At 45.4% G+C, this 1,141,412-nt stretch overlaps 1 protein-coding gene and 2 long non-coding RNA genes across 9 annotated transcripts; 1 reads left to right on the top strand and 2 right to left on the bottom strand.

Annotated features, from left to right (window-relative positions):
- Positions 1-492,488: 492,488 nt before the first annotated feature.
- LOC147108187 (uncharacterized) lies at positions 492,489-511,976 on the bottom strand. Of its 4 annotated transcripts, none has more exons than XR_015080542.1 (5): positions 511,369-511,643; positions 511,055-511,220; positions 504,869-504,932; positions 496,760-497,020; positions 492,489-493,320 (listed from the first exon to the last, which is right to left on the bottom strand). It is a non-coding gene; the product is annotated as an uncharacterized LOC147108187 (long non-coding RNA). The 4 variants fall into 4 exon arrangements; XR_015080540.1 differs by lacking the exon at positions 511,369-511,643 and adding an exon at positions 511,650-511,976 and having other exon boundaries at positions 492,490-493,320; XR_015080541.1 differs by lacking the exon at positions 511,369-511,643 and adding an exon at positions 511,653-511,976 and having other exon boundaries at positions 492,490-493,320.
- Positions 511,977-532,827: 20,851 nt separating this feature from the next.
- LOC147108186 (uncharacterized) lies at positions 532,828-536,415 on the bottom strand. Its single transcript, XR_015080546.1, has 2 exons — positions 536,096-536,415; positions 532,828-534,237 (listed from the first exon to the last, which is right to left on the bottom strand). It is a non-coding gene; the product is annotated as an uncharacterized LOC147108186 (long non-coding RNA).
- On the top strand, positions 535,569-1,018,312 carry nfic (nuclear factor I/C). Of its 4 annotated transcripts, XR_015080544.1 has the most exons (14): positions 535,569-536,110; positions 538,766-538,864; positions 574,538-575,069; positions 792,233-792,304; positions 817,591-817,665; positions 821,728-821,851; positions 827,070-827,194; positions 856,018-856,146; positions 860,918-861,105; positions 870,822-870,980; positions 871,935-872,010; positions 915,026-915,200; positions 932,407-932,492; positions 1,009,797-1,018,312. XR_015080544.1 is itself a non-coding variant. In XM_086004724.1 (13 exons), the coding sequence occupies exons 2-13, from the start codon at positions 538,835-538,837 to the stop codon at positions 1,009,812-1,009,814; spliced, it is 1,713 nt and encodes a 570-aa protein (XP_085860850.1). In that variant the 5' UTR covers positions 535,571-536,110; positions 538,766-538,834; the 3' UTR covers positions 1,009,815-1,018,312. The 4 variants fall into 4 exon arrangements, 2 of the variants coding, with proteins under 2 accessions (XP_085860850.1, XP_085860851.1); XR_015080545.1 differs by lacking the exon at positions 538,766-538,864 and having other exon boundaries at positions 535,570-536,110; XM_086004724.1 differs by lacking the exon at positions 871,935-872,010 and having other exon boundaries at positions 535,571-536,110.
- Positions 1,018,313-1,141,412: the final 123,100 nt, after the last annotated feature.

The following is a 1,141,412-nucleotide window of genomic DNA, read 5'->3' as shown; positions in this document are numbered from 1 at the left end:
AGTCTATCTTTCTAGCTATTTTATTAAAAGTCTTACTTCTGCACCTTCGTCCTGTCTATTAAACACCACTTCCTGTTGTGACAATGTTTGTCACGCTTTCCCTGTCGGCTTTATCCATCCTAAATTCCTATGTCCACATTTATAATGGAAACTGTCTATGTAAACTCGTCACACTTCAACCGTACAATTTGTCCGGTCGATGGTTCTGTGAAGCAAATCTACAAGCCGTTTCTTCCAACTTGGACACCATTTTGGTTTTAATTCAAGCTCTGGTGACATTGATATAAGTAATTTTGAAAATATTAAGCTTTTGCATCTTATCAATTTACAGGAAAATGGTTTTGCACCATTTTTACTTCTTGTACACTCTGGGAGAAGCATAGTGTACTGGCCGCGCTAGACGTGCTCCTATCTAGTTATCCAGCAAGTTAAACACTTATTCAAAATAATTCTTCATGAAGCCGTTTGCTGTTTGAAGCCTTTACTTGAACAAATTTGCGAAAAGATATTGCGCTTGGCCTAACATATGAAATCAGATTACATTGGATTGTGAAACCCTTATGGAATCCTCCATTACTGCCAGGTTCTTCCTGGAATTCTACTTCCTGGGATTCTACTTCCTGAGTTACACAGGAAGAAAGGTACGAAGGTCAAATGACCTCTCACAGGAAGAAAGGAACAAAGGTCAAATGACCTCACACAGGAAGAAAGGAACAAAGGTCAAATGACCTGTTTCATACAAACACACTGCTAACACATAACCACCACCAGAGGGTGCTACTGCACATAAAATAGTCCATCGGTCCAGAATACATAGAATGGTTATGTAATGTATGTACCTTTAAGGGGGGAACTACTTTCTACAGCTCATGTATACTGTAGTACCGGCAGTGACCACACCTGTATATAACGCTGAGTAGGAATCTGTTGTTTCAGTTGCAGTTTGAACCACGTTGAGTAAACACCTGTTGTACCGTTCTCTGCAGTCCTTTTCTTATTATTACACGGACGTAACAGTGACGACGAGCAAGTTCGAACCTACCTGCAACTCTGCATCACCTCCCAGAGATTCGCTCCTGGAGAACAGTGGAAGAAGGTCAAGTCCAGAAGCACGGGCGTCGACCACGGGCAACCGCCCAGTCATCCAGCGGAGATTTGAGCATCGCAGGGGAGGCTGTCGAGAGCCAGTCTTGGCTTTCCAGTCACGGTGGTCCAGCGAAACGGGCTGGCAACAGGTACTGCGCATACCCTTCCTGGACAGCGACGGGCTACAGCCCGACCGAGCGGCACAGAAAAAGGCCGAGCAGCGTCGACGGGGGAGAGACAGAGGGCAGAGCGCACAGGGTGCAGCCGGTGTTCAGGACCGAGCGGCGTCAACGGGGGAGAGAGGCGAGAGAGAGCAGAGCACAGCCGGTGGTCAAGGGCCAAGCAGCGTCAACGGGGGAGAGAGGTGCGCAGGAAAACGCGAGGCACTGCCACTGCCACGAGGACCGCCGAGAGCGGCGTTGGCAGCAGCGTGGGAGACACCATTTTAAGCCACAGCGGGGAAGAAAGGAAAGCGCGGGAGACGCCATTTTAAGCCAGTCTAACCACACCCAAAAATGCCGAAGAGTGGCAGTATCACAGTGTTCGACAATGAAGTCAAAGATTGGACGACATATGTCAACGCATAGAAGTATACTGCAAGGCGAATGAAGTGCCAGATGACAAGAAAGCGCTGGTATTGTTGAATTCAATGGGTGCAAAAACGTATGGCTTACTACGAAACCTAGTAACCCCAGAGAAGCCAGTAGAAAAGGATTTTGAAAACATAGTGTCAATCCTACAGGACCACTTAAACCCCACACCGCTGCTGATAGCAGAAAGATTTAAGTTTCACAAAAGGAACCAGCATAAAGATGAAAGTAATGCTGAGTATTTAACGGAACTGCACAAGCTATCGAAAGACTGCCAGTTTGGAACGGGACTAGTAGATACTTTAAGGGACAAGTTTGTGTGTGGGCTTCAAAGTGAAGGAACCCAGAAACGACTTCTATCAGAAAATGATCTTACGCTGGACAAGGCTTTCAGCATTGCAGTATCACACAAAGCAGCAGCACGGGGCGCTGCAGAGCTACAATGGAGACGGCAAGAATATGGCACAAATGAAATGTCATACGGAACAGTGAAGTGCTATCGCTGCGGCAGAACAACACACGACCATAATGATTGCTGGTTCAAGGACAAAGTGTGCAGACAGTGTGGAAAAATAGGACACATAGCAAGAGTCTGCAGGTCGGGAAAGAAAACCAGCAGCAAGAAATCTCCACAGGAGAAGTACAAGAAGGTACATAAGGTGACGGAGAGTAGTTCAGATGAACAGAAAAGTGATACAGACTCCAGAAACAAGGAGCTGGGTTGTCTGAAACTACTTAATGTGACCAAAACGGAGGATCACCAAACTATCTGGGTCACGCTCAAGATAGCAGGAGTCCAAGTGAAAATGAAATTGGACACAGGATCAGCCCTAACAGTCATAAACCGAAGGGACTACAAGCGGCTATTCTCACATATGCCCTTGAGGGATACAAAGATTGTCTTGAAGACGTACACGGGGCAAAAAGTCTACCCCAAAGGAAAAATAAGGGTGAACATTATATATAACGGCAAGGAAACACCAAAAATGGACCTATATGTATTGCCAGATGGAGGACCACCACTACTAGGACGTGAATGGATCCGGAAGATACAGCTAGATTGGCATTCCATACAAGCACTGACTGTAGATGCCAAAAAGGATGACGACGTCACACCTGGACGACTGTCAAAAATGCTAACTGACGCACAAGAAGTGTTCCAGCAGGGACTCGGAACACTAAAAGGCATAACAGCGATGATCAAAATAGAGGAAAATGCAAGCCCAAAGTTTTTTAAGGCCAGACCGGTACCTTATGCGATCCGCCCAGCCGTCGAAGCAGAGCTGGAAGGTTTGGAATGCTCAGGAGTACTGTCCAAAGTGGACTGGAGCGAGTGTGCTACACCCATCATTCCTGTAATGAAGCGGTCGTTGAATAATACGCCTGGGGAACCAAAGAAGGTTCGCATCTGTGGGGACTTTAAGGTGACAGTGAACCCAGTCCTTCACACTGTACAATATCCGCTTCCGCGGATTGAAGATATTTTCGCCTCGCTATCTGGAGGGAAACGCTTCACTAAGATTGATCTGGCCCAGGCGTACCTGCAAATGGAGGTAGAAGAAGCCTCGAAACAGTACCTCACGATCAACACTCATAAAGGTCTCTACCAATACAACTGGCTGGTGTTCGGGGTAGCATCAGCTCCGGCTATTTGGCAAAGGGCAATGGATCAAGTCCTGCAAGGGATTCCAGGGACCCAGTGTTATTTGGACGACATCCTGGTCACGGGCGAAAATGACAGTGAGCACCTCGCCAACCTGGAGCAGGTGCTCACTAAATTGAAGGAATATGGGCTCCGAGCTAATCACCACAAATGCGAGCTTTTCCAGAAGCAGATCTCGTATTGTGGCCACGTTATTGATAAAGAGGGGTTACATAAGTCCCCTGAAAAGATTGAGGCAGTAGTCAAGGCTCCAGCACCGGAAAATGTGTCACAACTGAGGTCGTTCCTCGGGCTGGTGAACTACTACCATAACTTCTTGCCGAATTTGTCTACCGTACTACACCCACTGAACACCCTACTGCAAACGGGGGTACCATGGAAGTGGAGTGACGAATGTAAACGAGCTTTCCAGAAGAGCAAAGCATTGATCACATCAAAAGAGGTGTTGGCTCATTTCAACCCAGCACTAACAATTCGGTTGGCATGTGATGCATCACCCTATGGCATTGGAGCGGTGCTGTCGCACAAATTCCAAGACGGCTCGGAGAGGCCAGTAGCCTTTGCGTCTCGGTCACTAACCTCAGCCGAGCGTAACTACGCCCAGATTGACAGGGAGGCCCTCAGCCTAGTGTGGGGAGTGAAAAAGTTCAATCACTATCTGCACGGGCAGAAGTTCACCTTGCTGACTGACCACCAACCACTTGTCTCCATCTTTAATCCAAAGAAGGGCGTTCCAGTGATGACTGCACAACGGCTACAAAGATGGTCCCTTTTTCTAGGGGCGCAACAATATGAAATCGAGTATAAGGGCACGAAACAGCATGGAAATGCTGATGAGCTATCACGCCTGCCACTGCCTACTGCGGAGGAAGCACCAGCAGTGGATCCTGTCAAAATATTTCATTCGACTATAATTGAATGCTTGCCAGTAACTAACGCTGGTATAGAGAAGGAGACCCGAAATGACCCGACACTGTCTCGGGTATATGATTTGACGGTGAAGGGATGGCCAGCACATGGCGACTCACTGTTGTCAGCATTCTCATCCAGAAGAGAACAGCTGTCAGTATGCCAGGGGGCCTTGATGTGTGGATCCCGAGTGGTAATTCCACCCAAGTTAAGGGAGAGAGTGCTCAATGAGCTTCACGAAGGTCATCTGGGAGGGGTGAAAATGAAAAGCCTTGCTAGGGCTTATGTGTGGTGGCCGGGGATCGATCAGCAAATCGAGGACCTGACAAAGAGCTGCTCAGGATGCCAGAAGGTCCAAAATGCACCACCACATGCCCCTCTACACCCATGGGAGTGGCCCTCATCTCCATGGCAACAGGTGCATATTGATTTTACTGGTCCATTCATGGACTCAATGTTTTTAATAGCTGTGGATGTGCACTCGAAATGGCCTGAGGTGATCAACATTTCCTCCACCACCACGGAGAAAACTATTGCAGTCCTACGAACCATTTTTGCCAGGAACGGCTTGCCAGAGCAGATTTGCTCTGATAACGGACCACAGTTTGTGTCCGAAGAGTTTCGAAGATTTATGAAAAGGAATGGGGTAAGGCATTACACATCCGCCCCGTATCATCCAGCCACAAATGGATTGGCTGAGAGGTTTGTACAAACCTTTAAAAAAGCAGTAAAGGCCATGTGCGATGACAACATTCCACTGCAGCATAAGGTGGACAATTTCCTGTTAGCCTACAGAAATGCGACACATGCAGTCACCAACCAGGCCCCGACCATGATGTTCTTTAACCGAAGGTTGAGATCTCGTCTGGATTTGCTCAGGCCAAATGTACGAAGAGATGTTGAGAGTAAGCAATTCCAGCACATCAATGAGAAGCCGACAAGGAGCTTCAATGTAAGGCAACCAGTCTTGGCCCGCGACTACCGAACAGGGAAATGGCAACCAGGAACGATATGCACACGGCAGGGGCCACCAATGTATACAGTGGATGTTGGGGAGAACATTGTGAGACGCCATGCTGACCAGATCCTAGAGTCACAGGAACGAGTCAACCCCATGTCTTGGCCATACGTACCTGGTGAAGAACCCGACGTACAGGTCGCATCTACCTCAGAAACAATAGCATTGGAAGCTGATGAATCAACTGACGACAGGGTGCTAGAATCGCCTCCGCACCAAGAGCGAGACACTCGGGAAAGGCGTTATCCAGAAAGAATCAGGAAGCCTCCCCAAAGACTGAATTTATAAATAGACTATTTTCAGCTAATATTGCATGTTAAAAGTGTTAATTGTAATTAGTTTGATATTTAATTGTTAAATGAGTGTTATGGTACTGTTAATCTAAAAGGGGAGGAATTGTAATGTATGTACCTTTAAGGAGGGAACTACTTTCTACAGCTCATGTATACTGTAGTACCGGCAGTGACCACACCTGTATATAACGCTGAGTAGTAATCTGTTGTTTCAGTTGCAGTTTGAACCACGTTGAGTAAACACCTGTTGTACCGTTCTCTGCAGTCCTTTTCTTATTATTACACGGACGTAACAGGTTACAGCACAGAAGGAGGCCATTCAGCACGTCAAGCCCATGCCGGCTCTCTGCAAAAGCACTTCATCCAGTCTCACTCCCCCGCCCTTTCCCCGTAGTCCTGCAATTTTTTTTCCTTCAGGTACTTATCTAATTCCCTTTTGAAAGTCACAGAATAAAAACATTTATCGTTCCTTTATAGATATTATTAAAAATCTTGTGCCTGACCACAATTTCTATCTACAAAACCTTACTTCATGTATCAACATTTTTGTATCAACTTTTTTATTATATATTCTTACTAGCTGGAGTGCCCGGCGGTGCCGAGGGTTTTTTGAGGGCATGTTGTTATGAAAAAAGTAGAAATAATTTTTATATATATAAATGAGTTTGTCTGTCTGTCTGTCTGTCTGTGTGGGAAGGAGAGAGAGAGAGAGATAGAAAGAGAGAGAGAGTGGGAAAGAGAGAGGGGGAAGGAGAGCGAGAGAAAGGGGGAAGGAGAGAGAGAGAGGGGGGGGAGAGAGAGAGAGAGGGGGGAAGGAGAGAGAGAGAGACTGGGGGGAGAAGAGAGAGACGGGGAGAGAGAGATTGGGGGGAGAGAGGGACTGGGGGGAAGAGAGAGAGAGAGACTGGGGGGGAGAGAGAGACTAGGGGGAAGAGAGAGAGAGAGAGACTGGGGTGAAGAGAGAGAGAGAGACTGGGGGAAGGATATATATAAATGAGTTTGTCTGTCTGTCTGTCTGTGTGGGAAGGAGAGAGAGAGCGAGGGAAAGAGAGAGAGGGAAAGAGAGAGGGGAAGGAGAGAGAGAGAAAGGGGGAAGGGAGAGAGAGAGAGAGAGGGAAGGAGAGAGAGAGAGGGAAGGAGAGAGGGAGAGAGAGAGAGGGAAGGAGAGAGAGAGAGAGAGGGAAGGAGAGAGAGAGAGGGAAGGAGAGAGGGAGAGGGAAGGAGAGAGAGAGAGAGAGGGAAGGAGAGAGAAGGAGGGAGGGAGAGAGAGCGGGGAGGGAGGGAGAGAAAGCAGGGAGGGAGGGGGGAGAGGGAGAGAGAGGGGGGAGAGAGAGAGAGTGGGGGGGAGAGAGAGAGGGAAGGAGATAGAGAAGGGAGGAAGACAACCCGGGGAAGGGGCTGGACTCAGAGCCCGGCGGGTGAAGAAGGGTGGCCGCCATTTTGTGAGGTCGGCGGGAAGTTTGAATTACAGCGGCCGAAGGAAGGAAGGAAGGAAGAAGGCGAGCTCTCCCTCCCTCTCCCACCCCTTCACTCTTTCCCTCCCTCACCCTCTCTCTCTTCCTCCCCCTCTCTCTCCCTGCCGCTCTCTCTCTCCCCCTCTCTCTCTCCCCCACTTTCCCTCTCTCCCCCCTCTCTCTCCCTCTCCCCCCCCTCCCTCCCAGCTTTCTCTCCCTCCCTCCCCGCTCTCTCTCCCTCCCTCCCTCTCCCTCCCTCCCCTCTCCCTCTCTCTCCCTCTCCCCCTTTCCTCTCCCTCCCTCCCTCCCCCTCTCTCTCTCCCTCCCCCTGTCTCTCCCTCCTTTCCTCTCCCTCCCTCCCCTCTCCCTCCCTAGCGTCTCAGGCCCGGCCCGATGGACCCCTGCCGCTCCGGTGAAGCGGAGCCCCCGCGCGCGGCGTAGCACCTCAGGCCCGGCCCGACTGCTGCTGCGGCCCGCCGCCACTCACCGGAGCTCAGCTGCCGCTGCCGCTGCAGCCCCCGCGCGCGGCATAGCGCCTCAGGCCCGGCCCGACTGCCACTGCAGCCTGCCGCCGCTCACTGGAGCTCAGCTGCCGCTCACCGGAGCTCAGCTCCTGCTGCGGCCTGCTCCTGCTGCAGCCCGCCGCCGCTCACCCGAGCTCAGCTCCCACTGTGGCCCGCCGCCGCTGCTCCCCCACTCGCTGTCTCTCGGGCCGCGTGGTTGTCTGTTTTCCCCCGCAGCCGGCCAGGGAAAAGAAAAATAAAAGAGATGAAGTGTCTAATTTAAAGCAGCCTCTCCCCCGCTAAAAGGTGAGAGCCAGAGGGAGATTTTGCCGGTGAAGCGGGGCGGCCGCCATTTTGTGAGGCACTAACGGCAGTTTGAAAGATTAGGCCTCGCCCACACACACCATGAAACGCCCCCCATGATGCAGCACGCTCCCCCCGTAGGATTGGTCAACCTTCACGTCACTCAATGCTAATGAGCGGATTCCCCCGTATGATTGGCCAACTGCTAATGAGCGGATTTTTGAACTTTTTTTGTATACTGTCCAAACAATTTTTGCCTGACCAAACAGTAAATACACCTATGAGACTCCCATAATCATAAGCTTTCTTTTGATTATAACATATGTGTAGGTACGCTCTATAACTTTTGAGTGATGCCCCGAACAGACAGACAGACACCACGATCCTTTTTACATATATATAGATATCTATAATTTTAATTTATATTGGGGAAGTCCTGTGTAACCTGGTTCCTGTTTGTCACTGTAATTACAAGCACTGGCCACAAGGTGTCCCTTTATTATATTTCCCCGTAAATTGCTTAAAATGCTTTCTACCAACATTTTTTCTACAACTAAAATTTTTATGTCCAAAATAAAGTTTAAACAAAAAAATTACATTTTTTCACAATTTGTACATTAACTTTTGTGTTTTTTAATGCCTTATTAACGTTTTCCCTTGAAGGCCCAAACTCTCAAAAGCTGTTAGTTAAATTCAGATTGTGCAGTGTACTCAATTGCCCAGAGTTAATGGTATCATTTTGCTGGGGACATTAACAGTTTGTTTTTAAAGTATAATTTCTATATTTTGCAACCATTATATTTGCTAGCATTACAGAGATATAAGTATTGAATATTTGAGAAGATGTTTCAAGGAGTGGTCGAGTGTGTTTTCTCACTATCAATCCTGTACAGGTAGGTTATAATCTGGAATGAGTCATTTGGGAGAAGCAGTGAAAGTGACAGCTGGGCACTTCTTAACAGATCGGGAGGAAATTAATTGATTTTTGCTGAGTTCTGCGCATCTACTTCAGGATGGTACAGCTGGGTGAGGGCTTGAGAGAAGGTCATCTTGGGAATGGTGTGTAGTTCAGAGAAACCCAAAGGAGGAAAAAAAAGCAAAGCAGGGATATAGATTGGCTCAGTGATCGCAGTCTCACCTCGGAGTCAGAAGGTTGTGGGTTCATGTCCCACTCCAGGGATCTAAGCACAAAATCTAGACTAATACTCCAGTGCAGTGCTGAGGGAGTGCTGCACTGTCGTGGGTGCCGTAGTTCAGATGAGACGTTAAACCGAGGCCCCATCTGCTCTCTCAGGTGGACATAAAAGATCCCATGGCACTATTTCGAAGAAGAGCAGGGGAGTTAATGCCAGAGTCCTGCCCATTATTTATCCCTCAACTACCATTATTCAAAAAAGATTATCTGGTCGTTATCACATTGCTGTTTGTGGGAGCTTGCTGTGTGTGAATTGGCTGCCGCGTTTCTTGCATTCCAAGAGTGACTGCACTTTAAAAGTACATCATTGGCTCTAAAGCGCTTTGGGACGTGCTGAGGTCATGAAAGCCACTATTTAAATGCAAGTCCTTTTTTCTTTTGATTGAGAGCTGTGGCAGCATTGTGAGTGTCGTGAAATCTTTTATCTTTTTGACGATTTTGGCTGGGACAACAGAGGAAAATTCAGCCCATGATGTCACCACACCGTTAGCGCCACATTGTCGAGCAGGCGTTCCCACCGTCCGCCAGAAGTGACGGTGGAAAACTGAACGGGGATAAAGCAGAATGTTTCCCCCGCCTGCTTAAATAATACACCGGAAAATTGAAGTGTTATTCATTTAGTTTTAACACTAAATTGATGCTGCCTGAAGCCTGTGTGTCAGTAAACAAACTTCACTGCCCCCATGTGTTCAGCTGGAGCCAACCATGCAACTTCCTCCGGGGCATTCACATAACACTCCAGTTTTGGAAGTTGGAAGGCGTCCCAGGTTTTGTGTTAGGAAATCATTCTAGAAGTGTAAAGTCAGCACAATTCTTTAATCTGTTATCAGTGGAATTGATATCAATGTCCTCTTCATACATTATGACATACAATATCTACCACCACCCTTTTAAACCCATTTATGGACAAGGACTGTGTCCATTCTCTGGCACAGCTCACCCACTGTACAGTGGGTTGGAGTATAAAAGCAGGGAAGTCCTGCTACAACTGTACAAGGTATTAGTGAGACCACACCTGGAGTACTGCATACAGTTTTGGCCTCCTTATTTAAGGAAAGATATACTCACATTGGAGGCAGTTCAGAGACGATTCACACGGTTGATTCCTGAGATGAGGGGGTTGACTTATGAGGAAAGGTTGAGCAGGCTGGGCCTATACTCATTGGAATTTAGAAGATTGAGAGGTGATCTTATTGAAACATATAAGATACAGGAAACTCTCTTTTAACCGGCACATAATTAACCGGAAATCTCTGTTAACCGGCAAAATTCAGGAGTAGGTTCAGGTAAGTTTTACTTCATATTAGTGGCAGTTCTTGGATCTGTGGCTCTGTAACTGGGGTTCGTGCACTTGTTGCTAAGCAACAGGGACGCTTGGTCTGTGGCCGGAGTTCCTGCACATGTTGCTAAGCAACAGGGAAGCCTGGATTTGTTGCTGTGTACGGAGCTCTCGTACCTTTTAACTATACCTCTCTGTAATCCGGACTTTGATAAACCGGCACCACGCCAGTCCCGTTGGTGCCGGATAATAAAGAGTTTCCTGTACTGAGGGGGCTCGACAAGGTAGATGCAGAGAGGATGTTTCCCCGTGTGGGGACATCTAGAACTCAGGGGCACAGTTTCAGAATAAAGGGTCGCCCTTTTAGATCTGAGATGAGGAATTTCTTCTCTCAGAGGGTCGAAAATCTGTGGTATTCTCTGCCCCAGAGAGCTGTGGAGGCTGGGTCATTAAATACATTTAAGGTGGAGATAGACAGATTTTTGCAAGATAAGGGAGTGAAGGGTTATGGGGAGCGAGCAGGGAAGTGGCTTTGAGCCCAAGATCAGCCATGATATTATTGAATGGCGGAGCAGGCTCGAGGGGCCAAGTGGCCTACTCCTGCTCCTATTTCTTATGTACGCTACTGTGATGAAATATTCCATTCATCACTGCCTGTGACTGTGGTTGGTTTCAGTTTCACTTCCCTTACCTCTGTTACGTTTCCTCACCATTGTATTGTACTATGTGTAGGGCTCCGCCCATACCTGGCCCATTGTATTGTACTATGTGTAGGGCTCCGCCCATACCTGGCCCCTATGTAAGCTGGCCCAGCCTGCAGCACATCCAGTACGGCAGAGCTCTGGATGGAAGATACCTCTCTCCTGTGTGTTACCTTCTAAGTCAATAAAAGCCTTGTTTTGTTTCGCTAACATCGAGTCTCGGATTTATTGAGGCACATCAATTTTATTGACTTAATTTTCAACACAATGGATCAACTCTTGAAACCCGAACGTTTGGATTTGGACCAGCATGCTTCGGACGCATCGGCACGCTTCGGACACTGGTTTATGTGTATGGAATTCTTCCTGGACAATTCCGCAGCCGTCAAAGGCGCTACGGACGCTGCGAGTATGAAACTCGGAATTCTGCGGAATTGGGTAAGCCACCGGGTTTACCCCCTCATCCAAGACGCCGACACGTACCCGGCCGCCTGCGACATCTTAAAGGCGCATTACCAGCAGCCTACGAATGAGGTGTATGCTAGGCATCTGCTCGCTACTCGCGCACAGCGACCTGGGGAATCGGTGGAGGAGTTCCTAGGCACCCTGAAAACGCTTGGCAAAGACTGCAAGTGCCAAGATGTAAAAGCCGCAGTGTACACTGACGAGCTTGTTCGCGATGCCTTTATCACAGGCCTCAGCTCCACTTACATCCGGCAGAGACTGCTGGAAAAAACGGGATTGGACCTGAAACAGGCTGCGGACACAGCGCGATCCCTGGATGTGGCCCAGAGAAACTCGGACGCCTACTCTTCAGCCCGCGCCGTCCACGCCGCCACGTGCGCACCAAGGGCGCCGCCATCTTGGAAGGCATCTTCCCCGCCCGGCAGCCCGACACCGTCGGGGCCCCGCTCTCCCCCCAGAAGCCCTACGACAGCCGCGACGCGTCGGGGACCCAACTGCTACTTCTGCGGGCAGCCGAAGCACACCAGAAACCTGTGCCCGGCGAAAGGCACCACCTGCTTTAAGTGCGGTAAGAAGGGGCACTTCGGGAAGGTGTGCAGAGGGAACCCCGCCGGAAAACCCGCCACCGCCGCGTGTGCGCCGTGGGAGCGGCCATCTTGGACGCCATCTTGCCCGACCTCGTGGGGTCCGCCATCTTATGAGCAGACAGCATGGACGCCATCTTGTCTCGATCAGGGCCCTACAGTGGCATCGGTCACAGTGGACCAGACCAGGCCGCACCCGCTATCCAAATCAATGGTGGACATCGAGGTAAACGGGTGCGGGGTTAAATGTTTAATTGACAGTGGAAGCACAGAGAGTTTTATCCACCCTGAACTGGCACAACAACTCTCCCTAAAGGTGGTCCCTACTCGGGGTACCATCTCTATGGCTGATAAAACCCAGACATCGACCATTATGGGTTACTGCACGGTACAATTGTCCGTTAACGGAACTGTATACGATAATTTTAAAGTATTAATCATGAAGAATCTATGTGCGAGCGTGATCTTGGGCCTGGATTTCCAGTGCAACCACCAAAGCATCACGCCCAAGTACGGTGGGTCCCAACCGCCCCTCACAGTGTGCGGTCTGGCTACCCTGAAGGTAAAGCCGCCTTCGCTATTCGCGAACCTTACCCCTAACTGCCGGCCAAAAGCGACCAAAAGCAGGAGGTACAGCTGGGAGGACAGGCGGTTTATCGCGACCGAGGTAGACAGGCTCCTGAAAGAGCGCATTATTGAACGCAGCAACAGCCCATGGCGCGCCCAAGTGGTAGTGGTAAGGGGTAGCGAGAAGAAACGGATGGTGATCGACTATAGCCAAACGATCAACAGGTACACCCAACTAGACGCCTACCCGCTACCCCGCATATCAGAAATGGTGAACCAAATCGCCTAATACCGGGTGTTCTCCACCATCGACCTCAAGTCAGCGTACCACCAGCTCCCTATCAGACCAGAGGACCGCCCATACACCGCCTTCGAGGCGAACGGACGCCTCTACCAATTCCTCAGAGTCCCCTTTGGGGTGACGAATGGGGTCTCGGTCTTCCAGAGGGAGATGGACCGCATGGTCGATGACCACCACTTGCAGGCAACCTTCCCCTACCTCGACAACGTCACCATCTGCGGTCACAACCAGCAGGATCACGACTCGAACCTCGAAAGGTTCCTGAAAACCGCACAAAAACTCAACCTCACCTACAACGAGGACAAGTGCGTTTTCAACACCACGCGCCTCTGCATACTAGGCAGCGTGGTGGAGAATGGGGAAATCGGACCAGACCCCGACCGATTGCGCCCCCTACGGGAGCTGCCCCTGCCCAACACTCCCAAAGCCCTGAAAAGGTGCCTGGGGTTATTTTCTTATTATTCCCAATGGGTCCCCAGCTACTCCGACAAAGCCCGCCCCCTCTTGAAAGCATCCTCTTTTCCGCTCTCTGCTGAGGCCCACGCCGCCTTCAAAAGCATTAAGCAGGATATTGAGCGGGCCACGCTACAGGCAGTGGACGAGAACACTCCATTTCAAGTGGAAAGTGATGCGTCTGACTTTGCCTTGGCGGCCACCCTCAACCAGGCGGGGCGGCCCGTAGCTTTCTTCTCGAGGACCCTCCAAGGGCCCGAGATCAGACACTCCTCCGTGGAAAAGGAGGCCCAAGCCATCGTGGAGGCAGTGCGCCACTGGCGCCACTACCTAGCCGGCCAACGCTTCACCCTACTTACCGACCAGCGGTCGGTAGCGTTTATGTTCAATAATAAACAGAGGGGGAAGATCAAAAATGATAAGATTCTTAGGTGGCGGATCGAGCGCTCCACCTTCGAGTATGACATCATTTACCGGCCAGGGGCCCTTAACGAATCCCCTGATGCCCTCTCATGAGGGATGTGTGCCAGCGCCACCGGGGATCGGCTACAGACCCTCCACAACGACCTCTGCCACCCAGGGGTCACGCGGCTGTTCCACTTCATAAAGTCCCGCAACTTACCCTACTCGATTGAGGAAGTTCGGTCTCTGACCAGGAACTGCCGCACTTGCGCTGAGTGCAAGCCTCGGTTCTACCGCCCAGATAGAGCCCACTTAATCAAAGCTACACGGCCCTTTGAGCAGCTCAGCTTAGATTTCAAGGGCCCCCTCCCGTCCGTCGACCGCAATGTTTACTTCCTGAACATTGTGGACGAATACTCCCGGTTCCCATTCGCCTTCCCCTGCCCAGACATGACCAGCGCCACGGTCATTAAATGCCTCAACAGCCTGTTCTGCCTGTTCGGTATGCCGAGCTACATCCATATGGATAGGGGGGCGTCCTTCATGAGTGAAGAGCTACGCCAGTACATGCTGTCCAGGGGGATCGCCACGAGCCATGCCACCAGCTACAACCCCCGGGGTAACGGTCAAGTGGAGCGAGAGAACGGGACAGTATGGAAAGCAGTCACTCTAGCTCTAAGGACCAAGGGCCTCCCTATCTCCCGCTGGCAGGAAGTCCTCCCAGATGTGCTCCATTCGATACGGTCGCTATTGTGTACTGCCACTAATGCCACGCCTCATGAGCGAATGTTTGTCTTTCCCTGGAAATCCACCTCAGGCGTATCCATGCCATCATGGCTCTCCACCCCAGGTCCGGTATTCGTGCGAAGGCATGTGAGGGGCCACAAGACGGACCCTCTCGTGGAGCCAGTGCACCTACTCCACGCCAACCCCCAATACGCGTATGTCCGGCACGCCGACGGAAGGGAGGACACCGTGTCCATAAAAGACGTCGCCCCAGCCGGTAACGACAACAACCACGACAATAGCAGCAACAACGATCACAGCAACTCTTACCCACCCACTACTCTTTCATCACCCCCGGAAGAACATCGATCAACGGCACCCCCACCACCTACCCCTTCAACAACCCTGGCGGCACCCCCGGCAGAGACCCAGGAGGCCACCGGGGACACCCAGCCGACACCCGCGGCACCACAACAGCCACGTCGGTCGCAGAGGACTATCAAACCCCCGAACAGACTAAATCTATAGAAGGGGTGAATGTGATGAAATATTCCATTCATCACTGCCTGTGACTGTGGTTGGTTTCAGTTTCACTTCCCTTACCTCTGTTCCGTTTCCTCACCATTGTATTGTACTATGTGTAGGGCTCCGCCCATACCTGGCCCATTGTATTGTACTATGTGTAGGGCTCCGCCCATACCTGGCCCCTATGTAAGCTGGCCCAGCCTGCAGCACATCCAGTACGGCAGAGCTCTGGATGGAAGATACCTCTCTCCTGTGTGTTACCTTCTAAGTCAATAAAAGCCTTGTTTTGTTTCGCTAACATCGAGTCTCGGATTTATTGAGGCACATCAGCTACGTCCTCAAAAACATTTGGCCAATAGAAATGCCATAGCAGTCGTCTCTTAGTAACTCTCACCCCCCTGGTGTCGGTGAATAATATGTCGTCAGCTACGTTTAGTAACTGCTTTTGGTACATTTGCTGTACCACTATTTTGGTGGAACATCTGTTTCCTTACCCTGGTTTTGCTTTGAACACCACCGTCTGATCAACAAACCTTCCTAGTAATGGAACAACCCGTTTGCCATGGATTGTGGCTTGTTATTGTACCACATGGCCTGGTTACGCCAGGCTAAAGTCCTTGAATGCTTACCCTCATGTTGCACTGTGCCCTTTATGTCCCCAACCTCACCTGGAAGTTTTCCTTCACTCACAGCTATACATTCAGGCACCCCCACTAAAAGCCTCACATGGAATGAAATTGCTTGGATCATGCATCCGTCATCACAACCGTTATGGCCGACACACTGAGACCTGGATTGTGCTTCATCTCCTGGCAACCAAAGCTAATTCTCACTTTTTGAATTCTTTTTCAAGGGCAAAACAACCCATAATATCAGAGAGAGTAGTGGCAGGTGGTGGACCCCTCATCCCACAGTATCACTCCCTCCGAGGGAAACTCATTGGATCCTGGGAAGGAAGGCCATACTGCAAGTCGGAGATGCGAAATAGGAGGGTAGGTGCCAGCTGTAGATTTGTGGTGAACTTCTGCATCTCTCCCTTCTCATTCTACTGTACCCTCTATTACCTGTCAGCAAAAAAAAAAATTGTGCAATTCAAATCTAAACTTGTCGAGGCTTAGAAAGATATCCGGAAGGCTTAGATGCTGCTTGAAGATTGAGACTGATTTGAGGTTGAAACTCTCCGAAATCAAACCGAGATTCCTCAAATTGAGTGCCAGCAGCAAAAAAAGCTCATCCTACTCACTGAGGTAAGGGTGAGTAAGTCTTCTTTTATGTTCAAATTTATCCAATAACGTAGTACCCTGTACTGTACTGGCACTGTGCTACTTATGTTGCTTTTGATCTTAAATAGTATTTTATGTTAGCCGAAAAAATAAAATCCTCTTACTTTATGTAAAATATTGTTTCTTTGAAAGAGGGAGGCGTGCATGGGACATGATGCTCTGAAGGGGGGCTCAGCATAAAAAGTTTGTGAACCTCTTTTATAAGGGATAAAAAAGACTTATATAGTACCTTTCACGACCACCGGACATCTCAAACCGCTTTACAGCCAATGAAGTACTATTGTAATGTGGGAAACGCTGCAGCCAATTTGCGCACAGCAAGGTCCCACAAACAGCAATGTGATAATGACCAGATAATCTGTTTTTGTTGTGTTGGTTGAGAGATAAATATTGGCCAGAACACCAGGGATAACTCCCCTACTCTTCTTCGAAATAGTGCCATGGGATCTTTTACATACACCTGAGAGAGCAGACGGGACCTCAGTTTAACATCTCATCCGAAAGACAGCACCTCCGACAGTGCAGCACTCCCTCAGCACTGCACTGGAGTGTCAGCCTAGATTTTCATGCTCCAGTCCCTGGAGTGGGCCTTGAACCCACAACCTTCTGACTCAGAGGCGAGCACTGAGCCACGGCTGACAATATCATGGAGCTTTCATGTCACTCCTTATACTGAAAGTGACATGCGAACTCTGCTCCTCAGTAATCCATGCAAACATCTTTTCATCTTTTCCCTCTCTAGATGCGCTCAAAGCGGAGGAAGAAGAAGCCACCCATGTTGCATCCAGCAATGCTAGTACTTCAGGGCACTTGTCATCACTAACAGTCTCCCCCAGCCATCAGCCCAGAGACATGCACCCAGGGAAATTAGGGAGTGAGGCAGAGGGAAGTGCACAGTGACCATGAGTGAGCTGAAGTAGCTGGGGTGGGACATAAAGAGGAGCCGGGGTTAAGGAGCCCGGGGATGCAGATCCCATGAGTCCTGCTTTTAAAAGAAGGATGCTTGCCGAGCACCAGTTGTATGTGTCAGAGAGTGTACTGCAGATGGTAGAGAGAGTGGATGAGTCCAATTCCTGTATGTGTGCTACTGTGATGGATGGCTTTGCAGCACTGTAGTCCACTCTAGAACATGCAACAGCCCCAGATAGATCTGCAGTAGACAGTCTGTAGGAGCTTTGATTATGGTTGTTCAGGCAGATATTGTTCTTGGCAATGTTTGGAAGAGGCTACAATGCCCATGCTGAGCATCAAAGCACCCCATAAAATTCCCCTCCAGCCCTAGTAGAAATATCAATCCTCTTCAATGACAGAAAAAACCCTAATCACAAGCACTATTTTTAGCTCAAAATTATTATTTACCAGATTAAACAATAAAACAGAAAAATATTGAATATTATTTTATTTTTGATTTTTTTTTCTATCCTTAATTGTAAGCAGATCCATGAATCTATTTGTGGTGTTATTCATTGTATTATTTTCAGTGAGATGTGATTAATGGCAAGAAAGGAAGAGAGCAGCAGCTCATGGCTTATTAATAATGGCAGTATATCACTGGAAGGCCTAGTTAAAGTAAATGTCAATAAAAAATATAAGTTCCACAGAGTGCAATATAAAAGAACTTTCTATTCTGAACACAGTTATACTAACCTTCATTAATGAAAAGAAGGGTAAACTGCAGAACAGGAGGCAGAGCACTGTGGAAATAAATTTTTACTCAAAGACCTTGAAAAAACGTAGATGCTGGTTCAGTAATTGGTTTCCAAATTGTGGAGAACCAGGTGGAAGAGAGGGAGCGCAGAGGGCGTAGGAGGTTTACCACTGTGATAGGGAGAGCCTTTGGCATAGAGATAGCATTCCAGTCTCTGAGTCAGAAGCTGCATGTGGAGACTGGCGCTCTGGCTCTGAATTCTGGGTTAACAGCGGGATCCTCGTGTCCGGTGTGTGTGGGTGCCCCCCTCGTGTCTGGTGTGTGTGCGGGTGCCCCCCCCCTGTCCGATGTGTGTGTGGGTGCCCCCCCCGACCCCTCATGGGGATTTGTAGAAGCCCATAAAACCTTCCTCCCTTATAGAACAAACCACCCTATCAGCTGGCATGAAGATGGTTGCAGCCATGGAAGGAGAGTTCAGGTTGCAGCCGGTCAGATTGTTAATCAGCCTGTGAATCATTCCACTACTTCACACTACTCTCCAAAGGAAAGAGTGTGAACATAACAAAAACAACAACGGCCACTGTCATAGCTACCCTAGGGTGAGGACTCACTGCTCCTGGTGCAACTACCTGGACCTCATTGAGGGGGCAGGTTTGTTTGCTATATTTTTTCAAGTACAGATGGGATGTTTGAACAGAAACCATTTCCCTTGGACTTTCCTTCCTCCTTTAGGCTTCATTTTGATAGATTTCTCCATTTGGGCACTATAGTATGTCATATCCCTTAGAACAGAGGTTGCAAGTGTCAGCTGTAGCTCAGTTGGTAGCACCCTCATTTCTGAGATAGAAGGTTGTGGGTTCAAGTCCCACTCCACAGACTTAAGCCCATAAATCTAGGCTGGCACTCCAGTGCAATGCTGAGGGAGTGCTGCACTGTCAGAAGATGCTGTCTTTCAGATGAGACATTAAACTGAGGCCCTGTCTGCCCCCTCAGGAGGACGCAAATGATCCCATGGCACTATTGAGTAGGGGAGTTATCACTGGTATCCTGGCCAATATTTATCCCTCAACCAACATAACAAAAACAGATTATCTGGTCATCATTACATTGCTGTTTGTTTGTGGGAGCTTGCTGTGCGCAAATTGGCTGCCACGTTTCCCACTCCCAATGTACTTCATTGGCTGTAAAGCGCTTTGAGACATCCGGTGGTCGCGAAAGGCGCTTTATAAATGCAAGTCTTTTTTATCTCTCATAACAGAGGTTCACAAACTTTTTATGCTGAGCCCCCCTTCAGAGCCTCATGTCCCATGCACGCCTCCCTCTTTCAAAGAAACAATATTTTGCATAGAATAAGAGGATTTTGTTTTCTCGGCTAACATAAAATACTATTTAAGATCAAAAGCAACATAAGTAGCACAGTACCAGTACTATGTTATTGAATAAACTTGAACATAAAAGAAGACTTGATGACTCACCCTTACCTCAGTGAGTAGGATGAGCTATTTTGCTGCTGGCATTCAATTTGTGGAATCTCGGTTTGATTTCGGAGAGTTTCAACCTCAAGTGAGTCTCAACCTTCAAGCAGCATCTAAGCCTTCTGGGTATCTTTCCAAGCCTCAACAAGTTTAGAATTGAATTGCACAAAAATTAGATCTTGGGAGAAACTGAACCTTCCACAATAAATAAACTCAGGCTTTTAGTTGCATTTCATTGTCCCTGAAATGAAAAGTACTGATGGAAGTGTTTGATAGTCCATTGCCTCATTTTCTATTCACAATGGAGCTTGTCATAGGAAAGCTTTATTGAGCTCAATAATAAAATGTCTGCTTTCACTTTACACTTTATCACTTGCAATAAATGTATTTTGCCATTTTAAATTATTTTTCACTACCTGTTGCTGTGAGTATATGATTTATATTTCCCTGATTTATCCCTTGTGGTGTGGTGAACGGTGAAGGAGATATAGTGGATTGACGTTAGTGCTTTGCTCTTATCAGATAATATAATGTGTAAGATAATGTGGCCCCAGGGCCCATCATGCTTTGCCGCCCATGTCCATGGCGATGGTGGCGGATCGCCGAAGCAGTGAAAGCCCTGCCCCTGAAGGCTCTGCCAATTCCAGCTTCATGGAAACCGTCAAGAAACTGCTCACAAACATGGAGAAAGTGACCGATAGCTCTGCGAGCAGCAAATGCATTTCAGCCAGTAACCCGAGTGCGGGGGGAGCAGGACAGACAGGAGCTGGCTGTTATCGGCCCTCCTGTATGCCTCAGAGACATGGACCATGTGCAGCAGGCATCTCAAAGCACTGGAGAGTTACCACCAACGCTGCCTCCGCAAGATCCTGCAAATCCATTGGCAGGATAGGCGTACCAACGTCAGTGTTCTCGCTCAGGTCAACATCCCCAGCATCGAAGCTTTGACCACGCTTGATCAGCTCCGATGGATGGGTCACATCGTCTGCATGCCCGATACGAGACTCCCAAAACAAGCACTCTACTCTGAGTCCGACAGGACACGAGAGCCCCAGGTGGGCAGAGGAAATGCCTCAAGGACACCCTCAAAGCCTCCTTGAAAAAGTGCAACATCCCCACCGACACCTGGGAATCCCTGGCCCAAGACTGCATAAAGTGAAGGAGAAGCATCCGGGAAGGCGCCGAACACCTCGAGTCTCTTCGCTGGGAGCAAGCAGAAGCCAAGCGCAAGGAGTGCACGTCAACCCAAGCACCCCACCCACCCGCTCCCTCAACCACCGTCTGCCCCACCTGTGACAGAGACTGTAGGTCCCGCATTGGACTCATTAGTCACCTGAGAACTCATTTTTAATGTGGAAGCAAGTGATCCTCGGTTCCGAGGGACTGCCTAAGAAAGAAAGGTTTCCGGGTAAATAATATTCCAACTCGCGTCCCTCTTCTCCCGCCCCCCCCACCACCCCACCCCACCCCCCCATAACCTCGTCGCGCCCCCCAGTTTGGGAACCTTGCCTTATAGTACACTTCATTAAATGCTTTTGTCCTGAGTTACCTGATATTTTCCTGTCATTTGTGGGTGCTTATCTCTAATAGGCTGTTTCTATTTTAGAATATCACCTGCACATTTGCTTGAACTCTAACCCAACTCTGCTGAAGGAAATATCACAAAAATAGGGGGGGTGGGGGGGAGGAAGTTAGCGTAAAATAACCTAATTGTAAAATATAACAATTCTGTAAAAACAAAAATGAAATATGGAAGATGAACCATTCAGAGCCCAACGGTCACCGAGTATAATACGTGGCCTACATTTTGGAGCATAACCCACTTATTGGCAAAATTGAATTAAAACCAATTTGTTGGAAACTGTGAACATATGTTCCACTCGCAAAGAACAATACTGTAAAAGCAGAGGGACGGGCAATAGGTCTGAAATTATGGCTGTGTTTAGTGACAACATCTGTTTGCAATGTTGAGAGGTACTGACAACCCATAATGCTCAGTAGTATGACATGACATTGCACTGTCATTGTGATGCCTGGAAGCTGTAATTTGACCCCATTTAATAGGAATAGTGCTTGAAACAACAAATACTGGAAATACTGGTATAATGAGAACTATAGGCTTAATTCAGTATCCATAGCGCTGGTATTGTATAAAGTGAATCATGATCAGAGCTATTCACAACGAACATGGGCCGTGGGACTAAGAGATCATTAGAACTACAGGCAACACACACTGCCCATGGCCTCGAGAGGTACTGACAACACACACTGGTCACCATGTTGAGAACTACACACTGCACAGGACTACTGACTACACTGCTGAGAGGCATAGACACAACATAGTGCTAACATTTCCTAAAGCTATGTGCACTGCACAGAGCCAAAGTTCCCCAGATCCACACACATTGCATGGAATGATCCCGTGACATAAAAATTCTGGGTGGTCGTTACATGACCATGTTTGTGGGCTGTAGGTTGGGTTCCAGTATGTGGTCTAACACACTGATGGTTTGTTTTGTGAGTGCAGACTCTGCAAGGGTTGCCAGGGGTGGGTATCCTGTCACAAATTCACATTTGTTTGCGAATTTTTCAATTAAAAATGCAAATTCGCACTACGGTCCCAAAGTGCCAGTCATCGCTTACTTCTTACTCCTCTGGCTTTACTTGTTTGAATTTTGCTGTTCTTAAAGTTTGTGGGTTGTTGACTGCGGTGCCATTGGTGGATTAAAACCGTTCCATAAAAATGAAATTTAAATCGGGAAGGGGATGTTGGGGTGAAAACCACCAATAGCTGCACGGAGGACAACACCCAGCCCCAAGGAGATCTGAATTGAAACTGGTGTAACCAATGGAGCGAGAACTGGTTCTTGAGACAGTACTTCTGAACAGCATAGAGTTTCAGATATCAGTGAAGGGGAGAGAAGCAGGCGCAATCAGCCAGGGAGAGCGTGGGTAGCAGGACGGAAGTGGGACATGAGTGAGCAGCAGCCAGCGGGGAGAGGAGCGAGACATTGAGGAACAGCCAGCAGAGTGCAGCGAGGAGCAGCCAGAGAGCGAGGAGCAGGGAAGCAGGGAGGGGCGGCCAGCGGGAGTGCAGCAAAGACCGACAAGTGGGAGTGCAGCGGGACAACGTGAGCTGTCAGTGAGAAAGCAGCGGGAGGGCAGCAAGGAGAGGCAGCAGGACAGCAGCATGTCACCAGCGAAGCGATCTAGTGGGTGAATAGCAGCAGGAGAGGAGCGAGGAAGATCAGCAAAGTGAGAGACGCAACATGTTGAGGTAACTATTGTGCATGTTTGGGGTATTGGGTCTGCTTTAGTGTTTAGATCGGTTTGAACCACTGGATCAGTTTGAGGGGCCGGTTCAATCCTGGATGTTTTGCCAGTTTGGAGAATTGAATCAGTTTTGGTGCTGGTACAGTTTTGGATTTGGGGTCAGTTTGGCATGTTGGGTCCGTTTGGGGTGCATTGTCCATTTGGAGCACTTTGACAGCTTGCTGTGCTGGGTCAATCTGACCACAGTCCCCTTAAGCTACACAGCATCCCCCAAACTGACCCAACAGCTGCAAACTGAGCACAACACTTCAAAAATAATCCGGTAACCACAAACTGGCCCAGCACCTACAAACTGACTACAGCACCCCAATCTAATCCACCATCCACAAAGGAGCAAGCAGAAGGACAGAACACAGCCCAGGAGATGGCCAGTGGACTGAGAAGGTACGGCCAGGAAAATTGCGTGGGTGGGGGAATCGCCAGAGCAGCAAACTAACTAGAGCCTGGTGCAGGGGTGCCGAAGCCGGATGGATAGTCATCAGCCCATGAATCAACAGGACTGTGGACTTCAGCTGTGGAGCCAGTGCAGTAGTAGAGGAAAATCAAGAGGTCACCTGAGCAATGGAGATCAGCCCGGGTTCGGGGGGGGAGGTGAGGGGGCTGTAGGACGGTGGAGCCCAGGTACACAGGTAGGGTTGCCAACCCTCCAGGGTTGGCCTGGAGTCACCAGGACACTGCTGCGAGCAACCCTTGAGAAAAATTATTGGGGCAATAATTTCTTTTTCATTTTCTTTGAACATTTCTGTTTATTAGTTATAAAAATATTGGAGATGGGCAAGAAGGCTGACAAGAATCATTCGATTGGGTAATGAAGAGTTTTTTACCTTTCCAATTGGCATGGGAAAGCGATGTGGCGTGAGGATTGGCATGGTGGGCAACCAATGGCGGTAATGTGGGGGCGGGGCAGTTGGAGGCAGGACGTCATGTGATGAAACCGCCAGGAGTACGTCCAACCAGAGTTGGCGACCCTAAACCCAGGGAAAATTTAGGAGAGGAACGAGGTTAGCTTTGCCAGCAGGTGGGCTGGTTCAGGAGCAGAGTGTAAGGCAGGTTTAATACTCCCCCTGTTTTATTTAGCTTGTTTCACTGTTTAGCTGTGCATTGTATTAATGTTAAAGTATAGAGCTGTTCAGGCTGGAACAGGGTGTTCCATCTGTAACACTTGCATACTGAATTATCATTGGCCCGCAGGCATCTGTAAGGAATACCTATTATATTCACATGTGATCATATGCTGAGTTGTCATTGGCCTGCAGGCATCTGTAAGGACTACTATTGTTTAGAAGACCCAGGGGGTCCTGACTCCATCTTGTCCACACGGTGCTGTACTGTTGTGAGAAAGCTTACAGACCTGATGCTTCATTAAAAGAGTTTAAACTGTAATACTCCGTTGTCCTGCAATTTATTATTTTTGTACAAAGTGTGCAAAACAAGACACCATCCCTTGAGACAATGTAGTATATTATATACATCTGAGAGATTACCCCCTGTCCCCTCATGGAATTCAGAGTTCTGCTTCCAAATTAACCAGCTCCGGGATTCAAGGCAGTGGAACTGTTCCATTGGCTCAGACTGGCAATGGGGAGGGATTCTGGAATCTTCTACAATTAGAGAGACCTATAGCAGGGGTGGAGCAGAGGGGCAAAAAGATTTCACCCATGGGTTTTAAGGTGGGAAAATCTGGCAGAAATGTTCGTTGGACAGCCAGTTAGCTGGTGCTGCTGAAAGAAGCCATTTCCCATTCCCTCAGATATGTGGCGAGTCTGCAATTAATGCACCTGGATTGTAGGCTGGGAAGGGAGATACCTGTGTGGTTGTAAATAAACCTTGTTCTGAGAAAATCCACATCTCACTGGTGTTAATTGCTTTCCACCGCCTTTAATTCAGAACCTTTGGTGAAACTGGCCCTAACACTATTCCTAGTACGTGGTCCTCCTCCCCTCACAAGAGCAGGGTTCTTTCAGGAAGTGAATGCTGTGCGGTCCAGTGGGGCAGCAGGGACATGAGCCAGTGGAGAATTCAGAAAGTAGGCGGGGAGGGCAGAGAAAAGTTCCGGTGTTATCCTAGTAGTATAACCCAAAGGATTCTTATGGCATCTCTGTTTTCCCCTCTGTAAATTGTGAGGTTTTGAGACAGTAGGGCAGAATTTCCATATGTGCTCCCTGATCTGCCTAAACTGCGGTGGAAGATAACGGCTAACCCTGGAGAAACGGTGTAAACCACTGTTTATGTCATTACTCCAGGGTTAAGGCTGAAGATATGGTGAACAATTGGGAGAACCAATGCGCAGGAAGTCCAAGAGCATGGGGGACTGGGGCAGACGTCCTCGTGGCAGAACTGTCAATCAGAAGGAGTCCAAGCCAATTGGCCTTAAAGCAAAGTTGGGCGTCTGAGGTCTGAGATTGGTAGTGACAGAAGTGGAGCAGATTGTCACAGCATGAATCCTGGAGGATTGAGAGAGTGCGTGAGTCTGAGGGGAGGGCACTGAGTGATGCACAGAGCAACTAGTAAGGTGGAGCAGGAGGTGGTGGTGCCACAGGAGCAGTAGTAACCTGGGTTCCATCTCAGCTGATGAGGACGCTGATCCAGAGTTCAGATTACTTTTAAAAGAAGAATCCTATCAGAGTCTCAAAGGTTGCTGCGGTAATTGGAGACAGTGCCAAGTAACCTTCAGCTGCTGCCTGCTACTGTGGGGCAGTCCAGTACCCACATGGGCTTTGTTGATGTATAGAATAGAAGCACTGCAGACTGCATTGGAGCAAGTGACAATTCCAGGGCAGCCCCATGGTAGAAGCCCAATTATATGTTTAAAAAAGTATATTAATTTTACTTAAGAGACAGCTTGTGATCTTTGGCCTTAAACCAAGCACCAATTATTGCAGCAATCTTTATGCCTGACTGTTTCTCCTTCCAACTGGCCAAGCACACTACTCAGTACTCGTGGGTCATGCCTGGCATTTTCACTCCTGATTTAATGTGATTACCTCATGAAATGAGAAAAAACTCTGTCCCCTCTGTTACATGTACATTTAAGCATAGACGAACCAGTAAATCTAAGTAATGGGATTGGGTGTACCTTGGTCAGTAGGGGAAAGGAAACCTATGCTATGCCAGACCATTTATTTTACCCTGCACTCAGTACTTGTAATCTTTCGTGTGCGTACAAGATTGGTATGATGTGTCAGTGTGAATGACTTGCTATCAGCCCGAGCAGGTGGTGTTGAGAGCACATCCTATTTCATTATATGCCCATGGTTATTTATAAAGCATACTGAGAGGAACAATTCTTTTTTTACTCTTTGGTTTAAGGACTTGCATTTCTATAATGCTTTTCACATCCTCAGGACATCCCCAAACGCTTTACAACCAATGAAGCATTTTTGAAGTACCGTCACTGTTGTAATTTAGGGAAATGCAACAATCAATTTGCTCATAGTACACACGGAGAACTCTTCTTTGGATAGCACCATGGGATCCTTTATGTCCACATGAGAGAGCAGACAGGGCTTCGGTTTAACTTCTCATCCAAAAGACGGCACCTCCGACAGTGCAGCACTCCCTCAGCACTGCACTGGAGTGTCAGCCTAGATTATTTACTCAAGTCTATGGAGTGGGGCTTGAACTCACAACCTTCTGACTCAGAGGAGACAGTGCTACCAACTGAACCATGGCTGACCCCTTTAATTGGAGAGAGAACCATAGATCATTAAATGTCCATGTGATGTAGCTTTTTATTTCTTGAGTGCTACTGTCAGACCTGTAGGTAGAAATGATTTGCTGCCCTGCAGACATTCATTTAGTACAGTCAGGACCACTGAGATATGGGAATACCTGACTAACTGTACTTTCTGCTGTTTCCTCAGTTGGGGTGAGCGTACCTCATTTTGGCAGATCATTATTTTAAATGGTTGGAAAATTGTGGGCAGTGCATGACAGAAGTTCTGAGATACAGCCTCAGAGAGGGAAGGGGCAAGGCCAAAAGAGGGAAGAACCAAGTCGGAGAATTACCCCACAAAAGAAACGTCAACAAGACCCCTCTTTCTGTAAACTGGACAGAATTTGCTACACTCCTGTAACTTGAAGTTAAGGGTAGACAGACAATGGCTTGAATGTATTAACAGAGAGCAGTGTTAGAGGAAGCAGCTTGATACCGAAGAATAGCTGGAGTTTGCAGCTGATGGAGAACTCCAACCTCTGTCTGTCGCAGCAGCTGTTGCCGTTGCCTGAGTTCTCTCTGTTCTCTGACGGGCTTAACACTTACAGCAGTGAGCAGCAGCCCAAAAATACAGCGGGAGCTTAACTCCTGATGTCGCTTGACCAGGTAATGTCATACATGTGAAAATCTGATCTTTAATTCCACTGTTATGTCCTGTGAGTCATATAAATAACGAGTTATTATGGCTTCAAGCAGGGAGATATGATGTATATTCCCATAGGTAAAGCTGGCTGGATAAATTGAGTGATGAAGTCACAAGTCCATCTGCCCCAGATTTACCCAAAATTGGGTGGAATGGGAGTGGAAGATCAGGCCTTAGATCTCCTAAACGTTGTATTAACTGAATATCATTGGACTTTCTTTACCCATCTCCCTTTCAGAAGTTAATGTTGTTATGATATTATGTCATCCTAATAGCATGTTACATTGGGTTCATGATATCATGGATACATCAACTATTGATGGTGAGTTTGATGGGTGTAGAATGAAGCTGTGTCTAGTGTCTGTGGTCATTTTTTTTTACACATTGTTAAGTAAAAAGATGATGCATCAAAATAACTTGACAAAAAGGAAATTCAAGTTGTTTTGCATGCAGGAAATCAAGTGGATATTGTTAAAGAAGATTTACAACATCTCGCCAAGACATCAAAGAACAGCATCAGCCTAACAGCCTATTGATGAGCTTATTGTCGCACTTGAGAGTCATTCGTGATTCACGTGAAAGAGCAGACATTGGTCAGTGAGTTGTACAATACAACAAAACAGGGTACAATGTTGAATGAATGGCTTCTGTTATCTCTCCCCTAAGTTAAATTATCAAGAACCTACAATGAGTTAACATTGTGCGCTTTCACTTCTTGAGACCCAGTTTGAATCCAGCCCGGAGCAGTGAGGTGAAACTCTCTGCCCTCTGCTGGCTGAAAGGGTCCTGCCTGAAAATAGTTTCAGCAATCTCCACCCAGCTGCCAGTGGGTGCAAATCCACAGTAGAAAACTGCTTTTCTGCTGGCACTTGTTCAGGTTGATTTCTGAGAGACTGGTATCTGTGAGCTGGCAGCTGGCCTTCACACTACTAAATCTAAGTCCCTTGTTCACGTGCAGAATCGTGATCCAGGGAACTGAACTGTTTGAATTTATTTCTGCTGGTGCATCTGACAATAACATGAACAATTAAAATGACTTCACATCGATGTTTGATATTCTGTTCATTCTCTCACCAGTGAAATCTTGCAGTGGAAGATGCTTGCATTCTCTCACTCAACTAATGGAGTGAGTCTTTGGCTTAGTGATAGCATTCCCACCTCCCTGTCAGAAGGTGCAGGTTCAAGTCCCGTTCACACATCACCCCTGTCCTCGCTGACCTACATTGGCTCCTGGTCCGGCAATGATTTGATTTTAAAATTCTCATCCTTGTTTTCAAATCCCTCCATGGCCTCGCCCCTCCCCATCTTTGTAACCTCCTCCAGCCCCATAACTCTCCGCGATATCTGCACTCTTCCAATTCTGACCTCGTGCGCATCCCTGATTTTCATCACTCCACCATTGGCAACCATGCGTTCAGCTGTCTAGGCCCTAAGCTCTGGAATTCCCTCCCTAAACCTCTCCGTCTCGCTCCTTTTTTAAGACACTCCTTAAAACCTACCTCTTTGACCAAGCCTTTGGTTACCTCTCCTAATACCTCCTTATGTGGCTTGGTGTCAAATTTTGTCTGATAACCCTCCTGTGAAGCACCTTGGGACGTTTTACTACATAAAAAGCACTATATAAATGCAAGTTGTTGTTGTTGAAACCCCATTCCAGACAGTCCCAGCGAGTAGAGATGGCTGTTAGCTATTTATGCCATAGCTCCAAGGATTCTGCCAATCTCCCATCAGAAAATCCCTGTGGAAATTCCAGGCACATTTGTTTATTCTCACTGATGTTAATTGATATAGGGCCTATGCTGAGCGATGATCAATGACTTTCATTTGAGACCAATTATAGGACCTGTAAGGTTTACTGCTTTCTAGATAAGAATTTTAATTGTCCAATGAAGTCAAGTGAGAGGACCAGCAAGAGAAAGCCCATTACCACGTTAAAACTTAGCTCCCTTCTGGTTGAAATTTACAGGCTAATACCTTGGAACGATTTTCCTCTCTTTACTAACCTGTTTTTCAGCATGAACAGGATGCTAGCGAGACAGAAACAGTAAAATGAACTTGCAGTCAACTTGAACAATGTTCTAAGCTTTTATTTGTTTTCGGCTACAATATAGCAAGAGCCCAATATGAGATGGCAATGGATGATATCTGAAGAACTCGGCATAGAAGTTTAACATGTGGACCTTTCCTGTGGGCAGAAGTCAGTAAAATTGGCCTCAAGATGTTTGTCACATTCTCTCTCTAACTTGATGTAGTGCTGTATATTTGATGAAGTACCAGTCTGGGAGAAATGCAAGTTAGGAAAACACTGGGGTCGTTCTCTAATTTCTCTTCTTGATGTTTTTCAATAGGAATTAAACAACCTTGCTTGGAGGTATATAAGAACATAAAAAATAGCAGGAGTAGGCCATTTGGCCCTTCGAGCCTGCTCCGCCATTCAATAAGATCATAGCTGATCTTCTACCTCATCTCCACTTTCCTGAACTACCCCATATCCCTTGATTCCCTAATGTCCACTGATAGGACAAGAAGAATCAAAGATCAGGGCCAACAGATCCGCCACCAACTCCGTTCCCTAGCTGACTCCATCCCTGTCCCTAGCATCAGTCTGAGGCTGAACCACACTGTTCGCAACCTTGGTGTAATATTTGACCCTAAAATGAGCTTCTGACCACATATCCACGGTATATCTAAGACCACCTATTTGTACCTCCGTAACATCGCCCGTCTCCGCCCCTGCCTCAGCTCATCTGCTGCGGTAACCCTCATCCATGCTTGACCTCTAGACTTGACTATTCCAATGCATTCCTGGTCGGCCTCCCACATTCTACCCTATGTAAGCTTGAGGTCATCCAAAACTTGGCTGCTCATGTCCTAATTTGCACCAAGTCCCATTCACCCATCACCCCTGTACTCGCTGACCTATATTAGTTCCTGGTTAAGCAACACCTCAATTTTAAAATTCTCAGCCTTGTTTTCAAATCTCTCATTGGTCTCCCCCCTCCCTATCTCTGTAATTTCCTCCAGCCCCACAACCCCCTGCGATATCTGCGCTCCTCTAATTCTGCCCTTTTGAGCATCCCTGATTATAATCGCTCAACCATTGCTGGCTGTGCCTTTAGCTGCCTAGGCCCTAAGCTCTGGAATTCCCTCCCTAAACCTCTCTACCTCTCTTTCCTCCTTTAAGACGCTCCTTAAAACCTACCTCTTTGACCAAGCTTTTGGTCATCTGCCCTAATTTCTCCTTATGTGGCTCGCTGTCAAATTTTTGTCTTATAATACTCCTGTGAGTCACCTTGAGACATTTTACTATGTTAAAGGTGCGATATAAATACAAGTTGTTGTTGATTTATTGGTACTTAATAATATGTATAGAATACTGTACTGATGCTGGATGTATTGAGTTTACTTCAAACTACAAAAAAACCTGTAATTCACAACAGCTCCTAGCTTGAATAAATTATCAATCATTTCTCACATGTGGACCTGTGCAGTCTTTTAGTGTCTGAGATGGAAAATTATGGGTAGAAATCCTTTTTTTTAAGTTTTGCATTAGTGACGAGGCTCTGAATCTGTTCTCCTCTTGACATTATTCTCTCCTCCTCTTCAGAATATGTTGAGATATGTTGAGCTGCAGCTCCACAGAGAATGGCAAGCATCAGTTACCCTGTCTAAGTGGCCATTCTTCACATGTGAGACAGACGATCCAACTACTCAGGACACACTGTCATCAGCCCACACGTACTTTCCAGCAAGGGAATGAACCTTGAGCACTGAGGTGAATTGTAGTGTCCCCAGTGATTCTCTGTTTTTTTGCCTCTCCCAGGCGATTACATGGCTGCAGGCGAGTGTTTAATCACAATGCTCATGTTTGGTGTGGAAGCAAGTCATCCTCGGTTCCGAGGGACTGCCTAAGAAGAGAAGAATCACGATGCTCCGCCCATCATGAGTGTGGGGCAGGCTTGATGGACCAGCTGGTCTTTTTCTGCCCGTCAATTGTGTATGTTCGTATGCCCTGGCTGAGATCAACTGGCATCAACACAGTTTACAAATTGTACCTGTGACCTTCCTGGTCTCTGACTCAGCACCACACCAAATGGTGCATTAATCCACCAAACCATTCAGAGCAGCTATTGTTGGCTTTTTAAAGTGAGTTTGTGACAGTTGTCAGATAAAGAGACAACAGGAGAAAATGCTAAAGGAACGAAGTGGGGGTGGGATATATGTTACGGGAAATTTGTGAGGGAAAAAAACCCAGAAGAGATTGCAAAGACATTTGGAACATTTTGAAATCTTTAATAGCTCTAAATAGTGTGTGGAAAGTGCAATGTGTGGCAAGGAGTGTGAAGGTTATCTTCATGTGTTGTGTTATCCTTTCATTGCTTTTAAAATAATAGTAGCCGAGTCTGTAAAAATAACAGTAATAAATAGTTAGTAAATGTGATAGATACTAGTAAATTGTGTGGAGTTTCTCATGGTCAGCTAATAAATATTTTTTTAAATTTAATATAGAAGATGATGACAGTTGAGAGACATCGGAAACTTGTTCCACAGAGCCATCTAGTGGTCATAGTCTGCAAGGGCAATGTGATAGTTGAGATAGCAAAAGTGAATGGGAAATGTTGACATAGCAATTTACAATGTTAAATGATGACACAAAAGCATGACCAAAAATCATAGGTCGCTGGACACCAAATGTGCACCCTATGCAATACTTTTAACACATACCAGCTGGAGAAAAATAAGTAGGTAGGTGGAATGTGTTTGGAAAAATTTGGAGCACAAAAAAAGTGGATCAATATGTTTAACAGCAAGTTTAAAAATAAAAATTTTTGGACCTCCAGATGGTTGGTATGCCCAAGTAGTGTGACCAGCGACGGATTTATTAGTAATGGAACGGTTCTGATATGGAAGCACTGAGAAGGGGCCCAGGTTCTGGCAGTATTGTTATGGTGTCCCTGGGTCCAGCAGTGATTTGAAGGGATTTTAGGATTTAGGATATGGGAGCAGTGGGATGGAGTTCCTGAGGTCTAGAAGCACTTCAGAGAGGGTCTGAGAACACTGGGTAGGATCACTGAGAGGGGTTTATGAGCTCTGATTGGGGTATCTGAGAGTGAGAGGAAGGAAAGTCCTGGAGAGTGGTATCCTGGGATTGGGGAGGGGATTTAGGAACAATGGGCTGGCCAGAGTCTGGCAGTATTAGGTTTTGCTGGGATCTGGCAGTATTGGGACCCAGAGTCTAGCCACCTTGTGGGAGAGTGAGGCCCAGGGGAATAGGACCCAACTGACCTTGAGTTCTTTTGGACTAAATGGTACCAACACCCCCAACATATTTCAGCATGCAAGAATCCTTCCTGCCCATCTATGGCCCTATATGCGCCATTAGGCACACTCCCCAGAGCTTTCCCCAGATTCTGTTTTTACTTCCCTGCCCTAAATTGCTTATTCAATCTTTAATAAACTTAAATTTCACTGAACAAAAATTACCTCATAAAATATTCATTCTCATTCTTTATATATCAAAAAACCCTTAAGCCCCTAAAATGGCTCATAAGATAAAAAACAGAATTTTCAACCTTTCAACTGAGAGAAAGAAATACATTTGCAACATAGTTTTTTGTTGGTGAGCTCCAGGTCTCAATTAACTGGAAGGTCACATTCAATGACAAGCAACTTAGAACAGTATCAGAGAGTCCCTCTATTCAATATTGATTTTTAGTGATTTAGATTGACGGCTGTTTTAGAAACTGGTGGAAAGGGGAGAGGGACTTGTTTTGTTGAAGCCTTCTATGATCGACAGCTCCATGGGCAGAGACTTAACCTCACAGTTTGATACTGGAAGCCTGTGTGTTTGAAACTTGCTTGTAAGGCCTAGTGCTTTAAAGTCCCATGCCAACTTGATAAGCAAAGTCAGGCTTTATAGTAAGCAAACATGATGGGAGACTATGTTTCGAAAGAAGGCGAGTTGAATCTTAAATTTTTTAAGGACTGTGGAGAAAATATGTCTCATTGTGTTAAACTCTGTACTGTTTGTTCATTATCTTGTGTAAATTATATACTATAACTATGAATAATGTAAACTGTTCATTTATCTATTTTATGTAAATAACCCCCTTATTGGTTAAAAGCCTGTGCCTCTGCCTGTCTACTCTTGTGCTAGGCATGTAAACATAGAAACATAGAAGATAGGAGCAGAAGTAGGCCATTCGGCCCCTTGAGCCTGCTCCGCCATTCAATGAGATCATGGCTGATCATCCAAATATAGTAACCTGTCCCTGCCTTCTCCCCATATCCCTTGATCCCTTTAGCCTTAAGAAATATATCTAACTCCTTGAATATATTTAATGAATTGGCCTCAACTGCCTCCTGTGGTAGAGAATTCCACAGGTTCACCACTCTTTGGGTGAAGAAATTCCTCCTCATCATTGTCCTAAATGGCTTACCCCTTATCCTTAGACTGTGACCCCTGGTTCTGGACTCCCCGGCCATCGGGAACATCCTTCCTGCATCAAGTCTGTCTAGTCCTGTTAGAATTTTATAAGTTTCAATGAGATCCCCTCTCATTCTTCTAAACTCCAGCGAGTACAAGCCCAATTGACCCAATCTCTCCTCATACGTCATTCCTGCCATCCCAGGTATCAGTCTGGTGAATCTTCGTTGCACTCCCTCCATGGCAAGAACATCCTTCCTCAGATAAGGCGACCAGAGCTGCACACAATACTCAAGATGTGGTCTCACCAAGGCCCTGTACAACTGCAGCAAAACATCCTTGTTCCTGTACTCGAACCCTCTCACTACGAAGGCCAACATACCATTTGTCTTCTTAACCGCCTGCTGCACCTGCATGCTTACCTTCAGCGACTGGTGCACAAGGACACCCAGGTCTCGTTGCACTTCCCCTTCTCCCAATCTATTGCTGTTCAGATAATAATCTGCCTTCCTGTTTTTGCCACCAAAGTGGATAACCTCGCATTTATCCACATTACACTGCATCTGCCATGCATCTGCCCAATCACCCAACCTGCCCAAATCATACTGGAGTAGGTAGGTGCAGAATGCCTCTGATGCTTTGCATCCCTCTTGGTCTAATTCTTCTTTGTTTAAAAAGCAGACTTCACAGTGGTCAACCTATGATAGCAGTCAGAATAGAGAAAAGACCACAGCAATTCCACAAAGGCTGTTGAAAGACCTCAGTAACAAAAGGAACAAAAAGAAAAACTTTAGCAATGGCTGGACAACATGGTAATCGTCTGGTCTCATTAAACTAGTTTTCATATGGAGCTCAGGGCCTAGCAACCCTGAATGTGCATTTAATATGGACAGGTAACTAAAACAGCATTAATGACAGAAGTCACATGAATGACATCATTACATCGTTTATGCATCTGTCAACAAACTGTTGGATGTTTCCTGGTGCATTTATCTCATTGCAGTTTGTGGGACCTTACTGTGTGCAACTTGGCTGATGCATACCTCTAAATTGCAACAGTGGCGACAATTCAAAGTACTTCATTGGCTATGGGACTCCTGACGACATGAAAGGTACTATATAAATGCAAGGTCTCTCTTCTTTCTTTCTATTTTCCTCCCTTAACACTGGGTGTATGTTCGTTCGTAAGTGTATATAAATTAAGCACTACGAGTTGCATGGTTGTGCCTGACATCAAAAGACGTTTGAATGAGCAGCTAGCAACTCGTATGTTTTGCTATATTTCTTTGTGACCATTACATTTAGTATTTTTGAGAATTCTTTGCTGCATTTCGGCTTCACTATGTGGAACCAGGGGCTTCTGAGGGCTACTTTGGGAGTTGCATCTTCAGCTCCCACCATTCCCTTTGACACAATGGGGCTTGACCTTTGAGGTCTCATATTACTTATGCTATCTGGAGGAAGAGGAGGAGGAGGAGGAAGAATAATTGGATGACAGAATAAATAAGGCAACATTGCAGGAGAAGAGCTCCTATCTGCAGGCTGTAGAGATTCACGTATCTGGTAAACAGGATTGAGTGCAAACCAATATGGTGGGTATATTGTATTTAATTGGAGTTTAGGATGGAATATAACACACTATTAATACAGCAAATACATACGACTGTGACAAGCAGCTGGTACCGGACCCGATTGGACAGACGGCTGGCGTGCGTGAACAGTTCTCTGGCTTCCGGCCTCTCTCTTGTGCTCTCTCTCTCTCTCTCTCTCTCTCTCTCTAGGGCCTTCGATGCTGAGCATGGGATCACTCTCAAAAGAGTGTTCGACCAACCCAACTTCTCTTTGCAACTTCTGTTCAGCTCTCCCTTCCACCGTCTCTGGGCAAGCCCTTGGTGTGTCACTTTTATTCTCTTTTTAGGGGTGGGCCTGAGGCCAAGTTGTTAACAAGACCATTTAACTAATAGAGATTCCTCTCAAATCTCATCAACCAATGGGGCGTCGAGTTCTTTGTCTCAATTCTTGGATGAAAGTCGTCTCCAAAAGGGGGTCTCATTATCTCATCCAATTTATCTTTTTTGTTTTTACATTTTGAAGGTTCCTCCATTGGAATTCGTCTGATCTCTCTTGACTCTATCCTCCTTGACCCAGCAAGTACAAGGCCCGGCCCTGTCCCTCTTAATCATGGCCCCAGCTAGAGCTGTCGCACGTTAGCCAGTCGCTATCTCACTTTCATCTAGCAAATGACCCATTCTAAGATGGATACCTTAGCCTCCTCAAAATCCTTTCATTCCATGTCTTTTCCTAATTAACTTTTAACTACCTTCGCAAGCAGTTCTGCTAAACAAACTCCAAATTCTATCTGTAGAGATTATAATATGGTTATTAGTAATAATGGAAGAAACATAGGTTGGGCCTTCACTGGCCAAATTAAAGATACATTAACAAAGTCAAAACCCTAACTTACAAACAACAGATAACTAGCCTGGCAGGGCCATCCTATGGGCCCCCATGTGGAATGTTTATGTTTCACCTAACCTAACTAATTAAAAAGACTGTCTCAAATTCTAATGCAAGCTTTCCAGGAAAACAAAACTTATCATTTGAACACAGTATTATTCATGTAGCCGTATACATTTTTAGGCACCCCTAGTTTCTAACATGGCTCAACTTGATAATTTGGACCCCACAGATTAACAAGGTATTCAGAGGCTTCAATCAAGAGAGAAGCAGTAAGAGAATTGGGCAACATGCTACAGAAGGACTCCAGGGTAGGTACGGTGTTGCCAGTGTCAGTGAAGGTGACAACCGCCGTAAACTTTTTTTTGCTTCCGGGTCTTTCTAAGGGTATTAGTAACATCAATCAGTCAGCAATACATCACTGCGTTAAACAGATAACTGATGTATTGTTTGCCAGAACAAGCAATTAGATCATTTTCCCCACAGGCAAGGCATAATAACAAGAGAGGACTCTAGGACTTTTCCAAATGGCAGGACATCTAAAAGCCTAGAGTATCATTGACAGTATGCCTATAGCCCTGCTTGCTCCTGCAAACAGGAATGCTCCATACACAAGCCACAGGGTTTAATTATTGTCTGACTTGTGTGTGACCATCTGCAAAGGATAATGCACATGAATGGCACTTCCCTGGCAGCAGTCATGACATGTTCATTTTACAGCAGTCCACTGTAAGACCACTATTTTCTGACACAGCAAGTCAAGGGTTGGATCCTGGGAGTCCAGTGATACACGCTACCATCTTGGCTCATGACCCATTAAAAAATTAAAAGAAGAGGCTTATAATGTTGCGAAGAAAAGTACTAAGCCTGAGGATTGGGAGAGCTTTAGAAACCAGCAAAGGATGACCAAAAAATTGATTAAAAGGGAGAAAATAAAATGAGAGTAAACTAGCAAAAAATATAAAAACAGATTGTAAGAGCTTCTACAAGTATGTAAAAATGAAGAGAGTAGCAAAAGTAAGCATTGGTCCCTTAGAGGCTGAGACAAGTGAAATTATAATGGGGAATAAGGAAATGACTTTAAACAAATACTTTGGGCTGGATTTTACCAGCCCTGAGGAGGCAGGTTTGGAGGCGTGACTGCTGGGAACATCGAAAAACATGGAAGCGGGCCAAACCCGCTCCCAACCCGCCTCTAACCAATCTTCCTGGGAGTCGGGTACCCGAATTGCGCAGGGACCCAACTCCTAGCAGCGGGAAGAGGATTATAGCCACTTAACTGCCTGTTAACAGGTAGTTAACTGGCAGTTTGGAGGCTATTTCCCATTTTGCGACTTCTGCTGCGGGCTTCCCGATGTCGGGGATCCCCGCCAGGATAAGTGATGCATGCTGTGGGTCTGTTGTAATGTTTGTGTATAGATGACAGCTGCAGAAGTGATGTGAAAGATGCAATGGGACACTGGTGAGTATCAGAGGTAAGGAAATGTTGGGAAAGTCATTTTTAATATGTATAGATTTTTCTGTAGGTGACGAGCTTTGAAGTGTTTGTGTGGCCTCACCTCATTGGGAGAAGTGACAGATCACTTCTGTACCCTCACCTGCAGCTGCCATCTGTTTTATCCTAAGGAGAGAGTCATTGGAGAGCCTGGGTGCAAGGACTCACCTTTGTACAGTGATCAGCAGTGTTTGCAGCACCTCAATGCTGTCAAACACTGTCAAGTCATCTGTCAAAAATAGATGGTTCATGTCCCTTTACGAAAACTTTGACGTCATCTGACATTGACTTTCTCTTAATTGGCCAGCAAACCCACAGGGCAGGCTTAACAAGGCCAATCAGGGGAAAATAGCATCTGTGCGTCGGACGTCGCTGGGGGCGGAACTAGAACCCGGAAGGCAGCAGTTCCACCCCCAACTCATTTCGGTAAGTAAAATCCAGCCCTTTGTATCTGTCTTCACAGTAGAAGACACAAAAAGCATTCCAAAAATAGTGGGGAACCAAAGGGTTAATAAAAGTGAGGTAGTTAAAGTAATTAATATCAGTGGAGAAAAAGTACTTGAGAAACTAATGGGACTAAAAGGCGACAAATTCCCTGGACCTGATGGCCTACATCCTAGGGTTCTAAAAGATGTGGCGGCAGAGATAGTGGATGCATTGGTTGTGATCTTCCAAAATTCCCTAGATTCTAGAACGGTCCCAGTGGATTAGAAGGTAGCAAATGTAACCCCACTATTCAAGAAAGGAGGGAGAGAGAAAACAGGGTACTTTCAAGCCAGTTAGCCTGACATCAGTCATCGGGAAAATGCTGGAATCCATTATTAAGGAAGTGGTAACGGGATACTTAGAATATCATAATATGATTAAGCAAAGTCAACTTGGTTTGATAGAAGGGAAATCGTGTTTGACAAATTTATTAAGAGTTTTTTGAGGATGTAACTAGGAGGGTAGATAAAGGGGAACCAGTGGATGTAGTATATTTGGATTTCCAAAAGGCAATCGATAAGGTGCCACATAAAAGGTTGTGACACAAGATAAGGGCTCATGGGGTTGGGGGTAATATATTAGCATGGATAGAGGATTGGTTAACAGACAGAAAACAGAGAGAAGAGATAAATGGGCCATTTTCCGGTTGGCAGGCTGTAACTAGTGGGGTGCCACAAGGATCAGTGCTTGGGTCTCAGCTATTTTCAATCTATATTAATGACTTAGATGAAGGGACCAAGTGCAATGTATCCAAGTTTGCTGATGATACAAAGCTAGGTGGGACAGTAAGCTGTGAGGAGGACACAAAGAGCTTGCAAAGGGATATAGGTTAAGTGAGTGGGCAATAAGTTGGCAGATAGAGTATAATGTGAGGAAATGTGAGGTTATTTACTTTGGTAGGAAGAATAGAAAAAGAGAATATTTTTAAATGGTGAGAAGTTATTAAATGTTGGTGTTCAGAGAGATTTAGGTGTCCTTGTACAGGAAACACAGAAAGTTAGTATGCAGGTACAGTAAACAATTAGGAAGGCAAATGGCATGTTGGCCTTTATTGCAAGGGGGTTGGAGTACAACAGTAAGGAAGTCTTACTACAATTGTACAGGGCTTTGGTGAGACCACACCTGGAGTACAATGCACAGTTTTGGTCTCCTTAACTGAGAAAGGACTTACATGCCTTAGAGGCAGTGCAACAAAGGTTCACTAGATCCCCGAGATGAGAGGTTGTCCTATGAGGAGAGATTGTGTAGATTGGGCCTATACTCTCTGGAGTTTAGAAGAATGAGTGGTGATCTCATTGAAACATATAAGATTCTGAAGGGAATTGACAGGATAGATGCTGAGAGGTTGTTTCCCCTGGCTGGGGAGTCTAGAACTATGGGGCATAGTCTCAGGATAAGGAGGAATTTCTTCACTCAGAGGGTGTGAATCTTTGGAATTCTCCATCCCCAAAGAGCTGTGAATGCTGAATCAGAGTATATTCAAGGCTGAGATCGATAGAATTTTGGACTCTAGGGGAATCAAGGGATATGGAGATCGGGCGGGAAAGTGAAGTTGAGGTCGATGATCAGCCATTGAATGGTGGAGCAGGCTCGAAGGGCCATATGACCTACTCCTGCTCCTAATTCTTATGTTCTTATGACCCTTCTGTGGAATCCTTGGACACTGATGGAGCACAAGGATACTGAGGTACCTTTCTTTACTAGATCCATTAGTGAGCACACCACAAGCAAGCTGAAGCTGCAATTCCACTCCCTTGACAGGCCAGGGCTGCCCTTCAGTACAACCCAGCCAGAGTTTCCAGTATAATTATAGTCTGTTGTATTCTCCACAGCCTCACAATTCTGAGGTATCCACATGGAGCATCTCGCACAAGAGCTCTTTAATATGCAGCTCAAAGATATCAGTAAGGTGCCTGAGGAACCAAAAGAAGCTGCCCGAGCCAATTAGCAGATCCTGATATAGGACACTTTCTCCTAATAACCCCACGTACCCTTCCCATTACCACTATCCTGTATTTCCCCCATTCTCTGGAATAATGGTCAATACTACTGATCTGCCAGGCAGTCCACCCCTCTCCACATACATATGAAACTGTCTGCACGTGTTGCAACTGCAGTACCAAAATAATTTATTTCCCAAAATGAGATGTGTCTCTGTATCTAGTGTCTGCTGCCACAGTCAGTATTTGTTGTGCTTCGTGGTACAACACCTGTAGTTGGAACCTGTGAGCTGGGTGGCAGATGAGTATCTGTGAGAACCTCCTGGAATTGAGGTGGTTCTTGACCCCTGCAAGCATGGACTGGACAAGGCCCTGCTGCCAGCTGCAGCAATTCCACAACTGCAGGGGAATCAGAGGAGGTTGGCAGTATGGTGTGGATCGGTTGCGATTGGGAGAGAGAACATCATCATCATCCATTGCTAGTTCAGGCCTGTCCCTGTTCCCGATCTGTGTCAGCATACCTGCTGATCTGTGGATGAGCAGAACACATAACACCAATGACATTGCTGAAGCCCCTTTCAACGATGGTTCATCTCATCAGCTAAGCTGGCTAAGGAGGGTGTGTTACTGCATTCCAAGGCCTGTATGCCAGAAGCCTGAGCTTTCATGAGAGCTGCAAAGAGGCATTAAGGCCTCTGCCATGAGGAGCTGCACTGCAGATGTTCCTGGAAGCACTGCAAGATATTACTGAAGATGTTCTATGCTGTACTTTAGAGCCCTACACAGGCAGATTGTGAAATCCTAGCTGTCATATGATGACAGTTCCTAGACATGTCCCCCAGTGACAATCTTTCATGCTCTGAATGTATTCTGCTTTACGGCATCCAAAAATCAGGATCGCTGCCCTCATCAGCTTTGGATGTTTGACAGCTGCTTTCTACTCTCCCTGTGGCATCTCCATCTGCTCCAGTTCACTTCTCCTCCGTGCTTTATCTGTTCGATGTCCTCAAACTCTTAGCTAAATCCGCTGTGGTGGATGCCCCTGCACTACTGCTTGTCAGAGTGATATCCTCAAACATTGAGGAGCCCAGCATGTGAGTACAAAGGACAAGCCTTGATCTCTCACCCAGGACCTTGTATTGCTGGGTCAAAATGTACTAGCATGGTGAACTGCCTAAACATGAAGGCATTGTGCAATTCCCAGGGAAGTGGGCATTCACTTTCATGATGTTGTTCTACTGGTCACAAATGAGCTGCACATTGAGAGAGTGGAATTCTTTCCTGTTGATGTAGGTAGTGGAATTGAGCAAGAGAGCACATCAACACATGGATGCAGTGTATGACCCCTTGAACCCTTAGGAATCCTGCCACTCTAAAATTGCAGTGCTGCCGTCGAACGTCCAGAGGAAAGGAGGTGAAATTGCTTGCTCCAGCAAATAATGCATCTGTGACTTGCTTAATGCATCTGAACAGCTAATTTTACCAAGGTCCCCAGTGGTAGCCTGGAATATCCCCATGGCATAAAAAAGTGTGATGTGTGTTGTTGAGGAGGACTAATGATCCACTTATAACACATGACATAACTCTGAGTCCTTCCATTGGAACGCAAAGTATCTTCAGGCACTGCTCCTTAGTCAAATGTGTGTAGGGGGTGGTGTGGGGTGGCACGTACGCCCAGTCAGTTATGCCTCTGACTGTTTGTGAGCGGTTCGAATCACTCCCACGCCCCTGGGTTCTAAACACCGGACTTAGGTACAGGCGGCGATACAGAAAAGACTCGAGTAGACAGGTGGTTTGGATGTAAGCAAAACCAAGATTTTTACTGAAAAGGAAATTACACAATCTTATGAGAAGTTACTAGTATAAAATTTACAGGCAAATACAAATAACTATACTTATACAGGGAATGGGGAACACATGGCACATCGAAGGAAAACAACTATCTTAACAATCCCCTTATCCTTATCCCACCCCCTATACCTAACTAGATTAAGCTATGACGGGCCAGAATTCATGCTCACCAATCCAAAGTAAAAGCCAACCGTTAACGAGTGCGAGTTTTGAAGTCTGGTCTCTGGTCCTTCTAGGTACCCCGTCGCTACGTGGTCTTCAGGGGCACGGTGCTGGGTCTGCAACTGCGACACACCTTCTCCCCTCCGCTACCGTCGTCGTCTCGTCTCGATGGGTTCTCTTCTTCTTCTCCCTCGGGCGGTCGTCGGCGGTAACGCTATATTTATTGAACAGTCATCAGTCGTTACCGTTTAGATTTTACTAGCCATGCATCAAACGCCTGTATATTCGTTGCGACGTAGACACCCGCGTTCTCGCAGTGTTTAACAAGGTGTTTGTCTTCACCGTCCACAAGGACTTTCTTCCCCAAGCGTCAGCTTATAACTAGGCACTTGGTTTACTTATCAATACGTTTTTCGCTGCCCTGCTCTGCCCTTATTGAGTTATTATCGTCTTCTTCGTCTCCACTCGTCTCATCTCGTCGGACTACCATACAAGTCCTGCGCTACCTGCTCAGCTTCGTCTCGTCTCGTCGGACTACTATACGAGTCCTGGGCTACCTGCTCAACTTCGTCTCACCCCTTTCTGCGGCCTGGATGGCTATGGACTTGGGCCTCGTTCCTCTTCCTAGCAGTTGGTATGGTGTCACTGGCTACTGAAAATCTGCTCCGGGGAGAGAACCCGCCACGAGTACGAGCGGCAGCCCAAGAGCCGGAGCCACGAGAGCAAGAGTCAAGATTCAAGAGACAAGAGAGCGATTGCTACCCAGGGCCTGCAGTTGTACTCCTTTCGATAGGCCCTTATCTGCATGCCAAATCAGGTTAGTTCATTGTTCCAATCTTGGCGGGCTAGTTTTAAACAATGGTAGCAATCTAAAGTAACTGTTTTTAGATGGCCGGTAATCGCATCTACTGGCCTGATTATCGAGTTGTTTTGTTATTAATACATCTTAATGGGCCTGTCCAGCTTCGATGGCTTCCCTAAGCTGTTTCCAATTATTTATGCAAACAACTTGATGGCCTTAAGTATAGGCCGCACTGGTTTTGATCTGTCTCCGATTTGACTTAATGCATAATTCAAAGTCCTGTCTGCTTTCAAAATACAAAAGTCTCTCCTCACAGAAACTGCAGCCTGGGTTTCGATTTCCCAAGAAGCTTCCTGGACCACAGAGTCTAAGCTTTTTAAAATCTTGCAGGCTTTTGGCCACGAGGTGCAGATGCCATCTTTGGGTACCCTGTTTCATTAAAATGTCCACGCAGGGTCCCTTTTATTAATAATAACTGTAATGATATCAGCAAATAGTGATGTTATTTGCCTGTTTGATTATCATGCCTTACCAGCATAATTGCATGTATTGATTGCTTGTGCCTGACCAGCAGAGGTCATGTGACCGAGACAAGCAGTTTAGTTTAGTTTCAGTTTCGTTCTAGATGCATCACTAGCATCGTGTCGCCTGTAAAGCTGTATAAAGAGTTGAACAGACTTTAGATTAAAAGACATTCTCTTTCATAAATGTCTCGTCATTGAACCCACAAAGAAATCAATACATGGTGTCAGAAGTGATTGAAAGAGATGAAGAGGAAAAATCTGAAGTTAAATCAGCTCTCCACAGATTAGCAAGCCAAAAGAGAACATCGTTACTTACCATTAGAGAATAGCTAACGAAGTGAAAAAATGAAAGGTTTACACCCACCGGCGACGCTTCAGTTGACAGGTAACGTGGCTGAAAATTGGAGGAGGTTCAAACAACGTTTGGGGTTGTATTTATCAGCAATCGGAGCTGACGAGAAAGGTGATAAAATGAAATCATCAATGTTCTTACATGTCGTGGGTGATGAAGCGCTGGAGGTGTATAATAACTTCACATTCGCTGCTGATGGAGACAAAATGAAGCTAGGTAAAATAATGGAACAGTTTGAGGCCTACTGCATACCTAAACGTAACGTGATGTTTGAGAGGCACAGATTTTTCACATGCATACAGAAAACAGGTGAGACTATTGATCAGTATGTGACTGAACTGAGAAACAGAAGCAAATCGTGTGAATTTGGGGGACTGACAGACTCGCTGATAAAAGACAGACTGGTGTGTGGTATTTGTAGTGTATGTAACTGTTTTACCTTTAAGAGAACTATTGTATGTAACCGTCCACCTTTAAGAGAACTATTTTAGGTGTGGCACTACTTTATCCTGGCTGCTGTATACTGTAATACCAACGGTGACCACACCGGTATATAAGTGCTGTGGCAGAATTTATTGGGCAGATTCGCCCTGACCTTCGAATAGTAAAGTCCTGTTTAAGTTACTCTTGTAGTCTGTGTATTACTTCGCTATACAACCCACAGACTTTACAGTGGCGACGAGTTCGATCTTACCCTGCGGCAACAATACTTCTGAAGAAGTAAACGAGCGTCGAAAAGAGGCACCCGCCCTCGTCGTTTTGCTGAGAGAAAACTCGAGTCTGCAGACCAAGAAAGGAGGAAGATTCAAACACGAAGTCTTCCATCAGCAACAGGCACGGATTGTCCCTTCTGCCACGGTGGTGAGTGAGCCGATCAACACGAGAAGCAAGTCGGCCACGGTGACTGTGAGTAAAGGGAAAATAGAAACAAATAAACGGAGGATAAGGGCGGTGCACTCGACCACGGTCGAGGGGGAAAGGAGCCGGACAGAAGTCGGGCCCAGAGGCGCTGAGACTGGGGCAGCGTGGAGCAGAAGCCGCGGTACAAGCGGGCTGGGGAGCGCCGTGAGACGACTAGACCGCGACGGCGAAAAAGGCCGGACAAATACCGCGACCACGAGGCGCTGCAACCGGGATCGTAAGGCGCGGGAAGATATAAACATAAATAAGCCACGGAGAACTCAGCCACAGCCGGGGAGGAAAGCACCGGACTGCGAGAAGCTGGGAGGCGCGATTGGGGTGAAAAAGGCCAGACAGTGACTGAGGCCACGAAGCGCTGCGACCGGATCGTAAGGCACGGGAAGAGATAAAAATAAATAAACCGCGGAGAACGCAGCCGCAGCCGGGGAGGAAGCACCGGACTGCGAGAGGCTGGGAGGAGCGATTGGGTGAAAAAGGTCGGACAGTGACCGAGGCCACGAAGCGCTGCGACCGGGATCGTAAGGCACGGGAAGAGATAAAATAAATAAATCGCGGAGAACTCAGCCGCAGCCGGGGAGGGAAGCACCGGACTGCGAGAGGGCTGGGAGGCGCGATTGAGAGCCGCGCGAGCGGGAGAGATAGAGCCCGAGCGAGAGCCGCGCGAATGGGAGAGACAGAGCCCGAGAGAGAGCGAGCGAGAGAGACAGAGCCCGAGGAAGACTGAGCGAGATCCAGCCCAGCGGCTGAAACTGTTCGCCGTCAACGGGTTGTACCCAGCACCGGAGAGACAGAGCCCGAGCGAGGGAGACTGAGCGAGATCCAGCCAGCGGCTGAGACCGTTCGCCGTCAACGGGTTGTACCCAGAGCCGGTTGCCCGGCCGAGAGAAGGGAACGCGCTGAAGCTGAAGCGCAGGCTGCGAACCCCGAAAGCCAGCGGCCGTCGCCCGAGGGAAAAGCTTACCCCTGCTGCCAGGGGAAGAAAAGTGGGAACCGCCATCTTGAAAGTGGGCGGGGAAAGAAGATAAGCGCGGGAAACCGCGGGAAGCCGCCAGTAGGCGGAGAAAAAGACAGAAGCGGGAACCGCCATTGTGAAAGGGGCGGGGAAAGAAGATAAGCGCGGGGAAACCGCCATCTTGGAAATAAATAAATAAATAAATAAAAAGAGTTAAAGAAATATTTCGTTGTTGTTTATCAGGGAGGTAAAGATGCCTAAGCGTGGTAACATCAACGATTTCGATTCCGAGGTAGAAGATTGGGCCACGTATGTAGAACGCATTGAGATATATTGTGAGGCCAATAAAATAGAGGATGATGATAAAGCTATAACCTTGCTAAACTCGATGGGGGCGAAGACATACGGGCTATTGAAGCATCTTCTAGCACCAGTTAAACCGACGGATCAAACCTTCGATAATATTGTTGCTGTTCTGAAGGATCACTTGAACCCCACACCGCTGATGTTGGCGGAACGATTCAAATTTTATGCGAGAACGCAACAGAAAGAGGAAAGCAACGCGGAATACTTGGTCGAACTGCGTAGGCTAGCGAAATACTGCCAGTTTGGAGGAAATCTGACAGAGGCATTGCGAGACAAGTTCGTGTGCGGGTTGTCAAAGGAAGGAACGCAAAAGCGACTGCTCGAAGAGAATGACCTTACACTGGATAGGGCTGTCCTTATTGCAGCATCACACGAAGCCGCAGCGAAAGGAACTGCGGAAATGCAGCTGAAGGCAGCGGTCCTCAGTGTGGATCAAATTACTTCAGGTGCAACGAAATGTTATCGTTGTGGGAAGACAACACACGACCAGAACCAATGCTGGTTTAAAAACCAGGACTGTAGGAAATGTGGCAAACTGGGTCACATAGCCAAAGTATGCCGGTCAGGGAAGAAGACCAACAACCAAAAAAAAAGCCATCACAGGAAAAGTACAACAAAGTACACAAGGTGGTTGAGAAGAGTTCAGATGAACAGAATTCGGATTCAGACCCAAGCGGCCAGGAACTGGGTAGTCTGAGAATTCATAATGTGAGTAAGGAAGCTGACCTACAAACTATCTGGGTCATGCTAAAAATAGCCGGAGTCCAAGTGAGAATGGAATTGGACACTGGATCAGCCCTATCAGTCATAAATCGAAGGGATTACAACCGGCTATTCTCACATATACCCTTGAGAGATACCAAGTTCGTATTGCAGACATACACGGGGCATAAAGTATACCCCATGGGAAAGATAAGAGTCAAGGTGAGAGACAGGGGCAAAGAACACCCCGGAATGGACTTATACGTACTACCTGAGGGAGGACCACCACTTCTAGGACGGGAGTGGATCAAGAAAATAGACATGGAATGGCACTACCTCAAAGCAATAACGAGTGAGGACTCGGGGCAGACAATCAGCTCAGACTCTGAAACGGATGACGATAAGACCAGCCCAAGCATGAAAGACAAGTCTAAAATGAACTTGCTGACTAAGGTTGGTAGAACGAATGTGGGCATAAAGGCTTATGCTCCAGAGGAGAACAAAGCTTCAGAACAGAATTCCTCTGAACAACAACAACATAGCTTGACAGAGAATTCTGAGTCTGTTCAAGTTACAGACATATATATTACTGAGGAACATCGAGCTCGAACGCAAACTTATTTCAGATTACGACAGCAATTAGAACAATTGAATTGCCGTCTCGAGCAAGAGATGAAAGCAATGAAAAAGTTCTATGATACCGAATGGGAGAATCTGGAAAGACAACAGAAGCAGCTGGGGAAGAAAAGGGAGCAGGAGCACACAAACCGTCTGCACGAGGAGGCCAAACGAATCAAAGCTGATTCGGCTTCTGAAGGGGCGTGCTCCAATCCGGTGGAACAAGATGTGCCGCAACTGAAGGCGCTGGTTAGCAGGTTGCAGGCAGAAAAAGCTGAGTTGGTCGACATGACTTCCGAGCTCCTACTGAAGTTGGGTGCAGCATCACCGGACGACTCATTGGTGGAAATTCGAATGATGGGGGCTGCGGATGATGGCGAAGTAGAAGCAGCAAAGGAGCCCCAGGACAAGGTTCTAAACAGCCCTGCAGCTAATGGAAAAGGGATGAGGACAGAAGAGTTAACAGTCAGCCAACTCCTCCAGGGCAAGGTTATAAACAGCCCTGTAGTTAATGGAAAAGGGATGATGGCAGAAGAGTTAACAGTCAGCCAACTCATTCATATGCTGAGGGATAAAACTCTAAAATGGGAAAAACTTAAATATGAGCCTCAATCTTCAAAGGGAAGGGAGCTCTCAAAAGTCATTGGAAGAGCTGAGGTGGCAACCCAGACTGAGAAGTCTGCAGCAGAACAGCCCTTGGATGCCAAAAGTACGCTGACGCACAGCAATGTAGAACAACAGAATACTGAAACAGTTACTTCAGTAGAGGGATTGAATAGTCCGATCAGTCAATCTCCGAATGAAGTTGAAGTATTGAAATCACAAATGAGGTCATTAGTAAAAGACTTGCAGGAAGCCCAGAAAAAGCGGGATGAATCTGAACGCATGATGAAGTCTCTTCAGGAAAGATGTCGGGATTTGGAACAAAAGTCGGCTAACGTCCAGCTGGGTAAGGAGGAAATAGAAGACCCTCTCGCTGGCCTAGCTCAGGACGACACCGAATATTACCATGATCTGTTGAGTGACACTGAATATTACGAGGACCTGGTCTGCCCAGCTTGTGCCGAGAACTCCCAAAGTGCCGAAATCAGGATGAATCACTTAAAGTCTAAGGAACATAGGGAGATGGTGGCGTTACAGCTGGCAGCTGACAATGGAGCCCCGAGAGTCTCCAAGAAGCAAAAAAGGAAAAGACGAAGCAGAAGATGATAACCATCTGAACCATTATTACCTCTACCCGATCACACACGTGGTCCCCCGAACGGAGCCAAATCAGTTGGAAAGTAGGAAAATTTCCCAAGGCAATCCAAATGTTTTTTGTTTCTTTTAAAAAAGTCAGCAATGCTGGTTCAGAAGTGATGGAAGTAAAGCTGTTAAGTCTAGGGAAGGACTATGGGATGAGTCCCTCTAGCAAGGTGACCCGACTACACCACGGAGGCGTGGTCCGGACCGAGTCAAGAAGATCAGAGACTGAATCTGTGAACTGTTTTCCGCAGAGACTGAATCTGTGAACTGTTTCCGCAGAGACTACCTCTGTGAACTGTTGTAACATGAAGTTGGATATGTTATGATGTTATGTTAATGGGGAATAAGTATGTTGTAAGCTAAAAAGGGAGGATTGTAGTGTATGTAACTGTTCTACCTTTAAGAGAACTATTGTATGTAACCGTCCACCTTTAAGAGAACTATTTTAGGTGTGGCACTACTTTATCCTGGCTGCTGTATACTGTAATACCGACGGTGACCACACCGGTATATAAGTGCTGTGGCAGAATTTATTGGGCAGATTCGCCCTGACCTTCGAATAGTAAAGTCCTGTTTAAGTTACTCTTGTAGTCTGTGTATTACTTCGCTATACAACCCACAGACTTTACAGTATTCCAGATAATGGTCTAAGGGAAAGACTGCTAAGAGAGCAAGATCTAGACCTGGGAAAAGCCATAGCACTGTGTAGGGCTACAGAGACTGTGAAGTTGCAGGCAAAGGAGCTGTTCAGTGACAATAGCTGCAACGTGGATGCAGTGAGAAAGAACGGATACAAACCGTTTAACAAAACGAGCGCCAATGTGAAAAAAGAGGCGTGGCCAGCGAACGAAAATGAAAGGGACAATCGAAAGTCATGTAGTCGATGCGGTACACAGCATCCACCAAAAAAGTGTCCAGCATATGGTAAAACATGCAATAGATGCAACAAAAACAACCATTATGCCCGTTGCTGCAAGAACCAAGTGCAACAAAGCAAGGTCCATGCAGTAGATGAAAGCGACACAGAGGAGTTCTATGTAGATGTTGTGTCTGAAAACAAAAAAGAAGAAAGAGACTGGATGTTGACACTAAAAGTGAATGACATACACATTCCATTTAAATTGGATACTGGAGCACAAGTTAATGTGATATCAGAGACTGATTTTAAGAAAATTAGACCCAGACCAAAGATACATGGAATAAAAGTGAAAGTGACAGGATACTCAGGTACTGAAATACCAGTGAAAGGAAGATGCATTGTCAAAGTAACACACAAGGACAGAGAGCACACGCTAGCATTAATCATGGCGCCAAAGGATGTGCAAGCCATACTAGGTTTAAAAGCCTGTGAGAGACTGAACCTGGTAAAGAGAGTCCTCGTTGTGGAAAGCAAAGGAGAGACAGTCTATGATGAACTGAATATTGCGTACACACCGGGTAAGCTGATGTATACAGCAGACACGTTGTCCAGAGCTGTTGACCCAGGAGAGCCCGAAAACACAGTGAAAAGACGGATGTACAAGGCAAAAGACAGTGGAACTGACTTCTACCAGAGCATGCTTGTATACCGCACAACGCCGCTCGAGTGTGGTATGTCACCAGCCCAACTCCTGATGGGACGTCGGCTAAGGTCAAACCTACCCATTCCGGAGAACCTCCTGAAAACAAAAGAGGGGGAGAAAGTGAGGAAGTTCAAAGAACAACAGAAAGAAAAGCAAAAGTACTACTATGACAGAGGAACACAAAACCTACCTGAACTCCACACTGGTGACCAAGTAAGGTTCAAAGACAAAACAAACACATGGACTCAGAAGGGAACTGTCCTGAGTGAAGTTCAACCAAGATCATACACCATTCAGACAGATGAGGGTGCTGTTCTGAGAAGAAATCGTCAAGATCTTCTCAGGGGACCAGCCACAGCAGGTCAAGAGACTGATACTGTTGAACAACCTGATCACACAGCTGAGAACACATCATCTGAGGCAACAACTCAGATTCAAGGACAATCAATCAGAAAATCCTCAAGACACGTGAAGCCTCCTGAGAGACTCATTGAGCAAGTTTAAGGACTATTGTTATAGAAGGAAGTAATGTTATCTTATTCTTTCTTCAAGTTCTAGTGTATTTACATATTTCATATGAACACACAAAATAAGGTTAATAAACCTTGATCATGATAATGATAATGTAAGTTCATTAAGTGTTACAGTTAAAATGCAGATTAATACAAAGAAAACATGTTGTTAGTTAAAAGTAAAATACTTTTGTTTTAAGAAAGGGAGATGTAATGATATCAGCAAATAGTGATGTTATTTGCCTGTTTGATTATCATGCCTTACCAGCATAATTGCATGTATTGATTGCTTGTGCCTGACCAGCAGAGGTCATGTGACCGAGACAAGCAATTTAGTTTAGTTTCAGTTTCATTCTAGATGCATCACTAGCATCGTGTCTCCTGTAAAGCTGTATAAAGAGTTGAACAGACTTTAGATTAAAAGACATTCTCTTTCATAAATGTCTCGTCATTGAACCCACAAAGAAATCAATACAATAACCTTTGGGGAAATGTAGAAATTTTACGAATCTTACATGTGTTTAAAAGCACCTCTGGTGTGGGGCTACTATTGGGTGGGCGCTACGTGCTCGGGTGCCTCCTCACCCACTCGGCATCACTCCAGTACTCCTACTTTTCTTCCATTGCGAAAGCCATCGTGCCCTGCTTAGAAATGGGGGGTGGGGAATAGGAGCTAACTCCACAAGGCAGATAACAAAGTAGTTAGCAACAGCAACAGCAAAAAAATGACACAGAAATAAACTTTTAACTGCAGCTGTTAACATTGAATCTAAGCCTTTTAAATTCTCTTTCACCTTCTCCCGTGGCATGTAGCAACCCTGGACACCTGTATAAAACAAACGTGAATAAAAATTAATGAAATGAGGTCAAAATGGTGGAAAATGGGGTGTAGGGCCTTTGTCAGTAGCATCTCATATGCAAACACCACCCCAAAAATCTGGTGTTGCAGATCTACATCTGATTTGCTGTTGCCACCCAGCATTCGTGTCACAAAATCAGGTGGTAGACACGGGAAAACTTTGATTCAAAAGTGAGATTCATTCTCATCCAGACCGTGGTAAAATTTGCCACGGCTTCTTCAGTAGCACCTCCCAAACCCGCGACCTCTTCCACCTAGAAGGACAAGGGCAGCAGGCGCATGTGAACACCACCACCTCCAAGTCACACACCATCCTGACGTAGAAGTATATCGCCGTTCCTTCATCGTCGCTGGGTCAAAATCCTGGAACTCCCTCCCTAACAGCACTGTGGGAGTTCCATTAGCACACAGACTGTGGCGGTTCAAGAAGGCGGCTCACCACCACCTTCTCAAGGGCAATTAGGGATGGGCAATAAATGCTGGCCTTGCCAGCGACGCCCACATCCCATAAACGAATATAAAAAAAATTAATGACTGAGATAAGGAGACCTTGTCTGAATATAATTGGGAACCTCTGTAATCAAGTTTTGCTGCATCAAAACAATTGGGTAATTATTTATGATAAGTCTAAAATGTAAATACTGTGGTTCATTTGCTCCAATTGTTGCTACAGGCCTTGTCATAAGCCACAAGGGACTATTGCACACCTGTCTTTTAGGCATTTGCTGACTTCAATGTCATTTATAACAGAAAACGTTAAACAGTTCCATGACCACTGACTGATATAATGTCAAGTAAACTGAGTCACAGGAAGATGGTATAGTAGTTTCCTATTTGTTTTACCATTCTTGTTAAGACCCATGGGAACTTAACTCATTTCAGATGTTCAGGAAGCAGCAGTTGAACAAGCTGCCATTCAGAGAAATGGCCTGATGATCTTCATTACTGACTTGAAGAAGGACTATAGAAGACCAATCAAAGGCATATGGGGTTGAAATTACATTATTATAGACTGTTGGATTTAATCTATCCTGAAAACATCTTGTCAGTTTTACAAAAAGGGCAGCCATCAAGTTGTTCAGATGCTTTTAAACAAAATTAAATTTTGTTGCTTTCTAATACAGTGTCCAGATGATCTAGCAATCTGACTGCTGTTTAATTTAAACTTAAATCTGCTGTTTTCAGTGAGTTTAGAGGTTGCAGTTTCTAAGCCCGTCTCTCAAATCTGAAATTTTCAGGAAAAAGAATCAAGTACCACAGAACTCAAAATATATTTTCTTTTTTAGTAGTGAAAAGTGAAATAAACGGAAATGGTGCCAGATAAAATAGCAAACTGAATGAGGCTGCTGTGGTCTCGTGCTGTGGGCTGAGATTAAGGACATGTGTATCATTCGTATTGTGGTCTAATTACTCCTCTTTCATTGATAATAAAAGGGCATTTAAATTTCAGTGAGTTGAAATTCAATAAAAATACAATTCCTTGTTATAGTCTAAAAGTGTGCTGAATGTTGTCATTAAAAGTTAGTTATGTGGTTGTTACCTGTCTAAATTACATATACACAAAGCGATATGTTGCTTTGGTCCACACTGAAGCTATTGTTGCAAACAATTGGATAAAATCAAAAAGTCATTTTAATTTGATCTGATTACAGGGAAAGAACTGCTGATGCATAATATAGTCCTTATAAATGGTATAATTTTTTGGTTCATCAGAAAAAGATACAGAGCAGGCCTAGTTAATGAATTTTGTAGCTACCAACGATACCCATTATTAAAGAGGGTAAGTTATGTAAAACACCTTGGGAGGGGAGGGGGTTCCCCCACACTCATCCAACTGACTACGCCTGGATCCCACTGGTAGGTCCCACATGTGTCCTTGTAGGAGACCAATATGCCTTATATCTCTCGCCACGCTGCCACCACTGGAATGCTGGGGCTCAGTCTTGGGCACATCTGGCTTAGAGAGTCCCCTCCTCCCCGGCATCGCCCCCTATCCGTCACTTACTTTGTAATGGCAGGCAGACATTCCACTCCTTACAAGGTAACACGGAAACTGGTGGGGACCCAACGTAACCAGATCTCCCCTATTTTCTTGGTGGGGGTGAGGGAGGGTGTCCATCAATCACCCGCGGAAGTTACAGTGGGAGACTGGTAGAAACCGTGGAGACCCAACATAACTAGATCTACCCCATTTCCTTGGGGAGAGGTGTTCCAGGGCTAATTGCTGAGCCTTAATTTCATGTTTAATTTCCTGCTCTCCTGCCACTGAAGTGATTAATGTTATAATCATTGATCCATCCATTTACGAACACTCACTATTTAACTGTTGGACTGTCAGCAGGTTTTCAGCATTTCTTGTGTTGCTTTGTAGTGTTTTTTCTGCTCTAAAGTTTAATCCCTGCTGTATTACACCAGAGGGCCAGTTTTGCGAAACCACATTTCCAGCAGGAAGCTTCAGCCACCTGGAGTGCGTATCAGGAAATCGTGGGGAGTGTAACCACAATCGTTTGATCGGCACTTCAAGTGGGTAAGCACCATGCCAAGAACACGATTTCAGAAAATCGGCATGGTAACGGCAACTGAACCCCACACCTATATATTTTTGGAAAGGTCAGACTTTAAGCTGCATGTCTGAAGTACAAATGTCAAATTAATTGTAGCTCAGAGTATTAGAGCTTAGATTTTAAAAACAAAAAGACTTTTGTTTTGATAAAATTTCAAGGCTGTTTGTTATTCTGCCACCCTTTTCTGATCCTTTTGGGAGACTACATCTAACAAATTGATATAACCTATTTAAGCCGAGAAATTAGTGTTAGCAATATAGTCAAGTTTGCACGTTAAGGCGCCTACTGTTAGAATGTGTGTAATATTATATTGATGGGCCGTGCCAGCCGTGTTTGGTATGTTTTGTACACGTTTGAGTTTGTGTCTTGTTTTGCCGTATAATGTTATAATCTGTCTAATGTAACCGGGGTTCCTGCACCTGTGGCCGTACAACAGGGACTCCTGGATCTGTGGCCGTGTAACCGGGACTCCTGCACCTGTGGCCGTGTACGGGGCTCTCGTACCTTGGTAAGTATACCTCTCCGTAATCCAGACTTTTTGATCAACTAGCACCACACTGGTCTCGTCGGTGCCGGATAAAAAAGAGTTTCCTGTACTGATGGGCCGTGCCAGCTGTGTTTGGTATGTTTTGTACACGTTTGAGTTTGTGTCTTGTTATAGCCGTATAATGTTATAATCTGTCTAATGTTATGCAACTTCGTGGAAATGTTTTATTTCTGAAGAAGGACGAACATGAAACATAAACTATCCTCTCCGCAGATGCTGACTGACCTGCTTTGTGTTTTTAGATTCATTTAATTTTTTTTTTGACAATTGGAGCACTGCAGCCAACTTTAGTAGTAGCAGTAATCTGCGTAGTAAGCACTTAGATGTCCTACTTGTCAGGTCCATTTTATGTATTGCATAACTTGATATCGTTTTTCAGCCCAGTAGAACTCCTGCGGAATTTCAGGGCTGATGTTTTTCTAGTTGGCATAACTTTCCACTTATGCTTATCCAGAGATCGTGCAGAATCTGGGGAGCTGTAGTAACGATCGTGTAAACATTATAAAGAAAAAGAAAAACTTGCATTTTTATAACGCCTTTCATGACCACCAGACGTCCCAAAGCGCTTTGCAGCCAATGAAGTACAGTCACTGTTGTAATGTAGGGAACACGGCAGCCAATTTGCACATAGCAAACTCCCACAAACAGCAATGTGATAATCTGTTTTAGATGTTGTTTGAGGGATAGATATTGGCCAGGACACCAGGGATAACTCCCCTGCTCTTCTTCGAAATAGTGCCACGGGATCTTTTACGTCCACCTGAGAGATGTCTCATCTGAAAGACGGCACCTCCAACAGTGCAGCACTCCCTCAGTGCTGCACTGGAGTGTCAGCCTAGATTTTTGTACTCAAGTCTCTGGAGTGGGACTTGAACCCACAACCTTCTGACCCAGAGGCAAGATTGCTACCCACTTTTTTTTAATGATACTTTATTGAACATTAAGAACATTTACAACATCGTGATCATTACATTGTATGATACAAATCAATTCCACTGCCCTGCACAGCCATTCCGCCACCACATTTTAACATCAAAACCTGAAGTTTAATTTATCACCTGTAACATACATTAATCGATTGTACTTTAAAAATTGGTTGTAAAATACTGTCCTTAAATTCCTTTCTGAATAAAACATCCACAGAGCCTTATAATGGTCTTTTAGCTTATATTTAAAATACTCTTTTAGATTGATTCTCCTCCCCTTAAAAAACAGAGCATTCCTTCTTTGCACAATCACGAATCTAGCCAAACTGAACATTAAATTAATTGCCGCTCCGCTAGACTCTGGCAGACTCTCCTGCAATCCCCATCTCAAAATTGAGTCCCACGGGATTCCCATTCTCGCTGTTCGGTCCCCACCCAGCAAAAAAGCTTCACACAACTGTCGAATATAGTACTTAAAGTCATTTAACTGCGGACATAACACCAGTAAATGGGACAGAGTCTCATCCTGTGTCCCACACATTGGGCAAGTTGCCGCCTCCACTTGTCCAATCTTGCACAAGACCGTCATGATAAAAATCCGGTTATGAGCCAATTCAAAAATAAGGGCTGTTCTAAAAATTCCTCAGCCCCCTTGGGCGTAAACTGCACACTTTTTAAAAATTGAGCCCAAGTCTCTACAACCCCCTTATAAAACCTAGGGAGAAGGTTAATCGATTTCAAAAACATATTATTGTATTCATATACAATATCCCCTGCCCTCCTATCCCACTTTGTTTTAAAAAATGCTCAAAACAACTCTTCCAAAAACTTGAATTTGACTTCTGAAGAAATCTCTTCACCCATTTGATTCTAAAGGATTTTTTCTTCAAATCAATATCTGGGAAATTGAGTCCTCCCTGATTTCTCCGTCCAATTATGGTATTGTAAGCCACCAAGGCTGGTTTCCCTTCCCATAAAAACCTCACACAAGCCTCTCGGGTGGACTTTTCTGCCCACTCAGGAATATCCTCCACCGTCAATAAGTACCATAGCTTAGATAGCAGGAGAGCAGACACCACTGTCGCTCTTCCTTGCACTTTCAACCACCTTCTTTCCCATCTTCCCAAAATCTTTTTCATTTTCATAACCTTCGGTTCCCAATTTAATCGATCCACTTCTTCCCTGTCTTTCTTGCACCCCATATGCACCCCCAGAACTTCCAAAACCTCCACCACCTTAAAGGGACATACCCCCAACCATTCCCCCCTACCCCTCCCTGCAACCAGGCATTGGGACTTACTATAATTCACTCTGGCACCTGAAGCTCCACAATATTCCTCCACTACCTCCATAGCTTTCCTCACTGACTCCCCATTTCTCAATGTTAAGGTTGTGTCATCTGCATATTGGTGTATCACCAACACCAGCCCAGAACTGGGGACCACAATCCCAACTACACCTTGTTTCTTTCGCATCATGTAACCTAATGGTTCTGCTACCAATGTGTACAGCAGTGGGGACAGGGGACAACCCTGTCTCACTGATCTCTGTATCGGAAAATACTTAGATAAAAAACCATTACATTTAACACAGCTAAATATGTTTGAATAAAAAATCCTTATCCACTGAATGAAATTTTCCTTGAAACCAAATGCTTCCAAAACCTTCAATAAAAACTCATGAGAGACCCTATCAAAGGCTTTCTCTTGATCTATCTTTAATACATAAGCCTCCCTCCCACTCTCTTCCATGAGCTCTATCGCATCTCGGATTGAGACCACAGAGTCTGCGATGTCCCGGCCTATGACTCCATAGGACTGAGAGGGCCAAACTATCTCCGGTAACACCTCCTTCAAACGATTTGCCATAACCCTCGCCAAGATCTTATAATCCACATTTAATAGTGTGATGGGCCTCCAATTCTTCAGATCCCGTCTATCCCCTTTATTTTTATAAGCTAAGCTTATGATACCTCTCCTCATAGATGGGGCCAGGTTTCCCTCAATTTTAATTTCCTTAAAAACTCCTAAGAGCAATGGATTTAAAATCTCAAAAAATTTCTTATAAAATTCTGCACTTAGTCCATCGGACCCTGGGCTTTCCCCCCCCCCTTCATTCCACTTATTGCTATTTTTATTTCCGCTAATCCTACTTCTTTATCACACATGCTTCTCTCATCCTCCTTTAAACCCTTTTCAATAAAAGCAGTAACCTTCCCCATCTCCAAATTGGAAATGTCTTCTTTTGTATATAGCTCTTGATAAAAGCTGCTAGCCGCCTCCAAAATCTCCTCACTTTCATGAATGATCTTCTCCCCAACCTTCAACTCCTCAATTAACGATAATCTCTGTCGCAGCTTCTCTTGCTCTAGAAAATATCTAGTGCATCTTTCGCCCTCCAATGCATCTCTAGCCTTTGCACGGAGAATGGCCCCCTTGCATTTTTCAGCTTGCAATAATTCCCACTCTTCCTTTAGCACCCAGAACTTAGTCTCAGCTCCCTTATCCCCTCCGTCAACTGCTTTACAGACATCCGTAAACCTTTTGTTTATATTCTCTTCTCGATGCCGGTTAGCTGCCGCCCTCTTTTTCCCATAACGTACCGAAAAATCTTTTACCTCATAGTTGAAATTGTCCCACCAAACTCTTCTTTCTTTCAAGAACAAAAGTTCCTTCCGAGCATTCTTTATTATTTTTATAATCCCTTCTTTATAAGCACTTTCCTTCAGGTATTGATTGTTTAAAATCCACACCCCGAACCGATCTTAACTCTGCTGTTCCTAATTCTAAGAACCAAAGCCGAGTGATCACTAAAAAATACTTTTTTATAATAAATCTCCATCACCTCCGAACTTAACCCTTCCTGCATTAACACAAAATCTATTCGGCTCTGTTTTAAAACATCACCCACCCAACCTGCTCTGGAGAACTCCCTTTTTATGGGGTTCCGGTCCCTCCATAAGTCTCTCAAATTTAAATTTGCCATCATTTTTATAATCATCCCTCTGGAGTTATCCTCTTTAAAGGTCATCTGGGCTGAAATGTCCATCCAAGATAAAAATACATTAAAATCCCCCACTATACAAGGATTTTCCACCTCTGCCACTTCAGTGAATAACCCCCGAAAAAACTCGCGATGCTTGCAATGGTCGTTCGGTGCATAGATATTAAAAAGATCACAATTAAATCCCTCCAATTTTACCCTTAGCCGTAAAAATCTCCCCTCAGTGTCCTTGTCCACCAAGGCAATGTTCTCTTCTATGGACGGACTCACCAAAACAGCAACCCCTCTGCGGTTATTGTTTGCACAACTTGCAAACACCTCTCCCTTCCAAACCTTCTGAACTCTTTCTAGAATATCCTCATCCCAAAAGGTTTCTTGCAGACACAACAAGTCCGTGCCTTTAAAACCCTGCAACAACTGCTGCAATTTCTTCTCACCCCTCAGTCCGTTCACATTGATCGAGACCAATGTAATCATGGCTCCAAAGAAGGGAAGTATGCCCAATAATCTCCCCATCATTTAATCTCAGGCTCTTCCCTCCTCTCATGCTCCTTCTCAACTTTTCGGGCAGCTGTTGCTTTTTCCTGCAGCCTCCGGCTCTTTTTCCCCTGCTGTTTGACCCCTCCCTGCTGTTTCAGCCTCTTCCTTGCCTTAAGTTTGGATCCAGGAGCTGCCCTTTCTCCCTCCTTCTGCCCCTCACTAACCTTTCCCTTTCCACATGATGCCACCCCATCCCCAACTTCCATGTCTCTGTCCCTCTCTAATTCCTCACACTCAAGCTCTTCTGCAACCCCCTGTGCCTGCTCCCCGTCAGATACATAATCCTGCTCCCCGTCAGATACTTCATCTCCCATTGAGAGTCTTCCTGCTATCGCAGTTTCTCCCACTGTGCCACCCCCTTCGACCATGTCTCTACTTCTGACCCTTGTACCTTGTTCCCTCACTCCATGGGACAATGGCGCACCTAAATTGTTCCCTTTTGACGTCTCTATCTCACCGATCCCATTCTGCTGTCCCTTTAAGGCTCCTGCCTCTTGCACCCTCTCCCCGCCCTGCCCCCTCCCGCTCACCAAAAGATCTGACTCCCCACCTCTCCCCGGAGCACTCACTTCCACCACACACCCCGCTCCTGCCTCCTCTCCCCCCACAGACACCAGACTCCCCAGGGGGAGCCGAACTGCACTAAGGCTCGAGTCTGCACTCGACCCTTGCTGCCCGCTGCTGTCTTTGTTCCCCTCCATAGCACTCACCATGTTTTCCGCCATCTCCATCTCGATCTCCGCTCCGCCAACCTCTGCCTCTTCCTGTGCACCTTTTTCCTTCATTTTACCGGCTGTGTCCTCCAACTGCACCGCACCTCCGGCCATTCCACACTCCTCTCCTGCTCCTTCTCCCATCTCCTCATCACTCATTTCGCTCCCTTCTGCCACACACTCACAGCGGGTGGAGCCTTTACAACACACCCCACAGCTCTCCGCCTTGCAGCTCCGCACGATATGTCCCGACTCACCACAATTGTAACAATACAAATCAGGACAGTTTCTTACGAGATGGTTATGTCCCAGACAATAGTAACACACCTTTACTTGGTTATCGTGCAGCACACGAAAGTACTGTACTCCTTCCAGTGTCTCGAACCTCATACTGTAAGGCAAAGGCCTCACCCCCTCTGGGAACCGCACCTTTACATACCGGGTTCCGTCTGCTACCCGTGTTCCCGGATAGTACCTCCTCTTTATTTCGGAACAGATATTAATGTCCCACGACTCCAACTTTTTGCTCAGCACTTCGTCCTCGATGTACACAGGCAAGTTCAAAAATGAAACCATCACCTCCTCTGAATATAGCAGAGTCACCTCCAAAAATTTCTCCCCAACTTTCAGTCTGAGCAGCAGTTTTTCCACCTCCTCACGGCCACTGATCGTCACCTCAAATCCCACATTTGGTTTTGGTCGGCAGGCAAAACAGCTTCCCTCACCACAGTCCTCATGAACTACCTGAATTATATCCCAGGCTCGAATCTTCTTATCTTCACATTGCACCACCACTGTATTTTCTTTACCAAACCTCCTGAGGTCCCGGCCCAAATCTTTGGGCCTTTTTTTTCCCCTTCCCACCACAGTTTCTTCCCTAATAAAATTCCTCTCGGGAATATTGTCCTCTGAGGGGCCCGGCACGCCGGACCCCTCAGCAGCCATCTGGTTGTTTTTTGTGGTGAGCTACACACCGACTGAGAGCTAAACATCGAGGTGACTTTACCCAGTAAACTTTTTGCCCACTGAACCCGCAAAGGTAGCCTCACTTTAAAAACAGGACAACTTCTGTTGGGTTTGTTGAGTTTGTAGGCCTTGCTTTGAGGAGTGCTTTAACGTTTGGTGAGGAGTTGTGCACCTGTAGGCTGACAGTTGTTTAATCAGATATCGTAACATTTTATTGTAACATTCGGGTACCCAGTGTACTGAGTGTTGGTGATTTATTGATCCATCCGATACAAGGCACCTGGAGTAGTGGGGAAGGACCTCTGTTTACAACCAGGACATGTCACTTCTAATACAATAGCAAAATACTGCGATGCTGGAAATCTGAAATAACAATAGAAAATGCTGGAAACACTCAGCAGGCCAGGCAGCTGTGGAGAGAGAAACAGAGTCAACGTTTCAGGTCTGGGACCCTTCTGATGCTGCCTGGCCTGCTAAGTGTTTCCAGCATTTTCTGATGTCACTTCTAATCTCCACTATGCAAGTTGGTTGAAACACAGCATAACTTTTGTTAATTGGAACTACGAAGTTGCATAATATTAGACAGAGTATAACATTATAGGGCTATAACAAGACACAAACTCAAACATGTACAAAACATGCCAAGCAAAGCTGGCACGGCCCAGCCATCACACTTCTCGATGGGCTGAATAGCTTCCTTCTGTGCCGTTATGACTCTATGACCAGTATAACATTACACAGATTCTAACAGTAGGTGACTTACAAAACTTGACTATATTGCTAACACTCATTTCTAGGCTTAAATAGGCTATATCAACTTGTTAGATGTAGTCTCCCAATAAGTAAAGAACAGTGATGCGCATTACACCGTGTCGTCCAACTTTTGTAACTTTTATTGATACACACCTGCTATTCAGACATGGTGCCTGTTGCAAAGTGTTCATTTTTCTATCCTTAGCTTTACTGTATTGTTTTTTGGGGGCTGTATATTCAGTATGGCAATTGCCTTCCACAGCATTGTTCCTTTAAACAATGACAGATGTTGGTCATCAAAACACACGGAGTAGCGGTCCTGGTCAGCTCTGGTCCATTTTAAGGACTGTATTCTGGTTCTTATCTTTGCTTCACCTGGGAATTATCTGCTAGCTGGAAGTATTTTAGCACGTGCTCAAATTGATGTGGCAACAGGCTCGTCCATAGAATAGCGCTCTACCAGTCGCATCACTTGAGACCCATCAGGATAATCAGTGCAAAGAAGTTCTTCCATTTCCTCTACATCAGTCACACAGGTGTGACTTCCTCTGCCAGTGGTCTCAGGTAACATGTTTATAACATAATGGTTAGCTTCTTCTGTAGCCAGACTCAGTGAGGCAGAAGAGCTGTGCAAAATCGAAGGGAGTGATTGGATTGTCCACTTGATGTTGCTTCAACATTTTGCATATAAGTTTTCATTACTAGATCTTCAGAATCAACTCAAACCCTAACAATTGTCTTCATTTCATTTGTCTTTTTAGAAGTATAACTGCCTTTGAATAACAAAATAATCTTTCCAAGAAATACATTTACACTTTATAACAACTCCTGTTGTAAAATCTCTATGTGAAATACTTGCCTGTTCCTCATTAGAGGTAAGTGCAGATGTAGGGCAGCCTGTGGCTATAAAAGGTTGGATCCTTAACCAGGAGTTCAAATCCCAGTTTTGACTGACATTTTTAGTCAATCTTCTTTGGGGGGGATGGAAGGCAAACAAAACACAATTGCCTGGGGAAATATTCAAAGACTAGACCATCCCTGTCCTCCTGACCAGGGAGGCTGGTGTGTACAAGTACTGGCCCAGGTGGGGCAAAGGAAATAAGGGAGGAAAATGCAGCTTTTTCCCCATTTTAAAGAGATGACTACTAAGATAAAGCTTACCTTTGCTGGTTTCAAGCTTAGATAAGATTGGATTTTGTTTAAATTGGAGACTGTATGGCCTAGAAATTCAGTTGGTTACGCCAGCCGTTAGCGCCTTAGGAGCAGTAGATGTCGGGCGCTAGGCGGGTAGCGCCCGGGCGCAGTGCGAACTGCGCCTCGCCCCAACTTCACTAGAGATTTAGCAGCGGCGCAAAGTCTTTGCGCGCGCTCAGCTGCGCGCGCAGATCATGACGTCATTTCCTCGTGCAACGCCCTTTGTGCGCCCCCAGCCGGAACTTCAGTGGCAACGCCCCATTGTGCGCCTGGCGCCCCTAGCGACTGTTAGAGTGGAACGGTGCTCAGCCGATGCGGGGCGCGGGGGGCGCAAATTAAAGGGCACTCCTCCTGCACTATAAAAGGCTGCCATTTCGCAGCACTCCCTCTTGAGAAACGGATCTTTGGAGAGAGACCAAGGTAGATAGCTTTCTGCTTTGGCCCAACACTCGGACAGGTACTTCTGGCTTCAGGCCACAGCTTTCCACTAGTCTTTGCCTTCATTGACATCTCATTGTTTGCCAGCATATTATGGGGGCTGCAATGGGTGTCAACGCTGGCTTTCTCAATTACATCCAAAGGGCTCACAGACGCCGTGAGAGAGTGGCAGCCCTGGCTAGACGGAGAGGGGGCAACAGGCATCGGCAAAGGAGGCCTTACCCACCCAGGGTATACCGCCAGCAGTTCTCCTATCTCAACATGTCTGAGGAGCAGTGTGTTCGGAGGCTGCGATTCAGAAGGGACGTGGTCACAGAGATCTGCCAGCTGCTTGGCGGTGATCTGCAGCCAGAGCTGAGGAGCAGGACGTCTCTGTCGGTGGCAGTGAAGGTGACGGTGGCTCTCAACTTCTATGCCACCGGCTCCTTCCAATCCGCTACTGGGGACATTGCCAACATCTCCCAGTTCGCCGTGCATTGCTGCATCCGCCAGGTGACCAATGCCCTTTTCAAAAGGAGACGTCAGTTCATCTCCTTCTCCATGGCCCTTGCCAAGCAGCAACAGTGTGCAATGGGCTTTGCAGCATTCGCGGGCTTCCCCATGGTGCAGGGCGCCATTGACTGCACGCATGTGGCTTTGCGGGCACCTCTGGAGAATGCCGAGGATTACCGCAACCGGAAGGGCTACCATTCGCTGAACATCCAGCTGGTGTGTGACCACAGGCAGCTCATCCTAGCTGTCAATGCCCGCTTTCCAGGCAGCAGCCACGATGCCTTCATCCTGCGACAGACTTCTGTGGCAGACATGTTCCAGGCCCAGCCTCACCCACGAGGATGGCTTATCGGGGACAAAGGCTATCCTTTGTGTACCTGGCTGATGACCCCGCTCCGTGCGCCCAGCACCCCTGCTGAAGAGGGATACAACGAGAGCCATCAAGCGACCAGGAACATCATCGAACAAACAATCGGCGTCCTGAAGCAACGGTTCCGCTGCCTGGATCGTTCCGGTGGAGCCCTACAGTATTCGCCGGAGCGAGTCTCCCATTTCGTGGTCGTTTGCTGCATGCTGCACAACCTGGCTATCCGCAGGACTCAGCCACTGCCACCACAGATTGGAGGACCACCTGAGGAGGAGGAGGAGGAGGAGGAGGAGGAGGACCAGCACAGGAGGGAGGCAGAAAGTGCAAGGGCCACCTGTCGCCGGCTTATTGAACGTCGGTTCTAGGCCCCCTCTCAGGGACTGGCTTGTGCCAATGTCAGCAGATGAATGTAGCCGCTCCACAAGCCCTCAGCCGAGCAGGGCAACCAGGACTTAACCAAAAAACCATGCACACTGCAATTTAACAGCAATAATTTATTGAAAACCTCTGCCCTTCCCACATTACATGCTCATGTGGAGAAGCCCCCTCCAAAGACACAAAACTACCAGTCTCGGCCTTACAAAAAGAAAGAAACACACCAGTCTCGGCCTTACACAAAAACAACTGCACCAGTGTCGGCCTTACAACAAGCACCAGGCATTTGTGCATACCTCTACATTTTGCCCTGCGAGGGCGATGCCTTGCGCATCCTTGCCTGGCCCCTGCCCGCCCTGCTGCTCCTCCTCAATGGGAGCCCAGTGGCTGCAGCAAGGCTGGGGGAAGGCTGCTGAGGGGCAGATGGCGAGACGGCAGATGCCCTTGGGGGTCGGCCTGCACCAGCTCTGGCCTTGGAGTGTCCGGCTGCTGACTGCTCCAACTCTGGCTGGGCGGCAGCAGTCTGTCCAGCAGCTCGTGGCAGCTGCAATGGCGGAGTGGCAGTGTCGGCTGCAGGAATGGTGGCAACCTGGCAGATCGCAGGTGCTCGCTGGTCGCCTGAGACATTGGCACTCGCACGGGCCAGCACTGCAGCATGCGAAGCAAACAGCTGAAGAGCAGACTGCTGGGCTGCTGCTGCGCGGCGAGTGCCCTGGCAATGCCTGGCTGATCCAGCGAGGGTGGCAGCAGTTAGTGCCCGTGTGGCCCTGGTCTGTGTCCGCATGACACCAGCCAGTGAATGGATGGCACGACTGCGCACTTGGCTAGAAGCCGACTGTGCTGCCGCGAAGTCCTGCAGACTCCTGGCCTGTGCTGCACTGAATAGTTCCAGACTCCTGGCCTGTGCTGCACTGAATTGTTGCAGACTCCTGGCCTGTGCTGCTCCGAATTGCTGCACACTCCTTGACAGACACTCTATGGAGTCAGGCATCCTTGCCACTGCAGCCATGAGCTCAGTGTGCCTGCGCTCAGCCTGGACGGCCATTTCCTCTAGGAGGCGCACCTCCTCTGCGCTGACCGTCGCAGGACTGGAGGCCGCACTCACCCTCTGGGGAGAAGTCCGCCGAGCTTCCCCACCCCTCCCACGTTGCTGCAGGCCGCTGGGCCCCGGAGCTTCACTCTCCTCCGACCCTTCCCCCCAGCTCCCCTCCAGGGAAGACGTGTCCCCTACATCGCCATGGGCTGGCGCGGCTGAGGGTGGCACTGATGGGCCGGCTTCCTCTTCCTCCTCCTCGTCGTCCGAAGGGCTGACAGTGGCAGCTTGAGGGCCCGCCTCCTCACCTGGCGATTCACCATCTGAAAGCAGGAAGGCACAAGAGTAGCTTTAGAGTGAGGACAGGGCGGCAGCGAGGGAGGCATGAGTGGTGCCATTCACCGCATTGGTCGGACAGTGGCAAAGGATGCTGATCTGATGCGCAAGTGGAACGAGAGAGGTCCAAAAGGTGATGCCCTTACCATTGGTGCCCAGAACAGGGTCGGCATCTCCACTGGCGACGGGGCCAATCAGCCGGCCTACCATAATGCGCTCCACACGCTGGTCGAGGTCAGAGAGCTCTTTGAGGTCAGGACAGCCTCCCCCGGTCTCAGTTCGGTTGCGCCGGTTGTGCGCCACCTTGGCCTGCAAGAGAAAGGATGGCCTCTAAGTACAGTGTGAAGCCCTGATCTTGTCTGCACTGCCTCCCATGGTCGAATAGCTTGTACAGTGTGTAGCCCTGATCTTGTCTGCAATGCCTCCCATGGTCGAATAGCTTGTACAGTGTGTAGCCCTGATCTTGTCTGCACTGCCTCCCATGGTCGAATAGCTTGTACAGTGTGTAGCCCTGATCTTGTCTGCAATGCCTCCCATGGTCGAATAGCTTGAACAGTGTGTAAAGTGCTGAATGTGCAATTGATTTTCATGCCAGTCCCATAGCTGCTGAATGAGGGCTGGCCATTAGGGCTTTCAGGTCCCTTTCCCCATAATGTGAGGTGCACATGCAAGGATGAGGAGGACACTGGAAAGGGTACTCACCCTGACAACTCGAGTGAGGTCGTTGAACTTCTTCCGGCATTGCACAGGAGTCCTGGCAACCACGCTGTTGGAAGACACCCTGTTGGACACCTCCCTCCAGGCTTTCCGGTAGGCGCTGGGCAGCGGCCTCTTGCCACCTTCTGGGAACAAAACATGGCGCCTGTGCTCCACTCCGCCAACCAGCAGCCTCAGGTCACCGTCGCTGAAGCGCTGCGCTCTCTCCCTGGCCTTCTCCATAGTCCTGGGCATTGTACAGGTGAAGCTGAAGTGGGCAGGCCTAGGTTGAGGGCTGCAGTGTGCAGGGCGTGGCAGGCAAACAAATCCACCCTCCCCCTTTAAGAGATGACCGGCGCCAGAGTGTCTGCCGTCAATCAAGAACTCGCCGCACCTGCGCTGCGCCCGGCCTCGGGGGTATCGCTCAGCACCGCCGGCTTAGCGCCTAAAGATAGTCGTGCATCGCCTGTTTTAGCGCAGCAGCAACCTCTTGGGGCGATGCGACTGAATATCGGCGAAGGGGGCGCGACTTTGCGCCGGGCGCAAACTTTAGCGGCCGCCCGACTTTACCGCCCCAAAAGTGGCTATACTGAATTTCTAGGCCTATATGTTTTGAGCTGGAAACTCAATGCTTTCCATTCCAAAACAATTTTAGCATCATTAGAAATCACTGAATACTGAAGAGGTGACTGGGCAGATGTTAACTGCTATTTTTAAAAAAGGTAGCAAAAGTGATGCAGGAAACTATGGACCAGTGAGTTTGACGTCCATTGTGGGTAAAGTTATGGAAATCCTTATTAAAGATAAGGGGCTAGATTTTCAGTATAGGCAGTTTTGGGGCGCTAACCTTAGCGCCCGCCCGAAGTTAGCGCCCGCCCCAAAGTAGCGCCCCGTTGCCGGGAATTCAGTGGCTTCGCCCTAAGAGGTTGGTGGAGCGCTAAAAGAGGCGTTCCACTACTCTCTTTAGGCGCTAAGCCGGCGGTCCAGAGGGATAGCGCCCAGGCGGGGCGCAGCACGGGTGCGGTCATTTTTGCACTGACAGCAGACCCCGTGGTGCCGACCAGCTCTTAAAGGGGGAAGGGACGAATTGGTCTGCTGCCACGCCCTGCACACTGCAGCCTTGCAAAGAGGCCTCAACACTACTGCTCAGCCCCAGGGAGTCATGGCAACGCCAGAGAAGGCCCGTCAGCGTGCCCTGCGCTTCTCAGAGGGTGATCTGGACATAATGGTCACAGCTCTGGAGGTGAGGCGCAAGATCTTGTTTCCAGAGAGTGGGAGGAATCCAACCCACCACGACTACACCAAAGCCTGGAAGCAGATCGCCCAGAGGGTGACGTTCACCGGCGAGGCCCCCAGGACCCACAAACAATGCCGTAAGAAATACAACGATCTGACCAGGATTGTGAGGGTGAGTAGCCTTTCCAGTCTCCTCCTCATTCTTGCATGTACACCTGACATGATGGGCAAAGGGACCTGAAAGTCCTTTTGGCCAGCCCTCAGCCAGCAGCATTGGGACAGTCATGAGCATCAAATGGCCATTCGGCACTCTACACTTTGGCCAAGCTATTCCACCATGGGAGGCAGTGGACAGTACATCAGGGCTTCACTCTGTCCAAGCTATTCCACCATGGGAGGCAGTGCACACTACATCAGGGCTTCACTCTGTCCAAGCTATTCCACCATGGGAGGCAGTGCACACTACATCAGGGCTTCACTGCGCACTTACAGCCCGTCCTTTCTCTTGCAGGCTAAAGTAGCGTTTAATCGCCAGGCCCGTGCCAGGGGTGGCCGCGCCAAGCTGCAGAAGCTCACTCGGCTGGAGGAGCGCGTGTGTGTGCTCATGGGAGCCCGTGTGATTGTCCCCACAGCGTGCGGTGTATCCGACCCTCCACTGCCCGGCAATGGTAAGGACCTCGCCTTTTGGCCCTCTCGCGTCGCACTGGCCCATCCGAGCTACCTCCTTTGCCACTGTCCCACCAATGCGCTGAATCCCACCAGTCCTAACTCCCTCGCTGACGCCGTCTCCTCACTCTGAAGCTACTCTTGTGCATTCCTGCTTTCAGCTGGTGACGACCAGGACCCTGAGGCTGCCAGTGACAGCACCTCCAACCAGGAGGAGGAGGAGGAGCAAGCCGGACCTTCGGGGGAACAGTCACGTCCCGCAGGAGAGGAGGAAATGCTCGACACCTCCTCACTGGACGAGTGCCTGGAGGAACTGTCGCAGGGCAATGCAGCTTCTGGGACCAGTGGCGTCCAGCCACCCAGCAGCCGTGCGCGTGGCCCGCGGCCTTCCCCCCAAAGGGGGGAAGGATCAGAGGGGAGTGCTGCTGCTCGGCACACTCGCCGTCACCAACGCGGCAAGGGTCCCCTAGTTCGGCCCCCTCCTCCCCAGCGGGAGAGTCGCGACTCCAGTCCGGACACCTTCACTTCGGAGGAGGTGCGGAAGCTCGATCAGATGGCCGACGACTCGGACCGGCGCCACACGGAGCTCATGAGCGTGGTGGGGCGCATGCCTGAGGCCATCGAGTCGCTGGCGACCAGTGTGCGCGAGTTCGGGGCAGCAACTGCCGCGACTGGCCGCATGCTAACTGATGCCGTCAAGACCCTGGCGGATGTGATGCGCGCGCACACCAGGACCACAGGGCCACTCACTGCTGCCACACGCGCTGTCTCAGGCAGGCATCGCCAGGGCAGGCGCCGCGCTGGACCATCCCAGCAAGCCGGCCGTCGGCTGATTGCTGCGGATCCTGCAGTGCGGGCCCGGCCGAGTGCCACCGTGCCACAGCACCAGCCAGCGCATCCCAGACGCCAGCTGGCCCACATTGCGCCATCCGTCGCCGCCATTCCCCCTCTGGGGCGTCAAGGGCAAGCGGCTGCAGCTGATGGTGGCCAGGCTCAGGTGCGCCACTCAGGAGACGGCCCCTCGAGGCCCAAACGCCGTGTAGGCCGCCCCCCAGCGGCATCTGGCGGAAGGGCATCTGAGCCTCAGGCGCCTTCCCCCAGCCTCGCAGCAGCCACTGGGCAGAGCTTGCGAAGGAGCAGCAGGCAGGGCAGGGGAGGCAAAATGCTGGCCAAGGTCTCGCCCTCGCGGGCCACTCAGTAGAGGGTGTGGCCAGCTTTCCTTTAATATGGCGGTGGCCATCTTTATTTTGCCCATGGTTGTGCTTTTGGAGGGCTTTTTTTTTGCGTTAGGCCGACGTTGAGGCCCGGTTTCAATAAAGGTGGAGTGGCTCCTCCCCAGTTTGTGGGAGTGAGTCGTTTGTTGGGCTTTTTGTGGGGCCCGTTTATTGTTTTTGGGGATTCATGTGGGAAGGGCTTTTCATTTTTGTGTAATAAAAAATTATCTTTATTCATGCAGTCTCCATGGTTGTTCTTCTTAGTGTTTGTTGGCTTCGCCGGCTGAGGGGTTGCGGAGCGGCTGCATTCATCTTCCCTCATGGCCCCTGGCCATTCCCTGACAGGGGGCTTAGAAGTACCGTGTAATAAGGTGGCGTCGTGCGGCCCTTGGCCCTGGTCGCTCCCTCCTGGGAACGTACTCCTGCTCCTCCTCCTCCTCCTCCTCCTCCTCCTCATGCTCCTCCTCCTGAGGTGCTGGTCCAACGTCAGGTGGCAGTGCCTGAGTCCTGCGGATAGCCAGGTTGTGTAGCATGCAGCAAACCACCACAAATTGGGAGACCCGGTCCGGCGAATACTGGAGAGCTCCTCCGGAGCGATCAAGGCAGCGGAACCGCTGCTTGAGGACCCCAATAGTTAGCTCGATGATGTTGCGGGTGGTTTGATGGCTCTCGTTGTAGGCCTCTTCAGCAGCGGTCCTGGGCGCGCGGAGCGGGGTCATGAGCCAGGTGCACAAAGGATAGCCTTTGTCCCCGAGTAGCCATCCTCTTGGGGGAGGCTGTGCCTGGAACATGTCATGCACAGTACTCTGCCGCAGGATAAAGGCATCGTGGCTGCTGCCTGGGAAGCTGGCATTGACTGCCATGATGCGCTGCTTGTGGTCACAGACCAGCTGCACATTCAGAGAATGGTAGCCCTTCCTGTTGCGATACTGCTCGCCATGCTCCAGAGGGGCCCGCAAAGCCACATGCGTACAGTCAATGGCGCCCTGCACCAAGGGGAATTCCCCGAGTCTGGAAAATCCCAATGCGCGCTGATGCTGGCTCTCCAGGGCCATGGGGAAGGAGATGAATTGGCTTCTCCTTCTGAACAGTGCTTCGGTCACCTGGCGGATGCAGCGATGCGCGCCGTACTGGGAGATGTTTGCTATGTCCCCAGCAGCGTATTGGAAGGAGCCGGTGGCATAGAAGTTCAATGCCACCGTCACCTTCACTTCCACCGACAGAGACGTCCTGCACCTGAGCTTTGGCCGCAGATCTCGGCGAAGCAGGTGGCAGATCTCTGCAATCACCCCCTTTCGGAATCGGAGCCTTTTAACACATCGCGCGGCACTCATGTTTAGGTAGGAGCGCTGCTGGCGGTATAGCCTGACTGGGTAAGGCCTACGTGGCCGACGCCTGTAGCCCCCTCTGCCTCTAGCCAGGGCTGCCCCTCTCACAATGCGTCTGCGAGCCCTACGGACATGGAGCTGCAGCTCCGCGTTGGCACCCCATGCAACCCCCATCAAATCCTGGAAAACACTCTAATTTCCAAATGGCCACTTGCAGCGCTGTTGCCTGAGTCCAAAAATACCTGGCTCTTGCTGCTTGAAACCAGTTAGCTATCCTCCTTGTTGTGTCTCCAGAAATGCGTTGCACAAGACTGTTTTCTGAAAAAAGGATGGCCTTTATACTGGAGAGGACGTTCCCTTTAATTAGCGCCCCCCGGGGCCCGCGCTGGTTGTGTTGCGTTCCTTTTTCCAAACGCTCCGGCCGCCCGCCGCACAATGGGGCGGTCCGACTGAAGTTTGCAATCGGGGCGGCCAAAGGGCGTTGCACGAGGATGTGACGTCATTTTCTGCGCGCGCATCCGGGCGGGCGCTAAACTTTGCGCCGGCGCTAACGGGCAACTTAATTTGGGGCGGGGCGCAAACTGCGCTGCGCCCGGGCGCTACACGCATAGCGCCCGGAAATCACTTCTCTTAAGGCGCTAACTGCTGGCGCAAGCAACTGAAAATCTAGCCCAAGGTCATGGAGCATCTGGATAGAAATAAAATCATAAAAAATAGCCAATATGGGTTTATGAAGGTGAAGTCTTGTCAATCTAACTTACTGGTTTTCTTTGGAGGTTGTGATGAAGGAGCTTGGTAGAGGTAAGGCAGTGGATGTGGTGTACTTGGATTTCAGTAAGGCCTTTGTTATAGTTCCTCTGGGAACTCTGCTACTGAAAATGAAGCAAGCAGGAGCCAGTGGAAATATATTGCAATGAGTAAATAATTGGTTGACCAATAAAACCCAGAGGGTGGTGGTAGAATGATTTTCATCAGCCTAGGAGTCCCACAGGGGTATGTTTTGGGATCTAATTTGTTTAATGTCCTCATAAATGATCTGGGGCTAGGAGTCACAATCACTGTGGCTAAATTTGCAGCTGCTGCAAAGCTAATGAAGGTGATAGACCCCAAAACTGAACAGGATAAGCTACAGAAGGATTTGGCATCCAGCAGACAGGCATCAAATTAAATTCAATGTAGAGAAATGAAAAGTGCTTCACATGCGTATAAAAAAAATTCCAGGAAGAGAATATTAGTTAAAATAATGTTCGTGGAAAATGAAAGAGATCTGAGGTCCTGGTCGACAATAAATTGAAGCTATTGCAACAATGCTCACTGGCAGTGAGTTAAAGCAAATCAGATGTTAGGATGTTTTAAAAAGGTCAATATTGAGTCAAAGTAGTGAGATAATCCTGCCACTTCGGAAATCATTGGTGCAACAGGACTTAGAATACTGTGTAGAGTTCTGGTCACCTTAGTACAGAAAGGCTATTGCAGCTTTTTAAAGGATGCAGAAGAAAGCAACCAGAATAATTGAGAGGATCGAGGGATAAGATTATGAGGAGCAACTTTGGTAAATTGTGAGAGTTCAGCACGTGGTGACGGAAGCGCAGGGGCCATTCAAAAATTGAAAACTGGTTCTGCAAGACGTTCAGGACACTAATTTAAAATAAGTTATACTCCACTTAAAATGCTGCCGGCGTGCGCTCCTGTCGTTAAGCACATTGACCATATCCACAATGGCGGGTGGTACACTTCCTGCTGGAAATGTGTGCACGCTTCCTGCCCGCCATATTGGGAGCATGGCAGGCCGTTTATTGCCTGAAAAGTGGGCGCCGTGCGGCTGAATTTCTAGACCTTTCTCCTGTATAAAGTTAAACTGTCCGAAATAAGGAAAGGGAAGATATAATTGAGAAGCTTCTGAGAAGAAGTTAGCAAAGAAAGTACAAATAAAACCCATGTTAATGAATGTCTGTTTAAAGAAGCCGTATATTCTTGCCTACATTGTGTACGGTGACTGGATTTTCAAACATTAAATTCTGTAAATCTCATTTTTTTAATGTGGCATGACATGTAAGCTCTGTAATTTGGAACGCAAAATGCTTTCCAAAGGCCTTTCTTGATGAATAGATTTGATTAGCATAAATAATTATAGATCATAACTATTTGCCCGCTGTCAGCTACTTTATTCATGATGCCCTGTACTCAGCAATAGCTTAGCATGGTATGGCTATTAGATGCTATTTTTGCAGATGCTACCAAACATCTACAGAAGGGAAACAATCTTCTGGGCAGTGGTGACAGTTTCTTCAAGTAGAGATATGTGAAAACATAAAGCATCCTCTGTACAGCTGTCATTTGAGTCGTTTTATTACTGAAATACTGATTTTTATTTTTAGATCACTCAGATCTGATTCTGCATGACGTTATAGCTCTTTGAAATATCTGTTACAAGTTTTGGAGAAAAACAAAATATATGCTTTAGGTAGGAAAACTTTAAATTAACATGGAATTAAATCATGACTTAAAAAATGTTACAGATGAAGTTTTAGATGGATTCTCTGACTTTAAATAACTTGTGGAGTAATTATAAAGGTCTGAAATTTAATATTTTTTTCTTATTTTGAGATAATATAGAACATCACTGTAACAAAAATAGAAATTTAAAGACTGGGAATTTGCTCAGAGTTTCTGTTGGACTTCCAGCGAAGTTATCGCTGCAGCACCAAGGAAATCCCCAGCCATTGTTTTATTCTTCGCAGATGTTTACCTTAAGAAGCCTGGATCGCTCATTTCAAAATGGAGGCTGTGCCTTCCATAAGTTTAAAATGGTTGACTGCTATTTGTGAGAATAGACAGCCTCTTATTGATCAGAGCATAGGCTTTATTCAGTCCAGGGTCAAAGGTGGCATTGTGCCTAAAATACTATTTTATATATTCAGAGCCAGCAACTATTTTTTTTTAAATTCGTTCCTGGGATGTGGGCATCGCTAGCAAGGCCAGCATTTATTGCCCATCACTAGTTGCCCTTGAGAAGGTGGTGGTGAGCCACCTTCTTGAACCACTGCAGTCTGTGCGGTGAAGGTACTCTCACAGTACTTGATTGGCACCCCATCCACCACCTGAAACATTCACTCCCTCCACCACCGGCGATTCGTGGCTGCAGTGTGTACCATCTACAAGATGCACTGCAGCAAATCGCCAAGGCTTATTCGGCAGCACCTCCCAAACCCGCGACCTCTTCCACCTAGAGGGACAAGGGCAGCAGGCGCATGGGAACACGACCACCTCCAAGTTCCCCTCCAAGTTGCACACCATCCTGACTTAGAAGTATATCGCCGTTCCTTCATCGTCGCTGGGTCAAAATCCTGGAAACCCCTCCCTAACAGCACTGTGGGAGTACCTTCACCACACGGACTACAGCGGTTCAAGAAGGTGGTTCACCACCACCTTCTCAAGGGCAATTAGGGATGGGCAATAAGTGCTGGCCTTGCCAGCGACGCCCACATCCTATAAACACATTTTTTTTTAAAGTGAGGGAGTTCCAGGAACCCGCCCCGCCCCCCTCCCCCATCCCAGGATATTGATGGTGGGGGATTCGGCGATGGTAATGCCGCTGAATGTCAAGGGGCGATGGTTAGACGCTCGCTTGCTGGAGATAGCCATTACCTGGCACTTGTATGCTGCGAATGTTACCTGCCACTTATTAGCCCAAGCCTGAATTTTGTCCAGGTCTTGCTGCATGCGGGCATGGACTGCTTCATTATCTGAGCAGTTGTGAATGGCACTGAAAACTGTGCAGTCATCAGCGAACATCCCCACTTCTGACCTTATGATGGAGGGAAGATCATTGATGAAGCAACTGAAGATGGTTGGGCCTAGGACACTGCCCTGAGGAACTCCTGCAGCGATGTCTTGGGGCTGTGATGATTGACCTCCAACCACCACAACCATCTTCCTTTGTGCTAGGTGACATAATAAAGACTCACTATGCACTTGGTTGAACATAAAGCAAGGCTTTAATCGACTTGTAACAAAACATGGAGGTCTAGTTAGTAGTCACTAGCTTCCTGTTTCCAGATTGTCTCTGGCCAAGTTGGGCCCACGCCCGAGTATTTATACTCCTCGGACGGCGCCCTCAGCTGGCCGTCCAGTAGTACTTCCTGAGTTACTTCTTGTAGAAGTTGCGATTTATGACATTCTTCCTCCCTAAAAGGTTCAGAAGTCCAGTCTTCCTTTAACGGACTAGGCGGACCAAAAATAGCCGTAGTCGTTTAGCTTTCTGCTTGTGACCGGAAGGCACATCTCCCCGGACCGTGTCCAGGTCCCTGGGTCGTTTGGCCCGTACCGGTATGTCGGTAGAGTCCGCGTCGTCTTGATCGTCCTGTGGAGGACTGGGAATATCATGACTCCGGGTGCGGGTCCCCACAGGCGCAGAGCTGGCCTCATCCTGGGTCATAGCCGGAGATTGTCCGGCATCCTGGTTTCAGGTGGCCATCCTACGGGGAGCGTTCGGCTCCCTGAGTTGATCCGGTAGCACCGCTGGCAGATCCCTCGATGTCCCAGGTAGGGCGTCATCTTCATAGGGGTGCGGAGTGTTGACAGCATCGTCGTGGGATCCTTCATCATTCGGGCCCGTGTGACCGGTTGGGCAGGGAGCCAGATCTCTGAGCAAGACGGTGGACTCCCGGCCATCAGGGTACCGCACGTGTGCATACGTGGGGTTTACCTCCATTAACTCCACCTCGTCAACGCGAGGGTCGTTCTTGGCAGATCGGACAAACCTTCGGAGTAGCACAGGGCCTGGAGCCACCAACCATGACGGTAGAGAGTCCCATGTGTAGAGCGACGCCGGAACTTGAAGAATCGCTCATGAGGCGTGACATTAGTGGATGTGGAGAGAAGAGACCTGATAGAGTGTAACACGTCTAGAGCACAGTTTCCCACTGCTGGCCTGGTAGGTTGCGTGACCTCAGTGCCAGACAGACAGCATTCCAGATGATGGCATTGTATCATTCAACCTGTCCGTTGCCGATTGGGTGATATGGTGTTGTCTTACTCGAGGCGATTCCCTGTTGGGAGAGATAACTTTTAAGTTCACTCGACATAAAGGAGGGACCCCGATCCGTGTGGATAAAATTGGCCGTCCCGCAAAGGGAAAAGACCTGATCGAGGCATTTAATTACTGTAGAGGTAAGCATATTAGGACAGGGGAAGGCAAAGGGAAAGCATGAATACTCGTCTACCATCGTAAGTAGGTAGGTGTTCCGCGTCGATGAAGGCAATGGCCCTTTAAAGTCTATGCTGAGCCTCTGCATAGGCTGCATTGGCTGCATCTGATGGGCGGAAGAATTGTGGTTTCAATTCTGCACAAATCCTACAGGAGGAGCATGTTTTCTTTACATCCTCCGTTGAGAATGGTAGATTTTTGAGCGCACATAGTACAACATACGGGTAATAGTGATATTGTCTAAATACGGAAAGGTATCCGTCAAGTTCTCCATTGCCCGTTGGAAGACGGCCACCCCATTGGTGACCCCAAATGGAAGGGGACGAAACTGATAAAGCCGACCATTGGCCTCAAAGGCCATATACTTTTTGTCAGAGTCTTTCAGCGGTACCTGATGGTACGCGCTCTTTAAATCGAAGGTTGAAAATACCTTGTATTTGGCAAGGTTGTTGACCATGTCATCTATGCGTGGTAGCGGGTAGGCATCCAGATCAGTATATTGATTAATAGTCAGTGAATAATCAATACACAGACGTTTCTTATGTTGTTTTAAAGGGTTTTTCATAATGATGACTTGAGCCCGCCAGGGAGATGAACACGGCTCGATAATACCGTCAGCTAAAAGGCGAGAGATTTCTGCCTCGATAAATGCTCGGTCGTCTTGGCTAAAGCGCCGCAACTTGGTGGCTATTGGTTTACAGCAGGGTGAGGGATTGGCAAACAGGGAGGGCTCACTGAGTAAGGCCGCTGAGAGCGCACAAAACGGCACCTTAGAAATGGTAAGCTCCGGCTTCGACCCTCCAAACTCAAAATTGAGTCTTTTGTGCTGCTTCTGGAAGTCCTGTCCCAGAAGCACATCGCTACATAAGTTTTCGAGTACTCCGAGCCGGGTGGAGAGATACGTGCGGCCATTGAGGATGAGGTTGACAAGACAGAAACCAGAAGAATTGGTGGTCAGAGTCGTCAGAGCCATTGCAATCTCCCTGTCCGAGGGATAAATGCGCAGTTTTAACCTGCTGATAGCCCGCTTACTAATGAAGCTGTCAGAGCTGCAGGAGTCGATTAGCGTGCTTAGAGTGTGCCCATTTACTGAAACCTTCGTGGCTGCATGGGACAAACTTTGAGGAAAAACAGCTGTGATGGGAGGAGGTGTAATTTTTCCTTCGGCAGCTGTAGCCTCAGCAGTGGTTCTTGGGGGAGGAGCATCTCCATAGATAGCAGCTGTGAAGCTAACAGGAGCTCTCGACCGGTATACTTTAGAGGAGCGGCCTTTCTTGTTAGCAGAGGCCCATGACTGGCATACCTTGGAAAAGTGTCCTTTCTTGCTGCAATGATTGCAGGTCGCATTACGAGCCGGGCAACATTTTCTGCAATGGAATGTACCTCCATAAAAGAAACACTTTCTTCCCGATTGCCAGGATGCTGCTAGGGCGGGGTCGTCATCAGCGAAGGCCTCTAGGGCAAGGTCGTCACCCATTAGAGTAGAGTCATCATCGGCGGGGGCATCCGCCCGAGACCTATCGAAAGACTTATTAAATGTGATAGCCGCTGCCTGTGCACGTGGTGGGAGATAGTGTCTGCATTCTTCTTGGCTAAGTCCAGGGAACACGCCCAGTTATAAGCAGCCCGTAATTTGAGGGTTTTATTTTCCAGCAGGCGCTGACGTATAAAAGGGGACGCAATCCCATTGATAAAGGAATCGCGGATAAGTTCCTCTTGATACTGTTCAGCTGTAACCGCTTTAAGGTTACAATCTTTGCCGAGTCTGCAAAGTGTCTGGAGGAATTCATTGAGTGATTCCCCAGGCTGCTGCCGAGTTGTGGCCAGTAGATGTCAAGCAAAGATTTCATTCGGGGACTTGACATATAGCTGCTGTAAAATTTGGATAGCAGCGTCATAGTCTATACAGTCCTCAATATAATCATACACATGAGGGGATACGTAGTTAATAAGCATTCATAACTTATTAGGGGCATCCACCCCACATTCTTCAAGAAAGTTGCTAAAGGTACGAAACCAATGTTTCCATACCTTCGCTGCCGCAGGTGCATTCGGGTCCAGGTCGAGACGAGCGGGTCTAAGGAGTTTTTCCATGATGGATCAGTTTCTTGCCCAAGTCCCTTTCTGCGGTTCGAGTTGCAGCTGGTTGTTCCGAATCACCCAAGGCGTGGAGACGATAACAAGTCAATTAAATTGACGTAATAAAGACTCACTACGCACTTGGTTGAATATAAAGCAAGGCTTTAATCGACTTGTAACAAAACATGGAGGTCTAGTTAGTACTCACTAGCTTCCTGTTTCCAGATTGTCTCTGGCCAAGTTGGGCCCATGCCCGAATATTTATACTCCTCGGACGGCGCCCTCAGCTGGCCGTCCAGTAGTACTTCCTGAGTTACTTCTTGTAGAAGTTGCGATTTATGACACTAGGTATAATTCCAGTCAGTGGAGAGTTTTCCCCCTGATTCCCATTGACTTCAGTTTTACTAGGGCTCCTTGGTGCCACACTCGATCAAATGCTGCCTAGATGTCAAGGGCAGTCACTCTCACATCACCTCTGGAATTCAGCTCTTTTGTCCATGCTTGGACCAAGGCTATAATGAGCTCGGGAGCCAAGTGGTCCTGGCGAAACCCAAACTGAGCATCAGTAAGCAGGTTATTGGTGAGTAATTGCTGCTTGATAGGACTGTTGACAACACCCTCCATCACTTTGCTGATGATTGAGAGTAGACTGATGGGGCAGTATGTGGTCGGATTGGATTTATCCTGCTTTTTGTAGACAGGACATACCTGGGCAGTTTTCCACATTGTCTGATAGATGTCAATGTTACAGCTGTACTGGAACAGCTTGGCCAGAGGCGTGGCTAGTTCTGGAGTACAAGTCTTCAGCACGACAGCCGGGATGTTGTCGGGGCCCACAGCCTTTGCTGTATCCAGTGCGCTCTGCCATTTCTTGATATCAAGTGGCGTGAATTGAATTGGCTGAAGACTGCCTTCTGTGGTCGTGATGACCTTAGAAGGAGGCCGACATGGATCATCCACTTGCCAATTCTGGCTGAAGATGGTTGCAAACGCTTCAACTTTGTCTTTTGCACTCACGTGCTGGGTGCCACCATCAATGAAGTTGGGGGTATTCATTGAGCCTCCTCCTCCTATTAGTTGTTTAATGGCCCACCACCATTCATGACTGGATGTGACAGGACTGCAGAGTTTTGATCTGATCCATTGATTGTGGGATCGCTTAGCTCTCTCTATAGCAAGCTGCTTCCACTTTTTAGCATGCATGCAGTCCTGTGTTGCAGCTTCGCCAGGCTGGCACCTAATTTTTAGGTACACCTGGTGCTGCTCCTGGCATGCTCTTCTACACTCCTTATTGAACCAGGGTTGGTCCTCTGGCTTGATGGTAATGGTAGAATGAGGGATATGCTGAGCCATGAGGTGACAGATTGTGGTGGAATACAATTCTTCTGCTCCTGATGGCCCACAGCGCCTCATGGATGCCCAGTTTTGAGCGCTAGATCTGTTCTGAATCTATCCCATTTAGCACAGTGGTAGTGCCACACAACACAATGGAGAGTGTCCTCAGTGTGAAGACGAGACTTCGTCTCCACAATGACTGTGCGGTGGTCATTGCTAGCAATGCTGTCATGGACAGATGCATCTGCGACAGGTAGATTGGTGAGGACGAGGTCAAGTAGGTTTTTTTCTCATGTTGGTTCTCTCACCACCTGTCGCAGGCCCAGACTGGCAGCTATATCCTTCAGGACTCAGCCAGTAGTGGTGCTACCAAGCCACTCTTGGTGATGGACATTGAAGTCCCCCACCCAGAGTACATTCTGTGCCCTTGCTACTCTCAGTGCTTCTTCCAAGTGGTGTTCAACATGGAGGAGTACTGATTCATCAGCTGAGGGAGGACGGTAGGTGGTAATCAGCAGCAGGTTTCCTTGTCCATGCTTGACCTGAAGCCATGACTCGCAGCGACCCTGGAGACAAAACCTGCCAGAGACTCCTGCATCTTTTCCTGGAGTGCCATCACCGCTGATACTGTGGATGGACCCAGAGGCAGAGGGTCGACATGCAGCTGAGCCGAGCTAGCAGAGTCCTGCGCCCTCCGACTAGGACTCTCCACTGCTGTCCCTGTCTCCACAATCTGCTGATGCTCACTTGTGAGCTGTGATACACCAGGTGCCAACACTACTCTATGTGTCATAGGTCCCACCGAGGTGTGAGTGTCTGCACTGGTGCTGCGTGCGGTGAATTCTGCTGACGCTGCACCCTCAAAGATTGCAGCTTCCTCTGAGGAGTCTGAAGGCTCAGCCTGTTCCTCCTGGCTAGTGGGGACGGGTGCTTGCGATGGTCCTGTGGGGGAGTAAAGGAAAGAGTCAGAGATGTGATGCCAAGGTTACATGCACATTGCATATTGCAGATGATCATTAGTCCATCTGTTAGAGCTTCCGAAACATTATCAGCGACTCATGCAATGTCAGTGAGAGAGATGGAAAACTATACTGTCACCAGCTTGGTGTGATGCACCCGTCTGTCCATCCCTCACATGTGCGTCGTCCTCCAGTCCTACAATCTCCAGGACTGCCTCCTCCCAGGGGGTGAGGTGGGCTACTGATGGTGGCCCTCCTCCTGTCCTCGCTCATCCTCTTTTATTGTGAGCTCTCTTTTCCTGCAATGAGGGAGACAAGTGGAGGTGAGTGAGAATGAAGGAGTGAGTATAGAGTATCCATAGCATAGATGCTTAGAAGGAGACAAAGATGGAGTGGGGTGGCAAGACCAAGGGCCCTCCCTGTGTGTTGTCAGTTGTTTTCATAGCATCAGAGTGATAGGGAGTGTGAGGGCTGCATAGCCGAATAGTTAGGTGAATGTGACCATAGAGAGAGAGGGAATGGGTAAGGGTGCATGGATGTCAGTGTCAAGTGGGATGTGGAGGATAAGATTGCTAAAGCTGAGTGCTGGTGAGGAAAGGCAATGGGGATCAGATTGAGAGTGATGGGAAATTCATATTCACTTTTCCAGTGCGCTGAAGGTCATGAAATCTCTTCCTGCACTGTATCCAGGTTCTGCGGGTAGCCGATAAGGAGTTGACCTCCTCTGCCACTTGCAGCCACACGGCCTTTGTCTGCTGGAGAGGCTTCTTCCTCCCTGATGAAGGGAAGAGCACCTCCTTGTGATCTCTTGCTCCCTCCACTAAAGCCTGCAGGGCAACGTCGTCGAACCGGGGTGCAGACTTCGGTCTTTCTCTGGCCATTCTGCTTCCAGCTCAGTGTATCAGCAAATGCCAAAAGGATGGCAGTCTGCAGAAGAAGCTTGGCTTGTTGGAGACCTTAAATGCAGCAGCAATGATGACGTCATCGGAGGCGACTTTCAGACTGGAGAAACTCATTTGCCATGGGTTCCCACAATCTGGAACTCAATTGGGAAATTTAGTTAAAATAGCATCAATCTCCCACATCGAATTAGATTCGTGTGGATAACACGAAATGTGGATTACATGACACCAACCCGCACCTGAATGAAAATCCAGCCCGATGTGTGAATTGTCCAGCTTAGTGAAAAAAAATAACTAACCACAGGCACACCTGTCACCTTTATGTTTTCTGTATAAACGTTTAGGTATAGTTCTAAAGCAGAATGGTAAATAAGAATCTTCAGGAGATGCTGAAGACAGTGAGAGGTTGCAGCTACTAGAGTTGGTTATTGGATAGAACCTGATTAAACTGAAAGATCTTACAAAGTTAAATATTTCTAAGAAGATTGCAAATTTCTCCACATTACAGTATTAAGGACTCGGTTGACATTGAAATAATAGTTAAAAGCACACTCGTTTTATACTATCGAGCGCAGTATAAAATGGGCTGCTGATTAGATGTGAATCACACTACTGGTAAAGGCCAATTTCACCTCCATCATGTCACATTTGCCTAAGGATCTCATCCTGTTCAGAACGTTCCCCTCAGTGTGCCAACCCATTTCAATATAAAACTTTTTCGAATGAAGGTTGAGCTCAAGCATTTAACAATGAAGTTAATTTGATCCAGACTAACCCTGTTAGCCAGAGCCATCCAATCTAGTGAAGACCAATCCACCTATAAATTCACCAGAATGTCTGAATTGCAGGAGCTCATCAAGGCTGAGCCAACAGAGACAGATGCTTCTGTTCAAAAGTCTTCAATGGATGACAGTGTCCCCCATGAAGCTGGAACCTTTATTAAAGGATAACAATGAATTTAATAAAACATGCCGGAATAGTGTTTTCAGTTGTCCACAGCTGGAGGCCAGCAGGCCAATGAAATCATAAAGGTGCAGGATCTATGAAGCAATTCTTACTTTTGGTTTTGTCATCTGATGGGCTTCAGTCTGTATTTAAGAACATGGAGATCTGATACAATCCACAAAGGACTATGGACAAGAAAATGCAATGGAGACTACCTTGTAGCTCCAGATGTTTAACCTGGAAAAAATTGACATTAACAATGACGTTCCATCCCATAACTTGGATGCATGTGTTTCGCTGCACAGAACCATCATTTGTTGTAAGCGATATAGCCATTGAAAGTTTGTACATACTATTTTATATTCAGTTATGCTTTGATGAGTTTCCTGTGGATCATAAAAATACAGTTGTGCAACAACTGGAAAGCCATCACAGCTGTGTTAACTCACCCTAACGGTCAAACAACCCTCTTTCAAATGCACACTAATATTGGCAAAGTTCCGTCAAAATGCAAGGCTCATGACCAGTTGAACACTCTGATCATTTTTAAAGACTTTATTGACAAGGAATGCAGCAAATTCCAGTGTGGTTTCTATCGTCATGGAAGTCCGCATTAGAAAATGTGAAGATAACCTTGCAGATGGCCCTGGAATCAAAGTACTGTGCACTCGATTGTAGTCAATTATTCAGTGGCAGGTGACAGGGACACATTCAATCTCCATTCTCACTTCACAGATTGTGCCAGTGGTTTTTGCCCTGTCTTCTCGTATACCCTATTCCATTCCACAAGTGCATTTTTGACATGTGGAAATAGATACTGAGATAATACACTAGCCACAACCTCAATTAAATACTTACTGGATAACTTAAAGTTATTGCATGATGACAACAAAGAATCTCTTGACAAAAATGTGACAAATTCAGCAACTCAGCAGCCTTTAGCTGTTATCTGTGCTCTTCGTTAAATGGTATCTAACCCTGACTCAGAAACACTGGTAAACATTCTATACCCACAGTTGTTCAGCGCCTTTCTGATTCTTCTCAGTTGAGGTTTCTGGGCACGATTCCCCAAGATTTTCTAAATATTCCAAAAGCCTGCCTCCAAAACCTAGTAACATTGATGCTGTCGATTGGTCAGCTGACATACCTCAAACTGCCCTGACAAAGGGGAAGGGTGATGATACAAATATAAAAGAAAAGGGAGTTTGGGGTGAGATCAAGAATGTAGGAAAACACCACATGGGTGGCAAGCACAATGACCATGTGTGCTGCCCTACAACTCATCAGCCTCGTTGAGCAAGTCCTGTCCTTGATAACATCCTCAAGAATTAGAATCACTGTAGCTGCCTTTTTTGGCGAGATTTTAAAACATTCACAGATATTCATATGGAAAGCTTGCTTTGATTCTTGATCAGTGTATTGTCCAGTGGCTCTCTATAAATTTTGGGAAATGCTACAATTGGTGCTTCTCACTTCAGTAAGTTGTGGCCTGCAATGATTTCTGTGATAGACAAGAAGTCGAAACCCAACAGTTGAGCAATATCAAGCCTATCTAAGATCCTAGATCATCGGTGAGAGAAGTATGCAAATTTCATTCTTACCAATGTAACACGTGCAATTGGGCCTCTATCTGAAAAGTAATATGACAAAGTGAGAGCTGTGACATTAAATGTACTTGGGAAGCTAATCAGAATAGGAAATATGCAACTAAGACATGTAATTAGGGAGTACCGCTAATCAATCTTGATCCACTTGCTGCTGCATCTCAATAAGGTAATGGGGGTCTGTAAATCAGTGCTGAATTTGACTGCTCCAGTAATATCTGATATGTTTCAGGGGCTTTCATTGAAGGAGAGCATATTAGATTATGGAAAATATTTCAGCAACATCTCCAAGCACATCAGTGAAGACTTGCCCAACAAGGTCATCTACATAACAAGCTGCATTCCCTTCTTCAGCAATGGATGAGAGAAAATGCAAGCACATTTAAAAGTTTCCTCATGTGCAGTGCATCAGCAGATTAGTTCAGATTGCTCTGTACAGATCTGTGAAGAGATTATTGCATTGCTATTTGATCACATGCAATGTGTCAGAATTAAAGGAAACTTGGCAATGCAGCATGTCTACGTGTATTAAAGATCGTCAACAAAAATACTGTAAGGTCAGATTTGCTTGCATTGTGTTTGGAAAGCATATGTAAGTTAGAAGAACTCTGATATGGAAAATGCCCAAAATATCACTATGTAAACAGACCAAACAATTCTACAGACAACATGAATGCCCCAAATGGGAAGCTGATTGCTTCCTAGTCACTGTCTGAGGCTGAATCAGACCGTTCACAACCTCTGCATCTTATTTGCTCTGAGCCCATATCCTCTCCATCACCAAGACCGCCTACTTCCACCTCAGTAATATCGGCCATCTCCACCCCTGCCTCAGCCCATCTGCTGTTGAAACCCTCATCCATGCTTTTGTTACTGCCAGACTCGACTATTCCCATGCTCTCCTGACTCTCCCATCTTCCATCCTCCGTAAACTACAGCTCATCCAAAACTCTGCTGCCCGTATCGTAACTTGCACCATCTTGTTCATCCATCACCCCAATGCTCGCTGACCTACATTGACTACCTGTCCAGCAATGCCTCAAATTTAAAATTCTCATCCTTGTGTTCAAATCCCTCCATGGCATTGTCCCTCCCTATCTCTGTAACCTCTTCCAGCCCCAAAACCTCAGAGAACTGTGCAATCCTCCAATTCTGGCCTCTTGTACATCCTTGATTTCGTTCGCCGCACCATATTGTCTAGGCCCTAAGCTCTGGAATTTCTTCCATAAGCCTCTACGCCTCTCTACCTCTCTCTCCTCCTTTAAAATGCTCTTTAAAACCTACCTCTTTGACCAAGCTTTTAGTCACCTGCCCTAATATTTCCTTATGTGACTCAGTGTCAAATTTTGTCTGATAACGCTCTAGTGAAGCACCTCGAGACATTTTACTACGTTAAAAGCACTATATAAATGCAAATTTTTGTTTCACACTATTTCTCTGCAAAGAATATCTATGCTCTAATTATCAGCAGCAACAAGCTGTAATATCACTTACTGGAAAATAAATTTTTGAATAAAGAGTTTACTTAGAGTTTACTAACTGCATTTATGCTGGCCTTCATTACAAGAGGATTTGAATACAGGAGTAAAGAAGTCTTACTCAAATTATATAGGGCCTTGGTGAGACCACACCTGGAGTACTGTGTACAATTTTGGTCTCCTTACCTAAGGAAGGATATAGAGGGAGTGCAACGAAGGTACAAGAGATTGATTTCTGGGATGGCGGGACTGTCGTATGAGAAGAGATTGAGTAAACTAGGCCTGTATTCTCTTGAATTCAGAAGAATGAGAGGGGATCTCATTGAAGCATACAAAATTATTACAGGGCTTGATAGGATGGATGCTGAGAGAATGTTTCCCTTGGCTGTGGAGTCTAGAAGCAGGGGCCACACCCTCAAGATAAAGGGTAGGCCATTCAGGACTGAGATGAGAAGAAATTTCTTCACACAGAGGGTGGTGAATCTTTGGAATTCTCTACCCCAGAGGGCTGTGGAAGCTCAGTCATTGGGTATATTCACAACAGAAGTCGATAGATTTCTGACTAGTACGGACATCAAGGGATATGGCAATAGGGCCGGTGAATGGAGTTGAGGCAGAAGATCAGCCATGATCTCATTGAATGGCAGAGCAGGCTCGAAGGGCCGAATGGCCTACTCCTGCTCCTATTTCTTATGTTCTTATTTTACAGTGAACCTCTTTAGGTTTATGCACGCAATCTACACTACTCCCTAACTGAGAGGAAAGGTGGGCAACTTGTTGCCAGGTCTCTGGCAGTACAAATCCAGAGTGACCCATGGTGCCTCACCTTGCAATTTTACTTCCCTGTGGGGGCGGCCCATCTTCTACTTGACTCTTTCTTCCCCTGACTGCCCAGTGGAGGTTGAGGACTTGCTGTGTGTGGGGCTGTGGGCACAAACTCACATCCCACCACTTCTTGGTGCAGTTGCTTGAACCACCAACATACTATGCCACCAGAACCACGAGTCCGTCAGTATGGTCATCAGCCCAACTGCATTAGTGGTGCCAAATGGTGTCTGTTGGCATCAACTGTGACGGGTATTGGGGAGGACAAAAGCCGAACCCTAAATAAAGTCACCCCTCAAAATCCCTTTACAGCCCTGAAATGTGAGATTACACTCCCATACAGCGTCTCATTTGCTGAGTGCACAGATTTGAGCACAGAGTCATTGTGCCTTATTAGTTATTTGCTACTATGACTAGTGGCACATGCTGCTACCCATTTCTTCCACTACTGTCGGCCCAGAGCAAGATATCTGACTCTAATTGGAGTATCATCTTGCCGTACATCCAGCTGATTGTGGTTCTCCATGATTTATGTTTCTATTTGCCAGTCTGTAACAGGCTCTTGTATCTTGGGGTGCTTCCGCAATAAATGGCATTTTTTCGTGGACAGGTCGTTAGCCTCACTCACAACCCCCTACTAAGAGGACCGGTGGACTGCCTTTAGTTTGCCTCCTACTGTAGTGTATGTGCCTTCAAGGGGAGAACTACTTTTTACAGCTCCTGTATACTGTAGTACCGGCAGTGACCACACCTGTATATAACCCTGAGTAGGGATCTGTACTGTTCAGTTTTAGAGCAACCCTCATCCAGTAAACACCTGTTGATTGTTCCTCTGCAGTCTCTGTCGATTATTTGAAGGACACACTACCTAAAGATTCACGGATTCAACATTGGCGATGAGGATGGGATGGCCAACACATGGCGACTCACTGTTGCCAGCATTCTTATCCAGAAGAGAACAGCTGTCAGTATGCCAGGGGACCTTGATGTGTGGATACCGAGTGGTAATTCCACCCAAGTTAAGGGAGAGAGTGCTCAATGAGCTTCACGAAGGCCATCTGGGAGGGGTGAAAATGAAAAGCCTTGCTAGGGCTTATGTGTGGTGGCCGGGGATCGATCAGCAAATCGAGGACCTGACAAAGAGCTGCTCAGGATGCCAGAAGGTCCAAAATGCACCACCACATGCCCCTCTACACCCATGGGAGTGGCCCTCCTCTCCATGGCAACGGGTGCATATTGATTTTGCTGGTCCATTCATGGACTCAATGTTCTTAATAGCCGTGGATGCGCACTCAAAATGGCCTGAGGTGATCAAAATGTCCTCCACCACCACGGAGAAAACGATTGCAGTCCTACGGATCATATTTGCCAGGAACGGCTTGCCAGAGCAGATTTGCTCTGATAACGGACCACAGTTTGTGTCCGAAGACTTTCGGAAATTTATGAAAAGGAATGGGGTAAGGCATTACACATCCGCCCCGTAACATCCAGCCACAAATGGATTGGCTGAGAGGTTCGTACAAACCTTTAAAAAGGCCGTAAGGGCCATGTGCAATGGCGACATTCCACTGCAGCATAAGGTGGACAATTTCCTGTTAGCCTACAGAAATGCGACACATGCAGTTACCAACCAGACCCCGGCCATGATGTTCTTTAACCGAAGGTTGAGATCTCGTCTGGATTTGCTCAGACCAAATGTACGAAGAAATGTTGAGAATAAGCAATTCCAGCACATCAATGAGAAGCCGACAAGGAGCTTCAATGTAGGGCAACCAGTCTTGGCCCGCGACTACCGAACAGAGAAATGGCAACCAGGAACGATATGCACACGGCAGGGGCCACTAATGTACACAGTGAATGTTGGGGAGAACATTGTGAGACGCCATGTCGACCAGATCCTAGCGTCACAGGAACGAGTCAACCCCATGTCTCGCGTACCTGGTAATGAACCCGACATACAGGTAGCATCTACCCCAGAAACAGTAGTATCGGAAGCTGATGAACCAACAGACAACAGGGGTCCAGAATCGCATCAGCACCAAGAGCAAGACACTCAGGAAAGGCGCTATCCAGAAAGGCTCAGGAAGCCGCCCCAAAGACTGAATTTATAAATGGACTATTTTCAGTTAATGTTGCATGTTAAAAGTGTTAATTGTTAAATGAATGTTATGGTACTGTTAATCTAAAAGGGGAGGAATTGTAGTGTATGTGCCTTTAAGGGGAGAACTACTTTTTACAGCTCCTGTATACTGTAGTACCGGCAGTGACTGTTATGTATTTTGTGTTCTCCTCCCACCTGTGGTGGCGCTGTCACAGGAGATAAATCGTTGGGTGTTCTCTGTTAAGTTTAGCTCTCTTTGTTCGAAACTTTCCAGAACTTCCTTTCCTTCCAATAAAGCACTTCATGTTTGAATCTCTGAGTTCTGAGTCCTAAATTGTATCTAGGTAGAAAGGTACCGACACAACAAGTGGCAACGAGGAGCGGATGAATCTGCGTACGTTACGGGTGCAGTGAGTAACAGAAAATTTAATTTGAAACGTGAGATGGCTACTATATTAGGAAACATCGGTGATTTTGATGAAAATGTGGAGCAATGGAGCGCTTATACAGAACGTTTTGACTATTTTGTATTGGCGAATGCGGTGGCAAATGAAAAGGTCGTGCCTACCTTTTTGAGTGTAATCGGGCCGAAGACGCGCCTGTAGAGGAAAAAAAAGAACAGACAGAGCTGGGAAGCATGGAAGCAAAATGTCTGTATTTGGACAAGAGAGGAAAAAGAGTGTTCATTCAGTGCAGTATGATGGAACAAGCAAAACAGAGGGGAGCAACACCTCTGAGGAGGAAGAGGTGCACATACTGACGGTTGCAGATGATTTAAATGGCTACTGGGTGTCACCACTGGTGGAGGGACAATCAGTGCGGAAGAAGATGGACACAGGCACGGCTGTGTCCCTTGTTTCAGACACTGTCTACAACAAAATGCTAAAGCATCTTACCCTTCAGCCAACAAACATTGTGCTAAAGACATATACCGGCGAACCTGTGGCCATGAGAGGCGTCATTGAGGTGACAGTTAAATTGAACGGACAGACTGCAAAACTGCCACTATATGTGGTAAAGGGAAATTACCCATCGCTACTGGGACGTGCGTGGCTAGAGAAAATCACGCTGGACTGGCCTGCAGTCCGCATGATGTCAAAAGGGGAGTCAGGTCTGACTGCAGTGTTAAACAAACATGCAGAACTCTTCAATGGGGAACTTGGGAGCATGAAAAAGATCAGCGTGAGACTGGACATTAAACCTGACAGCAAGCCGAAGTTTCACAAAGCCCGACCTATAACCTATGCAATTAGGCCAAAAGTTGAGGCTAACTTGGAGGCCTTAGTCGAGAATGGAGTCCTGGAGCCTGTGAGCGTGAGCAAATGGGCCACACCCATTGTTCCTGTCCTGAAAAAGGATGGATCTGTTCAAATCTGCGGGGATTTTAAAGTGACTATTAACCCGGTGCTGTCTGCGGACCAGTACCCTCTTCCCCTCATTGATGATCTTTTTACGGGCCTGGCCGGAGGGCAAAAGTTCAGCAAAATAGACTTATGCCAGGCTTATCTACAAATGCATGTCGATGACAAATCAAAGGAGCTGCTGACAATTGTGACACACAAAGGGCTATACAGGTACTGCCGCCTTCCGTTTGGAATTACGTCGGCCCCTGCTCTATTCCAAAGGGCAATGGATCAGATTTTGAGTGGACTGCCAGGAGTCCAGTGCTACCTGGACGACATCCTTGTCACTGGGACAAATGAGGAGGATCATCTTCTGAACTTGGATGCGACACTACAATGACTGAAAGAGTACGGACTCAGAGTTCGTAAAGACAAATGTGAATTCTTTCAGTCTTCAGTTGAGTGCCTGGGGCATGTGATTGACGCTACTGGCCTGCATAAGGCGCCGTCAAAGGTCAAGGCGATCGTGGAGGCCCCAGCACCCCAGAATGTGAGCCAGTTACATTCATTTCTGGGGCTACTTAACTACTATGGGAAGTTTATTCCAGACTTAGCAACATTGCTGAAGCCGTTACATCAGTTGCTATGTCAAGGCAAAACATGGAAATGGACTGAACTGTGCAACGAAGCTTTCGCCCAAGCAAAGAAAGCATTGCTGAAATCGGAGGTCCTGACACACTTCGACCCAAAGCTACCCGTGCAGCTAGCATGTGATGCATCACCATATGGTGTGGGAGCAGTCATATCCCACATCATGCCTTCGGGTGAAGAGAAACCTATCGCCTTCGCATCACGCACCTTGAACAAGGCCAAGAGTAACTATGCGCAGATCGAGCGCGAGGCCTTGGGAATCGTTTTTGGAATTCGAAAATTTCATCAGTACCTGTTTGGGAGAAGGTTCACACTCCTGACGGACCACCGTCCATTGACTTCAGTCTTCGGGCCCCACACCGGAATTTCGTCTCTCGCTGCAAGCAGGATTCAAAGGTGGGCTTTATTGTTGTCAGGACACACATACGACATCAAATATCACAAATCAGACTTGCACAGCAACGCAGACGGTCTCTCGAGGCTACCCTTGCCTGTTACTCCCCCAGAGCCTCGTCAGATAGACATCTTCTACTTTAGACAAGTGGAGGGAGCACCTGTCACTGCAGTTCAGGTGCGAAGGTACACCCGCAACGATCCAGTCCTATCTGAGGTAATGGACGATGTCATTCGAGGGAGAGCTATAGGAGATTCTCCTAGTTTGAAACCTTACGTTTCAAAAAGAAATAAGCTCTCCATCCAGGCAGGTTGTCTTCTTTGGGGACGCCGTGTCATCATTCCGCCACCTCTGAGGGAACCTATACTGCAACAACTTCATACAGGCCACAGTGGGATGGTTCGGATGAAGGAAATGGCAAGAAGCTACTTCTGGTGGCCAGGTCTCAATGAGAATATTGAGGAGAAAGCCAAAACATGTTCCCCATGTCAAAGGGTCCGGAATGTTCCACAGCTGGCAACCCTACACCCCTGGGATTGGCCTGCAGAAGTGTGGCAGCGAGTACATGTGGACTTCGCCGGTCCTTTCGAAGAGAAGATGTTTATGGTGGTTGTAGACACGCGTAGCAAGTGGCCGGAGGTCGCTGTGATGAGGTCTACCACGGCAGAGAAAACAATTGAGAAACTTGGTGAGATGTTCAGCCGTTATGGCTCACCGGAACAACTCGTAAGTGACAACGGTCCACAATTTGTATCACAGGAGTTTGCAACCTTCTTGCATGTGAATGGTGTCCAACACATCAGGTCTGCGCCCTATCATCTCTCTACTAACGGCCAGGCAGAAAGGTTCATGCAAACTTTGAAGCACGCCTTGAAGGCATCGCAAGGTCGGGGCTCAATCCACCAACGTCTGAACAGCTTCCTGTTGTCCTACAGGAACGAGCCGCATGCCACAACCAAAACTTCCCCCGCTTCGCTCATGATGAAGAGGCAGTTGCGGACAAGTTTTGACTTACTCAAGCCTCCAAGGGCAGAGCAGGTTGTCCATCGTCAACAACAAGCTCAAGTTGAAAAGAGAGAGAAAAGAGCCAAGGAGAGACGGTTTCATCCGGGAGAGCACGTCCTAGCTCGAAACTACAATACTGGACCGAAATGGGTTCCTGCTACGGTGATCGCGCAGGCGGGCCCTGTGTCTTACACGGTTGAGACTGCTGAGGACGTCGTCTGGAGAAGACACACAGATCAACTGTTGCTAGGAGCAGAGACAGCCACAGAGGCTCCAACGGCTGGTTGACCTGAACTGTTTCCGGATGATACCGCAAACCAGCATCCTTTGCCACAGTGCTCTTCTCCAACACAGGAAGTCAAAGAGACTGTTCCACCTGTGCAAACTCCTGACTTTCGACTGACACAGGCACCTTCTCCATCCAGGCCTGTGTCAATGCCTACTGCTGTGGAAGCCAGCGATGACCACCGGTATCCTGTCAGAGAGCGGCGGCCTCCAAGACGCTTGGATCTGTAGGCTTAGTGACTTATCCACAAGACTGGGGCAGAATAAACCCCAGGGTAAAGTCAGGGGTTGAGGCAGTCTACCTCTACCCTAGGTTCGTTGAGTGCACTGAAAGTAACTTACCTGTTGAGGAATAATGTGGACCTTCCATTTAAGAGGGGAGGAAATGTTATGTATTTTGTGTTCTCCTCCCACCTGTGGTGGCGCTGTCACAGGAGATAAATGGTTGGGTGTTCTCTGTTAAGTTTAGCTCTCTTTGTTCAGAACTTTCCAGAACTTCCTTTCCTTCCAATAAAGCACTTCATGTTTGAATCTCTGAGTTCTGAGTCCTAAATTGTGTCTAGGTAGAAAGGTACCGACACAACAGTGACCACACCTGTATATAACCCTGAGTAGGGATCTGTACTGTTTAGTTTTAGAGCAACCCTCATCCAGTAAACACCTGTTGATTGTTCCTCTACAGCCTCTGTCGATTATTTGAAGGACACACTACCTAAAGATTCACGGATTCAACACCTACCTTTCGGCCTGTCTGGCTTGGGTGAGCCTACCAGGAGTTCTACTCCTGCCAGCACAGCTCTCAGGGTCATAGGAGCACACAAGCCTTTCCACCACATCATGGTATAGCCCTTACGAAAGGAATCTGATTAGTAGGACTCCCAATTTTCCAGTCATTGATTTAACTGGCCAGGAAACCAGGAGTGCCTAAATAAGGTGTGCTTCTTTCTGTGCCCAGTTCGATATGTGCTCTCGTCAAGCGAGACTCTGCCCTGGAAGTAAGATTTTGCATTTTCAATGTTTAGGTGCGTATATAAAAAACATCATGAATGTACGCCAGCTATTTCCACACCACCACATTTAGGTGATTATAAACCATGCAAGCTTCACTATATTCAGTTCATGATTTCATCTGAATCTCTTGATTAGATTAATGGCCCGTAATTTCCGATAGGAGGCTTCCTGCGGGTGGGTGCTTCCTGTCGGAAAAAAATCTATGCACTTACCTGAGTGCTCCCGAGGTCCAGACACTTCCAATCCTGGGCCTTTCCACAGTCGAAATGTGCAGGGCCCTCGTATCCCATGCGGTTCACAAGCATCCCTGGGATCACGTGGGCCAGGCAAGCCAATGAAAGAAGGGAATCTTCCTTCATACACTTGACAGATAGACCTGTCAAAAGTATGAATGGATCACCGCAAAAAGACATTAAAACATTAAATACATTTTTTTTTATCACATTTTTAAAATGAGTTAAAATTACATTAAATTAAATATTTTAAACAAAAATTTAATTTTTTGAAAAAAAGAATTAAAGTTTTTTACGGGGCTAAAAATAAACTTACTTTTTTTTTAAGTATTTTAAAATTATAAATGAGTGAAAAAAAATCTTTTTTTACTTTTTTAAACTCTTATGCTGGTAAAAGCAGGCCTTACTCCTGCTTTTACCAGGCGTAAGATTTCTAAGGGTTTTCAGCGGGCGGAGGTTCTACAGAAAGCAGAACTATCCGCCCGCAGAGGCCCTTCTCCAGGGCAGGTGGAGGATTCTTGACAGATCGGAAATGCCGGTTTTCAGCGCATGCACTTCGCATGCCTGAAACCGGCATTTCCGATGTCCCTATGGGTGGGTACACAGCTCGTACACACCCGTAGGGATCGGAAAATACGGGCCATTGTCTTAGTTCATTATTCTGCACGTAATGTACAGTAAACTCTTTCTTATCTGGCACCTATGGGACCAGGATGTGCCGGTTGATGAAAAATTCTGGATAACAGAGAGGTATACCTACCAAGGCAATTTTTAACACAAACAAAAATAAAAACCACTGACTAACTCGGCCACCGCGGGAGACTCGGACTCAGCAAAACGAGTGCTGGATGGATTCGGCAAGATTAGCAGTTATCTATTTTGCCCGTTATTAAAGTATTCCGGATGATTAAGTGCCGTTTAAACAAGAGTTTACTGTATATGCCTTCTCTGAGTAACAAGTTATTGGTCATGGTGTGTTCAAGGAAATTTTTTTTTTAAATGAACCCTTGGTAAACAGGCAGTTGCACAATGCAAGCTTCATTATTTGCTATAATGGGAGGAGTCAACCCCTCTAATGAATAATGTAGAGTGGGTAACAAAAATGAGTCTCCAAAGTTTGATCATATGAATGTATATAGCAATGACCGAGGCAAGAGATTGAAAACACAGTACAGTAAAACCTATAAAAAGGGAGACATATTGACAGTTCCAATGAACTTACATTGCAAAATATACAAGAGACACTCTAAAACCATGGGCACTCGCAAGTTACGAACTATGGACAGCTTTCAATGCAGCAAGCCCTTTTTACACCTTTAAAAATGGGACACAGTCTGATGTTACACTTTAAAATGTTAAAAGTATCTACTGTTTCTGAGTCTGAAGATCGTGATGACCGATGGAGTGTTACTGCATTCCTATCAGTCCATGCTGGTATCGGGGTTTGAACCACTGTCCCTGCTTCCAAAAGCAACCTTGTTGAAAACGCACATCAGAAGATCCCACACAGACCCAGAAGATGCTCACACACTGACCCCACATGGACCCAGAAGATGCTCACACACTGACCCCGCACGGACCCAGAAGATGCTCACACACTGACCCCACGCGGACCCAGAAGATGCTCACACACCCGACCCCAAGCGGACCCAGAAGATGCTCACACACTGACCCCACGCAGACCCAGAAGATGCTCACACACTGACCCCTCACGGACCCAGAAGATGCTCACACACTGACCCCACGCGGACCCAGAAGATGCTCACACACTGACCCCACGCGGACCCAGAAGATGCTCACACACTGACCCCACGCGGACCTAGAAGATGCTCACACACCCGACCCCACACAGACCCAGAAGATGCTCACACACTGATCCCACGCGGACCGAGAAGATGCTCACACACCCTGACCCCATGTGGACCCAGAAGATGCTCACACACCCGACCCCATATGGACCCAGATGATGCTCACACCCTGACCCCACACAGACCCAAAAGATGCTCACACACCCGACCCCTCACAGACCCAGAAGATGCTCACACACTGACCCCATGTGGACCCAGAAGATGCTCACACACCCGACCCCACGTGGACCGAGAAGATGCTCACACACCCGACCCCTCGCAGACCCAGAAGATGCTCACACACCCGACCCCTCGCGGACCCAGAAGATGCTCACACACTGACCCCACACGGAGCCAGAAGATGCTCACACACTGACCCCACATGGACCCAGAAGATGCTCACACACCCGACCCTTCGTGGACCCAGAAGATGCTCACACACTGACCCCACACGGACCCAGAAGATGCTCACACACTGACCCCACACAGACCCAGAAGATGCTCACACTGACCTTACGTGGACCCAGAAGATGCTCACACACTGACCACACGCAGACCCAGAAGATGCTCACACACCCTGACCCCATGTGGACCCAGAAGATGCTCACACACTGACCCCTCGCAGACCCAGAAGATGCTCACACACTGACCCCTCGCAGACCCAGAAGATGCTCACACACTGACCCCACACAGACCCAGAAGATGCTCACACACCAACCCCACACAGACCCAGAAGATGCTCACACACCAACCCCACACAGACCCAGAAGATGCTCACACACCAACCCCACACAGACCCAGAAGATGCTCACACACCAACCCCACACAGACCCAGAAGATGCTCACACACCAACCCCACACAGACCCAGAAGATGCTCACACACTGACCCCTCGCAGACCCAGAAGATGCTCACACACTGACCCCTCGCAGACCCAGAAGATGCTCACACCCTGATCCCACACAGACCCAGAAGATGCTCACACACACGACCCCACACAGACCCAGAAGATGCTCACACACCGACCCCACACAGACCCAGAAGATGCTCACACACCGACCCCACACAGACCCAGAAGATGCTCACACACACTGACCCCTCGCAGACCCAGAAGATGCTCACACACTGATCCCACACAGACCCAGAAGATGCTCACACACCCGACCCTTCGTGGACCCAGAAGATGCTCACACCCTGACCCCACGTGGACCCAGAAGATGCTCACACACTGACCCCGCACGGACCCAGAAGATGCTCACACACACTGACCCCTCGCAGACCCAGAAGATGCTCACACACTGACCCCACACAGACCCAGAAGATGCTCACACACCCGACCCTTCGTGGACCCAGACGATGCTCACACACCCTGACCCCATGTGGACCCAGAAGATGCTCACACCCTGACCCCACGCAGACCCAGAAGATGCTCACACACCCTGACCCCATGTGGACCCAGAAGATGCTCACACACTGATCCCACACAGACCCAGAAGATGCTCACACACACGACCCCACACAGACCCAGAAGATGCTCACACACTGATCCCACACAGACCCAGAAGATGCTCACACACCAACCCCACACAGACCCAGAAGATGCTCACACACACGACCCCACACAGACCCAGAAGATGCTCACACACTGATCCCACACAGACCCAGAAGATGCTCACACACCAACCCCACACAGACCCAGAAGATGCTCACACACACGACCCCACACAGACCCAGAAGATGCTCACACACCAACCCCACACAGACCCAGAAGATGCTCACACACACGACCCCACACAGACCCAGAAGATGCTCACACACACCGACCCCACACAGACCCAGAAGATGCTCACACACCGACCCCACACAGACCCAGAAGATGCTCACACACCGACCCCACACAGACCCAGAAGATGCTCACACACACGACCCCACACAGACCCAGAAGATGCTCACACACTGATCCCACACAGACCCAGAAGATGCTCACACACTGATCCCACACAGACCCAGAAGATGCTCACACACTGATCCCACACAGACCCAGAAGATGCTCACACACACGACCCCACACAGACCCAGAAGATGCTCACACACACGACCCCACACAGACCCAGAAGATGCTCACACACCAACCCCACACAGACCCAGAAGATGCTCACACACTGACCCCTCGCAGACCCAGAAGATGCTCACACACTGACCCCTCGCAGACCCAGAAGATGCTCACACACACGACCCCACACAGACCCAGAAGATGCTCACACTGACCTTACGTGGACCCAGAAGATGCTCACACACTGACCCCTCGCAGACCCAGAAGATGCTCACACACGACCCCACACAGACCCAGAAGATGCTCACACACCGACCCCACATGGTACGATTGTCCCTCGTCTGAGGGTATCGTTAGGAACAGGTTCCACTGTACAGGCACTGTACTTGACACATCAGTTTTCTTGTTATATCTGCTTCCAAACTTAAGTTCTTAGCATTGTTGCAGCTGGTTAAGTGCTGATCTCAGTTTGTTGTTCAAGATTGTTGGGAAAATTTTTACATTATATATAATGACCATTTTGAAAGTAAGGACACCTGCAAAAAAGGACAGCTGATGCCAGTCCCTTTGTGTGAAGGAATAAGCCATATAACCGATTCAGAAAAAGACACTATCTGAGGAAAGAATTCTGGCCTTGTTAAAACATGACAAACTGGGTTTGGAAATTTAGAAACTTAACTAAGAAATAGCTGTAAAGCATTCTGGCTATTGAGATAAGACAGTTGTTGACCCTGAATATATAACCTTATTGAAACAGAAGGTGAAGGGCTCCGACAGGCTGACCTTTGGAAACAAAAACAATGGTTCACCATGGATAAGGTGTTCTAATTTACACTTCGTAAAGAGGCACATAAGATAAGGAACATCTGCCCTTGTAAAGATGACATCAACTAAGGAACACCTGCCGTCACATTGTTTTTATATGGTAAACTTAGAACACCTAGAGAGGAGACATGATTCTGGCTGAGGTGACTGTAAGAGTTGCAGAGGTCGGCAGAAAAATGACTAGAGATAATTATCTTGCATCAGCAGAAAACCTTAAAGGAAATATCACTGGAAAAAGGTATAAATATTGAACTCTCAAATTGGATAACAGACTCGCTTTAATCGGGAAAAGTGATTCTCGGCTTCAGAGGCAGCTCTGTAAGTCTCCAACTCTTTGTACCTCGGGGATCAAAGGTATTTGATTTTGGAGGATATCCTGTAGAACACTTTAAGAACTGTAATACTCTAGTGAAGTTAAGATTTAAAAGTAAAATTCTCTGATAATAAGATTGTAAGTTTTCTCTTTTTGGAACTGTTAATGTTGCAATTGACTCACCAACTGTAAATTGCATGTCGGTTCTTTAATAAATCTATATCTTTTTAGAATTGTCTGTGGCTACAAGAGCAGGCCAGAGGCTGGGAATTCTGCGGCGAGTGTCTCACCTCCTGACTCCCCAAAGCCTTTCCACCATCTACAAGGCACAAGTCAGGAGTGTGATGGAATACTCTCCACTTGCCTGGATGAGTGCAGCTCCAACAACACTCAAGAAGCTCGACACCATTCAGGATAAAGCAGCCCGCTTGATTGGCACTCCATCCACCACCTTCAACATTCACTCCCTCCACCACCGGCGCACTGTGGCTGCAGTGTGTACCATCTACAAGATGCACTGCAGCAACTCGCCAAAGCTCCTTCAACAGCACCTTCCAAACCCGCGACCTCTACCACTTAGAAGGACAAGGGCAGCAGATGCATGGGAACATCACCACCTCCAAGTTCCCCTCCAAGCCACACACCATCCTGACTTGGACCTGTATCGCCGTTCCTTCACTGTCACTGGGCCAAAATCCTGGAACTCCCTTTCTAACAGCATTGTGGGTGTACCTACACCATATGGACTGCAGCGGTTCAAGAAGGCGGTCACCACCATCTTCTCAAGGGAAATTAGGGATGGGCACTAAATGCAGGCCTAGCCAGCGACGCCCACATCCCATCAATGAAAAAAAAAATAAGACTCCTGTATCAAAAACTAGTGAACTCAATCTCTGTACACTCTTTAGTGAGGAGTTGCAGAATTCTGAGGGAGTTTTCTGGACCCTCATAATATCCGGAACATTACAGTCTAGCTAAACTTATTAAAAGTGCTATCTGGAGGATGGTAACTTTCGGGCTGTTCCTTTCCTTTAGGGAGAGATAGCCCAGACCTTTAGATCCAATTAAGTGTCTTTAGGATTCGGCTACCTCAAACTTTAGTTGAAAGTGAACGTCTGAGAAATACCCCTGATCCGGGGTAGCCATAAAGGGGCTAGGACTAGTAATTATCCCTTCATTAGGTATCTGTAATTTACAGATTTCACAGTACAATACAAATTGAATTTAATCCTTTTTGAGCTGTGAAGTTGATTTTCATCAGACAGGATGATACGGTTGTTAATGCTGCACAGTCAGGTGACTTTTCATGCAAGGCTTTGTCGCGCAAATATTCTGTCAGATAGTGAAGAAACCTGGTAAGTGCTGCAGATGCCACTGAAACATAGGGGTAAATTTTGCATCGTGAGGCTCCTGGCATAGATCGAAGAATCTGGCTCAGAGATCAGTGCACAAAATACACAACACTCTTTATTCTCCATGTTGAATTCTCCGCTCTGCGTCCACATCGAACGAAGCTACAGACTGGGATAGAAACATAGAAACATAGAAGATAGGAGCAGGAGTAGGCCATTCGGCCCCTCGAGCCCGCTCCGCCATTTAATGAGATCATGGCTGATCATCCAAATTCAGTAGCCTGTCCCTGCTTTCTCCCCATATCCCTTGATCCCATTATGCCTCAAGAAATATATCCAACTCCTTCTTGAATATATTTAATAAATTGGCCTCAACTGCCCTGTGTGGTAGAGAATTCTACAGACAGTGACTGATCTTGGGGTACAGTTCTACAGACAGTGACTGATCTTGGGGTACATTTCTACAGATAGTGACTGATTTTGGGGTACAGTTCTACAGACAGTGACTGATACTTGGGGTACAGTTCTACAGACAGTGACTGATCTTGGGGTATGGTTCTACAGGAGGTGACTGATCCTGGGGTACTGTTCTACAGGAGGTGACTGATCCTGGGGTAAAGTTCTACAGGTGGTGACTGATCTTGGGGTACAGTTCTACAGACAGTGACTGATCTTGGGGTATGGTTCTACAGGAGGTGACTGATCCTGGGGTACTGTTCTACAGGAGGTGACTGATCCTGGGGTAAAGTTCTACAGGTGGTGACTGATCTTGGGGTACAGTTCTACAGACAGTGACTGATCTTGGGGTACAGTTCTACAGACAGTGACTGATCTTGGGGTACATTTCTATAGACAGTGACTGATCTTGGGGTACAGTTCTACAGACAGTGACTGATCTTGGGGTACAGTTCTACAGACAGTGACTGATCTTGGGGTACAGTTCTACAGACAGTGACTGATCTTGTGAAATAAATTAATGTGAAATATATGAAATTGTGTATGCTGTGTATAGATATATATATATATATATATAACACCAAGCAATTGGAATTTGGCATAAAATTTTATTGACAAATGCGATGAGGGAAACAAAAAAATACAAACATACGAGTGACTACGTAAAAAATCTTGGCAGCAAGATCCCACTATCAACAATTAGATGAATGACCAGTTAAATTATCTTGGGCGGTGTTCGTTGATGGACAAATGTTGGCCAGGATACCAGGAGAATTCCTTGCTGCTCTACAAATACTGCTTTAACAGCACTAGAACTTTTCATGAGCCACTCCCACAGCTCCCTGTACTTTCCCTGCCACTTGGAGTTAGATCACAGATCAGCCATGATCTCATTGAATGGCGGAACAGGCTCGAGGGGCTAAATGACCTACTCCTGCTCCCATGTTCCAAGATTTCCTGTTGAAATTGACAGCAGACATATATGGGCAGGCATGTTGTAATAGAACAATAAACTTAGTTCCATTCCCTTTCCTTTTTTCCATATCCTTTAAAAGAAATTCTTCATAGGAGTACATAGGCACAGAAACAGGCCATTCAACCCAATCAGTCCATGGCAGCGTTTATGCTCCACACGAGCCTCCTCCTGTCTTTCATCATCTAAATCTATCAGCATAACCCTCTATTCCCTTTTCCCTCACATGTTTGTCCAGCCTCCCCTTAAATGCATCTATACTATTCGCTTCAACCACTCCCTGTGGTAGCGAGTTCCACATTCTCACCACTCTTTGGGTGAAGAAGTTTTTTCTGACTACCATATTGGATTTCTTGGTGACTATCTTATATTGATGGCCTCTAGTTATGCTCTTCCCCACAAGTGGAAACATTCTCTCTGTATCCACTCTATCAAAACCTTTCATTTTAAAGACCTCTATTAGGTCACCCTTCAGCCTTCTTTTTTCAAGAGAAAAGAGACCCAGCCTGTTCATCCTTTCCTGATATGTATACCCTCACATTTCTGGTATTATCCTTGTAAATCTTCTCTGCACCCTCTCCAGTGCCTCTATATCCTTTTTATAATATGGCGACCAGAACTGTACGCAGAACTCTAAGTGTGGTCTAACCAAGGTTCGATACAGGTTTAGCATAACTTCCCTGCTTTTCAATTCTATCCCTCTAGAAATAAACTTTAGTGCTTGGTTTGCTTTTTTATGGCCTTGCTAACCTGTATCACAACTTTTAATGATTTGTGTATTTGTACTCCTAGATCCCTTTGTTCCCCTTCCCCACCTAGACTCGCACCCTCCAAGTAATAAGTGACCTCCCTATTCTTCCTACCAAAATGTAATACCTCACATTTATCTGTGTTGAACTTCATTTGCCAATTATATGCCCATTCTAAAAGTTTATTAATGTCCTTCTGAAACTTGTTGTAGTCATCCTCAGTATTGACTATCCCCCCCAATTTGGTGTCATCTGCAAATTTAGAAATTGTGTTTTTGATTCCTAAGTCGAAATCGTTAATGTAAATTGTGAACAGCAGTGGTCCCAGCACTGATCCTTGTGAAACACCACTACCCACCTTCTGCCACCGTGAATAGCTACCCTTTACCCCTACTCTCTGCTTTCTGTCCTGAAGCCAGTCAGCAATCCATTCTGCTACTTGTCCCCTGACTCCGCATTCTCTGACCTTGTTCATCAGTCTATTATGGGGTACCTTATCGAAGGCCTTTTGAAAACCAGATAAATTACACCTACTGCATTACCATTGGCTACTCTCTCTGTTACCGCTTCAAAAAATTCAATGAGGTTGGTCAAGCAAGACTTTCCCTTTTGAAATCCACGCTGACTATTCATTACTATGTTTTTGCTTTCATAGATGTTCTTCTATTTTCTCCTTTAGTAGGGATTCCATTATTTTTCCTACCACCAATGTTAAGCTGACTGGTCTATAATTCCCTGGACATGTTCTATCCCCCTTCTTGAATATCGGTATTATGTTAGCTGTCCACCAGTCCTCTGGCACTACACCGTTTTCTAACGAATTATTAAATATGCGTAGTAATGCCTCTGCAATCTCTTCCCTAGATTCTTTTAAAATGCGTGGATGCAATCCATCCGGACCAGAGGTTTAATCCTCCTTGAGTTTGATTCATTTATTTAATAATATCCCCTTTTTTTATTTTAAATAATAAAACCATTTTCTAGTTCATTTTCTAGGCCTGGTGTTTCCGTTAGGTTGTGTTGGTTTTTTCAGCGCATTTCACCCGAAATTGTCCAAACCAGCGCAAAAGATCGTGGAATTTCAAGCGCCAATTACCTCCAGCGCAGATTGTACTCGTTTAAAAAACATAGCTGGCCCCGCCCACAAAACTGGCCACGCCCTCAGATCAAATTAATCACCATTGCGAGTTTCCACCAATTGTTTCCGTTTGCAGGCATTCAGGGAGGCTCTTAAAATTAAGCTGGTTCCTTTGGGTGCAAGGACACTAATAGGCATGTTTTAAAGCTTTTGAATATCATTTTAATTTGTAATTTACTAAGAATCTGACTACTGTGCACCAATATAAATGGCAAATGGTTCTGTGTAGTTTTTTTATTTAAGTCATTTTCAGTTATTTAAAATCAGATTACTCACAGGTGGTGGACTAGACACCCTGATTAAAAATGCTTATTTTTGTGATAAACCCATTTTCAGCTGTATTAATAAAATTGCTCCTATATATCTCTTCTGCATTTCTTGGCTTTGACATCCTTCCTAAAATAGGTTGCCCAAACCTCGACACAGTGTGGGTCCTTTTTACATTAATTGCCTGGTGGTGTGGATCACCCATCCGATGTAGAATCAGCCTGATTTTCATTCCATTGATTTCAATCGGGCGAACAATTTGTTCTGCCAGATTATCGCCCAGGTGGTGAAGGTGAAATTTACCCCCAATATTCGAACTGGAGCCTAAGCATTTACTTTAGCAACCTTCCTGAAACTAGCAAATTTCTTCTTCACCTGCGCCCAGGTTCAGTACATGGGTGAGACAGCATTGATTGTTTTCTACCACTTCCAGGGAGACTCTTGCTCTAAAAAGGACCACGTTTTTTTAAGGACCATCCACAGCAACAAATCCAAAACAGCTTAATTGAGAGGAGCAGGTCCAGTGCTATAGCTTGCTCCAGGCACTCCTCCTCCAGGATAACTGTAAGGGCAAGCAGCAGCCCTTTAAGAGCTGTTGTACTGCCTCATCTAACCTCTTGGTCATCTGTGTCCTCCCAGTACATCATGCACAGTGCATCAGCAGGGCTGCAACATTATGTGAATGAGCCCATTTCAAAAATTGTACTGGCGGCCCCATAAAGAGAATGGCGATAGGAAGATTGTGTTCTGTATTTGATTTGGGTGGTTGTAGATAGACCCCACCTTGAAAGAAACTAAATGCGACAATCTTAGAGCAACCGGGGAGGGGGGGAGGAAATAACTTCCATACAAACCAGGAAGTAAAAACTTGTATCCAGATCTTGACATATCTGTGTTAACTCAGATAGTAAAAAATCTAGTTTATCATTTTTGCTATATTTTGGATACTAACCTTGTACTATAAAACCACTCTAAATTTTCTCAAAATTGAGATGAAGTTGAGCTTTCCATTATTGTTAATGGCAATGAATTCTGGCATGTAGAATGCATCTAGAAAGTACACCATGATTTATTTTATGATGTGACTATATGTTTTATCGACCTTTCTGTTTTAAGAACACAGGAGTTTTATATTGCTTGGGCAGATAGCTCTGTGAGGAAAAATTTCAAGTAAACAAATTTCTGTGATAAATCACGATAACAACTTCATATCCCATGTGCAGTAGACACATTCCATCCTCAAGAGTGGGAAACTCTTAAAATGTGTGCATATATCAGGCCAGACTACGCTGAAGCCAAATACTAATGACAACAGGCCAAGTTAGATGGGCTATAGAAGAAAAGATTCCGCATTGAACTTCAGAAACCACAGGTCAAGCTGTAATCATTTATCCTATGTCGAAGACAATATCCTAATACAAAACTGTCCGACTTAATGATGTGATTATATACTCTGCTCCAACCCAGACATCCTCTGCCAGACCTATTGCGCTACATGCTGCTGATTGTCCCTGAGCAGCCGTCTGATGTGTCTTATCCCGTTTCTCCCGAAGCCCACTGCATTCCTCAGAATCAACTTTTCCACCTCCTTCTCAACCCTCTCCACTCCATATGTCTCCATCCCTTCACAAGATGTGGGCATCGCTGGCAAGGCCAGCATTTATTGCCCACCCCTAATTGCACTTGAGAAGGTGGTGGTGAGCTGCCTTCTTGAGCTGCTGCAGTCCGTGTGGTGAAGGTACTCCCACAGTGCTGTTAGGGAGGGAGTTCCAGGATTTTGACCCAGCAACGATGAAGAAACGGTGATATATTTCCAAGTCAGGGTGGTATGTGGCTTGGAGGGGAACTTGGAGATGGTTGTCTTCCCATGCGCCTGTTGCCCTTGTACTTCTAGGTGGTAGAGGTCATGGGTTTGGGAGGTGCTGTCGAAGAAGCCTTGGCGAGTTGCTGCAGTGCATCTTGTAGATGGTAAACACTGCAGCCGCGTTGCGCCAGTGGTGGAAGGAGTGACTTTTTAAGGTGGTGGATGGGTTGCCGATCAAGCAGGCTTCCTTGGCCCCGATAGTATTGAGTTTCTTGAGTGTTGTTGGAGCTGCACTCTTCCAGGCAAGTGGAGAGTATTCCATCACACTTCTGACTTGTGCCTTGTAGATGGTGGAAAGGCTTTGGGGAGTCAGAAGGTGAGTCACTCACCGCAGAATACCCAGTCTCTGACCTGCTCTTGCAGCCACAGTATTTATGTGGCTGGTCCAGTTAAGTTTCTGGTCAATGGATCCCCCCCACCCCAGGATGTTGATGGTGGGGGATTCGGCAATGGTAATGCCATTGAATGTCAAGGGGAGGTGGTTAGACTCTCTCTTGTTGGAGATGTTCATTGCCAGGCACTTGTGTGGCGCAAATGTTACCTGCTACTTAACAGCCCAAGCCTGCATGTTATCCAGGTCTTGCTGCATGCGGGCACAGACTGCTTCATTTTCTGAGGAATTGCGAATGGAACTGAACACTGTGCAATCATCAGCAAATGTCCACACTTCTGACCTTATGATGGAGGTAAGGTCATTGATGAAGCAGCTGAAGATGGTTGGGCCTAGGACACTGCCCTGAGGAACTTCTGGAGTGATGTCCTGATAGTGCTATTACTCTACTATCTGACTGCGTGTCTGACATATCCTGGATGAGGGGTACTTCCTACAGCTCAACTAAGGCAATACTGAGCTATTCTGCTCAACTCTTGCCATTATCTATGTATGGCTGGCTCTGACTCTGTTAACCAACCTGGCTGATTGCACAGGCTGGGCCCAATTAGTGCAGATGCTTAGTGTTCTGTCTGACCCTAAACTGAGCGTTCTACTCTATATGTGGTCAGTTACCACAACTGGCTTCTTGCATCTCTGGACCGTTGCCTACTTATAACCCAACATCATCTCATCTACTAACAAAACTCTCATCCATGCCCTTAATATTCCTAGGATCAATTTTTCTAATGTACGCCTTCACCTTTCAAAAATTTCAGCCAATCCAGAACTCTGCTGTACGAGTACCAGATCCAAGCCTGAACTGCAACACTCATAGAGCAGACCATTGGACCCCTCAAGCTAAGAGTCCATTGTATGTGCAATTTAGTCTGCAGTCTGAGAGGCAGAAGCTGCAGGTGTGGGGAAGAGAGAGAAGTAGTTGTGAGGGCAGTAGTAGGTCCTAAATGTGCAAGTGCATGCAGAAGGAGGTGTGGTGAAATGTCATATTTTGGCTGCAGGAGAGGCATGGGAAGCAGCAATGGAAAGGATTGGTTGTGCTGTGGCTAAAGAATTATAGTGCAAGGCTAAGCAGAGAATATGAGCGATACGAAGGGGAGTCTTACCTTAGCAGGTCTGGTGAGGTCACTACATTTGTTTTCCTGCATTGCTGCCAGGTCCTTGGTGCAATGCTTGTGGCATCTCCCCATTGCCGCTGAGCTACTTGACTGGGCACATGACACCCATCACTGGGGAAGAGGATCGATCTCCTTTCTGCTGCTGACCTGTTTGAGGAGCACCTCCATGGCTCTATGTGCAAACCCTGGGGGCACTGGCTGAAGTCAGCTTCTCAGCAGATTGTGCAAAACAAGTTCTAGCACCCGCGATATAAAAGGTGCACCTCCCCTTCAAGAAGTGCAGGCTGCCTTTAAATAATGGCAGCCCCACAAGATGTTTCCCCTTCCTAATGGGCGAGCTGCCTATAGGGAGTGCAATTAATGCTGGCAAGTTGCCCTAAATATTAAAAGGAGGCCTGACCACAAAAGTGTATCCGGTCTCACACTGAAGCCGTGAAGCACTACCCCCTGCTCCATCTGCGCTATGTATGAAAATCACCGCAGGTGTGTTCTATTGTTCACTATGGCTGCAACATCCATTGTTGCATATATTTGGAAACATCCATCTGTTTGGTTAAATACATGGAAGCAAATTGGTTAAATTAGGCACTTCACCAGATCAGAGCAACCAAATTGACTAATAATCTACCAAACATTCAGTTGTAATAAATCTGTGTGGCACTGAATGCCAACCCTTAGAGGATTTGACCATCTTCCAGCATATGATATAGAACGTTAACTGCATGCCTGGCAAAGCCAAAGGATTTTGCTTCATGTGGAAGCACCAATAATTGAAGTTATATCTGGCTCTTTTTTTTTAAAGACTGATGGCAGCAGGAATACCCACAGGACTCTTCATATCAGACTGCAGTAAAACTCTTTACACATCTACGAGTGCCAAAGTCGTATTTAGAAAATAAGCCATGTTGTATTAATTATGTTTATGAATAAGGTTTTCTTTTGGGAAGCTACATGTGGTTTATGCACAATTTTGTCCTACTTGAAAACCCCCAACATTAAAAACACAACTTGTGCTGCACTCAGTTATGCAATATCACACCATATAATCATAATAATACTCCAGAGAGCCAGACTCCCGGGCATTTCAGCCTGGGTTTCAGCCTTTTTCAAAGGAAGCATTTAAAAAGGCTTTGAAGACCCGGTGCCTGTAAAAAGCCTATAAAATCAAGGTGGTCTTCAGTTCTGAATAAGCAGAGATGTTTTAAGAAAGAAAGAAAGACCTGTATTTATATTGTGCTTTTCATGACCTCAGGACATCCCAAAGCACTTTACAACCAATGAAGTGCTTTGGAAGTCACTGTTGTAATGTAGAATATTCAGTGACAACATCAAGCAACAAACAACTAAATTTGATTACTGAGTGTTCATATTTTAAAGGTTAATAAGTTTATTGCTATCTGAGAATAAACACATTTAGATGCATGCAGAGGAATAATTATAACTAGTAGGTCTCCCATGCCATTGCTCATAGGTAGTCTGCAGTTCAACACATGACAAAGCAGTCAGATTCAAAAGGCTTCATAGGGCTGGGGAGTGGAGCAGTCACGTGAAAATAGAGTATGGGGCTGGGCAGCTAACCAATTAGTCCCACTCTCCTGCTCTTTCCCCATAGCCCAGAAATGTTTTACCTTCAAGTATTTATCCAATTCCCTTTCGAACGTTACTATTGAATCTGCTTCCACTGCCCTTTCAGGCAGTGCATTCTAGATCATAAAAGCTCGCTGCATAAAAAACGTTTTTTTTTATGTCACCTCTGGTTCTTTTGCCAATCACCTTGGCCACGATTTTGCAGACGGAGGCGGGTCTGGGGCGGCTGGAGTCAGTGTCGCGGTCCCAACCCGCTGCCTACTGCAGCCCGCACTCTCCAAGCGATTTTTCGTTGATTGGGCTTGTTAAGCCCACCCTGCGAGGGTTCCGGCCAATAATACGAAGCGGGTCTGATGACGTCATTTGCTAACGCGTCATCAGCCGGTTTCCTTAAAGGGGCCATGTTCAAATTGATCTTGACAGTTCTGCTGTTGGTGTTCTACAGCATTGAGGTGCTGCAAACACTGACAAGCACTGCACAAAGGTGCACGGCTGCACCCAGGCTCTCCCATTACTCCCTCCATATGCTTACGTCACAGTCCGCAGGGAGGTTCTCTTCCCTCCCCATGGGCGGAAGAGACCTCCCCAGGAGATCAACGCAGCGTGATTGCACATTGCACAGGAGGGCACAAGCAGGGATGTCGTCAGGAGGACCAGGCTGCAGTGACGCAAGCCTTTCAATGATCTGAGCAGATCACAAAACGTTACTGCCAAGCCACACTCAACCTCATCCTGCTGTGCCACTCATCACATCCACATCACTCTGCCTTCCCTATCCTACTCCTGCACATCCTTACCCACACCAACTTACCTTGCACCTCCACCCATCTCTCTCTATCTACATTATCACTTCCCCATCTCACTAGCCACTCCTCACAATCATCCTCAACCTACTTCAAGCATACCAACTAACAACACACAAGGATGGTTTAGCCAATGTTCACGTGAAATTACTGTTAATGTGTTGTCAAACATTGAAATCTTTATTTTCAACACTTCACCTTATTGGACAGATCTATGCTCACCTTTGGATGTGTCTTAGTGAGTTGCAGTGAATGTTGAGACATAACTTCCCCTCACCCACAATGGTGATGAGTGTGAAAGGAATGGCTTGGACATTGCAGGGAGGCTTTATGGTGCTGGTGTGGGATGGTGTTAACCTGGCGCATCATGTGGCAACCAGGGTGTACAGCGTCAAGTGAAGTAAATCTGGCCATGGTGATGCCATCGCTGGCCTCCTGGACAGCAATGTTGTTGGGTGCTGATGCCCTGTGTCCTGTGCAGCATCAGGTGATTGCGGAGAAGGTTGGTATTGTTGTTGGTGATGTTGGTGTGCCTGCTGATGTTGGTGTTGGAGCTGATCGTGGACGGATTCAGAGGGCCAAATTGAGATTTTTTCAAGGGCACCGATGTTGCTGTAATAGATGGCAGCTGAAGTTGAGATGACAGAAGCAATCTGTCAATGGTGAGAGAGCTTGCTCCAAGGAGGTGACAGTGGATAGAGAATTTACTCCAAACACTTCCAAACTGCATACAGCTCAAAAGTGTCTTCCAAGTCCTGAAGGCTGAAGCTTCTGACATTGGAAAGTGACCAGCTGTGAAATGGTAGCTTTCATACCACTTTTGCAGCTGTCACCTATTCACAGCAATGGGGAGACATAGAGAACCCGACCTACTTACCTGATGTGATCTCTGAATGATGTGAAGCCCTCTAAAAAAGTGGGAAAATAGATATAGGCTGGCAAAATAGTAGTTAAAAAGCGTTTAACAAGCATTTAACTATCTTAAATGTCTTCCCCGCTGCTTGGTGTCGGGTCTGTTCTGAAATCGCAGACCGGACACTTGGGAAACTTACATGGAGGCAGGTTCGGAGCGGGCTCCCAACCCACTGTCAATCATTTAGATTTTGACAGCGAACCCGCACTCTGAGTGCTGGCAAAATCGCGGCCCATAACTCTGTGCCCCTTGGTTACGGTCCCTTCTGCCACTGGAAACAGTTTTTCCTTATTTGCTCTATCAAAATTGTTCATGATTTTGAACACCTCTATCAAATCTCCTCTTAACTTTCTCTGCTCTAAGGAGAACAACCCCAGCTTCTCCAGTCTCTCTATATAACTGAAGTCCCTCATCCCTGGTACCATTCTAATAAATCTCTTCTGCACCCTCTCTGAGGCCTTGAAATCTTCCTAAAGTATGGTGCCCAGAATTGAACACAATACTCCAGTTGAGGCCTAACCAGTGTTTTATAAAGGTTTATAGCCTAACTTCCTTGCTTTTGTACTTTATTAATAAAGCCAAGGATCCCATATGCTTTTTTTAACAGCCTTCTCAACTTGTCCTGCCATCTTCAAAGATTTGTGTACATACATCCCCAGGGCTCTCTGTTCCTGCATCACCCTTCAATGGGGGTTGAATTTATGTCCCACTGGGTTTTATAACATAACATATAAAATATAAAAGTTGAAATGTTATGGCGATTCTGTATAAAACCTTAGAATGATCACAGTTGGAGTACTGCGTGGAGTTTTGGGCTCCACGCTAAGGAAGGGCTAGAGAGGGTACAACATAGATTCGCTACGATGTTGTCTAGTGTGAGGAAATACAAAGATGGAGAAAGACTTGAAAAATTGGGTCTGTTTTTATTAGAACAGAGGAGATAATGGATAATTTGATAAAGGGATGGGACAATAGATCGAAACAGACTGTTTTCAGTAATTCCAAGGTCTAGAACAAGGGGATTTTTTTACAGAGAGGGTTGTGAGGCTGTGGAATGAACTACCAAAGTTAATGATTGAAGCGGAGATCATGTCAACATTTAAGAGTAGGTTATATAGATTGAACAGTTTCTCGTTTGTTCTGTAAATTAACTCCACTCCAGCGGGGAGCTTACTGAGAGTGAGATGGAGCATTGCAGCAAGGAAGATCAAGAAGAGCGTTGGTGCGATGACACAGCCTTGCTTGACCCCGGTCCGTATGTGAATTGGGTCTGTGGTGAAACCGTTGGTCAGGATCACGATGGAGGGGTCACATCATCCGCATGCCCGATATGAGACTCCCAAAACAAGCGCTCTACTCGGAGCTCTGACATGACAAGAGAGCCCCAGGTGGGCAGAGGAAATGCTTGAAGGACACCCTCAAAGCCTCCTTGAAAAAGTGCAACATCCCCACTGACACCTAGGAATCCCTGGCCCAAGACCGCACAAAGTGGAGGAGAAGCATCCGGGAAGGTGCCGAACACCTCGAGTCTCTTCGCCGGGAGCAAGCGGAAGCCAAGCGCAAGCAGCGCAAGGAGCGCACGTCAACCCAAGCACCCCACCCACCCGCCCCTTCAACCACCGTCTGCCCCACCTGTGACAGAGACTGTAGGTCCCACATTGGACTCATCAGTCACCTGAGAACTCATTTTTTATGTGGAAGCAAGTCATCCACGGTTCCAAGGGACTGCCTAAGAGAAGAAGAGGTTATATAGGCAATTGAAGGAAATGAGAATAAAGGGGTATGGGAACAGACCATCCACATGGAATTAGTGCTACTGCTCATCTGGAGGTTAGACACCAACACAGACTAATGGGGCTGAACAGCCTGTTGCTGTGTTGTCATTTCTATGTAATTCATGGCACATTGTTCATCTTCAGTTTACAAGCTGGTGAACATATGTATTTGTTGAAGAATACAATTGAAAAGAGCTGAAAGGAAAGAGTTACTTTTATTTTTAAACATTCATGCTTTTAATGAATGCAGGACTTTTTATGTTAACTCTTCAATCTGGTATGCACAAGAATGGTATTGACGTTTATGTTACTTTAACAAGAATTAAAACAATGAACATATATAATGGCTATTGGGGCAGTACAGAATTCTGTGCTTATGTCGAATCTGTACCCTGGCAAAGGGGAGAAATAGATGATCCCATTCTAAGATATGGTGTAAGAAGAAGCACATATTGTTGTGTCCCAAAAAGATACCTTGTTTCACTGGAGAGGGGAAAACGTCAATATAAGGAGTCCCGACATTACCCAATATTCTCTTTTTTTCTGAAACTCGTTATCTCCAAAGTTGCACAATTTGCAACTTCAACTGGAAGATGGTTGGGTGGATTTTATCATCAAATATGGATCACATACAAATTTGGCCCAGGTTCAACCTCAAGCACCATTTCATCTCTCTACTGAAACAATCGCTTAACATGATTTTTTTTGCTGTAATCTGGGATAAAAAGCTTAGGAGGTAAATGCACCATGTGATATGATACTAAACCTTACATATCAGGTCATGGATTTGATCTCCAATCAGCACTGGCAGTAGTCGTAATGCCAAATCTGGTCTTAGTATCCCTGAATTAAGGATGGGAAAAATTAACCTCGTGCTTTTGACTCTTGCTGGAAAGTGTCTGTGTGCAGAAGATGGGCGAAGACAAGATCGGGCTGACCTTGTCTGGTCAAACCCTACCATCCCTCACTGACTAGTCTTGCACATGAAGAATGGCCGCTGGGGGAGGGGAGGACTGTTGATGCTCATCAAACCATGTGACCATCAATAGCTACCATGAACATTCCTATTAACAAAATGCATCTCTGTTAAGTGAGTGCATATTAATTCATCAGGTTCACACATTTTGTTAAGATATTGCTAGATTCCGCACACAAATGTGTTACTCATTCTACTTCACAAGTTCAAAACTAAATCTTAGGAAATATCTTCCAAACATTTCATAGAACATATGTAATAATGTTTCAGGGTAAATTACTGGTGACCAAATAAAATGCAAACTAACGATTGTTCACTATGAAAGAGCTGACTCCATGGAAAACAAAAATGTGTTGGAAAATAATCTGCCTGAGAACTGTAAAGAAGTGAATATTGAAGGGAGAGTAAATTTGACTTTATTAGCTATTTTGAGAATACCTTTCGATAACATGGACAACTTTAAATGGTATGAGGAACCCCACCCACCACCACCAGTGCTATTTAAAGGGGTCATGAACTATTTACCTAGAAATTACTGTTAGAAACATTTAGTTCGAAGGCTTAATGAACAAATGAATGAACATGCATTTATATAGCACCTTTCACATCCTCAGGATGTTCAAAAGTGCTTCACAGCCAATGAAGTACTTTTTGTTTTGAAGTGTAGTCACTGTTATTATGTAGGCAAACACCACAGCCAGTTTTGCACACAGCTGTGACCCACGAACAGCAATAAGATAAATGGCCAGCTGATCTGTTTTTAGTGGTGTTGGTTCAGGGCCAAGACACTAGGAAAACTCTTCTGCTCTTCTTCGAATAGTGCCAGGGGATCTTTTACATCAACCAGTGAAGGCAGATGCAGCCTCATACATAGCATTACATACACACATAGGATATACGGCCCAACCAGTCCATGCCGGCGTTTATGCTCCACTCGAGCCTCCTCCTGTCTTTCCTCATCTAAATCTATCAGCATAACCCTCTATTCCCTTCTCCCTCATATGCTTGTCTAGCCTCCCCTTAAATGCATCTATACTATTCACTTCAACCACTCCCTGTGATAGCGAGTTCCACATTCTCACCACTCTCTGGGGAAAGTTTCTTTTGAATTCCCTATTAGATTTCTTGGTGACTCTCTTATATTTAGGGCCTCTATATTTATGCTCTTCCCCACAAGTGGAAACATTCTCTCTGTACCCACTCTATCAAAACCTTTCATGATTTTAAAGACTTCTATTAGGTCACCCCGTCTGCCTTCTTTTTTTCAAGAGAAAAGAAACCCAGCCTGTTCATCCTTTCCTGATATGTATAACCTCACATTTCTGGTATCATCCTTGTAAATCTTCTCTGCACCCTCTCCAGTGCCTCTATATCCTTTTATAATAGGGCGACCAGAACTGTACGCAGAACTCTAAGTGTGGTCTAACCAAGGTTCGATACAGGTTTAGCATAACTTCCCTACTTTTCAATTCCATACCTCTAGAAATAAACCCGAGTGCTTGGTTTGCTTTTTTTATGGCCTTGCTCACCTGTGTCGCAACTTTTAGTGATTTGTGTATTTGTACTCCGAGATCTCTTTGTTCCTCTTCCCCACCTAGACTCACACCCTCCAAGTAATAAGTGACCTCCCTATTCTTCCTACCAAAATGTAATACCTCACATTTATCTGTGTTGAACTTCATTTGCCAATTATATACCCATTCTGCAAGTTTATTAATGTCCTCCTGTAATTTGTTCAGTCCTCCTTAGTATTGACTATTCCCCCTTATTTGGTGTCATCTGCAAATTTAGAAATTGTGTTTTTGATTCCAAAGTCTAAATCATTAATATAAATTTTGAACAACAGTGGTCCCAGCACTGATCCTTGTGGAACACCACTACCCACCGTGAATAGCTACCTTTCAGCCCTATTCTTTTTTCTGTCTTGAAGCCAGCTAGCTATCCATTCTGCTACTTGTCCCCTGACTCCACATTCATTGACCTTGTTCATCAGTCTATTATGGGGTACCTTTTCAAAGGCCTTTTGAAAATCTAGATAAATTACTTCTACTGCATTACCATTGTCTACTCTCTCTGTTACCTCTTCAAAAAATTCAATGAGGTTGGTCAAGCAAGACTTTCCCTTTTGAAATGCATGCTGACTATTCATTACTATGTTTTTGCTTTCATAGATGTTCTTCTATTTTCTCCTTTAGTAGGGATTCCATTATTTTTCCTACCACCGATGTTAAGCTGACTGGTCTCTAGTTCCCTTCTTAGATATAGGTATTACGTTAGCTATCCGTCAGTCCTCTGGCACTACACCTTTTTCTAACGAATTATTAAATATGTGTAGCAATGCCTTTGCTATCTCTTCCCTAGATTCTTTTAAAATGCGTGGATGCAATCCATCCGGACCAGGGATTTTATTCTCTTTAAGTTTGATTCGTTTATTTCTTATGTCCCCTCTTTTTATTTTAAATGCACTTATCTCATTGCTAATCTCATCATCCAATGTCATGGCCACCTGGTAAATACTGAAGCAATATAATCATTTAATATTTCTGCCATCTCCCTATCGCTCCTGTGGTATTATCTTGTCTATCCCTTAATGGCCCTATTCCCATCCCAACTTTACTTTTGTTATTGATGTGCCTGTAAAATATTTTACTATTTTGTTTTATGTTCCTTGATAATTTAATGTCATAGTTCCTCTTTGCCTTCCTAATTGTTTTATTGACTTCTCTCCTAATCTCGTCATATTCTCCCTTATCATGCACTCCCCTGCTGTCTATGTACTTAATGTATGCCTCTTCCCTTACCATCAGTTGTTCCCTTATGCCTTTATTCATCCATGGAGTCTCATTAGTATTAAGTTGGTTCTTTCCTCTTAGCAGTATATATTGTTCCTGTACTCTGTTGAACATCATTTTAAATATTTCCCATTGCTGTTCTACATCGTTGTTTGCCTAGATTATTGCCCATTTTATTTTCCCAAGTTCTATTCTCAGCCCTTCAAAATCAGCTTTTCTCCAATCTATTTCCCTGGTTTTCATCATAGTTATGTCCTTCTGAATTATCATCTTAAAGCGTATTATATTATGGTCACTATTGCCTAGATGTTCCCCTAATTTTACTTCTCTTATCTACTCTGGTTCATTCCCCATTACTACATCCAATCCTCCCTTGTTGGGCTTTTTACATATTGGGTTAGAAAGGAGTCCTGTACACATTGTAGGAACTCCATTTCCTTATCTCCTTTACCTACCTCTTCTGCCCAATTAATATCGGGGTAGTTGAAATCCCCCATGATTATTATTCTAGGTTTTTTACTCATTTCCCTAATTTGTCTGCATAATTCTTCCTCCACCTCCCTTCCACTATTAGGTGGTCTGTAGACTACACCTATTAGTGTGATTGATTCTTTATTATCTTTTATCTCTGTCCATATGGATTCTATTTTTGTCTTGCTGATAGCTGCGTCACTTTTTTCTACTGCCATTATGTTATCCCTAATAAGTACAGCTACTCCACCTCCCCTATTTCCCTCTATATCTTTTCTAAATATGTTATACCCTGCAATGTTTAATTCCCAGTTCTGATTTTTCTGTAGCCATGTCTCAGTAATCCCTACTGTGTTTGGTTCCTCACAACGCATGATTGCCTCCAGCTCCCCTGTTTTATTACGGACACTGTGTGCATTGCTGTACAGACAGTTTAACTCATTTTTAATAGGATTTCCTCTCACTTTATGTTTAACCATCTTTTTAGACTCCTGTTCTATAACTCTATTTATTCCCTTGCCATCAATGTCCTCCCTTACTTTATTCTTTCCTATGCTCTCTTTTCCTGTTTTGTTTATAATTAGGCTGGTTACGTTTCTTGTAGATCCTCCCCCCATCTTACTAGTTTAAAGCCTTTGCCAACTCCCTATTTACCCTTTCTGCTCGGACATGGGTCCCATCCCAGTTCAGGTGGAGCCCGTCCCATCGGTACAGCTCCTTCCTGTTCCAGAACTGGTGCCAGTGTCCCATGAAAAGGAACCCCCCTTTTCCACACCAGTGCTTTAGCCACGTGTTAATTCTCCTGATCTGTCTGCTTCTATGCCAATTTGCACGTGGCTTGGGCAATACTCCAGAGATTATTATCCTCGAGGTTCTGATTTTTAATTTAGAGCCTAACTCCTGATACTCTTTCAGCAGGACCTCCTCTTTGTTCCTACCTCTGTCGTTTGTTCCAACATGGACCACAACAACTGGATTTACCCCTTCCCTTTCCAAGTTCCTCTCCAGCCACCGTGAGATATCCCTTACCTTGGCACCGGGTAGGCAACACACCCTTTGGGATTCTCGTTCTTGGCTGCAGAGGATGCTATCTATCCTCCTAATTATAGAGTCTTCTATCACTACCACATTTCTATTCTGCTCTTCCACCACTTGGTCAGCCTTCTGAGCCACGGTGCCTTGGCCTGCATTGTGGCTGTCCTCCCTGCAGTCTTTCTCCTTGTCCTCACAGGTAGCGAGTACTTTGTACCTGTTGGACATGACCAGTGGCTGCAGGACCTCCTTTTCAACCTCTCCTAAATCCACGCTACCCAGCTCCCTAGCAGTCACACCCTCCCCTTCCTGAACCTGTGCTTTCCTCTGGGGTGTGACTGCATTCTGGATAAAACTGTCCAGAAATTCCTCCCCCTCCCTTATGTGTTGGAGTGTCTCCAACTCCAGCTCAATGACTCTGAGCCGGAAAGATTCGAAATGGAGACATCTCCTGCAGACATGTTTGCTCGGGACAGTCTCGCCGTCCACAAACTCCCACATACTGCAGTCCAGACACACAACCTGCCCTGCCATATATTAGTCTAGCCTTATTTTATTTATTTAATTAGTTAAAGTCTTTATGCAATGATTATTTATAATTATATTAAATTGTTTAATTAGTTAAGCTATAAATTAAATACAGTACCTCGGTTTAACATGTTCATATGACATCCTTCTGTTCTGTATTTCAAGGAAGCACGAATCCCTTTAAAATAAGTAATCTACTACTGGACAGATGAATGTCATAGGAATGCATTCAGCATTCTCATGCCAATACTGCAAACAGTAATTTCAATCTGACTATAGGTCCTCCCAGAGATTAATGACAAAAATATTTGTTTTTGAATTTCCAATTTGGAATTAAAGGGGGCTAAATTGGGCTGTGTAGTGCCCGGTTTTTAGATGCTATGTGGCCACTTAATGCTCAAAAATGGGGTCTGAGATGCGCATGCACAGTTCCATCAGGAAGTGCGCAGGATGCCATCTTGATAAAGGGGTTTGTGCGTGCACACCTAACGACCGATGGCAACATGCAGAGCGTGCAGATCATTACATGAATCAGTGTGCAACACTGGTTTGATGCCAGCGCCACCATTTTCCAATTGCATACTCCAGCCAATGCACTATCTTAACCTCGCACAGCTGAACACAACGTTAAATGGAATGGAAGACCCCCCTCCAACCAGTGCTATTTAAAGGGATCATGAACTATTTACAGGTTGGTTGCTGGATCAATTCTTCTGGCTCCCGGCACAATTGTACATGTTTATGGAACTTTCCTATACTTGGCTTAAGTTTGAATCGCCTAGGAAGAGTGATCTGGTTGGTGCTACTCTACGTTTTGTTCATTTAAAAGCTTGTGCTGAAACAAGTTGCTTCAAGACATCGATGGCCTGGTAGGGTTTCCTCTAGGAATTCAACATGACTGGGAGAATGAAGAGAGGCTATGCAGAGCAGAACAAGCTGCTAGAAGAGGGAGGAGGAGGAGGGGAAGAAGGGCACTCAGCAGGAGGCCATATTGGCCGAGGATCTTTAGGGAACAATTCTCTTACCTCAACTTCAGCGAGGCCCAAAGCATGAGACATGTTGGCTTCAAAAAGAGGTCGTGACTGAAATCTGCCACCTGCTGCAGCCACAACTGCAACCTCAAAGCATGGCAAGGTCAGCATTGCCCGTGGTTTACAAGGTGACTGGCTCTAAGCCTTTATGCAGCTTCGAGGCTGCTGCTGGAGATATAAGCAACATCTTGAAGTTTGCAGTGCACTGCTGCATAAGGGGCATCACCGAGGATCTCTATACACAGAGAAACAGTTTAATCTCATTTCCTTTTGCCAGAGACAAGCAGGTATAGCGAGCATGAGGGTTGGCATGGATTGCAGGCTTCCCCATGATGCAGGATGCCATTGACTGCATGCACATAGCTTTACATGTGCCTCATGTGAACTCGGCCATTTTTACGAGCTGAAAGGGATTTCACTCCCTCAATGTGTAGCTGGTGTGAAACCACAGGCAGTGCATCATGCAGGTGATTGCCCGTTATCCTGGCAGCATTCACGATTCCTTCATTTTGCGGCAATCCTCTGTGCCACCTGTATTTGACCCACCACAATAAGTCAAAGGCTGGCTAATGGGTGACAAGGGCTATCCACGCATGACATGGCTCGTGACTCCAGTCCGGAACCCATGCACACGTGCACAGCAGACCTACAATGAGAGCTATGCTGCCAGACGGAACATTATAGAGCACACCATTGGCGTCCTCAAGCAACTGCAGTAGTTAGCTTAGCTCAAGATTTGTAGTAGTATGCTGCATGCTACACAACCTGGCCATTATGCGGGAACAGCCCTTGCCACCATCTATCAGGCAAGTAGCTGAGGAGCAGGAGCACGAGGAGGAGGAGGAAGTGCAACAGGAAGTGCAACAGGAAGTGCAACAGGAAGTGGAGAAACAGGAAGAGGAAGGGAGGCTACAATGTAGACAGCCCCTTTATGCCAAGCTCTATGTGATCAAATAATTCATGAGTGATACCAGTAACCTCAACGACATCTCCTCATTCACCAACAGTCCCACACTCCTTTCCTCTATCACTGACCATCACGTCGTCCTCTTTTTGACAACACAAAAATAAAAATGACCAGAGAATGCACATTCCAATCCAATTTTATAAATTCAATCATTACATAATGCATACAAAATTAAACGAATCACCCTTGTGCATTCCCTATGTCTTCCATGTGCCTTTGCCTATCCTAGTGCTCCTACGAGGTACTTCCTCAGTGCCTGCAGTAAGGGTGGTGTAAGGCTGCTGACCTTCAATTGAGAAGATGGCAGATGGCTTTGGAGGGCGACCTCGAGCATCTCTGGGACTAGAGGGCCTGGCTTCAGACTGCACCATCTCGGCCTGGGATGCAGCAGTCTACGATGGCTGGCTGACAGGCAACAGCAAGAGTGGCAGGGGTGGAAACAGGAATGCTGTCACCCTGAGAGAGGACAGCAGGTTCGTGTTCCATGGAGCTGCTGTCACTCTCCTGCTGTGACATCCTGGAAGCCCGTTTGAACACTGGTATCCAGAGCCACGATGGCAGCAGCCTGAGCTTGCAATGCAATAGTCTGAGCTTCCACCACAGCACTCAGACCTTTCATGGAAGTTGTTTGTGCTGCAAAGGAAGCTGAGACATCGGCCATCAGACGCTGCACCACTGGTGTGCTGATGGAAGTGACCGCCCGTTCCATGTTGGAAAGGATTGGCTCCGAGCTCTGCGTAAAGCCCTGTGCCAAGTTGGTGCTGGACTCCTCCATGCTCTTTGGCATTGTGCACAGGCTTTCTGGCAGGCTTTCCAGTGCACCAAGCATTTGGTTATGTACACCCATCAGCCTTCTTCTGTAGCCTGGCCCATCAAAGTCATTATCTGAGTCCTCTACAGTAGAAGTAGTGTGCGACCTCACCCTCCGGTGAGCTAGCACCTGCGCTATCCTTTCCCCACCGCCCTGGCTCCTGCACACTTGTGCCCAGTGTCTCACCACATGCCGATCCCTCCTGTGTCCTAGCCTCTAAAATACGTGCAGTTTCAGTGAGGAGTAACGGTGTCTCTTCATCAGAACTGTCTTCTTCCTCTTCTTTCACTGACTGGGAAGGTTCATAAGAACATAAGAAATAGGAGCAGGAGTAGGCCATACAGCCCCTCGAGCCTGCTCTGCCTTTCAATAAGATCATGGCTGATCATCGACCTCAACTCCACTTTCCCACCTGATCTCCATATCCCTTGATTCCCCTAGAGTCCAAGGGCAGGATTTTCATTGGGCCGTGGAGGCGGGATTGGAGGCGTGTGGGGGGGTTAAAATTTCAAAATCGGGGGGCACAAACCCATCCCGCCCCCAACCCGCCTCCATGCCAGTTTCAAAGGAGGCGGATACCCGACCTGTGCTGGGAGCTGCCTCCCCGAGGCGGGAATGGGATTAGTGCCAATTAACTGCCTGTTAACAGGTAGTTAACAGGCAGCTTTTAGCCTAATCTCTATTTTCATTCCTGAAGTGTGGGATTCCCGACGGCTCCAAACCACGCCAAGTTAGCGAGGCAGACCGTCGGGCTGAAGGGCTTGGAGGGGTCGATCATTTAAAACAGCAGGCAGCACAGATTTACCTTGCTGCCTGCAGCGCAATGAACGAGCGGGGGTTAATCGCGCACCGCCATCCCCACGCCCATTTTTGGTGGTTAACCAATTTAACCCCCAAACTGTTTTGTCAACACCAGAAGTCCAAGAGGCAGCAAACATTGTAGTTCAGTCAAAAAAAGGAAAGTTGAACTGAAAAGTGCTTATTCAAGGATTCTCAAAAAAATAGCAACATATCTACAAAAGGATGTTATTAAAAGTTGTATTGCAATACTTCTAAGCCTAGAAATTACTGCTGGTAGTATTAGCAGACAAATGCTTAACATATTCACATGACATTCCACCATCCACTATATTAACAGTGGCATTAACCTATTTTAAATAAAAGGGTAATGCTTCCATTAAAATAACATAAGTCCCGATTTTAACCTTACCCACGGCAGGTTCAGGTTGGACAATTGATTTACACCCCGCCTGATTTTCAGCTCCATTGCAGTCGGGGCTATAGAGTGGAATATCAAACAAGCTTATAGAATGTTTGTTCACTGATATTGCCAACAGAAATATGATGTTTACAACACTGAAAGTTGGTTGTACTGCAGTTTATTTGGGGATTTGCTCTATGTCATTGATAAAATTTTGCTGAATGTTTTCGAAAGGTATCATTACTAATGACTAAATTATAGCTGGAAACCTGTCGGACTGAGGAGGGGACACAGTAGTCCAAGCAACATGAGTACCATCTCTAGTCTCAAATCCTGGTCAAAGTCAGAGGAGAGAAGCCACAATTTGCCATGTAATTGACAAGCCTTTGTCGCCACCGCTGATAAGTTAGGTAGACTTTAGTAAAACGGTAGGTTGCAAAAGAAACAATGGCTGTTACACTGGGGTCATCGAGAGTCCATGAGGGAAGCTGAAGTCATCAAATTTCTGGGGGGATAAATTGGGCTAATTAGCACCTCCCGTTAGCGCCCTAAGTGGGTGCAAATCAACTAGCACCCGGGCGCGGCGATGTTTGCGCCGCTCGCAAAATTGACCAGACATTTTGCGGCGGCGCTAAACACTACTGCTACGATTTCCTGCGCCCGCAGATCGTGACGTCAGTCGAGCGTGCAATGCCCCGGACCAGATATTGAGTAGCGCCCCCTGCTTTTCCACCTGCCTCTAGCAACGACAGGTAGAGGGGAACATTTTGCAGTCGGGGGGGACTGGGGGAGCACTATTTAAAGGCAGCCGCTTCCTGCCTTTTTTTGGTCGGTGACATTTTTGCACCATGCATTCTGAGAGAGAGAGACTTCTGGAGAGATTCAACGCTGTGTGAAGGAGATTTGGGTACTGAGCAGCACTTTGCAGGTTCATTTTGATTTGACCTTCCTTGCATCGATTTAGAAGAGATTGTGGGGGCTGCACTCTGAGCTCTTAACCTGGGCCTCTCCTTTGTTCTATCTAGCAGAATTGATGTACAGGTCTGTCCAGGCCGAGATTGAAGGCTGCAATGAGCAGGGTGTGGCTGGAGAGCAAAATCGACCCTCCCCTTTAAGAACTGGCCGACGCCAGTGTGTCTGTGTTCCATTGCTAACTGACATCACATGAGCTTCGCCAGCGCTCTGAGGTAGCGCCTCGCTCCTTGGCGTTATCGCCTTAAGAGAGGTGTGTAGCACCTGATTTCGCGCTCCAATCACCTCCAGGGGCGATAGAGGCCAAGTTTGCAGTCGGAGGCGATAATTAGCGCCAGGCGCTAAACTTTGCGCCCTGTCGATAATTGCGCCCCAAACGGTGCGATACCGAATTTCTCCCCCCCTGTGTTGACTTTCTAGTGTGATTTTGGTTGCTATATACTACTTAAACAGCAATAATACCACTTGCTTTCTCTCAACAGCTGAAATTGTCCATTGGATGTTATGGCATGGGCTTCCCCCAGGTATACGTCAATACTTGCAGGGGCTCCCTGGGAGTGTTGTCTGCTTCCACACAAAAAAAGGTTTGAAACCACTATTCTGACAGTGTGACAAGATAGTATTCTGGCAACTGCACAAAAGTGTGCGGTTATTTATATGTTCCAGTGTAATTCAGGCCTCCTCATTGACAGTCGAATATAGGAGTGTAAGGAGCAGCAGGATTTAAAAAGATAAATTTTTCTCTCTCCCCTGATTATTAGGTTGAAAAAATCCCAGTTCTGTCAGAGATGAAAAACACTAGGAATAGTTGGAAGATTGTGTGTGTAACATCCTGCTTCTGCTCTAATTGGTTAAACTAATTTTATTTGGGACTTAAAGTCAGCAATTGCTTGCTTGATTGCAATTAGTAAATTTAGCCCAAGACCAAAGGAATGTCTCTGGTTTTCTTGATCAGTAATCATATTCTGACAGCTGTATCAGTACATGCTCAAGTGCTACACCAACACAGAGGTAACATTCGCACCACACAAGTGCCAAGCAATGACCATCCCCAACAAGAGAGCGTCTAACCGCCTCCCCTTGACATTCAATGACATTATCATCGCCGAATCCCCCACCAGCAACATCCTGTGGGGTGACTATTGACCAGAAACTCAACTGGGACAGCCACATAAATGCCGTGGCTACTAGCGCACATCAGTGCCGGAAATTGAATTACCTCCAATCTCTGAATCCAAATCATTTATCCATATGGAGAACAACAGTGTTCCCAATACGGATCCCTGTAGGACACCACTTCACTTAACTCCTTGATGTGCCATCGATAACTCAAAGACAAGGAGTTTAAGGATTCAACTAAAGGCTTTTAATCACTAAGAACTTTGCAGGTCTTTACACATCGGGTTCGCCTGCTAGAATGACTCATACAGCTCTTGAGACCTTTATATGGCAAAAGACAGGGGCGTAGCCAATACACACAATAGGAAAAAGGGGGCGGTACGCACACAATACAAAGCAGGTAAAACACAGGGGGTGATGAAGGCATATATTTCATCACATTCACCCCTTCTACAGATTTAGTCTGTCCGGGGGTGTGATAGTCCTTCCTGAACATCGCAACAGTACCTCGGGTTCTGACCGGGAGTCCGTGGTGCCCTCCTTGGCATACCCATGTGTTGGGGGTGTTGCAGGTACTTCTGGGGGTGGTAAGCCTGGGGGTGGTGGTGGTTCTTCTGGGGGTGGTAGTGATGGGTCGTCGTCGTCATCGCTTCCTGCCGAGGCGAGGTCCTTTATGGACACGGTGTCCTCACGCCCGTCGGCGTGCTTGACGTACGCATACTGTGGGTTTGCGTGGAGTAGGTGTACTGCCTCCATGAGTGGATCCGTTTTGTGGCCCCTCACATGCTTTCGTAATAGGACGGTCCCTGGGGTGGAGAGCCACGAGGGTAGGGACACTCCTGAGGTTGATTTGCGGGGAAAAACAAACATCTTCTCGTGAGGAGTGGCGTTAGTAGCAGTACACAGTAGCGACCTTATTGAGTGGAGCACGTCTGGGAGGACCTCTTGCCAGCGGGAGGTGGGGAGGCCTTTAGACCTTAGTGCTAAGGTAACCGCCTTCCACACTGTCGCGTTCTCCCTCTCCACTTGCCCATTACCCCGGGGGTTATAACTAGTGGTCCGACTCGTGGCTATCCCCTTCGACAGCAGGTATTGGCGCAGTTCGTCGCTCATGAACGACGCCCCCCTGTCAGTGTGGATGTAGTTGGGCATGCCGAACGTGCAAAACAGGTTGCCGAGGCACTTGATGACCGTGGCACTGGTCATGTCTGGGCAGGGGTAGGTGAATGGGAAGCGGGAGTACTCGTCCACAATGTTGAGAAAGTACACATTGCGGTCGGTGGAGGGGAGTGGTCCCTTGAAATCTAAGCTCAGGCGCTCGAATGGCCGTGTAGCTTTGATCAGGTGGGCTCGGTCGGGCCTGAAAAAACGGGGCTTGCATTCCGCACAGGTGCGGCAGTCCCTGGTCATAGACCGGACCTCCTCGATAGAATAGGGCAGGTTACGGGATTTTATAAAGTGGAATAGCCGGGTGACCCCCGGGTGGCAGAGGCCATTGTGGAGGCCCTGTAGCCTGTCCCCCTGGATGGTGGCACACATCCCTCGTGATAGGGAGTCGGGGGATTCGTTGAGGGCCCCCAGCCTATATATTATGTCGTACTCAAATGTGGAGAGTTCGATCCGCCACCTGAGGATTTTGTCGTTCTTGATCTTCCCCCTCTGTTTGGTGTTAAACATGAAGGCTACCGACCGCTGGTCGGTAAGCAGGGTGAAGCGTTTGCCGGCTAGGTAGTGCCTCCAGTGCCACACTGCCTCCACTATGGCCTGGGCCTCCTTCTCTACCGAGGAGTGCCTGATCTCGGGCCCTTGGAGGGTTCTTGAGAAAAAGGCTACGGGCCGCCCATCCTGGTTGAGGGTGGCTGCTAAGGCGAAGTCGGACGCATCGCTTTCGACCTGGAAAGGGATGTTTTCGTCCACTGCCCGCAGCGCGGCCTTCTCAATGTCATGTTTAATGCTGTTGAAGGCGGCGTGGGCCTCGGCCGTGAGCGGGAAGAGACGTTGATTTCAGGAGGGGACGGGCCTTGTCGGAATAATTGGGGACCCATTGGGCGTAATAGGAGAAGAACCCCAGGCACCTTTTCAGGGCCTTGGGAGTGTTTGGTAGGGGTAGCTCCCATAGAGGGCGCAATCGGTCGGGGTCCGGACCGATTTCCCCGTTTTCCACCACGCAGCCCAGGATACAGAGGCGCATGGTGCTAAAGACACACTTATCCTCGTTGTAGGTGAGATTGAGTCTGAGGGCGGTTTTCAGAAATCTCGCGAGGTTTGAGTCGTTGTCTTGCTGGTCGTGGCCGCAGATGGTGACGTTGTCTAGGTATGGGTAGGTGGCTGTTAACTGGTTCTCATCGACCATGCGGTCCATCTCCCGCTGGAAGACCGAGACCCCATTCGTTACCCCAAAGGGGACTCTGAGGAAGTGGTAGAGGCGTCCGTTCGCCTTGAAGGCGGTGTATGGATGGTCCTCCGGCCTAATGGGGAGCTGGTGGTATACCGATTTTAGGTCGATGGTGGAAAACACCCGGTATTGCGTGATTTGGTTAACCATATCCGCTATGCAGGGCAGAGGGTAGGCGTCTAGCTGGGTGTATAGATTAACCGTCTGGCTATAATCTATCACCATCCGCTTCTTTTCGCTACCCTTAACTACTACTACCTGGGCGCGCCACGGGCTGGTACTGCATTCGATGATACCCTCCCGCTTGAGTCTTTCTACTTCCGATGCAATGAACCGTCTATCCTCCCAGCTGTACCACCTACTCTTGGTCGCTATGGGTCGACAGTTGGGTGCGAGGTTGGCGAACAGAGAGGGCGGCTTGGCCTTCAGGATGGCCAGACTGCACACTGTGAGGGGCGGCTGGGACCCACCGTAGGTAAGCGTGATACTTTGGTGGTGGCACTGGAAGTCCAGACCCAAGATCACGCTCACACAGAGATCTGGCATTATCAATAGTTTAAATTCTCTGTAATCAGTGCCTTTTACCGACAGCATAACCGCGCAGAAACCTGTGATTTTTGAGGTATGAGTCTTATCAGCCATGGCGATTTTGCCCTGTGTGGGGACTATCGTTAGTGAAAGTCGTTTTACCAGGCTAGGATGAATAAAGCTTTCGGTGCTCCCGCAGTCAAATAAACATTTAACCTTGTTCCCGTTTACCTCTATGTCCATCATCGATTTAGACAACGGATGCGGCCTGGATTGATCCACTGTGATCGAGGCCACCAGTGGGTCCTGGAGGTCCGTGTAGTTGGGGCAAGATGGTGGACTCCATGAAGGTGGACAAGATGGCTTCCAAGATGGCCGCTCCCACGGCGCGCACGCGGCGGTGGTGGAGTTGGAGGCGGGGTTCCCTCTGCAGACTTTGCTGAAATGTCCTTTCTGCCCGCATTTAAAACAGGTGGTGCCCTTCGCTGGGCACAGATGCCTGGAGTGTTTGTCCTGGCCGCAGAAGTAGCATTTCGGGCCCCGATGCATCGCAGCAGTAGTGGGGCTCCTGGGTGGGGGCTGGAGCTCCGATGGTGCTGGGCTGGCCTGAGACCTGGGAGGTGAAGATGGCTTCCAAGATGGCGGCCCCCACGGCGCGCACGAGGCGGAGTGGGCCGCGTGGCCTGGGGAACAGGATTCAGAGTTCCTCTGGGCCATATCCAGCGATCACGCCTGTTTTAAGTCCAGTCCCTCCTTTTCAAACAGCTTCTGCCGAATGTAATTTGAGCTGAGTCCCGCAATAAAGGAGTCTCGGATCAGCTCCTCCGTGTACACGGTGGCAGACACGGCCTTACAGTTACAGTCTCTGCCCAGTACTTTTAGGCTTAGCATAAAGTCCTCTAGTGACTCACCATGCCGCTGCGTGCGAGTAGTCAGAAGATGCCTGGCGTACACCTCGTTTATTGGCCGCACGTAGTGGGCCTTCAGAATGGTGCAGGCACCCCCGTAGCTGGTGACATCTTAGATGAGAGGGGAGACCCGATGGCTCACCCAGTTTCGCAGGATTCCCAGTTTCACGTCTCCGGTGGCGGCTGCTATGGCGGTGGATGAGTTTGCAATGAAAAATTCGAAGCATTGGAACCAGTGTCCAAACTGTGTGGCTGCGTCTGAGGCATGGGGGTCCAGATCCAAGCGCTCTGGTTTCAGGAGTCGATCCATCTTGTTGTTTTAGTGATTAAAATTGATGTGCCATCGATAACTCAAAGACAAGGGCCTAGAAATTCGGTTTTGGCGCAGCGAGGGCTTTAGCGCCGGAAGTTAGTGCCGGCGCTAAGTCCCCCTGCGCGCGCCAAAAATTCAGTAGCGCCGCGCCCAAACGGCTGCCGGCGCTACTGAGGGGTCTCAGCGCCTCAAAACTGGCGCCACACGCCGCATTGCGGCGCTATTCCGGCGCTGCGGCGCCCGCTGCGGTGCGGCAGGCTCGGGAAGTGCAGGCCTCCTCCTTCCGTTAAGGAGGAGCTGCCTGCACCCGGCCGCGGCCCGCGATAATCTTTTTAAAAATGAGCCCAGCACCTCGGACAAGTGCCGGGCTTGCTTCTGTTCCGGGGGGGGTGGTGGGGGGAAGTCCGGGGAGGGAGCTGCGGCCAGGCGGCCGGCGGGAAAGCGGCCGGCCGCCGCGGGGCCTTTAATGCGCCGGCGCAAAGTTCTGTAAGGCACCTCTGCCAGAACATTGCTTGCGGCTGCCACGGGCGAGGCGGCCGCAACTCAATTTCCGAGTTCGGGCAGGTTACCATGGCAACCGGGACGCTGCGCACACCGATGACGTCATCGGTGCCGGCGCAGCGCTACCGGCCTAACGCCGATTTAGGGCCCCTGTCAATTTCTAAACTGGCCATAACTTCGGCGCTAGGCCCTCTAGCGCCTCAAAAGCGGCGCTAAGGCCAGTGAATTTCTAGGCCAAGGAGTTTAAGGATTCAACTAAAGGCTTTTAATCACTAAGAACTTTGCAGGTCTTTACACATCGGGTTCGCCTGCGAGAATGACTCATACAGCTCTTGAGACCTTTATATGGCAAAAGACAGGGGCGTAGCCAATACACACAATAGGAAAAAGGGGGCGGTACACACACAATACAAAGCAGGTAAAACACAGGGGGTGATGAAGGCATATATTTCATCACACTCCTAACCTCTGTTTTCTGCTTTGTAGCCATCTTCTAATCCATTCTGCTACCTCATCCCTGACTCTACACGCTCTGACCTTTGTCATGAGTCAATGATATGTCATGATATCATTACAATCTGCTAGTATATCAATACAATCCCCTGGTATATCATCACCATTGACCAGAAATTTAACTGGACCAGCCACATAAATACTGTGACTATAAAAGCAGATCAGGTGCTGGATATTCTGCGGTGAGAAACTCAACTCCTGACTTCCCAAAGCCTTTCCACCATCTACAAGGCACAAGTAAGGAGTGTGATGGAATACTCTCCACTTGCCTGGATGAGTGCAGCTCTAACAACACTCAAGAAGCTCAACATCATCCAGGACAAAGCAGCCCACTTGATTGGCACCCCATCCACCTCCTTAAACATTCACTCCCTCCACCACCAGCATACCATGGCTGCAGTGTGTACCATCTACAAGATGCACTGCAGCAACTCGCCAAGGCTTCTTCGACAGCACCTTCCCAAACCTGCAAACTCTACCGCCTAGAAGGACAAGGGCAGCAAGCGCATGGGAACACCGCCACCCCCAAGATCCCCTCCAAGTCACACACCATCCTGACTTGGAAATATATCATCATTCCTTCATCATCGCTGGGTCAAAATCCTGGAACTCCTTCCCTAACAGCACTGTGGGAGTACCTCGAACACACGGACTGCAGCGGTTCAAGAAGGCGGCTCACCACCACCTTCTCAAGGCCAATTAGGGATGGCCAATACAGCGATGGTCACATCCCGTGAATTAATTTTTTTTAAAGATGTAACGCAGCAAAAGTGGACCACAGTTCTCCTGTTTCCTGGGCCTGAACTTGGGGGGAAACTGGTCCAATTTTGCGGGGCTATGTCCCACACCCCAAGGGCGCCTGAAGTACATCCATTTGCCATATAGGTTCAGGCGATATTTGGGCGTCCTTGCTGGCCACCATAAATGGGCGTTAGTTGCCCGATGAGGGGCCTACTGCCTGTTTAAGGACCCTGCTGTGAAATTGGTCAAAAACTAGGTGAAGCTAATTCATTTTTATAGCTCCAGCACACCCTAACCAGGAACCTTAAATGGATCAATGGGGGCCGCTGAAGACTCCCTGGAATGTTGTCGCAGCAGTATTTTGCTACGGACCAATGAGACAGAACTTTATTACATTTTAAGCTTCAATGAACGAACATTTGGTTTGTGACTTGAAATTTTCATTTGAATTCCATGTTATCAGTAAATATTTATAAAAGAAAAAGATGTTTCACATGAAAATGCGCCGCCGGCTATCAGGTTCACTTGAGTGGTACTCATTTTAAGATGTCGAATTAAAGATTTATTTGTTGTTTTATTTTTTATCGGGGCAATAATATGTTTTTCATCAGTCACTTTTTCACCTTTCAGTTTTGCCGATCTTTCAGTGTATGCCATGTTTCATGTCATTTATTTCACGTCTCTGATCTCTGCCATGTTAGGGAAATGCGTGACAAAACCTTCACAGCTGGAGGGAAATTGCCAAATGATGATTATTTGTGGCTGATTTCAGATTACCCGTGACAGGCTTTGCAAAAGAAGCTTACACTGATTACAAGATGTGGAGAACACACACAATCAAATACTTATCCCGTATGATTCACAGTACAAGGAACATCTGTTTCACAATCTTCTTCTTCTTAGGCAGTCCCTTGGAACCGAGGATGACTTGCTTCCACATTAAAAATGAGTTCTCAGGTGACTGATGAGTCCAATGCGGGACCTACAGTCTCTGTCACAGGTGGGGCAGACGGTGGTTGAAGGGGCGGGTGGGTGGGGTGCTTGGGTCGACGTGCGCTCCTTGCGCTGCCTGCGCTTGGCTTCCGCTTGCTCCCGGCGAAGAGACTCGAGGTGTTCGGTGCCTTCCCGGATGCTTCTCCTCCCCTTTGTGCGGTCTTGGGCCAGGGATTCCTGGGTGTCGCTGCGGATGTTACACTTTTTCAGGGAGACTTTGAGGGTGTCCTTGAAGCCTTTCCTCTGCCCACCTGGGGCTCTCTTGCCGTGCCGGAGCTCCGAGTAGAGCGCTTGTTTTGGGAGTCTCGTATCGGGCGTGCGGACAATGTGACCCGTCCATCGGAGCTGATCAAGCTTGGTCAAAGCTTCGATGCTGGGGATGTTGGCCTGAGCAAGAACACTGACGTTGATGCATCTATCCTGCCAATGGATTTGCAGGATCTTGCGGAGCCAGCGTTGGTGGTACCTCCCCAGTGCTTTGAGGTGCCTGCTGTACATGGTTCATGTCTGTGATGCATACAGCAGGGCGGGTATCACTGCTGCTCTGTAGACCATGAGCTTAGTGCTGGGTTTGAGGTCCTGGTCTTCAAACACTCTCTTCCTCAGTTGAACGAAGGCTGCACTGGCACACTGAAAACGGTGTTGGACTTCGTCGTCGACGTCTGCCCTTGTTGACAGTAGGCTCCCGAGGTATGGAAAGTGGTCCACGTTGTCCAAGGCCTTGTCATGGATTTTGATAATCGGGTGGTAGTACTATGTGGCGGGGGCAAGTTGGTAGAGGACATTTGTCTTACGGATGTTTAGTGTAAGGCCCATGCTCTCGTACGCTTCGGTGAAGGTTTTGAAGATGGTTTGGAGTTTGACCTCCGAGTGAGCGCAAACGCAAGCGTCGGCTGCATACTGTAATTCGACGACAGAGGATGGGAAGACCTTGGATCTGGACTGGAGGCGACGGAGGTTGAACAGTTTCATAGAAGCATAGAAGATAGGAGCAGGAGTAGGCGCCTATCGAGCCTGTTCCGCCATTTAATGAGATCATGGCTGATCATCCAAATTCAGTAACCTGTCCCTGCTTTCTCCCCATATCTCTTGATCCCTTTAGCCCTAAGAAATATATCTAACTCCTTCTTCAATATATTTAATGAATTGGCCTCAACTGCCATCTGTGGTAGAGAATTCCACAGGTTCACCACTCTCTGGGTGAAGAAATTCCTCCTCATCTCAGTCCTAAATATCTTACCCCATATCCTTAGACTGTGACCCCTGGTTCTGGACTCCTCCGCCATCGGGAACATCCTTCCTCCATCTAGTCTGTCTAGTCCTGTTAGAATTTCATGTTTCAATGAGATCCCCTCTCATTCTTCTAAACTCTAGTGAATATAAGCCTAATCGACCCATTCTCTCCTCGTACGTCATTCCTGCCATCCCAGGTATCAGTCTGGTGAATCTTCACTGCAGTCCATGGCATGAACATCCTTCCTCAGATAAGGCAACCAAAACTGCACACAATACTCAAGGTGTGGTCTCACCAAGGCTCTGTACAACTGCAGCAAGACATCCTTGCTCCTGTACTCGAATCCTCTCACTATGAAGGTCAACATACTATTTGCCTTCTTAAACGCCTGTTGCACCTGTATGCTTACCTTCAGCGACTGGTGCACAAGGACACCCAGGTCTCGTTGCACTTCCCCTTTTCCTATTGCCGTTCAGATAATAATCTGTCTTCCTGTTTTTGCCACCGAAGTGGATAACCTCGCATTTATCCACATTATACTGCATTTGCCATGCATCTGCCCAATCACACAAACTGTCTAAATCATACTGGAGTTTCTCTGCATTCTCCTAACAGCATACACACCCACCCAGCTTTGTGTCGTCTGCAGACTTGGAGATATTACATCTAGTTCCCTCATCTAGATCATTTATATATATTGTGAATAGCTGGGGTCCTGGCACCGATCCCTGCGGTACCCCACTAGTCACTGCCTGCCACTCGGAAAAAGACCCGTTTATTCCAACTCTTTGCTTCCTGTCTGCCAACCAGTTCTCTCTCCAAGACAGTACCTTACCCCCAATCCCGTGTGCTTTAACTTTGCACGCTAATCTCTTATGCGGGACCTTATCGAAAGCCTTCTGAAAGTCCAAATACACCACATCCATTGGTTCTCCCTTATCTGTTCTACCAGTTACATCCTCAAAAAATTGCAGTAGATTAGTCAAGCATGATTTACCTTTTGTAAATCCATGTTGACTTTGTCCAATCCTGTCACTGTTTTCCAAGTGCTCTGCTTTTACATCTTTTATAATGGACTCTAGCATTTTCCCCACTATCGATGTCAGACTTACCGGTCTATAATTCCCCATTTTCTCTCTACCACCTTTTTTAATTAGTGGGGTTACATTAGCTACCCTCCAATCCATGGGAACTGTTCCAGAGTGTATAGAATTTTGGAAGATGACCAGCAATGCATCTACTATTTCTAGGGCCACTTCCTTAAGTACCCTAGGATGTAGATTATCAGGCCCTGGGGATTTATCGGCCTTCAGTCCCCTGAATTTTCCTAACACCATTTCCCTACAAATACTGATTTCATTCAATTCCTCCCTCTCATTAGTTCCTATGTTCCCCGACATCTCTGGGAGGTTATTTGTGTCCTCCATTGTGAAGACAGAACCAAAGTATGTATTTAATTGGTCTGCCATTTCCTTGTTACCCATTATAAATTTCCCTGATTCTGACTGCAAGGGACCTACGCTTGACTTCACCAATCTTTTTCTCTTCACATATCTATAGAAGTTTGTTCTGTAAATTAGCTCCACTTCAGTGGGGAGCTTACTGAGGGTGAGATGGAGCACTACAGCAAGGAAGATTGAGAAGAGCTTTGGTGCGATGACACAGCCTTGCTTGACCCCGGTTCGTACGTGAGTTGGGTCTGTGGTAGAACCGTTGGTCAGGATCACGGCTTGCATGTCATCGTGAAGTAGGAGGAGGATGGTGACAAACTTTTGAGGGCAGCCAAATTTGAGGAGGACACTCCATAATCCCTCACTGTTGACAGTGTCGAAGGCCTTTGTGAGATCAAAGAAGGCCATGTACAGCAGTTGGTGCTGTTCCCTGCATTTCTCTTGTAATTGACGTGCGGTGAAGATCATGTCCATTGTGCCCCTTAGTGGGCGGAATCCGCATTGTGACTCTGGGAGGAGCTCTTCGGCCACTGGGAGAAGGCGATTGAGGAGGATTCTTGCGATGACTTTCCCTGTGGCAGACAACAGGGAAACTCCTCTGTAATTACCGCAATCAGACTTGTCACCTTTCTTGAAGATGGTCACAATTACTGCATCTCTGAGATCCCCTGGCATGTTCTCCTCTTTCCAGATAAGAGAGGTGAGTTCATGAATTCACGCCAGTAGTGCTTTTCTGCCATGCTTTAGTGCCTCGGCGGGGATTCCATCTGCTCCTGAGGCCTTGTTGTTCTTCAGTTGTTGGATGGCCTTTTCAACCTCATGCCGGGCTGGGGTTGTGCTGAGATGGTGGCGGGTAGCATGCTGCGGGAGGGAGTTGTGGACACTCGCGTCGAAGACAGAGTCGCGGTTAAGGAGATCTTCGAAGTGTTCCTTCCAGCGGGCACTGACTGCCTCTCTGTCCTTGATGAGTACCTTTCCATTCTTGGCCCGCAGAGTGGTAGGGCCTTGGGTGCTTAGGCCGTAGATGGTCTTGACTGCGCTAAAGAATCCACGCACGTCGTGGTTGTCAGCTAGCTGCTGGATCTCCTGCCCTTTCTCCACCCACCATCTGTTCTTTAGGTCGCGAGTTTTTTGTTGGGCCTCGGCCTTCAGGCGTCTGTAGAGCTGCTTTCTTGCTCTCGAGTTATGTTGCTGTTTCCAGATCAGGAATGCTTTGCGTTTGCAGCTTATTAGCTCCTGGATCTCCTGGTCGTTCTCATCGAACCAGTCTTTGTGTTTCCTGGTCGAGTGACCGAGCGTCTCTTCACAGGTGCTGATTATGGAGGCCTTGAGTGCAGACCAGGTGCTATGGGCACCCTGTATCTCTGCATCACTGGGAGTCGTCAGGTTGTTTGTGAGGCGCAGGCTGAATAGGGCTTTCTTAGCAGGGTCTTTGAGTGCTCCAGCGTTAATTTTCCTGCGGCATTGTTTCTGTTGCCGCCGCTCTTTTGGGGCTACATTGATGGAGATGACAGAATGGATTAGGCGGCGGTCTGTCCAGCAGCCGTCAGCTCCTGTCATGGTGCAGGTGATGCGGACGTCCTTGCGGTCCCTCGTTTGGACGATGACGTAGTCCAGCAGATGCCAGTGCTTGGAGCGAGGGTGCTGCCATGAAGCCTTGTACTTGTCTCTCTGACGGAACAAGGTGTTGGTTGTGACAAGGCCATGTTCTAAGCATTTCAACAGGAGGAGGGTACCATTGGAGTTGGCTTTCCCTACCCCCTCTTTGCCGATCACACCTCCCCAGAGGTCTGTGTCCTTCCCAACTCTGGCGTTAAAGTCGCCAAGGGGGATCAGCTTGTCGCCCGTTGGGATTCGGGACAGGGATTATTCGAGGCTGGAGTAGAATTCCTCTTTGGTCTCATCTGTGGCTTCCATGTTGGGGCATACGCACTGATGACCGTAGCGCACTGGTTCCGGGCTAGGGTGAGCCAAAGAATCATGAGGCACTCGTTTATACCGCAAGGAGAGTCTCTGAGATGCCCAGCTAGTTCATTTTTTATGGCGAACCCTACCCCATGGAGGCGGTGTTCTTCTTCAGGTTTGCCTTTCCAGAAGAAGGTGTAGCCACCACCTTACTCCTTGAGCTGGCCTTCCCCTGCCTGCCGGGTCTCGCTTAGGGCGGCGATGTCAATGTCGAAACTTCTAAGCTCCCGGGCAACGATAGTAGTATGGCATTTCGGTCTGTCACTGTTGGGGTTTTCCATGAGGGTTCTGACGTTCCAGGTCCCGAACTTCATTTTAAAGGGTGGAAGATGCCTGTGCGTGAATTCATTTAACATGGGGTGGCCGTTGCACACCAGCTACCACACGGGCTTGACAGAGCAAGGTCTTGGTCCAATGGCAAGGTATCCAAGACGATTGGAGACCAGGCTCTGCTGCAACGGCCCCTAGCACACACACACAAACATACTGCTACTGTCCTCCTCCCTCCTTCCCACAGGTCCTCTCTGCCTGGGTTTCGTAGGATGCATTGTGGTCCTCCTGACCTCGCTGTTGGCCCGTGCCGCACGTTCCCTGGGCCCTGACCCCGTTGCTGGTCCACGCTGCGCCACTCCTGGGCCTTGACCCCACTTAAACTTAGCTCCCAAATTCCCAGACCTCTCTGCCGTCAAGACTACGCTTCTCCACTAGACTACTGATCTAGTGACTAGTGGATCTCGAGTGGAGTTCGGGGCCAGGGATCGCGAGAATATCAGTGCTAATTTGATCCTGTGAGAGACAACATCATTCATGTCCAAGGCCAGGACCCAGGGGTGAGGACGAGTGTTTCACAATGGAATAACAGTTGCCTTCAAAACCAATCACTATCTGCCTAGTGGTGTCATTTCAGTTTTGTGTATTTCCATAGAATGAACTAGCCCACGTCACGTCTTTAAAATTCAAGATTATTTTGTAGTTTCCAGAGAAACGTTTCTGTCTCCTACCCACTGACATGGTTTTGTCCTTCTATGTATTAATTACTAATTGTTATGTGGTGCTTTATGCCTTATTAATTATACGGTTCTTATATTATAGATTATACTGAATCATTTTTCACTTTGGACTTTGCTCAAAAAGCAATTTTTGCTTCAAAGTATCAAAGTGGGCCTGTCTCGGTAAAGGGTGCCCTGCATATTTCACTAGGTTCCACTTTTCTTTAATTGGAGCAACTTTCTATTGCAATTCTTATCACGTTCTACCTAGTGTTAACTCAAATCAAACACGTTGGCCCATATTTTCCGATCGCAGGCCTCCCGCGGGCGGAGGCCTGCAATCTGGAAAAATCTACGCCCTTACCTGAGGGCTCCCGGGACGCACACCCTTCCGATCCTGGGCCTCTCCAAACTGCAAGTGCGCAGGGCCCACGTACCCCAGAGGCGCATGTAGTTCGCAGCATCCCTGGGATCACGTGGGCCATGGGGAGCCAATCAAAGAAGGGAATCTCCCTTCATACACTTGACAGGAAGACCTGTCAAATATATGAATGGAGATCACCCCAAAAACATAGTAAAACTTTAAATAAATTTTTTTTTAAATCACATTTTTAAAATGACTTGAAACTACAATAAATTAAGTATTTTAAACAAAAATTAAATTTTTTGAAAAAAAAATTATAGTTTTTTACAGGGCTAAAAATAAACTTACCTTTTTTAAAGTAATTTTAAATGATAAATCAGTGAAATTTAAAAAAAAACTTTTTTCAACTCTTATCCTGGTAAAAGCAGGCCTTGCGTCTGCTTTTATCAGGCGTAAGAATTGTAAGGGTTTTCTGCGGGCGGAGGGTCTCCAAAAAGCGGAACTATCCGCCCGCAGAGGCCCTTCTCCAGGGCAGCCGGAGGATCTGTCAAAATTTGACCATTCTTGACAGATCAGAAATGCCGGTTTTCAGTGCATACATTGTGCATGCCTGAAACCGGCATTTCCGAAGTCCCTACGGGTGGGTACACTGCGCGTACTCACCCGTAGGGATCAGAATATCTGGGCCAATAACAGTAATAGGACAAGCAAAAGTACAACAAGCTCCTGTAGAATAGCTGAGGCTGTCATATTCATTCATGCTACATAAAAGAGGCTGCCCTTCTGCGTATTTCAGTTTTGACATTGCTATTACATGATGTTCTAGGCACGTTGGGATATGAAGATCTTAGAGCTTGATATCCAGAACTGTAACTGTAAGTTAAACTAAAGTTGCGTCAGCATTGACACCAGCAGTGAAACTGCTGATGCCTATGCTACTTTTACCCTGCTGAAGATAAGGTTAGTGAGTTGATGTGGAGGATTCAGTTTGAGAGCCTCCAAGGCCTCAGGGTGAAATAAAGATGTTTCCAGGTTCCTTTTAACGCAAGGTTTTCCTTGGTACTATAGCAAGTAAGCACAACACTCTCTGCAGGAAATAGGGGATTGGTATTTTTGTGCAGTTAAAGCAGGGAGTAACAGCAGCTCAACTGTAGAATCTAATTGCTTCACTGGGTAACCAGTTGATGACACTAGGCAGGCAAAAAGATATACACTAAAGGACAACATGGGCTTGAAACAAAATCAGCGTAACTCAACTGCATAAGACAAGGCTGAAGCGTTTGCAATCATCTTTAGCCAGAAGTGCCGAGTGAATGATCCATATTGGCCTCCTCCTGAGGTTCCCACCATCACAGAAGCCAGTCTTCAGCCAATTCGATTCACTCCACATGATATCAAGAAACGGCTGAGTGCACTGGATACAGCAAAGGCTGTGGGCCCCGACAAAATCCCGGCTGTCGTGCTGAAGACTTGTGCTCCAGAACTAGCCGCGCCTCTAGCCAAGCTGTTCCAGTACAGCTACAACACTGACATCTATCCGACAATGTGGAAAACTGCCCAGGTATGTCCTCTCCACAAAAAGCAAGCAAAAGGCAGCATTTGACCAAGTGTGGCATCAAGGGGCCCTAGTAAAACTGAAGTCAATGGGAATCGGGGGGGAAACTCTCCACTGGCTGAAGTCATACCTAGCACAAAGGAAGGTGGTTGTAGTGGTTGGAAGTCAATCATCACAGCCCCAGGACATCGCTGCAGGAGTTCCTCAGGGCAGTGTCATAGGCCCAACCATCTTCAGCTGCTTCATCAATGACCTTCCCTCCAACATAAGTACAGAAATGGGGATGTTCGCTGATGACTGCAGAGTGTTCAGTGTCATTCGCAACTCCTCAGATAATGATGCAGCCCATGCCCACATGCAACAAGACCTGGATGACATTCAGGCTTGGGCTGATAAAGGGCAGACAACATTCGCGCCACACAAGTGCCAGGCATAACTATCCCCAACAAGCAAGAGTCTAACCACGGCCCCTTGACATTCACCAGCATTACCATCGCCGAATCCCCCACCATCAACATCCTGGGGGGTGACCATTAACCAGAAGCTTAACTGGACCAGCCACATAAATACAGTGGCAACAAGAGCAGGTCAGAGGCTAGGCATTCTGCGGCCAGTGTCTCATCTCCTGACTCCCCAAAGACTTTCCACCATCTACAAGGCACAATTAAGGAGTGTGATGGAATACCCTCCACTTGCCTGGATGAGTGCAGCTCCAACAACACTCAAGAAACTAGACACCATCCAGGACAAAGCACCCCGCTTGATTGGCACCCTATCCACCACCTTAAACATTCACTCCCTCCACCACCGGCGTACCGTGGCTGCAGTGTGTACCATCTACAAGGTGCACTGCAGCAACTCGCCAAGGCTTCTTCGGCAGCACCTCCCAAACCCTTGATCTCTACCACCTAGAAGGACAAGGGCAGCAGGCGCATGGGAACACCATCATCTCCAAGTTCCCCTCCAAATCACACACCATCCTGACTTAGAAGTATATTGCTGATCCTTCATCGTCGCTGGGTCAAAATCCTGGAACTCCCTACCTAACAGCACTGTGGGAGCACTTTCACCACACGGACTGCAGCGGTTCAGGAAGATGGCTCATCACCACCTTCTCAAGGGCAATTCGGGATGGGCAATAAATGCTGGCCTTGCCAGCGACGCCCACATCCCATAAACACATTTTTAAAAAGTTGAACTTACCTGGCCACTATATTTGTTCAAATGTACTGATTCCCTATCCCACTGCTGGCAGTGTTTATTTAGTACCTAAGCATCCGAGACCAGGTTTAGCTCTTTCTGTGGCCATGAATCCTGAAGTGAATAACTTTCAGGGGTAGAAATTTGTCTTAGACGATAACACAAAACGGGCAGTATCACATGGGCCGCCTGTTGAAGATAATGAAACTGAGTATCAGGCGGGTCCTATAACAGGCGATCGATGTGATACCGCCCGCTTTGCATTGCCGCCTGAGACTAATTTCTACCCCTCAATCTTTAACAGATTTATTTTGTCACATAGAAACATAGAAACATAGAAGATAGGAGCAGGAGTAGGCCATTCGGCCCCTCGAGCCTGCTCCACCATTCAATGAGGTCATGGCTGATCATCCAAACTCAGTACCCTGTTCCTGCCTTCTCTCCATATCCCTTGATCCCTTTAGCCTTAAGAAATATATCCAACTCCTTCTTGAATATATTTAATGAATTGGCCTCTACTGCCTTCTCTGGTAGAGAATTCCACAGGTTCACCACTCTCTGGGTGAAGAAATTCCTCCTCATCTCTGTCCTAAATGGTTTACCCCTTATCCTTAGACTGTGACCCCTGGTTCTGGAATCCCCGACCATCGGGAACATCCTTCCAGCATCTAGTCTGTCTAGTCCTGTTAGAATTTTATAAGTTTTGATGAGATCCCCTCTCATTCTTCTAAACTCCAGCGAATACAAGCCCAATCGACCCAATCTCTCCTCATACGTCATTCCTACCATCCCAGGTATCAGCCTGGTGAATCTTCGCTGCACTCCTTCCATGGCAAGAACATCCTTCCTCAGATAAGGCGACCAAAACTGCACACAATACTCAAGATGTGGTCTCACCAAGGCCCTGGACAACTGCAGCAAGACATCCTTGTTCCTGTACTCAAACCCTCTCGCTACGAAGGCCAACATACCATTTGCCTTCTTAACCGCCTGCTGCACCTGCATGCTTACTTTCAGCGACTGGTGCACAAGGACGCCCAGGTCTCGTTGCACTTCCCCTTCTCCCAATCTATTGCCATTTAGATAATAATCTGCCTTCCTGTTTTTGACACCTAGGTGGATAACCTCGCATTTATCCACGTTAAATTGCATCTGCCATGCATCTGCCCAATCACCCAACCTGTCCAAATCATACTGGAGTTTCTCGGCATCCTCCTCACAGCACACACACCCACCCAGCTTTGTGTCATCTGCAAACTTGGAGATATTACATCTAGTTCCCTCGTCCAGATCATCCAGATCGTTAATATATATTGTGAATAGCTGGGGTCCAAGGACCGATCCCTGCGGTACCCCACTAGTCACTGCCTGCCACTCGGAAAAAGAGCCATTTATTCCAACTCTTTGCTTTCTGTCTGCCAACCTGTTCTCTATCCAAGTCAATACCTTGCCCCCAATCCCATGTGCCTTAATTTTACACGCTAATCTCTTATGCGGGACCTTATCGAAAGCCTTTTGAAAATCCAAATACACCACATCCACTGGGGCTCCCTTATCTATTTTACCAGTTACATCCTCAAAAAATTCCAGTAGATTAGTCAAGCACGATTTACCTTTTGTAAATCCATGTTGACTTTGTCCGATCCGGTCACTTTTTTCCAAGTGCTCTGCTATTACATCCTTTATAATGGACTCTAGCATTTTCCCCACTACCAATGTCAGGCTTACCGGTCTGTAATTCCCCGTTTTCTCTCTACCACCCTTTTTGAACAGTGGGGTAACATTAGCTACCCTCCAATCCATGGGTACTGTTCCAGAGTCACCTTGGAAACAGCCTCCCCTGAAACATTTTCTTATAGCTATGTAAAATAATGTGACTCCCCTGATGGCTCAGCAAGATTCACAACTAAGACCCAAAGGTTTGATCACCAGGCTGTGCTGAGTTGGCTAATCTTAGCCAGAGCAGTGGTAGGACTGCTACAGTTGGTCTCATTGTTCCAGGGTCAGGGAAGGAAAAATCAGATATAAATCTCCAGCCCCTGAGCAGTACTTAGCAGCCTTTGCTGGATGTACATGGTGGGTAAGGACAGGATCGGGCTTGGCTGTTGTGTCCCCTCTCTGATCAAACAGCTGGCTCACACTCTCTTTAAATAATCATGCATGAATGGATGCTTGGGTGAGGTATCAAAATGCAGCCAACACTCATGGAACTGTACCCCAGGAAGGGTTCAATACCTTCAGAAGGAGGAGGGGGAGGAGGAAGAAAACTGGTAAAAAGTAAAAATAAATATAGAATATAGTGGGGTAGATTTTCCCGAACCTGTCAGGAAGAAGGCGGGACTTTCCCTTTCGGGTTTTTGACCCGAGTACTTCGACGTCCGGCCAATCCACGCGATTTTCCCTTGATTGGCCTTGTTGAGCCTGCCCAGCGGGCTCAGCAGGCCAATTAAGGGCCACCTGGCAACAGGTGACGTCACAGACTGCAATTTCATGTCAAGAGTTCTTGACAGATGAAATATCAGCGTTTGACAGCTGTTTGAAGCTGTGAAACACTGACAGTCTGAGTTCTACCATGAGTCATTCTGCACAGACTCAGTTAGAACTCTTACCGGCACTCAAAGCTGAAGGCTGTCACTTTTCACAGATCGCAGCCATTCAGCTTTCAGTTCCGGCTGAGTGATGCGCTCCCGACGGCTACAGGAAGAAAGGCTGTGAAGGTAATTACAGGTAAGTACAAGCTCTTTACACACTTTAGACACACCAAACACACTTATCTTTACACTCATGCACCCATCACTCACCTGAGCGCCAACATCGCGACCCCTCCAACTCCTTCAGCCCGACAGCCCGCCTGCTCTAACCTGGCTGGCGTGGTTTGGAGCCGTCGGGAAACCCACACGATACCCCTCAAAATAGGGATTAGGCTAAAAACTGCCTGCTAACTACCTGTTAACAGGCAGTTAATTGGCACTAATCCCTTCCCGCCTGGTTTCGGTGGGTCCCAGTACGGGGCGGGTACCCGCCGCCCCTGAAACTTACGTGGGGCGGGGTTTTGGGCGGGATGGTGTCGGGACCCCCAAATTCAGGATTTCCCCCCCCCACACGCCTGAAACCCCGCCTGACGGCTCCATGAAAATCTAGCCCAGTGTGTTTCCACTTAAAAATGGTATATGGCCAATTAGTGGTGGTAGTGCATGCTGTAGAGGATGAACTTTCAACTATCTCAACAGACGTCTGATTTCTTTTGCAACTCTTCATCCTTATTTAATTGCGAGAGGTGCTTGAAGTCCATCGCCTCAGTCTCCTCAGACTACAGTAGACCAGTGCACTTTGGTTCATTGCAATCACTTCTTACTCAACTGAATTGGCCCACTTCTGTGTTCCCCAAAAGGTCCCTGGGGCAGGAGAAGCGGTGGGTGGTGGGAAATGCTGGTCTTCATCAACTGTGGACAAAAAAATGATAGGAAAAAATTCTTGAGGGTTTTTGGTACTGCCTTGTGGTCATTTTTTTTCCTTTAATTATATACCTTTCCGTTACTCGCATCCTGCCAGTTTAATTTTTTTATTCTTAATTCGCGAGCTACTCTAGTTTCAACTAAAACAAAAGTTATGACAGCAATTCAGAAAAATTATTTGTCTTGGGTCAGGAACAAAACCACTTTTTATTTTATCTTGAAATCAAATTTTTTCACCAAATTGAAATATACGGAAATTTATTCAGAGTCCGATATGTAACAAAATTGTAAATCCATTTATGAGAAACCGATTTACAGTGTTATTACATATAGTGAATAGAGAAATCTCCCCCCACAATGTTCCAAATGTATTTATTTTCCAGCTGATCGTTACCTTTTATATGCACAGCCAGCTACCAGAAGGAACAGAATAATAGTTGCCTGGTGAGGGTGAGGTTAATTTATTGGGGGGCAGGGGAGGAAATTCCAGTATTGGTTCTCACTTTTTGCAACAAGTTGCTTTTTTTTATGCCTCTTGGTACCATGAAAATAAATCCTGCAATCACCCCATTCCTCTTGATCCAGGAGATCATATTGATATTAATAACAACTTCTAATAGAATCATTTTAAGTACCATTTAGTTTGGGTGCTTATTGGTAGTGCCACTCCTCATAATTTGACATTTTTGGAGCCTCAATTAACGAGATTATTTGCCTTTTGGAAAGAGAGTTTGCCCAGCCAGGATCCACTCTGGCTTGTTCTACCTGGCATTTAAGATTATTGCCAATAGATCAAAATATAATATTCCCAGAATAATTGAAAGAGTCTGTCCATCTCTAATGCTCAATACAATGGCCCGGATTTTGTGGTCAGTATGACGACATACTCTAAGAGTACACCATCATAACGCCACAGAGTTAGGCTAATTGCCCACTAACTGCCCAGGAATTACGCCTGAAAATTTTACAGCTGATGCAAACAGGTGCAGGGCATGTTTGCACAGCGTAAGGGGATACCTCCTGACAAATCCAAGTAATTTTAAAAGCTATATGAGGCCGGAACATTTTAAGATTTTGTCCATGAAGAGTATTTATTGTCCATGAAAAGTTCGGAGGAAGCGGTTGCTACATTGAGGGTTTTATTTATTGTATTTTGCATCTATGTGGAACATAAGCTTAAAAATAAACTGTGCAGAAAGTAGAGGAAAGGGAAAACAACAAACGCTCATTACTAGAGCCTTCCGGGATTTAATGTGCATAAATATCTATGTTATAAATAATGAGGGATCTCTTCTGTTTGCTGATTGGAGCACCGACCCACGTTATCCCAGGTACGATTCCGTACACGGTGATCTGTGGGCCACTGCGCTGCCCTCTACTACGTCGCGTCTGCCAGCATGTTCTCGAAGGAGGGTCCCCATCAGGTAAGTGCGCATTCCGTTCGGATGCTGCCAACTGCAAAATCCAGGCCATAATTTGAATCTAGGAATTGACTGGACAACATTAATCTACTCCATTTAGGATGCAAAATGGAAATGCAATGTGCCCTTTTGTTTCAGGTCAAAATGTTCTTTCACAGAAAGGAATGGTGCAATGAATTTAACTGGAATTATACAGAACTTTTTGTCCTACTGAAGTGATGTTTGTAGACTCTTAAGTATGGCCTCCCAAGTCATTAGTAATATTAGATTAATTTAGAACCGCATTTACATTATTTACTCTAATTAGTCATATATTTTATATCTTGTGGTCCCATTATAGTGTAGATTTTTTTGTTTGTTATTTAACAAGACAGTAATTAACCCATTTGTGGAAAGATACTTTTGAAAGTATTCCAACTGTAGTACAGGAAACTTTGGTTTATCCGGAGGTTAACTGTTCAATCCACCGGCAAAAATCAGGAGCCGTTTCGTTAGGTTTTTTTTCTTTCAGTTGCTTTTTTTTCACCAGTCAGGCTCTGCAAGGTCTAGCTGAAGCTGTTGCTTAGTTACATAGATGCTTGCAAGGTACGGCCGACTGTTTAGAAGCTGTTGCTAAGCAACAGGGTTTGTTGCTAGATATGGAGCTCAAAAGCTCCATATGTTTTAACATTAGCGCTGGTTTGTCCGGCAGTTTTGATGGGACGGCAATAGCTCGGTCCCGTCGGTGCCGGATATCACACAGTTTCCTGTAGTTATAAAGTTGAAAACAACAATTCATTCAAAATGGATATAAGACATAAAAATTATTATTGCATTCATACCTGGAGTTACACAATTGCATTATTTTGCTTTATTTTCAGCTGAGCAACAAAAATAAACAAAACTAATTGCATTATATTGGGAAGCATGAAGCCATCGTCTTCAGCCTCAACCACAAAGTCCGTGCTTTCGCCTCCGACTCCATCCCCCTCCTCGGCCACTGAGATTGATTTGAAATTGGGGCGTGTTCAGGATGAGCGGGGGTAAGGGGTAAGAGGGAAACCCCCATGAAGAGCTCAGCATGAGGCCTGGGCTATTTTAACTCCCGGGCTTCCTTTAAATAAACCGGCGAGAGTGCCGTCAGTGCTGGAGGGCATGAGCCAAAATTGGGTCGGTAACCTAAAGACACGGCACCCAAGGGAAGAGTCAACGGCATAAATTTAGTGCTGGCAGGGACAGTGGCAGCCTTTGCCAGTGCTGGAAGCGAGAGGCAAGGCCAGGGCTGCGAGGCTCAAGGTCTCCTTGTGGGGCCTGGAGGAGCACTCCTGCTACTGCTGGCCCACAGAAAAGTAACTTTTTAAGACTAACTTTGGCCTCTTCTGGCCACTCCACAACTCACGTCATGGTTTGCTGCCAGGGTTGGCCCCATGCAAACTTCCCGAATCTGGAAGTTAAAATGCCGTTGCGGTGGCAATGACATCATTGGGCCGCGAATTTACAATGTGAAGTAGGGCCCCCGCTTGCCAGAGCCAGGCAGCCCTCCCAAAAATGAATTAAGGTAAGTAAAGATGGTGGTGGAAACATGGCACGACCGCACCCCCCCCAAAAACACCATCTTAACCCCCGCACCATTCCCGCCCAGCTGGGGGGCTTAAAATCTACCAAACTGTTTCAGTTTGAAGCAGGCTGTTCCCAGTCTTGGCGAGCTATTTGACCCTGAGCTGAGATTCCAACCCCATATCTTCTCCATCACAAAGACTGCCTATTTCCATTACCATAACATTGCCCGTCGCTGCCCCTGCCTCAGCCCATCAGCTGGTGAAATCCTCATCCATGCCTTTGTCGCCTCCAGGCTCAACTATTCCAATGCTCTCCTCGTCAGCCTCCCACACTCCTCCCCCCTTCAGCTCATCCTAAACTCTCATCCCTGTATCCTAACCCACACACACGTCCTGCTCACCCATCATCCCTGTGCTCACTGACCCACATGAGCTTCAGGTTCTCTAATGCCTCCAATTTAAAATTCTCAACCTCATGATCAAATACTGTCATAGCCACGCCCCTCCCTTTCTCCTTAACCTCCTTGAATCCTACAACACTCCAAGAACTCTGCATTTCTCCAGCTCTGGCCTCTAATGCTTCCCAACTTCCTTCGCCCCACCATTGGCGGCCGTGTCTTCATCCATCTAAGCCCTAAGCTGTGGGATGCCCTCTAACCTTTCTGCATCTCAGCCTTCCTCTCCTCCTTTAAGACTCTGTTTAAAACCTACCTCTTTGACCAACCATTTAGCCACCCTTCCTAATATCTCTTTCTTTGGCTTGGTGTCAAGTATTGTCTGATTACACTTCTGTAAACCACCTTTTAACATTTTCCTACATTAAGGCGCTATATGATTGAAAGTTGTTATTGTTATATGTTTCAGGGTTGGTGATACCATTGAAATACACTATCACTTTCCATATTCCTTTAACCTTTACTTTATACCACTGCCATGCTTCATGTTTGAGATTACACAGTGAGTATTGCTAGAATTGTCAATCATGGGGGACATCAAGGGCTGGCCTGATCCTGTCAAGTCTTAATATCCACACCTGTGCACATTCTAGCCAGCGTCACTGGCTAGCAATCATAGAAACATAGAAACATAGAAGATAGGAGCAGGAGTAGGCCATTCGGCCCCTCAAGCCTGCTCCGCCATTCAATGCGATCATGGCTGATCATCCAAATTCAGTACCCGGTCCCTGCTTTCTCCCCATACCCCTTGATCCCTTTAGCCTTAAGAAATATATCCAACTCCTTCTTGAATATATTTAATGTATTGGCCTCTATTATCATGAAACAGAACCTTGGCTGAGAATCTTCCTCTCCCTAGTACAAACCACAGATTGAACATGGGACCTTCCTGCTCTCTATGGCCGTGATTTTCTCATCGGTATCGGGATGGGGGCGGGTCAGCTGGTTTCCGGGTTCCAGTCCCGCCCCCAGCTTCCTCCACTCTGCAGACGTGATTTTCCCTTGATTGGCCTTGTTAAGCCCACCCTTACCGGCCAATTAACAGGAAGCGGGTCTGATGACGTCATTTGATGACGCGTCATCTGCCGGTTTCCTTAAAGGGACCATGCACAATTTTATTTTGACAGTTGATTTTTCAGTGTTTGACAGCATTGAGGTGCTGAAAACACTGACAATCACTGCACAAAGGTGAACTCTTGCACCCAGGCTCTCCAATGACTCCCTCCATATGCTTATGGAGGGAGTCACAGTACGCAGGGAGGTTCTCTTCCCTTCCAAGGGTGGAAGAGACCTCCCCAGGACACCAACTTACCTTGCACCTCCACCCAACCCTCTCTATCTACATTATCACTTTCCCATCTCACTAGCCACCCTTCACACTCACCCTCATTCGACTGCAAGCATACCAACTAACGACACACAAGGGTGGGCACTTAAGAGGTTTAGCCAATGTCCATGTGAAGTTTCTGGTAATGTGTTGTCATACAGTGAAATCTCTTTTTCAAAAAGTGCCCCTTATTAGACAGATCTGAGCGCACATTGAGAAGTGTCTTACTGAGTTCCAGTGATTGTTCAGTCATAACTCCCTGCCGCCAACCGCCACCACCCCCCCCCGCCCCACTACAGTGATGTGTGTGCATGGAATGGCTTGGACATTAAAGGGCTGCTTCACGGTGCTGGTGTGGGATGATGTCAACCTGGCAGATCATGTGGCAGCCAGTGTTTACAGCATCAAGTGGAGACAGTCTGGCCATGGTGATGCCATCGCTGGCCTCTCGGCCAGCAATTTTGTCAGGGGCTAATGCCCTGTGTCCAGTGCAATATCAGGTGGTGGCGGCGAAAGTTGATGATGAGGTTGGTGATGTTGGTGTTGGGAATGATTGTGGAAGGATTCGGAGGACCAAGGTCTGATTGTTTCATTGGCTCCGATGTTGCTGGAATAGATGGCAGCTGCAGGTGAGATGACAGAAGCAATCTGTCACTGGTGAGAGCTGACACTGGACATACAGTTGGATTTAAAAACTTGTAAGCTAAAGAAATCTGTATATGTATTAAAAATGCAGTAACCAACATTTTCTTTGCTCTGAAACTCACCATGTGCAACATTGCATCCTTCACACCACTTCTGCAGCTGTCATCTTTTCACAAACATCAGACCAGACTCACAACACGCCACACTTACCTGGCGTGTTGTCCAGACGTCGTAAAACCCGACCCATAAGCTGGAAAATTGAAAAAGGCCCTGAAAACTGCTCACAAGTACCTGTTAATAGGCAGTTAATTGCCTTTAATCCATTTCCCACCGCTAGGTGTCGGGTCCATTCACAAATTGGTGACCCGACACTTGGGAAGGTTGTGTGGAGGCGGGTTGACGGCGGGTGCGAAACCCGCTGTCAATCAAAACAACTTTAACCTCTGACCCGCCTCCAAACCCACACTCTGAGCACCGGCAAAATCGCGGCCTAAGTCTCAGAACCGCACTACACAGTGCATTTACCCTCTGTTTGTCAGGGGCCCCTGGCTTTTGCATCTTTAATACACAAAACACTGAATGCCAGGTTTGGTTGCACAGCTAAGATTCAAAGAATAACACACAGTTTAGATTGTCTTAAAGCTATTATTTTAATGGTGGCAGTACAAAATATAATAAGATGCTATATAAATGTAAGTCTGCCTGTCTCAATTCAGTACTTTTTTGAGGGGAGCGGAATTATTGGCCTAGAAATTCAGTATAGCCACTTCTGGGGCGGAAAAGTCGGGCGGCCGCTAAAGTTTGCGCCCGGCACAAAGTCGAGGCCACTTCGCCGATATTCAGTAGCTTCGCCCTAAGCGTTTGCTCGAGCACTAAAACTGGCGTTACACAACTATCTTTAGGCGCAAAGCCGGCGGTGCTGAGCTAAACCGCCGAGGCCGGGCGCAGCGCAGGTGCGGTCATTTCTTGATTGACCGCAGACACCCTGGCGCCAGCCAGCTCTTAAAGGGGGAAGGGTCGAGTTCGTCTGCTGCCACGCCCTGGACACTGCAGCCCTCCAGCTAGGCCTAAACACTGCTGCTGAACAGAAATAGCGCCGGGAAAGATGCAGAAGGCCCGTGAACGAGCGCAGCGCTTCACTGGCCATGATTTGAGGGTGCTGGTTAGGGCTTTGGAGAGGAGACGCAAACTCTTGTTCCCGGACAGTGGCAAGAAGCCTGCCACCAGCATCTACAGGAAAGCCTGGAGGGAGGTCGCCCACAGGGTCACATCCAACAGCGAGGTCCCCAGGACTGGTGTCCAATGCCGGAAAAAGTTCAATGACCTCACAAGGATTGTCAGGGTGAGTCCCCTTTCCAGTGTCCTCCTCATCCTTGCATGTGCACTTCACATTATGGGCAAAGGGACCTAAAAGCCCTAATGGCCAGCCCTCATCCAGCAGCTATGGGACTGGCATGAACATCAATTGCACATTCTGCACTTTACACACTGGCCAAGCTATTCGACCATGGGAGGCAGTGCACACAAGATCTGGGCACCACACCGCAGGCCAAGCTGGCACACAATCAGAAGAGCCGGACTGTGACCAGGGGAGGCGGTCCCCAGATCCAGCAGCTCAGTGACCTTGAAGAGCGCGTGGGTAGCCTCATGGGTGCCCGGGTGATTGGCCCCGTTGCATCTGGAGATGCCGACCATGTTCTGGGCACCAATGGTAAGGACATCACCTTTTGGACCTCTCTCGTCCCACTTGCGCTTCAGATCTACATCCTTTGCCACTGTCCGACCAATGCGCTGAATGCCACCACTCATGCCTCCCTCGCTGACACCCTCTCCTCACTCTAAAGCTACTCTTGTGCCTTCCTGCTTTCAGATGGTGAGGAGGAGGTCCCTGAAGCTGCCAGTGACAGCCCCTCGGAAGAGGAGGAGGAGGAGGAGGAGGAAGAGGAAGAGCAAGGCGGCCCATCAGGGGAACCCTCAGCCGCGCCAGGGGATGCCAATGGAGGGGACACGTCTTCCCTGGAGAACAGCCAGGGGGAAGTGTCGCAGGGGAGTGTAGCTCCTGTGCCCAGTGGCGTGCAGCAACGTGGGAAGGGTCGGCCAGCTCAGCGGCCTTCTTCCCAGAGGGGGGAAGGGTCGCAGGGGAGTGTAGTTGCTGGGCCCAGTGGCATCCAGCAATGCGGGAAGGGTCGGCCAGCTCGGCGGCCTTCTCCCCAGAGGGAGAGTCCGGCCTCCAGTCCGGAGATGGTCCTCGCCAAGGAGGTGCGCCTCCTCGATCAAATGTCCATGGACTCGGATCGCCGGCACACCGAGTTCATGGGGGTTGTGGCACGGTTGCCTGAGGCCATCGAGTCCCTGGCTCATAGTGTGGCCGATTTCGGCGCCTCACAGGCCAGGAGTTTCGAGCAATTCGAAGCAGCACAGGCCGCGAGTCGGGCCGAATTCGGGGCAGAACAGTCCGCGAGTCGGGCAGAATTCGGGGCAGAACAGTCCGCGAGTCGGTCCGATTTCGGGGCAGAGCAGTCCGCGAGTCGCCAGGTGATCAGTGGTGCCGTGCAGTCACTGGCTGGTCTGATGCGGGCACAGACCAGGGCAGTACGGGCACTCACTGCTGCCACACTCGCTGTGTCAGCCAGGCATCGCCAGGGCACCCGCCGCGCTGCAGCAGCACAGCGGTCTGTCCTTCAGCAGATTGCTGCGCATGCTGCAGTGCTGGCCCGGGCGAGTGCCAGTGTCTCAGGCGAGCAGCGAGCACCTGCCATCAGCCAGCTTGCCCCCATTCCTGCAGCCGCCACTGCCACTCCCCCAGTGGAGCTGCGACGAGCTGCTGGAGAGACTGCTGCTGCCCAGCCACAGCTGCAGCAGTCACCAGCCGGCCCCTCGAGGGCCAGAGCTCGTCTAGGCCGACCCCCAAGGGCATCTCCCATCACGCCATGTGCCCCTCAGGAGCCTTCCCCCAGCCTTGCAGCAGCCACTGGGCACACTTTGAGGAGGAGCAGCAGGGCGGCCAGGGGCCGCAAAAGGCTGGTCAAGGAATCGCCCTCGCGGGCCACAAAGTCGAGGGTGTGGGCAAATGTGTTTTTATATGGGGATGGTTGTTTTGTTTATGGGGATGGTTGTTTTTGTAAGGCCGAGGATGAAGGCCATTTTTGTGGAAATGTTTTGTTATTCCTCCTCAGGTTGTGGGAGTGAGTCATGTGTCTGACAGTTTTTTGGGTGTGTTGTCTGTTTTTGGGTTTCATGTGGGAAGGGCCCTGAGTTTGTTCAATAAAGCATTTTATTTATTCAGCTTGTCCATGTTTGATGTTTGAAGTGGTTGTTGCCTTAACCGGCTGAGGGCTTGCGGAGCGGCTGCATTCAGGTCCCTTCATTGCCACAAGCCATTCCCTGACAGGGGGCCTAGAAGTGACATTCAATAAGCCGCCGACGGGCGGCCCTTGGACCTTGTGCCTCCCTCCTGGGCTGGTACTCCTCCTCCTCCTCCTCCTCCTCCTCATGCTCCTCCTGCTCCTCCTCCTGAGGTGGTGCTCCAGCGTGAGGTGGCAGTGCCTGAGTCCTGCGGATAGCCAGGTTGTGCAGCATGCAGCAGACGACCACGACCTGGGAGACTCTCTCCGGCGAATACTGCAGAGATCCTCCGGAACGATCCAGGCAGCGGAACCGTTGCTTGAGGACGCCAATCGTTTGTTCTATGATGTTCCTAGTGGCTTGATGGCTTTCGTTGTATGCCTCCTCAGCAGGGGTCCTGGGCGCGCGGAGCGGGGTCATGAGCCAGGTACACAAAGGATAGCCTTTGTCCCCGATCAGCTATCCTCTTGGGGGAGGCTGTGCCTGGAACATGTCAGCCACAGTAGTCTGTCGCAGGATAAATGCATCGTGGCTGCTGCCTGGAAAGCGGGCATTGACAGCTAGGATGTGCTGCCTGTGGTCACACACCAGCTGTACATTGAGGGAATGGTAGCCCTTCCGGTTGCGGTAATCCTCGGCATTGTGGATAGGTGCCCGCAAAGCCACATGCGTGCAGTCAATGGCGCCCTGCACCATGGGGAAGCCCGCTGTTCTCGCAAATCCCACTGCACGCTGCTGCTGCTTCTCCATGGTCATGGGGAAGGAGATGAATTGGTGTCTCCTTCTGAAAAGGGCATTGGTCACCTGGCGGATGCAGCAATGCACGGCGAACTGGGATATGTTAGCAATGTCCCCAACAGCGGCTTGGAAGGAGCCGCTTGCATAGAAGTTCAGAGCCACCGTGACCTTCACTTCCACCGACAGAGACGTCCTGCACCTCAGCTGTGGACGCAGATCTCTGTGAAGCAGCTGGCAGATCTCTGCAACCACCTCCCTTCTGAAGCGCAGCCTCCTAACACACTGCGCGGCAGGCATGGTGAGATAGGACACCTGCTGGCGGTATTTCCTGAGTGGGTAAGGCCTAGGTTGCCGACGCCTGTTGCCCCCTCTGCGTCTAGCCAGGGCTGCCCCTCTCACACAGCGTCTGCGAGCCCTTCGCACATAATGCTGAAACTGAGGGTTGGCACCCCATGCAGCCCCCATAATATACTGGCAAACAATGACCTCACAATGAAGGCGAATTGCCAAGCTCTGGCCTGAAGCCAAAAATACCTCTCCTATGTTGGGCCAAAGCAGTAAGCTCTCTTCCTTGGCCTCTGTCCAGAAATCCGTTGCACAAGAGTGATTGCTGCAAAATGGCTGGCCTTTATAGTTCAGGGTAAGTGCCCTTTAATTAGCGCTCCCCGAGGCCCGCATGGCCTCTGCTGCGTTCCAGTTCACAGTTCTTAGGAGCGCCACGCCCACATTGGGCGGGCGCGACTGAAGTTCCGGATTGGGGCGCACAAAGGGCGTTGCACGAGGAAATGACATCATAATCTGCGCGCACAGCTGAGCGCGCGCAAACACTTTGCGCTGGCGCTAAATGTCTACTGAAGTTGGGCGTAGGCGCAGATCGCCCTGCGCCCGGCCGCTAAGTGCCTAGCGCTCGAGATCTACTCCTCCTAAGGCGCTAACGGCTGGCGCACGCAACTGAATTTCTAGGCCATTGTGTTGAGCACTGAAAAAACGGAGTCATATTTCAACTCTGACAATATGAAGAACTCCAGGGATTACTGTAGTCATTATGCTTATCTCCACTCAAATTGCCCTGAAAATGTAGAAGAGCTGGATATTTATAAAACTAACTTTGAAGTACCAGCATGACGTTTCTTTTCTCAACAATATCTATCCTCCATCCTTGAGACCTGAATGTCATGAACTGGGACCTATATTCTCAGTGGTTTTGAACTATGGATTTCCATGCATGATTGGTTAAAAACAAGTCAGAGAGAGGAGACTTTTTTTCTATGGCCAATTAGTCTCAATTTTTGAGGTCATTTTTTGCAGCAGAATTGTGTCCACTTTTGATCTGGATTGCGATTAACATAACTCACATCAATATATGGCCTTAACAACCATCTAAGAGATATTTATTCCATCTGTTTGAGTTCCTAAATGTTCTAAAACAACATCATTTATTCTATGCTCTTCTCTTCTTAGGCAGTCCCTCGGAACCGAGGATGACTTGCTTCCGCATTAAAAATGAGTTCGCAGGTGACTGATGAGTCCAATGCGGGGCCTACAGTCTCTGTCACAGGTGGGGCAGATGGTGGTTGAAGGGGCAGGTGGGTGGGGTGCTTGGTTTAACATGCGCTCCTTGCGCTGCTTGCACTTGCCTTCCGCTTGCTCCCGGCGAAGAGACTCAAGGTCTTCAGCGCCTTCCCGGATGCCTCTCCTCCACTTTGTGCGGTCTTGGACCAGGGATTCCAAAGTGTCGGTGGGGATGTTGTACTTTTTCAAGGAGGCTTTGAGGGTGTCCTTGAAGCGTTTCCTCTGCCGTTCTCTTGCCGTGTCGGAGCTCCGAGTAGAGCGCTTGTTTTGGGAGTCTCGTATAGGGCATGCGGATTATGTGACTCATCCATCTGAGCTGACCGAGCGTGGTCAAAGCTTCGATGCTGGGTCTGTTGGCCTGAGCGAGAACACTGAAGTTGGTACGCCTATCCTGCCAATGGATTTGCAGGATCTTGCGGAGGCAACATTGGTGGTACCTCTCCAATGCTTTGAGGTGCCTGCTGTACATGGTCCATGTCTCTGAGGCATACAGCAGGGCGGGTATTACTACTGCTCTGTATTGGATGATTGGTGATCGCTATTGTTGATGTGTTAATAAAATGAATTTTATGACTTTGATCAAACACAGGTGTTGTTATGTATGTGTGAATTTTATAAAGCAACTGTAAGTATGCTCTTTATTCATTGTTCTTTAGATATCATGGGCAAATCAGATAATTTCCTGGACTGTGTATCTCTTTGGGGGATGTTGTATCCACAAATTGTATGCTTTTCATTTTACAAGCTCATGTATATATTTCACACTCACCCGCAGTTCTTTCTCTCTTTTTTAGTATTGGTCACATCTTTACAGCTCCCATGAATGAGAACCTCTCAAACTCTATGGTACTATGTGCCGATGGGGTCAATTCATACAATAAACACATATCGAGTCCCAACTTAATATTTTAGCAATAAAGCTTGATTTTTATGCCTCAAAAATTCACAAAGACTCCATGATGGTATTTTTGGCCACACACACTCATTGACAAGTGCCACTGGAGCATTCCTGCAGTGCATTTCTTTGCTTCATTCTAATTTGGCACAAATTCTAGGGTAGGTTCAAGATAGACAGGTTATAGAGGCTTTCAGAGATTATAAAGGGTGGCTGATATTGGTGCATTTAGTACTCAAAGCTCAAAAATATGCAAGATCATTCCAGAAGTCTTTCTCTTCTTGTTTCCACTCCCAATAACTGCGGAATATACATCAGGCATGCTGGGTCTGTATCTGAGTTATGTTGGGTGAAGTCTTCCTTTTAAATTGTTTTGGTGGTTGCTGCACCAAAGACAAAACATCACACTTGCTGATTACACATATTGAACTATGTACTGTTAGTGACCCTGTTTTCAATATGGATTGAAGTTCCACCTACTCATCAGAGAAGTTCGGCTGGGTCAGGTGATATTGGCACCAACTTCTATCCTGGAATTCAATCTAACTGAGCCTTATGCTTTTAATGAGGAATTAATGGTCACTCCCATATTACTCTCCTACATAAGAACCCAACTCCATTAAAAACTGAAGTGGGCGGGTTCGAGGCAAATTGAGTTCGGGTTTGATATTTTTATAATCTTTACATCCCACCCAACCAAAACCCACCCATTTTGGGGGGTTAAAATTCCCCTTAGTACTTCAGATGCCTCTACAGCTCAGGGAGTGCCTCGCAATACAGTCCCACCAGGGTCTCGAAGATCCTCATTGTCTGCTGCAAGGGACACAACTTTGCAATAAAATGGGGCCCAACCACAGAGGATAGTTCGCCAACCCACAACCAAGCTCAGAGCAGGACAAGAACATCTCTGTAGCCAGCAAGACTATAATGCCAAAAGCTTATTAAAAAAAGGCATTCAGCTAAGTGCCTGATGTGCCTTTTTAACTAACCCACGTGTACTTAATGAAGAGGTCCAAAAACACCATCACCAATATTGTCCTCTGCATGACCTCAACTTCCATCTATGCCCATCCCATGTGTGCTGCTAGCTAATACCACACCATCAGAAAGAAGCTCCAAGGGAAAGGCCAAATAAGGTGCAGCCAATTTATTTCCCCATTTAGTGTCACATGTCCATCATTTTACTGGATTTCAGCGGGAGTCACGTGGGACTGATGTGACCCTACATCTCCTAGCTCTGACTCCTGAAATGCTCTGCAACTGCTTCTCCTGCCGTCAAATCGTTTTTATGTTAAACTTAGAACACAGGAGATACGAGTCTGTCGTACAACCAGCTGAGGTGATTAAGAATTGCATAGATCATCCTAAGTAAGGTGTTCTAACTGCAAAAGATACAAACTGAAGACCTTCGTAAGAATTACATCAAATAGATGCACAGCCATCACATTGCTTTTATGATAAGTTTTGAACACCTAAAGGTAGAGACACAAGTCTGCTTGCTACAGCTGAACTAACTGTAAGAATAGAAGAAGTCAACAGAAAAATGACTAGAGATAATTAGCTTACATCAGCAGAAAACTTCAAAGGATATACCACTGAGAAAAGAGTATAAAAATTGGACTTTCAAATGGGAAGACAGTTTCGCTTGAAGGGGCAAAGCGATTCTCAGGCTTCAGAGGCAAGCTCTGTAAGTCTTTAACTCTTTGTATCTCGGGGATCAAAAAGGTACTTGTATTTGATTTTGGTGGATATCCTGGAATAAGACTAAGAAATGTAAAAATGTAACGAAGTTAAGATTTGAGAATAAGAATCTCTGATAATAGAATTGTAAGTTTTCTGTATTTGGAACTGTTAATGTTGCGATTGAATCACCAGCTGTAAGTTACATGTTGGTTCTTTAATAAATCTATATTTTTTTTAGAATTGTCTCACAAAGTACTTCTGTATCAAACTCGCGAACTCAATCTCTGTACACTCTTTGGTGAGGAGTTGCAGAATTCTGGAGGAATTTTCTGGACCCTCATAATATCCGGAAGGTTACAGTCTAGCTAAACTTATTAAAAGTGCTATCTGGAGGACGGTAACATCTTCAGGCTGTTCCTTTCCTCTAGGGAGAGATAGTCTGGACCTTTAGACCCAATTAAGCGTCTTTAGGATTCAGCTACCTCTAACTTTAGCTGAGAGTGAACGTCTGGGGAATACGCCTGATCTGGGGTAGCCCGACAGGGGCTAGGACTAGTAACAATCCTTTCATATACAGTCACCGAAAGATGCTCTGCTGTACACTGTTTCTGCCCTGGAAGCACCCATGACAGAAATTCTACCCTGAACTATTTTTCCTGATCTAATGTGCTCCCTCTCCCTTGAGTACAGCTGTTTCTTTTAACACGTGTTGCTTCTTTTGGTTCCTTGACCGCTGTTTTCATTTATGGTTACCTGTTTCTTGTTTTAAGCCAATTATCTATCTATTACCATACATTGCTCTCTGTTCTGTTACTCATTTCCTTTATCCATGATGTGAACAATGGTCCAGAACTTGCGGTCCTGATGAGTGCTAACTGGCAGCGTTTGCCATCATTTCGCCTTTGAAACTGATCGCAACTTCAGGATTTGGCGCATGCCCAGCCTAACGTGAAAATCCTGAAGTTGCGGTCTGCTGCGCTGTGGACCGCACCCCACCGGCCCCAACAATCCCTCCCACCCCCAGACCCGGCAATCAGTGGAATCACTGATCTGATGAAAACTTCCCCTTTTCCGAACAAACATAAAAAGTTCGACCCATTCAAATGATGTGCAACTGGGTTTTTAATGGCAATCTGAGTAATAACTGAGTAATAACTACTGAGTAATAACTGTTCTGGCCCTGAAAAACTGATTATATTGGTGCAATGTCAAATGTTAAAAAATATTCGATTTTAAAATTAATTAAAAAAATTATTTGTTTAAAGTTTATTCATGATAGTTCAGCTTCTACCTTAACCTAGTGTATGTAAAAAAAAATCTTTATTTCGCGCTCAGTAAATTTTTTAAAAAGTGATTGATTATTAGTGCTTTCTATTTCCTGATTCTCGGACAATGAGAATTCTGCATTGTGATTGGCTGCTTAGATGTCACAGCAGCTCGCACTATGGGATTCCCCCTAAACTATGCTGATTTCAGCTGCACGTCGGAAAAGCCGAACTTCTCGCCACAGAGATCGCGAGATCTTCATGGGCAGCTTACTTCGGGGCCAGCGTGCATGCTTTTGCTTGGCCGCAGACCGCAAATTACGGGCCAATATTTATGAAAATCACCAACAAGTTAGTTAAGCATTTTGCCCCTTTCTAAATCCAGGCTGACTGTCCTTTAAAGAGTTATGCTTTTCCACTTGATCCCTTAAAACAGCTTCAAAGATTTTCTCCACTATTAATGTTATATTGTTGAGATACCGCGGCAAACGTGGGAGTCGAGACCAGAGTTAGTAAAACACAACTGCTTTATTCAACCTCATGGCAAAAAGAGGAACTGGAAAAGCCCGCGCATCCACTTAAATACTCCCCAGACAGGAAGTGCTCCCGGCAGCCTGTCCCTGCGGGAAACAAGTTGCTGGAGGAAAGGGCCCTCGGCTGGGGGCGTCTGCTTAAACTGTCCATGCCGCCGTGAGCGGATTATGTCCAGTGGTGGCGTGTCGCCACAGAGCTCCCCCCAGAATCCACTTAGGAGGAGTGGACGAGTCGTGACGGTGGTCTGATAGTTCTGCCGGAGCAGCTCTGAGTGGTCGCCGGTCTAGTTGGTGGGGCCGGGCGGTTCGCCGCCAGCTGTGCTGGCTTGCTGGCGGGACGGCCTCTAGTTGGAGGCCGGGCCACGGGGATCTGTTCCCCTGGTTCTGTGTGTGCTGGTTTGAGCCGGTCGATGGAGACTGTATCGACCCTGTCGCCGAGTCGCAGCTTGAAGACCTTGTCCCCGGTTTGTAGTACCTCGTACGGTCCATCGTACGGGGGTCGCAGGGGCCCGCGGTGCGCGTCGTGTCGCACGAAGACGAAGCGCGCCTGCTGTAAGTTTGGCGGGACGTGAGGTGCGAGTTCGCCATGTCGGTTGACCGGAAGTGGGGCAAACTGCTGAGCGGAAGAGAAAGAGTTGAGCCGCTGCTGTTCGGCCGACCAAGGCGTGGTAGCCTCCGGAAGGAATTCGCCTGGGACGCGCAGCGGTTGTCCGTAGACTAACTCCGCTGCCAAGGACTGGAGGTCTTCCTTGACCGCAGTGCGCAGCCTAGTAGCACCCACGGTAGGCGGTCAGTCCAGGTACTGTCCTGCAGGCCGGCGCGGAGTGAGGCCTTGAGTGACCTGTGGAAGCGTTCACACAGCCCATTGGCCTGCGGGTGGTACGCCGTGGTTCGGTGGAACGTCACCCCGAGGTTGCGTGCTGTGGCCGTCCAGAGTTCGGAGGTGAACTGGGCGCCTCTGTCGGAGGTTATGTCGGCTGGTACGCCGAACCTTGCGACCCAGGTGTTAACGAACGCCCTGGCGATGTCGGCTGTAGTGGTGGAGGGCAGCGGCACTGCCTCAGGCCAGCGTGTGTAGCGGTCGACCATCGTGAGGAGATAGGTTTGGCCTTCCGATGGCGGCAGAGGACTGACGATGTCGACGTGTACGTGGTCGAAGCGGCGGCTGGGTACCTCGAAGTCTCCCAGGGGTGCTTTTGTGTGTAGCTGTACCTTAGCCCGTTGGCAGGCGAGGCAGGAGGTGGCCCAAGTCCGAACATCTTTGCTGAGGCCGCGCCAGACGAAACGTTGGGAGAGGAGTTTGACGGATGCGTGGGCACCCGGATGGGAGAGCGCGTGTAGCGCGTCGAAGATGCGGCGGCGCCAGGTTGCAGGGACGACCGGCCTGGGTTGGCCGAGTGAGACGTCGCAAGTGACTGCCGTGGCTTCGGGCCCGTGCGCGACCTTGGCTAGGCGTAGCCCTGGCAGGCTGGTAGCCGCCGAGAGGAGGCCTGGGTCCGTGAGCTGGGCCGCTGCTAGTTGCGCATAGTCGACCGCGAGGTGATTCGCGCAGATGGCGGGACGGGAAAGGCAGTCGGCGACAACGTTGTCTCTACCGGAGATGTGCTGGATGTCCGTAATAAACTCGGACATGGCCGCGAGCTGGCGTTGCTGCCGAGCGGACCAGGGTTCGGTGTGCTTGGCCATCGCGTATGTGAGCGGCTTGTGGTCCACGTACACGGTGAAGGGGCGGCCTTCCAGGAGGAACCTGAAATGGCGGACCGAGAAGCTCGCGGTCGAAAGCAGAGTATTTGACCTCCGGGGGGCGCAGTTGGCAGCTGTAGAAGGCAAGTGGCTGCCACGCGCCATTGACCCACTGCTCAAACACGGCTCCGACCGCGTGGTCGGAGGCGTCGGTAGTGAGCGCGACCCGGGCATCGGCCCTCGGGTGCGCGAGCAGGGTGGCGTCGGCGAGCACGTTTTTGGTGGCGTCGAAGGCGGCTGACGTGTCAGTGGTCCAGGCTACGTCCATCTTGCCGGATTTACCTCGGAGGGAGTCGTATAGGGGCTTCATGAGGGCTGCAGCTCTGGGGATGAACCTGTTGTAGAAGTTCACCATCCCGAGGAACTCCTGGAGGCCCTTGATGGTTTTGGGGCGGGGGAATTGCTGGACGGCCTGCACCTTGTTGGGCAGGGGGACGGCCCCAGCAGGGGTGATGTGGTGACCGAGAAAATCGATCTCGGTTAGGCCGAATTGGCACTTCACCGGGCTGAGGATGAGCTCGTGTTGGGCTAGGCGCCCGAACAGGATGCGAAGGTGTTCGAGGTGTTCCTGTTTGGAGGAGCTGGCCACGAGAATGTCATCTAGATAGACGAATAGGAAGTTCAGGTCCCGGAGGACTGAGTCCATAAGGCGCTGGAAAGCCTGGGCTGCATTCTTGAGGCCGAAGGGCATCCTCAGGAACTCGAACAGGCCGAATGGGGTGATGACGGCCGTTTTGGGGATGTCCGCGGGGTGTACAGGGACTTGGTGGTAACCGCGCACCAGGTCGACCTTGGAAAAGACGGTTCGTCCGGCCAGTCGGGCCGAGAAGTCCTGGATGTGTGGCACCGGGTATCAGTCGGGAGTGGTGGCGTCGTTGAGGCGGCGGTAGTCCCCGCAAGGGCGCCAGCCTCCGCCGGGCTTGGGGGCGATGTGGAGGGGCGAGGCCCAAGGGCTGCTGGAGCGGCGGATGATGCCGAGTTGTTCCATGGTGGTGAACTCGGTCCGCGCGATTTCCAGCTTGGCCGGGTTGAGTCTGCGGGCGTGGGCAGAAACCGGGGGGCCGGTGGTGGGGATATAGTGCTCCACACTGTGTTTGGCGGCTTTGGCCGAAAAGGTCGGTTTAGTGAGGGCGGGAAACTCGGCTAGAAGTGCCGAGTAGTCGTCCGTGGCTCTGGCGAGGCAGTAGGTCGTCAGGCCGGCCGAGCGGGCCGGGGTGAATGCGCCGGGGATGGGGGCCATAGTGTTGATGTCGACGAGGCGGTGCCTCGGAATGTCGACAAGGAGGCCGTGGGCGCGTAGGAAGTCGGCACCGATGAGTGGGCAGAGGACCCTGGCTGTGAGGAACTCCCAGCGGTAGCGGCGGCCTGCGAGGTCGAGCGTGAGCATACGGGTGCCATATGTGCGGATGTCAGAGCCATTGGCTGCGGCCAGCGTGATACCCCGTGCGCCGCGTTGGATTTCGAGGGCGGAGGCGGGGGTGATGCTGTGCTGGGCCCCTGTGTCGCAGAGAAATCAGCGGTTGGTTCTGTCGTCGGTGACGTACAGTAGAGGCCCCTTTTGCCCCGCGGCCATTGCGAGGGCCAGTGCGGGGGGGGGTTTGAAAGTGCACGGTGGCGTGCAGCGTTGGGCCCTAGTGCCAAAACGGGTGTGGTAGTAGCAGTGACCTGGAGTGGTAGGGCGGTCGGGCCTAGTGGGCCGGGAAGACCGCGTGGTCGTTGCCGTGAGGTCGGGCACGATGTCGCGAGCGGACTGCGCAGAGAGCAGCCGGTCGGCCTTTTCGGCTATGTCATTCAGGTCCGTGGAGCCAGACTCCACAATGAGCGGGCGGATGCTGGCGGGGAGCTGCCAAATGAAAAGCATGCGAAAGAGGGCGCCGGTGTTTTTGTCGTCCGAGAGGGACAGCATGTGGGAAAGCAGATCCGACGGTGAAGCGTCGCCAAGGCCGGGGAGGTCAAGGAGTTGGCAGTTGCGCTGATAAGAGGACGTTTGAAATTTTTTAAGGAGCGCAGCCTTCAGATGTTCGTACTTGCCTTCCACTGGTGGATCCTGCAGCGCTGCCCAAACCTTGGGGACTGTGGCGTAGGTGAGAGAGGAGACGAGGTAGTCGTACTTTGTGGCGTCGACTGTAATGTGTTTCAGCCGGAATCTGGACTCAGCTTGAACAAACCAGGCTTCGGCCAGGTTCTCCCAAAAGTCCGGTAGTTTAACCGTGACTGCGTTTGTATCCGCCATGCTAGCTTAGGATTCGTCCTGAGCGTCGGGGTCACCAGTGTTGAGATACCGCGGCAAACGTGGGAGTCGAGACCAGAGTTAGTAAAACACAACTGCTTTATTCAACCTCATGGCAAAAAGAGGAACTGGAAAAGCCCGCGCATCCACTTAAATACTCCCCAGACAGGAAGTGCTCCCGGCAGCCTGTCCCTGCGGGAAACAAGTTGCTGGAGGAAAGGGCCCCCGGCTGGGGACGTCTGCTTAAACTGTCCATGCCGCCGTGAGTGGATTATGTCCAGTGGTGGCGTGTCGCCACAATATATTGATTTTTCCAATACTCAGGCATCTCTCATGAAAATAACAAATTTATAAATGTGTCAGTTAAAATTTCACTGATTTAATCCAACATGCTCTTGAAAACTCACAGGAGGGCGTTGTCCAGGCTTGAGCTCTATTAAAATGTATTAAATACATTTCCACTGCATCGGGGTCACTAAGAAATGACTTTAACCCTGCCTGCCTGACAGAAATCAGGCGAGCAGTTAAAATCGGCCAGGGGATTTACCCGCCATTCCCGCTGCCTTCTTTTTTTACCGGCTCTTCTGGACAGGCAGCAAAGGCACCTGCCTTAAGCCAATGGGGGCCTTCTTTAAATATGCAGATTGGGTTCTGATGACATCACTGGGCCTTGACTGCTCTTCTATCTGGTGGCCTGAATGGGGAAGCCATTGTGGCTTTTCCCCCCACCATATGAGCTGAGCAGCGGACCTGCGAGAGGCACAGAGTCAGCGAGAGGAGGATAAAAAGAGCGCGGAGAGGAGGCCTAGGACCGGAGCTGAGCGGCGGACATGTGAGAGGCACAGAGTCAGCGAGAGGAGAGAGAGAAGTAAAAAGTAATCGAAATGTGACGTCACCAGAAAGCAGGTAAGTGATTGGTAGGTGAGTATTTCTCTCTTTCGCGCTTTTTTCCAAACTTAATTTTTGAGGTTTATATTTTCCAGGGTGTCTGTTGTGTAGCGGGAGTGCTGGTAAATAAGGGCCCTTGAGTATATCATTTAATTGTAGTGTAATTAGTGGTATTGATTTGATTTAATTTAATTTGAATTAATTAAAAGGTAATTCATGGCAGCACAGCTCGGCCCCGTGGCATGCTCTTCCTGCACTATGTGGGAAATCATGGACACTTCCTGTGTCCCTGATGACCATGTGTGCGGGAAGTGTATCCAGCTGCAGCTACTGACAGACCGCATTGCGGTGCTGGAGCTGCGAATGGATACATACTGGAGCATTCGCGATGCTGAGCACTGCATGGATAACACGTTTAGAGAGTTGGTCACACCGCAGGTAAAGGCTGCACAGGCAGGAAGGGAATGGGTGACCACCAGGCAGAGTAGTAGGTGCAGGCAGGTAGTGCAGGGGTCCCCTGTGTCCATCTCACTTTCAAACAGATCTACCACTTCGGATATTGTTGAGGGGGATGGCTTATTGGGGGAAGGCAGCAGCAGCAACTTCCGGGTACCATGGGTGGTCCTGCTGCACAGGACAGGAGGAAAAAAAGTAGGAGAGCTATAGTGATAGGGGACTCAATTGTAAGGGGAATAGATAGGCATTTCTGCGGCCTCAAACGAGACTCCAGGATGGTATGTTGCCTCCCTGGTGCAAGGGTCAAGGATGTCTCGGAGTGGCTGCAGGGCATTCTGGAGGGGGAGGGTGAACAGCCAGTTGTCGTGGTTCATATAGGTACCAATGATATAGGTAAAAAATGGGATGAGGCCCTAAAAGCTGAATATAGGGAGTTAGGAGGTAAATTAAAAAATAGGACCTCAAAGGTAGTAATCTCAGGATTGCTACCAGTGCCACGTGCTAGTCAGAGTAGAAATAGAAGGATATTTCAGATGAATACGTGGCTAGAGGAATGGTGCAAGGGGGAGTGATTCAAATTCCTGGGACATTGGAACCAGTTCTGGGGGAGGTGGGACCAGTACAAACTGTACGGTTTGCACCTGGGCAGGACTGGAACTGATTTCCTAGGGGGAGTGTTTGCTAGTGCTGTTGGGGAGGGTTTAAACTAAAATGGCAGGGGGTTGGGAACCTGTGCAGGGAGCCAGAGGAAAGGGAAGCAAGGATAGAAACTAAAGACAGGAAGGAGAAAAGCAAAAGTGTAAGGCAGAGAAATCAAGGATGTAAATCAATCAGGGCCACAGTAAATAATAATTCTAAAAGAACTAAGAGTGTTAAAAAATCAAGCCTGAAGGCTTTGGCCTAGAAATTCAGTTGGCTGCGCCAGCCGTTAGCGCCTTAGGAGGAGTAGATCTCGAGCGCTAGGCGCTTAGCGCCCGGGCGCAGCGCGATCTGCGCCTCGCCCCAACTTCAGTAGACATTTAGCGCCGGCGCAAAGTCTTTGCGCGCGCTCAGCTGCGCGCGCAGATCATGACGTCATTTCCTCGTGCAACGCCCTTTGTGCGCCCCAAACCGGAACTTCAGTCGCGCCGCCCCATTGTGCGCCTGGCGGCCCTAACGACTGTGGAGTGGAACGGTGCACAGCTGATGCGGGCCGCGGGGAGCGCAAATTAAAGGGCACTTCCCCTGCACTATAAAGGGCAGCCATTTTGCAGCACTCACTCTTGTGAGACGGATTTTTGGAGAGACACCAAGGTAGAGAGCTTACTGCTTTGGCCCAACACTAGGACAGGTATTTCTGGCTTCAGGCCACAGCTTTGCAATTCTCTTTGCCTTCATTGATATCTCATTGTTTGCCAGCATATTATGGGGGCTGTCAACGCTGGCTTTCAGCATTACGTCCAAAGGGCTCACAGACGCCGTGAGAGAGTGGCAGCCCTGGCTAGATGCAAAGGGGGCAACAGGCGTCGGCAAGGGAGGCCTTACCCACTCAGGGTATACCGCTAGCAGTTCTCCTATGTCAACATGTCTGACGAGCAGTGTGTTAGGAGGCTGCGATTCAGAAGGGAGGTGGTCACAGAGATCTGCCAGCTGCTTCAGAGAGATCTGCAGCCACAGCTGAGGTGCAGGACGTCTCTGTCGGTGGCAGTGAAGGTGACGGTGGCTCTGAACTTCTATGCCACCGGCTCCTTCCAATCCGCTGCTGGGGACATTGCTAACATCTCCCAGTTCGCCGTGCATTGCTGCATCCGCCAGGTGACCAATGCCCTTTTCAGAAGGAGACGTCAATTCATCTCCTTCCCCATGACCCTGGAGAAGCAGCAGCAGCGTGCAATGGGATTTGCAAGAATAGCGGCCTTCCCCATGGTGCAGGGCGCCATTGACTGCACGCATGTGGCTTTGCGGGCACCTCTGGAGAATGCCGAGGATTACCGCAACCGGAAGGGCTACCATTCCCTCAACGTACAGCTGGTGTGTGACCACAGGCAGCGCATCCTAGCTGTCAATGCCTGCTTTCCAGGAAGCAGCCACGATGCCTTTATCCTGCGACAGACAACTGTAGCTGACATGTTCCAGGCACAGCCTCACCCAAGAGGATGGCTTATCGGGGACAAAGGCTATCCTTTGTGTACCTGGCTCATGACCCCGCTCCGCGCGCCCAGGACCCCTGCTGAAGAGGCATACAACGAGAGCCATCAAGCGACCAGGAACATCATCGAACAAACAATTGGCATCCTGAAGCAATGGTTCCGCTGCCTGGATCGTTCCGGCGGAGCCCTGCAGTATTCGCCGGAGCGAGTCTCCCATTTCGTGGTCGTTTGCTGCATGCTGCACAACCTGGCTATCCACAGGACTCAGGCACTGCCACCTCAGGTTGGAGCACCACCTCAGGAGGAGGAGCAGGAGGAGGAGGAGGAGGAGGACCAGCACAGGAGGGAGGCACAAGGTGCAAGGGCCACCCGTCGGCGGCTTATTGAACGTAGGTTCTAGGCCCCCTGTCAGGGAATGGCTTGTGCCAATGAAAGAACATGAATGCAGCCGCTCCGCAAGCCCTCAGCCGGTTAAGGCAACAAAAACTTCAAAGTTCAAACATGGACAATCTGAATAATGAAAATTGTTTATTCCACAAACTCAGTGCCCTTCCCGCATGAAAAACAAAAACAGAAGAAACCCCCAAAAAACAGTCAGACACATTACTCGCTCCCACAACCTGGAGAGGATTAACAAAACAGTGCAACAAAAATGGCCGTCATCCTCGGCCTTCGTAAAAAACAAACATCACATCCTCGGCCTTCAAAAAACAAACATCAAATTCTCAGCCTCAAAAAACAAACACAACTGCCCACACATTCTACTTTTTGGCCCGCGAGGGCAATGCCTTGGGCATCTTTGTGTGGCCCCTGCCCGCCCTGCTGCTCTTCCTCAAAGTGAACCCAATGGCTGCAGCAAGGCTGGGGGAAGGCTCCTGAGGGGCACATGGCGTGACGGCAGATGCCCTTGGGGGTCGGCCTAGACGAGCTCTGGCCCTCGAGGGGCCGGCTGGTGACTGCTGCAGCTGTGGCTGGGCAGCATCAGTCTGTCCAGCAGCTCGTGGCAGCTCCACTGGGGGAGTGGCAGTGGCGGCTGCAGGAATGGGGGCAAGCTGGCTGATGGCAGGCGCTCGCTGGTCGCCTGAGACACTGGCACTCGCCCGGGCCAGCACTGCAGCATGCACAGCAATCTGCTGAAGGACAGACCGCTGTGCTGCTGCAGCGCGGCGGGTGCCCTGGTGATGCCTGGCTGACGCAGCGAGTGTGGCAGCAGTTAGTGCCCGTGTTGCCCTGGTCTGTGACTGCATCAGACCAGCCAGTGACTGGACGGCACCACTGATCATTTGGCTACTAGCTGCCTGAGCTGCCCCAACTTCCTGCAGACTCCTGTCCTGAGCTGCACCGAATTGCTGCAGACTCCTGGCCTGAGCTGCACCGAATTGCTGCAGACTCCTGGCCTGAGCTGCACCAAATTCCTCCAGACTTCTGGCCTGTGATGCCCCGAATTCCTTGACACTCTTAACCAATGACTCTATGGCGTCAGGCATCCGTGCCACTACCCCCATGAGCTCCGTGTGCCTGCGCTCCGAGTCAACGGCCATTTCCTCGAGGAGGCGCACCTCCTCTGCGCTGACCGTCGCCGGACTGGAGGCCGCACTCACCCTCTAGGGAGAAGGCCGCCGAGCTTCCCCACCCCTCCTGCGTTGCTGCAGGCCGCTGGGCCCAGGAACTGGACTCCCCTCCGACCCTTCCCCCAGGCTCCCCTCCAGGGAAGACGTGTCCCCTACATCGCCATGGGTTGGCGCGGCTGAGGGTGCCACTGATGGGCCGCCTTCCTCTTCCTCCTCCTCCTCCTCCTCTTCTGAGGGGCTGACACTGGCAGCTTCAGGGACCTCCTCCTCACCTGGCGCCTCACCATCTGAAAGCAGGAAGGCACAACAGTAGCTTTAGAGTGAGGACAGGGCGTCAGCGAGGGAGGCATGAGTGGTGCCATTCACCGCATTCACAGAATCACAGAATCACAGAAACCCCACAGTGCAGATAGAGGCCATTTCGGCCCATTGAGCCTGCACTGACACATATCCCACCCGATCCCCGTAACTCCTACACCATCACATATCCCACCCTATCCCCGTAACCCCACGTATTTAATCCCCCTAACACTAAGGGTCAATTTATCATAGCCAATCAACCTAACCCGCACATCTTTGGACTGTGGGAGGAAACCGGAGCACCCGGAGGAAACCCACGCAAACACGGGGAGAATGTGCAAACTCCACACAGACAGTCACCCGAGGCCGGATTCGAACCCGGGTCCCTGGCACTGTGAGGCAACAGTGCTAACCACTATGCCACCGTGCACTGGTCGGACAGTGGCAAAGGATGTTGATCTGATGCGCAAGTGGAATGAGAGAGGTCCAAAAGGTCATGCCCTTACCATTGGTGCCCAGAACAGGGTCGGCATCTCCAGTGGCAACGGGGCCAATGACACGGACTCCCATGATGCGCTCCATGTGCTGGTCTAGGTCGGTGAGCTCCTGGTGCTGAGGCCCGCCTCCCCTGGTCGCAAGCTGGCTACGCTTGTTGTTAGCCAGCTTGGCCAGCTTGGCCTGCAAGAGAATGGATGGCCTCTAAGTACGGTGTGTAGCCCTGATCTTGTCTGCACAGCCTCCCATGGTGGAATAGCTTGGACAGTGTGTAAAGTGCAGAATGTGCAATTGATGGTCATGCCAGTCCCATAGCTGCTGGATGAGGGCTGGCCATTAGGGCTTTCAGGTCCCTTTGCCCATAATATGAGGTGCACATGCAAGGATGAGGAGGACACTGGAAAGGGTACTCACCCTGACAATCCTAGTGAGGTCATTAAACTTCTTCCTGCATTGTACAGGAGTCCTGCCAACCACACTGTTGGATGTCACCCTGTTGGAGACATCCCTCCAGGCTTTGCGGAAGACGCTGGTCACCGGCTTCTTGCCACTGTCTGGAAACAAAATATGGCGTCTTTGCTCCACAGCGTGAACCAGCAGCCTCAGGTCAGCTTCAGTAAAGCGCTGCGCTCTTTCCCGGGCCTTCTGCATCGTCCTGGTCGCTAAATAGGTGCAGCAGCAGTGCTCAGGCCTAGCTGGAGGGCTGCAGTGTCCAGGGCGTGGCAGCCAAACAACTCGACCCTTCCCCCTTTAAGAGATGGCCGGCGCCAGCGTGTCTGCCGTCAATCAAGAAATGACCGCACCTGCGCTGCGCCCGGCCTTGGCGGTATCGCTCAGCACCGCCGGCTTAGCGCCTAAAGATAGTCGTGCATCGCCAGTTTTAGCACTGCAGCAACCTCTTAGGGCGATGCTACTGAATATCGGCGAAGTGGCCTCGACTTTGCGCCGGGCGTAAACTTTAGCGGCCGCCCGACTTTACCGCCCCAAAAGTGGCTACACTGAATTTCTAGCCCTTTGTGTCTTAATGCGAGGAGCATTCATAATAAGGTGCATGAATTAGCTGCGCAAATAGATGTAAACGGATATGATATAATTGGTAATACGGAGACATGGCTCCAGGATGACCAAGTCTGGGAATTCAACATCCAGGGGTATTCAATATTCAGGAAGGACAGAAAAAAAGGAAAAGGAGGTGTGGTAGCATTGCTGGTTAAAGAGGAGATTAACACAATAGTAAGGAAGGATATTAGCTCTGATGATGTGGAATCTGTATGGGTAGAACTGAGAAATACCAAGGGGTAGAAAACGTTAGTGGGAGTTGTATACAGACCTCCAAACAGTAATGCTGAGGTTGGGGATGGCATTAAATGGGAAATTAGAGACGCATGCAATAAGGGCACAGCAGTTACATTGGGTAACTTTAATCTACATATAGATTGGGCTAACCAAATTCGTAACAATACTGTGGAGGAGAAATTCCTAGAGTGTATACGGGATGGTTTCCTGGACCAATATGTTGAGGAACCAACTAGCGATCAGGCCATCTTAGACTGGGTATTATGCAATGAGAAAGGATTAATTAGCAATCTTGTGCGAGGCCCCTTGGGGAGGAGCGATCATAATACGATAGAATCCTTCATAAAAATGGAGAGTGAAGTAGTTGACTCAGACACTAGGGTCCTGAATTTAAATAAAGGAAACTACGATGGTATGAGGCACGAGTTGGCTAGGATGGATTGGGGAACGTTACTTAAAGGGTTGACGGTGGATAGGCAATGGCAAACATTTAAAGATCACATGGATGAACTACAGAATTTGTTCATCGCTGTTTGGCATAAAAAAAAGGTGACTCAACCGTGGCTAACAAGGGAAATTAGGGATAGCATAAGATCCAAGGAGAGGACATATAATTTAGCCAGAAAAAGCAGCAAACCTGAGGATTGGGAGCAGTTAAGGATTCAGCAAAGGAGGACAAAGGGATTAATTAAGAGGGGGGAAATAGAATATGAGAGTAAGCATTCAGGGAACATAAAAACTGACTGTAAAAGCTTCTATAGATATGTGAAGAGAAAAAGATTGGTGAAGTCAAGCGTAGGTCCCTTGCAGTCAGAATCAGGGGAATTTATAATGGGGAACAAAGAAATGGCAGACCAACTAAATACATACTTTGGTTCTGTCTTCACAAAGGAGGACACAAATAACCTCCCAGAGATGTCGGGGAACATAGGGTCTAATGAGAGGGAGGAATTGAATGAAATCAGTATTTGTAGGGAAATGGTGTTAGGGAAATTGACGGGATTGAAGGCCGATTATTCCCCAGAGCCTGATAATCTACATCCTAGGGTACTTAAGGAAGTGGCCCTAGAAATAGTAGATGCATTGCTGGTCATCTTCCAAAATTCTATAGACTCTAGAACAGTTCCCATGGATTGGAGGATAGCTAATGTAACCCCACTATTTAAAAAAGGTGGTAGAGAGAAAACAGGGAATTATAGACCAGTAAGTCTGACATCAGTAGTGGGGAAAATGCTAGAGTCCATTATAAAAGATGTAAAAGAGCACTTGGAAAACAGTGACAGGCTCGGACAAAGTCAACATGGATTTACAAAAGGTAAATCTTGCTTGACTAATCTACTCAAATTTTTTGAGGATGTAACTGGTAGAATAGTTAAGGGAGAACCAGTGGATGTGGAGTATTTGGACTTTCAGAAGGCTTTCGATAAGGTCCCACATAAGAGATTAGCATGCAAAGTTAAAGCACATGGGATTGGGGGTAAGGTACTGTCTTGGATAGAGAACTGGTTGGCAGACAGGAAGCAAAGAGTTGGAATAAATGGGTCTTTTTCTGAGTGGCAGGCAGTGACTAGTGGGGTACTGCAGGGATCGGTGCTAGGACCCCAGCTATTCACAATATATATAAATGATCTAGATGAGGGAACTAGATGTAATATCTCCAGGTTTGCAGACAACACAAAGCTGGGTGGGCGTGTGTGCTGTGAGGAGGATGCAGAGAAACTCCAGTATGATTTGGACAGGTTGTCTGATTGGGCAGATGCATGGCAAATGCAGTATAATGTGGATAAATGCGAGGTTATCCACTTCGGTGACAAAAACAGGAAGACAGATTATTATCTGAACGGCAATAGATTGGGAAAAAGGGACCAGTCGCTGAAGGTAAGCATGCAGGTGCAGCAGGCGGTTAAGAAGGCAAATGGTATGTTGGCCTTCATAGCGGGAGGATTCGAGTACAGGAGCAAGGATGTCTTGCTGCAGTTGTACAGGGCCTTGGTGAGACCACACCTTGAGTATTGTGTGCAGTTTTGGTCACCTTATCTGAGGAAGGATGTTCTTGCCATGGAGAGAGTGCAGCGAAGTTTCACCAGACTGATACCTGGGATGGCAGGAATGACATATGAGGAGAGATTGGGTCGATTAGGCTTATATTCACTAGAGTTTAGAAGAATGAAAGGGGATCTCATTGAAACATGAAATTCTAACAGGACTAGACAGACTAGATGCAGGAAGGATGTTCCCGATGGCGGGGGAGTCCAGAACCAGGGGTCACAGTCTAAGGATAAGGGGTAAGCCATTTAGGACTGAGATGAGGAATTTCTTCACCCAGAGAGTGGTGAACCTGTGGAATTCTCTACCACACAAGGCAGTTGAGGCCAATTCATTAAATATATTCAAGAAGGAGTTAGATATATTTGTTAAGGCTAAAGGGATCAAGGGATATGGGGAGAAAGCAGGGACAGGGTACTGAATTTGGATGATCAGCCATGGTCTCATTAAATGGCGTAAAACAGGCTCGAGGGGCCGAATGGCCTACTCCTGCTCCAATCTTCTATGTTTCTATGTTTCTATGCGACGAAGAGTCAGGGCCAAAAGAGGCCCAAACAAGTAAGCTTTCTAACTTTCTGTTTAATTTTCCTTGTGATGCCAGGAGGACCAGGAGTTCTATCCCTGTCTCCAACTGTCCACTAAATATCACGGGTCTGAAATTTCATGGGGCTTGATGGGAGACTAGCGTAATCTCCGTAGAAACGGCGGAGACCTGGTTACGCCAGGTTTCTGTCACTTCAGGAAGTTCCACGTTGACTATTAAGGAGTGGAACTTCTGTCTGTCCATTGCAAGGCAAATGATGAGCAGGTGGTGAAGGCCGGGCCGGGGACTCCCTAAACCATGAGTTCCTGTTCCACAGTGGCAGGCAGTATGCCCAGTGATTGGAGGTGTACCAGCCTCCACAGGGGTGCATATGGGCCCCAATGGTGTTTTCCAGACCAGTAAGTGAACTGGACCACAAAAAGATTTCAAAAAATTGCAGTCAGTTAGATCTCCAAAGTGAAACAAGGCCAGCGGCATGGGACAGGTGGGCACCAGCGATGCACCCAAAGTGGTGCTAGCGCTCCCCTGCCCTTTGCTGATTATGTGCCCTCCCACTGGCTCCATAAACTGGTGGGGTTGGTACTGAAGGGCACCATCGGGCGCAATCCAAGCAAAACCACTGGGATCGCAGTCCAAACAATTTGCAGGGCTGATGATTTTGAATTTGGGCTGGATTTTCTACCCATTGTCTATGGACGGGCAAAGAAACTCCACCCCAAGGCCAGAGGTCCATCTGGCCCAAGCAGTCATTTGATTACCTTACTGTGACCTGTATGAAGCATCTGCTATTTGAGCTGAAGGAGCGTGTAATGCTGGATAGAATATACCTTTTAATAGTCGAATTCATGTCAAGGGTTAAAATAAATCTGTACCCCACAACAGTCAAAAAAGTAATGTCTTGAGGTCCAGACCTGGAATCGTGCTGTCTAACCTCATGGGTTAACCAAAAATACATAGATATAGAGAAATATCAAAGCAATCATAGATACTAGCTTCATTTAAAACATTATATAGTATCCTGTCCTTCTTTGGTCTCAGAAAACTGCAGCCTTCCTATGTGTATAATTTATAGTGTTTTAAGTGCCTGAAATTACTATCCTGCCTTAAAGCTAAATTAGTTTGGTGCCTGTCTACTGCTTGGTATTCATTGTTCATGCATGATTTCATTTAAGCAATTTTTTTTTCAGCTCTATCTCTTTGTTTTCTCACTGAAAAGGACCATGAAATAAAGTTGGACTATCCATTCAGGCCAACAAATTTAGACATAAGACAGAAATGTTTAAAAAAATAAGCTAATAAATTCTATACCTTACTAAATGTAGAAAATTGGTTTGCCTATTTGTTGGATCATTGCTGTGTCATTTTTGAGAAAATGAGCAAACATTAGTACTTGGCAACAGAAGAAAAGGTGTTGGTTACCACTGTTATGAAAGGGCAACTAGGCAGGAGGAACGAGGCACAGTTTACAGAAACTAGATGATATCAAGCAAAAAGAAGACTAAGGGGGCGTGGTAGGTTTGGAATGGATAAGGAGATATTGGAAAAGCAATCATGTTCAATGTAGCAAACCTATTTTACTTTAATTTTTGAGGATTCATGTTGGTGTGTATTTTTGATTTCAATAAAACTCAAAGTAGTTGTTACAAGTTTCGTGTCTGCCTTAGATATTCTCTCGAGTTCAGTGCTGCTGGGCACCCCAGTAACCAGTCTCCACATATTACATCCAGGAACACAGGCATTGTTCCATTAATCTAATCGTACAATAGCACAACCCAGGGGTGTAACGAAATAGATATTGGGGTACAATTGAACTTCAGGGTGGGGAGTGCAAAATGGGCAGTGCGGTATTGAGGAAAGGAAGGGAAAGGAAAATCGGGCGGGATGTGTAACGGGTGGTTAATCCACTTTTGTGCTCCTGCCGAAGTTGAATTTCACCCACCCCCACCTCACAGGCCCTCGCGCGCACTTCTCCCATCTTTCGGTAGGCGGACCAATGAGACTTTAGTGAGGCAAGGTACGAATCATTAAGCTGCTTTATTTTACAGCAGTAAGTGAACATGGGGTAGATAGTAACTATCGGGCGGCCGACCAGCGGAGAATGCTGGCTGGCCAACCTGTGGTACTGGTGGGAGGCCCAGTCCATTTCAAGGGCCAGGCCGCATTAACATATACACATTGTGGGCGCCAAATAGACATTCCAGTGTGGCTCGCTGGCCCCAGGCTGGCATAATACCGGACTGCCCAGAGGCCAACCCGTCCGGGCGAAAGTTAAGCCTGGGGCAAGTGGGCAGCAAAAGCCCACATTATTCTCATGGAAGCAAGAGGATCACTCCTGCTCCTCCTGGCTCCACAAAAATAAATTAGCACTTACCTATTCGAGCCTCGTTTGCTGTACCACCAGGTTTCACTGAGCGGGGCACCCACAGTGCACGCACTGTCCAGTAGGTAGTTAAAAAGGCATTGAGGTCCTATGTTCGTCAGAGAACCATAATTTGCTTAGATTAATGAGGCTCCCGCCTGATTCAGGTGGGCTCCAAATAAATGTTACAAATTAAAATGAATGAATTCATGGCAGACTTGTCTGCTGTATATCCATTCATTTCACTGTGACTATTTGATTCATATCTTTATAGAAAACTAACAAAAATCTTTACCACCCATACGTTTCCATATAAGAGTGGCTAACTCGTCAGCTGCAGGTTAATTCATCTGAACCAGGGTAAGCAGCAGGACTGCTGTTGGGTCAGCATTGTAAACAGTTTAGTGAAGTCAGACTGCCACTAGGAGTTAAGCTAATAAAGGAGGATGTGTATGCATCTTTGGCATCGCCTTGAATGCGCCACTGATTATTTTTCAACAAAAAGTACCGGATGTGCTGAGGTAGGCAAATCTTGAGTGTCTTTTGTATGAACCATTCTTAGTGGGAGTTCAGAATTCAGTTATCATTTCCATTCCCCCTTGTGCTTATCTGCATGATTTCCCTTTAACAAGGTCTTTGTGCTCCTTAACAAGCTTTTCTCATTAATTGCCTTTTCGCTCTTTTACAGTGGGAGCAAGGCAGAATAGTACTAAAAAGAAATGTTTTTGGCCTATTTCCATGTACTGTTAATTTTATCCATAAGGTTATGTGATCCCTGAACATATTGTAGACTACTTCTTCAAAACGTAGGTCTTGCCTTGCAAAAAAAAAGTAACATTCTTGACTCCAGAACTAGAACTATTTAAAAATATGAATACATTATTTTCTTTGCAATTTCCTTCCCTCTCCTTCTCTGGATTCTGGCTCCACAAAGAGCGGGTGCACTCTGGGACTCTACCCGAGTATCAGCCTGCTATTTAACTGCAGAGGCCATCATAGCTTAAACCAATTTTGTCCTCCGCCAACATCAACTCATCGGCACTTCTAGCAGAGGTTGCTAATCAGGAGTGGCAGTACTCGCTGATTTTTTTCCAACTAATTTCAACTAACTCAGCGCAGACCAGAGATTGAAGCTGGGAGCTTCGTGGTTTGTAAGGCTCCGCTGCTCACTGCATAGACCCATTCAGCTACTGTAAATACACTTCAACGTGCAGACAGATGGCTTTACAGTAACAGGAAATCAGATACTAGTTGTTTCGGTTCCCTCTTTGATAGATGAATGAAAGCACAAATAAGGCCACAATATTAAAATATATTTCTGCTTCTGTGATATTTGCAGTGCTAGTGAGGCACAAAACTGGAAGCCAGGACATCCTTTCAGTGGACTTGGGTGGAAATGATCACCTGGGCATAACAACATCTTGCATTTATATAGAGCCTTTAATGTAGCAAAACATCCCAAGGTGCTTCACAGGAGTGTTATCAGACAGACACTGAGCCATAGGAGATATTAGGACAGATGACTGGTCATAGGTAGGTTTTAAGGAGCGTCTTAAAGGAGGAGAGAGAGGCAGAGAAGCGATGATGTTTAGGGATGGAATTCCAGAGCTGAGGGCCTTAACAGCTGAAGGCACGGTCGCCAATGGTGGAGCGATGAAAATCGGGGATGTACAAGAGGCCACAATTGGAGAAACTCAGATTGGGGGGGGGACTATCTGATGATAACGGAGTTCACCCGAATCTCTTCTGTGTGCCGTGTCCAGGCAAACCTTTGCTCCTAAGCGCAATAGTGGAAAAATCTACCCTCAGAGGTTTAAACCAACTCCTTTAATATATTTATTAAGATATAATCCTGGAACTTACTGCCTGTGACACATACAAGCACTTCACGAGTTTGTATGACATTTCTATTTTAACAGAAGGGTTAACCCATTTATTTTAGATGGGTTAGCACCTCCACTAAAATAGTGGGCAAAGGACTGTCACGAGAATGTGTTATGTATTTGTACGCTAATGTCACAAACAATAGTTTTCAGGCAATAATACTGGTTTGATCAAAGTAATTTGGGAGAGTAGGTAGGCTGAGGAAACTAATCCTAATTTTCCACAACTGAGCAAGTGATTCAAATGAGAAAATATTGAATAAAAATAATTCATACAATTTATTAAAACAATGTGCCACAAATGTAAATGACCCTTTAAATGACAGATTGGTCATTGGATAAATATCAAATATGAATGAGCAAAAATAGCAAAGTTTTTGCCAATTGAGTCAATGAATTTTCATAAGGACAATCTCGTATTTGTCCGCCACTAATGCCATATCTAATCAAAAAGAATGAGTGCTTTGTACTGCTGTGGGCAATAAACGTCTTTCAGCCATATGGGAAAGGGACAATTTTCACTGTGAGCACAGACTATAAAGCATGACAGTGGCTGAAACTAAACCAATGTGGACAATTGCTAAATGTATTATTGAGGAATATTTAAAAATCTCAATTGACAGTTGATTGCAGAGACACATGGGCTATCATGACGTTTTCCAGAAGCAAACTATAATGAAGCAAACATGTGTAAACAGTTTAACAAATCCTCCACAAAAAAAAACGCATTTCATAGGAAGTCTGAATCCTCAAAAGTTAATAATGTAATTATAGAACCATAAAATCATACAGCACAAAAGGAGGCTATTTGGCCTATTTTGCCTGTGCCAACACTTTGAAAGAGCCAACCAATTAGTCCCACTCCCCTGCTCTTTCCCCACAGCACTGCAAATTTTTCCTTTTCCAGTATTTATCCAATTCCCTTTTGAAAGTTACTATTGAATCTGCTTCCACTGTCCCTTCAGGCAGCACATTCCAGATCATAACAACTCGCTGCTTAATTTTTTATCCTCATCTCCCTTCTGGTTCTTTTGTCAGTTACCTTAAATCTGTGTCCTCTGGTTACTGACCCTTCTGCCAATGGAAGCAGTTTCTCCTTATTTACTCTATCTAAACCCCTCAGAATTTTGAACACCTCTATTAAATCTCCCCTTAATCTTCTCTGCTCTAAAGAAAACAATCCCAGCTTCTCTAATCTGTCTACATAACTGAAGACCCTCATCCCTGGTACCATTCTGTAAATCTCCTCTGCACCCTCTCTAAGGCCTCGACATCACTTCCTAAAGTGTGGTGCCCAGAATTGGACACAATACTCCGGCTGAGGCCTAACCAGTGATTTATAAAGTTTAGCATAACTTCCTTGCTTTTGTACTCTATAAAGCCAAGGATCCCATGTGCTTTTTTAACAACCTTCTCAACTTGTTCTGCCACTTACACCCTCAGGTCTCTCTGTTCCTGCACCCCCTTTAAAATTGTACCATTTCGTTTATATTGCCTCGCCTCATTCTTGCTTCCAAAATGCATCACTTCACACTTCTCTGCGTTAAATTTTATCTGTCATGTGTCTGCCCATTTCAGCAGTCTGTTTATGTCCATCTGAAATCTGCTACTATGCTCCTCATGATTTACTACATTTCTGAGTTTCGAGTTATCTGCCAACTTTGAAATTATGCCCTGTATACCCAAATCCAAGTCATTAACATTTATCAGTTGAGTAATAGTTTCTGTTTGTTCAGGAAAGATATTCTTTTTGTTTTTAGATGTTCCTAGACTTTTGAAGAAGTCAGAAATGGAATTTAAATAAAATTTAACATCATTACTAGTACCATCTTAACATTAGCTTGTAACAGGTATCAAAATATGGCTTTCCTATATATCCCATTTCAGTGACCGCAGGGGCCTGTGCAAGGCAGCATTGTGTGAATGCTTGTACAGGATCGGCCCCACGAACCCCCCATAATTCTTCAGCTCCTCCTCCAACCTGAGGACCCTACATGCCTGGACCTAACAGGTGGTCCTTGTGTTCATAATTCAAAAGATACAAATGCCTGGAAATACATCAGAGGACACACTTCCCTCATTTGCCTTTTATTTATGTATATGGGAGGGCACATTCTGGACCACCAGGCCAGGCATTGGGAAATGAGGGGAGGTACACAGAGTCAGGAACACAGCAGGGCACACCCTCAAACACATTTCTGAACCTTTCCACCATAGATGGACTGAGAAATTGGTGGGAGGGGGCCGGAAAGTCTAGGCTAATAAGACCAAGACAATGAGGTAGAATAATACAGCAATTAGAAGGAGTGTGATTGAATACTCTACTTGCCTGGATGAGTGCAGCTCCAACAACACTCAAGAAGTTCGACACCATGCAGGACAAAGCAGCCCGCTTGATTGGCACCCCATCTACCACCTTAAACATTCACTCCCTCCACCACCGGCGTACTGTGGCTGCAGTGTGCACCATCTACACAATGCACTGCAGCAACTCGCCAAGGCTTCTTCGGCAGCACCTCCCAAACCCGCGACCTCTTCCACCTAGAAGGACAAGGGCAGCAGGTGCATGGGCGCACCACCACCTCCAAGTTCCCCTCCAAGTCACACACCATCCTGACTTAGAAGTATATCGCCGTTCCTTCATCGTCGCTGGGTCAAAATCCTGGAACTCCCTACCTAACAGCACTGTGTGAGTACCATCACCACACGGACTGCAGCGATTCAAGAAAGCGGTTCACCACCACCTTCTCGGGGGCAATTAGGGCTGGGCAATAAATGCTGGCCTTGCCAGCGACACCCACATTCCAGAAACGAATAAAAATAATACTGAGGTGGCATAGTAAAGCTAGAAATTACTGTTGGCAATATTAATGGATGAATGCTTAACACATTCATGTGACATTCCTCTGCCCACTATTTTAAAACAAACAGGTTAAATCTGTGTTGCGAGCACAGAAATGCGTTTCCCATTTGTCCGCTAATGGTGGCAACAGTAATTTCTAGACTTAAGTCATCAGTTAGGAAAGAATTGTAAGGGGTTTTCTTAGATCGCAGAGGTCTCTCTCTCTCCAGAGGCCTCCCTCTCTCTTGCACAGTAAAACCTTGAGTGGTTTGACCCACTCGCCCCTTAGGTCCTAGACACTGGACTTTGAGGCAGGAACTACAATGCAGAGAAAACTCTATAGACCAGGCTTAATGAAAACGAAATGAAACTTTATTGCATAAAGGAACAGATCAAACTGCAAGCCAATAAGGTACATGGGAGGGAAAAACAAATCATAATACAGTACTGGCTAAGATATATACAGGCATATTATACCTTACAAAAGTCATCACGAAATGGGGAAACACACGGAACATCGAGGAACAACAACTCATTGTTAATTATACCCAAAATGCCCACCCCCTAAGCCTAGCTAGATCAGATTATGAGGGGCCAGAAACATGCTCACCAATCCAGTTGGAAAGTATAGAGTTTTGAAAAAGGTCTGTGTTTTGATCCTTTCAGGCGTCCTGTCTCCACGTGGTCAGCGGAACGAAGCGGGCTGCGACACACCTTCTCCTCCGTCGAGGTGAAGATCATGGACAGGCTGGATGTCAGCAGGCCTGGAAGTCGGTGCGGGGAGAAATCAAGGGGGAGAACTTGGGTGAGTAGCGCCACTTGTTAGCGCCTAAAGAGGCAGGCAGTGGCTGTAGCACCACTGGCTGCGCCTCCCGCGATATTGAGTTGGGGTGATAATGGTGGCATTAGCCTTTTGCGCTGCGCCACCACCGATGATGTCATCGGTGTACGCAGCGCCCCATTTGCGCCCCGTTCGCGATATTTGGTTGCGAACGCCGCAGTTGCGCCGTTCGCTACCCGCGCCCGATTCACGGGGCCTTACTGTGCCGGCAGCGGCGCAAGTTAAGGTGGAGGTGCGGGGCGGCCGCCTTTTTCGGCGGCCGCCTGCCAGCACCTCCGTTCCCGGCCTCCTGACCGCCCCCCCCGCGGCATTGCCGGCTGTTTCCCGAGAGCCCGGCACTTCTCCTCGGTGCCGGGCTCTTTTGCCGGCATTCGCGATCGGGGATCACGCTGTTGCAGGCCCCTCCCCCTTAACAATGGGAGGAAGGCCTGCAGTACTGCAGCGTGCCGTGCCGCCGCGTGTGGCACTGCGGCACGTTGCACTGCAATATTCAGTTTCAGCGCCCTAAGAGGGACGCGGAGCGCCTCGAGCCTTGCCCCGTCTCCCTCTAGGGGCAATGAAACTGAATATCTGATGATCGCTAAAGCCTCGAACGCTGCGCTAAATCCTGCGCTCAGGCGAACGGCGCCAGTTTGGCGCCTCAACCCAATTTCTAGGCCCAACTGTTTTACCATTTTTGCATGGGTTTCATCGCACAGCCCAGTTGGTTCAACGTTTTCATATAGGTTTCACCTATCTTTGTCAGCGTCCCGGGGTTGGTGGATGATCTCCCGACAGTTACCCCGGGGCTAGATGCTGACTCGACCTCCCATCTCGAACCTCGATCCTCCGTCGTCTCCACTCGAACTCTGCACCGAACAGGGCTGCATTTTTTGATGGCTGGCGATGTAAAGATGTAGAAGCCCAGCTGAAGCCTCCGATCGCTACCCCGGGTTCCCAGATATACTTCTCAAAAGAGGCCTTTATCTCCCGCCAAATCAAGGTTAGTCTTTGTTTAACTTTTGGTGGGCTTGTAGCACAGCGGGGTAGCTATTATGTTTTAAACTACTTTGGGATGGCCGGTAACGGCCATCTCTGGTCTGGAATGACCCTGTATTGTTTTAATGTCCTCTTGATGTCTTTAACGGTTCTTGATGTTCCCCCTATGAATTTGAAACTGTTTTCCTTTGTCTGGGTAAACATCTAGATGGCCTTTATCTACAGGCCGATCTGACTGGATCTGCATCCAATCCATATGTATGTGGTTCTGTCTGGTTTCGTTTTCTCCGAAACGGCCTTCCAGAACTTACTGTGGGCTGAATCCACAAAAGCTGTCTGGGGACTGCAGGAACCATTTTAAAGTGTCCCAAAAGCTGGTCACGGGGTCTGGCGGCCATTTTGTATGCCCCTTTTTCTGGGCTTCTTTTAAAACAGTCTTTAAAATTAAGGCCTCTTCTGCCAATGGACCCTTATAGGACAATGTTCAAATTTTGCGAATCTTACAGTCTCCCCTGATGATACTATAACTTGCTTGAAGTATCATAATTCTGGGTGAGCAAAATTTTCTGACTCTCCATAATCAAACCATCTCTTGTATTTACCTATCTATGACCCCACAACACATGCATTTCCCATTTCAGAAAACCCGCAGTGTACATGAAGCATCTGTAGATGGCAATACATTGGAATTGAAATCTGACACACACATTTCCAGGCGTGGAGGGGGGCCTAATACCCCTACACCGCCTGGTTCATACATATTCTCTTTTATTAATAGCAACACCTATAATAAAACTTCAATAAAAATACCGTAAAGAAAGAAAAATACACACAAAATCATACATGAATACTATCAAAAATAGAGGAGGGAGGGAGAACTTTAACTTTATACATAGCAGCAAAAATCTAAACGGGTGTCTCCTCTTCTACCCGCACATAATGCTCTCTCCATTCTCCTCTGTTCTCATACTTCTGGACACCCTTGTCCCTCTTACAATGTACAAACAGTAAATAAATCACAATAAAAACCTGACACACTACAAGGATGTGGGAGGCTATCCTAATCCAAGAAGGGACTTCTATATTAGTGAACAGGTTCCACCACTGTGGGGTCATTATATCTAATATGTCTGCCCCTATTTCTAACGTCTTCTGCTCCAGCGTGTAAAAATGTTTCTGTGAAACAGCAACAGCTTTCAGTATCTTGGTGAGGTGTTCAGGGAGAGGGGGAATGATATAGCCAAAATGTGCAACGAATCGTTAATGATCAGTGAAATTTTCCTTGACAGTGATGTGAACAGTGGAAGGTTCAGGAATGGGGACAATTCGCTCTTGGGCCACTTGAACTTCTGCCTTGGGTTTGAAGCAGAAACTGCTGTCACTGACCGGACACCAGCCGTGCTGTCCATGTTGGTAGCGGAGCGCTGCAGTGGTGACACAGTATGTCCCACCTCCTATATATGTCACCTGCGGGGGCACATGGCCTTATGCCATTGCCTCCATGGTGCAATTTATAGGCTTCGCGCCAGCAGTTCTGAACCCGCACTGTGGTTTCGAATAGGCATTCAAGTGCTGGGGACACAGGATGATGTGTGCTCCCCGGCTCCGGCACCCCGAGAGGTCGGTACCCGTCATTGCATGCTCCCATCGAATGATGTACGGTGGGACCGCTGTATAGCGAATGTGTGCACCCCCTTGAATGACTCCAATGTTCTCCACCCTGCATACCGGGGCGGGTTTAGCTGTCTTTCCCATAACCAGCATTCTTACCACTATACCCATAATGGTATGATTAGACCTCCCGCAGTCCACTGGGACTGGGTAGGCCTCTGAAGCTAGTCTGAGCTGGAACGGACTTAATGCGTTCTCAAAAGGGTGGAGGGCTGCGAGGTGCTTATTGCTGATCCAGGAGGGGACCAAACCTTGTTTTAAATCCTCCAGATTACTGCTGCCCTCGCCCAGTAACCACGCCCCGTACAGCACACATGCTTCGTTCTGCGCAGCCTGATCTGACGCATTCCGATCCTCCCTGATGAGAGCATTTACCGTTTTAGCGTGTTTCTCCAGCTCAGCTATAATTTCTTTTAAGTGTAGTGTCATGGCCTGGTCCTCATGTAACTCAGAACCCACTACCTTATTCTCGTCCATCAGTATCTTTCTTAACCGCGCTTTTAAAAGATTGATCTGAATCTGCAGCTCCACGTCATCCAGAGTGTTGATGATGGAAGTCCCTGTGTTAAAGGCTGTAAAAATATTATTTACTGTACCCCTCCTTTGCCTCCCTACCCTGTCCAAGACCTCTTGTGGTGTGGTGTACAGTCCGGCTCTGTCGACATCGGCAAAGTCGAACTCATAAAACTGTCTGAACATGTTTGTTAACAGGACCTGGTACAATTGCTCCATTTCCTTGGGGCACCACTCTGGCAATCGCACCTTGGTGAGGTTTAAAATCACTGAGGCCACCGCGTAGTGCACCCCTTGGTACAGCACCTGACCTGTGGGCACCAATACCAATCCGTTCCCGGGTCCCTTGGTAGTGGCGGGGCACCCTACCTTGCGGGCTTTGGCTACCAGAATCGTGGGCAGGAGATTCCGGGGGCGGGGGATGAGCTCAGCGGCGTTTACCGGGATCCGAGAGTATGGGACTCCGCACGCCCGTGTGCTGACGTCCCACCTCATTCCTTTCCCAGCATCCTGCCACTGTCTTTGGAAAAAGATGGAGACACCTGTGGGGCAGACGCGTTCTGAACCCCACATACAGATGTAAATCCCCTCATCTGGTTCCCACCATTTGTCCCAACAGACACCCAATCCCCCATGAGTTCCCATAATAGTCCGATGGGTATTGTTACCCAGTCGCTCCCACTCGACCGTGGAGTTCTTCATGGTCTTGCTCAGCTTCCTGAGCCACCACCATCTGTCCAAAGGAACATGTCCGTTACAGTTCAAACAAATCTTCCTCCCGACGGTAACGCTGACTCTGGGTGCGATGATCCTCACCCTGGGACACATTAGAGAAGTCTCTCTGTATGCGAATCCCGACTGGCTGGAGTATTCCGTAGAGTTTGACCACAGCCATCCTGACCATCTTCCTTCGTGGAAGTAGGTGGCTGTCTCCGCAACGTCACGCGCGCCCGACCCATCCGTCGTGATGGGGGCTGTGTCCCCGGAACACCCATAGACTATGGAGTCCTTGGTGTAGCCCCGATAGGCCCAGCTACACCCGATCACCGCGAGCGCGATGAGAATCTTTTCCATTGTACTCTTGGTTCCTGCAACAGATTAAACGATACAGCCAGGCTCCCGAGAGATTCTGGCCTAGGTGAAGGCATGATCGGGTCTTTCGACCTCGATCCAAAACATACACACATGCTGGGCAGATTCCAAAACTATTACTTATACATACTATCGCCTTAAAATTACACACCTTAAACTTAAACAACCAAACTTAAACTTAACTAAACTTATGTACAGTGCCGCCCGTCCCCGGGCGGCCTACCTAATCCCTGTTCGGACTGCAGCTCACCGCTCCCTGTGGCGGGGCTGCACTGACCTGTAGCTTGAGTCCCCCGCAGCCTTTTGCTGCCAATTGGGGACTGCGTTTTTCCAGGGGTTTGCCAGGTTGGTGTCTACTGACGTAGGGGAAATCTGGCCAGGTTTTTCTTGGCTGAGGCATCCGAGGCGACCTGCGAAGGGGTGTCTTGGGCGAGGCTCCCTTAGCGAGTGGACCTGTGGTTGGGACTTTAGCCCTCACAGCCCGTGGCTCCACCACGGCGGCCGGCTTCGGCTCCCTTCCTTCAGGCTCCGCCCCTTTGGGATTTGGGTCTGTGGCAGACGACTCCTCCCTACCTGTTCCTACAGGTGGAGAATCTCCGCCCCCCAAGTTCTACCTCCCCTAAACTTGAGCCGAGGGCGGGACCTCCGTCCTCCGACTCCACCTCCTCCAGAATCGTGTCAGGGGCGGGGCCTAGCTGTTCGGGCTCCCCCCCAATGGCGTTCGGATCGGGGGGAGGGCCCTGGCCTTCGGGCTCTTCCCCGTCCGAGTCCCAGGCCAATGGGGAAACCTCCCAGGTGGGCGGGATAGCTTCTCCCCTCAAGCAGGCTGCGGTTCCAGCCTGTGTGGTCTGTGACTCATCGCGCGCCTCAGGCTGAAGATTTTTACCCTCAGACCTGGCTTCAGTTGTTGGCTCTTTTGCACCCGGCTTAAACAGTTTGCACTGATTGATGTGAAACCATTTAGTGCGTCGGGGCAACTTCATTGCGTATACCATGGGGCTGGCTTTATCCACAATACTGTAGGGCCCCATGTACAGTGGTTCTAAACTCCCCACTCGGGCATAGTTTCTCACCATGACCTGATCTCCTACATCCCACTCTTGGTCTTACGGGGTTCGAGCAGCAATCAGTTGCCCTGATGCTGCTTTCCCATGTTCCCAGCCGCTTGCCCATAAACCTGTTTCAGGCGCTCAAAAAGGGTCCGGGCAAACTTGTCCCGATTTACCTCTCGGAGCTGACCTTCAGTGAGCACAGGGGCTAGTACATGGGTGGGGGTTCGCATGACACTCCCAGTCATTAATTCATGCGGGGAGTACCCCGTACATTTAGACTGGCTAGCCCGGATCCCCATGAGGACTAGAGGCAGGACCTCCGCCCGTTTCTGGGGCGAGTCCATCGTCTCTTTCCTCAGTTTTTCTTTGAGGGTGCGGTTCATGCGTTCCACAATCCCAGATGACTGCGGATTGTGGGCCACATGCCACTTCCCTTCAATGCCTAAGAGCATGAGGGTGTTCTGCATCACTTGGCCGGTGAAATGACTCCTGTTGTATATATACCTTTAAGAGAATAACTGGTCTCAGACTGCAGTACCGGCAGTGACCACCCCTGTATAAAAGGCGCTAGTGAGCCTCTGTTGTTTCAGTTTCACTATTGACTTCCATCAGTAAAGACTTGTTTTGTTCAACTCCTGCTGTCCGTGTCTCAATCATTCACGGACGTAATACTGGCGACGAGCAGATACGAACCTACCTACAGTCTGCACCTCCTCCTGGGATCCATTCCTACAGCGAAGTGAGCAGAGGTCGATGCCAGAAAGAAAAGAAAGTAAGAGGCAGTAGAAACGGGCATCGACCGTGGGCATCCACCCCTGTGTTAGCGGAGTTGAAGATTGCTGGAGAAGCTGTCGGAAGCGGGGCTTGGTTCCTGTCGACGGTGCTTCAGCTAATCGGGCTGGTGGCAGGTAGTGCACTGATCCTTCCTGGGCTGCGGCGGTCGCGAACTCGAGCGGGTGGTTTGCAACGGGGCCGAGCAGCATTGTCAGGAAGAAGAGAGAGAGAGGGTGGAGCACACAGGGCGCGGCCGGTGCTACGAAGCCGGGCTGCGTATAGACCCAAGAAGAGGGAGGCAAGAGTCCCACAGGGTTGTTCCACGACGGGAAAATAATTTTAAAAAGAAATATTAAACGCGCAAGAAACCGCGAGGAGCTGCAGGTTGCAACGGGAACCGCGGAAAGCAGCGCTAGCAACAGCGGGGAAGAAGGCAAAGCGCGGGAGGCGCCATTTTGTTAAATCAGGGAAGAAGGCAAAGCGCGGGAGGCGCCATTTTAGATTTGCAAGATGCCGAAGACTGGCTGTATCACTGCTTTTGATAATACAATAGAGGACTGGACCACGTATGTGGAAAGAGTCGAGGTATATTTCGAGGCAAACGAAATAGCTGAGGAGAAAAAGGCATCGATATTGCTAAATTTAATGGGCGCTAGAACGTACGGCCTATTGCGGGACCTGATTACTCCAGCCAAACAGAAGGCGAAGAGTTTTAACGAAATTGTTGCTGTCCTACAGGAACACCTAAACCCTGCACCGCTGTTGATAGCAGAAAGATTTAAATTCCACAGGAGAACTCAGCATAAAGATGAGAGCAATGCTGAGTACCTTACGGAACTACGCAAACTATCAAAGCACTGCCAGTTCGGAGCAGGACTGGCAGATACCCTACGGGACAAATTTTTCTGTGGACTCCTGAGTGAAGGAACACAGAAGAAGTTACTCTCAGAGAAAGAGTTGACGCTAGATAAGGCTTTCAGCGTGGCAGTATCGTATGAAGCAGCAGCCAGGGGAGCTGCAGAAATTCAACAAAAACCACAGGAATACGGCACCCACGAAATGACACGGGGATTTGCAAAATGTTATCGCTGCAGCAGAACTAACCATGACCAGAAGGACTGCTGGTCCAAAGACAAAATATGCAGGCAATGCGGGAAGATGGGACACATTGCATGAGTTTGCAGGTCTGGGAAGAAGACCAGCGACAACAAAAATGCTACTAAGGAACCGTACAAGAAAGTACAAAAGATGACGGACAGTAGTTCCGAAGACCAGATGAGCGATAGTGAATCCGGGAACAGGAGACTAAGCTGTCTCAAACTTCACAATGTAATCGCAAAAGAGGATCACCGAACCATTTGGGTCACCCTCACGATAGCAGAGTCCCAAGTTAAAATGGAATTGGATACAGGATCAGCGCTAACCGTCATGAATCGACGAGACTACGAGCGGCTATTTTCACACATACCCTTGAGAGAGACATCCATCGTCTTGACGACGTATACGGGGCAAAAAGTATACCCCAGAGGAAAAATAAGGGTGCCTGTCGAATACAACGGCAAGAAAATACGGAAATTGTATCTCTACATACTGCCAAATGGTGGACCACCGTTATTGGGATGGGAATGGATCAGGAAGATAAACTTAGATTGGCACTCCATTCATGCAATGGCGGTGGACGGTAAAAAAGATGAAGACGTCACTCCTAGACGATTGTCAACAATCTTAGCTAACGCCAAAGAGGTATTTCAACAGGAACTGGGCACGCTTAAAGGCGCAACCGCCTCGATAAAAATAGAAGAGAATGCAGTTCCCAAGTTTTTCAAAGCAAGACCGGTACCATATGCAATTCGCCCAGCCGTCGAGGCAGAGCTGGAGAATCTGGAGAAGGCAGGCGTGTTGTCTAAGGTCGACTGGAGCGAGTGGGTGACACCCATCGTTCCTGTCATGAAGAAAACGTTAAGCAATAAGTCCGGGGAGCCAAGGAAGATTCGCATCTGTGGGGATTTCAAGGTGATGGTGAACCCAGTCCTTCACACAGTACAATATCCTCTTCCAAGGATAGAAGACATCTTCGCCTCACTGTCTGGAGGGAAGCGTTTTACAAAAATTGACTTAGCACAAGCATATTTGCAGATGGAGGTTGAAGAGTCCTCTAGGAAGTATCTCATGATAAACACTCACAAAGGCCTTTACCAGTATCATCGATTGGTATTCGGAGTAGCATCGGCTCCGGCGATATGGCAAAGAGCGATGGAACAAGTCCTGCAAGGGATTCCGGGGACTCAGTGTTACTTGGACGACATCCCTGTGACTGGTGAAGATGACAGTGAACACCCTAACAACCTGGAACAGGTGCTCACTAGACTACGGGAACATGGGCTGCGAGCCAACCGCCCCAAGTGCGAGTTTTTTAAGAAACAGATATCGTATTGTGGCCACGTGATTGATGAAGAGGGGTTACATAAGTCCCCTGACAAAATTGAAGCGGTTGTTAAGGCCCCAGCACCTGAAAATGTGTCACAACTGAGGTCATTCCTCGGATTGGTGAATTACTACCATAAGTTTTTGCCGAATTTGTCGACAATTCTGCACCCACTGAACACCCTGCTACGAATGGGAGTAGCATGGGAATGGAGCAATGATTGTAAGCGGGCTTTTCAGAAGAGTAAGGACTTAATCACTTCAAGGGAAGTATTGGCTCACTACAACCCAGCACTGCCGATCAGACTGGCGTGTGATGCGTCTCCCTACGGCATTGAGGCGGTACTGTCACATAAATTCCTTGATGGTTTAGAGAGGCCGATAGCTTTTGCGTCACGCTCGTTAACTTCTGCCAAGCGTAACTACGCCCAGATTGACAGAGAGGCCCTCAGCCTAGTGTGGGGGGTGAAGAAGTTCAATCACTACCTGCATGGTCAAAAATTTACTCTACTAACCGATCATCAACCTCTTGTCTCCATTTTCAACCCTCAGAAGGGCGTGCCGATAATGACAGCACAACGGCTGCAGAGGTGGTCCCTTTTCCTAGGGGCACACCAATATGACATTGAGTACAAAGGAACTAAACAGCATGGAAATGCTGATGGATTGTCACGCCTACCGTTGCCGACGGTGGAAGAAGACCTTGCAGTGGATCCAATGGAGTTATTCCACTCGACCATAGTCGAATGTCTCCCTGTGACGAATGCAAACATAGAAAAGGAAACACGTAATGACCTGACACTATCACGGGTCTATGATTTAACGGTGAAGGGATGGCCAGCACATGGCGAACCACTGTTGCCAGCATTCTCGCTGAGAAGAGAACAGCTGTCAGTGTGCAGAGGAACCTTGATGTGTGGATCCAGAGTAGTAATTCCACCTAAGTTGACGGATAGAGTGCTCAATGAGCTTCATGAGGGTCATCTGGGTGGGGTAAAAATGAAGAACTTAGCCAGAGCGTTTGTGTGGTGGCCGGGAATCGATAGAGAAATCGAAGAGATGACCAAGAGCTGTGCAGGATGCCAGAAGGTCCAAAACGCCCCACCACAAGCTCCTCTGCATCCATGGGAGTGGCCCTCATCTCCATGGCAAAGGGTGCACATTGATTTTGCTGGTCCCTTCATGGACTCGATGTTTTTAATTGCGGTGGATGCACATTCAAAGTGGCCAGAGGTAATAAAAATGTCCTCAAACACCACGGAAAAAACTATCACAGTTTTACGAACCATATTCGCCAGGAATGGGCTGCTTGAACAGATTTGCTCTGACAATGGACCACAGTTTGTGTCTGAAGAGTTCCGGAGGTTCTTAAAGAACAATTGCGTTAAGCATTACACATCTGCCCCATATCATCCAGCCACTAATGGATTGGCCGAGAGGTTTGTCCAAACATTCAAGAAGGCTATCAAGGCAATGTGTAATGAAGATATACCCCTACAACACAAGGTGGACAACTTCTTGTTTGCCTACCGGAATGCGACACATGCGGTTACCAACCAAACTCCAGCCATGATGTTCTTCAATCGAAGACTACGATGCCGCTTGGATTTGGTTAAGCCAAACATCCGAAGAGATGTGGAGAACAGGCAGTTTCAGAATATGAATGAAAGGCCGACCAGGAGTTTTAAGATAGGTCAACCAGTTTTGGCCCGGGACTACCGCACTGAGAAATGGCAGCCAGGAACGATTTGTACACGGCAAGGACCTCTCATGTATACCGTGGACGTTGGAGAGAGCATTGTAAGACACCATGCTGACCAGATTCTAGAGTCACTGGAAAACGTCAACTCCACACCACGATCTGATACACCTGGTAATGAAATCGACGTACGAATTGCAGCTACCGCAGAACCGGTAATATTGGAAGCAGATGAACCAAACAACGACATTGATCCCGACTCAACATTGCCAGAAGAACCTGATACCCCAAAGAGGCGTTATCCAGACAGAATCAGGAAGCCTCCTCAAAGACTGAACTTATAATTGCTTAAACTTAACCAATGTATCTAGCAACCGTAATTGTGATTGTAATTAGTTATCATTTAGTTGTTAAATGAATGTTATGTACTGTTTATCTAAAAGGGGAGGAATTGTTGTGTATGTACCTTTAAAAGAATAACTGGTCTCAGACTGCAGTACCAGCAGTGACCACCCCTGTATAAAAGGCGCTAGTGAGCCTCTGTTGTTTCAGTTTCACTATTGACTTCCATCAGTAAAGACTTGTTTTGTTCAACTCCTGCTGTCCGTGTCTCAATCATTCACGGACGTAATAACTCCCTCGATCGGACTCCACGAATCGTGATAGTCCCCACCGCGAGAACACTTGCCAGACCAAGATCCTGGCAGTACTAAGTGCCGTGGCTGTTTTGCAAGGGAAGGCTTCCACCCATTTTGTGAACACATCCACCAGGACAAGGCAATACTTATAGCCTCCCTGGGCGGTGGGCAGGGGCCCGATGTAGTCGACCTGTATCGACTGCCATTGTCCCTCTACTCTCCTAACATAGAAACATAGAAGATAGGAGCAGGAGTAGGCCATTTGGCCCTTCGAGCCTGCTCCGCCATTCAATGAGATCATGGCTGATCATCCAAATTCAGTACCCTGTCCCTGCCTTCTCCCCATATCCCTTGATCCCTTTAGCCTTAAGAAATATATCCAACTCTTTCTTGAATATATTTAATGAACTGGCCTCCACCACCCTCTGTGGCAGAGAATTCCACAGGTTCACCACTCTCTGGGTGAAGAAATTCCTCCTCATTTCAGTCCTAAATGGCTTACCCCTTATCCTTAGACTATGACCCCTGGTTCTGGACTCCACGGTCATCAGAAACATCCTTCCTGCATCTAGTCTGTCCAGGCCTGACAGAATTTTATAGATTTCGATGAGATCCCCTCTCAATCTTCTAAACTCCAGTGAGTATAAGCCCAATCAACACAATCTCTCCTCATACATCATTCCTGCCATCCCAGGTATCAGCCTGGAGAATCTTCGCTGCACTCCTTCCATGGCAAGAACGTCCTTCCTCAGGTAAGGCGACCAAAACTGCACACAATACTCAAGGTGCGGTCTCACCAAGGCCCTGTACAACTGTAGCAAGACATCCTTGTTCCTGTACTCGAACCCTCTTGCTACAAAGGCCAACATTCCATTTGCCTTCTTAACCGCCTGCTGCACCTGCATGCTTACCTTCAGCGACTGGTGCACAAGAACACCCAGGTCTCTTTGCACTTCCCCTTCTCCCACTCTATTGCCATTCAAATAATAATCTGCCTTCCTGTTTTTGGCACCAAAGTGGATAACTTCACATTTATCCACATTATACTGCATTTGCCATGTTTCTGCCCAATCACCCAACCTGTCCAAATCATACTGGAGTTTCACGACATCCTCCTCACAGCTTACCCTCCCACCCAGCTTTGTGTCGTCTGCAAATTTGGAGATATTACATCCAATTTCCTCGTCCAGATCATTAATATATATTGTGAACAGCTGGGGTCCTAGGACCGATCCTTGCGGTACCCCACTAGTCACTGCCTGCAACTCAGAAAACAACCCGTTTATTCCAACTCTTTGCTTTCTGTCCGCCAACCAGTTCTCTATCCAAGTCAATACCTTGCCCCCAATCCCATGTGCCTTAATTTTGCACGCTAATCTCTTATGTGGGACCTTATCGAAAGCCTTCTGAAAGTCCAAATACACCACATCCACTGGTTCTCCCTTATCTATTTTACTAGTTACATCCTCAAAAAATTCCAGTAGATTAGTCAAGCATGATTTACCTTTTGTAAATCCATGTTGACTTTGTCCGATCCTGTCACTGCTTTCCAAGTGCCCTGCTATTACATCTTTTATAATAGACTCTAGCATTTTCCCCACTACCGATGTCAGGCTTACCGGTCTATAATTCCCCGCTTTTTCTCTACCATCTTTTTTGAATAGTGGGGTAACATTAGCTACCCTCCAATCCATGGGTACTGTTCCAGAGTCTATCGAGTTCTGGAAGATGACCAGCAATGCATCTACTATTTCTAGGGCCACTTCCTTAAGTACCCTGGGATGTAGATTATCAGGCCCTGGGGATTTATCGGCCTTCAATCCCATCAATTTTCCTAACACCATTTCCCTACAGATACTGATTTCTTTCAGTTCCACCCTTTCATCAGACCCTATGTTCCCCGGCATCTCTGGGAGGTTATTTGTGTCCTCCTTCGTGAAGACAGAACCAAAGTATGAATTTAGTTGGTCTGCCATTTCTCTGTTTCCCATTATAAATTCCCCTGATTCTGACTGCAAGGGACCTACGCTTGACTTCACCAATCTTTTTCTCTTCACATATCTATAAAAACTTTTACAGTCAGTTTTTATGTTCCCTGCAAGCTTACTCTCATATTCTATTTTCCCTTTCTTAATTAATCCCTTTGCCCTCCTTTGTTGAATCCTAAACTGCTCCCAATCCTCAGGATTATTGCTTTTTCTGGCCAATTTATGTCCTCTCCTTGGATCTGATGCTATCCCTAATTTCCCTTGTTAGCCACGGTTGAGTCACCTTTTTTGTTTTATTTTTATGCCAAACTGGGATGAACAAATTCTGTAGCTCATCCATTCGGTCTTTGAATGTTTGTCATTGCCTATCCACCGTCAACCCTTTCAGTGCCATTCCCCAATCAATCCTACCCAACTCGCTCCTCAGACCATCGTAGTTTCCTTTATTTAAATTGAGGACCCTAGTCTCTGAGTCAACTACTTCATTCTCCATCTTAATGAAGAATTCGATCATATTATGATCGTTCCGACCCAAGGGCCCTCGTACAACAAGATTGCTAATTAATCCTTTCTCGTTACATAATACCCAGTCTAAGATGGCCTGATCTCTGGTTGGTTCCTCGACATATTGGTCCAGGAAACCATCCCGTAAACACTCCAGGAATTCCTCCTCCACAGTATTGTTACTAATTTGGTTGGCCCAATCTATATGTAGATTAAAGTCACCCATGATGACTGCTGTGCCCTTATTGCACGCTTCTTTAATTTCCCTTTTAATGCCATCCCCAACCTCCGCCTTACTGTTGGGAGGTCTATATACCACTCCCACTAATGTTTTTTTCCCCTTAGTATTTCTTAATTCTACCCATACAGATTCCACATCATCAGAGCTAATATCCTTCATTACAATTGTATTAATCCCTTCTTTAACCAGTAATGCTACCCCACCTCCCTTTCCTTTTTGCCTATCTTTCCTGAATATCGAATACCCCTGGATGTTGAGTTCCCAGTCTTGGCCATCCTTGAGCCACGTTTCCGTAATCCCAACCAAATCATATTTGTTTACCTCTATTTGCGCAGCCAATTCGTCCACCTTATTACAAATGCTCCTCGCATTCAGACACAAAGCCTTCAGGCTTGTTTTTTTAACGCTGTTAGACCTATTAGAATTATTATTTACTGTGTCCCATGGGCACCTTCCTTTTCTGGGGTTCTGGGTTGTTTGCAGCGCACACAAGGCAATTAGCACAGAACTCGCGGACATCGTCGCGAAGCCCCGGCCACCATCCCGCCTGTTCTACCCATTGCCAGGTGACCTCAGGCCCGGGGTGTCCCGCTCCTGGACCCCCATGGGCCAGTTGAAGGAATTCCCTCCAGTGCTGCTGCGGCACAACCCACTGTTCCTCTCGGAACAGCATGCCTTCCTTGATGGAGAGGGCTGCTGTACCGTACGGACCTTCTACTTCCTTGCCCTCAGTGATGGCCTTGAGGACTGTTTTTAGTGCGGGATCTAGGGTTTGGACGGTCTTGAGGTCTGGGGGCAGTGTTACCCCTGTGGTCCCCTGAGTCCCATCCCTGCCATGGATTACTGCCACGGGTTCGGACCCATAGGGATCCCAGAAAATGCTGGTGCGGGCACCTTCCCTGGCTAGCGTATCCGCTTGCTGGTTATCCTGGTTGCGGGGTTCCGTGGAGGAATGAGCCTTTACCTTGTAGATAAAGACTTCCCCTTCCTCCCCCACTGCGGCCAGGATCTTTTCCAACAGGGGCTTTACGGTCAAGGGTCGCCCGTCCGCAGAGGTATATCCGCGGCAGGACCAGATGGCCAGGTATTCCATACATGAATTGCATGTGAACATGCTGTCTGAGCAAATCATGTATGGGGCGGGGAAGATTTCGGGGTGTGTAACGACGTACACTACCGCGGACAGTTCAGCCTGCTGGGCGCTCATAGTGCTGGGGAGCTTAATCGCCAGGGCAATGTCTGCCGCGGGGTCATAAACTCCACACCCTGTGAGTCGTTCACCAGCAGATACCGTGCTGGAACCGTCTACGTAGATCTCGCGGCCCGTGGGATGTATCCCAGCCCGTAAACCTACATTCACTTTCCATACCCCTTCTGCAGAACACCGATGGGCTGTTCCGGGATATACCATGTTGGCCGCGAGCTTGGGCTTGCAGAGACCCTTCACCTTCAGATCCATCTGTGAAAGGAGGAGGGTCCAGCGTGCAATGCGGGCACTGCTTACTGTCCCATCCTTAATCCTTCCACCAGAAGCATCCGGGTGGGCGTGTGATAGGTGACAAGAGTAATGGGAGAGGTGCCTGTGAAGATCAACGACCTTTTCACAGCCCAATGCGTGGCCAAAAGATGCCGCTCGCAATTGGAAAAACTCCTTTCCACATCTGTGAGCACCCTGGAGGAGTAAACCACCGGCCTTAGCTTGCCGTGTCGCCCTTGAAGCAGTGCAGCGCTCAAGCTATCCCCGCTAGCCGCTACCTCCAGGAAAAACTCCTCCCCCCCGTTTATGGCCCCCAGAGCTGGCGCGGTCTGCAAGTCCCCCTTGAGTTTTGCAAATGCTGCCTGGCAACCCTCATCCCAGGACCACTCCACTCCCTTGTGTAGGAGTCGGAGCAGCGGGGCCACTGTGGCTGCATAGTCCTCAATGAAATCTCTGCAGTACCCGGTCAGTCCCAGAAAGGACCTCACACCCGTTACGGTGGTGGGGATCGGTAGATCTTGCACCGATTCCCATCTAGCCTTGTCTATGGCTCTCTCTCCAGCGCGGATGGTCAGACCCAGGAATTTTACCTCCTGCTGGCCGATCTGTGCCTTCTTTGGGTTTACCTTGAACCCCTTTCTGCCTAACAGCTCCAATAGCTCGGCCAATAGTGGGCCGTGCTCCTCTACGGAATCTGTGAACAGGAGCAGGTCGTCCACATACTGCACTAGCTGATTGGGCTGGCTGAACTCTTTTAAGCTCCCTGCCATGCATTGATGGAAAATGCTGGGGCTGTTATGGAAATCCTGTGGCAAGCAGTTCCAGGTGTACTGTTGCCCTTTAAAAGTAAAGACAAACTTGTACTGATCCTCCCTCCTTAAAAGGATGGACCAGAACCCATTGGAAATATCCAGCACCATGAACGTGGTCGCGGATGCTGGGATACTCCCTATCAGGTCGGCAACTGCTGCTACCGTTGGCGCGCAGGCTGGGATGTTGCTATTGAGGACTCTGTAGTCCACCGTGGCTCTCCAAGAATTGTCCGGCTTCTTCACCGGCCACAAAGGAGAGTTTACATGGGTGACTATCGGTCTCAACATGCCCTGCTGCACCAATGAAGACATTGCTGTCTCCATGTCGGGCTCCGCTTCCCTGGGGAAGTTGTATTGTTTTTGGGGTCGGGCCATGGGGTCCCCATCTACTCTGACCTCAAACCCGGTGACCCTCCCGCAATCGTGTTTGTGAGTGGCAAACGTAGTCAGGTGGTCTGACACGAATGCCTGCAGATCTTGTGGGACACTGGCGACCATGAGCTCGAGGTCGTAGCCCTCTTTTGGCTTCACGGTACACAGGGTCCCCCTTTCTCCCTTCCCTGGGATGATGACTACCTCGCCCTTCTTACCCTTACCTGCTCCCCAAAGACAATGATTTCTTAGATCCACGAGGATCCCGTGTTCTGCTAAGAAATCGGACCCAAGGATCCCTTTTCCACCCCCCACCTCCCACTTCATCAGTATACACTTCCACTTGGTGCGGAATGGTCCTAAACGAATGGAGAGGGGGATGGAAAATGCGCCAGCCTGTTCTTTGCCTGTGAAGCCCGACAGAATATATGGGACTCCAGTGGACAGAGGTGAAGTGGTAGGGTTGTCTGTGTGGATCACGGTGCATGATGCCCCCATATCCAACAGATAGGTTCCCTTTTCCTGCTCTACCTCCATCTCCACGAGGGGTCGCCTCCATAAATCATATCGCAGCGCGCACAGGTAGACGGGCTGCGCTGGCTCTAGTCATTGGGGCTCAGCGATCGGGGCTGCGGGAGCGACAGGACCGGTGGTGGCTGCTATCTTCCCTTGCGAGATCATAAGAGACCGCATTGTCTCTATAATTGACTCTATTGCAGCGGGATCCATAGTTCCCTTTTCTGGGGCGACGGTTTGGGCTTGGGCTTGGGCTGCGGGAGATTTTCCCTTATTATCCTTCCACGGATTTTTACAGTCCTTGCGCCAATGCCCATTCTTCCCACACCCGTAGCAATTGAGCTTGGCTTGGGTAGGGCGATTCCCTTCCTGATGCCACTCCTTTTTACTTGGGGCTGCGGGTTTTGCCTCATGCACTTTTCCCTTAGAGGGAGGTGTCTCCTGACTCCTACAATGCTTGTATGCAATGGTGAGCTGTCGGAGCACCTTCCCCTCCATGACACCAGGACCTTGGGGGTCAAACCAAGATTTGGCTTGGGCCTTTATCTGCGGCAGGCTGTTGGCAACCAGACAACGGAGCCAATGAACCCGCTGAACACCGTTCATTGCAGCCCGTTCAGGCATGCCCGGACAGCTGCGCCAATACACTGGCCACAGCCTTTCTGCGAAAACCCGTGGGGGTTCTCCAGTTAGCTGCACAGCCCCTTCCACACGGAGGAACGGATTACCTTCGTCCACTCCCAGAACTTCCAGGACCTCATCCCTGAGTTCCACATACCCTTTCTGTCCCCTCTTGCTCCCTGCTGAGAGGCACTGAAGGATTGTGCTATCCAGGGAGAATAGTAACATCTTCGCCTGCTCAAGATCATCACAATCATTGATGGCGGCTGTCTCCTCTACCTCCCTGAAATGGACTGAGGGATCTCCCTTCTCGGTGAGTTTTGGGAAGTGGCTCACCATCGCCCTGAGTTGTTGGGCGCCATGGGGCAGCATGATCTGGTTCAGGTGGGGTCCATCCGCGCCATTGGCAGCGTTGGGACCATACCTCTGGTGCCGAGAGGGACACATTGGTACCGGCTCCGGCTTCACTACCAGGGGCTGTTCCTCCTCCTGTTCCACCTCGGCTTCCTTTTCTTCCACCACCCCCCCTTCGGGCCAAACCTCACTATAGCTCAGCAGCGCTGAGGGCTCAGTGGCTGGTGCCACAACTACTTCGCATGGAATCGGGTTTTTGGATTCTTTCAAAAAGCCTATGTGACTTGCTTTTGGGCTTACGAGGCATACCATGCCTTTTGCCTTAACCAAGGCCATTCTTAGGTCTTCTATCATCTTTTGGCAGGGGCCATGGTCTGCGCTCTCAAACCCATGTTTGGGGGCCAGCTCGTAAGCTGCCTTTGTAATGATATCAGCAAATAGTGATGATATTTGTCTGTGTTTGATTACTTATGCCTTACAGCATATTTGTCTGTGTTGTTGATTACTTGTGCCTGACCAGCAGAGGTCATGTGAGAGACAAGCAGTCCAGAGGAGTTTTACTTTCAGTTTCATTCTAGGTGCATCACAGCATAGTGTGTTCTGTAAAAAGCTGTAGAAAGTCTTGAACAAGACTTTAGATTAAACAACATTCTCTTTCAGAAATGAGTCTTTATTGAACCCAAAAAGAAATCAAAACATGATGTCAGAAGTGGCTGAAAGAGAAAAAATCTGAAGTTAGCAACTCGATGGGACAGTGAAAGCAGTTGTGGCAAGTAAGCGAAATCAGCTCTCCACAGATTAGCAAGCCAGAAGAGAACATCGTTGCTTACCATTAGAGAATAGCTAACGAAGTGAAAAATGGAAGGTTTACACCCACCGGCGATGCTTCAATTGTCAGGTAATGTGGCTGAAAATTGGAGAAGGTTCAAACAACGTTTAGAGTTGTATTTAGCGGCAATCGGAGCTGACAAGAAAAGTAATAAACAGAAATCGTCACTGTTCTTACATGTCGTGGGCGATGCAGCGCTGGAGGTATATAATAATTTCATATTTGCCGTTGATGGAGACAAAATGAAGCTAGATAAAATAATGGAACAGTTTGAGGCCTACTGCATACCTAAACGCAACATGACCTTTGAGAGGCACAAATTTTTCACATGTACAGAAAATCGGTGAGACTATTGATCAGTATGTGACTGAACTGAGAAACCGAAGCAAATCGTGTGAATTTGGGGGACTCACAGACTCGCTGATAAAAGACAGACTGGTGTGTGGTATTCGAGATAATGGTCTAAGGGAAAGACTGCTAAGAGAGCAAGATCTAGACCTGGGAACAGCCATAGCACTGTGTAGGGTTACAGAGACTGTGAAGTTGCAGGCAAAGGAGCTGTTCAGTGACAGTAGCTGCAACGTGGATGCAGTGAGAAAGAACGGATACAAACCGTTTAACAAAGAGAGCGCCAATGTGAAAAAAGAGACGTGGCCAGCAAACGAAAATGAAAGGGACAATCGGAAGTCATGTAGTCGATGCGGTACACAGCATCCACCAAGAAAGTGTCCAGCATATGGTAAAACATGCAATAGATGCAACAAAAACAACCATTATGCCCGTTGCTGTAAGAACCAAGCGCAACAAAGCAAGGTCCATACAGTAGATGAAAGCGAGATAGAGGAATTCTATGTAGATGTGGTGTCTGAAAACAAAAAAGAAGAAAGAGACTGGATGTTGACACTAAAAGTGAACGACATACACATTCCATTTAAATTGGATACTGGAGCACAAGTTAATGTGATATCAGAGACCGATTTTAAGAGAATTAGACCCAGACCAAAGTTACATGGAATACAAGTGAAAGTGACCGGATACTCAGGTACTGATATACCAGTGAAAGGAAAATGCATTGTCAAAGTAACACACAAGGACAGAGAGCACACGCTAGCATTAATCGTGGTGCCAAAGGATGTGCAAGCCATACTAGGTTTAAAAGCCTGTGAGAGACTGAACCTGGTAAAGAGAGTCCTCGTTGTGGAAAGTGAAAGAGAGACAGTCTATGATGAACTGAATGTTGCGTACACACCGGGTAAGCTGATGTATACAGCAGACACGTTGTCCAGAGCTGTTGACCCAGGAGAGCCCGCAAACACAGTGAAAAGACTGAAGTACAAGGCAAAAGACAGTGGAACTGATTTCGACCAGAGCATGCTTGTATACCGCACAATGCTGCTCGAGTGTGGTATGCCACCAGCCCAACTCCTGATGGGACGTCGGCTAAGGTCAAACCTACCCATCCCGGAGAACCTCCTGAAAACAAAAGAGGGGGAGAAAGTGAGGAAGTTCAAAGAGCAACAGAAAGAAAAGCAAAAGTACTACTATGACAGAGGAACACAAAACCTACCTGAACTCCACACTGGTGACCAAGTAAGGTTGAAAGACAAAACAAACACATGGACTCAGAAGGGAATTGTCCTGAGTGAAGTTCAACCAAGATCATACACCATTCAGACAGATGAGGGTGCTGTTCTGAGAAGAAATCGTCGAGATCTTCTCATGGGACCAGCCACAGCAGGTCAAGAGACTGATACTGGTGAACAACTTGATCACACAGCTGAGAACCAATCATCTGAGGCAACAACTCAGATTCAAGGACAATCAATCAGAAAATCCTCAAGACACATGAAGCCTCCTGAGAGACTCATTGAGCAAATTTAAGGACTATTGTTAAAGAAGGAAGTAATGTTATCTTATTCTTTCTTCAAGTTCTAGTGTATTGACATATTTCATGTGAACACACAAAGCAAGGGTAAAAAACCTTGATCATGATAATGATAATGTAAGTTCATTAAATGTTGTTAGTTAAAAGTAAAATACTTTTGTTTTAAGAAAGGGAGATGTAATGATATCAGCAAATAGTGATGATATTTGTCTGTGTTTGATTACTTATGCCTTACAGCATATTTGTCTGTGTTGCTGATTACTTGTGCCTGACCAGCAGAGGTCATGTGAGAGACAAGCAGTCCAGAGGAGTTTTACTTTCAGTTTCATTCTAGATGCATCACAGCATAGTGTGTTCTGTAAAAAGCTGTAGAAAGTCTTGAACAAGACTTTAGATTAAACAACATTCTCTTTCAGAAATGAGTCTTTATTGAACCCAAAAAGAAATCAATACAGCCTTAACCTCTACTACTCTCTCCTCCTGCGCTCTTAGCTGTTGTGCGAGGCAGGCGTTTTTCTCCCATATCCTCGCTTCATGAATCTTTGCCTCAGTAACCTGGCATTCCAGGTACTCTATTCTAGCCTGATGTTGGCTGGCTACAACTTGGCATTCCTGATTCAGCGCTTGGAGCGCTGTGATGAGTTTTTCCCCACCCATGGCCTTTTCCTCTATTTCTGCTGCCTGGGTTGTGATCTTGGCTGCCTGCGCTGCAACGACTCTGTCCAAAATCTGGACTTGTCTTTTGTAGCACATCAGCCACACTGCCTTCTCGACTGACTTCTTATATTCTTTGCTCTCTGTCCACCTGATGGTTGCATCTACCAGACGCCCATCCCGTAAGAGATCAGAAATCCACTGTTTAGTGAGATTTATCTTTCCAAAGACATAGGGCTAGAAATTCAGTAAGGCCCCACCAGCTTTGCACCCAGTTACCGCCCAAAGAGGGCTTCTGCACCAATAGAGGAGTTTGCACTGATATTCAGCGCAGCGGTAATGGCGGCGGTAGCCGGTAGCACTGCGCCGGCACCGATGATATCATTGGTGTGCGCAGTGCCCCGGTTCCGCCCCGATACAGGCCCGACCCCCATATTTAGTTGCGGCCGCCTCTTCCGCAGCGGCCGCAAACAACGTTCTGCAACCGTGGCCGTCCTGCAGCCTTAGTGGCGCTAGTTAAGGCGGAGGTGCGGCCGGCCGCTTTTTCGGCGGCCGCCTGCCCACACCTCCTTCCCCGGCCTCCTCCACCCCCCCCCCCCCCCGCAGCATTGCCAGCTGCTTTCCGTGAGCCCGGCACTTCTCCGTGGTGCCGGGCTCATTTGCCGGCACTACCAAGCGGCGATCTCCCCGTTGCAGGCACCTCCCCCTTAAGAGAAGGAGGAGGCCTGCAGTACCGCAGCCTGCCGCTCCGCAGCGGGTGGCGCAGCGGCACCTACAGCGCTGAAATTCAGTTTCAGTGCCCCAAGCGGGGGCGGGCACACCCTGGAATAGCGCCCGGTTCCAACTTGGGGTGCAAAAACTGAATTTCTGACGGTCGCAACTGGCTCCGCGCGCAGCGCTAACTTTTGGGCGCAAGCGAGCTGGCGGGGCCTTACTGAATTTCTAGCCCATAATCTGCTATCCTCTCATCCATAACATTTCGTCCATTCAAACCTGGGTCTAATACATTGCAATCCTGCTGCCAGTGTCCTGCCGCGGTCGCCATTTTCTGTAAGGGGTTTTCTTAGATCACAGAGGTTCTCTCTCTCCAGAGGCCTCCCTCTCTCTTGCACAGTAAAACCTTGAGTGGTTCGACCCACTCGCCCCTTAGGTTCTAGACACTGGACTTTGAGGCAGGAACTACAGTGCAGAGAAAACTCGATAGACCAGGTTTAATGAAAACGAAATGAAACTTTATTATTGCATAAAGGAACAGATCAAACTGCAAGCCAATAAGGTACATGGGAGGGAAAAACAAATCATAATACAGTACTGACTAAGATATATACAGGCATATTATACTTTACAAAAATCATCACGAAATGGGGAAACACACAGAACATCGAGGGACAACAACTCATTGTTAATTATACCCAAAATGCCCATCCCCCTAAGCCTAGCTAGATCAGATTATGAGGGGCCAGAAACATGCTCACCAATCCAGTTGGAAAGTATAGAGTTTTGAAAAAGGTCTGCGTTTTGATCCTTTCAGGCGTCCTGTCTCCACGTGGTCAGCGGAACGCAGCGGGCTACGACACACCTTCTCCTCCCTCGAGGTGAAGATCACGGACAGGCTGGATGTCAGCCGGCCTGGAAGTCGGTGCGGGGAGAAACCAACTGTTTTACCATTTTCGCATGGGTTTCGTCGCACAGCCCAGTTGGTTCATCGTTTTCATATAGGTTTCACCTATCTTTGTCAGCGTCCCGGGGTTGGTGGATGATCTCCCGACAGTTACCCCGGGGCTAGATGCTGACTCGACCTCCCATCTCGAACCTCGATCCTCCGTCGTCTCCACTCGAACTCTGCACCGAACAGGGCTGCATTTTTCGATGGCTGGCGATGTAAAGATGTAGAAGCCCAGCTGAAGCCCCCGATCGCTACCCCGGGTTCCCAGATATACTTCTCAAAAGAGGCCTTTATCTCCCGCCAAATCAAGGTTTGTCGTTGTTTAACTTTTGGCGGGCTTGTAGCACAGCGGGGTAGTTATTATGTTTTAAACTACTTTGGGATGGCCGGTAACGGCCATCTCTGGTCTGGAATGACCCTGTATTGTTTTTAATGTCCTCTTGATGTCTTTAACGGTTCTTGATGTTCCCCCTATGAATTTGAAACTGTTTTCCTTTGTCTGGGTAAACATCTAGATGGCCTTTATCTACAGGCCGATCTGACTGGATCTGCATCCAATCCATATATATGTGGTTCTGTCTGGGTTCGTTTTCTCTGAAATGGCCTTCCAGAACTTACTGTGGGCTGAATCCACAAAAGCTATCTGGGGACTGCAGGAACCATTTTAAAGTGTCCCAAAAGCTGGTCACGGGGTCTGGCGGCCATTTTGTATGCCCCTTTTTCTGGGCTTCTTTTAAAACAGTCTTTAAAATTAAGGCCTCTTCTGCCAATGGACCCTTATAGGACAATGTTCAAATTTTGCAAATCTTACAGAATTTAAAGGTTATGATAAAATAAAGCATTTTAAATGGCAGACAATAGAAACAACACAAGTTTAAGGGAGCAGTGGGTAGCAGCAGTGTTTGCTGATGTTTTAGGCTGTCCTGGATTTTGAGGTTAAAGATTTATTAGAATGAAGATGATATAAACTGTATCCTTGTTACTCTGTCTGGGAAACAGGAAAAATGTACATTATAACAGGGTAGCTTTGTAACCAAGGCCCATTAGTTTAGAAAAACACGATTAAAAGCTATTTTACTACATCTGATGCCTTATAGACCAGGCTTGCAGTTACAATCATGAAACAAATTTAGAAAAAGCTAAAAGCACACAGCTGGTTAGTTAGCATTTGTGAAGAGAAAAGATAGGTCAACATTTCAGGCTGAGCCATTCTTCAGAACTGAAAACTGATAGCTTTTAGTTTCTTTCAGATTATTTCCGCTGGCCTCACTTATGTGATTAAACTCAGTACTTACATGGGCAATGGAAAAACACCAATTACATTTGAACTATTATGACTAGTAAACTGTTTTTCTCAATAAATTGAAATAATTGTTAAAATTGTGACTTTAACGCTGCTTGAAAATGAAGCACAATTGTGAACAAAGAGGCAGAATAACAATTACTACAAGTTACAGTTCTGAATGGTAGAAAGTAAGAAAGAAGTTGCATTGATGTAACTAATGTAATCCCTCATCTCTTGTAGGATCACCTCATGGTCTGGTATCAACAGTAGGGACGGAACACACAATAGCATCCTTGGGCCTGTGGAGTATTGGGTAATAATTACATCTAGTCTGATGTATGGCCCCACAAAATTACCTATCACATCCTTAGAGCTCCCCAAAGGGCTTCCCAGCCATTGTAATAGGCACTATTCCACGAATGTAACTAAGTTTGAAAACTGTCCATGGAGTTGCATTGTCAACAGGTATTTTGGAACAAATTGGAATTGTTACCTTTATTAATGCCCCAGAGTTTTCCATTCTTTGCACCCCCCCATTCCTGACCAGTTTATTATGCTGTTGATTCATTCACTAATTTCAAAATCTTGAATTTGCTGCTATGACCCTTGTGACCAGTTGCATGACAACAACACCCCCTTGTTAATGCCTCAGGTCTGTATGGCGCTTGTACAGAAAGGGCCAGGAAATTGGTCCCATGTAATAGTAGGGAACTACAGAGGTTTAACATCACAGTAGATCATGTGGCAATATTAAAAGACAAATAAGGTTGTACATAAAGCAAAAATAAAAACAGAAAATGCTGGAAATACTCAGCAAGTCAGGCAGCATCTGTAGAGAGAGAAATAGAGTTAACGTTTCAGGTCAATGACCCTTCGTCATCAACCTGAAACGTTAACTCTGTTTCTCTCTCTACAGAAGCTGCCTGACATGCTGAGTATTTCCAGCATTTTCTGTTTTTATTTCAGATTTCCAGCATCTGCAGTATTTTGCTTTTGTACATGAAGCAAGTAGTTATAGATAGTAGCATGTTTAACGTGTAATGGGCAACATGTTGTAAATGGGCAGATCCAGGAATCAGTGGCCGATAATGCCATATAAGCCTCTATCATCCGCTCCAGACTACTGAAGTCAAACAGTTGGGCCACAGTTTTTTCTGGCTTTATGAGCACTTTTAATTGTATACAGACCTCCACTGGAGGTCCTCTGGTGGTGGTGGTGGGTGAATGCTCTTTTCTTTACCTCGTGAGATCATTAAATCGTTGTCCAATCTGCCAAGTCCTTCTATGATTGAGATAGCACTATGTCATTTCCTTCCAGGCCTGTTTCCTTGCGTACGGATTGAGGGGGGGAGGGGGTGCAGAGTGCACTTTTGTGCTGATGATCGTTACCCTTCTTGACAGTATCTCATCAGAAAATGGTGAATTCCCATGTGGGCAATAGTAGAAGTCATTGAATGACAAATAACTGCATAAGAGGCCTTAATTACCAACAGGTGAAAAATCAATCCCTCCCCTATACTGTAAGAACGTCTAACTGAATGACTTACATACACAAACCTAGGAGAAAACATTGGAGAAATCTGTGACCTGTGTCTACGGTGGCAATATTTCTCGGGCCATATCAGACTAGAGGCAGTTTTTATCCAATTTCCCATTAGCCTCAAGATTCCATTCTGTGATCCATCTCTACTATTCATACCAGGACTTTGAGGTAATTGTACAAGAAATCAGAGTCTACGTCAGATATTAATGTTGATATATTAGAAACATGTAGTGCCATAAATACGATAGAAGGCACTCGACTAAAGCATTCTACTACTCATTGAAGACCTGCTGCTCTGCCTGCTAGTGATTTTGGCTGCTGTCTAATTATCAGTATGGAACAGATCTTTTGTTCGTGGGCAATTAACCCCAGGCATTCCCACTTTGAGGAATGACTCTGAGAAAGTGACGCCTGTGACATTCCACTTTTCTGGTCACTTTCCATAACACAACTTTCTATAAGTTGCTTCCAACCTGAGCTGTCAGCTGCCTCTGTTCTGGTTGTTACCTAACCACAAGTGGAACTCTCCCATGCACCTTCTACTTCTACAGAAACTGTCCAGGAAATGGATGGCTGGCAGAGAAATGTTGGGAGTGAAATGTACAATCAAAAAGAATCAGGCCGATCGCAAACCCATTTTTAAAAAGGTTTCTGTTTACTTTTTGGGGACACATCAAAATAGGTTACATTTGAAACCAAACGGGTGAAACCTGCTAGGTCTGGAAGTAGAGCTGGACTAAAAGGTTACGCTTGATTCATTGGTTGACCTTGATTAGCAGCATGAATGTTTCATATAAATCCCAAAAGTCCTGGAATAACACAGCAGGTTGGTTTTCATCTGATGGAGAAAGTTAGGTTAATTATTTTTTTGGGTGTAACCATTTACCAGAAGTGAATTTTCGATGTCTGATGTGGTTAGTGATAGCAATCTGTGAAATTAGTCCGCTTTAAGATCTACTCAAGTTCCTAATTACTATCTTATTCTCAGCGGCATCTGACAATTAAGATGCAAGGCGTAAAAGTCATCTGTGATCTGGCAGCTTGGATTTTCTTGAAACAATGTCCAAGGAATTCATGTTGCAGTTTTCTGCTATATTGGAGGTAATTGGTTTTAATTTCTGCTTACAAATGGCACAAGAGTTTCTGGTGTTTTATCTTTATCAAGATAATACAAAAATATCCAGGTTGAAGGACTCTCTGATTCGTTGCATGTTACTTCACTGCCCATTTATGAAAGGCTTCTGGACTTGGACCACTGCTATAATGCATCTCGGGGCCTAGACTAGTTACACTGATAATGGCTTCTGAGCTTGAAATCTCAAAACTTCAAATCCTCCATGAATGTATTGGTGGAAGAAAAAAGGCTCCCTCAACAGGGCTGATAATGTGCATTATCGAGCTCAGTAATGGATCCCGTACTATTGGATACAGAGGCCTAAGGCCTACTGTGTGCAAGGCTCATTGAGACCCATGAGGCCTTCTCCCATAAAGCTGTTGGTATGCCTGAGAACACGCTTTGAAAAAAGGAGAGCTCTAGGGAAACCATGGCTACCCAGCTTACCCATAATCGAACTGTTGGACCTCAAAAGATCAACTTTGTTTGGATGCCGTCCTTCCCCTGAAACAAACTTTTTGACCTGTATGCTCCAGCAGCTACTGGCATAGCAAGTCCTGCCCCACAATGTTGCACTCTCCCAGCATGTCATGAGCAACATCTCAATGCTCAGAGGAGCTGGCCTCACATTTTAGTGCATGGTCAGCTCATTTGTACACAGGAATGACTAGCACCCAACTCACAGCGTAATCTGCCCCACTGTTTGCCTTTTCAAGTCTGTCCATTGGTTTGGTTGGGAAAGCCAGGTCCTATGTGGAATATCAGTAACCTTTAGAATCATAGAATCATAGAAAATTACAGCACAGAAGGAGGCCATTCGGCCCATCTTGTCCGTGCCAGCCAATAAAGAGCTATCCACCCTAATCCCACTTTCCAGCACTTGGTCCGTAGCCTTGTAGGTTACGACACTTCAAGTGCATATCCAAGTACTTTTTAAATGTGATGAGTGTCTCTGCCTCTACCACCCTTTCAGGCAGTGAGTTCCAGACCCCCACCACCCTCTGGGTGAAAAAAATGTCCCCTCAAATCCCCTCTAAACTTCCAACCAATTACTTTAAATCTATGCCCCCTGGTTATTGACCCTTCCGCTAAGGGAAATAGGTCCTTCCTAGCCACTCTATCTAGGCCCCTCATAATTTTATACACCTCAATTAGGTCTCCCCTCAGCCTCCTCTGTTCCAAAGAAAACAACCCCAGCCTATCCAATCTTTCTTCATAGCTAAAATTCCCCAGCCCAGGCAACATCCTCATAAATCTCCTCTGCACCCGCTCTAGCGCAATCACATCCTTCCTGTAATGTGGTGACCAGAACTGCACACAGTATTCAAGCTGCGGCCAAACTAGTTTTTTATACAGTTCAAGCATAACCTCCCTACTCTTGTATTCTATGCCATGCTAATAAAGGCAAATATCCCGTATGCCTTCTTAACCACCTTATCTACCTGTCCTGCTACCTTCAGAGATCTGTGCACATGCACTCCAAAGTCCCTCTGATCTTCTGCACTTCTCAGTGTCCTAGTGTATTCCCATACCTTGTTAGCCCTTCCCAAATGCATTACCTCACACTTCTCCAGATTGAATTCCATTTGCCACTGTTCTGCCCACCTGACCAGTGCATTGATATCTTCCAGCAGTCTGCAGCTTTCTTCTTCATTATCAATCACACGGCCAATTTTTGTATCATCTGCAAACTTCTTAATCATACTTCCTACATTAAAGTCCAAATCATTGATATACACCACAAAAAGCAAAGGACCCAGTACTGAGCCCTGCAGAACCCCACTGGAAACAGCCTTCCAGTCACAAAAACACCCTTCGACCATTACACTTTGTTTCCTGCCTCTGAGCCAATTTTGGATCCAACTTGCCACTTTGCATTGGATCCCATGGGCTTTTACTTTCGTGACCAGTCTGTCGTGCAGGACCTTATCAAAAGCCTTGTTAATATCCATATAGACTACATCAAATGCACTACTCCTTGTTACCTCCTCAAAAAATTCAATCAAGTTAGTCAGACATGACCTTCCCTTAACAAATCCATGCTTAGTTAAAGCATGTTAGCTAAATTGAAGAGTTAACCTGCCAACCTGCTTTAACTATTTACACATTCACTTGGTCCCATATATGTTTTTATTTCTCTAATTTCTCTCATTATGCCTCCTTCTGCCTTACATTATTACCATTTCTGTCATTTAACCATCTCCTGTTCTCCACCTAATCACGTTACAACTTATTCTTACTCTTTTCAGTGTAGATGCTCACTTTACTCTGTTCCTTCTTACAAGCTGTTTATCTGTAATATCTTCCGGTTCTGATGAAGGGCTATTCCAGAAATATCAGCATTTTTCCTTTCTTTACAGATGATGCCTGACTTGCTGAGTGTTTCCGGCATTTTTTTGTTTCGTTTGCTGTTCAAAGAATTTATGCACCGAAAAATCCTGATGTTCTAATCCTGTTCTAACTATTTGGCATGTGACTGAGCACAGCAAAAGATCACGGGGGAGAAATCTGGCTTGCTTCCAAAACCAGCAACAAGTTGGCAGAGCGATTACTTCCGGTCCATGCCAGCCTGAGGCCCGAGCCAAGGTTGGCACCAGGCCTCGACTGAATGAAAGTGGTGAGCTGTGGGCGCCAAACAGGCCTGCCGGTGCAGTTTGACGGTCAGAGCCTGACGAATTTCGGATAGCCCCGATGGCGAACCAGCTCGTAGGTAGGTCCTGGGGCGGGGGGCGGGGGGAGGAGGAGGGGGAGGCCATCCACAAAATCCCCAAACAGGGAGAAGCGTGAAGCAGATTGAAGGTAGTATATCACAATAATGGATATGTCTAATGAAGCAGTTTAAGATCTCTTGGAGGTAGGAATATATATATATATATATATATATGTATGTGTAGCCTCACTGTGTTTTGACTTCAGCCAGCATTTTATTTATTCAATTGCATGTACTGTTGAGAAGTGAATGACTAATTCAATGTGCAATTTCTGGGGAATTTGAACTCTCTCTGCCTGGGGAAAATCGGGTGGAAGTGGAGTTAGAATCCAAGCTACGCCCTTACTGCTCGTTTCCCGTCCCGCCGCTATTTTAACGCCACTATTTTCTTGGGCGGCTGAGGCGCTTGCCTGACTCAAGCAGAAGCCTCATAAAATATTCAAATTGGGATCCTTTCACTTAGATATTTTAACTGTCTACTGAGTGGGGCACCCACCACAGATATTCCGCTCATTAAACCTGCCGGGCACCCAGTGGAACTCTGTAATGTAAGTACAAAACTTACCATTGTATGGCCAGTAGCCAGGGTGATCCTCTGAGCCCTACAAAGGAAATTTGGGCTGCTGCTGCCACCCAGGGCTTCCCCACCTTCCCACCCATGAAACTCTCCTGAACTCCCCCCTCCGAGACTTACCTGACTCCCAGCCTGGTGGCCTCTGGGCGGCCAAATCTTCAGAGAGCCAAAGCCTGCTTCTGGACACACATTTTGGCTGGGCAGTTAGCTGGTGGAATGTTAATCAGGCCCGGCTGTTGAAATGGACCAGGCTTTCCAACTTCAGCTCTCGGGAGGACATCATGCCTGCGAGTTAAAATCCCGCCTTTTATTGAAAATCTCAGGATTGCATATCCTGAGAAAATTAGTTATGTTATTTTCGGGATTAAACTACATAATAACAGTCACTTCAAAAAATATGTGATTCTGTGAAGCAATATGAGATGTTCTGATAAAATAAGGCAGTCAATGAATGCTGGTAGCATTCATGCAAGGTGGAATTTACATGTATTTTTAGAGGAAACTTTGTTTTCCATCTATTTCTGCTTGTCCTCCATAGGAGAGTTACTAAAACACAGCAATCTTGTATGTATTTTAATGTTGTTATAATTTTAACGGCATTTTTTAAATGAAAGCTGCAGGTTCTAATCAAATGAGCAGGATACAGTAGTTTAAAATGGGACTCAACTTTGTACCACAGAAATCAGTCAGCATCTTTTATGTGGGCACAAAATAAATCCCCATTTTGCATTATTAAAATGGAAATTTTACAGACACAACACAGGACTTTTGTGCAAAAAGAATAACCATCTCTTTAAATCTGCCCCTTTAGCTAGACTAAATAATAAGCATTAATTGCCTTAAAACATGTGTGAATAAATAATACCACATGCATCTGGTAATGTTCAGGAATATCTTTTTACTACATTTAGTAGATTATAGAACAAAAGTTTGAAAGTGTTCAGCAAAGCATGTCAGAGATCTCACAAAACCTATACAGTCCCATCTTCACTGTGTATTTGCCTCTATAAAAAAGCTAAAATATCGATTTGGTCTTCGCTTTAGTGCGATTATATTAAAGCCATTTATAAAAAAGGGACAATTTGGCAGGTTACATAGAGCTTGTGGTAAGTGGACTAATGTGCAGTGTAGTGCGCTAGTTACACTGCCTCAAGAAACACTGAGGAAATTGAGGCCAGCTGTCAAGATTACAGACTCAATTGCCAGAAAATTCCACTCTTCCTGTTCTTCTTGCAACTGCCACTGGCATTCAACTCCAAGTGCCATTCCAATACAGTTTTGTTTCAAATTACTTCTGCGTTTGTCCCGTCAGTTTCAATGAAATTTTATGACAAGGAAATAATGTTCTCTCCTGATACATGCCTCTTCATCAAGTACGGCATTTTCTCATTTGCATTATCTTTGTCGATGATAAATTATCTTGAAAAAATTTATGGATGTATTAGAAATATACTGCACAGTCTTGAAGATCAATCTTATCCCCCCACCCCCCAACGTTTAAAATTGTTTTGTGGTATTTTGAGAAGCTTTAAACATTTTTCAAGATAAGACATTGCAAAAATATTTTTCAAAGTCATAAACAAGCTGGGAGTAAAAATAATCTTCGGTAGTACAAATGTTTAAACCAGGTGTGGATATGGATAATCATTGATGGTAAAATTGGTACCGAAAGGAGATTTGTCATAATATCGGCACAGGGCATTGATTCTAGAGGCAACAGTCTATCTCTCTACCTCAAAACCTTCCTTCTCCCTCTGTGAGCTCATTCCTTGTCTGATATTTTCTCTTTGTCTGATGTTATTACCTTAGGTTCATAATTCCTCCTCTCCGTCCACTGCCATGTTATGTCTTCATTTGTGATGCACTTGCTCCATTTTCTATTTGATTTTTTTTCAAAATATAATTAGTCAGGAATTCAGTTGGAGCTGCAATGTGCTTCCAGCTTTATTTTATTTTTCTTGAATGAAATCCCATACAGTGCAGGAAGAAAATTACTGGGCAGCAAAACTGCTTTCAATAATTGTGGAGGTCAGAGATGGGTTTTTTTGAAGACCGCTGAGAGAAGAAAATAGGAAGGGGTGGAGATTTTTTTTGATGGATGCACTGTTCAGGTCAGGCCTCAGTTGGGCAGGCCGAGCAAGGTTGGTCATGTAGTCTTCAGGGGAACAGAATGTACATTAAGCTCGGGCCACAGAGGAGGAAGTTGTTGAAGTGACTGGTAGATGGAATAGGTAAGTATATGTGTAAGTTTGTGCTTTTTTTATCTGGAATTATTGAATTTTTTATTTCTGCTGTCATAAATGTTATTTTTCAGGCTCTATAGTGGGTGAAAGGAGGTTGAGGAGCTGTCATGGCAGCTGTATCTCGAAGAATTTTTGGCGCAATGTAATTGGGTGGAATTTATTTTCTGGTAGAATGTGATTGCGTAAAATTATATTGGTGGAATGTGATTGGGGATAAAAAATTTGTGTAATGTTGAATAATAGAAATAACCAATCAGAAAGGATAACAACAGAGTGGCTGATTTTCTTGGTGGCCATCCAGTGGGTCACATGTCGGGCAGTGCGATGCTTGGACACGCCCAGTAATCGTAGTGCTGAATCCTGTACTTCAGGGTTGACCGCAATTACTTTTTATGAGCAAACACCAGGCCTGATGAATGTCTCTGGTTGCTTGTCCAAGGCAGACAATCACATGCTGCTGCAGGCCAGCAGTTTCAAGGGACATTGACAGAGCATCAGGCAAAGTAAAACAAAATACAATTGTGACCATAAGCAGTAATGGTGGAGTAGCAGGACACCCCAGTGTTCAGATGGGTTTCAGTAGAACCTTTGCTTCATCAAGGACAGAAGAGAAGGGATCTGTAGGTGCCCAGAAGAGGGTGTGTGGTAGGAGGTAGTGGAGCATGTAAATGTAAACAGCACCGTGCAGCAGTCATCACTGCAGTGCCACAAGAAGTTAAATGACCTGTAGGCGGTTTTTACACTCCTTTAACCCAGATCCTTTAACCCAGATCTTGCCGCTGGTTGCCAGGAGATGTTATCGGTTTTTGATCCTAGCCCAATTGCTAGACGGACGGTTTGAATCGCCCCCGCCTTATGAAAGTTCTAAACCCGGGAATTATTATTCAGAGTGTAAATTAAATAAGTCACGGACAGGAATGCTTCGGTGAAAAATCAAACTTGTATTTATTTGGTCTAACATACACTGGCTAAAACATCCACTACTAAACGAAATTACAATCCCTGTGGAGAATAAAATCCAGATTACAATCAACATACATACAGTACAAAACTGGAGACTATAACAAGCAGTAATTCCCTTGTTGCTATGGTGGACGCTGATTCCACCCCTACCAACGAATTACCCAGTCGCATAAACCCCTTTGCCTGGCTGAACCAAACAAAGCTCCCCCCCTCGGAATAGCCCAAAAACTTCACTTCTGAGAGACTATGCTTACCCCGGTTTCGATCGCTCTGCTCGTTGGCTTTCTCTGGTACTTCTTGTCTTGTTGGAGCAGGAGCGAGAGCGAGAGAGAGAATGGTGGAAAAGAATCTGTCTTTATAGATAGTCTGCCTGTCTTTTCCCACCAATCTTAAAAATCCATTTGCTTCTGAGCACTCTGGTGCTAAATCTGTGATGAGTCATCCTCAGACCCATGCGTATTGGGTTAATGGCCCTAAGTCTGGGACATCTTTCGGTCTTTGTGTTGGGAGAAATTCTAAGCACTCCGGTGCTTAATCAGTGATGGGTCATCGTCGGACCCATGCGTATTGGGTTAATGGCCCTAAGTCTGGGACATCTTTTGGTCTTTGCTGGGTGAGCTAGTGGGTTCATTGTTCTGCTTCTCTTCTGAGATGGAGGTGAGAAGTGCTTTGCATATTAGAGTGATTTTTCTAATCAATTTCAATGGCCCACTTCCTTTTTCCAGGTCTGTCTACTGGATGAGTTCTTTTGTCACAGCCAACTGCCATGTGTTCTCTGGAGTTTTAACAAAACCAGTCTTTCATGTATCTGCACAGGGCGATCCCATAACAGGGAAAATACCCTCAGAAAAATCCCATAAAGTCCACAAAAAAATATTCTTGACTGAATCCATTCTTCAGAGACTTTGCGATCTCTTCAGACCTCAGCAGGTGTGCCAAAGGAGGAAACCTGAGTGTAACCATATATTGATGTAGCCCCTACCACCTACACAGTCTTACAATGCGATAGCTTCCCATGATTGCCCATTACACACTAATGTACATGTTGCATTAGCTTTCTTTACCATCGGCAGTTACTATAACAATACTCACATGATACTATACTTGCAAGATGTATGTTCCTGGTATCACTGATACATGGGCATCCATGTATTTCTTCCTGTCAATTAGTAGATGTCATCTACTGTTTTCCAGGAGAAGATTGTGCATAAAAAGAGGGAGAGAAGCTGAGCCAAATGATGACCCCAACCTCTGCCCTCTTACTCCTTTTGAGGAGGTGGCACTACAGACCCAGAGCAGAGAGGCTATTGAAGCAGGCTGTGATATCTTGAGACACAGCATATATATACAACAGCGTAACATGGCTTCCGGTAAGAACTGTACTGCACGTGGCTTTATTATTATTATACATCAGTAGTCTACTAGGTGACTCTATTACACTTCTCTCTCCTTATTGAAGAAGTTAATCATAGCAAATAATCATTGTACATGACTTGCATGGTATACACAACTCTTGGTATACATTTCCCAAATGTAACCCATTTTATGTTTCCAAATTCTACTATAGAATTCTGTAACAAAAGATATGAACTTATTTTCCATATTTACAGATTAAACTTAACCACTGGTTTTCTGTTTCGAAGAGGATACCTTCTTTCTTGAACAGAACTTTCAGGTCTTGTTGTAGGACTTTGACTCATTCTCGGCTGAGCCTGCGGAGAATTTTTCTCCAAGGGCTGACCTTGATCTACATTTGGACTCTCTACACTTTCAGACTGTTTGTCTGCCTGACTCAGGCTCAGACTTAAATTCTGACTTTGTCTTGGACTTGTTTCTGGTATGTCTGATGTAGGATTTGCTACTGGTACTCTACTTGTAACAAGACTATCTGGCTCATCAGAATAAATTGAATCATCCCAGCTTTCAACTTCTTCCACATCTGTAGGTAAGATATGATCAATGTGAACAAACCTAACCTTTCCATGGTCAAACATCTTGACCAAATATGTGCGAGGGCCACATATCTTCACTACTCTTCCTGGTAACCACTTTAACCATTTATGGTGATGGTTCTTTACTCTAACCTTCTGGTTCAACTTCACACTTCTCTCTCTAACTCTAACTTTATCATCATTCGCTTTCTGCCTTGATTGTTTCTCTTCTACAGACTGTGTCAAGTTTGGCTTTAACAACAAGAACCTGGTTCATGGCTGTCATTTGAGAAACAACTCTGCTGGTTTTCTACCAGTAGTGGTATGAGGAGTATTTCGATAGGTAATCAGAAAATTTGTCAGTTTGTGGTCCAACGACAACTGACATTTCTTTGGATTTGGATCCAACATTTGCTTGATGAGGACACGTTTGACAATTTGTACTGTGCGCTCTGCTACACCATTTGAAGCAGGGTGGTACGGTGGAACTTTGGTATGTTTCACACCGTTTCTGCTCATGAACTGTGTGAACTCTTCTGAACAAAATTGTGGCCCATTATCAGACACAATTTCTTCTGGGAGGCTGTATGAAGAAAACAATCTTCGCAAATTGTCTAGTGTTTTGCTTCTTGTTATTATCCGCATCGGAAACACCTCTACCCATTTCGAGTGATTATCTATCACTATGAACAATTGCTGTCCTTCTAGCTCAGCAAAATCTACATGTAACCTTTGCCACACTCTGGGAGGCCATTTCCATGGCTGTAATGGTACTGATGGTGGTTTCTTGCTCACCGATTAACATGTTGTACACTGACTGACTATCTGTTTATCTAAACCTGGCCACCATAAGTAACTGCGTGTAAAGCTCTTGGTCAAGCACATTCCCAGGTGCTGGTCATGAAGATCTCCTAACAATTTAGACCTGAACCTATTTGGGATAACCACTCTTGCTCCCCACAGAATACAATCTTTATTAATTGACAATTCATTCCTACAAATGAAGTATGGATGGATATCTTCGTCTGATACCTGGTTTGGCCATCCATTTGCTATGTAATCATACACCTTTGACATAATTGGGTCACGTTTGGTTGCCCTACCAATCTATTCCGCTGTGACTGGCAGCTCATCAATGTATGAGAAATAGAACACTTCATAGTGAACTAACATGGTACTCTCTACTAACTGGCTTTACACTCTTTGAATGCTGTGTCACATTCTTTTGACCACTTTCAAGGGATCTGTTTTCTCAAAAACTCATTCAGTGGATGTAACAATGTAGCCAAGTTTGGGAGGAACTTTCCGTAATAATTCTAAAGACCCAAAAATGATCGAAGTTCAGAGACATTCTTGGGAGTGAGTGCATTTCTGATTGCATCCAGCTTTCCCTTGGTTGGATGTAAACCATCTTTGTCTACTCTGTGCCCTAAGTATTCCACTGAGCTTTGAAACAACTCACACTTGTGAGCTGTCACTTGTACTCTGTGCTTCTCTCACCATTTGATCACTTCATTCAACACCTCATCATGGATTTGCCTGTTTGGTGCTGAAATGAGTATGTCATCCAAATAACACACTACCCTTTCAATCCCTTGCAAAATTTGATTCATCACCCCCTGGAATATGTCGAGGGCAGAAGACACTCCAAATGGTAGCCTATTGAATTGATATAGGCCTCAGTGAGTATTTATAGTCAAGCATGACTTGGACTCTTCATCTAACTTAAGTTGTAGGTAGGCATTTGTTAGTTCTAACTTCGAAAAGATCTGGCCACCTGTCAGCGTTGTGAACAAATCTTCCACATTTGCCAACTTATTGGGTAGATTACACTGTAGAACCTGATTTACGGTTACCTTATAATCACCACACAACCTTACCTTACCATCTGACATAGGTACAACAACAATGGGTGTAGCCCAATTACTGAGATCTACCTTAGCGATAATGTTCTCAGTTTCTAGTCTTTTGAGTTCTTGCTCAACTTTCTCCTTGAGTGCGTATGGTACGGGACGTGGCTTGCAGTAAACTGGTCTTGCTCCCTTCTGCACTCTGACACTCGCCTTGAAGTCTGGATCAGACTGCAAGAGGCGCGGGTAGGCCTCAGAGCGGCAGCAGCGGGAATCTCGGCGGTGGCGGCGAGCTATAAAAGGTGAGCCCGAGACGCGGGTAGGCCTCAGAGCGGCAGCGGCAGGAATCTCGGCGGCGGTGGCGAGCTATAAAAGGTGAGCCCGAGGCGCGGGTAGGCCTCAGAGCGGCAGCGGCGGGAATCTCGGCGGTGGCGGCGAGCTATAAAAGGTGAGCCCAAGACGCAGGTAGGCCTCAGAGCGGCAGCAACGGGAATCTCGGCGGCGGCGGCGAGCTATAAAAGATGAGCCCGAGGCGCGGGTAGGTTTACCAATCTCAGAGGAAGAGAAGTAAAAAGTAATCGAAGTGTGACGTCACCAGAAAGCAGGTAAGTGATAGGTTGGTGAGTATTTCTCTCTTTTTTAAACTTTAACTCTGTGGTTTATACTTTCTAAGCTCTCTGTGGTGTAGCAGGGACTGTTTGTAAACCAGGGCCCTTAAATATATCATTTAACTGTAGTGAAATTGGTGGGATTGATTTGTTTAAATTAATTTGAATTAATTAAAGGGTAAGTCATGGCAGGACAGTCCGGTGCCGTGGTATGCTCCTCCTGCGCTATGTGGGAACTGAGGGACACTTCCTCTTTCCCTGACAACCATGTGTGCAGGAAGTGTGTCCAGCTGCAGCTACTGACAGACCGCATTGCGGCGCTGGAGCAGCGATTGGATACATACTGGACCATTCGCGATGCTGAGGACGTCGTGAATAGCGCGTTTAATCAGTTGGTCACACCGCAGGTAAAGCTGGCACAGGCAGAAAGGGAACGGGTGACCAACAGGCAGAGTAGTAGGTGCAGGCAGGTAGTGCAGGGGTCCCCTGTGGCCATCCACCTCTCAAACAGATATACCGCTTTGGATACTGATGGGGGGGATGGCTTACCAGGGGAAGGCAGCAGCAGCCAACTTCCTGGCACCAGGGGTGGTTCTGCTGCACAGGACGGGAGGAAAAAGAGGGGGCGAGCTATAGTAATAGGGGATTCTATTGTAAGGGGAATGGATAGGCATTTCTGCGGCCGCAAACGAGACTCCAGGGTGGTGTGCTGCCTCCCTGGTGCAAGGGTCAAGGAGGTCTCAGAGCGGCTGCAGAATATTTTGGAAGGGGAGGGTGAACAGCCAGTTGTCGTGGTGCATAGAGGTACCAACAATATAGGTAAAAACCGGGATGAGGTCCGAAAAGCTGAATATAGGGAGTTAGGAGGTAAATTAAAAAATAGGACCTCAAAGGTAGTAATCTCAGGATTGCTTCCAGTGCCACGTGCTAGTCAGAGTAGAAATAGAAAGGTATTTCAGATGAATACATGGCTAGAGGAATGGTGCAACGGGGAGGGATTCAAATTCCTGGGACATTGGAACCGGTTCTGGGGGAGGTGGGACCAGTACAAAACGGATGGTTTGCACCTTGGCATGGCCGGGACCGATGTCCTAGGGGGAGTGTTTGCTAATGCTCTGGGGGAGAGTTTACACTAAAATGGCAGGGGGTTGGGAACCTGAGCGGGGAGACAGAGGAAAGGGAAACAAGGATGAAAGCAAAAGACAGGAAGGAGAAAAACAAAAGTGGCAGGCAGAGAAATCAAGGGTTTAAATCAAACATGGCCACAGTAAATAATAATTCTAAAAATCTAAGAGCGTTAAAAAAACAAGCCTGAAGGCTTTGTGTCTTAATGCGAGGAGCATTCGTAATAAGGTGGATGAATTAGCTGCGCAAATAGAGGTAAACGAATATGATATGATTGGGATTACGGAAACATGGCTCCAGGGTGGCCAAGGCTGGGAACTCAACATCCAGGGGTATTCAATATTCAGGAAAGATAGGCAAAAAGGAAAAGGAGGTGGGGTAGCATTGCTAGTTAAAGAGGGGATTAACACAATTGAAAGGAAGGATATTAGCTCTGATGATGTGGAATCTGTATGGGTAGAACTGAGAAATACCAAGGGGCAGAAAACGTTAGTAGGAGTGGTATATAGACCCCCAAACAGTAATGCAAAGGTCGGGGATGGCAGTAAATGGGAAATTAGAGAAGTGTGCAATAAGGGCACAGCAGTTATCATGGGTGACTTTAATCTACATATAGATTGGGCTAACCAAATTAGTAACAATACTGTGGAGGAGGAATTCCTGGAGTGCATACGGGATGCTTTCCTGGACCAATATGTCGAGGAACCAACTAGAGATCAGGCCATCTTAGACTGGGTATTATGTAATGAGAAAGGATTAATTAGCAATCTTGTTGTGTGAGGCCCCTTGGGTCAGAGCGATCATAATATGATAGAATTCTTCATTAAGATGGAGAGTGAAATAGTTGACTCAGAGACAAGGGTCCTGAATTTAAATAAAGGAGACTACGATGGTATGATGTGTGAGTTGGGTAGGATTGATTGGGGAATGTCACTCACAGGGTTAACGGTGGATGGGCAATGGCAAACATTCAAAGATCGCATGGATGAACTGCAGAATTTGTTCATCCCAGTTTGGCATAAAAATAAAACAAAAAAGGTGACGCAACCGTGGCTAACAAGGGAAATTAGGGATAGCATAAGATCCAAGGAGAGGACATACAAATTGGCCAGAAAAAGCAGTAAACCTGAGCATTGGGAGCAGTTTAGGATTCAACAAAGGAGGACAAAGGGATTAATTAAGAGGGGGGAAATAGAGTATGAGAGTAAGCTTGCAAGGAACATAAAAACTGACTGTAAAAGCTTTTATAGATATGTGAAGAGAAAAAGATTGGTGAAGTCAAGCGTAGGTCCCTTGCAGTCAGAATCAGGGGAATTTATAGAAACATAGAAACATAGAAGATAGGAGCAGGAGTAGGCCATTTGGCCTTTCGAGCCTGCTCCGCCATTCAATGAGATCATGGCTGATCATCCAAATTCAGTACCCTGTCCCTGCCTTCTCCCCATATCCCTTGATCCCTTTAGCCTTAAGAAATATATCCAACTCTTCATTGAATATATTTAATGAACTGGCCTCCACCGCCCTCTGTAGCAGAGAATTCCACAGGTTCACCACTCTCTGGGTGAAGAAATTCTTCCTCATTTCAGTCCTAAATGGCTTACCCCTTATCCTTAGACTATGACCCCTGGTTCTGGACTCCCCGGCCATCAGAACCATCCTTCCTGCATCTAGTCTGTCCAGGCCTGACAGAATTTTATAGGTTTCGATGAGATCCCCTCTCAATCTTCTTAAACTCCAGTGAGTATAAGCCCAATCGACACAATCTCTCCTCATACGTCATTCCTGCCATCCCAGGTATCAGCCCGGTGAATCTTCGCTGCACTCCTTCCATGGCAAGAACGTCCTTCCTCAGGTAAGGCGACCAAAACTGCACACAATACTCAAGGTGCGGTCTCACCAAGGCCCTGTACAACTGTAGCAAGACATCCTTGTTCCTGTACTCGAACCCTCTTGGGGAACAAAGAAATGGCAGACCAATTAAATACATACTTTGGTTCTGTCTTCACAAAGGAGGACACAAATAACCTCCCAAAGATGTCGGGGAACATAGGTTCTAATGAAAGGGAGGAACTGATAGAAATCAGTATTTGTAGGGAAATGGTGTTAGGGAAATTGATGGGATTGAGGGCCGATAAGTCCCCAGGGCCTGATAATCTACATCCTAGGGTACTTAAGGAAATGGCCCTAGAAATAGTGGATGCATTGCTGGTCAACTTCCAAAATTTGATAGATTCTGGAACAGTACCCATGGATTGGAGGGTAGCTAATGTTACCCCACTGTTCAAAAAGGGTGGTAGAGAGAAAACTGGGAATTACAGACTGGTAAGCCTGACATCAGTAGTGGGGAAAATGCTAGAGTCCATTATAAAGGATGTAATAGCAGAGCACTTGGAAAGAAGTGACCAGATCGGACAAAGTCAACATGGATTTACAAAAGGTAAATCATGCTTGACTAATCTACTGGAATTTTTTGAGGATGTAACTGGTAAAATAGATAAGGGAGAACCAGTGGATGTGGTGTATTTGGATTTTCAAAAGGCTTTCGATAAGGTCCTGCATAAGAGATTAGCGTGTAAAATTAAGGCACATGGGATTGGGGGCAAGGTATTGACTTGGATAGAGAACTGGTTGGCAGACAGAAAGCAAAGAGTTGGAATAAATGGCTCTTTTTCTGAGTGGCAGGCAGTGACTAGTGGGGTACCGCAAGGATCGGTACTTGGACCCCAGCTATTCACAATATATATTAATGATCTGGACGAGGGAACAAGATGTAATATCTCCAAGTTTGCAGACGACACAAAGCTGGGTGGGCGTGTGTGCTGTGAGGAGGATGCCGAGAAACTCCAGTATGATTTGGACAGGTTGGGTGATTGGGCAGAAGCATGGCAGATGCAATATAACGTGGATAAATGCGAGGTTATCCAATTTGGTGTCAAAAACAGGAAGGCAGATTATTATCTGAATGGCAATAGATTGGGAGAAGGGGAAGTGCAACGAGACCTGGGCATCCTTGTGCAGCAGTCGCTGAAAGTGTGCAGTTTTGGTCGCCTTATCTGAGGAAGGATGTTCTTGCCATGGAAGGAGTGCAGCGAAGATTCACCAGGCTGATACCTGGGATGGCAGGAATGACGTATGAGGAGAGATTGGGTCGATTGGGCTTGCACTCGCTGGAGTTTAGAAGAATGAGAGGGGATCTCATCGAAACGTATAAAATTCTAACAGGAGTAGACAGACTAGATGCAGGAAGGATGTTCCCGATGGTCGGGGAGTCCAGAACCAGGGGTTACACTCTAAGGATAAGGCGTAAGCCATTTAGGACAGAGATGAGGAGGAATTTCTTCACCCAGAGAGTGATGAACCTGTGGAATTCTCTACCAAAGGCAGTAGAGGCCAATTCATTAAATAGATTCAAGAAGGAGTTGGATATATTTCTTAAGAACATAAGAACATAAGAAATAGGAGCAGGAGTAGGCCAATCGGCCCCTCGAGCCTGCTCCGCCATTTAATAAGATCATGGCTGATCTGATCCTAACCGCCAATCTACTATCACAGAACCATCTCCTGAATCTAACAGAATTAGACACACAAAATAGGAGCAGGATCAGGCTACATGGCCCCTGGGCCTGCTCCGCTACCCACAGGGCCATGTCCGATCCGAACCTAGACTCATGTCCAAATTCCTGCCCGCTCCCCGTAACCCTTAATTCCCTTTACTTCTAGGAAACTGTCTATTTCTGTTTTAAATTTATGTAATGATGTAGCTTCTACAGCTTTTTAGGGCAGCATATTCCATGGACCTACCACCCTCTGAGTGAAGTAGTTCCTCCTCATCTCAGTTTTGAAAGAGTAGCCCCTTATTCTAAGACTATGCCCCCTAGTTCTAGTTTCACCTATCATCGGGAACATCCTCCCCGCATCCACCCGTTCCAACCCCTTCACAATCTTATATGTTTCAATAAGATCGCCTCTCATTCTTCTGAACTCCAATGAGTAGAGTCCCAATCTACTCAACCTCTCCTCATATGTCCATCCCCTCATCCCCGGGATTAACCGAGTGAACCTTCTTTGTACTGACTCGAGAGCAAGTATGTCTTTTCTTAAGTATGGACACCAAAACTGTATGCAGTATTCCAGGTGCGGTCTCACCAATACCTTGTACAACTGAAGCAATACCTCCCTATTTTTATATTCTATCCCCCCAGCAATGAAAGCCAACATTCCATTGGCCTTCTTAATCACTTGCTGCACCTGCATACTAACCTTTTGACTTTCGTGCACCAGGACCCCCAGATCCCTTTGTACTTCAGTACTTAAGGCTAAAGGGATCAAGGGATATGGAGAGAAGGGATATGGATGATCAGCCATGATCTCATTGAATGACGGAGCAGGCTCGAGGGGCCGAATGGCCTACTCCTGCTCCTATCTCTATGTTTCTATGTTTCTATATTTTGCTGAACACCTTCAGATACTGCTTGATGATATCATCTTTCGATGCAAATTTCGCTTCCACACGAAAAATCTCATTCCAATCCAGCTTCAGTGATCCCAACCAATTTCTATCTATCAAGGCAGGCTTGTCTCCTGCCACTACTATGAGAGGCAAGCTCTGACACTGATCCTTGTATTTCACTGGTATGGTGACACTTCCTACTACAGGGATTTGCTCTCCTGAGTAGCCTCGCAGCTGTAACTTCGATTTCTCCAGTCAATAATCACGCAACTTGTCACGATATAGTGATTCCGGTACTCGGCTCTCAGATGCACCAGTGTCGATTTCCATGGGTATCCTGGTTCCTGCGACATCTACTTGGATGACGATACCTCACGAATCGCTGTTAGATACCTTCATATTCCTGATGACGTGAATCTCCAGAAACTCCTCGTCCTGCTGTTTCTCTTCAACAGTATGTAGTGTCTGGTGATTTCTACTTCTAGCATTGCCAGTCAATTTACTCTTCTGTCGGCACGCCTTCGCAAGATGCCCAGTTTTCTTGTAGTAGAAACGCTCTGCCAACAAATATGGACAGCTTTGAGCAATGTGTTGTCCTAGGCACCGATAGCACGACTTCAATGCACTGTTACCTTGGCCAGTTGCTGAGGCCCTGGGGCCCAACTGCCTTTTACTTTTAGCCTGCAGCCGATTCACCTCGGTTGTCTGACAACTGGAAATGGCGCGGACTCTCGGGAGTATCGGTCATGCAATATCCATCGACATAGCTGTCTGACAAGCTAAGTCAAAAGTTAAGTTAGGGGTTGTCAACAATTTACTTCCGATACATTCATTTTTGAACCCACAAACAAAGCAGTCACGCAAAGCTCAGTCCTGAAAGTTTCCAAAATGACAGTGAATGGATAGCTTTTTTAAAGCTACAATGTACTTACTGATACCCTCATCATTTAATTGATCACGTGTTCCAAAATGATAACTTTCAGCAATTTCCAGGGGCTCAGGGCTGTAGTGCTTAGGATCACCTTCAGTGGCATGTCCTTTGGCTTGCCGGGAACAAGCAAATATTTCAGGGTTTCATACACCTCGGGGCCTGCTTCAGTCAAAAAAATAGCCCATTTCATTTCTAAAACCGCCCGGTTACGTTTACATCATTGGGGACTTCGATAACACTATTCGCAGTGAAAAACATTTCTAGCCATTCCACATACACTTTGAAAGTTTCTCGGTCATGATGGAACTCACCCAAGCGCCCTATTATTCCCATAGGCACGGCCATCTGGACTCTGGCAACGTCGACAGTTCAGCCACGTGTGCTCGAAATTTCCCTCGGATTTTTAAGTTCTTCTGCAAAATGAAGAACCTCTAACAGTCCCTCCGTCAGTTGGCAGGATTATCCTCCAACAAAAATTTCTCCTAGGGAATTCGCAATCACATCCTCATCGCCAATTCTGTGATATCTTGAGACACAGCATATATATACAATGCACAAAATGGCTTCCGGTAAGAACTGTACTGCATATGGCTTTATTATTATATACATCATACACCTGGCACAGGAGCAAGGATGTCTTGCTGCAGTTGTACAGGGCCTTGGTGAGACCACACCTTGGTATTGTGTGCAGTTTTGGTCGCCTTACCTGAGGAAGGATGTTCTTGCCATGGAGGGAGTGTGGTAAACCACTGTTATTGTATCCTACTGTTATCGTTATTGCATATTGTTACCTCTGGTTGGCGCTGTGTACCAATGCATGCCTCAGCTGGCTCCGCCCACATGACCAGGTATAAAGGTGGGTGTTTCGGCAACCACTTCCTTCTTGGAACCAGTTGGCCATGAGAGGCATGCTCTGTTCTTTAGTTAATAAAAACCTCTTCATTACTTTCCTAATTCATCGCCTTTTATGGAGTAATTGATAAGCGTATCAATTTTATTAACTAAAAGTAAAATGTCGACACCTGAACAGCAACAACAGCAGGCGTTGCTGCGAGCCCTCAGACCAGCATGCCTGGACCTCAACCCTCAAGCAGCGGGTTCATCGACCAATTTCGAACACTGGCTGAGCTGCTTTGCATCCTTCCTAGAAGCCTCCGCCGTGACATCGGAGGAGAACAAACTAAAAGTTTTGACCGCCCAGGTGAGCCCTCAAGTATATACACTCATCCGGGACGCTACTACGTACACGGCGGCCCTCGAACTACTAAATGGGCAATACACGCGCCCAGTGAACACGATTTACGCCAGACACCTCTTGGGATCCCGCAGGCAGCAACCGGGGGAATCGGTAGAGGCATTTTTACGGGCGTTACAGACACTCTGCAGGGACTGCGACTGTAAGGAGGTAACGGCTGCGGGGCACGCGGAGGGACTTACCTGTGATGCCTTCATTAGGGGCCTCCAGTCCGACTACTCCCGGCAGAGACTGCTCGAAAGCAAGGAGCTCGACCTGAAGTCGGCCGTAGCCCTTGCGCTCTCGTTAGATGCGGCCCACCGAAACCTCGAAGCATACTCACGTAACGGCGCCGCGCCATGGCCATCACGCCCCCGGTACCAACTGCTGCAGCGATGTCCCGAAATCAACCGGGACCACCGCCCCCGGTATCAACTGCAGCAATGCCCCGTAACCAGACCCAAAAATGCTATTTCTGTGGCCAGTTAAAACACCCTAGAGCGCGCTGCCCGGCTAAGACCGCTACCTGCTTGGGCTGTGGGAAGAAAGGCCATTACGCCAGTGCCTGCAGGGGGAAACCCGCGAACGCCAGCAGCGCCGTGTGCGAACCGTGGGGGCAGCCATCTTATCCGCCATTTTGTGCACCTCCGGCCGCGTGGGGACCTCAATCGTGGCCGCCGCCATTTTGTCCGCCGCACTCAACCACCATTTTGTCTCCGGACTCGACCACCGTCTCGTCGGACGACCATATCGACTCACTAAGCCATACACTGGCCTCCGTTACGCTGGATCAAGCCCTGCCTCATCATCTGTCCAGGTCCATGATGGACATCACGGTAAACGGCCGCGCCACCACCTGCCTATTTGACAGCGGGAGCACAGAGAGTTTTATTCACCCCGACACGGTACGTAGCCACTCCCTCACGGTCCTGCCAACGCGCCATCGGATCTCTATGGCGTCTAAGTCCCATTCAATGGACGTCAGCAGCTATTGTGTGGTGACCCTTTCGGTTAGGGGCACAGAATATAAAAATTTTAAACTTCTTGTCCTGCCCCGTCTTTGCGCTGCCATGCTGCTAGGGTTGGATTTTCAGTGCCACCTTAAAAGTGTCACATTAGCATACGGTGCACCCCTCCCCCCACTCACAGTCTGCAACCAACACCTTTTAAATCGCCCGCCGCACACCACTTGCAGCCTTTCCACACTCAAAGTCCCCCCCCGTCCCTTGTTCACTAACCTCACCCGCGACTGTAAACCCATCGCTACCAAGAGCAGGCGGTACAGCGCCGGGGACAGAGCTTTTATTAGCTCTGAGGTGGAGCGGCTCCTGAAGGAGGGCATTATCGAAGGGAGCACCAGCCCCTGGCGAGCCCAGGTTGTAGTCGTTAAAACCACCGATAAACACCGCCTGGTCATTGACTACAGCCAAACCATAAACCGGTACACTCAGCTGGACGCATACCCACTTCCTCGCATATCTGATATGGTCAATCAGATTGCGCAATACAGAGTATTCTCCACCATTGACCTTAAGTCAGCATACCACCAACTCCCCATCCACCATGAGGACCACCAGTATACTGCCTTCGAGGCGAACGGCCACCTCTACCACTTCCTTAGGGTTCCCTTCGGCGCCACCAACGGGGTTTCGGTCTTCCAAAGGGAGATGGACCGGATGGTTGACCAGAACGCGCTGCAGGCCACCTTTCCCTACCTGGATAACGTCACCATCTGCGGCCACGACCAGCAGGACCATGACGTTAATCTAGAAAAATTCCTCCGTACGGCCCAGCGGCTGAACCTAACGTACAATAAGGAGAAATGTATGATTCGCACCAAACGCCTTGCCATTCTCGGCTGCGTAGTGGAGAACGGAGTCATCGGGCCCGACCCCGACAGAATGCGCCCCCTTATGGAGCTCCCCCTCCCCCACTGCCAAAAAGCACTGAAGAGATGCCTGGGGTTTTTCTCTTACTATGCTCAGTGGGTGCCCCACTATGCGGACAAAGCCAGACCCCTCATCAAATCCACCTCCTTCCCCCTGACACCAGAGGCGTGTGCAGCCTTCACTCTTATCAAGAGCGATATTGCGAAGGCCACAATGCACGCAGTGGATGAGTCCATCCCCTTCCAAGTGGAGAGCGATGCATCCGACCTCGCCCTAGCTGCGACCCTTAACCAGGCGGGGAGACCCGTGGCCTTTTTCTCAAGGACCCTCCAGGGCCCCGAGATTCGACACTCCTCTGTCGAAAAGGAGGCCCAGGCTATTGTGGAAGCGGTGCGTCACTGGAGGCATTACCTGGCCGGAAAACGGTTTACCCTTCTCACTGACCAGCGTTCAGTTGCTTTTATGTTCAATAATAAGCAGAGGGGCAAAATCAAGAACGACAAGGTCTTGAGGTGGAGAATTGAACTCTCCACCTACAATTACGATATCTTGTACCGGCCCGGGAAACTCAATGAGCCCCCAGATGCCCTATCACGTGGTACATGCGCCAACGCACAGGTTAATAGACTGCAGTCCCTCCACAATGACCTCTGCCACCCGGGGGTCACCAGGTTCTTCCATTTCATCAAATCCCGTAACCTGCCCTACTCCATCGAGGAGGTCAGGACCATGACCAGGAACTGCCAAATCTGTGCCGAGTGCAAACCGCATTTTTATAGGCCAGACAGAGCAAGCCTGATCAAGGCCACTCGCCCCTTCGAGCGCCTGAGCGTCGATTTTAAAGGGCCCCTCCCCTCCTCTGACCGCAACGTGTACTTCCTCAACATAATTGATGAGTACTCCCGTTTCCCGTTCGCCATCCCTTGCCCAGACATGACCAGTACCACGGTCATCAAATGTCTGAATGACCTCTTCGCCCTGTTCGGGTTCCCTAGCTATATACATAGCGACAGGGGTTCATCTTTCATGAGCGACGAACTTCGTCAGTACCTGCTCGCGAGAGGTATTGCTACGAGCAGGACCACCAGCTACAACCCCCGGGGGAACGGCCAGGTGGAAAGAGAGAACGCGACGGTTTGGAAGGCCGTCCTCTTAGCCTTAAAATCTAAGGGCCTTCCGACCTCTCACTGGCAGGAGGTCCTCCCTGCGGCGCTCCACTCCATCCAGTCACTGCTTTGTACTGCCACTAATGCCACCCCTCATGAGCAAATGTTCGTTTTCCCCAGGAAGTCCACATCGGGAACCTCGCTACCGACATGGCTGACTTCTCCTGGGCCCGTCCTACTGCGGAGGCACGTGAGGACCCATAAAACGGACCCCCTGGTCGAGAGGGTGAACCTCCTACACGCCAACCCCCAGTATGCCTACGTGGCGTACCCAGACGGGCGGGAGGACACGGTCTCCATACGAGACCTCGCACCCTCGGGTGCCCCTGAATTACCACCGTTATCCCCCACCACTTCTCCCAACCCAACCCTGTAGACGGCATGCCGGAGCCCCAGGACCCTTTGTTGACCACCCAGACACCAGATTCGACGTTGGATACTGCACCACCGCCGCCGCCACCACGACGATCAAGACGTCATACAAGGCCTCCTGATAGACTTACCTACACGAACTTGTAGTACACTTCCACCCGCCGGACTAAATTTTAAACAAGGGGTGAATGTGGTAAACCACTGTTATTGTATCCTACTGTTATCGTTATTGCATATTGTTACCTCTGGTTGGCGCTGTGTACCAATGCATGCCTCAGCTGGCTCCGCCCACATGACCAGGTATAAAGGTGGGTGTTTCGGCAACCCACTTCCTTCTTGGAACCAGTTGGCCACGAGAGGCATGCTCTGTTCTTTAGTTAATAAAAACCTCTTCATTACTTTCCTAATTCATCGCCTTTTATGGAGTAATTGATAAGCGTATCAGGGAGTGCAGCGAAGATTTGCCAGACTGATATCTGGGATGGCAGGAATGACGTATGAGGAGAGATTGGGTCGATTGGGCTTATACTCGCTGGAGTTTAGAAGAATGAGAGGGGATCTCATTGAAACTTATAAAATTCTAACAGGACTAGACAGACTAGATGCAGGAAGGATGGTCCCAATGGTGGGGGAGTCCAGAACCAGAGGTCACAGTCTAAAGATAAGGGGTAAGCCATTTAGAACAGAGATAAGGAGGAATTTCTTCACCCAGAGAGTGGTGAACCTGTGGAATTCTCTACCACAGAAGGCAGTTGAGGCCAATTCATTAAATATATTCAAGAAGGAGTTAGATATATTTCTTAAGGCTAAAGGGATCAAGGGATATGGGGAGAAAGCAGGGACGGGTACTGAGTTTGGATGATCAGCCATGATCTCATTAAATGGCGGAGCAGGCTCGAGGGGCCGAATGGCCTACTCCTGCTCCTATCTTCTATGTTTCTATGGCTCTATTATACAAGCGATGGTGACGCCAACTGTATTACTGGTTAGGTGGTCAGAGTCGGAATATTAAAACAATTTCAACTTCCTGCTGATTTCTGTTGGGCAGGGATCACTGAACAAGGTACAGGAGTAGATTTCCCTTTGGTGAAAATTCGGGCGACCAGCCAACAGAGTGTGCCCACCAGCCACCCAATTGTCCCAGCGAGAGGCCCGGTCCATTCTGAGAGCCGGCCCTCATTTGTCATTCGGCTGATGGGCTCCAGGTAGAAAATTAGCTGCTCAGGGCAGATCGCCAGCCCGGAGCCGCCGCACTATCAAGCGGGACTGCCAGCCTCCGGGTCGGACAAAGGGAGGTCAGCAGGGTAGCTGGGTCTAATCTAGGGTGTGGGGAAGCCGGGGCAGCAGCAGTTCAGGTTGGTTTTGTAGAGCCTGGAGGAGCACACATGCTCCTCCAGGCCCCCGAAAAATATAGTAAAACTTACCTGTGGGCTCCTCTTCGGCTGAACCGCGGGTGGCGTATGCTCCGCCCAATTTGGCCTAAAATGGCAAACGGTCTTATATATGTCATAGAAAGCCAATTTGCATATTACAAGGGCCTTGCACCTGATCCAGTGGTAGGCCTGGTGGAAGATTGCAGTGGACACAGCAACGGTGGGAACAGGGCAATTCGTTATTCCCCACAATTCTTGGGGACCAACTGCCCCATTTCCCCCATGTAGGAGGCCTCAGAATCTCCCCCACACAGTGTTAGTGGTTGGAAAATGGCTGTGTCATTGGCAAGATTGCGGAAAGTTTGTGTACAGTCCAATGGGGGTTCACAAGGTAGGGATCAGGAAAAAGAGCTCTCACTTATGTTTCCCCTCCAGCACTAATGCTAATTGCAACACCCTAACGCAGCACAGACCTGATCCAGTCTAATCTGCAAGGCTCTGCACCACACCAGAGCCAAGGGCGGTGGTTTTTGCACTGAGGTCCACTGGCATTTGGACCAATCACTGGAAAATTGAAGGACTGCTTTCTTAGACCTAAATAGAAAAGGATTGGATATCATAGCCACATATAAATGTGTACAACAGCGAAGGGAGGAAGTCAACACTACAGGGTAGATATTCTGGTCCGGCAGTACTGACAGGAGACCTGCTGTTTGTACTTAAAGGTGAGTTGCACTGAATATCTGCAGAATTTGAAATTACTTTGTGCACATTGGAGGGAAAAAGACACAGGAACGTGTCTGCTCCATTTCAAGATGCAGCAACAAATGAGAGTTACCCTGTTTGATCTGAGGGACACTGTGACAAATGCCTGGGTACAGTTGACAAAGTGAGTGAACACAGTCTTCTACATGCATTGGTTATGGGAGCAAATGGGCAAAATGTTTTCAGGCCACAGGAAGATTGCTAAGGTAAGACTACCCAGAATTTGCCTTCTCAAAGTATATGGTGTTGCGCTTGCAAAGATAATCCAGAGACCGTCAGTGAGTTCAGTTCATGCTGCTTTTAATATGGCTGCCACACACACACACTTCCAGGCACAAGCAATTGAATACCTATACACAATACAATGACCACAGCACTATCAAACTCCATGTGCTCAGGCCAAGGCAATCGAGTACCTATCACCAAATGTCAGACATAACATTTCCTCCCCCCTCACAGAATTTCAAACATGAAATGTAGTGACAAAGTCCTGTAGGTGGCCAGGGCGAGAACGTGTACGAACAGGCCGAGGTGTGGACTGGTGAGGAGCAGGCTGAGGCACAACATCTGCTTGAGGGTTGGCTGGCTGAGCCACATGTGCATCCCGCCACTCTGGGGGTAAGGCTTCGGGGTTAGGTCCGTATAATCCCGCATCAGGGGGTGCTGGCACCTTCCGAAGACGGCTGGCATGCCACCGAGAGCCGTCAGTGAGGCAGAAAGTGGCTGGTCCAAGTTGGCGGCTGATTTGCAGAGGAGAGGACCAGAATGACGCCATCTTATTATTGCGGTGAGGCCTGCAGACTCTGACCCAATCGGAGACTGAGATGTTGGGCGCCTTGGCCCTCTTCGACTGGTCGAAGCGGAGTTTCATCTTCTCCTGCTGTCTAGCAACTGTGGCTTGAGCCCGTGGAGCAGGGCTCTGAGCTAGCGAGGGGCGGAGCCTGCCAAGGGGCAGCATGAGCTCACGGCCTAGCATGAGGGGTGCGGGTGAGACCCCTGTAGTGGAATGCTGGGAGGCTCTGTAGTGCAGCAGTGTGTGGAGGAGGGCCTTGTCAAATGCACACCCCTGGGATAGGTGTGCTCTGAGGCCATTATTCTGTGTCTGGTTAAAACGCTCCACCCCCCATTTGACTCGGGGTGGTAGTACACTGTGCGAATGTGACGGATACCCTTGCTCTCAAGGTAAGAGGAGAGTTCCGAAGAGACCATTTGGGCGCCACTGTCTGTGGTGATGGCCTTTGGATGCCCCCAGTGGGAGAAGAGGGACTCAAGGATATCAATGATGACCCGAGAGGTGACGGAGCCCACGGCAGTGACCTCTGGCCATTTTGAGTGCAGGTCATTGGTCACCACTAGGAACCGTTGATGGTGGGGGACACCATGGATCTCCCCGCAGACGTCCAGCTGCAGGTGCTCCCAGGGCTGAGAGGGTCAGGCAAGGGGTTGCAGGGGTGGGGGAGCTTGGTGGCCAGTCTTGCCACTTACAAGGCAGGCTGCACAGTCCTTGACTAGGGCCTCAATTTCCCTGTCGATACCCGGCCACCACACTCGGTCTCGGCATCATTGTTTGAGCTTCACTATGCCCAAGTGGCCCTCATGCGCCATGGATAAAACACGCGCATGAAGGGCACTTGGGACCACAGTGCAGAGCCCACGTGCAACACAGGAGTCATTCCAGCAGGAGAGCTCCTCTTTAACTCTGGAGTAGGCAGACAGTTCCTCAGGCACCTTGTGAGGCCAGCCATCCCTGATGAAGGTGCACAGCTGGGAGAGGGCCGGATCCTGTTCAGAGGCCTCTTTGAGCTCCTGGAGAGATTGTGGTTTGGAGAGGCATGTGCAGCATCTGGACGATATCCTGTTCCACTTGTTCAGACCTGATGAGTGGGGCTGGGGCAGAGACAGTGCAGGAGAGCAGATCTGCAACAACATTGTCACGTCCTGGTGTGAACTGGAGACTGAAATTGTATTGGCGGAGGCGGTCAGACCAGCGGTGTAGACACAGTGGTCTGTGGCCCGTGCCGGATGTCGACAGCAGGGCAGTGAGAGCCTGGTGATCGGTTCGCAGGGTGAAGGCACGGCCATACGTGTACAGGTGCCACCGCTCACATGCCCAGACGCACGCCAGCGCCTCACGCCCGCCTACTGAGTACTTCTGTTTGGTGGGGCTAAGGGCTCGGGAGGCAAAGGCGATTTGTTTCTCCACTCCATTCTGTATCTGCAATAACACCGCCCCCACAGCTGCAGCGGACGCGTCGCAGGTGACGAGGGTGGGGCTGGCAACGTCAAAGTGAGCCAACACTGGAGGCGACGTGAGCTGCGATTTGAGGAGGCGAACAGCTTCCGTACAGGCTTGTGACCACACCCAGGGCTCATCCTTTCGCAGGAGCTGGCGCAGTGGGGCTGTGGTGGCTGAGTACTGGGGCAAAAACTTCAGTCATGCCAAGGAAGGAGGCAACCTGTGCTGCAGAGCTGGGTTCTGGGATGCTGTGAATGGCATCCATGTTTGACTGGAGTGGGGATATACCGTCAGCCAACAACCGAAACCCCACAAATTCGATCTCTGAAACAGCAAAGACACACTTTTCGCCATTCAGTGTGAGCTTGTGTTTTGCTAGAGCTGTGAAAACTCTGTGAAGGCGTTCGTCGTGAGTGGAGGTCGAGGGCCTATGCACGACGATGTCATCCAGGTAGATGGCCACCCCAGGAATGCCCGCGAGCACAGAGGCCATCACCTTTTGGAAGCAGCTGGGTGCAGAGCTAAGTCCAAATGGCATCCTGGTGTACCGAAAGACGCCAGCATGTGTCACAAAAGCAGTGAGGTCCCTGCTGCTGGGGTGGAGGGGAACCTGTAGATAGCCCTGTCGAAGGTCCAGTTTCGAGAACAGGATGGAACCATAGAACTGCGCTGTGAGTTCCCCTGACATGGGCAGTGGATACTTGTCAGGGATTACGGCCTTATTCACTGCTCGAAGATCGACACAGACGCATAGACCGCCTGACTTTTTCGTTGCGACCACCAGGTTGGAGACCCATGGGGAGGCCTCAACTGGTTCGATGATGCCAGCTTCCAGTAGCTGCTTTAGTTCAGCTGTGACCCCGTCACGGAGAGCAAGCGGGATGCGGCGCAGTGGCTGAATGACAGGGGTAACGGTGGAGTCAACCATGGGCTGGTGGGTGAAGGCAGTCAGGCAGCCCAGACCCTCGAAGAGTGCTGGCCATGTTTGGCGCCACGGTGAGGCGACGTGCAGAGTCGCATACCCGCCGGTGTCCAAGAGAGAAAAACCCAGGTCAGTGAAAAAATCCAGTCCCATCAGGTTAGCTCCTTGGCGTGCCACATGAAAACAAAAATCTGGCAAAACTTTTGTTCCATAGCGTACTGTGAGGTTAACTGAGCCCACTAGTCCAATTTTCGAATTACCATACCCGCAAAGGGTAGTGGAGGGCGCAGAGAGTGGCAGGGAGCTGAAAAAGCGTTTGAATGTGTCCACATTCAGCAGTGAGACGCTGGCACCGGTATCCAACAACAGCGGGATGCACACATCATTCAGGTTAATTGTGCATGATTTGAAAGCCACTACTGGCCCAGAGCTCACGTTGTGAATTATAGTGCTTGAGGACTGAGAGTGTTCATTTGTAGCAACCGGGGCAGAGCGGCAGACATTGGCAAAGTGATTTTGTATTCCACAATTGCGACAGGCTTGGCTGCGCGTGGGGCAATTCTGCGCTCTGGTAGCATGTGAACAAGATCCGCAGTTTCCACACTGTTGCCGCGGTAGCGCGCGTTGCTGCCATCGCGCGAGCATTACCATGTCAGAGCTGTCAGGGCCGAGGGCGCTGTCACTGGGTGTGTGTGCTAGTTTCGCTGCACATTCAGCTGCAGACTCCACTTGAAAGGCAATGTTGACTGCCTGTGACAACGACAGATCGTCGGACTCGAGTAACAGTCTTTCACGCACTCTCATGTTGTTTGTGTGCTCTATTAGTTGATAACACACCATCTCATCTTGTAATGCACCGAACTTGCACGAGCTAGCTAACCCCCTCAAATTAGCCACGTATTGATGCACTGACTCGCCGAGGAGTTGGTGACGCTGTCTAAAAATGAATCGCCGCAGGAGGGCACTTTGTGGGGCAGAGAAGTGTGTGCTTAACAGAGCCACAGCCTCATCATATGTTTGGATTGAGCCTGCTGTGCATAATGTCCCAAGAACACGCTGGCCCTCCACTCCCAAGCAATGGGATAACAGTGCCTTTTTCCGAGCCGTACTCACAGTTTCTAGTCCAAGAGCAATGAGGTAGGTTTCAAAGGACTGTAACCAGCGAAGCCATGGGATCGGGGGCTCACCGGGTAGTGCAAGGAAGGGAGGAGTTGGTGGAAGAGAGATTTCAGCCATCCTTGTCGCCAAATGTTGCGTTTGCAAAGATAATCCAGAGACCGTCAGTGAGTTCAGTTCATGCTGCTTTTAATATGGCTGCCACACACACACACTTCCAGGCACAAGCAATCGAATACCTATACACAATACAATGATCACAGCACTATCAAACTCCATGGCCTAGAAATTCAGTAGGCTTAGCGCCCCATTTGGGGCGCTGGAGGGCCTAGCGCCGGAGTTATGGCCAGTTGGCAAATTCAGTGGGGCCCTTCCGTCGGCGTTACACCGGTTGCGCTGCGCCGGCACCGATGACGTCATCGGTGTGCGCAGCGTCCCGGTTGCCGTGGTGACGGGCCCCAGCGCCGAAATTGAGTTGCGGCCGCCTCGCCCGTGGCAGCCGCAACTAAGACTTTGGCAACCGAGTCTTGCAGGAGTTAGCGCCGGCGCATTAAGGTCGCGCGGCGGCCGGCCGGACTCCTCCACCCCCCCCCCGCGGAACAGATGCGTCTGGCCTGCAAGCCCGGCACTTGTCCGAGGTGCCGGGCTCATTTTTCTGAACATTTGAACGGCCAGCGGGCGGGTGCAGGCAGCTCCTCCTTAACTGAAGGAGGAGGCCTGCACTTCCCCAGCCTGCCGCACCGCATCGGGTGCCGCAGCGCCGGAATTGCGCCGCAATGCGGCACTCAGCGCCCATTTCGAGGCGCTGACACCCTCTAGTAGCGCCGGCAGCCGTTTGGGCGCGGCGCTACTGAATTTTTGGCGCGCGCAGGGGGACTTAGCGCCGGCGCTAAATTTCCGGCGCTAAAGCCCTGGCGAACCCACAACCGAATTTCTAGGCCCATGTGCTCAGGCCAAGGCAATCGAGTACCTATCACCAAATGTCAGACATAACATATGGCAAGAGTATACACTTCACAGTCAGTTCACTCTCAACCTGTTAGACCTTCACTGAGGCAGATGCAAAACATTTGAGCAACCATAAAGCTCTCTCACACATTCATGCCCATATTGCTGCAGGACAGACTTTGTTGGTAATATTGGAATATGACATGCATAAATCCTGTTGGTTGTGCCCACAAAGCATACTGCAAACAGAATCTACTTGTAATCTGCATGCTCAGACTCACTCAAGATTGTATGGTGGGCACTTGTATATCACTGTCTCTGTTCTTCCAATTTCCAATATCTGTACATCTTGAATCTGCACATGCTATGTGACTGTGACCATGGTAAACGATTCCTCCTCATCCTTCGCGACTTGTCTACAGCCTTTGACTCAGTTGACTACACCATCCTCCGCCAACACCTCTCCTCCATTGTCCAGCTGGGTCGGCCTGCCCTCACCTGGTTCCATTGCTATCTATCCAGTAATAGCCAGAGAACCAGCCACACTGGCTTCTCTTCCCACTCCCGCACTGTTACCTCTGGTGTCCCCCAAGGATCTATCCTTGGCCCCCTCCTATTTCTCATCTACATGCTGCCCCTCAGCGACATCATCCAAAAACACATCAGGTTCCACATGTGTGCTGACGACACTCAGCAATACCTCACCACCACCTCTCTCGACCCCTCCACTGCCTCAGATTTGTCACGCTGCTTGTCCGACATTCAGTATTGGATGAGCAGAAATTTACTCCAACTAAATATTGGGAAGATCGAAGTGATTGTCTTCAATCCCCGCCACAAACTCTGTTCCCTAGCCACCAACTCCAGCCCACACCCTGGCTACTGTCTGATGCTGAACGAGACTGTTCGTAACCTTGGTGTCGTATTTGACCCTGAGCTGAGCTTACGACAAAATATTCTCTCCATTGCCAAGGCTGCTTACTTCCACCTGCGTAACATCGCCCATCTCTGCCCCTGTTCCAGCTCATCTACTGCTGAAAGCCTCATCCATGCCTTTTTTAACTCCAGACTCAACTATTCCAATGCTCTCCTGGCCGGCCTTCCAGCTTGCACCCTCTGCAAACTTGAGCTCATCCAAAATGTTGTTGTCTGCATCCTAACTCGCACCCAAGCCTTTCCATCATCTACAAGGCACAAGTAAGGAGTGTGATGGAATGCTCTCCACTTGCCTGGATGAGTGCAGCTCCAACAACACTCAAGAAGCTTGACACCATCCAGGACAAAGCAGACCGCTTGATTGGCACCCCAACCACCACCTTAAACATTCACTCCCTCCACCACCGGCGCACCGTGGCTGCAGTGTGTACCGTCCACAAGATGCACTGCAGCAACTCGCCAAGGCTTCTTTGGCAGCACCTCCCAAACCCGCGACCTCTTCCACCTAGAAGGACAAGGGCAGCAGGCGCATGGGAACACCACCACCTCCAAGTTCCCCTCCAAGTCACACACCATCCTGACTTAGAAGTATATCGCCGATCCTTCATCATCGCTGGTTCAAAATCCTGGAAAGTCTTCCCTAACAGCACTATGGGAATACAGTCACCATAAGGACTGCAGTGATCAAGGCGGTGGCTCACCACCACCTTCTCAAGGGCAATTAGGGCTGGGCAATAAATGCTGGCCTTGCCAGCGATGCCCACACCCCATGAATGAAAAAAAAACAAGTCCTGTTCACCCGTCACCCCTGTGCTCACTGAGTTACATTGGCTGCCAGTCTCGCAACGCCCCGATTTTAAAATTCTCATCCTTGTTTTCAAATCCCTCCATGGCCTCGTCCCTCCCGATCTCTGTAACCTCCTCCCTACAACCTCCGAGATCTCTGCGCTCCTCCAATTCTGGCCTCTTGAGCATCCCCGTTTCCATTGCTCCACCATTGGTGGCAGTGCCTTCAGCTGCCAAGGCTCTAAGCTCTGGAATTCTCTCCCTGAACCTCTCCACCTCTCTACCTCTCCCTCCTCCTTTTAAGAAGCTCCTTAAAATCTACCTCACCTGTGCTAATATCTCATTATGTGGCTCGGTGTCAAATTTTGATAATGCTCCTGAGAAGTTGTTTGGGACATTTTACTACATTAAAGGCACTATATAAATGTAACTCGTTATTGTTGCTTACAGGAAAATAGCAATTTACAATGATCTGATTGGAGCTATAGAGACCTTGGGCTCCAGGAGAATCTCTTGCCTAGATTCAATAGGGTCAATTTTATCCCACTAACCTCAGCAGTCAACAGGACAGAGCTCATGGCTGTGTTGCAGTGGCTGGCTTCCCTTGCATCCAAGGCGTCAATGACTGTACACATGGACTGAGCATTGGCACACCTCCTGCTATTCGACCCTGTGAGGAACATGACCGGTTGACTGCTTGGGGACAATGGATACCCCCTGTAGAACTGGCTGATCACACCTGCACACAACCCCACCATGCCTAAGCAGTACAGATCCAATTGAAGCCAGGGCACAACCAGGATCCTTATAGAACAGACGACAGGCATGCTCAAACTGAGGTTTATGTGTCTGCTCCGCTCGGTGGGCTCCCTGCAATATGCCCCAGATAGATTAAAGAGTGTCTACATCGTTGTGTTCTGATGCATATTGCACAACATTGCATTACGGATAGACCTGTATTTGGAGGTGGCACACCAGCAGCAGTCATCATCAGATGAGGAAGACCTGGGGGAATGGAAAAAATCGGCACACTGCAGACCAAAGTGCCAAATGTGATAAAGTTGATTAATTTAATGAAAGCTTCCATTCATTTCTCACCCAGGTGACCAACTCATCATGCTTTTCTTTAAAGAAGGATTCCTAACTATTATTCCTAGGAGGGGCTCCTAGAGGCCTGAGCAGAGTTGGTGGAAGGCTGTTGTTCCTCATTTGAGGACCCTTGAGATACTGGTGCGGGTGACTTCTGGGTGCTCAATCTTGTGTGGGCTGCTGCCAGGCAATCTGGGCCAACTGACTTGTTGGCGGATATCCTGAGAGGCCAGCACATACTGCTCCCATCACACCACTGCCACTCTTCTGGGGTTGGTGCTCATCACTTCCACTGCTCTGCGAGAGAGAAAATTGCAGAAGGCGACCAACCCCTTCAAAGCTTCTATCCATTCGATCCACCAATCTCTCTGATGGGGTACGCAGAGTTTACATTGCAGCCATTTGAGCTGCAAAGTGTGTGTCATGGGCTCCTGTTGTGAGGGACCGGCTGCAGCCTCCTTGGAGGTGGCCACATTCTCCATGCAGAGTGCTGCTGCCTTGCGAGATGACACCACAGAGACTGGATGTGGACTCCTCCAAACTTTCAGCCATAGTGGTGAAACAATGTGGTTGTGTAAGTGATAGTATGTGAGAAGAGAATGGTGTTAGTGTGTAGTGTGAAAAGAGGAAAGGCAGAGGTGAGTGTGTTTGGAATGAGCAAGAGAGGTGTTTCAGTGTGCCATTGTGATTCTATGTTGAAGGATGTGATGGAGGGGAGGTAATAATTGAGAATGGTGGGGGAGGTGGTAAAAGCAGTGTTATGAGGAGCGAGTGAGGTGGAGAGATGAAGAGCTGCACTCACTCTTGTTGCTCTTGTGAGATCATTAAACCTCTTTCTGCATTGAACCCAGGTCTTGGTGGTAATGCTGTTGGCACTGACGCTGTCAATCCCCTGCCAGGCCTTGGGGATGCCCCTACGGGTTCTTGGAAAGGGTACCTTCCTCATGACCTTCACTTCCTCCACTAGGACCTCCAGGGAGATATCCGGCAAGTAGGGGCACCCCTTTGACTCATCTACGCTGCCACAATCTTTTCCAGCATTCATCAAACTGTAATGTATGTACCTTTAAGGGGGAGAACTACTTTTTACAGCTCCTGTATCCTGTAGTACCGGCAGTGACCACACCTGTATATAAACCCTGAGTAGTGATCTGTACAGTCAGTTGCAGTTTGAACCCTCATTCAGTAAACACCTGTTGATCGTCCCCTGCAGTCTGTTGTCGGATTATTGAAGGACACAACATTAAGATACACGGATATAACACAAACAAAGATGAAAGCGAGGAATATAACCTTGCTTTAAGAGGCACATCCCACTTTAAATACAGTCAGGAAACGTGCCAAAAATTGCACGGGTCATGTGGGTGGGCTGTCCGATTCTGCAGGCAATTGGGAGGGCAACCCTCCTTCAAATGTTAATGAAGCCCGGGAGTTAAAATGGCCAGAGCCTCATGCCAACAATGTCATGGGGGATTGACGCTCTCTCCACCCCACCCGTCCAATTCCTGGTGAGTTAAAATCATGGTTGAAGATCCGATTGTGAAGCCATTACGCAAGATTTCAGTTAACTGAGAGACTAGTAAATATTGACATTCAGAGGGATTTGGGTGTCCTTGTATACAAATCAAAGAAAGTTAGCATGCAGCTACAGCAAGCAATTAGGAAGGCAAATGGTATGTTAGCCTTTATTGCAAGGGGGTTGGAATATAAGAGTAAGGAAATCTTGCTGTAATTATATAGGGCCTTGGTGAGACCACACCTGGAGTGCTGTGTTCAGTTTTGGTCTCCTTACCTAAGGAAGGGTATACTTGCCTTAGAGGGAGTGATTGATTCCTGGGATGAAAGGATGTCCTATGAGGAGAGATTGAGTAGAATGGGCCCATATTCTCAGAGTTCAGAAGAATGAGAGGTGATCTCATTGAAACGTATAAAATTCTTACAGGGCTTAACAGGGTAGAAGCTGAGAGGCTGTTTCCCCTGGTTGGGGAGTCTAGAACTAGGCGTCATAGTCTCACGACAAGGGTCGGCCATTTAGGACTGAAATGAGGAGAAATTTCTTTACTCAGAGGGTTGTGAATCTTTGGAATTCTCTACCCCAGAGGGCTGTGGATGCCCAGTCATTGAGTATATTCAAGACTGAGATTGATAGACTTTTGGACACTAAGGGAATAGGGGAATAGGGGGATAGGGCGGGAAAGTGGAGTTGATGTAGAAGATCAGCCATGATCTTATTGAAAGGCTCAAAGGGCCGTACGGCCCAATCCTGCTCCTATTTCTTATGTTATGTTCTTATTAACTCATTGTTGCCCAGCAATCTGCTCCCACACAGATCACTGGACATACTGATGGAGTTCCCATGAGCAAAGGATTGGCAGCAACTGGCCTAGATATTGGAGCTGCCTCCCAGGGCAACACCACATCCATCTCACCCAGCTGTTCTACTGAAATAATTCAAGGTGGGTGCAGCACTAGTGAGCCACTGTAGCATTAGATGTTGTACCAGCAATTATGACTCAACAAGGAGGTACTGTACGAACTGCACCTTAACAGGTACCCAAGATGCCCAGCAATCAGACATCACACGTTCTTCTCCCACTGGAAAAGCACTGTGCTGAGAAACACTCAACATTTATGCATCTCGCACTATTAGGGAAAATAAATTTGATTTCAACTGTATCCTGAGAGTTCGCTTGGGACAGGGTGGAATATGGTAGCACCAGCGAAGCTGTAATTGAGGTAGGGCAGAGGACAATGGTGGGAATACTGGCCTGGAAATTCAGACATGCGTGGCGGGGCGGGGGGGGGGGGGTGGCGGAGTGGCGGGGGGAGTCGCAGGGTGCAATCCCTGCGTCTGAATGCTGAGGCCCGAGGCGCACCCGATATTGGGCCTCAGGCCTCCTTTCCATGAAACGGACTAGCTGCAGAGAGTAAAAGGCTACTCGCCCGGTGAAATATCAGGCCGGTGCGACACTCGCAATTTGTAAACAGTAGGGCTACAGTCAGAAATAACACAACTTTGCAATACAGTTAATGGAGTTAAAACATTATATTCACTCAGATGTGTATATATATTGATGTATGTAACTTTAAATTTCCATTGATGTAGTGCTGTAATTTGAAAGTGCTTGCTCAACCTGTGGACACCAGGCAGGCAGTTCTTTGTGAGATAACTTGTTTAGGAAATGGCTGTTACCCTTCAGGGTTCTCTTTTAATATCTTAATAAAAAGGCTGCCTGCTGGGCTAATGTGCTTCTAATTCATTTCCTTGTACATATCATTTCCTTGCCCAAAAAATGACAAAAATTTCACAAACGTGCTTTCACATAACTTCCCCTAGATATCATTTTCCGTGCGTTTAGTCACACTAATTATCACTCAGGTGCGAGTGTTTTCTATTGGGTATGCTAGCGTACACCGTCATAAATCCACAGTCCCTAATTTGACAATGATTTCCACTCTCTGCAATGTATCTGTAAGTTTAAATGATATAATTTCCTGATTTGAAATATGGAATGAAAGACAGGTTCACTAGGTGCCATTTTACCCCTAGGGAACCACATTTTAGGCCTGAGAACAATAGGATTGTAATATTCACAGACGATACGTTATTTTTAAAAAACAGGCTTCCATTTATGTCAACTCCTCTATACATAAAGGTTTTTGGTGGTGATTATAGGGCTTTTACCTGAAGAGAGTTGTTGTCAAGGATTAAAATGATATGTTATATTGGGGGAGTACATGTTGGCAGGAAGGCGCTGAGCTCTTTTTAAGCTCTGTATGGGGCTTCTATTTGTGGCGGGATTTGTGCCTTTGACATTGGTTGTGTAAGTAAGAACTCTGGGAAATAAACTGCCGTCTGAAGAATTTGTTTTGGATGTCCTCTCAATAAAATCATTGTAAAAACATTACAGTTGTCCTTCAGATTGTATATAGTTCCCTTTAGTAGCTGTGACCACAACAAAACCATTAATTTGAATATTAAAATAGCCTAAATATGCAGCTTCGAAATGTGATATTTGGAGCCCATATAAAGGTATGTGCCTGACTAATCATCACTGGCTAAAGAGGAAATGGAATTGATTGCATTATTGTACTATATCATTTAGACATCAGCTGTGACTCAGTTAGAATCATAGGGCAGGATTTTCATTGGGCCGTGGAGGCGGGATTGGAGGCGTGTGGGGGGTTAAAATCCCGAAATCGGGGGGGGCACGAACCCATCCCGCCCCCAACCCGCCTCCATGCCAGTTTCAAAGGAGGCGGGTACCGGCCCCGCACTGGGACCCGCCTCCCCAAGGCGGGAAGGAGATTAGTGCCAATTCACTGCCTGTTAACAGGTAGTTAACAGGCAGTTTTTAGCCTAATCCCTATTTTCATTGTTGAAGTGTGGGATTCCCGACGGCTCCAAACCACGCCAAGTTAGAGGAGGCGGACCGTCGGGATGAAGGGCTTGGAGGGGTCGAGATGTCCGGTGTTCAGGTGAGTGATGGGTGCATGAGTGCAAAGGTAAGTGTGTTTGGTGTGTGTGAAGTGTTTAAAGAAGTTTTACATACCGTTACTTACCTTTACAGCCTTCCTTCCTTCAGGTCTCGAGAGTCCCTCACCTCACCGGCACAGAAAGCAGAATGGCTGCAAGCTGTCAAAAATTGCAGCATTCAGCTTTCTGTTCCGGGGACATCTCTAAATCATCCTGAGAGGAAGGAATTAACTTAGAATACAGATTGTCAGTGTTTGACAGCTTCAAACAGCTGTGAAACGCTGATATTTCATCTGTCAAAAGGTCTTGACAGATGAAATATCAATCTGTGATGTCACCTGTTGCCGGGTGGCCCTTAATTGGCCTGCTGAGCCCGCTGGGCGGGCTCAATAAGGTCAATCAAGTCAAAATCACATGGGTTGGCTAGAACGCGATGGAGGCGGGAGTACAACCACAAAAGTTGTCGTCCCGCCTCCTACCCGACTCCTCAATGAAAATCCAGCCCATAGAATGGTTACAGCACAGAAGGAGGCCATTTGGCCCATCGAGCCAGTGCCAGCTCTCTGCAAGAACACTTCAGCTAGTCCCACTCCCCCACCCTTTCTCTGTAGCCCGGCAAATTATTTCCTTCAGATACTTATTCAACTCCCTTTTTAAAGTCACAATTGAATCTGCCTCCACCACCCCTTCAGGCAGTGCATTCCAGATCCTAACCACTCGCTGCATAAAAATGTTTTTCCTCATGTCGTCTTTGGTTCTTTTGCCAATCACCTTAAATCTGTGCCCTCTGGTTCTCGACCCTTCTGCCAATGGGAACAGTTTCTCTCTATCTGCTCTGTCTAGACCCCTCATGATTTTGAACACCTCTATCAAATCTCCTCTCAACCTTCTCTGCTCGAAGAAGAACAACCCCAGCTTCTCCAGTCTATCCACATACCTGAAGTCCCTCATCCCTGGAACCATTCTTGTAAATCTTTTCTGCACCCTCTCTAAGGCCTTCACATCCTTCCTAAAGTGCAGTGCCCAGAATTGGACACAATACTCCAATTGAGACCGAACCAGTGTTTTATAAAGGTTCATGATAATTTCCTTGCTTTTGTACTCTATAGGCTGGATTTTCATTCAGGAGTCGGGTTGGAGGCAGGGCTACAACTTTCAGGGTTGTAGTCCCGCCTCCATCGAGATGTGGCCAATCCACGCAATTATAACTTGATTGACCTTGTTGAGCCCACCCAGCGGGCTCAGCAGGCCAATTAAGGGCCACCCAGCAACAGGTGACGTCACAGACTGAAATATCATCTGTCACGAGGTTTTGACAGATGAAATATCAGCGTTTCACAGCTGGTTGAAACTGTCAAACACTAAGGCCTAGAAATTCACTATGGCCCCGCCAGCTGGCTAGCGCCCAAAAGTTAGCGCTGGGCGGGAAGCCTATAGCGATCGTCAGATATTCATTGTTAGCGCCCCAATTCGGAACCGGGCGCTATACCAGGGTGTGCCCGCCTCCGCTTGGGGCGCTGACACTGAATATCAGCGCTCTTGGCGCCGCTGCGCCAGCCGCTGCGGAGCGGCAGGCTGCGGTACTGCAGGCTTCCTCCTTCTCTTAAGGGGGAGCTGCCTGCAACGGGGAGATCGCCGCTGGATAGTGCCGGCAAATGAGCCCGGCACCACGGAGAAGTGCCGGGCTCGCGGAAAGCAGCCGGCAATGCCGCGGGGGGGGGGGGTGGAGGAGGCCAGGGAAGGAGGTGCGGGCAGGCGGCCGCCGAAAAAGCGGCCGGCCGCACCATCCATTTTAAAGCGCCCCACTAAGGCAGCAGGATGGCCCTGTTTTCTGGTCGCTGTTTGCGGCCGCTTCGGAGGAGGCGGCCGCAACTAAATATGGGGATCGGGCCGGTTTCGGGGCGGAACCGCGGCACTGCGCACACCGATGACGTCATCGGTGCCGGCGCAGCGCTAACGGCTACCGCCGCCAATACCGCTGCGCTGAATATCTGCGCAAACTCATTTCTGGCGCAAAATCACTCTTTAGGCGTTAACTGGGCGCAAAGCTGGCAGCGCCTTAATGAATTTCTAGGCCTAACAGTCTTACTTCTAACCTGAGTCCTTCTCCACAGACTCAGTTAGAAATCTCTCCTGCACGGAAAGCTGAAGGTTGTCACTTTTGACAGTTCGCAGCCATTCTGCTTTCTGTGCCGGTGAGATGAGGAACTCCTGAGACCTAAAGGAAGGAAGGCTGAAAAGGTAAGAAAAGGTAATTTAAACTTCTTTAAACACTTCAGACACACCAAACACACTTACCTTTGCACTCATGCACACATCACTTACCTGAACACTGACATCTCGACCCCTCCAAGTCCTTCAACCCAACGGCCCGCCTCGCAAACTTGGCGTGGTTTGGAGCCGTCGGGAATCCCACACTTCAGCATTAAAAATAGGGATTAGGCTAAAAACTGCCTGTTAACTACCTGTTAATAGGCAGTTAATTGGTACTAATCCCTTCCCGCCTCAGGTAGGCGGGTCCCAGTGCGGGGCAGGTACCCGCCTCCTTTGAAACTGGCATGGAGGTGGGTTGGGTGCGGGAAGGGGTCGGGACCCCTGATTTCAGGATTTTAACCCCCCACATGCCTCCAATCCCGACTCCACGGCCCAATGAAAATCCAGCCCATTATGCCTCTATTTATGAAGCCCAGGATCCCGTCTGCTTTTTTAACCGCTTTCTCAACCTGCCCTGCCACCTTCAATGATTTGTGCACATACACCCCCAGGCCTCTCTGTTCATGCACCCACTTCAGTTTATATTGTCTCTCCTCGTTCTTCCTACCAAAATGTTTCACTTTGCACATTTCTGTGTTAAATTTCATCTGCCATGTGTCCGCTCATTCCACCAGCCTGATATGTCCTCTTGAAGTCTATCACTATCCTCCTCACTGTTCACTATACTTCCAAGTTTTGTGTCATCTGCAAATTTTGAAATTGTGCCCTATACACCCAAGTCTAAGCCATTAATATATATCAAGAAAAGCAGTGGTCCTAGTGCCGACCCCTGGGGAACACCACTGTATACCTTCCTCTTGTCCAATAAATAACCGTTCACCACTACTCACAGTTTCCTGTCACTTAACCAATTTCATATCCATGCTGCCACTGTCCCCTTTATTCCATGGGTTTCAATTTTGCTAGCAAGCCTATTATGTGGCACTTTATCAAACGCCTTTTGGAAGTCCATGTACACCACATCAACCGCAAGCCCTCATCAACCCTCTCTGTTACCTCATCAAAAAACTCAATCAAGTTAGTTAAACACGATTTTCCTTTAACAAATCCATGCTGGCTTTCCATAATTAATCCACACTTGTCCAAATGACTGTTAATTTTGTCCCGGATTATCATTTCTAAAAGCTTCCCCGCTACTGAGGTTAAGCTGACTGGCCTGTAGTTGCTGGGTTTATCCTTACGCCCTTTTTTGAACAAAGGTGTAACGTTTGCAATTCTCCAGTCCTCTGGCACCACCCCCGTATCCAAGGAGGATTGGAAGATTATGGCCAGTACCACTGCAATTTCAACTTTTACTTCCCTCAGCATCCTAGGATGCATCTCATCCAGTCCTGGTGACTTATCTACTTTAAGTACAGCCAGTCTTTCTGGTACCTCCTCTTTATCAATTTTTATCCCAAAAAGTATCTCCACTACTTCCTCTTTCACTGAGACTTTGGAGTTGGTAGCACTCTCGCCTCTGAGTCAGAAGCTTGTAGGTTTAGCCCCATTCCAGAGCATTGAGCTCTGGCAAAAATCTAGGCTGACACCCCAGTGCAGTACTGGGGGAGCGCTAAAATGAGGCCCCGTCTGCCCTCTCTGGTGGATGTAAAAGGTCCCATGGCACTATTTCGAAGAAGAGCCAGGGAGTTCCCCCCAGTGTCTTGGTCAATATTTATATTTAAAAAACAGATTATCTGGTCATTATCACATTGCTATTTATGGGACCTTGCTGTGTGCAAATTGGCTGCCGCGTTTCTTACATTACAACAGTGGCTACACTTCAAAAGTACTTCATTAGTTGTAAAGTGCTTTGGGACGTCTTGAGGTTCAATATATAAATGCAAGCTTTTTCATATATCAATATTTTGACAGATCCATTCCATAGAGATCCTCTCCATATTTTGTGAAAGATGCAGTGAGTTGGATAATTGACAAATGAAGTGTTCATAAAGGGTGGGCCCTATTTTCCTCTGTCCGCTAACTTTATTGAAATGTATATGATGTGTAAAGGGTAGTGCATTGTGGGTAGAAAGTGCTCATGGGTTGCTCATCTGTGTTGAGCGCTGATCCGAGGATTTTTCTTTCTCCAAAAAATGCCTTAAGGAACAATGACAATAAGTGAGTAAAAAGCAAATTCTCTTGCTTAGCATCTTGTTCTGGCCGTTAATGAGGAGCTCGTACAGCTTTGTTCAGTTGAACGGAAAAATATTTTATTCCCGGTCAGACCTGGAATTAGCGAGTTTAACGAATGGGATATTCTTTGTTATTCTTGGCAAACCCCCAACTCGGTTAGAGTAATAACTGGAAAGGTTTCCCACCTGAACCATTCCCTGGATAAATTCAATTCAGTGTAAAGTTACGAGAATATTGCATTAAATGAACTGGCGGATAGATCGGTCCGCTCCACAGGACCATCTGGGTGCTTTTCCACAATGAAATACTTCTGTTTCAAATTACACGACTCCCTTCCTAAATGCTCTGTGTGCAAAGATGGAATCGATTGCTGTTAACATTTGTAAAAGGATACACAAATCTAATCTGGTGGAGAAATTTAGTTTTATTTTTTTTAAAAGCAACAAAAATTGTTTAACATTTTTCAATTTGTATTTCAATTAAATCTTGCTGATCCAGGTGTTTTGATTTCTCATGTTCTTCAGTCCCTTTCGTTGAATGTAAAAGGATTCATTGGAACAGTCCTGATGAGACAGGTCTTGTACAGTAACAATGACTGTTTTTACTGGAGTTTTCACCTGTCCCTCCCTTGATAAACAGAAACATCCAACACCTCAGTCAAACCCGTTAACAAACATCAAATTATCTGAAAATAAGAGGATAACATTCTACATTTAATTTTTTTCAATGACCTCTTCATCTTTTTCACATAGACCTGCAGCAGCGATAGAAGCTTCATACTGTACTAAAAAAAGATTTTTCTGAAGTTGACGCTGAACAGTTTCACACAAGATTTTTTGGCATTTGAGCTTGTTTACCAGCTCCTTAGCTGCTTGGAAAGTGTTAAAGGATCATTATTACAAGTGCATATTTTATTCTTACTAATTAAATCAGGAAGCGCATGTTTCAAAACTATGTTTTACCTGTGGGTTGAAAAGAATGGTGAAAAATAGTTTTTAAGCCTGTGTTTGACAAAAGAGGAAATTGCAAAACCTTGAATTAACATCTCATCTGAAAGACAGTACCTCCGACAATACAGTACTCCATCAATACTGCATTAGAGTTTCAGCTCAGATTATGGACTCATGGGGCTTGAACCCATAACCTTGTAACCCAAAAGCAAGAGTGCTGCCAACTGAGTCAACACAGGAGTTACATTAATAATGCTTCTGCTTACACTACATATCTTCCACCCTCCATAAACTGGAGCTCATCCAAAACTCTGCTGCCCGTGTCCTAACTTGCACCAAGTCCCATTCACCCTTCACCCCTGTGCTCGCTGACCTACATTCGCTCCCGGTTCAGCAACACCTTGATTTTAAAATTCTCATCCTTGTTTTCAAATCCCTCCAAGACCTCGCTCATTCCTAACTCTGTAACCTCCTCCAGCCCTAAACCCACCAAGATCTCTGCGCTCCTCCTTTTCTGGCCTCTTGCACATCCCTGATTTTCATCGCCCCACCGTTGGCAGCATGCCTTCAGCTGCTTAAGCCCTAAACTCTGGAATTCTCTCCCTAAACCTCACCACCTCTCTCTCCTCCTTTAAGACGCTCCTTAAAACCTACCTCTCCTGTCCTAATATCTCTGCTAACGCTCCTGTGAAGTGTCTTGGGATGTTTTACTGTGCTAAAGGCGCTGAAAGTGCTGTCTTTCGGATGAGACGTTAAACCGAGGCCCCGTCTGCTTCCTCAGGTGGACATAAAAGATCCCATGGCCCTATTTTGAAGAAGAGCAGGGGAGTTACCCTTGGTGTCCTGTCCAATATTTATCCCTCAACTAACTTAACAAGAACAGATTATCTGGTCATTATCACATTGCTGTTTGTGGGGGCTTGCTGTGTGCAAATTGGCTGCCGCGTTTCCCACATTACAACAGTGACTACACTTCAAAAGTACTTAATTGGCCGTAAAGCGCTTTGAGATGTCCGGTAGTTGTGAAAGGCGCTATATAAATGCAAGTCCTTCTTCTTGTTTTGCTGATGATGTAAAATGGGCAATATCGGATCAGCTCCCCGTTATACACCCCATCCAATTTTCCTTTGACCCATTATCACCAATGTTCCCTCTAGTTGTTCCTACATTACAGATTCCGCGCATGCTGGTTTTTTCCATTTAAAAGCCAGTGAGCCAACTGCGCGGGACCTCCAGAGCGCTGCGCGGTCTTTCAGGGAACATTGATTATCACCCATTTTACACCATCACCAAAGTTAAAAATACCCCCACAGTTCCAAAAGGATCCATTTGGGAATTGAAATATTGATGCGCGATTGTTAATTCAACAGGTTTCTCAAGATGCAAGCTGGGGGCCACAGATTAGTGTCTACAAGAAGCACTTAATTTAAACATTCATTGTGTTAAAAGCTTTTGCTTTCTATACAAATGTCCAGACACACAATGGACATTAACTCATTCAAGACACGAACAATTTGCAACATACATTTAAATAAATGATAATGGCATCTCTGTGAGGCAGTTTGGGATGTTTTTCTGCACTATATACATTTTTTTATTTGTTTATGGGATCTGGGCATCACTGGCAAGGCCAGCATTTATTGTCCATCCCTAGTTGCCCTTGAGAAGGTGGTGGTGAGCCACTTTCTTGAACCGCTGCAGTCCATGTGGTGAAGGTACTCCCACAGTGCTATTAGGTAGGGAGTTCCAGGATTTTGATCCAGCGACGATAAAGGATCGGCGATATACTTCTAAGTCAGGATGGTGTGTGACTTGGAGAGGAACTTGGAGGTGGTGGTGTTCCCATAGAAGATAGGAGCAGGAGTAGGCCATTCGGCCCTTCGAGCCTGCTCCGCCATTCAATGAGATCATGGCTGATCATCAAAATTCAGTACCCTGTCCCTGCCTTCTCCCCATATCCCTTGATCCCTTTAGCCTCAAGAAATATATCCAACTCTTTCTTGAATATATTTAATGAATTGGCCTCCACCGCCCTCTGTGGCAGAGAATTCCACAGGTTCACCACTCTCGGTGAAGAAATTGCTCCTCATTTCAGTCCTAAATGGCTTACCCCTTATCCTTAGACTATGACCCCTGGTTCTGGACTCCCCGGCCATCAGAAACATCCTTTCTGCATCTAGTCTGTCCAGACCTGACAGAATTTTATAGGTTTCGATGAGATCCCCTCTCAATCTTCTAAACTCCAGTGAGTATAAGCCCAATCGACACAATCTCTCCTCGTACGTCATTCCTGCCATCCCAGGTATCAGCCTGGTGAATCTTCGCTGCACTCCCTCCATGGCAAGAACGTCCTTCCTCAGGTAAGGTGACCAAAACTGCACACAATACTCAAGGTGCGGTCTCACCAAGGCCCTGTACAACTGCAGCAAGACATCCTTGTTCTTGTACTCGAACCCTCTTGCTACGAAGGCCAACATACCATTTGCCTTCTTAACCGCCTGCTGCACCTGCATGCTTACCTTCAGCGACTGGTGCACAAGAACACCCAGGTCTCTTTGCACTTCCCCTTCTCCCAATCTATTGCCATTCAAATAATAATCTGCCTTCCTGTTTTTGCCACCGAAGTGGATAACCTCACATTTATCCACATTATAGTGCATTTGCCATGTTTCTGCCCAATCACCCAACCTGTCCAAATCGTACTGGAGTTTCACGACATCCTCCTCACAGCTTACCCTCCCACCCAGCTTTGTGTCGTCTGCAAATTTGGAGATATTACATCCAATTCCCTTGTCCAGATCATTAATATATATTGTGAACAGCTGGGGTCCTAGGACCGATCCTTGCGGTACCCCACTAGTCACTGCCTGCCACTCCGAAAATGACCCGTTTATTCCAACTCTTTGCTTTCTGTCCGCCAACCAGTTCTCTATCCAAGTCAATACCTTGCCCCCAATCCCATGTGCCTTAATTTTGCACGCTAATCTCTTATGTGGGACCTTATCGAAAGCCTTCTGAAAGTCCAAATACACCACGTCCATTGGTTCTCCCTTATCTCCCACCTGCTGCCCTTGTCCTTCTAGGTGGAAGAGGTCGCAGGTTTGGGAGATGAATGTTTAAGGTGGTGGATGGAGTGCCAATCAAGTGGGCTGTTTTGTCCACTACTTACACTAGTGTACTCTGCAATCTTTTACAATGGTTCAGGATTCAATTTACCTAAATCGGGCCTCGCCTACAAACTGTCCCCGCCCCCAGGACAAAATTACCAGATTCCACCGATTGTGCTGCTTCAGGAAGGCTCTTCAAATTGCGCTCATTTTCTTAGGGGTACAGGCACTAGTAGGCACATTTTAAAAGTTCATATCAAAAAAAAATTAATTTACTAAAAAACTGACTTGTAATAATAATAATTCAACTTTATTGTCATTGCACAAGTACATGAACAACAAAATGTGATCTTGCAAGCTCCCATGACTGGGAGAAGCAAAGCTGCTGCGTGCCGCCATTCCATTTCCACCATTCCTCCTGTCTGACAATCTTCAGCCCAACACCTGGGCCTGCTCACCAGCTGCTCCTCCTTCCGTGACCTTCTCACCAACCGCCCTTCCTCGGGGCTCCTTCTGTGACCTTCTGCACCTGGTACTTCCTTGATGGTCACCCCTCCAAGTACTAACCAGGCCTGGCTCTCTGCTTAGCTTCCAAGCCTTGACCAGTGACCCTGTCCCTAGTCCCAGGAACAGGCCAATCAAACTGTTCAGTATGCTTCTTTAAATCATTTTTGGTGATTTTAAATCAGGTTACTCACAGGTGGAGGAATGGACACCCTTATTAAAAATATTTCTGGTGATCAACCCATTTTCAGTTGAACTAATAAAACTGCACCAGGTTACCTTTTAAATACATCAAGGTGTAGGAATTGTCTCTAATTCCTATCTAAGAACTGAGCTCGACTCAGGCGTTCAAACAAACGAGTTTTAATGCAAAACTAACAAGTTTAAACAGTTTGTACAGGAGAACCACGAAAACAGGTCTTTGCTGGTCGGAGGCTCCACGAGGACTGCCAGGGCGGTCCCGTGGATGGCGTCATGATGTCATCACGTTTTTCCCACGCTTGGGTGGTCACGTGATTAGCGGCATGACGTCATCGCGTTTACCCGCACTTTGCCGCAGTCTTAAAGGGGCCGCGCCCCGTGCATGCAAACAGTATGTACAAACACAGAAATCACTAACAGACTGGTACAGGCTTAGGTTGGAATCAACCCTCGTTAAAGGGAATTATGTACAGTTGCTCAAAGTCCCTCAGTGGCTCTGCCACATGCGCCCCCCCAGAATTCTCTTTAACGGAAAAAGTCAAACGGTGAGGGGGTCTGACAAGCCTGTCAGAACAACTCCTGTACTCCCGAAGCGGAGGCTGCTGGACGGCTGGCGGTTGAGCGGGCGAGTGCACTTGATCCGGTGTGACGACGATGGGTGGCCGACCTCATCTTGGCGGCTGTGCTGTCTCGACGGGGCGGTCGAGGCCCAAGTGTGCCGGCTTTAAACGGTCGACTGAAATGTGGTCCGGTTTACCACTGACATCGACCTTGAAGGTTTTGTCTCCTGCCTCTAACATCTGGAAAGGACCAGTATACGGGGCCTTGAGCGGATCCCGATGCGCATCGTGGCGGATGAAAACGTATTCAGCCTTCGTAAGCTCTGTGGGCACGTGCGATCGCTGAAGCCCGTCGCGCGACGTGGGGACCGGCGCAAAACATCTGGCTGCCTCCTGGTGACTGTTAAGCTGGCCTGACGCGGACCATGGCTCCGTCGGCGTTTGCAGGAAATCCCCCGGACTCACAGCAGCTGACCATAAACCAACTCTGCAGAGGAAGAGTGAAGGTCTTCTTTGGGAGCTGTGCGAAGGCCCAACAGAACCCACGGTAGCTTGTCCGCCCATCCAGCATCCTGGAGACTGGCCCTCAGTGCAGCTTTCAGTGATCTGTGAAAACGTTCACAGAGGCCATTCGCTTGAGGGTGGTAGGCTGTAGTGCGGTGCAACTTGACGCCGAGTCCTTGAGCCACTGCGTTCCAGAGTTCGGAGGAAAACTGCGGTCCTCGATCCGAAGGAATGTCAGCAGGCACTCCAAAACGGGCGACCCAGGAAGAAATGAACGCCCTGGCCACGTCCACCGAAGTAGTGGATGACAGGGGCACCGCTTCTGGCCATCTGGTGGTGCGGTCTGTGAGAAAAACCATGGGAAGGTGGAAGTGGTCCTACCAGATCCACATTGACGTGGTAAAAACGTTGCTCCGGAACCGTGAAGGTGGCCAATAGGGCCTTGACGTGGCGCTGTACCTTGGCCTTTTGGCAGACGACGCAGGTGTTGGCCCAGTCACGGACATCCTTATGCATGCCATGCCAAACGAATTTAGCCGACATGAGCTTCTGCGAGGCCTTCATCCCTGGGTGCGACAACCCATGTATGGTGTCGAAAACCCTGCGGCGCCAGGCGACCGGCACGACAGGGCGAGGGTCCCTTACGGAGGCGCCGCACAGCTGCATGGTACCTGCCGAATGGAACTCGACGTCGGCTAACTGGAGACTAGTGATGTTGGCTCGGTAAGCCTGAACTTCTGGGTCCGAGACTTGGTCCACCGCCATGAGGGCGTAGTCGATGCCCAGATGGACTGCATTGACAGTCGCGCGGGAGAGGCAGTCTGCCACCAGGTTGTCCTTACCGGCCACGTGCTGGATATCCGTAGTAAATTCTGATATGTAAGTCAGCTGGCGCTGCTGTCGGGATGACCACGGTTCGGCGGTCTTGGCCATGGGAAAGGTGAGTGGCTTGTGGTCCACAAAAGCGGTGAAAGGACGTCCTTCCAGCAGAAACCGAAAATGGCGGATAGCCAGAAAAAGGGCTAGCTACTCCCGGTCGAAAGTGCTATAAGATCTTTCATTCCGTCTAAGTTGTCGGCTGAAGAACGCCAACGGCTGCCACGTCCTGTTCACCCATTGCTCCTGTACGGCGCCGATTGCGTAGTCTGACACGTCGGTGGTGAGGGCGATGGTGGCTCCTGGTAATGGGTGTGCCAGCATGGTCGCGCTGGCCAAGGCGCTTTTGGTGTCGGCGAATGCTCGGTCCATGTCAACCGACCAGTCTACCGGGCCCTTGCCAGTCCTGCCCTTGAGGGCCTCGTACAGGGGCTGCATGAGTAGTGCTGCCTTAGGCATGAAACGGTGATAAAAGTTTACCATGCCTAGGAATTCCTGCAGGGCCTTTATGTTCTGTGGGCGTGGAAAGGATGTCACCACCTCCACCTTCGCTTGCAAAGGAACCGCCCCATCTGCGGTGATGCGATGCCCCAGGAAATCGATTTGTTGCAGGCCAAACTGGCACTTAGGTGGGTTGATAATCAGGCCGTGCTGGCTGAGGCGTCGAAACAGGGTGCGAAGGTGACAGAGATGTTCCTCTTTGGTGGAGCTAGCAATCAGAATGTCATCCAGATAGATGAAGATGAAGTTGAGGTCCCGCAGCACAGAATCCATCAGGCGCTGGAAAGCCTGGGCAGCGTTCTTTAAGCCAAACGGCATGCGAAGAAATTCGAAGAGGCCAAATGGGGTGATGACCGCGGTCTTCTGGACATCCTGTGGGTGCACTGGGACCTGGTGGTAGCCCCGGACGAGGTCGACTTTGGAGAAGAAGTTGCTTCCTGCCAAATGGGCAGAGAAATCTTGGATGTGGGGGATCGGGTACCGATCCGGAGTGGTGGCGTCGTTCAGGCGTCGATAGTCGCCGCAAGGTCGCCATCCGCTGCCAGGCTTCGAAACGATATGAAGGGGTGAAGACCAGGGACTATTCGACCGGTGAATAATCCCTAAATGTTCCATGGTGGTGAACTCCGCCTTTGCAACCGCCAGCTTGCCAGGATCCAGGCGCCGAGCTCGCGCGTAGACCGGGGGACCGTTGGTGGTGATGTGATGTTCCACACCGTGTTTTGTGGCTGTGGAGGAGAACGTGGGTCTCGTCAGGTCGGGAAATTCTGCGAGCAGACGGGCGAACTCGCCGGGAGTTGGGAAAGCACAGGCGACCGTGCGTGACATAGTGTTACTGCGGTAACAGGAGATGGAATCGAAGGTTGCCGCGTTGATCAACCGCCGGTTTTTCACGTCGACCAGGAGGTTGTTGGCGCACAGGAAATCCGCGCCGAGAATGGGTTGAGAAACCTTGGCCGTAACGAGCTCCCAATGAAACCGCTGCCCCCCAAAGCAAACCGCCACACGCCGTCTGCCGAAAGTCCGAATCGCTCCGCCATTGGCCGCTTCAAGGGCGAGGCCGTGCTTCCCTGCCTGTACATCGAGGGCGGATGCTGGCAAAATGCTGCACTGTGCTCCGGTGTCGCACAGAAAACGACGGCCGGAGAGCGTATCGGTAATGAAAAGCAACTTGCCGGCGTTGCCGATCGCCATGGCGGCCACGGGGCGCCCATTAGACCCATTCCTCATTATTCGCAGTTGTTTTTTTGGGGGAGAAAGCTGCAGGGAGGACGGCACCGTCTTGCCTTCGCGCCGAACTGCACGTGGTAGAAACACAGCCCTGTTGACTGATGAGCTGTGGCGGTGTCTGTGGGGAAGGGGCGCCTCGTGGCGGCTTCCGTGGGGGACGGGCGCCTCGTGGCGGTGCAGTACTGCTGCGTGACCCCGAATATTTTGTCCGCCTCTGCCGCGAGTGCCGCGCAGTCTTCTACCTCAGATCTGGACAGGGCAGCTTGCACCTGCTCAGGCAGCTGGCTGAGGAATAGTTCCCAGAAAAGGAAGCATTCCGGTTCGGAGCCCAGGAGTGTGAGCATTTGGCTTATCAATTCCGAAGGCTTGGAGTCCCCCAGGCCGGGCATGGCGAGCAATCGACGTGCGCGCTCTGATTTAGTGAGCCCGAATACTTGCAGCAACCGCGCCTTGATGGTATCATACTTGCCTTCCGTCAGAGGGTTCCCAAGGAGGCTGATGATCTGCGAGGCGGTGGAGCTTTCGAGTGCCGAGACCACGTAGAGGTATTTAGTTTGATCTGCAACGATGTCTCTCAGAGCGAACTGGGCTTCGACCTGGATGAACCATAAGGTCGCCTGCTGCTCCCAGAACTGCGGTAGCTTCAACGAAACGGCGTTGGCCTCCATGTAGTGTTCTTTTCGCGAAAAATGTTTGCAAACGACGGGGTCACCAATGTAGGAATTGTCTCTAATTCCTATCTAAGAACTGAGTTCGACTCAGGCGTTCAAACAAACGAGTTTTAATGCAAAACTAACGAGTTTAAACAGTTTGTACAGGAGAACCACGAAAACAGGTCTTTGCTGGTCGGAGGCTCCACGAGGACTGCCAGGGCGGTCCCGTGGATGGCGTCATGACGTCATCACGTTTTTCCCGCGCTTGGGTGGTCACGTGATTAGTGGCATGACGTCATCGCGTTTACCCGCGCTTTGCCGCAGTCTTAAAGGGACTGCGCCCCGTGCATGCAAACAGTATGTACAAACACAGAAATCACTAACAGGCTGGTACAGGCTTAGGTTGGAGTCAACCCTCGTTAAAGGAAATTATGTACAGTTGCTCAAAGTCCCTCAGTGGCTCTGCCACAAAAGAATACTTTTTAACGGAAAGAATAAAAAAGAAACAATTGTCTTCTAGTATGTTGGTTGATTGAAGGTTTTGGCTGCAATTTTGCAAATGAATACGGCTTGGGAGCGGGTCAACTGGTTTCCGGGTTCCAGTCCCACCCCCAACTGCATCCGGCCCACGGGTGTGATTTTACGTCAATTGACCTTGTTAAGCCCCCCCCCAGCAGGCTTGCCGACCAATTAAAAGGAAGCCGGTCAGATGTCGTCATTTAATGGTGCATCATCTGTCGGTTTTCTTAAAGGGACCACGCACAATTTTTCTTTGACAGCTCATTTCTCAGTGTTTGACAGCATTGAGGTGCTGCAAACACTGACAATCGCTGTACAAAAGTGAGCTCTTGCAACCAGGCTCTCCAATGACTTCCTCCATAGGCTAGAACAGATGGCAGCTGCAGGTGAGGTCACAGAAGCGATCTGTCACTGCTCAGAGAGGTTCTTCCAATGAGGTGGGACTAAGCCAATTCAAAACTTGTTACCTACAGAAAAGTGTAAATTCATTAAAAATGATTTTCCCAACATTTTCTTACCTCTGAAACTCACCAGTGCACCATTGGATCATTCACACCACTTTTGCAGCTGCCATCAATGCAGAAACATTACAGCAGACTCACAACACGCCACACTTACCTGGCGTGGTGTCCGGACGTCGGGGAACCCGAGGCAGAAGCGGCAAAATTCAAAAAGAGCCTGTTAACAAGTATCAAGTACCTGTTAACAGGCAGGTAAGTGGCTATAATCCTCTTCCCACCGCTAGGTGTCGGGTCCATGCACAAATCGGGGACCCGACACTTGGGAAGATTGATTCTTCTCTTCCTTCTTCTCTTAGGCAGTCCCTCGGAACTGAGGATGACTTGCTTCCACATTAAAAATGAGTTCGCAGGTGACTGATTAGTCCAATGTGGGACATACAGTGTCTGTCACAGGTGGGGCAGACGGTGGTTGAAGGGGCGGGAGGGTGGGGTGCTTGGGTTGACGTGTGCTCCTTGTGCTGCCTGCGCTTGGCTTCCGCTTGCTCCCGGCAAAGAGACTCGAGGTATTCGGCATCTTCCCGGATGCTTCTCCTCCACTTTGTGCGGTCTTGGGCCAGGGATTCGCAGGTGTCAGTGGGGATGTTACACTTTTTCAAGGAGGCTTTGAGGGTGTCCTTGAAGCATTTCCTCTGCCCACCTGGGGCTATCTTGCCGTGCCGGAGCTCCGAGTAGAGCGCTTGTTTTGGGAGTCTCGTATTAGGCATGCGGACAATGTGACCCATCCATCGGAGCTGATTGAGCATGGTCAAAGCTTCGATGCTGGGGATGTTGGCCTGAGCAAGAACACTGATGTTGGTGCGCCTATCCTGCCAATGGGTTTGCAGGATCTTGCGGAGGCAGCGTTGATGGTACCTCTCCAGTGCTTTGAGGTGCCTGCTGTACATGGTTCATGTCTCTGAGGCATACAGCAGGGCGGGTATCTCTGCTGCTCTGTAGACCATGAGCTTAGTGCCGGGTTTAAGGTCCTGGTCTTCAAACACTCTCTTCCTCAGTTGACCGAAGGCTGCACTGACACACTGAAGGCGGTGTTGGACTTCGTCGTCGACGTCTGCCCTTGTTGACAGTAGGCTCCCAAGGTATGAAAAGTGGTCCACGTTGTCCAAGGCCTTGTCGTGGATTTTGATAATCGGGGGCAGTACTGTGTGGCGGGGGCAGGTTGGTAGAGCATCTTTGTCTTACGGATGTTTAGAGTAAAACCCATGGACTCGTACGCTTCGGTGAAGGTGTTGACGAAGGTTTGGAGTTCGACCTCCGAGTGAGCGCAGATGCAAGCGTCGTCTGCATACTGTAATTTGACGACAGAGGATGGGATGACCTTGGATCTGGACTGGAGTCAACGGAGGTTGAACAGTTTCCTGTTTGTTCTGTAAATTAGCTACACTCCAGTGGGGAGCTTACTGAGGGTGAGATGGAGCATTGCAGCAAGGAAGATCGAGAAGAGCATTGGTGCGATGACACAGCCTTGCTTGACCCCGGTTCGTATGTGAATTGGGTCTGTGGTGGAACCGTTGGTCAGGATCACGGCTTGCATGTCATCGTGAAGCAGGCGGAGGATAGTGGCAAACTTTTGAGGGCAGCCAAATTTGAGGAGAACACTCCATAATCCCTCACTGTTGACAGTGTCGAATGCCTTTGTGAGATCAAAGAATGCCATGTACAGCGGTTGGTGCTGTTCCCTGCATTTCTCTTGTAATTGACGTGCGGTGAAGATCATGTCCATTGTGCCTCTTAGTGGGCGGAATCCGCATTGCGACTCTGGGAGGAGCTCGTCGACCACTGGGAGAAGGCGATTGAGGAGGATTCTTGCAATGACTTTCCCTGTGGCAGACAGCAGGGAAACTCCTCTGTAATTACTGCAATCAGACTTGTCACCTTTCTTGAAGATGGTCACAATTACGGCACCTCAATCACTTGGGAAGATTGATTGGCGGCAGGTTGACAGTGGGTTTCCTACCTGCTGTCAATCTTTGCGATTTTGACAGCGGTCCCGCCTCCAATCCCGCACTCTGAGGACCGGCAAAATTCTGGCTTTTATGTTTGTGATTATGCAAATGAATTTTAGCGCAACCTTGAAGTGTAACCTATCCAATGCAATTACAAATTTCCCGACTGCGCCCAATGTGGAAACTCTAACCTGAAATGTTTTAAAATTTAGGGTTTGACGCCTCAGTTAATGTAGCTGACAAAGGAATGTCATGTGATAATATTAAATATCACAGCAGTAACAGTTCATTTTTTTTCCGGTTTATTATTCTTTACATTTAATTTTCTATTAGCTACATCGACTATTTTCTCCAAACTCTCCTCGTACCACGCAACTTCCCTGGCAGAGCGAGACTGGTGACTCTTCCTGAAGATTATGTCATATACAGAGATTCCTGGGGCTCCGTTGTCCACTTTAGATGCTGGGGCCATTCACAGCTTTGATAATTATAAAAATGAGTGCTAGCTTACAGGAGCCTGGACAACTGAAATCTCTTACTGGCCACTGATAGTGGCAACAAAAAAAACGCCAATCATGAGGCAGGCTTTAAACCACCTCTTAATTACCTTAACAGGCACAACCAATGAATTAAAGTGGTTGTAGAAGCAGCAGTGGGGAAGAGAATATTTGGGTGTTGAAATGGCAGAGAAATATAGCAGAGTGGGCTTTGGTGGAGCTTGTACATATTATACTGGACTGGCTGCAAGCAATGTTCCCTTTAATTTTTTTTGGGTGCATGGCCCCTTTAAAACACTGCATGGCCCATTCAAGTTCCCACGCATGCGCGGTTTTTCCTATTGTAAAGCTGGCAAGCGGCCTGTGCGGGAGCTCCAGATGGCCGCATGGCTTAAAGGGAACATTGGCTGCAAGCAATCTTTGGGCTGGCAGACCATCGTGCACACCTTTGTGTAATACAACCCTCCCCCCATCGAGTGATCCAACAGCAGATTACTGTTCGATCCACCTCCTGTTTTTGCCATGCGCCTCATTGTAGTTCTCCTCAGCTTTTTGACTGTCATGGTGACTGTTGTCAAAGGGGATAGTCAGAATTTCCCAGTATGCATCAATACTGTTTGCCCTCTCTATGGCAGGAATCTTGAATGTTTGACTGTCCCAGGATGTAGGATGTCACGTCTTAGCCCTGGATGTCCAGCAAGGGCAATGATCTACACTATATGCACTTTTAACAACATATAAGAACATAAGAAATAAGAGCAGGAGTAGGCCATACGGCCCCTCAAGCCTGCTCCACCATTCAATAAGATCATGGCTGATCATTGACCTCAACTCCACTTTCCTGCACTATCCCCATATCCCTTGATTCCCCTAGAGTCCAAAAATCTATCTATCTTAGTGATATCTTTTTTTATTTGTCCATGGCATAGTGTAGCCTGATGAAGCCTGTGTGACCCCATGTGTGGAACTGATGATGCTCTGCACCCCTTGGGAAAGTGGCCTTGTTGACGGGATGTCTGCCATTGGTCTGCCGAGCCATGGTGCCAAAATTAACACACATCAATGGTCCTTTGCAGAATGTGTGTAAGCATTCTGTCTGCACCATTCCAAGAGAAACAGCTGGCACCTATGAGGTCCCACTTGGAACGCTGGAAAGACCCTGAAACATAAAAACTCAGGGCTGTGTTCATTTTGACTGGGAACTGGGCTGGAGTATAAATAGGATTTAATTGACCTTAACCCCTCTGCTGCAAAAATAAAAAATTCTGCTAAAGATTTTTGCTCCTCTCTGGAGCTGGTGGAGAAATCTGCTCCCGTATGCAGCAGCACTCAAAAGTCTGCTGAGTTCAGCACCAAAGGCACCTCCTTTTTTTTCATAGATGCTACCTGACCTGCTGAGTATCTCCAGTATTTTCTGTTTTTATTTCAGATTTCCAGCATCTGCAGTATTTTCTTTTTGTATTAGTGTTTAATTCACTGCCACCTCTCTTTCAGGAATGCCCACCTTGAAGAAGTTCTGCTCTTCTCAATGACGGGATTTCCGTTTGTCTCTTTTACCTTGTTCATCTTCATTGCTTTCTGTCTCCCTTCTCGTGTTTGATCAGGTATCTACCAAAACTCGCTTTCGCAGCCACATATCTTTCCTCAGCAACTGTCTCCGACTCTGACTTACTCCACGTGGATTCCAACTGAAATTCCACCCTTCGTGTTTTGGATCCACCCAGGACTACAGATATCTCCAAGATATTCAGCGTTCCTCGACCCACTGCTCTCGCCGTATCCTGAGATCCATGCTGAATGCCATGCACCGCCACATGCACACTTTCGACCTCTCTCTTCAGCAGCACTGACTCACTCTGTCTCAAAGCTGTCCTGGTCCGTAGTTCCATTTCATCCTTCGCCTCATCCGGCGCTTTAACTAAAAACTTTTTTTCTTCCTTTCAGGTGTCAAGGATCGCAAGATTCAACAACGCTTGGATACCAACGCGCCTCCGGAACCTTCTTCCCCTTCACTTTCCTCTGACTCCATCCCTTCTCCCAATCTCACCCCCTGTCGTGTTTTCCCTATCCCCTCTGACCTTCCCCTCTCTGACCCCGAACGATCAGTCCTTAGCAAATGTCTGAGCTTCATCCACTTACACCCCCACCTCAATGAATTTCGAGTTCGGCACTGTAATGTATGTACCTTTAAGGGGGAGAAGTACTTTTTACAGCTCCTGTATCCTGTAGTACCTGCAGTGACCACACCTGTATATAAGCCCTGAGTAGTGATCTGTACAGTCAGTTGCAGTTTGAACCCTCATTCAGTAAACACCTGTTGATCGTTCCCTGCAGTCTGTTGTCTGATTATTGAAGGACACAACATTAAGATACACGGATATAACAGGCACGATGCTGAGCTCTTTTTCCACTGCCTTCATCTCCATGCCCACTTCTTTGGCCAGGAGTCTTCCCCCCGCATGGCTGAACCTTTCTCCCGCTTTCAGAATTCTCGTTCTACCTGGACCCCTCCCTCTGGACTCTTAACCTCTCTAGATCTTTTCATTGCAAAGTGCCGGCGTAAAATCGGCTGTCTCAATTTCTCTGCTCACCTCACTCACTCTCTCTAAACTTGCAGCAATCCATTTTCTCAGATCCAACCCCAACATTGTCATTAAACCTGCTGACAAGGGTGGTGCTGTTGTTGTTTGGCAAACCGACCTGTACCTGGCGGAAGCTGAACACCAAGGGCCAGATTTTCAGTATGCCGTGAGGCGGGCTTTTAGGCATGCGGGGGCAAAAATCCCGAATTTGGGGGCCCCGACACCATCCCGCCCAAAACCCGCCTCCACGTAAGATTCAAAGGAGGCGGGCACCCGCCCCACACTGGGACCTGCCGACCCGAGGCGGGAAGGGATTAGTGCCAATAAACTGCCTGTTAACAGGTAGTTAACAGGCAGTTTTCAGCCTAATCCCTATTTTGAGGGGTGTCGTGTGGGATTCCCGACGGCTCCAAACTACGCCAGGTTAGAGCAGGCGGGCTGTCGGGTTGAAGGACTTGGAGGGGTCATGATTTCGGTGTTCAGGTGAGTGATGGGTGCATGAGTGCAAAGGTAAGTGTGTTTGGTGTGTCTAAAGTGTGTAAAGAAGTTTAAATTACCTGTACTTACCTTAACAGCCTTTCTTCCTCTAGGCGTCGGGAGTCTATCACTCAGCCGGCACTGAAAGCTGAATGGCTGCGATCTGTCAAAAGTGACAGCCTTCAGCTTTCAGTGCCGGTGAGACTTCTAACAGAGTACTGCACACAATACTCAAGGTGTGGTCTCACCAAGGCCCTGTACAACTGCAGCAAGACATCCTTGCTCCTGTACTCGAATCTTCTTGCTATGAAGGCCAACATACCATTTGCCTTCTTAACCATCTGCTGCACCTGCATGCTTACCTTCAGCGACTAGTGCACAAGGACACCCAGGTCTCATTGCACTTCCCCTTTTCCCAATCTATTGCCGTTCAGATAATAAATTGCCTTCCTGTTTTTGCCACCAAAGTGGATAACCTCGCATTTATCCACATCTGCCATGCATCTGCCCAATCACCCAACCTGTCCAAATCATACTGGAGTTTCTCTGCATCCTCCTCACAGCACACACGCCCACCCAGCTTTGTGTCATCTGAAAACTTGGAGATATTACATCTAGCTCCCTCGTCTAGATCATTAATAAATATTGTGAATAGCTGGGGTCCTAGCACCGATCCCTGCGGTATCCCACTAGTCACTGCCACTCGGAAAAAGACTTGTTTATTCCAACTCTTTGCTTCCTGTCTGCCAACCAGTTCTCTCTCCAAGTCAGTACCTTACCCCCAATCTCATGTGTTTTAACTTTGCATGCTAATCTCTTATGCGGGACCTTATCGAAAGCCTTCTGAAAGTCCAAATACACCACATCCACTGGTTCTCCCTTATTTATTCTACCAGTCACATCCTCAAAAAATTCCAATAGATTAGTCAAGCATGACTTACCTTTTGTAAATCCATGTTGACTTTGTCCGATCCTGTCACTGTTTTCCAAGTGCTCTACTATACATCTTTTATAATGGACTCTAGCATTTTCCCCACTACCGATGTCAGGCTTACCGGTCTGTAATTCCCCGTTTTCTCTCTACCAACTTTTTTAAATAGTGGGGTTTCATTAGCTACCCTCCAATCCATGGGAACTGTTCCAGAGTCTATGGAATTTTGGAAGATGACCAGCAATACATCTACTAATTCTAGGGCCACTTCCTTAAGTACCCTAGGATGCAGATTATCAGGCCCTGGGGATTTATCAGCCTTCAATCCTGTCAATTTCCCTAACACCATTTCCCTACAAATACTGATTTAATTCAGTTCATCCCTCTCATTAGACCCTATGTTCCCCGACATCTCTGGGAAGTTATTTGTGTCCTCCTTTGTGAAGACAGAACCAAAGTATGTATTTAATTGGTCTGCCATTTTTTTATTCCCCATTATAAATTCCCCTGATTCTGACTGCAAGGGACCTATGCTTGACTTCACCAATCTTTTTCTCTTCACATATCTATAGAAGCTTTTACAGTCAGTTTTTATGTTCCCTGCAAGCTTACTTTCATACTCTATTGTCCCCCTCTTAATTAATCCATTTGTCCTCCTTTGCTGAATCATAAACTGCTCCCAATCCTTAGGTTTGCTGCTTTTTCTGGCCAATTTATATGTACTCTCCTTGAATCTTATGCTACCCTAATTTCCCTTGTTGGCCACGGTTGAGTCACCATTTTTGTTTTATTTTTATGCCAAACAGCGATGAACAAATTCTGTAGTTCATCCATGCGATCTTTAAATGTTTGCCATTGCCTATCCACCGTCAACCCTTTAAGTAACGTTCCCCAATTCTTCCGAGTCAACTCGCGCCTCATACCATTGTAGTTTCCTTTATTTAAATTCAGCACCCTAGTCTCTGAGTCGACTACTTCACTCTCCATCTTAATGAAGAATTCTTTCATATTATGATCACTCTTCCCCAAGGGGCCTCACACAACAAGATTGCTAATTAATACTTTCTCATTACATAATACCCAGTCTAAGATGGCCTGATCTCCAGTTGGTTCCTCGACATATTGGTCCAGGAAACCATCCCGTATACACTCTAGGAATTCCTCCTCCCTGGTATTGTTACTAATTTGGTTAGCCCAATCTATATGTAGATTAAAATCACCCATGTTCTTGCCCCACGGAACTTACCTGTTCCTATCTCAACTCTATTTTTTCTCCCCTTGTCCAGTCTCTTCCTACCTACATCCACGACTCTTTCGACGCCCTCCGCCACTTTTACAATTTCCAGTTTCCTGGCCCCTACCGCCTCCTTTTCACTATGGATGTACAATCCCTCTACACCTCCATCCCCCACCAGGATGGCCTGAGGGCACTCTGTTCTTCCTTGAACAGAGGCCCAACCAATCCCCATCCACCACCACCCTCCTCCGCCTGGCTGAACTTGTTCTCACATTGAACAACTTCTCCTTTGACCCCACTCACTTCCTCCAAATCAAAGGTGTTGCTATGGGAACCCCCATGGGTCCTAGCAATGCCTGCCTTTTCATGGGATATGTGGAACATTCTTTGTTCCAGCCCTACTCAGGTCCCCTCCCTCAACTCTTTTTCTGGTACTTCGATGACTGTATCCGTGCCGTTTCCTGCTCTCGCCCTGAACTAGAAAATTTCATTCACTGTGCTTCCAATTTCCACCCTTCCCTCACCTTCACATGGTCCATCTCCGACTCTTCCCTTCCCTTCCTCGACCTCCCCATCTCCATCTCTGGGGATAGGTTATTGACAAACATTCACTAAAAGCCCACTGACTCCCACAGCTACCTGGACTACACTTCCTCCCACCCCGCTTCCTGTAAGGACTCTATTCCATTCTCCCAGTTTCTCCGTCTTCGCCGCATCTGTTCTGACGATGCCACCTTCCACACCCGTGCTTCCGACATGTCTTCCTTTTTCCTCAACCGAGGATTCCCCTCTACTGTGGTTGACACGGCCCTTGACCACGTCCATTCTATTTCCCGCACTTCTGCCCTCACCCCTGCCCCTCCCTCCCGGAACCACGATAGGGTTCCCCTTGTCCTCACCTTTCACCCCACCAGCCTCCACATTCAACGGATCATCCTCCGTCATTTCCGCCACCACCAGCGTGATCCCACTACCAAACATATCTTCCCCTCACCTCCCCTTTCAGCATTCCGAAGGGACCGCTCCCTCCGCGACACCCTGGTCCACTCCTCTGTCACCCCCAACACCCCTTTCCCTTTGCCCGACACCTTCCCGTGCAAGCTCAGGAGATGCAACACATGCCCTTATACCTCCCCTCTTCCCACTGTCCAGGGCCCCAAACACCCCTTCCAGGTGAAACAGCGATTTACTTGTACTTCTTGCAATTTAATATACTGTATTCGCTGCTCACGATGCAGTCTCCTCTACATTTGGGAGACCAAACGCAGGTTGGGTGACCGCTTTGCGGAACACCTCCGTTCAGTCCGTAAGAGGGACCCCAATCTTCCGGTTGCCTGTCACTTTAATTCTCCGCTCCACTCCCACTCAGACCTCACCTCACCGTCCTAGGCCTCTTACATTATTCCACAGAAGCTCAGCGTAAGTTTGAGGAACAGCACCTCATCTTTTGATTAGGCACTTTACAACCTTCTGGACTCAACATAGAGTTCAACAATTTCAGATCATAACCTCGGCCCCTATCATATATATTTTTTTCCACACTTTTTTTTGTTTGTGTTTTCTTTTCTTCTCTCCCACATGGCTTTCATTCTGCCAGCGCAATTTACACTTCATCTAGAGCCATCTTTTGTTTCTTAACCTGTCCCATTACCATCTCCTTTTGCCTTGAATACCTCTTAATGTCTCTTAACCTCTCCTGCCTTCTATCCTATCACAGACCTTCCCTTTTGTTCTTTCATCCCCTCCCCCCTTTCCCAGCTCCTACACTTGCTTAAAAATCTGTGCCATTTCCTGCTTTTTTCCAGTTCTGACGAAAGGTCATCGACCTGAAACGTTTACTGTTTCTCTCTTCACAGATGCTGCCTGACCTGCTGAGTATCTCCAGCATTTTCTGTTTTTATTTCAGATTTCCAGCATCTGCAGTATTTTCCTTTTTTTTTTTAGTTAGCTGCACAATGTTGTAATACCAAACCATTTATAACAAGCTGAATTAGTACAAAATTGCAATGTCTGCATAAAGAAATGTTGAGTAAATTCTAGAAACTGAATGATATGTTATTTCTCAGGATCCATACCTCATTTATATCTCCCCAGTTCATTACTGCACAATCACCTTCATTTTAAATCAGACAGCATGAACATAAGCAGCAAAAATTTGCTAGTGCCCAGTTCCTGCTGAACATAAGCAGAGAATATTAGAGTCCTGATATTCTCAAGTCAGCTAAGGTGTAATGAGCAAAATTAATCATTTAGATTTAAGTAGCACTTTAACATTCACGAGTGTAATGGAATGATATGATTTTGAGCACACTGGATTGGAGTTTGTTTAGGACTATACTTTTCTCTCAGTCTATTTCCTGCCTTGATTTAACAGCTTGACCCCAAATTTCCTCATGGTTAATGCCACAGTGCACATGTTATTGGGGTGGATTGATCAATAAGATGCCACATAAGAGATTCATAACACAGGGCATGTGGAGTCAGGGACCAGGTAGCACAATGAATTGGAAGATGGCTACAAAGCTGAAAACAGAGGTTAGGAGTTAAGTGAAGTGGTGTCCCATAGGGATCCGTGTTGGGACCACTGTTATTCACCATATGGATAAATGATTTGGACTCAGAGATTGGAGGTAGTTCAATTTCAGGCACTGACCTGTGCTAGCAGCCAAGGCATTTATGTGGCTGTCCCAGTTGAGTTTCTGGTTAATGTTGACCCCCAGGATTTTGATGGTGGGGGACTCGGCAATCTGCCTCAACATTAACTCATAAGATCACCTCTTATTGCCTCAGTGATTCAGCAGGCCTTTCCTGACTGGATGCTGGGTTTGGATGGGAATGAAAAAGTCAGTGGGAATCATGCAGGTTCTCTAGTGTATGAGCTTGTAGAAGACATGCTGCCCATTGGTGCAAAGCTCTTCCACTATGATAAGGCCGGAGTTATGGTCGACACAAGTTGCTTTGCCGGTGCTGTATTATTCATTGGATTCCAGGGAACTGGTACAAAATGGATGGTATTCGATTGGATTGACTGCAGTGGAACAGAATATCAGACGCTGTGTATAATAGGCGGCCGGTCTGATACCGCCTGCTTTGCATCACTAGCCGGGATGAATTTCTAGGTCTATATCTTCCTGTATGCAGCAAAGAATGCAAGTACTGGTCATAGGGAAGGAGAACATGGGTCTTTCTCAACATTTTTAATGTTTTGAGACAATGATTCAAATTCCACTAGAATTCCTGATATTAAAATCTCTCTCTGACAGCCATAAAGGTTCTTTGTAAAAAGTCCCCAGTCAGTGCATAGCGAGTGTGGAACCATAACCGTAGCATAAATGTACCAGTACTTAAGGACAAATTGCTTTGAATTGCTAATCTCTCTAAACTATGGTTGTGTGCAAATGGAAATGTCAGCAATAATGAATATTCAGTCTCTACCATCCACCCACGGCCCAGTCGTCCTGTTACATTAAGGTTTAATATTTGCACTTGGATATTATTATGTCATCACGCACAGGCTGCAGCACATGGTGGGATTGTAGTCTATCCTCTGTCTCTGTGCTGTCTGTGTGCTCATTCAGTTTGTCTGCTTTGTTTCACCTCATTTTCCATTGCAAATGTGAAGAAACACCTGAGAAACATTTGAAAAGGTTTTCTTATATTTGTTTTACTTTCTGTCCTTGTTCTTCATGTTTTTCTTTGTGCATTCTTCCATTATTACATTTGCCAAGTTCACTTTTGTTTGTTTTTCCCTCAGTGATTGCTTCTGCCTGATATTAATTATGTGCAACCCACAATGCCTGAAGCGGTGCAGCAGGTAGATAATAGAGGAAATCCGATGAGACAGGGACTTAGCAATGTAACATGCGCAGTATGTACGTGCATAGAGGTCATTAGAGCTGCATACAATGCATCTACTGTTTGCGTGTCCACATTGTGATAAAAACAAATCAAACATAACATGGTTCTTTGTGCAACACAAACAACATCTGCAACTAAACATGCAAAAATGAACAGGAGAGTTTTCTTTGTACAACAGGCTCAGTCAGCCATCCCTGATCGGCACTCGACCCCTAAAAAATTTGGTAGCTATGTAACAAATATTGGGAGGCAAGGGTCCGATAGGCAGTGGGCAGAGTGCATTCACTGCCCACCTGATGTCACCGGCGAGAGGTTTTTCTGGTCAGGCCTCATTAACAATCAATCAGTGAGCTGCTTGTGCATTTGAAGTGGGCACGGGAAGTGTGTTGGCTCCTCCGCAGAACCGAGCCAGCAGAATTTAGGTAAAGAGCAAGGGCAGGCGCTCATGGGGTGGAGGGGGTCTGCGAAGGGACCGGCAGTAGGTGGGGCCATTTTTGTGGGGCCTGCAGCGATCCCTTTAAGGGCCGTTGATCAGGCAGCTCAATGCCAAGTACCAAGCCTTAAATAATATATGACAACTGCCAAACGCGACTGAGAGAATAATGTTATCATCCAAAGGGGTACATTTCCGCTGGGATTCTTCCACTCATCCACCATAACTTCTGCGAAAGAGCCATGGAAACCCTGGGACAATGGCATAAATGGTGTTTATGCTGCTTTTCATGGCTCTTTCTGCCAAAGTTACGGCAGAGGAACTGGAGAACCACTGTCGATATTCACCGCCAAAATGTCTCTGAATTGGTAATATCAGAATTGGTTCGGGTCTTTTCTGCCATATTGTTACAGTATCATGGATCGCGCAGTATGAAAAATAACCTTCAGTTTCTGGAGAGGAAAACAATGAAATGTACTTTCCAAATTCATTTTGTGTTTCCAAAAATGATAGATATCTACATTTGAATTTTGTGTGGTAAAAGGTCATGGAAAATATGTAAACTGTTGCTTTAATCTGCCAACCACCTGTTCTTAATTAAAAAAAATATGATATATTTTCCAGCAATTGTACTACTTGGGTGTAAATCTCGGCTTCAGAATCCACTGAAATCAGTGCTTTTCCAGTGACCTTTGGTTGTGCACTGTGAATTGTGTCAATTTCAGATGAAACAAGCCTGAAACAACAATTATTTCACACAGTGCATGCAGCATTGTATAGACTGTCCAACACTGTGTCCCACACTTGAATTCATTTCTTTTTAATCACATGTTGCTGGAGGTACCGCAGTGTTCAGCTAAAATCAAACAGAAGTGCGCCTATACTGTTACAAGAGCAAAATACTGCGGATGCTGGAAATCTGAAATAAAAACAGAAAATGCTGGAAACACTCAACAGGTCAGGCAGCATCTGTGGAGAGAGAAACAGAGTTAACGTTTCAGGTCGATGACCCTTCATCAGAACTGGAAAAAGTTGGAGATGTAACAGGTTTTTAAGCAAGTGTAGGGGCGGGGAGAGGGGAGGAAAGAACAAAAGGGAAGGTCTGTGATAGGAAGGAAGGCAGGAGAGATTAAGAGACAAAAGGGATGATGGTGCAAGGCAAAAGGAGATGGTAATGGGACAAATTAAGAAACAAAAGATGACTCTAGATGAAGTGTTACATCTCATTACTTTTTCCAGTTCTGACGAAGGGTCTTCGACCTGAAACGTTAACTCTGTTTCTCTCCCTACAGATGCTGCCTGACCTGCTGAGTATTTTCAGCATTTTCTGTTTTTATTGCGCCTATACTGTCCTTACTTTTGAAACATAATTTACTGATTTATATTTCTATATGCAGCAAATTTATTTTCTCTTTCAAAATATAATTATCTATCTGAAAGAAACATTAAGCTGAAAAATCTTTAAATAAATCCATTTCATTGGTTGTCGTTGCTTGGTTTATATCTCACAATTTGAAAATCTATAGAGTGCCAGTAAATAATCATTTTAAAAATATTTTTTGAGGGGTGATGTAAAGATATATTTGTTGCAGATTATGCATAGGTGTTCTTGTCTCAAATGTTGAATTCTACATGCACAGCTCAAGAGAGGGTCTCAAAGGCATTGATTGGAAAATACAAGACATGCCTGTCCCAATTGTTGAGTCATATTAGTACCTAAGGGTCCTGGTGCATGTCAACTTTAGTGTGACGGGCAGTCTGGTGTTTCTTGTTTTTCTTCAATGACAACGAGTTCCAACTGCAAGTCAAAGTATCCAAATTATGAAAAAGGTATTCAAATTATTTTCCTTTAATGTTCAGAGTTTCTAGGTATAAAACAGAAGGGCTTCCTTTGACACATATGCAACATCCAGAACCAAGCTGTGAGCTGGATTTGTGGCTAAAAAGGAGAGATTTGACCTACACACCTCGTCACTTTGCAAATCCTGGAGGAGGAAACAGCCACACAGTGGGCACATTTGTTTGCCAAAAGCTTTTGCACGAGGACCTGAATTAAACAGTTGGTGATAAGTATGCCTTGGCCATCTAGAACATCAAGGTAGCTGGCATATAATAAGCTGTCCTGCATAGGTCCTTCCGTTGCACAAGAAAGTAGATTTCTGTCATACAACTGATAAAGAACCTGATGTTTGGGATGACAGCTGCTTGAAGACATTACCTAGAACCAGGCATGTGAATACATGCTGATACCTAGGGTTCATTGGCTGCTGAAGTTCCATACCTCCAACTGCTGGAAGTGTGTTTCAATAAGATATGGTGTGCTTCCATTTTGTGCTCCGGAGGATGTTAGCATCACGTTTTATGATGAGTTGTGTTGGTTGGGAGGAGTTTCTATTCCCCGATGTCCGATGCTCAAACCTATACACGTCAGTTGTCTAGTGACTAACTAGTTACCATTCTTCTTGGGCATACTCTCTTCTGGGTCAAGTTAGCTCCAGGGTAGCATAGTTAGCAATGGAAGATTGAAGCCGAGTCAATCTTCTGTGGCAGAGTTGGTAATCTAATACCTCAGCCAGACAGGCCTGCCGTATTGATGACTGACCAAGCAGCCCAGGTCATTGATGGAACCTGGAAGGATGAACCTGTCACTGAGGCCAGGACTCTCCTCAGTCAGCTGCAGTTAACCCTGAAAGCCAATGCCTTCATTGGTTGGGTAATTCTAGCTGGACAAGCAGCAGGAAAGTGATCTGTGCCTGTGAGCTGCTCAGGTTTAGCTGACAAAACTCGAGTAGTACTCCTTTACAAACTTGAGAATCCCTGAGCCTTGACTCTATCGAACCAGTGCCTAGCCTCTCTGGGCTTAGGTAATTGAATTTTGCCTTTACGGGAAGAGGTTGTGCACTGCATATCAGGCAATCAGAAACCCTTCCGTTTGGATTTCACTGTAACTTGGATTGAACATTCCTAAGCATCGGTTCCAGCATGTGTCAGATACATAGCTGATGAGAAAATAATTCAGTCAGAAAAAATATGCAATTAAAGTAATTTCAGTGAGAAAATAAAACAAGCAATTTATCTAGGTACAAGAAATGACATTTTCTATTACAACTGAGAGCTTTTGCTAACAACTGCAAGCAAGAAAAGTCTCTGCTACTAGTTTGTTGTCTTTTATAATAGTTTCATTACTGGCTTTTTTTTTTATAGGGACACAATATGGAAGGATGTTATTTGCTGGCACTTAATAGGAGGATCTAACGGCTTATGGAAACTCCGAAACCTTAATTTTAGTATTAAATGAAAGTTAAAGCTGACATAAATCTGCCATTATAAAGTAGCAACTCTAAAAGTGCTACTAAGTTGAGATGATAGCCCAAATTTGGAACAGTTTGGATGGGTTTGGAACATGGGATAAGTATGATTCAATATAAATAAGCAGGCAAACTCCACTGTGGGGTACTGTGACAATATGGTTTCAGCTATCATGATTGTGAACAAACACCTACATGACAGCTGACGTTATATTTCTTCCTCTGGAATGTAGATATGGACAATTTTCTGAACCAAAATTTATTAAAATGCTGAAACCCAGATTATGACTTGGGGTTGAGATTAAACAGTACATCTGACCATGTGGTATTATTACTATCATATGGTAATCCTCACAGGTATAGGTACAGATGCTTAGCAATGTCTTTGCCAAATGATTTATTTATATATTTTAAACCTCCTTGCTGCATTATGGTTCATCCAAAAGGTAGATTGCTCATGGATTAGGTTTTAAGAGCCTATGTGTTGATTAATATTTGTCATGGGACAATTTCTTTTTTTTTCAATTAAAATGAGAAACTGCTGATTTTCAGCAATATTCAGCCAGCGATTGAAAAGCAATTTTTATTTCTTGTATATTTGGGGTACATTTGAGATTTATCACATTCAGGAAAAAAAAATCCAATCCTTTCAGCTTTGTTGAACCTCAGTGTCCATGGCAATTGTTCACCCCTTTGCCCTTCTAGCACATACAAAAACTGTTCATATCAATTGTGTGGGGAATTGCTGATGATTTCTTATTCATCTGCATACCTAAAAAAAAAGGAAAAATGTTTTATCGAATTGCTGCACGTTTAAAATGTTATAAAGGTTATGCTCTCTCTCTGTTGGTTCATGTTACAATGCTTTATCATTTAGAACTACTGGCGCAGGTAAACGTGTAGAATTTCCATTTATGTGATAATTCAACATAAGCCTGCGGGCAGAACTCTGATTATTGAGGGCAGCAGAGAAGTACTTCATAATGTCACTAAAGTGGAATTCTGTACAGTATGTCTGATTCCAGAATGCCTTTAATAAACAATAACAACAACTTGCATTTATATAGGGCCTTTAATGTAGTAAAATGTCCTAAGGTACTTCGCAAGGAGTGTCGATCACAACTTGACACTAAGCCACAGAAGGAGATATTAGGACAGGTGATCAAAAGCTTTGTCAAAGAGTGTAAGGTTCGCAAGAATTTTGGAAAATTTCTACAGCCCCCGAAGATTATTATTTTGATTAAAGAAAACCTGAGTGGAATATACCTTAAAAACCCAGGGCATCAAAAATGGCTGTCAGGCCTCATGGCAGAAGACAAAGACAGCCTCTCCCATCGCTGGCTGACAAAGGATTTGAAAAATCAGCCTGTGTGAATTTGTTGAAGTACTTGAAACTGTCAATCAACTGCAGTTTAGGAAGTTTCACTCACAGGACAAAGGGTTGTTTGTTTATAAGCCCTCTACAATGTTGACTCAAGGGCTTAAGTACTTAAAGCTGTCAATCAGCTGCAGTTGGGCGGTGACCGCAGGACAATGGATTGTTTACAAACCACTTGAGTGCTGTTGACTGAACACTTAAGGATTCAGTGGGACATTTCAAACTGGTCGCAAACCAGTTAAAATGAATGGGTAACACATTCAAACCCATTACAGTCAATGGGGGCAGTTCGGTCCCTTTTGTATAGCCCAGATACATCCAGATTTGGGCGTGAAGACAACGGCTCCCAATGGGGTATAAAGATAGCCCCTCAGGAAGCCATTCTCTCTCTCACTGCCGCCTCGCCTCCGTGCCCTGCCTACAAAGGGGAACAGCTCAACAGCCCGCTCAAAGAAGTGGAATACCAGCAGTTACTTTTGAATTACTGGGGTATCTCTACTTCAGGGCAGTGAAGAATCCAAGACAGACCACAGGGGCACGGAGCAGGCATTTACTGGTGAGCATAAAACTTTCTGGCCCATTACAAGGCAACCTAGATAGGTATTAGGGGTGGGAATTAAAGGGGAATTTTGTTAAATTGTAATTTTAGTCAATTTTCCTTCGATGTGTCTGTTTCTCCTCCCCTATTAAGTAAAAGTATGCTATTAAGCAAAGGTGTGCTGTATTAAGCAAAGGTATGCTGTATTAAGCAAAGGTGTGCTGTATTAAGCAAAGGTGTGCTGTATTAAGCAAAGGTGTGCTGTATTCAAAAGAGTGCTGTATTCATCATTATTTTCAATTTATTCTTATTTTCAATAAATACTGGTCTTCTTTGCACCCAACCACGAGTCTCGTTTTGTCTACATCACTACTGAAATAAGTCCGGCAGTCAGAACCAGAACAGGGGAGCGATTCAAAACCGCACGGGGTTCTGGAGCAGCTCAGATACTTCTGACTGGCCAGAGACAATAACCCCAGTACACCCCGTATTTTCTACAAGAGGTAGGTTTTAAGGAGCGTCTTAAAGGAGGAGAGCAAGGTAGAGAGGTGGAGAGGCTTAAGGAGATAATTCCAGAGCTTAGGGCCTAAGCAGCTGAAGGCACGGCCACCAATGGTGCAGTGATGAAAATCAGGGATGCGTACGAGGCCAGAACTGGAGGAGCACAGGGATTTCGGAGGGTTGAAGAGCTGGAGGAGGTTACAGAGAAAGCGAACAAGCAGTTCAACATGATAATGAGTAGTGACATCAGGAATGCTACAGGTATTTTCCTTTGTCCCACTGAGGGATATATTTCCCCTTTAATAAACAAATATTTGGCAACCAAAATTCATCATGGGCATGTTCCTTTCCTTTAAACTCCAATTCAAACCATCCAAAGTTACCATGGGATCTTTCATCAGAACTGGAAAATATTAATGAACTTCCAGTCCTGGTGACGGCAAACTGGCAGCATTTGCCATAATTTCGTCTTAGAAACTGACCGTAACTTCAGGATTTAGCGTATGCCCAGCACCCCCCACCCACCACCACCCCCAGAGCCTGCTATCAGTGAAATCACTGATCTGATGAAAATTCCCTTTTTCTGAACAAATACGGCTGTTAGAAACCCCATAAAAAGTTCGACCCATTCAAATGAGGTGTAACTGGGTTTTTAACGGCGATCTGAGTAATAACTACTGATAAACAATCGTTCTGGCCCTGAAAAACTAATTTTATATTGGTGGAATGTCAAATTTCTCCTTTAAGTTAAAAATTATTAGATTTTAAAATTAATAACAAATGTTTTAAAGTTTGTTCATGATATTCCAGCTTTTATCTTAACCCAATGTGTATGTCCTAATCTTTATTTCACTCTGTAGATTTTCTTTTAAGTGATTGATTATTAGTGCTTTCTATTTCCTGCTTCCCTGTCTGTGAGAATTTTGCATTGTGATTGGCTACTTAGACAGCTTGTTGACATCTCAGCAGCTCGCACTATGGGATCCCCACTAAACTACGTAGATTTTAACTGCTCATCGGAAAAGCCGAACTTCTCGCCACAGAGCTCGCGAGAGCTTTGTGGGAATCTTACTTCGGGGCCAGTGGCAAACGCCTTCACTTCGCCACTGACCGCAAATTACGGGCCAATGTTACAGATGTAACAGGTTAACTCTGTTTCTCTCCCCACAGATGCTGCCTGACTGGCTGAGTATTTCCAGCATCCACAGTATTTTGCCTTTGTATTAGTGTTTCTCATTCACCACCACTTCTCTTCCAGGAATGCCCCACCTTGAAGAATATTATACAGAATATACAGCAGAGGAACAGGCCATTCAGCCCAACTAGTCTGTGCTGGTGTTTACACTCCACACCAGTCTCCTCCCATTCCTTCGACCTCATCTCAGCCTTTCAGCATATCTTTCTATTCCCTTTCCTCTCATATGCTCGTCAAGTTTCCTAATACAGGTGGGACATACACTGATGTTTGGCCAGACAGAGATGATGTTACAGCTGCACTGTTCCAGCAATACTGCACACTAGGCTCAAAGTAAAAAACCCCTGTGCGACAAAACATGTGTCGCAGAAAATAACCTCAACCGCGCAGTGTAGCAGCGACCAGGCATTACAGGACTATTACCAAATGTCATGGAGGGGGGTAAATGTAGGTTGGATCTCCACTCGAGTGAGCAGAGTCTGCAGCATGTCCCTGCAGCAGAGGGTAGAAATTGGGAACAGGGCGTCACCTCACCCTATAGTACCCGGGTGATCAATTTATAGGGATATCGGTCTAATCTAAGTTTAGAATCAATATTCACCCTTCGTACAGCCAAGACACAAAGGCCAAAATCCACAAACAGGACTGCCCTGGTAGACCCCTCATTTCAGCCTGCTTTTGCCCCACAGAACTTAATTCTTCCTATCTTTCCCTATTCTCTGCTTGTCCAGTCTCTCCCCACCTACATCCACGACTCTTACGGCACCCTCCGCCACCTTAACAGTTTCCAGATTCCTGGCCCTAAACTTTTCACCATGGACAGCCAATCCCTCTACACCTCCATCCCCCACCAGGATGGAGTGTGGAGCCTCTGCTTCTTCCTTGAACAGAGGCCCAACCAGTCCCCACCCACCACCCTCTTCTGTCTGGCTGAATTTGTTCTTATATTGAACAACTTCTCCTTGACTCCTCTCACTTCCCTCAAATAAAAGGTGTTACTATGGGAACCCATATGAGTCCTGGCTATGCCTGCCTTTTCGTGGGATATATGGAACATTCTTTGTTCCAGTCCTACTCAGGTCCCCTCTCTCACCCCTTCTTCCAGTACATTGATGACTGTATCGATGCCATTTCATGCTCTCTCACTGAATTGGAAAATGTCGTCAACTTTGCTTCAAATTTTCACCCTTCCCTCGCCTTCACATGGTCAATCTCTGACTCTTCCCTTCTCTTCCTCGACTTCTCTCTCTCCATTTCTGGGGATAGGCTGTCAAACAATATCTACTAGAAGCCCACCGACTTCCACTGCTACTTTGATGACACTTTCTCCCACCCCGCTTCCTGTAAGGACTCCATTCTCCCAGTTTCTCCATCTCTGTCGCATCTGTACTGACGATGCCACCTTCCACACCAGTAATATGTAATATGTCTCCTTTTTCCCTCAACCAAAGATTCCCCTCCACTATGATTGATGGGGCCCTCGACTGTGTCCGTCCTATTTCCTGCACTTCTGCCCTCACCCCATCCCCTCCCTCCCAGAACAACGATAGGGTTCCCCTCGTCCTCACCTTCCACCCCACCAGCCTCCACATTCAATGGATCATCTTCCGTCTATCTCGCCACCTCCAGCACGATACCACCACCAAACACATCTTCTCCTCCCTTCCCCTTTCAGCATTCCGTTCCCTCCGCGATACCCTGGTCTACTCTTCCAGCACCCCCAACATGTGCTGCCCTTCCCACGGCACCTTCCCATGCAAGCTTAGAGATGCAACACCTGCCCTTTTACCTGCTCCCTTCCCATCGTCCAGGGCCCCTATCATTCCTTCCAGGTGAAACAGCGATTTACTTGTACTTCTTTCAATTCAGTACACTGTATTCGCTGCTTACAATGGAGTCTCCTCTACATTTGACCTCATCTCCCCATGAGATCTTCCCTCCACGGCCTCCAACCTTATAGTCCCCCAACCCTGCACAGCCTACTTCTACCTCCTTCCCAAGATCCACAAACAGGACTGCCCTGGTAGACCCCTCATTTCAGCCTGTTTTTGCAATTTGGGTGATCGCTTTGTTGAACTCCTCCATTCAGTCTGCAAGCATAACCCTGAGCTTCCGTTTGCTTGCCATTTTAATTCTCCGCGCAACTCCCACTCTGACCTCTCTGCCCTTGGCCTCCTACAATGTTACAATGAAGCTCAATGGAAACTTGAGGAGCAGCACCTCATCTTTCGATTAGGCACTTTACAGCCTTCCGGACTCAACATTGAGTTCAACAATTTCAGACCATAACCACCGCTCCCATTTTTTCAGACAGCAGGTGCTGGTAATGATTCTGTTGTTGCCATTTACAGCAGCTCTAGACCCATCTTTTGTTTCTTTACTTGTTCCATTACCACCCACTTTTGCCTTGCACCATCATCCCTCCTTTTTGTCATTTAATCACTCCCGCCTTCCACCTTATCACAGACCTTCCCTTTTGTTCTTTCCTCCCCCCCCCCAACCCACTTTCCCAGCCCCTGTACTTACTTAAAACCTGTTACATCTCTAATACTTTCCAGTTCTGACTAAGGTCACCAACCTGAAACATTAGCTCTGTTTCTATCTCCACAGATACTGCCCGACCTACTGAGTATTTCCAGCATTTTCTGTTTTTTTAAGATTTCCAGCATCCGCAGTATTTTGCCTTTATCTTGTGATGTTGTGGGTTGGTAATGGGGAATGGTGAGGTCAAATGGGCTGAAGGATCTTCTTCATCTGAACCTATCTTATGACCTAATTTCTTTTACCTACACATGCACCAAATGGCACTGTCCTCTGGAAGAAGATAATCTAATGTTTAACCTTTTCAGGCTTTTTCTTGAACATAATGTCCCGGATTTTGCAGTAGAAGTAACAGTGAGGCTATTAGCGTCACCATTATTAAGGAGTTAATCGGACAGCAATTTCCGGTGACCACATACACAGAAATCAGGAAGTTGCTGTCCGAGTTGCCCACTAAGCACGCCAAAAAAAGTTAGGACTTGGCCATTCAAGTGTAAGTGAATTTTTAACAGCGTGATAAGTCTTAATTACTGATGAATAACCTCTCTGGCACTGAAAATTTACTTTTACAAGTGTGCAGTCTCATTCCTGGGAGTGGGTGGGTGGAGGCGGTTGGGGTTCAGATTTTTAGCAATTTAATCTCCCACCCGACCCAAACCCGCCCGTTTTTTGGGGTTAACATACACCCTGTGTGTCTCAGTAGGGATTCTTCAATCTGATTGGTTAAGGAGATAAATAGTTGCTTACCCTGGTCACGCAGGTCCCAGATCCACTGTAGAGGGCGCCAACTCTAATTTCTAAGAACCACAAATTCCGGTGCAAAAAGACCGTTTGGGCAAGTAAGTATAATGAATGGCGAGAGTATTGTATTTTGTCCCAATAAATAGATTTGGACCAGTAAAGGAGGCAACCAAAAGCCTTTTTTTGGTATAGTTTTGGACTCACTATGCATGATTCATTGTATAGGACAGAGTTATAAGGGGGTGATTATGACAAGGGTACAGCTGCACAAGATCAATAAATGTTAATATGAATGTTGTAATTGCTTAGAAGTTTGTTGGGTGTCACAAAATAACGTATATCCTAGAAAGAGCTTACATTTATAAAGACATCCCAAAGTACTTCACAGCCAGTGAAATTACTGTATTAAGTTTGAATACATCCTGCATTATCAGTTGTAAACAAAAGTGATGAATGATGTGCCTCCCTATAAGCATGTAACACTAAAGTCTTTGACATGTCTTTAAACTGTCTGTATCCAAGGGTTGTACCGATACCAGTAAAAGATGTTATTCAAAGAATTCCTGAAAATAAACTTCCTTTGAAATATGTTGCCTATTAGTTTTTTATTTAAAAAATCAACAATCATTGTGAATATGCTATGTACACAAATCCTGTTTTGCCCATTGTTTGTTCCAGTTACAGTGTTGTGAATTAAATAAATACTACTAGATCTGTCACGGCTTTGTTCATGGAAGTCCAACATCTGCTTGTTTAAGGTTTGAAACTATATATAAACACTGAAGAAATGAAATCAATTTATTTTTCATGTTTTATTTTTTTCACCAGTTGCACCTCACAGCTACCTGTAACTATGGGCATCCGCCTACAGTACAAAACTGTCCCAAACACTGCAATATTTGGAAAACTAACTCAGACTGGTCTACGAACTTATTTTTATTCATTTATGGGATGTGGGAGACACTGGCAAGGCCAGCATTTATTGCCCATCCCTAATTGCCCTTGAGGTGGTGGTGGTGAGCCGCCTTCTTGAACCGTTGCAGTCCATGTGGTGAAGGTACTCCCACAGTGCTGTTAGGGAGGGAGTTCCAGGATTTTGACCCAGCGACGATGAAGGATCGGCGATATACTTCTAAGTCAGGATGGTGTGTGACTTGGAGGGAAACTTGGAAATGGTGGTGTTCCCATGTGCCTGCTGCCCTTGTCCTTCTAGGTTGAAGAGGTCGCGGGTTTGGGAGGTGCTGCCGAAGAAGCCTTGGCGAGTTGCTGCAGTGCATCTTGTAGATGGTACACACTGCAGCCACGGTACGCCGGTGGTGGAGGGAGTGAATGTTTAAGGTGGTAGAGGGGGTGCCAATCAAGCGGGCTGCTTTGTCCTGGATGGTGTCGAGCTTCTTGAGTGTTGTTGGAGCTGCACTCATCCAGGCAAGTGGAGAGTATTCCATCACACTCCTTACTTGTGTCTTGTAGGTGGTGGAAAGGCTTTGGGGATGGAAATGGAAAATGTGCCAATCTGGTGCAGTAGAGGGTGCTCTTCTGAGTCTGAGGTTGAAGCACATTGTTTGGATTGAGTGTAAGGATCTTTGCTTTCTATCGAGTTATGCTATATCTGAAATAAAAACAGAAAATGCTGGAAATACTCAGCAGGTCAGGCAGCATCAGTGGAGAAGGAAACAGAGTTAACGTTTCAGGTCAATGACCTTTCCTCAGAACTGTCATATCTGTCCTAGAAGTGCTGGATGCTAAATCTGGGTGCCTGAAATGAAAATTGTTCCATTCTCCTGCACTGACATCCCTCACGTTGATGAGAGGAAAAAAAATAACATTCCACTTCAGCCTCATGTGATGTGAGCTGTGACAGTGCATTCTGGACATTGTAGTTCTACAGGAGAGGGGTGTACACTACAACTCCCATAATACGTCCCTCTCACACACAGAATTTGCAAACAGGAGCTAAAACTATCTGGCATCCCACACCAGGTAAAGGGGCAGAACTCAAACCCCAGCCCCCTCCCTCTTCTCCAAGAGATGGGCAGGCTTGTGCAGGGGGAAACTTCTTAGAGCATTTGTAACATGTAATGGTTAACTTCATAGGTAAGTGTAGTTTGGGGAGGGAAGGTGCAGAATTATGCGCGGTAAACTAACAGGGCCACTCAAAGAACCTGACTGTATTTTTGAACACCATTCATTGGTTGTTTTTGTGGTGGCTACCAGCTGTTCATTGGCTGTGTTTTAGTAATAGCGACAGTGAGAAAATAGCTTTATGGAGAGCATTTTTTTTAGTAAATGAGAGATTTGAGTCAATCAGAATGTTTCATCCTTAATGGACATAAACATTTTTTCTATATCTTACATATATATTTTGACCTGCAGTCACCTTGCGGTGGATACTAAACTTTTATGTCCACAGATGGTTACGCAGAACATTTGTAATAACTCACTCAGTAACAACTGCAGGCAAACTCACAGTCAAATGTTTACTTTTCACTGTCACAAAGACAACATGTTAACAGTAGAAATACTGAATGGGGACAACTTCAGTATTACACCAAGTGATACCTTTACCCACTACTAGGCTAGTTCACCAAATAGATTTTCTCCAGAAAGGGGCAATATAAATAGTTTTAGCCTTTCTGATCGGATAGGTTTTGCTTATTTACTATTTCCTAATTATCGAGATGTGATTTCCATTACACTTAGATTATTTTACGGAATCTGAAGTAGGCTTAGTAGAACTTTTTATTCCCAGTTTTTATTTCTCTTTTCTCCTTTCCGCTCCTGAAGATAATTGACTTGTGCTGAGGTATGACCTTGCAGGCAACCTTCCAGTACATCACCTAACTGGCATGTTTGAACCCAGGAAGAGTTGAATATTGAACAACAGAGACATCACAACCCAGCTCAGTACCTGTAACATCACACACCTTCTTCACCAGCCCTCCTCCACCATGCAAAAGCATCTAGACACAAATGCAAATAGAGGCATAATAACAGCAAGAAAACAGTAAAAATATAAAATACCCGAGAGTATTTTATATATAGTGCCTACCTCTGGAGAGAGGCCCCTCATTATTGTAGTCATCACTGTAGATAGACAAAAAAAAACTGTATTCAAGAAAGGTCACCTGTATAAACAGAAACTCAGTGGGGATTGGAACTGATTCCACTCATTAGGAAGCCTCAGTAACTCACTCATGAATGCTCAGGTCCCCTCTGTGAAGTTATGCTACACATTGCTACCATAAAGTTGAAGAAGTTTTTAAAAAATCCTTTAGAAAAATCAGCTAAAGAATTCTTGATGAGTGAATAAAATCTCTGGGAAGGACTGTATTTGAATCACGCTAGGATTTAAGGGAACTGTTGAGTTCACCAATAGATTTTGTTGCAGACAAATGGTAAACCACCAATCATTTTTTATTGTTAATAATTTTTTTTAAAAGATGGTAATTACACTATAACATAAATCACTGAAGATCATGTAGTATCCTGGAAGACAAAGACCCCTAATTAATAAATCATGAAACTGCTCCAGCTCCAAAAATACGAGGGATCTTCTAATAAAAACAAAACAAACATTCCAGCAGGGGAGGGGGAATAAATGGCATTAGTATTAACATCCATGCCAACTTTTGTATTTGCACAGATTAACAGATACAAAATGTGGAAATTTGGCTGCTCCACACATTTTTGAACAGTTTATATCACTGTTGGCATAGACAAGCCTCACTATAGATAACTGTCCCGTCAGAGGCAATAAAGAAAACCCAAAACATATGAGATTTTGAAAGTAAGCCTTAAGGTTCAGTTGTACTTGTAATATAGGCTGCTGCCGGATGTGAAAGGGTCTGTTCAATTTCTGCATAGTAAAACACGCGCAGAATAAATTCACTACAGGGATAATGAGTTCCTTTTTCTCTTTTTTTCCAGTAAGATAGTGAAAACAAAATGTGGAATGAAGCCTTAACCAGTTCCATCTGGTGTTATGGGGTGAGAAGTCATAGCCTGTGGCAAGTTCGGCTCCCTCCCAGCAGTCTGCACAACCTGTGTGTTCTGGCCCATGTGCACAGCACAGAAACAGGGCTGTCCCAGTCACGAGTTGAGCAAACCACTGAAATCTAGATCAGTCGTAAAATATCTTTTGATGATAAACGCTAAGTGCAATTGGGGTAACCATTCTCGAGTGGAATGCGTGGAACTGAGAATATGCAAATAAACCGGACTGCCTCCTAGCCCATGTAGCCACCCACTAGATCATAGTGGAAGCTCCTACTTTCTAGCAATTGCAGCCTAAGAAAACCTAATATGCTTGTTAATACAGCTGCAAGATTGGGTTATTAGGGGCAAAGCGTCTCTACCCATGATGCAGCATGATAAGGATTGTCTTACATTGGCCTTAACATGCCGCTGCATATGTTTTCTCGATTAGGTTTCTTATCTTCTACAAGCTGCATCACATGAAGGTTGCTGGCAACATAATGGCTGGGAAGGCATCTGACAGCTCCATCAAATGGCAGCTGTGCTATGACATGTCAGCCAAGACGTGGTGGATGGTGAGTTGGCAGCAAGTGTCTTTTTCTTCACTGTCCCCCTGCCTCACGGTTTGTGTACAAAGTCGATCGTTAGATAACAAGAAGCGTACTCACAATTTCGCGCATGCATCCCTTGGCTCTACTGTTCTTTATTTTCCTCATAAGTGGATATTGCAAGGATATGTTTGTTCCCTTTAGGGAATTTCTGAAGTGCTACTTGGCAAACGATAACAATGTAGGCACGACTTTGGTTGAAGAGGAGTATGAAGTGTAAAAATTATTTCTCTTAAGAGGAAGTCAAAATTTCAAATGAATCCATGTGTTTCATCCCACGTTATAGCCACTGTGCCTGGGAAGTTAAAGCAAGATGATCATATTTTACTGTTTGCTGCGCTGTGCAGCTGTGGCTGAGAAAGTGCTATTATTGTACTAGAAGGGAAGATATATAAGGATATAAGCCAGTTGGTGAATTTGATCTGAGAACAAGCCATTTCTAACATTTTCTCCAGTTATGCATTGCTCATTATAGATACAACAAATCAGCATGCTGAATAGCACTAATTAAATCGTTTAATGAGTTTGCATATTCATTCCAGCTTCCACGATTGTTGGAATAATTGTGCTTCATTAAGGAGGATGCCTATTGTATAAAATAAATCATTAGATTGGTCATGCATGAGGTGCTTCAAAAGTATCCCTCATCCAGTGAGCTGTAATCTGTACCTACTATCCAGTATAAAGCTCTATTGTATCATTATTTTTAATTACTGGTATTTGAGATTTTTTATCATCCTTCTTAATGTCTCAGAATATTCTTATTTAGTTCCCAATTGTTTGACTTGTTAACTCTTAGCTGTGCTGTGTGTAGTGCTACAACAACCAGTAACACTGGCATCTTTATTTATGGTATCTGTTCAGTGCTTGATGTCTTACAGTTTAATAGGGAGCTGCTGTTTCTTCTGTTCGGTTTTTCATCTTTATCATGTTCAGTTCCTTCTTCCAGTGATTAACGGTTGAGATTTTCATACATACCGTGTAACTGTCTACTGTGTGTGATTCGCTGCCCCCGTTGTCTTTGGTAATGAAAGCTGTTTAACCCTCTTAAGACTGGGATATGTTTTGAGCAGTCTTTGATCATCAAGTATGAATTTTGTGCATGTACAGGCTAATGCTATTATATGAATGTTTTTGCTAAAATGTACTTTTTTTTGGAATTGTTTTGCCATTCATCCTGTTCAGAGTAGATTATTATTCCGAATGACATTTTAATAAGTTTATGTTGTACTGCTTATTTAAATGTTAGTTTTGCTTATCATACCAGTTTCTAGCTGGCAGGTTGGTAGAATTACTTTATTTTTCTGGGCATGCCTGCGCTTATATCTATCCGACAAAATCACTGAAGGGTACAGAACACCATTCCCATATTCACTGGTCCTTATTGCTGCCTGTTTCTGGGGCGGGCACTCTTTGTTGCAAAGATATTTCATTATTTAGTTTGCTTTATTTTAGTCTAAGCTCATTTTAATCTGGCAATTGTGTTTTGCTAATATTATGAAGTAATAGAAAGCCTAAATTGTATTTAACTTCAACCAAATGTTTCTCATGAATCGTCACTATTTCAATGTAGATTGCAATGTTATGTTTCTACTGGTTTATTAGAATAGAAAAGACTTCTTGTTAGATCAAACAGCACCTTCAAAAGTATGGGATTTGTCTGAATACTTATACTATGTTAAGTAAGAATGGAAGATTCTATGATTTTTGAAGCAGAACCTGTTGTTAATGATGACCTGATGGATTTGTATATTTTAATAGATTAAAAGGTTGTTTATACAGTTGTGTTATTTTCCAGTAATTTCTCATTGCTGTTTGGCAATCAGTTATGTGTGTAGTTAGGAATCAAAAATAAACAACCTCTAGAAGCGGAATCAGTGATTCCTACTCTGTGCAGCGCATCATCTGTGAGATTGCTTTGTTTGGCCCTCCAGCTAATTACTCGTTAGAATAGTATTGCGAGAAATTGTTTTCAGATTTGAAAAAAGAGCAAATTCTATGTGATCGCTCCATGTTTCACGTTAAACAAATGTGAAGTTTGTAAAGTTTGAAAGAGTTTTCATCAGTAAACGTGTCAGGAAATATCCAATTGATTCTGCTTGTAATCAGCCAGTTTTTGTACGAAAGATGTAGAGAGTAACAAACAATTGTTGTTATTGCTGTAGTAATGAGTGTTGTCTGTAGCTTTCACCTATGTTTGATTTATTTATGTATCATCTGTGAAAATAATCTATAATTGATATTGTTTAATATTACAAAATATAATTCGTGTAATGTAGCAAATGACAGACTTGTTAATAATTTCATGAAGTCATTGCCATAGTCAATGCAACTTCATGCATGGTTAGATGGAGAGAGTTTCCATACAATATGGAGTAGAGTTTCCGTTAGGTTACACTGGAAATCGATCAAACCAGCACAAAAGATCGAGGAATTTCAAGCGTAAATTACGTTCAGCGCAGATCGAGTTTCCGCGATCTTTTGTGCTGGTTTAAAAAACATCGCACTGGAAGCTAGCCCCACCCACAAAACTGGCCACACCCCCAGATCGAATTAATCACCATGGCAAGTTTCCGCTAGCTGCGCCAGTTTGCGGACCTTTAAAGAGGGTCTTAAAATTAAGCTTTTTTTTAGGCACAAGGGCATGTTTTAAAAGTTTTAAATATTTAATTTACTAAAAAACTGACTAATGTACACCAATGAAATTAGTAAATGGTTCTGTGTAGTTTTTTAAAGTCATTTTCAATTATTTAAAATCAGGTTACTCACAGGTGCTGGACTGGACACCCTTATTAAAAATGCTTATTTTTTGTGATAAACCCATTTCGGCTGTATTAATTAAACTGAGCCAGGTCTCCACTCTGAAATATATCAAGGAATATTTTGTAATGCTAGGAGAAAAAAATAAACAATTACATTCTAAAACCATGCACGATTGCGCAGGTTCATGGAAGATTTTATGTTTGTGATTATGTGAGTTTGAGCAGAAATTTGAACCATAATTTCACTTTGAAAAATTAGCGCAATTTTGAGCGCAATTTGTGCCCTGATTGCCAATTGCACTCAAAGCAGAAACTCGACCCCTATCTGTCTGTTGTGTGGACATATCAACAAACCTATGTTCCCTCTAATTTTATTTGGGTGCGTGGCCCCTTTAACGATACAGTCAGAAACAATTATTTAAATACCTAATATATGCTGACGCCCACACTGATAGCCAGTGCCAGACGAAAATCTGACCAAAGACAGAATAAAACCCCACACAAAATTTAAAAGGTATATATACATTCTCAATAATAACAGATACCAAAGAACGATTTCAAGGGTGTAATCTAATCTGAGGATTTAGATGATGGCTATAAATGATTTGTGCTTTGCTCTCACAGTTTATGATGTCATGAGAAACTTTCAATTTAGATTACAGTGTCCTTTCTTGTGATCCTCCCCAAGTATCCATCATGCTCTTTATAACATTATAAAATAATGTTGACATCTTTTAATTGTATTTACCACTTGGCTAAATAATTTCTTGATTTACAATATGCACCGAGAGTACACTGAGATTTCAATATAGCTTTCGGTTAAATTGTTTACTCACTTACTCTAACTGGAATTGATGATTAGTCAACAAAAAATGGAGAAAGACAGGCAAAAAACAACAGGGCCCTATATAGATATTGATATAAACTGAAAACGTCAAGTTTACAACTCTGTTGTTAGCGTAAACTCATAATAATCGTTGTTGTACAATTACAAGTTCGCTCGATATTATAGATTTAATAATTAGCCTGTGTCGTATTGCGAGTTATGAATAATTTGATCACTTGGTCAGACATCTCTGAAGAAAATGAGTTTGCTTCTGCCATTAAAGTTAACTTCTGTATTGACTCCTGGAGCAACTGAGTAAGCACTTCAAATAAAGTTAAATAGCTAAATGTTATGTTAAAACAAAGTTGTAGCCAGTAATGAAGTGCTTATTATTCAGCAAGTTACTGCTTCCCAAGTCTGAATGAAGTCTGATCATTCTTTAAGGAAACAGAAGTGCAATAGTCAGTTCCAGCTAAACGAACACAAATCAGTTTTATGCACATTGTTTTGGTTTATCATTAGTGTTCACTTCATAGATATTTTGACTGCAATGTTAAAACGTGTTCAAAAAAAATAGGAAGCAGTGAAACCATTTTACAGAATACACCATAGTTGTGCTCGCTGAAGGTGAATTTTTATTCTAATAATTTAAAACTAGATGTGTTAGTTAGAGAATGTAGAATCTAATGCAGAATATCTTTGCTGCATTTTATCTGTACTTACAGTAAAATGTGCCGTCTTGGATAAACCATGCATTATAGCTAAAGATAGGAATAAAATGATAAAATAGAACTTTTTTGTCACTAATTAGAAATACGGTATTTACTAATCCGAGATTTTTCTTGTGAAAATGTTTAGTGTGCACATCATTATTTGAGAACATACAACCCCACAGTATCTTATAGGCCTGATAGGAATGGTATGAGTTATACTTCTGTCACATTCCCCTACACTCACTCTCCCCCATGCTCACTCACTTTAACAGTTCGTGCTTACATTGTCTTTGAGTAATGTTCTGTACATTCTGTTGCATTCCTACAACGTGAACATTTCTGAGTAATGTCTGTGACTTTTTATAAAGATATATACCAATGGTCAAAGATATCAGTGAGATATATTCTTTCCAGTTAGTAGTGATTAAAATCTGTATTAAATTACTTGGTCAAACGCACGCAGAACAAGGTTTTACTTTATTTGCCAAGCTCAGGAGTACTTTCAGTGGCGAGTTGGAAAAATGAAATGAAGTGATGGAAGAGCCTAATATACAGTAAATGGGAAACCTTCTTCTCTGGTGACCACAACAGGATGATGTGACCAGGAGGAAATGCGTTTGCTCCTCCAGTAGTTACCAGATGGATAAAATAATGGACTGCTCTCAAAGAACCCACTGAAGTCAGTCCAAGTGTGTCAGATAAGGAATGTCTAATGTACGGATTTAATCATTCTGGTTTTAGCCAAATTGTTTGAAATTATAGTAGAAAAATAAAAAAAAACTTCTGTTGGTCAAGTTGGTGGAAGATGGGAATTGGCCAGGGTTACTATACCAAATCATCATCCCACTCCAAACTAATTTAACACTGGAGTTCATTATTTTCATATAGGAAACCTCCTGCTGATTACCACCTACCACCCTCCTTCAGCTTATGAATCAGTATTCCTCCATGTTGAACACCACTTGGAAGAAGCACTGAGAGTAGCAAGGGCACAGAATGTACTCTGGGTGGGGGACTTCAATGTCCATCACCAAGAGTGGCTCGGTAGCACCACTACTGACCAAGCTGGCCGAGTCCTGAAGGACATAGCTACCAGACTGGGCCTGCGGCAGGTGGTGAGAGAACCAACACGAGGGAAAAACCTACTTGACCTCGTCCTCACCAATCTACCTGTCGCAGATGCATCTGTCCATGACAGCATTGGTAGCAGTGACCACTGCACAGTCATTGTGGAGACGAAGTCCCGTCTTCACACTGAGGACACCCTCCATCGTGTTGTGTGGCACTTTCACCGTGCTAAATGGGGTACATTCAGAACAGATCTAGCAGCTCAAAACTGGGCATCCATGAGGCGCTGTGGGCCATCAGCAGCAGCAGAATTGTATTCCACCACAATCTGTAACCTCATGGCCTGGCATATCCCTGACTCTATCACTACCATCAAGCCAGATGACCAACCCAGGTTCAATAAGAAATGCAGAAGAGCATGCAAGGAGCAGCACCAGGCGTACTTAAAAATGAGGTGCCAACCTGGGGAAGCTGCAATACAGGACTACATGCATGCTAAACAGCGGAAGCAGCATGCTATAGACAGAGCTAAGTGATCCCACAATCAACGGATCAGATCAAAGCTCTGCAGTCCTGCCACATCCAGTCGTGAATGGTGGTGGACCATTAAACAACTAACGGGAGGAGGAGGCTCCATGAATATCCCCATCTTCAATGATGATGGAGCCCAGCACCTGAGTGCAAAAGACAAGGCTGAAGAGATTGCAATAATTTTCAACCAGAAGTGACAAATGGATGATCCATCTCGGCCTACTCCCGAGGTTCCCACCATCACAGAAGCCAGTCTTCAGCCAATTCGATTCACTCCACGTGATATCAAGAAATGGCTGAGCACACTGGATACAGCAAAGGCTGTGGGCCCTGACAACATCCCTGCTATCGTGCTGAAGACTTGTGCTCCTGAACTAACCGCGCCTCTAGCCAAGCTGTTCCAGTACAGCTACAACACTGGCATCTATCCGACAATGTGAAAAACTGCCCAGGTATGTCCTGTCCACAAAAAGCAGGACAAATCCAATCTGGCCGATTACCACCCCATCAGTCTACTCTCAATCATCAGCAAAGTGATGGATGCTATCAAGCGGCACTTACTCACCAATAACCTGCTCACCGATGCTCAGTTTTGGTTCCACCAGGACCACTCAGCTCCAGACCTCATTACAGCCTTGGTCCAAACATGGACAAAAGAGCTGAATTCCAGAGGTGAGGTGAGAGTGACTGCCCTTGACATCAAGGCAGCATTTGATCGAGTGTGGCACCAAGGAGCCCTAGGAAAACTGAAGTCAATGGGAATCAGGGGGAAAACTCTCCACTGACTGGAATCATACCTAGCACAAAGAAAGATGGTTGTGGTTGTTGGAGGTCAATTATCACAGCCCCAGAACATCGCTGCAGGAGTTCCTCAGAGCAGTGTCCTAGGCTCAACCATCTTCAGCTGCTTCATCAATGACCTTCACTCCATCATAAGGTCAGAAGTGGGGATGTTCGCTGATGATTGGACATTGTTCAGTGCCATTCACCACTCCTCAGAAAATGAAGCAGTCCATGCCCACATGCAGTGAGAGCTGGACGACATTCAGACTTGGGCTGATAAGTGGTAAGTAACATTCACACCACACAAGTTCCAGGAAATGACAACCTCCAACAAGTGAGAGTCTAACCACCGCCCCTTGACATTTAACGGCATTGCCATCTCTAAACCCCCCACCATCAACAGCCTGGGGGTCACCATTGACCAGAAACTTAACTGGACCAGCCACATAAATACTGTGGCAACAAGAGCAGGACAGAGGCTGGGCATTCTGCAGTGAGTGACTCACCTCCTGACTCCCCAAAGCCTTTCCACCACCTACAAGGCACAAGTCAGGAGTGTGATGGAATACTCTCCACTTGCCTGGATGAGTGCAGCTCCAACAACACTCAAGAAGCTCGACACCATCCAGGACAAAGCAGCCCGCTTGATTGGCACCCCATCTACCACCTTAACCATTCACCCCGTCCACCACTGGCGCACCGTGGCTACATTGTGTACCATCTACAAGATGCACTGCAACAACTTGCCAAAGCTTCTTCGGCAGCACCTCCCAAACCCACAACCTCTACCACCTAGAAGGACAAGGGCAGCAGGCTCATGGGAACACCATCACCTGCAAGTTCCCCTCCAAGTTACACACCATTCTGTCTTGGAAGTATATCACCAATCCTTCAACGTCGCTGGATCAAAATCCTGGAACTCCCTCCCTAACAGCACTGTGGGAGTACCTTCACCACACGGACTGCAGCGGTTCAAGAAGGTGGCTCACCATCACCCTCTCAAGGGAAATTAGGGATGGGCAATAAATGCTGGCCTTGCCAGTGACACCCACATCCCATGAACGAATAACAAAAAATAACAGAAATATAGTACATTTAGTAATTTAGGGTCTGAATTCCTGTATTCACTAATCCTACCTAAAAATTAATGGGAGTTAAGAGTGGTGGAACATCTAGAGTAAGTACCAACAGTCCATATTTATCACTAGATAATGGTCGGAGGGGTAATAAGGCACCAGCCCTCCAGCATACAAAACTGATGGGAAGGATGGTTGTATGTGACAGTCTAGATTTGGAAGTATCACCACAGTACTGAGGGAAGTGAATCTTACAGGGGAGTTTTCTGTCCAGGAGTGTGGATCTACCTGCCATTGGCAAGCATATTGCAAAGCAGCAGGAAGAGGAGAGGGCAAGCCAACAGTGCAGAGAGCATGGGAGGTGCATGATTCACAGCAGGTATTACCACATGTATTGAGTGTACCACAGCAACCTGGGCATGGCAGAGGAGCATCATGAGGAACTACTGACTGTGATTGAGGTCTACTGTTTGATCCACAAAGACATGCAAGGATAGTCAATCATCTGCAATGCATTACAAGTAGCAATGAAGGTCACCACTGCCCTCAAGCTATTTGCCATAGTGACCTTTCAGACACCCATAAGGGACCTCTCAGGAGTCATCCATTTCATTTGGCTTTTGGACAACTGATGCTTTATTTTCTATGTAATGAAAGAAGGTTGCCTACTGTAACCCATCCTATTCAATGTCTTCATCAACAATGTGTTGGGCGGGCATTGTAAGGGACAGTCTTGAAATGGCTTGCAGGCATTTCTGAAAGTAAGGTGGCCCTCCTTTTCACAAATAATATTGTGTGTTTGCAGAGTCACTGAGGGATCATACTTAAAGATAAAAGGGCCTTCTTTGGCCTAACTGATAGATTTGTAGCAAAAAGAGGAAATGGTTGCAGGGAGGTTTGGCTCTGGCCTACATGGCCTAACATTTAGCACCCTGGAGGGGGAGTCAGCCTCATGACAAGTACATCTCTTTACAAAGAACCTAAGTTAATCAGTTGTGGTAGATAAGCCTGTTAGCATTAGACTTAGACATCTAGAATATTAAAGCGATTGTCACATCACAAGTTGTCCTTGGTAGGTCCTTGAACCATACTGAAGGCAAATGCCTGTTGGTAGCTGATGAGGAAACTCTGGATAAGGAAACTGGTGGAAAATGTTACTGGGTATAACACCACGCACTCATATATCCTACTGGGCAGGGGGTGGGGGGAGTAATCAGGGTCTCTTTCGAATCAAGCTAGTTCCAAGATTATAAGCCTGCCAATGGAAGGTTACAACCATTAAGCAGGTCCACAGAACTCCGGGACACTATTGATGAGTAACCAGCCAACCTGACTAATTAATGGGACCTGCCGCTGTGGGCTGGCACTCTTCCCACTCAGCTCCAGCTAACCCTGTAGGCTAATACCCTAATGTGTAGGATTGATCTAACTGAAAAAGCAGCAAGATGCTTATGTGCTGAAAACAGATTTGTATCTGCATTCAGATTAGAAGCATTCAGTATGCTGGGCCTTTGCCATGTACCAGATGGCCTTTCATTAACTACCGGCTTTAGTATCCCTTCTTCATCAGTGCTCAGTGTCGCACTCTTTTATTCAGAAAGATCATTATCTACTTCTCCTGTGTTGTGTGCATCAATGCTGATGCTTGCTTCAAGATTTTTGATGCTGCTCAGCTCAACAGGTGACTCTCTGGTTACTTCCTGGCCTGTGAAAAGAGCTGGCGGTACATTATGTGTACAAGAGCCCACATCCTGTAGTATCAGTGTATGTGCTTGTGTTTAACCAGTGAAACAGGCAAATGTTATTGTAACAAATCATGTAAGTCATGGAATAATATAGAGTATATAATTAATATGGTACATACCACCAGTTCTATCCTCTCCTCCCCTCCAATCTCCACCATTGCAATGCCTTCTAAACTTTCCATCCTGAACAAATCAACCACAGCTTCCTTAATGTGCGGGGCTCCTCCACCTCTCACATGCTGTTAAATACAGTCTTGTCATGTTAGTGTTTCTGCTAACCAGTCCTATATAGGTTTGCATATACCTGTTACAGCTACTACTTTCCTTCATCTCCGCCGATGCTACTTTACAGCAATATTCATGCCTTCATTTTGTGCACCTTTTTCCAGGAAGTCCAAGTCAGGTCCTCCAGGTTGAAGCGGCAGCGTTCACCTGTCTGTCACGTACAGCCATCCTTCCCATCAGTTTTGTATGCTGGAGGGCTGGTGCCTTACTACCCCTCTGACCTGTAAAAGTGTGCTAACGTCACTCAATCATTGAACTAAATACCTCACGCAGGGGGGTTGTTGTTAAATCAACTTTATATCTGTTGGTTTTCATATATTTTCCTCAAATTTTGAAGACTCCACAGCTGGACAATGAACTTCTCAATATTTATACTAGTTAACTAGCTTCTTAGCTGCTTGAGAGGTATAAAGAATCAGTTTACAGGTACAACATAATTGCTATTTTTCATTGACTAAATCATCTGTTTGAATAGTGTATGTCCACTGATGTTGGTACCTGTATTAACTAATGTCGAAGTAGCCAAGTAATTGTTTCTTTTATTTTTAGTGTGGTGTTTCACCTTAGTTTAATAAGGCAAGCAATTCCAGCTCCCGTGTGGCCAAATGGATAAAGGCACAGACTAGTGTAGTCTGAGCCACATAAACCAGCAGGACCCTTCCGATTCAATTCGCTCCATGGACCAGCCACATAAATACTGCGGCAACAAGAGCAGGTCAGAGGCTAGGTATTCTGCAGTGAGTGTCTCACCTCCTGACTCCCCAAAGCCTTTCCACCATCTACAAGGCACAAGTAAGGAGTGTGATGGAATACTCTCCACTTGCCTGGATGAGTGCAGCCCCAACAACACTCAAAAAGCTCGACACCATCCAGGACAAAGCAGCCCGCTTGATTGGCACCCCATCCACCACCTTAAACATTCACTCTCTCCACCACCGGCGCACCGTGGCTGCAGTGTATACCGTCTACAAGTTGCACTGCAGCAACTCGCCAAGGCTTCTTCGGCAGCATCTCCCAAACCCACAACCTCTTCCACCTAGAAGGACAAGGGCAGCAGGCGCATGGGAACACCACCACCTCCAATTTCCCCTCCAAGTCACACACCATCCTGACTTGGAAGTAAATCGCTGTTCCTTCTTTGTCGCTGGGTCAAAATCCTGGAACTCCCTCCCTAACAATGCTGTGGGTGTACCTTCACCACACGGACTGCAGCGGTTCAAGAAGGCGGCTCACCATCATCCTCTTAAGGGCAATTAGGGATGGGCAATAAATGCTGGCCTTGCCAGCGACGCCCACATCCCAGGAACTAATTTTTAAAAATGTTTTTAAATGATTTAGCTGACCTCAGCCACGTCAACTGAGGCACTGCAGTTGGCTTTAGCTAGTCTAGGGACGAGAAAAATTATCCAGGTTACTATGTGGACCTCTGGAGTAAAGTGTGTGCATACATCAGATTAGAACAGGATTGGGCAGTGATGATCCTCACGGTAAAATAGTCTGAGCATACATATAAAGAGAGGCTATTTGGACGAGATACTGGAGAGTTGCTGGGGAATTATACTTCAGTGAAATTCAAAGCCTTTGAGAGAGGAGAGAAGAAAATTGGCTAATAAAGGGAAACCACTATTCTTCATCGGCATTTATTTTTGCAAGAAAATAGCACAAAGTCTTGCTACCTTGTGTACGTATATCTTCACTAACAATTCAGAAAAGGTTCTTTATTGCAATCGATGGAAATTCTTCTGAGCTGTGTTATACCGTTCCATAATAGGAAACTAACCTTTCACATCTGGGATCTGGCTTTGGATGGACAGATGATCCTAAATCAAATTAGTTTGGAAAGTGGATTAAGTTCCCAGCCGCTGCCCCTAATTTCCATACCTTGGTGACCAAATTGAGAGTGTTACAGAAAAGTCACAAGGTTATCGAAATCAGGGAAAATTGGATAATTACATAGGTGCAGCAGTTCATTGTATATTACATCTGGCTCACATTATGGAGAGATAATGTGGTCCCAGCACAGTGCTGCGGGAAGACTGCTCCTCGGGTGCTCTTGGCACATGATTGGCCTTTGGAGGCTAAAGAAACAAGGTTGAGAAACGAAGGGTGGCTCTATTGGCAGGAGTGGGACAATCCTATTTTTTTAATCTATTCTTCTTCTTAGGCAATCCCTCGGAACCGAGGATGACTTACTTCCACACTAAAAATGTGTTCTCCAGTGACTGATGAGTCCAATGTGGGCCCTACAGTCTCTGTCACAGGTGGGGCAGACGGTGGGTGGGGTGCTTGGGTTAACGTGCGCTCCTTCCGCTGTTTGCGCTTGGCTTCCGCTTGGTCCCGGCGAAGAGACTCGAGGTGTTTGGTGCCTTCCCGGATGCTTCTCCTCCACTTTGTGCGGTCTTGGGCCAGGGATTCCCAGGTGTCGATGGGGATGTTGCACTTTTTCAAGGAGGCTTTGTGGGTGTCCTTGAAGCGTTTCCGCTGCCCACCTGCCGTGGGCTCTCTTGCCGTGTCGGTGCTCCAAGTAGAGCGCTTGTTTTGGGAGTCTCGTATCAGGCATGTGGATGATGTGACCCGTCCATCAGAGCTGATCGAGCGTGGTCAAAGCTTCGATGCTGGGGATGTTGGGCTTCCTGGAAGCCCCCATTTCAAATGGGCACTGAACGTCTAGAGCACCACTGAGGTGCTTCAGTCACATACTGGGAGAACCTCTATTAAAGATAAAAGCCAGGTCCATACTGAGCCTAGTGAGTGGTAGTTATGCTGCCTCTTAGCACCACAGGTGCTTTAGGGTGCTTTAAAGAACGTTATGCAAACAGATCACTGAGCCGGCCTTCGACATCAGTACTCCCTAATATAAGGAGCCAATGCCCAATTCACCAGCATTCTGCATTGTCAACCTTTACATCTCCCCTTAGAGTGTGTAGTCCTGTGGCTGGATGCAGGTGGAGGGAAGTTCCAATCCCAAACTTTGTGCACTGGTTTATTTGTTTAACCCTTTGTTAACAAATTTTGCAATCAAGACGTTTGCATGACAAAATTATTTGTCCTGTTCAAAGGGGTACTGTGCCCTTAGCAGATTTATTAGCTTCAATTTAAACGGACCCACCCATCAGGAACAGGGCGGTTTCGGGTTGGACACTGTTTTACACCTATGCCTAATTTTACTCTCCATTGACTTCGATGGAGAGTAGTAGCAGGCGGGGTGTAAAATGGGTGCTCAGCCCAAACCCACGCCATTCCTGCCAGTCGGGTTAGGTTAAAATCAGGCTCTCATCTCTCATGCTGACTTTAAATGAAAATGCAACCTCTTTGAGCACTGTACTTAAAAGTGCCGTTTAAAACAAAGTGAAAACAAGAAATCATGGACAGAAATTCAACTTTTTTAGAGGATGTAGGGATCCAGTCGGAATACATGTGCCATACTTTGTGATATGGGCTTTATACATGTTGCATGTCAGCCTATGTTTATATTGTTGAATCTTCCTTCTATAGTTGTGCTTCCATCTAAAGAAATAAATACAATTTTATTCTCAAAAAAAGGTGATTGGGGGGGAGAAATTTGGTTGCTTTGCGCCTCCCATTGGCACCCTAAAAAGGCGCTAACGGGGCGCAAAGCAAATAGCGCCCAGGCACGGTGCCGCCAATGCCTCCCGCGAAATTCAGCAGGAGGTTAGCGGCGGCGTTAACCTTAGTGCCCCGCGGTGCTATGCCGTCGGTGATGATGTCATCGCCGTGCGCAGTGCCCTGCTCACGCCCTGGCCGCGATCTTCAGTAGCGCCCCCTGACTTACCACCAGACGCTATGTCCGACGGGGTCAGGGGGGCCCAACTGCGGCCGGGACAGCGCTAATTGAAGGCGAGGTGCCAGGCAGCCATTTTTGTTGCTGGTCGCCTGCCTGCACATGCCTCCGTTGCCTTCCCTGCCTCCTGAGCACCCCCCCCCCCACCCGACAGAGTGCCGGCTGCACTCCATAAGCCCGACACTTCTCTTGAGTACCAGGCTCTTTTGCCGGCACTCCGATCCCAGTGGCCCAGCTGGACCCCAGGTCACGCTGCGCAAGGCCCCACCCCTTTAAGAAGGGGAGGAAGGCCTGCAGTACTGCGGCACGACGTGCCACAATATTCCCTCGCAGCGCCCCAAGAATTTCGGCCGTGGGTGCTAATTTTTTCGGACCGTTAAAAGTAGCGCCCCAGCGAAGTTAGCACCCCAAAGGGGGCACGACTCAATTTTTCCCCCCACAAGGCAGAAATTCCTCATAAGTTCTGCTAGTCTCTTACAGTAACTCTAATGTGAAACCAGCAGCAACCCCCCGGGAAATGACAGCAACCCAATTGTGTTCAGTCTCCAATGTTTCTGGGAAGTTCCGACTTAACTTGTAAGGGGGGCCAAATCTCTGTTGACCAGGGATGGGGAACTCCTCACTGTGAGTTCCTGCTCCTTTGTCTCAATTGAGACCTGGAATATCTGTGGAGGCCGATACACCCAATGAAGAAATACTGGCCTCCAAATAGGCAAATGTGGGTCCCACCAATGGGGTCCAGACCAGGGAAGTGGCCTGGAATTGGAGGGTGGTGGTTGCTGGGCAACTCCCACACCAATGAAAAGCGTGTGTTGGAATTCATGACTGAATGGGGCAGAAGGACCACGAGATTAGCCAATATTGGCACTTGTGCCTCCCTTCCTTTTGTCTGCCCCCTAGGTGCTATCCCACTGATCTTGCAAATTTCTGTGAGGTTAGTAGAGAAAGTGACTGATGGGTGCAATCCCAAGGTAACTGGAGGGATCATGTCCCAAGGAATTTCAGATTTTACATTTATAATGCAGTCTTTGCCCTCTCTACCCAATATTTACACACCAGTTACACAGTAGAACAGTGAAAATATGTACTTTCCACTATGTGGTTATTCTAACATAAATTTAATCTGGATTTATAAGACCAAACAAATTTATCATCTCTGTATTTACATTGGAACAAAGAATACATCTGCTGAGGAGATAGGACACTGGAGTGAGTCTGAAGTTAACATTGTGTAAACACAAATGCAGAATCACTCACAGAATCCTCTTTACTACATTTAGCTGCACCTTAGTGCCTATTATAACCTGGGGTCACCTTGGGATCAAAGGTTATAAATTTGGTCCCAATTATACTGAAGAACTCGTTGCCTCAGGTGTCACTGCCATGATGAATTTTGACAAAGGAAACGATATTTTGATTTCATAAAGTGCACAAGTAAATGTGCCCCTCCCCTGAGGCATTGCAAAGCTGGCAATAGTTTACTTCCTTCTTGTGGAGTTTTTTTTAAATTAGTTCTTGTGATGTGAGCGTTGCTGGCAAGGACGGCACGTATTGCCCATCCCTGGCTGCCCTGAGAAGATAGTAGTGGGCCGCCTTCGTTGTGGCGGCTTAATGCAACTGAGTGACATATTAGGCCACTTGAGAGGACAGATTTCCTTCCCTAAAGGACATTAGTGAACCAGTTGTGTCTTTTTAATCAGACAGCTTCATTGTCACTTTTACTGATGCCAACTTTTGATTTCCAGATTTTTTTTTTTAATAATTCAAATTCTCATGCCATGGTGGCATTTGAGCTCACGTGTTTTGGATTATTAGTCCAGTAACGTAACCACTGCACTACCAGGTGCTTCCACTTTATTTGCCATCTGAATAGAATTAAATAAACCAACCTGGGGACAATCCTGACAAAAAGTTCTCTGTCACTACGCTAAATCCAATATTTAATAGGCAACAGAGATGCCATTCTGCTTTAATTATGCTGGCCACAGTAATGTCCTTGCTGTGCGCCTATTCAACCCACAATTTTAGAGTGGAGCTCTGGCTATGAATGTGAGACACAACTCTATCGCAAGGTGATTGTGGAAAACTCAATTTGGTTTCTGTATAGCATTGGAGACTCTTATCGTGCAAGGAATGGTGCAGTTTAAGGAGTTATTTCAGAAGTATATATGAATATATAAAATTATGCTGTGGTTTATTTCTAGTCTTGCTTTTCTCATTTGTTCCATGTGTCTTCTCTTGTCTAAGAAAGCTATTTATGCTGAACCAGTGAGTGTAAGTACAATACATTCTATTTTCACTGCAGTACAACTAAGCTATGTGCATCAGAGATGCAGATTTTACAAGGCAATAAATGACTGCTGCATACTGAATAAATAAAGAGGCCATCGGCTGAGTTGTTTATGAGAGCACAAAAGCCACTCTTGGCAAGTATCGCCAGCATGTTGGATGATTTTATTCTGTAGTCTTTAGGAGGGTTTTTGTGTGAGTTTGAAGTTAAATATAGGTGAAGATTTGTAGTAACCATTTGGTCTTGTGTTGAAGCACATGATGTTTTACACTCCTACCAAATGGGACTTCAGTAGATGAAACATGTGCTGTTTGTTGACTTGCTCAGTGGTTTGATGATGAGTTATTTTAAGATTATACTGGTCTGTTGTACCTTTGTTATAATAGGATTCCTAATAATACAGCATGAGGTGATAAAGAAATAATTATATTTATGATAGCTTGCTCAAAACTATAATAAATAGAATTATTCTTTATCCTTCCTTCCGTGTTCAGTGCAAACTCCGCTTCCAAACTCTCTTATACAGATTGACATATTTCTCCAGAGTTGATTTAACAAGTTTTTGCTAAACTGAAACACTGATAAGGGAACATCGCTAAATGCCAATGTTCATTTATATCTGTACTGTACTAAAATGTCATGTTTTATATACATGTAGCTCTACATGTCAGCTAACCATTTTAACACTTATTGTTGATTAAAACCGCTTGGATTATAATAACTGGTGAATACATCATAAAGAAGAAGAACTTGCAGATATATTGCTTCTGATCTGTTCGACACAGCATTATCTGCTTCTCTATTCCTAATATGCATTGCAATCAAATGAAAATAAGAAAGGAGTAATGAAAATAAGCAGGCATTATACTGACTATTTGCAGCAATGTTTTTAATGAATGTATTGATAAAGAGAAGTGTTTTTCATTTATATTTTATTTGACTATCTCAAAATTGATATGTTCCTGTCAGTACAGTTAATGTTGTTTGAATCCCTTACTTTTCTTTAAACAAATAAGATTTTTTTTTAAATCAACACATGCCAAACCTATGAAGATTATTTTTTTTAATTAAAAGTCTTGGGAGATGATATTACTTTTGCACCTTTGATGTTGTCCATCCTTCAGTCAGCTGCATATAACACCTGAAATATTTTGGTCATGTCCAGTAACACACAAGTCACATTTATGGATTCATTGATTTGCGCTCATTCTTTAATGAGACAAATTTACATGCACTGGTCTTAATATTCCAGGTTTACTTTATTTATGCCCATTTAATATTTCACACATCTTGATGAAGCCATCTTTCTTGACTAAAGAGCTGGAGCTTCTCTAATATTTGCTTATAACTCATTTCTTTTATACTTGAGATCATTCTTATTGCTCTTCTCTGGACTGTCTTGTTGAATAGTGACCAGAATTCAACACGGTACTCCAAATGTCATCTGATGTAAAGCTTCAGCATTATCTCTGGAGATTTATACTCTACAGCTTGGACTATATTCACCACATTGTCTAGACATTGAAAGTGGCAAGTTTATTATTACTCCCAGGTCCCTTCTAAGTCTTCCTGTGATAATTCTCTTGGCACTTATTGTATATTTATGTTGCAAATTTTCTCACCCTGCTGCAATATTTTATCTTTTTCATTTATCTTCCCAATTGCATAGCTGACCAAAATCCTTCTATAAATCTGTAGTTACAGTATATTTATCCTTCTATAAATCTGTAGTTATATTGCCTGACTATTAGTATCCCTAGCTTGGTGCAGTCTCCAGTTTTGACAAGCTTATGTTTGGCTTCAACATCCAGGTCATGAATGTAGATTGTATATGATGGGGATCCAAGCACTTACCCCTCTTGATGCCATTCAACATTACATTTCTCATATGTGCCCTCTTTTTCCTATTTTTAACCAACTTCATATTGAATTGCATGTTCTGACCTAGATTCCAGAGATTTTCATGTAACTAGAAGTCCTTCACATGGAACTTTGTCAAAGCTTTCGGAAAGTCCACATAAATTCAATCATTGGGCGTTCCACTTCTTTAAACATATTGAGAGGATTGTCAGGCAGAACTTTTTTCTTCCATATCCATGTTGGCTGTTTCTTATTAAGCTATTACTATGTATGAAGGGATTAGGAGAGAAGTCAAAAAAACAATTAGGAAAGCAAAGAGGAACTATGAAATTAAATTGTCAAGGAACATAAACAAAATAGTAAAATATTTTACAGGCACATCAATAAAAAAGGAAGGTTGGGATGGGAATAGGGCCATTAAGGGATAGACAGGACAATACCACAGGTAATGATAGGGAGATGGCAGAAATATTAAATCATTATTTCGCTTCGGTATTTACCATGGAGTTAGAACAGGTGAACATAACATTGGACGATGAGATGAGTAATGAGATAAGTGAATTAAAATTTTTTAAAGGGGATATATTAAATAAACTAATCAAACTCAAAGAGGATAAAACCACTGGTCCGGATGGATTGCTACCACGCGTTTTAAAAGAATCTAGGGAAGAGATAGCAAAGGCATTATTACACATATTTAATAATTCATTAGAAAAAGATGTAGTGCCAGAGGACTGGCGGACAGCTAACATAATACCTATATTTAAGAAGGAGAATAGAACGTGTCCAGGGAATTATAGACCAGTCAGCTTAAAATCGGTGGGAGGAAAAGTAATGGAATCTGTTGTGTCTGTGTGTTGATAGAGACACTGAAGACAGGAGTTGGTTTCATAGGTGTTTACTAAGCAAAGTCTGGAGGGGAACTAACGGATATAACACAATATACAGGCTTATATAGCCCGAGTGGCCATTACCGGCATTACAGCACACATGGGGCTCTTAAAGGCACATACACTACAGAATCCCTACTAAAAGGAGAGAATAGAAGAATATCTAGAAACAAAAAGTATAATAATGAATAGTCAGCATGGATTTCAAAAGGGAAAATTTTGCTTGACCAACCTTATTGAATTTTTTGACGAGGTAACAGAGAGAGTAGACAATAGTAATGCAGTAGATGTAATTTATTTAGATTTTCAAAAAGCCTTCGTTAAGGTACCCCATAATAGACTGATGAACAAGGTCAGAGAATGTGGAGTCAGGGGACAAGTAGCAAAATGCATTGCAAATAACAACAGAACATGCTGGAAGCACTCAGCAGGCCAGGCAGCATCTGTGGAGAGAGAAACAGAGTTAACGTTTCAGGTCGGAGACCCTTCATCAGAACTGGAAAAGGCTCGAGACGTAACAGATTTTAAGCAGGTGCAGAGGCAGGGAAAAGGGGAGGGGAGGGAAGGAAGAAACTGAAGGAACATTCTGTGCTAGGGTAGGAGGCAGAAGAGATTAAATGTTGCTAATGGGGATGGCAGAATCATAAACAGCCTGAAAAATGGGGGCAGGTGTTATAGTCTGTAATTGTTGAACTCAATGTTGAGTCCAGAAGGTTGTAAAGTGCCTGATCGAAAGATGAGGTGCTGTTCCTCGAGCTTTCGTTGAGCTTCATTGGAACAGTGTAAGAGGCCGAGGACAGAGAGATCAGAGTGGGAGTGGAGCGGAGAATTAAAGTGACAGGCGACTGGAAGCTCGGGGTCACCCTTACGGACTGAACGGAGGTGTTCCACAAAGCAGTCGCCTAATCTGCGTTTGGTCTCCCCAATGTAGAGGAGACCGCATCGTGAGCAGCGAATACAGTATACTAGATTGCAAGAAGTACAAGTAAATCGCTGTTTCACCTGGAAGGGGTGTTTGGGGCCCTGGACAGTGGGAAGGGAGGAGGTAAAAGGGCAGGTGTTGCATCTCCTGCGCTTGAACAGGAAGGTGCCGGGTGAACGGGTAGGGCTGTAGGGGGTGATTGAGGAGTGGACCAGGGTGTTTCGGAGGGAGCGGTCCCTTCGGAATGTGGAAAGGGGAGGTGAGGGGAATATATGTTTGGTGGTGGGATCATGTTGGAGGTGGCGGAAATGACGAAGGATGATCCATTGAATGTGGAGGCTGGTGGGGTGAAAGGTGAGGACAAGGGGAACCCTATCGTGGTTCTGGGAGGGAGAAGGGGTAAGAGCAGAAGTGCGGGAAATGGAACGGACACGGTCAAGGGACATGTCAACCACAGTAGAGGGGAATCCTCGGTTGAGGAAAAAGGATTGCAAGCTGGCTTCAAGACAGAAAGCAGAGAGTAGGAATAAAGGGTAGCTATTCACATTGGCAGAAGGTGGGTAGTGGTGTTCCACAAGGATCAGTGCTGGGACCACTGCAGTTCACAATTTACATTAACAATTTAGACTTTGGAATCAAAAACACAATTTCTAAATTTGCGGATGATACCAAATTGGGGGTGGATAGAAAACACTGAGGAGGACTGCAACAAATTACAGGAGGACATTAATGTACTTGCAGAATGGGCAAATAATTGGCAAATGAAGTTCAGCACAGATAAATGTGAGGTATTACATTTTGGTAGGAAGAATAGGGAGGTCACTTATCACTTGGAGGGTGCGAGCCTAGGTGGGGTAGAGGAACAAAGGGATCTCGGAGTACAAATACACAAATCATTAAAAGTTGCACCACAGGTTAGCAAGGCCATAAAAAAAAGCAAACCAAGCACTAGGGTTTATTTCTAGTTGGATAGAATTGAAAAGTTGGGAAATTATGCTAAACCTGTGTTAAACCTTGGTTAGACTACACTTAGAGTACTGCGTACAGTTCTGGTCGGCATATTATAAAATGGATAAAGAGGCACTGGCAAGGGTACAGAGAAGATTTACAAGGATGATACCAGAAGTGCGAGGGTATACATATCAAGAAAAGATGAACAGGCTGGGTCTTTTTTCTTTTGAAAAAAGGCTGAGGGGTGACCTAATAGAGGTCTTTAAAATTATGAAAGGTTTTGATAGAGTGGATGCAGAGAAAATGTTTCCACTTCTGGGGAAGAGCATAACTAGAGGCCATCAATATTAGATAGTCAGCAAGAAATCCAATAGGGAATTCAGAAAAAACTTCTTTACCCAAATAGTGGTGAGAATGTGGAACTCGCTACCACAGGGAGTGGTTGAAGTGAATAGTATAGATGCATTTAAGGGGAGGCTAGACAAGCATATGAGGGAAACTGGAATAGAGGGTTATGCTGATAGATTTAGATGAGGAAAGACGGGAGGAGGCTCGATTGGAGCATAAACGCCGGCATGGACTGGTTGGGCCGAATGGTCTGTTTCTGTGTCATATATCCTATGTAATCCTGTGTAGCTACTCTACCAAGCTATTTCTTAAAATAGTTTCTATTATTTTGCTTATTATTGATGTTAGGCTAATAGGCTCATATTTACCTGTATCAAATTTGTCACCCGTTCTGAATGTAAATACTATTTTTTCTTTCTTCCTGTACTGTGGAACCTCTGTAGTGCTTAATGATTACATTACTGCAGTCGCTAAGCATTGCACTTCTTCTGATATGTGGAATTTAACAGACAATATACGAGTTGCCTTATAAAGAAATCCTCTTGTAAGGGACATTATACTGTAACTATTATTTTAATCATTTTTAGGTAAACACAAAAACATATATAACTCAGAAGTCATATAAGGATAGTTAAATGTGTTGTACGTCATTTTAATTTGACATTTAAATGTGATAAAGCGTGCAACCCAAACAAGTGAAAGTATTTCTAATAGTCAAAGAACAATATTAACAGACTGTTACTCAATGGGATATTCCATTTATTGTGTGGATAGTGTGTGAGCTGGGGATTAATGCATTCGAATGCTACATGCAGCACTAATGGTCATGTGATACCTTCACCTATGTGTACTTGTAATATTGCTTCTATTTTATTTTCACTTTGGTAAATTATCACTACTGAGGGGGTCAGAAAATACACATGGAGTAAAATATGTCGTCATTCAAAATGGATTAACTGTTTAGCCTTGTTTTCTTTTCGACAACTCTGAACTTCATAATATTTTGCGACAGCCAAGATCGGGTTTCAAAGTGTGTTGTAAAATAAACTGATTAATGCCTTCTTTGAAACAGCAGACAATGGGATATCACACAAACATATTTTAAATTGCACAGTATGATTTCAAGCCCTTAGTTGGGACTTTCTCACAGAAACGAAGCAATCCCCTCCAGCCGGACTGGGTGAATGCCGTATCCTCCCTTTTATCTCAAAGAAAGCTCACTCGATTTTGTGTGCTAGAAAGTCAAAAGAATTAGAGTATCAATAACAATGCATTTGCATTAACTCTCTGTTGGTTGCATCCCACTGCGGGATAGCCACAGTAGTGGATTTGTTTGGATCTCAGCTGGCTTGTCTCGGATGAGAGGGTTTTATTATAATGAGGGTCAGAGAACTTCAGCAGCAAAATACGGGTCTGCTCCTCAAACAGAAAGTCGCTTGGCATCACTGTAATAAGTGGGCTTGATAATTACATGTCAGCTTGGACCCTTCCCCGCAAAGCTTGGAGTCAGATCTCGCGGTAATTTACTTACCCATTAATCTGACCAGTTGAGCCCCAGATCGCAGAAGCTGTACTTACAGAACGGAAGAGATGTTTCTTCACATGGCGACACTTCATTTTGGTTTTGGTTTGTACTATGTTTACTCAAAAAGTACTGTTTACCCTTTAAAAAGACAAACTGTGCAGGTAGAGGCCATCCTGTGTACTCAGCCAGGAACTGTGAATTTCACAGTCCCTCACATATTGATTGGTGTAGCACTCTAGATTTAACTGAACTCCTACTTTGGGTGGCTGGAATAAAGTGGAATGTGGTAACCTTAATAGCACTCAAAATTACCCTAAAATATAACATAGGAGTCCATTTATGTGATTACTGTGGCTATAAAGGGAGGATACAAGATTCACCGAGTCAGGCCGGAAGGGATTGCCCAGTCTCTGAGAAAGTCCCATCTAAGAGCTTGAAATCACACTGTGTGATTTTAGATACGGTTATATATCCCAAAATGTCCGTTGTTTCAACGAAGGCATTAATCAGTTTATTTTACAGCAAAATTGAAATCAACACATATCTATATCTATCTTCCTACATTACAAATGTGACTACACTTCAAAAGTACTTTATTGGTTGTAAAGCACTTTGGAATGTCCTGACGTATTGAAAGGTGCTATGTAAATGTGAGTCTTTTCTTCATTATGTTATTATATTAATAATCTTAGATCTGTACAAAAATCATGTCTACAACAAGTTTACTTTTTGATGCCAGATTTTTGTCACACTTTTATGTCATCTTGTATCCATTATAAATTCCTATGTCCACATTTATAACGGGATCTGCCTATGTAAACTTGTCACATTGAGGTAGATATTGACTTTTTTTAAATTTGTTTATGGGATGTCGGCATCGCTGGCAAGGCCAGCATTTATTGCCCATCCCTAATTGCCCTTGAGAAGGTGGTGGTGAGCCGCCTTCTTGAACCGCAGCAGTCCGTGTGATGAAGGTACTCCCACAGTTGTTAGGGAGGGAGTTCCAGGATTTTGACCCAGCGACAATGAAGGAGCGGCAATATACTTCTAAGTTAAGATGATGAGTGACTTGGAGGGGAACTTGGAGGTGGTGGTGCTCCCATGCGCCTGCTGCCCTTGTCCTTCTAGGTGGAAGAGGTCGCGGGTTCAGGAGGTGCTGCCGAAGAAGCCTTGGCAAGTTGCTGCAGTGCATCTTGTAGATGGTACACACTGCAGCCACGGTACACCAGCGGTGGAGGGAGTGAATGTTTAAGGTGGTGGATGGGGTGCCAATCAAGCGGGCTACTTTGTCCTGGATGGTGTCAAATTTCTTGAGTGTTGTTGGAGCTGCACTCATCCAGGCAAGTGGAGACTATTTCATCACACTCCTTACTTGTGCCTTGTAGATGGTGGAAAGGCTTTGGGGAGTCAGGAGGTGAGATACTCGCCGCAGAATAGCTAGCCTCTGACCTGCTCTGTTGCCACAGTATTTATGTGGCTAGTCCAGTTAAGTTTCTGGTCAATGGTTACCCCCAGGATGTTGATGGTGGGGGATTAGGCGATGGTAATGCCATTGAATGTCAAGGGGTGGTGGCTAGATGCTCGCTTGCCGGAGATAGTCATTGCCTGGCACTTGTGTGGCGCGAATGTTACCTGCCACCTATCAGCCCAAGCCTGAACGTCGTCCAGGTCTTGTTGCATGCGGGCATGAACTGTTTCATTATCTGAGGAGTTGTGAATGGCACTGAACACTGTGCAGTCATAAGCGAACATCCCCATTTCTGACCTTATGTTGGGGGGGAAGGTCATTGATGAAGCAGCTGAAGATGGTTGGGCCTAGGACACTGCCCTGAGGAACTCCTGCAGCGATGTTCTGGGGCTGTGATGATTGACCTTCAATCACCACAACTATCTTCCTTTGTGCTAGATATGACACCAGCCAGTAAAATGTTTTCCCCCTGATTCCCATTGACTTCAGTTTTACTAGGACTCCTTGATGCCACACTCGGTCAAATGCTGCCTTGATGCCAAGGGCAGTCACTCTCACCTCACCTCTGGAATTCAGCTCTTTTGTCCATGTTTGGACCAAGGCTGTAATGAGGTTGGGAGCCGAGTGGCCTTGGCGGAACCCAAACTGGGCATCAGTGAGCAGGTTATTGGTGAGTAAGTGCCGCTTGATAGCACTGTTGATGACACCTTCCATCACTTTGCTGATGATTGAGAGTAGACTGATGGGGTGGTAATTGGCCACATTGGATTTGTCCTGCTTTTTGTGGGCAGGACATATCTAGGCAGTTTTCAATATTGTCGGATAGATGCCAGTGTTGTAGCTGTACTGGAACAGCTTGGCTAGAGGTGCGGCTAGTTCTGGAGCACAAGTCTTCAGCACGATAGCCGGGATGTTGTTGGGGCCCATAGCCTTTGCTGTATCCAGTGCGCTCAGCCATTTCTTGATATCATGTGGAATGAATTGAATTGGCTGAAGACTGGCTTCTGTGATGGTGGGGACCTCAGGAGTAGGCCGATATGAATCATCCGCTCGGCACTTCTGGCTGAAGATGGTTGCAAATGCTTCAGCCTTGTCTTTTGCACTCACGTGCTGGGCTCCACCATCATTGAGGATGGGGATATTTATGGAGCCTCCTCCTCCTGTTAGTTGTTTATTGGTCCACCACCATTCACGACTGGATGTGGCAGGACTGCATAGCTTTAATCTAATCCCTTGATTGTGGAATCGCTTAACCCTGTCTATAGCATGCCGCTTCTTTTTAGCATGCATGTAGTCCTGTGTTGCAGCTTCCCCAGGTTGGCACCTCATTTTTAGGTACGCCTGGTGCTGCTCCTGGCATGCTCATCTATACTCCTTATTGAACCAGGGTTGGTCCCCTGGCTTGATGGTAATGGTAGAGTCAGGGATATGCCAGGCCATGAGGTTACAGATTATGGTGGAATACAATTCTACAGCTGCTGATGGCCCACAGCGCCTCATGGATGCCCAGTTTTGAGCTGCTAGATCTGTTCTGAATCTGTCCCATTTAGCACAGTGGTAGTGCCACACAACACGATGGAGGGTGTCCTCAGTGTGAAGACGGGACTTCGTCTCCACAATGACTGTACGGTGGTCACTGCCCCCAATACTATCATGGACAGATGCATCTGCGACAGCTAGATTGGTGAGGACGAGGTCAAGTAGGTTTTTCCCTCATGTTGGTTCTCTCACCACCTGCCGCAGGCCCAGACTGGCAGTTATGTCCTTCAGGACTCGGCCTCCAAACCCGCCTCCCCAGGGCTGGCAAGATCGCCCCCTAATAGTCTGTCACACTGTCATACTTTCTGTGTCATGCTTTGAAAATATGTAAAAAAGGAAAGTCAGCTTGATCTCTGATCTGAGAACCTTTCTGAGACTAATCAGTCTCCAATTGATTTGAGGTCTGTGGTCCTATAGGGAGACACTGAGTTGCTTGCAGGTACACCACAGCAGCAGAGTAATACACTGCACATTACATGGTAAAATGTTTCTGTCCTTATGAAACAATGGGGGTGAAATTCGTCTTGGTTGGTAACGTAAAATGGGCAAAACCAAACAGCAGCGCTTATTGCACTTCACCCGATTTTATGAAAAGGAAAATTGGGCAGTGTGTAAAATTTGTATTACCAATGTAGCCTGTGAGCAGTGGCGCAATAGATCCGCTCGTGAATATAGTTAAATAATCCCAACTGCAAATATAATGCTGAATTTTAAACTCAATTGTTTCACTTTTCCCACCATTTAAAATGAATGAATTCAGGAAGTGGAGTGGAACAATGAAAATAGCACATTTTCTGGCGTGTGCCTGAATTCCTTGTAATTACAGCTTGAGACGTTAGTTGGTGGTGCATTTTATGGCATTTTCTAAAGAATCCTCAGGAAGTCTCCCAGACTGTTACGCATGTAGATTCATACTCGGAACTATTTAACAAAAATTATAATGTTTCCTTCATGTAAAGATAGTTTGAACACAAGTTAAAAATCAGGGGGGCGATTTTCAACCCGCCGGATTCTCGCCCGAAAAACAGGCATCCGGCAGTGGACAATTGTGGGGTGGGGGTATCCCTTGGATGCCAAAGACCCGTCTGATGCAATTTTCACACCCACCCAAAACAGATGGAAACCAGACTCCTCCGTTTGTAATTTTCAGGAACAATTGGGTGGATTGTGTGCAGCACGTGCTCGGCCCATTTGTACCGGGCAGTGAGCGGCCTAACCATCAGTCCTTAAAGGTACCACTGGAGATGTCTCTTCAAAAACGACTTGGGATCTTTGGGGGGAAATTTTTGTGAGGCCAGGAGGAACAGGAATGCTGCTCTTGACTGTACAATAATACCTCTGCCAGATGCTGGGTGGGTCCCATATCCCTCCCTACCCCCGCGCCCCACCTCCCCCCCCACCACCCCGCCGAGTCTCTGTTCCCCAGTCTTCCCCTCTCCCTTTTACTGCTGTCTTTCCAGCTCACCCATGGAACTATTTCCTACCAGCACTCATTGAGTGCTCAGCAGCTCACCCACCATTTATGTTGATGAGGCCCAAACCCAAGAATGGTTCGGGCCTCCCGACATTAGATCCACTGACTTCGCGTTCGTTTTGGGCAGAAGTTCAAAATCGCTCCCCAGTACTTTCCTTCTAATGAAGTCAAATCACCGATGAATGCTGTCCTTGGACCCCAGCTATTCACAATATATATTAATGATCTGGACGAGGGAACTAGATGTAATATCTCCAAGTTTGCAGATGACACAAAGCTGGGTGGGCGTGTGTGCTGTGAGGAGGATGCCGAGAAACTCCAGTATGATTTGGACAGGTTGGGTGATTGGGCAGAAACATGGCAGATGCAATATAACGTGGATAAATGCGAGGTTATCCACTTTGGTGTCAAAAACAAGAAGGCAGATTATTATCTGAATAGCAATAGATTGGGAGAAGGGGAAGTGCAACGAGACCTGGGCGTCCTTGTGCACTAGTCACTGAAGGTAAGCATGCAGGTGCAGCAGGCGGTTAAGAAGGCAAATGGTATGTTGGTCTTTGTAGCGAAAGGGTTTGAGTACAGGAACAAGGATGTCTTGCTGCAGTTGTACAGGGCCTTGGTGAGACCACATCTTGAGTATTGTGTGCAGTTTTGGTCGCCTTATCTGAGGAAGGATGTTCTTGCCATGGAGGGAGTGCAGCGAAGATTCACCAGGCTGATACCTGGGATGGCAGGAATGACGTGTGAGGAGAGATTGGGTAGATTGGGCTTGTACTCGCTGGAGTTTAGAAGAATGAGAGGGGATCTCATTGAAACTTATAAAATTCTAGACAGACTAGATGCAGGAAGGATGTTCCCGATGGTCGGGGAGTCCAAAACCAGGGGTCACAGTCTAAGGATAAGGGGTAAGCCATTTAGGACAGAGATGAGGAGGAATTTCTTCACCCAGAGAGTGGTGAACCTGTGGAATTCTCTACCACAGAAGGCAGTAGAGGCCAATTCATTAAATATATTCAAGAAGGAGTTGGATATATTTCTTAAGGCTAAAGGGATCAAGGGATATGGGGAGAAAGCAGGGACAGGGTACTGAATTTGGATGATCAGCTATGATCGCATTGAATGGCGGAGCAGGCTCGAGGGGCCGAATGGCCTACTCCTGCTCCTACTATGTTTCTATGTTTTGAGACTACAGGTGGCAGATGGTTGCACATTATTTCCGCATTAGCCATCCTACTTATATTTGGAACGGGCAGTCCATTAGGGAAGTATTGTTTGGATAGTTTGACATACTAATGAAAATAGTTTATGGGCTCCTCCATTATTAATTACCTCTCTGCCTTCTTCATTCCAGCTGGATGAAATTTTGTCCATATGCAGAGGGAACACGTTTTTCTGTGGTTAAGCATTATGAAATTAAGTGAAATGAATGGTAAACTACGCTGCTTTGATTTCGTAGTTCAACTCAGGAAGTGAAAACTAAATATTGTGCGACAAGGGTTGTCATGTAGTCTTCAGAAGTAGACAATTGTGAAGCAAATGAAGACAAGAATTAGAGACCACAAATGGGAAAAGTACATATTAAAACCAGGGCTGGTCTACAACATGGATGGATATAAATGGATGAGTATTGAAGTGGAACAAGGGTAAAAGGATATATTAGTGATAAAAGGGGGATTTAATAAAAAGGAAGTTTAATACCTGGTTGTCAGTGTAATCTGCCTGTTATTTCAAGCATGGATAAAGGCTGTATAATCCTGGTGTGGCGCATAACGTGTGCTTTAATCTCGTTGATGTGTAAAATAAGGATTTTATTACCTATGTTCTGTTTAAATGGGCCTGAAATTCCTTGGGGATTCCGCTAGTCTCCCACCATAACTCCATTGGGAGACCCCATGGAAAACAGCAGCGTTCCAGTCTCCGCCACTTCCAGGAGGGGGAGGATCAGAAGCAGTGCAGCCAATGGCCAGTGTGCTGATGGAGATATGTAAGCACTCACCGTTATTCTGCTACCATTCATTATTCTATTATACTTTATTTGAGACCACAATTAGCTTCCTGAGGGAGACATTGCGTGCTATTCCACACAATCTGAGCCAGATTATTGTTACTGGTTTACTTGCCTGTGTGTACAGTATTGCAAAGGAAAGGAATATAACTGTACACTGTGGACCGATTGGAATCCATGCTTCCATGAATCACCATCGGGATATCAATATGGGAATAATTAGAATTTAGCGCATGTGTAGGAGGTAATCTAATGGAACGAGTTCTTTGCTTTGGTGGTAATAGTGAAGCGATAAAGTAACTGTAAATATTCCATTACTCTAATGCTTATTACAATGGGAAGGTTTATGATGCCAAATGATGTATCTCAATGAGGATGCTTTTATTGATGTCTTATCAGCTACTAAGTTGAACTGTGTGCTCCTGCAGTCAGAAGTGGTAACTTGTGATTTGATTTATGAGAATGGGCCTGGGGATTCTCTTCGGATTGATCTTGTGTGCACCAAGTGTGGATAAAGAGGCATCAGAAGCAACCATCTTGAACAAACACATAAATCTCGTTGCCGCCAGGTCTCCAGCACCATTATTTTTCAGTCTAAGTGGCTGCGGTGAGAACCCCGGCTTAAATGCAGCAAATTCGCAAAAGCCATTGGTTTTAATGGGGGCGGAGCTATGATCATTACTTTCTAGCTGTTCTTGGTGAGGGGTAACGGCAAAGCGGTGCTAAACTCCCAGGAAATCATGGAGTGGTGTAACTAATGGTATAAGTCACTCGCGCCATGATTTCTTGGAACAACTGCACTAGAATAATGGTGGTTGCCTCAGATACGTCATTGTCATGGTGCGCGTTTTCAGTAAATTCTGAGCCAATGTGTCGTGACAGTGAAAACGTTGCTTAAAGATTAGCAATATCAGCAGCCATCTTCACTGCCAGGTCTGGATGCAGGGTACACTACGAGGTAAATGCTCAACTTGCCACCTGGGCGTAAAACTGGCATTGTGCAGGAGCCACCCGTTATGGAAACCGCCTGATTTTCAAGCACCAATGAAATCAATGGTAATAAAAATCGGGCTGTTTCTGTAACGGGCGGCTGATCCGCAACAGCAGTTTTACGCCAGGGCTGCAAGTTGAAAGCCTAGCCCTACCACTGTAGTGTTGGCACCGACGCAACAAAATCTGAGTCGGTGGAACTGTAAATCAGAGGGCACCAGCACTAAGGAGACCGATTTTCAGCTTTCTGCTGGGGGAGAAAGAACAAAACAATGCAGAATCTGAACTAGCCGAGTTCAGGTTTGGTGAAGTTCCAGGACGCAGTCTGCATTTGTTTGTTGTCAAGGAAGTTTGTGAAGGCAATTACATGATGCGGTTACATATTGGAGGCAGCTCAAAGCACCACTGCAGTATGTGGAGCAGTAGCAGGGAAAGAAGAATGCCCTTACTGCTAGAAAACAGCTCAAACTAATTACTTCACAAAGCTCCTCAACTCCAACAAAATCCCCTCCAAATTATAGAGATTCCGAACTTTGATCATTTTTAATGCAAAAAAAGTTACTAGTTCACTTTCTGTGGAAGATATTGGGAATAAAAATTAGGAAGCATTTTGTTTAAAAGTTATCTGATTACAAATCTGTACAGAATTTTGGAAGCTTGCTTGGGAATTTTATGCCTGTGCAATAAATTAAAACTGACACTTCATTACCCCTATCTGAATGACCTTTTGAAAAGGCCTTTTAGATGAAGTGTGGTACTGTATTTCCGAGACCCTAGCGCTTCGGAATGTTTATTCCATGAAGGTACAGATGTCAAATACGATCATTAGATTTATACATGGTTCTTATATTGTCAAAAATCACTCTTTATAGTTCTCAGAGCCCCATTCTGTGTTACGTCCAGTCAAATCCACAAATTGCTTCTATGTGGTTTCACACCAGATCCCATTTAGTTTTCTATTTGTACAATAGTTTTAGTCAAAATGTTTAAATAAAACATTAAAGTAATGGACTACACGCCCCTGTAACTCATTGGGTAAATCCACTATTTTACAATATACTGAGCTATTCATGCCAGGAAGGTTCCGTGTTCAATCATTGGTCTGTGTTGAGCTAGCTGATCTCAGTCAGGCTAGCAATGGGGCACAATAATTGGGAAATGTCCCTGGACCAGGGAGGAGATAAGTCAACCAGGATTCCTGCTCCTGGTTACTATTCAGTGGCACCAGCTAGTAAGTGTGCGTACATGATCTTCAAGGGAGGACAGGATTGAGCTTGAATGTGATGTTCCTCACAGCTGAATAACTAACGTTCACTATCTAAACTCACAAATGGAGAATGGGCCACTTGGGGAAGGTATCAGAGAGTTGTTGGCACCTATGAATTTCTACAACGGCATGAATCAGTCCTTCGGGACAGGAGATGAAAAATGTAGATAACAAAAAGACTTATTTATAATTATTACACAGGTGCAGCTTGTTGAGAAGGATAGGGTAGATATGTTCTGGGATTAGGAATTGTTTTTGAAGGTTTGTGGTAATTAGATTATGGGTAGTATGACTAAGCGCGACTCACGAAGGGTTTGGTTTTTAATGGTTTTTATCTTATATTGCTTGTATTTCACACCCTTAAGTTTATTTGAGCTATCATTGTTGATCTCACTTTCTTTCATTTTGGTTTAATACCGTTTTTTATGGCCAGAACTTGAGCAGAGAAGAGTGACCTCATAAATGTGATCTGGTCATGTGGTGCACCTCATGATTGCTGGAAACAAACCTATCAGAAAGTGGTGTTTACTAGATGTTATCACACTGCTCCTGTGGTCCCACACACATACATAGTCATACACTGTGGGGGCTAAATTCGGCTGATTTGCGCCCCGTTAGCACCCTAAGAGGGCGCGGCGCCGTTAACACCGCCCGCGAAATTCAGCTCCCCGGCGAAGGTAGCACCCCCCAATTTTTACCCCACTGTACCAAACGGTAACTTTGGAAGCCGTTAGCTCCTTAATGACTTCTTCCCCCAATTTTTCTACATAATTTTACCTCTGTGAGGTTATTAATTAACATGAAGTTTCTCACAATGACATTGCAAAAGTGACTATATTTCAAAAATACTTCATTGGCTGTGCACTACATTGGGACGTCCTAAGAATGTGAAAGTTGCTATAGAAATGCAAGTTATTTCTTTCTTTAAGATTCTATTTCATTGTATCAAGCACATAGATCTCCGCTATTTTGTATCAATAACCTAATTTTTTTTTAGAATTTTTAGGTGACCCACAATCTGTGCTGCTTTACTAAATATATTGTGCCTTCTTTGGGTGTAATACCGACACAAAGGCCCGAATTTTGCCGGTGCTCAGCAGACGGGATCGGTGTTGGGTCAGCAGTGAAATTTGATTTGATTGACAGCGGGCCGGGAACCAGCTGTCAAATCGTGCACACTTGCCTTTCCCAATGTCGGGTCTGCCAGCACTGAGCAGACCCAACCAGCAGCAGCGGGGGACCTAATTTAAACAATTATTGGCTTGTTGACAAATTTAACCTTACCTTTTGACTTTAACAGCTCGCCCATGGCTTCCATGCTGCACCTGGACCCTATCTGTTAATCTGAGGCAGAAGTTGAGTGGCCATTGAATCAGCTGATGAGTGACAGCTTGAAATGTAGCATAAAAGCTCCCACTTTATACCTGTTCACTTTCTAAGTACAGAGGGTGTTGCTTTCTCCCTTTGGAACACAGATAGAGCTTTATGCAGGCTGCAAGTGCTTTCCATCCAGTGTCACCTCATTGCAGCAACCCTTTCACCATTGACAGATTGCTTCTGTCATCTCAACTTCAACTGTTATCTACTCCATCAGCATGGGTACCATTTACACTCTCTCAACTTGGTCCTCAGAATCTGACCACGATAAGCCTCAACACCAGCAGTAACAGGCACACCAGCAGCACCAACAACAACATCACCAACCTTCTCCGCAATCACCTGATGCTGCACAGGACAGAGGGTATTAACACCCGACCACATTGCTGCCCGGGAGGCCAGAGATGGCCTCACCATGGCCAGATTTATTTCACTTAATGCTGTACACCCTGGCTGCCACATGATGCACCAGGTTGGCACCACCCCACACCAACACCATTAAGCATCACTACAATGCCCAAGCCATTCCTTTCACACTCATCACCATTGCGAGGGGTACCGTTATGTCTCGCCATTCAGTGCAACTAATAAGCCACTTCCAAAGGTGCACACAAATCTGTCCAAGAATGCAAAGTGTTGAAAATAAAGGTTTCAATGTTTGACATCACATTAACAGAAACTTTACATGAACATTGGATAAAACACCCAAGTGCCTATCCTTGTCTGCTGTTGGTATGATTGCACTAGGATGAGGGTGATTGTGAGGGGTGGCTAATGAGATGGGGATGTGATAATATAGATAGAGAGGGATGGGTGGGAGTCCAAGGTAAGTTGGTGTGAGTAAGGATGTGCAGGAGTAGGGTAGGGAAGGCAGCGTGATGGGGATGTGATGAGAGGTACAGCAGGATGAGGTTGATTGTGGCATTGTACTAACGTTTCGTGATCTAATTAGATCATTGAAACGTTTGTGGCACTGCACCCAGGTCCTCCTGACCACATCCCTGATTGTACCCTCCTCTGCAATGTGCAACCAGGCTATGTTGATCTCCTGGGGAGGTCTCTTCCACCCATGGGAAGGGAAGAGGAACTCCCTGTGTGCTGTGACTCCCTCCATAAGCCTATATCCCCCTCATGGGAGAGCCTGGGCGCAGCCCTCTCCTTTGTGCAGTCATTGTCAGTGTTTGCAGCACCTCAATGCTGTATAACACTGAGAGCACAAATGTCAAAATAAATTTGGACATGGTCCCTTTAAGGAAACCAGCTGATGACACATGTCACGTCATCAAATGATGTCACCAGACCCACTTCCTGTAATTGGCTGGGAAATGCACTGGGCGGGCTTAACGAGCCCAATCAGAGGAAATTCATTTCACAGAGCCAGCAGTGGGGACGGGACCCACCACCGATGGTGCCTGCCACGGAAACGCCGAGGTCAGAAAAATTGTGGCCATAATCTAGGTGGAAATAAATTGGGTGTCCAACCATCTTAATAGATACAAATGAGTAAACAATTAGTACAATGCACCCAATGCTACAACATAATAGAAGTGGATTCTTGACTAAGATGAGTTCAAACCTTCACTTTAAATCTTGACTGACTCCATAACTGAGCTTCCCCCATGGTGTAAATTTTGCCAAGTCTGACACGGATTTCTGAGTGAGGAAGGGAGATCAGGAAAAGCAACCTATGGTTCCTTCTTGAGCCCTTCCAGACCATATTCCACCAGTGAACTAAACTGATGGTAACCACCATTGACCAGAAATTTAACTGGACCAACTACATAAATACTGTGGCAACAAGAGTGGTCAGAGTCTGGGTATTCTGCAGCGAGTGTCTCACCTCCTGACTCCCCAAAGCCTTTCCACCATCAACAAGGCACAAGTCAGGAGTGTGATGGAATACTCTCCACTTGCCTGGATGAGTGCAGCTCCAACAACGCTCAAGAAGCTCGACACCATCCAAGACAAAGCAGCTCGCTTGATTGGCACCCCATCCACCACCTTAAACATTCGCTCCCTCCACCACCGGCACACCGTGACTGCAGTGTGTACCATCTACAAGATGCACTGCAGCAACTTGCCAAGGCTTCTTCGGCAGCATCCCGCAAACCCACGACCTCTACCATCTAGAAGAACAAGGGCAGCAGGCGCATGGGAACATCACCACCTCCAATTTCCCCTCCAAGTCACACACCATCCTGACTTGGAAGTATATTGCCGATCCTTCATCATTGCTGGGTCAAAATCCTGGAACTCCCTACCTAACAGCACTGTGGGAGTACCTTCACCACATGGACTGCAGCGGTTCAAGAAGGCAGCTCACCACCACCTTCTCAAATGCAACTAGGGATGGGCAATAAATGCTGGCTTTGCCAGCGACGTCCACATCCCATGAACAAATTTTTTTTTAAACTGTGAACTGGGCCATGGTATTTTCCCATCTGAGGAGGGTCTCTGAGTTTTATAATCAAACTGGATTATAATTATTATTGTGATCAAAACAAAGCTTTTGCTTTTAAACTTTCAGCAACATTGCAGAAAAGTTGAATTCAATTTTTCACTTTTTTTCAACTGAACTCTAATTATTGAGAATTCAGGATCCCCGATGAGACCCACTCGCCCACTTTATCTGAAATTTAGCCTTTAAAACAAAAATCCTAATTTATGGCATCATCTGAGCTAACTCCTTGGAACTAGCTGGCTTCATCTTCATCACATTTAGGATGTCACACAGAACCAAAACAGTTATTTTGCAATAGGCAGTTCTGTCTTTGAAGATCCTTTCTGATACCCCAGCAGTATAGAATCATATAACGTTACAGCACAGAAATAGGCTATTCGCCCCATCAAGTCTACACTGATGTCTTTCTCCACATTTTCCTGCCTACTCCCCATATTCTTTAATATACCTCTTTGTCAAGTAACTACTTAATTATTTTAAAAATAATGAATGGACTCTGCCTCAACATTGGTTCAAGAAACATAAGAAAGAAACAGAAGAAATAGGAGCAAGAGTAGGCCATACAGCCCTTCGAGCCTACTCCGCCATTCAATAAGATTATGGCTGATCTTCGACCTCATTTCCACTTTCCTGCCTGATCCCCATATCCCTTGATTCCCTTAGAGTCCAAAAGTCTATCTATCTCAGTCTTGAATATACTCAACGACTGAGCATCAACAGCCCTCTGGGGTAGAGAATTCCAAAGATTCACAACCCTCTTTGTTGTAATATCACCGAACACACAGACCCATCTCAATCTGTGTTGTAATATCACCGAACACATAGACCTATCTCAATCTGTGTTGTAATAGCACCGAACACACAGACCCATCTCAATCTGTGTTGTAATATCACCGAACACATAGACCTATCTCAATCTGTGTTGTAATATCACTGAACACACAGACCGATCTCAATCTTTGTTGTAATATCACCAAACACAAGACCCATCTCAATCTGTGTTGTAATATCACTGAACACACAGACCCATCTCAATCTGTGTTGTAATATCACCAAACACATAGACCCATCTCAATCTGTGTTGTAATATCACTGAACACATAGACCCATCTCAATCTGTGTTGTAATATCACCAAACACATAGACCCATCTCAATCTGTGTTGTAATATCACTGAACACACAGACCCATCTCAATCTGTGTTGTAATATCACTGAACACACAGACCCATCTCAATCTGTGTTGTAATATCACTGAACACACAGACCCATCTCAATCTGTGTTGTAATATCACTGAACACACAGACCCATCTCAATCTGTGTTGTAATATCACTGAACACACAGACCCATCTCAATCTGTGTTGTAATATCACTGAACACACAGACCCATCTCAATCTGTGTTGTAATATCACCAAACACATAGACCCATCTCAATCTGTGTTGTAATATCACTGAACACACAGACCCCTCTCAATCTGTGTAATAATATCACTGAACACACAGACCCATCTCAATCTGTGTTGTAATATCACTGAACACATAGACCCATCTCAATCTGTGTTGTAATATCACCAAACACATAGACCCATCTCAATCTGTGTTGTAATATCACTGAACACATAGACCCATCTCAATCTGTGTAGTAATATCACTGAACACATAGACCCATCTCAATCTGTGTTGTAATATCACCAAACACATAGACCCATCTCAATCTGTGTTGTAATATCACTGAACACACAGACCCATCTCAATCTTTGTTGTAATATCACCGAACACACAGACCCATCTCAATCTGTGTTGTAATATCACCAAACACATAGACCCATCTCAATCTGTGTTGTAATTTCACCGAACACATAGACCTATCTCAATCTGTGTTGTAATATCACTGAACACATAGACCCATCTCAATCTGTGTTGTAATATCACTGAACACACAGACCCATCTCAATCTGTGTTGTAATATCACTGAACACACAGCCCCATCTCAATCTGTGTTGTAATATCACCAAACACATAGACCCATCTCAATCTGTGTTGTAATATCACTGAACACACAGACCCATCTCAATCTGTGTTGTAATATCACTGAACACATAGACCCATCTCAATCTGTGTTGTAATATCACTGAACACACAGACCCATCTCAATCTGTGTTGTAATATCACTGAACACACAGACCCATCTCAATCTGTGTTGTAATATCACTGAACACATAGACCCATCTCAATCTGTGTTGTAATATCACTGAACACACAGACCCATCTCAATCTGTGTTGTAATATCACCAAACACACAGACCCATCTCAATCTGTGTTGTAATATCACCAAACACATAGACCCATCTCAATCTGTGTTGTAATATCACCAAACACATAGACCCATCTCAATCTGTGTTGTAATATCACTGAACACACAGACCCATCTCAATCTTTGTTGTAATATCACCGAACACACAGACCCATCTCAATCTGTGTTGTAATATCACCAAACACATAGACCCATCTCAATCTGTGTTGTAATATCACTGAACACATAGACCCATCTCAATCTGTGTTGTAATATCACCAAACACATAGACCCATCTCAATCTGTGTTGTAATATCACTGAACACATAGACCCATCTCAATCTGTGTTGTAATTTCACCGAACACATAGACCTATCTCAATCTGTGTTGTAATATCACTGAACACACAGACCCATCTCAATCTTTGTTGTAATATCACTGAACACACAGACCCATCTCGATCTGTGTTGTAATATCACTGAACACATAGACCCATCTCAATCTGTGTTGTAATATCACTGAACACACAGACCCATCTCGATCTGTGTTGTAATATCACTGAACACATAGACCTATCTCAATCTGTGTTGTAATATCACTGAACACACAGACCCATCTCAATCTTTGTTGTAATATCACTGAACACACAGACCCATCTCAATCTGTGTTGTAATATCACTGAACACACAGACCCATCTCAATCTGTGTTGTAATATCACTGAACACACAGACCCATCTCAATCTTTGTTGTAATATCACCGAACACATAGACCCATCTCAATCTGTGTTGTAATATCACTGAACACACAGACCCATCTCAATCTGTGTTGTAATATCACTGAACACACAGACCCATCTCAATCTGTGTTGTAATATCACTGAACACACAGACCCATCTCAATCTTTGTTGTAATATCACCGAACACATAGACCCATCTCAATCTGTGTTGTAATATCACTGAACACATAGACCCATCTCAATCTGTGTTGTAATATCACCAAACACATAGACCCATCTCAATCTGTGTTGTAATATCACTGAACACACAGACCTATCTCAATCTGTGTTGTAATATCACTGAGCACACAGACCCATCTCAATCTGTGTTGTAATATCACTGAACACACAGACCCATCTCAATCTGTGTTGTAATATCACTGAACACACAGACCCATCTCAATCTGTGTTGTAATATCACTGAACACACAGACCCATCTCAATCTGTGTTGTAATATCACTGAACACATAGACCCATCTCAATCTGTGTTGTAATATCACTGAACACACAGACCCATCTCAATCTGTGTTGTAATATCACTGAACACACAGCCCCATCTCAATCTGTGTTGTAATATCACCAAACACATAGACCCATCTCAATCTGTGTTGTAATATCACTGAACACACAGACCCATTTCAATCTTTGTTGTAATATCACCAAACACATAGACCCATCTCAATCTGTGTTGTAATATCACTGAACACACAGACCTATCTCAATCTGTGTTGTAATATCACTGAACACACAGACCCATCTCAATCTGTGTTGTAATATCACTGAACACACAGACCCATCTCAATCTGTGTTGTAATATCACTGAACACACAGACCCATCTCAATCTGTGTTGTAATATCACTGAACACACAGACCCATCTCAATCTGTGTTGTAATATCACCGAACACACAGACCCATCTCAATCTGTGTTGTAATATCACTGAACACATAGACCCATCTCAATCTGTGTTGTAATATCACTGAACACACAGACCCATCTCAATCTGTGTTGTAATATCACCAAACACAAGACCCATCTCAATCTGTGTTGTAATATCACTGAACACACAGACCCATCTCAATCTGTGTTGTAATATCACCGAACACACAGACCCATCTCAATCTGTGTTGTAATATCACCAAACACATAGACCCATCTCAATCTGTGTTGTAATATCACTGAACACACAGACCCATCTCAATCTGTGTTGTAATATCACCAAACACATAGACCCATCTCAATCTGTGTTGTAATATCACTGAACACATAGACCCATCTCAATCTGTGTTGTAATATCACCGAACACATAGACCCATCTCAATCTGTGTTGTAATATCACCGAACACACAGACCCATCTCAATCTGTGTTGTAATATCACTGAACACACAGACCCATCTCAATCTGTGTTGTAATATCACTGAACACACAGACCCATCTCAATCTGTGTTGTAATATCACTGAACACACAGACCCATCTCAATCTGTGTTGTAATATCACTGAACACACAGACCCATCTCAATCTGTGTTGTAATATCACTGAACACACAGACCCATCTCAATCTGTGTTGTAATATCACTGAACACACAAGACCCATCTCAATCTGTGTTGTAATATCACTGAACACACAGACCCATCTCAATCTTTGTTGTAATATCACTGAACACACAAGACCCATCTCAATCTGTGTTGTAATATCACTGAACACACAGACCCATCTCAATCTTTGTTGTAATATCACTGAACACACAGACCCATCTCAATCTGTGTTGTAATGTCACTGAACACACAGACCCATCTCAATCTGTGTTGTAATATCACTGAACACACAGACCCATCTCAATCTGTGTTGTAATATCACCAAACACATAGACCCATCTCAATCTGTGTTGTAATATCACTAAATATAGAGAGACTTGTCTCAAAGTTTGCCATAATATTACTAAACACAGGCCTATTTCAATCTTCGCTATAACATTACTGAACACACAGGCCTATTTCAATCTTCACTATAACATTACTAAACATACAGGCCTATTTCAATCTTCGCTATAACATTACTGAACACACAGGCCTATTTCAATTTCTGTTTGTTGCACTACTTCTAAGTTCACTTACAAAGTTGTTCACGAATTGACCACCTTTTGATAAGTAATAACTTGATAAGGTACCATTACTGAGGCTTGCATCAATTTTGCTCAGTTGTGACTGGTCTGCTTGACTGTATTGACAATTATAACATATAACTGATCCAGTAAAAGGGGTTGATGACTTGTAGATCTGAGAAAGACGTTAATCATTATAGACCACCATTTTCTTTATCTAAATTATGTGGATTCCGCATTAATCATTATGTGGTGTGTGGTTTCCATATCATTGCTAAATCTTTAAAGACCTAGCCAACAGTGCTACATTGCAACATCATGTTTAGATCAGTTAAGTCCTTGAGGTATTAGTGATTTGTATAAAGTTTCTTTCCTTCTACAGACATCTTTTATAGAGTTAAACCAGCCTATCTATGAATGGCCATACAGTTGCAACAGTCACTGTAGTTCCAAAAAGTACTTCATTGTGTAAAGTGCTTTGAGGTGTTTTACTGTGAAAGGCACTTTATAAATGCAAATAGTATTATTATACATTGGCTACGACTATGTTGGTCTGCAAGTTGATTTATACTGCAAACTCTTGACAAAGTGAATCTGGCATTGATTCCACTCTGATTGAAATATGACATTGGGAACCCTAAAAACCAGAATCACATCAGAATCACAAGAGAAAGGCATTTGAGGGCAATTTCGCTAAGGTTAGTATATAGTCTTCAAAGCAGCTTTTCCATTATGAGGCTCCTTTACATAGCCAGCATTATACTGGTTTCAACTCAATTCTACTTACATACTGGACTACAATTGCATGTATAAGGGTAGCCCAGTTCTGAATTACAACTATTAATTTTAATATACCTTGATATTTATCTTCTCTAACTTTCATCAGCATAAGACACAAAAGTTTCTCAGAAGCATTCGGACAGTTTTCATTCTAGTATTGTGTAGATCACAGAATGGGCAGTTCTCCTGAATTTAAACAAATGCTTGTGAAAGTGGCTATGCTCAGATTCATACTGCTTCTGTATTGGCAGTGCAGTAATCTTGCCAGTGTTCAGTGAAGCTGTGTGGTCTGAAACCGTACTTCTGTAACAGCCAGAAAGCATTTGGAATGTTATACATAAAGTTACATGTATTATTCCTAAATATGACTACAGGACCCACCATTGTGATATTTTAAAGTTACTTAATTGGTTTCCTCTTGAGGCAAAATATGAATTATAGGGCACAATAATCATATTCACATGTAAATATAGGCTAATCCTTCTACCAGTTTACTGCCTTCACTAATAGAAAAAACCAACATAGTTGTTTTATACTATTATTTGTCTAGGATAAAAACACGATTTGGTCAAACATCTTACAGTAAATATCCAGCAGATACAAAACCCTAGTTGTCCAGAATAAGAACCATAAAATTCAGTCGACTTTTTTTCTACTAAGTATGTTTCATTATCAGTGCGAGGCGCCACCCCCTGCCAATGATTCTCTTTTGGTTTCCTGGTTCTGCTATTCTTGAACCGTGTGTTATTGAAGTTTGTCATTTATTTGTGCTTTAAGTGTCTTGTACAGTGAGTTGTATTACTTTTATTTTATCTCCGTCAGTCGGTCCCTTTTAATATGCAAATCAAGGGTCAAGGACCCCGACTGTCACTTTAGGTGGGAGTGGGCTAGTGCACACTCTGACCAGTTCCACAGGGGATGAAGCCGAAGAAGCCCAGCCAAGGTAAGTTTGGAATTACTTTTGCACGGCCCAGAGGAGCAGGACATCTCTTCCAGGCCCCACAAAGATAACCTGGGCCTCTACCACACCAGAACCCCCATCCTCCGCGATCGCAATCCCGCCCTGCCCTCCGTGTGGCCTGACATTGGGAGGCCTCAATCCGGTGAGCTACATCGGCACGCTCATTTGGTGTCCCACATTTCACCAGCCCAATGTTGACGAGGCCAGTGCCTGAAAATGGCAGCCGCCCGAAACTCCTAGTCAATGTCTGATGGGATCTGTTTCCTAAGTACCACAATTTTACGTTAAAAATCCTAGAGGTGGTGAAAGTGCAGTTTTGAAAAGGATTTAAATGAGAACAGCGGAAAATACAATTTGTCCAATAGGAATAACCCTAAAACGCTTTTAGAGTTTTTTTGTAATGAGTGCCATCTTGTACAGTGTTTTTACTGGTTTTTAGGATAGACTCAATACTAAGCAATATCAATTTTAGTCCACAAGATTCTATAGTTTGTTTAGAAAATATATGATCAGTTTTAAGCCTGTAAGATTGTCACAAGCATACCTTATACCAGGGGTGTCCAAGCATTTTGTCTTCATGGGCTGCATGGAGGCTCTACGGCGACATGAAGGGGTTGACCTTCCTGGCACTATTGCCCGGGGGTTGTCTACTTTCCAGACGCAAAAGTCCATAAAAAGGGGTTCGAGACTTGTGATGCCGGGTCTTCGCCCCATTTATCCCATTCTGGGATTTCAAGGGCTTCCCTTGAAAGTGTACTTTGGGACTGCTCTACCTGTCCATTGCCTAGTCAAAGAAAAACCAGGAAAATCGGCCCCATAAAGTTTAAATCCATGTTCCCAATAATTTGTCTATAATTTATTACTGAAGCTAACCGATCTTGGTGTTCTGTTTTAGGATTTATCCACCTGGAATGTTCAGAACAGTCCTTTCAAAAAAAGAAAATTATTCATTTATGGGATGTGGGCGTCGCTGGCAAGGCCAGCATTTATTGCCCATTCCTTTCAAAATCGTCAGCCCCATGAAATGGAAACAGGACAAGCCATAAGTGCAAATAGGCCTGACTTGCCTGGGCTTTGAGGACCAAGTGGCCAGAACCTTGGGCCATACTTGGCCCATGAGATACTCCTGGCTTCTGGGATATTTTGTTTTCTTTTGGGTGCCTTACATGATGGGTCCATATATTTATTAAAATTCACAAATTCTTTACCTATTGACGCATTGCGCTTTTTGCTGCTAGGTTGAATCACAATGATTAAACTAATTGATTGTTTTAATGCTAACTTCAAGATGAGGCAAAAACCCAATTTATCAGATCCAATCCTCAGTGTACTGCCATTATCTGACTCATCTCTGTCTCTGTTTCCAATCGCGTACTCTTGCTAATCTTGCACTTTCTAATCTCTCTCGCTCTCTGATCTCTATTAAAATGTTTTTAAGCTGTGAAATCTAAATCTGTTTTTCTTTGTATAAAATTTGTTTATGGATGAATAAAAAGACTGATTTGATCTCTCCTTTGAAAAGAGGGCCTGACAATCCATCCTTGCTTCAAAGTCGCTGGGATTGAGTGGATACTCCAGAGAGTTTTATAAGACGTTTGCTGCCTTGGTGTCCTCAGTCTTACTGAATGTATATAATTATACAACCACAAAACAGAAACTATTAGAGGAAAAGGCCCTCTGATATATAGAAATTACTGGCTCATTTCCCTTATAAACATAGACTGTAATATCTGGTCCAAAATGTTTTTGCTAGGTTTGAAAAGAAAATACCTGTCAGATTCATGGGGCCTCGGTGGGTTTTATTTACTAGTTGACCACAAGTGAAAGTCTTTAGATCTACCAGTGAAATACAAGAATAATGGAATACCAACAAAAGCTGTAAACAGAACAAGCCTTTGACTGAATGGACCTGTTTTATCCACATTATTAGTACACCATTAACTCGGGGCGGGAGTGTGGTGTGTGGGGGTTGGTAAGTGGAAAGCGTCCATGATAGCACCAGCATGAGGCCCGGGCCATTTTAACTCCACGTCCTCATTAGAAGGAGCAGTGGTGGGAATGCTTTGTGCTGTAGACTCATTTCTATGAGAGAATGTGTCTGCAGCCTACGAAATGGGCTAGAACTGCTACAGGTATCACTGTCACTGGCAGCTTCTTCATTCATACCATGGTTCGAGGCCATCTCCTCCCAAAGCTCAAAGATCTGTCAGAGTGTAGAACACTGGACCTCAAGAAATCCCTCACTGATTGGTTGTCTATAAGCATTGCCTAAGCACATCAAAGCCAACCTTGACTGCTTCTTGGGGTTTGGACCCCAAAGTACCCATAGTAACAACATTATCTGTTCTCCACCCTTGCCTCAGCTCATCCGCTACTGAAACCTTCATCCATGCCTTTGTTACCTCTAGACTTGACTATTCCAACGCACTCCTGGCTGGCCTCCCATGTTCCACCCTACATAAACTTGAGGTCATCCAAAACTCGGCTGCCCATGTCCTAACTCGCACCAAGTCCCGTTCGCCCATCACCCCTGTGCTCGCTGACCTACATTGGCTCCCTGTTAAGCAACGCCTTGATTTCAAAATTCTCATCCTTGTTTTCAAATCCATCCATGACCTTGCCCCTCCCTATCTCTGTAATCTCCTGCAGCCCCACAACCCCCCCGAGATGTCAGCGCTCCTCTAATTTTGCCCTCTTGAGCATCCCTGATTATAATCGTTCAACCATTGGTGTCCGTGCCTTCTGTTGCCTAGGCCCTAAGCTCTGGAATTCCCTGCCAAACCTCTCCGCCTCTCTACCTCTGATTCTTCCTTTAAGACGCACCTTAAAACCTACCTCTTTGACCCAGCTTTTGGTCACCTGCCCTAATTTCTCCTTATGTGGCTCGGTGTCAAATTTTTTGTCTTATAATACTCCTGTGCAGCGCCTTGGGATGTTTTACTATGTTAAAGGCGCTATATAAATATACGTCGTTGCTGTTGTAAGAAATACTACTATTATGTAGTTTGATCACCACTGCAGTTACCACGAGTGTTGCTTCCTGCTCAATGGCCGGCTGCAGTACAGATACCTCTAGGTCCATGTCCTGTGGTATCATGGGCATGGAGACAAATGCCTGTTCAATATGGTGTGTGCGTTCTAACATCCTCACCATATGATGCCTCCTCCACATTGCCACATGCAAAGTATATGTATCTCCGCTGATGATGAATTCTTTAGTATTTTGGTAATTGGTGCTGTGGCTAGTACTCCTATTTGGTTGCACCAGGAAGACTACAGCCTTCTTCATGCTCTGTGAAAACAGGAAATGAAACATAATTAGCATTTATTCATTTGGACATTGTGTTTTTATTACATAAAGTATGAAGCACTGGTTCACAGGCAGTATACATGGCGGCCTTGATGTTACAATTGGTACAATTTGTACAACGTATGATTAATGTAGTACATACCACAACTTGCATTCAAATAGTGCCTTTAACATAGAAAAAGTGCTCCTAGACATTTTAGAGAGGAAGAAAGGAATGGACTCTGAGCTTTAGTGGGAGATCGAAGGCTTGGTCGAAGGTGGTTTTTAGAGGCGTGAAGAGAGTTCGAGGAAAGGAGTTCCAGAAAGTAGAGTCAAAGGGGGAAAAGTTGGGTTGCTTTGCACCTCCCGTTAGCGCCCTAAGAGGGCACTAACGGAGCGCAAAGCAACTAGTGCCCGGGCGTGACGCTGCCCACGCCTCCCGCGAAATTCAGCAGGAGTTAGCGGCAACGCTAACCGGTTGTGCCCCGCGGCGCTACGCTGCCGGCGATGATGTCATCGCCATGTGCAGCGCCCCATTCACGCCTCGGCCGCGATCTTCAGGAGCGCCCCCGACTTACTGCCGGACGCTACGTTCGACGGGGTCGGGGGGGCCTACCTGCGGCCAGGGAGGTGCTATTTAAAGGCGAGGTGCAGGGCGGCCATTTTTGTTGCTGGCCGCCTGCCAGCATCTGCCTCCGCTCCCGTCCCCGGCCTCCTGAACACCCCCTCCCCCCCCCCCCCCCACCCCCCCGTGGAGTGCCGGCTGCGCTCCAAGAGCCCAGCACTTCCCTTGAGTGCTGGGCTCTTTTGCCGGCACTCCCGCTCCCCGGGTCGCGCTGCGCAAGGCCCCTTCCCTTTAAGGGGAGGAAGGTCTGCAATACCGCGGCACGTCGCACCACGATATTGACTCGCAGTGCCCCAAGAGGGATGCTGGGCACTTCCAGTAGCACCCAGCTTCCCTCTTGGGGCGCAGCCACTCAAGTTCCGGCGCGGGAGCGCTAATTTTTCTGAGGCGCTAAAAGTAGCGCCCCAGTTTAGCCCAAAATATTTGAAGGCTCTGCTACCAATGGTAGAGTGGAGGAAGAGTGAGATGCACAGGAAGCCACAGTCGGAGGACCAGAGGTTTCGGAAAGGCACTTAAGGCTGCGGGAGGTTGCTGTGGAGGAATTTCTAAATGAGGATGAAAATTTTTAATTCTTTGTTTTGAGGGACAGGGAGCCAGTGTAGAACAGCGAGGATGGGGGTGATGTGACATAATACAAGTCAGGATGCAGGCAGCTGAGCTTTGAACAAGTTGGACTTCATGGAGAGTGGCAGTCATGATGCCAGCAAGGAAGGCATTGGGGAAATGGAGCCTGAAGGTAATAACAGTGTGGATAAGGGTTTCCACAGAGGTTGGGGTAGAGGTAGATGGTGTTGCGAAAGTGCAATTAACTGGTCTTGGTAATAGATAAGATATGGGATTGGAAGTTCAAATGATTGTCAAACATGATGCTGAGGAAGCACACAGTTTGATTCAGCCAGAGCAAACAGTAAGGGAAGGGGATGGGGGTCAATGGGAAGGAAGTGGGGCATTTGGATGAAGCCACAAATGAAGGCATCGGTATTCCCGATGTTTAATTAGAAAAAGTCCTGGCCTATCTACGAGATCTGTTTCCTCTGCTTCTTCTTGCTGTATCACATTTAGATGAGAAGAAGATAGAATAGAATAAATTACTGAGGAGTAGAATTCATGGCCTCGATTTTAACCCCCCCACCCCCACCCCCGACAAGCAGGCAAGGGTCGGGGGAGGGGTTAAAATCCTAAAAAATCTTGCTCTCTCCTCCAAACCTCCGCCTTCCCGACCATCGTAATATCTACGGCGGGGATTCAGGCCCTTAACAAGGCTCCGGCGAAAAGGCAGCGGGGGCCTACTGAAGATTCCAAAGTCACGGCTCGATGAAGGCTTCGGCGCAGCAATGTAATGTTAACATCCACGCAGGGGGAGTTTGTGCGGTTGGCACTGCCTGCTCTAGCCACCACCTCCTACAGTGGACCATCTCCACACACAGCCTCCCTCATCTGCCTTATTTGGGCCAATAGCACATCCACTAAGGTCTCCGAAAGAGCCGTTTACCCTCTGCACCTGAACCCCATTTCCCACGGGTGGGCATGGTCCCGCTCAGAGTCATTGACAGCACCATGAGCTTACCCACAATACTGAAATTATGCTGACTCTGGAAACGTCAGCGGGGTCAGCACCAGGGCCGTCAGGCAAGCTAAAGCACTGAACTTCCAGCCATCATTATGACCCAGCAGGAAATTGGGGCCCTGTTTTCTTTAGTATCAATTGAACAAACACCATGGGCTGAATTTTAACAGCCATAAAAGGGGGGGGGGATTGGAGTCGGGTCAGATATTAAAATTAAAACATTCTGAAACCCGCCTCCAAACCAGCCCACTTCCGGTTTAACAGAGGCGGGACATGGGGTGAGCAGCCAACCCACTCCCAGGAGGCAAGTTGGCAATTTAAATATGTTAATAAGGCTGGCAGCCTCTGATTTAACCTGCTTTGGAGGTTTTACAGTGGCTGGCTGGGTTTCCCAGGCCTCGGGAAACCCGGCAGCTGAAGGGAGACGAGGACAGCTTCAGGGAGAATGTAAGTGCCTTTACAGAACTGCTTGTAGGCCAGGAGGAGCAGGAACGCTTTTCCCCAGTCCCCAAGCTCCCCCCACCCATCAGACCCCTCCACCCATACAAAGATCAGAACCCCCCCCCAAAGTGTTGGGGATCGGAGCTGCCTGCTCCTGCGGCCTGCTCCAGAGTCCTTCCTGCCCGACTGGAAGTCAAGCCTGTCAATCAGGCTGACTTCCGGGCGGGGAACCTGTCAAGTACGAAGACACACGCTGTGGAGTTTGGAGTTAAAACTCCACAGCATGCAGGGAAACCTGGACTTCCAAATTACCCGTCTGAAACTCCACCCTCCCCCCGCCTACTTAACCCACCCCTGTCAAAATCCAGGCCCACGTTTATAGATTATTTGCAGATGGCATGTAATAATTGATTTGCGACATTTATTAAGTTCAGTTAGTAACAAACTAGAAAAGACAAAATTTTAAAGCATATGGCTTGTATTCATCAGCCATTTGTGATTTACAGCCTACAGCTATCAAACATTTCCAGATCAGAGGGAGCAGTCAAGGAACTTTTCGTGCTTAATTACGGATACAAAGTGGCACCAATATTGATATATGATTCCTCTTAAAAATCAATCTCAAGTGCTGGGAAGCATATCGTGAAAGAACAGTGATAAATCTACATTAATTGAAGTTTATGCAACTGTTACATAAATTTTGATTAAATTATTAGCAAAGAGTTGTGATTGGGTAATTTTTCATTAGAAAACTACAGATATACATCGCGCTTCAGCCAGTGTCGTCCATGCAAGTCTTCTGAGTCTTCAGAGCACAGAGTGGGATTAAAACGGAGTGTACTTAAACAGAGTGTTTTATTTGGGAATTTGGAAAGAGTGGGAATTTGGAAAAGAGGGGGAAGGAGTTGCTGCTTTTTGCCTTCACTACTTGTGGTGCTTTGTGTTACAGGTAGATATTTAATTTCAGTACCCTCAACTTAATCTAGATCAAGTAAGTAGTCAAGAAACTACACTGTAAACTAAGTTACCTAATTACAAATTTAATTAAATAAAAGAAGATCATATAGGGATGGCAGTGCAGGTGGTGTGCCGCAACTGCAGCCAGTGGGAGTTTGTGGAGAGCATTGTGATCCTGGACAACCACATTTGCAGTAAGTGCCTGCATCTTGAGGAACTTCAGCTCAGAGTTTTTGAGCTGCAGTGCGAGGTGCAGACATTGCAGGGCATCAGGGATGGGGAGAGCTACCTGGACACTTTGATCCAGGAGGCAGTCACACCCCTTAAGTTAGGTAGTGGTACAGGTCTGGTTAGTGGTCAGGGACAGGAGGGTGTGACTGCAACTCAGGCAGGTAAGGGGACCCCAGGTTCAGTGCTATAGGAGCCTCAGCCTTTGCTCTTGTCCAATAGGTATGAAGTTCTTGCTGCCTGTGTGGATGAGGGAAAAGCCTGCAGGATGGATGAGCAAGCTGACCATGGCACCATGGTGCAGGAGGCCATTCAAGTGGGAGGAGTGAAAGGGAATGTAGTTGTGGTAGGGGACAGTATAGTCAGGGGGTTAGATACTGTTCTCTGCAGCCACGACCGAGAGTTCTGAAGGTTATGTTGCCTGCCCGGTGCCAGGGTTAAAGACATCTCCTCATGGCTGGAGGAGAACTTGGAGTGGGAGGGAGAGGATCCAGTTGTCGTGGTCCATGTAGGAACCAACGACATAGGTAGAACTAGGAATGAGGTTCTGCTGAGGGAGTTTGAGGAGCTAGGATCCAAATTAAAAAGCAGAACCTCAAAGGTAATAATCTCTGGATTGTTACCTGAGCCACGCGCAAATTGGCATAGGGACAAACAGATTAGAGGTTTAAATGCGTGGCTCAAAGAGTGGTGTGGGAGGAAGGGGTTTCAGTCCAGTACTGGGGAAAGAGGAAGCTGTTCCGTTGGGACGGGCTCCACTTAAAACTGGGCTGGGACCAGTGTCCTGGTGAACCGAATAACTAGGGCAGTAGACAGGACTTTAAACTAATGAAGGGGTGGGGGGTGGGAGGATTCAAAAAAGAGTAAATTTAAAAGCAGCAAGAGAAATGTCAAGGCTCTAGAGCACAGTAGAGTTCTGAGTAAAAATAAGCAGAGTGGCTCAGGAAGGGACAGAGAGAGTAACAAAGGTAATAAGGCATCAGTGACTAAGATGACATCACGGAAAAATAGAAATAAGTCAAAGCTAAAGGCACTATATCTGAATGCGCGAAGCATTCGCAACAAAATAGATGAATTAATAGTGCAGATAAAAATTAATAGGTTTGCTCTAATAGCCATTACGGAGACGTGGCTGCAATGTGTAAAAAATAGTATTAGATCAAAGCAAGAGGCTTATAATGTTGCAAAATGAGTAGTAAGCCTGAGGATTGGGAGGAATTTAGAATTCAGCAAAGGAGGACCAAGAAATTGATAAAGAAAGGGAAAATAGAATATGAGAGTAAACTAGCGAGAGACATAAAAACAGATTGTAAAAGCTTCTATAGGTATGTAAAAAGGAAAAGATTAGCAAAAGTAAATGTGGGTCCCTTACAGACTGAGACGGGAGAAATTATAATGGGGAATAAGGAAATGGCAGAAAAATTAAACAAATACTTTGGGGGTGATTTTGCCAATGGGGGCGCGTTGGAGGCGGTACTACTGCTTGTCGGGTTTTAGTCCCGCCTCCATTGACTTGTGGCCAACCCACGCTATTTTCCCTTGATTGATCTTGTTAAGCCTGCCCAGCAGGCTTAGCAGGCCAATTAAGGGAAAGCCGGTGACAGAGAACGTCAGCGTATGACGTTTTATCTGTCAAAACTTTTTTGACAGATGAATTGTCATCAATTGACAGCTTTGAGAAGCTGTCAAACACTGACATTCTCTGTTGTTTGGTGAGTTCTTGTACTCAAGACTCACCAAACCTATTTTCTGAGCAGAAAGCAGATGGCTGTTGCATCAGAGAATGCAGCAGCCATTCTGTCATCTCTGCCGTGGAGATGCCGGAGCCTCCGCATCCCCAACGATTGAAGCCTGCAGGAAGAAACAAAGGTAAGGAAACTTTTTCTAACATTTTCACTTACCTCACATACTTACCTCTCCACACTTGCACCCATCACTTACCTCCACAGCGCATTATTGGACCCCTCCGACCCCCGCAGACCCACTGCTCGCCTCGCTGACCCTGGCGGGGTTTCCCGATGTCGGGAAGCCCGCACCTCTGTTGGTAAAATTGAGATAATCCTCTTAACTGCCTGTTAACTACCTGTTAACAGGCAGTTAAATGGCTGTAATCCCCTTCCCACCTGCAAGAGATGGGACCCGGTGCGGGTCGGGTACCTGCCTCCTGGGAAGATGGCACGGAGGCGGGTTGGTGGCAGGATGGGTACCCACCCCCAGATTCTGCCACTTTCCCAGCAGTCCCACCTCCAAACCCGCCTCCCTAGGGCTGACAAAATCGGCCCCTTTGTGTCTGTCTTCATGGAAGAAGATGCAAAAAACTTCCTGGAAATAGTGGACAACCAAGAGTCTAGTGAGAATGAGGAACTGAAAGAAATTAGTATTAGTAAAAAAAATGGTACTGGAGAAATTAATGGGACTGAAAGCTGATAAATCTCCTGGACCTCATGGCCTACATCCTAGGGTTTTGAAAGAGGTGGCTATAGAGCTAGTGGATGCATTGGTTGTCATTTTCCAAAATTCCATAGATTCTAGAACGGTTCCCGTGGATTGGAACATAGCAAATGTAACCCCACTATTTAAGAAAGGAGGGAGAGAAAGGCGGAACTACAGACCAGTTAGCCAGACATCAGTAGTAGGGAAAATGCTAAAATCTATTATTAAGGACATGGTAACAGGGCACTTTGAAAATAATAATAGGATAGGAGTCGACACGGATTTATGAAAGGGAAATTGTGTTTGACGAATCTGTTAGAGTTTTTTGAGGTTGTAACTAGTAGGATAGATAAGGGGAAACCAGTGGATGTGGTGTATTTGGATTTTCAGAAGGCATTCGATAAGGTGCCACACAAGAGGTTATTAAATAAAATTAGGGCTCATGGGATTGGGGGTAATATACTAGCATGGATTGATTAACGGACAGAAAACAGAGAGTAAGAATAAATGGGTAATTTTCAGGTTTTTATTTGTTTATGGGATGTGGGCGCCCTAATTGCCCTTGAGAAGGTGGTGGTGACAATTGAGTGGCTTGCTAGGCCATTTCAGAGGGCAGTTAAGAGTCAACCACATTGCTGTGGAGCTGGTGTCACATCTAGGCCAGGTAAGGACATTAGTGAACCAGATGGGTTTTTACAACAATCTGCTAGTTTCATGGTCACCATTACTGATACTAGCTTTTTTATTCCAGATTTATTTAATTAACTGAATTTAAATTCGCCAGCTGCTGTGGATGGGATTTAATACTTACATCTCTAGATTAGTCCAGGCCTTTGGATTACTAGCCCAGTGACATTACCACTATGCTACTGCTCTCAGGTTGTAACTAGTCTGGTACCGCAAGGATCAGTGCTTGGGCTTCAGCCATTCACAATCTATCAATGATTTGGATGAGGGGACCAAATGTAATATATCCAAGTTTGCTGATGATACAAAGCTGGGTGGGAATGTAAGTTGTGAGGAGGATGCAAAGAGGCTCCAAGGGGATGTAGGCAAGCTAAGTGAGTGGGCAAGAACATGGCAAATGGAATATAATGTGGAGAAATGTGAAGTTATCCACTTTGGTAGGAAAAATAGAAAAGCAGAGTATTTTTTAAATGGTGAGAAATTGGGAAATGTTGGTGTTCAGAGGGACCTGGGTGTCCTTGTACACGAATCACTGAAAGTTAACATGCAGGTACAGCATGCAATTAGGAAAGCAAATGGTATGTTGGCCTTTATTACAAGAGGATTTGAGTATAAGAGTAAAGACGTCTTACTGCAATTATATCGGGCCCTGGTGAGACCACACTTGGAGTATTGTGTACGGTTTTGGTCTCCTTCTTTCTTAGGCAGTCCCTCGGAACCGAGGATGACTTGCTTTCACATTAAAAATGAGTTCACAGGCGACTGATGAGTCCAATGTGGGACATACAGGCCTAGAAATTCAGTGCCCTTAGCACCGATTTTGCGGCGCTAGAGGGCCTAGCGCTGCAATTGGCGCCGGTTCCTAAATTGCCTGGGGCCCTTCCGCGGCGGTAGACCGGTAGCGCTGCGCCGGCACCGATGACGTCATCGGTGTGCGCAGCGTCCCGGTTGCCGTGGTAACCCGGCCCCAAGCCGAAATTCAGTTGCGGCCGCCTCGCCAGTGGCAGCCGCAACTAAGACTCCGGCAAACGAGTGTTGCCGGAGTCTGCGCCGGCGCTTTAAGGAGGCGTGGCGGCCGGCCGCTTTCCCGCCGGCCGCCTGCCCGCAGCTCCCTCCCCGGACTTCTCCCCCCACCCCCCCCCCCCCCCGGAACAGATGCAAGCCCGGCACTTGTCCGAGGTGCCGGGCTCATTTTTGAAGAGATTTGCGCGGGCCGCGGCCGGGTGCAGGCAGCTCCTCCTTAACGGAAGGAGGAGGCCTGCACTTCCCGAGCCTGCCGCACCGCAGCGGGCGCCGCAGCACCGGAATAGCGCCGCAATGCGGCGCGTTGCGCCAGTTTTCAGGCGCTAAAACCCTTCAGTAGCGCCGGCAGCCGTTTGGGCGCGGCGCTACTGAATTTTTGGCGCGCGCAAAGGGACTTAGCGCCGGCGCTAACTTCCGGCGCTAAAGCCCTGGCGCAGCGCAAACTCAATTTCTAGGCCAAGGTCTCTGTCCAGTGACTCCCTCCTTAGGTTAGAACAGATTGCAGCTGCAGGTGAAGTTACAGAAGCGATCTGTCACTGGTGAGAGGTTCTCCCAATGAGGTGGGACTAGACAGCCAATTCAAAACTTGTTACCTACAGAAAAGTGTAAATGCATTAAAACTGATTTTCCCAACATTTTCTTACCTCTGAAACTCACCAGTGCACCATTGGATCCTTCACACCACTTCTGCAGCTGTCATCAATGCAGAAACATTACAGCAGACTCACAACACACCACACTTACCTGACGTGGTGTCCGGACGTCAGGAAACCCGAGGCAAAAGCGGCAAAATTGAAAAAGAGCCTGTTAACAAGTATCAAGTACCTGTTAATAGGCAGTTAAGTGGCTATAATCCTCTTCCCGCCACTAGGTGTCGGGTACATGCGCAAATCGGGGACCCAACACTTGGGAAGATTGATTGGAGGCGGGTTGACAGCGGGTTTCCTACCCACTGTCAATCTTTGCGATTTTGACAACAGTCCCGCCTCCAAACCTGCACTCTGAGCGCTGGCAAAATTCCAGCCAAAGTATTCTTAAGAACCATACCCATGTCTTCTGCCTCCACACACAGGTTACCTTTATGCTCTCTAATAGCCCTACTCTTACTTTAGTTATCCTCTTGCTCTTAATGTATTTATAAAATACATTTTTGTCTTCATGAGGTCTGCTATTGAAATATAAGTTCTTATTTTATATTTGATATTCAACTATACTCTACAATGCTAAATTGGCATGAAGACTGTTTCAATTGACCAATTTTAAGTGTTGCCTGCATTGAGAAGTTATACATCTGTAACATAGTTCCCTTTAACCTAATCTGTTTGGCACTATTTCATATGCTCCATGGTGGAAATATTGGAAATTGACTTTCTGAGCTTATACAACACTCAAACTAGTGACAGGAACGGTAGCATCGTGGTTATGTTACTGGACTAATGATCCAGAGACATGAGTTCCAATCCCACCACAACAGCTGGAGAATTTAGTTAATTAAATAAATCTGGAATAAAAAGCTAGTATCAGTAATGGTGACCATGAAACTGCAGGATTGTCGTAAAAACCCATTTGGTTCACTAACGTCCTTTAGGGAAGGAAATCTGCCGTCCTCACCTGGCCTGGTCTACCTGTGACTCCAGACATGGTCAACATGTGGTTGACTCTGAACTGCCCTCTGAAATGGCCCAGCAAGCCACTCAATTGTACCATATGGACTGCAGCGTTCAAGAAGGTGGCTCACCACCACCTTCTCAAGGGCAATTAGGGATGGGCAATAAATGCTGGCATTGCCAGCGACACCCACATCCCAGGAACAAATAAATAAAATGTGCTGTTTAGACCTTCTCTTGGATCTCAAGCTTGTGATTGTATTTGTGTCCTGCATGTCAGTAACATTGCAGTTTTAAAGTGCTATCTCCAGACTGAACTACCTGTCAAGCATGATTTGAAATTAATTCAAATCATGGTATATTCAATAACATAGATGTTACACTTAAAATGTGGCTGGATTCCAGACCAGTTTCGATCAAATGTAAATCAACACCTTAACTTCAAATGAAGCTACTAGCCCCAATTTTAAGCTTACCCGGCCGGCAGGTGGTTTGTTTTTTATTCGTTATATGGGATGTGGGCGTCACTGGCAAGGCCAGCATTTATTGCAGTGCATCTTCTGCAGTGCAGCTACGGTGCGCCGGTGGTGGAGGGAGTGCATGTTTAAGGTGGTGGATGGGGTGCCAATCAAGCGGGCTGCTTTGTCCTGGATGGTGTCGAGCTTCTTGAGTGTTGTTGGAGCTGCACTCATCCAGGCAAGTGGAGAGTATTCCATCACACTCCTTACTTGTGCCTTGTAGATGGTGGAAAGGCTTTGGGGAGTCAGGAGGTGAGACACTCGCCGCAGAATCCCTAGCCTCTGACCTACTCTTGTTCCCACAGTATTTATGTGGCTGGTCCAGTTAAGTTTCTGGTCAATGGCGACCCCCAGGATGTTGATGGTGGGGGATGCGGCGATAGTAATACCGTTGAATGTCAAGGTGAGGTGGTTAGACTCTTGCTGTTGGAGATAGTCATTGCCTGGCACTTCTGTGGCGCGAATGTTACCTGCCACTTATCAGCCCAAGTCTGAACATCGTCCAGGTCTTGTTGCATGCGGGCATGGACTGTTTCATTATCTGGGGAGTTGTGAATGGCGCTGAACACTGTGCAGTTATCAGCGAACATCCCCATTTCTGACCTTCGGGTCGTACGCTCATTTTACATCCTGTCCGATTTTACTCTCCATTAATGTCAGTGGAGGGAAAATCGGATGGAGTCCAATAGGCGTCCAATATTCCCATCCGGTGGGTTAAGTTAAAATTGGAGCTAGTCTGCCTATCTTCCCAAAAATAGAGTACAATGTGGGGCTCCAGAGTAACTGATGTAAGTGTTTGAGTCAATTGTGGCAACCGACCTCCCACATTCACGTCTCTGTAAATTCAACCTGATGTAGATTTCTATGCAGATGTCTTTAGATCGGGTTAGATGATATATTTTCAATCCATTGGTCTGAAACTCTTTATTCTGATAGCAACCATTTCAAATCACATTGTCCCAGAATTTGCGGTGAGCGGCGAAATGACGGCGCTCGCCGCTGGACCCGAAGTACGCGTCACTCAAAGAACTTTGGGTTTTCCAACCTTCAGTTCAAATCAACAAACTCTAGTGGGGATCCCCTTGTTCAAACTGCTGTGATGGCAACAGGCTGTCTAAGCAGCCAATCAAAACGCAGAATTCTCACAGACAGCGAACAAGGAAGTGAGTAAGCTCTTAAAATTCTAAGGCCTAGAAATTCAGTTGTTAGCGCCAGCCGCTAGCGCCTTAGGAGGAGGAGAAGTGGGGTGCTAAGCGGCTGGCGCCCAGGCGCGGCGCGATCTGTGCCTCTCGCGAACTTCACTCAAGATTTAGCGGCGGCGCAAAACCGCAGCGCCCGCTCAGCTGCGCGCGCAGATCCTGACGTCATTTCATGGTGCAACGCCCTTGGTGCGCCCCGAACCGGAACTTCAGTGGCGCTGCCCTTCTGTGCGCCTGGCGCCCCCAGCGACTGGTAGAGGGGAACGGTTCCCAGTCGCTGCGGGGCGCGGGGGGCGCTATTTAAAGGGGACTCCTCCTGCATTATAAGTGGCAGCCATTTTGTGGCAATCCTGTGTGAGAGACGGATATTTGGAGAGAGACAAAGGGAGAGAGCTTTCTGCTTTGACTCATCGCTCGCACAGGTACTTCTGGCTTCAGGCCAGAGCTTTGCACTTGGATTTAACTTTCAGTGCCATAGCCTTGAGTCGCCACATATAATGGGGGCTGCAATGGGTGGAAACGTTGGCTTACTGCATTGCATTCAAAGGGCTCAGAGACGCCGTGAGAGAGTGCCAGTTATGGCCAGACGGAGAAGGGCCAACAGGCGTCGGCACAGGAGGCCTTACCCACCCAGGGTATACCGCCAGCAGTTCTCATATCTGAACATGCCTGAGGAGCAGTGTGTTCGGAGGCTGCGATTCAGAAGGGAGGTGGTCACTGAGATCTGCCACCTGCTTCGCAGAGATCTGCAGCCACAGCTGAGGAGCAGGACGTCTCTGTCGGTGGCAGTGAAGGTGACGGTGGCTCTCAACTTCTATGCCACCGGCTCCTTCCAATCTGCTACTGGGGACATTGCCAAAATCTCCCAGTTCGCGGTACATTGCTGCATCCGCCAGGTGACCAATGCCCTTTTCAGAAGGAGACGTTAGTACATCTCCTTCCCCATGACCCTGGACAAGCAGCAAGAGCGTGCAATGGGATTTGGAGGAATAGCGGGCTTCCCCATGGTCCAGGGCGCCATTGACTGCATGCATGTGGCTTTGCAGGCACCTCTAGAGAATGCCGAGGGTTACCGCAACCGGAAGGGCTACCATTCGCTCAACGTCCAGTTGGTGTGTGACCACAGGCAGCTCATACTAGCTCTCAATGCCCGCTTTCCAGGCAGCAGCCACGATGCCTTCATCCTGCACCAGACTTCTGTGGCAGACATTTTCAAAGCTCAGGCTCACCCACGAGGATGGCTTCTCGGGGACAAAGGCTATCCTTTGTGCACCTGGCTGATGACCCCACTCCGTGCGCCCAGCACCCCTGCTGAAGAGCGATACAATGACAGCCATCAAGCTACCAGGAACATCATTGAGCACACAATCGGCGTGCTCAAGCAACGGTTCTGCTGTCTGGACTGTTCCGGAGGAGCCCTACAGTACTCGCCTGAGCGAGTCTCCCATTTTGTTGTAGTGTGCTGCATGCTGCACAACCTGGCTATCCTCAGGACTCAGCCACTGCCAGCAGACATTGGAGGACCACCAGAGGAGGAGGAGGAGGAGGAGCACCAAGACGGGAGGGAGGCACAAAGTGCAAGGGCCGTCCGTCGGCGGCTTATTGCAACTCGGTTCTAGGCCCCCTCTCAGGGAATGGCTTGTGCGAATGAAAGAACATGAATGGAGCCGCTCCGCAAGCCCTCAGCCGGTCAAGGCAACAAATAGTTCAAAGTGCAAACATGGACAATGTGATTAAAGAAAATTTTTTACTGTGTAAACTCTGTGCCCTTCCCGCATGACAAACTAATTCAGATAAACCCCCAAAAAACAGTCAGAGACATAGCTGGCTCTCACAACCATCAGAAAATGAAAAAAACAGTTAAACAAAAATGACCATGATCCTTGGCCTTCATATAAAAAACAAACACAACAGTCTCGGCCTTCATATATTAAAAAAAAAACATTCTCGGCCTTCATATATAAACACAACATTTGGCCACACCTACTTTTTCCCCTGTGAGGGTGATCCGCCTCGCTTCCGCGAATGGCCCCTTCCCGCCCTGCAGCTCCTCCTCAATGGGACCCCAGTGGCTACAACAAGGCTGGGGGAAGGCTGCTGAGGGTCAGATGGTGAGATGCCAGATGCCCTTGGGGGACGGCCTGGACCAGCTCTGGGCCTAGAGGGCCCGGCTGCTGACTGCTCCAACTCTGCTTGGGCGGCAGCAGTCTGTCCTACGGGTGGTGGCAGCTGCAGTGGAGGAGTGACAGTGTTGGCTGCAGGAATGCTGCCAACCTGACAGAGCACAGACACTCCTTGGTCGGCTGATACACTGGCACTCGCACGGGCCAGCACTGCAGCATGTGCAGCAATCTGCTGAAGCACAGACTGCTGGCTGCTGCGGCGCGGCGAGGGCCCCGGCGATGCCTGGCCGATCCAGCGAGGGTGGCAGCAGTTAGTGCCCGTGTGGCCCTGATCTGTGTCTGCATCAGACCAGCCAGTGAATGCACGGCACGACTGAGCACTTGGCTGGAAGCCGCCTGTGATGCAGCGAAGTCCTGCTGACTCCTAGCCTGTGCTGCCGCGAAGTCCTGCAGACTCCTTGCCTGTGCTGCACTGAATTCTTGCAGACTCCTGGCCTGTGCTGCCCCGAATTCCTGAGCACTCCTTGCCAGTGACTCTATGGAGTCAGGCATCCTTGCCACTGCAGCCATGAGCTCAGTGTGCCTGCGCTCAGCTTGGGCGCCCATTTCACCAAGGAGCCACACCTCCTCTGCGCTCACCGTAGCAGGACTGGAGGCTGCACTCACCCTCCGGGGAGAAGGCCGCCAAGCTTCCCCACCCCTCCCGCGTTGCTGCAGCCCACTGGGCCCCGGAGCTTCACTCTCCTCAGACCCTTCCCCACTGCTTCCCTCCAGGGAAGACGTGTCCCCATCATGGCCATGGGCTGCCTCGGCTGAGGGTGGCACTGATGGGCCGGCTTCCTCTTCCTCCTCCTCGAATTCAGAATCACTGACTGTGGCAGCTTGAGGGCCCGCCTCCTCACCTGGCGAATCAGCATCTGAAAGCAGGGAGGCACAAGAGTTGCTTTAGAGTGAGGACAAGGCGGCAGCGAGGGAGGCATGAGTGCTGCTATGCACTGCATTGGTTCGATAGTGGCAAAGGATGCTGGTGTGAGGCACAAGTGGAAAGAGAGAGGTCAAAAAGGTGATGACCTTACCATTGCTGTCCAGAACAGGGTCGGCAACTCCACTGGCGACGGGGCCAATCAGCCGGCCTGCCATAATGCGCTCCACACGCTGCTCCAGGTCGCTGAGCTCTTTGAGGTCAGGACGGCCTCCCCCGGTCCATCGCTGCTGCCTGCGATTGTGGGCCAGCTTGCCATGCAAGAGAAAGGACGGCCTCTAAGTACAGTGTCAAGCCCTGATCTTGCCTGCACTGCCTCCCATGGTGGAATAGCCCTGACAGTGTCGAGCCCTGATCTTGCCTGCACTGCCTCCCATGGTGGAATAGCCCTGACAGTGTTAAGCCCTCATCTTGCCTGCACTGCCTCCCATGGTGAAATAGCCCTGACAGTGTCAAGCCCTCATCTTGCCTGCACTGCCTCCCATGGTGGAATAGCCCTGACAGTGTGTAAAGTGCTGAATGTGCAAGTGGTTTTCATGAGAGTCCCATAGCTCTTGGATGAGGGCTGGGCATTGGGGCTTTCAGGTCCCTTTGGCCAGAAACTGAGGTGCACATACAGGGATGAACAGGATAGTGGAAAGGGTACTCACCCTGACAACCCGAGTGAGGTCGTTGAACTTTTTCCTGCATTGAAGTGGAGTCCTGGCAACCATGCTGTTGGTGGTCACCCTGTTTGCCACCTCCCTCCAGGCTTTTTGGCATTTGCTGGGAAGCGGCCTCCTCCCACTGTCAGGGAAGAGGACAGGTCATCTGCGCTCTACTGCGCCAACCAGTAGCCTCAGGGCACCCTCGCTGAAGCACTCCGCTCGCTCCCTAGCATTATGCATGGTCCTAGGCGTAGAAATAATGATCCAGCAATGGTCAGGCCTTGCTCCAGGGCTGCAGTGTGCAGGGCGTGGCAGCCAAACAAGTCCACCCTCCCCCTTTAAGAGCTGACCGGCGCCAGCGTGTCTGCCTTCAATCAGCAACTCGCTGCACCTGCGCTGCGCCCGCCCTCGGTGTTAGTGCCTCGGCTCGCCGGCTTAGCGCCTTATGATAGTCGTGCATCGCCTGCTTTAGCGCAGCAGCAACCTCTTGGGGCGATGCAACTCAATTTCGGCGAAGGTGGCGCTAAGTTGCGCCGGGCACTAAATTTAGCGAACGCCTGGCTGTAGCGCCCCAAATGTGGCGATACTGAATTTCTAGGCCTAGCTTTTTAAAAATGTTAGAGAGAGCAAAAGAAAGATTGGGACTCTCACATGGGGATAAGGCAAACCTGAAATAAAGTTGGACAAACTTTTTTTGAAAAGTTTCTTAATTTTAATTTTTATTAAAATGGGCAAATTTCACACTGCACAAAATTAAAATTTGTTTCCCAGGCCCTTAACATTTGTTTAGCAGTAAAAATTTGTCAAAACCCCATTTACACCTAATCCCTTTGGGTCTAACTTTTGGTGGGGAATTTAACAGTGAACTTACTGTGGAAGAGCTGAAGTTTTCGTCAGTTTCAATGATTGGGAAGGATTACGCAGATTGCCAGCTCTGCGGGGGGGGGGGGGGGGCGGGGGGCGGGCATAGCGTAGCCTATTTCAGAGCTGTCAATGACAGACCGCAACTTCAGGATTTCTGCGTGTGTCAAATCCCGAAGTTGCGGTCAGTTTCAAAGGCGGAATGACGGTTAACGCTGTTAGTTTGCTGTCATCCGGACCGCAAATCTGGCGCCAATAGCAACCAATGAGTTCCACTTACAGGCTTCCAGAACCTGCTGTCTGTTAAAGCTTACAATTTTTAATGAGGACTAAACAGTTGTTAAACCAGAGCTTTTCAATGCAAAACAGCAATAACAAGTTACAGATCTTGATCGCTTGTTATTTTGTAAACAAACTTTGCTGGAATGCTTTTACCTCCAATATGAAGCTTCAATTCTTAATCGGCAGAAAAGTTTGGACACAGTCTCCTCCTGATAATTAAAAATCATATTTATGCTAAATACGCTTTTCACCATGTCCTGGATGTTGTTGTCTTGACTGCTCAACTCTTGCTGTACTCTCGTAACACCTGCTGGAAATGAGAATTGTGTGGTGTGTTTTTTGTTACTAATGAAGCCTGTCCTCCCCAGCCCTCAATGTTCGGCAAATTGTAATAGCTTCAGCATATCACACTTTAAAATGCAAACTTCCAAATAACAAAGAGATCGAAGCTGATGCAGATGTTATGAAATGTGGAGTGATGTTGTAACAAGAGGTAAAGAAGGCAAAAATGTTAAATATATGCTTGACATTTCAGTTGATAACAGAAACTTGCTGATAAGATCACATAATTACAGTGTGGTTATGTACAGTTGATGTTCACAAAGATGAATGCTGGTTTTGAATAGTTTGGATTTAGAGGTTAGAATATTCAGAACTGTTTGCTTGAGTAAAGAGCTTTACATAAATTAGCGTAAGGATTTAATACAATCAAAGAAACATAATATGGTTACAGCGCAGAAGGAGGCCATTCGGCCCGTCGAGCCCGTGTCGGCTCTCTGTAAGAGCACTTCAGCTAGTCCCACTCCACCCACCCCCCTTTCCCCATAGCCCTGCAAATTGTTTTCTTTCAGGTACTTATCCAATTTCCTTTTGAAAGCCACAATTGAATCTGCCTCCACCATCCTTTCAGGCAGTGCATTCCAGATCCTAACCACTCGCTGCATAAAAAAGTTTTTCCTCATGTCGCCTTTGGTTCTTCTGCCAATCACCTTACATCTGTGTCCTCTGGTTCTCGACCCTTCCACCAATGGGAACAGTTTCTCTCTATCTACTCTGTCGAGACCCCTCATGATTTTGAACACCTCTATCAAATCTCCTCTCAATCTTCTCTGCTCTAAGGAGAACAACCCCAGCTTCTCCAGTCTATCCACGTAACTGAAGTCCCTCATCCCTGGAACCATTCTTGTAAATCTTTTCTGCCCCCTCGCTAAGGCCTTCACATCCTTCCTAAAGTGCAATGCCCAGAATTGGACACAATACTCCAGTTGAGGCCGAACCAGTGTTTTATAAAGGTTCATTATAACTTCCTTGCTTTTGTACTCTATGCATCTATTTATGAAGCCCAGGATCCCGTATACTTTTTTAACCACTTTCTCAACCTGCCCTGCCACCTTCAACGATTTGTGCACATATACCCCCAGGTCTCTCTGTTCCTGCACCCCCTTTAGTATTGTACCCTTTAGTTTATATTGCCAATCCTCGTTCTTCCTACTAAAATGTATTACTTCGCATTTTTCTGCGTTAAATTTCATCTGCCTCGTGTCTGCCCATTCCACCAGCCTGTCTATCTCTATCACTATTCTCCTCACTGTCCACTATACTTCCAAGTTTTGTGTCATCTGCAAATTTTGAAATTGTGCCCTGTATACCCAAGTCCAAGTCATTAATATATATCAAGAAAAGCCGTGGTCCTAGTACCAACCCCTGTACACCATCCTCCAGTCCGAAAAATAATTGTTCACCACTACTCTCTGTTTCCTGTCACTTAGCCAATTTCACATCCATGCTGCCACTGTCCCTTTTACTCCATGGGCTTCAACTTTGCTGGCAAGCCTATTATGTGGCACTTAATCAAACGCCTTTTGGAAATCCATGTACACCACATCAACCGCATTGCTCTCATCAACCCTCTCTGTTACCTCATCAAAAAGCTCAATCAAGTTAGTTAAACACGATTTGCCTTTAGCAAATCCATGCTGGCTTTCCTTAATTAATCCACACTTGTCCAAGTGACTGTTAATTTTGTCCTGAATTATCATGTCTAAAAGCTTCCCCACCACTGAGGTTAAACTGACTGGCCTGTAGTTGCTGGGTTTATCTTTACACCCTCTTTTGAACAATGGTGTAATATTTGCAATTTTCCAATCCTCTGGCACCACCCCCGTATCCAAGGAGGATTGGAAGATTATGGCCAGTACCTCCGCAATTTCCACCTTACCTTCCCTCAGCATCATAGGATGCATCCCATCCGGTCCTGGTGACATATCTACTTTAAGTACAATCAGCCTTTCCAGTACCTCCTCTTTATCAATTTTAGCCCATCCAGTATCTCAAATACCTCTTCTTTCACTATGACTTTGGCAGCATCTTCTTACTTGGTAAAGACAGATGTGAAGTATTCATTTAGTACCTCAGCCATTCCCTCTGCCTCCGTGCATAGGTCTCCTTTTTGGTCCCTAATCGGCTCCACCCCTCGTCTTACTACCCGTTTACTATTTATATGCTTATAGAAGACTTTTGGATTCCCTTTTATGTTAGCTGCCAGTCTATTCTCATACTCTCTCGTTGCCCCTCTTATTTCCTTTTTCACTTCCCCTCTGAACTTTCTATATTCAGCCTGGTTCTCACTTGTATTCTCAACCTGACATCTGTCATACACCCCCTTTTTCTACTTCATTTTACTCTTTATCTCTTTCATCATCCAGGGAGCTCTGACTTTGGTTGCCCTACCTCTCCCCCTCGTGGGAATGTACCTCGACTGTACCCGAACCATCTCCTCTTTAAAGGCAGCCCATTGTTCGATTACAATTTGGCCTGCCAATCATTGATTCCAATTTACCCGGGCCAGATCCGTTCTCAACCCACTGAAATTGGCCTTCCTCCAATTAAGTATTTTTACTCTAGATTGCTCCCTGTCCTTTTCCATAGCTAATCTAAACCTTATGATACTATGATCACTGTTCCCTAAATGTTCACCTACTGACACTTGCTCCACTTGACCCACCTCATTCCCCAGAACCAGATCCAGCAATGCCTCCTTCCTCATTGGGCCAGAAACGTACTGATCAAGAAAGTTCTCCTGAACACACTTCATTCTCCTTAACCAATACTGCCACCGTACCTCTTTTCTTTCCTTCCCTATCTTTCCTGAACACCTTATATCCAGGAATATATAGTACCCAATCCTGACCTTTTTTGAGCCAGGTCTCCGTTATTGCCACAACATCATATTCCCATGTGACTATTTGTGTCTGCAGCTCACCAACCTCATTTACCACACTTCGTGCATTTACACACATGCACTGTAAACCTATCTTAGACCTTCTTGTATTCTCTGATCCCAACTAATACCATACTCTAGTGCTGTCTGTCTCTTCCCGATCCTTTGTGCACCTTGTTTCTCCTTTCTAATGCTACATCCTGGTGCCCATCCCCCTGCCAAATTAGTTTAAACCCTCCCAACAGCACTAGCAAACCCACCCGCTTGGTCATTGGTCCCGGCTCTGTTGAGGTGCAACCCATCTAACCTGTACAGGTTCCACCTCCCCCAGAACCAGTCCCAATGTCCCAGGAATCTAAAGCCCTCCCTCCTGCACCATCTCTCCAGCCATGCATTCATCTGCTCTATCCTCCTATTTCTATACTCACTAGCTCATGGCACCGGGAGCAATCCGGAGATTACTACCTCCTGAGGTCCTGCTTATTAATCTTTTTCCTAGCTCCCTAAAATCTGCTTGCAGGACCTCATCCCTCTTTCTACCTATGACGTTGATACCGATATGGACCACAACCTCTAGCTGTTCACCCTCCCCCCTCAGAATGTTCTGCAGCCACTCTATGACATCCTTAACCCTGGTACCAGGGAGGCAACATAGCATCCTGGAATCGCATCTGCGGCCGCAGAAACGCCTGTCTGTTCCCCTAACTATTGAATCCCCTATCACTATTGCTTTCCCGATCTTCCTCCTCCTCCACCCCCTGTACAGCTGAGCCACCCGTGGTGCCATGGACTTGGCTCTGGCTGTACTCCCCAGTGGAACCATTGCTTCACCACTATTTAGAACTGAGAGTGAGATGCACTCAGGGGACTCCTGCACTACGTGCCTGGGCCTCCTTGTCTGTCTGGAGGTCACCCATTCCCTCTCTACCTGCACACTCTTCACTGTGGGGTGACCACCTCCTGAACTGTGCTAACCAGGTAGCTCTCAGCCTCACGGATGCACCGCAGTGACGCCAGCTGCTGCTCAAGCTCCGAAACCTGGAGCTCGAGCTCCTCCTGCTGACAACACTTCCTGCACACGTGGTTGTCCAGGACACGGGAAGCGTCCTGGAGTTTCCACATGGCACAAGATGTGCATTCCACGGGACTGAGTGCCCTGCCATGCCTCTATTTAATAGACTATTAACTAACTTAACAGAAATAAACTCAAGACTTAAAAAAAAATTGCCAGCTACTCACCAATCAGCTCCTTCCCTTGTGCGCTCTCGAGCCTACCTTTATCTCTGACCACTCCTCTCGCTATTATTCTTAATATTAATTTAACAATTTATTTATAGTTAAGTTTTTTAAAAAGATTGTGTGTAGTAAATTAAATACTTAGCTCAATTTCCTCTCGACCCACCACTGATTATGACGTCACTTTGTGATTTTTCTCTGGGTTTGTTTCACTGCCGCGGGGCTCCTTTTAAACTGCGCCAGTTCCCACTCTTTTACTCTGCCTATGGTGTAAGCTTTCATCCTACATAACAAGTTACTGTATTTCAAAAGTAATTTGTTGGCTGTGAAACATTATTGGACATCATTAAAATGTGCTAAGGTGTACAAAATGTAAGCTTGTTTTTTCGAAAAGTCATCGACCTGAAACGTTAACTCCGTTTCTCTCTCCACAGATGCTGCCCTGGCCTGCTGAGTTTTTCCAGCGTTTTCTGTTGTTATTTTTGTTTTTTCTTTTGTTCCTTTCTCCCTTCCCTTCCCTTTCCTTTTCTTCCCTTCCCTTTCCTTTCCTTCTCTTTCCTTCCTTCCTTAAACATTGGCCTCTACCACAGAAGGCAGTAGAGGCCAATTCATTAAATATATTCAAGAAGGAGTTGGATATATTTCTTAAGGCTAAAGGGATCAAGGGGTATGGGGAGAAAGTGGGGACAGGGTACTGAATTTGGATGATCAGCCATGATCGCATTGAATGGCGGAGCAGGCTCGAGGGGCCGAATGGCCTACTCCTGCTCCTATCTTCTATGTTTCGATGTAACATTGTCAATTTAAAAATCTAAAACTCTACTGATTTTTGCAAAGTTCATCAATCCCATTCCCTACACAATTAAAACATTCCATTGAGACCTATTGTAATATATTGGGATTTTTATCTATTTGATCTAGAATGTACTTTATTTAATTTATATTACGGTTGCTGTTATAAGGTCAGGTTCAGATTACTAACGCCTCAAGATACACAAAGCCATCTAGAATCTTAATTAGGGCAATTAGGTGGAATTACCAAATGAAACAGCTAACAAAATTGTGTACTTTGGCACATTATATTTGTTTTCAGACAATGTGGAATCATTGAACACATCCTATAGCAGTTCGCACCCTTAAATGCAAGAATGGTTGTCATTCAGTTCACCCAGCAGGGAGCTTAGGTCATCAAGCACTTGGGTGCCTCAGGCTCCATATCGAAGGGGGAGATTTTCAATCAAGTCAGTAACTTTGACTGGCAGCTTGGCAGAACATAAGAACATAAGAAATAGGAGCAGGAGTAGGCCAATCGGCCCCTCGAGCCTGCTCCACCATTCAATAAGATCATGGCTGATCTGATCCTAACCTCAAATCTTCTATCACTCTCCATCCCACCCGAACCCATGTGATCTCCCGGGAGAGGCGAAAAACCAGATAAAAAGCCCAATGGCCAATTTGGGAGAAAAAATCTGGGAAATTCCTCTCCGACCCATCTAGGCGATCGAAACTCTTCCAGGAGATCACTCTGTCCCCAGCCAGGAACAGGAATAAAACCATCTCCTGAAATCTAACACAGAATTAGAACACAAGAAGTAGGAGCAGAACCAGGCTACATGGCCCTGGGCCCGCTCCACTACCCACAGGGCCATGACCATTCCGAACCTAGACTCATGTCCAATTTCCTGCCTGCTCCCCGTAACCCTTAATTCCCTTTACTTCTAGGAAACTATCTATTTCTGTTTTAAATTTATTTAATGATGTAGCTTCCACAGCTTTCTGGGGCAGCAAATTCCACAAACCTACCACCCTCCTGAGTGAAGAAGTTTCTCCTCATCTCAGTTTTGAAAGAGCAGCCCCTTATTTTAAGATTATGCCCCCTAGTTCTAGTTTCACCCATCATTGGGAACATCCTCACCGCATCCACCCGATCAAGCCCCTTCACAATCTTATATGTTTCAATAAGATCTCCTCTCATTCTTCTGAACTCCAATGAGTAGAGTCCCAATCTACTCAACCTCTCCTCATATGACCACCCCCTCATCCCCGGGATTAACCGAGTGAACCTTCTTTGTACTGACTCGAGAGCAAGTATGTCTTTTCTTAAGTATGGACACCAAAACTGTATGCAGTATTCCAGGTGCGGTCTCACCAATACCTTGCATAACTGCAGCAATACCTCCCTGTTTTTATATTCTATCCCCCTAGCAATAAAAGCCAACATTCCATTGGCCTTCTTGATCACTTGCTGCACCTGCATACTAACTTTTTGAGTTTCGTGCACCAGGAACCCCAGATCCCTTTGTACTACAGTACTTTCCAGTTTCTTGCAATTAAGATAATAACTTGCTCTATGATTTTTCCTGCCAAAGTGCATAACCTCACACTTTCCAGTATTGTATTCCATCTGCCAAATCTCTGCCCACTTACTTAGCCTGTCTATGTCACTTTGCAGGTTTTTTATGTCCTCCTCACTCACTACTTTCCCTCCCATCTTTGTATCATCTGCAAACTTTGATATGTTACACTCGGTCCCCTCCTCCAAATCGTTAATATAGATTGTAAAGAGTTGGGGACCCAGCACTGACCCCTGTGGAACACCACTAGTTACTGATTGCCAGTCTGAGAAGGAACCATTTATCCCAACTCTCTGCTTTCTGTTAGAGAGCCGATTCTCCATCCACGCCAGAATATTACCCCAATCCCGTGATTTTTTATCTTGAGCAATAATCTTTTGTGTGGCACCTTGTCAAATGCCTTTTGGAAGTTTAATACACTACGTCCACTGGTTCTCCTTTATCCACCCTGTATGTTACTTCCTCAAAGAACTCAAGCAAATTTGTCAAACATGACTTCCCCTTCATGAAACCATGCTGAGTTTGTCCCATTAAATTATGTTTATCCAAATGTCCCGTTACTGTCTCCTTAATAATGGACTCTAACATTTTACCAACCACAGATGTTAGGCTAACAGGTCTATAGTTTCCAGCCTTCTGCCTACTACCCTTTTTAAATAAGGGTGTTACATTAGCAGTTTTCCAATCTGCCGGGTCCTTTGCTGAGTCCAGGGAGTTTTGGAAAATTATTACCAATGCATCCACAATCCCTACCGCCACTTCCCTCAAGACCCTAGGATGTAAGCCATCAGGTCCAGGGGATTTATCCGGCTTAAGTCCCATTATTTTACCAAGTACCACTTCCTTAGTGATTTTAATCGTATTTAGCTCCTCTCCCCCTAGAGCCCCCTGTTTGTCCAGTGTTGGGATATTCTTAGTGTCCTCTACCGTAAAGACTGATACAAAATATTTGTTCAGCGTTTTTGCCATCTCCATGTTTCCCACCATTAATTTCCCAGTCTCATCCTCTAAGGGACCAACATTTACTTTAGCCACCCTTTTTCTTTTTATATAACTATAGAAACTTTTGCTATCCGTTTTTATATTTTTTGCTAATTTACTTTCATAATCTATCTTCCCTTTCTTAATCAATCTTTTAGCCAATCTTCAGCACATAGAACTAAGAGATGGGTCAGAAATCAATCTTTGGCTCTCTCCCTCTATTTGGAGAAGGCAGTCCAGGGGAGTTTGAGCCTGGAACAGTTAGAGACAGAGCAATCTCACTTTTTAGACAGCGAGAGTAAGACTGTGAGACTTCAAGCTGAGATATCAACAGATAATGCCTATAAGACAAAGGGATAGTTCAGAGTCTGCTACCTTGTGAGTGAGTTTAGCCCACAGCAGGGGAAAAGGCACATGTTTTATTGTTTTATGATACAAGGAGTGAAAGGGATTTAATTGAATCTCACTGTTCATTCATAATATTTTGCATAACATAAACCACTCTGTTAATTTACAATTGGCCCTGTCTCACTAAAGTGCTTTTCACTCTGCCTTCCGAAGAGATAGGAGGATACATATGGTGCTGCGCATGAGATCACAATATCCACTACATAGAGTCATAGAATCATAGAGTTATACAGCACAGAAAGAGGCCCTTCGGTCCATCGTGTCCACGCCGGCCATCAAGCCCTGTCTATTCTAATCCCATTTTCCAGCACTTGGTCCGTAGCCTTGTATGCTATGGTGTTTCAAGTGCTCATCTAAATGCTTCTTGAATGTTGTGAGGGTTCTTTCAGGCAGTGAGTTCCAGATTCCAACCACACTCTGGGTGAAAAGGTTTTTCCTCAAATCCCCTCTAAACCTCCTGCCCCTTACCTTGAAACTATGCCCCCTGGTTATTGACCCCTCTACTAAGGGGAAAAATTCCTTTCTATCTACCCTATCTATGCCCCTCATAATTTTGTACACACAAGAGGTCACATAGTAATGATCTCCAGGTCATACTATTGTGGTATACCAGGTGCTCTCCAGATTGTAGGGGATGTGAGGTCCACTTACAGTAACAATCAATCATGCTGACTCGAGATCTTTTGGATGTCATTAAGAAAGTGATGATTTCTTTAATAGACCAAGCAGTTTCATTCTTGTTTATATCTTGTCTGCATTTTAAGATATTTTGAGACAAGGGGCAGCACGGTGGCATAGTGGTTAGCACTGTTGCCTCACAGCGCCAGGGACCCGGGTTCGAATCCGGTCTCGGGTGACTGTCTGTGTGGAGTTTGCACATTCTCCCCGTGTTTACGTTGGTTTCCTCCGGGTGCTCCGGTTTCCTCCCACAGTCCAAAGATGTGCGGGTTAGGTTGATTGGCTATGATAAATTGACCCTTAGTGTTAGGGGGATTAAATACGTGGGGTTACGGTGATAGGGTGGGACATGTGTTGGTGTAGGGGTTACGGGGATCGGGTGGGATATGTGTCGGTGCAGGCTCGATGGGCCGAAATGGCCTCTATCTGCACTGTGGGGTTTCTGTGATTTCTGTGATATTCAACACTAAATATTGAATGTTTATGAAGTGTTCTTTATAGTTTGCCCTTTTCTCATATCTATATATCTGAGCGGATTCCCTAACCTTTTTCTCTACATAATACCACAGAGTATGCAATAACGACTGTACAAGTAGAAGCTTGTAACTTTCAGAATATGATGCATTGATTTCTATAAATAGCCACAACCTGGATTCATTGCTATAAAATCATCTGTATTTTGCTTTTGGTTAACATTGGCAGAACTGTGAATTTTCAGAGTGCAGGGTCTAGTCATTCATGCAGTGAATCATAGGAAGTGTAATATCACTGTGGACAGACAGTGCCTTTGTTAATCCTTTCAAGATTCTGGAAACAATTATGTGTTATTTCAAAATTACTCTGGAGCAAAGTATATTACAAACTACAAGGAAAATGTATTATTTCAAAGGTTTGGGAAATATTTATAATCATCAATAATAAATTCAGGACGTCAGATGTATAAAATATTATCCACTGCCTTTAATAGCTTAGCGTAATAAAGCTTTTATTAAAGCACTAAAAAAAGCAGAGAAAAACCATCAATAAAGTTAATCATTTAAAAATGCCATTCATCACCCATTTCTTCTTAAATAAAAAAACATGTCAATTAATAGTTCTGTCAAGTAAATAGCAGGCAGTAAAACAACAAAATTAGAACCATTTTTCAACACGCTAAATACTTTCCTTCCTGTTCACTTTTAGCATTAGATTCCTGTTAAATGATTTACGTTTAGCCCAGATTACACGTTATGCCATGTTTACAGCCCAGATTACCCATAATCACATCGTGCAGTATGTCCTACGTGGCTGCTGTGGCAAATACTTCTTGGCTGACAACCAAAAGTTGAGGGAAACTCTTTAATTAGCGTCTAATTAAAATGGTGGGTGAGCTCAACCGCCTATCACTGTTTTAGTCAGGTTTTGTCTGTGTTTGACTGGGGAATACTGCTGACACCGGTAACTTGCCCATGGGCCACCCAGTTTTTGATGACCAGAGTGCCGCCATATTATAGCTAGAAGAATATGTTAAATTACAATTTATCGAAGCCACAAACTATATTTGAAATACATATTTAGAGTGTTTTGAAAGTAGTGAAACAAAATATTTTGTTAAAGAAACAGAACATCTGTGTGGGGTCTGATTGGCTATTGAAAATTCAATTTCAATTCACTAGCCATTCACCTCAGGGACTTGAGAATGCTTGCTACTGACGAGGAGTGTAATGGAAAGTGTTCCATTTTCAAGCACTAATATCCGTCACATACCTGCATGAACAGAAAAAGTTCACTTTAATCTGAAATTGCTGTCAACAGGTACCACCCACTAGGCCCCAGAACCCCACCGATTTATATTTAAAGTTTACTACAGAGACACATACTCACGTATCATATCTTCACATTTAAATTGGATATCTCTTGTACTCGATGTATGGGCAAAACCTTACTGCCTATTTATTGTTCTAGTTGAAAATGTGAGACAGCTATTGTCAGGCGTCTTCAGTCACATTTTAGGGTCGGTTTTACAAATTGATGACCCTGCTTCATGTGAGCTTCATGCTCTGGGACCGCATGTGGAGACTAGGAGCATGGAGGTCAGTATGTCCCACAACATTTCCCATGTATTTAAAATCAATGGATGGAAAAATCCTGCAAAACACAGGACACTGCAACAAAATAGAATCTATACAAAGGTAACAAAGGGGCCAGAATTGCCCTTCTAACAAAAGAAATTGGGAGAATGCCATTCACAGAATCACATTCTCAGAAATCACAAGTTTCAAAGCCACGCCATTAATTTCATAGGAAAAAACAAAGCGTTTTGATTTTTGTTAAAAGGAATTTTGAGTGAGGAAAGATAAAAAGGCACGAGGCTGACTAATAACCTTTCGGGTGATAACCTGATAGCTTCTATTTTCAATAAAGTCAGATTAAAACAGGAAGCTGCAATTCTCCAAGGGAGTTTATGGGCTCGATTTTGCCAGGCCCGAGAAGGCGGGATTGGAGGCGTGTGAGTTGTTAAAATCGCCAAAAATGGCAGGTGGGCCCGATCCCGCCTCCATCCCGCCTCCATCCCGCCTCCAAGCAATTTTCCCAAAAGCGTGTTTTCTGACCACCTTTCCATCCCGCCTCCAAGAGGCGGGATAGGCCCTTAAGGCCCTTAACAACCACTTAATAGCCTCTATAATCCCATTTTGAGAGGCATTTCCAATTTTTAGTCATTCCCCCATCCCTCACGCCTCCTCTGGAACACGCCAGGTAATGCTGGTGGCCTCACAATTGCTTACGAACAGCTGCAGCTCCACCATTACAAAGGAGTTTTCACCAATGATCATTTGCAGGTGGCAGAACTTTGTTTTTTCAGGTCTGGGGGAACTTTTAGCAGGCATACTCAGTGTTGTGGAAGCTTAGAGCCTGACACCCATCTCCAGTGTGACCTCCTGGGAAACCCCTCTCCCCACCTTGACTAAGCGCTTCCTCAACTGAGGCATATACCAGAAGCATGGGAACCATTTATCCACTTTCCTCCTGGACATCAGATTCGGATGAAGACCAGCCGCGGCAGCAGCAGAACCATGAGCAACAGCACCAACAGCAGGAGCATCAACAGGAGCGCCAAGCTTCTAGTCACCCACCTGAAGATGCACAGGCCAGAAGTCACCAGAGCATGACCATATTGCTGCCCGGGATGCAAGGAATGCACTCATGTTGGTCACATTGGCTTAGCCTGTACAATCAAACACTTTTGCCTCGCACCTTCTTACCAGAGCATCGACAATGGACAAGAACCTGCAGATTCCTATCACTCTGACCACCATACTGACGATTGCAAACTGCTCTAAGCCCTCAATGTGGAAGTCCCATTTGCAAAATGACACAGGCTACAACTTCAACAGTTTGCCATCAGAATTTTTTTATCACAACAAGCAACTGGTGGCATTTCAAAAATAAACACAACATAACACCCAAGTGACTACCCTTGTGACTACTTGTGCATTATCTTCCTCTTGCGTGTGCTCCTACGTGGTGCTTCCCCTGTGGCTTCAGCAGATGTGGAGGCCCGTTGCTCACTTTCTTGCTGCTCCTGTCTCGACACCTTTGGCAGCCGTCCTCTGGGGTTGCGAACCTGATAGGGCTCGGCAAGAGTCTGCTGCTCCTGCGGCTGTGCAGGGGATGAGACACCCATCTCAGTTGGGTGAGGACTCTGGTGGGGCTCTGACCGTGGGCTTTGCAGTGGCATGGTCGTTTGAGCGCTTGAGAGGAGCCCCCACTTCCTTGTTGTCTGCCACCAATATCCCTCTCATGGGTCAGCCCCACTTCAGAACTAGCAAGTGGCTTGACAGCCCCTTGCTGCTCTTCAGGGGGGCCATGAGGACCCATTTCTGCACTGGAAGTCCTACTCCAGAGGACTTCTATGAAGGTCTGGTTTCTATGTTCAGTAGCCGACCATCGCTCCTCAAGAGATGACAGTCTATTCTGAACAATTACCATGTTTTCTACACTCTGGCGACTTAGCTCCTCCATGGCCGTAGCCATCCTCTCCTCTACTGTAGCCCTCCTTTCCACGGAGGTTGCCATCCTTTCCGTGGTGATGCAGTCATGCGCCAATGCCTCCACAAAGGCTCTGCTCATGTTCGTGATGGACTCCTCCATTCGCTCAACACTCGCAGCGACCCTGGAGACAAAACCGGCCAGAGAATCCTGCACCTGTTCCTGGAGTTCCAGCACCGCTCTCGTTCTGGATGGACCTGGAGGCACAGGGTCGACATGCAGCTGAGCTGAGCTGGCAGAGTCCTGCACCCTCCGACGAGGACTCTCCACTGCTGTCCCTGTCTCCACAATCTGCTGATGCTCACTTGTGAGCTGTGATACACCAGGTGCCAACACCACTGTATCTCACGAAGGTCCCACCGAGGTGTGAGTGTCTGCGCTGATGCTGGGTGTGCTGAATTCTGCTGAGGCTGCACCCTCAGAGGTTGCAGCTTCCTCTGAGGAGTCTGGAAGCTCAGGCTCTTCATCCTGGACAGTGGGGACGGGGGCTTTCGATGGTCCTGTGGGGGAGTAAAGGAAAGAGTTAGAGATGTGAGGTCAAGGTTACATGAACATTGAATAGTGCAGATGATCATAAGTCAATCTGTTAGAGAATCAGATTCATTATCAGTGACTCATGCAATGTCAATGAGAGAGGTGCCAAACTATTCTGTCACCAGCTTGCTGCGATGCGCCCATCTGTCCGTCCCCCACTTGGGAATCCTCCTCGATCCCGACGATTTCCAGGGCCACCTCCTCCCAGGCAGTGAGCTGGGCTACTGAGGGTGGCCCTCCTCCTGTCATGGCTCTTTCCCTCTTATTGTGGGCTCTCTTTTCCTGCAATGAGGGACACAAGTGGAGTTTGAGTGAGAATGAAGGAGTGAGTGTAGATAATCCATAGCATAGATGCTTAGAAGGATACAAAGGACCATCCCTGTGTGTTGAAAGTTGTTGTTGTCATGGCATCACAGTGATAGGGAGTGTGAGGGCTACATGGTCGAATAGTTAAGTGAATGTGACCTTCGAGAGAGAGGGAATGGGTAAGGGTGCAGGCATGTAAGTGTCAAGTGGCATGTGGAGGAAGAGGTTGGCAAAGCAGAGTGCTGGTGAGGAGAGGCGATGGGGATCAGATTGAGGGTGATGGGAAACTCATACTCACTTTTCCTGTGCGGAGAAGATCACAAAACCTCTTCCTGCATGGCAACCAGGCTCTGCGGCTCAACGAAATGGAGTTGACCTCCTGGGCCACTTGCAGCCACACAGCTTTTGTCTGCTGGGGTGGCTTTTGTCTCCGAGGAAGGGAAGAGCACCTCCTTATTACATCTGGCTCCGTGCACCAGAGCTTGGAGGGAGGGCTCATCAAACCAAAGTGCACACTTTTACTTGATCGTGGACATTGTCGGGAAATTAACACCTTCATACAATTTGCAGAGCCTTTGCAGTCTCCAGAGGAAGCAAGGCTGCTTGCAGGTCTTAAATCCAGCAGCATTGATGACGTCACCAGAGGCGACTTTCTGTATGAAAAGACTCATTGGGTCAGGTGTTCCCACACGCAGGAAATCAATTGCCCAATTAGGGGAAAATCCCACTTTTTCAGCACTTCACTTAGGAGTCGGGGTCCTGACACGATTTCCACCTGACATGCCCCAGCCCCCGCACACTGACAAAATCCAGCCCAATGCCTTCAAATCCACCCCCATCCTGGGATCCAATTAGAAATTGCTGTGGTAATGTAATTCTAGGGAATCAGTCAAGAATGATTGATACAGGAAATTTGCTTACGCAGGGATTCCAGGTTTGCCTCAGAGGCTGAGAAACTTGATGGAGCTTTCTTTTGAAGAGGAAAGAGTTATGTAGAGTCCATGACAAAGCAGATTGACCATATTTTAGGCAAAGAACAGGATTAATATCAAAATGACATGCTTTTGCCTTGTGGGAAACTAATCATAAATGTCACTCTGATATGTGCATTGATACAAGTGCATGATCTATAAGTGAATTCATAAAAGTACTTGAGACTAATTTCTCAAAGAAAAAAAAAATGCTAATCTGGTGAAGAACGTCCTTAAATGTGTGGATGTAGCAATAGCAGCAAACAGGTATGGTGGATAAAGAATAGTTCTGTTGTCCTACCTATAATAATCTGGTTTTCTAGTTCTAGATTACAAGATGAAATTACACCAAGTTTTATTGTGACAGAAAGTAGAGGTTCAGCAAAGTAAAGAAACTGTTGGAAGCTAATAATAACTACCTGTTCTCTCCACCACCTCTCATAACAACGCTGATCGTATCTTTGCTGCAGTGAGTTCTATGTTGTCTTACAGTGATGTCACTTTGATTTTGCTAATGAGAATTATGCATGGAGCAATTTCATAATCCAACTCATATTGAATTTAGGGATGATGACCTGGATTTTACTCTGGGCAGAGAGTAATGAGTAACATGTGTACGGCTTCCCATTGCCGCAGTAACTGACAGACTGGCTACCTGACAATGTTCTGGTGATATGGTGGCCATTTATTTCTAGCTACTGTTAGGCAAAGGGAGAGAATGGAAAGGCTGCCTTTGGGTGGCATTGAGTGCAGTCACATTGTTGTGCTAAAAATTCCTACTTTGTTCAATGGATAGAGGTTTATTTGAAAAATGAAAGTTGACCTAGTGGAGCCAGCCATTAATCAAAACCACAAAAATCAAGGGATGACTTAATATTTCCATTGACTCACTCTGAAATAGGAGTGGGTCTTTGGCGTAGAGGTAGCATCCCCGCCGCTGGGCCAGAAGGCGTAAGGTTTCGAACCCCGCTCCAGACAGTCCCGGCAAGTGGAGTCAAAGCTCCGGCTCTAAATTCTGGGTTGACATCCAGTGGGATACTTGTGGGTGTGGGTGGCCCCCCCCCCCTCGTATAGGTTGTGGGAGTCCGTAAAACCCTCCCGCCTAATGGCTGGTACGAAGATGGTTACGGTCACGGAAGGAGCGTTAACGTGGCCAGAAATCCTTCCACCACTTCATACAGTTCCCCAAAGGGAACAGTGTGAAGACACGTATGACGATGACTCTGAAATCATTTTATCTTCCAGTAACCTACTTCCGTAAAAAGAAATCTAGGCATTAACAGTTATCTGAAGTATACAGTACACAACTATTTGGGGCAAGGACACTTTATTATGATAATGTGTTCAGAAAAAGAGCTATTTGAATCTCACAACAGCTATAAAACTCAGTGTTTCAATGGACAAATGTCACATTTGATTTAAACACACATACTGATTTGCCTTGGCAGGGATTTTAATTACCCCAATGAAGATAAACACTGTTTTCCCAAGTTATGCAGGTTGGGGCAGCTTGCCATCATTTTTTTTTTTTGTTTAAACTCTTTGAGAGGGTACTGACTTATAAACTGAGTTCAACTAAGGCATGAGAGTGCAGGGAAACATATCCCCACCAGTCAGAATATGCTACATATTGGACTATTTGAATGATAAAATAATCAGATATTCTCCACAATACAAGAGCTGACGGCAGAATCCTGAATGGTATCTGGAAAATCATTAAAGAACAGTTTAATGAACAAAGTGTGAAATGGAAAGTTCAAGGTGAAAAGGAATATGAAGATAGCAATGGTCAGGGAACAAGTATAAACTGTAGAATGGCAGCAGTAAAGAAACCTGCAATTGTCTTTTGTCATTTATGAGAACTATAAAAATACTTTATTTAAAAAAATTGAGGAATTAAAAGATGAGAGAAAGTATTAATGAAGGAAATTATGTTACAACATTATCCTTTCACTTCTGGAAACTCAATTCAACCCTGCAGATTTTAATTACCAAGTCATTCAGGCAGTCACTCCTGAGCCATAGAATAGATTTGTACCTAACATTGAGCCAAATCTTGCTGGAAAAATAACGACGTGTTTACGATGCATGCCATTATTAACATAGAAACATAGAAGATAGGAGCAGGAGTAGGCCATTCGGCCCCTCGCACCTGCTCCGCCATTTAATGAGATCATGGCTGATCATCCAAATTCAGTGCCCTGTCCCTGCTTTCTCCCCATATCCCTTGATCCCTTTAGCCTTAAGAAATATATCCAACTCCTTCTTGAATATATTTAATGAATTGGCCTCAACTGCCTTCTGTGGTAGAGAATTCCACAGGTTAATGAGGAAATCAACCAGCAAGTTCAGGGGATTCAGAGAGCCGGCGTGAGTTACGAATCTCCAGAAATTGCTGGTTGATTTACACCACTCCGCCCCTTGCTTCGCTGGATTTGCACATTGATTGCCCAGGAAACTTGCTGCAGTGTTAGGGCTAGTAATTAAGGTAAATATCCTTTTAATGACATGATAATTGTTAATGCAATGCCAATCAACCTCTCTGGCCCAGAAAGGGAGGAATTTAAACTGTTCAGTCTCATTCCTGCATGTAGGAAATTCTTTTTAGAGATTTAAAACATTTTACATTTTTATTTTCTTACTTTTCCTTTCTGTCTCTTTTTTCTCCCTCTCTTAATCTAATCTTTCTTTCCCTCTCTTTACTTCTCTTTCTGTACGTGAGTTGACTCTAATTTACTCACTCTAATTCACCCTCCTTCTCTGTTGTTCCTCTGTTTCATTCTCAATCCTTATGGCCCCAAATTTGCAATCGGAGGTTTCCCACGGGCGGATGTCTCCAACCTGTAAAAAAATCTACGAAGGTACCTGGTGGCCCAGGAGGTATGGAGGCTTGCGATCCTGGGCCTCTCTGGGTACGCGCGGGCAGAAGACCACGTATCCCAGGGGTGCAGCCGGCTCGCAAGCGCCCCTGGGATCACGTGGGCCGGCCCAATCAATAAAAGAAGGGAATCCCCATTCATACTTATGGGAGTTGCGTACATACGGAATCCCCATAAGTATGAATAGGGATCATTTAAAAGATACACGAACGTATGAAATAAATAAATAAATAAAAATGACATATTTAAAATGAATTAAAATGCCATATTTTAAACAAAACTTTAATTTTTTGACATTTTTTATATGTTTTAACGGGGCTAAAAATAAACTTACCTTATTGGGCAGTGTTTTTAATGTATAAATGAGTGATAACATTTTATTTTTCTAATTTTTAAAACTCTTATGCTGGTAAAAGTAGGCCTTATGCCTGCTTTTACCAGGTGTAAGAATTTCACAAGCATTCAGCGGACGGAAGTTGGGCAAAATGCGCAACTCTCCACCCGCGGAGACCCATCTCCGGAGATGCGGAGGATCTGTCTTGACAGATCGCAAGTGACGGGTTTTAGCGTTTGCGCTTTGCATGCCCAAACCCGGAACTTGTGCGGCCCCTACGGGCGGGTACACACCTTGTACGCACCCGTAGGGGTCACAAAATACAGCCCATTATCTCATTTGTTAAGGAGGTAGACTGTTGATACCGTAGTTCGCTAAGGCCCCAGGTGCCCCGTTGTCCTCGCCGCACTGTTATGCCCTGTTATCACCTCACACTTCCAGCAAGTTACGCCGCAAAATTATTTCAAGCTGAAGGGTGCAGGAAAATGTCTAAATAACGAGGCCTGTCGCAAGATGCCCCTCCCCAGCAAGATTTGGCCCATCCTTAATTCAACAATCTTATTGAGAGAACACAGAAAGAACATTGCAAAGGGAAATTTGACACTGACGCAATGTAAGGTGATTTTCAGAGATTAAATTAGGACATGTTTTCAGGGCACTACAATCTGAAATTGCTGTCAGCAGGTATCACCCACTAGACCCCAGAATCCTGCCAATTTATTTATATTTATAGATTACTACAGAGACATATATTCACTCACCATATGTTCACATTTGAATTGGATACAGTGAAGATTTTGCTGGGTCAATGGCCAGGTCCACTGGTTCACTGATGCGCAGCGAATGTTGAAACATTGGGCTGATCTTTTACATCCACCTTAGAGGGCGGACGGAGCCTCGGTTTAATGTTTCATCTGGAGTGCAGCACGACTGACAATGCATCACTCCCTCAGTACAGCACACATTAAGCCTACTCCATTTCCTTTGACACTGCAGTACAGTACTGAGGGAGTGCTGCACTGTCAGAGGTGCCGTCTTTCGGATCAGACGTTAAACCGAGGCCCCGTCTGCTCTCTCAGGTGGATGTAAAAGATCCTATGGCACTGTTTCTAAGAAGAGCAGGGGAGTTCTCATCAGTGTCCTGGCCAATATTTAACCCTCATTCAACATCACTAAAAACAAATTATCTGGTCATTATCACATGGCTGTTTGTGGGAGCTTGCTGTACGCAAATTGGCGGCCACGTTCCCTACATTACCACAGGGACTACACTCCAAAAAGTACTTTTTGGCTGTACAGCGCTTTGGGACGTCCTGTGGTTGTGAAAGGCACTATATAAATGTAAGTCTTTCTTTCTAGGGTAAAAGCAATCGGGTCCAGCAGCACTATCAGCTTTAAGCACATTGGCCTAGAAATTCAGTTGCGTTCGCCAGCCGTTAACGCCATAAGAGGGGTATATTTCCAGCGCTAGGCACTTAGCGCCCGGGCGCAGGCCGATCTGCGCCTACGCCCAAATTCAGTAGACATTTAGCGCCGGCGCAAAGTGTTTGCGCCCGCTCAGCTGCGCGCGCAGCTTATGACGTCATTTCGTCGTGCAACGCTGTTTGTGCGCCCCAAACCGGAAATTCAGTGGCGCCCGCCCAATGTGGGCGTGGCGCTGTTAAGAACTGTGAAGTGGAACGCAACAGAGGCCCTGTGGGCCTCGGGGAGCGCTAATTAAAGGGCACTTACACTGACCTATAAAGCCCAGCCATTTTGCTGCAATGACTTTACTGCTTTGGATTTCTGGACAGAGACCAAGGAACAGAGCTTACTGATTTGGGACAACATAGGAGAGGTATTTTTGGCTTCTGGCCAGAGCTTTGACATTTGAATCATTGTGATTTCACTGTTTGCAAGTTTATTATGGGGGCTGTATGGGGTTCCAACCCTCAGTTGCAGCATTATGTGCGAAGGGCTCGCAGATGCTGTGTGAGAGGGCCAGCCATGCCTAGATGCAGAGGGGCCATCAGGCGTCGGCAACGTAGGCCTTACCCATTCAGGCAATACCGGCAGCAGGTGTCCTATCTCACCATGACTGCGGCGCATTGTGTTAAGAGGCTGCGCTTCAGAAGGGAGGTGGTTGCAGAGATCTGCCAGCTGCTTCACAGAGATCTGCGTCCACAGCTGATGTGCAGGACGTCTCTCTCGGTGGAAGTGAAGGTCACGGTGGCTCTGAACTTTTATGCAAGCGGCTCCTTCCAAGCCGCTGCTGGGGACATAGCGAACATCTCCCAGTTCGCCGCGCATCGCTGCATCCGGCAGGTCACCGATGCACTTTTCGCAAGGAGACACCAATTCATCTCCTTCCCCATGACCCTAGAGAGGCAGGAGCAGCGTGCAGTCGGATTTGGCAGGATCGCGGACTTCCCCATGGTGCAGGGCGCCATTGACTGCACGCATGTGGCTATGCGGGCACCTATCGACAATGCCGAGGATTACCGCAACCGGAAGGGCTACCATTCCCTCAATGTACAGCTGGTGTGTGACCACAGGCAGCGCATCCTAGCTGTCAATGCCCGCTTTCCAGGAAGCAGCCACGATGCATTTATCCTGCGCCAGACTACTGTGGCTGACATGTTCGAGGCACAGCCTCCACCAAGGGGATGGCTTATTGGGGACAGGGGCTACCCTTTGTGTACATGGCTCATGACCCCGCTCCGCGCGCCCAGGACCCCAGCGGAGGAGGCATACAACGAAAGCCATCAAGCCACAAGGAACATCATAGAGCAAACGATTGGCGTCCTCAAGCAACGGTTCCGCTGCCTGGATCGTTCCGGCGGATCTCTACAGTATTCGCCGGATAGAGTCTCCGAGTTCGTCGTCGTGTGCTGCATGCTGCACAACCTGGCTATCCGCAGGACTCAGGCACTGCCACCTGACGTTGCACCACCACCTCAGGAGGACGAGCAGGAGGACCATGAGGAGGAGGAGGAGGAGGAGTACCAGCCCAGGAGGGAGCCCCAAGGGCCGTCCGCCGGCGGCTTATTGAACGACACTTCTAGGCCCCCTGTCAGGGAATGGCCTGTGGCAATGAACGCACCTGAATGCAGCCGCTCCGCAAGCCCTCAGCCGCTTAACACAACAACCACTTGAAACATGACACCTGGACATGCTGAATAAATAAAAAGCTTTATTTTACAAACTCAGGGCCCTTCCCACATGAAACAGAAAAACAGACGAGACCCCCAAAAAACAGTCAAAAACATCTGTCACTCCCACAACCTGGGGAGGAATAACAAAACTTGCCCATCCAATTGGCCTTCATCATCGGCCTTACAAAAATAAGCCCCCCCCTCCACAACACAAACACCCACATAAAAACAAAAAATGCCTTCATCTTCGGCCTTACCAAAATAAGCCCCCCCCAGAACACAAACACCCCCATATAAAAAAAACCGCTATCACCACACTCTACTGGGTGTGCCGAGAGGGCGAGTCCTTATGCAGGCTTCTCCGGCCCCTGCCCGACCTGCTGCTCCGCCTCAACCTGGGCCCTGTGGGTGTGGCAAGGCTGGGGGAAGGCTCATGAGGGCCACAATGCGTGACGGCAAATGCCCTTGGGGGTCGGCCTAGACGAGGCCCGGCCCGGGAGGGGCCGGCTGCTGACTGCTGCAGCTGTGGCTGGCCAGCATCAGTCTCAGCAGCAGCTCGTCGCACCTTGGCTGGGGGAGTGGCAGTGTCGGCTGCACCAATGGGGGCAAGCTGGCTGATGCCAGGCGCGCGCTGTTCGCCAGAGACACTGGCACTCGGCCGGGCTGGCAGTGCAGCAAGCGCAGCAATCTGGTGGAGGCCAGACTGCTGTGCTGCAGCAGGGCGGCGGGTGCCCTGGCGATGCCTCCGCGCCACAGCGAGTGTGGCAGAAGTGAGTGCCCGAACTGCCCTGGTATGTGCCCGCATCAGATCTGCCAGTGTCTGGACGGCACCACTCATGGACTCGCGACTCGCGTCCTGCGCTGCCGCGAGTTGCTGGACACCCCTGTCCTGCGCTGCCGCGAGTTGCTGGACACCCCTGTCGTGTGCTGCCGCGAGTTGCTCGACCCCCCTGGCCTGTGATTCCCCGAAAGCGACCACACTATGAGCCAGGGACTCAATGGCCTGAGGCAACTGTCCCACAACCCCCATGAACTCCTTGTGGCGCCGCTCCGACGCCGCGGACATCTCATCAAGGAGGCGCACCTCCTGGGCGAGGACCGTCTCCGGACTGGAGGGCGGACTCTCCCTCTGGGGAGAAGGCCGCCGAGCTGCCCGACCCTTCCCGCGTGCCTCGACCCCACTGGGCCCAGGAACTGCCCTCCCCTGCAACACTTCCCCCCTCTGGGGAGAAGGCCGCCGTGCTGCCCGACCCTTCCCGCGTGCCTCGACCCCACTGGGCCCAGGAGCTACACCCCCCTGCAACACTTCCCCCTGCCTCTCCTCCAGGCCAGACGTCTCCCCTCCATTGCCATCCCCTGGCGCGGATGAGGGTTCCCCCGATGTGCCGCCTTCCTCCTGGTCCTCGTCATCCTCCTCCTCCAAGGGCCTGGCACTCTGAGCTTCAGGGACCACCTCCTCCTCACCAGCTGAAAGCAGGAAGGCACAAGAGTAGCTTTAGAGTGAGGACAGGGCGTCAGCGAGGGAGGCATGAGTGGTGGCATTATGCGCATTGGTCGGACAGTGGGAAAGGATGTAGATCTGAAGCGCAAGGGCAACGAGAGAGGTCCAACCAGTCATGTCCTTACCAGTGGGTCCCAGTACAGGGTCCGCATCTCCAATGGCAACAGGGCCAGTCACCCGGCCACGCATGAGTCGAGCCACGCTCTCCTCCAGCTCACTGAGCGCCTGGTACTGGGGACGGCCTCCCCCGGTGGCAGACTGGCTCCTCAAATTCCGCGCCAGCTTGGCCTTCAAGAGAAAGGACGGCCTCTAAGTACAGTGTGGTGTCCTGTTGCTGTGTGCACTGCCTCCCATGGTCGAATAGCTTGGCCAGTGTGGTGCCCTGTTGCTGTGTGCACTGCCTCCCATGGTCGAATAGCTTGGCCAGTGTGGTGCCCTGTTGCTGTGTGCACTACCTCCCATGGTCGAATAGCTTGGCCAGTGTGGTGCCCTGTTGCTGTGTGCACTGCCTCCCATGGTCGAATAGCTTGGCCAGTGTGTTAAGTGCAGAAAGTGCTATTGATGATCATGCCAGTGTCATAGCTGCGGGAGGAGGGCTGCCCATTAGGCCTTTGAGGTCCCTTTGCCCATAATGTGAGGTGCACATGCAAGGATGAGGAGGACACTGGAAAGGGTACTCACCTTCACCATCCGAGTGAGGTCGTTGTACTTCTTGCGGCATTGGTCCGCACTCCTGGGGACATCGCTGGTGGATGACACCCTGTGGGCGATTTTCTTCCAGGCTCTCCTGTACTGCCTCCTGGGAGCCTTCTTGCCACTGTCCGGGCACAAGATCTCTCTTTTCTTTTCCACACCATTAACCAGCACCCTCAAAGCATGCTGGGAGAAGCGCTGCGCTCGTTCATGGGCCTTCTCCATGGCTTCAGGCGCTATTTGGGTCCACCAGCAGTGTTGAGGCCTAGCTGCAGGGCTCCACTATGCAGGGCGTGGCAGCAGTCAAAGTCGACCCTTCCCCCTTTAAGAGCTGGCCGGCGTCAGGGTGTCTGCTGTCAATCAAAACATGACCGCACCTGCGCTGCGCCCGGCCTCGGCGTTATCAGTCCGCATCGCCGGCTTAGCGCCTGAAGATAGCAGTGCAACGCCAGTTTCAGCGCTCGCCCAAACTCTTGGCCAAATCTACTGAATTTCGGCGAAGTGGCCTACACTTTCCGGCGGGCGCTAACTTTAGCGACCGCCCGACTTTACTGCCCCAAAAGTGGCCAGACTGAATTTCTAGGCCATTATTCTTAGCTAAAACTATTGCAGTTACTTCGATTGAAGACATTTTAGCTGTGGTTTGCTGCAACAATGTAAGGCTGTTTTCTCAGCGTCATTTTCACTCCTTATCTGAGCACATTTCTTCAAGTCAGACATTTTTCAGATTTTGCAGGTAATGCTCTAAATAAAAGTGCAAAAACATTAGCTTGCAATTAACAGACTGTGAATGAAGAGTAACAGGTAATTCAGGGAATGAAACAGATCATTCTGTTCTACTAAACCCTGCATTGTGGACCGGATTCTTCCTTTGTAGATTTATGGAATGAACAAACATGAGAATATGTTAAGTAGATGCCTGCGTGATTTCCATTTTATAAAGAATTCATTGCACAAGACCAAAGAGAAATGGTTAATTAAAGTCATGTCTGGATTACATTCCTTGATCATTGTGGATATTTTCTTTTTTAAGAACTTATAAAACTAACAAATCAATTGAAAAATCAGCTGCATTCATACATTCTGTTATTTTTAATCTTTCAACTTTTGTGTGTAGGGTGGGTCTCTCTTGGGATGTGTGAAGAGGTTATAGCTAGCAAATTGTTATGCCATAGTTTTCACAGACCACACATGTGGCTCAAAATAGACCAAAATTTACCACCAGTTTTCTAAGGCTGTAGCTATACAGTAAAACAGCTTCAATGTGCATTGATGGCAAAAGTGACAGCATAATTGGGATGTCTCATACCTACAAATACAAAAATGTAAAACCACCTTGAATATAGGTAGTCTCATGCCACTTGAACTGTGTATCGACTGCAGTGCAAATTCAGCTGAATCCAAAGCAGCCCATGGAACATCCTGGGGGGCTATATAAACTCAGTTGCAATGTTTTTAACATTGTGAGAAATTATATTGCTGCTCATTCTTTCCTAACATCAAAAGTTAGTCACCCACTCTACAAAAAAAAAGTGGAAATGCTAGAAATACTCAGCAGCTCTGTGCAGAGAGAAACAGAGTTAACTTTTCAGGTCGATGACCTCTCATCAGAAATAGGTAATGTACTGCACAGGTCGCCATTATTTCTAGGCTCGGTGCATGGTGTAGTTAGCAGTACAACTCAGACTTACTGGCTGAGCATCACTCAGTACATATACCAGTATCAGCTTCGCTCAGTGGTTTGACCCTTGCCTCTGAGTCAGTAGTTTGTGCTTTCAAAACCCCACTCCAGGACTTGATCGTACAATCTAGGCTGAAGATTCAATGCAATGTTGAGGGACTACTGCATTGTTGGAGGTGCCATCTTTCAGTTGAGGTGTTAAACCAAGCCCTTTTCTTGCCTTTTCAGGTGGCCCTAAATGACGTGGTTGCTCTATTTAAAGACAAGTAGGAAGTTGTCCTCGCCCGCATTCATCTGTTAAGTAACACTATCTCACTTGCTGCTTGTGTGTAAACTGGCTGCCATGTTTGCCGATATAACAGCAGTGACTACATTTCATACAGTAATTCATTGGCTGTAGAGCACTTTAGGGAAGTCCTGAGGATATGAAAGGTGCTAAAAAAAGGTACACGTTCTTTCTTGCTTTATACCAGTCTGAGATGAATAACAGTAGCAACTGATTCCCAATGCCAAGTATTAATTTTCAGATTTGTGTAAGAGGTATGACAGACAATAAATTCATTGACGCCTGTGGTAAACAACAATGACTAAAAATATTTGCAGTCAGCTATTATGTGTTGTGTGAATAAAAATATATTGGGCTGAATTTTAATGGGGAAGGCAGGTTGGGAGCGGGAGGGGGGCTCCAAAGCGGTCGGGAAACCTGGAAGAACGGGTTTCCCGTGGGCCCTGCCAAATTTAACGGCAGGGCCTGATTTGCATGGATAACCTCTGTTTCCCACCCGCAGCCAGTCAGATTGAGAGGCTGACTGGCTTGTGGCGAGTAGGCCTGCGGCACTAGGCCACAGAGAGGAGGGAGGGATCACGTGAGGGGGGGGCCGAGGGGCGGCCGGGGGAGCACGGTGGGGGGGGGGGGTCACTGAAGGATCGGGGGCCGGGACCAGCATGGGGGTTGGGGGTGTCACTGAAGGGATCGGGGGCCAGAGGAGCACGGGGGGAAGGGAGTCCGAAGGGTTCGGGGGCAAGAGAAACACGGGGAGTGGGGGTTGGTCTGAAGGGATCGGGGGCAGGAGCAGCACGGGGAGGGCCGGAGGAGCAATGAGGGCGGGGGGGGGGGGGGGTGTCAGCAAAGATTGGCAACCGGAGGAGCATGGGGGAGGGGAGGCCTCATGGGGGATCGGAAGGCCTGGGGGGAGGCATTGGAGGCCTGGGGGGAGAATCGGAGACCTTGTGGGGGGGTCTCTGATCGCAGGGTTAGGTTAGGTAGGGACCCTGGATTCAGGAGGTAAGTGTAAAGGCACTTACCACCAGGATCCAGCAGCCCTCACCTTACATTAGCTGGCGGGTTTCACGAGGCCTGCAAAACTCGACCAGCTGAAGTTAAATTCAAAATGGAAGTTAAAGGAGAGGCTTCCAGCCTCATTATAATATTTAAGTAGACGACCCGCCTCCTGCCAGCAGATTGGCGTCCCGCCTCTGTTAAAACCGGAAGTGTGCGGGTTGGAGGTGGGTTCAGGTCGGGATTCCGATTTTTAACACAAAGTTCTCACACGCCCCCAACCCACCCGATTTTTCTTTAGGTTAAAGTTCCCCCCAAAGAATGCAGTCTGACTGATATTATGCATGATCCAACCAACAAACCACTGACATTAGGGAAACCCATGAATGAGAGTGGCAGCATTGTTTAGTCTCTGGATTGCTATGGTGTGTATTGCTGACGTTAGTGAGTCTTACTTGAAGCTGTTATTCGTCATTCTTTCGCTCAGATTTCCACAAATTATTTATTTGTTTCTTTTCTTGTTTTCAGGACGTTTATTCATTGACAGTAATAAATATAAAATATCAACAACAATCACATATTAACCCTAGAAATCTGATTAAACAAAATGCCATTACCTACCATTCTATAATCTTAGCCTCCTGGAATATATGTTTTTTCCACTAAAATGGAAAATATCATATAACCACATTAGAGCTTTGCCTTTCTCCTTCAGCAGTTGTATAATGTACATGAATGAGTACTGTTGCACCAAATAAAAGACTGGGGGGTTAAAGAAAGAACTTGCATTTCTATAGCGCCTTTCATGACTTCAGGAGGTCCCAAAGCACTTTACGGCCAATGAAGTATATTGGAAGTCTAGTCGCAGTTGTAATGTACTACGCACAGCAAGATCCCTCAAACAGCAATGAAATATATGGCCAGGTAATCTGTTTTAGTGATGTTGGTTGAGGGATAAATATTGGCCAGGGCACCAGGACAACTCCCCTGCTCTTCTTTGAATAGTGCCATGGGATCTTTTACGTCCACCTGAGGGGGGCAGATGGGGTCTTGGTTTAATGTTTCATCCAATCAAACACAGATATTTTATCACTTCTATTCAATTGTACCTTGAAATTATTTTTTTAATTAGCACCCATCTTGAAGCTATTCCCCTTCCTTAGGGAAAGAGTTAATGCGACTGTCCGGTTTTTGTTTCATTCAGTAGAAATTGAAAGGCGGCCTCCTAGATCACAAGAAAGAAGTTTTAAAACAGGCTTCACAAATTGCCAGTGAGGGTGAGTGCAGATGAAGCAAGAACACCTCCTGGATAGGATCCCATTCTCAGGAAGAGACTGGCGTTCATGGAACTGATTCCACAGGAGCTGTCAGCAATTTGGCACATCATCCAAGTGGCCATTCTTTGTTTGTGAGCCCAAATAGTGAGTGTTGGGAGGATCTTCAACCATGGAGGGCACCACAACTGAGCCCGATCTTGACTTCACCTAATGTTGACACATGCACATGACTACTTGGAGCAGGAAACCAGCTTGTGGTTAGTGAGCTGCCCGCATAAAATGCACTCCTGATTAGGCAGCTTGACAATATGGAGGTTGGGGCAGCTGAATGCAATGGGCCTCCAGCAGTGCCTTAAAGGGGAGGGGTATTAGTACCAGGAATAAAAAGAAACCGGACTTTGGAGCAGCAGGCAATCTGTGTGTGGAATCTACAATAACAAATACATTAAATCAGAAAGGCTTTGAGGTACAATACTCACAAGTGACTCCCACAAAAAATGTCTCCCAAAGCTCTATCCAGATTTTCCTGATTGCAGCTGAGGATCTTTTTAAATTATTGTTGGAAATGTCTGCCTCCTGACTTATACCACCCCATAGGTGGTGGGCGGGAACAGGAACTGGCAGTAGTCAGGCAGGCGGCGGCAGAAATTGTGTCGGGGGGTCCTGACTGCGTCATCTGACCTCTGTTTCTTTTGGGAGCTATAGCTGTCGGAATGGAGGTCCACCAGAAAATCAGGATTTTTTTTAACTTATTTGTTTATGGGATGTGGGCATCGCTGGTAAGGCCAGCATTTATTGCCCATCTCTAATTGCCCTTGAGAAGGTGTTGGTGAGTTGCCTTCTTGAACCTCTGCAGTCCGTGTGGTGAAGGTACTCCCACTGTGCTGTTAGGTAGGGAGTTCCAGGATTTTGACCCAGTGACGATGAAGGAACGTCAATATACTTCTAAGTCAGGATGGTGTGTAACTTGGTGGAGAACTTGGAGGTGGTGGTGTTCCCATGTGCCTTGTCCTTCCAGGTGGAACAGGTCGCGGGTTTGGGAGGTGCTGCCGAAGAAGCCTTGGATGGATGCAAACGTAGCATTAAGTAAGCGTGGCTACTCGCCCCTGGATTTTGGTCCCATTACCAACTGACCTACCGCGGTAGAAAGATGAAAATCACCCCACGGACTGTGGATGGTGTGGACTTGAGGGGCTGAATGGTCTTTTCTCACTCCAGACTTTATTATGAAGAAGTAGGTAACTTTCCTACTTCTCGCAGTCAAACATTAAATAGTCTGTTGAGCATTGCTGTTACTTACCTTATTGTGAATTTGGAAAGTATGTGCTGACAGCAGCAAGACTCGGAAAGTGGCGCTGTCGGACAACAGGAGACTCCTTGGAGTGTGAAGGGCAAGTTAATTGGTGAACTGCTGCCACTGCTTTTTTTATTATGTTGACACTCAGATAAAATCAAAAGGCTTGCGTTTGTGATTCTGATCTTCAGTTTATTCTTCAGCATTTTAAATGTTGTTTTGGCTTTTCTTTTATAAGTATGCAATTGGTGATTCTGTAGGAATTGTCTTATGAAAATTAAACTGTTTGGATTCCATTCCACAGTCTTCACCAGCCATAATGTTACTTCTCTGCCCATTGCTCTTGTCAGTCCCTTGCTGGTTGCAGTCCTGCCCATCCATTGCTAGGAAGTTAACCCTTGGTGGGTCACAGACACACGTTCCTGCTGAATGTATGAATGCCTTGAAGGACAGTCATTGCAATTCAAATGAAGAAGCTTGTCTCATTTTACAGTGCTCCCTAGTACTGCAACCCATTGCCTATCTTTGGATGGTTGATAATAAAAACGCAGAGCGATAATGAAAATGAGTATGGGGAGATAGAGTGGCACTAATCTGGCCTGGGTTGCTGAAACAACATTTGCCTACGTAAGATCGGACTCTCTCAAAAAAATAATGGGGTGTTGAGATACCGCGGCAAACGTGGGAGTCGAGACCAGAGCTAGTAAAACAGAACAGCTTTTTATTTCAGCCTCATGGCAAAACAGCAACTGGAAGAGCCCGCGCCTGACTTAAATACTCCCCAGACAGGAAGTGCTCCTGGCAGCCTGTCCCTGTGGGAAACAAGTTGCTGGAGGAAAGGGCCCCTGGTTGGGGGCGTCTGCTTAAACTGTCCGTACCGCCGTGAGCGGATTGTGTCCAGTGGTGGCGTGTCGCCACAGAGCTCCCCCCAGAATCTGCTTAGGAGGAGTGGACGAGTCGTGACGGTGGTCTGATGGTTCTGCCGCAGCGGCTCTGCGTGATCGCCGGTCTAGTTGGCGGGGCCTGGCGGTTCGCCGCCGGCTGTGCTGGCTTGCTGGCGGGACGGCCTCTAGTTGGAGGCCGGGCCACGGGGACCTGTTCCCCTGGTTCTGTGTGTGCTGGTTTGAGCCGGTCGATGGAGACTGTCTCGACCCTGTCGCCGAGTCGCAGCTTGAAGACCTTGTCCCCGGTTTGTAGTACTTCGTACGGTCCGTCGTACGGGGGTCGCAGGGTTCCGCGGTGCGCGTCGTGTCGCACGAAGACGAAGCGCGCCTGCTGTAAATTTGGCGGAACATGAGGTGCGAGTTCGCCGTGTCGGTTGACCGGAAGTGGGGTGAACTGCTGAGCGGAAGAGAAAAAGTTGAGCTGCTGCTGGTCGGCCGACCAAGGCGTGGTAGCCTCCGGAAGGAATTCGCCTGGGACGCGCAGCGGTTGTCCGTAGACTAACTCCGCTGCCGAGGACTGGAGGTCTTCTTTGACCGCGGTGCGTAGGCCTAGTAGTACCCACGGTAGGCGGTCAGCCCAGGTACTGTCCTGCAGGCCGGCGTGGAGTGAGGCCTTGAGTGACCGGTGGAAGCGTTCACAAAGCCCGTTGGCCTGCGGGTGGTATGTCGTGGTTCGGTGGAGTGTCACACCGAGGTTGCGTGCTGTGGCCGTCCAGAGTTCGGAGGTGAACTGGGCGCCTCTGTCGGAGGTTATGTCGGCCGGTACGCCGAACCTCGCTACCCAGGTGTTAACGAACGCCCTGGCGATGTCGGCTGTGGTGGTGGAGGTCAGCAGCACTGCCTCAGGCCAGCGTGTGTAGCGGTCGACCATCGTGAGGAGATAAGTCTGGCCTTGCGATGGCGGCAGGGGCCCGACGATGTCGATGTGTACGTGGTCGAAGTGGCGGCTGGGTACCTCGAAGTCTCCCGGGGTGCTTTTGTATGCCATTGTACCTTAGCCCGTTGGCAGGCGAGGCAGGAGGTGGCCCAAGTCCGAACATCTCTGCTGAGGCCGCGCCAGACGAAACGCTGGGAGAGGAGTTTGACGGACGCGCGGGAACCCGGGTGGGAGAGCCCGTGGAGCGCGTCGAAGACGCGGCGGCGCCAGGTTTCAGGGACGACCGGCCTGGGTTGGCTGAGTGTGATGTCGCAAGTAACTGCCGTGGATTCGGGCCCGTGCGCGACCTTGGCTAGGCGTAGCCCTGGCAGGCTGGTAGCCGCCGAGAGGAGGTCTGGGTCCGTGAGCTGGGCCACTGCTAGTTGCGCGTAGTCGACCGCGGGGTGATTCGCGCAGATGGCGGGACGGGAAAGGCAGTCGGCGACAACGTTGTCTCTACCGGAGACGTGCTGGATGTCCGTGGTAAACTCGGACACGGCCGCGAGGTGGCGTTGCTGCCGAGCGGACCAGGGTTCGGTGTGCTTGGCCATCGCGTATGTGAGTGGCTTGTGGTCCACGTACGCGGTGAAGGGGCGGCCTTCCAGGAGGAACCTGAAATGGCGGACCGACAGGTGGAGCGCGAGAAGCTCGCGGTCGAAAGTGGAGTATTTGACCTCCGGGGGGCGCAGTTGGCGGCTGTAGAAGGCAAGTGGCTGCCACACGCCATTAACCCACTGCTCGAACATGGCTCCAACCGCGTGGTCGGAGGCGTCGGTGGTGAGCGCGACCCGGGCGTCGGCCCTCGGGTGCGCGAGCAGAGTGGCATCGGCGAGCGCATTTTTGGTGGCATCGAAGGCGGCTGACGTGTCAGTGGTCCAGGCTACGGCCATCTTGCCGGATTTACCTCGGAGGGAGTCGTATAGGGGCTTCATGAGGGCTGCAGCTCTGGGGATGAACCTGTTGTAGAAGTTCACCATCCCGAGGAACTCCTGGAGGCCCTTGATGGTTGTGGGGCGGGGGAACTGCTGGACGGCCTGCACCTTGTTGGGCAGGGGGACGGCCCCAGCAGGGGTGATGTGGTGACCGAGAAAATCAATCTCGGTTAGGCCGAATTGGCACTTCGCCGGGCTGAGGATGAGCCCGTGTTGGGCTAGGCGCCCGAACAGGACGCGAAGGTGTTCGAGGTGTTCCTGTTTGGAGGAGCTGGCCACGAGAATGTCGTCTAGATAGACGAATAGAAAGTTCAGGTCCCGCAGGACCGAGTCCATAAGGCGCTGGAAAGCCTGGGCTGCATTCTTGAGGCCGAGGGGCATCCTCAGGAACTCGAACAGGCCGAATGGGGTGATGACGGCCGTTTTGGGGATGTCCGCGGGGTGTACGGGGACTTGGTGGTAACCGCGCACCAGGTCGACTTTGGAAAAGACGGTTCGTCCGGCCAGTCGGGCCGAGAAGTCCTGGATGTGAGGCACCGGGTATCGGTCGGGGGTGGTGGCGTCGTTAAGGCGGCGGTAGTCCCCACAAGGGCGCCAGCCTCCGCCGGGCTTGGGGGCGATGTGGAGGGGCGAGGCCCAGGGGCTGCTGGAGCGGCGGATGATGCCGAGTTGTTCCATGGTGGTGAACTCGGCCCGCGCGATTTCCAGCTTGGCCGGGTTGAGCCTGCGGGCGTGGGCAGAAACTGGAGGGCCGGTGGTGGGGATATAGTGCTCCACCCCGTGTTTGGCGGCTTTGGCCGAAAAGGTCGGGTTGGTGAGGGCGGGAAACTCGGCTAGGAGTGCCGAGTAGTCGTCCACGGCCCTGGCAAGGCAGTAGGTCGTCAGGCCAGCCGAATGGTCCGGGGTAAAGGCGCCGGGGATGGTGGCCATGGTGTTGGCGTCGACGAGGCGGTGCCTCGGAATGTCGACAAGGAGGCCGTGGGCACGTAGGAAGTCGGCGCCGATGAGTGGGCAGCGGACCTCGGCGGTGAGGAACTCCCAGCGGTAGCGGCGGCCCGCGAGGTCGAGCGTGACCATGCGGGTGCCATATGTGCGGATGTCCGAGCCATTGGCGGCGGCCAGCGTGATACCTCGTGTGCCGCGTTGGATTTCGAGGGCGGAGGCGGGGGTGATGCTGTGCTGGGCCCCTGTGTCGCACAGAAATCGCCGGTTGGTTCTGTCGTCCGTGACGTACAGTAGAGGCCCCTTTTGCCCCACGGCCATCACGGGGGCCGGTGCGGGTGGGGGAAATTGAAGGTACACGGTGGCGTGCAGCGTTGGGCCCTAGTGCCAAAACGGGTGTGGTAGTAACAGTGGCCCGGAGTGGTAGGGCGGGCGGGCCTGGTGGGCCGGGGAGACCGCGTGGTCGTTGCCGCGAGGTCGGGCGTGACGTCGCGCGCGGACTGTGCAGAGAGCAGCCGGTTGGCCTTTTCTGCTATGTCATTCAGGTCCGTGGAGCCAGACTCCACAATGAGCGGGCGGATGCTGGCGGGAAGCTGCCGAATGAAAAGCGTGCGAAAGAGGGCGCTGGGGGGCTTGTCGTCCGCGAGGGACAGCATGTGGGAAAGCAGGTCTGATGGTGAAGCGTCACCGAGACCGGGGAGGTCAAGGAGTTGGCTGTGGCGCTGGTAAGAGGACGTTTGAAATTTTTTAAGGAGCGCAGCCTTCAGATGTTCGTACTTGCCAGTCTGTGGTGGGTCCTGCAGCGCTGCCCAAACTTTGGGGACGGTAGCGTACGTGAGCGAGGAGACGAGGTAGTCGTACTTCGTGGTGTCGCCTGTGATGCCTTTCAGCCGGAATCTGGACTCGGCTTGAACGAACCAGGCTTCGGCCAAGTTTTCCCAAAAGTCTGGTAATTTAACCGTGACTGCGTTTGTATCCGCCATGCTAGCTTAGGATTCGTCCTGAGCGTCGGGGTCACCAGTGTTGAGATACCGCGGCAAACGTGGGAGTCGAGACCAGAGCTAGTAAAACAGAACAGCTTTTTATTTCAGCCTCATGGCAAAACAGGAACTGGAAGAGCCCGCGCCTGACTTAAATACTCCCCAGACAGGAAGTGCTCCCGGCAGCCTGTCCCTGTGGGAAACAAGTTGCTGGAGGAAAGGGCCCCCGGTTGGGGGCGTCTGCTTAAACTGTCCATACCGCCGTGAGCGGATTGTGTCCAGTGGTGGCGTGTCGCCACAGGGGTAAATTTTTGTCTCCAATGGAATGAAAAACGGACGGTTCTGTAACAGACAGACAATCCATTCCGCCAGATTAACGCCCAATGAAGACGAAAATTTACTCCAGGAATTCATTGTGCGAGGTTGCCAGCCATGGTCAGTGGTAGCACTGTCACCACTGAATCAGAAGGTTGTGGGCTCAAGTCCCACTCCAGAGACTTGAGCACAAAAATCTAAGGTTGACACTCCAGTGCAGTACTGAGGGAGTGCTGCACTGTTGAAGGCAGCATCTTTCAAATGAGACGTTAAACCGAGGCCCCGTCTGCCCTCTCAGGTGGACATAAAAGATCCCATGGCACTATTTAGAAGGAGAGCAGGAGAGTTCTCCCCGATGTCCTGGTATTTATCCCTCAACCAACATCACTAAAAAATAAACAGATTATCTGGTCATTATCACATTGTTATTTGTGGGACTTTGCTCTGCGCAAATTGGCTGCCGCATTTCCTACATTACAACAGTGACTGCACTTCAAAAAGTACTTCATCGACTGTAAAGCGCTTTGGGATGTACTGAGGTCATTAAAGGCGTTATATAAATGCCAGTCTCTCCCTTTCTTTCTCTAACCCTTCAGTCATTTTCTTCCTTGGCTTTTCCCATTAAATACCACAAACACTAGTATTGCCAGACAAGAGACAGGCAGTGGGCCTTCGTTTATGACTTGCCCCCTGATTTATCACTCTTCCTTCAGTGCAAAATACAACAGAGGTGCCAGACATAAGAAGCCAACTGAGAACGCAGTAAACTCAAACTTTGAATTAATGTTTTTAAGGAGAGACAGGAGTCCTTGAAGGAGCCAAATAAATCACAGATTCTTATCAGTTTATGGATTAAAATGTTTGAGCTACTCAACGATTGCAGCATTAGCTGTAATTTTATAACTTTTGAGCACAGTGTAATACTTAAATTCTAAGTATCAGTGGGGGAACAAGCAGCAAAAGGAATTGAATTAAAACCAGAAGTGAGATGGAAATAAAAGAGCTAAGCTGAATTGCGTTTCTATGGTGTGAGAGATGGCAGGCTGCCAAGGTGCCCATGGAACCTCCTACTAAAATGCAGCATGAGGTCCCTAACTGTGCCACCAGCAGATGATACAGGCTGAAGCAATCCTGAGAGCAGCCAAGGAGAAAGGGGGAATTCAGTATGGAGATTGTACCATTTCTATATACGCAGAGCTCTCTCGGAATAGTTGGAGCAGCATAGAACATATTGAAGTGGCTCTTGGAGTAGCAGGGCTGATGTGATGTATACTTTATCCTGTCCACCTCAAGGTGCTACAGTGCACAAGCAACTCTGCAATTTTACTCCCTCCCCACCCTAGACCAAAGTGGGAAGTTTCTTGGATGCTCAATTAAAAGACAGCAGAATATGAACAAGCAGCATGAAAGACAGAGGTGACAGAGCACTCCATCCTGTGGAGAAGTCCAGGAGGAGAACATTATACAGTGGTTTGGGGGGCGCGGGAGGGGGTAACCTTGCCAAGCAAGTGGAGCCAGTCCTTCTGGAGAAGTCTCTGGCAATTCTTGAGATGGTGGCATTAGGGCTGGCGGGCAGGGTCGGGGGGGGGGTTTGGGGAGAAAGATTCATCCGAAGCAGAGAACGACGGTGCTAGCCAGCCTTGAGAGTTTAAAAGTTATAAGACTGACAGCCAGCTGCACGTGGGCAGTTGTAGCTAATAAATCTTCTTTGATTTATTTATGTTTGTTTTTTGTTTCAGGAGCATTGTACCAATTAAGTACAACTCCCTGGATTTGTGGTATGGATGATTCTGATTAGGGAACCTCTAATGTGGGTTTTAGGGATTATTGGGGTTGGTGGATGTGCGGTATACTCTTTGGCCATGGGACAGGAACTATACTTCCCACTCACAACCTCATAGGATGCACTCTTAAAGTGGATTTTTTTTAAGCTCCTCTGAGATTAATCCCAGTGATTGAAGGAATTCCCTATTATAACTGCGTGGATAATAGGCAGTGCCCCAGTAACACTGAATATCACAGCTCTGGACTGCCCTCAGTTCTGGAGACTAAACACTTTCTATACAGCTTGGGATGGTTAAACAAAAGCAAACTTTGTGAATCTTTGAAGGTTAATGATAAAGAAACGATGGGTCCATCACTGTCCTAGAATCATGTATTGGAAAAACAGGCAGCAGCTCGTCAACTACAATTGAAGAAAATAATTTCCTGACTGAAAGATACTTTCAAGCCACACCCCACCAGATGTGGAACTGGACCTAGCACAAGTAAGAAGAAAAGCTACCAGCTTGCCAACTGTTGAGGGGAGTGGGGGGTGGGGGGGTGGCGGTGGATGGTGAAGAACCCTCTTGTTCACTAGGTCCCAGTTCTATGTAGAAAAAAATAAACCAGAGTATAACATGATCATAACACAAAAACAAAATACTGCAGATGCTGGAAATCTGAAATGAAAACAGAAAATGCTGGAAACACTCAGCATCTGTAAAGAGAGAAACAGAGTTAACGTTTCAGGTCGATGACCCTTCATCAGAACTGAAAAAGTTGGAGATGGAACAGATTTTTAAGCAAGTGTAGGGGCAGGGAAAGGGGAGAGGGGAGGAAAGAACAAAAGGGAAGGTCTGTGATAGGAAGGAAGGCAGGAGAGATTAAAAGACAAAAGGGATGATGGTGCAAGGCAAAAGGAGATGGTAATGGGACAAGTTAAGAAACAAAAGATGACTCTAGATGAGGTGTAAATGGCAGTGGCAGAATGCACCATCATCCCTTTTGTCTCTTAATCTCTCCTGCCTTCCATCCTCTCACAGACCTTCCCTTTTGTTCTTTCCTCCCCTCCCCCCTCTCCTTGCCCCTACACTTGCTTAAAAACCTATTACATCTCCAACTTTTTCCAGTTCTAACGAAGGGTCATTGACCTGAAACATTAGTAATGTGATCATGTTCAACTATGAATGTGATACTTGGTTAACTGGGGAGGGAGCATCGAGATACTTAAAATAACAGCAACTTGCATTTATAATAGTGCATTTAATGTAGAAAAATGTCCCAAGGTGCTCACAAAGGCCTAATCAAAAGAAAATAACCCTGCCAAAGAAGCTATTAAGAGGTGATGACAAAAGCTTGGTCACAGAGACGTATTGGAAAGATCGTCTTAAAGGAGGAGAAAGAGATGAGAGGCAGGGTGGTTAAGGGAGTGAATTTCAAAGTGTGGCACCTAAGCGGCTGAAGGCACGGGCGCTATTGTGGCACCGATGGGAGAGGGGATGCTCAAGGGGCCAGTGGCAGTGGAGCGGAGAGTTCAGGGGAATTGTAGGGCTGGAGTAGGTATAGAAATGGTGAAGGGCAAGGCCATGGAGTGTTTTAAACATGGATTTAAAAAATGAGTTTGAAGCGTTGGGGGACCAGGAGCCAATGTAGGTCAACGAGAATAGGGGTGTGGCTGAGTGGGACACAGGATGGGATATAATATGGACAGCAGAGTTTTGGATGAGCTGCCATTTACGGAGGGAGAAGGATGGGAGTGCAGCAATGAGAGCATTGGCACCTGCAGGTGACAGAAGCATCTATGAGGTTTCCAACAGCAAATGGGCTGAGATAGGAGTAGAAGTGGGTAATGTTACGTCATGGAAGTAGACGGCCTTTGTGATGGAGAGAATATGGGGGTCGTACAATATGCACTGCATATTTATTTCAATAAACTTTTTAATAAAAAATAAGTTTATAACAAAATCAACAGGATCAACTTAAATAACCCTCCAAATCATACTGTTCATTAGCTATTTTCCCATTGGCACAATAGTCAAAATGGCTGCTGAAGCAACCCCCTTCCTAATTAGAAATGTCAGTGACTGCTGTCTCAATGTCAGTGTTCCCCAAATTTAACTTTATAACAGGATTTCACAACAGTGCCACATTTACACAGTATTGGAGAATTGGGTATAAATACTAGGCATTAGTATTATCATGGCATACCAACATATCTATATTCAATGCTGTCCCAACTTTTATTATTTTTTCAATTATACTCCTTGCACAATCCCTCATCTGAGTAGATGGTTTTATGTGTTCTCTGCAGCATTGCTTTTTGAGTTATTTAGTGCTGTGCCATTTTGTTGGCTTCTAACCATGAATTTACTGTCTCAAGTCATTTATTTTCTTGTTGCTCATTCTAACAGTTACTTTTTTTTCAGCCAATCCTAATTAAATTTTTGCATCTTTTGAGAAACACAGACACTGTTTATGGATTTCTTTAGGCTCTCAGTTATTGCTCGTGTATCTTTTCAAACCATCCACATAGACTAGCTGATTAATGATGATTTAATCCAGGGTTTTTCTTCCTCGGAGAAACTGTCAACTTTGATACTGTTTCATTGTGTGCTGAATAAAGCGAGGGAAAGATGTACTGTGCAGAGAGTGAATCCACTTTGAAGATTTCTGTCTTGCTATTGATCTCTTTTGTCTCAGTAAATAAACATTTGTAATACTATTCCGTGTTGCTATTATTTGCTTTGATTATAGTTTATTCCTATAGTAGTAACATACCCACCAGAGGAATTTTCAGTAATCTGAATCATGATTGTGAGCCTCATTATTCAACCAACTGTTAGACATCTGTGTTTTGAGTTTTAGTTGCAAAATTATTGATTTTTCTCTAAGAAGCTGATTTTCCTAACTCACACCAAGTCCCGTTCGCCTATCTCCCCTGTGTCACTGACCTACATTGGCTCCTGGTTAAGCAACGCCTCGATTTCAAAATTCTTATCCTTGTTTTCAAATCCCTCCATGGCCTCGCCCCTCCCTATCTCTGTAATCTCCTCCAGCCCCTCAACCCCCCGAGGTATCTGCACTACTTTAATTCTGCCCTCTTGAGCATCCCTGATTATAATCACTCAACCATTGGTGGCTGTGCCTTCTGTTGCCTAGGCACTAAGCTCTGGGATTCCCTCCCTAAACCTCTCTGTAATGTATGTACCTTTAAGGGGGGAACTACTTTCTACAGCTCATGTATACTGTAGTACCGGCAGTGACCACACCTGTATATAACGCTGAGTAGTAATCTGTTGTTTCAGTTGCAGTTTGAGCCACGTTGAGTAAACACCTGTTGTACCATTCTCCGCAGTCCGTTTCTTATTATACACGGATGTAACAGTGGCGACGAGGCAGGTTCGAACCTACCTGCAACTCTGCATCACCTCCCGGGGATTCGTTCCTGGAGATCAGTGGATTGGAGGTCAAGGCCAGAGACTCAGGCATCGACCACGGGCAACCGCCCAGTCATCCAGCAGAGACTCGGGAATTGCGGGGGAGGCTGTCGAGAGCCAGGCTTGGCTTTCCAGTCGAGGTGGTCCAGTGAAACGGGCTGGCAACAGGTAGTGCGCAGACCCTTCCCGGATGGCGGCGGGCTAGAGCTCGACCGAGTGGCACAGCAAAAGGCCGAGCAGCGTCGACGGGGAGAGAGAGAGAGGGCAGAGCGCACAGGGCGCAGCCGGTGTTCAGGGGCCGAGCAGTGTCGGAGAGAGGGAGAGAGAGAAGCGCACGAAACCCACAGGATGCCGCCATTGCCACGAGAACCGCCAGGAGCGGCGTCAGCAGCAGCGGGGGAGGAAGGAAAGCGCGGGAGATGCCATTTTAAGCCATTGGGAGACGCCATTTTAAACCACACCCAAAATGCCGAAGAGTGGCAGAATCACCGCATTTGACAATGAAGTCAAAGATTGGACTACATATGTCGAACGAATAGAGGTGTACTGCAAGGCAAATGAGGTGTTAGATGACAAGAAAGCGTCAGTATTGTTAAATTTAATGGGTGCAAAGACGTATGGTTTATTACGAAATCTAGTAACCCCAACGAAGCCAATGGAAAAGAGTTTTGAACACATAGTAACGATACTAAAGGAACATTTAAATCCCACACCGCTGCTGATAGCAGAAAGATTCAAGTTTCACAAACGGAACCAGCATAAGGATGAAAGCAATGCTGATTATTTAACAGAACTGCGCAAACTATCGAAACACTGCCAGTTTGGAGCGGGACTGGCAGATACCTTAAGGGACAAGTTTGTGTGTGGGCTTCAAAGTGAAGGAACCCAGAAACGGCTTTATCTGAAAAGGACCTTATGCTGGAAAAGGCTTTCAGCATTGCGGTATCATATGAAGCAGCAGCACGGGGCGCTACAGAGATACAACAGAGACCACAAGAATATGGCACAAACAAAATGTCATATGGAACAGAGAAGTGCTATCGCTGCGGCAGAACAACACACAACTAGAATGATTGCTGGTTCAAAGACAAAAGTGTGCAGACAGTGTGGAAAAGTAGGACACATAGCACGAGTCTGCAGGTCGGGAAAGAAAACCAGCAATAAGAAACCGACCAAAGGGAAGTACAAGAAGGTACATAAGATAACGGAGAATAGTTCAGACGAACAAAAGAGTGATAACAACTCCGAAAGCAGGGAACTGAGTTGTCTGAAACTACATACTGTGATCACAATGGAGGATCACCGAACCATTTGGGTCACTCTCAAGATAGCAGGAGTCCAGGTAAAGATGGAATTGGACACAGGATCAGCTCTAACAGTTATAAACCGACAGGACTCCGAGCGGCTATTCTCACACATACCCTTGAGAGACACAAAAATTATTTTGAAGACGTACACGGGGCAAAAAGTCTACCCCAAAGGAAAAATTAGGGTGACCGTTATATATAACGGTAAGGAAACACTAAAACTAGACCTGTATGTATTGCAAGATGGAGGACCACCATTACTGGGACGTGAATGGATCCGGAAAATACAACTGGATTGGCATTCCATACAGGCACTGACTGTGGCTGACAAAAAGGATGACGACGTCACACCTGGGCAACTGTCAAAGATCCTAACTGATGCGAAAGAAGTGTTCCAGCAAGGACTCGGAACACTAAAAGGCATGACAGCGACGATTAAAATTGAAGAAAACGCAAGCCCAAAATTTTTTAAGGCCAGACCGGTACCTTATGCGATCCACCCAGCCGTCAAAGCAGAGCTGCAGAGTCTGGAATGTTCAGGTGTACTGTCCAAGGTAGACTGGAGCGAGTGGGCTACACCCATCGTCCCTGTGATGAAAAAGTCGTTGAGCAGCACGCCTGGGGAACCAACGAAGGTTCACATCTGTGGGGACTTTAAGGTAACAGTGAACCCGGTCCTTCACACCGTACAATATCCACTTCCGCGGATTGAAGATATTTTCTCCTCGCTATCTGGAGGGAAACGCTTCACTAAGATTGATCTGGCCCAGGCATATCTGCAAATGGAGGTAGAAGAAGCATCAAAAAAATACCTCACAATCAACACCCATAAAGGTCTCTACCAATACAACCGGCTGGTATTCGGGGTAGCATCAGCTCCAGCTATTTGGCAGAGGGCAATGGAACAAGTCCTGCAAGGGGTCCCAGGGACCCAGTGTTATTTGGACGACATCCTGGTCACGGGCGAAAATGACAGTGATCACCTTGCCAACCTGGAGCAGGTGCTCACTAGATTGCAGGAATATGGGCTCCAAGCTAACCGCCCCAAATGCGAGTTTTTTAGAAAACAGATCTCATATTGTGGCCACGTTATCGATAAAGAGGGGTTACATAAGTCCCCAGAGAAGATTGAGGCAGTAGTCAAGGCTCCAGCACCGGAAAATGTGTCACAACTGAGGTCATTCCTCGGGCTGGTAAACTACTACCATAAGTTCTTGCCAAATTTGTCTACAATACTACTCCCACTGAACACCCTACTGCAAACTGGGGTGCCATGGAAGTGGATTGACGAATGTAGACGAGCTTTCCAGAAGAGCAAAACACTAATCACATCGAAAGAGGTATTGGCCCATTACAACCCAGCATTACCAATTCGGTTGGCATGTGATGCGTCACCCTACGGCATTGGAGCGGTGCTGTCGCACAAATTCTCAGACGGCTCAGAGAGGCCAATAGCCTTTGCGTCACGATCACTAACCTCAGCCGAGCATAACTACGCCCAGATTGACAGGGAGGCACTCAGCCTAGTGTGGGGAGTGAAAAAGTTCAATCACTATCTGCACGGGCAGAAATTCACCTTGCTGACTGATCACCAGCCTCTTGTCTCCATTTTTAATCTGAAGAAGGGCGTTCCGGTGATGACTGCGCAATGACTACAAAGATGGTCACTTTTTCTAGGGGCGCACCACTATGAGATTGAATATAAGGGCACGAAACAGCATGGAAATGCTGATGGGCTATCACGCCTGCCACTGCCTACTGCGGAGGAAGCACCAGCAGTGGATCCTGTCGAAATATTCCATTCGACTATAGTTGAATACCTACCGGTAACTAACGCTTGTATCGAAAAGGAAACCCGAAATGACCCGACACTGTCTCAGGTATATGATTTGACGGTGAAGGGATGGCCAGCACATGGCGACTCACTGTTGCCAGCATTCTCGACAAGGAGAGAACAGCTGTCAGTGTGCCGGGGGACCTTGATGTGTGGATCCCGAGTGGTAATTCCACCCAAGTTAAGGGATAGAGTGCTCAATGAGCTTCATGAGGGTCATCTGGGAGGAGTAAAAATGAAAAGCCTAGCCAGGGCTTATGTGTGGCGGCCGGGAATCAATAAACAAATCGAGGACCTGACCAAGAGCTGCTCAGGATGCCAGAAAGTCCAAAATGCACCACCACAGGCCCCTCTACACCCATGGGAGTGGCCCTCATCTCCATGGCAACGGGTGCATATTGATTTTGCTGGTCTATTCATGGACTCAATGTTTTTAATAGCCATGGATGCGCACTCGAAATTGCCTGAGGTCATCAAAATGTCCTCCACCACCACGGAGAAAACTATTGCAGTCCTACGGACCATTTCTGCCAGGAATGGCTTGCCAGAACAGATTTGCTCCAACAACGGACCACAGTTTGTGTCCGAAGAGTTCCGGAGGTTCTTGGAAAAAGAATGGGGTAAGGCATTACACATCCGCCCTGTATCATCCAGCCACAAATGGATTGGCTGAGAGGTTCGTACAAACCTTTAAGAAGGCAATAAAGGCTATGTACAATGACAACATTCCGCTGCAGCACAAGGTGGACAATTTCCTGTTCGCCTACCGGAATGCGACACATGCAGTCACCAACCAGGCCCCAGCCATGATGTTGTTTAACCGAAGGTTAAGATCTCGCCTGGATTTGCTCAGACCAAACGTACGAAGAGATGTTGAGAGTAAGCAATTCCAGCACATCCATGAGAAGCCAACAAGGAGCTTCAATGTAGGTCAACCAGTCTTGGCCCGCGACTACCGAACAGAAAAATGGCAGCCAGGAACGATATGCACACGGCATGGGCCCACTAATGTACACATTGCTGACCAGATCCTAGAGTCACAGGAACAAGTCAACCCCATGCCTCGCCCATACGTACCTGGTGATGAACCCGACGTACAGGTAGCATCTACCCCAGAAACAGTAACATCGGAAGCTGATGAACCAACCGACGACAGGGGGCCAGAATCGCCTCCACAGCAAGAGCAAGACACTCGGGAAAGGCGCTATCCAGAAAGGATCAGGAAGCCTCCCCAAAGACTGAATTTATAAATAGACTATTTACAGCTAATGTTGCATGTTAAAAGTGTTAATTGTAATTAGTTTGATATTTAATTGTTAAATGAGTGTTATGGTACTGTTAATCTAAAAGGGGAGGAATTGTAATGTATGTACCTTTAAGGGGGGAACTACTTTCTACAGCTCATGTATACTGTAGTACCGGCAGTGACCACACCTGTATATAACACTGAGTAGTAATCTGTTGTTTCAGTTGCAGTTTGAGCCACGTTGAGTAAACACCTGTTGTACCGTTCTCCGCAGTCCGTTTCTTATTATACACGGACGTAACACTCTCCACCTCACTACCGCTCTTTCCTCCTTTAAGACGCTCCTTAAAACCTACCTCTTTGACCAAGCTTTTGGTCATCTGCCCTAATTCCGCCTTATGTGGATCGGTGTCAAATTTTTTGTCTTATATTACTCCTGTGAAGCGCCTTGGGACGTTTTACTATGTTAAAGGCGCTATATAAATACAAGTTGTTGTTGTTGTACAGTCAGTCTGATTTCTTACTCTGTGTAATCCATGTAAATAAGGTCTTCCACTAACCAAGAAGGTGGAAACCAATGTGCGATTTGTTACTGTTGGTTACAATTGGAACCTTCCATATTTACCTTAATTGAGAGGTTAGTCTGCGCATTGGATATCAAACCCGTAGCTAGCACTCCTTCGAATCTTTAAGCTATTTTTAATTTTCTCAGAAATACTTCTACAAAAACAGTTACACTTGTTTTGCTTTGACATGATTGTGATCAAAATTCCTTTCCTGTCTCTCTGGACACCCTTGAATGTGATAAACATATCTGTTGCACTGTTCTCGTCTTGCTATCAGAAACATCTGTTTGAATGGGGTTTTTTTCCCTCTGTTGATTCCATTGGTGTATTCACATTGTAATTCTCTGCAGTGCCTCCTCTTCTACCTGTTTAGGTTTCACCTCGAGTTTTTTGATCCTGTAAGTTTTGCAAAATTCAGGCAGTTCCCCCCCCCCCCGCCACCCCCGAAGATTATTTAATTAAAAGAGACCCTGATTGGACTGATTTTAAAAATCCAGGGGCACACAAAATGGCTGCGGTCAACCTCGTGACCAAAAGCCTGTAAGTTCCAATTGTGGACTCTGTGACAAGCTAACAGCTTGGGTATTTTTGATGTCTGTGAGATCACGAAACCAGACAGAATTTTTACATTTATGTATTGGGAGCAAACTCAGTTACATTCAGGCCCCCGTTTACAGGCCATCAAGTTTGTTTACTCAAACGATCCAAATGATCAGCGGAGCCATCCAGGTTAGGCTGGCCCCATCCAGGAATCTGTTGAACAAAGGAGAGCAGTTATGGGACCGTTAGAAGCTATTACCGACCATCTAAGTCGATGGGCCAAGATCGACACCTTTTGTTCAATTCCAACCCGCTCAAATCAGACAAAGAATGAGCTGATTTAGCGCGTGAGGTGAGGGCTACCGAGAGGAGTATAACTATGGCGCCTCAGGAAGCCATGCTCTCTCTCTCTCCTCGACTCCCGCGCCCTGCCTGCCACCACCCCAGGAAGAGTACCTACGAAGAAGAGCCCGTCCCGAGAGGTGAAATACCCTGCCAGAGACTATTTTATTACTGGGGTATTTTCACCTGGACGGTACCCTGTGCAGCATTGAAACCACGTGGCATCGAAAGGCAGCAGGGCAAAAAAGCAAGATTCTCGTCTGTTTAAACGACTCGGACTGGTGAGCACGGAATTCTGACCCCTCATAAGATAGTGTTAGATCCGTGATTCTGAGAGTATGATTTTTTCAATAACCACACGGATGCTGTAACTTAACAATCAACAGGTATTTACTGGAGTAGGGTAGTCTCAAGACTGGGGTACTGAGGCATGCTCAAGGCTTATATACAGGTGTGGTCACTGCCGGTACTACAGTATACAGGAGCTGTAAAAGTAGTTCTCTCTTAAAGGTACATACACTACAATTCCTCCCCTTTTAGATTAGTAGTACCCATAATATTCAAATAACAATTAACACTTTAACATGTACATTAAACAACAATAGTCCATTTATAGATTCAGTCTTTGGGGCGGCTTCCTGATCCTTTCGGGATAGCGCCTTTCCTGAGGTTCTTGTTCTTGGTGCGGAGGCAATTCTGGCCCCTTTTTATCGGTTAGTTCATCGGGTTCCACTGCTACTGGTTCGGAGGTAGATGCTACCGGTATGTCGGGTTCATCCCCAGGTACACAAGATATGGGGTTGACTTGTTCCTGTGACGCTAAGATCTGATCAATGTGGCGTCTCACAATGTTCTCCCCGACATCCACTGTGTACATTAATGGCCCCTGCCGTGTGCATATTGTTCCGGGTTGCCATTTCTCTGTTCGGTAGTCACGGGCCAAGACTGGTTGTCCTACTTTGAAGCTCCTTGTCAGCTTCTCATTGATGTGCTGGAATTGTTTATCCTCAACATTTCTTCGCACATTTGGTCTAAGCAAGTCCAGATGAGATCGCAAACTTCGGTTAAAGAACATCATGGCCGGGGTCTGGTTGGTAACTGCATGTGTCGCGTTTCGGTAGGCTAATAAGAAATTGTCCACCTTATGTTGTAGTGGAATTTCATCGTCGCACATGGCCTTTATCGCCTTCTTAAAGGTTTGTACGAACCTCTCAGCCGATCCATTTGTGGCTGGATGATATGGGGCGGATGTGTAATGCCTTACCCCATTCCTTCTCATAAATTTTCGAAACTCTTCGGACACAAACTGTGGTCCATTATCAGAGCAAATCTGCTCTGGCAAGCCGTTTCTGGCAAATATGGTCCGTAGGACTGCAATCGTTTTCTCTGTAGTGGTTGAGGACATTTTCATCACCTCAGGCCACTTTGAATGAGCATCCACTGCTATTAAGAAAATTGAGTCCATGAATGGACCAGCAAAATCAATATGCACCCGTTGCCATGGAGAGGAGGGCCACTCCCATGGGTGCAGAGGGGCATGTGGTGGTGCATTTTGGACCTTCTGGCATCCTGAGCAGCTCTTGGTTAGGTCTTCGATTTGTTGATCGATTCCCGGCCACCACACATAAGCCCTAGCAAGGCTTTTCATTTTCACTCCCCCCAGATGACCTTCATGTAGCTCATTTAGCACTCTCTCCCTTAACCTGGGTGGAATCACCACTCTGGATCCACACATCACTGTCCCCTGGCATACTGACAGCTGTTCTGTTCTGGATGAGAATGCTGGCAACAGTGAGTCGCCATGTGCTGGCCATCCCCTCAACGTCAAATCATATACCCGAGACAGCGTCGGATCATTGCGGGTCTCCTCTATATCCGCGTTCGTTACTGGCAATCGTTCAATTATTGATGAATAAAATATCTCGATAGGGTCCACTGCTGGTGCTTCCTCCACAGTAGGCAATGGGAGGCGCGATAGCCCATCAGCGTTTCCATGCTGTTTCGTGCCTTTATATTCTATTTCATATTGATTCGCCCCTAGAAACAGGGACCATCTTTGTAACCGTTGTGCCGTCATTACTGGAACGCCCTTCTTAGGATTAAAGATGGAGACAAGTGGTTGGTGGTCAGTCAGCAAGGTAAACTTCTGCCCATGCAGATCGTGGTTGAATTTTTTTACTCCCCATACTAGGCTGAGGGCCTCCCTGTCAATCTGGGCGTAGTTGCACTCGGCTGAGGTTAGTGACCGAGACGCAAAGGCTACTGGCCTCTCCAACCCGTCTGGGAATTTGTGCGACAGCACCGCTCCAATACCATAGGGTGATGCATCACATGCCAAACGAATTGGTAGTGCTGGGTTGAAATGGGCCAACACCTCTTTTGATGTGATCAATTCTTTACACTTCTGGAAAGCTCGTCTACGTTCGTCATTCCACTTCCATGGTACCCCTGTTTGCAGTAGTGTGTTCAGTGGGTGTAATACCGTGGACAAATTTGGTAAGAACTTATGGTAGTAGTTTACCAGCCTGAGGAACGACTTCAGTTGTGACACATTTTCCGGTGCTGGAGCCTTGACTACTGCCTCAATCTTTTCAGGGGACTTATGTAACCCCTCTTCATCGATGACGTGCCCACAATACGAGATCTGCTTCTGGAAAAACTCGCACTTGTGGCGATTAGCTCGTACCCATATTCCTTTAATCTGGTGAGCACCTTCTCCAAGTTGGCGAGGTGATAACTGTCATTTTCGCCCGTGACCAGCATGTCGTCCAAATAACACTGGGTCCCTGGAATCCCTTGCAGGACTTGATCCATCGCCCTTTGCCAAATACCCGGAGCCGATGCTACCCCAAACACCAGCCGGTTGTATTGATAAAGACCTTTATGAGTGTTAATCGTAAGGTATTGTTTCGAGGCTTCTTCTACCTCCATTTGCAAGTACGCCTGGGCTAGATCAATTTTGGTGAAGTGTTTACCTCCAGTTAGGGAGGCGAAAATATCCTCAATTCGTGGAAGCAGATATTGTACCGTGTGAAGGACTGGGTTCACTGTCACCTTAAAATCCCCACAGATGCGGACCTTCTTTGGTTCCCCAGGCGTATTACTCAGAACGTTCTGACGAAGGGTCACCGACCTGAAACATTAACTCTGTTTCTCTCTCCACAGATGCTGCCTGACCTGCTGAGTATTTCCAGCATTTTGTGTTTGTATTTACATGAGGGTTTCCTGGGTCAACTCAGTTGCATACCCATCAGAGTTATCATTAGCATAAATCCCATGTAAGCGCATGAAAACTGGGATACTGCCTTAAAAAGATAGTTTGGACTAGGGGACAACCAGGTAAGGAAGGAGCAGTGCTCAGCTCATTCACTTGATTCTCAGATCAATTCACTATATTGCCTCATCCAGCATTTTATCATACTTTTCAAGAATGTTTCCAGCAGGACCCTCTGGAGCAAGCAGCCAAACAAGGCAGCAGAGTATGGCACCCAGGCACAGAAGGACAGAGTTTTACTAACTTGGGACCCCCAAGTCCTCCTCGAGGAAATGGAATTGGGTGACCATGCCAGCAAGCCTGCCAGGAATGTCACTCATGCCACCTGAGAGGTGGCACCGGTACTTACATAGATACATAGAAGATAGGAGCAGGAGTAGGCCATTCGGCCCCTTGCGTCTGCTCCGCCATTCAATGAGATCATGGCTGATCATCCAAATTCAGTACCCTGTCCCTGCTTTCTCCCCATATCCCTTGATCCCTTTAGCCTTAAGAAATATATCTAACTCCGTCTTGAATATATTTAATGAATTGGCCTCTACTGCCTTCTGTGGCAGAGAATTCCACAGGTTCACCACTCTCTGGGTGAAGAAATTCCTCCTCATCTCTGTCCTAAATGGCTTACCCCTTATCCTTAGACTGTGACCCCTGGTTCTGGACTCCCCGGCCATCGGGAACATCCTTCCTGCATCTAGTCTGTATAGTCCTGTTAGAATGTTATAAGTTTCAATGAGATCCCCTCTCATTCTTCTAAACTCCAGCGAGTATAAGCCCAATCGACCCAATCTCTCCTCATACGTCATTCCTGCCATCCCAGGTATCAGCCTAGTGAATCTTCGCTGCACTCCCTCCATGGCAAAAACATCCTTCCTCAGATAAGGCAACCGAAACTGCACACAATACTCAAGGTGTGGTCTCACCAAGGCCCTGTACAACTGCAGCAAGACATCCTTGCTCCTGTACTCGAACCCTCTCGCTACGAAGGCCAACATACCATTTGCCTTCTTAACTGCCTGCTGCACCTGCATACTTACCTTCAGCAACTGGTGCACAAGGACACCCAGGTCTCGTTGCACTTCCCCTTCTCCCAATCTATTGCCATTCAGATAATAATCTGCCTTCCTGTTTTTGACACCAAAGTGGATAACCTCACATTTATCCATGTTATATTGCATCTACCATGCTTTTGCCCAATCACCCAACCTGTCCAAATCATACTGGAGTTCTCGGCATCCTCCTCACAGCACACACGCCCACCCAGCTTTGTGTCGTCTGCAAACTTGGAGATATTACATCTAGTTCCCTTGTCTAGATCATTAATATATATTATGAATAGCTGGGGTCCTAGGACCGATCCCTGTGGTACCCCACTAGTCACTGCCTGCCACTCGGAAAAAGACCCGTTTATTCCAACTCTTTGCTTTCTGTCTGCCAACCAGTTCTCTATCCAAGTCAATACCTTGCCCCCAAACCCATGTGCCTTAACTTTACATGCTAATCTCTTATGCGGGACCTTATCGAGTGCCAACTCTCTCAGGACTGCAGACCAGTGCCACAAGAGGTTCAACGTCCTCAGCATAGAATCATAGAGCAGTACTGCACAGAAGGAGGCCATTCAGCCCATTGATTCTGAACCGGCTCTTCAAACACACTCCCCTGCTCTTTACCCATATCCCCGCAATTGTTTTCTCCTTCAAGTATTTATCTAATTCCCTATTGAAAGCTACTATAGAATCTGTATCCACCACCCTATCGGGCACTGCATTCCAAATCCTAACCACTCGTTGCGTAAAAAATCTTTTCCTCGTGTCGCCTCTGGTTCTTTTGCCAATCACCTTAAATCTGTGCCCTCTGGTTATCAACCCTTCAACCATTGGAAGCCATTTCTCTCTATTTACTTTAGCTAAACGCCAGCTGCCATGCAGCAAAGGGCTGACACATCCGGCGGCAGTGACGGCCAACTATGGCCTTAACCCTGGTTGCTCCGCCTTGCAGGCATGCTGTAATGCAGTGCAGCAGCATAGGAGGCCATTTTCTTTGCAAGGACCTCATGCAGCATCATCTCTACTACAGCAGGTGGTTGGGTGCTGGACTGCTCCATCATTTGCCTGCAGCATTGTGTCTGCATCCTGGGTTTCCTTTCCCTTCATTTTTGCTTGTCATTTCTTGGTGCCTCCGTAAACATTGCTGATGGATTGAGAGACCTTCTGAGTCTTTCCAAAGGCTTTCAGAATGTTTGTCCACATTCCCCTTCAATTGTTCCTTTACCTTAAAATTTAATTTATTTAAAATCATAGAATCATAGAATGGTTACAACACAGAAGGAGCCCATTCGGCCCGTCGAGCCCGTGCCAGCTCTTGCAAGAGCACTTCAGCTAGTCCCACTCCCCCGCCCTTTCCCCATAGCCCTGCAATTTTATTTCTTTCAGGTACTTATCTAATTCCTTTTTGAAAGCCACGATTGAGTCTGCCTCCACCACCCTCTCAGGCAGTGCATTCCAGATCCTAACCACTCGCTGCGTAAAAAATGTTTTCCTCATGTCACCTTTGGTTCTTTTGCCAATCACCTTAAATCTGTGTCCTCTGGTTCACGACCCTTCCACCAATGGGAACAGTTTCTCTCTATCTATTCTGTCTAGACCCCTCATGATTTTGAACACCTCTATCAAATCTCCTCTCAACCTTCGCTGCTCCAAGGAGAACAACCCCAGCTTCGCCAGTCTTTCCATGTAACTGAAGTCCCTCATCCCTGGAATCATTCTCGTAAATCTGTTCTGCACCCTCTCTAAGGCCTTCACATCCTTCCTAAAGTATGGTGCCCAGAATTGGACACAATACTACAGTTGAGGCCGAACCAGTGTTTTATATAGGTTCATCATAATTTCCTTGCTTTTGTACTCTATGGGCAGGATTTTCATTCAGGAGATGGGTTGGAGGCGGGACTACAACTTTCAGGGTTGTAGTCCCGCCTCCATCGAGATGTGGCCAACCCACGCAATTTTAACTTGATTGACTTTGTTGAGCCCGCCCAGCGGGCTCAGCAGGTCAATTAAGGGCCACCCAGCAACAGGTGATGTCACAGACTGAAATTTCATCTGTCAAGAGGTTTTGACAGAAGAAATATCAGTGTTTGAAAGCTATTTGAAGCTGTCAAACACTGACAGTCTTACTTCTAACCTGAGTCCTTCTCCACAGACTCAGTTAGAAATCTCTCCTGCACAGTAAGTTGAAGGCTGTCACTTTTGACAGTTCACAGCCATTCTGCTTTCTGTGCCGGTGAGATGAGGGACTCCCGAGACCTAAAGGAAGGAAGGCTGAAAAGGTAAGAAAAGGTAATTTAAACTTCTTTAATCACTTTAGACACACCAAACACACTTACCTTTGCACTCATGCACACATCACTCACCTGAACACCGTCATCTCGACCCCTCCAAGTCCTTCAACCCGACGGCCCGCCTCCTCTAACTTGGCGTGGTTTGGAGCCGTCGAGAATCCCACACTTCAACCTTAAAAATAGGGATTAGGCTAAAAACTGCCTGTTAACTACCTGTTAACAGGCAGTTAATTGGCACTAATCCCTTCTCGCCTCGGGTAGGAGGGTCCCAGTGCGGGGCGGGTACCCGCCTCCTTTGAAACTGGCATGGAGGCGGGTTTGGGTGCGGGATGGGGTCGGGACCCCTGATTTTGGGATTTTAACCCCCCACACGCCTCCAATCCCGACTCCACGGCCCAATGAAAATCCTGCCCAATGCCTCTATTTATGAAGCTCAGGATCCTGTATGCTTTTTTAACCACTTTCTCAACCTGCCCTGCCACCTTGTTCTGCTCCCATCACTAGTGGGCTCCCTGCACTGTTCCAAATCTGTACTTCAAGCAATGCAACTGAGCTAGCCATGGGAAAATTGAATGCAAGTAACACATTTCCATTTGAGTCTGTCAATTCCCATTCCAGCCTAAACTGGGTCAGTATCAGAAAATCTAGGCAAATAATTGTTTCTGTATTTGTAACACTGTAAGGTATTGGTGAGACCGCACCTGGAATACTGCATACAGTTTTGGTGTCCATACTTAAGAAAGGACATACTTGCTCTCGAGTCAGTACAAAGAAGGTTCACTCGTTAATCCCGGGGATGAGGGGATGGACATATGAGGAGAGGTTGAGTAGATTGGGACTCTACTCATTGGAGTTCAGAAGAATGAGAGGCGATCTTATTGAAACATATAAGATTGTGAAGGGGTTGGATCGGGTGGATGCAGGGAGGATGTTCCCGATGATGGGTGAAACTAGAACTAGGGGGCATAGGCTTAGAATAAGGGGCTGCTCTTTCAAAACTGAGATGAGGAGGAACTACTTCACTCAGAGGGTGGTAGGTCCATGGAATATGCTGCCCCAAAAAGCTGTAGAAGCTACATCATTACATAAATTTAAAACAGAAATAGACAGTTTCCTAGAAGTAAAGAGAGTTAAGGGTTACGGGGAGCGGGCAGGAATTTGGACATGAGTCTAGGTTCGGATCGGTCATGGCCCTGTGGGTAGCGGAGTGGGCCCAGGGGCCATGTAGCCTGATCCTGCTCCTATTTCGTGTGTCTAATTCTGTTAGATTCAGGAGATGGTTCTGTGATAGTGGATTGGCGGTTAGGATCAGATCAGCCATGATCTTATTGAATGGCGGAGCAGGCTCGAGGGGCCGACTGGCCTACTCTTGCTCCTATTTCTTATGTTCTTATGTTCTTATGTAAAATAAAACACAAAATAAAAAGCTTGCATCAATTTAACACACAAAGGCAAAAATCTACAAGTCATTGAAGTGTTAAAGGCCCATTTGTTTCTTCTCGTCAAAGCATTGTTCCATTTTTAGCTTCATCTCTTTTCCGACCATTTTTGTTGTCTGTATTTTTATTACAAACATCAACATCACAGGGTCATTACTCAATTTTTCAATAAAGAAAGGAAATCACTTTACCCACAATCTCCTGACCATTCAGTGGCAAAATTATAGCCTAGCAATGGCCACTGGCAATACCAGTGCATAAAACTCAGTGCGATTGTGTTATTCTTTCCATTGTGTTCATGAATTAACATGGGAAACATGGGCACAATCTGTTCCTCTTAAAATAAATGGGTTTTTTTATTTCTCGGCTTAAAAAGCTTTGTTATTTTGGGTTTGGAAAAAAACAGACATTTTGGAACTAATTCAGACAGGAAAATGATTTTTTGTACAAAGACACAAGTTGGAAACTGTTTTGTCCATGTTAGGGCCTGAACACGTGAATAAAGAACAGTGCAAATGTTATGGTGACTTTTTAATCATCATTTCTCGATCATTTTTTAAATGTATTTTGTCAGTGCTCGGGAATGGAACATTTTCTAGACCAATATTAGAACTAACTTAGGTTACACGTTGAGTAAAGCTCCATTGCACTGCCCCAACAGTAGCTTGAGGAGAGCACCCCTACTGCACCAGTCTGAGATTCACATTTCTCACACCAGTATCTCTGATTGAAGTTACAAATCAGTCCCAAATTATGGGCAATTTTGTGCTGTGGAACTTGGCAGAGAGTAAACTCGTTACTTAGAATCCATCCAGTAATCAGTTATAGGAGACTTTCATCCAAGGTATCTAGGCTGGATTCTAACCCAGATTATAATGGCAAAGAAACCGTGTTATAACCCACTTGCACTGCCCAGTACCGATTTATAACATTTTGAATTAATCTACTGTATATCGTAGAATCTCAAAATAGATACTGAGCAAAGCAACTCAGCCCACTTTCTTTCATCCATCCAGAGACTGTAGTCCTCCTGTTGTGGCATCCAACTGCTTGTTAAATGATTTGATGGATTATACCTCCACTATACTATTAGAAGTTCACTCCAAAGGGTAGATTTGAACTCTGGCAGCTGGCCAGTGGAGCATGCGGGCTAGCCAGCCGATCCTTCCAGCGGGTGGCCTGATCCATTTCGCAGGCTGGGCATCATTACCACACCGCTGGTGAACTGCACACTTCAAATGGACGTCCCACTACAGTTCACCGCCTCCCCACCGGCGCGGTATCGGGCAGCCCAGAGGTTCACCCAGCCAGCAGAAGGGTAGGTGCTGGGGGAGGGGAGGGGGGTAGGCTCATGGAGGGGAAGGTGGGATGCCAGGAGTGGCAACGACCCATATTATTCTTGAGGGGCCCAGAGGAAAGCTCCTGCTCCTCCTAACCCCAGAAAAATTATTTTTCACTTACCTTTTTGGAGCCTCTTCCTCTTCAGTGCCCAGTGCAACTGGGCAGAGTGTGTACGAGGTTGTTCAGCAGTAATTATCACTTATTACGCTGTTAAAACTCACTTACTCCTGAATGCACCAGCCCTAACTTTTTCAGCTGTTGTTAGTGGGGAAGTATTGGGCAAGTACAGTAAGTTCACGCTGTTGCAGTCATTTGAATGCCGAGTCTATTGGCAAGGACTGCAACAGCGCACCCTGTGAAGGAGCAGGATATCTCTGATAGCACCTTCTGGATTTCCGTATTTAACTGCGCATGTGCGGACGCCTGAAGTTTCTATCCGATTTACCCTGTAATAACCGCAAGCGCTGATATCCTCACCAATATTATTACAGAAAAATCCAGGCCAATGGCTTTGGTTTCCCAATGTTTAATTGGAGGAAATTGCAGCTCATCCAGAGCCAGAGGTCGGACAAGCAGTCTGAGTTAGAACTGGGTTTTGTCAGAGTTGTTGTGGAACCTGACACTGTGGGCTGGATTTTCAATGAGGAGGCGGGTAGGAGGCGGGACTACAACTTTCAGGGTTGTAGTCCCGCCTCCATCGAGCTGTGGCCAACCAACGTGATTTTCACTTGATTGACCTTGTTGAGCCCGCCCAGCGGGCTCAGCAGGCCAATTAAGGGCCACCCGGCAACAGGTGACATCACAGATTGACAATTCATCTGTCAAGAGCTTTTGACAGATGAAATATCAACGGTCGATGGCTGTTTGAAGCTGTCAAACACTGACAATCTGTACTCCAAGTTAATTCCCTCCTCTCAGGATGATTTAGAGGTCTCTCTGGAACAGAAAGCTGAATGCTGCAATGTTTGGCAGATCGCGGCCATTCTGCTTTCTGTGCCAATGAGATGAGGGACTCCCGAGACCTGAAGGAAGGAAGGCTGTAAAGGTAAGTACATGTAAGTAAAACTTCTTTAAACACTTTACACACACCAAACACATTTACCTCTGCACTCATGCACACATCACTCACCTGAACACCGGACATCTCGACCCCTCCAAGCCCTTCATCCCGACGGCCCGCCTCGCTAACTTGCCATGGTTTGGAGCTGTCGGGAATCCCACACTTCAATAAAAATAGGGGTTAGGCTAAAAACTGCCTGTTAAAACAGGCAGTTAATTGGCACTAATCCCCTTCCCGCCTCGGGGAGGCGGGTCCCAGCGCGGGTCAGGTACCCGCCTCCTTTGAAACTGGCTTGGGGGCAGGATTGGTTTGTGCCCCCCGATTTCAAGATTTTAACCCCCCACACGCCTCCAATCCCGCCTCCACGGCTCAATGAAAATCCTGCCCTGTGTCTTCGGATCATGTCGACGAGGGACAGCATGTAGATGAGAAATAGCAGCAGGCCAAGAATAGATCCATGGGGGACTCCAGAGGTAAAGGTGCAGGGGCAGGATGAGAAGTCATTGCAGGAGATTCTCTGGCTATGAGGGTAGTCCCACTCAGCTGGACAACGGGGGAGAGGCGTTGGAAGAGGACGGTGTGGTCAACCGTGTCACAGATGCAATTGCCTGGATCTGTTTTGTCAGGTATTTTGGAAAGGGCACTACATTAGTTTGGTTCCAATCTAATGAGACTCTCCAGTGTTCATCAAGTCCCTCGTAATGACTAGCAGAACTCCACAACTCTCGTCCTACATCTACCAATCTCTTTCAGTACCCTGGGAAAAAAATACCATACATCCCTGAAGATTTATTAGCTTGAGCCCTTTTAACTCGTTTTTCCATCTTATTTATGTTGAAGCCATTAATCAAACTTGAGTTATCATTGATTAGGAAGGGCATGTTACTTGGTCCTTCCTTAGTGAACCTTACAGTAATTAATCATTTGGTATATCTCAACTATATAACGCACATTCTCAGTTTTGCATCTTTTAGGTTCTCAGAATTTCTTACTGTTCAAACTATACTTCAAAGTAATTCATTATATAGGAAGGGCTCTAAGATTTTCCTAAACTGCGGTAGAAATATACGTTTTTTTTTAAACTCTGTAGCCTGTGTTCTCTCTCACACGGAGTCCTAAGCACCCATTAAACTTTCCCACCACCTGATCCTTGCCAACCTCCATTGGCTCCCTGTGCTTCCACCAATCGATTTCAAGATCCTCACCCTTGTCTTTATTAGTCCAGTGGCCCCTATGCATTAGATTTCAGCAATACTCTCCAACTGCACTCTCAATCTGAAACAGTGTTTGTTCCATGCCCATCAGAGGCAAGTGAATTGGACACTATTCCTCTGCTGTGCCTCTCTACCTCAAAAATGGTCAGTGCCAGTGTTTCACTGCAACCTGGGGTGTGTGAGTGGTCAGTGTTAGTGTTTATCTCACTCTGGGGTGTGTGAGTGGTCAGTGCCAGTGTTTATTTCACTCTGGGGTGTGTGAGTGGTCAGTGCCAGTGTTTAACTCACTCTGGGATGTGTGAGTGTTCAGTGCCAGTATTTATCTCACTCTGGGATGTGTGAGTGGTCAGTGCCAGTGTTTATCTCACTCTGGGGTGTGTGAGTGGTCAGTGCCAGTGTTTATCTCACTCTAGGGTGTGTGAGTGGTCAGTGTCAGTGTTTACTTCACTCTGGGGTGTGTGAGTGGTCAGTGTCAGTGTTTATTTCACTCTGGGGTGTGTGAGTGGTCAGTGTCAGTGTTTATCTCACTCTGGGGTGTGTGAGTGGTCAGCGCCAGTGTTTCACTGCACTCTGGGGTGTGGGAGTGGTCAGTGCCAGTGTTTATATCACTCTGGTGTGTGTGAGTGTTCAGTGCCAGTGTTTATCTCGCTCTGGGGTGTGTGAGTGGTCAGTGTCAGTGTTTATTTCACTCTGGGGTGTGTGAGTGGGCAGTGCCAGTGTTTATTTCACTCTGGGGTGTGTGAGTGGTCAGTGCCAGTGTTTCACTGCACTCTGGGGTGTGTGGGTGGTCAGTGTCAGTGTTTATTTTAATCTGGGGTGTGTGAGTGGTCAGTGTCAGTGTTTATTTCAGTCAGTGGTGTGTGAGTGGTCAGTGTCTGTGTTTATCTCACTCTGGGATGTGTGAGTCATCAGTGCCAGTGTTTATTTGACTCTGGGATGTGCGAGTGGTCAGTGCCAGTGTTTATCTCACTCTGGGGTGTGGGAGTGGTCAGTGCCAGTGTTTATTTCACTCTGGGGTGTGTGAGTGGTCAGCGCCAGTGTTTAACTCACTCTGGGGTGTGGGAGTGGTCAGTGCCAGTGTTTATATCACTCTGGTGTGTGTGAGTGTTCAGTGCCAGTGTTTATCTCACTCTGGGGTGTGTGAGTGGTCAGTGTCAGTGTTTATTTCACTCTGGGGTGTGAGAGTGGTCAGTGCCAGTGTTTATTTCACTCTGGGGTGTGTGAGTGGGCAGTGCCAGTGTTTATTTCACTCTGGGGCATGTGAGTGGTCAGTGCCAGTGTTTCACTGCACTCTGGGGTGTGTGAGTGGTCAGTGTCAGTGTTTATTTCAGTCAGTGGTGTGTGAGTGGTGAGTGTCAGTGTTTATCTCACTCTGGGATGTGTGAGTCGTCAGTGCCAGTGTTTATTTGACTCTGGGATGTGCGAGTGGTCAGTGGCAGTGTTTATCTCACTCTGGGGTGTGGGAGTGGTCAGTGCCAGTGTTTATTTCACTCTGGGGTGTGTGAGTGGTCAGTGTCCGTGTTTATCTCACTCTGGGGTGTGTGAGTGGTCAGTGCCAGCGTTTATCTCACCCTGGGGTGTGTGAGTGGACAGAGCCAGTGTTTATTTCACTCTGGTGTGTGTGACTGGTCAGTGCCAGTGTTTATTTCACTCTGGGGTGTGTGAGTGGTCAGTGTCAGTGTTTATCTCACTCTGGGGTGTGTGGGTGGCCAGTGCCAGCGTTTATCTCACTCTGGGGTGTGTGAGTGGTCAGTGCCAGTGTTTTTCTCACTCTGGGGTGTGTGAGTGGTCAGTGCCAGTATTTATTTCACTCGGGTGTGTGAGTAGTCAGTGTTAGATCCGTGGTTCAGTGGATAAATAATCACACGGATGCTGTACATTAACAAATAACAGGTCTTTACTGGAGGAGGGTAATCTCTGGACTGGGGTACAGAGGCATGCGCAAAGCTTATATACCGGTGTGGTCACTGCCGATACTACAGTATACAGGAGCTGTAAAAAGTAGTTCTGATTAAAGGCACATACACTACAATTCCTCCCCTTTTAGATTAATAATACCCCCTTAATATTCAAATAACAATTACATTTTTACATGCACAGTAAATAACAAAAGTCCATTTATAGATTCAGTCTTTGGGGTGGCTTCCTGACCCTTTCGGGATAGCACCTTTCCAGAGGTTCTTGTTCTTGGTGCAGAGGCGATTCTGACCCCTTTTCATCGGGTAGTTCATCGGGTTCCACTGCTACTGGGTCTGAAGTAGATGCTACCGGTATGTCAGGTTCATCCCCAGGTACTCGAGACATGGGGTTGACGCGTTCCTGTGACGCTAAGATCTGATCGACGTGGCGTCTCACAATGTTCTCCCCGACATCCACTGTGTACATTAATGGCCCCTGCCTTGTACATATCGTTCCGGGTTGCCACTTCTCTGTTCGATAGTCACGGGCCAAGACTGGTTGCCCTACATTGAAGCTCCTTGTCGGCTTCTCATTGATGTGCTGGAATTGTTTGTCCTCAACATTTCTTCGCACATTTGGCCTGGGCAAGTCCAGACGAGATCTCAACCTTCAGTTAAAGTACATCATGGCCAGGGTCTGGCTGGTAACTGCATGTGTCGCGTTTCGGTAGGCTAATAAGAAATTGTCCATCTTATGCTGTAGTGGAATTTCCTCATCGCACATGGCCTTTATCGCCTTCTTAAAGGATTGTACGAACCTCTCAGCCAATCCATTGGTGGCTGGATGATACGGGGTGGATGTGTAATGCCTTACCCCATTCCTTTTCATGAATTTTTGGAACTCGTCGGACACAAACTGTGGTCCATTATCAGAGCAGATCTGCTCTGGCAAACCGTTTCTGGCAAATATGGTCCGTAGGACTGCAATCGTTTTCTCTGTAGTGGTTGAAGACATCTTTATCACCTCAGGCCACTTTGAATGAGCATCCACTGCTATTAAGAACATTGAGTCCATGAATGGACCAGCGAAATCAATGTGCACCCGCTGCCATGGAGAGGAGGGCCACTCCCATGGTGTAGAGGGGCATGTGGTGGTCCATTTTGGACCTTCTGGCATCCTGAGCAGCTCTTAGTTAGGTCTTCGATTTGTTGATCGATTCCCGGCCACCACACATAAGCCCTAGCAAGGCTTTTCATTTTCACTCCCCGCAGATGACCTTCATGTAGCTCATTTAGCACTCTCTCCCTTAACTTGGGTGGAATCACCACTCTGGATCCACACATCACTGTCCCCTGGCATACTGACAGCTGTCCTCTTCTGGATGAGAATGCTGGCAACAGTGAGTCGCCATGTGTTGGCCATCCCCTCACCGTCAATTCATATACCCGTGACAGCGTCGGATCATTGCGGGTCTCCTTCTCTATATCCGCGTTTGTTACTGGCAATCGTTCAATTATCGACGAATAAAATATCTCGATAGGGTCCAATGCTGGTGCTTCCTCCACAGTAGGCAGTGGCAGGCGCGATAGCCCATCAGCGTTCCCATGCTGTTTCGTGCCTTTATATTCTATTTCATATTGATTCGCCCCTAGAAACAGGGACCACCTTTGTAACCACTGTGCAGTCATTACTGGCACGCCCTTCTTAGGATTAAAGATGGAGACAAGTGGTTGGTGGTCAGTCAGCAAGGTAAACTTCTGCCCATGCAGATAGTGGTTGAATTTTTTTATTCCCCATACTAGGCTGAGGGCCTCCCTGTCAATCTGGGCGTAGTTGCGCTCGGCTGAGGTTAGTGACCGAGACGCAAAGGCTACTGACCTCTCCAACCCGTCTGGGAATTTGTGCGACAGCACCGCTCCAATGCCGTAGGGTGATGCATCACATGCCAAACGAATTGGTAGTGCTGGGTTGAAATGGGCCAACACCTCTTTTGATGTGATCAATTCTTTACACTTCTGGAAAGCTCGTCTACGTTCGTCATCCCACTTCTATGGTACCCCTGTTTGCAGTAGGGTGTTCAGCGGGTGTAATACCGTAGACAAATTTGTTAAGAACTTGTGGTAATAGTTTACCAGCCCGAGGAACGACCTCAGTTGTGACACATTTTCCGGTGCTGGAGCCTTGACTACTGCCTCAATCTTGTCAGGGGACTTATGTAACCCCTCTTCATCGATGACGTGGCCGCAATACGAGATCTGTTTCTGGAAAAACTCGCACTTCTGGCGATTAGCTCGTAGCCCACACTCCTTTAATCTGGTGAGCACCTTCTCCAAGTTAGCGAGGTGATCACCGTCATTTTCGCCCGTGACGAAGATGTCATCCAAATAACACTGGGTCCCTGGAATCCCTTGCAGGACCTGATCCATCGCCCTTTGCCAGATAGCCGGAGCCGAGGCTACTCCAAATACCAGCCGGTTGTATTGATAGAGACCTTTATGAGTGTTGATCGTAAGGTAATGTTTTGAAGCTTCTTCTACCTCCATTTGCAAGTACGCCTGGGCTAGATCAATTTTGGTGAAGCATTTACCACCAGATAGCGAGGCGAAAATATCCTCAATTCGTGGAAGCGGATATTGCACCGTGTGAAGGACTGGGTTCACTGTCACCTTAAAATCCCCACAGATGCAGACCTTCTTTGGTTCCCCAGGCGTATTACTCAACGACCTCTTCATTACAGGAACGATGGGTGCAGCCCACTCGCTCCAGTCCACTTTGGACAGTACTCCTGAACGTTCCAACCCTTCCAGCTCTGCTTCAACAGCTGGTCTGATCGCATAAGGCACTGGTCTGGCCTTCAGAAACTTTGGGCTTGCATTTTCCTCTATTTTAATTGTTGCTGTTATTCCTTTTAGTGTTCCTAGTCCCTCCTGGAACACTTCTTTTGCGTCAGTTAGCATTTTTGACAGTCGTCCAGGTGTGACGTCGTCATCCTTTTTGGCCTCAACCTACAGTGCCTGTATGGAATGCCAATCTAATTGTATCTTCCGGATCCATTCACGTCCTAGCAGTGGTGGTCCTCCATTTGGCAATACATATATATCCATTTTAGGTATTTCCTGGCCTTTATATGTCACTTTCACCCTTATTTTTCCTTTGGGGTAGACTTTTTGCCCCGTATACGTCTTCAAGACAATCTCTGTAGCTTTCAAGGGTATGTGTGAAAATAGCTGCTTGTAGTCTCTTTGATTTATGACTGTTAGAGCTGACCCTGTGTCCAATTCCATTTCCACTTCGGCTCTGTCTATCTTGAGTGTAACCCAGATAGTCTGGTGATCCTCCATTTCGGTTACATTATGTAGTTTCAGACAACCCAGCTCCTTGCTTCCGGAGTCTGTGTCACTTTTCTGTTCGTCTGAACCACTGTCCATCACCTGGTGTACCTTTTTGTACTTCTCCTGTGGAGATTTCTTACTGTTGGTTTTCTTCCCAGACCTGCAGACTCTTGCTATGTGTCCTGCTTTCCCACACTGTCTGCACACTTGGTCCTTGAACCAACAATCTTTCTGGTCATGTGTTGTTCTGCCGCAGCGATTGCACTTCCCTGTTCCATAGGTCATTTTGTTGGTGCCATATTCTTGCGGTCTCCGTTGTATCTCTGCAGCGCCCCTTACGGCTGCTTCGTGTGATACTGCCATACTGAAAGCTTTGTCCAGTGTAAGGTCCTTTTCTGATAGAAGCCGTTTCTGGGTTCCTTCACTTTGTAGCCCACACACAAACTTGTCCCTTAACGTGTCTGCTAGTCCCGCTCCAAACTGGCAGTGTTTCGATAGCTTGCGCAGTTCCATTAGGTACTCAGCATTGCTTTCGTCTTTGTGTTGGTTCCTTTTATGGAACTTAAATCGTTCTGCTATCAGCAGCGCTGTGGGGTTTAAGTGGTCCTGTAGGATTTCTACTATGCTTTCAAAATTCTTGTTTACCGGCTTCTCTGGGGTTATTAGATTTTGCAGTAACCCATAAGTTTTTGCACCCATGAAATTTAACAGAACCAGTGCTTTATTAGCATCTGGCACTTCATTCGCCCTGCAGTACACCTCAATACGTTCCACATATGTCGCCCAATCTTCGACTTCATTGTCGAACATAGAGATACTGCCACTCTTCGGCATCCTTGGTTGTGCGTTAACTATCACCAATGGCGCCTCCCGCACTCTCCCTTCTTCTCCGCTGGCACAAAATGGCGTCTCCCGCGCTTTCCTTCCTTCCCGCGCTCGCCCTTCTTCTCCGCTGCGGCTTCTCAAAATGGCATCTCCCGCGCTCTTCCTTCTTCTCCGCGGCTCAATGGCGTCTCCCGCGCTCTCCCTGCTTCTCCGCGGCTCAATGGCGTCTCCCGCGCTCTCCCTGCTTCTCCGCGGCTCAATGGCGTCTCCCCTTGCTTCGCCCCGCGGACCCAGATCAGCCCGTGATTCCTGGCTGTGCTCTGCGCATTCTTCTTTTGATATTTTTCGACGCCGCTCAGTCTAGAACCCGGCTGTTTCTTACCCTCTCTCTCTCCGATTTGCGGTATTTTCCCTCGACGCCGCTCGGTGTTCAACCCCCGGCTGCGCCCTGCGCTCTTCACCCTCTGTCTTACCCCGTCGACGCTGCTCGGCTCTCTCTCTGCCGTCGGTCGGCTCCAGCCGCCGCTGCTCGGGAAGGGTCTGCTCTGGACCTGTCGTCGGTCTCTTACTGCTCGTTGTGGCTGGGGAACCAAGCCCGGCTCTCCACAGCCTTCCCAGCAAAGTTGGATCTCTGCCTGACTGCTCGGCGGTTGCTCGTGGTCGACGCCCGTGTTCCAGGCCTCGACTTTTTTTTTTATGTTGCAGGTAGATTCGAATTGACACTCGTCGCCACTGTTAGATCTGTGGTTCAGTGGATAAATAATCACACGGATGCTGTACATTAACAAATAACACGTCTTTACTGGAGGATGGTAATCTCTAGACTGGGATACAGAGGCATGCACAAAGCTTATATACCGGTGTGGTCACTGCTGGTACTACAGTATACAGGAGCTGTAAAAAGTAGTTCTGACTTAAAGGCACATACACTACAGTCAGTGTCAGTGTTTATTTCACTCTGGGGTGTGGGAGTGGTCAGTTCCAGTGTTTATTTCATTCTGGGGTGTGTGAGTGGTCAGTGCCAGTGTTTATCTCACTCTGGGGTGTGTGAGTGGTCAGTGCCAGTGTTTCACTGCACTCTGGGGTGTGTGACTGGTCAGTGTAGTGTATGTACCTTGAAGAAGGAACTATATTCTGCAGCCCCTGTATACTGCAGTACCAGTAGTGACCACTCCTGTATATAAGCCTGTGTAGTAACTTTGTATAGTAGTTCCAGTTTTGTCTCCATTCAGTAAACACCTGTTATAACCAACTTCTGCAGTCCGTGTCTCAATTACACACAGACGTTACACTGGCGACGAACAGATCCGAACTTACCTACAGTTCTGCACCACCTCACGGGGATCCATCCCTGAAGTGAAGTTGTTAGAGGTCGAGGCCAGAAGGCGGAAATCCAAAAAGAAAAAAAAACAAACAGAAGAAACGGGCGTCGACCGTGGACAACCGCCCTCTGATTCATCGAATTCGAAGATTTGCAGGAGAGGCTGTCGAGAGCTGGGCTTGGTTATCCAGTCTATGGTGTTCCAGCTAATCGGGCTGGTGGCAGGTAGTACACTGATCCTTCCTGGGCTGCGGCGGGCTAGAGCTCGATCGGGTGGCTTTTCAACGGGGCCGAGCAGCGTTGTCGGGAAGAGGAGAGAGAGAGGGTGGAGCACACAAGGCGCGGCCAGTGCTACGAAGCCGGGCAGCGTACAAACCCAAGAAGAGGGAGGAAAGTGTCCCATAGGGTCTGCTCTGACGACGGGAACAGTAATTAAAATAAAAGAAATTAGAAGCGCAGAAAGCCGCGAGGAGCTGCAGTTTGCCACGGGGACCGCGGAGAGTGGCGTTGGCAGCAGCGCGGGGGGGGAAGTGTGCGAAGACCATAGGGCGTCGCCATCAAGGCATAAAAATGCCAGCAACAGCGCTAGCAGCAGCGGAAAAGGCAGAAAGCGCGGGAGGCGCCATCTTAATCCAGCGGGGAAGAAGGCAAAGCGCAGGAGGCGCCATTTCGTTCAATCGGGGAAGAAGGCAAAGCGCGGGAGGCGCCATCTTAGATCTCCAAGATGCCGAAGACTGGCAATATCACTGCCTTCGATAATGCAATAGAAGACTGGACCACGTATGTGGAAAGAGTCGAAGTATATTGCAAGGCAAATGAAGTAGCCGTTGAGAAAAAGGCATCAGTACTACTAAACATAATGGGCACAAGAACGTACGGCCTATTGCGGAACCTGATCATTGCAGTCAAACCGATGGCGAAGAGTTTTAACGAAATTGTTGATATCCTACAGGAACACATAAATCCTACACCGCTGCTGATAGCAGAAAGATTTAAATTCCACAAGAGAAATCAGCATAAAGATGACAGCAATGTTGATTACCTTACAGAACTACGCAAGCTATCAAAGCACTGCCAGTTTGGAGCAGGACTGGCAAATACCCTACGGGACAAATTTGTCCGTGGACTCCTGAGTGAAGGAACCCAGAAGAGGTTACTCTCAGAGGAAGAGCTGACGCTAGAGAAGGCTTTCAGCATGGCAGTATCGTACGAAGCAGCAGCCAGGGGAGCTGCAGAAATTCAATAAAAACCACAGGAATACGGCACCCACGAAATGACACGGGGATTTGCAAAATGTTATCGCTGCGGCAGAACTAACCATGATCAGAAGGACTGCTGGTCCAAAGACAAAATATGCAGGCAATGCGGGAAGATGGGACACATTGCACAACTTTGCAGGTCCGGGAAGAAGACTAATGACAACAAAAAGACTACTACGGAAAAGTACAGGAAAGTACAAAAGATGACGGACAGTAGTTCCGAAGACCAGAAGAGCGATAGTGAATCCGGGAACAAGAGACTAAGCTGTCTCAAACTACACAACGTAATTGCAAAAGAGGATCACCGAACCATTTGGGTCACCCTCACGATAGCAGGATCCCAAGTCAAAATGGAATTGGATACAGGATCAGCCCTGACCGTCATGAATCGACGAGACTACGAGCGGCTATTCTCACACATACCCTTGAAAGACACATCCATTGTCTTGAAGATATATACGGGGCAGAAAGTATACCCCAGAGGGAAAATAAGGGTGCCTGTCGAATACAACGGCAAGGAAATACAGAAATTGTATCTGTACATACTGCAAGATGGTGGACCACCATTATTGGGACGTGAATGGATCAGAAAGATAAGTTTAGACTGGCACTCCATTCAGGCACTGACGGTGGCTGGTAAAAAGGATGATGACGTCACACCTGGACGATTGTCAAAAATCTTGGCTAACGCTAATGAGGTATTTCAACAAGAACTGGGAACTCTTAAAGGCGTAACAGCCTCAATAAAAATGGAAGAGAATGCAATTCCCAAGTTTTTCAAAGCAAGACCGGTACCGTATGCAATTCGCCCAGCCGTCGAGGCAGAGCTGGAGAATCTGGAGAATGCCGGCGTGTTAACTAAGGTAGACTGGAGCGAGTGGGCGACACCCATCGTTCCTGTCATGAAGAAAACGTTAAACAATAAATCTGAGGAGTCAAGGAAGGTTCGCATCTGTGGGGACTTCAAGGTGACTGGGAACCCAGTCCTTCACACAGTACAGTATCCTCTTCCGAGGATAGAAGATATTTTCGCCTCACTATCTGGAGGGAAACGTTTTACAAAAATTGACCTAGTGCAAGCATATTTGCAGATGGAGGTTGAAGAATCTTCTTGGAAATATCTCACGATAAACACTCACAAAGGTCTTTACCAGTATAATCGACTGGTATTCGGAGTTGCATCAGCTCCGGCTATATGGCAAAGAGCGATGGAACAAGTCCTGCAAGGGATTCCGGGGACTCAGCGTTACTTGGACGACAGCCTAGTGACGGGTGAAAATGCAGTGAACACCTTGCCAACCTAGAGCAGGTGCTCACTAGACTAAGAGAACATGGGCTACGAGCCAATCGCCCCAAGTGCGAGTTTTTTAAGAAACAAATATCGTATTGTGGCCACGTGATTGATGAAGAGGGGTTACATAAGTCCCCTGACAAAATTGAAGCGGTAGTTAAGGCTCCAGCGCCTGAAAATGTGTCGCAACTGAGGTCATTCCTCGGATTGGTGAATTACTACCATAAGTTTTTGCCGAACTTGTCAACAATTCTGCACCCACTGAACGCCCTACTACAAACTGGAGTACCATGGAAATGGAGCAATGAATGTAGGCGGGCCTTTCAGAAGTGTAAAGGCCTGATCACTTCAAGAGAAGTATTGGCTCACTACAACCCATCACTACCGATAAGACTGGTGTGTGTTGCGTCTCCCTATGGCGTTGGAGCGGTACTGTCACATAAATCCCTTGATGGTTCAGAGAGGCCGATAGCTTTTGCGTCACGCTCGTTAACTGCAGCCGAGCGTAACTATGCCCAGATTGACAGAGAGGCCCTCAGCCTGGTGTGGGGGGGTGAAGAAGTTCAATCACTACCTGCACGGACAGAAATTTACTCTACTAACTGATCATCAATCTCTTGTCTCCATTTTCAACCCTAAGAAGGGCGTCCCGATAATGACAGCACAACAGCTACAGAGGTGGTCCCTTTTCCTAGGGGCACACCAATATGACATCGAGTACAAAGGAACTAAACAGCATGGGAATGCTGATGGATTGTCGCGCCTACCGTTGCCGACGGTGGAAGAAGCACCTGCAGAGGATCCTGTGGAGATATTCCACTCGACCATAGTCGAATGTCTACCTGTGACGAATGCAAACATAGAAAAGGAAACACGAAATGACCCGACACTCTCCAGGGTCTATGATTTAACGGTGAAGGGATGGCCAGCACATGGCGAACCACTGTTGCCAGCATTCTCGCCGAGAAGAGAACAGCTGTCAGTGTGCCGAGGAACCTTGATGTGTGGATCCAGAGTAGTAATTCCACCCAAATTGAAGGATAGAGTGCTCAATGAGCTTCATGAGGGTCATCTGGGAGGGGTAAAAATGAAGAACTTAGCCAGAGCGTTTGTGTGGTGGCCAGGAATCGATAGAGAAATCGAAGAGATGACCAAGAGCTGTACAGGATGCCAGAAGGTCCAAAACGCCCCACCACAAGCCCCTCTACATCCATGGGAGTGGCCCTCATCTCCATGGCAAAGGGTACACATTGATTTTGCTGGTCCATTTATGGACTCGATGTTTTTAATTGCGGTGGATGCACATTCAAAGTGGCCAGAGGTAATGAAAATGTCCTCAACCACCACAGAAAAAACTATCACAGTCTTACGAACCATCTTCGCCAGAAATGGGCTGCCTGAACAGATTTGCTCCGACAATGGACCACAGTTTGTGTCTGAAGAGTTCCGGAGGTTCTTAAAGAACAATGGTGTTAAGCATTACACATCCGCCCCATATCATCCAGCCACCAATGGATTGGCTGAGAGGTTCGTTCAAACATTCAAGAAGACTATCAAGGCAATGTGTAATGAAGACATACCCCTACAACACAAGGTGGATAACTTCTGGTTTGCCTACCGGAATGCGACACATGCGGTTACCAACCAAACTCCAGCCATGATGTTCTTCAATCGAAGACTACAATGCCGCTTGGATTTGGTTAAGCCAAACATCAGAAGAGATGTGGAGAACAGGCAGTTTTAGAATATGAATGAAAGGCCAACCAGGAGTTTTAAGATAGGTCAACCAGTTTTGGCCCGGGACTACCGCACAGAGAAATGGCAGCCAGGAACGATCTGCACACGGCAAGGACCTCTAATGTATACCGTGGACGTTGGAGAGAGCATTGTAAGACGCCATGCTGACCAGATTCTAGAGTCACTGGAAAACGTCAAATCTACACCACGATCCTATACACCTGGTGATGAAACCAAAGTACCAATTGCATCTACCTCAGAATCGGTGATATTGGAAGCAGACGAACCAAACAACGACGTTGATCCCGAATCAACTTTGCCAGAAGAACCTGATACCCCAAAGAGGCGTTATCCGGACAGAATCAGGAAGCCTCCTCAAAGACTGAATTTACAATTGATTAACTTCAGCTAATGTATACAGCAACTGTAATTGTAAATATGTTATTTAATTATTAATCGAATGTTATGTACTGTTTAGCTAAAAGGGGAGGAATTGTAGTGTATGTACCTTGAAGAAGGAACTATATTCTGCAGCCCCTGTATACTGCAGTACCAGTAGTGACCACCCCTGTATATAAGCCTGTGTAGTAACTTTGTATAGTAGTTCCAGTTTTGTCTCCATTCAGTAAACACCTGTTATAACCAACTTCTGCAGTCCGTGTCTCAATTACACACGGACGTTACAGTCAGTGCCAGTGTTTATCTCACTCTGGGGTGTGTGAGTGGTCAGTGTCAGTGTTTATTTCACTCTGGGGTGTGTGAGTGGTCAGTGTCAGTGTTTATTTCACTCTGGGGTGTGTGAGTGGTCAGTGTCCGTGTTTATCTCACTCTGGGGTGTGTGAGTGGCCAGTGCCAGTGTTTATCTCACTCTGTGGTGTGTGAGTGGTCAGTGCCAGTGTTTATTTCACTCTGGGGTGTGTGAGTGGTCAGTTTCAGTGTTTATTTCACTCTGGGGTGTGTGAGTGGTCAGTGCCAGTGTTTGTTTCACTCTGGGGTGTGTGAGTGGTCAGTGCCAGTGTTTATCTCACTCTGGGGTGTGTGAGTGGTCAGTGCCAGTGTGTATCTCACTCTGGGGTGTGTGAGTGGTCAGTTCCAGTGTTTATCTCACTCTGGGATGTGTGAGTGGTCAGTGCCCGTGTTTATCTCACTCTGGGGTGTGTGAGTGGTCAGTGCCAGTGTTTATTTCACTCTGGGATGTGTGAGTGGTCAGTGCCCGTGTTTATCTCACTCTGGGGTGTGTGAGTGGTCAGTGCCAGTGTTTATCTCACTCTGGGGTGTGTGAGTGGTCAGTGCCAGTGTTTATCTCACTCTGGGATGTGTGAGTGGTCAGTGCCCGTGTTTATCTCACTCTGGGGTGTGTGAGTGGTCAGTGTAGTGTATGTACTTTGCAGAAGGAACTATATTCTGCAGCCCCTGTATAGTGCAGTACCAGTAGTGACCACCCCTGTATATAAGCCTGTGTAGTAACTTTGCATAGTTAGTTCCAGTTTGTTTCCACTCAGTAAAGACCTGTTATAACCAACTCCTGCAGTCCGTGTCTCAATTACACACGGACATAATACTGGCGACGAGCAGATCCGAACTTACCTACAGTCTGCACCACCTCATGGGGATCCATCCCTGAAGCGAAGTTGTCAGAGGCCGAGGCCAGAAGAAAGAAAGAAAATAAATAAATAAATAAAAATAAAACGATCAGAAGAAACGGGCGTCGACCGTGGGGCAACCGCCTCTGATTCATCGGAGTGAAATATTTGCAGGAGATGCTGTCGAGAGCGGGGCTTGGTTATCCTGTCGATGGTGTTCCAGCTAATCGGGCTGGTGGCAGGTAGTACACTGATCCTTCCTGGGCTGCGGCGGGCTAGAGTCCGATCGGGTGGCTTTTCAACGGGGCCGAGCAGCGTTGTCGAGAAGAGGAGAGAGAGAGGGTGGAGCACACAGGGCGCGGCCGGTGCTACGAAGCCGGGCAGCGTACAGACCCGAGAAGAGGGAGGAAAGTGTCCCGCAGGGTTGCTCCGACGATGGGGAAATAAAAGAAATTAGAAGTGCAGAAAGCTGCGAGGAGCTGCCGTTTGCCACGGGAACCGCGGAGAGCGGCGTTAGCAACAGCGCAGGGGGAAGTGCGCGAAGACCATAGGGCATCGCCATCAAGGCATAAAACGCCAGCAACAGCGTTAGCAGCAGCGGAGAAGACGGAAAGCGCAGGAGGCGCCATTTTGTTAAATCTGGGAAGAAGGCAAAGCGCGGGAGGCGCCATTTTGTTAAATGGGGGAAGAAGGCAAAGCACGGGAGGCGCCATCTTAGATTTCCAAGATGCCGAAGACTGGCAATATCACTGCCTTTGATAATGCAATAGAAGACTGGACCACGTATGTGGAAAGAGTCGAAGTATATTGCGAGGCAAACGAAGTAGCCGATTAGAAAAAGGCATCAGTACTACTAAACATAATGGGCACAAGAACGTACGGCCTACTGCGGAACCTGATTACTCCAGCCAAACCGATGGCGAAGAGTTTTAACAAAATTGTTGATATCCTACAGGAACACCTAAATCCTACACCGCTGTTGATAGCAGAAAGATTTAAATTCCACAGGACAAATCAGCATAAAGATGAGAGCAATGCTGATTACCTTACGGAACTACGCAAGCTATCAAAGCACTGCCAGTTCGGAGCAGGACTGGCAGATACCCTACGGGACAAATTTGTCCGTGGACTCCTGAGTGAAGGAACCCAGAAGAGGTTACTCTCAGAGGAAGAGCTGACTCTAGATAATGCTTTCAGCGTGGCAGTATCATATGAAGCAGCAGCAAGGGGAGCTGCGGAAATACAGCAAAAGCCACAGGAATACGGCACCCACGAAATGACATGGGGATTTGAAAAATGTTATCGCTGCGGCAGAACAACCCATGACCAGAAGGACTGCTGGTCCAAGGGCAAAATATGCAGGCAATGCGGAAAGATGGGACACATTGCACGAGTTTGCACGTCTGGGAAGAAGACTAACGACAACAAAAAGGCTACTAAGGAAAAGTACAGGAAAGTACAAAAGATGACGGACAGTAGTTCCGAAGACCAGATGAGCAATAGTGAATCCGGGAACAAGAGACTAAGCTGTCTCAAACTTCACAACGTAATCGCAGAAGAGGATCACCGAACCATTTGGGTCACCCTCACGATAGCAGGGTCCCAAGTCAAAATGGAATTGGATACAGGATCAGCCCTGACCGTCATGAATCGATGAGACTACGAGCGGCTATTCTCACATATACCCTTGAAAGAGACATCCATTGTCTTGAAGACGTATACGGGGCAAAAAGTATACGCCAGAGGAAAAATAAGGGTGCCTGTCGAATACAATGGCAAGGAAATACAGAAATTGTATCTGTACATACTGCAGGATGGTGGACCACCGTTATTGGGACGTGAATGGATCAGAAATATAAGTTTAGACTGGCACTCCATTCAGGCACTGACGGTGGCTGGTAAAAAGAATGACGACGTCACACCTGGACGATTGTCAAAAATCTTAGCTAACGCTAATGAGGTATTTCAACAAGAACTGGGAACTCTTAAAGGCGTAACCGCCTCGATAAAAATAGAAGAGAATGCAATTCCCAAGTTTTTCAAAGCAAGACCGGTACCATATGCAATTCGCCCAGCCGCCGAGGCAGAGCTGGAGAATCTGAAGAATGCAGGTGTGTTATCTAAGGTAGACTGGAGCGAGTGGGCGACACCCATCATTCCTGTCATAAAGAAAACATTAAACAATAAGTCTGAGGAGCCAAGGAAGGTTCGCATCTGTGGGGACTTCAAGGTGACGGTGAACCCAGTCCTTCACACAGTACAATATCCTCTCCCAAGGATAGAAGATATTTTCGCCTCACTATCTGGAGGGAAGCGTTTTACAAAAATTGACCTAGCACAAGCATATTTGCAGATGGAGGTTGAAGAATCCTCTAGGAAGTATCTCACGATAAACACTCACAAAGGTCTTTACCAGTATAATCGACTGGTATTCGGAGTAGCATCAGCTCCGGCGAAATAGCAAAGAGCGATGGAACAAGTCCTGCAAGGGATTCCGGGGACTCAGTGTTACTTGGACGACATCCTAGTGACAGGTGAAGATGACAGTGAACACCTTGCCAACCTAGAGCAGGTGCTCACTAGACTAAGAGAACATGGGCTACGAGCCAACCGCCCCAAGTGCGAGTTTTTTAAGAAATAGATATCGTATTGTGGCCACATGATTGATGAAGAGGGGTTACATAAGTCCCCTGACAAAATTGAAGCGGTAGTTAAGGCTCCAGTGCCTGAAAATGTGTCGCAACTGAGGTCATTCCTCGGATTGGTGAATTACTACCATAAGTTTTTGCCGAATTTGTCCACAATTCTGCACCCACTGAACGCCCTACTACAAACTGGAATAGCATGGAAATGGAGCAATGAATGTAAGCGGGCCTTTCAGAAGAGTAAAGACCTAATCACTTCAAGAGAAGTATTGGCTCACTACAACCCATCACTACCGATAAGACTGGCGTGCGATGCGTCTCCCTACGGCATTGGAGCGGTACTGTCACATAAATTCCTTGATGGTTCAGAGAGGCCGATAGCTTTTGCGTCACGCTCGTTAACTTCAGCCAAGCGTAGCTACGCCCAGATTGACAGAGAGGCCCTCAGCCTGGTGTGGGGGGTGAAGAAGTTCAATCACTACCTGCACGGTCAGAAATTTACTCTACTAACTGATCATCAACCTCTTGCCTCCATTTTCAACCCTCAGAAGGGCGTCCCGATAATGACAGCACAACGGCTACAGAGGTGGTCCCTTTTCCTAGGGGCACACCAATATGACATTGAGTACAAAGGAACTAAACAGCATGGGAATGCTGATGGATTGTCGCGCCTACCGTTGCCGACGGTGGAAGAAGCACCTGCAGTGGATCCAGTGGAGATATTCCACTCGACCATAGTCGAAAGTCTACCTGTGATGAATGCAAACATAGAAAAGGAAACACGAAATGACCCGACACTCTCCTGGGTCTATGATTTAACGGTGAAGGGATGGCCAGCACATGGCGAACCACTGTTGCCAGCATTCTCGCCGAGAAGAGAACAGCTGTCAGTGTGCAGAGGAACCTTGATGTGTGGATCCAGAGTGGTAATTCCACCCAAATTGAAGGATAGAGTGCTCAATGAGCTTCATGAGGGTCATCTGGGAGGGGTAAAAATGAAGAACTTAGCCAGAGCGTTTGTGTGGTGGCCGGGAATCGATAGAGAAATCGAAGAGATGACCAAGAGCTGTACAGGATGCCAGAAGGTCCAAAACGCCCCACCACAAGCCCCTCTACATCCATGGGAGTGGCTCTCATCTCCATGGCAAAGGGTGCACATTGATTTTGCTGGTCCATTTATGGATTCAATGTTTTTAATTGCGGTGGGTGCACATTCAAAGTGGCCAGAGGTAATAAAAATGTCCTCAACCACCACAGAAAAAACTATCACAGCCTTACGAACCATATTCGCCAGAAATGGGCTGCCTGAACAGATTTGCTCCGACAATGGACCACAGTTTGTGTCTGAAGAGTTCCGGAGGTTCTTAAAGAACAATGGTGTTAAGCATTACACATCCGCCCCATATCATCCAGCCACCAATGGATTGGCTGAGAGGTTTGTTCAAACATTCAAGAAGGCTATCAAGGCAATATGTAATGAAGACATACCCCTACAACACAAGGTGGATAACTTCTTGTTTGCCTACCGGAATGCGACACATGCGGTTACCAACCAAACTCCAGCCATGATGTTCTTCAATCGAAGACTACGATGTCGCTTGGATTTGGTTAAGCCAAACATCAGAAGAGATGTGGAGAACAGGCAGTTTCAGAATATGAATGAACGGCCGACCAGGAGTTTTAAGATAGGTCAACCAGTTTTGGCCCAGGACTACCGCACAGATAAATGGCAGCCAGGAATGACCTGTACACGGCAAGGACCTCTAATGTATACCGTGGACGTTGGAGAGAGCATTGTAAGACGCCATGCTGACCAGATTCTAGAGTCACTGGAAAACGTCAATTCCACACCATGATCCGATACACCTGGTGATGAAACCGAAGTACCAATTGCATCTACCTCAGAATCGGGAATATTGGAAGCAGACGAACCCAACAACGACATTGATTCCGAATTAACTCTGCCAGAAGAACTTGATACCCCAAAGAGGCGTTATCCGGACAGAATCAGGAAGCCTCCTCAAAGACTGAACTTATAATTGCTTAACTTCAGCTAATGTATATGACAACTGTAATTGTAAATATGTTATTTAATTATTAATCGAATGTTATGTACTGTTTAGCTAAAAGGGGAGGAATTGTAGGGTATGTACTTTGCAGAAGGAACTATATTCTGCAGCCCCTGTATACTGCAGTACCAGTAGTGACCACCCCTGTATATAAGCCTGTGTAGTAACTTTGCATAGTTAGTTCCAGTTTGTCTCCACTCAGTAAAGACCTGTTATAACCAACTCCTGCAGTCCGTGTCTCAATTACACATGGACATAATAGTCAGTGCCAGTGTTTATTTCACTCTGGGGTGTGTGAGTGGTCAGTGCCAGTATTTAGATACATAGAAACATAGAAGATAGGAGCAGGAGTAGGCCATTCGGCCCTTCGAGCCTGCTCCGCCATTCAATGAGATCATGGCTGAACATCCAAATTCAGTACCCTGTCCCTGCCTTCTCCCCATATCCCTTGATCCCTTTAGCCTTAAGAAATATATCCAACTCCTTTTTGAATATATTTATATGTGAGTGGGCAGTGCCAGTGTTTATCTCACTCTGGGTGTGTGAGTGGGCAGTGTCAGTGTTTATCTCACTCTGGGGTGTATGAGTGGTCAGTGTCAGTGTTTATTTCACTCTGGGGTGTGTGAGTGATCAGTGTCCGTGTTTATCTCACTCTGGGGTGTGTGAGTGGTCATTGACAGTGTTTATCTCACTCTGGGGTGTGTGAGTGGTCAGTGTCCGTGTTTATCTCACTCTGGGGTGTGTGAGTGGTCATTGACAGTGTTTATCTCACTCTGGGGTGTATGAGTGGTCAGTGTCAGTGTTTATCTCACTCTGGGGTGTGTGAGTGGTCAGTGCCAGTGTTTATCTCACTCTGGGGTGTGTGAGTGGTCAGTGTCCGTGTTTATCTCACTCTGGGGTGTGTGAGTGGTCATTGACAGTGTTTATCTCACTCTGGGGTGTATGAGTGGTCAGTGTCAGTGTTTATTTCTCTCTGGGGTGTGTGAGTGGTCAGTGTCAGTGTTTATCTCACTCTGGGATGTGTGAGTGGTCAGTGCCCGTGTTTATCTCACTCTGGGGTGTGTGAGTCGTCAGTGTCAATGTTTATTTCACTCTGGGGTGTGTGAGTGGTCAGTGTCAGTGTTTATTTCACTCTGGGGTGTGTGAGTGGTCAATGTCAGTGTTTATTTCACTCTGGGGTGTGTGAGTGGTCAGTGCCAGTGTTTATCTCACTCAGGGGTGTGTGAGTGGTCAGTGCCAGTGTTTCACTGCACTCTGGGGTGTGTGAGTGGTCAGTGCCAGTGTTTATCTCACTCTGTGGCGTGTGAGTGGTCAGTGTCAGTGTTTATTTCACTCTGTGTGTGAATGGTCAGTGTCAGTGTTTATCTCACTCTGTGGCGTGTGAGTGGTCAGTGTCAGTGTTTATTTCACTCTGTGTGTGAATGGTCATTGACAGTGTTTATTTCACTCTGGTGTGTGTGAGTGGTCAGTGCCAGTGTTTCACTGCACTCTGGGGTGTGTGAGTGGTCAGTGTCAGTGTTTATTTCACTCTGGGTTGTGTGAGTGGTCATTGTCAGTGTTTATTTCACTCTGAGGTGTGTGAGTGGTCAGTGTCCGTGTTTATCTCACTCTGGGGTGTGTGAGTGGTCAGTGTCAGTGTTTATTTCACTCTGGGATGTGTGAGTGGTCAGTGCCAGTGTTTATTTCACTCTGGGGTGTGTGAGTCGTCAGTGCCAGTGTTTATCTCACTCTGTGTGTGAATGGTCAGTGTCAGTGTTTATTTCACTCTGGGGTGTGTGAGTGGTCAGTGTTTATTTCACTCTGGGGTGTGTGAGTGGTCATTGTCAGTGTTTATTTCACTCTGGGGTGTGTAAGTGGTCAGTGTCAGTGTTTATTTCACTCTGGGATGTGTGAGTGGTCAGTGCCAGTGTTTATTTCACTCTGGTGTGTGTGAGTGGTCAGTGCCAGTGTTTATTTCACTCTGGGGTGTATGAGTGGTCAATGCCAGTGTTTCACTGCACTCTGGGGTGTGTGAGTGGTCATTGACAGTGTTTATCTCACTCTTGGGTGTGTGAGTGGTCAGTGCCAGTGTTTATCTCACTCTGGGGCATGTGAGTGGTCAGTGCCAGTGTTTATCTCACTCTGGGGTGTGTGAGTGGTCATTGCCAGTGTTTATCTCACTCTGGGGTGTGTGAGTGGTCAGTGCCAGTGTTTTTTTCACTCTGGGGTGTGCGAGTGGTCAGTGCCAGTGTTTATCTCACTCTGGGGTGTGTGAGTGGTCAGTGCCAGTGTTTATTTCACTCTGGGGTGTGTGAGTGGTCATTGCCAGTGTTTATCTCACTCTGGGGTTTGTTAGTGGTCAGTGCCAGTGTTTATCTCACTCTGGGGTGTGTGAGTGGTCATTGCCAGTGTTTATTTCACTCTGGGGTGTGTGAGTGGTCATTGACAGTGTTTATCTCACTCTGGGGTGTGTGAGTGGTCAGTGCCAGTGTTTATCTCACTCTGGGATGTGTGAGTGGTCAGTACCAGTGTTTATTTCACTCTGGGGTGTGTGAGTGGTCAGTGCCAGTGTTTATCTCACTCTGGTGTGTGAGTGGTCAGTGCCAGTGTTTATCTCACTCTGGTGTGTGAGTGGTCAGTGCCAGTGTTTATCTCACTCTGGGGGTGTGTGAGTGGTCAGTGCCAGTGTTTCACTGCACTGATGATGGGCTGTGAATGTGGTCAGTAGCTGCCCTCTCGTTCCCCTTTCCTCCAGTGGCGAAGCAGCTGGTCTCCACTGAATGATTCCGTGAAACAGCACAGATAAAGAACTCAAATTCTGGGGAATCACAGGCACAAATCCAAGCCCTGACATCTGTATATTCCTTCTCTTCTCACTAACCACTTATTTTCATTTTTCTCGTGTGTTATTTCCTGGTGACCAATGTTTGGCTGTAATGTACCGCCACCTTGTGTCACTGTGCAGAACTGTAATACACATATATTGGGGTAGAGTGTCTTGCATTCACTGCATTCATATTATGTACATAAGATATAATATATACACACACAGGCACAAATTACATCCTATACCAGTACACGTTGGGTGCAAGGAAATTTTCTGAGAGCAAGATTGTGAATCTTAGTCATTGAAAAATAGAGATGAGAAGGAAGTGACTTTAAAGTCTCTCTTTAATGGATACCTACAATGTGAATTAATTTGCTGCATGATTTCTGTTGTTATATCTAGATACGCACTGATACTGTATTTCCTCCTTCGTGTTTGCTGGTGTTTTATTTGAGTCTTAATTGGGTTCAGGTCAGACACCCGTTTCACACCCCGCCCTTTCCTTTTCATTAACCTCAATGGACGAGAAAATCCAGCGGAGCATATAACGGGCGGCCAATCCGCTGCCGCCCATTTTACATCCGCCCAACATCACAGAACATTTGTGCATAAATTTGATTATCCCATGTTAGTCTGGCCTCAACCAGGCAACGTATTTGTGTATTGAATGCACTTTTAACAGGCTCCAAATTCTCGAATTAATGCTTCCCCTCTGATGAAACACTAACATATGCCGATACATTGGCAAAGTATCATCTACTGTACGTGTCTACACTGTACATGAATACTGTGACATGTATTTTGATACCTGTGGTTAGCAAGTTTAATAAGCCTTTATATTTATTCCAATGTTGGGAGGACTCATAAAAATCAACATTTCATTGTGCAGTACACACGTCTGTTGCATATACGACAAATAAAATTGAATTGAATTGAATTGAATTTATGTGCCTGGGTGAAGGAGCCCGTGTCAGCACAGTAATATTGAGTCATCAACAGTCCCTGCTTTGATAAATTGTGTTGCAGCAAGATCCTGTTGATGAACTACAAGAAGGGAATTAATTTACAAAAACACTATCACCTCCTGATTGTTTTCTACAAATCAAGTAGATCCCGGCCTTTCTGATAATCCAAACTTAATGGGTAAAATTCGGTATTGTTCCATCAGACAGGAGTGCTATAATTGGCAGGGTCCACACATAACTTGATTCGAATGGGCTTACTTTCCTGGTCTCACACACACTGATTTACAGTTAGGTTATGTAAGCATTAATTGTATTGCTGGTTTGGCCAAATTTGACGGAAGAAAAGATATATGGCCCCAATATACATTCCTCCCTCCTGTCCAGGCCTCCAGGTACCCAAATATAGTGCAGCAACTCATTAGCATGGCCCAGTCGCAGCCCCAGCACTGGACCACCCCCTTGCAGGGCTTTGTACCAAGAAATGGCCACAGCTACAAGCCTGAGAGGCCTGCAGTTGTGGGACTGGCTGCTGGCCTTGGTGAATCATGACACTTTGTTTAACAACAGCAGCCAGAAGGCCTTCAGTCCTGGAGATGCAAGGAAAGCCTGCAAAAGAAAGGTGCCATTTACATTTGCAACCTCCCTTTCCTTAACGCCTGGTCCCTCAGATCCTCTGATGTGAGGGGTCCCAGGAACAAGGCCCACTGCCGGCTATTTGGGGTGTAACTGCCCTGCCACTTCATTACCATGACTGCAGTGGCCCTGCGCCTGTTCTAGGCACAGGCCCAGGGGCACCTGTGTGGGAAGCTGAGGAAATCCCAGGACAGCATAAAGAGGGCTGAAATCCAACTGCCCCTTTTTCTTTCCATAGCATCTGTGAAATAAGTGTTCCTCAGGTGCCAGGGAAAGCAAATTCCTAGCCATAAAGTTCATTAATCCCACCTGGATCGCGGGTAAATTTCCAGACAATCTGCTTCAAATGGAATGGAAATGAGCCCATCGAAGCAAAAGATTGTTTAAAAGAGAAAGGCCTTGATTTTCAGTGTGCCGTGAGGTGGGCTTTTAGGTGTGCGGGGGGCTAAAATCCCAAATTCGGGGGTCCCGACACCATCCCGCCCAAAACCCGCCTCCACGTAAGTTTCAAAGGAGGCGGGTACCCGCCCCGCACTGGGACCCGCCGACCCAAGGCGGGAAGGGATTAGTGCCAATTAACTGCCTGTTAACAGGTAGTTAACAGGCAGTTTTTAGCCTAATCCCTATTTTGAGGGGTGTCGTGAGGGATTCCCGACGGCGCCAAACCACGCCAGGTTAGAGTAGGTGGGCCATCGGGTTGAAGGACTTGGAGGGGTCGAGATGTCGGTGTTCAGGTGAGTGATGGGTGCATGAGTGCAAAGGTAATGTTTGGTGTGTCTAAAGTGTGTAAAGAAGTTTAAATTACCTGTATTTACCTTTACAGCCTTTCTTCCTCTAGGTTTCGGGAGTCCATCACTCAGCCGGCACTGAAAGCAAAATGGCTGCGATCTGTCAAAAGTGACAGCCTTCAGCTTTCATTGCCGGTGAGATTTCTAACTGAGTCTGCGTAGAAGGACTCAGTTAGACAGATGAAATTTCAGTCTGTGACGTCACCTGTTGCCGGGCGGCCCTTAATTGGCCTGCTGAGCCTGCTGGGCGGGCTCAACAAGGTCAATCAAGGGAAAATCGCGTGGATTGGCCGAATCTTGAAAGTTGTAGTCCCGCCTCCTTCCTGACTGCTAAATGAAAATCCAGCCCAAAGTATCCATACATTGATAAGTTAGTACAGTGAAACCTGTAAAATTACAGACACCTAAGGGACTGGCATCAGCTGTCCTTTTTTTTGCAGGTGTCCTTATTTTCAAAATGGTCATTGTATACATTGTAAAAATGTTCCCAACAATCTTGAAGAACCAGCTGAGATTATGACCAGCACCTAATCAGCTCCAACAATGCTAAGAACTTACATTTGGAAGCAGATATAACAAGAAAACTGATGTGCCAAGTACAGTACCTGTACAGTGGAACCTGTTCCTAATGATACCCTCAGACGAGGGACAATCGTACCACAGGGGGTCGGTGTGTGAGCATCTTCTGGGTCCCTGTGGGGTCAGTGTGTGAGCATCTTCTGGATCATTGTGGGGTTGGGTGTGTGAGCATTTTCTGGGTCCGCATGGGGTCGGGTGTGTGAGCATCTTCTGGGTCTGTGTGAGGTCGGGTGTGTGACCAACTTCTGTGTCCGCGTGGGGTCGGGTGTTTGAGCATCTTCTGGGTCTGTGTGGGGTCGGGTGTGTGAGCATCTTCTGGTCCACGTGGGGCCGGGTGTGTGAGCATCTTCTGGGTCTGTGAGGGGTCGGGTGTGAGCATCTTCTGGGTCCACGAGGGGTCGGGTGTGTGAGCATCTTCTGGGTCCACGAGGGGTCGGGTGTGTGAGCATCTTCTGGGTCTGTGTGGGGTCGAGTGTGTGAGCATCTTCTGGGTCTGCGAGGGGTCGGGTGTGTGAGCATCTTCTGGGTCCACGTGGGGTCGGGTGTGTGAGCATCTTCTGGGTCCGCATGGGGTCAATGTGTGAGCATCTTCTGGGTCTGTGTGGGGTCGGGTGTGTGAGCATCTTCTGGGTCTGCGAGGGGTCGGGTGTGTGAGCATCTTCTTTGTCTGCGAGGGGTCGGGTGTGTGAGCATCTTCTGGGTCCGCATGGGGTCGGGTGTGTGAGCATCTTCTGGGTCAGCGAGGGGTTGGGTGCGTGTGCATCTTCTGGGTCTGTGTGGGGTCACGTGTGTGAGCATCTTCTGGGTCCGTTTGGGGTCAGGTGTGTGAGCATCGTCTGGGTCTGCGAGGGGTCGGGTGTGTGAGCATCTTCTGGGTCTGCGAGGGGTCGGGTGTGTGAGCATCTTCTGTGTCTGTGTGGGGTCGGGTGTGTGATCTTCTTCTGGGTCCGCGAGGGGTCGAGTGTGTGAGCTTCTTCTGGGTCCACGAGGGGTTGGGTGTGTGAGCATCTTCTGGGTCTGCGAGGGGCTGGGTGTACGAGCATCTTCTGGGTCCTGTAGGGGGTGGTGTGTGTGGTCAGCTTTGCCTCTGACTCCTGAGTGGTTCGAATCGCTCCCACTCCCTTGGTTCTAGACCGTGGACTTATTTGGGGGTTGTAATGAAATTGCAACAGACAACTGAGTTGGTGAAAAGAACTTGGATTTTATTTGAGACAATAAAATATACACAACACAACAATCTTATCACTCTAAAAGGGGGAACACTTCGGAATATATGAGGGAGAATAACAATATACAGAATACTTCACCCCTCCCAATCACTACACTAACTAAGTTGGACTCCAGAGGACCAGGGATAATGCTCACCAAATGACTTCCTTGACAGTTGTAGAGGTTCGTGATTTCAGGGTTCTCTAGGTGTGGCGGTTGGGGCCTGCCGTACCCCGGACGCGGTAGAAGATTTCACCTGCGCTGCTTTTTCAGTCTCCGCGTGTCCGCTGATGCGGTCGGGTGCGTATTGGCTCTATCGGGTAAGTACCCAATTTCTTTTGGTCAGAAATAGGGTCTAGAGTCTTTTCATCAAAATCTTACCCAGGGATAAGTCAGAATAGTTTGTAGAGTGGAAACAAACTTGCGAATCTTCGGTTTCTTCCAGGTTGGTTTCTTGTCAGTCGCTGTGGCCCAATATTACCTAGTTGCTGGTAATATTTTGGTTGTTTGTTTCTTGGGGCCCTTGGTTGCCGCGAGGCGTTCGGTGATGTCATCTCCTGGCTTGGATGCTTTTGTGCTCCTTCTCCGAATCGATCTCCTTGACCGAACAAACCGATTCCTCTTTCTTTCCTTCCGTTCTCCTTCCGTTGATTGAATGTTTTAACTGAAAAAGCAGGCCCCAATTATACCATTTGAGGTTTGGGAATGGCCCCCCAGATTCTCACCAACTTCTACCGGTGCACCATCGAGAGTATCATGTCCAGCTGCATCACTACCTGGTATGGCAACTGCACCACCATAGACTGCAAGGCTCTACAGATGGTGGTGAAAGCTGCACAACATACTATAGGTATTAAATTACCTACTGTGCAGGATATCTACCCCGAGAGGTGCCGGGGGAAGGCCCTGAGAATCATCAAAGACGCGAGCCACCCCAGCCACAACCTCTTCGCCCTGCTCCCGTCCGGTAAGAGATATCGAAGCATACGGTCTCGTACCAGCAGGTTTCGAAACAGCTTCTACCCCCAGGCCATAAGACTCATGAACGAATAATTTATTATTATTTATTACTGTTGTTTTATTTATTATTTCTGTATTTCTATTAGTATTTTTATCGTTGCTATGCTATATTTATTCCAATGTTGGGAGGACTTGTAAAAATCAACATTTCATTGTGCAGTACACACGTTTGCTGCATATATGACAAATAAAATTGAATTGAATTGAATTGAATTGAGGCCTTGCTTATCTGCCCGCCAAATCTTCTCTGGCCCAATATTCTTATACCATTCTGACATGGTTTATTAACAGTCCAAAAAATCCCTTCTTTAGGGTAATCTTCTTGGTTTTGGGGAATCTGTTGAATTTTGCGAATCTTACATTCCCTCCTGTGATACTCTATCCGCTAGAGTATCATACTTGGTGAGCAAAATTTCCGATCTCCGAGAGCCAACCTTCCCCTTTTTATCTATCTAAAACCCAAAAACACATACATTCCCCTTTTCTGGTGTAGTGTTCAAAATATATATAAGTTACGAAAATCCGGTTACATTCACATCCATGCATGGAGGGGGTCCAACACCTCTGCACCACTTGGAAAAATATTGTACACACATAGGAAGAAAATAATCACACATAGACTCATCAACCTTTATTTTTAATAATGGTTAAGGTTTGTTTTATACCTGGTCGTAGACTTTATTTTTATGTTTGTCCCATGCTCCCTCATGTTGAGATCGGAGCATCCTGTCCCTCCCCTTGCACTTTGTGCACAATAGATAGAAAACTATACCGAGCTGGCAGACCACTAAAATGTGGGAAGCCAGTCTGATCCAAGAAGGGACCTCTATATTTTCAAAAATGTCCCACCAGGGTGGAACTACAATATCCAAGATCTTGGCCCCTATCTCAACTGTCTTCTGTTCTAATGTATAGAAATGCTTCTGTGATATGACCACTGCTTTTAATAGGGCAGTAAGATGCTCGGGTAGAGGGGGAATTTCATAGCCGAAATGTGTTACGTAATTTTGCAGGTTGGTGATGTTTTCCATGACAGTGAGGTGAACAGTGGAGGGTTCAGGAATGGGGACAATCCGTTCCTGGGCCACTTGAACTTCTGCCTCGGGTTTAAAGCAGAAACTGCTGTCACTCACCGGACACCAAATGTGCTGTCCATGCTGGTAGTGGGGCGCACTTGTGGTGACACAATATGTCCCACCTCCTATGAATGCTACCTGTGGGGGAACATGGCCTTGTGCCATTACCTCCATGGTACAGTTCACAGGTTGTGCGCCAGCAGCTTTAAACCAGCACTGTGGTCTTGAATAGGCGTTCAAGTGCTGGGGACACAGCCGTCTCCGGCAGCCGGAGAGGTCTGTACCTGTCATAGCTTGCTCCCACTTTATGACATAAGGTGGGACCTCTGCGAAATGGACGTGTGCACCCCCTTGAATGACTCCAATGTTCTCCACCCTGTATACCAGTGCGGGTCGGGCTGTCCCACCCATGACCGGCATCCTCACTACTATCCCCATGATAGTATGGTTGGAACGTCCACAATCTACTGGGACAGGGTAGGCTTCAGAGGCTAGACGAAGCTGACACAGGCTCAGCAAATTACTAAACGCGTGGATAGATGCGAGGTGCTTGTTGCTAATCCAGGAGGGGACTAAACCCTGTTTTAAATCCTCCAGGTTGCTGCGGCCCTCGCCCAGCAACCATGCCCCATACAGCACGCACACCTCATTCTGTGCAGCTTGATCCGAAGCATTCCTGTCTTCCCGTATGAGTGCATTCACTGTTTTGGCATGTTTCTCCAGCTCAGCGATAATCTCTTTTAAATGGACCATCATGGCTTGGTCCTCATGTAGCTCTGAGCCTACCACTGTGTTCTCCTCTGTTAGGATTTTTCTTAATTGGGTCTTTAAACCATTTATCTGGGTTTGTAGCTCTATATCGTCTAGGCTATTTATTACTGAGGATCCTGTACTATAAGTTGTGAAAATAGGTTCCCCTTCTTTTTCTCCCCGCGCCCATATTATGCTCAGGGTGTAAACTGTACAGTTTCGCTTTGTCTACATTGGCAAAGTCGAATTCATAAAATTTTCTGAACATTTCCTTCAGCAGGGCCTGGTATAGCTATTCTGTCTCCTTAGGGCACCACACAGGTAAGTGTACCTCGGTCAGGTTCAGGATCACTGAGGCCACTGCATAGTGTACCCCCTGGTACAGTAACTTGTCAGTTGGCACTAACACTAACCCATTCCCTGGTCCCTTGGTGGCGGTAGGACACCTCTGTACTATAGTCCGTGATGTCGTGGTCGTGGGCAGGGGCTTCCGGGGGCGGGTTACGAGTTCGGTGGCATTGACTGGGATCAGGGAGTGTGGGATCGCGCACGCATGCAGGCTGGAATCCCACTCCATCTCCTCCACGGCATCTTGCCATTGTCTGTGGAAGATGATGGATATGCCTGCGGGGCAGACTTTCTCTGACCCCCACATACAAATGTAAACTCCCTGTTCCGACTTCCACCACTTATCCCAACACACACTCACTCCCCCTCGGGTCCCTGTGATCGTATGGTGGGTGCCGTTCCTCAATCATTCCCAGTCGACCGTACGGTCCCCTATGTCTCTGCTCAGCTTTCTGAGCCACCACCACCTATCCAGGGGAATCCATCCCTTGCATGTCAAACACACACGTTTCCCCTCAGTGACACTGACCCTTGTAGCAACGACCTGTACCCTGGGGCACGGGATGGAGGCCTCCCCATACGTGAACCCAGTCTGGCTGGAGTACTGAGTGGAGTTAGACCCCAGCCACCCTGGCCACCTTCCCTCATGGAAGTAGATAGCAAGCTCCTCCACACCCCGTTCGCCACCCCCTGCGGTAACGATCGGTGCTCTCTCTCCCGAGCATCCATAGATGTGGGAGTTCTCTACGTCTCCTCAGTCACAGATGCTCACCCCTACCAGGGCGAGCAGGAGCAGAAACTTTCCCATGCCGATTTCCTTTCTGTAGGGACACATAAACAAATAGCCACGTCCCGAGATGTTTCTCTGGCTTGACACAGTTATCGAGTCTCGAAAACTTAAACCTTTCATAAACTAAAATTAAACAATAATAATCCTAAAACTACCAACTGTAAAACACACTTTAAAATTTACCAGAAAGCTATATACATCCGCTGCCCATCTCCGGACAGCCAGGCTAATCCCTGTTAGGCCTCTGCCTTTTGTAGAATCTGGGCAGCTTGTACGATTGGGCGTAAGGTGGCCTGTGCAACCGGACCTGGAGAGTCCTTCTTAAAAGACCTGGGAGTTTCCCTGAATCCCAGTTAATCGGGGAGTGTGCCCTCCTGTGCTGCAGCACACTACCCCCTTCAGTGTGGCTGTTGGCTCCCTGTCCTGTCCTGTGGGTTCCGCGCAGCCTGGTGCCGCAGGCTGGGGATCCTTGTCTCTCTCTCTGCCCAACGCTACCTCTCCTGTGAGTCCCTCACCGTTGGAGGCGGCTGGCTGGGGATCCCTATTTTTAGGCTGATCCCTTACCTTGGGCATTCCTTTTTGGGTTGTGGCCCTCCCGGGGCTAGACCGTTTGAACTGGTACACAGGTGACCATGGTAGTTTTTGCTGTGGTATGCGAGGAGACCTCCTTAGGGCTCCGGTTACTGGGGGCGTGTCCCAAATAATTGGTGGGAGGGCCCCTCCAATAACACAAGCCACTGCCCCCACCGGTGCGGTCTGTGAGTTTGCCACAGCTGCAGGCTGATGAACTCTATCTTTAAAACGGTTTACCCCTGCTGGCCGTCCCCCTTTCTCGGTTTTAAACAGTTTACACTGGTTAATGTAACTAGCAGCCTGCCAGTGAACCTGTTTTAAAGTCTCGTCCACTGCCCCGAACGGGTCTTCTATGGACTCCCCATTCTCTCTCTTTACCAGGACAACCTTAAGGACGGAATCCTGGGCTTGGACCTGCTTTAAGTCCGTGGCCAAAGCTAACCCATGTGTGCCTCCCTTGTCTCGGATTGCGGCTACCGGACCTGCTCTACAGGGATCCCAGAACTCTCCTTCCCTGGCCCCCTGCTTGGCCACCTCATCAGTCTTTTGGTTACCCTCCCACTTGGTATGGAGGGATCCTAAATCTATGGCCAAAGGTTTGGCCATTTCCCCAGCCTGCTCGTTCCCTGTGAATCCCATTAGGCTAAATGGGACCTTGTTAGACCTGGGTGAATTGGTCGGGTCTTCCGAATGGACCACCGTGCTGGAAGCTCCAGTGTCCACCAAATATCTCCCCTGCACCGTCTCCACCCCCATCTTAACACAGGGCCTACCCCCCTCATCGTATTCAAGGGGACACAAGTCGACAGGCTGCGCTGGTTCTAGTCATAGGTCTGGGTTGTATGGGGCAGATGGGGTTAAAGCACCAGTGGCGGTGGCTACCTTCCCTGGGCCAGTTAATAAAACTCGGATCACAGCTGCTATTGAATCAAGCGTGGGGGGAGAGGTCGGTGTTTCTGTTTTTGGAGCAGGAGCTGGGGAGTTCTTTCCTATGTTATCCTTCCATGGATTCCTACAGTCCCTTCTCCAATGCCCATTCTTCCCGCACCCAAAGCAGTTACGCTTCATATCGGAAGGGTTACCCCCTTCCTGGTGCCACTCTTTCTTACTCTGGCTAGGTTATATTTCATATACTTCTCCTTTTGGTGGGTGCTCTTCTGTCCCTCTACCGTTCCGGTAAGCCAGGGTCAGTTGTCTGACCACTGTCTCCTCGGTGACCCGGGGGTCTTTCGGGTCAAACCAAAGTTCAGCCTTAGCTCTGATCTGCGGCAAGCTGTTTGCCACCAGGCTTTGGAGCCAGTGGGCCAGCTCATTCTGGTTCAGGTTAGTCTGGTCGAGATCCCCATTACAGGCACTCTTATACACAGGCCACAGCCTGTCTGCGAAAGCCTGTGGGGTCTTCCCTGCTCATTGTGTAGTCTTCTCCACCCGGGAGAAAGGATTACCATCGTTCACACCCGTGGCCTCCAGAACTTCCTCCCGGATAACAGCGTATCCACCCTGCCCTTTTTTACTCTCCGCAGAGAGGGACTGGTACAGCTTGCCATCCAGGGAGAAAAGGAGCATTTTGGCCATTTCGGAGTCATTGCACTCGTTGATGCCTGCTGCCTGTTCCACTTCCATGAAGTGGACTGAGGGGTCTCCCTTGTGGGTGAGTTTGTTCAGGTGGTTTACCATAGCCCTAAGCTGTTGGGTACCGTGGGGAATCACGAATTGGCTTTCAAGGGGTCCCTGACCCCCACCACCGCCGGGCGGGCCAAACTTTTGCTGCCGAGCCGGGCACATCGGCCTCAGCTCCGACCTTTCCTGCATTGGCTTGCCCTCTGCTGCCTGCTGCCAAACCGAGTCAAAACCCGGTGCCACAGGTGGTGGTGGTGCGCTCTCTTCCCTGCCCTCCCTACAGATTGCCTGTCCTTCCTGCTGCCCAACCGGGTTGTTCCCCGGCGCCACAGGTGACATCTGACCAGTTTCCCCTTCTACTTCCAGGCCCACCCGGGCTGCACCCGGGCTCACTAGGCATACCATGCCCTTTGCCCTGGACAGAGCAAGGTTTAAACTGTCGATCTGCTTTTGGCAGGGGCCGTGATCTCCCGCTTCAAAACCCCTCGTGCTTGCTACCTTATAAGCTGCCTGTACGTCTCTTAACCTCTCTTCCTGTTCTTTTATTTGTCTTGTAAGGCGGGGGTTCTCTTCTCGTAACACTAGTTCATTACTTTTGGCTTCGGTGACCTGACACCGAAAGTATTCCTGTTTGTTCCTATGTTTCTCTACTATCTGTAGTCTTTCCTGATTTTGGGTGTTTAATTCCTCCAATAATCCTTCCCCTGCTAGAGCCCTTGCTTGAGACAGCTGAGCTGATTCTCGCAGCTCTTCTGTTAGTGCCTCAATGCGCTTGTCTAAAAGCTGGATCTGTCGCAGGGAGCAGACCAACCAGATGGCTTTCTCCACAGACTTTTTATGATCCTTGCTCTCAGTCCATTTGGCTGCAGCGTCCATGGGATGCTCAGCGTGCAATAGACTGAGCACCCATTTCTTGGTGATATTCACTTTCTCAAACACATAAGAGGAAATCCTCTCTTCCATCTTCATTCTGTCCTCAAAAACAGTGTCTACTGCATCACATCCCTTTTGCCAAGCTCCTGCCACGGTCGCCATTATCTGTAGGGGGTGGTGTGTGTGGTCAGCTTTGCCTCTGACTCCTGAGTGGTTCGAATCGCTCCCACTCCCTTGGTTCTAGACCTTGGACTTATTTGGGGGTTGTAATGAAATTGCAACAGACAACTGAGTTGGTGAAAAGAACTTGGATTTTATTTGAGACAAGAAAATATACACAACACAGCAATCTTATCACTCTAAAAGGGGGAACACTTCGGAATATACGAGGGAGAATAACAATAGACAGAATACTTCACCCCTCCCAATCCCACTACACTAACTAAGTTGGACTCCAGAGGACCAGGGATAATGCTCATCAAATGACTTCCTTGACAGTTGTAGAGGTTCGCGATTTTGGGGCTCTCTAGGTGTGGCGGTTGGGGCCTGCCGTACCCCGGACGCAGTAGAAGACTTCACCTGCGCTGCTTTCTCAGTCTCCGCGTGTCCGCTGATGCGGTCGGGTGCGTATTGGCTCTATCGGGTAAGTACCCAATTTCTTTTGGTCAGAAATAGGGTCTAGAGTCTTTTCATCAAAATCTTACCCAGGGGTAAGTCAGAATAGTTTGTAGAGTGGAAACAAACTTGCGAATCTTCGTTTTCTTCCAGGTTGGTTTCTTCTCGGTCACGGTGGCCCAATATTACCTAATTGCTGGTAATAATTTGGTTGTTTGTTTCTTGGGGCCCTTGGTTGTCACAAGGTGCTCGGTGATGTCTTCTCCTGGCTCGGGTGCTTTTGTGCTCCTTCTCCGAACCGAACTCCTTGACCGAACAAACCGATTCCTCTTTCTTTCCTTCCATTCTCCTTCCGTTGATTGAATGTTTTAACTGAAAAAGCAGGCCCCAATTATACCGTTTGAGGCCTTGCTTATCTGCCCGCCAAATCTTCTTTGGCCCAATATTCTTATACCATTCTGACATGGTTTATTAACAGTCCAAAAAATACCTTCTTTAGGGTAATCTTCTTGGTTTTGGGGAATCTGTTGAATTTTGCGAATCTTACAGTCCGCGTGGGGTCGGGTGTGTGAGCATCTTCTGGGCCTGTTAGGGGTCGGGTGTGTGAGCATCTTCTGGGTCAGCGAGAGGTCGGGTGTGTGAGCATCTTCTGGGTCCGTGAGGGGTCGGGTGTGTGAGTGACTTCTGGGCCCGCGAGGGGTCGGGTGTGTGAGCATCTTCTGGGTCAGCGAGAGGTCGGGTGTGTGAGCATCTTCTGGGCCCGCGAGGGGTCGGGTGTGTGAGTGACTTCTGGGCCCGCGAGGGGTCGGGTGTGTGAGCATCTTCTGGGTCAGCGAGAGGTCGGGTGTGTGAGTGACTTCTGGGCCCGCGAGGGGTCGGGTGTGTGAGTGACTTCTGGGCCTGTTAGGGGTCGGGTGTGTGAGCATCTTCTAGGTCAGCGAGAGGTCGGGTGTGTGAGTGACTTCTGGGCCCGCGAGGGGTCGGGTGTGTGAGTGACTTCTGGGCCTGTTAGGGGTCGGGTGTGTGAGCATCTTCTGGGTCAGCGAGAGGTCGGGTGTGTGAGTGACTTCTGGGCCCGCGAGGGGTCGGGTGTGTGAGCATCTTCTGGGCCTGTTAGGGGTCGGGTGTGTGAGTGACTTCTGGGCCCGCGAGGGGTCGGGTGTGTGAGTGACTTCTGGGCCCGTGAGGGGTCGGGTGTGTGAGCATCTTCTGGGTCCGTGAGGGGTCGGGTGTGTGAGTGACTTCTGGGCCCGCGAGGGGTCGGGTGTGTGAGCATCTTCTGGGCCCGCGAGGGGTCGGGTGTGTGAGCATCTTCTGGGCCCGCGAGGGGTCGGGTGTGTGAGCATCTTCTGGGCCCGCGAGGGGTCGGGTGTGTGAGTGACTTCTGGGCCCGCGAGGGGTCGGGTGTGTGAGTGACTTCTGGGCCCGCGAGGGGTCGGGTGTGTGAGTGACTTCTGGGCCTGTTAGGGGTCGGGTGTGTGAGCATCTTCTGGGTCCGTGAGGGGTCGGGTGTGTGAGCATCTTCTGGGTCCGTGAGGGGTCGGGTGTGTGAGCATCTTCTGGGCCCGCGAGGGGTCGGGTGTGTGAGCATCTTCTGGGTCCGTGAGGGGTCGGGTGTGTGAGCATCTTCTGGGTCCGTGAGGGGTCGGGTGTGTGAGTGACTTCTGGGTCCGCGTGGGGTCGGGTGTGTGAGCATCTTCTGGGTCCGTGAGGGGTCGGGTGTGTGAGTGACTTCTGGGTCCGCGTGGGGTCGGGTGTGTGAGTGACTTCTGGGTCTACGAGGGGTCGGGTGTGTGAGCATCTTCTGGGTCCGTGAGGGGTCGGGTGTGTGAGTGACTTCTGGGTCCGCGTGGGGTCGGGTGTGTGAGCATCTTCTGGGCCTGTTAGGGGTCGGGTGTGTGAGTGACTTCTGGGCCCGCGAGGGGTCGGGTGTGTGAGCATCTTCTGGGCCCGCGAGGGGTCGGGTGGGTGAGTGACTTCTGGGCCTGTTAGGGGTCGGGTGTGTGAGCATCTTCTGGGCCTGTTAGGGGTCGGGTGTGTGAGCATCTTCTGGGTCCGTGAGGGGTCGGGTGTGTGAGTGACTTCTGGGTCCGCGTGGGGTCGGGTGTGTGAGCATCTTCTGGGCCTGTTAGGGGTCGGGTGGGTGAGTGACTTCTGGGCCTGTTAGGGGTCGGGTGTGTGAGCATCTTCTGGGCCCGCGAGGGGTCGGGTGTGTGAGCATCTTCTGGGCCCGTGAGGGGTCGGGTGTGTGAGTGACTTCTGGGCCTGTTAGGGGTCGGGTGTGTGAGTGACTTCTGGGCCTGTTAGGGGTCGGGTGTGTGAGCATCTTCTGGGCCTGTTAGGGGTCGGGTGTGTGAGCATCTTCTGGGTCCGTGAGGGGTCGGGTGTGTGAGTGACTTCTAGGTCCGTGAGGGGTCGGGTGTGTGAGTGACTTCTGGGCCTGTTAGGGGTCGGGTGTGTGAGTGACTTCTGGGCCCGCGAGGGGTCGGGTGTGTGAGTGACTTCTGGGTCCGTGAGGGGTCGGGTGTGTGAGTGACTTCTGGGCCCGCGAGGGGTCGGGTGTGTGAGCATCTTCTGGGCCTGTTAGGGGTCGGGTGTGTGAGCATCTTCTGGGTCCGTGAGGGGTCGGGTGTGTGAGCATCTTCTGGGCCCGCGAGGGGTCGGGTGTGTGAGCATCTTCTGGGCCTGTTAGGGGTCGGGTGTGTGAGCATCTTCTGGGTCCGTGAGGGGTTGGGTGTGTGAGCATCTTCTGGGTCCGTGAGGGGTCGGGTGTGTGAGCATCTTCTGGGCCCGCGAGGGGTCGGGTTGTGAGGGAATAAGCCATGTTTCAGGCAGAAACAGCATAATATGAACAGAATACTGATATTAATACATGATATACTGGGTTTAAAAATCTAAAGCCTCGGAGACACAGCCTGTAAACAGAAATACAGGCTTCTGAGATAAAGATCAGTTGATAACAAAGTTGTAAACAAGCTTTGAAATGGAAATTCGTTAAATATACTAAAACAATGAAAGATTGAAGCAAACCATTGGTGCTTCCAAAAGGTCTACGGTTTGCAATCAACACAATGAAAATGCCCAGTTTAAAGTGTTAAGAAAAATGCATGAAAGAAACACTCTGGTCAAAGTGTCTTTAATTTAGACATAGTAAAAACCATAACAACAAGGTCACTTTGAAGATATAGGGCTAGATTTTCCTGGAGCCGTCAGGCGGGGTTTCAGGCATGTGGGGGGGGGGGGGGGGAAATCCCGAATTTGGGGCTCCCGCCACCATCCCACCCAAAACCCCGCCCCACGTAAGTTTCAGGGGCGGCGGGTACCCGCCCCGCACTGGGACCCGCCGAAACCAGGTGGGAAGGGATTAGTGCCAATTACCTGCCTGTTAACAGGTAGTTAACAGGCAGTTTTTAGCCTAATCCCTATTTTGAGGGGTTTCGTGTGGGTTTCCCGATGGCTCCAAACCACGCCAGGTAGAGCAGGCGGGCCGTCGGGTTGAAGGAGTTGGAGGGGTCGCGATGTCGGCGCTCAGGTGAGTGATGGGTGCATGAGTGCAAAGGTAAGTGTGTTTGGTGTGTCTAAAGTGTGTAAAGAACTTTTACTTACCTGTACTTACCTTAGCAGCCTTTCTTCCTGTAGCCATCAGGAGCGCATCACTCAGCCGGAACTGAAAGCTGAACGGCTGCGATCTGTCAAAAGTGACAGCCTTCAGCTTTGAGTGCCAGTGAGAGTTCTAACTGAGTCTGTGGAGAAGGACTCATGTTAGAACTCAGAGTGTCAGTGTTTCACAGCTTCAAACAGCTGTGAGACACTGATATTTCATCTGTCAAGAACTCTTGACAGATGAAATTTCAGTCTGTGACGTCACCTGTTGCCGGGTGGCCCTTAATTGGCCTGCTGAGCCCGCTGGGCAGGCTCAACAAGGTCAATCAAGGGAAAATCGCGCGGATTGGCCGGACGTCGAAGTAGACGGGTCAAAAACCCGAAAGGGGAAGTCCCGCCTTCTTCCCGACAGGTTCGGCAAAATCTACCCCATGACTTCAATAGATACACCAAGCAATTACATTGTGTTTGTATTGAACTTGGAGCAGTAAGGAGAGTCACAATGTCTGCTAAAAACTAGTAAAGCCAATATTAAGAATTGAATGAAGAATCTTCGATAAGAATGGCATCAAACAGAAACCATTGCTGTCATTGTTTTTATGATAGTTTTTGGAACACCTAAAGGTAGAGAAATAATTATGCAAGCAATAGTTGAATTGACAGTAAGATAGAAAGCATTCAAACAGAGGTATCAATAAAGGCAATTAGCTGACATCAGCAGAGAACGTCAAAGAAGAAACCACTGCCAAAAGAGTATAAAACATAGACCTTTTCAACAGAAAGGCAGAACTCGCTGAACGGGCAAAGCGTTTCTCAACTCTTCAGAGGCATCTCTGTAAATCTTTAACTATGAGACTCAGGAAGTCAAAGTAATTGATTTTGGTGGATGTTCTGGATTTAGAAATAAGTAAGAAATGTAGAAATGTAACGAAGTAAAGATTTGAAAATAAGGATCTCTGAGAAATAAGAAATGTAAGCTATCTGTATTTTGAATTGTTAAAGTTGCGACTGATTCAGCAGATGTTAAATGAATGTCGGCTCTTAAATAAAACTATATATTTTTAGAATAGTCTCAACAGTAATTCTGTATAAACTCATGAACCCAAATTCTGTAAACTCTTTTGTAAGGAGTTGTAGAATTCTGGGGGAGTATTCCGGAACCTCATAATATCTGGAAAGTTACAGTCTAGTTCAACTTATTAAAAGTACTATCTGGAGGACGATAACATCTTCAGTCGTTCCTTTCCTTTAGTGAGAGATAGCCTGATCCTTTAGACCCATTTAAGCATCTTATGGAATTCGGCTATCTCTAACTTAAGTTGAGGGTGAACGTCTGGGGAATACGCCTGATCTGGGATAGCCTAAAAGGGCTAGGACTGCAATTATCCCTTCAGGATGTGTGAGCATCTTCTGGGTCTGTGAGGGGTCGGGTGTGTGAGCATCTTCTGGGTCTACGAGGGGTCGGGTGTGTGAGCATCTTCTGGGTCAGTGAGGGGTCGGGTGTGTGAGCATCTTCTGGGTCTACGAGGGGTCGGGTGTGTGAGTATCTTCTGGATGTACGAGGGGTCGGGTGTATGAGCATCTTCTGGGTCTACGAGGGGTCGGGTGTGTGAGCATCTTCTGGGTCAGCGAGGGGTCGGGTGTGTGAGCATCTTCTGGGTCTACGAGGGGTCGGGTGTGTGAGCATCTTCTGGATGTACGAGGGGTCGGGTGTGTGAGCATCTTCTGGGTCCGCATGGGGTCGGGTGTGTGAGCATCTTCTGGGTCTGCGAGGGGTCGGGTGTGTGAGCATCGTCTGGGTCCGCGAGGGGTCAGGTGTGTGAGTATCTTCTGGGTCCGCGAGGGGTCGGGTGTGTGAGCATCTTCTGGGTCCGCAAGGGGTCGGGTGTGTGAGCATCTTCTGGTTCTGTGAGGGGTCGGATGTGTGAGCATCTTCTGGGTTTAAGAGGGGTCGGGTGTGTGAGCATCTTCTGGGTCCATGTGGGGTCGGGTGTGTGAGCATTTTCTGAGTCAGCGTGGGGTCGGGTGTGTGAACATCTTCTGGGTCTGTGAGGGGTTGGGTGTGTGAGCATCTTCTGGGTCTGTGTGGGGTCGGGTGTGTGAGCATCTTCTGGGTCCACGTGGGGTCGGGTGTGTGAGCATCTTCTGGGTCTGTGTGTGGTCGGGTGTGTGAGCGTCTTCTGGGTCAGTGAGGGGTCAGGTGTGTGAGCATCTTCTGGGTCTGTGTGGGGTCGGGTGTGTGAGCATCTTCTGGGTCTGTGTGGGGTCGTGTGTGTGAGCATCTTCTGGGTCTTTGTGGGGTCTTCTGGTGTGCGTTGTCAACAAGGTTGCTTTTGAAAGCAGGGACAGTGGCTGTAGCGGGTGCTTCATACCCCGATACCAGCATGGACTGATAGGAATCCATATTCACTCCATCAGTCATCACGATCTTCGGACTCAGAAACAGTCGGTGCTTTGAACATTTTAAATTGTGATGTCAGACCATGTCCTGTGTGTTAAGTTGGAAAAGGGCTTGGTGCATTAAAGACTGTCCATAGTTTGTAATTTGCACGTGTCCGTGGATTTCGGGTGCAGCTTGTATATTTTACAAAGTAAGTTATTTGGGACTGTCAATAAGTTTCTGCAGGTGTCATTTTTTGGGAGTGTCTGTTCTTACAGGTTTCACGGTACTCACTGATACTATCATTGAGCAGGCGGAGTCTGCAAGGTTTTAATGAAATGAGCTCAAAAGATATTAAACAGGATGCGCATTTATTATATACTAGCTGGAGTGCCCGGCGGTGCCGAGGTTTTTTTGAGGGCATGTTATGAAAAAAGTAGAAATAATTTTTATATATATAAATGAGTTTGTCTGTCTGTCTGTGTGGGAAGGAGAGAGAGAGAGAGAGAGGGAAAGAGAGAGAGAGAGACACGGGAGGGGGAAGAGAGGCCCGGGGATCAAGAGAGAGACTGGGGGGAGAAGAGAGAGACAGGGGGGAGAGAGAGACTGGGGGGGAGAGAGTGACTGCGGGGAGAGAGAGAGAGAGAGAGACTGGGAAGAGAGAGAGAGAGAGACTGGGGGGAGAAGAGAGAGACTGGGGGGAGAGAGAGAGAGAGACTGGGGGGGAGAGAGAGACTGCGGGTGAAGAAGGGCGGCCGCCATTTTGTGAGGTCAGCGGGAAGTTCCCTCACCCTCTCTCTCTCCCTCCCCCTCTCTCTCCCGCCCCCTCTCTCTCCCTGCCCCTGTCTCTCCCCTCTCTCTCTCCCCGCCCCTGTCTCTCCTTGCCCCTCTCTCTCCCTGCCCCTCTCTCTCTCCCCCTCCCTCCCCGCTCTCTCTCCCTCCCTCTCTCTCCCTCCCTCCCCTCTCCCTCTCTCTCCCTCTCCTCTCCCTCCGACTCACCACGGTACCAGAACGGAGCATATCCGACACCGGGAGTCCGGGTGCCCATCGCTCCAAAGCGAGCCCGGGGTTCCTCATGGTTAACGCGGCGGGCCTTTGGACCCGGTTGGCCGGGCGGCAGTGGAACGCCTTTCGCTCCGGACTCGCATGTCCGATATCGGTCGGGGACGGCTCGTGTGAAAGCCCCGGTTTTCCCGGTCCCGCACTCACGGCAAGAGAGAGAGGGGAAAGGAGAGAGAGAGAGAGAGAGAGAGAGAGAGAGGGGGAAGAAGAGAGGGAAGAGGAGAGAGAGAGAGAGAGAGAGTGGGGGGGGAAGGAGAGAGAGAGAGAGAGAAATGTTTTAAGCTTCAGGCCCGGCCGGTCTGCAATGGCCGCCACTCACCTCAGTAACGGCAGTTTGAAGGATTAGGTCCCGCCCACAAACACCATGAAACGCCCCCCCCGTGATGCACCGATTGGTCAACCATCAGGTCACTGAACTGTAGGATTGGTCAACCATCACGTCACTCAACGCTAATGAGCGATAGGATTGGTCAACCGCTAATGAGCGGATTTTTTTCCGTTTTTTGAACGTTTTTTGTCTACTGTCCGAACAATTTTTGTCTGACCAAAAAGTAAAGACACCTAGTAGACTCCCCTAATCATAAGCTTTCTTTTGATATAACATATGTGTAGGTACGCTCTATAATTTTTGAGTGATGCTCGGACAGACAGACAGACAGAACTATCCTTTTATATATATATATACTAGCTGAAGTGCCCGGCGGTGCTGAGGGTCTTTTGAGGGCATGTTGTTGTTGGATGAGAGAGAGAGAACAACTGGGGGGAAGAGAGAGAGCGACTGGGGGGAAAAGAGAGAGCGACTGGGGGGAAGAGAGAGAGCGACTGGGAGGAAGAGAGAGCGTGACTGGGGGGAAGAGAGAGCGCGACTGGGGGGAAGGGGGGGAAAGGAGGGGGGAGGGAGGGGAGGTGGGGGAAAGGGGAGGGGAGGGGGGAAAGAGGAGGGGAGGAGGGAAAGGGGGGGAGGGAGGGGAGGTGGGGGGGAGGGGAGGGGGGAAAGGGGAGGGGGAGGGGGAGGAAGTGGAGGAGGGGGAGGGGAGGAGGGGAAGGGGGAGAGGGGATGGGGAGGGGGAGGGGAAGAGGGGGGGAGAGGAGGGGAGGGGTCGGGGAGGTGGAGGAAGGAGGGGGGAGAAAGGGAGGGGGGAGCCAGCAGACCCTCTCCCCTCTGCCGGCGATGGCTCCGCTGAGCTCCGTGCCGCCCCACGCACTGACATGCCGAGCGCAGCGCCCCGGTCAGCCCGAGCCCCGCCATCCCGAGGCTGGGCCTGAGACGGCCGATTGCGGCTGGCCGGGCCCGGTTGCCTTGGTAACCCTCCTCCCCTCTCCGCCTCCAGATCTCCGGGACCGGGCCTGGGCCTGAGCGGCTTGAGGCGGCCGATTGCGGCTGGCGAGCCCGGTTGCCGGGGTAACCCTCTCCGCTCCCGCTCCCCCTCCCCTCCCGAGTCCTGCCCCCACCGAATGAAGCGCGAGGAGCTTGCAGTGAGCCCAGCCAGCCTTTACCAAGATGGCTGGCCGCTGGTTCGGAATCGGGCCCAGCGGGGGGGGTGGGAGGAGCTTGCCACAAAACAATTGCCTAGGGTCCAGCATGGCTGGCAACAGACGCCCAGGCTTCGAGGCCTACCTGCAAAAACGGGGAAAGGTAGCAAAATTAATGAGATTAGATAAAAGATTTAGAAAGTAATTAACTTTTTTTAAAAACAATATGGCCTAGAAATTCATTATAGCCACTTTTGGGGCGGTAAAGTCGGGCGGCCGCTAAAGTTTGCGCCCGGCGCAAATTCGAGGCCACTTCGCCGATATTCATTAGCTTCGCCCTAAGAGTTTGCTCGAGCGCTAAAACTGGCGATGCACGGCTCTCTTTAGGCGCTAAGCCGGCGGCCCGGGCGCTAACACCGGAAGGTGGGCGCAGGGCAGGTGCGGCGAGCTGCTGATTGACGGCAGACACTCTGGCTCCGGTGAGCTCTTAAAGGGGGAGGGTATTTGTGTTGTTGGGGAGGGCTTCACCACCGCCACCGCCACCACCACCACCACCACCTCCTCATCCATCATCATCTTTGTCTCTCACAAAGTGTTGCAAAATGGCTGCCTTTTCTACTGCAGGAGTGCCCTTTAATTTGCGCTCCCCGCGGCCCGCCTCGGCTGTGTACCGTTCCACTTCACAGTCGTTCGGGCCGCCAGGCGCACAATGGGGCAGCGCGAGTGAAGTTCCGGTTCCGGGCGCACAAAGGGCGTTGCACGACGAAATGACATCATGATATGCGCGCGCAGCTGAGCGCGAGCAAAGACTTTGCGCCGGAGCTAAATGTCTACTGAAGTTGGGGCAAGGCGCAGATCGTGCTGCGCCCGGGCGCTAAGCGCCTAGCGCTCGAGATCTGCTCCTCCTAAGGCGTTAACGGCTGGCGCAGCCAACTGAATTTCTAGGCCTATGTGTTTTAAAAGCAACTTTTTTTTTAAAGACGCAGAAAGCGGGAAAAAGAAATGAAAAGTTTGGAATCAAGATGGCGGCGACTCACCTCGGTTCATAACGATAAGGCCCGCCCACACATGCACCGATTGGTCAACCGTCAGGTCACCGAAGTGTAGGATTGGTCAATTGTCCCGTCACTCGACTCTAGGAGGGCCCGCCCGCACGCGCCAGGAACCCGCCCCCGCCACACAGCGTTTGGTCGACGTCGGGTCGCTCGACCGTACGATTGGTCGACCTTAATGTCACTCTATTGCTAATGAGCGGATAATGAGATGCTAATGAGCGGAATTTTGAACGTTTTTTGGATACCGCGGGCGCAATTTTTGTCTCGCCGAAACGTAAATACGCTTATGACTGTTCCGGAATCGTAAGCTTTCTTTTGATGTAACGCACGTGTAGGTACGCTCTATAACTTTAGAGTGTATAGCCGGACAGACACACCGAAGGACAGACAGACAGGCAGACAGACAGATCTATCCTTTTATATCTATAGAAGATAGATTTGTCAAACACCGGCTGTACCATCTGACGGTGAGGATGTGTTGAGGCTGATTTATTGTGGGGTGGAAATTGCAGTCGGAGGCTTGTCGCGGGCAAACCCCTCCGAACTGCAAGGCACTCCGCACTTTCCTGATTGCGCCGGACCTTCGAACACTTGCACTCCTGGACCTCTAGGTGTAGGCCTGTGTAAAGGCCCACGTATCCCAGGGGTGCAGATGGTTCACAAGTGTCCCTGGGATCACGTGGGCCGGCCCAACCAATGACAAAGGGGGATTCCCATTATGCTTATGGAGTTTCCATTTACATACGGAATCCCCATAGGCATAATAGGAATCCCCTAAAAAACACACTTTCACAGCACTGAAATAAAAATAAATCATCACATGTTCAAAATTAATTAAAATACAATTTAATTAAACTTTTAAAACAAAAATTTAATTTTGTTGAAAAATAAGTTTAAACATTTTCAAAGGGGCCATAAATAACCTATACTGATTTTAAAGGTTTTTGAATGTTTAAATCATTTTTTTAAATGTATTTTAATATTTATTTGAACCCTTACGCTGGTAAAAGAAGGCCTTATGCCGGCTTTTACCAGGTGTAAGGGTTTGGTGGGTATTCGCTGGGCAGTAGTTGGGCAAATAGCTCAACCCTGCCTCAGCGGATGTCCATTTCCTGCGGATTCGTATGAGCAGAATCTTGACAGATCGCAAGTTCCGGGTTTTCGAGCATGCGCATCGTGTGCAGAAACCTGGAACTTGCGGGGCACTTACAGCATTGGCCCCAAAATATCCGGGCCTATATGTTTATATGGCAGTAGGAATAGACTATGTACGTCAAGCTTGACACATTCAAATTAGATCAATTCGGAAAAAGGCTTTGAAGACAGACACTGAAACAATCATAATTAGCTGACCGGGCCAGTGTTCTTTTTCCTCGCTTTCTCTCTCTCTCTGTCTGAACAATCAAAGTGAAAATTACCTGCGAGCTCATTTTGGCTCCTCATACTTCACAGTGCAAACCTCCCAGGGTAAGAGAAAGACATTTTCTGGATGCAAAGGGAAAGCTGCTGTTAGACAGAAGTATGGCATTAGATTTCTACCAGGTAATGTAATGTTAGTTAGGAGTCGGCTCCAACCAAGCAGTCCAGAGGAGCAGCCATATTCATTACCACAGAATGTCAAACTGTGGTTTGGCTAAATGTAGTCAGTGTTCTTGGTATTGCCAATGACAGAAACGGTGGCAGAGAATGAGGGACAAAATGAGCAGTGAGGCCCACTGCCACCTCACCACCCGACCTGTGTTTGCCTCCTCCCTGCCCTCTTGGGACAGTGGCTGCCTGCTCCTTCCATGCCACCACCCACCCCCCGCCAAATGCATACTCATGGTGTCGGGATGGGGTGGGGCTTGGCTCCCCAGCCCACTTCCCTCATGTCTATCGATTATTATCGCCCGTCCCCGAGACCACCTGGTAGAAAGTGGTGCTAGGTTCGGGATAGCGGTAGAAATGCTGCCAAGGTCTCCCGAGGCTCTGTAGCCGCCTCCCCTCCCTTTATTTCGCCCCCCAGCACTTACCAGCTGAAGGCCCCAGGCTCAGCCAAAGCATTCCACTAAGTTCTTCCAATCCTCAGGGTTTTACTACCCCTTTAATCCCACTCCCGGCTCTTGCACCGCTGGCCACTGGCAGGCTCCCGCTCAGAGGAGGGAATCATGCCCGGAGCCTGCCATGTGTGGGAAATGACCCCCAACTGAGGAAAATAGGTTGGGGGTCAGGGCGGAGTTGGGTGCATTGTGGGTGGAAGACCCACCCTGCTGCAACTCCACCTAATCCATCCCATAATGTTCATGCTGTCATCGGAACCTGATCTGCATATTTAAAAAGGAACCAGCCAGCTTTGGGGGCGTGTCCCTGCCGTCTGCAATCTGAAATTGTCATCAGACAGAATCGGGGCAGGAACGGAGTGGGTAAGTCCCCGGTTCCATTTTAACTGCTCCCCCCCACCAGGTTTCTTTTGGGCGATCAGCCCCCTCTCCCCACCACCCATCTTGCACTCAGATTCTATCCTCAGTCTTCACAGCATCATTTCAGGTTGTTTTTAAGCTGTGATACCTCTGTTTGAGGCACTGAAGTTGAGTTTGCCTGAGCTCATCCGTGTCTCACTTGACCTCATCTAGAGAAGCTGAAATAATGCAGATGAATTTGTATCACCCCTTTCGTATTTGGAAATGATCACAGAGTGACCAGAAACCTTCCTTCTATGTAGCGATTAATATTGAGCAAGCAGTATAGAATGGAGGAAGATTCGGTGCCAAATAGATATTCCCATCATATTGGCTCCCCATTAACAGAGCAGCTAGGACTCTCCTGCATTGTCCTGTTTGGAGCAGTAAGACTGACTGTGTAGAGGAAGTTGTCCGAGGACATTGTCAGTTGGCAATATATCAGTTGACTATTTGTCACATGAACCTGTGATCTGAAACAAATGAGGGCAGAACTTCTTTCCTTCCACCTTCCCCAGCCCAGTATAAATCAGGCAGTACACTACGGCACTGCACTGACTGGAGTACAGTGGGGTTCAGGTCCTTTGCATAAACTGGCATTCACCTGGGTGTCAAAGAACAACCAGTTGGCCTCCAGCCCCTCTGCTGCTCCTTGCTAGCCCATAACCATTTCCAACTTGCCTTTCTGGAGATGCTAGGAGATTGCTGGCAGCCACTATCAGCTCCTCTGATCTGAAGGGTCTGGTCACAGTCTCTAATCTGAAGGATCTGGTCACATTCTTTGATCTGAAGGATCTGGTCACAGTCTCTGACCTGAAGGATCTGATCACAGTCCCTGATCTGAAGGACCTGGTCACATTCTCTGATCTGAAGGATCTGGTCACAGTCTCTGATCTGAAGGATCTGGTCACAGTCTCTGATCTGAAGGGTCTGGTCACAGTCTCTGATCTGAAGGATCTGGTCACATTCTCTGATCTGAAGGATCTGGTCACATTCTTTGATCTGAAGGATCTGGTCACAGTCTCTGATCTGAAGGATCTGATCACAGTCTCTGATCTGAAGGATCTGGTCACATTCTCTGATCTGAAGGATCGGATCACAGTCTCTGATCTGAAGGATCTGGTCACATTCTCTGATCTGAAGGATCTGGTCACATTCTCTGATCTGAAGGGTCTGGTCACAGTCTCTGATCTGAAGGATCTGATCACATTCTCTGATCTGAAGGATCTGATCACAGTCTCTGATCTGAAGGATCTGGTCACATTCTCTGATCTGAATGATCTGATCACAGTCTCTGATCTGAAGGATCTGGTCACAGTCTCTGATCTGAAGGATCTGGTCACAGTCTCTGATCTGAAGGATCTGGTCACAGTCTCTGATCTGAAGGATCTGATCACAGTCTCTGACATGAAGGATCTGGTCACATTCTCTGATCTAAAGGATCTGGTCACATTCTCTGACCTGAAGGATCTGATCACAGTCTCTGATCTGAAGGATCTGGTCACAGTCTCTGATCTGAAGGATCTGGTCACAGTCTCTGATCTGAAAGGTCTGGTCACATTCTCTGATCTGAAGGATCTGGTCACAGTCTCTGATCTGAAGGATCTGGTCACATTCTCTGATCTAAAGGACCTGATCACAGTCTCTGATCTGAAGGATCTGGTCACAGTCTCTGATCTGAAGGATCTGGTCACAGTCTCTGATCTGAAGGGTCTGGTCACATTCTCTGATCTGAAGGATCTGATCACAGTCTCTGAACTGAAGGATCTGGTCACAGTCCCTGATCTGAAGGGTCTGGTCACATTCTCTGATCTGAAGGATCTGATCACAGTCTTTGATCTGAAGGATCTGGTCACAGTCTCTGATCTGAAGGATCTGGTCACAGTCTCTGATCTGAAGGATCTGGTCACAGTCTCTGATCTGAAAGGTCTGGTCACAGTCTCTGATCTGAAGGATCTGGTCACATTCTCTGATCTGAAGGGTCTGCTCACAGTCTCTGATCTGAAGGATCTGGTCACAGTCTCTGATCTGAAGGGTCTGGTCACATTCTCTGATCTGAAGGATCTGATCACAGTCTCTGATCTGAAGGATCTGGTCACATTCTCTGATCTGAAGGATCTGGTCACAGTCTCTGATCTGAAGGATCTGGTCACAGTCTCTGATCTGAAGGATCTGGTCACAGTCTCTGATCTGAAGGGTCTGGTCACAGTCTCTGATCTGAAGGATCTGGTCACATTCTCTGATCTGAAGGATCTGGTCACAGTCTCTGATCTGAAGGGTCTGGTCACATTCTCTGATCTGAAGGATCTGATCACAGTCTCTGATCTGAAGGATCTGGTCACATTCTCTGATCTGAAGGATCTGGTCACAGTCTCTGATCTGAAGGATCTGGTCACAGTCTCTGATCTGAAGGATCTGGTCACAGTCTCTGATCTGAAGGGTCTGGTCACAGTCTCTGATCTGAAGGATCTGGTCACATTCTCTGATCTGAAGGATCTGGTCACATTCTTTGATCTGAAGGATCTGGTCACAGTCTCTGATCTGAAGGATCTGATCACAGTCTCTGATCTGAAGGATCTGGTCACATTCTCTGATCTGAAGGATCTGATCACAGTCTCTGATCTGAAGGATCTGGTCACAGTCTCTAATCTGAAGGGTCTGATCACAGTCTCTGATCTGAAGGATCTGGTGACAGTCTCTGATCTGAAGGGTCTGGTCACAGTCTCTGATCTGAAGGATCTGGTCACAGTCTCTGATCTGAAGGGTCTGGTCACAGTCTCTGATCTGAAGGATCTGATCACAGTCTCTGATCTGAAGGATCTGGTCACATTCTCTGATCTAAGGGATCTGATCACAGTCTCTGATCTGAAGGATCTGGTCACAGTCTCTGATCTGAAGGATCTGATCACAGTCTCTGATCTGAAGGATCTGGTCACAGTCTCTGATCTAAAGGATCTGGTCACATTCTCTGATCTGAAGGATCTGATCACAGTCTCTGATCTGAAGGATCTGGTCACAGTCTCTGATCTGAAAGGTCTGGTCACAGTCTCTGATCTGAAGGATCTGGTCACAGTCTCTGATCTGAAGGATCTGGTCACATTCTCTGATCTGAAGGATCTGATCACAGTCTCTGATCTGAAGGATCTGGTCACAGTCTCTGATCTGAAGGATCTGGTCACAGTCTCTGATCTGAAGGGTCTGGTCACATTCTCTGATCTGAAGGATCTGATCACAGTCTCTGAACTGAAGGATCTGGTCACAGTCTCTGATCTGAAGGGTCTGGTCACATTCTCTGATCTGAAGGATCTGATCACAGTCTCTGATCTGAAGGATCTGGTCACATTCTCTGATCTGAAGGGTCTGGTCACAGTCTCTGATCTGAAGGATCTGGTCCCAGTCTCTGATCTGAAGGATCTGGTCCCAGTCTCTGATCTGAAGGATCTGGTCACAGTCTCTGATCTGAAAGGTCTGGTCACAGTCTCTGATCTGAAGGATCTGGTCACATTCTCTGATCTGAAGGGTCTGCTCACAGTCTCTGATCTGAAGGATCTGGTCACAGTCTCTGATCTGAAGGATCTGGTCACATTCTCTGATCTGAAGGATCTGATCACAGTCTCTGATCTGAAGGATCTGGTCACAGTCTCTGATCTGAAGGATCTGGTCACATTCTCTGATCTGAAGGATCTGATCACAGTCTCTGATCTGAAGGGTCTGGTCACATTCTCTGATCTGAAGGGTCTGGTCACATTCTCTGATCTGAAGAATCTGGTCACATTCTCTGATCTGAAGGATCTGCTCACATTGTCTGATCTGAAGGGTCTGCTCACATTCTCTGATCTGAAGGGTCTGGTCACATTCTCTGATCTGAAGGGTCTGCTCACATTCTCTGATCTGAAGGGTCTGGTCACAGTCTCTGATCTGAAGGATCTGATCAATACCCCTGATTTGAAGGGTCTGGTCACATTCTCTGATCTGAAGGGTCTGGTCACAATCTCTGATCTGAAGGGTCTGGTCACATTCTCTGATCTGAAGGGTCTGGTCACATTCTCTGACCACAACCTCTAACACCACCTGTCTCTGGGTGCTTCTCCTGCTAGGCATGCAGCAGGCAAGAACCCAGTAAAATGGTGTGGGAGGTGTTTTGATGTCACTCCTCCATCATTAACATACAAGTTTAATGCTCCTGCCTCAGGACATGCATGTCGAGTGCAAAAGAGCCGAGACCTGGTATAACAGGTGACTTATTGAGGTCTTTAAACTTGCATACCAACAGGAGTAGGTCATACAGCCCCTCGAGCCATTCAATCAGTTCATGGCTAATCTGTACCTCGACTCCATTTACCCACCTTTGCCTTATACCTCTTGAAACTCTTACCTAACAAAAATCTCAGCCTTGAAAATTTCAATTTCAATTGATCCAGCATCCATAGTCTCTTAGAGGTGAAAGTTCCACATTTTCACTACCCTTTGTGTGAAAAAGTGCTTCCTGATTTCACTGCTGAATGGCCCAGCTCTAACATTAACATTGTCCCCACATCAAAGGACATCATTTCTCTGTATCTACCCTATCAAATCCCCTCGCCATTTTAAACACCTCTATTAGATTACCCCTCAGCCTTCTAAACTCAAGGGAATAGGAGCCAATTTTATGCAACCTGTTGTCATAATTTAACCCTTTAAGCCCCAGTATCATTCTGGTGAATCTGGACTGGGCCCCCTCCATGGCCAAGATATCCTTCCTGAGGTGCGGTGCCCAAAATGGAATGCAGTATTTTACCTACAGCCTGCATAACCTCCGCTCCTCTGATAAAGGCCAACATTCCATTAGCCTTTTTGATTACTTTTTGTCTCTGACCACTAGCTTTCATGTGATTTGTGTACATGGACACCCATAAAGCTAGGCTGACACTCCAGTGCAGTGCTGAGGGAGTGCTGCACCGTCAGAGGAGCCGTCTTTCGGATGAGACGTTAAACCGAGGCCCCGTCTGCTCTCTCAGGTGGACGTAAAAGATCCCATGGCATTATTTCAAAGAAAAGCAAGGGAGTTATCCCCGGTGTCCTGGCCAATATTTATCCCTCAACCAATATAACAAAAGCAAATTATCCGGTCATTGTCACATTGCTGTTTGTGGGACCCTTGCTGTGCACAAATTGACTGCCACGTTTCCCATATTACAACAGTGACTACACTTCAAAAGTACTTCATTGGCTGTAAAGCGCTTTGAGAAGTCCCGTGGTCGCGAAAGGCGCTATATAAATGCAAGTCTTTCTTTTTTTCTTTTGCCACAGTTTTTTGCCCACTGCTATAATCTGTTTATGTCCCTTCCTGCTCCCAGCTCTCTATATCAGTGACTTGGATGAAGGAACATGTGGCAAAAAGCTGAGGCCCCAGTGCAGATCCCTGATGAAGACCGCCTGTCACATCCCGCCAATCAGAGTATGTTCCCTTTATCCCTGCTTTCTGCTACCTCCAATTCTGTGTATTTTCCCTTCTGACTTGTTGCCATGTCCTGAGTGTTAATATGCATTGTAATCTCTCCCATGCACTCAGTGCACATCTAAAGAAAAAAAAAGTTGCATTTATAGAACATCTTTCATCACCTCAGGATGTCCCAAAGTGCTTCACAGCCAATGAAGTATAAATGCTCTGATGATTAACAACTTTTTTTTTTAAACGATCTGAATGGATATCTGGTTAGGGACAGGACTGAGGGTTAGAAGGATATTTACAGTTTGAGATTATCGAGTGCTGTTTGGAATATGATGGTTCTCAAGTTGCTGGAACCATGGAACTGTTGATGTAGAAATTGTACAATAGGCTAGATGTTTTTTTTGGAGTTTCAGACACATAGAAACATAGAAGATAGGAGCAGGAGTAGGCCATTCGGCCCCTCGAGCCTGTTCCGCCATTTAATGAGATCATGGTTTTGATTGATTTACCTTTTTGGAGGCTGGGGGGAAACTTTGCAGGACCTTCTTGAGATGAAGTGTGTAGAGCCTCTGATAGAGCCGACAGTATAGGGGTGGTAGAAAGACTGCTTTGATGGGCTAAATGATCTTTTATCATTTCCTGCTTTCTCATGGTCTTAATTTTATTCAGTCTAAAAGAGGGACATTTATTGGTGCAATATAATTTTTTCACCACCAGATGGCAATGTTGCACTCTGAGTAACAATCTGTTTTACGCAATGCAACTGCGCCATCTGCTGTGGGCCCACTTGTTAAAAACACTGAGATCCTCTCGGGGTGCATTTACACTGTAGCTAGGGCCACCTTTAGGTTGCCTGGTTCCTGACTGGCAAGAAGTGTAACAGTCTTGGCGAGGAAAGCTGGGCGCTGCCTGGATACTGGTATGGGATGGAGCTTTCTGCCAAAACCTGAGAATTTAAACAGGATAGGGAAGAATCTCTGTACTCAACGCGGTTAAATTGAAGTTAGGCCCAGGAGCGCTTTGTAAACTGGGTTTGACTACGCAGCACTGGATTAACACTCCAAGTGGTGAGTGCAGGATTCTCACTCCACTTAGCCCCAGTGTCTGCTTTCGGCCCAGGCTCCAAGTTGCTAAACTTGTAGTATAAATAAATGCACCTTTAAACTTTCTGGGCCACTGCTTCTTGCTGCAACTCTCCCAGTCTGTGTGTTTGGGACATCAATATCTTCTTCTTCTTCTTAGGCAGTCCCTCGGAACCGAGGATGACTTGCTTCCACATTAAAAATGAGTTCTCAGGTGACTGATGAGTCCAATGCAGGACCTACAGTCTCTGTCACAGGTGGGGCAGACGGTGGTTGAAGGGGTGGGTGGGTGGGGTGCTTGGGTTGACGTGCGCTCCTTCCGCTGTTTGTGCTTGGCTTCCACTTGCTCCCGGCGAAGAGACTCGAGGTGTTCGGCGCCTTCCCGGATGCTTCTCCTACACTTTGTGCGGTCTTAGGCCAGGGATTCCCAGGTGTCGGTGGGGATGTTACACTTTTTCAAGGAAGCTTTGAGGGTGTCCTTGAAGCATTTCCTCTGCCCACCTGGGGCTCTCTTGCTGTGCCGGAGCTCCGAGTAGAGCGCTTGCTTTGGGAGTCTCGTATCAGGCATGCGGACAATGTGACCCGTCCATCGGAGCTGCTCGAGCGTGGTCAGAGCTTCGATGCTGGGGATGTTGGCCTGAGCAAGAACACTGACGTTGGTGCACCTATCCTGCCAATGGATGTGCAAGATCTTGCAGGATCAATATACCCTGCAGCTATGATGCATGGATTTCTGTAAATACACAGCGGATCAGTAAAGAGCAAATTTAGGTTAGGGTTTTGAGAAAAGTCCTTTGTCAGAACTCTGATGTGAAACGTGAGCCTGTCTTTTGTCTTTACAGATGCCGGCTGTCCTGTATTTTTCCAGCATTTTTTTGTTTTCGTTTCAGATTTCCAGCATTTTGCAGTTTTCCCCCTTTTATGATGCATGAAATGTTATGTTTGTGCAGAAGTGTGAAAATTTCGATCATGGAAAATGCACACCCCCTGTCTACGCACAAACCTTCCCCAGTGGCACATGCATCAGTCCGTGCTGTGCATTAAAAAATAACACCAAGGGGGTAACTTTGACTTTGGGCGCTGGTGGGGCACTATCAGATCAGCCACCTGTTGTACTTTCTTTCCTAATTTCATAAATCGGGAGAGTTGTATAACAGGCGGCTGATCCGATATCACCTGTTATCATCCCAAACTCAAAATTACCCCCCAGGAGTTTCCACTATGATTTGCTGAAGCTTTTCTTTTACGTGATGGGCTGTTTGTTCCTTCTGCTTCATAAATAGCATCTTAGAAATATAACAACCTTTCAAAGATAACTGGGCAGGAATCCTGCACTGCTCCTGTTTCCACACATGCTGTGCGGATATTGGATCTCCCTGGAAAAAGTGTACATTCTGGAAGTTGCTCTTCCCAAAGTATGAAAGATTCGGATGGGTTGAAACAGTCTTTGCACAAGTGAAGGGCACATCATCAATGTGTAGCATTCTATTATTGTACGGTGAATTAAGTCAGGTATGTAAGGCATTGCGGGATGTGTCTTAGAATCACAGATCAGAATTGCAACAGCATCAAAGAGATGGCAGCTGTAACTGTGGACGACAACACAAAGTGAGGTTTGAACAGTTTAGGACAGTCATCTGAACCTGACAGCCTCCAGCTCATTGGCTGGTACTTGTCATTTTCAACATTACACACAGTATTTTAATGGAATGTGTGAAGGGGGACATTTTTGGCAAACTCCATTTTCTCCACACATCTAACCCATCACATTTTATCACACAGCGAGTTGTTGTGATCTGGAATGCACTGCCTGAAAGGGTGGTGGAAGCAGATTCAGTAATAACTTTCAAAACGGAATTGGATAAATACCTGAAGGGAAAGAAATTGCAGGGCTACGGGGAAAGAGCGGGGCAGTGGGACTAGTTAGATAGCTCCACCAAAGAGCCAGTACAGGCACGAAGGGCTGAATGGCCTCCTTCTGTGCTGTTTCATTCTATGATTCTATAATTCTAAGATCACAAAGACCACTTTCGTTCACCTCCATGTCGCATACATCACCTCTAACTCTCCGTTAGAACCTTAACCCGTGATTTTACATCATGGCTGGACTTCTCCAATGCTCTCTTTGCCTGCCTCCCTGCTTCCACCATCTGTAAGCAGCAACTCATTCACAGTGACACAGCCATGTCCTCACCCGCACTAACGCCTCTATCCCCATCACACCCTGTCCTCACCCGCACTAACACCTCTATCCCCATCACACCCTGTCCTCACCCGCACTAACGCCTCTATCCCCATCACACCCTGTCCTCACCCGCACTAACGCCTCTATCCCCATCACACCCTGTCCTCACCCGCACTAACACTTCCATCCCCATCACACCCTGTCCTCACCCGCACTAACACTTCCATCCCCATCACACCCTGTCCTCACCCGCACTAACGCCTCTATCCCCATCACACCCTGTCCTCTCCCGCACTAACACTTCCATCCCCATCACACCCTGTCCTCACCCGCACTAACACCTCTATCCCCATCATACCCTGTCCTCACCCGCACTAACGCCTCTATCCCCATCATACCCTGTCCTCACCCGCACAAACACCTCTATCCCCATCACACCCTGACCTCACCCGCACTAACACTTCTATCCCCATCACACCCTGTCCTCACCCGCACTAACACCTCTATCCCCATCACACCCTGTCCTCACCCGCACTAACACCTCTATCCCCATCACACCCTGTCCTCACCCGCACAAACACCTCTATCCCCATCACACCCTGACCTCACCCGCACTAACACCTCTATCCCCATCACACCCTGTCCTCTCCCGCACTAACACTTCCATCCCCATCACACCCTGTCCTCACCCGCACTAACACCTCTATCCCCATCATACCCTGTCCTCACCCGCACTAACGCCTCTATCCCCATCATACCCTGTCCTCACCCGCACAAACACCTCTATCCCCATCACACCCTGACCTCACCCGCACTAACACTTCTATCCCCATCACACCCTGTCCTCACCCGCACTAACACCTCTATCCCCATCACACCCTGTCCTCACCCGCACTAACACCTCTATCCCCATCACACCCTGTCCTCACCCGCACTAACACTTCTATCCCCATCACACCCTGTCCTCACCCGCACTAACACCTCTATCTCCATCACACCCTGTCCTCACCCACACTAACACCTCTATCCCCATCACACCCTGTCCTCACTCACACTAACACCTCTATCCCCATCACACCCTGTCCTCACCCGCACTAACGCCTCTATCCCCATCACACCCTGTCCTCACCCGCACTAACGCCTCTATCCCCATCACACCCTGTCCTCACCCGCACTAACACCTCTATCCCCATCACACCCTGTCCTCACCCGCACTAACACCTCTATCTCCATCACACCCTGTCCTCACCCACACTAACACCTCTATCCCCATCACACCCTGTCCTCTCCCGCACTAACACCTCTATCCCCATCACACCCTGTCCTCACCCACACTAACACCTCTATCCCCATCACACCCTGTCCTCACCCGCACTAACGCCTCTATCTCCATCACACCCTGTCCTCACCCGCACTAACACCTCTATCCCCATCACACCCTGTCCTCACCTGCACTAACACCTCTATCCCCATCACACCCTGTCCTCATCCGCACTAACACCTCTATCCCCATCACACCCTGTCCTCACCCGCACTAACACCTCTATCCCCATCACACCCTGTCCTCACCCGCACGAACACCTCTATCTCCATCACACCCTGTCCTCTCCCGCACTAACACCTCTATCCCCATCACACCCTGTCCTCACCCACACTAACACCTCTATCCCCATCACACCCTGTCCTCACCCGCACTAACGCCTCTATCTCCATCACACCCTGTCCTCACCCGCACTAACACCTCTATCCCCATCACACCCTGTCCTCACCTGCACTAACACCTCTATCCCCATCACACCCTGTCCTCACCCGCACTAACACCTCTATCCCCATCACACCCTGTCCTCACCCGCAGTAACACCTCTATCCCCATCACACCCTGTCCTCACCCGCACTAACGCCTCTATCTCCATCACACCCTGTCCTCACCCGCACTAACGCCTCTATCCCCATCACACCCTGTCCTCACCCGCACTAACACCTCTATCCCCATCACACCCTGTCCTCTCCCGCACGAACACCTCTATCCCCATCACACCCTGTCCTCACCCTCACTAACACCTCTATCCCCATCACACCCTGTCCTCACCCGCACTAACACCTCTATCCCCATCACACCCTGTCCTCACCCGCACTAACACCTCTATCCCCATCACACCCTGTCCTCACCCGCACTAACACCTCTATCCCCATCACACCCTGTCCTCACCCGCACTAACACCTCTATCTCCATCACACCCTGTCCTCACCCACACTAACACCTCTATCCCCATCACACCCTGTCCTCACCCGCACTAACAGCTCTATCCCCATCACACCCTGTCCTCACCCGCACTAACACCTCTATCCCCATCACACCCTGTCCTCACCCGCACTAACGCCTCTATCCCCATCACACCCTGTCCTCACCCGCACTAACACCTCTATCCCCATCACACCCTGTCCTCTCCCGCACTAACGCCTCTATCCCCATCACACCCTGTCCTCACCCGCACTAACACCTCTATCTCCATCACACCCTGTCCTCACCCGCACTAACACCTCTATCCCCATCACACCCTGTCCTCACCCGCACTAACTCCTCTATCCCCATCACACCCTGTCCTCACCCGCACTAACGCCTCTATCCCCATCACACCCTGTCCTCACCCGCACTAACACCTCTATCCCCATCACACCCTGTCCTCTCCCGCACTAACGCCTCTATCCCCATCACACCCTGTCCTCACCCGCACTAACACCTCTATCTCCATCACACCCTGTCCTCACCCACACTAACACCTCTATCCCCATCACACCCTGTCCTCACCTGCACTAACACCTCCATCCCCATCACACCCTGTCCTCTCCCGCACTAACACCTCTATCCCCATCACACCCTGTCCTCACCCGCACTAACACCTCTATCCCCATCACACCCTGTCCTCACCCGCACTAACACCTCTATCTCCATCACACCCTGTCCTCACCCACACTAACACTTCCATCCCCATCACACCCTGTCCTCACCCGCACTAACACCTCTATCCCCATCACACCCTGTCCTCACCCGCACTAACACCTCTATCCCCATCACACCCTGTCCTCACCCGCACTAACGCCTCTATCCCCATCACACCCTGTCCTCACCCGCACTAACACCTCTATCCCCATCACACCCTGTCCTCTCCCGCACTAACGCCTCTACCCCCATCACACCCTGTCCTCACCCGCACTAACACCTCTATCTCCATCACACCCTGTCCTCACCCACACTAACACCTCTATCCCCATCACACCCTGTCCTCACCCGCACTAACACCTCTATCCCCATCACACCCTGTCCTCACCCGCACTAACACCTCTATCCCCATCACACCCTGTCCTCTCCTGCACTAACACCTCTATCCCCATCACACCCTGTCCTCACCCGCATTAACACTTCTATCCCCATCACACCCTGTCCTCACCCGCACTAACACCTCTATCCCCATCACACCCTGTCCTCACCCGCACTAACACTTCTATCCCCATTACACCCTGTCCTCACCCGCACTAACGCCTCTATCCCCATCACACCCTGTCCTCTCCCACACTAACACTTCCATCCCCATCACACCCTGTCCTCACCCGCACTAACACTTCTATCCCCGTCACACCCTGTCCTCACCCGCACTAACACCTCTATCCCCATCACACCCTGTCCTCACCCGCACTAACACCTCTATCCCCATCACACCCTGTCCTCACCCGCACTAACGCCTCTATCCCCATCACACCCTGTCCTCACCCGCACTAACGCCTCTATCCCCATCACACCCTGTCCTCACCCGCACTAACGCCTCTATCCCCATCACACCCTGTCCTCACCCGCACTAACACCTCTATCCCCATCACACCCTGTCCTCTCCCGCACTAACGCCTCTATCCCCATCACACCCTGTCCTCACCCGCACTAACACCTCTATCTCCATCACACCCTGTCCTCACCCGCACTAACACCTCTATCCCCACCACACCCTGTCCTCACCCGCACTAACACCTCTATCTCCATCACACCCTGTCCTCACCCACACTAACGCCTCTATCCCCATCACACCCTGTCCTCACCCGCACTAACGCCTCTATCCCCATCACACCCTGTCCTCACCCGCACTAACACCTCTATCCCCATCACACCCTGTCCTCACCCGCACTAACGCCTCTATCCCCGTCACACCCTGTCCTCACCCGCACTAACGCCTCTATCCCCGTCACACCCTGTCCTCACTCGCACTAACACCTCTATCCCCATCACACCCTGTCCTCACCTGCACTAACACCTCTATCCCCATCACACCCTGTCCTCACCTGCACTAACACCTCTATCTCCATCACACCCTGTCCTCACCCACACTAACACTTCCATCCCCATCACACCCTGTCCTCACCCGCACTAACACCTCTATCTCGATCACACCCTGTCCTCACCCGCACTAACGCCTCTATCCCCATCACACCCTGTCCTCACCCTCACTAACACCTCTATCCCCGTCACACCCTCTCCTCACCCTCACTAACACCTCTATCTCCATCACACCCTGTCCTCACCTGCACTAACACCTCTATCCCCATCACACCCTGTCCTCACCTGCACTAACACCTCTATCCCCATCACACCCTGTCCTCACCCGCACTAACACCTCTATCCCCATCACACCCTGTCCTCACCCGCACTAACGCCTCTATCCCCATCACACCCTGTCCTCACCCGCACTAACACCTCTATCCCCATCACACCCTGTCCTCACCCGCACTAACACCTCTATCCCCATCACACCCTGTCCTCACCCGCACTAACACCTCTATCCCCATCACACCCTGACCTCACCCTCACTAACGCCTCTATCCCCATCACACCCTGTCCTCACCCGCACTAACACCTCTATCCCCATCACACCCTGTCCTCATCCGCACTAACGCCTCTATCCCCATCACACCCTGTCCTCACCCGCACTAACACCTCTATCCCCATCACACCCTGTCCTCACCCGCACTAACGCCTCTATCCCCATCACACCTTGTCCTCACCCGCACTAACACCTCTATCTCCATCGCACCCTGTCCTCACCCGCACTAACACCTCTATCCCCATCACACCCTGTCCTCACCCGCACTAACGCCTCTATCCCCATCACACCCTGTCCTCTCCCGCACTAACACCTCTATCTCCATCACACCCTGTCCTCACCCGCACTAACACCTCTATCCCCATCACACACTGTCCTCACCCGCACTAACACCTCTATCCCCATCACACCCTGTCCTCACCCGCACTAACGCCTCTATCCCCATCACACCCTGTCCTCACCCGCACTAACGCCTCTATCCCCATCACACCCTGACCTCACCCGCACTAACACCTCTATCCCCGTCACACCCTGTCCTCACCCGCACTAACACCTCTATCCCCGTCACACCCTGTCCTCACCCGCACTAACGCCTCTATCCCCATCACACCCTGTCCTCACCCGCACTAACACCTCTATCTCCATCACACCCTGACCTCACCCGCACTAACACCTCTATCCCCGTCACACCCTGTCCTCACCCGCACTAACACCTCTATCTCCATCACACCCTGTCCTCACCCACACTAACACCTCTATCCCCATCACACCCTGTCCTCACCCGCACTAACACCTCTATCCCCATCACACCCTGTCCTCACCCACACTAACACCTCTATCCCCATCACACCCTGTCCTCACCCGCACTAACACCTCTATCCCCATCACACCCTGTCCTCACCCACACTAACACCTCTATCCCCATCACACCCTGTCCTCACCCGCACTAACACCTCTATCCCCATCACACCCTGTCCTCACCCGCACTAACGCCTCTATCTCCATCACACCCTGTCCTCACCCGCACTAACACCTCTATCCCCATCATACCCTGACCTCACCCACACTAACGCCTCTATCCCCATCACACCCTGTCCTCACCCGCACTAACACCTCTATCCCCATCACACCCTGTCCTCACCCGCACTAACACCTCTATCCCCATCACACCCTGTCCTCACCCGCACTAACACCTCTATCCCCATCACACCCTGTCCTCACCCGCACTAACGCCTCTATCCCCATCACACCCTGTCCTCACCCACACTAACACCTCTATCCCCATCACACCCTGTCCTCACCTGCACTAACACCTCTATCCCCATCACACCCTGTCCTCACCCGCACTAACACCTCTATCCCCATCACACCCTGTCCTCACCCGCACTAACACCTCTATCTCCACCTCGCCTGTCGTCACCAAGCTCGAAAGACATCCCATGTACCCAAAATTGACTTTATTTTAGTTTTCTCCTTCAAAGCCCTCCACAGCCCCACCCCCACCCCATCCACCATGATTGTCTATGTCCCTGTGCGCCCACACTGATCCTCCAACATCAGCCTATCTCTCATTATCTGCAATCGGTCACCACGCTTTCAGCCACTTTCCTCCCACTCTCTGGATTTCCCTCCCTCGGCCTCTCTGCCGCAACAGTGTGAAGGGGTGTGCATTCAGGGAGGTGGCCTGTAACCTCTCTTCAGGCCTGGCAGCAGCTCCTGTTTTCAGTTCTGACCTCCTGCATCTCCAGGTCATTTTGTTTTTTCAATTTCCCCCATTTTCTTGCCTTTTCCCTGTGAGTGACTTTTCGTGTACTTTTTCAATGCTTGAGCTGTTTACATGTTCTTATATTCTTTTAATCGCTTTCGTTGCATCGCAGTGATGATGTTTTATATAATCTAGCATTTCCTGCATTTGATTAAGCAGCTTTCAGATCATAAAACCCATTTACTTCCTCTCTGTGATTGGAGTATCTGTTGTTTCCTACCCTCCTTTATGGCCAATCAGTTGCCAACAGCAAGGGAGGTATTCAACTCTATTTGCAGCAAATATGCACAGAAAATTGCAGAAAATATTGGTTTGATTGGTTGTAGTCAAGTCTGCCGATTAATTGGTGTTTTATTGATCCATTCTGACTGTTTTTAGTTCCATTCAGAAAATACAAATTGTGACAATTGCACCAAAATCACTGCCAGAATATCCATTGTGTTACAGTAACATCACCACAGAGCCGGGGAGTCCAGCATATGGTTTTCTTTCTTATTTCCACCCGTGGCTCTCTTTTAGATCTCCTTGTGCTGCACAAATTAACCCAGTCACGACGACACGTTACCAATCTGCTCTCAGACCTCTGAAAATGCCACTCTGTAAGATCTCTGGAGTTGGTGCTGATCCTCCTTCTCTCCCGTCCAGTGCTTCTCCATAATGGCACAGCCTGAAGAGAATCACGGGTGAAAAACCATATCCTCGCATTTTGTGACAGTGGATTGGGGCCCAGCATCCCTGCTCCTGGTAGGCAGGGCCACAGGTATGTGACCATGACCCCCTCTGTTGTGTCAGTGCAGGGAGTCACTGAGCAGAATCCAGTCAATTCCCCACAGAGAGCAAAAAAGCACAAAAATGCCACTCCATACCTCCTCCTAGATACCTCCTTGAAGTTGGCTTTAGGGAAACCTCATTTTAATAAGAGGGAGTCACACCTTGAAAGAAGACGCATACATATTTCAAAGAAAACACTTCCAGATATGAAACTATTAATCTGGGTTGAACAGAACCACAATGTACATATGCATTATTCAGTGTTTCAGTGCACAGCAAATTGCATGCTTAAAAAGTTATAGCTGCACACTGTTCTAGTTACTTTTCAAAACTGTTCTAAAGAACAGTCTCTGTGAAAAACAACAATGTGTGTGCCTTCTGTCGCCATTAACTGCTGGAGCCTTACTCTGCCTTTCAGTTATTATCTTGCACTCATCCAGACAAAAGCACATACAAACATTGGAGAATATGCAGAGAAGAGACTGATCCCTAGTATTAAGAGGATAAGCTACAAGTAACGATTCAAGCTCCACAGTCAAGGAAGAATATGGTTGAGGAGGGATACATAAAATGTTATAAATGATATAAATAAGGTAAATTCAGAATATTATTTATTCAGGAAAGTATGACAAGAGGACATCAATTTAAATGAGTGAAAATACACTAGAAAGAATTTATTTCTCAAATGGTGATAAATGTTTGGAATAATGTGTGGGGCAGAGTAAACATTGGGAACTTTCAAAATCCAGCTAGATTAGGAGAGAGACTGAAAGGTCACCAACCTGAAACGTTAACTCTGTTTCTCTCTCTACAGATGCTGCCTGACCTGCTGAGTATTTCCAGCATTTTCTGTTTTTATTTCAGATTCCGCCGTATTTTGATTTTGGAATAGCAGAGAGAGTATTGGAGCGAAGGGGGCTTCAACAGCTCGCATTTGGCTTTGGTTTTGTAGTTCTGGTTGATCTCCCGTGGCGTTGCCAAGTCTTCAGGTCTTCAGGTCATGGAGTTAGGGAGCAGGGCATAACTGGATCAGGCATGAGACATATTTAGTCCTAATTTTAAAGAAAATGCATTCTATCCTTAATTTTGAAAGAATAATTAATCTGTCATGGCATTGCATACAGGGGGGCAGCCGTGGCGAATCCAGTGCGGCCGGAGCAGACAGCAGCCGCAAACTCTGCACCCGTCTTCATCCCACCTCCTCCAGGTGATTTTCCGTTGATTGGGCTTGTTAAGCCTGCCCTGTGAGGTTCCCGGCCAATTAAAAGGAAGTGGGTCTAAAGATGTCATCTGATGACGCGTCATCAGCCGGTTTCCTTAAAGGGGCCATATCCACATTCATTTTGACCATTGTGCTCTCGGTGTACTACAGCAGTGAGGTGCTGCAAACACTGACAAGCACTGCACAGAGGTGCAGGGCTGCACCCAGGCTCTCCCATGACACCCTCCATATGCTTATGGAGGGAGTCACTGCACGCAGGGAGGTCCTCTTCCCTTCCAATGGGTGACAGAGACCTCCCCGGGAGAACAAAACAGCCTGGTTGCACATTGCACAGGAGGGCACAAGCAGGGATGTCGTCAGGAGGACCTGGGTGCAGTGGCACAAACCTTTCAATGATCTCATGAGATCACGAAACATTAGTACAAAGCCACACTCACCTTCATCCTCCTGTGTCTCTCATCACACCCCCATCACTCTGCCTTCCCTACCCTACTCCTGCACATCCTTACTCACACCAACTTACCTTGCAACTCCACCCATCCCTCTCTATCTACATTATCACATCCCTATTTCACTAGCCACCCCTCACACTCACCCTCATCCTAGTGCAATCATACCAACCAACAACACAGAAGGGTAGGCACTTGGGAGTTTTCTCCAATGTTCATGTAAAGTTTCTGTTAATGTGCTGTCAAACATTGAAACTTTTATTTTCAACACTTTCTGTTCTTGGACAGATTTGTGTGCACCTTTGAAAGTGGTTTAGTGAGTTGCAGTGAATGGTGAGATATAACGGTACCCCCCACAATGGTCATGAGTGTGAAAGGAATGGCTTGGACATTGTAGGGATGCTTTACGATGCTGGTGTGGGGTGATGCCAACCTAGTGCATCATGTGGCAGCCAGGGTGTACAGCATCAAGTGAAGTAAATCTGGCCATGGTGAGGCCATCCCTGGCCTCCCGGGCAGCAATGTGCTCGGGTGCTGATGCCCTCTGTCCTGTGCAGCATCAGTTGATTGCGGAGAAGGTTGCTGTTGTTGTTGGTGCTGCTGGTGTTGGTGCTGATCTTGGTTGGATTCTGAGGACCAAGGTGGGACAGTATAAAGGGCACCCATATTGATGGAAAAGATGTCAGGTGAAGTAGAGATGACAGAAGCATTCTGTCAATGGTGAGAGAGTTCTTCCAATAAGGTGAGAGTGGAAAGTGGAAAGCCTGCAAAATCTGTGCTGGAAATGGACTGAGAAATAGCTTGTGCCTGAGGAAAGTGATGATCTGTCAGGTGGGAACTTTTTCTGTACATTTGAAACTGTCAAGTAATCAGCTGGAGCAATGGCCATTCAACTCCCGCCTCAGGTTCACAGACATGGTCCCCGAGCAGCGTGGACCCCGTGGACTAGCAGTGAAAGTTAAAAGGAAAGGTTAAAAGCATCATTAAGGGTCTGTCAACAACCCAATAATTGGTTTAATTGGATCACCCACCTTTGCGGGTCAGGTTGGATCGGAGATCACACACACGCCATTGGGAAAGTCGCATTGCAGTAGCTTGATAGCGGGTTCCAAATCCGCTGTCAAAAAAATCAAATTTGCCACCTGACCCGCCACCGATCCCACCCGCTGCCCACCCCACCCCCCCGCCCCGGGAAATTCCGGCCATAATGTCTAGTTACTGCAGAATTGGTTAGAAATTTATGAAAAGATGATTTATGTAGGAAGCAAATAGAGATGATATTTACCTCATTCTGCTAAAAGTAATTACACACCATGTAAAGGCTAACCTGCTGTGTATGTGATACAGGATCAGTGCACAGTATGTACAGTAATCACACATCCACGGAAACAGACGGATACCACTTTATTTAGTTGATTTCCGTGTCGATCTGATATCTTTTCTGAATACCGCCTCTTTAATCAACAGCTTCTCCCATACTTGTACATCAGCTCCTCCACTATGATGAGGTACAGCCACCTAGTTTATAGCAAATCTACATACTGACAGTGATAGCGTGCCTGAGGAATCAGTAGTTGGAATTCCTTTGTATGCCTACGTGTCAAATCTCTGTGTGCGCTATTTTAACAAAGTCATAAACCCACTGCAAAATTTCAACCCTCAGACATGAGTGAATTCTTGGCCCTCACCTGTGAAAGGGTTAAAATAATAAACGTCAGTCATCAGTGTAAGAAATGTACTAATTACTCAATCATTTTGTTGATTAGCATTTATAATTTATGGAAGTAAAAGTCACTTTACAGTCCACCACTGACCACTCTTATTGGTGACAGATCGCCACAAGATCCCCTGTCCCATATACATCTGACCCCAAAGCTATTTCAGCTGCTGATTCTCTCACTCTGACACCACTGAATAATCCCTCTGTTCTAACGAGGGATAAATCTATTCATATTAACATTACACTAATTCTACTCAACATACCCCTACCCCATGGTCACTGTCACTGCCCATGGACAACTTTGCATCTGTACTTGTGGGAAGAAGCAAAGTACCAATATGTGCAACCTGGTTTTATACGTCCTGCAAATGAGAGGAAACTTGATCTGTCAGATGTCAGCATTGTATATTTGGGGAACCTCATTGGACTTAATCAGAAATAATGTCAATGACTGAGCAACATGTTGCACTGCATTTCTTTGGCAATGCAAGACCAGAATAGATCACATTCAAACAATAGATGGAGACAAATGGGCAGACTTGGGCAATTTATTTGATTACACCTAATGGACTGAATCTCCCATGTTGCATATTGCTAGTCCCACAATAACATTAGCCAGCCCAACTTTCATCAGCCTCTAACCAACGAGTCACAGAGTAAGGGACAATATTAATATGGAACAAGTAATCAAATCCTGGGATTCTGCTGGATGCTCCTCTCTTCTTTTCAAAGAATCACAGAATCACAGAAACCCCACAATGCAGATAGAGGCCATTTCGGCCCATCGAGCCTGCACCGACACATATCCCACCCGATCCCCGTAACCCCACGTATTTAATCCCCCTAACACTAAGGGTCAATTTATCATAGCCAATCAACCTAACCCGCACATCTTTGGACTGTGGGAGGAAACCGGAGCTCTCTCTGGCTTGCCCTGCCCTGCCCTTAGCCCAGTAGCCAGGATGCTTTCCCAGAACAGCCCCAGACCTGTGCCACACTGGCTTTGCTAAATACATTAACGATGCCAAAGACAATCCTAAAGCAAGTAAGGAGTCGAGTAGTCGAGAGGGTGGGGAAGCAAAGGTGCTGGCGATAAAGAACCTCATGCCTGAATCTGTGTACTTTGTGCAACAGTTAAAAGATAGTTTTATCCAGTATTAGAAAGGCAATTTAGTGAAGAGAGATGCAGAGAGAGAACAGTGACCGCAGCAGTGTTTTTTTAAACCCCCTCAGGTGTGTTGAGAGCTTGGAGTCTATTACCAGAATGCCCTTGGTAAAGATTAAAGGTGCTAATGTTTTCTAGTTTTGCAGGGCTTCCGTTCTCCTTTTACATGGTTATGTGGAACGTTCCCTCTGGGTTGCAGAGTGCAGATATAAATAGATTGTGTTTTCTAGGGCGGATCCTGCAATCCAGTACACACAGCACATTGCCACAATCCTGCTGAAGTAAGCCTCCCACTCAATGTACCAACAAACATAGACAACAACAAATAAAGCAGTCCCTTGCTAGCCTTATTACTTACTACCCACAGCATGTGGGAGCCTAATTAGTGTTTTGCGCAACTAAACCGCTGTTTAATTTGAAAGATAAGTCCGAAACATTAGATGAAATATTACTTTTCAATATACTGTGTGTGATTTTCATTTTTTGTTGTTATAAACTCCTAAGTACATAAATCCTTTTGACCAAGCTGCTCGTATTGAGACCCCACATGGCCTTTGCTGGAGGAGATGATTTTGCTTTTAATAACAGTATTTTTCTTTTCTCTGTGACCCGCCCTTATTTTTGGAAGCCACAAACATATTTCCATATAAACTCATTGTTTGTATACATGTAAAGGGTTTGTTTTAATGTGGTTACTGTCCCCCCCACCCCCCCCCACCACCCAAATGTTTCCCGCAAAGGCAATTGGGATAGAAAGTGCGTTTAATCCATTATTATAGGAAACCTGAATAAGATCATATGTGATTCCATTTTGAGATCAGCTTCTTCCCCTTTTATTATAGTCTCTGGTATGGTTAAGCAGTGATGACATCAACTCTGTTCTGTAGTAAACCAGTTGATCTCATCAGAAATGCAATCCTACTGAAAATGGAACAACCACACAATAAAACCACTCTGTATGAAAATCAGATTAATTTACAATGGATTCATTGTTTTCCTCCTCCTATTTTATAAGATTACTGCCTTCTTAAAACCAATTGTTTTCTCATTAAAGTTAAGCTGACCCTATTACTATAGACCTTGACTGTCAGTTAAAGGTACCATTCCCTTACCAAGGACTTGCCGATTCGCTTCCCATACATTACAATGGAAAATCTGATGTTTTATTACAGCTCAGACTGTGGTTGTTTTATAGACAATGAGTTAAAGCCAGCGTTACAACTGGTTCCTCGGTGGATTAGTAGAAAGTATTTTAAACCAAAGCAATAGTCAGAGTTTTAATTGCATAAAGATAGGCGCGTATAGTGAATCTATGAGAATAATTGCAGCATGAGTACTTCAGTAGATGTCACATGACCTCCTCTGTCACCCACCTAATGGCACAAGGCCTGGACTGTAAAATGGCCTGTGAGTACCTAGAAATATAGATCATTCATACATCAGTGAACTGCGGTTTACACCAGATGATAAAAAGCAGTACAACTGGCCTTTTACACAACAACTTGTGTTATATAAATTCAAGTTGTTGTTGTTTAAAAGGCCAGTTCTGCCCCTTTTTATCATCGAATGTAAGCTACATTTTACTGACATACAAATGACTTATGGAGTTGAGGTCAAAGATCAGCCATGGTCTTAGTGAATGGCGGAGCAGGCTCGAAGGGCCATATGGCCTACTCCTGCTCCTAATTCTAGGTACTGACGGGCCATTTTACTGGTAAATGTGGACTCACACACATACATTCTAATGATGTTTGACGTAACCATTTGGATGGAGTCAGATTTTTACTTGCCATCTTACTAAGAGGTTTGTCCTCTATCTTCACTGTAGTGTATGAACACAAAGGCTTTGTCTTGGAATGGGGTCTGACAACTGATTAATTAATAAAGATAGAAAAGGAAAAGAATTTGGGTTTGATTACTCATCGGTCACTGCAAGTACTCAGTCACTCTGAAGCGGTTGTCAACAAGACAATTATTTTCTGACGAAAGGTCATCGACCTGAAACGTTAACTCTGTTTCTCTCTCCACAGATGCTGCCTGACCTGTTGAGTATTTCCAGCATTTTCTGTTTTAATTATGTACTGGGATGCATCTAAAAAGAATTTGATTCTAAATCAAAACAAGTTATACTGACTGACATGAATCTTGTCATTCATGTGAAAATGACTTATGTAATAATACTGGGCAGCCTGCTGGTGGCGCTGTCCAGGGAGAGTATAAATACTCGGGCATGGGCCCAGCTTGTGCAGGACATTACATAAGAACATAAGAAATAGGAGCAGGAGTAGGCCAATCGGCCCCTCGAGCCTGCTCCGCCATTCAATAAGATCATGGCTGATCTGATCCTAACCGCCAATCTACTATCACAGAACTATCTCCTGAATCTAACAGAATTAGACACACGAAATAGCAGCAGGATCAGGCTACACAGCCCCTGGGCCCGCTCCGCTACCCACAGGGCCATGTCCGATCCGAACCTAGACTCATGTCCAAATTCCTGCCCGTTCCCCGTAACCCTTAATTCCCTTTACTTCTAGGAAACTGTCGGGCCTAGAAATTCGGTAGGCTTAGCGCCGCATTTGAGGCGCTAGAGGGCCTAGCGCCGGAGTTATGGCCAATTGAGAAATTCCCTGGGGCCCTAAATCGGCGTTGCACCGGTAGCGCTGCGCCGGCACCGATGACGTCATCGGTGTGCGCAGCGTCCCGGTTGCCGTGGTAACCCGGCCCCAAGCCGAAATTCAGTTGCGCCCGCCTCGCCCGTGGCAGGCGCAACTAAGGCTCTGGCAACAGAGTCTTCCCCCAGTGTGCGCCGGCGCATAAAGGTGGAGCGGCGGCCGGCCGCGTTCCCGGCGGCCGCCTGCCGGCCGCGTTCCCGGCGGCCGCCTGCCCGCACCTCCCTTCCCGGACTCCTGCATTCCCCCCCCGCGGCCCTGATCAGTGTCTCATGCGAGCCCGGCACTTCCCCGAGGTGCCGGGCTCAGATGTCGGGTCAATCCGCCGGACAGTTGTCGGCTGCAGGCAGCTCCTCCTTAACAGGAGGAGGAGGCCTGCAGTTCCCCCGCCTGCCGCACCGCATCGGGTGCCGCAGCGGGGGATTAGCGCCGGGAAACCCAAGTTCACGCCCGTTTTGAGGCGCTAAAGGAGGGTTTTAGCGCCCGCCGCCGTCTGGGCCTGGCGCACCCGAATTTTCGTCGTGCGCTGCCGCATTACCGCTGGCGCAAACTTTCTGGCGCTACAGCCCTGGCAAGACCAGAACCCAATTTCTAGGCCTCTATTTCTGTTTTAAATTTATGTAATGATGTAGCTTCTACAGCTTTTTGGGGCAGCATATTCCATGGACCTACCACCCTCTGAGTGAAGTAGTTCCTCCTCATCTCAGTTTTGAAAGAGCAGCCCCTTATTCTAAGACTATGCCCCGACATTCTTTAGCAGGAACTAGTGAAGGACACAACTAGATCTCCATGTTGAAAAACAGTTGATTAAAGCCTTGTTTAATACTCAGACCAAGTTTTCTTACGTCAGTTACCTTGTAAAATCATTTTGAGCTGGTCAAGAAAACAGTGATGAGAATGACCCTGGCACTCAGGACACCCAAGTTATAAGGAGAGAGTTGCAGAGCTGAACTGTTCTCATTAGGGAAAAGAAAGTTGAGGACAGGGATGATCAGATCTTTAAAATGTAAGAAGCATAATAAATTTCAGCAAGCTTTTTATTTTGAACTGTGACTTCTCCTGCCCTCCACCCTATCGTAGACTTCTCCTTTTTGTTCTTTTCCTGCCCCCTTTTCCTGTACTTGCTTAAAAGCTGTTTATCTCGAACATTTTCCAGTTCTGATTAAAGGTCATCGACCGGATGTATTGGCCCAGAATTTTCTGGGAAAATAATGGCAAGTTCCGGCAATGCCACTCAACAGCGGAGTCCCAGAAAGAAAATAATTGAAACTGTGGAGTCTCACTCCTGCAGCTAGTAAATTGTTCCTAGAAGTTTTAAAAATTTAACTTAAAATATTCTTACTTCTCCTTTCTGTCTTTCTTTTGCGCTCTTGCTTAATCCAATCTTTATTTCCCTCTCTTTATTTCTATTTCTGTATCTAATTTGATTCTAATTCGCTCTATTTCCTTCTCTGTCATTCCTCTGTTTCTCTCTCTAACCAAAGTTCTATATAAATTTAACATTACCCCCCTGATTTTTGTATTCTATTCCTTTAGAAATGAAACCAAGTACTTATTTTCACTCTATATGGTCTTGTCAACTTATGTTGCTACTTTTAATTTTATTTTAATTTTAATTTTAATTTAATTTAATGATTTATATATCTGTATTCCCAGATCTCTTTGCTCCTCAACCTCATTTGGTTTCTTACCTTCCAAGGATTAAGCGGCCTCCTTATTCCTCCTACCATTTGCCATTTATCCGCCCACTATGAAAGCCTGCTTATGTCTTCTTGTATTTTGTTGCAGTCCTCCACATTATTAGCTATACCCCTCAATTTGGTATCATCTGCAAATTTCGGGAGCATTAACATCTATTAGCATATTAAAATTAAGCACTTGAACATTTTAAGCAAGAGCACCTAAATGGCCAGCTGGAAAATACACCAACATTAAACAGTCAGTGCATTGAAGTGAAAGTTCATGAGTAAATTGGTAACTTTTTTTAAGTTTTTGAAGTTGTAATTACAATATCCTTCTTCTTGACCTACTTTGGATAGAACAGAGAACTCTCTGAACCCGTACTGTACCTTACTAAGATGCCACAGCATTTGGAAAAAAGTGTACTTTCTGCAAAACAAAAGCTGCCAGTTGCTATCTGCTACATTACTTTCCTATCTTTTCATGCTTTTCCTTTTGATATTTTCAATCTATTTATAATTTAAAAGTTCATGTGCTGTCACATCTCAAAAGTTTCACAATTCAGGGCATCATACTTCAGGATATCTCATGACTAAGTCAAAAATTCATGATTGGCTGAAATGAGGATGTATCTGTTAAATTACCAATCAAATATGCGATTGCTTCAATGCGAACGTATCAAAAGCAGTTTGATTCAGTTGGTAACTACCAATGAGGAACAAGTAAGCAGAAAAAAAACTGAGCAATCAAATCAGACATTCTTTTTTTCAAAGCTATCACTCACTAAGCATCAAATACCAAAAAACGAGTAATCAAGTTGTTCAAGTAACTTTTTCATTCAGTTTCTGCCCACTACAATGCCCAGAGCGTACTACGACAGAGGCAGAAAACATACAAATAACAACTGTGAGGCACAAGTGGCAAATTTAATTTTCTGCTGTTTGTACAGTTTATGAAGTTAAATAGCGTTGTTCGGATAAGGCATTTCTGTTGTTGCTGAAAATGACCAGTGTTTTCACTGGGGCCAGAGGTTTATCAAGTGCCTTGGTGTTGACTTTGGACATCACAGCTGGAGACAGGCTGGTGCTGTGGCAAACAATCAATGGGTTGTGTTTTGGTCACTGGAGATATGACCGTTAGAACTCTTCACTGGTACCTTCAGCAAAAAAGAAAAATCCACCGTGGCTTGAGGGAGGAAAATATATTTTCTAATCATGTAAATAACGGATTAAAAAAAAAGAAAGATGGTTTTGCGGAGGGAGGAGAAAATTATTAAATACTGAAATGCTACCATGGAAAGTACTTTATAATGTAAACAAGTGGACTGAACATGTTTTAGGAAGGGTCGAATAAAGTTACTTGCATCAAAGTAAGTTTTATAAAATGTTAAATAAGTAGCATTAAAAATATATCTCTCTGTATCACGAATGGAATATTTTTAACCATGTGATAGCCTGCTTACATAAATTTGCATAATTGCAGCAATGGATGAACGAACCACTGTTACACTTGGGGCATGTCGGGATGGCAGTAAACCTCAAAGATCCACTCCAGGTCCCAGAGTAGGAATATCACAAGATATTTAAAGATGAGGAAAGCAATTTGGCCCAGCTGAGAAAAACCCTAAACTCCCCCCGTTGCAGCATCCAATTGGTTCTGAAATGATTCCCAGGTTTCTACCTCCAGTATTCCACCGAGAAGCCCATTCTATGCATTGGAACTTCCTGATAGCAGTCGTAAATTTGCCTTTTACCGGTTCCAACATATGCCAGCTTGTCCTACTCTCAATTTATTTTGAAGTAATTTCCTGGATTTACCTTTTTCCATATCATTTATTATCTTGCCCATCTCTGTAATATCAATCCCCTGGATATCTCCTTTCAAGGATGACGGAACAACATTTCTCTAGTTTTTCTTCTTGGCTCACCTCTAATAGTAGGGATTAGCCATGTGACACTTCTCTGCACTGCCTCCAGTGCCTGACTGTCTCACTGACGAACTGGACAAAGTTCTCTGGTTTCTGACCAGAACAATGTGAGCATGATTTCCTCGGGCTTATACTCTACTCTTTTTGATTATATAGTTCATCATTCTGTTTGCTTTGTAAATTACTGTTCTGCAGTGGTTGAGCATAGAGGCTATTGGTCCTACAAAAATAAACCAAATATGTGCAAAATGTACTGTGGTGCAGTTGATATTTCTGTCCATCATATCCTGCTGTGGTTTGTTACATGTGAAAATACTTTTATGCCTTAATGAATTCATTATCAAATTCCAACCATAAAGTAAATCTTTGATCTTTCTAATTTAGTTTCTTTGTTATTTTTGTCTTTTCTTAGTATCTCAGATCATCACATGATGCTTGCTTCCTTTACAGTTTCTACTTTGTTCAGTTACCTCAAACTTTTCTCCATATAGGAAAATGGCGATGGGACCAATAGCTCTTTGTTTCCAGTCCTGTGGCAGAGGCCTGAGGTGTGAGGTGGACAGAGAGTCAATTTATTTCCTTAATCGAGACATTTTGTACTCATGAAATTCCCAAATAGAAAGAAGCTACATTGTGCCATTGTAAAAGGAATTTGTGCCCATTTTAAACATGAAGCAGTTAACCCTTACTCTGCTGGCAACTACAGGGAATTCCAGGATCTCTAGGCCGGCCGTTTTGTTTGAAGAACAGAACCATTTTTAACAGAAATAAAAGACAATTAAGCCCAATATTTTTTTGGCTGGTCCCGACCCTATCTTATCACCAAACTCACCAGTCCCTCCAGTCTTCAAAAAATAGTTGGCTCTTGAATTCATTTGTGTACTGTCTGCTTCAGCAGCCAGTCCTGATACTTATTCCACAAATCTGAGTTCCCTCCCACTCCTAACTTTAAAAAATGTAACCTGTTTCACTGGTAGTTGAACCCTTCACCAGAGGGAACAATTTGCCTGGATTAGTTTGATCAATCTTCTTTATAATTCTGAAAGCTTTAATTAGTTCAATTTGAAGCTTCCTCTTTTCCAAAGAAAAGAAGCCCAAATTCCTAAACTTTTTGATATGACTTAAATTGCTGATTGGAATCATCACAACTGCTCCCCTGTTTATGTACTCAAGGTCAATAATATCCTTCCTATGATCGGCTGACTAGTATCACATACACTACTCCAGATACAGTCTAACCAAATTCTTGAACAGCAACAATACCAACTTTTCTGATTTGTTCTCTGTCGCTCTGCTAATATTTCCATATTAGTCCTCCCAAAGTGCATCACTTCACACTTCTCCGCATTGAACTCCATCTGCCATGCTTCTGCCCATTTCACCATCCTGTCTATGTCATCCTGAAGCCTATAACTATCCTCTGTCACTATCTACTGCTTTGCCTAGTTTCCTATCATCTGCAAACTTTAGAATGCTGCTCCCTAAACCTGAGTCTAGGTCATTTATAAAAATTGAAAAGAGTAACAGACCCAAAACTGACCCTTGGGGAACACCACTGCCAACCACCTCCCAGTCTGAAAAACATCCATCCTCCACCACCCTCTGTTTCCTGTCACTGATACAATTCCATATCCATACCATCACTTTCCCCTTAATTCCATGGGCTTCAATCTTCTTAATAAGCCTCCTGTGTGGCACTTTGTCGAATGCCTTTCAAAAGTCCATATATACATCGACTGCACTACCTTGATCAACCTTCTCTGTTACCTCAGAGAATTCAATCAAGTTAGTCAGGCATGATTTGCCTTTAACAAATCCATGCTGGCTTTCCTTGATTAAACTATCCCTTTCCAAATGAAAGTTTATTTTGTCCCTGATAATGGTTTCCAATAACTTCCCCACCACCAATGTTAGGCTGACTAGCCTGTAGTTTCCTGGTTTATCCCTCTCCCCTTTCTGGAATAGGGGTATAACATTAGCAACACTCCAGTCCTCCGGCACTACTCCTGTATCCAATAAGGATTGAAAGACCAATGCCTCTGCTATTTCTACCTTTACTTGTTTCAGCAACCTAGGATACATTCCATCCGGACCAACTGACTGACCAACTTTCAGTAATGCTAATCTTTTTAGTACGTCTTCTAATACTATCCTGTCCATAACTTCCCTCTCCTCTTTTAGTGTAATATTCACATCATCCGTTTCCTTTGTGAAGACAGATGTAAAGTACTCATTTAATATTTTAGCCATGTCTTATGCCTCTACATGAAGATTTCCCTTTGGGTCCTTAATAGGCTCAACTTTTTCTCTCACTAACTGCTTACACTTTATGGGCTAGAAATTCATGTGGTTTGCGCCACAAGATGGCGCTAAAATGCTGTTGACAGCTGTAACAACAGATGATGCCGGTTCCAGCGCCGCATGCCATATCAGTGTTACCTCGCCATCATGGAGGTCGTGATGTCTGTGAGTGTGCAACGCTCACTGGATGTCCAATCTCCCAACTTCATTATAGCCACTTACCTTACCGGCAGCGCAGAACAACGACAGGGAGAGCTGGTGTCTACCAGCAGGAAGCAGGCTGCAGCAATGATATTTAAAGGCACCATCCCCAATCAGCTCCAACTAACATGGTTCTGCAGTTTCAGTGCCTGTTTGCTACTTCCTGAAACTGAAACAGCTTTCTTTAGTTAGTTTTGGTGACAGGGAGTGTTGATACAAATGCAGAAGTCACTCATTATTTGTTGAAGGCTTCTGCTCACAACACTTCCTCACAGTCATGGGGGCTGCGGGATTACCTCAGGAGGATGACGAGGCAGAGGAGGAGGAGGACAAGGAGGAAGAGGATGAGGAGGAGGACAAGGAGGAGGTGGGGGAATAGGAGGGAGGGCGGAGGCAGCAAGACAATTGGCCTTCTGGATGGGCTGTCCGTGACCGGCTCATCAGATTCTGATTCACATGAATGAAACCCCAGATCCCCGTAGCTCACCACATCCCCATCATACAATCCCTGTCTCATAGTGTATATATATTCCAAACACACTTAACTATAAACATATCACACATATGACATGAATTCTAATAACTAATGACCCTTGTGCCTGCCATAGTTGAATAGCTGTCATTGTGTGCAAGGTGTGAGATGTGGGTATTAGTGATGCTAGGTAGAAATTGTTGGTGGGTGAGTGCTGGGGCTGTGGTGCATTGAGCTGTGTGTGAAGCTTGTGGTACAGATGGTGGTATGTAGCATTTGTTGAAACCTTCACTCACCCTGACCAACCGTGTGAGCTCGTTATTCTTCCTGCACTGGGTGTGGGTCCTGGGGAGCACTGTGCTGTCCATGGTGTGGCGTGCCACCTGCCTCCACATAGTCCAGCAGACTTGTGGCGAGGGCCTCCTGCCAGTTGGCAGGTACAGGACCACTCACCTTCTCTCCATCACTAAAACCAGTGCCTCCAAAGCTTCATCCGAAAACCTCCGGGCTCTCTCCCTGGGGCGGCGATCTGCCATCAAGATATGTAAATAAGTGTTCCTTCTCCTTGTCCTTCTTCTTATGGTTGTGAGGCAGCTGCACACCCAGCAATGCTGAGAATGAGGTGCTGCAGCATCAATTAGCCTCCCCTTTAAGTAGTGAAAAAAGCCGGTGGCAATCATTACTTGAGTTTAGACTACACCTGATATTGTTTCATCTGACAAGAATCATGACGGCAGTCATTTTATTGAGGAATGAGGATGAATTTTGCGTGCAGTCTAGATGATTTTCAACTCACGCTACTTAACCATTTTTAGTCTAAACACTGCCCATTTCTTGGCTATAATAAATGTCTAGCCCTATATGCTAATCAAATGTTTTAGGGTCCAATTTAATGTTGCCTGCTAATCTTTTCTCGTAACCTCTCTTTGCCTCCCGTATTAACTTTTTCAATTCCCTCCTGTAATTTCCATAGTCATCCTGGTTATTAACTGAATCTTGCTCCTGACATTTGCCAAAAGCCTCCTTTTTCTGTTTTAGTTTAACTTTTATTTCCTTTGTCCTCCAGGGCGCATTAGTTTTGGATGCTCTACCTTTTCCCTTCAAAGGAATGTGCCTAGTTTGTACTTGAACTATCTGTTCCCTGAATGTCCTCCATTGCTCCGTTACTGCTTTACCCTGCAATCGTCTTTTCCAATCTATCTTCTTAAATCACTGAAATTAGCTCTTCCCCAGTTGAGTATTTCTACCTTTGATATTTTCTGGTATCTTTCCACAATTACTTTAAACCGAATTATGTTGTGGCCACTGTTAGCTCATTGGTCTCCTACTGTAACACACTTCACTTGCCCTAATTCATTTCCCAGAATCAAATAATAATCTAGGCTGATGTTTTAGTGTAGTACTGAGGGAGTGCTGCGTGGTCAGAGGTGCCAACCTTCAGATGAAACATTAAACCAAGGTCCTGTCTGTCCTTGCAGGTCGATCCCATAACATTACTCAAAGACTAGGAGAGTTCTCCTGATGCATTGGCCAATATTTATCCCTCATCCAATATCACTTAAAGAAAGAATTGGTCAATTATCTCATTGCTGTTTGTGGGACCTTGCTGTGTGCAAATTGGCTGCCACATTTCCTTACAGTATTTAATTGAATGTAAGAGCTTTAAGATGTCCTGAAGTTGTGAAAGCCATTATGTAAATAAAATGTCTTTCTTCTTTCTAACCACGATCCTGCAAGCCACATATGGCTGAAGTGTGGCTCTTTGAAGTCCAAGGAACTTTTACAAACTCTCACACGTACATTCAGAGAATAAAATATCCACTAGAATGGTTTTTTTAACTGTATCAACACAATATCCAGCCATCTCAGACACAGATGCTTGAGATGAGCTTACTAATTCCCAGCCCCATGACATGTTTGCCCACTGGTTTTAGTAGAAGGCTGAAAGCCCATTTGAGCATTGAAATCTTGCAAGACTTCAACAAACTTCATAAGAGGAAACACCTGAATTCAAATCTGGGGAACTCCAACACGGGGCATATTTCTCATCAGTTAGGGAAGGACATTTCTATCCAAGTCATTCAGATTTAGGACAAACATTTTCTTCTGCAATAACTGGTTATTCTTTTCTTTGACTCACATTCTATCAGAAAAGCTGCATATGGGTTGTGTGCAGCAATTCAGAGGTTTATGCAAAGTTTAAGAGTTATGTTAGAGTCAACATGGATTTATGAAAAAATAATTGTGTTTGACAAATCTGTTAGCGTTTTTTGAGGTTGTAACTAGCAAGATAGATAAGGGGGAACCAGCGGATGTAGTGTATTTGGATTTTCAAAAAGCATTTGATAAGGTGCCAAACAAGAGGTTATTACACAAAATTAGGGCTCATGGGGTTGGGGGTAATATATTAGCATGGATTGAGGATTGGTTAATGGACAGAAAATGGAGAGTAGGAATAAATGGGTCATTTTTGGGTTGGCAGGATGTAACTGGTGGGGTACTGCAAGGATCAGTGCTTGGGCCATGCTTTTCACAATCTATATCAATGACTTCGATGAGGGGACCTAGTGTAATGTATCCAAGTTTGTTGACGATACGAAGTAAGATAGGAAAGTAAGCTGTGAGGAGGATACAAAGAGACTGCAAAGCGATATAGAAAGGTTAGGTGAGTGGGCAAAAACAGGGCAAATGGAATATAATGTAGAGAAATGTGAAGTTATCCGCTTTGGTAGGAAAAATATAAAAGCAGAATATTTTTTAATAGTGAGAGCCTAGGAAATGTTGATATTGAGAGGGACCTGGGTGTCCTTGTACATGAATCACTGAAAGTTAACATGCAGGTACAGCAAGCAATTAGGAAAGCAAATGTTATGTTAGTCTTTATTACAAAGGGATTGGAATATACGAGTAAAGAAGTCCTACTGCAATTATATAGGGTCTTGGTGAGACTACACCCAGAGTACTGTGTACAGTTTTTGGTCTCCTTACCATAGCATGGATATACTTGCCTTAGAAGGTTCACTAGACTGATTCCTGGGATGAGGGGATTTTCCTATGAGAGATTGAGCAGACTAGGCCTATATTTCCTAGAGTTTAGAAGAATGAAAGGTGATCTCATTGAAACATTAAATTCTTAAAGGGCCTGACTAGGTGGATGCTGGGAGGATGTTTCCCCTGGCTGGGGAGCCTAGAACCAGGACTCACAGTCTCAGAATAGGGGGTTGGCCATTTAGGACTGAGATGAGGAGAAATTTCTTCACTCAAAAGGTTATAAATCTTTGGAATTCTCTACCCCAGAGAGCAGTGGATGCTCAGTCGTTGAGTGTATTCAAGACAGAGATCGATAGATTTTTGGATACCAAAGGAACCAAGGGATATGGGGATAGGGCGGGAAGGTGGAGTTGAGGTAAAAGATCAGCAATGATCTTATTAAATGGCGGAGCAGGCTCGAAGGGCTGATTGGCCTACTCCTGCTCTTATTTCTTATGTTCTTCTGTTAGACATTGTGTCTTTAAATTATTTTTAATTCTCTTAATTTCAATCTCTATAATTTTTTTCCAATGTGGTGAAGTTCACTAGTATTAAGTGTTGAGAAATATTTTCATCCCATGTTACTATGTTGAAAACTCTTTTCCAGTAAACAATTTCCTGTTTCTGGTTCTTGAGTCCATCCATACTGATCATTTAACACTGCCTGTCTGTCACCAAACGTGACATCAGGACAATTCCCAGACGACCCCCAATGAGACTACTCTGGCCTGCAATCTCCTGATCTCTCTCCACTATTTCTGTGGTCTGCTCCCCTGCTCCCACTCTTTGCCGCCCCCACCCCACCCCCTCCAACATCTCTCCCCATACAGCACTGTGAAAACACTCCAGCAAATGGAGAGAAGGTGTTGCAGTAACAAACAGGAGAGAAGGATACAACACAGGAATGAAAAAGAGAAAGTGAAAAGAAATGAGAGAAAGGAAGTGAAGGAGTGGATGAAGAAAGGGAAGTGAAGGAGAAGAGGCCGTGGTAAAGGAAAGTGAAAGAGAGGAGCAAGTGAGAAAAAGCAAAAGGGGGCGGGGTGGGTGGGGTTGCATGCAGGTGAGGCCTGGGAGTTAAAATTGCCTGGGCCTCACACTGCAGAGGTCAATGGGGTTTGCCGCTCGCCTTGGTTCCCACCTGCTTGATTACAGCTCGGAGTTAAAATCGGAGCTTCTGTGTTGTTAGCTGACTATTTCTATTGCTCTTTACTGTTTGGACAGTGAATGTTGATGATCTTGCTGCTTGAACAGGTTACCTGGCTTGTACTATAGCAAAGTACTGCAGATGCTGGAACTCCGAAATAACAACAGAAAATGCTGGAAAAACTCAGCAGGCCAGGCAACATCCGTGGAGAGAGAAATAGAGTCAATGTTTCGGGTCAAAACCCTTTGTCAAGACAGGGAATTTTCCTGTGCTTTTTCAGTCTTGGCAAAGGGCTTTGACCTGAAACGTTGACTCTATTTCTCTCTCCACGGATGTTGCCTGGCCTGCTGAGTTTTTCCAGCATTTTCTGTTGTTACCTGGTTTGTATTCCCTTGAGTATAGAAGATTGAGGGGTGATCTAATCAAGATGTTTAAAATGGCAAATTAATTTGATTGGGTAGACACAGGGGGCTAGATTTTCGGGGAGCTGTCAGGCAGGGTTTCAGGCGTGTGGGGGGGGGAAATCCCGAATTTGGGTGTCCCGGCACCATCCCACCCAAAACCCCGCCCCACGTAAGTTTCATGGGCGGCGGGTACCCGCCCCGCACTGGGACCCGCCGAAACCAGGCGGGAAGGGATTAGTGCCAATTAACTGCCTGTTAACAGGTAGTTAACAGGCAGTTTTTAGCCTAATCCCTATTTTGAGGGGTTTCGTGTGGGTTTCCCGACGGCTCCAAACCACGCCAGGTAGAGCAGGCGGGCCGTCGGGTTGAAGGAGTTGGAGGGGTCGCGATGTCGGCACTCAGGTGAGTGATGGGTGCATGAGTGCAAAGGTAAGTGTGTTTGGTGTGTCTAAAGTGTGTAAAGAACTTTTACTTACCTGTACTTACCTTAGCAGCCTTTCTTCCTGTAGCCGTCGGGAGCGCATCACTCAGCCGGAACTGAAAGCTGAACGGCTGCGATCTGTCAAAAGTGACAGTCTTCAGCTTTGAGCGTCTGTGTGAGTTCTAACTGAGTCTGTGCAGAATGACTCAGCTTAGAACTCAGAGTGTCAGTGTTTCACAGCTTCAAACAGCTGTGAGACACTGATATTTCATCCGTCAAGAACTCTTGACAGATGAAATTGCAGTCTGTGACGTCACCTGTTGCCAGGTGGCCCTTAATTGGCCTGCTGAACCCACTGGGCGGGCTCAACAAGGTCAATCAAGGGAAAAATCGCGCGGATTGGCCGGACGTCGAAGTAGGCGGGTCAAAAACCCGAAAGGGGAAGTCCCGCCTTCTTCCCGACAGGTTCGGGAAAATCTACCCCAGAGAAACTATTTCCTCTGGTGGGGAAATCCAGAAGAAGGGGAGTCAATCTTAAAATTAGAGCTGGGCCATTCAGGAATGAAATCAAGAGCCCTTTCACACAGTGGCTAATGGAATTCTGGAGCTCTCATCCCCAGAAAGGCTGCGGATGCTGGGTCAATTGAAATTTTCAAGACTGAGACAAAGATTTTTCTGAAGGAATCAAGGGATATGAAACAAAGGCGGGTAAATGGAGTTGAGGTACAGATCAGCCATGATCTAATTGAATGACAGCAAACAGGCTCGAGGGGCTGAATGGCCTCCTCCTGTTCCTATGTGGAGGGAGATAGTTGAATTAACACATAGTTGTATTGACTGAATTGCTGCAACACTATAGATTTTTAGCAATGTATTTAGTTTTGTTGTTCTGGTTACGTCCGTGTAATAATAAGAAAAGGACTGCAGAGAACGGTACAACAGGTATTTACTCAACATGGTTCAAACTGCAATTGACTGTACAGATCACTACTCAGGGTTTATATACAGGTGTGGTCACTGCCGGTACTACAGGATACAGGAGCTGTAAAAAGTAGTTCTCCCCCTTAAAGGTACATACATTACAATTCCTCCCCTTTTAGATTAACAGTACCATAACACTCATTTAACAATTAAATATCAAACTAATTACAATTAACACTTTTAACATGCAACATTAACTGAAAATAGTCTATTTATAAATTCAGTCTTTGGGGAGGCTTCCTGATTCTTTCTGGATAACGCCTTTCCCGAGTGTCTCGCTCTTGGTGCGGAGGCGAGTCTAACACCCTGTCATCAGTTGATTCATCAGCTTCCAATGCTATTGTTTCTGAGGTAGATGCGACCTGTACGTCGGGTTCCTCACCAGGTACGTATGGCTGAGACATGGGGTTGACTCGTTCCTGTGACTCTAGGATCTGGTCAGCATAGCGTCTCACAATGTTCTCCCCAACATCCACTGTGTACATTAGTGGCCCCTGCCATGTGCATATCGTTCCTGGTTGCCATTTCTCTGTTCGGTAGTTGCGGGCCACGACTGGTTGCCCTACATTGAAGCTCCTTGTCGGCTTCTCATTGATGTGCTGGAATTGCTTACTCTCAACATCTCTTCGTACATTTGGTTTGAGCAAATCCGGACGAGATCGCAACCTTCGGTTAAAGAACATCATGGCCGGGGCCTGGTTGGTGACTGCATGTGTCGCATTTCTGTAGGCTAACAGGAAATTGTCCACCTTATGCTGCAGTGGAATGTCGTCATCGCACATGGCCTTTACTGCTTTTTTAAAGGTTTGTACGAACCTCTCAGCCAATCCATTTGTGGCTGGATGATACGGGGCGGATGTGTAATGCCTTACCCCATTTCTTTTCATAAATCTTCGAAACTCTTCGGACACAAACTGTGGTCCGTTATCAGAGCAAATCTGCTCTGGCAAGCCGTTCCTGGCAAAAATGGTCCGTAGGACTGCAATAGTTTTCTCCGTGGTGGTGGAGGACATTTTGATCACCTCAGGCCATTTCGAGTATGCATCCACGGCTATTAAAAACATTGAGTCCATGAATGGACCAGCAAAATCAATATGCACCCGTTGCCATGGAGATGAGGGCCACTCCTGTTAAGTCTGTGTGTTATATTGAGAATTACTACACAGACCACAAGAGTAAAATTTAACAGGTCTTTACTAATCGAAGGTCAGGGCGGAACTGCCCAATAAATCATTACACAGCACTTATATACCGGTGTGGTCACCACCGGTATTACAGTATACAGCAGCCAAGATAAAGTAGTGCAACCCTTAAAATAGTTCTCTTAAAGGTGGAACGGTCACATACACTACAATCCTCCCTTTTTAGGTTAACAGTATATATTCCCATTAAACATAACATCATAACATATATATACAACTTCATGTAAAAACAGTTCACAGATTCAGTCTCTCTGGAGGCTTCCTGACTCGGTCCGGATAACGCCTCGGTGGTGTAGTAGTTTTCAGTGGTGTAGTAGGTTCTTTTGGCAAAGTCGATTCGGCTTGAATGCCAGTGTCGGGTTCATCTGGTTCCAGTACCACCGGATCGGAGGTAGATACTATGGGTATCTCTGCTCCATCATTAGGCGTATAGAGTTGTGGTGTAGGTTGTCCCTTTTCGGATGACGCTACGATCTGGTCAGCATGGCGCCTTATTATGCTTTCACCAATGTCCACGGTATACATCAGCGGTCCTAGTCGTGTGCAAATAGTTCCAGGCTGCCATTTCTCGGTACGGTAGTCCCGGGCCAAAACTTGTTGACCTATCTGGAAGGTTCTAGTTGGCCTTTCATTCATGCCTTGAAATTGCCGGTTCTCTACGTCCCTTCTGATGTTTGGCTTGATCAACTCCAGTCGGCATCTTAGTCTTCTATTGAAAAACATCATGGCGGGAGTTTGGTTTGTGACCGCATGTGTTGCATTCCTGTACGCCAACAAGAAGTTATCTACCTTATGTTGTAGATTTATGTCTTCATTACCCATGGCCTTTATGGCCTTCTTGAAGGTCTGGACAAACCTTTCAGCTAATCCATTGGTGGCGGGATGGTATGGGGCGGACGTGTAGTGCTTAACCCCATTGCTTTTTAAGAACTTCCTGAATTCTTCGGACACAAATTGCGGTCCATTATCAGAACAGATCTGTTCCGGCAGCCCATTCCTGGCAAATATGGTCCTTAATACTGTGATGGTTTTTTCCGTGGTGGTGGAGGACATCTTTATTACCTCCGACCACTTGGAGTGTGCATCCACCGCGATTAAGAACATTGAGTCCATAAATGGACCAGCAAAGTCGATATGTACCCTTTGCCATGGAGATGAGGGCCACTCCCATGGATGCAGAGGAGCTTGTGGTGGGGCGTTTTGGACCTTCTGGCATCCTAGACAGCTCTTGGTCATTTCTTCGATGTCTCCATCGATACCTGGCCACCACACAAACGCTCTGGCTAGGTTCTTCATTTTCACTCCACCCAGATGCCCCTCGTGAAGCTCCTTTAGCACTTTATGCTGGAGTTTGGGTGGAATCACCACTCTGGATCCACACATCAAAGTTCCTCGGCACACTGACAGCTGTTCTCTTCTTTGCGAAAATGCTGGCAACAGTGGTTCGCCATGTGCTGGCCATCCCTTCACCGTTAAATCGTAGACTCGTGAGAGAGTCGGGTCATTTCTTGTTTCCTTTTCGATCGTAGAATTTGTTACTGGTAGACATTCCACTATGGTTGAGTGGAACATCTCCACTGGGTCCACTGTAGGCGCCTCTTCTACCGTTGGCAACGGTAGGTGCGATAAACCATCAGCATTCCCATGCTGTTTTGATCCTTTGTATTCTATGTCATATTGGTGTGCCCCTAGGAAAAGGGACCACCTCTGTAGCCTTTGCGCTGTCATAATGGAAACGCCCTTTTTAGGGTTGAATATGGATACCAACGGCTGGTGGTCTGTCAGCAGTGTAAACTTCTGGCCCTGCAGGTAATGATTAAACTTCTTTACTCCCCACACCAGGCTGAGAGCCTCCCTATCTATCTAAGCATAGTTGCGCTCAGCGGAGGTCAATGATCTGGATGCAAATGCGACTGGCCTTTCCGAGCCATTTGGCAACTTGTGTGAGAGTACTGCTCCAATACCATAAGGAGAAGCATCACAAGCTAAACGAATAGGTAGCGTTGGGTTGAAGTGAACCAACACTTCCTCTGAGGTGATCAATGTCTTGCTTTTGCGAAAGGCCTTCTTACAGTCCTCGCTCCACTTCCATGGTACTTCTTTCTGCAAAAGAGCATTCAGCGGGTGCAGCACCGTGGATAGATTTGGCAGAAACTTATGGTAATAGTTAATCAACCCTAGGAACGATCTCAACTGGGATACATTTTCCGGAGCGGGAGCCTTCACAACAGCTTCGATCTTGTCAGGTGACTTGTGCAGCCCCTCCTGGTCAATGACATGACCACAGTACGAGATCCGTTTCTGAAAGAACTCACATTTCTGTCGATTAACTCGAAGGCCATATTCCTTCAACCTGGTGAGCACCAGTTTCAAATTTGCAAGGTGTTCCTCATCGTCATCTCCTGTAATCAGGATATCGTCCAAGTAACATTGAGTGCTTGGAATTCCCTGTAATACCTGTTCCATGGCCCTCTGCCAAATTGCTGGAGCCGAAGCCACTCCAAAAACCAGTCTATTATATCGATACAAGCCCCCGTGCGTGTTGATTGTGAGATACTGGCGCGACTCTTCCTCAACTTCCATCTGTAAGTACGCTTGCGCCAGGTCTATCTTGGTGAAGCGTTTCCCGCCAGACAATGAAGCAAAGATATCCTCAATCCGCGGAAGCGGATATTGCACCGTGTGAAGCACCGGATTAACTGTGATCTTGAAGTCTCCACAGATGCGGACCTTCCCCGGTTCCCCTGGCTTGTTACTCGATGAACGCTTCATGACGGGAACAATGGGCGTGGCCCACTCACTCCAGTCCACCTTAGACAGTACTCCTGAACGTTCCAGCCCTTCCAGCTCAGCTTCCACAGCAGGTCGTATCGCAGAAGGTACCGGTCTGGCTTTGAAAAATTTTGGGTTTGCATGTTCTACAATCTTGATTTTTGCCTTAATTCCTCTCGGTGTTCCCAGTCCCTGTTGGAACACCTCTTTAGCCTCATCCAATATTCTGGACAATCGTTCAGGTTTGACATCTTTTTTTCCGGAATCTACCGTTATTGCGTTTAGGGAGTGCCAGTCCATATTTATTTTCCTGATCCACTCCCGTCCCAGAAGTGGTGGACCTCCCTCAGGTAGTACATATAAGTCCATTCCTTGGTGTTCTTTGCCCTTGTGTCTCACCTTGACTTTTATCTTTCCGATGGGGTATACTTTTTGCCCCGTGTATGTCTGCAATCCTATCTCCGTATCCCGTAGGGGAATATGTTTGAATAACTTTTTGTAATCTTGCTTATTCATGACCGTCAACGCCGATCCGGTGTCCAATTCCATCTTCACTTGGACTCCTGCTATCTGCAGTGTGACCCAGATAGTTTGTCGGTCAGCTTCCTTACTCACGTTGTGAATTCTCAGACTACCCAGTTCCTTGCTGTTGGAGTCTGAATCCGAATTCTGTTCATCTGAACTCTTCTCAGCCACCTTATGTACCTTTCTGCACTTTTCCTGTGGTGACTTTTTGTTGCTGGTCTTCTTTCCTGACCGGCATACTTTAGCTATGTGACCAAGCTTGCCACATTTTCTACATTCCTGGTTTTTAAACCAGCATTGGTTCTGATCGTGTTTTGTCTTCCCACAACGATAACATTTCGTTGTACCCAAAGCCATTTGATCTACGCCGAGTACCGCTGCCTTCAGCTGCATTTCCGCAGTGCCTCTCGCTGTGGCTTCGTGCGATGCTGCAATAGAGACAGCCTTATCAAGTGTAAGATCATTCTCTTCAAGCAGCCGCTTTTGTGTTCCTTCTTTCGACAATCCGCACACGAATTTGTCTCTCAGTGCCTCTGTCAGACTTTCCCCAAACTGACAGTATTTCGCTAGCTTACGCAGTTCAATTAAGTACTCCGCGTTGCTTTCCTCTTTCAGTTGCGTTCTCACATAAAATTTAAATCGTTCCGCTAACATCAGCGGTGTGGGGTTCAAATGATCCTTCAGGACAGCAACAATATTAGCGAAAGTCTGATCCGCCGGTTTAGCTGGTGATAGAAGATGCTTCAATAGCCCGTATGTCTTTGCACCCATTGAGTTTAGTAAGGTTAGTGCTTTATCTTCATTTGATATTTTATTTGCCTTACAATATATCTCTATGCGTTCTACATACGTGGCCCAATCTTCAACATCTGGATTGAAATCGTTGATGTTACCACGCTTAGGCATCCTCGCAATCTTCTTGAGAAACAAAAAGAATTTTTTTCTTTAACTTTTTTTTTAAATGCCGGTTTCCCGCGCTTGTCTTCTTCCCCGCCCACGAAAATGGCAGCTTCCCGCGTTTGCCTTTCTCCCCCGCTGGCTGTAATGGCGATTGCCGTATTGCTGCGTTCGCCCTCTCCAGCGGTTCTCGAATCGTGCCTCCCAGCCCCTCTTGCAGTCCGGTCATTTCCCCCCCGGCTGCGGCTGAGTTCTCCGCGGTTTTTATTTTATTTTCTCCCGCGCCTTTCGCTGTCCCGGTTGCTGCGCCTCGCGGCCTCGGTAGCTGCCCGGTCTTTTTCACCGGTCGCGGTCGAGCTTGCTCTCGACGCTGTTGCGTCTCCCAGCCCGCTTGCAGCCCGGTCTCTCACACCGGCTGCGTTTGCATTCACCGCGGCTTCCGTGCCTTACGCTGCCCCAGTCTCAGCGCCTCTGGCCCCGACTTCTGTCCGGCTCTTTTCCCCGGCCATGGTCGAGTTCTCCGCCCTTATATCCTCCGTTTTTTTATTTTCTCCCCTACTCACAGTCAACGTGGCCGACTTGCTGCTCGTCGCTGATCGGCTTACCCACCACCGTGATAGAAGGGATGATCACTGCCTGTTGCTGATGGAAGGCTTCGTGTCAGAATTCTTCCTTTGCTCTGCAGACCTGAGTCTTTTCTCAGCAGAATGATGAGGACGGATGCCTCCTCTCGACGCCTGTTAAACTGCCATGGATGTATCTCTGCCACAGGGTAAGATCGTACTCGTCGCCACTGTTAAGTCTGTGTGTTATATTGAGAATTACTACACAGACCACAAGAGTAAAATTTAACAAGTCTTTACTAATCGAAGGTCAGGGCGGAACTGCCCAATAAATCATTACACAGCACTTATATACCGGTGTGGTCACCACCGGTATTACAGTATACAGCAGCCAAGATAAAGTAGTGCAACCCTTAAAATAGTTCTCTTAAAGGTGGAACGCTTACATACACTACAACTCCCATGGGTGTAGAGGGGCATGTGGTGGTGCATTTTGGACCTTCTGGCATCCTGAGCAGCTCTTTGTCAGGTCCTCGATTTGCTGATCGATCCCCGGCCACCACACATAAGCCCTAGCAAGGCTTTTCATTTTCACCCCTCCCAGATGACCTTCGTGAAGCTCATTGAGCACTCTCTCCCTTAACTTGGGTGGAATTACCACTCGGGGTCCACACATCAAGGTCCCCTGGCATACTGACAGCTGTTCTCTTCTGGGTGAGAATGCTGGCAACAGTGAGTCGCCATGTGCTAGCCATCCCTTCACCGTCAAATCATATACCCGAGACAGTGTCGGGTCATTTCGGGTCTCCTTCTCTATACCAGCGTTAGTTACTGGCAAGCATTCAATTATAGTCGAATGAAATACTTCGACAGGATCCACTGCTGGTGCTTCCTCCGCAGTAGGCAGTGGCAGGCGTGATAGCCCATCAGCGTTTCCATGCTGTTTCGTGCCCTTATACTCAATTTCATATTGGTGCGCCCCTAGAAAAAGGGACCATCTTTGTAGCCGTTGCACAGTCATCACCAGAACGCCCTTCTTTGGATTAAAGATGGAGACAAGTGGTTGGTGGTCAGTCAGCAAGGTGAACTTCTGCCCGTGCAGATAGTGATTGAACTTTTTCACTCCCCACACTAGGCTGAGGGCCTCCCTGTCAATCTGGGCGTAGTTACGCTCGGCTGAGGTTAGTGACTGAGACGCAAAGGCTACTGGCCTCTCTGAGCCGTCCGGGAATTTGTGCGACAGCACCGCTCCAATGCCATAGGGTGAAGCATCACATGCCAACCGAATTGGTAGTACTGGGTTGAAATGAGCCAACACCTCTTTTGATGTGATCAATGCTTTGCTCTTCTGGAAAGCTCGTTTACATTCGTCACTCCACTTCCATGGTACCCCCGTTTACAGTAGGGTGTTCAGTGGGTGTAGTACGGTAGACAAATTCGGCAAGAACTTATGTTAGTAGTTCACCAGCCCGAGGAACGACCTCAGTTGTGACACATTTTCCGGTGCTGGAGCCGTGACTACTGCCTCAATCTTTTCAGGGGACTTATGTAACCCCTCTTTATCAATAACGTGGCCACAATACGAGATCTGCTTCTGGAAAAACTCGCATTTGTGGCGATTAGCTCGGAGCCCATATTCCTTCAATTTAGTGAGCACCTGCTCCAGGTTGGCGAGGTGATCACTGTCATTTTCGCCCGTGACCAGGATGTCGTCCAAATAACACTGGGTCCCTGGAATCCCTTGCAGGACTTGTTCCATTGCCCTTTGCCAAATAGCCGGAGCTGATCCTACCCCGAACGCCAGCCGGTTGTATTGGTAGAGACCTTTATGAGTGTTGATCGTGAGGTACTGTTTCGAGGCTTCTTCTACCTCCATTTGCAGGTACGCCTGGGCCAGATCAATCTTAGTGAAGCGTTTCCCTCCAGATAGCGAGGCAAAAATATCTTCAATCCGCAGAAGCGGATATTGTACAGTGTGAAGGATTGGGTTCACTGTCACCTTAAAGTCCCCACAGATGCGAACCTTCTTTGGTTCCCCAGGCGTATTACTCAACGACCTCTTCATTACAGGAACGATGGGTGTAGCCCACTCGCTCCAGTCCACTTTGGACAGTACACCTGAACGTTCCAAACCTTCCAGCTCTGCTTCGACGGCTGGGCGGATCACATAAGGTACCGGTCTGGTCTTAAAAAACTTTGGGCTTGCATTTTCCTCTATTTTGATCGTCGCTGTTATGCCTTTTAGTGTTCCGAGTCCCTGCTGGAACACTTCTTGTGCGTCAGGTAGCATTTTTGACAGTCGTCCAGGTGTGACGTCGTCATCCTTTTTGGCATCTACAGTTAGTGCTTGTATGGAATGCCAATCTAGCTGTATCTTCCGGATCCATTCACGTCCTAGTAGTGGTGGTCCTCCATCTGGCAATACATATAGGTCCATTTTTGGTGTTTCCTTGCCGTTATATATAACGTTCACCCTTATTTTTCCTTTGGGGTAGATTTTTTGCCCCGTGTACGTCTTCAAGACAATCTTTGTATCTCTCAAGGGTATATGTGAGAATAGCCGCTTGTAGTCCCTTCGGTTTATGACTGTTAGGGCTGATCCTGTGTCCAATTCCATTTTCACTTGGACTCCTGCTATCTTGAGCGTGACCCAGATAGTTTGGTGATCCTCCGTTTTGATCACATTTTGTAGTTTCAGACAACCCAGCTCCTTGCTTCCGGAGTCTGTATCACTCTTCTGGTCGTCTGAACTACTCTCCGTCACCTTATGTACCTTCTTGTACTTCTCCTGTGGAGATTTCTTGCTGCTGGTTTTCTTTCCCGACCTGCAGACTCTTGCTATGTGTCCTACTTTTCCACACTGTCTGCACACTTTGTCCTTGAACCAGCAATCATTATGGTCGTGTGTTGTTCTGCCGCAGCGCTAGCACTTCACTGTTCCGTATGACATTTCATTTGTGCCATATTCTTGCGGTCTCCGTTGTATCTCTGCAGCGCCCCGTGCTGCTGCTTCGTGTGATACTGCAATGCTGAAAGCCTTGTCTAGCATAAGATCCTTTTCTGATAGAAGCCGTTTCTGAGTTCCTTCTCTTTGAAGCCCACACACAAACTTGTCCCTTAAAGTATCTGCTAGTCCCGTTCCAAACTGGCAGTGTTTCAATAGCTTGCACAGTTCCGTTAAATACTCAGCATTACTTTCATCTTTATGCTGGTTCCTTTTGTGAAACTTAAATCTTTCTGCTATCAGCAGCGGTGTGGGGTTTAAGTGGTCCTGTAGGATTGACACTATGTTTTCAAAATCCTTTTCTACTGGCTTCTCTGGGGTTACTAGGTTTCGTAGTAAGCCATATGTTTTTGCAGCCATTGAATTCAACAATACCAGCGCTTTCTTGTCATCTGGCACTTCATTCGCCTTGCAGTATACTTCTATGCGTTCGACATATATCGTCCAATCTTCAACTTCATTGTCGAATGCTGTGATACTGCCACTCTTCGGCATTTTTGGGTGTGGTTAGACTGGCTTAAAATGGCGTCTCCCGCGCTTTCCTTTCTTCCCCGCTGCAGCTTAAAATGGCGTCTCCTGCGCTTTCCTTTCTTCCCCGCTGCGGCTTAAAATGGCGTCTCCTGCGCTGCTGCCAATGCCGCTCTCTGCGGTCCTCGTGGCAGTGGCAGCACCTCGTGTTTTCCTGCGCGCCTCTCTCCCCCGTTGACGCTGCTCGGCCCTTGACCACCGGCTGCGCTCTGCTCTCTCTCGTCTCTCCCCCCCGTTGACGCCACTCGGTCCTGAACACCGGCTGCGCCCTGTGCGCTCTGCCCTCTCTCTCTCCCCCGTCGATGCTGCTCGGCCTTTTTCTGTGCCGCTCGGTCGGGCTCTAGCCCGTCGCTGTCCGGGAAGGGTCTGCGCAGTACCTGTTGCCAGCCCATTTTGCTGGACCACCGTGACTGGAAAGCCAAGCCTGGCTCTCGACAGCCTCCCCTGTGATGCTCAAATCTCCGCTGGATGACTGGGCGGTTGCCCGTGGTCGACGCCCGTGCTTCTGGACTCGACCTTCTTCCACTGTTCTCCAGGAGCGAATCCCTGGGAGGTGATGCAGAGTTGCAGGTAGGTTCGAATCTGCTCGTCGCCACTGTTATGTCCGTGTAGTAATAAGAAAAGGACTGCAGAGAACGGTACAACAGGTATTTACTCAACTTGGTTCAAACTGCAATTGACTGTACAGGTCACTACTCAGGGTTTATATACAGGTGTGGTCACTGCCGGTACTACAGGATACAGGAGCTGTAAAAAGTAGTTCTCCCCCTTAAAGGTACATACATTACAGTTCTGGCATCCCTGCGCGGTTGGGCTCAGTCACACTCGTCACTCTTTAAATTCAATATCTAGGCATTTTTGAAATTAATAAAAAGTAGGAATACTGGTATGGAATATTATTATATTTAAACTGTCTTCTACTGGATGCTGATGATAAAATAACAACTGATATAGGAACAATGATAGAATGATGCCACAAGGTATACTGTATTTGTTGATCTAAAGCTATGTTATGTGCGTAACATCACTTGGTAGTTCATTCCTTCATTAAGCTCGGAGTTTCATCATGTACTGTAGCTTGTTCGTGCAATGTGTTGGCTGATCTTCCGAATTCTGATAAGGTTATTTTTGAAAAATTGAAACAACATAACAGTTGTATTCTGTAAGAAATTACCATTGCAGAACAGTGGGGCATTCCTTGTGACAAAGTTTTTACAATTGTATTGTGGTCACATGTCAGTTGGTTCACACTGTAAAACATAAAATATATGAAAACAATTTAATATTTTAATTATGGCATGTTTCATGAAACGGACTTTGCAGCAAATATTAAATAACTGTGATTGATGCAACAAAGCCAAGGTTAAAAGGCTGTTGTCGCTGATTGCAAATATGACATGCATCCCATAATGCACTGTGCGATTTCAGGAGTCAATAAATAGTCCACCACATTTAAACCACATCTACAGGGTATAAGGGGGGAAAAATTCAGTATTGCCCTGTTTGGGGCGCGATTATCGGCCGGGCGCAAAGATTAGCGCCTGGCGCTAATTATCGCCTCCGACTGCAAACTTGGCTTTTATCGCCCCTGGAGGTGATTGGAGTGCTAAATCAGACGCTTCACACCTGTCTTAAGACGCAAAGGCCGAGGCCAAGGAGCAATAATCCTGAGGATTGGGAGCAATTTAGGATTCAACAAAGGAGGACAAAAGGATTAATTAAGAAGGGGAAAATAGAATATGAGAGTAGGCTGCAGGGAACATAAAAACTGACTGTAAAAGCTTTTATAGGTATAGGAAGAGAAAAAGATTGGTGAAGTCAAGCGTAGGTCCCTTGCAGTCAGAATCAGGGGAATTTATAATGGGGAACAAAGAAATGGCAGATCAACTAAATACATATTTTGTTTCTGTCTTCACAAAGGAGGACACAAATAACCTCCCAGAGATGCTGGGGAACATAGGGTCTGATGAAAGGGAGGAACTGAAAGAAATCAGTATTTGTAGGGAAATGGTGTTAGGGAAATTGATGGGATTGAAGGCCGATAAATCCCCAGGGCCTGATAATCTACATCCTAGGGTACTTAAGGAAGTGGCCCTAGAAATAGTAGATGCATTGCTGATCATCTTCCAACATTCGATGGAATTTGGAACAGTACCCATGGATTGGAGGGTAGCTAATGTTACCCCACTATTCAAAAAAGGTGGTAGAGAGAAAATGGGGAATTACAGACCGGTAAGCCTGACATCGGTAGTGGGGAAAATGCTAGAGTCCATTATAAAAGATATACGTAATAGCAGAGCACTTCGAAAACAGTGACAGGATCGGACAAAGTCAACATGGATTTACAAAAGGTAAATCATGCTTGACTAATCTACTGGAATTTTTTGAGGATGTAACTGGTAAAATAGATAAGGGAGAACCAGTGGATGTGGTGTATCTGGACTTTCAGAAGGCCTTCGATAAGGTCCCGCATAAGAGACTAGCGTGTAAAGTTAAGGCACATGGGATTGGGGGCAAGGTATTGACTTGGATAGAGAACTGGTTGGCAGACAGAAAGCAAAGAGTTGGAATAAACGGGTCCTTTTCCGAGTGGCAGGCAGTGACTAGTGGGGTACTGCAGGGATCGGTCCTTGGACCCCAGCTATTCACAATATATATTAATGACCTAGACAAGGGAACTAGATGTAATATCTCCAAATTTGCAGACGACACAAAGCTGGGTGGGCGTGTGTGCTGTGAGGAGGATGTTGAGAAACTCCAGGATGATTTGGACATGTTGGGTGATTGGGCAGAAACATGGCAGATGCAATATAACGTGGATAAATGTGAGGTTGTCAACTTTGGTGGCAAAAACAGGAAGGCAGATTATTATCTAAATGGCAATAGATTGGGAGAAGGGAAAGTGCAACGAGACCTGGGTGTCCTTGTGCACCAGTCGCTGAAGGTAAGCATGCAGGTGCAGCAGGCGGTTAAGAAGGCAAATGGTATGTTGGCCTTCGTAGCGAGAGGGTTTGAGTACAGGAACAAGGATGTCTTGCTGCAGTTGTACAGGGCCTTGGTGAGACCACATCTTGAGTATTGTGTGCAGTTTTGGTTGCCTTATCTGAGGAAGGATGTTCTTGCCATGGAAGGAGTTCAGCGAAGATTCACCAGGCTGATACCTGGGATGGCAGGAATGATGTATGAGGAGAGATTGGGTCGATTGGGCTTGTACTCGCTGGAGTTTAGAAGAATGAGAGGTGATCTCATTGAAACTTATAAAATTCTGACAGGACTGGACAGACTAGATGCAGGAAGGATGTTCCCGATGGTCGGGGAGTCCAGAACCAGGGGACACAATCTAAGGATAAAGGGTAGGCCATTTAGGACAGAAATGAGGAGGAATTTCTTCACCCAGAGAGTGGTGAACCTGTGGAACTCTCTACCACAGAAGGCAGTGGAGGCCAGCTCATTAAATATATTCAAGAAGGAGTTGGTTATATTTCTTAAGGCTAAAGGGATCAAGGAGTATGGGGAGAAAGCAGGGACCGGGTACTGAATTTGGATGATCAGCCATGAGGGGCCGAATGGCCTACTCCTGCTCCTATCTTCTATGTTTCTATGTTCCCTTAGAGCGCTGGCGGAGCTCATGTGATGTCAGTCAGCAATGGAACACAGACACAATGGCACCGGCCAGTTCTTAAAGGGGAGGGCCGATCTTGCTCTCCATCCACATCCTGCTCATTGCAGCCTTGAATCTCGGCCTGGAGAGACCTGTACATCAAATCTGCTGGAAAGAACAATGGAGAGGCCCAGGGAAAGAGCTCAGAATGCAGCCCCCACTATCTCTTCTAAATCGAAACAAGGGCAAATCAAAATGAACCTGCAAAGTGCTGCTCAGTACCCAAAACTCCTTCACACAGTGTTGAATCTCTCCAGAAGTCTCTCTCTCAGAATGCGTGGTGCAAAAATGTCACCAACAAAAAAAGGCAGGAAGCGGTCGCCTTTAAATAGCGCTCCCCCAGTCCCTTCCTGACTGCAAAATGCTCCCCTCAACCTGTCGTTGCTAGCGGCAGGCGGTAAGACAGGGGGCACCACTCAATATCCGGTCCGGGGTGCTAGCGGGGCGTTGCACGCTTGACTGACGTCACGATCTGCCGGCGCAGGAGATCGTGGCGGTAGTGTTTAGCGCCGCCACAAAATGTCTAGTTAATTTCGTGAGCGGCGCAAACATCGCCGCGCACGGGCGCTAGTTGCTTTGTGCCCCATTAGTGCCCTCTTAAGGCACTAACGGGAGGCGCAAACCAACTGAATTTTTCCCCCCAAGAGGTTTTACTTTCTTGGAGGAAGGAGACGTTTTAGGAACAGTGGTTAAAAGATCCAAGTGATAATGGGCTAAAATAATCCATTGAAAGGGCTGGTGTGTGTAGAGCACCATATTACAAGCCTTTCAACTTCTTCGTTTCAGACAATATGATCTAACCTATTTTTAAAGGCCATAGTTTGGCATTTTATTGCTTTAATTAACTGCATTATGATGTAAAGTCCATAAATTCATAGGTGCTCTTGTTCACTAAACTGCTATTGAACATATCAAATCAATATAAATCCATGGGAAAGGTAGCCAGCACTTCAAAGCCAGCGCTAAAGTCAGCTACTTATTTCACACCAAGGCTCTTTATAGTAGTTTTTACTTGTTTTTTTAGTTACCTGAGAATGTGTAGCACCGTGGCATCTGGTGCTCATGCTGGTGAAAGCATTTAGTGTAAGAAGGAGAATGATTTAATTGCTGGATGCCCATTGTTGGCTGTGTTTACTCTACGGAGGGGTCCTCGGCCCACCTCTGTACAGTGCTGCATGACCACCTGACGAAACTGCAGACCACTGTGGAGAACAAGGTCATCCATGGCCATCTGCTCTGGCGGCCCACTGGCCAAGGTCCTTCTCAGGCATAGCTCCCCTATTGATGCACTGTACACAGGAACAAAACACACTTGCATCAAGCACTGTAAGGGTTAATTAAAGTTGGTTTATCTGATCCTGAAATATATCCAGAGAGTTCTTTTGTATAAGGCAGTTTAAGGTAGTTGGGGAGAAATGATACTATATTCATGAATCTTGCATGTTTTACACACTGCCTGGTTTCCTTTTCCATGGAAATCAATAGAAAAGATTGAGTGGGGTGTAAAATGTGATGCCGATTCGCTATCGAGCATTTTGCACTGCTGCCCAAGATCAATCTCACCCCCGTGACTTACAAACAGGTGCACTAGAGACAGGGCAAGGACACAACTGAATGGAGGTGGATTCCCTTGCAGCAGCCGTTTTATACAGGTGCTTAGCCTGTACAGCGCTATTCAGGTGCGTGAATTGCATTATAGTCGCCTCACCTCATTTGCATTGGAATTGGGCCTTTAAGGATCTTGGTACACAAATGGCTTGCAAGCACCTGAGGTACGTCCAGGTCACATTTTACAGCACTGTATAATAGGTGACACTCTCTAGCATTCCGCTCTCAGCCAGCACAGTTCTACAGGCAGCAAGGATCATATTATCAGCCAATGGTTCTAAAGGATCCTTATATATAGCTGCAGATAACTATCTATATAACTAATGTATATTATTCATGTAGGTGCAGTAGTGAAATATAGAATCTGTTTACAAATCTGTAGATTACTGAATTGCAGAATGTTGGGCTGAATGATGGGTGAATGCTGACCATTTATCTTTAGTCTCCTGTTGCCACCCCTCACCTTTTCCCCCACCAGCTGTTATTTGCCTGTCCTGACAACTCGGGTTGTTAGTCATTTCGCACCCACAATAGCATCTGCTTGCTATATCACAGAAGACATAAATTACCGATCGCGAAGAGGTTGAAGGAAACAACCTCAATGCTTCTCGGTGTCATTATTTCACTGCATGGTGAGTTTTTGTATTGCACTGACATCTAACAGTACGCCACTGATGAATTAAGCGGCCTTTTCCTTTATTAATTTTTTTTCCTTTTTTCTTTAAATCCCTTCTGGCTGCTTGAGTTCTGCAAATACTCTGCTGGTCTTTCAGGCTACAGAAGCAGACTCCGAAGGAATGCCATGTGTACAAATAACTATTTTCTATTTTACTTCAGTTAACTTTCAAAATCTGTGCTGTTAATGGTGTAAACTGTGCATGGGGACAGGTTGTTATCAGGTAGAGTGTTGCAACAATCTGCTCTCTCCATTACAGTGGCACAACTCATAAGAAAGAAGAAAAAGCTTGTGTTCGGTTATCAGTGCTGCGGAAACTGAAATAGTCTTTTGTGTAGGTGCGCAATAAGAATCCATTTTGCTATTCATCACACATTATAGATGTACAACCACATATTGTGGGAGATTGGCTACACAGTAGTGATTGATGTGAAGCTGCTGCTCACTATTTTCACAGTTGGAAGTTGGTCTGTCGGGATGCCAGGCTCCCCTGGAAACTCCCACCAGTTCCGCCTAGCAGGCGTGCTTGTCGTTAAGTGGGGTCCACAATGCCGTATTCCAACAGTAATCAGTCTGAGAGGGAGCAACGGCCAGCAGTATCTCATTACTAGAGCAGCCAGCAACCAAAGTTTTGCTCTTCAGCCACATTGGACAGACTGACCCAGTAATGAAGGATCAAGGTGCCTCTCTGGAATAGAGGTATCCTGCTGGGACGGTCCTCCCAGTAGTGCTGTCTATGATGCACGCACCCACACCTATTAGTGAAGTGATGACAAGTCCAGAAACTCAAATACGTTTTGTCCAAGAAAATTCAACTTGTTCTGAAGAATTGACTCTGAATCAGTTCTACTTCTACAGGCGGTTAGAAAGGCATATGGGATACTTGGGTTTATTAACAGAGGAATAGAGTACAAAAGCAAGAAAGTTATGCTCAGCCTTTGTAAAACAAGGCTTAGGCCCCAGCTGGAGTATTGTGGCCAATTCTGGGCATTACACTTTAGGAAGGAGGTCAAGGCCTTGGAGAGGGTGCAGAGGAGATTTACGAGAATGGTAGCAGGGATAAAAGACTTTAGTTACATGGAGTAGAGAAACTGGTGTTTTTCATATAGAACTTCTCTCCAAACTTGAATAATGGTATAGTGCTGCAGAACTTGGTACATACTCAGACCTTTGGTGGAGAAGGTGGAGCGGGGTGGGGGGGAAAGTGGGAGGGGTCCTACAACCCGCCTGTTGATCTTTCTCTTTTTGTAGCTGGTGGACCCATTGTACTTTGCCAACATCTTCTGTTTTGATTTCAAATCTGATCGACAAGTTTTCTGTGTTTCCATTGTTCTCATTGTTTTGTTTTTTCCTTGGGCCGTAGCCATTCACACATTCCTTGTTTCTCTAATATCCTTAATTCCGTTAATGTTTCTTCCCATTACTTGACGAAGATGATCTGTTACCAACTATCACTTCATTCAGATTTCCTTCCTGTGTGTGTTTGTTCGTTAGTATCCTCCCCCCTTTTCTGCTTCTATTAATATGCTTGTTCTGAAGGAGTGAACAAGCCTAAAACATTGACTGTGTGCTCTCTCAGCAGATGCTGATTGATTTACTGTGTACTTCCAGCTTTTTTCTGTTTTTGGAATATAGTTGATCTCCTGTGACATTGCTCACGGACAAGAAAAAATATAGGTCTCCTATAACTATTTTGCTGCTTCCTTACTACTCTAATTCTTTTTGTGTCACTCTGTCTGTCTGTCGTTCTCTCTCACTCCCTTTCTCTTCTCCCCCATCTGTTTGGATCTCACGCAGTTTTCTCATTGTGGTGTCTGAATCACTGATTCCCTTTCTTATTCTCTCTCCCTTTCTCCTCGCCTTTGCCTGTTCTTTCCTTTGTACATCTCTAGTATCTCTGTAGCTCTTGTGCATGTTATTTTACTGATGTACTCAACAGATATTGACTCTCTCTTGTCTTGTACAAGGCCCAAGGTAAACAGGAAGAAATGGACCACCATATATCGGGCTGGGGATAGGTTTAGGAGAGGGTACTGCAACAAGGGGGATTGAAAGAAAAGGTGAGGCTAAGGAAGGGCTGGAGAGGGTGCAGTCAGGTGGAAGCAAATGACAGCAGTTGGAGTGTGGAGGGAGGATGCACATCCTAAGAAGAAAGATTTCCATTTATATAGCACCTGTCTCATGCTCAAGCTATCCCAAAGCACTTTATAAATTACTTTTGAAGTGTAGTCACTATTATTTGCAGAGAAATGTGGCAATCAATTTGCGCACAGTAAGGTTCATTAACAATGAGTTAAATAACTAGTTCATTGATTTTGGTGATGGATACAGGCATAGACACTTCATTAATTTTCCGCTGAGTTTATGCTTCCAATCCTTTGTCCCCTCCCAAAATGCATTATCTTATATTTTTCTGTATTAAATTGCATCTGCCGCCTGTCTGACCATTGCATTACCCTGTTTATGTCCTCTTCACTGTTTGCCAAGCCCTCTATTTTTGTAGCATCAGCAAATTTCAATAGCATCTTCGCAATGCCAAAGTCTAATTCATCTAGTACTAAAGTGAAACCGGCACTGACCCCTCCCCCTCCTTCAGGACAGCACTTCCAAACCTTCTTCAAGTTGAGCAATACCCATTGACCTTAATTCTTTTGCTTTTTATCTGACAACCAACTTTTTATGATAGGAGCCAAATTTCCCTCAAATATTGTAACCCAGGCCCATCAGGGATGTTAAGAACAGAAGGCCATTGATAAGAGACAGAAGGTGCGTACAGTAAAGGAGTGTTTGAAAGAGGGAAACTACAGTACAGACTGAGGGTGAAGAGTAACAGCTATTTTCAAAGTTAGAAGTCAAAGGGGACACATGGCAGCAGGAAGCACCAGCAGGACAGGACTCATGAGTAGTTGGAGTGGGGAGCCGTTCTTCTGAGGTGTTGTAGTCCTTCGTGGGATCAGGTGTCAGGAAGCCTTGGAGATGGCAGAACACATTGACTGGACCTCTAGATGAAGTAGAAGTAGAACTAAGAGGGGCGGGAAACTCGAGCAGCAAGAGGCCTCATAAATGGTAGGAGTTGTCCTGTAACTGAAGGAGAAGCTGGAGCAGGTGGGAACTTGGCATCATGGAGCACAGCTAAACCAGGGCAGAGCAGCATGGCAGTGAAGAGCATCAGCAAGCCGCGACTAAAGAAAAATCATAGAAAAAACCCATTGTGTGGTGGAATTGGGAGTCTTCACGGTGGGGAGTGATTTTAATGCAGCCGATAGTTTTAAGGAAAGTTTAAGGAGAGAAGATTTTTAAAATGACGTTTAACAGAAATTAAACTTTATGAACTGTCAGCAGAATTATAGATTTGGGAAATTGTCTGAGACAGGTTTATGGCTCTCTACCGTAGTGCCACTTGTGGATGAATTATGCATAGCAGGCATGAATAGTTATTGAAACGAATGTGCAGGGATAATATGTAGACATTACTCAATCATTACAAAGGTGTGACAAAATCGTACAATTTGGAGAAACCCAAGAATTGTATGGTAGGTGGAAACCAGTTCAATTTTGTTCTGATGCACCTTCTGTCCAGTAGGAGTCAGCAATGATACAAATATTGAAGATCAGTAAATGTGAGCTTGAAGCCTTTTATTTATGATCTAAAGAAAAATAAGCTTGTTCTGTAAATTTTGTCTCATTGCATTATGCCATGGGTTTCAGTGTTTGAAACTGCACATATGCTGCCCTTTAAAAACAAATTAGTACAATTTAGCATTATTTTTTATTTATTTTCTCCTCCTTTAGGTCTCCCAGCACCATGCATGTGTCCTTTCTAAAGCTGTGACATAAATTTGGAAAAAAGCACAAATTGCATCATTTTTGCTAATCAACTCATAGCAACATAAGTTTTTCTATTTTATTTATAATTTCCTGAGATTAAATAAGGTGATATTCGTGGATGAACACTTAAATCAGTTTGTTATTTCAGTGGCGGGAGAAAGAGTAATATTGTACAAACGTGTTAACAGTAGTCCCTAATCTCTATTGTCTAATCTTTCGGAGAATTACCTTGAATACTTCAGTGGAATTATATTAGTGAAAAACTGGACTGATTTTGCGTTCGGTGTCGGGATGGGTGCGAGTCAGCTGGTTTCCAGGGTCCAGTCCCACCCCCAGCTGCCTCCGCTCCACAGATGTGATTTTCCCTTGATTTGCCTTGTTAAGCCCGCCCTGCCTTGCGGGCTTAATGGCCAATTAACGGGAAGCGGGTCTGATGATGTCATTTGATGATGCGTCATCTGCCAGTTTCCTTAAAGGGACCATGCACAATTTTATATTGACAGGTGATTTCTCAGTGTTTGACAGCATTGAGGTGCTGAAAACACTGACAATCACTGCACAAAGGTGAACTCTCCAATGACTCCCTCCATATGCTGGAATAGATGGCAGCTGCAGTTGAGATTACAGAAGCGATCTGTCACTGGTGAGAGAGGTTGTCCCAATGAGGTGGCACTGGACATATAGTTGGATTAAAAAACTTGTAAGCTAAAGAAATCTGTATATGTTTTAAAAATGCAGTAACCAACATTTTCTTTGCTCTGAAACTCACCATGTGCGACATTGCATCCTTCACACCACTTCTGCAGCTGTCATCTTTTCACATACATTACACCAGACTCACAACACACCACACTTACCTAGCGTGGTGTCTGGATGTCGGGAAACCCGACCCAGATATGGGAAAATTGAAAAACAGGCTGAAAACTGCTGACAAGTACCTGTTAATAGGCAGGTAATTGCCTTTAATCTGTTTCCCGCCACTAGGTGTTGGGTTCATTTGCAAATCGGGGACCAGACACTTGGGAAAGCTGTTTGGAGGGCGGTTTGGGACCCGCCTCAATCAATAGGACTTTAACCTCTGACCTGCCTCTGAGCGCCGGCAAAATCGTGGCCTTAGTATTTGTTGAGACCACAGAGACTTTACACAAAATATCACTATTTACTTATTCAATATATTGGCCTGGAATTTGCAGTCAGTGGCAAAGCGAAGGTGTTCCCTGCTAGCCCCGAAGTACGCTTCGCACAAGGAGCTCGCAATCCCGGTGTTGAGAACTTTGGGTTTTCCGACCTTCAGTTCAAATCAACAAACTCTAGTGGGGATCCCCTTGTTCGAACTGCTGTGATGGCAACAGGCTGTCTAAGCAGCCAATCAAAACGCAGAATTCTCACAGACAGCAAACAAGGAAGTGAGTAAGCTCTTAAAATTCTAACTTTTTAAAAATGTTAGAGAGCAAAAGTAAGATTGGGGTTCTCACAAGGGGAAAAGGCAAACCTGAAATAAAGATGGACAAACTTTAAAAAAAAGTAAAATACCTTTTTGAAAAGTTTCTTAAATTAATTTTTATTAAAATGGACAAATTTCACACTACACAAAATTAAAATGAGTTTTCCTGGCCCTTAACATTTGTTTAGCAGTAATAATGCTGTAAAAACCCCAGTTACTCCTAAACCCTTTGTGTCTAACTTTTAGTGGGAAAATTAACAGTGAACTTACTGTGGAAGAGCCGAAGTTTTGGTCAGTTTCCCTGATTTGGGTGATTACACTGATTGCCAGCTCTGTGGGGGGCGGGAGGGGGGGGACACAATGCAGCCTGTGTCAGTGCTGTCAATGACAGATCACAACTTCAGGATTTCCGCATGCGCCAAATCCCAAAGTTGCGGTCAATTTCAAAGATGGAATGAGGGCAAACGCTGCCAGTTCACTGTCATCCCAACCACAAATTCTGGGCCAATGTATTGATTACTAACACACTAATACTTTACTGCCAGTTAGCATTGCTTTGTGGAGTTTTTTTTGCTAAAAGCTACACATTGTTTTATGTGTGCTATAGTTAACAAATCCGGCATGTCACCACGTGGCATAAAAAATTTTCATTCGAATCCATTGTAGGTGTTACTTAAGTACTTTGTATATACTTATATATACTCTACTTTCATTAAGTTGAGGAGAAATGATTGGAGAAAAGAGAAGTCTGCTCAGTTTTTGCATCCGTCTGTTCAAATAATTACAATAAATTGCTGTGTAAGCCATTTTGTTCACATTTTGCAGAGTTATGGATACCAGAGAGTGAATTACAAATCTGTATCCCAATCAAGGGGCTCAGGGGAGGTCACAACCACCTTGTCAATCATTTGAACCCTAAGATTACATAGCTACCTTTAGCTCAGTTCCTGCTACCTGTAAATACTTCACAACAAAGAACATAGTTGCAACTGGATCAAGTGTAAATGAAGGTAGACTTGCAATTAATAACATTTGGGTAAGAAGTAAGGAGTGTCATGTGTCATAGTTTGGATATCTCTCAAATTCCATCACTAGGTATACTTTGGTGCTGGTGCTGAATTTCTGACAGATAAAAGTACCTTATGAACAGCAGCAGTAGTTCTTTTATATGTCCTTCAGATGTGGGCAACACCGTATTTATTGTCCATCCCTAGTTGCCTAGAGGACATTAAGAGTCAACACATAGTGTAGGACTGGAGCCAGAAGTGAGCCAGACCAGACAGGGCAGCCCACAAATGACCAGACTTTTAAAAATTCAATTTCACAGCTAGCTGTGTTGAAATTTAAACTTTCAACCTATGGACTGCTAGTCCAGTACCAGTACCACAATCATTTGGTGACCATACCCAATAGGATAGTATTAGGGAAGGGAACCAATTTCCTTGTGAAGAATAGCAGCAACGTTGGCCTTAAAGGCCTTAAAAAAATAGGTAATTCTAATAAGTCTCTTATACATTTGGCAATTGCTAAGCTTTCAGGTTTAATTTTTGTCATTGAAGTTTTTAAACTGTCATTACAGACCATATTTTCTCTGATCCGCTACATCATGGCTGCTGAATCTTGCTGTGTGAGATTACATTCTATGCTAGGAAGACGGGAGAAATAAAATGAATTTTAATCAAAGCGGCAGTTTAAATGAGAAATAATAGCTTGCACATCAGCAGGGAATTCACTGTGCTGTATCGAATACGTTCTGTACCACAGTTACAGTGTTCACTGTGGGCAAATTAATTTTTTCAAACAATTTTGAATTTTTTGCAGATCAAAAGCCATCAGCTCAGCAGTATCAGTACTTCCCATCCCGCTGTGTGTCTGTTTAGTGTACATGATTCTGCACATTGATTAATCTGGAATTCCCAGTAAATGCTTCTCTCTTATAAGTTAGCCTGATACACTCGTCTGAATGTATGCAAAGTAAAAAAAATTGTTTGTAACTTGCTTTGAAAATGTTTTTATTTCTGTTTAACCATCCTTACAAAAGGTTATGAGTACCTATTTCATGGAACTCATTTTTCCTGCTTTAATCTTTGTATTACATAATCTGAGGTTATGCCAATCCATCTTCAGAAATAATTTGTTCCCTTCACAAAATTGGCCATCTGTAGTAATACTGAAATAAGACAGGCGTCTTGAGAAGCAAACCAAAGCTGACCTGGATCCCAAAATAGCCATTAATGCTTTGTGATGGTGAGTAAAGTGAATTTCTGACTGTATATATATATTGGGAGATTTTCCGCTCCTAATAATAACAGGAAGAGCTTTCTTTTCAATGCATATATTTTTCACTACTCATTAACATCTGGGAAACAAAAGCAATGGGCCAGTTCTCCAGTTTCTATCACAGAGTGTTCATGCCATGCAAAAAGAAAATCATTACTGATTGGGTGCAGTGGTTTCCTCATACAGGTATCATAGTTTCTTCACAAAAATCTGAGCCATTTGTTCAAAAGTTCAAAAGCGTTTTCTCTGGTTCCTCGGTGGACACTTTTGTTAATAGCCCATAAGACTGGGGCCCGATAGCCAATGAGAAAACACTGACCTTCTTTCCCTTGTTAATGAGTATTTGCAATAAACCCTTGCTTTACCTACATCACATTTGACAATCTTACAAATGTATGACATTTTACCTGTGCCTGATCATCTGAAAACAATGAGGTAGAAATTTGTTTTAGGGTGGTAGCACTGGAGATGGAGCACGCGGTGTCCGCCGGCGAGCTCGAGCTCTTTCGTGACCGGTGGGCGCCGCGGGGACTGGAGTGCATAATTGGTTTAAACAACCAATCTTTAATTTAATGGGTTAAGTCTTGTTTCTGGGTTTTTTGTTAGTGTATCTGTTTAATGTATTTTTTATTGGTTTAACAAAAGAGGAGCACAAAACGGTCGGTATCACATCAGCCACCTGTTTTATGTCCTGCCCGATATTCTGTTTTTTTTATTTGTTCATGGGATACGGGCGTCGCTGGCAAGGCCAGCATTTATTGCCCATTCCTAATTGCCCTTGAGAAGATGGTGGAGAGCTATCGCCTTGGATCACAGAGGGCAGTTAAGAGTTGCATAAGAGAAGTCAGTTACATTGCTATGGGTCTGGAGTCACATATAGGCCAGACCAGGTAAGGACAGCAGATTTCCTTCCCTACAGGACATTAGTGAACCAGATGGGTTTTTACGACAATCCAGTAGTTTCATGATACTAGCTTTTTATTCCAGATTTTTAAAAATTTAATTAACTGAATTTAAATCACCCAGCTGCCATAATGGGATTTGGAACTCACGTCCTCGGATTACTAGTCCAGTAACATAACCACTACGCTACCCTACCCTACCCCTAGCGTATTGACTTCAATAGAGCTGGATATCTGAGTGTATAACAGGTGGCCAACGTGATACCGTCTGTTTTGCACTACCACCCAAGATGGATTTTTACCCCAATATGTCCACCAGGGCTGTACTCTGCTCTTTATTACCGTTCTCGTTGTTGCTGTAATACTTCAGTAAAAACCATGTGGACTATTTAAATTTTGCACACAAGTTCTGAACAACAAGAAGATTTTTTTCTCTATTGCACAAGCTTTTCTACCAGGACCAATCACCTCAGACGTTCTGGTCAAAACAATGCATCCTCCCTTGATTAAAAACTTATTAGTTTCCACCACCAGATGGCAATAACTCCTAACCATTTTTATACATCAATACATGACAATGGAGGGCAGGTGTTTCATTGTTTATCAGTCAGGTGGATGTATTTGTGGGGATGGGGAGGGGGGGTGGAGGCATTTTGCTGCACAAAATGTGTATTAGTAGGGGCAGAGGTGTATCAAGGGACTATTTTGGTATTGGTATGTCGGGGTGAAGCTGTATCAGTGGGCTGAAAATATCAGTGGGCTAAAGGTGCAACAGGGATGAAAGTGTAATTGGATGAAAGTGTATTAGGGCTGAAGGTGTATCAGTGGACTGAAGGGGTATTGGGATGAAGATGTTTGCATGTCATGAAGCTGTACCAGGGTTGAATGTCTATCAGTGTGATGAAAGCATATCAGTGCCATAGTTGTATATCAGCGTGATGAGCAGCTCCTCAAGGGTAGTAATTTTAGAATTATTCCCAGTACCATCTGCTAGAGAATACAGGAATAGCAAAATAGTGTATGCCTGGAGAGATTGTGAGAAGGGAAGGAATCATATTCCAAGGACACTGGGGCCAGTTCTGAGATGAGAATGGCCTAGACAGGATGAATGGGCTTCAGCTGAGCAAGCCTGGAACTGATGTCCTTGCTAGCAGAGTAATTAGTGCTGTGGGGAGGGTTTAAACTAATAGGGCAGGGGTGCAGAAAAATGCAACGAGAGCAATTAAAATTGGCCATTCAATGAAATTAGTCAGCAGGTACTGTCTTGAGAAGAAAATCAGGATAAAATCTTAAGTTAAATATAGATTTTAAAGAATAAGGTAAGGAAGCAGAAAGGAAAGGAAAAGGGACAATGAGTGTAGGAAAAATAAATGGATTAAAACAAGTAAGATTTCCAAATGGACAAGGTGGTGCGAGTTGCATCTGCATAAATGCACAAAGTATTGTGAATAAAATTGGTGAGCTAGAGGCACAAATTACTATTGAAAGTTGAGCATAATAGCATTGACGGAGATGACCTAGGTTAGGGCAAGACTGGGAGCTGAACAGTAATGGTTATAAAATATTCAGGAAGGATAGAATAGGAAAAAAGAGGGGTGTGGCAGAGTTAATCAAAGATTTCATTACAACACAGGGATGATGTAGAGCATGGTGTAAAAGATGAATCTATTTGCTTAGAATTAAGGAATATGAAGGGAATTGTTAGTCTATTGGAAGTATATAATAGACTGCTGAACAGAGGAAAGATGATAGAGGAAGACGTATGTAGACAATTTAGAGAAAAAGGCAGCAGCAGTACACATATAATAATAGATAGATGGCATTACTTATCCAAAGATAAACTGGCATAAGAGTAATGTAAGTGGCAAAGAAGGGAAGCAGTTTCTACAGTGTGTCTAGGACTGCTTTCTAGATTGTTACATTTTTAGTCTAACGAGGAAAGAGGCTGTGCTGGAACTAGTTCTAGGAAATCTAGACAGACTAGATGCAGGAAGGATGTTCCTGATGGCAGGGGAGTCCAGAACCAGGGGTCACAGTCTAAATATAAGGGGTAAGCCATTTAGGACTGAGATGAGGAGGAATTTCTTCACCCAGAGAGTGGTGAACCTGTGGAATTCTCTACCACAAAAGGTAGTTGAGGCCAATTCATTAAATATATTCAAGAAGGAGTTAGATATATTTCTTAAGGCTAAAGGGATCAAGGGATATGGGGAGAAAGCAGGGACAGGGTACTGAATTTGGATGATCAGCCATGATCTCATTAAATGGCGGAGCAGGCGCGAGGGGCCGAATGGCCTACTCCTGCTCCTATCTTCTATGTTTCTATGTTTCTAAATGAATTAGCATAAGTAGGTACGGTAAGAGTGGGGGAGTATCTGGGAAACAGTGACCATAACGTAATTTAGGTTTGTTATAAAAGCTGAAAAGGAGCGGGAGCAGTCAGAGATAAAGGTTCTTGACTTGAAAAAAAGCCTATTTCAATTAAATGAAAAGGAAAAAAAAAAGCTCATTTAAACTGGAAAGAAAAACTGGCAAATTAGACAGTGTACAAACCATGGGAAACGATCAGAAAGGAGGTGATTGGGGTACAGACTAGTCATAGTTCCACCAGAAGTAAAGATGATGCAGCAAAAGCTGGAGTTCCTAGGATGAATAGAGATATTAACATTAAAATGAGAGGGCCTTTGACAAATCTAAGGCTTCGAACACAAAAGAAAAATCGACCCAAAGATAGAAAATATAAAGGGTAAACAAAAGATTAGAACAGTTTAAAGAGGGTATGATGGAAGATGACAGGTAACCTAAAAAGAAAATAGTAAAGGATTTTATAAACATACATAAAAATAAAGAATAGTTAAAGGGTAGAGCCAATGAGAAATGAAAAAGAAATCCTCTTATGGAGTAGGAATGAGTGTCAGATATATTAAAGGAGTACTTTGCCTCAGTTTTCACAGAAGTGTGTGGTAGGGGGATGAAAGGACACAAGAGAAGGAGCTGGAGCACTTGGATAGGATAATTATAGAAAAGGAAGTTGTACTGAAGAAATTGGTGGAAGTCAAAGTGAAAAAAGCACCAGGTCCTGATGGCATGCATTCTAGAATGCTGAGGGAAGTCAGAGAGGAAATAGCAGAGGCTCTGACCACAATCTTTCAAACAGCCTTAGATATGGAGATTGACAAAGAACTGACGGGTTGCCAATGTAACACTTCCCCATCTTCCCTCTCAGATGGACCTAATAGTTCCTATGGTACTATTCAAAGAAGAGCAGGGGAATTCTGTGTGTGTCTGGGCCAACATCTATCCCATAACCAACATTATTAAAACAGTTTCATTGGCCATTTATATAATTTCTGTTTGTGGGAACTTTCTGTCTGTAAATTGGCTGCCATGTTTCCTTACATTAAAACAACGACTACACTTCAAAAGTACTTCATTTGAGATGCCCTGAGGTTGTGAAAGGCGCTATAATAGTTCCTTCATTCAAGCCTTTTGTTCAAAAAGGGATACATCAGTTAACTACTGACTAAGCACTTTAACAATTGTAGTTGGTGAGCTTCTACAGGGCATTATACTGGATAAAATTGATACTCAACTAAAAAGTTATGTGTTAATTAAGGACAGCAAGCATGGATTTGGAAAAGGCAAGACATGCCTAACAAATTTATCACGTTCTTTGAGAAAATAATGGAGTTTATTAATGAATGAAATGCAATGGATGTTGTGTATATGGATTTTCAAAAGGCATTTGATAAGGTGCTACATGGGAGGCTTGTTGATCAAATTAAAGCAAATGGCATTAAAGGGAATGTGACGGCATGGATAGGAAGTTGGTTAAAGGTTAGAAAGCAGAGAGTTAATGAATATTGTTCAGACTGGAGAGATGTAATGGGGGTCAGTGTTTCCACCATTGCTCGTCTTAATAAATTTTTAATGGAAAATATGGTCCGGTCTTGGTAAAAGGGCACAATATAAAAGTTTGCAGATGACATGAGAAGAGAGAGCATGGTTAACTGTGAAAAGGATGTAAGCAACTTAAAGAGGATATAGACAGGTTAGTAAATTGGGCAGATAGATGTCAGTTGAAATTTAACCAAGTGAAATGTGAGGTGATACATCTTGAGAGGAAGAATAATAAGAGAACATATACAGTAAGTAATAAAACTTTAAAAGTAGAGACGCAGAAAGACTTAGTTTAGATACATAAATCTTTAGAAGTGAGAGGACAAGTTGATAAAGCTGTAAAAATGTATATGTAAAGGATCCTAGATGTTATAAACAAGGATACATAGTAAAAAGCAAAGAGGTAATACTAAACATATAAATCATTGGTTAAGCTATAGTTAGAATATTTGGGCCAAATTTACTGCCCCTCTCCCATGTTAGCACTGGACAGGAATGGAGTGGCAGTGTGCTGTAAAGGAGGTATATGGGGCAGAAGTATATCGGGGTGAAGGTTTATGAGTGGAGATATTTTGAGGACATGGGTGTATTGGGGATGGGGGGAGGTGTTACCGTGCCATCAGTGTTTCGTCATTGCCACACCTGAATCTTAACTTGCCTGCACCCTCCACAGTTGTTCACTGACCTGCCGAGTGTTTCCAGTATTTGCTGTTTTTGTTTCCAAACTCCTTTTACTCATTCACGGTGCTTGGAAATCGCCTCGGTTGCATTGAATGTGGACCACTGTGAATCAGGGCCGGCGAAAGAGGCAGAAAACCTAACTGTTCGCCGTGCTCCTCCTGTGACATTTGCTGTGGAGGATTAAAGGGATGAATTTGGTTAAGGCTGTAAATTTCCTAGGTATCCTCCCAAGCACGCTAGACAAACAGCTTGTATTGAGCGTAAATACTTGAAACAGAAGTGAACAACTAAACGCATAGACACGTAACAAACACATACTTTAATCCAAACTTCAGTTATGTTTCAATGCCATATATCTTCCAGTAACTTATTAGTACAGCTATTGTATTTACGGGTAATTACATTATAAAACAATACAATTAACACTTGCTCGATAAATATGTTCTTAGGTTTTTTTTTTAGCATAAACGCTGAATTTATTTCCTTTGGGTTTTCTCCTAAACTCTAACCCACGAAATAAAATGTCGGGTTCCAGCTGCGAGAGGAGTGTGGGGAAAGTCTGCCTTGATCGAAAACTTTTTCTTTCTGGTGCAACTTACTACCTCGCGCCCTGTCTCGAAGCGGCAGATATCTCGGTGAATAATTTATTCCTGTCTGCTGGCAATCCTTGCTTTCTCCCGGGGGTCTGCAGCCGAGCGCAAACGTGCTGTCTAGTTTTGTTGAAGCTTTATTACTGGCAGGTTAATCCGCCAGCCATGGGACCCGAGTGTGGGCACCCTTAGAGTGGAGAGTTGACTACCGTGTTGCCATTTTTTTTCCCAGGGACTTTGCCTGCAATTTTCTGGGTCTTCTCTGCTCTCTCTCACACACACCCAGCGGTTCTCTGAAAAGATGTGTTGCAACACTGCGCAATTTTAATCAGAAATGAGTTGCTGTTCTGTGTTTATTTCAGGTCACCGGCAATTTATATTACACAAAGCAACAAGCGCCTGCAGGTTGCAATTTAGGAATGTTGCCACTATAAAAACTATTTGTCGTTATTTTTTGTGTGTATGTTTGTAGTTAGTAACCTTACCGTCTGAATGATTCCAGTCAGAAAGCTTTACAGTATCAGGGAATCTCTAGAGTTTCAGTAAAAGAATCCCTGCTTAACACCACAGTACGGTAACTAGGTAAGGTCGATTCTGTAACTTGGAAAAATTTTAAAATAACTGACACATTTATAAAAGCTTTTGGCAAACTGTACCGTGGATTCAAATTTTAAAAATACGTGTACAAAATCATATGTAAGTATGTTAAATAGTCTAGATTATGTATTTCTATAACTTATTTATTTATATGCTGTTAGAGCCCAGCAGAGATACGGTCATGAACTATGTGACTGTTTCAATTCTCAACCGTACTTTAACACTTAATTGGCGGCTAAGTCTGAATATAACGGGAAGCTTGTGTATATTCGGTGGTCTCCGCATTGAATTCCAGTGACCGCTACCAGAGATTGTGGATACTGTATCACTTGGAATAGTCAACTGTTTACCGGATTTCATCCATCCTGCGGTATAAACATTGTACCAAATTACTAGCTATGTGCTAGACTTTCAAAAAATCAAAACGATAGGAATTTATGTCAATAATTGAATAAGTTTAATATCATATGAAACTTTCCTTACTGTGGGAGGGGAGTTGCTTCTGGTGAGGACTGGCCAGACACAAGTAGACAGACTCTGACCTGATATTACTGGTACTTCCCTGAATTTGAGTCAGACCATTTCACTTCTGCTAGACAATTGTGCACCAAATTAGCACAGACCATTTGAACCAGTGTCTATGCTGATCAGTTAGATGGGGGATTTTACAAAAAACCTAGTAATTACATAATTACAGTACTGACAAAGCTCCACGTTTTTGCAGTCACTGTTTTTGCGAGAGATTCTGACTGTAACTATGGAATTATAAATTCTTCTGGCAAACAGATCAAAATCAAATAGAAGTGAAGATCAAAGTACAGAGGAAACAGAATCCTGGGATGCTGCAATGCTGGGTTTTGAACTTACAGCAGTGGAATACTGATTGGAAATATCAAGTAACTTTATACCAGTTAAGTAGCATTACCTTTACAAAAAAGTAGATGAGAGTAAACTGGTGAGTACGTTTGTTAGAAAGCGCCAACAAACTTTTCATTAATTGGTATTACAACTTAGTCTTTCCCCCATGCTAAATTTGTCCATGGAAATTGGTATTAAATGTACTTGTTAAAACTTTGTTAAAACTTTGTTAACCAATCATAAGAGAATTCAACCGAATTGCTGGATAGAAACAAAAAGTGAATGATTATCTCACATGCTGACCAGTGGGCAAGATTTTAATTACTGTGTAGCTCTCATTCAAATTAAGTTTTTAAACAGAATATGAATAACTGCAAGTGATGACAGACAAACAATTAAAGCATTGTTATTAAAATCCATTGTACAGAACACAGTAACTGCATTTTGATATCACTCTGTTGACACTAGTTCAGGTGCATTGGACGACTATCAGGTGTCACATTTTAGTGTCCCATGCTAACTGATTATTGTCCATGAGGACATGATGGAGTCTAAATGCAAAAAACAGTGTTAGTGTCTTCTGTAATAAGATCAGTTATCATAAAGATGATGTGAGTTCCCAGCACACTCTTTGCAATAGGTCCATTTTAGGTCCAATTGTCTTGTGTGATGTCCATTGTACGGTGCACCATCGAGAGTATCCTGTCCGGCTGCATCACTACCTGGTATGGCACCTGCACCGCCATAGACCGCAAGGCTCTACAGATGGTGGTGAAAGCTGCACAACATACTATAGGAATTAAACTACCTGCTGTGCAGGATATCTACCCCGAGAGGTGCTGGGGGAAGGCCCTGAGAATCATCAAAGACGCGAGCCACCCCAGCCACTACCTCTTCGCCCTGCTCCCATCCGGGAAGAGATATCGAAGTATACGGTCTCGTACCAGCAGGCTTCGAAACAGCTTCTACCCCCAGGCCATAAGACTCATGAACGAATAATTTATTATTATTTATTACTGTTGTTTTATTTATTATTACTGTATTTCTAATAGTATTTTTATCATTGTTATGCCATATTTATTCCAATGTTGGGAGGACTCATTAAAAATCAACGTTTCATTGTGCAGTACACACGTTTGCTGCATATATGACAAATAAAATTGAATTGAATTGAATTGTCAACTTGCAAATAGAAACTCTCCTTTGGCACAGAGCTAGTGCCCTGTGCTGTTCAGTTTCTCTTCTTCCACTCAAGTTCAGCATTTCTTGTTGCAGGGTTACTGCACCTGGATGCATAATCTTAACTTTGCACATATGTGAAATTGAGATAGAATTCTATCAGAAGAGGGAAATACTTTTGAGAAATAAAAGCATCATTCACTAATTTCAACATATTATGGAGTTTTCATTTCCTGACTGTATAAAGCTGCAGACTAATAAGTATGCATTTTGAATCTGTGTTCATTTTTATTGAAATTCTATCTGAAAATACTTGTCATTAGAATTATTTTTCAAAGAACAGGGAAAATAAATCTCTTTTAGTTTGTTGCATTGCAAACCTGAAATATTAAATAAATAATTCCAATTATAGAAACTTACAGCACAGAAGGAGGCCTTTCAGCCCATTGTGCCTGTGCTGGCTCTTTGAAAGAGCAGTCAGGCTTAGTCCCACATTTCCACTTTTTGTCCGTAACCCTGTAAGTTCCCCTATGCAGAAGCAAACGGTTTGTTAACATTTATATCTGTGTCAATCTGCCATATATTAAAAATTGGCACAACAGTACACATTTCCTCATGGCCATGCGCTCTGCCTTCACACTTTTTGATTGGCTGAATTAAAGACAGTAAATTACAACTCTAACTATCCTGACTCACCTGTAACTACGCAGACGCACAAAAAAAAACTACCAATCCTGAAACTCAACCAAACAAATTGCTTAAAGAAATCTCAGTCTTTCCACCCACCATCTTTCTTCTTCTGAACTGAAAAATCTAATGTCCAAAATAACATTTGGAAAATAATAAAAGACATAACATTTACATATTTCATAATAACATGATTGAACTTGTCTATAAAATTGTCTTGCGTGTCTTTGAATAACTTTACTGCTGTTTTTGCTTGTGGGGGTCAAAAACTTGGTTTGCAACTGACGATTTTTCCCTGAACTATTACTCTGGTAACTAAAGGCAGATGCTACAGTGTGAGCATGCGTAGAATGCCCAGCAAATGGAAGGATATATCTCTTTATGGTGTAAAAGGATTTCTGAGTTTCCCTAAATAATTTGAAAACAAGCTGTAGACTGATATTTTTTTAAGTCAAATTTCACATATGTTAGCAATCTTTAATTCAGAAAGATAACATAGTCAGACAGATAGTGAGATAAATTCAGTATTGGTACCTATACTTAATTTTATTACATTTTCTATTAATCATTGTTTTCAAATTCTATTTATTTTTCTCAGGATATTTCCTCATGTTTTTCCTTTTCCAAACAACATTTTTTTTCCTTTGCCAAACAAAAATAAACAGGTTGAATTTTGAAAGTTTTTCAGATGAACACAAAAGGGCAATTTTAACCCTGCCATGGGACTTGCCCATCGAGGTCCCATTTGAACTTAACCTGTTCTTCTGAGCAGGTGGGGGTCCTTCTTTAAATAAGCCGATCAAGCTCCAATTACATCATCGAGGCCCTGACTGCTATTTTATCCAGAGGCCTGCGCGGGAAGCCTCAAGGCCATCCTGAAACCCCCTTCCAGCCACTTACCTGAGTGCTGGTACCCATTCCTTCGATCCCTGGCGGCTGCCGCCTGGCATTCTACTCCTGCCTATCGGCCAGCTGGCACTTCGGTAGGACATTGACGGGGCCTATGCAGATGAGGCCTGGGAGTTAAATATTCCTGGGCCTCACTCTGCCAAGTTCGGGATGGTTAGCCGCGCACCTCGGCCCCACCCGATTCCCACCCTGGGGCTGAAGACTTTAATCAATCACTTGTGTTTTTGTTTATGGTTAGAAAATTAAAATAAACATTCTAATTAATCACAGCTGTGTAATTTATGTAATTGCAGTGTGTAATGGAAAACAAAATAATGGGATCTTAAAAGGCTTTTTGAGTAAAAATGTTTCAGATGCAGTCAGTAAGTCTAAAATCTTGCTAATCCAGATTTTGCCCTTCCATGCCTGTTCTTTGCGACCACAGCTTTCCCTCCCTGCTGCTTCCCACCCTGCTGTTTTCCCTACCTTATTCTTCTTCTCATTAAATCTCCAGACTTGTCTCTCTCTATGGCTCGCTTCATGAGCCCTGTCTCAGAGGTCTGGACTAATAAACTTTAAGATTATGAAAGGATTTGACAGGGTAGATGTAGAGGCAATGACCGGGATTTTCCCATTTCTCACCCGCACGGTCTGGGGCGGGGGGGACGGCGGGAAGCTGTGGAGTTTTAACCGACAGCGTGTGTGTGGCGTAATGGGTAGGTTCCCCACCCGGAAGTCAGCCTGATTGATCGGGTGGGGAATGCAGGTGGGACACTGCAGCAACAGTTAAGTGCCGGGTTCAGGTGAGGTGGGGGAGCAAGCCCGGGGAGTGGGGAGGGGAGGGTTGGGGTTGGGATCGGGTTTTAGAATTTTCCAACTTTCACTTACCCCACCCCCCACCTCTAACCCACCTGTTTTTTTCCTGTGAAAATTCCCCCCAATGTTTCCACTTGTGGGAGAAACCAAAAACTAGGGGCCATAAATGTAAGATAATCACAATAAGAAATTCAGCAGGAACTTCTTTACCCAGAGAGTGGTTAGAATGTGGAACTCACTACCACAGGGGGTAAGTGAGGCGAATAGCATAGATTCATTTAAGGGGAAGCTGGATAAACACATGAGGGAGAAAGGAATAGAAGGATATATTGATAGTGTGAGATGAAGAGGGGAGGGAGGAGGCTCATGTGGGGCATGGACCTGTTGGGCCGAATGGCCTGTTTCTGTGCTGTATATTCTTTGTAATTCTATGTAATCCAGAGAACGTGCATTCAAATCTCACCATGGCAGTTTGAAAGATTGATTTGAGACTAAATAAATAAACCTGGAAATGTATAAAATAGCTGAAATCAGTAAACGTATCAGGCGGATTGTCATAAAAACACAACTGGTTCATTAATGGCCTGTGTTAGCTTTCAGTCCCACACCAATGTAGTTGACTCTTAATTGGCCCCTGAAGTGGCCTACAGTTAAAAGTTTTTAAAAATTGCAGCAGTTCAAGAAGAAGGTCCACCGCCTTCTCAGTGCAATTAGGGATGGGCAATAAATCTCAGCCTTGCCAATGACTTCCACATTTTAAATGATACTCACCTGACCTTCCTACTGAAGCCGCCATTTCTCTCTCCACTGGATTGCTCCTGCTGACTGCAGCCTCCTCAGCCTGCTGCTTCCAACCCTGCCCTTATCCCCTTCCTACTACTTCACCATTCTCCAAACTATCTGTTTGACACATCAGCCTTTACTGCTACAGCCTCCAATGCCACTGCCTACCACATCTACCTCTGCTCCTCCAAGTCCATTGCTAAATTGGCCAATTCCTGACTTCACAGCTCGCTGCCACACTCCCTCCCCTCTTTTTCTTTCATTCTATATGTCTCTCTCTGATCATTCAAGACCATCACTGAATTTTCTGTTTCCTGCATCAATTACTGCCAACAAATCCAGCTGCTATTTCCTTCTTCTGCTCCACCCATTCCTTGTTCCTGTCCTTCTCCTTTATCTATTTCCAATCCTTCACTCTGAGACCACCCATTCCTATGCTCCTCCCACTTCCTATTACCCATCAATCCCTCAAATACTGCATTTCCTTTTTACCCCCAAATCCTCACCCCAATGCTCTCTACCTCTCCTTGACTACACACTGCCTCTTCACACTTCTACTCCAAAATACCCACTATCCCCTCAAACCTTCAGTGCTTTCCTCTGCAACTACTCACTCTCACACAATCCTCACTTCGAAGCTCTTTTAACTGCTCCCATAACCACTTCCAAATCTTTACAAACCCAAAGCTACCCCTCCCAAAACAATACCTTTCGCATACTGTACAATGCCACAGAATATCCACTGCCTTATAAAACACCATATCCTCCAACTTCCTGTGTCATGGTATAGAGATCACCCGTAATATTTTTAAAACAGTACAATAAAGAACGGTTCCTTTCCATGATATTCCAGCATCACATTTACTGCTTTATGCTCTGGCATCACTCTCTAATGTCACACTTTCTAAATGATTGAAACAAAAAAAGTCACAACTCTTGACTATCCAGAATTACCTGTAAATCTGTTGATTCATGAAAATCTACTAAACCTGAACCTTAACCAATCAAATCAATGTGTTCTTTCAACACTTTCATCCACCATTCTTTTTCTTTCAAACCCAAATATCCATGTCTCAAAATAAGGTTTCTAACATAATAGAAACATAAAAAATTACATATCTTACATTATCATGGTTAAATTGCCTTTTGCATCTTTGAGTGTCTTCATTAATATTTTTTCAAAAAGGCCTGTTTGCTTGAGAATCGTTGGGTGTAGTTACCACCTAAATCCGATACGATGGCCACTAGTCCTTGGCTTTCTAGCCCAGTTTTTGCTAGCCGAGCATTCTGTTGCACAAATGCGAACAGATCCAATTTCATTTTTGATCCCTTTCCTATTTTTCATTTTTCTGCAGTTTGTTTTTATTTCACTTTCACAACCTGCTTATTTTTTTTGTGACCACTCCACTTTTCCCACACAGGACCCACAACATGGCCCACTGACCATCCACAATCGGCATCTATTTTCCTCAGGGCTCACTTTTTCCTCCTATTTTTATATCCTATAACTATTTTAATCCTGGTTTGCTTCCGCTTTCCCCGATCTGAATTTTACCTAAGCTGTCAAATCGGATCATCCCTCCATAGACTCTGACCACATAATCCACAACTGTGCAACCCCACCCTATTTTCCAAACATTGGTTAGGCTGCAATTAGAATATTGAGTACAGAGATGGGAACCCTACTTAGGAATGATGTCAAGGCCATGGAGAGTGTGTAGAAGAGATTCACTAAGATGATCCCAAGGATGAGAGGCTTTAATCATGAGGCATGATGAGAGCAACTGGCATTCTTTTAATTAGAACAGCGGTTAAGAGAAGATCTGATACAGGTGTTTAAAATTATGAAGGGTTTTTATAAGGTAAATAAATAATAACTATTTCCACTGGTTGGTGAATCTTAACTAGAGGCATAAATTTAAGATCCTCATCAAAAAACAAAGTGAGAGATTAGCAGAATTTCTTTTATGTAGAGGGTTGCTGGAACATAGCTTTTTCTGAAAACTGCCAAAGGTAACGGATTAAATGGCCTCTTTCTGTGCTGTAAAATTCTGTGATTCAGCCTCATTGCACACCTTGGCACTTTCTCCATTATCCTTTGGATGTCTGTTCAGTTTAAGTGGGGGCATGTGACCTCACATTCATGGCCAGTGGAATGGTCTTCCATGGCTGTTTCACCCTCTCGTTATTGATGGAATGCCTCTCTACACTGAGCATAGCCGTTCTCCTTGCTCCCACATCATCAATTATGAATTGCAAATCTTTTTCTCTAAATCATAAATCATGGTTTCTGCTGTCTGCAGTGTTCCTGCATTTCTCACTGGATTGGCCCATAATATTCTATCTGTATGGATAAGTGACTATCAAGCCTGCTAAGCAACACTATTGCAGGTACTTTCAAATTTGACATGCAATGGTGCATTACTTTTAGCACACCTGAGCATCCAGAAAGCTTACCAGATAAAGTTGTGCATTCCTGCCAATACACTAGGAAAATTGAGTAAGCAATTTAACTCCCAATGACTCCTTCTGTGCACCAAAAGGAATTTCACCCCATGATGTCAGGTGTCCTGGGTGCTCTCAGCCAACTGTTGTGGCGAGCAGGGAACCCATTCTTCTTGATCGCGAAGACTGATCTTGGTACTCCAGGGTAATTAAAAACTTCAATACTGGCCAGGACTTCAGCCAGAATATAAATCATTTTGCACAATTAAAATGTTACTGAAACTCACAGGCAAAATAACTGAAGAAATCTTTGATCACCATTAGATTCTTCTGGATTGCTGTACGTTTTCATTTTAAAACAAAATAACTTGTATATCTTGTTTCATTGCAGAGGTCTTGCACTGTAGTGTTTTTGTCTAAGTGCTGAAGCATATAACTCATTTGATTCTTTTGGTTTGTTTCTGGAAAGCACTGTACTCAATGGCCCGGATTTTGTGGTCAGCGGTGATGGGACGGCACTCGCCGCTGACCTCAAAGAAAGTTACCCACAAAGATTTAGCGGGCTCTGTGATGTAAATTTCCCCTATTCTGATGTCAGTCTGTGGTGTCCAGGAACAGTGAAGTCATCAAGCAGGCTGAGCAGCCAATCAAATTGAAGAATTCTCATAGACAGCAAACCTGGAAGTAAAAAGCACTGATTATCATTCATTTTTTAATCATTTTACAAAGAGCAAAATAAAGATTGGGGTATACACATGGGATTAAGGTAGAAGCTGAAGTATCATTACCAAACTTTTAAAAATTAAAATAGAAATTATTTTTTAATATTTTAAAAATCTATAGAATTTTTATCATGCAATGGCAGGAATGACACTCCGCACTTATAAAAAAAAATTAGGGCCAGAAAGGTTGTTCAGCAGTAATTATGACATAGTATGCCATTAAAAACGCAGTTACACCTCATTCAACAAGGCTTAACTTTTTCGATGGTTTTACAACAAGAATAGTGTGTAAAAACTTGAAGTTCACGTCAAATCACTGATTCTGTGTTAATTGCATGGGCGAAGACTGCAACAGCGCACCCTGTGGAGGAGCAGAGTATCACTGACAACATCTTCCGGATTTCCGAGTTTGACTGCACATGTACAGACGCCAGAAGTTGTTGTCAGTTTTACACAGTAATGGCGGTGAATGCTTACAGTTTTGCCATCATTTCAACCGCAAATTCCAGGCCAATAATGTCTGCTCCTTCCTTCTATTTTTTCAACCCCTAGGATTTGGCAAGCTCTCGAACCTGTTTTACCATTTACTACAGTAATTTCATTGTCTGTTTCATTGTTTACAGCATCTGTGCTACAATCTTTCCATGCCTGTGGCATTAATCTGATGGGGACTGGATTTTATTTCACTTTGTCTTCTCATGTTTTCTTGCAAACAGCAGAGACATTTTCCTTCAGTTAATTAATAATTTGGGAAACAGTACAGCATTGGTTAGAGTGAAATTTAGAACAGTGGGTAGAAATCACAAAGGAGACAATTGTTCGGCTACTTTAGAGATAGCAGATTTATAAATGCAGGAATATGTTTACTGTGTTTGTGAAAATATTTTATGGTGCCTTGTTTTCAGAAACCTCTGTCTATATGCTACCTGCTAATTCCATTTAGTACTTGACTAGCAGATGTTGGGAATTAATGAGAGCTACGTAAACATTACAAAGATGCTGATGTGGATTCATTCTGTAGTGAAAACTCCCATCTTGAGAAAATAGATTCAAGTATTTTCTACAAAACAGTCTTTGTCTTTTTCCTTAATTTGTCATTTAAATTTATTTCTATTCTCTCCTCTTTTGTAACCTTCTGGGCTCCCTTGACAAGACAAATGGTCAACTGCAGATAGGTTCCCAGGTTGTGCCACTTGCCACTCTGTGGTCAACTGGTAAAGGGACTGACGAGTGCAACCAATTGGGAACATCCGTCGGTTTTCCCACCAGTTGCCTCTGCTTGGCACTGTCACTAATGACTTGGTTGAGACTGGAAACTTGGCATTTGGGAGACCCTGAATCTGGTTTGGTGTGGCAATATGTGTACCACCACACTACGACTATGTAAACAGCCCTTCATTACTGAATTGTGTATCCTGTCCTATGCTGGATTATAGTAGGCCAGATTGTTCTAGTCTGTTCATAGTGTCATGGTACAAGTTTGCACTCGACGTGTCCTATTTCCCATTGTGTACAGGAAGAAGCCTTCTGCATTCTCTGCTATTGATTGCAGTAGCCTATTTGCTGAAATTAAAGATACTGCCCTTTGCAGCAACAAGACTGAGTCTGTATTAGCTACATGTAATGTGAATCCACACCTGGCATGTAAATTACATATTACAAGCCTTTCCTACTCATACTCGATCAAGCATAATTTGAAATAGTAAAAACCTATATTTGCAACATATCTCTAGAAGCTGCAAAATCTCAGTGCAACTTCTAGGAATGAGCATCAGATTGAATTCCACACGTGAAGGGATCCAATTTGGGGAGTTCAGGTTAGTTTTTCTTGTCCAGTTATGGTTCGCGAATCTTGTTTCTTTTTTTCTTGAATGCTACTGTCCGCATATGGAGGGACAAAGTGACTTCTGTGTACAGTAAAGTTAGAATATCCTGCCATGAGTCTGCCAAACATCATTGGCACATGCTGGCCAAGTAGCTGCCATTAGAACCAACGTAAAAATGAAAACAATAAATAAAATGAAAGTCTGTCATGGAGCAGATGTACGAGTCCTTGTGGCTGGAATACACCTATCTGATCTTAATGTGGCCTTGTAATAATAAAACATTCATCCAATCCCTAGAAGTATAATAGAGAGGGAAATATGCAGGTCTATGGTGGTAGTTTATCTGTTCAATCCAAGATCATTTGCTCATATAGGGGGAGGTCGTATGTAGCCTTGTGTTAAATATATGCCTGTCTGGCCCTTGGAAATCTAGGATCATATTTTCCTCTATTTGCTCATTTTACTGGAAGAAATAGACATGTATAAATAGTTTTATAATATACCAGTTGAAAGTGTAAACAAAATATTCTATGTTTAGCTCTGCTCTAAGAATGTTTCCTGTTCAAAAATGGGTTCAGCAATATTATAAAAGGAAAATAGCATTTTGCTTGTTATGATCTTGTTTAAAGCCAATCATGAGAAACTCTTAGCGAATTATGCAAGGGGAGGATGTAAAGGAAAACTGAGCATTGACTCTAGGTCACACCTGGCTGTAATCAGTTGTACAAAGGACAAGATTTTGAGATGTCACCATAGCACTGATGGCAGTGAATAGCATTGATGCAGCAGACAATGCTGGGTAGCTTTTTGTGCAGTAGGAGGAGTGACCCATGAGCACAGAGGGAATATGAGGCACATGCCTCACAGAACAAACTACCTCAGACAGTTGATCTTCGGCTACATAATCATCTGGCCATGACAGAGGAGTAGTGCATTAGAAGGCTCATGCTCATACTCGGCAGCATGTGTGACTGAGGGGTACTAACTGGCCCACAAAGGCTTGAAAGGATAATAAATCATTCACATTGTGCTACCAATGGCAGTGAAAGTCATCACTGTCCTGAACCTTTATGTCACATGATCCTTCCAGGCACTCATAGGCAACATCACAGAGGTCAGCCACATTGCTTCATTGATTTAAGTCCTGTTTTGCCATACCTACTTCAAATACATCCCTGCTGGCATCCCTTGGGTATGGTCATCGATTTTACACATGTAGCCATTTCAGCACCTTGCCAATAATCCTATGACATACCTAAATCTATTAATCTGCAGATTGGAGATGGGCATAGTCGTGTTAGTAAAAACTGACGAGGAGGACTCACCCTTCCTGAATCTCCACTTCTTCCAGCTTCCCGCCTGGCAGGTTTTCAGTGTGGAGCTTGAATTACAGCTCCTGTGCTCAGCAACAAAGCTGACATTATTCACTGGGACTATCCCAGCAAAAGTATGACACTGCTCTGAATTCTTTCAATATGAGTATTGAAAGCCAAGAGAATCCCTATGTATTTTCAAGTTTGAGCTACCTGGAGTGCTGAGCCAATAAGGGAAATACCATAGAGTTGTTGTGAAAATTGGGATTTAGGAAAGAATAAGGCCCCAGTTATTCTGACAATCACAAGTCAGATCAAAGCCAAATCCAACCTGTAACTGCCAGTGTAAATGTAAATTATGTACCTGACTTGGTTCTGGCTTCAAGAAACTCGCCTCTAAGACAAGTTTCATGCTGGGATCAATTTAGAGGTATTCTCTTCCCCCATTCAGCAAATAGCATTATTCCTACTTTCCCTACTATATCCACCCTATACTGCTTCCTACAGTTACTAGTACCACTGCAGCTATCCAATCGAGAGCAGGCAGTACGTACAGAACAGCTGCAGACAATCCAGCCAGAGAGTTTTGTAGACAGAGGAACTGCAACTCTGCACAAACACCATCATGTGTGTTTCAGTAAGTTGTCTTTCATTTTGTGCTGGCTGTAATTCATGCACATCATCATGGGTGTAACGTGTTTATGCACTGCTACTGGTAAGAATATTTTTTTTAAAACTCGGGTCACCGTTAAAGAGTAAACACTGTCAGCCCTTTTACAAATTAAACTGTAAGAATTGTTAAGATTAATATTTTTGTATTTCTGAAGTTTTTTTTCTAAACTTTTGTTTAAACAGCTTTGGAGGAGATGGCAAACCCAATAGGGTAAAGGAGATGAGTGGAGATCAAGTGAATTTGAAACAACAAAAAGAGGCTGGATACATCTGCAAATCTGGATGTCTTTTGCACATTAAACAATCCAAGCCATCCACTTTCAACAGTACCTAGATCAAACCAGACCCACCCAACAGGTAGCTCCTACCCTTTGGCCAATCAGTGGCATGCAGATTGCTGCCAATATTAAATGGCTCCCTTAGTTCTAATTTTAAACTGCCAGTACAAGAGGGCACAGAAATGGTAAGTGGGACAAATTACTAAGTAGGAGGACAGGGCACTAAGAGCATATGCAGTTATCTATTGGATGCCTCTTGGGCATGATGGAACTGCCCCAGAATATAAATAAAATGCATCAAGTTCAGAATATAGCTTTAGGGTCTTTCTGTAAATGAGGGGTTACTGTCATAAGTGTGGGGTGTTTAGGCTTCCTCACATGCTTAGTGATTTCTCCAAGCCAATTCTCCAGTTATGTTGTCAAGTTTCACAGTTTGAATAACAATGCTATCGTGCAAACAGATCAACGGAGGATGCAATCACAACTGCTCTACACTCGGCACTGAATCACCTAGATGGTAAGGAGACCTACATCAGAATGCTGTTCATAGACTACAGCTCAGCATTCAACACTATCGTCCCCAACAAGCTGGCCACCAAACTCCAAACTCTTGGCCTGAACACTTCCCTCTGCAACTGGACCCTGGACTTCCTAACAAACAGACCCCAGTCTGTCAAATTAGGTAACCACACCTCCCCCCCCCCCCTTGACCCTGAACACGGGGGCCCCACAAGGATGTGTGCTGAGCCCCCTCCTCTACTCCCTCTTCACCCACGACTGTGTGGCTGTTAAGGGTTCCAACACCATCATCAAGTTTGCGGATGACACCACGGTAGTAGGCCAGATCACCAACAACGATGAGTCAGCCTACAGGGAGGAGGTCCAGCATCTCGTGAAGTGGTGCGCCGATAACAACCTGGCCCTTAACACCAAGAAAACAAAAGAAATCATTGTGGACTTCAGGAAGTCCAAAGGCGGAAGTCACACCCCCATCCACATCAATGGGGCTGTGGTGGAAAGGGTGGACAGCTTTAAGTTCCTCGGAGTCCACATCACGGAAGACCTCTCCTGGTCCCTCAATACCTCCTCTCTGGTGAAGAAGGCCCAGCAGCGCCTGTATTTCCTAAGGAGGCTGAAGGGATGTAATCTGTCACCCCTGATCCTCTCTAACTTTTACCGCTGCACTATAGAGAGCATCCTGACAAACTGTATCACAGTATGGTATGGCAGCTGTAGCTACCATGACCGGAAAGCCCTGCAGCGGGTAGTCAAAACTGCCCAACGCATTACCGGCACCCGGCTACCGACCATAGAGCACATATACCAGAAACGCTGTCTACGGAGGTCATGGTCCATCATCAAAGACCCTACCCACCCCAGCCACAGTCTGTTTGCCCTCCTGCCATCTGGGAGATGCTACAGATGCATTCGCACCCGTACGACCAGATTTAGGAACAGCTTCTTTCCCAGGGCTGTCATCCTACTGAACTCCACAAATAAACTCTAAAGCCTGCACATCTGCCAATGCACTTTATTATGGTTATATTTATGTTAATATACTACAAGCCAAATGTATGTTGAATGTTTAAATGTCTTAATCCAAATGTACACTCTCGGGAGCTGCAAGCCTACATTTCGTTGTACTGCACTTGTGCACTAACAATGACAATAAAAGTTGATTTGATTTGATTTGATTTGATTTTCAAAAAACCTCAAAGCAAAAGAGAGAAGACAAAGATGCAATTTTTTTTTATAACTGACCTTTTTTTCATCATCCTCCTCTTCTCTAGAAAGCATTGACTCCTTACAGGAATACTGTGTCATAGATACCTCACCAATATGCCCATTATTCATATGGGAGTCTTGAAAGTTGAGTGTTCTCAACCCAATTGACTCCAGGTGAGGCAATAAAGCCAAGGCTGATCTTATCTTCACCTGATGGCCATACACATGCGCGTCCAGCAGGGGTCACTATCTTGGAACACCTGGGCATCAAACCTGGGACCCTCCTGGCCTGTACAACTTTGCTACTCACAGTGATTATCTCTAACTGGATTTTCTTAAAAAGGGTTCCTAATAATGAGACTGTTTATTTAAACTTCACTAATTAATACTTGATCCCTTTAGAAATTGGGGCAGTGTGGCTATTTCCTTGTTTCTGCCAATCACTGGTGTTAATTAAGACCAAATCACAGCAAAAATAGTGACGACTGACTGGGAACTTCTGAAATTCTGCTGCCAGTGATTTCGTCCTGCAAAGATACAGCTTGTAATCTTAGAACATACATGGATATTGAGTGCACAGCATGTCTGACTTTAGAAATAAATAAAATGATATATTATTTGGTAGCATAACACAGAGTTGTACCAAGGCAGTGGTATTAGACACAATGGTAACTCGGCTAGTGAGGATTTGCCAGAGCAGTAGGATGCAACTTCATGCTTGTGACTCCCCAAACCTGAGACAAGAAATTCTATTGGGTGGTTTACTAATAAAACAAGATTATTTCCCTCCATTTACCAATCTACATCATTTTGAGCAATTTCATGTTTATTAAATGGCTTCAGCATAATTGGCAGGGGTTCATTGTACTGTTATTGTATGTACAAGCGGATTAATTAGTGCTTAAATATGCCACCAATACTGCCAGTATAACTTATCCAACTGCACAACAATATCTTCATTAAAATATGGCATAAACTGCCCAATTGCAGAAGTGTGATTAAAACATGGAATCACACAGCATCAGAACTGAGATGGAAATGACTGGCGGAGAGCCATTTGAGTACATTGAGTACATTTGAACTGAGGATGTTGTTTATTTTTATTAATGATTTATTTGAATGCAATAGACGTTTGCCACTGATGTCATTTTGTGATCTGTAGTGGAAACTATTTTCCAACACATGGCAGGTTTTCAGCCAATCACATCATGTGTTTGTCCCCCAAGTTATATAATATTTTGATGAACTCACACATAGAGATGATAGCTGGTTCTTCTGGCACCTAATTTATCTAAAAAATGTTTAATGATTAAGATATATAAGCAACTGAAGTTTTGTAATGCTAACATCTGGTATTGCATAAAAGTAAAATAATTTTAGAAAAGTGAAAATCAAAAACAGGCTGGAGACATGTAAATCAGCAGCAGTCATATTAGGAGACATAATGAAGGTCAACACTAAGTCTAATTTTGAAAATAAATAGGTTATCCCTCAGTGATGCCAGTGTGCTTTGCAACAGATTGGTAGGATACAGCTTGGCAATGCCAGTGTGAGGTGACATTGAGTGGCAGGATACAATCAGTAACAGTAACATTGGCAGAAATTTGAGATAAAACATACCTCTTGGCCTTCCAATAGTGTATAGCATTAGGCATTCTGAAACAGAGCGTATATAAGTAAACATTAAAAAAATTAAAATGCAATTCTTTTAAATAGTGGTTTTTGTTCATACATGGCTAGTGGCCTGGTAGGAACATTGTAATTGAGTTTGGGCAATGGGACAGAGGTAACTAGTGGCCTGGTTGGGACAGTTGAAATTAAACTGGGCCAGGGATGACAAGTGACCTGTTCGAGACAATAGTAACTTAGTTAGAGCAGAGTGGACCGGTACCTTAGTGGGGATGCTGGTAACTGAGCTGGTTCCAAGGTTATTAGTGGCCTGGCAGGCACAGGAAGTTATCTTTTCTTACGCGCGCATACTAATAAGATGCTATTTAATAATGTGTTATATTTGTGTTCTGTTGCTGTCACTGATATTTTGAATGCATAACAGTGGGCGCAAAAAGTAGCATATTTTATTTCTGGGTGCAAGAACAGATTGTGTGCTGTTCCTGGACTTTGATGCAGAGCACAGAGAGGTCGTGCACAGCTGGTGTACTTGAATTGGCTGTTGGTGGAGGCGTTGCAGGTGTAGTTTCAGTCACTTTATAAAATACAACTTATTTATTCCAAGTGTGGCATAAATAGAATTTTTTGTTTTCTGAGAAGCATTTAATCATTCTGGGTTATTTCTCTGGGGTGAGTATTTTTATTGTCACTAATATGGGTGTTTCACTATTACATAGTAAACCTCCATCATTTGAAGAATACCACATCAGCTTTTCCATGTCTTGCCCAAGTACCAGCCTCTTCCATATCTCTACATATCCTCAGTCACACTCTCTCCTCATATTTCCTTCGTATTCCTGCAGCTCACAATCTGCTTCATTCACTGTCTCTCCCTCTCAAATGATGCCTGTCTACTTTCCCACCTATCCCTTTCTCTATCCCTCCCAATAACTTTCCTCAGCTGTTAACACGGGACTACATCCTGAAGTTCAGTGTAATATTGCAAGACTACTCCTTACCCCAGCTACTTCTACATAAAAAGAAAATCCTAAATGAAGCAAATATTTCAACAATAAAAATTATTACAATAAAAAAAAATCTTTACAATGTGGGGTATCTGAAACAAATGTTTGAATCATTCTTAGTAAGCTTCCATTCTCATTGTTATTCTATACTTATGCTAAGCATGGCATTATACAAACAATTAAATATTTTAGAATGTATAGTTTCTTTTTTACATTCTATAGCCAAACATCTACATTACCAATTAAATTATATCAGACACCTTCAGGCTAAAGTAACTACCATCTGTAGTACCATGTCATCTGCATCACACAATCTCTATCATCATATCATTCAATGGGGTAAGCCATGGTCTAGAAATTATTGTTTGTGTATTAGTGTATACATTTTTAGAGTGTCCATATGACATTCTCAGTCTGTCATTTAATTGAAACATTAAACCATTTATTTTAAATGGAGAAGACCACCATTAAAATATTTAAGCATCTGTACACCAATTTTGCAACCAGTAATTTCTAGGTTTCTTTCTATTTGATTCATCTACCTAGTTGTTTCTATTTCACGCACCAACTATGGCCAAGAGAGCAAATGAGCAACCCGAGTTCCACCAGTGCCATTTAACACTGGTCACTCGAGCTATGTAGAGTGGCCCAGGGTGACTCTTTGATTATATCTCTGCCCTTTAGAAGGTGACAGCACTGCTTTGCTCTTCCCCACAACAAAATATCTCTGTGACTCAGCGGATGAAGGGGAGAGCAATTGTGGGTGTTAACCCACAAATACCCGCTCTGCCTCACCATAGGTTAGTGCGTTGATGTGCAGCATCACCATGCTGCCAACAATGAGCCGTTTTATATAACTTAATATATGTATTATTATAAAAAAAACAAAGACATTAGAAATATCTTCCTTCATTAACCCATATTTGCTTTCTGCTTGCACTGGCTTTTGCTAACATTAGTAAAAGGAGAGGGGAACAAAATGAGTTGCCTACAAGGAAGTCTTAATTTATTCATAAATGTTATTCATAACATCAGTCTGGAGGCTCTGTTGAGAGTCCAGAACCACTCGGGTTTCAATCACACTTGATGGTGTGATCAGAACCAATGCCTTGTAACTCACTGTCAGCTCTCTTGGATTGATTCTACCTTGTTATATCAATGTGGTTTAATAACCTCTGTTGAGCGACTTATTGACATGTATGCATCATGGGTTTGTAACTACTCCCTTAATGAGAAGAAAAATCTTAATTGCCTTCTGTGTAAATTTGGGGATGTAATTGTAAAATAATTTTCTAATGGCACAATACATTTGGAGCGCCAGAACACTGTGCCATGGAATTATGCGATGTATAGCTCTCTGTCTCAGTTGTGGCATCATGTTGAGCTGCTAAGATTCAATATTGCTAAGTCTTGGTTCTGCAAGGAAGAGGTTGAAGGTGGGAGAATTAAACTGTTACCTGGTGCGGTGGAGGGTGCCCTATTAAGGGGAAGATTAGGACAGATAGTCCCCATCATCACTTGAAGCTGACACTGCTCCAAAATGAAGGTACCCTGATGCCAGGGATCTATTCACTAAAAGGTGAAATTAGCCCAAACTGTCGGGACATGCATCCCTACAATGCTGCATGCTGCGTATCATGAGTCCCGTAGTACTTCTGTACACAACTGTAGTGTGAAAGGAAGGGGCGAAATAGCTAGTATGTATTTTATTATTTACTTACTTGAATCATGTTGACTTGAAATAAATTCATTCTCTCTGTCATCTGGGATTATATTAGGGACACCTAGAATATATTTCCTATCTAAAGATTTATTTGGAGTTATTAAAGTAAATGTACACCAAGTGCCAGTTATTTTGAATCTAACCATCTCCTCGGGGATTAATCCCCTTCTCCTCATCTCTCAACTGTGGGTTCCAAGTACTAATTCTGGCTGAATTCCGGTTAGAAACTCTTTTTGTATCAAATGTAAGCAGAATTGTTTCTTAAGACTTTCAGTATAGTAATTCCCCATGAAATGGATTATGTAACAATTCCTTTAACAACGTGTTTCATTTCACGATTGGAAATGATTAACATGAGAGGATTGTATCCCTTGCCTTCCGGGTCAGCACAAATAAAGTCTTGTAATTGGAAAGTAAAGCTTAAGTGGTACTTTTCAATCTTTATGTCAGAGTGTATGTGTCCTTGTTTGGACTGATGTCTCCGAACAGCTGGGGTTTAGCTGATAGCGCCTTTAATAATTGCTTCCCTCCTCTCTCTCTCTCTGCGGCTAACTTTCTGCAGCAAACTCAACTTTTTGAGTTGGCAATACCTGTTCACCACATAGGTCTTTCCGGCATAATATAAATGACACTAGTTCTGCAAATAACTCTATCAGACGTGATTTTTCCATTCATCTTCGATGGAAGACTATTATTTGGTTTTACCGAGTCTGTTTTAAGGATTAATTCTATTAAATAAATGTGTGCGCGGCGTAGAAATCCTGAACCTTCCTCAAACTCGCGCGCGAAGTGAAACCCAAGTTGGTGCTGCTGTATAGCTCGCACCTATTGGAGAATCTCCATTTTCTGATTCCTGTTCCCTAATTTACAGTTATCAATAATTGAAAGTGTAATCGTGTTCACACAAGGACAGCGAACATAGTTTTATTAAATATTCATAATCAGCAGCTTCAGTCCGACGTGCTAGACTCCTTGTCGACTCTTGTTCTAAACTGATATTCCAAACTTTTAACAAAGTGCATTCCATTCAGCAGAACGCGCTTGCTAAATGTACAGTGTGCCTTAGTTAATTTTTTTTTGAGCTGGTCTGTTTAAATATTTATTGAGAGGTATTACTGGAAATATTTGGTAGCAGCTACAGTGCTCGGATTGTGTTTCCGGATCCTGCACCCTGTCAAAGCCTACTCGTCCTCCCTCTGCTCGTCACCTCTTTCCTAACCTGCCGTCTCCCCAGGGATATTTTGTATATCGTTGCCTGAAAACTTGTGCCGCTGGATCTCCCCCGCCACCACCCCCCCCCCCCCCCAACTATTCTCTTTGTAAACAAGTTAGTTACAAACATTTGTTAAAACATTTACTGAGTTCAACAATTGAAATGTATGCGCCTTCTCCAACACGGCTGTAACCTGATCCCGTGTAACATTGCGGAACTTCGAAGTTATCAAGTATCCTTCTCGACACGTATAATATTTGATCACTTCATGAGTTGTTAGGAAACCGTGCGGCTCCTGTATTTTCGCTGACCCCATTACTATGTTTTTTTCAGAGCCTCTCCTTGGGCTACATTGAAATCCAATAAAATAACATAATGGCTGCTCTAGGTGGTGCCAAGCAATTTCCTAGCGACTGTCTTATTTGTATCGTTTCGAATGTTAGTAATCTCCTTGTGAGACTTCCCCATAGATTTATCTTAAGTTGTAGGAAACGTTTTTTGCAATCCATTTTAAAATCGACCTGTACAAGTCCTCGACAGGAGTTCATTGCAGAATGGAGAAAAGCAGTATCTAAATTGTTTCCAACTTTTTTTTTGATTGCCTGTGGGTGTGAGATATGCAAAATGAAATGCAGCCTTTCCCATTCAGAAACAATGTAGTTTAATAATTAGCACCGCTACCCTGAAATAACTGTCGCCCAGTATGAGGCACTTGTGATTTGCAGGACCTTACACGATATATTTCAGGGTGATATATTACAATTTTCAAGTCCCAATTATTCTTGGGGAGTCATGTCCTATGTATTAACGCAGGAAGAAACGAAATATATATATTTCCACAATTGCTTTATTCGATTTCATATTTTGGACTGCATCACAACAGATTTGACTTGTTTATGTTATTTGTCACGATTAGTTATCTATTTGGATAGAATAGCGATTTATAAATCAATACATATGTTGCATAACTTGCAGTATAGTATATCCGCAGAAATAGAAACAAAATGTATAATAACGGCGTTGCATCATAGACCATCGTAGCCTACAGAATGCTAGAAAGTGAACTCCAAACCCAAGGAAATACCTGACATCACCGGCCTGTTCCAGGCCGAGTGTGCGCGGAGCAACTGACAGGTGTATTTGCAATGACCAAGTCACCCATTTTCATCTTTTAAATTAAGTTCTTTCAAAAGTTGTTTCGTCACTTTGTTAAATTTAATATCAGGGCAACCCCGATTTTATAAACGTAGGGTCCAAAAAAAATCAATTCAATGTATCCCCCCCCCCCCCCAATGTTTGCAGTCACAGTTTTCTGGTAACAAACCACTTTCGTCTCATTGACTTCAAAATCAGTTGTCATTGCTCAGTTATTTTTTTGACTCAATTAGAAAGTGTGGATTCAGTGGTGAGGTTTTTTTTTATATATCCTAGTTTGGGTATCGCACACGGAAAGTTAATGCTGTACAATATCTGCACTAAACAGCAAGATGGCATTAAGGCTCGCTTCGGGGTTCCGCAATTCCGTTATGTCAGTGCCATCCTAGTCAGTGGAACAAGAAGTTGTTTGATGTTAGTTTTAGTTGCAACCTGCAAACATTGAATGGTAAACGTAGCTTTAATTCAGGAAAAAAAATAACATGGAATTAATTGGATGCCATTTCTAAAAGATACTAAAAACCAGACATCTAACACTGGAAATTCCCGCAAACAGAAGACGTTGGAAACACACAGCAGGTCAGGCGGCATCTGTGGTGAGAACAGACGAGTTAACATTTCAGGTGTGGACCATTCACCCGAACTGTTGTTGCTTGTCAGTTGGTTATACTCTGGTTGTAGTGCAATTGAAAGGTTTACGTCAGAAATTTCAAAACAAATTACAATTCAAGAACAGATCTGCATTTTATTCTATTTGTTTTTATCTACGGCCAAATACTTGCTTTTCTCTCAATCTGGCCTGGCATTCGAGTTCTTCTGCACTAAAGTAGTAACTGAAAAGAGTTACTGGTCTCACTCTGTATGTGAATGTTAATTACCACCATTGAAGCGTTGTCAGTGTCTGATAAAAGTTCAGTGTTCGAGGAGCTCCAGTAGATATTACCTCTGCTGGGAACAGGTGCAGGTAACATTTTTCAATCGGTTTAACTTTGCCTGGAACAAGCTGCCATCTGTCCCATAGAAACCGGGCGCTTCTGAGATGTAAACTCGCTTTCTAATTCACTCTAAAAAATGTGTAAGTTTCCTGAAAAGTATATAAAGCATTGTAATATTCAGTCAGTCGATGACATTAAGCAGAGAAAATTATTCTCTATTAAGTTCCATTTTCTAGACATCAATTGATTATGCATCTGCCATTGTGATTTCGGTCTGATCAATTCTTAACTGTTACAGTTGCCAGTCCTCTCATTTTAAGCGTGAAATTTGCGTGTTAATGTTTTATCAATAACTCATTTTACAATGAAATGAATTGTATTGCTGTATGTCCTGGGAGGTTGATGAGACACACTTGCTACAAAGTTTCCCAGGGACAGTCATTATGGTTGAGGGGGTGATCTAATCGAGATATTTAAAATGATAAAGTAGATACAGAGAAACTATTTCCTCTGATAGGGAAATCCAAAACAAGAGGACACAATCTTAAAATTAGAGGTAGGTCATTTAGGAGTGAAATCAGGAAGCACTTTTTCACACAAAGGGTATTTGAAATCTGGAACTCTCCCCCAAAAGGCGCTGAATGCTGGGTCAATTAAAAATGTCAAGACTGAAATCAATAGTTTTTTTGATATGTAAGGGTATCGAAGGATATGGGACAGAGGCGCGTAAATGGAGTTGAGGTACAGATCAGCCATGATCTAATTAAATGACAGAACAGACTGGAGGGGCTGAATGGCCTCCTCCTATGGAAAGACATGGAGTTGGTATATTTTTGGAAACAATGAAATTGCTTCTGTGACAACACTACTTTAAATGAACTTTCCCCTCCAATTCGAGATCGATTCGTGTTTTTAAAAGACTTTAAGCAGCCAATTCACTCCCCAAAAATTGCAAAACGAAATTACCTAGCAATATATGATGGAAAAGCTCCTGATCGTCACATCATTCCCACTTTTATTCTACATTTTTCGGCGTGATCGCGATTTCAAGTCTATAAATTAAAGGTGTATTTCCTGTGTAGTTATAGAGCAGTTCTTATGATTAACTCTTGTTGCGAGACACCGTAGGCTGGACTACATGTAAAAGTTTATTTTTCCTATTTTAAAATAAATATTGCCCTCTTTACTGATGTAACTACGTTGATTCTTTTTTTTAAAAATCAGCTTGATTTTTAAGAAGCGATATTAGCCCAATCGTTTAATTTGTTTCTCCTTCAAAAGAAAAGTTGTTTTAGTTGAGAAACGACTATTTGTGGTATTACAGCATATTTGTCCTTTAGTCATTAGAGAATGGGAACTATTTATTTGCGTGATCTTGATTTTTTTTTTAATGTTGAAAAATCCCGTTTCCCAAAGCTTCAGCCTGCAGGCATCGCCACATCGCGCCGTCCAGCACCACGTGCTCCTCCCTTAGATACTTTGCAGCATTGCTCCAACCTCGAATTTAACTAAAGATTGCTCGGTGTACAGGCGTGGTTGAATAACGACGCTCTGTTTTATTTCGCTGGCAAAAAGAAAAATATAAAGCGATGCACACAATCTCCTCTCTGCAGCGATGGTTGTGTGCAAAAAAAAAAGCTCAGAGCGTATAGTAATGAAGTGATTTTCCTATGCAAATAAGCCATTGCGGAAATAAACAGCACGCCTCGCTCGCTCGCTTTACTTCTGTAATATTTTTATACTACGCCATCAACTCATCACTAAAGCGGCCAAGGCAGCCCTCCCCCATCTTTCTCCTGGGCAATCAGGACCCGCCGGTTGCCTTCACTTTTCCATCGGATTTGTTAGAAGAAGCGAGAGAGAGAGAAAACAAAACACACACACACACACAAAACACAGAGCCAAGACCGAGGGCAAATATTTCTCTGGATGAAGTAGGAGAATTGCAAAGGAATACAAATGGAGCGTTAGGCACGCTTCTATTTCGAGTGCAAGTTGATTACGTACTTTCGCATGGCAATGGTACGTATATTTATTTCACTGCCCGGTCGGATCGGGGTTGTGTGTTGGTTCTGCTGTCTGTCTGGGTGTTGCAGTTGCCGCTCTCTGTTGCTTGTGTGATCGGGTTTGCGCCAAGATTTTGTGGTGTTTTAAAGGGGAGGGGGAAGAGAGAGAGAGAGAGAGAGAGACAGACAGAAAGCAAAAGCGCTGAGCTTGGCAGATTTCCCATCTGTGAGCAGTTTGCTTGCCAGCTGAAATGAATTTGTGCGTGATCTGTATACGTGTGCATTGCCGACGTACATTTCGAGCCCAAGTTCAAGCGTGTGTGATCGGAGCGGCAATGGCCGAGGAGCTCGGAGGAGCCGCCGGCTTGAACTTGACTCGTGAACCGAGACGCTGCCACCAAGGCTGGGACGCGTTTCTAATCCACCTCCCTTTTAAAGGGACATTACTTCTTTTTTCGGCCTGCTAAACATGCCCAGTACACCTTTGCTAAAGCTCACAGTCATCTCCCAAGTGTCATTAAATATCTTTTTTAAACCCCCAATTTGAAAAGTTCGGTGCATAGATTTTTGACTTTCAGTAGTTTTAAAATAGATTTCCCAGCCCACATTAACAAAGTTCGGAGACTGAAGCAGTACTGTTCTAGTTTTATATTTAATATGCTATATATAGGCCCAGAAAATAGATTGGCTATTTAAATTCGCCGTGACCAGCCGGAAATGCATTCGTGTTAACTGCAAATATTGAATAATTAGCTAGCTGTTTAGGAATCCTTAGTTCCCTTTCTTTAATATTACTCTTAAATTAAACACTTACAGAAGAAAGGGTTTCTGCAGTATGTTATTGTATAGTGTAATGTTTGTGTAAAAGTACCAAGTGGAAGGTGGTTTGATCTATAAAGTTTACTTCAGAGAATATCGGTCCGTCTGCATTTTAATCAGTGATGTATAAAACCGTGTGTAAACCAGCGTTTAAAATAACTTTCACTATTCTGAAATTCCATCCATCTGCAGGCCCATGCAAACTTCACATATATTCTTGAGCTGATGAATATTGTGGTTAAATTGTTAGAGGCAAAAATGCTGTCTGACCTACTGAAGCGACATGCAGATTGCACTTGGCATCACGACCAGGAGAGATAATAGTACATGCCTGTAATCCAGGTCGTTAGAAAAAGCATTTAATTTTTAAGAGATCAGATTTTATTTGAATATATATGGCAGATATAAAATGCTGTGCCCTTTGCCTTCCGTTTTGGTGGCTCACTATGCAGTCATAATAGCATGCTCTCATCTGCTAAGGAAACAATGCGTCGGAATAGCTCGGTGAAGTGGCCACATTGCGTTGGTCTATTGGTGCACAGAATGGTTTGTGCTGATAACGTCGGTTAGTGAAAAGAAATGCACTATTCGGCAGAGTAAACAATCAATTTTATTATGCGCTTTAGGCTACCCTTCCCCACTGACACCCAGCATTTAATAAGCACACAAATCATGGCAGTGCTAAAATCACTGTACAATTATCCACGCCAAGGTCTCACTGTATTTATATTCTGATACATTTAAAGGCACGTCTTTTAAATAGGAGAACCATGTACGTACGCAAATTGCTATTTTTCTGCCGGGAAGCAATAATTGTTTTGTCGGCCTGTTTTAGAGCGCATTTCCTTATGTAACAGTACACTAGCTTCCAAGAAAGTCCTGTGCACTGTCGTTACTTTACAATTAACTTCGACTTTTGCAGTTTTGATTTGACTGATTCTGTTTAAAGATTTGAACTTTATCATAAAGTTGAGAGGACAGAGAAAAATGTGTTTGGGCTCGCGGATTTCACTTCACTCATGGGGCATTTTTGGGGGGGGGGGGGGAACTGGAGAACAATATTTCTGTTCTATATCTTCCGGCAGAATTATAAGGATAATAATTGAAACATTGCTGCAAAATGTGTCGGATAGAAAACAATCCTCTATTAGCGGGCCCTGTATGGGAATGTTGGCTTTTATAATTTTGTCCATGGACTTAATTGTTGTGAATTTTTATAATACCATTTACGGGTGAGAAAGAACAGCGGGAAACAAAATTGCAATGAAGCTTTTTTTCTCTCCAGCACTGAGTACCGTTGTGTGTGTCAGAACGCAGTGACTTGTGAGAGCTGCGTTGCGTCTGGGGGGGAAAGTCTCCCTTTAAATCGCGGCTCTTAAAGCGGCGCTAACTTTTTTTTATTCTGCCCCCACGCGCCTTTTGGCGAACGGTTATCGGGGGAAAAAAACCAATCGCAAGCAGCAAAGAGTTAAACCAAAAAAAAAGAGGAAAAGAAGTTGGGTTTATTTACATCGCCGGCTGTTTCTGAGTGGCCTCGGTCCATTGGCTGACAGCGGGCTCCGAGTGGTGCTGAAATTTGGGTCTAATGGCAGAAATTGCCTGAAGTCAGATGTGTTTGGGGCTTGGTCAGGACGGTCGCGTCATTCCCGGATCGCTCTCCTTTATTCCTCTCCTCTCTCTCTTTCCCTCCCTCCCTCTCTCTCTGTCCCTCTCACCGGCTGACAGATGAAGCCCGCTTTCCAGAGCCGCTTTCCTTCAGTTACTCCTTGATCAGATCCGCTTCTATATATATATATATAGAGATATATAGATATATTTTTATTATTATTATTTTTTTGGGGGTGGGATTTAGACGCTGAGGCGAGATGTCACGATGATCCAGTAACTTTTGGATGATCTGAGACTTTGGTTCCAGGTCGGGATGATGTATTCTCCGCTCTGCCTGACTCAGGTATGTGAGGCGATTTATTAATAAATTCGATTATTGATTATTGATCGCGGTGGATGGGTTCCCTCCTCCCCCTCTCACTTTTCCATATTAACCGCATTGTATTTTCCTGGGGACGCGGTTACTGTTAAAAATGGCGGGACAATTTCTGCAGCATGCTTTCCGTCAGGAGTCGGGACCGTTCGCCAGTCCTGATTTCCCCTCCTGGCCCTCCTGGCAGTGCCTGCAAAAGGAATCCAGATTACTGATTAAAAAGGCACGCATCAAAAAAAACAACTACTGGCGTCCCGAAAAGCGCACGTTTGACTCGTTCCAACTTTGCCCAGTCCTGTGCAGAACACTTCCACCCGCTGCTACCAAGTTTTACAAAATTGTTTCTGAAATAGGAAGAACTTCTGCAGCGCAGAGCGAATTCCCCAATCCTTCAAATCTCCCCCCTCCCACTGTTTTTATTGGAGGCTACATATTTATTTCTCAAGTTTTTTTTGTTTAAACCCTCCAAAATTATAATTCAATCATTCTGAAGTGTAATAAAGTAAGGGAATTTTTTTGGGGGGGGGAATCAATTTGAGCAAAGCAAGTAATGCTGTGTATTTTAGCAGGTGTCGAGCTTCTCCAGTAAGGAGCACATTTAGTGCATTTTTGGAAATCCTGCAGGTTAAAGTTGCTTATTGCTTTGTAAACTCTGTTTTCACTAAAATCCATTTGCTCCCTGGTGCAGGTTATTTAATCACATTTATTTTCTCAGTAAAGTTATAATGATTTTAAAGTTTCAGGTGTATAATCGTCATGTAATTCAGTAAGGGAACCCTTCGCCTTATCGTGTTTATTCATACAGTAACACTTTTTACGCAGTTATATATTTACTTATGTTCTAGTTGAATGTATTACCTGGTGGGAAAGGTTCTATTAGTTGCATACTGAAGTTGTTTTATTTAACAGAGACAAGGTATAGTGGTGATTTTATCTGCAATCGGGTACTGTCATTTCACTTGCTCCTTCCAGAAATTTCAGTTTGCATACTCTTGAAGAGTCGTTTAATAAATGCAGCAAGGTAGTAAATTTCACCTGAAAAACTTTGCAGATTCGGCTTCCTCTTTCCTTACTTCAGCTATGTAAAGTTATACTTCAGAGCGATTGACTTACAAGGAAATAGAAGGATTGATTTCTAAATTAAAAACCTCAATAACGACTGGAACATAAGATGTAAATAAAGAGATCTCTAAAGATGCCATAAATTTATAATTCGTTTGTCTGCATTTTTTTCTAAGAATCAGGAATGTGAAATCTATTTTGAAGAGGGAGAGCAGCTTGCAGTAATCTGAAAGCAGTTCAAGTGTAGCTAATCAGTCCAGACAGTCTGTATCGGATAACAAAGCTGCATTATTGTCCTATTAATTATTTAAATAGTTTCATGGTCTAGAAGCATTATAAACATTCTTTAATAATAACAGACAAAGGGAACTTCCCATATAGAACAAGAAGACATTTCATCTTGTGTTTTAAGGTGAAACGAAAGTGAAAGGGTTTGGCATAATGTACACATAATTCGGAACCTGAATGCTCATTTGGTAGTATACTTTATTTACTTATTCAGTCTTACTATGTTCCTTTCCTTGCAGTATTTTCTTTGTCACTTCTTCATTCTTTCATTAAATATATCAGCCCTTAAGAGACATTTCTTATTTCTCTCCACTTCTTTGCTTTTCATTTCTTTCTTTGCGTCTTTGTTAATTATCTGTTCATCCGTCTTTCACTTGTTCCTTCCTCTTCTTTGCCATTCTGATACCCTTTTCTGTTCCTGCCCGTTTCCATTCCTTTACATAAAATATATTGGAAGACCATGCAAAAATGTATATTACTGCTAATATCCATATTTCATTTGTTAACTTTGAAGAAACTCACTGCCAGTGGACCACTGAGCCTTGAGAAATTGCCTGAAGTAAAATAGGAAACAATGTTCATATGTGCATCATATCAAAACATATTGATTTGAGAAACTATCTTTATAGTCAGGTCTGTAGTGTTAGTTGTAGTCATAGTGTAAAGGCATGTAAAACAGTGCGAAACAGTGAAGTTGAGGCCTGTGGCTTGTGGGTGTCTGCGCTATAATTTAGAATGGGCAACAGTAGGTGTTAGGTACAAAATTAGTTTTCACAAATGGCCTGGGTCTCTAAACATTGCTTTGCTATTGCTCGTTTTTGGGGGAAGAGTTTACTAACATGAATTTAAGTGGATTGACGTTTTCTTCCAATAGTATCTTGTCAGGTCTTGTGTACAATGTTGTTTAAGTTAAAATAGGTGTTATCTTGAATATTATCTCAACATTTCTTAAACACAGAGATACAGAAAGAATGTGAATGTTGTCTGGCCACAGTTTCTGACACCTTGCTACAGTAGTAATATCAGTAGCACAGAATGTGAATGACCAGGTAACATCTATTTGCAGTACAATAGTACAAGATTGTGTTATGCGTACATTGGTTGGTTGAGAGAGCAAACAATTAGTTCATTTGTTTTTGTTATTAATCATTTTTAATTAAATAGTGGAATGGGCTCAACATATTGTCCTTTCAACTCGAGTACCTAAATTTGAATCCTGCATAGACGGATCCAATAGGTTCATCTGCTGGTTGTGAGCACTCAATGTGGAATGCATGTGGGCTGCCATAGTTGCCAATTTACACAAACCATTGAGGGAATAGGTCTGAGGCATATTGCATATATATGTGAGTGGGGATGGGTGGTCACAGAATGCACATACATTAAACTGAACAGATTCAAACTTCCCGTGCGCTGAGGAACTGTGGTGACTGATGGGGCAGCTTCCTGGAGTATGAAAAGTTTGAATCCACTGTTTTAACAACAAATACACAGTCAGGCAGGCCAGCAGCTGTCAAGTCCCCGCAATCAGCCCACCCTGAACAAGGCAAATGCAGTCATCTCTGAGGCGACTACCTCTACTCACCTTGAGGCGGGCTTGTTTGCCAGAATTGGTTTGCCCACTTATACATGTTTGGAATGAAATAAGCAGATTCAAAGTTCCCGCTTTCCATCAGTCACCTGGGGCATCAGAAATTTGAATCCACTAATTTAATTGAAAATCGGACGAGCAGTCTGTAGGCCAGCAATGAACCTACCCTGAGTGAGGTGACTATCTGTGTGTACAGTCTCAGTGCAGTTATTAGTGGATTTAGGCCCACAGTATAAATCTGCTCATACTTTTGATAAGTAGCGAAAATTTCTCAAAGTGGCCTGATGGTGCTGAGAATGCAAAACAACAACTTGCATTAATATAGTCCCCTTAAAGCTTTACAGAGGAAGCCAGATCTTCAGGTTGGAGATCAGGCATAGTGCTGGGGCAGAGTAGAGAGAGCTTTACTTCGCAGCTAGAGGCGATATATCTAACCTGCCAGTGCTTGATGCTGACAACGGAGATCAACATGAAAAAAATGATCCAGTCCCTTCAAAAAAAAACTCACAAAAATGAAAAAGACAAAAAATGACAGTTGGTTAATTAGTACTGCACAATTACGGCATTTGAAATTAATGGCATATTACATATTATTAGTTTTAAACAAGTACCACGGATTAAAATGACTTTGCTCTTCACCTACTGAAATGCTGTTTTACGTGGGTTGTTTTAACTATAAGAGTACCAGTAGTCCCAGGGAATTTTTTTGTCTCCCTAGGCAGCTGGTTTTAACTAAGACACAATGAAGGGCAATATTCAACGCACAGACATCCCATTTTGCACCTGAAAAATGGGCGGCCAAGAGTTGAAAATTGGAAAGGGTACCTCGGCGGCCCCATTGCTGCCCAAGACCTGCCTCATGCCATATTCAGATCACCCTGTAAACGGGGACGCAATGCTGCTTTACTATGCAAATCGGGGTCCTACTGCCGGCCCAGGCTCGTCCCTTTGGTTCAGCCTCTTTCTCCCTCTCCCACCCAAGATCTACTTCCAGGCCGGCTCGGTGGTGGTGCCAGCTGGAATTTGTGAGGCCCCTGTTTGACGAGCCCACAGCTCGCCTCTTCCGTTCAAAGCAGGCCCAATACCAAATTTGGCACAGGCCTCGAGCCGTTTCTTTTTCTCTTCTTCGTATTCTCCTTTATTTCCCTCTGACCATTTTTTTCTTGATTATAATTTTACTTTTTTCAACCTAGACTCATCTGTCATATCTTTTCTAACATTTTTCTGCTCAAAATTAAGTTTCAACCTTTAACTAGCTTTTTTTTCTTTGTTTCACCTAGCTTCTAGCTTCCACTCGCCATTGTGGAGGTGGGAGCAAGTTTCTTAAAACAATATATATTTCAGTTGACAGGAAACTAGCTTTAAATGCCAATATTCCAGCCAATCACAATTCCAGAATGTATAGGTTGACATGGTCAGTATTTGATGTCAAAACCTGAAAGAACTGGTGCTGATGAGTAAACTCACAGAGTTAAAAGAAAGAAAAGTGATTGTATACAAAAGGTTTAATTTTTCAGAATAAAATTTCTGCTTTGAAAACATCAAACTTTATTGTTTCTTCAAGGTTGTTTTCATTGGAGAGAAAATAGGGGAAGGATATGTTCCAGATCTTTTAAAATGCTGAAATATTGTAGAAGGACTTCTACAGACTTCAAGAGGACTAGACAGGTGAAATGGGCAGACACACGACAGTTGAAATTTAACACAGAGAAGTGTGAAGTGATACATTTTGGTAGGAAGAATGAGGAGAATCAATATAAACTAAATGGTACCATTTTAAAGGGGGTGCAGGAACAGAGAGACCTGGGGGTGTGTACACAAATCATTGAAGGTGGCAGGACAAGTGGAGGAGGCTGTTTAAAAAGCATAATGGATCCTTGGCTTTATTAATGGAGGCCTAGAGTACAAAAGCAAGAAAGTTATACTAAACCTTTATCAAACAGTGGTTGGCCTCAGCTGGAGTATTGTGTTCAATTCTGGGCACCACATGTTAGGAAGGATGTCAAGGCCTTTGAGAGGGTGCAGAGGAGATTTACTAGAATGGGAGCGGGGGGAGGGACTTCAGTTATGTGGTGAGACTGGAGAAGCTGTTGTTGTTCTCCTTAGAGCAGAGAAGGTTAAGAAGAGATTTGATAGAGGTGTTCAAAATCATGAATGGTTTTGATCGAGTAAATAAAGAGAAGCTGTTTCCAGTGGCAGAGGGCCGGTAACCAGAGGACCCAGATTTAAGGTAATTGACTAAAGAACCAGAGGCGACACGAGGAAACATTTTTTACACAGCGAGTTGTTGTGATCTGGAATGAACTGCCTGAAAGGGTGGTGGAAACAGATTCAATAATAACTTTCAAAAGGGAATTAGATAAATACTTGAAGGGGGAAAAAATCGCAGGGCTCTGGGGAAAGAGCGGGGGAGTGGGACTACTTGGCTAGCTCTATCAAGGAGCCGGCACAGGCACGATGGATTGAATGGCTTCCTTCTGTGCTGTATCATTCTAAGATTCTATTCAATGATTTGATGTGTAAGCACATAACTTGAGGACGACAACTTTAAAATGAATGGGGCCTAAATTCAACATCATTGCGCTGTTTTGCGGGCGTAAAACAAGCGCAATTCTGGCAAATTTAGCAGTAGGAAGACCCGAAGACCCGCTCCTATTTGCGCATGCACCAAGGTCACTTCTAAATTGGGCAGGGCTTTTTCTTTTTAGGCGGACTCCTTTTGCAAAATTTGTTTAAAGTAGCCAGAGTTTGCACTGTGCAAGCTCCGACTATTTTCTCAGGCTCGACAGTGGCCTAACCGGCGGACTGCTGGGGGCTGTACCAATTGCACTCGTTTCTGGTGCTAATGGATTTAATCCCCAGTAAGTCTTCAGCCAGCCTAGAGAGTGGGGAAAAAAATGTTTTTCCTCACAGTGGAATAGGCTCCCAGCAAAAGCAGCTAGTGGAACTGGGTATATATCTGGTTAGGAAAGGTATTGGAAGTGATATGGATAGGTATAGACTCTGACCATCAAATACTCCATGGGATATGATGAATGTTTTGCATTTAGCAACTGGGTTGAATGCAGTGGGGGTGGGGGAAGCACCACAGTTAAATAAATAAGAGATGTGGAGATGGATAAATATTCTGAAGTTTTGCCTAATTATCTTTGGTGATCAGTATGTCTTTATACGGAATTTCCCCTGGTGATATTAAATACTTGGGGTAGGACCTATGATTTGATGAATTGTACCTGGTCTCTGGAACGAAGAGGTTTGATGCACCAAATAGTATTTTCTCGCTTTCAGTTTGCTTTCTATGTTACAATTTGGTTGTAAAATGTGCGTGGAGCAGTGTTTTAAACCATATCAAAAACAAACAAAAAGTTAGAGTGTGTAGTAAATTTCAAACTAATATTTTTTATTACTGATGCTACATATTTGGAAACATGATAGAACATTGCTCAGGCAGACCGAGTATTTGTTATATATTGGAAACCTAAACTAGCCTGTTTAGGTTTCTTCGTTCTCCCTTCCAAGAGGGAAAATCAAATAATTTACTAGCAGTGTGTTTAATGTTACAAATTCTTGGGGGACTGTGTTGCATGCTGGCCTTTCACTTTTGCAAGTTGTTTGAATTTATTCCAGACTGATGGGCCCTCTGTTGGCTATAAAGATCCTATTTGAAATTAATTTAGACAGTTCGATCCAAAGCACAAACTGTCCCTAAGTCAGCAGTTATTGGCACACGCATTCAGAGAGGCTGGAGGATGCTGATGATGGGAATGGATAATGACACACTGGTGTCGTATGGGGTGCTCCTCTGAAGTTAGAGCTAAGGCACATTGTTGGGACATAGTGGAGGGAACTTTACTTTGCTTCTAGTTGTGCTGTACCTGACTGAAAGTTGATACTGGGTGCCTGAAATGTGAAAGGTGTCCTATTTCCCAGCACTAATATTCCTCACTTTTGATAAACAAAAATTCATCGAAACAAATGCAGGGAGGAGAAGAAATTTCCCTAAGGAAATCCGATGAAGGAATTGGTCAGGTCATGCTGTTTTGAAATGATGACACTGACAGGACTTTAGAATTGCCTCAGTTTATTCCAAATGGCTACCCTGTCATCTCCATGGACAGCGGTAGCTTAGAACAGTGGTCATTTCTCAGGCACCCTTGCTCCCATGACATTTCTGCATTTTCCTCCATCAGGAAAAAGGAATTTCTTCTAAACCTGTCACTGAATCTGTCTGTCCTTGATGGGCAGGGCAACACACTGAATAGATATGGCAATGGTACTGAATGTTTTATTAACAAATTACAGCCTTACTTTACTCTTGTTTCTTTGGGGGTTTTGTTGCTCACTCCATTTTGTGAAGTTGCAATATTTTTGAATGTTTTGCTCTTTATCACATAAGAGCCTTGATCTTAATATTCTGCTCACCAGCCATTGCTGGGAACAAATCAATATAGGAATCAATCAAAATCTCCTTTTGAGTCAGCATATTAAATGATATGTAACATTTTGACTTAAATATATAATGGCAAATAAATCCTATTTGTACTAAACAGGCGAGTATTGTATTTCAGAATATTAGCACATTTCTTGGAATGCAGAATTCTCATGCAAGGATGTTGTTATTGCTGGTGGATCACCTGCAGTGTTGCTTCTGGTCTCTGGGGTTGGGACCATGGGGTGGGCAGGTAGCAGGGAGATTGTGAGCAGTGTGGTGGCAGCAAGTAGAGTCAGCCCAGGAGTGGGAGCCAGTGGAATGCTGCCGTGCCAGGCCAAGTGCTGAGAAGAGAGTGGGAGCGCGATGAGGAGACTGTGTGAATAGGAAAGCCATGACATCAGATACTATTCGGGGTTTATTCATTTTGGAATGTACTTTATACATTTATACATAGTAATGAAATGTAACCGGTCCACCCGTCCATTGTGTTCCGTCCAACTGTAGCCCCTAACTCGAGTCTCTCGAGATTCCTGAGCCACTTACTAGGGAAGAGTAGCTGAGGTGGTTACCATTGCCTTCCTAACAGTTTTTATCTTCAGAGTACCACTTCCTAGGTGGTCTGCAGCCAAGGCCAAAGAACCCTAACAACCATTTTACGCTGGGAGGAGGGGGGAACCCACACCTATCAGATACAAGTACCCCCACTGGATGTCAGTTCAGTATTTAGAGCCAGCACTCCAGTCTCCGCTCGCTAGGGCTGTCTGGAGTGGGACCTGAACCCAGCCCTCTGACTCTGAGCCAGTAATGCTACCACTGAGCCAGTGCTCACTCTGTCTGGATGTGAGTACCCCACTGAATGTCCGCATTTAGAGATCTTATTCTAGTCTCCACTCACCAGGGTTATCTGCAGTGAGGCTCGAAACTTTCACCTTCTGACTCGGAGGCGGGAATGTTTACCACTAAGCCAAAGGCTCACTTCATGTACGATAGCAAATCACTTCATGTAAGTGGTAACCACTGTTACAATCTACCAGTTTAACTTTAATAATGACTATGATGCAGAGAGCTCTCATAGTAGCTGTATGGCACAGAAAACAATGGTACAATGTGTAGGTCACAAGAATAACTAATCAGAAATTACACTCTATACACTAGTCACAGTAGAAACACACAACCAATTAGAAAGATTAGACATGAGTCTTCAATGATCATGTTAGATGAGAATTCAGATAGATGGGCAGTAAAGGCACAAAATTATTATATGGATAGATATATTCCAGAATGTGGTAAATCATTAGGGATGTTTGGGAAGAAGCACAGCTGTGGGACTGTAACACTGTAGAACAGTTTAATCTGCCACCGTAGCAATGAAACATGGCAGCAGATATGCAGATCTACAGTACAGCAAATCTGGAGAAAATTTTAGATCTGCGATACTCGTATTAGTAATTTTATATTAATATCACATTTTGACACCGTAGTCACAAAAATTGCCATAGACGTGTGTTTCTATTGCCATCTTTGATCATTTGCAAACCAGATATTCAAAGGTTGTGTAGTATAGTATTACATTTGTGAGCACATGTGGGTGAAGTTGGTCAATGCCAGGTGTAAAGCGGGTTGATAGCGAGTCCTTACTCTGTTTTTACACTGTGCCAGAGTTTCTTTTCCATGGAAAAGAAAATAAGACACAGTGTGAAACTGGCTGCGAGGAGGGAGAACATATGATACACAATCTAGCAAGCCACAATCCAGTCTGATGGATGTAAACATATAAACTAATAGTAAACCTGCAACAAGCAGCTATAACTGCACCACTGCTTTTATGTAGAATTTTTTTTAGATCATCTTGTTCGCCAATTTTTAAGGACTGTGGTTTCTGCAGCAACACAGAAGTGAGTAATGAGGAAATGGATAGAAAATGCACAAAACTCTATTTCTACTGTGATCCCTTTTGGCTGTAAATGCAAGCCATTTACAAATGCAACAAAGCAGAGAAAACTAAATATTTAATTTGTCGGTGGTCTAATGGGAGACTGTACAGTCTTGTTAAAAGTTGTACAATCTTACTCCGTTAGGCATTGTTTTCCCTTAATACTTTTGTCCTAAATCTTTGAACAGAATTGTTCTTGAATGAAAACCAATGAGAATATACTATTAACCCTTACCTAGGAGATTATTCCAAATGTACCACCCTTTGAGTAAATACATCTTTTCTAATATCTGTCTAAGATTTACTTTTGGCAAATTTAAATTTACACTCTCTTGTACTGGCCTTACATATCTTGGGGTCATGCTCTTGGTTCATCTTGTCTATAGCGTTTAATACTTTAATCAGTTTGATAGGGTTAGGGGCTCCTTTAACTCTGTATCCTCTTCAATACATGTCCATCCCAATGTCTGCCATTGTATCTCTCAAGAATACTCTGTTTCCTTTTTTAATACAACCCTTGTTCAGACTCTTGTTATTTCTGGATTCCCATGATTTTTAGTTTTGTTAGAAGTCCTTCCTGCGAGCATTTGTGAAATGTTTTCTGAAAATGCAAATAAGCTACAGTAACAACAGGTTGAATTTGCTTAGTCCTTTTAATGTAATGAAACATCCCAAAACTTTTCACAGAAAATGGGCGCTGTGCCAAGTTTGAGAGATTAGGAGGGGTGATTCAAAGCCTAGTTGAAGAAATGGATTTTGAGAAGATCTTTAAAGGCAGAGAGAGAGGTGGCGAGTATTAGAGAAGGGAGAATAGGACTGAGGCAGCTGAAGACTCTGCCATCAGTGATGGGGCAAAGTGGTGGTGGGGGGGTGGAGTGGGGTGGAATTAACAGAACTCCAAAGTCACAGGAATATAGTGTTTGAGAGGGGTTATAGGGCTGGAGGTGGGGAAAATCCATGGAGGGACTTATAGATGAGAATTTAAATTTAAGGTTTCGGGGGAGGGGGGGGGTGACAGTGAAAGTTAGGAAGAAAGAGGGTGATGGGTAAGTGGGTCTTGATGCAGAACATACGAACAATGACAGACAGGCAAAGACCCTCTGGTCCATCGAGCCTGTCCCACACAATTGCGATACCTTGTGTATCACAACATAAAAACTCCACCCACCCAAAACCAGGTGATCTCCTGGGAGAGGCAAAAATAAATAAAAAACCCAGGCCAATTTGGGGGGAATAAATCTGGGAAATTCCTCTCTGACCCATCTAGGCGATCGAAACTAGCCCAGGAGATCACTCTGGCTCGGAATTCCCTGCAGTACCCACCTTCTGTAAGAGGTGATCCCCGCCCCAGCCAGAAACAGGTCCAGCTCTCGCTCGAAGGAATTCAGAGAATCAGCATTCACCGCACGAGACGGCAGCCTGTTCCAGAGGTCCACTATTCTCTGGGAAAAGAACCACCTCCCGACATCTAACTGAGATCTAGCCTTATACAACTTAAATTTGTGACCCCCTTGGTCCTCTCTAACCTATTAAATTGAAACAAACTGTCAACTGGAACACAATCTATTCCCTTCATTATCTTATAAACCTCAATCAGATCACCCCTAAGTCTACTTTTCTCTAAAGTGTAGGGTCCCAACTCTTTTAGCCTATCTTGATAACTAAGATCCTTTAGACTGGGAATTAGTCTAGTGCCCTCCACTGCACCCTCTCCAAAGCCTCAATATCACCCACCATGTGAGGAGACCAAAACGGGACACAGTATTCCAAATTCGGCCTGACTAAGACACAGGCAGCACAGTTTTGGACAAGTTGGTGTTTATGGATGGAGGAAACTGGAAGGCCAGTAAGGAGGGCTTTGGAGCAGTCAAGTCTGGAAATGACAAAGGCATCAATCAGTGATGGAGAGATGGAGCGGGCATTGTTGAGGAGGTGCAAATAAGTGGTCCTGGTGATGGATAGCATGTGGAGTTTAAAGGGTCAGGGGTGGGTATCATTGGTGTACATAGCGAAACTTGCCCCATGCCTCCGGATGATGTTACTAAGGGACAACATAAGTCAGAGGGGATTCAACCTTATTTGTAATGTCCTCAAACTAGTTGAGAAGGTTTGTCATGCAGAATTTACCTCTTCTAAATCCATATTGGCTGTTTCTTCTTAAGCTATTTGTACATAGGCACTTGTGCAACCCACTCCTTAGAATGGTTTCCAGTATTTTAACCCCTATTGACGTTGGGCTAATGGGTTAGTAGTTGGCTGGCTCAGATTTATTCTCCTTTTATAAATATAGATGCTCGATTTGCTAACTTTCAGCAGCAACCAATCATTCTTTGATGACTATAGCCAGTGCCCACAAACTTCTTCCCTAATCTTCACTCTCGGATATTTGTCACTTGATTCAGGGGATTGGTTGATTCTCAGTTTCTTTAACTCACCAAGTATTTCCTCCACACTAATTCAAACTCTTGTATACTATTATACTACAGTCCAATTAGTTAGCAAGTCAGTATTTTCTTCCTTAATGAATATTTCTAGAAAATAATTAATTGATGCTACTGTTTTTCCGTTATCTTAAATTGCTCTACCACTTTTATCCTTTAGATGCTAATTTTCTTATTAATAACTCTTGTGTTATGATACTGAAACAAATGTGTTATTATTATGCTTAACAGCCTTTTGCTAAGTTCATCTCTTGTACTCTCCAAGCTCTGAAAATGAACAGCGGTATATTTTCATGTGTTCAGACAACATCAGTTACTACGTCTTCAATATCTAGAATGCTTGGAAGTTAATCATTCAGTGGTCAATCCATTACTTGAAAGCAAGAGATCAGAATATCTCGTTGAAATTGGGAGGGAAGGTTCTCCTTTTGAGGAGGACACCACAAAATCATCTGCAGAAAAATAACTGACAGCACAAGGAGGAAACTACCAGATTCAGCCATGATGTTGGCTTTACAAATCTTTGCTGTGATTAGTGATAGGGGAGGAAACGTATGCTGGAAATGTCCCACCCTGCTGATAGACAGACCATCCTGTTCCAGATAGCATAGTTTCCATACCCTAAATAAAAGGTTAACAGTTGGATGTTCTGTTTGGGGGGGCGGGGGGGAACAATGTTAAAGCCCAAAATGTAAGAAACATCTGATGTAACACCAGTAAGTGAAGTGTCCATTCAGGAGAAATGGTTTAACGGATAAATTTGATGGCCAGCATTGTGACATTTTTTAAGTGGGGGCCGTGCGCCCTCCCCCAGCCAGCACCTTAGGCTGTAATTTCTGGCCTCCTTTGGCAGGTGGTACCTGAAATGCACCCCTAGTGTTGCCGGTTCCTGCTGTCATTATTTAAATTAAGTGACTGGGAATGACGGCCATGATATATCCACGGTAGCAGCACTGGAATCATTGTTTCATGAAAGTATTTGATCATCAATATTTATATCTCTCCTTGTAACCTGCAATCCAATTCTTTACCAGATATTGAGCTCTTTTCAATTTTGGCAGTAGCTGCTTTTGATGGGAGTCTATTCCACCTACTTTATCTACTGCTGTACAGAGAATCAAAATCTCAAGTCTCATTTGAGACTTTTTTTTACTTGTGTCCTCTGTTTCTATGAACATAATTTTAATTAACTAGCTTGCTTAGGGCTTCCCCCTTTCTTGGCAGGTTGCACTGTATAAACTGAACCATACAGATCAGAAAGTCCCTGATCTGTGCTGAATTAGTTCACTTCAGGCATGGGAGTGCACTGGATGCACTACATTTTGCTTAAAGGTGCCTGGTTTGGGGAGAAGAAAAATGAGCCTGGGATTTTTGTACTTGATCTTTATCTAATGACTTCTGCTGGAAGGTGCCTGTATGTGAACATTATGCCAGGATGGGGATGAACCCAGCTCTGATGTCTCTTTCTCCTCCACACCCCCCAAATAGCCTGCCAGTAATCATTCACAAGGCTTCTAGGTGAAGAATGGTTTTGAGGATGAAAGGTAACCTCGCATGAGTTACCCCCTTAAAGACAGGAGAGGAGGAAAGGGGTAAAGACTGGCTGAATAAGGCTTGCTAAATCAATAGTATCCATCTCTTTCAGCATTTCTAAATGCGAAGGGCAAGACTTCTGCTGTTTGCTATTTATAGCAAAATAATTAATGTATCCATTATACGCTGTTTTGCTATTAATAATGAACATGAAAGCCATCCCCACAGAACACATTTCTTTCCTTCTCTCTGACAAAAACAAGCTTGATCATGTAAGTCTGCCATCACAATTTCAGAGTTTTAACTCTGAGAATCATTCTTGTTTTTTTCTGAACATGCTCCAATCCATTAATATCTTTCTAAATGTGGCCTTGCCATTGAGGTGTGCTGGACGAAAGTAATCTTTTTCCATTTAACAGAAGCATTTAAATTTATATAATGCCTAGTCCTTGGGATGTCCCAAAGTGCTTTATAACCACCGGATTGTTTTAAAATTGCAATCACTATTGTTATGTAGACAAACACGGCAGCCAATTTGCAGACAGGAAGGTCCCACAAACAGCAGAGTGACCAGGTGATCTGTTTTTTGATGGTGCCGGTTGAAAGAGGAATGTTGGCCTGGACACTGTGGAAACCCCTTGCTCGTCTTCAAATAGTGTCACTTATTATTGAGCTTACTGCTAGAAAGAAGCTCTGAACATCCAGTTATCTCGGTATGAGTAAATATGCAAGTCATTTCTTCTTAAGTAATATGCAACTACAGCAGATATCTTGGTGAATACTTACAGGATGGAAGCTAGCTCAAATAGGAGCTGGCTGACTGAAGTGAAAACTCTAGTTATTTGAAGCAAGATTATAATAGAGGCATATGGTAAAAATGGCTCGATATAATTTGTTGCATGCATTCAGTCTCCCAGAAAGATGCCTGTACTGTTGGACTCCAAGAACCCATTTGTGACATACTTGGGAGTCATGAATAATAGGGCAAAGATCCACTTGCTGCCTGACCTGAACTGAGTTATTGAATCCTGTGATCTCTTCTCCACCTCTTGGAACAACATACGGCTTTGTGGAGTGGATTAATTGATGCTTGTAAAACTGAGCAAACCTGATTCAAAATAGATCAAATAATCTTGAGTCACAACTTCAAGAACCCAATGTTCTGAGGTTAGATTGTTCCATTGGGATACAGACTGAGTTGGTATTTCCTTGACGATGTGGTACCATGGAATGAAACACACCACTAGCATGAGGCAGAGTACTGCTGCTGGGCAGTGGAAAATAAAGAGCGTCAGGAGCTGAATTCTGAATGGAACCACAGGACAAATGTGCCAATTAACAAGCAAGCTCACTATGCATTGTTTATCCTGTACAAGTGTAGGGTAAAACTATAGAACTATAGAAATATTACCACAATGCAGCTTGTTATCTGCACATTGCCCATTCAGAAGAATCCTAGGGGTAAAAATTGAAAGGGGGGCGCTACCTTCGCCGGGGCGCTAAAGCACCCCCGTGGAGGATTTTCCCAGATAGCACCCTGAGAGGAAGGAGGGGCGCTACTGGAAGTGCTCTGCATCCCTCTTGGGGCGCTGCGAGGCAATATTATTAAAGGGGATGGGCCTGGCGCAGTGCATCCTGGCGCCCAGCTGGGCCACCACGGATCGGGAGTGCCGGCAAACGAGCCCGACACTCAAGAGGAGTGCCGGGCTCATGGAGAGCAGCTGACACTTCACAGGGGCCGGGGACCGCAACGGGGGAAGGTGCTGGCAGGCGGCCAGCAATAAAAATGGCTGCCCACCACCTCCCCTTTAGCGCCGCCCCGACCGCAGGTAGGTCCCCCTGACCCCAGCAGACATAGCGTTCGGCGTTAAGTCGGGGGGCGCCACCCAATATTACAACCGGGGCGCGAGCAGGACTCTGCGCATGGCGATGATGTCATTGAATTTCGCGGGAGGCGTTAGCGGTGCCGTACCCAGGCGCTAGTTGATTTGCGCCCCCTTAGGGCGCTAACGGGAGGCACAAATCAACCGAATTTAGCCCCCCTAGTTTTTAGTGGCAGTTTTATTTAGTAATAAATGAACTATGCTGAATATACTTCATTTGTCACCATGAGCAAAGAGGGCATGGAGCATATTAGATGGTGCTAGTTTTTGGCCTTGCATGTATATGACTTTGAGCTAATGGGCTGGATTTTCTCAGCGGTGTAGGCTTCCAGTCCCGTTCCCGGCTGCAGCCGCTCTATCAAAGCTGGCAATGGGATTTTCCCTTGATTGGCCTTGTTAATCCCGCCCTGTGGGCTTCCCGGCCAATTAACAGGAAGCGGATTTGATGATGCGTCATTAGCCGATTTCCTTAAAGGGACCACAGCCATATTGCGTTTTTGACAGTTGTTCTGTCAGTGTTTTACAGCATTGAGGTGCTGCAAACACTGACGAGCACTGCACAGAGGTGGACGGTTGCACCCGGGCTCTCCAATGACTCCCTCTATATGCTTATGGAGGGAGTCACAGCATGCAGGGAGGTTATCTTCCCTTCCAAGGGCGGACGAGACCTCCCCAGGACACCAGTGCAGCCTGGTTGCACATTGCACAGGAGGGCAAAAGCAGGGATGTCGTGTGGAGTCCCTGGCTGTAGTGGCACCAACCTTTCAATGATCTCAGTGGAACACGAAATGTTACTTCAAAGCCACGCTCAAACTCACCCTGCTATGCCACTCAACACACCCCCATCACTCTGCCTTCCCTACCCTACTCCTGCACATCCTTACTCACACCAACTTACCTTGCACCTCCACCCATCCCTCTCTATCTACATTAACACTTCCCCATCTCACTAGCCACCCATCACACTCACCCTCATCCTAGTGCAATCATACCAACTAACAACACACAAGGGTAAGCACTTGAGAGGTTTAACCAATGTCCATGTAAAGTTTCTGGTAATGTGTTGTCGTACAGTGAAATCTATATTTTCAACACTGCCCCATTTTGGATGGATCTGTGCGCACCTTGAGAAGTGTCTTACTGAGTTCCAGTGAATGTTGAGACATAACCCCCCCCCCCCCCCCCGCTATAGTGATGAGTGTGCATGGAATGGCTTGGACATTAAAGGGATGTTTTACGGTGATGGTGTGGGATGGTGTCAACCTGGCGCATCATGTGGCAGCCAGGGTGTACAGCGTCAAGTGAAGTTAACCTGGCCATGGTGATGCCATTGCTGGCCTCCAAGGCAGCAATGTTGCCAGGGGCTGATGCCCTGTGTCCTTTGCAGCATCAGGTGATGGCAGTTGGTGCTGCTGGTATGCCTGGTGATGTTGGTGTTGGGGCTGAGCGTGGAAGGAATCAGAGGAGCAAGGCGAGAAAATTTTTCAGGCACCGATGTTGCTGCAATAGATGGCAGCTGCAGGTGAGATGACAGAAGCGATATGTCAGTGGTGAGAGAGGTTGTTCCAATGAGGTGGCACTGGACATACAGTTGCCTCTCAACACTTGCAAGCTAAAGAAATCTCTATAAGTAACCAACAGTTTCTGCGCTCTGAAGCTGACCATCTGCAACATGGCATCCTTTACATCACTTCTGCAGCTGTCAGCTTATCAGATACATCAGAGCAGACTGAACTCAAGCCAGGGTGAGCTGGCGTGTTCCCTGAGCAGCGGCTAACCCGTGGGGGAGCACCTAAATTTGGAAGGAAGCCTCAAAATACCATTAAATTGGCTGTTAACAAGCCATTTAATGAGCTCAATTGTCTCCCCCCACCGCTTGGTGTCGGGTCAGTTCTCCTTTGACAGACCCGACACCTGGGAGACTCGCGTGGAGGCGGGTTTCCTACCCGCTGTCGATCTTTGCTATTTTGACAGCGGACCCACCTCCAAACCTGCCCTCTGAGCGCCGGCAAAATCCAGCCCAACTTCTCTGCCATTTACTTGTGGTCGGCATACTTCACACTCAGGCTACAATGAAAACTAAAAGCTATTTATTGTTGAGTAAAATGTCGAGAAAAAAAGATTAGATTGCAAAGTAGCTCTGTTTTTAGCAATTTCCTAATGGGGACGTTAAGCTAAACTACCAGTATTCAGGTCCTGTAAAAAGGGGTATCATAGATACTTATGCACGAGGGAAACAGAAATGATTCTTAGGCCCAATTTGAATGTGCTGTGATTTTAGTAGCCTGCAAAAGAATGATAAAAGCTGTTGCTTCTAAGCAAAGATAAATTAATTCTAAACCCGATTTTGCTTCAGTTTAATTGATTCTAAAATGTATTGTGCTACTCATCATTCTCAAATTGTTTGCCTAATGTTAGAAGCCATGCATTTTAATGAAACAGGACAGTTTGTTTTAACATATTTCTTCAAAGGAAATGTTAAGAAATTTTGCATTGCTGCTGAAAACAGAATCTGAATTTTGCCGGTACATTCTTTGTGCGTTCGTCATTATTGCTTATGTTGGATCACTACTGCTTTCAGTATCAAGGTACGGTTAAAAAGTAATTCAGCAACACTTCAAATCTTTTTTGCATTTTAGTTATATTTCCTTTTAATGCTGTTTTACACAGTCACTAGCTGCTTCGGCAAAAAAAAAAGCTACATACAATTTAATAATGAGCAGTGGTTTATGAAAACGACTCTACGGAGTGACATCAAACCTCACAACCCACAATCACCACAGGTATGAGTGGGCGATGAGCTCGGCATCATGAGTGGGATTTCCTATAATGTAAACAACTGCTCTTTCATACATATTCCTTCTGCCACACACATTTTGAACAAAAAAATTAAATATATCTCTAAAGTCTACATATTAGATGATTTGCTTCTTCTCTTGGCTCCGAGCTGGCATATACACGGCAGAAGTGGTGCTATCACAGCAACATTGCCTCGCTTCATTTTTCCCCCTCTTCACGTTATGTCTCTCTACGCCATACAGCGTTTTTTCACCAAAAGAGAAGGCAGTGACTTGTTCACTGAGCTCAGCTGGTGCCACGCTGTAACTAGTTATAGTTCCTAATTTGCTGAATAGAGCTGTTCTTAAAGCAGCTCTGTGTATTCATGGATCTACTCTTCTGCTGAGAAAAGCACCCAGTGTACAATGCAGGGTCACTTTCACCAGCAGGAGTGTAAAAGTAGCAGCCAAGAAGCGTGGCTGCCAGCTCCTTGCTTGCCACAAGGCCTCTCCTCTTTGTAGTAATAATATAGCAGTTTTACCAGTACTTGCCAATGTTATGCCTTTACCAAAGCTCAGCAAAATTATGGTCTGAAATGGTGTTGAAAAATATATATTTTTAAAGAAATGCACTCGTGCCAGCACACTATACTTACCTTTAAAATAAATCTGATCAGGCCAGTCAGCCCATGTAGCCTTCTCATCTAAAGTCCATGTCTAGCTATTCTATCTTGGACCTCCCTCCAGCACCAGTTATTAATCCCCTACTTTAGGGACATTATGTTTCTTTCGTAACTTACGCTGGAAAAAAAAATCAAGCAGTGTGGTTAAATATCTCTAAGGTGAGTCAATAACCAGAGGCCACAAATGTAAGAACATCACCAAAAGAAGGAAGGGTGGGTGATGGTAGGAGTTTTTTTTAACACAGAGGTTGTTAGGACATGTACCGGAAAGAGGGTGGAATCCAGCTCCTTTTTTTTAAAGATTCCACGTGATCCTGAATCAGCTGCCTTCTCTAGGAATTTTTGCATTTATGCCATCTAGTCTTTATGTTCATTGTCCAAGATAATTTGTTTAGTTCCACTTCATCTATACCATCCATTATTATACAGGAAATTCTTGTTTAAACGCCGCCTAAATATCCAGAATTCTCTATTAACCGGCAAAATTCTCACTCCGAAAACAACACCTCAATAACTGGCAATGTTGCCGAGTCTGAGTCTCCCGCGGTGGCCGAGTTAGTCAGTGGGGGTAGTTCTCCAAACTGCCACTACTCAGCTTCTTGGCGCTGTCAGAAGTCAGAACACCTCAATACCCCTGTAACAGGAGTCTGACTCGCCCGCGCTGCCGGTAGTCTCTTCTGATCTACCATTTTACAGGGGTACTGTGTGTCTCCCACGCTACTGGTAGTCATTGCATTGCATTACCCTCAACTGGCAGTACTGTACTTAATCAAGCATCTTCCACCATCCATTTAACACAACATTTTGTAGGTGAGTACCCAATTACTGTAAACTGCACATTTCTTGATTTTTAAATTTTTCTTTGTTAAAAATAGCCTCGGTAGATAACCCTCTCCGTCATCCGGAATTTTTGATCAACCGGCAACACACCGGTCCCGTCGGTGCCGGATACCAAGGAGTTTCCTGTATTGTGTTTTTTCCCAGCAAAAATCACTTAAGTCACATCTGCTTTTCTGCATAACTTAATCCCCTAAAGCCTGGAATCACGCTGGTCACTGTTCTCTGAACCCTTTCTGGTGTATCATCATCTTTGAGGTAGGGTGATCAAAACTGCATGCCATACTCCAGAAATAGTCTCAACATTCATTTGTACAATGTCAGTATAACTGTTCTGACTTGCCCTACACATGCACCTTAGTATCTGATCTGTCTTTTTAATAACTACCTTAAACTGATCTAATGACTACTCAAGTCCTTTCCCTTCCAGCCTCTACTAATGGAGATTCTTTCATGCTATACGTACATTTATGGTACCTGTTCCTTTTTGCATGAATCTACTTTTATCCATATTAAAATGCATTTGCCATATCTCAACTCATCAATGTAATTGGTCCAAGTCTCTCTGAAGATAGTCACCTTTCTACTCATTACCTTCCCAGGTTGCTTTGTGCCATCAGCAAGTTACTTAATACTACCACAGAGACCCTGTTGCATATCATTCAAAAACCTGGTAAATAGCAGGGGTCCTAGTGGAATTCTGCAGTTGATTTTTTCCACTCTGCCTTGTTTCCAAGTCAGTTCTCAATCTCTTCAGACAATTTGTCGACTATTCTATGAGCCTTGTTCTGACCTCACGTGATGAGTTTTGGAAATCCAAGTAAATGACATCTACTGGATTGCCCTCATCCACTAGTTATCATTGCAAAGAATTTGAGTAAATTTGCAAGGCATGCTCCACTATTTCTGAAACCAAGCTGATTGCTCCTTATGATAACTTTGTTCTTTATATGCGCAGTTGTAGTATTCTGTACTCAATCATTTTACCTCGTTTGGATGTTAGGCTGTAATTGCCTGTAATTACCAGGTTCATGTATTACTCCACTTTTGAATATTGGAACTATTTTGAAGTTCTGTGGATGATTTTGAAGCAATGACTACTAAGACTTTACTGAGTTTTCTGGTAATACCCTGTACCACATTTAGGTAATGCTATGATATGAATCCCCGTCTGCAACTCCCTGCATAATAACTTATTGAGCCGAAAATAGGAGGCTTCCTTTCATGGAGGGTGGGGAGGAAATTTGGTGAGAGCTTCCCACGTTCTACCCTACGTAAACTTGAGGTCATCAAAAACTCGGCTGCCCGTGTCCTAACTCGCACCAAGTCCCGTTCACCCATCACCCCTGTGCTCGCTGACCTACATTGGCTCCCGGTTAAGCAACGCCTCGATTTCAAAATTCTCATTTTTGTTTTCAAATCCTTCCATGGCCTCGCCCCTCCCTATCTCTGTACTCCTCCAGCACCACAACCCCCCAAGAAACCTGCACTCCTCTAATTCTGCCCTCTTGAGCATCCACGATTATAATCGCTCAACCATTGGTGGCCGTGCCTTCTGTTGCCTCGGCCCTAAGCTCTGGAATTCCCTACCTAAACCTCTCTACCTCTATTTCCTCCTTTAAGATGCTCCTTAAAGCCTACCTCTTTGACCAAGCTTTTGGTCACCTGCCCTAATTTCTCCTTATGTGGCTCGGTGTCAAATGTTTTGCCTTATAATACTCCTGTGAAGTGCCGTGGGACATTTTACCACATTAAAGGCACTATATAAACACACGTCGTTGTTGTTGACTTACCTGAACACTTCCTGATTACAGACCAGCAGTCGCTGAATTCCAGGTGGAAATCACTGGGGCATGCCTGTAGGCCACAGATCACACGTGCAACTCAGTGGACGCTGATATGATGCAAAGAGGATGTTGCTAAAAATCCTGTCAAATCAGTGAATCTTGAGGATGTTGCATAGTCCAGCAGACTATCACCTTCAACCCCAAGTCCCATAGTTCTCATAAACATCCTTTATCTTCCTAACTCGAGGACCATCCCCAAGTAGCCTCATTGCTAGACCTCCAATTCCTAGTGCTCTCTCTTCACTGTACATCGTGAACAAGTTCAGTAGAGTAAAACAAACTTTCTCTTGCCTTGCTGTGTGGAGTCTACACATTATATGTAATTATGCATTTTCATTCCTCTGTTTTGCTTCTTTCTCTTCATGCCACGCATTTCCCTCATTTATCCGGAAAGGAGAGAACATCCCAAATTTTCTGTGACCGATCTAGTATTCATGCTCCCATCCACAAAAAGTAATGTTCACCATACAGATTTTAAGCATCATGTATTGACCATTTGGGCCTACAGGAAAGTATACACATCTTCAAGTTCTTTGTGTGTTCTGACACTAAAACAGCAACAACAAAAAAATGAGGGAATAGTTACAGGCAGCCTCTAATAGGGCAGAGGCTAACATAAACCAAATAGTAGAAATATACATTGCAAAGGCACCATTGTGCGCACTACTGGATTTGGCAGCACTGCCCTTGTCAGCCATTACATATCAGAAGTGCTATCTAAACATACAGGGATACAAAACATTCTCAGGATTAATCCAGAATTATAACAAAAAAAAGGAAGGGGTTAAATAGTTGACCATTAACAGTGGTAGCAAAAAGGATACAGATACAGATTGAAGATATTTCAAATTGGCGTAGCCTAATGTAGATACCCCTTGTGCATCAATTAGAAAAGAACAAAGAAATGCTATATACATTATTAAGCTTACAAGATGGGAACATGTCATAGCAGATATAGCTAACATTGGAAAATGTTTACTTTGACCAGGAGTGTAGTTTTAGCTGTTAATTTAGAACAAAATAAGAAAGCCAAATTCTTCACTATGTTAGTATAAAATATGCCCAGCTGTATAGATGAAGGCATACTCAGGTTGCACATTGATGAGAGAAATGTATCCAGAGTGCTTTAATGGTCCAGTATTAATTTTCAGTTCCAGGATCAAATATTTACGAGCAGCAATAACCAGTTTCCCTTAATTATATTTAGTGTAAAGGGTACCTGGAGAAATCCAATGGTAAATCAGAGGCAGCTATTGCCCCTTTTGATAAAATTCAAGTTATGCAGATTGCCAGCTGGAAGTAGTCAGAAGAGGAAAATGGGCAGTATGAAGGCAAAAACCCAAACAGAGGAATGAAAATATATAAATTATACAAGGCGTTTGTAGACACTACACAGCAAGATGAAAGAACATTCTTTTTCCTCGTACGATAGCAAAATACTGCAGATGTTGGAAATCCGAAATAACAACAGAAAATGCTGGAAAAACTCAGCAAGTCAGGCAACATCCGTGGAGAGGAATTTGAGTTGACGTTTCGGGTTTGACCCTTCTTCAAAACTGGAGAGAAAAGGAACTAGATCGAAGGCAGGGCTGCGATACTGAGCTTGCTCATGTAGAGCTATTTCTGCTCCATCCTTGTCACGTGTCAGGTCGCTGACTGCCCGGTGCTAGGGGCATTCTTGGTATCAGACATGATCCTTAACACGTTTAAGGATTCTTTAGCTGCTTTGAGCTGGTGAGGAATTTAGTGGAGTTGTAAAATTATTGGATGGTGTGGGGATTAGGAGAGACTTAGCTGTCAAAAGTCTCTCACAATTCTAGCAAAGCCCCTCTGAAGTTGAAGCAATTAATTTGCAAGGAACTGTAAAATGTTAAGGAACCTTCCTCCCAAGCACAGGAAGAGGGTGGCATTTTCCTGGGTTCCTGTTCACCTTGGGGTGGGGGGAGAAACAAACAGACAGAGGTCAATTTGAATTTGAATGGGTGCTTTCCAAAGGGCAACGATTATCAAGCAGGGCTATTTCTTCCAGTGGCAGTTGTTTAAATTCTTAGTGAGTTGTTGATATGTCTTTATCTCTTCATGGGTGCTAATGATTCTAGAGTGTTTGCATGGGTCCTGGTTGTCCAGCTAGAAGGAGGAACTATTAATCTAGCAGAGTAGATAAGCAATCAAGTGTTCAGACTCCAAAGTTGACCCATGTGGTTCCTCCTGTAACTCTTGACCGGGAGTGATTTTATTCCCCTGTTGGTGTCTTCTTCCACAGATTATGTGCTGTATGACTCTGAGAGACCTGAATATTTAGTAACAAAGACTTAAATTTATCCATAGCAAAGTCTGCTTCAGGATTACTGCTACTTGGTACATTGTGGAGAATAAAGACGTCAAGCTACTGTAGTGGGGGTCTGTAATCCTTTGCCTTACCAACGTTGGATCACCAATGCACAGATATTGGGCACGGGCTCACAGCCACACACTGCCTGATTTGCTCAAAAGGGAACGCAAACATCAGGAGAATTATTGGAGCACTTTTGCGTATCTCCTAGCAACAGGGTCCAAGCAGCATTGCCGGGGGCTGAGAGCTGGTCACCCTCTGGACCGCAAGTAATGTGAGACCAGGGAAAAGGAGAACAAAACATGAAAAGCACGGGGTTTATCTTTTTTTTAAAGTAGAGAAGTTTCTATGTTTGTTTTTATTTATTTATTTTTAGTGCAAGGTCTGTTTAGGCGGAATGACAATGGAATTGGCCCAAACATAAACTTCAATCAATTATTTTACTAGAAGCAGTGATTGTTCAACGATTAACAGAACAGGTGTATGAGAAGTCACCTTGTGTCAATACACTCTTCAGCTCTGAAGAAATATGAAACACGCTAGAAAGACTGATGAAATACTTGTCATTGGAATACTTTGTCAAAGTGACAATGAGATAAGAAACCAGGAAAGGACTGAGTTCAGCACCTGCAGAATTCCTTTTCAATTGGAGTGGGGTATCCCTTTTTCTCAAAAGTCACCTGTTTGGGGCTACAAATTGAGATGCAAGAAATTCAGAAGAGGTCCCAATTCTGTCAACGACATAGGGTGTAAATGATGCTCTGGATAGTGATTTCAGAGTAAGGATATTTTGTTGACACTTGGCACTGCAGGAGTTGAATTCGATAGCATTCATTGCCTTGGTCCACATTATTTCCCTTTTTAAAAATTAATTTAGCACAGGGGTTTAACAAAGCAAATTGTGGCAGGAGTTCTCAGGCTGCAGATAACTGTTGTTTCTCAAGTTACAAAAGTAACTGTCAGTGTATTAAAGTGCTCAAGTCTTTGGCTTATTTGATAAGCGTCACTCATGTTTAGCTCTCTGATGGCAGTTACTATTTCTACAATATGATTTGCATATCTTTAATACATTAAAAATCTTACATCTGTGTGCATTTCCTGTCTACAAAAAGTTACTTCCTGTTATGTTTTTGTCATAATTTTGTGCCAATTTTTTCCTCCACTATAATGTCCACATTTATAATGGAAACTGTCTATGTAAACTTGTCACACTGTAATTGGACCCTCTTGCCAGCGCTGGCCCTGTACCACCTCCATTTTATGTCTGCCAAGTTGCCAGCATGTACTGCAGAGAAATCCCTTTGCTCCAACCAGTTCTACTTCTCAAATTGCCCCAAGTTTTGCTACTTAACTATAAATAATATCAAGTCACAGTATCATATAAAAATAATGGAATGCCTGATTAAAATGGGGACTGAATTACATCTGTGCACTCTGGTACAATTATCTTCTGCCCTCTTCACCTGAAGACAGCACTTGGTCTTTTTTTTAAATTTGTTTATGGGATATTGCCCATCCCTAATTGCCCTTGAGAAGGTGGTGGTGAGCCACCTTCTTGAACTGCTGCAGTCCGTGTGATGAAGGTACTACCACACTGCTGTTGGGTAGGGAGTTTCAGGATTTTGACCCAGCGACGATGAAGGATCGGCGATATACATCTAAGTCAGGGTGCTGTGTGACTTGGAGGTGGTGATGTTCCCATGCACCTGCTGCCCTTGTCCTTCTAGCTGGAAGTGGTCACAGGTTTGGGAGGTGCTGCCGAAGAAGCCTTGGCGAGTTGCTGCAGTGCACCTTGTAGATGGTACACACTGCAGCCACGGTACGCCGGTGGTGGAGAGAGTGAATGTTTAAGGTGGTAGATGGGGTGCCAATTAAGTGGGCTGCTTTGTCCTGGATGGTGTCGAGCCTCTTGTGTTGTTGGAGCTGCACTCATCCAGGCAAGTGGAGAGTATTCCATCACACTCCTTACTTGTGCCTTGTAGATGGTAGAAAGGCTTTGGGGAGTCAGGAGGCGAGACACTCGCCACAGAATACTTAAGCCTCTGACCTGTTCTTGTTGCCACAGTATTTATGTGGCTGGTCCAGTTAAGTTTCAGGTCAATGCTGACCCCTCAGGATGTTGATGGTGGGGGATTCGGCAATGGTAATGCCATTGAATGTTAAGGGGCTGTGGTTAGACGCTCGCTTGTTGGAGATAGTCATTGCCTGGCACTTGTGTGGCAAGAATGTTACCTGCCACTTATCAGCCCAAGCCTGAAAGTCGTCCAGGTCTTGTTGCATGCGGGCATGGACTGCTTCATTATCTGAGGAGTTGTGAATGGCACTGAACACTGCAGTCATCAGCGATCATCCCCATTTCTGACCTTATGATGGAGGGAAGGCCATTGATGAAGCAGCTGAAGATGGTTGGGCCTAGGATACTGCCCTGAGGAACTCCTGCAGCGATGTCCTGGGGCTGTGATGATTGACCTTCAATCACCACAACCATCTTCCTTTGTGCTAGGTATGACTCCAGCCAGTGGAGAGTTTTCCCCCTGATTCCCATTGACTTCAGTTTTACTGGGGCTCCTTGATGCCACACTCGGTCAAATGCTGCCTTGATGTCAAGGGCAGTCACTCTCACCTCACCTCTGGAATTCAGCTCCTTTGTCCATGTTTGGACCAAGGCTGTAATGAGGTCTGGAGCCGAGTGGTCTTGGCGGAACCCAAACTGGGCATCAGTGCGCAGGTTATTGGTGAGTAAGTGTTGCTTGATAGCACTGTCGATGACACCTTCCATCATTTTGCTGATGATTGAGAGTAGACTGATGGGGCAGTAATTGGCCGGATTAGATTTGTCCTGCTTTTTGTGGACAGGACATACCTGGGCAGTTTTCCACATTGTCGGATAGATGCCAGTGCTGTAGCTGTACTGGAACAACTTGGCTAGAGGCGCAACTAGTTCTGGAGCACAAGCCTTCAGCATGATAGCCGGGATGTTGTCAGGGCCCACAACCTTTGCTGTATCCAGTGCGCTCAGCCGTTTCTTGATATCACGTGGAGTGAATCGAATTGGCTGAAGACTGGTTTCTCTGATGGTGGGGACCTCAGGAGGAGGCCGATATGGATCATCCACTCGGCACTTCTGGCTGAAGATGGTTGCAAACGCTTCAGCTTTGTCTTTTGCACTCACGAGCTGGGCTCCACCATCATTGATTCCCAAGTGTGCAATGCAACAGTGGATCAACTAGTCCTTACTGTACATTTTGGAGTATGTAGGACTAATTGCAGTTGGCTTAAGTATCAATACTTGTTTGAATTTGTTCAAAATAACAGGTGGGTGGAAGTGAGTAGCAGAATTTTTGATGTTCGATTATTGCATTTCAGAATCTCAACTAAACCTCCTCGATTAAGCAATAGTCTTGTAGCTCAGTTGTCCTGTCTGCCTACACATTTCGAGTAAAAATCTGTTTGTCTACTAAACCAAATTTAGCTCGGAGTATTTCTTTCATACAGGATACCAGATCTTTTACTGCTTAAATGACTTGGAGTTTTTTTTCCAGGTTGCTATTTTTATTGAGGCTGGCACAAACTCACTAATGCACCATGGCTACCCATTTGTGTCCGTAACTAACTATGACTATTCTTCTATTATTGTACAGATTCACTAATTTCTGTCAATTTTAGGTAAATTCAATTTGAAATTAAAACCCAACAGGACTAATTCTGAAGTGGGATAATTTATGGATAGAATATTGAAATAAATTTTAAACCCTATCCACACTGAATAAATAACTCATTCTACAATAGTGATAACTTCAAGGTTTGTTCCCAGCCCAGTCCCATGGTGTGCCTTTTTAAATTTCTCTCCTATCTCCCCTCATGTTCTCTCTGAACTCATCTTGCCCCTGAGGCCCACCACCTGTTCCCTTGACCCCATTGCCACTAAACTTTTGAGCACCCAACTTCCCTTCCTGGCCCCCATACTACCTGACAATGTCAATGGTACCCTCTCCTTGGGTACTGTCTCCCTTCCTCCTGTAAAGCTCCACAATCACACCCTATTCAAAAAAACACCCTTGACCCCTCTGTCCATGCAAACTACTACCCATCTCCAACCTCACTTTCCTTTCTAAAGTCCTTGGGACGTGTTGATGCCTCCCAAATCCATGCCCATTTTTCACGCAACTCCAAGTTTGAATCTCTCAAATCGGGTTCCCCTCCTGCCACAGCACCAAAACACCCCTAACTAAAGTCACAAATCGTATCCTCTGTGACTGTGATCATGCTGTATTTTCTCTTTGGAGCCTTTGACATGGCCGACTACACCATCGTCCTTTAATGCCTCTTCCCCGTTGTCCAGCTCAGTGGGACTGTCCTTGCTAGTTCCACTTTTACCTCTCCAGTCCTAGCCAGCGCATCTCCAGCAATGGTTTCTTTACCCGCGCCTGCACTACCTTTGGAGTCCCCCAAATATCTATCCATGGCCCCCTCCTCTTCCCCGTCTTCATGCTGGTCCTTGGCCATATCAGCCACAGCAAAGGGGTCAGCCTCCACATGTATGCTGATGAGACTCCGCTATACCTCTTCAGCATGTCCCTCGACCCTCCACTGCCGCTGTGCTGTTCAGACTGCTCGTTTGACATTTAATCTTTGATGAGCAGCGATTTTCTTAAGTTAAACATTGGGAAGACTGAAGCCATTGTCTTTGGCCCACTCCATAAACTCTGTACCCTTGCCACCGATTCCATCCCCCTTCCTGACCATTGCTTCATGCTGAACCAGACTGTTTACAACTTCGGTATCCTATTCAATCCTGAGCTGAACTTCTGACCTATCCTTTCCATCACAAAGACCGCCTACTTCTACCTCCATAACTTCGCCCACCTCTGCCCTTGACTTAGCCCATCTGCTGTTGAAACTCTTATCCATAGAGTCATAGAGTTATACAGCACAGAAAGAGGCCCTTTGGCCCATCGCGTCCGCGCCGGCCATCAAGCCCTGTCTAATCTAATCCCATTTTCCAGCATTTGGTCCGTAGCCTTGTATGCTATGGCATTTCAAGTGCTCATCCAAATGCTTCTTGAATGTTGTGAGGGTTCCTGCCTCTACCACCCTTTCAGGCAGTGAGTTCCAGATTCCAACCACCGTCTGGGTGAAAAAGTTTTTCCTCAAATCCCCTCTAAACCGCCTGCCCCTTACCTTGAATCTATGCCCCCTTGTTATTGACCCCTCTACTAAAGGGAAAAGTTCCTTTCTATCCACCCTATCTATGCCCCTCATAATTTTGTATACCTCAATCAGGTCCCCACTCAGCCTTCTCTGCTCCAAGGAAAACAACCCCAGCCTGTCCAGTCTTTCTTCATAGCTGAAGCGCTCCAGCCCAGGTAACATCCTGGTAAATCTCCTCTGCACCCTCTCCAAAGCAATCACATCCTTCCTATAGTGTGGCGACCAGAACTGCACACAGTATTCCAGCTGTGGCCTAACCAGCGTTTTGTACAGCTCCATCATAACCTCCCTGCTCTTATATTCTATGCCCCGGCTAATGAAGGCAAGTATCCCATATGCCTTTTTAACCACCTTATCCACCTGTTCTGCCTTCAGGGATCTATGTACATGCACACTAAGGTCCCTCTGATCCTCTGTCTTTCCTAGGGTCTTACCATTCATTGTGTCTTCCCTTGCCTTGTTAGTCCGTCCAAAATGCATCACCTCACACTTTTCAGGGTTAAATTCCATTTGCCACTGTTCCGCCCACCTGACCAATCCATCTATATCGTCCTGTAGCCTGAGGCTTCCCGCCTCGCTATTTACCACCCCACCAATTTTCATGTCATCTGCGAACTTACTGATCATACCTTTTACATTCACATCCAAATCATTAATGTAGACCACAAACAGCAAGGGACCCTGTGGTACCCCACTGGACACAGGCTTCCAGTCACAAAAACAACCTTCCACCATCACCCTCTGCCTTCTGCCACTAAGCCAGTTTTGGATCCAATGTGCCAAGGCACCCTGGATCCCATGGGCTCTTACCTTCCTGACCAGTCTCCTATGCGGGACTTTATCAAAAGCCTTACTGAAATCCATGTAAACCACATCCACTGCACTACCCTCATCCACACACCTAGTTACCCCATCGAAAAATTCAATCAAATTGGTCAGACATGATCTTCCCTTGACAAAGCCATGCTGGCTATCCCTAATTAATCCCTGCCTCTCCAAGTGGAGACCAATTCTGTCCCTCAGAATTTTTTCCAATAATTTCCCTACCACTGATGTTAGGCTCACTGGCCTGTAATTCCCTGGTTTATCCCTACTACCCTTCTTGAATAATGGTACTAAGTTAGCTGTTCTCCAGTCCTCTGGCACATCCCCTGTGGCCAGAGAGGTTCTGAAAATTTGTGTCAGAGCCCCTGCAATCTCCTCCTTTGCCTCACATAGTAGCCTGGGATACATCTCGTCCGGGCCTGGGGATTTATCCACTTTTAAGCCTGCTAAAACCGCTAGTACCTCCTCCCTCTCGATGCTAACATGTTCAAGTATATCACAGTCCCCCTGCCTGATTCCTATGTCCACATCGTCCTTCTCCAGGCCTTTATCACCTCAGACTTGATTATTCTAATTCTTTCCCCGCCACCTTTTGCTAACTTCAGCTCATCCGAAACTGCTGTCTATAATATTTTCCACTCCAAGTTCTGCTCACCCATCATTCCTGCCCTTGCTGACCTACATTGGCTCCTGGTTCTCCAAAATCTCCAACTTAAATTGATCATCGTCATGCAGCACTAGAGCTGTGTTAAAATAAATGCTCTCCAGTATTGCACCCAATGATATATTGTTAGTTGACTAAATGATCCATTAAGATACTGAGTGAGCTTTTTTGTCTGTCATTGCAGTGCATGTGGCTGGGGATCATGCTGTCTGCCTGCACAATGCTTGTACAAACCTATTTATCAAGTAAAATTAAAATTAGCTCAGAGATTTTGTGTGATCCTGGACACTGGATCTTTCTATTGCCTGCATGACTCTTTTTTTTGTTGTCTAGGATGCTATTTTTAGTGAGGCCTGCACAAACTCACCATGACAGCGTGGCTGCTCGTCTGTCTCTGTGACTGACCATGATGGCGCGTGAAAACAATCAAGTCCCGGGTGAACTTTAGGACAGCGTTAGACTTTTGGGTTGGGAAATTTGCCATCTAATTTAGACAAAAGAATGACACCAGGAATGCTGAGAAACATTATCTTTGACTATGGTTGCTGTTCTGTGGGAAGAACTCAAATCCGCAGATTACAAGTTGACAATGCAGTTTTCTGTACTAAAGCTCCACCCACAGTTTGGTGATTATTGTGGCTACAGTGTAAAGAGGCCTCACTACTGTTCAACAAGATATGTATGTAGGAATGTCCATTTATTTATATATACTGTGTATCCCTGATCCTCAGTGCATAGTTACACTGAAATGAAAGTCTTACATTTTCTTTATGGAGCACATATTCATCCCTAACTTTTTATTAGTGTTCTATTTGATAATCATCCCATCATTAGTACATTTAACTGTAACCTGTTTCGTTGGGAAACACATGCTGAAGGTCCTATTATTAGTGAGATGATTACACTGGGAGAGTGACTGTGACTAACAGTTACTCTTGTGTATTGGTATTGGATTTCGAGCTCTCCCTAGGAGAATTGGAGGAGTTGGCGTGAGGTGGCAATTTCCCCACTCACTCTTAGGATTGTGCTCCTTGAAATTGCGAACATCTTAATGGGAGTAATCGGAATCAAAGAGGGAAGACCCCCCCCCCCCCCCCCAGTTGTAATTTGAAACAGCCTGCAACGTTGTGGTTTAAAATACAAAGGCCCACCGACATTTTATTTTCAAACAGGAAGGACTAGTGGATCACCAAACCTCATCGGCTTAAGGAAAAGACAGCCTCAAAGAGAATCTGTGTTTGGGTGTGCTGATCAATCAGAAATAGTCCCTGTGTTGACCTTGCATTAAGTCAGCCACGTTCAGTATGGTGTGAACTGCATGCATGTTTGTTTTGATAACCTGCACCTCCTTCTTCTTAGGCAGTCCCTCGGAACTGAGGATGACTTGCTTCCACATTAAAAATGAGTTCTCAGGTGACTGATGAGTCCAATGCGGGACCTACAGTCTCTGTCACAGGTGGGGCAGACGGTGGTTGAAGGGGTGGGTGGGTGGGGTGCTTGGGTTGACGTGCGCTCCTTGCGCTGCCTGCGCTTGGCTTCCGCTTGCTCCCGGCGAAGAGACTCGAGGTGTTCGGCGCCTTCCCGAATGCTTCTCCTCCACTTTGTGCGGTCTTGGGCCAGGGATTCCCAGGTGTCGGTGGGGATGTTACACTTTTTCAAGGAGGCTTTGAGGGTGTCCTTGAAACGTTTCCTCTGCCCACCTGGGGCTCTCTTGCTGTGCCGGAGCTCCGAGTAGAGTGCTTGTTTTGGGAGTCTCGTATCGGGCATGCGGACAATGTGACCCGCCCATCGGAGCTGATCGAGCGTGGTCAAAACTTCGATACTGGGGATGTTGGCCTGAGCAAGAACACTAACGTTGGTGCACCTATCCTGCCAATGGATTTGCAAGATCTTGCGGAGGCAGCATTGGTGGTACCTCTCCAGTGCTTTGAGGTGCCTGCTGTACATGGGCCATGTCTCTGAGGCATACAGCAGGGCGGGTATCACTGCTGCTCTGTAGACCACGAGCTTAGTGCCGGGTTTGAGGTCCTGGTCCTCAAACACTCGAATAACCTGCACCTATTCTACAGAAAGCACAATTCTGATATATCAGAACAGACGTGGATGTATATTTTTGGTCTTCAGTTATGAGACAGGAAACAGTTAAGCTGTGCTAGCTGCAGAATGCAATCCACACGTTCAGAGACTAATTCGCTTTGATACCATGTGTTACTTTGCAAGGTACTAAATGTATATTTTGTACTTAAAAGGGGTAATGACAATGCACAGTCGAGCTTCACATTTGTGGTGGCATGGACTCGCTGTGAACTCAACATGCTGGAATTTTGGGAGCAAGCTGGCCCAGGAGCTGAGCTTGCCCAAGCATCAGCCCCTGTGAGTATTGGATTTCTTTTATGCCACTGAAAATCAGGGAAATTCCACTCTGGAATTTTTGCTGGCTCACATTAGAAAGGGTTAAGCAAGAAGCAGCAGCATTTTTTGTGATGATTTAGGACAAGGTTATAATATTGCTAGCGATCTGCGGTGTAGCTGTAGAGTGCAACAGCCAAGGCAGCAGACCCATCTTACATTTGCTGCCTGCCCTTTGCTATGAACTCAGCAACAATAGACCTTTGTGCACATGGACTTGGATAGATATACAGAGCCCCGCTCCTCGAGTTGTTCATTTTTAATATCAGGAGAGAATGGGCCAAAGCATCTGGTGCCTCATAACGTCAAAAGATTGAAAAGTAAGTTTATAAAGTCCCACCTTAGATACTTTTTAAAATGCATCTTTGCTCTGGGCTGCAGAGCTAGCAGTGTGAGACTGACTACCTGTGCAAGGTGGATTGCATCTCTCGTTTCAGTGCAGTCCGGATTCAGATCGCAGACCCAGCTCCTCAATTATACTGCTATTTTCATGTCGTTAAACACACTTCGCATTGAAACTAAAGTAACAGTATAACTGCACCTTAAATATTACCACAGATTTGATTAAATCATTTTAATTGATTGGCAAAATCCTACCCTAAAGCTGTTAATACAAGCAATGGTAAGACTGTGCCTTGGAGAGTATATGGCCCTCTATTTTGTATCATTAGTGAATTTGCTTCCAGAGATGATGGTACTGTAATTTGTTAATCTGAACATTGTTATTCACAACACTTGATAATCCAATACAGTTTAGGACAAGAAGTGTTGCAAACTTTTATGTAAATGTGGTTTGTTTATCCAGCATTTTACGCAATCTGTTAGGATGTACTAATGTAATCAGAGTGGGGATGTGTAAAAATCAGCCAAATGAGGCAAGGCTGCCACAGGATGTTTCAAATTTCAGTATCCAAAAAATGAATGATGTATGTTTCATAGATCCGTTACTATCTTTGATGCTGGCCTAGTCTGGATTAGTTAAATTTGAACATATCGCAGTACGTTGTTGAATTATTCTCTGCATCCTCCCTTCGTGGTCTTGCCCCTCTCTATCTCTGTAACCTCCTACAGCCGTACAGCACTCCAAAAACTCTACCTTCCTTCAACTCTGGGCCCTTACGCATCCCCCCCTCTCTTCGCCCCACCATTGGTGGCCGTGCCTTCAGCCGCCTAGGCCCTAAGCCCTGGAATTCCCTCCCTTAACCTCTCTGCCTCTCCTTCCTCCTAAAACCGATCACTTTGATAAAGATTTTACTCGCCTGTTCAAATATCTCCTTTGGCTTGGTGTCAATTGTTGTCTGATTCCGCTCTTGTGAAGTGTATTGGGACATTTTGCCACATTAATGGCACTATATAAATGCAAGTTGTTGTTGCATGTAACAAAAATACAAAGATTAACAGTATAGCAATGAAAAGGGAAAATGATGTGTAGCCATCGGAGATGTTAACGCTCTACAAGTTATGTTTGGTTGTTGTATGAGAATCTGTGTCCTCGCCGTTATCTGAATCATGACCTGTAACTTTGTATATTGTGAAAAAATGGACATCTGTTCAGAACTTCGGTTCTTTGTTCGATAAAAGCAAAAGAGTGGAATGCTGTAAAATAACAAGCTTCAATTCACAGCATTAGTTTTGTATTAGACTGAAATCCTCAACACCTTAAAAGGGATATCACCATGCATAGTGATGAGTAGTGACAGAACAAGATTTCCTTGTCTGGTATGTTTTTATTCAATAACCACTGGTACAAATCCAACACTTGTTCCATCATAAACTATGATCAAACTGGGAATGGTTTAACAAGTTACTGGTTTAGTTCAATTCTATTAGCTAGGGTTTCTTTTTTGCATATTTTGAATTGCTTGGTTATCGTTTTCCTGTAACTTCAGCAGATGTACTGTAGTTTAACTAACTAAGGAGTGAAGTCACTGGACTGATGGTGCGTTGTATTTTAACCAGTGGCGTAAGTAAGTGTTGAGGTGGTAGCTTTGGCTTCTCATTGGCTGTAGTATAGCTGATGTGACCAAGCAGATTCGTTAAATTTCTGTTTTAAACTTTAGTCATTTCTAAAGAATGAGCTGTCCCATAGATTCTTCAATAACACTGAAAACCTACCCGGCATTTAGATGCCCAGGTGTGCAAGCATTAATTTGACAAGCTCCACCTGCCTTACTGCACGATGTGGAGGTGGCAGTATAACTGCATCACTATCCGTAGGTACCTCTCTCAAACCGGTACTTACAATATAACCGCACCGTACATAAAATGATGTACTGTGTTTTTAAATGTGCATTTGTGTGCTGTATCCTTAAATGACAACACAGTAACAGGATGTTTGTTTAGTAGGTAGGACTGTCACAAGATAGCACAATAGTCAGCAGTTAGATTGCCGAGGAAGGCGTTGCCCAATACTGAGAATATGTTTTATCTGTTCTGTTAATCTGAAATTCTGAAAGGTGACAGAAACCAAACATTAGGAAAAGGGTCACAGATCCCTGTTTAATGAGACTTCCTAGTCCAGAGAGAGATCAGAGCTGGACAAAGCTGATTAAAATTCATGCTGCATATTTGTTTCTACATTCAGATGTAAAGTTGGTTAAAGATTTGTTCAGTAAAATAGCAAGAGCTCTTAACACTGGAGGTGTTCCAAAAGAGTAGGTGAGAAAATCTTTCACTTACAATTGCAGAGCTATATTCCCATGACGACATGTTTGCGGCACATGTATAATATTTATGTCACCTGATTACTATGATTACTGACAAGTATCTGGGAGAGCTTTTCCAAAATCTTTTGTAACTCTTATATATTGCTATAATGACCTGCCAATATAAAATATAAGAAGGATGCCCAAAGTTATTAACCACTGCGTCTGAAACTGTGTTATCTCTTATCAGGATGAATTTCATCCATTCATCGAGGCACTTCTTCCACATGTTCGTGCATTTGCCTACACGTGGTTCAACCTACAAGCTCGAAAACGAAAGTACTTCAAGAAGCACGAAAAGCGGATGACAAAGGATGAAGAGAGAGCAGTGAAAGATGAGTTGCTGAATGAGAAAGCGGAGGTGAAGCAGAAGTGGGCCTCGAGGCTGCTTGCAAAGCTGCGCAAGGACATCCGTCCTGAGTACCGCGAGGATTTCGTGCTGACCATCACTGGGAAGAAGGCTCCCTGCTGTGTTCTCTCCAATCCGGACCAGAAAGGCAAAATAAGACGCATCGATTGTTTACGGCAAGCGGATAAAGTTTGGAGGTTGGATCTGGTGATGGTGATCCTGTTTAAAGGGATCCCTTTGGAAAGTACTGATGGAGAGCGTCTGGTGAAGTCACAGCAGTGTAGTCACCCCATGCTGTGTGTGCAGCCCCATCACATAAGTGTTTCAGTTAAGGAACTTGATTTATACTTGGCATACTTTGTGCAAGAAAGAGGTAAGTGACAGCATGATTAGTTTTCAAGGTTTAACTTGTGCCTTTTCTCCACCGTAGCACTCTACAGTCACTGTGAAAAGCTTGCAAAGATTGTTTGTACAAAAGTTATGCTTTTTAAAATGGTGATCTCACTAACTGATTACATTATATTGCACTGGGCATGAGCGTCTGCAGAAACCCTGCATAAATAACGGGCAAAACAAAACTGACAAGGTCCCATTGCCAAACTGTAGCAAGTGGCATTCACATGGAAAAACACTACCTGAATGTGTCAAGAGCCTGATGGAGAAATGCTTCATTAGTATAATGAAATGTTATTTTGGGTGCTAAAGTTTTGATTTTACAGGTCAGTTATTTAAAACTATTTTAATCCGAGCCCAATTGTGTACCTTTAAACTGCCATAGTTTGTTAAGCACTTTTTTTTTTACCTGATTAACGACTAGATTATAAGGAATTATGAAAAACATTGTTAACAAATTCTCATAACTCACAGAATTATGTTCTGGTTGAAACCAGGCTGCCCCTCAAATCTTGTCAAAGATAGAGTCTGCTAGATTACAAGTATTCTATGTGACCATATGTACTACAGAATTAAGGGAACCCACTATAGCTTAGAAATTAGTGTTACTAATATTAGTAAACTAACACGTAACGTGTTGAAAAATATTTCTCTTTTTGCTGTTTTAGCCAAAGCGTTAACTCATTTAAAATAAACAGATTAATGCCTACATTAAGATAGTGAACCCGACTGTATTAAATATTCATCTGCTAATATTGATGGCAGTGATTTCTAGCGTGGCAATTTTAATGCTTTTATCTAGTATTAAAACATAAAATTTGATTTTTTTTAGTGTGTAAGTTATTTTAATGGAGGTTTGCTTTCCTGGAACTTCATGTTCCTGTGCAATCAGCCCCCTCGATTCCTGTGGGACTGCATTAACTGGATGCAAATAAGAGCCTCTCAGTTCTGCAAGTGAAGTACATTTCAAATTCAGAGGTTAAAGAGACAATATCCATTTTGTTCACATATGAGCTTATCAAAAGCCTCATTTACACTGCGAGGTGACTTTCCATTCTGATCTGAGCTGGAAAGGACACCGCCTTGTTTACATATGCTTCTGGGCTAACCCAATTCACACACTAGCTGGTATCAAACTGCTAATCCACTATATGTTCTATAGAAGTACTGAGGACCAAAATGTCTACCAAATCTTGAATAAGAGTTTTTCTTACAGAGGGTGCAGTGCACAAATTCTGGGCTGAATCAGTGTAAAACAACAAAGACTGTAATATCCCTGTGCTGTTCTTCCCGGCACAGCATTGCTTTACTGCTCTTAATTGGAAAAATAAGGGATACTGTGATTTCATACTGTAAGAGATAAAATATTATCTGTTGTCCTTAAAGCACTTATAATTTGGGGTGTGGTGTCAGTTGAACTTGGCAAGTCTCTCTCACTCAGTAACTGCTCTCACCTTTCAGGTTATTTGTTAGCAGCAGGCAGGTTTACCAGCATATCTTGTGCAAGGATTTCTCTGTATTTGCTGTTTGATTGTTTGTTTAAAGACCCATATAGAGCAGATAAGAAACAATGGCATACTAAGAAATAAACACACTGAATGCTATTGGACCTCATTACAGGTGAATGAGTTTTGTAATTCAACAGCAAGAGGTAGTTTATTTCTTTAGAAAACACTTGGCATCATTTATTTTGCGTCTAACACATGCTGTACAACTTAGATTTTCTATATTTTAAATAATTGTTTCCCCACGTGGGCAAAATTTGGAGATGTGAAGTAATAGTTCAGATATCTGATAAAGGGGCTAGATAACACTCTACTAGTCTTTGGAGAGATGCGAGTCAAACAGGTAGGTAAGTTGACAAGTTAGAGAGGTGTTGGTTACCAGGGAACGTGATCAGGGCAATGCAGGGCCCAAGGCTTTTTTAATATATAGTGATGGGGAAGAGGAGAAAGGAGATGGAGACAGTTTAAGTGGTCTCCGTCAAGATGGGGAGGTTATATGATGATCCAGGAAGTGATGGCAATGCAACTGCTCTTCCTCTCTCCTGTGCCGAGTAGCACATGAGGCAACCCATTGCTTCCTCTGCTTTTACATCCAGCAGATCATGCTCTGGATTATTTCTGTAATGGACACCCCTTTATAAGTGGACAGATTGTTAATCTGATCAGGGGGGACCAGCTAGTTGTGATGGGGGAGGGGGATAGTCACTCCACTCCTATTGGTCGTCAGTACCCCCGCTAGATGTCAGCCCAATATTCAGAAGCCGGAGTACTGGTCTCCTTGCCGGAACTGCGATGGGGGAGGAGACACTCCACTCCTATTGGTCAGCCCAGTATTCAGAGACCGGAACTCTCATCTCCGCTCACTGAGGCTGTTTGGAGTGGGGCTCGAACCCATAATGTGCTGACTCAGAGGCAGGTGAGCACTAAGCCAAGGCTCACTCCACAAGTAGCACTTCAGGGTGAAGTAAAATTAAAATAATTGCCTGTTTTGGGAAGATTTTATAGTAAAAGAAATTAGCAGCCATTTTGGATGAGGAATTGCACAACACAATTCAGCTCACAAACAGCATGGTGCTGTGAATCATAACTGGGAAAGCTCTTGATAACCCAAAAGTTGTATTACTAAACCTTACTTCTAATTTCTGTTATCTTGAGTGAAAAACAACACACACCAAATGTTATGTAAGAAATGTATCTATTTTTGTATCTTCATAATGTAAGAGGCTGTTTGGTGTGTGATTAACATGTCATTTCATTAGCAATGATATAATTGAGCTAGATCAAACAGGAGTCTCTACTCTCACACAGTGTTTCATGAAAGCAGTCTTCTCACCCCGTTCAACACACACACACAGAGTAAAGTGGAATTGCTCATTTACTTCATCAAATCTTGAGACATTTTGGAAAATACCTTCTTTTAAAAAAAGTCTGCCACACCTTTTTTAATATTTAACCTTTTTCTCCTTTCAGGACCATTATAACAAGAGCTGTAATGTTGGTTAGTGAGTGACAAACAATCCAGTAATATACTTTCATAACATTGCTGGAGTTTCCCTTCAACACATCATCACTGACAGCACTTCAACATAAATATGCTTCAGTTGTCATTGTGCAACTTTACTGACATTTCATCAAAGGTTTCAGACCACCTTTATCAGCAGCCTCTGGCTTCATGCTCAAGATTAATGACCAATTTGCATTGTGCAAACCCACAAGAACAACAGCAGAGTTAAAAGGTTAGATACTCTGGGACTGAGCACCCTGCCTTCCGCCACTTTATCTAAATGAAAATCAAGTCTTTCCTTGGCCAGTGCTTTCATTGCCCTTTATTTCAAGTTTACTTGTGAAAAGATGAGTAAATTAACTAAAAGATACGCATCAGTGTAAGGCTTAGTTTGGATTAGTCATTTGTGTTGAGCATTTTCTAGATTCTAGTCATACTGATCTGTGTAGAGAAGTCTTCTGTACACCCAGTGATGATTGTCACAAACTGTTCTGTACTAATTGCTTCTCCTCTACTCCGGCCATTTCTTCACAATGTTACTCCAGTAGAATCTTCAGCAGCTAGGAAATACTGTCGCACCGCATCAAATTATGATGGCTGCAGAATTTATTATACTGTCAGAATACCAAGACCAGCATGTTGCGAATATTAAGATCAGTGCATTATTCAGCCCATTAAAGATAACGGCCCAGAAACAAAAACCTTATTGTTGGATTTGTGAGTAGATTGTGATTCAAGAAAACAAAAATCAATTAACCTGGCTCAAAGGGATATCATTCAGAGCTTACAATGAATTGTGCACTGTTCAGAACAAGATAGTGATTCTTACTCTTGACATGCTTTGTATCATGTGCAACACGGAGGTAGGAAGTAAACCAGCAGAATGGTAACATTGGCGCAGGGCCTGCTATGAACTATGGTTTTTCTAAAAGCCTACAAGTAAAACCGAAATATTGGAAAAACTTTTAACTAATCTCTCGACAAACTGTGCAATTCAACAAATGCCAGTTATCTTGACATTAGGATGGCTGGAGTTTGTATTGTTACCTCAGAGTCAGCTTGTGTTGTCTGCCTTTTGCGTACAGCAGTCAGATGATTTAAGTAATGTTTTAATCCCATTTTCTCTTTGTGGTTTCACAACCTTTCTAATCCGGTGTCCTCATCCCCCACGATTCAGAAGCTGTACCTTTACATAGTCTACCCTTGCAGATGGTGGGTGATCTGAGTTAGCAATTACCCAATTGCAGTAATCTGCACACTGGACTTTATGTACGATGTTTAGAACTGCCTTGGTAGGTGGAATATCAAAACACAGCTTACAGCTTTGACAAGCTAAAGTGAGTAAAATATTTACTTACAATTTGAGAAGCAGAAATAAACATTGTAAACAGGCAACACTAAACAGTATAGTTTGCAATGATAGTCAAAGATTAAGAGCATAAGAGGTTAATTTTACCCTTTTTATGCATCTATCTCTGCAGAATTTGAGGTATAGTCTTCAGTTTAAACAACAAAATTCCAAAGATAATATGCTGGCTTTCTCCAGCACTATATTTTGAGTTCTTGAGATCTTTCCTTTGTCAGGATTCAGTGGGGACCCTCCCCCTGAATCCAAAGAGATGGCCTTTTTTATCCAGTAATTTATTGTTGATGTTAGACTACAAGCAAACATTGACGATATCAACATTCATTAACACAATTGGCAAATGAAGTTGGGTTATCAGACGAAACACAAGAATATTAATTTCAGCAGATCATTAGCAAAAATGCTTTGCTTGCTCAACCGATTTCACAGGGATCGAATAACTTCCCGAAACACTTCCCGGCAGTCAATGGGCTGTCCAGACACTTCAAACATGCAGCCCGTTTATTTAGTTGCAAACTACAAGCAGTTATTATACAGTCTCCTCTGCAGAATGAGAGACGTTGCTCGCCACAACTGAGTGCATAAATTATCATTCCAAATGAATGATCTTAACCGAACACAAGGTCAGAGTTTATCCTCATTGGTATTCTAGACTGGTGGAGGACAGGGAGCAGGTGGCAGTAGTTTTAAAGAGACAGGAAAGAAAATACTTTGATTTTTGTTATGTTAGTTTACAAAAGCATACAAAACAATAATAGGACACATTTTTCACTTTCATCAAAAATAGTATGAAATAAATTCATGGTAGTTAATTCAGTGCATTGCGCCCCCCTTCCCCCCCCCCCCCCCCTTACAAAAAATTGAGCATCTTTAGGGAAACTAGTCTAATTGGGGCAATTCAGCAGCGTCATCCCAGAGAGGTACTTTTGTAAGAAGTGCGGTTTTGAATCCTCTTTTGGATAACTTCAAACCTGCAGTTATATTTGTGAAATTCCCTTTGTGTAACTGGGTCCCCATTTAAACGAATATCACAGACATTAGCTGGCTGGTTACAACATGCCAGCTACAGGATATTCGTTAATCTCCAGACTGTGCAATGCCTCTGGAGGAGATGAATTGCATTGGCAAATTAAGCTTTCTTTTTACTGGAGCAGATAATTGGATACAATCCTAGAATAAGAAGTGTTAATCTGCAGCTGCAGTTTCTCAAAGAAGGATAAATATTTTGATTTGGGCAAATATGAATTATCTAGCAGGTTCTGGAGTTGAGCATACATTTTAGTTTTACTTTATTCTAATCCTAAATACGCTCACTTTTTATTTTTAATACTTCCTCTGCAGGATCAGCTTATTTCCCTGCAGCCTCCCACAGCTTGGAAGCCAGGATAGCCTTGTCTCTGGAATCCACAATGCTCACAGTGTGGGGAGCCAACGATGTCAGTTTTAACTTCCCCAGTATGGGATCCTGCCACAGGCTTTCACTCTAGTAGATTGGGTGAGAACTGACAAAACTCATTCACAACTCGAGCAGATGGATTTGAGTGTCAGGCCATCCTGGGACTCGATCCCACAGCCGTAGACAGTTCACTGGCAGTACCATTGAACTGCTGTAATCAACCAAAAACCTGCCAGGCACCTTGGATCAAATTCTGGCCATTCTGCTACTCGCTATTAGCTAACCACTGTAGGGTTAGCAGGCACAGCTGTCAGATCTGCGCTGCTGTTGTGTCTTTTGTTAACCCAGAGATTTTCCTTGTGGAGTAACAGAGCTGGGAATTATACCTCGGTGTATATGAGATCACCAAGTTCCCATAGCACTATACCTGGTAGTTGGTGTGTGAAAATTGGGTAATATGATTGAATGCAATGTGCAAATTGAAACTATTCAATGAAATATTCAAACAGAAAAATGTAATGTCTGCTTGGATGGTTCAGATTTAAAACGGAATTTCTCAGCTGTCAGGCCGGGTTATACAGGGATAGAAAAGGCTAATCATAGTGTTCAGCTCAAAAACAGAACATGAAAGTGTTGGCAGGGATACAACATTGGGGAGAGATTAAGTTTATAAAATGTATATACTTAAATGGCACCAAGAACTGAGCAACACTATGAAATCTGAAATGTTACACTTATGGTACATGGTAAAAATTAGTTTGGAGCTAGCTTTAATGCCAATAGTGAATAAGAGTGGGACAATAGTGTTCGCTCTTCTGGACCTGATTTTAAATGTGATTTAAGTTTGATTCAGTGATGCTGAGGATTTTTTGTGTTAAGTACTGTACAAAAAAACTTGCTTTGCTCATGTATGTGCCAGGGTATGATTTCATACGTACAGGACTTTGAGCATTGGATACAACTCTGGGAATAAGGAAGAGACGGCTCTTCAGCAGAATGCACGTCTTGGGCACATTCAGTACATTGACAACAGGCCGGAATTTGCGGACGGAGGCGTAGCTCTGGAGCACGCCTCCAACCTGAAAAAAATCCGAACCCACCTGCTGGCTCCTGGGCTTCGGAGACTTCGGCTCTTGGGCCTGCAGGTCCGCTGTGAACCCGCCGCCACGCGCCTTTCACCGATGTCAGATCTTGTTTAGAGATGATTAAGAACACATTTGAGCTCACCTTTTGATTTTAAGTGCTCGCCCACGGGGTCCTCGCTGCTCGGTGATCACATCTGTTAAGCTGAGGCGGGAGTTCAGTGGCCATTGACTTAGCTGTTGAGTTGACAGCTTCAAACCCCACCTTACAGAGATATCTTCCCTCAACCACAAGCTCTTCCTCACTGGGGAGGCCTCTTCTGCCCATGGGAAGGGAAGAGGACCTCCCTGCGTGCTGTGACTCCCTCTGTAAGCATGTGGAGGGCATCATGGGAAAGCCTGGGTACAGCCCTGCACCTCTGTGCAGTGATTGTCATTGTTTGTAGCACCTCAATGTTGTAGAACACTGACAGCACAAATGTCAAAATAAAGTTGGCCATGGTCCCTTTAAGGAACTGGCTGATGACACGTCATCAAATGACATCACCAGACCCACTTCCTCTAATTGGCCGGCAAATGTGCTGGGAGGGCTTAACAAGCCCAATCAAAGGACATTCATTTCCGAGGCCGGGATGGAGGCAGCAGCGGGGTCGGGACCCGCCACCGATGTCAGCCGCCACGGACCGGCCGAGGTCAGCAAAAGAGAGGGAAAGAAGGATTGAATTAAGAGAGAGAGAAAAAAACAGCAGAAAGGAAAAGTAAGAAAACTTTTAACATTTTACATTTCCAAAATCTGCAACAACAATTAAAACCTGAAGGAATGAGACTTCACATTTGTAATAGTTCATTTTCAGTGCCAGAGAGGTTGATTGGCAGTAATTAACATTTATCACATTGTTAAAAGGGTACTTAGACTGAAATGGACGAGACTTAACTTTTTGGGCCGAGTTTAGTTTGCATCTACTGCGCAAATACAGCAACTTCACGCCGCTCAGTGCGTTTCAATGATGAGGCAGACTACAAGATGCCGTTTTCCCGAAGCTAACGGCAGAGCAGCGCAACTCGGACAGCAACTTTTGGATATTTGAGTTTAACTGCGCGCATCTGCCTGAAATTGCTGTACTATTTGTGCCTAAATAATAACCACCACCATTAGCTTCACTATTATTTTGGCAGCAAAACCTGAGCCATTGATTTGTTTCTGGACAAATTGGGGTAAATTTTAACTTGCTAAAGGGAATTTTGTTTACTTAACAGAGAGAAGCTCTAAATGGTGTAATTTATGTGCAAATTACAAAAACACCTAACTGCTCCAGGTGTACTACATGCAAACAGCTATTAGCTATTGGTGATATTCGGTTATGACACATAATGCATTGGCAGAACGTTCTTCTGATATTAAATGACTTCCACTTGAACAACAGTAACAGTTCAAATTAACCCCCGTCTTCCCTGGGTTCATCCTGACCAATGGTTTTTAAGTCCCTTAAGCTCCAGCCATTCTTTTCGAAGGGCTCTTCACCTAGATCAGCATAACAGATCTCTCGTCAGCTTATTTTCGATTTATAAACTTGACAAGTACTGTAGATTGTTGACCAAGAAATCACATGGCTTTGCTACAGTAAATGGCAGGAGCAGCTGCTGGCTTTATATCAGGTACTGCATGTACTAGATCAGGTTACTGATTCAGAACATATTGATCATGTTTCAGCTGTATCGATGTGTCTGGTCAAAAGTAGCATTTCAGATCCTGGGCACAGGGAGCTGTGGGATAAGGTGAGCTGGTTTAGCCTCAGAAACAGTTCATGCTGGTAGAAAATGAAGTAATACTACCAATCATCTGTAAGTCCTGTTTGCATTGGCAAGTTTTTACTGATTGAATCAAATATGTGGACTATTGTATAACTCTCATTCCTATCTCCTCATTTTATCAAACTCATACTGAGACACACTGGGAGGGTTGGGGGGGGGGGGATTTCCTCTCATTGCTTATTTTAGCAAATAAGTAGCCATGAATGAAAAGTGTTACACTCGCATCTACATTTTGTTAACTTTAGTGAACAACAACAATTTGCATTTATATAGCACCTTTAACGTAGTAAAACGTCCCAAGGCGCTTCACAGGAGCGTTACCGAACCAAACTTGACACCGAGCCACATAAGGAGATATTAGGGCAGATGACCAAAAGCTTGGTCAATGAGGTAGGTTTTAAGGAACGTCTTAAAGAAGGAAAGAGAGGCGGAGCGGTTTAGGAAGGGAATTCCAGACTTAGGGGCTTGTCATCTGAAGGCATGGCTGCCAATGGTGGAGCGATTAAAATTGAGGATGCACAAGAGGCCAGAATTGGAGGATCACAGATATCTCGGAGGATTGTAGGGCTGGGTGAGGTTACAGAGATGGGGAGGGCCAAAGCCATAGAGGGATTTGAAAATAAGGATGAGAATTTTAAAATCAAGGTGTTGCTTAACTGGGAGCCAATGTAGCACAGGAGTGATTGGTAAATGGGACTTGGTGCGAGTTAAGGTACGGGCATCAGAGTTTTGGATGAGCTTAAGTTTATGGAGGGTGAAAGATGGGAGGCCGGCCAGGCGTGCGTTGGAATAGTCAAGTCTGGAGGTAACAAAGGCATGAATGAGGGTTTCAGCAGCAGATGGGATAAGGGATGGGGGGGGTGGGGGCGGAGTTGGGTGAGGTGGAAATAGGCGGTCTTAGTGTTGGCGCGGATATGTGCTCGGAAGCTCATCTCAGGGTCAAATACGACATCAAGGTTGCCAACAGTCTGGTACAGCATCAGACAGTTGTCAGTTAGAGGGCTGGAGTCGGTAACTAGGGAACAGAGCTTGTGGCGGGGCCTGAAGACAATGGCTTCGGTCTTCCCAATATTTAGTTGGAGGAAATTTCTGCTCATCCAGTACTGAATGTTGGACAAGCAGTCTGACAATTTAGAGACAGTGGAGGGGTCAAGAGAGATGGTGGTGCGGTGTCGTCAGCGTACATGTGGAACCTGACGTTTTGTTTTCGGATGATGTCGCCGAGAGGCAGCATGTAGATGAGAAATAGGAGGGGGCCAAGAATAAATCCTTGGGGGACACCAGAGGTAACGGTGTGGGAGTGGGAAGAGAGGCCATTGCAGGTGATTCTATGACTATGACTGGATAGATAAGAATGAAACCAGGAATGAAAGACAGGAATTTCACCCCCAAGATCTTGCCCCATTGGACACAAGCTTCGGAACAGAATGTGGTTAGTATTCGAGCAGTGTAAACTCGATCGAGGGGTAAGGCAGCCCCAGTGCTGTCCTTGGATCTGGCTGGGGCTGGGCGAAAGGAGAGATTTAATACAGCCTTTAAAAAAAAAAATCTTCTTTCAAAGCTAATTTTATTGCAAAATCATATTTTTCGACATACCTGTTTTTAAATTTGCAAAATGAATCTTGTATTTGTGAAATAACAACAGAAAATGCTGGAAAAACTCAGCAAGTCAGACAACATCCGTGGAGAGAAATTTGAGTTGACGTTTCGGGTTTGACCCTTCTTCAAAACTGGAGAGAAAAGGAACTAGATCGAAGGCAGGGCTGCGATCGGACAAAAGAATAAAAGAACCAAAAGAAGTAAAAGAGATTAGAAGCTAGATGAGATGGTAATAGGCTGTGATTAGGTGTAAAGTGTACTGGCAGGGCAAAAGATAGCTGCCAGGTGTGAGAGAGAAACAAAAGGAAAGGGGGGGGGCGGAAAGGAAAGGAGTGGAAAAATATAAGTGAAAATGAAATAGGGGCCGAGGTTATGATCTGAAATTGTTGAACTCGATATTGAGACCGGAAGGCTGCAGACTGCCTAATCGGAAGATGAGGTGCTGTTCCTCGAGTTTACGTTGAGCTTCCGTGGAACAGTACAAGAGGCCAAGGACGGTGAGGTCCGAGTGGGAATGGAGCGGTGAATTGAAATGACAGGCGACCGGAAGCTCGGGGTCACCCTTACAGACTGAACGGAGGTGTTCCGCAAAGCGGTCACCCAATCTGCGTTTGGTCTCCCCAATGTAGAGGAGACCGCATCGTGAGCAGCGAATACAGTATACTAGATTGCGAGAAGTACAAGTAAATCGCTGTTTCACCTGGAAGGGGTGTTTGGGGCCCTGGACAGTGGGGAGGGGGGAGGTATAGGGGCAGGTGTTACATCTCCTCCGCTTGCACGGGAAGGTGCCAGGCGAAGGGGAAGGGCTGTTTGGGGTGATAGAGGAGTGGACTAGGGTGTCTCGGAGAGAGCGGTCCCTGCGGAATGCTGAAAGGGGAGGGGAGGGGAAGATACGTTTGGTGGTGGGATCACTTTGGAGGTAGCGGAAATGCCGGAGGATGATCCGTTGAATGTGGAGGCTGGTGGGGTGAAAGGTGAGGACAAGGGGAACCCTATCGTGGTTCCGGGAGGGAGGGGCAGGGGTGAGGGCAGAGGTGCGGGAGATAGAACTGACATGGTCGAGGGCAGTGTCAACCACGGTAGAGGGGAATCCTCGGTTGCGGAAAAAGGAAGACATGTCTGAAGCACTGGTGTGGAAGGTGGCATCGTCGGAGCAGATACGGCGGAGGCGGAGAAACTGGGAGAATGGAATAGAGTCCTTACAGGAAGCGGGGTGGGAGGAAGTGTAGTCCAGGTAGCTGTGGGAGTCAGTGGGCTTGTAGTAAATATTGGTCGATAACCTATCCCCAGAGATGGAAACGGAGAAGTCGAGGAAGGGAAGGGAAGAGTCAGAGATGGACCATGTGAAGGTGAGGGAAGGGTGGAAATTGGAGGCAAAGTGAATGAAATTGTCAAGTTCGGGGCGAGAGCAGGAAACGGCACTGATACAGTCATCAATGTATCGGAAAAAGAGGTGAGGGAGGGGACCCGAGTAGGACTGGAACAAAGATTGTTCCACATAGCCCACGAAAAGGCAGGCATAGCTAGGACCCATGCGGGTACCCATGGCAACACCTTTGATTTGGAGGAAATGAGTGGAGTTAAGCATTTTCTGTTGTTATTTCGGATTTCCAACATCTGCAGTATTTTGCTATCGTACTTGTATTTGTGAAACTGATTTGATGATAATATCTAGTTCATTGAAAATATAATTTAAAAAAAAAATTTCAAAAGCATGAAGGATGCTAATGTTCCTGGCTGGAATCCTGAAGGTTTTATTGGAATATGATAATCACTGAACTTAAAATAGTTAGTGGCACCAATCAAGGAAGGAGCAGTGGAGCTGGTAGGGTTCAGTGGTCAATATTAATTAAATATTCAGTCCAGTAACTGCTGTTAGACTCCATTAGTATTCTTACAGAAAGTGTCAGCGGGTAGTGCCCTGTCTGAAGCAAAATCCTGATTGTGCAGCTTACTGTGACTAAATGAAGTAACTCAGTTTATCTCTGAGTTAGCTCAGGTAGTAACCTATCCAGGAAGAACATAATGCTCTATCACTTAACCAAACAGCAGTGATCATGTTGCAGTTTGATCAATTCAGCTGGCTTTGAATCCTAATATTAGTATCCAGTTACTGAGAGTTGAAGCAAATAATTTGGGATTGATGTTCGATGTGACACGTTGGATGTTGTATTCTGCAAATTATTACTTTTATTTGACAGCTTTGAACCCTGCTTTTTAATCCATTTGTATCTATTGCCTGCACTAGGGGACTTTCTCAGAAGCAGGTATCTCAACAACAGCAACTTGTATTTATATAGCGCCTTTAACGTAGTAAAATGTCCCAAGGCTCTTCACAGGTGCATTATAAAAATAAAACTGACACCCGAGCTACATAAGGAGAAATTACGGCAGAGAGCTTGGTCAAAGAGGTAGGTTTTAAGGAGCATTTCAAAGGAGGAAAGGGAGGTTTAGGGAGGGAATTCCAGAGCGAAGGGCCTAGACAGCTGAAGGCACGGCCACCAATGGTTGAGTGATTAAATCAGGGATGCTCAAGAGGCCAGAATTAGAAGAGCGCAGATATCTCTGGGGGGGTGGGGTTGTGGGGCTGGAGGAGATTACAGAGCTAGTGAAGGGCGAGGTCATGGATGGATTTGAAAACAAGGATGAGAATTTTGAAATTGAGGCGTTGCTTAACCGGGAGCCAATGTGGGTCAGTGACACTGGGGTGATGGGTGAACGGGACTTGGTGCGAGTTAGGACACGGGCAGCTGAGTTTTGGATGACCTCAAGTTTATGTAGGGTAGAACGTGGGTCATTCAGCATTCCTGATCCCATTTGTTAACTGCACCGTATGTTGGCATGTAGCTATTATTATCTCGCATGCATTTGACCTGGCGTCCCAAACACCTGCATGCTCTTCAATATCTCTGTCCCATGCGGATGTAGCCAGCTGTATTAACATTACACACCATTGACCAGCTGAGACAAAAATTCCATGTTGTGCTATAGTGAATGTTCCAGGAGATTCTAATGCTAGATTTGAAGACAGTGAGTCAATTAAAGCACAGAGCAAGAGCCAAGGTCCCCTAATCAAGCATAAAATGTACTAGAGCATTCATTATAATTGTTAGTGGATTGATAGGACATTAGCAAGTGCCAACCACTAAAGGCTGTTTAAGAACAAACTTTTGATCTATTAAGCCGTTTTAATAATATACTCTTTTATTACATGTTAATGCCCACTTTCTTAGCCAATTACAGTAGATCACTTTATTGTAGTAATCTATCTGCGGTATCAAACCACCCAAGTACAATGCTGAGCAGTCTAGTTCCCCATGTTTGCTTACAGTGGAAAACACAGCAGTGAACAAACTGAAGATAAGTTGGCTTATCAATACACAGAGATAATTTTCACCAAATGTATTGATAAGTATTTTCAACTCCTACAATTGGACTTCAGTCCTAGAGTTCAATCCATGATCGATAATTCTTTATTGCGCCCTGTCGCAGTTTGGGATCCTTTGATCAGTTTACCACAGAAAGAACTTGAAGAAGAGTTACTTTAAAAGTTATGTTTCAGAAGTATAATAAGTTTAAAAATAAAGGGTGTCTTAGGTGGTACTTAGGATTCTTGCTTTGATGTTGTTTCCTTATAGACTGTAAATAATAAGCAGTATGCCTTGCACCCATTGGGGTCGATTTTCCTAGAGCCGTCAGGCGGGGTTTCAGGCGTGTGGGGGTGGCGGGGGGGGAAATCCCGAATTTGGGGGTCCCGACACCATCCTGCCCAAAACCCCACCCCACGCAAGTTTCAGGGGCGGCGGGTACCTGCCCCGCACTGGGACCCGCCAAAACTAGGCGGGAAGGGATTAGTGCCAATTAACTGCCTGTTAACAGGCAGTTTTTAGCCTAATCCCTATTTTGAGGGGTTTCGTGTGGGATTCCCGACGGCTCCAAATCACGCCAGGTTAGAGCAGGCAGGCCGTCGGGTTGAAGGAGTTGGAGGGATCGCGATGTCGGTGCTCAGGTGAGTGATGGGTGCATGAGTGCAAAAGTAAGTGTGTTTGGTGTATCTAAAGTGTGTAAAGAACTTTTACTTACCTTTAACAACCTTTCTTCCTGTAGCCGTCAGGAGCCCATCACTCAGCCGGCACTTAAAGCTGAACAGCTGCGATCTGTGAAAAGTGACAGCCTTCAGCTTTGAGTGCTGCTGAGAGTTCTAACTGAGTCTGTGCAGAAGGACTCAGGTTACAACTCAGACTGTCAGTGTTTCACAGCTTCAAACAGCTGTGAAACACTGATATTTCATCTGTCAAGAACTCTTGACAGATGAAATTGCAGTCTGTGACATCACCTGTTGCCGGGTGGCTCTTAATTGGCCTGCTGAGCCCGCTGGGCAGGCTCAACAAGGTCAATCAAGGGAAAATCGCACGGATTGGCCGGGCGTCAAAGTAGGCGGGTCTAAAACCCGAAAGTTGTAGTCCTGCCTTCTTCCCAACAGCTTCAGGAAAGTCGGCCCCATTGTGTCAGAAGGTTTCTGAACTTTTTCTGACTGAACAGTCAGGAAGAAAGCAGAATGTCAAACAGCTAAACAGCAGTCGAGCTTTCTCAGTGGAGAAGCTGGTGGGGCAGAAAGGTCCCAGCAAAAGGCAGACTCAAAAAATTTAAATGCAGGGGCGTTCTCTGTTTAAGACCACCCTTAAGCAAGACAACCAACTGAAGTGGGGTAGCAAAGCGTGTTCATTATTTTTATATTATTACGTGGAGATTAGTTGCATCAATTGAACAAAGTGAATCTGATCATGCCTATTGCTTTGTGCTTTCACTTTATTGTACATAAAGGCAGCTTAATGATTCACATCAAATCTTGCTTCATCTAGTGTCAACTCAGTCTGCGGTTGGAGGGATTCGAAGAAATATAAGTGCAAAAAACACACATATCCGATTCAGGTCACAAGGGAGATTCATTATTGCACCCCTGGATCATGCTATTGTACAAGTAGATATAGGGTGGTGTGAGTCCACTACTGTAAAGGTAAGACCGTTAGATCACTTAAGGGAGAAACTGACCCCTGAACCCAAGAAGAAAGCTATAGCAGCTCTCCTCAGGTCTGCCATCTTCTTGCACATTTGCATGGGCGATGACATTTACTCTGGCAGTCACTTCCTCCCAGCTGTACTGCTCTGCTCTGCTCTGGGGAGGGTGCCCTGGGGTAGCAAAGAAGGCCCTCCTTGCATCAACTTCATGGAACAGCACCACCTTTGCTGCATCAGTTCTTCTGCTTGAACCTTCCATAACCAAACAAGACACTCGGGTTTTCTTCCAAAATAGTTTTCTCAGCACTTTCTTATTCTCTCTAAATAGCTGCTGTAGTGCTCAGGAATTCCAATCAGGTGCATGTGAGCTCCTGGTGGAAGCCTGCTGGGTAAACAGACAAGCAATTACATTGCAAAACTAATTGCCCAATCATGGAAATTGAGGCAGCAATAACTGTGTGCAACATGTCTGGTGGATGTCCCACTGCTCACTGTTTCCACGCTGATATCACCCAAATCAAAAATTTACACAATAGGTACAAACTGGTAAAAAGGAAGCTCAGGACAAATGTAATGATGCACTTTTTTGTGCAAATAGTGATTAATACCTGGAATAGTCCACAAAAAATGTCCACAAAAAGCAGGACAAATCCAATCTGGCCAATTATCGCCCCATCAGTCTGCTCTCAATCATCAGCAAAGTGATGGAAGGTGTCGTCGAAAGTGATATCAAGCAGCACTTACCAATAACCTGCTCACTGATGCCCAGTTTGGGTTCTGCCAGCACCACTCTGCTCCAGACCTCATTACAGCCTTGGTCCAAACATGGACGAAAGAGCTGAATTCCAGAGGTGAGGTGAGAGTGACTGCCCTTGACATCAAGGCAGCATTTGACCGAGTGTGGCATCAAGGAGCTCTAGTAAAACTGAAGTCAATGGGAATCGGGGGGAAAACTCTCCAGTGGCTGGAGTCATACCTAGCACAAAGGGAGATGGTTGTGGTGGTTGAAGGTCATTCATCACAGCCCTAGGACATCGCTGCAGGAGTTCCTCAGGGCAGTGTCCTAGGCCCAACCATCTTCAGCTGCTTCATCACTGACCTTCCCTCCATCATAAGGTCAGAAGTGGGGATTTTCACTGATGATTGCAGTGTTCAGTTCCATTCACAACTCATCAGATAATGAAGCAGTCCATGCTGCATGCAGCAAGACCTGGATGACATTCAGGCTTGGGCTGATAAGTGGCAGGTAACATTCGTGCCACACAAGTGCCAGGCAATGACTATCTCCAACAAGCGAGCGTCTAACCACCACCCCTTGACATTCAATAGCATTACCATCGCTGAATTCCCCTTATAAATATTCTGGGGGTCACCATTGACCAGTAACTTAACTGGACCAGCCACACAAATACTATGGCAACAAGAGCAGATCAGAGGCTAGGTATTCTGCGATGAGTGTCTCACCTCTTGACTTCCCAAAGCCTTTCCACCATCTACAAGGCACAAGTCAGGAGTGTGATGCAATACTCTCCACTTGCCTGGATGAGTGTAGCTCCAGCAACACTAAAGAAGCTCAACACCATCCCGGACAAAGCAGCCCGTTTGATTGGCACCCCATCCACCACCTTAAACGTTCACTCCCTCCAGCACCGGCGTACCGTGGCCGCAGTGTGTACCATCTACAAGATGCACTGCAGCAACCCACCAAGGCTTCTTCAGCAGCACCTCCCAAACCCACAACCTCTCCCACCTAGAAGGACAAGAGCAGCAGGCGCATGGGAATACTACCACCTCCAAGCTCCCCTGCAAGTCACACCATCCTGACTTGGAAGTATATCGCCGTTCCTTCATCGTCGCTGGGTCAAAAACCTGGAACTCCCTCCCTAACAGCGCTGTGGGAGTACCTTCACCACACGGACTGCAGCAGTTCAAGAAGGTGGCCCACCACCACCTCCTCGAGGGCAATTAGGGATGGGAAATAAATGCTGGCTTGCCAGCAACGCCCACATCCCATGAACGAATAAAAAAATATAGTCTTCTGGGTAGTGGAGGTAAAAGTTCTGGAATCACTTGAAATGTAGTTAAATGCTGCAATGGGGGGAACTAGGATTGGATGAATGTAATGGCCTCCCACATCTGCACTTGCACCTATGATGAAGACATAGAGGCTATGTGCACTTTCCATGTGTGCTTCGAATTGAGATGCTGCTCCCTGTAAACAGTGAATATTAATGATGAAATAACAACAGTAAATGCTGGTCAATTAGCAGGTCAGTCAGCATTTGAAAAGAGAAAAGACGGGTTAACATTTCCAGTGTCGACCCTTTTGAAAAGACTACACCTGAAATATTAACCTGGTTGTTTTTCCTTTTCACTGGCAGACCTCCTGAGTACAGCACTTTCACGATTTTCTGTTCCTATTTCGGAGTTTTTTCTTTTTTTATAACATTAATTATGAGTTGCTAAAGTTGCACAATCTCTTTTCAAAGTAACCAACTTCTCAGTTTCATGAATTCATAATCAACACACAAGGACGATAGGGAACCAACTAGAACAATAAAAACAAAATGAAATACAGTCAAGGTAAACTGATTGCACGCTGCTGTGGATTTGTGTACTTACATATATTTCATTTTAATCATACAATAGGTCCTATGCAGTTTTGAAAAGTACAGTAACATTAGTGTTGTTAAACTGTTATTTCAGATATGGAGTTAAGAATAGTTAGTTTGAGATCTAACAGAGCATGCTGCCTGTCATAAGTGTTATGAAGCGGCCTGGCTTTAGGTTCTGGTAGCTAAACTCCCTTTATGAAGGGAGATAGCCTGGCTGGTTTAAACTATTGTGCGTTACACTGCAAAAAAAAAACCAAATCTATTAAGCTGCCTCTGTACGTTGTGAAACCAAGAGGCAGTTCACTGTTCTTGACCCCAGTCGTCTGGGTCAAGAAACGGGACTCAGTCACTTGACTTCTGTAGGAGTCCGTCCAGTGGCAGCACCAAAGGCAAGGGAGTTTGACTTTTCACTTTTCCTGCTGAGGCCCTGGCAGCCTGAGCTAAACAAACTGTCGCAGGGCCACCCTGTTGGCTGGGCCGGCTGGAGGCGGTCTCTCAGTTATTTGGTGTGGTTAGATAGTGGCGCCTTTTCATTGTTGCTTTTGTTTGTTAATGAGTTGGCTTAAGTAGACAAATTGAAGGGTCACCCACATGCAGTTGGCAGTAAATGCAAACAAACTCACTCAAAACACAAGCCTGGCTTGCTCCTCTTGAAATTATTTAGACCTGGGGGCTTGAATCTTTTTCTTAAATGTAACGCCTTCAAATTATTTGTTTCTTTGGGCCTGCCCGTTGTAAGTCGATGTAGGATGTTACATAAAAATATAAAAGTACACTGCCCACTCTTTAAATTTCAACAATTATTTACCATGCTTATATTCTATCAGAAAGGATTTGAACTGCAGTACAGTTACCTGTTTCCTGACACTGTTCATCTCTAAATCACCCTGAGCTGAGAGATCATTGCCTCCTTGAATTTATGAAACCACGCCAAGGTACAACAATGTGAAAGTTAGAAGTGATAGGAAATTACATTTTACAATTGTATTTCTTCAACAAATTTATGACAGCAAAAGACACAGTAAGCTTGAGTAGCGACTGTTAGGGGGACATGCAAAAGATGAATTAATGTTCAATAAAGTGGGTCTTTCTTCAAGGATTTAATTGCAAATATAATAATGACTAAAACATGATTTTACCAAATGAGATTGGATTTGTGTAAAGGGGCCTTATACTGGCAAATGAGGATCATTTATTCAAGTAAATTGCAGCACTGCTTTTACAGACTTTCACTGCAGACAAGTCAGCTCACAATTTGCAGGCCGGAGAGGGGATTTCATTGACCCAACAAGTCTATCAGTCTCTCACACAAACACTGAGCTGAATAGGAGCAGCAGCCATTGCACCCATTGTGGTTTAATATGTTTTCCATTTCAAGGCTGATCAATTGTGTTTAATAGATTGTTCAATAGATGTAGTGACATGTGCTGCGTCAGTCCTCCACTCCACACCTACAGAATGTTGCTTCCTTGGCACTTCCACAAAAGCAGCAGGCTACTTCAGAGGCCACATGCAAGCCAGAACTGATTTAAATTGGTTACACTTTACTTGTACTACAAACCTGAAATGCTCAATAATGAACATTTAAACGGAGCAAGCTGTTTGGAGATAAAACATGACATGAAAAACAAGACTGATTTTTACATTTAAGAAGGGCAGTTTTCACTGATAAAATCAGTTTTGTATCCATCTTGCATTACCAACATCATCTTGGATTTTACTGAGCTAATGCTGTCACTATGGCAACAAGTTTAAGGTATTCTAAGTTGCATTATAAACATTGTGCTCCTCTCTGTTCTACCTTGACTTTAACAGACAGGCCCTTAATCATAAAAATGATTGAACCAGCTGTTGCATAGCATCCAATCCATTTCCCCTTTCAAGATCAATTTTTGAGGCTGCAACTCAGCTCTCTGTGAGGGTCAGTCGTTCAAACCTAATGTTCTACTGTGTTCAATTTTTTAAAATTCCCTTTGCCTTAGGCTACAAGGTAATAAATATAAAACCCTATGACTAAGAGCTCACAGGACAGTGTGTAATTGTATAATACTGTACAGATTAATCCAGTAACCGGCTAGATAAAAAACAGCCTCACATCAGCTGCCATGTGATGCTATAATTCTCTAGGTCAAACCTCACCATCAGCATTAATCCAGTATGTCCTCTCACTCCAGCCATACAGTAGTACTCAATGTTTTGGTACAGAACTGTAAGAAAACTATTTTTGAAAGAAAAACCATAACTAATCTTCTACGGTATATATATAATGGAGAAAGCAGTAAGCCAGGCAGGAGACTCAGATAATACTAATAAACTGCTCAAAATTTATGATGCCACTCGAGCGCCATCTTCTAATTCTCATTTTAGTCATTCTACATAGTTCCACATTCCATACATTTTCATAAATTACTGTTTAAGATTAACTCAATGAAGTGTTATCAAACTGCTGATGTTTCTCTGCACCTCTGGAAGTATTACTCTGCATTGTCAGGTTCCTTAATTCCTGCCCCCTTCTTTTTTCTCACCTCCTGAAGGCACCAATGACAATGTGAACTGGTAGTCTTTGATACCTTTAGTGGCCATTTTTCATGTGTGAGCTTAAACAGCGCGTGTGGTCACTCTATTTGCCCACGGGGCATCACAGCTGAACTTGACCCTGTCCTCATCTGATGTTCTCGCACATGATCTTTCCAATAACGTCACTGGATAATAGGCACTCTGTCTGATTTCTCCATCTCCGCACCCCCCCCCCCCCAGCCTTCGGGCACAGGCCAATTATAGTGATTCCATTGCTGTTCTGCCTGAGATCAGCTAACATGGTGCAGGAATTTGAGGAAGTTTAGATTTATTGAATGATATATGTTGGGAGTCTTTGGGCTAGAAATTCGTCTCGGTCGGTGGCACAAAACGGGCGGTATGGGATCGGCCGCCCGTTATACGCAGCGCCTGATATTCACTTCTATTGACTGCAGTGGAACAGGCGCTGTGTATAACAAGAGGCTGATCTGTTACCGCCCGTTCTGCGCCACCGCCCAAGACAAAGTTCTAGGCCTTTGTGTTTAACTGCTAGTGTACTTTCCCCCACACCAGTTTAGCATTAAATGTGAATTTGACCAGTTTTCACTAAGCTTCTGAATTCAGGTTGCAATAATAAGGGTCCCACCACCAACCACAGTCCCTGGGCACTCCACTTAGGCGTTCCCCAGCTCAACATCATTCCCCTGACATGTACCTTCTCTGTTCAACTCTTCAGACAGTTACTCTTTCATCCCCAGGTTTTTCTTTGAATTTGAACCACTTCACCCATCTTTTGCGCAGAACTTTTAGAAGACTAGGTACACCACATTGTATGGGTTTCCATTGTCCACTTGGGGTGTTGCTTCCTCAAAAAAATCAACAAGACTGCCGGCTGCGATTCAAAATAGTGTATTTTTGGCTGTTAATGAGTATGGAATATGGTACAGTAAACTCTTATCCGGCACCTACGGGACCAGGACGGTGCTGGTTGATGAAAAATTCTGGGTAACAGAGAGGTATACCTACCAAGGCAGTTTTTAAACACAAACAAAAATAAAAACCACTGACTAACTCGGCCACCGCGGGAGACTCGGACTCGGCAAAACCAGTGCTGGATGGATTCGGCAGGATTACCAGCTATCTATTTTGCCGGTTATTAAAGTATTCCGGATGATTAAATGCCATTTAAACAAGAGTTTACTGTACTACTTTAATCTGGAAAAAGTAAATCATTTTAATAATTGACAGATTTATATTTAGAGTGTGGTGATAGTTGAATGTTGTTGAGCTGTTGGATAGCAGTATCATGTTAGATAAATCTGTGATTGCATAAAATGCATCTTGTTTTAAAATTCAGCATGTATTTCATTTCTGGGATATTTAAAGATTGAATGTTCCCCTTGCCAATTTTCTCTCTCCACACCTGGAGGCATTGTCTTGTACTGGGGTTACGGTTCAAAAGATGTCAGATGCTCTCCATTACTGTGGCCAAGTGATTATTCTTAACGTGAGTATTTGCGAGCTGTTCAGCTGTTGAGGGCATCACAGCTGAAAATAATTACCTCATCCGACGCACACCCGCACCGATGCACACTTTCCAGAAGAAGTCACTGGATAGTGACCAGAGGCAAGAACCCTGGCTGACATTTCCATTCCCTGGTGTACTGAGGGCAATTGTAGCACTTCAACTCCTAAAATTACCGAAATCACCAGAGACTGTAAAGCAAACTGGGACCTTCTGCTCTCTGAAGCTTAGTGCTCCATTGGCGTAGGTCACCGAGGGAGCTCTGAAATTTGTACAGTTGACTTGAAATTGAAAAGTTGATCATCAGAAAAATGATAATGGGCATGTTTCTGGAGAGGCAGGCCACTGAGTGTATTTGTACTTGAGTCGGATTTGTAAAATATACTTGTAAAGTACCCAACCTGATAACAGATATTACTTCCACTTCCAAGTGATAATTTTGGTAATAAAGTAGATGAATTTATATGCTGCCAAAAACACCTTATTGAAACAAACACAGCAAAAAAAAGTCTTAATGTGTATTGCATGGATTTCACTTTGATCGTTGCTTGTGTATCTTGGCAGATTTTGTCTTACTTACTGACCCTTTGCCCTAATTTGTCCCTCTTGTCGCTGGCCCAAGGCTTGTTTTATGCTAGCTGTAATGAGAGGATTAGCAGCCATCAGATATTGCTCCAGCACAAGGAGGCCAGTACCCAGAGCTGGCAGGGGACCCCTTTGGCAAAATCATGCAAACGAAAATTGGGAATATTGTTTCATTACAATTTGTTTATTTTTGCTTCTGCTGTCATTTTGTTGGGTTTGATGTTCTGATTCTGTCTGACCAGCTCTAAGCAGAATTCATGCGTTTACTCCATAAAGCAGAAAATGTTTCCAACAACACTAAAGAAGCTCAACACCATCCAGGACAAAGCATCCCGCTTGATTAGCACCCCATCCACCACCTTAAACATTCACTCCCTCCACCACCAGTGTACCGTGGCTGCAGTGTGTACCATCTACAAGATGCACTGCAGCAACTCACCAAGGCTTCTTCGGCAGCACCTCCCAAACCCGTGACCTCTACCACCTAGAAGGACAAGGGCAGCAGGCGCATGGGAACACCATCACCTCCAAGTTCCCCTCCAAGTCACACAACATCCTGACTTGGAAGTATATCGTCGTCCCTTCATCGTCGCTGGGTCAAAATCCAGGAACTCCCTCCCTAACAGCACTGTGGGAGTACTTTCACCAGACGGACTGCAGCAGTTCAAGAAGGTGGCTCACCACCACCTCCTCAAGGGCAATTAGGGATGGGCAACAAATGCTGGCCTTGCCAGCGACGCCCAGATCCCATGAACGAATCAAAAAAAATATAGTGGAGTTTCAGCAGATGTGGCTCAGGACTCATGATTGAGAGGAATTTTATAATCATTGTTTGCTTTATTCCCAGTTGATTTTTTTTCAGTTACTTTTTCTTCCTTTAAGCCCTTCTGTGTCAATGTCCAACAAAGAGCCTTTTCTCTCAGGCCTCTGCCAGTGGTGCCTTGCAGCTGACAGCTATGAGTGACCTGAGATGACTTGTATTCTGAATTTCCGTCCCTAGTTGCTGAGAAGCACTTGGGGGGAATTTTAACCTAAAAAAACAAGTGGGTTGGGGTCATGTGGGAAGTTAAAGTGTTAAAAATCTGAATCCTGACCAGACCCGCCGCCAACCCACCAACTTCCAGTTTTAACGGAGGCGGGATGGGGAGCGGGCAGCCAATCCGCTCGCAGGAGGTGGGTCGTCCATTTAAATATTATACTGAGGTCGGAAGCCTTTAATTTAACCTCCATTTTGAATTTAACTTCAGCTGGTCGGGTTTTGCAGGCCTCGTGAAACCCGCCAGCTAAAGTAAGGCGAGGACTGCTGGATCCAGGAGGTAAGTGCCTTTACACTTACCACCTGGATCCAGCGTCCCTACCTGACCCACCCCCGCAATTGGACACCACCCCCACCCCCCAGGCTTCTGATCCCCCCTATGAGGCCTCCCCTCTTCCGGCCCTCCGATGTTGTCTGACCCCCCTCCCCCACCGCCCCGCCACCTCCTGGAACCCCGTGCGTCTCCTGGCCCTCCGAATGGTGCTCCGAACACCCCCGATTTGTTGCTCTGGCCCCCGATCTTTGTCGACCTCCCCCTCCCACCCCTCCGCTTCTCCAACCCCCTCTGGCCCTCCCCATGCTCCTCTGGCCATCGATATTTCCCTAACCCTCACTCCACGCGTCCTCTGGCCACCGATCCTCACCTGATTTCCACTCCTCCCCCCCACACTGTGCTGCTCCTGGTCTCCAATCATTCCTGAAACACCACCCCCCTTGTGCTGCTCCCAGCCCCCGATCATTCCATCCCTCCCGAGCCCCCCCACCCCGCTCCTAGTGCCGCAGGCCTACCCGTCTGCAGCCAGCCAGCCTCTCCATCTGGCTGGCTGGGGTGGGAAACGGAGGCTTCCCATGCAAATCAGGCCCTGCCTTTAAATTCAGCAGAGCCTGTGGGATACCCTTTCTTACAGGTTTCCCAACCGCTTTGGAGCCCCGCCCCCTGCTCTTAACCCGCCTCCCCATTAAAATTCAGACCTTTGTGTTCAACTGGCGCATCTGCTTGACTGGTTGGCTAAAATCTGGGCCTATATATATATAAACATGCTTTGTACCGCTCAGTGGCATAGCATATCGGTACCCCAGGGTAATGCACCATGCTGATGATTTTTGCTATTTTTTGAGTGGATTGATGGCAGCTCTGCAACAGATGATAGAGAGGGTCCTCCCTCTCCCACTTTAAAAAAAAAACTAAAATATGTTCCAACAAAAATGTTTGTTTAAAATGGGCAAAAACCAGGTAAAACTGAATTTTCTTACTTTCAGTGAGTTGTTATAGCCCTGTAGGACAGCCATGTCGGTTGTTTTTCTGGATTTCTGCAGGATTTCTTTGATGATGGGGAGTTTGGGTAGGAATGCAAGGAATTCATCCTTGTATTAGGGATTATTTGGCATTTCTGCAAGATTTCCCCCTGTTAGAATTAGAGATGATTTGCTGATCTGGTAACAGCATTTGGAGAGATGACAAAATTAAATTTGAAATCACTTTGTTAGTAAAGAGTAGCTTCAGGATAGAATCGCTTGTAAGGTGCTTTGCTTTGTTTATATATAGAGCAGGGCACAGTGGTGTGAATGTAATGTAGTGACATTGTGCTGCCATTACTAATTATTTATGTTTTAATAAAATTAGGATCATAATTTACTGAGCACAGTTGGGGAAACAATCTAGAATATAGATTCTATCACCTGATGCGTACGGAGTTGCTCACTATGTGGTGTAGTAGGGACTGTGTTTGTTCTCTGAACGGGGCTTTTCTCCCAAAACCCCAATGAAGTGAAAACACTTCTTCAGAGGTTCAGTCACTTCAAAACTGTTTGCTCAACCTTTATTTCTGTAATCATATTCTATGAAGTTTAAAAAAAATAGATGTAGCATTAGTCATTTTAGCCATTTCCAATTAAGCATGACTGTGTCGTGTAACTTACTGAAGGATAACACTGTCAATATATTTATCATTCTCTGTGAAAGGAGTAATAACTTGTTTTCCACCTTGCATTCTCTACCTCTGTTAGTTACCTTTTCAAATAAAGGTGAACACTTATATTACTGCCATATTCTATATTTTTTTTAAAAAGGAGGAAACCAAATACATATTGTTGGCTCCCTTCAGAAGTCCTTCTGTTGGATGAGTATATCACTGCTGATTCATCTCTGCCTCTTTGAGTTAGTAATACTACTGGTAATCAAATTGTTCAAACTGGGTCACATGGGTTCATGAAAGCATCTTTCAAATAAGAAAGTGGCAGTGTACACAGCAGCGTACAAGTGAAGTGTAAAAGATTTCTACTCCTCCCATCTCAAAATGTGTTGTACATTTGAAGTGTGACCTTTGTAGCACACAACCAGCCACTGCTGATAAAAGCTTCTTGATTCTTACAGAAGCTATGTGTGCACAAGTTTGAATTGCTAATTAGTAAAAAAGAACATGTGACCAGAACTAAAACTAGGAGAAAGCTGTTCTTTTACTCTTAACAGGATTGGGCGGCTTCTGTATAAAGTTGCGAAGCTTCAGGTTCCGTGCCTGTAAGGTAGAGGGTATGAAATTGTGGTCAAAATCATGACCAGGGAGAGATGAGCAAGATTGGCTGGCAGGGGGGTGCGGGGTGGGAAAGATGGGGAATGCCAGTGTGATACTGGGTAGGAGGAATTTAGAATAGGGCTACAGCAAAGTAGAATCAAGCCAAAGTGTGTCTGATCAGGACTGGGGGAGGAGTGAAGGAAGAAGAAAAACTTGGCTTGAACCTTGCATCAAGGACCTTGAAACTGACATTTTAGCTTTAAACCCAAGTCTACTAATTAAAGCTTCATGGCATTATTCCAATACTCATCTTAAACAAAAGAACCACATATTGGTAATCATAGTGCTGCAGTATGAATATTCCTGTAATTGTTTTCATATAAATGTAATTTTCTTTTTTTACCCGAGATGTTCCTGTTAAATCTTCTATGGATCCATCACTATGACCATAATTACCATGGGGTTGAATTTCCGTGGGTGTTCTCCCAATTATCCACTGTAACTTTAGTGGAAGGTCCATGCTTATGGTGTTTCTCTGGGGTATCCGCGGATCTTCCACCAAAGCTACAGTGGACAATTGGGAGAACACTGCAGATATTCAACCCCAATATCTTTAGACATATGGCCTGTGATTCTCACAGTAGAGACAAAGGACACAAGTCATGGTTTCAGAGAATTCCAATGAATTGGCTAAGCATGACCTGCTGCTCCTGAAACCTTGCTGGCTATCTCTCTAATTAACCACTGTATCTCAAGATGGCCCGAATGCTATCCCTCATTATAGTTTCAAACAATGTCCTCACAATTGAGGTAAAGCTTACAGGTCTGTAATTTCACCATTTATCCTAAGCCACCTTTTTAAAATAGGAGTCACATTTGCTACTTTCTAATCTCCTGCAATATGACTCGAATCCAGTGAGGTGTAGTAAATATGAATGAAGGGATAAACACGCTCCTGAGCCAACTTCATCAGCACCCTGGGGATGATGGTTGTCAGAGCCTACGACCTTATCCATCTGATCTTCTGCAACTTCCACAATGTGTAAACTCCCTTGCATCTGGCATTTTTCCACCTATTTCATTTGTTAACAGTGTTAGAAAGAATTTGTTAGGTATTTGAGCATTGCCATTGTGTCCAAATGTGCTACTACAACCTTTGCTTGCTACTGACCTGCGGGATAAAAGGCTTCTTTATGTTTGCCGTTATGATTTGTTGGTGTTCTCTCTTGGCATCTCTCTGCACTTCAAACATGGGCTGGCGAACAGCAAATGTAATGCCTATCTTCAAAAAGGGAGCTCAATCTAACCCAGGGAACTACAGACCAGATAGCTTAACATCAGAGGTAGGAAAGATGCTAGAATTTTTGCTAAAAGATTAGGTATCAAAATATCTAGAAATGGAGAATATAATTACAAAAAACTAGCATGGATTTCTAAAGGAAGAACATGTTGAACCAACTTTATTGAATTCTTTGAAGAAATAACAAAGGGTAGACAAGGTCAATGCAGTGGATGGTGGTATAACCCGTGGAGTCGGGATTGGAGGCGTGCGGGGGGTTAAAGTCCAGAATTTGGGGGTCCCGACACCATCCCACCCCCAACCCGCCTCCATGTAAGTTTCAAAGGAGGCGGGTACCCGCCCCGCACTGGGACCCGCCTGCCCGAGGCGGGAAGGGATTAGTACCAATTAACTGCCTGTTAACAGGTAGTTAACGGGCAGTTTTTAGTCTAATCCCTATTTTAAAGCTTGAAGTGTGGGATTCCCAACGGCTCCAAACCACACCAAGTTAGAGGAGTCGGGCCGTCGGGTTGAAGGATTGGAGGGGTCGAGATGTCGGTGTTCAGGTGAGTGATGTGTGCATGAGTGCAAAGGTAAGTGTGTTTGGTGTGTCTAAAGTGTGTAAAGAAGTTTACATTACCTGTACTTACCTTTACAGCTGTCTTTCCTCTAGGTTTCGGGAGTCCATCATCTAACTGGCACAGAAAGCAGAATGGCTGCGATCTGTCAAAAGTGACAGCCTGTAGCTTTCTGTGCCGGTGAGATTTCTAACTGAGTCTGTGTAGAAGGACTCAGGTTAGAAGTAAGACTGTCAGTGTTTGACAGCTTCAAACAGCTGTGAAACACTGATATTTCATCTGTCAAAATGTCTTGACAGATGAAATGTCAGTCTGTGACGTCACCTGTTGCCGGGTGGCCCTTAATTGGCCTGCTGAGCCCGCTGGGCGGGCTCAACAAGGTCAATCAAGTTAAAATCGCGTGGATTGGTCGCATCTCGATGGAGGCGGGACTACAACCCCGAAAGTTGTAGTCCCACCTCCTTCCTGACTTCTGAATGAAAATCACCCCCATGGACTTTCAGAAGGCTTTCAATAAAATGCCATATAAGAGACTCATGACAAATGTTAGGGAATGTAGAATCAGGGCCCAGGGAGCAGAATGGATTGGAACTTGGCTACAAAACAGAAAACAAGAGGGTAGGAGTCAAGGGAAGTTTCTTGGACTGGCAGAAAGTGGGAAGTGATGTCTTGCAGGGATCCATGCTGGGATCTGAGCTCGGTACAGCAAGTCGTGGAGAATGGTAGTGAGGGGATTCACAAGCTTCTGAGCCAACTCCTTCAGAATGTTTGGAAGACAGTTGTCAGAGCCCATGGCCTTATCCACCTGAGCTTCTGCAACTTGCTCCATGTGTCATCTCCCTTGTGATTTTAAATGTTTTAAAGGTGTAAAAGGCAAGTCTTATTTGCCAGTTTCATCATTAAACTGTATCTGGCATTCTTCCACCTATTTCCTTTGTTAACACTGTTGCAAAGAATTTGTCTGGTATTTCAGCAATTTTCAGTCACCACCTCCCCATTGTCAGTGTGGCCTTTGCTTGTTTCTGACATATTTCAGGAAGGCTTTGCTGTTCTTTATGTTTATCATAATGTTTTGTTGGTGCTCTCTCTCATTATCTTTTATCATTTCTCAGCCTGTTGTTACAGATCCCCATTTCCTTACTTGGCTTATCACTTATTCCTCGTTAACTATTCCCAAATCCACTATAACTCCCATTTGCATTCTGATTGTCCCTATTGTACATCCCACTTAATTTTGGGAAGACTGAAATTCCTATGATCACAACCGAAGACCTAGCAGTCATCTGTTTTGTGGCCATCTGGAGCAGTAAATCTACCTATACTCCTATCACTAACTTTTTCCCTTTTCTGTTTTCCATATTCAACCAATGAGACCAGGTATCATTTCCAACATTCTTTTTCTCAAATACAGTTATCACTCCTTGATAAACCACGGTTGCCATCCCGTCTTTCCTTCCTGAATTATTCATAACCCTGCAAGTTCATTCTTTACTCATCTTTCTTCTAAGTCAAGTTTGTTACTCCTACAAGCTCTACTACTACTACGCAATTCCATCCATCTGCTCAGCAGCGATGTCTACTTGTTTCCTATTCACTATCGCTTCCCGCTCACTCATTTTGTGCCTTATACTCCTTGTATTTATATACATACAACTTAGTTATCTTCACAATCATTATTGTGCTTTTGCTAATTATTTTGCTCTATCCCCTGTATTTCTGAATATCCATGGCTACTTAGCTGGAATTGTTTCCACCCTGCTTACTCCTTGGTCTTTCTAGTCCGTTAGGTGCCTCTTGCTCCTCTGGTCCTTACATACCCCAGTGTTGTTTTACTTCAGATCTGCCCATTAGCAGGTTTAACCCAGTTACAATCCGGTAGCGTTGTATATGATTAATTTGATGAGGTGCTGAGGACAAAATTGGTTATTGTTGGAGAAAAGGGTTAATTTAGAAGGGAATGGTTAAATAATCCAGTATAAGTTGGAAATATTCTTTTCACATATTCCCTGCACCGTTGAACTCTTCCAAGAATATTTTATTGTGTTTGATTCTGAGGAAACACTTCATGAGCAGGAGTCTTGTAATGCTAGTGTGAGCCACTCATACCACAATACACAAGTATGTTCAGTACTAAGTGTCCAGGTCACTACACTGCCACCATAGTCAGAAAATAGATTGAATTATTACCAGTGATAGTAGAAAAAGCTTCTTATAGCTAAAATTGTAGAAGAGGTTCAAACATTTCATTCACTATCTAATAGGGCATACCAACATTTTAAGGAGGCTAGTTAAATCTTGCAGGAGTCCAGACAGTTGATAAATAGGACATTGACTTTTTCAAAATGAATGTATGACTGAATTAAGTGACTTCATTTTAAGGGCCACCCAGAGCTAAAAATCAAGAGCTTTGAGCCCTGGGTTAACAAAAACCATGAGTAACAACCAGATAAAAGTTTTTAGAATGCAAGAATTTGTTCACTTGTGGGGAAAGGGGGAGGAAGTCTGCGTGGATCTGTTTTTCTTCAGGCCTTTTCGCTCAGCCCTGATGTATCCCCTTTTTATTTTCTTCAAAGCGCCTTACCTCCTTGAAGTCTTGTTTAGGTAGACAGATGGGTAATAACCATGGACTGTCTATAATTTTCATGACCGAATTAATCAACATTCAGATTCTAACAGGTCGACTGCCCCTGCTATGCTATGACTGCCTGTGACGGGTTTTTTCCCTGGAGATTCCCTGAGCACATGGTGTTTCAATGTTTGTCAAAACTCTGAAGCTCAGAATGGGTCTCTCAGGCAGTATCTACTCTCTGTCTGCACTGGAACAAAAACCCAGATTCAAGAGATTATGAAACTATTATCATATAATCGCTATGATATCAAACCATTGATCTGCATTTGTACCATCTTGATATAGAACTCAGCCCAAGCAAGCAAGATGATGTGTATCTTTAAGCTTTGTACTGTTTATCATCATTCAGATTTTTGTAAATTTTTGTTGTAACTAAAAAAAATTGTTAGTATAGTGGTCATTTGGGAATAGAAATGGCTATTACTATAGAATGTAAAGTGTTCTATAGTTCGGACATCATTGAATTGCATGCACAACCCGAGTGATTGCAAATTCCCCATTATCTTTATGTTGAAAATATGAGTATTGCTGATGACGTGGGCTAAAAATAATGTGGGTTGCAAATGGTGTTAAAGCTTGGACATGGGAGCAGACTGTTTAATCACATGTTTAGGACCAGGTCCCTCTGAAGTACGGTCTATGTTTGCTAAGGGTTAATGGTATATCCTCTAAGTACACATAGTTTCAGACAATGGGATCACTGTTCCCTGTCTGTGATGTCTGAAAGAAAATTATCTCCGCGATTCTAATAAAAGAATAGTCTAAGAAAGCCAAGCATGCTGAGCTCTGTGATTCCTGAAAGGGATTCCAGCACAATGCACTGTGAAATGCAATGGAGAGAGCACTAACCACGTTAAAAACTGAAAGGCCTTTAGAATCAATTAATAAATGTGCTGAAGGTCCCTCTGACATTTCCCTGCTACCTGCGTCCTAGTTAGAGAGCCCTTCCCGTGGAAAAATAAGGGCCTGTGTTAATTAATGATCATTATGTTCTTTTGATGAGTGTTGCTGCTCCCTCATGCTTGTCGGGGTTGGTAGCTCCTAACCTTGGATTATATGGAAAGGTCATGGTTCAAAGTCAAAGCCACAGCAGTATTAAGGTAATCAATCTTCTGAATTGGTTTGCTGTGACCAGCAAGGCAGAAAGGAGGTTTGCTGACTGCAGAATCTGGAGGAAGAATATTACTTAGGACTAACGGACCTTAAATCTGGCTGGCAGGGCCACCCCATCATTTCATCAAACAAAAGTTAAAATACTGGAGAAAAAGAAAATTAACTTCCATTTTCTGAGGGAAAGCCCTGCGTATGTGAAGCTGGCAACAGATGTGCAACATGCATCATTAGGAAAAGCTATACAAACATCTGGAAGTGTTCCCGCTAAAATTTGTGTTATATCGGCAGGCATGGTTAATAAATTGAACATTTAAGCTCCAGGGGTCATAAATAAATGTACATATAGATTAAAAAATAAAAGTAACAAAAAAGACTTTGGTTACAGAAAAGAGGTGAAGGCAATATTTTGTTTCTTTCTCTGCCTATATCCATCATAACTTAACAACGCCAGACAGCTGATCTGTAAAGCTTCAGGTGATGAGTCACCTTCACATCATTCAGGATGCACACATTGGGGGCAATTTTAAATTTGTGCGATAGTGTAAAATTATGAATAACATAAATGTTAACTTTATGTTAACTTTGGTCTCCTTACCTAAGAAAGGATATATTTGTCATAGAGGGAGTGCAGCGAAGGTTCACCAGACTGATTCCTGGGATGGCAGGACTGTCGTATGAGGAGAGATTGGGTCAACTAGGCCTGTATTCACTAGAGTTTAGGAGAATGAGAGGGGATCTCATTGAAACGTATAAAATTCTGACAGGGCTAGAGAGACTGGATGCAGGGAGGATGTTTTCCCTGGCTGGGGGGTGTAGAATGAGGGGTCACAGTCTCAGGATACGGGGTAGGACATTTAGGGCTGAGATGAGGAGAAATTTCTTCACTGAGGGCGGTGAACCTGTGGAATTCTCTACCACATAAGGCTGTGGAGGCCAAGTCACTGAATATATTTAAGAAGGAGATAGATAGATTTCTAGACACAAAAGGCATCAAGGGGTATGGGGAGAGAGCGGGAATATGGTATTGAGATAGAGGATCAGCCATGATCATATTGAATTGAATGCAGGCTCGAAGGGCCGAATGGCCTACTCCACACTTTTGTACTCTATGGGCTGGATTTTGATACTGGAGGCGTGTAGGAGGCGGGACTACAACTTTTGGGGTTGTAGTCCCGCCTCCATCGAGTTGTGGCCAACCCACGCGATTTTCACTTGATTGACCTTGTTGAGCCCACCCAGTGGGCTCAGCAGGACAATTAAGGGCCACCGGCAACAGGTGACATCACAGATTGTCATTTCATCTGTCAAGAGCTTTTGACAGATGGAATATCAGCGTTTGACAGCTATGTGAAGCTGTCAAACACTGACAATCTGTACTCCAAGTTAATTCCTTCCTCTCAGGCTGATTTAGAGAGATCTCCAGAACAGAAAGCTGAATGCTGCAACTTTTGACAGCTCGCGGTCATTCTGCTTTCTGTGCCGGTGAGATGAGGGACTCCCGAGACCTGAAGGAAGGAAGGCTGTAAAGGTAAGCAAAACTTATTTAAACACCTTACACATACCAAACACACCTACCTCTGCACTCATGCACACATCACTCACCTGAACACCGGACATCTCGAACCCTCCAAGCCCTTCAGCCCGACGGTCCGCCTCGCTAACTTGGCGTGGTTTGTCGCCATCGGGAATCCCACACTTCAGGGATAAAAATAGGGATTAGGCTAAAAACTGCCTGTTAATTACCTGTTAACAAACAGTTAATTGGCACTAATCCCCTTCCCGCCTCGGGGAGGCGGCTCCCAGCACAGGTCGGGTATCCGCCTCCTGGGAAACGGGCATGGAGGCGGGTTGGGGGCGGGATGGGTTTGTGCCCCCCGATTTCGAGATTTTAACCCCCCACACGCCTCCAATCCCACCTCAACGGCCCAATGAAAATTGAGCCCTATACCTCTATTTATGAAACCCAGGATCCCGTAAGCCTTTTTAACTGCTTTGTCAACCTGCCCTGCCACCTTCAACGATCTCTAAAATTATTTTCCTAACTCTACACAATCAAAGATAACATGGTTATCAAAGTAGTCATCACAACAGTTATAATAACTTGGTTTAGGAGTCACAGTAGCACAGCAGTAGCTTGTGTGATGGAAGCAGGGCTCCTTCTTGTATTAACCTTGGGATTTTTGTTACATCTCTTTTATATGAAATTGTAGTCAGGCCAGTAGATTTTAAATGTAAAATGATACTCTTATTGGCTTTCTGCAAGGACTTTTTTGCCTTTGAGCTGGGACCAGTGATTTAAGCAATTCTGTCTAGACATATGGGGGTCATTTTCACTTTCGGCCTAAGTGGTAATCTGATGGCTGCAGATCGGCCGCTCGTTATATGCCCTACCCATTGACTAAAATGGAAAGGAAAATCAAGCAGGGTGTATAACAGGCAGCTGATCCGCTACCGCCAGATTTCCACCTCCACTTAAAGAGAAAATTACTCCCATATATACATTTTTGTGGGGACTGTCTAACCAGCTCCTCTCCTCGGAAGAAGTCATCATATCTTAAATGCAACAGGAATTCTCTCCTGGATTACAAAATATGAAGCTGGCAGATGCATAATGGTCACTAAGAGATGTTCTCAACACCACGGCCTAGAAATTCACTGGCCTTAGCGCCGCTTTTGAGGCGCTAGAGGGCCTAGCGCCGAAGTTATGGCCAGTTTAGAAATTGACAGGGGCCCTAAATCGGCGTTAGGCCGGTAGCGCTGCGCCGGCACCGATGACGTCATCGGTGTGTGCAGCGTCCCGGTTGCCATGGTAACCCGCCCGAACTCAGAAATTGAGTTGCGGCCGCCTCGCCCGTGGCAGCCGCAAGCAACGTTCTGGCAGAGGTGCCTTACAGAACTTTGCGCCGGCGCATTAAAGGCCCCGCGGCGGCCGGCCGCTTTCCCGCCGGCCGCCTGGCCGCAGCTCCCTCCCCGGACTTCCCGCCCCCCCCCCCCCCCGGAACAGAAGCAAGCCCGGCACTTGTCCAAGGTGCCGGGCTCATTTTTAAAAAGATTATCGCGGGCCGCGGCCGGGTGCAGGCAGCTCCTCCTTAACGGAAGGAGGAGGCCTGCACTTCCCGAGCCTGCCGCACCGCAGCGGGCGCCGCAGCGCCGGAATAGCGCCGCAATGCGGCGCGTGGCGCCAGTTTTGAGGCGCTGAGACCCCTCAGTAGCGCCGGCAGCCGTTTGGGCGCGGCGCTACTGAATTTTTGGCGCGCGCAGGGGGACTTAGCGCCGGCACTAACTTCCGGCGCTAAAGCCCTCGCTGCGCCAAAACCGAATTTCTAGGCCAACATCTTTTAAATGCCAGAAGTCTGCAGTTCATGCTCGTAATTTCCTGAGAAATTAAAATTGATGAAATGCAAAGTCCCATGCTTGGTGTGTAAGAACTCCTTTGATCTGGACTGTTGAATGCTTGTATGGAGGAGTTTCAGTGTAGTGGGCTCTCCCTGCTCTACAGTTCGGAGTTCTGTTGTGTCAAATGTTTGTTTTCCACATTGCAGCAGCGAGATGGGACTGTGGAGTGAAGAGGCACCGACATTACAATCATTAAAGACAATATGAACACTTGTTGTGAGATAGCTTTTGTATAAATTAAGCAGTTGTATTGCTGTTTACCTTTTACTTCTGCATAATTATAAATCTTGGAAATAAATTTGGTCTCTAGTTTTAGCCTGAACTACATCATCTGATGTGTTTTGCCTTTCAGAGAGGACGGGAGTGTATGTGGACAGCCAGTACAATCTCCGGTGCAAAAATAACTCGGTAAATGGGTCATTATTAATTCTAGTGTCTAAAGACTTGCTCTTTACAGAGTGTTAAAAACCTTTGTGAAGTGACAGTGTGGCTGGCCTTTCCTTTCCTGCAGTTCTCGTGTGTCACCCTTTTGTTTTCCATGTCGTGTTGATGAGCTGGTACACAACTCCCCTTCACAGCACCCATAAGGTTGGAAATTTCTGATCTTGGGAGGCTTGGGTCTAATTTTGACAACAGTATTTTGCTCTGGAAACAAATGGAATTTGAAGAAAGGCTGAGTAGTAACAACTTGGTTCACCTTGAAATGATGCAACTCAGTGTAGCATTACAGTCTCAGTCTTAGCTACACACAGATAGCAATTGTATGCTCCTGTTTAAGTCTATGGTATTAATAAAATGCCATAAAAATGTTTTAGCTCCAGAAATTATTGCACTTTTGAATTAAACTTCAATCCTTTTACAGATTATTTCTGTCTGTTTGTCTCCCTTTGTGATGTGAATTGCATCTTTCGTTCTGGTTCTGGTTGATTAGGCGTTTTCTCTATTTCTTCTATCATATCCTGTGCCGGTACTTATAAATCCACACTCTATTTCTTATTACTGGATTAACTGGTCCACAATACTGCTAGACTTCTCTCTGAACTGAATTGACTTCTCTTTACTGCTTCTAGCTTCTCTTGCACAGACTTTCTGCAATGGTATGCTTCTCTTCTGGATCTTTTCCCAGTCTTCATATCTCATTCTCTCTGCAAAATCTCCTTTAGTCTTAGTCTGGAAAACTGGAGGTAAAACTCCCTTTCCCTAGACCAGAACATCAAAGTAAACTGGGAATTTGAGTTTTGCTTTTAAACTTAATTTATAAGGCACTTTTAGGCTTTCATTGCATAGGCCCCTGTTTTGATCATCTGTTGCCAAGATACCACAAGGTACCACAGAAGCTCCTGTCTTTAAGAATTCCCTAATATCAAACAAGGTGGAATTTAAAACAAAAGCAAAGTACTGCGGATGCTGGAAATCTGAAATAAAAACTGAAAATGCTGGAAATACTCAGCAGGTCAGGCAGCATCTGTGGAGAGAGACAGAGTTAACCTTTCAGGTCGATGACCTTTCCTCAGAACTCGGGTGGAATTTAACCCTGTCCTATCAGAAGGTTGTGGGTTCAAGCCACACTCCAGAGACTTGAGCACATAATCATGGCCGGCACTTCAGTTCAGTACTGAGGGAGTGCTGCACTGTCAGAGGTGCTGTCTTTTGAATGAGATGTTAAACTGAGGCCTTGTCTGGCCTCTCAGGTGGATGTTACCAAACCCATGGCATTATTCGAAGTCGAGCAGAGGAGTTCTTCTGGTATCCTGGTTAATATTTATCCCTCAACCAACACCTAAAAACAGACCATATGGGCATTTATTTCGTTGCTGTTTGTGGGGCCTTGCTGTGTGCAACTTAGCTGTCGTGTTTCCTACATTACAAAGGTGACTACACTTCAAAAGTGCTTCATTGGCTGTAAAGCATTTTGGGACGTCCTGAGGTTGTGAAAAGCGCTATATAAATGAAAGTTCTCTATTTTAGGAATGCAGAATATTACAAATGGGAACTCTGAGTGTTTCTCCATCCAGCAGATAAATTAATGTTTTTCCTATATTGACGTATTTGCATTGTGATAAAATAGCAGCTAAATACTCTCATATCAACATCTCAAAGGAGAAACAATTTGCCGCATAGTGTATAGCACAGCTGAACACATCCATCTGGTAGTTACAAAGTATTTCAATGCTTGCAAACACATTTTGGTGCCTTCAATAGTGCTTTTCTGTCAGCTGAAAACAGTGATTTAAAGGACTTTTTAATATGCAGAGAAAATATATCAACTTAAGAATGACCTCAGCATAGCCACAATTTGCAAATTAAACAGAAGCGCATACACGGGAGGGCTCAGTACTGGGGAGGTGCTGTCCTGCAGAACATACACAGGGGAGTTCAGTACTGGCGAGGTGCTGTCCTGCAGAACATACACAGGGGAGTTCAGTACTGGCGAGGTGCTGTCCTGTAGAACATACACAGGGGAGTTCAGTACTGGCGAGGTGCTATCCTGCAGAACATACACAGGGGAGTTCAGTACTGGCGAAGTGCTATCCTGCAGAACATACACGGGAGTTCAGTACTGGCGAGGTGCTGTCCTGTAGAACTTACACAGGGGAGTTCAGTACTGGCGAGGTGCTATCCTGCAGAACTTACACAGGGGAGTTCAGTACTGGCGAGGTGCTGTCCTGCAGAACTTACACAGGGGAGTTCAGTACTGGCGAGGTGCTGTCCTGCAGAATTGGTGACAAAACAAGTCACAGATATAAGAGGCAAAGAAAACCTTTCCCTTTGACAGCCCCCATGTAGCTTTGTAGACGTGGTTGTTTGGGGGGTGCAAGATGTGAGAGTTTGAATCCGTGCTTGCTATGCTGCATTGCTGATGTGGCACCATGTGTACTCGGTGCTTGGCACACTCACAGTACAAGTATTCAATTCATTTGAGTTGGCACATTTTAGTCAGCCATACCTTGGCACTCTTCCTGAGGCCAGAGAACTTCTTCCTCAACTCTCCCACGACCAATAGCCATGGGAGACTGTATTCACCCTGTTGGCTACTTACTCCTTTGCTTGGCTAGGGGGAGGGGGTTCCCTTTAGCCCTACAAATAGAGACATTCCTCTGCTACACCTGTTCCAGCAGTACAGCCTTGCCGGAGTCAGTTCTGACACATGGCTCTGGATGCATAGCTATTCTGCACACCACAGTCAGCATCCAAAGAAATGAGCAGCATCCCTTTGAGAGCTGCTGCACAGACTATTCCCTACTCACCCATTCCTATAGTCTTGGGGCAATTTATCCCAGAATCCAGGATTTGGCTCTAAACTATACTTGCAAGGTCTGTTTGTTATAGAATCTGGATGAATGATTTGCTAATTAGAACACAAAGAACACAGGAAACAACTGGATAACTTCAGTAGGGTTAATCAGACTATCTTTGCAAATTATAAACAAATATCGCCACAGTCTTCTGATTTTACACACACACTGCCTTCCAAGCATCCTGGTTCTCCATTAATCATTAATTTTTATGAAAGCTGCTTTTTGGTAAGGTTTCCATCATATGATTTTTTTTTATTTAGAACTTTTTTTTCGTTCCTGAGATGTGGGCGTCGCTGACAAGGCCAGCATTTATTGCCCCTCCCTAGTTGCCCTTGAGAGGGTGGTGGTGAGCCGCCTTCTTGAACCAGTGCAATCCTTGTAGTGAAGGTACTCCCACAGTGCTGTTAGGTAAGGAGTTCCAGGATTTGACCCAACGACGATGAAGAAACGGCAATATATTTCCAAGTCAGGATAGTGTGTCACTTGGAGGGGAACCTGGAGGTGGTGGTGTTCCCATGCGCCTGCTGCCCTTGTCCTTCTAGGTGGAAGAGGTCGTGGGTTTGGGAGGTGCTGTCAAAGAAACCTTGGCGAGTTGCTGCAGTGCATCTTGTAGATGGTGCACACTGCAGCCACGGTGCGCTGGTGGTGGAGGGAGTGAATGTTTAAGGTGGTGGATGGGGTGCCAATCAAGTGGGCTGCTTTGTCCTGAATGGTGTCGAGCTTCTTGAGTGTTGTTAGAACTGCACTCATCCAGGCAAGTGGAGAGTATTCCATCACACTCCTGACTTGTGCCTTGTAGATGGTGGAAAGGCTTTGGGGAGTCAGGAGGTGAGACACTCACTGCAGAATACCCAGCCTCTGACCTGCTCTTGTAGCCATAGTATTTATGTGGCTGGTCCAGTTAAGATTCTGGTCAATGGTGACCCCCAGGATGTTGATGGTGGAGTGTTCGGTGATCTTGCTTGATGTAAGATGAAAGCTTGTCTATTAACTCCTCCACCATGGAATTCAGAGGAAATTTTCTGTTATTCGTTAAATTTCATATTTTGTTTTTTAAACGGTTTTCATCCTTCACCTTATTTGATGTAGGCACATCCATTCATGCATCATCCTTTAGCTAGAAGACTGAACAAATAGACCTGGCACCAGCTTTACCCTGTGTCGCTTGTTCTACTGCCATGGCATACCTTAAAGTAGTGTCCCAGATTTACCTTTTCTGTACCAATTAATATCTTGTATCTTGATGCCCCTGTTCAAGGCTGAGCAGCCCAAGTTTCTCCAGTCTTTGCTTATTACTCATTCCTCAGATGCTAGGGATTATCTGCATGGCTCTTTTCTGCCCATAGTAAGGAGTTGACTATCTTTTTTCTGTCTTATTGACCAGACCTGGAGACAGACTCAGAGTGCAGTCTAACTACAGTAGATCTCTGAACATTTTGAGCAAGACTGCCCTCTGACTTGTATCCTACTGGTTAGCAATATAGTTCAGTATTCGATTCACTTTGTTTATTGCTGCTCCAGAGTCATTTGACATGTTAAGTTCCAGATCTACTATTACCCCCACCTATCTTTCACTTTCACCTTTAATTTGTTCTGCACCACCCACAGAGTACTTTTGGAACTGATTTTTCCTTGCAGTAATCCTTACACTGTCTGTATTCAACTTCATCTGCCATTGTTGCGTCCATTTACAGTCTGAAGGCCTCAGATTTTCCACCTTCCCCCAGTTTAGTAGTATTAGCAAATGTAACCAATTTTACTAAACTTCGGAATTCAAGTAACTGATATAGATTAGAATTAGTACAGGCCTCAATACTGATCCTTGGGACACTCAACTCAGTACTTCCCCCTCACCCTGAGCTTATTCCCCTAACCAGTAGTAACTGCGTTCTTTGCTTCTGCCAATTGATTATCAAATTCAAGGTTTTACTTTGAATTCCCACTGCTTTTATCTTCTGCAGCAATCTTCCATCAGGAACTTTACCAAAGCTTTTATGAGTGCACCACATCATACGAGGGTCCATTTTCTGATCCCAGTGCTAAAGGAGCAGGGTAATCCATGTTGACATCCTGCTGGGTTGAACTGAGATTTTCTGAGTTTAGCCCTAATTGCGTAATCATGACAAACTCCCAGTGGCCATTAACGGGGTGAATAAAGCAGCTGCCAAAAAACAGTTACTGACAAAGTAAGTGTGGAGGCAGGAAACGGAATCAGCTGATGACAGAATCAGCACCAGACCCCCCTGTTGGATAGGTGCAAAAGCGGAGGTGACCGTGCATGAGGTGGGTGTGAGGAGGATTGCCCTGTTTGGCACTCCAGGTCACCATAAAGCAGTGCAGCATACCTGGCAGATGTGGTAGCCAAGGGTGAGTACTGTGTACAGTACCCATATGACTTGGCAACAGATGTAGAAGACGATGGTACACCTTAAGGAAGCTGCCAAGATAAAACTACCCAACTGTACCCTATACGCGGTAGATGGCCCAAATATACATGCCACAAAATGTTTCCTATCAAACTGTTCTGCACTTACTGCTAGCCCATCCCAAGCCCACTTACAACCCCACAGTACCTTCATCACTAATCATGGTAATACTCCACCATGGCACATATTCAAGTTGCCATTTACAGCCGACATTCTTGCCGCACTCGTATATTAAAATGGCTCATAAAATATTTTTAACACCATCTGTGTGCATAATGAATTGTCACTTACTGACATACAGGATGGCATGTGAATGACCATATGGCTGCTATCAATGACCCCCTATGCTTCAGGAAACACAACAATGCATTGACATTGGGAAGCTGTGTCATGCTCCTGTTGCTATTCAGTGAGAAATGAGATGGAAGTGCTGACTATGAATAAAGGAAGAAAAAAAACTTGCATTTATATAGTGCGTTATCGCATCTCAGACTATATTTCATATATAATCAATAAATTTTGAAGTGTAGTCACTATTTTGTAGGTAAAAATGGTAGTCAGCTTGCACACACAAGGTCCAACAAACAGCAAGTGAGATAAATGACTAGTTCATCTGTTTTTAGTGCTGTTGGTTGAGGGAGGAATGGTGGCTGGGGCATCAGTTCAATACCCTGCTCTTTGAATAGTGCCATGGAATCTTCTAAGTTCCCCTCAACTGGCAGATGGGATCTTAGTTTAACATCTCATCCAAAAGATGACAACTCTGAAAATGTCGCACTCCTTTAGTACTGCATTAAAGCATCAGTCTAGTCTAATGCTCAGGTCCTGGATTGGGGCTTGAAGCCATACCTTCTGACTCCAAGGAGAGAGTAGCACCACTTGAACCAAACAAACACTGTGTTACCTGTTTAATAGCTATGTGGGCAAAACATTAGCTGATACTGCAGATGATCTCTAGACTGGATGGAGCTGGAGACAGAAATTTGAGGGAGCAGTGCCACTGCTGACCCTATGGTGCAGATTGGCTGAAGGAGGTCTTGTAGCAGATGGCACATATCTACAGCTAGCTTGATGCTGACCCAGAGCCTGCAGAACCCGTTTCTCACTATTATTGCCAGGTAGGTATGCCAGGGCCTATAGACATGGTTAGTGGCATATTAGCAGGGATGGGTAATCCAACTATGGTGCCTGCTGATCTCCCTGGCATGCCTTCTATCATCTTATACCAAATCAACCATGAGATACTGTACTTGTAATGCTTTAAGGGACAGACTCGATTAAACACACGGCTATCTGAGCAGCAGACAGCTTTCCTCAGAACAGCCTCTTTATACCTATTAGGAGAGAGCTATCAAAAGATAAGCACTTCTCTAATTAATAATTGTGCATTTCACAGTATAGCACTCGTGTTGTTGTAAACCAATGTATTCTTTGACTCACCATGAGGAACGTTGTGGGAGATCCCCTAGTATTATGTGGTAAACATCATGGGGAGATTATTCATTGCAAAGGGGGATCAATACCGGGAATGGTTTTCTAGGTAGGTTAATGGAAGAAAAAACTTTGGAGTCGTTCAAGAGGCACTTAGTCAGTATAATGCGGGAATTGTAGGTTTCTATCATAGGGTGAGGTAAATGGACTCTCATCTGTATTAACCTCTGTGATCTTTGTGAAATCATCATTATAACAGTAACATTTTTCCACTTTGACTGTTACATTGAATAGTAATCTGAAGAGGCTCTTGGTTTCGAAATCCTGGACCCAATATTATACAGCAAGGTTGACGAAGTGATGACTCAGTTGGAGGTGCTCTGTCTCTGTGATGTGTTCCTACGGATTTGACTAAAGATGAACAGGAAAATACCACAGTAGTGGTTGATGGAATTAATTTGGGCTGCATTCAAGTGGGAGGAAGTTCTATTCAACATAAACCCAGCACCAGTTCACATATAAGCCATAAACCTTTCCAGTTTCAGGCTTACTACATTGGCTGTGAGCCAAGCCAGTCTACCAACAACATGCAGTAAGTTAGGCCATCTCTGAGCTCTGCTACTAGATGGTATTTTCCATTGCAGTGAAAAAACTGACACATCACCCACTTAATCTATTCTCTTGGTAACTTTGCCTGTGGCTGATGTCCAGCAGATATTATTGGCAGAGTTTCAAAAGATAAATGCAACACAAAGTTTTCAAATATAATGGCCTAGAAATTGAGTTTGCGCTGCGCCAGGGCTTTAGCGCCGGAAGTTAGCGCCGGCGCTAAGTCCCTTTGCGCGCGCCAAAAATTCAGTAGCGCCGCGCCCAAATGGCTGCCGGCGCTACTGAAGGGTTTTAGCGCCTGAAAACTGGCACAACGCGCCGCATTGCGGCGCTATTCCGGCGCTGCGGCGCCCGCTGCGGTGCGGCAGGCTCGGGAAGTGCAGGCCTCCTCCTTCCGTTAAGGAGGAGCTGCCTGCACCCGGCCGCAGCCCGCGCAAATCTCTGCAAAAATGAGCCCGGCACCTCGGACAAGTGCCGGGCTTGCATCTGTTCCGGTCGGGGGGGGGGGGGGAGAAGTCCGGGGAGGGAGCTGCGGGCAGGCAGCCGGCGGGAAAGCGGCCGGCCGCCGCGCCTCCTTAAAGCGCCGGCGCAGACACCGGCAACACTCGTTTGCCGGAGTCTTAGTTGCGGCTGCCACTGGCGAGGCGGCCGCAACTGAATTTCGGCTTGGGGCCGGGTTACCACGGCAACCGGGACGCTGCGCACACCGATGACGTCATCGGTGCCGGCGCAGCGCTACCGGTCTACCGCCGCGGAAGGGCCCCAGGCAATTTAGGAACCGGCGCCAATTGCAGCGCTAGGCCCTCTAGCGCCGCAAAATCGGTGCTAAGGGCACTGAATTTCTAGGCCAATATGTTAATTATATCGTAATCATTTTTTTTTTAAGGTTTTATTTGTGTTTCAAAACTGGTACCATATTGGTAACAGCTTATGGATGTTACACATAAAAGAAGAACATTAATATAAACAAATCACTTTAGCAGAGAAAGGCACCTATGGATCCACACATTTATTGTCCAGTCGCTGGATAACCATCAGTACTGGAAATTGTGATGAACTGTTGTCCTCTTCTTCAGGGCATGGGCATTGCTGGAAGGATCAGTGTTAAAGACAAAAATTGAGGCACCCCAAGTTGATAGCAAAGAAGTGCTGAATACAGACCAAAAACTATTTGTGGCAACTGCTGAATAAAAAGCTATAATCATAGCTTAAAGTTGACACTCTGAATGAGACCATAGTAGTTCTGATATGTTTGTTTGAAGCTATATATTTAGTCAGTCAGGTTCCTACAAAGTTCAGTAAGGTTCATTATAGCTGATCTTTGAAAGTAATTTTTTGTGGGGATTGTCTAACAGTAGGGACGGTGTTAAACAGACGCCTGCATTAGTGCATGTTTTTAAACCATATGCACCTCATGTTCAAGAAAGCATGCTACTTAAATCTGCCTGCTGCTGTTGGAATGAATTCCATTTGTTCTTGCCTTGATGCTAACCTTCACCTCCGGGGAGGGAAGAGGTGACACTGTCTGTCTCGTCTTGCCACAAGCACCACTTGCGTCAGCTGATTGTGGAGTGATATTGGCTGTGGAAAAGTTTGTGACTTGAATTGGCTGACCTGCTGGACGTTTAGCGCATTCAAGGCATCTGTTGGAGGGCAAAATCAGGATTAAAATTTAGTCAGTATTAGTGAGATTGCAAACCTTGCTAAAACCATTTACTACACAGGCCAATTGAGCAAAATGGCAAAGTTCAGTTTCTGCATTTGTAATCTGATTCATTCTCGTGCTAGACAAATGATTGTAGCAACAATCCTGTCATCTGTAGTCATTTTCACTTTGGGTTTAACCAATACCAGAATGCTGTACATACTTTAGAAGAACTGAAAAGAGATTTAGTAATCAAGTTATGGTGGGCAGAGGAGGGAAGCCAGGCACCACTCACTCCGCCCCCGGCCCCAACCAAACACTTTCACCTGTACTACTCCTTGGGTCTGTTAAGCAAGCCATGTGTATTAAGCAGAAATTGATATTTATCCAGTCAGAATATGTCACAGTATTTCACTTCTTGGCTAGTGGCAGCTTGAACCTTGTGTAAACATATCAGTCTGTTTGCAGGTAAATGTAAAACATTAAAAAAAAACAGTTTATCCTTCAGCAGGCCTGCAGGAGCTGTGTGTTTCAATGTAGTGCTGTGAATGTGGTTTTCTGACTGCTGCTTTTTCACACTTGGTCGGGGCTGTACCCGTGAGACAGTCCTTATCACGGACTTCACATGGTCTGTCTTCATTGTCCCTGAACCTGACGGTGTTTAAATTGGAAGTTAACACCAGAAAAACAACTAAACACATAAAAGACTTCTTTCAAAAATACACATTAGTCAGTGAATTATGAGGACATGCACGCCGGTACACTGTACCAGGCAGGTTGAAGAATACTGCCCACTGGGTGCAATTCCATATTCTCTATCCTCTATTCCCCTGGTACAGTATATGTAGGTGTTCCATCTTCTACACTGCAATAAAACTAAATGTGACCTGTGTTATTACTTTATTCTTCTATGGGGGAGAAATTCGGTTGGTTGCGCCACCGATTAACGCCTAAGGAGGCCGAGAAGTGGGGCGCTAGCCAATTTCTGGGCGGGCGCAGGGCGCCTAGCGCCTCGCCCCATATTGAGCATGCATTTAGCGCCGGCGCTAAATCTTAGCACCCGCTCACGGGCGCAGGCTGATTATGACGTCATTTGAGTGTGCAATGCCTTTTGGGCGCCCCGGACCGGAAATTCAGTGGCGCCCCCCTCCGTAGCGCCTGGCGCTAATAGTGACAGCTTACCTGGGCCTTACCAAGTCGCTCTCGGGCTGGAGGAGCGTTATTTAAAGGGGACTTGTGTGGCTTAAAAGCGGCAGCCATTTTTGGAGCACAACTTCCTCGAGAGCTACAAAGAGTTGCTGAGCTGCACACTGAGAGCCATTTGACCACTGAGCCAGCGCAGGCAGACGATCTTCAGCCTTCTGACCATCACCTTGCTGTTGGTGAGCCTTGACAACGGGGAACCTTCCTGTGGGCACTTATTATGGGGGCTGCATTGGAGGGGATCGTCCTGCTGCTGAATCATCTGGAAAGGGCACTGAGACGCTGGGAGAGGGGGGCGGGCATGGCCAGATGGAGGAGGGCCAACAGACGTCGCCACAGCAGACCGTACGCTGGCAGGGTTTTCCGACAGCAGATTTCCTGCATGAAAATGCCGGAGGAGCAGTGTGTCAGAAGGCTGCGATTTAGAAAGGAGGTGGTGACTGAGCTGTGCCAGCTGCTTCAGCCAGATCTGCAGCCTCAGATAAGGTGCAGGACATCTCTGTCGGTGGCCGAGAAGATGCCTGCTGGCCTGAACTTCTACGCGAGCGGCTCTTCTCAGGCTGCGCGTCAGAGGCTGATCAGAAGTAGCTTCTAGGCCCCCCTCATGGAATGCTTGCTGCCATTCCAAGAACAGGAATGGAACCGGTCTGATACCCCCAAACCTGTGAAGGGCAAGATGCATGTAAATAGCAGGCATGGCCATTGTAAATGAAGAAAGTGTTTCATTACACAAAATGTGGTTCCTTCAAACATGAGAAAGCTATGGCAACAGAAAGCAAAACTAATACACTGACACATAACTGCCTCTCACACCCGGGAGACTGTCCAAAACATAAATCACATTCCGACCATCTTCCTTGGCCTTGATTCCACTGCGCCAACCAAAGCATCCAATGCCCCATCAGTGAGGCGTTCCGCCCTCTGCCTCACCCTTTCCATGTCTTGCTAGGCTGGTGCGCCACAGGTAGGCTCCCACCGCTTTGAAGGCCTACAAGGCAGTGAGTGTGTCTGGTGATGCCAATTGACCTGCCCCTTTAAGAGTTGGCCGGCGCCAGTGTGTCTCAGGGAAAGTGATTATTGACAGCACCTTCGCTGCGCCCCGTCGCCGCGAAATTGGGTTGCGCCGCCGGGTTATCGCCTTAAGAGTAGCGTGCAGCGCCTGATGGGGCGCTGCAACCCAATATCGCGCTAAATTGCGCCTGGCACTAAACTTTGCGCATCGCCAGGACTAGCGCCCCAAACGCGGCTATACCGAATTTCTAGGCCAATATCTTAAATCAGATCCACCTTTGTCGAAGAAATCAGGGAATGGAAAATTCTAGCTTTGGTCTGTTTAGTGACCAGTACCTGCATATAAGGCTATGGGGATATCTGTTCAGACCAGCTCATAAACATGTTTATGATGGAGGGCAGCTTTATTTCCATTTTACTAATGAATTTGGAATCCATGCAGAAGAATCTTTTGCCTGCACATTGCACTTCAGCTTTCTTATTAACATGTTTTATTAGTATCCACCAAATAAAAAAAACCGCACTATAAATTCTTCAATTATTCAGTAGGTCAAAGGTTCACCATCGTCTCTTTTTTTTTTTGCTTAGTACCAGGACTGTTAATGGAAGTAACTACGTGACGTGAGATTGGTTTTAGATTATAATGCAGAACTCTATTATTGGAGCACATTACACTCTCACCTCGGGCTGCTTGTCTGCCTCAAGACCGAGCTCATGCTATTAGAAACTTTGTTTATGCCTTAGCATAATATGGGCTAGATTTTCAGTTGCTTGCGCCAGCAGTTAGCGCCTTAAGAGAAGTGATTTTCGGGCACTTTTCGTGTAGCGCCCGGGCGCAGCGCAGTTTGCGCCCCGCCCCAAATTAAGTTGCCCGTTAGCGCCGGCGCAAAGTTTAGCGGCCGCCCGGATGCGCGCACAGAAAATGACGTCACATCCTCGTGCAAGGCCCTTTGGCCGCCCCGAATCCAAACTTCAGTCGGACCGCCCCATTCTGCGGCTGGCGTCCAGAGCGTTTGTAAAATGGAACGCAACACACCCTGGGGAGCGCAAATTAAAGGGCACTCCTCCTGCGCTATAAACGGCAGTCTGCATGTGTTGTGTGGAAGGATCCAGTGTGTTGTTGTGAACGGTGTATTTATGTTTACCGCCGCCGCCGCCGCCGCCACCACCACCACCACCACCTCCTCCTCCTCCTATAACACATGCACCCTTCCCCTGTAAGAGCTCACTGGCACCAGAGTGTCTGCCGTGCGCTCCGCCCGCGCTCGGGCGCTGCGCTCTGCACCGACGGCTTAGCGCCTAAAGATAGTAGTGGAATGCCTCTTTTAGCGCTCCACCAACCTCTTAGGGCGAAGCCACTGAATTTCCGGCAACGGAGCGCTACTTTGGGGCGGGCGCTAACTTCGGGCGGGCGCTAAGGTTAGTGCCCCAAAACTGTCTATACTGAAAATGTAGCCCTATGTCTTTCTCATTTCAAGAAGTTTTCTGTTAAGTTAGAATTTATTTTTGCATTATTTTCTTCTATTTTAGTGGTAATGAGCTTCTATTTTTAAGGTACTTCCTCCTACGCCCATTTTTCATGCCTTGTACCATTCCCAGCCAAGGTGGTACGCAGATAACCTGCTGTCAGGCTTCTACCAATGTTACTTTGCCACTCGCCAACTGCACAAGAGCAGCTGCAATGACTCTTCCTCTGACTTTTCCTCCCTTCCCATGAGGAAATTCTTGGCCTTCACTCAGCAGCTCCCGATGATGCCAGAGCTGGAACTCAGAATTCATTATGAGAAAGATTGCAGCCTTAAACCCACATCACACCAGACCACACCACTGCTACACTACTCTGCCATCATCTTGACTTATTTTTAAGTTTCCCAAAGTAGCAGCAGCCAGGTGAACCAGTGCCAGAGTTGGACTTCTGACTAGGAAACGGAGTTCAAATCCCAATTAGTTGAGCTATCATATCCCCTAAGGATTACTTTCACGAGTCTGCCAACTTGACCTGGCAGAAGGAGACAAACCTCCTGGTAGAAACATTGCTTAAATGAACCTTGGATTGACAAGCAGGCAGAATAGTGGAGATGTGTAGAGACTGGTAGGGACAGAGAAGTAATACGGATATGGGAAAGGGGTAAAGGAAAGTAGTATCTCCCTCAGTGTGTCAAACAAATTATATTGATATCGCAGAAATATTTAAAATCCCTTTGACAAAAGCCAGCAGTTTATTTGAGTGTTCCTTTGTTATGTTCATTAGCTGCAACAAATTCATTGTCAACTAATTCACTGTTCCACATCCTTTATGAGATCACCGAGCAAGTTATTGATCAGTATGTAATGGTCAGTGCCGATTAACATTTAAAGCTTGTATTTTAGTCTTTGATCAGTAATGTAAGCATTAAAACAGCTTTTTAAAGTGGTTTCCTTTAATTCTATTAGCAGGGCATTATGCTGTTGATACTACGCTGTCAGTGGTGATATGAAAAAGGCGTTTCCAATTGCAAATAAAGTGAAAGTCTGCATCAAGGTCTTTGCCAGCTGGCCTAAAAGCTATCATTTGATGGCAGACTTCAGAGAGGTTTTACTTTAGGAACTATTGCTAAAAGCAAATTGCATGTTAGAATTTTAAGTGTACCGCAGGCAAACAGAAAAAATATTGTTTTAATGACGGTCAATACTGTTATTTTTTTAAAGTTAATGTTGGGTCTGTAGAGCTGCACTAACTTAGTGTGTTTTGTTTAATGGAAGGTACTGTGGCTGCTATCTCAGCAGTGTTGATGCAGTTGAATGAAGGCAGGACTCTTCCTTCCAGAAACACTTCCTCTGACATTTCCTGTAGATCAGACAGAGGCTAGCCAGACATGCAGTAAAGTGTTAACCTTTTAGGGCTGGTGCAGCAGAGCCTTATCCAGCTGATGAAATAAGTCAGCATGAGCCTCTCTTCTTTCAGCAGATTAGTAATAGGACATCATCTTTTTACAGAAGTTATATTCATATTTTTTTATACAATATAACCTGATAACAGTAAATGTTTCTTCATAGGTCTCCCATTGTGTCAGATTTTGTCCTAGGCCCCAGTTGAAGCCTGATTATAATCAGCAGTGAGTCTGAAACCTTGATAAGACTATGTTGCTGGTCCCCAGAAATTGGTAACAACAACAGGTTTTGACTGCAGTTTGTTGTTGCAAGATGAACGTTAAAGAAATTAAATTGTGAAATTTCATGAAACTAGATCCTCCCATCAAATATTCCAAACGACTACAATAGATAGAAAAAAACATGAAAAAATCAAGGACTAGAAAAGGCCGCTCAAAGCTGCTCACTCCAGTAAGTCAGCCCTCACACTTTAGCATTCAACTGCATTTTGGATCCCCCTAATGTCTTCCATTCTATTACTTTACCTGGCACGTTATCCCAAATGTTTATCACCCTTCGAGTAGGATTTTTCCCCAAATATTTGTTTTAAATTTACCATTCACTCAGTTAAATTAGTGGCCTCTTGTTATACGTTAGATCAAATTCTGGATTCACCTTATCTATACCATTTAATGGTTTACATAGCTTAATAAAGTGCTCCTTTAACTCTTCTCTATAGGCTGTACAGTTTAAGATTGTCTACTCGTAATTCATCCCCCTTTACACTGGAGATCATTCTCCTTGCTCCTCTCAACAATAACAACTTGCATTTACATAGTGCCTTTAACATAGTAAAACGTCCAAGGCACTTCACAGGAGCGTTATCAGACTCAGTTTGACACCGAACCACATAAGGAGTTGTGAGGACAGGAAGGAGGTAGGTTTTAAGGAGCATCTTAAAGGAGGGTAGAGAGGCGGAGAGGTTTAGGGAGGGAATTCCAGAGCTTAGGGTCCAAGCAGTTGAAGGCACAGCCACCAGTGGTGGAGTGATTAAAATCGGGGATATGCAAGAGGCCAGAATTGAAGAAGCGCAGAGATCTTGGAGGGTTGTAGGACTGAAGGAGACTACAGAGATAGGGAGGGGCGAGGCCATGGAGGGATTTAAAAACAAGGATGAGAATTTTAAAATCAAGATGTTGCCAGGTGAGCACAGGCAGGGGCGGAGATGGGCGATATCACGAAGATGGAAGTAGGCGGTCTTGGTGATGGAGCGGATATGTGGTCGGAAGCTCATCTCCGGGTCAAAAAAGGTGCCAAGATTGCGAACGGTCTGGTTCAGCCTCAGACACTGACCAAGGAGAGTGATGTAGACAGTGGCTTTCTAATGCATTAAGGTCCCAGAGCTGTGGTTGTGGTCTGATCAGTCCTTTATAGAACCTCAGTATAACATATGTCTATTCAGTCGTTCTGGCTATGTATCTTACCACCTTATATGCTTTTTAATTGCTTCTCCATATTATGCCAATATTGAGAGTGACATGTCTACAATTCCTCCCAGCTCCCTTTCTAAGTCTTCCTGTGTTCATTATTTTCTTTTCCTTGTCACTGATTTCTTTGCCCAATATGTATTACTTAACATTTTGTTAGTATTAAATTCTGTTTGCCAAGTCTGCCCAATTAGATAATTAATTTGAAATAATGCATCAGCCTTCGCTCAGTTGTGCACTTGTGCCTCTGAGTCAGAACGGTTCAAACCCCATCCCAGGATCTGAGCACATAATCTACTATGACAGTGCAGTACTGAGGGTGCATTGCATTGTTGGATGAGACATTAAGCTGAGGATCCATCCGCTTGTTCAGGTGGATGTAGAAGATTCCATTACACTATTTGAGGAACAGCAATGGTGTTCTCCTGGTATCCTGGCCAACATTTATCCCTCAACCAAAATGACCAAAAACAGATTAACTAGCCATTCATCTCATTGCTGTTTGTGGGATCTTGTTGTGCTCAAATTGGCTGCCGCGTTTGCCTACAAAACAACAATGACTACATTTCAAAAATAATGAATTTGGCTGCAAAACACATTGGAATGTCCTAAGGGCATGAATTGCACTCTGTAAATGCAAATTCATTATTGCTGATTACTGAATCCAGATCATTTCTATAGATAAGAAACTATATCATAGGGAGTTCTACTATCTGTTTTATTTGTAATGTGTTCAAAGTTGTCAGGATTTATTAAGTAGGGCCATTGTATTCTAAACTTATGCTACTCCCTGCATTTTGACAACCTCATGGATTGAAATTCACAATTGATTAATGCAGGACATGTAAATTGAGCATGTTGTAGGTTCAAAGGAGCTAGAATATAATCTTATGTAAAAGAAATATTATGATAGAGCAATCATAAGTATGTGAAACAGTAATGAATCTGTTTTCCTGGAAGTATAAATTCATTTGCTCAATTAAAATGGCCCATCCAAAGTGGGGAGAGAGCGCTTAAGACTATAACCTGATTGATACCACAGATGAGGCTAGTGGTTTGTCATGGAAACATTTACCTAAAAATTCTGGTTTTGTTACTGTAAATTAGAGTAAAATCTTCATGAATGTAAGAATAAATGTAAAGCACCTCTTCGCCAGCCAGAAGAAAGAACTTGCATTTATATAGCACCTTATTTCTTCTCTCAGAAACATCCCAAATGTGCTTCACATAATGAATTACTTTGAAATGTTGTTGTGTAGGCCAACGCAGCAGTCATTTTGCACAAAGCAAGGTCCCACAAACATAAATGATACGAATGACCTGTTAATCTTTGTTTTGGTTGAGGGAATAATGTTGGCCAGATTAGAGAGAAGTCCCTACTCTTCTTGAAATTGCACCACTTAACATCTACCTGAATCACTAACTGAGTGACAGAGCTCGAGTTTACCGAAGAACCATCTATTCAACAATGCAACACTGCCTCAGTGCCTCAGGAAGTGTCAGCCCAGTAAAAGGGGAGGATTTTATGGATTCACATTTGGGTGCAGAACTTTGCATGGCGGGGCACATACTGGGATTTGAGGCATGGAAGCCAAGCCTCCTGCATGATTTTCCATCCAAATTTATGAAAAGCATTTACACTGGAGTGGTAATTTGCAAATTGTGTGTTCAAAGCCTGGAGTGAGGCTTGAATCCACAAATGTTGACTCTGAGGAGACAGTTCATGCAACTGAGCCAAGCTGATGATAATATTGCGAGAAAGGTAGCAAAATGACTAGAGTGGGAATTTAAAAAAAGTCTGATCACCTGCTGTAAACAGAAATGGTTTAGTTTGACCTTTTAGGACCGTGGAAATCATTGAGGTGAGCTAGAATACTGTGGGGGAAAAATTTGGTTGGTTAGCGCCTCCTGTTCACGCCTCTGGGGGGCGCTAGGAACTTAGTGCCTGAGCGTGGCGATTTTAGCACTGCTCGCGAAATTGACCAGTCATTTTGCGGCGGCGCTAAACTACCACCACGGTTTCCTGCGCCCGCAGATCATGACATCAGTCGAGCGTGCAACGCCCCGGTAGCGCCCCAGACCAGATATTGAGTCACGCCCCCCTGCCTTAGCGCCTGCCGCTAGGAACGACAGGTAGAGGGGAATGTTTTCAAGTTGCGAAGGGGCTGGGGGAGCGCTATTTAAAGGCGGGCACTTCCTGCCTTTTCCTGTCGGCAAAATTATTGGTACATGCAGGTTGAGAGGGAGAGTGACATCTGGAAAGATTTAACGCTGTCCTAAGGAGTTTTGGCCCTCAGCACCACTTTTGAGGTTCCTAAGCGCCAAGCTCTTTCCCTGGGCCTATCCATTAGTGCTTCCAACACAATTGCTTTAAAGGTCTCTCCAGGCCAAGATTCAAGGCTGCCATGAGTAGGGTGCGGCTGGCCAGCAAGATGGCCCTCCCCTTTAAGAACTGGACGGTGCCAGTCTGTCTGGCTTCCATGGTAACTGGCATTGCCTGAGCTTCGGTAGCGTTCTGATGTATCGCCTCGCTCCCTGACGTTTGCGCCTTAGGAGAGGTGTGTAGCGCCTGATTTAGCACTCAAATAGAACCGAATTTTGCAGTCGGAGGCGATAATTAGCGCCGGGCACTAAACTTTGCGCCCAGCCAATATTAGCACCCCAAAATGGGCAATACCCAATTTTCCCCCCAGTATATTTTAGCTATAGCTAGAGAATGGCACACTCGCTGACACAGTCAGTAAAAGTGGTGTGCTGCAGCTGAAACTCCAGGAGCTCAAATTTTGCTTAATATTATTGCAAAAGGCACAACAAATTTTTGAAGCAGCAGATTTATATGAATAAAATCCATTAACTCCAGAATATCTATTCAACTTTACAACTTACATTATTGATTCCTGACTAGTTGCTTTCCGTAGCAAGACACTTGCATCAGCAGAGAGCCCAGCATCTTGGGAAACATCACGCTCCATAGAGTATTTGACCACTTCCATCTTTTACATTTTGCTAGATCCTTCAATCCAGTTCCTGAACAGATATTTATCCACTTGTATTCGCAGGAAGGCATTGCCAATAGGTTTATGCAATCCTTGATGTACTTACTGTGAATAGACTAAATCCCAAGAACCTCGAGTGCAGTCATACTTGTTAATGCCCTTCTGAGAACGCCATTATGCATCAAGGGTATGGAGCGTATTAACAAGCCCCACCAACACAATAATTATCTCCAAGCAGAATAAAGCTATCACCACCAAACAAATGAAACCTTATATTTTGTTAAAACAACATCCAGGAGAGTTTTCAAGGTTGTAATCTAATTGTGGGTTTAAATGAAGGATATAAATCTCTCGGGCTTCATTCTTGCCATTTATGGCTTAATCTGAGGCCTTCAATTATGTTACAACTTCCCAGATAACCATTAATCATTGTGGAGTTTATGTCATTTAATAAAATGTAATTTTTTGTTAGTATATTCAGAAGACACTGGAAATAAAGACGTTTTTCTTCCATTCTGCCCATTTCTGCTTTATAAAGTTAAACCTTCAGGATCAAGCTGTTTACATAGCATAATTAAATGATGATGCATCTTGTTGAATATCAGTGTTGGAACAAGATGCTAACAGTCCTCGGAAAGCGTGTGGATTATTTGCAAATAGTTCTACGTATAAAGGCCATTTTTACTGATATTTGTACCTAGTGGGTGAGGCTCTGTGTCTGGAGCGTGCATTCAGAAAATCAGCCCTATTATTGGTTACTGAATCGCTACATTTTGTTTGGCTTTGATAAAACAGGACTACTGTATTTATTTACTTTGTAACACTGACAGTACTTGATGGAAGCCGAGACACATGACTCTTTTTAATCTCTGCTAGATTTTAAGAAACAAGTTTATTTCTTTATGAAATGCCAGCCCTGACTTGGTTTCAAGGGAAGCAACTTCTTCAATAAACTGCCTCAAACAATGTTCTGAAGATGAATTTTGTTTCAACAGCAGTCAAAGTAATTTGATTTATATAACTTGGATAAAAAGGTGGATCATTTACAAATGTTGAATTTTAACATTGACACCTAAATTTAATTGTATTGTTAGGCCCGTGTGCATTATAGGATATAGCTGGTATCTGGAAAGCTGAAAAGGAAACAGTACTGTGTAGTTAAAAAGCACTGAGAAAGAGGCTTGCAGCCTTCAGATTCTCATTTCAGGGACATCCTGCCAAAGCCCTCATTTCTTACACAACTGCTGTCCAAAATGTTATGAACCAGCCGCATGTTCAGGGTATGCACCCGGTTGGAGCAGCTTTCGTCAAGGTCAGCCTGAATTGGAAGCACAGCTCTTGTTTTTTTTGTGTGTGACTTTGCATTTGCATCATGGTCAGCGTCAGTTTGAGACAGTTTGGGATACAGAATAATTAGGTATATGCAGAGATGATGCCAAGAAAAATGAGGCACTTTTGTGACTCTGAGTTTTTTGTAACAACAGTGTGAGAAGTCCTTCAAAGGGGCATTTATTGATGAATGTTGTGTGAACAATCTTACTCACTGTAAATACTAGTAATGTATAGGATTTTCTAATAAATACGGTGACCGTGCAATCGGCACTCATCGCCCTGCCCCTTGTTAAAAGTCTTTGATTCAGATAAGTTGTTTTATTTTTAAGCTTGTCTTTTCGGTGGGGAGATGGTCCCTGTCCTATCCTGTCCTTGTTAATTCCCGGACTGCACACACAACAGCTGCGTGGTTTGGATTCCAAGTTTGCAGAGCGAGAGCCAAAATAAATTGGAACACGCTGTCTCTAGTTTGCAACTAATTTGCTGTGTCCGAAATTCTTTGTTGTGTTGAGACATAGGTGGAACGTGGCACAACCGTCGGGCAGCGCGCGCGCCTTTCTGATCAACAATGTTCAAGTGGTTTTATTCGTATATAAGAAGCAGGTTTAAAACAAATCGTACATTTTATTGATAAAGAGCTCGGGTGAAAGCTGCCAAAAATCCATTTCGGGGATCCTTGGCTGTGCTACTATTGGCAAACGGAGAGGAAAAAGCCCAGGGAGAGTGTTGATGAGATTAATGGTGATGCAATATTTAGTCTGTGCACTGACACCTCCACCAGTGCTGCCAACTTGATTTCCAAGACAGTGAAGCCCTGGGGACATAAAGGGAGACTTTACTGCTCGCCTGGGCTGAAGAAATATTGCACAATTGGGAGGGTCGGCAGCGTGTGCTTCTAAAGGATCCCAGCCAGTTTTTCTCCATTTAAATTGATCAAAGAAACTCTGGCACGTTCACTGTAGGCAGAAACTCCCACCCGCCCAGTTTTCTGATATTTGCTGTGCCCATATAATCCACTCGGTGCAGGCCCAGGAAAATCTCCCCTACCAAGGATATCATTAAAAGTAATTGGTGGTCAATACACTGGTTGCACTATTGGTTTTCTTGTGCAATTAGTCACCAAAGGTTCCTAACCTTTTATAACAAAACAAAACCAGCTCGTGATTTAAAAAAAAAATTCTGACATCAATTTGAAGTGGCCCGTGATTGACTCTTTAATTCAGCTCTTGCACCGTCAGAGCTTATTGTAAAAAAAACCCGTGTGGATAAGCAGTGTTTTTATTTGATATTTATTTTTCATTTTTAATCAGGGCTTTATCTTGCTGCGTTTCAAGCTGTTAATCTGAAGCTTTGGTCTAAACTGGGAGAAGAATTTTTGTAACAGTGGTGTAGCCATAGCCCAGGGGTTGCATTTTTGGTATTGCAAGTGAACATTCTACCTAAACAGCATTTATATAGCACTCCTCACATAAAAGAACATCTGTGACATTTAACAGAAGGAGAGATGGACATTGAGCAGGAGGGGAAAGAATTTGGGAGGCAGATCAATAGCATTACATCCAGGACAAAGCAGCCCACTTGATTGGCACCCCATCCACCACCTTAAACATTCACTCCCTCCACCACCGGTGTACTGTGGTTGCAGTGTGTACCATCTACAAGATGCACTGAAGCAACTCGCCAAGGCTTCTTCAGCAGCACCTCCCAAACCCGCGACCTCTTCCACCTAGAAGGACAAGGGCAGCAGGCACATGGGAACACCACCACCTCCAAGTCACACACCATCCTGACTTGGAAATATATCGCCGATCCTTCATTGTCGCTGGGTCAAAATCCTGGAATTCCCTACTTAACCGCACTGTGGGAGTACCTTCACCACATGGACTGCAGCAGTTCAAGAAGGTGGCTCACCACCACCTTCTCAAGGGCAATTAGGGATGGGCAACAATGCTGGCCTTGCCAGCGATGCCCACATCCCATAAACAAATTTTTAAAAAATTACTGAAGAGATGGGCTTTAATGAGAGTATTGAAGGCAATGAGAAAAGCGGAGTGGCTTGGCAAGAACGAGCTCAGGATTATCGGAAGTTCGTGAAGGGAAGTTAGAGATTTCAATGAGGAGAGCAAGTGAGGATACGGATCTACATTGGTCCCCATTGTTGCTATGGTCAATGGCTTTAAGGCACAACATGCTATTTGGTTCCTCTGCCTTTCATAGTACAATGGACTTAGGCTTGCCAGTGTGACTGTCAGATAAAAGCAGAATGAATGGTTTCAGTTTTAATGTGTAATGTACCGTAGAGGAATATATATTTAATTAAAAAATTATCATATCAAACTTCTGTCCTTATAGAGGTAGGAGTCCTACAAAAATGTTATTAGAATATTTGGGCACTTTTCCAACACCACTTGCGGGGCTGATAATGTGGTACAGCATTGCCAGGGCCACTGTGCATTGGGCACTGACCATGCCCGCAGTATAACAGGTCACCCAATTTAAATAATTTCTTTCTGTTGTTAGTGCTTAGTGCACAACGTGCTGGGACCATGTGATAGAGGGGCTGCGTTATGGTGCATGACCTGATCGCCTTAAGGGCTGCTGGATGTTTTTGTCCACTTAAGGTTAAATGGCCGTAAAGAGGAAGACAAAAATCTTCCAACACATAGAAAGGCTGGAGATAGGTTTTTTCCAACATTGTCAGCTTTCCTAAAGGTTGCCTGGGGGAGAAGGGAAAAAAGGGGCAGATGGAGCAAAGAACTGGCTGGCCAAAAGCAACTAAAGGTGAACCCAATGACCGAGTCTGTGGACAAGTAGTGGAACAGCACAAGCCCCAACTCTCTGTTTAACTGCTGGTGAACGGGATCTGCTATTGCATGCGGTGAACCAAGTTGATGATGTAAGATTGAAAGACACACAATATTGCCTATCAACCTGTCCCATATGTACCACTTGGCCAGGCCGAGTCCTCACACAACCTTCAAGCATTTTCATTTATCTCATACTTCGGCAGGGCACACATTTAAGCTGCAACTTACAAACTCGCATCTTCCCAGGGATTCACACATTGAACCACTGACACAAACATGGCCACTTACTGATAGATGGGATGGGTTTTGTGGTTGGGCATGTGATAGCCATCATTGACTTCTACTTTGGGAAATGCAGCAGTGCAGTGATATTTGGCATCTGTGTTTTGCTTTCCAGTGAAAATGATGACAGATCTGTCATGGCCCTATTTGATCTATCAGTTGTCCATTAGCTGATACTGCAATGGTAGCCAGCAGTGAATCACAAGAGCAACAGTTGAGGGAGGCACTGTTCCTATGTTGCAGTTTGCTTACAGGTATGCTTGCTGTAGTTGGCAAAACTCTTGGACTGGCACCCTTCTGCCTCAAACGAAGCTCAGGCAGTTGTCCTCAGTAATTGGCAGATAAATATGCCAAGGTCTGCACATATCAGGATGGATTTTGTCTTAACTGCTTGGGCATTAATGTGACTGGGAAGAGTTCAATGGAAAGAAAATCAGGTGGGTTCTGGAAAGGGCACACAATCAGCCACACCAGGCAACTGCCCAGCCGGTGAAGACAAAAACCTACCCCATCATCTGAGCCTGCTGATCTCTCTGGCAAAATACTGCACATTTGAAAACAAATTGATGTAGATTAAAAAAAACAAATTGCCCCTTCAGCATTTTTCTGAAATAAATATTAAATATTGAAAAATCAAAATATGGAACAAATCTAATAATGCACTATGAGTGCGCTGTAAACATTGAAAATAGTACAAAGCTTTTTGAGTACCTGCTACTGTGGAACTCCCCATGCCTCCATTCCAAATAGGTGTCGAAGGGGGAAAAAAAGCACTGGCAACACAAATACCACATTACAGTGCTATATGCTCTTTTAAATATTTTTGCATGTATTATGTCCGTGTATGATTGAGACATGGACAGCAGGAGTTGAACAAAACAAGTCTTTACTGAAAGGAGTCAATCGGGAAACTGAAACTACAGAGGCTTACTAGCGCCTTTTATACAGGGGTGGTCACTGCCGGTACTGCAGTCTGAGACCAGTTATTCTCTTAAAGGTACATACACAACAATTCCTCCCCTTTTAGATAAACAGTACATAACATTCATTTAACAACTAAATGATAACTAATTACAATCACAATTACGGTTGCTAGATACATTGGTTAAGTTTAAGCAATTATAAGTTCAGTCTTTGAGGAGGCTTCCTGATTCTGTCTGGATAACGCCTCTTTGGGGTATCAGGTTCTTCTGGCAAGGTTGAGTCGGGATCAATGTCGTTGTTTGGTTCATCTGCTTCCAATATCACCGACTCTGCGGTAGCTGCAATTGGTACGTCGATTTCATTGCCAGGTGTATCAGATCGTGGTGTGGAGTTGACGTTTTCCAGTGACTTTAGAATCTGGTCAGCATGGCGCCTTACAATGCTCTCCAACGTCCACGGTATACATGAGAGGTCCTTGCCGTGTACAAATCGTTCCTGGCTGACATTTCTCAGTGCGGTAGTCCCGGGCCAAAACTGGTTGACCTATCTTAAAACTCCTGGTCGGCCTTTCATTCATATTCTGAAACTGCCTGTTCTCCACATCTCTTCGGACGTTTGGCTTAACCAAATCCAAGCGGCATCGTAGTCTTCGATTGAAGAACATCATGGCTGGGGTTTGGTTGGTAACCGCATGTGTCGCATTCCGGTAGGCAAACAAGAAGTTGTCCACCTTGTGTTGTAGGGGTATATCTTCATTACACATTGCCTTGATAGCCTTCTTGAATGTTTGAACAAACCTCTCGGCCAATCCATTAGTGGCTGGATGATATGGGGCAGATGTGTAATGCTTAACACCATTGTTCTTTAAGAACCTCCGGAACTCTTCAGACACAAACTGTGGTCCATTGTCAGAGCAAATCTGTTCAGGCAGCCCATTCCTGGCGAATATGGTTCGTAAAACTGTGATAGTTTTTTCCGTGGTGGTTGAGGACATTTTTATTACCTCTGGCCACTTTGTGCATCCACCGCAATTAAAAACATCGAGTCCATGAAGGGACCAGCAAAATCAATGTGCACCCTTTGCCATGGAGATGAAGGCCACTCCCATGGATGTAGAGGAGCTTGTGGTGGGGCGTTTTGGACCTTCTGGCATCCTGCACAGCTCTTGGTCATCTCTTCGATTTCTCTATCAATTCCCGGCCACCACACAAACGCTCTAGCTAAGTTCTTCATTTTTACCCCACCCAGATGACCCTCATGAAGCTCATTGAGCACTCTATCCGTCAACTTAGGTGGAATTACTACTCTGGATCCACACATCAAGGTACCTCTGCACACTGACAGCTGTTCTCTTGGCGAGAATGCTGGCAGCAGTGGTTCGCCATGTGCTGGCCATCCCTTCACCGTTAAATCATAGACCCGTGATAGTGTCGGGTCATTCCGTGTTTCCTTTTCTATGTTTGCATTCGTCACAGGGAGACATTCGACTATGGTCGAGTGGAATAACTCCATCGGATCCACTGCAAGGTCTCCTTCTTCCACCGTCGGCAATGGTAGGCGCGACAATCCATCAGCATTCCCATGCTGTTTAGTTCCTTTGTACTCGATGTCATATTGGTGTGCCCCTAGGAAAAGGGACCACCTCTGCAGCCGTTGTGCTGTCATTATCGGTATGCCCTTTTGAGGGTTGAAAATGGAGACAAGAGGTTGATGATCGGTTAGTAGAGTAAATTTTTGACCCTGCAGGTAGTGATTGAACTTCTTCACCCCCCACACTAGGCTGAGGGCCTCTCTGTCAATCTGGGCGTAATTACGCGCGGCAGAAGTTAACGAGCGTGACGTAAAAACTATCGGCCTCTCTAAACCATCAAGGAATTTATGTGACAGTACCGCCCCAATGCCATAGGGAGACGCATCACACGCCAGTCTGATCGGCAGTGCTGGGTTGTAGTGAGCCAATACTTCTCTTGAAGTGATTAAGTCCTTACTCTTCTGAAAGGCCCGCTTACAGTCATTGCTCCATTTCCATGCTACTCCCGTTCGTAGCAGGGCGTTCAGTGGGTGCACAATTGTCGACAAATTCGGCAAAAACTTATGGTAGTAATTCACCAATCTGAAGAACGACCTCAGTTACGACACATTTTCAGGCGCTGGGGCCTTAACAACCGCTTCAATTTTGTCAGGGGACTTATGTAACCCCTCTTCATCAATCACGTGGCCACAATACGATAGCTGTTTCTTAAAAAACTCGCACTTGGGGCGGTTGGCTCGTAGCCCATATTCCCGTAGTCTAGTGAGCACCTGTTCTAGGTTGTTAAGGTGTTCACTGTCATCTTCACCTGTCACAAGGATGTCGTCCAAGTAACACTGAGTCCCCGGAATCCCTTGCAGGACTTGTTCCATCGATCTTTGCCATATCGCCGGAGCCGATGCTACTCCGAATACCAATCGATGATACTGGTAAAGACCTTTGTGTGTTTATCGTGAGATACTTCCTAGAGGATTCTTCAACCTCCATTTGCAGATATGCTTGTGCTAGGTCAATTTTTGTAAAACGCTTCCCTCCAGACAGTGAGGCGAAGATGTCTTCTATCCTTGGAAGAGGATATTGTACTGTGTGAAGGACTGGGTTCACCGTCACCTTGAAATCCCCACAGATGTGAACCTTCCTTGGCTCCTCAGACTTATTGCTTAACGTTTTCTTCATGACGGGAACGATGGGTGTCGCCCACTCGCTCCAGTCGACCTTAGACAACACGCCTGCCTTCTCCAGATTCTCCAGCTCTGCCTCGACGGCTGGGCGAATTGCATATGGTACCGGTCTTGCTTTGAAAAACTTGGGAATTGCATTCTCTTCTATTTTTATCGAGGCGGTTACGCCTTTAAGCGTGCCCAGTTCTTGTTGAAATACCTCTTTGGCGTTAGCTAAGATTGTTGACAATCGTCCAGGAGTGACGTCTTCATCTTTTTTACCGTCCACCGTCATTGCATGAATGGATAGCCAATCTAAGCTTATCTTCCTGATCCATTCACGTCCCAATAACGGTGGTCCACCATTTTGCAGTATGTAGAGATACAATTTCCGTATTTTCTTGCCGTTGTATTCGACAGGCACCCTTATTTTTCCTCTGGGGTATACTTTTTGCCCCGTATACGTCGTCAAGACGATGGATGTCTCTCTCAAGGGTATGTGTGAGAATAGCCGCTCGTAGTCTCGTCGATTCATGACGGTTAGCGCTGATCCTGTATCCAATTCCATTTTAACTTGGGACCCTGCTATCGTGAGGGTGACCCAAATGGTTCGGTGATCCTCTTTTGCGATTACATTGTGAAGTTTGAGACAGCTTAGTCTCCTGTTCCCGGATTCACTATCGCTCATCTGGTCTTCGGAACTACTGTCCGTCATCTTTTGTACTTTCTTGTACGGTACCTTAGTAGCCTTTTTGTTGTCGCTGGTCTTCTTCCCAGACCTGCAAACTCGTGCAATGTGTCCCATCTTTCCGCATTGCCTGCATATTTTGTCCTTGGACCAGCAGTCCTTCTGGTCATGGTTAGTTCTGCCGCAGCGATAACATTTTGCAAATCCCCATGTCATTTCGTGGGTGCCGTATTCCTGTGGCTTTTGTTGAATTTCCACAGCTCCCCTGGCTGCTGCTTCGTACGATACTGCCACGCTGAAAGCCTTATCTAGTGTCAGCTCTTTCTCTGAGAGTAACTTCTTCTGTGTTCCTTCACTCAGGAGTCCACAGACAAATTTGTCCCGTAGGGTATCTGCCAGTCCTGCTCCGAACTGGTAGTGCTTTGATAGCTTGCGTAGTTCCGTAAGGTACTCAGCATTGCTCTCATCTTTATGCTGAGTTCTCCTGTGGAATTTAAATCTTTCTGCTATCAACAGCGATGCAGGGTTTAGGTGTTCCTGTAGGACAGCAACAATTTCGTTAAAACTCTTCGCCTTCGGTTTGGCTGGAGTAATCAGGTCCCGCAATAGGCTGTACGTTCTAGCGCCCATTAAGTTTAGCAATACCGATGCCTTTTTCTCATCGGCTATTTCATTTGCCTCGCAATATACCTCGACTCTTTCCACATACGTGGTCCAGTCCACTATTGTATTATCAAAGGCAGTGATACAGCCAGTCTTCGGCATCTTGCAAATCTAAAATGGCGCCTCCCGCGCTTTGCCTTCTTCCCCGATTTAACAAAATGGCGCCTCCCGCGCTTTGCCTTCTTCCCCGCTGATTAAGATGGCGCCTCCCGCGCTTTGCCTTCTTCCCCGCTGTTGCTAGCGCTGCTTTCCGCGGTTTCCGTTGCAACCTGCAGCTCCTCGCGGTTTCCTGTGCGTTTAATATTTCTTTTTTTAAATTATTTTCCCGTCGTGGAACAACCCTGTGGGACTCTTGCCTCCCTCTTCTCGGGTCTATACGCAGCCCGGCTTCGTAGCACCGGCCGCGCCCTGTGTGCTCCACCCTCTCTCCTCTTCCCGACAACGCTGCTCGGCCCCGTTGCAAGCCACCCGCTCGAGTTCGCGACCGCCGCAGCCCAGGAAGGATCAGTGTACTACCTGCCACCAGCCCAATTAGCTGAAGCACCGTCGACAGGAACCAGGCCCCGCTTTCAACAGCTTCTCCAGCAATCTTCAACTCCGCTAACACAGGGGCGGATGCCCACGGTCGACCCCCGTTTCTACTGCTTCTTTCTTCCTTCTGGCCTCGACCTCTGCTCACTTCGCTGCAGGAATGGATCCCAGGAGGTGGTGCAGACTGTAGCTAAGTTCGTATCTGCTCGTCGCCAGTATTATGTCCGTGTATGATTGAGACATGGACAGCAGGAGTTGAACAAAACAAGTCTTTACTGAAAGGAGTCAATCGGGAAACTGAAACTACAGAGGCTTACTAGCGCCTTTTATACAGGGGTGGTCACTGCCGGTACTGCAGTCTGAGACCAGTTATTCTCTTAAAGGTACATACACAACAGCATGGAATCTGGGGGCTTAAGGAAGCTTGCCTGTGACTGGTACACAAATCCACAGCACGACACCATATTATACCACTTCATGCACTGTAGAAGCACAGTAGGCCTCAGGCTTCTGCCCCAGCTAATATGGCAAGCCAACTTCTGTAGTGGAGCAGCGGTCCCGCAGAAGAGCTGTGTGTTATTCGCCCCTGTAACCTTATAGCAGGTTTTTCTGTACTGTCCACAAAATGGCTGCCAAAGTGAAGCAAAAGCTTTGCTTCTGGTCTGCCTGCTATTTAGATCTAAATATTTTTAACTGCTCTCTAGCACTGAAAGTGAAATTGTGAAATTAGTATTTTGGCACCGCCCCCCCCCCCCCCCCCCCCCCCGCGCATTTGTGTTTTTGGTGGGGTCAGCATTGTTGGCAGTTGGAGGGGAAAGAAAATTCAGCTCGGTGTCTGTAATAATGAAGTTTGTACTGATTATTGAGACCTCTTTGCACTTTGATCAAAGTAAACAATAACATTGTAAATGTTGTCTTTGGAAGATTTTATCATAACAGGCAATAAACTGAAACTCCAGTGGAGTATGTTTAGTGGACATATTCTAACCTTGCATATCCTGTTAACATTTCAATCCATTTTTTATTGGGGAGCCTGCTTAGTATCGGTTGTAGTTGAGCATTGATCTCCAAACCACATCCCAGCATCTTCTGATGTTTGAAGTCAAGACACCCTCAGTGGCTATGTTTTATAACTTCTTAAGTCAGGCTGCTGGGAATATCTTTTTGCGAAAAGGTGAAGAAATAAAGAAAATTACAGCAAGCCTGCGTCCTGTCTGATTATGGAGCAGCAGTCATTGATGACATCCACAGGGCCAGAATTGGAGCCCTTAATGGCTGTAAGAGGAAGGATGGCAATAGGTATCACTAGTGGGAACTTAAAGGGGGGAAGAAAGAGAAAAGTATTCACTCCCTTAGGAATTGACTCCATTTTTTAGTTGCTGCATCTTTAGTTTGTTCCAGGTTTTCCATGCAAAACGTATCACGGTGCACTGATAAATGCTTTGTTCCGGAATTCTGTTAATCAGTTCAGTTTTCATGTGAAAGATTAAATAATTTTTCATGCAACTAGGTTTATATAGGGCTCATGAGATTGGGGTAATATATTAGCATGGATTGAGGATTGGTTAACAGACAGAAAGTAGGAATAAACGGGTAATTTTCGGGTTGGCAGTTTGTAACTAATAGGGTGCCCCAAAGATTAATGTTTGGGCCTCAGCTATTTACAATCTATATCAATGACTTGGAGAAAGTAAGCTGTGAGGAGGACGCAAGGAGGCTGCAAAGGGATTTAGACAGATTAAGTGAGTGGGCAATAAGGTGGCAGATGGAGTATAATGTGAAATTGTCCACTTTGGTAGGAACAGAAAAGCAGAATATTTTTTAAAAGGTAAGAGACTAGGAAATGTTGGTATTCAGAGGGATTTGGGGGTCCTTGTACACGAATCACAGAAAGTTAACATGCAGGTACAGCAAGCAATTAGGAAGGCAAATGGTATATTAGCCTTTATTGTAAGTGGGTTGGAGTATAAAAGTAAAGAATTCTTGCTGCAATTATATCGGGCTTTAGTGAGACCACACCTGGAGTATTGTGTACAGTTCTGGTCTCCTTACCTAAGGACGGACATACTTGCCTTAGAGGTGGTGCAACAAAGATTCACTAGATTGATTCCTGGGATGAGATGGTGGTCGTATGAGGATAGATCGAGTAGAATGGGCCAATATCCTCTGGAGTTTAGAAGAATAAGAGATGATCTCATTGAAACGCATAAAATTCTTAGAGGGCTTGACAGGGTAGATGCTGAGAGGTTGTTTCCCCGGCTGGAGAGTCTAGAACTAGGGGGCACAGTCTCAGGATAAGGAGTTGGCCATTTAGGACTGAGATGAGGAGAAATTTCTTCATTCAGAGGGTGGTGAATCTTTGGAATTCTCTACCCCAGAGGGCTGTGGAGGCTCAGTTGTTGAGTATATTCAAGACTGAGATCGATAATCCATAATGCTACAGTATTTGGAGAGACCTGCCTTTTTTTAATCGGGATCTTTCTAGGATCAATGGTGGATATTACCACATGATGGTGAAAGCCCTTGACATTTCCATTGCCTGTGCTGTAATTGTAGTATTTTGTTAAATAAGATATTACTGATGTCTGATAATCTACATCCCAAGGTACTTAAGGAAGTGGCCCTAGAAATAGTAGATGCATTGCTGGTCATCTTCCAGAACTCGATAGACTCTGGAACAGTACCCATGGATTGGAGGGTAGCTAATGTTACCCCACTATTCAAAAAAGGTGGTAGAGAAAAAGCGGGGAATTATAGACCGGTAAGCCTGACATCGGTAGTGGGGAAAATGCTAGAGTCCATTATAAAAGATGTAATAGCAGAGCACTTGGAAAGCAGTGACAGGATAGGACAAAGTCAACATGGATTTACAAAAGGTAAATCATGCTTGACTAATCTACTGGAATTTTTTGAGGATGTAACTGGTAAAATAGATAAGGGAGAACCAGTGGATGTGGTGTATTTGGACTTTCAGAAGGCTTTCGATAAGGTCCCGCATAAGAGATTAGCGTGCAAAATTAAGGCACATGGGATTGGGGGCAAGGTATTGACTTGGATAGAGAACTGGTTGGCGGACAGAAAGCAAAGAGTTGGAATAAACGGGTCGTTTTCCGAGTGGCAGGCAGTGACTAGTGGGGTACCGCAAGGATTGGTCCTAGGACCCCAGCTGTTCACAATATATATTAATGATCTGGACGAAGGAATTGGATGTAATATCTCCAAATTTGTAGACGACACAAAGCTGGGTGGGAGGGTATGCTGTGAGGAGGATGTCGTGAAACTCCAGTACGATTTGGACAGGTTGGGTGATTGGGCAGAAACATGACAAATGCACTATAATGTGGATAAATGTGAGGTTATCCACTTTGGTGGCAAAAACAGGAAGGCAGATTATTATTTGAATGGCAATAGATTGGGAGAAGGGGAAGTGCAAAGAGACCTGGGTGTTCTTGTGCACCAGTCGCTGAAGGTAAGCAAGCAGGTGCAGCAGGCGGTTAAGAAGGCAAATGGTATGTTGGCCTTCGTAGCAAGAGGGTTCGAGTACAGGAACAAGGATGTCTTGCTACAGTTGTACAGGGCCTTGGTGAGACCGCACCTTGAGTATTGTGTGCAGTTTTGGTCGCCTTACTTGAGGAAGGATGTTCTTGCCATGGAAGGAGTGCAGCGAAGATTCACCAGGCTGATACCTGGGATGGCAGGAATGACGTATGAGGAGAGATTGTGTCGATTGGGCTTATACTCACTGGAGTTTAGAAGATTGAGAGGGGATCTCATCGAAACCTATAAAATTCTATCAGGCCTGGACAGACTAGATGCAGGAAGGATGTTTCTGATGGCCGGGGAGTCCAGAACCAGGGGTCATAGTCTAAGGATAAGGGGTAAGCCATTTAGGACTGAAATGAGGAGGAATTTCTTCACCCAGAGAGTGGTGAACCTGTGGAATTCTCTGCCACAGAGGGCAGTGGAGGCCAGTTCATTAAATATATTCAAGAAAGAGTTGGATATATTTCTTGAGGCTAAAGGGATCAAGGGATATGGGGAGAAGGCAGGGACAGGGTACTGAATTTGGATGAGCAGCCATGATCTCATTGAATGGCGGAGCAGGCTCGAAGGGCCGAATGGCCTACTCCTGCTCCTATCTTCTATGTTTCTATGTCTATGCTGCTGTCTTGAATCTTGTGCTTTTGTTGTTTCTAAGACCTTTCTGTGAAATATAATTATTATTAATGAACTCAGAACAGGCTCCTATTATATAATGAAATGAAAAACTTCTTGTTCTTTTTATAGATTCCTTTTCTTGATCTTAACAGCATCAGTAAAGCTAAAACGAATCCAGCAAAGCAGGTGCTCCAAGTGACTTGAAATCCCAGCAGAGCCATTATTTGCATCTTGTTCCCCTGCTCATTAATATTTGTTTCAACATGACTTCAAATGTGTTACTTCAGATTACTATCTTGTTATTTTTGGATTATTATCCATCTGGACTATAATCTAAACAGGCCGACTGGGCTCTAAAACCAAAAGATCCAAGGTGGAAAAATAAAGCTGAACAACAACTAAGGTAATCTGTAAACATTGTGCCCTTGGGGGAACTGGGCCGATTACATGGCTTGTGGCATCAAGCTGGGTTATCTCAATGCACCAAATTCCTTCTTCAATATTTTTCTTCTTCCTTTTTCTGCCAATGTCCCGTTGTCCTCTTCACCTTTTCCTGAAGCCATTGGCTTCTTCAAGCAGTGCCCCTCCGTGGGTTTCAGGTGCCCTCTGGTACCTTGTCCAAGTGGGCATTGTTCACTTGTAAGCCCAGACAGCGAGTGTTTGCAAGCTATTAAATCACAGAATCACAGAAACCCCACAGTGCAGATAGAGGCCATTTCGGCCCATCGAGCCTGCACTGACACATATCCCACCCGATCCCCGTAACCCCTACACCAACACATATCCCACCCTATCCCTGTAACCCCATGTATTTAATCCCCCTAACACTAAGGGTCAATTTATCATAGCCAATCAACCTAACCCGCACATCTTTGGACTGTGGGAGGAAACCGGAGCACCCGGAGAAAACCCACGCAAACACGGAGAGAATGTGCAAACTCCACACAGACAGTCACCCGAGGCCGGATTCGAACCCGGGTCCCTGGCGCTGTGAGGCAACAGTGCTAACCACTATGCCACCGTGCATAAATCATGGGGCATCGCAGCTACGTCCGATCCTGTCCTCATCTTATATCCACACACTTCCAGTAGGGACTGCTGGAAAAGCAGACATACTTTCCCCTTCTGGGGCCCTGAGGCCAGTTGTGATGCACCGACTGGTGCTCTGGCCAAGATCATCTAATGCAGCGCAAATAAGGGATCGAGCCTGGGGCCTTTCTGGTCTGTATGGCTCGGCTATAACCAGCTGTATTATAAATATCCCGGAGCTCTGCAATGGCTCAGAACTTTTTTAATGATACACTGAAATACTGTTGAATACACTGGACAGTGAGAGATTGGAAACAAAGGAAATTCCTAATTGATTAGTTGACGTTCAGTAGCATGTTTCAAACTTAAATTAAATAATGTTTAAATAGCTTGAACTTTATTGGAATGACTTTTGGGAGGAGGGAAGTGGAGTTGATACAGATGTTATAACCTGTAATGTTTTGCCATCTGCCATTCCCACCAGGTTGGGGTGAGAGTTGGGCCTAGAGTATGGTAATGAGGCCCAGGTCATCTAATGGCCTCTTGTTGGTGAGCCTGATGCTCATCCTGCTGACCTCTTACCCCAAGTTAAAATCAGGGCTTAAATGCAGAGAGCTTATTGGTCCTGATCCAAGAATAATGTTTCTGCGCAAATTAGTTCTATTTAATCACGGCGTACTGGACAAAGAACCCTTTTTTTAAAATGAATTTTAACCACCCTTTCCTAGCTGAAAAAACTATTACTCACTTCCCATCCTCCACAATCTTAGTCGGTGCTATTTTCAAGAAACCACACATTGTGAATATCTCAAAATTCATGTCTAGTGGTATGGAGGAAGCTTATGAGCTGAAGCCACCCCATGTGATCCTGCTGGCTCTAAATCATACAGAGCTGCAGACTGTGGTGGAATGTCTTATGGCTAAAGCATCGACCTGGCTGCAGATCAGCTTTCTGGGAATACTTTCCAATATGACCATTATCATATTGTTCTTGTGGTAAAAAGAGAAACAAGATTCTAGTCTTGTGCAATCTGTTGTTGATTATCTGCCAAGCTGATGGTGCAGTGTTTGAAGTTCCTTAGCATGGCTTTACTGTAGGTGAAGGAAAGAGATTACATTCTCCTTGTAGTGTGCTATGGGATTTCTATCCATAAACCAAACATGTTCAGGTCATATGCTGTTGATATTGTGGGCATATACATGTCAATTAAAACCTTAGAGGGTCTTTTTTGAAATAATGATTTCCCTAAGATTATGGTGAAGTAGTGTGTGCAGCAACAACAACTCAAAACGTACAATTCTATAGGTTTCTATCAAACAGAAAGACATCTCAGGGCACTTTACTGGGCAGAGAGCAAAAATGGACACTGAGCAAGAGCGAGAGGAGAAACCAAGAGGTTGCCGCCTGCAGGTATGGTGAGGGGGGGGGCGGGTGAAAGCATAGCCTAAAATATAGGTTTTTTTGGGAGCTTTTGAAGGCAGAGAGGGAGGTGGCTAGTTGAGTTGTTTAGGGAGGGGCATAGTGACTGAAGGAGTAACTGCTTATTTTTAGTCTTTAATGAACTGTTTTTACTGTTTCCATTTTGTTTCTCCCATCATCTTAATCACTGCCTCTGTCTACCATTCATTCAGTTAGCTTGGACCCACAATGGGTCATCTGACAGGAGATGCCATTGTTTAGCGATGGAGGGGGATTCAGGTCCCTCTGATGGGATTTACGGCACTAGGCAGGCAATATATTGAATATTGATAATGTCAAAGATTATAAAAGTAAATCCTATTAGCTTTGTGACTAATTTCAATTGTTGAAAGCCATTTTGACCTCTGATTTCTCTTCACAGCTTCACACAGACCTGGCTTCCCAGTGCATTCCAGTTTCCTCTCTCACTTCATGTGTAGGATAACCATATGTGCTGCTTTGTGTTGGCTGTCATGTTTTGCACCATAACCTACAATACATATTGTAGAAGTATGATATATTGGGGAAAAAAATGATATCAATGTTAATGTGTATATTGAGTTTTGCCACTTTTGGGGCAGAATCCTCAGTAGTCAGAATAGCGTGTGATGTGAATATTCATCAAATCACTGACGATTCTGGCCCAAAGTAACAAAGCCCCCTCACGGTCACATTAGATAGATTTCTCTATACGGGGACTCGAACCGATCACCATTGCTGTGTAAAGCATGAATACTAACAGTTTATGTTCCCAGCTTGTTGTAATTATTGAAACCATTTTATTTATTGTACTTATTCACAAGTAATTGGATGCATTAGTTTTTAGTCGAGCTATTGCTGTGTACAGAAAAGGTTTGCATTCACTGCAGTCAGAGTTGACATTTATTTGAATGAATGGGAGCTCAGAATGTCAATACTTCAAAGTAGAGCTTTATTACCTTCATCAACATATCAAACTCAGCAAGATCTGAATGCCTTATTCTCATAATGTGCTGATGGCTTCTGGATGAGAGGAGTAGATAATGTAGACGTAAGCAGGATATTTAACTAGACTGTGAGCTAAAAACTAAGGAACTTGACTATGGGATTAACATGCCTCAAGCAAGATCAAAGATTTGAAGGCTTTCCCCACCCCCCCCCACAGCATTGTGGATATATGGGAAATAAACTCCCAGTAAAAGCAGTTCATGTTGTGTCAGTTGATGCCTTTGGAAGAAGAGCTGCATAAATATCTGATTGAGAACCGAATTGAGTGTTACAGAGAACAGCACAGACACAGATAACAAAGTATTCTATGGAACACGATGGTCTGTAAACTGTTGGGACAATGGACCTGTCATTCCAAGAAAGACAAAGGGATAAATAATATAGGATGTTACATCGATATTCTGGAGCTTTATCCATTTTGCGTTTTTGAGAAGGAGAGGAACGAGTGACTTTGAGAACCTTTCATTAAATGGTTGATCATAGGCAGAGCCCAAGATAGAGCAGATCTTACATAGCCTGTGGAAGGCTTGCTAGGCCAATGGCTTTGTCTTGTTCCATGCATCTTTCTGTTCTAATGTACAGTTCTCCATGACCGTAATGTTAGATTGACTCCTGGAGTATTGCGCAATTATCTCTGGAGGTCAGGGGGAACTATCAGAGAGTTGTATCTATGATTATTCATTCCCCATAGGAAATAAAATAAAGTGGCGACAATCTGCAATAGTTTGAGTTGTATATAACATGCTAGAAGGAAGTGGGCTCAAAGTGCCAAAAAGTATTTTCTCATTCCATATTTTCACATGTTCTTTTTTTGTAAAAATTTAGAGGTGTTTTGTAACTGGATTCCTCCAAAACTAAGCCAAAGAAGTCCTGGTTTGCAACAATCTCTTTTGCTGTTTGAGGTTAATCATCACAGAAATTTATTATTAACAGACCCTAAAATAGATGTGAGTAAAATGTGAAATACTAGTTACCTGTGACCCTTTTGAAAAAAATTAAGAGGACTCCTTCCTACTGAACAGACAGACCAATGACAGTAGGGAGATCTGGATTCCATTGTGACAGAAGGAATGGGTGGGTGAAGAAGAGGGATGCTAAAAGGGAAATATGGGGGAAATTTTAGTAATTATTTAAGATGTTCTACACTTAAAATAAACGAATGGAGTGAGTTGTAATATGTGTGTCTTCAGATCTGTCCCGTAGATTGATGTAAGGAATAGATTTCAAGCCAAAGGTCTGCTGCCATTCTAATTGTCAATATATCTGAACTCATCAGTTTACAGCTAAAGTACCGTACTCCCCTGTTTACAACTGCATATTTGAATATCGTTAACCTGCGACAGTTTGTGGTTCAACTCCAAAATATTTTTATTTGGCTACTAAGATACTAATTTGAGTGCTAAGTGCCCCAGAGCAAAATTATTAACGTCTTTGTCCTTGATTTGAATATCGGCAGACACATTTAAAATATTATAGGTGGGAAAATTATGGTTCATTTCTCACTTGTTAAACATTAGAGACATAGGCCCAGACATTCCGTAGGGTTCTTCCGGGCTCCAGCCGTAGCTTAAGTGGAAGACTGGTGGAACCCCCCAGAGAAACAGGGAGAGCTATCAGAGCGCACAGTCATTTACACCGGATCTGCTAATCACCTGCCAAAGTTACAGCGATCACATACACCTGGATAAAGCTTTACAGTGACCAATTCCTTGAGTATTCATCTGAAAAATACAACCAGCTATAAAGCCCTGTAATCCTTTATATAGAGTTTAAATATATTTAGGAGTAAAATGTTCTTTTAACTTACCACAAGGCAGCTGCCCTCCGTGCCAAGGCTGCCATCTGCTCAGTGTTTCTATGGCTTGGTGCAGGAATGTTGCATTTTGTTGTGTAGCCTTTGCTGCTGCTTATTCCTCTCAACTAAAGATAAGGAATAAAATGTCATATTTCTGCTCCTGGCTTCTAAAATATTGGGGAGATTGTGGCTTTGGCTGGGAGATGGTCTCTCCTCCCCCGTGGTAAGTTTTCAAAAAACTTTATATTTATAAATAATATTTCTAAAAGAAATTGAATACACATATGCATCTGTCAGCTGTGGCTCACTGGTAACACTCTCGCCTCTGAGTCAGAAGATCGTGGGTTCAAGTCCCACTCCACAGACTTGAGCACAAAATCTAGGTTGACACTTCACTACAGTATTGAGGGAGAGCTGCACTGTCAGAGGTGCCATCTTTCGGATGAGATGTTAAACCAAGGAACCGTCTGCCCTCTCCGGTGGACATAACGGATTCCACGGCAATATTTTGAAGAGCATGGGCATTCTCCCCAGTACCCTGGCCAATATTTATCCCTCAACCAACATCGCTAAAAACAAATTATCTGGTCATTATCACGTTGCTGTTTGTGGGACCTTGCTGTGCGCAAATTGGCTGCCATGTTTCCTACATTACAACAGTGACTACACTTCAAAAGTACTTAATTGGCTGAAAAGCGCTTTGGGACATCCTGAGGTCATGAAAGGCGCTATATAAATGCAAGTCTTTCCAGTCTTTTTGTTTGAGGCAGTAGCTCAAGAATAAGACCACTGGACTTATGCGTAAATATTCGTTTAAGTACAGATCCAGTAGTAGAAGTATAACAGGCATTTGCTTAAATGGGACATGGTTGGGGTCATGGCTCACGTGGTTTTATGAGGCACTTGCAGTCGCGAGCCTCTGTGCGTGGCTGGCACTGGTTCACTTCAGGTTCTGTATGTGCAGTACTTGCAACTTGTATAGGTCAGGCATTGTTCCCTTTCTGTGGTCTTATTTTCAATGAGCCTACAAACTGATCAAAGTGTGTATCATGCCAAAGAGGTTCTGGCTGTATCTGATACAGTTCTGTCAGTACTGCTGATATTTATGGAGATTAAAAAACAGAAAGATGTTTCTAAAATAAGCAAACCATTTATGTAATGGAACTGGTTTGTTGTCTTTGTATATGGGCTGCAACAAAGAGTTTGAGATTTGGCAGGTGCACCACAGATTACCTGTCAAAGTAACCACAGGAGTTAACACTTCCACACACATGGAGGTCCCAAAAGAAAGAAAGACTTGCATTTATATAGCGCCTTTCACGACCACCAGACGTCTCAAAGTGCTTTACAGCCAATTAAGTACTTTTGAAGTGTAGTTATTGTTGTAATGTGGGAAACGCGGCAGCCAATTTGTGCACAGCAAGCTCCCACAAACAGCAATGTGACAATGACCAGATAATCTGTTTTTGTTATGTTGGTTGAAAGATAAGTATTGGCCCAGGACACCAGGGATAACTCCCCTGCTCTTCTTTGAAATAGTGCCATGGGATCTTTTACATCCACCTGAGAGAGCAGACGGGGCCTCAGTTTAATCTCATCCGAAAGACGGCACCTCGGACAGTGCAGCACTCCCTCAGCACTGCACTGGAGTGTCAGCTTAGATTTATGTGGTCAAGTCCCTGGAGTGGGACTGTGAACCCACAACCTTCTGACTCAGAGGTGAGGGTGCTACCAACGGAGCCACAGCTAACACTGACACAGGAAGAGAGCTTCTAGAGTATGCCAGGACACAAGTGTGTTTTTACACACTGATTTTTACTTTGATTAACAGAATGTTATTGTCTCACTTCATCTGTAATCAAACACCACCAAGGCAGGGGAGAGACCCACTGTATCCTTGTTGGGGCTGGAGGAGCACGCCTGCTCCTCCAGCCCACAAGAACACAAAACAAAAATGAACCAACGTTTCTCAGCCTCTTCTAGTCCTGGCTCCTTTTGCCACCAGGTTGGCTTGGCAGGGCAATCACGATGGTTTCCCTGCACAGGCTTCGGGTTAAAATTGTAGTCGGACCTCTGGTGAGGTCATCGGAGCCCGATTTGCATATATTAACGAAGGACCCCACTGCTTTCCGGTGGGTGTCCCTCTCGCCTGCTCAAAACAGCAGGTTAAAATTACAAGCCATGGGAAGGCAGCAGGAGCGGAAGGGGTAAATCACTGGGGCCATTTTAATTGCCTGGTGTCCGTCAGGCAGTCAATGTAAAACTGACACCTTTAGTGCCACAAAACATATGTACAGTACATATTTACAGGCTTTACAGTATAAATGTACATCTTGAATAGACATTTAGGACTTGTATGAATTTTAAGACAGACTCCCTGAATCCTTCAACTGGGACATTTGAAAGAGCTTTAGCTTTCAACTATTATTTTTGCATAGGTTGCTATAGATGCGTCACATCTAGGGGGCTCCTGCTGGGCTGGTGATTTTGTTTGTACAATGCGTCTATCTGAAATATGGTTACTGTGAACTATTCATAGATCCAGGGAGAAACAGATACACTCTTGCTCATTCAGGGAGCCTCAAAGATTAATACAACAAATGTATTTTAAATGATTTTTTATTGCCACTAGTTTTGTATTCAGAATTTTATATTTATTTAGTGAAAATAATAAGTTTCTTTCTCATTTTCTTTTTATATCCAAAAATCAGACCAGATTATTTCCAGATTCTCGCATCTAATTTGCCACAGTATAAAAATATAAAATAATTTAGTTACTGCTGCAACTAAATTGCGACCCTATAATTGCTGCGATTGTTTAAGATGTGTTCAGTACCAATGTTGCACACTCGCTCATGCATGAATTGCCCATTTGTTGACATGATGCAAGTTGAAATGCTGAAATTTTTTGCCCCCAAACTGTTGTGTTTTAATACAGCAATAACATCATTTGGAAAGTATTGTGGTCATTAACAGCCCTGAGGTGCTCCATCAGAGGATGCTTGGCAGAGTATCAGAGCTGGTAATAACCATAATGGCCAAATCAAATGATGTTTGGGGCATTGCAACAAGGCTCGTTTTTGAACTTTGCAGTGGCTTAGTGTTGTGTCACTGGCTCTCGTGCACATCTAGGAAGACATCTGTTTCTTGGAATGCTAGTCTCTTTCGTTTTGTGGCTGATCGGTGGTGGTTAAGCAAATTATTGGACCTGTTATCCATAATAAGTTCCAGGGCCAACTTGTCTTCTGGTCTCGGACTTTTGGAATAAATGTGATTAAAAGCAAGACATGAAGGTGATCCTGGATGGATTACATAGATGGGTGGTCCAGAGTCCCATATGGTGATGTCTGGGAAACTTCCTTTTTGTTCTTCTGGTTATATACTCCCCAGTGGGCACTATCCTGCCTATATAACATGCCTGATGACATTCAGAACCGTGGAATATTGGGACTTTTAATTCATTATTTAAGTATTCCTTTTAGAAAAAACACAAAAGAAGTTATATTCTCAAGTTATGTTTTATAGCCAATTAACACTATTTATTGTAGTGCTATGAATAATATTTATTAAAAGAAACTGACAAATAGGTTATATCTAATTTTGATTGTGGGAGCAACAAAATGAATAGGAAGAAGCCGTAGAAATATCAGCTAGTCACCAGGGCCACATTTCAAGTTGTTGAATTGGTATGTCGGCTATTTCAGGTTTGATCTATGGAGTGTGAAAACAACGGTCACTGCCCCTTTAAGGCAGTTATTAGATTCCTCTTGCCCAACCTTGTCACAGTTCTCTTTAAGCCTTAGGGCGCAGCTGTGAACAAAGTCATCATATTATGCTACAGTAGCAACTAAAGGAAAAGCAAAATGCTATTGAGTGGTTGCTTTGTCATGAATAAAACATTAGCTGGTGTTTGTCTGAGATGCACCTGACGTGACCTTATTTCTTAAAGACACCGTGTTTAGTCTTGTACAACTTTGGCAGAGACAGTGTGTTCTAATGGACCTACTATGGCTGCTGGGCTGGCATTGTGCCTTGTCTCATTAAATATTAGTGAGAGAAAGCTGGCCTGACAGATGCTCAGAGTCCCCTAGTCCAGCCCTGCCAAACTTCATTAAGAACTCATGGGGAGCAGATAAATGGTTCATCTTACCAAGGTTTTACTGTAATCCACCAAAATATGCAGTGAACTAGGAAAGCAGTTCTTTTCAGCAGGGTGTTTGCACTAACAGATAACAAGGTTTGTTTTTCTTTCCATGTCCACTGACATTACAGGCAGCCTTAGGTCAAGTAGTATTCAGTTCAAAGGCAATATTGGATATGATGAATAACATTGCTGACATGTTGTTATGTCATGACATGTGACAGGCATGTGATTTGATGTAAAGTGAGATTGTGTTATGCGTTTATGCTGTATTTTGTTATATCTTTGGTGTATTAAACTTGTTTGAATCGCATCTCTGTACAAAAATCAGTCACCAAGAATATATTTGCTGTAGTTGATCACTGCATATCTTACAATCATCTGGTGGCATATGTCAATTCATGTAATATGGCAAATTAAGGGGTGGTTTTCTGACTTCAATTAATGGCCAGAAAATCGCTTGCTCTGCGCGCACCCAAATTTAAAATGTGCGCTGCCAGCAGATGAGGCTCCCAGCTGAGTGCGCAAAGTTGGAAAATGACTCCTAACGTACACAATGCAACAGGAAGACACATTGGGCTGTTGCTGAAACTTTCCACTCAACTCTTGTCTGTAATTGTCATTTTCACCTTCATTTTACGGTTTGTCCACTACATCTCTCATGACTTCTGCACATCAAGTCACTTAACTTGGTATGGGCAACATAGACCATACTCTTAAACCACCTCAGGAATGGTTCTTACAACTAGATGTACAGTAGTTTCATTCTCTGACCCGCCTTGTTGATGGTTTGATCTGTCCAAAACATCAGCTATTTTTTTTCTAGCTGGACCTACTCTTGCTCTGTGTGTCCCCAAGCCTCACTGCTAAAGACAGTAGTAGACAAACAGCTTCTTTATTTATTAGATTCGGTTTTCAATCCTTCCTTGCTGAAAGTACTGTAAATCCATATGATTGTTTTATAATTCTCCAGTCAAGCTCCATTTCTATTGCATGGAACAATATAAAAGGATATGGAGATAGTGCAGTAGAATGGGATTAGAGTAGCTAGCTCCCAGTTTCAGTCTTTCTTGTTCCCACATCCATCCATTAGGAATTACAGCTATTTGGCAAATAAAGCCAAGAGAGTACTGCATCCACCCTACTTAAGGTGCCAGTTGTCAGCTGCGTCATGCCTGTTACTGACCAAAATGGGTCCAGTCATCTGCAGCCTTAAGAGTATTGAGATATTAAACTGAGTATTTCCTGCTTCACTATGTCTTAATCTTAAATCTCTAGGGGGCTAAATTCGGTTGATTTGCCCCTCCCATAAATGCCCTAAGTAACGGGGCGCAAATCAACTAGTGCCTGGGCGCGGCGCCGCTAACACCTCCCGCGAAATTCAGCGGGAGGTTAGCAGCGGCGCAGTTACAATGACGTCATCGCCGTGCGCAGCGCCCCGGCTCATATATTGGGTGCCCCCCCCACTTACCGCCGGACGCTATGTCCGCTGGGGTCAGGGGGGCCTACCTGTGGCTGGGGTGGCGCTAGTTAAAGGGGAGGTGGTGGGCGGCCATTTTTGTTGCTGGCCGTCTGCCAGCACCTGCCCCAGTTGCTGTCTATAATAAGGGGAGGAAGGCCTGCAATATTGCGGCAAGTAGCGCCGCAAAATTGGCTCGCAGCGCCCCAAGAGGGACACGGAGCGCTTCCAGTAGCGCCCCTCCTACCTCTCTGGGCACTACCTGGGAAAATCAGCAGTGGGGATGCTAACTTTAGCGCCCCGCGAAGGTAGCGCCCCAAACCTACCCAATCTTTCCCCCCTATTCTTTAAGCTTCTCTACTGCTCACTATGCGGTTTACTCTGGTGTCGCACACATCTTGCTGCAGCCTCATCTCAGAATGAGAATAGTCAGAGACCCTGGCATCGGCTTGTAAGCTTCACTCATGCACAGGTATTTCTGATTAAGAACATGGGATTTTCTGATCGCCTATAAATTTACAAGATTTTCCAAAATGAGAGCCAAAGAATGCTATTCAAAGCACCTTTGAAGCCTAAAAGGAATGGTTGAAATTTCAGTTAACATTCCGTAGTGATTTGCAAGTAGAGCACCTGCTGTGTGCATGAATTAACTGGCCTAAAAACTTCGTTCCTTTTTCTCTGTTAGTGTACCTCAGATGTGTATGGTTGATCCGGCTAAATGCCTTCCCTGTAATTCTAACATTCCTTCATGACTTTTCTTAAACAGTACTTTTGAGTAATCATTTTCCTCTACTCTTTCGGATTATCGGCCTACAAAACACCACGTAAGCAATGGGGACGTTTTTGCAACTGGTGCAGCTGCTTCTAGCAGCCCATCATTCACATAGATGATCCTGTTTCTCAATTTTCTAGCAGAAGATTGAAACGGTTGGTAACCAGAGGATACAGATTTAAGGTAATTGGCAATTAAGAACCAGAGGGGAGGTCAGGAGATAAAAATTGTACACAGCGAGTTGTTATGATCTGGAATGCACTGCCTGAAAGAGTGGTGGAAGCAGATTCAATAGTAACTTTCAAAAGAGAATTGGATAAACACTTAATGGGGAAAATATTGCAGGGCTATGAGGAATGAACAGGGGAGTGGGACTAAGTGGATAGCTCTTACAAAGAATTGGCACAAGTACGGTGGGCCGAATGCCATCTGATTCTATGAATCTAAGAATCCAGCAGAAAAATGAACATTTTCTTAACTTGTATTTCTTGCATTCCATTATTTAGACAATCGTTATTTTAATAGAATATCTCTTCATTCAAATGAAACCATTCAATACAAACAATGCAGCAGTCAGTCACTTTCTTTTTTATGGAGTATTTTGTTATTTTTTTGATCACTGCAATGTCACAGTCTATCAAAAAGTATACACAAAATACTTCAGATCAGGAAAACTAACAAAAGTACTCAGTAATTATAAAGCCGTGATAAGAAAGGCAGCATTTAAATATGTGTGGATATCGAAACTTAGTCCTGTGCTGAGAGCTGTAAGCAAGTTTCGTCAGTGAATGAGTTAACAACATTCAGGCTGACAGCCATTTTTGTTATTGTTGAGTGCTTCAAGGAACAACCAGTTAAAGTGAGATAGCAAGCTCCACTCCCCTTTTCCTCAACACTGAGCTGCGGGTAAGGCCCAACAGATTTCCTGTACACATTTAGTGCCTTGGCTTAATGCTGCATAATTGAACTTGGACAACAGGCAAACAGCTCGTGTCTGGTTTTTGTGCCAGGATAGACAGCTGGTGACTGTTGCAATTAGAAGATGGTACTCGAGGGAAAGAATGCCTGGCCAGATACCAGCCAGAGAATATTTTTTGTGGTGCTTCCAGCCAGAGCTTCCAAATATATTAAAAGTGGCTCGGTCAGATGCTGCAGCTGGACAATGTAAACTACTTCCTTGGCTGCTGAGAGAGCAGCTAATGCTGTAAAATATTTTAGCTAGGAGAAAACTATGCATAGTTGTGGCCACCTTCTCACAGGAGGAAGTATACAACAAGCGTATGTCCATGCTATAAATACTAGATAATACCAGACTAAAGTTTCAATACTAAGTGGTATTGTAGGTGACCTGTAAATCTGTACTTTCAAGATAGGCTTTATAGAAAAGAATATGATTTAAAAGTCACTGTGTGACATAGTATTGAAGGTGACTTCAGGGGTTCTATGGGGGTCTGAAAATTGAAGCAGAATAATTTTATTTGCAGTCACACAGGATGTAGCCATTTCCTTCAGTTCTTCTGGCAGAAGGCTGCAGTTATACTAGTCATATGCATGGTGTCACACGTTGCTGTGAGTTTCACCTCTTCACTGCAGCTAAAAGTGATATTCAAGATGTCACACATAATTTCCTCATTTCCTTTTACTTTAATATTTTGGACAAGTGCAAACTACAACAGGCCTAGCAATCGTTCAGTGCCTCATTCTGAGGATCAGATTCTGAGAACTTCTGTACATGTTTATTAAAGCGAAGAAGATGTAAATTGTTTTGAAAAATGCAGCATATGCCATTTTATAAATCTAAACAAATCAAGTTACTATCAAACAAGCAATAAATGTAACTTTGCTCCAGCAGTTAGTGAATGTTAAAAACACTACAACCACTGTTAGTTTGTCTAGCACAGTATAGACGTGCTTGCTTCTCACAAGCGAGGAGTGGGGTGTGTCTACACACAGTGGGTGCAAAATTCAGTTACACCCCATTTGGGGGCGGTAACCGAATTAAGGCCGGACATTTAGCGCCCGGCGCGGAAGTACCGCCCCAGCCACTAAATTCGGCTTACTGCCCCGCACAGGAAGTGGAGCGCAATCTTGGGTGCTCCACTTCCTGGTGGGGCGCTAACCGAGGCGATGTCGGGGCGCGGCGTGCTGCTGCGTTTCAACGCCCCTCCCCTTCAGTTAAAGGGGAAGGCTGTTGCGCACTCTGCAGGGCCTCCGATGGCCCCAGCTAGGCCACCAGGGCGGCGTGGTGCCATGGCGGCTAGGAACATGCCACGGCCCACCACGGATGGTCGACCTGGAGGTCGGCCCAAAAAAGAAAATGGCGGCGTGGGTCACGGCCATACCACCCCTTTAAATACCGCCCCACGAGCGGAGGTCGGTCCGGTTCGCAACCCGTGAGGCTGGCGCTGACATTGCCCGTGGCAGCCTCGCAGGGCGCAGCCGAATTTCTGCCATGGGGCGGTAAGGGGATGTGGCGGGGCGCTAAGGGGTCGCCGCGCACTGCGATGATGTCATTGCCAGAGGCGCGGCCGACCGGGGTGCGACTGGCGGGGGCGCGGCGCTATCAGGTAGCGCCTCAGCAACACCCCACTGAATTCCTCGGGAAGCGCTTTCCCCCCCCCCCCCCCCACCCCCGGACAATAAGCCCTTTGCGCCCCATTAGCACCCCCCGGAGGCGCTAACCGCAGGCGCAAAGGAGCTGAATTTCTAGCCCAGTATGTTTAAAATTGAGGCCAATCCCTAAACCATAATTAGGTTTAATTAAGAATGGGTATGAAGACAAACAGTATAAATGCAGTTCTGGAACTCCCGCTCTGAACTCCTGCTCTATCTGGGCAAGAGTCTTTTCAGAGATTAATTTTTATTTTAATTCTGTGGGAAGTCAAGTTATTTTTCACCTCAGAAAGAGGGTGAGCTGACACTGCTACCAACTCTAGGTGTTCATGGAATCTTTATAGTGTTTTAGTTTTTTTTAATATTGAATTATAATTTTTTTTTAAACCATCCTCTTATCTCCTAAGTGGTCGCTGTTCTCCATTGTTCCCTTCAGTGGTGGATAGACAAGACCATGGGTTCAGGGTGAAAAGAAAACTCTGGAAGTATGTTTATTTCAATTTACCAGTGTATCTGCCACGCCAGTGCTCAGAGTAAGCTGGATAATACAGTACAATGTTTGTAATTCCTTTTAAGGCCACGAAGTTTAATTGTTCCAAATAGGGACCTCCAAAGGTTACCTGCTGATGGTGAGGAAAGTTTGCACATTATCAGGTGCTTGTAAGTTTCAGCTCCATATTAAAAGAAACCAGTATGAAATGATGACTGCCTTTCTTTCCCTTTTTAAAATACTTTTAACACTTTAAAATGTGACGCATGAAGTGTGACATCTTGGCTCTGCATTCATTTTCTGCCAGCTTTTCCATGATAAATTCCAATATCCACATTTATAATGGAAACTACATATATAATCTTGTCACACTGTAACTACATCCTCCCTCCATTGGATGTGCTGCAGTGCTAGCGCTGGCAGGAGGGCGCACTTCCAGTGTTATCCGTTTACATATGCAGTTCTATTATAAATGTGGATGTAGGAATTTATAATGGAATATAAAAATATGGACTGAATATTTGACTAAAATAGCAACTGAATTGTGTGTTCATGCCCCGGTGCAGTTGTTCTCCACCCTCTAACCCCACTTCACCTGAAGACTGCACTTGGTCTTGATTCTGTGTGCAGTGCCACAGGAGATCAAAATAATCTGTTATACAGATTCCCGTGACATTGCTTGCGGTGAGTCCCCTGTTGCCGCCTCATTTTTGTGTCCGTCAGTCTGTTGCTTTGAGCTCTAAAAAAAAAAATGCTGAGAGAAATCCAGGACTTTGCTGAGGATATTAAAGAAAAGGACAGCATCACCCATGCATGAATTATGTGTAACAGGCATTACCCGATGCAGCATTTCAGAGGGATCCATTCAAATAAATGTACAGGAAACTCTCTTTTAACTGGCACCTAAAATATCCAGAAATCTCTCTTAACCGGCAAAATTCAGGAGTAGGTTCAGGTAAGTTTTACTATATATTAGTGGCCGTGTAACCGGGGTTCCTGGATCTGTGGCCGTGTAACCGGGGTTCCTGCACCTGTGGCCGTGCAACAGGGACTCCCGGATCTGTGGCCGTGTAACCGGGACTCCTGCACAAGTGCCGTGTAACTGGTGCTCCTGCACCTGCGGCCGTGTACGGGGCTCTCGTACCTTGGTAAGTATACCTCTCTGTAATCCGGACTTTTTGATCAACCGGCACCACGTCGGTCCCAGATAAAAAAGAGTTTCCTGTATTAGCTATACCTTTAATTTGGTATCATCTGCAAATTTTGACACCACACCTCCAATTTCTAAGCCCAAATCATTTATGTATGTGGTGAACAACAGCGGTCCCAGCACAGATCCCTCCGGGTCACCACCTTCCGCTTTCTGCCAGACCAAGAAACTTCCCGCGACTCCTACCACATTTTCTATTTGTAGCCATCTTTAAATCCATTCTGCTCCCTGGCCCCTGACTCTATTCATGGCATTTTGGCGAAGGCCACCTGAAAGTTCACATCCACTGCATTGCCCTTGTCAGCTCTTTGATAGTTCTTCAAACAATTCAATAAGGCTGGTTCAACATGACAACTGTAGAAATCCTTGTGAACTTGACAATCCTTTTAGAAATCCACTATTTTTTATCGTCTTCGCCTCTAGATGTTTTATCTGATCTTTATCTGATCTTTTAACAGACACTAGTATCTTTCCTACCACTGACGTTAAACTCACAGGTCTATTGTTCCCTGGATGAGTTGTATTTCCTTTTTGAAGATTGGAGTGCTGTTCGCCAGTCCTCTGGCACTATTCCTTTTCTTACTAAATGTTTACATATGGACACTAGAGCAGTGTTGTCCAATACATTAGTCACTTGCCACATGCGGCTAATTGGGAATCCAGATATGGCTAATTGTATTTTTGATTAGTAAATAAAATTGAGTAATGGACACCACTATTGAACGTGATCTCAATACACATATTTGCACGGCGTAAGTATGTTTACTTTAACCTGTTTATGCATTTGTTAGTAAAATAGTAAGATGAAAAGCAGAGTGTGCAAGTGTTTTTTGATCGTTGGAAGTGCTTTACTTCCTTTGGATACTGATTAATGGTAGATGTTTGTTGAGTAAATATGCACGTGAAGTACGTTTGCCTGTATTGTGTGAGTGGATGTAAGGCATTTTCCACTAAAATTAGTGCATGTGGCTAAAACAGTGTTACCATAGCCAAATCTGTGGCTAGTCAGCAATTTCTATTGGAGAACACTGTTATCTGCTTCCTAGTTTACTTGAGGATCCGTCGGTCCAATCCATCTGGACTTGGGACATTGTCCTTCTTAAGATTAGCTAGTTTGTCTAATCTCTTCTTTCTTTCTATCTTAACTGATGTAATATCCCTCTTGACTTCTTCTACTGTTATCATTTTCCCTTTGGTAGCCTTTACAGTGAAAATGGAGGCAAAGTAACTATTCAGTATGCCTCTCATTTCATCTCCTCTGAGATTATCTTGCTCATTCGTTAATGGCCCTATTTCTATCTTAATTCTCCTTTTCTCCACCAGTGCCAGCTAGCTACCTGTGCAACAAACGATATTGTGTTTTCTATGTACAACCTCTCACTTTATTTACTTCCTTTATCTTTAGCAAATGGTATTTGACAAGTTTCCTGGCAGCCTTTTAACTTTATAGCCATTCCTTTTAATTTACTGCTCTGTGCTCCCACTGTAAGCTCAGCTCTAACACACAGGTGTCCACTTTCCTTTCTCTGCCTTTCACCCAGTCTCAAACATCTCCAACATGCCATACCTGTCGACCCATTCGGCCTTCTTCAGTTCATGCAAAGGTGGCACGCAAACTGCTTTGTGCCAAGTTGCATGTACCTAAATATGTATGTATATATATCGACTTATATATATTTAAATCCTTCAGTTGGTCATGTTTTTCACAGCCTAGTACAGGAAACTCTTTTTTATCCAGGACCGACGGGACCGGCGTGGTGCCGGTTGATCAAAAAGTCCGGATTACAGAGAGGTATACTTACCAAGGTACGAGAGCCCTGTACACGGCCACAGGTGCAGGAGTCCCGGTTACACGGCACTTGTGCAGGAGTCCCGGTTACACGGCCACAGATCCAGGAGTCCCTGTTGCACGACCACAGGTGCAGGAACCCCGGTTACACGGCCACAGATCCAGGAACCCCGGTTACACGGCCACAGGTGCAGGAACCCTGGTTACACGGCCACAGATCCAGGAACCCCGGTTACACGGCCACTAATATATAGTAAAACTTACCTGAACCTACTGCTGAATTTTGCCGGTTAAGAGAGAGTTTCCTGAATGTGGAGGACATAAACAAGCTGGCAGAGTGGACTGATAAATGGTAAATGAAATTCAGCATAGCGAAGCGTGTGGTTCATTTTAGAAGGAGGGATAAGGAGACCACTTATTTCTTTGAAAGTAAGAGATTAATGGGATAGAGGAGCAAAGCGATCTGGGAATACAGATACATAAAGCATTAAGAATAGCAACACATGTTGATAGGCCATAAAGAGCACAAAGTACTGGGGTTCATTTCTAAAGGGAAAAAAATACAAAAGTAGGGAGGTAATGTTAAATTTATATTGTGGTCAGACCATACTTAGTGTACTGTGTGCAGTTCTGGTCTCCATACTATAAAAAGGATATTGAAGCACTGGAGAAAATGTAGAAAAGATTTACAAGAATGTTACCAGAATTGAGAGAATGCAACGATCAGGAAAGATTGAGCAAGCCGAGGCTCTTTTCTCTGGAAAAGTTAAGACTAAGAGGAGAACTGATAGTCAATAAATTATGAACAGGTTCGATAGGATGAGAAGAAACTGTTTCCATTCATGGTAGAGTCCAGGACAACTGGGCATAAATATAAGACAACCATTAACAGATCAGATAAAGAATTTAGGAGGAATTTCTTTACACAGTGAGTGGTGAGAATATGGAACTCGCTGTACATGGAGTGGTTGAAGCACAGCATTGATTCAATTAAAGGGAGGCTTGATGCATACATGAGGGAGAAGGGACTAGAGAGACATAGGGGGAGGATGGGAGGAGGCTCGTGTGGCGTATAAGCACTGGTGTAGACCAGTTGGGCCCAATGGCCTCTTCCTGTGCTGTTAATTCTATGGTGCTGTGACTACTTTCTTGAGAATTTCATCAGCTTGTGCTTAACCTCATGAAACCCGTAACAATCAGGAGTTGGCAATTCGCACTGACTGAAGGTTCAATGAAACGAGAGATATCACTGATTATCAAAGTCAAACAATTTTTTGTCACACTGCAAAGAAGTAGCCTGCGAAATTATTGTGGACAAAGTCCTCATACTAAAGGTTAACACACTAGCATGAAATTATTCCTCTATCTGCTATTTAACAGAGCTAGTAACACATTTAAAATAAATGGGTTAATGCCTGTTAAAATATTGGAGAGAGAATTTGATATGAACTCGCTGCGTATTAGGAAGCTAACATTGCCCACAGTTTTTTTTACAAGCTTTAGGCTTCGTAGGGCATAGTGAACTGCTTCTGCAGCACTGCACTGTAATGCAGCATGAATTATACTAAATTGATACTGTAGAATGAAGGAACTTCTAGCTCATTTTTCATTATAAGGGAAAGCTAGTTAATGAAAGAATTTTGATGAGGGGAAAGCAATAAAATAAATCTCTATGAATTTTTATGGATGCTTACGGTATATTGTGAAATACTGGAATAGAGCAAATTGCGATATTTTATTAAATGGTAATTCATTCATAATTTGTAACATTTAGCTACAATCAATTCATTTTCAGAGGAATTTGAATTTTCCAACATAATATTCACTCATAACAGAAACTGCTAAACTTTGCAAAATGCTCTTTAACCGCTTACTCTTTAGCTCTGATAAGGACATTTTACAGATTTTCTTTTATTGTCTCTGCACCATGCACTCTGGCTGAGGCCTGCTGCTCCTGGGTTTTTACCATTGCTGTTCTGTAACTAGCAACCATGGGATGAACATGAAGAATTGCCCCTCTCATACTCCTTACACATCCTTGGGGAAAAGTATCCGGTTTCTGCTCTGTTACTCCCCCTGGTGGCATGGCTGTCTTCTCCAGCTCTCAATGTCGGGAACCATGAGCATGTCCTGCCTCTGCTTAACCACTTACTTTTATGTGTGGAGGCTTGTAACTGTGCATATTTTTCAAAAGTAAATTATATTAGCTGAATAACGTTTTGGAAAACTTCTCGTTAAAGTGAGACATTGGCTTAATTCTCACCCTTTACAAGCAGGCTTTTAAAACGTTCTTGTTTTTTTTTGTTTCTGATTGAGTGATTAGTGGATGATTAATAGGGCAGGCCACATGACGAGAGTCCAGGGTCAACTACCTCGGGCACACTGGAGCCGGAGAGGGGGGGAAAAAATACAGGTTGAGAAGCGAAGCTGATTGGTTTACCAAAAAGTTAATGATGTAGAAATAAGAGTTGAAAATAACCCAGAAGCAAGATAATATAACAAGAAGTGCCAATCCGACCACACGGTGCCTGACATGGGCACTTGTGCGTTACGAAAGCGTATGCTTGAATGAAATGAGGAATAAGTCCCATTACAGGACCACTGTGTGGGAATGTAATGAATAGGGTTGGGCCAGGTTAATCCTTAGAAGCACGTTCATGGATTCAGTGCAGAATTCTGAGTTTATTTCCATACCAGTTCTCAGTATTAACATGGCTTATGCATGCACACCGTTGCCAGGGGTCCTTCCCATTGCACTGCTCACTCTTGACATTAAATTCTGAGGTATGAAATATCAAGGTAATACGAGCACTTTCCTCCCACCCGCCCAGAGTCTCAGTGGGGGTAAAACCCCACTCTATATCAAGCAGTTTAGGGTGTCCTGGATCATTAGGAAATATTTAACAAATGTACATAAAACCTAGTTTCTGCACATTTATTTCTGTCAGATGGACCAATGGACAGTAATTTAAACTCCAGTGGAGCTGCCCTCTGATATTATTTTTCATTAAGTAAGCCTGCATTAGTCTTCGGCCCCATGTGCTGAAAGATGTCAACTACTGCTTATGTAGTCTGATCAAAGGCTGCAAGGAAACAAGTAAGACTTAGTCTACAGATGGAGTGCAAGAAAATGACAAGAATGTGAGAGAATTCACAGATTGTCACACCTCTGTAGTTCACACTATTCTATCTATGCTGGCTGGTGGACATTATGATTTAAAGATTAACACTTGTTTAACTGTATCTCTAGATTACTTAAGTTTCTTGTTTTTGATATTTATTTTCAGTTTTTCTCTTTAGTGTAGATTTTCTCTTTTCACTTTCAGTTGAATATTTGGACTTGTGTTTCCATTATCTATGAGTTTAATTTGCTCTTTTTTTCTTGAAATTATTGAACTGTTTTTCCTATTATGTAGTTTCTCATTCTTCTCATTCCTCTTTAGCTGTTCTCGTTCATTTTCTTTCTCTTTTTTTCTTTGTTTATATTCGCCCTTTTCCTTCTTCACTTCTTTCTCTTCCCATCCTCCATGTTTTATAATCTGAAGCACCAGTAAATAGGCCTCTACAAATAAGAAACACCAGTGAGACAAGGAGTCCAATACACAGGCCTGGAGGTACTGGAGAGCAACCGAGTCGAAGGAGTCATTTGAAAAAACACCAAAAGCTTGGCAGTGTTGCACCAATGACAATAGCAACTTGCATTTATATACTGTAGCAACCTTTGACATCGAGAAGAAATCCCAAGGCGTTTCACAGACATGTAATTGGAAGAAATAAGGAGGAAGTGAGCATCAGATTAATACAGGAACAGATGCTGTAGTACTGAGGTAGGAAAGGCTTATGAATGACAGGAGACAGCAACAAAAATACAACATATCAGTTTGACTTTAATAATGGCTGAACGATTAAAACTCAGGCAGATGTAAATCCCAACAGCTTGATATTGATGGAGGTATTATATTTCTACCAGCCAAAATGTTAGTGTTATCTGAGCAAGAAACAGTTGAGGGCAAACCTAAGACACTGATTAAATCTCCTTTTCTGTTGCTCTTTCCCCACTGAGGATGCATGAAATGTCTACTCATTGCTGGGCAATATTTAACAAACCAAGTCACATTTTTGATCAGCACAAGTTAAGAAACTGCTAAATATTTTCTTCTGAAGTTCAGTTTACCCTATGTATATATTTTCAATCAGATAGCATTAGGAGGAAGGAAAAATCATATAAGTTATTTTGGTTACATGCATATTTTCTACTGAAGGGCCTACTTGCACCGAATTTCAATATGCATTGGCCATCTTATTGGATGACCAACTACCATCTGCGTAGGATTGATAATTTAAAAAGACCAGACAAGCCATAAGGCACATTTGTATTTTCAGCAAAATCCCAGGGTGAATAACCTAGAGTTTCAGATTAAGAACCTTGGTGTTACCCTGTTGGAAGTCGTGTGATTGTGTGTTTGCTTAGGTAACAGGACTTGGATTTTTGTTCTCATTGACATTACAAAACAAATCCAACTCCAGCCACTGAGATCCCGCCTCAAGGGACGACTTCATCCATGTAAGGCAGTCAGCATTTACATTTTTCCATCCAAACATTAAAAACTGTATCTAATACAAAGCAGGGAAAAGCAATGGATTGCATGATCTCAGGCCAAATTATATTTTGTAAACTGCCCAAGATTCACTCTCTTGGTCTATGATGCTGATATCGCTTCCAATACCTGTACTAGATATTTATGTCAGCATTATATAAATGTAAAAAAAATGATTATACTGGGCTATCAAATATTCCTCTTAATTTAAGTCTTAATTGACTCTCTACTATATTCTCTTCCATTAAAAACATCTATATATTATGAAAAACTTTTTATGTCAGCTTGTATAATGGAAACTGCATAAGAAAACATTTATAGTGGAAACCCTATCTGTACATGTTAGCATTTATAATGGAAAAATGCAAGTAAACATTTATTTTTCTGTCACAATTTGTTGATAAACCAATTGAATCAAAATGCTTTTTGGAAAAGTTTTGTCCTCCATTTTTTTCTTCAGTAACTGAAATTTTACTGTGCAAACTAACATACGAACATACGAATTAGGAACAGGAGTAGGCCACTCGACCCCTCGAGCCTGCTCTGCCATTCAATAAGATCATGGCTGATCTGATTACTTCACATTCTCACCTACCCCCGATAACCTTTCACCCCCTTGCTTATCAAGAATCTACCTCTGCCTTAAAAATATTCAAAGACTCTGCTTCCACCGCCCTCTGAGGATGAGAGTTCCAAAGACTCACGACCCTCTGTGAGAAAAAATTTCTCCTCATCTCTGTCTTAAATGGGCGACCCCTTATTTTTAAACAGTGACCCCCAGTTCTAGATTCTCCCACAAGAGGAAACATCCTCTCCATATCCACGCTGTCAAGACCCCCTCAGGATCTTATATGTTTCAATCAAGTCACCTCTTACCCTTCTAAACTCCAGCGGATACAAGCCCAGCCTGTCCAACCTTTCCTCATAAGACAACCCACCCATTCCAGGTATTAGTCTAGTAAACCTTCTCTGAACTGCTTCCCACGCATTTACATCCTTCCTTAAATAAGGAGACCAATACTGTACACAGTACTCCAGATGTGGTCTCACTAATGCCCTGTATAACTGAAGCATAACCTCCCTACTTTTCTATTCAAATCCCCTCACAATAAACGATAACATTCTATTAGCTTTCCTAATTACTTGCTGTACCTGCATACTAACCTTTTGCGATTCATGCACTAGGACACCCAGATCCCTCTGCATCTCAGAGCTCTGCAATCTCTCGCCATTTAGATAATAAGCTTTTTTATTCTTCTTGCCAAAATGGACAATTTCATATTTTCCCACATTATAATCCATTTGCCAGATCTTTGCCCACTCACTTAAGCTATCTATATCCCTTTGTAGCCTCCTTATGTCCTCTTCACAATTTACTTTCCTACCTATCTTTGTGTCATCAGCTAATTTAACAACCATACCTTCGGTCCCTTCATCCAAGTCATTTATATAAATTGTAAAAAGTTGAGGCCCCAGCACTGATCCCTGTGGCATACCACTCGTTACATCTTTCCAATCAGAAAATGACCCATTTATGCCTACTCTCTGTTTCCTGTTAGCCAATCTTCTATCCATGCCAATATGTTACCCCCTACGCTTTTATTTTCCACAATAACCTTTGATGTGGCACCTTATCAAATGCCTTCTGGAAATCTAAGTACAGTACATCCACCAGTTCTCCTTTATCCACAGCACATGTTACTTCCTCAAAGAACTCCAATAAATTGGTTAAACATGATTTCCCTTTCACAAAACCATGTTGACTCTGCCTGATTACCTTGAACTTTTCTAAGTGCCCTGCTATAACATCTTTAATAATAGCTTCTAACATCTTCCCTATGACAGATGTTAAGCTAACTGGCCTGTAGTTTCCTGCTTTCTGTCTCTCTCCCTTTTTGAATAAAGGACTTACATTCGCTATTTTCCAATCTAATGGAACCTTCCTCGAATCTAGGGAATTTTGGAAAATTAAAACCAACGCATCAACTATCTCACTAGCCACTTCTTTTAAGACCCTAGGATGAAGCTCATCAGGACCCGGGGACTTGTCAGCCTGCAGCTCCAGCAATTTGCTCTGTACCACTTCCATGGTGATTGTAATTTTCTTGAGTTCCTCCCTCCCTTCCATTTCCTGATTTACAGCTATTTCTGGGATGTTACTTGTATCCTCTATAGTGAAGACCGATGCAAAATACCTGTTCAATTCAACTGCCATCTCCTTATTTTCCATTATTAAACTAAGGTTTTAAATACTTCTTTTTAAATCTAAACAATCATATATTTCATAACATTAAATTCATCCAGTCTTCTGTTTCTTTTAATAATGTTTTCATTGAAGGCCTCCGCCTCTCCCCGGAGTCTGGCTTGGACTTGATATGTTTGCCTAGAGCAGTGATTCTGTTAGCTATAGGAAAATCCTGCAGTTTGAAGTGTGCACATTTTCCCAGGATTCGTCCTTGGCACTTAGCTAGCCAAATGATCGCTCAGTCTCTACCACAATCTATTTGGTTGTTATTCAAAATTATTTGAAGAAAAGCTATAGGACAAATTCAGAAGGCTTATCCAGATAAAATTTATATTGAGTGTTTTTAAAGAAAGGCTGTGTGTGTATCTGTGTATGTGGGAAAAATGAATGACTGTAATGATTACACACCAGTTGTAGCTCTTGTTGTTTTTATAAATACTCTGTAAAGTTCGGGAAGTGTATTAAACACAGAGCAAGAAAGACAAAGGGGGTGATTTTCATTCAGAAGTCAGGAAGGAGACGGGACTACAACTTTCGGGGTTGTAGTCCCGCCTCCATCGAGATGCGGCTAATCCACACGATTTTAACTTGATTGACCTTGTTGAGCCCGGCTCAGCAGGCCAATTAAAGGTCACCAGGCAACAGGTGACGTCACAGATTGACATTTCATCTGTCAAGACGTTTTGACAGATGAAATATCAGTGTTTCACAGTTGTTTGAAGCTGTCAAACACTGACAGTCTTACTTCTAACCTGAGTCCTTCTACACAGACTCAGTTAGCAATCTCACCGGCACAGAAAGCTGCAGGCTGTCACTTTTGACAGTTCGCAGCCATTCTGCTTTCTGTGCTGGTTAGATGATGACTCCCAAAACCTAGAGGAAGGAAGGCTGTAAAGGTATGTACAGGTAATTTAAACTTCTTTACACACTTTAGACACACCAAACACACTTACCTTTGCACTCATGCACCCATCACTCACCTGAACACCGACATCTCGACCCCTCCAAGTCCTTCAACCTGACGGCCCGACTCCTCTAACTTGGCATGGTTTGGAGCCGTCGGGAATCCCACACTTCAAGCTTTAAAATAGGGATGAGGCTAAAAAGTGCCTGTTAACTACCTGTTAACAGGCAGTTAATTGGCACTAATCCCTTCCCACCTCGGGTAGGCGGGTCCCAGTGCGGGGCGGGTACCCGCCTCCTTTGAAACTTACATGGAGGCGGGTTTTGGGTGGGATGGTGTCGGGACCCCCGAATTCGGGACTTTAACCCCCCGCACGCCTCCAATCCCGACTCCACGGGTCAATGAAAATCGACCCCAAAGTATTTCCTCACATTGAGTTTGTTTATAAAAAAACAAGTTGAATTTTGAGAGCAAACAAAGTCTTTAACTGATTATCACCAGTATTTTGTTGATCCTAATTATTAGTACATGTGACACACAGAACCATAGTGCGTCTTTCCTCATCCTAATTTGAGCTTTTAAAAAAAAACTAATTATTTGAATTTTGAAAGCAAAGAAAGCCTCCAATTCTCATGTGTTTTGTTGATAGTTATAAAATTTAAACATTCCAATTACTGACATTTGTAATTACAGAGTGAAAGAGAAGGAGAAAGATGGAGAACAGACATGAGAAAAGTGACAGAGAGAGAGAGAGGCACAGAGCGAGAAACATAGATGGAGGAGCAGATAGACAGAGGCAGACAGATATAGTGATACATTTCTAGGAATCACTTACAAAACACAACATTTAATGTTATAAAATTCCGAACTAGTGCTGCCAGACCTAGTGCCCCGCCTCCCCTCCCAATGCTGTTGGGCTTATTGCCTCACTGCTGATAGACATCAGGAATCCACTAGTTAGACAATCCCTATATTTTACTCCCCAATTCTACCAAGCCCAGGTTCCCCACTACAGTGATGGCAGACCTAAGGATCACCTACTTGCTGCCAAAGCCCAACAGCCACACCCATTTCTGCCAAACTCCAAAACCTCCACCTCATTCCTGCCTGACCAAAAGCCAAAATTTCTGAATGGTCTTGTGGGTTCAGAGCTTCTGCAACCCCTCAAGGCCATTGACATTAGGAGGGCAGGGTAAGGGGGCCCTTAATTTGGAAGTTCCCACGCCTTGGCCCTCAGGTGGGACCCAGTGTGGCATCAGTGGAGGCACATCTGGTCTCACCAGGTGTGCTTTGCTGATAACCAGTGTAAGAGTGACCCTCCTGGGCGGGATTGGGCCCTGGGCCCCTGAAGATGAGAATCAGCCAATTTAAAAAAAAAAATTTCAGAGCGACTCTAGGACACAGGAAGCAGCTTGATTACCTTTCCAGGAGGGTGGGACTGGGAGACCTGGCTTTCCCCACTCAGTTGCCAAGCTTCCATCAATGTTTCTGGTGTCTTCGGTGGGGGGGGGGGGAGAGAGGCGGAACTGCTGCCACATATGCGTCCCCAAATTACAAATTGGCAAACGCCTGCTAATATATACGACTTGCCCCTCACCCTGCAGACAGCCACTGTTCCCTACATGGCATTAATACCCCTGTTGTTATGAAACAGCATACCCTCTGACTAACCATGAGCAATGCCACGTAAGATCTGCTAGTTGACAGACTATCAGCTGAGGGAGTCCAATCCAAATATTCAGTAGAGACGGGCTAATCAGGTCTTGCTTACATTTTTTTCTATTTAAAAAGAGATTTTATTTGGTTCGGTTTCAATAGAATTATGTGTTTTAATCAAAAGTATGATTTAAGTACTAATTTGCGCTGTTTCTCAGAATTGTTTTACATACTAGCTGACTATACTTGTTTAATGTTTGGGTGGCATGACTTGCTGATCCTGCCAGGCTCCAGTGAGAGTGCAGAGGGTGATTGTATACATTGAGCGACAGAAAGTTTACATCAAGTATTTCCTGTCGGCAGGAAAAAGTAAACATTCTGAGAATCATGTTAGAGAGGAAATTATCCAAGCTCTCAAACATAGGCCTCTACAGCCTTCCAACTAACACTAGAAGACTCTTTTAACCCTTAAAACACCACAGCAAGTGTAAAGTCTTAGGTACAGAGAGATATGCAATCTGGAACCGCACTTAAGTAATTTGAAGAGACAACACTCTTTGAGGACTGAATGGAACAGTGGGTCAAAAGATTAGCCTTTCACCTGTGGGATCTGGGCTCAAATTTAACTGATACTGATGGGTAATGGGCGCAAGTTCTCGGCACAAAATCTGCCTAAAATGTGCACTGCCTAGTAATCTCACTAATGCCACGAGGATGTCAGATGTGGGAAATGGAAACGTTCACACTGATGCTGTAGGATGTACCAGTCTGCAATTAACATCGCCCAACCTGCCAAGCTCAAGGAAGAAGCAAGTAGTGGTGGTGGAGTTCCAGTATAAGGTATTCAAACACTCTCCATCTAAATAATTTTTAATGGAGAAAAACAACTTAACATGACAAGTCTCCAAATATCTCAAGACTAGAAAGGAGAGCTGTTCATTTTTTAGTTCCTGGAATGGAGACACACACTTGGTATTGAAAACCCCAACCCTGCTGTTCTTTGCTACAGGGGAATGGATGAGGGACCTCCTGTTTTGATTTTTATTTCAATTTTCCCATCTCATAAAATTACAAGATAGATATGGATGGGACAGGTGTATAGGCCTGTGTAGCTCATACATACAAATGGATCTACGGCCCCTGTAATCTAGGCAGGGAAATTCCTCGGAGCTGCTCCCACGGCATCAGCGTTACTTTGCTGAAAGTGCAGCAGAAGTCCTGTTTACTCACACACAAGCAGGGTTTCCGCCTCACTTCTGGCCAAGTAACACCGGCAGAGCAGCCGCATCTCTGAGGAATTTCCAGCCCTAGTTTTTTTGTTTTGGTCAGCTGTGTGTTTGGCGCACACTCAAACCCATCACCATACTTAAGCATTAAGCTACTAAGAAATCTGCGGCTGTAACGTTTCTGTTTGCCCAGTACAAAACACACTCCACTTACCTAAATCCAAAGACCTCAGTCGCAGGTTGGCAGATCCAATGTATAGGAACCTCCAAGTGTGCGCAGAGGTACTGCTGGAGCTTGACCACTAAAACCGTGTAGTTTACCAGAATAGAAAACTGGTAAGTTTCCAATATTTGTCCAATTAGGACCATCATACCCATTAGGGAACAAGCTTTTGCAGGGGTATCTGGAGCTGAATCAGAAAAATCACAGCCTCTGGTATGAGTTTAGCCCTCCAAGTTCCATTAATGAGCTAGACCAGATGGTCATCCATCAACTGGATTACTTTGGAACTACCTGATTCTGGGATCAGATTACTGAGTCTACAGTGCACAACAGAAGGTATTGTGCGAAAAAGAAGGGTACATTACTTTCAGAAATACTTGTTTTTACAAAGGGGACTGTAGACAAATTCAAGTAATTGTAAATAAGGCTAATTAATGCATAGCAGATAGAGGAGTTAGTAAAAGAATGTGTTATCCAGAAACTAGAAGGATTAAATATCCACAGAGGGCCAAGGCCAGGTGGGATACTTCAAGGAATTAGAGCAGAAAATTTGTGACATTTTGATACTTTTCAGAGCTCCATAAATACTGGAGAAGCATCTGAGAACTGAATGATAACAAATGTAATTCCAATTACAAATCAATTACTCTGAAATCCATAGTGGGGAAAATGCTTGACCAGTTAAGGAACACGGGTACCATAGGAAGTGTTATGTTCATTAATAAATAGACATTCTTATTATGAACACAGCTAGCTTTTGCTAGACACTTTTATTGAGCACATGTGGACTAGGTACTGTATCTGTAGAGGCTTCCATCTTGACTGCTGCCTTGTGGGTAGCCTAGTGCCTCATGGGTAGTGTAGTCTTAATATATATACAGCTGGGTAGTGTAGTCTTATACATACAGCTCTACGGCTCCACCTAGTGTCCACTATAGAATGACATGTTATTGATCACTACATCCCCCTTTCTTTGAGGTTTAACAAAATCAATATCAATCAACTTTCAAGAAAACAATAAAGATAATATCAGTAACACTTTTGTTAGTGCTCTATAAACATAAACATTTTCAAAACAATCAACACATTTTCAAAGCTTTACATTGTACTCAAAGATTAATTCTATCAGGCTTTTTTACTTCACGTGTGGATCTTCTCAACATGGGTAAGTCTGATGTGTCTTCATGAGATTGTTCTGGCAGTGAATGACAAGATGCAGTTGCGGCATTGTCATCAATCTGCTCTTGTATAGATCGAGGTCTCCTTGCGATCTTTGCTTGGAGAGGGTTTCAGTGTTTCCTTCACTCTTCATGTCATAACTCTCAATGTAGTCAATGCACTCTCGAAAAACTGCTGGCAGCTGGATCCCATCATACAGCATAGTCCTCTCAGCAGCCTCGGCTAATGGAACACCAAAGATTGGCCTGAGGGAAGAAGGAGTATCCACCGGAACTGCTTCCTGCTCTGGTGCAGGCTTCTTCTTTTTCTTTTTCTCTTTCCACTGCTTAACAACATCTGCTGCGGTTATATCTTTGGACTTTTTCTCCTTGTGTTTTTCCTCTTTGTGCTTTTCTTCCTTTGGCTTCTCTTTGACCTTAAAGTCTTTTTCTTTCTTCTTGGAGAAACTAGGCTTTTTGAAGACATGGATACCCTTTGGCCTTTTCATCTTGATGGGCTCTCTGCTTCATCACCTGAGTCATCTGGTCTGCTTATGGCACAGTTTATACGGTAGCCTCTCTTGACCAGTTCTAAGTCTTCACAAGCTTTGTCACCTAGTATCAAATCAAGTCTTTCAGCCACAACAGAAAACATGAGATGATGCACTTTGTCTTTGACTGTCACTTTAAGTCTGCATACACCTAAGCTATCTATTTTCTGTCCATTATAGTCCTTCAGTAGTACTGACTTTTTCTGTATTTTGGGCTTTTCTTTCATATTGTTAATGTCACTCATACTGATTAAGTTTGCTTTTGCCCCAGTGTCTAGTTTCAAGGTAACTAATGCTCCATTTACCTGCAGTGGGATCATCCATTTGTCCTCTTTTACTGCATTAACTTTATGTTCAGCATTGTCCATTTCTGAGGGCTTTACATTTTCTGTATCCTTTTTGATATTGTCACATGACACCATTCGTACAAAAAATGTCTCACTTAAATCAGTGTCCTCAATTACATTAACTCGTTGCCCTTTCTTAGTTTTTACTTTTGAAAAGCATTGTTTGGCAAAGTGATTCTTTCCATTACACTTTGTGCACATTTTTCCAAACGCTGGGCATTGTTTTAACTAGTGTTTGTAACCACAGCGTTTACAGTTAAAAATTTCATCCTCCGATTGCTTTTCATTTCTGTTCTGCCCATGTTTCTTCCCCTTATAGGACACAGCACCGACAGCAGCATTATCACTCATTACAATCGCATCATTATTGATTTCACTGAAAGTCTTCGCGTGCTTTCGAGCTAGCTCGCTGGCTTGGCATATTTTCACCGCATTTTCCAAATTTAGTTCGGTTTCTCTCAACAGACGTTCCCTGACTTTTTTATCATGAATACCAAACACAATCTGGTCACGAATCATGGATGTTTTGAGCTCAGAGAAATTACATGTCTGTGCTTTCAGTTTCAGATCAGTTATAAAGCTATCAAAAGTCTCATTTTGTTGCTGTGTCCGAGAACGGAAGATGTATCTTTCATACGTCTCATTCTTTTTGGGAGAACAATGTGCATCAAATTTCTGTAGCACATCGTCTAATTTGTCTCTGTTCTCCGCTGGTTTAAATACAAATGTATTAAATACCTCTATCGCCTGTGGGCCTGCAACTGTAAGCAGCAATGCTATCTTCCTTGCGTCTGGCTTCGTACTGAATCCGATGGCTGCAATGTAGAGTTCGAATTGCTGTTTAAAAGTCTGCCAATTGTAGTCGATTTTTTCTGTGAGTTTCAAACGCTCTGGTGGCTTCAAATTCTCCATGTCGCTTTTCACAATTTTCAGCAGATCTTCACCACCCTGGTACCATGTTATGTTCATTAATAAATAGACATTCTTATTATGAACACAGCTAGCTTTTGCTAGACACTTTTATTGAGCACATGTGGACTAGGTACTGTATCTGTAGAGGCTTCCATCTTGACTGCTGCCTTGTGGGTAGCCTAGTGCCTCATGGGTAATGTAGTCTTAATATATATACAGCTGGGTAGTGTAGTCTTATACATACAGCTATATACAGCTCTACGCAGCTCTATGGCTCCACCTAGTGTCCACTATAGAATGACATGTTATTGATCATTATAGGAAGTACCTGTCTTGCTCAGGACTTGTGCACAAGTCATGAGCAAACCTCATTAAGGCCTCGGGTCTCATGCAGAAATATTTAAAAGAGCACATAGCACCGCAATATAATATTTGCACTGGCTTTGCTTTTTTTCCTTTAGCACCCATTTGGAGTGCAAGCAAAGGAAAGTTAGTGGGAGCAGGAGTCCTTACAGTGGCAAAAACTTTATTATTTTTAGTGCAGTGTTGCTTTTTAAAAATATTTTTGACATTTCATATGTATTTTAGACAGAATCTGGGTGGTGGCGGGGGGGGGAATTGTGTTTGCTTTTAAAGTGTGTCACATACATTATTTTGTGGGTTAGGTGATACAGTATGAAGGAGAGATGCTAGAGGTTAACATGCGTAGACCGTGGCATACTTACCTCAGTCAATGACTGAGGACGGCGACCGTGACTTCCTGTGGGTCAGCAGGATTCCAGTTAGCAGCAACGCACCTGCAGGTAATCACAGAGACAGCTTCTTGCACAGCTGGGACCACACTATTGGCATCAGTGTCTATAGTAGTATCACTAAATCTGATGATGGCACAAAGCTCTGTAGGCAGGTAATAAATAGAAAGGAGATTGACTATCTTCAGAGAGACTTGAACCAATTATGTAGATGGGATGAGATATGGAAGGTGGATTTTAATGTGGATAGATGTCCAAGTTTTATTGTTGTTCGCAGGGTGTGAGCGATGCTGGCAAAGCCGCATTTGATTGCTAATTTCTAATTGCTCTTGTTCTTGTTCTTGAACCGCTGTAGTCTTGGTGGTGATGGTGCTTCCATAAAGGTGTTAAGAAGGGACTTTCAGGACATGGACACAATGAATGAATGAATGAATCATGATATATAGGGGACATCTGAAGGGCCAAGTTAAACTGGCATTGTACAGTTCAACCGTGAGGCCAATTCTGGAATATGGTATGCGATTTTTAGCACTCTATCTCATATGACTGCATTAGAAAGGGCTCAGCGAACAATGACTAGGATGATTCCAAGCCTTATTGGGCTAAGTTTTAAAGAAAGACGCAAGCAATTAAACGTATTTTTTATTGGAGAAAAGACTGAGGGGAGACATGATACAGGTTCTCAAAATAACTACAGCTATAGATGAGCTTGAAGTAAACAAACTGTTTACCTTAAACAATGAGCCAAGGACTAGAAGACAAAAGTACAAATTTCACAGGCATTGATCAAAGTTAGAGATTAAGAATAACTCTTTTCTTCCCCCCCCCCCCCCCTCCCAGTCCACGGGTTAGTGAACGTGTGTAACAGACTTTTCGGGAAGGTATTTGATTTGAGGCCAAATGGCACTTTTAAAATGAAGCCAGATTGATATATGTTTGGGAATAGAATTTTAGGATTTTAGAAATAGTAACACTACAGTACTAATGATTTTTTTTAAGGAGAGTTAGGGGAAGAATTTTAAACGTCCTAAAAGAAAGAAAGGCTTGCATTTTTATAGCGCCTTTCATGACCACTGGACGTCCCAAAGCGCTTTACAGTCAATGAAGTACTTTTTGAAGTGTAGTCACTGTTGTAATGTCCTGAAAGCAGGGGATCAATAGGTGGTGTCAGCGGGAAATGATGGGCCGAATGGTCTTCTCTTACTTTGGATGTTTTCTGGATTTTCTTCTGTTCTTAAATGATACTTTATCTCGTACTGCTATTCATTTTTTGGGTCCCAGCGCTTGCTGGCCAAAGAAATCATGATTGTATTACCATATATGCAAATAATACAAATGGAAATATGACATCCTTAATATGCAGTATTTGCAAAGAATCCAAAAGCATCAAAATATTTCAGGAAACCTTTCAGCTTTTGCTATTGTAAAGATGGAAACCTCGAATCATTTTACTTTTTAGAGGCATGCTTACAAAACCCGCTTGTGCTCAAGGTAGTTTTTTGATAAAGGAAAGGGTTATGCTTTACATTTTTAATCACTTTATTAATGGACTTGGGACTCTAAAATGGAATATTACATCACGTCAGTCTTATTGTTCACTGGAGCATTGCTTCAGGGAGCTGCCCAATGCCCCCAAAAGTGCCATCTGCATCCCTTTCTCAGACCCCCATTTTTCATCATGATTGATGATCAGTGGAATTGCTTTGCAACAATCTCAGGAAGCCCTGGGCAGACTGGAAAGCGTAATAAATGCCGGATGAAGAAACTGTAGGATTGATTTAAGGCCCTATATTGCCTGGTACCCCATTAACTTTCATTACATCCCTTGCATCTCTCCTCTTACAGTAGATGATTCTTGAGATATCACTCAACTGTAAGATAAACTTTCAAATTCAGGCAGCCTAGTGGATGAAGAAGTGCTGATTGTAAGTCAACATATCTTGGCATCATTAATCAAAATTATTTCTGGTTTGTAGCACACTTAAACAACAGACTTGAAGCATGTTTCTTTGCTAAGTTTTATAACAGTCACAGCCACATAGAGAGAAGAAGAGTTGAGCTCAGATTTCCCGATTAGTGTTAGTGTAACACTGGTGTTAACCCATTTATCTTAAATAGGTTAACAGAAGCGTTAAAAATAATACTGATCAGAAAATCTTGGCTTTGGTGTCCATAGACAAGCAGCCTCCTTGATCCTGGTTGAGGTTTCCTCCCTCCCTCCCTCCCTGCCGCCCTCCCTCACCCTCTTTCTAAAAGGTTTTCATCCGGTTTTAGTCATTCAACGAGTGCCTGTTAGTTTGACTGGGCTATGTAACATTTCTGGTTCAACGTAACAGAGCTCAGTTCTCCTTTACTGTTGAGTGATAACTGTCATGGGCCACATACCAGTTCCACTTCAAACATTCATTTGTTATATATTTGGCATTGAAATCAGTGAAATCCATAAGTGGTATTTTCACTCAAGTGAATACATTACTCCATTGTGGAATCATGATGCTCCTTGCCAGCCTTACAATGGGCATTTTTCCAAACCTTGCTTTGTAATGAAGATTATTAGAGAGTTAGTGGAATGTAAGTTGTGACAAATAAATACAAAAAATGCAGAGGGGTTGTCAGTTATTATTTCATATATATGAAAAATAACTGAATAGTACATTCACATCTAGATGTTTGGGATCTACACAAAGGAGGTTATGTTACTTTTTCCAACCATGTGTTGCAGTGCGCAGCACCAGTTCAGTTGTTTTAGTCTTTGCACAGTCCCTTATTTGTCTTTTTTCTTCGTAACCCTGCATAACCCTACCATGGGACTACTTCAACCTGAAAATGAGAAATTCCCTGGAACATAAAAACACCAGTATGTAAACACTGTACCAAAGTATATGGGGCAATGTACGGCCAGTGTGGGAATATTTGCATTCTTTGCATTCAGTATTAACAGTGTGTGACAGATTTTATCTATAAACTATAAACAATAATGAATCTGTTTTGGCAACTGAAACACAAGCATCTGTTCAGGAACAGATGGTTGTAAAAGGTGCACTGTTGCTATGAACAGCATCTGAGGTATATAACATAATTACTGCTAAATTTCAGGCACTTACTGGAGCAGCAGATTGCACCTTCAGTGAAATAATTCACAAAATTACAGAAAATCAGATCCTGGTTTAATGGCAATATGTAATGCACAGAAGATATTTTAGACCAGAGATACAACAACAACAACAACAACAACGTGTATTTATATGGCACCTTTAACGTAGTAAAACGTCCCAAGGCGTTTCACAGGAGCGACTATCGAGCAAAATTTGACACAGAGCCACATAAGGAGAAATTAGGCAGATGCTTGGTCAAAGAGGTCGGTTTAAAGGAGGAAAGAGAGGTAGACACGCGGAGAGGTTTAGGGAGGGAATTCCAGAGCTTAGGGCTTGGTGCGAGTTAGGACACGGGCATCTGAGTTTTGAATGAGCTCAAGTTTACGTAGGGTAGAGTGTGAGAGGCCAGCCAGGAGTTGGAACAGTCAAGTCTAGAGGTAACAAAGGCTATTTAACTCCAGAGGGACAATTTTAACCAGAAACTCAACGGGGTTCAGGTATCTGTTGTTGTCAAAAGTCCCAGGCTGAGAATTATTAACGGAATAGCCCCAATTTTTTTTAACTTGGGGCAGGAGCTGGGCGGATGGGGACAGAGGCAGGCAGCAAACTGTCCTGTCCTCGGCAGCCTGAAGCCCGGGAGATTTTTAACACCCGATCCTTATCTGCATAGTCTCCCGCCTGAACATGGTGGGAAGCGGCAGACTGGAGCGGGCTGTGGGAAGGCAGGAGGCCACTGTCGGGGAGCCAAAGGAACAGTCCCCGGCACACTCAGGTACATGGTTGGGGGATGGGGTGGGAGCCAAAGGCAGGGGAGGCCTAATCATTCCTTGTGGAGCCAAAAGGAGCACTCCTGCTCCACCTGGTCTCACAGGGAAAACTAGAAAAAATGAAAACCCATCAATCTTTTTGGGGCCTCTTCTGGCCCTGGCTCCTCCTCCTGCTAGGTTGGCCTGGTTAAAATTGCACTGACATCATTGGAGCCTGATCTGCACATTTAAAGAAGAATCCCACTGGCTGGATGTCCCTCTCGCCTGTTCAGAAGAGCAGGTAAGTCCCATGGGCCATTTTAACTGCCCGCCCACCCGCCCTGTTTCCACGAGGTCGGCAGGGTTAACATCAACCCTAATGTTCAGATGTGGCGCTCGTATCATTTGGAAATTTCTCATTCACTTTCTATATTTTCTGAGTGTCAAATGTTCTCCCTGCCTGGCAATAACATACTTGATTAAAGCTGATCAACTGTGATAAAAGATCCTAAACTGAATGGAAAAAGTAAGGATTTTTAAATGAATTTTAAGTGCCCCCAAGCTTGAGAATAGGCTGTAAGCACATTGTAGCAACCAAAAAAGGAGCTTGCAGTTCATCTGACACGTCCTATAGAATTTGTTCCAGAAAGTTCTAAGGATTGTACGAATTTTTGGTAAGTCTGCTTAGTAAAAATGTTTTTCTCCTCTGTCCTGTAGAACTCTCTTCCCAGATCCCTTCTTGCCATCTCGCTCCTGCCTTCAAAAGCCTCCGAAAACCCCTCCTCTTTGACCGTGCTTCACTTCCAACCCTCAACTCCTTTTCCTACTTGGAGGTTCCATTTGTTCTACCTCCTGCTTGGTATCCACCCTTGTCCTCTGCTCTGTTATCTGTCCTTTAGCACTTGAAGAGCATTGTAGAAATGCAAGATGCACCATATTGGTCTGGAATGAGGCCTGAATCTCCTGAAAATACCACATGACCTGAAAATATCATCTGGCCTATCTACTCTCTCCCCAACTGTGGGTAAATTCTCAGCATGGCATGAAAAGCACATCATAAGGTGAGGCCAACTTCGCAACAGGAACCAGATTATCACTTCCAACCACAAGCAGACAAATTCCAGGGTGCAAAATGGGAGGCCAGTATGACCCTGTCAGTTTCATATTAAATAATAATATGCTTGAGGTCACAGATAGCAGGAAATAGATTTGGGGGTTTTGGTGGATAGGTCATTAAAATCTTTGGTTCAGTGTTCACAATGGTGAAGAAAGGAAATAAAATGTTGGGATGTATAACTAGGGGTGTGACTTTTAAGTCTGAGTAGGTGATTTTGATGTTTCTGACCTTGGTGAAACCAAATCTGGAATATTATGTTGATGATTCTGCTATTCCCATTTACACCTCTTCTAGACCCATCTTCTGTTTCTTTACTTGTCCCATTACCATCTCCTTTTGCCTTTCAACCTATCACAGACCTTCCCTTTTGTTCTTTCCTCCCCCTCCCCTGGCCTCTGTGCTTGCTTAAAACCTGTTACATCTCTAACTTTTTCCAGTTCTGACGAAAGGTCATCGACCTGAAACCTTAACTCTGTTTCTCTGTCCACAGATGCTGCCTGACCTGCTGAGCAGTTCTAGCATTTTCTGTTTTTATTTCTGGAATATTAAGTTCAGTTGTGGCCTCGATATTACAGAGTTATTAGAGGGAGTAAAGAGAAGGCTGATTCCTGAATTTAGAGGGCTGAATTATGAGGAAAGATTGTTCACCCTGGAACTTCACTCTCTTCAGAATTGCAGGATGGGGCATTTGACATTTTCAGGAACGTGGAGAATTTTTTCCAGGAATGTTCTCCTGTCAGATGCAAGACTTGAGAACTAGGGAACAGCTTAACAATAAGGGTGTCCAAAAAATAAGAAATTTAGGCAACATTTTTTTGGATAAGAAGATGATAGAACTGTGAAAGAAATTACCAGTGGTGATGATAGAACAGAAACCCATGGCAGGTTTTGAAAAGGACTGGAGGAAATTTTGTTATTAATAGGAATCAGGGTTTTTATTTCCAGAATGACAGTAAGGAGCCTGAAGGGAAGTTTGGAAGGGTAGTTTAGATAGACCAATGGCCTTCTCCTTCTCAAAATGTTAAAATGTATGTGGAGCTGTGCAAAACAATACCAAGACTTACAAGCATATGAAAATCATAGACCGATTAAAACCTACTTATCTATCTAGCCTGCCTCCCTAGGGGGAGTGTTTGCTAGTGCTCTGGGGGAGGGTTTAAACTAAAATGGAAGGGGTTTGGGAACCTGAGCAGGGAGACAGAGGAAAGGGAAACAAGGATAAAAGCAAAAGATAGGAAGGAGAAAAACAAAAGTGGCAGTCAGAGAAATCAACGGTTTAAATCAAACGTGGCCACAGTAAATAATAATTCTAATAGGTCTAAGAGCGTTAAAAAAACAAGCCTGAAGGCTTTGTGTTTTAATGCGAGGAGCATTTGTAATAAGGTGGATGAATTGGCTGCACAAATAGAGGTAAACGAATATGATTTGGTTGGGATTACGGAAACGTGGCTCAAGGACGGCCAAGACTGGGAACTCAACATCCAGGGGTATTCGATATTCAGGAAAGATAGGCAAAAAGGAAAGGGAGGAGGGGTAGCATTACTGGTTAAAGAAGGGATTAACACAATTGTAATGAAGGATATTAGCTCTGATGAGGTGGAATCTGTATGGGTAGAATTGAGAAATACTAAGGGGAAAAAAACATTAGTGGGAGTGGTATATAGACCTCCAAACAGTAAGGCGGAGGTTGGGATAGCATTAAAAGGGAAATTAAAGAAGCGTGCAATAAGGGCACAACAGTCATCATGGGTGACTTTAATCTACATATAGATTGGGCTAACCAAATTAGTAACAATACTGTGGAGGAGGAATTCCTGGAGTGTTTCCGGGATGGTTTCCTGGACCAATATGCCGAGGAACCAACCAGAGATCAGGCCATCTTAGACTGGGTATTATGTAACGAGAAAGGATTAATTAGCAATCCTGTTGTACGAGGCCCCTTGGGTCGGAGCGATCATAATATGATCGAATTCTTCATTAAGATGGAGAATGAAGTAGTTGACTCAGAAACTAGGGTCCTCAATTTAAATAAAGGAAACTACGATGGTCTGAGGAGCGAGTTGGGTAGGATTGATTGGGGAATGGCACTCAAAGGGTTGACGGTGGATAGGCAATGGCAAACATTCAAAGACCGAATGGATGAACTACAGAAGTTGTTCATCCCAGTTTGGCATAAAAATAAAACAAAAAAGGTGACTCAACCGTGGCTAACAAGGGAAATTAGGGATAGCATAAGATCCAAGGAGAGCACATACAAATTGGCCAGAAAAAGCAATAATCCTGAGGATTGGGAGCAGTTTAGGATTCAACAAAGGAGGACAAAGGGATTAATTAAGAAAGGGAAAATAGAATATGAGAGTAAGCTAGCAGGGAATATAAAAACTGACTGTAAAAGCTTTTATAGATATGTAAAGAGAAAAAGATTGGTGAAGTCAAGCGTAGGTCCCTTGCAGTCAGAATCGGGGGAATTTATAATGGGGAGCAAAGAAATGGCAGACCAACTAAATACATATTTTGGTTCTGTTTTCACAAAGGAGGACACAAATAACCTCCCAGAAATACCGCGGAACATAGGGCCTGATGAAAGGGTGGAACTGAAAGAAATCAGTATTTGTAGGGAAATGGTGTTAGGAAAATTGATGGGACTGAAGGCCGATAAATCCCCAGGGCCTGATAATCTACATCCCAGGGTACTTAAGGAGGTGGCCCTAGAAATAGTAGATGCATTGCTGGTCATCTTCCAGAACTCGATAGACTTTGGAACAGTACCCATGGATTGGAGGGTAGCTAATATTACCCCACTATTCAAAAAAGGTGGCAGAGAAAAAGCGGGGAATTATAGACCGGTAAGCCTGACATCGGTAGTGGGGAAAATGCTAGAGTCCATTATAAAAGATTTAATAGCAGAGCACTTGGAAAGCAGTGACAGGATCGGACAAAGTCAACATGGATTTACAAAAGGTAAATCATGCTTGACTAATCTACTGGAATTTTTTGAGGATGTAACTGGTAAAATAGATAAGGGAGAACCAGTGGATGTGGTGTATTTGGACTTTCAGAAGGCTTTCGATAAGGTCCCGCATAAGAGATTAGCGTGCAAAATTAAGGCACATGGGATTGGGGGCAAGGTATTGACTTGGATAGAGAACTGGTTGGCGGACAGAAAGCAAAGAGTTGGAATAAACGGGTCGTTTTCCGAGTGGCAGGCAGTGACTAGTGGGGTACCGCAAGGATCGGTCCTTGGACCCCAGCTGTTCACAATATATATTAATGATCTGGACAAGGGAATTGGATGTAATATCTCCAAATTTGCAGATGACACAAAGTTGGGTGGGAGGGTATGCTGTGAGGAGGATGTCATGAAACTCCAGTACGATTTGGACAGGTTGGGTGATTGGGCAGAAACATGGCAAATGCACTATAATGTGGATAAATGTGAGGTTATCCACTTTGGTGGCAAAAACGGGAAGGCAGATTATTATTTGAATGGCAATAGATTGGGAGAAGGGGAAGTGCAAAGAGACCTGGGTGTTCTTGTGCACCAGTCGCTGAAGGTAAGCATGCAGGTGCAGCAGGCGGTTAAGAAGGCAAATGGTATGTTGGCCTTCGTAGCAAGCGGGTTCGAGTACAAGATCAAGGATGTCTTGCTGCAGTTGTACAGGGCCTTGGTGAGACCGCACCTTGAGTATTGTGTGCAGTTTTGGTCACCTTACCTGAGGAAGGACGTTCTTGCCATGGAGGGAGTGCAGCGAAGATTCACCAGGCTGATACCTGGGATGGCAGGAATGACGTATGAGGAGAGATTGTGTCAATTGGGCTTATACTCACTGGAGTTTAGAAGATTGAGAGGGGATCTCATCGAAACCTATAAAATTCTGTCAGGTCTGGACCGACTAGATGCAGAAAGGATGTTTCTGATGGCCGGGGAGTCCAGAACCAGGGGTCATAGTCTAAGGATAAGGGGTAAGCCATTTAGGACTGAAATGAGGAGGAATTTCTTCACCCAGAGAGTGGTGAACCTGTGGCATTCTCTGCCACAGAGGGCGGTGGAGGCCAGTTCATTAAATATATTCAAGAAAGAGTTGGATATATTTCTTAAGGCTAAAGGGATCAAAGGATATGGGGAGAAGGCAGGGACAGGGTACTGAATTTGGATGATCAGCCATGATCTCAATGAATGGCGGAGCAGGCTTGAAGGGCCGAATGGCCTACTCCTGCTCCTATCTTCTATGTTTCTATGTTTAGTTGTGATGCTCGTACAGACACTCCCTGCCCATCCGGAACCATATAATCTCCTGGGAGAGTTGAAAACAGATTAAAAATCCCAGGCCAATTGGGGGAGAAAATATCTGGAAAATAGATTTTTTGTAACAACTACAGCTAATACCCAAATTGTTTGAAGTTGAAGCCTAATGTGTAAAAGAGAAAGTAGTGAAGCATCTTTGAAACCTTCAGAGGGTAGCAGTTTTTTTAAAAATCATATGGATTTTGCAAACATAATTCAAACATACAGGATATCCATTAGTTCCTTGCCAAAGCATATGAACTTCCAACTCCTACTCACCCTTTTCCAGCAGGCTCCATTGTACTCAGTTTTTCCATTTGCATTTAAAACACCAAGTTCCTCTGACTTATGAACGTCAGGTGATTTCTTCTTATTCCTAACTGGAAATTGATCCAGATTTTAAGTGAGAAACCAGCTTCGTTCTTCCATAGGATTTGTTGAAGAACGTAAGTTTAATCAGGGCTTGAAATATAACATTGGTTTCTGATGGGCTCAGTAAATTACATTAACATGGATAAAATAAGCATTTTCAAATGTTGCACATTTGCCATGCTGAGGCATGTTTTAAAAAAAGTCTTGCACCCAATGTTGGCTCGAAAAGCAAGAAATGGCTAGGACATTACAAGTTCTGTTCAAGCCAATTGCTTCCTCACTAAGGACGGAAATTAATCTCTTCCACACCTCCTTGGGTCAGTTACAGAACATCATTGGCAGGTGCCTAAGAGCAGGCTGATAGGTTATTTTGCATGGCACAGTGTGACTGAAAAAGGAGAGAATATAAGAACATAAGAAATAGGAGCAGAAGTAGGCCATGCGACCCCTCGAGCCTTCTCTACCATTCAATAAGATCATGGCTGATCTTCTGCCTGAACTCCACTTTCCCGCCCTATCCCCATATCCCTTGATTCCCTTAGTGTCCAAAAATCTATCGCTCTCAGTCTTGAATATACTCAATGACTGGGCCTCCACAGCCCTCTGGGGTAGAGAATTCCAAAGATTCACAACCCTCTGAGTGAAAAACTTTCCCCTCATCTCAGTCCTAAATGGGCGACCCCTTATCCTGAGACTATGACCTCTAGTTCTGGACTCTACAGCCAGGGGAAGCGGCCTCTCAGCATCTACCCTGTCAGGTCCTCCTTAAAAAAAAAAATTGGTTTCATATTAAGCCAATTCTAAGAGCCTCATTATACTGAGCTTGTCAGTGTGGTACTAGCTCAGTTTGTGTTATTATGGCCATTCGCACCACTATTGCCGTTGGAACTGAAGCCCATTAGGACTGCTACATGTGTACAGTCCAATGCATGGTGCATAGCTTGTGATTTACATTGCTTTCTGTACTCTTGCTGCACCTTCTGATTGAACAGAATTCACAGGACACTCAGTTTTCTCTGAAGAAAACAGAATGACAGTACAAAAGCCAGCTGCAGTTCGAAAGATTTTGTATTACCTGTAGTTCAATATTACTGGACTGAAAAAGTCTGCAAGAATAGTTTTAAGAGGTTGGGAGGACACTAGGAGCATTATATGTCTTGAATTGTAGTGCAGATCTGACCCCAATCATATGGGACAAAAACATCAAGTCCCATCTATAAAGCACTTTAATATAGAAAGAAAATCTCAAGGTGCTTTATAGAGGCACAAATAGAAAATAACTGGATGTTAAGCCAAAGAAGAAGATATCAGGAGGGGTGACCAAAAGCTTTGTCAATGAGGTCGGTTGTAAGGATGGTCTTAAATGAGGAGAGGGGGATAGAAAGGCAGAGGGGTTTAGGGAGGGAATTCCAGAGTGTGGGGCCGAGGCGGGTGAAGTATAGCTGCCAATGGTGGGGTGAAGGGAGGGGGGGATGCATTAGTGACCAGAGTTGGTGGAGAGGAATTTGTAGGGCTGGAGAAGTTTAGAGATAGGAAGGGGCGAATCTATGAAGGGAATTAGACATAAGGATGAGAATTTTTAATTTGAGGTATTGGGGAACAGGAGCCAATGCAAAATTTGGATAAGCTAACGTTGGCAGACATGCATTGGCTGGCGTAAACTCCTGAATCAAATCTCCTCCTCCTGTCCAACACTATTCCTTCTGACATTTAACTCTCTAATAATGTGTCAAGCAATATACAGTTGTAGAATAAAGTTATAAAGTATAAAATCTGTGGTACCATACTGTCATTGGCACATTTTGCAGGAGATGCATTAGGAGTATTGAGCTGCAAAACACAGATGTAAAAAATGACCAATGTTAATAATATGCAGAGGTTATGTCCCAGCCAGTTGTGAAATATGCGTTTTATTATTTCCATCAACCTCATACCCGGAAATAAAAAATCATATTTCACAGCAAGCTGTGACATTCTGTTTATAGAACTCGCCTTTTGAAAAGCTTCTTTTAAATGAATGTTTTATTTTCTTTCTTGGCCGGAAAGAGCTGACGTATTTGCTGTAGGTGGATGAGCCAGGTCAGGTCATCTTGGTTGTGCAGTAACGACTCTGGGATTTACCCTGGGGAGGAGATGTGAGACTTGGACGAAAAGCATAATTGCTGAAAATGGTCATGTGAGGTTGTTTTTCTTTCAAAGTAAGTGTAGGGGGCAGTCACTTTTCTCCACCCCTTTTTGACTCCTGAAGGTGGTGAGTCTTACCAAGCTATGGTCCTATGGGCACCAGCAGCCCTCCAGTATGTCCCCAGGTGGCCAGTCTTCATTTTTAAGCTTAGGTAATGCAAGACATTTAACCATGGGTGGCATCACAGTCAAGCTCAATCCTATCTTCATCCAAGGTCCACGCATTCACACCTTCCAGCAGAGGTCATTGGATAGTAATCAGAATAGAGAACGCTGTCTGATGTTTTTCTCCTCCCTATTCCAGGGTCAGTGAGGCCAATTGTATCCACACTGCTGCCAATGCTCAGCTCAGACAACTTAAGCCAGACCAGGGTTTAAAGCTGGCATCTGGACAGCTCAGTAATACAGCAGCCAGTACCTGAAACCCCTAAACTATCTGGGAAGACCCAGAGAGAGTACTTTCAATATGCTGTACTATCCCCTTCTGAGTAACAGATAAAAATCTCCTACATCATGGAGATTTATGCTGTTTCAGTGGTATTTTCAATCCCCACAGAGATTTGGCATTTTGTGTCTCCAGACTAAGAGAGGCACTCAGCTGACATCAATTACAGGTATATCAGCAAGTGGCTCCACTGCAAAAGAAAGAACGGATTAGTATGTATGTGTGCCTTTCATGTCCCAGGATATCCCAATGTGCTTTACAGCCAATTAATCACTTTTAAAATGTAGACACTGTTATTTGGAGAAATGCTGCAGCCAGTATGTACACAGCAAGGTCCCATAAATAGAAAATGAGATAAATGACTAATTAATCTGTTGTGTTGGTGTTGATTGAGGGACGAATATTGGCTCGGACACCAAGAGAGCTTCCTGTTCTTTGTGGAAAAAACTGCCATGGGATCTTCTACGTCCAGCTGAAAGGCCGAAGTTCAGTAACTCATCTGAAAGACGGCACCTCCAACAATGTAGTACTTCCTCGGTGCCACACCGACGTGCTGGCCTAGATTGCATGCTTACGTTCTGGAGTGGTACTATAACCCACAACATTCTGACTCCAAAGTGAGAGTGTTATGCAGAAAACTAATCAATGCATTTAAACACAGAAACTAAACACCGACTTTGGCGTTTTGTCCAGTGCTAAATGGAGGGGTCCTAGCTACAAAATATTTGAACCAGCCAGCAACTGTTATGCAATGAAAAGTGATGACTTACTCCATGTAAAAATAGTACTTAATGATGAACAGCAATATATGGTTTCACAAGTCAAGGTTCTTGCAGGAATACCACATGGATGAAATAAATAGAATATGTCAACAGTGGTGCTGCACATGGGGAGCCAAGGCCAAGTGAAGCTGGTTTAGAGGCCGAGGAAATTGGACCAGGGATGCAGACAGAATTCAGACCCCATTTTAAAGTGATATATTCTGTCCTTATTTTTATATTTCCATTATAATGCCCTGTGTCCACATTTATAATGTCAAATTGTCTTGCTCTAATTACCCCCTCCTAGCAGTGGTGATGCTGCAACTAAATGTGGACATACAAAATTACGATGGTAAAAGATAGTGCTTCATTCTTTCACTCATGCAAAAAGAATGTAATAATTAAAAGCAAAAAACCTCCATCAAATATTGGATCTGTCAGTCTTCCAGGGCACAGAGCTTCATTGTTGATTGTTCTATATACCAGTGATGCAAGATGAAGATACCAGGATATGGAGACATCAAACTTTCCTGGTTTAAGTTCCAGATCAGACATTACATTAGATGAAGGCACTGTTTAGTTTTCCATCAAGAGACTTCAGCAAACATGAACTATTTAATAACTTACACTGGTACACATACAACTGTCTTGTTCAACATTATTATACATCATTTAGCTGTCAAAGTCATTATGCTAGACACAACATGCACTTATCCAAGCAACAATTTTTTCCTGGGCGTGTATTGTCAGTTGAAATTTATTTCACTGTACTAAAATACAGATTTGGATCCTCCCCTCCACCGATTACCTTGTGCACGCTACCAAATGTCTGACTTCTAAAGAAAAATAGCATCTTACCTGTGAAAAGCAAAGATTGAGTGCTGGTGGAATGCTGCCATTACTTTTCACATAAACCATTTATTGCAGTAACAATTGTTGTGGTGGCAAGAAAGATATGTTTGAATCTACTGGTTTGAAATCTCTCCAAAGATGGACGCAGACCTGCAAAATAATGGCAGTTGGTTCATACTGTCAGTGTGGCATCCCCTTAGCATCAAAATATTATCGCTCAGATAAAATGCTGCGCAATCCTTTGCTAAACGTTGTCCCTCAGTAACTTTAATGTTTCTCAAAGTTAATACTGCAATCGCACAGCAACAGAACGACTGTCACAATGATACATTGTGAACTGGTCCAAGGAGAGAGTTCATCTTATGGAATGTAGTACAGGAAACTTTCGATTAACCGGCACCTAAATAACCGGAAATGTCGGTTAACCGGCAAAATTCAGGAGTAGGTTCAGGTAACTTTTATTACTTGCCTTCCTCCATGTGTTGCTGTGCAAGGGTGTGGCTGCAGCTGTTGCTAAGCTACAGAGACGCTTGCAATGTGTGGCCATTGTTTTGAACCTGTTGCAAAGCAACAGGGTTTGTTGCTTTTACTATAGCTTTCGGTTATCCGGAATTTTTGATGAACCGACACCACGTCGGTCCCATCCGTGCCGGATAAAAAAAAGTTTCCTGTATGTAAGTTAAGAAGGCTGTGGGACAATTGAACACTCTAGTGGGATATATTTAACAAAAATTAAATTGCAATTCATTTTACTTTACATAAGAAGATAAGCATTTTAGAACAAAGATGGACCATTAGGCCTAATAAGCCCATCCTTTTCTCAAAAATCAATCTCGCCTTTATTGCCTGTTTTGCCTAACACCTTTATGCGTAGTCAAGCTTTGGCAGCCGCTTCCACAGGCAAATTGAATAACTTATGAATTGAAATACGCATTTTTATTCACTGCCATGTGTGAATTGGCATGCCCAGGTTTAACATAAGGACATCGGCATGTACTTGACCGGAAAAGACTATTTTAGTCCATTTGACAGGTCCCAGTGTCCTGGAAATATCACCTCTCACAATACCTGTCATAGCCCTCTATCAAATTTTTCGCCAGCTTTCTCTTGAATTTGCAGATGCAAGTTATCTTCCACCGCCTCCCTTGGAAATCCATTCTATACGTTAACCATCCTCTGTGTAAAACAGTTAAATACAAACTGCCCTTGGACCTTCAGTTTGAGGCTATGTTCTCTTGTTGTTGAATCTTGCCGATACTCTTTAGGATCATGAATATTTCAATAAGATCACCTGTGAGATTTCTCTTCTCCATTGTAAACATTGCCAATTTCTGTAGTCTCTTATGCTCAATTTGAGCTGTCAATGTAGTTGCCCTGTTCTGTACTCTCTCCAGTGCCACAAGTCTCTCTCAATGGTCCAATTGCCTAAAAAGGTCTAAATCCTTTTGAATTTGTTTGCCTTGTTCCTCATTATTTGACCTATTTTAATGGTATTGTTGTAGGAAAAATGATTCCTCGGAAACTAGACCTTGAGTAAGAGAGACAACTTTATTAAATGACAGAGCTCTGGGAGAAGCGTCTGCAACCACGCGGTCTGCGAGAGCACCTTCTCCCCGATTGTAGTACGTGCCGAGCTTATATACAATTCCAAGAAGTTGGTTTTAGATCATTTACATTCATCCAATCAATTCGTTTATTAGCGCATATCGTTATTTTCCTCCAGTCAGGAGTTTACACACTTGTGTTGCCAATTCTGCCTCTTCAGGTCTTCGTTCCGTCTTGTTCCCCGGCGGAATGTGATTAGTTCGATAATAGGATACAAGTGATTAGTTCGATGATAGGATACCAGTGAACCTTGTTAGTCCTCAGTGATTCAGTTAGTCCCAGTCAGGACACGAGATGAACTTTGTTCCAGCCATGCGTAAGCGTGGCATGTCTCACTGTGCAGTGATTCAATTAGTCCCAGTCAGCGAATTTGTTGTTTGTGTCTTTTCCAGCAAAATCTTGTCCAGCAATCTTGTCCAGCAAAATTTTATTCTAACAGTATCTACAAACTTAAGATTTTTTTACTATTGACATTCCCCAAGGTAAAGACACTAGCAAGCTGTATGGATTGGTGTTGTGGCCAATTCATGTAGAGTTTGTGTTTGAGTAATGAACCCCCCCGTTGTTCTGTACTTAGGAATGTATTTCTTTCATACATAACTAAATTTTGGAAAAACAGTTTTTGGTACTTATTTTTTTTCCCTAAATGTATCAAGGCTATTGAATATATTTTTAGCATTGTTTATTAATGCAGCCACAAAGCATGCTGCAGCTCCCAGTGGGATTGCATGGGGCTGATTTTGTCTGAAAATGTGTGTGCACATACTCCGTTTGGAATTCTTCCACTGGTTATTTCAGGAAAATAAAAGTTGTCCAATAGAGTGACAAGCTCTTTCCAGTCACAAGATGTCTTTCCCTCTGGATTGTGCCCAAGGTTGCATGAAGCCTGCCACCCAGCCAGATCCCACAACAATCACAGTTCATGGGCCTATAGACTTAGCAATTGGATGGAAACCAAATGGATTCATTGTAGGCCAACGTGGCTACAAAACACTTCTGTTATGTTAAAGTCATTGGTTTTGAGAGGCGCATTGCTTTGTAGCTTACTCAATAATCTGAATCATCGCAATTATCATAGGTTGCCAATAAAAATGACCACATAAGGAAAACCATATGAGAAAGTCTGGAATAAACCTAAGGGGAGCTCCTTGTTTCTTGGTGTAATTTCTGAAGAGCTTTTTTTTCCCTTATGTAACTGTATCCCCAAATATTACATGCCTGTGTTTGTTTTTTTAATAATGGACATGTGGAACAGACTCCCTGCAAAAGCAGTTGTTGCAAAAGTAGTTGTTACTCTATCAGTGAACTCCTTTTAAAAGAAAGAGTTGGGTAATATTTGGTTTTGACGAAAGGTCATCGACCTGAAACGTTAACTCTGTTACTCTGTCACAGATGCTGCCTGACCTGCTGAGTATTTCCAGCATTTTCTGTTCTTATTTCAGATTTCCAACATCCACAGTAGGTATTTTGCTTTTGTAATATTTGGTTGGACATGCTTAAAGGCAAATGGTGCTTCCTGTCAGTAGTGGAGAGGTATCATCAGTGGAGGTCGGCAGGCCATGGGGTAAATAGATAGTTTGCATGATTACTTTCAGAGATCAAGAGTATTGATCCAGAACTACCCGTGCGAGTTTAAATAGGTTGGGCACAGATTGCATGTGATTCACAGAAAGACTGGACTTGTTGGGTTGAATGGCTTTTTCTCATTTCATGCTTTCTTATGTTCTTGCATCACTTAATTTGTCTATCAAGATCGTTGACAGGCTACACACACATTCTCATCTGTAGTGATATAGTTCCTTTAATAAGCACTGGAAATAATGGTCAAAAATTGTAGTTGGTGTTTACACTGAGATGTTCTTATTTATAGAAAATTTACAACAAAATATTGGCCTTGAAATTGTGGTCTCTGTGACGGCGTATGCTCAGCGTACACCGCCGTAATCCACCTGAAAGGCCCCGCAACTTCCGAGTGAAATCCGTAACTTGCAATCTGTCAAGGTGTACAGACCTTGACTGATCATCTGAACCGACTGTAAAATCAGTATCGCTAGTGTAGAGTTAGGCTATCTGCCCAGCAATTGCCCACAAAACTCCAACGGCAGGGCCTGCTTTCGTCAGTGTAAGGGTATATATTATTTATTAGAATTCGGTAAATTGTATAATTATTTGGGGATTCCATTGCATGTCATTAGGGGATTCCCTTCATAAATGACTGCAATGGAATCCTCCTTTGTGATTGGAGGCCCAGACCCACGTGATCCCAGGGACGCTTCAGAAGCATGTGCACCCTTGGGATCCGTGGGCCTTTCCACTGCCGTATGACTGGAGGCCCAAGACTGGAACTCTCCGCAGCCTGGACGCATGGAGATAGGTGTGGAAATGTTTTGCGGGTTGGCGGCGTACTCCGGAGGAACGCCTCCAACCGCAATTTCTAGCTTGTTACATCAACGAAGCCAGTGTAGCAGAATATCTTATTTTTAAATGCCTGATTGGCTCTTGCTGAGTTTCTAATGATGAATCCATTGAGTTGTGAGATACTAAGAAAAAGAGATTGTTAAAGGAAGTAGGCCTTGAAATTCGATGGTGCCGCACCCATTTTTCAGGTGCAAAACGGGCACCGAAGCATCCAAATGGCAGCGGGGGGCATGCGTTAATTATGTGTCGGATGTGCACCACCCGCCATATTGGTAATGGCAGAAGAAAGGGGCGTCCAGGGCAAGCATCTGAAACAGGCAGTAGGCCCCATGCAAATGGAAGTAACATCTGTTTGAGGTCCCCTTCGCAAAATTGGGTTGCCCTGAACGCGGCTGTATTCAGGAAAATGTGGTCTACCTGTGGCCTAACCAGCGGCCCTTCCTTAAAGGGACCGTTGGAGGCCACCACCAAGAAGTTACGTTTGTTAAAAATACTTAATTGAATGTGGAGCCATGAGGTGCAGACTGTTGCCTGCCCCTTCTCAATCGTTTTCCCTCCCTCTCCCAAGACGGACCTGACTGTGACACAGCTGCTCGAGATTGAAATCGGCTTTGCCGGCAAGCAGCCTGAGGATGCCCAGCAGGCACCTGGAGCTCGCTGATCTTGTGTAAATGAGGCCCAAGGCTCATTATTGGGTGTGACTCGGGCCTACCCGTTCCGGCGCAGAGGTTGCTCCCTGCACCCAGCTCATGTTGGCAGACTAGCGCAAACCAATTTCTAGGCCGCAGTCTTTTCTCTGACCTACAATATTACAGGAAACTCTTTGGTATCCGGCACCGACGGGACCGGGATGGTGCCGGTTGATAAAATATTCTGGATAACGGAGAGGGTTATCTACCGAGGCTATTTTTAACAAACAAAAATTAAAAAATCAAGAAATTTGCAGTATAATTGGGTACTCACCTACAGAATGTTGTGTTAAATGGACGGTGGAAGATGCTTGATTAAGTACAGTACTGCCAGTTGAGGGTAATCCATAACTCTTTAATTACTTAACAGTAAAACAAAACCTATAAACGACTGTATACTGTAGTTTTCGGAGTGAGAATTGTGCCGGTTATTAGAGAATTCTGGATATTTAGGTGCCGGTTAAACAAAAGTTTCCTGTACTTGGTGTTCTGATACCCTTGGGTAATCTCGTTCCAAGTTATTAGATCTTTTTAATTTGAGAAATCAATGTGATGGGCCACGGTCCAAAGTACAGGACACCATCAAAATTGAAAAGAGCAGACCAGGTAAATCAGGAAGTAGTGATTAGACAATGTCCAGCTTGGGACCTAAAATATCTATAGATTGGAGGAGGAGTGAATCGGTAAAACAAGCTTGTTTAAAAATTTAAAAAAATGATAGGAAGATGCAAAGATTGAGGGAGCTAAAGAGTTCCACAGTTTTGGAAAGTGAACTAAAGGTGCCTAATTCTAATTGCTATGACTTTTATTAAAACTTCTCCCACTATTGGAGATTAGAGAGGTTATTTACTTCATTGGATTAGCAATGTTTTTACAGAAATAACATGAAAAGTCCGAATGTTTTGCTAAGTTGCAAACATTCTATCATCCTTTAATTTAAATGTCAATGCAGAACTTTCATAAATTACAATTTTTCATTTTGAATAAATAATGCCTGTAACTGGAACCCAGACCATATGTTTTGTTTTTGTAACTGAGCACACATTCTTGAATTGGACCCAGCAAAGAACAGCAAGCTACCTTAGAAGCCGCAACATAGTGCCTGGCCTAATCCCCTCTTAACTTATGTGTTGTTTCCAAATCAGGGCTCTGCCACGTTGGCATTTCCCTTGTGCTGTGAGCAAATGGTTGAGAGTCAGATTGCGCACCGAGGAGACACTTTCTCTACATTCTCTGTTGGAAATAGTTCAGGAAGCCTGTGGATGGGTCCATATAGCAGCTGCTGCTTGTAGAGTCCCAGGCTATGGGCCAGAGGTGCTTATTTTGCCAAGACTAGGGTTTTGAACTTTTCTTTTACTATAAATAACCTTACATTAAATGGAGCCATCAGAGACACTGGAGTAGCTTTTCGATTGTTTCAATTTGTTTTGAAGTCAGGCTAACAAAATATGTGGACCATGATATTGGGCACATTTTTAACGATACGTGAATCGTTGGGGAACATGATTGCATTGTGGACGCTCCTGCTAATCCATGAATAATCCAAAATTTCAGTTGAATGCCATTTGTTTCAGGTGCCAAAACCACTCTTGCTTTGAAGCACTGTGCCAAGAGTTTCAAAGGGTCAAACGCCAGATTAAAGGCCTTTTAATGGACCACAGGACTCAAAGGGTGAAATGGCCCAAATCAAAGGCGTACGTTTTTCATGAGCCAGGCAGTGATGCTGTTTCACTGGGCCAGGCTGTGGAGTGGCTGCACCAACACAAGAAACTGCATATGATAAAAATATGATTACCAAAAACACATTTTTTGTGATCATCTAGATGTTCGAGCTTGGAAAGGAATTTTTCTACTTTTTGAACCCCATGAACATTCCCTGATTAGACAGTATTTCTGGACTATAACGTATCTGACTTTGATGATCATATTAAGAAAATATTTCCATGACAAATACGTTGAACAATGGCTGGGTTTACACAGTGGCTGTTAAGTCAAAGGACATCTTATTCTACAATAGAAAATGACCTATGCAGTAACAGGCAAAGCAATCGCACTGTGTACTGAACACCAGCTCATACCATACTGTGATAGGATATAGTTTTGTAGTAGGATACAGCCTTGATTCTACGCTCTCCGACTTTCTGTTCTTAGTTGACACTGTTGCAGTGAGGAGGAGAGACACGCTCAGGAGTCTCTGCCACCAAAGGACCTCCACTTTTTTTTCACCTCCTGGTGGATAGTCAAGAGCGGTCAAGAAACAGGCCAACTATTTTGCCTCTTTGGGCACAGAATCTCTGTGGGTCTGGGGACCACTGGGGAATAAAGAGACTGCATGCCCTTACAGAAGGGTACGTACCATCAGGAGAAAAGTTATCTATTCTATAAAACTTGCATTTCATGGTTTCCATGTTTGCAAGTACGAGTGCACCTGAAAATCCAACGTGAATTTGGCTCAAAGATGTGAATTGCGCATATGCAAATTTTGGGTGTACCTCACAAATTTCTGCAGAGTCAAATCACCACCTTGTGGCATAGTTAGATAATATGAACCTCACGATGGTATCTGAAAAATAAGAATTGTCACATTTAATAGATGGCCTGTTGGTTCTTCCCATTTTCTTCCAATCTTCTGCATCATCCACAGCCTTCAGACCCAGGCTTTTTGTTGCTACCCTTTTAAATAGTCCTTTCATTGTGTTGACCTATCTATATTATATCGGCAACAATCACATCTCTAGCTTATATATCCCATTAGCACTGTTACATTTTTGTATTTATTAAAATCTTAACTAAAAAGTGAAAAAGTTAGGAATATCTTCATACAGGGGTGCCATTTATTAAGAAGTTTATTCTACCATGGGATGTTTCTGTCAAGATTTTAAAAAATTGAAAGCCTACAAAGACAAAATAACAGGAGTGCCACAAATGAAAATGCTATAAAAGATTGCATTTTTAATGCTTTAAGATAAATGTTAAAAATTGGATATATATTTATGTTGAATAGAATTGAGTTCCGTATCTAAACAGTTAATTCTATCCACAGGCGGTCCATGATTCATGTTAGTAAATGTAACAAGTTTCTGAAAACAACCAAGGCAATTTAGAAAGTAAGAAAGAGAAGCAGGAGTGTTATTATAAAGCATTTATTTATATTGTGAAGTAAAAACTCGTTGCTTTCAGTACATGGAAGCAATTTAACTTTCTCTAAATTGGTATCATAATGATCAAATATCGAAGCAGTTAAATGTACAAAAAAGTAGTTTTGATCAGTTTTTACCCAGAGCAGCAGCTGTCAAGGTAAGGTAGAATGAAAATGGGTATATGACAAATCTATTTAATTGTCTTTTGTTGAAATTGGTTTAAAACCATCCAAATAATTACAACAGTACCCATCGTAGTCTGTGTTATGTTTTTGATTCTTTTCTTACTGTAGAATTTTTAGCTTTTGAATTAGATCACTCTCACAGGTGTGTTCCAACTCCCTTTGTCTTCAAAAATGTCTTCACTAGCCTTGATATTAGCTGTCAACCACATTCAAAAATAATTGGCTGTCACACACTTAAATTGAACAAATCAGAAAGCCTGTGATTGTTCAAAAGTAGCTTGGCTCCTTTCACAAGCTTTGCAGACAATCAAATGAAACTTGAAACATTTGTATTACATTAAGATAGGGACAAGATTCTAGATACAGCTGCCTTTTAAACATGTTATGTATTGTGACTGGATTTAAAGGGATAGTCACTAAGCAAAAATTGGCAAAATAAAATCATTTCTGTCAGAGTCTGCTTCTAATTTAGATTGTTCCTCAGTGTTAACATCGGCTGGCTCACCTACTGACCATACTGCACTATTCTAGATACAAGAGTTACAGTAGATCAATGTGACGACGTATGATAAATGCCTCTACTGAGGCTGATCAGTTAACTCAATGTGCAGATTATGATATCCTCACAAGTGGAGATTCTTATTAAACACCATGGCTGGTCATATATTAGAATCATAAAATCTTACTGCACAGAAGGCGGTATTCAGATCATCGTGCCTTGCAGCTCCCACTTCCCCTGCTCTTTCCACGTAGCATTGAAAATGTTTCCTTTTCTAGTATATATATCCAGTTCCCTTTTGAAAGTTGCTATTGAATCTGCTTCCACCACTCTCTCAGGCAGTGCATTCCAGATCATAACAACTTGCTGCATGAAGAAATTTCTCCTCATCTCCCCTCTGGTTCTTTTGCCAATCACCTTAAATCTATGTCGTCTGGTTACCTGCCAGTGGAAACAGTTTCTCCTCGTTTACTCTTATCAAAACCCCTCAAATTTTGAACGTCCCTGTTAAATCTCTCCTTAACCTTCTCTGCTCTAAGGAGAACAATCCCAGCTTCTCTAAACTTTCCACATAACTGAAGTCCCTCACTCCTGGTATAATTCTGGTAAATCTCCACTGCTCCCTCGCCAAGGTCTTGACCTCCTTCCTAAAGTGTGGTGCTAAAAATTGGACACAATACTCCAGCTGGGACCGAACCTCTGTAGTAAGCATTAAACAAAAAAAATAACATTTTAATAAGTCATTTATAGTCCCAGAAAAGCATTTGTAACACATTAGCTGCGATTATCCCTACCGTGGCGGGAGACGTCGGTGGCGGGTCCTAGCCCCGTTCCTGTCTCCATCCCGGCCTCTGACATGACTTTCCCCTGATTGGGCTTGTTAAGCCCGCCCAGCAAGTTTCCCAGCCAATTGAAGGAAATGGGTCTGATGATGTCATTTGATGATGCGTCATCAGCCGATTTCCTTAAAGGGACCATGCACAAATTTACTTTACATTTGTGCTGTCAGTGTTCTACAGCATTAAGGTGCTGCAAACACTGAGAAGCACTGCATATGCTTATGGAGGGGGTCACAGCACGCAGGGAGGTTCTCTTCCCTTCCAAGTGGAAGACACCTCCCCAGGAGATCAACGCAACCTTTGTAGCACATTGCTCAGGAGGGCACAAGCAGGGATGTCGTTAGGAGGACCTGGCTGCAGTGGCACTAACCTTTCAATGATCTCAGTAGATCACGAAACGTTACTGCAAAGCCACACTCAACCTCATCCAGCTGTGCCACTCATCACATCCCCATCACTCGGCCTTCCCTACCATACTCATGCACATCCTTACTCACACCAACTTACCTTGCACCTCCACCCATCCCTCTCTATCTATATTATCACTTCCCCATCTCACTAGCCACCCCTCATACTCACCCTCATCCTAGTCCAATCATACCAACTAACAACACACAACAGTAGGCACTTATGTGTTTTAGCCAATGTTCATGTGAAGTTTCTGTTTGTGTGCTTTCAAACATTGAAATCTTTATTTTCAACACTTTGCGTTCTTGGACAGATTTGTGTGCATCTTTGGAAGTGGCTTAGTGAGTTGCATTGAATGGTGAGACATAATGGTACCCCTCCTCCCCCTTCCCCCAGCAATGCTGATGAGTGTGAAAGGAATGGCTTGGGCATTGTTGGGACGCTTTATGTTGTTAGTGTGGGGTGGTGCCAACCTGGTGCATCATATGGCAGCCAGGGTGTGCAGCGCCAAGTGAAGTAAATGTGGCCATGGTGAGGCCATCCCTGGCGCCCCCAGCAGCAATGTGGTCGGGTGCTGATGCCCTGTGTCCTGTGCAGCATCAGGTGATTGCGAAGAAGGTTGGTGTGGTTGTTGGTGCTGCTGGTGATGCTGGTGTTGGGGCTGATCATGGTCGGATTCTGAGGACCAAGGTAAGACAGTATAAAGTGCGCCCATGCTGATGGAATAGCTGGCAGGCGAAGTAGAGATGACAGATGGTGGGAGAGGTAATGAGGTCAGACTGCATGGAGACTTCTGTAAAGACTTGCAGCATCCTAAATCTGTTGTGGAAATGCAGTTTAGAGAAGCTACTGGTTAAGGGAACATTTCTCAATCAGCTGGGAGTTTTGACTTAACATTTGAAGCTGTCAACTCATCAGCTGATTCAATGGTCACTGGCCTCCCGTCTCAGCTTAACAGACGAGGTATAGGCACAGCAGAAAACTGGTGGGCGACCTGTCAAATTCAAAAAGCTGGGGGGAAAAGCATTGTTAAGTGGCTGTAAACAAGCCACTAATGATTTGAATTGGGTCCCCCACCGCTGCCTGTCGGGTCTGCTCAGCGCTGGCATACCCGACATCGGGAAATGCAGGTGTGTGTGTTTTGACAGTGGGTTCCTGACCGGTTGTCAATCGTTTTAAATTTCACAGCTGGCCCCCCACCATCCCATTCGCTGAGCGCCGGCAAAATCGCAACCATTATGTCTATTTGTCAATATGAGATTATACCTGTGGAAATTAATTTTAGGGCGATTGGTATTGCTGCACATGACCAGCTTCGAATAAATTTCTGGCCATGATGTCTGTTGACCATGATTCAACATGAAAATATTCAACTGATTATTAGTTGAAACAAACTGGACTGCATCATGTACATATTTGTAAAATACCTATGTCCAAGCATTCATACAGTTTATGGTTAGTGTTTTATTTTGACGCTCTGAATTCTATTATAACACAAGGTCAATGTCACACAAGGCTTGTTCCCAAGCCTCTGCCAATTCAAGTTTGTAACCGTTCCACTGAGTTGTCTGAAAATAGTCTACCATAATTTGCCTAAATTTCCATCCCTTTCTGAGGAGAAATGCCTTTGGCACAAAGCAAGAATTTTCCATTTGGGAAACCAGAGCCTTGAGCAGATATTGTACCCTTGCATCATACAACACGTTGATGCACCAGCTCGATGTGCCACTGTTGAATATATATTTTAATATTTATCATTTTATCTTAAATATTACAAATTCCTTAGCCTTTGTGTGATCAATTATGAACATTCGTATGTCAACACAGTAACTTTCAAATGATTCATCACATTTCAGTCAAACTACAAAGGGGGATAGACTGCAATAGTGATAGGGACAGAATGCAAATCCAAAGAAGTGATACAGTTGCAGTTTGTGGCAGACCCGATCTGGAATATTGTATTCAATACCATAGGAAGAATATTATTGTCCTTAAGAGGAAAGCAACAACGATAGCATGAGGTTTCAGGAATCTCAGTTATGAGAAAAGGTTAAAGAAGTTAGGCTTGTTTTTGTCAGAAAAGAAGACACTTCAACGTGACATAAATAGAAGTTTTCAAAATTATGAAGGGGACGGATAAAACTGATCCAGCCAAAATCCACTGAAGAAGGGTTCAAAGATGCAAGAAGGACTCTCGGGCAGAGTTATTTGACATGCAGGATAATATGCACATGGAATTCAATTCAATTCAATTCTATTTTATTTGTCATATATGCAGCAGACGTGTGTACTGCACAATGAAATGTTGATTTTTACGAGTCCTCCCAATATTGGAATAAATATGGCAATAAATAAAATACCACAGAAGGCCATTGAACCAAATAGCATTAATGGGTTCAAGGGATGACCAAATGTGTTTCTGGAGAAAGAAAGGGTTATGGGACATGGCAGAAAGGCGGGTCTGAATTAACTGAAAAGGAGGGTCTTGTTTTGCCAGATCATTTTTCCTTGTTCATAAAATTTCCTATGCTTACAAGGGAGCAGGAGAGTAATCTTAACCGAAACTGCCCGGTGAGTAACTGATGGGATTGGATGCCCGCTTTTAGTTTCCATTGACTTGAAAGGGAAGTAATATTGGGTGTAAAAACCTGCAGCCGATCCGATCCTGTTAGTTTCCCGTTGGGCAGATTCTAATCAGATGCCTAGTTCCTTTTGAAAATCAGCATGCTGGGACATGGAAATAAATGTGTGCATACTCAAACTCTGACGTAGCTTGATACCTTATATGTGCTTCATTAGATTTTAACCAAATACCATCCCTGCCTACCCTTGATCAAACAGAGTTCCTTTCACAAGTGAGCATGCTGGGAGCCATACACATATATATGTGTATATGAATCCATCAGCACTGACTTATCAGACTTAGATTTTATCCAAACTTCATGAATGACTTCTTCTCATCAGACACTTGGTTTGTTTTGAAAAAAAGGCTTGGTGGAATTTATCCTCACGTTTGGTTTCCAAAATTCAATTGACGACTTTTCTCAAAGCCTTGGGGGGGAAAATTCGGTTGGTTTGCGCCTCCCGTTAGCGCCTTAAGAGGGCACTAATGGGGCGCAAAGCAACTAGCGCCCGTGCGCGGCGATGTTTGCGCCGCTCACGAAATTAACTAGACATTTTGCGGCAGCGCTAAACACTACCGCCACCATCTCCTGCGCCGGCAGATCGTGACGTCAGTCGAGTGTGCAACGCCCCGGTAGCACCCCAGACCGGATATTGAGTGGCGCCCCCTGTCTTACCGCCTGCCGTTAGCAACAACAGGTTGAGGGGAGTGTTTTGCAGTCGGGAAGGGACTGGGGGTGCGCTATTTAAAGGCGACCGCTTCCTGCCCTTTTTTGTTGGCGAAATTTTTGTACCACACATTCTGAGTGAGAAAGAGAGACTGCAGGAGGTATTCAAAGCTGTGTTGAGGAGTTTTGGGTACTGAGCAGCACTAGCAGGTTCTTTCTGATTTGATCTTCCTTGCATCAATTTAAAAGAGAATATGGGGGCTGCACTCTGAGCTCTTTCCCTGGGCCTCTCCTTTGTTCTTTCCAACAGATTTGATGTACAGGTCTCTCCAGGCCGAGATTCAAGGCTGCAATGAGCAGGATGTGGATGGAGAGCAAGATTGACCCTCCCCTTTAAGAACTGGCCGGTGCCAGTGTGTCTGTGTTCCATTGCTGACTAACATTACACGAGCTTCACCAGCGCTCTGAGGTAGCGCCTCGCTCCTCAGCCTTTGCGCCTCAAGACAGGTGTGTAGCGCCTGATTTTGCACTCCAATCACCTCCAGGGGCGATAAAAAGCCAAGTTTGCAGTCGGAGGCGATAATTAGCTAATCTTTGCGCCCGGCCGACAATTCACAGAGAGACAGAGAATCACAGAGACGCCACAGTGCAGATAGAGGCCATTTCGGCCCATCGAGCCTGCACCGACACATATCCCACCCGATCCCCGTAACCCCTACACCAACACATATCCCACCCTATCCCCGTAACCCCACGTATTTAATCCCCCTAACACTAAGGGTCAATTTATGATAGCCAATCAACCTAACCCGCACATCTTTGGACTGTGGGAGGAAACCGGAGCACCCGGAGGAAACCCACGCAGACACAGGGAGAATGTGCAAACTCCACACAGACAGTCGCCCGAGGTCGGATTCGAACCCGGGTCCCTGGCGCTGTGAGGCAACAGTGCTAACCACTATACCACCGTGCTGCCCAAATGGGGCGATACTGAATTTCTCCCCCTTGGAGCTTCAAAAGAAATTTTTTGAATATGAATCTGGTAAAAAAAAAATGGAAATTAATGAAGCATTTTCGGCTAATGGTTAAAGTGACCCGAGAGATACCTTCCCTCGTGCCTTCAAGGTAAATTGCAGCTTCTCGTAGCTCAAACAATCAGTCGAAGAAGAGATCGGAATACATTTGAAGTAATGACAGCACCAGATTAGCATAGAGAGCACCAGGTTAGTATAGTGCCTGCTTTCTATGTGCTTCTCCGCTATGATAGCACAGACCAGCAACTTGCCATATAGGGAATCATCTATGTTTGAACTGGCTACTACCATTCTTTGGCATGACATGTCAGAGCAAGATCAATGCATTTTTAACCCATAACTTCATAACCATGTTCTATAGGTGATTCAGTATCACTGAATGAGACTTGTGTAAGTGGATAGTGGCTGAAATACTATACTGGGATAACCTGTATTGCGGGGGAGATTTCAGTAACATTATTTTTGCAGAGTATTTGGAACGCTTCGAAGCCACATCTGTGTATACTTAATAATAAAAATAATGATTTTTGTTTTTAATGCGTGGGCATTCTTTGGAGGAAAAAAATTCAAATAAAAGGGTTCTGGGAACTATTATGGATTCTTAAATGCGCAAACATAAACAATGACTGACTACATTATATGACTTCCTTTGTACCAGTCTATCACTAAATACAATTTATAAGCCGAGAAGTAACTGCATGATGTTATTTTGTACAAATGCTTAATGTTAAACAGGTTAATGCCTCCATTACAACAGAAGACAAAACAGTTTGATGTGATTGCATTGTATTCATCTGATCCCATAATGCACAGTGATTTCTGGACTATAGCTTGTGTAAAACATAATGGCATGTAACATAGCACAATGTCAAGTAAAGTCAAACTCTTAGCCAGGTCAATGATGGGAATGCTGTAACTTGCCTCAGTGACCTGAGCTAGGGAAAGAAAGAAACTTGACCAATCTACTGGAATTTTTTGAGGATGTAACTGGTAAAATAGATAAGGGAGAACCAGTGGATTTGGTGTATTTGGACTTTCAGAAGGCTTTCGATAAGGTCCCACATAAGAGATTAGCGTGTAAAGTTCAGGCACATGGGATTGGGGGCAAGGTATTGACTTGGATAGAGAACTGGTTAGCGGACAGAAAGCAAAGAGTTGGAATAAACGGGTCGTTTTCCGAGTGGCAGGCAGTGACTGGGGTACCGCAAGGATCGGTCCTAGGACCCCAGCTGTTCACAATATATATTAATGATCTGGACGAGGGAATTGGATGTAATATCTCCAAATTTGCAGATGACACAAAGCTGGGTGGGAGGGTAAGCTGTGAGGAGGATGTCGTGAAACTCCAGTACGATTTGGACAGGTTGGGTGACTGGGCAGAAACATGGCAAATGCACTAAAATGTGGATAAATGTGAGGTTATCCACTTTGGTGGCAAAAACAGGAAGGCAGATTATTATTTGAATGGCAATAGATTGGGAGAAGGGGAAGTGCAAAGAGACCTGGGTGTTCTTGTGCACCAGTCGCTGAAGGTAAGCATGCAGGTGCAGCAGGCGGTTAAGAAGGCAAATGGTATGTTGGCCTTCGTAGCAAGAGGGTTTGAGTACAGGAACAAGGATGTCTTGCTGCAGTTGTACAGGGCCTTGGTGAGACCACACCTTGAGTATTGTGTGCAGTTTTGGTCACCTTACCTGAGGAAGGACGTTCTTGCCATGGAGGGAGTGCAGCGAAGATTCACCAGGCTGATACCTGAGATGGCAGGAATGACGTACGAGGAGAGATTGTGTCGATTGGGCTTATACTCACTGGAGTTTAGAAGATTGAGAGGTGATCTCATTGAAACCTATAAAATTCTGTCAGGCCTGGACAGACTAGATGCAGAAAGGATGTTCCTGATGACCGGGGAGTCCAGAACCAGGGGTCACAGTCTAAGGATAAGGGGTAAGCCATTTAGGTCTGAAATGAGGAGGAATTTCTTCACCCAGAGAGTGGTGAACCTGTGGAATTCTCTGCCACAGAGGGTGGTGGAGGCCAGTTCATTAACTATATTCAAGAAAGAGTTGGATATATTTCTTGAGGCTAAAGGGATCAAGGGATATGGGGAGAAGGCAGGGACAGGGTACTGAATTTGGATGATCAACCATGATCTCATTGAATGGCGGAGCAGGCTCGAAGGGCCGAATGGCCTACTCCTGCTCCTATCTTCTATGTTTCTATGATAAGGATCCACAAACGCAAAATACTGCGGATGCTGGAAATCTGAAATAAAAACAGAAAATGCTGGAAATACTCAGCAGGTCAGGCAGCATCTGTAGAGAGAGAAATAGTTAACGTTTCAGGTTGGTGACCTTTCGTTAGATAAGGGTCCACACCTGGCTCTTATCCTTTAGGGCATGGATATTGGTAAACCAGGGATTGGGCTTAGCTGTGATATAAGAACATAAGAACATAAGAAATAGGAGCAGGAGTAGGCCAATCGGCCCCTCGAGCCTTCTCGGCCATTCAATAAGATCATGGCTGATCTGATCCTAACCGCCAATCCGCTATCACAGAACCATCTCCTGAATCTAACAGAATTAGACACACGAAATAGGAGCAGGATCAGGCTACATGGCCCCTGGGCCCGCTCCGCTACCCACAGGGCCATGACCGATCCGAACCTAGACTCATGTCCAAATTCCTGCCCGCTCCCCATAACCCTTAATTCCCTTTATTTCTAGGAAACTGTCTATTTCTGTTTTAAATTTATGTAATGATGTAGCTTCTACAGCTTTTTGGGGCAGCATATTCCATGGACCTACCACCCTCTGAGTGAAGTAGTTCCTCCTCATCTCAGCTTTGAAAGAGCAGCCCCTTATTCTAAGACTATGCCCCCTAGTTCTAGTTTCACCCATCATCGGGAACATCCTCCCCGCATCCACCCGATCCAACCCCTTCACAATCTTATATGTTTCAATAAGATCGCCTCTCATTCTTCTGAACTCCAATGAGTAGAGTCCCAATCTACTCAACCTTTCCTCATATGTCCATCCCCTCATCCCCGGGATTAACCGAGTGAACCTTCTTTGTACTGACTCGAGAGCAAGTATGTCCTTTCTTAAGTATGGACACCAAAACTGTACGCAGTATTCCAGGTGCGGTCTCACCAATACCTTGTACAACTGAAGCAATACCTTCCTATTTTTATATTCTATCCCCCTAGCAATGGAAGCCAACATTCCATTGGCCTTCTTAATCACTTGCTGCACCTGCATACTAACCTTTTGAGTTTCGTGCACCAGGACCCCCAGATCCCTTTGTACTTCAGTACTTTCCAGTTTCTTGCCATTAAGATAATAACTTGCTCTACAATTTTTCCTGCCAAAGTGCATAACCTCACACTTTCCAGTATTGTATTCCATCTGCCAAATCTCTGCCCACTTACTTAGCCTGTCTATGTCCCCTTGCAGGTTTTTTATGTCCTCCTCACTCACTACTTTCCCTCCCATCTTAATATCATCTGCAAACTTTGATATGTTACACTCGGTCCCCTCCTCCAAATCGTTAATATAGATTGTAAAGAGTTGGGGACCCAGCACTGACCCCTGCGGAACACCACTAGTTACTGATTGCCAGTCTGAGAATGAACCATTTATCCCAACTCTCTGCCTTCTGTTAGATAGCCAATCCTCTATCCATGCCAGAATATTACCCCCAATCCCGTGATTTTTTATCTTAAGCAATAATCTTTTGTGGGGCACCTTGTCAAATGCCTTTTGGAAGTCTAAATACACTACGTCCACTGGTTCCCCTTTATCCACCCTATATGTTACTTTCTCAAAGAACTCCAGCAAATTTGTCAAACATGACTTCCCCTTCATAAAACCATGCTGACTTTGTCCTATTAAATTATGATTATCCAAATGTCCTGTTACTGTCTCCTTAATAATGGACTCCAAAATTTTACCTACCACAGATGTTAGGCTAACCGGTCTATAGTTTCCAGCCTTCTGTCTACTGCCCTTTTTAAATAAGGGTGTTACATTAGCAGTTTTCCAGTCTGCCGGGACCTTTGCCGAGTCCAGGGAGTTTTGGAAAATTATTACCAATGCATCCACAATCCCTACCGCCACTTCCCTCAAGACCCTAGGATGTAAGCCATCAGGTCCAGGAGATTTATCCGCCTTGAGTCCCATTATTTTACCGAGTACCACTTCCTTCGTGATTTTGATCGTGTTTAGCTCCTCCCCCCCCAATAGCCCCCTGTTTGTGCAGTGTTGGGATATTCTTAGTGTCCTCTACTGTAAAGACTGATACAAAATATTCATTCAGTGTTTTTGCCATCTCCATATTTCCCACCATTAATTTCCCGGTCTCATCCTCTAAGGGACCAACATTTACTTTAGCCACACTTTTTCTTTTTATATAACTATAAAAACTCTTACTATCTGTTTTTATATTTTTTGCTAATTTACTTTCATAATCTATCTTCCCTTTCTTAATCTTTTTGTTATTTTTTGCTGTCTTTTAAAGTTTTCCCAATCCTCTATCCTCCCACTAGATTTGGCTACCTTATATGCCCTTGTTTTTAGTCGAATACTATCCTTAATTTCTTTACTTAGCCACGGATGGCTGTCTTTTCTTTTACACCCTTTTTTTCTCAGTGGAATATATTTTTTTTGGAAGTTGTAAAATAACTCCTTAAATGTACACCACTGATCATGTATCGTCTTACCCTTTAATCTATTTTCCCAATCCACTCTACTCAATTCCGCTCTCATACCTTCATAGTCTCCTTTATTCAAGCTTAGCACGCTTGTTTGAGATCCAACCTTCTCACCCTCTAATTAAATATGGAATTCAACCATGTTATGGTCACTCATTCCAAGGGGATCCTTTACTAGGACATTTTTAATTAATCCTGTCTCGTTACACAGGACCAGATCTAAGGTTGCTTGCCCCCTGGTCGATTCAGTTACATACTGCTCAAGAAACCCATCCCTAATACACTCAATGAACTCATCCTCAAGGCAGCCCTGCCCAATTTGATTTGTCCAATTAATATGATAGTTAAAATCACCCATAATTATAGATGTTCCCTTATTACAAGCCTCAACTATTTCCTGATTGATACTCCGTCCAACAGAGTTGCCACTGTTCAGAGGCCTATAGACTACGCCCACTCGTGTTTTTTTCCCCTTATTATTCCTTACCTCCACCCAAACTGTTTCATTATCCCGATCTTTTGACCCAATATCATTTCTCTGTATTATAGTGATTCCTTCCTTTATTAACATAGCCACCCCACCTCCCCTTCCTTCCTGCCTGTCCTTCCTGCTCGTTAAATAACCTGGTATGTTTAATTCCCAGGCATTGTCACCCTGCAGCCATGTCTCTGTAATGGCCACAAGATCATACCCATATGTAGTTATTTGTGCCATTAACTCGTCTATTTTGTTACAAATGCTACGTGCATTCAGATAGAGAACTTTCAAAGATGTTTTGTGACACTTAGTTCCTGCTTTTGCCCTTTTTATTACTTTACCTTTTACTCCATACCTTCTGCCCCTTCCTGACACGCTCTGGTTTTTAATTTCCCCACTGCTACCTAAGTCTATGACCTTCTCTGTTGTCATTTTTATTATTTGCTCTCTAGGAACCTCCCCCCCACTAGTTAGTTTAAAGCCCTCTCTACAGCCGTAGTTATATGATCCGCCAGGACTCTAGTCCCAGCACTGGCCAAGTGAAGCCCGTCCCAACGGAACAGCTCCCTCCTGTCCCAGTACTGGTGCCAGTGTCCCAGGAAACAAAACCCATTTCTCCCACACCAGTCTTTGAGCCACGCATTTAACTCTCTAATTTTATTTGTCCTAGCCAAATTCGCTCGTGGCTCAGGTAATAATCCAGAGATTATTACCCTTGTGGTTCTGCTTTTTAATTTGGCCCCTAGCTGCTCAAACTCCCTCAGCAGAACCTCCTTCCTTGTCCTATCTATGTCGTTGGTACCAACATGGACCACGACAACTGGATCCTCCCCCTCCCACTCCAAGTTTCTCTCCAGTCCAGAGGAGATGTCCTTAACCCTGGCACTGGGCAGGCAACACAGCCTTCGGGACTCTCGCTCTCGGCTGCAAAGAACTCTATCTATCCCCTAACGATACTATCCCCTACTACTACAACATTTCTTTTAACTCCCCCCACTTGAATGGCCCCCTGCTCCACGGTGCTGTGGCCAGGTTGCTAATCCTCCCCGCAGTCCCTGTTCCCATCCTCACAGGGAGTAAGAGCCTCGAACCTGTTGGACAAATGCAAGGGCTGCGGCTCCTCCAACACTACCTCCTGGATCCCCGTACCTGCCTCACTTCTAGTCACACCATCCTGACCCTGGCCACGGACTACATCTGAATTAATTAATCTAATTGGTGTGAATACCTTGTGATACACAGAGTCCAGGTAACTCTCCCCCTCCCTGATGTGTCTCAGTGTTTGAAGCTCGGACTCCAGCTCTTCAACACGGAGCCGGAATTCCTCGAGCAGCCAACACTTACTGCAAATGTGATCACCGTGAGCATCAATGGTGTCCACCAGCTCCCACATATTGCAGCAGCAACACATCACCTGACCTCCCATTCTATGTAATTAATTAAATTTATTAATATTATTCTTAAATACCCTCTGCCCCGATTCTAGATGGTGAATATCACACCTTAGAAACTATAAACCAAAGAGATTTAAGCTTAAAAAGGGAGAAATACTCACCAACCAATCACTTACCCGCTTTCTGGTGACGTCGCACTTGGATTACTTTTTACCTCTCTCCTTCCCTCCGAGTTCCCAGACTGGAGACTGGTAAACCTACCTGGTCTCTGGGACTTTTATAGCCCCGCTGCTGCCGCCGAGTTCCCGCCGACGCACTGAGGCCTTACCTGGTCTCTGGGACTTTTATAGCCCCGCTGCTGCCGCCGAGTTCCCGCCGACGCACTGAGGCCTTACCTGGTCTCTGGGACTTTTATAGCCCCGCTGCTGCCGCCGAGTTCCCGCCGACACATCCATCCCCCATGAATAAATAGCCTGCTGATACTCATTGTGGACTCATCTGGACTTACACACAGAATGACTACTTTGGCCAAGTTATTGGAGCCTGTCACCATCCATAGAATCACAACCAACTATGAGTCACCACTCTCAGAAAATGGAGGGTGAAATTGGTGGTGGAGGGGGGAATTGAAATACCAAAATAATTAACTGGAAGCCAACAACTATTCTGAGCAAAAGATGGTGCAAGCAATGTTCCAACTCATAAGATAGATAGTGGCAGTAGACCTAATGGCATGTAGATATGTGAAGGCCTGACTAACTGTTACACTGGATGGTTCTTCAGAAGCATGCCAATCACGGCATGCCATGCTTTTCATGGTACTGTACTTCATGAAAGAAGGAATGGCAGGATGATCATAATCCAACAAAGCCTGATTGGCTGCCCCTGCCAAGATGTCAACAACAACTATGGGGAACTGTCTTCACGTTATTTGGGGCGACAGAGAACCAGATGCAGAGCTATGCCATCTGCTGCAAGGACACATCATTGGGCTGCCACGACCACTGATGGTAGTGATCAGTTGCAGCCTCAAGTTTACACGAGTTTTCTTTTCCTTCAATTTTGCCCATCTATTTTATGGTTAATTTACAAGCAATTTTCCATTTGCACTTCTAGTGCGCTTCTGGTACCTGCTCATGTCTACACTTGGAGGTATGAATAATTATGTGAATGACTTGAACCAGAAAAATGTAATATTTTTAGCACCATACCAGTTTGGCAGGATTAGCACCAGTTCTTAACCATTTAGACTTGATTTATACCAGTACATGAAAATTAGTGCCAATGTAAGTCAGGAAATATGGTTCAATCCATGTGTTGAGCTATAGCCAGTCTTTATAGCTGTGTTCATTTAATCACACTCAAATTTTCATATTGCTGTGCGAATGAGGGTAGTAAAACACATAAAGTATTTTTTTAGGACTGTTTTTCCCTGTCGTATGTAATTTTTCAGGATGCAAATACCAGAAGTCATGGAAAATGTTAGAATTATTGATTTAAATGATAGAATATTAACAGAATAGTTAATGAGTTGTGCTGCATGGTGCAGTGCAGGACCCTTCTGGTTTCCCTGTCTACTTATGGGAATCAGCATGAATGCTAACTATATAAATATTTGACTTCTGAGTTGATGTTAATGGATAGTTTCAGATCATCCACAGAACACAGAGTTCTGCTTTTCCTGGTGCTTGCTGAAGGAAAGAAATGTCCAAATAAAACATGCAAGAGTCTTGGTGTACCATTGATGGATCACTGTTTAGATCTTGGATGAGTTCTGGTCTGGTGGGATCTTGATCACCTTTAAATTAGCAGATGGCATCAGTCCGAGTCTCTGCCATAGTGAAAATCTGAAGGACTATCTACAATACCAAGAGTCCCATTACCCATGAACTGTCCGAACTATTAAAGAAGTACAGTAATTAGGCTGATAGCATTTTGAGGGCAACATAGCCCTTATGGTTGACGACTAATATTTATATACACTTAATGTTCTGTATAGTTGAAAACAATCATAGTGTTTATTATCAATTGAGACAGACTTTAGATCTCGGCTAACTTGTTTGGAGAAAGTGCAAACTGACATCTAATTTCCACTCCTTTTGTTCTGTTCTTGGGATTTGGGTGACACTGGTAAGGCTTTGTTTATTGTGCATCCCTAGTTCCCCAGAGAAGGTGGTGGTGGGCCTGCTCCTTGAAATGCTGCAGTCCTGCTGTTGATGGTGCTGCCATGATGGTTTTAGGTGGGAACCCAAAAACAACGAAGGAATGGTGATATATGGCCAAGTTAGGATAGTGTGCGACTTGGGGAGGAATATGGAGGTGATGGTGTTCCCTCGACATTGCTGTTCTTGTTGCTCTCAGTCCCAGACAGCACAGGGGAGGGAGGTGCTGGCATAGTAACCTTGATGAGTTGCTGCAGTGCATCCTGTACATTTTGCAGCCACAGATGAAAGGGGTAAATTTTGCAGCCACAGGTGGAAGGGGCGTTATAGTGAGTCCTGTGGCAGGGGCACTGATCAAGCGAACTGCACTGACATGTTAAACTGAGGCCATATCTTCCTGTTCAGGTGGACAAAAAAGATACCGTGGTACCTTACAAAGAAGAGCAGGCAGGTATTCCAGCCTGCATTCACTCCATGGGTATGGTAGCATAGTGGTTATGTTATTGGACTAGTAACCCAGAGGCCTGGACTAATGATCCAGAAACATGAGTTCAAATCCCACTGTGGCTGCTGGGGAATTTAAATTCAATTGAATAAATCTGAATAAAAAGCTAGTATCCGTAATGGTGACCATGAAGATTGTCGTAAAAACACATCTGGTTCACTACCATCCTTTAGGAAATCTGCTGTCCTTACCCGGTCTGGCCTATATGTGATTCCAGACCCACAGCAATGTGGTTGACTCTTAACTGCCCTCTGCATGCTACTCAGTTCTATTCAAGAAGGTGGCTCACCACCACCTTCTTGAAGGCACTTAGGGATGGGCAATAAATGCTGGCCTTGCAGGCGATGTCCACATCCTGTGAATGAATATAAAAAAAATTCACTCCACAATTCATATGACCAAAACAGATTAATTGATCATTCATCTTATTCCTGCTCGTGTGACTGTGCTATGTGGAATTTACTGCTGCGTTTGCCACAAAAAATCAGTAATTTAGATAATTAACTGTGAAGCTAACCACGGCACCAAAATGGCCTTAATCAAGGTCACAAACACCATTCTCTGTGGCTGTGGTGCATTATCCCTCCTTGTCCTCCTCGACCTCAATGCAAACATTAATAACATCGACCACACCATTCTCCTTCAACATCTTTCCTCCGTCAGCCAGCACAGTTATATTCTCTCTTTGAGATTCTACACAATGACAGTGAATAGAAAAGGGCTTGCCAATTGGGATTCTATTAAATAGGAGTGAGTGAGGATGTGTTTGATCATTGGGATTCTACACAATGGGAGTGAATGAGAATAATGCACTGGGCATTCACCTAAGTTGCTGTCTCCTTCTGCGGCACCTTGAGTCACTCATCTTGAGACCTGCCATCACTCTGTCCGAAAGGGAGTCTCTCTCCTTTTGCACACTAGCTCCAGTAAGATCTCTATAACCCTGTCCAAAAATCAAGGCATCCTATCATTGGAATGGCTTGATAAAGACCTGTTTAATTTACCATACCTGTTGATTCCTGTTGGCCATTAGAAAAGGCTTTTTCTTCAAGGCCTGCAGCATTACCAAATGTCCTACCCAGCGAAGGACCCCCGTTCCAATGAGAGTTGCCAGAGGTTCGATCATAGGTTGACTTTTGAAATGAAGGTGGGTTCAGCACACTAACGGTCAGGCACCTGCTAATAATGCACTGCCTGGCTTACACCACAGCAGAGGCCCCAGGCAAAAATCAGGGCTATTACTGAAGCAGGAGAAGAGATTTGCTCTGTACCTGACTCTGAAATGCATGATCAGGGAATGTTTGTTGTTAAAACTGGGTGACAAAAGTGTTACATCTCCAGCACTGATATCAGTGATCTTGATGAGAATCATTCTTGTAAAGTAAATCAGTTTAACATGAGGAAAACTCTTTATGCAGACTGTGTTGTGAAGAGGATACCGATAGCACAATGCAGCATGACCTGCGTGTTTTGCGTCAAACCACATAAACCGCTTTGTCATTAAAGCTTCAGTCAATTGTAGTTGGTAATCTGTTGAGTGTGCTTTCTCATTTGTAACAAGCTATACTTTGCAAAGCATTGCATTATCCACAACAAGTCACTTCCTGCAATCCCATATATAATTCCTGTTATCTTCAGACAGTATTAGTGCCAGCCTCAAAATTTAAAAAAAAACCTTCTACTTCAATAAAGAACAGTGAAGTCTCATTGTAATTCTGCCTTTGGGAGCTGTAAAAAGAATGTTATATCAAGGGGTAGGTGGATACAAAATGTGTTTGCTCAGGTTTATCTGTTACTGGGTCTTACACAGTTTGCATTTTATTAGATCTTGAGGCTTGCTATAGAGAGCCCTCGTGAATGGTGTTTGAACACATAAACAAAAAGAGGATATGCGGCAAACCCACTTCTGCTGGTTCCTGCCCGGGAACAGTTGAGATTGACCCCGTCCTGTTAAAATGCCATTGGGGTCCTACGTGCAACATAGGCCACGATTAGCATATATTGATGATGAAGCTAAACCTGCTGCTGGGCAGGAATGGAGCAGCAGACAGAGCCATGTGACTTTAACTCCAGTTCTGCCCAGCAGAAACCGGGTGGAGGAAGTTAAAATTCCCCCTGCGGCGCCCGTTTGAAACCGATGCTTTGGGGGCGCGCTGGTTAGAAGTTCCACTATTTATTGCTGGATGGATCTTTCCAGGACTTTATTCCACACGGCCTCCAACACTCGAGCTGGGAATCAGGCCAGTCTGCCCAAGGCATTTTGTTTCAGCTGCCCAGATTGATCAATCAGGTTTGGCACAGATGTCCTATGTGAACTGATGTAGATTTTGAAATTATTTTGCCTCATGAAAACCGCAGGTTTTGAGTTAAATAGGAAATTAGCTTCAAGTTTTAGAAATCTTTTGGCATTTGTAAATACCATCCATGTAGGACAGTCAAACTACAAGTGCCATTGACTAGAATTCCTGTAAAGTTTAAGGCCACTGCTAGTTAAACAATTAGTGATGCTGTGTGTTTGATGAGATATTTGCTCACATTTAACAGAACATTGTCGCATTGAAGTGCTACTGCCCTGGTGATCTGTGTAATATTAGATTTTTGGCTCCTGATCTGTCCTGCCAATGCATTAACAAGAAAACTGACTCTCCATCCAAGCAATACGCCACATGTCCAGCATGTAGGCTCTTCAATGGCTCACTCATACCTTTGCGTTACGGGGGTAGAAATTGGTCATCGTTGCACAGGGCTCTGCCTTGCACCCCACAGATGCCTGAAAAACCATCCGTCGCCATATTGGCCTCTGGCTATTTTCAGTCATTCTAGGCGGCCACCTAAAACAGGTTTTCGGCCCCTTGCCTATGCAAATGAGGACCCTAAAACCTGTTTTAGGACCCCTCAGGCAAATTGTATTGCAGGCCTAGCAAGCGGCTGCCGCCAAAAAGGTCTGTTAAAAAAAAAAAAAAAAATTTTAATTGTAATTTGGAGCCAGGAAGAGCAAGAGTGCACCTCCCAGTTCCATAGCATTCCTGACTGTTGGTGCCAGCCTCAATTGGCCTCCCTCCTCCTGTTCTCCCCCTCCCAACACCCCCTCTCCTGGGATTACCTGAGGTCATTGCCAGCAAGACAGGCGAGCTGAAAATTCAATCCTCCTGAAGGGTGAGTTGCCCACGGAGACATGACAGGCACTGGCATCTCACCCAGAGTATTTAGCTGAGGGCCGAGGCCCAATTTTGGGTGGGCACTGCCTGTTCCGCCCTTAGTCTGAGGTTGAAAACCGGCCCAGACAATACTCTACCCCATGGTGTCACCCACACACATTAGATAATAGCTGTCTGTCATCCATCAGTGAGTGGACTCCTCCATTTATTCATTTAACCATAATCATCCATATTGTTTATCAGCACAGAGCCAAACTCTAGTGGCTGCCAGAAAGTTATCTTTAAGCCTGTAGACGTTTATAGAACGTTGCACAATAAAAATAACTTTGGCTACAAATATGAGACTCCTAACAGAGAGAGACTGCCAAATTGGTTTAGTAGCAAGAAAGAACTGTGTGATCAACACTCTCTGACCTCCTTGACCCTAATTTATGCCTTGTACAGTGCTCGAAACTTATTAGCAGAGCTCAAAGTCTGAGAGAAGCTGGACATTTCAATAGTTCTCTGAACAGCCTAAACCACATTTATTTAATCCAATGTACAGCTACATTTGTGGGATCCAGCACCTAAAGGATTAACGTCAACATGACTGAATATTGTATAATTAGTATCACGCCCCGCTCGCCCATCACTCTTAGCCTTGCTGACCTACATTGGCTCCTGCTCCTGTAATTTCCCAGATTTAAAATTCTCATTCTCATATTTAAACCTGTAGCCTCCTCTTCCCTTGCTCTGTAACTTCTTTCAATCCTGCAACTCCCCCCGAACTCTCTGTTTTTCTCCATTGGTAGCCGTGCATTCAGCCCCATGCTCTGAAATTCCCTTTCTAAACCTCTCTTGTCTCTCCATCTCCTTCTCTTCCCTTACAACCTTCCTGAAATGCAGCATTGTTCTCTCTTAAAGGTGTTAGGAATTTAGTTTTTCAAAGCTATATATAATACTTATAAAGTAAATTCACAAAACAACCAACATGAATAAGTATTTTTGCTGTGATGTGGGTTAGATTTATAGACTGGTTACTGGGTGTGCATGACTTAATTTGCATAAAGCAGGCAAGTTGAAAATTTTCCAACAGTTAACAGGTATGATCTTGTAGAGTTGATGGGGGAAAAATTCAGTTGGTTTGCGCCTCCCATTAGCACCTTAAGTGGGTGCAAAGCAACTAGTGCCCGTGCGTGGCGATGTTTGCGCCGCTCACGAAATTAACTAGACATTTTGCAGCGGCGCTAAACACTACCACCATGATCTCCTGCGCCAGCAGATCGTGACGTCAATCGAGTGTGCAACGCCCCGGACCAGATATTGAGTGGCACCCCCTGCCTTACCACCTGCCGCTAGCAACGACAGGTTGAGGGGAGCATTTTGCAGTCAGGAAGGGACTGGGGGAGCGCTATTTAAAGGCGACCGCTTCCTGCCTTCTTTTACGATAGCAAAATACTGCAGATGTTGGAAATCTGAAATAACAACAGAAAATGCTGGAAAAACTCAGCAGGTCAGGCAACATCCGTGGAGAGAAATTTGAGTTGACGTTTCGGGTCGAACCCTTCTTCAAAACTGGAAAGAAAAGAAAATAGATCGAAGGCAGGGCTATGATCGGACAAAAGAAGTAAAAGAGACAGAAAAAGTAAAAGAGACAATAAAAGGTATTCGAAGCCAGACGAGATGGTAATAGGCTGAGAGTAGGTGTGAAGTGTACTGGCAGGGCAAGAGATAGCTGCCAGGTGGGAGAGAGAAACAAAAGGAAAGGGGGGGGGGGGGGAAAGGAGTGGAAAAATTACAAGTAAAAAAGTAATAGGGGCCGGGGTTATGATCTGAAATTGTTGAACTCGATATTGAGTCCGGAAGGCTGCAAAGTGCCTAATCGGAAGATGAGGTGCTGTTCCTCGAGTTTACGTTGAGCTTCCGTGGAACAATACAAGAGGCCAAGGACGGTGAGGTCTGAGTGGGAGTGGAGCGGTGAATTAAAATGACAGGCGACCGGAAGCTCGGGGTCACCCTTACGGACTGAACGGAGGTGTTCCGCAAAGCGGTCACCCAATCTGCGTTTGGTCACGATGCGGTCTCCTCTACATTGGGGAGACCAAACGCAGATTGGGTGACCGCTTTGTGGAACACCTCCGTTCAGTCCGTAAGGGTGACCCCGAGCTTCCGGTCACCTGTCATTTTAATTCACCGCTACATTCCCGCTCAGACCTCACCTCAATGTTGGTCCCTTAGAGGATGAGACCGGGAAATTAATGGTGGGAAACATGGAGATGGCAAAAACGCTGAACAATTATTTTGTATCAGTCTTTACGGTAGAGGACACTAAGAATATCCCAACACTGGACAAACAGGGGGCTCTAGTGGGGGAGGAGCTAAATACGATTAAAATCACTAAGGAAGTGGTACTTGGTAAAATAATGGGACTCAAGGCGGATAAATCCCCTGGACCTGATGGCTTACATCCTAGGGTCTTGAGGGAAGTGGCGGTAGGGATTGTGGATGCATTGGTAATAATTTTCCAAAACTCCCTGGACTCAGCAAAGGTCCCGGCAGATTGGAAAACTGCTAATGTAACACCCTTATTTAAAAAGGGTAGTAGGCAGAAGGCTGGAAACTATAGACCTGTTAGCCTAACATCTGTGGTTGGTAAAATTTTAGAGTCCATTATTAAGGAGACAGTAACGGGACATTTGGATAAACATAATTTAATAGGACAAAGTCAGCATGGTTTTATGAAGGGGAAGTCATGTTTGACAAATTTGCTTGAGTTCTTTGAGGAAGTAACATACAGGGTGGATAAAGGGGAACCAGTGGACGTAGTGTATTTAGACTTCCAAAAGGCATTTGACAAGGTGCCACACAAAAGATTATTGCTCAAGATAAAAAATCATGGGATTGGGGGTAATATTCTGGCATGGGTGAAGGATTGGCTATCTAACAGAAAGCAGAAAGTTGGGATAAATGGTTCCTTCTCAGACTGGCAATCAGTAACTAGTGGTGCTCCGCAGGGGTCAGTGCTGGGTCCCCAACTCTTTACAATCTATATTAATGATTTGGAGGAGGGGACCGAGTGTAACATATCAAAGTTTGCAGATGATACAAAGATGGGAAGGAAAGTAGTGAGTGAGGAGGACATAAAAAACCTGCAAAGGGACATAGACAGGCTAAGTAAGTGGGCAGAGATTTGGCAGATGGAATACAATACTGGAAAGTGTGAGGTTATGCACTTTGGCAGGAAAAATCATAGAGCAAGTTATTATCTTAATGGCAAGAAACTGGAAAGTACTGTCGTACAAAGGGATCTGGGGGTCCTGGTGCACGAAACTCAAAAAGTTAGTATGCAGGTGCAGCAAGTGATCAAGAAGGCCAATGGAATGTTGGCTTTTATTGCTAGGGGGATAGAATATAAAAACAGGGGGGTATTGTTGCAGTTGTACAAGGTATTGGTGAGACCGCACCTGGAATACTGCATACAGTTTTGGTGTCCATACTTAAGAAAAGACATACTTGCTCTCGACTCGGTTAATCCCGGGAATGAGGGGATGGACATATGAGGAGAGGTTGAGTAGATTGAGACTCTACTCATTGGAGTTCAGAAGAATGAGAGGCGATCTTATTGAAACATATAAGATTGTGAAAGGGCTTGATCGGGTGGATGCGGTGAGGATGTTCCCAATGATGGGTGAAACTAGAACTAGGGGGCATAATCTTAGAATAAGGGGCTGCTCTTTCAAAACTGAGATGAGGAGAAACCTCTTCACTCAGAGGGTAGTAGGTCTGTGGAATTTGCTGCCCCAGAAAGCTGTGGAAGCTACATCATTAAATAAATTTAAAACAGAAATAGACAGTTTCTTAGAAGTAAAGGGAATTGGGGGTTACGGGGAGCGGGCAGGAAATTGGACATGAGTCTATGTTCGGAACGGTCATGGCCCTGTGGGTAACGGAGCGGGCCCAGGCGCCGTGTAGCCTGGTTCTGCTCCTACTTCTTGTGTTCTAATTATGTGTTAGATTTCAGGAGATGGTTCTATTCCTGTTCCTGGCTGGGGTGGAGATCACCTTTTACAGAAGGTAAGTACTGTAGAAAATATAGGGACAGTGATCTCCTGGACGAGTTTCGATCGCCTAGATGGGTCGGAGAGGAATTTCCCAGATTTTTTTCTCCCAAATTGGCCATTGGGTTTTTTATCTGGTTTTTCGCCTCTCCCAGGAGATCACATGGGTTCGGGAGGGATGTAGAGTGATAGTAGATTTGAGGTTAGGATCAGATCAGCCATGATCTTATTGAATGGTGGAGCAGGCTCGAGGGGCCGATTGGCCTACTCCTGCTCCTATTTCTTATGTTCTTATGTTACTGATGTGAGGCTAACAGGTCTGTAGTTCCCCGTTTTCTCTCTCCCTCCTTCCTTAAATAGCGGGGTTACATTTGCTATCCTCCAATCTGCAGGAACCGTTCCAGAATCTATAGAATTTGGAAGATGACAACCAATGCGTCCACTATTCCAATGGCCAGCTCTTTCAAAACCCTATTGTCGATCTGGCTTTGCTGCCAACACTGACCCAGGCAGTTTTCTACCTGCATCAAAATGATACAAGTACATCCTCAACTGGGACAGCATGATGACACCGCATCCAGCAAAAGCAAATGAAGAGAGGTCGACCACCTATATTGTTGGGTCCTTTTCCTTCTTAGAATGATCTACAGCCTCGACATATCACAATCAGTGTTCCCTCTAAGCTGTGCGTGTGCGCGGCCACGCAGCAAGTGAGAAGGTACCGTGCAGGCCGCTCACAAGTTGTTCCCTCTAAGATACTGCGCAACAAATTTAAATGTACCGCGCACACAAAAAAATTTAGAGGTCACATTGATCACAATCCCACCCAGTCTTCTTCTCAGGACCTGCCAGCATGTAGATTTAGAAACTACTTAATCAGTCAGTACGAGACCCTGTGCGGCACTGCCTGTCTGCAATGTCATCATCAAAATTTTATGTGTGTGCTAAGTAAATGTTTTTCCTCAGAGCCAGTCAAGCTAGGCTTGACTCCTATAGTGTGTGGTAATGCAGATCATTTGAAGAATTAACACCTTATAAGGTATGATATCTGCCTTTAACATACATGAAAAACCCATATCAACTCCTTGTAAAAATTGCTTTTCTCTCATGCAGCATGATATACTGGGATAGAATAGAAATTGAACAAAATGACAATAACATTAATATTTTTGTGTCAACTACATGTCTGGCAAGGCCCATGTTAATAGTCTCTGCAAACAGAAAAGCAGAATGAAAATCTCACCTAAATTGGAAGTAGCATGGTCAAATCTTGAAATTCAGACAACAAATATAAACTTTTCAAAATGTGTTATCTTGGTTTAAGATATCACCTCAGCAACCTGAGCCAGAAGGTTATGCTTTCAAGCCCCACTTGAGTTCATAATGTGACTTGATGTTCCAATCCAATACTGAGGTGGTGCTTCATTGTTGGAGGTGCTGTCCTGTGGTTGAGCTGTTAAACTGAGGCCTGTCTGCCTAATTGAGTGGACATTAAAGATCCCATGATACTGTACAAAGAAGAGCAGAGAGTTCTCTTAGTGTCCTAGCCAACATGGCTCCTTCAACCAACACCACCACAAATAGATTAACTGGTCATTCATCTCATTGAAGTTTGTGAAACCTTCCCGTGTGCAGATTGGCTGATGCATTTGCCTATATGACTGCATTTCAAAAGTAATTCATTTGTAGCACTTTGTGACTTTCTTCAGAGAAATGCCAAGTTCCTATGTGAATGTACATCTTTCTTTCTTCATCAGATCACACTTGGGCTCTCTGGTTTTCATATTAAACCAATGCCCACCCCTTATTGAATAATGTTAATACTGGTTTTGTATATTTTACTTTTATTGACATCAGATTTATTTTTTTATCTTCCTCTAAAATAATAGAAAGAGAACATTGCTGCGTAGGATCATTAGTTTTATTTGTTTACAGAAAGCACTGTAAATGGCCACCCTGTCTCCCACCTGCCTGTTGTTCTCTGTTTACTTAATTGCATTTTACTGTTTTTTTAATGTAGTGTATTATAACCTCGATGCAGGTTGGAAATGTTTAGCAAACAAGTGACAATCTCTTGCCAAGTACTGAAAAGGAAAGAATCTCCCAATGACCTTCATGGTATTTTTTTCATGAGTTTTATTGACTAACAGATCAGGAAGGAATTTTCCAAACAGAAATAATTTCTTATTTCATTAAACTGACCAAGAGAAATCTGATTTTATCTAATGTGTTTGTGACGACTTCAGGGAACAGAGAGACAGGTGTTGATTCCTGGAAATTGGTGGGAAGCAGCACCTGTAGACGATTCAGACTGCATTCACAATACAGTGATAGCAGTTTCGCTTCAAATCGATGCTCCAGTTATAATGTAACTTTGCGTTGCAGTCAGTTCAAGCCTTAACACAAAATCTACACTGCACAAGTTCAGTGTCACTGTCTGGCCAAAACCACTTTGCACCGACACTAGACCAGGCCACTGTGTGACACAACCTTTTTTGTACAATGTACAGTGATGAAGTAAAACCGTAAATCACGTTTCTTGGTTGACGTTTGTCATCGGAGCAGTAATTTTGTTGTTACGGATGATGTCCATGGCTGGAATACATAACCTCCCCCACCCCCGCCACATAGTAATTTTCCGCCATCATGTGTTTCTCCATTCCCCTGAAATTAGGTGAAAACACTGTCCTCTGCATGTTGCATTCTGGGAGAAATTCATATTCCAGTTTCCAAATTGGACTACAGATCCCAGAGTGCCTTGAGAGCTGAGCATAATCAGTCCTGAGTAGAAAGAGAAGGTGACGAGAAGCCTCAAATCTAGGAACAACATCCACCTGCTTTGTCCCATGGAATTTAGGATAGGCTGCTGATTAATTCTATTGTCCAACCTAACTTTCTCCAGGTCCTATAAAAAGCATAAAAAACTGCAAATGCTCAAAGCCTGAAACAATAATAGAAAATGCTAAAATCAGGAGAAATTAGGGCTGTGCGCAAATTGGCTGGCGTGTTTCCCACATTACAACAGTGACTCCACTTCAAAAGTACTTCATTGGCTGTAAAGCGCTTTGAGTCGTGAAAGGCGCTATATAACTGCAAGTCGTCGTCATCTTCTTCATAGTGCCTTTCATGACTTCGGGACAACCAAAGCGCTTTGCAGCAAATGAAGTACTTTTTGAAGTGTAGTCACTGTTGTAATGTAGGAAGCATGGCAGTCAATTTGCTCACAGTAAGCTCCCGCTAACAACAATGTGATAATGGGCAGCTAATCAGTTTTAGTGGTGTTGGTTGAGGGATATAAATTTTGGCCAGATCCCCAGAGATAACTCCCTTGTTCTTCTTCGAAATAGTGCCATGGGATCTTTTACATCCACCTGAGAAGGCAGGCGTGGGCCTCGGTTTAAAGTCTCATCCAAAAGATGGCACATTCGACAGTGCAGCACTCCCTCACTACTGTACTGGAGTGTCAGCTTGGATTTTGTGCTCATGTCTCTGGACATTAGAGAAGCAAAGAATGTGTGAATAGTACTGGGGGAGGGGAGACAGGTTGACATGTGGAGCAGAGACCCTTCATCAGATTACAGAGCTGGCAGAGTGTCTGTGTCCTGGTAATGGCCTGCTTTTACTCTCTCTTCTACGGATACAACAACAACTTGTATTTATATAGCACCTTTAACATAGTAAAACGTCCCAAGGCACTTCACAGGAGTGTTATAAATCACAAAATTTGACACCAAGCCACATAAGGAGAAATTAGGGCAGATGACCAAAAGCTTGGTCAAAGAGGTAGTTTTTAAGGAGTGTCTTAAAGGTGGAAAGAGAGACGCAGAGGTTTAAGCAGGGAATTCCAGAGCCTAAGCAACAGAAGGCACGGCCACCACTGGTTGAGCGATTATAATCAGGGATGCTTAAGGGGGCAGGTTTAGAGGAGCGCAGATATCTCGGGGGGGGGGCGCGGTTGTGGGGCTGGAGGAGATTAAAGAGATAGGGAGGGGCGAGGCCATGGAGGGATTTGAAAACAAGGATGAGAATTTTGAAATCGAGGCGTTGCTTAACTGGGAGCCAATGTAGGTCAGCGAGCACCGGGGTGATGGGTGAACGGGACTTGGTGCGAGTTAGGACATGGGCTGCTGAGTTTTGGATCAGCTCAAGTTTACGTAGGGTAGAACATGGGAGGCCAGCCAGGAGTGGGTTGGAATAGTCAAGTCTAGAGGTAACAAAGGCATGGATGAGGGTTTCAGCAGCGGATGAGCTGAGGCAGGGGCAGAGACAGGCGATGTTACAGAGGTGGAAATAGGCGGTCTTAGTTATGCCGTGGATATGTGGTCGGAAGCTCATTTCAGGGTCAAATATGACACCAAGGTTGTGAACAGTGTGGTTCAGCCTCAGATAGATGTTAGGGAGAGGGATGGAGTCAGTGGCTAGGGAATGGTGTTTGTGGCAGGGGCCGAAAACAATGGCTTCGGTCTTCCCAATATTTAATTGGAGAAAATTTCTGCTCATCCAGAACTGGATGTCGGACAAGCAGTCTGACAATTTAGAGACCATGGAGGGGTCGAGAGAAGTGGTGGTGAGGTAGAGCTGGGTGCCGTCTGTGTACACGTGGAAACTGATGTTTGTTTTCAGATGATGTCGCCAAGGGGCAGCATGTAGATGAGAAATAGGAGGGGGCCAAGGGTAGATCCTTGGGGGACACCAGAGGTAACGATGCGGTAGCGGGATGAGAAGCCATTGCAGGTGATTCTCTGGCTACGATTAGATAGATAAGAATGGAACCAGGCGAGTGCAGTCCCACCCAGCTGGACGACGGTGGAGAGGTGTTGGAGAAGGATGGAGTGGTCAACCATGTCAAAGGCTGCAGACAAGTCAAGAAGGATAAGGAGGGATAGTTTACCTTTATCACAGTCACAAAGGATGTCATTTGTGACTTTGATGAGAGCCATTTCGGTACTGTGGCAGGGGCAGAAACCTGATTGGAGGGATTCAAACATGGAGTTGCGAGAAAGATGGGCACAGATTTGGGAGGTGACAATGCGTTCAAGAACTTTGGAGAGGAAAGGGAGGTTGGAGATGGGATGGTAGTTTCCAAGGATGGAGGGGTCAAGGGTTGATTTTTTTTGAGGAGAGTGGTGCTGATGGCAGATTTGAGGGAGAGGGGGACAATACCTGAGGAGTGAGAACCATTAACAATGTCAGCTAACATGGGAGCCAGAAAATGAAGTTGGGTGGTCAGCAGTTTAGTGGGAATAGGGTCGAGGAAGCAGGAAGTGGGTCTCATGGACAAGATGAGCGTGGAGAGGTCATGAGGGGAGATCGGAGAGAAACTGGAGAAAGATGTGAGTTCAGGGCTAGGGCAGCAGGGAACCTTAGAGGAAGTTTGACCCGGTGGGCTAGGGGATACTTCCTCCTTTGTGTACTGTTGCACCCTTGGGCCATTCCTTGGTTGCACGATTAAACCAAAATGTAAATATTTTACTCTGAGGTCGGCTTGATGTTAGCGAAGGGAAGTCGTGATGCACAGGTGTTAGGACAGGTACATTGCAAAGTGAGGAGGACGAGAGAGCTCAGAGCACAGATGGCGTAGGGGTTGCATGATTTGAAGCATTTGCTGCCCCACACAGTGGGTGCACTGCGACATGACTGTATCTTCAATGTTGAGCCCAGTGCTTCCCTAGGAGCAGTGGGAGCATTCACGAGAAATGTTTTTGCTGTGCTAATGGTCTGTGTAACGGAACTCTCCACTGCAGATGCTGCTCATGTTATCAAAATGGTAAGTGGAAGATTACTGTGCGTACAACTGGTATTCCATGATATCACTGATAGGAGATGCCAGTACATACATGGGCATTGAATCCTCCCACAAACTACCCGTGCCACTTTCTAGTGCAATATATATGCAGGCAAGTAAGTCCACATCGTACTCCTGCTCTAGCAGTCTCCATTTGAAAACAAGCCCACTAAAGCCTGTACACCCATTAAGTTTACTAGGGACACTCAGTATATTGAACCTACACCAATTAACAGTTAGTTTCTTCAACTGCTTTCACTGCCACCCTTGTTCATCAAGGCTTGGTATCTTAGCTTATGCTTCCCCAGCCTCTTCATCACGTATCTGACCGATAGTATGTGTATCTATGCTTGTGCCTGCTTCATGTTGTATGGTAACCATTAATGTTCAGGGATGTCATTCTCTTTGAATGTGGCAGGCGGTCCATTGGGTTCTCCTTGCTTTGTGGAGAGAGCCGATGCTAATTTATCCATGTCGGGCCTGTATTATTACACATACTATTGTGCACTTATAATCAGTGCATATGGATATATTGATGTACGCTATTGTATCAATGGAAATTCCTTCTTACATTCCCATCATGGCATGTGTAATGTAATTTGCATAACCCTACTACTTAACTCCCAATACTTGCTACATCCTTGCTAGCGTTGCTCTGTGCCAGTACAGTGTTGTTTGTATATATTTTGAACAACCACTGCTTTCCTTCATGTTCGTGTAGGTCCTGTGCTGCTACTTTACAGCAAAATCCATGCCTCACCTTTTTGATATTTTAAAAGTCAATGCAACCTCTTCTGGGCACATAGCCAGGTCCTCTGAGCAATCTGTCACGACATATTGACTTGCTTGACACGGCTGTTGCATTTTTAATGTCCTATCCTCTCATACCAAAAATGTGCTCGTATGCTCCATACCACAAGTTACCAGCATTTATGTCATTAAACCGGGATGATCTCCTGCGTCGTTCAGCCTTTTGCTACAAAACCTCCGTGGTCTGTATTTCGATTCACTAACTGCTCAGCATCGATATGGTTAAGTGGCTTTTTAGCAGCTAGAGAACTGTTAAAGCATTGTTATTACATCGTGCTTGGCTCATAGCAGACACGCATCCAGGTGCACAGAGTGGGTGGTGGGTGGGGGGGTGGGAGGCGGAGGAAAGCAGGTAATTCAGGAATTTGGAGTGGGGCACAAAGGCTGATATGACTCAAAAATCTGAGGGTGGCACATCTCACTCATCCTACCTGCTCTCCCCCACCCCAGTGGTTCTGTTTATAGCTGCTAGTTTTTTGCTGCCACTAATAAAATAGTTTTTGCAGTAATTGCACGTTTCAAAGCTCTACGTTCCTGCCATTTCATTACCAGTTTGTTAGTTATGCTGAAAAACAGGCCACTTGTGAAAATGGTGGTGTTGTCAACTCAAATTTCAACTGAGGAAAATACAGCACATCTCCTGAGAGTGTCTGCAATGATGCCAAGTCATCCCCAGTCATGTCTGAGAGGCTGTTTGGAAACTCATCAGGATTCAGAATTGTCCACAATTGCGATGTCACAGGTCATGTGGTCTCCACTATGGGCCTTGGCCCTTTCACCACCTTGTCTCAATTAAAAGAAAACATTAGTGTGGCCGACTTGTGAAGTGGAACAACTAAAGGATAAAGTTGGCAAGTGCGATTTCCCATAACGTTGGCAGGAGAACAGTGGAACTCGAGGGAAATGGCGGAGACCCGGTTGTGCTGGCTCTCTGACATTACCGCGACCTTCAGATATGCTTTGTAAGGGGTGGAACCTCTGCACGCCCTTTACAAGGCAAATGTCATCGGGGGCAGGGACTCTTTAGGTCAAGAGTTCCTGCTACCCTGACTCAGTCAGAACATGACATATCTCTGGAGGTTGGCATGCTGAGTGAGTTGAGGCATGCTGGCTTCCAGATGGGTAAAAGTTGGTCCACTGGAGAAATAACCTGAACCCCACCCCCCCAACTGACCCTGCAAACTCCGGCAGGGTCAGTGCTGGAGGGCTCCAGCGAGCACAATCCCGGTGTAACTGCTGGGATTATATCCAAATAGCTTTGGGGCTACACTGTCCTTTTCTCTTCTCTTGGGCAGTCCCTCGGAACCGAGGATGACTTGCTTCCACATTAAAAATGAGCTCACAGGTGACTGATGAGTCTAATGTGGGACCTACAGTCTCTGTCACAGGTGGGGCAGACGGTGGTTGAAGGGGCGGGTGGGTGGGGTGCTTGGGTTGACGTGCGCTCCTTGCGATGCCTGCGCTTGGCTTCCGCTTGCTCCCGGCGAAGAGACTCGAGGTGTTCGGCGCCTTCCCAGATGCTTCTCCTCCACTTTGTGCGATCTTGGGCCAGGGATTCCCAGGTGACGGTGGGGATGTTGCACTTTTTCAAGGAGGCTTTGAGGGTGTCCTTGAAGCGTTTCCTGGGGCTCTCTTGCCGTGCCGGAGCTCCGAGTAGAGCGCTTGTTTTGGGAGTCTTGTATCGGGCATGTGGACAATGTGACCCGTCCATCGGAGCTGATTGAGCATGGTCAGAGCTTCGATGCTGGGGATGTTGGTCTGAGCAAGAACACTGACCTATCCTGACTGTCCTTTTATTGCCTATTTAGTCAGCAATAAGTCTACACTGTGCAGTAGTATGGAACACCTTCATCTTTGGCAGTTTGCATATTGACCTGTGCCAACCCTGGAGGGTCAGAATGTGCTCGCACGATGGCATTGGTTCTTTTCTCATGCAGACTGGAAGCAGATGTGATAATTAACCTCAGCTGTGCTCTCTTCCTCTGCTGTTATTTCAAATTAATTTCGACAACTGGGACAACAGGAGTTGCCTTTACAAATCACTAAGAGCACGAATGTTAAAACCACCTAAAGCATGAATCTCTTGAGAATAATTGTCCACCAAATGATGGCTATGCTAAACGGGGTACATTCAGAGGATTCATTTATAAATGCACCTCACATTCCCAAAAACAACACACAGCCTTTAATCACGTTTTACTATTCTGTAAATGGAAAATTTGCAATTCATATGATTCTGGTTTGTTGTAATTTTGCAGATGAAGGACTGCCTTAGTGTAATGGGGGAGAGTCCAACCTATTCAAGTTTTTCCTGATCTCCCACTTGCTTTCTCTTACGTTTCTGGTAAGTTGGGAGGGTTGGTAACTTGGATTGCTCCAGCGACCTGATTTTAACTGCGGGGCTGTTTTCAGCGGGTGAATAGCGGAGTGAGTTAGGAACTTACCCGCTGTTCCAGAAATGAGGCCCTGGGGTATTTTAGCTCCCAGGGCCTCATTTAAATCCCGGCAGGCAACTTCCCACCTGTTCCGACGGGAAGGTCAGCAGGAAGTGACGGAAAATCGCATGGCCTAGAGGCCACCTGCCAAGACCTGGTAGGTGGTGGGATAAAAAGTCAGCTTCCACCCGTTGAAAATGATTGGCTGAGACTGCACAAGTTCCATGATATGTGCTCCTGCCGTGCGCTGTGGTGCAAAGGTGGAACTTTTACACCTTAGTTCTCCAGCAGTCATTTGCCCCCGTCTAATAACGCACCTGTGAAAAGGTTGAAAAATGAACCTGTGCAGCAGGCAGGCCTGGGAGTTTGACGCTGAGCTGATTCAGTGTGTCAGCATACTGATGTCACGATGCTGTGTTGCATCGTGACAAGCACTCTGACACACTGAACTAGGTCAATGTCTTCAACAGGCCACTGGAGGAGGCATTTGGCCTGACAGCAGAGCCAATGACCCACAATACTTGCGTCTACACTGTTATCGGGTCTACAGAGAGCAGGGTCATTTACTTTGAGGCGTGCCTTCGACAGCAGGAATGTTGCATGTTTGCCTCAGCAGCACTCCAGTCAGGCAAAAGTGCCTTGTGTAGTGTTAATGTACCATTCTATACCCTGTAACTGGCGTGAAAAGGCTAACAAAGTGGCTAAGCACAGAGCTTCAAAGCATACAAAGGAAAACCAAACCAAGTTAAGGGCTTTTAAGCACATTTTACAAAAGATCAAAGAAAATACATCACTAATTGACCTGTAATGCGTTCAAGTACTGACCAGGCCAGATGCAAAGGGCATGTCAAGTAAGTGGAACAATAGAAGCTACTTGAGTTTGTCAATTTTCCTACCATGGCTGTGGTCTCTATAGCCATGGTATAACATTCCTTGGACAGGATATTTTTAGTATGGAAAGTACTAACACAGGGCCCATTTAAAAGACTCAAAACACTCAATAACCATTCCTGGCACACACTGAAATTCAGTCTATCACGTACTTTTCCTGTGCTCATGTGCAATGCTCCAACTGATCCTTTGCTGGATTGGCAAATACTTCAGACAGAAGGAATAGCCAGATTTTCACCTGTATTTACTTAATGGAGTACCATAAGTCTCAATGATACATGATTTATTTTATCATAAACAGATGAAGTATAGTTGGTGTAGATATTACATAACCTCACACATTCATAATGCGATGGGTCAAATCTGAAGGAAATCAGTGGAGCAGTCTTGGGCCTTTTGCTAGCACCCAGTGTAACCCTGCTATGTGGGGCAGGCTACCGACTTATTTCTTGGGAGCTTACTATATGTTTACTGCCAGCGGAAGCTATTTTTATATTGATCTTTGGCTGCTGGCTCCTGTAGCCTGTTCTTTACTGGATCTTTCTGACTGCTGCCAGTCTTCGTGGGCCAGTAAATATGCTGCCCTGGCAACAGCAGCGATCGTTGGTGATGTCACGCTTCAGCCTCATGACGATATTGCACATACCACTAAAACCAGTCTGTGCACATGCAGAGATGTGGGCCTGCAACATTGCAGCCAGTTTACGTAAAGACCAGCAGTGTATTAGAAAGGTAAATGCAGGAGACCGGCACAGTTAGTTCACTCTCTCAAGACCCAGCCCTTGATTTATTCCAAGCACTCTTTACCAATGCCTACTTAACAGCAGAAAATGTTGCTCCCTACAGGGATGGTCCTATTAGGAACATTTTTGTGTTGTGATTTGTAAAACCACAGTAATTATGCCTTGTACTTTTCTAGAATCAAAATAAATTTAAACCAGAGGTGAAAACTAGCAGTTACCCTGTGAGCCTATGGTTACAACATAATTAGGTTCAGATGTTGGCAATCTGTTTATATATCACTTGTAGGAATCTCATTCCAACGACAAATATCCACTCATGTCCACATATTAAAAAGTGGTCTTGAACTTGGTGGATTTTTACTGTGATGCTACTCGGAACTCCATGTAGTTAACATGTGCTGTAACATGTCATGCTTTTAACATAGATCTTCATGTAGTTAACATGTGCTGTAACTTGTCATGCTTTTAACAGATCTTCATGTAGTTAACGTGCGGTAACATGTCGTGCTTTTAACACAGATCTTCATGTAGTTAACGTGCTGTAACATGTCATGCTTTTAAAACATATCTTCATATTGTTAACATGTGCTATAACATGTCATGCTTTAACACAGATCTTGTAGTTAACATGTGCTGTAACTTGTCATGCTTTTAACACAGATCTTCATGTAGTTAACATGTGCTGTAACATGTCATGCTTTTAACACAACTCCATGTAGTTAACATGTGCAGTAACATGTCCTGCTTTTAACACTGATCTTCATGTAGTTAACGTGCTGTAACATGTCATGCTTTTAACAGATCTTCATGTAGTTAATGTGCTGTAACGTGTCATGCTTTTAACACAGATCTTCATGCAGTTAACATGTGCTGTAACATGTCATGTTTTTAACACAGATCTTCATGTAGTTAACATGTGCTGTAACATGCCATGCTTTTAACACAGATCTTCATGTCGTTAACATGTGCTGAGCCATGGCACAATTTTAACACGTAAAGATTGTGTCTGTCTGTCCGCCACAGGGGAGAAGAATTGAATGGGTTTGTTTATGCTACAAGTAGTAATGAGTTTGACTTGTGTTTCAAACATATTTTGGCAGATCACCCAATCTAAATAACCCGACTGATTAACAAAGTAAAGAAGTAAATTATCCTGCCCATAATCTAAACTAATGGTCATGACACACCAACAGATAATGAGTAAACATTTTTCACTTGGAAAAATTTCTCAGAAGTAATAACGATCATTGCGATATTGTATCACAGTGCTTAAATGTCCAAGATGCTAAAATCCTCAGTAAAATTCCCACAAATTTAGATTCTATTGCTGTGGACTCCCACGGAATAACTCCAGAGACCTACCTTTTAAGACGAATCACAGCTCCAACAACAATATTGATACTGTACGTGGGTTGGCCAGTCGAAGTATCTAGAACATTCCACAATCCTTTACTTTTATCTTCAAGCCCAACTGAAAACACTCATCATGTGTATGGCAGGCAGGTTGGGCCATGTTACATGTTTTATTTATGTAATGTCACTAGATAATATTTACAATATTAATATTAACTGTTAATTAGGTACTGTAATGTGTGGAAATGTATTGAAAAAATTGGGAAAGCTTAGAGATGTACATCAGTCACAATTTTTAAATAAGAATTTTCTGTCATCTTGTACTGCAAATAGATGATCTTGCAAAAATGAAGCAGTGTTCTTTGATGAGATTGTGATGGAGAAATAACAGATATCTGATTGCCCACTTAAATTGCATTTCTTGCCACCTGAGCGCAGCATAGCAATAACACCAGCCATGGAGATGCTGGTGTGAATTACATAGAATTTACAGCACAGAAGTTCCTTCTGTTTTCCCACCCAATTCAGGGTGACCTGTCTGAATGGAACAAGATAGTCGGCATGGATTTAGCAAAGGTAAATCATGCCTGATGAACCTATCTAATTCTGTGAGGATGTTGTAAGTGTGGGTACGGAGATGCAATGGGTTTAATTGGAGTCCCAGAAGATGTTTAATCATGTTACTCATAAGAAACTTATTGCAAATATAAAGACAAATGCAAGTGAAAGCGATGTAAAAGACAGATCAGTTGTTGGGGATTAGAAGGCATGAATGGGTTATAAATGGGAATCGTGGGGATTGGTGTCTCCGTGGTAGTTTGATGCCTAAAAATGTATCTGACAAATTGTGTAGGATATCAAACTGTGAGGAAAAGTTGTGCACTTGTACATAACATTAATAAGTGGCCTTCAATATTGAAAAGTGCAGCATTATGTATATTAACTGAGGCAATATTAATTATGAGCGTAAAAGAGAAACCTTAGAGAAATTGAAACATGGATGTTTGCTAAAACTATTACAACAGTGTAATGCTGCAATTAAGAATGCCTGTATAATTTTAATTTTAAAATAACTTTTAAGTAGATGTGAAGGGAGATATTTTATCTGCACAATGATTTGGTTAGTACATTGTGTCCAGTTTTGATGTATGGAGAAAACTAGAATGATTCCAGGACTCAGAAATTGAAACTGTATTGTGATTAAATGAAAGGAAAATGGTTTGAAATGTGGTGCAAGTCTGAGGCAATAACAGAGTGGTGTGGAGTGTAGAGGAACAGGGCTTGAGGGTCTTCACTCATTCCTTGTTTCGTTCTGAAAGCATGGTAGCCGTCTCTCAGCTTGTTAGTTGCTGCTCTTACCATAAAAATGTTCAGACCTTTTCTGATTTATTAGATTAATTTTAAACAAGGTTAGACCTCCCACACACACAGTTTCCTTTTAATTAGCCAGAAACTTTAAGACGTTGGGAAAAATTGTAATGAATTAAAGGTGTTGTATATACTATGAAAATTATCTGCCTTTTTTTTAACTTGGTGTATGAGCAATACTTTTGCAGCATTTGAACTGAATGTATAAACATCAGTATATTGGGTATAACCTGGCATGGTTTTATTTTTCTAAACCAACTTAATGGAGATCAAAATGAATGTATGAAATGATCTGAACCATCAGAGTCAGCGAAGTAAGACAAGGGGTACTTGTGTAAAGTAGATATTTAATTGTTTTGTAATCTATTCCAAAAAGAGATGCTGTTTCTGCAACAAGACTGCCATTGGAGTAGAAATGCAGTGTAACATAAGCTGCTTTATCACCTACCTTTTTTTTCATTAGTGTGCAGTTTTGCTGGTAGGTGTAAGTGAGAGCCAGCTAATTGCTGTAAAGATGCTGGGTTTAAGCCAGAGTTGTAACAGTAACTTACCCTTGGAGATTTGGGGGCGAGGTTTCAATGCTTTCGGGAAACAAACCAACATTTTGTTTCAGCTACGTTGCCAGCACAGTATTGTACATTATATCAAAGTATGTCATATGATTTCAATTTAAGAGCACAGCAGAAGTTTGTAGTCATCTTCAAATATTTGCAGAAAAAAACTTGCCCTATTAAAAACTGTGTTCTTGAAGCGTGCTTCCACGGGGAATTCTTGCTACATTTTAGGGAACGTTTGGTTCCCGATTCATGCTAATTCCCATTTTGTTTTTTTTAAAGAAATGTTTGTTAAGTGGTTGAATCAGGAATTGCAATCTATATTGTTAAGCTTTACGCTAACTAGGGATCCCCTTGGGATCTGATAAAACTTTTTTTGTGGGGGGTGGCTGGTTGAGTTCCTTGGGTGTTGGTCCTTCCTTTGAGATGTGGGGTGTTTGGGACACTTTATCTGTCCTTTCTCTGTCCCTCACTAACTGAGTCATGAAGCATTATTGGCGCCTGAGGTGTGTAGGAATCTACAAGGCATGTTCCTAGCAGTCATGTAGTTCGCTGTTACAGAAAGGGGCTAAGTTTTATCTTTGTCCAACCTCCGTGGCAGCAGGACTTATAGCAGTAGGCAGTACAGGGCTTAATCAGAAGTTTATCTGGTTGTGTAGCATAGAATTATTTGCAATGGGTTATCCATAGAGACAGTAGCTTGACTGCGGTGAAATCAGAAATAAAATAAGATTTTCATTTCATCAAATCTGCAGGAATGGGTGCTACACTTTACACCAGGGGTTTCTGTTGTTAAAAAGAGAGTTGCTCAGTGAGTAATTTCATGAACTGTTCACTTTACATTTTAACAAAATATTGCAAAACCCCTGCTTCTGTCACCTATGGAACTGTGCTCCAGCATGAATTCTCACCATCAAGAGCAATGCGGAGATAATTGAGGGGAGGAGCAAGCCTGCATACGCACTTACCTCAGTCCTGTGGAATTCTGACACCAACATGGCAGTGAATGTGTTGCAGAGCAGTCGTGGCCTAATCTCTGCAGCTCCAGTGCTTACTTCACCTTGCAAAGGTTTGTTTGTGAATGGGCATAGCTCAAGCATAATTGTGCCCAATGTTGTGCTGTATGCCAACCTGCAAAAAAAAACGTGCCCAGTTTGAGAGGCTAGCCGGCTGCCGGGCGGGAAAGCCAGCAATAGAAAGTTGCAACCGAGGACCATTGGGGATGATCCCCCCGGCAACTGGAAAAGATCCCAGTTTGGTGGAAGATCTCGGAGCATGGCAGCTTGGAGTGAGGAAGGGAAAGATCAGGGCACAGTGGGAGTTGGGCGTTAGATTGCAGGGGTGGGGGTGAGGGTTGGCAGATCGTGCGGGTGAATGAGGGAGGCAGATCGCGGGGGAGGGGGGAGGCAGATCGCAGGGCGGGGGAGTCAGCAGATCGTGGATGGGTCGGCAGATTTCTACAGAAGATTTGCTTGAGGGGCCGGGGGAAGCACTCCTGCTCCTCCTGGCCCAAGAGCAGTGATCTGAAAAGTACTTACCCGCTGCACCGGAAGCTCCACCTTCCTTTAGCTGCCAGGTTTCCCGAGTCCTGGGAAACCCAGCCAGCCGCCGTTAAATTCAAATGGCTCCCAAAATCTGAGGAATAGAGCCTCAATTAAATATCACAATCACAGACCCGCCTCTCCAGAGCAGCTTACACCAACGCCCCCAAACCCACCACGGTTAAACCAGAAGTAGGTGCATTCACGGCGGTCCCGTCCGTCGTGAGGAGGTTAAAATTACCCCCAATCTGCTTCCCCCAAGGATATATCCTGGAAAGTCCTCCATTTTTGTCTCAGTCTTTTATAAATGTTAATCGGAATATAGAGCACCCTCTGGATCAATAAAAAAGATCAATACTGTTGATTGAACCCTACAGCACTTTGCAGATTGCAAGGACACTGCATTCTATTTAAAAAGTATCGATTTGTTTTGTCATTTTATTTCATGTCTGTGAGAGACAGCCAGTGCAAAGGAAAGGCTGTCTGGGATTCAGTTGATTAGAATTGGTCCGTAGTTCTGAATTCAGAGTAGGAGGAACTGTCTGGAACTGTGGTAGCTTTATATTTCCCATATTTGATAGAACAGATGATGAGAGAGAGTACAAAATGAATCTTATACTGAGCTCCCATGGGTGTGGGTACTTGCCTTCTTTATAAAATTCTCCCTTGATTCGCCCAAAATTATTTTTTGATTGTCCCGTTAGTTTGTAAATCCTTCAATTTTTTTTTTTCCCCCTCCGGCAATATCAAATGTCCTGCCTCAGCAGCCAGGGTTGCCTTTGTGCTCCTGTATCCCTTTACCCAGCATTGTTTTACTGAACTGCGCCACTGTAAGATCAGAACTCTTTCTGTTTTCCCATCAGGTAAGATTGTAATCTCAAAATCGGCAGAGACTTGTCTCAAAGCAAATTTAAAATCAAGCCTAAACACTGTGAGTAGGTGACTTCAAGTTTAATAACTTATAAAAGGAAATTAACTCAGGAAAAAAAAATCAGGCAAAATGGATAAGAAGGTGTGAATTTTACATTAATATTAGAGACTGGAAAAAAGGTGTTAAATCTTAGATAAATGTTTGAGTTCATTCTTGCTGTTCAGTTCTGGACTGTATATTTATTCTAGTGCATATATAAATAATATTTGCATTTACATAGCACCTTTCACACTGAATCATTTCAAAGCACTTCACACAATTTTATTTTTGAAGTGGTTTGACTATTTTGTAAATACTCCAGTATGTTGTTTTCCAGAGCGCATTTCAGCATACAAGTTCGAATGAACCTTTCAACCTCTCTTATGTTGGAATAGGGCATTTTGCACTGATTAAAGCCCGAGATCCTTTATTCCAACAAGAAATAGATGGCAAGGTGGTTATAATTAAATTTCCATTTAAAAAGAAATGGGGCATTCGGAGCTCTCTTGTGGAACTAGTGTGTTCTTTAGGAATGGAGCCTTTTACTGTGCATTAACGAGGTTTTTGACAAATCGCATCATGTCCTTTCAGGAACCTGTTAATGCATATAGGGCTAGATTTTCAGTTGCTTGCGCCAGCAGTTAGCGCCTTAAGAGAAGTGATTTTCGGGCGCTATGCGTGTAGCACCCAGGCGCAGCGCAGTTTGCGCCCCGCCCCAAATTAAGTTGCCCGTCAGCGCCGGCGCAAAGTTTAGCGGCCGCCCGGATGCGCGCGCAGAAAATGACGTCACATCCTCGTGCAACGCCCTTTGGCCACCCCGAATCCAAACTTCAGTCGGAGCGCCCCATTGTGCGGCTGGCGTCCAGAGCGTTTGTAAAATGGAACGCAGCACACCCTGGGGAGCGCAAATTAAAGGGCAACTCCTCCTGCACTATAAAAGGCAGTCTGCATGTGTTGTGTGGAAGGATCCAGTGTGTTGGTGTGAACGGTGTATTTATGTTTCCGGCCACCGCCACCACCACCGCCTCCCCCTCCTCCTCCTCCTCGTGTGAACAAAACACATGCACCCTTCCCCTTTAAGTGCTCACTGGCACCAGAGTGTCTGCCGTGCGCTACGGGTGTTGCGCTCTGCACCGCCGGCTTAGCGCCTAAAGATAGTAGTGGGACGCCTCTTGTAGCGCTCCACCAACCTCTTAGGGCGAAGCCACTGAATTTCCGGCAACGGGGCGCTACTTTGGGGCGGGCGCTAAGGTTAGCGCCCCAAAACTGTCTATACTGAAAATCTAGCCCATAGTATTTGTATTAATGTTTGGCTTTGTTTTGTGTTAGTGCCTATGCTGACCCATGACTTTACAGTGCCAGGAATGACTCATACAAAAGAATGACAGAGAGAAAGAGGCCTACCAGTCCATCCAGCCTATCCCACACATTCAGGCCATTCGTTATGGCTTTTGCAATATTTCTGACAGGAAGTTCTGCAGTTAGGAGATCAGTGGAGAATTTCTTAGATAGCAGGCATTAAAAATATTTTAGACACTGACCAGATTTTAGAGGAAGAGATTATAATGTGGTATGGTGGAGGGAACTGTTTCTCATCTGAACAGGACTTTTCTTCAGACCTGTATATAAACCAGTTAGAACTTATAGCAGGCGTACAAGTAACAGAATAATTTATCATCAAAATATCTGTAGGACTAAGTAAAAAAATAACATGTCCCTATTGAAATGAGAGTGCTAATGTAAGTGAGCAGAGGGTTACTCTTTCCATTTCTTTTGAAGTGGCAGGAAATTCAGATATAATCTGATTTAGGAGCAAGTGCAGCAAATACAATAGACACATTGATTTTCAACTTAAACTTGTTCAAGCCAGACAAATGTTCTGTTTTATGTCACTTCCCAAATTGCTTTGCAGGCAGTCTGTGGTGAAGCAGCCCTGGCTTTCCGCCTGGGAACAAGAACAGCAATGTGTCATTTATGTGACGTCATATGTAAGCGACACAATGTTCTTTGCAACCGATGTGCTTTGACACATGTTGCATTATTGTGTCTTGAATGTTTGGCAAACAAATGAAAAGAAGTTCCCATCATATATCCACAAATACAGTGCCATTGAATGTCAGCTGAAGCGATTGTTTCAGAATCCATTGGCCTTTTAATGCAGAAATGTTTTATTGCCAGCACTTTAGTGCAAAGTTTTTGTCAAGGGCAGAGGTGTGCTGACGGTGAGAGTCAGCCAGGAGTGCAGCGAGAGCGGAGGACAACTGGGCACCCACCAAAGTCACGTAAATGAGTTGACCCCAGATGTTGTGGCGGGGTCAGGAGCAGAGATCAACAGTGCGCACTCTATCGCACTATACTGTCAGAGCAGTGCCGAGAATTGGCGGGGCCAGTGTTTATACAGTACAAATGAACAACAACTACTTGCGTTTAAATAGCACCTAAATGTAGTGAAACATCCCAAAGCACAGCCATCAATAAAGAGCTGTGGGACAATTCTATGATTTGGAGTGGGGGTGGGGGGAATCACATGCCAAAAAGATTGGGGAAGAAACGAGCCCACCTCATACTCCCACCTCACCCACTCCCCAATTGGATGTGTCTATAAAATTATGTGGTTGTAGTTACACTAGATTTACTGCAGATTTTTGTTTCTTTTGTCCTTTGATGTATGTCTTTGTTTATCATAGAAATAAGGGGGAAAAGAAAGTTTCGGAAACTATGAGTTAATTTAAATTGGAATCAGTTAGCATCATCTTTGATTTCTGCATATATTTTCCGTAAAACAAAGGCTGAATGACTTGAGGTTTGCTTTTTTTTTGTATTCCTGTTTATGCAGCTGGAACAGAATGATCTCATTCCAATTCAATCCCTGAATTGTCCATATCCAGTTTTATTTTTCTTGAACAAACTTTTGCGGAACATATGACCCATTCTGAACTGCTGTCTGAATTCGGTTTGAATAAAGTACGAGCAACGTGCTTCACCCAAATCAGTCCCGGAGCTGATGTGGAGTGAATCCAGCACTGCTTAGGGTGCTCTTACCCATTCATTGGATGCTAATTGTCCCATTTCCCTGTTTGTATTTAATTTGAATCTGCAACCTTTGTTTGCCATAAGTAGAAAGCATGGCAAAGAAACAACATTGCAGAATTAACATATGCTTCAACTCCCAGCAAGTTAGATTGCACAATTTGCTCCTACATGCAAAGTTAGCCTCATTATACTTGGGCAACTTGAAAGCCACACATAGTGCTGGATGCATCAGTATTTAGAATAAGCTTAGTTTGGAAAGTGATGACCATTTGGATGAGAGGAAAAAATAAGAACTGCATAAAATTGTTCCATTGGACCTGGGTACCTAGTTTCTCAGTTTTAGTGCCAATTCCAGAACCACAACTGTTACAATACAGAGCGGCAGCCTCATGAGCAGCAGGTTGAAGCCTGCCTGCCTCCTCTGTTTCTTTAGCTATGGCAGACTGAGAGGGAGCCACCCACAACTCAATTTGAAGGTACATTGTTACAGCTCAGAAAACTCTGTTGCCACATGATTGAAAGCTGCGGCACTTATTCTTGGTTCACTTACCAAGGCCATATTTCAAAAGCATTAAAAAATAAATTGTACAGAACACTATGCCCTGTGGTCCTCTTCCAAAGATTTTCATTAAAAATAGGGTGAGCACTTCTAAATTGTTAATTATTTGTGATATATTTCCTTTATGCATATTATCAGGATGAGTCTGCGTCATCAGTTTCTAACTGTGCTATGCAACACCAGCAGAAACACCAACTTTACTCAAACTATTAGTCTGCCTGCAGTGTTACAGTCAAATAATGTAAGAGAATTAGAATGAATGCTAGTTTGCACTTTTCCTACTACGAGGTATTTCTGCTTTTTGCCCAAGATGGTAGAATATAACATAAGCAACACAAAGGAATTCTGCTTGACTTTCCAAACACACGCGCACAAGATTGAAGTAGAAAAAAAATCTTTGGAGTTTCCTGGTCTGCAGTTCTTGTTTTACAATCTCTTATTGCTGATAAAACCCTTCCCTCATAGTGAAGCAAAAAATAGAGACACACCCTATACTACTCAACAGCTGAGAGTGACTCCTACCACACACAGATACACCATAGGAATAATATGGTTGCCTCCTTTTATATTAGGAGATCTTTGATTGCCGGACGTAGCCAATTATTACACTTTTCCCCTGCTCTTTTTATTTGAGGTCGCAGCAAAATATAGCTTCTGTTTTTTCTAAGTTTACAAATGCTTACCTTTATGGGTGCTGTGAAGGGGAATAAAGTGCCCAGGATTGACAATTTTCTTTTTACTGGGTTATTTTGCATTTGAGGTTACAAAAACTGCCCTCCATGCACCCCTTTCCTCTCTGAAAGGAGGGAAACATCATGCTAACAGACTATGTTGTTGAGGCTAAAGCCTGGTGATTGAATTTATTTACAAGATTCAGATCTTGTAAATAATCTGAGGCAAAAGGAAAGCAGCAAGATTTATAGCAGTACTAAAACACTGTGACCCGCCAGGTGGAACACAATGGTCTTGTCCCACCTTGTACATTCCTATATTCCTGTACGTTTTTATGTAACTTTCACAGTTGCAGAATGGCTGTGCACAGTATTTATTCAAAAGGCTGTAATGGTATTCTGAGTGATGTGTAACAGAGTGCAAGGAATCACTTTTTGTGACATGCACACTTTGCCCATCTGCTTGGTGGCATTACATTGGCTGATCGCTTTAGATACAAAAACTTCTCTTGGCCTTTAAGAACGTATTTTACATATTGTGCCAACTCCTCCCAGGTGGCCTGGATCCCTTTCGTCTGGGAAGAAATCCCTGGAGTGCCAAAGAGGGCATCTTTCCTTTTCCCCACTTTTTGCATGAGTACTTCAACTTCTGGATCTGTAAACTGGGTGTTCTCCTCTCAGTCTGCTCCATAATATAAATAAGAACAACAATGTTGCAAGCTTTTTCCCCAGCCCAGTCTCCTGCAGCCTGATCAGTGGCGGCAGAACTGGGTTCCAGGATCTGCAAACTCCCAGTGACTGGCGGATTGCACACTGGGGACTCGCTGTGAGTCTGTCATTAGGACCAACATCAGCAGTTATGTCTGGTCTGGCTGTGTGCTATCGTGCAGACACAAAGCCCACACTGCAAAGTTCTGGCTGCATCTCAGCACATCTTGGAAAATCTGCCCCAGTGTGTGTTGCGGACGGGTATTTAACTGACTATTTTAAAAAAGGAACAAAGAAAACTTTTTTTTAACCTTAATGTATAACATTATCCAACCTATGACTCAAGTAGGAAAAAACTTTAGAGCTTTGACAGAATCATCCTAGCTGTGTTACATAACAACACTGTAAACTGTGATGTAAATTGCAGGAATATATTCAAAATTGAGCCTGATAACCAAATTTGCTCTGAGATGTTATGCAAATTAACCATTTATTAATTAAATGCTGGTGATTTTCCTTCTTTAGGAAATATGTCCGCTGCCAAACAAATCAAGGAATTTATATTCTTTCTATATTGTCCAGATTTATTTAGGATATGTTATGTTGATTTACTATATGCTACATTACAGAAGTATCACTTAATGTACCCTACAGTTAATGACAAAAGTTTATCCTAATTGACTGCAAAAGCATTACTTGTTATGTAATCCCTGAGAGAAAAAGGAACTGGCATTGTCTTTTTTTAGGGAGAATCTTTGCATTGTTTAGGTAGCGCTGCAGTAATTAATCTAAAATTTTTCTACATGATACTGGATGTGTGGAACCGGCTCCCAGAGAAGGTAGCTGATTCGAGGTCAATTGACACCTTTTAAAAGGGAGCTGGGTCGATAGCTGTTGAGAAGGGCGATTCAGGGTTATAGAGGTATTAATAGCACCGCTTTATATTTTTAGGGGAGGTGTATGGAGCGCACTAGTGCTGGGAATGGACAATTGCATGCAAGTGAAATTTAAAGGGGTGGGAACAGTAAAGGAAAATATCCTATAGGGTGGCAAAAATTCTGAAAGCCTGCTTTCAGGCCTCTGCATGCACTGATCGTCCGCCAGAGGGAAGTATGTTCGCCTCTGCCCGCAGATGTGGGCGTGCAGGTGTTGGCTGGTGGGCACAGAGCACTTCTCGTGCAGCCTGACTTTCTTGGCATCCTTTCAATGGTCCACCTCTGCTTCGAAATAAATTAGATAAGGGGATTCCCCCTGATGAGCCCATTGATATTAGTAATGCGGCTGGGAGCAAAAAAAAATTAAAACAACTGGTACATAGACTCTAATTGCCAGCAGAAAGAAAACTGAAGCAGAGGCATCGCAAAAACTGTTGAAGAAATCTCCTTTACATATGCCGCTCAGCACCGAGCAACTTTGGTTGTCCATTTATATTGGTGGCAATTAGAAGTGACATGCACCCAGCATAAACATTGGTAAAGGCTGCAGAAGGCATTATTGTATCACTTTCATATCATTATCATATCATTTGCACCTTCCTGCCTGTTTCAGGTGTGAGTTTCCAACCTTCATCTACTCACCCACTGGAAACACATAACATGTGCAAAAGGGGCAGAGGTCACTGTTACTGGTGTCCACACCTGTTTCTGTGCCCTTACATTATGTGGAGTGACACACAGGGCGGTAACAGCAGGAACACCAGTCCCACCTCAAAGCTTTTGGAAAAACTTGTCATCCTGTATTTTATCCATACAGTTCATTTTCACAACATCATAAAATAAATACAGATGGCGAAGGCCATTTGGCTCATCTCAATTCATTCATCCAGAGAGATTCTAGTGTTCTCCCATTGTAGCATCCAACTGTTTGTTAAATGATTCCAGGGCTTTTGCCTCCACTGCTCTGGAAGTCCATTCCATGTGTTGGTCACTCTGTGTGAAGAATTTCATATTAGTCCTAATATTACCTTTTACTTGTTTGAACTTGTCCCCCCTTGTTCTCAGTTTAATTTAAAGTAATATTCCAGGTTAACTTTTTCTATATCCTTAACAATCTTTTATACCTCTCAGATGCCTCTTCTCTAGGCTGAAAAGCCGCAGTGTCTCCAATCTTTCTTCATAGCTCAGAACACTGGCACTGAGAATGAGCCTTGTGACTTCAGCATTTGAACGTGTCTCTTGTTTCTTGGTGACCAGGCTGGATGCAGTGTTCGAGGTGTGCTCTGACCAGAGCGGTGTACAGTTTCATCATTCCTGCCTCAGCCTTATATTCTATTATTTTGGCTATGTAGTTGCCAATCATGTTTACTGTGTTGATTGCGGTTCTGCATTGGTTGAACATGTTTCAATGATACTATTGCCTGGAAATGGCTGTATTATGATGAGACTTTCTGGCTAGCAAAGGACAAATGAAATCGATAAGTGCAAAGTACTAATTCATTGCTTAACATCCCATGTATGCTCGAGTAGGCTGCACCATCTATGCCAGCAAGGGAACGAGCTGGAGGACAATGGACAATCTGGAGCACATGACATGTTAGTTAAAAAAAACTAACATCGAGACTTGCCTGTGACAGTATCATAATATAGGCTTCACTTTGGTCAGGCGTCAAAGGGTGTGTATTGTTTGAAATATATTTGGCAGCCGTTGTCCCTTGGTAAGTTATCACTCTTGGCAAAAGCTTGAGGAATGATACATAATACTTGGCCAAATTACCCCAGGATGTTGTCTGACAATTATTGGTTCCATGGACACAGGGAATTTGGCATTTTACTAGGATTCAAGGAGAACTAAGCCACTGTACGCCAAGTCTTTGGTGTGTATCTCACATACAAAAAAAACTGCACTGACTTGGGCTCTCTGCTTGTATGCAGAATGCACTCTAATACAGCAAATTAGTCGTTACAATTGGAGAAAATGAAGAGATGCAGCTCTTCAATTACAGACTGTTCGGAGGCTTTCTGAGGTGCCACTGGCTCTGTTCTGAAGTCTTATTATTTAAACACTTCACTGCTGATGCTATAATGAGATGTTCAATGCATTTTTTAACCAAATCATGTTATGATTTTTTAAAAATTGTTCACTTGTTTCATCAGCAATTTAATGTTACACCTGGATACTTATTATACCGTATGTGTTTGTTAAGGTAAGGGATGTCATGGTGATTGTTTTTCAATTTGGAATCAAGTAATATTGTTTTTCAATTTGGAATCAAGTAATGCCAGTTAGCCAGATGCAGAGTAATGCTGTTTGTGTTGCTGCAGTGTTCTACACCAGGATGAAACCACCCCCTGCTCCCATTTTCCACACCAGGCATCTTTATAGATCCCTGAATGAGTTTTCCAATTTAGTACCAACTTGTGGGCAGTTTTGTGCTGTACGTACCGGAACTATGTTGAAGCTCTTCTACCTCATTTCACTTTTGACCCTGACAGCTGACGGAGAGGCGAGTTTAACCTGGGCTGCATTCTGATCCAGGTCCCAGAGGTAAAAGGGTGGTGTGCTAGTCCAATGTGCCACCCAGTCCCCTATCTCCCCCTCCCTCTCCTGCCCCCCCACCCCACACACTGATATTTTTACAGATGTGTGAAGAAATTTAATTCAATTTACATATTGCTTTGAATAATTCTATCTGGACGGGGAATCGGATAGTTTTAATTGAACAGGGTGCTAATTTTGTTAAATCTACTCCATGGTACATGCAGTTAATACCCTAAGGCCTAGAAAGTAGGCTCTCCAAATATAAGCATACAAACGCTAAACACATTCATATAAAACTCCTTTATCCATTATTTTAACGGAGGCATTAAACCACACTTTAAACATGTTAGCATTTCCATTAAAACACCAAACAAAGGAATTTCATATGAATTCATTAAGCGTTATGATAATAACACTATGTGTGAACTTCTACTTCCCTTTAAAAGAGAGTTTTATAATTCCATTTTATAAAAGTTTGAAGTACTGTAGTTTGACTCAAACTGTTGAATCTTAGAGGATAGATGCTGTTGTAAGACAATTGACTGTACCCTCCATTGTCACCTTTCATTGCACTTGACACTGAAACCTGGTTATGTTGTCTCTTTGTACTTTAGGGTAAATTCACCGGGGTCCTCTGCTTCCACCAGAGAGTCGTGCTCAAAGCGAGTATGAATTGGAGAATCAGTACTATAGTGGTGTAGTCCTATCCCTCATTTGGACTGCCTTTGAAATAGCTCCCTGCTCAGAGTGCTAAATAGGTGAAATACCATTATGCATCATAAACAACAAGAAAACAACTATTAAAATAACACTTAAAAATAAACACACTGCGATATTTGAGGGAAAGCAATCCGAATCATTTATTTCTACTCTTGTCTTGCTAGTAATGTCACAGGAAGCCCATCACCTGCACTGTAATTGGTTTAATAGTAGAAGTAGACTAGCAGGAATTGCCACTGGTGCTACAGATATTCTGATCAGCTTGAACCATCCAGATAAAGGAAAGAACTTGTATTTATATAGCGCCTTTCATGACATCAAGACATCCCAAGTGGCTTTACAGCCAATGAAGTACTTTTCAAGCATAGTCACTTGTAATGTAGGGAATAAAATGTATTAAAAGAAGAATAATTTGCAATTTAAATTTCTATACCCATTAAGTCCAAATGTTGTTAACCTTTACAGAAAGCAAGCCTTTTATAGTTTCGTTTTGCCTGCAGCTGTGTTAAACCTCAAACTTAAACACTGAGACTAGATCCTTCCTCCCTGCACTGTTAGCATAAGAGTTCAAGCTTTGGTCAAGTTGCATCACAGAAATAGATGGTTTGAATGTGAATTTGCCAACTAGTGCAGTCCTGTAATATAAAACAAACGTTAAAAAATGGGTTTCTGTAACTTTAAGTGAACGCAATCTTGGCACAGTTTGTAGCCAGCTTTGGTTAAGACTGAACATATGTGGTATGTGACATTGCGCTTTTGGAGACAATACTAGTTCATGACCGGACACTAATGATATTGCCAGATGTGTCTTGACGCAAATACAAAGAAGTCACAGTTAAAAACACCTGTTTACCCTTTCTGCCATCAAGTCATGAGTCTTGCTGTGGGTTATTTGGTCACACCATGGTTAATATAATTCATGTTGGAGATTCTGTGAACCAGGTGACTGATGCAGATTTCAATGTCACATTGATGTACTAAATAGCTAGCAAAAGGACAGTGAGAAATTAAAAAAAAAAGTTATCATGAATTTTAAAATGGCTTAAAGACTAATTTGGATGCAATAGTATGGCAATTCTTAAAGATCATGTATGTCAAGGTATCTAGGTAGGTAGTGAAAAAATAAATATAAACTAAGTAGAAAGTGGAAATACCATCTACATCATTTTACCTGTGAAACATAACCAGACTGTACCTTTCTGTATTATTTTTGTACTACAATTATTGTTTTATAAGTCCCAACCCCTTTTACTCCTTTGAAGCTGGAACCCAATCCAGTCCCTTCTAATCTTATACAGCAATCCTTATTGTGAATAGAAATTCTGGTGTCTGTTGGGACTTGATCAAGCAGGGAGTAGCTGAATTTCCCTTCTGCAGAATGGACTTAATTATGAGGAAAAGCTTTTTTATTTACTCTTAGCAAAATGTAAAGATGATAAATTGGAGCAGTATTCATCATAACACAAATAGCATTGTAGCTAAGTAAGCATTAACATTGCCAAAAATAGTAGCTAACAGATGCAGCATATAGTACAGTTGGAATTTAAATGTTAATGTTAAAATCCATTCCAGTAATGATTGGCAAGAAAATTGTAAATGATTAGGAGCCGAATCAGACCAATCAATTAAAAACCATTTGCAGATGGTGCTTACTTGAGTCAGAGGGTTCATAGATGTGAAATGTTAATTCCACAAAGACTGGAGAGAAGTTAACGAACTAACATCGCACAATCAAAAGGCTTTGTTATTTACTCTGCTTGCTCATTTATTTCAGTATTTTTCTTTCTTGTAGAGTGAAATGTATTTTACCAAGCATGCAGATACAGACGTGCACATTTTTCAAATACAAAGTCATTTCTTTTTTTCTTTGGTGTTTAATAAATTCCTTAATAATTATTATGCCATTTCTTTCTGTCTTATGTCATCTCCATGCGACTTGCAGTGCCAGAACAATGTTTGGGACTTCTATTTTGGCACTTGCTCATGCTGGCACTCAGCTACAGGCTATGTACACAGTGCTCAAGAAGCGACCTAAAATGGCTGCCAAAAGCTTTTTTGTACTTGAAATGGCAGCCAAGAACGTTGTGGCAGGGAACTGCAGCCAAGATTTGATTAAAAAGCAAACTTGAATTATTTAAAGTAGAGGGAATAGTTAGGTTAACAAAGGAAGAAATTTGGCTCCAGTTACTTGATCGGATTTAAATATTTATGACATGCTAACAAAAATTGAAAAAAAAAAGTGGATTGCAGTCAAGCAAGGCGAGCAGGCATCTAACATTAAGCTGACGTTCCGTTTATGATGAAAAGACTCCAGTTGTACAGTAAACTCCAAATCAAACTTCAGTTTAAACTCCAGAGAAATCTGCTTTTAAAAACCTTTCTTTAAATGGGAAAATCTAGTTTTGATTTTATTGTTCATAAAGCGGAACAGAACGACAACACAAAATGGCAGCTACGTGAATGCTGGCAGAAAATGGCTGAAGGAAATTGCTAGTTGTGCCCTTACCTCAGTAACTTGCACAGAATCACAGCAACAGCACATAAAAATACACTGTATCACATGTATTAGTATGCCTTCGTTGCTATAGCAGGTTTTTTTTGGGGGGGGGAGGGTGCGATTTAAAAAAAAATTAAATCAGTAACTTCGTAAAACGCTGCATTTGTAGCAGTATATAATTTCCACATGCCTTTGCTCCTGTCAGCATTTGGATTCTCTCCGATTGCTGTGAGTTCATCCAGGATTTTAAAACTGAAGGTTGGAAGGGGGGAAAAAATTGGAATTGCTTCTAAGCTTATTGGCAGGGCACCAATTGGAATGTTCCACAGTACGATCTGTTTAGAAGCTTGACCTTAGCATTGTGTGAACATCGTACTGTGAGCCATAGTTCCAGCCACAGATATGATCATATTGAAAGTGATTTGTGAAAATCTGTCAGTACTTTCATACAAGGAAATGCTTGGCAAAACCTCCCTGGGAAGGAGGGGCACAAAACACAGTAATAAAGAACACGATGTCCTGTGCGCTGAGTTATTAAAAAGCCTGTAGCAAGACATGAAGTGCTGTATTGTACTCAACTTCACATATTCTATGCATGAGCTGTAACACCATAGTCCGAACACTGTTTAGTCAACATTTTGACCCTTACCCTCGTGTTTTTATACCTTTGGGAAAAGAGATTTAGTAATTTTCTGAATAAATAAGAAAATGAGAAATAATCAGGAGAGTGGAAATCCTTTATCATGCCGACATTGCTACATCTGGAAAAAAGTGTGGTTTGAGTCACTAGAGAGTTATTAAAAATACTTGATGGAATCTAAGTTCTCTGGCTTCTAATGAAACACCGTGAAGTCTTTGGTCAAATAAATGAGCCAATCCCCAGTAGTTTCTGGTTTTAAAGTAATATTGCTTGTGCAGGCCTACTCTATGAAGGCCACACTTCAAGCGAAAGCTCTGACCACTGTGTGAAATGTGCCATTACTGTAAAGACGGGGCAGCAGCATTTTTCAGTACTACAGGATTCTGCCTCCCCTTTATTCTATGCAATTTAGAAACAGTTGCTCACTTTCCAAATATGAAGTGAAACTTAATGCGGAGAACTCTGTTTTCCGCAGCACGATTTCACACACAATCTTGTTGCCTCTTTGTGAGCACTCCAGATTTTCCTGTCCATGTGAATGCTCATTGTAGTGGTGTAATACTGTACCAGCCAAATTGTGGAGATACTAAATTGGGAGTAAATGGCTATACAAATAGAGGCCAGCAGGCCCTGAAAAGTCAACCACATAGCCTGTGTGCTCATAATGATGGCAAAATTATGAAACCTAGATTAAGTAAACGCAAGTTAGAGGTAAGGTTGTTTCCTAATCTGGAAGTCCTAAATCTAACTCATTTTTGAATCTCTATCAAGATCTACAACCCGATAGAGAAGGAATAGACCTGGGAGCAGACAGCATGGAAGTTAAGTGCTGCCTCTCAGACCATAAAGCCATGGAAAACATAATGAAAGCAGTCGCTAGCATCCATAAAACTGGCTCAATATCTAGAAGAAATGAAAAGAAATTATTTGCTCACCCAAGAAAGAGCCTACAATAGAATGTCAGAATTAAGAGTTCTGACCCATGATTCTGTTTTTTTCTTGAAGTGCATCCTTCGAGAAGGTAGAGATGAACTGCTCAAAATCCTTGTGATCCACCCAGTGTGATCCTTCCTGGTGCTGGAAGCTTCAAACAGACAGTTAATAGGGATGACTCCTCCGCATTTGAATTCCCAGTCGAGCGCTTTGACTTAATGTCTGAGAGAATGGGCCTGCAACAGCTTTCCCTGCCAAAGAAAAGTAACACCGTAAAAAGGAACACTATTATTTTTATTATATAATGCAAAATCAAGGACTGAATAGAGTTTACAGTGTGGAGACCACCACAGAACTGTTCTGTATGATAGCTGGGAGTGTTGCCATGTCTGTATTTCATATTTCCAGTAGTTGTAAGGGAATCTTTTATTAGGAATATAAAATAGAGAGCACTGGAAGGTATGGGCCTGAGGATTTTAAAGAGCCTGGAGTGTACACATTAGCCATCAAGAGCACATTAAGAATCTGACGATTGCTAAGATAAGTGGAAAGATCCCTTAGAAATAACTTTCCAATTTCCTCCATTAATTGTAAAATTAAATATCATGGGGTCATTATATATTTACTCCAAATTGCACAGATTTTGCAGCCAGCTACTCTTTAATAATATTATAAATGAATTTGAACTAGTGTTTGAAGGCACAATTTAAAGCAGGGTGCTACTGAATTAAATCAGCTCTTGTAGCCCATACTATTGAAGGAACTGGACCCACCACAGCCACAAAGTCTACCACAGCTATTTGTTGTCTGTAAGCATTCATGTATCCTTGGGAGGTTTACTCAGGTGAGTAGTTGTTGTGGGGCACACAGGATACCACAAACATCTGGCAAACCTTTGCAGGACTTTCTTAAACCCTGTTCAATTGATTCACCTGAAACACCACAAGCCAAAGATCATTCCCTGTACGGGCTTGTGTTCCACTGGCACATGAAATATATACATTTTAAAAAGCTATTTTATAAATACACAAAAGAAAAATATTTGAGATTAAATTTTCAATATGAAACCTAACGCATTTTCCCACTTCTCCATGGTGTCTGCTAATTGTCAACCCTACTTTAAGAATAAGGTCAAATATTGGGAAATTTACAAGAATATGCAGAATGTAATTTCTCAGATAACCTACATACTTCTAGAAATACCCTTTCCTATTTTGAGAGCTGATACTACTTATGCAAAGGTCCATATAGCTCTCCATGTGTGCTTTAGTAGCAACTGTAACTTAGAACCCTGTACTGCATAAAATGCACTTTGTATTTGAACCTGTAACGTAGCTAATACAAGGAAACATGGTCGACAGATGTCTGTAGTGCCATAAGTGGTAACGTGAATGGAGCTGGTAGTATAGGGGTTGAGAGCCATGGTGGCTACAGCCACAGTGTTGCTTCACTGATTAAAAATAGACATAATAGGATAGCACCAAGTCAAACTACAGTTTTGCAGGACGCAACACATAAAACTGCCTCACTTCTAAAGAGGTGGAGTCACAAGATTATCTTATCGATTTAAAAATTCTCATCCTTGTTTTCAAATCCCTCCATGGCCTCGCCCCTCCAGATCTCTGTAACCTCCTCCAGCCCTACAGCCAATGTTCCCTCTTATTTTAGGGGGGTGCACGGCATCTTTAAGGCTTTAAGGGGCTGTGCGGCCCATTCACAACTTTACATTTGGTCATCTGCCCTAATATCTCTTTTTGTGGCTTGGTGTCAGATTTTGTTTGATAACGCTCAGTTTATTTCTTGTTGCACTATAGGGAGGGGTTGAACGTTTATTTTTGCCACATCGAATCAGAAATTTGGATTTGGCATGGATACACCTATATTTCTGTTTTTGGGCATCAGTAATTTGAATTCAAATTTCTGAATCTGATTTCTGCATGCTGTGATTGTTTTTCTACTGGGGTTTCCATGGTTTCTGAGCTGCAGCCTCTGTGTTCAAAGACCTGAAGCTGCGATCCTTTATTGTTTTATTTTAATTGAATTTAGAGGAACATCAATCCCGAGGAACAGCCTGTATTGCCACTTTTTGTATCGTGTTAACATCAAGCAGTTCCAAATCAGGTGTAGTATGAGTTAGATGCTAAGACAGGTCCCTCTATTTTGCCCTAACTAATGTGCCATAATCCTAATCTCCGAAGGGCCTCCTTTCTGCACCAACGTGATGTTTAAATTTGCAACAGCAACTATCCTTGTGGTTTATGTGAGTGAGATTGCTGGCTGATTTTTAAATAGATACGGTGCTAACTGTCATTTGCAGCATGTGTGAGAACTATTAAGTTCAGACGGGAGGCTGGTAATTTACTGCTTGTTCCTACAGTACAAAGAGCACTGCAGGAGAGATTTCCTCTAAGTACATATCTTGAGAAGGTATCGTGTAAAGCAGGGACCCTTGCCACTATTTCTCTTATATAGGAGCCTCATCGCTGGCAGTGAGAAAAGACTGGGAAAAGAAATTCCATGAGTCTGGGCTGTGTTTAAAGCCAGGTCTAAAGCGGAAATGCTAGTGTCCAAACCCACTACACCACCCAATCCCCTGTGTCATTCATAGTCTGAAATGATTCAACATCAGCAAATTCAGATAAATCTGAATGTTCCCAAAGTGGCCCGTTTGTATCACTTTGGTATGCAGTTTTTTAAATTGCAAAAACATCATCTAATTTTTTTACATTTATCCCTTTCTAGGGAGTTAGCGATGATACAGTTAGGTTTATAACAGCCCTATTTTAGTTGCACAGGATCTTCGATGTCTTTATGGTTTGCACATTTAATGCACGTGTTGGGTAAATGATTTTCAGGCATATGTGTTAAACTCACCCACAAATACAACTAAAATATACTATTCTGAGGATTCCAGCACACGAGCAATAAGTAGAAAAGAGCCCTGCCTTACATGATACCTGTTCAAGATGTGTACGCCGAGAAAATCTCTCCAAAATCAACAGCCAGGCATTACTCGGTTCCAATTTTTTAAAGGACTTCAGAACCAGATGCTGCACATCACCTTAGTATAGCCATTCCTCAATAACAACAACAACTTGTATTTATATAGCACCTTTAATGTAGTAAAACGTCCCAAAGCGCTTCACAGGAGTATTAAAAGAGTTTTAAAAATTTGACAGCGAGCCACATAAGGAGAAATTAGGGCAGGTGACCAAAAGCTTGGTCAAAGAGGTAGGTATTAAGGAGCGTCTTAAAGGAGGAAAGAGAGGTAGCGAGGCGGAGAGCTTTAGGCAGGGAATTCCAGAGCTTAGGGCCGAGGCAACAGAAGGCATGGCCACCAGTGGTTGAGCGATTATTCTCAGGGATGCTCAAGAGGGCAGAATTAGAGGAGCGCAGATATCTCGGGGGTGGGGGGGGGGGGGTTGTGGGGCTGAAGGAGATTATAGAGATAGGGAGGGGCGAAACCATGGAGGGATTTGAAAACAAGGATGAGAATTTTGAAATTGAGGCATTGCTTAACTGGGAGCCAATGTAGGTCAGTGAACACAGGGGTGATGGATGAATATGACTTGTTGCGAGTTAGGATACGGGCAGCCGAGTTTTGGATCACCTCAAGTTTACGTTGGGTAGAATGTGGGAGGCCAGCCTGGAGTGTGTTGGAATAGTCAAGTCTAGAGGTAACAAAGGCATGGATGAGGGTTTCCGCAGCGGATGAGCTGAGGCAAGGGCGGAGGCGGGCAATGTTACGGAGGTGGAATAGGCAGTCTTTGTTATGTTCCGGATATGTGGTCGGAAGCTCATTTCAGGGTCAAATATGACACCAAGGTTGTGAACAGCGTGTTTCAGTCTGAGACAGATGTTCGGGAGGGGGATGGAGTCAGTGGCTAGGGAACGGAGTTTGTGGTGGGGACCGAAAACAATGGCTTCGGTCTTCCCAATATTTAATTGGAGAAGATTTCTGCTCATCCAGTACTGGATGTCGGACAAGCAGTCTGACAATTTAGAGACCGTGGAGGGGTCGAGAGAAGTGGTGGTGAGGTAGAGTTGGGTGTCGTCAGCGTGCATGTGGAAACTGACACTGTGTTTTCCGATGATGTCGCCAAGGGGCAACATGTAGTTGAGAAATAGGAGGGGCCAAGGATAGATCCTTGGGGGACCCCAGAGGTAATGATGCGGGAGTGGGAAGAGAAGCCGTTGCAGGTGATTCTCTGGCTACAATTATGACAACCGTAATATGGACATCATACTAGTTTAAAATGCAAGTCTTTCATTGATAAAAATTGCCACTGCAATGCAATTAAGAACAAACTAAGTTAACAGTCGACAGATTATACTTAAAAGTTCTCTGTTATACCACTATATCTGCTTAAAGATCAAAAATACGTTTAATTCAGATTCTCCCCAGGAATTGCAACAAAAATAAAGTACTGACAGTGGAAAATGAACCAGGGAATTAAAAAAGGCGATCACAATGGCAGCAATGCATTCTTAATGCTCAGACAGAGTAAGTGATATTCAGTTGAAGGTAGTGAATAATGGAGACATAGGAATGTGTTACACATTAAGCAGCTTATATAATGTCAGAAACTGTGAGAAACATTTTGTAAAACAACATCAGAACTCGTGAGATTAGAGGCTTGATTATAACCCTGCCCGCCCGGTTAGAACGGGGCGGCTGGACGTTTAAAATGGTTAAAACATCTGGGTTTTTGAGAGTGGAAAGGCCGCCCATCGCAGAGAGGCAGGGTGTTCATAAATATTGAAATGTCAGGGTGCAGTGACCCCAATGACAATTTAACTCGGAGATATGTGACTGACGCAGTTTCCAAGCCCCAGCAAAAGCTGGTGGCAAGCAGCGTCAGGCTAGAAGAGGCCCAGGTAAGTAGGACGTTTTCAAATTTTTTGAGGTTCCTTGTGGCACAACAAGGAAACGTTGGGCCTCCTCAACCTCTAGATACCCCTCTTCCCCTCCCATCTCTGACCGAGATCGGCGTGGATCCTGCCCCTTACTCAGTTACCTTGCTGGGGACCATTTGCTTTGGTCTCCCGGTAACAGCTTGCAGCTGCGCGATTTGCCATTCCTGCTCGCTGGCCTCCATGTTATCCCAGCTGGTTTCAGGCAGGAGTCAGGAATTTTAAATGAGGCCACACGCTCGGCGGGGGGTGGGGACTGGACAGCTCACTGGCTGCTTCGGCCCCTGCAGCCCCGGCTCCCGACCTGAGTTAAAATCTCTCGGGCCACATGGTGGGCTGAACTGCCCGCTTCGGTCCCCGAATCCAGCCCCCTAGTTAAAATCTCTCGGGCCACATGGTGGACTGAACAGTTCACTGCCCGCTTCAGTCCCCGAGTCCAGCCCGGAGTTAAAATCGGGGCTTAGATTTCTGCCTCAAATTTATTTCTGTTATCTATATTTTTAATACACATCATCCTGTTTTCGTGGATGTATGTGTGGGAGGTGGGATATTTTGTTTTTAGATGGGCCATGCTGCCTGAGCCTGTGACATCATCCAAAGCAAGTCTGCTTTCACTGTAGTTTATCAGGATTTAACAAACTCATATATATTAAAAGTAGAATCATTTCCTTTTTAAGTTAAAATCAGATGCGAAATCAGTTGGTAACAATTCTGTGCTCCTCTTATATCTTAACCCTGGCCTCAGATATAGGGAAATGCCCAGATTTCACAACTGACCTAATTCTTCCCAGGCCCAATTCTGCAGTCATCACGGTTAGTAATAGTACACACAATAATTGTGTAGCCAGGCAATGAATGATAACCAGTTATTAACATTTAATCTGAGGATGTGATCGCACCTGATAATAGAAGTACAGAATAAACCTGTATCTTCATCATTGTTTATGGTTGATTACATCCCTAAATTAGTTGGAAATGATTTACACCATATTTATCTCGAATCAGTACCAGGGCCTGACTCATTACTGTAGTCATTGGCTGAGTGAGGGTAGTTGCTGAAATATCACCGCTCAATTTTGTTCAAATTAGTGAGCAGCCCATGCCAAATTCTGTGTTGTGGTTTGCCACTGCTCACAGATAGCTTCTCTATTTTCATCACGTTCTAGGAATTCACTTTTGCAGAATTCAGCAGAAATTTTGACTCTGTCTCTTCATGTCTGCAGTTTTTGGGCTGAACTACAATCGTAACGTCCCACTGACTGTGACCTTGTAAGGTAATTATAGACTTTCAGCAGGTGTCACTCCTATTCTTCACTGTCTCACAGTGAAGTGGAGGATACTACTTCGGTTATTAATGGCCATGGTGAGTATTAGCCACTGAATAAAGTTTTATTTAACCCCTTTTTTGTTATAAATGAACTCCCATCTTTTTGAATCCTTTGCATACTAAGAAAACAGTGATTTAAAGATATATTTTTACAAAAGGCCAGCTTTACACACAAGACCCTTGAGCCATTAGAGATCTTGGCTGACCATTGATACGTGCAAGGTACCAGACTATGGGTGACTTGCAGTGGATTAACTGCTTAACCTACACTTATGGTCCCTGTGAATATGGTATATTATTGATTTTAGCTGTTTTTCCTTTAATTAGGTACATTTTATGCTAATGAAGGTGAGGGATAATGGCGGTAGGAATCAAAACATTCCCTTTTCAGGTGCCCAGTGTCAATGTCAATCACTCCAAAGGTCAGGTATGGCCTGGCTAGGAAAAAAGTATAGCTCCTTATACTGTCCCCAATAATGTGCTCTGATTCCAACTTCAGATCTGCACCAATTCCATATACCACCAGTGGCCTCTCCAAGTGAGATTGATCATTTAGTTCCAATTAATACAAAAGTAGTGGCTATTTATGCTTCGTACACTTGCCTTCAGTACAAACAGCCCCCGTTTTCTCACTAAATGGACCAAGACTGTCCATGTGTGCACTCTTTTATTTTGCTCATTTACCACATAGAGGAAAGTAAAAATACTCAACCAGTAGAATTGCAATTTATTGGCACTTTTGGTAGTTACAGATTAAATTTCCAGAGCTGCTTGACACTTAAATCTTCCACCCTCACTTGTACTATGGTTCAGTCAGTTCTTATTTTATAGGTCCCTTATAGCCATCAGATAAAGGAGACGCTCGTACCATTCTTTTGATGAACAGACAGTATGCTAGTCAACTGCGTCACCAGTTTCCTGAGTTTGAATTTTAACTTTAATGCTTCTGTTTTTTGTTGACATATTTTACCCATTCCCCACACCATTGCCTTCTGGGACGCTCAATTTCACACAGTCTCTTTCAGGTGTGGAGGCAGGGCAAACGAAATGTCTACAATCCTGTGGGTATAGTGCCACTTCCTGCTGTGTCAGAAGAAGGCCTGTTGGCTGTGGGTGCCTGCACTGTGTCAGTTCCCCACCCACCTGAAAACCACACATTCGACTACCTCAATCAATCCCATCCAACAAGTCAACTGGTATTTCACATAACTACACGTGAGGGTGACCGATTCAATTGACACGCAGCCGTGAACCTTTAGCCTCTACTACCATTCCTGCGGTGTAGTAGTCCAACTTTTTTTACTTTCTCCTCTGTGTAGAAGAAGCAAAATTAAAATATTTGCAGCAATTGTTTGTTTTCAAAAATAAAATTTAAAAAAACCCACGAAATGGAAATTCAGATCTCACCATCCTAATGAGTTTGGAATGACCAAAATTGAAAAACTGAGAACTGCAGTGGTACAACATATGCAAATATGGTTAATTGCAATGATGTGGTTTATTATGAAATTGAAGATACTGTTAAAGGATGAAAGAAATCTTATCCAGAATGAAAGTGATCAGTCTTGAATCACAAACAAACTGAAATTATCAATTGGACGGGTTTTCAAGAAAGTAACTAGTGCTTTCCACACCAGCAAGGTGCCAAAGTATTGTTGTGTTTGGTATTTCATATTCTTCTTAACATATATTTTTGAATATACTTGTTTCCAGTTGTCTACTGTAGCTTGCCTCTTACTATGTCTTGTTATATACCTCCTCCTTCAGCCACCAGTACAGAATGGTCTGGACTATGGACTAATTCATTGCTTTCTCTATGAATGGCTGGCAGGATGGTACATTTCAGACAAGCCCCATGCTTTTAAATATCACAGTTAGTGGATGAAATTGAAAAGCTATTGCTCAGATTTCATTCCCTTTGTTTTAATGGCCATCAGATTTTTAATTTGCTCTTGATGGTTAGTTTATCCACCCCAGGTTCTGCAAATCCTTATACCCATACCTGCAGATTTAACATTTTAAAACACAATTGGCAAATTTTGATGTATTATTCTGGGTTTCTGGCTCTGACCCAAAGTGAGGGGTAAAAAAGAAAGACTTGCATTTATACAGCGCCTTTCGCAACCTCAGGATGTCCCAACGCGCTTTATGGCCAATGAAGTACTTTTTGAAGTGGAGTCACTTTATAATGTAGGAACCGCGGCTGCCAATTTGCGCACAGCAAGGTCCCACAAACTACAATGTGATAATGATTAGCTCATCTGTTTTAATGATGTTGGTTGAGGGAGGAATGTTAGGCAGCACACCAGGGAGAACTCTCCTGCCCTTCTTCAAAATAGTGCCATGGGATCTTTTACATCCATCTGAGAGGGGCCTCTGTTTAACATCTCATCCAAAAGACAGCACCTCTGACAGCGCAGCACTCCTTCATTACTGCACTGGGAGTGTCGGCCTTCATTTTGGGCTCAATTCTCCGGAGTGGGATTTGAACCCACAACCCGTTGACTCAAGAAGTGAGAGTGCTACCACCTGAGCCAAGGCTGGTAATTCCCAAATATCCTTCATACACTGTTAAGAGTACGGCAGCAACTAATATGCGAAGCAGAACTATTCAGGATGCAGGCAGATTCTTTCCATCAAAAGGTCATTGGGGATTCTCTCACGTTATTAAATAGTATCCTTCATATATAATGATGTACTGCTGATTGCCATTTAGATGGTATGATTAGATGGTATGATTACTTGGTCTTCCTAGTATTTCGGAGTGCATTAATAGAGCAGCAATACTCCAAAGGTTGAATTTGTGATGATGCCAGTTTTTTCAGGTCATTACAGCTTTAGCAAATTGATGATGAAACCTTGAAGTGTTTGAAAGGGAAATCAAATACTTTTGAGGCTGTTGTGGGATTTCTCTCTGCCCCAAAGCAGACGGAGATGAGTGTGTACTGGTTCCAAGCGATCTTTATTCAAGCACGTGCAGGGAGAGGCCCTCTCAGTCTGAGCTGAGACGGGAGTCTAATTTTTACATTCGAGCAGTTGGCTTATATATAATCTTGCGTCTTGTTTCCTTCACACCTTCGGGACTTGGACAATTAATTGTCCAAGTCACGTACACTTAATCACATCTCCACAAAACACATCTTATTTATCTCATTTGCCCTGTTTCCACATCTGCCATTGTTCTACTCGTTAGCTCTTATCCAATTTGGTACACTTAACCACATCTTCGCAAATCACATTGGCAGCCCATTGTTCAATGCATGGCCTCCTTGCCTTCTTTCACTCCCCCAATCATCGTGTAATATGCTTTTTCCAACTGTCTTTGTTCTGCCAGACTTCTTCTTTATTACATCGGCCAGCTAGTCAGTTAAGCCGCTAATCTAACTTTTAACCCCTTCAGTGCCTACGTAAAAGAACATGATATAATGAAACTCCATCAGTGCGAAAATTCTAACATCTAGATGTGCTTACAGTGGAAGTCCTGGATCCTGAGACGAGAAAGATTTGCTTGTATTGCAAATTGATAACGGAAAGCACCACTGAAGTTTACCTGACTGCCTTTCTTAGATGCTATGGAATATTGCCAAACCCTAATGCATTATACTGTACTGGAGGGAGTGAGGCATATTATTGTTGTTCACTCTAACCTGAATATATTGTAATAATACGTAATAAGATCCAAATGTTAAAGAAGCAGAATACCTCAGGCAAGATATCTTAGCATTAATCACTATTTTTGCAAATCTGTTGCTAGTGACTGGACAGATTTAAGTGTATGAACACACTACAAAATAGCAGATTCTTAGGAGTAAAATTTCAATTTTAAATACCTTTTTTCTTGAAAAGTTAATTAAAAGTAAAGGACCATTCCCACTGCTGGATTAGGCTGCCATTTTCTCTTTGGGGGAAGGAACTATGGTACCATGTTCCTGTGCATCTGCAGTCTGTTCCTCCATTCCCAGGGAGCAAGTGCTTCAGGCTCACAGCTGCATCTGACCTCGAGAGAGTACGAAGATTAGCAAAAAACTTAGTAGCCTCAAATCATGAGACTTAGAAGCCATTGTGATCTGACCTTTTTTAAAGTATTTTTTAAATGATAAACGAGTGAAAATTAAAAAAAAACTTGTTTCAAATCTTATGCTGGTAAAAGCCGGCCTTCTGCGGGCGGAGGTTCTCCAGAAAGCGGAACTATCTCCAGGGCAGGTGTCCGGAAATGCCAGTTTTCAGCGCATGCGCTTGGCATGCCTGAAACCGGCATTTCCAATGCCCCTATGGGTGTGTACACAGCGTGTACACACCCGTAGGGATCGGAATATACGGCCCATTGTATTGCACCAATCCCAAGTGAATACATTATTTTCTTTCTTTTCCATTATTCTCCCCTTACGCCTCCTATCCTGCTGTCGTACAGTGGGTATAGTGCAATGGGTGGCAGTGCCCCCTCCAGGGCCACATCATTTTTTCTGCATGAGCCTCAAGAGTGAGTGTCAGTTCAACTGTGGGATGATCGCAGCCCAGCTCAATTGTGACCGTACCTAATGTCCACATGCACATTTCCAACAGGAGTTGCCGAACTGTGATTGAGAGTTGGAGTATCTTTTTCACCTCCTCACTGACTGAGATCCACTAACTCAGTTTACTGCTGGGATTGAACTTGGTCTGTGCTGAATAAATTAATCTTAGCCATTCTGGTCCCTGTGACAGTATCACAATGCATTCACCCATTGGACCATGAGGGCAGTGCAAGTGAGCATGTTATTCATGCCATAAGAACCCCTTTCACAGCATTTATTATTTTTCTGGACAACATAGCTTTGTTTTAACATTGGCTGAGAATTTCCTTGGAGCTGCTTTTGCTCTGCCAGTTAAATGGGGTTTCCACCCCAAAGTGGGAATTTTAAGCTGATAGTGTTTATTTTTTGCAGCTGCTTCTTCCAAGGCAGAAAGGTACCCATTGAATTCCAGGGATGCCATCCGAGACCTGTTGTTGTTGCGGTTTGTTACTATGATTCATGTGAGACTCGTGTTACAAGGACACTTTTGTCCGATAGCTTTTTATTACATGAATCTTGTCAAAACCCCATAAGAATTATGTTGTGAATAATTTATGAGAGAAAGTTGATTTATATTGTTGACCTTTACCACTGATAGATTCTGTATAATTTACAGTGACACTCAGGACCATTGACCACTACACAGCAGTAGCAGATGATGTATCTGTGAAGTATGATTTGATCTATCATTTAGAATTTCTCAAACTTTAGGCTAATACTTGAGTGTATTTTGGGAATGCTGTATTGTCAGAGGTGATGTCCTTTGGATGAGATGTTAAACCAAGGCCTTATCTGCCTGTTCAGAGAACATTAAAGATCCCAAGGCACTGTTCGAAGAAGAGCAGGGAGTTCTCCCGCTGTGCTGACCAACATTCTTTCCTCAACCAGTGGCACCAAAAACACAGTAAATGGTCACTCATCTCATTGCTGTTTGTGGAACCTTGCTACGGGCAAAATGGCTGTCACATTTTCGTGCACAACAGTAGTCACTACACTTCAAAGTATTACATTGTAAAGCACTTTGGGACACCCTGAGTGACATTTAAGGCATTATCTATATGGGAATGTCTTCTCTCTTTGGGTATTTACCATTATATTCATTAAAATTGATTGCCAATAATCACTAATAGCCAAAAAAAATCAATATAATAATCTAATAAAAAAGGACACTTGGAATGGTATACTTGGTCATATTGGTGGATGATTAAATCCACACACATCATTTTTGTAAAAATACCTATGAATTCAACATTTTCTTGTGGCATTCCTGTCCTTGAAGTCAGGGATTGTCATAACTCAGATATTTTAACGAGCTGTATGGAGGGTGGAACAGAAGGGTCATTCTTTACAAACAGGTTGTTAGTTTTGCTGTTTACAACAGGCAACAAACAGCTGAATCCTTTTAATCTGTGAGAAGATATATGGATAAGAAGAACATATTTTGCTGTATTTCTTGAAGAATGGCCAAACAAATTGTAGAGTGGGGGTCAGCAGAGATTTTTAACGACACAATCGTATCTCTACCTATCACAGCACAGTGCCATCTGCTGTACACATCAGTGCGGAAGATCTAGAGTTCAGACAGAAAAGAGTATTTTCCGTGCATTTTTGGAGAACAAACATTGAAGGAACACAGTTTTCCTGTATCAGCTGTTGGATGTGTAGACGCCTCAGAAATATCAACAACTCTACAGACATTTCTGATTATTTATCTTTTGATAATGATTGTATGTGTACGGGAGGGTAACTGTGGCTATTGGGGGCTTCATGGAGGGAAGCAATGCCTGTCATAGAGCAGGAAGCAGCAGTGATGAGATAAGAACATAAGAAATAGGAGCAGGAGTAGGACATTTGGCCCCTAGAGCCTGCTCCGCCATTCAATAAGATCATCGCTGATCTTCTACCTTAACTCCACTTTCCTGCACTATCCCTATATCCCTCGATTTCCTTAATATCCAAAAATCTATTGATCTCTGTCTTGAATATACTCAACGACTGAGCCTCCACAGCCCTCTGGGGTAGAGAATTCCAAAGATTCACCACCCTCTGAGTGAAGACATTTCTCCTCATCTCAGTCCTAAATGGCCGAGCCCTTATTCTGAGACTGTGACCCCTGGTTCTAGACTCCCCAGCCAGGGGAAACATCCTCCATGCATCTACCCTGTCAAGCCCTGTAAGAATGTTGTATGTTTCAATGAGATCACCTCTCATTCTTCTAAACTTCAGAGATTATAGGCCAAGTCTACTCAATCTTGCCTCATAGGACAATCCACCCATCCCAGGAATCAGTCTGGTGAACCTTCATTGCACTCCCTCTATGGCAAGTATATCCTTCCTTAGGTAAGGAGACCAAAACTGTACACAGTGCTCCAGATGTGGTCTCACCAGGGCCCTATATAATTGCAGTAAGACGTCTTTACTCTTATACTCAAATCCTCTTGTAATAAAGGCCAACATACCATTTGCTTTCCTAATTGCTTGCTGTACCAGCATGTTAACTTTCAGTGATTCGTGTACAAGGAGGTCCCTCTGAACACCAACATTTCCCAATCTCTCACCATTTAAAAAATACTCTGCTTTTCTATTTATTCTACCAAAGTGGATAACTTCACATTTCTCCACATTATATTCCATTTGCCATGTTCTTGTCCACTCACTTAGCCTGTCTATATCCACTTGAAGCCTCCTTGCATCCTCCTCACAACTTACATTCCCACCCAGCTTTGTATCATCAGCAAACTTGAACATATTACATTTGGTCCTCTCATCCAAATCATTGATGTAGATTGTGAATAGCTGAGGCCCAAGCACTGATCCTTGCAGTACCACACTAGTTACAGCCTGCCAACCCAAAAATGACCTGTTTATTCCTACTCTCTGTGTTCTGTCCATTAACCAATTCTCAATCCATGCGAGTATATTACCCCCAATCCCATGAGCCCTCATTTTGTTTAATAACCTCTTGTGTGGCACCTTATCAAATGCCTTCTGAAAATCCAAATACACCACATCTACTGGTTCCCTCTTCTCTATTCTGCTAGTTACAACCTCAAAAAACTCTAACAGATTTGTCAAACACGATTTCCCTTTCATAAATCCGTGTTGACTCTGCCTAATCCTATTATTATTTTCTAAGTGCCCTGTTCCAACGTCCTTAATAATAGATTCCAGCATTTACCCTACTACTAATGTCAGGCTAACTGGTCTGTAGTTCCCTGTTTTCACTCTCCTTCCTTTCTTAAATAGTGGGGTTACATTTGCTACCTTCCAATCCACGGGAACCGTTCTAGAATCTATGGAATTTTGGAAAATGACAACCAATGCATCCACTATCTCTATAGCCACCTCTTTCAAAACCCTAGGATGTAGGCCATCAGGTCCAGGGGAGTTATCGGCTTTCAGTCCCATTAATTTCTCCAGTACTCTTTTTTTACTAATACTAATTTCTTTCATTTCTTCATTCTCGCTAGACTCTTGGTTCTCCACTATTTCCGGGAAGTTTGTTGCATCTTCTTCCGTGAAGACAGACACATGGGGCTGGATTTTACCAGCCCTGAGGAGGCGGGACTGCTGGGAAAGTCAAAAACCCGCCAACCAATCTTCCCGGGAGTCGGGTCCCTAATTTACGCAGGGACCCAACTCTTAGTGGCAGGAAGAGGATTATAGCCACTTAACTGCCTGTCAACAGGCAGTTAAGTGGCTTTTCCCAATTTTTTGACTGCTGCTGCGGGCTTCCCCACATCGGGGAACCCCACCAGGTTAAGTGAGGCGTGCTGTGGGTCTGTTGTTATGTTGGTGTTTGGATGCAATGGGACAATGGCTAGTATCAGAGGTAAGGAAATGTTGTGAAAGTAATTTTTAATGTGGTTAGATGTTTCTGCAGGTGACAAGCTGTGAAGTGTTTGTGTAGCCTCATCTCATCGGGAGAAGTGACAGATGGCTTCTGCAGTCTCAGCTGCAGTTGCCATCTGTTTTATCCTAAGGAGAGATTAATTGGAGAGCCTGGGTGCAAGGGCTCACCTGTGTACAGTGATTGTCAGTGTTTCACAGCACCTCAATGCTGTCAAACACTGACGATTCATCTGTCAAACAAGTGTGGTGCATATGCCTTTAAGAAAACTGGCAGTTGAAGCATCATCAACTAACGTCATCTGACACCGGCTTTCCCTTAACTGGCCGGCAAGCCCGCATGGCAGGCTTAGCAAGACCAATCAGGGCAAAATAGCGTCTGTTCGTCAGATGTCGCTGGGGGCGGGACTAGAACCCGGAAGGCAGTAGTCCCGCCCCCAACTCATCTCGGTAAGTAAAATCCAGCCCAAAGTATTTGTTTAATTTCTCTGCCATTTCCTTATTTCCCATTATAAGTTCTCCTGTCTCAGCCTATAAGGGACCCACATTTACTTTTGCAAATCTTTTCCTTTTACATAACTATAGAAGCTTTTACAATCTTTTTATGTCTCTCGCTAGTTTACTGTCATAGTGGTCTAGAAATTCAGTGGCCTGCGCCACCAGTTTGCGCCCAAAGAGGGCTTTTGCGCCACTGTCCAAACCTACCGCGATATTTAGCGGGGTGCTAATGGCGGTGTTAGCCTGTAGCGCTGCGCCGCCACCGATGACGTCATCGGTGTGCGCAGCGCCCCGCTATCGCCCCGCTGGCCATATTTAGTCGCTGCCGCCTCCTCCGCGCCAGCCGCAAACAGCGACCAGTACACAGGGGCCTACCTGTGCCGGTAGTGGGGCGAGTTAAGGTGGAGGTGCGGCCGGCCGCTTTTTCGGCGGCTGCCTGCCCGCACCTCCGTCCCCGGCCTCCTACACCCCCCCCCCGCGGCATTGCCGGCTGTTTCCAGAGAGCCCGGCACTTCTCCTTGGTGCCGGGCTCATTTGCCGGCACTCGCGAGCGGGGATCGCGCTGTTGCAGGCACCTCCCCCTTAAGAGTGAGAGGAAGGCCTGCAGTACCGCAGGCTGCCGTGCCGCAGCGGGTGGCGCTGCGGCACTTTGCACGCCGATATTCAGTTTCAGCGCCCCAAGCGGGGCGCCGAAACCCTTGTTTAGTGGCCGGCTTCCACTTGGGGCGCTGAAACTGAATATCCCGCTGGCGCAAGTGGCTCCGCGCGCAGCGGTAATTCTGGCGCCCAGGCGAGCTGGGCGCCCCAAACTGAATTTCTAGGCCAGTCTATTTTCCCTTTCTTTATCAATTTCTTGGTCCTCCTTTGCTGAATTCTAAAATCCTTCCAATCCTCAGGCTTACTACACTTTTTGGCAACATTATAAGCCTCTTCCTTTGATTTAATACTATCTTTAACTTCTCTTATTAGCCACGGTTGGACCACTTTTCCGGTGGGGTTTTTGTGCTTTAAAGGAATGTATATTTGTTGTAAATTATGTATTAATTCTTTAAATGCTAGCCATTGCTTTTCTACCATCATACCTTTTAATGTAGTTTCCCAAGCTACCTTAGCTCACTCGCCCCTCATACCTACATAGTTTGCTTTGTTAAGATTTAAAACCCTAGATTTGGATTTAACTAAATCACTTTCAAACTCAATATAAAATTCTGTCATTATGGTCACTATTCCCTAAAGGCCCCTTTACTACAAGGTTATTAATTAACCCTTTCTTGTTACATAATACTAGATCTAAAATAGCCTGTTCCCTAGTTGGTTCCTCAACATACTGATATAGAAAACTATCTTGCATACATCCCATGAATTCGTCCTCCACATTATTACTGCAAATTTGGTTTGCCCAATCTAGATTTAAAATAAATACCCCAATGATTACTGTATTTCCCTTGTTACATGTGCCTCTAATTTCCTGATTTATACTCTGCCCTGTATTACAACTACTGTTTGGGGGCCTATAAACAATGCCCACCAATGTTTTCTGCCCCTTGCTGTTTCTTAGCTCCACCCAAACTGATTCTACTTCTTGATTTTCGGAGCTAAGATCCTCTTTTTCTACTGTCTTTATCGCATCCTTTATTATCAGGGCTACACCTCCTCCTTTTCCATATTGCCTATTCTAGAAGCTAAGTATCCTAGAATATTTAGTTCTCAACCTTGGCCACATTGCAACCACATCTTCGTAATGGCTATTAGATCAAACCTATTAATTTCTATCTGCGCTATTAATTCATCTATTTTATTGTGAATGCTTCACGCATTCAGATGTAGTGTCTTTAGCTTTGACTTATTTCTATTTTTCCTTGATGTCACCTTAGTCACTGATGCATTATTACCTTTGTTAGTCTCTGTCCCTTCCTGACCCACTCTGCTTATTTTTACCCCAAACTCTGCTCTGCTCTGGAGCCTTGACATTTCTCTTGCTGCTTTTAAATTTACTCTTTCCTGAATCCTCCCACCCCATCACCCTCCACCAACCCCCCCTCCACCCCTTCATTAGTTTAAAGCCTTGTCTACTGCCTTAGTTATGCGGTTCGCCAAGACACTGGTCCCAGCCTGTCCCAATGGAACAGCTCCCTTTTTCCCCAGTACTGGTGCCAGTGCCCCATGAACTGAAACCCCTTCCTCCCACACCACTCTTTGAGCCACGCATTTAAACCTCCAATCTGTTTGTCCCTCAGCCAATTTGCACGTGGCTCAGGTAACAATCCAGAGATTATTACTTCTGAGGTTCTGCTTTTTAATTTGGAGCCTAGCTCCTCAACCTCCCTCAGCAGAACCTCATTCCTCATTCTACCTATGTCATTGGTTCTTACGTGGACCACGACAACTGGATCCTCCCCCTCCCACTCCATGTTCTCCTCCAGCCACGTGGCGATGTCTCTAATTCTGGCACCGGGCAGGCAACACAACCTTCGGAACTCTTGGTTGCGACTGCAGAGAACAGTATCTAACCCCCTGACTATACTGTCCCCTACCACAACTACATTCCCTTTCACTACCCCCACTTGAATGACCTCATGCACCATGGTGCCATGGTCAGCTTGCTCATCCATCTTGCAGGCTTTTCCCTCATCCACGCAGGCAGCAAGAACCTCATACCTGTTGGACAAGGGCAAAGGCTGAGGCTCCACCAGCACTGCACCTGGGGTCCCCTTACCTGCCTGAGTTGCAGTCACATCCTCCTGTCCCTGACCACTAACCAGACCTGTACCGCTACCTAACCTAAAGGGTGTGACTGCCTCCTGGATCAAAGTGTCCAGGTAACTCTCCCCATCCCTGATGCCCCGCAATGTCTGCACCTCGCACTGCAGCTCAAAAACTCTGAGCTGAAGTTCCTCAAGATGCAGGCATCACAATGCTCTCCACAAACTCCCACATGCTGCAGTTGCGGCACACCACCTGCACTGCCATCCTTATATGACCTTGTTTTCTTTAATTAAATTAAATTAAATTAAATTTGTAATTAGGTAACTTAGTTTACAGTGTAGTTTCTTGACTACTTACTTGATCTAGATTAAGTTATGGGTACTGTAATTAAATATCTACCTGTAACACAAAGCACTACAAGTAGTGAAGGCAAAAAAGCAGCAACTCCTTCCCCCTCTTCTCCGAATTCCCACTCTTTCCAAATTCCCATATAAAACACTCCGTTTTAATCCTGCTCTGTGCAGACCGCTCTAATAGGAGTGTGTTGGAGGATGTTGCAGTTGGTTTGATTAAAATCAACTTTTTCTACAGCTTTGTGTTAGATCTTCCCAAGAATCCCTGGAATTAGTTTGATGTAGGTTTCCATTACACCCTAATCTAGATGTACAAAAATGAATTACTGTAATTTTCTCTCTAAATCCTATAATGTAGAAATCTGGTATGGATTTTAAGAGGTATAAGTTACACTCTGCTGTGAGGAAATTCCCCATATAAAACCAAGACACTTTCAGACACATAGGACAAGCATACATATTTTTTTTAATGTATTCATTCACGGGATGTGGGCGTCGCTGGCAAGGCCATCATTTATTGCCCATTCCTAATTGTCCTTGAGAAGGTGGTGGTGAGCCACCTTCTTGAACCGCTGCAGTCTGTGTGGTGAAGGTCCTCCCACAGTACTGTTAGGGAGGGAGTTCCAGGATTGTGACCCAGCGACAACGAAGGCACAGCGATATACTTCTAAGTCAGGATGGTGTGTGACTTGGAGGGGGTGGTGATCCCTTGTGCCTGCTGCCCTTGTCCTTCTAGGTGGTAGAGGTTGCAGGTTTGGGAGGTGCTGCTGGTAGTAGCTAGTCATGGTGCTGGCATTGCTGGTAACTGGAGCTAACCCATGTCATCAGCAGTAAAGAAGAAATAGAAGTTTTCTCCATCCTCCAGGTGCTGGTGGTAGGGAGTTATTGCCAGGGCTGAGGGCAACAAGGGAGCAGTCTAAGGGTAACAACATTCCTTCCCACTTCATGTCGCAGTGCAACCAAAACATGGGCGAGCTATGGTGAGTAGGAGACTGCCCTATTCCTGGAGAAGTAAATTAAGTTATCTCACTGCGTACCTGGGATTCTAACCTTGATGGCGCAGCATTGCAGGGAATGATACTAGGCATAATCGCCAAAAATAAAAAAGGACAAGAGAAAATACACTTATTCCTTCCGTCCACTACTTTGTGGGGATGACCCCAAACCCGACTGCCATAGTATGTCAACTCTGATTCCCAACCATCTCCCTCTTTGAATTTTATAGTTAGGTCTCCGGGGAAAGATCAATATTTAGCTGTTAAGTCTTTTTTGCTTGTCAGCTGCTGGTTGCTTAATTTTTCTGCATTTTATTTCCAAGGCACCCTGAGATTATACAATAGAACAATCAATAAAATCAATTTCCCATCAAAAATCTTATTTCACTGAGGCTGCAATTCTCTGGGTTGTATGAAAGCATTAGGAAGATTCACAGCTGATATAATGTTGCTGCTCTGGCACTGAGTCTGACACTGGCTCTGACTGCTCAGGTATACCGATAGTTAAAATGAAAGGCTGCACAGCATTAGAAACATCATGTGCCAGTATGTGTTTGTATTTTTGGATTCTAGCAGGGTCATGAGTGCAGAACTCAAGTTCAAGGCTATTTGTCTGGTAGAGAATCCCAACTGTTTCCTGTCAGTATGAGGAAGCTTAAACTGAGGTCTGAAGGATAAAGTTCACCCAGATTGTTCAGCTTTTCAGTTGCTTTATTCATTTGTTACTTTAAAAAAAATGTACCACATTTTTAAACAAAAACTTAATAATTACACGATTTTACAATCTGTATATCACAGGGAATATACATCTTTTTGTACTGTGCCGTATTCAGTTGTGTTCAGACAACAATTACGTACATCTTTCTAGTGCTTTTAATGTAGTAAAATGTCCCAAGCCATCCACAATTACAGCTCAGAGCTGAGCAAGAGTAATGGGGAAATTCGGGCATGAAACCTAGGTTGTAAGGAGGCTTTTTAGGTGGGGAGGGATGTAGCAAGGTGGAGGGATTTAAGGAAAGAGTTCCAGAGAATGGGGGTGAGAAGACTGAAGAGCTAGAAATGTTCAGTCGACCATAGTTGGAGAAAGGATGGTGTGAAATGCGAAGGAGGAGTAGAGGAGGTGGGAGAGTACGGTGGAGTGAGGCAGTGGACAGATTTGAAGATGAGGTCTATGTGCTGAGATTTGAGGAGCCAGTAGAAGTTAGAAAGGCCAAGGACGATAGGTGACTGGGACTTTAAGCAGGATAGTATGCAGGCTACAAAGTTCTGGATGACGTTGCAGTTCATGAAGCTCAGGAGATCAAACAAGGCAGATATTGGGAATTCAGAATAAGGGTTTCAATAGTGGTAGGCGCAAGGTAGTGACAGATATGCATGATATGGAGATGGAAGTATGTGGTCTTCGTTATGGACTGGATGTGAGGTTTGAGTCCCAGCCCCAGGTCAGCAGGACCTTCTGAGATTATGCACTGTTCATTTAAGTGGGAAATTAGGAAGGGAAATTAGATCAGGGGCTAAGGCACAGAGGGGATGGATTTTAACTGTAAAAAACGGGTGGGTTTGGAGCGTGGGGGTAGTTAAATTGTTAAAAATGGGATTCCTGACCTGATTCCGCCTCCAACCTGCCCACTTCCAGTTTTAACATGGGTGGGCGACGTCAATTTAAATATTATAATGAGGCTGGAAGACTTTTCTTTTAACCTCCATTCTGTTTTTAACTGCATGTGGGCAGGTTTCACACAATTCGTAAAACCCGGCAGTTACAGCAAGGCGGGGACTGCTGCATCCAGGAAGAGTCTTTATACCAATCTCCTGGATCCAGGGTCCCTGCCTAACCCACCCCCCGCGATCGGAGACCCCGCCCCCCACCCAGCGATGATGCTCAGGTCGGCCACGATTCTTGGGTGTCTGGCCACGATCTTCTCCTCTCCCCCACCCCCCACGATCCTCCGGTGGCCGGCCACGATCTTCCCTTCAACCCCCCTCCCACCCCCATTATCCTGTCCCGATCCTCTCTCCTCCCCTCCCCCCACCCCCCCAACCCCCTGATCCATTTAACGGCCCGGCCCGCTCCTCTGCCCACCCCCCCCTCGATCCATCCAATTAACGGTCCGGCCCCCACACAAACCCCCCTCCCTGCTTTGTGCGGCTGCAAGCCTACCCGCCTGCAGCCAGGCAGCTTCTCAATCAGGCTGGCCACGGGCGGGAAACCGAGGCCTCGCATGGAAATCAGAGCCTGCCGTTAAAGTCAGCAGGGCCTGCTGGAAACCCCCGGCCTCCCGAGTTTCCTGACTGCCTCGGAACCCCACCGACCCCAACCCGCCTTCCTCCTCAAAATTCCGCCCAAGAGTTTCTGGCTGGAGCTGAGCAGGCCTTCAATCTTGCCAATGTTGAGATGCAGAAAGCTCTAACTCATCTACAACTTGATGTCAGATATGCATTGCAACAGTAGTGGAGAGATATCATCAGCAAACATGTGAAAGCTGACCCCACGATTAAGAAAGAAGTCACAAAGGTGCAACATACAGGTGAGAAATTGGAACCTTGAGAGGCAGTGGAGGTGACTGTATGGACACGGGAAGAGAAGCCATTACAGGAAAGGTACTGGCTGCAGTTGGGTATATTTAAATAGAGCATTGCTCCTGAGCTAGCTCACTGAGGAAAAGCAGTGGAGAAGGGCAGTGTGGTCAGCCATGTCAAATGTAAAGAGGTTGAGGAGGGAGAATTTAACACAGTCGTAGTCACACAGAAGGTCGTCAGCAAGGTGGACCAGGGTGGTCTCGGTGCTTTGGCTGGCACAGAAGCCAAAAGTTTTACAAATAGTAAGAGGTGAGCACAGAGTTTGGCGGCAACAGCATGTTCCCGAACCTTGGAGAGGGAGGGGAGGTTGGGAATGGGGTAGTGGGAAGAGAGAATGATGGGATTGAGGGCAGACTTTTTTAAAAGTAGTCATAGTAATTTTAAAGGGGAGTGCACCTTGGGCGAAGGAAAGTAAGCTGAGTGGTCAGGAGTTGAGCTGGGAGGGTGTCATGGGAGAATGAAGTGGGTCTCGTGTTGCAGTTTTAGAGCTTTTAAATAGTACTTAATGCAGGCAACACAGAAAGCATGTGGCTGCTGACTTTGTAGAATCTTCGTTATTTTTGGACATTTCATAGTTGAATACTTTTTATTAACTCACTAACTGCCTAAGCCCTGTCTGTTGCCCACGTTGTACTATGTCTTAAGATGTACTTCTGTATTTGTTTTGAAACACCAAATGGCATGGGAATGTTTCCTCTGTGTGCCAAGTGTAAGAAAATGATAAACCTTTCTATAAAAAAACACGTTCACAATTTTGCTGGAGTATTTGGGCACAGCCTAACTTTTGGCCCTTCTGGCAGCCTCGTGCTGAAGTGATGGCGGGAGTATGCCTGAAGGGCTGCAGATCTTCAGCCCCATTATAAGAACATAAGAATTAGGAGTAGGAATATGGACCCTCGAGTCTGCTCTGCCATCCAGCAAGATCAAGGCTGATCCCCGACCCCAACCCCCACCTTCCTGCCTGTTCCCCACATCCCTTGAGTCCCCCCGATTCCAAAAATCCATCTCTCAGCCCTGAATACACTCAACATTCCAGCATCCACAGCCCCCTGGGGTAGAGATCGCCAAAGATTCACAACCCGCCGAACAAAGAAATTCCCCCTCATTCCCAGTCCCAAATGGCTGACCCCCCATCCCAAGACTCTGCCCCCTCAGCCCCAGACTCCCCAGCCAGGGGAAACAACCTCCCAGCATCCACCCTGCCAATCCCCCCAGAATCCTACATGCTTCATTGGTCTAAACTTCAGAGAGCACAGGCCCAATCCACTCGATCCCTCCCCATAGGACAACCCTCCCAACCCAGGAATCAATCCAGTGAACCCCTGCTGCACTGCCTCTAAGGCAAGTATACCCCTCCTCAGATAAGGAGACCAAAACGCGCACAACAATCCAGTTCAACATTCCTCCCAATTTTTTTTTGGGTGCGCGGCCCATTCCCAGTTTCGCGTATGCGTGAAATTTAACATTGAAAAGGCTGATCTCGGGCAGTTTACAGGGAATGTTGCTCTAGGTGTGGTCTCGCCAAAGCCCCGTACAATTGCAGCAAGGCCTCCCTACTCCTGCACACCAATCCCCCTGCAACAAAGGCAACATGCGACTTGCCCTCCCAATTGTTTGCTATACCACTGTGGAGTGTTTTCCAGAATAGAATTGAGATTGAGTGTCTAGGCGGTGGGTGGGAGGGTGCAGTGCACGTGGATACCAGCAACATGCAATGCTGTGATCAGTTCTTCTGCCTCCACTCTGCATTACAATATCCTGATCTTGCAGTCAGGGTGCAGCCAGGGGAAGTGCAAAACTTAAGAGGCTGAATCAACTCCTGCTCTCTCTCATGACATCCTAATGCCAGTTACAGAACTGCACTCATGATCACTGTCCCTTCACCAAGGAATTGTGCAGGTTTGGTTGGTGGTGCTGGGAGGAAATTTTTTAAAATATCAGGAGAAAATAACAACAAAAATATCAACAACTGGATAAATAATTAGAATTAGAATTTGTCACAAGCCACAAAATCAAAGTGTTCGGAGAGGCTGCCCCTCGGCGATATCATCCAAAAACACATCAGGTTCTACATGTATGCTGACGACACTCAGCTCTACCTCACCACCACCTCTCTCGACCCTTCAACTGTCTCTGATTTGTCACGCTGCTTGTCTATTGTCTTCGGTCCCCGCCACGAATTTCGTTTCATAGCCACCGACTCTATCCCTTACCCTGGCCACTGTCTGAGGCTGAACTAGACCGTCCTATTTGACCCCGAGATGAGCTTCCGACCCCATATCCACTCCATCACCAAGACCGCTTTCTTCTACCTCCGTAACATCGCCCGTCTCCACCACTGTCTCAGCTCATCTGCTGCTGAAACCCTCATTCTTGCCTTTGTTACATCTAGACTTAATTATTCCAATGTTCTCATAGAAACATAGAAAAATAGGAGCAGGAGTCGGCCATTCGGCCCTTCGAGCCTGCTCCGCCATTCAGTATGATCATGGCTGATCCTCTATCTCAATACCATATTCCCGCTCTCTCCCCATACCCCTTGATGCCTTTTGTGTCTAGAAATCTATCTATCTCCTTCGTAAATATATTCAGTGACTTGGCCTCCACAGCCTTCTGTGGTAGAGAATTCCACAGGTTCCCCACCCTCTGAGTGAAGACATTTCTCCTCATCTCAGTCCTAAATGACCTACCCCGTATCCTGAGACTGTGACCCCTCGTTCCAGACCCCCAGCCAGGGGAAACATTCTCCCTGCATCCAGTCTGTCTAGCCCTATCAGAATTTTATACGTTTCAATGAGGTCCCCTCTCATTCTTCTAAACTCTAGTGAATACAGGCCTAGTCGACCCAATCTCTCCTCATACGAATGTCCTGCCATCCCAGGAATCAGTCTGGTGAACCTTCGCTGTACTCCCTCCATGGCAAGTATATCCTTTCTTAGGTAAGGAGACCAAAACTGCACACCATACTCCAGGTGTGGTCCCACCAAGACCCTGTATAACTGTAATAAGACATCCTTGCTCCTGTACTCAAATCCTCTTGCAATGAAGGCCAACATACTATTTGCCTTCCTAACTGCTTGCTGCACCTGCATGTTTGCTTTCAGTGACTGGCGTACAAGGACACCCAGGTCCCTCTGTACATCAACATTTCCCAATCTATCACCATTTAAATAATACTCTGCCTTACTGGTTTTACTGCCGAAGTGGATAACTTCACATTTATCCACGTTATACTGCATCTGCCATGTATTTGCCTCAACTTGTCTAAATCGCCTTGAAGCCTCTTTGCATTCTCCTCACAACTCACAATCCCACCTAGTTTCGTGTCGTCAGCAAACTTGGAAATATTACATTTGGTTCCCTCATCCAAATCATTGATATATATTGTGAATAGCTGGGGCCCAAGCACTGATCCCTGCGGTACCCCACTAGTCACTGCCTGTCACCCCGAAAAAGACCATTTCTTCCTCCTCTCTGTTTCCTGTCTGTCAACCAATTTTCAATCTCCTGGCTGGCCTCCCATCTTCTACACTCCATAAACTTGAGCTCATCCAAAACTGTTGCTCGGATCGGAACTCGCATCAAGTTCCGTTCGCCCATCACACCTGTGCTCGCTGACCTACATTGGCTCCCATTCCGCGTACGCCTCAATTTAAAAATTCTCATCCTTGTTTTTAAATCCCTTCATTAGCTCACCCCTCCCTATCTCTGTAACCAGTCCTACAACCTGCCAAGATCTCTGTGCTCCTCCAATTCTGGCCTCTTGCACCTCCCTGATTTTAATCGCTGCACCATTGGAGCGATATCATAATCTGCTGAAAATGAACAATATTGGAGGAAAATTTCTGTGTGGCTTCTAATCTCTGGAATTCCCTCCCTAAACCTCTCCGTCTCTCTCCCTCTCTCTCCTCCTTTAAGATACTCGTTTAACCAATCTTTTGGTCACCTGCCCTAATATCTCCTTATGTGGCTCGTTGTGAAATTTTGCTTGATAACGCTCCTGTGAAGCGCCTTGGGTCATTTTACTATGTTAAAGGCGCTTCATAAATGCCTGTTGTTGTTGGTGCAGATAATGAAGTTAAGGAGTGAAAACATTACAGTGAAAAATCATATTCTGTCATTTTTAGGACAAGACAAGTGATTTCACATTTGTAAATGTTCCACTCAGATCACAAGGAGGGAAGATTTCCTTTGTTTACCTGTGAACATTTTCTTTATACCTGCTTTAAGACCCTCCTTAAAACCTAACTCTTTGACTAAGCCTTTGGTCACCTGTCGTAATGTCTCCTTCCTTGGCGCTGTGTCAATGTTTTATGTCTGATTCCACTCTTGTGAAGCGTCTTCAGACGTTTTACTATGTTAAAGGTGCTATATAAATGCAAGTTGTTGTATTTATAATGTTACAAATACCACGCTGATATCTTCCTCCAATATTGTTCATTTTCAGCAGATTATGATATCGGGTACTTCCTCTGAATAATGTTTCTTTGCCCACAATTTAAAATAGTGCTCTGTTAATGGCACCATCCTTCAACATCCAGCTTCTTTAAGATATGAAAACTGTCATTTCCGTTATCGGCTATCGAAGTGTTGAATTCAAAAACTTTGATTCAGTCATTTTGTACTTGGGTGATTGGAACAGGAATTTTGGCAAGTAGATTACCTCAATAACATTTCATGGCTTATTGATCAGGTCAAAAATATGTTTAAAAAATCAACTTTCTGTTATGGTGCTCTATGGAGATCCAGGGGGAGGCTCTGCAACTTTCTTGTTGTGTTACAGTAACTCAGTTTTGCACAGCACACTTTGTCTAATTGGCCATATCCTGTGATCTGCCATTACTGGAATACTCTGGAGTGTTAAAATAACACAGCAGCATGAAGCATTTCTTTCTTTTGTAAGTGGTAATATTTGAAGGCTGTTTGTTTGGAGAAGGAGCTAGGAGCTTGATGGGGAACGGATCGATATGGTCTTTCGCACATGTTGAGAACTGAGCATATTAAAGCTCGAGCCATCAGTCATTTCACTTTTTTATTAACTCAAATGACTTCTTTTTTCCCACAATTTTTTTTCTGCTGAATAGCAGGCTTCTGTGCTGGGAATGTGGGCGTGCAAAGCCAAGCAGTCTGAATGGTGAACTGTGACCTCAGACATTACTCCCGATTTACCAGCTGTGCTTGGATGCGGTGAAACATGGCCCTTTGCATTGCATGTTTCTAAGCAGCCAGCTTGCCAAGGTCACAGCCCAAACATAAAGCTCTTGTGCCTGATCCACTCCATGCGACATCTGGATGTCAGATGATTGGGTTCAACATTTCAAGGGTTCAGAGCTGTCAACTCTGTTCCCAGTGCCCCTGAATACTAGGGAGCAGGAGGCTCTCACATAGCCCTTCAGGTTTATCTGCATTCCAGTGCAACAGAAATCAAGCATCAACCGCAATCCATTACTATTATCATATTAGTTATCTGCAAAATTCTAATGACAAGGGATGAATTTTACACATTTAAATGCAGTAAAATTAATTAGACTGTAATGGATGGAGGTGCTATTGAGTGCTGCTTGATGGAAGATGAGATTCAGTCCAACAGCAGTTCACCACCTTATTATAGGGAGGCAGTATAGACAATGTTATGAGGCTTTACAGAAGATGAATGTCTCCAAAGAAATTTGGTGGGTAGTTGGAACATAACAAATCCAGGTAACCCATGAAAGAAAGTAATAGATGAATTAATATTGGCCAATAAAAATTTACCACTTTGTTGCTGACTCTCCTTCAGACCATGCGACATGTGATTGTGCTTTTTGTGACCTTCTCCACTTAGTATTCAAATTCAGTACAATGTAAACACTCTGTGTGAATACAACTAACAGTAATGTGAAAATCCCTAGCCTACTTTCACCTAAAGAAAAGTAGGAGCCTTGCACAGTATCACAATAATGCGATAACTTGTAAGGTTAGTTTTGATCTCTCACAAACACCGACCTATTTGTGACTTTCCATGTTATGATCATTTGCCTCTTGGATACAGTGCTGTTTATTACAGTAGGTGTCAGTTTGGCTCAGTTAGTAGCATCCTTGCTTTTAGGTCTGCGGGTTTGAGTCATGCACAAAGACTAGCTAACACTCCAGTGAAGTACTGAAGGAGCCCTGTATTGTCAAAGATGCTGTCCTTTGAATGAGACATTAATCCAAGATTTTGTCCTGCTGGAACATTGGGATTTGGGAAGAGCAAGAACTTCCTTCAACTCAACATCAGCAAGGCCAAAACCATCCTGTTTGGCTCCCACTAAAAACTCTAATTTAGCCCTGGATTCCATTGACTATAGTAGTTTACAGCACAGAAGGAAGTCATGCAACCCATAATGCCTGGGCCAGTACTTTGCTAGAACAATCCAAAACTAATCACAGCCCTGCTCTCTCCCCGTTGGCCTGTTTCTTCCTCTGCTTCAAATGTTTACCCACTTTTCCCAAAATAGCTAAGATATTCCCTGAAGCAACACATTCCTTGCTCTAACAGCTCTCCATAAAGACATTAATTTTAACCTCACCTCACCCTCTTAAGCATTGGCAAGACTGAAGCCATCGTCTTTAGCCCCCGCTACAAACTCCGCACCTTGTCCACTGATTTCATCTCCTTCTTTGGCAATTGGTCTCAAGTTGAACTAGAATGTTCGCACTCTTGGTATACTCTTCGACCCCAAACTGAGCTTCTGATCCCCGTATCATCTCAATCACAAAGACCACCTACTCCCATCTCAGTGACATCGCCTGCCTTCGCCCCTCCCTCAGCCCATCTGCTGCTGAAACCCTCATCCATGCCTTTGTCAACTGCAAACCCGATTATTCTAATGCTCCACTGGCTGGCCTCATCCTCCACTCTCCATAAACTTGAAAGCTATTAATAAATTACAAACCTTTATTAAATCTCCTCCTAGCCTTCTCTAGTACAGTGGAAATAGTCCTATTTTAGCAAGTCTCTCTTCATAAGTATAGTTTACATCTCTGACAGCAAGCTGGTGAACCTATGTTGCATGCTCTCTGTGGCTTTGATGCCCTTTCTATAATGGAGTGTCCAAAACGGCACACAGTATTTTAATTGTGACCTAACCATTACCTTCTACATGTTTATCATTATCTTTTTGCTTTTGTACTTTATGCCCCATTTATCAAACCCAAAATGCTATTAGTCCTGCACTCTCACTTTCAAGGAATTATGTATTTGAGTCCCAAGTCTTTCTGTTCAGCCACATTCTTCAGTATCTTTCCACTGTGTGCATACAGCCATTTCTAGTTTTTCCTCCAAAATGCATTATCTCACACTTTCCCTCATTAACTTCCATTTGCCATCTGTCTATTTTTATCTGCAAGTGTTTTGCATCACTTTCCATGGTTGCTCATTCAGACTGAGCCCAATGGTTACAACCTCAGTTTCCTGTTTGACCCTGAGCTGAGCTTCAAACTACACATCCTCACCACCACTAAGACCACTTACTTCTACTTTCATTGTCTGCCTCTGTTCCAACTCATCCCCACTGTTACTGAAACCTTTGTTACTGTCAGACTTGATTATTCCAATGGTTTCCTTGCTAGTCTCATGAGTCAGCAGAGAGTGCTGTGAGTTTGGGTAAGTGTGAGAGTTCTTTCATTGTTATTTCTCTTTAAATCATTCTTGATAAGATTACTTAAGCAGTTTAAGTAAAGGGGAAAAGTTAAATATTTGGGATTCTGTTGGTTTAAGAAGAGTAAAACAAGGTTACACTGCAGTAGGAGTAAATTGGCACAGCAGGCAGTGGAAGCCAGTTTTCTAACCAATCAGCAGGGGTGACTCATTTGGCTGTAAACAAACAAACAGTATAAAAAGACCAGGCTAGTGCGAGCAAGCACTGAGTGCGAGTCATCAGAGAGTGCTGTGAGTTTGGGTAAGTGTGAGTTAGAGTAAGTGGGGTGTTAGGTGCTCTTTTCAAACTTTAACTCTGTGGGTTGTAGTTAATAAGGCCTTTCTGGTGCAGAGTGACTGTTGGTAAACCATTTAACTGGTGTAATTAGAGGGATTGATTTAATTTAAATCCAATTAATTAAAGGGGATACTAGCATCTAAAATCGGGCAGAGGGTGTCCATAACTAACAATAAAAAATTTAATTAATTACATAGAATGGAGCAGGTGATGTGTTACTGTTGCGAGATGTGGGAGCCGGTGGGCCCCATTGAGGCTCACGGTGATTACGTCTGTGACAAGTGTCTGCTGCTACAGGAACTCCAGCTCCGTGTTGATGAGCTGGAGTCTGAGCTTCAGACACTGCGACACATCAGGGAGGGGGAGAAGTACCTGGACTCTGTGTATCAGGAGGTGGTCACACCTATGAAGTTAATTAATTCAGATGTAGCCCATGGTCAGGGACAGGACGGTGTGACTACAAGTGAGGCAGGTACGGGGATCCAGGAGGTAGAGCTGGAGCAGCCGCAGCCCTTGCTCTTGTCCAACAGGTTCGAGGTTCTTACTCCCTGTGGGGACAGGAGCAGGGACTGCAGGGAGGATGAGCAACCTGGCCACAGCACCGTGGAATGGGGGGCCATTCAAGAGGGGGGAGTAAATAGAAATGTTGTAGTGGTAGGGGATAGTATTATTAGGGGGATAGATAGAGTTCTCTGCAGCCGAGAGCGAGAGTCCCGAAGGCTGTGTTGCCTACCCGGTGCCAGGGTTAAGGAGGATTGGGAAAACTTTAAAAGACAGCAAAAAATAACAAAAAGATTGATTAAGAAAGGGAAGATAGATTATGAAAGTAAATTAGCAAAAAATATAAAAACAGATAGTAAGAGTTTTTATAGTTATATAAAAAGAAAAAGGGTGGCTAAAGTAAATGTTGGTCCCTTAGAGGATGAGACCGGGAAATTAATGGTGGGAAATATGGAGATGGCAAAAACACTGAATGAATATTTTACATCAGTCTTTACAGTAGAAGACACTAAGAATATCCCAACACTGGACAAACAGGGGGCTATAGGGGGGGAGGAGCTAAACACGATCAAAATCACTAAGGAAGTGGTACTCGGTAAAATAATGGGACTCAAGGCGGATAAATCACCTGGACCTGATGGCTTACATCCTAGGGTCTTGAGGGAAGTGGCGGTAGGGATTGTGGATGCATTGGTAATAATTTTCCAAAACTCCCTGGACTCAGCAAAGGTCCCGGCAGACTGGAAAACTGCTAATGTAACACCCTTATTTAAAAAGGGCAGTAGACAGAAGGCTGGAAACTATAGACCGGTTAGCCTAACATCTGTGGTAGGTAAAATTTTGGAGTCCATTATTAAGGAGACAGTAACAGGACATTTGGATAATCATAATTTAATAGGACAAAGTCAGCATGGTTTTATGAAGGGGAAGTCATGTTTGACAAATTTGCTGGAGTTCTTTGAGGAAGTAACATATAGGGTGGCTAAAGGGGAACCAGTGGACGTAGTGTATTTAGACTTCCAAAAGGCATTTGACAAGGTGCCACACAAAAGATTATTGCTTAAGATAAAAAATCACGGGATTGGGGGTAATATTCTGGCATGGATAGAGGATTAGCTATCTAACAGAAGGCAGAGAGTTGGGATAAATGGTTCATTCTCAGACTGGCAATCAGTAACTAGTGGTGTTCCGCAGGGGTCAGTGCTGGGTCCCCAACTCTTTACAATCTATATTAACGATTTGGAGGAGGGGACCGAGTGTAACATATCAAAGTTTGCAGATGATACTAAGATGGGAGGGAAAGTAGTGAGTGAGGATGACATAAAAAACCTGCAAGGGGACATAGACAGGCTAAGTAAGTGGGCAGAGATTTGGCAGATGGAATACAATACTGGAAAGTGTGAGGTTATGCACTTTGGCAGGAAAAATCGTAGAGCAAGTTATTATCTTAATGGCAAGAAACTGGAAAGTACTGAAGTACAAAGGGATCTGGGGGTCCTGGTGCACGAAACTCAAAAGGTTAGTATGCAGGTGCAGCAAGTGATTAAGAAGGCCAATGGAATGTTGGCTTTCATTGCTAGGGGGATAGAATATAAAAATAGGGAGGTATTGCTTCAGTTGTACAAGGTATTGGTGAGACCGCACCTGGAATACTGCATACAGTTTTGGTGTCCATACTTAAGAAAAGACATACTTGCTCTCGAGTCAGTACAAAGAAGGTTCACTCGCTTAATCCTGGGGATGAGGGGATGGACATATGAGGAGAGGTTGAGTAGATTGGGACTCTACTCATTGGAGTTCAGAAGAATGAGAGGCGATCTTATTGAAACATATAAGATTGTGAAGGGGTTGGATCGGGTGGATGCGGGGAGGATGTTCCCGATGATGGGTGAAACTAGAACTAGGGGGCATAATCTTAGAATAAGTGGCTGCTCTTTCAAAACTGAGATGAGGAGGAACTACTTCACTCAGAGGGTGGTAGGTCCATGGAATATGCTGCCCCAAAAAGCTGTAGAAGCTACATTATTACATAAATTTAAAACAGAAATAGACAGTTTCCTAGAAGTAAAGGGAATAAAGGGTTATGGGGAGCGGGCAGGAAATTGGACATGAGTCTAGGTTCAGATCGGACATGGCCCTGTGGGTAGTGGAGCGGGCCCAGGGGCCGTGTAGCCTGATCGTGCTCCTATTTCGTGTGTCTAATTCTGTTAGATTCAGGAGATGGTTCTGTGATAGTAGATTGGTGGTTAGGATCAGATCAGCCATGATCTTATTAAATGGCGGAGCAGGCTCGAGGGGCCGATTGGCCTACTCCTGCTCCTATTTCTTATGTTCTTACAAAATGCCACTGCCACATCGAAAACTGCACTAAGCCTTTTTCCCCATCACCCCTGTACTCACCAGTATTCATTGGCTCCCTAGTCACCAAGGATTGGTTTGAAAATTCTTGTCCTTATCATCAAGTCCTTCCATCTCGCTCCTCCCTATCTGAAATCTTCTTCAGCTCTGTTTCCGCATGTGCTCTCTGCTCTTCTGACTCTGGCCTCTTCTTAAAAAAATATTTATCAGGATGTGGTCATCTCTAGCAAGGCCAGCATTTATTGCCCATCCCTAGTTGCCCTTGAGAAGGTTGTAGTGTCCGTGTGTTGATAGAGACACTGAAGACAGGAGTTGGTTCATAGGTGTGTACTAAGCAAAGTCTGGAGGGGTACTAACGGATATAACACAATATACAGGCTTATATAGCCTGAGTGGCCATTACCGGCATTACAGCACACATGGGGCTCTTAAAGGCACATACACTACAATTCCTCCCCTTTTAGCTAACCAGTACATCATATTTTAAATAATTATTAATTACATGTTATAAGAAAAATAATATACACATTGCTGTAGTTAATTAATTATAAGTCAGTCTCTCAGGAGGCTTCCTGACTCGGTCCGGATAACGCCTCGGTGGTGTAGTAGTTTCTGGTGGTGCAGTAGGTTCTTTTGGCAAGGCTGATTCGGCTTGAATGCCAGTGTCGGGTTCATCGGGTTCCAGTATCACCAGATCGGGGGTAGATATGGGTATCTCTACTTCATCGTTAGGCGTATAGAGTTGTGATGTAGGTTGTCCCTTTTCGGATGACTCTATGATTTGGTCAGCATGGCGCCTTATTATGCTTTCTCCGATGTCCACAGTATACATCAGTGGTCCTAGTCATGTGCAGATAGTTCCAGGCTGCCATTTCTCGGTACGGTAGTCCCGGGCCAAAACTTGTTGACCTATCTGGAAGGCTCTAGTTGGCCTTTCATTCATGCCTTGAAACTGCCGGTTCTCCACGTCCCTTCTGATGTTGGGCTTGACCAAATCCAGCCGGCATCTTAGGTTTCTATTGAAGAACATCATGGCGGGAGTTTGGTTGGTAACCATATGTGTTGCATTCCTGTATGCGAACAAGAAGTTATCCACCTTGTGCTGAAGTTTTATGTCTTCATTACCCATGGCCTTTATGGCCTTCTTGAAGGTCTGGACAAACCTTTCAGCCAATCCATTGGTGGCGGGATGGTATGGGGCGGACGTGTAGTGCTTAACCCCATTGTTTTTTAAGAACTTCCTGAATTCTTCAGACACAAATTGCGGTCCATTATCAGAACAGATCTGTTCTGGCAGCCCATTCCTGGCAAATATGGTCCTTAATACTGTGATGGTTTTGTCCGTGGTGGTGGAGGACATCTTTATTACCTCCGGCCACTTGGAGTGTGCATCAACCGCGATTAAGAACATTGAGTCCATAAATGGACCAGCAAAGTCGATGTGTACCCTTTGCCAGGGAGATGAGGGCCACTTTCATGGATGTAGAGGGGCTTGTGGTGGAGCGTTTTGGACCTTCTGGCATCCTAGGCAGCTCTTGGTCATTTCTTCGATGTCTCCATCGATACCTGGCCACCATACAAAAGCCCTGGCGAGGTTCTTCATTTTCACTCCACCCAGATGCCCCTCCTGAAGCTCCTTTAGCACTTTATCCTGGAGTTTGGGTGGAATCACCACTCTGGATCCACACATCAAGGTTCTTCGGCACACTGACAGCTGTTCTCTTCTTTGCGAGAATGCTGGCAACAGTGGTTCGCCATGTGCTGGCCATCCCTTCACTGTTAAATCGTAGACCCGTGAGAGAGTCGGGTCATTTCTTGTCTCCCTTTCAATGGCAGAATTTGTTACTGGTAGACATTCCACTATGGTGGAGTGGAACATCTCCACTGGGTCTACTGTAGGTGCCTCTTCTACCATTGGCAACGGTAGGCGCGATAAACCGTCAGCATTCCCATGCTGTTTTGATCCTTTGTATTCTATGTTGTATTGGTGTGCCCCTAGAAAAAGGGACCACCTCTGTAGCCTTTGCGCTGTCATAATGGGAACACCCTTTTTAGGGTTGAATATGGAGATGAGGGGTTGATGGTCAGTCAACAAGGTAAATTTTTGTCCGTGTAGGTAATGGTTGAATTTCTTCACTCCCCATACCAGGCTGAGTGCTTCCCTGTCGATTTGGGCATAGTTACGCTCAGCTGAGTTCAATGAGCGTGACACAAAACCTATCGGCCGTTCCGAGCCATCAGGGAATTTATGCGATAATACTGCTCCTATGCCGTAAGGGGATGCATCGCACGCCAGTCTGATTGGCAGTGATGGGTTGTAATGAGCCAAAACTTCTTCGGATGTGATTAAGTCTTTGCATTTATGGAAGGCACGTTTACAGTCTTCGTTCCATTTCCAAATTACTCCTGTTTGTACCAGTTCATTAAGAGGGTGTAGAAAAGTTGATAAGTTCGGTAAAAATTTATGATAGTAATTTATTAATCCCAGGAACGACCTTAATTGTGAAACATTTTCAGGTGCTGGGGCTTTTATGACCGTTTCAATTTTTTCAGGTGACTTATGCAACCCTTCCTTATTTATTATGTGGCCACAATATGATTGATTTTGGAAAAATTCACACTTGGGGCGATTTGCTCGTAGGCCCCGTTCTCTCAGCCTAGTGAGCACCTGCTCTAAATTGGCATGGTGCTCGTTGTCGTTTTCTCCTGTTGCAAGGATGTCGTCTAGGTAGCATTGAGTCCCTGGAATCCCTTGGAGGACTTGCTCCATAGCCCTTTGCCAGATAGCTGGAGCGGATGCTACTCCGAAAACCAGTCGATTGTACTGGTACAGACCTTTGTGTGTATTTATCGTGAGATATTTTTTAGAGGCCTCTTCAACCTCCATCTGTAGATATGCCTGTGCCAAGTCAATTTTGGTGAAACATTTCCCTCCGGATAGTGAGGCGAAAATATCTTCTATCCTCGGAAGAGGATACTGTCCCGTGTGAAGGACCGGGTTTACAGTCACCTTGAAGTCTCCACAGATGCGAATTTTTCTCTGTTCTTCAGATTTATCATTCTTCAATGCTTTCTTCATGACTGGGACGATGGGTGTTGCCCACTCGCTCCAATCTATTTTAGATAATACGCCTGCCTTTTCCAAATTCTCCAGCTCTGCCTCGACTGCTGGACGAATTGCGTATGGCACCAGTCTTGCCTTAAAAAACTTGGGAATTGCTGCATCTTCCACTTTTATTGAGGCGGTGATGCCTTTCAAGGTTCCTAGTTTCTCTTGAAACACTTCCTTGGCATTGGCCAAGATGTCTTTTAATCGTTCAGATATGACGTCATCATCATTTTTTTCCTTACTGGTCACCGTCAGTGCCTGAATGGAGTGCCAGTCTAAACGTATTTTCCTGATCCATTCACGTCCCAACAGCGGTGGACCACCATCTTGTAGAACGTATAAATACAACTTCTGTATTTCCTTGCCGTTGTATACAACAGGCACCCTTATTTTTCCTTTGGGGTATACTTTCTGCCCCGTATATGTTTTCAAGATAATGGATGTGTCTTTTAAAGGTATATGCGGAAATAGCCGCTCGTAATCCCGTCGATTTATGACGGTCAGAGCTGATCCTGTATCTAGCTCCATTTTAACTGGGGACCCTGCTATTGTGAGGGTAACCCAAATGGTCTGGTAATCTTCTTTGGCAATTACATTATGTAATTTGAGAGAGCTTAGTCTCTTGTTCCTGGAGTCGCTATCGCTCTTCTGGTCTTCGGAGCTACTGTCCGTCATCATTTGTACCTTTCTGTGCTTTTCCTTATTGATTCTTTTCCTGTTAGTGGATTTTTTGTTTCCAGATCGGCACACACGTGGAATGTGTCCCATCTTTCCGCATTGCCTGCATGCTTTGTCCTTGAACCAGCAGTCCCTCTGGTCATGGGTGGATCTGCCGCAGCGATAACATCTCTCGAAACCCCGTGTCATTTCATGGGTGCCGAAGTCCTGTGGCCTTTGCTGTATCTCTGCAGCTCCTCTTGCACTGAAAGCCTTGTCCAGTGTTAAATCTTTGTCAGAAAATAGCCTTTTTTGTGTTCCTACACTTAGGAGACCGCAGACGAATTTGTCTCGCAGAGAATCTGCCAGTCCTGCCTCGAATTGGCAGTGTAGGGTATCAACAATCTCCTTAAAATTCTTGTCCATTGGTTCGGCTGGAGTGATTAAGTTTCGTAACAGCTTGTATGTCTTTGCGCCCATTAGATCCTGAAGTACTGAAGCTTTTTTCTCATCTTCTATTCCATTTGTGGTGCAATATACCTCCACTCTTTCCACATATGTGGTCCAACCCTCTATCTCGTTATCAAAAGCATCAATATTGCCAGAATTAGGCATCTTAGAAAAGATATGGTGCTTCCCGCGCTTTTCTTTCTTTTCTGCAGAAAAGATATGACGCTTCCCGCGCTTTCCCGCCGCTGCTGCCGATGACAACACTGTTTCCCGCGGTTTCCGTTCTTTTTATTTATTTATTTATTTATTTACAGTTGGAGACTCGTTCCCGCCGGACTCTCTCTGTAGGTCTGAACGCTGACCTGCTTGCAGCCACGGCCGTCTCCCGAGTGCTCCCTCCCCGTCTGTTATTGCTTGCCTCCGGTTTCGCTGCTTGCCCCAGCTGTAGAGCCAGCCGCTGGAGCCCCAGCCTGACGCCCAGGAAGGATTAGCGCAGTACCTGCCACCAGCTTGGCCAGCTGGTGAAACCACAGCTTCTTTCACTTCCTAGAGTTTTCTGGACGCCCGAGGAATCGATATCCTTGAGGTGCTGCCGAATTGCAGGTAGGTCCGTTTCCACTTCGTCGCCACTGTAGTGTCCGTGTGTTGATAGAGACACTGAAGACAGGAGTTGGTTCATAGGTGTTTACTAAGCAAAGTCTGGAGGGGTACTAACAGATATAACACAATATACAGGCTTATATAGCCCGAGTGGCCATTACCGGCATTACAGCACACATGGGGCTCTTAAAGGCACATACACTACAATTGTGTTGGCAAGCCTTCTTCTTGAACTGCTGCAGTCCATGTGATGAAGGTACTCCCACAGTGCTGCTAGGTCGGGAGTTCCAGAATTTTGACCCAGCGACAATGAGAACATTGCTTCGCCCCTCCCTCTGTTCCACCTTTGGTCGCACAGTCTTCAGCCATGTTGGCCCCATACTCTGGCACAGTCTCTAAATCCCTCCGCCCCACTACCTCTATCCCTTTCTTCATAAACCGCCTCAAACTTACCTTTTTGATCATGCTTTTGATTAGCTTAATCCTTCTCCCACCATTTCTTGGAGTCAGGTCGTTATTGCCTTGGCAAGCACTTTGCGGTATTTTATCACATTAAAGGTATTAAATAAATACAAAATGTTGCTGATGCCACAGCATTATTCAGAGAAGAGCAGAAAGATCCCTGATTCTCCTGGCAACATTCCTCCCTCATCAACTCCACGGAGAAAAAAACAGACAAACTGGACGTTCACTTCATGGCTGTTGGTGGAATGTCAGTGACAGTTCCCTACATAAAAGTCATTGTACCTGAAAAGTAATTCATTGTATGTACTGCTTTCAGATGTTTTGATGATGTGAAAACATACTTCTGTAAATGCAAGGATTTATATTCTTTCATATATATTCTGTTCTTGAGACCTATGGGGTAATTGTGGTACAGTGATACGAGGCCCACATAAATAGCCAAGATCTGTGTTAGATTGCCCACTGCTTTATTAATAATGTCTAACTGTTTATGTTTAAAACTCTTAAAAATGTAGTTCACAGTGTTTGTAGTTATACTGCAGCCAGTACGAAGCTGAAGTATATACTACGCATATTATTTGCCACCGTTCAATCTGGTTGAATTCACACATCGAATTACACTACATATTTTGCAGATATTGACTGATTCCAAGTCAAAACCACCTCACGTAGACACAAACTGTGTCGTATAACTGGCCTGATAGTCAGAGAATTCTCCGAAACACACCTCAAGATTTATAAATCCTGATTTGAACAGCGTGGCTAATAACGTGACAAACCATTCCGCGTACATGAGATAATATCCTGACCGGAATTACTTTCGCACAAGCCCACTGACAATTTGAAAAAATTCAAACAGCCGCACACTAGCAATCGGCAGTAGTGACCGCACAGCTGTAACCATAGCAACTGATGTCTGATAACTGCCGCTGAGCTCTGTATGACTCCAAAGACATGAACAAAGCATGCCGACACTACACAGCTGACATAACATTAAAGCAAAGCTCTCATGCTGGCTCACACCTCTGCAAGCATCCTATCACCATGGCGACCATGGCATTGCCTTGTAATACTCCACTTGTGCAGTAGAACAAAGACTACTGTGCCAGATCAAGGTTGCACTAAAAGGTAAGTTTATCTTAATATTTAAAAAGAAATTGGAAGGCATGCATTGTAAAAATACAATATTGTTCAGAAACAGTTGTTTACAGAGTATTCCATGAGTAAAGGGGACTGCTTAACTCACGAACAACTGGTTCATGATCTGTACCGTCTGCTTCACTTACGTAATAGATAGCATATCCGACAACTTCCTGTGCATTACCCGGTGGATGCTATTATTGGTTCACAGGTTCCAGTATTAAATCTCAGCAGGTGCATAATTTTCATTAAGTATAAGAAATTCTAACATTGACACAGTGGATTTATATTGGAGGAGACTTCAAAGCGGGGGCCAAGATGCAGCACATTGTTTTTAATGTGCAATCAAACACTTTAGTCAAACTTTAATAACTTAACTAAACACTGACTTCAGCACAGATAAAACATGTTACTTTGAGCAACCAAATCAATTCAATCAGAAAGGATTATCGGGATCATTGCTCAAAAGGGCTTTTTAGTTTATTTAGAATTTTTGTTTTTGTTTTTCCTCACCTCCCACGCCGTTTGTGTTTTCTTGATTTCACATTTTTCTGACAGTGGACAAATTCATTCACACTGGTCCGACACAGAGAAGGGCCAGAGCAATTCTTCCCCAAATACTCAAGAGTTTCTATGGAGGCAGAAGCCCAGAGTTGCTCCATCTTTTTGAAAGCATTAGTGTACCACTTATCGTAGCCACAGGCTTCCTCTGGGCGCCAAAGCTAGCAACTTCAAAAACTATTTAGATTCCATTATGTGACAAAGCAGCTAATATTCTGGGCTAGACATGTGACTAAATGAACACTGAAATCATTATCATAAAAAATGTGTGCGTTTCTTTAAATAAAAGGCAGACAGCAACCAGTTCTATTCTGACATAATCATTGGAAAGAATGCAGGTTATAGGCCTTTCCTCAGATTCTTCCTCTCACTCTGGTCTGGCGCCTCAGTTGACCCTCCTCACTGCTATTGCTGAAACCATAATTCAGCGCAATCGAGGATCACAGGTGCCAACCCATGCCCCTCCACCCTGTGAGGTTGTGCATTGGAAATCCAACACATCCCACCAGCACGCTGGCAAATTATACATTCTTCAGTGTCCCAGCTTTGTTTTTTCTAAGATATTTTCATCCAGCTTTACTGTGGTAAATTAATATAAGTTATCACTGAATCTCTTAACTTACAGCCTGTGGTAATTTACCATGCAGCAGTATGAACTATAAGTTCCAGTTAGTATACACCATCACACATATTGATCGTCAATAATAACATTCCCTTCCAAGCTCCTAGATAATACTATTTTTAAATTGAATTAAATTTCCGGTTTAATGTTATACGTTTTATTTTACCAAAGTAGTATGATTGGATGAAGAACCACTGCATGTGAGAAAATACTTTTTACTATTACCAGTTATTTAATGTCAACATGGAGCAGTCTTCAGTCTACTGGCATCACAAAACAAGATCTGTACACAACAATGATTGCCTTTTCCGTTAGGCCAGAGGACAAAAAAAAAATTGAAATTTTCACACAAGATCATAGGGTAAGTTTGGATGAAAAAGGCCAGTCAACTCATTTGAATTCATCATTCCAACCCTACTGTCCTCCCATCATGGCGTGGAGCTGTCTTGAGTGAGTCCAGTATCCTGATTGGAATTATCATTCTGGAGCCTATAAGATCAATTATGGTCCCTCAAGTAAAAAAAATTGGAGCATTTCAGTGCACTCTAACTAACATAACCCAACAACAGTTTAATTTGCAGCCCTCAGCTGCAGTCAATATTTGGCTGTATTGTGGTCTCTGTATGTACAACTACTGAGCTCTCTGAGCACTAATACATTTCATAAAAAGTTGTGAATAAATTAAACTCCATTCTTTTACAATAGTTGTGTTCTTTTTGTTTTTCCTGGCTCTTAGGTTTGTGAAAAATATTCCAAATCAACAATACTTGGTGTCCCTTTTCTAATTCCACACCTGATTGAGCTATTTCCTTTTAGAAAAGCTATAAATAGTAGGAAAGAAAGTGGTCGGCCTTGGGCTTCAGTGGAAAATAATGGATAATTTGAAGAATATTAGCAGCTGTGGTGTTTGACATCACTCCAGTTAGTTCATATTTATAGTTATTTTCTGATAGGTGACAAAAATAAAGTTGTTTTTTGCAATCGGTGTCATAGGAGAAATTGATTGAAGAAATGTGTGGAAAATGTAGGTATTTTAGTCAAGAAATTATCAAATCAGAAACTAAATTTGCCATGCGCTAAACGTGATGTGATTGACTATGGTTATCTGCACCATCTTTCTCATTGACTTGTTTCACTTTGGTTTCAATTCCCAATCCATTCCAGCCATAAAATGAGTTGCTTGATCACATAATGATTAGGAAGTTCATATTGCATTGACATGACTGGAAGCCTGTGGATCTGATTCCTGGCACACTGTGACCGTAACTCTAACCTGCTAACCAATGTATGTAATGAAATTGCTTTGTTCTCTGCAGGATCACTATGTAACACCAGGCACATTCACATTCCACAAGTTTAGCGTCAGTGAAAAGCTGAAACTGCTTCACACTGATGCTAAACTTGGAGCAGAAATCAAGTTTGAAGGCCCAAACTGGCTCTGAAGCAAAGTGGAGTGTGATTCCCTTCTCCAGGAAGCCTCATTCCACTTTGGCCTGGTTTTAGGTTACAGTGACACCAAAGAGAAGTAGACTGTATGAAGTTCTCTTTTTATAGGTTGTTGTATGCTGTACAAAAGTCTTGTTTAACTAACAGATCTGTATAAAAAGTTTTGTAAAATTGTATGATTGTCAGGTCCCAGGATGCATTGTTGATTGAAGACAAGGGAATTAGAAATGGGGAGAGATATAAAACAGGCTGCTGATTCGCACCCATTTTACACTATCGCACAAAGTCAGAATCTGCCCCCCCCCCCCCCCCCCCCGGGCCAGGATTTTTAATTAGTTGTTGGAGCTGGTTTTGTATTAAATGTGCATGTTTCTGTGCCACTTTGCCTCAAATATGCACATCCAGCAGTGTTTACTAATCCAGAACTGATTTAATTCTGGAGGCATTATTAACATAAGAAATAGGAACAGGAGTAGGCCATATGACCCATCGCGCCTACTCCGCCACTCAGTAAGATCATGGCTGATCTTCGACCTCAGCTCCACTTTCCCGCCCTGTCAGCATATCCATTAAGTCCCTTAGTGCCCAATATACCCAACGACTGAGCCTCCACAGCCCTCTGGGGTAGAGAATTCCAAAGATTCACAACCCTCTGAGTGAAGAAATTTCTCCTCATCTCAGTCCTAAATGGCCAACCCTTTATACTGAGAGTATGACCCCTAGTTCTTGACTCTCCAGCCAGGGGAGACAACCTCTCAGCATCTAATTGGATTGGGAAATCAAGTGACGTTCTCCTGAGTAGCTCACTGATACTGAAGTGAAATCTACTAATTAATCTACCCAGACATAGCACAACCATCCTGGGATGCTACACTACACAGCACCCTGCTGAGAAGATAGGCACGAGCTGGTGATACAGCATGAACTTCATATCATTGCAAGATTAATTTATATCACTGCAAGATTAATTTTATAAACTCATTATTATTGTAGCTTTTTGATGTGCTGTTTTAATTGTTCTTCCTCCTCATCCAAACATTCTTTTTCTTGTAGATTCAGAGCAGGGTGGCAGCCCGAGGCCTGCTATTGGCTCTGAGGCTGATGACAGCAAGACAGGAACAATTGGTGAGTATTGAGCTTGCTAACATAAGATTATGATTGTGATACTTCCCTCCCTCTGTCAGTGTCACTGATGTATACAGTGATACTTCCCTCCCTCTGTCAGTGTCACTGATGTATACAGTGATACTTCCCTCCCTCTGTCAGTGTCACTGATGTATACAGTGATACTTCCCTCCCTCTCTCAGTGTCACTGATGTATACAGCTGTACATCCCTCCTTCTCAGTGTCACTGATGTACAGTATACAGTGATACTTCCCTCCCTCTCAATGTTACTGATGTATACAGTGGTACATACCTCCCTCTCAGTGTTAATCTTTAGTTTGAGCTCTCCAGTCGGTCAGTTATACTGAACTCACCTGAGTTAATTATTTTGTTCCGTTGCTGTGCACCATTTAGGTTAAACTTTAGACTTCATTCATCTGTATAATGCAGTTACAAAATAGGAGAAAGAGCAGCATTGCATGTGTGTACTTCAACTTGTGCTTAATGTTCTGCTATCTACTATCTGAATGCTAGATAAACTTTTATTGTTATGAAACCGCTGATAGGACAGTTGGCTCTTTACCCAGTATTACAAAGTCAATTTTGTAAACTTAAAAATTAAAGTTTAAAGTGTTCATTTTTCACTGGCTGTAGTTATACTGTTATTATAGCAATTTAAGTCTCCTGGTGGTGATCTCATGCCAACGTTGAATGGAGGATAGCTTACCTTCAGTTATACTGCACATTTTGCATCATTGCAAAGTTAAAACCTCTGCAGCAAAACAGAACAGGCAGTAAATTGGACTAGTAATGTATTACAGCTTTAAGGAAAGAGAAGCAGAACTGTTCAATAAGAAGTTAGTCTGGTTAAACAGACAATTCTTTGTACTTGCAGCTTAAAACAAAGAGAACGGTGCTACCCTCGATTTTCTACATGCTGCAGAGCCCTATTGCAGCCTGGATTAGCTCTGCCCACCAATCTGCAAAGCTATCTACTCACACTGCAGCAGTTTATAGTCAGGGCCCCTAAGGATTTGCCAATCTGCAATTGCAGAAATTGCCCCTTCCCACCAAGGAATTTTGACCCTATCAGCTTCTTTTGTTTTTCTTCCATAATTTTGCCCCTAGTAACTAAATGCAAACCCAATGCCTGACCTAGCGATGCTTCTACCAGCAGTTGGTGTGGTGGTTCCAAATAATGTCAGGTGACAACAACCTTCTCATTTCCTTTGATATACAGCTATCTAATACCCAAGCATTTCACACCAGAAACAAGTCGCCGACTGTGAAAATCATTGGTATTATGTATCACCACTAATCCCATCTCCTTAATCAACTGCTTGCCAACATTGGAGTTCAGTTTATAGGTAAATGTTCAGAGGTGTGAAATGTATATAAGGATAAACAAATTAGAGACCACTGGGGATTAAAAGATGGTGTCATTCCAATTCAGAACACCAAGTACTAAAGCAAACTACTGCGGATGCTGGAAATCTAAAAAAAACAGAAAATGCTGGAAATACTCAGCAGGTCAGGCAGCATCTGTATAGAGAGAGAAAAACAGAGTAAACGATTTAGGTCGTTGATCTTTCATCAGAACACCAAGTATTGGTTACATACTGCTTGATCTTTAAATAGTACTTCAACACTTAACTGTCCCACCAAGGTGATAGATTGTGGGTGGCGGGGGTTGGATACGGTGATTGGGCAACCACCTCCATGCAGCTATACAGCTACACAAGGTATTCCTTCAGATGGGCTGGAGTTCCACTCTTTCATAGTCGGGTCGAGTGGGGCAAGAGAATTCTCCAGCTCAAGCTCAATTTAAACAGCCTCAAAACTGATACTCCATAGTTGCTTTTATAGGACACTGTTTTTACTCTGATTCTATGAGCATGGTCATAGCATTAACACCACTAAATCTAACGCTTATCCTAGCAACGGAATTGTAGGCTTGGAAAAAAAAACTTGGATGTACAATTATGTTGCCAGGAGAAGAAAGCCGGATTAAGTAGCATAAATCTGGGAGCTGGCTGATGGATGCTGGCCTCCCAGAATCCAAACTAAAAGACACTTGGGCTGGGAACTCACTGGGGAATGTGTGGATCTGGATCTTCACCGGTTGAAAGATATCAAATAAGAGGAACTTTTACATTTTTCCATTAAAATATTGTTTCTTTGTCTCTGAGCATAGTGTTTATTTTGAGAATTGGCCCCCCAATTCAGGCAGATTCCTGCTGTAATTTTGGTGAGAGTTTGCCGGATCGGCCAGAAACAAAACAAGGACAAACATTTGCCAGGTCCCGGCCTTGCACCCAAGGGTGTGGCTTTGCTGGAATGGAATCACCACCCACCTCTTACAAGGCCTTTCAGTGCAGTACTGAGGGAGTGCTGCACTTTTGAGTGTTGCCGTGGCATTAAACCGAGGCCCCGTCTGTCCCCTCAAGTGGACGTAAAAGATCTCATGGCACTATTCAATGAAGAACAGGGCCATTCTCCTGGTGTCCTGGCCAACATTTATCTCTCATCCAAAATCACTAAAACAGATTATCTAGTCATTTATCTCATTGTTCGTTGAGGGACCTTACTGCACGGAAATTGGCTGCCGCATTTTCCTGCATTGCAACAGTGACTACACTTCAAAAAGACTTACTTGGTTATGAACCATTTTGGATTGTTCTAAGGTCATGAAAGGTGCTATATAACTGCAGATTCTTTCTTCTCATCATGATAAGATGCTTGCGAGAGAACTCCGAAAGTCAACATTCCCGCATCGCAATCCTATTTTAGGACCTGGCTTAGGTTCGGCACAGGTATGTCTGGTCAGACCAGGTGCACCAGCCAACCCCTCAGTGATTGTGTGGTCGACCTTAGAGTCCAGTCCAGGATTGAGGCCTGGACCCCAAAGAGCTGACCAATTTTTAAAAAACATTTTAAGCATCCCCCTTTTTAAGGAGGCTGCAGAGTCACAGCTTTCTTCTGGGTGGGGGAGGGGTGAGTTACCCATGATATTCATGCAGAAAACAATGTAGCAAGAGGAATATGAGTATAGGAATAAAACTCAGCATCTGCACAGCACAGTCTGTGAACACCAGGGCCCCCAGCTCTGCCAGACCTCAGGACAAACCCCCTACTGCTACCAGAGCCCAGGATTGCCCACAGTACTGTCATAACCCATAACTTCCCTCCAGTGCAACTCAGCCCCACCGCCTTCCTCAGTAGTGCTATAACTACCATCTTGCTGCATATCTTCAACTATGGAATGAAAGTTAACACACTTGGGTAAAGGAATATACAGAAAAACAAAGGACATCATTTAATGTTATCACAGAATAAGTAACAATTGTAGAATTCAATCTCTAAAGCACCAGTAAACAATCCAGAATACTATGTAATAAAAACAGAATTGCACTTATTCAGTCACTGTTAATCAATGATCCTGATAATACACCGTACATTATTACATGGCAGGTTATAACAGCATATCCTCCTGATTCTCACTGAGTAATGCCACAGGAAAACTGCTAGTAATACATAAAACAGCATGCATTTCATGGGAGATTTTTATCTTTGAATTATAAACACTCAATTATTTTCTCAGTGGAAAAGAGAAATTTTGTCGCTGTACATAACAGTATTTCAGTTTGTGTGTTTTTGAAAATAATTTGAATACAAATTGGACAACCGATTTAACTAGGATTTCAATTAAACTTTTAAATAAAAATGATTTAACTTCAGAAAGCGTGTCAAATTGAGAGACGTCCTATTGTTTACATTTAATTATTGTTTACATATATACGAAAAGCTAGAGGACAAATTTAAAAGCTTTACATATTGTCCATACTTGTTTATACAGCTGCTGTGAGTGTGTGAAATACTAATTACCTGTATTTGCTGTTGACTGGAAAAACCTGGAAGCTATGTATAGTAATTTTTTTTTAACATTAACTTCATAACATAATCCATTTTGTTTTTCTCAGGTTTTTAATTTAAAAAAACTACTTTTGGACTCTTGTTTCGGGTAAATAATGTGGTAGATATTCAATGTAACGCCTGGGAGTAAACCTGGTGCTGCAGGTCGGCTGGCTGTTACAGAAAACACTCAATTTTCATTACCCTGAGAAGTCAATGGAAATGAAAATTGGGCGGGTCCCGTATCGGGCGGATAATCCGCAACACCTGCTTTACTGTACGATGAAATTCTGCCCCAAAGTTATCTGACATAATATTTTCGAGCTGTTGACCGGAAAACATTTCCAGAGGATATTGGTTGCAAGCCTGTCCCCCAACCCCACCCACTTTCCAAGAGCTGCAAAAAATTGCTGACTCAATTTTGTTGGTTGGAAGTAAAAATAATTGAAAGCTGCCATGAGTTTATTTACTGCTCTCGAGATGCAGAAAGTGGAATCCGTATATTTCATTTATTTCCCTGTGCCAAACAGTATATTTTTCGGAACCAATCATAAAACAATCAGTGTAGGAGGAGAAGTGTTCAAAACTGACAAACTAGTACTAGCAGACCTGGGATCCCTCCCAATGCTGTCAGACCCTTGATCTTCCTCCCTCCATTAATAACACAACCGAGGAACCCCAGAGGGGTACGGCAGTGTAGTCGTTATGTTATTGAACTAGTATCCAGAGGCCTGGACTAATAATCCAGAAAATGTGAGTTTAAATTCCACCATGGCAGTTTGAGAATCTGAATTCAGTTTTTTTTAAAAGCTGGTAGCAGTAAAAGTGACCATGAAGCTGTCAGATTATCGTAAAGACCCAACAGGTTCACTAATGTCCTTTAGGGAAGGCAACCGGCTGTCCTTACCTGGACTGGTCTATACATGACGCCAGTCCCACACAAATGTGGCTGACTCTTAATGTGGCTCTCTGACGTTGCCTAACGGGTCAGTTGCATCAAACCGCTGCTCAGTGGTTCAGGAAGTAGGCCCACCACCACTTTCTCAGGGCAACTAGGGATGGGCAATAAATGCTGGCCTTGCTAGCGACACCCACATCCAGATAAATGAATTTTTAAAAAATCTACTAGTGAGCCAAACTCTAAGGGGTAAAAATTTGATAGCGCCCGCATCGCTGGGGTGCTAATTTTAGCGCCCCCACAGTCGATCTTCCCAGGTAGCACCTCAAGAGGGAGGAGGGGAGCTACTGGAAACGCCCCGCTTCCCTCTTGGGGCACTGCAAGCCAAAACTGCGGCACGTCGCAGGCCTTCCTCCTCTTCTTAAAGGGGAGGGGCCTGGTGCAGCACGTCCCGGCGCCCAGCTGGGCCACCAGGGATCGGGTGTGCCGGCAAACGAGCCCGGCACTCAAGAGGAGTGCCGGGCTCACAGAGAGCAGCCGGCACCCTGCGGGGGGGCTTCACAGGGGCCGGGGACAGCAATGGGGGCAGGTGCTGGCAGGCGACCAGCAACAAAAATGGCCGCCCGCCACCTCCCCTTTAATATTGGGTGGCGCCCCCCGACTTTAACTAGTGCCGCCCTGGCTGCAGGTAGGTCCCCCTGACCCCGTCGGACATAGCATGTCAAATAGCTTGGCTATCTTCATAACAGATCGCTAGGTTCCAATGTGTGAGTGCAAGCTTACATGTATCAGCATGTCAAACACAAAAGAATTGTGGATGTGATTAACTTAGATGTATGAACAATTGACAGCACTGTGGGGATCAGCTGACTACTTGCTCCTGAAACCTATTTAGGGAGGGAATTGCAGCGCTTGCAGCATGGCCGCCAATGGTTGGGCGAGAAGAGACGGGGGATGCACAAGAGACCAGAATCTGAGGAAGGCAAAATACTCAGGAGGTTGTAGAGCTGGAGGAGGTTACAGAAATAAGGAGGGGAAAGGCCATGAAGAGATTTAAACATGGGGATGAGAATTTTAAATTTGAGGTGTTCGGCGACTGGGAGCCGATGTACAAATGAACGAACAAACTTGTATTCTTATAGCGCCTTTCACAACCTCCGGATGGTTGGGGAGTAGGGCTGAGGCTGGGGGAGGTTTGACTTGGTGGGCATGGGGAAGGGGGTGATACAGCAGAGGCAACTAAATGGATTGTCTCAATCCTAGTGACAAAGAAGTCCATCAGCTGCTCGAACTTGTTGTTGGATGTGAGGGTGGAATAGGCTGGGGAGAGGTGTTTAAGGAGATAGTTGGTAGTGGAGGATAGAGATGGGGGTTATTTTTGCTCTCCAGAGCAATCCTGAAATAGTAAGTGGTTTTGGCATGTGAGTGAGGCCCGATAATGCTTGATGTGGTCCATGTAGGTCTGGTGATGGATGGCTAAACCATTTGTGTGCCAGATACCATCAAATCTGTGTCCCTTTGACTTGATGGAGCAAAGATGGAGGCCATACTTGGAGGAGGAACCCGGATGGGAGAGTGTAATGGCTTTAGTGGGGACTAGATTCATCAAAGGTAGAGGAGAGGGAGAGGTTGAGCAAATCAACAGCCGCAGAAGTATCATGGTGAATGGAAGGCCACAGGTTTGGCAGTTTGAAAGTACAGTTGTAAGTGACGGGGGAAGAATTTATTCCTGAGGCAGATCCAGAAGGAAGTTACAATTTAAAGCAAGGCTTCTGTCAAAGGTATTATAGTCCAGCCTACACACATCTGCGCACATACTTTTAATGTAATGAGCATGATTGAATGAGGCAGCCTTTCTGGCCAATTTTCTTTACTTTCTCTAAACAGCCAAGTCTTGCCCTTAGGGCTAGGTCGTGTATGAGTGTCCGAGGAAATTCTTCTTGAATTAAGACTTGCGGTGGCTTTCTAGATATTCTAGTGTTGCAGCTGCTGCATCTAAAATTCCCCAGAAAACTGAACTTTTGATGTGGTTAACTGATAGCAAAAAAAGTCACTGGAAAGTTCACAAAGTATAGTTGCAGGCAGTAGCGTTCAACTGTTACATGATAACTGAATAATCTGTGCTGCTGAGAAAATGCGCACAGAGGCCTTGCACAAGATACCCAAACAGGAATCCGTGGGAGGGGAAAGGTCACAGAGAAGAGGATGTACCTGTGCTTAAACTGGCACCCCCAGTATCTGTCTGATGACGGGAAGACGAAGGGCGGGAAGTCGCTATTCCTTTCTTGTGGGCAGAACTGTTAGTATGAAACCTAGTGTGGGCGATACAGTATGTTATCTGTCGTAACCCACGTTGCCTCTGGATGCCAAAATGCTACCACAAACCAGAGTTGCATTACAGTTAACATGATAACATATTTCTTTTGGGGCTGACGTAATTTTGGGTTGACCTTGTTTCAACTTTGTGTTGAATTACAACTGAGCCTTTTTCTGTAAGCTTTCCCAGTAGATGACAGTTACTTAATTTCTGTAACCACAACTCTGTGTGTCACATGTGCAGCCCTTCCCAGCCTGAATTTACACGAACACAATTATTTTAGAAGCAGGATTCTTTTCTATAAGAGGAAAAATTTTCATTAATTCTTGACATGCAAGCAATGTAATATTTTTCAATGGTGATTATTAGTGCTGACAATTTGTGAAAGTAAGGTTTAGCAAGGATAGTTAATTGTCAGAGGCACCATAGTCAGCATGAAGACGTTGCTTACAATTCTATCACAGATTTTCTAGCTGTAGACTTCATGACAGATGTGGAGTTTACTGATTGGACTCCATGTCGAGGGGTTGAGAGGAAGTGAACTACTTGAGGAGTGCTGCTTGTTCTGTCAATCGTCCTTTAAGAACATAAGAAATAGGAGCAGGAGTAGGCCATTCAACCCCTCAAGCTTGCTCCACCATTCAATAAGATCATGGCTGATCTGATCTTGGCCTCAACTCCACTTTTCTGCCTGTTCCCCATAACCCTTGACTCCTCTGTAGTTAAAAAATCTGTCTTTCTCCGCCTTGAATATAGTCAATGACTCAGCCTCCACAGCTCTCTGGAGTAGAGAATTCCAAAGATTCACGACCCTCTGAGAGAAGAAATTCCTCCTCATCTCCATCTTAAATGGGCGACCCCTTATTCTGAACCTATGCCCCCTAGTTCTAGATTCCCCCACGAGGGGAAACATCCTCTCTGCATCTACCTTGTTGAGCCCCCTCAGAATCTTAGATATAAGATCACCTCTCATTCTTCTAATCTCCAATGAGTATACGCCCAACCTGCTCAACCTTTCCTCATAAGACAACCCCTTCATCCCATGAATCAACCTAGTGAACCTTCTCTGAACTGCCTCCAATGCAAGTATATCCCTCCTTAAATAAGAGGACCGAAACTGTACGCAGTACTTAAGTGTGATCTCACCAATGCCCTGTACAGTTGTAGCAAGACTTCCCTACTTTTATACTCCATCCCCCTTGGAATAAAGGCCAACATTCCAATTGCCTTCCTAATTACTTGCTGTACCTGTATGCTAACTTTTTGTGTTTCATGTACGAGGACACCCAGATCCCTCTGTACTGCAGCATTCTGTAATCTCTCTCCATTTAAATAATATTTTGCTTTTCTATTTTTCCTACCAAAGTGGATAACCTCACAGTTCCCCACATTATACTCCATCTGCCAAATGTTTGTCCACTCACTTAACCTATCTACAGGAAACTTTATGTTATCCGGAGGCTAAATGTCCGGCAAGCTCGAGCCACCGGCAAAAATCAGGAGCCGTTTTGTTAGTTTTTTTTTCTTCTCGTGGCTTTTTTTTCTCAACAGTCAGGCTCTGCAAAGTCTCTCTGAAGCTGTTGCTAAGTGACAGAGACGCTTCCAAGGTACAGCCGACTGTTTAGAAGCTGTTGCTAAGCAACAGTGTTTGTTGACAGATACGGAGCTGAAAAGCTCCGTATGCTTCAACATTAACGCTGGTGTGTCCGGCAGTTTTGAGGGAACGGCAACAGCTCGGTCCCGTCAGTGCCGGATAGCACAAAGTTTCCTGTATATCCCTTTGCAGACTCTTGTCCTCCTCACAATTTGCTTTCCCACCTATCTTTGTATCGTCAGAAAATTTGGCTACAGTACACTCGGTCCCTTCATCCAAGTCATTAATATAGATTGTAAATAGTTGAGACCCCAGCACTGATCCCTGTGGCACCCAACTAGTTACAGTTTGCCAACCTGAAAATGACCCATTTATCCCAACTCTGTTTTCTATTAGTTAGCTCTTATCTTGTGCAGTAACCTTTTATGTGGCACCTTATCGAATGCCTTTTGGAAATCCAAATACACCACATCTACTGGTTCCCCTTGATCCACCCTGCTCATTACATCCTCAAAGAACTCTAATAAATTTGTCAAACACGATTTCCCTTCCATAAAACCATGCTGACTCTGCTTGACTGTATTATGATTCTCTAACTGTCCTGCTACTACTTCCTTAATAATGGACCCCAGCATTTTCCCAATGACAGATGTTAGGCTAACTGGCCTATAGTTTCCTGCTTTCTGTCTCCCACCTTTCTTGAAGGGGCATTATATTTGCGGTTTTCCAATCCGCTGGGACTTTTCCAGAGTCTAGGGAATTTTGGATATTTACATCCACTATCTCTGCCGCCACTTCTTTTATGACCCTAGGATGCAGGCCATCAGGACCAGGGGACTTGTCAGCCTTTAGTCCCATTAGTTTGCCTAGTACTTTTTTTCTCTAGTGATAGTGATTGTTTTAAGTTCCTTCCTCCCTTTTACCCCTTGATTTTCCACTATTATTGGGATGCTTTTAGTATCTTCTACCGTGAAGACAGATACAAAATATTTGTTCAAAGTCTCTGCCATTTCCCTGTTTCCCATTATTAATTCCCCAGTCTCATCCTCTAAGGGACCAACATTTACTTTAGCTACTCTCTTCCTTTTTACATACTTATAGAAGCTCTTACTGTCTGCTTTTATATTTTTTGCTAGTTTACTCTCAATCTATTTTCTCCCTCGTTATTTTTATAGTCATCCTTTGCTGGTTTCTGAAAATTTCCCAATCCTCTGGCCTACCACTAATCTTCGCAACATTGTTTGCCTTTTCTTTCAATTTGATACCATCCTTAACTCCCTTAGTTAGCCACGGATGGTTCATCCTTCTTGTAGAATCTTTTTTTCTCACTGGAATACATCTTTGTTGAGAGTTATGAAATATCTCCTTAAATGTCTGCCACTGCTTATCTAATGTCTTGCCTTTTAATCTATTTTTCCAGTCCACTTTAGCCAACCCTGTCTTCATACCCTTGTAATTGCCTTTATTTAAGTTTAATACACTAGTTTCAGACCCAAGTTTCTCACCCTCAAACTGAATGTGAAATTCTATCATGTTATGATCGCTCTTCCCTAGAGAATCATTTACTATGAGATCATTAATTAATCCTGTCTAAAATAGCCTTCTCCCTGGTTGGCTCCACAGCGTATTGTTCTAAGAAACTGTCCTGAATACACTCTCTGAACTCGTCCACAAGGCTACCTTTGCCAATTTGCAGGGCGGGCTTAACGAGGTCAATCAAGGGAAAATAGCGTGGGAAGGCCGTACGTCATTGGGGGCGGGACTGAAACCTGACAACCAGCAGTTCCACTCCCAACACGTCCCCATTGATAAAATCCAACCCCACGTCTCTGTAATGGCTATCAGATCATACCCATTTATTTCTATTTGTGCCGTTAATTAATCTTTCTTGTTACAAATGCTGCGTGCATTCAGATAAAGAGCCTTTAATTTTGTCATTTTCCCCTACTCTTATGCTTGTATGCTCTGTTCCTTCCTGTCACACTCTGGTCATCATTACCCCTATCGCTACCCTGCAATATTGCCTTGTCCTTTCTCTTTAACTTTCTAAGTTTCCCCTCACCTGAACCCTCCCCCCCACTATTTAGTTTAAAGCCCTATCTACAGCCCTAGTTATTCGATTCGCCAGGACACTGGTCCCAGCACTGTTCAAGTGAAGCCCGTCCCAACGGAACAGCTCCCTCTTTCCCCAGTACGGTGCTAGTGCCCCATGAATCGAAACCCATTTCTCCTACACCAATCCTTGAGCCATGCATACAACTCTCTGATCTTATTAACCCTATGCCAATTTGCTCGTGGCTCAGGTAGTAATCTAGAGGTTACTACCTTTGTGGTTCTGCCTTTTAATTTAGCCCTTAGCTGCTCATACTCCCTCAGCAGAACCTCTTTCTTAATCCTACCAATGTCGTTGATACCTACGTGGACCACGACAACTGGATCTTTCCCCCCCACTCTAAGTTCCTCTCCAGCCCCGAGGAGATGTCCTTAACCCTGGCACCAGGCAGGCAACGCAGCCTTCGGGACTCACGCTCTCAGCTGCAGACAACAGTATCTATCCTCCTAACTATACTGTCCCCTACCACTACTACATTCCTTTTTACTCGAATGGCCCCCTGTACCACGGTGCTGTGGTCAGTTTGCTCATCCTCCCTGCAGTTCTTGCTCTTGTCCACACAGGCTGCAAGAACCTCATACCTGTTGGACAAATGCAAGGGCCAAGGCTCCTCCAATGCTACCTTCTGTATCCCCATACGTGCCTCACTCGTAGTCACACCCTCCTGTCCCTGACCACGGACCAAATCGGAAGTATTTAACCTAAGCGGTGTGATTGCCTCTTGGAACAAAGTGTCCAGGTAACTTTCTCCCTCCCTGATGTGTCGCAGCGTCCAAAGCTCAGATTCCAGCTCATCAACTCTGAGCCGAAGTTCCTCAAGCTGCAGACACTTACTGCAGATGTGGTTGCTGTGGATCACACTGGGGTTCACCAGCTCCCACATGCTACAGCTGCAACACATCACCTGCCCTGCCATCTCTATTGTATTTTATTTAACTAATTAGGTTTTCAAGTTTTGAAATACTGAATTGTCTATTAAGTTTTTAATCTAGGTAATAACCTTGTATAATTTATTAAATTTAATTATATGCTTTAAGTCTTTACTGTAACTTAGCCCACAATCCTAATTTAACCCTAGTTGTTTATATTTTTTTAAGCAGCACCTCTTACCCCCACCTCACCGAATTCCCTCACTCACCAAATTCCTGAGTTTAGTACTCTGTAGAAGCAGTACTCCATAGAACTGGACTCCATGCTATTTGGGTGCCACGTTAAAGCAATAATATTTGGTTCCTCTGTCACCCTCATGTCATGGGCATGGAAATACAGTTGAACTGAGTGAATTAAATAGTCTAAGACAGCTGCCTAGAAATTCCCCTCAATTCCTTTGAAGTGGAGGCCAGTTTCTTTAAGAAGCCCCGCTTCTTTTTCAAGTAAATGGGGATGTGGCTAGCAGCCCCCTTATGTCTCAAGAGACCTTTATTATGTCAGCATGAAACTAAGCATTTTGATACTTGCATCTGGAACGACGCCCTCTTCGCAGTTGTGTCAATCACTGACAATGAGCTCCATTTCCTCTCACAGTGGTAAATTTGCATACATAATCACAATCTGTGGTATGAGCCAGACAACCTTGACATGATTAGGTTTAATCTAGAGCAATAACCAGTCAACTTTGGCTCACTGGTACTCTCTCGGCTCTAAGTCAGAAGGTCGTGGGTTCCAGTCCCACTCCAGAGACTTGAGCACATAATCTAGGCTGAGACGTTAACCGAGGTCCACCTTCTCAGGTGGAGATTAAAGATCCCATGGCATTATTCGAAGAACAGCAGGGGAGTTTTCCCGGTGTTCTAGCCAACATTTATCCCTCAATCAACAACTAAAACAGATTTATTTCATTGCTGTTTGTTGGAGGTTGCTGTGTGCAAATTGGGTGCCATGGTTCCCTACATTATAACAGTGACTACACTGCAAGGGTACTTAATTTACTGTAAAGTGCTTTGGATGTCCTACAGTCATGAATAACACTATATAAATGCAAGTGTTTCTTTTTCTTTTCTAAATGGGGGCGGTGGGGGGGGGCATGGGGGGTGGTTGTTGCCACCCCTTGCAACTAATTGCTAACTCCAGAAAGCATTGTGTGTTAAGTCCTGAGCCAAAGTTAAAAGAATTCCATTCAGTGTAGATAACAGAACTCTATTTGAAAGTCCCTGTACATTAGCCTAGCTTCAGTTTCACGTGGATAGGCTATAATACAGAAATATTTTGTGGTATGATGCAGGACAGACGATGGGCTCGATTTTAATTGAGCCGTGGAGTCGGGCTTGGAGGCGTGCGGGGGGTTAAAATCGCAATAACTGGCGGGCGGGACCCCCCACCCGCCTGGTTCCCGACGCCAAGCAATTTTAACTCAGGCGTGTCTGATGGTCCCGACTCCGTCCCGCATCCAACGGGCGGGACTGGTTGTTAAGGCCCTTAACAACCACTAAATGGCCTCTATAATCCTATTTTGTAAGGCCCTTGCGAATTTAACCCTCTTCCCACGTGAAACACGCCTGGCGGGAAACACGAATGTGAAACCTGGTGGGAGCACTATTGGATTGCTGACTATCAACTGCAGGTCAACCATTAAAGAGGAGATTTGATCGCCCATCATTTGCAGGTGGCAGGACTTAGTGGTCTCAGGCCTGGGGCAACTTTTACAAGGCTTAACCACACCTGTTTGGAGCCGCACACCCATTTCCAGTGTGGCCTCCTGGGAAACCCCTCTCGCCACCTTCACTCAGCGCTTCCTCAACGGAGGCATATACCAGAAGCATGGGAGCCATTTATTTCCTTCCCACCTGGGCATTAGAGGAGCTCGAACAGCAGCCGTGGCAGCAGCAGAACCAGGAACAACAGCAGCACCAGCAGCAGCAGCAGCAGGAGCGCCAGGCTGCTGCTCACCCACCTGAAGCTGCACAGGCCAGAAGGGGTCAGCGCCTGGAAGCCCGTCGGCGCAGGAGATACCCTCCAAACAGGGTCTACAGATGCAGGGTCAGTTACCTCAACATGTCTGAGCAGCAGTGCCAAAGGCGGCTCTGACTTTCGCGAGAGGTAGTGACTGACATCTGCGCAATGCTACAGCAAGACCTGCTGCCCAGAGGTCCAGGTGGACAAGCATTACCAGTGGCCATCAAAGTCACCACCGCACTCAACTTTTTTGCCTCAGGCTCATTCCAGGGATCAGCAGCAGACATCAGCGGCATCTCCCAGGCGACCACACACACTTGCATCACGCAGGTAACTGATGCCCTCTTTACCCTCGCGCACAATCACATCCATTTCACCAAGGATCGCGCAAGTGTCACGATGTGAGCGGTTGGATTTGCTCATCTGGCAGGCTTTCCAAGGGTGCAGGGCGTCGTTGACTGCACACATGTGGCCCTTAGGGCACCCCATCGCAATCCAGGTATTTTTGTCAACCGCAAGGGCTTCCACTCCCTCAACGTTCAGCTGGTGTGTGACCACAAGAAGGAGATTTTGCATGTTTGTGCCATGTACCCTGGCAGTTGCCATGACTCCTTCATACTGCGCCAGTCGAGTGTGCCTCCGCTATTTAGTCTGCCAGACCAACTTAACGGATGGCTACTTGGAGACAAGGGCTATCCCCTGAGGACGTGGCTGATGATGCCTTTGAGGAGGCCAGCCAACGAAGCTGAGAAGCGCTACAACTCCAGCCACATTTCCACCAGATCCATTATCGAACAAACCATCGGTTTGCTGAAGATGCGCTTCAGATGCCTGGATAGATCCGGTGGAGCCCTGCAGTACTCAGCAGCCAGGGTCTCTAGAATCGTCATGGTTTGCTGTGCACTTTACAACATGGCACAGCGTCGTGGCTTGCAGATTCCTGAGGACCAAGTGGCTCCTCACATATCCTCCTCAGATGAAGAGAAGGAGGAGGAGGAGGGCGAAAACGAACATCCTGCAGAGGCCCATCAACCAGCGGCAGCATTACGTGAGAACATTGCTGCCCGGGATGCAAGGAACGCACTCATCCTGGCCAGATTTGCTTAGCCTAGTCAATCAAACACTTTTGCCTTGCAGCTTCTTACCTGAGCATCAACAGTGGCCAAGACCCTGCGGATTCCTAGCTATTTGACCAGCATACTGACAATTGCAAGTAATCCTAAGCCCTCAATGTGAAAGTCCCATTCGTGAAATGACACACGCCACAACTACAGCAGTAGCCATCAGATTTTTTATTAACATAATTAATCTGATGGCTTTTTCTAACAATACATCAAATTTCACCCAAGTGACTACCCTTGTGACTACTTGTGCTTTATCTTCCTCTTACGCGTGCTCCTACGTAGTGGTTCCCCTGTGGCTTCAGCAGATGTGGAGGCCCCTTGCTCACTTTCCTGCTGCTCCTGTCTCGACACCTTTGGAGGGCATCCTCTGGGGTTGCGAGCCTGTGAGGGCTCGTCAACAGTCTGCTGCTCCTGCGGCTGTGCAGTGGTTGAGACGTCTATCTCACTTGGGTGTGGACTCTGGTGGGGCTCTGGCCGAGGGCTCTGCAGTGGCATGGAAGTGTGAGCGCTTGGAGAGGAACCCCCACTTCCTTTAGGTCTGCCACCAACCTCCCTCTCATGGGCCAGGTCCCCCTCAGTGCCTGCAAGTGGCTGGAGAGCACCTTGCTGCATATCAGGGGGGCTATGGGGACCCATATCTGCAATGGCAGTCCTACTCAGAAGGACTTCCATGAAGGTCTGGTTTCTCTGTTCAGTAGATGTCCATCGCTCCTCAAGAGATGTCATTCTATTCTGAACAATGACCATGTTTTCCATACCCTGGCGACTAAGCTCCTCCATGGCCGTAGCCCTCTCCTCTACCGTAGTCATCCTCTCCTGTACGGTAGCCAGCCTTACCACGGAGGTAGCAATCGTTTCCACGGAGGTAGCCATCCTTTCCGTGTTGATGCGTCATGCTCCAATGACTCCACAAAGGCTCTGTTCATGTTCGCTATGGACTCCTCCATTCGCTCCACACTCGCAGCGACCCTAGAGACAAAACCTGCCAGAGACTCCTGCATCTGTGCCTGAAGTTCCATCACCTCTGATCTTATGGATGGACCCAGAGGCAGAGGGTCGACATGCTGCTGAGCCGAGCTGGCAGAGTCCTGCGCCCTCCGACGAGGACTCTCCACTGCTGTCCCTGTCTCTACAGTCTGCTGATGCTCACTTGTCAGCTGTGATACACCAGGTGACAACACTACTCTATGTCCCGAAGGTCCCACTGAGGTGTGAGTGTTTGCGCTGTTGCCGGGTGCGCTCAATTCTGCTGAGGCTGCGCCCTCAGAGGTTGCAGCTTCCTCTGAGCAGTCTGGCTGCTCAGCCTCTTCTTCCTGGCTAGGGGGGACGGATGCTTGTGATGGTCCTGTGGGGGAGTAAAGGAAAGAGTCAGAGATGTGATGCAAAGGCTACATGCACATAGCTTTTTGCAGATGCTCATAAGTGCATCTGTTACAGCTTTGCAATCATTATCAGCGACTCATGCAATGTCAAAGAGAGAGATGGGAAACTTTTCTGTCACCAGCTTGCTGTGTTGCACCCGTCTGTCCATCCCCCATGCGCGAATCATCCTCAATGCCCATGATTTCCAGGACGGCCTCCTCCCAGGGGGTCGGGTGGGCTGTTGAGGGTGGTCCTCCTCCTGTCCTGGCTCGCTTTCTTTTGTTGTGAGCTCTCTTTTCCTGCAATGAGGGAGACAAGTAGAGGTTGAGTGAGAATGAAGGCGTGTAGAGATTGCATAGCATAGATACTTAGAAGGAGACAAAGATGGAGTGAGGTTGCAAGACCAAGGGCCCTCCCTGTGTGTTGTCAGTTGTGTTCAAAGCATCAGAGTGATGGGGTGTGTGAGGGCTGCATGGTGGAATAGCTATGTGAATGTGAGCATAGAGAGAGAGGGAATGGGTAAGGGTGCGTGGATGCCAGTGTTAAGTGGGATGTGGAGGAATAGATTGCTAAAGCTGAGTGCTGGTGAGGAAAGGCAATGGGGATCAGGTTGAGGGTGATGGGAAATTCATACTTACTTTTCCAGTGCGCTGAAGATCATGAAATCTTTTCCTGCACTGTATCCAGGTTCTGCGGGTGACTCCCAAGGAGTTGACCTCCTCAGCCACCTGCATCCACACTGCCTTGGTCTGAGTGGGAGGCCTCTTCCTCCCTGATGAAGGGAACAGGACCTCCCTGTTGGCCCTAGCCCCATCCACCAATGCCTGCAGTGCCGCCTCGTCAAAACGAGGAGCTGCTCTTGCCCTCCCGCTTGTCATCTTTCCTGCAGGTCCCTCTGACACCAAATGGAGGAAGCTTGGAAACCTGCAGAAAAAGCAAGGCTTGCTGTGGACCTTAAATGCAGCAGCAATGATGACGTCATCGGAGGGGACTTTAAGTCATGAAAAACCCCTTTGCAAAGGAAATCAATTGGCCAATTGAGTTAAAATTGCATCAATCTCCCACATCCATTTAGATTTGTGTGGGGAACATGAAATTCGGATAACACGACAACAGCCCGCACCTGAGTTAAAATCAAGCCCGATGTGTTTTTTCACATTGCCCCCACTCATTCAAACATACTAAAATGATGGACAGGAAAAGACCAACTGTTACATGGTTAAGGGTAACTACCCCACACAGTAGTTACCCTTAACCATCAGGATTCACAATATCTCACCCACCCAACAGCAGTCATCTAATCTGAGAGAGGCAAAAAAATACCACGCCCAATTTAGGGTGGGAAAAAATTGGAAAGTTCCTCTCGGACCCCCTTTGGCAATCAAAACTAGTCCAGGATAGCACATTGACCGTGATTTATATTACTTAGTATTCCACCTATCTTTTGTATGCCGCGATCTCCGCCCCATCCAGGAACTGGTCCCACTCTCTTTTGAAGGTATGTAACAAATCGTTAATCACTGCATGAGACAGCAACCCTCTTCGATCACCCAGCTGAAATCAGGAAAATTATAGGTGAGGAAACTGTATCTAACATTTGATGGTACAGCTTATAAGATCAAATTGACCAAGAACAACATTAGCAGAGGCCTAGGAGAAGATTCAGTGCCTGCCTTATTGGCTGGCCAATGGCTTGTGGCCAGGAAGATATAAGAGAGAAAATAAAAGCAAATCTGGTGAAAAGGGAAAGTTGCTGCAACACACTGGAGAGTACCAGCATGCAGAATCATGAGGTGCCGGCCCAGAATTCAGTCCTTGACCTTATATTAGTAAAATAAAAGTTCTTTGGCTGGATTTTCCTCCATGATCATGCCCTACCAAAATCGGTGGCAAGGCCTGTTGCCACATCTAAACCTTGATGCTCCCCTGCCCCAGCCTGGAAGGCCACCAGCCTACCCTTCACTACCTGCCACCTGTAAATATTGCTGAGGAGACAGGGCCCAGAAAATTGCCCAATTTCCCTACTTATCGCTGCCATCTCCAGGAATCACCAGGAAAAGAGAGGTGGTTATCCTTGAGGTAGAAGTGGCAAACCCCTTAAGTTGCTAGATGGAGAGAGAGAGGGTCTAGTCGTGGCCTCCCCTCCCTCCATGTAGCCCCAGAACTTAGCTGCTAGAAATGTGGTGTGATTTGATGTTAAAACCTTTGGGTTCTAATCCAGTGCTGCAACCACTACCCATCAAGTGTGTAGTCATATTATTAGTACCACTCCAGTAACAGTTGACTGCATCACAGGATTCCCATTTTCTCGAACTTGTTCTAATTAACTCAATACAGCACCAGAAATGACTATTGGCAGTGTTATCGTACTTATTCTTAACGTTAAATTCATTATGTTACTGGAGATATTAACCCATTTTCTTCCAGGCTGTATTGACATTAAAATAAAATTAGATTTACAGTGCAGCTCTGTGAATTCCCTGTCTTTAGCAATAGTGAAAATGTTCATAAACTGGGATTCATTGAATTCTAAACATGATTATAGAATGCAGTAATCTTCAGCTATGCTGGAGCCAAATACAATTGCAACATTGTGAAAGCTTTCTTCCATAATCCAGCACCAAGTAGGGACATCAGAACATCATCTTTGGAGACTATGTCATTGGATTCTATGTGCATAGGTGCATCCACCAGATCATGCATGCATTGTTTGTCGGGGCTATCAGTACACCATGTTCCCCATGGATGCCAGGGAGCAGCAAGCATGTGGCCTTGGCTTCTATGGTCTTGCTGGTTTTCCCAGTGTGCAGGCTGTGATTGATAGGCCTATGAGCTCTAAGAGAGAAGGATGCCCCTTACAGGGATCAATTAATGTCCAGCTTGTATGCAATCACTGGCTCAAAATAATGCAGGTTCAGTTCTGGATTTTCTGGCAGCTTTGCATTGTGCCTTAATTCTACAGCAATCCATATAGCTTTCCTGTTTGAAGAGGTGTATGGATTCAAAAGCTGTCTGCTAGGGGACCTTTCCTACCCGTTGTTGCCATGACTAACGGTATCCCTGAGTGCTCCATCTACTGAAGTGTGAACAGAGATACAATGAGGCTCACCCTTCCACAAGAGTGACTCCCACAAGAGAGTCCTGCAATACCACCCAGTCAAAGTCTCCAGGATCATTGTGCCTGTTGTGTTCTCCACAACCAGCTTATTGACTGGGACATCTTCTGACCATTTCACGCATTCCATCTCTCCCTCTTGACCTTCCTCTTCATTAAAACCACTCCTGAAAAGCCAAATCAGTGTCCATCAAAAGTCCCTGTCATGGTCAATCCATCTATTACAGAAACCTGAATAAGTGTTTTTCCAAATGGCTTTGCACAAAGCATCATCTGCAACCAACACATTTCTTCTGCAGAATCACAAATTGTCTCTCAACCCAACTGTTTCCATCACAGTTTTTTTTCCCCTTTCTAACATTGGGGCCTAAAAATTCGGTTGATTTGCGCCTCCCGTTAGCACCCTAAGAAAGCGCTAACGGGGTGCAAAGCAACTAGCACCTGGGCACGGTGCCGCCAACGACTCCCGCGAAATTCAGCGGGAGGTTAGCGGCGGCGGCAACCGTTAGCGCCCCGCAGCACTGTGCCATCGCCGATGACAGCATCGGCGTGCACAGCGCTCCGGCCACAATCTTCGGTAGTGCCCCCTGACTTACCGCTGGACGCTATGTTCGACTGGATCGGGGGGCTTACCTGCGGCCGGGGCAGCACAAATTAAAGGGGCGGTGCCAGGCAGCCATTTTTGTTGCTGCCCGCCTGCCAGCACCCGTCCCCTCTGCCGTCCCCGGCCTCCTCTGCAGCCCCCGTGGAGTTCTGGCTGCGCTCCGTGAGCCCGGCACTTCTCTTGAGTGCCGGGCTCTTTTGCTGGCACTCCGATCCCTGGTGGCACAGCTGGGCCCCAGGTTGCGCTGTGCTAGGCCACTCCCCTTTAATAAGGAGAGGAAGGCCTGCAGTACCGCGGAGCAACATGCCACAGCAGCACGTAGCGCCCAAGAGGGAGGCGGGGTGCTTCCAGTAGCACCCCACTTCCCTCTTGGGGCGCTACCGGTGAATTTCAGGCGCAGGGGTGCTGATTTTTTTGGGGCGCTAAAAGTAGCACCCCGGTGAAGTTAGCGCCCCAAAGGGGGCATGACCCAATTTTTCTCCCTGGGTGTCTTTTGTGCATGGTTAACTAGTTTGGTGCTTCACCTAAGTGGTTTTGCTGAGGCAGGAAGATGGCAATTGTGAGTCACTGTCAAGTATTGGGACCTGAGGTAGCTCTTGATCTCTGTGATGGGCCAGCTTCAGGCTGAAACTTTTCTGCTGCAGGGGCTGGTCAGCCCTTGGAAGAGGGGGAGAGCACCTCCCCCAGTAGATACACAGGTGAACCCAGATCTCGGGCTCCATTTGTAGTCAGGGGTTGGGAGTGTATAAGGGAGACTGATAGCAGTGGAAGTAGAGCGACCTGGAAAGAGAGAACTAATATCCAGTGTTTGTTCTAATCTTCCCCATCTCCTGGCCTCATTGCCATTCTGCCCATAGATCGTGGGTTGTCCAATCCCATGACATGACTGGAATTTGTGCAAGGCAGGCACTATGGCCTGCGCCACCCATTAGCGCCCTAAGAGGGCACTTAGTGGGTTTTGCGCCACTGGCCATGCCTCCCGCTAAATTTAGCGGGATGCTAATGGCGGCGCTAGCCGTTAGCGCTGCGCCGCTACCGATGACATCATCGGTGTGCGCAGCGCCCCACTACCGCCCCGATCGCAAAATTTAGTAGTGCCCCCTGGTTCAGGGGGGCCTACCTGCGGCGGTAGAGGCGCTGAGGTGTGGGGCGGCCATTTTTTTTGCTGGCCGCCTGCCAGCACCTCTCCACGCTGCCGTCCCCGGCCCCCTGAGTCCCCCCTCCCCCCCCCCCCCGCGGAGTGCCGGCTGTGTCCCAAGAGCCCGGCACTTCTCCTCGGTGCCGGGCTCTTTTGCCGGCACTCGCGCTCTTCGAGCACGCTGCAGCAGGCCCCTCTCCTTTAAGAAGGGGAGGAAGGCCTGCAGTATCGCAGCGCGCACACGCTGCGGCACGTTGCACTGCGATTTTCAGTTGCAGCGCCCCAAGAGGGATGCGGGGCGCCTCGAGTAGCGCCGCGCTTCCGTCTGGGGTGCTGAAACTGAATTTGCGGCGGGCGGCTGCGACTCCTTCCGGGGCGGTACTTCCGGCGCCCTGGCGAGGCTGGGGGCGCCAGTGAATTTCTAGGCCTATTTCTCTCTTGATTTGAGCTATGTTTTCTCTGAGCCTGTCCATTGAGGAGGTCACAGTGTAACCAAGAGTCTTTATTTCAGCATTCTGAGAATTCATTAGAGTACCTAAGACTGGCAACAAGGCCTTAGCTGTGAGCACCTGTGTCGCAGATGGCCCTTGAGCTGCCATCTGCACCAAGGGTCTCTGCATGCTTTCAATTCCACACATGTGGAATATGGATCCCTTCACGCTTGTCACCATGGTGCAGAACCTCCTGAGAAAATCAGCCAATAACTCCAATAGTCCATCATTCTATGAAAACATTCACTTGTTATACAGGCTATGGAGATCTGGATTCACCTGTGCATCTACTGGAAGAGGTGCTCTACCCCTCCACCAAGAGGCCTATTCTTCCTCCTGCCCCAGTGCACAGTGAATCCACCTCCGCATTCCCTCATATTCTTTATCTATATCCCCTGGGATGGATGTAACTGGGTTGCAGCATGCCACTTCTTGGAATTGAGACACAATGCCAGAGGACCTGCTTCTTACAGGTTCTATGGAGGGTACAATCTTTGTGTGCTGTGCCATTTCTCCAAAGACATAAAGATGGACAAACAGAAGGGTTAATGCAAACTTGGATTGAGGTCTGTTCATCTGCAGGGGAATGTCATGTGAATTGAGGTCTGTTCATCTGCAGGGGAATGTCATGTGAATTAAAATATGTTGATCAGGACGGTAGGGAGGAAAGTAAAGCAAACCATGAACCCTCAGTAGGGATTTGCCCACCCATTCGCCATCTCCTGCCACCTCTCTCAAGTACCATTCTTGCAACCTCTATTCCCCACCCTCAAACGGAGTCACCTCCTGTATTGTAGCAGGTCCTCTCCTGGTAGCGGTGACCTGTCTTCTGTTAAAAACCATCTTCTCCTACAGAGAATATGAGATTTTCATGACTAACTGCAGCATCAGGACACCCTACAACAGTAACAGTGCCCTTTCCCTTTGCTATGAGAAGGAATTGCATCGAGTGTGAAGGTGGTGGAGTGTCTGTAGCTTGTAACCAGGGAGTGATTCCTAAATGGGTATGGGATGGTATCATGCTTACATTATATTATTTGACGAGCACGTAACAGTGATGACAGGACACCCGAGGTTGTTGCCACAAGGCTCACAGTTTAAATTCTATGTAAAGATTCACACTAACTTCCTCCGTCCTGGTGAGGCCATTTAAGCTCTTTTTTTGGGAATTGCTCCCATGTTCTTGGCCACCTTTTGCCATGCTCAGCCCCAGGACGTCGCTGCAGGACTTCCTCAGGGCAGTGTCCTGGGCCCAACCATCTTCAGCTGCTTCATCAATTTCCATCCGCCCCAGGAGTTGGCCCTGCTGATTCCAATCTTTTACATTTTTTAAGAAGTCATTTTCTGATAGATTTTCCCTAATTTCCAATGTAAAAAAATTGAGTTCATCAAGATGTATAAAACATCTTTAACATAGTAAAAGTATTCACAAGCATTTTACAAAATTGGTTGGGTAGAACTAATGGAAAGCTGTGTAACCGAGGCTGAGGACTTTATAAGATGACCAGCAGCCAATAGAGGTCAGCACGGACAGGGATGATGGAGGAACAGGATCTAGCGCAGGATAGAATATGGAATTTTGAATGAGCTCAGATAGTGTATGTGGGAGGTGACGTTCATGTGCGTTTGGTGCATGTGAGGGCTGTATGTGTGTTTTGGGGGTTTGTGTTTGGTGTGCATGTGTATGGTAGGGTGTGTATGATTCAATACTAGTCCGCTTCCTCTTTAAGACATGGAAGCTAATAATATAATGATAATTATGAGAGTGAAGCATGGAAAGAACGCAGAATTGTGACGCCACTGCTGAAACTATTGTTATGACCATATCTTTCCTGTTCCCAAAATTTTGGGGGGAATTTTCCAGGTTGGGGGGCGGGGGGGGTGGTGAGGTGGGGAGAGTGGTGTGGTCAGCGGGCACGATCGGTGGTGGGTCAGGTGGCCATGCGCCTTTAACCAAATGTCGGATCTGCCAGCGCTGAGCAGACCCATCACGCAGCAGCAGGGGAGACAGTTGAAATCATTAGTGGCTTGTTTACAGCCACTTAACAATGCTTTTCTCCCCAGCTTTTTGATTTTGACAGGTCGCCCACCGGTTTCCCGCTGTGCCTAGACCTCGTCCGTGAAGCTGAGGTGGGAGGTCACTTGCCATTGTTTCAGCTGATGAGTTGACAGCGTCAAATGTCAAGTCAAAGCTCCCAGCTAATTCAGATATCTTCCCTTAGCCACTAGCTTCTCTAAACTGCATTTGCACTACAGATTCAGAATGCTGCAAATCTTTACACAAGTCTCCATCCAGTCTGACCTCATTACCTCTCCCACCATTGACCAATCACTTCTGTCATCTGTACTTCACCTGTCATTTATTCCATCAGCATCAGTGCCCTTTACACTCTCTCACCTTGGTCCTCAGAATCCGACCATGATCAGCCCCAACACCAGCATCACCAGGCACACCAGCAGCACCAACAACACCAGCCTTCTCCGCAATCAACAGATGCTACACAGGACACAGGGCATCAGCACCCAACTACATTATTGCCCGGGAGGCCAGGGATGGCCTCACCATAGCCAGATTTACTTCACTTGACACTATACACCCTGGCTGCCACATGATGCGCCAGGTTGGCAGCACCTCACACCAACATCATAAAGCATCCCTACAATGCCCAAGCCATTCCTTTCACACTCATCAGCATTGCTTTGGGGGGGGGGGTACCATTATGTCTCACCATTCAATGCAACTCACTAAGCCACTTCCAAAGGTGCACACAAATCTGTCCAAGAACGCAAAGTGTTGAAAATAAAGATTTCAATGTTTGACAGCACATTAACAGAAGCTTCACATGAACATTGGCTAAATCACCCAAGTGCCTACCCTTGTGTGTTGTTGGTTGGTATGATTGATTGGACTAGGATGAGGGTGAGTGTGAGGGCTGGCTAGTGAGATGGGAAAGTGATAATGTAGATAGAGAGGGATGGGTGGAGGTGCAAGGTAAGTTGGTGTGAGTAAGGATGTGCAGGAGTAGGGTAGGGAAGGCAGAGTGATGGGGATGTGATGAGTGGCACAGCTGGATGAGATTGAGTGTGGCTTTACAGTAACGTTTCGTGATCTACTGAGATCATTGAAAGGTTTGCACCACTGCAGCCAGGTCCTCCTAACGACATCCCTGTTAGTGTCCTCCTGTGCAATGTGCAACCAGGCTGTGTTGGCCTCCTGAGGAGGTCTCTTCTGCCCATTGGAAGGGAAGAGAACCTCGTGGTCTGACTCCCTGCATAAGCATATGGAGGGAGTCATGAGAGAGCCTGAGTGCAGCCGTGTACATCTGTGCAGTGCTTGCCAGTGTTTGCAGCACCTCAATACTGTAGAACACTGACAGCACAAATGTCAAAATAAATTTGTCCATGGTCCGTTTAAGGAAACCGGCTGATGACACGTCATCAAATGACGTCATCAGACCCGCTTCCTTCAGTTGGCCGGGAAACGTGCTGGGCGGGCTTAACAAGCCCAATCAGGGGATAATCATTCTATGCAGCGGGCTGGAGCCAGCAGCGAGGCTGGGACCCGCCACCGACGTCGCCCCCCCAAGGTTGGTAAAATCCAGCCCTTGGTGCTTTAAGGAGACGAGTGTTGCACCTCCATGAACTGCCCCCACCCCCGCACTGCAGTGCTCATATCTCCTATCAATGAAAAGGAAGTGACATTGGCACAAACAGTTCATTGACTTGTCTTGTCTTGTCTTTTGCAGAACACACAGAATTTCAGGACAGCTTTGTGACTTCGGGCGTGTTCAATGTAACTGAGCTGGTGCAGGTATCCAGAAGTAAGTGTCACTTTTATTTAAATCCCTTTAACAGCTATGGTAACCATATTTTCTTCAGATTTGTTATTAGAAATAGAGGCCATATGTAATTTCACCTAAGTAATAAAACAGTGAAATGTTTTAAGTTTGATACTATATTAATATTAGATAAAGCAGTGTACCTTGCTACTCTCTTATGGTGAAATGATTTATGTTTAATTTATCAAAGCTGCTGGTGAGGGAAAGTTTAATTCAACTTTTAGGGTTGGATTATAAGATAATTACAGACGAGCATGGCCATTCGTCCAATCTTAATTTATCCACCCAGAAAGATCTCTAACAACCCTGCAATGTAGCATCCAGTTATTTCTTAAACAATTCCAGTGTTTTCGTTCCCATCACTGTATCTGGAAATTCATTCCACATGTGGATCCTCCTTTGTGTGAACAAAAATTTCCTGATATCATCCCTAAAAGTACCTTTTCCTAGTTTGAACTTGTGTCACCTTGGTCTACTTCTGCAGTTTAATTTAAAGTAATATTCTGAGTTAACTTTTTCTATATCCTTAACAACCTTGTACACCTCTTTAAGAGCACCTCTCATGCCTCCTCTCTAGTCTGAAAACCCCAAGTTCCTGTCATCGTTCCTGGAGGAGCAATTTCTCGCAATCCTCCCATTAGGTGCCTGAAAACTGGCCTAAACGACTTTCTAGCCCAACTTCTTTTACCACCCAGGTGTCTCTGACATATAGGGTTACACCGTCTCATTTTCTGGCCACTCTGTCCTGTCTCTCTACTACTGAATGTTATATTAATTTCCAACCTCTGGATTTAGCCACGTTTATGATATTCCCACCACATCGTTAGCTCCCAACAGCCACAACAGTATCCAGTTCCGGCATCTTATTTCTAATGCTCCTAGCGTTCATGTATATATATTTTATTATAGATTTGATTCTTCTCATGTTCCCCAGTGTCTGCTCCGGCTCCTCTGTGTCTCTCTAGGTATTTGTATTCATAACTACCTGTTAACTGCCTTCTACCCTATGATCTGGCTCATTTGGGAACCCATTAACTCCATGCCTCCCCCCTCACACCCACGTCCATCTGGTTTGAATGAGTTCCTACTGCTTCCTGAATATTACTCTTTGTTCCTACTTGGTTTAAGTGCAGCCTGTCTCTCCTATACTAGTCTTTTTTTCCCCCCTGCAAGGATTCCCAGTTACTTATGAAGGTAGCTTGTTCTCACAACATGCTGCCACCCACTCATTTACCTCCTCAGTTTTTTTTATTAACTCCCCTCCTTTTCCAAACACTGGATATATGTCAGGAATCATTCATTTGCATCCTCTATCTTAGAGCTTTGTGACAATCCCCAAATATGTGGCTTTTAAGGCCCCTACATTATTCTCCTTATGTAATTTATCCCATACATGGACTGCTACCCTTAGTTCTCTACAGTATCCTTTCTAACCTTTAATTTGTACTGCTCTAGCTCTAACTCAGCATCCTGTATATATTGTCCTACGATACACATGGCTATCCACTTTCTTAAGTAAAAAATCTCCTGTAACTACTATCACTCTGTAACCGATAAACTGCATCCTTGTCCAGGCTGTCCTCTCTGGTTTTCTACTTTTTTTTCTTCTGGGAGTTTATTACCTCCTGTAGTATTGGACAGTGCCGAGTATCTGCTTGCTAATATCTCTTGAGTAGCTTCATAGGATTTTCTTTCTTGCTTCCTTCGCTCAGTTTAATTCATCCAGTGTCTCCATTTTATTAGCTTAGCTCAGCACTCTATCATGGCAAAGCTGTTTCAGAATGTACTGCTGTCCAGCTCCAATTCTTGAAGTTTCATTCTCGAGGTCTGATGCTAGCTTAGCTGTGTCATTTAGCTGACATGACTCACTTATAAATCTAATACTAGCCACTTGGCCCCCTCATCCCAAAATCTCCACCTTTCAGTCTGCTCTTGTAAGTTCCTGTACCTTGGTTTCTAAGGTTAGAACTCTTTCTTTAAGCTTAATGATTAACAGTCTTTACCTATCTATTGTATCTGGCTGTCTCATTGGTGGACATCCCATAGCAAACACCTTAGATATACTTTTGTCAGTTGTTTCCCTTTTTCGTTATATTTCTCCTCTTTCCCCCTTCTAATTTTACTATTGTTTAATCTCCGGTGTTCCCTTTTAGTTTTACTTCTATCTATTGCCCTCCATTTAATCATTACTCTCCTTGGCTGTTCTTCTTTGCTTTTAACTGTCCCCTTTGGCTTTGAATTGACTGAGGCGCTCTCTTTTTAATAAATTTGCTTCTGCCTACGGTGCCCCTTTTAAAATTCTTTCCCTTTTTAGTTCTTTCGCTCCCTTTGTTTTACCTGCTCTCCCTGAAGCTCCGTGTTGTGCCACTGCCAAGGGTTTGTAGCATTTAAATCAATAATATGGAGATTTTTATCCATTGCCGATAGGTCTTGATGGAGTCTGCGTCCTACACAGGAGTCCCCCTTTGACTTTCCTTAAGGTGTTTGATGTAGAAACAATGGCCTAGAAATTGGGTTGGGGCGCCAAAGTGGCGCAAAAGTCGCCTGAGCGCAGGATTTAGCGCAGCGATTGGAGTAATTCCGATCACCAGAAATTCAGTTTCAGTGCCGCTCGAGAGACACGGGGCGATGCTCAAGGCGCTCCACGTCCCTCTTAGGGCGCTGAAACTGATTATCGCAGCGCAACGTGCCGCAGCGCCACACGCTGCGGCACGGCACGCTGCAGTACTGCAGGCCTTCCTCCCACTGTTAAGGGGGAGGTGCCTGCAACAGCGCGATCCCCGATCGTGAGTGCCGGCAAATGAGCCCAGCACCAAGGAGAAGTGCCGGGCTCTCGGGAAACAGCCGGCAATGCCGCGGGGGGGGGGTGGCGGTTAGGAGGCCGGGGACGGAGGTGCTGGCAGGCGGCCGCCGAAAAAGCGGCCGCCCCGCACCTCCACCTTAACTTGCGCCGCTGCCGGCACAGTAAGGCCCCGTGAACCGGGCGCGGGTAGCGAGTGGCGCAACTGCGGCGTTCGCTACCAAATATCGCGAATGGGGCGCTGCGCACCCGATGACGTCATCGGTGGCGGCGCAGCGCAAAAGCCTAACGCCACCATTAGCGCCCCTACTGAATATCGCGGGAGACGCAGCCAGTGACGCTACAGCCACTGACTGCCTCTTTAGGTGCTAACAGGTGGCGCTACTCACCCAATTTCTCCCCCAATCTACTTTAAAGGCTTGTCTCTGCTTGTTAGAGAGAATAAAGAAATAAGCAGTTGTGTTATCAATGTATAACTGTTACCAAGAGCATCATTCACAGGGTTAGCAGTATTCTGGATGGATCACTGCAAGTTTGTTATTTAAAATGTCACATAAAACTGAATACCTGCTGCTAGGGTAGGGCAGGTGCACAATGCTTTTGAGTGTGAGCTTAAACATCACTTAGTGTAAGGATGTAGGTTTGATGGAACTTGGCTGAGCTCCTGATCTGAGCAGGGCTGGACAGAGTCTGCCTGTATTGAGGGGAGGGAATTGGTATGGGGGTAATATCACCAGGTTGCTATCATGCATCGCTTAGCAAATGGCCATTGGTGGAGATTTGGAGACCCGTCCACCCTCTTAGCAGCAGTGGGATCCAACAGAAACTAATACTACACATGGCGTGGTATAACACAACAAATAATTTAAGTTTCAGAGGGGAAGCTGGGTGGAGATAGCTAAAGAAGTAGCACAGATTTAATTCATATTTCAGTTAGAAACTTTAACAAGGCGTACAGACAACATTCAGATTAACGTCTCTCAGCAGGTGCTACTGCTGAACTATAAATGTTTTTTTTTACAATCTTTTGTAAATATTTTGAAAGAAATGTGAACGTTTGGCTTCAGATCACTGAACTCTTGTGTATTTTGTGGTTGTTCAAGGTGCTCGGTAACCTAGGGTATAAAGTTGCATGTATAGAAACTGAACTTTCAGTTTAGAGATGCATATAGGCTTGTAAAGAGTTTTGAACCCAAGTTTGATTACAAATTTTAACAATATGTTTTGAATTCTTTAATTTTTAGCTCCCATTGTGACAGGAACAGGGCCGAATTTCTCTCTTGGAGAGTTACAAGGTCACTTGGCCTATGATTTGAACCCACCAAGTACAGGGATGAGGAGAACTTTGCCAAGCAGCTCATCGAGCGGGTATGTGACTGAAACTGTATAACCCACGAGGGACTATTAATATAATACACTGCAGGACTGTTCTTATAAATGGGGCCATGATTTTCTCAGAAAAGTCAATAATGTACAAACTTCCAATGCTTTTTTAAAAATTTACTGATTTTTAGAGTTTTCGATCAAAAAGTAAATGCCAAGTGCTTCCAGTGTAGTGATATGATATAGAATGCAGAGAACAGTTGTAGAACATGCACAGCTGCTTCCTCTGCCTAAACAGGACCTCAAATGTGCCATTGTTATCACCACACCACCAGCATACCCAGATTCTTGAGACATCGAGGGGGGATTTTCAACTGAAAAACAGGCGAATGGCAGAGGAATATCGGATGGACATCTTGGACACCTATTTGTCCACTTGATTCAATTTCCAGCCAAGCCTTTAAATGGGCGATCAGCACTGCTGGCCAAAACAGGCAGGAGGCTGTTTAAGTATGCAAATCGGGGTACTACCGCTGATGTAGGGCCCCAGTTGCAATTTAATATACAGGCCGGCGAGGCATGCTAGTCCCAGTGGAGCCGCCTAGCTAGCGGCCATTCCCAGGATCCGCACCCAATCTCTTTTTCCCCCCCCCCCAACCCCCGCCGACCCTGAAAAAACAGGCCCTACTTGCTGACAGGTTGCGTGCAGAAGCCGGTGATTTTCCGCCACCTGAAATCAGCGAGCTGCAGAGAGCACCCATTTGCTTCCTCAACTTGCCAGTAAAACTTAAATGAGGCCTGAACCTGAAAATGGTTTGGGCCTCCCAACAGTAGCCTCGGGCGAGCGCATCACCGACTTTGTGCCTGTTGACAATTCCCCCACCATCTCCCGTCCAGATTGTTTATTTGTTTTGCATATTAGCAAATAAATACGAGGACTTTGAATACACTGGTTGGCTTTTCTGAATAATTATTATGCACAGAAGGCAGACTGGGTGGAATTTACTGGTGAGGCTTGGGAACTCTCCAAGCCACACCCCCTTGGCATGGGGGAGCAGGCAGAAGGTTGCGCCCATGGCAACCCCCACCAGAATTCCCCAGCCTATTCTGAACGGTCCGGAATCCCAATGGAACTAAGTTCCGCTCCATTCTGCAGCCCCGTTCCCCACACTTACTCTGCAGATGTCCCCGATGCCAGATCGGAATTTCCACCAGCATGATGAATTTAATCATAAATATTCTTGCTGCAATATTTCTTTGTGGTCTGTACCGAAAACAAAACTTGGCAAATCTAATGGTGCCATACACCTTCATGTCATGGATCAGGATTATCTTTCATAGAAACATAGAAGATAGGAGCAGGAGTAGGCCATTCGGCCCCTCGAGCCTGCTCTGCCATTCAATGAGATCATGGCTGATCATCCAAACTCAGTACCCTGTCCCTACCTTCTCCCCATATCCCTTGATCCCTTTAGCCTTAAGAAATACATCTCTCTCACTACCTCTATCATGCTTATCAGGAATGCTGCACGACGACAACAAAAACTAAAGCAATTTAAAAAAACAAACTATAAAATATTGTACCGAGTTACCAGTGAATTTGAGACATTAATTGGATCCTGGGTTTCTGCTGGCAATCAGAAACCACCAGAGTGATCAGAATCACTCGATTGAATTGCTGCATTGTAACTCAATACCATCCATCTGTTCAATGTTGCAGTGGTCTAGAATTCAATATTCAGTTATTTATCATTTGTTGTCTTAACATTTTATTTAATTTTATTAACGTAGCTGAGATATTGGCTCTGAATTTCCTGGATCGTGCCTATACAGAAATTACGCTGATTTCTGCATCCATATTGCCAGTGGAAATTTCCACCATAATTTCCTGCAGAGCCTACACCGGAATGTAAAAACTGGCGTAAAACAAGAGCAAATGCAACCCAGCCAATAGGGATAAAATCAAGTCGGCTGTTGTCTTCTGCCATGGCGCTTCAGTCTCGGAGCCTCTTGCCTCTACTCCTCCTCCTCTTCCAGTATTATGCAGTACAGGGGTATGTTCATTGGGAAGGCCATACAGGCTGCTTTGTCCTTCTGAACACGTGGGGTGGGTCCAAAAAATGACAGCACAAATTTAGTACAGGACTCGGTCAGAATTTAGGCCTAGAAATTCACTGGCGCTGGGCGCCGGAAGTTCCGCCCCGGAAGGAGCCGTTTGTGCCAGCCCGATATTCAGTTTCAGCGCCCCAAACGGAAGCGGGGCGCTGTTCGAGGCGCCCCGCATCCCTCTTGGGGCGCTGCAACTGAATATCGCAGCGCAACGTGCCGCAGCGCCACACGCTGCGGCACGGCGCGCTGCGGTACTGCAGGCCTTCCTCCCCTTCTTAAAGGGGAGGGGCCTGCACCAGCGCGATCAGAGACCGCAAGTGCCGGCAAAAGAGCCCGGCACCGAGGAGAAGTGCCGGGCTCTTGGGACACAGCCGGCACTGCCTGGGGGTGGGGGGGGGCTCAGGAGGCCGGGGACGGCAGCGCGAGGAAGTGCTGGCAGGCGGCCAGCGAGAAAAATGGCCGCCCCGCACCTCCCCTTTAATTAGTGCCACTACCGCCGCAGGTAGGCCCCCCTGAACCGGTCGCAAATTGCGACCGGCGTAACAGCGGGGGGCACGACCAAATATCGCGATCAGGGCGGTAGCGGGGTGCTGCGCACACTGATGACGTCATCGGTGGCGGCGCAGCGCTACAGGCTAATGCCGCCATTAGCGCCCCGCTAGATTTCGCGGGAGGCGTGGCCAGTGGCGCGAAACCCACTAAGTGCCCTCTTTGGGTGCTAACTGGTGGCGCAGCCCACCGAATTTCTAGGCCTTTGTCTTTAAATCATGAGGAAAATCACGATCAAACTCCAAAAATCCCAGTTATGCCGAGATCAGGTGAACTTGGGCCGTGCTGTGCCTACATTTTTGGGCGTAAATCTATGCCAGCGTATTACTACCGGAAATTCGCGTGAGCTGGTCTTTTGAATGGGGTGGGACTACGTAAATGAGCGGCAGAGGGTTTCAGCAGAGGTATCTCGGAAGCAGAGCAACCGCTTGAAGAAATTCCCGCGTTGCGACGGTTTAGCGTAAAACCGGCATAAGTCAGTTGCGTGAGATTTCCTCGGAATAAACCGGACGGCACCACTCTTACACTGTCGTTACGCCAAAACATTCCAGGAAATTCCAGTCCTTATAGACTGGATATTCGTCCACTATCCCGCAGAAACAGCAGGGAAAATTGAGCGATGAGGCCACCCTTTTCCTGCCCACCACGTGTAAATGCCGGGGAAGGGAGGGGGGGCATTCGGCTTCCCTTCTCATTTCCCTCCCACCAATCCCTGTTGAGGGGTTGCAGTTGGCCCGGGATAGCGGCAGTAATGACCCAAATGCTGTAAATGGACGACAGGACCTAGTAGAAGCCTCCTCTTCCTCTGATCTCTCACCTGCTGAAGGGACTCAGTTTCAGCTGAGGCCTTCAGTGTAATATTTGTTCCAATCTTCAGGGCCCTGTGGCCCCTTTAATCCTTCTTTCCCCCTCTTCTGGTGCTGCATCGTGGTCCCACTGCATCGCCGCCGAGATCAACCTGTGGGTACATGGTATGCCCCTGCTTGCTGGTGGGAATCTCTCCTGGAGCTTGCCATGAACAGTTAATAATCTCTGACCCAGATAACTGTGCTGAGTAATGGCGAGGGCGGTGGGTTCAAGTCCCTCCCTGACACTGTAGCGGTAGATTAAAGGAAATCCCCTGTCTGTGAGCCTGTTCAGGCTGTGGTGCTCATTGATTATAATGTTTTTTAGTCAGTGCCTCAACAGATTTACTATTGGATTTGAGGATGTAATATTTTAAACAAAGGCAATCGTGGCTTATTCCCTCCAAGTAACCAAGAACTGTGATCCATTTTGATCAGTGCTGATGAAGTATAGCAGAACCGATGGTTTGAGTTGTTTTCTGCAACCGTCTACTCTTAGCAACATAGAGTGGGTAATTTAGCCTCTCGAGCCTGTTCCGACATTCAATCAGATCATGGCTGATCTGAAGCTCAACTCCATTAACATGCAGATCCAGTCCTGAGGTGCAGTACTCTTATGGTCAGTTAGTATTTTTCTCCATTTCAATGGGGGTTTTTTTTTAAGTCACCTCGCTTCAGGTCTCTCATCCAAGTGCACTGACTGGTGCTCGGAGGCTTCTGCTAATATCACTCTAGAGTTGGCTGCTTAGACGTATGTGAGTTATTTTGATAGATTTTTGGTATTAAGGGTTATGGAACCAAGGTGGGCAGATGGAGTTAAGATACAGATCAGCCATAATCTAACTGAATGGTGGAACAGGCTCGAGGGGCTGAATGGCCTACCCCTGTTCCTATATTCAACTTTGTTTCCCTCTCTGTGGGTAACTGACCCGCTGGCAGTCACAAATGGCTGGTATTGAGTTACCCCTACTAACTGCACGGGAGCAATCACAATTACACCCTATGATCATTGACTGTAAAGCTGCTGAAAGCAGTGTAATCAGTGGGCACTTACATGACAACCTCTACCAGCGGGATCACTGCACATACATGTAATAATGCTTGCAAAATAGGAAAGATTGGATAAGGGAATGCTTTACTCACTGAAAGAATTCTTGTATTATCACAATACAATATATCAACATTGCTCTCGGTAAATCAGAGGATATGCTGTTTTACAATGTGATGAAGTGGTAGACCATCTAATGTATTATTATGTTGCTGAGGGAGAGCTGTGTGTAACTAGCCTGTCTTTTTAAGGCCATAAAGACGTATGTTTTAAATGTGGACATATTGAGGACAATTTAAATCTAATTTTGCTTGGACATATCCTGAGGTGTTGCTTGGACTATTTTCAGTGGTTGGAGAAATGCCTCTGAAACCAGCAAGCAATGACTGTCTCTTTTTTTATATTTTTATTTAATGTGGTGGAAAAACTTGCCTGTGTGACAAACCGTGACTTCTGAAGTGTGCTTGATGCAGCTCAAAACGTTTATGTATTCATAGAGAGAGATTGTGCAGAACACGTCCCAGTGACTTAGTAGGAATTGTTCCTGCATCACAATGGAACAAAACTTTGAGACCTAACACTCTTGGGAACTCATTTCCCGTATCTATTCTTCTAAGCATGCATCCAGGCAAAAGGAGCACAATATAAAAATTACTACGTGTGAACTTTCTGTATTCAAAGTGGGAAACGGAGTCTTTTTTTCCCCCTACAGGAGTAAAAGGCACAAATCTGGTTCAATGGAAGACGATATTGACACTAGTCCAGGTGGGGAGTTTTACCCTTCGCCCAGCTCACCTGCAAGCAGCAGTAGGAACTGGCAGGAGGAAATGGAAGGAGGTGAGTGCAGAATCTGACTCTCCAGGATTCATTCTCTGGGGACACTGTGGCCTTTAGCAGGAAGTTAACAATATGTGGTCCTTTGAGACCATTCAGAATGTCCTATTGTTAGTGAATTGTAGTTGTTTTGCATTTCAGCCAATAGCAGAACATAAATCGAGCATGAACATGAATGTTTTTCTCAGTCAATGTGTTTGTTTTTATAGTAGACCAATCTTGCTAGATGGGGGCAGGGATTTGTACAAAATGTAAAATCATTTATATAATTAGTGAGATTCATTTTTGAAAAAACACTTGATTTGTTTTTTGTATTTACCTCTTTTCTCGCTTTGCAAGCTATTTTCTCCACCTGTTTTGATTCCCTCCATGTTATTCCTTGTACAAAAGACCTCTGTAAATGCTGCTCTCAGCCTGGGCTCTAGGAGGCAAGAGACAGCTCAGCTGCGTTTTCTTCCCCGAGTGTGGGGTCAAGGCAGCTATTGGCACGTTATCTAATGGTGGGGCGAAGGAAGGTGAGATGTGCGAGAGTTTGTGGGGGGCAGGGGAAGTTAGCACTGGAGGAGCTTATAGAAATAGGGTGGGGTGAGGCCATGAAGGGTTTTAAACAGTAGGGAGAACATTCTGAGTGAATGAGGGTAAGGTTGGGTGAGTGGGATTTGGTGCAGGATAGGATATGGCAGCATATGAGATGGGTTGAAGTTTATGCAAGATGAGAAATGGCCATGTTGGAATAGTTGAGTCTGAAGGTAACAAAGGCTGATTGAGATGTTATGGAAGTTGAAGTACGCGTTTTTCATGATGTAATGGATATGAGGTTTGAAGTTCAGCTTAGGATCCGTATTCAGAAAACCTGAGTGGAGCAGGCCCAAGACCAGCTCAGTTTCTGGAAAGAGTCCTTTACCAGGCATTTGACCCCTCATTAACATATTCAAGGGGCCAAACGCCTGTTTTAGGCGGCTACCCTGGATACCTAAAAAATGGACCCCACGATTTTAGCACCAGACCAGTTCTTTGATGTCTGTCACCCTGCTAAATTCCTAACTTGCAACTATATCATGCATCATAATCAACAGTTTACATTACATGTTACATGAAGCATATCGGATGTGGCGCGCTATGTTCTGTTAACATCCAGGTGGTTCTTAGCTAATGATGGTTAGTGTTTTCTGAGTGGAGTCTTCAATTGTGTTCAGAATTGCTGTAAAATCTACTGAAACAAGCTGTTTATAAAATGCAAATGGGGTGGTCCCTGAAAATGTTGGCCTACACAGGGCCTTTGCTTCACTGGCATCAGTTGATTTGCTCCAGCTGCTGCTGCAAATTCTGGTGAAGGAAGCTTCACTTTTCTACGGTAGGACTCTGTGTCCTCATTTACTTGTTTGGTTCCCTACATATAATGCCCTGATTTTCTCTGCAAGAACTAACAGCATAAGAAACGTGACGCACTAGTGTATAAGTACAAAGGGTCAGATAAATATAGAACATGCTTGCCAAGAAATATTACGCTGGGTTCGACTTTCTGTAAACTGCAGAAAAATTACACAGTTTGCAAACGTTTGTACTACAACTTATTTATTCAGTAATTAAATGTACGTCAAACCAAAAATGTACAGAAGGAAAAGATTTAACACAATTATACTTCCAAAACGAGCTGATGTCTACAAAGAAAGTGGGCCAACTTTTCCCTGCGACATGAGAGGAAACTGCTCAGTTTGCGATTCCAAATCAAAGGGAAGGAAGACCCATCATTCCCAGGTTTCCACCCCCTTTGTGTTATCCTAGGATTTCCAGGGTTTCTGGTCGAGTGAGGGAGGAGGGTAGATTAACATTTAGGCCCAAATTGGGTGCAAGTGGGTTTATCTCATGCAGATGAGGTGGGAGGGACGTAACAGGCCCTTTTGCCTCATTTTCTTGTCGGAAAGCCAGTGCACCCAGAAAAAGTGGATCTTACAGAACCATACAGAAGGTAAGTACCTCCAGGAAGAAGACGATCAGGGATGCGGGCCTGTTGGCTACAGTCCAAAAACAGGTCTTGAATAGTGTCTCTTTCCTCCCCAATTCCAGGTGATAGACCCTGCCGTGGGGGTGTGGGGGTGGGGTGGTAGCGGCAGTCCAGCACCAGGGAAGCATCTGGCCTGTATAAATGGTCTCAACTGGAAATGCAAGCGGGTTCAGATCATATCAGATGCAGTGCACTTTGGGTGTGCTCTGCCTGACTAGTGCCCTGTTGAGGGACTGGGTGTGAGGAAAATTAATGCTAATATTTCCAAGTGAATTTAATGGATGGATCATGGATGTAAGAATAACGCTTGGATGAAAAAAACATTGTAGAATGGAAGTGAGTGGGAACATTTGGTAGACAGTGATTCTGTGCTCAAAAGTGTAGATATGATTAGTTTTATGAATGCCCATTTCTCATGAAGTTGCCACTATTAAGATCAGTTGTTTGGCAGTGTTCACTTCTAATTGTCACAAGAGGACTGATTTGAAAAAAGGACATAGATCCATCCTAAAGCCTTTCTGGACATCCAAGCAAAAAAGGCTGTGATAAACACCAAACAAAATTCAGTCAACTTGAAAAAGAGCAAAAAGAAAAAAATGGTGGCAAATGACCATCTGTTGAGAAGGCATTGAGTAAAAAAGGCAGTGGTCCCTTGGGTCCAAATGGAAGCCGAAGGACATGACGGTACTAACCACTTGCTTAGACCTGACACAATTTTCTGGACCAACAACAACTTGCATTTAAATAGCGCCTTTATCGTACTAAAACATCCCAAGGTGCATCACTGAAGTGTAATCAGACCATAATCAGTGCTGAACCAAAGAAGATGATATTGGGAAAGGTGACCAAAAGCTTGGTCAAAGAGGTGGGTTTTAAGGCTGGTCTTCAAGGAGGAGAGGGAGGTGGAAAGGCAAAGATGTTTAGAGAGGAACCTCTAGATCTTAAGGCCTAGGTGGCTGAAAGCACAGCTGCTAAATGTGGGGCACTGTGTGTAGGGAATGCACAAGAGGCCAGATTTGGAGAAATGCAGAATTCTTGGAGGGTTGTCGGATTGGAGATAGATACAGAAATAAGGAGGGGAATGGCCATGAAGGGATTTAAACATGAGGATGAGAACTTTAAATTTGAGGTGTATGGAGACCAGGAGCCAATGTAGTTCAGCAAGTAATGGGTGAGCAGTGGTTGGTGCGGGATAGGATACGGCAGCAGAGTTTTGGATAAGCTGAAGTCTATACAGTGAGGAAGATGGGAGGCTAGCCAGCAGAGCATTGGAATTGTCAGTCTGGAGGTGACAAAAACATTAAGGTTTTATTATCAACCATGCGTGTGCAATTGACCAGACCCCAGCCCGTGGTTTCGTACAATTTGTGTTTGACTTGCTTTTGCACTAATTCGGGAAGCGAGCTATCAGAGAACGTTGACAAGAGCCTCAGATACCTGAGACACTGAAAGAAATGGATGTCTGGATGATGCAGGCTTTTGTGAGGATGCGGTCGGATTTTCCTTTCTTTTGCTGTCATGTGCACATCAAAGAAAGGGAAGCCATTTTGTAAGAAATGTCATCAACAGCAGTGTAGTGTTTGTGGGTCAATAGGGTCTAATGTTCCCGTAATTCAATTCTCTACAAAGTATCACCTTGCAGATCAGCAAGAATCAGTAAATAACACTAATGTGTGCATCCGTCATCCACTGGAGAGCTTAAAGTACTACTCCAGGTCTGGTCTTATAAACCAGTTTGGCAATGGATTACCACTGCTGATGATGTTTTGTGTCCTTTTTGTTTCTGAAGGCCTGGGTACATCTAGATCTGCCTCTCTCGACCCACACAGTGATAAAAATTTTAGACCCAATTTTAACCGAAAGCGGGATTCTAGTGGATGGGAGGAGTGCAAGGCGACTGCCAAACCTCCACTAACCTCTTCCCCCCCCACCCCACCCCCCAACCTTGGTAGCGTGAGGCACAGGCCATACCTGTATGCTACTAGTCAGCTTAATTTGACCAAGTGTACATCTTTAAAAGCGTTTAATAATAAAAAAAATAACTTTTTCCAAAACAGAATTATCTTTCTTTTTAAATTAAGCTTTAAATTTGAACAAGATTAGAATACACTGCAAAGTATTTTTTTTTAAATGGTACATCTGCCAGTATAAAGAAAATTGAAAGACACAAGCCTTTGAGAGCCGTCTTTATACAATATACCTGGTGTGACTCCTGATTCCTCACTACGTGATGTAAGCCACTCATGGTTACTCTGTACTCTGAGAGGCCGTGTGCTTTTGGTTTGTACATGGGGACTGATTGGCAGATATCTATAGACTAACCCTCAGATCTTCCTAACATTGCCTTTCTAACACCATCATTTGCTCAGAAATGCTGGGATACAAACTCTGGTGCCATGCCTTTGGGAATTTTAGACCAGCTGATTCTGAATTGTATTTTGCATTTTGCAACCAATGGTCCAGGAGGTGAGTTTGCCACATAGCTTCCCATCAGTATTGTTCCACTGATAGAATCTACTTTAGTATCAGCTTTGTCCCAGCTTATTTAAAGGCTGGTTAAAACTTAACCCCTTCAGTCATGCCTTTGTTCATCTCCCCAAATCTTCCCTCAACGCTTGCTCAGTATTTGTGCCCCATGTGAAGCAACTTGAGATGTTTCCACAAGTTAAAGACACTGTGGGCTGGATTTTCATTCAGCAGTCGGGAAGGAGGCGGGACTACAACTTTCGGGTTTTAGTCCCGCCTCCATCGAGATGCAGCCAATCCACGCGATTTTCCCTTGATTGACCTTGTTGAGCCCGCCCAGCGGGCTCAGCAGGCCAATTAAGGGCCACCCGGCAACAGGTGACGTCACAGACTGAAATTTCATCTGTCAAGACGTGTTGGCAGATGAAATATCAGTGTTTCACAGCTGTTTGAAGCTGTCAAACACTGACAGTCTTACTTCTAACCTGAGTCCTTCTACGCAGACTCAGTTAGAACTCTCGCCGGCACTGAAAGCTGAAGACTGTCACTTTTGACAGCTCGCGGCCATTCAGCTTTCAGTGCTGGCTGAATGATGGACTCCCGAAGCCTAGAGGAAGAAAGGCTGTAAAGGTAAGTACAGCTAATTTAAACTTCTTTACACACTTTAGACACACCAAACACACTTACCTTTGCACTCATGCACCCATCACTCACCTGAACACCGACATCGCGACCCCTCCAAGTCCTTCAACCCGACGGCCCGACGACTCTAACCTGGCGTGGTTTGGAGCCGTAGGGAATCCCACACGAAACCCCTCAAAATAGGGATTAGGCTAAAAACTGCCTGTTAACTACCTGTTAACAGGCAGTTAATTGGCACTAATCCCTTCCCGCCTCGGGTCAGCGTGTCCCAGTGCGGGGCGGGTACCTGCCTCCTTTCAAACTTACGTGGAGGCGGGTTTTGGGCGAGATGGTGTCAGGACCCCCGAATTCGGGATTTTTGCCCCCCGCACGCCTAAAAGCCCGCCTCACGGCACACTGAAAATCGACCCCTGTGTAAATGTAAGTTGTTGATGCTGGTAGTAAAATCTATCCTTTTACCACCTCCCCCCCATGTGAAGCTGGCAAACTATGGATTAGTTCACAGAGTGTAATACACCAAATCATCCTGCGACTGCCCAGTTCTGCATTGTATACACTAACACATGAATGACCACTGATTTTTTATTAAACCATTGTTTTCTCATTTATGTGTAGCCTTATGTTAGAACTTTCTGTGCTAGTTTTTAAAATGTATAAAATTCAGCAGCTGGATTTCAGAAATCAACCAGTTAAGCCCGTAGTGCTAGGTGGCCACCTCCAAGTCAGAAGGTTGTGAGTTCGAATCCCATTCCAGGGACTTGAGCACATAATCTAGGTTGACACTCCCAGTAGTTGACACTCCCAGTGCAGTACTGAGGGAGTGCTGCACAGTTGAAGGTGCCATCTTTTGGATGAGACGTTAAACCGTCTGCCCTCTCAGGAGGACGTCAAAGATACCTCGGCATTATTTCGAAAAAGACCAGGGGAGTTCCCCCGGTATCCTGGCCAGCATTTCTCCCTCAATCAACATCACTAAAACAGATGATGTCATTTATGTCAATGCTGTTTCTGGGAGCTTGCTGTGCACAAATTGGCTGCCACACTTCTTACATTACAACAGTGACTACACTTCAAAAAAAAAAGTAGTTAATTGGTTATGAAGAGCTTTGGGACGTCCTGAGGTTGTGAGAGGCGCTATATAAATGCAAGTCTTCCTTTCTTTATAAAAGGTGCTTTTTTTTCATGGTTACACAGCATGTAGTTTTGGGAGAGTGACATTGGTGCAGGGCTCTCCTGATTCACAGTGGTCTCACCGGGTGTGCTGGACTCCACTTTTATACAGAACCCCACAAACATCAACTGTGCAGGACTAACACTCTTATCCTGACGGCAGAATCATAGACCTACATCTTCCGGGATTTTTGATGCGGCTGGGATAAGGGAGGTGGGCTTGTTTACACAGGGCGTGCAGCTGATGGAGGGAGATCAGATCTCCACTCGTATCGCAAAAATGCCTGCGGAGCAACCTTAACTTCTAATATTTCAACTTTTTTTTGTAAGGATGAGTAGGGAGCTAAAATTCAGTGGCTCTTGCTTATTAATTTCCTCAAAATTCATACCTGGGGAGGTCTGACTGCCGGTAAAATTGTTACAACTAAAAGGATTTATCTGAGAAGCATGGAATCAAGTATTAGGTGAGTAGTGTTGGTGTGCATTGTTTAGCTTGTGATTTGCAGTTGCCTGCCTCTGACAGTTAGCAGGCTGTAAATTAGCCTTCTTTACATTAAATGGAATTTCAGAGGCGGCGAATGAAACCATTTTTAAGTGCGATATTTCCATCGGCAAATGACTTTTTTTACTACAAATTCACTGAAAGGGCAGGAACCAGTGTGGAATTGTAACAAGTGCTGAGATTTTATATACTGTAGTAAATCCCTTTGACCTCAAGGCCGAGAAGGTTGTAACTTTAGCCCTGAAGTGATTGGCCCAGCAGGTGGCTGGGATTATTGTGGGGATTTGTTTTCCTGTCTAGACAGACCCAATTAGCCTTTCATTAACAAGTGGTTAGCTGGTTACGTTTGAAGACGTTTCACTGGAAGCGGAAAGAGAAAGTGACAGCTGGGGAGTGAGCTGCAAGCTGCTTGGCCGAATGGCTGCTTTGTGAGGCAGAATGCCATTATCTGCAAACTAGTAAAGCGGAGATGCCACTGCTACTGGCTCCTTAGCAACCCCCAGCCCTCCCCAACCCACCCTTTATATAATAGTGCTGCTTCTGGAGGATCTGAGATATAAACAAAGCAGTGTACCTACCTCCAGGGCCACAGAACACCTAGAGAAGCTGGGATTCTCCTTAGGTTAAGGGGAGATTTGATGGAGGTGTTCAAAATTATGAGGGGTTTTGATAAATAAGGAGAAACTGTTTTCACTGGCAGGAGGGGCAGTAACCAGAGGACACAGATTTCAGTTAATCGGCAAAAGAACTAGAGGGGAGATGAGAGGGTTTTTTTACGCAGCGAGTTGTTTTGATCTGGAATGCACTGCCTGAAAGGGTGGCGGAAACAGATTCAGTCGTAAATTTCAAAAGGGAATTGGATAACTACTTGAAGGGAAAAAAAATTGGAGGACTATGGGAAAAGAGCAGGGGAGTGAAACTAATTGGATAGCTCTTTCAAAGAGCCGGCACAGGCATGATGGGCCAAATGGCCCCCTTCTGTGCTGTATGATTCTAATTCAGTTCCTCAGAGTGGCATCTGATATTATGAGACATGTTAGCTGCTTTGTGGAAAGCCTAAGCTAACGTAATTCAATCCACAGTAAAATAAGAAACATTTATTAGTCTCTCTTTTCTCTGAAACTGTTTATGGTGGCTATAGATGGACTGAACATCAGCCACTCGTACATCTGTTTTGATATTGTTGGCCTATGCAATAGAGAAACATAGGGAACAATTTTCAACTGCTAACTGTCCATTTCCCGCATGGAAAAAAGCAAAAACATATCCATGTCCAAAATGTGCACACACTCATCAGTAAGAAAAGGTTATGTATTTGCTTAAAATTAATTTCAAATCATTTGTATTGACCTGTAATCAAATTTGTAAATGATTCCTGCTTTGCCAACTGTCATGCATTTGATTAAGTTCACTTACAATACTTTGAACATTATGACAAGTCTGGGATATGAAAAAGAGAATCTTATGTAGGTTTGATAGCTCTTATCCAGGCTATCAAAAGGTAAGTCAATAAATTTTTAATAAAGCAGGTACATAAATTGCCTTCTAGCTGCATCAGTAACTAACAATGGGAGGGACATGTCTCCATTATAATACTTTGCATTGTGATCTGTGACAGCTTCTATTTTTTGTTTCCATGGAATCCTTAGTCTTTCAGGTTTTGCAGTGTGTAACTAGGCATTTACAATTTAGGTTGATTTTGGATATTTTGCAAGACTTTTTTATCTGAAAATTCAAATGTGTATGGAGCCACTATTCAAAATCAGATAACAATAACAACTTGCCTTTATGTAGTGCCTTTAAAGTTGAAAAATATCACTCTTTATCTACTGCTCTATAAAGCTGTCTGACCAGTGTACATACAGACAAATGCAAGTAAGGGTATGAGGCATGTATACCATGTTCGAAGAATGGAATAGAACTTGCTATGGAAAGAAACCTAGTTGGTTGATTCATCGTTTACCATGTCTGAACAATGTGAAACAGCAATAAACAAAGCGAACAGGATGCTAGTTCATGTTACCAAGTCAGTTGATTTCATATTCCCTCCCACGCCCCCTCCCCCCACCCCCCCCCACCCCCAAGACATACTGAAGTAATCTAGTTAGGCCGCACTTGGAGCACCACATAAGAATTTGGTCACTGTAACATAAGGAGTCCATCCAGGCCCCACAGGCATTGCAAAAAGGCTTGATCCCCAGTGTTAAAAGAGGGAGATACATAGAAGATAGGAGCAGGAGTAGGCCATTCGGCCCCTCGAGCCTGTTCCGCCATTCAATGAGATCATGGCTGATCATCAAAATTCAGTACCCTGTCCCTGCTCTCTCCCTGTATCCCTTGATCTCTTTAGCCTTAAGAAATATATCTAACTCCTTCTTAAATATATTTAATGCATTGGCCTCAACTGCCTTCTGTGGTTGAGAATTCCACAGGTTCACCACTCTCTAGATGAAGAAATTCCTCCTCATCTCAGTCCTAAATGGCTTACCCCTTATCCTTAGACTGTAACCCCTGGTTCTGGACTCCCCCGCCATCGGGAACATCCTTCCTGCATCTAGTCTGTCTAGTCCTGTTAGAATTTTATAAGTTTCAATGAGATCCCCTCTCATTCTTCTAAACTCTAGTGAATATAAGCCTAATCGACCCAATCTCTCCTCATACGTCATTCCTGCCATCCCAGGTATCAGTCTGGTGAATCTTCGCTGCACACTCTCCATGGCAAGAACATCCTTCCTCAGATAAGGCGACCAAAACTGCACACAATACTCAAGGTGTGATCTCACCAAGGCCCTGTACAACTGCAGCAAGACATTCTTGCTCCTGTACTCGAATCCTCTCACTATGAAGGCCAACATACCATTTGCCTTCTTAACCGCTTGCTGCACCTGCATGCTTACCTTCAGCGACTGGTGCAGAAGGACACCCAGGTCTCGTTGCACTTCCCCTTTTCCCAATCTATTGCCGTTCAGATAATAATCTGTCTTCCTGTTTTTGCCACCGAAGTGGATAACCTCGCATTTATCCACATTATACTGCATTTGCCATGCATCTGCCCAATCAACCAACCTGTCCAAACCATACTGGAGTTTCTCTGCATCCTCCTCACAGCACACACGCCCACCCAGCTTTGTGTCATCTGCAAACTTGGAGATATTACATCTAGTTCCTTCATCTAGATCATTTATATATATTGTGAATAGTTGGGGTCCTAGCACCGATCCCTGCGGTACCCCACTAGTCACTGCCTGCCACTCGGAAAAAGACCCGTTTATTCCAACTCTTTGCTTCCTGTCTGCCAACCAGTTCTCTATCCAAGACAGTACCTTGCCCCCAATCCTGTGTGCTTTAACTTTGCACGCTAATCTCTTATGTGGGACCTTATCGAAAGCCTTCTGAAAGTCCAAATACACCACATCCACTGGTTCTCCCTTATCTATTCTACCAGTTACATCCTCAAAAAATTCCAGTAGATTCGTCAAGCACGATTTACCTTTTGTAAATCACAGAAACCTCACAGTGCAGATAGAGGCCATTTCGGCCCATCGAGCCTGCACCGACACATATCCCACCCGATCCCCGTAACCCCTACACCAACACATATCCCACCCTATCCCCGTAACCCCACATATTTAATCCCCCTAACACTAAGGGTCAATTTATCATAGCCAATCAACCTAACCCGCACATCTTTGGACTGTGGGAGGAAACCGGAGCACCCGGAGAAAACCCACGCAAACACGGGGAGAATGTGCAAACTCCACACAGACAGTCACCCGAGGCCGGATTCGAACCCGGGTCCCTGGCGCTGTCAGGCAACAGTGCTAACCACTATGCCACCGTGCTGCTTTGTCCATGTTGACTTTGTCTGATCCTGTCACTGTTTTCCAAGTACTCTGCTATTACATCTTTTATAATGGACTCTAGCATTTTCACCACTACCGATGTCAGACTTGCCGGCCTATAATTCCCCGTTTTCTCTCTACCACCTTTTTTTAATAGTGGGGTTACATTAGCTATCCTCCAATCCATGGGAACTGTTCCAGAGTCTATAGAATTTTGGAAGATGGCCAGCAATGCATGTACTGTTTCTAGGGCCACTCCCTTAAGTACCCTAAGATGTAGATTATCAGGCCCTGTGGATTTACCGTCCTTCAATCCCGTCAATTTCCCTAACACCATTTCCCTACAAATACTGATTTCATTCAATTCCTCCCTCTCATTAGACCCTGTGTTCCCCGGCATCTCTGGGAGATTATTTGTGTCCTCCTTTGTGAAGACAGAACCAAAGTATGTATTTAATTGGTCAGCCATTTCTTTGTTCCCCATTATAAATTCCCCTGATTCTGACTGCAAGGGACCTACGCTTGACTTCGCCAATCTTTTTCTCTTCACATATCTATAGAAGCTTCTCCAGTCAGTTTTTATGTTCCCTGCAAGCTTACTCTCATATTCTATTTTCCCCCTTTTAATTAATCCCTTTGTCCTCCTTTGCTGAATCATAAACTGCTCCCAATCCTCAGGTTTGCTGCTTTTTCTGGCCAAATTATATGTCCTCTCCTTGGATCTTATGCTATCCCTAATTTCCCTTATTAGCCACGGTTGAGTCACCTTTTTTGTTTTATTTTTATGCCAAACAGGGATGAACAAATTCTGTAGTTCATCCATGCGATCTTTAAATGTTTGCCATTGCCTATCCACCGTCAACCCTTTAAGTAACATTCCCCAATCCATCCTAGCCAACTCGTGCCTCATACCATTCTAGCTATGAGGAATGACACGTATGTCGGAACTCTTCAGCCTTGAATAAAGACATGTCAGCGATAACTTTGTGGAGGTACAGTAGAATCCAGATGGTTACTATATTCAACTGGTTATGCTCAAAGGTATTTTGATTCATTATTTGATCAAGTTCAAAGTGACTTTTGTGAGCTATACATTTCTCTGTGCTTCACAGGTTTTGATTTTGTCTAATTCATGTAAAATATCAGTTCAGTCTTTAGATGTTGATTTCCCAGTTGGTAGTCATTTAGAGTAAGTCGCATGAGTAATCTCTCATTTAAACTTCACTCTACAGCTAACTGAAGTACTTGGAGAGGCCGCTAGACAGGATGCTGTGTGCAAAAGAGCACCCATGTTTGGACGAGAATAACTGACAACCTGTAGGCTCCTCAATTGCATCAATTTCCTGCTGTTTAATCTTGGAGTTGTACGAGGCTCATTGTTAGTCTCGGGATCTGGTTGTTGATTGGAGACCAAATTAACTAACATCTTCCATTTATTTTGAAAAAAAGGCCCCACACGATTTTCTCCCCTTCAAGTTGTCCTGACTCCCAGCTGGATGATGATGATAAGCAGACTGCAAGGGTGGCACAAAAAAGTACCCGAAATAAATAAGTTAATGTCAAGGAAAGGCTTCTCTTATTTCGGAATGTTCTAGGGCCTGAATCCCAAAGTACAAGACATACCACAAAAGTCTGATGCTCTAATTGGTAGTCAGCACTGTTGAATCAAAGTATGCACCACCAGGCAAAAATTGTAATTGTTCAGTGATTCTGCATGTAATAATTTACATGCACTTTTGGGCTGTAATGATTTTGTACTGGACTCAATAGGTGGGAATGGAGCTAGGGAGAATGACCATATAACCCACTGCTGGTAGATAACGCCTGTTGACAAAGTATTTTAAAAAAATCTTTAATACAGGATTTTTTACTCTAATGCATTAGGATCAGTGGTTCATAGATTATTTAACCAACTGAAAATGGAAATTGCAATGTCACACTACCACCACCTTATCATGGCTGCCACAACCGGCCAGCATTAGCGACAGTGGAGGTAACGCAGGCATGCATTTTACTCTGGGCTTACTCCCTTGTTTTGTTAGGCGCAAGGGCACTAATAGGCACCTTTTTAAAAGATTTTACATATTTAATTTACTAAGAAACTGACTATTATACACCAATGAAACTAGTAAATGGTTCAGTATAGTTTTTTTAAAAGTAATTTTCAGTTATTTATAATCAGGTTACTCACAGGTGCTGGACTAGTCACTTATTAAAAATGCTTATTTTTGGTGATAAACCCATTTTCAGCTGTAGTAATAAAACTGCACCAGGTTACCACTCTTAAATATATCACGGAATATTTTTTAATGCAAGGGGAAAAAAATAAACAAGTACATTCTAAAAACGCTGCCTGATTGCACTGGTTCATGGATGATTTTAACGTTTGTGTTTATGCAAATGAGTTTGAGCAGAAACTTGAACCATAACTTCACTTTGGAAAACTAGCGCAATTTGTGCCTGGATTGCTGATTGCGCCCAAAGCGGGAACTCTACCCCAGTAAATCCAATATGAGGGTTTTTGGAAGGTGCCTCACTCCTTCATTAGGATTCTTTGAAGATGTAATAGACTCCGTGATTTGGTAATAGCATTAACATGTGGCCAGAACTTCGGGTCCCCACGGGTGAGTACTCGCTGGGTACTCACGCGTAGGCCCAACGAAAGTGCCGGTTTCGTGCATGCACTGTGCATGCGCGGGAAACCGGAACTTCCGTTACCTTAAAGGAAGGGGTTCACAGGTTGAACGCGTGCGCCGGAGAGGTAGCGCATACGCCTGGAACTTCCGTTTTTTTTGTAGGTTTCTCCGGGAGGGTATGTCTCCAGGAGCTACGCTTGTAAAAAGCTGTCGCAAGGCCTGCTTTTAACAAGGTAAGTGGTGAATTAAGTTAAATTGAAACATTTTTTCCACAGGTTTATTATTTTTAAATACTTTAAAGAAAGGTAAGTTTATTTTTAGCCCCATTAGAAACTGTAATTAATTTTTTCAAAAATTTTAATTATTGTTTAAAATAGTTATTTTATGTAATTTATAGTTATTTTAAAAATGTGATTTTTTAAAAAATGTATTTGAAGTTTTAGTGATGTTTTGGGGCTGAATTGTATTAATAGATTTGACAGGTCTTCCTGTCAAATCTGTGAATACAGATTCCCTGCTACCATTGGCTCTCCATGGCCCACGTGATCCCAGGGGACACTTCAAACTAACTGCGCCCCTGGGATACGCAAGCACTGCGCGCCGGCAGTTGGAGCAGGCCCAGGATCGGAATCCCACGCGGGCCCACAGCACTACGGCCGGCGCGCAAGTTAAGTGCAGGTCGGGGGCTTGCACCCGCGGGGAGCCTCCGACCCGAATTTCTGGGCCATTATAGATCTTGACATTTAGAAATCATTTGATCAGGTCTGTGACTTAGCAAATGAAGGCTCATAGGTTCAATGAGGAGGTTGCTAATTCATTAGCTAGATAATGAGAAAGTAGTTCTCAATGATTGTAGTTTTAATTGGGTGGCGGTGACAAGCTGAAGTTATCAATCAGAGGATCCCTGCTGTTCATAATAATCAGTAATGACATTCCTGAGAATATTGTAAATGTGAAGGTATTTTTTCTGACCAGTGATATGCTGGTGGGACTTGAAGATGCGGCACTGAGAAATTGGGTACGGATCTCTCCCACCCAGACACCGCTGGAAACTCCTCCAGTAATATTTTCTGGCTGGGCTGTATGCCAGTGTTATTTATTCCTGTTAGTTGTGAGCATAATTCTTGTTTCATATGCATGCTCCATCAGTGTTACTTCCACCCTTTCAGAACAGGCATTAACAACAGCAACTTGCATTTATATAGCACTTTTAACGTAGTAGAATGTCCCAAACTGCTTCACAGGTGCGTTATTAAACAAAATTTAACACCGAGCCATATAAGGAAATATTAGGACAGGTGACCAAGATATGGCAAGGGTTACAGGTATAAGGTGCTCCTGCTGCACAATGGGCATGCATGATAAGCATTCAAAGAATTGTAAGGTTGTCTGAATAGGTGAAAAACTTTGTGTTACTCATACTTTGCCAATCCGCTTGGTTAAACAGTTACTAAGTGCTACGCCACTCAGCACCTCCACTCACAAGAGTGAACCTGTGTCTTATTACTCTATCCTGAGTGTTGTGGTAAAAATAGTTTTATTTGGTACGTAATGGAAATTAGTATTACCCATTAAATGTTCATACTGGCCTGTTGAAAATTTGACAGAGTACCAGTAAGGAATCACTTCACATGGGATATGGCCATTATTATGTCCGTGTATAATTGAGACACGGACTGCAGGAGTTGATTATAACAAGTCTTTACTGAATGGAGACAACCTGGAAACTGAAACTACAGAAGCCTGCTAGGGCCTTTTATACAGGGGTGGTCACTGCCAGTACTGCAGTCTGAGACCAGTTATTCCCTTAAAGGTACATACACAACAGCCATGAAGGGTTACATTACCATCATCCCCTCCATCCCATTGAAGGACAAAAAAAACACTGCTTCAGGGCTTGACTGAGGTTATAGAAACATAGAAGATAGGAGCAGGAGTAGGCCATTCGGCACCTCGAGCCTGCTCCGCCATTCAATGCGATCATGGCTGATCATCCAAATTCAGTAGCCTGTCCCTGCTTTCTCCCATATCCCTTGATCCCTTTAGCCTTAAGAAATATATCCAACTCCTTCTTGAATATATCTAATGAATTGGCCTCTACTGCCTTCTGTGGTAGAGAATTCCACAGGTTCACCACTCTCTGGATGAAGAAATTCCTCCTCATTTCTGTCCTAAATGGCTTACCCCTTATACTTAGACTGTGACCCCTGGTTCTGGACTCCCCGACGAGCGGGAACATCCTTCCTGCATCTAGTCTGTCCAGTCCTGTCAGAATTTTATAAGTTTCAATGAGATCCCCTCTCATTCTTCTAAACTCCAGCGAGTATAAGCCCAATCGACCCAATCTCTCCTCATACGTCATTCCTGCCTTCCCAGGTATCAGCCTGGTGAATCTTCGCTGAACTCCTTCCATGGCAAGAACATCCTTCCTCAGATAAGGCGACCAAAACTGCACACAATACTCAAGATGTGGTCTCACCAAGGCCCTGTACAACTGCAGCAAGACATCCTTGTTCCTGTACTCAAACCCTTTCGCTACGAAGGCCAACATACCATTTGCCGCCTTAACCGCTTGCTGCACCTGCATGCTTACCTTCAGCGACTGGTGCACAAGGACACCCAGGTCTCGTTGCACTTCCCCTTCTCCCAATCTATTGCCATTCAGATAATAATCTGCCTTCCTGTTTTTGACACCAAAGTGGATAACCTTGCATTTATCCATGTTATATTGCATCTGCCATGCTTCTGCCCAATCACCCAACCTGTCCAAATCACCCTGGAGTTTCTTGGCATCCTCCTCACAGCACACACGCCCACCCAGCTTTGTTTCATCTGCAAACTTCGAGATATTACATCTAGTTCCCTTGTCTAGATCATTAATATATATTGTGAATAGCTGGGGTCCTAGCACCAATCCCTGCGGTACCCCACTAGTCACTGCCTGCCACTCGGAAAAAGACTCGTTTATTCCAACTCTTTGCTTTCTGCCTGCCAACCAGTTCTCTATCCAAGTCAATACCTTGCCCCCAATCCCATGTGCCTTAACTTTACACGCTAATCTCTTATGCGGGACCTTATCGAAAGCCTTTTGAAAGTCCAAATACACCACATCCACTGGTTCTCCCTTATCTATTTTACCAGTTACATCCTCAAAAAATTCCAGTAGATTAGTCAAGCACGATTTACCTTTTGTAAATCCATGGCGACTTTGTCCGATCCTGTCACTGTTTTCCAAGTGCTCTGCTATTACATCTTTTATAATGGACTCTAGCATTTTCCCCACTACCGATGTCAGGCTTACCGATCTGTAATTCCCCATTTTCTCTCTACCACCTTTTTTGAATAGTGGGGTAACATTAGCTACCCTCCAATCCATGGGTACTGTTCCAGATTCCATCGAATGTTGGAAGATGATCAGCAATGCATCTACTATTTCTAGGGCCACTTCCTTAAGTACCCTGGGATGTAGATTATCAGGTCCTGGAGATTTATCGGCCTTCAATCCCGTCAATTTCCCTAACACCATTTCTCTACAAATACTGATTTCTTTCAGTTCCTCCCTTTCATCAGACCCTATGTTCCCCGACATCTCTGGGAGGTTATTTGTATCCTCCTTTGTGAAGACAAAACCAAAATATGTATTTAATTGGTCGAACATTTCTTTGTTCCCCATTATAAATTCCCCTGATTCTGACTGCAAGGGACTTACGCTTGACTTCACCAATCTTTTTCTCTTTACATATCTATAGAAGCCTTTACAGTCAGTTTTTATTTTCCATGCAAGCTTACTCTTATATTCTATTTTCCTCCTCTTAATTAATCCCTTTGTCCTCCTTTGTTGAATCCTAAACTGTTCCCAACCCTCAGGTTTACTGCTTTTTCTGACCAATTTATATGTCCTCTCCTTGGATCTTATGCTATCCCTAATTTCCCTTGTTAGCCACGGTTGAGTCACCTTTTTTTTAATTTTTATGCCAAACAGGGATGAACAAATTCTGTAGTTCATCCATGCGGTCTTTGAATGTTTGACATTGCCTATCCACCATTAACCCTTTGAGTGACATTCCCCAATCAATCCTACCCAACTCGCGCCTCAGACCATCATAGTTTCCTTTATTTAAATTCAGGACCCTAATCTCTGAGTCAACTACTTCACTCCATCTTAATGAAGAATTCTATCATATTATGATCGCTCCGACCCAAGGGGCTTCGGGACACTGTTAGTACCTACTTTTTGTTAAATTTATGTGAATAATGGCATTGTGTTATTGAGGTGTTGCCCATGGATTTGCTCAAAATTCTCTGGCATCAGATTAATTTCTTGTCCCTGCCCCTCCACAGCAGTATGGTACAAAAATTATGCCACCAGTGATCAGGTGGAATTCAAATTTACTACAGTTTTAGTATGCAACTGAGGAGCATTAGTATGACAGTTCTTGCTGTCTGTACAGTACTGGGAGTATCCAAGCCATCTGACATTTCATTTGCACACAAGGAGACCCAGATGGGTGTGTTACATGCACACATTATGCCCATATTTCAAATTGTGGCCTTTTTGTTGCAGATTTACAATTAAACAAATCAAACAAGACTCTCGGTGAACAGTAATTTACAATGAAGTACCCTACTGAGTGGCATCAGGCTTGATAGCTCACAACCTCTGCAGGCTGTTAGACTTGGCATTACATGATGGATATCTCTTGTAAACCACCACAAGCTGCAGTCATTATTAATGGCTCCTCAGCAGCTGTTCAGGTTTAAAACTCGTTTTTTTGTCTGTGTTTTTCTCTTATTACATGTGCATTCTATTTATACAACTTTTTATTAAGGATAATATCATTTGATTCATTTTTGTTTGGCCTTGTTTTGATTTTATCAAAATCATTTGGTTGCTAAAAGTTGTGTCTCCCCAACCAGCAAGGGCTGCCGATGAAGCCATATATATGTGATATATAAAAGACAAACTTTGGTTTAGTTAGGAAAGCTGTGTCTCATAGAGTGGCTCTTGTTGCCTAGGGCTTTCCTTTACATTCGCAGAACATGACTGCTGTGTATATCCATATATATGTCAGCACAGTACAGCTTACGATTTCCACCCCACCCCCCCCCTCCGTCCCAGTCATTTTAATAGCTGAGAGCCCTTGTTATAAATGCTGCTGGTCACATCAACAATTTGCGCTTCTGTCTGTTTCACTTGCTGTTGCTCGCCCTGAGTTACTTTCACAGGAGGTCTCGCTTACTGCACCAATAATTGGAGCTACAAAGCAAGCATCATGGTTTGCAGCCCACTAAGCAGTTTCAGAGGCAGGAGATCATGAACAGTACTTAGCCGACTGGCCGGCTTACAGATTTATGAGATTTATTCCAGAAGCTCTTTAAGATATCTCTTTATAACAGATCTTCCGATATTTGTTGTTTAAATGCTGCAATCATGAACAAGGACACCAAATTTAGTAAAGCTTTATCTAAATAAGTTTTGTGATTGCGACATAGCGTCTCTTGTACATTAAAGATTTTAATATAGAACTGAAAGATATTTAAATACCTTAATGTATATGGTTAAAAGCCCAAGATTGTGGGCTAAGTACTGTTCATGATCTCCTGCCTCTAAAACTGCTTAGTGGGCTGGAAACCATGAAGCTTGCTTTGTAGCTCCAATTATTGGTGTAGTAAGATTTGTGTGGCCCATTGCTGTGGGTGGAATGGGGCCAAATCAATACCACTGCACACTACGAAACTCCTTTGTTCCACCATGTTGTGTAAATATATGTTTACAGGGTCAACCCAAGTAAAAGTTTCGTCTTTTATATCTAAATATATAAAAGGATCGTGGTGTCTGTCTGTCTGTGTGTCTGTCTGTCTGTGTGTCTGTCTGTCTGTGTGTCTGTCTGTCTATGTGTCTGTCTGTGTGAATGTCCGGGCTTCACTCAAAAGTTATAGAGCGTACCTACACATATGTTATATCAAAAGAAAGCTTATGATTAGGGGAGTGTCATAGGCATATTTACTTTTTGGTCAGACAAAAATTGTTCGGACAGTAGACAAAAAACGGAAAAAATCCGCTCATTAGCGGTTGACCAATCCTACTGCTCATTAGCGTTGAGTGACGTGATGGTTGACCAATCTGCGCGCTGCATCACGGGGGGCGTTTCATGGTGTTTGTGGGCGGGGCCTAATCCTTCAAACTGCCGTTAGTGAGGTGAGTGGCGGCCATTAAAGACCGGCCGGGCCTGAAGCTAAAAAAATGGTAATGGAGGTGAGGAAATTGTTCATTCATTAGTATTGATTCAGGAATTTCTCTCTCTCTCCTTCCCCCTCTCTCTCGCTCTCTCTCCTTCCCCCCCTCTCTCTCTCTCTCCCGAAGCGGGAGTACACCCTCACGGCCATCAGGCGCCATTCCCTCCTTCCTCCCTGCCCAGCGAAAAGCAAGCTGTGGCTAATCGTGACAGGTGAGGACGGTGTTTGTTATTGACGTTGGGCGGCGGTCCGGAGCGGGAGCTCAGCTTGGACGACTCGGGCCGGCCCTCAAGCGCGAGCTCAGCTGGGGTGACTCGGGCCGTGCCTCAGGCGCTACTCCGCGCACAGGGACTCCGGGCCTCTCTCTCTCTCCTTCCCTCTCTCTGTCTCTCTCTCCTTCCCTCTCTCTCTCTCTCTCTCTCTCTCTCTCTCTCTCCTTCCCTCTCTCTCTCTCTCTCTCTCCTTCCCTCTCTGTCTCTCTCCTTCCCTCTCTCTCTCTGTCTCTCTCTCCTTCCCTCTCTCTCTCTGTCTCTCCTTCCCTCTCTCTGTCTCTCTCTCCTTCCCTCTCTCCTTCCCCCTCTCTCTCTCTCTCTCCTTCCCTCTCTCTCTCTCTCTCCTTCCCTCTCTGTCTCTCTCTCTCCTTCTCTGTCTCTCTCTCCTTCCCTCTCTCTCTCTGTCTCTCCTTCCCTCTCTCTCTCTCCTTCTCTCTCTCTCTCCTTGTCACTCCCTCCTTCCCTCTCTCTCTCTCTCTCCTTCCCCGCAATGTCAATCAACAAGGCACAGGGGCAGACTTTGCACCGGCACCGCCGGGCACTCCAGCTAATATTATATAATACAGGTAGGAAGAATGTATCTTCAGGAGTGTAGCAGTGCCTCATATTTGTAGATCCCTTTGAGTTCAACGGTAAGATTCATTCCGCCATCTGACTGCTTTGAGAATGTTGCAGGCTTTCAGATGCAGATTGTAACATGCCGTCTTTCCTCTGGAGGGTATTTTATAAAATTATTTGTTATTTATCCTTTTAAAAGAAATAATTGCACAAGTGCACTTTAACCCAGCCAGGCCATTCTTTGAAATTTATATCCTGTCTCTAGATTAAGATGGTAGAAATGATAGTAAGCCTATAACTTTTGTCACTGTAACATTCATTGCCTGGCAAGCAAGATGGATTGTAAAGTTGGATGCTACGTTTGCAATGACAGCTCTGGTGGAGTAGCAGGAGTTGCTTCCTTGTGACGAATTTTAAACAAACGTCTTTTTAAATATACTGCCAGATCTCCAGCAGCAATGTTCTTGGTAGTTTGGAGGATATACATTTTTATAATGATAGGAGCATTATACCATGTAACACATGCGTGTTCAAACAATTGCCCAAGGGATATATGAGATTTGTGAGTACTGGCTGCAATCCATGAATCTCCATTCTATTTGCACTTGTATTTCTTACTCTCTGCTTTATCCTGTTTTAATTTTGTGTACCTGGAAAATTGCAAAGGGCTGAAAAGTCCACGAGAGTTATTTTCACCTTCACTGCCTGGGCAGTAATCTGGCAGAGTGAATCGCTCGCCCATTGTAAAGCCCCCCTGATTTTCATGTCTTTGATTTCAATGTGATGCAAATCGTGCAAGTCGTACAATGGGCGGGTGGTCTTCACTGCCAAATTACTGCCCAGATTTTTTTTGGATTTTTTTTCGCCCCTTAATTAAGGTTTTTTTTTCCTTTTACACCGCCCCATAGCTGGAGGGGACCATCACCACCCCATTACTGGGGTGTGACTACGCTTGATCTTAGCCGATCCAGATGGCGAAGGTGAAAAGTACTCCCTCCCCCCTCTTTCTTTCCAGTTTTAGCTCGTGCCTCAGATCCCTGATACTCAGGAACAGCTTCATTCCTCTTAGTCGCACTGCCTCCTGTGCTTAGATGCCTTTCTTGTTTCTTGGCATAGGAACTGGATGCAGAATTCAAAGTACAGTCTGACCAGAGTACTATACAGTTTCATCATTACCTCTTTTGATTTACAATCTATTATTGTGGCCATGTAGTTCAACATCTTATTAGCATTTTTGATTGCTGCTCTGCATCAGTTGCACATGTTTAGTAATGAGTCTAGTAAGACTCCTATGTCTCTTTCAGCTTCATTCTTAGCTATTTCAACACCATTCATGGAATCATCTGTTTTTCCTTCCTGTGTATATACAGTATTGTCTGCATTATATTTTATCTGCCATTGTTCTGTTCATTTACATATTTTGTCCAGCTCATTAAGCAATTTGTGAGCTGCCACTTCCAATTCCACCTCCCCTCCTAGTTTGGTATCATCTACAAATTTTACCACTTTGTGTTAAGTTTCTGAATCCAGACTTTATTCCTATAAATTTTAAACAGTAGTGATCCCAGGACCAAGCCCTAGGATGCCCTACTCAGTACTTCCTCCTACTCCAACTCCTCTAACCAGTACTCATTGTTTTCACCCCTTCAACCAGTTTTTTATCCATTCCCAGGACTTCCGCTGAATCCCACAACTTTGAGTTTGGTTAATAGCCTCGCATGTGGCACTTTTGGAAGTTGGGGTATTCTATGTTATAGGGCTTATATGAATTGTCACTTCCTCAGAGGTGTCGAGAAGGTTGGTCAGGCAGGATCCTCTGCTTCTGAATCCATGCTAGGTTATTGTTATTCATATGCTCCTCGAGTTTACTTCTGATAATTAATTCCATTATTTTACATGGGATGGGAATAAGACTAATGTGGATGGTTTTCAATTGCCGGCCACCTGTTCTTCACCTGAAAAATGGAAAGTTGTAATGGAAGATTGGTCGGGGTGGGAGGTCACCTGATGCAATTTTCAGGTGGGCCTGTAAGTGGGTGAACAGCACATCCGCCTATTTCGGGTGGGAACAGCCTAAGCAGCTGTCCTTAAAGAGACTGCAGGTGGCAGCTCAAAAAAAGGCCCAAAAGATTTTTGTGGGGCAACTCCTCCAAAAATAAGATGCCCGCTGCCGGGCCTGTGCTTGACTCCCTCCAGGATCGAGCGGCTCCTCCCTCCCTCCCAGGCCCAACCTGCCTCCAGCTCACTGGCTACGTCTAAAAGAGCCCCAAACCTGAAAAATGTTCGGGCCTCCTGATGCCGGCTTTGGGCAGTTGGTGCGGCTGCTTCACCAACTTCATGACCATTAAAGGCAGACGTACGAATATCCTCCCCAGTGGGGCAGTCGCTGCCTGTGTCTGTTTTGTCGCCCTTATATTGAATATACAGGAGTCCACAATGTTAAAAATGTAAACAGGATTTGTGCCTGCTGAACAGCCAGATTTACTTTGCATCTTTTATGTTGCTAATGTAGGGAACATTTTGTCATAATTCATTCATAACATGAATTATTCTTTGAAAAGATACTAGTAGCAATGGTTTATATGCAGTTCTGCAGAAATGTCAACTTCTATATTTAGGTACTTTTATTGCAGTCTTACTTGGTTTTGGTGAATCTTGTCTTGGCTCCATTCTTTTAACCTTATTAAATCCATGCATATGTGACGGGAGCTTTGAAATATACAACGTTAAGGGCTAAATTTTCCTCCACTATACTTAGGTGGGTTAGCAGCAGGAAATGGGTCAAAATCAGGCAGTGAGGCCCACCATTATGTTCCCACCCTGACCTCTATTTCCCTCCCCTCTCTGGCCAGCCACCAGCCACCTTTCCCACTGCATGTAAATGCCAGTGGGGCCCAGCAAGCTGCCTTATTTCTTGCTACTGTTGTCTCTGCCAACCCAAGGGTACGCCAGGGAAGATGTTAGTCCCTGGGGTAGTGGCAGTAAGCCCTCTAAGTCACTGCATGGAGAGAGAAAGCCCAGTAGTGGGCTCCACTCCCTCTCTAACAGCCCTAATCACTAACCATTTTAGACTTCCGGCAGGGCTGTGGCCTGAAATAAATTGTCATTCAGAACTCTCCCCCCGCCCCCCTTAAATCCATGGCCGCCTGTGGTGGTGTCGCCAGAATTTACCGCATGGACATCGGCGGGCTCACTCTTTGTATGGCAATCATACACGGATCTCGGCCTGTACGGAAAATGAGCCCAGACCCAGGAAAGTGGACCAGGGTTACGGTGAGGTTACAGTACTGGGTGGAAGTCCCAAGTCGCCGCTACTCTGCAACAAGAGCAAAATCTAGCCCTGCATGTTACATGTTTCAAATTTACTTGTGTTCATGCCCAGGTTTAATAGCATTAAAAGAATAGATCATTGGCAGAGAATTGAGGTATATTGCACTGAATCTGAGAGAAAATATGGCAGATAGATTGTGATACAAAGCTCAGAATCTGCTAAATATAGCAAGTTAACATCTCTGGTTCCAAGTTATATTTTGCTGTTCGGGCTGGCTATTGCATCCTTGAAAACAGAATAAAGATAACTGAATGGATGGTAGTGTTGAAGACACCATTTACAGATTGGCACAATATTTGTGGATACTTGGCTCAGCGATAACACTTTTACTGCTAAGCGCGAAGGCTGTAGGTTCTAGACCCACTCCAGGGACCTAACCTAGTCTGACATGTTGATGCAGCACCAAAGGAGTGTTGCATTGTTGGAGGTGCCTGTTCAGCTGGACGTAAAAGATCCCATGACACTCTTTGAAGATGAGTAGGAGAGTCTCTGTGTCCTGGCCAACATTTATCCCTCAACGAACACCACCAAAGCCAATGAGTTGATCATTCATCTCATTGCTGTATAAGGGACCTTGCTATGTGCAAATTGGTTGCTGTATTTACCTACATAACAATGGTGACTACACTTCAAAGGTAATTACTTGATTGTTAAGCACTTTGGGACATCCTGAAGATGTGAAAGGTGCTAATAAAATGCAAATTCTTTCTTCCTTCAGTATACCAAATTAACAAATCATGAACACTTTCATTAATAAGGACAGACCACTCAGAAGTTCTCACGGTAAATCCTGAAGGTTATAGTGGTCCCCTGAGTTTCATTAAAACAGAAGAAACCTACAATCTATTCTTTAGTCGATTGAAAGTCAGCATAGACTGATGGTGACATTCAGCACCTTGTGTTGCAGCAAGGATACAAGGATAAGAAGGTTATGCTGATGGGGGTCAGATGAAGTAGGGAGAGAGGAGGCTCGTGTGGAGCATAAACACCGGCATGGACCAGTTGGGCCGAAAGGTCTGTTTCTGTGCTGTATGTTCAATGTAATTCTATGATAACTGAACACAGTTAATGCCATTTACTGGGGCTATACCTCACACAAACAGAACAGTGCTCAGATGGCATTCCAAAAACAGATCCACCACAACTACCTATTTTCTCATTGTAAAGCACACAGCTACACAACCAGAATCACCGTCTCTCATTGTAAAGCACACAGCTACACAACCAGAATCACCGTCTCTCATTGTAAAGCACACAGCTACACAACCAGAATCACCGTCTCTCATTGTAAAGCACACAGCTACACAACCAGAATCACCGTCTCTCATTGTAAAACACACAGCTACACAATCAGAATCACCGTCTCTCATTGTAAAGCACACAGCTACACAACCAGAATCACTGTCTCTCATTTTAAAGCACACAGCTACACAACCAGAATCACCGTCTCTCATTGTAAAGCACACAGCTACACAACCAGAATCACCGTCTCTCATTGTAAAGCACACAGCTACACAACCAGAATCACCGTCTCTCATTCCTTGTGATCTTGGATGCCCAAAAGATTATTGCCAGGAATTTCCTGGGGGCTGGTCTCCCAATCGGCTGTTGTAACTCGGATACAACGCTTGGATAGCGTTTCCACTGATCTTCCACCAAAGTTACGGCCGCCAAGTGGGAGAACCCCGAAGGAAATTCCCAGTGCTTCTTTATAGTGGAATAGTCTACTCAAGCTGTGAAAGCTGATGTAGAGAGAAAATGTAAGTGTGATTGGAAGACTGTAGACATTATCAGTCATCTGTTGATGTTCCACAATGTAGAAAGAGAAGCATATTTATTGTAAGTAGCTGTTGGCCTTGAATCAACTTGCTGACATACTTTGACACTCCATGGATGCAACCACACATGGAAAAATGAATGTGAATAGGAGTACTGCAATGGCTGTACGTAGAAATTAAAACATAGAAATTGGATCGCACTGCGTTTTACAGGTGTGCTGCACCTAGATCATGTCCTGATTCAGGTGTGATCCAATTCCCAGTCTCAGATGTTGATCTTGTCTGCATTGTACACTTATAATGAGGTGGTTTAAATTCTGAAGTTAACATTATGCATGGTTGACTTATTAATGGGATCTGTGCACAAAATAGACGACATCTCCGCAGGCAACAATCCCTCTTCCAAATGACTGTTTGGACAAGCTGTAGAGGGCGAGTGGATAAGCTCATTTGCCATTGTGGACAACAGCTATTTCTAATGTTCATTTGTCTACTGGAGAAACTGAGAAACCTCTCATGCGTGCACTTAGACCTGGGTTTTCCTAAATCTAAAATGTCCGCACACAATAATTGTGGGGAATGGGCAGATATTTTAATTTGGCACACCACAGGCCTAACTATCAAAATCCATCGGGGCGGGTGGGGGGGAAATTGAATGAGACTTTTTTTTAAATTTGTTTATGGGATGTGGGCGTCGCTGGCAAGGCCAGCATTTATTGCCCATCCCTAATTGCCCTTGAGAAGGTGGTGGTGAACCGCTTTCTTGAACCGCTGCAGTCCGTGTGGTGAAGGTACTCCCATAGTGCTGTTAGGTAAGGAGTCCCAGGATTTTGACCCAGCGACGATGAAGGATCGGCGATATATTTCTAAGTCAGGATGATGTGTGACTTGGAGGGGAACTTGGAGATGGTGGTGTTCCCATGCGTCTGCTGCCCTTGTCCTTCTAGGTGGAAGAGGTCGCGGGTTTGGGAGGTGCTGCCGAAGAAGCCTTGGCGAGTTGCTGCAGTGCATCTTGTAGATGGCACACACTGCAGCCACGGTGCGCCGGTGGTGGAGGGAGTGAATGTTTAAGGTGGTAGATGGGGTGCCAATCAAGCGGGCTACTTTGTCCTGGATGGTGTCGAGCTTGAAACTCAGCGAGAGGTTAGCGGCGGCGCTAACTGCTAGTGCCCCGCTCGCACCCCGGCCGCGATCTTCAGTAGCGCCCCCTGATTTACCGCCAGACGCTATGTCTGACGGGGTCGGGGGGGCCTACCTGCGGCTGGGGCGGCGCTATTTAAAGGCAAGGCGCCGGGCGGCCATTTTTGTTGCTGGCCATCTGCCTCCGCTGCCGTCCTCAGCCTCCTTACCCGCCCTCCCACAGAGTGCCGGCTGTGCTCCATGAACCCAGCATGGTGGCATAGTGGTTAGCACTGTTGCCTCACAGCACCAGGGACCCGGGTTCGAATCCGGCCTTGGGCGACTGTCTGTGTGGAGTTTGCACATTCTCCCCGTGTTTGCGTGGGTTTCCTCCGGGTGCTCCGGTTTCCTCCCACAGTCCAAAGATGTGCGGGTTAGGTTGATTGGCTATGATAAAAAATTGACCCTTAGTGTTAGGGGGATTAAATACATGGGGTTACGGGGATCGGGTGGGATATGTGTCGGTGCAGGCTCGATGGGCCGAAATGGCCTCTATCTGCACTGTGGGGTTTCTGTGATTCTGTGATTCTCTTGAGGGCCGGGCTCTTTTGCCAGCACTCCCAATCCCCAGAGGCCTAGCTGGGCCCCGGGTCATGCTGCGCAAAGCCTCTCCTCTTCAAGAAGGGGAGGAAGGCCTGCAATACCGTGACACGTAGCATCGTGACATTCCCTCGCAGCACCTCAAGAGGGAGGCGCGGCGCTTCCAGTAGCGCCCCGCTTCCCTCTTGGGGCACTACCACTCAATTTCGGTTGTGGGGGTGCTAATTTTTCCGGGGCGCTAAAAGTAGCGAAGTTAGCGCTCCAAAGGGGGCGCAACTCAATTTTTTGCCCAAAGTCTTCAGCACGATAGACGGGATGTTGTCAGGGCCCATAGCCTTTGCTTTATCCAGTACGCTGTTTATTGATATCACGTGGAGTGAATCGAATGGCTGAAGACTGGCTTCTGTGATGGTGGGGACCTCAGGAGGAGGCCAATATGGATCACCCACTCGGCACTTCTGACTGAAGATGGTTGCAAACGCTTCAGCCTTGTCATTTGCACTCACGTGCTGGGCTCCACCATCATTGAGGATGGGGATATTCATGGAGCCTCCTCCTCCCGTTAGTTGTTTAATGGTCCACCACCATTCACGACTGGATGTGGCAGGACTGCTGAGCTTTGATCTGATCTGTTGATTGTGGGATCGCTTAGCTCTGTCTATAGCATGCTGCTTCCGCTTTTTAGCATGCTTGTAGTCCGGTGTTGCAGCTTTGCCAGGTTGGCACCTCATTTTTAGGAACGCCTGGTGCTGCTCCCGGCATGCTCCTCTACACTCCTTATTTAACCAGGGTTGGTCGTGTGGCTTGATGGTAATGGTAGAGAGAGGGATATGCCGAGCCATGAGGTTACAGATTGTGGTGGAATACAATTCTGCAGCTGCTGATGGCCCACAGCATCTCATGGATGCCCAGTTTTGAGCTGCTAGATCTGTTCTGAATCTAGGTTCAATTTGGGTTTTGAAATGTAGGTGCACAGGGTAGATCGTCACTTTCCTGCGAGCAGTTGAAAGGAAAGCACAATTTATTTAAAACAAGAATCCCAGCCTTCATTTTCAAAGGGCGTCTTTTAGTTGGTGATTGGAGCAAAGTAAAAATTGCACTCCTTGGCATCACTCCGTGTGAAGATGCCTTGACTATTCTCAAAACAGTGACATCCTGAGATTAATAAATTACTCTGGCATTTGGGAAGCAATTAGAATAATCATTGGAGTTGAAGACTGCAAATTATTTTGCAGGGCAAAATTTAATAGGTAACAAGTTTACAATTAAAGAATAGTCCAAATGAAACACTTCAGGTACTTCCTTAATTGTACTTCGGCATATTCAACATTACAAATGAACAAGCTTTTATCTTGTGAACAAAATCCTCTGCACATTTTGCAAACTGAAGGGAAATTCATTATTGGCTTTCTAATTGCTTCTTTCCAGGTTCCTAATGTTAACAAACATGCCCAAGGAAGACGCCCCCCCCCCGCCCTCTATTCATGAACTGGATTAATCTGTTGTAATTATTCACTACCTAACGTCCCATTTTGCAGCTGCTGCTGTAGATAATCCTGAAACGCTGTGAATTTTCTTTATGCTTTACCAGCAGAGGTGAACGCGAGAGAAAAAAGGATTGAGTGAATGTGAGGTATTGACACCTGTGCTGCTTGTATTTCCTGTTAGGTATCTCCCCTACAGTGAAGAAGACTGAGATGGACAAATCTCCATTTAACAGCCCGTCTCCACAGGACTCGTCTTCACGATTGAGTAGCTTCACACAGCACCACCGTCCCGTGATCGCTGTGCACAGCGGTAAGAAAACAGCGCTGCTAAAGTTACTGTCGGAAATATAGGCTCTTGAAAGCAAAGGGCCCAGTCTTACAATTTATTATTTATTGGCTGCCATATGCTTCATTTTGTGTAACTGTAAAATTTTCGATTAAGCCAATCCCCACCTAGCCCACTTTTCCAAAATGCCTGCAGAGGGAATAAATGTATAAAATTATTGGTCTACTGACAAATATTTGCAGTGGACTACTTGAGCACCTTTTGTACATTATGGCCATGATTTCCTCCATGATTTACTGGAAATAAATCCATGGACACTCCCAATTCTTTACTTTTTCTCTCCTGTAATAAAGTTATAGGGGGAAAAATTCAGTTGGTAGCGCCACCTGTTAGCGCCTTAAGAGGGCGCTAAGTGGGGCGCAAACCAACTAGCGCCCGGGCGCGGCACTGCCCACACCTACCGCAAAATTCAGCGGGAGGTTAGTGGTGGCGCTAACCGGTAGCGCCCTGCGGCACTGCGCTGCTGGCGATGACATCATTGGTGTGCGCAGCGCCCCGCTCACGCCCCGGCCACGATCTTCGGGAGTGCCCCCGATTTACCGTCAGACGCTAAGTCCGACAGGGTCAGGGGTGCGTACCTGCGGCCGGGGAGGCGCAATTTAAAGGCGAGGTGTGGGGCGGCCATTTTTGTTGCTGGCTGCCTGCCAGCACCTGCCTGCGCTCCCGTCCCCGGCCTCCTGAACCCCCCACCCCGCGGAGTGCCGGCTGCGCTCCAAGAGCCCGGCACTTCTCTTGGGTTCCGGGCTCTTTTGCCTGCACTCCTGATCCCCGGGGGCCCAGCTGGGCCCCAGGTTGCGCTACACAAGGCCCCTCCCCTTTAAGAAGGGGAGGAAGGCCTGCAATAGTGCGGTGCAACTTGCCGCAGCGTGTGGCGCTACGGCACATAGTGTCACGATATTCACTCGCAGCGCCCCAAGAGGGAGGCGGGGCGCTTCCAGTAGTGCCCCGCTTCCCTCTTGGGGCGCAACTACTCAATTTCCAGCGCGGGGGTGCTAATTTTTCTGGGACGCTACTTTTAGCACCCTGGCGAAGTTAGCGCCTCAATTGGGGCGCTACTCAATTTTTAGCCCCTAGTATTCTAATGTCTGTAGCAGCCATTTTCTTTGGTTGCCCCCAGGAAGTAGTGATAGTAATGGCACCCATGTGGTAAGTGTCCTGCATTCCTAATTGGCTGGACTCTAATAATGCTGTAGTAAGAACTCCAGCCCAATCCTGTTCTCCTTCCACCTGCCATGCACACACAAATACACTTTCCAGTAGGGGTTACTAGATAGTGATCAGAAGCAGAACCCCCCCCCCCCCCCCCCCGCATTTTCCCCCTTCCCTTTCCCAGAGACACAGCAGCAAACTGTCGCACCACTCAGCCTTGGACTTCCCTAGTCTGTGTGAGGCAGTACCCAGTGGTACCTTTATCCACTGAGCTATTTAGCGAGTCCTGGGATTTACCGTTAATTGTAGACTAGGATTCTCATACTCTGAAATAAATAACCAGTCCATTATGTCACGCGCACCTTGCTGCTGACAGTTAAGGCGAACATTTGGTGCTAGTGTACTCTTTAATATTTATATATAAATTTATAAATCAACCTAAAAGAGGGGATACGATGAATATAATTGTTGCTGCTCTGCTCACTGCAAGTTAAAAGCTACCACGTACTAAACTAACAGACCATTTTATATTTAAGCTCGATACTGAAAATTCTATTTCTGAAGATAATTTTGCCCTACTCTCTTGCGAACCCTGATGATCTGATCCAATGTCACATTTACCCCCCATCACCGTTTCAATTTTAATATCATGACTTACCAGCACAAAGTCACACCACACTGCTTGGGTATTGAAGTTTGAATTCCTTTAGCAATGAAGCCTAAAGCCAGAAAGATCTGAATTGATATGCTTTAACAGGCTTATTTACGGGCCTGTTAAAAATAATGGCTTATTTTTCTTTTAAGTGTATAGTTCCCTAGCCCATACATAAAATAAATATTTAAATGCCAAACTCTAAAACTGCTCTTATACAGCTGCTTCTTTTGTTTGGATTCTGGTCCGCGTGTCGGTTCCCTTTGTTTACAATGCCAAATTCATTTTTCTTATTCTGGGGTAAAGCTTTCCACAAAGCTACCAGGCGCAGAGTCGGAATGATCAGTGTAAATGCAGCAAGCCGACCCATGGATGCTGGCCTGCTAGAATCAATCCAAGACTAGCAAAAGTATAAAACTGGCCTTGCCGTGTGAATACTGATTTACTATTGATACAAATGGGTTTGTTTAACACATTTGTTATTCACAAGCTGCAGTATTTTAGGCTGCATAAGGTGCCTTGATTATCCTGTTGTTGTAAATATAAAAGAACATTTCTCAAGCCTAATTAGTCTTTGTACTACAGCATGCTTTCAGTTCTTTATTCTTGTGCATGTGTGAAAACTTGTGAAAGGTCAATCATATGCTTAAGAGGATTATTAGGAAGGGAACTGGAAACACAGTCACATTCTGGTAGAGTTTCCAGTGCCCATTGCTCCAGGCACTGTGCAAAACATCAAACAAGTTACTTGGTTTAAATATATTTCAACAGTTATGCAATCCTTGGGGTAAAATTTGCCTTGGGCTATCGTGCAACATGGGCGATAGTGCATCGGCAGCCCGTTGTACACCCCACCCAATTTTCCTTTCCATTGACTGAGATTTGGTTATGGTATTGGGCACATAAATCTAAAAATTAATTGAAGGGAAAGTTTAAATTTTGAGGAAAAATAAAAGAAATGTGGGAATATTTAAAAAGAGATCTTGTTGCACTCTAAGTATCCTTCTAGTTGTAATTATGTAACATGATGTGTATTTGTTTGTCCATTGAGCAGTTTAAGAAAATTCAGAGAAAATTTTACTTCTTAAAGATTATGCTTGATGCATTTTCTTGATTAAGGGATTTATGCATCCTATTCACCCTTTCACAGCCCATATCAGACACTTGGCTCCAGGTCACCTTACGCCAATTGTCTCCAATTGTGTTGAGCATCCCTGATTATAATCACTCAACCATTGGTGGCCGTGCCTTCTGTTGCCTAGCCCCTAAGCTCTGGAATTCCCTGCCTAAACCTCTCCGCCTCTCTACCTCTCTTTCCTCCTTTAAGACGCTCCTTAAAACCTACCTCTTTGACCAAGCTTTTGGTCACCTGCCCTAATTTCTCCTTATGTGGCTCGGTGTCACTTTTTTTGTCTTATAATACTCCTGTGAAGCACCATGGGACATTTTACTACATTAAAGGCGCTATATTTGTTGTTATTGTTGTCGTGTAATTCAGGAATACTGAACTGAGTAAACTATGTGTGTATAATTCAAAGTAATTTTGTTTTGAATAAAAATTGATGTTCCTTTTGATTCATTGATGCTCCACTGCCTGTGCCAACACAAAGATATTTCTTCCCCATTGATGGAAGTGCAAATGTGCTGCCAACGTCATCACTGATGCAATGGATATTGTACTTACCAGTACGAAGGTGCACTGTATCTTGAAACAAGCACTTGTTTTTCCATGCGCTGTCACAGTGAGTTTCCAAGGTTGATAGGGGCTGTACTGTGTGGAAAGCAGGATTGTAAATAAGTTATTTAAAAACAATATCTAAATGTCTTGTTGTAAAGGCTCCCGTTTTCTATTGAGACAGGAGTTCAGATGCAGTTATTGTATATGATTCACAAAAATGGAGCATGGTGCAAGTACCTAGTGAAGAAGCTACTCTGTCTAGCTCTCATATTCAGCAAATTAAAAAAAAATGGTTAACATCTCATTAGGGATAGAGGGACCTAGGAGTTAATGTGCATAGGCCCCTGAAGGTGGCAGGACATATTGAGAGAGTGGTTAACAAAGCGTATGGGATCTTGGGCTTCATAAATAGAAGTATTGAGTACAAAAGTAGAGAAGTTATGCTGAACCTTAATAAAGCGCTGGTTAGGCCACAACTGGAGTATTGCGTCCAGTTCTGGACACCACACTTTAGGAAGGATGTGAAGAGATGTGAAGGCCCTTGAGAGGGTGCAGAGGAGGTTTACCAGAATGGTTCCAGGGATGGGGGATCTTAGCTACAAGGACAGGTTGGAGAAGCTGGATTTGTTTTCATTAGAGCAAAGGAGGTTGAGGGGTGATTTGATAGAGGTGTACAAGATTATGACGGGTTTGGATAGGCTAGATGGGGAAAGGCTGTTCCCTCTAGTTGATGGTACAAGGACTAGGGGACACAGATTTAAGGTTTTGGGCAAGAGATACAGGGGGGCTGTGAGGGAAAACTTTTTTATGCAGCGAGTGGTGAGGACCTGGAATTCGCTGCCGATGGAAGTGGTGGAAGCGGAGACACTCAATATTTTCAAGAGGAGAATGGATAGGCACTTGAGGGAAATAAACTTGCAGGGCTATGGGGATAGTGCGGGGAACGGGACTGACTGGATTGCTCTACAAAGAGCCGGCGTGGACTCGATGGGCCGAATGGCCTCCTTCTGTGCCATTACGACTCTATGACTCATTAAAAATGGTGACTTGTGCTAATGGGAGGTAGGGATCGTTCGTCATAGCAAAAATGCAGTGTTTTGGTGGGGTGCTAGTGCCAAGAACAATACAAGTGTGAGCGAAAAAGTAAACCCCTTGCATTTTCAATACCCAAAATATGAGTAAATGTAAGATCTGATACCTGTTCTTTATACCCTCAAATGGTTTGAAGCAAAATCTGTTATTTTCTGCATTTGCAGGTCTTGCATCAAGAAGTCCCCATGCCTCTTCATCTTTGCATTTTCCAACAACCTCCATCCTTCCCCAGAGTGCTTCAGGCTACTTCCCTCACACAACGATCCGGTTCCCACCACATCTCAATCCACCGGACCCTCTCAAGGATCTGGTCTCACTTGCCTGTGACTCATCTAATCAGCAACCAGGCCCGGTAAGAGTAAACTTTCTTGCAGAAGCCCCTAATGTACATTTATGAAAAGGTGAAAATGAGGCCTAATTCTGTGTCTTAAAAGCATATAAGGGTTTAGAAAAGAAAAACATATTAGTCAGCCTTTGTCTGAAACTTCCTTCAATGTCGATTATTAAGATTTCCCATTTTTTTCCCTGGTATCAGTGAAATTTATCTGAAGATATTCTAAAAACGTCCCAAATTCTCAGATATAAAGAGATTATATAAAGTTTGCCAGAAGTTAACATTTCATCCGAGAGTTTCAAATGCTGTGATGTTCATGCAATCTGACAAAGTTTGCTGACAAATTTAGCTCTATATGGGAGTCCAGTGTTATAGCAGTCTACCTTCATGTATGTTAGCAATGTTATGTCAGCATCTACATTCCTCTCCTACTTTTTAGTCAAAGTATTAGTGAAGAATTTCACAGTAGGGGTGAATGGCCCAACCCCTTTGACAAGACCTTAAACAGTGAAATTTAGTGATGTTATGTTAATAGGCTGAACAATTACAATGTTTGTATCACTAGTGATGGGACTTGTGAGTTTAAAGAGATGTGCACTCTGCTGTCTGTGGAGTCATCTTTGGAACCATTTGAGTGCTGGTAAGGTAGTTAATGCAAAATCCTATTTCAGGAAAAAAAATTCATCAAAGTATTTTGCTTCAGATTCCCTCTCCCAGCAGATGCCTGCAGTATCACCTCCCCTTCTCAGCCCATGAAGTATCACCACCCCTTCTCAGTCCATGAAGTATCACCTCCCCTTCTCAGTCCATGAAGTATCACCACCCCTTCTCAGTCCATGAAGTATCACCTCCCCTTCTCAGCCCATGAAGTATCACCTCCCCTTCTCAGCCCATGAAGTATCACCTCCCCTTCTCAGCCCATGAAGTATCACCTCCCCTTCTCAGCCCATGAAGTATCACCTCCCCTTCTCAGCCCATGAAGTATCACCTCCCCTTCTCAGTCCATGAAGTATCACCTCCCCTTCTCAGTCCATGAAGTATCACCACCCCTTCTCAGTCCATGAAGTATCACCTCCCCTTCTCAGTCCATGAAGTATCACCTCCCCTTCTCAGTCCATGAAGTATCACCTCCCCTTCTCAGTCCATGAAGTATCACCTCCCCTTCTCAGTCCATGAAGTATCACCTCCCCTTCTCAGTCCATGAAGCATCACCTCCCCTTCTCAGTCCATGAAGCATCACCTCCCCTTCTCAGTCCATGAAGTATCACCTCCCCTTCTCAGTCCATGAAGCATCACCTCCCCTTCTCAGTCCATGAAGTATCACCTCCTCTTCTCAGTCCATGAAGTATCACCTCCCCTTCTCAGTCCATGAAGTATCACCTCCTCTTCTCAGTCCATGAAGTATCACCTCCCCTTCTCAGTCCATGAAGTATCACCTCCCCTTCTCAGTCCATGAAGTATCACCTCCCCTTCTCAGTCCATGAAGTATCACCTCCTCTTCTCAGTCCATGAAGTATCACCTCCCCTTCTCAGTCCATGAAGTATCACCTCCCCTTCTCAGTCCATGAAGTATCACCTCCCCTTCTCAGTCCATGAAGTATCACCTCCCCTTCTCAGTCCATGAAGTATCACCTCCCCTTCTCAGTCCATGAAGTATCACCTCCCCTTCTCAGTCCATGAAGTATCACCTCCCCTTCTCAGTCCATGAAGTATCACCTCCCCTTCTCAGTCCATGAAGTATCACCTCCTCTTCTCAGTCCATGAAGTATCACCTCCTCTTCTCAGTCCATGAAGTATCACCTCCCCTTCTCAGTCCATGAAGTATCACCTCCCCTTCTCAGTCCATGAAGTATCACCTCCTCTTCTCAGTCCATGAAGTATCACCTCCCCTTCTCAGTCCATGAAGTATCACCTCCCCTTCTCAGTCCATGAAGTATCACCTCCCCTTCTCAGTCCATGAAGTATCACCTCCCCTTCTTAGCCCATGAAGTATCACCTCCCCTTCTCAGTCCATGAAGTATCACCTCCCCTTCTTAGTCCATGAAGTATCACCTCCCCTTCTTAGCCCATGAAGTATCACCTCCCCTTCTCAGTCCATGAAGTATCACCTCCCCTTCTCAGTCCATGAAGTATCACCTCCCCTTCTCAGTCCATGAAGTATCACCTCCTCTTCTCAGTCCATGAAGTATCACCTCCCCTTCTTAGTCCATGAAGTATCACCTCCCCTTCTTAGTCCATGAAGTATCACCTCCCCTTCTTAGCCCATGAAGTATCACCTCCCCTTCTCAGTCCATGAAGTATCACCTCCCCTTCTCAGTCCATGAAGTATCACCTCCCCTTCTCAGTCCATGAAGTATCACCTCCCCTTCTCAGTCCATGAAGTATCACCTCCTCTTCTCAGCCCATGAAGTATCACCTCCCCTTCTCAGTCCATGAAGTATCACCTCCCCTTCTCAGTCCATGAAGTATCACCTCCCCTTCTCAGTCCATGAAGTATCACCTCCCCTTCTCAGTCCATGAAGTATCACCTCCTCTTCTCAGTCCATGAAGTATCACCTCCTCTTCTCAGTCCATGAAGTATCACCTCCTCTTCTCAGTCCATGAAGTATCACCTCCTCTTCTCAGTCCATGAAGTATCACCTCCTCTTCTTAGTCCATGCTGTATCATCTCCTTGCTGTAGCTCTTTCCAGTGATCTTCAGGACTTATAGAACTGAGATGGCATTTGCAACTGGGCTGTCACAGAGCTTCACTGATATCAATGGAGATAGTCCCGTCACCTGCAACAAACAAAGGGATAGTGGGATGTGATTTTTATATCCCTCCTTCATAACTCAAATTATATGGTTGAACCAATTATAAAAAATAAACCATAGTTTCTTGCTTTATATCTTTGTACATTGACCTGATTCAGTATTTTTTTTTTGCCTGTCAGTACAATTTGTGTGTGGCTATGTACATCGATGGATACAGCCATGGGTAAGGAAGAAAGAACTTGCATTTATATAGTGTCTTAACAGGTCCCAAAGCATTTCACATCTAATGAAATTCTTTTAAAAGTGTAGTCACCATTGTTATGCAGGTAAATGCAGCAACCAATCTGCACACAGCAAAGTCCCACATATGGCAAATGAGATGAATAACCAGTTAAAATGTTTTTTGGTGGTGCTTTGGAGGGAGAAATGTTGGGCCAGGACGCTAGGAGAAGTCCCCGCTCTTCTTGAAGTAGTGCCATGGACTCTTTTATGTCCATCTGAACAGGCAGACAAGTCCTCGATTTAACGTCTCATCCAACAATACAGCACGCCCTCAGCCCTGCAAGTGTATCGTCTTAGATTACCTCCTCAAACATTGTGGTGGGGCTCAAACTCACAACCTTCTGACTTTTCAGACTGCCAAATCAACCAAACTGACATGGCAATTGAGTAAAAGAGATTAGTTTTTAAAATGTCATTGAAGTTCTTTATCCTTTGCAGTTCATTCTGTATACTAGAGTCTGCCGTGCAAATGTCTAAAGGTGTTTTAGGCCACTGAGTACACCAAAGAAAATGTACAGATTCCTTCAGTGACACTAGGAAGAGAGAGAAATGAAATTATGGGGTGTGGACTGAATTTACCAGTCAGGTTGAAGAGTAGTTCAAATTTCTCTACACCAGTAGGTGAACATTAAATGGACAATTTAGAGACAGATGCCAGCTGTGCTGCAGTAGGAGGCAGCAGTGGCTATGCTGATGTAGATGTTTGCAGGCTATTGTGGTTCATACAAACATTGGTCCACAATGTTTGCTCATTAGAATCAGAAGTGCATTGTTGAATACATGTATAATTATTGATTACCATTCAGCCCACTTGTTCTGAAACATCTCTCTGTGGTTTACAGTGTGCTACCATGTTACATATATTAATGCAAACTAAAGGCATGTCTTTGTTGTTCACTCCTTCCATCTACCTGGGTCTGGAGAGCAGGACGATGCAGCCCAGAGACATCTCTACAAATCTTTCAATTCCACTTCTAAGTCAGACTACATAGAGGCACGTTTGACCAGAGCTGTCAACAGCGAGCAAATTCCAGGTGTGAAGTTTTCAGTTGCGAGTCAGCCACACGCCTGAGGTGTCATAACAATGAAAACATAAACAGGGCTAAAAGCAGCAACTGAAAATGTTAGAAGTACGCAACGGGTCTGTCAGAATTTGTAAAGCGAAAAGGAAGGTTAACTTTTCAGGTGTATTTCCAGAATTTTGTTATTTATTTAGGATTTCCAGCATTTGCAGTTTTTTTTTGTTAAAAGTGATGAGATGTGTCCATCACAAGGGTCACAGGAGATGTCCTGTTACTGCTGCTCTGGCTACTCATAGAGTCACAGATTTTTTTTTAGAGAGCAACTGAGTTTTGTTTTCTGAAGGGAGAAGCACTTTCAGCCCATCACCTATCACCTGGAAGAAGTGGGCTTGCACCAGGAAGGATGGGCATCTGATGTAGTATAAAAGCTACTGGTACAAAGTCCCCCGCCAAAAACAGATAAGCTGCTGCAGTTGAAACAAACTCCAATGCCTGCTGTAACAGCATTCGCACTTTAATAACTGAAAAGAGCTAACTCTTCTCAGCTGTTTTCTATCATTAACAATCACACTAGCAGTGGGAGGCCGAAATAGTGCTCTGTGAATCCATTTAAGAACCATGAGTGTGTCTTCTTCAGCTTCACAACAATGCAAGCAAGTAGTGAAAATATAGTTGTTACTTCTAGTGTCATGGCACTGCAATGTAACACTGCACCCTTTGCAATAGCTAAGTGGTGTGAACTTCATCTTTTTCTCTCGTTATCTCAATTAGCCCCTTGTCCTTTCTTCCACTTGTACTGTTCCACGGCATTCTCTCCTCTCACTACAGTACAAAAAAAAGCAAGGGAAACACTGGGAATTACCAGAGCTAGCCATGAAATTGTAATTCTGAGGCAGAAGCGTGAGATATTGTGATCTGGAGCTATGAGTGGCTCTCATCACATAGACTATTTGGAGTCCTGTGTTTGTGCAGTATGGGAGTTTATCCCATCCTCAATATCCCTCACAAAAATGAACTAATGGAATTCAGCCAGTCTGTAACTCCAAAAGGTTTCCCTCTTACAGTAAAGTTCAAGTGCAAATATAAGCAGGGACTTGGATTTGAATTCCTGTTAAAGCTCAGTGCTCTAACATTATGGATGTTGGGCTTGCTACATGAGTAAGGTTTATAACCACAGATGAAACACACTGCCACTATTGGCATTCCAGCTTTCATCTGCTTTGCTCATCTGCACAGGGCATCGAATCAGTCAAACAACAGAATGCCAGACTGCAAAACAATTTATAAAGCATTTGGTTGCAATGATTATTCATCTCAGGAGATCAGAGTTTGGAAATTGGCTGAATTTTTAAAGGATTGCAATGTGATATGTACTGTCGAAACTGATGCACAAAACAGGTTTAACAGTGCAAGTTTCAGTGAAAGTTGCTAGTCAATTCTTTCCTTATTTCATGCTGTTTGTTATGTGTTGAAATGGTAGGGCATGATATTTTCATTAATTGTATTTTCCAGCCTTTCATATATCGCTTTCGCTTTCAAGTGGTCAAACAACTTGAATAAAATAAACTTGATTTTCTTTGTAGTTCTTCTAACTTTAATTGTCTTTAAATGTCAGCTTGGCTTAGTGATGGTGCTCTCTCTTCTAAATCAAGAGGTTGTGAAGTCAAGCCCCTCTCCAGGAATTGAGCACCTAATCTAGACTGACACTTCAGTGCAGGACTGAGAAAATGCTGCACTGTCCGAGCTGTCAGCTTTTGAATAAAATGTTAAACGGAGGCCTCTTCAGGTGGATTTAAAAGATCCCATGGCACTATTTGAAGAAGAGCAGGGGAGTTCTTCTGGTGTGCTGGCCAACATTTATCCCGTGACGAACAACACCAAAATTAACCGGTCATTTATCTTATTGCTGTTTGTGGGATCTTGCTGTGCCCAAATTGGCTGTTGTATTTGCATACATTACAACAGTGACTACACTTCAAAAGTTCTTCATTGGCTGTAAAGCGCTTTGGGACGTCCTAGTGTCGTGAAAGGCGCTATATAAATGCAAGTCTATTTTTTTAAAGAGATTTTTGTGTGCTGCCAGGAACAATCCCGTGTTCAGCTTGTGATCTCAAGGTCTAACTCAATTGTTGTACGTGCCAAAAATGATACAACAATCCAATTGTGTATCCAACCCACTTGTTGAGAACAGAGCGGCTGCTCCCAGTGGCTGCAGTAATGCTCTGTAGTCTGCACATGAATTGCTGTCCACTGGAAAAGGATAGTCATAGCAGCTGACACGGCACGAGAGCTGCTCTATTCTAATTTCCCCACATTTCTCAATATTGAAATATCTATTTCATGTTATGCTTCCATTTGCTATTGGTAAGTAGGGAGAATAAGAACTGTTTAGGACATTACTGTATTGTGGTCCATCACAGTTCAGTTTTAAGCCCAGTTCCTTAATATTGCAATATCTGTTCTTTGAATAAGAATTCCACTAATCTGTTCAAATCCATTAAGTGCTTCCAGCTGTGCAACATTGCTTCCACTACCTGAGAACAATCAGTTCGCTGGAAAGTTGTTATTCTTATTCTACGTATATATTTAGTCTAGTCATACATTAAACTAATAGAGTGAATGTATATAATTTACTGTCATTATCAAAGAATTTTAGAAGCTAAACTGCTGGCAGAAATCTGTTTTAAAAGCTGGTCTTACAATTTTAATAAGCACTTCAATAAGATTAGGATTATCATACTGCAATTTAATGTCTATGGAAGTCTCCTGTGTTTAACTCCATTTCTGCGCAGTTTACTTATATCACAGGGTTTGAAGTAGTGCTGGGAGGTATAACCTAACATCACATGCTCCTGTGTTCTAATATGAGGTTACAAGAGTATCTTTTTGTTGCTATTGCAACACCTGTTCCCAATGAAAATAAGTTCATGTAAAATTTCAAAAATATCGGGAACTGAAACCCATGATATAGAATCACCATGTGTTATTTGCCATCACATGCCTGTTTCTTTGGTTTGCGTACTCGATTTGCACCTCTTTTTATTGAGTCCGATCCACTTGAGTACTTTTTCTTTTTGCATATACTGCTCCAGCTGAGAGGGCAAGCAAACTCCTCTGAGATCTGTGCCATGTAACTCAACTGAACAGAGATACATGCAGTGGGATGAGATGGAGCGATGACTTTCTTTGCTCCCTGTAAAGGCAGAAAGTTTTTTTTATTATTCATTCCAGGGATGTGGGCGTCGCTGTCGAGGCCAGCATTTATTGCCCATCCCTAATTGCCCTCGAGAAGGTGGTGGTGAGCCGCCTTCTTGAACCGCTGCAGTCCATGTGGTGAGTTTAATACCAAACAAAATCTGTCACACAAGTTGTTGGCTGACACAAGTGTGCGCCATCACCAGGGCGTCAATCTGCAGGTGCGAGAGTGACAACGAAACAAGGGCTTTATCACATCACTTATTGTTATGTCACGATATGGCACATCAACACTGTCACTAGTCACTGATACAGAATTGTAACTAGTCAACAAACGCACTCTAATTGCCTCATTAGTCAGCAGATAACCAAGGAAAATGTTCAGATTAAATCCCCAACCCCACTGCTAATTCAAGGAAAGGTTGCTGCTTAAAACAGAATTAGCAGACTGCGAACACAATTTCACGGGGGCTGATGGACAGGTCTGCCAACAATTTACAGACTGCAACAGCTTTTCTACATTCACAAATTGTTGTTGTGCAGATACCTTTAATTACTGTAGAAAGTTCAGCTCACAGAAAATCGTTTGTCTGCCCATGTGTTATACAATGGAAAACAGGTGTCAATTTTAAAAGCCACAAGGAACAGTCAGTGCTCAAAATGGAAATTATACTATTGTGCTGCGTTTCTCTGTAGACTGGTTAAAGGATTAACACGACTATTGAGTGGATGCAAAATACATCACTCATACAAAAGATTGCTGGGATTTTACTTTTCAGATGCAGCGAGTAAATTGAAGCTCTCACTCAAGAGTCATTTTTCAGTACTATTCTCAGAGCAAACGGAGCAATTTTAACCCTGCCGAGTCGGCCGAAACTGGGCGGCTGGGAAATGTTGCCGTTAATTTTTTTTATCTGGGTGCGCGGCCCTTTTAAGGGGCTGCATGACCCATTGAAAAGCCGGCGAGTCAGCTGCGTGGGAGGTCCAGAGACACAACCGCGCAGCTTAAGGGGACCATTGCAGGTGGGCAGTTAAAATTGTCCAGGTCACTTACTTGCCCTGGAGCCGCTGGGAGCTGACTTTCTGCCATTTAACTTCCTCTGCTGAGCAGACGGCAAGGACAACCACCCAACGCCTGCGGGATCCCCTTTAGTATATGCATGTCGGGTCCCGATGGCAATTTTAACTCGGTGACCTGAGTGTGAAGCAGCAATAATTTATACAACCAATACACTTGATTCATCACGGTTTTAAGATTAATTCAGAAAGCTATTTTAAGAAGTATAATAACGGCTTCCAGATGGCTCAGTGAATAAATGCACCACATGAAGTGATATTGAGCCGTGTAGACCAGGAGTATTCCAGATGCAATTCTTGTTTTGTAGTGAGTTCAGTCTGGGCAGCAGCTAGGGACTAAAATTGGTCTCGGCGTCCCAAAACAGGGGAAGGTGCGGGGGGCGGGGGTGAATAACCAGGGATCCTGTTCCTGATAGTTATTCAGTGATCCCTGCTGGAACGAGCAGATGTGAGAATTGGGCTCAGCTGTGAGCTGACTTTTTTTGAGTAGCAAATGAATTTTGGAAGCTTATATAAGATAAAATAATAACGGTCAACAGTAACAAATTCTGCAGAAATGCTATCTTAATCTTTACAGGTCTCATGTTAAAACATCCAAATCACTGTTTTAATTAATTTTGTCGCTTCTCATTCAGTATGTTCCTTCCCTGTACATTATCTCATTACACCGTTTCAATCTGCAACCTAGTCTTTTCTAGGACCTCAAACCCGGGGACCTCCTTATCTCCCTCAGTCTTCCCTTCCTCTGACAACCTTATAGAACCCAAGTTTAATGTCACCTAATCACCACTACTTGATTTAGCACATATTCTTTCCTACCCTTTTCCATCATCGATGGTGCTCTGCATTGTATGCATTGGCACTTTGTCTAAGTTTCTCATTTAAAAAAAAAGTAACACATGTGCTAATCACACAAATGTATGATTTTATTTTTTAAAAAGCACTAATAATTGTCTCTCGTCACTTAGCTCTCTGAACTGTGTAGTAATTAAGGTTGAAAATGTATAAATTCTCCCCAGGTTATGCACATGCCCCATGTTTAAACATATATTGTAATTATATGTATTGCATGGCAGACAGACATAAGTGACCTTCACTTGAATTGCATTAATTTAGTTGGCCAATTTGAATAGGTATTTACATTCTGTCTGCAATTTATTGGTTTAAGTTGGCAGACTATAATTAGACATCTTGTAGTAGAATGTATTTGCCACAGCAATGATAAAATTGGAAGTATAATCAAGTCAGTAATTAGAAAACCTGTTCAGCAGTTAACTGTAGTATGTAAAGTGTACATTATCTATCTAGGCATTGTGTTGCGAAATGTTTTCATTTTTCATTTACTTTTTTTCCCAATTTATCCCCATTTTTTTCCCATTCATGGGCCCTTTGCCTCCACACAGCCTGGGAGGGAGGGCGAGCGAGCCGCAGACTACTCCATGACTTCAGTGACAATGCCACTTCGTGCTCAAATGAGAGGACGCATGCTTCCTGCGGAGCGAGACACCCTGTGTCAGTTGTTCTACTCCCCGGGCCCTGGGGAGTGTTATCCTCATGTGAAGGTGACATTGTACTTATAAACCCTATAGTGAAAATAACTACTTACTGTGCTTTTATTTACATTAGCAACTTTTTAAGTGGGAAATATGGACACTTCCAATATGAAAGTTATGAATTGTATGAAATTATCACATATACATATATTGCATTTTATTTGGAGCTAATTAAACAAAACCACATTGACCAATAGGAAAGTCCCAGAGACAGAACTACAACAGTAACGAATAAGAACTGCCGTCCCAGTAGTCTGACTGTCTTATTATAAAACTGGGCTCTGCAGGAAGGTGAAGTTATAACCCCATAATGCATTCCAATTGCTCTTTCAACAATAATTAGAACAAATAGCTTCAGAGTGCTTTATATAGTACAGCAGTCTTAAGTCTTCTCTAGACAGTAATTAAACAAACCTTTTTTATTGGTTGTATTTAACAGTCAAGGTCTACAATTTGAGGAAATACCCTGGAGGTAGATCTTATTCACTGAGCTGTGAAGATGTTAGTGGCTTATTATCATTTCTGTGTCACAGTTGACACTGCATCATTTACTGAATTATTTTGGGCATAATTAGTGTCCTTGGTACTCTGCTTAATTTTTAAAAAAAACTTCAAGTGCTCATTGCATTAAATTGTATAATTTCTTTTTCAGTCTTCTGACATAAAAAGGCCTTACAATTTAATTTAATTTAGAAGATGCTCTAATTAAACCAACTAAATCAGTAGCAATGTGTTCATTTAATTGCTGTCTTTTAAAAAAAAGTCGTAGTTGGGAAGTAATCTCCTGTACTGAACTTTCTGATATGGGTAGCAGCTTATATGTTGAGGCTTTCGTGTAAATGTAGGGTCCTATTAATGTGCTGTAGAAGTGTGAAGGAAAGTCTCTTCAATGATATTAATGTTTCCACATCCATTTTATTTCCCATTCCCCAATTTCCCCCCTTTACCCCTCCTCTTGTGAAGGCGGTGACACATGCAGGAGCACCGCTGGCCTGCCAGCATTCATCCGAGGGGCATTCTTCATGTCTGAAGCCGGACAGTAAGTGTCGATGGGCTATCTGAACATGGAGGACAGCACAGCCGAGCCTGGTCCTCTCCTTATCTGGAGGGATTTTTTTTTCTGTTTGGTATTTGCAGTTTTTTAACAATATTGCTACAAATATCAAACTGAGGAATTCTTCCCCTCTGGTGTCTATGTCACACATGCACAATTCCAACACCATAGTGATCAAAGAAAGGAACTGGGGCTGTTTTTTCTTCCCTAGCCCAGGGATGCTTAGCCCAATTTTAGTGTCCTCATCACTGCCCAACCATGACAGTAATTTAGCACATGTCAGCTGTCAAACTTCAAACCTTCCTGATCTGTATGGCACACTGCCACACCACTATTTACCACTGAACCACCTTCATTCATTTTAACTGATTAGTAGTGAGTCTAATGGGCTCACACCCACACCCAAACATCAGCTCTTAAATGTTATGCTCAGTTACATAAAACTCCTTGTCAGGCAATATAGGACAATAGAACTGTGCCATGAATTTCACAATGGTTCAGTTATAAGCTGTAGGTGCATATCCATTAGCACAAGAATGCCCATTTCACCTTTTGAGTCCATCTGGCCCTCCCGGCTGCTGATGTCAAATGCTGGCCCTAGAGACAGAGAAGACCCACCTGATAGAAGTACAGGCGGAAGAAGCTAGGTCTATAATCCAGAAATGGTGGCAACTTTTAAGAAAGTGCCTAACTGTCCTGTGAAATCGAGGACAATTGAAAAGTATAGCAAACATTCCTCCTGCTCTTTGCTGCTAAACTGACTCAAAGCACCCAATAAAGCTGAATTGGGGATGAGGGGAGAGTGAAACTCGTGAATGATGTCCTGCACAATCAGGGATAAAAGCTTAAAGATAAAAAAAATAATTAGAGAATCAGCTTACTAACGTTATATTATACAACGCCACTTCTAATAGAAGCAGTTTTTTTCCTTTGGCTGACTATTCTGCAATTTGCTTAGTTTCCATTGCAATGTGGATTGCAGAATCCTGAATATAGAAACAATTGCACATGTACAGTTATAACGTACATTGCAACTGGTTGTGGACATTCCCCAGTGTTAGAAGCACAACCCATAGCTGACCTGCAGAGTGGGCCGACTGTTCAGCTGCCCATGGTCAATATGTTACCCTGTGCAGTCAAAGGCACCTTATAGCACTGAAGTCAAAACTGCAATTGGTGGTGATGTTGTAATGTAAATCCAGCTCAAGAATGTTCAGTTGGCTGGTAATGGTTATCCAGTAGTTTTTTTTAATGAAGCTACTTTCGGAAAACAATTGTCAAAATAAATGTTCCGTGATGTGGGTGTCCTATTGGACTTTGCTTGATGGTTTATTTCAAGTATATATGTTGTCCTGGGAAAGCACACTGAAATGAAGATCCACATCCTCCATGCATCCCTCTACCCAATTAATATTTGTTGTTGCCACGGCTCCCAGAATAAATCTTAGCATTAAGTGGTGAGGAGACCAGCAGCTTGTAAGACCCACAAAACTGTAGGTCTCCAGAAGCCACTAACTCTATATTTGTGAGAGTCATTAATAGTTGCCTGCCATCCATGGCACCCCTTTAATGTAAAATTGGAAAAGATTTAAAGACACTCACTTCACACTGCAATAGGCTTGAGCGCCAGTGAGTACACTCTCTGTCTAATGAGTTCTCCCTCTACCTTTAATGAGTTGTTTTAACTCTTTACTAAGGTGAGCTGTCATGTCATGGGGAAAAGTAGGATTATTTGACTCGCATCCCATGAAAATACACTCCCTATTGGTCAATTTATCAATCAGGAAATCACCAGAAGCCAAGAACGTCTTTGGAATGTTATTTGCTGAAGGAGATCAATCCTAACATTCCAGTACTCGATTTTTTTTTAAATTCGGGTCTCCACGGGTGAGTATGCACGGGGTACTCACCCGTAGGCCCAATGGAAGTGCCGGTTTCCTGCATGCACTGCGCATGCGCGGGAAACCGGCACTTCCGTTCCTCTGAAAGCAGGGGTTCAGAGGTCGAACGCGTGCACGGGGGAGTCTGCGCGTGCGCTTTGGATTTACGTTTTTTTTACAGGTTTTTCCGTGAGGGTAAGTCTTTAGAATTTAGAAATGTAAAAAGCAGGCGTAAGGCCTGCTTTTTACAAGGTAAGTGGTCAATTAATTAAAATTAAAACATTTTTTCCACAGGTTTATTATTTTTAAATACTTTAAAGCAAGGTAAGTTTATTTTTAGCCCCATTAGAATATTTTTTTTTTAAATTCAAAATTTAAATTATTGTTTAAAATAGTTATTTAATGTAATTTATAGTTTATTTAAAAAATTTGATGTTTTAAAAAATTTATTTGAAGGTTTACTGCTATTTTGGGGCCGTAGTATTTATTAGTCTTGACAGCACTTCCTGTCAAGACTTATGAATGGAGCATTCCCTGCTCCGATTGGCTGCCCATGGCCCACGTGATCCCAGGGGACGCATTGAACTAACTGCGCCCCTGGGACACGCAAGCACTGCACGCCGGCAGCTGGGCCAGGCCCCGGAGCGGAATTCCACGGGGCCCTACAGCACAACGGCCAGCGCGCAAGGTAAGTGCAAGTCGGGAGCTTGCACCCGCGGGAAGCCCCCGACCCGAATTTCTGGGCCAATAAGGATCATCAGCCGTCTGTACTCTTAAGACTCTCCTACTTTGGATCTTAGACTCAATCCAAAGTAAAATCCACAATGGTGATGGACTAAATTTTAATCACTTATCACTGCATCGCTTGGATTAACCAACAAGAAACTGGTAAGAACAGTAAAACTGACATGAGTATGGAGACCACTGCATCTTTGTACAGTCAAGTATTTGTGTTAAATGACAATTACAAATTTTGGGTCTGTTTTAGATATTCTCTCAGGCTCAATGGCAATGATCACTCCTGTAAGTAGGAATGCACATATACTGCCCGATATCTAATCGTACAATAGCGTAACCTCGAGGTTTAACAATGGGGTCTCTTTGTGATCTGAACTGAATATTGTGTCTTTTGTATGTGCCTCCAACTTTTAATAGCTGACTGAAAGCGAGATAAAGCCTGATTTAAATCATTAAGCTGCTTCATTTTACAGACTGCAGGTGAATGAACAGGGTAACAGTTGTAATTGAATCTCACTTACTTGGCCTGACTTCAAACCCTCCCCATACATAAGAATCATAGAAACATAGAAGATAGGAGCAGGAGTAGGCCATTCGGCCCCTCGACCCTGCTCCGCCATTCAATGAGATCATGGCTGATCATCCAAATTCAGTACCCTGTCCCTGCTTTCTCCCCATATCCCTTGATCCCTTTAGCCTTAAGAAATATATCTAACTCCTTCTTGAATATATTTAATTAATTGGCCTCTACTGCCTTCTGTGGTAGAGAATTCCACAGGTTCACCACTCTCTGGGTGAAGAAATTCCTCCCCATCTCTGTCCTAAATGGCTTACCCCTTATCTTTAGACTGTGACCCCTGGTTCTGGACTCCCCGACCATCAGGAACATCCTTCCTGCATCTAGTCTGTCTAGTCGTGATAAAGCACGGCACACTACCCCATGTTAGTGGGCTAACTTGGCTTATTTTTCTGGTGAACCTTCTGGTTCTGACCTTCTCTGAACTTAAGATGATTGAGCTTTCCCTCATTAGGTCAGGCTTCCTCTCTAGACCTATTGGGGCTGACTAACCTTCACATGTTCTTTTTTGTTCTTCTGTTCTCTTGTTACTTTTGACTACAGGAAGTGGGCAGGCTATCACTCAGACTTCTTTCCTGTTCAGTGATTCAATAGTAGGTCCATCAATAAAACCAGCTTCCTCTCCTCCTCTGGATCAAGTGCAAAGAAACCACTCCTGCTGTCACTCTTCAAAAAATGAATGCGGACCATCTGACTTAATGGCCCCGATATTTATGGCAGGCAGGGAGGGTGCGGGGGAGCCCGAAAACAGCCGAAAGCCAGGGACACGGAGGTCCTGCCGAAGTTAACGGCAGGACCTCATTATCATTTTTAAAAAATCCGTTTCCTGGCCAAATTGACGGCCTAACCGGCAGCTGGGATTGAAAAAATTAGCGGCAGTCTGAATCGCAATCAGCCATTTTGCACTAAGTTTTAATACACATCTTCAGTGCCTGACCCATTAAAAAATAAACTCCTCTTTGTCTTAGCAGATAGCTGCAGCAAATGTTAGCCTTAGCTCAATGGTGGGACTCTCGTCTCTGATTCAGATGGCTGTGGATTCAAGTCCAACTCCAGAGACTTGAGTGCAAAATCTAGGCTGACACTCCAGTGCAATACTGAGGGAGTGCTGCACTGTCAGAGGTGCCATCTTTGGATGGGACGTTAAACTGAGGCCACATCTGCCCCCTCAGGTGAACGTAAAAGATCCATGGCACTATTTTGAAGAAGAGCTGGGGAGTTCTCCCAGGTGTCCTGGCCAATACTTAACGCTCAACCAACAACACTAAAACACATTGGGCCGTATTTTGCGACTCCTATGGGTGCGTACGAGATGTGTAGGGGCCGCACGAGTTCCGGGTATAGAAATGCGAAGCGCAAGCGCTAAACCCCGGAACTTGCGATCTGTCAAGAATTCTCTTGATAGATCCTCCGCATTCCTGGGAAAAGGGACTCCGCAGGTGCAGAGTTGTGCTATTTGCCCAACTTTGCCCGCTGAATGCCTGTGAAATTTTTACGCCTGGTAAAAACAGGCCTGCTTTTACCAGCATAAGAGTTTTAAAAAATAGAAAAATAAAATTCAATAAGGTAAGTTTATTTTTTGCCGTTAAAACATAACGGCCTAGAAATTCGGTATAGCCGCGTTTGGGGCGCTAGTCCTGGCGATGCGCAAAGTTTAGCGCCAGGCGCAATTTAGCGCCACCTAGCGCGATATTGGGTTGCAGCGCCCCCTAAAGGTGATTGCGGCGCTAAATCAGGCGCTGCACGCTACTCTTAAGGCGCTAACCTGGCGGCGCAACCCAATTTCGCGGCGGCAGGGTGCAGCAAGGGTGCTGTCAATAATCACTTTCCCTGAGACACACTGGCACCGGCCAGCTCTTAAAGGGGCAGGTCAATTGGCATCACCAGACACACTCACTGCCTTGTAGGCCTTCAAAGCGGTGGGAGCCTACCTGTGGCGCACCAGCCTAGCAAGACATGGAAAGGGTGAGGCAGAGGGCGGAACGCCTCACTGATGGGGCATTGGATGCTTTGATTGGCGCAGTGGAATCAAGGCCAAGGAAGATGGTCGGAATGTGATTTATGTTTTGGACAGTCTCCCGGGTGTGAGAGGCAGTTATGTGTCAGTGTATTAGTTTTGCTTTCTGTTGCCATAGCTTTCTCATGTTTGAAGGAACCACATTTTGTGTAATGAAACACTTTCTTCATTTACAATGGCCATGCCTGCTATTTACATGCATCTTGCCCTTCACAGGTTTGGGGGTATCAGACCGGTTCCATTCCTGTTCTTGGAATGGCAGCAAGCATTCCATGAGAGGGGCCTAGAAGCTACTTCTGATCAGCCTCTGACGCGCAGCCTGAGAAGAGCCGCTCGCGTAGAAGTTCAGGCCAGCAGGCATCTTGTCAGCCGCAGACAGAGATGTCCTGCACCTTATCTGAGGCTGCAGATCTGGCTGAAGCAGCTGGCACAGCTCAGTCACCACCTCCTTTCTAAATCGCAGCCTTCTGACACACTGCTCCTCCGGCATTTTCATGCAGGAAAACTGCTGTCGGAAAACCCTGCCAGCGTAAGGTCTGCTGTGGCGACGTCTGTTGGCCCTCCTCCGTCTGGCCATGCCCGCCCCCCTCTCCCAGCGTCTCAGTGCCCTTTCCAGATGACTCAGCAGCAGGACGTACCCCTCCAATGCAACCCCCATAATAAGTGCCCACAGGAATGTTCCCCATTGTCAAGGCTCACCAACAGCAAGGTGATGGTCAGAAGGCTGAAGATCGTTTGGCTGCGCTGGCTCAGTGGTCAAATGGCTCTCAGTGTGCAGCTCAGCAACTCTTTGTAGCTCTCGAGGAAGTTGTGCTCCAAAAATGGCTGCCGCTTTTAAACCACACCAGTCCCCTTTAAATAACGCTCCTCCAGCCCGAGAGCGACTTGGTAAGGTCCAGGTAAGCTGTCACTATTAGCGCCAGGCGCTACGGAGGGGGGGCGCCACTGAATTTCCGGTCCGGGGCGCCCAAAAGGCGTTGCACACTCAAATGACGTCATAATCAGCCTGCGCCCATGAGTGGGCACTAAGATTTAGCGCCGGCGCTAAATGCATGCCCAATATGGGGCGAGGCGCTAGGCGCCTTGCGCCCACCCGGAAATTGGCTAGCGCCCCACTTCTCGACCTCTTTAGGCGTTAATCGGTGGCGCTAACAACCGAATTTCTCCCCCAACATCTTTTTCAAAAAATTACATTTTTGCTTCAAATATTTAATTAACTGGCATTTTAATTAATTTTAAATATGTAATTTTTTCTTTTATTTCATGTGTTTGTGTATTTTTTAAGTGATCCACTTTCATACTTATGGGAGTTCCGTACATACAGTATGAATGGGGATTCCCTTTTATTGGTTGGGCCAGCCCACGTGATCCCAGGGGCGCTTGCGAACTGTATGCGCCCCTGGGATACGTGGGTCTCTGCCCGCACATACCCAGAGAGGCCCAGGATTGCAAGTCTCCATACCTCCCGGGCCACCAGGTAAATTCGTAGATTTTTTACAGGTCGGAGACATCCGCCCGCGGGAAGCCTCCGATCGCAAACTTTGGGCCGTGATCTGATTATGATCGCAGTACTGTTTATAGGACCTTGCTCTGCACAAATTGGTTACCGTGTTTCCTACATTGCAACACTTCAGAAGTACTTAATTGGCTGTAAAGTGCTTTGGGACATCCTGAGGTTGGGAAAGGCGCTATATAAATGCAAGTCTTTTTTTTTCTTTTTATGGCTATAAAGAGAATCTTAAACTTGTGTAAACACACCAATTAAATGTAATTAATTTCCGGTCTGTTGCTGTTGGGGTTTTCCATGAGGGTCCTGATGTTCCAGGTCCCGAACTTCATTGTAAAGGGTGGGATATGCCAGTGCATGAATTCTTTTATCGTGGGGTGGAAGAGAATGTTTGAAGACCAGGACCTCAAACCTGGCACCAAGCTCATGGCTTACAGAGCAGTAGTGATTCCCGCCCTCCTGTATGCTTCAGAGACATGGGTCATGTACAGCAGGCACCTCAAAGCACTGGAGAGGTACCACCAACGCTGCCTCCGCAAGATCCTGCAAATCCATTGGCAGGATAGGTGCACCAATGTCAGTGTTCTCGCTCAGGCCAACATTCCCAGCATCGAAGTTTTGATCACGCTCGATCAGCTCCGATGGATGGGCCACATCATCCACATGCCCGATACAAGACTCCCAAAACAAGCGCTCTACTCAGAGCTCCGACACGGCAAGAGAGCCCCAGGTGGGCAGAGGAAATGCTTCAAGGACCCCCTCAAAGCCTCCTTGAAAAAGTGCAACATCCCCTCCGACACCTGGGAATCCCTGGCCCAAGACCGCTCAAAGTGGAGGAGAAGCATCCGGGAAGGCGCCGAACACCTCGAGTCTCTTCGTTGGGAGCAAGCAGAAGCCAAGTGCAAACAGCGGAAGGAGCGCACGTCAACCCAAGCACCCCACCCACCTGCCCCTTCAACCACCGTCTGCCCCACCTGTGATAGAGATTATGGGCTGGATTTTACCAGCCCTTTGGAGGTGGGACTGCTGGGAAATCCCCAAAAAATGGGAGCGGGTCCCGAACCCGCTCCCAACCCGCCTCCAACCAATCTTTCCGGGTGTCGGGTACCCGATTTGCACAGGTACCTGACTCCTAGCAGCGGGAAGAGGATTATTGCCAGTTAATAGGCTTTTTCCCATTTTGAGCCTTCTGCTGCAGGCTTCCCGACGTCGGGGAACCCCGCCAGGGTAAGTGAAGCATGCTGTTGTTCTGTTGTGCTATTGGTGTTTGGATGACAGCTGCAGAATTAGTGTGAAGGCTGTAAAGTGACAATGGTGAGTATCAGAGGTAAGGAAATGTTATGAAAGTAATGTTTAAAGTGTTTAGATGTTTCTGCAGGTGACAAGCTGTGAAGTGTTTGTGTAGCCTCATCTCATCAGGAGAAGTGACAGATGGCTTCTGCAATCTCAGCTGCAGCTGCCATCTGTTTTATCCTAAGGAGAGAGTAATTGGAGAGCCTGGGTGAAAGGGCTCACTTTTGGACAGTGATTGTCAGTGTTTGACAGCACCTCAAGGCTGTCAAACACTGTCAAATCATCTGTCAAACAAGTGTGGTGCATGTGCCTTTAAGAAAACCGGCAGATGAAGCGTCATCAACTGACGTCATCTGATACCGGCTTTCCCTTAATTGGCCGGCAAGCCCGCATGGCAGGCTTAACAAGGCCAATCAGAGTAAAATAGCGTCAGTTCGTCAGACGTCGCTGAGGGCGAGACTAGAACCCGAAAGGCAGCAGTCCTGCCACCAACACGTCTCGGTAAGTAAAATCCAGCCCTGTAGGTCCCGCATTGAACTTGTCAGTCACCTGAGAACTCATTTTTAGCGTGGAAGCAAGTCATCCTCGGTTCCGAGGAACTGCCTAAGAAGAAGAACTCATTTCCAACTCCTTTCTGTGGAAAAATGGTTAAAAAATCCTGAAGTATAACAATGACGATGGGGAAGATTTCCTCTAATCATGGTGTTAGCAACATTGTAAACATGGAAGGTTTCCCATGTTTGTTAGTTCTAATGAAATTGCAAAGTGTTCTAAAAGAGAATTTTATAATTTTACCAGAAACAGCAACTGGAGGAAATCTCCCCCAAACTTCTTGCCATCAGGTTATAATTATGGTCAGGGAGGTGTTCAATAACTTTGCGGCTCTGGTGAGCGATCTAAGCACAATCTGTCCTCCATCTGTATTATTATTAGATTAACATAGAAGTACCATTTTGAAATGACTCGTACGGAAAAGCTGACAAGTTAAGTTGTGTTTTATTATAATTTAACTAGCTTTCTTTGTGATCCTCTCGCCCACTTCTGGCCATAATTCCGATATGACTCATCTATTTTGTTTTTTCTTCCCACATCCCGTGGATTCTCCAGTCAGCAATTTCCATCTGTTCTCCTATCTGTGGCCCTGTAGTGTGAAACAGTTGCCTAAAACTAAAGTTTTTCCATTTCTAACTTATTAGATTCTAGGGGCTAGATTTTCAGTAGCTTGCGCCAGCAGTTAGCGCCTTAAGAGAAGTGATTTCCGGGCGCTATGCGTGTAGCGCCCGGGCGCAGCGCAGTTTGCGCCCCGCCCCAAATTAAGTTGCCCGTTAGCGCCGGCGCAAAGTTTAGCGCCCGCCCGGATGCGCGCGCAGAAAATGACGTCACATCCTCGTGCAACGCCCTTTGGCCGCCCCGATTGCAAACTTCAGTCGGACCGCCCCATTGTGCGGCGGGCGGCCGGAGCGTTTGGAAAAAGGAACGCAACACAACCAGCGCGGGCCCCGGGGGGCGCTAATTAAAGGGAACGTCCTCTCCAGTATAAAGGCCATCCTTTTTTCAGAAAACAGTCTTGTGCAACGCATTTCTGGAGACACAACAAGGAGGATAGCTAACTGGTTTCAAGCAGCAAGAGCCAGGTATTTTTGGACTCAGGCAACAGCGCTGCAAGTGGCCATTTGGAAATTAGAGTGTTTGCCAGGATTTGATGGGGGTTGCATGGGGTGCCAACGCGGAGCTGCAGCTCCATGTCCGTAGGGCTCGCAGACGCATTGTGAGAGGGGCAGCCCTGGCTAGAGGCAGAGGGGGCTACAGGCGTCGGCCACGTAGGCCTTACCCAGTCAGGCTATACCGCCAGCAGCGCTCCTACCTAAACATGAGTGCCGCGCGATGTGTTAAAAGGCTCCGATTCCGAAAGGGGGTGATTGCAGAGATCTGCCACCTGCTTCGCCGAGATCTGCGGCCAAAGCTCAGGTGCAGGACGTCTCTGTCGGTGGAAGTGAAGGTGACAGTGGCATTGAACTTCTATGCCACCGGCTCCTTCCAATACGCTGCTGGGGTCATAGCAAACATCTCCCAGTACGGCGCGCATCGCTGCATCCGCCAGGTGACCGAAGCACTGTTCAGAAGGAGAAGCCAATTCATCTCCTTCCCCATGGCCCTCGAGAGCCAGCATCAGCGCGCATTGGGATTTGCCAGACTCGGGGAATTCCCCTTGGTGCAGGGCGCCATTGACTGTACGCATGTGGCTTTGCGGGCCCCTCTGGAGCATGGCGAGCAGTATCGCAACAGGAAGGGCTACCATTCTCTGAATGTGCAGCTGGTATGTGACCACAAGCAGCGCATCATGGCAGTCAATGCCAGCTTCCCAGGCAGCAGCCACGATGCCTTTATCCTGCGGCAGAGTACTATGCATGACATGTTCCAGGCACAGCCTTCCCCAAGAGGATGGCTCATCGGGGACAAAGGCTATCCTTTGTGCACCTGGCTCATGACCCCGCTTCGCGCGCCCAGGACCGCTGCTGAAGAGGCCTACAACGAGAGCCATCAAACCACCCGCAACATCATCGAGCTAACTATTGGGGTCCTCAAGCAGCGGTTCCGCTGCCTTGATCGCTCCGGAGGAGCTCTCCAGTATTCGCCGGACCGGGTCTCCCAATTTGTGGTGGTTTGCTGCATGCTACACAACCTGGCTATCCGCAGGACTCAGGCACTGCCACCTGACGTTGGACCAGCACCTCAGGAGGAGGAGCATGAGGAGGAGGAGGAGCAGGAGTACGTTCCCAGGAGGGAGCGACCAGGGCCAAGGGCCGCACGACGCCACCTTATTACACGGTACTTCTAAGCCCCCTGTCAGGGAATGGCCAGGGGCCATGAGGGAAGATGAATGCAGCCGCTCCGCAAGCCCTCAGCCGGCGAAGCCAACAAACACTAAGAAGAACAACCATGGAGACTGCATGAATAAAGATAATTTTTTATTGCACAAAAATGAAAAGCCCTTCCCACATGAATCCCCAAAAACAATAAACGGGCCCCACAAAAAGCCCAACAAACGACTCACTCGCACAAACTGGGGAGGAGCCACTCCACCTTTATTGAAACCGGGCCTCAACGTCGGCCTAACGCAAAAAAAAAGCCCTCCAAAAGCACAACCATGGGCAAAATAAAGATGGCCACCGCCATATTAAAGGAAAGCTGGCCACACCCTCTACTGAGTGGCCCGCGAGGGCGAGACCTTGGCCAGCATTTTGCCTCCCCTGCCCTGCCTGCTGCTCCTTCGCAAGCTCTGCCCAGTGGCTGCTGCGAGGCTGGGGGAAGGCGCCTGAGGCTCAGATGCCCTTCCGCCAGATGCCGCTGGGGGGCGGCCTACACGGCGTTTGGGCCTCGAGGGGCCGTCTGCTGAGTGGCGCACCTGAGCCTGGCCACCATCAGCTGCAGCCGCTTGCCGTCGACGCCCCAGAGGGGGAATGGCGGCGACGGATGACGCAATGTGGGCCAGCTGGCGTCTGGGATGCGCTGGCTGGTGCTGTGGCGCGGTGGCACTCGGCCGGGCCCGCACTGCAGGATCCGCAGCAATCAGCCGACGGCCGGCTTGCTGGGATGGTCCAGCGCGGCGCCTGCCCTGGCGATGCCTGCCTGAGACAGCGCGTGTGGCAGCAGTGAGTGGCCCTGTGGTCCTGGTGTGCGCGCGCATCACATCCGCCAGGGTCTTGACGGCATCAGTTAGCATGCGGCCAGTCGCGGCAGTTGCTGCCCCGAACTCGCGCACACTGGTCGCCAGCGACTCGATGGCCTCAGGCATGCGCCCCACCACGCTCATGAGCTCCGTGTGGCGCCGGTCCGAGTCGTCGGCCATCTGATCGAGCTTCCGCACCTCCTCCGAAGTGAAGGTGTCCGGACTGGAGTCGCGACTCTCCCGCTGGGGAGGAGGGGGCCGAACTAGGGGACCCTTGCCGCGTTGGTGACGGCGAGTGTGCCGAGCAGCAGCACTCCCCTCTGATCCTTCCCCCCTTTGGGGGGAAGGCCGCGGGCCACGCGCACGGCTGCTGGGTGGCTGGACGCCACTGGTCCCAGAAGCTGCATTGCCCTGCGACAGTTCCTCCAGGCACTCGTCCAGTGAGGAGGTGTCAAGCATTTCCTCCTCTCCTGCGGGACGTGACTGTTCCCCCGAAGGTCCGGCTTGCTCCTCCTCCTCCTCCTGGTTGGAGGTGCTGTCACTGGCAGCCTCAGGGTCCTGGTCGTCACCAGCTGAAAGCAGGAATGCACAAGAGTAGCTTCAGAGTGAGGAGACGGCGTCAGCGAGGGAGTTAGGACTGGTGGGATTCAGCGCATTGGTGGGACAGTGGCAAAGGAGGTAGCTCGGATGGGCCAGTGCGACGCGAGAGGGCCAAAAGGCGAGGTCCTTACCATTGCCGGGCAGTGGAGGGTCGGATACACCGCACGCTGTGGGGACAATCACACGGGCTCCCATGAGCACACACACGCGCTCCTCCAGCCGAGTGAGCTTCTGCAGCTTGGCGCGGCCACCCCTGGCACGGGCCTGGCGATTAAACGCTACTTTAGCCTGCAAGAGAAAGGACGGGCTGTAAGTGCGCAGTGAAGCCCTGATGTAGTGTGCACTGCCTCCCATGGTGGAATAGCTTGGACAGAGTGAAGCCCTGATGTAGTGTGCACTGCCTCCCATGGTGGAATAGCTTGGACAGAGTGAAGCCCTGATGTACTGTGCACTGCTTCCCATGGTGGAATAGCTTGGACAGAGTGAAGCCCTGATGTAGTGTGCACTGCCTCCCATGGTGGAATAGCTTGGACAGAGTGAAGCCCTGATGTAGTGTGCACTGCCTCCCATGGTGGAATAGCTTGGACAGAGTGAAGCCCTGATGTAGTGTGCACTGCCTCCCATGGTGGAATAGCTTGGACAGAGTGAAGCCCTGATGTAGTGTGCACTGCCTCCCATGGTGGAATAGCTTGGACAGAGTGAAGCCCTGATGTAGTGTGCACTGCCTCCCATGGTGGAATAGCTTGGACAGAGTGAAGCCCTGATGTAGTGTGCACTGCCTCCCATGGTGGAATAGCTTGGACAGAGTGAAGCCCTGATGTACTGTCCACTGCCTCCAATGGTGGAATAGCTTGGCCAAAGTGTAGAGTGCCGAATGGCCATTTGATGCTCATGACTGTCCCAATGCTGCTGGCTGAGGGCTGGCCAAAAGGACTTTCAGGTCCCTTTGCCCATCATTTCAGGTGTACATGCAAGAATGAGGAGGAGACTGGAAAGGCTACTCACCCTCACAATCCTGGTCAGATCGTTGTATTTCTTACGGCATTATTTGTGGGTCCTGGGGGCCTCGCCGGTGAACGTCACCCTCTGGGCGATCTGCTTCCAGGCTTTGGTGTAGTCGTGGTGGGTTGGATTCCTCCCACTCTCTGGAAACAAGATCTTGCGCCTCACCTCCAGAGCTGTGACCATTATGTCCAGATCACCCTCTGAGAAGCGCAGGGCACGCTGACGGGCCTTCTCTGGCGTTGCCATGACTCCCTGGGGCTGAGCAGTAGTGTTGAGGCCTCTTTGCAAGGCTGCAGTGTGCAGGGCGTGGCAGCAGACCAATTCGTCCCTTCCCCCTTTAAGAGCTGGTCGGCACCACGGGGTCTGCTGTCAGTGCAAAAATGACCGCACCCGTGCTGCGCCCCGCCTGGGCGCAATCCCTCTGGACCGCCGGCTTAGCGCCTAAAGAGAGTAGTGGAACGCCTCTTTTAGCGCTCCACCAACCTCTTAGGGCGAAGCCACTGAATTCCCGGCAACGGGGCGCTACTTTGGGGCGGGCGCTAACTTCGGGCGGGCGCTAAAGTTAGCGCCCCAAAACTGCCTATACTGAAAATCTAGCCCTAGGTTCCTGAGTGAGTTTTGCTGCAAATACCATATTGCTGTGATGGCAGTTGACATTCACATTTGACAAGAAGTCTTCCAGCCTTGGTCTTCAATAATCTTCAATCCATTGCTGTTGAATTTGTCTAAGATAAAGGACCACAAAATTGAGCCAGATATATTGGTGGTCTGGTATGGTACTGAACTAAATTTTCCTGTAATTACTAGTTGGTGCCAGTCCAACATTGTAATGGGTATGACTGCTCTGCTGCTCTGTTCTTGTCCTGATCCCACTCTGTAGCAGTGTTCAAGGGAAGCACGATAGGAGGCACATTTTTACCTTCAAGGGCAGTCATTCCTTCATGTCTGAGAGTGGCATCCTACACCTTCCGCTCCAAGAAAAATAAATAGTATTTACAATTTGTGCCTAAGGAATTGCTGTGTGAAGGAAATAGGGAAACTGCACTGTCAACACAGTAGTAACTATCTGAAGTTACAACTCTATTTAAATGGTGTTTTAACAAATATGAAACCTTATTTTGTATTAAGGAGAATGACATTGTTGGAGTTTTATATGTTCCAACTTTGCGAATGTTGTACAGTACTTTGCAAAAGAACTGTTTCATTTAGGGTACAGGTATTTTTTTTATACCTCAGATGGAAATGGCATTTGAATTTCTGTTGGACTGCCCTGAGACTAATTTAAGAGTACTCAATACTGCCATCAAATACAAGAGATATAAAGCAAGCTGTTCTTCGGGGCTGCTGCTCCTGCTGTACATTCTCTTTCTGTTCACTGACAGGGATTGGCAGCTCTTTAATGAAACCAGCTCTGTATTTTTGTGCTCGTTGAATCATTCTCCCGCTATGCTCACTGTTCAGAAATCCCCAGTCTTCCAGCAGCCTTTGTTCAAAGATGTGTCTGCATCTTTGATGTTGCATGAAAATGTGTTCAGTCATGATATCTGAGCAGTAACTATAGGGAGAAGTCTTTATATAGAAAACACACAAAGTTCTGGAAACATTCAGTACCATGGTTTGCTGTATCTGAGCATCAAACTCAAAAAGTGGGAAATCTTAGAAGTTAAGATCAAAGAGATAATGAACATTTCAGGCTCATTTTTTATAGTAAGAGCTATTTTGTTGGAACCATTTTATCATCGGTCTCTTCTATAGTGTTGCTCAGTAAAGTTTATATACCTCAAGTAATCATTGTGAGAAGTTTGGACTGTGTCAGTTTCTGTTGCCTGCACCTTCAGTCTCTTTGTACTTACTGAGGTTTCACTACATTGCTGAGTCAGCTTCAGTCCGCAGGACACTGATCAGTTTACAGTCTCCTTTGCAGAGCAGATTCTGTTGTCTTATCTAGTAGATGGTTCTTCAAGTGGAATTTTTTCATGATTCTCTAGGGAAATATTTTACCTTTTCTTATCTGTTTGAAAGTTAAGAATTTTTAATTTATTCTTAAAGTGTACTTGACCTTAACGTCAGTTATGGCCAGTCAGTTAAAAAATTTAGATTCAAAAAGCCATTCACTGAACTTCATGAAAAGACCGTTTAAAATACAATATGTGACTTTAGTGGCAATATGAACAGTCTTCCACACAAGTGAAAGACCATTCATTATACACCAACAGCATGTAGTAATCAACTTTTTACATAGGTTAGCTTTTAAAGTCATTCTGCAAAGTGTACCACACAATAAGTAATTACACGTGTTAATTAACTCCAGTCTCCATTTCCACTTTTACTGTAGCTAATGGTTACATTCCTGGTACCTGTGCCATGTATTATTGTGTGGTGGCACTACAAATGGCTATGGAATTATTGCTAACCCTCCAGAGAAATGACTTCTACTGCTTTAGCCTCTAGCAGCTCCCAGGCTCCGCTGACATTGTTACAGACCCTACTTTGAGGGGAACAGACATCAGAAAGTAAACACTCATAAGAGCCAATTGGATCAGGTGATATTTAACTGCCAGTTTTAACCCTGTCCACCAGTTTCCGCCAGGGGAGCAGGCAGTTAAAATTGCCCGTGGGATTTACCTGCACCGATCCAACTGCATTCCCACGGGCTGCGATCTTAACCTGCTCTTCTGAGCAGGTAAGAGGGATACCTGCCGGAAGCCAGCGGGGTCCTTCTTTGAATGCGCAGATTAGGCTCCGATGACGTCACCTGGGCCTGACTGTCATTTTAGCCAGAGGCCTGCGCGTGGAAGCCATTGTGGCTTTCCCGCTTGGCAGCCAGAGGCAGAAGCCGGGTTCGGGTGGGAGACTAACGGGGCCTATGCAGATGATGCCTGGGAGTTAAAATCTCCTGGGCCTCACACAGCGGAGGTCTGAACGGTCCGTCTCGGCCTCCACCCACCAACTCCCACCCCCCAGTTAAAAACGACTTTTAAATATCTGTGTATCTGCTTGTCCAGTGTGAAATATGATGTCCCAAGAAGAACTACATTTGCATCATTAACAAATGTTTGATTTAATGGATGTAAATTGTGCTTGCAGATGTTAATGAAATATCTATTTATAATAAACTAATTAACAAGGGCTACATTAGTTTTTTGCTAGTGTACCAGTGCCTCATCATTAGTGTTTATCTAATTTATTTGGCAGTGCAATGCCACATGAGGCTGCTTTGATGCACATTCACATAATATTTAGAAAATATTGTTTTGTGACTTTATTGCAGTGTTCCCTGGCAGATGGAGCATTTTGAAGTATGGTGGCGACAATGGTTTTACTGCCTGAAACAGAATAAAATACTAGTGGCATTGCTCCCAAGCACTATGTTAACATTATGAGCTCTTTGCAAAATTAGAGGGCAGACTTGGACTGTAAATTTGCACTAAGGCTAAAAACATTTGCAATGGAAAATGCAGAGCAAATGCATTTTTGCTGTGACATATATAATAGAATTTAGCCCAGGGACTGTTTGGATAGAGGAAATTAATTCAGCTTTGCAAGTTGAATTTTTTTGGCATATCCTATAGCTGCAGCATTGGCTAATTTATTTGTAATACATATTGAAGTATTGTGTGCGGTTTTGGGCGGTAATGGAACCATAGCAAAGGCGTAAGTCGTTTCTCTACCATGATGCCATCGATGAAAGGATACAGTTATAATGAAAGTTTTTTTTTAAATTAGGGGCTAGAAATTTATCTGTTGAGCGCCACTCTGTAACGCTGTAAAATGGCGGCCGCCGCTCTTTCGCCAGCTGGCGACGGGTCCATATTCGTGGCCCCCTTTGCGCTGCCGGTAACTGGTAACGCCCTGAAAGAAAAAATGGCGGCGTGGTGCAGTCAATTAGCGAGCAATGCCAACTTAACATCACCAATGCGAACTTCGACCCTAGCGCTGAATTCAGCACTGGGTCCTAAGCACGCCCCCTGGCGTGTAAGCAGGTTAACAGTGGCGATGTCTGCACCTCTTAGAGGGACACACACATGTTTCAGGTAAGTTTGCATTTAAGCTTTTGGACTTTTTTTATTGAAGTGTTGGCTTGCTGCAATAGATGTGAAAAGTTTTTTAAGTGTGTAGGGAGTGCTGCTGGATGCTTGCAAGGGCTCGGATGTTAAATGACAGCCTTTGAGAAGACAGAACATGCTGCAAATAACAAAGTTCACGCCTCAGAGATGCTGCCTGACCAGCTGAGTATTTCCAGCATTTTCTGCTGTCAGTCACATTTACAGCATCCGCTTGCAGAGCGAAGAGGAAGGCACAAAAGATGAGGGAGCAGAAAAGGAGAAAGCAGAAGAGGAGGAAGCAGAAGAAAGGATGCATCCCAGACAGCCCCTTTGTGGCCGAGATATCCGGGATGAAATCATCCACCTGCGGTCCCAGTGACCACAACCCCAGTTCCCCTTTCAATATTAGTCCCACACCTTACCTTCCATCTGTTACTGACCATCATAGAGTCCTCTTGGCCACGATGCTGAAATAAAAGCCACCACAAAGCAAACTTTCCAATCCACACATATACGTCTCGCCATCCAATGTGACATCAAGAAATCAACTCATCATGCATATACATTCTCTTAGTGAGTCTTGTATGCCTTTGTCTACCCTACTGATGTCACACAGTGCTACCCCAGTGGCTGCAGTGTGGCTGGTGGAAGGCTGCTGACTTTCAGTGGGGGACACTGCAAATGTCTTTGCTGGTTGACCTTGAGGAGCTGGTGGCTGAGAGAGTCAAATCAATCTTCTTCTGTTCTTGTTCTTCTTCACTCTCCTCTCCCTCTTCTTGGTCACCCACTGGCTGGGCAGGCTGCACTTCTTGGGTGTGTGAAATGAGGAAGGCACAAGGGTGGAGTTGTGATGACATGAGGGCGGGAAAGCATGAGGTGCATGCCAGAAGGAGGATAACGTATGAGGATGCCAGTATCTTGTATCCTTTCAGCCCTGCCGCTGGCCAAGGGCTCAGCCATGCCTCTGCCAAGAATGGCGTGCACCGTCTCCTCCAAGGGGGTGAGGTGAGGCTAGGAATGGGAGATGTGCCTCGTGATTGGTGCAGATTGTTGGTAGGTGAGTGATTGGAGGTGGGGGTTGTGCATTGAGCAGTGTGTGAGGCTAGTGGTGCAGTTGGTAGGAGATGACTTTTGAAGATGCATTCAGTGACCTTGACCAGTGATTTGAGCTCATGAAGCTTATTTGGGCACTGGAGCCAGATGGTGAGGGCGACACTGCTGGCAGTGATGGCCTCGGTGATGTACTCCCTCATTTTTCTTTCTGGAGGGCCTCCTGGCACTTGTGGATAGAGGGCCTGTCTTGCAGTATTGACCCCCTGCACAAAGCTGGAGTGCTGCGTGCGAGACCCTCGGTGCCCCTTCTCTGGATTGCTGAGCCATTTGTGTCGATGCTGAGGTGGTTTTCCCATTTCTTGAGGTTAGAAACATAGAAGATAGGAGCAGGAGTGGGCCATTCGGCCCCTCGAGCCTGCTCCGCCATTCGATGAGATCATGGCTGATCATCCAAACTCAGTACCCCGTACCTGCCTTCTCCCCATATCCCTTGATACCTTTAGCTCTAAGAAATATATCTAACTCCTTCTTGAATATATTTAAAGACTTGGCCTCAACCGCCTTCTGTGGTAGAGAATTCCACAGGTTTACCACTCTCTGGGTGAAGAAATTCTTTCTCATCTCTATCCTAAATGGCTTACCCCTTATCCTTAGACTATGACCCCTGGTTCTGGACTCTCCAACCATCGGGAACATTCTTCCTGCATCTAGTTTGTCCAGACCTGTCAGAATTGTATAAGTTTCAATGAGATCCCCTCTCATTCTTCTAAACTCCAGCGAGTATAGCCCAATCGACCCAATCTCTCCTCATACGCCATTCCTGCCATCCCAGGGATCAGCCTTGTGAATCTTCGCTGAACTCCTTCCATGGCAAGAACATCCTTCCTCAGATAAGGCGACCAAAACTGCACACAGTACTCAAGGTGTGGTCTCACCAAGGCCCTGTACAACTGCAGCAGGACATCCTTGCTCCTGTACTCAAACCCTTTCGCTATGAAGGCCAACATACCATTTGCCTTCTTCACCGCCTGCTGCACCTGCATGCTTACCTTCAGCGACTGGTGCACAAGGACACCCAGGTCTCGTTGCACTTCCCCTTCTCCCAATCTATTGCCATTCAGATAATAGTCTGCCTTTCTGTTTTTGACACCAAAGTGGATAACCTTGCATTCATCCACGTTATATTGCATCTGCCACGCTTCTGCCCAATCACCCAACCTGTCCAAATCATCCTGCAGTTTCTCGGTATCCTCCTCGCAGCACACACGCCCACCCAGCTTTATGTCGTCTGCAAACTTGGAGATATTACATCTAGTTCCCTTATCTAGATCATTAATGTATATTGTGAATAGCTGGGGTCCAAGGACCGATCCCTGCGGTACCCCACTAGTCACTGCCTGCCACTCAGAAAAAGACCTGTTAATTCATACTCTCTGCTTTCTGTCCGCCAACCAGTTCTCTATCCAAGTCAATACCTTACCCCCAATCCCATGTGCCTTAACTTTACACGCTAATCTCTTATGCGGGACCTTATCGAAAGCCTTTTGAAAGTCCAAATACACCACATCTACTGGTTCTCCCTTATCTATTTTCCCAGTTACATCCTCAAAAAATTCCAGTAGATTAGTCAAGCACGATTTACCTTTTGTAAATCCATGTTGACTTTGTCCGATCCTGTCACTGTTTTCCAAGTGCTCAGCTATTACATCCTTTATAATGGACTCTAGCATTTTCCCCACTACCGATGTCAGGCTTACCGGTCTGTAATTCCCCGCTTTCTCTCCACCACCCTTTTTGAATAGTGGGGTAACATTAGCTACCCTCCAATCCATGCGTACAGTTCCAGATTCCAGCGAATTTTGGAAGATGATCAGCAATGCATCTACTATTTCTAGGGCCACCTCCTTAAGTACCCTAGGATGTAGATTATCAGGCCCTGGGGATTTATCGGCCTTCAATCCCGTCAATTTCCCTAACACCATTTCCTTACAAATACTGATTTCTTTCAGTTCCTCCCTCTCATCAGACCTTATGTTCTCCAACATCTCTGGGATGTTATTTGTGTCCTCCTTTGTGAAGACAGAACCAAAATATGCATTTAATTGGTCTGCCATTTCTTTGTTCCCCATTATAACTTCCCCTGCTTCTGACTGCAAGGGACCTATACTTGATTTCACTAATCTTTTTCTCTTCACGTATCTATAAAAGCTCTTACAGTCAGTTTTTATGTTCCCTGCAAGCTTACTTTCATATTCTATTTTCCCCTTCTTAATTAATCCCTTTGTCCTCCTTTGTTGAATCCTAAACTGCTCCCAATCCTCAGGGTTACCGCTTTTTCTGGCCAATTTATATGCCCTCTCCTTGGATCTTATGCTATCCCTAATTTCCCTTGTTAGCCACGGTTGAGTCACCCTTTTTGTTTTATTCTTATCCCAAACTGGGATGAACAACTTCTGTAGTTCATCCATGCGGTCTTTGAATGTTTGCCATTGCCTATCCACAGTCAACCCTTTGTGTGACATTCCCCAATCAATCCTACCCAATTCGCGCCTCATACCATCGTAGTTTCCTTTATTTAAATTCAGGACCCTAGTCTCCAAGTCAACTACTTCACTCTCCATCCTAATGAAGAATTATATCATATTATGATCGCTCTGACCCAAGGGGCCTCGTACAACAAGATTGCTAATTAATCCTCTCTCATTACATACTACCCAGTCTAAGATGGTCTGATCTCTGGTTGGTTCCTCGACATATTGTTCCAGAAAACCATCACGTAAACATTCTAGGAATTCCTCCTCCACAGTATGTTTACTAATTTGGTTAGCCCAATCTATATGTAAATTAAAGTCACCCATGATGACTGCTGTGCCCTTATTGCATGCTTCTCTAATTTCCCTTTTAACGCCATCCCCAACCTCCGTATTACTGTTTGGAGGTCTATATACCACTCCCACTAACGTTTTCTGCCCCTTGATATTTCTCAGTTCTACCCATACAGATTCCGCATCATCAGAGTTAATATCCTTCCTTTCAATTGTGTTAATCCCCTCTTTAACCAGCAATGCTACCCCACCTCCCTTTCTTTTTTGCCTATCCTTCCTAAATATTGAATACCCCTAGATGTTGAGTTCCCAGCCTTGGCCACCCTGGAGCCATGTTTCTGTAATCCCAATCAAATCATATTCGTTTACCTCTATTTGCGCAGCTAATTCATCCACCTTATTCCCAATGCTCCTTGCATTAAGACACAAAGCCTTCAGGCTTGTTTTTTTAACGCTCTCAGACCTATATGAATTATTATTTACTGTGACCATGTTTGATTTAAACCGTTGAGTTCTTTGCCTTCTAATTTTGTTTTTCTCCTTCCTGTCTTTTGCTTTTTTCCTTGTTTCCCTTTCCTCTGTCTCCCTGCTCAGGTTCCCAACCCCCTGCCACTTTAGTTTAAACCCTCCCCAACAGCACTAGCAAACACTCCCCCTAGGACATCGGTCCCGGCCCTGCCCAGGTGCAAACCGTCCCGTTTGTACTGGTCCCACCTCTCCCAGAACCGGTTCCAATGTCCAAGGAATTTGAATCCCTCCCCCTTGCACCATTCCTCTAGCCACGTATTCATTTGAAATACCCTCCTATTTCTACTCTGACTAGCACGTGGCACTGGTAGCAATCCTGAGATTACTACCTTTGAGGTCCTATTTTTTAATTTACCTCCTAACTCCCTATATTCTGCTTTTAGGACCTCATCCCGTTTTTTACCTATATCGTTGGTGCCTATGTACACCACGACAACTGGCTGTTCGCCCTCCCCCTCCAAAATGTTCTGCAGCCGCTCCGAGACATCCTTGACCTTTGCTCCAAGGAGGCAACACACCATCCTGGAGTCTCAATTCCAGGTAATTCAGCTTTAAGAGCTGAATATTCACATTTGGGACATTTTTTTAATGTAAAATTAAGGCAGAAAGGGCTGAAAAGTGCATTGTTTCACTTAATTTTAATTTGTATTGCTTCAGTGTGCATGGCCTCTTAAATTCTCATACCTCTTCATTACCCACAATTCCTTGCGAGCACTACAGCCTCGCTTCCAGAAGCTGTGGGAAGCTCCAATGCCACACCTGGACAGGAAATTTGCCTCAACTGCCTCCAGCAACGCCACCAGGACGGTGTTGCACGGAAGGTGAGTGCTGCGCCAGCAATCTCCATGTCCCCCAGACCAATTTTGCTCCGTTAGCGTTGTAGCCATTTTCAGTGGCCATTATGTTTGCTGACGGACAAAAATTTCTCCCCCAAGGTCTATATTCACAGGAACAGAGAAGGTTAAGGGAGAGCAAATAGAATCGTTCAAAATTTTGAAAGGCTTTGAGCCAGGAAATGATGAAACAAAGGGCTAGATTTTCGGGGAGCCGTCAGGCGGGGTTTCAGGCGTGTGGGGGGGGGAAATCCTGAATTTGGGGGTCCCGACACCATCCTGCCCAAAACCCCGCCCCACGTAAGTTTCAGGGGTGGCGGGTACCCACCCCGCACTGGGACCCGCCGAAACTAGGCGGGAAGGGATTAGTGCCAATTAACTGCCTGTTAACAGGCAGTTTTTAGCATAATCCCTATTTTGAGGGGTTTCGTGTGGGTTTCCTGACGGCTCCAAACCATGCCAGGCAGAGCAGGCGGGCCGCCGGGTTGAAGGAGTTGGAGGGGTCGCGATGTCGGTGCTCAGGTGAGTGATGGGTGCATGAGTGTAAAGGTAAGTGTGTTTGGTGTGTCTAAAGTGTGTAAAGAACTTTTACTTACCTGTACTTACCTTAACAGCCTTTCTTCCTGCAGCCGTCGGGAGCGCATCACTCACCCGGAACTTAAAGCTGAACGGCTGCGATCTGTCAAAAGTGACAGCCTTCAGCTTTGAGTGTCAGTGAGAGTTCTAACTGAGTCTGTGCAGAATGACTCAGCTTAGAACTCAGAGTGTCAGTGTTTCACAGCTTCAAACAGCTGCGAAACACTGATATTTCATCTGTCAAGAAATCTTGACAGATGAAATTTCAGCCTGTGACGTCCCCTGTTGCCGGGTGGCCCTCAATTGGCCTGCTGAGCCCGCTGGGTGGGCTTAACAAGGTCAATCAAGGGAAAATCGCGCAGATTGGCCAGACGTCGAAGTAGGCGGGTTAAAAACACGAAAGGGGAAGTCCCGCCGCCTTCCCGACAGGTTCGACAAAATCAACCCCAAAATTTTTAACACAGGGACATAAACCCAAGATTAGTACTAGAAGGATAAAGGAGGAGGTTAGAAAAATTGTCTTTGCTATAACTGCAGCTATACAAAGCCCTGGTTAGACCACACCTGGAGTACTGTGAGCAGTTCTGGGCACCGCACCTTCGGAAACATATATTGACCTTGGAGGGAGTGCTGCATAGGTTTACCAGAATGATACCCGGACTTCAAGGGTTAAGTTACGAGGAGAGATTACACAAATTAGGGTTGTATTCCCTGGGATTTAGAAGGTTAAGGGGTGATTTGATCGAAGTTTTCAAGATATTAAAGGGAACAGATAGGGTAGATAGAGAGAAGCTATTTACGCTGGTTGGAGAGTCTAGGACTAGGGGGCATAGTCTAAAAATTAGAGCCAGACCTTTCAGGAGTGAAATTAGGAAACACTTCTACACACAAAGGGTGGTAGAAATTTGGAACTCTCTTCCGCAAACGTCAATTGATGCTAGATCAATTGTTAATTTTAAATCTGAGATTGATAGATTTTTGTTAACCAAAGGTATTAAGGGATATGGGGCAAAGGTGGGGATATGAAGTTAGGTCGCAGATCAGCCATGATCTCATTGAATGGTGGAACAGACTCAAGGTTCTAAATGGCCTACTCCTATTCCTATGTTCCTATGCACAAAAGCTTATTAGAATATGGAATACATTCTAATTTTAATGAAAGAAAGATTTGCATTTATATAGCACCTTTCACGACTTCAGGACATCCCAAAAAGCTTTACAGTCAATTAAGTACTTTTGAAGTGTAGTGACTATTGTAATGTAGAAAATGTGGCAGCCAATTTGCGCACCACAAGCTTCCACAAACAGCAATGTGATAATGATCAGATAATCTGTTTCAGTGATGTTGATTGAGGGATAAATATTGGCCAGGACACCGGGGATAACTCCCCTGCTCTTCTTCGAAATAGTGGCGTGCGATCTTTTGCGTCCACCTGAGAGAGCAGACGGTGCCTCGGTTTAACATCTCATCCAAAAGACGGCACCTGTGACAGTGCAGCATTCCCTCAAAGCGGATGTTAAAGCTGTGTCAATGACGGCATTTAAGAGGGCATTAGATAAACAACTGAAAAAGCAAGATGTTTGAGGAGTAAAGGAAAAAGAAGGAAACTAGGATTAGAGAGTCCTGAGTAAAGCTAGCACTGACACAGGCACAATGAGACGAATGGCGTCCATTACGCTGCGATTTCTGATTCCATGTTAATGTTGTATAGTAAGGACAAGAAAAAAAGATGAACACTGCTGAGGGTATGTGACATCATTGTTATTATTTCTGAGTAGGCAAATGGCTCAGCCTGTATAATAGCCTGGCCTTCTTCACTCACCACCTCTACCCTTTCCTTAATTGTGATCAATGACCCACCTTGTGTTGCCTCATCAAACTCACCAATACCCTCTGAAGTATCTGTGCCTGCTTCATCAGACACGGATGCTCAGAAACATATGCAGTTATTATAACATTGCCTCCAAAATCTCCAGTTCCACAGACCCTGTGTGGCTGTCTGGCATCCAGTTTATAGTGGGTATGGGGTTTTATTTCCTACATGTCCCCACTAGTCCTGGCCATTTATACTATTTCTCCACGGTTTCCATCCGTCTTCAACAGAAATTATAGGGCGAGATTGAGGAAATTTCATCCCCTTGTGTCATCAGGAATATTTAACATTAGGATGTGGGAATTTATAACTGTTATTAATATAACAGTAATATTTACAATAGTGTTGCAATGGTATATTTAACTAGTTTTTACAATGCAGAAGTACACCGAATGGCTGACTATTGAATATAAAGAGGTTTGCATAGTTATGTAACCGTTGATTTGTTTATAACTGCAGTAAAGCAGTATAGAGTCATAGGGGTTGATTTTCATTGACCCGTGGAGTATGGATTGGAGGCGTGCAGGGGGTTAAAGTCCCGAATTCGGGGGTCCCGACACCATCCCGCTCCCAACCCGCCTCCATGTAAGTTTCAAAGGAGGCGGGTACCCGCCCCGCACTGGGACCCGCCTACCCGAGGCGGGAAGGGATTAGTGCCAATTAACTACCTATTAACAGGTAGTTAACAGGCAGTTTTTAGCATAATCCCTATTTTAAAGCTTGAAGTGTGGGATTCCCGACGGCTCCAAACCACGCCAAGTTAGAGGAGTCGGGCCGTCGGGTTGAAGGACTTGGAGGGGTCGAGATGTCGGTGTTCAGGTGAGTGATGGGTGCATGAGTGCAAAGGTAAGTGTGTTTGGTGTGTCTAAAGTGCGTAAAGCAGTTTAAATCACCTGTACTTACCTTTTCAGCCTTCCTTCCTCTAGGTTTCGGGAGTCCATCATCTAACAGGCACAGAAAGCAGAATGGCTGCGATCAGTCAAAAGTGACAGCCTGCAGCTTTCTGTGCCGGTGAGATTTCTAACTGAGTCTGTGTAGAAGGACTCAGGTTAGAAGTAAGACTGTCCGTGTTTGACAGCTTCAAACAGCTGTGAAACACTGTCAAAACGTCTTGACAGATGAAATTTCAGTCTGTGACGTCACCTGTTGCCGGGTGGCCCTTAATTGGCCTGCTGAGTCCGCTGGGCGGGCTCAACAAGGTCAATCAAGTTAAAATCGCGTGGATTGGCCGCATCTCGATGGAGGCGGGACTATAACCCCAAAAGCTGTAGTCCCGCCTCCTTCCCGATTCTGAATGAAAATCACTCCCCTAGAGTCATAACGGCACAGAAGGAGGCCATTCGGCCCATTGAGTCCATGCCGGCTCTCTGTAGAGCAATCCAGTCAGTCCCATTCCCCCACTCTATCCCCATAGCCCTGCAATTTTATTTCCTTCAAGTGCCTGTCCAGTCTCCCCTTGAAAACATTGAGTGTCTCCACTTCCACCACTTCTGTCGGCAGCGAATTCCAGGTCATCACCACTCGCTGCGTAAAAAAGTTTTTCCTCACAACCCCCCTGTATCTCTTGCCCAAAACCTTAAATCTGTGTCCCCTAGTCCTTGTACCATCAACTAGTGGGAACAGCCTTTCCCTGTCTAGCCTATCCAAACCCACCATAATCTTGTACACCTCTATCAATTCATCCCCAACCTCCTTTGCTCTAATGAAAACAAATCCAGCTTCTCCAACCTGTCCTTGTAGCTAAGATCCCCCATCCCCAGAGCCATGAAAAACAGTTACTGACAACCCAAGAACAACCTGAAAAGGTCAATTTTAGAAATCCTCAGTTGTTGTGGGTGCGTTTAACTGCCCCCACCCAGTAGAAATCAGGCAAGTTGGCAGTTAAAATGTTCCGAGTTACTTAACCGCACTAAAGCCATCAGGCTCCCACCATACGTGATTTTAACCTGTCCTCCTCAGCAGGCGGTAAGGACCCCCACCAAATGTTGGTGCGATCCTTCTTTACATACGCATGTTGGGTCCCCATGACGTCATCAGGACCAAATGGTAATTTTAACTCCAGCCTATGGCTTTCCCACCAGGCCAACCTGAGGCAAAAGAGGATCAGCTGCAGAAGCGACCAATAAACGTAAGTATTTTCCTTGCCTTTGTGGGGCCAGGAGGAGCCAGAGTGCTGCTCCAGGTCCCACAAGAATAGCTTAGGCCTCCCCTGCCTGGGAACCGTATCCTGCCGCCTACTTTGTCTCATGGGCAGCCTCTGGGCCACATGATTTTCTGTCACATTGTGCCAATTTCTAGCCTGTTACGGGCAGGAAGTCGACCAGCCAGCTTTAAATGAGGCCCGATCATTAAAATCGGCCAGGCCACATTCTGCTGCGGGCGGGAAATTAACTCGCCAGCGCAGTTTCCCAGCAGAAACCCACTGGCAGTTCAATCCAGGCCATTATCTTTGCTTTACACAACAGCATATTCAATAGGCAAGGGCTCTTTCTGCCAGTTACACCACAACTGTAGAATATGCTGTTGAGTACATATTTGAGTGCTGTCTGTTATTCTGCAGTCTCTAATTTGCTAATTTATTCAGTTGTGGGAACTGTAACTACTTTCCTGCTGCTCCTTAAGTCCTCGTGATAACCACAAACTCAAAAGTTCGGAAAATATTATCGATGATTTTTTTTCCCCTCAATGAGATAGAAATATAAGCGTAATTCATTAGAAGTGGAAAAGTTAAACAATATAATAAAATCATTGCAAGTCTGCAGGAAGCAGCAGTTACAGTGATGTGCTTGCTCATTGCTCCCATTGCACTTTGAGCAGATTGCTGAGTGCCAATGAATGAAGAACGTCAAAAGGATGTGTATGTAATAACTTTCCAGTAAGAATGCAGTGTTGCTTCCCTGCAGATCAGTGCACCTGCTGAGGAAGTGCCCGACAGCAGTTGTAAATCTGGAGTAGGCAAGGATGAGGCTGCTGTCTCTCGGGGATTGCCACATCTGAGCCATCCAGCATTTCTGTGAAAGTGACAGTAGATCCACCAAAAAGTGGACAGGACCAGAAAGCCACATCAGCAGAGGCTGTGCATAAATCAGCTGCCTGGCCATCTCAGAAACCAAGGGCAACCACAGGGCCACCTAAATCCCAATTGCCTCCCACTGAAACCCTGCAGCTAGCCAGAACACTTACTCTTCCCACAGGGGAATCACAGGTTAAGTGTTAGCTGGCGAACATGACATACAACTAAAGAGGGCGTTCTTTAGTAAAACTCACTGACACATAACAAAAAGTTAAGTAATAAATTGGTCGCGTTTTATTTGAGTTTTGATCAGAGTTTCTTTCTGATTGTGTAGAACAAAGTAACAGCACATCAAAGGGCATTGATGTAGTTCAGAAGATGCAGAGGGACAGTGTTGCAGGTGGTGCTTTGAGCCACTTTTATGATTATATGCCAACAGGAGAAATCTTTAAAAAGAAAACTCAGGCACTTAGCAAAGCGCGTCTTGGATGAGCGCCAAGTGCACCAATCTTCCTGGATGCACTGACATTTGTTCAGCTATATTCATATAGTTAGTGCTTTTGTTCTGTTCTCTGACATTGATTCTTCTCCTCCTCCATAGTTAGACCTCTTTGTATATCAAAGTTGTGAAGTATGCAGCGGGTAATAATCTTAGGGATTCTGGGGGGTGCAGGGGGTGAAATTGTACTGTAATGCACTCCCTGATCTGTCCAGATATCTGAAGCATTGCTTCAAGATGGCAGTAGTATGCTCAGTAATGATCCTGATGATGCGTGGACTTTATTTTGTCTGCGCTCTGTCAGTGGCTGCTAAAAAGGCATCATTAGGCAGGACTGCAAGAGGCTGGCTTTGATCTCTGAAGAGCCATCTTTCATGTCTCCCTTCACCTTCAAATAAGCCTGGCACTGATGATTGTCTTAAAGTGTAAGTATCATGGCTGCTGTCTGTATGATACGATGTTGTTGGTCACTGGCCAGCTGCTCAACGATGCAAGAGAAATCCTTTTTTTACCCTTGTCAAAGTGAGAGCTTTATGTGCTAGAGAATGTAAGACTTTCATCCAACAGTATTGTTGGATTTGAATCTAGATCCCAGAGGGGACAGGCAGTGTCCAGCTCATTGTGCCACCCAGAAGCCCTATTTATGTGAGACATTGCATTATGCTTGCCAGCAATCAACCCCTTTGCTTTCAGAAATGCAGCAGTCCAATGAAAATGGTGACTGTGTCACAGCCCTGTTGTTCATTTGGGAAAAAAGATGAGGTGTTGGTTCTATTGAATAAAGTATCAGTTTGATGCAAAAACAATAGCAAATTGGCTGATAATGGTGATGTCCTCTGCATAAGGCTGGAAGGAACCAGAGGCTTAAAAATTACTAACAGTACCATTCCTAAGTTCCAGGTTGTCTGCCGGTCTGCCTGAAGCAGATAGCATAGCTCTTTGACTGCTTCCCGACTGAACATGAGCCTACAGAAAAAAAGTCACAGCCAAGTAGTTTGATGTGGGCCTCTGGTGGTGCCATCAGACAATTTTTCTCTGCTCTTGCTCATCACCCTCCACTAAATCAAGTGACAGGGAGCACTGAAAGCAATGCATGTAGCTGTGAACTTTCTGACTCTTAAAAACTAATGGACAATGCTGCATTTGACCTCTGATTCCCAATGTGTGAGGTGCTGCCTGAGCTCTAATTCCCATTTTGTGTGGGCGACATTGGCATATTGCACATGCGATGTGTGAATGCTGCAATCATGCAGGCTCCCCGTTCATCAAAGTATAATCTCCGAATTTGCATGGCGAATACTCTTAATACTAAATCTGTAAGCTAAAGCATACCGTCCACTCAAAATCCCTGCAGCAATCTTATGACAGGGGCACAGTGTGTAGGAAGCAGGCAGCCTCCAAAACCCCCACATTTCTGACCATTATCATGCAATTGCTACCTTTAAAAAAAAATTGTTTATAGGATGTGGACGTCGCTGGCAAGGCCAGCATTAATTGCCCATCCCTAATTGTCCTTGAGAAGGTGGTGGTGAGCCGCCGCCTTGAACCGCTGCAGTCCGTGTGGTGAAGGTACTCCCACAGTGCTGTTAGGTAGGGAGCTCCAGGATTTTGACCCAGCGACGATGAAGGATCGGCGATATACTTCTAAGTCAGGATGGTGTGTGACTTGGAGGGGAACTTGGAGGTGGTCGTGTTCCCATGCGTCTGCTGCCCTTGTCCTTCTAGGTGGAAGAGGTTGTGGGTTTGGGAGGTGCTGCCAAATAAGCCTTGGCGCGTTGCTGCAGTGCATCTTGTAGATGGTACACACTGCAGCCACAGTACGCCAGTGGTGGAGGGAGTGAATATTGAAGGTGGTAGAGGGGGTGCCAATTAAGCGGGCTGCTTTGTCCTGGATGGTATTATGTCCGTGTATAATTGAGACACGGACTGCAGGAGTTGATTATAACAAGTCTTTACTGAATGGAGACAACCTGGAAACTGAAACTACAGAAGCCTGCTAGGGCCTTTTATACAGGGGTGGTCACTGCCGGTACTGCAGTCTGAGACCAGTTATTCCCTTAAAGGTACATACACAACAATTCCTCCCCTTTTAGATAAACAGTACATAACATTCATTTAACAACTAAATAATAACTAATTACAATTACAATTACGGTTGCTAGATACATTGGTTGAAGTTAAGCAATTATAAGTTCAGTCTTTGAGGAGGCTTCCTGATTCTGTCTGGATAACGCCTCTTTGGGATATCAGGTTCTTCTGGCAAGGTTGAGTCGGGATCAATGTCGTTGTTTGGTTCGTCTGCTTCCAATATCACCGATTCTGCGGTAGATGCAATTGATACTTCGGTTTCATTGCCAGGTGTATCAGATCGTGCTGTGGAGTTGACGTTTTCCAGTGACTCTAGAATCTGGTCAGCATGGCGTCTTACAATGCTCTCTCCAACGTCCACGGTATACATTAGAGGTCCTTGCCGTGTACAGATCGTTCCTGGCTGCCATTTCTCTGTGCGGTAGTCCCAGGCCAAAACTGGTTGACCTATCTTAAAACTCCTGGTCGGCCTTTCATTCATATTCTGAAACTGCCTGTTCTCCACATCTCTTCTGACGTTTGGCTTAATCAAATCCAAGCGGCATCGTAGTCTTCGATTGAAGAACAGCATGGCTGGAGTTTGGTTGGTAACCGCATGTGTCGCATTCCGGTAGGCAAACAAGAAGTTATCCACCTTGTGTTGTAGGGGTATATCTTCATTACACATTGCCTTGATAGCCTTCTTGAATGTTTGAACAAACCTCTCGGCCAATCCATTAGTGGCTGGATGATATGGGGCGGATGTGTAATGCTTAACACCATTGTTCTTTAAGAACCTCCGGAATTCTTCAGACACAAACTGTGGTCCATTGTCAGAGCAAATCTGTTCAGGCAGCCCATTCCTGGCGAATATGGTTCGTAAGACTGTGATAGTTTTTTCTGTGGTGGTTGAGGACATTTTTATTACCTCTGGCCACTTTGAATGTGCATCCACCGCAATTAAAAACATCGAGTCCATAAAGGGACCAGCAAAATCAATGTGCACCCTTTGCCATGGAGATGAGAGCCACTCCCATGGATGTGGTGGGGCGTTTTGGACCTTCTGGCATCCTGTACAGCTCTTGGTCATCTCTTCGATTTCTCTATCGATTCCCGGCTACCACACAAACATTCTGGCTAAGTTCTTCATTTTTACCCCTCCCAGATGACCCTCATGAAGCTCATTGAGCACTCTATCCTTCAATTTGGGTGGAATTACTACTCTGGATCCACACATCAAGGTTCCTCTGCACACTGACAGCTATTCTCTTCTCGGCGAGAATGCTGGCAGCAGTAGTTCGCCATGTGCTGGCCATCCCTTCACCGTTAAATCATAGACCCAGGAGAGTGTCGGGTCATTTCGTGTTTCCTTTTCTATGTTTGCATTCGTCACAGGGAGACATTCGACTATAGTCGAGTGGAATAACTCCACTGGATCCACCACCAGTTCTTCTTCCACCGTCGGCAACGGTAGGCGCGACAATCCATCAGCATTCCCATGCTGTTTAGTTCCTTTGTACTCGATGTCATATTGGTGTGCCCCTAGGAAAAGGGACCACCTCTGTAGCCGTTGTGCCGTCATTATCGGTACGCCCTTCTGAGGGTTGAAAATGGAGACGAGAGGTTGATGATCAGTTAGTAGAGTAAATTTCTGACCGTGCAGGTAGTGATTGAACTTCTTCACCCCCCACACCAGGCTGAGGGCCTCTCTGTCAATCTGGGCGTAGTTACGCTCGGCTGAAGTTAACGAGCGTGACGCAAAAGCTATCGGCCTCTCTGAACCATCAAGGAATTTATGTGACAGTACCACCCCAACACCGTAGGGAGACGCATCACACGCCAGTCTTATCGGTAGTGATGGGTTGTAGTGAGCCAATACTTCTCTTGAAGTGATTAGGTCCTTACTCTTCTGATAGGCCCACTTACATTCATCGCTCCATTTCCATGCTACTCCCGTTCGTAGTAGAGCGTTCAGTGGATGCAGAATTGTGGACAAATTCGGCAAAAACTTATGGTAGTAATTCACCAATCCGAGGTTTGACCTCAGTTGCGACACATTTTCAGGCGCTGGAGCCTTAACTATCGCTTCAATTTTGTCAGGGGACTTATGCAACCCCTCTTCATCAATCACGTGGCCACAATATGATATCTGTTTCTTAAAAAACTCGCACTTAGGGCGATTGGCTCGTAGCCCATGTTCACGTAGTCTAGTGAGCACCTGCTCTAGGTTGGCAAGGTGTTCACTGTCATCTTCACCTGTCACTAGGATGCCGTCCAAGTAACACTGAGTCCACGGAATCCCTTGCAGGACTTGTTCCATCGCTCTTTGCCATATCGCCGGAGCTGATGCTACTCTGAATACCAGTCAATTATACTGGTAAAGATCTTTGTGAGTGTTTATCGTGAGATACTTCCTAGAGGATTCCTCAACCTCCATCTGCAAATATGCTTGTGCTAGGTCAATTTTTGTAAAACGCTTCCCTCCAGATAGTGAGGCGAAGATATCTTCTATCCTTGGAAGAGGATATTGTACTGTGTGAAGGACTGGGTTCACCGTCACCTTGAAGTCCCCACAGATGCGAACCTTCCTTGGCTCCTCAGACTTATTGTTTAACGTTTTCTTCATGACAGGAACGATGGGTGTTGCCCACTCGCTCCAGCCTACCTTAGATAACACGCCTGCCTTCTCCAGATTCTCCAGCTCTGCCTCGACGGCTGGGCGAATTGCATATGGTACCAGTCTTGCTTTGAAAAACTTGGGAATTGCATTCTCCTCTATTTTTATCGAGGCGGTTACACCTTTAAGAGTGCCCAGTTCTTGTTGAAATACCTCTTTGGCGTCAGCTAAGATTGTTGACAATCGTCCAGGAGTGACGTCGTCATCCTTTTTACCAGCCACCATCAGTGCCTGAATGGAGTGCCAGTCTAAACTTATCTTTCTGATCCATTCACGTCCCAATAACGGTGGTCCACCATCTTGCAGAATGTAGAGATACAATTTCCGTATTTTCTTGCCGTTGTATTCGACAGGCACCCTTATTTTTCCTCTGGGGTATACTTTTTGCCCCGTATACTTCCTCAAGACAATGGATGTCTCTCTCAAGGGTATGTGTGTGAATAGCCGCTCGTAGTCTCGTCGATTCATGACGGTTAGAGCTGATCCTGTATCCAATTCCATTTTGACTTGGGACCCTGCTATCGTGAGGGTGACCCAAATGGTTCGGTGATCCTCTTTTGCGATTACGTTGTGAAGTTTGAGACAGCTTAGTCTCTTGTTCCCGGATTCACTATCGCTCATCTGGTCTTCGGAACTACTGTCCGTCATCTTTTGTACTTTCCTGTACGGTTCCTTAGTAGCCTTTTTGTTGTCGTTGGTCTTCTTCCCAGACCTGAAAACTCGTGCAATGTGTCCCATCTTTCCGCATTGCCTGCATATTTTGTCCTTGGACCAGCAGTCCTTCTGGTCATGGTTTGTTCTGCCGCAGCGATAACATTTTGCAAATCCCCGTGTCATTTCGTGGGTGCTGTATTCCTGTGGCTTTTGTTGTATATCCGCAGCTCCCCTTGCTGCTGCTTCGTACGATACTGCCACGCTGAAAGCCTTATCTAGCGTCAGCTCTTTCTCTGAGAGTAACCTCTTCTGGGTTCCTTCACTCAGGAGTCCACAGACAAATTTGTCCCGTAAGGTATCTGCCAGTCCTGCTCCAAACTGGCAGTGCTTTGATAGCTTGCGTAGTTCCGTAAGGTAATCAGCATTGCTCTCATTTTTATGCTGATTTCTCCTGTGGAATTTAAATCTTTCTGCTATCAGCAGCGGTGTAGGATTTAGGTGTTCCTGTAGGATAGCAGAAATTTCGTTAAAACTCTTCGCCTTCGGTTTGGCTGGAGTAATCAGGTCCCGCAATAGGCAGTACGTTCTTGCGCCCATTAAATTTAGCAATACCGATGCCTTTTTCTCATCGGCTATTTCGTTTGCCTCGCAATATACCTCGACTCTTTCCACATACGTGGTCCAGTCTTCTATTGCATTATCGAAGGCAGTGATAGCGCCAGTCTTTGGCATCTTGAAAACCTAAGATGGCGCCTCCCGCGCTTTGCCTTCGTCCCCGATGGATCAAAATGGCGCCTCCCGTGCTTTTCCTTCTTCCCCGCCGAGTTAAGATGGCACCTCCCGCGCTTTCCCACCGCTGCCGCTGCTGCCAACGCTGTTGCTGGCGATTATATTTATTTTACTATCGTGTAATGGCGACGCCCTATGGTCTTCGCGCCTCCCCGATCACTGCTGCCAACGCCGCTCTCCGCGGTATTTTTCTTTTTCTATCACGCTTCAATATTTGCTCCGTTAATTGAAGAACCATTCCCGTCGTGGAGCGGACCCTCTGGGACACTTCCCTCCCTCTTAGGTCCGAACGCTGCCCAGCTTCGAAGCACCGGCCGCGCCCTGTGTGCTCCACCCTCTCTCTCTCTCTTTGCTTCCCGACTCGCTGCCCAGCCCCGTTGCAGAGCCACCCGATCGAGCTCTAGCCCGCCGCAGCCCAGGAAGGATCAGTGCACTACCTGCCACCAGCCCGATTAGCTGGGAAACCACAGACTGGAGAACCAAGCCTGGCTCTCGACAGTCTCACCTGCACTTTTCAATTCGATGATTTGGAGGGCGGTTGCCCACGGTCGACGCGCGTTTCTCGAGTTTCTTTGGATTATTTTTTTTTCTTCTTCTGGCTTCGACCTTCAATAACGTCGTCTGAGGTGCTGCCGAGTTGCAGGTAAGTTCGTTTCTTACTCGTCGCCAGTATTATGTCCGTGTATAATTGAGACACGGACTGCAGGAATTGATTATAACAAGTCTTTACTGAATGGAGACAACATGGAAACTGAAGCTGCAGAAGCCTGCTAGGGCCTTTTATACAGGGGTGGTCACTGCCGGTACTGCAGTCTGAGACCAGTTATTCCCTTAAAGGTACATACACAACAGATGGTGTCGAGCTTCTTGAGTGTTGTTGGAGCTGCACTCATCCAGGCAGTATTTCATCAGTAGTCCAGGTGTATTTCATCACACTCCTTACTTGTGCCTTGTAGATGGTAGAAAGGCTTTGGGGAGTCAGGAGGTGAGACACTCGTCACAGAATACCTAGCCTCTGACCAATTCTTGTTGCCGCAGTATTTACATGGCTGGTCCAGTTAAGTTTCTGGTTAATGACGACCCCCAGGATGTTGATGGTGGGGGATTCGGCGATGGTAATGCCATTGAATGTCACGTGGCGGTGGTTAGACTCTCGCTTGTTGGAGATAGTCATTGCCTGACACTTCTGTGGCGCGAATGTTACCTGCCACTTATCAGCCCAAGCCTGAACATTGTCCAGGTCTTGTTGCATGCGGGCATGGACTGCTTCATTATCTGAGGAGTTATGAATGGCACTGAACACTGTGCAGTCATCAGCGAACACCCCCATTTCTGACCTTATGTTGGAGGGAAGGTCATTGATGAAGCAGCTGAAGATGGTTGGGCCTAGGACACTGCCCTGAGGAACTCCTGCAGCGATGTCCTGGGGCTGTGATTGACCTTCAATCACCACAACCATCTTCCTTTGTGCTAGGTATGACTCCAGCCAATGAAGAGTTTTCCCCACCGATTCCCATTGACTTCAGTTTTACTAGGGCTTCTTGATGCCACACTTGGTCAAATGCTGCCTTGATGTCAAGGGCAGTCACTCTCACTTCTCCTCTGGAATTCAACTTCTTTGTCCATGTTTGGACCAAGGCTGTAATGAGGTCAGGAGCTGAGTGGTCTTGGCAGAACCCAAACTGGGCATCAGTGAGCAGGTTATTGGTTAGTAAGTGCCGCTTGATAACACTGTCGATGATACCTTCCATCACTTTGTTGATGATTGAGAGTAGACTGATGGGGCGGTAATTGGCCGGATTGGATTTGTCCTGTTTTTTGTGGACAGAACATACCTGGGCAGTTTCCACATTGTCGGATAGATGCCAGTGTTGTAGCTGTACTGGAACAGCTTGGCTAGAGGCTGTATTGATTTCTTTGTGGGTTCAATGATGAGACATTTATGAAAGAGAATGAGTTTTAATCTAAAGTCTGTTCAACTCTTTATACAGCATTCAGGAGACACCATTATGCTAGTGATGCATCTAGAACGAAACTGAAACTAAAACTCAACTGCCTTGCTTGTCTCGGTCACATGACCTCTGCTGGTCAGGCACAAGCAATCAATACCTGCAATCATGCTGCTAAGGCATCATAATCGAACAGGCAAATACCATCTCTATTTGCTGATATTACATCTCCTTTTCTTAAAACAAAAGTATTTTACTTTTAACTAACAACATGTTTTCTTTGTATTAATCTGCATTTTAACTGTAACACTTAATGAACTTACATTATCATTATCATGATCAAGGTTTTTTAACCTTGCTTTGTGTGTTCACATGAAATATGTCAATACACTAGAACTTGAAGAAAGAATAAGATAACATTACTTCCTTCTATAACAATAGTCCTTAAATTTGCTCAATGAGTCTCTCAGGAGGCTTCACGTGTCTTGAGGATTTTCTGATTGATTGTCCTTGAATCTGAGTTGTTGTCTCAGATGATTGGTTCTCAGCTATGTGATCAGGTTGTTCAACAGTATCAGTCTCTTGACCTGCTGTGTCTGGTCCCATGAGAAGATCTCGACGATTTCTTCTCAGAACAGCACCCTCATCTGTCTGAATGGTGTATGGTCTTGGTTGAACTTCCTCACTTTCTCCCCCTCTTTTTTCAGGAGGTTCTCCGGGATGGGTAGGTTTGACCTTAGCCGACGTCCCATCAGGAGTTGGGCTGGTGACATACCACACTCGAGCGGCGTTGTGCGGTATACAAGCATGCTCTGGTAGAAGTCAGTTCCACTGTCTTTTGCCTTGTACTTCAGTCTTTTCACTGTGTTTGCGGGCTCTCCTGGGTCAACAGCTCTGGACAACGTGTCTGCTGTATACATCAGCTTACCCAGTGTGTACGCAACATTCAATTCATCATGGACTGTCTCTCCTTCGCTTTCCACAACGAGGACTCTCTTTACCAGGTTCAGTCTCTCACAGGCTTTTAAACCTAGTATGGCTTGCACATCCTTTGGCACCACGATTAATGCTAGTGTGTGCTCTCTGTCCTTGTGTGTTACTTTGACAATGCATCTTCCTTTCACTGGTATATCAGTACCTGAGTAGCCTGTCACTTTCACTTTTATTCCATGTATCTTTGGTCTGGGTCTAATTTTCTTAAAATCAGTCTCTGATATCACATTAACTTGTGCTCCAGTATCCAATTTAAATGGAATATGTATGTCATTCACTTTTAGTGTCAACATCCAGTCTCTTTCTTCTTTGTTTTCAGACACAACATCTACATTGAACTCCTCTATGTCGCTTTCATCTACTGCATGGACCTTGCTTTGTTGCACTTGGTTCTTGCAGCAACGGGCATAATGGTTGTTTTTGTTGCAACTATTGCATGTTTTACCATATGCTGGACACTTTCTTGGTGGATGCTGTGTACCGCATTGACTACATGACTTTCGATTGTCCCTTTCATTTTCGTTCGCTGGCCACGCCTCTTTCACATTGGCGCTCTTTTTGTTAAACGGTTTGTGTCCATTCTTACTCACTGCATCCACGTTGCAGCTATTGTCACTGAACAGCTCCTTTGCCTGCAACTTCACAGTCTCTGTAGCCCTACACAGTGCTATGGCTTTTCCCAGGTCTAGATCTTGCTCTCTTAGCAGTCTTTCCCTTAGACCATTATCTGGAATACCACACACCAGTCTGTCTTTTATCAGCGAGTCTGTCAGTCTCCCAAATTCACACGATTTGCTTCTGTTTCTCAGTTCAGTCACATACTGATCAATAGTATCACCCATTTTCTGTACACATGTGAAAAATCTGTGCCTCTCAAACGTCACGTTACGTTTAGGTATGCAGTAGGCCTCAAACTGTTCCATTATTTTATCTAGCTTCATTTTGTCTCCATTAACAGCGAATGTGAAGTTATTATACACCTCCAGCGCTTCATCACCCACGACATGTAAGAACAGTGACGATTTCTTATCATCGCTTTTCTCGTCAGCTCCGATTGCTGATAAAAACAACCCCACACGTTGTTTGAACCTTCTCCAATTTTCAGCCACATTACCTGTCAACTGAAGCGTCGCCGGTGGGTGTAAACCTTCCATTTTTTCACCTCGTTAGCTATTCTCCAATGGTAAGCAACGATGTTCTCTTTTGGCTTGCTAATTTGTGGAGAGCTGATTTAACTTCAGAGTTTTTCTCTTCATCTCTTTCAGTCACTTCTGACACCATGTATTGATTTCTTTGTGGGTTCAATGATGAGACATTTATGAAAGAGAATGAGTTTTAATCGAAAGTCTGTTCAACTCTTTATACAGCATTCAGGAGACACCATTATGCTAGTGATGCATCTAGAACGAAACTGAAACTAAAACTCAACTGCCTTGCTTGTCTCGGTCACATGACCTCTGCTGGTCAGGCACAAGCAATCAATACCTGCAATCATGCTGCTAAGGCATCATAATCGAACAGGCAAATACCATCTCTATTCGCTGATATCATTACAGAGGCGCGGCTAGTTCTGGAGCACAAGTCTTCAGCACGATAGCTGGGATGTTGTCAGGGTTCATAGCCTTTGCTGTATCCAGTGCGCTCAGCCATTTATTGATATCACATGGAGTGAATCGAATTGGTTGAAGGTCGATGCCGGGTGGTCCGTCCGGTTTCATTTTATTATTTTGTTTCGTAGCGGTTTGTTACAACTGAGTGGCTTGCTAGGCCATTTCAGAGGGCAGTTAAGAGTCAACCACATTGCTGTGGGTCTGGAGTCACATATCGGCCAGACCAGGTAAGGGCGCCAGATTTCCTTCCCTAAAGGACATTAGTGAACCAGATGGGTTTTTACAACAATTTGATAGTTTCATGGTTAACAGCTTTTTACTAGCTTTTTATTCCAGATTTATTTTATTTAATTTACCTGACTAAGGCTTTACACCAACAACAATTTCTAGGCTAAAGACATTGACATCCTTATGATTCTTAGATCTGTAAATTGAAAAACCTTTATAATAAACCGTGTAAATATATCATTTGTGTGATGAGTGGCCAAACACCTCTAGAGAGATGAGAGAGGTGAAAGCCATTCCAAATAAAGTCAATAAGAAGCTTAAACACTCTCTATGGTTAAAATTGCCATCAAATAAATATAAAGCACGTTTGTTATATTTGCTTGTGTTAGGGGTGCAAAATTCGGTAGCGCCCTGTCTTGGGGCGGTAACGCTCGCAAAGCGCGACATCGTGCCCCTGGTGAGCAAGTCCCGCTCCAGCTATGAAATTCGCCTTACCGCCCCACCCAGGAAGTGGAGCGCAATGACGGGTACGGCACTCCCTTGTGGGGCGGTAACCAAGGTGATGTCAGGGCGCGATCGGCAACACTTTGCGGAGGCTCCGTGGAGCGCTGCCGCGTTTCAACGCCCCTCCCCTTCTGTTAAAGGAGAGGGCCGCTGTGCACTCTGCAGGGCCTCCAATGGCCCCAACTAGCTCACCAGGGTGGCCTGGTACCATGGCAGAACCGGGCTGCACGACGACGGCTAGGAACACGCCACGGCACACCATGGAGGGCCGACCTGGAGGTAGGCCAAAAAAAATTAAATGACAGCACGGGTCGAGGCCACACCTCCCCTTTAACTACCGCCCACAAGCAGAGGTTGGCCCGGCTCGCGGGGCACAGACGAATTTCTGCTGCGCGGTGGCCTGAGGCGCCACCCACGGGGGCACGGCGCTATTGCGTAGCGCCTCAGCAACGCCCCGTCGAATTTAGCAGGAGGCGCTTTTTTTGCGGCCCCCCGGGTGATAACCCCTTTGTGCCCCCTGAGGCGCTAATGGCAGGCGCAAAGGAGCCGATTTTCGCCCCCTCTGTCTTAAATTAGAATGAGCAAAATACTAAATAGAAAATTATTCCCTCCCCCCCATGTGAGCGGAGAGTAACACAGTTCACTCTTATAAACTGTCACACTGCAAGATTTTGCATTCAGTGTCTCACTACAACAATTTGCACTTGTGTAACACCTTTAGCGGAGATAAACATCCTGAGGCACTTCACAAAGGAGGGAGGAATTAACACCAAGCAGAAATTGGGAGAAGAGTTGAGAGGTGACTAAAGGTGTAATCGAAGAGATAGATTTTATGGAGGTTTTGATGGTGAGGAGAGATGTGGCAGTTCCGTATCAAAAGAGCAATGGGTGTGAGGTGGCAAGTATCAAATGTCTTCTATTTATTGTAACTACAGTTATACCTGATTTTGTTCACATGTAGATTATTGGGTTGATAATCAGTAAATTGGATACATTAACCAGTGTTACAGTGAACCAAAAAGTACACACAAAACATTCAGGAAAAATAATCATATTTAAGATAAAGGACCAAGCACTGCTAAGATTTCTCTGCCCACATCAGAAATGGTTGAGTGTAGATCGTGTCTTTGTAGTGTTTGCATTTCTTTGAAGGAAGTTTCCAACGTCACCCATCCAATTGATAATGCATAACCAGTCAGATTAATTAAACATGCAACTCTACCCTAGAGGTTTGATCTTTGAAGAATAGTTTTTTTTAAAGTATGAAAATCAGTTTATTCCCCTCAATAGCTAGCCTCAGGATCTATAGTAGCAGTCCAAAAACACTCCATCTGGATCGCTAAAAGCTTTCATATCTGTTAAAGGAGAACATATCTCATTGGGAAAAAAATAGCAAACTTTTTTTGACTTATCGAACACTCAACATTATGGTGTAGCCCTCTGCCACCAAAAATGTAATTGCAACAGATTTGCCACTTCTCTGTTGTCTGGTTGAAGGCGGTATCCTTTTAATATTGGGCGATAGTATCTTATGCAGCTGTTTCTTTACTGCTTTGGTTCCAAGTTTTTGAGTCAACGAGAGAGTCAATCTTTTATCAAATAAGCAGCACGGTGGCATAGTGGTTAGCGCTGTTGCCTCACAGCGCCAGGGACCCGGGTTCGAATCCGGCCTCGGGTGACTGTCTGTGTGGAGTTTGCACATTCTCCCCGTGTTTGCGTGGGTTTTCTCCGGGTGCTCCGGTTTCCTCCCACAGTCCAAAGATGTGCGGGTTAGGTTGATTGGCTATGATAAATTGACCCTTAGTGTTAGGGGGATTATATACATGGGGTTACGGGGATAGGGTGGGATATGTGTTGGTGTAGGGGTTACGGGGATCGGGTGGGATATGTGTCGGTGCAGGCTCGATGGGCCAAAATGGCCTCTATCTGCACTGTGGGGTTTCTGTGATTCTGTGATCAGTGGACATGTTACGCTGGAATAACTGAGCAAAAATCAGTCCCTTGCTGTGTTCCAAAAATACAAACAAATCCTGTTTAAACCTGAAAGGTGGAGCTGGCTGACATGCACTGGATTGGTTTCACACATTTTCTCATACATGGATTGATTTGGATTGGTAGATGGGTATAGTAGTGTTAGTGGTTATGATACTGGACCCGCAATCCAGAGGACGGAGTTCAAATTCTACCATGGCAAATTGTGAAACTGAATTCAACAAATTTGCCCATGAAAACTGTCAGATCGATGTAAAACCCAACTGGTTCACTAATGTTCTTCAGAGAAGGGAACCAGGCACTCCTACCCGTCTCGCCTACATGTGACTCCAGCCCCACATTATGTGCCCTCTGAAATAACTTGTCAACACACTCGGTTGTCAAAAAAAAATGCTTTGAATTTAGGGATGTGCAAAAAATGCGGCCCGAGAACAATTGAAAAAAAAAAGAAGCATTGAGACCATATTTGTATCATGTAAGTCAAGTTGAATGTTACATCTAAAGGGGTTTAGATCAGTTATTAATTCTGAATTCAAATCGAGCTGACTGCACACTGCTCGAATACAGTTGGCTTTTAAAAAAAATATATTTGCTCCGCATTGATTTATTTTTACTCTGAGGTGGCTTTTGATTTGGATTTAACCCTGATTGACAGCCCTAGTTTAAGGTAGGTTTGATTTAGGAAGCCCATACTGCAGTCTGCACCCACGTGGACACCCTTGACTGCTGGTGCAGCTGCACTGTGCTCATTTTCATGTGTCAGTGACTGATCCAAATCATGTTTTTATTCAAGTAAACAGCAGCCTCCTGCTGCATAACAGGGAGAACTATTGAACTGCAGCATATTTATTCAACTTAAGAGTGATCCAAATTAGGTTTGATTCCCCATGTAAACAGCAGTCTTACTAACCCAGCCCGACTCACAGTATTGTACAGTCTGCTATGGTTAGAATTTCATGAATCTCTTTGATTATAATCATTAAGTCTGGTGTTTTCTTTACAGCTGAATGGCAGTGGTCAAGTGGTAAGCAAAGTCCCGAGCCACTACATTTCTACACAGATGCTGGCGCCGCCACCTCCCCCATCCATGGCCAGATCAGTAACATTGGCAATGCCACCAGACACCAAAACAACCACAACAACCACAGAGGGTGGAGCAACGTCACCAACATCACCCAGTAAGCATTTTCTGTTTTCTTAAATACAGAGTGAAAAGATTTGGGATTTTCTACAGAAAGTAGAAAAATGCCTTTCATGAAATGCACAGAATTATAGAGCAGCAAAATGGCAAGGTGGCTATTTCCCACATTACAACAGTGACTACAGTCCAAACGTACTTCATTGGCTGTAAAGTGCATTGAGACGTCTGGTGGTCATGAAAGGCGCTATATAAATGCAAGTCTTTTTGCAATCAGGCTTTTTTGTTCAGTTAACCACATCACTGACCACAGTAGACATAACCTTCAGGGTGCTTCAGTATAACTGTGATACCTTGAGACTACGTTTTTTCACTTTCCTGAAGCCCATACATTTATATTCTGCTTTCAGATTCAGCAGATATATTATGATTAGATTAGTAGAAATGAAATTCTATCCATAATTCTTGTATGAAAAATGCATATGGAACCAATCATTTCTCAGCTGTGTCACAGAATGAGTCCTGTAGCATTTTACCTCACAAAAGGTCTTCCAAAAACTTGAATACATTACTTGCTGTAAGAATTAAGAATCACTGTCAGTTTAAATATTTTCTTTTCCAGTTATTATACTGTGTCTGAGTTCAATAGCCAGTTCTGGTTACTGAGCTCAGGCATATTGCTGTTGAGGAAGCTCTATTGTGTCTTCACTGATCTACTAAATCTCCACTTTACCAATCAGTGATTCTTTTAGTCAAACAATCAGTTGTCATCAGGTGTTTTTGGATAACTCCAAAGCCAAATTCGGTTGCTTTGCGCCTCCCATTAGCACCCTAAGAGGGCGCTAACGGGGGGTGCAAAGCAACTAGCACCTGGGCGCGGCGCCGCCAACACCTCCCGCAAAATTCAGTGGGAGGTTAGCAGCAGCGGTAACCGTTAGCACCCCCGCAGCGTTGCGCCACCAGCGATTACATCATCGCTGTGCATAGCACCCTGACCGCGATCTTCGGTAGCGCCCCCTGACTTACCGCCGGGCACTATGTCCCCCTCTGCCATCCCCGGCCTCCTCTGCAGCGCCCCCCCCCGGCGGAGTGCCGGCTGCGCTCCGTGAGCCCAGCACTTCTCCTGCGTGCGGGCTCTTTTGCCGGCACTCCAATCCCTGGTGGCCCAGCTGGGCTTTGGGTCACACGGCGCTAGGCCCCTCCCCTTTAAAAAGGGGAGGAAGGCCTGCAGTACCGCAGCGTGACGTGCCGCGATATTCACTCGCAGCAGCCCAAGAGGGAGGTGGGGCACTTCCAGTAGCACCCCGCCGGTAGCATTCTCTCTTGGGATGCTACCGGTGAATTTCGGCCACGGGGGCTCTAATTTCTTTCATAGTAGCGCCCCAGCGAAGTTAGCGCCCCGCGACTCAATTTTTCCCCCTTTCAACAATTATTTTCCCATATCAGCTGCCTAAAGAATAGATTTGATAATATCAGGAGAATGAAACTGAATTTTGGATTTGGATCTAGATCCAGATCATTCACCAACCCTCTCCAGCCCAGTTTCTCTGATTGCTATACCTGGTTCCAACCTACAATCCATCCCAGAGATGCCTTTTTACATATTTGGTTTTGATTGCCGTGCTCTTGCTACAATTTCACATCATATCCTTTCTGGCTGTGATCAGACTAGTGCCGAACCACACATGGTCATTTCACTGACCAGACTGACAAAGCACCACAACTGCAGGTATGGGTCAGCTTCCACATGTATGCTGATGACATCCAGCTGTACCTCTCCACCACTTCTCTGGACCTCATGACCAACTCTATCCTGTCAAGACTGGTCTTGGCTGAATCACAGCTTCCTTTAGTTAAACATTGGGAAGACCACAGCCTCTGTTTTTGTGCTCAATGTTATCTCCACTTCATTGCTATTGATGCAGTCCCTTTCCCTAACTATTCACTTAGGCTGAATAAAATGTTAGCACCCTCGACAATGTGCTCGACTCTGAGCTGCGCTTCATGCCCCACATCCTTCTTCATTACCAGGTCCACTTTCTTCCATCTCCACAACATTACCCATCTCAACTACCTCAGCCCATCCCTCCCACCACAAATATCCTTAACCATGCTTTGGTCACCTCCAGCCTCAATTACTCCAATGTTCTGATGCTGGCCTTACACTGTTTAACCTCCATAAACTCCAATTTGCCCGAAATGCAGCCAACTGCATCCTGTCTCACACTAAGTCTTGCTCACCATCACCCCCTATTCTTGCTAAACTACACTGCCTCCCTTACCTGTAGCATATCCAATTAAAAACCTTGTCCTCATCTTCAAGTCCCTCCATGCCTTGGACCTCCCTACCTCTGCACTTCTGCAGCCTCCTCCAATATGGCTTCTTGTGTATCTACCTCCTCTCTTTCACTGCACCATCAGTGGCAGAACTTTTGGTTTCCTAAACTCCTCTGCATCTGTATTTCTCTGTCCTCCTTTAAAAACCTCAAAACCCATCTTTTTGACCTAGCCTTCAGTCACGTCTCCTGATATCTTTCCCATGGCTAGGCATCTGTTTGTGTTATTTTTTCTCTGTAAAGTACCTTATACAATCTGGTATGTTAAAGGCAGTATATAACTCTTAAGTTGTTGTTGACATCTATGTATCCAATACACCATCCGTTGGACTGTTGGGAAGCAGGATTACATCTATAATGTTCCACATGTTGAGATCATAATCTCAGTTGTGCGGAGGTGCCAGATGTTTCTCTGGAGAGAAGAAAAAATCAAAAGTTTATTTACCCTAGCCCAATCTTTTACACCTTCTTTTGTCCACCCAAATCACAATAGACCTAAACCAGGAAAAATAGAGGTCTGTTGGCAACTGGATTTAAATTTGGCATTGAACCGCATCCAATGATGTGATTAACGGCAGAGGTTCCTGCCCTTTCCAACACAGTATGAGGGCAAAAAAAAAGAAAAATCTTTTGTGACAGGCTGTGCGTCAACTGCTAAAATAAAGCATCCAATTTTGTAAAATTCTGTCTGTAATTTAAATTTATTGAATGCGATGCTTTTATTTGATGCGTTGTTGACAAAAAAAAGCAAAAGTATTTCTCAGCATTTGGCTTAGTTAAGTCCAGTCCTGCCATCTGTGAAATCCTATTGCATTATCACTCAACAGTTAGTCATGGGGATTAAATGTTAAAGCTGCCAGCTTTTGACTTGGAAGATATCACAGGGTGGGGGTAATCTCATTGTAAAATTATAAAACCAGGAAAATTGCTCACAGAGACGCAAAGAAAAGTAAGTAATAACATTTCAGAGACACGGTGGAGTACTGAAATTCAATAAGTCTTTTTATTCCCCCAAATGCAACATACGGTTGAAGTATAAACAAAGCACACAAGTGTTACTAGATGAAAATGATGATAGAAATTGATAGCTTAAGAGTATCGAGAGAGTGGGTAGTATGTAATTAAACTGTGCACCTGAGCGACTCTAGTTCTCACTGACATAATTGTAGAATTAGAATGATTTAGTGCTTTCATTGTTTTCTTACCAAATTGAATAATTCAGATTCGCATTATTATAACAAGTGCGAATCTCAGCTGGTCACAAGCACATCTTATGAAGTCTTGTGAATTCCTCTCTCATTCTCCATAACTATGAAATTGACACAAAAGTACAGCATCAGACACCCTGTCCTGGATTTCACTGAGTTGCATTGTAACTTGATTTGGGGGTTGCAGTCAAAGCCTTTGGCGTGAATTCCAATACTTATAACTATCTACGGCTAATAATCACAAAAACCCTCCCAGGACATCACTTCATTGTGAGTGCTAAAGATGGCCGCATTAAAAGCCTGTCAAAATAAATAATAAAACAAAGAATTTATGAACTAACATGCAGAACTGTGGTGAAATAAATACTTAGAACATTTTTTTTTCTCACTTGACCACAGTATACAGGGCTAGATTTTCAGTCGCTTGCGCCAGCAGTTAGCGCCTTAAGAGAAGTGTTTTTCGGGCGCTATGCGTGTAGCGCCCGGGCGCAGCGCAGTTTGCGCCCCGCCCCAAATTAAGTTGCCTGTTAGCGCTGGCGCAAAGTTTAGCGCCCGCCCGGATGCGCACGCAGAAAATGACGTCACATCCTCGTGCAACGCCCTTTGTGCGCCCCGATTCCAAACTTCAGTCGGACCGCCCCATTGTGCGGCTGGCGGCCGGAGCGTTTGGAAAAAGGAACGCAACACAACCAGCGCGGGCCCCGGGGGGCGCAAATTAAAGGGGACGTACTCTCCAGTATAAAGGCCAGCCTTTTTTCAGAAAACACTCTTGTGCAACGCATTTCTGGAGACACAACAAGGAGGATAGCTAACTGGTTTCAAGCAGCAAGAGCCAGGTATTTTTGGACTCAGGCCAGAGCGCTGCAAGTGGCCTTTTGGAAATTAGAGTGTTTGCCAGGATTTGATGGGGGTTGCATGGGGTGCCAACGCGGAGCTGCAGCTCCATGTCCGTAGGGCTCGCAGACGCATTGTGAGAGGGGCAGCCCTGGCTAGAGGCAGAGGGGGCTACCCGCCAGCAGCGCTCCTACCTAAACATGAGTGCCGCGCGATGTGTTAAAAGGCTCCGATTCCGAAATGAGGTGATTGCAGAGATCTGCCACCTGCTTCGCCGAGATCTGCGGCCAAAGCTCAGGTGCAGGACGTCTCTGTTGGTGGAAGTGAAGGTGACGGTGGCATTGAACTTCTATGCCACCGGCTCCTTCCAATACGCTGCTGGGGACATAGCAAACATCTCCCAGTACGGCGCGCATCGCTGCATCCGCCAGGTGACCGAAGCACTGTTCAGAAGGAGAAGCCAATTCATCTCCTTCCCCATGGCCCTGGAGAGCCAGCATCAGCGCGCATTGGGATTTTCCAGACTCGGGGAATTCCCCTTGGTGCAGGGCGCCATTGACTGTACGCATGTGGCTTTGCGGGCCCCTCTGGAGCATGGCGAGCAGTATCGCAACAGGAAGGGCTACCATTCTCTGAATGTGCAGCTGGTCTGTGACCACAAGCAGCGCATCATGGCAGTCAATGCCAGCTTCCCAGGCAGCAGCCACGATGCCTTTGTCCTGCGGCAGAGTACTGTGCATGACATGTTCCAGGCACAGCCTCCCCCAAGAGGATGGCTACTCGGGGACAAAGGCTATCCTTTGTGCACCTGGCTCATGACCCCGCTCGGCGCGCCCAGGACCGCTGCTGAAGAGGCCTACAACGAGAGCCATCAAACCACCCGCAACATCATCGAGCTAACTATTGGGGTCCTCAAGCAGCGGTTCCGCTGCCTTGATCGCTCCGGAGGAGCTCTCCAGTATTCGCCGGACCGGGTCTCCCAATTTGTGGTGGTTTGCAGCATGCTACACAACCTGGCTATCCGCAGGACTCAGGCACTGCCACCTGACGTTGGACCAGCACCTCAGGAGGAGGAGCAGGAGGAGCATGAGGAGGAGGAGGAGGAGGAGCAGGAGTACGTTCCCAGGAGGGAGCGACCAGGGCCAAGGGCCGCACGACGCCACCTTATTAGACGGTACTTCTAAGCCCCCTGTCAGGGAATGGCCAGGGGCCATGAGGGAAGATGAATGCAGCCGCTCCGCAAGCCCTCAGCCGGCGAAGCCAACAAACACTAAGAAGAACAACCATGGAGACTGCATGAATAAAGATAATTTTTTATTACACAAAAATGAAAAGCCCTTCCCACATGAATCCCCAAAAACAATAAACGGGCCCCACAAAAAGCCCAACAAACGACTCACTCCCACAAACTGGGGAGGAGTCACTCCACCTTTCTTCAAACCGGGCCTCAACGTCGGCCTAACGCAAAAAATAAGCCCTCCAACAACACAACCATGGGCAAAATAAAGATGGCCACTGCCATATAAAAGGAAAGCTGCCCACACCCTCTACTGAGTGGCCCGCGAGGGCGAGACCTTGCCCAGCCTTTTGCCTCCCCTGCCCAGCCTGCTGCTCCTTCGCAAGCTCTGCCCAGTGGCTGCTGCGAGGCTGGGGGAAGGCGCCTGAGGCTCAGATGCCCTTCCGCCAGATGCCGCTGGGGGGCGGCCTACACGGCGTTTGGGCCTCGAGGGGCCGTCTGCTGAGTGGCGCACCTGAGCCTGGCCACCATCAGCTGCAGCCGCTTGCCCTTGACGCCCCAGTGGGGGAATGGCGGCGACGGATGGCGCAATGTGGGCCAGCTGGCGTCTGGGATGCGCTGGCTGGTGCTGTGGCGCGGTGGCACTCGGCCGGGCCCGCACTGCAGGATCTGCAACAATCAGCCGAGGGGCGGCTTGCTGGGATGGTCCAGCGCGGCGGCTGCCCTGGCGATGCCTGCCTGAGACAGCGCGTGTGGCAGCAGTGAGTGCCCCTGTGGTCCTGCTGTGCGCGCGCATCACAGCCGCCAGGGTCTTGACGGCATCAGTCAGCATGCGGCCACTCGCGGCAGTTGCTGCCCCGAACTCGCGCACACTGGTCGCCAGCGACTCGATGGCCTCAGGCATGCGCCCCACCACGCTCATGAGCTCCGTGTGGCGCCGGTCCGAATCCTCGGCCATCTTATCCAGCTTCCGCACCTCCTCCGAGGTGAAGGTGTCCGGACTGGAGTCGCGACTCTCCCGCTGGGGAGGAGGGGGCCGAACTAGGGGACCCTTGCCGCGTTGGTGGCGGCGAGTGTGCCGAACAGCAGCACTCCCCTCTGATCCTTCCCCCCTTTGGGGGGAAGGCCGCGGGCCACGCGCACGGCTCCTGGGTGGCTGGACGCCACTGGTCCCAGAAGCTGCATTGCCCTGCGACAGTTCCTCCAGGCACTCGTCCAGTGAGGAGGTGTCAAGCATTTCCTCCTCTCCTGCGGGACGTGACTGTTCCCCCGAAGGTCCGGCTTGCTCCTCCTCCTCCTCCTGGTTGGAGGTGCTGTCACTGGCAGCTTCAGGGTCCTGGTCGTCACCAGCTGAAAGCAGGAATGCACAAGAGTAGCTTCAGAGTGAGGAGACGGCATCAGCGAGGGAGTTAGGACTGGTGGCATTCAGCGCATTGGTGGGACAGTGGCAAAGGAGGTAGCTCGGATGGGCCAGTGCGACGCGAGAGGGCCAAAAGGCGAGGTCCTTACCATTGCCAGGCAGTGGAGGGTCGGATACTCCGCACGCTGTGGGGACAATCACACGGGCTCCCATGAGCACACACACGCGCTCCTCCAGCCGAGTGAGCTTCTGCAGCTTGGCGCGGCCACCCCTGGCACGCGCCTGGCGATTAAACGCTACTTTAGCCTGCAAGAGAAAGGACGGGCTGTAAGTGCGCAGTGAAGCCCTGATGTAGTGTGCACTGCCTCCCATGGTGGAATAGCGTGGACAGAGTGAAGCCCTGATGTAGTGTGCACTGCCTCCCATGGTGGAATAGCGTGGACAGAGTGAAGCCCTGATGTAGTGTGCACTGCCTCCCATGGTGGAACAGCTTGGACAAAGTGTAGAGTGCCGAATGGCCATGTGATGCTCATGACTGTCCCAGTGCTGCTGGCTGAGGGCTGGCCAATAGGACTTTCAGCTCCCTTTGCCCATCATGTCAGGTGTACATGCAAGAATGAGGAGGAGACTGGAAAGGCTACTCACCTTCACAATCCTGGTCAGATCGTTGTATTTTTTACGACATTGTTTGTGGGTCCTGGGGGCATCGCCGGTGAACGTCACCCTCTGGGCGATCTGCTTCCAGGCTTTGGTGTAGTCGTGGTGGGTTGGATTCCTCCCACTCTCTGGGAACAAGATCTTGCGCCTCACCTCCAGAGCTGTGACCATTATGTCCAGATCACCCTCTGAGAAGCGCAGGGCATGCTGACGGGCCTTCTCTGGCGTTGCCATGACTCCCTGGGGCTGAGCAGCAGTGTTGAGGCCTCTTTGCAAGGCTGCAGTGTGCAGGGCGTGGCAGCAGACCAATTCGTCCCTTCCCCCTTTAAGAGCTGGTCGGCGCCACGGGGTCTGCTGTCAGTCCAAAAATGACCGCACCCGCGCTGCGCCCCGCCTGGGCGCTATCCCTCTGGACCGCCGGCTTAGCGCCTAAAGATAGGAGTGGAACGCCTCTTTTAGCGCTCCACCAATCTCTTAGGGCGAAGCCACTGAATTTCCGGCAACGGGGCGCTACTTTGGGGCGGGCGCTAACTTCGGGCGGGCGCTAAGGTTAGCGCCCCAAAACTGTCTATACTGAAAATCTAGCCCAAAGTGTATTAAAGGATGGATAATGAACAGAGTTCTGAGAATGTAATTCAGTTGAGCAACCCTGAGGAACATCTGTACATTAAGTCTGAATTACAGCCGGCAACTCCTTCTATAGCATCTGTTATTTTATAAAACATATACTAAGTATATATTTGGGGAGTAATTTTCTCCCTTTATACTGGTACTGATCATGGTAATGCTAAGATAAGTTCTGAGAGGAAAATGCTAACAATTTAAAAGGGCACCACTAACCTTGGTGAAAGAATTGTGATGAAGCAAGGGATCAATAAAAAGTGATTCAAGAACGATAAAACGATATGTTGCATTCTTAAAATGCTTTAAAGGTAATTAGTAGGGATGATCCGAATTTCCAAAATGGGCCACTTCATGTTAATTTGCTGAATATTTTAATTTGGCCAATCAAGCTTTAGTTTTGCCCTCTTTTTATTTAATGCTAATGTGCAGAGGGAAAAAATAGTCCTCCAACCCATGCACCCAGCCATTTCCCTTATCATCAAGTCAGGTAGTGGGGCAAGCAGCAATTGCCAATGGCTAGTGGAATTGGTAACTCTCTCTTTCTGTATTTTAAGCTATCTTTTCTCAAGTGTGTCATTCCTGGTTGCTGAAATTAAGGGAGTCAGGCCTCTGTGCAATATATGTCTTAATTCTTAAAAAAAATAAAGCCTACTTTCCAGGGTTTAGTGGGGAGAGTACTAGAAAACCTTAGGCTGCGACATGTCCACATTACTCCCCTGCATCTCTAGGGAAGCCTGAAGGGTTAGAGGGAACTACAGTATGTTCAACTGAATTATTATCTAATTCTTTCTGAACTATTATCTAATCTTTACTCCTGAGAAGAGATGCATCAGTAAAGAACAAAGGAATTTGCAATATTGTAGCACCTTTCATGCTCAGGACAGCCAGTTAATTACTTTTACCACTGTTGTTTTGTGGGCAAACACAGCTGCTAATTTACACGCAGCAAGGTCCCACAAACAGCAATGAGGTTAATGGCCAATTAATCTGTTTCTGGTGTTATTGATTGTGGGATAATAATTGGCCAAGACACTGAGAGAACTCCCTTCTTCGAACAGTGTCATGGGATCTTTTACATCCACCTGAGCAGGCAGACCAGGCCTCGGTTTAACATCTCTTAGCCACTTGTTTACTGTGTTTTATGGCTTGCAGTTGCTAGTTAGATATAGGGGTTGATTTTCGTGGAGCCGTCAGGCGGGGTTTCAGGCATGTGGGGGGGGGGGAAATCCCGAATTTGGGGGTCCTGATACCATCCCGCCCAAAGCCCCGCTCCACGCAACTTTCAGGGGCGGCGGGTACCCGCCCCGCACTGGGACCCGTCGAAACCAGGCGGGAAGGGATTAGTGCCAATTAACTGCCTAGTTAACAGGCAGTTTTTAGCCTAATCCCTATTTTTGAGGGGTTTCGTGTGGGATTACCGACGGCTCCAAACCACGCCAGGTTAGAGCAGGCGGGCTGTCGGGTTGAAGGAGTTGAAGGGGCCGCGATGTCAGTGTTAAGGTGAGTGATGGGTGCATGAGTGCAAAGGTAAGTGTGTTTGGTGTGTTTAAAGTGTGTAAAGAACTTTTACTTACCTGTACTTACCTTCACAGCCTTTCTTCCTGTAGCCGTCGGGAGCCCATCACTCACCCGGAACTTAAAGCTGAATGGCTGCGATCTGTGAAAAGTGACAGCCTTCAGCTTTGAGTGCTGCTGAGAGTTCTATCTGAGTCTGTGCAGAAGGACTCATGTAAGAACTCAGACTGTCAGTGTTTCACACCTTCAAACAGCTGTGAAACACTGATATTTCATCTGTCAAGAACTCTTGACAGATGAAATTTCAGTCTGTGACGTCACCTGTTGCCGGGTGGCCCTTAATTGGCCTGCTGAGCCCGCTGGGCAGGCTTAACAAGGTCAAATCAAGGGAAATTCGCGCGGATTGGCCGGACGTCGAAGTAGGCAGGACTAAAACCCGAAAGTTTTAGTCCCGCCTCCTTCCCGACAGCTTCGGGAAAATCGACCCATAGTCTCGGAGCAGGTATTTTATGTAGTACTGCCCCGATGCGACATAATGATGTCACTGGAGAGAACCATGATGCTATCATATCAACAATAAGAACTTGCAATTATATAGTGCCTTTAACATAGTAAAACATCCCAAGGCGCTTCACAGGAGCATTATCAGGCAAAATTTGACACCGAGCCACATAAACAGATATTAGGACAGGTGAAGGTAGGTTTTAAGGAGTGTCTTAAAGGAGGAGCTAGAGGTAGAGAGGCGGCGAGGTTCAGGGAGGGAATTTCAGAGGTTAGGGCCTAGGCAGCTGAAGGCATAGCTGCCAATGGTGGAGCAAAGAAAATCGGAAATGAAGGTATGCAGAGTTCTCGGAGAGTTGTAGAGCTGGAGGAGGTTACAGAGATAGGGAGGGTCGAGGCCATGGAGGGATTTGATAACTAGGATGAGAATTTTAAATTCAAGGCATTGCTGGACCGGGAGCCAGTATAGGAGCAAAAGGATGATGGGTGAACAGGACTTAGTGCGAGTTAGGGTACGGGCAGCACAGTTTTGGATGATTTTATGGAGGGTGGGAGGCCGGCCAGCAGAGCATTGAAATAGTTGAGTGTGGAGGTAACAAAAGCATGGATGAGGGTTTCAGCAGCAGATAGGCTGAGGCGAGGGCGGAGATGGGTGATATTACAGCAGTGGACGTAGGTGGTCTTGGTGATGGATTGGATATAAGGTCAGAACCTCAGCTTAGGGTCAGATAGGACGCCGAGGTTGTGAACAGCCTGCTTCAGACAGTGGCCAGTGACGGGATGGAGTTGGTGGTCTAGGGAACAGAGTTTATGGCAGGAACTAAAGACAATCAGGAACAAAATGCCCCCAGGCTGCTTTTAACGTGCAACTTTAAAGCACAATTTGCAGTAACAAGGAGCAACTGACAAATAGTGATAAATGTACAGGTATCCCCTATTTAATATATAGGATTCTGTGACAGTTTGGTAAAATAGATTGGCTCTTTAAGTACATAAAAGTATGGCACTTTTCATTTAAATTCATAGCTTTGCAGATTGAACATGCTTAAGAAGAAGAAAAATTACCACATTGGCTTCCATGCAGAAAATTGGCTTTAAGATTGTCATCTCACTTTCATTGAGGTGACTGGGTTCTGTTGTTGCTGTATGCATTGCAGTGATTCAGATCCCTAATTTTCTGTTTTAAATTGAAGTATTCAAATTTCACACATAAATTGCTGAATCTAAAATTGACACAAATCTACCAAAATCTAATCAGATTATGTAATCTAAAAGGTTGGCACCGTGGTAGCACTCTTGCCTCTAAGTCAGATGGTCATGGTTTCGAGTCCCACTCCACAGATGTGAGCACATATCTAGACTGACTGAGGGAGTGCTGCACTGTTGGAGGTGCCGTCTTTCGGATCAGATGTTAAACCGATGCCCCGTCTGCCTTCTCGGATGGATTTGAAAGATGCCATGGCACTATTTGAAGAAGAGCAGGGAAGTTCTCCCTGGTGTCCTGGCCAATATTTATCCCTCAATCAACATAACTAAAACAGATTATCTGGTCATTATCTCATTGGTGTTTGTGGGACCTTGCTGTACACAAATTGGCTGCCACATTTCTCTACATTACAACAGTGACTACACTTCAAAAAGTACTTCATTGGCTGTAAAATGCTTTGGGACGTCCTGATGTTGTGAAAGGCGCTTCTTTATCCCACTGGGACCTTCCGAGACAAAACAAATAACATGCCAAAAGATAGGAGGCCATAATGAATATGCACATAGTCAGAACAACACTAACTTTTCTCCTTGTAAGTTTTATAAATAAGTAATAACAAACACATTTCAAAACAAAGCATTGCTGCGTGTGAGAACATCTGAGGTGCATGTCTTCAAATAACGGTATTCAAGCAGACGGAACAAAAATGGTCTAAATTTAGTTTGCCCTCAGTATGTGGTTAAAAATTTAAGCAGTTAACAATTTGGCTGCGATTCTGGGTAAACACTTTTTTTGCTTAAAGACTCAACTTGAGCACACTGAATAATTTACATTACAAATTTCATAAATGGGCACGGTAATCATCTGAAAAGAGGAATATTTACCTAGATGGTGATTGGTTTAAATAATTTATTATGACTCATGATTTATTTATGACACATTTGTATACTGCTAGTGTCCGTCCAAAAGTATGTTCACTGGTAAGGGGTGAAAGAGGGGTTTGCCTAAGAGTATGTACACTCTTCTCACTTTTCTGTTTCTCCTTGTAGTGGCCAATTTGTTTGCTAAAAAGAGACGATAGTTTCTACAAAAGTAGAAAGTAAACAAAGCAGGGTAATCACTCAATCAGTCACAGGAGCGCCAGCTGGAGTGGGAGGGCTGCCCAAAATATTTCCCCAAGATTTCTTTTCTGCTGAAAAGCACATCTTTCTTTTGGATAAAAGTTATTTCTGGGATTGTTCGCCCATAGTGGCGGTTTAGTGGACAGTGGAAGAGCATGAGGATAAAGCGGAGAAGGAAAGGGCAGCAGAAGTGACCTCCTTCTCGGGGTCCTGCAAAGATGGGTGCTCAGGCTTGTACTTCTCAGAACATGGACTGAAAAGTCGATTCCTCGTGCTGATTTTCAGGCAGCTCTTCGGTGATTCTTGAACCTCCATTAGCAGATTGAAGAAGGTTTGCAGCTGGAGTTAACTGTGGCCATGCAAACACTGGTCCCACCAGCACTGAGACATACACAACAGTGACAATAGAGCAACAGTTCCCATGAAACACAGATCCACGGGTAGGAGCACAAATCTGGGAAGCTGCTGGCCTTCTTCAACAGGCTGCGGGACTTGCTCAAGTCACTCTTTTAGGAGAAGGAGACAGAGCTGACACAGATGGAGCTGCAGTACTCAGAGAAGACAATGGCCAGGAATTTCCTTAGAGCCACTTAAGCTCCGCCGTCATAACTTTGCCGGAAGTGTAGCGGAAACTCCATTTAAGTGCATAAGAGGAGTTACCGTCACACATTCGGTGAAGTTACGATGGTGGAGTGAAATTCCAGGCCAATGTTTTGAATGTGATTCTCACCATTTAGAAGGGTTTTTTTTGTGGGGCTGGTGGGGGAAGGTGGTCAAAGTATACAGCAGGGTTGGGAGGTTAAGAAGTCAGGAATTTTGGCACATGCACTTTATCGAAGTCACTCTACTCACTCCCGCTGAATATTATGTTAATGTAATAAAGTAGAGTAAGTGTGTTTCTGTGTGCATTGATTTGGCAGTACTCTGTTTTGGGATACTTCTAGGACTTGAGGTGAAGTAAAGCCAAACAACATGAGTTAAGATTCTTCCTTTTGCAGCTAATGGGGGTCCTAAGTGAAATGTCTTGTGATGTTTTCCTTTGAGTTCTCACCAAATACAAATAAAATCTGTGTAACATTTATTCTTAGAATTCTCGTTTACATTGGTCACAAGGATAGTTAGTTGAAGATGAAGAGATGTAAATTGCCATTTTGGTCAAGTAGAGAATGGTGTTTGGAGGATGGAGGAACATTGTCAGGGAAATGTCTGCTCATCTGACCTGGGTGTTTATATCGATACTGAAAGCCCAAATTCCTTCTCCAGATAAAGGTGGTGGTTAAAACACACGCTATGAATGTGTTGCAAGTCATTACCTCAGAAAGCCAGCCAGCCTTGAAAGCTTTAATGAAAAGTCTTTGATTAAGATGTTGCCAGTGATTTATTCAACAAACTGTGAAACATCTTATCGTAACCTCAGTTAGATCCAATTTACATCCTTAGGACTTGTCACGTCAGCACGACAAGTTTATTGGACAGAAACAAGTAATTGACTATATACTGCTAGATTTATTAAAACATTAAATGGATAAATGAACAGAAGCAATGACATATTGTAGCTTTAGAGTAGTTGCAAGCTTAGCTATCTGTCCTCTGAAGGTAGAAAAATAACAGTTGTGTTTACTAAGCTTAACTGCACTGGCCACAAGTTCCCTGAATATTAACCTTTACATCGTGGTTTGTTATTGACCATCCAGAGTCTCTGTGGCTGAGAAACACTTTTCAAAAATGACCAGGACAAACAAAATTTAAATGTGTCTCTTAAACTCAAAATAAAAGCGCCAATTAAAAATATACACGGATAAAACCCCCCGAGGTACTTATAATTTAACTAAATGACCTCCCTACCCCTCCGATACCTGGCCAGACACAACATCTATATTCTGTATCAAAACAAGTTGTGCCATTTTCTTCAAGAGAACCTGGGCTAGATTTTCAGTTGCTTGCGCCAGCAGTTAGCGCCTTAAGAGAAGTGATTTTCGGGCGCTATTCGTGTAGCGCCCGGGCGCAGCGCAGTTTGCGCCCCGCCCCAAATTAAGTTGCCCGTTAGCGCCGGCGCAAAGTTTAGCGGCCGCCCGGATGCGCGCGCAGAAAATGACGTCACATCCTCGTGCAACGCCCTTTGGCCGCCCCGAATCCAAACTTCAGTCGGACCGCCCTATTCTGCGGCTAGCGTCCAGAGCGTTTGTAAAATGGAACGCAACACACCCTGGGGAGCGCAAATTAAAGGGCACTCCTCCTGCACTATAAACGGCAGTCTGCATGTGTTGTGTGGAAGGATCCAGTGTGTTGTTGTGAACGGAGTATTTATGTTTCCGGCCACCACCACCACCACCTTCTTCTTCCTCCTTTTCCTCTTTCCTCTTCCTCCTCCTAAAACACATGCACCCTTCCCCTTTAAGAGCTCACTGGCACCAGAGTGTCTGCCATGCGCTGCGCTCGGGCGCTGCGCTCTGCACCGCCGGCTTAGCGCCTAAAGATAGTAGTGGAACGCCTCTTTTAGCGCTCCACCAACCTCTTAGGGCGAAGCCACTGAATTTCCGGCAACGGGGCGCTACTTTGGGGCGGGCGCTAACTTCAGGCGGGCGCTAAGGTTAGCGCCCCAAAACTGTCTATACTGAAAATCTAGCCCCCTGTTTTTTAAGTCCATATGTACCATTACAGAAATAAATAAGCCATTGCCATGGTACATTGTAGTAAAAATGCTTTCTGGATAATATGTAGCGTGTCCCCTATAACCCCATGACAATGAAAAATATCACATTATTAGATTATATAAAGGCTAAACGACTATTCTGGATTTATTTAGCGATAAAATACATAGAAGCAGAAAAGCATAGGCAAGAACACTGAACAGCAAATACTTACATGAAAAAAATGGAATTAGTCCACAAGAGCTTAACATAGTCTTCTTGAAAAAATCTCCCCATCTTAGTCTTGGAACATAATAGTTCTTTTGGATGAATCAGCCAAGCCTTCTCTTTGGTACACCATCCACAATCTTTTGGGATGAGAAATTTCACATAGAGTATGTGTCATGAGCGCCACATGGAGCTCAAACTAAAGACTAGCAACCAGATTTATAAGATTTAGCCCATGTAACTTATTTGAAGTTAAGCCATTTTCTTTAAAAATGGTCAAGTAAACAAATTGTTAACAGTCTTCACCTTGGTACAATGGTATAACAACTTATAACTACCAGCTTCCCTAACGCTATAGTCTGCTTCATTTGAAACCAGACAGTAATAGGAAATAACATTTCAGCTGACAAAACTGCAGACATTAACATTTTAAACATGTTGCCCTGGCCTTAATGGTTGCTTTAACTTAATCGATTTCCCCTTTTCTCTCAGTCTGTCTGCTTCCTGCCTTTGATTTTATATCTACCGATGAGAACAGTTTCTATTTTGCCTCCTAACTACTTGAAATGATATAAAACTAAAGACAGAAGTTTCTATTTTTTTTTTCCACAGGTACATTGCTCATTAAACATTTTGCCAGGAGAATTTTTTGTTAAAAGTCTTTGTCCCTGAAATTCCACAGGGTTTCTCCCAGTCTCCTGCTGTAACTTTGGTGGGAGATCAGTGGAACCCCAGGGAAATGGTATTCAAGGACATTTTTTATCCGTTTACACCATTTCTCTGGGGATTTCGCTGATCGGACGAAGTTACAATGAGTGAACCCCCATGGAATTTTAGGGCTTTTATGTTTTTGTGGCCATCAGCAATGAGATATGGGAACAATACTTAATTTCAAAAGAATTCTTTAAAAAAACTTCTCAATCTTGTTCAGTTTTAACAACAATAACAAATTGCATTTATATAGCGCCTTTAATTAGAAAATGTCCCAAAGCGCTTCACATAAGCGAAATCAAAAAAAAGAGCTGCAAAGCCAAAGAAGAGATTTGGAGGAATAACCAAAGAGCTTGGTCTAAGAGGTGGGTTTTAGAGAGAGTCTTAAAGAAGAGAGGGAGGTGGAGAGATGTAAGGGTATAGGTAGGGAATTCCAGAGCTGAAGACCCACCCACCAATGGTGGGGCAAAGAGGCAAATGCAAAACAGGGCTGAGTTGGAGGAGTGAAGAGTTTGGGGCAGGGGATTGTAGGACTGGAGGAGGTTACAGAAACAGGGAACAGTGAGACCATGAAGGGATTGAAACACAAGAAAGAGGGTTTTAAGTTTCAGGGACCGGGAGCCAATGTAGTCCAGCGATGATGGGGGATGATGAGTGAGTGGGATTTGGTGTGGGATAGGATATGGGCAGCAAAGCTTTGGATGAGCTGAAATTTGCAGAGAGTGGATGGGAGGCCAGCAGGGACAACATTAGAATAGTTGAACCTGGAGGTGACTACAGCATGGATGATGGTTTCAGCAACAGATGGACTGAGGTAGGGATAGAGGCGGGAGATGTTATGGAGATGAACATAGACAGTGTTTGTGATGGAGAGGATAGGGGGTTGGAAGCTCAGCTCTTTAAATCTTTGCAGTGTAGATAATTTCTATATGTATATCTTTATATCTGTGTATATATAAATGCGGTTCAATGATTCCTTTGATTTAATGAAAACATATATTTGAGTGTGATGTAGTCCATATTAATGCACTGTTGTGGGTCTATCCATCGCTTCTAACACATGCTATTTCATTTCAGCCTACACAACACCTGGAACCCCCCCAGCTAACCGTTCCTTTGTGGGAATAGGACCAAGAGATCCTGGCAGCCTTTATCAGCCACAGGTATTATAGCAGGTCTAGTTTCATTGACGGTTTGTATGTAATTAGTCTCCCTTTCACATGTAGGTCATTTCAGCTTTGATAGCATTGTCGCGAACCATGATAAACGGTTTTCAAGAAAATGCATTGTTCCAAGAATTATTCTCTAATCAGTCCAAGCGGGTCTTTAGAGAATAGGTTCAAGTTTTTCTTGAACCACTGTTAAGCCGATTTCTTAACTCTTTGCTTTTACAAGAAACATCTTGTGAGTGTTAATTCAATGTATTGTGTGTGTATAAGTGTTTACAGTGGCACAGGTCATTGAGGACATGCCATAAACCATTCACAGTACCTGATTCAGTTAAGATGAAAATGCAACATGGTGTTTTTAACCATAATTTGGTAAAGGGTGTAGAACCATGGAAAAGACTCACATCACCGCTTGTCTGAATAGTTTACTTGAAAGTTACATACTTTGTAAGACACCCGCTTATAGCCTTAGCAAGTTCTTTTTCAATATTTAGTCTCATACTAAGGATCTGAAATAATTTCTTGGCTAAGACAGACTTTCTGCAAGCACTAATTAAAATAGCTCCTGAAACAACCTTCATTGCAACCTAGCCTCAGTGCATGTATTTAGGGGGAATTTTGCAAGGCTCCACTCCCAGTGCGCAGCTTCATTAGATGAGAGCATGGGTTACAGAATTGGCCCCATAATGTTATACCCTATACCCTATATCTGACCTACCCTGCAGTCAAGAAACATGGATTTATGAAAGGGATATCGTATTTTACAAACCTACTGGAGTTTTTTGAGGATGTAACTGGTAGAATAGATAAGGGAGAACCAGTGGATGTGGTGTATTTGGATTTTCCGAAGACCTTTGATAAAGTCCCACATAAGAGGTAAGTGTGCAAAATTAAAGCACATGGGATTGGGGGTAATATAATGGTATGGATTGAAAATTGGTTAACAGACAGGAAACAGAGAGTAGGAATAAATGGGTCTTTTTCGGGGTGGCAGGCGGTGACTAGTGGGGTACCGCAGGGATCAGTGCTTGGGCCCCAGTTATTCACAATATATATAATGATTTGGATGAGGGAACCAAATGTAATATTTCCAAGTTTGCTGATGACACGAAACTAGGTGGGATTGTGAATTGTGAGGCTGCAAAGAGGCTTCAAGGCGATTTAGACAAGTTGAGTGAGTGGGCAAATACATGGCAGATGCAGTATAACATGGATAAATGTGAAGTTATCCACTTCGATAGGAAAAACAGAAAGGCAGAGTATTATTTAAATGGTGATAGATTGGGAAATGTTGATGTACAAAGGGACCTGGGTGTCCTTGTACACCAGTCACTGAAAACAAACATGCAGGTGCAGCAAGCAGTTAGGAAGGCAAATGGTATGTTGGCCTTAATTGCAAGAGGATTTGAGTACAGGAGCAAGGATGTCTTACTACAGTTATACAGGGCCTTGGTGAGACCACACCTCGAGTGCTGTGTGCAGTTTTGGTCTCCTTACCTAAGAAAGGATATACTTGCCATAGAGGGAGTGCAGCGAAGATTCACCAGACTGATTCCTGGGATGGCAGGACTGTCGTATGAGGAGAAATTGGGTCGACTAGGCCTGTATTCACTAGAGTTTAGAAGAATGAGAGGGGATCTCATTGAAACGTATAAAATTCTGACAGGGCTAGACAGACTGGATGCAGGGAGGATGTTTCCCCTGGCTGGGGGCTCTAGAACGAGGGGTCTCAGGATATGGGGTAGGACATTTAGGACTGAGATTAGGAGAAATTTCTTCACTCAGAGGGTGGTGAACGTGTGGAATTCTCTACCACAGAAGGATGTGGAGGACAAGTCACTGAATATATTTAAGAAGGAGATAGATAGATTTCTAGACGCAAAAGGTGTCAAGGGGTATGGGGAGAGAGCGGGAATATGGTATTGAGATAGAGGATCAGCCATGATCATATTGAATGGTGGAGCAGGCTCGAAGGGCCGAATGGCCTACCCCTGCTCCTATTTTTCTATGTTTCTAAACACTTTATGACAAAAGCAAAGACTGAAAAGTGACCTCTATATGTAGTCTTTAAATATATTGATTTGCTGTGCATTGTGATGTATTATATTTACGACAAATGAAGAATGGAATAAGCAGCCTGATATGAATACAAGGTAGTATATCTGAGTATATACACTGTTTCAGTTAGTGGTAGCAGCTTATCACTACTTGTTTCAGTCCTAGTGGTTTAGCAATCCAACACTTAAAAACAAAATAAATATTTTGCAATAAGGTGGAAAGATTGACCAGTGAACCCATCAACTGTGCTATGTAGGTCCCTGTACATCAGAAATAGAGATATTCCTGAATAAATGCCAACCTTCTTCCCAAGAAATTGAAATGGGACCCAGTTGGAAGTGTGGATGTTGGGTGAGGACCGGACCATCCTCAGCTGTGATGGCGTCTGCTATGGAGTAGCCTGTGAACATTTACTGTGAAGACTCACACGGGAATAATGGCCTCAGAAGGTGCCAGCTGCCTGTGGAACTGTACCTGAGCAAGGAGTTAACTCCTTCAAGAAAGGAAGGGAGGGAGAAGTATTAGCAAAGGAAAAACAGCAGCAATAGATAGACATTTGCAAAGATGTCAAAGTACAAGGGTCAGTTTTTCAGGTCCAGAAAACCCTCGGGCCTCTAACCTTTTAATTTTTTTCTGATTTCTTATTTATCCAAAGGTCTGTAGGCACAGACTGAAAGACATTTATAGTCTCTGGGAACTGTCTTCCTTTTCTGGTTTATAAATGTGAATGATTCTCCATCATAGCTAATTACCTATATGTTTCTAATGATCTGGAATGAAGTTTTTCTACTAATTAGACCTGTTACGGTTTTCTATTAATTGTCCTGCTCAAACCCTGGCCTGCTATTTCAATAATGCCAAGGCAGATGATTTAATTTGCATACTTGGAAGATGGTCCCATGCTGCTGGGGGTGGGGGGTGAAAGTGAGCATCTGTAGATGTCAATAGACCCTAAAACAAGCTGGAGCTATCTACTCTAATCCCAACTCCCTGCCCTTTTCCCATATCTTTTTAATTCGTCCTTTTCAAATACTTACCCAGTTCCCTTTTAAATGATGTTATCGTCGTCGTTTCAAGCACCACCTGAGTGAAAAAAGATTCCCTCTAACTTCCTTCTTTGACCCGGTGATAATCCTGAAAATACCCCACTGATTGTTCACCAATCTGTGGAAGCAATTCTTGTACTATTTGCCCTCTCCAAACCTTTCATAGTCCTGTAAACCTCAAAAAAGAAAATGAGGGAAAAAAATGTCTTAAAAAGATAAATAAAAGAACAAGAGGACACAGAAAAATAACATTAAAGAGATAAATCAGAATTTTAAATTTAAAGAAAATTAATTGAAAGAAAATTATTCTGTATGACTTAAGTGTTATAACATTAAGAAAGTAAGCTATTTTAATTTAGGGATAGGTATGAGTGCTGGGGAGACCAATTGGTTGAACATTGGGGTGGGATCAAGAGGAGCCTTTCATCCTCCTGAGGTGAATAAAGTGAATATTGTATCTTAGGATCTGAGGGAGAGCAGGAGATCTCCTTATGTGACTCGGTGTTAAATTATGTTTGATAACGCTCCTGTGAAGCGCCTTGAGATGTTTTACTACGTTAAAGGCAGTATATAAATGCAAGTTGTTGTTTGTAGTGGTTGCCACTTGTCACAAGTACTGTATTCAGACATTCCTAACTATTGACAATAGAAATGGAGATGAACATCACCCCATGCTACCATCTGATGGTAGAGACAAAGCTTTCTCTCTCGCGGTGATAGGGTTCACAGAGGTTACACCACAGTATGTCTCCATTTTTTGTTACTGTCAAATATAGGTCATCTGGAGCTGATGAGAGGATGCGAATTGCTATAGGACCATATTTTCCTCTGGGTGTTAAGTTTAACTAAAAATTAGACTGAGTGAATAGGGCAGCAAAACCGGTAGACAGCAGTAATAGACTTTTCATCCATTATTGCTGCTATTGTCAGTCTTGCTCCAATGATAAAGTGTGTGTTCGAAAAATTAGCCAGAAGAATTGCTTGTTCAGACTTTGTTAAATTCCAGTCAGGATAATCTGGTGAGGAATTGCACAAGGGCATGGAGGGATAAAAATAAAAAACGAGTTCTGAACTCCCCAAGAAGCATGAATTAATTGTGTCTTATTTGCGACAGTAGTCACATGGCATTTACACACTATTGGAATAATAGCCTTACATGCAACATTCCCCAGTGAAGGTGGGAAACATTGTAATAGTATGCTGCAAATGAACAACAGCAAGAAGGCACAGAAGATCAGGAGGGTGCTGATGCATAGGAGGCACTAGCAACAGATGAGCAACTGCAAGCAGGGAGACGGGAGGAGGGGGATCTTGCTGTGCAGGAGGTTGAAGCCCCTTATTTTATGGAATTTTATGACTACCAATTAAAATAGCAGGTGACTTTCCTGGAGATGATTTTGTGCAAAATAAACATGGTAGCGGGAATGATCGAAAACTTCCAGTGGGTGTTGTAATTGCCCATGATTACTTTCCATTGAACAAATTAACAATCAGAGAACTCTTAATTTGTTTACCTGTTTAGTTTTGTCTAAAATGTGCATACCTTCAGCGTGGTTTACATTGAAAAATGGCACCTGCAAAATAAACGAATGGCAGACTAAAAGCGACATCATTTTACTTGATGCTTGAGTCTTTGTGATGTAAGTCTTGCTAAGGATAGAAAATACATTCAGCATTGTTATCCCACTGACATTTAATGGACTTGTACCAAATTCCCTTCTCCAATATTTTAATAGATTTACTAAACCAACTTATTTTTTATTTAATTCCCCTTTCTGGCCCAAAGAGCTTATTGTACTTTTTGAAAATGTTGTCTAACTAGACCTAAATATCGTCAGCCACGAAATAAGATTTCCTCAATTTTTGTTGTCATTTTTCAAAGCTCAGGTGAACTTACAGATGAGGTGATGATGCCACTGGGCTACCATCTATCAGATTTTTATAAATGTTTGAGACGGATACCCAATCAAACCAGATGGAAAATTTGTGAAATGTGATTATTTTTTAAACTTGTAAATACAACATACCAGAGATAGAGAAGAATAATCTGCATTTTGGTTGCCACATAAGTGGTTTTGCTCAGCTTATCTTGCTCTCCATTTTCCCCATGTTCCTTTTGGGAAAGCACCTGTGCTCCATTCAGCACCTCGAGTGACCAGAAACTCATCATGTAGTGAGTCTCTGGTCACACACCTATGGCCTGCCACTTCATGACACAACAGTGTGCATCAGTGCAACCAGTTGCTTACGGAATATGTATTTTCACCAGGCTGGGCTGATTGTACTGTGAAAATATTATCAGTACAGGTATGTTATCAAATACAGATTTGTTTACCAATTGTGTGACAGAAATATTCACACTAATACAAGAAGCCAATTTCTCACTTATGCACACACATTCATTCCTGCAACGATAGTATATTTATTCAAAAGAGCTACAGCGATCTTTCAAAATTTATACAGGCAGGGATACTGGAGTTCGTCCACTTATAACCCAGATCAAAGTTCTAGCTAGTTATTACTCAGCCGTAGACTTCGATATGCCATGAATATATACACAGTTAATATTAACACCGCCTCCTTTTTAAAAACAGGTTTTCAATCTCAGATAAAATCCCCAGGTAGCTATCATAAGTTTAATGAGTGATATCAATATTAAATGGCATGGTAGATAAATAACAGAGGCAGTGACTTTTCCAACAGCCCACTGCCTTGACACGAGACATGATAGGTTGGTTCAGTGGCGTGATGGTTAATAGCCAATTAGATTAGCTTGCTGATCCTTTGTAAGTGGACACCTGTCAGCAGTCTGTGTCACTCTTCGACAAAGTGCATAACTTGATTTTCAATCTAAAAATAGTTGGATTGCCAAGCATAGGCTGCTTCACTTTTAAGGGTCTACCTTACCTCGGTTGGAAAAGTGGTTGTAAAACTTTACAAATGGTAACATGCAGCTAAATCATCCTAAGATATTCCTAACTTGTTAATAACGTCCAACCCAATCCGAATGTTTTCTGAGATGACCAGAAAAGGAGGCGGTAATCCAATGGCAGCTCGCAAGACCCACAAAATTCTTGGGTCCATGCTGCCTTCAATTCCCCGGAGAGGGAGTTATTTACATGTTGGAATGCTGTTGGTGGTGGGAAAACCACAAAGGTAAAGGTGCCTTTAGTCAACAAGCAAATCTTTAGAGTAAAGCAAATCAGATGTTAGGATGTATTTAAAAAGTCAAAATAGTGAGGTGACCCTGCCACTTTATAAATCATGGTGTTCCCTCCTTAAACCTTTCCGCCTCTCTACTTCTCTTTCCTCCTTTGAGACGCTCCTTAAAACCTACCTCTTTGACCAAGCTTTTGGTCACCTGCCTTAATTTATCCTTATGTGTCAAATTTGTTGTCTTAAAATACTCCTGTGCAGCACCTTGGGACATTTTACTACATTAAAGGCGCTATATAAATACAAGTTGTTGTTGGTGCAACCGTAATTGGAAAACTGTGTACAGATCTGTTCGCTGCAGTATAAAGAATATTACAGCCATTGAAGAGATACAGAAGAGAGCAACCAAAATGATTAAGGGAATGGAGAGTTTTGATTATGATGAGCAATTATGTAAGTTGAGCATGTTCTCACTGAAAAAGAGAAGGTTGAAAGGTGATATGATTGTCGCTTTAAGTATTCTGAAGAGGCTAGGTAATGTAGATCATGACAAGCTGTATCACTCTGTCCAGAATAGTAGAACCAGAGGACACTACCTCCGCTTAAAAAGGGTTAAATTTAAAACTAATCTGCGGAAACATTATTTCAGTGAACCAGTGGTAAATATGGAATAGGCTCTCTAGGGAGATAGTGAAAGACAATAGAGTTGATTCATTAAAATACAAATGAGATAGGTTTCTTTCAGAAAATAATATTTTGGGATAAGTATATGAGTAATTTGAGACATGACATATAGGCCTAGAAATTCAGTGCCCTTAGCGCCGATTTTGCGGCGCTAGAGGGCCTTGCGCTGCAATTGGCGCCGGGGCCGAAATTGCCTGGGGCCCTTCCGCCGCGGTAGACCGGTAGCGCTGCGCCGGCACCGATGACGTCATCGGTGTGCGCAGCGTCCCGGTTGCCATGCCGACGGGCCCCAGCGCCGAAATTCAGTTGCGGCCGCCTCGCCCGTGGCAGCCGCAACTAAGACTCTGGCAACAGAGTCTTACATGACTTTGCGCCGGCGCATTAAAGGCCCCGCGGCGGCCGGCCGGCCGCCTGGCCGCAGCTCCCTCCCCGGACTTCCCCCCCCCCCCCCCCCGGAACAGAAGCAAGCCCGGCACTTGTCCGAGGTGCCGGGCTCATTTTTAAAAAGATTTTCGCGGGCCGCGGCCGGGTGCAGGCAGCTCCTCCTTAAGGGAAGGAGGAGGCCTGCACTTCCCGAACCTGCCGCACCGCAGCGCCGGAATAGCGCCGAAATTCAGCGCGTTGCGCCAGTTTTCAGGCGCAAACAGCTCTCAGCAGCGCCGGCAGCCGTTTGGGCGCAGAACTATTGAATTTTGGGCCCGACCAGCGCGACTTAGCTCCGGCACTAACTTCCGGCGCTAAAGCCCTGGCTGCGCCAAAACTCAATTTCTAGGCCAACGTAAGTAAAGCATGCTTGGAAGGAACAGGTGACTTTGGATCTATAGTTTCCAAAGCTTTCCATCACTGGGAGTTTCCTCGCCTCATGTCTTGGTCTGTTGTAAATTAATTGAGAGAGGGTGATGCCATAATTAGTGAACAACTCCATTACTGTTGTATCATGCCACGACCGGGATGGTAGAAGGTGAACTAGATGGACTTAGGAATTGCTAGATGAAAAAAGACCAATGTTCCTACGAGTTTGTTCATAAGAATTGCTTCTGACAAGGCCCCGCAGATATAAATGTAAATGCAAATGTAAAAAGGCAAGAAACAAAATCCTACAATATAGTATTAGGATTTAGTATTACAACATGTAACGACATTGTATATTTATGAAGCAAGAAATATACGTTTCTGAGGTCATCATACACCAGGAATATCTCCTTCACTATCCCCACCTCAAGTTGTCCTGTGAAGTACAGATAGAAAATTAACAAACATGAACAAAGGCAAGTATCCTGGACACCAACCAAAGGCAGGCTGAGTTGAAAGCAAGCAGGAAGAGGTGAGACATTCTGCCTACAGCAGGGGCCAGCGGGGGAGGACTATCCACCCAGAATGACCAGTTGGAGCATGATTTATGACAGTGGTGGACTCTGGATTCCTTCTTGAGTTCATGGCAGAGTTCTATCATTCTGTAGAAATTAATCCCAACCTTTTAAAAGATTTAGGCCTATACCTGGTTTTAGAAACTTAACCAGAGAAAAAACATCTTCTGCTGAGTGGTTCCCACTTTTTGCTGTCTTCTGTGTTAAGTAAAGAGCCATGTCGTAAAAGCTGTAATCAATAGCAATGCAGTGCAGTACTTACACTGTTTGTGGGTCAATAACAGGAGATTGAAGCTCCAGTAATTGAAATCTCTACAAAGTGTCACCTTGCAAATCAGCAAATTTAATGAATAGCACAGGAATACTAATGCCTGGACCTGTGCCTCTATATGAATGATTAATATCTGTCTCCAATAAGTTTCATAGGTTTGCATCTCCATTTGAATGTGTAAGGAGTTTTCAGTAAACTAGAAACCGTAAGATCACTGGGGAGTTGGGAAAGGCCATGATTCTACATAGTGCTCTTTCACTTCTGGGGCCGGAATTTGAATCCAGCTCAGATTGATGAGGTAAAAATTACTTTTTGTTGGCCAATATAAAATTAGTTTGGGCATTCTCATCCAGCAGCAAAAAAAATGTTACTAATTGGCACAAAAATTGACAATTTAACTGAGAGAGGTCATAAAAATGGTCAGTGTAAGTAATGGAAGGGGTATGGGGAGAAAGCAGGGACAGGGTACTGAATTTGGATGATCAGTCATGATTGCATTGAATGGCGGAGCAGGCTCGAGGGGCCGAATGGCCTACTCCTGCTCCTATCTTCTGTGTTTCTATGGAAAATGCCACACAGATGCAGGGGAGACTATTTTATTGTTGGTCAGAACTCTAGGTCAGAATTTTGCCGGTGCTCAGCGGATGGGATTGGTGGTGGGTCAGGTGTTAAAGTTGAAGTAATTGACAGCAGGTCGGGACCCTGCTGTCAAATCGTATCCACACGCCATTTCACAGTCATGACCATTGCGGGGGGTACCGTTATGTCTCACCATTCACTGCAACTCACCAAGCCACTTCCAAAGGTGCTCACAAATCTGTCCAAGAATGCAAAGTGTTGAAAATAAAGGTTTCAATGTTTGATACCACATTAAAAGAAACTTTACATGAACATTGGATAAAACACCCATTGGATAAAACACCCAACACCTTGTGTGTTAGTTGGTATGATTGCACTAGGATGAGGGTGAATGTGAGGGGTGGCTAGTGAGATGGGGATATGATAATATAGATTGAGAGGGATGGGTGAAGGTCCAAGGTAAGTTGGTATGAATAAGGATGTGCAGTAGTAGGGGTAGGGAAGGCAGAGTGATGGGGATGAGATGAGAGTTACGGCAGGATGAGATTGAGTGAGGCTTTGCAGTAACTTTTTGTGACCTACTGAGATCATTGAAAGGTTTGCGGCACTGCACCCAGGTCCTCCTGACCACATCCCTGCTTGTGCACTCCTCTGCAATGTGGAACCAAGCTGTGTTGGTCTCCTGGGGAGGTCTCTTCTGCCCATGGGAAGGGAAGAGGACCTCCCTGCGTGCTGTGACTCCCTCCATATGCTTATTTGTGCTGTCAGTGTTCTACAGCATTGAGGTGCTGCAAACACTGACAAGCACTGCACAGAGGCAGAGAGCTGCACCCAGGCTCTCTCATGACTCCCTCCATATGCTTATGGAGGGAGTCATGAGAGAGCCTGGGTGCAGCTCTCTGCCTCTGTGCAGTGCTTGTCAGTGTTTGCAGCACCTCAATGCTGTAGAACACTGACAGCACAAATGTCAAGACAAATGTGGCCATGGTCCCTTTAAGGAAACCGGCTGATGACACGTCATGAAATGATGTCACCAGACCCATTTCCTCTAATAGGGCGGGAAACGTGCTGGGCGGGTTTAACAAGCCCAATCAACGGAAAGTAATTTCACAGAGCAGAATGGAGCCAGCAGCAGGGCCACGACCCGCCACCAACATCGCCTGCCACGGACCCGCCGAGGTAAGTAAAATCGTGGCCCTACAGTTCGATGTGCTCTGCCATACCTATCTGTGCTTGCTGTTGCAAAACTGTTTCACTCCCAGAACTGCTGACCTTCACTTCAGTGAGCACAAAACTCATCTAAGAAATACAGCATTGTTTTGCCATAAAACTGCATTTTGTGAATATCCTGTAGCTGAGCTTCAAACCCTACTTTCTATTCATCACTAAGGGTGATTAATTTTACCTTCACGACATTACCTGTCTCTAGGCCCCACAAGGAAAGCTTGGGACTCCCCTACCCTAGGCTTCTGTCCCCCTGACCGCAATCCCCTCCTGACCCCCTCCCCTGACTACCTACCGTAGTGTCAGGGACTGTTCTCTCAGGTCCCCAGTGGTGGCACCTGCTGCCCGAATTCCTGCTCCCACTGCCTGCCAAGTAGTTATTTTCTCTGGTTTCAGGCAGGATTTGGACATCCAAAATGGAATTGAAGCCCGGGAGTTAAAATCCCTCCTAGCCTTACGTAGTACCATCATGTGACCTTGCTGCTAACCCCAGCCCCTGCACGCCACTCTCGTGCCCAGAGTTAAAACCGATGCTTAGGAATCAGCTCAGGTATACTAACTGAAGGCTCGGCCATGTCACCTTTCTTAAGAACTGGGAGTAATACTAACCATGATAACTACACTAAACACGCTAATTACATGAAACCATGATAACTGAGGGCCATAGACAACACTCGCTGTGGAGCAGCAGTAACCAACCTATCCATCCAGTAACTCGCCCAATGAATGCAAAACCTAAAATAGGGCAGAATGGATTTGTTACAGTTCACAATATCCACTGAAACAGTTGATTTTTTTTTGGTTTACTAACTGGGTATCTGATGTTGGATGTGATTTCTGATACCGACATTGTCAGGTTATTCTGTTAGGAGATAGTGACTGAAGACATGAGAGCTCAGAGGTGACTTTCACCCGTCACCTGGACTCCATTTATTCTCAAGTCTGCGCAATGATGTAGGCCAAAGGCTTAGTTGTAGTATCTACTCCATATAAACAAAAAGTTCCACATCTTTTCAATATATCAAATTCCATATAGAGATAGCACAGAAGTATAATGCACAATTGTGGCAGGGGATTTGTTAATTTAATAATTATAATTGATTAGACAAAATCCCCCATGAATTAAAATACATAATCATCTTGTCGAATTAGGCGCTGTGACACGCTTGATCCATTCAGATGCTATTTTTGATCTTTCAATTCCTGTTTTTAACCATACAAACCTCCCCGGCTGAACCTCTTTCAGCTGGGAGAGCAGATTATTGTAGGTTATATAACCTGGTGATCAGTGGGTGCACTTTAGTGGAATGATTTTTCTTCCACCACCTAAAACTGCAGCATCCTGCCATAGTGAAGCATATCAACAGTGGTTGTGTATCCAAACAGGGCCTGGGACACAAAGCCACAGACATCTAGTGGGGAGCCAGACACACGTCTGTGCTTCCAGGTGATCCACCACTAGCTGTTGCTTTAATGTTCCAAGGTAGCTTGCTAACCGCTTCAACTACAAAATCGTCAGTCGGCATCGCTCTACATTAGCTTCAGGATACTCAAACCATATCAGAAACTTTGTGACCTTAGTGAGAACATTCAGTCAATTAAAAAGGGCATTAATAATATTGGATTAGTATTATATACAACCAGTGAAAAAAGGTGCTTCCTCTATAATAAAGATTAGTCTATTGAATATCGTACAGTGGTCCAGATAGCAGTAGAGCTGCCTTCCTATCAGATGGCTGTTGGTTTACATTTCGGGCTTGTCTGTCACCAAAGTGTTTTGACACAGTCGGAGGTGAGTATTATCACTTCATGGTAAGGTAAACAGACAGATTTCTGTACTTGACCAAAGAACACAATCATCTGACAGCACTGCTTGTGCATGCACATGTTCTCACACGGCAGCACGAATGGTGGTCTTGAAGCCCACTGCCAAGGCCATCCCAGACTCCCAGCTGAAGGAGGCTTCAGGGCAGTGAGTGCCTTATATGAGGGGATAGGAGGGGAATCGTGAATAAAATGGGAGAAGTAGAACTTTAATCTGAAACTATTTCAAGAGGACTATTAATAGGGTAGAATTACCTTGCCCCAAAGTCCTTTGCAAAGGAAAAAAAAACAATTGTATACAGTAATCATTGGAAGAGTCTAGAGTCATTGGAAGGTTAATTTTTCTTCAGTTTAAAATTCACTAGGTTATTTTATTTATCACAATCCAGGAAAATTGACAAAGAAGTTTGTGGAATTCACCATGTTGGTTGCACAATGCATTTTGCGGATCTGTGGGGAATAAATCTTCAGGCACCAGCTGCATCCAACAACATTGGCTTCACAGCAGTCAGACTAACCATCTGTGTCCTCTCCAGCACTCTCACGTAGCCTTACACAAGAACTCAGTAATTTTTTATGAGGCATTCATAGTTTATGCATGATAGTAATGTAGGTACTGTACAGTCATCTGCATGTTAATAAGCAGTCTCATGGTTGCACCACTTTTGGGCCTGACAGGAGTGTGGGCAGTGTACAGATGTCTGCATTTTAATTATCTGCCACAAGGCTGCATCGCTGCTGTACATAAAGTACGAGCTTCTCACAAATAATTAATGAGGCTACACAGCCAGAAAGTTTGACTTTAGTTTGAAAGATTAATGAGCACAGGGATTATAGGTGAGTGGGACATGGTATGGGATAGGATAAAGGCAGCAGAGTTTTGGATAAGCGGAAGTGTATAGAGGGTGAAGAATGGTAGGCTAGCCAGGAGAGCATTGGAACAATCAAATCTGGAGGTGACAAAGGCATGGATGAGAGTTTTAGCAGTAGATGGTTTGAGGCAGGGCTGGGGATGGGTGATATTACGGAGGTGGAATTAGGCGGTCTTTGTGACAGAGAGGATATGGGGTCAGAAGTTCAGCTCTGCACCAAATAGATCACCAAAGTTGTGACAGTCTGGTGCAACCTAGGACAAGGGAAGGAGTTGTATCGGAGGCGAGGGTATGGATTTTGTGGCAGGGGTTGAAGACAATGGCTTTGGTGTTCCCAGTGGTTAATTGGAGGAATTTGTGGTTCATTAAAGATTGGATGTCGGACAAGCAGTCTGACAACACAGAGGCATTGGAGGGGTCAAGAGAGGTGGTGGAGAGGTCGAGCTGGATGTCGTCAGCGTATATGCGGAACCTGACCCCATGCCTTTGGATAATGCCACTGAGGGGTAACATGTTGATGAGGAAGAGGAGTAGGCCAAGATTATCGGGGGACTCCAGAGGTAATGATGCAATGGTAAGAGACGCCAATGCTGGAGATGCTCTGGCTATGGTTGGATGGATAAGAGGGGAACCAAGCGAGGATATTGCCTCGAAGCTGAACATTGGAGGAGGATGGTATGGTTGACTGTATCAAAGTCTGCAGAGAGGTGGAGGAGGGGTAATGCACGATTGTCACAGTAACATAGCATGTCATTTGTGACTTTGATTAGGGCCATTTCAGTACTGTGGCAGGGGTAGAAACCTGATTGCAGAGGTTCAAACATGGAGTGGAAGGAAAGATGGGCACAGATTTGAAGATGACTGAACTCGCTTTGTGCAGTCACTGGAATTAAATACCAGGCGCTGCGTATAATGGGGTGGCCGATGCGATACCACCCGTTCTGCGCCATCGCCCGAGACTAATTTCTACCCTAAAATCTTTTAAGTTTTGCTACAAAAAAATTAAATTACGCAATTTCAATAAAGCAGAATGAGAGGCTTTTTTTGCATGGTTGTAATTCAAATTTAAAATAATTTGAATTAAGCAATGCTGAATTATGATGAATAGAATATATGCACAATACAGCCAATGGTGGTTGTAAATAATGTGTTTGAATCTCCTTGTCTACTTAATGGTATTTTTAAACCATTTTAAAACCTGCTTAAACCTGAGAAAATTATCTCTTGAAATAGGCATTTTAGTTATTAATGAAACACAGATGCTACTCATTTTCTCACTAAAATTGGAACTTGTAAAATGTGGGATAGCATTTTAAATTGATTAGTGTAGATGACTATGTTTTATATTGGAACAGAAATACTGCTGTAGTCCTCAAAGGGTTAAACCAAGCTGGTTCTGTTGCCCACATTTTGTACTCAAACATTGCTCTCGGCTTTATGGCTTATTCCTGATTGTGTGGATGGATTTTTCCTGACAACATGGCAGGAGACAATCTGTAGCCGGGAAGGACTTTTACATAAAATATATAGCCTTGTCTTTGATCGAGGGCTACATTCTACATGAGCATAAAATTCATTAACCTTTCTTCCAGCAGCCTTGAAACAACTGAGAATGCAGCAAACATTACAGATATCTTTCATTAATACTGCACAGCGTAGAAAATTCAGTCCATTTCCTATATCCACCAAATCGTTTTCTGTGATCTTAACTGTACATTTTCAACTGAGCGCTCCTGTCAAGTATAGTTCTGTCAGTGTTATATTAATCGGACTAATTAGATACAAACACTGGTCTCCTAAAACACACATCAGTGGTTTTCTCCATGTGGATGCTAATGATCTACTTAGTCATTGCTTCCCCTTGTAATTTATCTCTCCTTTAGTTAGCAAATTAACAGCTTGCAGATATTTAATTAATAATCATACTAGAAGGCTTTAGGTTTGGTGCTTTTCCAGAAACATGTATTTTTGTGACTTGTGGTGAAAAGCTGCTTAGGGTGATTTATTCTGAGGTTGGATGTTAATAGTTTGTTAGTATAGTGGGGCTCTTTTGAAGGACAACTGCTACATAATTATAATTGTGGCTAAGCTGAAAGGTCAAACATTCCGATATGAGTTTTATTCGAGTCCAACAAACCAAAGTTTCTGGTTGAAATTATACACAGCTCATTTGGGATTTTGAACATGAGGACCATGCCACTGTTTACTTCATTCTAACATGTTTTCTTGGGCTCAGCTCGGAGTGAGAAAGTTATTCACATTCCAGAGCTCTCAATTGGTCATCTCATGATTATTTATTCTATGCACCTGGACATAGAACACCTCAGTTTAACACTTCATCTTTTTTTAACATTGGATTTTAAAATTATATATATTTATTAAAATTAGAAGGCTGAAGAAGTGCTATAATTAACTACTTTGGATCTGTACAAAAGAAAAGGATCCATTCATGATTCACTGAGTAACATAACCTTGGCCCATAACACAGCCTTGGCCCATTATTTTCTGTGTTTCCTCCTTCAGAGTAGTAGATTCATAGCACTGTGACAGAAATGGCATATGAGGGTCAAAGTTAAAGGACTATGAACGATGTCACGAAGAGAGTGAAACATCTGATCATTTTGACATTCAAAGGTCATTCTATCTTCCTGTTAGAATGTGCAATTAAAACCTTTCTCATTCTATTAGAATTAGTAACTTTCTAACTCAGAGTTTTGCCCAGAAAAATGCTTGTGTGTGGCCTTTTTTTGATTGCAGGATGTTCCATTATAGCTGTTCACAATTTTTAATATGCCTTGTTAACTGCCAAAGATGACATTTGGCATCCTTCCCACTGCAGCCCCTGATCCCAGAAGATGCCAGGTGGCATAATGATTGCAGCTGTGCAGAGTAGCTGTTCACTGCATTAAGTGAAATCAGAATAGTGGTGTGCAGATTGTATGTAGTGTTCAAGTTTATTGAAACATCCCTAAATAACCAGCAACAAAATGTGAATGATTCTGAAAAAATCCACCCGACCAAAATTGCAGGATGTTTTAACTGGTTGGCTTGTGGAGTTTGTTACTGTCTTCTCCATAGGTAATTTATAGGCTCTGAATAACTTTTTGAGTCCTGACTGCCTTTCTAATGAAACGTACTACATTTCAGGCTCTCTCTGCATGCGTTTTAATTCATGCCCAATGCAAAAGTCAGCTTTCATAAACTATACCCTATGTTCCCTGTAATTTTTTTTGGGCCCAGCATTGATCTTCCGGCAAGCTGGCTGCACTGGTTGCCTGAAGCAGTGTGCGGCCACACTGGCGTGCACCTCACAAGGAACACTGGTTACACCTATCAGGAAAGAATGAACAGGCTGGGTCTCTTTTCTCTTGAAGGCTGAGGGGTGACCTGATGGAGGTCTTTAAAATTATGAGAGGTTTTAATAGAGCGGACACAAAAAGAGTGTTTCCAATTGTGGGGAAGAGCAAAACTAGAGGCCCTCAGTATAGGATAGTCACCAAGAAATCCAATAGGGAATTCAGGGGAAACTTCTTTACCCAGAGAGCGGTGAGAATGTAGAATTCGCTACCACAGGGAGTGGTTGAGGCGAATAGTATAGATGCTTTTTAGGGAGGCTAGATAAGCATATGAGGGAGAAGGGAATAGAGGGTTATGCTGACAGATTTAGATGAGGAAAGACGGGAGGAGGTTCGAGTGGATCATAAACGCCGGCATGGACTGGTTGGGCCAAATGGCCTGTTTCTGTGCCGTATATCCTATGTAATCCGATGTAATCCTATGTAATGTAGTCACTGTTGTAACATGGCAGTCAATTTGCACACAGCAAACTCCCACAAACAGTGAGCATTCCACCGATGAAGGGACCTCGACCTGAAACGTTAACTCCGTTTCTCTCTCCACAGATGCTGCCTGACCTGCTGAGTATTTCCAGCCTCTTCTGTTTTTATTTCAGATTCCCAGCCACCACAGTATTTTGCTTTTGTATTAGCGTTCCACTGATGTTGGGTGAGGAATAAATATTGGCCCGAGACACCGGGGTGAACTCCCCCCTGTTCTTCTTCCAATATTGGCCATGAGCTCTTTTGGCCGCGATTTTGTCGGTGCTCAGTGGGTTTGGAGGCGGGTCAGAGGCTAAAGTCCTTTTGATTGACACCAGGTTCAGCACCCGCCGTCAACCCTCCTCCAAACAACCTTCCCAAGTGTCGGGCCCCCGATTTGCGAAACGACCGACACCCACGATTTTCTCCTCGGTGTCGGGATGGGGGGCGGGCCAGCTGGTTTCCAGGTTCCGGTCCCGCCCCCAGCTGCCTCCGCTCTGCAGACTCCCTGCGGGCTAACCGGCCAGTTAACAGGAAGCAGGTCAGCTGATGTCATTTGATGACGCACAATTTTATTTGGACAGTTGATTTCTCAGTGTTTGACAGCATTGAGGTGCTGGAGGGTCCAGTGTGGACCCGGTGATGCTGCCGGGTGGCCAATTTCCCAGTCCCCATACATTAGAGCCCACCAGTGGGAACATCTGGTCTATCAAATAATTACAGTGTGAAACAATCTGCGGCATGCATACTTGTCCCATTTACTTGGTATAAGGTAATAGGTGAGGCAGCCTCACCTTGGCTGATCTTATCAGAGTCTGCAAACACTTTCCGCATTTTAAGGTAGGTCCCCAGGATGGTGGGAATAGCATTGATGTGAAGTACCATCCTCCTCCCTTGGACCTTATCTCCTGTGGGGAGTGCCAAACAGGCCAACTCTCCTTTACCCACTTCTTCCGGCAGCGCCTCTGTTGCTGCAGCAGGAAATCTTGGCTGTTAGGAACATACCCCCTCGAGCCTGTTCCGCCATTCAGTGAGATCATGGCTGATCTGCGACCTAACTCCATATACCCGCCTTTGCCCCATATCCCTTAATACCTTTGGTTAACAAAAATCTATCAATCTCAGATTTAAAATTAACAATTGATCTAGCATCAATTGCCATTTGCGGAAGAGAGTTCCAAACTTGTATCACCCTTTGTGTGTAGAAGTGTTTCCTAATTTCACTCCTGAAAGGTCTGGCTCTAATTTTTAGACTATGCCCCCAGACCTAGACTCCCCAACCAGCATAAATAGCTTCTCTCTATCTACCCTATCTGTTCCCTTTAATATCTTGAAAACTTCAATCAAATCACCCTTTAACCTTCTAAATCCTAGCGAATACAACCCTAATTTGTGTAATCTCTCCTCGTAACTTAACCCTTGGAGTCCGGGTATCATTCTGGTAAACCTACGCTGCACTCAATATATCCTTCCTAAGGTGTGATGCCCAGAATTGCTCACAGTGCTCCAGGTGTGGTCTAACCAGGGCTTTGTTTAGTTGTAGCATAACGTCTACCCCGTTGTATTCTAGTCCTCGAGATAAAAAGGCCAGCATTCCATTACTTTTTATTATTATTCTCTGTACCGGTTGACCTGCTGCTGCCCCATTCTCACACTTCTAGTTCTGAATAAGTGTTGCAAAACTTTTTTTTGCATTAAAGTCCCCTTTAAATTGCTATTGCAGGCCTTTAGAAGCCTGAAGCAATGCCAAATATCTAGCCCTCAAACTAGCAAGCTCCCAATCACTGGCACATTATACATCAGGAGTTGAGTCTGATGGTGTGATTTCCCACCAGCCTTTCAATGGATCTAGGACGGTTGGGAAAGGAAATGACCAGAGAAGCACTTCGCTGGGACCCCCGCCTTGCTGTGTGTCCTCCCGGTTTTTGGGAGCATATATGCCGTTCAGCATTGCTACAGTAGTAGAGGAGGCCGGACAATTGTTTTTTATCATTAGCCGGACCTGTTCAGTCACTCACACAGTAATGGGTTCCACAGGCCAAAGAGGAAAGTAGGAAACCTTGTTAAAAAGATTTCAGCCCTTTTAAAGCAGCATGGAGGCTGTCTCCAGCTTCTACACTGCGGCAGAGATCAGAGGGGTGCTGCAGTAAAACTCCACCCCCAATCCATCAGGATTGCCTGGTGACGGCAGGGGAGCCCACTTCAAATATTTAAATGACCCAAAGGCCAGAAGATTGGCCAGGGTCATTGGTGTATCTATTTGCTGAGTAGGTATCCTGGCTCGATAACGATGTACCCCAATTCCACTAAAGTGGAAAATCTAGGTCTGAATGTTTAATGAGGCCTAACCCCTTGTCAGGTTCAATTGTGTGCGACTTGGATGGGCACAGTGCCCACACACCAATGTTTCTGTCACCTCTGCACTTAGATTGTGAAGTCTGCCCTGATATATCCTTGGAAAGCCGTGAAAGTACTGACTACTATCTGGCGGTGTAACACTGTAACTGCAATGGTTTCAAACCATTTTAACAAATTGGTTTCAAAACACTGTGAAGGTAGTAATGTAAAAAAAAATGAGATAGATGTTGCTGAATCTTCTTCATCTGATCATTGCAAGAAACAACAACGCTGAAAATCTCTGTTTAAATATTACTGCAGTAACGTTGGGAGTAGCTTTCGTTGAGTTTGTTGTTGGGTGACCCAAGGGCTGCAGATCGCAGACAGATGGCTGGAGATGGAAAAGGAAACAGAAAGCAAAAGGAGTAACTGGGTCCATGAAGCCTCACTATGCACTGCAGCAGTCCAAGCTCTTAACTTTGATGCAGAAATGTTCCTGCATTCCTCAAAGGATTAAAAAGAACATACAATGGTAGTTAGGGACTGCAGTCTGAAATAAATGGAACTAGGTCCATTGAAAATTGTTTGGAGGGGGGGTTCAAATACCTCGGATCTACCAGATATCCTGTTGGGGTTTATATGAAAAGGGATCAATAGACAATAGAAAAGGTGAGAACTGCTTTTAATTCAGCAAAAAATATAAGACAGAGAAAGGATGTCATACTGGGAATGAAACCGAGCCCATACAATTCATGGTGTTGCCCAGATTCCAGCAAATGTCACAGATGTGAGTTCAAAAGAAAGCACAGTCAAAAGAACTCTATGCATTCAACGAGAAAGACTTCAAAGAGATACTTAAGCATTTTTAGCACTTTAGAAACACTAGATTACCCTTGCAAATATTACCTTAATGCCTTACTCAAGCTCGCACACACATTTCGATTACAAGAGCGCAGATCTACTGGATTTAGCACTGAATCCTCTGTTTGACAGCTCATGCCATGCCCAGGCTCATTTTACAATGATGCAGGTGAAATACTTATCCAGACAAGCAACCGCAGCTCTTCCAGACCCTTATTGCAAAATTCATACACCCGTCATATCACATGATTGGGGGTCATTTTGACTTTGTGCGAGAGTGTAAAACGGGTGATGGTGAATCGGCAGCCCGTTTTACATCACTCCCGATTTTTATTTCCATTGAAGTCATATTTCCCGATATTGTTGAAATATCAGTTGTCTCCCTCCCCTGATGCCTCAGCTGATTAAGAGAGCTGAGCCATACAGACCAAGAAGATCGGGTGTGTGCTAAATTACCTGATCTTAATCGGTACAACAGTAGAGATGCCACAATTCACCTCAGTGACCCTAGATCACAGAGGGGAAAACCACTAGGGTTCACATTCCTGATTGTTATTCAGTGCCCCCATGCTGGGATTGTAGGTGCATGAAGACGGGGTCAGGCTCAGCTGTGATGGCCCCTATGGTTGATTGTGACCTACTGACACTTGCTATCAAAGTTCACACATGAAGCATGGTCACTTGGGTTAGGGATTAAAAGGTGGCAAGCATCTGTGGAACTGTTCTGCAGCCAGGGCTCGCGTGTTATGAGGAAAGTGAGGGGAGGAGAAAAATTGGTGGGAAAAAGACGAAAAACTGTTAATATGGATCTGCTTTCATTGACTTCCTATAAGTCGAACCAGCTAAGCTATACATATTTCCCTTGTGCAATGGCAGTTTTAGAGGGTGACTGAAAATTGATGGAAGTTGTTTGCACATGTAGATGTGTCAAGACTCAGACTTTTGACAGTTAGGATAGTGCTGACGATTTCATTGACAAAAGCATTGACTGGTTAACTGCCAAGCAGATGTCAACAAGCTCAAGTCAAAGGACTGCCAGTTACTTGTATTGATGCACCTCAGTAATACAAATCTTGCCTGTCAGGTTGCTTGGGAGGAAGAAAATAAGATTATCTGATACCTCTTCCTTGAATTGTGCCTCCTGCTGTCTCATCATGGAATGGCAATGATCATGGATAAACTGATAATCTGAACTATCCGTTCCACACCATTCTAACAGGATATGCCTTGCTTGGGAGCTTTTAAGGGAAACCATGTTTTTAAGATATTGCACTATATGCAATAAAGACTAACTTTGGCAAATTTAAAGCCAAATTGCTCAAGAATAGTGTGTGAAATTCAAAAATTGTAGTTTTTCCTATTTGCTATTTTTCATTATCTCTCCCTTTTGATCCTTCACCCCAGTTCACACTCCTTAGCCATGAGGTGGTTCGTAAGTGACATGTGGAATCACAGGCCAGAACTCCTAACCATAGTGTTAGGAGATCAATGAGCTGGGGCACCAAGAAAGTTGGAGATTATTTAGATGTCTGTATTTTTATTAATTTACATAAAACCTAAATTGGTAAATAGGAATGTATAGTTTCAGTTGTCTTGTCTAATTTATGCTTGCACTCCTGTTCTCAGTGAATTTGTCCCATGGGTAAAATTTCAGTTATTCATTTTTTTTTTAACACAGATGGTTGCTGTGGCATGAGATGCCTTACCATAACACTGGTGGGAGCAGAATTCATAATAGCTTTTAAAAGGAAAGTTGATTAATATTTGAGAACACAAAATTTAAAAGAGGACAGGGAAAGGGTCTAAAAGGATAGCTCTTTCAGAAAGCTGGCACAGGCAAGATGGGCTGAATGGTCTCCTTTTGTGCTGTAAAATTCTGTGGCTCTTTGCAATGTTTTTTCAACCCATGACCTCATCCAAAGGTAGTTTGCATTGCCATGTAATGCAATATCTTTCTTGAAACAATCTTTCTAACTATTTTCTTCCCTTAGAGCAGTTCAAGAGAACAGTAGCATAGTTTAGACGTAGCTGTTGATTAAGATGTTAAACTTTTAAACATTGGGTTTCACTAAAACCTCTCTAACCATCAGAATTTCAAAGTGATGGTGTCCATGAGCAAGCGCTGATTTCACCATGACTGCAACTAGTTTACCTCTGCACAGACAACAAAAGGGATGAAATGAACTTGTTGACTCACGTGCTGGAGAGGCCTGTCGCCTGAATCTGTGCTGCAGATTACCGAGCGTGTGTTTAACCATTACCAACCTTGTCAGCCTTGGCTCAGTGGTAGCGCTCTCGCTTCTGAGTCTTGTGGGTTCAAGACCCCCTCCAACGACATGAGCACACAATCTAGGTTAGCACTTCAATGCAGTGCTGTGGGAGTGCTGCACTGTCAGAGCTGCCATCTTCCAGATGAGACATTAAACCAGGGCCTCGTCTGCCCTCTCGGGTAGATGTAAAAGATCCCACTGCCCTATTCAAAGAAGAGCAGGGTCTCCCGGTGTCTTAGCCAACATTTCCCCCTCAACTAAAAACAGATCATCTGATCATTATCTCATTGCTATTTGTGGGAGCCTGCTATGTGCAAATTGGCTGCAGCATTTCCGACATTACAACAGTGACTACACTTCATAATTACTTCATTGGCTGTAATGTGCTTTGGGGCGGCCTACGGTCGTGAAAAGCGCCTTCTAAATGCAAGTTTTTCTTACCAGATCTGAATATTCTTAATAGATTGCTTAACACTCTGTGTGCTGCCCAAGCAACATAATGCCTTACTTTTTTAAACTTCTGTATATTGTCTTTCCTTTTCTCAGACATCCTGCAGTCAGCTGCTTGTCTACCCAAGAGGGCAGGGCACCAATGTCTGGGTAGCTGCTAGGTACCTCTGTAAACAAGCCAGGTTAGCTCAGGAACTCCGATTTGGGAAGTTGCAGTCTGAGAACCTTGTTCCTACCACCCTGCAATGCAGTACATCAGCCACTAATGTGTAGCGCTACCTGGAACACTGCTCTTGAATTTAAAATGATGACTGACCCAAGCAGTAGCTATCACAGCTGATCAGCACAGTATTATTCATCTGTCAACCCATAAAAGGTTTCCTGTGTTAAAATAAGAAAACATTCTGCATAAATGAATGTTATTTAGAACTTTGCATGAATTCAGTTCATTTTGTAGCAAAATTGCTTCCCTGTGCTATTATTCAGAGCCAGTAACCAGATAAGAAAATAGTAATAAAATATTTTTGCACTATAAGCAGAATTTATCCACAGAACTGACTCTCATCATTTTTATGTCTACATGTGAAAGAATTTGATATTTAGCCCAAAGGGTAACTTAGCTGTTTAAAAGGATATTTGATGTATATGTATGATAAATGAGGCAGGCTCCACTGTTTAACAACAGACTCAAAAAATAACCTTAACATTTATCAGGAATACAACTTAAGGGAATTTACATAACTTAAAATGGCAAACTGTTTCATTGAGGCGACTATACACTTTGACAACTCTAGAATTTTATGATGATTTTATTTTAAAGAACTGATGTATTAAATATTATGGTGTCAAATAGCCATAGGTATAGGCATGAATAAAGGGACAGAACCAGTGCAGGTATTATTATTCTTGTTTCTTCTTAGGCAGTCCCTTGGAACCGAGGATGACTTGCTTCCACACTAAAAATGAGTTCTCAGGTGACTGATGAGTCCAATGCGGGACCTACAGTCTCTGCCACAGGTGGGGCAGACGGTGGTTGAAGGGGCGAGTGGGTGGGGTGCTTGGGTTGACGTGCGCTCCTTCCGCTGTTTGCGCTTGGCTTCCGCTTGCTTCCAGCGAAGAGACTCGACGTGTTGGGCGCCTTCCCGGATGCTTCTCCTCCACTTTGTGCGGTCTTGGGCCAGGGATTCCCAGGTGTCGGTTGGGAAGTTGCACTTTTTCAAGGAGGCTTTGAGGGTGTCCTTGAAGCGTTTAGTAGGATAGTGATCACCAGTACAGGACCAACTGATCAGTGCTGGGTATGGATTTAATTATAGACTGAAACTTGTTGGGTAAAACTCTCGTACCAGTCACATCAGTATCAGAGAGAAGGATAATCAGCCATGGAGAACTCCAGAACTACTTTCAGCTTTGTGCCAAGAGCAGCTAAAGCATGTGGCCTTATATCAAATAAAGACAATGCTGCCAGTCCCTTCACAAACAGAAAAAGAGTGGACTGTTGAAACAAGGCACCCGATCTAGTGGTCTTGGCCAATTTATATAATTTTATTCTAAACATTTTATTAAACTAATAGTTCTTCCTGTTATAGCTTAAAGATCCCATGGTTGCTTGCATGTTGTCTCCTGGGGAGCCCATGAGTGGCTTAAATGGCTCAATAACATTGGATTGTTTAGCCGAGATTTTCTGCAGGCATTCAAATAGCACCAATTAGAAATACTACATGAACTAGATCCTGTGACTGGCCAGAATGACACTTCAATTCACTCTTGTGTATATATAGGAATTGCGAGATGAAAAAAGACCAAGATCCATCTAGTTCGCCTTCTACCATCCTGGTAGTCGTATGATACAACGATAATGGAGTTGTTCACTAATCATGGCAATCAGTTTCTATCAATTAATCCACAACAGACACTGACATGAGGCGATGAAACTCCGAGTGTTGGAGAGCTTTGGGAACCGGTGTCCAAAGTCACCTGTTCCTCCGAAGCATGCTACACTTACCACATGTCATCTCTCAAATTATTCATATACCGTGTCTGAAAGAAATTATCTAATTTTCATTTGAATTAATCAACACTCTCTGCTTCCACCTAGGGAGCCTGTTTCATAAATTGACCACTCGCTTACTGAAATGTAGAGGGGAATTTTTCAGGGGCTCAGCTGGTGGCGGTTCGGGTGAGAATTTTTTTTTTCTGACCGGGTTGGGAACCTGCTTTCATCCCGCTGCCGCACTACTTTCCCAGATGTCGGGTCTGTCAGGGCTGAACAGACCTGACACACAGCAGTGGGGAAGGCAATTTAGGTCATTAGGTCATTAACAGCCCATTAAATAGTATTTTCAGCTCACCTTACCATTTTACGAGGTCGTACACAGGGTCCACGCTGCTCGGGGATCACGTCAGGTAAGCAGGTCAGGAGTTGTATGACCATGGAATCATCTCATTACTTGACAGCTGCAAATGTGCTATAAATGCTCCCATCTCACAGCTGTTTACTTTCCAAGCTCAGAAGCTGTTGCTTACTGCATTTGGAAGACAGAATGAGCTTTATGCAGGTTGCAAGTGTTTGGAGCAAACTCTCTATCCAGTGTCACCTCATTGGAACAATCTCTCTCACCATTGACAGATCGCTTCTGTCATCTCAACCTCAGCTGCCATCTATTACATCAGCATCGGCGCCCTTGAAACTATCTCGCCTTGATCCTCAGAATCCCACCACGATCAGCCCCCACACCAGCAGCACCAAGAACAACACCAACTTTCTCCACAATCAACTGATGCTGCACAGGACACAGGGCATCAGCACCCGACCACATTGCTGCCCGGGACGCCAGGGATGGCCTCACCATGGTGACATTTACTTCACTTGACGCTGTACACCCTGGCTGCCACATAATGCGCCAGGTTGGCACCACACCACACCAACACCATAAAGCATCCCTACAATGCCCAAGTCATTCCTTTCACACTCATGACCATTGCGGGGGGTACCGTTATGTCTCACCATTCACTGCAACTCACTAAGCCACTTCCAAAGGTGCACACAAATCTGTCCAAGAAAGCAAAGTGATGAAAATAAAGATTTTAATGTTTGACACTACATTAATAGAAAGTTTACATGAACATTGGCTAAAACATCCAAGTGCCTACCCTTCTGTGTTAGTTGGTATGATTGCACTAGGATGAGGGTGAGTGTGAGGGGTGGTTAGTGAGATGGGGAAGTGATAATGTAGATAGAGAGGGATGGGTGGAGGTGCAAGGTAAGTTGGTGTGAGTAAGGTTGTGCAGGAGTAGGGTAGGGAAGGCAGAGTGTTGGGGATGTGATGAGTGGCACAGCAGGATGAGGTTGAGTGTGGCTTCGCAGTAATGTTTCGTGATCTACTGAGATAATTGAAAGGTTTGCGCCACTGCGCCCAGGTCCTCCTGACCACATCCCTGCTTGTGCCCTCCTCTGCAATGTGCAACCAGCTGTGTTGATCTCCTGGGGAGGTCTCTTCCACCCATGGGAAGGGAAGAAGACCTCCCTGTGTGCTGTGACTCCCTCCATAAGCATATGGAGGGGAGTCATGGGAGAGTCTGGGTGCAGCCGTGCACCTCTGTGCAGTGCTTGTCAGTGTTTGCAGCACCTCAATGCACTGTCAAAATCAATTTGCACATGGTCCCTTTAAGGAAACCGGCTGATGACGCATCATCAAATGACAGTGTCATCAAATGACGTCATCAGACCCGCTTCCTTCAATTGGCTGGCAAGCGTGCTGGGCGGGTTAAACAAGTCCAATCAACGTAAAATCATCCTACAGAGTGGGCTGGAGTTAGCAGCGGGGCCATGAACTGCCACTGATGTTGCCTGCCCCGGACCCGCCGAGGTAGGGGAAATCGCGGCCAATGTTTCCATAGATTAGTTTTGAATTTACTCTCCTTCAAGTGCAGGCTGTATCCTCTGGTTCTAGTGTTCTGGATAAGATGAAGCAGCTTGTCATGGTCTAGATTATCTAGTCCCCACAGAATCCTAAAAACAGCAATTATATCACCTCTCAACTTCCTCTTTTCCAGTGAGAACAATCCCAATTTGCATAATCACTCCTCATAATCCAATACCTCCACCCCACAATCATTCTGGTTGCCCTCTTCTGTATCCTTTCAATAGCTGTAATGTCCTTTTGATTCTCTTATAATTCATTGTTTCAAATATTAATACTAGGAATTCTTACTAATAACAATTGGTAACCCGTACTTTTATAGTATTTCCATTTTTTAATGTGTAGGTTACAGAATACGAATGTTTTCCAATTGCTTAGGTCCATTGAGCCAAAAGAAGTTTCTTTTCAATTTGTTTTTATGGTGTGTGGTAGCATTTGTATGCTGTGCATAAAGGGACTGAGGTGTGGTTTTCCGTTTATTGACATTGTGACATCAGTGGAGTAGTCCATTGAGGATAGAATCGTAGATGTTTTTAACAGGTGTCTTTTGGGAACTGCTGGATTCCCATATTACAGCTGAAATACAGTTATCCATGTCAAAATTCCAGACCCCTCCCTACTAAATAAAGTACAAGTTTAATATCTTTTATAGTACATTTAAAAGTTAATCTTGACAGTCTTGCGGTGCATCTTTAGACCAGGACATAACGATGCCTGTAAATATATGCAAGGCAGCAAGCATCTTGTTTGATTAATTTATTTTAAATAACTTGACACTGTGGTTCTGGAATGCTGTTCTTCAACATTGAAACCTGGGTTTGAATACAGGCCAGACTGATGGGTTCAGTGTTGCTTCCCTGCTGGGTCCAGTGTGGAATGAGTTGCACAGTCTCAGCCTGGTTCCTCGGGCATAAGTCCACAAGACAGAGCTCTTCATGATATGACAAATTGTAAACCACTAAGTATGGCTGTGCTGATGGTTCAATGGATAATTGCATCACTTTGTGCGGTATCAAGTGTAAGGAGATCCCAGGTTCATTCCCCTGTCCTTCCTGAACTAGCTGATCTCAGCCCTGGCGGCGGTGGGATGTCACGTTGGCCTTAGTGTCCTTGAAAAGAGACAAATCAGCTAGGATTTCCGCTCCTGATTGCCATCTAGTTGGCCCTACTGGAAAGTGCATGTATGTGACTGTTCGATGGAAATAAGACAAGGTTCAGGTGTGATTTACCTTCCATGACTCCCCCCCGCGCCCCGCCCCCCCCCAAACCCTGCCAGTTAAATAGCTTGCCGACAGTCTCCACCAAGGCTCCAACACAAAGATTCATCAATTTGGATAAGTTACTGAAGGACTGCTGGCACCAGTTGACCTGGCCCAGGTTGTTTCATCACTTTCAGGAGAGAAAGGAAAAATATTGGAGACCAAAAAAAATCATGAAATAATGCAGCAAGATAACAAGTGGGAGCAATGAGCTAAAGCCACACTTGTGGTTTAAGTAACATTCACAAATTGCTCCATCTTCTGACATCACTTCAATCCCTCCATTGGATTATATCCCTTCTCCCTTGCATCTGTCTTTCTCTATTTAAATATTTAATACCGGGTAAGAGGTGAGGGGTTCCTGGCTCTTTCACAGAGAGGTATGTTCTATATTGATTTTCATGTTTCCCATTTTTTAGCAAATATTAGCTTACTAAAGATTGATTTTTGTGGCGAATTGTGAATCTTCCATTAGCTGTTGAAATTTATATTATTTTTGCTGCATTCGATTTCCAGAGTATCAAAATGAAGATAAACAGATAGCTGTCCTCCTTCTTAAATAACTGACTGCATTCTGAATTCTGGTTTTTAAAGTGCGTTAGGAAAAGTGTGTTGTGCCCTGCAGAGTAAAGTCACGTCTGGAGCTGTCTGGTTGCCACGGGAAACCAGACATGATGTAATTGCAGGATGAACTTGAACTTCAGGGACTTCAAAATGGAACAATAGACCAGAGCAATCAATGCAGTCTGCTTCTCCTCAAGATAAACGGCTCTGCTAACTCCATGTGCACGCCCGCCCCCGTATCAATTCTGTCTGCCTTGTGTTTTTAAAATGAAAACTTTAATGCTGAGTAATACCTTTTGTGGTTAAAAACATTCGCATCCTAATTTGAATAATTGGGGAGAGAAGATCGATGCATGGACTGCTCCGCCTGCTCTTAACTCCCGATAGCCTGGGCCCTAGCAACAGTGAGTGGTGGAGGCGTTCCAAAATAATCTCCTGCACCCTGATTTGCAGTTAGAACTTTGATCTCCATTTCCTGTTTCAGCCAGGGTTTCACGACTTTAAAGCCGCTCCTGTTGAACTGGGAATATATGCTAAAGTAAATTTACATTTTAAATCTCAATCAAAGCTATTTTCTAAAGAAAAGGGAATTTTACTTGTACTGATGGATCATTTTTTAAAATAATCATGTCATTTTATTTCTTTTCAAAACTCCAAGTACACAGGTGGTGCATTTTTAACTCTTTCATTATCCAGTTGCCTGTTTACAGAAAAGTTACCCCTTCCCCCATTTTTAAATATATTTTTCTTTGTTTTCTTTTGGCCCCACATACTCTCCCTCTGCGTGAGCAGGCAGCCGGCTTCAAGCCTTTGCTGATGCTGCACTTGATCAGGCTGCACTAAAGAGAGCCGGAACTTCAGTCTGAGTTTACTTCTGCCTATGTGAGAAAGTGTCTAATTTCCACTCATCGCGTGCCCCCCCCCCCCCCCCCCCCCCATTGCCATGAGGGGAAGTTTAGGATCACACGGCACAGGCCACGTCCTATCACTGTGTGACAGCGTGTTGGAACTTGAGCGGTCTGCATCATTACACCACTTTACTGAAAAGTGTCAGCACTGAGATCTGGCTACTGTAAAGCTCTGTATGAAGTCCACTCCCTATTTAAAGTCCCGATTGAGTTACTTTGAAATGTGCTTTATTCAAGTAATCTCACACCAACAGGAAATTTTCTTAATTGCAGGAGAAAAGATAACTGTGCAAAGGCAAATACAGCCCTGTCCTTGGCATATTTTTTCATACTGATAGAAATTTATGTCAACAGAAAGATTAGCCTCCCTGAGTTCATTGGAGCCACGTATATTTTCTTTAAGTCAAATGTAATAATGCTTGACTGTAAACATTTACTTCTTTCAAACCTTTGAAGTCAATGTACTTTTTCCAAGCAAAGAAAAACGTTATTTATGCACATTTCCCCGAACTCTGGCAGCTCAGATTTTCAGTATACGCCGGATAAATTCTGGGAATATGATGTACAGGATGTCAGGAATATCAGTGACTGAGAGTAAACACTAAGTAACTACTGGAGTGTAATGTTGAGTAATAATCCTGGATCCCTACATCGATCGGAAAATGTTCCTTAGAGTCAACTTCTAGTATTTCAGTGCCACGTTCAAAAATAATAGAAGGCTTTATACGCGTGTCTCCGTTTTCACTCAGATTAGTAATTGAAGGAAAATATAGCCCATAGTTTTAAAAATTAGTTACTGATTTTTTGAACAGTTTAATTTTCTTCAGCATACTGAATAGGAGCCGTTACAGGTGATTTATGTGTCTTTTTTAAAGAAGCCTCTTTAGCCAATTGGTGACTAGGTGGGTGGTCTGTGTGGAGGGGGGTGTGTCAGGTGATGTGCCTTTCCATTCTCCCTCATGCCCTGTAGGGGATTAGCTGACCTTTATTTAGTTCCCCCTGACGGGGCATGAGGGAAAATGGAAAGGCACATCACCCCTTACCGCCAACAGCCTCACTACAATTGGAATCGTGTTGTGTGCAGAAATTCAGCACGAAACTTACGTCCCTTCACTCCATGGTGTAATTCAATTGTATACCTGTCTTCTAAGCAACTACACCACCTCCAGATTTTACCTGTGTTTTGTTTTTTTAGCCTAACTACCATGGCCCATTGCTATTAGTGAAACTTAGGTACATAAGAACATAAGAAACAGGAGCAGGAGTAGACCAATCGGAACTTCGAGCCTGCTCCGCCATTCAATAAGATCATAGCTGATCCAATCTGTACCCAGGCTGGATGGCCCATTTGATAGACATTCTGGCCTAGATTTTACTTCTTGGTGTTGCCTGATTTCGCCAGTCACCATCCCTTCTGGGATTTTCCATTGGAAGTGACAGTGTCCATTGAAATATACTTGCTCCATTCAATATTCCCACCCAAACATATTAAAATCTCACCGAATTGACAGAATTTTGCTATACAATGTACTTCACATCATTGCTGCCTGGATGCCAGGGACTCCAGTATCATGGGTATTTCTATTGCGGTACCAAACCCAGCAGATTTTAACATTTTTAAAAGAAGGGGGCTCTATATCAGCTGACCAGCAGGCAGCTGGAATCACTGGGCTGCTTAGTCCAGGCAGGAAGGGATGCTGTTGGGAGCCCAGCACAGGCTAGCGTTTCTCAACTCTCCAGTCCTGGAGTCTCCAGAAATTACAGATTAATCTCCTGGACACTGCTGCATCCAAGGAGGAAAATCATAATGGCAATAAAATTATGGTGTGTTTTTTCATTTTCTTTGAAGACTTTTGTTTATTAGTTATAAATGAGATTGGAGATGGGGGGGAAAAGCAGCTGTTTGGCCGGGCGGGGTGGTTGGAGGAGGGAGGTCACTTGATGGAACCTGCAGGAATGCGTCCAAACAGACTTGGGAGCCCTAGCTCAGACAGGAATACCGTTAAGAGCCTAGCATGGCAGGAATGCCATTTCAACAGCCACTACGCTTCATTGGCTATATAGATCTTTGGGACAACCTGAGATTGTGAAAGGCGCTATCTAACTGCAAGTCTTTCTTTTCTTTATTGGGAGTCTGTCAAATATATTATAACGAGGCTAATGCCTCATCAGGGCCAAACTAATGGGTGGAAAATCCAGCTCGCCACATACTGAAGAGGAAAGTCTAAGCCTCTAAGAGTTTCTGCTCAGCCTGAAGTATCTTTGCCAACTGCAAAGGGGGGAAAACTACCGGTTTTCAAAGTTTCCTGATTTTAGCTTGCTGTGTCTTGATTTTAGAGAGTTTTATATTTGCTTTTCTTTTTTGCCAAAATGCACTGCAGCCCTACCCAGTTTCCTGATTCCTTCCATTCAAATTATGGATAATCAAATGTTGGTAAATATGCCACATTGTTTCTGTAATTACAGTGTCATTAATTGGCCCCAGGTTTTTTACAGGCCCAATGTGACTGTTTTTAAAGCAAGTATGTTGTGTTTTTTTTTAACATTCTAATGTTACACCAAGGGTTTTGAGCATGTCAACGAGACATTGTTGCTGTTATCAGTCTATGTTGCCTGCATACATACACACAGATATCGTGGTAGTGAAGCTGTCCAGGTCTTAAGCCTGCAGTGGATGTTATGAACTCTAATTGATAACATGTCAGTCACATCTAAAACGCAGAGCTCATTAGTGATGTTACGTACACATTCGGCAGGATTTGAGTATTTTTCTCTTTTTTAAACTTTAACTCTGTGGTTTATACTTTCTACGGTCTCTGTGGTGTAGCGGGGACTGTTTGTAAACCAGGGCCCTTAAATATATCATTTAACTGTAGTGAAATTGGTGGGATTGATTTGTTTAATTTAATTTGAATTAATTAAAGGGTAAGTCATGGCAGGACAGCCCGGTGCCGTGGTATGCTCCTCCTGCGCTATGTGGGAACTGAGGGACACTTCCTCTTTCCCTGACAACCATGTGTGCAGGAAGTGTGTCCAGCTGCAGCTACTAACAGACCGCATTGCGGCGCTGGAACAGCGATTGGATACATACTGGACCATTCGCGATGCTGAGGACGTCGTGAATAGCACGTTTAATCAGTTGGTCACTGAAATAAAGAATAGATTTGCCTTTCTAATCTAGGCTTTATTAACTTAAAAATCCTGTAGCACATCTTTCCACACCCAGTCCCAACCAAAGCTGGAAAGAACTGAATTTAAGATGGCCACCACAAATCACATGACATCAACTACCAATGAGATTACAGCATATATCCCAAGGCAGGAAACAAACAACCAATCACAATACTTCTTACTAAACATAAAGAATAATCACCACATTCACCCCTCCTTTTAAAATATACTCCAACCTAAATAACCTTTACAATTTATAATTAATTATTTACAACTAAAACTATGCAGACAAGAATAAAACTATTCAACATGACACAATACTAAGTGAACAACAACAAATAGTAACATTGCACATAAGTATTAAGTATCTCTCAACTAAAACAATATAATATATTTCAACAATTTTAAAACATTACTATCAATTTAAAAGTCCATTTTCAATCGGTCGACCGGATATCTTGTTCGTGTCGACCTTCTTAACCTTGGTGAAATTCCTTGCCCTCCCACACCAGGAGACACAGAAGTATCTTCTGCAGGAAGGCTATCCATATCCCGATTTTCAACAGTTTCCGGATTAGAAATCCCATCAGAAGGTAAACTGGGGCGGTCATAAACATCCATCGAGGGCTGACTAATAGAAGTATAATTATCTGCAATCGGATTGGAAATATTCGTAGTATCTGTAACAGCATCCACATTATCTGAATCGTGACTATTGTTAATATCCTCAGAAGAGGGCTGGCCACCACAAGGAGCCAAGTCTTTAATTGAAACGGTACTTTCTTTCCCATCTTGGAATCGAATATGAGCATATTGGGAATTTGCCTCCAACAGCTCCACCTCCTCCACTAAAGGATCATATTTTGACAATCTAACATGGCGTCGAAGCAGCACAGGTCCCTGCATAGTAAGCCATGAAGGTACCGAATATCCCGTAGTAGATCTCCGCGGATAGTTAAAGAGCCTTTCATGGGGGGTCACATTAATAGCCGTTGAAAGCAATGATCTAATGGAATGCAGGGCATCAGGCAGTACCATTTCCCACTGTGTATTCTTAAGGTTCCGGGATGTCAAAGCCAACATAACTGCCTTCCAGATCACCCCATTGTATCGTTCGCACTGTCCATTACCCTGGGGATTATACAGGGTAGTTCTGCTAGTAGAAATTCCCCGACTCTGAAGGTATTCCTTCAACTGGGAAGACATAAAAGAACTTCCCTGATCCGAATGGATATACGCAGGCATCCCAAAGATGACAAAAAGTTGAGTCGGACATTTGATAACTGTAGCAGCTGATACATCTGCGCAAGGAAAAGCAAAAGGGAACCTTGAAAACTCATCCACAACAGTAAATATATATCGGTTTTGAGTAGTTGAAGGAAGAGGCCCCTTAAAATCGACGCTCAAACGTTCAAAAGGAGAAGTAGCCTTTATAAGATGAGCTCGTTGAGGCTTAAAGAAATTCGGTTTACACCGAGCACAGATAGAACATGATGAAGTCATCCGCTTGACGTCTTCAACTGAAAAGGGCAAATTCTTACTACGTACGAAGTGTATCATCCTCGTAACCCCAGGATGGCATAAGGCATTGTGAAGATTAATAAGCATATCTCCGTGAATCACAGAACAATAAGCCCTCGACAGCGCATCAGCAGCAACATTATCCTTCCCCGGACGATAAACTATATCAAAATGGTAACATGCCAACTCAATCCTCCACCTCATTATTTTATCATTCTTAATCTTTCCAAAATGTTTGACATCAAACATAAAGGACACAGACTTTTGATCAGTTACCAACGTAAAATGTCGCCCCGATAAATAATGTCTCCATTTACGCAGTGCTTCTACTATTGCATACGCCTCTTTCTCTATTGAAGAATGCCTTTTTTCACTATTGTTCAAGGTACGTGAGAAAAAGGCCACAGGTCTTCCATTTTGGTTCAGAGTAGCCCCAATTGCAAAATCAGAAGCGTCCGTCTCAATCACAAAAGGAACCTGCTCATCAATAGAATGCACAACTGCTCCAAGGATATCCTTTTTAAAATTATCAAAACACGTCCTGGCCTCCCATGATAGAGGATATGTTGTAACCCGAATAAGAGGCCGGATCTTCTGTGAAAAATTTGCAATCCAATTAGAATAGTAAGAAAACAGTCCAACAACTCGTTGCAAAGCCTTAGAATTAGTAGGACAAGATAAATCAATCAATGGTCGCAGACGTTCTGGGTCTGGTTTAATCTTGTTTCCCGAGATAATGTACCCCAGTAGATTTACCTCAGTGGTCGAAAAGGTACACTTCTCTTTATTGAAAGTTAAACCAACTTTTTCCGCAGCTTGAAGGAATCTTTCTAAATTAGAATCATGCTCCACCCTTGATTTGCCACACACCGTGATGCCATCTAAGTATGAAAAGGTGTCAGAGAGAGAGTTATCACTTATAAAAGCATCCATTGCCCGTTGAAAACAAGCAACACCATTAGTAACACCAAATGGTATTTGGCAAAACTGATACAGCTTTCCACCAGCCTCAAAGGCCGTATATGGTTGATCCTTCTTAACAATAGGAATCTGATGATAAGCACTCTTTAGGTCAATAGTGCTAAAAACCTTATACTGAGATACTTTATTGATAAGCTCATCAATCTTAGGCAAAGGGTACGCATCTAATTGAGTATACCTATTAATAGTTTGGGAATAGTCTATCACCATTTGTTTCTTATGTCTCTCGTTAGTCGTGACAACTACCTGTGCCCGCCAAGGCGAACAACTAGGTTCAATGATTCCTTCCAATAAGAGACGTTGAACTTCAGAATTAATAAATTCTCTATCCTGACTGCTATACCTTCTTGACTTGGTAGCAATTGGCTTACAATCCGGCATCAAATTGGAAAAAAGTGATAATGGAGAAATGGATAAAGAGATTAATCCACAAATAGATAAAGGTGGCTTAGTCCCTCCAAATGAAAGACTGAGAGACTCGTGTAACTGAAGCACATCATGACCAATCAAAATATCCGCACAGAGATTAGGCAAAACAGATAGGCGTATATCAGTATATGTATTACCTAGAAGAATCAATTTCACAAGGCAACAACCAGCTACTTGTGAAGTGAGAGTCGTCTGAGCCATACACACCTGATAGGAAACAGGCAAAATTTTCAAATGCTTCTCCTTTGCAAACTGAAGACTTATAAAACTCTCGGTACTGCCCGTATCTATAAGGGCCTTCACTTCCAACCCATTAACTTGGGCCGTAACTATAGCTTTGTTTAGGCCATGAGCAAATGCAGCAGAAATTGATGCAATAAACGCCCTATCTAAAGGCTGAATAGTCACAGAGGAGGTAATTGAACCTGATGATTTACACACACGTGCGTAATGACCCCTCTTGCTGCATTTACTAAACACAGCCTCCCGAGCAGGACACTTCAGACAAGGGTGCCGGACGTTCCCACAAAAATAACACTTCTGAATCCTAGAGGCAACAGCCGCTGAAGTAGAAACTGTTTCAGAATCTAGTAAACCACTCCTATTAAGTCCACATAATTCCTTTTCATCCGGAACTGCCGAAACCACAGTCACAGGCCGATTAAAAAGAGCATAAGAATCCGAACTTCTCTGAGCCACATCCAATGTAGAAGCTTGCTCAAAAGCACTCTTAAGATCCAAAGTCTTATTTTCTAACAACCGCTGACGAATTGATCTAGACAGTAATCCATTAATAAAAGCATCCCGTACCGATTCTTCCTTATATTCTTCAGCCGTCACGGCCTTATAATTACAGTTAACACTAAGGCACCGAAGTGCTTGTAAATAAGTATCCAAAGATTCTCCCACCTGCTGCCTACGGGCAGATAGAAGGTGACGTGCAAATACCTCATTCTTTGGTTTAACAAAAATCTTTTCCAATGTAGAAATAGCCACTTCGTAAGTTTTACAGTCCAAAATATACTTATACACATCCGGAGCAATGTAGTTGATCAGCATATTCAGCTTATTTAGAGACTCTTGATCCAACACGCCCAAAAAGTTTTTTAATGTACAATACCAGTGTTTCCATTTATCATCCACTCCTGCAGAATTAGGGTCAGCATTGAATCGTTCTGGTTGAAGATATCGCTCCATTCTGACATAAAGTTAATAAATTGAAATAAAGAATAGATTTGCCTTTCTAATCTAGGCTTTATTAACTTAAAAATCCTGTAGCACATCTTTCAACACCCAGTCCCAACTAAAGGCTGGAAAGAACTGAATTTAAGATGGCCACCACAAATCACATGACATCAGCTACCAATGAGATTACAGCATATATCCCAAGGCAGGAAACAAACAACCAATCACAATACTTCTTACTAAACATAAAGAATAATCACCACAGTCACACCGCAGGTAAAGGTGGCACAGGCAGAAAGGGAACGGGTGACCAACAGGCAGAGTAGTAGGCGCAGGCAGGTAGTGCAGGGGTCCCCTGTGGCCATCCCCCTCTCAAACAGATATACCGCTTTGGATACTCATGGGGGGGATGGCTTACCAGGGGAAGGCAGCAGCAGCCAACTTTCTGGCACCAGGGGTGGTTCTGCTACACAGGACGGGAGGAAAAAGAGGGGGAGAGCTATAGTAATAGGGGATTCTGTTGTAAGGGGAATAGATAGGTGTTTCTGCGGCTGCAAACGAGACTCCAGGATGGTATGTTGCCTCCCTGGTGCAAGGGTCAAGGATGTCTCAGAGCGGCTGCAGAACATTTTGGAAGGGGAGGGTGAACAGCCAGTTGTCGTGGTGCATATAGGTACCAACGATATAGGTAAAAACCGGGATGAGGTCCTAAAAGCTGAATATAGGGAGTTAGGAGGTAAATTAAAAAATAGGACCTCAAAGGTAGTAATCTCAGGATTGCTACCAGTGCCACGTGCTAGTCAGAGTAGAAATAGAAAGATATTTCAGATGAATACGTGGCTAGAGGAAAGGTGCAAGGGGGAGGGATTCAAATTCCTGGGACATTGGAACCGGTTCTGGCGGAGGTGGGACCAGTACAAAACGGATGGTTTGCACCTGGGCAGGGCTGGGACCGATGTCCCAGGGGGAGTGTTTGCTAATGCTCTGGGGGAGGGTTTAAACTAAGATGGCAGGGGGTTGGGAACCTGAGCGGGGAGACAGAGGAAAGGGAAACAAGGATAAAAGCAAAAGACAGGAAGGACAAAAACAAAAGTTGCAGGCAGAGAAATCAAGGGTTTAAATCAAACATAGCCACAGTAAATAATAATTCTAAAAGATCTAAGAGCGTTTAAAAAAACAAGCCTGAAGGCTTTGTGTCTTAAGGCGAGGAGCATTCGTAATAAGGTGGATGAATTAGCTGCGCAAATAGAGGTAAACGAATATGATATGATTGGGATTACGGAAACATGGCTCCAGGGTGGCCAAGGCTGGGAACTCAACATCCAGGGGTATTCAATATTCAGGAAAGATGGGCAAAAAGGAGATGGGGTAGCATTGCTGGTTAAAGAGGGGATTAACACAATTGAAAGGAAGGATATTAGCTCTGATGATGTGGAATCTGTATGGGTAGAACTGAGAAATACCAAGGGGCAGAAAACGTTAGAGGGAGTGGTATATAGACCTCCAAACAGTAATGCGGAGGTCGGGGATGGCATTAAACGGGAAATTAGAGAAGCGTGCAATAAGGGCACAGCAGTTATCATGGGTGACTTTAATCTACATATCGATTGGGCTAACCAAATTAGTAACAATACTGTGAAGGAGGAATTCCTGTAGTGTACACGGGATGGTTTCCTGGACCAATATGTCGAGGAACCAACCAGAGATCAGGCCATCTTAGACTGGGTATTATGTAATGAGAAAGGATTAATTAGCAATCTTGTTGTGCGAGGCCCCTTGGGTCAGAGCGATCATAATATGATAGAATTCTTCATTAAGATGGAGAGTGAAATAGTTGACTCAGAGACTAGGGTCCTGAATTTAAATAAAGGAGACTACGAAGGTCTGAGGTGCGAGTTGGGTAGGATTGATTGGGGAATGTCACTCAAAGTGTTGACGGTGGATGGGCAATGGCAAACATTCAAAGATCGCATGGATGAACTACAGAATTTGTTCATCCCAGTTTGGCATAAAAATAAAACAAAAAAGGTGACTCAACCGTGGCTAATAAGGGAAATTAGGGATAGCATAAGATCCAAGGAGAGGACATATAAATAGGCCAGAAAAAGCAGTAAACCTGAGGATTGGGAGCAGTTTAGGATTCAACAAAGGAGGACAAAGGGATTAATTAAGAGGGGGGAAATAGAATATGAGAGTAAGCTTTCAGGGAACATAAAAACTGACTAAAAGCTTTTATAGGTATGTGAAGAGAAAAAGATTGGTGAAGTCAAGCGTAGGTCCCTTGCAGTCAGAATCAGGGGAATTTATAATGGGGAACAAAGAAATGGCAGACCAATTAAATACATACTTTGGTTCTGTCTTCACAAAGGAGGACACAAATAACCTCCCAGAGATGTCGGGGAACATAGGGTCTAATGAAAGGGAGGAACTGAAAGAAATCAGTATTTGTAGGGAAATGGTGTTAGGGAAATTGATGGGATTGAGGGCCGATAAATCCCCAGAGCCTGATAATCTACATCCTAGGGTACTTAAAGAAGTGGCCCTAGAAATAGTAGATGCATTGCAGGTCATCTTCCAAAATTCGATAGACTCTGGAACAGTACCCATGGATTGGCGGGTAGCTAATGTTACTCCACTATTCAAAAAGGATGGTAGAGAGAAAACGGGGAATTACAGCCGGTAAGCCTGACATCGGTAGTGGGGAAAATGCTAGAGTCCATTATAAAGGATGTAATAGCAGAGCAGTTGGAAAAAAGTGACCGATCGGACAAAGTCAACATGGATTTACAAAAGGTAAATCGTGCTTGACTAATCTACTGGAATTTTTTGAGGATGTAACTGGTAAAATAGATAAGGGAGAACCAGTGGATGTGGTGTATTTGGATTTTCAAAAGGCTTTCGATAAGGTCCCGCATAAGAGATTAGCGTGTAAAATTAAGGCACATGGGATTGGGGGCAAGGTATTGACATGGATAGGAACTGGTTGGCAGACAGAAAGCAAAGAGTTGGAATAAACAGGTCTTTTTCCGAGTGGCAGGCAGTGACTAGTGGGGTACCGCAAGGATCGGTCCTTGGACCCCAGCTATTCACAATATATATTAATGATCTGGACGAGGGAACGAGATGTAATATCTCCAAGTTTGCAGACGACACAAAGCTGGGTGGGCGTGTGTGTTGTGAGGAGGATGCCGAGAAACTCCAGTATGATTTGGACAGGTTGGGTAATTGGGCAGAAGCATGGCAGATGCAATATAACGTTGATAAATGCGAGGTTATCCACTTTGGTGTCAAAAACAGGAAGGCAGATTATTATCTGAATGGCAATAGATTGGGAGAAGGGGAAGTGCAATGAGACCTGGGCGTCCTTGTGCACCAGTCGCTGAAAGTAAGCATGCAGGTGCAGCAGGCGGTTAAGAAGGCAAATGGTATGTTGGCCTTCATAGCGAGAGGGTTTGAGTACAGGAACAAGGATGTCTTGCTGCAGTTGTACAGGGCCTTGGTGAGACCACATCTTGAGTATTGTGGTCAGTTTTGGTCGCCTTATCTGAGGAAGAATGTTCTTGCCATGGAAGGAGTGCAGCGAAGATTCACCAGTCTGATACCTGGGATGGCAGGAATGACGTATGAGGAGAGATTGGGTCGATTGGGCTTGTACTCGCTGGAGTTTAGAAGAATGAGAGGCGATCTCATCGAAACTTATAAAATTCTAACAGGACTAGACAGACTAGATGCTGGAAGGATGTTCCCGATGGTCAGGGAGTCCAGAACCAGGGGTCACAGTCTAAGTATAAGGGGTAAGCCATTTAGGACAGAGATGAGGAGGAATTTCATCACCCAGAGAGTGGTGAACCTGTGGAAATCTCTACCAAAGAAGGCAGTGGAGGCCAATTCATTAAACATATTCAAGAAGGAGTTGGATATATTTCTTAAGGCTAAAGGGATCAAGGGATATGGAGAGAAGGCAGGAACAGGGTACTGAATTTGGATGATCAGCCATGATCTCATTGAATGGCGGAGCAGGCTCGAGGGGCCGAATGGCCTACTCCTGCTCCTATTTTCTATGTTTCTATGCTAGTTTCAAAGGAGGCGGGTACCCGACCCGCATTGGGACCCGCCTCCCCGAGGCGGGAAGGGGATTAGTGCCAATTAACTGCCTGTTGTCAGGTAGTTAACAGGCAGTTTTTAGCCTAATCCCTGTTTTCATTGGTGAAATATGGGATTCCCGACGGCTCCAAACCACGCCAATTTAGCGAGGCAGGCCGTCGGGATGAAGGGCTTGGAGGGGTCGAGATGTCCAGTGTTCAGGTGAGTGATGGGTGCATGAGTGCAAAGGTAAGTGTTTTTGGTGTGTGTAAAGTGTTTAAAGAAGTTTTACATACCTTTACTTACCTTTACAGCCTTCCTTCCTTCAGGTCTCAAGAGTCCCTCATCTCACCAGCACAGAAAACAGAATGGCTGCGAGCTGTCAAAAGATCCAGCATTCAGCTTTCTGTTCCGGGGAGATCTCTAAATCATCCTGAGAGGAAGGAATTAACCTGGAGTACAGATTGTTAGTGTTTGACAGCTTCAAACAGCTGTGAGGCGCTGATATTTCATCCGTCAAAAGGTCTTGACAGAGGAAGTATCAATCTGTGACGTCACCTGTTGCCGGGCGGCCCTTACTTGGCCTGCTGAGCCCGCTGGGCGGGCTCAACAAGGTCAATCAAGTGAAAATCGCGTGGGTTGGCTAAAACTCGATGGAGGCGGGACTACAACCCCGAAAGTTGTAGTCCCCCCTCCTCAATGAAAATCCAGCCCATGGGCTGGATTTTCCAAGCCCCATGGAGGCGGGACAGCCGGTAAAATCGGAGAAATTGGGGGCGGATGGCAAACCCGCCCCCATCTCGCCTCCGTGCCCATTTGCCAGGAGGCGGGAAGATGTGCAGCTTCGGGTCCCGTCTCCTGGAGGCAGGAAAGGCATGTAATCCTTTTAACTGCCTGTTAACAGGTAGTTAACAGGCAGAAAAAAGGATTAGTGCCATTTTTCCTTCACAGGTGAAGGCTTCCTGACCTCGGAGAACCCCGCCGGGTTGGAGGAGACGTGGAAGAGGTCTGCGGCGGTCGGAGGCACCTGGAAGTAAGGTGTAGAGGTGAGTGATGGGTGCAAGTGTGGAGTGGTAAGTATGCAAGGTGAGTGATAAGTTTAAAAAAGTGTTCACTTACCTTGTTTTCCTTCCATAGCCTTTAGCCGCGCTGGATTGGGAGAGCGGACATCCTCCTTGTCAATTTCAGGTAATGGCTGATGGACATCCGATCCATCAGACATCTGAAATTTACAAATTTGCAATGTTTGATGAGTCCTCACCGCTAAGACTCAACAAACTAAAGAGAATGTCAAAGGCTGTCATTTCTTCTTTCCAGAAGTCTTGACTGATAGCACGTCTGACATTGACGTGATCTGTCAGTGACTTCTTCCCTAATTGGCCTGCTGAGCCTGCAGGGCGGGTTTAACAAGCTCAATTGGGAAAATCCCTCTGAATGGTCAGGCGAGGATGGAGGTGGGACATTGACACGACAAGCAGCAGTCCCCACCTCCAACTTGCCTCCATTCACAAAATCCAGACCTATGACTACAACTAGATAAGTAAGAGTGGAACTAGGCAAGAGCAGCCCCACTCAGCTTGACAATGGAAGAGAGGTGTTAGAGAAGGATGGTGTGGTCAACCGATTCAAAGGATGCAGAGAAGATGAGAAGGATGAAGAGGGCTAGTTTACCACGGTCACAGTCATAGCGGGTGTCATTTGTGACTTTGAAAAGGGCTGTTTCAGTGCTGTGACAGGGTCAGAAACCTGATTGGAGAGATTCATATATGGATTTGCGGGAAAGATGGGCCCAGATTTGGGAGGCTAAAACACGTTCAAAGACTTTGGAGAGGAAAGGAGGTTGGAGATGAGATGGTAGTGTTCAAGGAAAGAGTGGTCAAGTGTGTTTTTCTTTGAGAAGGGGTGATGACAGCAGAATTCAAATGGGTGGGCAGTACCCAAGGAGAGGGATCCGTTTACAATATCAGCTGGCATAGAGGCCAGGAAGGGAAATTGGGTGGTCAGCAGTTTAGTGGGAATAGGATCAAGAGAGCAGGAAATGGGTCCCGTGGATAAGATGAGCTCAGAGAGGGCATGAAAGGAGATAAGAGAGAAACTAGAGAATGCTGCAAGTTCAGGGCTAGGGCAGGGTGGATCCTTGGGGAAGCTTGGTTTGGTGGGCTAGGAGAAGAGTGCGATGCAGCAGAGGCAGTTGAATGGATGGTCTCAATCTGGTGACAAAGAAGTCCATGAGCAATTGTTATTGGTGTAGGTGGAGGAGGCGGGGAGAGGGGTTTAAGGAGACGGTTTGTAGTGGAGAGAAGTCTGGAGTTATCTTTACATTCCAGAATGATCCTGGAGTAGTGAGCAGTTTTGGCAGAGGAGAGAAGGGCCCAGTAGTGCTTGATGTAATCCAGCCAGATCTGGCAATGAATGGCTAAACCAGTTGTGCGCCAGATATGTTCGAGTCTGCGTCCTTTGGACTTAGGGCGCAAAAATGAGGGACTCGCAATCAAGAGATTCAGTATGGGAACTTTGAAAGCTATTTTAAGTATTTACATGAGGCCGGAAAAGACTCATGGCTTTTATTTTGCCCCTAAATCACTCACTGGAAAATCAGGTGCTCAGTGTTTTAACCTATGCTTGCCTCGTGTGTCATCTCGCGTTGCTGGTGGGACATCGGAAAATTGGGGCTAAATTCCCGCAGCTGGGATTTGACCTATATTCACAATTCATCGTTGCGTTGATGTTTCTTCAGCTGCGCGCTAATACTTTATCTTAAACATGGTGCATCTTTAACTAGGTGGTTGGCAGCATTTATTTCAGCACAAGCTTCCAATCTTGGCCACCTGACACTCACAGCCCCACCGGAAAGAGAGCGACATCCCTCTCTGGAAATTTCCAGAAATAAGTCACTTATCAGGTCGCAAGCACAAAACATATATTCAGCCTGCCTTTACACTGTCATGTTTGCCATTTTGGATGTGCACCGAGGCAAAAGCGGAAGTATAATTCTGCATTTCAAATCAGCTGTCCCCAGTGCATTCTACCTAGCGGAGTGAAACTCCCAGCAGTAAGTAGTTTTATATATCCTGACTCTCTTACTTAGCGCCTGCATGAGTTCAGGTGCACCTCAGCATGCTCAAGGGCTGCACCACATTATGGAGCTCGGACATCAACATGCAGCACCTGAAAGGTATTTTCTGAATTAGCCCAGTGCCAGTGCAGGTTGTGTGAAAGGTTTACCTCCACCTACCCAATAAGCGGTTACTTTTTGTCACTTTGTACCACAAACAAATAAGTGTGCTGTATCCATGCACACATGAAAGTAGCTGCACCATCGCGACCACTGCTGCTCTGCATTCATCCAGCAATGGTTTCCGCAGCGCCATAACCTTAACTAAGTGGAAGGACAGCATAAGTTCAGTATATCTGACCACAGCCACTCACATATAATATAACAGCATCCACAAATAGCATCTGGATAATAAGCACTGTCAAACAATGCAGGGTATGCCTGGTATTTCCACTAGGGAGGAACTCAGCTAGGTTAATTAAGTGCGTTCATTTGACATAGATCACATGGGACAGAATACTTCCCAGGGTGACAATACCAGTGGAGAAGATGTCACCCTCAAGGATCACATTTTCCCACATGTGGTGGGGTGGGGGTGGTGGGGAAGAAGTCTTAAGGAGGCTTTATGCACTTTGACCTTCTAAACACCATCAGTTGGGCAGTGTGTGGTGAGTTCACCAGCGCAGTAAGTATTACTGATCACCCCCACCCCATCAACTTACTAGTAATCTGTCTTTTTCTTCGTGCCACAAGTCCTAATAATGCATCAACAGTAGCGTGCCACAAGCAGCATTATACAATACTTTGCATATTTAAGTTGCATCACCTGAAGATATTTGGCTTTTAGCCCTGGTAAAGAAATTCCTATGGAATCGCGTCAGTGCAGAGGAGTGGCATCACATGAGTGGAAATAGCGTAGAATGATTTAACCCGCTCCCATATTGGCATTGTCTTCATAGTATCAGCAACATCCACCTCAGCTTATTGAGTGGTGTCAAAAGTGTGTCATAAAATAAATCTGCTATGATGGGGTTTTATTGGTTTGAAGCACGGTGGCATAGTGGTTAGCACTGTTGCCTCACAGCACCAGGGACCCGGGTTCGAATCCGGCCTCAGGTGACTGTCTGTGTGGAGTTTGCACATTCTCCCCGTGTTTGCGTGGGTTTCCTCCGGGTGCTCCGGTTTCCTCCCACAGTCCAAAGATGTGCGGGTTAGGTTGATTGGCTATGATAAATTGACCCTTAGTGTTAGGGGGATTAAATACGTGGGGTTATGGGGCTAGGGTGGGATATGTGTTGGTGTAGGGGTTACGGGGATCGGGTGGGATATGTGTCAGTGCAGGCTCGATGGGCCGAAATGGCCTCTATCTGCACTGTGGGGTTTCTGTGATTCTGTGAAGCGCAGGCTCCATATTGAAAGCAAAATATATTTTCACATCACTAAATTGGGAGCAGTGACACTGCCATCAAAACTAAGACGACTGAATCTTTCATGATTTGCAAGCCAGAAACTCCTCAGAAACAGCCACTTGCAAAGATTTGGCACCCATGACTGGGAGAAACATGTTGAAGTTGTTAGAAAATTTTACAATGTTATTATTCCCAAGACATCTTTGTCAACCTGTTGCAAACTCAAATATCAGTGTCTTGCCACTTGCTCCACAGTGGGTGTTCCCACAAGCCCGTCCTCACAGCCTTATAACTGCCTAAAGCTAGAATGGGTTCAGTATTCTTTCACAGGCTTTGGAAAAAAAACATCTATTACACAGGAGAAATTTATAGAAAAACATTCATTACACAGGAGAGAGTCAAGGAAAAACATGCATTACACTAGAGAGGTGGCTGAGAAAACATTCATTGCACAGGAGAGCTTTGTAGAAACTGATCAACAGGCTCCTTCTACCCTTCGAGCGTCGGAAGCCTAAGCTCGGCTAAAATCAATAGCGTGTACTTTGGCAGCCTACTGAAACAAGAGGCCATCTCCCAATGATTGAAATGTTTGACCTCTGAAAGAAAGAAATACTTGCGCCTTTCACAACCTCAGGATATCCCAAAGCGCTCCACAGCCAATGAAGTACTTTTGAAGTGTAGTCACTGTTGTAACGTAGGAAACGCGGCAGCCAATTTGTGCACAGCAAGCTCCCACAAACAGCAATGTGATAATGACCAGATAATCTGTTTTGATGGTGTTGGTCGAAGGATAAATCTGGGCCAGAACCCCAGGGAGAACGCCCCTGCTCTTCTTCGAAATAGTGCCATGGGATCTTTTACGTCCACCTGAGAGGGCAGCCGGTTTAATGCCTCATCTGAAAGACGGCACCTCCGACAGTGCAGCGCTCCCTCAGCAATGCACTGGAGTGACAGCCTAGATTTTGTGCTCGAGGCTCGAGAGTGGGACTTGAACCCACGACCTTCTGACTCTGGCGAGCATGCTACCCACTGAGCAACGGCTGGAGGTGCAATCCAACCAGTTTCTAAACATCTAGAAAAAACACAAGACTATTCTCAGTTGATTGTCTTTCACACTCCGGAAATATTACTGTAATTTTTTTCTCAAAGAAATATAAAAACATGAAAGACTAACATATGCCATGATGTACAGTTAGGACTTTATTATTTTTAATTCAGTCAAATCAAGAACAGGAATGAAGAAACCCAAATCCAAACTGACTTACCATCAGTATAGTATGGATTAGGGATGAACATTCTTGTGAATCTAAACTTTGCACAACCAAAGTTCTGTTTTATAAAGTTGTCTGTCAGGTGGGAAAGTAATCTCCATTACATAACCAGGACTCCGACTCAGCTCATCAAGTAGACCACCAGAGACGTTTAGACGTGCCAGGGATCAACACATTCTCCCTTCACCCAACACCAAGTCAATCAAGCACAAAATAGAGGCTAAGCACTAAGGCACTGATGGTTTGTGTCATACATATCCCTGGATGTTTGAAAAGGGACAGTTTGGGTTTTATGGCCTCAGGTCATATGTGCCATCCAATGAGTTTTGAAGGCATCAGAAGTTCTTTCATCAGCATGTATTACTTTCTTTAATGTTAAAAGCTACTCACTGTAATTTATTTAGGACATGTTTGAATAAGTGAGGCCCTGTTTTTGTTACAGTTAAAATAAGATATTATAACTGTCACTTTTTTAAAAGAAAGCAACTTTCTCAACTCTTGGCAGGCTTTAAGCTGTTGCGTATTGAAAATGAATCAATTGTCGGAAGGTAATGTGCCAAGAACATCATCTGCTTCTTACCTCCTACCACAGAAACAGCATAAGCCAAGTGCACCAACTGGGGAACAGTTAAGATGCACAGCTTCACACCATTACAGTTAACTAGTACTTAAATCTGTACGCCATAGTGAACCAGACTGTTTGCAACCTTAGTGTCATATTTGACCCCAAGATGAGCTTCCGACCACATATCCGCGCCATCACTAAGACTGCCTATTTCCACCTCCATAACATCCGCCCTGCCTCAGCTCATCTGCTGCCGAAACCATCATCCATATCTTTGTTATCTCTAGACTTGACTATTCCAATGCACTCCTGGCTGGCTTCCCACATTCTACCCACCGCAACCTTGAGGTCATCCAAAACTCTGCTACCCGTGTCCTAACTCGCAACAAGTCCTGTTCACCCATCACCCCTGTTCTCGCTGGCCTACATTGACTCCCGGTTAAGCAACGCCTCGGTTTTAAAATTCTCATCCTTGTTTTCAAATCCCTCCATAGCCTCGCCCCTCCCCATTTCTGTAACCTCCTCCAGCCCTACAACCCTCCGAGATATCTGCGCTTCTCCAATTCTAGCCTCTTGAGCATCCCCGATTTTAATTGCTCCACCATTGGCGGCCGTGCCTTCAGCTGCCAAGGCCCTGAGCTCTGGATTTCCCTCCCTAAACCTCTACACCTCTCTTTCCTCCTTTAATACGCTCCTTAAAACCTACCTCTGTGGCTCGGTGTTTGATACCGCTCCTGTAAAGCACCTTGGGATGTTTTACTACGTTAAAGGCGCTATATAAATGTAAGTTTTGTCATTGTGAGTCCTGTTATTTTCTTTAAAAATGGCAAAATACTGCGGATGCTGGAAATCTAAAATATAAACAGAAAGTGCTGGGAATATTCAGCAGGCCAGGCAGCATCTGTGGAAAGAGAAACAGTTAACGTTTCAGGTCAATGACCCTTCGTCAGAACTGGAAAAAGTTACAGATGTAACAGGTTTTAAGCAAGCACAGAGGCAGGGAAAGAAGGGAAGGGGAGGAAAGATAAAAAGGGAAAGTCTGTGATCGGATGGAAAGCAGGAGTGATTTAAATGGCAAAAAGGATGGTAGTGCAAGGCAAATGGGGGTTATAATGGGACAAGTAAAGAAACAAAAGATGGGCCTAGAGGAGCTGAAAATGGCAACAGCAGAATCATTACCAGCACCTGCTGTCCGATAAAATGGGAGCGGAGGTTATAATCTGAAATTGTTGAACTCGATGTTGAGTCCGGAAGGCTGTAAAGTGCCTAATCGAAAGATGAGGTGCTGTTCCTCGAGCTTCCGTTGAACTTCATTGGAACAATGTAGGAGGCCAAGGGCAGAGAGATCGGAGTAGGACGGAGAATTAAAATGGCAAGTGATCGAAGTTCAGGGTCACGCTTGTGGACGGAACGGAGGCGTTCAGCAAAGCGATCACCCAATCTGCATTTGGTCTCCCCAGTGTAGAGGAGACCGCATCGTGAGCATGAATGCAGTGTACTGAATTGAAAGAAATACAAGTAAATCTCTGTTTCACCTGGAAGGAGTGTTTGGGGCCCTGGATGGTGGGAAGGGAGGAGGTGAAACCTGTTACATCTGTAACTTTTTCCAGTTCTGACGATAGGTCACGGACCTGAAACGTTAACTCTGTTTCTCTCTCCACAGATGCTGCCTGGCCGTTGAGTGTTTCCAGCACTTTCTGTTTATATTCCTGTTATTTTCATGACTGGTGATCAAGTAGGATATCCAACTTTGGAATAAAATGGATATCCATTCCATCTTTTCCCTTGAAAATACATCCCTGCTTTTCTACAGAATAGAGACGCTTCAGTGTAAGAAAAAGATATTTGAATTCCATTTACCTCTGAAAAGATACTAGAGAAATAGCAATGCTCTGCCTCACCCTCAATGAAGGTAATATCCCTCCAAAACCCTTGGCATTAGATAAAATGACATTCTTTACATAACCACTTCGATTATGTTGTTTCATCTCTCTTCCCAAAATCTTGTCTTCACCATGGCGAAGTCTGTGGCGTAAGGGAAGTGTTGTGAACAAAATTGGAGGAGATAGCTTAAAAAAATCTTACAACTAGCACTATTTCTTCTCTTTATGAGGGATAGCATAACCTAACAGTTAGATTTAAATTGTTGTGTTATAGAACAAATAAAAATTATGCCACATGAAATTCAATTCCCAAAAAAACCTAATTTTTACAGTAGTCAAAAAGTAAACTAAAGAAAACTTTAATGTTACAAAAATCTGAGCTTGTTTTTAATGTGTCAGCTGTGGCTCAGTGGTAGCACTCTCTCCTCTGAGCCAGAAAGTCGTGGGTTCAAGACCCGCTCCAGAGACTTGAACACATAATAACATAGAAACATAGAAGATAGGAGCAGGAGTAGGCCATTCGGCCCCTCGAGCCTGCCCCGCCATTCAATGCGATCATGGCTGATCATCCAAATTCAGTACCCGGTCCCTGCTTTCTCCCCATACCCCTTGATCCCTTTAGCCTTAAGAAATATATCCAACTCCTTCTTGAATATATTTAATGAACTGGCCTCCACCGCCTTCTGTGGTAGAGAGTTCCACAGGTTCACCACTCTCTGGGTGAAGAAATTCCTCCTCATTTCTGTCCTAAATGGCCTACCCTTTACCCTTAGACTGTGTCCCCTGGTTCTGGACTCCCCGACCATCGGGAACATCCTTCCTGCATCTAGTCTCTCCAGTCCTGTCAGAATTTTATAAGTTTCAATGAGATCCCCTCTCATTCTTCTAAACTTCAGCGAGTACAAGCCCAATCGGCCCAATCTCTCCTCATACGTCATTCCTGCCATCCCAGGTATTAGCCTGGTGAATCTTCGCTGAACTCCTTCCATGGCAAGAACATCCTTCCTCAGATAAGGCGACCAAAACTGCACACAATACTCAAGATGTGGTCTCACCAAGGCCCTGTACAACTGCAGCAAGACATCCTTGTTCCTGTACTCAAACCCTCTCGCTACGAAGGCCAACATACCATTTGCCTTCTTAACCGCCTGCTGCACCTGTATGCTTACCTTCAGCGACTGGTGCACAAGGATACCCAGGTCTCGTTGCACTTCCCCTTCTCCCAATCTGTTGCCATTTAGATAATGCCCCAGAAATTCGGGTCGGGGACTTCCCGCGAGTGCAAGCCCCCGACCTGCACTTAGCTTGCGCGCCGGCAGTTGAGCTGTAGGGCCCCGTGGAATTCCGATCCGGGGCCTGGCCCAGCTGCCGGCGCGCAGTGCTTGCACGTCCCAGGGGCACAGTTAGTTCGATGCGTCCCCTGGAATCACGTGGGCCATGGGCAGCCAATCGGAGGAGGGAAAAGCCCATTCATAAGTCTTGACAGGAAGACCTGTCAAGACTTATAAATACTACGGCCCCAAAATAGCAGTAAACATTCAAATAAAAAAAAATTTAAATCACACTTTTTAAATAAACTATAAATTACATTAAATAACTATTGTAAACAATAATTTAAATTTTTGAAAAAAATAATTTTATATTCTAACAGGGCTAAAAATAAACTTACCTTGCTTTAAAGTATTTAAAAATGATAAACCTGTGGAAAAATGTTTTAATTTTAATTAATTGACCACTTACCTTGTAAAAAGCAGGCCTTACGCCTGCTTTTTACATTTCTAAATTCTAAAGACTTACCCTCACGGAGAAACCTGTAAAGAAAACGTAAGTTCAAACCGCATGCGCAGACTCCCCCGCGCACGCGTTCGACCTCTGAACCCCTTCGTTCAGAGGAATGGAAGTGCCCGTTTCCCGCGCATGCGCAGTGCATGCAGGAAACCGGCACTTCCATCGGGCCCACACGTGAGTACCCCGTGCGTACTCACCCGTGGAGACCCGAATTTCTGGGCCAATAATCTGCCTTCCTGTTTTTGCCACCAAAGTGGATAACCTCACATTTATCCACGTTATATTGCATCTACCATGTTTCTGCCCAATCACCCAACATGTCCAAATCATCCTGGAGTTTCTCGACATCCTCCTCACAGCACACACGCCCACCCAGCTTTGTGTCGTCTGCAGATTTGGAGATATTACATCTAATTCCCTTCTCTAGATCATTAATATATATTGTGAAAAGCTGGGGTCCAAGGACCGATCCCTGCGGTACCCCACTAGCCACTGCCTGCCACTCGGAAAAAGACCCGTTTATTCCAACTTTTTGCTTTCTGTCTGCCAACCAGTTCTCCATCCAAGTCAATACCTTGCCCCCAATCCCATGTGCCTTAACTTTACACGCTAATCTCTTATGCGGGACCTTATCGAAGACCTTCTGAAAGTCCAGATACACCACATCCACTGGTTCTCCCTTATCTATTTTACCAGTTACATCCTCAAAAAATTCCAGTGGATTAGTCAAGCACGATTTATCTTTTGTGAATCCATGTTGACTTTGTCCGATCCGGTCACTGTTTTCCAAGTGCTCTGCTATTACATCTTTTATAATGGACTCTAGCATTTTCCCTACTACTATGTCAGGCTTACCGGTCTGTAATTCCCCGTTTTTTCTCTACCACCTTTTTTGAATAGTGGGGTAACATTAGCTACCCTCCAATCCATGGGTACTGTTCCAGATTCCATCGAATGTTAGAAGATGATCAGTAATGCATCTACTATTTCTAGGGCCACTTCCTTAAGTACCCTAGGATGTAGATCATCAGGCCCTGGGGATTTATCGGCCTTCAATCCCATCAATTTCCCTACAAATACTGATTTCTTTCAGTTTCTCCCTTTCATCAGACCCTATGTTCCCCGGCATCTCTGGGAGGTTATTTGTGTCCTCCTTTGTGAAGACAGAACCAAAATATGTATTTAGTTGGTCTGCCATTTCTTTGTTCCCCATTATAAATTCCCCTGATTCTGACTGCAAGGGACCTACGCTTGACTTCACCAATCCTTTTCTTTTCACATATCTATAAAAGCTTTTACAGTCAGTTTTTATGTTCCCTGAAAGCTTACTCTCATATTCTATTTTCCCCTTCTTAATTAATCCCTTTGCCCTCCTTTGTTGAATCCTAAACTGCTCCCAATCCTCAGGTTTACTGCTTTTTCTGGCCAATTTATATGTCCTCTCCTTGGATCTTATGCTATCCCTAATTTCCCTTGTTAGCCACGGTTGAGTCACCTTTTTTGTTTTATTTTTATGCCAAACTGGGATGAACAAATTCTGTAGTTCATCCATGCGGTCTTTGAATGTTTGCCATTGCCTATCCACCGTCAACCCTTTGAGTGACATTCCCCAATCAATCCTACCCAACTTGCGCCTCAGACCATCGTAGTTTCCTTTATTTAAATTTAGGACCCTAGTCTCTGAGTCAACTACTTCATTCTCCATTTTAATGAAGAATTCGATCATATTATGATCGCTCCGACCCAAGGGGCCTCGCACAACAAGATTGCTAATTAATCCTTTCTCATTACATAATACCCAGTCTAAGATGGCCTGATCTCTGGTTGGTTCCTCGACATATTAGTCCAGGAAACCATCCCATAAACACTCCAGGAATTCCTCCTCCACAGTATTGTTACTAATTTGGTTAGCCCAATCTATATGTAAATTAAAGTCACCCATGATGACTGCTGTGTCCTCATTGCACGCTTCTTTAATTTCCCTTTTAATGCCATCCCCAACCTCCGCATTACTGTTTGGAGGTCTATATACCACTCCCACTAATGTTTTCTGCCCCTTGGTATTTCTCAATTCTACCCATACCGATCCCACATCATCAGAGCTAATATCCTTCATTACAATTGTGTTAATCCCTTCTTTAACCAGCAATGCTACCCCACCTCCCTTTCCTTTTTGCCTACCTTTCCTGAATATCGAATACCCTTGGATGTTGAGTTCCCAGCCTCGGCCATCCTGGAGCCACGTTTCCGTAATCCCAACCAAATCATATTCATTTACCTCTATTTGCGCAGCCAATTCATCCACCTTATTACGAATGCTCCTCGCATTAAGACACAAAGCCTTCAGGCTTGTTTTTTTAACGCTCTTAGACCTATTAGAATTATTATTTACTGTGGCCATGTTTGATTTAAACCGTTGATTTCTCTGCCTGCCACTTTTGTTTTTCTCCTTCCTTTCTTTTGCTTTTATCCTTGTTTCCCTTTCCTCTGTCCGCCTGCTCAGGTTTCCAACCCCCTGCCATCTTAGTTTAAACCCTCCCCCAGAGCACTAGCAAACACTCCCCCTAGGACATCGGTTCCAGCCCTGCCCAGGTGCAAACCGTCCGGTTTGAACTGCTCCCACCTCCCCCAGAACCGGTTCCAAAGTCCCAGGAACTTGAATCCCTCCCCATTACACCATTCCTCTAGCCACATATTCATCTGAAATATCCTTCTATTTCTACTCTGACTAGCACGTGGCACTGGTAGCAATCCTGAGATTACTACCTTTGAGGTCCTATTTTTTAATTTACCTCCTAACTCCCTATATTCAGCTTTTAGGACCTCATCCTGGATTTTACCTATATCGTTGGTACCTATATGCACCATGACAACTGGCTGTTCACCCTCCCCTTCCAAAATGTTCTGCAGCTGCTCTGAGACATCCTTGACCCTTGCACCAGGGAGGCAACACACCATCCTGGAGTCTCGTTTGCGGCCGCAGAAACGCCTATCTATTCCCCTTACAATAGAATCCCCTATTACTATAGCTCTACCCCTCTTTTTCCTCCCGTCCTGTGCAGCAGAGCCACCCCTGGTGCCAGGAAGTTGGCTGCTGCTGCCTTCCTCTGATAAGCCATCCCCCCCAACAGTACTCAAAGTGGTGTATCTGTTTGAGAGGGGGATGTCCACAGGGGACCCCTGCACTACCTGCAAGCGCCTATTACTCTGCCTGTTGGTCACCCCTTCCCTTTCTGCCTGTCCAACCTCTACCTGCGGTGTGTCCAACTCCCTAAACGTGCTATTCACGACGTCCTCAGCATAGCGAACGCTCCAGTATGCATCCAATCGCAGCTCCAGCGCCGTAATGCGGTCTGCCAGTAGCTGCAGCTGGATACACTTCCTGCACACACAGTTGTCAGGGACACAGGAAGTGTCCCTGAGTTCCCACATATCGCAGGAGGAGCATACCACATGGCCGGGCTGTCCTGCCATGAATTACCCTTTAATTAATTGAAATTAAATTAAATCAAATCAATCCCACCAATTACACTACAGTTAAATGGTTTATTAACAGTCCCCGCTACACCAGAGAGACCTTAGCAACTATAAACCACAGAGTTAAAGTTTAAAAAGAGAGAAATACTCACCAACCAATCACTTACTTGCTTTCTGGTGACGTCACACTTCGATTACTTTTTACATCTCTCCCTCCCTCTGAGCTCGGAGACTGCAGATTAGTAAACCTACCTGGTCTCGGAGCCGCTTTTTAAACCGCTGCCTCGGTCGCCTCGTTCCCCGCAGGTCCGCCTGCTTGCCGCACCGACACTTCAGTGCAGTACTTTGGGAGTGCTGCACTTTTGAAGGTGCCATCTTTTCGATAAGATGTTGAGCCTGCTCAGGTCGGCGTAAAAGATCCCAGGGCACTATTGAAAGAAGAATAGGGGAGTGCTCCTGGTATCCTGGCCAATATTTATCACTCAACCAGCATCAGCTTAAACAGATTACTGTTGCGTTTGCCTACATTGTGACAGTGACTACACTGCAAAAGTAATTATTTGGCGCTTTGAAAAAAGCATTTTGAGGACGTGAAAGGCACTATTTGAATGCTAGTTCATTGTTCCTTATAGTCCATGGCCTAAAATTGGTTTGAATAAGCTAGGTTTTTGATGCATTGTTCATGAAAATAGTAGCACTATTTGGTACAGCTCACTTGGTTCAGTAAAGCTCCCACAAGCCAGACAAGTGACCATTCTCAGCACCCATGGTCTAATTTACTGGTGGTTTTCTTGAATCTAGAGTGTAAGCTACCTTGAGTTGTATTGTCTGTACAGCTGACAGCTTGAATATATTTATATTATTATGTAGAATATAATAGGGATATGTATGAGGTTGAGTTATGAGGCTGCGCCTGGTTAAGAAGTTCAGTCAATGTCACAGTACACAACAGCAAATCTCAAGTCATTTGAATCTGAGGTCAGGTTTCATTCCAAATTTACTTCATCTTCACAATAATTCTTTTCAACCTTGGTGGTGTCCTGCACTATGGGCCTTGGTCCAGGTTTCTTTATTTTAAAAATATCTCTTATATTTGTATTTAAGTATGGAATTTTATGAGATTATTTACAGTTTTTTTGGGAAAGTTCCAGGGGTTTTGACATATTCTGGAATTATATCAGCATAGTGCGACATAATATTAACAGAAAAGTATTATATTCCTTTGTGACATCATTAGAAATATATTACAGAGAAATGCCACACACAATATATTTTACATCTCAATTTTGCCACATTTTAGGGTTAGGGTTAGTACTTTTGGTAAGGTTCCTATATTTTCCACTTAATATCTGAAAATGTCCTTTAGTAACCCGTAGTTCTTCAACTGACAAAAATCTACGACATTGTATGCGCCTTTTCTTCAAACTTGTGTTTAGCTTGGCTGCAAAGAATTGATTTGTAGGAAGCAATTATTCTCAGGCAAAATTATGATCTTTAAGACCCGATTTTCATAACCAAAATCAATGGATTTGTCCAGACTGGTTTTAAATTTGCCCAATTAAACGGTTCCTCCCATCCCCTTTCAAATTCTCTGGAGAGTTGATTCCCATCCTCTATTGGCCAACTGGTGCTTCAGCCCTTTACCTTTTTGCAGAAGTCACCTCCACCATTGGGAGTTGCCAAAGAGGGCTTGAAAGCAATCCATTCATTTCTCTCAGATTTGTTGCTACATTCTCAGGATTCTTTCAGGATTTGTTGACAATTTTATTTTGTGAATTTCATTGCTGTCATCACATGCTGGCTTTTACATTTCATTCATTACCATCGTTATTTACTTAATGTGGACTCTGTTTCATTCATTAAATGAATGGCTCTGACTCGACCCATGCGCGCTCTCATTAGTTTTGAGAGACTCTTCACTGGTGTTAATCCAGTACCAGAAAACCCAAATAGAGAATTGGTATCTGCTTTATATTACAGAGCTACATTGAGCAGAAGCAGTATTGTACAGGTAGACTACCCTTTATCCGAAAACCTCGGGACCAGCCGTGTTTCGGTTTTAGGAAAATTTCGGTTTTCGGAAGGTGCGCGAAAACACTTCGGTTTTCAGAGGTAATTCGGTTTTCGGGAGTGCGGATAAAGGATACACTATCCCTTATCCGAAAATAACGACTATAAATACTGTAGTTACAGGGATAAATACTGTAGTACAGTTTATTTGTAAGGAAAACATTCAGTAAAACTTCAAACATGTACAGGTACAAACTAAGCTAAATACCTGTACATAAACATGCAATAAAGGTACATTACATCTGGCTTGAGGATCTTGGAGAAGATGGTACATCAGTGTTGTCATCATTGTCATCAGGTTGGAGTTGGACATCTGAAGATGGGCCAGGAACAGGATTCTCAAGTGCTGAAGCATGACTACGACAGACGGCCTTTTTAAAGACTTCTTCCAGTGTCATCTGTCTCATTAACATTGGTTTCTGTCTAAGCAGTCTCTCTTTAATTGAGTAAACTTGCATAATCTCTTGCTCACTGATAAATGCACGTTTTTCAAGGCCAGCAATTAACTGATCACACATTGTCACCATATCGTCTATGGGGATTTTTTCACCTGTGTTCACAATGTCATCATCATCATCACTACTGTCCTCATGCTTGTCTTTATTTAACACCATTTCAGCAATTTCCCCATCACTCAACGAATTCACAACAGGTGCATCATTGTCAATGTTCAGCACTTCTTCGATGTCAGCTTCCTCTAACGTATTTACACTTTCGGATGATAAACCTTTGGCGTAAGTGAGGAGGTTTGATATCATCATCTTCTCCTGACTGACAGGAAATCCTTCAAACTCGTCATCTGCAGGTCCATCTTCATGAAACATCGTTGAAGGCCAAAGTCTGTGCCAAGCATTTGTTAATGTTGGTTTGTCAACATCGTTCCAAGCATTAGCAACTGCATAAATGGCATCCTTAACATTGAATTCTTTCAGGAAGCTTTGGATTCCTTCGCCTCTGTTGATTGCATCAAGCATAGAGTTCAAAAAAACGTCTTTATACTTGCTCTTCATGGAGCGTAAAATTCCTTGGTCACAAGGCTGTATTAAAGGTGTCACATTAGGGGGAAAGTTAATGCCGAAAACATAACTTTTCACAAGAAGTTCAGGAGGGGGATGTGCGGGGCAGTTGTCCAGGAACAATAAAATTTTGCAGTTTTCTTCCAGTCCAACTTGCCTGCAATGAGCTCGTGTCGCTGGTACGAAGTGGTTATTGAACCAGTGAGAAAATATTCCTCTGGTTACCCATGCTTTCCTGCTCGCATAATAATGCACAGGTAAATTGCATACACCTTTCAAACATCTCGGATGTTGGCTTTTTCCAATCACTACCAACTTTAACTTGTGTGTGCCTGCAGCATTGGCACACCCAAGAACAGTCAACCTGTCCTTAGCATCCTTAAAACCTGCTGGTGCACTCTCATCAGCCGTTGCTAATATTTTTCTAGGAACGTAGCGCCAGAACAGAGCTGTTTTATCAGCATTGTAAATTTGTTCAGGACCGAGGTTTTCATCCGATATTATTTTTGCAAACTCATCTATGTAATTTTCAGCTGCTTCATGATCAGCAGAAGCTTTTTCACCACAGATTTTCAGATATCTTATACCATGACGCTTCTTAAATTTATGCAGCCAACCTTCTGAATATTCACACTCAACTTCAATGTTCAGTTCTTCATGGTATATTCTAGCTTGCTTCATGACCATCAAACCAGTCAGTGGCACACGTTCACCTCTGCGTTGTTGAATCCACTCAATCAGCACACGGTCAAGATCTTCATTTTTTGCCCTATGCAATGTTTTCCTAATTTTCATTAGTTTATGGTCATCACTGTCAGTGTAAAATTTCAACAACTTGTCTTTCTGTTTCTTTAAGTCATATACGGTGGTACTTCCCACACCATATTCTTCAGTAAGATGTCGCACAGACACACCACGATCAAGCTTCTGCGATAACTCCACTTTCTGCGATATCGATAATGAGCGATGCTTCCTTCTCTGCTTCTCACTGTTACCCATTGGGGTATCTGCAGCTCTTTTTAGCATTTTCACAAATTGTTAAAAGCCAGCAAATATCTAAGAGAGCAGCAAATAGCAGCAAATATCTAAGAGAGCAGCAAATATCACACAGAGCAGCATAACACCTGCGTGGGTCAAGCATCGGCAGCGTCGGGTCATGCTTTGCGCCACTTTCGGCTTTCAGAGGTTTTCTGGTTTCGGATGTGCGGATAAAGGATGGTACACTATCTCTTATCCGAAATTGGGTGGGGTTCGGCGGGGGTGGGGTACGACGGGGGGGTCGGGGGTCGGGTTCGGTCGGGGGTGGGGGTCGGCGGGGGTCGTGGTCGTGCGCATTTCGGTTTTCAGAAGTCATGCTTTGCTCCACTTTCGGCTTTCAGAGGTTTTCTGGTTTCGGATGTGCGGATAAAGATTTCGGTTTTCAGAAGTGCGGAAAAATGCTACACTATCCCTTATCCGGCTAGGCCTGTAAGTCGTGCGCCACTCTGGTCATGTCGTGCGCACGACTTACGCTGACCGAAAAAACCTTCGGTTTTTAGAGGGTTTCGGTTTTCGGAAGTCCGGATAAAGGGTAGTTTACCTGTAGTATGCTGGTTATTAGATCTTTCTCAATGAGTGTGTTAGGTCCATACAGGCCAGTAATGTAGCAGGTGGGCTGAGTGCACAGCCCACCCGGGGCCATGAAAAATGGTGGCATGTATTTTACGTTTGTAACCAGATATTTGTATAAACTGCACCTCTTGAAGTGGTTGTCCGCTGCCGCCCATCCCTTCCAGCGGTATTAGCAATGTCTCATTTACATTATGCTACTGCTGTCCAAGTCAGCCAGCAGAGCTCAAATACAAAGAGGGCATGTAATGGCTTAGATGTGTACTCATTCATCTGGGACTAGGGTTAATAATGACACTCAGACTTTACTCAGCTTCACGCCAGTCATTAGCAATGAACCTGGAACGTTTTGGAGTTGTTAGTCCATTTCAAGTCAGTGATGTAGCATTCAACCAGGATAGATGATCAGACCCTTTAAACTTTTGTTCCTGTCACAGATTATGGAGTAGGGAGCTGCCCTCGGTATCCCATGTATTATCATGAGTTTGCCTTTCCTCAGTGAGTGCACATTCTTTCTGGAATCAGGCCACTTCCTGCGGCAATGAGTAGTAACTCCAGGATAAATCCAGAGTCGCCACCTTTGTTTTTCCAGGATCTGTTAGTCCAGAACTTTAATCACTTTTAGCATTTATATTTCCCATAAATTTTTTGCAGCGTGGGGATAACCCTACCCGTGGTTAGCTGAGAGCGTCCAAAATCCGTTACTCACATGGCAAGCAAGGTGGAGTGCCGAGCTTCACCAGAAATCAGGCTTGCTGTCATAGATATTACAACGAGTGATCCATCATTCCATCCTGAATTATAAACATGGGACATTTTTTCTTATTCTACTTTGATCAGAGGAAAATTTTATTAATAATGGAGCAATAAAAATGGAAATGACCTGGGGAAGTGGTGTAGCTTATCTCATCTCTGGCACCAGTCATGGAGCTGCTTCTTTCCCCACCAAAAAGAGGACATGACCAGCGATGTGTTCATTAATACTGCTCTCCCTCTCCTCCGCTCTGAAGTGATTTTTAATTTTTGCTGTCTTTTAGTTCTCCCGCCCGAGGTTCAGGCAGCTGCGCTGTCATGTGCCACGGTGACTAGCTGTCCACTATTCCCTCCCCCCCTAATGCAACAAAGCGCCTGGTGGCATGGCCAAGATCAGCAATGTGTTGAGCGGGAAACCATAGACACCGTACTGCTCATATTGCCTCTGCTGCCATTTATTTCATGTGTAGGAACCATCAAGCGGGTGCTGTTCCAAAGGACATCCTTTCCAGTGATGTGAATCAGCTGTCCAACTGCACTGGGTACATATAAACAAGGCTTCTGACTGTGAACCAAGCAGTTGTTGATATCCTGTACAGTTAATTGAGAGTCACCATTGCTGCCAACCCAGTAGCACAGATGGTAGAAAATCCCCCCCACAACCAGATGTCAGTGGGTTTCAGTTCCAGCGGTGCCTGCCTGTTGCAGTTGAGTGAGTTTTTTCACCTTATTTGTCTGTCATAATCACCATACATTTTCACAAGGTGGGGGCTAACCCATCCAGTGACCAGCTGAGAACTCCCAAAACCAATCACCCATATAACAGGCAGGGCGGAACGCAGAGCTCCACCAGAAATCAGGCTTGGTGTTAGAGATATTAAGGCAAGTGATCTCATTCCACCCTTAGTCACCCACAGTGAAAATAGCTTTTTTTTAATACAACTGATAAATCATGGAAAAAACATCCTAACAATTTTGTATTTGTATTGCTCCAGTGCCAGCACCTCTACTACCAGAGAAACCAGTACCTGGGATATTTGAAGGCATGTCACACTATGACGGAAGGGTGGGGAAGATCAAGTTACATTGGCTTCCATACCAAAAGTGTGCCACACGGCACAGACCATGGGATGGCATGGTCTGTGGTGAAGGTGAACTCTGTGACTCTGACCAGCTCTCTTGACAGACAGAGTCTGCATAGCATTGAAATGAAGTGAGCAAGGGAAGATTTGAAAGCAATGTAAAGCACAAATGCAGAATGGTTGGAATTTGGCAGTGCATCACAGCCTGGGCTAGATTGGATAGCTGGTTGGCCTTCTAATATCTATATAAAATACAAAAAGCAGATAACTAGTTGCTCTTTGCATTGACCTCATTTTACTATAGGAATAATGTATACATGAGATACTGTACCAGGAAGAGAGGAGTAGCCAGCCTGTTCAAGATGTCCTGCTACAGCTAACACCCAGAAACGTTCCTGCTAATCAATCATAAGGTTCAAAAAAAAACTAAGTGCCCTTATTTGAAGAAGCTGTGGTGAATTTCTGTAGTCGAGATTACCGGCGCTGTCAGTTCAAGAATAACGGTCCTTTTTTGTGTAGCTCAGCTTTTCTCAGGAGGATATTCTCAATCAAAGGTGAAATGCAGCATTTACCCAATCAGAATGCTCTACTTTGCTGGCGTATAATTGTATAAAAGCTTCTCAAGCAATAATGTAGACAGCCAGCTTTATTCTTCCATAAAATATAACGTCATTTAGACAGCGCACTCCATTAGAAGAAAGTGCTTGCTTGCCAAATTGCTCTGATTGGTCCAGTGTCTGAAAGTCAGTTTAATGTATTGCATTAACACTCTTTAGTTATGTTTATGGGGACTTGTTATTTTACTAATGTAAAACACTGCCACCTTGTGTATTTTGTAGGCATTGCAAAAGATTAGACTTTTAAAGAGTGTATTGAATTCAGCAAAGTTCATATTTTCGTGGGTATTTAGTCCATTACAGGTGCCAATACATGCATGGTTCAGTCATTCTGTGAGGATTTCACATGGTTTGGTACATTCCAATATCATTAGGTATTGAGTATTGACAGAGTTGGACTCGTGCTTTGATAGAGGGGGATTGGGATCCCTTCTTTAGTGTCTTCTTCTTAGGCAGTCCCTCGGAACCAAGGATGACTTGCTGCCACATTAAAAATGAGTTCTCAGGTGACTGATGAGTCCAATGCGGGACCTACAGTCTCTGTCACAGGTGGGGCAGACGGTGGTTGAAGGGGCGGGTGGGTGGGGTGCTTGGGTTGACGTGTGCTCCTTGCGCTGCCTGCGCTTGGCTTCCGCTTGCTCCCGGCGAAGAGGCTCGCGGTGTTCGGCGCCTTCTCGGATGCTTCCATCCTACAACAGCCTATCCTCCCTGTCTTCACACACATGCATGCCACAAGTTAATTTTGATATTCTTGAAGTGTACTACAGATAATTCATTAATTATTAGTTAAAAATACATTAAAACACCACAAAATAATTGTGCCATCTTTATTCAGATTTTAAAACAGCACTCAATTGCTTTGTCTAACTTTTATAAAAATGCATTATTGTGCAACAAATGGAGAAATTTATTAAATAACACTTTCTTAGATATTATAAGGTGAAAACATTTATTTTTCATGTACTTTCTAACTGGAGTTACTAGTATATAGCACAATTTTATGCAGCAAATAAAAATCTTTCAGGCTTGTCATCATCAAAAGACAAACATCTTTCTTTTCCTTTATTTCCATTTTGTTTCTGCTGTTTATGTCTCCAAAAAACATGGTTCCTTTTCTTTTTACAGAAGCCTTTTGGCTTATGATAACCTTAACACTGACACCTCAGCCGTTCTCCTGCTCCCAAATGTTTTTTAGCTTTTAAAGTTTCCTTTCAGAAACACCACGTGATGCTTCAGGCCACATAACTTTCTTGGCAATCTGCTGCGGCCTCAACATTTCTAGGTTGCTCAATCCTCCTCGTTCAGTGGGGCGGGGAGCAGAGGTTAATATTTAACTTGAGCCAAGACCACGTTGCCACATCTATGGTCCTTAATCTAGCATTCCATTCCTCATGTTCCATTTCCTCTGCAGTGAAACAGTATAATTTACAGCTAACACTGCTTCCATCCGAAACCTTCTTACAATCAAACTATACACTAACTTTAACTGAATTTAAATGTTCTTTCCAATTTAATGTCTATTGACTCAGGTATATGGGCAGTGTGTGCCAACTTTCTGATTCACCAACCCTGGTTCTGATCCTGGTGACAATGTTCTTGGATAGAAAGAAGTTTATTTCACCAGAGCCTCGGGATATGTTTGTTCTCCTCAGGAGGAGGGCAGTGTAATGAAAACTCCAAAATTAAAAGTAAGGGAAAAAAGCTACAGGCTTGTGGCTGACCATAATTGACCCGTAAAAATCCATAATAGAGCTAGTTTAAATTTAATTTGAGTGAGAGGTGGGGTTAAGTAAAACGTGTGTGAGTGGGATCTTCTGGGAACGGATGAATGCAGTGCTGCACCTCCTGTGTGTAGATCTATGTGGTGGGATATTCTGGCATTCACCCTTTCACTGCCAAACCTTTAGCATTTCAAATTTTTTAGTTTCTTCATTTAGTCTATGAGGAACCCAGTAACACTGAGGAACCCAGTAACACTGAGGAACCCAGTAACACTGAGGTACACAGTAACACTGAGGAACCCAGTAACACTGAGGAACCCAGTAACACTGAGGAACCCAGTAACACTGAGGAACCCAGTAACACTGAGGTACACAGTAACACTGAGGAACCCAGTAACACTGAGGAACCCAGTAACACTGAGGAACCCAGTAACACTGAGGAACCCAGTAACACTGAGGTACACAGTAACACTGAGGTACACAGTAACACTGAGGTACCCAGTAACACTGAGGAACCCAGTAACACTGAGGAACCCAGTAACACTGAGGTACACAGTAACACTGAGGAACCCAGTAACACTGAGGAACCCAGTAACACTGAGGTACCCAGTAACACTGAAGAACCCAGTAACACTGAGGAACCCAGTAACACTGAGGAACCCAGTAACACTGAGGTACACAGTAACACTGAGGTACACAGTAACACTGAGGAACCCAGTAACACTGAGGAACCCAGTAACACTGAGGAACCCAGTAACACTGAGGTACACAGTAACACTGAGGTACACAGTAACACTGAGGAACCCAGTAACACTGAGGTACACAGTAACACTGAGGAACCCAGTAACACTGAGGAACCCAGTAACACTGAGGAACCCAGTAACACTGAGGTACACAGTAACACTGAGGAACCCAGTAACACTGAGGAACCCAGTAACACTGAGGTACACAGTAACACTGAGGAACCCAGTAACACTGAGGTACACAGTAACACTGAAGAACCCAGTAACACTGAGGAACCCAGTAACACTGAGGAACCCAGTAACACTGAGGTACACAGTAACACTGAGGTACACAGTAACACTGAGGAACCCAGTAACACTGAGGAACCCAGTAACACTGAGGTACACAGTAACACTGAGGTACACAGTAACACTGAGGAACCCAGTAACACTGAGGAACCCAGTAACACTGAGGAACCCAGTAACACTGAGGAACCCAGTAACACTGAGGTACACAGTAACACTGAGGAACCCAGTAACACTGAGGAACCCAGTAACACTGAGGAACCCAGTAACACTGAGGAACCCAGTAACACTGAGGAACCCAGTAACACTGAGGTACACAGTAACACTGAGGAACCCAGTAACACTGAGGAACCCAGTAACACCGAGGAACCCAGTAACACCGAGGAACCCAGTAACACCGAGGAACCCAGTAACACCGAGGAACCCAGTAACACCGAGGTACACAGTAACACTGAGGTACACAGTAACACTGAGGTACACAGTAACACTGAGGAACCCAGTAACACTGAGATACACAGTAACACTGAGGTACACAGTAACACTGAGGAACCCAGTAACACTGAGGTACACAGTAACACTGAGGAACCCAGTAACACTGAGGAACCCAGTAACACTGAGGAACCCAATAACACTGAGGAACCCAGTAACACTGAGGTACACAGTAACACTGAGGAACCCAGTAACACTGAGGAACCCAGTAACACTGAGGAACCCAGTAACACTGAGGAACCCAGTAACACTGAGGAACCCAATAACACTGAGGAACCCAGTAACACTGAGGAACCCAGTAACACTGAGGAACCCAATAACACTGAGGAACCCAGTAACACTGAGGTACACAGTAACACTGAAGAACACATTAAAATAACCTACCTGTTTGGGCCTTTTTCCGGCCCTGGCTTCTCTTCCTGCTGTCTTCACCTAGTGGCTTCTCCGTTCAGGCCTCCAGTTAAATTTGCAGTTGGGTCCCCGACATGCATGTGTAAAGAAGGACTCCATCGGCCTTGGGCAGATGACCTTGCCACCAGCTCAATAAAATTCAGAATAGCGGGTAACTGGCGGGTAAGTAACTTGGGTGATTTTAACTGCCCACCAGCCCGGTTTCCACCAAGGCAGGGTTAAAATTGCCCCCAGAGACAGTGATAGGAAGAGAGGTACCATTTTTATTTATGTTGTCCTCGGGTAATGCTGTGGTAGATCAACTGATGCATTTAATTTAGCATTTTGGCACTTCATGCTTTCTTTCCCGCCTGATTCCACTCACCCTGAACTCAGTTTATTCAGACTTCAATCCTGCTTTCCCATCATTCTTGATATCACTATGACCCTGATCTTAAGCGCTCCCCCGGCCCCCACCCACCCCCTGATCCTTATCTCACTTTCCACCAGCAACCTTCTGTCTCTGCACTCATCTTCCCTCAACCTTGATGTCTGTTTTCCCTGAGCTTTGTCTCACTTCCAGCCCTGAATGTTTTTTCTTGTCCCTAGGAAGTCATTTAGAATCCAAACAGTTGCGAATTTATTTCCACACGATCCAACATAATTATAAACTGAATGGAATTGAATAGCAGAGGAAAACTTAGAAAAGGACCTGAGAATGATAGAATCATAGAATGGTTACAGCACAGAAGTAGGTCATTCGGTCCGGCGAGCCCATGCCGGCTCTCTACAAAAGCACTTCAGCTACTCCCACTCCCCCACCCTTTCCCCGTAGCCCTGCAGATTTTTTCCCATCAGGTATTTAGCCAATTCTCTTTTGAAAGCTACGATTGAATCCGCCTCCACCACCCTTTCAGGCAGTGCATTCCAGATCCTAACCACTCGCAGTGTAAAAAAGTTTTTCCTCATGTTGCCTTTGGTTCTTTTGCCAATCACCTTAAATCTGTGTCCTCTGGTTCTCAACCCTTCCACCAATAAGAACAATTTCTCTCTGTTTACTCTGTCTTAGACCCCTCATGATTTTGAACACCTCTATCAAATCTCCTCTCAATCTTCTCTGCTCTAAGGAGAACAACCCCAGCTTCTCCAGTCTATCCACAACTGAAGTCCCTCATCTCTGGAACCATTCTTTTAAATCTTTTCTGCACCCTCTCTAAGGCCTTCACATCCTTCCTAAAGTACGGTGCCCAAAATTGGACACAATACTCCAGTTGAGGCAAACCAGTGTTTTATAAAGGTTCATCATAACTTCCTTGCTTTTGTACTCTATGCCTCTATTTATGAAGCCCAGGATCCCATATGCTTTTTTAACCGCTTTCTCAATCTGCCCTGCCACCTTCAACGATTTGTGCACATCATTGAGTAGACTTGTCATAGTAAACTTGTCACTTTCAATGTATAGAAAGTGCAACCAGGCAGTTAAAAGTCATAGGGGTCGATTTTCATTGACCCGTGGAGTCGGGATTGGAGGCGTGCGGGGGGTTAAAGTCCCGAATTCGGGGGTCCCAACACCATCCCGCCCCCAACCCGCCTCCATGTAAGTTTCAAAGGAGGCGGGTACCCGACCCGCCTACCCGAGGCGGGAAGGGATTAGCGCCAATTAACTGCCTGTTAACAGGCAGTTTTTAGCCTAATCCCTATTTTAAAGCTTGAAGTGTGGGATTCCCAACGGCTCCAAACCACGCCAAGTTAGAGGAGTCGGGCCGTCGGGTTGAAGGACTTGGAGGGGTCGAGATGTCGGTGTTCAGGTGAGTGATGTGTGCATGAGTGCAAAGGTAAGTGTGTTTGGTGTGTCTAAAGTGTGTAAAGAAGTTTAAATTACCTGTACTTACCTTTACAGCCTTCCTTCCTCTAGGTTTCGGGAGTCCATCATCTAACTGGCACAGAAAGCAGAATGGCTGCGATCTGTCAAAAGTGACAGCCTGCAGCTTTCTGTGCCGGAGAGATTTCTAACTGAGTCTGTGTAGAAGGATTCAGGTTAGAAGTAAGACTGTCAGTGTTTGACAGCTTCAAACAGCTGTGAAACACTGATATTTCATCTGTCAAGATGTCTCGCATCTCGATGGAGGCGGGACTACATTCCCGAAAGTTGTAGTCTCGCCTCCTTCCCGACTTCTGAATGAAAATCACCCCCCTAGTATACGAATAGATGTGGATGAAGAAACTGGCTTGGGATCAAGTAATAACATGAAATTCTGCATCTCCAGACTTACCCCAAGGTGACACCCTGGAGGTGGGTGAAGGAAGAGAAGGGAGTGGTGATGGAGTTGAGGGTCGAGGCATGTAGGAATTGGCAGAAACTGAAATGAATGGCTTCAGTTTTGCTGACATTCAACTAAGAGAAAGTTTCGCTCATCCAGGTCTTGATGAGTCAACCGTGGATCAGTGGTAGCACTCTCGCATCTGAGTAAGAAGGTAATGGGTTCAAGTGGCACTCCAGAGAACTGAGCACAAAATCTAGGCTGTCACTTCAGTGCTGCAGCGTTGGAGGTGCCATTTTTTGGATAAGGTAGTAAGCCCGAGGCACCGTTTGCCCCTTCGGGTGGATGTGAAAGATCCCCTGGCACTATTTGAAGAAGAGCAGGGGAGTTCTCCCGGTGTTCTGGCCAACATTTATCCCTCAAACAACACCTAAAACAGCAAATGTTACACCCCTGTTTAAAAAAGGGGAGAGGGATAAACGCGGGAGCTACAGACCAGTCAGCCTAACGTTGGTGGTGAGGAATCTTTTAGAGACAATAATCCAGGGCAAAATTAATTGGCATTTGGAAAAGAATGGGCTAATAAATGAATTTGTTAAAGGCAAATCGTGTTCGACTAACTTGATCAAGTTCTTTGATGAAGTAACAGAGAGGGTTGATGAGAGTAATATGAGGATTGATATTGTGTAAATGGACTTTCAAAAGGCGTTTGCCAAAGTACCACCCAATAGACATATTAGCAAAATTAAAGGGATTAAGTGGACAATGGCAACATGGATACAAAATTGGCAAAGGGACAGAAAGCAGAGATGAAGGGTTTTTCAGACTGGAGGGAGGTGTACAGTAGGGTTCCCCAGGAGTCGGTATTAGGACCACTGCTCTTTGTGATATTTATTAATGACCTGGACTTGGATATACAGGCCATAGTTTAAAAGTTTTCCGATGGTACAAAACTTGGAAATGTAGTAAACAATGAGGAGGAGACTAACAGACTTCAGGAGGACAGACAGACTGGTGAAATGGGCAGACACATGGCAGATGAAATTTAATGCAGGGAAGTGCGAAGTGATACATTTTGGTAGGAAGATGAGGAGAGGCAATATAAACTAAAGGGTACAATTTTAAAGGGGGTGCAGGAACAGAAAGAACTGTGGTGTGTATGGACACAAATCGTTGAAGGTGGCAGGACAAGTGGAGAAGGCTGTTAAAGAAGTATATAGTACCCTTGGCTTTATTAATAGAGGAATAAAGTGCAAAAGCAAGGAAGTTATGCTAAACTTTATAAAACACTGGTTAGGCCTCAGCTGGAGTATTGTGTTCAATTCTGGGCACCACACTTTTGGAAGGATGTCAAGGCCTTGGAGAAGGTGCAGAAGAGATTTACTCGAATGGTACCAGGGACATGGAACTTCAGTTATGTGGCGAGACTGGAGAAGCTGGAGTTGTTCTCCTTAGAGTAGAGAAGGTTAAGAGGAGATTTGATAGAGGTGTTCAAAATCATGAATGGTTTTGATAGAGTAAATAAGGAGAAACTGTTTCCAGTGGCAGAATAGTCAGTAACCAGAGGACACAGATTTAATGTGATTGGCAAAAGAACCAGACACGACATGAGGAAACATTTTTTTACACAGCGAGTTGTTGTGATCTGGAATGCGCTGCCTGACAGGGTGGTGGAAGCAGATTCAATAGTAACATTCAAAAGAGAATTGGATAAATGCTTGAAGGGAAAATTTACAGGGCTATGGGGAAAGAGCAGGGGAGTGGGATTAATTGGATAGCTCTACCAAAGAGCCAGCAAAGGCACGATGGGCTGAATGGCCTCCTTCTGTGCTGTATCGTTCTATGATTCCATGATCTGGTCATTTATTTCAAAGTGCTGTTTGTGGGAGCTTGCTGTGTACAAATTGGTGCTGTGGTTCCCTACATTACGATGGTGAATGCACTTCAAAAGTCCTTCGTTGGCTATAAAACGCTTTGGGACGTCCTGAGGTGGTGAAAAGCGTTATATAAATGCTTTCTTTCTATTTCTTTTGACATCAGGTTGGCGGTTGAATATTGTAGCAACAGCCTTTAGATCAATGGAGGAGGCAGGAATTAAAAGCTGGATGTAGTTGTAACATTTGTGATCAATCCAAGACAAATACTTTCCCCTTCAACCCCCCTGATGAGCATTTAAAATAAATTACTATATTTCAAAACCTGTGAACAGCCTTATGTTGCAGTGCCACTGTGTGGGAACTTGCTGTCCCACATATTTATAGGAACCTGGCTTGTGCTCAGAATTTCCTACAGCGAGTTTCTGGGTTCGGCTGAGCAGCAGGAAGGATGAGAGCTGGAGGCTGACCCCTCCCATGCTGATCTCGTATACCTTTTAGCAGCTTGCGCATGAGCTGATTGTGCGAGTCTGGCAAACACAGAGTTAAGGTTCCTGCAGAGAAGAGCGAGATGCTTTTATTTTTTTGACAGCCAAATGTGTATGCTTCAATCATTCAAAATAAATGATAACATTCAATAAACCACACCAGACACACTTCTACAACAGAGTATGTTAAAAACCCCTTGGAAATTCTGTCCAAGAAATAATTGGCTGTCAGTGATATAAATGAAGATGATTACTACATTCTGATTACAGTGTTTCCCTGTAATTTACATTCTGTATGTTATTTTTCTGGTCTAATCAGAGACAAATTCATTTGCTAACCCGGAGAGAGATTCTACAGGCAGGCAGGGATCATTTGAAAGTGCTTTTTAGGCTTTAAAATGCCCTGCCTAGGCAGTGCTGCCAAACCTAGCTCAGGATAATGTAATTGTATTGGCATCCGTGGCAATGTGGAGGTTTACTGACGTCCTCCATTTAGGCGAATTTCCATGCAGAAATGCTGCACTGAATGTAAGGCAGGAACCAGAGTGAAATCAGCAATAGAGCTTGATCACAGATTCCTGGCCTATACATGTGGACAGCAGTACAGTCAGATAGTAGAGGCCGAGTGTAGGGTCCTTCGCTTATAATCATATCTTGAATAGATGCAGAATAATATTTCCTTTACAATGCCACATCCCAACTTCAGAAGAACACCCCTCCATCACTGCAGTGGTCTGTGTTTCCACAGCATTAAAGAGTCAATTCACCTAATAAAGCTCGGATTCCAACCGCCATCATGTGGTAGGTGCCGTTTTTACCCACTCGCTGTTATACACAAAGTTCTAGGTTGATAATGATAAATTGTTGCCGAGTCTCTTTGTAGTGCAGGTTATGAATAGTTGCGACAATATTTCTGATCACAAAAGGAAATAATCGGCATGGGGAGGCTCTGCTTTTCGCAAAATCACTGGCTGTATTGGTTAACTATCTTCACTTGTGTCTGAACACACAGTCAGTACCTCTACTAACTAATCGTCATTTCACTCCTGGAGTAGTGCAATCTTTGGATCTAGAGTGGATAAGCAGCAATAATTCTTTGTAAACAATACACCTGCATTGATGTGATAGAGTCTCAGCATCTCAGCTGATGCAAGTATTTGTAGGTGGAGACCTACACTGTGGCTGGAGAGTTAAAGCAGCCACCAACTCTGCCAAAATCTGAAATGATTGAATTCTGCTTTTCTCATCGCCAAACTGCTGATTGAGTTTGTCAGGAAATATATGCAGATATCACTTCTCAGGCAGAAAAATTTAACCCAAGAACAGTTTACATAAGAACATAAGAAGTAGGAGCAGGAGTAGGCCATACAGCCCCTCAGGCCTGCTCCGCCATTCAATAGGATCATGGCTGATCCAAACCTAGACTCACGTCCACTTCCCTGCCCTCTCCCGTAACCCCTAATTCCCTTATCTGCTAGGAAACTGTCTATCTCCGTTTTAAATCTATTTAATGTTGCAGCTTCCACAGCTCTCTGGGGTAGCAAATTCCATAGATTTACTACCCTCTAAGTAAAGAAGTTTCTCCTCATCTCAGTTTTGAAAGGGCAGCCCCTTATTCTAAGATTATGCCCCCTAGTTCTAGTCTCACCCATCAGTGGAAACATCCTCACCGCATCCACCCGATCAATCCCCCTTACAATCTTATATGTTTCGATAAGATCGCCTCTCATTCTTCTGAACTCCAATGAATAGAGGCCCAACCTACTCAACCTTTCCTCATACGTCAACCCCCTCATCTCCGGAATCAACCGAGTGAACCTTCTCTGAACCGCCTCGAGAGCAAGTATATCTTTTCTTAAATATGGAAACCAAAACTGCACGCAGTATTCCAGGTGTGGCCTCACCAATACCCTGTATAACTGCAGCAAGACTTCCCTGTTTTTATACTCCATTCCCCCTTGCAATAAAAGCCAAGATTCCATTGGCCTTCCTGATCACCTGCTGCACCTGCATACTAACTTTTTGTGTTTCATGCACCAGGACCCCCAGATCCCTTTGTACTGTAGCACTTTGCAGTTTCTCTCCATTTAGATAATAACTTGCTCTTTGATTTTTTCTGCCAAAGTGCATAACCTCACACTTTCCAATATTATATTCCATCTGCCAAATCTCTGCCCACTCACTTAGCCTGTCTATGTCCTTTTGCAGGTTTTTTATGTCCTCCTAACTCACTGCTTTCCCTCCCACCTTGTATCGTCGGCAAACTTGGATATGTTGCACTCAGTCCCTTCCTCCAAATCATTAATATAGATTATAAAGAGTTGGGGTCCCAGCACTGACTCCTGCGGAACACCACCAGTTACTGATTGCCAGCCCGAGAATGAACCATTTATCCCAACTCTTTGTTTTCTGTTAGATAGCCAATCTTCCACCCATGCCAGTATATTACCCCCAATCCCGTGATTTCTTATCTTGATCAGTAATCTTTTGTGTGGAACCTTGTCAAATGCCTTTTGGAGGTCCAAATACACTACATCCACTGGTTCCCCTTTATCCACCCTGTATGTTGCATCCTCAAAGAATTCGAGCAAATTTGTCAAACATGACTTCCCCTTCATAAAACCATGCTGACTCTGTCCTATTAAATTACTGTATGTTTATCCAAATGCTCTGTTACTGTTTCCTTAATAATGGACTCCAACATTTTACCAACCACAGATGTTAGGCTAACTGGTCTATAGTTTCCAGCTTTTTGTCTACTTCCCTTCTTAAATAAGGGTGTTACATTAGCAATTTTCCAATCTGCCGGGACCTTTCCTGAGTCATGGGAGTTTTGGAAAATAATCACCAATGCATCCACAATCCCTACCGCTACTTCTCTCAAGACCCTAGGATGTAGGCCATCAGGTCCGGGGGATTTATCCGCCTTAAGTCCCATTATTTTACCGAGTACCAACTCCTTAGTGATTTTAATCGTGTTTAGCTCCTCCCCCCCCTCGAGCCCCCTGTTTGTCCAGTGTTGGGATATTTTTAGTGTCCTCTACTGTAAAGACTGATACAAAATATTTGTTCAGCGTCTTTGCCATCTCCATGTTCCCCACCACTAGTTTCCTGGCCTCATCCTCTAAGGGACCAACGTTCACTTTAGCCACCCTTTTTCTTTTTATGTAGCTGTAGAAACTCTTGCTATCTGTTTTTATATTTTTTGCTAGTTTACTTTCATAATCTATCTTCCCTTTCTTAATTAATCTTTTAGTTATTCTTTGCTGGCTTTTAAATGCTTCCCAATCTCCTATCCTCCCACTAGATTTGGCTACTTTATATGCCCTTGTTTTCAGTCGGATACTATCCTTTATTACTTTACTAAGCCACGGATGGCTGTCTTTTCTTTTACTCCCCTTTTTCCTCAGTGGAATATATTTATCTTGAAAGATGTGAAATATCTCCTTGAATGTAGACCACTGCTCTTGTACCGTCTTACACTTTAATCTGTTTTCCCAGTCCACTTTAGTCAATTCTACTCTCATACCTTCATAGTCTCCTTTATTTAAGCTCAGTACACTGGTTTGAGATCCAACTCTTTCACCCTCAAACTGAATTTGGAATTCAACCATATTATGGTCACTCATTCCAAGGGGATCCTTTACTAGGACATTTTTTATTAATCCTGTCTCATTACACAGGACCAGATCTAAGATTGCCTGCCCCCTGGTTGGTTCAGTTACATACTTTCTCATAACACTAGGCCCGTATTTTCCGACCCCCACGGGTGCGTATGAGCTGTGTACATACCCGTAGGGGCCTTGCATGCATCCTCTGCCTGCACTGGAGAAGGGCCTCCGCGGGCAGAGAGTTCCGCTTTCTGCACAACCTCCACCCGCTGAAAACCTTTTAAAATCTTACGCTTGGTAAAAGCAGGCGTAAGGCCTGCTTTTACCAGCATAAGTTTTAAAATGTAAAAAAAAAATTCCACTCATTTATAATTTAATAATACTTTTAAAAAAGGTAAGTTTATTTTTAGCCCCATAAAAAACTTTCATTATTTTTTTCAAAAAATTTAAATTTTTGTTTAAAATACTTAATTTAATGTAATTTTAACTAATTTTAAATACGTGATTTAAAAAAATGTATTTAATGTTTTAGTGTGTTTTTTGAGTGATCCCCATTCATACTTTTGACAGGTCTATCCGGAGAGACCTGTCAAAAGTGTGAAGGGGAATTCCCTTCTTTGATTGGTTCCCCATGGCCCACGTGATCCTCATGTCGCCTCTGGTTCTTTTGCCGATTACCTTAAATCTGGGTCCTCTGGTTACCGACCCCTCTGCCACTGGAAACAGCTTCTCTTTATTTACTCTATCAAAACTCTTTATGATTTTGAACACCTCTATCAAATCTCTGCTTAACCTTCTCTGCTCCAAGGAGAACAACCCCAGCTTCTCCAGTCTCTCCACGTTACTGAAGTCTTTCATCCCTGGTACCATGCTAGCAAATCTCCTCTGCACCTTCTGTAAGGCCTCGATAACCTTCCTAAAGTGTGGTGTATTTACAAGTTGGCTACAAACCCCATTCTGAGGAAAGTCAATCATCATTCAGTAAGAGAAGTCTCTACCTCTTCGATTAGCCTTAGGTGAACTGTAACTTGGGATCATGTATTTTTTTTTAACCAAACGGAAAGTAAATCTTATTCTCTCAAGTAAGGTTTCCTCCATACATTGATTTCCCACTGTACCTCGCTTTCAGACATTGTGGTAAAATGAAAGAAGGCATGACCGACTCCAGTTGAAGTAGAACTCGGCTAAAGAAAGAAAGCATTTGCATTTCTATAGCGCCTTTCACAACCTCAGGATGTCCCAAAGTGCTTTACAGTCAATGAAGCATTTTTGAACTGTAGTCACTGTTGTAATGTAGGAAATGTAAGTAGTAAGGAATATACATGGATCAAATGGAAACAGTGAATTGTATATTGTGAAATTTGACGAGGATGGCGCACTTTGTCCTGTTGGCTTGCTGTCTTGGCCTATAGTATGTGGAAAATACTCATTTAGAGATCAAAGGATACTATACCCTTGTTAAGTAATCGCCAGATTTACCTATGTTAATTGGCTTCTGTGTAGATGGATGCTGTGTGCCACTTGGATGACAGCATCCTGCTAATGGTATTCCCTCCCAGTAGCCTTAGGCTGCTGAGTTTAGACGTACTACAGTAAACATCCAGGAATTGGCACTGCTTGCTGTGCAGCTGCCTGCTTACAGCAGTGAAACAAAGCTGCTCAGTTGGCAGACAGATGGCAGTGCCATCTGTCAAGTGCGTTAAAATGTATTAGGTTTACTGTGAAGAGCAGATAAACAGTGATGCAGAGAGCTGTGCGAAGCTCACATCATTAGTTCAAAGCCATCCATAAATTAAAAAAAAAATTGCCTGGAAAAATCAAACATACAGCTATTGAAAGACTAAGTGGATTAAAAAAAATACAATGGTTGTGCATGCCTCATACAGTATTCACATTGTTGATTCCCTTCACAGAATATTCAGCTCTGCAGTCAAAAATTCACCTTGTTACTACAAGAAATAAAAATAATTATGAAATGTAACATTTAGTATTTTAAAATTAGTCGGGTGAAAAAGTCTTCTCACTGAGTGGTTTTTTTTTCCAGCAAGTACAATACTTGCCTCAGTCCAATGAAGCATTATACCAAGGAACTTGTAATTGGGAAGCTGCCACTTCAGAATGTAATTCACTTCACTTAGAAACTATAGACTACAAATTGCAGTCCGTGCAATGTGCTTGTAACAAATTCCTTTCCACTATTTCAATGGCATTGACCTGAAAATACATCCAGTAAAAACCAGAAAGAGGAATTTGATATGAACGTGTTATTTCTTTTACTTTAAGCATATGTACAACAACATTACTGACAGGGTTATACTATACAAGTTATTTTAAATTGAAATGAAAGTGACAGTAAATGAGAATAAATACTTTTTCCCTGCCAAATGATTAGACTGCAGCAAGAGTCACGAGGCGTAACACAATATAGTTGTTCAAGTGGATGAGCATTCGAATTCCACTAAAGGATAGATCTCAGAACTACCTATCAATCAGTCCCAATGGTGTGATTGAGGGAGTTTGGTTTGCTCTCCTCTAAGTATGCAATGCTTGTTACGTTTTTTGGATCTTTACCTCATACTTTTCTTGTGCTTAGACTACTCCTATCAGTGAGCCCTCCCTGCCTATGAACCAGAGGTGACTGTATACAACAAAATATCTGGGTAGTTGTAATGTGCCCAGGGATCAGACAGAAACCCATGCCACTGTATTGCTTACTAGATATTCACTTGTTCTAATTTAATCTCCTTGATTTAGGAAGGCAGTGGAATAAAGACTATCAGACTATAAATTACTAAACAAATTTGTTAACAAGGAATAGCTAATAATACAGTAGCAAAGGCAAATAGCAAATTTGCGGTATAATACAGAACCTAGCAGGTAATCTTGGTTCCGGTTTAACGCTTATACATGTTCATTTCCCCCTGAAACCTAACTACAGATGTATTGATCCCAAATAATCTCGGGGCCAGCGGCATATTTGTGACACTTGTTTCCAGTGAGGACACAGGTGGGCAGAGGTTCCGTCCACCCCTGGAGGGCTAGCATTGTACAAGGAGTTGGAGCCAGCAGGATGGCGCAATCAACTAGATTGCCCACTGTTCCCGCCTCCTCTGTCCCTATCATACTGGGTGCTGGCAAGATACGGATATCCAGTACAGTGGAGAGGCATGTGTGAGGGGCCACAGAGCTGTTCCAGTCTGGTGTCCTGGCCTGCTGCACTCTAGAAGATTACAACTTTCTGCATTCAAATCAGCCCTCTTATAAAGGGGACCATTTCACTGTTTCTAAACACTTTCAATCTGTTTCTTCCAGCTTTTCCCCCACGCAGTTTTCATTTTCTTTAACTGTCCTGACCCCAAAAACACATGTGTTAATGAGGGGCCTAACACCTACTTCAGAACCAATTCCAGAAATTGGTTAGCACCAGGCACAGCATGCTCAGTGCACGGGCCGGCTTCGCTCACTTGTTTAGGTGTTTCAGTGGCCTAACCAGAGGTCCTTAAAGGGACCATTACAGGCTGCCAACAAAAAGCTAAGTTGTTTTAAAATTTACCTTCATGTTGAGCCGCGTAGAGCTGGCCCGCTAGGACCCCCCCCCCCCCCCCCCCCCCAAGGACTTACCTGTGGGCCACTGCTGGCAAGGCATCTGGCCCAAATTGGAGAGTTGGAAACCTGCGAACTGGCGGCACGACAGGCAGCCGCAGCTCGTTGCAATTATTAGGATAAGGCCCGGGGCCTAATTTTGGACAATTTTAGGTTATGAAGCTTCAAGAACTGGCAATTTTTTACATACTCTGTATGACTGGAGAGGGTTAACCATTATCAGGCTGCTTGCACACATGTTAAATTGGCTTGGTAATTATTCGCTATTGGGAGTGATTTTTGAAATGTTTTTCCATGCTGATAGTTGGAATGAGCCTTTTCATTTATTCTGTTGCATTAAGTTTATTTTTATACGGCAGCTATTGATGTCACTAACGTCTATATTTTCTTTTCTTCCGCAGTCCTGGTATCTGGGATAGTTGAAGTCCCCTTTCAAGTATTACAGAAGCTATTTAATCATGTTTCAAGAAACATGGTCGCGCGTCAACTTTGGTTTCAAGTTTAAAACGGAGAGAAACAAGGGAGAAGACTATTTATCAACTCGCCTTTAAAAGAAAATGAAAAGTCAGAAACACTATCATCCTACCAACATGTTCCGAAGATGGGTGCAATTCACTTCTTCCATTGGCTGAAGCTTAGCCTGAGGTTTCCCCATCTGTTTTATGCAAATAAGCCTTTATATTTCTTTAAAAAAAATTACAGAACAAAGTTTACTAAATCTGCTTTTGACAGGGTGGGAAAATTAATCTTCATCAGCTGAACATAATTCAAAATTACATTATGGTTATCTTTTGATTTCTCCTTTTTAAAGAACAAGGGTAGCATCGTTCGCAAGAACCACTTCAAAGCCACCCAGACCTAGCCTTCAAGTGCTGAAATGTACAGAATGAGTTGTATCTGCGCATTGGCGTACCTGAGGACAGGTCTACTAAAAGTTATCACAGTTAAGGACAATTCTTCACACCTTTTTAAATCATTCTTGATTATAATCGTTGTGAACCTTTTTTTTTACTAACTTTATTGCAAAGTTTTAAAACATCACAAAAACATGCACTAATGAAGTCTACACATTGAAGACCATCACTTCAATATGGCTAATTCATTAGCTTGACGTCAAGTTATGTTCCGTGTTTCTGTTTCAGAACTTTGGGCAAACTAAGCATAAGAGAAATTATTTTTCTACTATACAAATAAATGTGTTTAATACTTTGGTATAAAATCATTCCATTAAATTGTTCAGGCCGACACATTTAAAATTACTTTAAAGAGTTCCTTCGTACCAACATTGCAGGTCAAATTAGCCAGGGTGATGGTTGCCTAGTCTCAACCTGTTAATTATTGGGAACATCATGAAGCGATTTCTCTTCCATTGCAGTTTATAAACTAAGGAGGATACTGAATATATTCAGTGTCAAAAACATCCTGCACCACAGGTTTGTCAGTGAATGATTTAATTTACCTAAAACTTTAAACACATTTTCAAAATTATTTAACCACAGCACACCACAAAGAAAATCATTCAGTAACGTTGCTTACCGTTTTTCAATTCCAATTTTCCCACCCTAAGCATCATTTAGTTTTTGCATGTAGCTAATAGCACAGATACAGATGTTCATCTACCAGAGCAGTCGACTTATTGGTTTTAGTTATTATTGCTTCTTCACTAGTGCATGACATAGTCCATAAGATACATACCTAGCTTTTGGTGATAGTATTGGGAGGCAAAAGGTGGCTGCATACAGGGTGTGGGGGAAATTCTTCATACACAGTGTAAGTACAAGGCCTCACACTACCACACATAGATTACTTTACCTTTCCTTCCTGGCTACAGGTTGCATTTATTTTAAAGATTAAACATACAAATGGCTGCAAACTCAAGAGTATCTTTAGTTTAGTGGGTTATATTTTGGGAGCAGAGTAGAAAATTGTTTCAAGAATCAATATTTTTGTGATTTTTTTTTTTTAATTGTAAAGTTAAACACCGTGTGTTTATCCCCCCCGATATTCACACCTTTCAGCCAGTAGCTATTACACAGGAGAACAGCACCGGAATTGAACAAGGTCTAACTTGGTTTCAAAAACACACGTTGGAAACAATGTCCAATCAGTAATCAACTTTAAATTGGGGGGAAAATAAAAGAAAGTAGTGGTTGCTGCATTTTAATGGAACAGGTGAATGGCCTGTTTAAACAGAAAAAATAATCTTTTGTAAAGATTTAAGAGGCAAGTGCAATTGAAAGGAAACAAATTTGTAACGTAGTGATTCTTTTTAACTTGTCCTTGTACCCCAGGACTGTAAACAGGGGCAAATTGTTGTCGCCAGGCGACCGTGGCACAAAAGTGCACCCCAACCCCTCCTCCCCCCCTTCTCCCCCCCTTTCACAGGTGAACACAAATGCCTTAGTCAGTATGTTACTTGTTATTTTATTTTTTTAAGCAGAGGGTAGCCAGCTGCACTCGTAAAAAAAAGACAGCACTTGTGCACACGATATCATTCATTAAACTGACACATATCAAAAGCAATATTTGGCATAATTTTCAGTTTTGTTCACAACTGAAAACTCTTGACAAAAGTAGCCTGCATCTGAACAAATTTCTGTCCATGTACGCTTATTTTACTTGGTTAGGTACAGCCTTGCCTGAGCTAAAATGCTGGCATCCAAAACCTCAAGTGTGTAAGCAGAAACAGTGAGGCAAACTCTAAACGTATTTATATTAACATGTTTTTTCATCAAAGGTGCTGAGTGATGCATGGTGCTTTGATAGTAAACTTTGTGATCCAGCAAAAAAAAACGATCAGCTAAACTGCTGATCTGACGTGCATGGCAACTATGTGCTGGCTTCACTCTTTTCCCTACAAAATCCTTTCCTAATTTGCACGGAATTTTATACCACATTATGTGCCTTGCCTTTGAGAAAAAATGTTTAAAAAAAAAACAAAAAAAAAATCCTTGGTATCACTGCACAAACTTTTGGCTGCATGTACGGTTGCTTGTCATTAAAAAAAATTGCCATTGGTAAAAATGTAAGGGTTTATGATTTTTGCTTCATAGGACATTGTAACAGCACTAATTATCAGTATTCCAGTGATTCTGTGGATTTTCATATAGAATATATTCATCTTGCGGTCATGTAGGAACATTGCTTTCGGACGTTATTTGTCACTAATATTTTAATGGAAAGTGTTTCACTTTTGATTCTCCCTATTTGCGTCTTCCAGCTCCTTTTATTTTGAATCTTTGGAAAATATGCAATACCAGTCTTGTCTATAGAGATAGAGCATTTAGCTTGTTTTTAATCATTTTGAGTTAGCACACATGATAACTACAACATCATACTTTTCTATTTTTTTTAATATTAATTTTGTTTTAATTGACCAAAGTTGGTGCTGCTCTCTATACAGAAAGAAAGATAGGTCCTTCTCCTGTTATGAGTAATGCTTGATGCATGATTAGGGAAGGCTGAACGTGGGGGGAGGGGGGAAATGTATATTTACAGTACAGCTGTGAAGCACCATGCTGGCAACACATTATAAAAAATAAGTTTTGTTTTGTTTTCCTGTGTGTCCTGGTGGCTCAAACATTGGACTCTAGAAAGTAATTTCCTTAATCAGAACAAACTGGACAGGCTCCATTTCACAAAATACAGTGGCAGCTGATCAGGCAATTGCTGTAGTAAATCCACTAGGCCCAACATTTCGGCCGAGTGTGGTACAAGCCTCTGTAAGTTGTAAATTGTCAAACTGTTTTCAATCAAGTAAATGTTTTTCTTGCATGTTGTTTCCGGTGGATTGGATTTCAACAGTGCATCAATCCCTATTTTTGACTGAAGACAGGATTCCTTAGTGCTACATTTTTTAAATTGTTGAGCTACGGCACTTGGCAAGCAGTACCTCTGTTGTCTATTGTACCTGAATCTGGTTCAAACAGGAAATAGGTCACATCAGTTCTATAGATCTGTGCACTATTCCACCAGGCCTAAGTGCTTCACAGCCTAAACTGTCAACTGGCCTGAGCTTTTAAGGGGAAGCTTCTAGTCAGAATATGAAAACCATGAATTAAGATTGTACATAAAGAATCAAAAAAAGAATAACACAAAGCAATAGTTGTGGAGTGTCAATTTGGCATGGTAGCATTGTTCAACAAAATGACCATCTACACAAAGGTGGAATGACAAATGATAACCAAGACATATATAGCTCTGCTTTAAGACCCTACTAATGTCTCCGAGCTTTAGTAATTTGAGTTTGATTGACACTTGGTATGCTAACTGGGATGCTGCTCAAGGGGGACAAGAAATAGGGCAACGCCAGCAAGTTTGATCCTTGTCACATCCTTGTCTTGGACATTAGCTGCCTTCCTTGCAGACTGTGTAATTTGTAAGCTGTATAGTTTTATTAAGTATGTTTTACTTAATCTACCCTATTTTGTAAGGCAAAGACTTTTGTAATGAGAAAAGTAAAAAAAAATGTTTCATTACACTGGCTTATTAAGAATGTTCAGCATTATATACCATTTGTAGAGTATTCTTCCTCCATGGGAACTGGATTTGAGTTAAACTCTCCTGTTACCCTTATTGTATTTAAATACAGTAATTGTCCTCATTTTTATGGTTTTGCATATTCCTATACTTTAAAAGTATAGGCTTCTGATGTAAAAGAGCCATTGTAAATGGAAAAAAATGCTTTATTTTATGAAGAGTAATTATGTCAAACTTGTAAGAAACACTTGGAATTTTGAGAAGGAGTGTTGTCATTGTAGTCTCTTTGACTGTTTTAAAGAAAAAAAAAGTCTGTAGACTTTCAAGTGCTAAACTGGTGGGAGTAGAACAGATTATGTGTACTCTTTGTAGGGCAAGGGAGCCCAACAAATTGTTGTATGCAATGTACAGTATTGTTTGTGCAAAGGACAATGCAATGCTGGTAGCTAGTTTATTTTTAAGGCAGGACAGAAAACATTGTTTACATGTGTATTCCAACCCTTGGCAATGGCTGACTGCATGCTCCGTGAAATCCTTGTAGAAGAATTCCTGTAGGGAATTCTCCTCCATCCATCAGACTCTCAAGCAGGATAGAATGCTGCCACAGTCAAACATGTGACTTTTTATTATTCCTAAAGGGGTTATGAGTTGGTTGATGACTTTTGTTGGGGCACATAGGGTGAACACTGTTACTAGTGAAGGTTCTGCAGGCTCAGGTATATGTGGTGCAGACTATGAGGTGATCTTTGTCCCTATAATTGGGGTCCTTTCACAGTCCATCTCAACCCTTCTACATTTGATAAATCCTTCCAGATTTTTATTGTCACCACATTGGTGTTTTTTTCCTCCAACATTCCTTTCAGTTTTCCAGTTGATTGACAGCCCGCTTACTGTACCAGATATGAGACTGCCCTCCACTTTCCCTAAAAAATAGGATATGTGTCCTGATTTCTCCAGTCTCCAAGTCACACATTTAAAAGTTGTGAAGCCAAATATGTACTTCAGTCTTTTACCTGTCAGCTAGAAATTTATTTTTTAAATCAAAATGAGATGTGCTGATCAAAAACTATTTTGAATTTCAATGAAATGCTCCCCCAGTATTCTTGCCTTCCCATTCATGTTGGAAGCCATTCCTTGTTCTAATCCAGTGAATTTTCTGTGCATTTGTAAACCACCGCTAAATAATATTAAAACATACAATTATAGTCTAAAATATGATCTTGTTCACTGTGAACAAATATGATAAAGCACTGAATCACCTAACTAAGCTGGTAGTATACAGAGACAATAGCAAAATACTGCAGCTTCCTAGTCCCAGAAAGTCATCTTAAAAATCTAGAGGCTGTCTGTGACTTTTGAGCTTTGGAAAGCACTGGGTGTTAAAACAAAACCTGTTCTAGCAAAGAACATCTTATATGTTTGATTCTGCCCATGCAATGCTCTCAGGGATAAAGTGGCTGTGCTCACTGCAACAGCTCATCTCACCGCTCAGTCTGCACAGTAAAGACCTGCAAAACCTGTGCTGCAAGATGGCACGCACTAGATGTCAAGACACCCAACCAGGAACTGACAAAATTCATTTCCCTCCTCAAACCCTGGACAAATTTGCACTGTTCCACTCTTTCACCTTTTCCGTTTCTGCAATAACTCAAGACAGGGACTGAGACGGAACAAGCTGCCATTGACATTGCCATTAGTCACAGCATTAGTAAAGCCAACACCATTCTTAGGTCTACACCACAGATATATTTTTTCTAAGGTTTTATCTAACCCCCTGCAAAATGTGCCAGTTGCTTCAGTTAGCCTGAAGGGAATATGCAAATTCCATCACAATTTCCATTTTTTTTCCTGTTGTGCAGCTCCTTTGCAGCAACGCGCAATGACACACGTTAAGCAGCCAGATTACATTTTGTAGAAAGCAGTAGATATACTGGTATTGTTGTTTCACATACACTGCTCACCCAAACATCTGTAACTGGGTCTCTGGAAATCTCTTTGAAAGACAGTAAATGAAAAAGGAAACGGATAAATTCTCAAGGACAGCTAAAGTGGCACCTGACTGCCTGTCGCTCGTATAGGCATTTTAGTCAGGCTGTGCAAAAACTCTAAAGTGCAAGAAAAGTTCATGAAGGTTCTTGTTGATGTGCTGATGCAAAAAGCATTTTTCAGGCTGGTTTGGCAAACTCAGTTTTCCATCTCTGACAATCAGGTTGAGAAGGCAGTTACCTCCTCAGCCATGTTTACATGGATGGTGAATATTGATTGGGTTCTGTGTGATGTGGACTGTCTCTGAGCTGAGTCCAGCATTCATCCCTGCTTATTTAACTGGACTCTTCAGATTACCTCTGACAAGATCATTTTCCTCCTAAAGTCAGCTTGTATTAACCGTCCCCCATCTACATCTTTTTTGACATTAAGGTGATTATCCTCCGTAAGACTATTTTCTAAAATCAAGTAGATACTTCCCAGTGGTTGACTGGCACAAACACGGCACCCACGCCAGTGATAATATTAGGGATACAATTACAAACCTTGGATCCCTGCAGTCAGGAAGCCCTGTTTTCAGAGTCCGAAGCCCAGCAGCTATTTCTGGTGGACACCAAGCTCTGAAAGGGATGAGGCCAGGGGGATTAGGCAGTAGGAGCACAACTATTCACTGATGCCCACATTTAACGATGTACTGGGGCAGTACCAATAAAAAAAAATAATCGCTAGGAAGACTGGCACATGGAAAAAAAAAAAGAATTTGACCTTTCATAGTAACCAGTAACAGTTAAATATTCCAGCAATGCAACCACAGTCCTCAGACTTTAATAATTGGAATTTCCTACCAATCAAATTGGCACTTTTTGTGAGAGAGTGACTCCGTGATATCAACACAAGATAATTTCACACACCAGCCTTCTTTGAAAATCATTTTGTCAGGCATCCTAGTGAAAGGAGTTGCTTGGCAAAATAAGAGACTATTGTACCGGTAATGTTACAGTTTTCCAAATTATTGAATTCCTGGTAAATGCCCCTTTTTTATTTACTCTGTACCCCAAATCTGTCAGTAAAAATTCTTTTTTTTTTAAATTAGAAATTTCTGATTCCATTTTTGTTGCTAAAACAATAATTAATGCTGTAGTTTGAAAAAAAACTTGTCTATTGCATCTCTGACATTCCAGATCTATTCTCTCACCACATTCAGACCAGTCGAGGTGTATTATTCAGAAAATGATTTTTGCATTGAAGCGTAATACTCAGTTATTAATTATTCCAATATTGTGAAGCTTATTACTTGTATATAATAATTAAGTCAGCACACTATGATGAACCTATTCCACATTCTCTATTTAACTGTAACCAAAGGCAATATGGATTTAGTTTGGATGTACCATGCTTAAAAGCCTTAATTCATCGACAGAACCCAAATGAAGCAGCTCCATGTAAACAAGGTTATACTTAGCGTGCTTTGATCCAACTGCACTGAACTTTACTGTATGAAATAGCAGGAAAATGGGCAAAAGATCCATCAATGCAGCACATTTTCCTACTGCATATGGTCCTATAGGGAGTGATCTGCTGATTAGCATGACAACAGCAACAAAAAAGGAGGAATTGATCCGGCCTCCTTTTTTTAACTGAGCTTTGATGTTGATCATAGTTGTATAGAGAGCAATGGTCAGATAAGCAGTTGCATTATTCTCTGCAATTATTTATAACAATTTTAACAAGCCAGCAGAAAAGTACCAAAAACATTTTTAATAAATGCAGTGCCTGATAATCGACTGCTGGATTCAATTTTGCTTTGCAAGGCCTGGGTTTTCACAGTTTGTCGTTTTATAAAGTCTTTGTTGCACAGGCTCTATTACAAATGTCCTTTGAACATCACTGTTGTAATTCCATATGTATTACATCGCATATATTCTGGGAAGAGAATATTTCTCTGAGAACACATTGAGACCGTGTTATTTCTGAGGGTTTTTCATTATATTTTAGAATATTACGGTAGTTACCACAGTAGTTAATCAGTAATCGCTTGCTTGCTGCACAGACATACACACACTACACACCAGGACAAACTTGTGGCTCTTTAGTTGCTAGATGCAAATTTCTGACAATAAAAATAATCTTTCTTGACCACAGTATATCTACTCCAGCAACAAAAAATCATTTATTTTGATTGTATTTGTCTTTTGATTTTTAGCTAAATATGTAAAGGGACACTTGTACAATGACCAGCATCTTTCCTGCTGCTTTTGTACACAGATGTACAGTATATATGTAACTAAATCACCACTCGTTTTAAACTGGTGTGAACTCCGCTTGACATTTGATTATAACCATTGTATTCAGCCATTACTGTTAGCAGCTGCTCATACTACATACAATTACTGGAAGTGAATATGTTTCCCTATGCAAAAAAGTTAAAAAAAAATAAACAAGCTATGCTACAGTTCTGGCTCTGGTGTTTTCTTTGAAACTTTTCACCATAATTTTCTCCTACAACCCAGAATTAACATGAAAAAAAAACGAAGTGAATGCTCCGTAATTCTCAGAAGACTTTTTTTAGAGCACATTTTCTTTGCAGACGAGCACATAAATAAACAGCTCCACAGTGAAGCCTTTAACTTAGTTTCATAGGCTTTTCACTAAACGTTATTGAGCATCTTAGGTGATGGACCAATACCTGACCACTCTGGTTGAAAAGTGGCAAGAAGATGAAGTAAATGAAGAATTTTGATTGAGTGGCACCAGAGTTGGATTTTAAAAACACGATTTTGCAAGAGAAATACAATGCACAGAATCTTACAGGATGCAGGAGTTGGAGGGAGGCATATGTGAAGCTTAGGAGAAACCAAAGAAAGTTCAAAGCAGCAGTGACCGCAGTAGTACAAACAAAATATAGAGACAGTAAAATGTACTCTGTGATACCATTACATCTCTCAGGCCTAAGAAGTTAAGAGAGCGTTAAAGTTTTATATTTCCTGCACTGAGATGCAAGCAATCTGTATATCTTCCTGCTTCCCAGGAAACAGAAGCCGGATAGTTTTGCTCGTGAATGCTTCCAGAGCCCACGCAATCTTTCCATTCCCAGATGGAGCAACTGGCCATTGGTCAGAGGCACGTCGTCATTTAGGATGATTAAAATGAGGCTTTTTGGTAAAATACATTGGCCTGAATTTTTACTGAGGGGTGCACTCAGAACAGGCAGGGATTTGGAGGGGTGGGAAGCCCCCACAGGAAGCTCAGTGTGAGGCACGGGCCATTGTAACTCCTGGGCCTCATTTAAATAATGTAGGACAGTTTCCCTCCCAAAACTGGCAGGACTGACGTCCGGGCCGGTGAGCGGGAGCGGGAAATCAGCACAGGAGCCTTAGGACGGCGGGGACCTGAAGGAACAGTCCTCGGAATTAGCTCAGCACTGGGCAACGGCTTTGGCAGCCGATTCCAGCATGCAGGGGGAGGCTAAAGGACTTGCAGCATGAGATGTGGGGGATCAGCTGTTGCTCAGCGATCCCGCTGACCTTTCCCCCGCCCTGAGAACTTTCACAGAACCCCAGTTCTTGTTACATCCTTCACTACTCCTTTCATCCTGCATTAATGAACATTGAAACCATTCAAACAACTTCTGTATCAATGACATTCTTACAATGCAGACTCAGAAGCTGCTATTAAACCACACTGTGGACCAAAGTGCCAAATGTAATAAAGGTGATTAATTTAATGCCAAACATAATAATTGCCTTCCATTCATTTCTCACCCAAGTGATCAACCCATACTGCTTTTCTTGAAAGAAGGTTCATTATATTACTCCTATGAGGCAACCTCAGCAAAGCTAGTGGAAGGCTGCTGTTCCCTATGTTGGGACTCTCGAGACGTTTGTGGCCAGTCACTTCTGGGTGTTCATGCCTGTGAGGGCCTGGCTGTAGACTACTGCACCTTGTCTGCTGTCAGGACAGTTTGGCCCAGCTGATTTGCTGGCACCATGGTGGGCATTGGTTGAGGGGGGTGGCGAAGGAACAAGCGTGCTGACATCCTGAGAGTGGCCAACAGGTACTGCTCCCATCATGTCACTGCCACTCCCATGGGGCTGGGGCTCACCATTTCCACCAATCCGTGGGAGCTCAGACTGCAGGAGATGAGTGACTGATTGAAAACCTTTCAGATACCTCTGTCCAGGCCTGTTGCATTGTGGCCTTGAGGAATCTTGCGGGATCCGAGGAACAGTTGCTCCTCACTTCCTCCACGAGGACCTCCGGTGAGGCATCTGAAAAGTGGGGACAGCCCTTCGACGCATCTGTCTTGCCACAATCTTTTCCAGCATTCTTCCAGTAGCATCTCCCCAGGAGTCGTGCCGGAAGTTGCGATGTGATCAGGAAGGCAGCTCATCAATCATATTAAAATGAGACCCGGAAGTTAAAATTGCCCGGGCCACGTGTCAAAAACGTCATGGGGTTTTGCCTCCCACCCCGCCCCCTCCACGCTCGATTCGTGCCCCGAGTTAAAATTGCGCAGCTATTTCAGATTCCCACCCTTACCTCATCTATTAAACTCCCACCTTAAAATCCAAGTACCTCGATCTTTAACATCAATGTTCAAATAGGTTTTTGGTGGGTTCTGACTCGTGTCTGTTTGCTTTTCTGAGGGGTTGCAGTCTTTGTCCTTGATATCAACCCTCCCACGACAGGCGACTCCCCCCCCCCAACCCGCCACATCCACGCCCACCACTCATTAACATGTAGCTCCGCCCACCGGCCAGGCTGTCTATTTGGCAGGCTGGCGGGCGGGAGGTGGAGCTACAAGATGATAATGTGATCCTGCCGTTAAGATCAGCAGGACCTCCGTGTCCCCGACCTTGCTGGGTTCTTTGTCCATTTTCGGCCTCTCCCGCACCCTCCCTGCCACCCCATAAATTTTGGGGTCTTTGTTTCTCACTTTCAAATGAAATTGGTTGTGACTTTACTGCTACTAATTAGTTGCAAAAAGTTGTTTTAAAGTACATTGTTGCTCTGTTTTTAATCCTTGGTTGCCATCATTTGGGGGTAAATTTATTGCAGCTTTACAAGTGGCTCAGGAAGTAACTGCCCCCTGTGACTTCAGTTGTCGGACTTGCCCCAGTGGCTGATCAATTCCTCTGAATTTTGAAACAGACGAACTTAACATTTCAAGTAAATGAAATACTTTTGTTTTCTCCTGTTTGGGTTTCCTTGATAGCACACCTTCTCTTCGCATTATCAAATGCCGCTCCAGGATCAGGTGACAGGATGTGTTATTCTGCAGTGGTTGAATATGGAGTCAGTTTTTGTCTTCACTGCCTGAGCAGTAATCTGGCAAAGTGGAGCGCAGCGACTGCCCTTTGTAGATTCCATAATCTCACTGGAATATATATCATGGCTGTTCTATAAAGGGTGGGTGTACTTTTCTGCCAGATTACTGCCCGGGTTGTGAAAACAAGAATCAATTCCTGTATCTCACAATTTATTCTCCTTCCCCGAATCCTCCCGCCTACCCTCTTTCCAAATTGAACATTCAGGTGCAAAACACATCTGGCTGGCTCAGTGATATAGCAGTTGATGCCCAATTTACGCTCCTATGTCACAGGATTAGCTTCAGTACATGCTTCAGGCATGGTAAAAACAATTGTAATGTGTTTTGCTGTGGGTCAGAAGTTTGCCTGTCCATGCCAGAAATGCCACTTGTGTCACATGAAGGATTGTAGCACTGGCATTGAGTGCCAACTTTCTTCCACCCAGAACTGCAGACCAGTGCCACAAGAGGTTCAGTGACCTCACCAGGACAGGCTAGCTAACACACCAGGGACTCTCCATTTTCTGCCATGGCCACCCTGGGCACCAGCACACTCTTCACCCTCTTAAAGGAACACTTGTACAACTAACCCTTTGCAATGCACTCGGGGTTAAATGGGGCTCTAACTTAGTATTTTGGACTATGGCTACCCAGCTCTCCTAACAGCAATTACTCAGAGAACATGAGGGAGCCAAGGGAAATGGGTGAGGATGTGCCACCTTTTCAGCACAGACTGAGGAGAACCCTGCACAACCCTAAAATCCCTTCCTCCACTTTAACAGGCTGAAACTCCCCAAATCTCCAACTTCAGCTCTCCCATGCCACATGGCACACACTCCTCAACTACTCACCTTTCCCTCATTTCGAAAGAAAGAACTTGCATTTATATAGCGACTTTCCCGACCTCAAGACATCCCAAAGCACTTTACAACCAATTAAGTACTTTTGAAGCGTAGCTGCTGTTGTAATATTGCAGCAGTCAATTTGCGCACAGCAAGGTCCCACAAACAGCAATGTGATAATGAGCAGATAATCTATTTTAGTGGGGTTGATTGAGGGATAAATTTTGGCCAGAACACCGGGGTTAACTCCCCTGCTCTTCTTCGAAATAGTGCCATGGGATCTCTTACACCCACCTGAGAGGGCTGACGGGGCCTCGGTTTAACATCTCATCCAAAGCAGTGCAGCACTCCCTCAGTCCTGTACTGAGATGTCAGTCTAGATTTTATGCTCAAGTCTCTGGAGTGGGACTCTGAATCTACAACCTTCTGACTCAGAGGCCAGAGTGCTAGCACTGAGCCAAGGCTGACACCCATTCTTGCAGGAGAAATTGACACATAATGCCTTCAAGAGACAGGCCACCAAAGGTGGGATACTCACCTTTAAACTGCTCACGCCCCCACCAACCCTACCACCAGGAGAAGGCCTTAGCGCTCATGGGGATAGACTGTACTCATGCCTTGGGTGATGGTGAGGTCAGGGTGTATTTAAAGCACCACGTTAATGATTAAACCACTACACTTTCATCCTGACATTGCTGTGAAGTACTGCATAGACACAAGCTTCCAACCCCTCTGTCGCTTACATCCCAAGGGGTAATGCTCACCTGTTCTTAGCTTTTATCTTCCCTTCCTGCAGATCCACCAAATCAATGGGGAGCACAGGAGGAAGTTGGTGAGGAGGATGAAGAACAACGACGGCACAACTACCTTCTTGTGAATGATGGTGATGTGGAAGACGAGGAGAATGATGATGGAGGGAGATGAGGTCAGGTTCAAGCCTACCCGTGAGTTCTTGCACAGACCTCCTGCCCATGAGTTCCTCTGCCTCCACCCCCTCCAACTGAGCCCCTGCATCAATTGTTTCTTCACTCACATGCATCAGCAGAGAGCAATTAGATAGTGCTAGTGAGGATGATTCAGAGAACATGAGGGAGCCAAGGGAAATGGGTGAGGATGTGCCACCTTTTCAGCACAGACTGAGGAGAATGCTGCCTATGGCTTTGGAGCCGTGGAACAAGCAATAATAGGTAGTTGCCTGAAAAGAAGGATCTTCGAGTAACATTGTACCCACGTACTGGCTCTGAAGTCAGTCTCCGAGAATGTGCAGCAACAGCTGCGACTCGAGGCTACAGCTATCATTGGCGGCAACATCAGGGAAGCCTCGTCTTTGCTGCAAGCACCAATGGAGTTTGTGGCAGCTTCATGCTGTCCTTCAGTTTGTACTCAGGGCCCGAAATTAGTCTTGGACAGGAGCGCAACACCCCTTCCATTTAAGAAAAGCAGGCCGCCGACTCGCTATCGCCCGTTTTGTACTCCCACTCAAGATGGGCTTCTACCCCACCGTGTTGAATTATGTTTATTATTGGAAGGTAGGCAGACAATTAAATGGTGTAGAAGTTGAAAAGTTCATTGCATTGTGATTCCTGCACACTGGCTGGGGCATTTGAGGTAGAATTTGTACAATTCTACAAGTGAAAAGATTCTCCCCTTGTTCAAAAAAGGGGAGAAGGATAAACCTGACAATTACAGGCAGTCAAGTTAACGTCGGTGGTGAGGAAGCTTTTAGATAAAATAATCTGGGAGAAAATTAACAGCCACTTGGACAAGCATGGACTAATAAAGGAGAGCCAGCACAGAATTGTTAGGTCAAATCATGTTTGACTAACTTGATTGAGTTTTTTGATGAGGTAGCAGAGAGAGTGGATGAGGGCAGTGCAGTTGATGTTGTGTATGTGGACTTTCAAAAGGTGTTTGATAAAGTACCATACACTAGGTTTGTTCGCAAAATTGAAGCCCATGGGATAAAAGGAGCAGTAGCAGCATGGATTCAAAATTGGCTCAGGGATAGAAAGCAAGGAGTTGTGGTGAATGGCTGTTTTTCGGACTGGAGGGAGGTATACAGTGGTGATCCCCAGGGTTCAGTACTAGGACCACTGCTGTTTTTGATGTACAGTAATGACTTGGACTTGGGGTACAGGGCACAATTTCAAAATCTGCAGATGGCACGAAACTTGGAAGTGTAAACAGTGAGGAGGATAGTAATAGACTTCAAGAAGACATAGACAGGCTGGTGGAATGGGCGGACACATGGCAGATGAAATTCAATGCAGAAAAATGTGAGGTGATACATTTTGGTAAGAAAAATGAGGAGAGACCAGACACACTAAATGGTACAATTTTAAAGGGGGTGCAAGAACAGAGAGAGCTGGGGTTGTTTGTGCACAAATCTTTGAAGGTGGCAGGACAGGTTAATAAAGTAGTTAATAAAGCATATGGGATCGTGGGCTTTATAAATAGAGGCATAGAGTACAAAAGCCAGGAAGTTATGCTAAACCTTTATAAAACACTAGTTCGGCCCCAGCTGGAGTATTGTGTCCAATTCTGGGTCCCACACTTTAGGAAGGACGCAATGGCTTTGGAGAGGGTGCAGAGGAGATTTGCTAGAATGGTTCCAGGGATGAGGGATTACAGTTACGTGGATAGACCAGAGAAGCTGGGATTGTTCTCCTTGGGGCAGAGAAGGCTAAGAGGAGGTTTGATAGAGGTGTTTAAAATCATGAAGGATTTAGATAGGTTTAAGGTGATTGGCAAAAGAACCAGAGGCGACACGAGGAAAAATCTTTTTTACGCAATGAGTTGTCAGGATTGGGAATGCACTGCCTGATAGGGTGGTGGATACAGATTCAATAGAAGCCTTTGAAAGGGAATTGGATAAATACTTGAAGGAGAAAAACATTGCAGGGATATGGGAAAAGAGCGGGGCAAGGGCAAAGAGTTGACACAGACTCGATGGGCCGAATGGCCTCCTTCTACGCTGCACTATTTTACGGTTTATGATTCTATGACATAGCAGCAACATCAAAATTGGCAGAGGCATCAAAGAATGCTGAAAGATTTGCTAATTATAGTAACAATGAACCTTGTGTGATTTCTTCAGTTTTTCACGTGTTGCTCAGATGATTTGGCATTAACTCCTTTAGATTTTAAATGCAGAGAAAACATATTGCAGCCAGTAAAATGATGTTGAAGCATACATTATTTTTTGTCTGTGATTCCTCATTTCACAATACAGGCTTCAATATCTGTGTAAGAATAATTGGGTAGGTATTCAAGTGGGCTGACACCTACCTGCCAGAGTGAGGTGTGTATGTGAGGGCTGGGAATTTGAGTGGGGTCCTTTTCCCGATCCAAGCCTGATTAGCACAGTGTGTGATCCTCTGGCCTGCCTTTAGGGCGTATTTTGTGTGAGCTTCGTTTAATATGATAATAAATGGGAGTCACCCCTCGTGCAATCTTCCATCCTTTTAGGAGAGGATTTTGCTGTGTGTTCCACTTGTTTAACTGGAATTGGCTTTAAAGGGAAGCTCCATACACAATGGAGCTCTGAAAGGGTTAGAGGCTTTATTGTCTGATTTTTTCATTTCCATTTCTTTGGTGGCTTTTCATATCTTATTTTTATTTCCTGATTGTTTTGTTTTGGGCATCAAACCTTATAAGGAATGTTCACACTGAAACAAATCAGCTCAATACTGTCTGCAAAATCACTGGAAAGCTGGCAGTAATTGAAGGATTTACAAGAGTTCTAGAGAACAAAAAGATTGCGTTGCCAGCTGGTGTGGAAGGTGCCGACTCTGCATCCCTTCAAGAGTTGAGCTGGGCTGCTTTTTGACTAGGGCAGAGATTGTAACATATAGAAGGGAAGTGGTTTTACAGATAGCACGTGGCCCATGTGATCTCCTGGACTGGTTTCGATCGCCTGAGGGAGGTCAGCAAGGAATTTTTCCAAATGTATTTTTGTTCCATTAATGGCCCTGGAATTTCTCTGGGACACCTAAAAAATGGGCTCCACAAATTTGGCAGTTGGACCAATACCTGCGCAGTTTGAGCGCAGGCCGTCCCATTGCTAAATTGGTATGATTTGTGCCTGTTTTATGCTGAAAATAAAGGCCCGTATTTTCCGATGCCTACGGGTGTGTACGAGGCTGAAAACCGGTATTTCCGATCTGTCAAGAATGATTTCTGCAGAACCTCCGCCCGCTGAAATCACTTAAAAATCTTACGCCTGGTAAAAGCAGGCATAAGGCTTGCTTTTACCAGCATAAGAGTTGAAAAAAGTAAAAAAAGAATTTTTTTTCATTCATTTATAATTTTTAAATACTTTAAAAAAAGGTAAGCTTATTGTTAGCCACGTAAAAAACTTTAATTATTTTTTTCAAAAAATTAAATTTTTGTTTAAAATATTTAATTTAATGTAATTTTAACTCATTTTAAAAACGTGATGGTTTTTTAAAAAATTATTTAATGTTTTAGTGTCTTTTTGGGGTGATCTCCATTCATATATTTGACGGGTCTATCTGTCAAAAGTATGAAGGGAGATCCCCTTCTCCTATTGGCTGGCCTGGCCCATGTGATCCCAGGGACGCTTGCGAACCGCCTGCACCCCTGGGATACGTGGGCCCTGCGCATTTCGACTGTGGAGAGGCCCAGGAGCGGAAGTGTCCGGACCTCGGGAGCCCTCAGGTAAGTTCGTAGATTTTTTTCCGATTGGAGGCACCCGCCCGCAGGAAGCCTCCAATCGGAAATTACAGGCCATTGTCTGCACTACAGGCTGGGAATCTGGCGCTAGCAGCGCAAGTCTGAGATCTGGGTCCAACCACCCAAAGTTTCAATGTTGCACTGACTGTGGGAGAGTTGCACAGCCAGCAGTGTGGATTCATAAAATTAGCCCCATACTCTCTTTCTGTTCCTTGCTAGCATGCTAATTATTTAAACCCAGGCACATAAAACTGCACCTGGCCAATTATATAGAGACATAACTATTAATTTATAAAAATGCTATATATCATGGCCATTTCATATTCGTCACATTGCGCCAACACACTTTTTGTCTCATACACAAATTTCAAAATAAAGTATAAAGAAACAAATTAATTCTCTAGGAGCACAAAAGCCTCCAAATTCCTCTCGGTATGCACGCCATCCGTGGCCTCACCCCACCTATAGCCTTATGTCCCCTCCTGCACCCTTCGGCAGTGATTAAAGAACTTGCTTTTATATCGTGCCTTTCTCTCCCTCGGGACATCACGACACGCTTCACAGCCAAGGAATTACTTTTTTTGAAGTGTGGTTATTATTATGTAGGCAAACATGCCAAGCAATTTGAGCACAGCCTGGTCACACGATCGACAAATGGCAGATCATTTATTTTTGGTGGTGTTCATTGAAGAGTGAATGTTGATCAGGAGAACTTCCTGCTCCTCTTCCAAGCGTGCCATGGGATCTTTTCAATCGAGTTGAACTCGGTTTAACATCTTATTCGAAAGTTAAACCTGAAAAGACAAATCCACCAGTTACCGCCTCTTTTAACAATAGTAGACAATGGCATTTCTATAGACACATTAAACATTCAGACACTAATATTGCACAGTGTGAATTCACTGGCAAGAGTTTGCCTGCCAGACAGCAATATTTCTATTAAGTATTTATTTTTCAGAAACTTCAAGGTATTGAATGGGTGTGAGAGACTAGTACTCACCCCCCGCCCCGCCCCCCCCCTCCCAACCCCCGCCACACACACACACCAGTGGAACTGGTTGCAGATTCCTGTTTACACTCAGAATGTCTTTCAGATCTGCTGATAGAGTTTAATTTTCTTTACAACTTTTCACATTTATTACCGGTGGCTTAGGAGCAATGAGTTTGTCAATTGTTCACTTCATTACATGTTTCCAATGAGTGGCTTCCATTCAAAAATATAAATAAACGGTTTAAGACTAAATAAAATGTATTGCGCTTTATTTCACTAGCTGATGCATTGTTGCGAATCTGCTTCTTTGACTGGAGATTAATCTTAGGTTAATCATAGATTGTTTGCCATAAATCTTGTAATAGCATTAAATGATGCATGTGATATAGCTAAATGTTGGCAGAATGAACTAATTTTCCTGAAATAACCACTTGGCACTAAGTCCGGGACATTACTATTTCAGAATAGCAACAACCAACCAACCAATCAAACCATTCTATCTTCTAATTATTGTGGATTATTACAGTCTCGTCGCTAACTAATGGAACTCTCCTCAGACAGCAGAAGGATCAGGTGTTAGTTACAGGTGAACATTGGCGAGAATCACATGTCACAGGGGTGGAACTGCAAGCTGCTTGTGTCACATTCCTGTTCATGCTTGTGTCAGAGTAACACGCTGGGTTTAAAGAGGGATCATCTTTATCTTGAAAAAGCATTTTGCAATTTGTTTCTATCATGTGAAGAGGAAGAAGAGCACTGTGGTATGATGGGTGTGATAATGTCACGCTCAACCAAGAAGATGATATTTTCAGAAAATGTAAAGGACTTCTGGGGACGCAGGCACTGAACAGCATGGGTTTGTCATAGTGCTTGAATACCATATCCACATTAAGATAAAAAAATATCCTTTTTGGGTCAAATAAGGAATGGCATTTTGCACAGGGACCCAAATGGCAATATTGCTGCACGCAATGACCTAATGGACCCTAGGAAAGTGCACAGACCTGGAGAATTGTGCTGCTGTTGGCCCTGCTGAATAATGCATCTGTGACCTGCTTGATACACCTTTGGACAGTAAAGAAGAAAACATTGCAAATCTCTCCAATGCTAGGCTGGAAGGAGCCCAACATTTCAAACTGAGGGCGATGTTGACTCTGCTGACCACTGGCTGTGCTGTTCCAGGTGTGAGCCGGTGTGCAGAGGCATAGCTTGCTCAATGCTTCCCTGTCAAACACTCAGCCTTCTCAGGCACATCTCCCCTGTCATTACCAGGTGTCTGCGCCTGGAATGGGAGGCCTGCTGCACAGCAAAGTGGAAGGACTTTACAGCATTCCCCTGCATGCCACCTAACATCGGAGGCCAGCCCTTTTTCTATTCTTGCTGGACTTCCTCTGCCAAGCCCAATGCTCATGGAGCATTGAATAGAATTACAGGAAACTTTCGATTAACCGGCCCCTAAATAACCGGAAATGTCGGTAAACCGGCAAAATTCAGGAGTAGGTTCAGATAACTTTATTACTTTTTTACTCCATTTGTTGCTGTGCAAGGGTGTAGCTACAGCTGTTGCTAAGCTACAGAGATGCTTGCAACTTGTGCCGATTGTTCTGAAGCAACAGGGTTTGTTGCTTTATACGGAGCTCTCAGCTCCGTATCTTTTACTATAGCGTTCGGTTAGTCGGAAATTTTGATGAACCGGCACTACGTCGGTCCCGTCCGTGCCGGACACCAGAAAGTTTCCTGTACCTGGAATATGGAAAGAAAACTTGAAGCGACTCGCCTGTAAAATTCTCACTGCACCCTCTCCAGTAACATCACACCAGGAATGCATTGCTCAGGGAGGCTCCTTTAAGTGCTCACTCTGCTGGCTTATTTGAACTAGTGCCAAAATTCAGCACATTAATGCTGCCACTTAAATTTGTGTTTCCAGCCACTTTGTTAGTGTTGGGAATCAAGCTGTAACCGAACTCTGAACTGCATTGCTGTCCATTATTGCACAATTGTCGCCAACATAAAGCTTTACACTGACAGCAATTCCCAGGCTCTGTGCGTTATTGATAGAGCTGAACTAGCTAACGGTGAAATTGAATGAGTTGTAGGGCTGTTAGTTGACTCAGATTCAGTCACAGTGGAGCAGCAAACTACAAAGCAAAAAGAATAGTGCTTTAAATTGCTATATCAATGGAGCATAAGTCAGAGGCTGAATTGTCAGATGCTCTGGTACACCACGGCTTGAAATTTGTGTCAGGTTTTGGTAACTGAGGCACAAGAAAGTATAAAAGGCCTGGAGGAAGTACAAACGAGGCTGAGCCGTAGTTTTGGAGGATTGAAGTCTGAGGGAAGAGTGGCGAAACTTGGGCTCTTCATCCTTGAAAGCAACTGAAAGGGTCCTTATAGAGGTACACAGAATATGAAATGGTATGGAAAGGCTCGATTTTGGAGTATTTGAGCGGTGCCATGAAAATAGATCGAGGGGTTCCAGGTTCAAATTAGTGAAAGACAAACTCAGGACCAATGTCAGGAAGTTTTTCAAACAAGCAGTATTGAGTACTTGAAACGGACTTCTGGGTAGGGTCGGAGAAGTCGAAGCTTGGATGTAAGAGAGTTAGATGCCGCCATGGGTGCACTGGAGGTTTTTCTAGCTGGATGAGCTAAGGTGGGCGGACAGGCTTCCTCATCCATACCGATTCTTTGAAGAATTTCTAGGTCATCTCTGACATCTCTAATTTGCTTGAGTCAGGTTAATTTCTTCCCTTTAAACTGTTCTTAAATATGCTTTAAACATGATGGAAGGCTGTCAATATTTGCGCAGCCTCTATTACATTAAAAAATATATATATATTTTTTAAATTTCCGTTCCAGTAGTTTTATTGGTCATTTACATAACCGGACCTCAATCCTCTGACCTGACCCACAGTAACTGATTAAACAATGCACCTTAGTTCAATTTCCTTTGCAGGATAAAAACAAAAATATTTTCCATCACCTGACCTCATATCCTTAATCCTGATAATCTTTCAGTTTCCGATGCTGAGTATTATACTTGCTGAGTAATTGAGGATTAGGGTTAATAACTAACGCTGCTGTCATACTTGAAACAGCAGCATAGCAGGGCCAGTCCCCCACCACATAGACCATCCATGCTTCTCACGGCCAGCCGCCCACATCGGGCATATGGTGCTAACCATTTGCCGTTGCCATTGATGTCAGTCACAAAGGCGCTGCTTATAACGCATTAAGCGCGCCGGCTATTTCGGGCAGCTGCGGATTTTGTACTCCTTCAGCACATTGCAGCGACCAAATACACTGGAAAGGCTGGAAAGAAAGAGAAGGAAATATTAATAATCTGCTTTTCATCACATTATCTTTGACATTGTATGTTTCACAGGGTCGGAAATGCTGCGACAGTATTTCAATTTACAAGCGTTACAAAACTCTTGGTGCATTTATGTATCTGACATTATGTGAAAAAATTTATTTTCAGGGACTGCAGGAGGATGTAATATTTCATTTGTTATCAAGTAAATTAAACACAGTGGTTATATTGCTATTACAGGCAGACTAGGCATGTAAGACTCGGTTACACTAGGTCTTTCAAACCATAATCAATATAAATTAAAAGGTCTGCGATAAAAGTAATAATTAAGCATAATTCTGAGCCAATTTTTCTAAAGTCCATGTGGAATTTGACTAATGACTGTATTTTGCTGAAGTCAGCATGATAAAAGCAATGAGCCCCAGTTAATTAAAATATCCAGTTGCTAAAAAAAGATGACATCACTTCCCTGCTTTATACAAGTATCAGTCTTGAAATGTGATCTTGCCATTTCAATTTGTAGTTTCCAGATGCCTAATATAACAGCACAGAGAACTTTTTTTTTAGTAACTTCTTGTCTTAAAGGCATAGCATCACGATGGTAAAATATCTCGCGATGTTTATCCATAGAGGAAGCGAGGGGTGTTGCAATTAGCAATGTGATGACATCATGATGTCACGATCCCATCCACTGCTATAGATTTTGTCTTTTCGAATTTCATCAATGGTGAAACAACATTGAAGAAGTTGGCACTGCAGCAGATAATCTCCATCGACTGTGGATTGATGGCCTAGGAATCATGGCCCAGAAATTCCAGAACGGGGCTTGCAGCGCGTGCAAGCCCCGTATTTGCACTTACCCCGCACTCGTGCCGATCAGCTTCTGGGACGCCTGAACTTGCAGAAATAGAAAGCACATTCCCGGGCAGCGTATGACGTCACGCCGCCCAGGAGTGCAGCCAGCGCGAAGCCAGGAGCGTGCAGTGTAAGTGAGACACGCCCCTTGAGGTCTCAGTTTCACTGGACACGCCCCCAATGTTTCTGTCAAGCTGCTAAGGATTTTTACATGCAAAGCAGCAGTTTAAATAGGTTTTTGGAAGATTTTGGTAACTTTTATAAACTTTTTAAAATGTTTACATTATTTTGAGTAATCTGAAGTAGTTTTAAAGAGAATTAAAGCAATTTAAAGACTTTTAAAAGCCCTAAAAGAATTTTTTAAATTCTATTTATTTATTTAGCAATGTCGTCGTCATACGTGTCTTCACACTGTTCCCTTTGGGGAACTGTATGAAGTGGTGGAAGGATTTATGGCCATGATTAACGCTCATTCCGTGACCGTAACCATCTTTGAACCAGCCATTAGGGCGGTTAGTCCTATGGCGGGAGGGTTTTACGGGCTCCCACAAGCTATACAAGGAGGGGGAGCCACCCACACCCACGGACGCAAATATCCCACTGGATGTCAACCCAGAATTTAGAGCCGGAGCTCCGACTCCGCTTGCCGGGACTGTCTGGAGCGGGGTTCGAAACCCTACCCTGATCTGGCCCAGCGGCGGGGATCCTACCGCTATGACAAAGGCCCAATCCAATTAGCAACGTGAAATGGCAGCATAGGGCTCCAGTCACGGGGAGGGAAAAGGCGCAGGAAACGTATGGGTGTCACCTTTTGTGCGGAGTGGGCCTTTTGCGTAGCAGTAAGCATCCCCGCCGCTGGGCCAGAAGGAGTAGGGTTTTGAACCCCACTCCAGACAGTCCCGGCAAGTGGAGTCGGAGCTCCAACTTTAAATTCTGGGTGGACATCCAGCGGGATACTTGCGTCCGTGGGTGTTGGTGGGCCCCCCCCCCCCTCAGATGGGTTGTGGGAGCCCGTAAAACCCTCCCGCCATAGGACTAACCACCCTAATGGCTGGTTCAAAGATGGTTACGGTCACGGAATGAGCGTTAATCACGGTCATAAATCCTTCCACCACTTCATACAGTTCCCCAAAGGGAACAGTGTGAGGATACGTACGATGATGACCTCTTGCGCAATGCACCTCCTTGGACCCTCAGTCGCAGATGTGAGGGGGCAAGTCGTGCAATTGTTAAATTTTTTATTTTATTGACATGTAAAATGTTGGCCCAGTAATTCCCTTCCAAATGCGCTAGTACGGTCGGGGTACTTATGCATCTGGCCGGATGAAATGCCGGTTTTCAGCATGCACAGTGCATGTGGGGAAAAACGGCATTTCCTGTCCTCTGAACGAAGGGGTTCAGAGGCAGAACACGTGCGACTGCACAGGCAGCGCGTGCGCAGTATAATTCGCCGCTTTCATTAATGCTTTCAGTGAGGTCCAGTCATTACAACTTACACATGAAAAAAGCATGGGTACAGTTGCTCCAGAGGCTGCGGAGGAAGATGTTTCTTATCGTGGAGCTTCTGAAAGTATGTATGTCTGTATATATTCCTTTGCGTGTTATGTATATATTCCTTTACTTATGTGTATGAATGTATTATTTAATTATGACTTTCAGAGAAAGTAACTTATTGGAAAATCATAATTAAAAATATACATTCATACACGTTAGTAAAGGAATATAAAACATACATACATATACGTAAAGGAATATATGTGGACATACATACATAACTCATTCTCACATTCCATTCACACAGCCACAATTGCTCCTTCTACCTACCGTTCTGAAAACCCGTTTTAAAAAAAAAAAAAAATTAAAGTTTAAAACTTACTTAAAATTTCTTAAAATAACTTCCCTCCCTTTCCCAAACCTAAATATTGCATTTCATAAGCTCCTCCATAAAATATATCTCCTTCCCCAGCCAATGAACAACTTTACACTTGCTTTTTTCACGTGTAAGTTCTAGGGACTTACCCTCACTGAATCCATCAGTGAAATCTACAAAGTTCACTGCGCAAGCGCTGCCTGTGCAGTCGCACGCGCTGTGAATAGACCTCGGGTCTGGAAATGCCGGCGTTCCCCGCATGCGCTGTTCCTGCTGAACGCCGGCATTTCCAACGGCCAGATGCGTGAGTAACCCGACCGTACTCACGCTTCTGGCCTGGAATTTCTGGCCCCATGTGTTTCCTCAGCTGTGTCTCCACTTTTCACTTAGTGATGATATTTTTAGTCTGTTATCACCAAGGTGAATTCCCATAAAATGGCCCTGCAGAGGGTTCTATGGGAACAAACAGTGGCTATGTTTTGAGCAGTCAGCCATGGATGGATGTGGTACAACCACCAAAATACATTTAGGACAGAGATCCATATTGTATAAGGTCATGGTTGGTGCCGTAAGAAAACTTCTAGGCACTTGGTCTAAGTATTAAACAAGGCTTTAATCAACTGTTTTTCAACATGGAGATCTAGTTATTTCCTTCACTAGTTCCTGTTAAAGAATATCCTGAGCAAGCTGGGCCCATGCCCGAGTATTTATACTCTCCCTGGACAGCGCCACCAGCAGGCCGCCCAGTATAATTTCATAAGTCATTTCCACATGAATGACAAGCTTCATGTTAGTTGGGTTAATTAATTGATCAACCTTACAGTGATAAGAATATTTGGCCGTCTATAAACTGATTGAGCCACAGAGACGTCGCAAAGACACAGGTGGCTGATCCCATCCTTAATGCACACTTACCCTAAACACCGCCCCTTGACATTCAATGGCATTACCATCACCGAATCGCCCACCATCAACATCCTGGGGGTCACCATTGACCAGAAACTTAACTGGACCAGCCCACATAAATACTGTGGCAACAAGAGCAGGTCAGAGGCTGGGAATTCTGCGGCGAGTGTCTCACCTCCTGACTCCCCAAAGGCTTTCTACCATCTACAAGGCACAAGTAAGCCTGGATTAGTGCAGCTCCAACAACACTCAAGAAGCCCGACACCATCCAGGACAAAGCAGCCCATTTGATTGGCACCCCCTCTACCACCTTAAACATCCACTCCCTCCACCACTGGTGTACTGTGGCTGCAGTGTGTACCATCTACAAGATGCACTGCAGCGACTCGCCAAGGCTTCTTCGACATCACCTCCCAATCCCGCGACCTCTTCCACCTAAAAGGACAAGGGCAGCAGATGCATGGGAACACCACTACCTCCAAGTTTCCCTCCAAGTCATACATCATCCTGACTTAGAAGTATATCGCCGATCCTTCATTGTCGCTGGGTCAAAATCCTGGAACTCCCTACCTAACAGCACTGTGGGAGTACCTTCACCACACGGATTGCAGCGGTTCAAGAAGGCGGCTCACCACCACCTTCTCAAGTGCAATTCAGGATGGGCAATAAATGCTGACTTTGTCAGCGATGCCCACATCCCATAAATATGAATAACATTTTTTTTAAATGTAAATCAAAGAGAACAATTCCTATTTTTGTCATTCCTCTTCTCATCAGTAATGATTTTCTGTGAGTTCCTGCAGTTCTGTCCTGTGCCCAGTACGAGTGTGAGATGGTAGGTTACTCATGTGTTGGTTAGTTATTTTCCTGTGGTGGTTGATTCTTTTGATTTTATGCCTCTCTCTCAAGCTGGAATGGAAAATGTGACTGTTTGAAGTGATTGTGGTGCTACTGAATAAGAAACCAATACGGGTCACTTTGTTCCACATGCAAGGATCTGCTATTTAGTGCAGTGATGGATCAGTTACCATGAGTGAATCAGCATCAATTGTGTATGATCTGTCACCTCACTGAGCAGCAGATCTGCCTTCATGTAACCAGGAGTGAACTACTTAACTGGTGGAAATTTAAAACAAAGAGAAAAACTTATATTTCTATAGCACCTTATTGTGTCGCCCAGAAACGCTCAAATCACTTCAACGAATGACTTTGAAATGCAGTATCCATTGTTATATAGTCCAACACGAGAGCCATTTTCTGCACAGCAAGACTCTACAAACAACAGTGAAATGAATGACCAGCTATTTTTAGTGGCGCCGATTGTGGAAGGAATATTGAGCAGGATATTGCCTTTCTCCGAATGGTGGCATGGAATCTTTAATGCCCACCTGAACCACTGAGACCGGCGGACAGGACCTTGGTTTCACAGCTCATCTGAAGTACAGCGATTTCAACAATCCAGCACTTGCTCAGTACTGCACTGGACTGTCAGCCTAAATTTACGTGCTCAAGTCCTGGCAGGAGGGTGGGAAGGGCTTGAACTCACAACCTTCTGACTCAGAGGAGAAAGTGCACCAAATGAGCTAAACAGTAAAAACTCCACGATAATCCTGCAGCCAAGCAAAAACAGCATTGTAATGTATCCAGAATAACATTGGGAAAGAGCGTGCTGCATCAAGGAGCAAATGATCTGAACATACAAATTGTGTATAAAAGTGCTTTTTGTCTTAAATTATGAAGAGTAAATTTGATGTTAACTTTGGCAGGGGTGGGAGGGGGGGGCGGGTGGAAAACTGCGGTAGTGGAGTTTCCTTTCCATTGACTGGAATTAAAGGGAAAGCGGATGGGGTGTATAATGGGCAGTCGATCCACTACTGCCCATTTTGTGTCCCTGCCAAAGTAGAATTTTATCCCTGAGGTAATTTTCTTAATTGCAAAGGTGATGTTTACTAGTGTGAACATGAATGGTAGTTTATATTAACCTATGTGTGCATGTGTGAGGGATAGGAATACACATACAACCTACATTGAATTAATTGTTCTCTGTTATAATACCATTTAAACTATCTTTAGAATTTAATGTTAATAGAAATCATAGAATGTTTACAGCACAGAATGAGGCCCGTCGAGCCTGTGCCGGCTCTCTGCAAGAGCACTTCAGCTAGTCCCACACATCTGCCCTTTCCCCGTAGATATGCAAATGTTTTTCCTTCAAGTACTTATCCAATCCCCTTTTGAAAGCCACAATTGAATCTGCCTCCACCACCCTCTCAGGCAGTGCATTCCAGATCCTAACCACTCACTGTGTAAAAAAGATTTTCCTCATGTCGCCTTTGGTTCTTCTGCCAATCACCTTAAATCTGTGTCCTCTGGTTCTCGACCCTTCCGCCAACGGGAACAGTTTCTCTCTATCTGCTCTGCCTAGACCCCTCATGATTTTGAACACCTCTATCAAATCTCCTCTCAACCTTCTCTGCTCGAAGGAGAACAACCCCAGCTTCTATCCACGTAACTGAAGTCCCTCATCCCTGGAACCATTCTTGTAAATCTTTTCTGCACCCTCTCTAAGGCCTTAACATCCTTCCTAAAGTACGGTGCTCAGAATTGGACACAATACTCCAGTTGAGGCCAAACCAGCGTTTTATAAAGGTTCATCATAACTTCCTTGCTTTTGTACTCTATGCCTTTATTTGTGAAACCCAGGATTCCGTATGCTTTTTTAACCACTTTCTCAACCTGCCCCGCCACCTTCAACGATTTGTGCACATATACCCCCAGGCCTCTCTGTTCATGCACCCCCTTTAGGATTGTACCCTTTAGTTTATATTGCCTCTCCTCGTTCTTCCTACCAAAATGTATCACTTTGAACTTTTCTGCGTTAAATTTCATCTGCCACGTGTCCGCCCATTCCACCAGCCTGTCTATGTCTTCCTGAAGTCTATCACTCCCCTCCTCACTGTCCACTATACTTCCAAGTTTTGTGTCATCTGCAAAGTTTTAAATTGTATACCCACATCCAAGTCATTAATATATATCAAGAAAAGCAGTGGTCCTGGAACCGACCCCTGGGGAACCCCACTATATACCTTTCTCCAGTCCGATAAACAACCGTTCACCACAACTCTCTGTTTCCTGTCACTTTGCCAATTTCGAATCCATGGGCTTCAACTTTGCTGGCAAGCCTATTATGTGGCACTTTATCAAACGCCTTTTGGAAGTCCATGTTCACCACGTCAACCGCAAGCCCTCATCAACCCTCTTTGTTACCTCATCAAAAAACTCAATAAAGTTAGTTAAACACGATTTGCCTTTAACAAATCCATGCTGGCTTTCCTTAATTAATCCACATTTGTCCAAGTGATTGTTAATTTTGTCCCGGATTATCGTTTCTAAAAGCTTTCCCATTACCGAGGTTAAACTGACTGGCCTGTAGTTGCTGGGTTTATCCTTACACCCTTTTTTGAACAAGGGTGTAACATTTGCAATTCTCCAGTCCTCTGGCACCACCCCTGTATCCAAGGAGGATTGGAAGGTTATGGCCAGTACCTCAGCAATTTCCACCTTTACTTCCCTCAGCATTCTAGGATGCATCCCATCCGGTCCTGGTGACGTATCTACTTTAAGTACAGTCAACCTTTCTAGTACATCCACTTTATCAATTTTTGTCTCATCCAGTATCTCAACTACCTTCTCTTTCACTGTGACTTTGGCAGCATCTTCTTCCTTGTTGAAGACAGATGCAAAGTACTCATTTAGTACCTTAGCCATGCCCTCTGCCTCCATGCATAGGTTTCAATTTTGGTCCCTAATCTGCCCCACCCCTCCTCTTACTACCCATTTACTAATTATATGCTTATAGAAGACTTTTGGATTCCCTTTATGTTAGCTGCCAATCTATTCTCTTTGTCCCTCTTATCTCCTTTTTAACTTCCCTCTGAACCTTCTATATTCAGCCTGGTTCTCATTTGTATTCTCAACCTGACATCTGTCATACGTGCTTTTTTTCTGCTTCATCTTACTCGCTATCTCTTTCGTCATCCAGGGAGCTCTAGCTTTGGTTGCCCTACCTTTCCCCCTCTTGGGAATGTACCTTGACTGTACCCAAACCATCTCCTCTTTAAAGGCAGCCCATTGTTTGATTACAGTTTTGCCTGCCAATCTTTGATTCCAATATACCCGGGTCAGATCCATTCTCAACCCACTGAGATTGGCCTTCCTCCAATTAAGTATCTTTACTCTAGATTGCTCCCTGTCCTTTTCCATAGCTAATCTAAACCTTATGATACTGTGATCAATGTTCCCCTACTGACACTTGCTCTACATGACCCACCTCATTCCCCAGAAGCAGATCCAGCAATGCCTCCTTCCTCGTTGGGCCAGAAACATACTGATCAAGAAAGTTCTCCTGAACACACTTCAGAAATTCTTCCCCCTCTCTGCCCTTTACACTATTATTATCCCAGTCTATATTAGGATAATTGATGCCCCCATTATCACTACTCTATAGTTCTTACACCTCTCTGTAATTTCCCTGCAAATTTGCTCCTCCATATTTTTCCCACTAGTTGGTGGCCTATAGAATACACCTAGTCGTGTAATGGCACCTCTATTGTTTCTCAACTCTAACCAGATAGATTATGTCCTTGACCCCTCCAGAATATCCTCTCTCTCCAGCACTGTAATATTCTCCTTAATCAATACTGCTACACCACCTCCTTTCTTTCCTTCACACCTTATATCCAGGAATATTTAGTACACAATCCTGCCCTTTTTAGAGTTGATCTCTGTTATTGCCACAACATCATATTCTCATGTGTCTATTTGCACTTGCAGCTCACCAACTTATTTACCACGCTTCGTGCATTCACACACATGCATTGAAAACCTATCTTAGACCTTCTTGTATTCTCTCTAAGTCTGACCCTCCCTAATACTGCACTATTTCTTACTCTAGTGCTATCTGTCTCTCCCAATCCTTTGTGCACTTTGTTTCTCCTTTCTAATGCTACATCCTGGTGCCCATCCCCCTGCCAACTTAGTTTAAACCCTTTCCAACAGCACTAGCAAAGCCCCCCCACCACCCCTACTGCGAGGACATTGGTCCCAGCTCTGTTGTGGTGTAACCCGTCCAGCCTGCACAGGTCCCACCTCCCCCAGAACTGGTCCCAATGCCCTAGGAATCTAAAGCCCTCCCTCCTGCACCATCTCTCCAGCCACGCATTCATCTGCGCTAACCTCCTATTTCTATACTCACTAGTGCGTGGCACCGGGAGTAATACGGAGATTACTACTTTTGAGGTCCTGCTTTTTAATCTCTCTCCTAGCTCCCTAAAATCTGCCTGCAGGACCTCATCCCTCTTTCTGCCTATGTCATTGATACCGATATGGACCACGACCTCTGGCTGTTCAACCTCCCCCCTCAGAATGTTCTGCAGCCGCTCGGTGATATCCTTGACCCTGGCATGAGGGAGGCAACATACCATCCTGGAATCACGCCTCCGGCCGCAGAAATGCCTGTCTGTTCCCCTAACTATCGAATCTCCTACCACTATTGCTTTCCCGATTTCCTCCTCCGCCCCCCTGCCCCCCCCCCCCCCGTACAGCTGAGCCACCAGTGGTGCTGTGGAATTGGCTCTAGCTGTACTCCCCAGAGGAACCATCACCCTCACCAGTATCCAGAACTGAATACTGGTTAGCGAGCGAAATGCACTCAGGGGACTCCTGCACTACCTGCCTGGCCCTCCTCTTCTGTCTGACGGTCACCCATTCCCTCTCTGCCTGCACACTCTTACGCTGTGGGGTGACCACCTCCTGAAACGTGCTCTCCACATAGCTCTCAGCCTCACGGACGCACCGCAGTGACGTCAGCTGCTGCTCCATTAGGGTAGAAATTGGTATATGTTGTGCCCAATATTTGAGCATATAATGGGCACAAAGCATACCAATTTAGCAGTGGGACAGTCTGCGCCCAATCTACAGAGGCGTGTTCTCATTGCTAAATTCGTGGGGTCCATTTTGTAGGCACCCCAGGCGGATGCTGAAAGCAGGCGTTGGTCTCTTAAATATGTAAATTAGGGGCCCAACGACTGTTGAAGGACCCCTCTGGAAAATTAGCCAGCAATGAGGGGGGGCAGGCATTGGGCACAGGATTCTTCAGCGGTCCCAGAGGCTGCCAACAAAAGCGAAGTTGTAAAAAAACATTTTTTTTCTAAACAGCCTCCTGTGGGGCCAGGAGGAACACAGGAGCCCTCCCAGCTCCACGGGCATCGTGTTCTCCAGCCCCACTCCCCAGGAATTAGCTGAGGGCCTCCTGACATTGATGTCCACGGCGCCGGTCTAATTTAAATGAGGCCCGAGGCAGGGATCGTTCCAGTTCGCGCCAGCAGGTTGGCGCTATCCAATTCCGACCCCTTTATGGTTCACAACTTAAAGGTTCGTCGTAATACAGTAAAATATTTATTAATGTTCTCAATCTTGATTTGAAACAGCAGAGGTAATAAAGGTGGAAGATATTTGCACGCAGAGTGCTCCAGACGTTTATTTTGCTCTCCTTAAGTGACCTGCGGAGTTTCAGCTTTTAGCAGCCCTGTATTTCAAGTCACCTCATGCAAGAATTGCCAGTGCCGTTTGACAGCACATCCGTAGGAAGTGATGATCCCAAATTACTGAGCAAATGAAATCCCAGAATAATAAACATCAGGAATGATTGATCATTTCAGGGTGTCCCACTGCACACAGTCCAACATTTGTTATTCTAACCAACTATGTCAATTTCCCACACTTATTTTGCCACATTCCATTGGATAGGTTGTATAAACAACATCAATTCCAATTCTGGTGTCATTTTTTTTAAATACGATTCTTGTATAATTATGCACACGATTTATCTTGATATTTTGAAAAATATTTAGTCCTTGCCTTTCTCAAGGTTTGCATCTATAAGCATTAGTCATGGCATGCTCTTTGAGGATTATTTTTCATCATTGAGAATTTGATCAGCCAACTGAAAACTAGATTATGAATGAAACATTAAGCCGATGGCTGGATCATTGGTAATGTCCAGCTGTAGAATCCTCAGCCAAAGTTAATTTCCCATGACCAGATTTGCAATGAGTTATGAAACTGTGGTATGCTTGAGAAAGGCTCTAAAAGCACAAATGGGTTTTTAGCTTTTTACTGACAACTGTAGCACCAGTAACCTACAGCATGAAGGGATGACTTCAATGGAAAATAAAATCAGGTGGGGTGTAAAACATGCTATTAGTGGTAGCACTCTGGCCTCTCCAGCCTTACAATCCCCCGAGGTCTCTGCACTCCGCCAATTCTGACCTCTTCAACATCCCTGATCGTAATCGCTCCACCGTTGGCGGCCGTGCCTTCAGCTGCCTCGGTCCCAAAGCTCTGGAATTCCCTCCCTAAACCTCTACTTCTCTTTCTTCCTTTAAGACACTCCTTAAAACCTAAACTCTTTGACCGAGCTGTTGGTCATCTGTCCTAACATCTCCTTATATGGCTCAGTGTCATATTTTGTTTTTGATAACGCTCCTGTGAAGCACCTTGAGATGTTTTACAACGTTAAAGGCGCTATAAGCAGTTGTTGTTGTTATTGACCTCTGACTTAGATGGTCATGGGTTCCAGCCCCAGTGGAGGACATGGGGTCAATTTGAACTGTTCCTGCTGGGTGGCAGCAGGTCAGGCACCTGTTTTACATTGAATTCAATGGAAAGGAAAATTGGGCGAGGTACACAACGGACCCGCTGTTGCCCATTTCCCACCCGGTGGGAACGGCTAAAATCGACCCCTTAGTTTTGGCTGACACTTCAGTACAGTAATGAGGGAATGCTGCATTGATGGAGGTACAGTTTTTTGGATGAGACGTTAAACTAAGGCCCTATCCTCCTATTCAGAGGGTGTAAAAGATCCCACGGCACTATTTGAAGAGCTGGGCAGGTTTACCATTGTCCCAGCCATCATGTATCCCTCAACACACACCACCAAAACAGATTAACTGGGCATTCATCTCTTTGCTGTATGCTAATGTGATGCTGGGCTTCCCAATATTACAATACTGACTGCACTTCAAAAGCACTTCATTGTCTATGAAGCGTATTAGAATATCCGGAGGACATGAAAAGCACGGTAGAAATACATGTTTTTAAAAAATGAAATCTCTACTTTCTCCACAACTAGATTATTTTGAAGTTGGATGTGCCTGCCTCTTTAAAAAGTAGCAGGACACCAGCACTGACAGACAAATGTTCTTTTCCAGAACATTCATCATAGCAACAGATGGTCATAGTTGCTGACGATTACAAAAGTTGTGGCAGTGATGTTTTAGTGAACATCCTTTTCCTTCCTACAGTGATGTACTCTTGATGAAGGGGAATGTGTCTTGATTCTGATGGCCTGGTGCTGCGGATTCTGTATATTTACTTATATACTTATATATTTAATCATTTCCAGTTTTAGTACTTGTCAATTTTAAACCATGCTATTCCTGAGACAAATCATTCATTCCGGTATGAATGAATGGAGGTGGTTTTCGACAGTGGCGTAGAGTGGGTGGGGCATCCGCTCTGCCCACCCAATGCAGTTGGCAGGAGGCCCGATCGATCTTTGTCGTCAGGCCTCAGTAGCCCACAGGAGGTGAACTGCCAGCGCCAATTGCACTGCTTCTAGGCAGCTTACCATCTGGGAGGGTGGGAAATCCAACAGGGCAGCTGAGCATTAAGGGAGGTCTGGAAGTATCGGGAGTAAAACCGAGTAGTAATGTTTAGCAGCAAGGACACTTTTTTTGTAACCAGGGCATGAAATAATGGAAGCCTTTAACCAAAATGTACTGCAGAAAAAAATACTTCCAACTTTTCCTGACTGCAGCCAAGAATCCCTTTGCATACCACTGGAAATGGCTGCCTCTTGACCCGCATTGTCCATGGTTTGTGGACGGGTAGAGGAACTGGTGCTGTAATGTGGGTGGAGGTGAAAATGGCGTTGGGGTGTTAACTGTATCATTTGACCCCTATTTTACATTAATGAGGCCCACGCTTATATCCGACGAGAGCGTTTGCTGCCTAAATTGAGATCCGTTCAAAACCAGAACAGGTGAAGCCCCATGGGACATTTTTTTCAATTTTCGTCCTGTAAACGGGGCAGCAGCAGCAAGATGAAAGTCAACGCCAATACCTCAGGTGTAGAAGATTTTAAAGGGGCATTTGCTTCATGATAAGGTGTTTGGCAAACATTTTTTTTTTACCAATTCAATTGTCATACGTTGCAGCAGAATAACATCAACTTCTGTGTGACGCTGTACCCCTGAGTTTCCTCGAAATCCATTGCGTCATTGGTTGCACTGGAAATGTACACCTTTCACCAGCAAAGGGAGCTCCATGCAAGATTCCTGGATAAGTTAATTTGCATAAGAAGTGATGTAAGTTCCCGTGTAATTTCGAGTAAGCAGCTTAGGTCCCAGGAAACGTCAATGCAGAAGCGGCGCAGCCTCTGTAAAGACTGCCATCATTAGAGCCCTTGGGGACAGCAAGGGGAGGCGGCAGAGATTCTTTCCTTGCATTTGATCCACTCGGGGCATCGCCTACCCTCATCTGAAGTGCCACTTGTCAGAACTATGAGCAGTCACAGGCCAGCTGTGCCCATGAGACACCATGACAGGCCAGCATCTCACCAAAGAGCTGTAAATTTTTCACAGATAGACCTGCAGTCCCTCCTGGAAGAGGTGGAAGACAGGAGGGACTGACTCCTGGCTGATGTTGCACAGATCCACTATGGCGCTTTGAAAGGATCCGATGGCCAAAAAATTCAGGGCAGTGGTCACTGTCACAGCGACGAACAGAGGTTTTTTGGCAGTGGGACGATACTAAAGGTCTTCACAAAGAAGGTCGCAGAATATGCAATGGCATCCTGCACCCTTCGAGCACAGAGCTCCTCTGAGAGGTCATCGAAGGACCTGTGCTGCTTATAAACGTGCTGTGGAGGGTAGTGCCTGGTGGTTTAGTGTCTTCTGCCACCATAAAAATGGCACAGAGAGGTCTGCCATACCTTCTGAGTGTGTGAGGGGAGCCAAGGGGATGAAAAAATGAAGGAGTGGAGTTAGACTGTAGCACAGTGGAGGTGGTGGGGGGCGGGGGGTGCGGTCCAAGCGAAAGTCTCAATGAGGAAACCTGTGGGAAAAAAAGATTGAAAAATAATCTGCGAAGCCAGAAATTGGCAAGCAACTTTGAAGACTCTTCAAAATTCTCAAACTCCTCTTTCAGGTGACGGGGGAGCAACTGCAACTGTTGTATATGGGTCTAAATTTCCTTGAGTGCAGTAGTGGCTGAAAATCAGGGAATAATCAGGGACAGCGCCACCAGGTGAGTGGCGTTCCAACGCAAACCAATCCCCAGGGGCTTGGGCAGGCCAATCGTTGAAGCTGCCAAAGAGGTCATGGAAACTCTTATCGAGCGCATTAATGGCACATAAGCAGCGCAATGTGCAAATCGTGAGTTTCCTCAAACTCTTTTAGCGCAATAACAGCGCAATAATGGTGTGCACGATGAAGACAGTGAGGAAATTCAGGGCCTGTGGCAGAAGAGGTAGAGAGCTGTTCTCTCTGCTCAAACAAAAAAAAACACCAATCATTTCATTAGGAATGCTCTGCGCTTTAAAGCTCAAGGTTTGCAGGAAACTGGTTCACTCCGGTTCAGACCAGTTTAGATTGAACAGAAGAAAAAGTGGGTTGAGTAAATTTATTTGAATGCCATCCTTTCACCTCTGGCACTGGGGTTTGATTCCGATCCAGATAAAACCTTTCTCTCTCTGATAGATGTTAAAGATCAGAAGTGAAATTTATTTGGACAGCTTTAAGGCATGTCCTCGTGGGATTGGAATCCGCAGTATAGTGTCCTCAGTATTAGCGTTAATCGGCACCCCAAAAAAATAAAATTACATAAGAACATAAGAACATAAGAAATAGGAGCAGGAGTAGGCCAATCGGCCCCTCGAGCCTGCTCCACCATTCAATAAGATCATAGCTGATCTGATCCTAACCTCAAATCTACTATCACGCTCCATCCCACCCGAACCCATGTGATCTCCCGGGAGAGGCGAAAAACCAGATAAAAAAGCCAATGGTCAATTTGGGAGAAAAAATCTGGGAAATTCCTCTCCGACCCATCTAGGCGATCGAAACTTGTCCAAGAGATCACTCTGTCCCTGTATTTCCTACAGTACTTACCTTCTGTAAAAGGTGATCTCCACCCCAGCCAGGAACAGGCCCAATTTACTCTTGAAGGACACCTAGCTGGCAGCCTGTTCGATGTCTCCACTAATCCCTGTGAATAGAACCATCTCCTGAAATCTAACACAGAATTAGAACACAAGAAGTAGGAGCAGGACCAGGCTACACGGCCCCTGGGCCCGCTCCGCTACCCACAGGGCCATGACCGTTCCGAACCTAGACTCATGCCCAATTTCCTGCCCGCTCCCCATAACCCCTAATTCCCTTTACTTCTAGGAAACTGTCTATTTCTGTTTTAAATTTATTTAATGATGTAGCTTCCACAGCTATCTGGGGCAGCAAATTCCACAGACCTACTACCCTCTGAGTGAAGAAGTATCTCCTCATCTCAGTTTTGAAAGAGCAGCCCCTTATTCTAAGATTATGCCCCCTAGTTCTAGTTTCACCCATCATTGGGAACATCCTCACCGCATCCACCCGATCAAGCCCCTTCACAATCTTATATGTTTCAATAAGATCGCCTCTCATTCCTCTGAACTCCAATGAGTAGAGTCCCAATCTACTCAACCTCTCCTCATATGTCCACCCCCTCATCCCCGGGATTAACCGAGTGAACCTTCTTTGTACTGACTCGAGAGCAAGTATGTCTTTTCTTAAGTATGGACACCAAAACTGTATGTAGTATTCCAGGTGCGGTCTCACCAATACCTTGTACAACTGCAGCAATACCTCCCTGTTTTTATATTCTATCCCCCTAGCAATAAAAGCCAACATTCCATTGGCCTTCTTGATCACTTGCTGCACCTGCATACTAACTTTTTGAGTTTCGTGCACCAGGACCCCCAGATCCCTTTGTACTACAGTACTTTCCAGTTTCTTGCCATTAAGATAATAACTTGCTCTATGATTTTTCCTGCCAAAGTGCATAACCTCACACTTTCCAGTATTGTATTCCATCTGCCAAATCTCTGCCCACTTACTTAGCCTGTCTATGTCCCCTTGCAGGTTTTTAATGTCCTCCTCACTCACTACTTTCCCTCCCATCTTTGTATCATCTGCAAACTTTGATATGTTACACTCGGTCCCCTCCTCCAAATTGTTAATATAGATTGTAAAGAGTTGGGGACCCAGCACTGACCCCTGTGGAACACCACTAGTTACTGATTGCCAGTCTGAGAATGAACCATTTATCCCAACTCTCTGCTTTCTGTTAGATAGCCAATCCTCCACCCATGCCAGAATATTACCCTCAATCCCGTGATTTTTTATCTTGAGCAATAATCTTTTGTGTGGCACCTTGTAAAATGCCTTTTGGAAGTCTAAATACACTACGTCCACTGGTTCCCCTTTATCCACCCTGTATGTTACTTCCTCAAAGAACTCAAGCAAATTTGTCAAACATGACTTCCCCTTCATGAAACCATGCTGAGTTTGTCCTATTAAATTATGTTTATCCAAATGTCCCGTTACTGTCTCCTTAATAATGGACTCTAACATTTTACCAACCACAGATGTTAGGCTAACAGGTCTATAGTTTCCAGCCTTCTGCCTACTACCCTTTTTAAATAAGGGTGTTACATTAGCAGTTTTCCAATCTGCCGGGACCTTTGCTGAGTCCAGGGAGTTTTGGAAAATTATTACCAATGCATCCACAATCCCTACCGCCACTTCCCTCAAGACCCTAGGATGTAAGCCATCAGGTCCAGGGGATTTATCCGCCTTGAGTCCCATTATTTTACCGAGTACCACTTCCTTAGTGATTTTAATCGTATTTAGCTCCCCCCCCCAGTGCCCCCTGTTTGTCCAGTGTTGGGATATTTTTAGTGTCCTCTACCGTAAAGACTGATACAAAATATTTGTTCAGCGTTTTTGCCATCTCCATGTTTCACACCATTAATTTCCCGGTCTCATCCTCTAAGGGACCAACATTTACTTTAGCCACCCTTTTTCTTTTTATATAACTATAGAAATTGATGAAAAATGATGGTAATTCGATAGCAACTCAGACAGAAACCATTGAAGCCGCAGCATATTAAAGAAAGCCATAATATCTTAGTGTAAACAATGTACGCTGTTAAATTTATTCTGATAAAGCTAATAGCAAAATAAATGTAATAAAAAGATGCACATGCTATGAAAAAGTAGTTTTGAAATAAGGTTTAAACATCTGTGAGTTATTTATCTCTAGTATTATATGATGCGGGCTCAAACTCCTAAACACACACAACCGCTCTCGGCCGTTGGGTAGATAGAATTACATTGATGTACTTACATATATCTGGACCGACACTTTTCCCTGCGGTACAGTTATGATTTCACAGACAGTAGTTTACATTATACCTCTATCAAACGTAATATTTTCCTGTCTGGTGTCATTATAATTAAGGATGTCTATTGCAGATCAACTGACTAATGTGGGATGAAATTGTGCTGTTTGATGTTAGTAAATCAAAACAAAATTTCCTGTGTCTGAGTTAATGTCTTTATTTAAAATGAAGCAATTATATTTTAGTGCTTCTGTTTAAAATACCAGACAAAGGAACGTTGTCTGAATGGATGCTCATACCGCACTGTGCCATTTTACCCAATGATGGTTTTTTTGATTATAGGCCTGAGTCCTTCCACTTTCGGCCAAATTTGCCAACCTTCACTTTAGATGGGTTTTGCCATTTCCTTATGAAGTTGCTAGGTAGGCTGTGTCTAGTCTGGGCAGGTAAACTAATTTCATCCATCAAACAGGGAGCCCGCGTTTCCTGGAACTGCTCGTTTGACATACAAATTCCCCAAAACATACATAATTAAGGTTACACTATCCAATCCAAACACTGAGCCTACCAGCTGGCGATTGGGTGCGGTCGTGTAGTGACTATAGTACCATGCTGGCAATCCAGAGATTGCGAATTCAAACCCCCAGCAAGCCAAGATGTGAAAATGAATTCAATAAATCTGGTCGTTTGTAGGTTAGCACTAGAAAAAATGACCAGTTAAGCAGCTGGATTGTCATAAAAACCCAACTGGCTCACTAATGTCCTTCATGGAAGGGAACCTGCCATCCCTACTTGGTTGAGCCCACACTATATGGTCGATTCTTAATGTCCTCTGACATGACCAATCTGTTGTCCAAACAATTGCTACGAAGCACAATCAGGGCAACTAGGGATGGGTAATAAAGGTGGCATTGCCAATGTTGCCCACATGCCAAAAACAAAATACAAATAAAGGTTACTTTCCAAACATTTCAATCCAGTGGGAATGTCCAGGTAATTATAACATAGGATGTTTTCTGTCTCCTTTCAATATGAGCTGCCTGTGGCGACATTGCTCTCAACTACAGTGGAGGAGGATTTGCTCTGTGTGGTATGTATAATAAAATTGTAAATGAGCTTATAAAGATCTATCACAGAGCTCCCTGGAATGGTGTCCTGGCATTTTTGCTGCCTTCTTTGATAGAGGAAGTATAAATGTTTGAGTGCAGTTTTAAAATGATATGGCGTAGCAAACTATGTGATTCCTTCTGTAGTCTTTCTTTCTGCATCTTCTTAAGAACAAAAATATCTTTGTCGTTGAGATTGAGTTGAGATAAAGGGAAAGAACTGGGGTGAACGGGGCAACCATTGAAAAGGTACTATACACAAACTGATACTCAAAACTACCAGCACTGACTGCAGTAAGTGCCCATGCTCTGTGATACAACACAGAATGCAACTATGCAATTCGGTAACTATTTTAAAGGAATAAATGAAATATAATAGAATGCCTTCCATTCCCATGGATAGCCAAGCTACTTAGATTCAGAATTTTTGAACATTGCATGATTTTTTTCACCAGAAATATAGAATAAATATAATTCACAAAGGATAACAGGGACCACAACTAGGCTGATTCTACTGGGCACTCCCAGAAATACTGTGGTTTTTTTTAGTATCCCGTTTACTTTGTACAAGACCAGACAAAATAAAAGCTTTAGTGATAGCTTTACTCTTTTGAAGACTACAGCATGTTCTTGCACTGTATCCAAGAATAATAGAGGGGCAATTTTCCTCTCACATTTGCAAGTGCTTTCTATCATTGTGTTCACTATATGGCTTTTAATAAACATATTTTAGAAGCAACCTGGCAGAATGTCGCTTTTGCTCCCCAGAGAGTAAAAAGTGCTTCATTCTTAAGGGACAAATGTTTGCTTTGAAGTTTTGCATCTTGTAATGAACCCTGCTTCTTCCTTGTACTTGTGGGTACTGTAAGTATTATTGAAGAATTACAGTCCATGATTTATAACAGTGCTGAAAATGTTGTTTCAGTTATTTGTTAGATGACAAATAGCATTTTTTTCTTGAACTTGCCTCAACTAGCTGTTCACTGACCAAAAATTGGTACTTAACTTTAAATGAGAGAAAATGATACTTCAAGAGGAATAAAGTACAGAGGACAAGGTAGTCAGCCAGGCAGAGAGAACTACTAGAAGTCATTGTGACAAAAACAAACAAAACTCTTTTATTTCAAAATCCAAAAGCAAATATGACCTTTTTTAACCATTTGCATTCTTGATTTTCTTCTTCGTATCAACTGACAGTAACATATCTGGTTTTAACATGCTCTACAAGATGCAACCAGCATCAAAATATCACAGACGCTCTTGTGGTTGTATTAGACCAAACTTATATTTCTCTTGTGCATTGCTCAAAAGCTTTGAAACCGTAGCCTCTGTCTGCTGAGCCAAACACAGACAACAATATCCATCAGGTCATGTTTACATAGCAACCAGCTATCTTGCTGAAGCTCTTGTCTAGTCCCAGGGATAGCACAAGCAAGAGCACTGTCAGGATAATTGAAGGACACATCTGTGAAGATATTCTTGTCATCACATATCACCTGCATACTCATAGAATGGAAGACTAGTTCGGTAATGTAGCTGAGTATACTACATACAGGAAACTCTTGTTTAAACGGCACCTAAATATCCGGAATTCTCTATTAACCAGCAAAATTCTCGCTCCGAAAACAACACCTCAATAACCGGCAATGTTGCCGAGTCCGAGTCTCCCGCGGTGGCCGAGTTAGTCAGTGGGGGTAGTTCTCCAAACTGCCACTACTCAGCTTCTTGGCACTGTCAGAAGTCAGAACACCTCAATACCCCTGTAACAGGAGTCTGACTCTCCCGCGCTGCCGGTAGTCTCTTCTGATCTGCCATTTTACAGGGGTACTGTGTGTGTCCCACGCTGCTGGTAGTCATTGCATTGCATTACCCTCAACTGGCAGTACTGTACTTAATCAAGCATCTTCCACCATCCATTTAACACAACATTCTGTAAGTGAGTATCCAATTACTGTATACTGCACATTTCTTGATTTTTTAATTTTTCTTTGTTAAAAATAGCCTCGGTAGATAACCCTCTCTGTCATCCGGAAATTTTGATAAACCGGCAACATGCCGGTCCCGTCAGTGCCGGATAAAAAAAGAGTTTCCTGTAAAATGAAACAAATTCACCAATCTCTTGCACCAAGCGAGGAGTCTCACTTGAAGGGAATGCAGATTAGAGAATCAATACTGCACTGTTGCAGCCTTACCTCTGACCTGTGCTGTCTTCGAGTGAAGCTCCCCACTAGGGGCACTGGGTCTAGAATTTACCCTAATACCTCAAGGGAGGTTCTCCTGGAATTTAGCTTAGTGGTTTTCATAGCAAGTTGCTTTGTTTATTCAGCTTATTAAAGCTAAATAGTAACTCAACCCTGGCTAGTAGAATTTCTAGCTAAGGCTTATGGTAAATGTATATTAATAACGGTTTCACATTTCATTGTTTGTCTTTTCTTCGTTTGCATATTTTAGGTATTTGACTAGTGACAGTTCTCATGCTATGTTCATTTGAGTTCATTGTAAAGGTCCAGGTACAGATCGTTGAATATACTTTAGTTATAGATCTCTTATTTGATTAACTTTATCAACTGCAAGAACTGGGGCACCTTTCTTACACAATCTACGGTCTCTGCCATCACCTCAATCATAGCTCCAAAACAGCTGAACTTAATAATGCGATGCAGATCTAATTTGAATATCCTGCTTTATGGATCATTAAGAGTTCAAATATTAGAAATGTCAAACACGGTAGAATTTAGCCTCGCTGTGAAACATGTTCGGTCTTCACTGTAAGTGTTTTTTCTGGTTCCCCTCCTGCTCACTGTCCAGTTTTCTATGACTCTATAAAGTGCTTGGAGACATTTTTCCTCGTGTGAGAAGTGCTATAGAAATATAAATTGTTTCTGTTGTTGATGGCAATGGGGAATTGCTCCTCCAGCAGCACTTGGAAGGAGCAGAAAGTGGAACGGAAGCAAGGGGCTTCCTCAATTCAGACTCACCTTTGTAGTATTGCCTGTTCTGTGAATTATGGAGCTATGTATTTTGATTAGCTCATTGGCCTGGACATTTTATTGCTTCCTAATTTTCAGCTTCAATTCTAAGGGAATTTTTAAAATGGAAGCCACCCCTGGAAAGAGTTAAAATTCGCCACGTGTCATCTTAGTTCGAACACACTGCAGAGAGAAAGAGAGCAAACAGATTTCTCTACACTGAAACAGCATACCGTTTAGAATACTTAGAAAAAGACTATATTTGTGAATCAATTATTGAAATTATGTTAGCATTGCCTTTAATATGAACATAAGTGGCTAAGTAAAATGTTGTTAGAAAAGACTGCTGTATAGTGTTCTCTGTCACACTCTCACAATGTAATTTTACATCAAATTATATATGTAATAGTTCACTTCAATTCATGTTTTACTGTGTTATCTGCACAAACCTCTTACTGTGTAGAGACCTTGACAAGTAATGATTGAGAATGTGTTCTCATTAAAATATCTGCCAGCTTGTTCTCAGAACAGGCAATCTTATTACACAACAAAAAAAATCTATTAATGTGAAAGCTTTCTGACAAAGATTTATTTATACGTCTCCAAATGCAAAAAAAGATATGTACAAGCTTGTTCTCAGCATAAGAAGTGTTATGTCAAAATGAAACAAAAATAAATAGTGCTACTGTGGCAGCCTGATAGTTGGAGCAGTTTAGTACTGGACTTCAAGCAGAGGATCCAAGTTCAAGTGGTCATCTTGGCTGATATTGAAACTTGCGATCCTTCAGTAGACAGTAATTAGCCCTCGCCCCCCAATCCTGAATGGAGCTTCATTGCAGCAGTTAACTATTTCATTAATGAAAGGAGGGGGAAGCGGCAGGGGAAAGCAGTATGACTGATGCCCTTTAGCGGAACACTTGTTCAACAATTACGTGGAAGAGTGTTAACAGCAGCTGCAGAGGTCAGTAGGCCAGAGCTCCCATCTTCTCGTTGAAGTAGGAGGTGTAGTGGGTGGCAGCAATTGGAACCTAAATGCAGGAAAAGTGTGCTGAGCTGTTTCTGACTTGCATTTTCTGTTTGTTTTAAAAAAGCTATTCTTTCCCTTCCACATAACTTCACAATCAAAAGATCAGGTAGATGAGCTTTGCCTGAGGAAATGCCATGTGTAATTGCCCATCAGAGGGTATGCAAGAGTAGCTTGAGTGAATTCTTTTAATTTCCATACTTCCGTACCTGTAGGGAACTACCTGACTTCTCCTGACACCTCATCACTGTGTGAAGAGCAGGCACTAACCAGGAACCACTGCTCCATGGGTCGAGCACAGGGGCTCCAAGGATCGATTTCTGCACTGGCTTGATTTATTTCAAATTCTAATCCAACTCAAGATGGTGTCCTTTCGAGGAAAACACTAGGGCTAGATTTTGTCAATGGGAAGCTTTTGGGGGCGGGACTGCTGCTTGCCGGCTTTCAATCCCAGCTCCATCAGCTTCTGGCCACCCAGCGGGATTTTCCCCGATTGACCTTGTTAAGCCCACCCAGCGGGCTCAGCAGGCCAATTGGGGGGAAGTCAGTGACAGAGCACGTCAACGTCTGACGTGCCATCTGTCAAGATTTGTTGAAAGAAGAAATGTCAGCGTTTGACAGCTCTGTGAAGCTGTCAAACACTGACATTCTGTGTAGTTTGATGAGTCCTTGTGTTCAGGACTCATCAAAACTTTCAACTTTGCAGAAATCACCTGGTTGTTGGTTCGGAAGATCCAACAGCCAGTCTGTGAAATCTACAATGAAGATGTCGAGGACTCTGACTCTGGAGGCAGAAATAAAGGTAAGTGAACATTTTCTAACACTTTACACTCACCTTACATACTTACCACTCCACACTTGCACCCATCACTCACCTCTACATTGCACTTTCAGAACCCTCTGACCCACACAGACCTCCTACTCATCTCCTCCACCCTGGCAGGGTTCCCCGAGGTCGGGAAGCCTGCACTTGGGAAGGTAAAATGGGAATAATGCTATTTTCTGTCTGTTAACTACCTGTTAACAGGCAGTTAATAGGCTTTAATCCCTTTCCCACCCCGAGGAGACGGGACCCGGGGCAGGACGGCTTCCCACCTCCTGGCAAGAGGGCACGGAGGCGGGATGGGGGTGGGTTTGCCACCCGCCCCCAAATTCTGCAACTTTACCGGCAGTCCCACCTCCATACCCGCCTCCTCAGGGCTGACAAAATCCAGCCCATTGACTTGGAAAGGTAAATGGGCTGTGTTGTAAAACAGGCCTCTGATTCGCTAACAGCCCATTTTGCACGCCTGGCATTGTCCAATTTCACCCCCTTTATGTGAAATATAGAGGTCTGATATTACAATAAGACTTTTGCATCTGTCAAACATCTTGTATGTTTCAAGATGATTATCCCACAATATAAAGTCAAGTATTGCACCCTGTAGTACAGTTATAGGCCTAGAAATTCAGTTGCCTTAGCGCCGCTTTTGAGGCGCTAGAGGGACTAGCGCCAGAGTTATGGCCAGTTTAAAAATTCCCTGGGGCCCTAAATCGGCGTTGCACCGGTAGCGCTGCGCCGGCACCGATGACGTCATCGGTGTGCGCAGCGTCCCGGTTGCCATGCCGACGGGCCCTAGCGCCGAAATTCAGTTGCGGCCGCCTCGCCCGTGGCAGCCGCAACTAAGACTCTGGCAACAGAGTCTTGCATGAGTTTGCGCCGGCGCATTAAAGGCCCCGCGGCGGCCGGCCGCTTTCCCGCCGGCCGCCTGCCCGCAGCTCCCTCCCCGGACTTCTCCCCCCCCACCCCCCGGAACAGATGCAAGCCCGGCACTTGTCCGAGGTGCCGGGCTCATTTTTAGACAGATTTGCGCGGGCCGCGGCCGGGTGCAGGCAGCTCCTCCTTAACGGAAGGAGGAGGCCTGCACTTCCCGAGCCTGCCGCACCGCATCGGGTGCCGCAGCGCCGGAATTGCGGCGCGAAACGGCAGTTAGCGCCGATTTACCGCCGCAAAGACCCTTCAGTAGCGCCGGCAGCCGTTTGGGCGCGGCCCTGCTGAATTTTTGGCGCGCGCAGGGGGACTTAGCGCCGGCACTAACTTCCGGCGCTAAAGCCCTGGCTAAGCCAAAACCCAATTTCTAGGCCATAGTTTCTTTAACAGGACTCTGTGCATCATCCAAGCCCTGAAATTATGGAATGGGATACTAATGTATGAACGCTTAATGTGCTAATGTGGAATTCTTTCCTTTGCTGTTTTAGCAGAGGTGTTAACTTGTTTAGCACCTCCATTATTATAAGAATAAAGGAAATCACTTTAGGGGAACCTATCAGGTGTTTATATGTGAGTATTCACAGCATAATTTCAGGGCCCCTGTAAACCATGCACACAATCCAATGTAAAAGCTAGCCAATCAACTAAAGCTTTAACTTGAATCATTCAGGCTCATTAGGGAGAACAAATGGGTTCAGCATAATAAGAAAAAGAATGAATTTGTGTCAGTTAATTTTCCAGTGATTTATTAAAATGGTTAAAAAAATGTACAAAGAAATGAAAAAATTAATTATCAACAGTAAAAAAAGTAATTTTGGTTTATCAGTTATATGTATATACAAGGCTGATGTCACCCAACGGAATTCACGCTAGTCATGCCTCTGGTGACCACAACATACTCTCTCAGAGGTGCGACCCACAGGATTGTTTAAGACTGACTTCAAAGTTCTGGAAGATTCAAGCTTAACCAGCCTTTGGCTAGAGTGAAAGCATCCTTCCTAGAAAAGTTTCTTCTTTCATCGTTTGTGCAACCTTCGGCTGGACCTGCTGGCTCTGTCCCGAACGGCTGGCCATCGCTGCATATCCCTACAATACCCCCCTCCACCTAGTGGGCCCTCTACCTTCACTGATACCGGTGTGAGAGCCTGCCAGCTGGGAATTCTGATGGGGTCAGACATGCAGCCTCTGGCGCTTCAGAAGTCCGCTTTATCCCTGTTATGGCAGCGGAGTGGGTTCATGGATTTTCGGGCCCATTGACTATAACACAGGAGGACAAATAAGAGACCAACCAGTGAGACAGACATTTCCCTTTATGTATAGAGAGAATTCCTCAAGAATAATCTGAGACCTAATTCAGGAATGATCACTTAAACTTGGTATGCTCTCTCCCTCCAGTACGTAAGTGGTTCAATAACCATTATAACTCGAGGAATCATTAAACAAGGCAACAATTATGCAATGGTCCACAAATTTACCACCTCTTCAGCAGCCCTTTAACCTCTTGTATCTTCTTATTTGCTTAAAATGATTTGGTAATCCCCAAAATTCTTGGGCTAGGAAGGTTGGTTCTGTTTCAGACTGGCAGTGTGGGTTGGGGGGTTGGGGAGGGAAGGGGCATTGCAAAGGGTGGAATTTGTGGTGAAACCTGAATCCAACAGGGTTCGGGCCCTTTCTGGCTCTGTTGGAAATCTCAGAATTTTCAGGGATGGGGCCATAATAAGCTCGCCCACAAATGGCAGGTGTATTATAATACAATTGAATTTTTTTTTTTTAAGTCACATGCCATATTTTTCTCAGTTATGCCCTTAACAGTGCTGGACACCAGAACAGATTTTGAGTTACTTACTGGAGCTGTCAGGGTCGGGGGGGACTTAGAAAATGTAAAGGCGAGCTTTACATTGCCAAATCTAGCAGATGAAAGGACCGGAGTTCTTTTTTAAAATTCTGCTGCACTGCTCAAGCCTTGTGGGCCCACAAGGTGCCACTGTGAAATTCTTCCCCCTGCTCAGGTGGGCGCCCCAACTGTGCCAAGAAACACCCAGTGCCCATCCAAGATATTCAAATTGGTCTGACACCGGGATTTTGGATGGAATCAAGACATTGCCGGTGGGAGGGCAGAGTTACCACTCCGCCCCAGGTATGTCCCCTCCCCCAAGGCCTCCTAGGAATTTCCCAGTTTGTATTTAATTGAATTCTTGATGTAACCACATGGGTCCCAGTGGCAATCCCTGCACAGTTCGCTTTGTAAAGAATATTCTACGTGTGAAAGTTAGAGATAAATTTGTACAATGACATTCTTTGTCTGAATGGCCTGTTCTGAATTTCTTTGGATATAGGTCATGACCAACTATGTTCAACAAACCTCAGAAGAATGTATGTCGCTATTATGTGTGTCAAATGTTGAGCCGGACCCCATATGTGTTACAATACATCCTTTGAGTGCGGAATCAGAAACCTGTGAAGTGGGTTTTATGCCAGTGCCAATATAACTTGGTGGCAGACTTGTAGCTTAATTCACTTCCAACAGACCTGGTAGCCATACTAATTACAGTTTCTGTTCCATTCTGACTGCCACCCATTGTGGTTGACATTTAGTATTAAAGCTCCCAAAAGCATTCTTTAGCTTTTTTACCCATGGATGTTACAGCCACGGAGCTGCGTTGCTGAAAACTCCTGAGCAGTACAATTGGGGAATGGGAAGAAGGAAAAACATGCCAATGTGCAGAAAGAAAGCTGCCATTTATATAGCATCTAATCGCATCTGCCGGAAAGATCCCACTGCGCTTGGGACGTCAACAAAGCGGTAAGTTGCCGTGACTACCTGCCATTTGATTGTGGCTCTGTTACTGCTTTGTTTTTCAGCACAAATGGAATGGTAGCAATATGAAGATCGCCCTCATTGGCCTAGAAATTCGACCGCGCAATGCCTGTTTTTTGAGCGCTAACCAGCCTACTAAGGTGCCAAGATACCAAGCAGAAAGCGCGCGCACACTTCCAGCCAGAGGTGTGCCGCCCGCCATATTGCAGGTGGAGTTGCTGGCTGCAGGAACGCATGTCAGGAGTATGTAAAGTGAAGAATATTTTACAGGACCCCAGCTCTTTACTCGCCACGTGCTGAGCTCGCTGCAGGACAAAGGGGAGCAGCCAGGAAGACACCAGAGAACAGGAGCAGCTGCTAGAAGAGGGAGGAGGAGGAGGAGCAGGAAGAGGAGGAGGAGGAGGAGAGGTGCCTCGCGATCACCACCAGTGCCCCTAGCTGCCAGGGCTGTCAGAGACCAGCTCATCGAGAGCATTTCACCTGAATCATCCCCAATACACCAACAGTCCTACAATCCTTACCACTGTCATTACTATCACCATCCGAATGCCTTTCTTCAGTCCAGACTTATGGCTCTTACCCTCACTTCACTATAAAGATAAACACCAACAGCAAACCCAGAATGAAAAACAAATCTATCAATCAACTCAATTGCATCTCTATCTAATAGTTAACAGGAATAATTAAGAATCACCCTTGTGCCAGCTCTTGGTGCCTATCTTGTGTTCTCCTTTCCCTATCCTAGTGCTCTTAAAAGGTGTTGCCCCAGTGGGTCGAAGGCTTCAGAAGGTCGCAGGCTGCTGTGCTTCCATTGAGGACACTTCAGCTGGCTGTGGTGGGTGATCTCAAGCAGCTCAGGAGCTCAGGGCATCTTGGCATGGGTTGGAGCAGTCTTGCTTGGCTGGCTGTGTGGCACTAACTAGAGCACTAGCGGAGTGGCTTGCGGAGGAGCAGGCATGATGTCAACTTGAGAGAGGACAGCAGGTGCCTCTCCCATGGAGCCAAGACCACTCCCCTGGGAAGGCACCTCAGCACTCCTGCCAGAACAGAATGCAGGACTGCTTTGACGCTTTCTAGCCCCCCGTTAACACTAGCCCCAAGAGCCAAGATGGCAGCCATCTGAGCTTACATGGTAGCAGTCTGTGCTGCAGTGGAAGCTGTCAGAGCTGTCATCACAAGCTCCATCCTGGTGCGTACCGCTGTCGTGTTAATAGAGCTGACCACTCAGTCCATGTTGGATAGAATTGTCTAGATGCTCTGTGCAAAGCCTTGACACAAAGTTGGAGCTGGACCCCTCCATGCTCCGCGACATTGTGCACAAGCTCGCTGGCAGGCTGCCCAGTCCACCTAGGCATAGAGCTGAATCATGGGCTGAACCCACACCCAGCACTCTGAGGCAGAGTGTAGAATCACAGGGGTACACCTGCTCTGAGTTACAGTGCATTGGTGTTGCCATATAGTTCACTGCTGTGACGTCCAGTGTTTGAAGCATGATTAGAACAGTTTAACAGGATATTTTTCATTTTAATTTTTAAAAATCTGAAAATTAAGAAGTATTTTTATTACCATCGTTATTATTACTCATTTAAAAATTCAGTTCAGGACATTCACTGGATATTGTATTTGCAGATGTAATGAGACAGAAAGCAGATGCATATTTTGAAATCTGTTAAGGACATTCCATACTCAGAGGAGTACATTTAACGCCCCAAAATGCCAACCAAGACAGTAACTTACTAATTGAGAACAGTGAAGGCCTTTTCCTGTTCTACATGACTGGTATTGCCATGGTGTCATTCCCAGTTACATGTACTCCTCCCCTCTCTTCCCTCCTATCAAAGTAGATGACAACCTACTGTTGGCTGTGCAGAGGGAATAAACTTATAAACTCAGAGCTGTAATTTACAGTGTGCTGTGTGGGTGGTGCGGACAAAATGCTATGCAAATGGATCCCAGATGTCCAAATAAGCTGACTTTCCCATAGATGTTTCGGCAATATGATCTCAATTAGAGGACGAAATTGTATGGAGCCCATTGTAACAACTGTACATTGACAACATGCATAAAGTGCCCAAGCTCTTATTAAATGGATACTGGCAGAAATGAGTAATTGTGTACAATGCAAAAATAAGAGTAGAAATCTTTCATTTCTTTTTCATTAGGGAAAAGTAATGCTGAGATGAGCTAAACACAGATTTGCAAAAACCACCATATCAGTTCCAAATGATTCTGTCAAATGGAAGACATTATGTGAAATCGGCTCCAGACTTTAAAATGAATTTGAACTAAAAGTGCAGTAATTTAAGTTTATGAAATTTTATACCAAAGACATGATTAAGATACAACTAATGGAGATCTATAATTATTATTGGCCCACAGCCAAATTTGCTTTAAAGTCGAGTCAATCAGCTGGAGGCTGCATACATATACAGATACTTTCGTTAAACATTGAAGAAATCGCGGTTTCTTTGATTATTACTTCGTTTTTATTTGAAAAATGGCAACATTTGTCGGACTGAATATTCGAAAACAAGGCCATTCCAGCGCTTGAAGCCTTCAGATGAATCATTGCTTTGAAAACAGTTCACATGGCATTTTCTTTGGCACAGATTTGAGTGAAGGGTGGAAGGGAGTTATTAGTCATGGCTATTGGCCAGTCTCTTGGTCCTCAGGGATACATTATAGGATTTGTACAATTAATTATACCTTAGGTTTTTTTAAATAGAATCTTAAATAACAACCAGGATTTTGATGAGTGCCAGGGGCACAAGAATTGTGGGAACAATCAGGCTGGATTGGAACTGCTGTAATATTTAGTCATAAAATTATGGTCTTGCCTTATTATATAAATCATATATATGTAAAAGCTGCGCACCCTTTTCATGTTTTGTTCGGTTTTTATATCTTCATTATTCCTTCCTTCTTCTAGAGCTTAATTTCTGTTTTTATTTTTAGTGCAATATTTGTTCTTAAGAAAAATAAGATCGTGCAACATAAACATGCACCTTAGCTGAAATCAAGAACTCACCAACAAACTACATTTTGCTCACTGGCTTTTAAGTGGAGTAATCTAAACATAGTGGCCTAGAAATTTGATGGCACTGCGTCCATTTTTCAGGCACAAAATAGACACCTAAGCATCCAATATGGCGGGTGGGGTGCACCCATTCATTATGTGCCAGAAGTTCACTGCCCGCCATATTGGATTGGGCTGCTCCGTAGGCGCCCAGGGTGCACGCCAGAACTATTTACATTGCTGATTTAAATATTTATATAAACTAACACTGCTGCCATGGAAGTTGTCAGAGCTGTCAGCAGAGGCTCCATCACAGTAGGCACCATTGTTGTGTTCATGGAGCTGACCGCACAGTCCATGTTGGACAGAATAGCCTCCAAGTTCTGTGCAAAACCTTGACACAAAGTTGGAGCTGGACTCTTGCATGCTTTAGGCTATCTGACTCCTCTGCAGCAGAGCTAGTTGTAGTAGTATGCAATCTCACCCTCCAGCGAGCTGGTGCCTGTGGCATCCTATCCCCTTGCCTTAGCTACTGCACATGTGTGCCAAGTGCTTCATCATGTGGACCCCTCCACTAGCCTAACTTTGAAGTAGGCATGGAGCCTGTATCTGAACTGGTGCTTGCTAGGTTGCGATCGAGTGATGGTGCATCTTCACGAAGACTAGTCGCCTCTTCCTGAAAGGGCAGAGGTATCTCCACATTTTCAGCACCTGAAATGAAAGAGAAGAAGAAGGATTAGCTTTTAGTGTGAAGGGAGCGCAGAGAAAGAGAAGTGGCTGGTGAAAGAAGCTGCAGCTTGTCATGTAGAGTATATAGGATGAGATATAAGTAAGAAGGGAAAAAGAGGATAAGGTGTGAAGAGACCCTGCACGAAGTCTCCTGCAGTGTTGACACTCGGCACGGCCATGATTCTTCCCCTGCCCATGATGACCATCGTGTTTTCTTCCATGGGGCACAGGATGTGCAGGTGGGCTTGGCCGCCTCCAATGCCAGCCTCCTGGCATAGGTTGTGCATGACCTTCTGCTCCAAGAAAGAATTTGTTAGTGACAGTCTTATGAGGTGTTTAGAGCATGTGCTTGTCATGGTTGAATAGTTGGTTTGCAGTGTGTAATATGTGAGGTGTGGAGAACTGATGGTTGCAATAGTGATGAGTGTGTGAGTATGAGGAGAGGGAGGTGGAGTGAAGTGTGGTGCAGTGATTGTAGGAGAGTGAAGGAAAGCAGGAGGGGGGAGTATTGTGAGTAATGAGGCTGGAGGGGATGGAGGTGTGAGCAGAGAGTATGAGAGCAGTATTCGTAACTTGACAATTCTGGTGAGGTCATTGAAATTTTCCCGACATTGCAGCCACGTCCCGGGAGCTAAACTCCTGGCATTGACCACCTCTGCGGCTTATTTCCACTGGTGGTGAAGGTGTTGCTTGGAGGGGTTTCTGCCCTCTGGGGGGATCAGGATTTCCCTCCTCCTGGCCACCACCTGCATCAAGATATCCAACACAGCATCGGAGAACCTGGATGCCTTGTTTGTACCTCTGCTGTCTGCAGCCAGAGCGTACCTCCCCTTTAAGAGGCACTGACTGCCTTTAAGTGGGATGAGAGATGCCCGATTTCTGCACCCCCCCCCCCCCCCCCCCCCCCAAACAGGCATGAAGCCAATGAATAGTGTGGGTAGGGCTGGCTGCACACCTGAATAATTAAAATGAGTTGACAACACCAACTTCACAGAGCGCAGTGTGCGCCCCGCCCCCTCCTGCCCACCCCCCACCCAACACGCCCATTTTCGGTCACAATTTAATTTCTAGAGCAATATCTTACTTTTCTATGACATCCAGTAAAATAAAACATTGTATCAATGCAGCCTTCATTACATGACACAAAATCACTGCTGTTTCAGTCACATTCATAAGTGTCAGAGATCCATTCCAACTGGGGATGGCGTGTTCAGTGTTGAGCCTAACATCCTTGGCATTTTCTGATAACGATAGGGTTCTTTTTCCAACAGCAGGACAGCCGGATATTTTTTCCATTCATGAATTTACGGCCTCGTGTGTATCTTTATTAAAAGGTTAAATCTTTCTTCAACAGCAGCTTATATTCAATGTAGTAAAACATCTCAAGGTGCTTCACAGGGAAGGAGAAAATTGGACACTGAGCAGGAATAAGGAACAAAGTTAGGAAGGTAACTAAAATGTGAGATCAAAGATGTTGGTTTTGAGGAGGCTTTTGAAGTTGAGTACAGATGAGACAAGGGAGAGAATTCCAGAGTGTGATTTGTGGTGTAAAATAGAAGAGTAAGGGGAGTGAACTCATCTGCTGTAGGTTTCCTATCACTGACTGATAATGATTCCCTGTTTTATAATGGGTAAATATTCTTGCTCACAGATGACAATACTTGTTTCTCACAGTTTAATGTCTGTGTTACTTACAGTATATTGCATTCTAACAGCCAGCCATCTATGTGTTATCCTATATGTACACAATATACGTCCGAACATACAAGCATAGGAAAAGATCCACTGGTCTATCTAGCCTGTCCCATATAGTTGTGATACCTTAAGCATCACGATACAGACTCCCCCTAACCACCCAGAGCCATGTAATCTCCTGGGAGAGATCAAAACCCAGATCAAAATCCAGGCCAATTAGGGAAAAATTGGGAAATTCCTCTCTGACCTCTTACTTGTGGGTGAGTTTTTGTGTTCATCTTGGTCAGGTATACCATGGCAAGACTAAGTAAAGTCTCCTTTGATATACCTCAGCCTCAGAATCAGAATAGCACCAATGTAAAGCTTCCACTTCCCACACAGCCATTCTTTATAATCTGCCTGAAAGAGCTCTCCGTGGAATACCAATTTGCTCCAAATTACTGGCAGTTTTATCCTATGGTTTTTTTGCCTGCTAGGAACTGGGTTGGTGGATTGACCATAATAATTTTAATTAGGAGCCTTGTAGCTGGCAGAGATAGGCAACACAAGCCTAGGGTCCAAAGATCATAAGATAATTTGTTCTAATTCACTGGAAGATCCAATTCTTTGCAATTTTAAGAAAAGAAAACTACAGAACGTGCTTAACCATTGGCCACCACTTGAAGGAAATTCTAAAGAGCGGGCAGAAGAAAAGGAGGAGGAGGCCCCTTGTCAGAGGACAAGAGAGCCTCTGCCAGCAGATACACCGGAAATGGACTCAGATCTCCATTCTGCATCTTTCTTTCTTAAATGGAAAGAAAATTGTGTGGGCTCCATTACCAGTGAGCCATCCTTCTCATCCAATTTTTCTCTCTGCACTCCACCCAAGCGATACTCCAGCCCCAGATGGTACAGTTGAAAATCTACCCCTGTAATTCTCATCCGCAAATTGAAATGCTCACTGATGTTATATCATGCTCAAAGTGATATATCATTACAAATATAAAGCAAATGACATTCAAAACATTGCTTTACAGTATTGGGTACTTAAACTTTTGAGGATTTTGTGCCTGCTACTAGATGGAGTCTGGGATGTTCTCTTTTTAATGGAAGACCAAATTGTAAATGTGTGCCAAGTTTAATTAATGATACAATGACTACACTTTACCTTAATAACAAATTAATCTATATTGATGCATTCATTATGTAGATATTTAAATTATGAATAAATAACATTGATGCAGTGTGTGTGCAGCTTTTCGTGGCATTTTGCTTCAGCTAGCCTCATATCAGGAAGTAATAATGAGTAAATTATTAACAAGTAAATATTTCAATGCAATGTACATGCTGGATATTTAAATCTGGAATGTATCGCAGGCTGCTGTGTCAATGCTGAAATAATATTTATTGGGTTTAGTTTTCTCATGATGCGTTGGAGAAAGGCATTTGTGCCATGCTTTGTATTGCACTGCTTTTTCCACCATACTCTGCTTGGGTCATCGCATTAATTAAGGGACATGTTATTAAGCATGGAAATAAATACTTTCTCTGCTTTCGAAGTGTGCATCCTTGATATTAAGGAAACAAGAAACAAAGGGGTTAATTTTAACCGAAAGGAGGAAACTGACGCGATCAGATTGGCTGCCCATTTTACACGCTGCCCTTTTACTTAAAATTGGGCAGGGTGTAAAGAGGGCGGCCAGTCTGATCGTATCAGTTTCCTGCCTGGCGGGTTAGGTTTCAATTATCCCCTTTAGAGTGTCACCTAATGTTAATACAGCTGAGATGTTTAAAAGTAGGTTAATGGATAATATCTGGTTCCTGAGGATGTTGATGGATATGTGGTCATACTTGAGGCAGCTGCTGTCAGGGGTCAATGGCAAGGTTTTATGCGAATTGCTTAAATACAGTCTTCAATGAAGAATGGCAGCTCAGTTGGTTAAACTCTCCTGAGATTGTGATGAGGTGTTAAATGCAAGTTATTTTGTTTCTTAATGACAACTATTTGATCTGACGCAGTGTTGGCTGTGGAAAGTCAGTGGAAACAAATTGTCTTTGCTACCTGTGTTTGTCTTTTGGTTGCTGGTGCTGTGTGTGTGTGTGTGGGTGCGTCTCTTATCATTTGGCTTTCTCCCCCTTTCTGTTACTTTTTTCATTTTGTTTCTGTTTTCTTCTGCTTTTACATGTTTTATTTTTTGATTCATTTGAGGCAGGAGGAGTACTCATGTGCTGGTTGGTAGTTTTACTAATGGGAACTGGTGAGCCGAGCGCGGTTTGGAGCTGGGGACGAGACCAAGTCTGGACACCGAAGAGAGTGTGGCATGGCTCCAGACTGGGGCTGGGGCACGATCATGGTGAGCAGCAGGAAGAGGGGACGGGAAAGAAAATGGCCGAGGTTGGGGCTGGGATGGCAGGGACCTTGGTGGCAGGCAGAAATGGCAGCGGAAGGTAGGAGCGGGGCAGGCGAGGCTGAGGGATAGTGGTGGTAGTGATATGGGGAGAAAACATTGTGAGCGCAAGGGCAGGTAAGGGAGTGGGATGGGAGGGAAATGGGGAGGAGAATATCATCAGCACAATACTGGACAGGGAGCAGGACTAGGCAGGTGGCCTGAGGCATAGAGAGGAGTGCAAGATCTGTTCGTGCTGCCCTCCTTAGCACTGTGCATCTGTTTATGTCCAATGAGACCCATACTACGACATTGCCAGTTCACAGTTTAGCGTTGTGAAGAGGTGAAGTGATGAAAAGGAGCAGAGCTATGTTTGTGGTGGGACTGGGTGCTGAAGTAGGAAGACATCACAGCACCAGCAGTGGTGGGAGGCATGTCACTATAGTGTGACAGGTAAGTGTTGACATTTGAAATTACCATTATAAATGTTCATCTAAGTTGTTTCAATTGTAAGTGTTGACATAAAATGTGTTACTAAAATCATACAAGGAGTAAGGTCTGTAGACAGGAATTTAATCTTTTTTTGCTGTTGGCTGAGAGTGGAATGTTGGTCAGCTTTTCTTCAAATAATGCTAATGCTCATCTGAACCATTGGAAAAACGCGCACTTTAACGTCTTATCTGAGAGATTTTGATCTACTGATTTTTCTGTATTCAAGTGACGTCTGAAAAAGGTTGGTAAATCTTACTTTGTTATACATGAATTATTCCCGGTGCCACACGCTAGTGAGTAGAGAAATAGGAGGAGAGTACAGATGAATGCGTGGCTGGAGAGATGGTGCAGGAGGGAGGGCTTTAGATTCCTGGGGCATTGGGGGAGGTGGGACCTGTACAGGCCGGACAGGTTGCACCTCAACAGGGCCGGAACCAATATCCTCGCAGGGAGTGCTCCAGAAAGAGAAGTAGGGGTGAAAACCCTGGAAACGTTTAAGAAACAATTGGATGCTGCAATAGAGAGACTTTAGCATCTTTCAGGATGGATAAGCTGAGATAAGCCAAATGGCTTTTCTCATCCATAATTCTCTTGTAATCTTGTGATTTATGATAGGTTCTCTGGTGGTCAAAGGAGGCTTCTGTGCCAGCTGGCAGGGTTGGATTATCAATTTATTTCATCTAAATTTTCAGATCTTTAAGCTTGAATTGAAATCTCGGCCTAGAAATTCACTAGCCTTAGCGCCGCTTTTGAGGCGCTAGAGGGACTAGCGCCAGAGTTATGGCCAGTTGAAAAACTGCCTGGGGCCCTAAAGCGGCGTTGCACCGGTAGCGCTGCGCCGGCACCGATGACGTCATCGGTGTGCGCAGCGTCCCGGTTGCCATGCCGACGGGCCCCAGCGCCGAAATTCAGTTGCGGCCGCCTCGCCCGTGGCAGCCGCAACTAAGACTCTGGCAACAGAGTCCAACATGTGTTTGCGCCGGCGCATTAAAGGCCCCGCGGCGGCCGGCCGCTTTCCCGCCGGCCGCCTGCCCGCAGCTCCCTCCCCGGACTTCCCCCCCCCCCCCCCCCCCCGGAACAGATGCAAGCCCGGCACTTGTCCGAGGTGCCGGGCTCATTTTTAAACAGATTTGCGCGGGCCGCGGCCGGGTGCAGGCAGCTCCTCCTTAACGGAATTGCGGTGCTAAACGGCAGTTAGCGCCCTTTTCCAGGCGCTAAGACCCTTCAGTAGCGCCGGCAGCCGTTTGGGCGCGGCGCTACTGAATTTTTGGCGCGCGCAGGGGGACTTAGCGCCGGCACTAACTTCCGGCGCTAAAGCCCTGGCTAAGCCAAAACCCAATTTCTAGGCCCTCATTGTCAGTTTTTATACACACCATTAATGACTTTGACAGCACCAAATTTCTGTGACTTGTCTTCAGATCCGCAACTATCCTAAAGAAAGATAGGTGGATGGACAGGGACCGATGCAGGTGGAAAACCATCCTGACCTCGGCTCAGAAGATTTTAACTCCTGCATGCCCCCGGTCAGATTCCTGCCCAAAACTGGCAGGAAGTGCCAGTGAAAAGGTGACATCATCGGCATATTTAAAGAAGGACCCCACCAGCAGGTTAAAATTGAAGCCTGCGGGAAGAGAGCGTGGCAGTGGCGGGTGAGGCCATTTTAATTGCCTGCCTGCCTGCCTGCCTGGTTTCTGCCAAGTGAGCAAGGCTAAAATTGCCCCTTAAGAGTTTTACTATTTAGAGAATATCTTCTTTCACTGTTCTTAATCCTGAAGTGTAGCACTTCACACTTAGAATCATAAAATGATACAGCACAGAAGGAGGCCATTCAGACCATGGTGCTTGTGCTGGCTCTTTGAAAGAGTTATCCAATTAGTCCCACTCCCCTGCTCTTTCCCCAATAGCCCTGCAAATTCTTCCTTTTCAAGTATAAATCCAATTATCTTTTTTAAAGTTACTATCAAATCTGCTTCCACCACCCCTTTAGGCAGTGCATTCCAGATCATAACAACTAGTTGTGTAAAAAGGATTCTCTTCATCTCCCCGCTGGTTCACTTGCCAATTATCTTAAATCTGTGTCCTCTGATTACTGACCCTCCTGCTAGTGGAAACAGTTTCTCCTTATTCTCCTCTGTTTTCTGTGTGTGTTTAAAACACTTAAGGCTAAAAATGACTGTTGCCAATGTTATCATAGAACCACTTAACCCGCTCTTATCAAATGCCCCGCAGATACTTTAACAGAAGCATTAAACTGTCGATTTTAAATTGGTTAACTCCCTCTGTTAAAAATGTGCATACAGGAATTTGGTATGAACATGTTAATCATTCATATAATAACAATGACAACAGTCATTTCTACATTCTTTTTGTCACCATTTTTGGTTTTGATTTCGCTTTCATTGTTATGCCGACAACAGATAGGATGATAGAAATTTTAAGGTTGTTAGACTTCAGTCATTTACACTTTGCTGGGTTAACATTGGTGCTCTAAAAGTGAAAATACCACCTTAAATCAATAGGTCAACCTGTTCCTAACCGTTCTCTTTAATTCATTTGCAATTGGCTATGAAGTTGAAAATACAATATCACAGCTTGAAAGAGATTGATATTTGTGAATGCAAGTGTTCCACTGCACTGAGTAATTGGCCTATAAATTTGGTTGTGCAGCGCCCGTTTTTCGGGCAATAACTAGCCTACTACACCCCCAATATGGTAGGCAGGAAATGTGCGCACACTTCCAGCCGCAAGTGTGTTGCCCGCCATATTGGTGAAGGAAAAAAAGGCATATGCAAATAAGGGGCCAAATGACTTTTTGAAGCCCCCACTCCAAGGTTGGTTTGTCCTGAGGCAGCCACGTCAGTCCTTATGACTTGGATATCTATTTTATCCTAGGAAATTATACTTCAAGCGTACAGGCTGGTCTATGACATTTTTCAGCATTTCTTTTATTTAAATTTTTGTGGTCGTCAATGTAAACAATGTTTGTATTGAGGAATGGAATTCTTCCCATTTAAAGTATCCAGTATCAGCTACAAGTAGTCTCAGATTAGGTACAACACAACCAGAGGAAGAATGAAGTGCCCTCTATGTGGCCCCAACAAGGTGGCTCAACCCTAACCTCAGAAAAGCAGCCCTTACTTCACCAGTAGCGGTTTAGGAATATTAGGAACAGGAGTACACCATTCAGCCCCTCGAGCCTGCTCTGCCTTTCAATTAGATCGTGACCGTACCTCAACTCCATTCACTAGCCTTTGCCCCATATCCCTTAATACCTTTGCCTAACAAACATCTAGCGATCTCAGGCTTGAAAGCTCCAATTGTTCCAGCATCCACAGTCTTTTGTGGGAGAGAATTCCAGATTTCAACTACCCTTTGTGTGGAAAAAGTGCGTGCTGATTTCACCCCTGAATGGCCCAGCTCCAATTTTAAGGTGATGTCCCCTCGTTCTTGATTGCCCCGCCACAGGAAATCGTTTCCCTGCAACTACCCTATCAAATTTTTTAAACATTTTAATCACACAGTAAACTTTTTCCATAATACCAGACTTTGTAAAAAAAAAAGATGCTTTTGCAGTCACCTTGCTGAACGTTTGATTGATTAGGTAAGTTTGTGGATCATCAAGTGCTTAGTGAATAGAGGCTGGGGTTTGCATGAGATTAGATTAATTGTGCTTTGATACTTTTATTAATGCAAAACTGCAAAAGAGAACATTAGCTGTATGTGAAGAGTTCCTTTCCTTTTAAGCAGTAAAATAAGTTATTGTGCATTCCAGATGAATCCTTCATTGGGCAGAGGTCAGAGTGACAGCTAACACTGAAAATTCTGAACTGCTGTCGAGTGATCTGTGTCCAAGTCCATTGTTGTGTAGTTCCTCACCCACGTTAGAGAATATTCGTTTTCCAACCTGCTTTAGTCGTGACCTTGACAACGTAAAACCCTACTAAGGTTGCAACAGCTAATTTTCCAAAAATATTTTGGTGGTTCTTGTTTTTAAGTCAGCCCCACTAGAATTATCACTGTTTTGTAAATTAAATGCAACGTATGGATTTTCATTCCAGTTTTATTTAGTTCCAAGAATCTAACATAACCTGTTCTTTTGACTGATTTAAAATATATATTAACTTCTTACTATAACATTTTCTGATATGCCACACTATCTGACTTAAATGCAGATTTTACATGATTCCCCTACTTTATTGGGTAGTTTAACGTTTCCCAGTATGCCCTTACCGTAACATGTCTATTGTAGTTTAAAGGTGCTGATCACCCATTGCAAAGTTTTCGCAAAATCTCAACCTTCCTTAGAGCCCAGGGGAAATTAACAGAAACTCTTGCCATTTTCTAACAGTAGATGGCAACAATGAAGTCTAGAACTTGTCAGAGACAATAATAAGAGGCAGAATTTAAGATGAGCACAAAAAGAATTAAAGGGGAGGTTTGAAAAAAAACTTTACACAGAGGGTGGTCAGAACGTAAAGTTCTCTGCCACAGATCACAGGCACAATCATGGACTGGTCCCCCTCGAGTGGCATCGTGGCCTCATCAGATGTACCTCCACCTGACACTGTTGGATCACTAAGTGCACGGGTCATGGGAGTTACCGACATGGGGAGGCTGCGCCCCCCCTCCCCCCACCTTAAGCCAATAGAAAGAAGAAAAATTGTGCATTTATATAGCGTCTTCACAGCCAATTCAATTAGTTTAGAACTGTTGTAATGTAGGGAAACGTGGTGGCCAATTTGCACAATAATGAGATAAATATCTAATTAAATTCTTAGTGGTGTTGGCCAGCGCACCGGGAGAACTCCCCTACTTTTCTTCGAGTACTATCATGGGATCATTCACGTTTACCTGAGAGATCAGACATAACATTGATTTACCATCTCGTCCAAAAGAGACACCTCCAACTGTGTAGCACTCCTTCAGTACTGCACTGGAATGTCAACCAAGATTATGTGCTCAAGTTACTGAGCTAGTGGCTTGTGAACTTTTACCGCGGCACCATAGAGAGCGTCCTGACGGGTGGTGTCAATGTGTGGTATGGTAACACCACTGCACAGGACAGGAAAGCCATCCAGAGAGTTGTGAGGACGGCAGAAAAGATCATTGGGTGTGCACTTCCGTCCATCGAGGAGATCTTCCAGACCAGGTGTCGGAACAAGGCTCGCTCCATCATCCAGGACCCCAATCACCCTGGGCATGAACTGTTCTCCCTCCTGCGGTCCGGCCGTCGGTACCGCAGCATCCGAACCAGGACCAGCAGGTTCAAGAACAATTTCTACCCACAGGCAGTGCGCCTACTGAATTGCTAACCACACTGCCCCACATATCATAGTCACATTCTCCCCCCCTACCCTGGAATTGTATATCACATGAACCGTGAGCGCACAAGAACATTCTTGATCACTAGACTGTGTGCACATAGGACTCTTGTACCTCAACCTTAACTTATAGCTTATATAACTTATAACTCATTTGTACATTGCACTGTATTTTAACTTATACTTATTTATATATATTATATTTATACTACCATATACTTATCATATTACATTACTATTACTTCCAGTGGTAATAGAGGCTTTTTGCACTATTCATTATATCCTGCAACTTGGACTGTCATTGCTATACTTATTTGTTTATTTGCTATTGTTTCTATATTTATACTTGTTTTACTTTTGCTTTTTATATTTATTATACTTATATTGTGGGAGTGAGTGGGGAGTAAGCATTCCATTGTACCAGTTACATATGGCAATAAAATAATCTTGAATCTTGAATCTAAGTCTGACATCTAATGGTCTTAATTGGGATTGGTGGAGACTCCACCCCCAATAGGCCATCTGTAAATTCTCACAATCAGCCAGGACTGGTGTATTCAGGTCTTAGCCTAATCTCCGGTCATTCTGTCACACTCTTCCTGAAGTTGCTGCAGGAGTGCTGGGAATTTTCGGCCCCATATAACTTTCATGGTTTTAAATTCAATTTTATAAAGTTTCTAATGCCTTATGATGTAATAAAATCCCACTGTTTTGAGATTTTATCCAACTGTGCTTTGAAGTCCCATCCTTGGCTAAATCTTGCTCTACCCACCAATTGCCATTTTGATCAACAATAATAGACAAAATACTCTTAGCATAACAAAGTTCTGCAGCTGAGTTTTAAATATCTCTTTGTTACACCCCTAGTTTGGTCTGATCCAACATCAGCTGGAGCCCAACCTGCAATTATTTTGAATGCTTTTATTAAATATCCTGCTTGGCCACTATTAACACTTTTTATGACCTCAGCAATTAAAGAATGATGACTGAATTTTAAAGAACATTAATAAAAGGGAAGTATATGCTGCTGAATTGTTAAATGATCCTGCATGTTATGAATGGAGAGAACTTGTATAAATACCCATTAAGTGACATGAGTCGAGAGTGCTATCCTCAACTCTCTGTCCCCATTCATGATGTCAGTGGAGCAGAACTTCACAATATTGGGCCAGAAATTCGGGTCCCCACGGGTGAGTACGCGTTGTGTACTCACGCGTAGGGCCAACAAAAGTGCCAGTTTTGTGCATGCGCTGGAAACCGGAACTTCCGTTCCCTTGAAGGAAGGGATTCACAGGTCAAACGCGTGCGCCGGAGAGGCAGCGCGTAGACCTTGAACTTCTGATTTTTTACAGGTTTCTCCATGTGGGTAAGTCCCTAGCAGCTACGCTTGAAAAAAGCAGTCGCAAGGCCTGCTTTTAACAAGGTAAGAGGTTAATTAAGTAAAATTAAAACATTTTTTCCACAGGTTTATCATTTTAAAATACTTTAAAGAAATGTAAGTTTATTTTTAGCCCCGTTAAAAACTTTAATTAATGTTTTCAAAAATTTAAATTTTTGTTTAAAATAGTTAATTTATGTAATTTATAGTTATTTTAAAAATGTGATGTTTTAAAAAAAAAAAAATTATTTGAAGTTTTACTTATGTTTTGGGGCCGATCTCTATTTCATAGATTTGACAGGTCTTCCTGTCAAATCTATGAACGGCGATTCCCTGCTCCGATTGGCTCCCCATGGCCCACGTGATCCCAGGGGACGCTGCGAACTAACTGCGCCCCTGGGATACGTGAGCACTGCACAGCAGCAGCTGGAGGAGGCCCAGGATCAGAATCCTATGCGGCCCCACAGCACGACGGCAGACACGCTATGTAAGTGCAGGTCGGGGGCTTGCGCCCGTGGGAAGCCTCCGACCCAAATTTCTGGCCCATAAGGATAGTTTCGCACAAAACGTCTACTTCCAAGATGCCACCAATCAGTAGTTTTGAAGCACAAAATAGGGTAATAAGAGGTGACTAAAATACACCAGTACATTTTCGGATGTCTCTTTATAACACAGGATTAGGAGATACTTCAATGGTTCATGCTTCCTCTTTAACATTGTTATCTGCAGCTATGTATTATCTACAGTATTTTGTAACACAGATACTAACTTTAATTAAATTCAATAGATTCCTGTGTGAATATCAGTTTTATTTCAGGGGAAATCAGTATTGTCTGAATTCTCAGTCTGTCTTTTACTATTAATAAATAGAAGAAAATAGTGATTACATTTTTGCAAACACCTGTACACTAATGTCAATCTTCCATTTCATTGCTGGGAGAATATGTTAGTGTGAAAACTGCACAGACAATAAACATTGGGGTTATTCAATCAACTTTGAATCTCAACAATGTAATTGGCAGGAATAGTACAACATGTAGTTTAGCATTTGAATGAAAATTCGTGTTCTTTCCTGAAAATCAGTGACCCACTGGATTTCTAGTAGTTTTGGGATCCATTTGAACATAATACTAGGACTGGTATAAATAATGGTATTATTGCTTGCAGATTTAATAAAGAAAAAGAAAGACTTGCATTTATATAGGGGGAAAATTCGGTTGCTTTGCGCCTCCCGTTAGCGCCATAAGAGGGTGCTAATGGGGTGCAAAGCAACTAGCACCCGAGCGTGACGATGTTTGCGCCGCTCACGAAATTGACCAGACATTTTGCGGCGGCGCTAAACACTACCGCCACGATCTCCTGTGCCTGCAGATCGTGACGTCAGTCAAGCATGCAACGCCCCGGTAGTGCCCCGGACTGGATATTGAGTGGCGCCCCCTGTCTTACTGCCTGCTGCTAGCAACGACAGGTTGAGGGGAGCATTTTGCAGTCGGGAAGGGACTGGGGGAACGCTATTTAAAGGCGACCGTTTCCTGCCTTTTTTTATCGGCGACATTTTTGCACCAAGCATTCTGAGAGAGAGAGACTTCTGGAGAGATTCAACGCTGTGTGAAGGAGTTTTGGGTGCTGAGCAGCACTTTGCAGGTTCATTTTGATTTGACCATCCTTGCATCGATTTAGAAGAGACTATGGGGGCTGCAATCTGAGCTCTTTCCCTTGGCCTCTTCATTGTTCTTTCCAGCAGAATTGATGTACAGGTCTCTCCAGGCCAAGATTCAAGGCTGCAATGAACAGGGTGTGGATGGAGAGCAAGATCGACCCTCCCCTTTAAGAACTGGCCGGTGCCAGTGTGTCTGTGTTCCATTGCTGACTGACATCACATGAGCTTCGCCAGCGCTCTGAGGTAGCGCCTCGCTCCTCGGCGTTAGCGCCTTAAGAGAGGTGTGTAGCGCCTGATTTAGTGCTACAATCACCTCCAGGGACGGTAGAAGCCAAGTTTGCAGTCGGAGGCGATAATTAGCATCAGGCGCTAAACGGGGTGATACCGAATTTCTGCCCCATAGTGCCTTTCACAACCTCAAAATGTCCCAAATCACTTTACAGCCAATTAAATACTTTTGAAGTGTAGTCACTGTTGTAATGTAGGAAATGCGGTAAACAGTTTGGGCAAAGCAAGGTCCCATGAACAGTAATGTGCAAAAAGCAAAGTATGCATAGACTATCTAAAGAGTGTACGGCAGCATCTGTGAAATCAGTTCCGTGAGGAAAGAACAGGCTGAAACGATGGGTCTACCAGGGCAGCCCTGTTTGTGGATCATGGGAAGGAGGTAGAAGCGGGCTACGAGGTTGACAGCCATGGAGGGAAGATCTCCAGAGGAGATGAGGTCAGTGACAGTCTTGGAAACAATGGCTTGATGTTTGGTAGTGAGGTCATGGTCCAGGGGGAGATAGGAGGATGTGTCAGAGAGTTGGCAGTCTGCCTCCGCACGGTAGAGGTCGGTTCGCCAAACAACAACGGCACCACCCTTGTCAGCAGGTTTAATGATGATGTTAGGGTTGGATCGGAGAGAACGGAGTGCTGCAAGTTCAGAGGGAGGTAGGTTGGAGTGAGTGAGGGGAGCAGAGAAATGGAGATGGCCGATGTCACGGCGGCAGTTTGCAATGAAAAGATCTAGAGAGGGTAAGAGGCCCGAGGGAGGGGTCCAGGTAGAACGAGAATTCTGAAAGCGGGAGAAAGCGTCAGCCGTGTGGGGGGAAGACACCTGGCCAAAGAAGTGGGCACGGAGACGAAGGCGGCGGAAAAAGAGCTCAGCATCATGGCCAAGCTCGAAATTTATTGAGGTGGGGGCGTAAGGGGATGAAGCTCAGGCCTTTGCTGAGGACTGATCGTTCGGGGTCAGAGAGGGGAAGGTCAGAGGGGATAGTGAAAACGCGGCAGGGGTTGAGATTGGGAGAAGGGGGATCAGAGGAAAGGGAAGGGGAAGAAAGTTCCGGAGGGGCATTGGTGTTCAAGAGTTGATGAAGCTTGCGATCCTTGACATCTTGCATTGTTCCACGGAAGCTCAGTGTAAGCTCGAGGAACAGCACTTCACCTTTCGATTAGGCACTTTACAGCCTGCTGGACTCAACATAGAGTTCAACAATTTCAGATCATAACCTCGGCCCCGATCATATATATATTTTTTATCCACACTTTTTGTCTGTCTTTTTTTCTTCTCCCCCACATGGCAGCTGTCTTTCATTCTGCCAGCGCAATTTACACTTCATCTAGAGCCATCCTTTGTTTCTGAACCTGTCCCATTGCCATCTCCTCTTGCCTTGAATATCTCTTTATGCCTCTTTACTTCTCCTGCCTTCCATCCTATCACAGACCTCCCCTTTTGTTCTTTCATCCCCTCCCCCATTTCCCAGCCTCTAAACTTGCTTTAAAATCTGTTCCATTTCCTGCTTTTTTCCAGTTCTGACAAAGGGTCTTCGACCTGAAACGTTAACCCTGTTTCTCTCTCCACGGATGCTGCCTGGCCTGCTGAGTGTTTCCAGCATTTTCTGTTGTTATTTCAGATTTCCAGCATCCGCGGTATTTTGCTATTGTGTTATCTAAAGAGTGTATTCCTTTAATTCCTTTGTTGAAAATTCTTACTGTTTAAGTAATAATTTAGTTACCTTCCGCAGACACAGCAGAGTTGATTGGGTATGTAAACAGGCAGTGGGAAAAAGAAGCCTCTTGTCTTTTATTTAAAAAAGGAATCATCCCTGTGTTATTCAAAACCAGCTGCAATAACACCAGGGTGAAAGGTCATGATTTGCTTCTCAGCTGGCATTCTGCCACTCAATGTTCTTAGCCTTTTGGGTTTCACCCCAACAGCTGTAATAACTGAATTGTGCAAAAGATTTTCATCTCCTCTTCATAACAGAAACTTGGCGTGCTTTCTGTTGGTCTGGGATTGGTAGTTCAGGCCAAACATGGCCTCTGTTGAAGGCTTTGGAGCTGATACTGGTGAAAATCAACCGTGGGCACATATTAGTTTGAGTGCCCATTAACCTCTTGTGTATTAACTTAAATGATGGTCTTCTGGCACCCTGACACTTGTGTTCTACAACAGACACTGGTTAAAGTCACAGTGGTGGCTGAAGCAAGCCCAACCAAATGTATAATGACCTACTCGGTTTGTTCTTAGAACACCCTCTAACATAAAAAAAAAACCTTCACTCTCACAGACGCCTCGTATGGCTAATCCTTTGCTGCTTGCATAAACAGCACGAGTGAATTTGTAATCCATTTCCATCAGGAAAAGGATGCACTGAGGAAAGGGGAAAATCGGAGTGGGAAGACAGAGACGAGAAGCCTCAGCTGAATTTATTTTGAATGTAAATAATTTTTGGTGCAAATGACAGGTTTTACCATTCTTACAACCCGAGTTACACAGGCACCTTATGTGTAACACACGGCAGGACGTGCTGTGTCTATAGTTTAAAAACAGTATTTCAAGTGGTCTGCATGCTGGAGAAATTCGTATTTCAATTTAAAGTATGCACAAAATTGTGAACAGAAATGTTATTAATATTTCAATATGATTGACTGCTAAATACAATTTTTACAGCAAACGGATTATTTATTTAACAGAAAGTGACTATTTAAATTATGAGAGTATCACTCTTTGAAGCATAGCATCATTCGTGAATGACTGATTAAGCATTCAGCGCTGCATGTATGCTTTGCCGGTGAGGAAGTCTCCAGGCTTTCCAGTCATTCCACTACATTTTGTAACTAAACATTTGACTTCACAGCTCACCTCTGGGCCAAAGTCACTTTCACCAGCAACAATTCACAGTAATGTACAAGGCTCAACCCTCACGTGTAGCAAGTCTTACAAAAATTAAAAAGTCTGTTATAATGTCTTGTGCTTCTAGATCCCTAAAAAAACAAACTGAAGCATTAGCTCTTCACCGCCATGAAATGAAAAATACAAAAAACACAAATGCTGGAAATTTGAAATAACAACAGAAAATGCTGTAATAAAACCAGAAAATGCTCAGCAGGTCAGGCAGCATCTGTGGAGAGAGAAACAGAGTTAACGTTTCAGGTCGATGACCTTTCGTCAAAACTGGTGCTTTCATCAGATGCTGTAAATTCCCAACAGGTCAGGAAGCATCTGAAAGAGAAAAGTTAGCTTTATATTTCTGGTGGGATTCTTCATGAGTTTTGATCAGTATTTTTCCTACCATCACCCTGGTTGAGATCATTTAACTGAGCACAGAAGGATCGTGAAAGCTTTATGGCCTCACTCCACCCTACCTCTGTAACCTCTTCCAGGCCTAATCCCAGTTTGTACCCTCAGCTCTCTGAGTCGGGACTATCATGCATCCTTTCCTTGCTACATCTCTTCTCATCTTCCAAAGCGTAACTTAAACCACCTTTTCCACCCCGCCTTTCCTCACCTCCTCTTGGCGCTCGCAGAGGATCAGCGGAAGTCCAAAAGAAATGGCATAAACAGCTATTTCTCCAGAGTTTCCACCAATGTTCCGCCAAAGTTATGGCAGGAGATCAGGAGTACCCTGCGGAAATTACTGGCGTATCCAAATGTATGTTACTGTTGAACTGGTGACCTTTCGGTTCTCTATGTCTCAGTAACAAACTATGCTGGTTCATTTGGCCACGCAAAGCCATTGGGGGAGCTTGTTCCTGTAATGTATGTACCTTTAAGGGGGAGAACTACTTTTTACAGCTCATGTATACTGTAGTACCGGCAGTGACCACACCTGTATATAACGTTGAGTAGTAATCTGTACAGTTCAGTTGCAGTTTGAACCACGTTGAGTAAACACCTGTTGTACCGTTCTCTGCAGTCCTTTTCTTATTATTACACGGACGTAACAGTGGCGACGAGCAAGTTCAAACCAACCTGCAACTCTGCATCACCTCCCAGGGATTCGCTCCTGGAGGACAGTGGAAGAAGGTCGAGTCCAGAAGCACGGGCGTCGACCACGGGCAACCGCCCAGTCATCCAGCGGAGATTTGAGCATCGCAGGGGAGGCTGTCAAGAGCCAGGCTTGGCTTTCCAGTCACGGTGGTCCAGCGAAACGGGCTGGCAACAGGTACTGCGCAGACCTTTCCCGGACAGCGACGGGCTAGAGCCCGACCGAGCGGCACAGAAAAAGGCCGAGCAGCGTCGACGGGGGAGAGAGAGAGGGCAGAGTGCACAGGGCACAGCCGGTGTTCAGGACCGAGCGGCGTCAACGGGGGAGAGAGGCGAGAGAGAGCAGAGCGCAGCCGGTGTTCAAGGGCCGAGCAGCGTCAACGGGGGAGAGAGACGAGAGAGAGCAGAGCGCAGCCGGTGTTCAAGGGCCGAGCAGCGTCAATGGGGGAGAGAGGCGCGCAGGAAAACGCGAGGCGCTGCCATTGCCACGAGGACCGCAGAGAGTGGCGTTGGCAGCGGCGCAGGAGCAGCACGCAAAACCCACAGGGCGTCGCAATTTGCCACGAGGACCGCCGAGAGCGGCGTTGGCAGCAGCGCGGGAGACGCCATTTTAAGCCGCAGCGGGGAAGAAAGGAAAGCGCGGGAGACGCCATTTTAAGCCAGTATAACCACACCCAAAAATGCCGAAGAGTGGCAGTATCACAGCGTTCGACAATGAAGTCGAAGATTGGACGACATATGTCGAACGCATAGAAGTATACTGCAAGGCGAATGAAGTGCCAGATGACAAGAAAGCGCTGGTATTGTTGAATTCAATGGGTGCAAAAACATATGGCTTACTATGAAATCTAGTAACCCCAGAGAAGCCAGTAGAAAAGGATTTTGAAAACATAGTGTCAATCCGACAGGACCACTTAAACCCCACACCGCTGCTGATAGCAGAAAGATTTAAGTTTCACAAAAGGAACCAGCATAAAGATGAAAGTAATGCTGAGTATTTAACGGAACTGCGCAAGCTATCGAAACACTGCCAGTTTGGAACGGGACTAGCAGATACTTTAAGGGACAAGTTTGTGTGTGGGCTTCAAAGTGAAGGAACCCAGAAACGGCTTTTATCTGAAAAGGACCTTATGCTGGAAAAGGTTTTCAGCATTGCGGTATCATATGAAGCAGCAGCACGGGGCGCTGCAGAGATACAACAGAGACCGCAAGAATATGGCACAAACGAAATGTCATATGGAACAGAGAAGTGCTATCGCTGCGGCAGAATGATTGCTGGTTCAAAGACAAAGTGTGCAGACAGTGTGGAAAAGTAGGACACATAGCACGAGTCTGCAGGTCGGGAAAGAAAACCAGCAATAAGAAACCGACCAAAGGAAAGTACAAGAAGGTACATAAGATAACGGAGAATAGTTCAGATGAACAAAAGAGTGATAACGACTCCGAAAGCAGGGAACTGAGTTGTCTGAAACTACATAATGTGATCACAACAGAGGATCACCGAACCATTTGGGTCACTCTCAAGATAGCAGCAGTCCAGATAAAGATGGAATTGGACACAGGATCAGCCCTAACAGTCATAAACCGACGGGACTACGAGCGGCTATTCTCACACATACCCTTGAGAGACACAAAAATTATTTTGAAGACGTACACGGGGCAAAAAGTCTACCCCAAAGGAAAAATAAGGGTGACCGTTATATATAACGGTAAGGAAACACCAAAACTAGACCTGTATGTATTGCAAGATGGAGGACCACCATTACTGGGACGTGAATGGATCCGGAAAATACAACTGGATTGGCATTCCATACAGGCACTGACTGTGGCTGACAAAAAGGATGACGACGTCACACCTGGGCGACTGTCAAAGATCCTAACTGACGCGAAAGAAGTGTTCCAGCAAGGACTCGGAACACTAAAAGGCATGACAGCGATGATTAAAATTGAAGAAAACGCAAGTCCAAAATTTTTTAAGACCAGACCGGTACCTTATGCGATCCGCCCAGCCGTCGAAGCAGAGCTGGAGAGTCTGGAACGTTCAGGTGTACTGTCCAAGGTAGACTGGAGCGAGTGGGCTACACCCATTGTCCCTGTGATGAAAAAGTCGTTGAGCAGCACGCCTGGGGAACCAAGGAAGGTTCATATCTGTGGGGACTTTAAGGTAACAGTGAACCCGGTCCTTCACACCGTACAATATCCACTTCCGCGGATTGAAGATATTTTCGCCTCACTATCTGGAGGGAAACACTTCACTAAGATTGATCAGGCCCAGGCGTATCTGCAAATGGAGGTAGAAGAAGCATCAAAAAAATACCTCACAATCAACACCCATAAAGGTCTCTACCAATACAACCAGCTGGTATTCGGGGTAGCATCAGCTCCGGCTATTTGGCAGAGGGCAATGGAACAAGTCCTGCAAGGGATCCCAGGGACCCAGTGTTATTTGGACGACATCCTGGTCACGGGCAAAAATGACAGTGATCACCTTGCCAACCTGGAACAGGTGCTCACTAGATTGCAGGAATATGGACTCCGAGCTAACCGCCCCAAATGCGAGTTTTTTAGAAAACAGATCTCGTATTTGTTGGATCCGTGGTTCAGTGGATAAATAATTACACGGATGCTGTACATAAACAAGTAACAGGTCTTTACTGGAGGAGGGTAATCTCTAGACTGGGGTACAGAGGCATGCGCACAGCTTACATACTGGTGTGGTCACTGCCGGTACTACAGTATACAGGAGCTGTAAAAAGTAGTTCTGACTTAAAGCACATACACTACAATTCCTCCCTTTTTAGATTAATAATACCCCCTTAATATTCAAATAACAATTACATTTTTACATGTACATTCAATAACAAAAGTCCATTTATAGATTCAGTCTTTGGGGCGACTTCCTGACCCTTTCGGGATAGCGCCTTTCCGGAGGTTCTTGTTCTTGGTGCAGAGGCGATTCTGACCCCCTTTCATCGGGTAGTTCATCGGGTTCCACTGCTGCTGGGTCTGAAGTAGATACGACCGGTATGTCGGGTTCATCCCCAGGTACTCGAGACATGGGGTTGACGCATTCCTGTGATGCTAAGATCTGATCGACGTGGCGTCTCACAATGTTCTCCCCGACATCCACTGTGTACATTAATGGCCCCTGCCTTGTACATATCGTTCCGGGTTGCCACTTCTCTGTTCGATAGTCCCGGGCCAAGACTGGTTGCCCTACATTGAAGCTCCTCGTCGGCTTCTCGTTGATGTGCTGGAATTGTTTGTCCTCAACATTTCTTCGCACATTTGGTCTGAGCAAGTCCAGACGAGAGCTCAACCTACGGTTAAAGAACATCATGGCCGGGGTCTGGTTGGTAACTGCATGTGTCGCGTTTCGGTAGGCTAATAAGAAATTGTCCATCTTATGCTGTAGTGGAATTTCCTCGTCGCACATGGCCTTTATCGCCTTCTTAAAGGTTTGTACGAACCTCTCAGCCAATCCATTGGTGGCTGGGTGATACGGGGCGGATGTGTAATGCCTTACCCCATTCCTTTTCATGAATTTTTGGAACTCGTCGGACACAAACTGTGGTCCATTATCAGAGCAGATCTGCTCTGGCAAACCGTTTCTGGCAAATATGGTCCGTAGGACTGCAATTGTTTTCTCTGTAGTGGTTGAAGACATCTTTATCACCTCAGGCCACTTTGAATGAGCATCCACTGCTATTAAGAACATTGAGTCCATGAATGGACCAGCGAAATCAATGTGCACCCGTTGCCATGGAGAGGAGGGCCACTCCCATGGGTGTAGAGGGGCCTGTGGTGGTGCATTTTGGACCATCTGGCATCCTAAGCAGCTCTTAGTTAGGTCTTCGATTTGTTGATCGATTCCCAGCCACCACACAAGTCTTAGCTAGGCTTTTCATTTTCACTCCCCCCAGATGACCTTCATGTAGCTCATTTAGCACTCTCTCCCTTAACTTGGGTGGAATCACCACTCTGGATCCACACTTCACTGTCCCCTGGCATACTGACAGCTGTTCTCTTCTGGATGAGAATGCTGGCAACAGTGAGTCGCCATGTGCTGGCCATCCCCTCACCGTCAATTCATATACCCGTGACAGTGTCGGATCATTGCGGGTCTCCTTCTCTATATCCGCGTTTGTTACTGGCAATCGTTCAATTATCGACGAATAAAATATCTCGATAGGGTCCACTGCTGGTGCTTCCTCCACAGCAGGCATTGGCAGGTGCGATAGCCCATCAGCGTTCCCATGCTGTCTCGTGCCTTTATATTCTATTTCATATCGATTCGCCCCTAGAAACAGGGACCATCTTTGTAACCGCTGTGCAGTCATTACTGGCGCGCCCTTCTTAGGATTAAAGATGGAGACAAGTGGTTGGTGGTCAGTCAGCAAGGTGAACTTCTGTCCACGCAGATAGTGGTTGAATTTTTTTATTCCCCATACTAGGCTGAGGGCCTCCCTGTCAATCTGGGCGTAGTTGCGCTTGGCTGAGGTTAGTGACCGAGACGCAAAGGCTACTGGCCTCTCCAACCCGTCTGGGAATTTGTGCGACAGCACCGCTCTAATGCCGTAGGGTGATGCATCACATGCCAAACGAATTGGTAGTGCTGGGTTGAAATGGGCCAATTCTTTACACTTCTGGAAAGCTCGTCTACGTTCGTCATCCCACTTCCATGGTACCCCTGTTTGCAGTAGGGTGTTCAGCGGGTGTAATACCGTAGACAAATTTGGTAAGAACTTGTGGTAATAGTTTACCAGCCCGAGGAACGACCTCAGTTGTGACACATTTTCCGGTGCTGGAGCCTTGGCTACTGCCTCTATCTTGTCAGGGGACTTATGTAACCCCTCTTCATCGATGACGTGGCCGCAATACGAGATCTGCTTCTGGAAAAACTCGCATTTGTGGCGATTAGCTCGTAGCCCATATTCCTTTAATCTGGCGAGCACCTTCTCCAAGTTCGCGAGGTGATCACCGTCATTTTCGCCCGTGACCAAGATGTCGTCCAAATAACACTGGGTCCCTGGAATCCCTTGCAGGACCTGATCCATCGCCCTTTGCCAGATAGCCGGAGCCGAGGCTACTCCAAACACCAGCCAGTTGTATTGATAGAGACCTTTATCGGTGTTGATCGTAAGGTAATGTTTCGAAGCTTCTTCTACCTCCATTTGCAAGTACGCCTGGGCTAGATCAATTTTGGTGAAGCGTTTACCACCAGATAGCGAGGCGAAAATATCCTCAATTCGTGGAAGCAGATATTGCACCGTGTGAAGGACTGGGTTCACTGTCACCTTAAAATCCCCACAGATGCGGACCTTCTTTGGTTCCCCAGGCGTATTACTCAACGACCTCTTCATTACAGGAACGATGGGTGTAGCCCACTCGCTCCAGTCCACTTTGGACAGTACTCCTGAACGTTCCAACCCTTCCAGTTCTGCTTCAACCGCTGGTCTGATCGCATAAGGCACTGGTCTGGCCTTCAGAAACTTTGGGCTTGCATTATCCTCTATTTTAATTGTTGCTGTTATTCCTTTTAGTGTTCCTGGTGCACGAAACTCAAAAGGTTAGTATGCAGGTGCAGCAAGTGATTAAGAAGGCCAATGGAATGTTGGCTTTCATTGCTAGGGGGATAGAATATAAAAATAGGGAGGTATTGCTTCAGTTGTACAAGGTATTGGTGAGACCGCACCTGGAATACTGCATACAGTTTTGTTGTCCATACTTAAGAAAAGGCATACTTGCTCTCGAGTCAGTACAAAGAAGGTTCACTCGGTTAATCCCGGGGATGAGGGGATGGACATATGAGGAGAGGTTGAGTAGATTGGGACTCTACTCATTGGAGTTCAGAAGAATGAGAGGCGATCTTATTGAAACATATAAGATCGTGAAGGGGTTGGATCGGGTGGGTGCGGGGAGGATGTTCCCGATGATGGGTGAAACTAGAACTAGGGGGCATAGTCTTAGAATAAGGGGCTGCTCTTTCAAAACTGAGATGAGGAGGAACTACTTCACTCAGAGGGTGGTAGGTCCATGGAATATGCTGCCCCAAAAAGCTGTAGAAGCTACATCATTACATAAATTTTAAACAGAAATAGACAGTTTCCTAGAAGTAAAGGGAATAAAGGGTTATGGGGAGCAGGAAGGAATTTGGACATGAGTCTAGGTTCGGATTGGTCATGGCCCTGTGGGTAGCGGAGCGGGCCCAGGGGCCGTGTAGCCTGATCCTGCTCTTATTTCGTGTGTCTAATTCTGTTAGATTCAGGAGATGGTTCTGTGATAGTAGATTGGCGGTTAGGATCAGATCAGCCATGATCTTATTGAATGGCGGAGCAGGCTCGAGGGGCCGATTGGCCTACTCCTGCTCCTATTTCTTATGTTCTTATTATGTTCTTAGTCCCTCCTGGAACACTTCTTTTGCGTCAGTTAGCATTTTTGACAGTCGTCCAGGTGTGACGTTGTCATCCTTTTTGGCCTCCACCTTCAGTGCCTGTATGGAATGCCAATCTAAATGTATCTTCCGGATCCATTCACGTCGTAGCAGTGGTGGTCCTCCATTTGGCAATACATATATATCCATTTTAGGTATTTCCTGACCTTTATATGTCACTTTCACCCTTATTTTTCCTTTGGGGTAGACTTTTTGCCCCGTATACGTCTTCAAGACAATCTCTGTAGCTTTCAAGGGTATGTGTGAAAATAGCCGCTTGTAGTCTCTTTGATTTATGACTGTTAGAGCTGACCCTGTGTCCAATTCCATTTCCACTTTGACTCCGTCTATCTTGAGTGTAACCCAGATAGTCTGGTGATCCTCCATTTCGGTTACATTATGTAGTTTCAGACAACCCAGCTCCTTGCTTCTGGAGTCTGTGTCACTTTTCTGTTCGTCTGAACCACTGTCTATCACCTGGTGTACCTTTTTGTACTTCTCCTGTGGAGATTTCTTACTGTCGGTTTTCTTCCCAGACCTGCAGACTCTTGCTATGTGTCCTGCTTTCCCACACTGTCTGCACACTTGGTCCTTGAACCAACAATCTTTCTGGTCATGTGTTGTTCTGCCGCAGCGATAGCACTTCCCTGTTCCATAGGTCATTTCGTTGGTGCCATATTCTTGCGGTCTCCGTTGTATCTCTGCAGCGCCCCTTGCGGCTGCTTCGTGTGATACTGCCATACTGAAAGCTTTGTCCAGCGTAAGGTCCTTTTCTGATAGAAGCCGTTTCTGGGTTCCTTTACTTTGTAGCCCACACACAAACTTGTCCCTTAATGTGTCTGCTAGTCCCGCTCCAAACTGGCAGTATTTCGATAGCTTGCGCAGTTCCGTTAGGTACTCAGCATTGCTTTCGTCTTTGTGTTGGTTCCTTTTATGGAACTTAAATCGTTCTGCTATCAGCAGCGGTGTGGGGTTTAAGTGGTCCTGTAGGATTTCTATGCTTTCAAAATTCTTGTTTACCAGCTTCTCTGGAGTTATTAGATTTCGCAGTAACCCATAAGTTTTTGCACCCATGGAATTTAACAGAACCAGTGCTTTATTAGCATCTGGCACTTCATTCGCCCTGCAGTACACCTCAATACGTTCCACATATGTCGCCCAATCTTCGACTTCATTGTCGAACGTTGAGATACTGCCACTCTTCGGCATCCTTGGTTGTGCGTTAACTATCACCAATGGTGCCTCCCGCGCTTCCCCTTCTTCTCTGCTGGCACAAAATGGCGTCTCCCGCGCTTTCCTTCCTTCCTGCGCTCGCCCGTCTTCTCCGCTGCGGCTTCGCAAAGTGGCGACTCCCGCGCTCTTCCTTCTTCTCCGCGGCTCAATGGCGCCTCCCGCGCTCTCCCTGCTTCTCCGCGGCTCAATGGCGTCTCCCGCGCTCTCCCTGCTTCTCCGCGGCTCAATGGCGTCTCCCCTTGCTTCGCCCCGCGGACCCTGATCAGCCCGTGATCCCTGGCTGTGCTCTGCGCGTTCTTCTCTTGATGTTTGTCAACGCCACTCAGTCTAGAACCCGGCTGTTTCTTACCCTCTCTCTCTCCGGTTTGCAGTATTTTTCCTCGACGCCGCTCGGTGATCAACCCCCGGCTGCGCCCTGCTCTCTTCACCCTCTTTCTTACCCCGTCGACGCTGCCCGGCTCTCTCCCTCTGCCGTCGGTCGGCTCCAGCCGCCGCTGCTCGGGAAGGGTCTGCTCTGGACCTGTCGTCGGTCTCTTACTGCTCGTTGTGGCTGAGGAACCAAGCCCGGCTCTCCACAGCCTCCCCAGCGAAGTGGGATCTCTGCCTGACTGCTGGGCGGTTGCTCGCGGTCGACGCCCGTGTTCCTGGACTCGACTATTTTTTTAATTTTTTATGTTGCAGGTAGATTCGCATCAACACTCGTCGCCACTGTTGGATCCGTGGTTCAGTGGATAAATAATTACACGGATGCTGTACATAAACAAATAACAGGTCTTTACTGGAGGAGGGTAATCTCTAGACTGGGGTACAGAGGCATGCGCACAACTTATATACCGGTGTGGTCACTGCCGGTACTACAGTATACAGGAGCTGTAAAAAGTAGTTCTGACTTAAAGCACATACACTACAGTATTGTGGCCACGTTATCGATAAAGAGGGGTTACATAAGTCCCCAGAGAAGATTGAGGCTGTGGTCAAGGCTCCAGCACCGGAAAATGTGTCACAACTGCGGTCGTTCCTCGGGCTGGCAAATTACTACCATAAGTTCCTGCCAAATTTGTCTACAATACTACACCCACTGAACACCCTACTGCAAACTGGGGTGCCATGGAAGTGGAGTGACGAATGTAGACGAGCTTTCCAGAAGAGCAAAACACTAATCGCATCGAAAGAGGTATTGGCCCATTACAACCCAGCATTACCAATTCGGTTGGCATGTGATGCGTCACCCTACGGCATTGGAGCGGTGCTGTCGCACAAATTCTCGAACGGCTCAGAGAGGCCAATAGCCTTTGCGTCACGATCACTAACCTCAGCCGAGCGTAACTACGCCCAGATTGACAGGGAGGCCCTCAGCCTAGTGTGGGGAGTGAAAAAGTTCAATCACTATCTGCACAGACAGAAATTCACCTTGCTGACTGATCACCAGCCTCGTCTCCATTTTTAATCCAAAGAAGGGCGTTCCGGTGATGACTGCACAACGACTACAAAGATGGTCACTTTTTCTAGGGGCGCACCACTATGAGATTGAATATAAGGGCACGAAACAGCATGGAAATGCTGATGGGCTATCACGCCTGCCACTGCCTACTGCGGAGGAAGCACCAGCAGTGGATCCTGTCGAAATATTCCATTCGACTATAGTTGAATACCTACCGGTAACTAACGCTTGTATCGAAAAGGAAACCCAAAATTGTAAAGTCTGTGGGTTGTGCAGTTAATAAATACACAGACTTCAGAAGTAACAAACAAACAGGTCTTTACTATTCGAAGGTCCGGGCAAATCTGCCCCAGTTATCCTGTCACAACACTTATATACTGGTGTGGTCACTGTCGGTATTACAGTATACAGAAGCCAAACAAGTAGTGCCACACTTAAAGTAGTTCCCTTAAAGGTGAACGGTTACATACAATAATTTCCTTAAGGGTAGACGGGTACATACACTACAATCCTCCCTTTTTAGCTTTCAACATACTGAGTCCATAGTGGACATACATTATCACATATATATATACAGATTTATTTAAGACAGTTCATAGATTCAGTCTTTCGGGAGGTTTCCGGATTCTGTCCGGGTAACGCCGCAGTGGTGTCGTCATTCCAAGCGGGCTAGTAGGTGTTTCTGGTAAAGTTGAATCGGCTCGAAGCACAGTGTCAGGTTCCTCTGACTCCAGAACTACCAGATCGGACGTAGGTGTTCTGGGTAACTCAGTCTCAACCTTATCCGGGTAAGGTGGTGAAGTCGGGGGCCCATTTGTGGCGGACCCTATGATCTGGTCAACATGGCGCCTTATTATATTGTCTCCAATGTCCACAGTGTACATCAACGGGCCTAGCCTTTTTCCAATCGTTCCAGGCTGCCATTTCTCAGTACGATAGTCCCGGGCCAAAACTCGTTGACCGGTCTGGAAGGATCTAGTGGCCCTTTCGTTCATGCCCTGGAATTGCCGGTTCTCTACGTCCCTTCTGACGTTTGGTTTGAGTAAATCCAGCCGACATCGTAGGCGTCTATTACAAAACATCATCGCGGGAGTTTGATTCGTGACTGCATGGGTTGCATTTCGGTATGCCAACAAAAAACTATCCACCTTATGCTGTAAACTTATGTCTTCATTACTCATGGCCTTTACGGCCTTCTTGAAGGTCTGGACAAACCTTTCAGCCAATCCATTGGAGGCGGGATGGTATGGGGCTGACGTGTAATGTTTAACCCCATTGCTCTTTAAGAATTTCTTAAATTCCTCAGATACAAATTGCGGTCCATTGTCAGAACAGATCTGTTCTGGCAGGCCATTCCGAGCAAACATAGTCCTTAACACCGTGATGGTTTTTTCCGTCGTGGTGGTGGTCATCTTAATTACTTCTGGCCACTTGGAGTGGGCATCTACCGCTATTAGGAACATCGAGTCCATAAATGGACCAGCAAAGTCGATGTGTACTCTTTGCCAGGGAGATGAGGGCCACTCCCATGGGTGCAGAGGAGCCTGTGGTGGCGCATTCTGAACCCTCTGACATCCTAGGCAGTTCTTCGTGATCTCCTCTATGTCTCTATCAATGCCTGGCCACCACACAAACGCTCTTGCTAGATTTTTCATCTTTACTCCCCCCAGATGTCCTTCGTGCAGCTCCTTTAGCACCTTCTTTTGGAGTTTGGGTGGAATCACCACTCTAGATCCACACATCAGGGTTCCTCGACACACTGACAGTTGTTCTTTCCTCTGTGCAAATGCTTGCAGTGTTGGTTCGCTCTGTGCTGGCCATCCCTCCACCGTTACATCATAGACTCGTGAAAGAGTCGGGTCATTCCTTGTCTCATTCTCAATCATTGAGTTTGTTATTGGTAGACACTCCACTATGGATGAGTGGAACAACTCTACTGGGTCCACTATACTCGCTTCTTCTACCATCGGCAATGGCAAGCGTGACAACCCATCAGCATTTCCATGCTGTTTAGACCTTTTGTACTCAATTTCGTATTGGTGTGCCCCAAGTAACACGGACCACCTTTGTAACCTTTGTGCTGTCATGGTGGAAACGGCCTTATTTGGGTTGAATATGGACACCAACGGCTGGTGGTCTGTCAGCAATGTGAACTTTTTACATTGTAGGTAATGGTTGAATTTCTTCACGCCCCACACAAGACTGAGGGCCTCCCTATCTTTTTGGGTGTAATTTCGCTCCGCGGGTGTCAATGATCGGGACGCGATAGCCACTGGCCTTTCCGAGCCATTTGGTAGCCTATGCGAGAGTACTGCCCCAATTCCGTACGGGGAAGCATCGCAAGCTAGACGAAGGGGTAATGCTGGGTTGAAATGAGCCAACACTTCTTCAGAGGTAACCAACTCCTTGCTTCTGCGAAAAGCCTTTTTGCATTCCTCACTCCACTTCCATGGTGTTTCTTTCCGCAACAGGTCATTCAGCGGATGCAGTACCGTGGATAAATTTGGCAGAAACTTGTGATAGTAATTAATCAACCCCAAGAATGATCTTAACTGTGATACGTTTCCTGGGGCGGGGGCCTTCACAACCGCTTCTATCTTTTCGGGTGACTTATGCAGTCCCTCTCGGTCAATGACATGACCGCAGTATGAGATCCGTTTTTGGAAGAACTCACACTTCTTGCGATTAACCCGAAGGCCATACTCCTTCAACCTGGTGAGTACCAGTTTCAAATTCGTGAGGTGTTCTTCCTCATCTTTTCCCGTGATTAAAATGTCATCTAAGTAGCACTGCGTGCTTGGAATTCCTTGTAACACCTGTTCCATGGCCCTCTGCCAAATTGCTGGCGCCGAAGCTACCCCAAAGACCAGTCTATTGTAGCGATACAAGCCTCTGTGAGTGTTGATGGTGAGGTACTGGCGTGACTCTTCCTCGACCTCCATCTGTAGATATGCTTGAGCCAGATCTATTTTCGTGAAATGTTTCCCTCCAGCCAACGAAGCAAAGATATCTTCAATCCGCAGAAGCGGGTATTGTACCGTGTGAAGCACTGGATTCACAGTAATCTTGAAATCTCTGCAGATACGGACCTTCCCCGGTCCCCCAGGCTTATTACTCGGTGAGGACTTCATGACGGGAACAATGGGCGTGGCCCACTCACTCCAGTCCACTTTTGACAGAACCCCTGATCGTTCAAGTTCTTCCAGTTCTGCCTCCACCGCTGGTCGTATTGCGTAAGGAACTGATCTGGCCTTAAAAAACTTTGGGCTTGCATTTTCTGCAATCTTAACCTTTGCTTTAATACCTCGCAGCATTCCCAGTCCTTGCTGGAATACCTCCTTAGCTTCGTCCAATATTCTGGACAACCGTTCAGGTTTGACATCCTCTTTTTCGGAATCCACCGTCATGGTGTTTAGGGACTGCCAGTCCAATTTTATTTTTCGGATCCACTCCCGTCCCAGGAGTGGTGGTCCTCCCTCAGGCAATACATACAGGTCCAACCGGTGATGATCTTTATCCTTGTATCTCACCTTGACTTCTATCATTCCGATGGGGAATACTTTGTGCCCCGTGTAAGTCTGTAGTACTAGTTCCGTATCCCGTAGTGGAATATGCTTGAAAAATATCTTATAGTCATGCTTATTCATGACCGTCAACGCCGATCCGGTGTCCACTTCCATTTTTACTTGGACCTTTGCAATCTGTAGCGTTATCCAGATAGTTTGTCGGTCAGCTTCATTGCTCACGTTGTGGATTCTCGGACTGTCCAGTCCTTTGCATTTGGAGTGTGAGTCCGACTTCTGTTCCTTCAGACTCTTCCTAGTCGCCTCTTGTACCTTTCTGTACCATTTTTGTGAGGACTCGTTATTGTTGTACGTCGTTCCTGACCGGCACACTTTAGCTATGTGCCCGATCTTGCCACATTTCCGGCATTCTTGGTTTTTACCCCAGCAACGCTTCTGGTCGTGTGTTGTCTTCCCACAACGATAGCATTTCGTAGTCCTCGAGGTGATGTGGTCCACCCCTAGTGCCACCGCCTTCCGCTGCATTACCGCCGTTCCTTTTGCTGCGGCTTCGTATGATGTGGCTATAAGGACAGCCCTGTCAAGTGTGAGGTTGTTCTCTTCCAGTAGTCGCTTTTGCGTCCCTTCTTTGGACAATCCACATACGAACTTGTCTCGCAGTGCCTCTGTCAGATTCCCTCCGAACTGGCAGTGTTTCGCTAGCCTCCGAAGTTCGACCAAGTATTCCGCGTTGCTTTCGTCTTTCTTCTGCGTTCTCGCATAGAATCTGAATCGTTCAGCCAGCTTCAACGGTGTGGGGTTCAAGTGATCCTTCAGCACCACTACTATATCCTCGAAAGTCTGATCCGCCGGTTTAGCTGGAGAGAGAAGATGTTTCAACAACCCGAATGTTTTCGCACCCATCATGTTAAGTAAGGTTACAGCTTTTTCCTCCTTAGCTATTTTGTTAGCCTTACAATGTATCTCAATACGTTCCACGTACGTGGGCCAGTCTTCTATTTTGGAGTTAAAATCGTTGCTGTCCCCACGCTTAGGCATCTTCCTTTCTTTGGGTACAACACAAATATTTCTTTAAATTCTTATGTATTTTTTTTTTTCTAAGATGGCGGCTTTTCCCGCGAATTTGGCGGTTTCCCGCTCTTCCTTTCTCGCCCCGCCCACTTCAATGGCGGTTTCCCACTTCTGTCGGCTCCTCCGCCTAATGGCGGCTTCCCACGTTTCTTCCTGGTGGAAGGGGTACGCTTTCCCCGCAGCGGACAGGTTCAGCCGCTGGGCTGGCTCTCGCACAGCTCCCCCTACTCGGCTCTGTCTTCTCCTCCCGCCCGCACGGCTCTACCGGCGCTGGGTACCCCGTTAACGGAGGACAGTTCAGCCGCTGGACTGGCTCTTGCGCAGTCTCTCACCCCGTTTTCGGCTGTGTCTCTCTCCCACTCCCGTACGTTCGGTTTTGCCGGCTCTGAGTACCCCGTTGGTGGAGAACAGCTCAGCCGCTGGACTGGCTCCTCGCAGTCTCTCTCTCCGCACCCGGCTCTCACCCGCACGGTTCCCGTTCGCCTCCCCAGCCCTCTCGCAGACCGGTGTTTCCCTCCCCAGCTGCGGCTGGGTTTCTCTTCCCGCGCCTACTCACAGGCTCAGCGCTTCGTGGCTGCGGTCGCTGCCCGGATTTTTCCCGCCGATCGCGGTCCGGCAGTCACCCGACGCCGTTGGACCCGACTTTTGACCGGCTCAGCTCCCCCTCGACCGAGGTCGAGTGCTCTGCCCTTATCCTCCGGATATTCTCTACACCTTCCCCTACTCACAGTCTCTTCGGCCGCCTTGTTCCCTGCTGATCGGCTCACTCTGTACCGTGGTAGAAGGGTAGTCAGTGCCTGTTGCAGACGGAAGCTTTTGTTGCTAAAGTCTTCCACCTTTCTCCTGCTGCAGCCTCGTGTTTTCTTCCAGCAGCACGAGGAGGGCGGTTGCCTCTCTTCGACGCTCTTCTTGCTTTGGTAATCTTGCTGCAGGGTACGATCGGACTCATCGCCACTGTAAAGTCTGTGGGTTGTGCAGTTAATAAATACACAGACTTCAGAAGTAACAAACAAACAGGTCTTTACTATTCGAAGGTCCGGGCGAATCTGCCCCAGTTATCCTGTCACAACACTTATATACTGGTGTGGTCACTGTCGGTATTACAGTATACAGAAGCCAAACAAGTAGTGCCACACTTAAAGTAGTTCCCTTAAAGGTGAACGGTTACATACAATAATTTCCTTAAGGGTAGACGGGTACATACACTACAAAAATGACCCGACACTGTCTCGGGTATATGATTTGATGGTGAAGGGATGGCCAGCACATGGCGACTCACTGTTGCCAGCATTCTCGACAAGGAGAGAACAGCTGTCAGTGTGCCGGGGGACCTTGATGTGTGGATCCCGAGTGGTAATTCCACCCAAGTTAAGGGATAGAGTGCTCAATGAGCTTCATGAGGGTCATCTGGGAGGGGTAAAAATGAAAAGCCTAGCCAGGGCTTATGTGTGGTGGCCGGGAATCGATAAACAAATCGAGGACCTGACCAAGAGCTGCTCAGGATGCCAGAAAGTCCAAAATGCACCACCACAGGCCCCTCTACACCCATGGGAGTGGCCCTCATCTCCATGGCAACGGTTGCATATTGATTTTGCTGGTCCATTCATGGACTCAATGTTTTTAATAGCCGCGGATGCGCACTCGAAATGGCCTGAGGTCATCAAAATGTCCTCCACCACCACGGAGAAAACTATTGCAGTCCTACGGACCATTTTTGCCAGGAATGGCTTACCAGAACAAATTTGCTCCGACAACAGACCACAGTTTATGTCCGAAGAGTTCCGGAGGTTCTTGAAAAAGAATGGGGTAAGGCATTACACATCTGCCCCGTATCATCCAGCCACAAATGGATTGGCTGAGAGGTTTGTACAAACCTTTAAGAAGGCAATAAAGGCTATGTACAATGACAACATTCCGCTGCAGCACAAGGTGGACAATTTCCTGTTCGCCTACTGGAATGCAACACATGCAGTCACCAACCAGGCCCCAGCCATGATGTTCTTTAACCGAAGGTTAAGATCTCGCCTGGATTTGCTCAGACCAAACGTACAAAGAGATGTTGAGAGTAAGCAATTCCAGCACATCCATGAGAAGCCAACAAAGAGCTTCAATGTAGGGCAACCAGTCTTGGCCCGCGACTACCGAACAGAAAAATGGCAGCCAGGAACGATATGCACACGGCAGGGCCCACTAATGTACACAGTGGACATTGGGGAGAGCATCGTGAGAAGCCATGCTGACCAGATCCTAGAGTCACAGGAACAAGTCAACCCCATGCCTCGCCCATACGTACCTGGTGATGAACCCGACGTACAGGTAGCATCTACCCCAGAAACAGTAGCATCGGAAGCTGATGAACCAACCGACGACGGGGCCAGAATCGCCTCCGCACCAAGAGCAAGACACTCGGGAAAGGCGCTATCCAGAAAGGATCAGGAAGCCTCCCCAAAGACTGAATTTATAAATAGACTATTTTCAGCTAATGTTGCATGTTAAAAGTGTTAATTGTAATTGGTTTGATATTTAATTGTTAAATGAGTGTTATGGTACTGTTAATCTAAAAGGGGAATAATTGTAATGTATGTACCTTTAAGGGAGAGAACTACTTTTTACAGCTCATGTATGCTGTAGCACCGGCAGTGACCACGCCTGTATATAACGTTGAGTAGTAATCTGTACAGTTCAGTTGCAGTTTGAACCACGTTGAGTAAACACCTGTTGTACCGTTCTCTGCAGTCCTTTTCTTATTATTACACGGACGTAACAGTTCCAAACTCTTTAAAAGCATGGAAAAGATTGTCGAGACTCTCATTCTCCCAAGGCTCTGAATTTTCCTGGTAAACCAGACATTTCTGAATACCCATTTTACAAAAAAAAGCCAACAAATTATGAGTTGAGAATCTATATAATTTAAGGTCTTGCATCTAGTGTGCATCCATCTGTTAAGCAAACCATGATTCCCTCAAATGTGCAATTGACTTAAAACACCCCAAGCAAAACCACTATCCATAAAAAAAATCCATTACATTCCTTTGCAAACATTTTTATTCACTCAGAAGCAATGGTGTAAGCTGTGAAAAATCAACAACCGGCCCAGCTACCAGAAAAGCAACCAATGAAATCGCACAAACAATTCTTTCCAACTTTTTTGTGCAGTTACTTTTCCTAATCAACCCACCCACTCTATCCATCATATTTCCCGTCATATTTCAATCACTCCTGTGCGACAATTCAACATACTTCAGGCACTCTGGTGTAACACCCCAAAATTGGGACAAGGTCACAGTCACAAGACAAGTCTGCAATACACATGTCCCCTAATGGTGGAGCTATTGCACTTCTACTCAGCTTGTTTCCTAACTCCAAGATCCTCTAACTTCAAAATATTTTCTCTACTCTTGCACTGAGTGACTAAAAATATTTGCAAAGGAAACTTATATTAATTTAAATTTCCGCTATGCTTTTCTTGCATCCTGTACTGCTGACCGACATGGTCAAATAAATGACACGTGTTTCCATCTCCATTCTTCTCCACCCAGTCTGGCTAACTCCCTGCTACCTTTCCCAACGTAAATGCCACGAGAGGACCTCTGGCTGATCAATTCCACCATGCAATGGCTGCCCACTTGCACTTCCCTTCCACCCATTCTACCTGTACTCAGTCCTGCCCTGCTCCTCAACCTCAGCTCCCCATTGTTCCCTCCTTATCCTCGACAGGTACTGCTGGCTTCAACACCTCCTGCCACCCAACCCCAGAAAGCATCACTCCCACTCCGATATCGTACAGCAGCAGTGCTGCCAAAGCTGCCCAAAAAATAAAAGAAGCCTCAAGTTCCACTCCCCAACCCTGTCCCACTCCCCAACTGTATCTCCAACTCCCCAGACCTGATAGCTATTCCCCAGCCCTATCTCCCACTCCACAACCCGATCTCCCACTCCCCAGCCCAATCTCCCATTCCCCAGCCCGATCTCCCACTTCCCCAGCCCAATCTCCCATTCCCCAGCCCAATCTCCCATTCCCCAGCCCAATCTCCCATTCCCCAGCCCTATCTCCCACTCCCCAACCCAATCTCCCACTCCCCAGCCCAATCTCCCATTCCCCAGCCCAATCTCTCACTCCCCAGCCCAATCTCTCACTCCCCAACCCAATCTCCCACTCCGCAACCCGATCTCCCACTCCCCAGCCCGATCTCTCACTCCCCAGCCCGATCTCCCACTCCCCAGCCCAATCTCCCACTCCCCAGCCCAATCTCCCACTCCGGAACCCGATCTCCCACTCCGCAACCCGATCTCCCACTCCCCAGCCCAACCTCCCAGTCCCCAGCCCAATCTCTCACTCCCCAACCCGATCTCCCACTCCGCAACCCGATCTCTCACTCCCCAGCCCAATCTTTCACTCCCCAGCCCAATCTCCCACTCCGCAACCCGATCTCTCACTCCCCAGCCCAATCTCCCGTTCCCCAGCCCGATCTCCCACTTCCCCAGCCCAATCTCCCATTCCCCAGCCCAATCTCCCATTCCCCAGCCCAATCTCCCATTCCCCAGCCCTATCTCCCACTCCCCAACCCAATCTCCCACTCCGCAACCCGATCTCCCACTCCCCAGCCCAATCGGGGTAATTTTTGATAAAGCAGTTCGGGAGCATTTAAACTAGTATGGCAGGGGGCTAGAAACCTATGTAGTGAAATAGAGGAAAGTGAAAGGCAGACAGAAATAAATGGTAAAAGGGTGAGGAACAAAAAACAAAGGGCCAAACTAATTCATAAAAAATGTGAGCATAAAAAAAGCCTGAGGGTTTTATACCTTAATGCGAGAAGCATCAGGAACAAGGTAGATGAATTAGCTGTGGAAATAGAGGTTAATAATTATGATCTAATTGGGATTACGGAAACATGGTTGCAGGGTGAGCAGGGCTGGGAGCTTAACATACAGGGGTATTCAGTATTTAGGAAGGATCGACAAAAAAGAAAGGGAGGAGGGGTAGCATTGCTAGTAAAAGAGGGGATAAATGCAATTGAAAAGAAGGATATTAACTCAGTTAATACAGAATCTATATGGGTGGAGCTAAGAAATAGCGAGGGGCGAAAAACATTAATAGGAGTGGTATATAGGCCTCCAAATAGTAAAATAGAGGTTAGGGAGGGCATCACGAGGGAAATTAGAGAAGCGTGCAATAAGAGCACAGCTGTCATCATAGGTGACTTTAACTTACATATAGATTGGACTAGCCTAATCAGTAAAAATAATGAGGAGGAGGAATTCCTTGAGTGTTTAAGGGATGGTTATCTGGATCAATATGTCGAGGAACCAACTCGGGAACAGGCTATATTGGACTGGGTACTGTGCAATGAGAAGGGACTAATCAGTAATCTTGTTGTACGGGGACCCTTGGGTCAGAGCGATCATAACATGATCGATTTCTCACTCGAAATGGAGAGCGAAGAAATTGACTCAGAGACTAAGGTCCTGAATTTAAACAAGGGGAATTATGATGCCATGAGACGGGAACTGAGTAGGTCTGATTGGACAACGTTCCTGGGAGGACTGGAGGTAGATAAACAATGGCAAACATTTAAAGATAGAATGACAAAATTGCAAAAATTGTTTATACCAATCTGGCATAAAAGGAAATCTAAAAAGGTGACTCAACCGTGGATAACAGGGGAAATTAGAGACAGCATAAAATCCAAAGATAGGGCGTATAAAATAGCCAAAAAAAGCGCCAGAGCGGAAGATTGGGAACAGTTTAAGATAGAGCAAAGGAGGGCAAAGGGCATGATCAAGAGGGGCAAAATAGCTTACGAAAACAAGCTGGCGGAAAATATAAAAACTAACTCCAAAAGCTTTTATAAATATATCAAAAGGAAAAGACTGGTGAAAACCAAAGTTGGTCCATTGCAGTCAGATACGGGGGAATATATAATGGGAAATAAGGAAATGGCAGATCAACTAAATGCATACTTTGGGTCAGTCTTTACGAAGGAAGACACAAAAAACCTCCCTGGGATATCGGGAAAAATAGGGACATTGGCAAAGGAGGAACTGACGCAAATCAATATCTCTAAGGATATGGTGTTAAGGAAGCTAAAGGGATTGAAGGTGGACAAATCCCCAGGGCCTGATAACATGCATCCTAGGGTACTGAAGGAGGTGGCCCTAGAGATAGCGGATGCACTAAGGATGATTTTTCAGAATTCATTAGACTCGGGAACAGTGCCGATGGATTGGAGGGTAGCTAACGTTACCCCACTATTCAAAAAGGGGGGTAGGGAAAAAGCAGGTAATTACAGACCTGTAAGCCTTACATCAGTTGTGGGCAAAATGCTGGAGTCCATCATTAAGGATGAAATAGCGGAGCACTTAGCAAATGGGGACAGGATAGGACAGAGTCAACATGGATTTACAAAGGGTAAATCGTGCTTGACTAATCTATTGGAATTTTTTGAGGGAGTAACTGGTAGAATAGATGGGGGAGAGCCAGTAGATGTGGTGTACCTGGACTTCCAAAAGGCCTTCGATAAGGTCCCACATAAAAGATTAGCATGGAAAATTGAGGCTCATGGGATAAAGGGGAAAGTTTTGGCGTGGATAGGGAACTGGCTGTCAGATAGAAAACAGAGAGTTGGAATAAACGGCTCATTTTCTGAATGGCAGGCAGTAACAAGTGGGGTACCACAGGGATCTGTCCTGGGCCCCCAGCTGTTCACAATTTACATTAATGACCTGGATCAGGGAGTCGGATGCAGCATTTCCAAATTTGCAGACGACACTAAACTAGGAGGGGGGGTGGGCTCAGAGGAAGAGACCAGGAAGCTCCAGAGCGATTTGGACAGACTGGGCGATTGGGCGGATAAATGGCAGATGCACTATAATGTGGACAAGTGCGAAGTTATCCACCTTGGGTGCAGGAACGGGAGGGCAAATTATTATTTAAATGGCAATAGATTGGGAGAGGGGGAAGTACAGAGAGACCTGGGTGTTCTTGTACACCAGTCACTGAAGGCGAGCATGCAGGTGCAACAGGCGGTCAAGAAGGCAAACGGTATGCTGGCCTTCATAGCAAAAGGGTTAGAATACAGGAACAGGGATACCTTGCTGCAGCTGTACAGGGCACTGGTGAGACCACACCTCGAGTACTGTGTACAGTTTTGGTCGCCTCATCTGAGGAAGGATGTTCTTGCCATGGAGGGGGTGCAGCGGCGATTCACCAGGCTGATACCAGGAATGGCGGGAATGACCTATGAGGAGAGACTATGTAGTTTAGGGATGTACACACTGGAGTTTAGAAGATTGAGAGGGGACCTCATAGAAGTGTATAAAATTCTGACAGGTCTAGACAGACTGGATGCAGAAGGAATGTTTCCCTTGGCGGGTGAGAACAGAACTAGAGGACATAATTTAAGGATAAGGGCTAAACCATTTAGGACAGAGATGAGGGGGAATTTCTTCACTCAGAGAGTGGTGAACCTGTGGAACTCATTGCCACAGAGGGCAGTGTACGCCAGCTCATTAAATATATTTAAGAGGGAATTAGATATATTTCTACGGGCAAAAGGGGTTAAGGGTTACGGAGAGAAGGCGGGGACGGGATACTGAATTAAAGGATCAGCCATGATCTCATCGAATGGCGGAGCAGGCACGAAGGGCCGAATGGCCTACTCCTGCTCCTATCTTCTATGTATCTATGTAATCTCCCACTCCCCAGCCCAATCTCCCATTCCCCAGCCCAATCTCTCACTCCCCAGCCCAATCTCCCACTCCGCAACCCGATCTCTCACTCCCCAGCCCGATCTCTCACTCCCCAGCCCAATCTCCCATTCCCCAGCCCAATCTCTCACTCCCCAGCCCAATCTCCCACTCCGCAACCCGATCTCCCACTCCCCAGCCCGATCTCCCACTCCCCAGCCCGATCTCCCACTCCCCAGCCCTATCTCCCACTCCCCAGCCCAATCTCCCACTCCCCAGCCCAACCTCCCACTCCCCAGCCCAATCTCTCACTCCCCAGCCCAATCTCCCACTCCGCAACCCGATCTCCCACTCCCCAGCCCAATCTCTCACTCCCCAGCCCAATCTCCCATTCCCCAGCCCAATCTCCCACTCCCCAGCCCGATCTCTCACTCCCCAGCCCGATCTCCCACTCCCCAGCCCGATCTCCCACTCCCCAGCCCGATCTCCCACTCCCCAGCCCTATCTCCCACTCCCCAGCCCTACCCCACTCCCAACCCTATCCCATTCCCCAGCCCAATCTCCCATTCCCCAGCTCTGTCCCACACCCCAGTCCTATCTCACTCCCCAGCCCTATCCCACTTCCCAACACTATCCCATTCCCCAACACTATCTCCCACTCACTAGTCCTATCCCACTCTTCAGCCCTATCTCCCACCTCCCAGGCCTATCTCACGATCCCCAATTCTGTCTCCCACTCCCAACCCTATCCCATTCCCCAACCCTATCTCCCACTCCCCAGCCCTACCCCATTCCCCAGCCTTATCTCCCACTTCCCAGTCCTATCCCATTCCTCAGCCCTATCTCACACTCCCCTGCCCTATCTCCCACTCCCAACCCTATCCCACTCCCAACCCTATCCCACTCGCCAGCCCTACCTCACACTCCCCTGCCCTATCTCCCATTCCCCAGCCCTTTCCCACTCCCAACCCTATCCCACTTCCAACCCTATCCCATTCCCCAGCCCTATCCCACTCCCCAGCCCTATCCCCCACTCCCCAACCCTATCACCCACACCCCACCCTACCCCCCACTCCCCAACCATATCTCCCATTCCCCAGCCTCGATTGGAAAAATTAACAAAAGATTGTGCCTCTATCCTCGCTCCCAAAACCTAAGTAAAAATACATTAAGACTGCAAGGCCATTCCCTAGCCTCCTGTAATAATGATGAACCGTCCCCAGAACTTCCCAATCCTGAACCTTCCTCCATATATAAACAAAAGCGTTGGCGGGAATCTCGAGCGTCAGAGCGGGGCTATAAAAGTCCCAGAGACCAGGTAAGGCGTACCAGTCTCCAGTCTCCAGTCTGGAAGGAGAGAGGTAAAAAGTAATCCAAGTGTGACGTCACCAGAAAGCGGGTAAGTGATTGGTTGGTGAGTATTTCTCCCTTTTAAGCTTAAATCTCTTTGGTTTATAGTTTCTAAGGTGTGATATTCACCATCTAGAATCGGGGCAGAGAATATTTAAGAATAATATTAATACATTTAATTAATTACATAGAATGGGAGGTCAGGCGATGTGTTGCTGCTGCAATATGTGGGAGCTGGTGAACACCATTGATGCTCACAGTGATCACATTTGCAGTAAGTGTTGGCTGCTCGAGGAATTCTGGCTCCGTGTTGAAGAGCTGGAGTCCGAGCTTCAAACACTGAGACACATCAGGGAGGGGGAGAGTTACCTGGACTCTGTGTATCACGAGGTAGTCACACCAATTAGATTAATTAATTCAGATGTAGTCCGTGGCCAGGGTCAGGATGGTATGACTAGAAGTGAGGCAGGTACGGGGATCCAGGAGGTAGTGTTGGAGGAGCCGCAGCCCTTGCACTTGTCCAACAGGTTCGAGGCTCTTACTCCCTGTGGGGACAGAAGCAGGGACTGCAGGGAGGATGAGCAACCTGGCCACAGCACCGTGGAGCAGGGGGCCATTCAAGTGGGGGGAGTTAAAAGAAATGTTGTAGTGGTAGGGGATAGTATCGTTAGGGGGATAGATAGAATTCTTTGCAGCCGAGAGCGAGAGTCCCGAAGGCTGTGTTGCCTGCCCGGTGCCAGGGTTAAGGACATCTCCTCTGGACTGGAGAGAAACTTGGAGTGGGAGGGGGAGGATCCAGTTGTCGTGGTCCATGTTGGTACCAACGACATAGATAGGACAAGGAAGGAGGTTCTGCTGAGGGAGTTTGAGCAGCTAGGGGCCAAATTAAAAAGCAGAACCACAAGGGTAATAATCTCTGGATTATTACCTGAGCCACGAGCGAATTTGGCTAGGACAAATAAAATTAGAGAGTTAAATGCGTGGCTCAAAGACTGGTGTGGGAGAAATGGGTTTTGCTTCCTGGGACACTGGCACCAGTACTGGGGCAGGAGGGAGCTGTTCCGTTGGGACGGGCTTCACTTGGCCAGTGCTGGGACTAGAGTCCTGGCGGATCATATAACTAGGGCTGTAGAGAGGGCTTTAAACTAACTAGTGGGGGGGAGGTTCCTAGAGAGCAAATAATAAAAATGACAAGAGAAGGTCATAGACTTAGGTAGCAGTGGGGAAATTAAAAACCAGAGCGTGTCAGGAAGGGGCAGAAGGTATGGAGTAAAAGGTAAAGTAATAAAAAGGGCAAAAGCAGGAACTAAGTGTCACAAAACATCTTTGAAAGTTCTCTATCTGAATGCACGTAGCATTCGTAACAAAATAGACGAGTTAATGGCACAAATAACTACATATGGGTATGATCTTGTGGCCATTACAGAAACATGGCTGCAGGGTGACAATGCCTGGGAATTAAACATACCAGGTTATTTAACGATCAGGAAGGACAGGCAGGAAGGAAGGGGAGGTGGGGTGGCTATGTTAATAAAGGAAGGAATCACTATAATACAGAGAAGTGATATTGGGTCAAAAGATCAGGATAATGAAACAGTTTGGGTGGAGGTAAGGAATAATAAGGGGAAAAAAACACTAGTGGGCGTAGTCTATAGGCCTCCGAACAGTGGCAACTCTGTTGGACGGAGTATCAATCAGGAAATAGTTGAGGCTTGTAATAAGGGAACATCTATAATTATGGGGGATTTTAACTATCATATTAATTGGACAAATCAAATTGGGCAGGGCTGCCTTGAGGATGAGTTCATTGAGTGTATTAGGGATGGGTTTCTTGAGCAGTATGTAACTGAACCGACCAGGGGGCAAGCAACCTTAGATCTGGTCCTGTGTAACGAGATGGGATTAATTAAAAATGTCCTAGTAAAGGATCCCCTTGGAATGAGTGACCATAACATGGTTGAATTCCATATTCAATTAGAGGGTGAGAAGGTTGGATCTCAAACAAGCGTGCTAAGCTTGAATAAAGGAGACTATGAAGGTATGAGAGCGGAATTGAGTAGAGTGGATTGGGAAAATAGATTAAAGGGTAAGACGATACATGATCAGTGGTGTACATTTAAGGAGTTATTTTACAACTTCCAAAAAAAATATATTCCACTGAGAAGAAAAGGGTGTAAAAGAAAAGACAGCCATCCGTGGCTAAGTAAAGAAATTAAGGATAGTATTTGACTAAAAACAAGGGCATATAAGGTAGCCAAATCTAGTGGGGGGATAGAGGATTGGGAAAACTATAAAAGACAGCAAAAAATAACAAAAAGATTAAATTAGCAAAAAATATAAAAACAGATAGTAAGAGTTTTTATAGTTATATAAAAAGAAAAAGGGTGGCTAAAGTAAATGTTGGTCCCTTAGAGGATGAGACCGGGAAATTAATGGTGGGAAATATGGAGATGGCAAAAACACTGAATGAATATTTTACATCAGTCTTTACAGTAGAAGACACTAAGAATATCCCAACACTGGACAAACAGGGGGCTATAGGGGGGGAGGAGCTAAACACGATCAAAATCACTAAGGAAGTGGTACTCGGTAAAATAATGGGACTCAAGGTGGATAAATCACCTGGACCTGATGGCTTACATCCTAGGGTCTTGAGGGAAGTGGCGGTAGGGATTGTGGATGCATTGGTAATAATTTTCCAAAACTCCCTGGACTCGGCAAAGGTCCCGGCAGACTGGAAAACTGCTAATGTAACACCCTTACTTAAAAAGGGCAGTAGACAGAAGGCTGGAAACTATAGACCGGTTAGCCTAACATCTGTGGTAGGTAAAATTTTGGAGTCCATTATTAAGGAGACAGTAACAGGACATTTGGATAATCATAATTTAATAGGACAAAGTCAGCATGGTTTTATGAAGGGGAAGTCATGTTTGACAAATTTGCTGGAGTTCTTTGAGGAAGTAACGTATAGGGTGGATAAAGGGGAACCAGTGGACGTTGTGTATTTAGACTTCGAAAAGGCATTTGACAAGGTGCCACACAAAAGATTATTGCTTAAGGTAAAAAATCACGGGATTGGGGGTAATATTCTGGCATGGATAGAGGATTGGCTATCTAACAGAAGGCAGAGAGTTGGGATAAATGGTTCATTCTCAGACTGGCAATCAGTAACTAGTGGTGTTCCGCAGGGGTCAGTGCTGGGTCCCCAACTCTTTACAATCTATATTAACGATTTGGAGGAGGGGACCGAGTGTAACATATCAAAGTTTGCAGTTGATACTAAGATGGGAGGGAAAGTAGTGAGTGAAGAGGACATAAAAAACCTGCAAGGGGACATTGACAGGCTAAGTAAGTGGGCAGAGATTTGGCAGATGGAATACAATACTGGAAAGTGTGAGGTTATGCACTTTGGCAGGAAAAATCATAGAGCAAGTAATTATCTTAATGGCAAGAAACTGGAAAGTACTGAAGTACAAAGGGATCTGGGGGTCCTGGTGCACGAAACTCAAAAGGTTAGTATGCAGGTGCAGCAAGTGATTAAGAAGGCCAATGGAATGTTGGCTTTCATTGCTAGGGGGATAGAATATAAAAATAGGGAGGCATTGCTTCAGTTGTACAAGGTATTGGTGAGACCGCACCTGGAATACTGCGTACAGTTTTGTTGTCCATACTTAAGAAAAGGCATACTTGCTCTCGAGTCAGTACAAAGAAGGTTCACTCGGTTAATCCCGGGGATGAGGGGATGGACATATGAGGAGAGGTTGAGTAGATTGGGACTCTACTCATTGGAGCTCAGAAGAATGAGAGGCGATCTTATTGAAACATATAAGATTGTGAAGGGGTTGGATTGGGTGGATGCAGGGAGGATGTTCCCGATGATGGGTGAAACTAGAACTAGGGGGCATAGTCTTAGAATAAGGGGCTGCTCTTTCAAAACTGAGATGAGGAGGAACTACTTCACTCAGAGGGTGCTAGGTCCATGGAATATGCTGCCCCAAAAAGCTGTAGAAGCTACATCATTACATAAATTTAAAACAGAAATAGACAGTTTCCTAGAAGTAAAGGGAATTAAGGGTTACGGGGAGCGGGCAGAAATTTGGACATGAGTCTAGGTTCGGATCGGTCATGGCCCTGTGGGTAGCGGAGCGGGCCCAGGGGCCGTGTAGCCTGATCCTGCTCCTATTTCGTGTGTCTAATTCTGTTAGATTCAGGAGATGGTTCTGTGATAGTGGATTGGCGGTTAGGATCAGATCAGCCATGATCTTATTGAATGGCGGAGCAGGCTCGAGGGGCCGATTGGCCTACTCCTGCTCCTATTTCTTATGTTCTTATGTTCTTATAAATAGATATTGCTATTCCCCTTCCTGTAATTTCAACATCTAAATATATATAGAAATATTTAAATTGACTGGTAGATCTCCCGCAACATTATCAATAGTAGGTTGGAGGATATAGTTTGTCTCTTACCTATCTCTTTCAACTTCAAGTTGCTGCTTCCTTCTTTATAACTTTTTCTTCTGCTCCATTTTCTCTTTTACTCTTTCCTGCTTCTCAATCTGTCTTTTAAAATGTTTCCTTTCAAGTGGGAGGTGATGGGTGTGGCAACGTGTTGGGGGAAGGGCACCACCCAGGGCTGCAGACCACAGTACCAGTGGTGGGTGCCAGTTCTCGACAGCTCACTTCCCATCTCCTCCCACTGTCCTTCTTGCTTCCCACCCCCATCCCTTCACTCCCATCATGTTCCCTACCTTTCACTTCCCAGTACTGCCTTCCCTTCCCACTACTGCCTCACTCCCTTTGCCTACCTTTCTCTTCCTGTTCAACCCCTATATTATCCCCTCTCTCTTGATACCTTGTTGCCTTTTACCCCTTCACCCATTCCTTATTCTGTGCTCCCTCACCCACTATCTTCCCCAAGGGTAAGCTAGAGGTCCCTCAAGCTTACCCGCATGCGATCCTGTCTGCCTCATTATCTCCTGTGCCCATCCTTCTCCTCTATTGTCTCCGGCTCCCTAAACAACACTGAATCTCCCCACCCCACCACCCATGCCCACCCACACCACCCCCCCCCCCCCATCTTCCATCCTATCAGTCCTTCTGGTAGAAAACATTATTGTAGTAATTCTACTGTTAAGAACTAAGACACAGAATATAACTTGTATCAATATTGTCTGTTCAAAACAAGAATATAAACTTAAAAGGAATCCAAAAATTTCTTCTGGTTCTCAATAAACAATATTTAAATAACAAAAACAAGGCACCATCTGTAACAATGGCTCCATGCCCACGATTGGGCCGACCTGATAACCATCTCTTTCAACCAACTGCCGTGCTTGCCACTGAGCATGACTTTTAGTAACTTTGGTCTGCAAGACATGGATGTTATTTCAAGACCTACTAAGTGAAACATTGGTGTTTACTTTTCCTTAAGCTATTGAGCACCAATACAGCAGACTGTTTACAGACGCACGGGTGCAAGCAGCATAGCATTTCATGGTTTCAAAGAGTTATGCAAAGATTAATCAAGGTTGGATAATGGGGAAGAGTTTCATGTTCTTGCGCCTGGGTGTACTGGATTGCCTGGGTGTATTCGATTGTCTGGGTGTGTTCGATTGTCTGGGTGTGTTCGATTGTCTGGGTGTGTTCAATTGTCTGGGTGTGTTCGATTGTCTGGGTGTATTCGATTGTCTGGGTGTGTTCGATTGTCTGGGTGTGTTCGATTGTCTGTGTGTATTCGATTGTCTGGGTGTGTTCGATTGTCTGGGTGTGTTCGATTGTCTGTGTGTATTCGATTGTCTGGGTGTGTTCGATTGTCTGGGTGTGTTCGATTGTCTGGGTGTGTTCGATTGTGTGTATTCGATTGTCTGGGTGTGTTCGAATATCTGGGTGTGTTCGATTGTCCGGGTGTATTCGATTGTCTGGGTGTATTCGATTGTCTGGGTGTGTTCGATTGTCTGGGTGTGTTCGATTGTCTGGGTGTATTCAATTGTCTGGGTATGTTCGATTGTCTGGGTGTGTTCGATTGTCTGGGTGTATTCGATTGTCCGGGTGTATTCGATTGTCTGGGTGTGTTCGATTGTCTGGGTGTATTCGATTGTCTGGGTATGTTCGATTGTCTGGGTGTGTTCGATTGTCTGGGTGTGTTCGATTGTCTGGGTGTGTTCGATTGTCTGGGTGTGTTCGATTGTGTGTATTCGATTGTCTGGGTGTGTTCGAATATCTGGGTGTGTTCGATTGTCCGGGTGTATTCGATTGTCTGGGTGTATTCGATTGTCTGGGTGTGTTCGATTGTCTGGGTGTATTCGATTGTCTGGGTATGTTCGATTGTCTGGGTGTGTTCGAATATCTGGGTGTGTTCGATTGTCCGGGTGTATTCGATTGTCTGGGTGTATTCGATTGTCTGGGTGTGTTCGATTGTCTGGGTGTATTCGATTGTCTGGGTATGTTCGATTGTCTGGGTGTGTTCGATTGTCTGGGTGTATTCGATTGTCTGGGTGTGTTCGATTGTCTGGGTGTGTTCAATTGTCTGGGTGTGTTCGATTGTCTGGGTGTGTTCGATTGTCTGGGTGTGTTCGATTGTCTGGGTGTATTCGATTGTCTGGGTGTGTTCGATTGTCTGGGTGTGTTCGATTGTCTGGTTGTGTTCAATTGTCTGGGTGTGTTCGATTGTCTGGGTGTGTTGCAGTGTTTCTCAAACGGGGTTCGAGGAGCCCTGGGGGTCCGTAGATGCTTTTCAGTCAAGCCGATTCCTCTCTCTAGCGCCACAACCCTGTGCCATCCTCCCAACACGAGATCAGAGCACCTGCGGGGCCCTTCAACCACATGCCTGAACGTGTTCACACAAAGACGTACAATCCCACGGTGCAGCTGTTACAGAACATGCCAGTGGGACGGTACGGCGGTGAGTCAGGCTTCCAGCAGCATCCCAGCATGCTCACGGGTGCTCGTGCCCTCACTCACCTTGGCCGGCCTGCTGAAGGCTTTAAAAACTGTCCAGCACTAAGTGGCTCATAGTGGCCATCTGTTGCTGCAGAGTGCCCAGGACTGGTGTGAGACACAGGCGCACCCATCGCACTGATATCTGTAAGTAAATGCCTGTTTTCTTAAAAGCATTATTAAAACACTCTCTACATGCAGCACTTTCATATTATGAATATTACATCGTATTATAATTTAGATGGTGGGGGGGTCCGGGATTACTAATCTATTTGAAAAGGGGTCCTTCAACCAAAAGTGTTTGAGAACCATTGTTGGATTGGATTGCCTGGGTGCAGCGCAGAGAGAAAAATCAGGTGGGGAGGAGCATTTTTTTAAATTATTTGTTTATGGGATGTGGGCGTCGCTGGCAATGCCAGCATTTATTGCCCATCCCTAGTTGCCCTTGAGAAGGTGGTGGTCAGCCGCCTTCTTGAACCGCTGTAGTCCGTGTGGTGAAGGTACTCCCAGAGTGCTATTATGGAGGGAGTGCCAGGATTTTGACCCAGCGACGATGAAGGATCGGCGATCTACTTCTAAGTCAAGATGGTGTGTGACTTGGAGGGGAACTTGGAGGTAGTGGTGTTCCCATGTGCCTGCTGCCCTTGTCCTTCTAGGTGGAAGAGGTCGCAGGTTTGGGAGGTGCTGCCGAAGAAGCCTTGGCGATTTGCTGCAGTGCATCTTGTAGATGGTACACACTGCAGCCATGGTACGCCGGTGGTGGAGGGAGTGAATGTTTAAGGTGGTGGATGGGGTGCCAATCAAATGGGCTGCTTTGTCCTGGATGGTGTCAAGTTTCTTGAGTGCTGTTGGAGGCAAGTGGAGAGTATTCCATCACACTCCTTACTTGTGCCTTGTAGGTGGTGGAAAGGCTTTGGGGAGTCAGGAGATGAGACACTTGCCGCAGAATACCTAGCCTCTGACCTGCTCTTGTTGCCACAGTATTTATGAGGCTGGTCCAGTTAAGTTTCTGGTCAATGGTGACCCTCAGGATGTTGATAGTGGGGGGTTAGTCAATGGTAATGCCATTGAATGTCAAGGGGAGGTGGTTAGACTCTCGCATGTTGGAGATAGTCATTGCCTGGCACTTCTGTGGCGCGAATGTTACCTGCCACTTATCAGCCCAAACCTGAACATCGTCCAGGTCTTGTTGCATACAGGCATGAAATGCTTCATTATCTGTGGAGTTGCGAATGGCGCTGAACACTGTGCAGTCATCAGCGAACATCCCCATTTCTGACCTTATGTTGGAGGGAAGATCATTGATGAAGCAGCTGAAGATGGTTGGGCCTAGGACACTGCCCTGAGGAACTCCTGCAGCGATGTCCTGGGGCTGTGATGATTGACCTTCAACCACCACAACCATCTTCCTTTGTGCTAGGTATGACTCCAGCCAGTGGAGCGTTTTCCCCCTGATTCCCATTGACTTCAGTTTTACTAGGACTCCTTGATGCCAGACTCGGTCGAATACTGCCTTGATGCCAAGGGCAGTCACTCTCACCTCACCTCTGGAATTCAGCTCCTTTGTCCATGTTTGGACCAAGGCTGTAATGAGGTCAGGAGCCGAGTGGTCTTGGCAGAACCCAAACTGGGCATCAGTGAGCAGGTTATTGGTGAGTAAGTGCCGCTTGATAGCACTGTTGATGACACTTTCCATCACTTTGCTGATGATTGAGGGTAGACTGATGGGGCGGTAATTGGCCGGGTTGGATTTGTCCTGCTTTTTGTGGACAGGGCATACCTGGGCAGTTTTCCACATTGTTGGATAGATACCTGTGTTGTAGCTGTACTGGAACAGCTTGGCTAGAGGTGCGGCTAGTTCTGGAGCACAAGTCTTCAGCACGATAGCCGGGGTGTTGTCGGGGCCCATAGCCTTTGCTGTATCCAGCACGCTCAGCCATTTGTTGATATCACGTGGAGTGAATCGAATTGGCTGAAGACTGGCTTCTGTGATGGTGGGGACCTCAGGAGGGGCCGATATGGATCATCCACTCGGCATTTCTGGCTGAAGATGGTTGTAAATGCTTCAGCCTTGTCTTTTGCACTCACGTGCTGGGCTCCTCCATCATTGAGGATGGGGATATTCTTGGAGCCTCCTCCTCCCGTTAGTTGTTTAATTGTCCACCATCATTCACGATTGGATGTGGCAGGACTGCATAGCTTTGATCTGATCCGTTGATTGTTGGGTCGCTTAGCCCTGTCTATAGCATGCTGCTTCCGCTTTTTAGCATGCATGTAGTCCTGTGTTGCAGCTTCCCCAGGTTGGCACCTCATTTTTAGGTACGCCTGGTGCTGCTCCTGTCATGCTCTTCTGCACTCCTCATTGAACCAGGGTTGGTCCCCTGGCTTGGTGGTAATGGTAGAGTGAGGGATATGCCGGGCCATGAGGTTACAGATTGTGGTGGAATACAATTCTGCTGCTGCTGATGGCCCACAGCGCCTCATGGATGCCCAGTTTTGAGCTGCTAGATCTGTTCTGAATCTATCCCATTTAGCACGGTGATAGTGCCACACAGCACGATGGAGGGTGTCCTCAGTGTGAAGACGGGACTTCGTCTCCACAATGACTGTGCGGTGGTCACTGCTACCAATGCTGTCATGGCAGATGCATCTGCGACAGGTAGATTGGTGAGGACGAGGTCAAGTAGGTTTTTCCCTCTTGTTGGTTCACTCACCACCTGTCGCAGGCCCAGACTGGCAGTTATGTCCTTCAGGTCTCAGCCAGCTCGGTCAGTAGTGGTGCTACCGAGCCACTCTTGGTGATGGACATTGAAGTCCCCCACCCAGAGTGCATTCTGTGCCCTTGCTGCTCTCAGTGCTTCTTCCAAGTGGTGTTCAACATGGAGGAGTACTGATTCATCAGCTGAGGGAGGGCGGTAGGTGGTAATCAGCAGGAGGTTTCCTTGCCCATGCTTGACCTGAAGCCGTGAGACTTCAGAGTCAATGTTGAGGACTCCCAGGGCTACTCCTTCCCGACTGTATACCACAGTGCCGCCACCCCTGGTGGGTCTGTCCTGCCGGTGGGACAGGACATACACCCAGGAATGGTGATGGACGAGCTCGGGACATTGGCTGAAAGGTATGATTGTGTGAGCATGACTATGTCAGGCTGTTGCTTGACTAGTCTGTGGGACAGCTCTCCCAATTTTGGCACAAGTTCCCAGATGTTGGTGAGGAGGACTTTGCAGGGTTGACTGGGCTGGGTTTGCCGTTGCCGTGTCCGGAGCCGGTGCCGGTGCCGAGGTTGATGCCGGGTGGTCCGTCCGGTTTCATTCTTATTATTTTGTTTCGTAGCGGTTTGTTTACAACTGAGTGACTTGCTAGGCCGTTTCAGAGGGCAGTTAAGAGTCAACCACATTACTGTGAGTCTGGAGTCACTTATAGGCCAGACCAGGTAAGGACGGCAGATTTCCTTCCTTAAAGGACATTAGTGAACCAGATGGGTTTTTATGACAATCCGATAGTTTCATGGTTACCATTACTGATACTAGCTTTTTATTCCCGATTTATTTAATTAACTGAATTTGAATTGCCCCAGTTGCCGTGGTGGGATTTGAACTCACGTCTCTGGATCATTAGTCCAGGTCTCTGGATTACTAGCCCAGTGACATTACCACTACGCTGCTGTTCCCAGAAGGAAGCCTGCCTAATGTTCCATCTATTTAAATGAAGTCAATCCCAGACACCCAGGAGCAGGAACTGGAAAAATTGTCCCAATATCTTCTCTAATCTTAAGTGGAACTCCCTTAGAGAATCACAGACCTCTATCCTAAATAATGTAATGGTATTGGGTCCCTTCTCTTCAAGGCAGGGTATGATGCAGCATGTCTTCTTGCACAACATCCAACCTGATCAGAAGCTCTTCACCCATCAAGTGTGAAACAGTGGAAGATGGTGAACAAAGAATCTAAACAAAAGCAGATAATATTCATGTCTACCGCTCTAGAACCTCAGATAGTGCTTGAGGTGTGTGTTGGGTTTGATGAACAATTTTTAGTAACCTTAGGAAACAAATCAAACTAGTGCAAGTCAGAGCTAATGCGCCAAGTTCTGCACCCGACTAGGGTAAAGAGAATTGATTTCCCAGAAAATGGACCCTGTGAAGTGAGTATATTTATATTCCTCAACCTATCTGAAATTACCAACCTATTTGAAATTACCAACAGTAATTACAGTTAGGTCATTAACACCATAAAGGTGAATTCTGAAGGGAGAGAAACTCCATCTATTAGAAAATGATTGTTACCATAAAATATTTGCCATTCCCTCGCTACTGCTCTAGCTGACATCAACTAAATCAGCACAGACCATGGACCAAATTTGGGACCTTCGGTCTATACTGCTCAGTACTACTCCCTATGGTGTAGTTACTGTAATGTATGTACCTTTAAGGGGGAGAACTACTTTTTACAGCTCCTGTATCCTGTAGTACCGGCAGTGACCACACCTGTATATAAACCCTGAGTAGTGATTTGTACAGTCAGTTGCAGTTTGAACCACGTTGAGTAAACACCTGTTGTACCGTTCTCTGCAGTCTTTTCTTATTATTACACGGACGTAACAATGGCGACGAGCAGATTCGAACCTACCTGCAACTCTGCATCACCTCCCAGGGATTCGCTCCTGGAGAACAGTGGAAGAAGGTTGAGTCCAGAAGCACGGGCGTCGACCACGGGCAACCGCCCAGTCATCTGTAAAGTCTGTGGGTTGTGCAGTTAATAAATACACAGACTTCAGAAGTAACAAACAAACAGGTCTTTACTATTCGAAGGTCCGGGCGAATCTGCCCCAGTTATCCTGTCACAACACTTATATACTGGTGTGGTCACTGTCGGTATTACAGTATACAGAAGCCAAACAAGTAGTGCCACACTTAAAGTAGTTCCCTTAAAGGTGAACGGTTACATACAATAATTTCCTTAAGGGTAGACGGGTACATACACTACAATCCTCCCTTTTTAGCTTTCAACATACTGAGTCCATAGTGGACATACATTATCACATATATATATACAGATTTATTTAAGACAGTTCATAGATTCAGTCTTTCGGGAGGTTTCCGGATTCTGTCCGGGTAACGCCGCAGTGGTGTCGTCATTCCAAGCGGGCTAGTAGGTGTTTCTGGTAAAGTTGAATCGGCTCGAAGCACAGTGTCAGGTTCCTCTGACTCCAGAACTACCAGATCGGACGTAGGTGTTCTGGGTAACTCAGTCTCAACCTTATCCGGGTAAGGTGGTGAAGTCGGGGGCCCATTTGTGGGGGACCCTATGATCTGGTCAACATGGCGCCTTATTATATTGTCTCCAATGTCCACAGTGTACATCAACGGGCCTAGCCTTTTTCCAATCGTTCCAGGCTGCCATTTCTCAGTACGATAGTCCCGGGCCAAAACTCGTTGACCGGTCTGGAAGGATCTAGTGGCCCTTTCGTTCATGCCCTGGAATTGCCGGTTCTCTACGTCCCTTCTGACGTTTGGTTTGAGTAAATCCAGCCGACATCGTAGGCGTCTATTACAAAACATCATCGCGGGAGTTTGATTTGTGACCGCATGGGTTGCATTTCGGTATGCCAACAAAAAACTATCCACCTTATGCTGTAAACTTATGTCTTCATTACTCATGGCCTTTACGGCCTTCTTGAAGGTCTGGACAAACCTTTCAGCCAATCCATTGGAGGCGGGATGGTATGGGGCTGACGTGTAATGTTTAACCCCATTGCTCTTTAAGAATTTCTTAAATTCCTCAGATACAAATTGCGGTCCATTGTCAGAACAGATCTGTTCTGGCAGGCCATTCCGAGCAAACATAGTCCTTAACACCGTGATGGTTTTTTCCGTCGTGGTGGTGGTCATCTTAATTACTTCTGGCCACTTGGAGTGGGCATCTACCGCTATTAGGAACATCGAGTCCATAAATGGACCAGCAAAGTCGATGTGTACTCTTTGCCAGGGAGATGAGGGCCACTCCCATGGGTGCAGAGGAGCCTGTGGTGGCGCATTCTGAACCCTCTGACATCCTAGGCAATTCTTCGTGATCTCCTCTATGTCCCCATCGATGCCTGGCCACCACACAAACGCCCTTGCTAGATTCTTCATCTTTACGCCACCCAGGTGTCCTTCGTGCAGCTCCTTGAGTACCTTCTTTTGGAGTTTGGGTGGAATCACCACTCTAGACCCACACATCAGGGTTCCTCGACACACTGACTGTTGTTCTTTCCTCTGTGAGAATGCTTGCAGTGTTGGTTCGCACTGTGCTGGCCATCCCTCCACCGTTAAATCATAGACTCGTGAAAGAGTCGGGTCATTCCTTGTCTCATTCTCAATCATTGAGTTTGTTATCGGCAGACACTCCACTATTGATGAGTGGAACAACTCTACTGGGTCCACTGTCCTCGCTTCTTCTACCATCGGCAATGGCAAGCGTGATAGCCCATCAGCGTTTCCATGCTGTTTGGACCGTTTGTATTCAATATCATACTGGTGTGCCCCAAGTAAAACTGACCATCTTTGTAACCTTTGTGCCGTCATGGTAGAAACGGCCTTGTTTGGGTTGAATATGGACACCAACGGCTGGTGGTCCGTCAGCAATGTGAACCTCTTACACTGCAGGTAATGGTTGAATTTCTTCACGCCCCACACAAGACTGAGGGCCTCCCTATCTATCTGGGCGTAATTTCATTCCGCTGGTGTCAATGATCGGGACGCGAATGCCACCGGCCTTTCCGAGCCATTTGGTAGTCTGTGCGAAAGTACTGCCCCAATTCCGTACGGGGAAGCATCACAAGCTAGCCGAAGGGGTAATGCTGGGTTGAAATGAGCCAACACTTCTTCAGAGGTAATCAACTCCTTGCTCCTGCGAAAAGCCTTTTTGCATTCTTCACTCCACCTCCATGGTGTTTCTTTCCGCAACAGCTCATTTAGCGGATGCAGCACCGTAGATAAATTTGGCAGAAACTTGTGATAGTAATTAATCAACCCCAAGAATGACCTTAGCTGTGACACGTTTCCTGGAGCAGGGGCCTTCGCGACAGCTTCTATCTTTTCCGGTGACTTATGTAGTCCCTCTCGGTCAATGACATGACCGCAGTATGAGATCCGTTTTTGGAAGAACTCACACTTCTTGCGATTAACCCGAAGGCCATACTCCTTCAACCTGGTGAGTACCAGTTTCAAATTCGTGAGGTGTTCTTCCTCATCTTTTCCCGTGATTAGAATATCATCTAAGTAGCACTGCGTGCTTGGAATTCCTTGTAACACCTGTTCCATGGCCCTCTGCCAAATTGCTGGCGCCGAAGCTACTCCAAAGACCAGTCTATTATAGCGATACAAGCCTCTGTGAGTGTTGATGGTGAGGTATTGGCGTGACTCTTCCTCAACCTCCATCTGTAAATATGCCTGAGCCAAGTCTATCTTCGTGAAGTGCTTCCCTCCAGCCAATGAAGCAAAAATATCTTCAATCCGCGGAAGCGGGTATTGTACCGTGTGAAGTACCGGATTCACTGTGATCTTGAAATCTCCGCAGATACGGACCTTCCCCGGTCCCCCTGGCTTATTACTTGGTGAGGATTTCATGACGGGAACAATGGGCGTGGCCCACTCACTCCAGTCTACTTTTGACAGAACCCCTGATCGTTCACGTTCTTCTAGTTCTGCCTCTACTGCTGGTCGTATTGCGTACGGTACCGATCTGGCCTTAAAAAACTTTGGGCTTGCATGTTCTGCAATCTTGACCTTTGCTTTAATACCTCGCAGCGTTCCCAGTCCTTGCTGGAATACCTCTTTAGCTTCGTCTAATATTCTGGACAACCGTTCAGGTTTGACATCCTCTTTTTCGGACTCCACCGTCATGGTGTTTAGTGCATGCCAGTCCATCTTTATTTTTCGGATCCACTCTCGTCCCAGAAGTGGTGGACCTCCCTCAGGCAACACATACAGATCTAACCGGTGGTGAACTTTATCCTGGTATCTCACCTTAACCTCTAGTTTTCCGATGGGGAATACTTTGTGCCCCGTGTATGTCTGCAGCACTAGATCCGTATTCCGTAGTGGAATATGCTTGAAAAACTTTTTATAGTCATGCTTATTCATGACAGTCAACGCCGATCCGGTGTCTACTTCCATTTTTACTTGGACCTTCTCAATCTGTAACGTTATCCAAATAGTTTGTCGGTCGGCTTCATTGCTCACGTTGTGGATTCTCAGACTGTCCAGTCCTTTGTGTTTGGAGTGTGAGTCCGACTTCTGTTCCTTCAGACTCTTCCTAGTCGCCTCTTGTACCTTTCTGTACCATTTTTGTGAGGACTCGTTATTGTTGTACGTCGTTCCTGACCGGCACACTTTAGCTATGTGCCCGATCTTGCCACATTTCCGGCATTCTTGGTTTTTACCCCAGCAACGCTTCTGGTCGTGTGTTGTCTTCCCACAACGATAGCATTTCGTAGTCCTCAAGGTGATGTGGTCCACCCCTAGTGCCACCGCCTTCCGCTGCATTACCGCCGTTCCTTTTGCTGCGGCTTCGTATGATGCGGCTATAAGGACAGCCCTGTCAAGTGTGAGGTTGTTCTCTTCCAGTAGTCGCTTTTGCGTCCCTTCTTTGGGCAGTCCACATACGAACTTGTCTCGCAGTGCCTCTGTCAGATTCCCTCCGAACTGGCAGTGTTTCGCTAGCCTCCGCAGTTCGACCAAGTATTCCGCGTTGCTTTCGTCTTTCTTCTGCGTTTTCGCATAGAATCTGAATCGTTCAGCCAGCTTCAACGGTGTGGGGTTCAAGTGATCCTTCAGCACCGCTACTATATCCTCAAAAGTCTGATCCGCCGGTTTAGCTGGAGAGAGAAGATGTTTCAACAACCCGAATGTTTTCGCACCCATCATGTTAAGTAAGGTTACAGCTTTTTCCTCCTTAGCTATTTTGTTAGCCTTACAATGTATCTCAATACGTTCCACGTACGTGGGCCAGTCTTCTATTTTGGAGTTAAAATCGTTGCTGTCCCCACGCTTAGGCATCTTCCTTTCTTTGGGTACAACACAAATATTTCTTTAAATTCTTATGTATTTTTTTTTCTAAGATGGCGGCTTTTCCCGCGAATTTGGCGGTTTCCCGCTCTTCCTTTCTCTCCCCGCCCACTTCAATGGCGGTTTCCCGCTTCTGTCGGCTCCTCCACCTAATGGCGGCTTCCCGCGTTTCTTCCTGGTGGAAGGGGTACGCTTTCCCCGCAGCGGACAGGTTCAGCCGCTGGGCTGGCTCTCGCACAGCTCCCCCTACTCGGCTCTGTCTTCTCCTCCCGCCCGCACGGCTCTACCGGCGCTGGGTACACCCCGTTAACGGAGGACAGTTCAGCCGCTGGACTGGCTCTCGCGCAGTCTCTCACCCCGTTTTCGGCTGTGTCTCTCTCCCACTCCCGCACGTTCGGTTTTGCCGGCTCTGAGTACCCCGTTGGTGGAGAACAGCTCAGCCGCTGGACTGGCTCCTCGCAGTCTCTCTCTCCGCACCCGGCTCTCACCCGCACGGTTCCCGTTCGCCTCCCCAGCCCTCTCGCAGACCGGTGTTTCCCTCCCCGGCTGCGGCTGGGTTTCTCTTCCCGCGCCTACTCGCAGGCTCAGCGCTTCGTGGCTGCGGTCGCTGCCCGGATTTTTCCCGCCGATCGCGGTCCGGCTGTCACCCGACGCCGTTGGACCCGACTTTTGACCGGCTCAGCTCCCCCTCGACCGAGGTCGAGTGCTCTGCCCTTATCCTCCGGATATTCTCTACACCTTCCCCTACTCACAGTCTCTTCGGCCGCCTTGTTCCCTGCTGATCGGCTCACTCTGTACCGTGGTAGAAGGGTAGTCAGTGCCTGTTGCAGACGGAAGCTTTTGTTGCTAAAGTCTTCCACCTTTCTCCTGCTGCAGCCTCGTGTTTTCTTCCAGCAGCACGACGAGGGCGGTTGCCTCTCTTCGACGCTCTTCTTGCTTTGGTAATCTTGCCGCAGGGTACGATCGGACTCGTCGCCACTGTAAAGTCTGTGGGTTGTGCAGTTAATAAATACACAGACTTCAGAAGTAACAAACAAACAGGTCTTTACTATTCGAAGGTCCGGGCGAATCTGCCCCAGTTATCCTGTCACAACACTTATATACTGGTGTGGTCACTGTCGGTATTACAGTATACAGAAGCCAAACAAGTAGTGCCACACTTAAAGTAGTTCCCTTAAAGGTGAACGGTTACATACAATAATTTCCTTAAGGGTAGACGGGTACATACACTACATCATCCAGCAGAGATTTGAGCATCGCAGGGGAGGCTGTCGAGAGCCAGGCTTGGCTTTCCAGTCACGGTGGTCCAGCAAAACGGGCTGGCAACAGGTACTGCGCAGACCCTTCCCGGACAGCGACGGGCTAGAGCCCGACCAAGCGGCACAGAAAAAGGCCGAGCAGCGTCAACGGGGGAGAGAGGCTCGCAGGAAAATGCGAGGCGCTGCCATTGCATTGGCAGCAGCGCAGGAGCAGCGCACGAAACCCACAGGGCGTCGCCATTTGCCACGAGGACCGCCGAGAGCGGCGCTGGCAGCAGCGCGGGAGACGCCATTTTAAGCTGCAGCGGGGAAGAAAGGAAAGCGCGGGAGACGCCATTTTAAGCCAGTCTAACCACACCCAAAAATGCCGAAGAGTGGCAGTATCACAGCGTTCGACAATGAAGTCGAAGATTGGACGACATATGTCGAACGCATAGAAGTATACTGCAAGGCGAATGAAGTGCCACATGACAAGAAAGTGCTGGTATTGTTGAATTCAATGGGTGCAAAAATGTATGGCTTACTACGAAACCTAGTAACCCCAGAGAAGCCAGTAGAAAAGGATTTTGAAAACATAGTGTCAATCCTACAGGACCACTTAAACCCCACACCGCTGCTGACAGCAGAAAGATTTAAGTTTCACAAAAGGAACCAGCATAAAGATAAAAGTAATGCTGAGTGTTTAACGGAACTGCGCAAGCTATCGAAACACTGCCAGTTTGGAACGGGACTTGCAGATACTTTAAGGGACAAGTTTGTGTGTGGGCTTCAAAGTGAAGGAACCCAGAAACGGCTTCTATCAGAAAAGGATCTTACGCTGGACAAAGCTTTCAGCATTGCAGTATCGCACGAAGCAGCAGCACGGGGCGCTGCAGAGATACAACGGAGACCGCAAGAATATGGCACAAACTAAATGTCATACGGAACAGTGAAGTGCTATCGCTGCGGCAGAACAACACACGACCTTAATGATTGCTGGTTCAAGGACAAAGTGTGCAGACAGTGTGGAAAAGTAGGACACATAGCAAGAGTCTGCAGGTCGGGAAAGAAAACCAGCAGCAAGAAATCTCCACAGGAGAAGTACAAGAAGGTACATAAGGTGACGGAGAGTAGTTCAGACGAACGGAAGAGTGATACAGACTCCGGAAGCAAGGAGCTGGGTTGTCTGAAACTACATAATGTGATCAAAACGGAGGATCACCAAATTATCTGGGTCACGCTCAAGATAGCAGGAGTCCAAGTGAAAATGGAATTGGACACAGGATCAGCCCTAACAGTCATAAACCGAAGGGACTACAAGCGGCTATTCTCACATATACCCTTGAGAGATACAAAGATTGTCTTGAAGATGTACACGGGGCAAAAAGTCTACCCCAAAGGAAAAATAAGGGTGAACGTTATATATAACGGCAAGGAAACACCAAAAATTGACCTATATGTATTGCCAGATGGAGGACCACCACTACTAGGACGTGAATGGATCCGGAAGATACAGCTGGATTGGCATTCCATACAAGCACTGACTGTAGATGCCAAAAAGGATGATGACGTCACACCTGGACGACTGTCAAAAATGCTAACTGACGCACAAGAAGTGTTCCAGCAGGGACTCGGAACACTAAAAGGCATAACAGCGATGATCAAAATAGAGGGAAATGCAAGCCCAAAGTTTTTTAAGGCCAGACCGGTACCTTATGCGATCCGCCCAGCCGTCGAAGCAGAGCTGGAAGGTTTGGAACGTTCAGGAGTACTGTCCAAAGTGGACTGGAGCAAGTGGGCTATACCCATCGTTCCTGTAATGAAGAGGTCGTTGAGTAATACGCCTGGGGAACCAAAGAAGGTTCACATCTGTGGGGACTTTAAGGTGACAGTGAACCCAGTCCTTCACACTGTACAATATCCGCTTCCGCGGATTGAAGATATTTTCGCCTCGCTATCTGGAGGGAAACGCTTCACCAAGATTGATCTGGCCCAGACGTATCTGCAAATGGAGGTAGAAGAAGCCTCGAAACAGTACCTCACGATCAACACTCATAAAGGTCTCTACCAATACAACCGGCTGGTGTTCGGGGTAGCATCAGCTCCGGCTATTTGGCAAAGGGCAATGGAACAAGTCCTGCAAGGGATTCCAGGGACCCAGTGTTATTTGGACGGCACCCTGGTCACGGGCGAAAATGAGAGTGATCACCTCGCCAACCTGGAGCAGGTGCTCACTAGATTGAAGGAATATGGGCTCCGAGCTAATCGCCACAAATGCAAGTTTTTCCAGAAGCAGATCTCGTATTGTGGCCAAGTTATTGATGAAGAGGGGTTACATAAGTCCCCTGAAAAGATTGAGGCAGTAGTCAAGGCTCCAGCACCGGAAAATGTGTCACAACTGAGGTCGTTCCTCGGGCTGGTGAACTACTACCATAAGTTCTTGCCGAATTTGTCTACCGTACTACACCCACTGAACACCCTACTGCAAACGGGGGTACCATGGAAGTGGAGTGATGAATGTAAACGAGCTTTCCAGAAGAGCAAAGCATTGATCACATCAAAAGAGGTGTTGGCTCATTTCAACCCAGCACTACCAATTCGGTTGGCGTGTGATGCATCACCCTATGGCATTGGAGCGGTGCTGTCGCACAAATTCCCGGACGGCTCGGAGAGGCCAGTAGCCTTTGCATCTCGGTCACTAACCTCAGCCGAGTGTAACTACACCCAGATTGACAGGGAGGTCCTCAGCCTAGTATGGGGAGTGAAAAAGTTCAATCACTATCTGCACGGGCAAAAGTTCACCTTGCTGACTGACCACCAACCACTTGTCTCCATCTTTAATCCAAAGAAGGGCGTTCCGGTGATGACTGCGCAACGGCTACAAAGATGGTCCCTTTTTCTAGGGGCGCACCAATATGAAATCGAGTATAAGGGCACGAAACAGCATGGAAACGCTGATGGGCTATCACGCCTGCCACTGCCTACTGCGGAGGAAGCACCAGCAGTGGATCCTGTCGAAATATTTCATTCGACTATAATTGAATGCTTGCCAGTAACTAACGCTGGTATAGAGAAGGAGACCCGAAATGACCCGACACTGTCTCGGGTATATGATTTGACGGTGAAGGGATGGCCAGCACATGGCGACTCACTGTTGCCAGCATTCTCATCCAGAAGAGAACAGCTGTCAGTATGCCAGGGGACCTTGATGTGTGGATCCCGAGTGGTAATTCCACCCAAGTTAAGGGAGAGAGTGCTCAATGAGCTTCACGAAGGTCATCTGGGAGGGGTGAAAATGAAAAGCCTTGCTAGGGCTTATGTGTGGTGGCCGGGGATCGATCAGCAAATCGAGGACCTGACAAAGAGCTGCTCAGGATGCCAGAAGGTCCAAAATGCACCACCACATGCCCCTCTACACCCATGGGAGTGGCCCTCATCTCCATGGCAACAGGTGCATATTGATTTTGCTGGTCCATTCATGGACTCAATGTTCTTAATAGCCGTGGATGCGCACTCGAAATGGCCTGAGGTGATCAAAATGTCCTCCACCACCATGGAGAAAACTATTGCAGTCCTACGGACCATTTTTGCCAGGAACGGCCTGCCAGAGCAGATTTGCTCTGATAACGAACCACAGTTTGTGTCCGAAGAGTTTCGAAGATTTATGAAAAGGAATGGGGTAAGGCATTACACATCCGCCCCGTATCATCCAGCCACAAATGGATTGGCTGAGAGGTTCGTACAAACCTTTAAAAAAGCAGTAAAGCCCATGTGCGATGACAACATTCCACTGCAGCATAAGGTGGACAATTTCCTGTTAGCCTACAGAAATGCGACACATGCAGTCACCAACCAGGCCCCGGCCATGATGTTCTTTAACCGAAGGTTGAGATCTCGTCTGGATTTGCTCAGACCAAATGTACGAAGAGATGTTGAGAGTAAGCAATTCCAGCACATCAATGAGAAGCCGACAAGGAGCTTCAATGTAGGGCAACCAATCTTGGCCGGCGACTACCGAACAGAGAAATGGCAACCAGGAACGATATGCACACGGCAGGGGCCACTAATGTACACAGTGGATGTTGGGGAGAACATTGTGAGACGCCATGCTGACCAGATCCTAGAGTCACAGGAACGAGTCAACCCCATGTCTCGGCCATACGTACCTGGTGAGGAACCTGACGTACAGGTCGCATCTACCTCAGAAACAATAGCATTGGAAGCTGATGAATCAACTGACGACAGGGTATTAGAATCGCCTCCGCACCAAGAGCGAGACACTCGGGAAAGGCGTTATCCAGAAAGAATCAGGAAGCCTCCCCAAAGACTGAATTTATAAATAGACTATTTTCAGTTAATGTTGCATGTTAAAAGTGTTAATTGTAATTAGTTTGATATTTAATTGTTAAATGAGTGTTATGGTACTGTTAATCTAAAAGGGGAGGAATTGTAATGTATGTACCTTTAAGGGGGAGAACTACTTTTTACAGCTCCTGTATCCTGTAGTACCGGCAGTGACCACACCTGTATATAAACCCTGAGTAGTGATCTGTACAGTGAGTTGCAGTTCGAACCACGTTGAGTGAACACCTGTTGTACCGTTCTTTGTAGTCTTTTCTCATTATTACACGGACGTAACAGTTACCTACTGGCAAGCTCAGACAGATTTTATCTTGATTGGGAAACAAACCAGTGTAACCAAGAGCAAACTAATCAAAGAGAGGCGTAAAGGGTGGACAAGGTCTGTGTGAGCTGAATCTTTACCATCTGCCGTTCCAACTTAGCACACTGAACTGTGTTAGATCCGTGATTCTGAGAGTATGATGTTTTTCAATAACCACACGGATGCTGTAACTGAACAATCAACAGGTATTTACTGGAGGAGGGTAGTCTCAAGACTGGGGGTACAGAGGCATGCACAAGGCTTATATGCAGGTGTGGTCACTGCCGGTACTACAGTATACAGGAGCTGTAAAAGTAGTTCTGTCTTAAAGGTACATACACTACAATTCCTCCCCTTTTAGATTAGTAGTACCCCTAATATTCAAATAAAAATTAACACTTTAACATGTACATTAAACAACAATAGTCCATTTATAGATTCAGTCTTTGGGGTGGCTTCCTGATCCTTTCGGGATAGCGCCTTTCCTGAGGTTCTTGTTCTTGGTGCGGAGGCGATTCTGGCCCCTTTTCATCGGGTAGTTCATCGGTTTCCACTGCTACTGGTTCTGAGGTATGTCGGGTTCATCCCCAGGTACTCGAGACATGGGGTTGACTCGTTCCTGTGACGCTAAGATCTGATCGATGTGGCGTCTCACAATGTTCTCCCCGACATCCACTGTGTACATTAATAGCCCCTGCCTTGTGCATATCGTTCCGGGTTGCCATTTCTCTGTTCGGTAGTCACGGGCCAAGACTGGTTGTCCTACTTTGAAGCTCCTTGTCGGCTTCTCATTGATGTGCTGGAATTGTTTATCCTCAACATTTCTTCGCACATTTGGCCTGAGCAAGTCCAGACGAGATCTCAACCTTCGGTTAAAGAACATCATGGCCGGGGTCTGGTTGGTAACAGCATGTGTCGCGTTTCGGTAGGCTAATAAGAAATTGTCCACCTTATGCTGTAGTGGAATTTCATCGTCGCACATGGCCTTTATCGACTTCTTAAAGGTTTGTACGAACCTCTCAGCCAATCCATTTGTGGCTGGATGATACGGGGCGGATGTGTAATGCCTTACCCCATTCCTTCTCATAAATTTTCGAAACTCTTCGGACACAAACTGTGGTCCATTATCAGAGCAAATCTGCTCTGGCAAGCCGTTTCTGGCAAATATGGTCTGTAGGACTGCAATCGTTTTTTCTGTAGTGGTTGAGGACATTTTTATCACCTCAGGCCACTTCGAATGAGCATCCACTGCTATTAAGAACATTGAGTCCATCAATGGACCAGCGAAATCAATATGCACCCATTGCCATGGAGAGGAGGGCCACTCCCATGGGTGTAGAGGGGCATGTGGTGGTGCATTTTGGACCTTCTGGCATCCTGAGCAGCTCTTGGTTAGGTCTTCGATTTGTTGATCAATTCCCGGCCACCACACATAAGCCCTAGCAAGGCTTTTCATTTTCACTCCCGCCAGATGACCTTCATGTAGCTCATTTAGCACTCTCTCCCTTAACTTGGGTGGAATCACCACTCTGGATCCACACATCACTATCCCCTGGCATACTGACAGCTGTTCTCTTCTGGATGAGAATGCTGGCAACAGTGAGTCGCCATGTGTTGGCCATCCCCTCACTGTCAAATCATATACCCGAGACAGTGTCGGATCATTGCGGGTCTCCTTCTCTATATCCGCGTTCATTACTGGCAATCGTTCCATTATTGACGAATAAAATATCTCGATAGGGTCCACTGCTGGTGCTTCCTCCACAGTAGGCAGTGGCAGGCGCGATAGCCCATCAGCGTTTCCATGCTGTTTCGTGCCTTTATATTCTATTTCATATTGATTCGCCCCTAGAAACAGGGACCATCTTTGTAACCGTTGTGCAGTCATCACTGGAACGCCCTTCTTAGGATTAAAGATGGAGACAAGTGGTTGGTGGTCAGTCAGCAAGGTGAACTTCTGCCCATGCAGATAGTGGTTGAATTTTTTTACTCCCCATACTAGGCTGAGGGCCTCCCTGTCAATCTGGGCGTAGTTGCGCTCGGCTGAGGTTAGTGACCGAGACGCAAAGGCTACTGGCCTCTCCAACCCGTCTGGGAATTTGTGTGACAGCACCGCTCCAATACCATAGGGTGGTGCATCACATGCCAAACGAATTGGTAGTGCTGGGTTGAAATGGGCCAACACCTCTTTTGATGTGATCAATTCTTTACACTTCTGGAAAGCTCGTCTACGTTCGTCATTCCACTTCCATGGTACCCCTGTTTGCAGTAGGGTGTTCAGTGGGTGTAATACCGTCGACAAATTTGGTAAGAACTTGTGGTAGTTTACCAGCCCGAGGAACGACCTCAGTTGTGACACATTTTCCGGTGCTGGAGCCTTGACTACTGCCTCAATCTTTTCAGGGGACTTATGTAACCCCTCTTCATCGATGACGTGGCAACAATACGAGATCTGTTTCTGGAAAAACTCGCACTTGTGGCGATTAGCTCGTAGTCCATACTCCTTTAATCTGGTGAGCACCTTCTCCAAGTTGGCGAGGTGATCACTGTCATTGTCGCCCGTGACCAGGATGTCGTCCAAATAATGCTGGGTCCCTGGAATCCCTTGCAGGACTTGATCCATTGCCCTTTGCCAAATAACCGGAGCCGATGCTACCCCGAACACCAGCTGGTTGTATTGATAGAGACCTTTATGAGTGTTAATTGTAAGATATTGTTTCGAAGCTTCTTCTACCTCCATTTGCAAGTATGCCTGGGCTAGATCAATTTTGGTGAAGCGTTTACCTCCAGATAGCGAGGCGAAAATATCCTCAATTCGTGGAAGCGGATATTGTACCGTGTGAAGGACTGGGTTCACTGTCACCTTAAAATCCCCACAGATGCGGACCTTCTTTGGTTCCCCAGGCGTATTACTCAACGACCTCTTCATTACAGGAACGATGGGTGTAGCCCACTCACTCCAGTCTACTTTGGACAGTACTCCTGAACGTTCCAACCCTTCCAGCTCTGCTTCGACAGCTGGTCTGATCGCATAAGGCACTGGTCTGGCCTTAAGAAACTTTGGGCTTGCATTTTCCTTTATTTTAATCGTTGCTGTTATGCCTTTTAGTGTTCCGAGTCCCTCCTGGAACACTTCTTTTGCGTCAGTTAGCATTTTTGACAGTCGTCCAGGTGTGACGTCATCATCCTTTTTGGCCTGAACCTTCAGTGCCTGTATGGAATGCCAATCTAATTGTATCTTCCGGATCCATTCACGTCTTAGCAGTGGTGGTCCTCCATCTGGCAATACATATATATCCATTTTAGGTATTTCCTGGCCTTTATATATCACTTTCACCCTTATTTTTCCTTTGGGGTAGACTTTTTGCCCCGTGTACGTCTTCAAGACAACCTCTGTAGTTTTCAAGGGTATATGTGAAAATAGCCGCTTATAGTCCCTTTGGTTTATGACTGTTAGGGCTGATCCTGTGTCCAATTCCATTTTCACTTGGACTCCGTCTATCTTGAGTGTAACCCAGATAGTCTGGTGATCCTCCATTTTGGTTACCTTATGTAGTTTCAGACAACCCAGCTCCTTGCTCCCGGAGCCTGTGTCACTTTTCTGTTCGTCTGAACTACTGTCCATCACCTGGTGTTCCTTTTTGTACTTCTGCTGTGGAGATTTCTTACTGTTGGTTTTCTTCCCAGACCTGCAGACTCTTGCTATGTGTTCTGCTTTTCCACACTGTCTGCACACTTGGTCCTTGAACCAACAATCCTTCTGGTCATGTGTTGTTTTGCTGCAGCGATAGCACTTCCCTGTTCCATAGGACATTTCATTGGTGCCATATTTTTGCGGTCTCCGTTGTATCTCTGCAGCGCCCTTTGCGGCTGCTTCGTGTGATACTGCCATACTGAAAGCCTTGTCCAGCGTAAGATCCTTTTCTGATAGAAGCTGTTTCTGGGTTCCTTCACTTTGCAGCCCACACACAAACTTGTCCCTTAACGTATCTGCTAGTCCCGCTCCAAACTGGCAGTGTTTCGATAGCTTGCGCAGTTCCGTTAGGTACTCAGCATTGCTTTCGTCTTTGTGTTGGTTCCTTTTATGGAACTTAAATCATTCTGCTATCAGCAGTGGTGTGGGGTTTAAGTGGTCCTGTAGGATTTCTACTATGCTTTCGAAATTCTTGTTCACCGGCTTCTCTGGGGTTATTAGGTTTCGCAGTAACCCATAAGTTTTTGCACCCATGGAATTTAACAAAACCAGTGCTTTCCTAGCATCTAGCACTTCATTCGCCCTGCAGTACACCTCAATACGTTCCACATATGTTGCCCAATCTTCGACTTCATTGTCGAACGTAGAGATACTGCCACTCTTCGGCATCCCTGGGTGTGATTTAACTGTCAAAAATGGTGTCTCCCGCGCTTCCCCTTCTTCTCCGCTGGCACAAAATGGAATCTCCCGCGCTTTCCTTCCTTCCCGCGCTCGCCCTTCTTCTCCGCTGCGGCTTCTAAAAATGGCATCTCCTGCACTCTTCCTTCTTCTCCGCAGCTCAATGGCGTCTCCCGCGCTCTCCCTTCTTCTCCCCGCGGACACTGTTCAGCCCTTGAGCCCTGGCCGTGCTCTGCGTGGTTTTTTTTTTTTTCGTTTCCGCCGCTCGGTCCTGAACCCGGCTGTTGCTTTACCCTCTCTCTCTCCATTTTCTTTTTTTCTCTCGACGCCGCTCGGTTTTCAACCTCCGGCTGCGCCCTGTGCGCTTCACCCTCTGTCTTACCCCGTCGACGCTGCTCGGCTTTGTCTCTGCCGTCGGTCGGCTCCAGCCGCCGCTGTCCGGGAAGGGTCTGCGCTGTACCTGTCGTCAGTCTCTTGCTGATCGTCGCGGCTGGGGAACCAAGCCCGGCTCTCCACAGCCTCCCCTGCGATGTTCACTCTCTGCCGGACGACTGGGCGGTTGCTCGTGGTCGACGCCCGTGTTTCTGGCCTCGACTTTCTTCCACCCCCCTCCTGGAGCAAATCCTCGAAGGGAAATGCAGAGTTGCAGGTAGATTCGAATCGACACTCGTCGCCACTGTTAGATCCGTGATTCTGAGATTATGATGTTTTTCGATAACCACACGGATGCTGTAACTTAACAATCAACAGGTATTTACTGGAGTAGGGTAGTCTCAAGACTGGGGGTACAGAGGAATGCGCAAGGCTTATATACAGGTGTGGTCACTGCCGGTACTACAGTATACAGGAGCTGTAAAAGTAGTTCTGTCTTAAAGGTACATACACTACAAACTGCCTCAAAGGAAAGAAGGCCAAGTAGTCAAACATAGTGATGGAATAAAGTCTGGTACTGGGAGAGTAATTGGGCATTTACTATGAAAGAACATGTATAGATAAACCAACAAAATAAGGTCACGGGGCACCTTGAAATAGCACACTTCTGCGAAATGCTACAGGCGATCTGACGGGGTCAGGCACTTGGGTTATTGGTGGGTCAGAGCACCTGCTTGGTGCTTTTTTAATGCCAGCAATAATCTATTTAAAGTATATTTATTTAAAATAAAAGGATTAACACCAGCGTTAAGGTAACACCAATCAGGAAAATCTAGGCTTGGACGGCTGGCATCCATAGGCCCCAGCAGGCAATCAACACCTTTATGAGAAGAGGGGGAGGAAAAAAGAAAAAAATTGGCAGAAAATATGGCAGAGATAGATGAATGGATGCAGGAATGAAAGGTCGGCCCTTCAAGAGGTCACCGCATCCAGCATAAAAAAGTTAGCAGTTTATAGCTGAGTACAGAAAGGAAATTTCAAGATATTTAAGAGCTTTTGAGTTACTTCCTGATGAACATCAATAACCAGCTGCAGCATGTTGCCGCTTCTGAATACCTTGGCATCATCTCAATCAGTTTCTGGAGGCCAGTCAACCTTATCAAACCCTAAACAGGCCTTTTTTGTCTCAGTCTTGACCTTGTGACTGGATTGAGTTAAATACTGACAGTAATGCTGAAGCAATGAGCTGCTATCTCAAAGTTCTATTAATAATATTAAGTTGTGGAAGTTTGATTCTTGACGATTAAACCACAAACCAGTGGAAATGATTGCTTTAAACACAAACCTCTACTGACCTCTGCTGGTTGTTTCTATAAATGCCGAAGTATTTTCGTGGCCACTGATTATGGAATGTTTTCCAATGTGGCCTGTTGAGCCCCACCCACTGAGGTCATAGGTCAGGACTATGTTGCAAACAGACTGTTTAGCGTACTAGAACATGGGTTTTCCATCTTATATGGGAACTGGGGCACATGAGAGATTTCTAGGGGGACCACAGGGTACCAGGTTTCTGTCTGTATCTGTTTTTCTAGTCTTTGTTGAATTTGTTACTTCTGTCGCTGTGTATCACTAAAAAGCCTTTCTGCTATGATAGCACCATTCTCCTTCACTGACAGTTCAGAAGTAGGACAGGAGTGTGTCAATATTTTCAGAAAAGTTTTAAAACCTCTGTTCTAGGATTCTAAATGTTTCAAATAGTCAATTGTGAATGGTGCATAAGTATGAAAGGAAAAAGTGCCAGATTATAATCATATTTTTTAACTATTCTCAAATTGCGGATTTTAAAATGAAAGTCTCCCTATCAGGATCCCTTATAAAAATGAAACATTTCATAGGTCTTTCCATAGTACCATACCCCAAGTGGGGAGTCATGCTTGCAGAGAGTTCTAGTCAGAGATAGGGCAATCAGAGATACAATAGTGTAGCCCAGATTCTTGGACCTATGCTTCCCGCGAGCATGGCTCCCTGCTTATTACGAATAAAATTTAAATGATTTTGTCCTGAATATCTCTGTCAATTGTTTCAACAGTGAATACAGATGTCATCATCATGAACACTGACTTGAAAGGGTTACTGAGACCAAGTGTGAGGGAATGGATTTAACACTTCTAGAGATACAGGCATAAAACCAGGATATTTCAACATCAATTGAGTGCGTCAATTCAGCTCAAGGTCAAGCTCAGCAATCCTTCCAAGTCTGTTTTGGCACCAGAACTCACTGTCCATATTTTCTGATGTCATGATTTTTGGTCATGCTTTTCTGTCAACATATATCATTGTAAATTACTGAATCTAGATTTCATAAGAAATAAGAACATAAGAAATAGGAGCAGGAGTAGGCCAATCGGCCCCTCGAGCCTGCTATTGAGTTTTCCTATGTCAACTGTCACGATGTAGTTGCAGGGTCTGGCCAGCAGTTAGCTTTGTGGAATGAGTTTCTGAAGTCTCTCTCCTAACTCCATTGTCATCTCATATATAAAAAAAACTTAATGGCAATTTCACGGGTAATTTGCTAGTATGTACGAACTGATTTTTTGTTTTTCTGCACAGTACGTTAACAATGTGAAAATTGCACAGTGTCAGGCCACATGTTCAAATTAGGGCTGGTTCTCCAATGCTTTGTTCAGTGAGCACATCCATACATTGTGTGTGCATCATTGTGGGATAATAGGCCCAATCAACAGCATTGCTACAGTCCAAATTCGCCAACGTTAACATTTAACATGTTTTGGAGAACATGCTGACAGTGCACACGGGCCTCAGTATACCCCAAAATTTTACTCAAATGAATGGTCCCACAACTAATTCCATGTTTTTTATGTCTTCTTTACTCTTGCAGTGCTGTTCACTCATATGAAACAGGTGCTTCTTGGCTTCCATGCTGTTCATTTGAGAACTTGGATTCTTAAAGCAGAGACTGACACTTTGGTGGCAATTTGCAACTTGGTTCATTGTTTGATTTTTCATTCTTCTGTATTATTGGTTTTGCATTACTTTATTCTGCTGAACTTTTTGCAATACAGGACTCCTTTTCACAATATGTAACCACAGCTCTGTTACTGCTAGAAGTTGCAAGACTTTACTGAAAGTACACTGGCCAGTATGGACATTTCATTGGGCCTTTCAATGGTGCTATGGACCTTCTTTGTGACTGTGACAAAGGTAAACTATCCCTCCTCATCCTTCTCGACCTGTCTGCAGACTTTGACAAGGTTGACCACTCCATCCTCCAGCTGGGTGGGACTGCACTCGCCTGGTTCCATTCTTATCTATCTAATCGTAGCCAGAGAATCACCTGCAACGGCTTCTCTTCCCACTCCCGCATCGTTACCTCTGGGGTCCCCCAAGGATCTATCCTTGGCCCCTCCTATTTCTCATCTACATGTTGCCCCTTGGCGACATCATCCGAAAACACAGCGTCAGTTTCCACATGTACGCTGATGACACCCAGCTCTACCTCACCACCACTTCTCTCGACCCCTCCACGGTCTCTAAATTGTCAGACAGCTCCAGTTCTGGATGAGCAGAAATTTTCTACAATTAAATATTGGGAAGACCGAAGCCATTGTTTTCGGTCCCTGCCACAAACTCCGTCCCTAGTCACTGACTCCATCCCTCTCCCTAGCATCTGTCTGAGGCTCAACCAGACTGTTTGCAACCTTGGTGTCATATTTGACCTTGAAATGAGCTTCTGACCACATATCCGTGACATAACTAAGACCGCCTATTTCCACCTCCGTAACATTGCCCGTCTCCGCCCCTGCCTCAGCTCATCTGCTGCTGAAACCCTCATCCATGCCTTTGTTACCTCTAGACTGGACTATTCCAACTCACTCCTGGCTGGCCTCCCACATTCTACCCTACGTAAACTTGAGGTCATCCAAAACTCGGCTGCCCATGTCCTAACTCGCACCAAGTCCCATTCACCCATCATCCCTGTGCTCGCTGACCTCCATTGGCTCCCGGTTAAGCAATACCTCGATTTTCAAAATTCTCATCCTTGTTTTCAAATCTATCTCTGTAATCTGCTTCAGCCCCACAGCCCCCCGAGATATTGAAATTCTGCCCTCTTGAGCATCCCTGATTATAATCGCTCAACCATTGGTGGCTGTGCCTTCAGCTGCCTAGGCCCTAAGCTCTGGAACTCCCTCCCTAAACCTCTCCGCCTCTCTACCTCTCTTTCCTCCTTTAAGATGCTCCTTAAAACCTACCTCTTTGACCAAGCTTTTGGTCATCTGCCCTAATTTCTTCTTATGTGGCTCGGTGTCAAATTTTTTGTCTTATAACACTCCTGTGAAGCGTCTTGGGACGTTTTACTATGTTAAAGCCACTATATAAATTCAAGTTGTTGTTGTTGTTGTCTGGATTTGGTGGAAGAAGAAAAACAGTTCAGGCAGAGGGAAGAAAGGCAGATGCACTTACACCTCAGATATTTAATACCCACATGGAATCAGTCCATGCCTCTTTCACCATGTCTGAGGAGACATGACTTCGCCTCTTTGCTTCCCAGGAGAGCCTGTTGTGAGTTATGTTGTGTACTGTGACCCTGATCTCATACAAGCTGTAAAACAAGGACAGCCCTGTCCATTGCTGTGACGGTCATCATAGCATTAAACTTTCATGCAACCAGGTCAAGCTACCACGTTTAACATTTGCCAGATTAGTCAGACTTCTGCCCATCGATGCTTCAAGGAGGTCGCAGGAGAAGGAGGCAATAGCATGAGAGGGTGTACCACTTTTACCAGGTGGCAAGCTTCCTAAAGAGTCGCATCGATAGCACGCACACAGCCACCATTCCATCAACATACAGTGGCGCTGAACCAAAAAAGCAGAATAATGTAGGTGTATACGCAATATCAGAGCAACAGCCATGATGTCTTTGTTCTGTGGCAGTCCACTATTCCAGCACTATTTTAAGAAGCAGGCAAACCCGAGAGAAGACTGCTAAGAGTGTAGGGAATACTGAATTTTGGTAGAATATACCATTGGCACATTGAAACAGATTCCACTGCCGTGACAAATCAGGCGGGTACTGCTTAACAGCTTTGAGGAGTTCTTGAAAACTATTAGCATCCACTATACTGTATCTGGTATAATTTTGCAAAACAAAACAAGGGATTAGATAGTTGTTTGAAGAAGATTAAAGGATATGACAGCAAGCAGGAAATTGTAGCATTGGTTCATCATGTGGTGTGATGAGCCAAATGGTTTCTTTCTGTGGTTTAACATTCTATGATTCTTCCAGGGAGTGACGAGGTTTGATGGCAGGCCTATCAAATGGTATATAGGCTACACATCACAACTGGAGTTCATGATGTATCTGCATAACACGGGCACCAGGACTCCATAAGCTGCCTCAGTCCTTGCTTCAACCGTTACCTCAGCCCATCTGCTGCTGAAATCCTCACCCAAGCCATTGTCCTCAGTCCACGCCACAAACTCCGTTCCCTAGCCGCCATCTCTGCTGTTCATTTAATCACTCCTGCCTTCCACCTAATCACAGACATTCGTTTTTGTTCTTTCCTCCCCTCCCCCCTTTCCCTGCCTCTGTGCTTGCTTAAAACCTGTTACATCTTCCAGTTCTGACGAAAGGCCTGAAATGTTAACTCTGTTTATCTTGCCACAGATGCTGCCTGGCCTGCATGAGTATTTCCAGCATTTGCGGTTTATACCTCAAATTCAGAATTCCCATTCGCGTGTTAAAATCCCTTCATGGCCTCACTGCTTTCTATCTCTGTGATCTCCTCCAGTCCTACAGGCCTCCACCGAGTGCTCCATTCCTCTGACTCTGGCCTCTTGTGCATGCCCCCGCCACCTCCCCCCCCCCCCCCCCCCCACCCCCACCTCCCTTTGCTTCACTACTGGCAGCCGTGCCTTCTGTGATGAAATATTCCATTCATCACTCATCAGTATTTCTCTGCCTGTGACTGTGGTTGGTTTCAGTTTCATTTCCATTGTATTGTACTGTGTGTAGGGCTCCGCCCATACCTGGCTCCTATGTAAGCTGGCCCAGCCTGCAGCACATCCAGTACGGCAGACCTCTGGATGGAAGATACATTCTCCTCTGTGTGTTACCTTCTAAGTCAATAAAAGCCTTGTTTTGTTTCGCTAACATCGAGTCTCGGATTTATTGAGGCACATCAACTTTATTGACTTAATTTTCAACACAATGGATCAACTCTTGAAACCCGAACGTTTGGATTTGGACCAGCATGCTTCGGACGCATCGGCACGCTTTGGACACTGGTTTATGTGTATGGAATTCTTCCTGGACAATTCCGCAGCCGTCAAAGACGCTACGGACGCTGCGAGTATGAAACTCAGAATTCTGCGGAATTGGGTAAGCCACCGGGTTTACCCCCTCATCCAAGACGCCGACACGTACCCGGCCGCCTGCGACATCTTAAAGGCGCATTACCAGCAGCCTACGAATGAGGTGTATGCTAGGCATCTGCTCGCTACTCGCGCACAGCGACCTGGGGAATCGGTGGAGGAGTTCCTAGGCACCCTGAAAACGCTTGGCAAAGACTGCAAGTGCCAAGATGTAAAAGCCGCAGTGTACACTGACGAGCTTGTTCGCGATGCCTTTATCACAGGCCTCAGCTCCACTTACATCCGGCAGAGACTGCTGGAAAAAACGGGATTGGACCTGAAACAGGCTGCGGACACAGCGCGATCCCTGGATGTGGCCCAGAGAAACTCGGACGCCTACTCTTCAGCCCGCGCCGTCCACGCCGCCACGTGTGCACCAAGGGCGCCGCCATCTTGGAAGGCATCTTCCCCGCCCGGCAGCCCGACACCGTCGGGGCCCCGCTCTCCCCCCAGAAGCCCTACGACAGCCGCGACGCGTCGGGGACCCAACTGCCACTTCTGCGGGCAGCCGAAGCACACCAGAAACCTGTGCCCGGCGAAAGGCACCACCTGCTTTAAGTGCGGTAAGAAGGGGCACTTCGGGAAGGTGTGCAGAGGGAACCCCGCCGGAAAACCCGCCACTGCCGCGTGTGCGCCGTGGGAGCGGCCATCTTGGACGCCATCTTGCCCGACCTCGTGGGGTCCGCCATCTTGTGAGCAGACAGCGTGGACGCCATCTTGTCTCGATCAGGGCCCTACAGTGGCATCGGTCACAGTGGACCAGACCAGGCCGCACCCGCTATCCAAATCAATGGTGGACATTGAGGTAAACGGGTGCAGGGTTAAATGTTTAATTGACAGTGGAAGCACGGAGAGTTTTATCCACCCTGAACTGGTACAACAACTCTCCCTAAAGGTGGTCCCTACTCGGGGTACCATCTCTATGGCTGATAAAACCCAGACATCGACCATTATGGGTTACTGCACGGTACAATTGTCCGTTAACGGAACTGTATACGATAATTTTAAAGTATTAATCATGAAGAATCTATGTGCGAGCGTGATCTTGGGCCTGGATTTCCAGTGCTACCACCAAAGCATCACGCTCAATTACGGTGGGTCCCAGCCGCCCCTCACAGTGTGCGGTCTGGCTACCCTGAAGGTAAAGCCGCCTTCGCTATTCGCGAACCTTACCCCTAACTGCCGGCCAATAGCGACCAAAAGCAGGAGGTACAGCTGGGAGGACAGGCGGTTTATCGCGACCGAGGTAGACAGGCTCCTGAAAGAGCGCATTATTGAACGCAGCAATAGCCCGTGGCGCGCCCAAGTGGTGGTGGTAAGGGGTAGCGAGAAGAAACGGATGGTGATCGACTATAGCCAAACGATCAACAGGTACACCCAACTAGACGCCTACCCGCTACCCCGCATATCAGAAATGGTGAACCAAATCGCCCAATACCGGGTGTTCTCCACCATCGACCTCAAGTCAGCGTACCACCAGCTCCCTATCAGACCAGAGGACCGCCCGTACACCACCTTCGAGGCGAACAGACGCCTCTACCAATTCCTCAGAGTCCCCTTTGGGGTGACGAATGGGGTCTCGGTCTTCCAGAGGGAGATGGACCGCATGCCACTTGCAGGCAACCTTCCCCTACCTCGACAACGTCACCATCTGCGGTCACAACCAGCAGGATCACGACTCGAACCTCGAGAGGTTCCTGAAAACCGCACAAAAACTCAACCTCACCTACAACGAGGACAAGTGCATTTACAACACCACGCGCCTCTGCATACTAGGCAGCGTGGTGGAGAATGGGGAAATCGGACCAGACCCCGACCGATTGCGCCCCCTACGGGAGCTGCCCCTGCCCAACACTCCCAAAGCCCTGAAAAGGTGCCTGGGGTTATTTTCTTATTATTCCCAATGGGTCCCCAACTACTCCGACAAAGCCCGCCCCCTCTTGAAAGCATCCTCTTTTCCGCTCTCTGCTGAGGCCCATGCCGCCTTCAAAAGCATTAAGCAGGATATTGAGCGGGCCACGCTACAGGCAGTGGACGAGAACACTCCCTTTCAAGTGGAAAGTGATGCGTCTGACTTTGCCTTGGCGGCCACCCTCAACCAGGCGGGGCGGCCCGTAGCTTTCTTCTCGAGGACCCTCCAAGGGCCCGAGATCAGACACTCCTCCGTAGAAAAGGAGGCCCAAGCCATCGTGGAGGCAGTGCGCCACTGGCGCCACTACCTAGCCGGCAAACGCTTCACCCTACTTACCGACCAGCGGTCGGTAGCGTTTATGTTCAATAATAAACAGAGGGGGAAGATTAAAAATGATAAGATTCTTAGGTGGTGGATCGAGCTCTCCACCTTCGATTATGACATCATTTACCGGCCAGGGGCCCTTAACGAATCCCCCGACGCCCTCTCATGAGGGATGTGTGCCAGCGCCACCGGGGATCGGCTACAGACCCTCCACAATGACCTCTGCCACCCAGGGGTCACGCGGCTGTTCCACTTCATAAAGTCCCGCAACTTACCCTACTCGATTGAGGAAGTTCGGTCCCTGACCAGGAACTGTCGCACTTGCGCTGAGTGCAAGCCTCGGTTCTACCGCCCAGATAGAGCCCACTTAATCAAAGCTACACGGCCCTTTGAGCGGCTCAGCTTAGATTTCAAGGGCCCCCTCCCGTCCGTCGACCGCAATGTTTACTTCCTGAACATTGTGGACGAATACTCTCGTTTCCCATTCGCCTTCCCCTGCCCAGACATGACCAGCGCCACGGTCATTAAATGCCTCAACAGCCTGTTCTGCCTGTTCGGTATGCCGAGCTACATCCATACGGATAGGGGGGCGTCCTTCATGAGTGAAGAGCTACGCCAGTACATGCTGTCCAGGGGGATCGCCACGAGCCGTACCACCAGCTACAACCCCCGGGGTAACGGTCAAGTGGAGCGAGAGAACGGGACAGTATGGAAAGCAGTCACTCTAGCTCTAAGGACCAAAGGCCTCCCTATCTCCCGCTGGCAGGAAGTCCTCCCAGATGTGCTCCATTCGATACGGTCACTATTGTGTACTGCCACTAATGCCACGCCTCACGAGCGAATGTTTGTCTTTCCCCGGAAATCCACCTCAGGCGTATCCATGCCGTCATGGCTCTCCACCCCAGGTCCGGTATTCGTGCGAAGGCATGTGAGGGGCCACAAGACAGACCCTCTCGTGGAGTCAGTGCACCTACTCCACGCCAACCCCCAATACGCGTATGTCCGGCACGCCGACGGAAGGGAGGACACCGTGTCCATAAAAGACGTCGCCCCAGTCGGTAACGACAACAACCACGACAACAGCAGCAACAACGACCACAGCAACTCTTACCCACCCACTACTCTTTCATCACCCCCGGAAGAACATCGACCAACGGTACCCCCACCAACTACCCCTTCAACAACCCTGGCGGCACCCCCGGCAGAGACCCAGGAGGCCACCGGGGACACCCAGCCGACACCCGCGGCACCACAACAGCCACGTCGGTCGCAGAGGACTATCAAACCCCCGAACAGACTAAATCTATAGAAGGGGTGAATGTGATGAAATATTCCATTCATCACTCATCAGTATTTCTCTGCCTGTGACTGTGGTTGGTTTCAGTTTCATTTCCATTGTATTGTACTGTGTGTAGGGCTCCGCCCATACCTGGCTCCTATGTAAGCTGGCCCAGCCTGCAGCACATCCAGTACGGCAGACCTCTGGCTGGAAGATACATTCTCCTCTGTGTGTTACCTTCTAAGTCAATAAAAGCCTTGTTTTGTTTCGCTAACATCGAGTCTCGGATTTATTGAGGCACATCACCTTCAGCCACCTAGGCCCCATAATCTGGAATTCACTCCCTAAATCCCTCTGTCAGCCTGTCAGCTCCCACTCTTCCTTTCAGAACCTCCTTCAAAGCCATCTCTTTGACCAAGCTTTCCGTCACATCTCCTAATACCTCCTTCTTTGGTTCAGCATCCATGTTTGAATAAACCTTTGCGAAGCGCGTTGGGACATTTTCCTATGCTAAAGGCACTATACAAATGTAAGTTGTTGTTGTTGAGGAACAGTGCACATTACGAGGACTGTTCAGTCATGGCAGTACATGCTGTGTGAAATCCTTGCTGCCTAGATGCTGTGATACCACTGACGTACTGTGCTTAGCACATGGAGACGGCATATACATGAACATGCACACATACTTCTCTGGAGTTGAGAACCCCATCTTGGGGGAACCCTGCAGCTGATTCTGTAAAGTGGAACTAATTTGCAGAGAAGGTGGTTGATTTGAAGTCAATCGGCTCCTTTAGAAAGAAACATTATTGCTGTCTATTAAAAAGCGGGCTTGAGATAGAGATAGTTAACAACACTGTTGATTTTTATCAGGAAAGGTTGTGGATGAAAACTGTTGGTTTTGGCAGCGGACGTGGCTGCTGTTGGACTTCGACAGGAGCCTCATTAATAAATACAAATCAGGGTCCCATGACACACAGACAGCATTTTAACCCACTCCCAAGTGAGGCGCCCACCGAGGCTGTCCCACCAGGTCACGCTGTCGGGGAGCCAGCGAGGGCACTGAAGGTAAGTTAATAAAGGCTTGCCTTTATTAGGGCATCTGTGCTTTCCTTTCAGGGGTTTAGCATTCACCCATTTGGTAACTTCATGCCAGATGTGCTGTCACTTTGCCTTGGTGATGTTGGGTTCTGCCAATCCAGAAAGAGCCTCTCTGTGCTCCAGCACCACATCCACCAGTTCAGACAGAGCACTGTCTGTTAAATGAACTTTTTGACTGCACAATTGAGGCATGTTAGCTTTGGAATTACACGCTCCACCGTTGGGTCACAAACAGTGGTGATACTTATACCTTGTTAGTTGACTGTTAAACCAATTGAGAAATGTGAAATTGGCACAGTCACAGGTAAATAAGGGTGGGCGGGTTCAGGTAAGGGTAAATTTATAAGTCGAAAGAGAAAAGTCAAGGATGTAGAGCAGAGTAGCGACTTCGGTCAAATCAAGCAGAGTGTGTCAGGAAGGGACACAAAGGTAAAAGGACATTAATGACTAATGTCACATCAGGGAAAAATAATAATAAGTGTAAATTAAAGGAACTATATCTGAATGCATGAAGCACTCATAAGAAGATAGATGAATTAATGGCACCAATAGATGTAAATGGGTTTGACCTAATAGTTATTACTGAGATGTGGTTCCAGGGTGACCAAGGTTGGGAACTAAATATTCCAGAGTACTTGACTTTTAGAAAAGATAGGCAAAATGGAAAAGGAGGGTGTAGCCCTGATAATAAAGGATGCGATAAGGACAGTAGTGAGAATCATAGAAAGGTTACAGCACAGAAGAAGGCCAGTCGGCCCATTGAGCCCGCGCCGGCTCTTTGCAAGAGCACTTCAGCTAGTCTCACTTCCCACCCTTTCCCCGTAGCCCTGCAAAAAAATTTCCTTCAGATACTTATCCAATTCCCCTTTGAAAGCCATGATTGAGTCTGCCTCTACCACCCTTTCAGGCAGTGCATTCCAGATCCTAACCACTCACTGCAGAAAAAGTTCTTCCTCATGTCACCTTTGGTTCTTTTGCCAATCACCTTAAATCTATGTCCTCTGGTTCTCGACCCTTCCACCAATGGGAACAATTTCTCTCCATCTACTCTGTCTAGAACCCTCATGATTTTGAACACCTCTATCAGATCTCCTCTCAACCTTCTCAGCCCTAAGGAGAACAACCCCAGCTTCTCCAGTCTATCCATGTAACTGAAGTCTCTCATCCCTGGAACCTGCTTGTAAATCTTTTCTACACCCTCTCTAAGGCCTTCACATCCTTACTAAAGTACAGTGCCCAGAATTGGACACAATACTCCAGTTGAGGCCAAACCAGTGTTTCATAAAGGTTCATCATAACTTCCTTATTTTTGTACTCTATTCCTCTATTTATGAATGTAAGAAGTCACACAAGACCAGGTTATAGTCCAACAGCTTTATTTGAAATCACAAGCTTTCGGAGCGCTGCTCCTTCTTCAGGTGAAGTGGAGAAATGCATAAAGGCACAGCTTATATAGTCAGAGAATCATGTCAGATGTTTACAGGTAACCTTTCCAACTGCCATTTATCGCACCTCGGCAGAGAGATAATCACAGCAGTCAAAGGTGTGAATGGTGTCCAAACTCGAGTCGACATTGGCTTGTTCTCTCTACACAGATGCGGCCGGACCTGCTGTGATTTCCAGCCAAAAAAAATGTTTTTTGTCTGTTTTTTTGTTTTTCATACAGACCCCAGCATCTGCAATATTTGACCCCTTGTGACCCCACCTCATTGTTCTTTGATGTAATGTTTCCCTGACTGACCTGTTTGGACACCATTCACACCTTTGACTGCTGTGATTATCTCTCTGCCGAGGTGCGATAAATGGCAGTTGGAAAGGTTACCTGTAAACATCTGACATGATTCTCTGACTATATAAGCTGTGTCTTTATGCATTTCTCCACTTCACCTGAAGAAGGAGCAGCGCTCCGAAAGCTTGTGATTTTAAATAAAGCTGTTGGACTATAACCTGGTGTTGTGTGACTTCTTACATTTGTCCACCCCAGTCCAACTCCGGCATCTCCACACCATGGCTTCTATTTATGAAGCCTGGGATCCCGTATGCTTTTTTTAACCACTTTCTCAACCTGCCCTACCACCTTCAATGATTTGTGCACATATACCCCCAGGTCTCTCTGTTCATGCATCCCCTTTAGGATTGTACCCTCTAGTTTATATTGTCGCTCCTCGTTCTTCCTACCAAAATGTATCACTTCGCACTTTTCTGCGTTAAATTTCATCTGCCACATGTCCGCTCATTTCACCAGCCTGTCATCTGCAAATTTTGAAATTGTGCCC

The sequence above is a fragment of the Somniosus microcephalus genome, chromosome 13 (genome assembly GCF_052327205.1).
Source record: "Somniosus microcephalus isolate GS21.2 chromosome 13, FLI_Smic_1.0, whole genome shotgun sequence".
Classification (NCBI taxonomy): Eukaryota; Metazoa; Chordata; class Chondrichthyes; order Squaliformes; family Somniosidae; genus Somniosus; species Somniosus microcephalus.
Note: the sequence above shows the minus strand (reverse complement) of the source record. Positions and strands in the feature narration are given on the sequence as shown.

Bases quoted from the DNA above. Each gene is read 5' to 3' on its own strand.
- nfic (XM_086004724.1), top strand. From the start codon at position 538,835: ATGATGTATTCTCCGCTCTGCCTGACTCAG. The intron at 817,666-821,727 runs GTAAGTGTCACT...TTTAATTTTTAG, and splicing joins GCTGGTGCAGGTATCCAGAA to CTCCCATTGTGACAGGAACA. The intron at 915,201-932,406 runs GTAAGCATTTTC...ATTTCATTTCAG, and splicing joins AACGTCACCAACATCACCCA to CCTACACAACACCTGGAACC.